Genomic DNA, 1,090,829 nt, shown 5'->3' with positions numbered 1-1,090,829 from the left:
ATGATATAATGAAATAAAACTTTACCTCTATGGTCTTCCTTCTCAAAACCTATAACTTCATGGATCCTAGTCAGACTCATTTCCGCTATGCCGCGATGGGAACTCCCTTAACCCCATTCTAATCATGAGAAAGACACAGGACAAATTCCAACTGAGGAGCATCCAACCAAATACCTGATTGGTATTCCTCAAAAGTGTTAAGGCCTTAAAAACAAGGAAAACCTGAGAGATCGTCACAACCAAGAAGAGCCTAAGGAGATCTAACAACTACATGTAATGCGGTGTCCTGAATGGGATTCTGGATCAGACAAAGGATATTAGGTGAAAATTAAGGAAATCTGAGGAAAGTGTGGGCTTTAGTTAATAACAGTGTATCAATATTGATTCAAAAGTTATGATAAATGGAATTCAGATCATGGCTCAGTGGTTAACAAATCCGACTAGGAACCATGAGGTTGCGGGTTTGATCCCTGGCCTCGCTCTGTGGGTTAAGGATCCAGCGATGCTGTGAGCTGTGGTACAGGTCGCAGACGTGGCTTGGATCCCGCGTTGCTGTAGCTCTGGCCTAGGCCGGCGGCTACAGCTCTGATTCAACCCCTAGCCTGGGAACCTCCATATGCTGAGGGTGCAGCACTAGAAAAGACAGAAAAAGACCAAAAAAAAAAAAAAAGTTATGATAATGTACCATACTAGTGTAAAATGTTAATAATAGGAGAAACTAGGTGTGAGTATGTGGGAACTCTCTGTACTATATGCTTAGTTTTTCTATAAACCTAAAACTAATTTCAAAATTAAAGTCAATTAATTAAAAAACATTATATCAATTTTCAAATTTTAGAAGCTGTAACAATACCCCCAAATCACCTTCTATCTCATTAATCAGATGTAAACATGGTTAGCAATTGGATGTATTACGTTATTTTTTTTTCTACAAAATATTCAAAATTTTCCTTGTAAAAATTGGCATCATGGACCTTTATTGAGCTTATTTCACTGTAAACTAAAAATTAACATTTTTACATATTACAAAATATACTTTAAATGCATAACTTCAATGACTGAATTTTAAAGAATAAAATTGGAGTTCTCCCGCAGCACAGCAGGTTAAGGATCCAGTGTTGTCACTGCAGCATCTTGGGTCACTGCTGTGGCATGAGTTTGATCCCTGGCCCAGGAACTTCCACATGCTGCAGGTGCAGTCAAAAGAAAACATATAAGCCATTTAATCCAATCATTCAAGGGTGAGGAGGAGACACAAATATGTAAAATGAGAAATGAAAATGGGAAATAACCAAACGGCATAGGGAAAAGCACTCATAAAAGAAGTTGGACATGTTTGTTGTTCAGTATGGTGAAATACATACAACACAAATCACAAATTAAGATAGACAAATTCCTACAAATTAGTGGGAGAGACCAACCTAAATACAGAATGTAAAAAGATGCGACAAACAGGTCACACAAAAAGAAAAACCTCTCTTTGAAGAGATGCTCCACCAAGTGCATAATAAAAGAGAAACAAGTTAGAGCTACAACAAAATGCCATTTTTGTCCATCAGATTAGAAAAGATAAAAAAAAATTGGATAACTCCTCAGAGAAGCAGACAGGTCATATTGCTAAACTGAAGGTAAGATAGCATAGCCTCAGTGGATGGCAAATTAGGACCCTTTGACCTAGCAATTCCACTTCAGTATTTATTCAGATATATTCTCAAATGTGCAGAGCTACACATATACATGTATGCTACACACACACACATAAAACATTACATACATACATATGCAGCATTGTTTGTAATATCAAAATATTGGGGAAAACCCAAACTGAAAATAGGCTAAATAAATGATGGTAAATCCATACAATGGAATACTGTGCAGCTGGAGAAAAGAACATGCACCAGTGTGGAGGATCTGACAGAGAAATGAAGTCAAACAAACAAGGTGCAGAATAATACTTGTAGTTCTCTACCTTTACTGCAGAACAGGAGGGAGAGGAGGAGGAGTAAAGGGAGTAGGAAGAGGTATTGGAGTAGGAGGATCGTGTCTGTAAGAAAACTGGACAGTCCAGGAGTTCCCATTGTGGCTCAGTGGTTAACGAATCCGACTAGGAACCATGAGGTTGCAGGTTGGATCCCTGGCCTTGCTCAGTGGGTTAAGGATCTGGCGTTGCTGTGAGCTGTGGTGTAGGTTGCAGACATGGCTTGGATCCCGCGTTGCTGTGGCTGCGGTGTAGGCCGGTGGCTACAGCGCTGATTGGACCCCTAGCCTGGGAACTTCCATATGCCGCAGGTGTGGCCCTAGAAAAGACCAAAAAAGAAAACTGGACAGTCCAGTTCAGCTTTATAAGACAACTAGCTTTTCTCTACTCACCATAGAGGTTCATACAACCCTCACCCAGCCTTTTCTCAACCAGGTTATGAGAAATAAGAGAATGTGGGAGTGATGCAGGGAGCCGTGCTTGGTGGGGATTCAACCCACCAAAACTAACCCTCATCAGAGCTGTCTTTATGAGTGTGTGCAGGCTGCCCAAGGGCATCTGATTGGGAGGAGTTGGGTGGGATCTGCCTCTTTTGTAATTCACTTAAAGACACTTTATGCTTCCATTCTAACAGCCCAGGAATGGCGGTTTAGAGAAGAAGCAATCTGACCAAAGCCATGTGGCTAAAAGATGGCACAGCTGGTCCCATCCTGGGTAGCCTGAACCCAGAGTCCCCACTGCATCGGCTGGGCTTTGTCCATTACTAACCTAAACGTCTGCACTTGTTCTATGCAGGCACATGACTATGCTTTGCAGGCACGGCAGGCTCAGAGAGGATCCTCAGGGTCCCACAGCCAGTAAGGGTAGGGCTGTCATGGACCCCAGGGCTGTGATGGGACCAGCCTGTGCTCTCCCATCTTTTTCCACAAAGTTCAGAAAAGGGGCCTCTCATGGCACCAACGGTAAGTAGCTCTGTGTGGCTCAAATAAGGCATTTCTATGGGAAACTGCTTCATCCTTGTGCACAACCATGCCAACTTTGGAACTGTTGAAGAGACGCCTTGAATGTTTTTGAAAGCAGCAGCCAAGCAGCAGCCCCAGAGGAGACCCACACTTGGTCATGGAGGGCACAGAGCTTTCCTTTCTGGCTTCAAGGCCTCTGCCCCATCAGGGTCACGCAGGGACCTCAAAAGCTGCCCACCCTGGGTGGTGAGGTGGACACACAACAGCCCTTTTGCTGCTCCCCCCAAGACAGGACTCAAGAGTTGAGTGCTGGTCTCCACTACTGGCCATCCACTGTGGAAAACTAGTGCCAGCACAATATAACCAACAGCAGGGTTTGAATCCCTTCCTGGCTGCTAGGCCCTGGACAAGGGCTTAACCTCTCTGAGACTAATCTGAAAAGTGCTCCATCTACGTGCTAACCTTGCCTGTCTTTGCAAGGATCAGGGGAGCCCATCTGTAATGTCTGGAATGGCACAGGGCACCTAGGAAGCACCCAGTGAATTTTTTTTTTTTTTTTTTTGGCTTTTTAGGGCCACACCCATGGCATATGGAGGTTCCCAGGCTAGGGGTGGAATCAGAGCTGTAGCTGCTGGTCTACGCCTCAGCCACAGCAACACAGGATCTGAGCCTTGTCTGCAAACTACATCACAGCTCACGGCAACACCAAATCCCTAACCCACAGAGCAAGGCCAGGGATTGAACCCCATGGGTACTAGGCAGATTCGTTTCCGCTGAGCCACGATGGGAACTCTGCACCCAGTGAATGTTAAGCGCTCCTTTAAACTTGTGTGTCCTCCGACACTGCCATTTCACCACCTGAATGCAGCCTAAAGAAACACCAGGCTGTGCACTAGGATTCAGCTACAGAGGCGAAGGGCAGGGTGGTTCATAGCCACAAAGGGCAGAGATCAATATAAATGCTTACAATAAGGGGCTATGACTTTTGCACAGAAGTCCCCAGCTTCCAGCCTGATCTACTCCACCCAGACCTCCCCTGCACCCAGCTGGGACTTAGTGCCTCTGTGGTCCTCCCCCCAGGGAAGGTCTAACTCCTACGGTCTCCCGCAACTGTGACTGAACTAACAAATGAATAAAAGAGGAGCTAAGTAACTTAATTTTGGTCCCGTGGAGCCTGTTAAAGACAGTGGTCAGGATCAGAATGGCCAGCTGAAGACAAGGCCAAGGCCAGAGCCGGAAGACAGAAAGCACTTCATGCAGAGTTCCAACTCCTGAATTTGGGTCACAGGTGAATCTTCATGTCTTTGTCTGGGCAGTTGGGGCTCCCTGTCCTTCCTTCCTCACCTTCCCAGTCCTGCCTTTGAGCCCAACAACCCCAGGAAGCCTGCCTTGATCCCCCTGGGCCACTGAGTGCCCGTACCACATCTCTGTTCCCCTGAGCCAGCCAGGACTTTCTGGTCCACTGACCTGCTTTTTCTACCTTGAGAGTACATGTCTCTGGGGACAGGAAGCTCTCCCCTGGCTTCTTCATCCCACACCCCCAAGCATATATATAAGCACTGAACTTTGAAGGCAGGGCAGAGTACCCACACGGGGTGTGGAAAGGAGATGCTGGCTTCCTGCTCTCTCTAGAGGATTTGGCAGGGGAAGTGTCAGGACTGGAGTCAGGAGATGGGGACGTGGGCTGTAGTTCAGCCACAAATACCAACTCTAAGCTGCTGACCCTTGGCTCTATCCAGTCTGCCCGTTCTTAGATACCACTGTGCACCCTTCCTGCTCCCTGTCCTCATTTATTCATTCAACAAACATTCGGTGGATGGCTGCCATGTGCTGGACTCTGTGCAGCTGAGAGCTTGGGACCCACACAATTGTGGTCAAGTCAGGATCAGCTCCTGCCCTCTCCCTCCAGCCAGAGAGAGTATGTGCTTGTTACCTTCTCCTCTAGTCTCTGCCACAGCACGTGGCACTGGGCCAGGCACAGAGGAGGAGATACAACAGAATCTAACTTCCTGGTAGGAATAATATCATCTCTCAACCCAGCAAGCAGTGGGCATACTGAACGATGCCCAAGGATGCCTCCATCACAGTTCCTCAAACCAAACATAATTCTTAGGCCATGCTTGGATGGGATGCTTAATGACATTATCTAGAAGGATCCGCCCCAGGGCTTCAGTGATGGCTGAGAAAGAAAACAAAAACTCAAATTGCCCATTGCCCTTCCCAGAACCCTGGCAGGTGTTTCGCAACCCGTTGGGGAAAGGAAGAGACCCAAGCATGGATGTGACACTTCTTAAGAAGCAGTTTGCAAAATGTGACACTCAGTCCTCAGAGTCCCAGGACCTAAAATCCCACTCTCGGAGTCTTGTCTGCTGGACTCACCAGGCATGGGGTCTGCCAGGAGACATGACTGCTGCAGGAATTGGTAACAACTGGGTGAAATGCCCTCCCCTCAATGCAGCCTATGGCTTCGGACTTGCTGGGGAAGGGGGTGGGGGCGGATTTCATTCCTTCATTTAACCAGCAGCAAGGATACTTCCCTGGGGATCTGAGGCTACGGGAAAGTGTAAGACCCGATTACTTCCCTCTGGGGAGAGCTCACACCAAAGGGGTCAGACTCTGTGACAGGTCTGAATAATGACAAGGACTGTAAAAAGCAGCTCAGTTTGATACCAGTTGAGTTCCTATAATAGACTGCATCTTTGCTTTCAATATATAGGACAGTGCTTGTAAATGCAAAGCGGATCTAATCATGCTCTCTGCTTAAAATCCTCCACAGGCTCTCCACGGCTCTCAGGATAAAGCACAAGCTCCTAACCCTAATCCTCCCCAAATGCTCCATGATGCTTTCCTGGCCCATCTCCCTCTGTGAGCCCCTTCACAGATCCCCACTAACCTGCCTGGATTTTCCGTAGGCACCACGTAGGTGCAAACATGGTATTCTGACCCTCTTTACCCCTTCCCCCTCCCTTGTACACACGTCCCACATACACACACTGGGTGATTCATTCAGCTTGGGTATCAGTGCCCCTGGGAGCTCCCCAGCCCGGGTCCTCAGAGACCCTCACCTGTCTCATCACAGATTTACCCCAGGGCGATGATGTCTCCTCAGCTGCCTCCTTCCCACCAGAACCAGGGACAAACTCAAGAGCAGAGTCTGGGTCTCTTCTTCAGAGCCCCCAGGACTCTACAGAGCTCTGGCTCAGAAAAAGTGGTGAGTGCACATCTCTGTGTGCACAAGCACAAGCAAAGGAATAAAAAGCAACCTGCTGCCTTAGAAAGAGCCTCCAGGGAGTTCCCGTCATGGCTCAGTGGTTAACGAATTTGAGCAGTATCCACGAGGACGCGGGTTCGATCTCTGGCCTGGCCCAGTGGGTAATAAGGATCCGGCGTTGCCGTGAGCTGTGGTTGTAGGGTCGTGGGCGTGGCTCAGATCCTGTGTTGCTGTGGCTGTGGTATAGGCTGGTAGCTACAGCTCCAATTTGACCCCTGGCCTGGGAACTTCCATATGCCTTGGGTGCAGCCCTAAAAAGCCAAGGAAGGAAGGAAGGAAAGAAGGAAGGAAGAAGGAAGAGCTTCCACCGAGGCATGACAAGGAGGACAGAGCTCCACGAGCTTGGGTAAGTCATTTAACATCTTCGGCCCTCCATTTTCAGCTGTGTGCCATGGTGCCAAATGGCACCTACTTGGACCCAGTTTGACTGGGGTGTTTCAAGGACTTTCTTAGTACAGATATTAAGTAGAGGGGCTATTCGATTAAAAGACACTCATTCCGAATCAATCTGCCGGTGGTGAATGAGCTGAAGAACCCCTGAGGTCTTTATTTATAGGCATCCATTAGCTTTTCCCTCTATACACACACGGAGCTCATGCGCCACCAGGCTGGGCAAGCCCTTTCTTCCCAGGAGCTCACAAAGAAAGCCATCTGTCCAGCTCCAGGTGGACCCGTCTCACGCCCAGTCTTCCTGGAGCGTGAATCAATGAGGCCCCCGCGCCTCTCCTTCTGGTGAGGTTTCCATGGGAATCCTCCCACGTGTGACTGAGCCAGGAGCCCCCAAGGCAGAAACTCAGGCTGTCAGCCAGCAAGAAGAGCAGGGGGTGGACTGAAAGAGGTTTGCTGGGGGGGTGACCAAAACAGCATGCTCTGCAAGGTCATTTGAAAGAAACACACCTCAGAGGCAGCAAGGCCAGAGGCCCTCCATCCACCTATATTCCTAGAGGGCCGGTCACCACACCAGCTGTCCCTGTGCTGCAAGCACATGTGGATGGATTCGTAGGACAGCTGGCCTCTGTGAGGCTCAACATGGCTCAGGTTGGAGCAGAGCTGGGAGGAGGGATGGGGGGTGGCTCTCTTCATAAACTTTTATGAAGAAAACACAATAATCTTCATGTCCAGCCCTCATTTATCTCCTCAGCTAAACTTTGCCTACTTGGTATGACTGGCTGTCTGAATACTTGGGAGGCCTGAAGGAAAAGGGAAGTTTAATACACGCCTCAGGCTTGGTCTAGGCGGTCATAATAGGACCCTGCTGGGATTTCTGAAGGTCCCTCTCTTAAGCTTGAGATATCTCTGGGAGCATATTTTTCTTTCTTTTTGCTTTTTAGGGCCGCACCCATGGCATATGGAGGTTCCCAGGCTAGGTAGATGTCGAATTGGAGCTACAATGGCGGCCTCCGCCACAGCCACAGCAGCATCAGATCCCAGCCATGTCTGTGGCCTACACCACAGCTCACGGCAATGCCAGATCCTTACCCACTGAGAAAGGCCAGGGATCAACCCCACAACCTCATGGTTCCTAGTCGGATTCATTTCCGCTGCCGCCACAATGGGAACTCCACTGGGAGCATTCTTGAGATTTGAGGGATACACTGGAGAGGAAGAGAGGATGCTGAGGAAATGGGAGGCAGGGAGACCCAGAGAGAAAGAGAGAGAGAGATTATAAAATAGCAGGGAGCCACTCTGGCCTCAAGAATCTGTATGACTGGAGTTCCTGTCATGGTTCCACGGTTAACAAATCCGACTAGGAACTATGAGGTTGCGGGTTTGATCCCAGGCCTTGCTCAGTGGGTTAAGGATCCAGCATTGCCATGAGCTGTGGTGTAGGTTGCAGAGGCAGCTCGGATCCCGAGTTGCTGTGGCTGTGGCATATGCCAGCAGCTACAGCTCCAATTCGACCCTTAGCCCTGGGAACCGCTACATGCCGTGGAAGCGGCCCAAGAAATGGCCAAAAGACAAAAAAAAAAAAGGGTCTGTATGACTTGCATATCTCACAGATTGTGACTGACTGGTGAGACATCTCTGTGGACTCAGCCTATCTCCCTTTCTGGAGAATGTAGAGCTCCAGGCTCACCCATAAATGACATTTCACAGCAGTGAAAGCCAGTGGGTGACTTGGGAGCTGCTCTGGGCCTCTGCCCTGTGTACACAATGCGGTGTGGCGCGTGGGGCAATTCCCTGCCACCCTCCCAGCTCCAGAGGTCCACCTGGCCTGCCTCATAAAAGGGGCACCCCCACCGTTGCTTCTTCCATATCTGGCAGCTCCCTCTTGGTCCTGCATTCTTTCTCTTATGACTGGCATTCCAGCCCTCAGCGGATTCTCCCAAACTGGGTCCCAGCTCCACTTCCTCTCCCCAGCACCAGACCCAACCTACCTGGAAGCCTCTGGCCACTGCAGACTAGGTGCACCTTCAAACGACCTTGTAAAGTCCAGCTGGCCTCTTTCCTTTGGACACGCCCACCTTGTCTAGATATCAGACATGGTGGTCAAGGGGCCACTGGCATCTCAGAATCCACATGCCCAGGACTGGAGGCAGCCTCTTTCCTCTCTGCAAACCAGGCTCCTCTCAGCACGCTCCATTTTGCCCTGGATCCCCCTGTCTCTGGTCTCCCTCAATGTCTTCAGCTCTCCTTCAGTTCAGACCTTGCCTGGAATACCTAAACAGTTGCACAGTGGGGCTCCCTGACTGCAGTCTGCGCCCCCCAACCCACCCTCTACACCCTCCTTGCTGCACTGGGTAAATCTGACCACCCCGCCCCTAACCTGTCATTCAACTCTGCAGGTGGCTTATCTAGGGAGACATTGCACCCTTAATTTGGCAACAGGAGTCCTCGAGACCCCACTGTTGCTTATTTCTCCCATGCCGAATCTCTCAGCATGGCCCACATCGGACCAATCATAGCAGACTGCCCCCAGTAACCACATCCTGCCCACACCTCTGTGTCCTGGCTGACACTCATTCACTCTTCTCCATCCCCAAGAGGCGCCAGGCACTCTCTGTGGCATTGCCCCCATCTCCCTGTGACTTCATCCTGCATCCTGTCTTCTGCACCACATGCTGCATTTCTTGCTGGTGAGGCCAGCACCCCACTGGCCTCTACCTCCAACCAGTGCTGTTTGGACACCCTGCTACCTCTGGCTGCATTAGAAAGCATTGTCCAGCTGAAGGATACATTTCCACTCCATGCCTCTTGTATAGTTTGCATTTTTAACAACAAACTTTTTTTTCCCATAACTAAAGTACACATTTCAAATGCGGATTAACTCAATATGTGACGTAAAAATCACATGCAGTCGACACGGCCCTGGTAAGTTCTTCTGAAGGTCTGCAAGTTCATGATGCTTGATATGGGTCTTCCATCCTATTTCCCAAAGGGCTTGGCACAGACGAATGTTTTCCTACAGCCTCAGAACAGATTGCTATTTCTTGAACTGAGCAGCAGCAGATACACCAGGAGAGACCTTATTTAGGGGACCATGCTTTATTAAAAATATGTTGCTGTTTTATTATTTTTTTATTGCTGATCTTTCTTGCCAAGTCTGTATAGTTATGTTCACATAAGTTAAATGCATGCACTTACGTACCTATTTTTTAAAAGGACTATGAGGCAGAGACTTCTGGTAACTTTGCTCCAGGTACCTCCACACCCTCTGATGTTCTACACAGAGTGGCCTGTTTTAGCCAAGGGGCTGCCTGAAACCCTTCATTCCTGTATGGGTAGAGATGGGGCCTTTTAAGACCAGGTCAGACAGGTGTAATACCAGGTCAGGCAACCCAGGGAAAATCAAGGAGCCCCAGTATGGTGAGCAGTACTGGGTCTTTTCCAAAAGGGTGGGAAACTGTACTGGCCCAGGTCTTGCCACTTTCTGGGATAGAAGTGAAGCCCCCCAGGTGAGCCCTGTCTAAATGAGGAAAAAGGAGCCAATCTTAATGAAAGCCAAAGAAGATTTCTCTTGCAGTGCAGCCCATTAAGAATCCAGCATTGTCACTGCTGTGGTGCGGGTACTGCTGTGGTGCGGGTTGGATCCCTGGCCTAGGAACTTCCATAGGCCTCAAGCAAGGACCAAAAAAAAAAAAAAGGCAAGGGGAAAAGTCCTTGGAATGTTGGAACAAAACCAAAAGGCCAGGGAATGGAGGGTAATGAGAGAAGAAAATGATGAGAAAGGGGTGAAGGGGGCAACAACCTGACCTGGATGGCCTTGAGGACTCATGGATTTCCACTCCTTGGCAGCCTTGATACGGTGCTAAGACCGGGAGGGATTTGATCTACTTTATATTTTTAAAAGATGTTTCTGCTAAATGGTTATTATTACTTGCTAATCTGATACATGAAAATTGATCTTATTGTGGTTTTTAACTTGCATTTTTCTTACTGAGTAAAGTAGAGCATCTTGTTATATATTGAAGTGTTATTCCAAATTTTGTGTGTGTGTGCGTGTGAACTCTTAATGGTCTGTTTTTGGTCGTCTTCTTGTTGACTTGAAGATATTTACACATTAAAGAGATGTGCCCTTTGTGACAAGAATGACAATTCTCTCCCCAGTTTGTCATATGTCTTTTGATTGTCCATGGTGATGTCCCTGTAGATTTTCTTTTTGTATAATTGAGTTTATCAGTCTTTGAAAAAATAGAAATACCTACTGAGGAGGTATATGAGTACCATAGCCAGCAAGTTGAATTTTGTTTGTTGTTTAACAAAGGTGGCTTAAATTCCTTTTTGCTACTTTTTAAGGAAATTTTAAAAATGGAATCAATCAGAGGGTATGTATCTGGGAGGATTATGCCCCTGTGTCAAGCATTTATATATGCTACTTACATGGTATCTTTCTACAAACTCCATTAATCAGCAGCACTTTTTGAAAAATGAAGGTCCGAGGGGATGAGTGGTCCCCCATCAGCCTCAGTGACAGATGCTGCACGATTTGGTCCGAGGACAGAGATGCCAAGGCGGGGGAAACAGAAGGAGAGATGGGAGTCTCTACCCGGGTGCAATGACCACATGGAAGTGGCAGGGGAGGGGAAGCAGCTCCTGGATTCTCCTCTTAATAGCGCTTTCCTCAGGCTCAGGCACGTCTTCCTGATATATGCTCATCGATTGCAGGGGGGCAGAGGGGGTGGAAGCCTAGAGGCTCAGATTCCTAGAGAGGAGAGAACTCCTATCTTCGCCCCCCTCCCCCCCCAAAAAAAAACTCCCCCAGGAGGAGGATGTGACAGAGGAGGAAACTGAGCCGAGAGAGATTAGAGCACTTGCCCAAGGTCACACTGCGGGCTGTGGTGGAGGCGGAATTTGAACTCAAGCCTGACTCCAGCCTGAGAGCTCTCCACCTCCTAGCGCTGGCGGCACAGAAGTGCCCCTCTCTCCCTTCCAGTCCGCCAACAGCCCCAGACCACGCTCCGCCATCCAGGAGGCGGAGCAACCACTTCCCCCGCCCCCCCAGCCCTGGCTTCTCCGCCAGGGAGAGGTCCTGGGCTCGGCGTCCCTCCTGGCTCTGAGCCCGTGGCGCGTCTTGCTCTACCCAAGCGGACACATTTGCCGCGCTCCAGGCTCTGGCCTCCTTCCTCCTTCCCAGACCCCACCCCCCATCCCCTGCCCATGACTCATGGAGCGCGGGACCCCCTCCCTTCTTAAGCATCGCCAAGTTGTCTCCAAGCAAGACCAGGAACTGGCCCCTAGCAGCGCTCGGACCGGGTGACCAGCCTCACTATCCAGCGTCAAGAGTAGGCGATAACAACAGCCACCACTTCATTAGCGCCTACTTGCGTGCCAGGAGCTGGACTTGCACAGCTCTGAACCCCAACCCCCCAAACACGGACGAACAGACCCCTGGAAATTACTACCCCCATTACATACACGAGAGATGTGTTGCAGCTCCGGAAAGTTGGATGACACGCGTGGACTCACACAGCTAGTAATAATGCACGCTAACATTTGATGGAGTGTCTCCTATGTGCCAGGCACAGGTCTACGTACATTAAGAGGACCACCCCAAAGATCCTACAAATAGCACTATAAAAAGGGTGCCATTGTCATCCCCATCCTATGGATAAGGAAATCGAGGTTTGGTGCCTTGTCCAAGGTCACCCAGTCAGTGAATCATGGACCCAAACCCAAGCAAGATGACCTAGGGGAGGGGGGTAGTTTTTTGTGCTGTCTCCATTACGCAGAGAAGCAGTGGGTTTCGAACCTAGGGCACCAAACGCCTGAAGGCTGCGCACAAACGAAACCAGCTTGGACTGCCCCAGCCCGCAGAGAGGAATTCCCGGGGACCTGGACGGGACAGACGCCAGGAGTGCTGGCTGTGGCGAGTGCCGGCCAGCACGAGGTCCGCGCGGCCAGATCTCGGTTCCCGCGCGCCCTCACCAGAAGATGAAGAATACTCACCATAAAAGAGGGCAAGAGTCTGCCCAGGAGGAATCGCCAGCCCTGGCAGGTCCTTGACTCCGGGGAGAGGCGTCTACCGTTCGCCCACTCAGGGGCGCTGGAGCTACCCCGAAGATGCCGGTTAGCTCCCCAGGGCCAGGGGGCGTCGTCACGGCTCGCGCCCAGCAGCAGCGCCCCTCTGCCTGGCAGGGTGGCCTGGAGTTGGAGCGTTCTTGGGGAAGTTGGCGTTCTGGCGCGGAGGGAGGGCGCGGGAGGTCGAGTGGGAGTGGGGAAGCTCCTTCTGCGCGAATCCCGGAGGTGCGCCAAGGCCCGCTCGCTAGCCGTGCCGAAGCTCCGCGCGGGACTGGAGGGCGGCGAGTCCCTAGCTCAGGGCGCACGGGCCGCACCTCGGCCGCCGGCCCCCGGCGCGCCCTGCATCTCCCCCACGCTCGGGGCGCACTCCTTGGTGGTTGAGCTGGGCCCGGGCTACGGTGCGCTCATTCACCTTCACCCAGGGGCTGGGCGCCTTTGTGCGCCGGGCGCGCCGGCCTCCGCGGCCAGCTCTGGATGCTGCAGCCGCCGCCGCCTCCCCCTCCTCCTCCGCCGCCGCCCGCTCCCCGCCTTCCCGGCCGGCCCGGAGGCTGCAGCTGAAAGCCGATCCGGCTGAGCTCATCCCTGAAGGCCACTAATCACATAGCCGCGGAAGGCGCGGCCGCCGGGAACGCCCCTTCCCCCACCATCCCGCGCCCCGGCCCGTCCCAGATCGGGCCGCTGCTGGCGCCGCCACCTTCCCGAGGCCACCAGCTGGCGGGAGAGGGAAGTGGAGCCCGCGCCCGCGGTCCCCGGGCCGAGTCGGCGCGGTCGCCATTCGCCCGCCAGCTAGCCCCGCGCAACTCCCTCACTCACGCACTCATTCATGCGCGCGAGTCTCCCCCACCCCCATTCATTCAAGCTCTCGGGGAGAGCCAGGGTGGGTGCCCATGAGCCGGAGGAGACACCCACGGTCACTCTGCAGCGATGATGTCTTACCCAACGCAATGTGGGAAATAACAGCTGGGGAAAAGAAGATGGTTTAATAACCTTTCCTCGGACACGTGTCTACACTTCATTTTTTAAGGTCAGGCTCCAACTCATCGTCTAACGTCCAATTTCATAGCATTCGCTTCATTGAGTCTTCCCCGCCCACCAGAGGAGCAGAGAGGTGGGTCTTTCTACTCAACCCGCTGCTGGTGCTGAAGAGGGCTGCTTCACCACCCATAGGAGCTGAGAGATATGGAAGGGGGCGTGGCCAGAGCAGAGGCCAAGAGGTTGCTTTAGCATCCTTGCTTCTTTGAGGAAATTGAAAGTTACTGGTCTGAATGCTTTTGTCTGTGTTCCCAGAGTTGACTTCAGTTCATTCCACACTCATTCCGTCGGATCCCAGTCCTCTCTATGCCAGGTTCCAAGAGGGCCTATTAATCAGGGACACCTAAGTAAAGTCAATCCAACCCAGTGAGGGAAATGTTTTGATGGAGGATCTGGGTCTCCTTTCTCAGACTAGGAAGGACTATCTGGGAATGCTTCCTAGTGGAAGCGGCCACACGAATAGCTCCTGGAGGCAGGGAGATGGGACTAGGTACCCATCACAGCACAGATCCTACGAAATAGATGTAGGCTGGAGGGATGGATGGTGGCTAGGAGCCATGTGAAGAGTTTGACATTTCCCCAAGATTAGCTGAGGGTTTTAACAGGGTAATGCTTATCAGCCTGGCATTCTAGAAAGATCTCTCCATCACAGAGTGGATGGATGGAGAAATAAGCTTGGAAGCAACTGAAATAGCCCAAGCAAAGATTATACTTCATAAACAAGGGTAGCTGTGATGTGATAGCAAAATGGTTGTATTCATCAAGTATTTATTGTACTTATTCTACTGTTTCATCATTGCATGTTTGTATATCTGTCTCCCTTCTAAGGCTGTGAACTCCCTCAGAGGGCAAGATCCTACTTTATACATCCCCGGATCTCCTATACCCAGCACAGAACAGATGTTGAGTAAATGTTATTTGAACTGACCTGAGTGGCATTTCTGCCCTAACTTCACACTTACTGTATTTCGGGGATCTTCGACAGCACTCCTTTCTATCCCCTATCAGGAAGCTCCTAGAGCACCTAGTCTGCAAGGTAGCGAGGCTATGGACATAGGTAGGGGGCAAGAAAATAAAATGTGAGGAGAAAAGATACAAAAATCAAAGAGGAATTTAAAGAAGATTTTCAGTGGTTGCTTCACCTGGACCCCACCTAATCTGGCTGACAAAGGAAGAGCAGAGGGTGCCCATTACTTACCCTCTTTGTTGGGAAACATCACAACAGCTTCAAGGACAAGATGGGGAGAGAGCGATGGCCATAATTTGAGAAAATAACTCTTCCATCCCTTGGAGCTTCCAGATAGGTTCACCACACTGGCCCTACCTAATGTGCCTCAGGCCCAAAAGAATGGCCATCACAGCCACCAAGTTTCCAAGCAGGCCCTAAAATACTCCAGCCCCTGGATACCAAGGGAAGCAACTTGTCATTTTGGGAGAAGCCAGAATAGCCTGGCTATTAAAACTCTTCACATTGAGGTGAACAACCTCTAATCTAGTGATCTCTGTCACTTGGGTGTGAAGTCTTTCCCCTTAGGTGTGGGCTGGCCTCATGGGCTTACTCCTCAATCAAGGTAATAATGTAGAAGTGGGGGGATGGCTCATCCAAGATTAGGTTATAAAAAGAATGTGGCTTTCTGCTGTGACCATCCTTCCCCGCTTTGGGATTAGCTCTCTGGGAGAAGCCCAGGTGCATGTGCTGAAACAGTCTTGTGGAGAGTCCATGTCTGGAGGCAGAGGCCTGCCAACAACCACGTAAATGAGCCTAGAAGCAGATCCCATCACCTACCCCCAGTTGAGCCTTCATATGAGACTGCAGCCCTGTCTGACACCTTGACTGTGGTTTCGTGAGAGACCTTGAATCAAAGTCACTCAACTACACTGTGCCCAGATTCCTGATCACAGAGACTATAAAGAATAAATTTTTTTTTGTATGAAGCTGCTATTTGGGGGGTAATTTGTTGTTCTGTGATAGATAACTCATGCAAGATGTTCCTAACTGTCCAACGGTGAGTCAAAAAATAAACCCTCAAAGAAACTAGCCACTCCAAAGAAAGAACAATATTTCATGGGTATGGCCAGGCAGGCTTAGGTTTAAATTCAGTTCAGACTCTTTGGATCTTAGCTTTCTCATTGTAAAATGGAGAAGGAAGAATTTTCTGAATATGGTTATATGTTGTAGTATGTTACATACATAGTAGGTGCTCAGTCTTTTCCTGCTACTGCTCAGCAGTAGAGGAAGATCTGCAGTATTCTTGGAACTCTTAGACTAAGGTAAAGTCATGCCTGGAGCAAAAGGTCCATTAAGGGGCTGCTACCGCCAAGGGTCCAGAACCACTATATATAATGCAAAGCTGTGAACCTCACCACCTGCCTGTCTCTTCTCCCAACAAGCCTCGGTTTAGAATTTACTTACAAGGTTTTGGCTATTGCAACCCTGGTCTCCTTCTCTGTCTTCTGAAAGTATCAACCATGGTATAATAGAAGTTAAGGAAAATCCCTCAGTTCTGAGAAATTCCGGCACTTGAAGCTTGCTCTGAGGAGGTGCATGGCAGGGAGGAGAGCGGTGGTGTGTGCTGTCTGCACATCTTCCACCCTCCTTCAGAGGAAACCCCCTTTGAGCCCAGCCTACAGTGTGGGATTGCCGGTAAGGGGCCCTCCTCTCTGACCTTGGTCCTCTCTACCACTCAGGTGCCACCATCTCTTTCCCCAGCAGTTGTAGCAGTCTCCTCACTTCTGCTCTACAGCCAGAGCTGTCTTCTCAAAGTGAAAATCACCCCTGTCACTCTCTCCAAAGGATAGTCTTCAGAATGGATTTCCCACTTCTTAGCTGAGTCTAGCTCCTGGGCCCTATTCTTACACCTTTGCTCTGGGCCAGGCCACACTGAGCCTCTGAGCAACTCCAGGGAGCCAAGCTTCCTCCCTGACAACAGCCTTCACACATGCTGACCTTTCTCCCTGGCATCGACTTTGCCCAGGTAATGCCAGTTCTCTTCCTGCTGGCATGCCCTCTGCTCCAGGAAGCCTTCCTGACAGTCTAGGCTCAGTGTACGCCCTTCTGGGTGTGCCCTCTGGCCTGTGCTTCCCTGTGGCCCCAGCTCCACTGTTGCTGCCACTGTAACCCCCACCCCCGCACTCCCCCCCAACCCAAGATGTGAGCACGTCCAGAGCAGAGCTGTCTTTTTCATCTTTACAGCATTTGCATTCCCAACACTTCCATTTCACTAATTTCTCTAAGCCCCACAAGTGCCCTTCCAGCAGCCCTGGGTGGGTTAGGGACCTTCTCAGAGCCTAACAGCAGCTTGTCTGCTCACCTCTGTCACGGCAATTTGAAGACCCTTTGGGAATTGTTCAGACTCCTGCCAGCAGTCTGTTAAGGGCACAACTCTTGTCTGTTCCATCCCAGTGCTCCTGGGCCAGGTATGTCATAGACAGCCAATAAATGTCCATGGAGTAAGTAATTGAAGGCAGGGCCGAAAGACAAAGGTTGAAAGGAAGAAAATCTGTCTCAATTGGCCCCTTTTCTTCCTTCCTTCTCCCCTCCCTCCTCTTCCCCTCCCCCCCTTTCTTTCTTTCTTTCTTTTTTCTTCCTTCCTTCCGTCCTTTTCTTTCTCATTCTTTTTTCTTTCTGGCGTCAGTGCTGAGAATTAGATGAATCATAGTTCTTGGCTCATGATACACTGTCATCATTAACCCATACATGGTTTTATTCATAGTATAATAAATACCTGTGAACCCCCCATTCAACCCAAGGCACCCACATCTTCCATGTGCTCCTTTCCTAGCCCATCTTCTTGCCTCCCTGAGATATAAACCACTCTTCTGATTGGTGAGGTTTATCATTTCCTTAGATAACTTTTTTCAAATATCTATATGGTTGATCTTTGAACAACCCCAGGGGTTAGAGGGGCTGACCCCACAGTTGAAACTCCTTGTGTAACTTTACAGCTGGCCCCTTGAACCCAAGGCTCTTCATCCAGGGATTCAACCAACCACGGATTATGAACCATAGTACAGATTTTTTGAAAGCCATCCACGTGTATGTGGACTTGTACGCTCAGACCTAAGGGTCGACTCTGTGTGTGTGTGTGTGTGTGTGTGTGTGTGTGTGTGTGTGTGTGTATGCTTAAACGTTACTTAGTTTTATTGTTTTTTGAACTCTATTAAAAGATATGATGTCGTATATGGATTTCTAAGACTTGCACTTTGGACTTGATGTTCACCCATGTTGACGCATGTGACTATTGCTCATTAATTTTCATGGCTATAATAGCTTATTGGGTGAACAAACACAGTGTTAGCAAAATTATTCCTGACACTTGTTAAATTTGATAAGGAAGACTCTTCAAGGAGAGGCCACTACAATGGGGTTTTATAGCAGGGGAGATATATCAGGCTCAACTCTGAAGACATGGACAAGTGGGAATTTAGAGCCAAGGAGCAGGGTGGGGGTCAGAAGATGAAAAACGACTAATAGAAAATGCAAGGGTGAGGAGGGTTCTTGCTAGACTGACTCAACAGGGTCCTTGCTGAAGGCAGGCCAGTGAGAAAGATGAGGGGTTTGATCAGATATCCAGAGTGGTCAAATACCAAAGGGTGGGAGAGTTTTGCTAAAATGACTTAGCAGGATTCTTGCTCAAACTGGATTCTATGGGAGTTCCTGAATGGCCTAGCAGGTTAAAGCACCTTCATTTTCACCCCTGTGGCTCAGGTCGCTGCTGTGGCACAGGTTCTATCCCTGGCCCAGGGAACTTCTACATGCCATGGTGTGGCAAATAAGAGAAAAAAAAAAGAAAAGAAGAGAGAGAAAGAGAACTTGAAATAAATGTTGCAACTCTCTTTTAAAAATACAAAACAGGGCATTCCTGTTGTGGCACAGCAGAAACGAACTGTCTAGGAACCACAAGGTTGATGTTTGATCCCTGGCCTCGCTCAGTGGGTTAAGGATCTGGCGTCGACTTGAGCTGTAGCGTAGGTCACAGACGTGGCTTGGACCCAATGTTGCTGTGGCTGTGGTGTAGCCCAGCAGCTGTAGCTCTGATTTGACCCCCTAGTCTGGGAACTTCCATATGCCGTGGTCTTAAAACACACACACACACACACACACAAAATACATATACAAAAACAAGCAAAGCAAACAGAACAAAACTGAATTCTACAGGGACAGAGAGGAAAGCTTAACTTCAGGCCTGGACAAGCAGAAGAAACCTTAAAGTTTGGTTAAAGGGAAGTGTCTCTGCCAGCACTTTATTTGTCCTGGTCCTTTCAAGGGATGCTAGAATTGATTCTCATTTGGGGCTATTACAAACAATGCTGCTATGAACATTCTTGAACAAGCTCCCTACTTCATCTGTGCTACTGTTTTCTTGGACCTATGCTTAGAAGTGAACTTGTTGATTCACCATCCACTATGGGTCAGCCCATCAGATGATATGCTAAAAAACTGTTTGCACACCAATTGTTGTCAGGGAAATGCAAGTTAAAACAATGAGAGGAGTTCCCCTTGTGGTGCAGTGGAAACAAATCCAGCCAGTATCCATGAGGATGTGGGTTCAATTCCTGGCCTCACTCAGTAGGTTGGGGATCTGGCATTGCCTTGAGTTGTGGTATAGGTTGAAGACACAGACTCGTCTTGGATCTGTGTTGCTGTGGCTGTGGTGTAGGCTGGCAGCTGCAGTTCCTCTTCAACCTGTAGCCTAGGAACTTCCACATGCTGTGGGTTTGGCCCTAAAGAGCAAAAACAAAACAAAACAAAACAAAACAAAACACAATGAGATACCACTACACATCTATCAGAATGAACAAAATCTAGAACACTGACAGCAACGAATACTATCGAGGATGTGGAGCAAAATGCATACTCATCCATTGCTGGTTGGAATGCAAAATGGTGCAGCCACTTTGGAAGACTGTTTGACAGTTTCTTATAAAACAAAAATACACTTACTAAACAATTCAGCAACACACTCCTTGGTATTTACCCAGAGGAGGTGAAAATATGTTTGCACAAAAACCTGCACGTGAATGTTAATAGCAGCTTTATTCATAACTGCCAAAGTTTGGAAGCAACCAAGAGGTCCTTTGTAGGTGAATGGATAAATCGACAGTGGAATATTATTCAGCACTATAAAGAAATGAATTGTGAGAGTTCTTGTCATGGCACAGCAGAAATGAATCCGACTAGGAACCATGAGGTTGTGGGTTCAATCCCTGGCCTCGCTCAGTGGGTTAAAGATCTGGCACTGCCATGAGCTGTGGTGTAGGTTGCAGACGTGGCTCGGATCTGGCGTTGCTGTGGTTGTGGTGTAGGCTAGCGGCTGTAGCTCTGATTTGACCCCTAGCCTGGGAACTTCCATATGCCACAGATTCACCCCTAAAAAGCAAAAAAGAAAAAAGAAAGAAAAAGAAAAAGAAATGAATTATCGAGCCTTGAAAAGAGCTGAAGGAACCTGAAATGCATTATTACTTACTAAGCGGAAGAAGCCAATCTGAAAAGGCTACATATTCTATGATTGCAACTATATGACAGTCTGGAAAAGGCAAAAGTATGGAGACAGTACGAAGATCATTGGTCGCCAAGAGTTAGAATGAATAGGTGGAGCACAGATTTTTAGAGCAGTGAAACTACTCTGTAAGGAGCTATAATGGTGGGCATAGGTTATTAAACATTTGTCAAACCCATAGAATGTACACCAGAGTGACCCTAACGCAAACTCTGAACTTTGGGTGATAATGATATGTCAATGTAGTTTCATCAGTTGTTAACAATGTACCACTCCAGGGTGGAGGGTGCCAGTAATCGGAGAGCCTATGCATGTGTGGGGGGCAGCAAGTGTATAGGAAATCTCTGTACCTTCCTTTTAGTTTTGCTGGGTCTCTAAATTTGCTCTAAAAATAAAGTCAGCTTTAAAAAAAAAACAAAAAAACAGGAGTTCCCGTCGTGGCGCAGTGGTTAACCAATCCGACTAAGAACCATGACGTTGTGGGTTCGGTCCCTGGCCTTGCTCAGTGGGTTAAAGGATCTGGCGTTGCTGTGAGCTGTGTTGTAGGTCGCAGATGTGGTTCAGATCCCACGTTGCTGTGGCTCTGGCATAGGCTGGTGGCTACAGCTCCGATTAGACCCCTAGCCTGGGAATCTCCAAATGCCCCAGGTGTGGCCCAAGAAATGGCAAAAAGACAAAAAACAAAAAACAAAAAAAAAAAACAAAAACCTATTTCAATCCAGCCACAAAACATGGAGGACTAAAGGCACCAAAAGTAATTTGCATCATTCCTAGGTCACAAAAATTACTGACCCAGGAGTACCTGCTGTGGCGCAAAGGGATCATTGGAGCCTCTGCAGTGCTAATATGCATGTTTGATTCCTGACACGGGTTAAAGAATCCAGCTTTGCTGCAGCTGTGGTGCAGATTGCAGCTATGGCCCGGATCTGATCCCTGGTCCAGGAACTCCTTATGCCACGGTGTGGCCAAAAAAAGAAAATAAATAAATAAATAAGTAGACTTTAAAATAAATAAAAAGACTTTAAATAAATAAATAAATAAAAGATTGATCCAGGGATCCCCAATACTATTTCCTTGCAATAGTGCAATCATTTGTATACAAAGAAATGATTTGCATACTGACACAGCTCCAGATCCCAGGTCTTTTTTTTTTTTTTTTTTTTGGTTTTTAGGGCTGAACTTGCGGCATATGAAAGTTCCCAGGCTAGGGGTCAAATCGAAGCTACAGCTAGCTGCTGCCCTATGCCACTGCCACAGCAATCGCCAGATCGAAGCCACTTCTGCAAACTCTACCACAGCTCACTGCAATGCAAGGTTCTTAACCCACTGAGAGAGGCCAGGGATTGAACCTGTGTCCTCATGAATACTAGTCAGATTCATTTCCTCTGAGCCACGATGGGACCTCCCAGATCCCAGGTTATTCCATGTCCCATCCTGTCATCCTTTACTTCCTAGATAAGCAGAGTTATTGGGGTCCAGAAGTCTCCACACCCCAGGAGGACTCTGGAATACACTTGAGTTAGTCTGTAGTGAGAAAGAAGACCCACTGACAGAAACACCCAAACCCATGCAATGAATATTGACCTTGGTGTAGAATAACATATTGAAGAAGCACACACACACATGCACAGAAACAACTTACACCCAGAGTCCTGGAGAGTTTTGTCATCATAAAACACCATGGTACCCTGGGATGAGGTGAGCTATTTAATCTGTCAGTTACTAAGTCCCCACCTGCACGAAGTAGGTGGTGTGGATTCTGCTGTTGGCAACTAAGAACTCCTGTTACTCTCCCTTCTCCAGTCCTCCTGACATCATGGCCAATCTGAGCCTCCTCTCTGGGTATTCAAGCTTGAAGCAACTATTCAAAAAAAGCAAAATTGGTGGGGAATTCATTCTGATGGGGGTAATGTCGGCAGCAGCAACATCCAGACCCCAGGGATGTCATTAGCAGTGGTGACCACCTCCATGTCCCAGGATGGGTGCTGGGAGTGGCAGCTCAATAGACTGGATTGGGGCATGATTCCAGCTGTATTTCTGCTGCCCTGCATTTGGTGTTGGTTTTGTTGTTATTGTTTTTCCTGCTTGCTTTTTCCTGGATGTGGCTCTCCAGCCTTCCCAGTCATTCTGTGATTTCCCAATTTCCTTTCTTTCTGAATCTAGTCATACAGTGAATGACACTGATTGAGTTTTGAATGTGGAGCTAGCTTTGCATTCCTGGGATAAATCCCACTTGGCCATGATGTATTATCCTTTTAATACACTGCTGGATTCCATTTGCATCTAGGTTCATGAGGAATATGGTCTGTGCTTTGTTTTGCTAGTAATATCTTTGCCTGGCTTTGGCACCAAACTAGTGCTGGATTTCAAGAATGAGTTAACAATGCTCCTTTTTCTTCTAAGAAGAAAAGATTTTGTGTAGAACTGGTATTATTTCCCCCTTAAGTGTTTCATAGAATTCACCAGTGAAGTAATCTGGCCCTGGAGTCTTCTTTGTGGGGAGGGTTTTAAAAAGAAATTCAATTACTTTAATAGATATCAAGCTATTTGGTTTATCTATTTCTTTTTGAGGGAACCATAGACATTTATCACTTCATATAATTGCTATATATTTTGACATTAAGTTGTTCATATTATTCCTTATTATACTTTTAATGCACAAGGAAGCTGTAGTGATGTCACCTCTCTTGTTTCCGATACTGGTAATTTGCCTCTTTTCTTTCTTTTTTTTTGCCTGTTCCATTGGGCTAGCAGTTTATTTATTTTATTGATCATCTCAAATAATCAGCTTTTGGTTTCATTTATTTTATCATTTTTTTTTGGGGGGGGAGCTTCTATTTCACTGATCTTTACTATTTCCAAAATGCACCTACTTTGGTATCTCTTTGCTCTTTTCCTAGTTTCTTAAGGTAGAAGTTGAGATCATTGATTTGAAGCCATTTTTCTTGTCTAATACAGGCCTTTAGTGCCATAAAAAATTTTTTAAGTACTGCTTCTCACAAACTTTGCAATGTAGCATCTTCATTTTCATTCAGTTCAAAATACTTTGTAACGTCATTATTTTTTTTTTTACTTTTTGACACATAGCTTATTTAGAATTGTGTTATTTTGTTTCCAAATATTTAAAGATTTCCAAGCTCATTCCAGTGCTGATTTCTAGTTTATTTCTATTGCGGTCAAAGAACACTCTTTGTATAATTTGAATGTACAGTTTTAAATTTGCCAAAACTTATTTTATGGCTCAGAGTACAGTTCAATGTCATAAATGTTTTGGGTGCACTTGAAAAGAAGGTGTATTCTGCTGTTGTTGGGTGGAGTGTTTTGTAAATACCAGTGAGATCATGTTGGTTGCCTTATTCATATCTTCTATATTCCTACTGATTTTTCTGTCTTCCTGTTCTGTCAATCATTAAGAGAAGGAAGTATGACTGCACTTGAGGATGTGTTTGTTCCTTCTTGTGGGTCTTTCAATTTTTGTTTCGTGTGTTTTGAAGCTTTGTTTTAGGTGCATATACCTTTAGGTTGTAATGTCCATTTATGAAATGACTTTCTTTGTGCCTGCTAACACTCATCGCTCTGGAATCACTTTTGTTTGAAATGTCTGTATCCACTCTTGCTTCTTTTAAAAATGAGTGTTAACATAAAGCATCTTCTCCATCCTTTTACTTTTAAACTATGTGTGATTTTATGTTTAAAATGGGTTTCTTGTGTGAACATATATTTGTGACTTGATTTTATTATCTTACTGGGTAATCTCTGCCTTTTGATTGGGTATTTAGACAATTATGTTTAATATAATTATTGACATGCTTGGGTTTAAATCTACCATCTTGCTATTTGTTTTGTATTTGCCCCATTTGTTCCTTTTCCCTCTTTCCTTTTTCTGCCTTAAAAAATTTTTTTTAGGAGTTCCCATCGTGGCGCAGTGGTTAACGAATCTGACTAGGAACCATGAGGTTGCGGGTTCCGTCCCTGGCCTTGCTCAGTGGGTTAACGATCCGGCGTTGCCGTGAGCTGTGGTGTAGGTTGCAGACGCGGCTCGGATCCCGCATTGCTGTGGCTCTGGCGTAGGCCAGTGGCTACAGCTCCGATTCGACCCCTAGCCTGGGAACCTCCATATGCCGCGGGAGCGGCCCAAAGAAATAGCAAAAGACAAAAAAAAAAATTTTTTTTTTAGAAGTCCGTTTTATATCCTTTGTTGGTTATTGGCTATAAGCCATTGTATTATTTTAGCGGCTGCTGTAGTCTACATCTTTAACTTGTCACAGTCTACCTCCAAGTATTATTGTACCATTTCATGTGTAATATAAAAAAATTACAACAGTGTATTTCTGTGTCCCTTTTTGAGCTTTTGTTTAGTTGTCATAAATTGTACTTCTATATGTAGTAAACTCTTTAACATGTGTTATTTTTGCTCTAAACAGTTGATTATCTTTTAAAAATATTTGAATACTAAAAGTCATTATATTTACCCATATAGCTATGATTTCAAGTAATTTTCATTTTTTTGGTATAGATCCTATTTCCATTTAGTACAATTCCCCTTCTGCCTGAAGGATTTCCTTGTAGCATGTTTTATAGTCCAGGGCTGATGGTGATATGTTCTTGAAGCTTTTGTATATCTGAAAAAGTCTTATTTGCCTATACTTTTGAAAGATATTTCCTCTTGGTAAATAATTCTAGGTTGATGGATTTTTTTTTCTTTCATTGCTTTAAAGATATTGCTTCATGGTCTTTTAGCTTAAAATATTTCTGACGAAAAAAATCTGCTGTCATCCTCTTTGTTCTCCTGTATGTAATGTGTTCTCTCCTTTCCTCTAGTTACTTTCAATATCTTTTCTTTATCAGTGGTTTTAATCAATTCCATTATGATGTGCCTTGATGGTTTTTTGTTCGTTTTGTTTTGTTGGCTGCAGTGACTTGATGTGGGATCTCAGTTCCCAGACCAGGGACTGAACTCAGGCCACAGCGGTGAAAGTGCCAAGTCTTAACCAATAGCCCACCAGGGAACTCCCAGTCATAATATTTTTTAAAATGTCCTTGTCTACTAATTCTATCACCTGGGTCATCTCTGGGTTAGTTCAATAGAATGATTTTTCTCCCACTTTGGGTTGCATGTACTTGCTTCTTTGCATACCTGATAATTTTCTTCCCACCAGGGAGCAAGCTTATTTCTATATTCAACCTGATGTCCACTCTGGCCAGTGGGGTGCTATTTCTAGCCATAAGGGAGTTCTAGGGATGGTCCCACTGTTTTTTTTTTCCCTGCAGCTGCAGCAAATGAAAGTTCCCAGAACAGTAATTGAATTGGAGCTGCAGCTTTGACCTATGCCATAGCTGCAGCAACCCTGGATCCTTAACCCAGTGTGCCAGGCTAGGGTGGATCCTTAACCCAGTGTGCCAGGCTAGGGTGGATCCTTAACCCAGTGTGCCAGGCTAGGGTGGATCCTTAACCCAGTGTGCCAGGCTAGGGATCGAACCTGTGCCACCACAGAGACAACACTGGATTCTTAACCTACTGTACCAAAGCAGGAACACGCCTTCTAGTTTTTTTTGTTGTTGTTGTTAGTTACTCTCCATGCCTTAGATAGTTTCCTCTTATGCACGCCCTGATCTGTGCTTGGCTGAATCTTTGAGGGGGACACTTTGCAAATGTCCACGGTCTTCTCTCTCTGTCACTTTCTCCTTTCTAGTATTCTGCCCTACACATTTTGGTTACCTTGGCCTCCTTGCTCTCAGCTTCATGTTCCCAAATCAAGGGGCTCACCAAGCTCTTCCAGGCTTCCCCTTGTTTGCACTGTGGCCCGGAAACTCTCTCCAAGCAGCAAACTGTGTCAGTATTTCCCACATCAGAGATTATAGCCCTTTATTGCCCATTCTCTAATATCTTAAAAACCATTGTTTCATAAGTTCACCTAATTTTTAGTTCTTTCAGATGGGTGGCCACATCCAGATTCTGTTGTTACATCTTGGCTGGGAGTAGAAGCCTTCCTTTTGTACAAAGCACAGCCAGAGTAATTTTCTGATGTTTGCAATGGAAAACCCTGGCTGAAACCCTCCTTTGCCTGATTAATGTGAAGATTAAATGAGAGAACACATGTAAATGCTCAGGATGGTGCCAGCACCGAACAAATGTTCAGTTAACGTTGATGTACTAGTCGTCTTCTGCTGTGGCAACAAACAACCTCCACAGTTCAGTGGCTTACAATAACAAACACTCCTAGCTCACGAGTGTTCTGGGCTGTTGGTCTGCTTTACTCTCTCTGTCATGATGCAGTTGTGCTTAACTCACCTTGAGCCCTGGCCTTTCTCATTCCAGGATCCAGATTGACAGTAGCCTCCATTGAGAAGACAAGAGCGCAAGGCCAAATAAACTATTGAAATACATTTCATGTTTCTGCTCTGATGTGGTGCCTGTTGCAATCCTCCCATATCCCATTGGCCACAGCAGGTCGCATGGTCATCTTGAAAATCAATAGGGTACTACTCTTTTCCATTCTCAGAGAGTCCCGGCAGAAAAGGGATGTACTATTCTCTTACAGGAGAGAGAGCTGATGATTGAGGACAAAATAGAATTTACTACAGCTGGTGATGGTTATTAACATCTTCTGCAAGTAAGTTTCTCTGTACATTTTTGTTCACAGCAATATTTTGTGAGGAGTTTGGGGGGGAACCCATCTTGGTCCATTGACATGTCCTTTATTTTAGGTAGGTATCTGCTGGCACATGTTTTGCTATTGCTCAGTGGACTCCGATTCCTGCAGAAGGAGGAATGATTCATGCCTACTGGGAGGAAAGGTCGTTGAGCAGATGGATGGTGAGAACTGGCAGTTCGAGAGCAAACAGAATCAGTGGCCTGGGCATTGGAGAATAACAGATGACTTTCTTGAGCCTCCAATGTGCCACATCTATTGTAGGCACCCAAGTCCTTATTCCTTGTCACTGGTGCAGGAAGCAAGGCTCCCATAATGCAGCTGAGAAAATTAGCCCATCCTTGGTGGAGGTCAATCACTTCCTGTCTTCATTCAAGAATCTACCCCACTCACCTCAGCCTGAATGGGTCTCTCCTCCACTGAACTCCAATAACTTTTACTTTGGGGAATTTCACTTGGCAATGACTTATAGGCAGTTTTGTAGTTGGTTTTCTGATACACTATTTAACTACTGTGTGGTTTAAGGACAGAAGAACTCAGATTTCTTAAGGTCCTACTTTGTGCCAGGTCCCTTGTATGTGGGCAGCTATTCTACACCTCGTGATGACCTGAAAAGCTAGGTACTGGTGGCCTTGTTTCACAGGTGGGGAAATAGAGGTTTGGCAAGGTTAAGTGACTGTTCAAAGTCACATAGCTAGTAAGTGGTGAAGGTGGGATTTGAACCCGGGTCTGTCAGCTTCACGTTGGGTTATTTTGGACTCTTAGTGGGATTTTATGTTCCCAGAAAGCAAGGATTTCATCTTATACTTCCTTATATCATCCTCAAAATCCAATATAGAGACTGAGCACTGCATAGGTGTTTGTAAATATTATTAAATATCTTTATATAGAGAGATAAGCAGGTGACTTAGTGCTCCTTGAGTCCTAAAAGAAATACCAGATGTGGTGTGGGAGGAATTATTGCCCCTCTCTGCCCTTTTTCCTCTGGTATCAATCCTCAGCTGGCTGATAGCATTTAGGCTGAGGCCACTGTGTGGCTGAGTGGCTAGATGGATAGATAGATAGATAGATGAATAGGTAGATAGATAGGGCTTTGACAGGGCTCAGAAATAAATCCATGAAGTTGTGGACATAGAAGGGAATGCACATTTACTGTATGTCTCCGTGCTGGGCTTTCATCATTTATTATCTCATCAAAGGCACATGATATCTTTTGGGGTCAGATTTCTTAACCCCTTTGAATAGCCCAATTTCATACAGAAATAATAATAGAGCTGGACTCTGAATACAGATCTGGCTGACCCCAAAGCCCCAGTTGCTGCCTCCACATATGCCATTACTGACACGGATAGCACTCCTTCTGTTGAAAAGCAAGCCAGGTCAGGCCATCACAGAGGATGGCTGGCCTTGAGCGCATGGGGAAATAATAACTCGGAATATATTCCACTCACAAAACTGAAAGTTACCTGCTTCCTGATCTATTGCCACTGGAGACTTTTTAAAATCAGCTCTTACCTGTGTGGTAGTCAAGCATTTCACCTTTTTCATTGAATTATCGCATTAGGCTCTTGACAGAGTCATTCTCTCTGAAAATAAAGTGGTTTAAGATGAAAACTGCAATTATGGTGCCACCAATTAGGAGGATCTGGGATTCCTGTAGCGTTAAAAGGAATACGTAATTGCCAGTTAAAGCAAAGCACGCTATTGGCCTAAACCATTGGTTAGAAGTAAATTGGGAAAAATTCTCTGTGTAACATCATGGATAGGCCCACACCCTTTCTTGTAGAGCTAAAATGACATGTGTGAGGTTCAGAGAGGTTAATAACTTGCTCAAGGTCACACAGCTAGTATTCTCCTGACACTAGAGAATGCATATCTGAAATGTATAATCCAGGGACCTGATACAAACTAGAGTGTGCAAGATTCTAGAAGGGCTCAACTTGGTCCTGCTAGGCTTCCCTGGTTCAGGCCTTTATCATCTCCCCCTGGACCTTGTCATCTTAGTCTCCTCTCCTTCACCTCACTCCCTGGTATTCTCCAAATAACAAACACCCAGAGTGATAGTGGCAATTATTATTGGTTGCCCACCAAAAAGCTTCCCCCATCACTTTAATGTTACCAGAATAATAGTTTTGGTCCATCCCACCTCAGGGATGAATCCAGATGGATTTGGCCATTCCTGGCAACTACATATATAAATGTCTGTATTTTACTTAATAACTTTGGTTTTCTGCAGTACTATGAGTACAAGAATTCTGAAACTATTTTCTATGTTTCTAGATCTGAGCAGATAAATGAATATACTTATGTTGTCAGGAATCAGAGTTCTCACTGTGGAAGAAAAGCAACACAACCTGAAAAGGGAGCAAAGCAAGCAAATCTCTACAGAGTTCAGCTGGAATTAGAGATACCAGGATTTCTAGCTTTGCCCAGTTAAAGGGCCAGGAAGCCTGACATGACTGGAAATGAGCACACTCCAGCACACAGGGAATTTTTGGTTTCTAAAAAGCATTCTTTGTTAAAAGGAACCAGGGATTCTTGAAGAAGTGGCTGATCCAAGGACTGGGGCAAGACAAGTACAAGAAGAGTCTGGAACATTGGACTGTAACAGAAAATAAGAGATAGTATGAATAGAGATCCTGCTGTATAGCACAGAAACTACATCTAGTCACTCATGATGGAACATGATGGAGGATAATGTGAGGAAAAGAAGATATAGGGAGTTCCCATAGTGGCGCAGCAGAAACGAATCTGACTAGGAACCATGAGGTTGCGGGTTCGATCCCTGGCCTTGCTCAGTGGGTTAAGGATCCAGCATTGCCATGAGCTGTGGTGTAGGTCATAGATGCGGCTCGGATCTGGCATTGCTGTGGCTCTGTCGTAGGCTGGTGGCTACAGCTCTGATTCGACCCCTAGCCTGGGAACCTCCATGTGCTGCGGGTGTGGCCCTCAAAAGACAAAAAATGAAAAAAGAAAAAAGAAAAGAAGATATATATATATATATATATATATATATATATATATATATATATAACTGGGTCACTTTGCTGTACAGTAGAAATCAACAGAACATTGTAAATCAACTATAATAGAAAAAATAAAAATCTTTAAAAAAAATAATATGAACTGATCGAAGGTACAAGGAGAGAGGTTCCCATTGTGGCTCAGTGGGTTAAGAACCCAACATTGTCTCCATGAGAATGTGGGTTCTATCCCCAGCCTCACTCAGTGGGTTAAGGATCTGGTGTTGCCTCAAGCTGTGTAGGTCACAGATACTGCTCGGATCCCAAGTGGCTGTTGTGTAGGCAGATACTGCTCGGATCCCAAGTGACTGTTGTGTAGGCCAGCAGCTGGAGCTCCAATTCAACTCCTAGCCCGGGAACTTCCATATGCCACAGGTGTGGCCCTAAAAAGAAAGAATATGAATAGATCAAAAGTACTAAGAGACGCCAGAAGGAAGTAAGCATGCAAATACATGACAGTAATGGATTATAATCAATTAAGTATAATAAGAATTCATAAGTTTAACCAAATCCATACACACATACCTAAAGGACAGCTCTTTTTATTGTAGAATGCCTACTAATAAATGCAGAAGAAATGATGGTATTAGAAAGCCACCATTTTGCTATCACTCCAGTAACAAAGCCAGGCAAGCATCATTAAGGGATGCTAAAATGAGTGGTAGTAAGTCTATTGAGGAATTAGATATTTACGGTCTCAATGAATCTCTCCACCAAAGTAATTATTAATTAGAAAAGGAAAGATAGGAGTTCCCATCGTGGCTCAGTGGTTAACAAACCCGACCAGCATCCATGAGGACACAGGTTGTATCCCTGGCCTCACTCAGTGGGTTAAGGATCCAGCGTTGCTGTGAGCTGTGGTGTAGGTCACAGACACGGCTCAGATCTGGAGTTGTTGTGGCTCTGGCCTAGGCCGGTGGCTACAGCTCCGAATGGCCCCCTGGCCTGGGAACCTCCATATGCTGCAGGTGTGGCCCTAAAAGACAAAAAGACAAAAAAAAAAAAAAGAGAGAGAGAGAAAAGGAAAGATAGAAATGTGGCAGGCATCATTTCAACAAAATAATTGAAGTTAATACCACCAGTAATGGGGCAAATCAACATCACTGCCTCCTGATACGTTGTACTGAGAAAAACACCACATCACTTCTGTGGGATTCTGGCCCAAAGTACATAACCTAAAACTAATAATGAGGAAATATCAGACAAACACCAATTGAAGGACAGTTTACAAAACAACTGGCATGACTCCCTTAAAATGTCAAAGTTGATTGTCTAGGGGGAGAAGGAGGGAGTGGGATGGACTGGGAGTTTGGGGTTAGTAGATGCAAACTATTATATTCAGAATGGATAAGCAATGGGGTCCTACTGTACAGCACAGGGAACTGTGTCTAATCTCTTGGGATAGCCCATGATGAAAAATAGTATGAAAGAAGAATATGTATATATATGTGAATGACTGGACCACTTTGCTGTACAGCAGAAATTGACACAACAAAATCAGCCATACTTTGGAGTTTCTGTCGTGGCTCAGTGGTTAACAAATCTGACTAGGAACCATGAGGTCGCAGGTTCAATCCCTGGCCTTGCTCAGTGGGTTAAGGATCTGGCGTTGCCATGAGCTGTGGTGTAGGTCACACACGTGGCTCGGATCCTGCGTTGCTGTGTCTGTGGTGTGGGCCGGCAGCTGCAGCTCTGATTAGACCCCTAGCCTGGGAAGCTCCATATGCTGTGGGAATGGCCCTAGAAAATGCAAAAAGACAAAAAAAAACCATCAACCTTACTTTAATAAAAATTTTTTAAATAACTGAAAGTAATTAAAAGTTATCAGGAAAGATATTTTTTATAAATGTCAAAGTTATAAAGGAAAAAGGGTAAGGAATCATTCCAGATTAAAGGAGGTTAAAGAGACCTGATAACTAAATGCAATATACCACCCTGGATTAGATCTTGGACCAGAGAAAAAATTGCTATAATTTATATTATTTGGACAATTGTAATATGGACTATAGATTATAATAGTTTCCAATGTTGAAATTCCTGTCATACTATGGCTATGTCAAAGAATTTTGTTTTTAGGAACTATATAAAGAAGTATTCAGGGAGTTCCCGTCGTGGTGCAGTGGTTAATGAATCTGACTAGGAACCATGAGGTTGTGGGTTCGGTCCCTGCCCTTGCTCAGTGGGTTAACGATCCGGCATTGCCGTGAGCTGTGGTGTAGGTTGCAGACGCGGCTCAGATCCCATGTTGCTGTGGCTATGGCATAGGCCGGTGGCTATGGCTCTGATTAGACCCCTAGCCTGGGAACCTCCATGTGCCAAGGGAACGGCCCAAGAAATAGCAAAAAGACAAAAAAAAAAAAAAGTATTCAGGGGTAAAGGAGCAAGATGTATTCATGTTACTCTCAACTAGCTCAGATAAAGATGACAAACATGACAAAATGCTAATAACTGATGAATTATGGCACAATAGAGATGGCTACAAATTTATCATTATTCTTCTGATTGTGAGACAGAGGTGAATTCCTGTCTTTAAATCTGAGCTGGTCTTAGTGACTCGTTAGCCACCAGACTGCAGAGGAAGTAATGCTCTGGACCTTCCTTGACACTAGAGAAGCCTTGTACCACCTCTTGGAAAGCTTACTCCAGGGGCCTAGAGCTGCTATAAGACATCCAGCTCCTTGAGACCACCAGGTGGAAAAAGCACTATGTGGATACTCCTATCAACACTTCCAGCCCAGCCCAGCCCAGCCTTCCAGCCATTCTCATCAAGGTGCTGGGCTTGCGAGTGAAGCTCTCTTGAATTCTCCAGATCGTTCCATCCACCCGCTGAATAGCATTACATGACCTCTGTCAATTCCACATGGAACAGAAATCACTCAGCTGAGCTCTGCCCAAATTCTTGACACAGGAAATCATGATACATCATACAACAGTTGTTGTTTTAAGCCATTAAGTTTTGGGGTAGTTTTTTACACAAAAATGGATAACTAGAACTAGGTAGATTGATTTTTAAAAAAACAGCATTTTTGTACTGTTCTTGCAACTTTTCCATATGTTGATATCGATTTTAAATTTAAAAAATTTAGAGCCATAAATTCATCTGTTAAAATGGGTGTGTATTTTTGCTTAAACCAAAAGCTCTTTTTCTCAGCAGGAAAATCATTTAGCAATTCCTTAAATCTATGCCAACCTCTAGACCCAAGTTGAACTTTTTGAATGAAACCTTGTGAGTCAAGACCACGAAGGGGTTTGCTGAGCTTTGATGTTCAATGTGGAAACCAAGACTCATAAAGTGGAAACACACCTGTTAAAATGTCTCGCCTCTATGCTCCATCACCGTGGACGCAACTGCTTTTTTGACTTCTCCCCTGGATATCTCAGCCATACTTTAACATACTGTGTCCTAAACCTAACATATTCTCATCAACCTGAGCCCCAACAACCCCCCACCAAAACAAACAATAGATAAATCACCTAGCCCTCCTGACACGTTTGATTTATCAGAGAGTGGCTGCTCTGTTCCACTGCAGAAGCAGAAGCAGGAACCGGGGGGTCACCCTTGGTGCCTCTCTCACTCTTATGCTCCATCACCAGTTGCACTGGCTTTGCCACTTGATCTTTCTCCCATTTGTCCCCTTCTGGCCAAGCCACCATCCCCTCCCACCTTTTAACCACTCTCCCTGGATTGAATCTTGCTTACAGAGAGTCGGTCTCCAGTTCCCTGGGCAGCAGCCATCTTTAAAACACCAATCAGATCGTTATCACTTCCCTGCTTAAAACCATTCACGGCTTCCTTTTGTTCTTGGACTTCCTTCAGGAAGCCATAAAGGAAAACTTTAAATTTAACCAGGAAAAATGTATATGTACACAACTCTCTGAGGCAAATAAGAATTCATATAAATTATCCTAAAGCAGACTAAAAGCAAATAACCACATGGCTGACAAAGAGCTGTATTCCTCCTTCTATGAGCAACCTCACACATCAAAGAGAAGCATCGGCATCCAATAGCAAAATGCATCTAGAGCACAACAATTTAGTTCACAATAAGATGAAAAATGGCATATCAATATATAGAAAAAGTCCTCAACTGCCCTTATAAATACGAAACTAAGGAACAAAAAAGTTTTCTATCAGGTTGGCATGGATTAAAGTTTTGAAAATATACAGTATTGACAAAGGTATAAGGATACAGGCAATTTTCTACACTGTTTGCATAATCAAGGCCATTTAAAGACCTTTACAGATCTTAGGCACTTTTACTATTGAAGCCATACCCCACATCATATGACATATACTAAAATACGCATATATCCTATATTGAGTATAATTTTTGCTGACATTGAAATATTGAAAGGGCTTTTTTGTAATTTTGCTTTGGAAATTACTTGGCTGGAAGTAATTCTTAGGAAGGGTTATTTAATTTGCGGTAGGCTTATCTAATTTACGGTAGCCTATTTCTCAACAGTCATTATACATACCCGTGAATCCTTGCAAAATGAGCAAAATATATAACCTACAAGTTGTTTTCAGATCTAATGAACTTTTTATGAATAATAGCGCTGCAAGTAATACATTGTAGAGATATTTAATTAAATATTTATTGATCTCAGATTTGCAGTTTCCCTTTGTGACAGGAGGGTAATCCTTACTGTTCATACTGATGATAAGCTATGCCTATAGAACATTTTAATGGTGAAAGGGCCCTGGACAAACATCTCCAAAGGACCATTAGGCAATGCCTCTCACAATTATAAAGGGGCATACTTTTCGCCAAGAAACTCCACGGAAGTGAATTTATGCTACGCATATACTCACGCATGTGCCCCAAAATGTCATTTTTTTTTTTTGGCTGCACCCACAGCATGCAAAAGTTCCCAGGACACAGATCGAACCCAAGCAACAGCAGTGCCAATGCTGTATCCTTAGCCCTCTGAGACACCAGGGAACTCTGAAAATGTCTTTATAAGAGTATTCCTGGCTGCATTGTTTGTAACAATAAAGAATAGAAAGTATGATGGGAAATTGAGTAAATGCATAAGGGCACATTCATGCATTACAGCACCATGCAACCGTTGAAAAGACTGATATATATCCAACTGTGATGACATGGAAAACTCTGTATGTGTACTGTCAATGGAAAAAAATGAAGGTACAAAATACTTTGAGTAGAACCCCAAGCCCCTTCTGCTCACACATTAGTTGTTTTTTAGGAGAAGCTATGTTTTTTTTTTTTTCTTTTGCCTCTTTTGGGCCGCACCCGTTACATATGGAGCTTCCCAGGCTCGGGGTCAAATTGGAGCTACAGCTGCCAGCCTAAACCACAGCCATAGCAACTCAGGATCCTTAACCCACTGAACAAGGCCAGGGATGGAACCTGCGTCCTCATGGATACTAGTCAGATTCGTTTCCACTGAGTCACAATGGGAACCTGTGGAACTGTGTGTGTGTGTGTGTGTGTGTGAGAGAGAGAGAGAGAGAGAGAGAGAGAGAGAGAGAGAGAGAAATAGTTCTGGAAGCATATATGAGAAATCTTGACAGTGGTTATTGCTGTGGAGCAGGGCAAAGATGGGGCGGAGCGCAGTGAGTTTTCCTTGAATACAATTTGTGAGTTCTTTTCTTCTCTTTTTTCTTTCTTTTTAAGGCTGCACTTGGGCTAGGGAAATTGGAGCTGCAGCTGTAGGCCTACACCACAGCCATAGCAACACGGGATCCAAGCCTCTTCTTTGACCTACAACACAGCTTGCAGCAATGCCAGATCCTTAATTTGCTGAGCAAGGCCAGAGATCAAACCTTCATCCTCATAGAAACAACATCAGGTCCTCAACCCACTGAGCCACAACGGGAACTCCATCCATGAGTAATTTTCATTACAATTTAGCAAAGGGGTAAGAGGGGAAGGCGGACAAGGAAGGGGAGGAGAAGTAAAAACAAATTCCCGAACAGGACCGAAAGTCTTTGCAATGGGTCCCTTTCATGAAGGTGAGTCTTCATCTGTGCTTTGTAGCCTCTTAGTCCTCCACGCTGTAGCTCACCAGTCTCTCTCTATTCTGCACACTTCCAATCCTCCCTTCCATCTCTGAGTCTTTACACATGCTGTTCCTTCTGCCTGGAACTATACCCCTCCCCCCAACACACACACTTAACTTCTACTCCTCTTTCTGATGATGTCTCACTCCTAAGGGAGCCTTTTTCTGACTTCTCAACCTGGGCCAGGTTCCCCATTATTCACTTTTGTAACATCCTATGCTCTTTTTGTGTGTTTTTTTAGGGCCGCACCTGAAGCATATGGAAGTTCCCAGGCTAGGGGTCGAATCGGAGCTGTAGCTGCTGGCCTACGCCAGAGCCACAGCAACGCAGGATCCGAGCTGTGTCTGTGACCTACACCACAGCTCCCAGTAACGCTGGATCCTTAACCCACTGAGTGAGGCCAGGGATTGAACCGCCACCTCATGGTTACTAGTCAAGTTCGTTAACCACTGACCCACGATGGGAACTCCACATCCTATGCTTTTTTTTTTTTTTTTGGCCACACCCATGGCACATGGAGGTTCCCAGGCTAGGGGTCCAATTGGAGCTATAGCTGCCAGCCTACGCCACAGCCATAGCAACGCAAGATCAGAGCCGAGTCTACGACCCACACCACAGCTCATGGCAACGCCAGATCCTTAACCCACTGAGCGAGACCTGGGATCGAACCAGCAACCCCATGGTTCCTAGTCAGATTCATCTCCACTGCGCCACGACAGGAACTCCTACATCTATGCTTTTAACTCAGGGCACTACTCACAGTTTCACATCTTATACTGGTCGGTTATTTCATGGCTGGCTCCCTTAGTAAATTGCTGATAATCGTATTCCTGTCATTCAGCACCTTGTCTGACACATAGTAGATGCCCTGTGAATATTTAATGAGTAAATGAATCACCTGCAGAGGAAGCGGGGTCTCCCTTTAGTGGAAGAGTGGGGTATTGTTTATCCAGCACAACCCCTCTCCTCTTCTTCCTGCCCCCACAATATGACCTAAGGACTTTGCCTTCATCACAGAAAAGCATCCTGCAAATGGCATCCCCTTACAGCGCTGTTAAAACCCATAGGAATGAACACTCTGTTCTGCAGAGCTAGAAGGGGTGTTGATAGGCTTCATTTTAATAATCTTAGATCTTTGTTGATATCATGGTTGTTAGAATTTTGCAAAATAAAAACCCATATTATATTGGACAATACTTTGCTACACATGTCAAAAAGCTGAAAATAAATGTAAAAGGAGAAATTATATAGACCCACCTTGAGATAACTCAGGTGTTCAAATGAGCATATAAGGATTTTAAAGCCTCTATTACAATTATATTTCTATATTATAATTCTGCACAAACTCTTCCAGGAAGTAGAAGAGAAGAGAACACTTCCCAATTCATTCTATGAGGTCAGCATCACCCTGATACCTAAGCCAAAGACACAGCAAGGAAAGAAAACCACAGGCCAATATGAATGTAGATATAAACATTCCTCTAAAAGTTTAGCAAATTTAATCCAACAGTCTATTAAAGAAGAGACTACATCAAGACCAAGTCAGGTTTATCCCAGGAATGCAAGATTGGCTGACTATTCAAAAGTCGATCAACATAATTCACAATGATAACAAGCTAAAAAGAAAACTATGTGATCATCTTAATCGATGCAGACGCAGCTTGGATCGACATTGCTGTGGCTGTGGCATAGACCAGTGGCTACGGTTCGGATTGGATGCCTAGCCTGAGAATCCCCTTATGCCGTGGGTGCGACCCTAAAAAGACAAAAAAAAAAAAAAGAGAGAGAGAGAAATGAGGCCAAAATAAAAAATGAGGGGTTTCTCGTTGTGGCTCAGCAGTAATGAACCTGACTAGAATCCATGAGGATGCAGGTTCCATCCCTGGACTAGCGTAATGGGTTAAGGATCCAGTATTGCCCTGAGCTGTGATGTAGGTAGAAGACACAGCAAGGATCTAGCGTTGCTGTAGCTGTGGTATAGGTATGTAGCTGCAGCTCTGATTCAGCCCACAGCTAGGGAAATTCCATATGCCACAGGCCCAGCCATGAAAAGAAAAAAAAAAAAAAAAGAATCTTGATCTTAAACTTGTAACATGAACAAAAATTAATTCAAAGTAAATCATAGAGTTAATGCAAAATCTTTCTGACCTAACGTTTAGGCTCTAATTTCTTACAGGGACACAAAAAGCCTGATCCCTCCAAGAAAAAATGGTAAATTGGACTTCCTCAAAATGAAAACTTTCTGTTCTTTGAAAGACAGTTAAGATTATGAGAAGATAAGCCACGATGCAGAGAAAATATGTGCAAAACACATATCTGATAAGGGACTTGTATCCAAAATTTATGAAGAAATTTCAGCTCAATAATAAGAAAACAAATAAGTCAGTTTTTAAAAATGGGTAATAAAATTTGTACATGTACACAAATATAGAATGTTAATAGAAGTATAAATTACCCTTTTTAAACTTAAGGGAAAATAAAGTGGGATCTTGGAGACCTTCATTATTTAGGGGTGCAGCCTGGGAAAAGCACTGCATCATAAGCTGAGTAGGGGTACCCTGTGGGGTGTGTGTGTGAGTGTGTATGTGTGGGGGGGGCACCCAAGGTCACTGGAAGGTCAAGATGCTAAGATGGCTTCTTTCCTGCGGCTTCCTTTTTTCCTTTGTGTATGATTCCCCCCTTCTGCTGTCAGGCCTCCTCCCTGTCTCTGCCTCTGGGATGCTCATCATCCCTCCTGCCTCCTCATCTTCATCCCTTGCTTCCTGGGGCCATCACAGTCAGCTGCCTGCTCCCTGGCTAGAGCTGCTGCATTTCTCCCCTTGTCTATTGGGGTAGATCCTGAACCACTGTGGAGCATGCCTGGATTGCAAATACTGCCTATTAAAAGAAATAATAGGCTCCTGGATAAAATGCAGCACCTGTACAGAGAACAGCTGCTCTTTATACTTTTAAGAATCCCTCCATACCTATTATCTCGCTTAAGCCTTAGGAAATATTCTCACGTTACAGGAAAGGAGGCTCAGAGAGTCTTCTTACTGCCATCAAAGTGAGGAGACAGGGATGCTGAAACAACAGACTTTGGAAACCAGAGAAACTCAGATCTGATTTGACCTCCCCTTGCCAGCTGTGTAACTTTGGTCAAGTCACTTACCTTCTCGGGGCTTTCATTTTCTGTACTCTGCTCTGATAATACTACCTACTTCTCAGGGTTATCAATGATGATCAAATCCACAACAAAGATACAATTCTTCTATAAGGAACTCATTTGATTTCTTTCTCTATGAAGACAAATCTGCTTATTGTGATTTTTTTTTCTTTGGGAGTGTCTTTCCTCATTCACTTTCTTTTGATATATTAAAACCTAAACATTCAAAGCCTCCTGTTATGTATATAATTAAAAATGGCACTATTTCCTCCCCTCCCAATTATTTGAGACAATTCTTTCCCTTCTCTATTTAACTTTCTTTTGTTCCCTCCTCCTTGGCCCCCTACACATAATCACACACCCTCAGTCCATGAGTTCTCCCTGATCTGGAGTCTAACTCAGAAAAAAATCTGCAAATGTAAAGGGAAACTTTGTGCACGTTGGTGGGAATATCAGTTGGTGCAGCCACTACGGAAAACAGTATGGAGAGTCCTCAAAAAATTAAAAATAGAATTTCCGTATGATCCAGCAGTTCTGCTGCTGGGTATATAGCCAAAGAAAAGCAAATCACTGTCATCAAGAGATTTGTGCACTCACATGTTCATTGCAGCCCTATTCCCAGCAGCCAAGACATAGGAATAAGCTAAGTATCCATGGGCAGATGAATGCATAAACAAAGTGGAATATTGGGAGTTTATGTTGTGGCTCAATGGGTTAAGAACCTGACTGGCATCCATGAGGATGTGGGTTCAATCCCTGGCTTTGCTCAGTGGGTTATGGATCCAGCATTGCCGTGAGCTGTAGAGTAGGTCGCAGAGGCAGCTTGGATCTTGTGTTGCTGTGGATGGTGTAGGCCAGCAGCTGTAGCTCTGATTCGACCCCTGGCCTGGGAACTTCCATATGCTATGGGTGTGGTCCTAAAAAGCAAAAAAAAAAAAAAAAAAAGTGGCATATTCTTCAGCCATAAAGAGAAGGAAATCTTGCCATTTACAACAACATGGATGGATCTTAAAGGCATTATGTTAAGTAAAATAAATCAAAGACAAAACTGTATGTTCCCACTTATATGTGGAATCTGAAAAAGCTGAACTCACAGGAATAGAGTAGAATGGGGATTACCAGGACCTGGGGGTGGGGGTAATGAGGAGATGTTGGTCAAAGGGTATACACTTCCAGCTATAAGATGAATAAGTGCTGGGAATCTAGTGTACAGTGTGGTGCCTGTAGTTACCAATACTGAATTATATACTTGAGAGTTGTTAAGAGAATAGATCTTTAAGTGCTATCAACACACACACACACACACACACACACACACACATATACACACAAGGAATTATGTGAGAGGATGGAGAGATTAACTAACCTTATTGTGGTAATCATTTTGAATGTATATGTGTATGAAATCATCATACTGTACACCTTAAATTTACACGTAATATATGTCAGTATCATAATACAGCTGGAGGAAAAGAGAAAAAATCCACAGAGTCATTGCAAGAAAATTATAGGAAAGAATTTCTTTAAAGAATGCCACCTGAACACACTGAATGGGTTGGTGCCCAAAAGGAAGGAAGCCTAGTTCCCAGGAAACAGGAATAACTTTGCATAAAGTTCTCATAAATCCAGACACACTTGTGCCTCTAGGCCTGCCTGGTCCCCACACAAGCTCAGAACCATCCCTGCTGAGGAAACCAAGGCCTGGGGTGAAGAGCGAGGGAGTCTGGGAGGCTGTGATGCCCTGTCCTCTGTCCTTCACATTCCTGTTCACAAAGCCCCCCCCTTTGAGGTCCCCTGCAAGGGCCTCAGCTATAGGCCCATCTGGGCTTGGCTGGGAAGGAGAGAGGTCGCCAGGCGGACACAAAGCAGAGGCCTGACCCAGGCCCCAGCAGCGGGGCTGCATTGTTCTAAGGGAGGCCCCAGGGTAGGCCAGGGCTGGGGGAGGGGAGCAGGTGGGGCCCAGCCGGCTGGGCCAGACAGATGGTGAACAAAGGGGGCAGACAAAGGAGGCCAAGGCCCTAGGGCAGTCCCCACAGAGGCCCCCACCCACGGCTGCACCTCAGACCATCCTGACATGGGGACATTTGCCGCCCTCTGAGCTGGCCTGCCTGGGCCGATGCAAACCAGTTTCTTCATTTAAGTCTCACAGTCAAATTATAACCCCCATTTAACAGACGAGGAAACTGGGTCTAAGAAATGTTTGTCCAAGGTCACACATCAGGATTTAAACCAAGCAGTCTGTTTTAAAAATCTATATTCTTGACTTGTTTTACTGAGTTCTTTCTCTATGGTCAATACTGAGCTCTTGGCTTGTTGCAGCCATTCTAACCTCAGACAAAACACTAAAAAGTCCTCAAACTGTGTTATCAAAAACCTAGGAAATATCAGAATTCTCAGTGGGGACAAATGAATCAAGCTACCAAATGTCTTGACTAGGGATACTCATATCACAGTAAATTGTGTTGTTTGGTGGTTTTTGGCTGCACCTTTGGCCTGCAGAAATTCCTGGGCCAGGGATTGAACACAAGCCACAGCAGTGACAAAGCTATATCCTTCACCATTAGGCCACCAGGAACTCCAAATGGTGTGTTTCCAGGTGTTTAAAATCATTTTTTCAAAAAGAGTTTTGAGGAGTTCCTGTCGTGGCGCAGTGGCTAATGAATCCAACTAGAAAGCATGAGGTTGTGGGTTCGATCCCTGGCCTTGCTCAGTGGGTTAACGATCCAGCGTTGCTGTGAGCTGTGGTGTGGGTTGCAGATGCGGCTTGGATCCTGCGTTGCTGTGGCTCTGGTGTAGGCTGGCAGCTACAGCTCCGATTAAACCCCTAGCCTGGGAACCTCCATATGCTGCAGAAGTGGCCCCAGAAAAGGCAAAAAGAAAAAAAAAAAAAAAGAGTTTTGACCACACACACTCATGCTGAAGCACAACCAATCTGAACCATGGCCAGCTCCACGGAACACACTTTGCAAATTTCTGGAGGTGGCCCAACCAGTTGCTCTGTAGCTCTCCTCCTGGGGTTTTTTCCATTTCCAGGGCTCCCGGGTACCACAGAGCAGGAAGGGTGGTGACATGAAGTGACTGTCACGCAGCACACACAGGCTGACTCAAGGGCTGCCTGTAGCACAAGCTCTGTCTCCATGGAAAGGAACAGAAGAGGAACAATTGGAGAGAGTGGAGGTAAGAACAGTCACACTTATGATATGACTGAGTGCCAGGATTTGGCAGATCCCATTGACTCTTCAAGTAGGCAGCATCACTACCACTTTACAGCTGAGGAGTAGGGGGAGCTGGGGATGGTGATAGGATGAAGGGATATGGGGTCTTCTCTGCCAGCAGCAACCCTCTCGCCACTCACAGCCAACTGTGACTCAAGTTGCTCTGCCTGGCTCCCAGGCTGCCTCCAACCCAGCGGGGCCCCTCACCATATTCAGTCCCTAGGACACAGCAATGGGCTCAGGGATGCGCAAGTGACCCAAGTCAGCCGAGGAGATTCAGTTCTGGGGCTTCTGCTGGCTTCTTGGGAAAGAGGAGTCCTCTCTGCCATGGAAGTGCAGAAATGATAGGTGGGTAGTTGGCCTCAGGAGGCTGGGGACACTCTGTGAGTAAGAGCCTTCCTGAGACTGAACAGAGCAGGACCAGGAGGCAGTGAGACCCAGTCCTGGGTCCTCCCGGGCCTGCGTTGCTTGCACTTTCCAGGTATGTGAGCAAAGGAAGGCCTAGTTTTGATTAAGCCAACTGGCTTTTTTCCTGCTCATTTCCCTCTACTTCCCTAGACCCTCTTCTCTTCTTTTTAACCTCAAATTCAGATGACCTAATCATATTCCTCAGTCATGATAGGTTGTCAACAGCCACTGGCAGGCCTCAGGGGAAAGAGACTAAGCACATGTATAGAGGATCTGACTGAGTTCTAGCCATTCTTCTTTCAGTTATTCTATCCATTATTGCCTCACTTTTTTTGGGGGGGGGCGGGATCATTCTAGTTATCTTATCATTTTACCCTCAGATGAGGACTTTAAAAAAAAAAAACATGACCATAGGATGGAGTTCCTACTGTGGCTCAGTGGTTATGAATCCAACTAGTATCTATGAGGACTCGAATTCAATCCCTGTCCTCACTCCGTGGGTTAAGGATCCATCATTGCCATGAGCTGTGGTATAGGTCACAGACGTGGCTTGGATCCTGTGTTGCTGTGGTTGTGGTGTAGGCTGGCAGCTGTAGCTCTGATTGAGCCCCTAGCCTGGGAACTTCCATATGCCACAGGTGCAGCCCTAAAAAGACAAAACAAAACAAAACAAAGCAAAAAACAGACAAATAAATAAAAACATGACCATAGGAGTTTTCTTGTGGCAGGTTAAGGATCTAGCATTGCCACTGTTATGGCTTGGGTTGGGTTGGATCCCTGGCCTGGGAACTTCTGCATGCCTCAGGCATGGCCAAAACAAAACAAAACAGTCATAATACCATTAGCACGCCCAACAAAATTATGGTAATCTCTTTTAATTTTTTTGCTACACCTGAGGCCTGTGGAAGTTCCTGGGTCAGGGATCAAACCCTTTCCACAGCAGCAACCCAATCTGTTGCAGTGACATCAGATCCTTAACCCACTATGCCACAAGGGAACTCCTATAATTTCTTAAAATCATCTATTACCCAATCCATGTTCATGTTTTCCCAGATATATTAAAATGTCTTTTTATAGTTGCTTTGTTCAAATCAGAATCTGGTTGTGTTCCTTTTGTATATGGCTTATGTGTCTTAATATCTTTTAATTTTATTTTAATCTATGATAATAGACTTTCATTCTTTACCCCCACATCATTTATTTATTGGAGAAATGGAGTCACTTATCCTGTAGAATTTCCAACATTCTGGCCTTGGCAGAGCATATCCTCCCAGAGCTTCTTCATACATTCTTCTATTCCTGGTATTTTCTGTAGGATGATCTAGAAGTGTGACTCCATTCAGGGTCAAGGCTGGGGGTGAGGCTACTTCATAGTTGGTGTGATGCTATGGCATCACACCTGGAGGCGCATCACATCTGGGCGCTGCACTTCGGGTGATGTTAAAATAAATCAGAGGGTTCATTAACCATCATAAACCCTCTCACCTTTCACTCTGTAGTTTTAACAGCATTGATAATTAATTGTGTCTCAGATCCATTATGTCAATAGGGGCTGCAAAATGCTGGTTTCCTAATCCAATCATGTTTCTTGCTCTTACTCATTTTTTTTTTTTTTCTATTTTAGGGCCAAATCCCTGGCATATGGGAACTCCCAGGCTAAGGGTCAAATCATAGCTACAGCTGCCGGCCTACCACAGCCACAGAAATGCAGGATCTTTAACCCGCTGAGTGAGGCCAGGGATCTAACCTGCATCCTCATGGATCCTAGTTGAGTTTGTTAGCCAATAGCCATGAAGGGAACTCCTGCACCAAGATACTTTAAAAAGACAAAATTTTCCCCATCAATTTGATTGTTCTGAAATTATAGTCCATCCAGGAAAGACAGAATAAATACTTGTTTTTTTCCTTTTATTTACCTCTTTTCAGCATAATGACTTATTCCCTACCAAGCTTGAATGAACAAAACACCCACAATACTGTTTTTTGTTTTTTGTTTTTTTCTTTTTTGGCCGCACCCACCACATATGGAAGTTCCCCAGCCAGGGACTGAATCCAAGCTGCAGCTATGACCTGAAGCACAGCTGTGGCAACACTAGATACTTTAACTCACTGCACCACAAAGGGGACTCCCCACAATACATTTTTAATAAGTGTCACTTAAAGAGGATTTAAAGTTTATATGATATTTCAACAAATTATGATCATTTTTCCTTTTTGATGCTCAAACTCTCATTTTTGGCCAGAGAGAGCCCCCTCAGGTGGAGTCTACATCCTTTCCATAGTCCTGAGAGCTTCCTTGTTTTCTGGTACAAGACGTTCCAGGCTTATCGTGTCCACATCCTGCTCTGGCCCTGGAGTCAGTCATTTTTCCAAGGAGCCCTGGTTCCTTTTGGTGGTAAATGGTGCTTAAAAGAACACAATCATTTAAAAAGCCCTTCTCCTGTGGAAGCAAAGCAGACAAGCAGTTCCCACAATCTCTGGTCAGATCTTTTCTGGTGCAGCCAGGAGAGAGAGATGCTGCAAAGAAACCTCACCGCTTTCAAGATTTTGGCCTCTGGCTGGCCCTGCCGGAAAAGACCATGGAGAAGAGCCCAGAAAAACCAAGCCCAGCTGTCTCCGCATCCTTCCCGCAGAGCAACAGGCCAAGAACTGACAGGTGTGAGGCGGGGGTTTTCCTGGAGACCTGCTTCCTCTGCTCACCAAGCTGAGATCTCAAAGAGTGCCAGGCTTCCTCATGGAGGACCCAGTGGTGTTGTCACTAAGCATGTAATTGTGCCTGTGTGGGAGAGGAGAGGTGGATGCTCCTATGTGTTTGGTAAGGACTTTACACACAATTTAAACCTCACATCCACCCTAGGAGCTATAAACTATTTCTATCCCCATTGTACAAATGAGGAAAATGAGGCTCAAAGAGGTTACGTCTCCTGGTTAAAGTCACCGTATAGTAAGTGGATGGTCAACCATGTGACCCAGGTCTCTTGGACTTTATAGTAGTGAAGCTCCCTATGCCTGGAAAGGGAGGTGCTTTTACAATATCAAAAACACTGGCAGCAACAATTAAAAATGCTGGAGTTCCCATCGTGGCACAGTGGTTAACGAATCCGACTAGGAACAATGAGGTTGCGGGTTCGATCTCTGCCCTTGCTCAGTGGGTTGACGATCCGGCGTTGCAGTGAGCTGTGGTGTAGGTCGCAGACATGGCTTGGATCCCACGTTGCTGTGGCTCTGGCGTAGGCTGGCAGCTACAGCTCCGATTAGACCCCTAGCCTGGGAACCTCCATATGCTGTGCGAGCAGCCGAAGAAATAGCAAAAAAAAAAAAAAAAAAAAAAAAAGCTAAATGCTGTTCCAGTATCCATTATCCCTTTCTTTCTTATGATCAGAACTCTTCTTTATTCTGGAGAGCAATGCACACAGTTTAAAGACTACATTTCCCAGCTTCCCTTGCAGTTAGGGGCAGCCAATAACATGTAAGCAGAAGTTGTCAGCTGGGATTTCTGGGTAAACTCCTTACAAGGGGACAGACAGCTGCAGGGTAGCCATTGTCCTCCTCCTTCCTAGCTTCCTACTTAGATTGTGGCCAAAATGACTGGAGCTCCATTGTCATCTTAGGTCATATAAACAGCATTGAAAATGGAAGCCTTGCAGTAAGGATAAGGGAATAAAAGGATAGAAGGAGCCTGGGTTTCTGATGATGAGGAGTTGCTGTGCCAGGCTACACTGCAGATGACCAATATTCTCTCTTTCACTAGATTCTAAGACTCCCCTGAACTCTCTTCTCAACTAGACCCTGACTTTTGAGCTTCCATGTTCATCTCTACATTGTCCAGTTTTAGCAAGAGTCCTGCTAAATTAATTTAGCCAGAACTCCCCCTTCAATATCTAATTACCCATGGTATCAGATCAGCTTCCTCATCCACCACCACCTCCATGTGATGTTTGATTGCACTGGCCTGCCTTCAGCAGGAATCCCATTAAGCCATTTTATCCAAAATCCTCCTTTACCCCCAATGTTTGCTTTTAGTAATTTCCCATCCATTTACCTGCAACCCTGCTCTTCGGCTATAAACCCCTCCTTGTCCTTGTTGTACTGAGTTGAGCCTGATCTTTCTCCTCTGCTACCAAACCCCTCCTTGAATAGAGTCTTCCTTACCATCTTGAACAAGTGTCATGAATCATTTTTTTCTTTGACACCTATCTTTGAGCTTCATTTATGAGAGAAAGAAACAGAACCCTATCTTGTTTAAGCCATTCACTGGGGGTATTTTGTTCAGAGCAGAAGAGCCTAATCCAAATAGATAAACAATACCAGATGCAGAAGCAGTGCAGAATTCTGGACCTTTAGTGACGCTCAGCTTCAGAGCCCTATCAGCCTTCCCAAGAAAACTTTCCTTTTACATGACAGATATTTTGCAAAGTCTCCTTTATCATCTTGAAATAAAAATCAATCATATGTAACATATCCAAATCAATATCATGCCCCAATGTTATATTAGGAGAAATAAAAAGAAAGTAATGTGTATAAATATGTATTTCAATATATAAATGCTGGGGTGTGGTTGTACAAGCAGATACAATGAAGTAGTTAGATGCCAATATTTATACATAAAATCACCCAGTGTGTGGCTGCTTCCAATGCAGGCTAAGAGGGGTGTTTCGATAGTGACTCAAATACCGGAGTGGTTTCAATTCTGAAATGGCAAACAACCCTTAGTAAATTTTCAATTATAATGAAGTGAAGCATCGTCTTACCTTGATTTACAGTCAGATGCATTTCTAGAAAACACAATATTAAAACCACACAAAAATTCTTTGGGTTTATATACAAAACAAAGTTCCAGGATGAGCTTATTAGGAACAGGTTTTTCATCTACATGAGTTCCTGGTAGCACAGTGAGAATTAGTGTGGGATGCAGGACAGCTTTGTGGTATAGGACTGTCCCACACATTGCAGGGGACAATGCATCCCTGCCGCACCCACCAGGACTCCCCCACCAGTCAGCCTAGAGGCTAAGAGCACTTCCCAAGCGCCCCCTAGTGTGTTTTACTCTGCTTGCTGAAGACTGCTGGCACTGCGCAGCTGCAAACATCACCTCTGTGATCCCACACTGAGAGCAGAGTCACCACAGTAAGAGCTGTGCCTGTTGCTTCATGCTTCTCCTGGATCGCAAGGGTGACTGTGGGGGCGGGGGTCATTGTCCCCATTTGCTAGATGAAAAAGCAGAAGACACTGGGAAATTGCCCTCAACAACTTAAATTCCAAATCTTTGTTAGAAGAGCTAACACAAGATAAGGAAGTATAACCATCAACACAAGTCTGTTTTATACACAAACACCTAAGCCAAGCCAAATGCTGCATATTTTTCTCATAAGACACTTGCCAATTAACTTGGGTTGACTAATTGATCCCTGGATGATATTAAACTATAATCTAACCATGCCTTGCTTTATTGTAAGAACAGAGAAGAAACGTCTTTATGACAGATTTCACCCTCTCAGCCTGAAATGGGACATGGGTAAGCAGGAACTCTCTTGAGATGCACAGTCCTAAACCAGCCTTTGGCTGATAACTGCAAAAAGGAGCTTATCATAGGAGTTACTAAGAACAATGACTTGAGAGGAATCAATATGAAATACACCAAAATTCACATTTCTTCTACCAAAAAACAAGCCAGCTTTTCATCTTCCATAGCAACGTGGCTTTGCAGAACTTAGGCGTGGCAAATTTACATTTTGATTTCTTTCTTTCTGTAGGCACTGGGTGAATTCAGCTTACTGGCCTCGTCCCGCTCACTGTTTTCTTATATGTTTTTCATTTTAAAATAAAGAAAAATGCTTTCTTTACTCAATACTTTGCTTATATGTTTTTGCTTCCCCCCCTCCCCCCACCTTGAAACGGCACAGAATGATGCTGGTTTTGAAGCATAGGTCAGGCAGATAAAGGGTTTTCATGAAGGCACAGTTGACAGCTTCCCTCTGACTTGGCAAAAAAAGGACACTGCATGTATTGCCTTTCTACTGGGGAATAGCTCTGCTACCTGGTACCCTTACCTGCTAGCAGGTACAAGTCTCTGTGTGGTACAACGATCTGGACTTTCTTCCCTTGGATTCTGTCTCTGTCTCCAAATCTGAAACTCCAGGGGCACAACTGGAAACACAAGTTCTACCCACCAAGGCCTTTGGAAAGCAGCTCTCTCTCCCACTTCTCTCTCTCCCGCGACACAATCAAGTACAATTATATTGGTCTTTCACTATAAACAATGAACTGATGAAGGAAGTTCTAAATCCCAGTGAGCTCTGCCAGGATGTCTCTATAACTCAGTAAACACTGCTGAATATTAATAAACAAATACACAAGAAAACCGATGAATGTATTCTGTGCTTCCATTCACTGAGAACATGTTCTCAGTGATGGAGGCCCAGGGAGCGGCCAGGACAGGCGGCCTGCAGTCATTGGCTGTTCTCCTGTCTCACCTGCTTTAAAGGGAAACCCTCCGGGAACAAAGAGGAAATTGCACCAATAAACACAATATTACTTTAAACCCTTGATTTCCTGTATGACAGCAAAGTGCTCACTCTCTTGCCCACTCAAGTCAACATGAAATCCCATCCCCAAAAGGAAAGGAGCTAGAGGAGAGAAAAAGAGGCCATTTATCACCACTGCAATTAGAATTGGAATCAAATTGTTTTAAAGATACAAAGTCAATATTTTGCAGACTAATCCCTGACTGAGTAAAATTCTGGGAGCACCCAGCTGCTGTTTTCAACTTCATAATTGCATTCTGGCTAAATTATACCCTTAAATCATATAATTATTAATATCCAGCCCACATTTGGACATATACAACCAGTAGCAAATAGTATCTTTCTTAGAGGACAAATACCTAATGGTGACTATAGTTATTCAAATTACATTTAATTCATTCTCTATCATTACAGAAAACTATAAAATCATTCTTTATTTCTCTCAATGTTTGGAAGTTCATAATTAACCAGGCCCTTAGGCATCTCTCAGATTTCCCTAAAATGTTAATGTAACGAACTTTCGGGGGTGCTCCTCAGTGGGGTCATGCTGTTTCCAGCTTCCGCAGCTTCTGGGTGCCAGCTCCTGGGCTCAGAGAGGAAGAACTAGCTGCAGAACCAGGAGGCAGACGAGGCTTCGAGACCCGAAGCAGCTGCCGGGCGCCCCCTAGAGCTTCGGAAAGGGCAAGACGCCTTGTTTCTCCATAAGTCTTTTAAAACTAACTCTATTCCTAAAGCCTTTTCCGTTAGAAGAACGTTTGGATTGAGAGAAAAGTTGGGGTGGATTTTTTTGTTTGTTTTTTCTGAGCTATTTTTTTTCACATAAATTAAAAATTAGGTTGCCCCGGTAATCATTTTCTAGTAATTGCAGAAATAGAATGATCAGCTCTTTATAAATAACTTGCAAAAATAAAATGTCACTTCTGCACTCTTCCTTCCCAAAGAACATAATCTCAATCTAATCATAAGAAGCAAATAAGACAAACCCAAATCACAGGTCATTTTGCAAAAGAATTGGTCTGTACTTAGACAAACATCAGGGTCTTGGGAGCATAAAGCTAAGAATTGCTCCAGAGTGAAGGAACCTAAAGAGACATGACAACAAAATGCAACCTTTTTGCTCTATGGATCTTTTTGCTCTAAAGGACATTATTGGGACAAGCTGCATATTTGAATATGCACTGTACTTTAGGTAATAGTAGTGTGTAAACGCTATACTTCCTGAATTTGATAGCTGCACTATCGTTATTTGAGAGGATATTCTTGATCTCTGAAATTTACTCAGTTAAAAGAAATTAAACTAAAAAAATGAGAATATGTTCTCTATTATTGCTTGAGCAAATTACCACAGACTTAGTGGCTTTAAATAACACAATTTATTATCTTGTAGTCCCGGAAGTCAGAAGTCTGAGACAGGTCTTACTGTACTAAAATCAATGTCTGTAGAACTGCCTTCCTGGAGGATCCAGGGGGAGAATGTGTTTTCTTGCCTTTGCCAGATCCTGGAGGTTGCCCACGTTCTTTGGTTCATGATGTCCTTCCATCTTCAAAGCTCACAATGGAGTCTTTGTCACCATACCATCTTTTTGGCTCTGATTCTTCTGCCTCCTTTGTCCCCATTTATAAGGACTCTGGTGATTACATTGGATCCACCTGAAAAACCCAGTTAATCTCTTTGTCTTAAAGTCAGCTGATTTGCAACCTTAATTTTGTCTGCATTTTTAATTCCTCCTTGCCATGTAGCATAATATATTCCTAGGCTCCAGGAATTAGAATGTAGACATCATTGGGGGCCATTATTCTCATGCGCATACACACACACACACACACTACACACATACACACACACACAATGAAATAGAGAGAGAAAGCAAATGTATTAAGATGTTAACAAGTCAGGTGTTCCCATTGTGGCACAGCAGAAACGAATCTGACTAGGAACCATGAGGTTGCGGGTTTAATCCCTGGCCTCACTCGGTGGGTTAAGGATCCAGAGTTGCCATGAATTTTGGTGTAGGTCAAAGATGAGACTTGGATCTGATGTTGCTGTGGCTGTGGTGTAGGCCGGCAGCTGTAGCTCTGATTGGACCTCCAGCCTGGGAATCCTCATATGTCTCAGGTGTGGCCCTAAAAAGCAAAAAAAAAAAGTTTGGAGTTCCCATCATGTGCAGCGGAAATGAATCTGACTAGGAACCATGAGGTTGCAGGTTCAATCCCTGGCCCCGCTCAGTGGGTTAAGGATCCGGCATTGCTGTGAGCTGTGGTGTAGGTTGCAGACGTGGCTTGGATCTGGCATTGCTGTGGCTATGGTGTAGGCAGAGGCAACAGTTCCGATTAGACCCCCAGCCTGGGAACCTCCATATGCTGTGGGTGCAGCCCTCGAAGACAAAAAAAAAAAAAAAAAAAAGTGAACCCATAAATGAAAGGTATATGGAAATTAATTGTAATATTTTTGTACCTCTTTGTGGGTTTAAAATTTTTTCCAGGGCGTTCCTTTGTCGTCTAATGTTAGGACTCTGTACTTTCACTGCTGTGGCCCTGGTCTGGGAGCTGAGATCTCACATTAAGCTGTGGCATGCCACAGTCAAAAAAAAAAAAAAAAATTCAATTAAAAAACAGCAAAATAGAAAACCCTCCTCACAATAATGCTTGATATCTCAAGCAACACAAATCCACAATCTCTTAATTGAAATTCAAAGCTCTCAAAACCGTTTTTACTAACTCCCTAGGCTTCAAAGTCCCGCCTGAACCATCAGAGGCTTTTCACAGCCTCTACTTGGCTCCTTGCTGTGGCTGTTCATCAGCATCCCTTCACGCCCTCAGCACTATTTCACCTGGGGTGGCTCATGTGCCCAGCTCTGCGCTAGGCTCTGGGAGGCAGCACAGAGAGCCCGGAGTCAAATGAAGCCAATGCCAGAGTCACTGTGAGATCAGCAGAACCTAAACTGGGCTTGAGGGCAGGGAGACGGAGTGGGAGCATAAAGGGCTTTGTGGAGACGTGATGCACATTAGTAAACAGGTGGAGAAGGTCAATGAGGAGAAGACACCCTACATCGGGGAGCAGTGTGCGGAAATGCTCAGAGGCCTGTCAGCACGCGGCCTGTTTGAGAAAAATCAAGTCAATTGGTCTGATGGGAGGTTCAATGCAGGTTGGAGGGCAACCAGGCCAAGTCATGCAAGAGGGCTTCTTTGCGTGGGATTACCATGGTAAGGAAACTGTTGTTTGTTTTTTGTTTGTTTGTTTGTTTGTTTGTTTGTCTTTTTGCCTTTTCTAGGGCCACACCTGGGGCATTTGGAGATTCCCAGGCTAGGGGTCTAATCGGAGCTGTAGCCGCCGGCATACACCAGAGCTACAGCAATGCGGGATCCGAGCCGCGTCTGCAACCTACACCACAGCTCACAGCAATGCCGGATCCTTAACCCACTGAGCAAGGGCAGGGATAGAACCCGCAACCTCATTGTTCCTAGTCAGATTCGTTAATCACTGCACCATGATGGAAACTCCAGTAAGGAAACTGTTTTGATCCTAACGTTCCTGGGGAGTCACAATATGGATTTTTATTATGGAATACTTACTAAGAGAACACAATACACATCCAAATATGTGTGGTAGGTGGCTTTTAAAGTGGCTGTGGGACATAGAGAACAGACTTGTGATTGCCAAGGGGGAGGGAATGGGATGGACTAGGAGTTTGGGGTTAGTAGATACAAACTCTTACATTTAGAATGGATAAGCAAGGAGGTCCTACTGTACAGCACAGGGAACTATATCCAGTCTCCTGGGATAGAACATGATGGAAGGTAATATAAGTCATATTATATATATGACTGGGTCACTTGCTGTACAGCAGAAATTGTCACATATACTTAAAAAAAAATAATAAAGTGGCTGTGGGTTATTCCTGCCTCCTGGTGTTCACAGTAATTCCTGCTCTTGAGTGTGGGCTGGACCTGCGACTTGCTTCCACTTGAATAGAATATGATAAACACAATGAGCTGTCACTTCTGAGATTAAGTGATAAAGACTCTGGCTTCCCTCTTGCTCACTTCTTTTCTTCCACTCACTCTGATGAAGCCAGAGGCTGTGCTGTGAGCTGCGCTGCAACAGGGAACTGAGAATAGCTTTTGGCCAAGAGCTATTAAGGAGCTGAAGCTCTCAGTCTAACAACTTGTGAGAAACTGAATCCTGCTGACAATCACACGCGTGAGCTCAGAGGCAGTTCTTTCCCCAGTCAAGCCTTGCGCTGAGTGCAGCCCCAGCTGACTCGGCAGCCCCTGAGAGTGCCTGGGATGGAGGACTCAGATCCACAGAAACTGTGAGATAGGAGTTGTTGCTTTAAGTTATTAAGTTTAGGGGTAATTTGTTATGCAGTGATGGATTCAAAGAAAAATTAAATCCTCAGACCCACCAGCAGCTTGAAGAAACAGAGCATCCTTTCCTTCATGTGTCCTAAGTGCCTTTTCTCCATCCCACCCTCACTCCCTTTTCTCATGCCAGAGGTAACCATCATCCAGAATTTTTGTTTATCATTCCCTTAGTTTTTTTTGATCATTTAAACACATGCATATGTTTACCTAAACATATTTTGTTGAGTTTTGCAGATTTTTGGACTTTACATGAGCAGAATCACGTTGTGTATGCTCCTGTGATTTGTGTTTCTTGTTCAAAACTAAGTTCCCAAGACTGAGCCACGCTGACCATGTGGTTCATTCATTTTCACTGATGTGAATTTCTCCACTCTTGTCCTTGGACACTTAGAACCTTTTCAGTGTGTTGCTATTGCAACCAAGCTGCTGTGAACATTCTTGGTAATGACTCCTGGAACCTATGAGCCAAGGTTTCTCTGGGGAATACATTTAGGAGTGGAAGTACCAGCTTTACATGATACAAGAACCTTCAACTTTATAATACAATGCAAAATGTTCTCCAAAGTGATGTTACCACTCTATACTCCCAACTGGAGTGCATAGGAGTTCCTTTGTTCTACATCCATATGAGAGTGTCTGATTTATTCCTTTTTCATCTTTTTGATCGTTATGGAATGACATCTCATGATTTTGATTTGCAGTTCCCTAATTACTACTAAGCTGAATTTTTTTTTTTTTAGCATGCTTATTGCATGTCAGGTTTTAGTCTCCTGTGAAATGCTTTTCTATGATTTTGTCCAAGTTTTTACTGAGTTGTCTTTAACGGATTTGTTCACAGGAATTTTTTATATATTCTGGTACTATATACCTTGTCAGTTATATGTGTTGCAAATATATTCTCCTAATTTGGGGATTGTCTTTTCATTCTTTTTGGAGTATTTTAAGGAAAATAAGTTATAAGGTTTAATGTAGTAGGTTTAGCAATCTTTTCCTGTATGATGCGCCCTTTTTTTGTGTTTTGCTAACCTTTTCTTCCACTAGTTTATAGAGACTTACTCCTATATTTTCTTCTTACAACTGTAAACGTTTGGCCTCTCACATTTAAGTCTAATCCATTTGAAATGATTATTTTAGTGTGGCATAACGTAACCACCAACTGGATATGAATATCTAATTTCACAATTTTTCATATGGACAAACTTGAACCATATTGAATGGTTCCTCCAGTTCTCACTGCTGATTGTGATGCTACCTACCTCAGACACAATCAAGTCTCTGTCTAGGTGTGTGTCTGTTTCTGGGCTCTGCCTTCTGCTCCATTGTTCTAGTTGTATATCCTGTACAAATACTGTAAGTCTTAATTACTCTAACTTTATAATAATAATGTTACTTCATCTTATCCCTCTATTTTTATTTTTTTATTGTTTTGCTTTTCAGGGCCGTACCTCAGCATATGGAGGTTCCCAGTCTAGGGGTCTAACCGGAGCTACAGCTGCCAGCCTACACCACAGCCACAGCAATGCCAGATCCAAGCCACGTCTGCAACCTACACCACAGCTCATGGCAATGCCAGATCCTTAACCCACTGAGCAAGGTCAGGGATTGAACCCGAATCCTCATGGTTCCTAGTCAGGTTCTTTAACCGCTGAGCCACATTGGGAATGCCTTATTCCTCTTCTTTAGAAGCATCTAGGTTATTCTGGCCCTTTGTTTTACCATCTACATTTTGTGATTAATTAAATTAAAAAAATGCAGTTGATATTAAATCCTATAGAATCCATAGGCCTACTGGAGTCAATTGTTATTGTTCTAAGTTTGCCTACCTATAACACGTTGTAACTCTATAATTATTTGGGTCTTCTTTATTTTCCAAAGGAGTTTTATCATTTTCTCCATATTTTCCGAGCTTTAGGTTATTTTTCACTGTTGCTATTGTAAATGGTATTATTTTAAAATTTATATCCTGTTTGCTGCTGCAATAAAACAATTATTTCTATATATCTAGCTACATTGTTAATCATATGTTAACTTTAATAATTTATCTATAGGTTCTTTTGAGTTTTTGTTTTTGTTTTTTTGCTTTCTAGGGCTGCACCTGCTGCATATGGAGGTTCCCAGACTAGGGGTCAAATCGGAGCTATTGCTGCTGGCCTATACCACAGCCATAGCAACATCAGATCTGAGCTGCATCTGCAACCTCACGGCAACACCAGATTCTTAACCCACTGAGTGAGGCCAGGGATTGAAGCAGCAACCTCGTGGTTCCTAGTCAGATTTTGTTTCTGCTGAGCCATGATGGGAATGCCTCTTTTGAGTTTTCTATGTGGATAATCATAATAACTTAGCCTCTCCATTTTTCCCTTTTTTTCTTTTTATGGCCACACCTGTAGCATATGGAAGTTCCCAGGCTAGGGGTCAAATCGGAGATGCAGCTGCAGGCCTATACCACAGTCATAGCAACGAAGATCTAAGCTGTATCCATGACCCACAACGAAGCTTGCGGCAACACCGCATCCTTAACTGACTGAGGGAGGCCAGGGGTGGAACCCAAATCCTCAGAACAATACGTTGGGTTCTTAACCTGCTGAGCCACAATGGTAACTCCTCTTTTTTTGTTGTTGTTGTTGTTTGTTTTTGTTTTATTTTGTTTTGTTTTTGGCCATGCCCGAAGTATGTGGAAGTTCCTGGGCCAGGAATTGAACCTGAGCCACTGGCTAGGATCTTAAGTACAATGTCAAATAAAAGTGGTAATGGCAGGCATTCTTGACTTGTTCTTGATTCCAAAGGAACTACAGTAACATTTCACTTCTACGTATGATGTCCACCATAGGTTTATTGAAGATATTTATTATCAGATTAAAGAGCACTCCTATTCCTCGTTTGTGAAGAGTTTTATTATGAATGGATATTAAATTTCACTGGAGGTTTTTCCATATCTGGGATGGTCCTATCACACAGATTTTTCTTCGTTAATGTGCCGATGTGATAAATTTGCATTAACACATTATTTCATGTTAAACCAACCTTGCGTTGTTGGAATTAACCCAATCTGGCCATATCTACTGTGGACAAAGAATGTCATCTGCCATTTCACTTACCTAAGGATGTTGCAGAGGTCATAAAGCCATCAGCCACTGCGTGATGCACGCTGGTGCACTCTGAAGGGATTCAGGATGGAAGACAAACAGTCATGCGTGTGTATTCAACTAAAATTGCCACCTGCCATATCAGTAAACAAAGGATGTCTCAGTCCTTAGCCATTATAGCCACTCCCAATGATGTGTCCTCAGGGAAGTCAGGGGGAAGCACAACACCTGGCTGGGTCATCAGACTGCAGCCACCCCTGACGGTGCACCTTGAGGAGACTCAGGATGAGAAAACACAGGATACTTTCCCCAGAGAGCTGGCACACGTCAAAGGAATGATTTCAGTGCACCCAGATTCTTGCATCCTGTTTTTTTTTTTTTTTTTTTGTCTTTTGTCTTTTGTCTTTTCTAGGGCCATGCCTGCGGCATATGGAGGTTCCCAGGCTAGGGGTCTAATCGGAGTTGTGGCCACCAGCCTAAGTCACAGCCATAGCAACTCTGGATCCGAGCCACGTCTGCAACCTACACCACAGCTCATGGCAACCCTGGATCCTTAACCCACTGATCGGGGCCAGGGATCAAACCCGAAATCTCACGGTTCCTAGTCGGATTCGTTAACCACTGAACCACTATGGGAACTCCTCTTGCATCTTCTCATATATAGAAAAGCACTACATTCTTTAACTTGAGATGCCTGATTTTCTTTTATTAACAGTAATATTTTGATGTTCCAACTACCCAGTTTGGTTGCAAAACTTCCTATATATCCTGGCTTCCCCCTTCTTCTTTGGAACAGTTTCTTGGCATTATCTGAGGTGCTATGTCCTAGGCTTGAAGTCCTCAGAATATCCACCAAATAAAACATAGTTCTCAACTTTTAGATTGTGCTTTATTTATTTTTTTTTTCAGTTGAAACCTGAAACTGTAAAACTCCTAGAAGAAAATGGGAAAAAAAATCCCCTTGATTTTGGTCTTGGCAATAATTGTTTGGAAATGATACCCAAAGCAAAAAACAGTAAGTGGGACTGCATCATATTAAAACGTTTTCTTCACAGCAAAAGGAACAATCAACGAAATAAAAAGGCAACATATGGAATAGGAGAAAATATTTGCAAACCAATATTCTGATAAGGAGTTAATATCCAAAATATGTAAGGAACTCAAAATTTAATAAAAAACAAATAATCTGATTGAAAAATAAGCAGAGGAACTTTTTTCCAAAGAAAATATATAAATGGCAAACAGGTATATGAAAAGAGGCTCAAAATCACTAATCAGGGAAATGCAAATCAAATCCATAATGAGATATCACCTCACACCTATTAGAATAGTTATATTGGAGTTCCTGTCATGGCTCAGAGGAAACGAATCTGATTAGTATCCATGAGGATGCAGGTTCAATCCCTGGCCTTGATCTGTGGGTTAAGGATCTGGCATTGCCATGAGCTCTGACGTAGGTCAAAGACACAGCTCGGATCTCGCCTTGCTGTGGCTGTGGTGTAGGCCAATAGCTACAGCTCTGATTTGATCCCTAGCCTGGGAACTTCCATATGCTATGGGTGTGGCCCTAAAAAAAAAAAGACAAAAAAAAAGAATAGTTATTATCACAAAGGATAAGAGATAAGGTGAGGATGTGGAGGAAAAGGAATGCTTGGGCATAGTTTGTGGGATGTATATTGGTGCACCCACTGTAGAAAATTGTGTGAAGTTTCATCAAAAAGTTAAAATAGAACTACCATATGATCTGGCAATCCTGTCACTGGGTATATATTCAAAAGACATGAAACCACTATCTTTTTTTTTTTTTTTGTCTTTTTGCCTTTTCTAGGGATGCACCTGCAGCATATGGAGGTTCCCAGGCTAGGGGCCTAATCGGAGCTGTAGCCGCCAGCCTATCCCAGGGCTATAGCAACACGGGATCCGAGCAGCGTCTGCAACTTACAGCACAGCTGACGGCAATGCCTGACCCTTAATCTACTGAGCGAGGCCAGAGAACGAACCCACAACCTCATGGTTCCTAGTCAGATTTGTTAACCACTGCACCACAACGGGAACTCCATGAAACCACTGTCTTGAAGAGATAGTCACACCACCATGTTCTCTGCAGTCAAGACATGCTACAGACAACAGCCAAGACATGCAAACAAAGTGTCCATCAATGGATGAATGGATAAATAAATTGTGAAATATATGTATTATTCCATTATATATATAATATTCCATTATATATATATAAATTCCATAATATTCCATAATATATATATAATGGAATATTACTCAGCCATAGAAAAGAAACAACTCCAATCTTTGGTGATAACATACTAATTGAAATAAGTTAGACAGAGAAAGACAAATACTGTATGATTTCATGGGAATCTAAAAGGACTGAATTCATAGAAATAGAGTAGAATGGTAGTTGCCAGGTGCTGGGGTTGAGGGGAACTGGGGAAATCTTAATCAAAGGGTACGAACTTGTTCTAAGATGAGGAAGTTCTGGGGAACAGCATGGTGACTATTTTCACAATACTGTATTATATACTTGAAAGTTACTGAAAGATCAGATCTTAAATATTGTTACCACACACATACACAGGCAAATGGTAATTATGTGAGGTGACAGAGGTGCGGAAATCATTTTGCAATACAAAAGTGTGCTATCAGACGTATTACATTTACGTCTTAAGCTTACACAGTGTTATACGTCAATTACATCTCAATAAGTTGGGAGGGAAAAAAGAAATTATTTTGGGAGTTCCTATTGTGGCTTAGTGGGTTAAGAACCCAACTAGTATCCATGAGGATATGGGTTTGATCCCTGGCTTTGCTCAGTGGGTTAAAGGATCTGGTGTTGCTGTGAGCTGTAGTGTAGGTTGCAGACATGGCTTGGATCACACATTGCTGTGGCTCTGGTGTAGCCCTCTGCTGCAGCTCTGATTCAACCCCTGGCCTGAGAACTTCCATATGCTGCAGGTGCAGCTGCAAAAAGAAAATGAAAAGAGAAAATACTTTGGTAATAGTATGGGGAAAATATATCTAAAACTTCTATTCTCTGAATTATTTCCCCAAAGGATGGAATTTTGCCTGCTTACATATAGCTTCTCTAAGATAGGTAATGTTTATTTTTTACTTTATTTTTATTTATTTATTTATTTATTTAGTCCTTTTAGGGCCGCACCCACTGCATATGGAAGTTCCCAGGCTAGGGGTGTAATTGGAGCTGTAGCCGCTGGCCCACGCCACAGCCATAGCAATGCCAGATCTGAGCCGCCTCTGAGACCTACACCACAGTTCACGACAATGCCGGATCCTTAACCCACTGATCGAGGCCAGGGATTAAACCCATGTCCTCATGGATACTAGTTCCACAATGGGAACTCTGTGGGTTCTTTAGAAGTATGTGTCTCAGTTTCCAAACTTAGGAAGTTCTTCAGTTATCTTCTTGTTGATTTCTGGTTTATTTGCTTTGTGATCAGAGAAGCTCCTCTGAATGACCTCAATACTTTGAAATTTGATGAGATTGCTTGGGTTCATTTTTATCAATAGTCTTGATAAAGTCTTGATCAATAGTCTGAAAAAAGCATGCATATTCTGCAGATGTTGAATGCAATTTTCTACGCATTTTCATTGGGTCAGAATTGATAATTATCTTGTGGAAATCTATACACATTGTTTTTATTTGCTTGTTCTATCAATTTCTGTTCAATTTGTCCCAAACCCCCGTTATTGCTCTGGGTTAGTCTGTTTCTTCTTGTAGTTCTTTCTGTTTTGATTCTATACAATGATAAAGTTTTATTAGATGCATGCACATTTTAAATCATTGTATCTTTAGTGAAATAAAATTTTTTGGAGTTCCTGTGGTGGCTCAGTGGTTAACAAACGAGACTAGGAACCATGAGGTTGCAGGTTCGACCCCTGGCCTTGCTCAGTGGATAAGGATCTGGCATTGCCATGAGCTGTGGTGTATGTTGCAGATGTGGCTCAGATCTGGCGTTGCCATGGCTGTGGTGTAGGCTGGCAGCTGTAGCTCCGATTAGACCCCTAGCCTGGGAATCTCCATATGCCTCGGGTATGTCCCTAGAAAACGCAAAAAAAGACAAAAAAAAAGGTATTTATTGGAGTTCCCATAGTAGCTCAGTGGTTAACGAATCTGACTAGGAACAATGAGGTTGCGGGTTCGATCCCTGCCCTTGCTCAGTGGGTTAAGGATCTGGCGTTGCCGTGAAATGTAGTGTAGGTTGCAGATGTGGCTCAGATACCCCGTTGCTGTGGCTCTGGCGTAGGCCGGTAGCTACAGCTCTGGCTCGACCCCTAGCCTGGGAACCTCCATATGTCATGGGAGCGGCCCAAGTAATGGCAAAAAAAAGGACAAAAAGAATTTTTTTATCATGCGGTGACCAACCTTCTTGAATTCTATTACTGTTTTCTTGCCTTAAAATCTGTTTTCTCTGGTACATTACATAGTTACATTTATTTTCCTTTGGGTAGTATTTTACGTCTTTTCCTTTTTCATTCTTTTACTTTCAACCTTAACATGTCCTTCTGATTTATACATGTCTCTCACATGTTTTTGTTGTTATTGGTTTTTGTTTTTAAATCTAGCCTAAAAAAATCTTTGAACTGAAGCATTTGGTCCTTTTCCACTTAATGTAACCAGTGATATATTTGAATTTAAAACTATACCATTTCATGCTTTTGTGTCTCCTTTCTGGCCTTCTTTTTAACTGAAATTTGTATCCCCTTCTACTAGTATGGGAGATGGTATTCTTTCTACTAGTATGGGAGGTGGTCCTTTCATTGGTTATCCTACATTTTACAATGTACACTTAACATTTTAAATGAATCAAAATCTTCATCTTCCTCCTGGATAACACAGTTTCATAGAATATTTGCACTCCATTTACTTTCTCCGTTTTCACAAAATTGTGATGTGTTGTGCATATGGAGGTTCCCAGGCTAGGGGCCAAATCGGAGTGATAGCTGCCAGCCTACACCACAGCCATAGCAAAGCAGGTTCCAAGCTTCGTCTGTGACCTATACCACAGTTCACAGCAACTCTGGGTCCTTAACCCACTGGGCCAGGCCAGGGATTGAACCTGCATCCTCATGGCTACTAGTCAGATTTGTTTCCACTGGGCCATGGCAGGAACTCCAGGTTAAGTGTCTTTTATATTTTCCCACCTGCTTTTTTGTTTTTCATTTTTTCTTGCATCTTAAGCCTTCCATTTGCTATCATATTTCTTCTGCCTAAGTCTTTTAGGATTTCCTTGGTAAACTTCTGCTGATAGCAAACTTCCAGTTTTATTTTTTCTAAAATTTATTTATTCCATCCTCATGTTATCAAATCAGGTCCAGCTGCTCACCACTTGAAAATTAATACTCAAGTAGTTCCCACTGTGGCTCAGTTGGTTAAGTACCCTAAGTTGTCTCTGTGAGAATGTGGGTTTGAACTCTGCCCTCATTTGGTGGGTTAAGGATCTAGTATTGCCACAATCTGCAGTATAGGTCACAGATGCAGCTTGGATCTGGTGTTGCTTTGACTGTGGCACTGGCTGAAGCTGCAGCTCTGATTTGACCCCTGACCCAGGAACTTCCACATGCCACAAGTGTGCCCATTAAAAAAGAAAAAGAAAAGCAGGAGTTCCCATCATGGCACAGCAGAAACGAATCTGACTAGGAACCATGAAGTTGCAGGTACAATCCCTAGCCTTTCCTCAGCGGATTAAGGAGCTGTTGTTGCCATGAGCTGTGGTGTAGTTCGCAGATGCGGCTTGGATCCCATGTTGCTGTGGCTGTGGTGTAGGCCGGCAGCTGAATCTCCAATTTGACCCCTAGCCAGCCCCCCCCCAAAAAAAAATTATTCTTACTGGATATTTGAAAGTGTTCAGGATGAAAAATATAAAAAAGAAAAAAAGAAAATCAATACTCAAGAGATATGAATGTTGGTAGAAAGGAAAAATGCTTTTAATCAAAATGATAGCAATCTAGGGAGATGATGGATTCACTGTCCCTAAAAACCACTTCCGAAGATTCTGCTTGGCCATCAAAGCAGTTAAAGGGAGAGAGGAGTCTGGGGATTAAGATGGCAGAATAGAAGGACAGGAGCTCAACTCCTCTCCTAAAAACAACAAAGTTTACAACCAAATCCTGAGCAATCTTCAATCAAATGGAAGATTGAAGATCCTTAACCCACTGAGCCAGTGGGTTAAGGAACCCACAACCTCCTGGTTCCTAGTCGGATTCATTAACCACTGTGCCATGACGGGAACTCCCGGCTCTCATTCAGATTTGAAGGAGAAATCAAAAGCTTCACAAATAAGCAAAAGCTAAGAGAATTCAGCAACACTAAACCAGCTTTACAAGAAATACTAAAGGAACTTCTCTAGGCAGAAAAGAAAAGGCTGCAACCAGAAACAAAAGTACCACAAATGACAAGGCTCACCAGTAAAGGTATATATACAGCAAAGAGACGAAATCATCCACACGCAATTATGCCACCAAAATCAGAAATCGTGAGGAGCGTACAAATGCAGGACACCAGAGATGCACTTGCAATTAAGAGACCAACAACTTAAAACAATCTCATATATATATATGTAGACTCTTACATCAAAACTTCAGAATAACTGCAAACCAAAAATCTGCAATTGATACAAAAACTCAAACACAACACTAAAATAGTCATAAAACTACAAGAGGAGAGAACAAAAGACGGGAAGAAAAAAGAGCAACACAAACAAACCGAAAGCAATTAATAAAATGGCAGTAAGAACATACATATCAACAATTACCTTAATGTTAATGGACTAAATGCCCCAACTAAAATTATCTTCTTATACTTGTCAATTTCAATAATGTAATACCATATTTGGACATTTAATAAGAAAATTATTGAATTTCTACATATCCATACTTTATATCCACTCTTTTACTTTTATTAATGCACGTACTTTTGGATTTTGGCTTTGTGTCAGCTGTTATTGATGTATAATTATTTATTAAATTAGATGTCTCACTGAAAAAAAATTTAAAAAAAGAGATGGTTTTAAAAAAACACCTTCAGACACATAAAAATTGAGAGTACATTACTAGCGGAGAGGTCCTCGCTAAGGAAAATGTTAAAGCAGATTTAGTCCATAGAACAATGTCAGTCTGTGAGCATTGGCTACCAATCCAGATAAGAGAAGTCCAGGAACAAGGAGGAAGCATTCAGAAAGTGTATAGCAATTTGACAGAGTACTTTTATGTCTATTGAGTCTAAGAATAAAAATGTGGGTCTTGTATCTTGATGTCTTTGGTTTCTTCATTTAATTGTTCTACTGAATTTAATTTGTTACTGTACTTAAATAAAATTAGTCTGTGATGATTAAAAGGAAAAAAAAATAAAGGGAAAGAGGAAAGTAATCTCAGTTAATCATTGAGATAAGGGGTCAGAGTCATCACCATCCCCTATAGTGTGCAGGCTTGTCAACTCCCCATGATCTTTATTTTTTCAATGTTTATTTTTGGCCTTGCCTGTGCAAGTTCCAGGCCAGGAATCAAACCCATGCCACAGCAGTGACCCAAGGCATGGCAGTGACAACACCAGATGCTTAAAACCCTCTGAGCCACCAGGGAATTCCTGCTCCACCATTTTTAAGCGTTCCATTCTCCTAGATAGATATTTTTAAGTATGTCTTATATTTTTAAAAATGTACTAATTTGCATTTTACAATCTATATTTGATAGCTCCAGATTCTGTTTTCTTTTGGGGAGAATGGGCTCTTTTTCTTCTATTTTGAGGGTTGTCATCAATGGTGCAGTCTTCTGGGGTCCCAACTTAATGGGAAGGGTCTACAAGGCATCTCAACTTAGGTGAGGCCTGGCCATTTGCCAGGTCTTCCTTGTTCTGAAAAGTTATCAAGATTATAATTAGATCACCAGATTCTTATCATGCTTGGATTTTGGCCTGCTCATTCCTCACTATTATAAACTCAGATGCTAAGATTTTTGAAATTGTTCATCTAGTATTTTAATTGCACTCATTAGGAGAGTTGGCCCTGAACACGGCTAACCATCATGTAGGCAGCAGATATTGAGATCTTCACTTTGCCTTGATGTTCCAACCTCCTTATCTGCTAACTTCTCTTTCATACTGTCCTTTCAGCTCTCTGCTGTTTTCTAGGTCAATTACTTACATATAGCCAGTTTAAATCATTTCAGTTCTAGCTAGTTGATTTTTGACTTATCCATTGAGCTGATCAGTCCCTTTAGTTTCCATTTTTAACCATAAATTTTAAGTCTATTTATTCCTTGTTTCTTTTTGTATGCTCATCTTTGTAATTATAGCAGCTCTGCATTTTATCTCTTGATAATTGGGATATTGGAAGCACCCCTGCTTGCTCTAACTCCCCTACTCTTCAGTCCCAGACCTGAGATATAATTGCTCCTGGCCATTGAATCACCACACCCTACCCTGATTAATCCAGATTATCTCTAATTGCTTAGCTTTGGGCTTGGGGTATGGGAGGGAAGAAGAAAAAGGCCTTGGGAGTGCTTTTCATTTTGACCAGCAATTCCTCAAAAAGCAAGTTCTGAGGAGTTACCTTGTGGTGAAATGGATTAAGGATCTGGCATTGTCATGGCAATGTGCAGTGTCAGGTAGCGTGGGTTTGTTCACTGCCCTGGGAACTTCCATATACCGACATACTTCAGGGATGGCCAAAAAAAAATAAAAAAGGATGTTCTGAGATTAGCTGCCATGGAGGTGAATCCTGTCCTGATTAGTCATGGTGCCAAAATCAGATAATCACTTCTAAAACTTTTATTTCTTGAAATATACAAAGCATGGCTATTTTATGAGTGGTACTTTGATTCCAGTATCTCAAGTTTTCACGGGTTTTACTCTGTAGTTTTTCACTCAAAATTTACTCCTTTCCCCAAATATTTTTATTTTGCATTAGATTTTAAATTTCGTGGCTAAAATGAACAAATATTAAAAGTATGAACAGAAGAAAGGCTGGGGGAAAAATGTAATCGTAATGTATACATGTAAGTATAACCTGACCCCCTTGCTGTACAGTGGGAAAATTAAAAAAAAATTAAAAAAAAAATGTACGGCCATGATTTTCATATTGTGTACGCACCTGTTTCACCACTATCCAGATCAATATGTGAGACACTTCCATCACTCCAGAGTTTCACTAGGCCCCTTGTTAGTCAACCTCACCTCTACACTTCCAGGTAAACATTAATTTGAAATCTATCATGTTGACTAGTTTTGCCTGTTTTTGACACACAAATGGAATAGAGCATATACTATGCTGTACCAGGCTACTTTCACCTAACATGTTTTCAATATTCATCCATACTATTGCATGTAGCAATAACTCATATTTTGTTGGAGTTCTCCTGAGGTGCAGTGGGCTAAGGATCAGGCGCTGTTATTTCGGTGGCTTGGATTGCTGCTATGGCATGGGTTTGAACCCTGGCCAGGGAACTTCCACATGCCTTTGGTTAGGCCAAAAAAATGAAAAATAGTTCCCATTGTGACTCATGGGAAATGAACCCGACTAGTATCCATGATGGTGTGGTTTTTATCTCTGGCCTCCCTTAGTGGGCTAAGGATCTGGTGTTGCTGTGAGCTGCAGTGTAGGTTGAAGATGTGGTTCAATTCCCATGTTGCTGTGGCTGTGGTGTAAGCCAGCAGCTACCGCTCTGATTTGAACTTCTGTATGCCTTGGATGTGGCCCTAAAAGTTTTTTAAAGTTTAAATTTTTTTTAAATCCACATTTTTTGTTTCACTATGGAGTATTCACTGTGTGAAAATAAATTGACCTTCTTTCTTTTTTCTTTTTGGCTACCCTGCAGCGAATGGAGTTCCTGAGCCAGAGATCAGACATCCTAGGCCACAGCTGTGCAGTGCTGGATCCTTAATCCACTCTTCCCGGCAGTAAAGGAACCTGTGTTCCATGCTCCAGATACCGCTGATCCTTCTGCATCACAGCAGGGACTCCAAAACTGATCTTCTCTTGATGACCACCTTCAGTAATGAAAGCTGCTGTGAACATCAGCCAACACACTTTCTGTTCTCTTGGGAAAACTTGCCTCCCCACCCAGTAATTAACTCTAGGTAATTAAGTAGATATAGTTTTAAACTTTCCTAGAAATGGCATATTTCTGAAGTGGCTGTATCATTTTACTCTCTAAACAGCAAGGTATGAGTTCCGGTTGTTGGTACATCTTTGGTATATACTTGTCACTGTACTGGGTCGCATTGCTGTGTTCAATCTTGGTTCTAATGTATGAGTCATGTTAAGTATCTTTTCATATATCTACCACTTTCTGTAAAGTGAGTGTTTAGGTCTTGCTTTTAAAAATTTTATTTATTAAATGTCTTGTCAGATATATTGTGAATATTTTCTGGCCATGGCTGCGTTTTCATTTTTAATGTCTTTTACATTTTCATGTTTCTTTTAAAAAAGTGTTTTATGAATGCTAATCCTTGTCTACTCCAAGATTACAAAGATACTGTTTTCTTCTCAGTTTACAATTGTGTGAGTTAACTGTTCATTTCTACTCATATTATCATGCAGTTGCTGTAGCACACATACTAGGAATGTAGAGACAAAACACAAAATCTCAAATCAGTAGTTTAGGAACACAGGTCAAATAACCTGGGAAACTAAAACAGCTAGTATATATACAATTTTGATCAATTTTACTGGACAATCTTGAAAGCTAAGATTCAGAAGTAGCCATTGACAATGCGATTTATCCATCCTTGACAACGAGATTCAAATTGTTATGAGGTGCTTTTAACAGTAGGGAACTGGGTCACAGAAAACACATCTACCACTAAATTTTGTTGGGCTAGATATAATAGTGTCTTTGAATTTGACTAGGTTTAAGAGAAAACATGGGTCTACCATGTTTCAAAATGTCAAGACAGTTACTTTTTGAGTCAATTCCCAGGAAAAAAATTTTAAATGGGCTATTTTTCCTCATGGGCCATTAGAAAACTGTTTCAACAAGGAACGCCTTTCCCTGTTTTATCAGGCCCATGAAATTTGTCCTTGTTTCAAAGCCTGGTTAAAAAACCATTTTTTGGAGTTTCTGCTGCGGCGAAGTGGAAACGAATCCAGCTAGTATCCATGAGGATGCGGGTTTGATCCCTGGCCACACTCAGTGGCTATGGTGTAGGGAAGCAGCTGCAGCTCCTATTTGACCCTTAGCCTGGGGTCTTCCATATGTCATGGGTGTGGCCCTAAAAATGCAAAAATAATTTTTTTTTCCCCCAGGCACCATTTCCAGATTTTTTGAGAATTGATCTCCATGACACTTTAGAGAAATAGGACATCCCTGTGGTTCATAGATAGTATAATTGAGGGCAGCTCTCTAAAACAAATTGAACCTAATGTCTGACTTTCTATGACGTCACAGTGATGCTACTGGGCTGGAGGGTTTGGGGGGCAGGGGGAGAGGGAGAATCCAGTGCTTCTCCAGTAGCTTCAGGATGTAATCTAAGGTCTATATAGACCAGCTTCAAAAACAGTTCATCTTGTTCCAATTTACTCATTGAGCTCCACCTCCCGTTACTCTTCAATGTTTCATTCTGAGCCAATCTTCCCTTTAAAGATGAGTAAGCTAGTGTAGTGAGTAAACACAGAAATAATATTCAGAACACCTAAATCAAAAAAGCCTGGGTGTAACCAACATACTTTTCATTTTTGGCCAGGGCATGCAGTGGCTTGATATAGGATCTCAGTTCCCAGACCAGGGATTGAACCTGGGCCACAGCAGTGAAAAGTGCCAAATCCACTAGACCACCAGAGATCTCACCACCCAACATCCCTTTAAACATCATCTATCTATTCCCCCAACTTACAGGCTGTTGGGGAAATCACTGAATAAACATAGCAATCTACAAACTTACTGAGTTGATTCCATGTATAAAGGTAGCCAGCAGTACGTTACAAAAAAATAATGGAAACAAACCAACTTCATTTTGCTTGCTTGCCTTTTATCAGTTATGGAGACGTCACACTTGAACCTTAAGAATCAAACTCAGATTCCTTCCTCTATCTCAGCTCCTGATATGTAGAACTGAACACATATCCACACGATATAAACTTGGGACACCTGAGCTAAGTAATACCAACCTCAACCATTTTGTCAGTTACCTTCATTCTGTTTCAGCCTTCAGTGGAAAAAAGTATTGTTAGAAGGCCAATTTCAGTTTTTTTTTTTTTTTTGGTCTTTTTGTCCTTTTTAGGGCCATACCCGTGGCATATGGTACCCGTGGCATGTGGAGGTTCCCAGGCTAGGGGTCGAATCAGAGCTGTAGCTGCTGGCCTATGCTACAGCCACAGCAATGCCAGAACCTACACCACAGCTCACAGCGACGCTGGATCCTTAACCCACTGAGAGGGATCGAACCCATACCTCATGGTTCCCAGTCGGATTTGTTTCCACTGCGCCACGACGGGAACTTCTCTCTTTTTTTTGTCAGCACTCATAGCATATGGAAGTTCCAGGGCCAGGGGTTGAATCTCAGCCACAGCTGTGGCCACACTAAATCCTTAACCCACTGTGCTGGGCCAGGGATCAAATCTGTGATACCACTAGAGACAATGCAAGATACTTAATCTGCTGTGCCACAGTGGACACTCCAATTTCAGCTTTATGTTAACTTTAGAAATGGAACATGACAAATTTGTCCTGGCTTCCTCACCCACAAAACTGGGTGATGTTTGATAGTAGCATGCTTTGGGAAAACCTAAAAAAACAAATAGACAAACTGTAAGTGGGTAGGCACTACTTAACACATACCATAACCTAACCAGACTCCAACTTCTCAAATATTCTTTGCAAATTAAGATACTTTGATACATGAATGGACTAGACTTACAGATCAATAAACCTATGGAATATGCAATAGAAATTCCTTCCTAAAGTGTTGATTATATTCTCAGTATACCAAAATATCAGGATACACTGTAGGAAAAAAAACCCCCAAAATGAAACACCAGATCTTCATAAGCATATTTTAATTTTTTAAATTTTAACAATTCAAATAAAATTCAGCTAGTTAACATAAATACAAAGTAAATGCACACAATTTACAGCCACAGACAGAAATGCTATAATAGCAAACCTCACATAAATGGTCAAAGGACATCAACACTTTGAAGTTGATTACTTAGCTATGACTGACAGGTCATAATTTAATTGTTCACATATGCAGGATACACATTCAAAATGTTTATTAACACAAAGAAATCAGTAAAACTAGAATCTTCAGTTTCTAAAGGAGTAGCATATGGAGTTCCCCTACAGCTCAGGGGGTTATGGACCCAGTATTATCACTGCTGCGGCGTGGGTTTGATCCCTGGCCTGAGAATATCCATATGCTGCAGGTAAAGCCAAACAAAAAACAAAAAAAAAACCAAAACAAAACAAACAAACAAACAAAACAAAGAATTAAATAAAAGGAGTAGCATTAAAAGCAGAGTATAGGTTGAGAAATATAAGGGCACGATGGAGAAGAGATGTGTGTGGGCAGAGTATACTATATTAAATACTTCTCTATAATTAAAATCCCAATTTAAATCATTAAGAAATACCTATATTCTTAGGAATGTTTAAAGTCATGATCAATACTTGAGGAAAAAAAGGCTGAATTATTCTATTTATCAGCTTCAAAGGGAACCCTATAGTATTATCAGTCCGGGCAGAAGAGCACGTAAACAACAAAAGACAGCACAAACCACACAGAAGAGTATAGGATAAACTGATTCCTAGCAATGGAGTTCTTCGAGATCAAGTCAATATTTTCAGTGTTTTAAAACAAATCTTAAAATGCTGACATATTCACACTCCAGTAAAAGAGTAAACACTCATCATTTTTAACAACCCAAACTCTGCTGGTCCTAATAGAAGAACGCTATTCTACAATGGGCACTAGGCTTTCGGAGACGAAGGCTGGATTAAATAATGTATTGATATTCTCTCTTGGTGTCAGAGTTAAAAATCAATTACCCGTGGGTCCCATCAAATAAGGTTGGTTCCACAAAGTTACATACGTAAAGAAAATCAAGACAAAAGCTTTGGTGATACAGTTTTTTCCCTGGATTTAAAAGCACTGTATGGCACCCCACAATCACAGGCTGGTCATTCTCAGATTTGGACTTTGAAATCTAGTAAACTGTTTCTGTGACAGGTAACAAAGTTCTTATCTGCTTTCTATGAGAGTATGTACCACTTTAACCTGAATAAGTTCAACTTTCTGAGAAGATTCTCCAATAAAGTACACATCAAGTTGAGGAGTGCTGACTACCTCTAATACTAGAAATAAAAAGTTAACTGACAGGAAATAGATAAAAAATAAAAGTTTTCTTTTAAAGAAGTCCAATGCTTTAGGTATGCGTTTTTCTTTTTAAACATTTGCATCAATTTAAAAAAATTCCAAAGAAATGTTTCAGAGAAACTTCATAAACAATTTTTATATAAAGTTTTCTTTTTAAAATTATTTTTGTCGTACATAAATAACAGATTGTACTTTGGGGGAAAGAAAACAACAATTAAACTTCACTGCTCCTTTCCAGTTGTTGCACAAAGAAGCAAAGTCTGAGACTCTTAAGATCTTTTCCTTCCAGCACATACGTACACTCACTTTTAAAAGCTGAATATAATGCACTAAAAGGTCAATACAAATCCAAACAGGAATAGAATGTGTTCATCCTTGAAGGACACTTGTTATGAATTTGCTACGACTAAATAAGATGTTCCTTAGCTGCTGGTTTTCATATCATTCTTAATCATCTGTGGGGCACTGAGATCAGAGTCTCTGTCCTACATTCAGTACAACTAATGTTTACAGATCTTCACAAGGCAAATGGCACTGTATTAGGCAGTATAAGTGGCACCTGAAAATGAAAACACCATAGATTGACACTTTCTTTACAGATGCAAATTGGAAACCTCTTAATGATTTTTTATTTTTTTGGCATGTTCCTCACAATAAATGTCAAAGCTGAAATTCACCACAAAAGTATGAATAATTCCAAAGGTAATGAAACTGAATTTGCCTTTGGTCTCCAAATAGACTGGAATATTTTTAATTCCAATCGAAGCACCTCAAAAACATCCAGTTACTATTGATTATAAGGAAGTTAAAAAGGTGAATGAATTTTAAGAGGGCACTGGTTTTACTAGAGACAGCAGAGAAAGCTTGCAAGGACACACTATTTTCTATGTTAGGGGCACTGCAGTGAAAATAGAGTATTTAAAACATTTATATTACAGATCTCCAAAACAAAATACCTAACCTCAGAAAAATGTTATGAACACTGTTTCTGCCTAATACATGACCAACGTTTTAAGAAAATAATCTTAACATGGGAATTCTCTCCTAATCCCACCCCCTCCCTCAAAAAAAGGCCACAAAGTGCATTCACAAAAATTCATTCTTAAGATAAAGCCATTGCACAAAATGTACAGTTTATGTATACTGAAATGAGTACCACACTGGCGCGTAATTGTATGTTTCATACACCAGTATAGCAACATCCATAAGCAAAAGTCTTTTAACAGAATTACAGCAAATATCTTCATAAGGGCCATACATATAATACATTTAAAGTGTTAAAAGGTGCAGCTGAACTCAATAGCAAAATGTAAAAGTTACATCCTGTTAACACACTTAATCTGAATTTACTCTATGACTTGCCATTCAAAAAATTAGGATGGAATAAATTTCTTGGCAAAGTAGTTTATTTATAAAACCGTAAGTCAACTAGGATCGCTACCTGCTCAAGAGGGCCCCTCTTTTATGATGTTTATGCTGCCCAAGATATTTATAATGTCACCTTAAAACAAAACAAAACAAAACAAACACCTTGTAAGGGCAAAGCTGAAAATTACCATTTTCTCCACTAAATAAATGCAATGTATGCAGATCTTCTGGAAATATTTCAAAGGTTCAAATTCTTAATGTGAAACCAAATAAAAGATTTTGAAGCAGTAAATTTTTCCCTTTTAAGAAAATGACACCTTGGTGTGTGACAGGTGATAATTCAAGCTCATAATTAATAAATCACTGAAGACAATTGCATTTGTTCATGTAGCATAAGGTTAGGAAAAAAATAAGAGAACATGCTCAAGTTATTGAAATGGCCAAGAATCAATATTTTAGTGGATTATTTTGTCTCAAACTATTACCATTTGAGTTAATACATTAGCAAACAAATTGTTTATATTATGCTAAACATAAAGCACCTGTGAGCAGTGGAAACCAAAATATACACAATATTTAGACACTACTTCATTTGTTATCAAACACAGTGACTACTAATACCAAACAGCTAACTTTAAAATATTGTGCCAGATCCTCTCAAGGAAATGTATATACTCTTATTGTTATTTTTCAATTTAGAGGAATTATATACAAGCCAGAAGTGAGAAATTTACGACTGTCAATACTATCTTTTGGATAGTTATAGTATATATAATTAGGGATGGTTTTGTCTAGAAGACTGGAAAAGTGCTCATGGAATAACACTATATTCTGATTGCCATAAATCAACAAAATGCCAACTGTGTCCCATGGATATGGTAGAGAAAAATGGCAACTTTGAGGAAGGACCACTTCTAATAAAGGCTTTTTCTCGGAGGCAGCCAAGGTTTATTTTGTCACATTACTAAAAAGACTAAGTAATGTGGTTATGATTACTTTGCTTCCTACAACCAAACTTCCACTTAGGCAATACACAGTTGCATGTTCCCAAACTATTTTCCTTCTGTCCACCATGCTGGCTTCGGTACTCCATGGTCCACTGTATCTTTTGGTCTTCCCTCTTTACAGTACAGCAGCCTGGTGGTGCTATCCATTGAGCAGGTAGACCACCAATTCATAGGTGGCCATCATAATGGCTGTGTTTGGAATCTGTCTCACCAGATGAGTTGTCAGACCACGGTAAAGAGACCCATAGCCTTCTCTTGAACAAGCAAAGATAATGTCTGAAAAAAGATCTGTATTTTGTTCCCTCTTCACGTAGTCTTGTTCTTACAACTTCTGTATGGGAGAAAAATAAAGTCATTTTATTTAAACACTAGTAGTAGATTTATACCCTTCTAATACTGAGCATGTCCCATTTATCAGACTCTATAAGTGTAAGCTGAGGATACATGAGGAGTGATTTTTAATGTATAACTTACTGAAACTAGTTATTATAATAACACCAACCCCCTAAGATAGCCAGCTAAAACAATGTATACTAATTATGAAATTTCATAGGTTATTGAATGTGGAAAGATAGATTAAACCAATTATCAGTTCTATGTTGGATATAAATACAAGGGAAAATAGATGTGACTACAAAAAAGTGAAGTAGGAAAGAAAACAGAGGTAGTATTGAAGATGAATATAGGAGGTCCTGTCGTGGCTCAGAGGAAATGAATCTGACTAGTATCCATGAGGACACAGGTTCAATCCCTAGCCTTGCTCAGTGGGTTAAGGATCCAGCCTTGCTGTGGCTGTCGTGTAGGCCAGTGGCTACAGCTCAGATTTGACCCCTAGCCTGGGAACCTCCATATGCCATGGCCCTAAAAAGACAAAAAAAAAAAAAAAAAAAAAAGACAAAAAAAAGATGAATATAGAACGATGCAGTGAGAAACAAGCAAGGAATTTTTTTTTTTTTTTTTTGGGTCTTAGGGCCACACTTGCAGCATATGGAGGTTCCCAACCTAGGGGTCAAATCAAAGCTACGGGTGCCAGCCTACACCACAGCCACAGCAACACTAGATCCAAGCTGCATCTGCCACCTACACCACAGTTTACAACAATGCCAGATCCTTAACCCACTGAGCAAGGCCAGGGATTGAATCTACAACCTCATGGTTCCTAGTTAGATTAGTTTCCACTGCACCATGATGGGAACTCCAAGATTTTTTAGAAGTGGACATTACAATGAGAAAATAGAATTACTAATTTATTCACAATGGTCCACATTTACCAACATGAAATTTCATGTGGATAAGGTTGAAAATGTTTAAAACACTAGCTGCCAGCTAAAAGGAGCCATCTGGGAAGCAACTAGGCAAAAATCATAAACTTTTAAAGCTGAAAAGGATTTAAAGATTAGTCAGATTTTTCTCCATTTTAAAAGACAAAGATGTCCATTAACAAAGGAATGGATAGAAGATGTGGTACACATACAGAACAGAATATTACTCAGCCATAAAAAGGAATGAAATAATGTCATCTGCAGCAACATGGATGGACCTAAGAGATGATCATAACTGAGTGAAGTTATTAGACAGTGAAAGACAAACATCTGATTTCACTTATATGTGGAGTCTAAAATACATTTTGGGAGTTCCAATCATGGCTCAGTGGTTAACGAATCCGACTAGGAACCCATGAGGTTGTGGGTTCAATTCCTGGCCTTGCTCAGTGGGTTAAGGATCTGGCATTGTCGTGAGCTGTGGTGTAGGTCACAGGTGCAGCTCAGATCCCGTGTTGCTGTGGCTGTGGTGTAGGCCGGCGGCTACAGCTCCGATTAGACCCCTAGCCTGGGAACCTCCATATGCCGTGGGAAGCGGCCCTAAAAAGACAAAATAAATAAACAAATAAATTACATTTTGGAGGGAATACTCAATTTGTAGCCCTATTTTATTTTTTCCAGATACAACTTTAATCACAGAGCCTTAGATTTACATGGTGAATGTAAATGTTAATCAGCATAACAAAAGTAACGCACTTCGATTAAAAACCCAAACCAAACATTCCAAAATCAAAGGCTACATTTTAACATAACAACAAAAAAGTTACAAAAAACCCCTCAGCATGTGGCAGAGAAATTCCTAAGAGACTTCCTTAGTTATTAAAGAAACAGGCTAATACTGTAAAACTTAAAAAGGTATTTAAAAATCATTCATATATACTCATTTGCCAACATGAAACCATGTAAAATAGCTTGGTCGTTGGCACTGTAGACTTCAATTCAAATTTAAGCTCCACCACTGAGTAAGTTATGCGACCTTGAGCAAGTTACTTAATCTTAACATTTCTGCTTTCCCATCTGAAATGAAGACAATTCTGGTTATGTTCTGGCATACCTGGACTTATAAGTACTTTGCCGGACTTTTGTGCAGATTAGCAATAATGTATGCAATAACATAAAGTATCTAGTATACCATCTACATCCAAAACGTTACTAAAAAAAACAGAAATTTGTCCAAAAGTCACACTTTTTAAAAAAAAAAACTTGGCCAACGGTCACTTGCCAGGAATCTGACTCTGGGCTGAAATTTGAATGTCCAGAACCCATGCTAAACCACCACCATGCTACTATAGCATACATATGTTGATCTATTAAAACAGCCTTATGTCACTTATACAGATTTAGTCCCAATATGGTTAACTGCATTTTGTTATACCGGAATTAAGTAAAATTATAAATGCTCTAATTGGCAGAGGTGGGAAAATATTTCTGAATTAACAGATTACTCATATACATCAAGTCCTCTTACCATGTGGATATGCTATAGTTGTGGCACACGTTTTTGAGGTGGCAGCAGCTAGCATCATCCCCACAAAATCTGATGCTTCTTTTACAGAATCTTCTTCAGTTTCCATTGTAGAAGCAATCTTATATTCCAGTAGTTTTTGCTTAATACTTTCATAAATAACGAAATGGATAACAGTCTCTGATATGCCAGCATACGAAGCAGACATGCCCCTATAAAATCCTCTAAGTCCATCTGTCTGATACACTTTACGGACACATTCAAAAGCGCCCATTCGCTTTTCCCCACGATTTCTGAAAAGCAAAAGGGAAAAATCTAATTTATTAAAAATAAAGTAGTACAGATTTTTAAATAAAGTACATAGAAATATGTCAATATAACAAAAAAATAACTCTAATTAATGTAGGGGTAAAACCAGAATTTTGAAACATTCGTTTTAGATCTCCTATTCTTTTGTCCCAAGTTGGTCATATTAGGCAGGAACATATAAGTGGTTTATTTTACTGAATGCAAAATACACTACACTGAATCTTCAGTTTCACTGAATCATGTATGTACTATAGGAATAAGCAACAAAATCTTTTAGTTCAAATAAACTGTGGGGAATTTCCTGGTGGTCTAGTGGTTAGGGTTTGGCTCTCTGCAGTCGTGGTTCAATCCCTTGAATTGAGATCCCACAGCAAGCTGCTGCACATCTGCAGCCAAAAAACAACAAACAAGACACCAAGCGAATACACTGACTTGCAGCTCAAGATAAAAACAAGGTAAATAAAACTGCCTCATATTATATTAAATAAATCCAGTTCTAAGTTGAGACAATTTCTTTCGCATTTACTAACATATATGTAAAGAATGACTGAGGCTCCAGTGATGATAGAATATCCGAAAGCAAGGAGTACAATTCAACCAATTTCTGTGTACCTAAGGATTCTTCCAAGCCCACTTGGTTCTTCCCCAAAAGTGACTGGGTGAATTTAAGTCAAATTTCCTATGATTCACTGAAGGCAATTGCTGTATCTTTCATCTCAGTGAACAGTGAATGAGGACCTCTACAGTTATGAAGTATTTATTGAGTGCTGTGCCCAAAAAACTTTCTTTGTGCTACTTAAGGGTGCAGCATCTACAAGGACATCATTTCAAGTTTGTAAAAATACTTATTATCTTCACTATGATTCCCCCAGTAGAAGAAATGGCTTTTAAATGCTACCTACAGCGAAAGAAATAGAAAACTTAATTATTTCTTTTTTTGACGCCAACTCGTAACAAATTTTGTTTAAATGAATTAACATACCTTGCATCAAGTTGTAACCGAGTCTTTATAAGCCAAATGGGGTTGGTCGCTGTGATTGCGGTAAAACCTAAACAAACATGTTTAAAATGAACTTTGGTAAAAATGAAGAACACTATTAACTTTAAGGTTTTGAAAATTATATAAATCTATATTAAAGAAAAATATATATAAATATTTAAACTATCAGCTGATGTACGCTTTACATTTTACAAATCTATCCAACCATTTGTACTTTATTTTCAATCTACAGTCTCAAATTCTGAACATAACTAAAAAGATTATTTTAAGAGAAATATCTGAATGTATATAAATACCTCTTTCAACATATCTAGAAAATCCTCTTGGGCACCCTCTACTCTCTAAGCTAAATTTAGAAACCCATTTCTACAGACAAACACATAGAAATTTTGTGTATTCTAGGGCTTTTTAGCATGCAAACTCTACTAACAGCTACTTGGGGTTCAACTAACATCACAAATCACTATGTTCAAAATGGAGTCTACATAAATGTTAACATTTACTAATATTTGAGCTTAAGTTGATTGTGTAACAAAAAGGACTGTTGTTTTGGCCTTATGAATACTTTATGGAGACAAATACTAACACTGTTAAAATGAGGGTATCACAGAGATTAAGTTTATGTTTCTCTCAAAGGTTCATAGGACAGATCTATTTTTCATCCACTTAAAAACATACAAAAACTCAAAAGTTCAAAAAGTTACAAATCAGAACTTCCCTGTCTCTTTTATAGACACTGAAGAGAGCAACTTAAGGTAGAAGTAGCTTTAGTTTACTTTAAAACTAAAGTACTATGTATTAACTATCAGTGCAGAAAGATGGTGCCCTAAGATGGCTCATTTCAGGCTATAAATTATGACATCTGGAACTATGTTTCTAGGGTAGTGCATATCTTTTACTTGCCATCTTCCTAGTATTATGGGAAAATAGCACATGAAATGCAATCTTGATGATGGAGATTTACAAAGATTGCTTCATCTATACAAAACAGGGTTTTAACATACTGCTTATGAAAGATCAGCTTCACAAATTTCAGAGAGCCACATACATCAACCTACATTTATTCAAATTAGAATAAATTCAGTGAAAACGCACATGTAGAAATAAATGTCTCAGGATTTTAACTGTTTTATTTATTCTTTCTTTTTAGGGCCATACCCATGGCATATGTAAGTTCCCAGGCTAGGGGTTGAATTGGAGCTGCGACTGCAGCCTACACCACAGCCACAGGAACACCAGATCCGAGCTGCATCTGTGACCTACACCACAGCTTGTGGCAATGACGGATCCTTAACCCACTGATTGAGGCCAGGGATCAAACCCATGTCCTCATGGATACTAGCTGGGTTTGTTACCACTGAGCCACGACAGGAACTCCTAGGATCTTAAACGTTTTAATATTTTCTATCAAATACTAGCAGGTCAAGCACTTTATTTTTAGAAAGTTGAAATATAACCAGCACATTTAACATTAGTAAAGTATTTTCAGGAAGAAAAATGCTGTGGTGCACTTAGGAATAATTTGGTTTTTCAATTAACATATACTGGAGAACTAATCATAAACCTTTCTTCACTTTCATAGTATGGGTGTATCTACAAATGCAAAACAATTTTACTAAATTTTTTACAAAGTGGAATTTAGTCTCATAGGTTCTTTTCCCTTCTGTAACCTCAGTTAATTAGCTAACTCAAATTTTACTCCCTACCTAATCCAATGTTTTAATACTGTAAAAAAACAGCCAGATGTTTCACAAAGAGATGCTCAAATTGAATCTATCAAGACAAATGAAATAAAAGTTTTGTTTAATAACTCCTTTAATAATTTAGTAATGATTATATAGTCTCCATTTCTCTTGAATGCTTTTAATACTACATACATACATATATACATACATACATATAAAATTAGAAAGGGACCAACAATTTGGTAAGCATCAGCCAGTACTAAAAATAAAAAGGTAACATGTTGGAAAGGGTGTCAGGAAAATGTTTTAAATAAAAGGTTCTTTTCATGCATATATTCTGGTAAAAGGATAGAGAAGAAAAATATGAAACTGTCGGATCAGCTTAAATATTTTGTTTGGAGAGGATTTTTCTTGCATGGTTTGCCTTAACAGAGTAAAGTTATGGAGTACTATTTTTTTTTTTCTCTTGAATCTCATTTTTCTCAGTGAAAGTCAAACTAAAGATATTCAAATTATATTCTAAAGCAAATGTGCACCAGACATCAGAATTCCGGTCATATTCCTAAATTTAATGATTCTTTATCTTATTAAACTTAAATATTTGTATCACAAAATGTTTGTACAGTAATATTGGTTTATTAGTAAAAAGCTGCTAGGCAGCACAAATCAACAAAATATTGTGCACTACTCACAATGATTTTTATTAATTATTCTGTGGAAATTTTAAGAAAAAAAAGTGTTTTATTAAAATTTGAAAGCCTAAGACTAGGAATGCTTATATCAAACTTTCTAAAAAAGTCTATGTAAAAATCTCATTCAATTTGCTGTATTTTATTTGAAAAGATGTGCATCAAAAGCTCTATGCTTAAAAACAAACTTAGTGTCCAAGTCTACTAACACTCTTCCAAGTCACCAAATTCCTCAATTAGAGGCTGAAAAACCCAATATATGTAAATTTTAAAATATTACAATAAATATTTATAAATGTTACCAGGAATACATTTTTAAATGCCCATAATTTATAGTATTAATTATGCTCTGTAAATGTTAATAAATAAACAATGACAGGAAGCAAACAACAGGTATTTCTCACTTAACTAAAATTCATTTCCAGACATAGATTGACCTATGGAATATGACATTAAAATTTAGGTAAGTGAGAGATTGCTGTCATCTTATCTCTATATAGCTTGTGCTTACTGTCACTGTCTTGGCTCAATTCTTCCAGTAACAACCTAGCTCTTAATAAAAAGACACTAGCCTAACTGCCAGTAAACCATTAAGTTAGATGACGAATTGAGGCATAACCTACAAGATTTTAGCTATTGGTCCTTTATCAGTTCTGGTCCTTGGGCTTTATGTTATCATATTACCTTAACCAAAGATACTCTAATAAATTACAGAAACAGTATTAGTCTAATTAGATCTAGAAAATATAATCTATTACTTCAAAAAATGAAATAGGCAGGAACAAACAAAAACTTACTACTTAGAATTATGTAAGTCAATTTGAAGTTGACAAATAGCCAAAGCCAAACATATATTCCTACTTCTTCTAAGATGAACATAAACTAAAATACTGGGTGCCCCTGAAATTTAGAAATTTCCTATTACTTTTGATATTAGCATTTAAATTTTGTGACGTTTTGAAAATATGCATTTCATATTAATACTGAGTCACCTTGTTAAACATTAAAATTGATTTAGAAGTATACGAAGAATCTATTTTCAGATTAAGAAGAATTATTATTGCTCCACAGTCGGTTAAAGCAAAATGGCAGTAAAAGGCCCTGCTTTAATACTATGGTTAATATTTTATTAGAAATTTTTAAAGCTTTTATTTTATTTATTTTATTTTTGGCTGCACCCGTGGCATATGGAAGTTATTGGGGCAGGAATCGAATCTGAGCCATAGCTTCGACCTATGCTGTACCTATGGCAACACCAGATCCTTAACCTGCTGTGCCATAGCAGGAACTCCTAAGGAAGTTTTAAAAAGCAGTTTTAAAAGTTTTGCTCCATTTATGACTCTTTTTAAATAATGTAAACCAATTAAAAACCAGATGAATAGAAATACTTCTTACAATAAACTAGCTGAAAATGTCTATTTCATTAAGTGAGTGATACCTGTAGTATTGCATTTTCAGTACTTTTTATTTCAATTAACTTCTGTGAGAACAAAACCCACCTAAACTTCTAAGAGAAATGTATTAAAACTACTACTAAAAAAACCCCAAACTAATTAAAACTAAAACAGCTAAGATCCCATATTCTTGCCCTGTATTTGGAAAAGTAAAAGCAGGTATTAAGATCAATGTTTTTGCAAGGAAATAGAAAGCCAGGTATTAACAGACAAGAGAATGGAAGGCACTTTATTAGACTTTGAAAATGTTATGCTAAAGCAAAAAGAACTACTATTTTTTTCTTAACTTTGTCAGATGGTATGATACCATTTATAGCTATGTAAATCTTAAATACTGTTAAGGAATTCTTTGGAGGTCACGGCTACTATGGCCAAACTAAAGACCCCAGGCTTTTACTACATGATGACTGAAAAGTTACCCCATTCTTTCTTCTAGAAGAAATATTATAAAGGAATCAGAATTAAATTTTACAAAATACTCAGATAATGCACACACAAATTCAGGAAATAAAAATTCATTTCCCGCCTTCTATTAATTCTACAGCTATTATAAATTCCCAGGGTGTGTTTCTTATAACTAGAGGCTGCAAGAGATGCTCAGATCAGTACTCACGAGGTTTAAGTTAGTCCATATTTCTACAGGAAGTGACCTGCGGATGGGGAGCATGAGATGACACGATCTCACTCTTTTCTCGGGAGAAATGTACAGTAAATGCCTAAAATAGACACAGGCTTTTCTGTATCATAACAACAAGCAGTGACCTCATCAGAAACATGTGTACAAAATGAATCCCATTGGAAGGATTTGAGAAATATTTACTGTGAGATCTAACTTTTTTTTTTTTGAAAAAAATTTAAGTTAAAAAAGAAAAGAAAGGAGTATTAGAATGGGCCATGATTTTTTAAAAAAATGTACCGAGTACTGAAAATTCTGCCATCTGTAGCAGTTTCAGAGTCCATATACTTACCTAAAAGAAGATCAATTTTGCCTTAAAGAAAAAATGCTAACCTTGTCAAGGGGAATCTAAGAAAATATTTAAGAGGGGATTATCATATTCCATTTTCCTACCATTATCATCTACCATGATCAAAGCTGAAATCACAATGTCTATTCTTTAACAATCAGCATACTTAGTAAAATCTTAACAAAACAGGAAATTCTACTTCATTTTGTAACTATAGTTTTTTTTTTTAATATAATTTGCTACAATAGTACCTTTCAACTTTTGCACTATGATCAGTAATACTGCACATCCATTTTTATGAAACATTTTGGATTATTTTATATTTAGTTTCTGGTGCTCTACAAAACAAAATAGGAAGAATGTTTACACACACACAAAACACCTAACCATCCATCTGGTTGAATAATCTGCCATGGACAACTTATTAAAAAAAATATTTTACATATGCAAGACAAAATTTCTTTATTTTTGTCTTTTTAGGGCCACACCCACGGCATATGGAAGTTCCCAGGCCAGGGGTCGAATTGGATCTGTAGCTGCTGGACTATGTCACAGCCATGCCAGATCCAAGATGCAAGCTATGCTGCAGCTTGTGGCAATGATGGATCCTTTAACTCACTGAGCGAGGCCAGAGATTGAATCTGCATCTTCAATGGATACTAGTCAGGTTATTAACTTGCTGAGCCACAATGGAAAGTCCTTCTTTTTTTCTTATTTGGCTGCACCCACAGAATACTGAAGTTCCTGGGCCAGGGATCAAATCTGAGGTGCAGCTGCAACCTATGCCACAGCTGCAGCAATGCTGGATCCTTAACTCACTGTGCCACAGCAGGAACTCCCAAAATTTCTACATTAATGAGCAAAAATTTGACCTTTAATAATAAACTTTAAAAAATTGAGCAATCACTGTGTGAATACATAATCCAATAAAAATCAAAATTCATTTCACTTAAATCCATACTGTTGTATATAAAAGTATATCCATTCCAGATAAAAACTTTTCAAAATTGGGAGTTACTATAAAGAAAGAAAAAAAATTAATACTATTTTTTGTAGACATGCCAGTTCGAGGTGTACATAGGATATGCCAATTCATTTAAACAAAACCACAAATACCCTTAAGAAAATAAATACCCTTAAATAGCTAAGATACACTTAATCTAGCAAAGGTCGTATGTAGGAGGAAAAAGGGGCAGGTAAAACAGAGTCACCATTACTTAATTTGATTAAATAGCCTCATAACTGGAAAAAAATTTTCAATGAATGAAAATTTATGCTTAAATTTAATTTACAAATTCTCATGCTATTCCTTTGAAATGCTAAAACAAATGAAAATAAAATGGCTTTAAATAAACTTTTTTTTGTCTTTTCTAGGGCCGCTTCCCATGGCATATGGAGGTTCCCAGGCTAGGGGTCCAATTGGAGCTGTAGCCGCCGGCCTACGCCAGAGCCACAGCAACGCGGGATCCGAGCAGAGTCTGCGACCTACACCACAGCTCATGGCAATGCCAGATCCTTAACCCACTGAGCAAGGGCAGGGATCGAACCCGCAACCTCATGGTTCCTAGTCAGATTTGTTAACCACTGCGACACAACCTGCAACTCCAATAAACTGTTCTTTTAATTAAAAAGGTTTAGCATCTAAAAACTCAAGTTCATATGGATAAAATGTAAAATGCAACTGAACTAAGAGGTTGCTTGGAATAAAAATTATGTACAAGGTATGTTACTATATCCTTAATGTATTTGCTATTTGATGTGGTAAAATCTTGTAAACGCTAGCGTTAATGGTATATTTTAGTTTATTTTTTGGATACTAAAGTGACAAGGTTAGCATTTTTTTTTTTGAATAGCCAGTTAAAAAATAATTTTTCTTCACATGATTGCCTCTAAGCACTTTGCACCCTTAATTCATATTTTGAAAACTTCTAAAAATGATCCTGAGGAAAAACCAGTGCAATCTGGTCTAGATTATTATAAGAATGAAGGGGGCAAAAGGCTTCCTTAATGAGTCTGTATGGGACCATTCAGTTTCATCAACCACGTAGCTAAGTATAAAAAAACTGCAAAGCTAGATGTTAATGCTCATGAATAGTGCAAGGAAGCTTTGAAGGAACAATTCTGAGAAAAATCTAACTGCTAACAAATGGAAGAAGTATTATCAAATTATACAATAAGTGTGTATAAGTACAATACTCTCTGAACAAGTAAAAGACTATCAATTTACCAAAATTCAAGGAACTCAAGTTGGGAAATAGTATCAATGTACAGATAACAGAAATTTATGAATTAATATTTGTATGCATTTGATAAAAAAGTGCAAAAATGACAATTCCACTGAAATTCTTTGCAATGTAATACAAATATAGTGATAAAAATTCTGACGAGATATTCTCATTAAAAAAAGATGTTCCAGTGGGAATGAAGATATTCTGAATTTACATTATATATAACAACTATCCTCACCTTAAAATAATTGCTTACCTACTTTCTTGGTATCAATTCTTTCAAAAAAGAAAGATTAACATTTCTTTACAATTTTCTGGGATTAAAAAACAAAAACATAAACACTGGTAATCCAGAAATATATTCTTAAAAATCCTAATAGTTTAGCCACTAACTTTTACACTCAAATTTGAAGAGGGAAAAATCATATTTATTTGTATCCAACATCTATAAAAACACATTTAAAAATTCTAGTTGTAAATAGATGATCTTTGTGGTATTAAAGAATAAATTCAAAATATAGATCTATGAAGAGTAACACACTAATTCCAAGAATAAGGTAATGAAGATTCACATAAATTACCTCCTAACTTGCCCAAGATCTCTCTTCATTGGGAAATAAGAGTATTATACACCTTGATCTTTAAGTTTTACCTTCCAGCTTTAAAACTTCAATGAGTCAGTCAACAATTACTAAATATAAAAAGCCATGAAAATAATTTGTAAGGTACATGCTAGATTTATTATAAGGCTTTTGACCTTTCAGAAATTACTATTTCAAACTTACACTTAGTTCATTAAGTATGTGGTTCAAATTGATCCATTTTATTTCTAAATAGAAAATGGTTAACAATTTAAGGCACTCATTATTAAGCACATGACATACTCAATTTATTGATAAATAGTTGATAAAAGTACTTATTGGCTTTATAAAGTCATAGCATAATTTGGAAATGTGAGATTTGGTTAAATATGCAACAAATCTCAAAAAACTACAGAGAACTTTCCAATGAGAACCAAAGGTCATGGCTTTGTCTCAACATGCATGGCAGCAAATGATTCCAGAACAACACTGGTAAAACCAATCTCCCAATTTAAGGCAGTGCAGAGGCCCATGATTAGCTGTTTTAAGGCAAAATCATATATTCTCATCAATGATGGTAGAAAAGCTCCTGAAAACATTTCTGTAGCAAGCATGTACATATAGCTGGTGCCTAAATTTTGCGGGCTACCTTAGTGTGATTTATGTGGAATGCTATGAACACATTTTTCAATACATACATTACAATAACTGAGTTATCGGTAATAATACATCACTCACAAAAATTTCAGCATTTGAGCACAGGACAAAATGAATACTTTACCAAGAACTGCCGGCACATTTCAGACAGAAGCCAAAACATGCAGCAAAAAGGGAAAAGGCACTAACAGAAATTGAGGAGAAAAGAGTAAATTACAGCTCTGTAACTTATAAGTGTTGATTATGGTTGGATTCTTAAAACTGTTAAAAATGATCACAAAATATTCAGTGCGCTACACAAGACAATGTCAATATTATATTACCTGCATGCTGTCACAACTCCTAAATACAAAAATGCCAACTGGCAACAGATTTTACATATACCACCTGATCAAATTTATTGTATACTAATAAATGTAAAAATCACATTTGCAGATGTGAATCAATGAAAAGCACATTAACTGCCTTAACTTCACAAGGTTAAATTCATCAAAATTCAATTAAGTTTCTAGGTGTCAGAAAAGTCTTTGTTTTTAATATTATATATTCATACCTGCCATTGCAGCTGAAATCATGTGTACCTGGGTAGAATCAGGATCAAATAAACCATTCAACTTTTCCTTGCAGTTTGAATAAGCAGCAAAATATATTGCTCTAAAATAAAGATTTAAATTTTGTCAGTAAGTATGTTGCTTAATTCATAAGATTTAAATGACATATAGGTTATCTTTATTATTTTAGAGACAAGGAATCTAAAAATATAAAGTCTTTGTTACATTCTCATGTAACATCACATACACATTTTTTCATGAAGACCATGAGGTGCTTTTTCGGTACTGACTCATTAAAGATAAACCCAAATTAAAGCATCCTCAGACAGACACTCTCACCCCAATATTCAGACAGCAACTGACTAACTGAAACAAAAAAGTATAAAGACTTTAATGATAAAAAAACACATGGATAAGGCTGGAAGGCCTATGTAAAAAGTAAGTATGCTTGAGTTAAGTAAATGTGGTATGAGTTCTCTCTCTCTACATATATATGTTCTTTTGAAGAGAGGAAGGCAGAACCGACCCGAGATCAAAGTAAATACTAAAACAATTTTGATACTATGCTATCTGCCAGTCTACACTACACAAACAGTAGTTCAAAACAATCGCAAAAGAAATCAGTCCCATCTGGTCAGATAATGTTTCCTAACATTTGTAAACATTGCATTAAGTTTGTAAATATTTTCTCTGTTAACTTATTAACTGTGACTTTATGCATCCCAATTACCGCCTCACTGTTTAGCTTTCTAGGCACTCAGTTACTGGCTTGATGTATCAAATATTCTATTTTTTCCCATCAATCCTGATTATCTGTCCAATATGATACAGAGTAAATAAACAAGTAAAAATGAGGAGAGGCTCACTGTTGTGCTTTTTTCATGTGCTTAAGAAAAAAGGGAAGTTAATATAACTGAAAATGAAGCCTTCTACTTCATGAAAAAGGAAAAAAATTGGTATTTAATGACACCAAATCATGGAGAATAAATAAAGCATTGCTAGAAATGAATAAGAAAAAAAGGCAGGGTCCTTTCGTACTTCATGAGCATGATGATTGGGTGTTCACATGCTTGTGTGACATGTGCCTCCCTGAAACCTTGTTGTGACATTGGCACATTACTGTCTGACGTTTAAAAGAAAAAAAAAAAAAGAAAAAAGGCATCCTAATGAGAAAATGGGCAAGGAATAGAGGTAATTCACAGAGGAGATATACAAATGACAAGTAATTACAGTAAGGAGGGCCTGAAAGCACCAAAAATAAAACAAAGGTATACTAAAACAGTGAAAAATCACGTTTAGTCAATTTGGCAATTACTACATGAATAGGAGCCAACCCTGGTAGCACATGGATAAAGAGCAACTGATTCACTATTTGAGAATAAAAAGATGGCATGCCTTTTCAGAAGGCAACTGAACAATATTCACTAACTTTACATGTTCATGCACCCTTTTATCTAGAAATTCTACTTTTTAGGTAACTATCCTAAAGAAAAATATGTGCTTAAGGACTCAAGGCTAATGGTACAACTATGTTCACAAAAATCATTGTTTTTAACCGCAAAACTCTGGAAATAAATCTAAAAGCTTATCAATAAGGGGTCAGTCATACTACACAATTTAAAATAACTCTACATATTTTCATGGAAAAAGCTTTTAGATAAACTTTGTGAAAAAATTTTAGTATGATTCAATTAATCTAAATGATAGTAAGCATACATATTACACTTCTTATGAACAAGATAAGCCAGAACAATTAATGGAAGACTATAAACCAAACTGTTTATCAATGTTGGTTATCTAAGGGGAGAAAAATAAGTGCATGTGGGAAGGTGAAAAGGATGAGAGGTGATGTGTTTAAGGTGGTATGTCAAACTTTATATATTTTTTTAGTCTTTACAATGAGAATGAAATTTTGGATATTTTAAAAAGAAAGAACCTTTATAAAAGTTGAAAGATGAGACATGTATCTGCAACACTGTTTGAATATGAAGAGCTGGGTATATACATTTTCACTCTGAATGTGACCTCTGAAGCATTCTATCATGACAAAGTCAATCTAAGATAAACAGAAATCAGAGGAAAATTACAAATTCGTACATCAAGCCCTTTTTAGCTTCTTGAACTTGTTGCAAAAAATCCTTCGCCCCTCTAAGAAGTCCTTTGCACCTGCACATGGTATAATATGCCTATTCTTTAAGATGGTTACTGATACCTGATTGTTATACTACAGCACTTTATCCTTATCACCTTGAGTTCTCTTCAGCATCTCCCTTCATTAAGCTTGAAAAAAGACCACCACGATTTGATTAATTTAAAAGTATTTTTTTTTTACCTGGAAGGGGCCACCCCCACTAAATTGGGGCCTAATCCTCTAAACAAGGAACGAGGTCCTTCTTTTTCCAAGATCACTCTGAAAAAGAAAATTATTATTTAGAAAGGAATGTCCTTCAAAGTGCAGTGCTTTATTTATATAAATAGTCTAAATCCCTTATGTTTGTACTGTAATATGTCATAATGCTCTCTCGTCAGTGTTCCTCATTTACGAAAAATTGTTTTTCTTGACAAAGTGTAATTCAATAAGGACTGATAATAGATTTAGTTGAATATCTATTCAACTTTTTTCCTGAAAGTTTTAAAAACAATTATCAATACAGATCTCATTTATTTTCACATGATCATGCTCATCTTCAATATCCTCCATTTTACTATTTTATCAGAAAATTCAATTCCCAATTAGAAATGTGGTTCCCTCCTAGTATTTGAGGTCCTTTCCTTGGTATTGGACAAATCCCTCACACTGCAGCATTATCTTACCCAACTATTCCAGTGATATGCTATGGAAAAATTGATCACCCTAACATCCTTCAGGGTACTAAAATGGTTACTTGCTACCAGTTCTCCCACTGCTCAGTTAACATTTACTATATAAAGAATAAGCAGAATAAGGAGATAGAAAAGAAGATAAAGCCCCTGACATTGAGAAATATGGTGTCTAATTGTGGAAAAAGGGATCATATTGAAACATTTCACAGACCACATTAATAAGTAAATACTATACAAGCTAAACATGCATGCCCAGAGTTCCCATCATGGCTCAGTGGAAACGAATCCAACTAGGAACTATGAGGTTTCAGGTTCCATCCCTGGCCTCGATCAATGGGTTAAAGATCCAGTGTTCCATAAGCTGTGGTGTAGGTCGCAGACTTAGCTCAGATCTGGTGTTGCTGTGGCTGTGGTGTAGCCAGGCAGCTACAGCTCTGATTAGACCTCTAGTCTGGGACCCTCCATATGCCGTGGTGCGGCCCTAAAAAAGGACAAAAAGACAATCAATCAATCAATACGCATGCCCAACAGGGAAAGGAACAGAGGCATGTCCAAGTCACAAAGGCTTTCTGAAGGTGAATAATTAAATAAAAATTTGGAGTAAGAAACACAGACTGAGGTATGTATTTTAAGTCAGAGGTAACAGACTAGGCCAGTGGTTCTGAAGAATCTATATGCTAAAAGCAGTTGAGCAAAATGGTTAATTAAGGGCTTGAATTGCAGGGCCAAATACCTCAATATAAAGCACAATTTTGGTAATCGCCTAGTTGTAAGAACATAAAGCAGTAACTTTTCTCTTTTCCTTATTTTCATCAGCAGTAAATGGTTGACACAGATGATACACCCTCCCTGCTCGCCCCCCGCATTTTTAAGGCCATACCAGTGGCATATGGAAGTTCCCAGGCTAGGGGTATAATCGGAGCTACGGCTGCCAGCCTACACCACCGCTACAGTAAAGGTCTGAGGCATGGCAACACCAGATCCCTGACCCACCGAGCCAGGCCAGGGATTGAACCATCGTTCTCACGGATACTACACTAGTCAGGTTCATTTCCACTGAGACACAAAGGAAACTCCTAAACCAGTTTTAATACAATGAGGAATGACAAATTATAGAGCACATTTTGAAAATTTCAGGGTTTGTTAGCCCCTTTTGTGTTATAAATCCCTTTGAGAAGTTAAGGAAGCCAGGTGTCCTTTAAAAAAAAAAAATACGTGTTTACAAACACTCACAGTTTTGCATACAATTTCAGTTAATTTATAGACCTCCTGAAAACTGTTTGGCAGTTCTCCAAAGTGTTAAGCATAAAATTACCATAAGATCCAGCACATATATTTCTATTATATCCCCAAGAGAAATAAAACATATGTTCCTATAATGGCATTATTCATAATACCTCAAAATGGGAGACAACCTAAACTAAACTATCATCAAACCAATGAGCTGATAAATAAAATGTGGTACATACCTATACAGTGGAATACTTGTTAGAACATGGATGAACCTTAAAAATATACTATGTGAAATAAACCAGTCACAAAATACCACATATAATTCCATTTATATTAAATGCTCTGAATATGCAAACCTATAGCAATAGAAAGTAGATTAGTAGCTGTTGCCTAGGACTGGGGGAGAGGAAAAGAAGAAATGGGAGCGATTGCTAATAGGTGAAGGTTTCTTTCTGTGATGATGATGAACATGTTCTAAATTTAGAATGTGATGATGGTTGCACAACTCTATGAATATACTAAAAACAATTGAGTATACACTTTAAATGGGTGAATTTTATGGTATGTAGATTATATCCCAATAGAGATGTTGGGAAATTAAACAAAAGGAAGAAGCCATGAAATAGACTGATGAGGACAGAGCCCCAGAATAGGGAAGCAATGAGAATGAGTGAGGAGAGATTAAGGAAAGAGAATGCAGACTTGGAAGTCACCTGGATATCAATAACAGGGGAACATTAAAATGACTCATATAAGAAGGCCTGAAAAACTGAGAAATTAAAAACAGAGCCGAGGAGTTCCCGTTGTGGTGCAGTGGTTAATGAATCCGACTAGGAACCATGAGGTTTAGGGTTTGATCCCTGGCCTTGCTCAGTGGGTTAAGGATCTGGCATCGCCGTGAGCTGTGGTGTGGGTCACAGACGCAGCTCGGATCCCGTGTTGCCGTGGCTCTGGTGTAAGCTGGTGGCTACAGCTCCAATTAGACCCCTAGCGTGGGAACCTCCATATGCCACGGGAGTGGCTCAAGAAAAGGCAAAAAGACAAAAAGAAAAGAAAACAAAACAGAACAACAAAAAAACACAGAGCCCAGAGGGATTCCTACAGTTCTGAGAAAGTCAGAGAAGGAAAACTGATTGATAAATAGAATAAAAAATATAGTATTATTACAAAGGTCAAAGGAAGTGTTTTAAGGAAAGGTACTTAGTAGTAATGTTAAAATCATATTAAAATATCCTATGATTAATCAGATAGAAGTATTTATCTACAACTATGGCATGTTAACAATTTTGGGGAATTCCCTAGTGATCTAGTGGCTAGGATGTGGCGCTTTTACTGCTGTGGCCAGGGTTCAATCCCTGGTTTTTGAAGAGATCTCACATCAAGCCGCTGCATTCTGTGACCAAAAAAAAAAAAAGTTGATTTTATTCTACCTATTTATGTACTTAAGTAAGTTTGAAACAAAAAGAAAAAAGCAATGAAATTTTGGGGTAGCAAAGGTAAACACACAATATAAATTTACTTCCTATTACAAAATAAACATTACCAAGTGAAGTGCAAATAGATTATGTCCCAAGTGAGCTGATAAGATAGACACACAAGGCATTCAGTTACACACCTAAGTTTAAACGTGTAAAAGCTAGTTTCAATGGTTTTGAAATTGCAAATCCAATTTGTAACATAATGAAATATGATTAAATGTAAAAACCCATCTTTTCCAAACTATCAAGAAATGTCATGATCACTGCAGTTGCTTGGGTGGCTGCTGTGGTGTGAGTCCAATTCCTGGCCTGGGAATTTCTGCATGCCACAGGTGAGACTTAAAAAGGGGAAAGAAGAAAGAAGTGCCAAACACTGCGTTTTATATATATATATATATATATATATATATATATAATTTACATTTTAGGGCCACACCCAAGGCATATAGAAGTTCCCAGGCTAGGGGCTGATTCAGAGCTGCAGATGCTGGCCACAGTCACATGGCATCAGAACTGCATCTTCGACTTATATTACCACAGCTCACTGCAACGCCAGATCCTTAACCCACTGAGCGAGGCCAGGGATCAAACCTACGTCCTCCTGGATACTAGTCAGGTTTGTTACCACTGAGCTACAACAGGAACTCCTGAATTATATTTTAATATCAATAGAACTCTGTTTTAAATCTCAGCTATAGTTATGTTACATAACAATCAGAACTGCCATTATTAATTGGATGTACTTACCTGTGAGTACTTTGAAAATCAAAAATACACACAAAAAGTCAATACTATCACATTTCGAAAATAAATGAATTCACAACCTAAAAGAAAACACCTGTAATATCTTTAAAAAAGAAATCGATTGGGTAAATATAGAAGAAACACTCCAAATACACATGATTTTGGAAAAAATATTACATTTGATATTACATGACTTCCTATTCCTCTCCATTAGGGATTACTGTTTCTAATGAATATGAGAGTAATTCTATCATTAAGTCTGTAAAACCCTTTTAAAATATGGAGAATATAAACAAACATGGGCATCATGAAGGTAAAAAGACAAAAAAAAAATCATGAATACTGTGCTCTCACTTTAAGCAATGGAGAGGTCCAGGAGACACTACTCGGTTGACACTGGCTCCAGCCATGGTGTTCAGGTGAACTTCAGAAATATAAAGTGTCACAGAAGATGACTGCAGCCGTGTTTTTACAACTTCCAGTGGACATGTCAGAATAGCTCCCACTGTACCACCACATCTACAAAAAACCCAAAAAGAACAAAATTTATTTATTTAACTCATAAATGAGTATACATGTGCAAAGCTATGAAATGAGTAAGCAACTGTGGCTTTATGAAGGTACTAAAACTTAACCATTTTTGATTTTAGAAGACTGAACAATGTTTTAAGTGTTTCACTTATTTGACTGTATACAAACACGCTTAGTAGCTAAAAATAACTGAGCTTAATACCTACCTAGCAAGAATAATTAGCTAAAGACTCCAAAGAGCAGGTGTTGTTACTAAAATTTACTGGTATGTCACATTATGGCCTTAAATACTGCTCTAAGGGTTTATTTGGTACTCCTTGCTCAGATACTACTTGTGTTGAACTTTAGAACATTATTTGAGGTATACCTTATTTCTCAAACTCCTATCTTTCAAAACTCAAGAAGTAGTCTTGAGAACAGTAAGAAATAAACCTGTCTCAGAGGCATTTAAATATTCAGATACTCAGAAGCATTTCATTTACAAATAAATACAAAATTTGAGTTTCAAAACCTGTATGTTAGACCCACATGTGGAAATTTGTGCAAACTATGTAGGCTTGGCTAGAAAAATCCAATTTAGGACTGATCCCCCAAACAACAAGACAAAAGTTCTTTAATGACATTATTTTGAAAGGTATGTAAAAGAAAGGTTGAGGAATTATTCTTTTTAAATGCAAAGAGTGGAAACTAATTTTCTTTTAAAGCATTAAAGTTACCCAATGAAGCCCTGAGAACTGCTTTATAACCACAGGAAAACCACTCAAGAGAGCTCTTACTGCCCCCCCCCCCCCCCAAAAAAAAGAAAAGAAAAGGAGACTGAGTTAGAAGTAACCTGGACCTCCAGGGAAAGAATCTGAACTGTAGCTGCAGCCTATACTACAGCTGTGCCAATTCTGGATTTTTAACCTGTTGTACCACAGCAGTAATTCCTACCATGTTTTAAAATTAACACAGAAGAAAACATTTGGATAAAAAATCTTTTTGGGGAGTTCCTGTCATGGCGCAGTGGAAACGAATCCCATAAAGAACCATGAGATTACGGGTTCAATCCCTGGCGTTGCTCAGTTGGGTAAGGATCCAGTGTTGCCGTGAGCTGTGGTGTAGGTTGCAGACATGGCTCGGATTCAGCGTTGCTGCAGCTGTGGTGTAGCCCCGGCAGCTGTAGCTCCAATTAGACCCCTAGCCTGGGAACCTCCATAAGTCGTGGGTGCAGCCCTAAAAAGACAAAAAAAAAAAAAAATCTTCCTGACTTTGGGTAGCAGAAATTTTTTTAGATTGAACAACCAAAAGCAAAAGCACGAATCATAAACAAAAAAAAGTTGATGAACTAGACTATCAAATTTTAAAAATTCCATCCTCTGGAAGAGTTTGTTAAGAAAATGAAAATCCATGGTCTGAAAGAAAATATTTGTAAAATACACATCTTATAAGTGCTTATATTCGGAAACAAAACTCAATAATAAAAAACAACTAAAAAAAGATAAACAGAATAGCCAATGCAGATTTCCCATCATGGTGCAGGGGAAACAAATCTGGGAACCATGAAGTTGCAGGTTTGATCCCTGGCCTCGCTCAGTGGGTTAAGGATCTGGTATATTTGTGAGCTGTGGTGTAGGTCGCAGACGCAGCTCAGATCTGGCATTGCTGAGGCTCCGCTGTAGGCCAGCAGCTGTATCTCTTGATTATATCCCTAGCCTGGGAACCTCCATATGCAGTGGGTGCAGACCTAGAAAAAGTAAAAAAGACAGAAAATAAAATAAAATAGAATAGCCAAAGCCATCCTGAGAAAGAAAAATGGAGCTGGAGGAATCAGGCTCCCTGACTTCAGACTATACTACAAAGCTACAGTCATCAAAACTGCATGGTACTGGCACAGAAAATCAGAAATATAGATTAATGGAACAGGATAGTGAGCCCGGAATTAAACCCATGCACCTATAGTCAACTAATCTATGATAAAGGAGGAAAGAATACACATGGAGGAAAGAATACACACAGAGAAAAGACAGTCCCTTCAATAAGTGGTGCTGGGAAAACTGGACAGCTATATTTGAATGAAATTAGAACACTTCCTAACACCATACACAAAAATAAACTTAAGATGGATTAAAGACCTAAATATAAGACTGGACACTATAAAACTCTTCAAGGAAAACAGGCTGAACACTATCCGATATAAACCACAGCAATATCTTCTCAAGTCCACCTTCCAGAGAATGACTGTAAAAACAAAAATGAACAAATGGGATCTAATTAAACTTAAAAGTTTCTGTACAGCAAAGGAAACCCTAACAAAATGAAAAGACAACCCAAAGAATGAGAGAAAATATTTGCAAAAGAAGCGACTGCCAAGGGATGATTAGTCTCTAAAATTTATAAATACCTCCTGCAGCTCAATACCAAAAAAAACAAACAAACAAACAAAAAACAACCCCATCAAAAAATGGGCAGGGAGTTCCCATTGTGGCTTAGCAGAAAGGAATCTGACTAGCACCCATGAGGACGCAGGTTCGACCCCTGGCCTTGCTCAGTGGGTTAAGGATCCAGCATCTCCATAAGCCACGGTGTAGGCTGGCAGCTGCAGCTCCGATTAGATCCCTAGTCTGGGAATATCCATATGCTGCAGTGCAGTCCTAAAAAAAAAGAAAAGAAAAAAAAAGAAAATGGGCAGAAGATCTAAACCACCAGTTCTCTAAAGAAGACATACAGATGGCCAAAAAACACATGAATAAATGTTCAACATTGTTATTTATTAGAGAAATGCAAATCAAACTAATATGAGGTACCACCTTACACCATCCAGAATGACTATTAGCAAAATGTTTACAAACCTGATTTGACCCCTAGCCTGGGAACCTCCATGTGCGGCCCTTAAAAGAAAAAAAAAAAAGTAAAGTCTACAAACAATAAATGCTGGAGAGGGTTTGGAGAAAAGGGAACCCTAATACACTGTTGGTAGGAATGTAAATTGGTGCAACCACTGTGGAAAACAGTATGAAGATACCACAGAAAACTAAATATAGAACTACCATTTGATCCAGTAATCCCACTCCTGGGCATCTATCCAGAGAAAGCCATGACAGATGTACCCCAATGTTCACTGCAGCAATATATATAATAGCCAAGACATGGAATCAACCTAAATGTCCATGGACAGAGAAGTGGATAAAGAAGATGTGGTACATATACACAATGGAATATTACTCAGCCATTAAAAGAAAAGAAATAATGGCATTTGCAGCAACATGGATGGACCTAGAAATTATCATGCTAAGTGAAGTTAGTGAGACACCAAGGTCATATGCTATCACTTACATGTGGGATCTAAAAAAAAAAAAAAAAAAGGACACAATGAACTTTGCAGAACAGATACTGACTCACAGACTATGGAAAAACTTAATTTCCAAAGGTTGGGGGGTGGGGAGATGGGCTAGGGGTTTGGGATGGAAATGCTATAAAACTCGGTTTTGATGATCACTGTACAACTATAAATGTAATAAAATTCATTGAGTTAAAAAAAAAACCTACTCTAGGAGTTCCCATTGTGGCTCAGCGGAAACAAATCTGACTTGGCACCCATGAGGACACAGGTTCGATCCCTGGCATCGCTCAGTGGGTTAAGTACCTGGTGTTGCCCTGAGCTCTGGTGTCAGACACAGCTTGGATCCCGTGTCGCTATGGCTGTGGCACAGGCCGGCAGCTACAGCTCTGATTCTACCCCTAGCCTGGGAACTTCCATATGATGCAGGGGCAGCCCTAAAAAGCAAAAGAATAAAAACAAAAACAAAAAACAATACTTCACCAAATATATCTGGATGCAAATAAACAAAGATAAGACTTCAAAATCATCTGTCCCCAAGAAAATGCAAATTAAATCACTATGAAGCACCACTGCACATCTACAAATGGTTAAAATAAAACAGACTGCAAATAAGTGTTGATAAAGAGCAACTAGAAATCTCAGATACTGTTGGTGGAAATGCAAAATGGTAGATTTTGAAGAAAATGGTACAGTTTGAAAAAAAAAATCTGGTGGTTTCTTACAAAGTTAAACATACTGTTGGAGTTTCCTGGTGGCATAGTGGGTTAAGAATCCAGCATTGTCTCTACTGTGACTCAGATTTGATTCCTGCCTTGGGAACTTCTGTAAACCATGGCCCCCCAAAATAAATAAATAAATTAATTAATTAAATAAAAATAAATAAAAGATAAACATGCTATTGTCATACAACCCTGCAATCCCACTCCTAAGATGCTGACCTGGGGAAAAAGTCAATAAAGTAAAGGCATACCTTAGAGATACTATAGATTCACTTCCAGATCATCCCAATATAGTGAATATCACAATAAAGTGAGTCACCCAAGTTTTTTGGTTTTATAGCACATATAGAAGTTATGTTTACACTATACCATAGTAATATAAAGTGTTCAAACACTGCATCTAAAAATATATAGATACTCAAAAAATAATGCTGTTGATAAAACTTATCAGCTTTTGTACAGCAAAGGAAACCATACACAAAATGAAAAGACAACCTGCAGAAAAGGGAGAAAATATTTGCAAATGATTCAACTGACAAATTTCCAAAATGTATAAACAGCTCATATGGCTCAAAAAATAAACAACCTAATCAAAAAATGGGCATAAGACTTAAATAGACTTTTCAGCAGGCCAACAGGCACATGAAAATATGCTTAACATTGCTAATTACTAGAGAAATGTGACTCAAAACCACAATGAAGATACCACCTTACACCAGTCAGAATGGCCATGATCAAAAGAGTCTACAAATAATAAATACTGGAAAGAGTGTGAAGAAAAGGGAACCCTCCTACACAGCTGGTGAGAATATAAATAGGTGCAGCCACTATGGAGAACAGTATGGAAACTTCTTAAAAAACTAAAAATACAGTTACCAAATGGTCCTGTAATCCCACTCCTGGGCATATATCCAGAGAAAGCTCTAATTTGAAAAGATACATGTCCCCCAGTAATTACAATATCCAAGACATGGAAGTATCCTAAATGTCCACTGACAGATGAATGGATAAAGAAGATGTGTATATACATACAATACCATAAAAAAGAATGAAATAATGCTATTTGCAGCAATATGAATGGCCCTAGAGATTATCATACTAAGTGAAGTGAGTCATACAGAAAAAAACAAACATGGTATCATTTATATGTGGAGTCTTAAAAAATGATATAAACAGGGATTCCTGTTGTGGCTCAGCAGTAATGAACCCAACTTGTATCTGTGAGGACATGCATTTGATCTCTTGTCCCGCTCGGTGCGTTAATGATCCAGCATTGCTGAGAGCTGTGGTATAGGTTGCAGATGCAGCTCGGATCCCATGCTGCTGTTGCTGTGGCGTGAGCCAGCAGCTGCAGCTACACTGGATCTCCAGCCTGGGAACTTGCATTTGCTACAGCTAGGCCCTAAAAAAAAAAATCAAAAAAGAAAAAAAAAGATAAAAATAAACTTTATTTACAAAACAGAAACAAGTTCATAGACATAGAAAACGAACTTATGTTACCAAAGGAGAAAATGGTGGTGAGAGAAAAATTAGGAATCTAAGATTAGCAGATACATACTACTATACATAAAAATAAGTAAACAAGGTCCTGTTGTATAGCACAGGGAATTATATTCAATATCCTGCAATAAACTACAATGGAAAAGTATATATATACACATATACACACATATAAAATGTATAACTGAATCACTCTGCTGTGCACCAGAAACTAATACAACATTGTAAATCAACTATACTTCACTTTTAAAAAAATAATAAATTCACCTCAAAATCTAAAGAAAGAAAGCAAGCAAAGGTAGCACATAAGAATGACTACCTATATCCTACCCAGTCATTCCTGGTTCCAAGAAAATAAACATATTGCAAAGAAAACAACCAACCAACCTACCAGAGAAAAACAAAATGTATGTCTCACAGGCTTGTTATAAAGATAATATATGATATAGCCCATGATATGATACAGAGAAAGTACTCAATAAGCTTTAGCTAGTGAAGCTGTCAGTGCCTGCTACTGATAATAGCAACCAAAATTTTTAACAAAACCATTACAAATACTTTATGGCAAGACCACAGACTGTGTGTGTGTGTGTGTGTGTGTCTACTACAATTCCTAAAAAAACACATGAGGATCTAAACTGTACAGAGCTGGGGTGGTGGTGGTATTAAGTGGGTGTACACACAAGCACTTAGGCTGTCTGATGTAGCCTCACTTTATAAAATGCAATAGGTATGTAGTAGTAGAGTAGTCACACTACTCTATGAGTGTTTCTCATGCTGCCCTCCCCCCCCTTTTTGGCCATTTCTTGGGCCGCTCCCGTGGCATATGGAGGTTCCCAGGCAAGGGGTTTAGTTGGAGCTGTAGCCGCTGGCCTACACCAGAGCCACAGAAACGCAGAATCCGAGCCACGTCTGCAACCTACACCACAGCTCACAGCAACGACGGATCCTTAACCCACTGAGCAAGGCCAGGGATCGAATCCACAACCTCATGTTCCTAGTTGGATTTGTTAACCATTGAGCCACAACAAGAACTCCTCACACTGCTTTTATCTTAAGTAATTCTTAAGTAACTATTTTGTACACTGAAATTATTAGAAATGATGTACTACTGCTGTCAATAAACATTTAAAATCTCTACTTATGAAAACAGGATTGGAATTCCTGTTTCAGCTCAGCTGGTTAGAACCTGACTGGAACCAATGAGGATGGGAGTTTGATCCCTGGCCTTGCTCAGCAGGTTAAGGACCTGGCTTGCCACAAACTGTAGCACACAGGTCACTGATGTGGCCTGGCTGATGTGGCGTTGGCTGTGGTGTTGTGGATAAAACTCTGATTAAACCCCTAGCCTGGGAACCTCCATATGCCACGGGTGCAGCCCTAAAAAGACACAAACAAACAAAAATCACCCCCAAAATTAACTACATTTGTTTTATCTCCTCTTCATGTCAAAAGTCTGTCTATTCCACAAGGACAAAGAGCCAGATGAGAAATTAGCACAAGATTTCAAGCAATAGCAATTCCTTGGTTAAAGATCTGGCATTGTCACTGCTGAGGCACAGGTTCGATCCTTGGCCCAGGAACTTCTACATGCCTCAAGCAAAGCCAACCCCCACCCCAACAAAACAAAAATCAAGCAGTGAAGAAAACGGGAAGAATTAACTGAGTTGGCAAAGAGGAAGAAAAGCTTGAAGACGTTATAAATATAATAAAACTGTATTCCAGGGCAGAAGCCTAATTCTCTGAAGAATATGAACTCAATGATCTCTGAGCTAAGGTTTAACAGGTGCCATGTATACAAAAAACTCACAGCAAGTTGTGCAATTTTTCAAAATACTGGAGACAAAGAAGACCTCATCAACTTCTGGAGAGAACAAAAGGTCACATAGATAGAAAAAGTCAGAATAACATCAGATTTCTTAACAGCTGCACAAAGATTACTTACTCAAAAACATACACGCAAATTTCCAACCTTGTGTCCTTTCTTACACAGATAATAATCAATTTTATCTCAACAGAATGGGGGTCCCGGGTGAACTGAATGCAGGAAGAGAATAACCCAGAGAGGGAGAAAGGAGTCCCAAGAAAGATGATGGAATGTCAGGCTTAGAAAATAACCAGTGCAGACAGCATTAGGGTGACAGAGATCAGAGGAATGAAGATGTTCAGGAAAAGACTGATGGATGAATATATCTGACCACATAAACGTTTAAGTTTAAGTACTCACCTAACTAAGCAAATATTTTTAAATGTGGGGCAATTATTAACTCCAGAGTACAGGGAAAGGAATGAAGTTATTCAAGAAAGAAAATGTTGATATAATATATAACTTAGCTTTGCTATCAACGAAATTTATATAGTCACAGTAAGGTAAGCATTGACTATTGATTCAACAAAAAATTGTGATATAACATATTGAGTGGATTTGAGGAAAATAAGGAGTGGTGGAATATAACTAAAGTCTCATCTACCAGAACAGAAAGTATGAAGAAAATTCCAAAGGTAATAACTAAGACTTAAGAAGTTCCCATTAGGAAGGAGAGACTTATGAGAGGGAGCAGGGAGATGAAGTTTTTTATTATCTTCCAGCAGCTTTTTTAAAAAAGTAAAACCACATGTATACATTTCTTAAAAAAAAAAAACACAGACAACATTTTAAATCAAAATTTTAGCAGTAAGCATCCTTTAAAAACAGCAGGGTTTTTTTAACCAGAGAATGTGGTTGATGTTTCTGGTACCCATTGGACTCTGAAAAAAGTGATGTGTTTTGTGCAAGTATCACAGACTCAGAACTCCAAAATACATCCAGAATCTTGACCACTTACTTCTCACAGTTTTCACCCTGATCTAAGCCATAATATTTTATTGAGGTTAGTAGAGTAACCTACTTAGTGTCCCTCTGCTTCTACCCTTGCTCCATCCCTTCCAGTCCTCTTCAATACAGTAGAGTGAATTAAAAACTTAAGTCAGATCAAGTCACTCCTCTGCTCAAAACTTTCCAAAGATTTCCTGTTATTCAGAATAAAAATCAAACTTTTACACACCAATGACCTACAAGATCTTAACACAAACTGATCTTCCTTGCTCCCTCCAATCCCATCTATTATCTACCTTCTCACCAATTTTGCTCCAACATTACCGGCCTCTACTTAGAGTTTAACCCACCAAGCATGCTCCTGTGGTACAGGAAGGCTATGGACAGATCAGTCTGAAAGGAGATAAAGGATTGTTAACAGGCTTTCTGATCACCAACTACACCCAACGTCTCAGGGGTTCTACATTCTCAACTTCCTCTCACATTTCCCCTCACTATCCCGCACTGCAAGTGTCTTAAAGCAAAGCCTCATTTCACTCCTAGCCTTCTAACTGGTCCTGAGTCCCTCTGATCCAGTGATGTAGCCAATGACTTAAGATTACTGCAAAGTATCATCACTTTAATTTGGTACTAACAATTAAAGTACTAAGTTGGATGCTTTACTGTTAAAAAGTTACAATTCAAAGTCTCTTGCTCACTTGCTTCTTAAATGCTTTGATTGCAAAGAATTCCAAGGAGAGAAAAGCCACGTTTGATAGCTAAAGAGCATGTAAATTTGTTATTCTGTAACATCAAAAATCTAGAAAGGACAGTTTCTAAGGTTATGGATCTAATAAAACTGTTGAATGCCACTGTATCCAGGTTAGAGATAACTACTTGGATCAATGCTCATTTTAAAGTTTTAAAGAAAAATGTCACACGTTTTAAAGAGGCCAAGGTTGCAATCACATAACTATACACTGATTTTAGAGATATTTAGGAATTGTTTAACATGGTTATCACTAAACATTTTTAGAAGACATTTGAAGCTATTCTTTTTTCCTGATGTTAGAGAAATTATGTAACTAAAAGAAGTCACCCAAGAACTTACTGGAATGTAGTCATGTTTTTAGCCTAAGATAATGTGAAAGTGTAAATGTCTCGGACTTTCTCAAGTGTTGCTTCCACTTGTTTAATATAATGAGGATAAAAATTTTGACATGCCAGGGGTTCTAACTACTCAAGGGTCTATGAATTCCTTGGCTAAAAGCTGCTTAGAATGGAGGGTTTTTTGGTTTTTTTTTTTTTGGGGGGGTCTTGTCTTTTTAGGGCCACACCTGCGGCACATGGAAGTTTCCAGGCTAGGTGTCGAACTGGAGCTGAGCTGTAGCCTCTGACCTACACCGCAGCCACAGCAATGCCAGATCCTTAACCCAATGAATGAGGCCAGGGATTGAACCTGTGTCCTCATGGATACCAGTCAGATTCAACTCTGCTGAGCTGCGACGGGAACTCCTGCAATTTTGTTTTTAAAGCTAGGCACAATGTTACTAAGAAACTGGTTAAAAAATAAAACACACAAAAATCTCTGCAAATAGGTCTTGTAAGGAAGAGGAAGAGGAAGACTCCTGAGGTCCCTAAATTACTCTCCCACACCCAAGCTACAGCAACACAAGAATCAAAAGTTTGGGAGGCTGGAGGAAAATAGGGAAGGCAAAAAAGAAATTATTCACTAATTAAATATGAATAATAAGCAGATCAGTTTCAGCCATGATGCTAAGAGTCAAATATCCCTAGGTCAGTGCAGGGACAAATCCCTGCCAGTAGGACAGTCCCAAAGGCAAAAAACCACTACTAGATTTGGCTCCTCTGGCTTTAAAGAACTTTTACTAGCTGCCCCTGTGGAGGAATCTAAAGTACTTCAGGTTTTTAATAAGGAAGGGATGTACCTCATGGGAAAGAACTAGGATTCCAAGAATGTGCTTATTAGACTTACATCTTTGATTTTAACCTTTCGAGCATGTATGGATCAAGACATTTGTTTTAACTAGGCAAGGTAATTTATAAAATGGACCACATCTATTCTGACTGGGTCCACAATATTGGTGTGTATGTGAATGTACACATATAGACGCACATAAACATCTATGTACATGTATATAATAGGTACTTTAGGAATATCTTTCTGTTAACATTGAGCAAAAATTTTTTTTTTATCTTTTTAGGGCCGCCCCCATGGCATATGAAAGTTCCCATGCTAGGGGTTAAATCAGAGCTGCAACTGCTGGCCTACACCACAGCCACAGCAACATTGGATCCTTAATCCACTGAGTGAGGCCAGGGATCAAACTGGCATCCATACTAGCTGGGTTTGTTACCGCTGAGCTGTGATGGGAACTCCTAAGCAAATCTATTTTGTCAGACAATTGTAGCGTTTAGCTTTGTAAAGCAAAGGGGGTAGGTTAAAATATTTTGTTGTTTTTCTGCTGCAGGTAACACTCCACTGTAATCAAAACACTAATAATATTGAAAAAAGAAAACACTAGCCAATAACTTTGATAAACAGGGAAACACAGAAGGAAGACATTATCATACAGCTCAAGATGTAGATGTAGATGTGTAGTATCTGCTACAAGGAAAAACAATGACACTAGACTCTGAGGACTAAAATTCACTATGAAAACAAAATATACTGAGGGAGTTTAGTAAAAGTAACTCTACCCCCACCACCAGCTACTTCTTTGTTTCTTTGCTCCTCCTTTGCAACAACTCTCAAAATTCTACTTACTGTCTCTAATTTCTCTCCCTTTCCTATCAGACTTTCACTGCCTGTTCTGCCTTGGAAACTGCTAATCAAGGTAACCAAAGGTTTCCACAAGTGTTGCTCTCAGACCTCATCTTAATGGACAACAACATATGACAACTGATCACCCACTCCTTCCTACATACTGTACCATCTGTTCCTTCATTTGACTTTCAGAACATTTTCTTGGTTACTTTTTCTAAGTCTACTTTGCTAGTTCCTCCTCTTCTGATCTCTCGCTCAAATTTCCCAAGGTCAGTTTCTGTTCCCTCTGAATAGCTAACTTTCTCCCCTCCAGGTTTTTGTTCAAGTCACCTTCTCAGTAAGACTCCACCATCCTCATACTCAGAACTACAGTCTACCCCCATTTCTCCCCTTTATCTTGGTCCACTCATCTACCTCATGGCACTGAAACCTTTTAATCAATGATATAATTTACTTGGTATGACAATTCAATCCCCCCTTTTCGATAATCATGGATATTTTTCAATATTACATTAAAACTGGACATGCTATAGATTCTTGAAGTTAGCTGCAATACAGAATCTGACCTATAATAAACTTTTCTGTTATATTAAAATCCACTGCTTTATTTTACATTATGAATCTTTTACCTATGCACAACTTTTTAATATCATGCATCAGTCATTTGAAAAATACTGGTGCACTGGGTTATACAGGTGCTGGGTTATTCCAAATGCTGACTCATTTTATTATACAATATTTTAAAAACTTATTTCCTATTGATTCAAGATTTCAAAAATTCTAATTTTTGCTTAAAAACTTGAATTTTATCATATGGCAACAAATGCTTTCTTGAAGCAAGAGGACCACTTCTTTCGTTTTTTGAGAAAATATCTGCCATCAATCATCCTTTCAAGAGGGGTTCTCATGAAAAGAGGCTACTTCAGCTCAAGGCTGAAACAATGTATTTTATTAATATTTCCCATTTTGTCACACAGAAATATGAAATAAAGATGTGTACTCAAGAGTCAAGATTCAATAAAATTAATTTTTACTGCTTCAATAACACTCTTAAGTAAATCTGTTTTTAAATTGCAAGTGCTAATGACCATAAGCACAGTTTGATGATGCTGCCTTGATGCATGTTAAGGAATGAGCAGCTTTACTCATCATTGCTTTTGCCTCATCAGTCCAAATGTCAACACACTAGAAAGACAAATAATGTCTTAGCATTTTTATGAAAACAGCTTTAATGTCTGGAAAGGCAAATAATGTCTTAGCATTTTTATGAAAACAGCTTTACTGTCTTAGAGCACCAAAAGGGTCTCAGGAACTCCCAGGGCTCCCCGACCCACAATGCTGTACCACAGTAATCCTCTTACAGGAAAATAAGCTTCTTCGAGAATAATCTCCATCAGGATAAGCAATTTATCTTAGCCTTGTAATCTATTAGTAAGAATTGAAGAATGCATTTTTAGGAAGGAAAAAAAAGAAGACTGTGAAAATTATGGAAATAAAGCTAATAAAAAATACAGAAGTTTCTGTGGCACAGCGGGTTAAGAATCTGGCACTATCATTGCAATGGCTTGGGTTGAGTTTGATCCGTGGCCTGGTAATCTCCACACGTCACAGGCATGGCAAAAAAAAAAAAGACAAAATGTAAATAAACCATAGTAACCATAATTTTTATGTATTCTACTTCTGCCCTAATCCTACAAGGAAACAGGTGAAGGAATTTAACAAATATTATGACGAAATGTCTGCAGAATCAACATATCTGACAGTCAAAAGGAGTTTCTTACTGAATATATGAATAATAATTAGTTCAATAAATGGACTGATTAATTCCAGAGTACAAAAATAAACAATTTCTTAGATAATTTGAGATTACTATCTGTATTAAGCTCTCACCATCATAGGAGCTACATTCATCCACTTAAAAGGTTGAAGGTTTGTTCCTCCCATTTAAGAACTCTCTCTCAAATAGAAAAAAGCAAACTACCTCTTGGTGGACATGTGCAACTGACACAATAAGTAAACAATATGATTCTATCAAAGAATTTTAAAATATAGTACTTATATCTTCATACACAAACATATAGTGTTATTAAAAGTATGGCTAAAATTAAACCTTATTTTCATCCCTTTTGCAGGCTGTCATGAGTAGCCTCCATAACTTAGTCAACCTAACCAATGACCTTACAGACTCTGAATATTAACCCTGGCAAAAACATAATGGGACCAAAGGGTGTGTTAAAGAAAGCACGAGTTATGCACGTGAGTCTGTCACTCAGACCCAAGGTCCAGTACTGGTTTATTTCAAAATTTTCTGATTTAATAATATAGCTACAAGGTAATGAGAAGTCTGAGACACTGTAAAATTAGGTTTTCTAACTCCTGACATATTCTATCATGCTAAAAAAATTAATGAAATCTAAGAAGTTTTCTATGAAGAACGTCCTAAAAATGACAGCCTATATATACAACTTTGAGATTTATTAGACCGCTTCAATTAAGAACAATGTTATTCACACAACCCGGTTTGCATTTCCACAATGTTTACCATACAGACTTCCAGAATATTCTACAGAGTTGATTTTACATAATACAGAGCTGGAAGGTTTTTGAGAGATTATTTACCCCTCATTTTACATGTATGAAAAGTCATTTGACCTTGGGTAAGTACATTTTTTATATCTTGGTATTTTTCCATATTTTGGAGAGGCCAACCCAGATGATCTTTACCATCTTTCCTAGTTCTAATGTTGATCTAAAAAAGATAAGCCAAGTCTTATTAAAATGACTTAATGCAACCACATACAAAATCAAGACAGGCTGCAAAGGAAAGGAATTTAAAAGGCTGAGCACCTATCTTATGTCAGGTCTTGTATGTAAGAACCCCACTTAATACTCTAAATAACTTGAACATGCTACTTCTTTTGGGGTTGGGGAGTAGAGAGACTTCTACTAAACCTATTTGGGTTTGGATGCTGCAAAAATTCCCCATTTCTGTTTTTAAAGAAAAAGCTAACCATAAAGATCTTTACATGTATTAATAATAACAAAAGTGGCTGATGATCCTAATCCCAACTGGGAAGTCAATGCAATTAAACTAACATTTCAAATAAAATGTTTCTAAAACAAAACTTGATATATATGAATTCTGAATATAAAGCAAGACCTAGAATAGACCTTAAGACCTACAACAGAGCCTTTGAGATCATACAGTACAATTTCTTCATTTTACAGATGAAGCAATTAACAACCAAAGAATTTGTCCATTTTTCACTCAAATTAAAATAGTGACCAGAAGTAGATGTTTGGGATCCTAACTTTCAGGAATTACCTTATGATCTAATTACAGAAGAGAACCCATTTACTTGCAGGACAATAAATCTTTATAATAACATCTACATGGCCAGTGGTTTTTTAAAAAACGAATTAACTTGCCAAGATTATTGGTAAACATATCGGAAATAAAGAAAGCAAACTATGCCTAAATTAAGTCTCACGAATTAAATGAAAAGCATTTTTTTCTTCCCAGGACAGTAGCTGGCCCATAATTAACGTACAATAAATATTTGCTGCATGCATGTGCCAACCCAAGAAAAGTACTGTCATCACTGGCAATAGAATTCATGTTCTAACTCAAATCAAATCACTGTGAACAGAATCGCATATGCATTAACATTCCTAAAGTGGTCGATTGGTAAAAAAAATTGTATGCTTTAGGGGGATGCGACTTTATATGGCCATAAAAGCAGAAAAGAGCTTCGGCGTAATTCACCGTAGCCATTTTTGATAAGACTTTTTATGATCCTACAATAAGTACTTCTTAAATTTAAAATTGCTGCAATTCTCCAAATAATGTGCAAAGAAAAACCCAGAAAGGGGACTAAACTGGCTGAACAAACTCAAGCTGGCAATCGGGAAACTAAGACTAGGTTTAGGGCTAATCTTGTACACACAGTAATTATTGCCAAAGCATCTGACCTCTCCCTACCCCCAACTTTCTCTTTTAGCAGACGAAAAGCAGCTGGTGTGCAAGAGGGTTGGTTTTCAGGAAAAGAATCTTATCTCAAAAGCGTTGCCTCTTTCGGGAAGAAAATTTTCCAACATCTAGAATCCTGCAGTTACTGCGGGCGACAGGATCCCAATGCTTCCCCCTCTGGCTCCAGAAGCCCCCCGACGACCCACCTGGGCGGAGCCGGGCCAGGATATCAGCTGCCCAAGGTGCGAGGTGGGGCATGAGGAAGGTGAGGTGGCCCGGCATACCGCGCGCCGGGGAGGGGAGGAGGAAGCCCGGCGCCCATTTTGTCCTCGGCCTCCGCACTTCCCGCCCCCCCCCGCCCCACCGCCCCGGCCTAGCAACCTACGTGAGGCCTGCAGCTACGCTCCTCCCGCGGCCCTGCATCCCCGACGCCCGCTAGGCCGCGGCGCATGGTCTGGGCCTGCGTGGACCTCAGCCCCGCCGGCCACTCCCTAGGCCTCGCTCCAGCTCCGCGCGGGCCCAAAGCATGACGTCCTGCCCGGCTTCTCCCGCCCATCTCTCCCTGCCTATATCTCAGCCCCCTCGGTTTCCCCAGCTCCAGTCCCCTCACCCTCCCTCTGCCTAAGCCGCATCCGTTCACCCCGGGGGCCCGAAGCCCCCTCCTCCCTCGGGCCTCACCCCCTGGAGCCCCCGGGGCAGGAGCCCACTTGCCCTTCTCGCCCACGTCTCGGGCCTCGGCCCTCGGGCTCAGCCCAGCGTCCGCAGCCTAAGCCGTACCCTCCGGCAAACAGATGCACCAGCGTGTCCCTCTGGCTCATTCTCTCTCCCGCATGTCCTCCAGGCGCTGAGGCGGGACGCGGATCCGGCCGCCCGCGACGGCCGCAGCTTCCGTCCCGGACTGGAGACGCAAGGAGACCCAGTTACCGCGAGGAGAGCTGACAGAAACGCGGCCCTTCCCGCGGCTCTGTAGCCGAGCCACCTCTGGCTCCGGCTCAGCGCTCACCACCAGCGCTGGAGGGCAGCGCGGCTGCGGCGGGGGCGTGAATATTCGGACCCCCCCCCCCCCCGACATAAACAGAAGCTCCTATTGGTCCATACCGCGTGACGTCACGAAGCTGGCATGCCTCTTTCACGTGATCGGTAAGGGGTTCCTCAATGAAAAGGGCCAGGAGGCGGGGCCAGAGCGCGTGTCCCGAGGGTAGTAGGTCACCGAGCCCTCGCACCTCATCCGCCAGCCCTGAGGGCTGCAGCAGCCCGCCCTTGGGCCCGCGCGGATAGGCGCATTCTAGCTGCACGCTTCCGGCCCCGACCGAGTGAGAAACCGTTTGGATTCCCGGTATGCAAGCAGGCTGGGGGCGCGAGCCTGCCCAGTCTCTAACTTGCTTTTTCTTTAAGACTAATTTTTTGGTTTAAAATAGCAGGTTTAGAGCCACAAAAAATTGAAAATGAGGTACAGAAACTTTCCTTTGTCCCCTGCTTGATTCACGTTTTAAAAATTGGATCTATGACCCAGCATTTCTGCTTCCTGGTATCTATCTCTGAGTAACACTCAAACTTCATGAAAAGGCTTGTCCGAAAATACTCATACAGGATCACAAACAACGGTACAGAATTTACAGTGTTGTAATAGTGAAAAATTGTCATCAGTAGGAAAATGGAGAAATAAATCGTGAAACATTCCTATCCTGGAGCATTACTCAGTTGTGACAAGGGGTGAGGTAAATCCATGTGGAAAACAATCTCCAAGACATAGAACTAAAACAGGCAAAGAGAAAACAGTAAGGTTTATTTTATTTTATTGGCCACACCTGAGACTTATGGTGGTTCCCAGGGCTAGGGATTCCATCCAAGCTGCAGCTGCCTGGTGGATACTTAAGCCACCGCAATTTGGGATCCTTAACCCACTCAGCTAGGCCAGGGATGAAACTACATCCAACAGGAACGCCATTAGGGTTTGTTTTATTTTATTTTATTTATTTAATTTGCTTTTTAGGGCCGCAGGTATTGGGATGTGGAAGTTCCCAGGCTAGGGGTCAAATGGGACCTACAGCTGTGGGCCTACACCACAGCTACAGAAACACCAAATCTGGGGAATCCAAGCAGTGTCTGCGACCTACACCACAGCACACCGCAAGACCAGATCCTCAACCCACTGATGGAGGCCAGGGATCGAACCCACAACCTCATGGGTCCTAGTAGGGTTCATTGCTGCTAAGCCACAAGGGGACCTCCTTGGAAAGAAGGAGGTCCCCTTGTGGCTAGCAGAACCTAACAGTGTCCATGAGGATCCAAATGGACCCCTGGCCTAGCTCAGTGGGTTAAGGATCCAGCAAATTAAATATTTAAAGTTTGGAGTTCCTGTTGTGGCTCAGCTGTAACGAACACAACTAGTATCCATGAGGTCACAGGTTCATCCCTGGCTGGGCTCAGTGGGTTAAGAATAATTCCTTGCCTTGAGTTGTGGTGTAGGTCACAGACACGGCTTGCATTCCTCAGATTTGGCATTGCTGTGGCAAAGGCCTGCAGCTGCAGCTCCGATTTGACCCTGAGCCTGGGAACTTCCATATGCCCTAAAATGTGTGGCCTAAAATAAATGTGTGGACCTAAAATAAATAAGTACATAAATATTTAAAATTTTTGTTAATTGGTAATTATTTCTCAGGTTCAGAAGTGCAGAAAATAATCTGTATTCATCACTAGCAATGAACAGATGTTAGCATTTTCTACCTCTTTGGTAATTTCCGTTTCACCTTCAAGGCCCTCACCACCCTTCCCCACCCATGTGGGGTTGTCCGAGACCCACCTTACTTTCCTTACAGGGCCATTTCCTTCAGGAAGCCCCCCCTTTGACTTCCTGTGCTCTTGACCTGCTCCTAAATTTTCACAAAATATACAGACTGCAAGTATTTATCTACTCCAAAGTTAAATGCTGGTCTATAAAATGGGCATAGGAGCACCTGCCTCACAAGGGGTAATTGTAAGGACTAAGAGAACTTAAAGTTATATAAAACTCCATAGCACTGCTATATAACTGCTACCTATAATAGTGAGTAGACTATTTTCTGTGATATATTCTTAGAAACAAAATGGCATTATTTTTTGAGCATTTACAATATGTCCAGCTCTGATCTAAGTGCTTTACAGCATTCACTTTTTAAACTCTCACAACTGCCCTATGAGGTGATCAATGCTATCCCCTCCCGCCCAATTTTTCATGACGAAACAAAGATATAGAATAATTGACTTGCCCATGATTATCATGTTCATCCAGAAAGAGATTGGATTTGATTCCAGCAAAGTTTCTGTGATTCCAGAGCTTTAGTTGATATTAATAGCCACACATTAGAGCGGGAAATTTTGAAAAAGTAGAAATAAAAATTGACACCCTGGCCATACTTCTCCAAAACTGTTGTATTCACATTTGTGGGGTGGGGGGTGTATTTCTTTATTTTTTTATAGCAGTTTTATTGAGGTATCATTCATATGCCATAACATTCACCTATTTAAAGTGTACAGTTTAGTGGTTTTTAGTATGTTGCACAGCCATCACAACTACCTAATTCTAGAATATTTTCCTCACCCAAAAAGAAACCCACGCTTGTTATCACTCACTTCCATTCTCCTCTCTCTATCTTTTGCCAACTTTGTCTGGATTTGCCTAACCTGGACCTTTCATATAAATAGAATTATGCATTATGTGGGCTTTGGTATCTGGTTTCTTTCACTAAGCATAATGTTTTCAAGGTTCATTCACGTGGTTGTAGCACATACCAGTACTTCGTCCCCTTTTATGACTGAATAATAGTCCATCATATGACTATACTACATTTTGTTTATCCATTCTCAGTTGATGGCCATTTGGATTGTTTCCACTTTAGGGCTGTCATGGATAATCCTGCCATGAATATTTGTGTACAAGTTTTAGCATGCACATATGTTTTCAGTTCTCTTGGGAAATATGCCTGGGAGTGGAATTGCTGGGTCATATTATAACTCTATGTAACTGCTGGACAGTTTTCAAAAGTGACTGCACCATTTTGGATGTGTTTCTTTTAAGACAATGGCTGTAGCTCCATGTTTTTGGCATGATGAATGCTGTAGTAATTACAGTTAATGAAACTTATGAAATTGGTAAGGAGGGAGCCTGAGTTCTTATGTGAAGTTAAGTTATTTCCATTAGAGCAATAATAAACCGTGAGTTTCCTTTGGAACCTCCTTCAGATGCCATGGTGGAAGGAGACTCTGCCCCCAGCATATTCTGGCTAGTTGTGCCCCAGGGCCGCTCACTGGGGTGTGGTTGCTGAGGCCTTGGCAGGGATTCTAGGCTTTGGTTGGCTGTTATGTTTGTTGAGGTTCCACTGCATTGTGTTACCTGTCAGCTCTTTTAGAACTTCCCTTCCTCATTCCTGTTGGCTGTTGTCTTCAAGTGATTCCTTCAAGATCAGCACAAAGACAAGATTTCTTAATCCCTTGTCCCTTAAACAAACAAGCTTCCAGGTGCTTTTTTAGAATGATCTTAGGGCAGGATGGGTGAAGCTAAGAACGTGCTTTGTGTCAGGCATACCTGTACCTCTTCCAGCCCCCTAGTCCTGCCAAGGGGTCTTCTGGGAGCTGTAGTTTTTGACAATGTAGAAAGAGAAATTGATGGGAAAGTGTGGTCACAGCTGGTTGCTTGCCTCAAAAAAAAAACACATCAGCTCATTGTGAAGTAGAGGGGACTTTATTTCCTGATTGGTACTGATCTCAAATTTTAATTGCCATGGGCTGAAGAAAAGTTCTTCTTTTTTTATTTTTACAGCTGCACCTGCAGCATATGGAAGTTCCCAGGCTAGGGGTCAAATTGGAGCTTCAGCTGCTGGCCTACATTACAGACACAGCAGTGCTAGCTCCCAGCCACATCTGCTGCAGCTTATGGCAACACTGGATCCTTATCCTACTGAGCAAGGCCAGAGATTGAACCCAAATCTTTACGGAGCCCATGTTGGGTCCTTAACCAGCTGAGCCACAATGGGGACTCCTGAAGAAAAGGTCTTAATAGCTATTTGTTAGGGAGTAGAGGCCGGAGGGACCACTGATGTCATTTTTTCCCCCAGCTTAGACTAATGGTCTTTTAGGTACGGAAAATTCATATGGATTTCAAGCCTTAGATTGGCAATGTTACTTTTAAATATTTGGGTAGGATTTTTGAAAAAAATCTTTGTATCAGCTTAGCTTTTAGTAGGAGGTTTGAGAAATTGTTTTATATTCTCTTAGCCGGGTGCCATTAATTTTTTCCCTTATTTTGCTTTTTTTTTTTTTGTCTTTTTGCCATTTCTTGGGCCGCTCCTGTGGCATATGGAGGTTCCCAGGCTAGGGGTCTAATCGGAGCCTATGCCAGAGCCACAGCAACGCGGGATCCGAGCCACGTCTGCGACCTACACCACAGCTCACAGCAACACCGGATCGTTAACCCACTGAGCAAGGGCAGGGACCGAACCCACAACCTCATGGTTCCTAGTTGGATTCGTTAACCACTGCGCCACGATGGGAACTCCCCTTATTTTGCTTTTAATAAAAAGTAATACATTCAAATAATATGGATGGAGGTGCCTCAACCTCTCTTCCTAAATCCTGCTCCTCAGAGGACATCATTGGTAAGAGTTGGGTAAGTGTCCTTCTGGGTCCTCGATGCCATGCCGTAATCATCTTGAAGAGCTTTAGGTTTGTACTGTACTCCTCATATGCCAGGCATCGTTGGAAGCACTTGTCGTGTATTTAACTTTATAACCTAATGAAGGATATTTTGCAGATGAGGAAACTGAGATGTAGAGGGGTGTGATTTGTCAAGGTGACTCAAACAGCAGGTAGCTGAGTTGGGATAGAAACCTAGGGAGTCTGTCTCCAGAGTCTGTGTACTCATCCTCTCTTCTACACCGTCTCAATTGTTCATTTGTCGATTGAGAATATTAGTATAGTTTCAAAAGGCGGGGGGGCTTTTGGAGGAACTTAAGGAGATGTGGTGCCCAGAAGATGAAATATTCACTTGTGTTTGAGCTCCAGGTGGAGTCATGAGGACAGTTGCTCCCAAATGCACTTCTCTCCTCAGCAACATTAGTGTAACACTGCAGTGCAATCATGGTTAAAAGCTCTCCTCAGATACACAGGTAATAAGCAGAACTAGCACTGGAAATAAGATAAGGAGCTAGTAGAAATGGATTTCCCCCAGAAGGATTCAGTTAGCTTATTGGAAACACTGTCCCCAAGTTTAGGAATGTGTCCCAGGAAACTTGGGGAAAAGCCTCCCAAAACAAAAAACTTTTCCTGCCCTCAAAGACAGGAGTATTAGGATAGTGAGACTTTGTAAAGAAGTGCATGGATTTTTTTGAGATAAGGATGCAACATATTTTTGTGTGGACAATGCTTAGGACTTCAACAGTTTGTGATAAGGCAGAATTAGTGCCCTGCCTCCCATTTAAGAAACCATTTAAGGGCCTTACCAAGGGTCCCTGATTTGAAACCCAACTTGCCTGTCGGCATTTGAATAGTGCTTTTAACATTAATGTTTTTATCTCAGGGTAATAAAGGCAAGAAAACAGCCCAATTCTAAAAGATGGACAAAGAATTTGAATAGACAGTTCTCCAAAGAAAATATACAAATGGCCAATAAGCACATGAAAAGATGCCCAATATCACTAATCATTAGGAAAATGCAAATCAAAATGAGGACACTACTTTGCATTTATTAGTGTGGCTATTATAAAAACAAAACACAAAACAAAACAAAACCAGAAAATAGCAGGTGTGGGCCAGGATTTGGAGAACTCAGAACTCTTGTGTGTTTCTGGTGGGAGTGTAAAATGGTACAGCTCCTGTGAAGAACTGTATAGCAATTTCTTAAAAACTTAAACATCAGAATTCCCACTGTGGCGCAGTTGGATGGACGCTGTCTCTGCAGAGGCCGGGCCTCAGGTTCTATCCCTGGCCGGTACAGTGGGTTAAGGATCCAGAGTTGCTAGATGTGTGGCATAGGTCACAACTCTAGATTGGATTTGATCCCTGGCCTGGGAACTCCATGTGCCAAGGAGCAGCCAAAAAAGGAAAAAAAAAAAAAAAGCTTAAACATATAATTACCATATGATCCAGTAATTCTACCTCTAGGTATATACTCAAAAGAATCGAAAGCAGAAATGCAAATAGATACACTCATATCAGTGTTCATAGCATCGCTATTTGAAGGAGCAAAAAGGTGGAAACAACTCAAATGTTCATTGTCAGATGAATGGATAAACAAAATATGGTATGTACCTACAATGGAATATTTATTCAGCTTTATAGAGGAGGGAAATTCTTACACATGCTACAACATAGATGACTCTTGAAGACATTATACTAAAGTGAAATACTAAAGTGAAATACTAAAGTTAAACAAAGTGACAAAAATATTGTAGGATTTCCACTCATATGAGATACATAGAATAGTCAAATTCATAAAGGAAGTAAACAAATGGTTCCCAGGGGTAAGGAAGGAAGGATTGGAGTTAGTGTTTAGTGGGTATGAAGTTTCAGTTTGGGGTGATGGGAAACTTCTGGAGATGGTGTGCTGGTTGCACAACAGTGTGAATGTACTGGAGTTCCTGCTGTGGCACAGCGGGTTAGGGTTCTGACTGCAATGGCTCGTGTTGCTGCAGAGGCATGGGTTCGATCCCTGGCCCAGCACAGTGGGTTAAAGGATCTGGTGTTGCTGCAGCTGTGGCATAGGTCACAGCTGCAGCTAGGATTCAGTCCCTGGCTCGAGAACTTCCATATGCTGAGGGTGTAGCCATAAAAAAAATTAATAATAATGTGAATGTACTTAATGCCACTTTCTGAATTACATACTCAGAAGTGGTTAAAATGGTAAATTTCATGCCAAAGAAAAATGGAACTAGCAATGCACATGGTAGTAAAAAAGTAAATATATAATATTAGAAAAGTTATTGTGACTTTAGACTGCTACCCCATTCCTTACTCTTATTTTTGCTCCTGCTTTCAGCATTTTACTTTTCCTTTAGGTCTGTTTTTCTCATTAATAGCAATTCATACTGTTCTTCTTGATTTATTAATTTCAGATGTTATCTATTATACTTCAGGGTTATGATAGATGCACAGTTTGTTTTCATATTCCACTCCTATACTTGCCATTTTCCCTGCTTCAGGTTCTCAATAATTATATCACAATTGTTAGTTAAATCAACAATTATTTATGTTATAATTTCTATGTAAATTTATTAGACTGGAAAGCCACAATGGTGTACATTTGTTCTTGTGCAACCTTTTATTGTTTTGGATAATAGCCGTACTTTTTTTTCCTATTTAATTTTTTCTACCTATCCTTAATTTTTCCCACACCATTGTATCAATCAATGGCCTAAAAATATTATTTTCTAAATGTTTTAATAGCAACCTGTCAATCTCATTTCCCCCCCCCTCCCTTTGGAGAGCTCCCTTCTGGATTCTTACATCTTCCAGCTCCAGCCTGAACTAATTACTCATGTGGCTGCACAGTTTTCATCCTGAGATTTACATCCCCTTACCTGTTTCCTGGATCTCTTTGTTGTTGTTGTTGTTTTTCCTTTATTTACTACTTCATTTTGCTGTGCCAAAGAAAAGGTGCACAGGAGGTATTATTATTATTATTTTATCTTGCATATTTTAACTTCATATTAGATAACTTGGCTAAGTATGGGAGTCTGGATTGAAAATCATTTTCCCTCTGACTTGAGTTCACTGCCCTACTGGTTTCTAGCATCCAGGGCTAATATTGAGAGGTTTGACTCCATTTGTAGCTCTGGTGTTTATATAGAATGTATTTTTTTTCCCCTCTTTTAACATTTTAGGACCTTTTATCCTGGGTTTTGGGAAATTTCACCACAGAGTACTATGATGGTGGTGGAGTCTCTACCTTCATTGAGCTGGGTACACTATGGGCCTTTTAAGTCCTGAAGTGAAAAACTAGAATTTGTCCTTGGAGTGCTCTAGTGGTTTCACATGTGTTAGTTTGGGTCTTTCAGCCCCCAAAGTCAAAAAGTGCAGGTGATCTTCTCTCTCCTGAACAGTACCTGGCAAGAGGTTAGCACTGGCTCAGTTCCCAGAGTCAAAAGGATAGACTTCAGGTCTGGCAGCAATGTTGTGCAAAGCAGCACTTGACGGATAGTTGGTGGGGAAGAGAGTGATAACAGTTTTATTTCAAAAGTAGCCAGTTTCCTTGAGTCTGGATCTCCCCTTAGCCCAGAACCAGTCCAGCAACTTTCCACCTTCTCCAGCCTTGACCTCAGAGCCCTCTTATGCTGCTTACAAGTTGGGTAAACAGGACTGGGGGGTCCCAAGTTGGGATTAGGGTCAAAGATCAGTGCTGGAAAGCCCCATACCCCATAGTCAGAATTACCTTGGAAAAGCCTTTAAATCTTCCTGAAGAACGGGATACTAAGAACTTTTTCTACTTACTGTTTCTCTCTGCTCCTCAATTATTCCCTTAAGGTCTTCTTTCAGGATGTCAGTGAAACCATTGCTATCCAATTTCTTGGCCACAGTAAACAGTTTGTTTTTCCTCTTTTTGTTGATTGGGAAAATACTTAGAGTTGTTTTCATAGTTTTTCCATAATTTTGGCTTTGTAAGACTTTCACTTTCAAACAAACTAGAGAAATCAGAAATATCATTAAAGTCCAGGCAAAATATATAAAACTGTAAAAAAAAGAATAAAGAGGAGTTCCCCAGTGGCTCCTTGGGTTAAGGATCCAGGGTTGTCACTGCTGTGGTGAGGGTTTGATCCCTGGCTCAGGAACTACCACGTGTTACAGGTATAGCCAAGGGGTAGGGGAGGGAGGAGAATAAAGAGCATTGCTCCTCATCCCCTCATGCAAAGTGTTAAGTTACAACCCACAGTGACACTGCACCCTGAGGGAAATTCAGGATGGAAAAAGCTGGAAGCATTCTGTACTTTGGGATATACCAGTGCCTAGGTAGTTAAGTTGCATGTCTAAGGAAGATTTCACTGATCCCAGTTTCTTGCATCTTCCTTTACATAAAAAAGCACCAGGAGTTCCTGTTGTGGCTCAGCAGTAATAAACCTGACTAGTATCCATGAAGATGCAGGTTCGATTCCTGGCCCTGCTTAGTGAGTTAAGGATCCAGTGTTGCCATGGACTGTGGTGTAGGTCGTAGGTCCTGAGTTGTTGTGGCTGTGGTGTAGGCCAGCAGCTGAAGCTCCAATTTGACCCCTTGCTTGGGAACTTCCATATGCCACAGGTATGGCCCTAAAAAGTAAACAAACAAACAACAACAACAACAACAAAAAAAAAAGAAAAGAAAAGAAAAAAAAGAAAAAAAAAAGAAAAGCACTAAAATAATTAACTTGAGATGTCTGTTCTTTGTGATTAGCAGTAATATTTGACTTGACTCTTTGTATTTCCTAGCCCCCAAAATTCCTGTATGTGTTGGCTCCTCCCCTACCTTTTTGGAGCAGTTCCTCAAAACTACTGAGAGGCTGTTCTTGGGCTATAGTCCTCAGTAAGATCCCTGAATAAAATTTAACTCTCAACTTAAAAATTTTTTTAAGTTAATTAATTAATTAATTTTATGGCCACACCCACAGCATATGGAAGTTCCCAAACCAGGGATTGAATCTGAGTCACAGCTGTGACGTGTGCTGCAGCTGTGGCAGTGCTGGATCCTTTAACCTGCTGTGCTGGGCAGGGGATCAAACCCTTGCCTCTCCAGAGATCCAAGCCATTGCAGTTGGATTCTTTTTATTTATTTATTTATTTATTTATTTATTTATTTATTATTAATTTTTTTTGCCACTGCACCTGTGGCATATGGAAGTTCCCAGGCTAGGGGATGAATCAGAGCTGCAGCTGCTTGCCTATGCCACAACCACAGCAGTGCACGATCCCTTAACCCATTGAGCGGGACCAGGGATCAGACCCCCATCCTCAAGGATAATAGTTGGGTTCATGGCCTGTTGAGCCACAATGGGAACTCCCCTGCAGTTGGATTCTTAATCTACTGTGCCACAGCAGGAACTTCTTAACTCTCAATCTTTACGTTGTATGTTTTTCTTTCTGTTGACAAAACAAAGGTTTTTAAGACAGTTGACATCAGGCAATGAAGGACAGTGATTTCTGAAAGACAGAAAACAAAGTAAGTCATCTGGTTGCCCCAGTTTGTTGCCTGGAGAGAGTTTCCAGGCTACCATGCAGGAAGATGGAAACAAGGCAGAGGCTGGCAGACTCTCTGGGTTGAGGATATGTAGCTAAGAGTCCAGGGAGACCCAGGCAGCTATGGTTTTTGGGTCAAAGTACCAAGAACCCCAGTTATTTGCAGAGGGTCCTCCTTAAATTTTCAGCTGAGTATACTGATCAGAGCAAGCGCATGAGGAGATGACCTGGGTCAGGGGAAAAAAAACTTGCTCATAGGATTAGAAGGAACAGCATTCACATAGGGCCAAGGAATAGTATCTGTTCCCATCAGCCATGATGGGAAAGATCGCAAATTATGGAGCATTGGGCTAAATACTCCGAAGGGTCCCGCCTTACTAGAGGGGAAGAAATAGCCTCTGACTAAACACTGTTCTGTTCCTAATACATCTTATAAGTGATAATGTGGAAGGATTAAACTGTGTGCAATTAAATGCACCCCAGAACAAAGCTCAAAAATATTTATAGGAGTACAAGGAGTTCCCCCTGTGGTGCAGTGGACTAAGAATCTGACTGCAGAAGCTCGCGTCCCTGTGGAGGTGAAGATTCGATCACTGGCCCAGCACAAGTGGGTTAAAGGATCCGGTGTAGGTAGCACCTATAGTTTGGATTCAGTCCCTGGCCTGGGAACTTCCATATGTCATGGGTGCGGCCATAAAAAAAAGTTTATAGAAGTAAAAAAATATCCAGGACCCAGCAAGGTAAAATTCACAATGTCTGGCATCCGAAGATTACTGGGCATGCAAAGAAGCAGGAAAATATGAGCTGAAATATACTGTTCTAAGTTTCTTATGTATATGCAAAGAAGTAGATAATCATTTGAAGATAAACTATAGTAAGTTAAAGATGTATACTATAAACCCTAAAGCGTCCATTTATATAACAAAGTTATAGCTAATAAGACAACAAAAGAGGTAAAATAGAATCATAAAAAATATGGTATGTAGTACAATCAAATAAAAGACAGGAAAAGGGAAAAGGACATAAAGAACAGATGGGACAAGTAGAAAACAAATAAGATATTAGGATTTCCTTTGTGATGATCATTGTACAACCACAGGTGTGATAAATTCATTGAGTAATAAAAAAATAGAAAAAAATAAACATTTTACCACCAAGGGGAAAAAAAAAAAAGATATTAGGATTTCCCGTCGTGGTTCAGTGGTAATGAACCTGACTGGTATCCATGAGGATTCGGGTGTGATCCCTGGCCTTACTCAGTGGATTAAGGATCCATCGTTGGAATGAGCTGTGGTGTATGGTACAGATGTGGCTCAGATCCACCATTGCTGTGGCTGTATCTATAATTGAATCGGCTTAGCTCGGATTCAACCCCCAGCCTGGGAACCTCCATATGTCACAGGTTTGGCTCTAAAAACCAAAGAAAGAAAGGAAGGAAGGAAGGAAAGAAAGAGATATTAGACTCAAACCTATATCGACTGAAAGAAAAACATACAATGTAGAAGTTGTGAATTAAGCTTTATGCAGGGACCTTACTAAGGGCTGCAGTCCAAGAGGCAGCTTCTCAGATAGCTCTGAGGAACTGCTCCTGTGAGATAAGGCAGGAGCCAGAATATATATTCGGGTGTTTTTTGGGCTGCCAAAAAACCCCACCAAACATGTTGTTGAACATCAAAAGTTTACTGTTAATCACTAGGAACAGGTAAATGAATGATTACAGTGTTTTTCCATCTTCCATGAGAAAATGCAAGAATCTGGGGTCACTAAAAAATTTTTCTTAAATATGTGTCTTAATTATCTGGGACCTGTATAAGCAAAGCACAGAATGCTCCTGGTTTTTTCCATCCTGAATTTCCCTCAGGGTGCACTGTCAGGTGGGCAACTGCAGCTATTAATGGCTTGATCCTTGCAGAAATGGAATGTTGGGCCAAGTTTTCTGTTTATGCCTAACTAATAATCATAGTAAATGGCCCTCAATAAAAAAAGGATATAGTCAAATTGGACAAAAAACCAGACCCAACTACTACATGCTGCCTATACTTTAATGAAGATACAAATATGCTAAAAGTAAAGAAAAAAGATGAAAAAAGATATGCCATGGTAACACTAGTCAAAAGAAAGCTAAAGTGGCTATATCTTCAAAGTAAATTTCCACACAAAGAATATTATCAGGGATAAAGAAGATCATTTCATAATGAAGAGTCAATTAATCAAGAAGAACAATCCTGAATGTTTATTTACCTACTAATAGGGCTACCGGCTGCAAAAGCTGATAGAAATGCAAAGGAGAAATAGATCCACAGTTGTAGTCAAAAATTTCAGTACCCTTCTCTAAATAATTGACACGACATCAGAATTCCCATTGTGGCTTAGCAGAAACGAATCTGACTAGTATCCATGAGGATGCAGGTTTGATCCCTGGCCTCGCTCGGTGGGCTAAGGATCTGGTGTTGCCATGAGCTGTGGCATAGGTTGCAGATGAAGCTCGGATCTAGCGTTGCTGTGTATGTGGTGTAGGCCGGCAGCTACAGCTCCAGTTTGACCCCTAGCCTGGGAACCTTGGGTGTGGCCCTAAAATAGCAATAAAATAAAATAACTGACACAACAAGAAGATAGACAGTTAGCAATGGTATACTAGCTTTGAACAACATTATCAACTAACATGTTCTGATTCACATTTATAGGACACTTCTCTCACCAACAACAGAATACATATTCTTTTCAAGTGCAGAGGGAACATTTATCACATTCTGGGCCAGCAGACTCTATCTGAAAAAAAATTTAAGAGGGTTCAAGTCATACAAATTATGTCCTTGGTCTGCAATAGAATTAAACTAGAAATTACAGGGTTGTTTCAGGCTTGAGTGCCTCTACTGCTCATACATCCTTTGATCCCTATAAAGTTGTGCATGATTCCACTCTTAGGTGGGCAAAGACAGGATGTGTTAAGTAGAGCATGATGAATCCCTCAAGGTGTGTGGCAATAGGTAACTGAAGAAGTGACAGGTTGGTAAAATTGTGGGTGTGGATGAGAAATAATGCACCATCCCTTTGAGTCCAAGAAACGAAATGTTGTGTTACACTTAACGCAACTAATTTTTATTCAGCAGCTTTTTATCAATTAGGGATCTGACACATTGGTGGATGCTTTCATATGTTCTGTTCTCACAACACACCTGTGAGGCTGGGTTTTTCTCTTTTTCTTTTTTCTAACTTCTAAGAAAGGGAAAGGGAGGGAGGGAGAGAGAAAGAGAAAATGAAGATGAAGAAGAGGAGGAAGAAAAAATAAGACAGACAGAGAAACAGAGAGGCAGAGAGAGAGGGCGAGGCAGAGGAATGGGGAGAGAAAGGAGAAGATTCAACTCCTTAGCTTGACACTTCATGGCGAAGTCTCTCTACCCTTTCTCACCCCCTTCCTATAAGCTTAGGCTCCTCTAGGCCAACTGAACTGCTGGCATTGCCCACACTCACACAGTTGCTTCACTCCTCTGGGCTTTCAGACATGTCCCAACATCTCCCTCCCCTCCCATGTGCCTCTGTAGCTCTGTGCTGGCCTCTCCAGATCACGCCCTATCCATTCTGCAGGCCCATGCACTCTGTGAGAGCCAGGCGTCCTGGCTCACAATGGGTACCAGGCTTCTGAAGTTGGAAACTATTTCATGTTTGCCCACGTAACCTTTTGGGCACTTGGCGTCGTGGACATGCAATAAATATTTTCCATGTGCCTACCCTGTGCCAGGTATGGTCCTTAATAAGCTCCCTGAGTAAAATGAGACAGACAGCATGCCGGCTCTCAAGAGGTTTATATTCTGTTTTACAGCAGACACTATGCTGGTCAGCAAATAAAATAATTTCATGCTGTGAAACTATTTTATTGTGAAGAAAAATAAGTGGTGGGAAAATGGCCTTTAGACTGAGTGGCTAGGGGATGTTCCCATAGTGGTGCAGCGGAAACCAAGGAACCTTGAGGTTGCAGGTTCAATCCCTGCCTCACTCAGTGGGTTAAGGATTGGTGTTAGCTGTGGTGTAGGTTGCAGATGTGGCTCAGATTCTGCCTGGCTGTGGCTGTGGTGTAGGCTGGCAGTTGCAGCTCTGATTCGACCCCTAGCCTGGGAACCTCCATATGCCACAGCAGCTGCCCTAAAAAGACCAAAAAAAAAAAAAAAAAGATACTATATTTAGTGGACTTACTAAGAACTTAAGCCTGGAAGGCAGCCTCTCAGATATCCTCTGAGGGACTGCTCTGAAGAGGTAAGGGAGGAGTCAGGCTATATAGGAGGTCAAACAAACAAAAAAACCAGGTAGTTGAGCATCAAAAGATCACTGCTAATTAAAGAAAACCAGACATCTCAAGTTAATGAATTTAGTGCTTTTCTGTGTATGGAAAGATGCAAGAAATCATTCCTTTGATATGCTTTAACTATCTAGAGCCAGTATCTTGTTTTTCTCCATCCCAAATCCCCTCAGGGTACACAGTTTTGGGGGGGGGGGGCTGCAGTGTCTGATGGCTTGATGGCCCAACATCCTTTGTATACTGATGTGGCAGACAGCAACATAATCCTTTTTTTTTTTTTTTCTCTTTAGGGCCACACCTGCAGCCAGGTTAGGGGTCCAATTGGAGCTGTAGCTGCCAGCCTACACCATGGCGACAACAACTTGGGATCCGAGCTGTGTCTGTGACCTACACCACAGCTCATGGAACACCAGATCCCTGACCCACTGAGTGAGGCCAGGGATTGAACCTGCATCCTCAAGGATACTAGTCAGATTCTTTTCTGCCATGCCACAACAGGAACTCCCTGTCATCCAGGTAGTTTAAGTGAGATGAAAACCCACCAGAGGGTTTTAAGCACAGTAGTGCAAGGGCCCAGTTTTTTTTTTCTTTTCTTCCTTTTTTTACTCAGAATCAAATACCACATTTTATTTGAATAGTCCGTTTCCTATCTTTTATATAACTTTCCTCTGCCCTGTTGCCCTACTCTGAAAGCATACGAATAGAGCACTCAGGGAGATAATAAAGATAGAGACTTTGGAATTGAAAAGATCTGGGTTCCAGTTCTATTTCTGTCACTTTGTGATACCAAACAAGTAAAGTAACAGTCTCTGACAATACTCACCTTACATTATAACTATGATTTAAATTATGCCTCCCAAAGTAATTGTCATAAGGTAAGCACATGATCAATATACATTGAATAATTTTCTTACTGAAAACTATGTAGTTTTTTTTGAAACATCAATTTTTTTCTTCCTAACCATTTTTTAATGGTTTTGTATATATATATTCTTTTTCAAATTTCTTTTCTGTGACATGTTATTACAGAATACTGAATATAGTTCCCTCTGCTTTATAGTAGGCCTTCGTTGTTTCTCTGTTTATATATAGTTGTGTGCATATGTTAAGGGACCGGCTTTCAAAAGATCACTCTGGTAATGTGTGGAGGCTAGATGGAAGGAGGGCCAGAAAGGAAATGAGAAATACATTAGGGACTATTACAGTTGGCTTGGACTGAGTGCTCTCAGGTGAAAAATGAGTAGGCTGGAGTGTGGGGATGAGTAGGTGAATGGGGAGGAAGAAGATGGTCCATGATACCTTTTATTAAAATGTAATTTTGAACCATCATGGGGAGTAGAACGTGCTAATTCAGAAAGACTTTCATAAGTACAGCAAAGTCATTTCGATGAGTGTTGGATAATTTGATTGGAATAATAGATGCCATTCATTGAGCCTCAGCTATGTGACAGATACTTGGCTTTACATGTAGTTTCATCTCATCTTCATGACAGTCCCTTGAGAAGGAGTTGTGCCATCACTGCGGAGAGGAGGAAACACAGGCTGTATTGAAACCATTAGTGAACGTTGGAGCTAGAAATGCACTCTCCAACCCCCAGTCCCCTGTTTTGTCCCCTGCCCTGGGCCCTTCCCCAGTGCTTTGCTCACTGCTCACTGGGCCCCAGAGGAGGACTCTTGGCTCCTTCATCTTCTTGGGCCCCTGAGCCCATCTCAGATCTGCCAGCAGAGTGAGCCTCCCAGTCCCGCAGCTGCAGGCCTTTAATAAGATAGAGCTGCTAAAAAGGAACATTTAATTGCATGTTTTATTAATCTGTTTTCTATGAAATATTAATCCTGAGCTCTTGCTAACACAGAGTCCGGGGAGCAATGAGTAACTCTGTTTTTTGGCTGCACCCATGGCATGTGGAAGTTCTTGCGCTAGGGATCGAACCTGCATCCCAGCAGCAACCCAAGCTGCTGCAGTGACAGATCCTTGACCCCCTGCTCCGCAAGAGAACTCAGAGCAGTGAGTATCTTTGACTTATGGCAGTCTTCAAAGTCCTGTCATCTCCCCCTCCAAGATCTGGTTTCAGAGCTGAGTTCTATCTTATGATCCTCTACTCTGTCCCATTTAGTTTATGAAAAGGAAAACAAAATATTCAAAGGGAAAGAAAGAGAAGGAGAAGCTCAGGGTAGGAAGGGCAGCAGCTGGTAATGCTGAGAGAGCAGAGGCAGTCCAGGAGGAGGGGGGGTATGGGACGAGGAGAGGTCAAGATTCTCTTCCTGCCTGGACCACTGAGTGAGGGAAGTGAACCTGACCTGAAGCCACTCTCCACCCTAAGTGGTTTTCTGCTGACCGAGAAGAATGTCAGCAATGGAACAAACAGAGGTGGTCTTTATTTTCACTCAGCCCACAGCCTTTTCCTCAGGGAACCTCAGAGCTGGGAATAGTTCTAAGAAACAGGAGGAGGGAGTGGGCAGAGAGTATGTGGGTGGGTCTCCAGGTGATTTTCAGAGTTGGTGCGGCCTCTGCCTCAGGGCATTCTCATTTTAATCATAGTTGCAAAAGGGTATTATCCCCCAGGGAGCAAGAAAAATCTTATTGTGTGATAGCTTGCTGATAAAGAAGGTACCTGGTTTGCTACCCTTAGGGAATGGCCAGTCGGAGATAGTACACAAGTCAAGTCACTCCCAGGCTGAGTTCCCACTGTGGCACAGTGGGTTAAGGATATGGTGTTGTCCCTGTGGCAACACAGGTTTGATCCCTCCCCTGCTCAGTGGGTTAAGGATCTGGTGTTGCTGCAGCTGTGGCTTAGGTCACAGCTGAGGCTCCAATTCAGTGCCTGGCTTGGGAGCTTCCACATGCTGTGGGTATGGCCGTAAAAGGGGGGGGGGGGAGGAGCTCCCAGCTCCTAATTTGTTCTTGGGCAAATTCCAGTCCAATGTAGTTTATACAACCAGCATTTCCAATAAAGTCCAGGAAATGGTGAATACATGCATGCAAATGACTTAAGTACTTTGTCACATTTGAAGGAGGTTTAGGTAGTATATAGGCCCCTCTTGCTTTTAGTAATCACTGGACACAGACTTTAACAACCATTCTGTTTTTTAGATCCAAATACATTTGAGAATTTGGTGTAAAAGTGGCATTTCAAATTAGTGGGGGAAAATGTTATTTGAGAAAACATGTTGGGATGATTGGATTATCCCAATGGTAGAAACAAACAAAATTTGGACTCCTAATCTCAATCCTTTGATGAAAATACATTTCAGCTGGATCAAAGATTTAACTATAAGAAGGTAAGCCTAGTCAAGAGAATGAGAAGATAAGCCACAGACTGGGAGATAATATTTACAAAACACCTGCATTATAAAGGACTGTTATCTAAAATTTACAAAGAACTCTCAAAATTCAATGACAAGAAAATGAACTATCCAATTAAAACATGGGCAAAAGATCTGAACAGACACTTTACCAGAGAAGATATACACATGGCAAATAAGCATATGAAAAGATGTTCAACATCATATGTCATCAGGGAAATCCAAATTAAAACAATGAGGTACCACTGCACACCTATTAGAATGGGCAAAATCCAAAACACTGACAATACCAAATGCTGATGAGGATGTGGGTCAATAGGACCTCAGTTATTCCTGAAGAAAACAAAATGGTGCAGGCACCTTGGAAGAGTTCACCTGTTTCTTACAAAACTAAATATACTCTGGAAGTTCTTATTGTGGTGCAGCAAAAACGAATCTGACTAGTATCCATGAGGATGCAGGTTTGATCCCTGGCCTCGCTCAGTGGGTCAGGGATCCAGTACCGTGAGCTGTGGTGTAGGTTGGAGATGTGGCTCAGATCCTGAATTGCTGTGGCTGTGGTGTAGGCTGGGAGCTGTAGCTCTGATTCAACTCCTGGCCTTGGAACGCCTATATGCTGTGTATAAACAAACAAAAAAAACTTAAACATACTCTTAACCTACAGTTCAGCACTTGCACACAGATGTTTATAGTGGATTTATTCATAACTGCCAAAATTTAGAAGCAGCCAAGATGTCCTTGTAGGTAAATGGATAGACTGTGGTATATCCATATAGTGAAATATGATTCAGCACTGAAAAGAAATAAGCCATTAGCCCATGAAAGAACATGGAGGAAGGATCTTAAATGCACATTACTAAGGGAAAGAAGTCAATCTGAAAAGGGTACATACTGTATAATTTCAATTACTTGACATTCTGGAATAGGCAAAACCATGGAGACAGTGAAAAATCAGTAGGTGCCAGGGATTGAAGAAGGGAACGCAAAGGACAGTGGGTTTTTGGAGTTCCCATCATGGCATAGAGGAAATGAGTCCAACCAGGAACCATGAGGTTGCGGTTTGATCCCTGGCCTCACTCAGTGGGTTAAGGATCTGGCGTTGCTGTGGCTGTGGTGTAGGCTGGCAGCTGTAGCTCCAATTGGACCCCTAGCCTGGTATGGCCCTAAAAAGACAAAAAACAAACAAACAAACAAACAGAGTGGGTTTTTAAGGCAGTAGAACTAAATTCTATAGAATATTATAATGGTGAATGTAGATCATTACATACTTGTCAAAACCCATAGAATGACAACACTATGAAACCTAAGGTTTCATATGGACTTTGGGTGACAAAATGTGTGTGTTAATATCATCAATGATAACAAATGTATCACTCTGGTTGGGTTGCCGATAGTGAGCAGGTTGTGCATGTGTGGAATCAGGCTGGTGTATGAAATTCCCTGCTTTCCACTCAATTTTGCTATGAACCTAAAATTGCCCTAAAGAAATAAAGGCTATTAAAAAAATTAAACTGTCAGAAACAAAACAAAACAAAAAAAGTGGGCGAAGCATTATTTGTATAACCCCAAACTAGAAAATACCCAGCAGGTGAATGGATACTTGAATTGTGGTTCATCCATACAATGAAATATCCTACAGTAAAAAAACAAAGATATATACAATAAATAACATGGATAAATCTGATAGACATTAAGCTTAGTGAAAGAAGCCAGAAACAAAAGACATACTGTACGATTCCAATATGACATTCTAGAATAGGCAAGACTAATCTAGAGGGAGAGAGAGCAAGATACTTGATTGCCCAGGGTGTAGGTTGGAGGTGAGAAAGGAGCTGGAGCCACAAGGGAGGAAATTCAGTGGCTGGAACTCAATAAGGTGATGGAAATCCCTTAATTATACTGGTGATGAATTGACTGTATATATTTGTCAAAATCCATTGAACTGTACACTTGAAATGGGTGCATTTTATTGTATGTAAATTATACCTCAATAAAAGTGATTTAAAAAATGAAACCATAAAACCATTAGAAGAAAATATGAGACTTCAAAAGAGATTTTAATTCTGTCTTGTCTAAACAGGGCACAAAACCTAGATGGCATAAAAGACAGATAAAATGTGATTATAGAGACAAAAATTTTCTGTAGAGCAAAGAAGGACTATGTACAAAGGAAGAAAACAAGTGACAATTTGGTGGAAATATTTACAGCTTGGTTTCTTTTGTTCTTAAGAACTCTAAATGAAACGGTGTGTTAATGTAAACCTATGTTGTCTCTAAACTGACCCTGGTGAGGGATATAAGGGCATGTGTGTTCTGAGGTCTGCAGGTGGTTGTAGTTGTGCATGGAAGGCTTGGCTTACTGGAGGAAGTGATTTATATTAACAGGGCATATATCCTATCTGGGCAGTGCCCCCCAGGACTGAGAGATGCAACCATAAATTCACAATCAAACTTTGGTTTCAAGAAGTTCCCATGTGGCACAGCCGGTTAAGGATCTGGCTTTGCTGCAGCTGTGGCTTGGGTCACAACTGTGGTGAGGATTTGATCCCTGGCCTGGGGAACTTCTATATGCTCTGGGTGCAGCCAAAAACCAAAACAAACAAAAAAGCGCATTGGTCTCATTTGGCCTTAGACTATTAGTGAGCTGCAGCTATTGCCACCACTGCCACTGCTGATGATAATGACCTGGCATGCTTGGGTTTAGAGTATTTGTGCAGATTAAGGTTGGATGGGGTCACTGGGATCTAGGTGGATTTTTTTTCCCCCCAGGATAGCCTCCTTCCCAACTCCTGTGTCTTGATCAAGATGTGGGAAAGAATCCCTTATGAATTTGAACCGTTTTCCCAAATGAAATCTTAAGGAAACAAATGGAAAACTACCCCTGGGTACTTCCCCCCTCCTCCTCCACCTTCCATCTAAGCATGTCTAGAAACCTGGTTTCTGATTAACCAAAGTCTAGTCCCAGATTAGATTGGCTGACCTTGCTGACCTCACACTTGGCCCCAGGCTCCTTTTCCTTGTGGCAGCTCTGTCTGAATCCTAAATAAAGACAGCCTGGCTCCTAGGCCAAGGTCAACTGGTTGGCACAAAGTTCAGGCCTATTTCGATGCTGTGTCCTGCCCAGAGCTGGCTTCCTGGTCTCAGACCTTGGGCTCCAAATCACCTTCCTCAGCCCACTCTTTTTTTTTTTTTTTTTGTCTTTTCAGGGCTGCACCCTCGGCATACGAAAGTTCCCAGGCTAGGGGTCAACTCGGAGCTCTAGCCAGTGGCCTATACCACAGCCACCACAATGCCAGATCTGAGCAACATCTGTGATCTACACTACAGCTCATGGCAATACTGGATCCTTAACCCACTGAGTGAGGCCAGGAATTGAACTTTCGTCCTTATGGATACCAATCAGATTCATTTCTGCTGAGCCGTGATGGTAACTCCCCTCAGCCTACCCTAAATGGTGTTTCTACCCTAAGCCATGCTGCCTGATTTCTTTGATCCCTGCACTGGCCTCCGACTTCTCTAAGAGGAAGTCCCTTTCCTGTGTGTCCCAAAGATCCTCCCCTTGTTCTTCAAACCACTCATCCCTTGCCTTAAAGTTGCTTGTTTCTCTTCTCTAGGAGATTTCTGTGGATCTGAGCTCCCAGAAGTCCTTCTAAAACCTTCCTGGGTACCTGCTAGATGCCAAGTACTTAGCTAGATGCCGGGATCAGCCCTGCCCTCAAGTTGTTTACAATTTATCGGAGGTGGTCAGACAAGTAAACAGGCCATAACAAATCAAGGCTGTGATAAAGGGAAGCATGACCGATTTCCTGTTGTGACACAGCGGAAACGAATCCAACCAGTGACCGTGAGGTTGCAGGTTCGATCCCTGGCCTCACTCAGTGGGTCAGGATCTGGCATTGCCATGAGCTGTGGTGTAGGTCACAGATGTGGCTCAGATCCTGCGTGGCTGTGGCTGTGGCATAGGCAGGTAGCTGTAGCTTCGATTAGACCCCTAGCCTGGGAACCTCCATATGCCAAGGGGGTGGCCCTAAAAAGCAGAAAAATTAAAAAAAAAAAAAATGGAAGCACTAGGTAGGGAGGAACAGTGGGATCCTAGTAGACACAGCAACTCACCCAGCTGAGGCCATCAGGGGAGATTCCTGCAGGAGGTAATGTTTGGGCCCCAACCTGACAGGCAGACAGGAAAACAGCTGGGAAGATGCTCCAGGCAGAAGGAAAAGCTTGTGAGGAAGCATGAAACAGGAGAGTGAGCTTTGGGACATTGAGGCAGGAGCTCATTTTCCTCTGTTGGGCTGTATTGATCAGGAGCTTGTCTTCTACCTGATTGTAAGGCCCATCCTACCCTGGCTTAGCTATTTAAGATCTAATATAAGATTTAGCAGCTTAAAACAACAAATCACCTGCAGTTTCTGGGCCAGGAATTGGTAGCAGCTTATCTGGGTTGCTCTGATGCAGGATCTCTCACGCAGGTACAGTGAAGCTGTCTCCCAGGCCAGAGATTCTGGCTCAGGTTGGAGAATCTGCTTCCAAGCTCACTCAGAGGGTTTTTGTCAAGCTTAAATTTCTCACCATGTGGCTGCTCCAGAGGGGTGCTTATAACATGGTAGCTGACATTAGTAAGAGAGAAGAAGGGGAGGAGAAAGAGGAGGAGATTGGGTGGGGGGTTAAGGGGGAGAAAAAGAAAGAAAAGAAAGGAACCCAAGAAGCCACAGTCTTTTTTTTTTTTTTTTTCCCTTTTCTTTTCAGGGCCGAACCTGAGGCATATGGAGGTTCCCAGGCTAGGGGGCCAATTGGAGCTGAAGCTGCTGGCCTACGCCACAGCCACAGCAATGCCAGATCAAAGTCATATCTGTGACCTACACTACATCTCACGGCAATGCGGGATCCTTAACCCAATGAGCAAGGCCAGGGATTGAAACCATGTCCTCATGGATACTAGTCTGGTTTGTTACTGCTGAACCACAATGAGAACTCTATTTTTTTTTTTTCAAGGCCACAGTCTTTTATAATCTAATCTCAGAAGTGACATCCTGTCACTTCCATTGCATGAGGTTGATCACACAGAACAACCTTGGTGCAATATAGGAGGGGACTACACGAGTGAGTCCAGGAGATGGGATCAATGATGCCATCTTAGAGGCTGGGTACCACATATCCTATGGTTAAACTGGATTGTATCACCTGTGATCCTAGGTGTGATAGCACGTAAACTTGGTTTCCCTGGCATCCCTGTGGCTTCATTGAGGCCCCTCATCTTTACTTGGAGTTCCTTAGCATTGGGTCAAGTCTCTTAGAAAGCTAGGCATTTCCTTGCCTCTTCCTACTTGGGGGGTGGGGCTTTCCTTTGGCATCCCTTCTTCTGTTTCTAGTTTGTGGAAGTCCCTACTTCTCACTCCACTCCTTAGGGGATTTAGAACACACTCTCAGCCAGATAAATGACCGGATCTTCTCTGAGTCAGCTGAAAAACCAGGTTTACCTTTTGAGAGCCTAGGTGCAGTTGGAGGATGGCGCTTCTTGAACCTTATTACTTGGGTTTTACAATTCCAAAATATCACAAGACAGTTTTCCTCAAGAGAAGAGGAAGGGTGCTGTTGCCCGCATCTTGGAGAGATGGTAAATGTGGTGTGGTGGAAAGAACAGGAGCCTGGAGTGTAGACCGACCTGATTTCATCATTGACCAAGATCCTTTGGAGTTCCTGTCATGGCGCAGCAGAAACGAACCTGACTAAGGAACCATGAGGTTTCGGGTTCAATCCCTGGCCTTCCTCAGTGAGTTAACGATCTGGTGTCATGAGCTCTGGTGTAGGTCGCATCTCAGATCCAGAATTGCTGCGGTTGTGGTGTAGGCCAGCAGCTATAGCTCTGATTGGACCCCTAGCCCGGGAATCTCCATATGCCATGAGTGCGGCCCTAAAAAGAAAAAAAAAAAATCCTTAACCTCTCTGAGCCTTACTTTTCTCATCTGTGAAATGGGTTGCTCTGAAGATCAAATGAGATAATTCATATACAACATTTGCTGGTAGTAGTTTGTAAAGATTGTATTTTATTTATTTTTTCTATTAATAGTGCTGGTTTTAGTATTATCACTACTATTTTCTCCAAGGTCCAACTCAATTTTTTCTTCTACTTTAAATCCATCACAGTACCAAACCACCATTGCCATCTTTTTTTTTTTTTTTGTCTTTTTGCCTTTTCTAGTGCTGCTCCTGCATCATATGGAGGTTCCCAGGCTAGGGGTCTAACTGGAGCTGTAGCTTCTGGCCTATGCCAGAGCCACAGCAGCACAGGATCCGAGCTTCATCTGCAACCTACACCACAGCTCACGGCAATGCTGGATCCTTAACCCACTGAGCAAGGCCGGGGATCGAACCTGTGTCCTCATGGATACTAGTCAGATTTGTTTCTGCTGAGCCACTACAGGAACTCCCCTACAGTTAGACTCTATCTTTTCCTAATTTCTTGACAGTTGTTCAAGATACTGAGTATTCTTGGGAAGCTGGCTGCAAAGTGAATCCCCTGCTCTGAGCTCAAAAAACTTTCAGGTGAGGAAAAAAGTGGGAGGAGGAGGGGGCAAAGTCGCACAGCACAGATAAAATCAGGAATCTCTGCATGTAAAGTGTTGTATATTATTTCACTTGCTTTGATTTTGTTGGGTTTCCAAACTAAATGCCCTCAGGACAGCTAGCAGCTGGCAGGGAAGCTATCAAACCGGATTGGATCCATTTCTTAACAACGGTGTGAATTCATCTGACTTCTACAGAGGAAAGCAGGCTCTTGCCCTTTAACATTCTGCTTAAAATAAACCAGCCTAATGTTAATCTGAAAGTATAATGTAAACAGTTCTCCCTGCAAGACAGAAGTGCTACTATTTATAAAAAAAAAAAACCCAAACCCAAACCTACGTTTCTTTACCACAGTTGACAACATGTTTATCAACGTGGAAACTATTTTGCAGTAAGGGAAGAATGGTTCCATTAAGGCATCAACTTTATGGAATCTAGTGGTGGCTTCAAGTGCTATTTTAGGGCCTTCATGACATGTATAAATGTCTGTGTTGACAGCTCTAGCTTCCTGTTACCAAATGTGAATAAAATGAGTCCTCATTTAAAGAAGGAACTTATTATATAGAGAAAGTCAAATGACAGGGTTTTTCATTAGTGCAGCCAATCCTTTTATAGAACCTACTGTTCCAAATGGGAGGGATCTCTAGCACACTGTGTATTGTTGAAAATGTCTGCAGAAGAATAACATTGCAGCACTGCTCTGGTAATGACTGGTGGGGGTTTGGTGAAACCAAGGACAGGACTGTTCCCCAGAAAAATTCATAGACTCAAATGAAAAACGTGCAAGGGTTCCATTGATTACTTCATAGTCAGTGGCTCCTAGGTTAAAGAACTCTAGGTCAAGTTGACCAGAAAGTTTGGGGTTTTAGGAAAAAAACTGGGAAGTCACTGATGGCCTGGAGGGTATAGCCGTGTCTCACTGGCTGCCTAGAAGTCAGCATGTTGTGCTCAGGGAATGGTGTTTGAACGAACACACAGAGTGAATGCTGATGTCTCTAAGATCACGACAGAGTCAGGTCTGTGACTTTAGGGAGGAGCATGGGTGTCGGAGACAACCTCATTTATAATCTCTTTTGTCCTTTTTGATGTTTGCATGGGATTGCAGGTGGGTGTACATAGCTGAAGAGGTCTTGCTTGCATCTGACCTCTGGCCTTGTCTGGAGAGGAGAGAATCCAGACCCAGCCAGAAGGCACACCCACTGTCCCTTTGCTGGTCCTGGTTCTCCTCTAGGAATCCCCATCCCCAAAGGTGAGGGTCCACCTTGCAATTCTCCCCTTTCTACACAGCATTTGGGGCCTGTCTGCACCTGCCTTTTCTTCCTGGTAGGATACTCACATCCTTGGTGCTGGGATCTCAGGAGGCAGTCTGATAAATGAATTCACACCAGCCAACATGTAACATCTCAGCTCTGTTACTCAAAGGGTGACTCTCTTGGGATGCTGATTTGATTACCAGGACAGGCCACTGGGGGAGGCTTTTGTGAGCTGGAGTAGCCCTGCCCAAGGGCTTTCCCACCAGTAGGCATCACATGAGACCATGGAGCCCAGGTCTGGGTTTGGGTCCTGGCTCCCCCAGTCATCACCTGTGGGATCTTAGCTAAGACATGTTAATTTCCTTGAGCTTTAATTTCCTCTCTAAAGTGGGGAAATAACTCTCTCCTTCCTGGGTGGTGGGGAAAAATAGATGAGTGTGTAAATGTAAAAGAAACTATTGGGCATTTGGCAAATATTTTAATGAATATCATGCATGGACTAGCCTTGCTCTGGGGGTAAAGTTGGGGTGTTGTGGAAATGCATCCAAATAATCCCATTGAAATTATGATATCTAGGGGTCAGGTTTGGAGACAAATTTCAGATATGATTGAATGCTTGGGGGCTCCCCTACCCCTAAACCTACCTCCACTGCCCCCAGTGAGTCCCAACCAACACTGGAGGACCCTCAGAGAACCCCTCGAGACCTGGGCACTACACAAGCAGGAGTCCCCATGGGAATGAAGAGTAAGAAGTGGAATGTGACTTGAGGCTTGTTCCCTTTCCTCTCTGGGAAGAGGTTGGAGGAAGCAGAGGCTATATGTGTCTTGGATGTTTATGAAGGAGATTTGTGAATAAACAGCTTGTGTCAATGCCAGGCCACATTTGGTCTGCCCCTTAGGATGTCTGGCACAGATCCTTGTTGCCAAGAGAAGGGGCTGTGAGAGGGAGGCTGTGGCTGATTCACCTGAAAGATTAGGATGTGTCTCCTGTGTTCCTGATGGCTCTCCTAAGTACTTGAGGAGATGCATTTTCTGAGATCAGAAGCACAGGGGAAGCAAGGCAGAGGGCTTGTCGAAGCAGAAATGTTCTTTAGGAAGCTGCTGCTGCTGCTGGGGGAGAGAGAGTTCTCAAAGCCACCAGCCAGGAGGTGGCAGGTGAAGCTATGAGCGCTGACAAGCTCTTTGGGTGGGTGTGCTGAGAAATAGGAGGGACTTCTATAGCTAGTGATGTACCAAAGGCAAGGTGATGGCCTGGGTACAGGAATTGGGGATGGGGCACTGTGTGCAGATAATTTAAAAACAGTAATAAGGAGTTCCCACTGTGGCACAGTGGAAACGTATCTGACTAGGAACCGTGAGATTGCGGGTTTGATCCCTGGTCTCGTTCAGTGGGTTAAGGATCTGGTGTCGTGAGCTGTGGTGTGAATCGCAGATACGGCTCAGATCTGGCGTTGCTGTGGCTGTGGGGTAGGCTGGCAGCTGTTAGACCCCTAGCCTGAGAACCTCCATTTGCTGTAGGTGCAGTCCTAAAAAGCAAAACAAAAGAAACAAAAAAGCAGTAATAAAAATGAAATAAGGATTTCCCTGGTGGCCAAGTGGTTAAGGATCTGGCATTGTCCCTGCTGTGGCTGAGGTCATTGCTTGGGTTTGATCCCTGGTCTGTGAACTTCCACATGCCATGGGAGCGGCCAAAACAACAACATCAGCAAACAGCAAAAGCAAAAATTCCAAATACTTCTTTGGCAGTTCTAATAAAAGAGTATATTTGTAGAAAAAGAAAAACTGATTAATAATTAGCTTTTATTATCATGAGTGTAAGTGATTCTAAACAATATCAATGATAAAACTCTCTCTGCTGGGGCGGATGGCTCCCCGTACCCCATCCTTGGAATGTCACCACCTCTGTCCCATTGCATTTGTTCACTCCTTAACTGGACAGTGACTTCGTAAATGGCATGCCACTCTCCAGGTGTACTCTGACCAAGCCCTGTGCTGCTGTTTGCCTGAGATGCTTGAACAGAATTACAACGTGGTGAGATCTGGAAAAAGGAAGACAAGAGCATCTAGAGATGAGAAAGATTCCTGGATCCGGAGCCAATCATGCCTGAGGATTTCCCTAAAGTTTTCACTTATGGAAGCCAACAAATGCCCTTCTGTATCTACTTTGATTTGCATTTTTGTCACCTGCAATGGCAAGAATTCCAGTCATATAAATACCATGTTAGTAACTATAGGCACAGGAAACTCGAAAAGCGTTTGATTGTACACAAGGGGTTCTGATTTTCACCTAGTGACTAAGGTGGAGGCTGGGGTTTCTAGGTTTTTTTCTGGCTTTGGTGACCCTCTCTCATCACTAAGCAAGCAAACACAGTTGGCAGATCACAGAGACACCTTTATGTACACATCAGAACTCAGCAGAAATCTGCTTGGACTCCATCCAAGGCAATTATTTACAGAAGTTCCCAAAGCGTATAATTATAGGGCCACAGTGCAGGGACCTCCACCTTGAGGGCAGCTCCTAAGTGTAACTCTAGAGTGTTAGACAAGAAAATCACTGAACTGGCTGAACTTACATTTAGGGTTAAAAAAAAAAATCCACTACATAAGCTTAAAGTAAGGAGACCTGACTCAATAGCATTTCGTATATGAGAAAGCTTTGAAGATAAAATTTTTGAAAGAGGCAGAAGAAACTGTCTTTGGAGTTTTTGAAAATTTATTTTATTGAAGTATAGTTGATTTACAGTGCTCTGGGTTTTTTAATTAAAAGCTTTTTAATTTGTTTTTTTTTTTTTTTTCTTTTTATGGCCACACCTACAGCATTTGGAAATTCCCAGGCTAGGGGTCAAATTGGAGCTGCAGTTAGTTGATGGCCAACATCACAGCCTCTGGATCCAAGCTGCATCTGAAACCTACACCACAGCTTATGACAATGCCCAATCTTTAACCCACTGATCGATGCCAGGAATTGAACCTGAATCCTCATGGAGACTATGTTGGGTTATTAACCTGCTGAGCCACAATGGGAACTCGTAATTTGAGTTTTTAATTTATCCTGCATCCGACACTAACCAGTAGTTGACACAATGGCAAAAAAAAAAAAAAAAAAAAAAAAGCAGGCTTTCTCGCTTTAGTAGGGAGGTGATTCTAGCACCTTCAGGCTTACAGGGTCCTTATAGCACAAGATCTCTTAAAGTGAGAGGTCCTTTTTCCTGGCAATTCCCCCAATGCCTGTGAATATTCCTGCCTGCTTGGATCACATGTTTGTACCCAAACTGATCACTGCCCAAGGAGGTAGGAGGGAGAGCCTGACTTGTTGGGCCCCTTGGCACCCCTGTGGAGTGGGAGGCGATATCCTCCCTGATTGACAGTCCCATATAATCCCATGGATCAGTAAAGGGCAGTTCCACAAAACCTGGAAACAGGGTTGATAGAAGGTAGCAAAGGTCTGCAGTAATCCCATGAATTTCAAGACTTCATTTTCTTTCCCATTGCTGCTCCCTTCTCTGCAATCACATTGTTTGAAGACCTATGAGTTGGATAGAGTCTGTTGTCAATCAGCTTGCCCCTCTATACTCCCCTAGGCGGAGGCTTGCAAACTGCATTTCCTGAAATCTCTTTTCAGCTTGCTTCCTTAGGATCTTCCAATGATAGGCGCTGGCCAGAGACTGGAAGGTGGAAGGGAGAAGCCATTTTCCCCTCCAGTTTCTTTTCTTTTCTTTTTTGTTTTGTCTTTTTAGGTCCAAACCCACAGCATATGGAGGTTCCCAGGTTAGGGGTCAAATTGGAGCTGTAGCCGTCAGCCTAGCCACAGCCACAGCAACACCAGATCCCAGCCATGTCTGTGACCTATACCACAGCTCACAGCAACGCTGGATCCTTAACCCACTGAGCAAGGCCAGGGATTGAACCTGCAGCCTCATGGCTCCTAGTTGGATTCGTTTCCACTGTGCCACAACGGGAACTCCTCCCTGCAGTGTCTGATAGGGCTTCTGGGCACAGTGGGGGCAGGAGCTCAGGCCAGCAAGTGCAGGCTCCTGGCTATGGCAGCCTCAGAAGTGTGCTGTTCCTGGACCCTGGGTGACAGCGTCATCTCTTTTACATCTTCAGTTCATGGGTTAGTATGTAGTCACCCTTCAATTGCTAATCTTTTGGTGATTTCCCTCCTTTGCACCTTCCAACAACGTGTAAACAATTCCTGGTATTAATATCTCTTTGTTTAAGATTTCTAGAGTGGTTTCTGTTTTCCTAATTGTACTAATATGGTTTCCATTTTATTTTATTATCTAAATTTAAAAATTGTGACAAAATACACATATCATGAAATTTTCATTGCATTTTGTTTAACTGTATGGTTTAGTGACGTTAAGTACCTTGATGTTGTTGTGCACCCATCACCACCATCAGTCTCCAAACCTTTCCCATCATCCCAAACGGAAACCCTGGACCCACTGAACCTAACTCCCCATCTCCCCCTTCACCCAAGTCTCTAGAAACCACCATTTCACTTCCTGTCTCTATGAGTTTGACCTTCATGTAAGTGGAATTACATAATATTTGGGGACTGTCTTATTTCACTTAGTGTAGTGTTGTAGCATATGTCAGAATTTCTTTCCTTTTTAAGGCTCAATAGTATTGCATTATATGTGATTATTCATTCACCTCTTGATGGTGTTTTATATTAGCTTGCTAAGGCTGCCATAACTAAGTACTACAAACTAGGTGGTTTGAACTAGAAAATTAATTTTCTCACAGTTCTGGAGACTAGAGATCCCAAATCAAGGTGTTGACAGGGGAGTTCCTGTTGAGCTCAGTGGTAACACATATGACTAGTGTTCATGAGGATGTGGGTTCGATCCCTGACCTCACTCAGTGGGTTAAGGCGTTGCTGTGCGCTGTGTGGTGTAGGCTAGTAGCTGTAGCTCCAATTCTATCCCTAACCTGGGAACTTCCATACGCCACAGGTGCGGCCGTAAAAAGCAAATACATACATACATGAATAAATAAATAAAAAGATGTTGACAGGATTGATTTCTTCTTAGGCCTCTCTCCTTGGTTTGTCAATGGCTGTCATCTCCTTGTATCTTCACATGGTCCTCCCCCTGTGTGTCTAAATTTCCTTTTCATATAAGGACACCAGTCATGTTGGATTAAGGCCCAAGCTAATGGCCTCATTTAACCTTAGTTACCTTATTAAAGGCCTGTCCTCAATTATAATCACATTGTGAAGTGCTGGGGGTTAGGACTTCAACAAATGAGTTTGCAGGTACAATTCACCCCCTAACAGGCTGCTTCCACCCTTTGGCTATTCTGAATAATGCTGCTATGAGCAGGTACAGACATTTATTCATGTCTCTGTTTTCAGTTCTTTCGAATATATATCCAGAAATGGAACTGCTAGCGCATATGGTAATTCTATGTTTAGTTTTTTGAGGGACTGCCAAACCATTTTTCAAAGCATCTGCACCATTATACACTACCACCAGCAATGCAGACTTCCAACTTTTCTACCTCCTTGCCAACGCTTCATATTTTCTATTACTATTTTTTTGTATTTTATTTTATGTTTTTTGCTTTTTAAGGCCACACCCACAGTGTATGGAAGTTCTCAGGCTGGGGGTTGAATTGAACTGAAGCTGCTGGCCTGTACCACAGCCACAGCAATGCAGGGATCTGAGCCATGTCTGCAACCTACACCACAGCTCACGATTGGGTCCCTGACCCACTGAGTAAGGCCAGAGATTGAATCCATATCCTCATGGATTCTAGTTGGATTGTTTCTGCTGTGCCACGAAGGGAATTCCATATTATTATTTTTTAAAATGATAGCCATTCTTATGGATGTGAAGTAGTAGCTCATTGTGGTTTTCATTTGCATTTCCCTAATGATTAGTGATGTTGAACATTTTTTTAATGTGCATATTGGCAATTTGTAAATAAATTTTCTCTGGTGAGATGTCTCTCAAGTCTTTTGCCCACTTTTAGACTTTTTTTTTTTCTTTTCTGGCTGCACCAGTGGTACATGGAAGTTCCTTAGCCAGGGATCAAATCCTAGGTGGAGCTGTGACCTGTGCCACAGCTCAGCAATGCTGGATCTTTAACCCACTGTGCCAGGCTAGGGATCCAAACGGTGCCTCCACAGAGACAAGATGGATCATTAACCTGAACTCCTAGACATTTTATTTTTAAAAGAAACCATATAGGGAGTTCCCATTGTGGCGCAGAGGAAATGAATCCAACTAGCATCCATGAGGATGTGGGTTTGATCCCTGGCCTCGCTCAGTGGGTTAAAGGATCTAGCATTGCCATGAGTTGTGGTGTAGGTCACAGACATGGCTCTGAAACCGCATCGCTGTGGCTGTGGTATAGGCCAGCAGCTGTGGCTGATTTGACCCCTAGCCTGGGAACTTAATGTATGCCGTATGCCGTGAGTGTGGCCCTAAAAAGGCAAAAGGCAAAAAAAAAAAGAAAGAAAGAAAGAAAGAAAACATATAAACACCATAGCAACAGTAAGTGCACTTCCAATGAAATGGGGAAAATATTCACCAATAATCCCTAGATGTGAGATGGGCACATTGTGGGGTAGACAGTTGGTACAGTCTTACAGAGTTGGCTATGGCAAATTGGCAGAGCGAGTGGGCTTGAGCACCAGCATTGCTTGGGATTTGATTCCTGGTTCCTGCACTTATGAGCTATGTGACCTCAGGCAAGTTTCTTAATCTCTTATGTGTTAGTTTCCCTACTTCTAAATGGGAATAATAATACTGCCTATGTCATAGGGTTGTTAGAAGGATTAAATGAGTTAACAGATAGCTAGTGCCTGGTACAAAGCAAGCACTTCATATCAATTAGCTATCATCATTATTATTCTCTCGGTCTGGACCTTCCAGGCTGCCTGTACAGCTGGGCACCTTCTGGTATCCCCTCTCTCACTGCTGGTGTTTCTCATTACCCAGTGATCCACCAGGCAAATGGAACTATGTAGCAGATACTACATGTTAAAGGCTTTTTACCTATTAACTTTAATATTCACAATTACCTTCAATTATAGCCTGATGATCCTGAGTTCTGGCTTACTGATCAGCTGGGAAGGAATCTGGGTTCAGATTCTACATCTCTTTTTCCTGTGTTATCTTTGGCATGTCACTTCACATCTCTGGGCTTCAGTTTCTATATTTGGTAAATGACGAGAGTCATTCTTATTTCATAGGGTCACTGAGGGTTTAAGTAAGGTAAGGCATATGAAAGCATTTCGCACACACAGTGCTTGGCACGTAGTATATGTTTAAAAGATGTTTATTACTATTATATCCATTTTGCAGAGAGGAAATTGAGCCTTAGCTGAAGTTCTTGCCCAAGGTCATAAATCTGATGTTGAAAGAAGGTGGACCAAAACAATGTTCTTTGTTATTTCCTTCCAACCTATATACATGATTTTTGTGCAATTCCTATTGTATGATAAGAGTACAGACATGATGTGGTATTTTTAAAAATTGCACAATGATGGAAGCTAATATGAGAAAAAGAATATATACATATATATAAGTAAATATTATATATATAAAAAACCTGTGTCACTATGCTGTAAGCACCATAAATCAACTATAATAAAATTAAAATTTAGGAGTTCCCGTCATGGCTCAGTGATAACGAACCTGACTAGTATCCATGAGGATGTGGGTTTGATCCCTGGCCCTGTTCAATGGGTTAAGGATTTAACATTGCCGAGAGTTGTGGTGTAGGTCAAAGAGGAGGCTTGGATCTGGCGTTGCTGTGGCTGTGGTGTAAGCCAACAGCTGCATCTCTGATTTAGCCCCTAGCATGGGAGCTTCCATATGCTGCTCCTGTGGCCCTAAAATAAATAAATAAATATAAAAAAAGTACAAACACAAATTGCACATTAAAGAATAAGTAATTTTCATATTGCTGTGGCAATATGAAAACCTGACTATATAATATTCCACAGAATAATCCAGCATCTTCATGCTGATTATTTCCTTTCCTTCTCTTGAACTTTTTCTCTAGGATTAATCCCCAGAAATGGAATTTGATACATCAAAGGGTGTTAACCTTATTTTGATTCTGGATCACAGAACATCTTGCTGCTTTTCTAAAGAGTTTTGCAATAGTCATTGTGTTCGTGTGCTGTAATTTACTTTCTAGTCTCCTAGAAATACTTGAACATTGAAAAAGAATGAATAACCTTGTTATAGATAAGTCATCTCCAGGCTGAAAAGGAGTGAATAGGTTGGGGTTAGATGATAATCCTGTCTGAAAACCTGTGACTAAGTAACCCCAGTTCCTGGATGTGGGTATATAGTTCTTGTCTACTAGATACGGTGCTCACATCTCCTGGTTGAGGAGTGCATATGTTGATCTATAAATGACCAGCTCAGGCTCTGGGCATCTGAGGGGCCGAGTATTACTGGAAGGGTATGCCTTGTTTCCTGGGTCCTGTGAATCACCTGGCTCACCTCCAGAAGAGGCCTCTTGCTCTTAAAGAAACCTGGATCTGAGGTGCAGGTGCCCAAGTGGGAGGCACTCTTCATATTCTTTACTCAGGGTGTGGAGTCCAAGAGAACAGAGCTGACATCCTTCCTTCACTATTCATCTTGGGAATCTGCAGAAAGCTTTGAGAGCCTCTGTTTCTTTATCTATCCCAGGAGGAGGGTGATAAGGTAGATCATAAATATTTAACAAGCCTTCAAATGTCTTCTATGTTAAATCACACCCCTCTCAAACAATCCTATGGAGGAGGTATTGTCACTATTCTCATTTTACAAATGAGAAAATTGAGGTACAGACTGGTTAAATAACTTACATTCAGTAAGTGGAGGAGCCAGGGTTTGAAGCCAGGCTCTTGGGCTCCAGAGCTTCAATACCATGCACAATGCTGAGTAATATGGGGAGTCAAAAGCCTTAGCTTAAGGGCTTTTGTGAGGATTGGGGATGATGGCACATCAGGTGTATGGCTTCTGGTTGTGCTGTTGTACAGAAATGGTCACTCTTATTAATTTGTTAATGACTTCCATATTACCCAACCCAATAAACACTTTTCTGTTTTTGTTTTTCCTGACTTCTCAATAGCTTTGAAAGGAGTTGACCATTTCCTCTTTTTTTTTTTTTTTTTTTTAGACTCATAGGTCATGGGGTTGGTTTTTCCTCTTTATCTCTCTCTTTTTTTTTTTTAAATTTAAACAGTTATGCACCAGAGTGATTCAAAAAGTTGGGCAAATGCCTTGAATATGAAAGCTGCAGTTTGCACTATACCATATCTAGAACCCAGGGGTGGTGGATTAGACAGAAGTGATAGTCATTGAACAGTCAGGTGACATCATGACAAATTGGTTTGCAGCATCAAAACTGTCCGTTGAAGTTTCTTTTCTCTTGACTATCAGAGGTCCTGTGTTGGCTCGTCTCCTCATCTTTGTGTTTTGTGTATGATCCATCACAGAATGGGAACCTTTTGGCCTCCAACAACCTTGGTACACAGCCTTATCTCTCAAACCCTCCACATCAAAAGCATTCACTGTCTTGGAGTTTTCTTTCTGGTTGTGAAGTTTGCCCATAGATTTGCTTGCAATGATCTTTAACACCAAAATCTATTGTAAACTAGGTAACCAATTGAAGCTGTCCCGTCCCAGCAGTAATGGTAATGACTGTGATCCATTTGACTTGTGAACTGGAGGTCAGACTTGTGGTACCACCACTTTGAAGGTGTGTACACTGGACACTGAACACAAGCATGGCTTGTACAGTCAACCTGAGTCAAGGTGCGAGAAGCATTTCAAGAGCACTGACTCCAAGCTGCTCCCTTCTTGAAACACTTTTTTCCTCTGGCTTTAGTGACAGCCACTCTTGAGAGTTTGCACTTATTCCACTGGCTCTTCCTGTTCAGCCTCTTTCCCTCTCTCTTCTATCAATGGATGAAAGTTGGTGCAAAAGATAAACTTGCTCCCCTTTGTAGTCGAAGAGCATGGTTACTTAGTGAGGAAGGTGGAACAGCCAGGAACCCGGATGGGTGGCTGAAGGCACTGGATGGGAGGGAATGTCTCCAGTGACTCAGAAGCTGCCCAAGATACACTGGCGAGTTTCATCCCTCCTGGCCTAGAGCACCTACCAAACCTGACTTCTGCTCTTATCAATCCCACCTGAGGTGTAGGAGTTGCTGTATATAAATGATCTTGATCTCAGGGAAAGCTCTGGAGACCTGGAGTTTTAGAATTACTAACAGCTGTTAATATTTTCATTCACAGACAGAAAATGGAATTTAATTAAACAGATTTTCTTCCCCTTGAACTGTTCATGCCAAATCTTCAGAGATTCATGCTCATTGCTAAAAAAATGTTTTTACTCCTTAACGTTGGGAGCATGGGATATGAGAAGACACACTGTGAGGAGGTTTAAGAAATGCTATTTTATTATCTTGCTTAGGTTAAAAAAAAATCCCACTTAAATTCTAAGAAAGAAAAGAGTCATGCATTAATCAGAAAGCAGGCCTCCTAGAAACAGCTGTGAAAAAGGCAAAAATAAAAGGGGGGAAGAATGACAGCTTTATTCCAGATATGAATCTCAACACTGCTCAGCACAGGCAATGCATAAAATCGCTGCAGGGCAAGCAGACATGATGGCTTATTTATTTAACTGAGTTGAGAGAATCATAATTTCTTTTAAGCCTCTGAGCAAAATGTAATGTATTCTAGCACTCAGGAATAACGTTCAGAGAAGCCATAGGGCAGAAAACGATTTGAATGAGAATGGGGTCCTCTGTTTATCAGGCTAATGGAAGTGAAGGGGCAGGGGAAGTTAGGGAGTTTTTGATTATTCCTTGTTCTTCACTTCTCAGATCCATCATCTTCCCTGCTCTGTGCCTCAGCAGTGGGTTCTCTCCAGCCTCTTCCCTCTAGCTTCAGGTCAGGTCCAGGCAACAGAAAACACCAGCAGGAGATTGGGAGGCGGAAGGAGAGAGGTCAGAGTATTTATACCTCCTCACTGTGGTTCTGTTCTTCCGAGGCAGTGGTTCTCAAAGATTGGGCACACACACCAGCAGCATCAGCATCTCCCAGGAGCTTGTTAGAAATGCAAGTTCTAGGAGTTCCCGTCGTGGCGCAGTGGTTAACGAATCCGACTAGGAACTATGAGGTTGCGGGTTTGGTCCCTGCCCTTGCTCAGTGTGTTAACGATCCGGCGTTGCCATGAGCTGTGGTGTAGGTTGCAGACGCGGCTCGGATCCCGCGTTGCTGTGGCTCTGGCGTAGGCTGGCGGCTACAGCTCTGATTGGACCCCTAGCCTGGGAACTTCCATATGCCGCGGAAGCGGCCCAAGAAATAGCAAAAAAAAAAAAAAAAAAAAAAAAAGAAGACAAAGAAATGCAAGTTCTGGAGTTCCTGCTGTGGTGCAACAGGATGGGTGTTGTCTCTGGAGCACTGGGTCTCAGGTTCAGTCTCCCACTCAGCACAATGGATTATGGATCTGGTGTTGCCACAGTGTTGGCATAGGTCTCAGCCACAGCTCAGATCTGATCCCTGGTCCGGGAACTCCATATGCTGTGGGGAGGTCAAAAGAGAAAATAAATAAAGAAAAAAATATATATGCAAAAATTTTCTTTTTTTAAAAAAAATTACTCAATGACTTTTATTACATTTATAGTTGTAGTGATCATCACAACCCGATTTCATAGCATTTCCATCCCAAACCTCTGGCCCATTCCTTACCCCACAACCTGTCTCATTTGGAAACCATAAGTTTTTCAAAGTCTGTGAGTCAGTATCTGTTCTGCAAAGAAGTTCAATGTGTCCTTTTTTTAGATGCCACATGTAAGTGATAGCATTTGATGCTGGTGTCTCACTGTCTGACTGACTTCACTTAGCATGATAATTTCTAGGTCCATCCATGTTGCCAAAATGTTGGTATTTCGTTCATTTTAATGGCTGAGTAATATTCCATTGTGTATATATACCACATCCTCTTTATCCACTCCTCTGTCAATGGATATTTCCATGTCTTGGCTATTGTATATATTGCTGCAATGAACATTGGAGTACATGTATCTTTTCAGGTCATGGTTATCTCTGGATAGATGCCCAGGAGTGGGATTGGTGGATCAAATGGTAGTTCTATTTTAGTTTTCTAAGGAATCTCCATACTGTTTTCCACAGTGGTTGCACCAATTTACATTCCCACCAACAGTGCAATAGGCTTCCTTTTTCTCTATACCCTCTTCACCATTTATTGTTTGTAGACTTTTTTGATGATGGCCATTCCAGCAGGTTTAAGGTGGTACCTCATAGTGGTTTTGGTTTGCATTTCTCTAATAATGAGTGATGTTGAACATCTTTTCATGTGTTTTTTTGCCATCTGTATGTCTTCTTTGGAGCATTGTCTGTTTATATTTTCTGCCCATTTTTTGATGGGGTTGTTTTTTTGGTATTGAGGTGTAGGAGGTGTTTATAAATTCTGGAGATTAATCCCTTGTCAGTTGATTCATTTGCAAATATTTCCTCCCATTCTGTGGGTTGTCTTTTCATTTTGTTTAGGATTTCCTTGCTGTGCAGAAACTTTTAAGCTTAATTAAGTCCCATTTGTTATTTATGCATAGGTTGCAACCACAGCTCAGATCTGATCCCTGGCCCAAGAACTCCATATGCTGTGGAGAGGGCAAAAAAGGAAAGAAAGAAAGAAGAGAGAGAGAGAGAGAGAAAGAGAAAGAAAGAAAAATATATGCAAAATTTTCCTTAAAAAAAGAAAAAAGGGAGTTCCCGTCGTGGCGCAGTGGTTAACGCATCCGACTAGGAACCATGAGGTTGCGGGTTTGGTCCCTGCCCTTGGTCAGTGTGTTAACGATCCGGCGTTGCCGTGAGCTGTGGTGTAGGTTGCAGACGAGGCTCGGATCCCGCGTTGCTGTGGCTCTGGCTCCGATTCGACCCCTAGCCTGGGAACCTCCATATGCTGTGGGAGCGGCCCAAGAAATAGCAACAACAACAACAACAACAACAATAACAACAACAACAAAAGGACAAAAAAAAAAAAAAGAACAAGAAATTTAAAAAAAGAAAGAAAGAAAGAAAAATAAATGCAAGATCTTGGGAACTCCCTGGTAGTTTAGTATTCACTGCTGTGGCCCCAGTTCAATCCCTGGTCTTGGAAATGAGATCCCACATCAAGCCACTGCACGCCATGGCAGAGAAAAGAAAAGAAAAGAAAGGAAAAGAAAGGAAAAAGAAATACTAGTTCTTGGTTCTACTCCAAACCTTCTAGGGGCCCAGCAATCTGTATTTGAACAAGCCCCCTAAAGTGAACCTGATGATCTACTGAGAACCAATGATGTACAGCCATAGTTCCTCGTGGGCAGACCTGCTGCAGTTCCAGCTTTTCCTGGACGCCAGTAATTCTGTCCTCTTCTTTTGTCCTTTGGGTCTTGGGGTAGAAAGGGCTTCTCAGCACAGCTGGTACTTCAGTAGCTCATAACCTCTTGTTGGTTGCCTTATCCTTGCCTATTAGTGCCTTTGTAAAGTCTGTTTAGTTAACAGGTTTGAGTGCGCTGTGACTCTTGCTGAGTGAGCGATTGATTCACAGAGGCACCCACTATGGGCAATGGCTGGAAGCAAAATGTCCATGGATAATGGTAGCACCATCACACCAGGAGAGCAGGGCAGGGAACACCTGGGAGTGAGCCTCTGGTATGTGAGCATTCACTCATTTAACACTCATGAACTTCCTAGACGAGGGTATCTTCCCTCTTATACTGACGATCACCTGACCCAGACCCCAGACTGCACCTCTGTCCATAAACTGGGTTGATTCCTCTTCCTGGTCGAGAGGGAGTCCTGAGAATTCTGGGGTCAAATCGGAGCTGGCATATACCACAGCTACAGTGAAACCAGATAAAATCCACATCTGTGATCTATGTCACAGTAGCAGCAATACCGGATCCTTAACCCACTGAGCGAGGTCAGAGACCCAAACCCTTGTTCTCATGGATACCAGTCAGGTTCATTACTGCTGAGCCACTATGGAAACTCCCCAGGGAGACTTTTCTAAGCTCTGATGAACTTGGTCAGTTCTTGAGACTTGGTGAGAGAGAGGGAGGGCTAACCACTGGAATACAGCTTGCTTGTCTTTTACAGTTAAGTTATGCTCTGGAACTTGCCTTCCCCATCTGTCTCCTGTGTTCTTCCTGTCTCCCTGCACTGTGGTGACCAGAGGAGGGTAGTGCCTGAGCGTTATCGGGAAAAGGAGTTCTCCTAATGTGACTTTGCAAGCTTGTCTCCCTGTGCTTGGAACAATCTCCACCTCACCCAGGCCAACTCCTGCCGACTCTTTCTGTCTCTGCTCAGACAACATCCCATGGACTTGTTCTCCAGCTCCAACCATTCTAGGTAAAGTTAGTTATTTCTCCTCTGCCCCCACGCCTCCCCTGTACTATGCATTCCTCTGCTGCAACAGCTGCCACCACAGGTGTGGGGTCTGGGGCAGATATTTTTCTTGCACACATGCATCCCAAGTCTCTCCCAGGACCTGGCCCCACAGTGGGGCCCAGGGCTCTCAGATGGTCAGCAGTGCACTGAGGTGAGGCTTGAGGGGAGGACTTGCCTCAGGCCTGCTCCATCTCCTGTTCTTCTCTGGTTAAAGCACATACACATTTATTTCTTCTGTAGACGCCGATGGAGTAGGTACGCCCTGGGTTTCCTTCTGGATGCTGGCGATGCAGGAGTGGATAGGAATCAGCTCTCCCAAAGCCTGCAGGCTAGTAGGGAGGACAGCTGTGTGCTCCATAACACTGACACACAGCAGAAGGCCTGTGAGGCCCAAGGCCCCTTCCTCTTTATAGCTGAGTAGTATTTCATTGTATATATAGACCACTTCTTCTTTATCCATTCATCTGTTGATGGACTCTTATCTGTGTCTTGGCTGTTATAGATTATGTTACTGTGAACATTGGTGTGCATGTATTGTTTCAAATTAGTGTTTTTAGGAGTTCCCATTGTGGCGCAGTGGTTAACGAATCCGACTAGGAACCATGAGGTTGCGGGTTCATTCCCTGGCCTTGCTCAGTGGGTTGACGATCCGGCGTTGCCGTGAGCTGTGGTGTAGGTTGCAGACGCGGCTCGGATCCCGCGTTGCTGTGGCTCTGGTGTAGGCCAGTGGCTACAGCTCCGATTCGACCCCTAGCCTGGGAACCTCCATATGCCGCGGGAGCGGCCCAAGAAATAGCAAAAAAAAAAAAAAAAAAAGTCAAATTAGTGTTTTTGTTTTTTTCAGATATATGCCCAGGAGTGGAATTTTTGGATCACATGGTAGTTCTATGGTAGTTTTTAGTTTTTTGAGACACCACCATACTGTTTTCCACAGTATCTGTACCAATTTATGTTCCCACCAACAGTGTACAAGGGTTCAGATGAGGGCCCATTTGGCTGGCACAGTGATCGGGGGATCTGCTGGCAAGGTCAGAGTGAAAAGGCTCAGGGAAAGACCTGTGGATTGCACATGATTCTCAAGTGCCCTGCCTGCCATTCTAGTAGGTGAAAAACTTGTTTATAAAGCTTTGAGCCTAAAACCTAATCCTGTTTTAAATGTAAACACAAAAGTATTTTCTGTTTGATTTTAATAAACACTGAATTTTCTGGGAGTGTAACTATTATGTAAATAAACTATTGTGCAAATGAAAGAACAGTGTACTTTATTTTGTTTGGAACTTTGCCAAAGATTGTTCAAGGGTTTGGAAATCATGTCAGCAGTGGCAACACTGTCAGATTCGTTATCCAATTCAGCTTTCCTTTTTCAGCCTGCATTTAGAACTGCTGCACTTGTATTGATTTAAACCTTAATTTACAATGCCAAGAATGGAAGTTCTCTTGAGGCGCAGTGGGTTAAAGAGCCAGCATGTGCAACTGCGGCACTGGTTCAATCCCTGGCCCAGGAATTTCCGAATGCCGTGGGCCTGGCCAAATAAATTATTAAATCAATAAAGTGCCAAAAATAAAGAGTTGGCTGTATAGATACCTTAAAGCAAACATAAGAGAGATTATACTGAGTGTGGAGGAGAGGTGAATGGGTGGTGAAGTGATAAAGAACTTCAGGACAGGAGCTCTTTTAGGTAGAGAGGTCAAGGAGTCCTTACTGTGAGGGGATATGAGGTGAAAGGTGAAGGAGGACAAAGAACCAGCCATGCAAAGGCCCTGAGGTCGCAATAGCTAGGTGTGTTCCAGGAACTATCAGAACCCCCCTGTAACTAGACTGTGGGCGAGCAGGGGAGAGAACACAGGGATTGAGGCCTGAGAAGTAAAAAAAGGGTCTTGAAGTACCAGCAAGGATCTTATTCTTTGAAAGCCATTGTGGGGTGTGAAGCAGGGGATGATCTGGCCAAAGTTATTTTATTATTTTATTTATTTATTTGATCACATCTGTAGTTGTATAATGATCATAACAATCTGATTTCACAGGATTTCCATCCCACAGCCCAAGCACATCCCTCCATACCCCAAAATGTCTCCTCCAGAGACCATAAGTTTTTCAATGTCTGTGAGTCAGCATCTGTTCTGCAAAGAAGTTCAGTCTGTCCTTTTTTCAGATTCCACATGTCAGTGAAAGCATTTGATGTTGGTGTCTTATTGTATGGTTGACTTCACTTAGCATGATAATTTCTAGGTCCATCCATGTTGCTAAAAATGCTGGTATTTTGTTATTTTTAATGGCTGAGTAATATTCCATTGTGTATATGTACCACATCTTCTGGATCCACTCCTCTGTTGATGGACATTTCGGTTGTTTCCATGTCTTGGCTATTCCAAATAGTCCTGCAATGAACATTGGAGTACATGTGTCTTTGTGAGTCATGATTTCCTCTGGATGGATGCCCAGGAGTGGGATTGCTGGATCAAATGGTAGATCTATTTTTAGCAAATTTATCTATCTATCTATCTATCTATCTATCTATCTATCTATCTATCTATCTATCTTTTTACCTTTTTCTAGGGCCACTCCTGTGGCATATGGAGTTCCCAGGCTAGGGGTCTAATCCGAGCTGTAGCCACTGGTCTACATACACCAGAGCCATGGCAACACAGGATCTGAGCCATGTCTGCAACCTACACCACAGCTCACAGCAACGCTGGATTGTTAACCCACTGAGCAAGGCCAGGAATCAAACCTGCAACCTCATGGTTCCTAGTCGGATTCGTTAACCACTGCGCCATGACGGGAACTCCAGCAAATTTATTTTTTAAAAAGATGACGGAGTTCCTGTCATGGCTCAGCGGTTAGCGAACCCAACTAGCATCCACAAGGATGTGGGTTTGATTCCTGGCCTCGTTTGGTGGCTTAAGGATCTGGCATTGACATGAGCTGTGGTGTAGGTCACAGATGAGCCTCGGAACTGGTGTTGCTGTGGCTCTGGTGTAGACTGGCAGCTGCAGCTTCTATTGGACCCCAAGCCTGGGAACCTCCATATGCCACAGGTGTGGCTCTAGAAGACAAAAGGACCAAAAAAGAAAAGACAAAAACAAATAAACGAAAGATGAGGCTGCAGGAAAAGTTCACTATGAACCTGGAATATTTTGTGATGCCAGAAAGCAAAGAAGGCGGTCAACATGGAGAAATTACACAAGTCATTTCCTTGTTGTCTGGAGAGCTTAAAGTGAGAGAATAAGTGCTCCATAAACATTTAATGTTGCCCTGTATTGACAGACACCAATCACAGTGAACTTCTGCATACCACATATGCGGCCAAAATATATTAAAAAAAAGAAGATAAAAAAATAAAATTAAAAACTGCAACTTGATTGTTATTGGAGAATGTTCAGCTGTGTTTAGAATAATTTGATACCTTATTAATAATTTAATATTGATTACATATTGAATTGACAATATTGTGGATATATTAAATCAGGTAAGATACTTTATTAGTATTACCAGTTTACTTTTTTTTTTTAATGGCTACACCCATGGCATATGGAAGTTCTTGGGCCAAGGATTGAATCTGGGCTGCAGCTTGGACCTACACGGTAGCTGCTGCTGCAGCAACGCTGGATCCTTTAACCCACTGTGCCTGGCTGGAGATCAGTCCTATGCCTCTGCAGCGACTGACCAGAGCTGCTGCCACAGTCAGATTTTTAAACCACTGCATCATAGCGGGAACTCCTCTCTCTCTCTCTCTCTCTTTTTTTTTTTTTTAAGTACGTTGTGGCAATCTTTTTTTTTTTTTTTTGTAATTTTAAAAATTAAAATATGGTTGATTTACAATGTTGTGCCCATTTCTGCTGTTCAGCAAAGTGACCCAGTCATACATACAATATACACTCTTTTTCTTATACTGTCTTCCATCATGTTCTGTTCTAAGATATTGGATATAGTTCCCTGTGCAGTAGAGTAGGGAGGCCTCTAGAAAATTAAAATGTATATTTAAAACAATTTTTTTTAAATGAGGCTACTAGGAAACTAAAAATAATTCTGGCTTAGATTTATATTTCTAGTAGACAGAATGGCTCTAGATGTTTTAATGATGAGCCCTCAATGTCAGTTTCAACCACAAAGATCATCACACAGACTAGGAATGTTGACTTCCACTCTTGAGATTTAATGTTCCAATTAAGTGAAGGCTGTAAATGAGATTAATGGGGAAAAACAAAGGCAAAGCTGGGCCTGGCTGTGGATGAAGTCTTAGAGGGTAACATGCCCACTTCTCCATCCTCTTTCTTAAGTGCCTTCCCTGTAGCCCTCGCTGCCTTTGTACAGCTTCCTTTTTCTAAGGAAAGGAAGCAAGGTTCTGCAGTTCTCCCAGTCAGAACTTCTGGGCTCCCCTTTCCTTGTCACCTCCCTTTCCTTCCTTCTTAGGGGTTCATGTCCTTTTACTCTCCACATCACCCATGGTTTCTGGAGAAACATAGGAGAGAACCTTAACTCTAAAGCAGGGGTTGGCATGGAGTTCCCATCGTGGCTCAGTGGTTAACGAATCTGACTAGGGACTATGAGGTTGCAGGTTTGATTCCTGGCCTTGCTCAGTGGGTTAAGGATCCTGCGCTGCCATGAGTTGTGGTGTAGGTTGCAGATGTGGCTTGGATCCCGCATTGCTGTGGCTGTGGCGTAGGCCTCCGATTGGACCCCTAGCCTGGGAACCTCCTTGTGCTGTGGGTGCGGCCCTAGAAAAGACCAAAAAAAAAAAAAAAAAAAAAAACAGAGGTTGGCAGGGGGAAGGGGAGGGAGTGGGATGGACTGGGAGTTTGGGGTTAGTAGTAGCAAACCATTACATTTGGGGTGATAAGCAATGAGATCCTGCTGTATAACACAGGGAACTGTATCCAGTCACTTGTGATGGAACATGATGGAGGATAATGTGAGAACAAGAATGTATTGTATATATGTATGACTGGGTCACTTTGCTGTACAGCAGAAATTGGCAGAACATTGCAAATCAACTATAATAAAAAATTTAAAAAAATAAAGCAGGGGTTGGCAACCAGTTTTTGTTAAGGGTTAGAGTAAATAATTTAGGCTTTGTGGCCATAGTCTCTGATACAACCATTCAATTCTTTTGTAGAATGAAAATAGCCATAGCCAATGTGTAAACCAATGGTCAGGGCTGTGTTCCAGTAATATTTTATTTATGGACGCTGAAATTAGAATCTCATGTAATTTTCCCATGTCGTGAAGCATTCTTCTGATTTTTTTCCCTAACTCTTTCAAAATGTAAAATCCATTTTAAACTCAAGGACCATGTGAAAATAGCCTGGCAGGATTGGTCCTAGGGTCCTGGTTTGCTGATCCTACCTAAAGTATAGATGAAGACTCAGTGTAATGGACTCTCCTTTAGGGAATGTTAGGACAGAAAGATCTTTTCATTCCTTTACTGTACAGCTCAGCCTAAGCCAATTCTAAGTACTCAGTACCCTTCCTGAGTGATTGAAATTTCAGAGTAGGGAGGTTAAACACTGAAGATCATCAGAAGACCTAGGTAGCTGGAGGGACTTCTGTGAAGTCATCACTCTCAGAGACAGCTCCCTGCTCTGAGACATATCCTTTGGCCCTGATCTGGCTTCGCTCTCCCCATGGGATGAAGAATCTTCAGGGCAATGATGATATGCCACCTGGAGAGACAGCCCTTCCTCCATGCTTGGGACCCTGTAATTCCCTGCCCGGATGACCTCAAGTTCACTTTTACGCTGGCGTGGCCTCTACCCTGGGCCCATTCTCTTGTGCAAAGACCACACTGCCAGTGTGCTGACGCTTGGGCCAAGGGATGGCCAAGGGCTCACTGCTTGCACAAGGTGCAGTAGAGCTTGGAAACAGAGAGCAGGGCTGTGTGTGCTGAGGGTGAGTGGGGGCAAGGGCTGGACCTCAGAGAGCTAGGCATGGCTTTTTCTATCTGGCTATGTTTGGCATAAAATTCCAAATTTAAACCTGACTTTCCAGGTAATTATGAAGGTATATTCATCATGGCAGCAGGATAAACTATATTTTAAGGCACAGTTATTTTGACTTATTAATTAAATATCTAGACATATGGTCTATGGGCCTCCATTTGTATCCTTACCCTAAATCCTGCATATGTTAGGGTGGGCCTTCTCCTATGGTTGATTTTACTTTGAGGTGGAGGTGGGGGTGGGTGGGAGTCAGTGGTGTGGTCAAGCTTGCTTGTTCTGGCTGGTGAGAGCCCATTGTGTGGCTCTATTCCCAACTCTTATGTTCAGTGTCGCCATGTTGGTAGCTTGAAGTTGGCCAAGGTCGGAGTCTTTACACCATGGAAATGGCAGATGCCACAAATAAGAGTTTTTGCTTTATTTTGAGACCTGGTTGCTAAACCTTTACCAGCACACCACACGCTATGTAACTGCCCACTTTGACAGAGGCTAGCTTGTCCTTTCCTTGCCTCACAGAGAATCTCTCCTCATTTCCTCTCTGAGGAGACAACCTGGAGAGATCTTCTTTCTTTCTTTCTTTTTTTTTTTTTTTTCTTTTTTAGGGTTGTATCCAAGGCATGCGAAGGTTTCCAGGCTACAGGTTGAATCTGAGCTATAGCTGCCGGCCTACACCATAGCCGCAGCAACACAGGATCTGAGCCATGTCTGCAACCTACAACCACAGCTCACTGCAATGCCAGATCCTTAACCTGGTGAGCTAGGCCAGGGATTGAACTGGCAACCTCACGGTTACTAGTTGGATTTGTTTCTGCTGTGCCACAACGGGAAGTCCTGGAGAGATTTTCAAGATGTGTGTTCAGTAGAAAAGTGTGATTGAAGCTTGCTGAATCATTCACTCATTTGTAAGAATTTATATAACAAGCCAAGCTCCTGGTTGTTCTGAGATGCACGCTTACGTGCAGTGCCAAGCTTTGATCTTCAGGCAGCACCACCATAGAGATCCCGCTTCAAACTGTTGCCACTGATTTTGATCAGCTCTAGTAAGTCATGAACATTCCTAGCCTCATACCTTTTGTTTGCAGAATACTTTTCAATTCAGATAAACATGTAACATTTTTGCGGTTAATATTCAGATATACATGGTTAATCCCTAGATTCCTTTCCATGAAAGTACTCGTAGTAGCAAAAGCTATGGGTTTCTCTTATTTTCCATGGCTGCCCTCTGATGGTAAATTGGGAGAAATACAGGCAGATTCCCATGAATGCAGTAGATCCTAGAAGACTGGTTCATAAGCTCAGCTACCTGCTGGGCTAGGCAGGAATCATAGAAGGATGAAGATGGCAGGTTTGGAGAAGAATGAGAGTTGTGGGGTGTACTGAAGAACTCAGGCCCCATCTAAAAGGGAATGACCCTACTCATTCAGGGTTGAAGGCTACCTCTAAGACTATGGGACTATACAGAGGTCATAACCTTGCAGCCTAGAGATAGATGTCTTTTGTTTGGCCTTCATAGTGGGGATCCATGCAGTGTTTCTTTCTTTCTTTCTTTCTTTCTTTTTCTTTTATTTCTTTTCTTTCTTTTTCTTTTTGTCTTTAGGGCTGCACCCACAGCATATGGAGGTTCCCAGGCTAGGGATCTAATGGAAGCTACAGCTGTCAGGCTATACCACAGCCACAGCAACACAGGATCCTTAACCCACTGAGTGAGGCCAGGGATTGAACCTGCAACCTCATGGTTCCTGGTCGGATTAGTTTCTGCTGCGCCACGACAGGAACTCTGCAGTGTTTCAAAATAGTTGCGTACATTAAAGTTTTTTTTTATTTCCAGATCTTTGGGTAAATATTTGAATATTGGGATTAAAATCAAAAGCAAGGGGAGAGCAGTCTTGAAGTTTTGCTAAGCAGACAAAACCAGTTTAGTTATTAATTTAGCTTAATTACCAATTACTGTGAAGACACTCTTCTCACTATATGAGCTGTTTTGTAATGGTGTACCCTGGAACCAAACCATGTTTGGTTTGACTGCTCCCAGTTTGTAAACTGTCTTTTTGGTTTTGTGAAAATTTTTTTTAACTGATTACTATTTTTGTGGATCACTGGTTTTATTTTGGCTATTTATAAACACTTGTTTGGCATGGGCCAAACAAGTTTACACTGCCTAATGGCAACAATCTGGTGATATAATGACTATTAGAGAACTTTGTGTGGTTTTTTTGGCTGTGCCCAGGGAATGTGGAAGTTCCCAGTTCAGGGATCAAACCTGTACCACAGCAGCGACCCTAGTTGCTGTGGTGACAATGCTGGATCCTCAACCTACTGAGCCACTTTGGAACTCTAGAGAACTTTTGAAAATGGCAGCCGACATTCAAGAGCAAGTTACTGTAATTTTTCCAAAGCAAGAATTATCTCTACAACATCCCCAACAGCCATGGCCATATGTTTTATGCTTTAGAAATTCCAGAAATTTCCAGGACTTTGCGCTGTGGTACAGTGGGTTAAGGATCTGGCATTGTCTCTGTGGCAGTGCAGGTTCAGTCCCCGGCCTGGCACAGTGGGTTAAGGCTCTGGCATTCCCACAGCTGTGGCTTAGGTTGCAGCTGCAGCTTGGATTTGATCCCTGGCCCAGGAACTTCCATATGCCATGTGTGCGGCCAAATAAATAAATATATTCCAGAAATAGGGAATCTATTATTTTTTGTTTTTAATTTTTTTATTAGTAGTATTTTATACAAACAAAACCATACACACTCTAAGGTATGTAGAATAATAAAATAAACAGCTTTCTCTCCACCATCCATCTTAAGAAATAGAATATCACTAATGCTTTTGAAAACCGCCTGTGTTCTATCCCAGTTGAACCCTTTCTCTCCCACTGAGAGTAAATGCCATTCTGTTTTCTTTACCATTCCTTGCTAAACTTAGTTATTCTGAGAATCATTCTAATAATTTGGTTATTATCACTTTGGGTTTTTTCTAGGTAGAGAATAACTTCATTTGGGAAAATTAACTCTTATTTGCTCCTTTCCAATCCTTATATCTCTCATTTCTTTTTCTCGAATTATTGTACTGATTATTTTCTCTGATTCAACATTGCTGAGAAATGGTAATAGTAGGCACATCCTCATTTTATTTCTGATTTAAAAAATGTTTGTTTCTTTATTAAGTATAAGGTTTGCAGTAGGTTTTGATGGGCTTGCTTAGTTAAATAAACTCTCTTCTATTCCTACTGTGCTAAGAATAGCAATTATGAACGGGTATTGAACGTGATTAAATGAACTTTTCCTTCAACTAGTAAGGTGATCACATGTTTATCTTTATTTTGTAACAGAACATACATAAAATAGAGAAAATTTATAATTAATCCTCATAACCCATCACCCAAATCCAACAATTGTCAAATTCCTGCCATTCTTGTACCATCTGTTCTTCCACTTCTTTGAGTTTTGAAAGTAATTTCCAAGCATCATTTAACTTAATGTGTAAATACAGTACCTCCAACAGATAAGGACTTTTAGGAAACATAATAACAATATCTACAATTATTCTCCCTACCACCATAATAATAATTCCTTAATGTCATCTAATATCCAGTCTGTGTTCAATTTTTCCTGATTTCCCAGACTATTGTATTTTTTACTGTTGGCTTATTTGAACCAGGATGCAAAAAGGTGCACACATATCAGTTGGTTAGTATCTTTCTGTCTGTCCGTCCTTCTTTCTTTTTCTTTCTTTCTTTCTTTCTTCTTTCTTTCTTTCTTCTTTCTTTCTTTCTTTCTTTCTTTCTTTCTTTCTTTCTTTCTTTCTTTCTTTCTTTCTTTTCTTTCTTTCTTTCTTTCTTTCTTTCTTCTTTCTCTCTCTCTCTCTCTCTCTCTCTCTCTCTCTCTCTCTCTTCTTTCTTTCTTTCTCTCTCTCTCTCTCTCTTTCTTTCTTTCTCTCTTTCTCTCTTTCTTTCATCTTTTTAGGGTTGCACCCACGGTATGTGGAGGTTCCCAGGCTAGGGGTCAAATTGGAGCTGTAGCCACTGGCTTATACCACAGCCACAGCCATAGCAATGCGGGACCCCTGTGACCTACATCACAGCTCACAGCAACGCCGGATCCTTAACCCACTGAGCAAGGCCAGGGATCGAACCTTCATCCTTATGGATACCAGTCAGATTAGTTTCTGCTCAGCCACAATGGGAACTCCTGGTTAATGTGTTTCTTAAATTTCTTTTAGGCTATAAAAGTTGTTCTCTGCTTTTAAAAATGCTATTTATTTGATGAAGAAATGAGATCATTTGTACCGCAAGATGTTTTGCCTTCCGTATTTATCTGATTTAATTTTTGAACTATTATTTACACATTTACATGTTACATATTATTCCATCCCCTGTATTTCCCTCTTTTTTTTTTTTTTATTTGATTGCACCTGCGGCATGCAGAAGTTCCCAGGCCAGGGATCCAGCCTGCATCACAGCAGCCACCTGAGCCACAGCAGTGACAACACCAGATACTCAACCTGCTGAGCTACCAGAGAACTCCTCATCTCCTGTATTTCTGAAAATGAATAATTATAACCAGAGACTTGATTAGAGTTAGGATCTTCCTTTTCTTTTTCTTTAAAAAAATTTAAACATTTGAAATATTGGCAAAAATTCTCTATAGGTGGTGCTGTATACTTCTAATTGCATCACATCAGGATATACACAGTATCTGGTTGTCTCACTTTTAGTGATCTTAATGCTGATCAGCTGGTGTCAGCCTAATCCATCCATTATAGTCTCCCATCCACCTGTTCCTGAACGCTTTTGGCAGTCATTGTTGATCATTATCTGTATGTGTGATTTCATTAGACACTGTGAAATAGTGACTTTCTAAGTCATTACCTCTTCTTACATTTATCATTTGTGATTTTTCTGTAAGGAAGAATTTAATCAATTATTTAGTTACCCTGAAAAAGAGTCTGAATATGAAAGGCAAGTTAAGTGCTGGAATCTTTTCTTTTGGCTGTGCCGTCAGCATAGGGAGGTTCCCGGGCCAGGGATCGAACCTTAGCCGCAGCAGTGACCCGTGCTACAGCAGTGATGACACCAGATCCTTAACACTCTGAACCACCTTCAAGGACATCCAATGATGGCTTTATAAAATTCTCATTACATATGAATGGATTTTTATATATTTATTGTGTTTTTAAAGTATATGTTTACATACTTGGTGTTTCAATCTATTGAAATCATTATTATTATTGTTATTTTTTAACTAAAGTATAGTTGAATTACAATATTGTGTTAGTTTTAGGCAAATAGCATAGTGATTCAGTTATACATGTTTTACTCAGGTTATTTTCCATTATGGTTTATTATAAGATGTTGAATATAAATACACTGTGCTATACAGTAAATCCTTGTTGCTTGTCTATTATATGTTTAGTAGTTTGTGTCTGTTAATCCCATGCTCCTAACTTATCCCTTCCCCTATCACTTTCCCCTTTGGTAGCCATAAGTTTGTTTTCTGTATCTGTGAATTTGTTTCTGTTTTGTATATAGATTCATTTGTATTATTTTTTAGCTTCTTCATGTAATTGATGTCATATAATATTTGTCTGACTTACTTCACTAAGTATAATATTCTCTAGGTCCATCCATGCTGCAAAATGGCAAAATTTCATCTTTTTTTTTTTTTTTGTCTTTTCTAGGGCCGCTCCCGTGGCATATGGAGGTTCCCAGGCTAGGGGTCTAATTGGAGCTGTAGCCACTAGCCTACGCCAGAGCCACGGCAACGCGGGATCCGAGCCGCGTCTGCAACCTACACCACAGCTCACGGCAACGCTGGATCGTTAACCCACTGAGCAAGGGCAGGGACCGAACCCGCAACCTCATGGTTCCTAGTCGGATTCGTTAACCATTGCGCCACAACAGGAACTCCATCATCATTATTTTTAATGTTCATATTATCTCATCTTTGGCCAGTGGGAGCTACTTCAGATTGGTTCCAGTGTACGTTGATATGCTCTCAGCAGCCTTTGCTATGTTCCTCGATTTCTGTTAATGACAAGATGTACCAGGCTCTTTTGTATATTTCCTTCCCCAGTTGTGGACCAAGTTATGTGTCCAAAGAGCCCTAGGTCCTTTTAAAGGGCAATACTATTTATATACCATAATCTTGGGGTTAGGGGTATATTTATTATTCTACTCTTTTCAGAATAACAATAGCAATTTTACAATAGACAATAAGACCCCTGAATGCAGTTTTGATTCCTTTTGATCCTTTTTTTAACCCTATAATCTATGCTAGTAGGGTTGTACTGTCAAAATACTGTGTTTAAAGTCACTTGAAATAACTGTGTGCTTATGCTATCAAACTGACAAAAGAGGTTCTTCCTGTTTGTCTTTAGTTGCTTTTTATTTGTTTTCAAATTGACAAAAGAGTTAGGTTCTTCCTGCTTGTTTTTAGTTGCTTTTTATTTGTTTTTAGTTGCTTTTTATTTGTTGATTCAGTTTTGTTTTAATTATGCAAAATATTTACATGATTCCAAAATCGAATCATTGTTAAAAGAGAAAATCCAACTGAGTAAACTTTGAGGATCTTATTGTCTTTATTCAATAATTCCTGAATCAGGCAGCATCCCATCTAGCAGATGGAAGGGAGCACAGAAGAGCTGTACAAAATGAAAGACTTTTACAGGCAGAAGTGGGCAGGAACAAGGAAGTTACACTAAGCAAAAATGCAGGTTGAGGGAGTTCCCATTGTGGCTCAGTGGTTAACAAATCCGACTAGGAACCATGAGGTTGTGGGTTCAGTCCCTGCCCTGCTCAGTGGGTTAATGATCTGGCGTTGCCGTGAGCTGTGGTGTAGGTTGCAGATGCAGCTCGGATACCACGTTGCTGTGACTCTGGTGTAGGCTGGTAGCTACAGCTTCGATTTGACCCCTAGCCTGGGAACCTCCATATGCAGCAGCAGCAGCCCAAGAAATAGCAAAAAGACAAAAAAAAAATGCAGGTTGATTATTGCAAGGTTACTTTCCTTTATGGGATGATAGGGGTCTGGTAGGCGGATTATCTAACTAGTGCTGAGCAGGCAATTTCTGATCGACTGGTTTAAGATTCCATTTCTGGGAGAATCAGAATTGTAATTCAGTGAAGTCTTGGTTTCGTGACCTGCGGCTCAGCCTAAGCAACTATATTTTGGTCCTGTTTTCTTTTCTTTCTTTTTATGGCCACACCGGAGGCATGGGGAAGTTTCTGGACTAGGGGTCAAATCAGAACTGAAGCTGCTGGCCTACACCAGGGCAACGCTTGATCCAAGCCGCATCTGCGACCTATGCCACAGCTTGAGAGAATGCTGGATCATTAACCCATTGAGTGGGGCCAGGGATCAAACCCACATCCTCATGGACCACTATGTTGGGTTCTTAACCCACTGAGAAACAATGAGAACTCCCTGGTTTCTCATGTATGAAATCTCAAAACAAGGTGTATTCTGTCTAGCAGCTTCTACCCTGTCTTAGCCCACCTGTTCTCTCCTTTTTTTTTTTTTGTCTTTTTTTTTAAAGGCTGCACCTGAGGCAAATGGAGGTTCCCAGGCTGGGGGTCAAATCGAAGCTACAGCTGCTGGCCTACACCACAGCCGCAGCAATGTGGATCCGAGCCGCAGCAATGTGGATCCGAGCCGCATCTGCCACCTATACTACAGCTCACGGAAATGCTGGATTCTTAACCCACTGAGAGAGGTCAGGGATCAAACCCGCATCTTCATGGATCCTAGTTGGGTTCATTAACTGCTGAGCCCTGAAGGGAAATCCCTCTTCCTTCCCTTTTATATGACCATTTATTGTTAGGTTTTGGTTTATCTGTTTTTTGCTGCAGTGGCTTGCGATACTAACTACTCAGAGTCAGGCCAGACTTCATGGGTTAAGAGCACAGTGCTCTGCAGACTGGTCTCACTTTAGACACCAGCCAAAGCTGTGGGGTTTCCAGGACCCCTCGCTGCTGAAGAACTGGCTATAGATTCTGGGTTTCTCACAACCCAAACAGGTTTGATAATTTTCTGGTGACTCACAGAGCTCAGGAAAGTACTATAGTTACACATACAGTTTTATTATAGCCAAAGGGAAACAAGTCAGAACCAGTCCAAAGAAGAGGTGCTTTAGGGTGAGGTCAAGGAGGGTCCCCAATGGGAAGCTTTTTGTGTCCTCTCCCTGTGGCATCAGGACAAGTCACCATCCCAGCGCACTGATGTCTACTGATCTGCCACAGTGTTGCCAACCAGGAAGCTTACTCCAGTTACGTTTTATTGGATTTTTAATTGGGATTTCATTATGTTGGGCATGATTGATTGAATCAGTGGCCATGTGATTGAATTCAATCTCTAGTCCCCTTCCCTGGAGGTCTGGTTGCTATCACCTTGTTCAAAGCCTCAACCCTCTAATCACACGGTTGGTCTTTAGGGGGAGCCAGCCCCCATCCTGAGTCATCTCTTTAGATAAACGTTCTAAAGGCTCACTGTCTGGGAGGAAAACACTGTCCTCTTCCCTTCTAGGTTCTTCTGACTTGCCTAAGAATGAAATTGACATGAGGCAGATTAATAGGAGAAAATCCAACGAAAGTTTAGTAACATGTATACGTGAGAGAGACCCAAGAAAATCAAGTAACTCACAAAAATGGCTGAAGCCCTCATACCATCGTCAGCTAAAGACAAACCAGGATGTCAGGGGTAGTAGTTTGGGACATCAGAGGGGAGAAAGGGAATTCACATGGAGATGGAAAAGCAACTGTTTGGTAAATAAATGCTTGCTGGGCCATGCAGAGATGATGGGATACAGAGGGAACTCTGATCTCTGGGCCCTCCTGGGTCTCCCCTGTTACAGCTAGCCCATATTCTTTGCAGATATCTCTGTGACAGACCCTTTGTCTAAATTCTTTTAGGCAGTTAAAAGGGTGGTAATAAAAACTTCCTGAGTCTTCTCTCTCTTAAAAATAATCAGCCAAATTAATCTTCATGCCAAAGAGACACATTTTGGGGCAGCAAATTTTTTTCCCGGACACCTCCATGAGTCATGTCAGTGTAAGCTCAGGGTGGTCTGAAGGCTCATCAGGAGTAACACAGGCACTCAGGAACAACGACCAGCCAGATTCTCGATGATATAGGACCTGCTTATTCCGTTTTGAAAATGTTGGAGTTCCTGTCATGGCTCAGCAGTTAGCAAACCTGACTGAGGGTTTGTATCCACGAGGACATGGGTTCAATCCCTGGCTTTGCTCAGTAGGTTAAGGATCCAGCGTGGCCATGAGCTGTGGTGTAGGTCCCAGATACAGCCTGGATCCCACGTGGCTGTGGCTGTGGTGTAGGCCGGCAGCTATAGCTCCGATTGAACTCCTAGCCTGGGAACCTCCCATATGCCGCAAGTGCGGCCCTAAAATAAAAAAAATTAAAAAAAAAAGAGAAAATGTAAATTGTATTTTTCTTTCATATGTTAATTTAATTGATTATATTAGTGCCTTGTCTAACATTAAGTGTACCTGAATTCCTAGGATAAACTCAACTTGATGAATATATTTTTCATTAATTGCTGGATTCAGTTTGCCCATATTTTATTAATTATTTTTTTATGTATGTTAACCTTGATTATTTTATCTATGTATGCTTTTGATAGCAAGGTTATTATAGGCTCTAAGAATAAAAATGGGAGTTTGAAATATTTGTTCCTTGAATGTTTGGTAGAACTTACCTGTAAATCCATCCAGTCTGACGTGGTGTTTAATTGTGAGGAAAATTTTAAACTATTGACTTAGTTTCTTTAATGATTATAAATCTATTTACATTTTCCAGCTGCATCAGTTTTATCAGGTTATATTTTTCTGGAAATGTATTTTTATTTATATTTAAAACTTTATTGGTATTATTCACCATACTTTCTTACTCCTTTTTTTTTCTTCTTATTATTAAAGTATAATTGATAATGTTTCATCAAGTTCTGTCGTACAACAGAGTGAGTCAATCACACACATTTCCCTGTACTGTAGAGTAGGATCCCATTGCCCATCCATTTCAAATATAACAGTTTGCATCCCTCAAACCCCTAAAATGTCCATTCCTCCCACTCCTCCCCTCCCTCCCAGGAGCCCTAAGTCTGCTCTTCTTGGCCATGATCTGTTTCTATTTTTTGTTTGTTTGCTCATTTGTTATTTTTCGATAGGATCATCTGTTCCATATCTTAGATTCCACAAATAAGTGATATCATATGGTATTTGTCTTTTCTTTCTAGCTTACTTCACTTAGTATGAGAGTCTCTATATCTATCCATGTTGCTGCACATGGCATTAGTTTGTCTTTTTTATGGCTAATATTCCATTGTCTATATGTACTACATCTTCTTAATCCATTCATCTGTCAATGGACATTTAGGCTGGTTCCATGTCTTGGCTATTGTGAATAGTGCTACGGAGAACATAGGGGTGCATGTACCTTTTTCAATGAAAGTTTTGTCCGGATATATGCCCAGCAGTGAAATTGCTGGGTCCTATGGTAGCTCTATATTAGTTTCCTGAGGGTACCTCCATACTTGTTTTCATTAATGGTTGTACCAATTTACATTCCCACAAACAGTGGAGGCAGGGTACTTTAAAGTTTATTTAATTTTTTATTTTGAGGTAATTCAAACTTACAGAAACACTGTGAGAAATATACTAAAGAACAATATTCTTTGCTTAGACTTACCCACGCTTAATATTTTACCATATTTGCTATATCATTTCTCTTTCTTGTTAATAAACAAAATTCAACTGAGTAATTTTGAAGATCTGATTAACTTTTTCAAGGGTTTCTGAATTGGGTAGTCTCCCATCTAGTAAAAAGAACTCTGAGGGGCTGTACAAAATAGAAGGTTTTTATAAGTAGAAGGAGGAGGGGGGCAAAGAAGCTATTAGCAAAAGAAAACAGAGGATCATCTCAAGCCAGGTCACCTTCTTTGGAGAGAAGGTGTGAGGGCCCCTCATACAGTTTACCTCTACTTCCTTTGGGAGGGCTAGAGAGTGCTGACCAGAAAAGTCCAGACTGGCTGTTTCAGATGGCATCCTTGGGGAAGATCAAAACCACCGTCAGGTTAAGTATTAAATTTAAGTTTGGTATCATTGGCTTTAGCAGAAGTTGATGCCATTTGGACCTGCGGTTTTTCTCCTTAACGTGCTATTTTTTTATCTTTTTCCTCCTGAATCATTTGAGACTAAGTTGCAGGTAATCATACCCTTCCACCTTAGTGCTTCAGTTTTTATTTCTTCAGAATAAGGGCACTCTCTTATATAACCACAGAAATCTAATGAATTCAGGAAATTTAATATTACCCTAAGCATTAGACAATTTGGCATTACCTAATACGCAGTCATTTTCTACCTTTGCTATGGTCCCAGTAATGTCATCTCTAGTGAAAGGGTGCAGAATTTGTTTATCCTACAATATGCCTTTGGCCATGAAGAACATTTTAGGCTGATTGTCTTTAAGAAAGAGCAGACATAGGAAAACGTTCTGAAAACTGAGTAGGAAGTTACCCTGTTGTAGGAGATATTTATATTTATAAGGGAACTCTCCACTTGTAAGAGCATCTCCCTGTCTCTTACCAGGAAGAGAAGGACAACTCTAAATCTCAGGAAACTTATCAATGGAGAAAACAGTGATGTAAATCTGTGTTGTGACAACTTTATTCTTGTCTGCTGTGCTTTTCCTTGTCACTTCCCAGCACTGGCCTTCCCCAATCCCTGCCCCAGCATCTTTTTTTGTCTTTAACTTGAGATGGTGTGTAAGGTGGTGGCTTGGGCCACTTCCTTAGGGAGTTTCTCAGTTTCCTTGGATGTCTCCCATGTATACAGTATGTATGCATGTTATTAAACTTCTGTTTTTGCTTGTTAATCTATCTGTTGCTACAAAGGTCTTAGCCAAGAACCTAGAACGGGTAGAGGGAAAAATATTTTTCCTCCCTTGCATTCTTTTTTTCTGGTCCATGATCCAAGTCAGGGTTGCTGCAATTATCGTTGCTCTTAGATTTCCTCTAATTTGAATAGTCCCTCAGAGATCCCATGATCCTATGCGGTATTACAGTTTGGAGAGGACAGGATGGTTATTTTATAGATGTTTCTCATGTTGAACTTGGCTCATGTTCTTCATGGTTAGATCTGTTATGCATTTCTTTGTAGGAAAATATTGTTTGCTTCTATCAACTCATACCACTCAACAACAACAAAAAACAAACAACCTAATTGAAAACTGGGCAGTAGACCTGAATAGACATTTCTCCAAAGAAGACATATGGATGGCCAGCAGGTACATGAAAACATGTTCATCACTATTAGAGAAATACAAATCAAAACTGGTCAGAATGGCCATCATTAATAAATCTACAAATAACAAATGCTGGAGAGAGTGTGGAAAAATTTAACCCTACTACACTGTTGGTGGGAATGTAAATTGGTACAACCACTATGGAAAACAGTATGGAGGTTACTCAGAAAACTATAAACAGAAATAATGTATGATCCATCAATCCCACTCCTGGGCATATATTTAGAGGAACTACAATCCAAAAAGATACATGTACCCATATGTTCTTAGCAGCACTATTCACAATAGCCAAGACATGGAAACAACCTAAATGTCCATTGACAGACAAATGGATTAAGAAGATGTGGCACATAAACACAATGGAATAGTACTCAGCCACAAAGAAGAATGAAATAATGCCATTTGCAGCAACATGGATGGAACTAGAGATTTTCATACTAAGTGAAGTTAGTCAGAAAGAGAAAGACAGATACCGTATGATATCACTTATATGTGGAATGTAAAATATCACACAAATGAACCTATCTACAGAACAGAAACAGACCCAGACATAAAACACAGATTCGTAGTTACCAAGGGGAGTGGGAGGTACTTTGAAATGGTGGAACTATTCCATTCTTTATCAAACTTTCACACCTTAGTTTTAACATCCATAGTTGATTCTTGCCTGAATTAATCACTATGATGATGGTTGCAAAATAGCAGTTTTTCTAACACTTTAATTCCTTCTGTGTTTACTGGTTGGTATTTTCTTTAAGGAAGAGTTTTTCCTTCTCCTCCAATTATTTATCTTAGTCCTTTCAAATCTCAACAGCATCTATGGTTTTGCCTTCTTTTTAATTTGTAATATTATCTATTTGTTCTTCCTCCTTTACTAGTCCAATCTTGCCAGAATTTTGTGTATTTTATTATACTTTCAAAGAACCAATTTTCTGATTTAGTGGCTGCCTTCACTTTGGTCCATCTAGAAGCAGTCAATCTGCAGCTTGCAGATTACGGTGCTGGGCAATGTACTTTGAGCAGAGAAGGCAAACCCATAATCAGAATATATATCATTCCTAGTAAAGATGAATTGTTACCCTGTCCAGGGTAGAAGAGATCTAAGACAATGAACTTGACACCAAATGGCTGCTTATGCCCTTGAGAGATTTTATATCTCAAGGGCTCAGCACTGGTCTGCACTGCTGGTGGTCAGGCATTCAGCAGTGGTGGTAGCTAAATCAGCCTTGGTAAGAGGCAGCCCATCATGTCAGGCCACCCTGACTAATCCATTCATTAACGAAACCCTTTGCAAGGCTTGAGGTGGCTGAAAATAGAGGCTCACTGGCATTCACTGAATGAGTCATCCTACCCATCCCCATCTGCTTATTCAGTGCTTCTGCTGTTCATGCTTCCTGGAGAGCACTGATGAGGAACAAAAGGATCCACACACTGTATGTCCATTCCATACTCCATCCACTTGCCTTGTCCTCAGACATCCTTGTTTCCAGTTTTCCAACTGTGATCCTTCCAGGCCTTTAACCAAGCAGCAAAATCATTTGCCATTACCTGGAAGTCAGTATACATTCTCCCTGAAGGCTGCTTCTTCCCCACACAAAGTGGATGACTGATTGTACTTTTTCTTTTAAAATTAAAAAAAATTTTTTTGGTTGTGCCATGTGGAGGTTCTGGGGCCAGGGCTGGAACCCATACCACAGCAGTGACCTGAGCCACAGCAGTGACAGTGCTGGATCCTTAATCTACTGTGCCACGATTGTACTTTAAATGCTGCCCACTGGGAGGATTTTCCATCACCACTCTTTTTCAGGGCCATTCTGTGCAGCAACAGTTCATTTTTAGTTTATACCAACATATTGTGTTGACCTGTGATCAGACCTTTTATTTTTTTCTTCCTCTGTCATCAATGTGAGAGAGGCAGGGTATGTGGGACCTGAACCACCTGTTCATACAGATTTCTTATTTCCTTCATACCTGATTGAGCCTGATTCCAAATGTGTGATTTTCACTGTATGACAGATTGCAATTGCGCCTGTTTCAGCTTATGATGTGGTGGGTTTGACGACTGCCCCAATTTATCATGTTCTGTGGTCAGACATTCAGTTTCCTCCAGGATCTAGTACTGAGCCAGAAGCTGGTGATTGAGAGGCATATAGTTCTCTGGCCTTGCTCCAGAACCTTAGGGGTCTGGGCTGCAACTCTAAGGTCTTGCCAGAGACTCCATAGAGTGTCCTTCACTATCCCAGATGCCTCTGGCATCAATGGATCTGCCAGACCATATGCCCAAGCATTAGGGCTGTTTGTGCTGCAGTGCCAGTCCCCTGCAAAGCTCCCTCTTGCTCTGGGCGCCACTGAAAACTGGCAGCCTTCCATGTTATCTGCAGTGGGTTCAGGCAGTATTCTCATGTACAAAATATGCTATCTCCAAAACCCAAAACAAGTATTGTGTGTTTTGTTTTGTTTTTTCCCCTGGCAGATGTTGCAAAGTACAGTAACTTGTCCTTTACTTTGGAACAAATGTTTGACATATTCCAGACCATGGACTCTTAAAAACGTCACTAGCTAGGCAGGTCTCTCCATGTTTGTTAGAGTTTATCCCCCGCTCCTTGGTATGAATGCTTATTTTCAGGACATTCAGAGTACTTTGTCACTTCCTAGTCACCAGGTCCAATTAATGTGATGTCATCAATATAATAGACCAATCTTGGAATGTCAGTATGATCAAGATTCCTTCAAGTTACATTGTAACAGGATTTCCCTTGTGGTGCAGCAGGTTAAGGATCCAGCGTTTTCACTGCAGTGGCATGGGTTGCTGCTGTGGATTTGATCCTGGTCTGGGAACTTCCATGTGCTGCAGGCACAGCCAAAAAAAGAAAGAAAGGAAGGAAGGAAGGTTATATTGTAACAGAGCAGGAGAATTAATACATCCCAAGAGCAATATTGTAAATGTACACTGCTGTCGATCCCAGGTGAATTCAAAGTGATTTGATGATCATCCTTCCTGAAGAGACCAGATCAGTAGATTCATTCCAAGTACCATAGGTGGTTTCCATATGTTCTAATAAAGATATTGTATCTTCAGCATAGAAACTGCAAATGTGACTGCCTATAGTTAAGCTTATAGTAGTCTGCCATCATCCACTATTTACTTATTCATTTTCCTTTTTGACCCCGTGACATATGGAATTCCCAGGCCAGCGTTCAGATCTAAGTCTCAGTTGCAACCTATGCTGGAGCTTGAACACACTGTCCTGGGCTAGGGATTGAATCTGCATCTCAGTGCTCCAGAGACACCACCAATCCCATTGCACCACAGCAGGAACTCACCATCACCCATTATGATCCACCTGGTTTTATAGGCCTTACATCAATGAATTAAAAGGGGTTTATGTATCTTTAAATCTTTGAGAATGGCACTAATCTCTGTCATTCTACCTGGCATTTTGGGACCCTGGTCTCAGTGTCACTTCACAACTTACATGCAACAGCATTGTAAAGGTCTGGGTATTTTACTTGCTCCAGTGTACAGCTACTCTGATAAATGGCTGGAGGTCCCTGTGGGGAAAGAATTGGGAGAAATGCTACTATACTTTGTGAAAATCAATAAAAGGAAACCTCAGTTAAACTTGGAGTTGGGAAGGCCTGTAGTGAGAGTTCTCATGCCCTATCAGTCACTGTCAATTATTCCAGACAGGAAGACATCAGTAACCCCAACAGGAAGATGTCAGTTACTGACCACAACAGGAAAAGTGGTACCTTGCACTAACAGCAGGAAGTACAACTACTTTACTCCCTCAGCAGGAGGAAGGAGGACTTCTTTCTTGCCCAGGAGCAAGCTCAGCCAATAGAAAACCCCACAGTTCGGCCAATGAGAAGCTACCCTCATCTGAACTTTTACTTTTCTCCAGTGAACTCTCATTTTTTCCCCTACTGATGGCTTTTTTCCCTTGTTTGCAAAGCCTGTTATGTTGTGTAACTCCTTGGAGCATCTCTGTCTTTGCCAGATGAGATGTTCCCTGATTCATGAGTCATTTAATAAAGCCAATTAGATCTTCAAATTTACTTACTTAAATTTATTTATTATTATTTAAAGTTTTTTGCTTTTTAGGCCTGCACCTGCGGCACATGGAAGTTCCTAGGCTAGGGGTTGAATCAGCCACAGCCATAGCAACACAAGTCTGAGCCGAGACTGCGACCTATACCACAGCTCATGGCAACGCTGGATCCTTAATCCACTGAGTGAGGCCAGGGATCGAACCTGCATTCTCATGGATACTAGTCGAGTTTATTGCCTCTGAGCCATAACAGGAACTCCAAGGTTTTTTTTTTAACAACCTATTGTGCAGATGTCTATGAGATCGGACCTCCCCTTTTATAGATGGGCCCTGGGTTTGAGCAGCATTGTTTGCCTTCTGCCAACTGGCTCTTGCTCAGTTTTGGTTATACAGTTATCCCTTGGAATCTGCAAAGAATTGGTTCCAGGACCCCTGTGGGTACCAAAGTCCATGGATGCACATTTCCTTACAGTCAGCCTCCCTTATCTGTGGGAATCCATGTGCATCCATGGGAAAATGTGTGCATTCATGGGAAGGGAGGGTTGACTGTCTAAGAGAAGCACAGATCCTTTTTTATTAGTGGTTTTCTTACTTTGTTACTTAATATAGCAAAGTCAAAAATTACTTACTTATCTCCTCCTAAATCTTAGTTTGCCTTAATTGCCTTCATTCTGCTTCCATCCTACTTAACTTTACTGAGTTTCAGGTCCCTTGTTAATAAAACCTAAATTCCAAGGGGTTTGCTTGTTATTTCTAGTATCCTCAGTGCCTGGTGTAGTTTCTGACACTTCATAGGTGCTAAGTAAATGCTAGTTGACTATATGAATGAATAAGGTAATAGCACCTACTTTGCAGAGGTTGTGAGGTTTAGATAAAATACGTGTCAAGTGCCTTTTACCAGGGCTAGGGCTCCAACCAACAGCAGATATTCTCACCAAAAAATGATTGCCTTGGAGTTCCCGTCATGGCTTGGTGGTTAACGAGCCTGACTAGCATTCATGAGGATGCAGGTTGGATCTCTGGCCTTGATCAGTGGGTTAAGGAGCCATGAGCTGTGGTGTAGGTCGCAGAGGCTTCTCAGATCCTGCGTTGCTGTGGCTGTGGCATAGGTTGGCAGTTACAGCTCTGATCCGACCCCTAGGCTGGGAACTCCATATGCTGTGGGTGCAGACCTAGAAAGACAAAAGACAAAAAAAAAAAAAAAAAGATTACCTAAGCCAAGATGCTTATGGCTTTCTACTTTTTCCATGCTAAGAAAGAGCATAAATCATTGTTTGGGGTTCTGCTGGATTAGTAGGGTTAAACTGTCACACAGTGCACATTTTCTATGGAATCCCACTCTACTTAGGGTGTATGTGGATTGCCAAGTACTACACTCTCCAGTAGGGTAGCCACTGGCCACATGTGCCTATTTAAATTTAAATTAATTAAAATAAAAATTTCATTTAGTCATTCACCGAACTTTGCTCAGTGACTTCAGGTGACTGGGTGGCTGGCATTTTGGATAGTGCTCATCTAAAACATTTCCATCATTGCATGAAGGTCTGTTGGGTACAGCTGGCCTAGAGTCCGTGGTGGCTGTAAGTGATGTGGTAGAGTGTGGGGCAGGACCATAAATTAGGAGGCTGAAACATAACCATGACATGACAAGCTTCTGAACTTGAGAAAATGGAGAAGGGAGGACAAGCTCTTAGGACATTTTGGAGAAAGAATGGACAGAATCTTGTGGCAGAGCAAGGTGGGCACTTAGTGCAAGGACTCTGGAGCTTGGCAGGGTTGAGATCCTGGCTCCATTGCTCTCCAGCCATGGTGACTAGCCACTTAAGGTCTTCAAGCCTAGTTTCTGTGTATAAAATGGGATTAATAGTATCTACCACAAGGTGATTGAGAGCATTAAATTAGGATGAATGGGTTAAGTAGAAAGGCTTAGCACAGGGAGAGTCATAAGTAGAGCAAAATAGTCGATAATCATACTGTTTTAGGGTTCTAGGTTGGGGGCCAGGGGAAGTGGTGTTGATGGACAGAAGCACCTCTCTCTGCACATTTCCTTTTAGGACCTCCCCACCCCCCCACCCCACAACCTGGGGGCCTCAGTGCTGCAGATCTCTGTATGGTCTCCCTGGCAAGGTACCAAACTCTGGACTGTTTCCCTGTCAGTATCAAACATCCCTGTCTTGTGTTCCATTCCCAAATCCGCAAGATGGCAAAACAAGGGAGTCAAATTTTAGGTTGAAAAAGACCAAAATGGTTATGTATCTCCCCCTCCCCTCGATCTGATGTTTGAAGCTATTCTACAGCAAGATTATCTATCATCATTAAAATAATGACATCCATATTGGAAGGTCTTCTGTTTGACTTATTACATGAAAATATATTGTCCATTTCCCAGAGGAGGACATTGGGGTTCAGAGAGTCTCTTGTTATCCCTTCAAAGAGTAAGACATCAAAGATTCCTTCAGCTTGGTCATTCCTCTGTTGCCTTTTTTTTTTTTTTTTTTGCTGTTGCCTGTCTGGTTTCCTGGGGTTAGTCAGATGTCAGCATGCTTCACAGGAAGTGTGGCAAGAAGGAGAGCTTTGCCCATTAGGTGCCAGGCTGAAGGTGGAGGCAGAGAGCAGGGCAGCCCACCTTCTGGGGTCTGTAGGAAAGAGGAAAAGAGAGCGGAGAGTGGGATGTGGCTATGGGACTGAGTATATTGCCCGGTGTCTTGGACCTAAAGGAGGAAGCCAATCTTCCCAGTCTAGACAGCGGAAGCAGTGTGTATTCTGGTTGAACATTTGATTAAATTTACTGCATTGAAGAAATCTTGCCAGCAGGTGGCAACATGAAACCAACAACTCAGGATCCAAATGCAAGCTTTCCTGAGAAGTGCTGCTGTGTCCTTGGCAGAGTGGGTGTCTAGCTTCCTCTTGTGATTTCTGGGATGCTGGATTCTCCACCTCTGCTACCTGGGGGCTCACCTTGGTTTCCTTAAGGCCCTCAGGACAAGTCTCCATGTCTTAGCCCTGCCCTGACCCTCCTGGTCTGGTGAGTGAGTCCCTGTTTTTTTTTTGGTCCTCCCTTGCTCCCTGCCTCTGGGCTTAATGCTCCTCACCCACTTTGTCCTTCCACATTCCAGGCTTTTTTTTTTTTTTTTTTTTTCTGCTGGTCACTCTGTCCTGAAAACCATTCTCCCCTCCCCCATCTGCTTAATTCAACCTTGTCATCCTTGGGGACTCAGTGCAAAGCTTGCTCACAGGAGGCACATTCTACTCCATCCTCCCCCCAACCTGCCCCAGCCTGGTGGGGTCCCTTCACCATGCATCTGCCTGTTATAGCACTGGTGGCCCCAGGTCTGACTCTTCTGTTTGTCTGCCTTCCTCCTTGATGGTCCCCTTGATGGTTGGCACCATGTCCTATCCATTTTGGGTTATTCTTAGTGCCAGGCATGGAGGAGGTGCATTAAAAAAAAGTTGATAAGCGAATGAACAAATGGGTGTTTATAAAGTGGGCCAGTGATCTGGCTGGGGAAATTCCGCTGGGGCCCTTGTGGAGCCCCAAAAGACTGAGTCTCTCATAGTCACGGACAGCCATCACCCGGGAGGCCGGCTCTCCCTGGCCAGCAGGGTAGGGTATTTGTGCTTTCTGCGTGGGGCATTTCTTGCTTCATGGGGCATTTCTTGCTTCATCTCAACAGCTTCATTGATTTTCCTTAAATACCTCCAAGGAAGGATGCATTCTCTCAAGATGCAAAAAAACAAAACAAAACAAAAAAAAATGGGTAATTTAAATAAGTAGAAGGAAAATGCATTTTAATTGTATTATTATACTAATTCATGTCTCCTGCCCCCCTTGAAAAGGTGCTTTTTTCACAGTGTGGAAGCCCATTAGGGACAAGAGTTGAAACTAATTGTTTCAGATGGCTGCTGAGAGATGCTGGGTCTTGTTTTTATAGCTCTCAAAGCAGGTGGGTAAACAGCCCCCGTGTGGCTGGCTCTACAAGGCCAGATCGGTTTCAGGACTTGGGGATCATAGCTGCGGTGTCTGCACTCCTAGCTCCATGTCTGGCACACAGTAAGGGCTCAGGAAGATTTTGCTTAGTGGATAGAGAAGGGTGGGGCTGAATGCTAGATGAGGAGGACCCAAGGCAGTGGGGCTCGTCCCTGTAAAGTATCGTGAGATCTGGCTGTAGTCTTCATGTATGCTGCACCCATTTGTGTGCTAGGTGCAGGGGAGGCCGCTGCACCCTTCCTCTCTTAATCTTCACAATCACTCTGTTGGGTGAGCCAGTTTACAAATCAGGAAGTTGATGCGCAGACCAATTAAGTAACATGCCCAGGTCTCAGTGTCAGAGATGCGGACCAGACATGTGTGATGCCCACGTTCAGGCTCCTCCCACTTCCCAAGTCAGGCTCTTTTAAAGGGTAGCTGTTGCACATTGAGCATCTATTATGTGCAGACATTAAATGCGATATGGTTGTATATCCCAGTATCTGGCACATAGATAGCATCAGGTAATGGCAGCAATCACTGTTAATAAAGATCCTCACAAAATCTTTTTTTAGGTGGTTTTTTTTTTTTTTTTGTCTTTTCTAGGGCTGCTCCCATGGCACATGGAGGTTCCCAGGCTAGGGGTCTAATCAGAGCTGTGGCCTCCGGCCTACACCACAGCCACAGCAACGCAGGATCCGAGCCACGTCTTCGACCTACACCGCAGCTCACAGCAAAGCAGGATCCTTAACCCACTGAGCAAGGCCAGGGATCAAACCCTGCAACCTCATGGTTCCTAGTCAGATTCGTTAAGCACTGAGCCACGATGCGAACTCCCCCTCACAAAATCTTTTTGAAGGATGTATTGTTGTTTCCATAGTGTAATAAAATGTGAATACTGGTTTAATCGTTCTGGGGCACAGCCTGAGATCCTGAGTGTCTAACAAGCTCAATTGTGTGGGTCCCAGTTGGATCCTGAGTAGAGGGATGTAGAGAACAAAGCTGAGGTAAGGACACCTACCTCACTGTCTGGAACTAAGGTGTCTTCTTTCACGTTCTCTGGCCTCTTGGCCCCCAAGTTGGGTCCCTTACCCCTGTGGGTAAACCTTCTGGGCTGTGCTCTCACCATAGTCCCTAGGCTCTGCAGGGGGCCAGCTGGGTCAGGCTCAGGGTGCCGGACTGAGGGCCCTCTCAGTGTTAGAACTGCTGCTCCAGGCCAGGTCAGTCCATGTGCCCAACCTGCTTCTCTGTTTTTGTCTGGTGATTGTCTTACATTATGTTACCATTGTTTGCTTTTGCTTAACAGCTTTATTGAGATGTAATTCACATACCAAATAATTTACTCATTTAAAGTGTACAAGTCAGTGGTTTTTAGTATATTCACACAGTTGTACAACCATCACCACAATCGATTTTAGAACATTTTTATCACCCTAAAAAGAAACCCTGCACCCAGTAGCCATTACCTTCCAACCTACTGGGAAGGAACCACTATTCTGTTTTCTGTCTCAATGGATTTACCCATTCTGGACATTTCATATAAGTGGTATTGTGTGTGGTCTTTTGTGACTGGCTTCTTTCACTTTGCATAATGTTTTCAAGATTTACCCATGTTGTAGCATCAGTACTTCATCCCTTTTTATGGCTGGATAGTATTCCGTTGTGTGGATATATCACCATTATCAGTTAATGGATATTTGGGGTGTTTTCACTTTTTAGTTATTATGAATAATGCAGCTGTGAACCTTTGAGATTTTGTGTAGACAAGTTTTCATTGTCTTGGATATAAAATATCTAGGAGTACAATTTCTGAGTCAAATGATAACTCTATATTTAACTTTTTGACACATTGCCAACTATTTTCCAAAACAGTGCCAACAATGAATGAAAGTTCTAATTTTTCTGAACCCTTGCCAACACTTGCTATTATCTGATTCTTTGATACTAATCATCCTAGTGGTGTGCAGTGGATGTCACAGCATCTCAACTATTGGAGGATCAAAATAACTTTTTCTAGTACCTGCCCTATAGCTGTACTATATTGATCTTCCTTTCCTTCCAGATTGCAGTAGCTATCCCCTGATCAACCTCTGGGCCAGAGTATATAGCTCGTCAGCTATGAAGTTTTTCATTCCAGTATTAAAGACACAATCCTATTTGCTTTAAAAAAAAAATGCAACCTTGGGAGTTCACTGGTGGTCTAGTGGTTAGGACTCAGCACTTTCACCACTGTGGCCTGGGTTCAATCCCTGATCTGGGAATTAAGGTCCCACATCAAACCAAAAAATAAAAAATAAAAAAAAAGATCCTTGGGAACTCCCTGGTGGCTTACCAGGTTATGGACCTGACCTTGTCACTTCCATGGCTCTGGTCACTGCTGTGGTGCAGGTTCCATCCCTGGCCTGGGGAACATCCGTCTGCCCATGGGTGTAGCCAAAAAATAAATGCAGTCTCATGTTTGATCTAATACTCTCCCTCCCTCCCAGAGCTGTGTCTCTAAATGTAATTTTGTATTATTTTGTGAGTGAGATGGCTGTGAGATCATACCCCTCTCTTCTGTTCTGTATTCTGGCATCTCCGGTGGGAAAATGAGAGGGAACTGCCTCTCATCTGGCAAGGAGACTGCAGGTGCCTGGTCATCAGTGCTGCTATTCCGGTCAATGCACCTAGCTCTTGGTGCCCTCTGTGTAGAGACCACCCAAGTGCCCGCTGTCTAGGGAGGTGCCTAGCTGAGTTCTTTGCTGGGGTGCTGTGAGACCTCCTTACTGCACATCTCTCTGCCATTGGAGACCTGGCTTGTCTGACATCTTTTCCCTCCAACCCTGATCCCCTGCCCAGGCAGCCCACCTCACAGCCCCTCCCATCCAGGTCTCCAGCTTGGATCTCCACTCCTAATGGAGTCCTCCCTTGGTCTCATAGGGGAGGTGAACTTAAGGACTGGGGCAGGAATAGCCATTCTCTGTGCTCACTCTATGCTTCCACAGGCTGAGGACCCCATACCTCCCACTCATTTCGTCCATCACTGAGGACTTTTTGAATTGAGATTATGAGGAAATATATTAGCTTTTCCCTGCAACTTTGGATTTCAAGGGTGATACCAAGAAAAAGGAAGGAGTAACACTGTACTTCTTACTTCCTGTTCTGTGGGGCACCAGGGCACCTGGCTGCGGTGAGGAAGAGCTTCTTCTCAGGAAACTCAGGCTAGGCACACAACCTGTGACCTGCATGGTTGTCAATTTGAATGACATTAAAAATGAAAATGTATGAAAAGCACTTCCTAATCGCAGGTCAGGAGCATGGAAGCAGACCCATTTTGTAGGTCCAGGGGATTGAGAAAGCCCTCCAGATCAGCTCCAGCACACTTAATCCTGCACCATCTCAACCCTCAGCCTGAATGGGATCTGTTGGCCTGTGCTGTTTCCTATTCTCTTTCCCAGGGTCCCAGCGTGGTGGCTGCCCTGCCACTGGATCCCCTCTGATTGGCTTCAAATCCTTACTCTTGCTTTACTAGCCATGGACCTGGAAAGAGTCACTGAACATTTCTAAGCTTTGGGGTCCTCATCTGTAAAATGGGACTATTAATACTGTCTACTTCCTAGGTTTGTGGGGACTAAAAAGAAACAATGCATGGGTGTCTTAGTTCATCAGGCTGCTGAAAGAGAATGCCATAGACTGGATGGCTTATAAACAGCAGAAATGTATTTCTCATAGTTCTGGAGTCTTGAAGTCCAAGACCAAAGTGTTGGCAAGTTAGGTGTTTGGTGAGAGCTCTCTTACTGGTTCACAGATGGGCATTTCTTGCTGTATTCATGTGGTAGAAGGGATAAGGGAGCATTCTGGGTCTATTCTAAGGGCACTAATCCCATTCATGAGGGCTGCACCATCATGGCCTAATTACCTGCCGAAAGCCCTACCTCCTAATACCATCATGTTTGGGGTTGGTATTTAACATTTGAATTTTGGGAGGAAGCAAACATTCAGTAGCAATATGCCTTATTTGGAATCTGTATAAATTAAGAACTCAATTCTTCCTTCCCCCAACTCCAAAACAATTTGCTCTCAATGAATAATATATGAATTTCAATCCCTGTCTTCACTAATTGCGGAACAAGAACTTATTTATTGGTTAAAGGAAGCTGGTCAGCTGTGGATGAGTGAGGCTGTGTGGAGAGGTATGATGGTTACCCATTAGAGCTTCTCACACTGGCAATCTGTCCAACACATAAAGTGGGCCCTCCACCTACAACCTCTGCCCGATCACATGACACAAGGTGAAGGAGGCATGCAAGAGGAGATCTGTGGCTTTAAGATGTCTGGTCTAGAGCTAAATTAGGAAATTCAAATCTAGGCTGATGCAGGTGATATAATAGTAACCAGAAAGAATTTTTTTTTTTTTACTGGCCACACCTGAGGCAAATGGAGCTTCCCAGGCTAGGGGTCAAATCAGAGCTACAGCTGCTAGGCTGTACCACAGCCACAGCAACACAGGATCTGAGCCTAGTCTGCCACCTACACCACAGCTCACAGCAATGCTGGATTCTTTTTTTTTTTTTTTATTAATAATTTTTTTAATTTTCCCACTGTACAGCAAGGGGGTCAGGTTATCCTTACATGTATACATTACAATTACATTTTTTTCCCCCACCCTTTCTTCTGTTGCAACATGAGTATCTAGACAAAGTTCTCAATGCTATTCAGCAGGATCTCCTTGTAAATCTATTCCAAGTTGTGTCTGATAAGCCCAAGCTCCCGATCCCTCCCACTTCCTCCCCCTCCCATCAGGCAGCCACAAGTCTCTTCTCCAAGTCCATGATTTTCTTTTCTGAGGAGATGTTCATTTGTGCTGGATATCAGATTCCAGTTATAAGTGATATCATATGGTATTTGTCTTTATCTTTCTGGCTCATTTCACTCAGTATGAGATTCTCTAGCTCCATCCATGTTGCTGCAAATGGCATGATGTCATTCTTTTTTATGGCTGAGTAGTATTCCATTGTGTATATATACCACCTCTTCCGAATCCAATCATCTGTCGGTGGACATTTGGGTTGTTTCCATGTCCTGGCTATTGTGAATAGTGCTGCAATGAACATGCGGGTGCACGTGTCTCTTTTAAGTAGAGTTTTGTCCGGATAGATGCCCAAGAGTGGGATTGCGGGGTCATATGGAAGTTCTATGTATAGATTTCTAAGGTATCTCCAAACTGTTCTCCATAGTGGCTGTACCAGTTTACATTCCCACCAGCAGTGCAGGAGGGTTCCCTTTTCTCCATAGCCCCTCCAGCACTTGTTATTTGTGGATTTATTAATGATGGCCATTCTGACTGGTGTGAGGTGATATCTCATGGTAGTTTTGATTTGCATTTCTCTTATAACCAGCGATGTTGAGCATTTTTTCATGTGTTTGTTGGCCATCTGTGTATCTTCTTTGGAGAAATGTCTATTCAGGTCTTTTGCCCATTTTTCCATTGATTGATTGGCCTTTTTGCTGCTGGGTTGTATAAGTTGTTTATATATTCTAGAGATTAAGCCCTTGTCAGTTGCATCATTTGAAACTATTTTCTCCCATTCTGTAAGTTGTCTTTTTGTTTTCTTTTGGGTTTCCTTTGCTGTGCAAAAGCTTTTCAGTTTGATGAGGTCCCATGGGTTTATTTTTGCTCTAATTTCGATTGCTTTGGGAGACGGACCTGAGAAAATATTCATGATGTTGATGTCAGAGAGTGTTTTGCCTATGTTTTCTTCCAGGAGTTTGATGGTGTCCTGTCGTATATTTAAGTCTTTCAGCCATTTGGAGTTTATTTTTGTGCATGGTGTGAGGGTGTGTTCTAGTTTCATTGCTTTGCATGCAGCTGTCCAGCTTTCCCAGCAATGCTTGCTGAATAGGCTTTCTTTTTCCCATTTGATGTTCTTGCCTCCCTTGTCAAAGATGAATTGACCATAGGTGTCAGGGTTTATTTCCAGGTTCTCTGTTCTGTTCCATTGGTCTGTCTGTCTGTTTTGATACCAGTACCACACTGTTTTGATGACTGTGGCTTTGTAGTATTTCTTGAAGTCTGGGAGAGTGATGCCTCCTGCTTGGTTTTTGTTTCTCAGGATTGCTTTGGCGATTCTGGGTCTTTTGTGGTTCCATATAAATGTTTGGATTGTTTGTTCCAGTTCTGTGAAAAATGTCCTGGGTAATTTGATAGGGATTGCATTGAATCTGTAGATTGCTTTGGGTAGTATGGCCATTTTTACAATATTGATTTTCCCAATCCAGGAACATGGACTATCTTTCCATTTCTTTACATCTTCTTTGATTTCTTTGATGAAAGTTTCATAGTTCTCGGCATATAGGTCCTTTACCTCCTTGGTCAGGTGTATTCCGAGGTATTTGATTTTGTGAGGTGCAGTTTTAAAAGGTATTATATTTTTGTATTCCTTTTCTAATATTTCCATTGCTGGTAGACAGAAATGCAACGACTTTGAATGTCAATCTTATATCCTGCTACTTTGCTGGATTTTGAATCAGTTCAAGTAGTTTTGGGTTTGAGTCCTTAGGGTTTTCTATGTATAGATCATGTTCTCGCAACAGTGACAGTTTGATCTCTTCTCTTCTGTATGGATGCCTTTTATTCTTTTGTTTGTCTAACTGCTGTGGATGGACTTCCAAAACGAGTGTTGAAGAGCAGTGGTGAGAGTGGGCATCCCTGTCTTGTTCCAGATTTGCTGAGAAGGCTTTCAGTTTTTCCCATTGAGTATTATTTTGCTGTGGGTTTCTCATAAATGGCTTTGATTTTTTCAGGAATGTCCCTCTATACCCATTTGGCGAGGGTCTTGATCATGAATGGATGTTGGACTTTGTCAAATGTTTTTCTGCGTCTATTGAGATGATCATATGATTTTGACTTTTTTTTTGTTAATGTGGTGTATGATGCTGATTGATTTGCGTATGTTGAACCATCCTGTGAACCTGGGATGAACCAACCTGGTCATGGTGTATAATTTTTTGGTATGTTGTTGGATTCGGGTTGGCTAAGATTTTGTTGAGAATTTTTGCATCTCTATTCATCAATGATATTGGGTGATAGTTTTCTTTTTGGTGGTATCTCTGTCTGGTTTGGAATGAGGGTGATGGTGGCATCATAGAATGTCTTTGGGAGTATTCCTTCTTCTTCAACCTTTTGAAGAGTTTAAGGAGGATGGGCACCATTCCTCTAATGTTTGATAAAATCACCTGTGAAGCCATCTGGTCCTGGACTTTTATTTGTAGGAGTGATTTTATGACCTCTTCCATTTCATTTCTAGTGATGGGTCTGTTCGTTGGTCTGTTTCTACTGATTCAGTTTTGGCAGGCTGTGAAGATTCTAGAAAATTGTCATTTCTTCCAGATTGTCATACTTGTTGCCATAAGTTGTTCATAGTATTCTCTGGTTTTTTGTATTTCTGCTGTTATGTTGTGGTTCTCCTTTTTCACTTATAATTTTGGTTATTTGGGTTCTTCTCTCCTCTCTTAGTGAGTCTGGCCAGGGGTTTGTCAATTTTCACCTTTTCAAAGAACAGCTCTTGGTTTTATTAATTTTCTCTATTGTTTTTTGAGTCTCTATTTTATTGATTTCTTCTTTGATCTTATAATTTCCTTCCTTCTGCTGACTTTAGGCCTTTTTTCTTTCTTTTTCTAATTCATTTAGGTGGAGGGTTAAGTTGTCAATTTTGGATCTTTTCTTCTTTTTTGAGAAAGGCCTGTATTGCTATAAATTTCCCTCTGAGCACTGCTTTGCAGCATCCCATAGTTTGAGCGGTGTGTCTTCATTTCATTTGTTTCACAGGTAGTAGTTTTAATTCCTTCTTGATTTCCTCATTGACCCATTGGTTTTTTTAGTAGCATGTTGTTTAGTCTCATGCAGTAGGTTTTTTCTCTTTCCTTTTCCCATGGTTGGTTTCTAATTCATGGGTTGTGGGTCAGGAGAAGATACTTGAGATAATTTCTATGCCCTAAATTATTGAGATTGCTTTGTGTCCCAATATGTGGTCGATTCTTGAGAATGTTCCATGAGCATTTGAGAAGAATGTGTATCTGCTTTTTGGATGAGTGTCCTGAAGATATCAATGAAGTCTAACTTTTCTATTGTTCTTTAGGATCTCTGTTGCTTATTGGTTTTCTGTCTAGAGGATCTGTCCAGATGTGAGGGGGGTATTAAAGTTCTCTACTATGATTGTTTTCATCAATCTCCCTTTATGTCTTAATATTTGTTGGTGTATCTGGGTGCTCCGTATTTGGGGCATTATAGTTGCGATAGTAACATCCTCTCCTTGGATGGACCCTTTCATTAAGTAGTGTCCTTCTTTGTCTTTCTTTAGTCTTTGTTTTAAGTCTATTTTGTCTGATATGAGCATTGCGACTCCTGCTTTCTGTCATGTCTTTGGTGTGAATATTTTCCCCACCCTTTCACTTTCAATCATAGTATCTTTTGTCCTGAGGTGAGTTTCTTGTAGGCAGCATATGAGGGTTTTTGCCTTTTTATTCCACTCAGCCACTCTGTCTTTTGATGGGGGGTTCAGTCCATTGACATTTAAGGTGATAATGATAGTGATTATTTATTGCCATTTGAACCTCGTGTTCCAGTTGATTCTATGGGTCTCCATTCTTCCTTTTTTTCTTTTTTTTTTTGGTTGGTTGGCCCCTGTATTATATTGCTTGAGTGTATTTTTTTTTCATTTTTTGCAAATGCCATATTTGGTTTTGGCTTGTGGTTGCCTGTTTTTAAGTATGCTAACCCCTTCCCATAATTGTGTGTTTAGCCTGATGGTCCTGTAAGTTCAAACACTTCATTCTATATTAAAATTAAGAAGAGAAACATACAAACAAACAAACAAAGGGTTATTTACTTTCTAACATCCCTTGCCCACATTTTATGGTTTTGATGACTCTTTTTATTTTTTTCTTTTTAATTTATTTTGTTTGAGGCCTGTTCATGATTAAATCTGTGTGCTGGCTTATTTGAGTGACTGCTCTCTGATTGCGGTTCCTCAGTCCTAGGTCTTCCTCTTCTTTTTTTTTTCTCTTCTTTTCTTTCCCTTTCCTTCCTTTCTTTTTGGTTTAGAGAAGCCCTTTAATATTTCTTTAAACCTGGGCTTTGTGTTGCAGTATTTCTTAAGTTTTGTTTGTTGGAAAAAATTTTATTTCCCTTCATTTTAAATGATATTCTTGCTGGATAGAGTATTCTAGGTTGCATATTTTTTCCTTTTAGCACTTTAAATATCTCTTGCCATATCCCCCTGGCCTTTCTGGTGTTTCTGTAGAGAAGTCAGCTGATAGTTTATGGGGGTTTCCTTGTAGGTAACATTCTGTTTTCTCTTGCTGCCTTAGGATCTCTCTTTATCACAACCTTTGCCATTTTATTATGATGTGTCTTGTGTGGGTTTTTGGGTTCAGTTTGTTTGGGGCCCTCTGTGCTTCTGTATCTTGAACCAGTATCCTTTAGATTTGGGAAGTTTCAGAAATTTCTTCAAATATATTTTCCATCCCCTTATCTTTTTCTACTCCTTCTGGATTCCCATTATGCGTAGATTGGCCCGCTTTATATTATCCCATAGGTCTTCATATGCTCTCCAGTTTTTTGATTCGGTTTTTGTTGTTGACCGGATTGAGTGATTTCCATTATTCTGTCTTCCATATCACTGATTGTTCTTTGCATTATTCATTGGGTTTACTGCCCTAGTTCAGTTTGCATCTCTGCAAATGAATGTTCTAGTTTTTCTTGGCTCCTCCTTATATGTTCTAGTTCTTTCTGAGGGTATTGCATTACTGTTCATATCTTCTCTAATTCTCTATATTCTTCTAGTATTTTCACTATTTCTCTTTTGAACTCCAGGTCTGTCTGACTGCGAGATTGTTTCATTGTTGACTGTTTTAGGTGAGTTCTCCTGTTGGTTTGACTGGGGGTGGTTTCTCTGCTTCTTCATCTTGTTGTTGTTTTCTTTCTCCTGAGGGAGTTGTACTCTCCGTTTTGGGCAGTGTTTGCCTTGTCACTGCCGTGGAATATTTCCTGAGGGCTGGCGTTGTGGTCAATCTTTTTTGAAGCAGTGTGGCTTTTCTGGAGTGTTGATGGGGCTAACAGTGTTTCTTTGAAGCAAAGGAGGGCTTCCTGAGGGCAGAGGACTGGGAGGTCCACACCACGAGGTAGCAGATTTACTTGGCATGCAGAGCTTGCTCTGGTGTTTTTAGGCTGTGGGGTTCTTGCAGGGGGTTGGTGGTGTTGGGCACTGTTCATCAGGAGTGAAGTACCCCCTGGGGGATGGAGCAGCTATCTGGGTCACTGAGAACCTAAGAGGCTCTTCCCTAGGGCAGCCCAACTCAGAAGGACAGCCTGAGAATGTAGGCGGATCTTTCACAGTCTGGTGGAGCTTGTTGCAGCTTTTCTGGGCTGCAGGGGCTCTTCCAGGGGACTGGTGGTGCTGAGCAGCTATTCTGCGGGAGTGGGGCACCCCCTAGGGCTTGGGCGGGTAGCAGGGCCACTGGAAACCCAAGAGGCTCCTCCCCAGGGCAGCCCAACTCAGAAAGACTGTCTGAGATCTTTTCCCGACTCGGCCAGGCTTGTTGCAGCTTTTCTGGGGTGTAGGGGGTCCTGCCTGGAGCTGGCAGTCCTGTGCAGCTCGTCCACTAGGTCTCAGCACCCCCTGGGGGCTTAGGTGGGTAGCAGGGCCGTTGGAGACCCAAGAGGCTCTCCCAGGGCAGCCTGACTCAGAAAAACCGTCTGAGATCTTTTCCCGACTCGGCCAGGCTTGTTGCAGCTTTCTGGGCTGTAGTGGGTCCTGCCTGGAGCTGGCAGTCCTAGCAGCTGATCCACTAGGGCACCCCTGCGGGCTTGGGCGGGTAGCAGGGTGTTGGAGACCAAGAGAGCCTCCTCCCCGGGCAGCCCGACTCAGAAAACTGTCGGAGAATTAGGCAGATCTATTCACGGCCTGGCTAGGCTTGTTCTAGCTTTTCTGGGCTGCAGGCCTTTTCTCGGGGGCTGGTGGTGTTTGGTGCTACTCTGCGGAAGTGTAGCCCCTCCAAAGGGCAAGCAGGCCTGTGCAGGGACAGCCCCTGCGTGGTAGGCTTCAGGCAATTGTTGAGGCCAGCCCTCCTGGATGGCAGGCAGCCCCAGGTTCGGCGAGAGCGTAGGGGGTGGTGGGGGTGGGGGGAGGGGATGCACTGGGAAGCACAGCTTTCAGCTAGGTAGTGGGCCTGTAAGCTTGCTGTGGCATGGGGGGTATTCTATGGGGACCCACCCCTTCTTCTCTCCCCTCCCCAGCACAGGCTCAGTCCAGGCTCTTCTCCCAGGTTCCCTCTGATGCGGCTTTCCACTTCCCCGCCCCTGGAGTATTGCTCCCTTCCTCTGCGACAGCTTTGTTTTCTAGTCTCCCAGGCAGTCTCTGCCCCGTCAAATGGTTTCTAGACCTCCCAAGCAGTTTCCGCTCTGCCCCGCCCCCCCAGCCTGATCTCGGGGAGTAACCTCTGGAGCCGAGATCTCGGTGCCCCAGCCCCCATCCAGGCATCCCCCATCCCTTTCTCAGGGACTAACCTTCGGAGGCGAGGTCTCGGTGCCCAGCCCCCACCCAGGCGTCTCAATTTTTGGTGACTGTGCCTGTAGTTCAGATGGTCCGTTCGGTTCTTGATCGGCTTTTCCGTACTCCAACTTACTGCTACACTCTTCTCTGCATCTGGAGATTCCTCCGGTTCCTTTGATCTTTCCCCCGTGTAGGTGACTTTCCAGGGTGCGGGATCCCTTTCTCCTCCGCAGTTCCCTTTCGGGAGCGCCCGTCCCGCTCGGATTCACCTTCTCTCACTCTCCTCTTTTCTCCCGTTCTGCCCGTAATGTCACAAACTTCTTGCCGTTATTGGAGTTTAGGTTCCTCTGCCAGCGACTGGTTGCTGTTCTGTGCGAGTCATTTATTCTGTAGATGTGCTTTTTTTGTTGTGTTTGTGGGAGAGGGCGAGCGTGTCCCCCTACTCCTCCGCCATCTTGTCCTCTCTCCCAATGCCGGATCTTAACTCACCAAGGAGGCCAGGGATCAAACCTGTGTCCTCATGGATCCTAGTCAGGTTCTTTACCGCTGAACCACCATAGGAACCCCCGGAGGAAATATTTTAAAAAGCTCTGCGTCTAGAAAATAATGGAAACCCTTTCAATTTTGTTTAAATGTATTATAGACTTCTTCTGAAAGGAAATCAAATTGTAATTGCCCATTAGAAAAATGAACACTGCTGGGATTTTATGTTTTGAAAGATCCAAAGTGGCAGGAAAAGAATTTTAAAATAGTCATTTTGAGTTAACATCTCAAGATCTTAATTTATGGTAAGTCATAAATACAGTTAATGCACAATGCCTATCTCCTCTTTTTTTAAGAAAAATTTCATTTATTTATTTATTTTTATTTTTAGGCCATGTCGGAGGCCTGTGGAAGTTCTCAGGCTGGGATCAAACCCACACCACAGCAGTGACCCCGAGCCGCTGAGGCAACAACACTGGATCCTTAATCTGCTGAGCCACAAGAGAACTCCTTGTATCTCCTACTCTTACCAAGTTTTATGACAATGCCTCAATTTTCTCAAACAAGTTTCACACTTAGACAGCTATACAAAGAGCGGCCATCATTTAGATCAGTGAAGATAAGCTGTGTAACATGAAAATAACACGGAAAGAGGAGTCTGGCACCTAAATACAGCAGAGCAGAGGTGGTTGTGTCTTGTCTTACTTGCCTGTTAATCAACCAGCTAAACAAAAGCTCTTTGCTTAGCAAACCCAGAATATTGTTTTCTTTTCTTTTCTTTTTTTTTTTTTCTTTCTTTCTTTCTTTTTTTTTTTTGCTTTTCAGGGCCACACCAGTAGCATATGGAAGTTCCCAGGCTGGGGTCAAATTGGAGCTACAGCCGCCAGCCTACATCACGGCCACAGGAATGCCAGATCCAAGTTGCATCTGTGACCCACACCACAGCTCACTGCAACGCCAGATCCCAACCCACTGGGTGAGGCCAGGGATCGAACCCGAGTCCCCGTGGATACTAGTCGGGTTCGTTTCTGCTGTGCCACAACAGGGACATCCCTATAGACAGCATCTTAATTTTAAAGATACTTATGGGTCCTAAGAAATGTTTCCATGGTTTCCTTTTAGATCTAATTTTCTTATTAGAGAGAGAGAGCTTCTCATTTATTGGATCTGCCTTGTCCTAGTTTCATCCCAGCAGGCCATAGCAAGCTCTCAACAGCATGCAGCCTGACTCTCTTCTGGAATCTGGGAGAGGGTATCAGGTCAGGCTGTCAAAGATTCTGGCTGCTTTTCAAGTAGGGCTGGAGTCTCAGATGCCTCCATGACAAGATGAACAGTACCTCCTGCATTCCCATCCTTCTGTGGTATACCCTGATACCCTGCCTCCATCACTGAGTAGCATGCTTCTCTGTCATGTTCCTTCCACAAGAGGGCAGGGAGTTAGGAATCATGCTGTAGTCTGTTGCCTGGGGCCTATCTTTTCCCCCACACCTCATCTTACCAACTCCTTAGCAGTGCCTGGATCTGCCCCTATTCTTACTGGCTTTTGTTTCTCTGCACTTTGAAATGACTTGACTTGATCCTGAGTCCCCCTGCCCCACTCACATGTCTGCTTGTTGTCTCTGAAGCCACATGCCTCTACCATGATGATGTATTTAATTATCCTTGTCTAGCCTGGAAAGGGACAGGTTCACTATATGAACAATATTAAAAATCATCACATATTATTATGTGATGATGATTAATGTTCACATATTATGCTCATGTATGGAGCATTCTTGTTCTCTCTGTCTACATACACACTTAATCTTTTTTTTTTTTTTTTACTAATTTTATTTATTTATTTTTGTCTTTTGTCCTTTTAGGACTGCACCAGCGGCATATGGAGGTTCCCAGGCTAGGGGTCCAATCGGAGCTATAGCCACCAGCCTACGCCAGAGCCACAGCAACGCCAGATACGAGCCCTGTCTGTGATCTACACCACAGCTCACGGCAACGCCAGATCCATCAAACCCACAACCTCATGGTTCCTAGTTGGATTCGTTTCCGCTGTGCCACAATGGGAACTCCCATACACACTTAATCTTAAATATAAAATGGAAAAGAATATGAAAAAGAAGATACATGTATAACTGAATCACTTTGCTGTACAGTAGAAATTAATGCAACATTGTAAATCAACCATACTTCAACAAAATGAAAAAAAACAAAAACAAAAACAAAAAACAGGAGTTCCCATTGTGGCTCAGGGTTAACGAATCCCACTAGGAACCATGAGGTTGGGGGTTCAATCCCTGGCCTTGCTCAGTGGGTTAGGGATCTGGCGTTGCCATGAGCTGCAGTGTAAGTTGCAGACGTGGCTTGGATCTCTTATTGCTATGGCTGTGGTGTAGGTTGGCGGCTACAGCTCCAGTTGGACCCCTAGCCTGGGAACCTCCATATGCCGTGGGAATGGCCCTAGAAAAAAGGCAAAAGACAACAAACAAACAAAAACAAAACACAAAAATATAAACCATAAATTTATGAAAATATAATGAACATAATTGCCTTTTGATCTATATCTGCTTAATTTCCTGTCTCTTTTGTAGTTTTATTCAGTTTTTTTTCCAATTGGGTCTCAAGTGGTAAGCTCAGTCCTTATTTGTTTGAAATAACTTCACTGGGAAATACTGGTCTAACTGAAATTGGTATTATAGGTTGGTGGTTGTATTCCCTCAGCATTTAAAAGATTTTTCCAGGGTTCATGCTGTGGAGCAGTCAGTTGAGGATCTGGCGTTGCCACTGTTGTGGCATAGGTTGCAGTTGGGGCTTGGATTCAGTACCTGGCCCAGGCATTTCCATATGCCACGGGTGTAGCTGGAAAGAAAAAAAAGGAAAAAATATTTTCCTATAGTCTTCTGGCCTTTGTTGACTCTATTGTTGAGGTCGTACTAGCTTAATTGAGGTTATTTTGTGGGAAATCTGTTACTGTGAAGTGTATACCAGTCTAATTGTTGTTATTTTATTGGAAGTTTGCCCTTTATCTCTACCCACTTGTAAGATCTTCTTGGGTGTTCTGCTGTTTTGCTGCACTATGTCTAGGTTTATATTTATTTAAATTTATTTTCCTCATACTCATTATGGTTCTTAAATCTGAGAAGCTACGTGTTCATGGATTCTGGAATCCTCAGCCATTATTTCTTACAATTTCTTCAAATATTACCTCCTTCATTTATTCTGTCTTCTTCTGGAAATTGTATTAGATATAGGTGAACATTATCATTCTATCCTTAGCTCTCTTACATGTTCCTTCATATTTTTACATTTTTTAATCTTTTTTTTTTTTCACCCCCGTGGCCTGTGGAATTTCCCAGGCTAGGGATTGCACCTGCCCCACAGTTGTAACCAGAGCCACAGCAGTGACAATGTCAGATCCCTGACCTGCTGAGCCACCACAGAGCTCCCACATGTTATCTATTTGTAGAGTCTGTGGCATTTCCTCAAGTTCATCTTCCAGTTCATTACTTCTCGGTTCAGTTTTATCTAGTGCTATTTTTCTAAACCTGCCTTAAGTTTTTAAAACTTTATTTCAGTGGTTGAATCTTTTAAAAATGTTGAGATGCATGTTGCAACAGAACAAAGGGTGGGGAAAAAATGTAATTGTAATGTATACATGTAAGGATAACTTGATCCCCTTACTGTACAGTGGGGAAAAAAAAATGTTGAGATGTAGTTCACTTACTCTACAGTTCACCCAATTAACGTTTACAACTCAGTGGTTTTTAGTATACCTGGCTGAATGTCATTTGTTGATTTAAAAATTTTTTCCTACTTAAAAAAAATAATGCCTTGTTTCTTATGATCCCACTTCCTTTTTTTAGCATTATTATTTTAAACACATTTATTTATGATCTCTATTTTATTATCCTGTTATCTGAGGCTCTTATGAGTGTAAGCATCCTTTTCTTTCCCCTTTAAATTGTATGTTTTCTGGTTCTCACTCAGGGTAGGTTTGTTCCTCATTTGCTTTTTAATTTTGAAATTAGGTTCAGTGGACATTTATCTATTGGAATCATCCACAGTAGGGGATAAAATTGTGTCCTTCTACAGTGATTTTTTTCCTTCACTTCTGTCAGGGCCTCAGGGATATTACCAGCTGATGACAGATTTCTCTGCTAAATCATCAGCCTAGGGTTTTTTGGGGTATACTAATAGTAAAATTTTGTTTTCTTTTGTTGCTTTTTAGGGCCCCACCGTGGCATGTGAGGGTTCCCAGGCTAGGGGTCTAATCAGAGTTGTAGCCTCTGGCCTACGCCAGAGCCACAGCAACACGGGATCCGAACCCCATCTGTGACCTACACCACAGTTCCTGGCGACATGGGATCCTTAACCCACTGAGCGAGGCCAGGGATCGAACCTGAAACCCCATGGTCACTAGTCAGATTCGTTTCCACTGAGCCACAACGGGAACCCCCTAATTTTTTTTTTTTTAATTCTTTTTACTGCCATATGTGCAGCATGTGGAAGTTCCTGGGCTGGGGTCGAATTGGAGCTGCAGCTGAGGCCTATGCCACAGCTACAACAGTGCCAGATCTGAGCCGCATCTGTGACCTATGCTGCGGCTTACAGGAAGCCTGGATCCTTAAACCACTGAGCGAGGCCAGGGATCAAATCTGCTTCCTCATGGACACTATGTTGAGTTCTTAACTCGCTGAGCCAAATCAGGAATTCCTCATGGGCTTCTAAGCATTAATTTACTTAGGCTGATGGTCTCATCTCACAGTATCCCAGATGAGCATTAAGACCCAAGCCCTGCATATGTCCACCAGAAGACATACGCAGGAGTGTTCACAGCAGCTTTATCCATCATAGTTCCAAACTGGAAACACTCTAAATGCCTATCAACAGTAGAATTGAAAAATAAATAGAGGGTTTTTTTAAAACTATAGAATACTACCCAGCGATGAAAAAGAGCAAACTTCTGATACATGTGATAACGTGGATGAATGTTACAGACAAACTATTGAATAAAAGAAGGTAGACAAAAAGGAATAGCCAAAGTATGATTGCATTCCTAAAAAAAATTTATTAAACAGGCAAAACTAATCTTGGTGATGAGTCAGAGAGGAGGTATTATGAGAGGGGAGTGAGGGAGCCTTCTGTGGAAGTATTCTATATTCCTATCTGGGTGGAGGTTGCATGGTGGTACACATACATAAAAATCCATTGAGCTCCATGCTTAAGAATTGCATATCATGGAGTTCCCATTGTGGTGCAGTGGAAATGAATCTGACTAGTAACCATGAGGTTGCAGGTTTGATCCCTGGCCTTGCTCAGTGGGTAAGAGATCCGGCGTTCCTGTGAGCTGTGGTGTAGGTCACAGAAGTGGCTTGGATCCTTGTATGATGATTATATCTCAATAAAAAAGTAAACAAACAAACAAAAGCTTAGATGCTCTTTGAGCAGCTGTGATGTAGCTAACATGTTTGCCTCTCTGGTTTTGAGTTCCTTTGTATTTCTGAGCCTGGGAGATTTTCCTTTCTTTTATTGTGAGTTTAGCTGAGAAGGTAAAAGAATATTTGTGATATGTTTTGCAGAATTTCTGCTGTTTCTTTGAGGATGGCTCATGTTGTCTTAGGTGTCCTTCTATCTTAAATCACTTTTGCATGCATGTAGCAGGTGTAGCCAGCTGACTATGACATTTTTAGCATAGGTGTTTCTCTGTCTAGGTGTTCATGACAAATCACTTGGAGGTAGATTTGTGTTAAGGAAGAGCCCCTGGTGTGGGCCTTTTAATTATATATGTGTAAGCCCCCAAGGGCCTGGGAAAAGGGCAGAAAAGGGTCTGATCTGGCCTAATGGAGAGGAGCCCTATTAAGGATTCTTGTATTCAGAGCAGATTTGGGGAGGAAAGCTGTGTGAATCTGCACAGGAGCCAAGGAGTCTCCTGTGGGGAAGGTGCTAAGATTCTGATTGCCTCCATTGAAATGTTCAGCTGTACCAGACCTTCTCTGGTGCACTGGGATGATTGATCTATTCTGAGATCTTCCAGTAAGAAAACAGACATCCTCTAGGGAGTCTGGTCACGTGGCCCAGGCTCAAAACTAGGGTCTCAGGGATCCTGGAGGGATCATTTCTGATGCAAGGTACAGCCGAGGCAAGAAGCCCTTGATGACTCAGCTTCCTTTCCACTAGAGTTATAATTGGGGCATCCTGGCTGTGCGTGTGAATGTAACTCAAATGACTGCAAAATGAGAAACAAGCGTGAGACCCCTTCTTCCATGGGCCGTACAGTGAACCAGAACAATGACAGCCTCATCTCTGCGGTAGACCAGTTGTTAACAGCAATGCTACAAAGGCAGAACCACAGTGACAGATGACAACTTGGGCTTCTTTGTGGACAGGTCAAGTTCTCACTCCACCTGGCCTTTGGAAGTGAAACTGAACCACTTAGGTTGAAGAAACTTATTGAGCATGAGAAGTGAACTTAGCTTCCCCTCTTCCCTTGCAGCTAGAGGTGGTCATGTGATTTAGTTCTAGCCAATAGGATACAGGCAGAATTCCCATTCCAAGTGAAAAGACACAAATCTCTTTGCCCTTTGGTCTTCCTCCTCCTTTCCTGTAGGCACAGCAGCTTTCCTGTGACCACAAGAATGAATCACAAACTAAAGATGCTGAGCCAGGAGGCTGGATACTTGAGGACATCCCTGGGCAGTGGTCCAATCCTCTGGCTGGCAAACTCTGGATTTCTTGTTATGGGAGGGAAATATACCCCACTTGTGTATGCCACAGTTAGTTGGGTTTCTGACGCAGTGGAACCCATTCTCAATGCCCTTAGGGGGAGACCCAAGAGGGCAGACACCTTACTGCTTAATAGCAAGGGCTTGCAGCTGCTTTGAGTGATTAATTGGAAAAATGAAAAAAACATGCTCATGTTTGTAACCTCAGCTGGTGATCTGGATCATGCGGATTTAGGCATTCTCTTATCATTCCCCAAGTAGGACTGTGACAGAAGCAAGGCAGATGTGATCTATACTTGATACCCTTGGAGACTAAAGCCCAGAGATAGTCAGTGGGGGATTTTCTAATTATGAGAAGTAATATAGGTTAATTGCACAAATAGTGGAAAACATAGAAAAGTGTAAAGAAGGAATCACTTGAAATTTTCCCTGCTACAGAACATTTTGATACATTTCATCCTGGTCCTTTTCCTTTGTGCAAGCACACATCTGTACACACACTTTTTGACTTTTCATTGTTAAATGACTTTCCAGAGGTCTCACAGATCACCAGTGTGGAAACCAGGATGGGGTCTGCAGAACTAAGGACAACCATTTTGTTTAGTAAATAGTAGCTTATGGTGTAACTTACTGGCTTTTGCTCTTCAAAGAATGAGAAGAGAGAGGATGCAGAGAAGGCCAGGGAGGGCCATGCAAGGACTGTGGTGTGGGAAGGGCTACCCTCTCCAGTCTCCTTTGTTTCTCACTCAGAACCTTCTCTATGATGACCTCCTTAGTGCAGCACAGAGACCTTTGCACAGAGATGGTTCTCGGGATGAGCCAGTGGTCACGGTCTTCTGAAGGGGCTCAGAGGGATGGTCAGCAGTCAGGATGGGAACACCTGTAACCCCTCCTGCCAATTGGAGTCCTGGGGCCCCAGAAGGCTTGGGGAAAGGGAAGGAGCAGGAAGAAAGGGATGGTAGGAGAGGATGAAAGGAAGAAAGAGAAAAAGGAATAACAACAACAGAAAAGGCAGAGCTCGTAGACCCCAGATTGGTGGGTTTCTCCCATCCCCGCACCACCAGCCTGCATTTCTGTCCCAGCACACAGAGATCTGGACCAAGATTCTGCATTTGCTTCCTATTGGCTGTGACTTTGGCAAGTTCTTTAAATTCCTCGAGGTTCTGTTCCCTTTTGTGTGTCCTGGGATGACAGAGCAGCCAGCTGGGGGCAGGGCGGAGGTAAGAACCAGACACGTGATTCTCTGATTCTCCACGGAGCTGGGTAGAGATGCCTGGTGAGAAACATTAAAGTGTGTTCTTGCTTTACTCAGAATTGGGAGGGGTAGTCAGAGTTGGCTGAGTTCTTTCCTTGAAGGAAGCTAATTCTGTCTTCTAATCTGATTGGTCTAATTCCTGCAGATGATGGGATAAAACCACTCTCATCTGCACACAAATATTGGTGGAGGAGAGAAGGAAGACCTACACTTCAAATCCTCCCACGTTCCTGCTGTTAGAAGGCAAGAAGCACACAGGAATGTGGCTGGGCTCCCGGAACTCGGAAAGCAATTTCTCAGATGTTGTCAACTTTTTCTCTCCTTGTTATTTCTCTTCTTGGCTTTTTTCTGCAAATATGCTTCATTCTCTTCCTGCGAAATGAACTTTCTTCACCTGCTGAAGCATGGTGGTCAGCACCTCTAGAGAGTTTTATGGTACAGCCTCAGGGGCCCGTGAGCGGCTGACCTGATCACCTCTCTGGTCCCAGTTCCAAAAATCTCAGGGAAGGGTCTCTCTGGCTGAACATGGATTTGATGGCCACGCCTTGACCAATCACCTGGGGTCATGTAAGAACTCTGCCGGATCCATATGCATGGATAAGGGAGTGGGGATTTAGAATGAGGGGTGCTAAAAGGAAATTCTGTAAGTGTTCACTAGGGAAGTTCTCATGTGAAGAGTGTTTTGAGGGAAAGGCTGGAGCCTCCAGAGAAAGGTGGACAGTGGGACCCCTCCCCCACTGCCTCCCCCCCCCCCCCACCTCCTGCAACCTTCTCCCCCAGAGGCTCCTGAACAAAGGATTCTGTGAGCAGAGAAGTCTGGTAGTCTTTTTTTTTTTTTTTTTAGCTTTATATTATTTGGTTTATTCATTTAGATACATGTATATATATTTATTTTTATTGAAGTATAGTGGTATAAAATATGGTATACATTTCAGGTGTACAGTGTAGTGATTCACAGTTTTTCAAGGCTATACTCCATTTACAGTCATTATAAAATGTTGGATATATTCCTTGTACTGTACAACATATCCCCGTAGTTTATTTATTTTATACACAGCGGTGTGTACCTCTTAATCCCCCTGATAGTCAATCTGAAGCTGTCTGCTTTGCTGGGATATAAAACCACTCTGTCTCCCCAAACACACTGCAGAGCCTGTCCTATGCTTTTTAATGCCTTGTGTGAGTGATTTGCGTGAACTAAAAGATCTGTGTCTTATATCTGGTTTGGTGCCTAGCAGGAGTGGGGAGGTAAGTTGCAGGTGGTGGGTGTGGTGAGGTGAGTATGTTTGGAACTGGAATTTGCCTCAAGAATGTGAACACTCTAGGAATTTTTAAAAATCTTGTAGATGGCATGGGGTTTTTCCACAGAATGAGGGGCGCTGCTTGAGCCAATTTTAGTTATATACCAGTGGATTAGGGACTTCAGCTGACATTTGTGTTCGTGTGCAAAATGGGGATACCTTGTATCACAAATAAGAAATAAATGATACAGTACACATACAGAGTTTAGAGTACAATAAACGTGCGGTAACAAGAGTTTCTGCCTCCATCATTCATCTCATTCCCAATACTCAGGGATGTGATTTTAAACGCTTTCTAAGATTTACTTTTGTGTGAAAGAAAATAGTTTTGAAAGGGTAAGGGTTTTGGAAATAGACCTAGATTTTCATCCATTTATACCTCTTATTCTCTGAGGATCTTCTGCAGCTTGCTTAACCTCTCAGACATCAGTTTCTGCATCTACGGGGTCATAGTGCTCACCTCAAGGCATGGGTATAACTGTTAGGTGAGAGAAGGCATGTTAACACACCCCAGTGCCTGATGCATACCTTGCTGCTCACTAAGTAATAACTTATCCACTTCCTGTGTTTCTCATATTTTTAATTTTCCCACAAGCTCCTTGAGGGCAGAAGGCATGCTTAATAATAACATTTATCTTCCTAAGGTACAATAGCATTTGCAAAGTTTTTTTTGTTTGCTTGTTTTTGGTCATTTTTTGGGGGGGTGGTGGCTGTGCCCAAAAAAGTTCCCAGGCCAGGGATCAAACTGGTGTCAGTCTCAATTTGAGCTGCTACAGTGACAACACCAGATCCTTAACCTGCTGCACCACAAGGGAATTCCTGCAAAGTTTTGTTTTTTGTTTTGTCTTTTCTAGGGCTGCTCCCTCGGCATATGGAGGTTCCCAGGCTAGGGGTCTGATTGGAGCTGTTGCTGCTGGCCTACACCACAGCCATAGCAACTCGGGATCCGAGCTGCGTCTGCAACCTACACCACAGCTCACCACAACGCCGGATCCTTAACCCATTGAGCAAGGCCAGGGATCGAACCAGCAACCTCATGGTTCCTGGCTGGATTCGTTTCGGCTGCACCGTGACAGGAACTCAGTTGCGTTTTGTTTTTAGCCCACAATTTGTGAAGCAGGCAGAACAGAGTCTTTTCTTCCATTTAAGAAGGAGCTGGCCGAGGTGTGCTTAACTTGGAGCCTGGCGCATGTCAGATGCTTAATGTTTGTTGAATAAATGTTGAACGAGTTCCACATGAATGGGCACTCTGATGGCTTTCTGAATCCCTCCATTTGTTTATTCATTCAGCAAATATTTATTGAACACCTGCTATGCACTTGTCTGTGAACAACAACAAAAATCCTTGCCCTCGTCGTGCTCACCTTGTAGGAAAATGATTGAATAAATTAAGGACCAAATGAATTGAGAAGATGAAGAGTTGCTGCTTGGATGCCAGGTGCTATAGACTGAATGTTTGTGTCTTCTCAAAATGTGTATGTGGCAGCGTAATCCCTAATATGATAGTTTAGGAGGTGGGGTCTTTGGGAGGTATTAGCTTGTGAGGTTGGAGACCTCATTTGGTACCCTTAGGAAAGAAACCCCGGAGAGCCCTCCCAATCTTCCTACTTGTGAGGACACAGTAAGAAACGACTGTCTGTGAACCAGGAGGAAGGCTCTCACCAGATGCCAAATTTGCTGGCACCTTGATCTGGAGACTTCCCAGCCTCCAGAACTGTGAAAAATAGATGTTTATTGTTTAAGGCATTCAGTCTATGGTAGTTTACTATAGCAGCCCGAATGGACTTAAGACATCAGACTTGGATATTTTCTTTCTGACCTTTGAAAAAGAAATAGTAGTAGAACTTTAGAATGACAGATATGGAAGGGACCATGGGGAACATCTAGTCCCATGCAATATGCTTTTTAAAGCCTGAGAACACTGTGTTCAAGTGAGAATTTACTACAGACAATCAATTTATAAAGCAGATAAAAGAAGTGCTTCTTTGTATCTGTCTCCAATTCCTTTAAAATGTTCTTTGCCTCTGAATCTCTGTCCAGCTGCTGTTTCACTTATCCACTTCCCTAACAAAACTTGAAAGGGTATGTATACATGCTGTCTCCATGCTCTACATTCCCATTCCCGCTCCAGCCACCCCTATCCAGATGTCACACTTAACCTCCATCAAAAATGCTCTGTCTGTGCATCTGTTTCTGTTTTGCAAGTAAATTCATTTATATCACTTTTTGGGTTCCACCTGTAAGTGTTATCATGTGATATTTGTCTTTCTCTGTCTGGCTTACTTCATTTAGTATGATAATTTCTAGGTTGATCCATGTTGCTGCAAGTGGCATAATTTCATTTTTTAAAGCTGAGTAATATTCCACTGTGTGTGTGTGTGTGTGTGTGTGTGTGTGTGTGTGTACTACATCTTCTTTATCCAAACTCACAGACATAGAAAACAAACTTATAGTTGCCAAAGGGGAAAGGGATAAATTAGGAGTTGGGGGTTAACATATATACACTCATATATAAAATAGGTAACCAACAAGGATCTACTGTATAGCGTAGGGAACTATATCCAATGTCTTAGTAACCTATAAGGGAAAATGATCTAATATATATTTTATATTATTATATATATACACACATATATTAATAACTGAATCACTTTGCTATGCACCTGAAACCAGCACAACGTCATAAATCAATTATACTTCAATTAAAAATAAAATATATACCTTCAAAACAAAAAAGATTCTCTTGGAAACGTTCTCCAGCGTTTCTGTCTCACCAGATTCAATGGCACCTTTCTGTTCACCTTGTACTTGACCCCTCAGCAGCTCTGGCACACTGCTTTCTCTTCCTTGAAGCACTCTCTCCTTTGGCATCTATGGAATCATTCTCTCCTAGTCTCCCTCCTGTTTGCTTGATCACCTTCCGTCTCTTTTCCTGGCCCTCCTCTTCCATCTCTATGTTTTGAGTATCCTATGCGTCAATCTTAGATCTTCTCACTTATCCCCATAGCCGCTCCCTAAGTAATCTCATTGATGCCCTCACTTTTAAATATCCTCTCTGTTTTGATATAGTCTAGATCGCTCTCACTAGCCAGATGTATGCTTAACATTTTGATGTCTCCTAGTCAGCTCTAAATTAGTTACCTGAAGCTCAACTCTCCATTTCCACCAAATTCCAGTGGTTTAACTCCCATTTGCCCTCTCTTGGTAAATGACTCCACCCTTCAACCACCTGCTCAGTTCATGAAATTCCCTGTGATTCTCCCCTTTCCCTCCATCCACGTATCCAACCCTACAAGCCCTGTCTCTTCCTCCTCCCAAATGTATTTCTCATCTTTTTGGTTTTTCCATTTCCACTCACTGTAGTTGCAGCCACGTCAACTTTTGCTGGATTGCTGCAATGGTGGCCTCTTTCCCACCCTCTGTTTCTACTCACAGTACCCTGAGGCTTAAAGATCTTCTCATGGCCTTGCTGTATGTCAGAGTAAAATCTGGACTCCTTTCCAGGGCCCGTGTGCCTGACTCTGCCGTCTCCAGGGGCAGATCTTCCCTTTTCGCCCAGCCCACTGGAACTTCTTTTAGTCTCCACAAAGTGTAGGATCTTTTCTGTTTCAGGGATCTGCGCACAGAGCTCCTTTCCGAGTCTGGAATCACCTTCTATTGCTCTCCCTGTAGCTCCTTTTCTTTTCTTTCTTTTCCTTTTTTGTTTTTGGAGCCGTACCCGTGGCATATGGAGGTTCCCAGGCTAGGGGTTGAATTGGAGCTGTAGCCACTGGCCTACACCACAGCCACAGCAATGCAGGATCTGAGCTTCATCTATGACCTACACCATAGCTCACGGCAATGCTGGATCCTTATCCTACTGAGTGAGGCCAGGGATCAAACCTGCGTCCTCATGGATGCTAGTCAGATTCTTTTCCGCTGAGCCATGACAGGAACTCCACTCCTTTTCAGTCTTGATCATATCTGCATAGCTTGTCCTCTGAGAACCTTGTCTAAACATCCTACCTGAATAGCTGCCTAATTTTCTATGTCATTTCACCCTGTTGGTTTCCTTCATGGCACTTGTGACAGTTTGTAGCTATTCGTCTGCTTTCCTGTTTATCTTCTGTCTCTCTCACTAGATTGTATGTCTGCGAGGACAGTGACCATGTGGGTTTTGGTTACTGCAGTGTATCTGATGCGACATGTGCTCATTGAATCAGTACTAATGGATGAGGTCCAGGCCAGATGGTTGGCCTTCTGACCTCCTCGCTTTGTTGTAGCCTTCCTATCAGTGACTGGAGAGGCTACTGTTTTGCTTGCCCAGCACCTGTTCCTCTTATTTCATCTAGAAACACACCCAGGTGGGAGTGGATGCAACATACTGACCTGGCTGAGCCAGCAAGGTTCTCCATGACAAGGCCATAGTCGTGGCCTAGGAAGGGGCATATGATCTAAGCCTAGTCAATCAGAGTGCTTCTCCAAGGTTCTGCTAACTGAGGCTGGCAGGAAAGACTTCTTCCCTCATTAGCTGTGAGGCTGTAACGATGTTTGCTTGGAGATGCTGAGGCAGCGGGCCCGAGGCAACAAAGCCAAGGGGAGACAAGAGGCAGAGAGTGTGAGGGTCCTGATGGCACCCCCATCACGGGCAGCTCACCGAGCATGCTCCAGTCCTAGAATGACCATGTATGTTAGCTCATTACCCCCTGGCATTTCCCATTCTTGACGCACATGCTCAGGAAAGTCACAAATATTGAGAAGCAAGCTTCTGGATGAGTATTAAAACCTTCTATTTCCATTACTTTTTTTCCTTTGGGCTGCTAGGAGACCTTCTTCATTACCAGTGTCACACAGAGAGGTCGTATGCCAAGGGCTTTGATCTAAAACTACTTAAAGTGAAAGCAGCGGCCTTGGCTGAGCAGTCTCACCCCAGGTCCCGGGAGAATACAATTGGCTAGTGAAGTGCAAATGGTTGGATCAAGGCTCTGGGGTGGAGGGTGCCTTGCTTGCCTCACCAAACAGTGGCCGCCTAAAGCCTGCTTAAGACTTCTCCAAACCATCTATCCCATCTCCAGCTGCCCCTCCCAGCTGTTCCAAGCATCTGAGAACTCAAATGTCCACATGAACTTGAATTTTTTCCCTTGACGCTGCATTCGTGTAAGTCTTCACTGCATCTCACTTCTTCACTATGTCCATCCCCTGGCAGTGCTCAGGAGTGTCCGGTGCCTCCCAGCCCTCTGGTGATTGCCGCCCCGGTGATGTACATCTTCTGATCTCTAGTTCCTCCTCGTCTCTCACCAGTCATTCAGTTTCAGAGCCAGCCTTCTGTCACATGGAGCACTACCAGGTCTAAAGGGAGAGTCATGCTTCCTCCCCCTACCCCCCCATCCAGCCTCTTTATCTCTTGCAGCGCCCCCATCCTTCTGCCCTGATCCCAGGCTCTGACCTTCAGACCCACCTAGACCCTTCTCTTTAACTTGCTTTAAAACAGATCCAGGCAGCCACTGGTCCTGGTGATTTGTTGATTGATGGTTTCATCCAACCCAATTACCAAAGTCTCTCTGTCAGATCTTGTGTAAGTGCCAGGAGACAGAAAATAGAACTTCTGCCTCTGGGTCTATTGCTTGGATCACTGAGGCAGAACCACTGTGCCCCAGCCCAAGGCTAGATGAAAGCTCCCTAAACTGCTTTTTTGTGCATTTCAGTCCTCTGGCGAAAATCCATCATGGCTCTCCATTGTCTGTAGGATGAAGTCCAACTTTAGTCTAGAGTTATACTGTCCAGTCAGGCTGTCCAGTTTAGATCTCTGATGTAGCTCTTAAACACATGAAATATATCCTGTTTGAATTGAGATGTGTGGTAAGTGTACAATACAGATGGCATTTAAAAAACCTAATACAAAAGAAAAAAAATGCCTCAGTAAGTTTTTGATTAATTACTTTTTTTTTTTTTGATCTCCTCTGGGGCATGTGGAAGTTTCTGGGTGAGGGATCGAACTCGAGCCATGGCAGTGACCCGAGCCACAGCAGTGACAACACCAAATCCTTACCTGCTGAGCCACCAGGGAACTCCAAATTACATGTTGAAATTATAATATTTTGGATATGCCAAGGCTTATTTAATCATTTTCACTTAACATTTTGAAGGGGGCTATTAGAAGATCTAAAATTAGGAGTTACCTTCATAAGCTCAGCAGTTAACAAACCCGACTAAGATCCATGATGAGGCAGGTTTGATCCCTGGCGTCACTCAGTGGGTTAAGGATCTGGCATTGCCGTGAGCTGTGGTGTAGGTCTCAGATGCGTCCCAGATTCCGTGTTGCTGTGGCTGTAGCTCCGATTAGACCCCTAGCCTGAGAACTTCCATATGCTACAGGTATGACCCTAAAAAAAAGCAAAATAAATAAATAAATAAAATTTGTGACTTGCATTGTAATTCTGTTGTCAGCCCAAGTCCAGAATATGAAGTTTCCTATAATCTGATTCCTAATACCTTAACATATTAAATCTTATTATCCTCACAATAGTGTTTTTACACTATTTTACTGATGAAGAGCCTGAAGTTCAGAGAGGAATGGGGGCTGGATAGATGGATGTGAAGGTCAGCACTAGGCACACACGCCTGAAGCCCCACAAGCCTCCTGAGAGCCCTGCATAGCATCACATGCGTGATACCTGCAGGCCATTGTCCTGTTGTCTCCTGTCCACCATTCCCCAGTGGACAGGCTATAGAAGAGGGACAATAAATCCATGAAAGCCCTGACTGGACAGACCTGATGCTGGAGGACTGACTGCAATTATTTACACAGAATCACATGTTAGGTGAGCTCAAAAGCATCTGGTTGAGATCCATCTGTCGTGGATACCATTTGGTTACCCTCCTACCATGATTGGCCACCACGATGAACAAAGAAAGGCCTGGTCTTAACCCAAATTGGAGGTATCTGGTGGCTGATTTCTTGGGCTTTAAAGATTGCTTGTTTTAGAAGCTGGTAGGGTGAGCAGCTGAGCTGGTCAAGAATGGCCCCAAGGGCTGCAAGTGCCAAAGGGAAGCAGGACCATGCGGCTTGGGAGGACCCCCTGATAGCAAAGGACTCGCTGAGGCCAACCAGCTGCTAGGAGGTGGAGCTGGGATTCCAGCCTCAGTGCCTATGCTGGGTTCTAAGTGTCGCACTGCACTGCCTCCCAGAGGACACCTCCCACCTTTTGTGAACCTCCAGTGTCAAGGACACGTCCATGCACATAGTTGGGCTCTGGGCTCTGTGTACCACATCGGGGAGTTGAAATTTAACCTGAAGACACAAAAAGCCATTGGAGAGTTCTGAGCACAGGAGTCAGATAAGGAAGTTTATAGCTAGCATCTAAATGAGAATTTTTTTTTTCCTTTGTCTTTTTAAGACAACTCGGGATCAGAGCCATGCCTGCGACCCACACTGCTCATGGCGACACTGGATCCTTTACCCACCAAGCAAGGCCAGGGATCGAACCTGCACCTTCATTAATACTAGTCAGGCTCGTTAACCAATGAGCCATGATGGGAACTCCTAAATTGGAAATTGATCATGCCTGGAACATGGATCAAATAGGCCTTGCTTTTGGAGATTGTTGAACAGTCATCTAAGGGAAGAAGTGTCCAGGGATGATGAGCGGTACCCTCGATAACTGCTATGCATCAAGGTCTCTTTTACTCCCACCAGGGGAGAGGTAGTGCCCAGAAAACCTGCTTGTGTTGAGTTACTGGCAGATGCCCAACAAGGGATGACTGGCAGGTACCTGGGGGATGTGGGTGGGGCAGCAGTGGTGCCTGCCAGAAGTCACATACCGCTGGCATTGGGGAGCATACACAGAAAGACCAGACCTGATCAGGGGTATCTGCAGGGAGCTGGAGGCCCTGATGAGCAGGCTGGGGGTGTCAGGAGCCAGTGACGTTTGAGACATTTCATGTGGCTCCATCTGCCCTATAAGCCCTGGGAGTTTGGAGATTTTCAGTTTCCTGTGCTTAGAGCACCTTTAGTTGTTTACTGATACCTGGTGGCTGGTGGGAAGGGAGCATGGCTCAGTGTCTGGTGGCTGATTTCCTCTAGAAACTGTGGAGGGATTCCTGATTTTTTTTTTTCTGTCTTTTTAGGGCTGAACCCATGGCATACAGACGTTCCCAGGCTAGGGGTCAAATCAGAGCTACAGCTGCTGGCCTACACCACAGCTCACGGCAACGCCAGATTCCTGACCCCCTGAGTGAGGGCAGGGCTCAAACCCGCATCCTCATGGATGCTAGTCAGATTTGTTTCCACTGAGCCACAACGGGAACTCCAGAATTCCTGATTCTGGTGGACCATGGTAGCCTTAAGAATTGCTCAGGGAGTCTTTCAGGGCCTTTTCCCCATATTCTGACTGGAGGACAGCCTCCCAGTTCTGACAGATATGTCTCATCATCAAAATTAATCTTCGCATTTGTCTTGTGTCCGAGGCCCTGGCTCACTCCGTGGGTGTGAGGTCCTCTGTGGCCCACCTCCATCTAATGAATAAATGGTGTCAGGGGAAAACAGCTTCATAGCTAACTGAGTGTCACTTTAAATTTTTTTTTTTTTTTTGCATCTGAGACAAAAAGGGAGTGGCCTCGGGCAGCGCTATCTCAGTGAACTCTTTCTCTGCTCACTTTGTTAAGGGGGCTCCCATCCAACTTCTCATCCATCCCATGACTCACTGCAAACACTATGGCTTATCTAGAGGGGCTAGTAGAGAGCCCAATATTTTTTTTTTTCCTCTAGCCAGCCTTTGATTTGGAAACATTTAGAGCAAGACAGAGACTTCTGAGACCCTCCCGTCCTATATCCATGTTGTGCCAATGGGGAAACTGAGGTTCTGGGAGGGGATGTGACTTGTATAATGGAGAGCTGTGCACAGAGGTCTGGCGCCAGGGCCCACGTGGGTACTCATTGACTCCCTTTATAGGTATGTGGCTTGTGGATGGAAATCTGGGCCCCCTTTGACCTGCTGCAGTGTGTCCTATTCCTGCATTTCGTTTGATGCTTGTCACCAGGGCAGGCATCACAGTGACATGGGTAGGGCTCTGGACATCAGGAGGGCTGGGCTCCAGAGCTCTCTCCATCTCACCAGGCTGGGTGGCTCAGGGCACACTGTCTGATGCCTGCCTGCACATTTGCTGCCACCTTACTGAATTTGGATAAGATGCTTCTTGAGCGTGAAACACAAAAACTCCCAAATGATCCAGAGCCCACCCCCATGAATTAAAACATACTGTCTTGGTTTGGTCTGCTGTAACAAAGTACCATAGACTGGTTGGCTTAAACCACAGACACTTATTTCTCACAGTTCTAGAGTCTGGGATGTCCAAGATCAGGGTGCCAGCAGATTTGGTTCCTGGTGAGAGCTCTCTTCTTGGCTTATAGGCAGCTGAGTCCTTCCATGGTGAGAGAATGAGAGTTGTGGTCTCTCTTACAAAAAGATACTGATCTTATCAGGGGGCTCCACCCTCATAACCTCCTTTAAACTTAATTACACCTCCAAATAGCATCACACTGGGGATTAGCTTTCAATGTATAAATTTTGGGGGGATACAAACACTTAGTCCATAACATATACATTTATAAGGCAATTTTTAAGACCCACTGTGTGCTCAGTACTAGGAATATAGAGATGAAAGACATGCTTCTTCTCCACAGGGAGTTTCTGAGTGAAGGGTGAGAGCCATGGAAATAGCACCCTGTAACTTGGGTAATTCTTGGGTTTCCTGAGCCCAGCAGTGGAGAAGACATAGAAGAAGGCATGGTGCCCGGGAGTGAGTTCTGAGGGGCAGGAGACCTTGACACAGAAACTCCCTCTTCCTGCCTGCTGGCCAAGGGCTCTGAGACACACACCAGGAATTAATTTCTCTGTCTCTCAAAGATACCTGGGAAAATGCAAGTGCTGCAGGGAGGGGGAACTTTAGTTTTCTCTCAGTTATCAATATCATGACCGATAGGTGAGTGCCCAGAAGGAGTAGCTGGAAAGGAGTGCCGAAAAGGCTGGGAGTAGGGCACAGAGGGGAGGTCAGAGACGGGAAGACACCACTGGCTGCCCATCTTGCTGGACGTGCATCTTCATCCATGTCTCTGGGTCAGATGGTTTCCTCCACTTTCACCCCTCTCTTTTTTCTTCTCTCACTTACAAACCTTTCATGGAAGGGAATCATATGTTGAAGAGAATCAAACAAATGATTTGGGTCCACCCAGTCCTTCTGACTAATCATTAAACTCTACTATCTTTTTTTATTTTTATTTTTTATTTTATTCTTTTTGTCTTTTTGCCATTTCTTGGGCCGCTCCCAAGAATTGGAGCTATAGCTGCCGGCCTACACCAGAGCCACAGCAATGAGGGATCCGAGCCACGTCTGTGACCTCCACCACAGCTCACGGCAACACCAGATCCCCAACCCACTGAGCAAGGCCAGGGATCGAACCTGCAACCCCATGGTTTCCAGTCGGATTCGCCAACCACTGAGCCACGATGGGAACTCCTACTATCTTTTTTAAAATTTTTTATTTTTTATGGCTGCATCTGTGGAAGTTCCCAGGGCAGGGATTGAATCCGAGCCACAGCTGTGACCAGCACTGCAGCTGTAGCAACAGCGGATCCTTTAACCCAATGCACCAAGTCTAGAACGAACCTGCACCTCTGCAGTGGCCCGAGCTGCTGCAGTCAGGTTCTTAACCCACTGTGTCACAGCAGGAACTCCCTGAACTCCACTATTTTTACCCTTAAATGATTTTAACTTTGTGCCATTGAAACCTCAATCCCATTTTCTCTTCCGCTTGACGACTTTCTCTAGCCAGCATTAAATTACAGCTCACTCATTGGCCCACCTGCTGTGACAAAGGTAGCAAAATTATTTTAGTATTAGTATGAGTCAAGTCATTGAGAATACAATATTTAAAAAAATCATTTTCTGTGTGATTTAAATTATGGTTTGTTTTCATGTATATATATTCCAAGGGCATTTTAGGTATAGTGCTCAATATATGTCAATCAGGATTACTGTACATTTATGTTATTTAGCCCATCTATATACTGATTTAATATTTTTATCTACTTGATCTGTTGTAGATTGAGAGAGGAGCTAAAATTTCCCTAGTGCATTTTTTAAAAACTGTTTCTTCTTGCAGATGCTATACTTACTGGTTTTTGACTGCTATTTCTATGTGTCTTGTTGCATTGATATTCATAACTGTTATATATTCACTGTGGGTTGCACCCTTTGGCCTTATAAATAAAGGCCTTTCTTTGTATTGTTTAATGTCTTATGCTCTGAACTTAACTTTGTCTGATATTTAAGTTATGCCCTTTGCTTTTTTTGTTATTTGCTTCTTCCTATTATACCTTGGCCATTCTTTTATTTTCAAGTTTTCTGAATCACTTTCTTTTTCTTTGTTTTTTGTTTCTTGTTTTTGCTTTTTAGGGCTGCCACCTGCACATGGAAGTTCCCAGGCTAGAGGTCAAATCAGAGCTGTAGCTGCCTGCCTACACCACAGCCACAGCAATGTGGAATCCAAGCCACATCTACAAACTGAATCACAGCTCACAGCAACACCGGATCCTTAACCCACTGAGCAAGGTCAGGGATTGAACCACAGCCTCATGGATACCTGTTGGATTCATTTCTGCTGAACCACAACGGGAACTCCTCTCTCTCTTTTTTTTGGTATATCCCTTGTGTATAACTTAGGGTTTAACTCTACTTAGTGGTCTTACCTGAAATATGTTTTTTTAAATAGATAACCTCATTTACATTTATTAATGTGACAAATATGGATATTTGATCTTATTACGGCATATTATTTGTTATGTTTCTTATACTGTTTATCAGCAAGTTGTTACAAATGAATTTTCTTTGTTTTAAAAGAACAAATTCTGTTCTAACATTCAGCAAGATTTGTGTTTTTGTTCTCATGGTTACTTTTATAATTATAGCTCTATGTAATATTGTGAGTGCTCTATTCTCTAGACAGAATTGATTAGTTCTTTTGTATGAATAATGATAAAATTAATATGCTTCGTGTTCCTACCCTCTCTTTCATCACCCAGTGTTAGTTATTTTAGTGTTTGCCATTGTCTTGTAAAGATGTTTACACATACTTCTTACATGGTATGTCAGCTTTGAACTGAACTGGTTTTTGTCTTTTTTTTTTTTTCGGTTTGTTTATTTTTGGCTGTGCCCTTAGCATGCAGAAGTTCCCGTGCCAGGGATCGAAATTGCACCACAGCAGTGACCCAAACCATAGCAGTGACAATGCTGGATCCTTACTGCTAGGCCAGTAGGGAACTCCATATTCTTTGGCTTCTACTATTATAGATGCAACAAGCTGCAAACTTACCCTGCTTTTCATCTTCTCTACCCCTTCCCCTTTCTCTTTTTTGATGGCTTGTGTTACTTAGACATTGTCAAGGCATATAACATTTAAATTCTGTCACCCCAACCTCGAGCATTGTTTAATTAATTAATTTTTATTTTTCATTTTTTTATTGAGGTATAACTAACATATAGCACTGTATTTGTTTTAGGCATACAATGTAATGATTCATTATTTGTATCTATTGCAAAATGGTCACCCCTTTTTAGTCAAGCTAATATTTGATGTTTAACCTTAAATTACTCTTTCACTCTCCAACCGTGCAGGATATTCTAATGGTTGACTGTTCTCACTCAGTTTTACCTGGTCCATGGTATGCCTTTCTAATATCAAATAGTTTTTATATTTATTCAGTTTCATTGTTTCTGTTTTCTTCCTATGGACTGATTTTTGTGTATGTTGGATCTCCTTTCCCTGTTGTAGCTATCATTTTCTTTCTCATCCCCTTTAGTTCTCTTTATTTCATTTAATCTTGTGTGTATTTCTTGTATCTGTCTTTTATATCCTTTAATGTCCTATCCACAGTGTATAGTCTCTCTTGTAAATTTTCCAATTTTGTTTTCATTTTTCTGAAGGCTTTTAAAACTTTTTGTCAGTCATTTTACAGGGTTTTGCTAGCTTGCAGTTCATTTCCTCCTGTTTTTTTGCTACAGCTTCCCTGAATTCTGGCATTTCTATTTTGTGATATTCTTTTAGAGGGGAGCTTGCTTTATTAATTTTTAAAATATCATGATGAAATATTTATGCACTTTTTTTTGCTTGATAGCAACAATTTTTTTTTGATGAATGTTGTTCATCCATTGGTAAATTTTGCTACTCTTTTCAAGTTTTTACCTTACAGTAACTTTATAGATGCCATTCCAGTTCATCTTAAAAAATCACTTATCATTAAATGTGTTGAATTTTTTAGTTCCAGCTAGTTGCGTATGGTTTCTGATGCAGTGTTTCACAAATCAAAGCTTTCTCTTTATTTGTTTTTCCACAAAAGGACTAATTGCTGAAAGAATGGTTTGACTGTGTCATCCTTTGCTTTTTTTTTTAAATTTTTATTACAGTTGATTTACAATGTTTGGTCAGTTTCTGCTAAAGAGCAAAGTGACCCAGTTATACATTTATATACATTCTTTTTTTCACATTATTTTCCATCATGTTCCATCACAAGTGATTTGATGTTGTTCCTTGTGCTATAGACTTTGTCATCTTTTGTGTAGCTTTACTTTCTCTGTTTCTCTGCACCCCAGGGGGACCCCTCTTGTGCTTTTTACTTCCCTCTGTCCCTGCACCTTGCTGCAAATAAGGTGGTAGCTTATATCTCACCGTGATTTGCCTGCCTTCAGGAGTTTTATTTCTCTTGGTGCACTTAAGACCTTAAGTTCTCTCACTGTTTTTCTTTTTTCCTTTTTCTTCCTATGTGGTTTTTGTCTGATATTAGTTGCTTTTGCCAATCCTAAAGCATGTTTTAGAGTGCACAGATTATGTTTGGTATCTAGTTTCACCAAAAATTGAGGTTTTAGATATATATATATATAGATAGATATCTATATCTATCTATCTATCTATCTATCTATCTATCTATCTATCTATCTATCTATCTATCTATCTATCTATTTTTGTCTTTTTGCTATTTCTTTGGGCTGCTCCCACGGCATATGGAGGTTCCCAGGCTAGGGGTCGAATCAGAGCTGTAGCCACTGGCCTACGCCAGAGCCACAGCAATAGCAATGCAGGATCCGAGCCGCGTCTGCAACCTACACCACAGCTCACGGCAATGCCGGATCCTTAACCCACTGAGCAAGGGCAGGGACCGAACCCGCAACCTCATGGTTCCTAGTCGGATTCGTTAACCACTGCGCCACGATGGGAACTCCAGATATATTTTTTTTGATTCTCCTTGCTCCTTTCTTGTGGTTTCAATGGAGAGGATGGGTAAATCAGCTGAAACAGGCAGCATATTCATACAAGAAGCCCCTGCAATGACTTTGAGGTTATCTCCCATCATGGGTTTTTCTTGTGAAACACTGGAGAGCTGAGGTCTGTGAGTTGGTCTGTTGGAAGAGTCCACTCCCTGTTCCCAATTTGAGCAGGGGAGGAGGTTACATATATTTTTTTTTCTTTTTAGGGCCACAACAGTGGCATATGCAAGTTCCCAGGCCAGGGATTGAATTGGAACTGCAGCTGCTGGCCTACGCCACAGCCACAGCAACACCAGATCCAAGCCATGTCTGCAATCTGCACCACAGCTTGCAGCAATGCCAGATCCTTAACCCACTGAGCGAGGCCAGGGATAGAACCTGCATCGTCATGGATATTAGATATTTTTAACCCGCTGAGCTGCAACAGGAACTCTCAGATTTTATTTAAAAAATCTCATGACTTTGGCTCTCCAGAAAGTTAAGGAATACATTCTTTTAGTTAGGTGTGAGTTAAAACTTTAAGCAACAGAATTTCCCACTTGAACTGTTTGGAAGGAAATCGTTCTAAATACTAACATATTTCTTGCTTTCTTGGTGCTTAAAGAACCTACTGTGGAGTTCCATGAGGATATGGGTTTAATCCTTGGCCTGGCTAACTGGGTTAAGGATCCAGCATTGGCATGACCTGTGGCGTAGGAAGCAGGCATGGTGGATCTGGTGTTGCTGTTACTGTGACTGTGGCATAGGCTGGTAGCTGCAGCACCAATTAGACCCCTAACCTGGGAACTTCCATATGCTGCAGGTGCAGCCTTAAAAAGAGAAACAAATTAAATAAAATAAAAAGAATCTACTTTATGTAGATGATTGGATACTAGGGGTTATTATGACTATATTGTACTAAAACACAGTTATTTCATTGAAAGAGTGGAGGATGTTTGCTTCTGTAATAAGAGGCTCCAGAATGTATGTTTGGAGTTTCTTGTCATGCAAGGTTTTTCCCTCTTTTCTTCTGGTGGGTAGATTTTCTATAGGTGGCCTCTTTTTAGCTGTTGTGGTGTTTGCTCGAAATAGTCCTTCTTCTTTGAATATGATGAAGGCTCACATTCAGACAACAAGGCTGCTGAACTCATACAGAGAGTAAGAGTACCTAGACCTTGGGCCTGACTTGAGGGACTCTCCCATGAGGAAGGTGACTCAGTGCGCAGACCTGGGAATAGCCACTTGGGTTGCTTGGGAATCTGTTATTTCTTGGATCTCAGCAGCTCATTCCTCTTTGGAGCACCCTCCTAGAGCAAGAGAACTCCCATGGCAATAGCTCCTCAAAATGGCAGGTAGGGAAGTCAAAAATGCACTTCAGCTCGATAGGCAGATGCTGTAGGCTACCTGGAGAAGATCATCTAACCAACTTATGCCAGGTAGGTTGCATCTGTAGCCATTGCTAGGACTAAGAGTTAGTTGGCTGTCATTTGGCAGGGACATAGCGCAAAAAGGAAAGGAAGTTGAACAGTTACATTTCTGACATACAGGTGGTTCTGCAGTTCTGATGTTATATATGCTTCCTGACATTCCTGTGATTGAACATTGTAACTTGAATTTAAAATGCCGCCACCGCAGTCTCTTTCTCTGGAAATATCATGGCAAGTCTAAAGAAAACATCTGCCACTGTGTTCTGCTGCTTTGCAGAGAAGGGCGTTTTGTGTTCTCAGTGCCCTGTGGTTCCGGTATTGGGGGAGGGGCAGGTGTTTGCTATGCAGGCCAAGTACACAGGGAAGGTTCTAAAGTTGTTAAGTGCAAGCTGCAAGATTCTAAGATTAATTGTGCTTCACTCTCCAGTGAGATTAGTGTATTATAAATCATAGAGGCATATCCCATCAATCTGGCGCCTGGATGCAGGGAACATGATAACCCCTAACTCAGCAGAAACGTACCTTCCATCCATTTCGGCTTCTCTCCTCGAATGAACCATGCGCTCTTCAGACAGGGCCAGGGCAACAGACAGCATTTTAAAGACATCTTTGAGATAGCTTCCTTCTTTTACAGCAGAGAAACTATTTCTATGACTCCTTGGTTTTAGTCTATAATAACTTTTAAAGGAGACAGATTTAAAGAAGTATTTTCTCGGTACTTAGTTTTGTTCAGCCCTTGGGTAAGTTCTCTGGGGAATTCAAAAGGAAAAGAAATAATATGATCCCTACCCTTGGCGAGCCTACTCTTTAGTTGAGGAGCAAAGCTATATTAATTCTGCTAATGTGATGTTGATGCTAATTGCTATTGTTTATGTAGCACTTACTATATGCATGACAATAGAATAGACTAAGAAATTATTCACAAGACATACTTCAAAGTACATGCTGACAAGATCAGAGAAAGGAGATATGTTTTGGCTGGATTCATTGTGAAGGTCCCTCAGGAAAGTAGGCCTGTGCTGGGTCTTGTCCACAGGAAAGCTTTAGTGAGATAAGGCAGGTTGCATTTCTCAGTGTGTGGGTGGAGACTGCAAGAGAGAAATAAGGTTAGCTAGGCAGTGATGAGTCCAAGAGGAGGCTGCAGGTGGCCAGCACAACCACAGAACATGCAAAATTCTCTTGCTCTGCACGTCTTTGCCCTTCCATGTTCCCTCTGTTATCAGAGTCACTTCCATTCCTCTTTGGAGTACCCTGCCTAGAGGAAGAGAATGCCCATGGGAACATGTCATCAAAATAGCAGATGGAAAAGTGAATGTACTGCAGCTCCACAGGCAGGTGCTCTAGGCTATGCAAAGACCACTTGACCAGATTATGCCAGCTGGGCTCTGAGCATAGACATGGGTAGGGCTAAAGCTAGTGTGCTGACATTGGGCAGGGACATTAAGCAAGCTTTCTTCTCTTCCTCCCTCCCCTCTCCTTTCTTCCCATCCTCCTTTCTTATTATGAATATTTCAAGATTATTGCTCTGCCCCCCCCCCCCGCCCCTTTGAATCCATTCTCTGCCTTGATGCCAAGCTCAGTTCTCTTAGCTACAGTGTCACTGCCAAGCACTGCTCATTCAAGCACTTGCTGGGAATTCTGCACACATATTCAGAAAATATATAATCTTACAAGGAAGACAATTAAGATGTGATTATAATATGTTGTGACAAGTACCTTGAAATGAGAATGTGGGATGCTGTGGAAACAGATAACAAGAGGACTTGATTTTATTAAAGGGAGGAGGGTGTCAGAAAAGAAATGACATAAAAATTGAGAACTAAAAGCATGAGTAGAGATGTTCCAAGTTCTCCATAAAGCTGTTGAAGGTACCCCCTGTCTGATCTGGGGAGCTGCCAGGCACTTAAGGTACTTGGTTGCCTTTGGTTGCTGTCACCATCACACACAGGAAATGAATTTATTTATCCAGTTAATACATATTTCTCAAGCTCTTAGTTCTGTGGTCTAAACTGTGGGACTTCAAGGCCTCTCCAAGGAGATAAAACTCAAAAACCCTCTGGCCGAGATAAGAATTATCATACCCTTATCATCCCACCTGTCCCACTGTCATTGTTACAATGTTCTGAAGCACCACCCTGCCCCAGCAACTTGGCCTATTCTCCCTGCCCTCTACTGGGAAAGGTATGTGGCCCACTCCTTACCCCACCCCTATAGAGGCAATATACACCCCCAACAAACCAGCAAGTGTATCAGAAGACCCTACCCTTCCCCACAAATCAGCAGGTCAGCAGGTGTATGGCAAGACCTCCCCTCATTCTCTTTTGTCTCTGGGCTGTAAAAATAGACACAACCATGCGCCCAGGGTCAGCTCTGCCTGTTGTCTGGAAGTTGGCCTGCTGTTTAACAGTGTCTCTTGCCTCAATAAACTTGTCTTCTCTTCACCTTATTTTGAATCTGGAACATTCTTTTTCCACAACAGTGGTCTAGGACACAATAGTGTCCTAGGCTCTGTAAACCAAATAGCTGTAAACAAAATGAACAAAGCACCTGATCCAAAAAGGATGAGTAGACAATGAATAAATAAATAAAAATTAATAATATTTTGGGTGTTACAGAAAAAAATGAAACAGAGTGAGATGATAGATTGTATGTTCTTGTATGTGTGTGTGAACATGTACTCTCTTAAATGTGGTGGTCTGGGGACCCTTCTCTGTTAAGGGATATTTGAGCAAGAAATGATGAATTGAAGTTGTGAGTCATGTGGCTATCTGGTTGGTGGGGTGGGTGGGGTGTGGGGGTTGGGAACATCATTCTAGGCAGCAGGAGCAACTAGGGCAAAGTCTCCCTGGAGGGTGTGTGCCAGGAATGTTTGGGAAACTATAGAAAGACCAGGTGGCTAGAGCTCTAGAAAGAAGAGGATATGAAAGAGGTTATGGAGGTAATTGTGCGCCTGATAAAGTAGGGTCTTATCCCATACGAGATTTGCATTTAAGGAGTTCCCATTGTGGCTCAGTGGTTAACGCATCCAACTAGTATCCATGAGGTTGCAGATGTAGGTTTGATCCCTGGCCTCGTTCAGTGAGTTAAGGATCCGGCGTTGCCATGAGCTGTGGTGTAGGTTGCAGATGCTGTTTGGATTCCATGTTGCTGTGGCTGTGGTGTAGGCCAGCAGCTGTAGCTCCAATTCAACCCCTAACCTGGGAACCTCTATATGCTGTGGGTGCGGCCCTAGGAAGACAAAAGACACACACACACACACACACACACACACACAATTTGTATTTAAAAGGATCATTTTGGCTGCAGTATGGAGATCTGATAGTGGAGGGGCAAGAGTGGGAATGGGGAGCTCAATTAGGAGCCTACTGCAATGGTCCAGGCAGGAGATGATGGTAGCTTGCTGGGGTGGAAAGTGGAGAGTGGTTGGATTCTGAGTACACCTGAAAGGTAGAACTGATAGCTTTGCTGGTGATTTGCATGGGGAACTAAGTGAAGAAAGGGATCAGTGGGGAGTTCCCATTGTGGCTCAGCAGGATAAAGACCCAGCATTATCTCTGTGAGGATTCAGGTTTGATCCCTGGCCTCACTCAGTGGGTTAAGCATCCAGCATTGCCACAAGCTGAGGTGAAGTTTGCAGATGTGGCTTGGATCCAGTGTTGCTGTGGCTGTGACGTAGGCTGGCAGCTGCAGCTCTGATTCAACCCCTGGCCTGGGAACTTCCATGTGCTGCATATGCAGCTGTAAAAAGAAAAAGAAAAAAAAAAGGGATCAATGATGGCTCGAAGGATTTTGGTAAACCAGATTTGCCATTGACTGAGATGGGCAAGACCACAGGAAGGTTTGGGGAAGCAAAGATTTATTATGTTTGTTATGCCTGGCAATCATCCAAGTGGAGACTTTATGTAGGCAGATTGTTTTACAATTTTTGTTTGTTTGTTTGTTTGTTTGTTGGGTTTTTTTAGGGCTGCACCCATGGCGAAATTGGAGCTGTAGCTGCTGGCCTGCACCACAGCCACAGCAACATTGGTTCCGAGTTGTGTCTGTGACCTACACCACAGCTCACAGCAACAATGGATCCTTAACCCACTGAACAAGGCCAGGGATGGAACCCGCATCCTCATGGATACAAGTCAGGTTTGTTACTGCTAAGCTATAGTGGGAACTCCCTGTTTTACAATTTCAAGGGAGAGTTTGGGAAGTTTTCATTTAAAGCCATGAGACAGGTTGAGATTGCTAAGTGGGTGAGCCTAGAGAGAAGAAACGAGGTATGAGAGCTGAGCCTTGGTGGTGGGGGGCTCTATTGTTTAGAGGTTGGGGAAGATGAGAAAAATCCAGTAAGAGATGAGGAAGCCGCCATTGAGGTGGAGAAGTTAAGGCATGAAGGCTGCCCTGGAAGCCTTACTTGAACATATTTCAAAGAGGATGGGATGACCACTTCTGTCAGATGCTGTTGAAAGTTCAATGGAGATGAGGTCTAGATGTCATTGGGGACCACAGCATGTGTGATGGACTAGTGGGGCCAACACCTGATAGAGTGAGCTCGAGAGAGGACAAGAGGAGGAAAGTGGAGGCGGCTACGAGAGTCACCTCTTCTGTGGAATTTTGCTACCAGGAGGAAGCAGAGAAATGAGGCTGTCGCTGGTAGGGGAAGCGGGGTGGAGAGAGGCTGTTTCCAAGTGGGAGAAAAGCAGTGAGTTTGTCTGCATGTGCAGGTGATCCAGTAGGGAGGAAGAGTGATGATGCAGCAGAGATTTACATCTCTAGGGGCTATGTTGAGCAGGCGAGAGGGCATCCAGCGACCAAGTGGACAGGAGCAGGGGCAGCTCATTCCTGCAACAGGAGGGCAGGTGGTTGGGAACCTGGGGTTGGTGGCACATGAGTTCTCTTAGGAAATGAGAAGCTGGGTTCTCTGCTGTGCGTGAGGGTGGGGAGGAGATGTCAGAGGTGTAGGGAGAAAGGAGAAGGTGAGATGGTTGTCCAGGAGAGTGGGAGGGCATAGGCTGGGGCATGAGAAATGGATGTGGGGCAGCAGCCAGGTCCCTTTAGGGAAGTGGTCATGAATTAAAAACTGGCCCAGGCAGAATGGGACAGGACCGCATTTAATTGGCTAAATCAGATCTTGGGCATGTTAAAGCCTTCCAGCAGATATTTTTGAAGAAGGAGTCTCAGGATGGACTCAGTATTGGAGCCCATTGTTGCCAGCCTCATGTCAGGAGGATGGGGCTATGTACTCAACAGGTGACCCCTGGCCATAGCCCTGAAAGCCAGGCACAGGCTCAGGGGATTTCACATGTGTAGGCAGGTCCCCCAATGGTGGCCACACACGGTCATCACATGATTCACTTCTGCTTCCTCTAACTATTAGTGGAGGAGTCCTGGAAGAGTATAGGAAATCACACAAACTTCACACAAGTTTGTGAAGACTGACACATGAGGAATTGGGGCAGAGATGTGTCAGCTGACACAGGGGAGCTCTTTAGTGCACTAAGAGGTGGCCAGGTGGAGTGGAGGGAAGGGAGTTCCAGGCAGAGGGACTGTGTGGTCAAAGGCTTGGTGGAGGGGGAGCATAGAGGGAAAGGGGTACTGGGGACATGAAAGTCATTTGGAAATGCTGGATCGTAGGTGCTCCAGGCAGCTGTCCTCCTCACAGTCCTCCACCCTGCCATGCCCATCTCAGCCTTTTTGCGTGCTAGTTTCCCTTCCAGACATGCTCTCTACCTCTCAGATCATGGGGTTTTTTAGCTCCAGGAAGTGCCATTAACATTGTACTTTATGTTTCCTTCCCGAATCAGTTCAACCTCTATCTCTTCCAGCACAGCCCCTTCTTTGGCTCCATGCCACACTCATTCTCCTTTTCCAAATTCCTATATCTAGAGAGTAGGATTGCCAGATTTATCACAAAAACACATATGTCAGTTAACGATTACATGGAACTTACTTATATTTAAAAGTTACTATTGACCTGAAATTCAAGTTTAACTACGCATCTTGTATTTTACTTGGCAACCCCACAAGATTGGAAAACACACAGTTATGCATTCACTCAACAAACCTTTGTAGAGATGGAACATGCCCTCTCCTGGGAACTGGGGAAATAGAAGCATTAGGCCTGGACCCTCCCGTCTGGGCTGGGAGGCATCAATCATGTATTTAGGTCACCAGCTAAGCAGGGGCTCAGAAAAAATGTTGCAAAAGGTTCAGTTTGAATAACTCTTCCAAAATTTTGCAACATAATATCTAAAGAAAAACTACGTTAACTTCAGTATATATGAAAAATTTGTGACTTATTTTCACTGAGTACTATAATTTTAATTTTAATGACCATGAGGATGGAGGCATCTGTATCTTTTCAATTCTTTGGACATGGAAGAGTCTCCACAAAGACTTCTTTGCCTATGAGGAGTTTGTCATTTGTTTTTATCATCTTCCATCATTGCCTTTGGCATTGAGCAGAAGTGACAGTTGTTAGGCAGAGGCAGAGTGACCCAAGGCTGCCTCCCTGCTGTGCCACTTACTCCTGGGAGATCTTGGGAAGCCACTTCTTCTCTGTGCCACAGTTTCTCCATCTGTACAATGAAATATTGATCTCAGAGGGTTGGTGAAAAAATATATAAAGGGTTAAAATTTGTGCTCAGAACAGTGCTTAGTGCATGGTAAATACTAGATAAATTATGATTAATATAATTTAAAAATTATTGAAAAAAATGATGCTGTAATTGATGTATGTTAGCCCTGGCCAGGGGGTGGGGAGTGGCATAGTATTCCTTAATTGTGAAATGACTCTACTGGCGTTGGTCTTTTATTTTAAACCTCCTTGAAGATGAGAATCACTCTGCCCACAGCTTTGTATCCATCCCTCCCCTCCTCTCAGCTCCCCCTATACTTGTGTGGTAGGGGCTTTGAAAATATTTGTTGGTGGGGATATTAAGGCTATTGGCAGCCTAAAGACATGTTAATGACATTCATGGGTGATGTTTCTCCAAGGTCACTGAGTTCAAAAATACTCTAAGTGCCTATAATTTCAGTAGTCCTGATTTATTTGTAAAGACTAAGGCAAATGTACTTAATTTAGGATACCCAAGGTGAACTTTATAATACCCTAGGAATGAGAGTAAGCTGAGAACTCATTTACCACTCACCTTTAAGTATTCGCTTGTATACCAGGTAAGAATTAGTTTCAACTGATGGAGCATTTAATAAATGACCCAACATTGTCTTAACCTTTACACATTATTTAACTAAATTCCGCAAATCTCTCTGAGAGTTAGGTTTTATTAACCCCACATTACACACAAGGAAGTGGAGGCATGGAGCAGATAAGAAATTGCCTAAAGTCACCTGAATAGTAATGACTTGACCCTGGGTTTGAGTTCAGGATTGTCCGATTTCAAAGGCCATGTTCAAAATGAGTAGGCAGGGAGTTCCTGTCGTGTCACATGGTTAACGAATCCGACTAGGAACCATGAGGTTGCGGGTTCGGTCCCTGCCCTTGCTCAGTGGGTTAAGGATCCGGCGTTGCCGTGAGCTGTGGTGTAGGTTGCAGACGCGGCTCGGATCCTGCGTTGCTGTGGTTCTGGTGTAGGCCGGCGGCTACAGCTCGGATTAGACCCCTTGCCTGGTGAACCTCCATATGCCGTGCGAGCAGCCGAAGAAATAGCAAAAAAAAAAAAAAAAGAAAAAAAAGACAAAATGAATAGGCATATTTCTCAATCAAAAAACACACGGAGGGCAGAGAAGAGGCCTGAGACCATTCACTCATTCATTCGTTCATACGTTCATCCAAGTGTGGTGCCTGCAGAGGTGCGAAGGACAAGGCCTTGCACTCAAGGTCACAGTCATACAGAACTGAGTGTGGAGAATATGGTCTGTGTTCTAGCAGAGGCAGGGTAATGTAAAGTGCCAGGGTAACACAGAAGAGGCAGAGCTAACGGTACCCAACAACAGAGTGGTAGCCATGGAGGCATCTGAGAGGCAGTGCCATTATGCTGGATGATGCAGTCCAAGTAAGAGAGACAGGATGAAAGCCTTGGGCATCAGGAAGGCTCAGAGACGGGTTCAATATTCCCTAAAACCAACTTTCTCCCTTTATCACTTTGAGAAGGGCTGATCCTGGAGGGTGTGTTATTCATGGTGATGATTTCTTTGTTGGTTTAAGGTATTGGTCACAAGCAACAGAAACAGATCTTGTCTCAAAAAGAGAAAAAAAGAAAAAAGAAACAAATCTTGTCTAATGTAACCAATTGATTGAGAAATCTCAATTCACTGAGACATAAATATCAAATATTTTATTTCATCCAACTATACCTGTGATTCCCAAACTTTCATGTGTTTATGAATCACCTGAGGATCATGCTAAATGCAGATTCTGTTTCAGCTGGTTTGGGCTAAGGGAAGAAATTCTGCTTTTCTAGTAAGCCAGTGCTGTCAGTCTGTAGACCACACTTGAAGTAACAAGGGAATCTACCTTTGCAATGCCCCTTGCCCCTTTGTGATTCTGTAAACATGTGATTTTGTCCTATTCTAACACTTTCCAACACTTGCAGATTCTACTCATTCTGGAAGTCAAAGCTTATTCCTTCTGTTCCTTATTTTAAAAACTTAAAAATAATGGTTTTAAGAATTTTTTGGTCTTGGAGTTCCCACTGAGGCACAATCCAGCATTATCTCTGTGGCAGAATGCATTTGATCCCCATCCTGGCACAGTGGGTTACGGATCCAGTGTTGTCACTGCTGTGATTCAGGTTGCTGATGTGGCATGGGCTTGATCCCTGGAACTTCCATATGCTGCAGTTGCAGCCATTAAAAAAAAATTGTTCCTCAGACTTTTTAGACAAATTCTTCTCTTTCTCTAGTGCAGGCTAGAGTTATGCCCCTGCCTTCTTAGATTAAGGAGGGGGTGTGAGAGCTGGTCCTGAGGTTACCCCTTCTCCCCCCAAGTGCATCTCATCAGGGGTCTGGAGACAGGAAATAGAGATGGGGAGGGGACAGCGCTCTCCTTACCCTCCTCCGTGTTGGCCATGGGCAGGATCACTGATGCTACTCTGCTTCAGACAGCTCCAGCCATCACTGGGGGTCTTTGCTAGTTTCTCCATGATGGTGGGATCCCACACAGGTGAGATCCTGGGGGCTGTGTTCACCATGGGCCCCTTCATCTCTTGGGAACCTGCCAGAGGGGCAGCATCACCTCCCTTTGGCTCCTGGCAATAGTCTTTTTCATTTTGTTGATGCTTTCCTTTGCTGTGCAAAAGCTGTTATGTTTAATTATGTCCCATTTCTTTATTTTTGTTTTTATTTTCATTAATCTAGGAGGTGGATCCAAAAAGACAGTGCTGTGACTTATGTCAAAGAGTGTTCTGCCTGTGTTTTCCTCTAAGAGTTTTATAGTATCTGGTCTTACGTTTAGGTCTTTAATCCATTTTGAGTTTATTTTTGTGTATGGTGTTAGAGAATGTTGTAATCCCATTCTTTTACATGTAGCTGTCCAGTTTTCCCAGCACTATTTATCGAAGAGACTGTCTTTTCTCCATTGTATATTCTTGCCTCCTTTGTCATAGATTAAATGACCACACTTTTGTGGGTTTATTTATCGGCTTTGTATCCTGTTCCATTGATCCATGTGTCTGTTTTTGAGCCAGTACCATATCGTGTGTTTTTAAAGTTTTATTGAAGTGTCATTAATTTACAAGGCTGTGATAATTTCTGCTGTATTGCTTTGTTGTACCCAATCATACATGAACACATATCCATTCACTCTGATTCTTTTCCAACACAGATTATCACAGAATACTGGGAAGAGTTCTCTGTGATATATAGCAGGTCCCCATTGGCCAGTCATTCCATATACCCAAGTGTGCATATGCCATTCCCAAACACCCAGTCCATCCTTCCCACCTCCTCATCTGTCCCCATTGGTAACCATAAGTTTTTCAAAGTACTATACTGTTTTGATGACTATAGCTTTGTAGTATAGTCAAAAGACATGGAGCCTGATACCTCCAGCTGTTTCTTTCTCAAGATTGTTTTGACTTGGCTCCTGGAGGTATATCTCAGTGGCCCTCTCACAGGCTGGATGTCCTCTCATATGGCCCTGGAACCACCTGTCCTATTCCTGTGGAACCAGCCATTGTGTCTGGTGCTGGGTCCTGGCTATGGGGTGGTTTAGGGCAGTAGACATTACTACTCCCATTCATGCAGAAGCCCCTTTGGAGGAGTACAGTACTTGAATCCAATGTCGGGCCATTGGGCATCCCACATCAGCCTTCCAGGACTATGGGGGAAGTGGGCCGAGGCTCCTCAGAAAACTCTGTACCTGTCCCACTTCATGCCCAGGCCTGTCTCTCCCTTCCTGTTTCCAGGAACCACCACCCTTGGAATTCAGTCAACACACCTGACTTGAGGCTTGCATTTCTCTTGGAAGCTTTTTATCACAGATGAACTGATCTCAGGGAAAAGAGGAGAAAGCAGAGCTGAGTCTCACAACACAATCCTTGCCATGTCGGTGCTGATGGCTTCCCCTTGAAGGTGTTCTACCTCCTTTTGACCCACAGTGGGCTGGATGGTTGGATGTAGATCTCTTCTTAGCCTAAGCCACTGCATAGCACTGAGTAGCAATGCTCCCCTGTTCCCTGTGCACAGAACCCTGGCTACTGGGGAGAGCAGCTCACTGAGGAAGGCATTTTCAACATCCCCGGATGTTTGGGGCTGTCAGTTGTGCTCTTGCTGCAGGATCTGACATCATGCTTGTCACCATCATCCCTCCACAGGAAACTGTCACACATTCATCTGGAGAGACCTCAAACCTGAGCCATCAGAAAGCAGACAGATCTTTGTATCTGTGAAAGCTCCCAATTAATATTTCATGGAGAAAGGATTAATAAAACATCACACAATTAGCTGCTTCCCTTCAGCAATCACATCTCATTAAGGGTGGCACAAGGAGACCCCAGGACTCCTGAGCAAGCAGCTGGCCTGGACCCTGGCTTGCGGGGCATCCCTGCTGGTTTAGGGGAGCTACAGCCCTGGTTCTGCCTTGTCTGAAGTATTTCCTCCAGTAGATGATGTGATAAATCGGGTTGGCTCTCAGCAGTTCACTTTTGGCAGCCACACCTCTACCTGTATCCCTGAATTTTCCCTTCATTTACTCATTTATAGTCTGCTGTGGGCTAGGTGCTATGTGTAAGGAGCTGTACTCTGTATTTCAACTTTTGAAGCCCCTGCTGGATGGATCCCATAAAAGGCTCCCATTTTCCCTGTGAGCCCCTTCCTGTCTCACGTGCCCCCTGCTGCCCCATTCCACCTGCTCACTGCTTGCCTGCTCCACTCTCATCTTCTACCTTGTGATGACCCGGATGTCTTCATCTCACACTTTGTGCCTTTGCTCTGGTCCTGTAGGAGGCCCTTCCCAGGCTTCCTTCCCTGGATAGCAAATGTACAAAAAGACCTCCTCCCCTCCCCGCTTCATGAAGAACAACATGGAAGAGGCAGTGGCAGGGCCATTAAAACTGTATTTCAATGCCTCCTTCTTACCTGAGCAGAGAATAATCATGTGAACCTAGCCTTTCTCATCTGAGACTTTCTTTCTGTTTCCTATTGGGTCATGATTTTTTTCCTTCTGCGTAGAATGCTTAGCAGAGGAAAATAGATTTGAATGTGAATCTCAGGTCCTAGGAGGGTAGCAGGTAGCCTTGGGCAGGTGGCTGCATCTGTCAAAACCTCAGGGTCTTGCCCTGTGGAAAGAGGAGGATAGTTTAGACTGCACCATGTGGCAGAAGGATTCAAGGGCTACACTTTATGGCAAAGAAGCTGCAAAGGTTACAGTTTGGGTAGTGCTGTGTGGGCCTGTGACCCAAAGGTGCCCAGCTGAGTGATCAGCCCCTAGGGGACACGTCTATCTCCCCACTTTCCTGTGCAGAGCACCAGCACTTATTTATTTATTTATTTTTTTAGGGTGGCACCGATGGCATTTTAAGGTTCCCAGGCTAGGGGTCCAATCAGAGCTACAGCTGCTGGCCTACACCACAGCCACAGCAATGTGGGATCCGAGCCACCTCTGCAACCTATACCACAGCTCATGGCAAAGCTAGATCCTTAACCCACTGGGTGAGGTCAGGGATCAAACCTGCAACTTCATGGTTCCTAGTCAGATTCGTTTCTGCTGCACCATGACAGGAACTTCAGAACCAGCACTTTTGTGCATCTTGCTGCCGTCTTTAACTGGTGACACAGTCTCTGCTTCCAAGCTGATGTCCCTGTGCAAGGCTGTGGCCATGGTCTGGGCTCAGCATGTTGACATGGTACAGAGGTCCAGGGACAGGAGCTGATAGCATCTTCTGACTCAGACTGCATCAGCTCCTGTCTTCCCGAGAAGGCTGTGATTGTCATGAAGCCCAATTAGACATGTGGGATCAAGAGCATTGGGCTAGACTGTCAGGGCCTGACAGCCTGATGGTCTATTCATGTGTCAGACCACCTTCTCTGAGCCCTTCTAGGCTGGAGACAAGAGAACCAGACCTCAGCGAAGCATCTTCAGAGCCAGAGTGACAGAGGAGAGGATGCACTCATAGCTTTGTTTGATCAACCCTTGTGGGCAGTTTGGATTGCTGTAAAGTGAATGGATTAGGAAATGCAATTATCTGGACGATTGCCTCCGATCACTAGCCAACTTCACCTCTGAGGATGAGAGCAAGAAGGAGGGGGAGAGGAAGAAGAAGGGGAGAGGTAGAAATGGATAGAGAACAAATTAGCAAGGTTGATTTGGACTAGTTTCTAGTGGTCTTACATGAAGATGGAGAGTTTAGGTCATGTGCCGGGATCCCAGTCCAGTGCAGCTGGAATCATCTGACAGTTTTTTTTTTTTTTAATTTGTCTTTGCATTTTGTTTTATTTTATTTTATTTTGGCTGTACCTGCAGCATGCAGAAGTTTCCAGGCCAGAGATCAAACCCATGCCACAGCAGTGACGCAGGCCACAGCAATGACAACACTGGATCCTTTAACTGCTATGCTATCAAGGAACTCCTGGAATCATTTGACAGTTTTAATCACACACCTGATGAGGCAGATGAATTTGTTGGGAAGGTCGTTGAAGGTCACTGTAGTGGATACTGTTGGTGTCCAGCCCAAATCTCGTTTTTATGTTGGTGCCATCTCCCAGCTCCTGAGGGTTTGCTGCTAATAGCTCACAGCTGTCCTCTTTTCCTAAAGTGTTGTCCTTGGTCAAATTGGGCCACTATGCCTGAAAACCCACACACCCTCCCCCTATCCCCCCCTCACCAAGTCAGTGGCTGACAGTCACAGGAGGCAATCCACTTTGCCTTGGGATAGGACCAGCTCCGGTACAAATAATGCCCCTGAACTAACTTGAGGGCTCACGCTTAGAGCACATCCTTGCTCGGTTCCTTTCTCTGCCTCATCCTGCTTTGCTCAGCTCCATTCTTCGAGGGCATTCCCCAATCTATCACTTGAGCAGGAATTTCCATCTTAGGCTTTGCTTCTGGGAAATCTGACCTATGAGTCATTGTGCACAAGAGTGTGGAAACCTGGTGATGAGAAGATGGGGCAGGAGGCTCTGCAGTGGTTCAGATAGAAACTGATAAGGTCATGACCAGGGAAAGTGGCAAGGAAAAGAGAGGAAGAAAGACATGCCAGAGACAATAGGATGGACAATCTGCTAGGTTGCCATGAGAAGGGGGAGAAAGAGGAAGCAAACATGAATATTTCAAGTGGAGGTGTGTGAGGGTACTTGTGATGCCACTGGTTCATGGAAGGAGGCAGGTTCGCTTTGTCCTTTCCCGTCTCTGGCTCCCTTCTCCCATCTTCCCTGGCCTGTCTCTGCGGCTGCTGCTCCTCTTCCTGGACTTGTTTAGGATCACAATTGCACCCTGCATGGCTGTCTCTGTGCCTCATGTGTGCTACTGCTTTCCAGCCAGACAGTTGGCTCCATGGGTTCCAGGACTGTGCTATGTTTTTTTATCTGTGCGGAGACCCCATCTGTGTTTTTCATATGTAAAGGGTCTAAAGAGATGTTTGTTGATGAATTGCTAAGTTGGCTCTTAAAACTTCCTCTGAACCCTGGTGAGTCCTCCTTGGCCTGGCTGAGGTTGTCACAGCTATGATATCATGACCTAAGTTTCTGGACCATTAACTTATCTCTATTTCTTCTCAACTTTATTGAGAAATTATTTAGAATAAACCACATTCATTTGAAGTGTATGATTCAATGAGTTTTATCCATTATTTATATTCATAAATCCACTATCACAAACAAGACCAAAAGCATTTCATCACCTTCCTGCCCCTTTGCATTCCATCTCCCTTTACTCCCCAGCTCCATGCAACCACTTATAGGAAATTTTGTATTTTCCAAAAATGGAATCACATAGTTCATGTTATTTTGTGTTTGGATTCTTTCACTCAGTACAGTATTTTGAGATCATTCATGTTGTTGAGTGCATTAGTGGTTCATTCCATTTTTTTAAATTACAATTTTAATTTGGGGTTAATTGTAGATTCACATGCAGTTGCAATAAATAGTACAGTGTGATCCTGTGTACCCTTTACCCAGTTTCCCCCAATGGTAACATTGTGCAAAAATATAGTACATCATCAACAGTGGGATATTGACATTGATAGTCAGGCATCACATTTTGGAAGTCCTTTGTGTTGCCCTTGCTAACCACTTTCCCTTTCTTTATATCCACCCCCCACTTTAACCCTTAGTAGCTACTAGTCTATTCTCCATATCTATAATATTGTCATTTTCAACATATTATATTAATGGACTCGTTTATATAACAGTATGTAATCTTTTGGGACTGCTTAAAAAAAAAAGGACTTTAGGAGTTCCCGTCATGGCGCAGTGGTTAACGAATCCAACCAGGAACCATGAGGTTGAGGGTTCGATCCCTGCCCTTGCTCAGTGGGTTAACGATCCAGCGTTGCCGTGAGCTGTGGTGTAGGTTGCAGACGCGGCTCGGATCCTGCGCTGCTGTGGCTCTGGTGTAGGCTGGTAGCTGCAGCTCCGATTTGACCCCTAGCCTGGGAACCTCCATATGCCGCAGGAGCGGCCCAAGAAATGGCAAAAAGACCGAAAAAAAAAAAAAGGACTTTAGTTGTTAGAGCAGTTTTAGATTCACAGCAAAATTGAGGGGAAGGTATAGAGGATTCCCCGCTGCCACACACACATGCACATCCTCCCCCATTATCAACATCCACAATAGAGTGGTACATTTGTTATAGTGGATGAACTTGTGTTGACACATCATAATCACCCAAGGTCCATCATATACAAGGGGGTTCACTGTTGGTGCTGTATATTCCCTGGGCTTGGACAAATGTATAATGACATCTATTTACCATCATACAGGGTAATTTCACTCTCCTAAGAATCCTCTGTCCTCTGCCTATTCACTTTTTCCTCCCCTGCCCTCCGCCTTGGCAACCACAGATCTTTTTATTGTCTCCATAGATTTGCCTTTTCCAGAATGTCATGTAGTTGGAATCATACAGTGTGTAGCCTTTCCAGATTGGCATTTTTTTCCCCCACTTAGTAATATGCATTTAAAATTCTTCCATATCTTTTGGGCTTGATAACTCATTTCTTTTAGACAATATTCCTTTGTCTTTGAGTACCACAGTTTATTTATCCATTGACATACTGAAGGACATCTTGCTTACTTCCCAGTTTTGACAATTATGAGTATTGCTGATATAAATATCCACGTGTTGGCCTTTGTGTGAATATAAAATTTCAACTCCTTTGGTAAATATCAAGGAGTGGAATTGATGAATCATATTATAAGAGTATATTTTGTTTTTAAGAATCTGCTAAATTGGTAGATGCATTACAGTTAGAGAAGAATTCATATCCAAAATATATACCCAGTCTAGTGAGCACATGTTGCCATCCACCCCATGGTGAAATGGGTGCAGTGTAATCAACCTGCCACTAGGCGGCTGTCTAGTCCCCTTAGGGAATTGTGCCACACTTGGGGCCCGAGGTTGGGCTCTGCTGAAGGTAAGTTAGACCTTAGTAGAAGTAGTAACTAAGTCAGCCTTAGTAAGGGGAAGTTCATGTTGTTGAGCTTGTGTGTAACTGCCACTCCTGCCAGCATGCCTACTTCAAATATCTATAGAGCAAATGTCGGGGGTGATTGATATCCACAGAACATTTCATCTTGTCCATGTTATGAAGAGCCTCCATTGTATTGGGTGTCCTTTGGTAAGCATTTACCTGGATCATAAGTATCCCTCCATTCTGTGCCCATTCATAGAGAGGTTCATTCCCATATCTTGCATAAAATTTAGTAAGTTTTTGGTAAATATTTTTTCAAATATTTTTCTACACCAGTCTCTTTCTTTTCTAATTCTGGCACTCCACTGCTGCAAATGTTAGATAGACCTTCTGGTATTTTCCAGGAATAGGTTTGTAAGGCTGTATTCATTTTTTAAATCTTTTATTTTCTTTGTTGTTTGTATCAGATAATTTCTACTGAATTTTTATTTTTATTTTTGTCTTTTTAAGGCCACACCTGTGGCATACACAAGTTCCCAGGCTAGGAGTTGAATCGGAGCTGTAGCTGCCGGCCTACACCACAGCCACATCAACACAGAATCTGAGCCTGTGTCACAACTCATGGCAGCGCCAGATCTTTAAGCCACTGAGCGAGGCCAGGGATTGAACCCATGTCCTCATGGATACTAGTTGGATTTGTTACCGCTGAGCCATGCTGCTGAGCCATGACGAGAACTTCTCTTCTGATCTATTTGCTGACTCTTTCCTCTGTCATCTCCATGCAGCTTTTGAGTGCATTCAGTGACTTTTATTTTTCATGTATTCATAGTCTCTTTTTTAGTTCTTAAGTTTTCATCTTAAAAATAGTTTTTATTTTTCTGCTGGTAATGTCTACTTTTAAATTCATTTCAAGAGTGTTTATCTTTACCTCATGAAGCATGTTTATAATAGTTCTTCTAAAGTATTTGTCTGATGATTCCAATGTCTGGATCATCTCAGAACTGACAACTGTTGATTGTATTTTCTTTTAAGAATTGTTAACACTGCCCCTAATTTTTGTGTGGTGAATCTTTGAGTCCTGTTAAACTCTTCACAGGATGTTGATTTTATTATTTTAGCAGGCAATCAATCTGATTGGGTTCAAACTGCAGGTTTGTTCTTGATATTTGTGGCAGCAGTTCCAATGTTAATATGGGTTTGAGAGTTTTTGTTATGCTGCTTTGGGTCTATTCCATACATGTCCCTATCTGGAGCACAGGCAATGAATGATACTGTAGTTCAGATTTCAAAATCTTGGCCATGATGCTTTGGGTTGATTTTGTGCATGGACAGCTTAGAGGTGATCCGGGGTTTGTGGTGGAATAAAAGATCCCCCTGCTCCATTTCTCTCCTCTCTAAGATTTCCAGGAGCCCTTTTCCCAGGTCCTCTTGTCTGGTTTTCTGTCAGTGTTTTATGACTCCTCTTTGCTGCACAATTCTGCAGTGTCATTGCCCTTAGGTCAAAGTCAGAAGATGAAACGAGGGAAAACTTAGGAAACTCATCCCCTGATATGGATCATTGTTTACATGTTGGTTCCCTTCTCTAACCTACTTATTTTGTTAACTTTTCAAAGTCTGCAAGTAGTTGCTTTTTGTACTTTTTATGAACCAGTGGGAGTGCTTTTTGTATATTAGCTGTAGCTAGTGGGAGAGAAGGTTGAGGTAGACTTCCTTTAGGATGGCACTGGAATTTCTAGACAACTGTGTTTTTAGAGATATTGCTTGGGCATTGGAGTATGCTGCCTGAGAGTTGAGTAGCTTTTTTCATTCTTCTGAGCTAGTGGATAGAACAAGCTGGTCAGTGGGACCCTGAGTAGAGTGTGCCACAGAAAAATAGAGGGGCCTGATTTCCACAAAAAGGCTATAAGTGGCTTTTTTCCTATTGAAGTAGGTATTTAATTAAATTAATTAATTTTTATTAAAATACAGTTGATTTATGTTATTTATGTATGATGTATGTACTAAGTATGATGTATGTTTCGGGTGTACAACATAGTGATCCAATAAATACATTATGAAATGATCACCATGACAAGTCTAGCAGCCATCTGCCCCATGCAAAATTATTATACTATTATTGACTATATTCCTTATGCTATTTATTGTATCCTCATGACACTTACTTTATAACTGGAGGTTCGTACCTCTTCTTAATCCATTTCACCTATTTCACCCAGGCCCTCACCCTTCTCTTTTTTGGCAATTACCAGTTTGCTCTATGTACCTATGAGTTGGTTTCTGTTTTGCTTTGTTTGCTTGTTTTGTTTTTTAGAGTCCACGTAAAAGTGAGATAATATAATATTTGTCTTTCTTTGTATGACTTATTTCCCTTAGCATAGTACCCTCTAGGTTAGTCTATATGTCATAATGGCAAGATTTCATTCTTTTTTATGGCTGAGTAGTAGTCCATTGTATATATGTATGTATGTGTCTATCTATATGTCTATCTTTCTATTTGGTATTGGTGCAGGCAAAATTTATGTTTGTTGGTTGGGGTGGAGTGAGGAACTGATATAGATAGGCTTGTTAGGTGGTCCTAAAGCTATAGGATCTAGTCAGATAATATTGAAGAGGACTTTTAGTGTTTATTCCTCTTTCTCTTTGTCAAGGTTGTGGCCACAGAATCAGTTGTAAATAAACAGCATTTTCAACTTGAACATTTTCCCATTTTATACCTGCAAGTATTACTTTAAAATATTTTATTATAAAAGTAAAGTGTGGCAAATGGTTTAAAAAAAATCACAACAGGAGTTCCCGTCGTGGCGCAGTGGTTGACGAATCCGACTAGGAACCATGAGGTTGCGGGTTCGGTCCCTGCCCTTGCTCAGTGGGTTAACGATCCGGCGTTGCCGTGAGCTGTGGTGTAGGTTGCAGACACGGCTCGGATCCCGCGTTGCTGTGGCTCTGGCGTAGGCCGGTGGCTACAGCTCCGATTCAACCCCTTGCCTGGGAACCTCCATATGCCGCGGGAGCGGCCCAAGAAATAGCAACAACAACAACAACAAAAAAGACAAAAGACAAAAAAAAGAAAAAAAATCACAACAATTTGGAAAGCACAAAAAAGAATTAAGAAGAAAGTAAAAAGTCACCCCACTAAACAGACCAGTACAGAGATCACTATCAGTGGTATTTTAGTGAATTTCCTTCCTGATATTTTGGATGTAAATAAACAGTTGTTGAACTTGTGTTCTCTACCAAGTGAGCTGACCAGGTGAGCCATGCTGGTTAGGTGTGAACCACATCAGTCAGCATCCGTTGTCCAGAGTAGAGACCTCCAGTTGGAGTGCTGTTGGAGACATCTTCAGACACATTTACCCTCAGCAGATGCACCCTGTTAGTGGTCCAATATTATTTTGTCCATATCATTGGTGTGATTCATCCCATGGAGTGTCTGATACCATTTGGACACAAGACCTGGGAAAGTAAAGCCCAGAACTATCCAATTAAGGGAATAGCTCTGCTTCTTATGCAAGTCTAAGGAGGCCCATTTTCAAGTCAATGTCATTACAGTCACTCAGTGGGGGAGCATAATTCTCCAAGCATCTTCTGCGCTAAGACCTTATTACGATGATGGGTGTAAAGAAATATCCATAAGACATGCACGTTAGAGGATAACGAGAACCCCAAACCATGACGTGTCCAATGAACTGTTTAATTGGAAAGGATTTTATCGGAGACGGCAGCCGCCCTCCTGACTCTCCAACTATGATGGGAAGTTATGGAGTGTCGATCATCATCAACGCTGCCCACAAAATGGCAGGACGAAATCATATAAATGCAAATTATGCTGTAATTAAAGAGGAAAGAGGCAAGAAGCAAAAACATTTAGCTGAGCATGGCCTTCAGAGTCCACTGTTGCCTTTGAGAGTCCAGGAAGGCTCTGAGGGTTTGCTTTGAAATCATCCCCTTAGGCTGTTGACAAGGGCAGGAGGTTAATGAAGAGAATGCGGCAGTGGTTTTGAGGGAGCCAGCACTACGCCATTCTTCAGAGTGACAGTCCCTGGGGTGTCAGATTGATGGGACTCTGACCCACTCCCTGCAAGGAGAAAACAGGTTCTCTGTTTTCTATCTCCCTGTTATCTGGTGTGTCTCCCCCCCCCCCCCCCCCCGCCCCCCCCCCGCAACACACTGTTTATCATTCAGGGACCCAGCACTGGGGCAGATGGAAAAGGAAGAAAGAGCAGGAGTGTTCTTCATATGGGGAGGCAGTTTTCATGGGCTGAAATAACATGTAGTTAAAGAATTTTTTATTAGAGTTAGTTGATTTACAATGCTGTATTAGGTTCAGGTTTACAGCAAAGTGAATCAGTCATACACAGGCATATATCCATTCTTTTTTCCCATATAGCTTATTACAAAACATTGAGTAGACCTCCCTGTGCTATGCAGTAGATCCTTGTTAGTTATCTATTTTATGTATAGTAGTCTGTATGTGTTAATCCCATCTTCCCAATTTATCCCTCCCACCACCATTTCCCCTTTGGTAATCCAAAGTTTGATTTCAAAATCTGTGAGTTTGTTTCTGTTTTATAAATATTTTTTTTGATTTCTTTTTATTAGAGTCCACATAAAAGTGATATCATATGATATTTGTCTTTCTGTGTCTGACTTCACCTAATATGATAATCTCTAGGTCCATCCATGTTGTTACAAATGGTGTTAATGACATCTATTTTTAAATTAATTTTTTCAATACTTTTAAAATTCAGTTCCAAAATAAAATAAAATATGAACAAGTGGAACTCCTTTTCCATCTTTAGCCCTTGTCCAGTCCCTCCATCTTCCATCGTCAACTATGGGAACCGCTATTATATTAGATTTCTTGGTATCCTTCCAGAGTGTCTTTCCTCTCTATTCCTTTCACTCCTTTAGCTTCCTGCTATCATTAGCTAAAGAGCAGAAGCTCCACCTTGGTTTGCCAGTCATTCACGCCTCATTGTGGGGCGGGGGGCAGTCTCCAGTCCTCCTCTCTTCTGGCCACATCACACATTTTGACCATTTAGGAAGCAGAGGGACAGAGACCTACAACAAGTCAAGTCATCACTGGCTCTTATTCGTGCTGCCAGGTGATCACTGATGTGGTTGGTCCAGGGCCTCCGAACAGAGATTCTGGTCTCAGATCTCAGCTCTGCCACTTGGTAATGTGAGACTTTGGGCAAGTCGTTTAATCTCTGTGTCTCCATTTTTAAAATCTATAAACTAGAGATACTTGACATTTATACCTACCTCATAGTGCTGTTAAAGGGATCAACGAACTAATGTGTGTCGAGTACTTATGACAGTTAAGTGTGGTGTAAGTTTTGCTGTCATTGTAATTGGCCTTAGGGTGGGCAGGGGAGTGGGTACCTGCTATCTGCTCTGAGTCCTGGGCAACCACCTCAAAGCTGGCAGGGGTTGGCACTCTCCTTACTGCATTCCTGGGGCAGAAATTTTGGGTCACTTGCATGGACCAAGGACAATGTACATGAACTTCGCTAACATTACATGCTCCTTTCCCATGTCCCATTTAACTTGTTAGTCTCCTGGGAATGAGCACACATATCTTTGATGAGTTTTGCTTAAGAGCTATAAAGAGTAGCCACAGACTATTAATTCCATCAATTTCTAAGTCAGAAGGAAAAACCATGCCATGATGATAGCACAGGGTTCCCTAGAGAGATTTGATTGAGGGTTTCCTGTATCAGTGGCTTTCTCAGGCAGCAAACAGAGTGAGGGGCAGGGCCTGGCCTGTATTGTTGCAAGATTTCTACCTTTTACATGAAATGGTACAATTTTAACTGTAAGTAGATTGAAAAATTAAGGACATATATTGTAATCCTTTCCACAACCCTAAAAATTATAATTTAAAGAGATATAGTTAAAAGTCAAGGAAGAATTCTGAAAATTATTCAGTTAATCCAAAAAAAAAAGCAGAACAAGAGGCATAAAGGAACAAAAAACAGAGAACACAAATAAAAATCACATAAAAATGCTTAATCACTATCTAAAAATAAATGAATCATTGATGCATGGAACAATATGTATGAATCCTTAAATTCATCCAGAATAAGCACCAAAAAAGAATGCATCCTGTGAATCTTTATTTTCTATATCTATATCCATCAAATTCCATTTTTTTGAAGTACTAAAGTACTAAACTGAAAATATGATGGAAAAAATCAGCAATTGTTGCCTTAGTGGGAAAGGGGCAGGGATTTAACTGGAAGGGGCATACGGGGATTTTCTTTCTTTTTTTTTTTCTTTTTCTTTTCTTTTTTTTTTTTTTTGTCTTTTTGCTATTTCTTGGGCTGCTCCCGCGGCACATGGAGGTTCCCAGGCTAGGGGTCCAATCGGAGCTGTAGTCTCCAGCCTATGCCAGAGCCACAGCAACGCGGGATCCGAGCCGCGTCTGCAACCTACACCACAGCTCACGGCAACGCCGGATCATTAACCCACTGAGCAAGGGCAGGGACCGAACCCGCAACCTCATGGTTCCTAGTCGGATTCGTCAACCACTGCGCCACGACGGGAACTCCCATACGGGGATTTTCTTAGGTGATAGTTATACGTCTTCAAAGAGATTTTGTTTAAATGTGTGTATGCATGTCAGATTCACCAAATGGTACACTTAAGATTTGTGTGTTTCATTATGTGTAAGTTTACCTAAAAAGTAAATCAGTTTTAACCTCAGTTATGGTACACATGCTGAAATATTTAGGGTGAACTTTACTCATTCCAGCAACTCACTTGCATAAAAAATAAGGCAAATGATGGATAGAGACATAGTAGATATGTAATAAAACAATTATAATCAAACGTCAGTGATAGAATCTTAGTAGTGAATATAGGGTATATACATTTTTCAGTTTTCCTGCATGTGTTAAGTTTTTATAGTGAAAAACTGATTAAAAAAAAGATGAAACATTTTAGATAAAACCTGAGAAATTTTTTTGCCTTGTTGCCAGCATACTTACACTATAATAAATACTTGGAAAGTTTCAGGTGGAAGGGAAATGAAACCAGATGAAAACTTGAATCTATAAGGCGAAAAGAAGAACCCTGGAAATGGTAAACAGCACATACTGTCTTTTCTTTATTTTCTATGTTCCTTAATGCCACTGACTGTTTAAAGCAAAAATGGTAACAAAATTATTGTGGCATTTAAAATATTTGTAGAGGAGTTCCCATTGTGGCTCAGTGGCTAATGAACCTGACTAGTATCCATGAGGATACAGGTTCAATCCCTGGCCTTTCTCAGTGGGTTAAGGATCTGGTGTTGCCATGAACTGTGGTGTAGGTCACAGATGTGGCTTGGATCCTGTGTTGCTGTGGCTGTGGTGTAGGCTGGTGGCTATAGCTCTGATTCGACCCCTAGCCTGGGAATCTCCATATGCTGAAACTACAGCCCTAAAAAGACAAAAGACAAATATATATATTTGTAGAAGTAAAATAGGCAACAACAATACAAAGGCAGGAGGGGGTGTAAAGAGAATAACACTTTGTAAGAGTCTTCATTTTGAAGGAAGTGGTATATTAGTAATTCCAGACAGACTGTGATAAGGATACATATTTTAATTATGACAGCAACCACAAAATATAAACAAAGAATTATAGCTAAATAACCAATGGATGGATATGTAGAACTGAAAAATGCTTGATTATCTCCAAATAAAAGGAGGAAAAGAGGGAGAGAGAACAGAGTAAATAAGCAGAAAATTAGAATTACGTTAAGTGTAAATGGGCTAAACATGCTGTTTAAAAGGAAGAGATTCTTAGAATAGATAAGAAAGCAAGACCTAAATCTATGCTGTTTAAAAGATGTACACCTGAAATACAAAGACACAGGAGGTTAAAATAAAAGGAAGGAAAACATATGCCATGCAAATACTAAGCACAAGAAAACTGGCATGGCTATGTTACTATACCAGAAGGAGTATCACCAGATATAAAATGGGCCATTTCATAGTGAGGGGCTGCATTTTCCTTTAAATGTCTCTAAGAAGGATTCTGAATTTCAGTTAGAATATTTGCCTAAGTCAGCTGTTTTGGGATTGTGTTCTTCATTTTTAATTTTCTTTCATGTCTCATCTAACTCCTTCTTCTCAGTTTTTTAAATCATGGTTGATTTGCAATGTTGTACCAATCTCTGTTAACGCCTTCCTTTCTATTAATTTGTTATAACGTGCTTTTCCCATTTTTATCTTGAAAAACTAGGAGTTCCCATCGTGGCTCAGTGGAAACGAATCTGACTGGGAACCATGAGGTTGCCAGTTCAATCCCTGGCCTTGCTCAGTAGGTTAAGGATCCAGTGTTGCCGTGAGCTGTGGTGTAGATTGCAGATGTGGCTGGGATCTGATGTTGCTGTGGCTGTGTCATAGGCTGGTGGCTACAGCTTCAGTTAGATCCCGAGCCTAGGAATCTCCATATGCCACAGGAGGGGCCCTCAGAAGACAAAAAGACCAAAAAAAAAAAAAAAGGGGAAAAACTAATTAGCAAAAATAAAGTAAAATTTAAAATAATTGCCCATAGTTTCCCCTTTGTAGTAATACATCTGCATTCTTGTTATCTTGTTTCTTTGTATTCCTGGTGCATATGCATATATAGTTTTTATAGCTGAAATTACAGTATGGATACAATTTTGTGCTCTAATCATTCTTTTATATCAGTAACACCCTGTTTATGTTGCATGGATTATGGCAAGATTTCTTAACTTTGCATAATGATGTTTTGCACCAGATCATTATTTGTTGTGGGGAGCTCCTCTGTGCATTGTAGGTAGCTTAGAGGCACCCCTAACCTCTGATCACTAGATTCCAGTAGACTCCAAACTCCTAGTTGTGGCAATCAAAACCACCTCTGGGGGCTCCCTGGTGGCTCAGTGGGATAAGGACCTGGTATTGTCACTGCTGTGGCTTGGGTCACTGCAATGGCACGGATTTGATCCCTGGCTCAGGAACTTCCACATGCCATGGGCTTGGCCAAAAGAGAAAAGTGTCTCTGGACTTTGCCAAAAATTCTCTGGGAGATAAAATTGTCCCTGGTTGAGGATCACTGAATTCTGGGAATCATTTTTATTTATTTCCTAACATTATATACATTTAGTTGAAGATCCATACTTAGCCAAAATAGTTCCTATTACTGGACATCTATATTATTATTTTTAACATTTTTCCATCTTAAAATTTTTTTATTTATTTTTATTTTTATTTTTTTGGGGGATGCTGCACCCACAGCATATGGAATTCCCAGGCTAGGGGTCAAATCAGAGCTGGGGCTGCCAGGCTACTCCACAGCCACAGCAGCACCAGGTCAGAGCCATGTCTGCGATCTACACCAGAGATCACTGCAGCACTGGATCCTTAACCCACTGAGTGGGGCCAGGGATCAAACCTGTGTCCTTATGGATACTAGTCAGGTTCATTACCACTGAGCCATAATGGGAACTCCTAGAGGTCAAATTGGAGCTACAGCTGCCAGCCTACACCACAGCCACAGCAACACTGGATCCGAGCTGCATCTGCGACCTACACCATAGCTCAAGGCAACACCAGATCCTTAATGGATTTTGCCATTTTTAACTGGTCTACTAGAAGCATGCCATTTCTTTCTTCTAGGTTATTTATTTCCCTTAGAGTAAATTCCTGGAAGTGGGGTGTGTGGGTTCAAGGGCATTTGGCCGTCCTCCTTTTGGAGACTTTGAGGAGAAGAGTGATTTTCAGAGTGATCAACAGCTGGGGCTTTCCATGGTTTCATGCCCTGAATTAGTCCCTGCCAGTATAAATCACCCGAATCATTTAGGGCCCATCTCCATCACAGAGAAAAGTGTGAGGTGTCATATATTTTGGTGCTGGGTCGACAAATTAGTTATTTGAGCTATAAATTACTACAATGATCCATAAATCAGACCTGTATTACATAAATCAAAAGATACAGACCTACAATGGGAATTTAAGAATACTAATTTATAAAATGCATTATGATAGATTGAACCATACAATAAAGGAAAACTGTGGCACATTCATCAGTGCTTCCTCAACTGAGGAGATATTCGATGCCCAGATGGGCAGAGGGTGCCAGAAAGTAAAGCTGATAGACTCTGCGTGGAAGGGGAATATGGGAAAATCTTAGTGGTTCCTGCACAACAGATCGTCCATGTGTATTTTAACTCTCGAGAAACTTCTAAAGTGCAATTTTCCTTTTTTTTGTATTTTTTTTCCCCTCCAGAGTGTCTGGTACTACTGGGCTTAGGGGTTGAAATAAGATTTTATAAAGTAGCCAAGCTTTTTCCTGCCTCTGCATGCTGCTGCTCCAGCCTGGAATTCCTTCCAGTTCTCTCTTTTTCACTTATATTCATCTTCTGGTTCTCAGTTTGAATGTCCTTCCTTCAAGGATACCTTCCTCCACACCCTGGACTGGATCAGGTTATACTGCCCAGGGCTCCCACAGCTCCCTGCTTCCTCCTTGCTAGTGCCTCCATTCCCATTTGCTGTTGATGAGCGTAACTGCCCTCCTTCACTAGAGCCTAAGCTCCAGAAGGAAAACGGCAGCTTCGGTCTTATCCTTTGCTATATCTTCAGCACCTAGTACATTGCCGCAGATGACACACTGGTGTTTCTGGAATAAACGAATGACAGGAGAAAGGAGGGTCCTTCAGCTAGGGGCTGGGGGCTGGGGGCTGGGGGCTGGGAGGGGCCATCTCTGTCAGATGCTGGATCAATGCTATATAGGGTAGTATTTTCTAAACTTCCTTAGCTGTTTTATGAGAACTTATTAGAGAATCTAACAAAAGGAATGTTTATGGGTAGGTAAGTTTGAAAAAGTTGTATATTTCTTCCCCCACTGAGAGAGTCGAGATGCACATCACCATAGGAAAGGCTCTGTTGGGTTTTCTAGATAAAAATGTTAAATATTCTTTCATTGAGATCAGTGTTTCCAAACAGGGGGAGGCTCTTTGGTTTTTGAGTTTTGCTGGATCCAATTGCCAGCCCCTGACCAACACAGATTTCTTAGGGCTTCCCATGCTAGACAAGGTGATGCCAGAGACACAGGCTACAGAATCCTTTCCCATCAAGAAATTGTTTGGGAGTTCCTGTTGTGGTGCTGCAGAAATGAACCCGACTAGTATTCATGAGGATGTGGGTTCCATCCCTGGCCTCACTCAGTGGGTAGCGGGGTCTGGTGTTGCCATGAGCTGTGGTGTAGGTTGCAGAGCTGTTGTGTAGGTTGCAGACATGGCTCGCATCCCATGTTGCTGTGGCTGTAGTGTAGGCTGGCAGCTGCCGCTCTGCTTTGACCCCTAGCCTGGGAACTTCCATATGCCATGGGTGTGGCCCTAAAAAGACAATAGAGAAATTAATTAACTAATTAATTAATTAAAAAAATTTTTAAAGACACTCTGTCTTGTTGGGGTTACACATACTTACCTGTAACTGGAATCTTAGTCCAAACTCTCTGGTATAGAAAACAAAATTTTATTTTTTTTCCCATCCACAGTCTTCACACCTGCCCTGTTGTATTTCCCTTCCCCACCTCTTGACGACAGTTCTCGCAGACCCCCTAATTTTATGGTCCCTTTAGCTAAAGGAATGAATGGTCATGCTGACAAATGAGACTCCCATTCAGGCAGCAGCAAGTCCTTTCTGGTCAGGTCAGCACCTCCACCTCCCTCCTATCCAAAGCCTCTTGGCCCCCGGCTCAGCTGTGGCCTGTGACCGAGTTCTTCTTTCATTGTCTCTCCATTCTGGAGGAGGATGCGGGGCTTAAAGACAAGGGCCATAGCCTTTGTGCTTACTGGGCCTTGCAGTTGCCCCCTCTTGACTCATGGGAGCTGCTAGGGACAGGCAGGGACATGGGGGTAAATATGTGGGCTTTTCTGAAGCCCCTCCAGAGGGGGCTTGTCACTGCCCAGGTCCCTGACCTCTTGTGACACTCCTGTCCCCACCCTCCAGACCTGTCCTGGTGGAGCCCCTTGCCCTGGCAGTCTGCCCCTGATGGTGCCAACCTACCTCCTCCCATGGCACTAGTGCGGCCTGTGGGAGGGGCACCTTGCCCCTCCAAACTCTGTAGCTCTCTTGCCTCATGGACTGCTCTGCTCAGCCTCCCACCTTCAAAGTTCTCTATGTGACACTCAGGAGATTGTGATTCCTGTCTCCAAAAGTCCAGGCAACCCATGGCCAAGCCTCCCAAGAACAGACTCTCCACATTCTACATGGGGGCAGCCTTGAGGCAGGCGTTTGGTGGGAGAAGGGAACAGGCTCCCTTTCGGCAGCACCGTCCATCTTTCCGAGTGGTACCTCAATAGCCCTCCTCGCCTGGTTCTGCTGGACCAGAATACCTATACCCTCCCAATAGCCATTTCCTCCAAGGATTCCCTCCTCCATTGGATGTCCTCTGACCTTCTAAATGTGTATGTGGGAAGGGGGCAATGGTGGAATCAGGCTTACAGGACCTCTAGCTTGTTTTTTAACAAGCACCATGGGGCTTTCTTCATAAGTAGGGGCACTCAACACTGAAGACCCTCAGCCATGGGGCTGTAATTCTGAACTAAGTAGGAAAATCTCATTCATGCTTCTGTTCATGCACAGATAAATGAGTGGCTGAGACCACACATGGCCATGGACTTGGCTGGGGGGCGGTCTCTGCTCTGCTCAAGGGGTGTCAGAGATAGGACAGGACCACAGATTTGGGAGTCTAGGGAGATTTCCTGTGGAAGTTGGGTGCCTGATATGACTTTTTCCCTTAAAAATTACATTATAAAAGTTATATATAATTCTTATAAAAAACAATCATGAGGTCAAATAAAACTCCTTTCCCTCCAGTCTCATTTTCCCAAGATAATCTCTCATAACATTAGCTCCGTATTGCCCCAGACCTTTTTCAATGTATGTATATAAGCACACACATCTAAGCCCACATATAATAAGGTACAAGATTTTTTTTTTTTAAAAGATCATCCCATGTGTACTGGCTTGAAAGATTTTGAACAGTCATTCATCAAACATTAGCAGGTAGCTGTGTCTTGGTGTGATACCGTGCTGGTTACCAAGGGCAGGGAGACAATGCATGCTAGCCAGGCTTGGAGGAATAGGCTTACCAGCCGTGGCCGCGCCTGTTTCCTGTTGCCCAAGCACATGCCCTGGCTGTGTGCACTCCAGGAAGGGGCCCTGGCAGGAGGGGTGCCTTTTCCTAATTCCAACAAAGGCATTGGCCCTCTGGGAAAAGTCCAACTTCCAGGTGGAGCTGGAGAAGGAAACAGACCACTCTAATGCTGGAGCAAGGCTAGAAGGTGACCCACGGCTGTGTGGGCAAGGGGCTCGGAGATCTTCACACCAAGGGAGCATGAGCTGTGAGGCTGGAGACCTCTGGGGACTCGGAAGAAGCCCTGGCTCCCACCTCTGGGCACTGACTGTTTACCTGGGGTGGATCTCACGCATCTGAGGTACATGTCAACATATTGACCAAACCAATGGTGAGGATGTGCTAAAGTGCGAGATTCAGCTGGTATTCTACACGCTGGGCTTCTGTCGGGGGACGTGCTCGTCCAGGCTTTCTGATGGTCAGTGTTACTCATTTGCTCAAAGCCCTTCACTGGTCTGCGTCCTGTCACCTTCAGGAGAAAGAAAACCCAAACTCTTTTGCAGAACACATAGGAGGTGGGAACTCTGCCCCTCACCCCGCCCTCTTTCCTGGCCCTTGGGTGCTGTGGGACCCTCCACTCACATGGAGCCTCACGGAGTCCCTGAATGTCCCCTGCCCTCCAGGCTCTGCTGTCTCAGCCTTGGCACATGCTACTCTCAGTGTGGATGCCCTTATGTGTCCCCATGTCCCCTGCTGCCCCTCTCTCTGACTCACTCTTACTTGGTTCCTAGATATGGTGATGCTTGTGGGGTTTGGGAATTTCCTCCAAAAGACCACCATTGGGTTTGATCTTTCTTTTAGTTTAAGTGGGGTTGGAAGCAGCCCAGCTGGCAACCTACTTTCTCCTATCCTGTCATTCATCCCTAAAACTTCACGGCAGACAGAGAGGAGAAAGAAGGTCCAGATAACCCAGCGTGGGTCTCAGAAAGGAAGGCCGGCAGGAAGACATACAGAGCCTTTGTGCAAATTAAACTTTACGTGCAGCGGCACACCATTACATGCTCTGCTGAGGTAGAAAATGGCATTTTTCTTTAAGCTCTGTTATGTTGGAAAGTTATTTGAATAATAGTATACTTGTCCATCCAAATCAACTCCTTGTTAGAATGACTCTATGCTTTTGAAACATAGTCTTTGAGGACACACATATTTAATCTTGGTGGAATGTCATTCCACTTGCTGATACCATTCAGCTTCAGTGTTCATTTGCAGCTGGAATTAACATGAAGGAGCTCCTAATTGTGTTTTGTGAGTTGAAGCCTAGGAAAAAACCACATAAACATTGGCCTCAAAAAGAAAATAGCCTTCTCATATCTAGTGCTTTCTTAGTACCCTGGAAAGCCTGAGATTGTTTCAATCAGCCGGGCTGGTGAGGCTATTTGTGCCAGTGTTTGCTACGAGTGATGGATGGACTTGCCTTCTGGAGCATCGAGGAAGGTGGATGATGAAAAATGGTGACCCCGCTGCTTGCACAGGACCCTTCCATCTGCCCTGCTGCTCCCGTCTCCTGCTTTGTGAAATTCACCAGATGAGAGTTGTGCTCATGGCAGCTCCAACCAAAACAGTGAAAACCTATTCAGGGAGTTACCTACTTGTATCCAGTTGTGTTAACTTCCCACTAACGTGCTTTTTTCTAACCTGCTCTTAACATCATTTGATGGATGATATGAGAGACTGATGGGCGAAGCCCTCTGCAGTATTTATCGTAGCTGGCTGGTGAGGATATTGTCCACTAAATCAGCGGACCTTGTTTGAAGAGCCATATGAAAAATTTAAAGTCTGAGTACAAGAAAGGTATTGTTTCACCTGGAAAACTACTATGCTTTATTTTTCATGGACAGATGCAATTTCATAATTGATTGTCTTGCTTTGCCTGACAGGAAACTCAGAGCCATATTTGTAGTCCAATTTTTCACCAGTGTATGACCCCGTGGACCCATACTTATGTATGCTGTCTCTTGATTCATCTATTTTATTTACACTTCTTCTTTTCTGATTTTATTTGATGTGAATTTTTATTTGTATCTCCAGCTCTAGCCCCTTCTATCAAGCATACAAAATAAGTAGAGACAGATAGGCTGCTAGCAGGAGATAAGTATTTATATGTATTTATTTTTTTCCACCACGGTCCCATCAGACCTGCTGTGTGGATACTTTCCTGCACCTTGGATGAAATCCCTGTGAAGTTCTGTAACTTAGGGAAAAACATCTTTTGTTCACTTTCAGTCACAAGAACAGTCTCATCTTAAGAGTTCCAGTGTTCACTCCGGAGAAGTAATCAAAACTCCGAACTTTTTTCAAAGTGAAATTTCTCCAGCTTTGAGCTCGTTTCCAGATGGGAATCTTGTTGGGAAATTGTGGACTGGGGGGTGCAGTCAGCATCTCTTTTTTCCTGAATTTCTCTTCTAACCACCCCCTACCCTTTTTGTCAGACTGTGTTTTGCTCCTCCTGAGTTGGATGGAAGATAAGGGGGAGGAGTGCTCTTACATGGCTGAGCTTGTCTTGTTCTAAGATAGAAACAGTCTTGGTCTTTTTAAAATGACCCATTCAGCTTCCATACTGAAGCCTCGGGAATAAGATACAACACACATCTCTGCCCTGCTGTTGGTGAGGGACAGTTTGCTCCTGGGCCACCTCATGCCAAATCTCTCCTACACTTCTTTAGACCAAGCTGTCACACCTGTCTCTGTACCTGTGATACTCTAAAAGCATGGGGCAAAATCCACAGATGGTTCTTGTGATGCCCCTTTTTGGATCTACTTGACTTTGCCATTTGGGTATTGGACTCAGAGAGCACCCTAGGGGGGTTTAGTGAAGGAACTGTGGTCAGAGGCATGACAAGGTTAGAAGAAAAGACAGTGAGGTTCCCAGGTACCAGCACTGTGTCTTGAAGCGAGTAGGGGAGGGAACGATGTACTTGTGGAAGATGCTGGACAGATGCGGTGGTTATGAGGAACCAGCCATAGCCAGGTAGGGGTGTGTTATGGGTTGAATTGTGTCTCTTCAAAAGACATGTTGAAGTACTAACTCCCAGGATTCTGTGGATGTGACTTTAGTTGGAAATAAGATCTTTACAGATGTAATCAAGTTAAAATGAGGTCAAGAGGGTGGGCCCTAATCCAATATGACGGGTGTCCTTATAAGAAGAGAAGACAGAGACATAGACGTGCAGACGGAGACAGGATAATGCCAGGTGAGGGTAGAGACAGAGAGTCTACAAGCTGAAGAACCCTAAGAACTGCTGACAAGCCACCAGAATCTGAGAAAGAAGCACAGAATATGAATTCCCCGGAGCCTCCAGTGGAAACAACCCTGTTGACATTTTGATTTTTAGACATCCATCCCCCAGAAAATCTGACAGATATGTTTTTTGTTTGTTTGTTTGTTTGTTTTTTAAGAGCTGCACCTGCAGCATGTGGAAGCCACAGCAGTGCCAGATCCGAGCTGTCTGAAACCTACACCACAGTTCATGGCAACTCTAGATCCTTAACCCACTGGGCGAGACCAGGGATTGAACCTGCATCCTCATGGATACTAGTTGGTGCATTACCACTGAGCCATGATGGAAACTTCTGGTTTGCTGTTTTAAGCCACCCAAGTCTCTGGAAATTTGTTATGGCAGCACTAGGGAATTGTATAGAGCGGGATGGAAAAATTCCTTCAGCTCTGTTCTCCTGTCTTTTCTCACGATGGTGCCTCTCACTGGACAGACCCTCTTCCCCCCAAACTCCCTAGGAGCCTGAGAGCAAAGAGCAGCTGCACAGTAACTAATGGTCAGCCTCCAGCACAAGGAAGGGTGGAGAGTGGACAGGGTGTGGTCGTAAGTGGAGAATAAGCACAGACCTGCCTTTGGCTTCCCTCTTCAAGTTCAGAGTCGAGTGGCAGGGGATCAATCCCAAGGGCATTGGAGAAACTACTGCCTTGACTCCCTGTTTGCTGTCCTCTGACTTTGGTTCTTTTGTGAGCACGAGAGGACTAGAACACAGCTGGCTCCTCAAAACTGCATCTGGGATCAGAAGTCAGCTTTCCCAGGAGAACGATGTTATCAATAGACGAGGAATGGTATGTGCATATGGAGAAGGGTGATGATGTACAGGCTGGAAGGCTGGGGAACAATAAACATGAATTACTATTCAGACTCATTTGTAAGCAGGCAAACTCAAGTCAGAACAGCACTGAGATGAATCAGTTGTCACCCTTCAGGTTGGCTAGCTCCTAGGGCTGGCAAAGGTCAGGAGGAAGGCCATTCCTTCACTGCTACTTGCAGGGCTGGCTGCAGATTCCACCAGATGTAGGGGCCCAGCACAAGGGCTGGCACATAGTAGATGCGCAGCAAATATGTTTCCTTCTCTCTACTTGCTCAGTCCCTTTTCCCACCTCCCCCAACTGGCGCTGTAAGGAATATGACATTGAACACGCCAGGCCCAGCATCAGTGTATCAGCACATCCGTGCAGTGCAGAGCTCCCCTGTACTGATGGAAAGCCCTGTTGCTCTCACACGGAGTGCTCTGGGCAGTACATGTTCCTGGGGAGCAAGTGCCATCGCAAGAAAACAGATAGAATTCAACCACACGGGTCTCAAGGGAAGTGGAAGGGAGGGGTGGGAGCTGAGAGTTAAGAATGACATTTGTACCTTATGAAAGTTCCATCAGAACTGTAATCCCATTGAGGGAGCCCATAAAAGTTTGATGAGTGTAGCTATGGTGTGTGCTCTGCTCATATCCCCTCAGATGCTTTCACCATTTCCACCTGTGCCAGCCTGACATCCAGGAGCCAGCATCTCTTTTTGTGTTGTGGTCGCCCCTGGGCTACTGGAACCCCCTTTGTCCCTGTGCACCACTGGCTGGATGTGCCTATGAATTAACTTTCCCTTAGGGTCAGCCCTTAACCACTGGCTGGTAGATGTTTCAGGCAACAGTCTCCCAGCCTCCAGGAGCTTTGACCAGGATAATTCTGAGCCATATTTTTTCATCGTTTCTCAGGGTTTTCCCATGAGGTTAAACTTTAGTCTTTTGTGTGGTAGTTGGCTTAATAAGGTGCCTTTACTCATTGCCTTCACCTCTCATGACAACTAGCCCGCTCTGCTACCCCTGTTCCTTGTATTTCCTATGTAGATGGCTTGTCCTCCAGTGCTTGGCTCAGAGTCTGCTTTTGGGGCCTCAAAACTAAGACAGGTGGCAAGCTTGGCCCTCTGGGCCAGTGTTCTCCAGATATTGCCCTTCTGAGAGGCAGGGATTGGGCCAGCCTTGGCCACTGGCTTCTCACTTTTTGTGTTGATTCATCACCAAGACTTGTGTAACTCACTCACAACCTTGATGTAATGAAAACATGTATCTACCACTTATCATGTGCCAGGTCCTGTTCTAGGCACTTTGTGTGAACTAACTTATTAAATCCTCATAGATACCCTATAGAGTAAGTATGACTATTCTCATATTGCAGGTGAGATAGTAGCTCAAATGAGGAGACTTATCCCAAAGCACAGAGCAAGCTAGCAGGTCTCTGAGCTAGTCTTGTGATTCTAGATTGTACTTTCCCCACTGTACCAATAAACTCTGTGAGATGTGCTTTTTATTTCTGTGTGTTTTCGTTGGATTCAGTGAGACTCTGGGGTATAGCGCCTGAGTCCTTTTGTGGAGGTTATTAGCCCTCTATGGGGAGATAAAGAGAAGGTGTTAAGACTGAAAGTTTTGCATTTCCCCAAACTCATATGTTGGAGTTCTAATACCCAATGTGATGGTATTTAGAGGTGGGGTCTTTGGGAGGTAATTGGATTTAGATGAACATATGAGGGTGGGCCCCCATGCTGGGATTCTGAGAAGAGGAAGAGAGACCAGAACCCTTGCACTCTCTGCCATGTGAGGGCACAGCGAGAAGGTGCCATCTGCAAGCCAGGAAGAGGGTTCTCACCAGGAACCAAATCTGCTGGCATCTTGATCTTGGACTTAACAGCCTCCAGAACTGTGAGAAAAAAGTGTCTGTTGTTTAAGCCACCCAGTGCATGGTATTTTGTTAGAGCAGCCTGAATTAAGACAGAAGGGAAAAGCCAGCTGGGTCTCAATTTTCCTCTCCTGCTGTTTCTACGTTCTGTTCCTTTGACTGACCCTCATTCTTTGCACCTTGGAAGGGTCCTTTGATCATCCTCAGCTCCCTGCTCTCATTAGCTGGACAAGAATCCTTCTTTTTTTTTGGTTTTTAGGGAGGTTCCCCGGCTAGTGGTCCAATTGGAGCTGCAACTCCCAGCCACAGCCACAGTCACAGCAACTCGGGATACAAGCTGCATCTGTGACCTACACCACAGTTCACGGCAATGCCGGATCCTTAACCCATTGAGTGAGGCCAGGGATCGAACCCACATCCTCATGGATCCTACCTAGTTGGGTTTGTCAACCGCTGAGCCACGAAGGAAACTACTGGATGAGATCCCTTAATTGCCCCATTTTAAAGGTGCCCAACGCCTATGTTATATGACTTCAGAGCTCAAGGCATGAGGCCAGTAGGGGCCAGGGCAGGGTGGGAATTGGGCCTTTCCAGCTCCTAATTTCACTCACGCACCACCTTGGCCCTGGCCACATTTCTACCAGGTGTGTCTTAGAAACCTGGGCATCTGAAGAGGAATTGAGTTTTCTAAATTGTCATCAACAATGACCTTAAAAAAAGGTCCAATAAGAAGCAAAGAGGATTTATCTCTCAATTTCAACCCTATGAACCTCAATTAAAGGGTTGTATTTAGGGAGCTTGTTCTTGGTAAGCCTATTACAAAAATAATACAACTACATAATTGCAGGGGGGAAATAAAATTTTATTCTCTTTCTGTGATGGCCTGGAGGGAAAATAGAAGCACACAGAGAATTTTCTACTTAAGAAAAATAACCAGAACCTCCCCAAAATGCTATGTAATTTAGTCATGAGGTGCTTTGAAAAAAAAAAAAAAGTCTATTTATCTTAAGGCCCTAAAGAAATATCTTCATGGAGAGATTATTTCATTGAAATTTATTTTAAGGAATTATTTAAAAAACATTGGTCTTTACCACCCATTAATCAGATTTCCTTTGATCTTACTTGGGTTCCTCTTTAGTTAAGGGTAATTATTTTACGACTGCTGATTGCCTGCTATAACGGATTGGATTTTTTGTGTTATAAAAACATTTCAAATGATCTATGGGTCTGAACCCTGTCGAAGAGGACTGGAAAAGTTCTGGGAGGCAAATCGCTTTAAAGTCGATTGGGCTTTGTCTGGGCTGTGACAAGGAAGAATGAAAACGGAGCAGCTCTGGAGGTTTGCTTTGGAGGCGGAAGCTTCCTCAAGTGTGGCGAAGGCTTCATAGGTGGCAGCAGATTGGAGGGAATCTCTGGAGATGCGCTGTGAGGGCTGGAAGCCACTGCTACAGCTCCCCCACCACAGGCTTCTCGGGGCCTCAGAAGAGTTCAGGTGGAAGGACGAATCTTTGCACATCCCCAGTGGGAATCATGCCTGTCATTTCCCAAAGTCTAATGTCAAAGGTACACAGACAGGAAGGGAGAACCCCTGTGGTGCATACAGTCTTAAGCTTGGCGCCAGTGGGACCCTGAACAAGGCGCTCGAGTGCTCCAAGTCTCGTTTTTCTGACTTGCGCAATGGGAGAACTAAGATTGTCATGAGGAATCAATGAGATGTGGTACTTAAAGCATTCAGCCCAGGACCTGGCCCATGAGAGACATTCACTATGTGTCATCCTTGTTAGTAGCTGGTAAATAGGTTCATAAGCTCCATCTTGGGAGTTGTTATGATGATTAAATAATATAACTTAGGCGAAGGACTTAACGCAGGGTTGGGCCCCTGACAAACACTCAGTATGGGGTAGACATGAGTGTATCAGAAGCATGTCCAAGTAGGTATTTGACTAGGTCCCTACCCACTTTCCTCCTCCTCTCTCCTCTTCCCTCGTGGCCCTGCACTGCTCTGGCCTCCATCTGTTCCACCCCTGCCCAAGCCCCATTCCCCGCTACCTGTCCCCTGTATCTGCACTCAGGGCTCCTCCTCATCATTCAGCTCTCAAGTCTGATGTTATCTCTGCAAATAGACTGTGGGCTCCAGAGCCTCCTTGCTCCACCCCTACTGCGACCACTGTCTGCCCTGCGCAAGGCAGCACAGGCCAGGCTGAGGTTTATTCAGTTAGTATTTCTCCCTGCCATCTGGACTGGAAGTTCCGTGACAACAGGGATCTCTCCTGTCCACTGCAGGAGAGACGAGCAGCGGGGGTAGCCAGAAATGGTCAAAACAGAAGGATCAGGGAGGGGCAGGCTGAACATCCATCCATCCATCCATCCATCCATCCATCCATCCATCCGATATTTCTATCTTCCCTTCCTTCCCTCCCTCTTTCCCATCTTTCTTTTTCCCCTCTTTCTGTTCATAAATCAATCTAAGATCCACTCACCAGCTGCTTGCTCGGGCACAAAGTAGGACCTAATCCAAACTCTCAATGAATGCACACATTTTTTTTTAAAAATGTACCTTAATGCTTTACCTTGGGGGGAAGACAAACAAAAGTGTTAAGATACATTTCTAAATAGTTTTTAAAGGTGCTTCTTCTTTTTTGAAGGAAAGGGAGCTTTTTTAAAGAAAAAATCAGTAAGTTGATAAATTGTTCCTTGAGCAGTGGTCCCCATCAGTTACGCCTCTGCCACAGGCAACGCTCCAGAGCCCTGGCAGGCTGTCCTAGGGCTGCAGGCACACACATACCTGCCACCCTGCCTGCTGACCTGCAGGCGTGAAGACCCCTGCCTGTCTCCCACCCTCCAGCAGGGGTCTGAGGCAGGCTCAGACTCGGACCACATCTCCCAGAGCAATGGGTAGGCAAGAGAAATGAAGTCAGGGGTGGCCGGAAGTGCAGCTGGAAGAAGGCAGAGCTGCATGAGGGAGGGGGAGCCAGGGAGTGTGTGCAAGCCCAACTGTGCCCATGTGGAATCATATTGGGATGGGGTGGGGGTGGCGGGCGGCCTGTGGATGCTGTCCCAATGCCCACATCACAGGCAGCGCTATCCTGAAAGGGAGCATGGGGCTGGGCTAGGGGGAGGCACTGACACTGCTCTAGGGGGCTCTTTTCAATGCTCCTGAACTGCCTAAGCCTGGGGCCTCTGAATTCTGTAAAGAGCCTCTCAGCCCACCAGGAATGACTCCAGCTCCTTCATCCCCTAGACCCCCTGCCACCTTGGTCCCATCAGCCTTTGTGTCTCAGTCCTGTGCCCTGCCTGGCTTGCTGAGGCGGGGTCCTGGCCTCCCTGGACTCTGGAGCGGCCCCTCAGCTGCTCCATGACCACACCATAGCCATGGCCATGGCCACAATCCAGGGACAGGAACTGCTACCTCCTGCTCCTGCTGAGGCTGGACACTTTTACACTGTGTGGGCCCCACAAGGAGGGAGCAGCAGGGCCTGTGCTCCTGGTGTGTGATCACAGCCTCCTGGAGGGACTCTGGTCTCAGAGCTTGAGGTGGGATGAGCTGGAATCAAGGAGAGAGTGAAACGCTGTGACTTATCAACCCCCACACAGTGGATTGTGCCAGGGCCAGCATTAACTGTCACATCACAGAACAGGCACTTGAGGGATTCTGGAGTCGTCTGTATTTGATTTATAAAAGCTTCTCAAGAAGGATGGCTTTGGGCTGGCAGTGGATTGCCACTGCTGGATTATCTTAATGTCTTTCTGGAGAAACTCTGTGTAGGTTATCCTTCTTGCTAATAAGAATCACCTATCTATTTATCTATCTGCCCAGGAATAACAGTTCAACATTGCCAAGGTTGTCCTTGCAGGAGAAAACCCGGCCTTTCCTGAGATGTCTGCATGTGCAGGCTAGGTGACTTAGCACGGGGCTTCCTGGGCCCCGGCTGTGGCTGCATGCCTGATGCTCTGTCTGGGTGAGAGTGTCAGGGTCTCCCTCATGTTTGCTGGGACTGTCTGCAGGGGACACGGAGGTCTCCACGGCCGAGGGAAGTGCAATTGCATGAGTCCTCTTTCCACCTGCGTATCATGGCTTGCTATTTTCTAATGCTTTCAAACGACTAGTTCTTTCTATCAACATATGCACCTATATTAGAAGATAGAGAGGAGAAGTGGGGAAAAACAAAACAAAACCATAAATATGGACTCTGAGGCCAATACTGGGGTTTGAATCCTGGAAATATTTGTCCTGGTAGCTGTGTAATCTCGGCCATTGCAGTAGACAGAGTAATGACACTCCAAAGAATCCATATCCTAATCCTGGGAATCTTTGTATGTGTCACTTAATCACACGGCAGATGTGATTAAGTTATGAACCTTGAGTTGGGGAGATTATCTTGGGTTTTCTAGGTGAGCCCGAAGGAATCACAAGCATCCTTTTGAGGGGGATGTAGAGTCAGAGAGGGAGATGTGATGATGGAAGCAGGGGTGAAAGAGACAGAGAGGGAGAGAGAAAAAGAGAGGAGAGAGACAGAGAGACAGAGATAGAGATTACAGGGGAAGATGTTTGGCTGCTGGCTTTGAAGATGGACAAAGGGACCATGAGCCGAGGAATGCAGGGGGCCTTTAGGAGCTGGAAAAGGCAAGGAAAAGGATTCCTCCTAGAGCCCCTGAGGGAATGTGGCCTTACTGACACCTTGATTTTAGCCCAGTGAAACCTATTTATTTATTTATTTATTTTGCTTTTTAGGGCCACATGCGTGGCCTAACTCTTCCTTCTGCTTGGAATGTGCTTCTTATCTAATGTTACTGCCTCAGGAAGCCAGCACAATGCCTAATGGTTTTCACACAATCTCATTATTCCTTTAGTGTCTGCTCTCCAGCCCCTGCTGTACCAAAGACCCCATAAGAGGGAAGACTTGTACATTCATGCTCTTCATGACTGTATTCCTAGAACAAAGTCTGTCTCACAAAGGACACTTGATGCACATTTGCCAAATGAACAATTCCATGCATCTGCCAATATCCCTCAAGTTCCTGGGCCTTGTGGGTGTTGGGCAGAGGACACCACTCACCTACAGGGGAGCCTGGGCAGGCCAACAGCTCTGCCTGTCCAGATGGGAATAGATTTCCAGCCAAGGGTACGCAGTGATAGCCTCTTCCTCTGTTGGGCAACAAGCATGACTTCATTGGGGTGTGAATTCCTCAAGCTCGGTAGGCAGGCTTCTCTTTTGAGCCTCACTGGTCTCTAAGGCAAGATCAGCACTCAGTTGTGCCTGGTTAAGACTCACTGACAGGCTTTTCAGAAACCCATAGAGGAAAAGTGACCTTGTGGAAAGAAGCCAAGAGGGGGTTAGGAAGAGTTAGGGCAAAGGTGGGTGCAGAAAGGGAGGCGATGGGGCTGGGCCTGGTGAGCATGACAGGGTGGTCTTTGGTGAGGCTAGAGGGCTGGGCTGATATCCCATGGGCCACAGAAAAGAGCTTAGGCTTACTGCAAGTGGGAAGAAAATTCTTTTCAGGGGCTTGAGGAGGGGCCATTGTGATCTGGTTCATAATGGAATACAGCATCTCTCTGTCACAGTTGTCCATGTGAGAGCTGGTGGTGGCCTGGACTGGGGTGGTGGCAGTGAGCAGGGACAGGCCTGAGAGGCGGGCTGTATTTTGGAGGGAGAGGAGAAAGGAATTGCTGATGAATTTGGGGGAAAGAGTACAAAAGAAGAAACGGATTCAAGGAAGATGCCCTGATGCCTAGGGAAGTGGTGATCCAGCCATCTCTGAGTTCAGCAGAGGCCCCAGATTGGGGTCAGCAATGGCACCTGCCACAGAGAGGCCAAAGCCATGGAGGCCTGGCCACTCCCTTCCTCTTACCTGAACACTGGCTTAACACTCTCTAACCTCCTCCTGAGTTCCCCCTTCAGCTGGCCAGAGCCACCTCTGGAAGCACTTCAGGCCACTAAGGCTACCATGTGCTCCTGTTTCAAGCCCGCCTGCCAGCTGGGGCACCTCCTTCTCCCAAGGCAGGAAGGCTCCTCAGTTCCTGGGCCTTGTGGGTGTTGGGCAGAGGTCACCACTCACCTCCAGGGGAGCCTGGGCAGGTGAAGAGCTTCATCCAGTGAGCCAGGCTCACACCTGTGCCCTGCTCAGGCCTGGTTCAGCCTCTTCTGAAGACTAACCCTGCCCAGCCTTGGGGCCTTTTCTGCCCGCCCCTCCCACCCCTTTTCAGCCAGGCCTCCCACTGCCTCTCAGTTAAAGTGAATTGTCTCTTTCCTTGGGGATCAGCCTTGATGAGCTGGCGAATTCCTTGAAGGCAGGGACCGGGTCTCTCTTAATAATTCAGCCCCTAGTCCTGGGGGCTCAGTGCCTGTTTTGATGGAAGCAGCTGGTGAATCCAGCCCTGGTCATAGCAGCAGTGGGCTGGAGAGAGAAACTTGCCTTTTCCAGAGATGTCTGGCTTCCTTCCACATGCTGCTCATCACACACCAGCAGGACAGTGACAATAGACACCAGCTATAGCTCCGTTTCCCTGATTATGTAGACCTAGTTCTGAGTTCAGGTTGTAAGGAGGTGCTGTGATTGTTTCCTGAATAAAAGACCAAAATTTGCTTGAACTTAGGCCTAAGTACTCTACTTTCCTGACCTCTTTGGCCTTAGGTTCAAAGCAGAATGCTCCAGATGTTCTATCATATAGGTTTCGCGTTGGGCTAAAATTCAAATGTACTCACACAAGTGGGAAAAACATCTGGGGGCTTTAGTCACAGCTTGTGATTCAGACTGAGTGACAATGTTCCCATTTTTTAACGTCCCTGTTTTTCATGTGGAATGACTGACTCCTTTTCCGTTTTGCTCCTGTGATGGGAACTGTGGGCATTGTGGCAGGAAGTCTCCCCAAGCAGCCCTTTACATAGTAAAATATTATTGCTGCACTTGAGCGCAATTATCCTGGGAAGCATCGGTCCCCGAGGGTGACCGTCGCAAAGGAGGTTTGCCCATGTTGCCGAGCTTGGAGGCAATTTGTTCATCATTTAGGGGGACCTTCATTCAGCCTCAATATCTTTCTTCTTCCCCAGATGAAACTTTTGTCTGGCCATCAGCTCTGGAAACTCCACTCCATCTACTTCAAGCGAAAAAGGACTTGGTTGGAAGCATTTTGGGGTGTGTTGCTGAATCCAGCCTCAGAGATTAAGCTGGGCAGCTGGAGGAAAGCTGGCCTGAGTCTCATCCCAACCTGTCTTTATTCCATCTTCCTTCTTCAGTCGCCTCTCCTTGTCCTCTGTCTTGCTGTTGTCCAGCCTTCTCTGTTCCCCAGTTCTCGTAGTGGTGACCTGGTCATCACTACCAACTCCCCAATTTACAAGCTACACACCAGCCACCCAGAGAGAGTCTGACTCCTTTCCTGAATGCAGTACCCTTCCCTGGACCACCCGTGGCAAGCAGTGGATAGGGGGCATTTTCCTGGGGAGCTTCTATGACAACCCAGTGGATGGAGTGGGATGGGGCCGATTCGTAGAAAAGCAAGAATAGGAAGACAATCTAAGAGGTGTCCGTTCTATTGATAGCAAGAGCCTAGGGTCACTCCACAAGTGGATAAGAAGCTCAGCGACTCCTGCCGTGTTGGAATTCAAGCTCTGACAATGAAATTCCTAAATAACTACTTAGGAAGAAGGGGTTCTGATTCCATGGGAAGCTGTAGCTTGACCTAAGTCCCAGGTTCTTGTCACCTCGTTCTGGAAGCTTGTGCTGTCGATTTAGTCTTTGGTGAGGGTGTGGTCACCCTTCTCCGCAAACGTGGTTGCCTCTCCCTCCTTGAACTAACTCCTTGCTAGGTAACTTTCACAACAAACTAGGAACTCCTGGCCACACTGAATGAAGCTGCTGCTCCTCAAAGCCATTGTTTCCATTCATAATCTCTCAGCTCCCGGCGCCCAGCAGTCCCACCCACCTTAGAGCTGTGTCATTGAGGCTCACCAAGGTTTGAGAATTTGTAAAGGTCACACAGGTAGGAAGAAGGGGGACTGGGATGGGCATTCGTGTTTCTGGTTCTAAAACCTTTATTTCATAGCACATTCTGACAGCATCTTCCCCACAGCAACACAATGGGAGACCAGGTTGTTCGCAAGGAGAAAACAAAGAAAATGGGCCTCTAATGAGACAGGATGCAGAGATGCAAGGGTGGACCATATGGGCTTCCTGGGCACTAGGACCTCAGATGGGTTTCTAACCCACACATGTCTTATGGAGGCTCACAGCCTTCCTCCAGGGGTTGGGAATTTCCGGGTCCCCTTGGTACCCAGGTTGCTGGGCCCGAGTTCTTTCTCCTGCAGCTATTTTCTCCATGTGATCAAGTTTTGACCCAGATGTGGAAACACACTTCTTTTTTTAGGTAACACCCTGAGCCTAAGTATTCACACAATGTAACGTCGCGGCCTTCCTCAAGGACTTGGAGGTGGGGAGAGGTGGGTTTCCAGCCTGTGATTCAGATGGTCTAAGGCCTGACATCACTCACTCTCAGTCTTACAATATGTGTAGTGATCACACCCAGGGACATTTCCACGTGTGCCTCACCTCTCACCATTGGCAAGGCTCTCCTCACCCCTTTCCTATCCTCTCAAGTTTCAGAGAGAAGCACGTTCTCCATTGTCTTGTGCTGAGTAGCTGCTGGATGCAAATTCTCTCACCCCTTTCCTAAGTGCCTGGGTGGAACTGGGACCTCTGGTCATGGAAAGCCCCCCCCCCCCCCCCGGGAGGGGGTGTCTCTATTTTCCCAGGTTCGGTCTTGTCTGTCCACCCTTTGTAGCCACTCCCATAGGTATCTACTGTTGGAAGTCACCTTTCTGTGACAGCACAGTACTTGCTGGCTCAGCTTTTCCTGCCCAGAGCTTCCGGAAGCAGCCATCATTGAGAAGCGAGGGAAGACATTTCCTGCAGGTCGAGCCACCAATAAAGAAGGTGGTGGCAGGACCAGGCACAGGTGTCTAAGGACTAGTGGTGAGCAGGGCAGAGATGGAGGATGATGTAGGGTTCTGCCAGACTGGAATAGGGCTCTGAAGTCTGCGTAGGGAATAATGGGAACAATGAACTTGGTCTCTGGTCATGCATGGAAGGTAGGGGCTGGTCCTTAAATATTTCTATGTCTCAGCCCTAAGCATAGTGTCTGGTTCATGGAAGCAAATGGTAAATATGTGCTGATGAATGTGTAAGTGCAGGAATAGGTTTAGTCAACTGCGAAAGGGACTTACAAGTTCATTTTATAATCTCTAAAATCCCACTCGGCACACACCCACTTCAGCGTCAGCTCTGGGTTCAGAAAGGTAGTCTCCGGGCACCGTAGTTGATGGACTAGTTGCAGGACCAGCCTGCAAACCTTTTGAGGGAGGAGTTAGCCTACATTGCTATTTCTTGTATTTCTTGTATAGCCTCAGCACGCACAGAACATGCCCTTCTAAAAAACTCTTCCAAATAGAGATTCTTATGGCCACAAGGTGGCGCCATTGTTCCAACCAAAGCCCACTGAGCCTGTTGGCAGGGCCACAGGGCTTGGAACTTGGAGTTGAATCCAAACTCCTCCAGCCTATCTGTCAGGCTTTAATCTCAACATAGTGATATGTTCTAATCCCATAACAAGGGGATTAACTACACCACTGTAGCTAATTTGGATTGAGGAAATCTGTTTCAGAAAGCCAATTCCAAGACACTTCCCTCCCTTAGCTAGCCAAGACGGTAGGAGCAGTTTCTGCCCCGGCTGGCAAATCTGCTTGCAGGCTGAGCTGCTCACACAGCCCATGCATTGCAGACTTACAGAACCTCGGTGCTCACTGGGCCTCCAGCCCCTGTGTGCCATCTTGGTGGCTGTCACAAAGCAGCTGAGGACAAATGGAGGAAGGGTCCCCTTTGCACCAAGCTCTTGGTGTTGGACGCCCTTCTTCTCTTCTCCATGTGTTCACATCCTACACTGTCTTCAAGGTCCAGTTCCCAGAAAGCCCCTTCGTGGGCCTCAGCCCCAGGGACCAAGACCTTCTATGAATTCTGAAAGCTCTTCTGACGCACGACCTTCTATGAATTCTGAAAGCTCTTCTGAAAGCTCTTCTGAAAAACATGACTGGGATCCACCTTTTCCTGTACCTGTTGTTTGTTTGTTTCTTTTTTTTTCCCCAATTGTCAATGTTTTTATTTTTTGTTTTGTTTATTGATTTTTTGTTGTTGTTGTGGAAAATTTTTGTTTTACTGTTATTCTATTTATTTATTTTGCTTTTTACAGCCACACCCACAGCATATGAACATTCCCAGGCTAGGCGTTGAATCAGAGCTGCAGCTGCCGACCTATACCACAGCCACAACAACAGGGAATCTGAGCCACATCTACAGCCTACACCACAACTCACCGTGACGCCAGATCCTTAACCCATTGAGTGAGGGATCGAACACTCATCCTCATGGATAGTAGTCCAGTTCGTTTCTGCTGAGCCACGACAGGAAATCCTATTTTTAAAATTTTTTTTAAGTTTTATTGAAGTATAGTTGATTTATAATGTTGTGATTGTTTCTGCTGTGTGACAGAGTGATTCAGTTACACATATACACATATCCATTGTTTTTAGATTCTTGTCCCACACGAGTTATTACAGAGTATTGGGTAGAGTTCCCCATGCTATTCAGCAGGTCCCTGTTGACCATCTATTCCATAGTACCTGTTGCTTCTTGACCCCACCTTGACTGCTTGACTTCCCTTGTGGCCACACTGCATACCCCCAAATTGTTGTTTCCTGCACACAGCAAGTGCTTGGTTGACATTTGTGGGTGTGGAGGAGTGAAGTAAAACATTGCTCCCCCATTCAAGGAGCTGGGAGATGTTTAATAGCAAAACATAAAAAGAGAGAGAGTTCTGTGGGCCATTACTCTTGTTCTCAGATAGCTATAGATTCTGACCTGAGATCTAATCTATAAACTAGCAGCGAGACTTTGTATTAATACTATGGATAAATGATGTTAAGAATAGGTGCATTTATTGAGTTCCTGATAAATTGTCACTGTGCTGTGCCTTATACATATGTACTTCATGGAATTTCCCCAACAATTTAGGAGGCATTATTTCCAATTTCCACATAAGAAAAAAAAAGTATGGTTCAGGAAGATTAAGTTACCTGCTCGAATTCCTAAGTCAGCGCTGGCCAAGCTCCTTGGGATTGACGGTAGGGTTGGAAAATTCAAGTCAGTTTCATAGGGACTCATATGCTGGGGTCATGCATGGCTGCACTTAATCAGATCTGACTCTTGAGGGGCTCCCAAGGCACAGAGAGCATTGCACTGGGGAGGGGTGACCTGCTGGAGGCCAGAGGGGTGCATGTTGGGGACCCTGATTGAAGTGAATCCCTCAAACTGTCTTTTAGTGAGAACCAGACAAGGCCCAAAGTGTAATGTATTTGCCTGGTAGGATGTGGGCAAAGAGGGTGTATCATTGCTACTTGGTATGATTTCAGGGTCACCAGGGAGACTTCTATGCCCCCAAATATCTCCTTCTCTGGCCTGTTATGGTGCCCCAAATTAGTTCTTATTTTCTTTGAGTTTGGAATGTTTTCCTATCTCTCAGCATCTCTGTGATCTGTTATAATGGACAAGGGATGGATTGAGAGCCATTTGGGAGGAGGAAGGGTGACTTGAAGTGATAAGGGACCAGGACAGCTTTGTTTCCTTCTGCTTTCATGGCCAGGGATGAGGGCAACAGGCAGGCAGAAGGTCACTGACAGGGCCTCTGTAAGACAGGGAGAATCCTGCCTTCGGGTTTGGACCACAGAGTCTTTGCAACCCTGCTCTTTGCCCATTCCTGGTACCCTGGCTCCCCAAAGCTGCCATTCCTGCAGCAAGAGTCCCAGACACACTGGTTTGTCAAGCAAGCATAGCAGGTGTTGCTAGTGACAGAAGATGGAGGAGGAAGAGGAGTCTTCAGCAGCATCTTTACTCAGCTGAAGATGCCTGCGATGGAAAACACATTTTCTGGGGGAATGAAGTCTCTGGCTTAATGTTGACTATATCTTTGGTGGGGAAAAAAGCTAACAGGGTATTATTGCCTGCCTGCATCAGCAGAAGAAAGCCCCATTTGGTCTTTGATGTTGGAAATTCCTTCGGCAGAGGATAAGGCCTTTCATCCTACTGTTAAAACCTAGGCTCAGGCTGCAAGTCTGTGGCAGAGTAAATTTTCTGATACCCATTTCCCCCAGAGAATCCTTTGCTGTAGAGGAGAGGAAGAGAAGGCCTGAAATGTGAGGGCGCTGAGCTCCAGGGACTGCAGGCAGGCAGCACAAGGCAGCTGGGGAGTCAGAGCTGTCTTTGTCCTTTACTGGTTCACAAGTGTACTGGGCAGTGGCCTCCTGATGCAGGTTTAAAGTGTGCTCCTAAGACTAGCTGGGCTGTGGCCTTGACTATTTAGTAATTTTCCAGGTTACTTCTTTAGAGTGGCTTTGCTTGTTTTCAGAAACTCCCTAAAGATACCCAGACCCTTCCCTGGAATCTTTCTTTTCTTTTTTTTTTTTCTGGGGCCACACCCATGGCATATGGAGTTTCCCACGCTAGGGGTCTAATTGGAGCTGTAGCTGCCAAGCCTATGCCAGAGTCACAGCAATGCGGGATCTGAGCCTCATCTGCAACCTACACCACAGCTCACGGCAACGCTGGATCCTTAACCCACTGAACAAGGCCAGGGATCGAACCTGAAACCTCATAGTTCTTAGTCGGATTCGTTAACCACTGAGCCACAACGGGAACTCCTTTCCTGGAATCTATGAGTGTCACCTTATATGGAAAAGGGGTTTTGCAGATATGATTAAGTTTAGGATCTTATAATGGGGAGATAATCCTGGATTTTCTGGGCGGCCCCGATATGCCATCACAAATTTCCTTGGAAGAAGAAAGGAGGGGGAGACTTGGCTGTGGACAAAGAGGAGAAGGCCACGTGACAGGAGCAGAGGGAGGCAGGTCTGAGTCAGAGAGTGAAGATGCTGGCTTTGGAAGTTCCCGTTGTGGCTCAGTGGTAATTCGGGTTCAATCCCTGGCTGGGCTCAGTGGATTAAGGATCTGGCATTGCCATAAGCTGTGGTGTAGGTCACAGATGTGGCTCAGATCCCGAGTTGTTGTGGCTGTGGTATGGGCCAGGAGCTGCAGCTCTGATTCGACCCCTAGTGTGGGAACCTCCAAATGCTGTGGATGCGGCCCTAAAAAAAAAAAAAAAAAAAAAAAGGGAGAAGAGAAGATGCTGGCTTTGAAGATGGAGGAAGGGGCCACAAGCCAAGGACTGCAGCCAGAGAGGCTGAAAAAGGCAGCAGGAATCCTCCCTAGAGTCTCTATGGTGGGAGGGTGGGGTACTCGCCCCGACAATGCCTGGGTTTTGGCTGGTGAAATAATATTGGACTTCTAACCTCCAGAACTATAAGAGAATACATGAGTGTGGTTTTTAGCCATCAATTTTGTGGCATTTTGTCACAACATCACAGGAAACTAATGCATGGGCTAAGGCGAGAATTTTCATCCTTAGGACCCTAGCCCTTAAGGGGCTTTCACTTCAGGAGGTAAAACAAGACCCACGGGAAACTTTGGGTGCTGATGTGCATCATATGGTTCCCCACTCTCCTTCAAAGGGGAGTGGAACAGGGGTGGGGGTGGGGGGCAGTTGAGTTCAAGTTCAGAGACACCAGGTCAAGGCTGGTACCGCCATCTACCACCATCTGAAAGACTCTGAGAGTGTTACTTGAACTCTTGAATTCCGGTGGCAGGAAATGGAGCTAAGAATACAGGCTTCTGTGAACATTAAGTGAACTAAGGGCTGCAGTGGGGTCATGGTGAGCTCAGTGCCTAGTGCATTAATCTTAAATCCCTCATCTTTCTCCCCACAGATACACAAGGTATTGACATCTGAGTAACTGGGAAAATGACTGAGAATTAGTAAAAAATCTGAATTCTAGGCTTTTGGGGAAAACAACCTCATCATGTTCTAGATGAGGAGACTGAGGCTCAGAGAAATTCCTGCCTGTAGCTGTGGCTCTGCCAGTCAAGGTCTCCTTACTGCTAGTAACATATATAAATAGCTTATGATCAAATGCTGCTTCCTACGCTCTCAGTCACCAAACCCGTGACTAGTTCTTTGGCCTTTTGCTCTCCCCCTACAGGCACAGATGGAGAAAAAAACAGATTGCTCTTAAGTGAATGTGGCATGGGCTCTGCCGACATTAGGTAAGTAGACTTGGATTTTTGGTGATGCAATCTACTGTGTCATAAGAAATAATAGCATCTAAAATCAGGCCCTGATGAGGCTGAAGAGGACACATGCTTCATTTGCCTCAACTAAAAATGATTGCTCAATGCAGATAAAAATTCCTGAAGGGAGTTCTCTTGTGGTGCCGTAGGTTAAGGATCCACAATTGTCACTGCAGCAGCTTGGGTTGCTGATGTGGTGTGGGTTCAATTCCTGGTCTGGGAACTTCTGCATGTCACAGGCGTGGCCAGAAAAAAAAAAAAAAAAAGAAAAGCAAAAGAAAGTAGAAACAAACAAACACCCTCCCCCTCAAGAAAAAACCCCTGAAGTATCCAGAGTGGTGTGTGAAGCATATATGTGTACAGGTGACTGAGGGTATGTGGGTGAGCAGGTGTGTTCAGTGCCCTGTGTGGGCCAGCATGGGTACCACATCCTCGTTAGCTTGGACTAGGAGCCTCAGAAAGCAGAGCCCCAGGGAAGGGTTTGTATGCAGGTAGCTTATTTTAGCAGGAGATTCCAGGGAACAGGAGTGGTGATCTCAGAGAAGTGAAACAGAGAAGGTGGGAAAGCCAGTCCAAGGATGCGTCATCGTCATCAAGCTGGTCATCAAGCCTCTGGGAGCCCTGGGATGGAGGGTCCAGGATGTGCCTTTGGCTGGTCCTTCTGAAGGGTAGGCCAGGGAGTTGTGGTGGGCGGTGTCGGCAGCCCTTGCCCTTCTTGCCTGGCTCACGCTGCTGAGGGGCTGACCTCGAGGCCGTGTGTGGCTCACAGGCAGGGGCAGGGGCAGGACACACAGCCAGGGTGGCAGGTGCTTGCAGCTGGTGGCTGCCGTAGTGGGGACAGTTAAAGGGCAGGCAAAGAGGATGTATGATGAAGCTGCAGACATGTGTGGCCCTTCCTCACACCAGAATGTCTTTTTGCGTTGGTGTTGAAACCTCAATTCTGTGTTGTTATTAAAAAGCTTCTGCCATACTTTGGAGACCCCAAGTGGAGACCTGATGGGTTTTGTTGAAGCTGCGGGGACTATTTAGTACCTCTCTGAGCTAATGGACATATCAAGGGAGTGACATCGGGCAAGGATCTGGGATGCATCATATCCTGTGCTGGATGAAAAAATGAGGAGGCGAATACCTTAGGAAGTGCCATAGTGGAGGGAGTGATGCTGGCTTGTGACAACTGATGGGGGTTAAAATCTTGGGTCCTCAACTATTAGCTGTGACCCTCACCACTTCTCTGAACCACAGTTTTCCCACTGGCATCATGGAAATGATGATAATGTCTCCAGAGGGAAGATGTCAAAATTAAATGATCAAATGAAGGTAAACTGCTTAGCCTGGTCCCTGGCACATTATACATATTTAAAATGGTGCTGATGAGAAGCTTAACTTTCGAGTGGGAAGATACCCAGTACATGGGTAATTCTTGTGCATATGCTAAGTGCTGTCTATATTTGAGGGAAGCAGAGTGAGGACTTAGTGAAGGCTATGTAACAATAAATCGTGGACACAGCAATATAAGAGAAAATAACCTCACATGGGTAGTTTTAATATAAAATTGAGTCAAGGTAATTGAGACACCATCAGAACCACTAGCAGGTTCAGAAATCTGAACGCTTAAGTTATGTAACAAGAGGCTACATGAGAGAAGGTTTGAGAAAACAGACAGCCGTACCATGTATCTAGATGAGAGAAGATGATATTTTAAAGATGCAGTTCTCCTCTAATTACTGTATAAATTAATTAACTCAGTTCCATTGTTAGTGGGAAACTAGTTGCTCCTTCATGATTGGAAAAAAATTAGGCAATATATGCCTGATCACACTTTTTTTTTTTTTTGTAATTTTATGGCCGCATCCACATCATATGGAAGTTCCCTGGCCAAGAATCGAGGCTGAGCCACAGCTGCAGCAACGCTAGCTCCTTTAACCCACTGTGCTGGGCCAGGGATTGAACCCTCACCTTGGCAGTGACCTGAGCTGCTGAAGTTGGATACATAACCCACACTGACACAGTGGGAACTCCCCAAGCACACCTTTTGACCTGGCAATTCTATTTCTAGGAATCTATCCTCCAGCAATACTTAAATGAGCACAAACAGATCCAAGTTTCATTGCAGTGGTTCGTGTTAGTAGAAAATTTTGGAAGCTGTCTAACATTCTTCAATAGGGAATGGCTATTTGATGTTATGGGATGCAGTGTAATGGCAAATACAGCCCGTGTGCATTGACAAGGAAGTTTGCTAAGACACCAAGTCACAGGATGCTATGCAGAGTATGATTCCAATTGTGTAGAAAGCAGCATGTAGGGGAATGAAAAAAATGGGCTTATAGAATGTCACCAGTTTCTCTGGGGACTGAGGCAAGATTAAAGAGGGGCTTAATTTTTTTTTCACATGAAAGAATATTGTATTTGTTAATGTAAAACCAAAAGGTTAAAAGGAGTAAAAGATATATTTTCTTTATAGAGTAGTCCCAGTACAGTTTTGAGATATTATTATTCCAAAATTTGACTCCTAAGTGACATTCCTAATATCATGAAAATAACCTAGTCATCAAGCGAAAACCTAAATGAGGGTATTCATTTCTCTTTTTCTTGACTTACGGCTCAGTATCTAAAATATAGCTTTTCATCATGATCATTGACTATTGAATTTTCCATTTTCCTATACTTTTAGATTAATTTCCCTATTCATGTAAAAATCAATGGGTGACTTATTAAAGTTTCACGTTCTTTTTTATTCCTTGATTCTTCTGTAATTTTTTTCCCTTTTTACATAAATAATCCTTGAATACACTCTTGATTTTCACATTTCACTTTACGGCCTGCTGTGCTGGTGGAATTCGTTACCTCCCAGTTTTGCCATGACGTCTGTGAGTCTTTGTGTTTGCCTGTACTCTGATATCAGGGTGTGGATGCAAACTCTTCCCCTACTGGAGTTCCCATCGTGGCTCAGTGGTTAATGAATCCGACTAAGAACCATGAGGTTGCGGGTTTGATCCCTGGCCTTGCTCAGTGGGTCAAGGATCCGGTGTTGCCCTGAGCTGTGGTGTGGGTTGCAGATGCGGCTCAGATTCCTCGCTGCTATGGCTGTGGCATAGGCCAGCAGCTACAGCTCCAATTAGACCCCTAGCCTGTGAACCTCCACATGCCGCGGGTGCGGCCCTAGAAATGGCCAAAAAAAAAAAAAAAAAGACACCCTCTTCCCCTACTGTTCTCATGGGGTCACCGATGAGCCCGACAGACACTGGTCCACATGGTGGGTGCTTGGGGGCTCTTTGGCCTCAGCCTTCCCTCTTTTTCTGCTGTCTCTTTTAGGGTCACAGCCTCCTGAAAGTCCTGCACGAGAACTTTGAGTTTTCTGCAACCGGGAGGGGAACTCAGAGCTTTCAGACTCTTCCAGGGAGCTCCCACAAGATAAGCAAGTCTCTTTTCTCAGGATTAACAACATTTCCTAGCTGTCATGATATGAATCTCTTCTCCAGAAGGGGGATAGTTAGAAAGAAAAGAAGGTGGAGGGAAGAAAAGCAAACCTTTTTTTTTTTTTTAAGCTAAAGTGTAGTTAATTTACAAATGTTTTATCAAGTTCTGTTGTACAGCCAAGTGACCCAGTCACACCCAATCACACAGATTTCCCTGAGCTGTACAGTAGGGTCCCATTGCCCATCCATTCCCGATATAACAGTGTGCATCCAAAAACCCCCCTCAAATGCCCATCCATCCCACTCCCTCCTCTTTCCCCCTTGGGAACCCCAAGTCTGCTCTCCTTGGCCATGCTCTATTTCTGTTTAAAGCAAACCTTGAGCCATAGCTGATGAGAACATAAGGAAAAGAGGAACAGGAGGGTCAGACGGAAGAGGGGGATGGGCGGTCCAGGCAGAGATGATGGTTGGAGAGAAGGAAGAATTTTGGGAGGACACAAAATGGCCAGGACCCCCCTTCTCACCATACCTCCACCTGCCTCAGCAAACATCTGTCAGAGACCTTGTCAAAGGTTGTAGATCTTGACATCACAGGCTTTCTCTTTTGACCTCAGTTCCTTCATCTATAAAATGGGGCTAATGCTACTGTATAGCTTGTAAGATTATTATGAGGATTTAATGAGTTAACATCTGTAAAGTGTTTAAAAGTGGGAGCCACGAAGGCCATATAAGTGCAGGTATTATTATGAACAATCTATGGCCCCTCTTTTTTTTTTTCTTAGAGATGAGTTATCTGTTTTTAAATGTTCTTTAGCAAATTTTCTTTTCTGTTCATGGAGAGAAAAAACCTATCAACTGTGCACATTTAAACAACCAAGTTGATTTTATTTCAGAAACAGTCCCTAACGTCCTGTCCTGGCCAAAATTTTTTTTGCATTTGCTTTTCCATTGGGTTCCTCTGACCTGATAAAAGTTTGGCCCCTGGGTGCATGTTCTTTTTGCTAGGTTTTCCTCTTGTTGGAGAGTCAATGGTGGCCCCATGGAGCTTGTTGAGAAAACTCTGTGTTGTTGGGAGGGAAGCTGTGTCTTAGGTCCAAGCTCCCTACAATGTCCAGCCCCCTGTCCCTAGGTCCTGGATGGGCCTGGGTAGGTAGGATGATGGAAGAGTGTAGCCTGCCAGCAGGGTGGGCAGGTAAACAGGCTCTGGGATGGGAGCTTTGATGTGTAGCACTGCCTGTTGCTGTAGTGTAAAGACTCCTACTGTGGCCGATTTCAGACGGCCGACATGAGGTCCCTGAATGCAGAGCTGGGAGGAGATGATGCTGGTGGTATGAACCAGCTTACAAGCTGGTATGAGCCGGCTGGGGCTACCACTGCCTTCCTGGGCAGGACATGGATGAAACAGAAGAACCCTGACTCCCATGGCAAAGGGGCTGGGGTTGGAGCTGGTAAGGTCGGGAACGTTCCTGTGGGGATTTCTTTCCAAGCAAGAAATGTTGGAGTAACCAGAAGAGGATTAACATTGGCCGAGCATCTTCTGAGTACTTTCCGAGTTCAGTGCTTTGCAGACATGATCTCATTTGATCTTCGTGATGACATTGTGAGTCAGCTAACATCAACCCCATTTTCTTTTATTTTTTTTAATTTTTTTAATTTTTTAATTTTTATTTTTTATTTTTTTTATTTTCCCACTGTACAGCAAGGGGGTCAGGTCATCCTTACATGTATACTTTACAATTACATTTTTCCCCCAGCCTTTCTTCTGTTGCAACATGAGTATCCAGACAAAGTTCTCAATGCTATTCAGCAGGATCTCCCTGTAAATCTACTCTAAGTAATGTCCGATAAGCCCAAGCTCCCGATCCCTCCCCCTCCCTCCCCCTCCCATCAGGCAGCCACAAGTCTCTTCTCCAAGTCCATGATTTTCTTTTCTAAGGAGATGTTCATTTGTGCTGGATATTAGATTCCAGTTATAAGTGATATCCTATGGTATTTGTCTTTTTCTGGCTCATTTCACTCAGGATGAGATTCTCTAGCTCCATCCATGTTGCTGCAAATGGCATTATGTCATTCTTTTTTATGGCTGAGTAGTATTCCATTGTGTATATATACCACCTCTTCCGAATCCAGTCATCTGTCGATGGACATTTGAGTTGTTTCCATGTCTTGGCTATTGTGAATAGTGCTGCAATGAATATGTGGGTGCACGTGTCTCTTTTAAGTAGAGAGAGTTTTGTCCGGATAGATGCCCAAGAGTGGGATTGCGGGGTCATATGGAAGTTCTATGTATAGATTTCTGAGGTATCTCCAAACTGTTCTCCATAGTGGCTGTACCAGTTTACATTCCCACCAACAGTGTAGGAGGGTTCCCTTTTCTCCACAGCCCCTCCAGCACTTGTTATTTGTGGATTTATTAATGATGGCCATTCTGACTGGTGTGAGGTGATATCTCATGGTAGTTTTGATTTGCATTTCTCTTATAATCAGCGATGTTGAGCATTTTTTCATGTGTTTGTTGGCCATCTGTATATCTTCTTTGGAGAAATGTCTATTCAGGTCTTTTGCCCATTTTTCCATTGATTGATTGGCCTTTTTGCTGTTGGGTTGTATAAGTTGTTTATATATTCTAGAGATTAAGCCCTTGTCGGTTGCATCATTTGAAACTATTTTCTCCCATTCTGTAAGTTGTCTTTTTGTTTTCTTTTGGGTTTCCTTTGCTGTGCAAAAGCTTTTCAGTTTGATGAGGTCCCATGGGTTTATTTTTGCTCTAATTTCTATTGCTTTGGGAGACGGACCTGAGAAAATATTCATGATGTTGATGTCCGAGAGTGTTTTGCCTATGTTTTCTTCTAGGAGTTTGATGGTGTCCTGTCGTATATTTAAGTCTTTCAGCCATTTGGAGTTTATTTTCGTGCATGGTGTGAGGGTGTGTTCTAGTTTCATTGCTTTGCATGCAGCTGTCCAGGTTTCCCAGCAATGCTTGCTGAATAGGCTTTCTTTTTCCCATTTGATGTTCTTGCCTCCCTTGTCAAAGATGAATTGACCCTAGGTGTCAGGGTTTATTTCCGGGTTCTCTGTTCTGTTCCATTGGTCTGTCTGTCTGTTTTGATACCAGTACCACACTGTTTTGATGACTGTGGCTTTGTAGTATTCCTTGAAGTCTGGGAGAGTGATGCCTCCTGCTTGGTTTTTGTTTCTCAGGATTGCTTTGGCGATTCTGGGTCTTTTGTGGTTCCATATAAATGTTTGGATTGTTTGTTCCAGTTCTGTGAAAAATGTCCTGGGTAATTTGATAGGGATTGCATTGAATCTGTAGATTGCTTTGGGTAGTATGGCCATTTTTACAATATTGATTTTCCCAATCCAGGAACATGGACTATCTTTCTGTTTCTTTACATCTTCTTTGATTTCTTTGATGAAAGTTGTATAGTTCTCGGCATATAGGTCCTTTACCTCCTTGGTCAGGTGTATTCCGAGGTATTTGATTTTGTGAGGGGCAGTTTTAAAAGGTATTATATTTTTGTATTCCTTTTCTAATATTTCATTGCTGGTAGACAGAAATGCAACTGACTTCTGCATGTTAATCTCATATCCTGCTACTTTGCTGAATTTATGAATCAGTTCAAGTAGTTTTGGGGTTGAGTCCTTAGGGTTTTCTATGTATAGTATCATGTCATCTGCATACAGTGACAGTTTGATCTCTTCTCTTCCTGTATGGATGCCTTTTATTTCTTTTGTTTGTCTAACTGCTGTGGCTAGGACTTCCAAAACGATGTTGAAGAGCAGTGGTGAGAGTGGGCATCCCTGTCTTGTTCCAGATTTGCGTGAGAAGGCTTTCAGTTTTTCCCCATTGAGGATTATATTTGCTGTGGGTTTCTCATAAATGGCTTTGATCGTGTTCAGGAATGTTCCCTCTATACCCAGTTTGGCGAGGGTCTTGATCATGAATGGATGTTGGACTTTGTCAAATGCTTTTTCTGCGTCTATTGAGATGATCATATGATTTTTGACTTTTTTTTTTGTTAATGTGGTGTATGATGCTGATTGATTTGCGTATGTTGAACCATCCTTGTGAACCTGGGATGAACCCAACCTGGTCATGGTGTATAATTTTTTTGGTATGTTGTTGGATTCGGTTGGCTAAGATTTTGTTGAGAATTTTTGCATCTCTATTCATCAATGATATTGGGCGATAGTTTTCTTTTTTGGTGGTATCTCTGTCTGGTTTTGGAATGAGGGTGATGGTGGCATCATAGAATGTCTTTGGGAGTATTCCTTCTTCTTCAACCTTTTGAAAGAGTTTAAGGAGGATGGGCACCAATTCCTCTTAATATGTTTGATAGAATTCACCTGTGAAGCCATCTGGTCCTGGACTTTTATTTGTAGGGAGTGATTTTAGGACCTCTTCCATTTCATTTCTAGTGATGGGTCTGTTCAGTTGGTCTGTTTCTACTTGATTCAGTTTTGGCAGGCTGTAAGATTCTAGAAAATTGTCCATTTCTTCCAGATTGTCATACTTGTTGCCATATAGTTGTTCATAGTATTCTCTTATGGTTTTTTTGTATTTCTGCTGTATCCGTTGTGATTTCTCCTTTTTCATTTATAATTTTGGTTATTTGGGTTCTTTCTCTCCTCTTCTTAGTGAGTCTGGCCAGGGGTTTGTCAATTTTGTTCACCTTTTCAAAGAACCAGCTCTTGGTTTTATTAATTTTCTCTATTGTTTTTTGAGTCTCTATTTTATGGATTTCTTCTTTGATCTTTATAATTTCCTTCCTTCTGCTGACTTTAGGTCTTTTTTGTTCTTCTTTTTCTAATTCATTTAGGTGGAGGGTTAAGTTGTCAATTTGGGATCTTTCTTCTTTTTTGAGAAAGGCCTGTATTGCTATAAATTTCCCTCTGAGCACTGCTTTCGCAGCATCCCATAGGTTTTGAGCGGTTGTGTCTTCATTATCATTTGTTTCAAGGTAGTTTTTAATTTCCTTCTTGATTTCCTCATTGACCCATTGGTTTTTTAGTAGCATGTTGTTTAGTCTCCATGCAGTAGGTTTTTTCTCTTTCCTTTTCCCATGGTTGGTTTCTAATTTCATGGCATTGTGGTCAGAGAAGATACTTGAGATAATTTCTATGCCCCTAAATTTATTGAGATTAGCTTTGTGTCCCAATATGTGGTCGATTCTTGAGAATGTTCCATGAGCATTTGAGAAGAATGTGTGCTTTTTTTGGATGTAGTGTCCTGAAGATATCAATGAAGTCTAACTTTTCTATTGTTTCCTTTAGGATCTCTGTTGCTGTATTGGTTTTCTGTCTAGAGGATCTGTCCACTGATGTGAGGGGGGTATTAAGGTCTCCTACTATGATTGTATTCTCATCAATGTCTCCCTTTATGTCTGTTAATATTTGTTGTATGTATCTGGGTGCTCCTGTATTTGGGGCATATATGTTGACGATAGTAACATCCTCTCCTTGGATGGATCCCTTAATCATTAAGTAGTGTCCTTCTTTGTCTTTCTTTATGTCTTTTGTTTTAAAGTCTATTTTGTCTGATATGAGCGTTGCGACTCCTGCTTTTCTGTCATGTCTATTGGCGTGAAATATTTTCCCCCACCCTTTCACTTTCAATCTATATGTATCTTTTGTCCTGAGGTGAGTTTCTTGTAGGTAGCATATTGAAGGTTTTTGCCTTTTTATCCACTCAGCCATTCTGTGTCTTTTGATTGGGGCGTTCAGTCCATTGACATTTAAGGTGATAATTGATAGATGATTATTTATTGCCATTTGAACCTCATGTTCCAGTTGATTCTATGGTTCTCCATTCTTCCTTTGTTTTTCTTTCTTTTTTTTTTGGTTGGATGGTCTCCTGTTATTATCTGCTTGAGTGTATTTTTTTTTTCATTTTTTGCAAATGCCATATTTGGTTTTGGCTTGTGGTTGCCCTGTTTTTTAAGTATGCTAACCCCTTCCCATAATTGTGTGTTTTAGCCTGATGGTCCTGTAAGTTCAAACACTTCATTACTATATTAAAATTAAGAAGAGAAACATACAAACAAACAACAAGGGTTATTTACTTCCTAACATCCCTTGCCCACATTTTATGGTTTTGATGACTCTTTTTTATTTTTTTCTTTTTAATTTTATTTTGTTTGAGGCCTGTTCATGATTAAATCTGTGTGCTGGCTTATTTGAGTGACTGCTCTCTGATTGTGGTTTCCTCAGTCCTAGTTCTTCCTCCTTTTTTTTTTCTTTTCTTTTTTCTTCCCTTTCCTTCCTTTCTTTTTGGTTTAGAGAAGCCCTTTCAATATTTCCTTTAACCTGGGCTTTGTGTTGCTGTATTCTTTAAGTTTTTGTTTGTTGGAAAAAGTTTTTATTTCCCCTTCTATTTGAAATGATATTCTTGCTGGATAGAGTATTCTAGGTTGCATATTTTTTCCTTTTAGCACTTTAAATATCTCTTGCCATTCCCTCCTGGCCTTTCTGAGTGTTTCTGTAGAGAAGTCAGCTGATAGTCTTATGGGGCTTCCCTTGTAGGTAACATTCTGTTTTTCTCTTGCTGCCTTTAGGATCCTCTCTTTATCACTAACCTTTGCCATTTTTATTATGATGTGTCTTGGTGTGGGTCTGTTTGGGTTCAGTTTGTTTGGGGCCCTCTGTGCTTCTTGTATCTTGAACCCAGTATCCTTTAGATTTGGGAAGTTTCCAGCGATAATTTCTTCAAATATATTTTCCATCCCCTTATCTTTTTCTACTCCTTCTGGAATTCCCATTATGCGTAGATTGGCCTGCTTTATATTATCCCATAGGTCTCTTATGTTGCTTTCCAGTTTTTTGATTCGGTTTTCTGTCTGTTGACCGGATTGAGTGATTTCCATTATTCTGTCTTCCATATCACTGATTCGTTCTTCTGCATTATTCATTCTGGTTTTTACTGCCCTTAGTTCAGTTTGCATCTCTGCAAATGAATGTTCTAGTTTTTCTTGGCTCCTCCTTATATGTTCTAGTTCCTTTCTGAGGGTATCTGCATTACTGTTCATATCTTCTCTTAATTCCTTCAGTATTTTCACTATTTCTCGTTTGAACTCCAGGTCTGTCTGACTGCAGACTGTCAGACTTCATTGTTGACTGTTTTAGGTGAGTTCTCCTGTTGGTTTGACTGGGGGTGGTTTCTCAGCTTCTTCATCTTGCTTGTTGTTTTCTTTCTCCTGAGGGAGTTGTACTCTCCGTTATTGGGCAGTGTTTGCCTTGTCACTGCCGTGGAATATTTCCTGAGGGCTGGCATTGTTGGTTAATCTTTTTTGAGGCAGTGTGGCTTTTCTGGAGTGTTGATGGGGCTAACAGTGTTTCTTTGAAGCAAAGGAGGGCTTCCTGAGGGCAGACAGGACTGGGAGGTCCACACCACGATGGTAGCAGATTTCACTTGGTCATGCAGAGCTTGCTCTGGTGTTTTTAGGCTGTGGGGTTCTTGCAGGGGGTTGGCGGTGTTGGTCAGCTGTTCCTCAGGAGTGCAGCACCCCCTGGGGGCTGGAGCAGCTATCTGGGTCACTGAGAACCTAAGAGGCTCTTCCCTAGGGCAGCCCAACTCAGAAGGCTGGCCTGAGAATGTAGGCAGATCTTTTCACAGTCTGGCGGAGCTTGTTGCAGCTTTTCTGGGCTTCAGGGGCTCTTCTAGGGGGCTGGTGGTGCTGAGCAGCTATTCTGCGGGAGTGGGGCACCCCCTAGGGTCTTGGGCGGGTAGCAGGGCCACTGGAAACCCAAGAGGCTCCTCCCCAGGGCAGCCCGACTCAGAAAGACCATCTGAGATCTTTTCCCAGCTGGGCCAGGCTTGTTGCAGCTTTTCTGGGCTGTAGGGGGTCCTGCCTGGAGCTGGCAGTCCTATGCAGCTGATCCACTAGGGCACCTTCTGGGGGCTTGGGCGGGTAGCAGGGCCGTTGGAGACCCAAGAGGCTCCTCCCCAGGGCAGCCCGACTCAGAAAAACCGTCCAGGAATTAGGCAGATCTATTCACGGCCTGGCTAGGCTTGTTCTAGCTTTTCTGGGCTGCAGGCCTTTTCTCGGGGGCTGGTGGTGTTTGGTGCTACTCTGCGGAAGTGTAGCCCCTCCAAAGGGCAAGCAGGCCTGTGCAGGGACAGCCCCTGTGGTGGTAGGCTTCAGGCAATTGTTGTGGCCAGCCCTCCTGGATGGCAGGCAGCTCCAGGTTTGGTGAGAGCGTAGGGGGTGGCGGGGGTGGGGGGAGGTCAACCCCATTTTCATAGGAGGAGACAGAGCCTCAGAGCTTTAAGTAACTTGCCCAAGGTGATGCAGTTGGGGGGCATGGATGGAGACAGTGCTGGCAAAAGCATAATGACTCCTGGGATTGGAAGCCGCAGAGAATCACACTAATGAAGACATTATAGGAAATTCTCTTCGGGGAATCTATTTCCACTTCGCTCCATCACTCTGACATGAAAATCATGGATTTAAGACTTGAGAGGAACTTTTATTTAGCTTAACCCCTCATCAAACAGATAAGGAAATTGAGCTAGAACAGCTGAAACGGGGATAATCTGAGCGTATGAGCTGCTGTAGTGAGGAAGGTGGTCTGTGCTCTTGGAAGAAAGAGGCAAGAGGTGATTTTACTTTCCCAGACCCCTTCCCCCCAGGGCAAAGGCAAGGTCATTAGCGCCTTAACTTGAGGAAAGCAGCCTTTCCTGGGACCAGTGTTGTAAATCTGCCCAGGGGAGGATGTGCCTCCTTTCTTTCTTCTCCGTGGGGCCTTACCGTGGATGCTGGGGACATGGATTCAAACCCATGGAGAGAGACGCTGCCTAAGGATGAGGGTGACGTCACAGCTGCCTGCAGCAACCCAGCTGTGCACACCCCGCCCCTCCCCTGTGATCTCTGTCTGAGGAGGGCTGCCCCTGGCATTTCAGTGCTTCCTGGTGTGGCCGTCACTTCCCACTTCCGTGCTGGGGCTGGGGTGGGGGTGGGGAAAGTTCCAGCCCTCACCTCACATTTCAGCCTTTGTGTATTAGGGAGGAGCTGAAAGGGACCTTTCAAGTCTGCTGCCCAGCCTGCTTTGATGTCTCCTGTGACTGTGGGGACTTAGCACCTGGGTCACATGGGGGCCTGGTACCAGGGCACAGTCACCATGCTTCCCCGTTATGTCCAATGTCCAAGGACAGTGGGCCCCCTCTCCCTCTGGGATCCACACATACACCCACCTGGGCAGAGCCCGGTCAGCTTTGGGCCACACCGTCTTTTCTCCACTCTGAGTGGTTAAGTGAATAAGATCATTCTACTGGTGGAGGCATAATAGGTACTCGGTCGAGATGGGTTTTTTCCTACCATGCTGTCTCTTGGGGGTGTTGCATATACACCGATATAATATGCTCTTGTGCTTCCCATAGCACATTCATTCATTCTTTTCTGCATTGATCATAGGTGTTTATGTGATCACAGGGTGGCTGAGCTCTTAAAGATCTTGGTGGCTGAGCTCCTCACTTTTCTCTTCCATCCCTGCAGAAGTGCTTGGCCAAAAGTTATGGCATGTCCCCACCTCCAGCTTCTGGGGACCCTTGGAGTTAGCCCAGTCCTCTGGGGTGGCCTCAAACCCTCAGTTACAGGTTCTGAGTCTGTGGGGCCAGATCACATGTACCTTGCTCCTCGCCCACTGCAGGCATTAGGTTGAACTATGAATCTCTGGGATTTCAAAAGATTCATGTTTAATGACCCAGCTCTGGCTCATGTCTATAAAAGTCAGGGAACCTTAGCAAAGCCAGGCAGCCTAGAAGGATGGGAGACCCATGGAGACATGGGGGCTCAGAGAAGGAGGAGGGAAGTTGGGGAGGAAAGAAGGACCCAGAGCAAGGCTGCCTCTTCTCCTGGCAGACTCCAGGGTCTGAGATAACACAGTAGTAAAGTGGCAGGCGAGCCAGGCCTCAGTGATGGATGGGCCTCACAGTCTCTGTGGGCAGAGCAGGGAGCTGGGGTCTTTCCTGGTTGGAGCTGGAAGTCATTTCCCTTTCCAGTGAAAGGGCAACTTGTCCAAGTGGAAAGGAGAAAGGAGTTATCAGCATGTGAAGTCCTCTGCTTCTTGAGGCAGAAAAGCCAAGAAGTGGTCACCTGGGGGATCTCTGTGGCCCAGGCTGATCTGAAGACAGCCACAGGCTCCAGAGCCCACAGTCCTGAGTTCAAGTCCTGGCCTGGCCACTCTGTGGTTTTATGACCTTAGGTAAACATGTAATCTCTCTGGTCCTCAGTTGCTTTTCTTCCTCCCCCTCCCCATCTCGCTTCCTCCTCCCCACCCCCCCTTCTTTTTTTCTTTTTAGGGCCACACCTGCTGCATATGGAGATTCCCAGGCTAGGAGTCAAATTGGAGCTGTAGCTGCTGGTCTACGCCACAGCCACAGCAACTCAGGATCAGAGCTGCATCTGCGACCTACACCACAGCTCATGGCAACGCCAGATCCTTAATCCACTGAGCAAGGCCAGGGACTGAACCTGCATCCTCATGGACACCATGTCATGGTCTTAACTCGCTGAGCCACAACAGGAACTCCTTAGTTGCTTTTTCTTAAAAATGAGGGGAAGAGGGAGTTCCCTTCGTGGCGCAGTGGTTAACGAATCCGACTAGGAACCATGAGGTTGCGGGTTCGGTCCCTGCCCTTGCTCAGTGGGTTAACGATCCGGCGTTGCCGTGAGCTGTAGTGTAGGTTGCAGACGCGGCTCGGATCCTGCGTTGCCGTGGCTCTGGCGTAGGCCGGTGGCTACAGCTCCAATTCAACCCCTAGCCTGGGAACCTTCATATGCCGCGGAAGCGGCCCAAAGAAATAGCAAAAAGACAAAAAAAAAAAAAAAAGAGGGGAAGAACACCTTTCTGAGGTTGTTTTGATGACTACATAGGGTGGTATATTTTACAGGCTTGACAGGTACTTGATAAATACTGACCTTCTTCCTATCCTTAATTAGCCCCCCCCCACCTTTTTTCCTGTGGTCACTGGTCTCCAAAGATGACACCCAGTAAGCAGGACTTCCTGAGGGTCACATCTCGCCTCTGGGCTGGTCTGGGAGTGGCGCTTGGCCCACAGAATGAAGTGGGAGTGGTCTTGTGTGATTTCCAAGACTAAGTTCCTAGACGCTGAAGCTCTGCTGCTTTCCCTGGCTCTCCCCAAAGCCTTGCTTCTGGGGTGTGGCTTATCAGAACCCAGCTGCCATCATTATATGGAGAGGGCATGAGTAGTTGACATGAGGTTGACGGCCTCAGCTGGGCTCCTAGGCAATCAGTCGCCAGCATCAACTGCCAGCCACGAGAGCAAGTCGTCCTAGTCATCCAGCCTGCTCAAGCCTTCAGATGCCGTGTGGAGGCCCCAAGGCCCCATTTACTTGATTCACTGGACCAAGAGAATAAATAAATAAATAAATAAAGAAGTTTGGTTTGGTTTGCAGCACTGTGGTTTGCATTGGTATTGCTAGGCAGTACTAGACAACGGGAACCATCAAGATCCAACATTTATTATTGTGTGGAATTTCCATCATGGCTGATTTATTTCTTGGGGTTAGATACGAAGCTCTCAGAAAGTCCCCTTTTAGAATGCAAGGTCCATCTTACTCTGAGTTTTACCAGGCTTAAGGTCTAGCATAGACTGAAGCCTTGGCCATGTGAGTGAGGGAAGCAGATGGCCTGGGGATTCAGCTTGGGGTCCACAGAATGGTCCGAGGGCCCTGGCTCAGTTCTCAAGCTCCAGGAGGTCACAGCATCTCCGTGGTGAATGCCTGTAGGGAGCCCAGCACGTTCCAACTGCGGTAGTAGCTCGTCTTACCCACAGTCCTACGAAGTAGAGGTGATCACACCCGCTTCACAGATGGACAAATGGAGGCTCAGAGATGTGGACGTGGGACTTCACCCAAGGTCACAGAGCCAGTGAGGACAGAGTCAGGCTTTGTGTCCATCTCTGCCTGATTCGGAAGCTGGGTCTCTTTAAGCGGAGACCAGAAGCATTTTTCTGGGCGTGCTTCTTCCCCATTCTGAGAGCTGCCCTTTGGCACCAGAGACCTGCCAACACATGTTTGGTGTGGTGAAGGAGGTGCAATTTCCCCTAAAGGGTCATAGCCAAGGCCTGCCATCCATCCCCTCAGAGTCCTGATGTTCCAGAGCCAGGCTAAGGGGCTTCCTTCTGCTAAACCGCCGACCCAGCGTGAGCTGTCATTCTCCCTGGACCCCAAATTTCCCAGCAAAGCAGACAGGGAAGCCATGCAGGGGCAGGTGCCTGTGGGGTAGCAGGGTAGCAGCGTGGGGGCTGGGAGGTTGCTGCCTGGCTGCACTGAGACACTGCTGCCACCTGCTGCTGTCACCAGGATCCCAGGTCCATCCCAGGCCTCTTCACCAACAAGAGAAATGACCTTGGAGAGGTTTAGAGTGGGAAATGTCTGGGCATCTCCTCTCCTCAACATGGAACATAGATTTTCCTGATAGCGGGCTCCCAGTCTGCCTGCTTTATCTTCAAGAAACTAATAAGATGTGCTTCAGCCCGAACAGCTTTCAACATAAGCCTGCCAGTCCCTCCCTGCCCACTTGCCTAGCTTTCTGCAGAGACAGCGCCTCCCTTAAGTTCCAGAACAATCTCATCTCCACAGTCAGACCTATGGGCTGGGTCCAACTCAGGAAATCTGTCGATCACTGCAGGCCAAGGGAAAGGCCCGGATCACCCAGGGGCAGAGAGGGGATTGTCCATGCAGTGGGCTTTCCTGTGGAGAGGGGAGAGTTCTACAGAGCAATGCCTTAAGGGGGTCAAGGGGGCCAGCATAGTCCAGCTTTTTTTTTGGTCTTTTTAGGGCCATACCCTTGGAAGTTTCCAGGCCAGGGGTCGAATTGGAGCTGGAGCCACAAGCCTGTACCACAGCCACAGCAACACCAGATCCGAGCTGCATTTGCCACTACACCACAGCTTATGGCAATGCCGTATCCTTAACCCACTGAGACCAGGGATCGAACCCACATCCTCATGGGTACTAGTCAGGTGTGTTACCGCTGAACCATGACTGGTCCAGGTGCTTTGTGACCACCACTTCCTTTAATTCTCATAATAACCCTGTAAGGTGAGTATTATCTCTGTTTACAGGTCAGAAAATTGAGGTTCAGAGATGCTAAACAGCTAAGAGTCATTCCATCCATCCATCCATTCATTCATTCAGCAACTCTTTACCATGCCAGTGTGGGTTCCCTCGAAGCAGAGCCTGATGCAGGGATTTGGGCACAGGTAAAGTGGTGAGGGGGTGCTCTCAGGAGCATCCCAGCAGGAAGTGGGGGAAGTAGGTAGTCTTGGGAAAGTGTTGAGCAAGAATGCAGTCTTAGCTGTTGTCTTGTCTTGGCCTGAACCACTGAAGGGGCTCTAGAGCCTAAATGGCACTGCAAGAGAATGGATATGTGTATATGTATGATCGAGTCAAGAAGTTATCACAGCCTTGTAAGTTAACTATACTTCAATAAAATAAAAAAAAATAGCACTGCAGATTTCCCCACCTTAAGACAAGGAGACTGAGTTTTTTTGCCCTTGTGTCAGCTGGTCACTGGCCCCCGAGCATGGTGCCACCTCCCAGCATCCCAGGGTGAGGCCACTCCTGTCATCCCAAGGCCATTCTCTGGGGATGGTTCCATGTATAAGCTCTTGGTGCAAGCTCTTGTAGCAAGAGCAAGGAGCTGGTGTAACTGACATTGCAGGGTGACCTATAATGATCTGATTCACCCAAGGGGACCATGATCGATGTAGGGTGCCTTGCTTTGCCCAGGACTGAACGGTTCCCAGGATGTAGGATCTTCACTGCTCAACGCTGGGGCATCCTGGAAGTCCTATGCTAGTTGTGCCCCTTATGTCGCAGCAGTGGGCTCTGAGTGCCTTCTGACCATGTCTCCTGCATTGACTGAGGTTATGGGTATGTAAAAACTCTTCTTGGTGATGGAAGGGTAGTGGTCAGTGGTGCAAAGACATGGTCCCTTCCTTCAGGAGCCCAGAGTTTGGTTGGGGAGACCCACAAAAATGACAATGGCTGTACTGAGTGGAAAGAAGCACAGGGGACTCAGGGAAGGAGGGGTGGCACCTAGGGAGGGGGACAGGTGAGCTTTTCCAGAGGTGATGCCCAGTTAGAATTTGAAAGGTAAGAGGGACGGAGCTAGATGAAGAAGTTGGGAGAGTAATGGAAAGGCGACATTCTAATAATGGAAATTTCAGATGTAAAGATAGCAACCCAACTCGACCATAGAAAAAATACGGGTAGCCTAGCATGGACCTGGAGATGCCTCACATATTAGTTACCTAACATGGAGAAACAAATCTCCCAACACCGAGTGTCTTGAAAAAACAGATATTTATTATCTGTGGTTTCTGAGGGTCAGGATTTGGGTAGCGGGTTATGTGGGTGGTTCTGGTTCTAGGTGTCTCATGAGGTTGCAGACAAGAAATTGTTACTGGGGCATCCAAAGGCTTGACTGGGGCTGAAAGGTCCACTCACATGGCTGTGGGCAAGGGTTGTCAGTTCCTCTTTGGCTGATGGCAGGCCTCAGTTCCTGACCATGTGGGACTTTCTTTAGGGCTGCTTGAATGTCCTCTGACACGGCGGCTGGCTGCTCCTAGAAATGAAATCCAAGAGGGAGCAAGATAGAAGCCACAATGCCTTTAAGACTCTCACTCTGTAACTTCTGCTGCATTCTATATGTTAGAAATGGGAGTTCCCATCATGGCTCAGTGGTAGTGAACCCAACTAGTATCCATGAGGACATGGGTTTGATCCCTGGCCTCGCTCAGTGGGTTAAGGATCCAGCATTGCTGTGAGCTATGGTGTAGGCCAGCAGCTACAGCTCCAATTTGACCCTTAGCCTGGCAACTTCCATATGCTGCAGGTGCAGCCATAAAACCACAAAAGGAAAAAAAAAAACGACTCACCAAACCCAGCCCACCCACAAGTCCCTAGTTAAGCTCCACCTGTTGAAGGGAAGAAATGCCATTAAAATATGTAGACATATTTTAAATTCACCACACCAGGTTTGACTGGGTTCAGGGATGAAAATGAGGTTTGTTAATCTTTCCCTCCCTCCTTCCCTCTCTCCCCTCCACCCCATTCTCTCTCCCTTCTTTCTCTCCTGCTTCCTTTTCTACTGTAGCTCCCTGGCTGACAGATCTGTCTGCACTGGAGGCAGGAGGAGGGGACAGCTTCTGGCAGCCTTTGGTGAACATTATTCTAACTCCCTGACCAAAGAGATAAGACTTCCTCCTCTTCATTAAGTAAAATCACAAGGGAAGGCTCTGATTTGCCTAATTTGGGTCAGTTGGCTGTAGTTCTGGTTGGCTGAACTTGGGTCACACATCCATTCTTATGTCTAGAAGGACCAAGTCTTACAATCACTGGTGTCACAGGAATCACATGATAATTCTGAGGGAGCAAAGTTCCCCCCAGACCATGACAGAGGCAAAGAGGAAAACTCCTATGAAGGTGACAGATAAAGAAAGAATGTTGGGAGTTCCTGTTGCAGCTCAGTGGTTAACGAATCTGACTAGGAACCATGAGGTTGCAGGTTCAATCCCTGGCCTCACTCAGTGGGTTAGGCTGTGAGCTCTGGTGGCTCAGTGGCGTTGCTGTGAGCTCTGGTGTAGGTCACAGACATGGCTCAGATCCTGCATTGCTGTGGCTGTGGTGTAGGCCAGCGGCTACAGCTCCGATTAGACCCCTAGCCTGGGAACCTGCATATGCCACAGGTGTGGCCCTAGAAAAGGCAAAAAGACAAAAAAAAAGTGATGCTCTCTGCCTAGGCAATTTGTGTGTGTGAGAGATAGAATATTGTTGGAGATGAGGGAGTTGGAGGCAGAAGTAAAAGACAAAGCCAATGAAGGGGCCTCAGGTGTGATGGTGGGGGACATCTCATGCCACACCAAGGAGTCAACCTCTATTTTTAAAGCAAATGACACTAGAACTAGTTCATGACACGATAACCTCTCTTTGTAGCAAGATTACCTGTGGTAATACAGAGGCTGGATTAGAGGAAGCTGATTGGAGACAAGAATGTTGGCTTAGAAACTATTGCACTGATACACGGAATTTTAATGCCATTGCACAAGGTGGCATTTGAGTTACTCTTGCAGGACAACTGGGGAATTACTGGGCAGGAGAAAATTTCTAGTTGTTTTCATCAAAATATATGTTAGAAGTGCCTTGGCTACTCCTGTTAAGCCCTTTCCCTCTGTCCCTCATTTACTCAATCAGTGTGTATAAGGCACTTACACAAGGCACTGATTAAGCCAAAGGAATGAGTTTCTAATGATAAAATACTAGGCATCATGGCAGATTGGTAGGGGAGATGTTTTCGGGTAAGGAGGATAACTGTCTCCTTGTTCCAGGCACAAAATTATTTCATAATAATTAAATGTAAGGGACCACTGCTTTTCATATTTTTTTTCCCATTTTATTCTCACAGCACTTACTGGCTATGCCCTCCCACATGAGCACCAAGGGCATAGCTAAATGAGTGTGACCATCAATGCGCAGGGTTTAACACCAGTTACAGGCTTGCAGGAGCTGGGCCAAATAACGGCACTACTACCAGCAAAAATAGCAATTTAAAAAGTCTCATATTATCTTTTGGGAATTCTCACAATAGCTCCAAAGGGCAATTACTGGAACTATTGTCATTTTGCTGCTGGAAAAACTAAGGCTCAAAGAAGTTGAGTTAGTTGTTCGCAGTCACATTTTAAAAAGCGGTGGTTTTGAACCCAGGTAACCTGATTTCAACAGCACTGCTCTCTCCACTTGCTGTGCTGACTCTGGTTCACATACTACAGTCAAGATCAACAGCATGACTCTCTGGGTGAAGACTTACTAGTCTATTAGTGTGGATTGCATGTGGCATCTCCATGTGCTCTATGGAGCTGGCAGATGGATACTATTGTGAAACTTCCCCTCCCAACCCACCCTGGGAAGATTTCATTCTCCGTGAATCTGTGGGCAAGGTCAAGATTTCCACCACTGTCACTCCTCTGGGAAATGTCATAAGAAATAGCAAAGAAAAACTTGGCACAATAATTAGAGCAGGAGAATATAGCATGACCACATGCATTTTCTTTCTTCATCTTCATTCAGGTGCTCTGCATTGAGAAGGGGCTCTGAGAGCATCCTTGAGCAGAGTCCTGGGCATTTCCAATCTAAGTGTGGTCATCAGGAATGCAGTTCTCTGATTTTCATCCTTCTTGGGCAAGGCAAGGTCAAAGTTGCACACACCTGCCCCTTTGGGGTGAGGTGTGGCCATGTGACTTGCATTGGCTGGTAGAATGTGAGTGGAGGTGATGTGTCCCACTTCTGGGTGGAAGCCATTATCCCCCCAACCCTTTGCAACCGAGCTAGGAGCTTGCAGATGGCTCAGGCTCTGTCCCCCTGGGTCTCAGAGCTGCAGAGCTCAGCTGACCTGTGACAGGCATGAAGTGAGAGAGATATATACTTTTTTAAAGCCACTGATTTTGGAGTTGTTGGTTAGTAGATCACAATCTGGCATGTTGTGACTCTCTGTCACAGACTCTGCTGAAAGAATTACCCTGGGTCTCTAATTGAACTTGATCTAAGGCATGGATAATGCTTGGGAGACTGCTGTAGCTGAATTTGATATGAACCCATTGCTTACCTCAAAGTCACATTAACCAAAGCAGACTAAAAATGAAAAATTGTTGGAAGTTCCTGCCATGGCACAGAGGGTAAAGAATCTGACTGCAGCAGCTTGGGTCACTGTGGAGGTGTGGGTTCCATCCCTGGCCCAGCACAGCGAGTTGAAGTATCCAGCATTGCCATATCTGTGGCTTGGGTCATAGCTGCAGCTCAAGTTCAGTCCTTGGCCTGGGAACTTCCGCATGCCAGGGATGTGATCTTAAAAAAAATGGAAAATTGAAATGAGGATCGAGATTAGATGATCAGTTATATGATCATCCTAAATTTAGTTCAATCTCTTTGAATGGCATTTTGGAAATTTATATTAAAAGCCTAAAAAAATGTGAATTTATAGTAATAATTCTAGTACTCAAATTTATACATAGATATTCACAAAGATCTTCATTGTAACATGCTTTGAAATGAGTTTATAATATTACAAGTTTGTGAACAATCTGCAATCTACAATCAATAATAGGAGATTGAATAAATATGAAATTATATCAATTTATTTTTAAGAGTAAAAACTCTGCCTATTATGGAAAGATGTTCATGAAATGCTGAGTGAAAAAATCAATCTACATAAAATGTATGGCTTTTGGTTTTTTTTTTTTTCTTTTTAGGGCTGCACCGTGACCTATGGAGGTTCCCAGGTAGCAATTGAATCAGAGCTACAGCTGCTGGCCTACACCACAGTCCCAGCAATGGGATTCAAGCCACATCTGTGATGAACACCACAGCTACAGCAATGCTGGATCCTTAACCCACTGAGCAAGGCCAGGGACTGAACCTGCATCCTCACGGATACTAGTAGATTCATTTCTGCTGAGCCACGACGGGAACTTCTTATGACTTATTTTCATTTTGGAAAAAAAAAAAAAAGGAAAAATTTTTGGAGAATATATACCAAAATATTAATAAGGTTTAGTTTGGTGGATTATGATTGTAAATTATTTTTACTTTATTCTTTTTTATTACATTTTCATTAGTTGTTAAAAGTTATAAAAGTGAATGTAAACAATGTATAAAATTAATTATCAGAGAAAAAAGAGATGAGGATCATAATAACACTTGATAGATACATGGAGGTTTAATTTTTCAAAGACTTTCTACATCGATCATAATTTTTGCCCAGAATAACAACAAAGCCAATATGTGGCAGATCCTATTTTTCAACATCTACCATCCCATTTGCTCTTCTGCAGTGTAACCTTGCCATTCCTCCAGCAAGAGATGAAGTCGATTTCCCAATCCTTGATTCTAGGCTGGGCTTTGACTACTTCAACCAGTAGAATAAATCCAGTGTAATCTATGCTTTGCCAGTTCTGGGAGTAGGTTTTAGTTGAGAATATCTTGCCTGCTATGTTTAGGCTCTGAGATGGGATACTGTGTGGAGGGGGTGAGGAGAGAGAGGGAGATGAAGAAGTATTATTGTGGCAGGTATTTGAGTAAAGAAGCATCACGGTACTGGATTCTCCAGCTCCAAAGGCCCCAGCAGATGCCACATAGGGCTAAGATGATCCACCCAGCTGGGTCCTTCCCCAGATCCATGACCCACAGGAGCGAAATAGATGGTTGTTTTTAGCTACGATGTTTTGTGGTGGTATATTATGTAGCACTAGATAATCAAAACATGAAAACAAGAGTAAAACCTGGCGGTAGATAAGGCATGACTTATTTTCTTATTTTAAAGATAAAGAAACTGATGCTCAGTGACACTAACTCTTTGCTTGAGGTCATAGCACTCCTTGGTGCAATAGGGGAGACTAGGACACGCATGTTTTGATTGTCAGCCTCACTCAGGGTTTTTCCACAACAGAAAGCATCCTGGCACATAGGATGCTTGGGGCATATCTTGCAGAGGATCTACATGAGAGGAAGATGAAGCCCAGGGAGACTGAGGGCCTTGCTCAAGGTCATGTAGGGAGTCTGAGCCACTGACCCGACAAGAATCCCCCATCTTTTGACTCCAGGGTCCAGTTTTCTGCCTTACAGGGTTCTGATTTTCCTATTATCTGAAAGAAGAAGAGCTGAATTGCTTGAGCAATTTAAATGTGTTTTGTTGCCTTTGTTTCTTGGTAATTCCCTGTAAAAGCAAATGCTAATTCTCAGGGGGATGGTAAATAAGAAGCTATAAAAGTATCTCATTGCCATAGGCTGAACATTTGAAGGGAAATTTGCTGAGCGTGATCCATATTGTTAAAGCCAAGGGAAAGGAGGAAAGAAGCACTGCGGGAGACCCTTCCCAATATATAGGCTTGCTCTGACCCACTCCTGGCCATGGTTTCCTCAAAGTAGAAATAAAAATGTAAATATCTCAACTGACATGCTTAACATGTAGCATTTAATATTGTCATGTATAAATTACAGAATTTATATAATGCTGTAATCATTTCATCAAATGGTGTAAAGTCCCATTATTGTCTTCTAATATGTTCTGTCCCATCTCTTTCTCTCCCCATAATGTTACCTCTCTAAGCTCATCTCTCACTTCTCTCCTCCTTCCAGGTTAGAAGGAGCCCAGCTGAGGGATGTACAGTGAGAAAGGAGGGTGTGGTAACCTTGTCATCCTTCCTTGCTGTTCTTCCATGCCCCTGCTGCTGGCTCCTGCACTCTCTACTTTTGCCCCCGAAGATATACCCACAACCACTTACTGATGGATTGCCTTCCCTGGCAGACACTGCTTCTGAATAAGATTCCATCAGGGTGCCTCAAACTCACTAACTCCTTTGTCCATTGGACACATGGGCATCTCATACAACCTTACACCACCAAGTGGTAGCAGTGCAGTCTGCCCAACTCTGTCCTTGTCCTGACATCATGAGCAACTTTTGCCAGGCTCCACCCTCATAATTTTCCTGGCATGAGTCTGTAGTCTCACTGTGTCAAAAATCCCAAAGTAAATTATCAAGGTGTGGAAAGAACTCTCACTATTGCATCAGTTAGTGTGCAATAATGCTATGTAACAAACAACCCCCAAACTTAGCAACATGTAGCAATAAGCATTTATTCTCACAGTGGTGGGACTTCAGTTCAACTGATACAAGTTTGCCTTCTCTGTCAGCTCAGCTTCAAGTGGTGGTTCTAGGTGGTCTTGGCTCCTTGCTGCTGGTTGGGATCAAATCTGTTTCCTGTGTGTTCCTTCTAGGCCAAAACTAAAGGGGAAGCAGCTTCCCTGTGGAGAGTATACCTAGGAGATCACAGAAGTGCAAAAGAACAAAGCAAACCACACACATACTCTTCAAATCTCTGCTTGCACCATGTCTGCTAATATCTCATTGGGCAGAGCAATTCCTATGAGTGCAAATCCAAAGGTGAAGAGGTTGGTATACTCTGCTCACCATGGGGTGGGTGAGGAGTGGTCAAAACAAGTCATATACCTAAGGCCCAAATCTATGGGGTGGGAAAGAACACTCCCATGGCGATAGTTGATTGGAGGGAGTATTTGCCCAATAGAATAGCAGTTGCTAAAATGAGATTCTCTTTCTGCAACTCAGCTTCTAGCTGGAGAGTGAACTGCCAGTCCTCCTTCTTGCATCCTCACTCTTTCCAGGGAGTTCTCTCTGTCCTTCCTTTCCCTCCACAGCAGAGGAAGGGAAGAGACCAATTCTCTAATCCTACATTATTTTCAGTGAACTCTCTCCGAGTGACTCACTTTCTCAATTATAACCAGGATGGAACAGTGGTCACTGAGCTGGTTTTGTTGTCTTTTAGCAAGTCCTGCATGGATGAGTTCAAGGTTTCTCTTTAGAATGGGTGTGTATGTATCACCTTTTGTTCTCAGCTTTTGGAGCTTCGGCCAACCAAAAGAAAAGTCCAATGAATTCTGCAGTTCCATAGGATTATGTCATAATTCCTCCCAGACTATCTGTTTCTTTCCCCTCCTTAACACCCATCAGTGGACACCTTTCCACTCCAACACATAAACTCTCATTCCTTTTAATGCCCTTAGAGCATTTTATTTATTTATTTATTTATTTATTTATTTATTTATTTATTTATTTATGGGTGTACCTGCAGCATATCAGGCCAGGGACTGAATCTGAGCCACAGCTACAACCTACGCTGCAGCTGTGGCAATGTTGGATCCTTTAACCCACTGCCCTGGGCTGGAGATCCAACCTGTACCTCTGCAGTGACCCAAGCTGTTGCAATCAGGTTCTTAACCCACTGGGCTACAGTAGGAACTCCCCTTAGAGCATTTTAAAGTATGGAGAAATCATTATTTATATACCCAGGCTTTTAAATGGTAGACATTTAGTTTGTTTTTATTGTTTTGTGATTTGGAACAGCTTGGCAGTAAGTATCCCTGACATGCATCTTTGTACACATTTATTTCTGAGGAATGTATTTCTAATAGTGGAACTGCTGAATTAGCAATAAACTCCAAATCTTTAAAAAAATTTTCATGGAGAAATTAAAACCTAACATAATGTTTCCATATAACGTTTCTTTACAACCACTGTTGCCGGAGGCATTACTCTTTTAAATTTTTGAAGACTGGCAATTCTGATGTGAAAGTAGAAAATCTCAATGGTAAATTTGACTTAGAGTTGAGAAGATATAGGCAAGAAAAACACCTCAGTTTCCCCCTTTCCTTTCTCTAAATTTTGTTGTACACACACTGAGCAACAGTGCCAGATTGAAAGAATGTCTTAAGACCAAAGGAGAGACCAATCACTGGAGTTTCTGGTCCTTTGTAGGGACTCCAGATTCTTTGCAGCAGCAGTATTGTATGTCTTAAGGCCAAAGGAGAGACCAATCACTGGAGTTTCTGGTCCTTTGTAGGGACTCCAGTTTCTTTGCAGCAGCAGCATTGGGTGTCTTCTGAGCCAAAGATGCTGAATGCAGGGGTGGCAAGGATGACCATTCAAATAAACAGCCACCTAATAAGATGAGCAGCTATAGATCATGATTGCATCCAGATTCCCTCAGTTCATCATGTACACCATGGAACATAAACTCTTATGTTGAATGGCAATAGAAGGTAGTATCTCAGCATCTATTTTTCTGCCTTTGTTATTTGAGCAATAGTATTACATTGTAATGACTTTAAAATATTTTCAGCTTCTTTCTTTCTTCCTTCCTTTTGTTCTTTCCCCTTCCTTCCTTCCTTCCTTCCTTCCTTCCTTCCTTCCTTCCTTCCTTCCTTCCTTTCCTGCACCAGCAGCCTATGGAGGTTCCCAGGCTAAGGGTCTAATCAGAGCTACAGCTGCCGGCCTACACCATAGCTCATAGCAACGCTGGATCCTTAACCCACTGAGCAAGGCCAGGGATCAAACCCTCAATCTCATGGTTCCCAGTCAGATTCATTTCTGCTGCACCATGATGGGAACTTAAGCTTATTTCTCTTCGGATTATCAAAGATATATGTTCTGGTTTGAAAGAAGTGTAAAGAGGCAGAAAAAAGATTTACTCTATAATCCCACCACATAGAGGTTTATAGAATTGCATGTTGGCCCTAATTTATACAAATATTGCTGAATCTGCAAGAGAGGAGTATCACCTCCTGGTGGAAGCTTCCTGAATTGCAGGTCATGCCAATGATTTACTAAGGAAGAAAGTGAGAAAAGGAAGTGATAGATTTACTTTTACGACAAATGTCCTTGGAAGATTCAGTAAGGGGTTGGGAGAGGGGACGGAAGCACAGGCTTTGTATCAGAGGAGGAATACAGAAGTGATGGAGAGGGCTTCAAATAAATCTTAATTTATTCATCTCTCTTGTTAGGCATCTCTGCTTGTTGCTATGATTAAATTTCTTCATATTTTCATCAGCTAAAGTATAGTACATTGAAGACAGTGTAAACCTACTGTTTTGATTGAGGAGCTCTTTGGGAGCAAATTGAAACATAGGTTTCCCACATTTGAAAATCAAGCAAAACTATTTAATCTTTCTACCTTTGTTTCTATGACCTAAAGAGAGCAAGATGAAAGGAAAAGAGAAACAAAGACAAGCAAACCAACCCAACCACAACCTCTCTGTGTAGGAGAGTCCAAGTGTGGAGAACTGGCAAAATGGCTGTGAGGAAAGTCTGTGACCCATGGACCCTGGAAATGGGATTTATTTGCAGGAGCTAAATAAAGGGGCCTTTTGGATGTGGTATGATTCTCTTCTGTTTAAACCGTGCTCTAAAAGGTTTCCACTTTAATTATATTAGTCGTCACAGGAGGCCCAGTGCTCAGACATTGCCTAGGCAACCCTCTGTCACGGATGCCTGATGCTGGGCCGGGGGCTGGGGAAGGGCAGCTGGACCGTAGCAGGGATTTCTGACCTTGTCAAGTTTGAAGGTCTCCCTAAATGTCAGTCAAGCTATTTCTGGTACCCTCACAGGTTGGTGCTTGTGCTTTCGGAAGTTCTTTGTGTACTGCATTCGTGTGTTGCGTCAGCATCTTCAAGTTTGAAAAATGCCAAGGTTGTTCATGGGACAAATGCTGCTTTTTTCCCAGGCTGTGCTCACTGCGCGGGGAGGATGCCAGTTCCCCCAGGCTCTTTGGTTGCTCTTTGGCCCATTGCTGGGCCTCTCTAGGCTGGGAGATCTCTGTGAGCCATTCATGCTGGTGATGGTGACAGGCCTCCTAAGACTGCCCTGGGAAAAAATGCAAAGAAGCCCCTCACCCTCATCTCAGTGCACAATTATAGAACTCAGGGATAGGCAAATTCTCTTGAATGCGAGGCCTTTGAACTTGGAGCCCCTGGACTTCTGCAGGGCAGAGTAGGTAGGTGAGATTAGGGGCTTCTGGACTGCATTGAAATCTTGTGCCAAATATTGGGTGCATGTGCTTTTCACTAGGGTCTGCCATTTCTCTAGATTCTCTCTCTCTCTTTTTTTCTTTTTATGGCTGTACCTGCAGTTTAAGGAAGTTCCCAGGCTAGGGGATCAGTCGGAGCTGCAACTGCTGGCCTACACCACAGCCGTGGCAACACCAGATCTGAATCACATCTGAGACCTACACTGCAGCTTGCAACAATGCCACAACCTTAATCCATTGAATAAGGCCAGGGATCAAACCTGAATCCTCATGGACACCATGTCAGGCTCCTAACCCACTGAGCCACAATGGGAACTCCCTAGATTCTCAAAGAGAGTCTAGGAATTTGGAAAAAGTTCGGAACTGCTGTGCCTTAAAAGAGGCAGAACTCATCAAGACACAGCTGAATGGGAGAGTTCCCATTGTGGCTCAGTGATTAACGAATCCAACTAGGAACCATGAGGTTGCGGGTTCAATCCCTGGCCTCGCTCAGTGGGTTAAGGATCCGGCGTTGCTGTGAGCTGTGGTGTAGGTTGCAGACTCGGCTTGGATCCTGCATTGCTGTGGCTCTGGCATAGGCTGGCGGCTACAGCTCTGATTGGACCCTTAGCCTGGGAACCTCCATGTGCCGCTGGTGCGGCCCTAGAAAATGCAAAAAGACCAAAAAAAAAAAAAAAATACACAGCTGAATGGAGTGATGACAATTGCATGGATTCTCATTGCAATTGTAGCAGCAAATCCCACTTATGGGCATCTGCCTTGGGCCAGCGCTGAACTTGAGGCTGTGGGGACGAATCCTCATTGTATACCTGTGCTCTTCATGACCCTCCTTCCCAGCGGCTGTTACTCTCCCCTTTCACAGAGGCCCAGAGGCTGTTAACCCTCCAACAGGGTCCTGCAGAGACAGAGTGGCAGAGACAGGACAGGGGCTCAGGTCTGACGCCTCAAAGATGTCAGAGTCTCTCTGAGGAGTCGCCCTGGGAAGGTGACAGTTGCTCAAATGAGGGGTCCTCCTGGAAATCCCTGCAAATGTGTGAGGAACTTGACCGTCCCATCCTGGCTGTCCCCAGAGAGCTGGGAGGGAGAGCTTGTTTTTGGAGTTGGGGGTCAACCCCCTGAGAAGATCCACATGTCACAGGCAAGGTCTGAGGTGTGGTGCCTCCAACCAGCAGGCAGGTGGAGTCTCACCTTGCAACCCACAGAGTATTGGGCAGGGCTGGGCCCAAGAAAAGATGCCCCCCTAATTTCTCTAAAGCTTAGCCCTTCAGTTTTGCCAACACAAGACCACAGCTGCTTTTTTTTTTTTTCCCACTGTACAGCAAGGGGGTCAGGTTATCCTTACATGTATACATTACAATTACATTTTTCCCCCAGCCTTTCTTCTGTTGCAACATGAGTATCCAGACAAAGTTCTCAATGCTATTCAGCAGGATCTCTCTGTAAATCTACTCTAAGTTGTGTCCGATAAGCCCAAGCTCCCGATCCCTCCCCCTCCCATCAGGCAGCCACAAGTCTCTTCTCCAAGTCCATGATTTTCTTTTCTAAGGAGATGTTCATTTGTACTGGATATTAGATTCCAGTTATAAGTGATATCCTATGGTATTTGTCTTTTTCTGGCTCATTTCACTCAGTATGAGATTCTCTAGCTCCATCCCTGTTGCTGCAAATGGCATTATGTCATTCTTTTTATGGCTGAGTAGTATTCCATTGTGTATATATACCACCTCTTCCGAATCCAGTCATCTGTCGATGGACATTTGGGTTGTTTCCATGTCTTGGCTATTGTGAATAGTGCTGCAATGAACATGTGGGTGCACGTGTCTCTTTTAAGTAGAGAGAGTTTTGTCCGGATAGATGCCCAAGAGTGGGATTGCGAGGTCATATGGAAGTTCTATGTATAGATTTCTGAGGTATCTCCAAACTGTTCTCCATAGTGGCTGTACCAGTTTACATTCCCACCAACAGTGTAGGAGGGTTCCCTTTTCTCCACAGCCCCTCCAGCACTTGTTATTTGTGGATTTATTAATGGTGGCCATTCTGACTGGTGTGAGGTGATATCTCATGGTAGTTTTGATTTGCATTTCTCTTATAACCAGCGATGTTGAGCATTTTTTCATGTGTTTGTATATCTTCTTTGGAGAAATGTCTATTCAGGTCTTTTGCCCATTTTTCCATTGATTGATTGGCTTTTTTGCTGCTGGGTTGTATAAGTTGTTTATATATTCTAGAGATTAAGCCCTTGTCGGTTGCATCATTTGAAACTGTTTTCTCCCATTCTGTAAGTTGTCTTTTTGTTTTCTTTTGGGTTTCCTTTGCTGTGCAAAAGCTTTTCAGTTTGATGAGGTCCCATGGGTTTATTTTTGCTCTAATTTCTATTGCTTTGGGAGACGGACCTGAGAAAATATTCATGATGTTGATGTCAGAGAGTGTTTTGCCTATGTTTTCTTCTAGGAGTTTGATGGTGTCCTGTTGTATATCTAAGTCTTTCAGCCATTTGGAGTTTATTTTTGTGCATGGTGTGAGGGTGTGTTCTAGTTTCATTGCTTTGCATGCAGCTGTCCAGGTTTCCCAGCAATGCTTGCTGAATAGGCTTTCTTTTTCCCATTTGATGTTCTTGCCTCCCTTGTCAAAGATGAATTGACCCTAGGTGTCAGGGTTTATTTCCGGGTTCTCTGTTCTGTTCCATTGGTCTGTCTGTCTGTTTTGATACCAGTACCACACTGTTTTGATGACTGTGGCTTTGTAGTATTCCTTGAAGTCTGGGAGAGTGATGCCTCCTGCTTGGTTTTTGTTTCTCAGGATTGCTTTGGCGATTCTGGGTCTTTTGTGGTTCCATATAAATGTTTGGATTGTTTGTTCCAGTTCTGTGAAAAATGTCCTGGGTAATTTGATAGGGATTGCATTGAATCTGTAGATTGCTTTGGGTAGTATGGCCATTTTTACAATATTGATTTTCCCAATCCAGGAACATGCAATATCTTTCCGTTTCTTTACATCTTCTTTGATTTCTTTGATGAAAGTTTTATAGTTCTCGGCATATAGGTCCTTTACCTCCTTGGTCAGGTGTATTCCGAGGTATTTGATTTTGTGAGGTGCAGTTTTAAAAGGTATTATATTTTTGTATTCCTTTTCTAATATTTCATTGCTGGTAGACAGAAATGCAACTGACTTCTGAATGTCAATCTTATATCCTGCTACTTTGCTGAATTTATGAATCAGTTCAAGTAGTTTTGGGGTTGAGTCCTTAGGGTTTTCTATGTATAGAATCATGTCATCTGCATACAGTGACAGTTTGATCTCTTCTCTTCCTGTATGGATGCCTTTTATTTCTTTTGTTTGTCTAACTGCTGTGGCTAGGACTTCCAAAACGATGTTGAAGAGCAGTGGTGAGAGTGGGCATCCCTGTCTTGTTCCAGATTTGCGTGAGAAGGCTTTCAGTTTTTCCCCATTGAGGATTATATTTGCTGTGGGTTTCTCATAAATGGCTTTGATTGTGTTCAGGAATGTTCCCTCTATACCCAGTTTGGCGAGGGTCTTGATCACGAATGGATGTTGGACTTTGTCAAATGCTTTTTCTGCGTCTATTGAGATGATCATATGATTTTTGACTTTTTTTTTTGTTAATGTGGTGTATGATGCTGATTGATTTGCGTATGTTGAACCATCCTTGTGAACCTGGGATGAACCCAACCTGGTCATGGTGTATAATTTTTTTGGTATGTTGGTGGATTCGGTTGGCTAAGATTTTGTTGAGAATTTTTGCATCTCTATTCATCAATGATATTGGGCGATAGTTTTCTTTTTTGGTGGTATCTCTGTCTGGTTTTGGAATGAGGGTGATGGTGGCATCATAGAATGTCTTTGGGAGTATTCCTTCTTCTTCAACCTTTTGAAAGAGTTTAAGGAGGATGGGCACCAATTCCTCTTAATATGTTTGATAAAATTCACCTGTGAAGCCATCTGGTCCTGGACTTTTATTTGTAGGGAGTGATTTTATGACCTCTTCCATTTCATTTCTAGTGATGGGTCTGTTCAGTTGGTCTGTTTCTACTTGATTCAGTTTTGGCAGGCTGTAAGATTCTAGAAAATTGTCCATTTCTTCCAGATTGTCATACTTGTTGCCATATAGTTGTTCATAGTATTCTCTTATGGTTTTTTGTATTTCTGCTGTATCCGTTGTGGTTTCTCCTTTTTCACTTATAATTTTGGTTATTTGGGTTCTTTCTCTCCTCTTCTTAGTGAGTCTGGCCAGGGGTTTGTCAATTTTGTCCACCTTTTCAAAGAACCAGCTCTTGGTTTTATTAATTTTCTCTATTGTTTTTTGAGTCTCTATTTTATTGATTTCTTCTTTGATCTTTATAATGTCCTTCCTTCTGCTGACTTTAGGCCTTTTTTGTTCTTCTTTTTCTAATTCATTTAGGTGGAGGGTTAAGTTGTCCATTTGGGATCTTTCCTCTTTTTTGAGAAAGGCCTGTATTGCTATAAATTTCCCTCTGAGCACTGCTTTCGCAGCATCCCATAGGTTTTGAGCGGTTGTGTCTTCATTATCATTTGTCTCAAGGTAGTTTTTAATTTCCTTCTTGATTTCCTCATTGACCCATTGGTTTTTTAGTAGCGTGTTGTTTAGTCTCCATGCAGTAGGTTTTTTCTCTTTCCTTTTCCCATGGTTGGTTTCTAATTTCATGGCGTTGTGGTCAGAGAAGATACTTGAGATAATTTCTATGCCCCTAAATTTATTGAGATTCGCTTTGTGTCCCAATATGTGGTCGATTCTTGAGAATGTTCCATGAGCATTTGAGAAGAATGTGTGCTTTTTTTGGATGTAGTGTCCTGAAGATATCAATGAAGTCTAACTTTTCTATTGTTTCCTTTAGGATCTCTGTTGCTGTATTGGTTTTCTGTCTAGAGGATCTGTCCACTGATGTGAGGGGGGTATTAAGGTCTCCTACTATGATTGTATTCTCATCAACGTCTCCCTTTATGTCTGTTAATATTTGTTGTATGTATCTGGGTGCTCCTGTATTTGGGGCATATATGTTGAGGATAGTAACATCCTCTCCTTGGATGGATCCCTTAATCATTAGGTAGTGTCCTTCTTTGTCTTTCTTTATGTCTTTTGTTTTAAAGTCTATTTTGTCTGATATGAGCGTTGCGACTCCTGCTTTTCTGTCATGTCTATTGGCGTGAAATATTTTTCCCCACCCTTTCACTTTCAATCTATATGTATCTTTTGTCCTGAGGTGAGTTTCTTGTAGGCAGCATATTGAGGGTTTTTGCCTTTTTATCCACTCAGCCACTCTGTGTCTTTTGATCGGGGGGTTCAGTCCATTGACATTTAAGGTGATAATTGATAGATGATTATTTATTGCCATTTGAACCTCATGTTCCAGTTGATTCTATGGTTCTCCATTCTTCCTTTGTTTTTCTTTCTTTTTTTTTTGGTTGGATGGTCTCCTGTTATTATCTGCTTGAGTGTATTTTTTTTTTCATTTTTTGCAAATGCCATATTTGGTTTTGGCTTGTGGTTGCCCTGTTTTTTAAGTATGCTAACCCCTTCCCATAATTGTGTGTTTTAGCCTGATGGTCCTGTAAGTTCAAACACTTCATTACTATATTAAAATTAAGAAGAGAAACATACAAACAAACAACAAGGGTTATTTACTTCCTAACATCCCTTGCCCACATTTTATGGTTTTGATGACTCTTTTTTATTTTTTTCTTTTTAATTTTATTTTGTTTGAGGCCTGTTCATGATTAAATCTGTGTGCTGGCTTATTTGAGTGACTGCTCTCTGATTGTGGTTTCCTCAGTCCTAGTTCTTCCTCCTTTTTTTTTTTTCTTTTCTTTTTTCTTCCCTTTCCTTCCTTTCTTTTTGGTTTAGAGAAGCCCTTTCAATATTTCCTTTAACCTGGGCTTTGTGTTGCTGTATTCTTTAAGTTTTTGTTTGTTGGAAAAAGTTTTTATTTCCCCTTCTATTTGAAATGATATTCTTGCTGGATAGAGTATTCTAGGTTGCATATTTTTTCCTTTTAGCACTTTAAATATCTCTTGCCATTCCCTCCTGGCCTTTCTGAGTGTTTCTGTAGAGAAGTCAGCTGATATTCTTATGGGGGTTCCCTTGTAGGTAACATTCTGTTTTTCTCTTGCTGCCTTTAGGATCCTCTCTTTATCACTAACTTTTGCCATTTTTATTATGATGTGTCTTGCTGTGGGTCTATTTGGGTTCAGTTTGTTTGGGGCCCTCTGTGCTTCTTGTATCTTGAACCCAGTATCCTTTAGATTTGGGAAGTTTCCAGCGATAATTTCTTCAAATATATTTTCCATCCCCTTATCTTTTTCTACTCCTTCTGGAATTCCTATTATGCGTAGATTGGCCCGCTTTATATTATCCCATAGGTCTCTCATATTGCTCTCCAGTTTTTTGATTCGGTTTTCTGTCTGTTGACCGGATTGAGTGATTTCCATTATTCTGTCTTCCATATCACTGATTCGTTCTTCTGCATTATTCATTCTGGTTTTTACTGCCCTTAGTTCAGTTTGCATCTCTGCAAATGAATGTTCTAGTTTTTCTTGGCTCCTCCTTATATGTTCTAGTTCCTTTCTGAGGGTATCTGCATTACTGTTCATATCTTCTCTTAATTCCTTCAGTATTTTCACTATTTCTCGTTTGAACTCCAGGTCTGTCTGACTGCAGACTGTCAGACTTCATTGTTGACTGTTTTAGGTGAGTTCTCCTGTTGGTTTGACTGGGGGTGGTTTCTCTGCTTCTTCATCTTGCTTGTTGTTTTCTTTCTCCTGAGGGAGTTGTACTCTCCGTTATTGGGCAGTGTTTGCCTTGTCACTGCCGTGGAATATTTCCTGAGGGCTGGCGTTGTTGGTCAATCTTTTTTGAGGCAGTGTGGCTTTTCTGGAGTGTTGATGGGGCTAACAGTGTTTCTTTGAAGCAAAGGAGGGCTTCCTGAGGGCAGGCAGGACTGGGAGGTCCACACCACGACGGTAGCAGATTTCACTTGGTCATGCAGAGCTTGCTCTGGTGTTTTTAGGCTGTGGGGTTCTTGCAGGGGGTTGGTGGTGTTGGGCAGCTGTTCCTCAGGAGTGAAGTACCCCCTGGGGGATGGAGCAGCTATCTGGGTCACTGAGAACCTAAGAGGCTCTTCCCTAGGGCAGCCCAACTCAGAAGGACAGCCTGAGAATGTAGGCGGATCTTTTCACAGTCTGGCAGAGCTTGTTGCAGCTTTTCTGGGCTTCAGGGGCTCTTCTAGGGGGCTGGTGGTTCTGAGCAGCTATTCCGTGGGAGTGGGGCACCCCCTTGGGGCTTGGGTGGGTAGCAGGGCCACTGGAAACCCAAGAGGCTCCTCCTTGGGGCAGCCCAACTCAGAAAGACTGTCTGAGATCTTTTCCCGACTCGGCCAGGCTTGTTGCAGCTTTTCTGGGGTGTAGGGGGTCCTGCCTGGAGCTGGCAGTCCTGTGCAGCTCGTCCACTAGGTCTCAGCACCCCCTGGGGGCTTAGGTGGGTAGCAGGGCCGTTGGAGACCCAAGAGGCTCCTCCCCAGGGCAGCCTGACTCAGAAAAACCGTCTGAGATCTTTTCCCCACTCGGCCAGGCTTGTTGCAGCTTTTCTGGGCTGTAGGGGGTCCTGCCTGGAGCTGGCAGTCCTATGCAGCTGATCCACTAGGGCACCCCCTGGGAGCTTGGGCTGGTAGCAGGGCTGTTGGAGACCAAAGAGGCTCCTCCCCGGGGCAGCCCGACTCAGAAAAACTGTCGGAGAATTAGGCAGATCTATTCACGGCCTGGCTAGGCTTGTTCTAGCTTTTCTGGGCTGCAGGCCTTTTCTCGGGGGCTGGTGGTGTTTGGTGCTACTCTGCGGAAGTGTAGCCCCTCCAAAGGGCAAGCAGGCCTGTGCAGGGACAGCCCCTGCGGTGGTAGGCTTCAGGCAATTGTTGAGGCCAGCCCTCCTGGATGGCAGGCAGCCCCAGGTTGGGCGAGAGCGTAGAGGGTGGTGGGGGTGGGGGGAGGGGATGCACTGGGAAGCACAGCTTTCAGCTAGGTAGTGGGCCTGTAAGCTTGCTGTGGTGTGGGGGGTATTCTATGGGGACCCACCCCTTCTTCTCTCCCCTCCCCAGCATGGGCACAGACCAGGCTCTTCTCCCAGGTTCCCTCTGATGTGGCTTTCCACTTCCCCGCCCCTAGAGTATTGCTCCCTTCCTCTGTGACAGCTTTGTTTTCTAGCCTCCCAGGCAGTCTCTGCCCCGTCAAATGGTTTCTAGACCTCCCAAGCAGTTTCCGCTCCGCCCCGCCCCCCCAGCCTGATCTCGGGGAGTAACCTCTGGAGCCGAGATCTCGGTGCCCAGCCCCCATCCAGGCATCCCCCATCCCTTTCTCAGGGACTAACCTTCGGAGGCGAGGTCTCGGTGCCCAGCCCCCACCCAGGCGTCTCAATTTTTGGTGACTGTGCCCGTAGTTCAGATGGTCCCTTCGGTTCTTGATTGGCTTTTCCGTACTCCAACTTACTGCTACACTCTTCTCTGCATCTGGAGATTCCTCCGGTTCGTTTGATCTTTCCCCCGTGTAGGTGACTTTCCAGGGTGCGGGATCCCTTTCTCCTCCGCAGTTCCCTTTCGGGAGCGCCCGTCCTGCTCGGATTCACCTTCTCTCACTCTCCTCTTTTCTCCCGTTCTGCCCAGTAATGTCACGAACTTCTTGCCCTTATTGTAGTTTCGGTTCTTCTGCCAGAGATTGGTTGCTGTTCTGTGCGAGTCATTTATTCTGTAGATGTGCTTTTTTTTGTTGTGTTTGTGGGAGAGGGCGAGCGTGTCCCCCTACTCCTCCGCCATCTTGTCCTCTCTCCTTTTTTTTTTTTTTTCCCATATCTTGGGTGTTCCTGCGGCATATGGAGGTTCCCAGGCTAGGGGTCCAATCGGAGCTGTGGCTGCTGGGCTGCACCACAGCCACAGCAACGTGGGATCTGAGCCGCATTTGTGACCTACACCACAGTTCAGGGCAACGCCGGATTTTTACCCACTGAGCAAGGCCATGGATCGAACCTGCAACCTCGTGGTTCCTAGTCGGATTCGTTAACCACTGAGCCACAACGGGAACTCCTTGTTTGGCTTTTAAAGTGGGAAACAAACGCTTGAGTTTGGGACCCTAATGTCTGACACTGGATGTCGGTGGCCCTTCTGTCACTGTCCTTTGTGGAGGACGAGCACTGCAAACCTCTGCGACACAACAGTGCAGGGGAAGGGTGTGTCTGGACCTTGTCACAGGGTCCTGGTGGGCGTCTCTTGGCACAGGCGAGGACCCGGACCCCTCTTGCAGTGTCTCTGGCAGACTCCACCACCCTCCATGTGTCACTTGGGTGTCACTGCCTCATCTGGGAGCCTTTCCTGACTCCTGGCATCTTGGCCTTCCTCCTAGCACGACCCACCCTGCCCTGCAGGCCGTGCCCTCTGCACTCCTTTTCACCCCAGGGGTGGGACTGGGCTTCCTTCATCTCTGTGTCCCTGGCATCTGCACAGTGCCTGGTGCTTAGTAAGTACTTGGAAGAGTGCAGTAAGGGTGGGGTGGGGTGGGGTGGGGTCAGCACGTTTCTCCAGCTGAGGACAAGCCCCAATCTGAAAACAGAAAACGGTTATGGGAAAGCATATGCAAGTGGCAGGACCCTCTGCTCCAACCAGAGGATTCCAGAGGGTGGTGTGGATCCTGATCCAGACCCAGGAACATCCCCAGGCCCCCTCTACCTCCCGCCTTTCAGCTGCATCCTCAGAGTAGCTCTGCAAAGACGGGGTGCAGGCTGAAGGCAAGGCATACCCGTCACCCATCACAGCCTCCAGGGCAGGGCTGTGTTCTGTTTCAATCTCTCTGGGCCCCTCACAAGCTGTGTGACCTCAGGCAAGTTTCTTAACCTCTCTGGCTCAGTTTCCTCACCAGTAAAATGGAAATAATAATAGTGCCTGCTCGACAGGGGTTTTGTGAGAATTGAGTCCATACAGATAAAATGCTTGGTACAGTTTCTGGAGTATAGTCACAAGTATTAGCTATTTCAGTTGTAATGACTTATTATTGTTCATTGTCAGATCAACACCCTATACATGCTCCTCATTAGACACAGGATAAACTTAAAAATTGTTTTTCAGGAGTTCCCTTTGTGGCTCAGTGGTAACGAACCCAACTAGTATCCATGAGGATATGGGTTTGATCCTTTGCCCCGCTTTAAGGATCCTGCATTGCTGTGGCTGTGGTGTAGGCTGGCAACTGCAGCTCTGATTTGACCCCTAACCTTGGAGCCTCCATATGCCACAGGTTTGGCCCTGAAAAGCAAAAAAAGAAAAAAAGGTTTTTCATTGACCCCTCCAATGTATTCGCAAATCCTCATCTACGCTCATCACTCACTGAAGAAAACCTTACTCTTCACGTGTTTCTCCTTCAGAGACTTCTGGTTACCAAATGCATGTTTTCCCACCCCAAGCAATTCTGCATGATACCAGTTGGATGTCCTTTAATGCACTTCAGTTCTGACCCTGTCTATCCAGTGTCAGCTTCAGATCCCACAAGTTGAGGGAAAACTGCCCCCACTTCAGACCCCAGTCAAAATTCCTGGTCGTCACCTACATTCCTGAGCAACTGGCCAAAACTCAGGGTTCCCACAAGCCCTCCTTGGGTTTGATCATTTACTCGAACACCTCACGGAACTCAGAGAGACAATTACTTATGTTTACTAAGTTTTTTGTTTTTTTTTTTTGTTTGTTTGTTTGTTTTTGTCTTTTTGCCTTTTCTAGGGCCGCTCCCGCGGCATATGGAGGTTCCAGGCTAGGGGTCTAATTGGAGCTGTAGCTGCCAAGCCTACGCCAGAGCCACAGCAATGAGGGATCCAAGCAGTGTCTGCAACCTACACTACAGCTCATGGCAACGCCAGATCCTTAACCCACTGAGCAAGGCCATGTATCCAACCTGCAACCTCATGGTTCCTAGTCGGATTCGTTAACCACTGCGCCACGATGGGAAGTCCAAGTTTTTTTTTTTTTTCTTACTTTTTTTGCCAGTCTGTGGCATATGGAGGGCCCAGGGCCAGGGATCAGATCTGGGCTGCAGTTGTGACCTATGCCGCAGCTGCGGCAACGCTGGATCCTTTAATCCACAATGACAGGCGGGGGATTGAACTTGTGTCCTGGTGCTGCCGAGACACCACCAGTCCTGTTGTGCCACAGAGGGAGCTCCCACTAGTTTATTATATAACAAAGGGTATTGTAAAGGATACCGATGAATGGCCAGATCTTCATCTGTGAGTTCAGGAGCTTCTGCCATGTGGAGTTGGGGTGTCTCACTCCCCCCACCCCCAGTACAGGGGTGTGTCTGCTAGCCCAGAAACTCCTAAACCTGAACTATTGGGACTTTTATGGAGCTTCATCATGACCTCATGATTGATTGCTAACTCTGTTTCCAGACTCTCTCCTCTCCCTGGAGGATGGGGGCTGGGGCTGAAAAATTCCAAGCTTCCAACGATGACCTGTCTTTCTGGTGACCAGTCCCCCCACCAGGAACCACCCAGGAGCCCACCCAGAGTCACCTCAATAGCGCAAAACATGCTCCTTGTGCTCTGATCATTAAGGAATTTACAAGGATCTTAGGGGCACTTCATCAGGAGCTGGGGTCAAAGGCTAAATGTTGGAACAAAAGGTCTTCCCAGCGCTCCTTTTACAAGGGTATTGGAAGCTCTGCGTTAGGAGCTGAGAGCAGAGACCAATATACGGTTACCTTCTTCTGGTTCACACTCATGCATGTGACACCCTCGTCCAGCTTCTACACTGTTGCTTGTGTTGTTCCCCTACCCACCACGCCTACTTCTCGAGTTTCTCTGCTCCTTTAATTCTCATCAACTTTCATAACGCCAGGGATGTTCCACGCCTTCCATAAAACCTGGTTGCACACAGAGTCCATGGGGTGGACCTCATTTTCTCCCGCTGCTCCCTGTGTAGAAGCCATGGAAGGCAGAGCATCTTCTACTTGCTCCACAGGCCCAGGCTGGTGCAGTACTTGGTCAATTGCTTTTCTTTTCTTTTTTCTTTTTTTGGCTGCCCCGAGGCATGTGGAGCTCCTGGGCTAGGGATCAGATCTGAGCCACAGCCTTGAACTAAGTGGCAGCTGTGGCAATGCCAGATCCTCAAGCCACCACTGTGCTAGGCCAGGGATTGAACCTGTGTCCCTGCACTCCCAAGATGCCACTGATCTCATTGCACTACAGTGGGAGCTCCTGGTCAGTTTTTATTGAGTAAATTTGTTGTCGCCTTTGGTGCTTGAAGAGAAACTTTCTGAGCCTCCGTTTATTAAGATGAAAGACTCTCTTTATCTTGATTTTCTTGGAAGGCACATAAAAAAAATCAAAGATATAAACCCTGAAACATCTATAGTTTTATATAGAAAGCATTATTTCTGAGCTAAATGATTTTTTTTCCTGAAGGAAAATTTAGAAATTGTAGCTCCTGGTGGAATTAAAGGAATGGAAATGAAGTCATGCATAGATTCACAGCAGCTGAAGAACTCTGTTTGGGACTCTATTCTGCTAACTTTTTACAATTCGGTATAAAAAATTCAAGCTTCTGGGCCTGCTTCAGCTTTGCAGTAACCCATGTCCCTTGGGCTTCTCCCCAAATTGCATTTTTTTTCTTAGATTCAGTCAATTATTTGCCTTGGAGTGTATTGACTTTCCCGAGAACTTCTACACAACCTGACTCTTTTGGTTGTTCACTGGCAAAAAAATCCTTTGATTTTAAACCAAAATGTTCTCACAGCTCATTTGGAAACTCCAGGGTGACAGGGAAATGTCTCACCTTGCTCCCTTCCATCAGATCGGCCCTTCCGCTCCTTCCTGTTCTGCATTCTGTTGTAGAATCATGCCTTTTAAAATTTAATTTAATTAATTTCTTTTTTTCTTTTTGGGGCCACACCTTGGCATACTGGAATTCCCAGGCTAGGGGTCAAATCAGAGCTACAGCTGCTGGCCTGCACCATAGCCACAGCAATGCCAGATCCAAGCCACATCTGCGACCCACACCACAGCTCACGGCAACGCTGGATCCCTGACCCACTGCGAGAGGCCAGGGATAGAACCTGCATCCTCATGGATGCTAGTCATATTCGTTTCTACTGAGCCATGATGGGAATTCCAGTTTAATTATTTTATTTTATTTTTATTGAGGTAGAGTTGATTTGCAATGTTGTGTTTATTTCTGGTGTACAGCAAAAAGATTCAGTTATACACACACATGCACATGTATATATTTCAGATTCTTTTCATTATTATCATAAGATAATAATATTATAAAGTTATTATAAGATACTGAACATGTTTCCTTGTGCTATACCATAGGTCTTTGCTGTTTATTTTATGTATAGTAGTTTGTATCTGTTAATCCTAAACTCCTAATTTATCCCTCCCCCCCTTTCTCTTTGGTAACCGTAAGTTTGTTCTCTGTGTCTGTGAATCTTTCTGTTTTGTAAAGTTCATTTGCATCATTTTTTAGATTCCATGATTAAGTGACATCATATGGTATTTGTCTTTGTCTGGTTTACTCCCCTTGGTATGATAATCTCTAGGTCCATCCATGTTGCTGCAAATGGCCTTATTTCATTCTTTTTTATGGCTGAATAATATTCCATTGTATATGTGTATCAGATCTTCTTTATCTACTCCTCTGTTGATAGACATTAAGAACCATGCCTTTTTGGAGTTCCCTGGTGGCCTAGATGGTTAAGGAACAGGCATAGTCACAGCTTTGGCTTGGGTCACTGCTGTGGTTTGATCCCCAGCCTGGGAAATTCTGTATGCCACTGGGTGCAGCCAAAAAAACAACAACAACAACAACAAAAAAGAACTATACCTTTTTGATCTAGTCCAGGAAGTTCTCACTGACATTTCTGTGGATGATGTGGCTCAGAGATAGTGAAGTGTGTGTGTATGTGTGTGTGAGAGATACAGCTAAGTGTGTGGGGCTGGGTGCTGGTGATGGTTTGTACCAGGAAGACAGGGCAGTGGGCAGAAATGGGGCTACCTGTGTGTAGCAGGACTCCTGCCATTTTGGGATTCATATGATCTCTCTGTTCCCTGCTTAAGCCCCTTTATTATCTTGTAGTAGAGCAACTGTTCAAATGATACTGACAGTTTAAATGATATCAACATTTCCCCACATACCCTGTTTCTCATTACCTCCCAAAGGAAAAAGAGGGAGATACATCACATGGTAAAATTCAGACCTTAACCACTCAAACCAATAAGCATTTTCTGAGGACCTGTGCCTAGTTCCTCATCCACTTCTGCCTCCCTGCCCTCTTGCAAGCCATTCTCCTGGTGGCCTGGCCTCTGGCCTCTGCCTTATCCCATACCCGCCCATCTCTCAAAGGCTGACTCTGGTTCGGCTACAGTTGGAGGCATCTTCCAACAACTCAGTTACCATCTAGTGGGTCCTAAATGCTTGCTGGTCTGGAAAGGGCTGTTCCTCACAATCACTCAGAGGCTTTTAGAAAACATCAACGCTGAGGCCTCTGTGCTACATAATCTGATCAGTGTCTCTGGGGTGGGACCATCTTATTCTCAGAAGCTCCATACATGATTGCAATGCTCATTTGGGGTGGGACCCATAGCTCCAGCGCCAAAGTGATGGATTCAGTGCCCAGTTGCTTTCCCGTTGGCCTTGTGGTTAGGAAGTGACCCGAAGACAGGAACCAGTGTCATGCCTCTCTGGTCTCTACTGCAGAGCCTAGCTGAAATTGGGACAATTGATGTCATTAGCACTCTAAAAAATCACAGCGCCACATCCACTGATGCCTTGAGTTTGTTTTCCCAGCCCAGGCCTATCCTTTGAGTCCTACTCTTATATAATTGTGCCACTTATTAACCTGGTGTGTCTCAGTCTCCACCCTGCCTTTTTGGACTTGGTTTCTGCTGCTAAGGCTGGGGCTCTGGAGTCAGTTTTTTGTTTGTTTTTGTTTTTGCCAGCTGGCTCCACTAAGCTTTGTTTCTAGGGAATATCAGAGGAAGATTAGGAGCCTGGAAGTGGGGTGAAGGGAGATAGAGCTCCTTTCTATCTTGCTCTCTCTTCTGGGCAGCATCACTTTTGAGTCCTTCCCAAACTTTAGCACTTTAGCTGTTGCCATCAGCTTCCTGCTTTCCCCCACATTCCTAGAACTGGCTTCTTGGAACTCCTACAGAGACAGCAGCCCCAGCCTGGTAGCCACCCTCTCTCAGAGATCTGGGTCCCAGGTCAGCAGGGATCATCCTCTGAGCCTCTGGTTCTGATAACTCCACCCTCCTCCCTTCATTCCCCCAATCCTAGCAGTGATAGTGGCTCCTATGGGTAAGGGTGGCCACCCCTGTGCCATCCTCTTATCCCTTTTCTGTCCTCCAATATCTGTGGAACCAATTCCCGTATTCAATTATCTCTATTAAAAGGACTGGTGTGGTTTCTGTTTTCCAGACTGAGTCAGACCAGTACAATACCCAGCTGCTGCTATTTGATTTTGCTCATGGGTCCCCCAAGCATCTTCATTCATCTAAGGCAGAACTCTGATGTTTCCCCCAAACTGAAACTTATCTCTTCTTCCCTGTTTGGACCCATCATCCATCCAGTGTTGAACCCAGAATCTTCAACATCATCTTGAATTATTCTGTCTTGCTCACTCACACACACACCATTGTTCAGAAAAGGCTCTTGATTCCACCTGAAATCTGTCCCCCAGCCCAGATCACCATGCCTGTGCTAACACTATCCTCATCAGTCCTCCTGCCTTTTCTCTTTGCTCCCCACAACCCACTTCCCACTCAGAACAGAAAGTAACACTTAAAATATAAATAGGCTTGTGACATTGCCTGGCTTACAGCTTCCTGAGATGTGTGCCCTCTGCAGTGGCCCACATGTTCTGCCAAGGCTATTTACCTGTCCTTCTCTCATTCTTGTTTCCCGCAATCCAGACTCTGGGGCTGTGTTTCTGTTTGTTTGTTTGTTTGTTTGTTTTCCTGCCTCAGGGCCTTGGCACCTGCTGCCCCTCTGTCTGAAATGATTTTCTTCTCTGTTTGTCACATAGCTGGTTCCTTTTCATTCTTTTATTTTTCTTTTTGTGGCTGCACCTGTGGCATATGGAGGTTCCCAGGCTAGGGATCGAATTGGAGCTGTAGCTGCTGGCCTGCACCACAGCCACAGCAACACCAGATCTGAGCCACGCCTGTGACCTACACTGCACTTGTGGCAATGCCATATCCTTAACCCACTGAGTGAGGCCACGGATCAAACCTGCATCCTCATGGACACTGTGTCAGGTTCTTAACCCACTGAACTACAATGGGAACTCCCTTCCTAATTCTTAGGGAGACAGCTTTCATTAACTTCTTAGGGAGCCCATTGCTGACAGCCTCTGTCTTGGTCTGTTTGGGCAGCTATAACAAAGTATCATAGACTAGGTGTCTTAAAACAACAGCAATTTATTTCTCATAGCTCTGGAGGCTGGAAGTCCAAGACTAGAGTGCCAGCAAAATCATGTTCTGGTGAGGACCCTCTTCTGGGGTGCAAACTGCTGTCTTCTCATTGTGTCATCAAATGATAGAAGAGAGTCTGCTAACTCTCTGGCTTCTTCTCATAAAGGCACTAATCCCATTCTTGAGGGCCCCACCCTCATGACCTAAGTACCTTCCAAAACTCCACCTCTAGATATCATCAGATTGGGACTAGGGTTTTAACCTAGTCCTGAATTTTGGGGACCACAACATTCAGTCCACTGCACCCTCTTTAGAATTTATGCCTCCCAGTTCCATGCACCTTTCCTCCCTACCACTTGTCATCATTTTCAGTCATCTACATTCTTATATCATTACATTATCTGGCTTCCTCAATAGCCTATAAAATATGTGGAAGCATGTCTGTTTAATTCTCCACTGTGTTCCCATACCTTGCATCCAGGTCTCATTGCAGATAAGCTAAGTGGATAAATGAATCTAGAGTGAATATCAAAAAAAAAAGTAAAAAAAAAATAAGAAGAGAGGGACAAAGGACTAACCATTTACTTAGCTAGCAATTGTTCTAATACACTATGAGCTGTTTTCAAGTGGACACACCACTGAATTTTGTTCTTATAGCCACAGACCCTTTAAAGAAAGTCCCTAAAAAAGATGGATAGGGAGTTTGAAGTACATAGATACACAGAGAGATTATGGTTCAATATAGAGGTTTATATTTGTGAATCTCTTGATTATATATGGCATATATATATATATGTGTACTACTGTGCACATGCAGAGTTATAAATCACTGTATATTGTACACCTGTAACTTACATAAGATCATACAGTAACTACACTTCAATAAAAAAATACCCTTCATCCTCTCTAATGGTATTTTCCCTTTGTAACATGTCTTCATGTATGTTATTCATTTGAATCTGACAACAATCCTAAGGAGCCAGGAAAGGAGCATTATTCTCATTTTATTAAAGATCAGCTATAGGAGTTTCTGTCATGGCACAGTGGTTGACAAATCTGACTAGGAACCATGAGGTTGCAGGTTTGATCCCTGAATTCGCTCAGTGGGTTAAGGATCTGGCGTTGCTGTGAGCTGTGGTATAGGCCGGTGGCTACAGCTCTGATTAGACCCCTGGGAACCTCCATATGCCACGGGAGTGGCCCTAGAAAAGGCAAAAAGACAAAAAGTAAAATAAAGATCAGCTATAATCAAACCACATCATCTTACAGACAGAGAAGCTGACACCCAGAGTGAGAGGGTCTTGCTCAAGGCCACACAGCAAAGTTAGCAAAGTGCTGGCTTTAAACCAGATCTTTGCCTCCTGTTTCACACCTCAGGAAGGGTCCTGGGAGGAAGGACCATGTGAATCATAACCTCAGGGACCAAAGGATATGCAGGAGTATCCGTGCCATCAAGAATTCCCATCTTGCAGTTTGAAGAATAGCGCGACTACCGGTTAAGTGAGCCTCTCAGAGAATCCCCGTCTTGGTCGCTGAGTACAAGTTCACACGTTCTCTAGAGTGGCCAATTCAGGGTGTTGGGCCTCATCTGATTCTGGGCATCCTTCTAGGCTCTGTGAGGAGGTATGATCATTGTAATGCAAAATTCGTATCATTCAATTTTTTTTTTCATTTAATTTCATTTTCGTTTATCAGTAGTAAAATCCCTGCTGGCATGTCATTTAATTCGCTCCCCTTGCTAATGATGATTCTGAAGCCTTTTACAGAAATGATTATATGGTAACACCAAATCTGATGGTGGATTCAAGTCATCATTTACAATAATAGGATCATAATGAAGCTCCCTGGGGTAGTCCTTCTTGTAATTCTGTTGGGGGTGGGGGGTAAGAATCTGCTTGGCTTCGTCTCGTATTATTAGATCGTTGCTAGGGACCTCTCTCAGGGAAAGGGCCTTTTCTGGCTCTGATGCTGAGCCTCTGGGCAAAATAAAGGGCTGCAAAGCCGTGGTCCTATGGGTGAAGCTAGATGGGCCACACCTGTCAGTGGGACAACTCAGAAAAAGTTGGCTTTAGAATAGGGTGAGACCACTGACCACCTGTCCCTGCCCACTCCCACTTCTGTGTACAGCCTCTCATTGTGCCAGTTGACAGGTGGGGGGTGGCGTTTAGGGGAGGGTCATTCTGTGTGCCTGCCTTCCCGTAATAGTTCCTCTGTCCCTGGTACTAAAGTACAATGTGAGCTTCATGGAGCCAGCCACTGGGACAGAATAAATGAGATCCTGTCTCTGCCTTAAAGCCCGGGGACCAGTGAGAGCTCCTGAGCATCATGGGCCAGAATGGATGTCTCTACGGGGATAGGGTGGGGGAGGAAGGCTCTGTGTTTAGTGAGAACCCAGGGGAGGAAAGAGGTAGCATTCCCATCTGGAGAATCAGCAAAAGATTCCTGGAAGAAGGGATTGAGCTGAATCTTGAAAGACTGATGGTGTTTTCCAGGCGGCAATGGGGTGGGGTTCAGGAGAGGGTTGTTCCAGGCAGATGGGTCCTTGTCAGGCAAGAAACTTTCACATGTCATACTGTCTGAACGGCCTGGCCGGGTTCAGCAAGGCTGGAGCTGACACGTGACTCCACATTCTTTTCCACCTTGCTTCAGAGAAGGATAGGGGGCCTCCCACCAGGTATTCCACTGCTCTTCCTCCTCTCATTTTTTATAGCTCTGAGACAGACCTCCGACCACAGGGTTAAAGTTATGGGAAGGTAAGTTCAGTCTCAATAATTAGGAAGTACATTCTAACACTGGCCTTTAAAATAGACTGCCTGGTGAGGGAATGAGCTCGCATCCATCAGTGACTTGCCCAAATGTTGGTGTGAGGTGGGGGGGTTAGTTAGACCAGGGTCAGAATGCACAGGCAGGGGGTCTGACTGCAAAGAGAGTGCCCTTTTTTATAAAACAAAAAACATCACAGAATTCTGAACCTAGCGTTAGGCCTGAGTTCATGGAAACAGAGCAACTGCTGACTGTTTTGTTATCTTTGCTTCAATTTAATGAGCAAACAGCAAGCCAGGACATCAGGCAGTTCCTTTTATTGGTTCTTAGTAGACTCCAGCTTAAATGGCTCAGAGGTCCGGGGAACATGGTCTACAAACCCATTGAAGAACATGGTGAGAAAAATACATATACATATGTGTGTGTCTATATATGTCTCTTTTGTGGTGTGTCTCTGAGGTAGCTACCTGCTCTGCGGGGGCACTCAGAAGCGTTTCTGGAGGGCGGTCTGGATATTCTTCAGCAGGCCCCACTTAGCTCGGTTCTTTCCACGCCCATCTGGTGTTACCACCTGCAATCAGAAGCAGAGAGCCATGGCACCAGCCACGAGGGAAACAGCACCTTGCAGGAGTTTGGCCCTGGCTGCAGGCTAGATGCTACACACTTCAGCTCATTAGCTTCTCATGCTGACAACCACATGAGGCAGGTGCCATTGACCCTGTTTTATAGATGAAGAAGAGACTGCGGCTCAGGAAGACAAATAGCTTTTCTAAAGTCCCACAGCTAATACATGGTGGGGGTTGGCATTTCACAGACAAGTCCCACCTCTTTAAGGCAGCTCCCAGGACTGAGTGCTGATGACTGTGTTGGGGTTGGGACCGTAGAGAGTAGCCCCTGGAAACTGCTTTTGCCGCAGCTCTTATGGTTTGTAAATTTCAGCAAGTGTGTGCGATTGTGAGCACCTTGATTGGGGGATGGGGGAAATGACAGTCTCTCATCTCCCTAATCCTGACAATGGTTATGATGAAGGGACTTTTCTTAGAAAAGTGAATGCAAGGAGAATAGAACCAGAACTTGTACATCTGCCAATTGCTGATCTTTGATGCTTCATACCACCTCTGATAACGGTGAATAGTCAGTGCTGCCTAGAAAAGGCAGTTGCATTGGGTCACAGGTCCTCCTAGAAGCACCAACTCAGCTTAGATATGGGTCTCCATGCCTTCCTGTGAAGGTGGTGGACTTTTCCACATCTCCGGTCTGGCAGCATTCCCTTTTCTTCCCGGTACACATTTACTGAGGAGGCACTTAGGGAGTGAGGTTGAGATCCAGAAAACGAGAGACAGCCCATGGGATCTATGAGCTCTGTCTAGATGAATCAGGACTCATGGGCAGATGCGGGGGCAGGGGTTGCAGTTTGGAACGTGAAGAGCAATGTTTGTACAAGGTACAATGTCTCCATATACAAAGGTTTTATGTTGGTATTCAAAGGGAAAGGGCAAAAAATAGAACTATTGCCATTATGCTCTCTAGTTTGATAACATTTATTGTCTTAGAGAAAACAGGGCTTCATGCGAGGTAAAAATCACCTTATATATGTGATGTTAGATTACCCACTGCTGGGTTAAAAATAGAAATAACACAGAGAGATACCCTGATAAGGGTAATATAAATGAGTAAGATAGACACTGCGAACTATCAGGGGGCAATAGGGAATGAATAACAATATGTGACGGGTTGTGAACTGACTCATAAAAATTGGGGACTTAAGTTTTGCCTTAAGTATAGTCCGGATCTCCAGCGATAAAGACTGAGTGTGACATGTGAATAGGGCAGTGGGGATTGAGGTGTCTATGAACAAGAGGATCAGATGAAACAGGACAGAAGAAACAGAGACTAGAACTTGAGATACTTAAGAAATTGAATGATAATTGACATCCCCTTCCCTATGCAAAAAGGCTCAGGTGGTTTTACAAGTGAATTCTCCCAAACTTTTAAGAAAGAGTTGTTCCAGAAGATAGGAAAAGAGTAATAGCTTCCCAGCTCATTTTATCAAGCTAGTAAAATACCAATTCCAGAACCAGACAAAAACAATATAAGCAAAACATTATAGATCATAGATGCAATATTTCAAAACAAATATGAGCTAACTAAAATCAACTATATTGAAAAAATAATATATCATGATCACATAAGGTTTATTCCACGAATACAAATAGAGTACAACATCAGAAGAACCAATGTAATTTATTTCCTTAACGCCTAAAGGAGAAAAATCATAGTATCTCAAATAATACAAAATTTCATAAAGTTGCACAAGCTCTCAGATATTTAGAATCAGAAGGAAGTTTATTTATTTATTTTTATTTTAGGGCTGCACCCTTGGCATATGGAGGTTCCCAGGCTAGGGGTTGAATCAGAGCTACAGCTGCCGGCCTGCGCCACAGCCACAGCAATGCGGGATCCGAGCCATGTCTGTGACCTACACAACAGCTCACAGCAATGCTGAATCCCCAACCCACTAAGCGAAGCCAGGGATTGAACCAGCATCCTCATGGATGCTAGTCAGATTTGCTTCCACTGTGCCAAGACAGGAACTCCTAGTTTCTTTAACTTAATAATGATTATATATCATAATCACCAAATCATAAATCATCATAACTCAATGAGAAACATTAAGATCAGGAATAAGACAAGGATATCAACTTTCACAGGTACCATTTTCTGTAGGACCAATGGCCCTGGCCAAAGCTATAAGGAAAGAAAAAGAAATAAATATTCAAGAATTGCAGGAAAAAAGATAAAATTATCATTATTTATAGATGATAGGATCATATGCCTAGAAAAACAAGTGGAATCAACAGATAGATTCTCAGAATAATGAGAGCTTTTTGAGAGTGCCAGAATCAAGATTAACCTATCAATACAGCAATTTTATTCTAAACTAGCAATACATTAGAAAATATAATCAAATATAAAATAATAATGATATCAACTAAGTCTGTAAAATATCTGATTTAACCAGGAATATATAGTACCGCTATGGGAAGAACTTAAAAGCCCTAGTAAAGCACATAGAAGATGATGTGAATAAAAATCAGACATTACAAAAATATTAATTTCTACCACATTAGAAACAATGTTTCCCCAAACAAATCCTTTCTGGATTTGTTTTTTAAGAAATTCCATTTATTTACTCCAAAATTTATATGAAGGAATACGTTTCTATGATTAGCTAAAGAAAGGAGGGCCTCATTGCTTATCCATTCTAGATGAGGTCCTTCTGTACAGCATAGGGAACTCTATCCAGTCTCTTGGGATAGAACATGATAGAAGGTGGTATGAGAAAAAGAGTGTTTATAGATGTATGACTGGGTCCTTTTGCTGTGCAGCCGAAATTGACACAATATTATAAATCAACTATACTCTAATAAAAATAAAATAAAAAGAAATAAGGGCAATGGGCAGACTTACCTTAGCAGTTCATTAAGACACAGCACAAAGCTGAGGTTAAACAACCATAAAACTAGTGTGGTGTTGCTATAAAAACAGACAAATTGACCAATAATAGAGAGGCCAGAGACACACCCTTAAATATATGGTAATTTAAGAGTCGATCAAAGTGGCGTCTTTACTGTATTTGAACCTTGGAACTGAGAGGACATTGTGGTAGATGATCCTGGGAAACAGGGCCACTAGATGGCTGAAAAAGTACATCCTGCCTAGCACTGCATACAAAAGTGAACTCTAGATGGATTAACGTCCTAGATTTGAAAGGCGAAACTAAAATTAATAAAAAAAAATGTAGAAGATTACCTTTGTGATCTAAGCCTTTTAAAGGACTTTTAAAACTTCAAAAGGTCCAACCATGAAGAAAATAATTGATGACATTGATCACATCAAAATGGAAGATTTCTGGTGTTTTATGAAGTATATCTATGATGAACAAAGTTAATAGGCAAATGTCAGAATGGAAAAGATTTAGCAAGATCTAAAAGCATCACCTAGAATATATAAGGTCACGCTGCAAACCACCTAAAAAAGAAAAATGCAATAGAAAAATGGGCAAAGGATATTTAGTAGGCTATTGACAGAAGAAGAAATCCTGAGAACCCACGAACATATAAAATGAAATTTTAGACAATAAGGAGACATCACTTTATACCTATTGGGCTAGCACAATGGCAGAAAGCTGGATCTTGCCAAATGTAAGTGAGGCTTAGGCTATGGTGGCCCTCATTCATTCCTACGGAAGCGAACATACATGCAGTCAAATCAAGGATGCACATGCCCCACCACCCAGGAATTTCATTCATAATGTATGTCTGATAAGGGCTGAATTGCATCTTCCCCTAATTCACATGTTAAAGTCCTATTTCTAGGATGTCAGAATGTGACTTATTTCCAGCTGGGCCTTTAAAGAGGTGATTTAAGTTAAAATGAGATCATTATGGAGGGCCCTAATCCAGTCTGACTGCTGTCCTTATAGGAAGAGGAAATTTGGACACAGAGAGACACACTCATCACCTGCATGGGAAAAGGCTATATGAGGGCACGGAGAGAAGGCAGATGTCTGCAAGTCAAGGGGAGGGGCCTCAGAAGAAACCAGACCCGCCAAAACCTTGATCTTGGACTCCTGGCTTCCAGAACTGTGAGAAAATAAATTCTTGTTGTTTAAGCTGCCCGGTCTGTACCATTTTGATGTAGCAGCCCTAGCAAACTACTACTATGTCCCAGAGCGACTCCGAGCTCCTCCCCACCAATGCCATGAATGAGGCTGTTCACTGCAGCATTATTGGACATCACCTGGGCGTCCATCCTGGTTGAGTAGACAGGTGAAACGTGGGGAACAGATGCACACTGTAAAGGATGAGGCAGCATTAGGAGTAAGGGAGTAAAAGTCCCTAACAACATGAGTGGATCATAAAAATGCAGCATTCAGGGGGAAAAATAGTAAGACACAAAGTAAGTTACATAGCACAATACTATTAATAACACATTCAAAACAACACATCCCATGTAAGAACACAGAAAAGCAACAAGATACACATAAAACAGATTAGAATGGATATCTAGGGAGGAATGATCACAAAAGGGAATAAATACATAAATTAGAATAGGGCCTTGGCTTCCCATTGTGGCTCAACAGTAACAAACCTGACTAGTATCCATGAGGATGCGAATTTGATCCCAGGCCTCGCTCAGTAGGTTAAGGATCTGGCGTTGCCATGAGGTGTGGTGTAGGTCACAGACACGGCTCAGATCCCACGTTGCTGTGGCTGTGGTGCAGGCTGGCAGCTATAGCTCTGATTTGACCCCCTAGCCTGTCAACTTCCATATACTGCAGGTGCGGCCCTAAGAAGATAAAACAAACAAACAAACAAGCAAAGAATAGGGTCTTGCATAGACCCATCATGGTAAAGCACCACATGCTGAGGTGTCTGACTATTCGACCTTCTATGTATGAAGTTAAAAATGATAGGTCCAGCTTGAGCCTAAATGCTACTCATTCCAGGATTCAAGCCTATCCATAGGGAAAGAAGGGAGGGACCAATAGGGGTCTATTTATGTGAAGGATCAAGGAGCCTTTTGGAAAAGGATGAATTCTAAGGAGATAGAGAAGGCCAACCATTCTGATTTCATTTCAGGTCAGGGAGTGTCTGTGAGTATGTGGGTGGGCAGGTAGGTTTGAGGTAGTGGTTCTAAAGGTGGAATAGAGTGGATCACTCGGATTGTCCTCTAACCCCAGCACCTGAAGATGCATGTCTCAGCCTAAGGCAGAGCATCTGCAGTTGGGACAGAAGAAAAACCAGAAGGGGGATTTCATGAACCCGAGGTAAGAGGCTTAAGAAGGCCAGGCAGCCCTGCTCTGTGGCCTGAATGCAGCCTGAGCAGGAAAGGAGCAGCACTGCAGGGGAGTTGCTGGGACCACTTCCTCTGCACACGTGAGGCAGTCAGGGGGTGGAACCCAGCAGAGACTGAGAAGGCATTTGGGAGGATGGGGGTGGGGTGGGGGGGGGAAGGGTTGCTGCCTTTCCTGAAGCGCTCTAGGGAAACACCCAGAACAGTGCCAGCTGGTGACTATTGTGGGGCCTGAATATTTATCAAGTCTGATGTAACCTGGGGCATCTGGTTATAGATTGTGGTAGGCAGAATAATGGCCTCCCGAAAATGCCCATGACTGAATCCCAGGAACCTGTGAATATGTTATGTTATGTGGCAAAAGGGGAATTAAGGTTGCTAGGCAGCTGGCTTTAAGATGGGGAGATTATCCTGAATTATCAGGTGGAATCACAAGGGAGAGGGAGGCAGAAGGGTATGAGGAGGACTCAGCCTCGCTTTACTGGCTTTGGAAGTGGAGTAAGAGGCCATGAGCCAAAGGAGGTGGGTAGCTCCTTGAAGCTGGACGAGACAAAGAAATGCATTTTCCTTAGAGCCACCAGAAAGCACATAGCCCTTCTCACACCTTGGGTTTCTGATCTGCAGAATTGTAAGATAATAAGAAAGTGTATGGTTTAAGGTAAGCTTCTAATTTGTTACAGCAGCAATAGGAAACTAAGGCACAGGTGGAAGGTTAGATTTGATATGGGGAGACTTCCTGGAGGTAAGGGCAGATTTGAAGTCAGAGGGAGACAATCCAGGGGAAAAGACAATTTTTAGAAATGGGGACCGTGGTCAGCAGGTACAGTGAGATCGAGAGGAAGAGCAGGAGGAGAAACTGAGGCCACAGAGTACATGGTTTACCCCCAAACACCTTTCTCCATTCCTTCGAAAACATCGGGGGTCTTGGATGTTAGAAGCTCTCAACTGGGGACTGGGGGCCAAGAAAGGTGAGTCAGGCTAGCAGATGCCCGGCCTCACCGAGCTTGCCATCTAGCGGAGCTGGGGCTTGGACCCAGTTTCACCCACCTGAGTCTAATCCTCTTCCCAATGCATGATCTTGTCTCACAAAAAAAAAAAAAAAAAAATTTAAAAGTCCCACTCTCAAGGCTGTTGCTTTGACAACATTCTCCAGTGTGGTATCAGGTTCCCAAGGCTGAGTCCACCCTGCCCAGAATTTGCTGCATTTACTCTCTGATTATGATGCAGCGGACAAAGAGCTCCTGCCTTGGATGAGACCTAGATTCCTAGTCAACTCCATCAAGTTGCATGGGGCTGGACACATTCCCTCTCTGAGCCTCAGTTTCCTCATCTGTAAAATGGGGGCAATAACTCCCTACCTTCTGAGCAGTTGGGATGATCAGTGACAACGAGTATAGTGTGTCTGACACAGAGTCAGCCTTCAATAAATGAGACCTTTAAAAAGCGTTAAATTTTCATGCTTCGTGTGTTAAACTTCAAATAAAATCCCTTAAAAAAATCAACAAGCCACTGACTATGAAAATCAAATGTAGAAAAGGTGTTATTTCACTTCCCTCACAAAAGTATGGATGATGGAAATATTGCATTTTGGATAAGAAATGATTCTGCTGCCTCATTACAGCGTTTTAAATGAAACCTTTCAGGAATACCTGCATCGAACGGATGCCAAAGGAAAAATATTTCGATTTTTTTATAGGAAAGAGCTAAAGTCATTACTTTTATGAAGCTTTATAAATGTCATTCAAGCACACCGTCTTATTTTCATTTGCTGCTGAAGCCGTTACTTATGCAAATCATGACAAATGTTAAGGAAAGCTGAGTTTCTCCTGGAATGCTAATATAATCACAAAGAGGGAGGAAGAATTACTTCTGAAGGAAAAATCTATATTGTAGCTCTGCGAGTCAGATAAAAATGAAGCTTCCAGAAAACCTCATTAATTAGTGCTCTGCTCATTTAGACATTGTGTTAAAAAGCAAAGAAACTGGAATGAGTTTCCTTCCCTTATGGGGAGGGCAAATTAATCGCATAAGCACAATTTTAGGGGGATTTTACTTCTTGATTGATTGTAAAAAACACTTAAGAGCTTCCGGGCATCTTATGATACTTTGTAATTATTAATTTTATTTATCAGTTTATTTCTTCACTCTTTAACTGAGACATTCATTCATATATTCATTTGTTTGGCCACATTTTCACTCATGTATTCATTCAATAACCATTAAGAACCTGCTGTATGCACAGTGCTGTGGTAAGCATTGTGGGAGAAAGAAAGACGAACGAGACATGAATTTTGTCTTTAAGGAGTTCAAAGTTTACGAGGAATGACAAACTAAGAACGGCTGACACACTTCGGTCTCCCTACCTCCATCCTGTCCCTAGCATCTAAAAATGACCTAAGATACTTAAAAATAAATTAGTAACAGCACTGAGGGCCCTTTGTGGGCAAGAGAGATCTGAGGAATTTCTGAAAAATGAGAAAGCAGTTGGAACTAGACAGAAGGAAACACCCATTGTCAAAAGGACATGCAATCAAACCTGGGAGCAGCTGTGGGTGTTCCATGCTCTGGAGAGAAGTGTGTCAAAAAGAACTGGCTTCTGGGGCAATTGACTGCCAGAGTGTCTGGTTGGGGTGTAACAAGAGGAGCAACTAGGGAACATTCTCAGCCCACGTTCTTGTCCTTCCCGCCTGAGTGTCTGACCTCTCCGGGGGTGATGGGGAGGGAGTGCTTTGGGTGCTGGGCTCCAGAAGCAGAGCTTCATGATAAAGTTAGAGGACCCTCACCTCCAGGAGACTTGCTTCTAGTATACCGACCAACAGCACAGTTCCTGCCCACCCTACATTCTGCTTTATCACTAGAGGTAGCAACCAATCAGAGTCTCTTCTGCAAACACTTAACCAGAGCCAAAGGACATGGAACTAGTCAGTTGTGTTGGTCACGCAGAGGTTGAGCTATGAACCTCCCAAATATGCAAGCCGAATGTTTAGGGAAGGAGAAACAGAAAAGCTAGCTGAAAACGCAGATTCAGAGAGAAGTAGAGCTGGAAGAGGGGGTGGAGAATTGATTTAGGGGTTGAGAGAAACTGATGACCCTCCAGTTTTCTTGGGTGTCAGACGTCTGCCCTGGCTGGAAGGGCTCTCACAAGACTCGCCTCTCTCTGCACCATAAGTTTCCCTTTTCAAAAGCTGAAATGGATTTATTCTCTTTACTTCTAAAGAATCCCCCAATCAAGACATAATCTACTCTGATTCCTAAGAACACCATCATGGTTGTACAGTAAGATAGCTCCAGGCTATTGATATTTTTCCTCCCTTTCTCCTCTGAATATCAATAAATTTATACCCATGAATGTATGTCCCCTGGGGATATAAAGATGAACAAGCCTGGCATCACAAAGAAGATTGGAATCATCTTGCCCTTTTTTGGGGGGGAGTCCAACCTGACTTGCTTAGCAGCTCTTCTCTGACTTTCAGATAGACAACGAATATTTTTTTTTGTTAAATTGCATGGGCCATATTAACACTAAGATATATTACTCACTGTATATATGCTGTATTTATATTTGTTAAATCTGACACTGTATCTTTGCTTTAAGTCACCACTGGGGCTAACATTTAACTATTTTTTTTGTTTGTTTGTTATTGTTCTCCTACCACAAATTTTTGTTTACTAGACTCTGAGCTCCTCAAAGGCAAGCATTATGTCTTATTTTCCTCTGAACCTCTAAATTCTAATGCAATACCTGGCACAAATGTTTTCTGAATCAAACTGAACTGATAATTCTCAAGCCCCCTTTGTCAAGTTGGTCAACACCAGGGCCCTCTCTGTGCTCTTGAATTAAGTTTTCTGGGAGTAGAGGAAGGTGTCATTTGGTGGATTCCACGATCTCATGATCATCCTAATGGAGCTGCATCCTAAGCTGATCAAGAAAATCTGTCAAGAAATAGTGTACACAGTACCTTGCAGATGTCGCTCCATTGCCCAGGACCGTTATCATTGATGGCTCTCACTTTGAACAGATACTCAGTGTTGGGGGTCAAGTTGTGCAGCTCCAGGCTCTGCTGCATTATGTCTCGAATTTGTCCACAGAGCTCCGTCCGCACGTTGTTAGGAGGGGAATTGACAAGTTCGTAGAATTCCATCTCAAAAGAATCCACGTCTTCTGTTGGGCATGTCCAGTAAACCTAGAGAGATATGAACATGCCATTCAGCTCTCTTTCCCTTGAAGATCTGAGTCATCAACTGTCTGTGGGGTGAATTTAAACTGACTTTTCCCCTCCAGCTGCTGAAGACTTTGTTTTATATTTTTATTTATGTATTTATTTTTTTGCTTTCTTAGGGCTGCACCCACAGCATAGGGAAGTTCATAGGCTAAGGGTCGAATTAGCTGCAGCTATGGCTCCATGCCACAGGCAGAGCAACTCAGAATCCGAGCCTCGTCTGAGACGTACACTATAGCTCACAGTAATGCTGGATACTTAGCCCATCAAGCAAGGCCAGGAATTGAACCTGCATCCTCATGGATACTAGTCGGGTTCATAACCTGCTACTCCACAACGGGAACTCCTCCAACTGCTGAAGACTTTGAGTCAGACCTAGTGCAGCAGCCTTGAAACGCTGTGTGATGAGTCTTGATGTGATGCTTGCAATGCATTTCAAGGACAGATGCAGTCTCCTTTGGCTTTGTTCCTGTCTGTCAACATGGAGGTGATGACCCAAGCACCATTTTTGGAGCACCTACTATGCATCAGATTCTGAGTCAGACAAACTGGTCCTCACAGCTCCCTGGTGGGGGAGGAGATTTTATTATCCCATTTTACAAGGGAGGCTCAGAAAGGTTATATTTAGCAATTCCAATAGAACTACAGAATACTAGAAGTTGAAAAGTGTACCTACTTCAACCATCTATTTTATACACAAGGAAGAGGAATTCCAAAGAGGTGAAATGACTTACCCACGTAATGGGGAATATATGTTCACACGCAAAGCATAAAACGTCAACTCTTAAAAGAGGTTGACGTCAATTAGCAGATTGTGCCTGGCGTATAAATATTTTATAATGATTGTATTTTTAACCAGATATTGCATGCTTTATTTAAATTTTAACAAATTATATGCTATTGCATATAAAATTAATTATATATAATAATTATAATTACTTTTATAAGGATGTAAATTTTAAAGTTGTGCGAATGCATTAATTTATAATTATTTTTATATATTTACACTTTTAAAGCTTTCTCCATTTTATAACTTATTAATAAAAATTGAATTTTCTGATGATCAAAACATATTTATTTTAAGTATGTACTTGGAAAAGACAAAAAAAGTGTAAGGAAAGAAAGAAAATTAACATTCTTCATAATCCCACAATTCAGTTAATAATTCATTATTATTTCTTTCCAATTATGGAATACACACACATAAATATATATATAATTTGGATTATATTGCTTTGATTCCTGCTTTCTTTCACTAACTACGATTTATATATTTCCCTATATCATTAAAAATTCAGTAAAACACCACTTTAATAACTGCCCTGTAAATGATTTACTCCTTTTATAGTTTTAACATTTAGGTTGTTTCTAATTTTACACTCTAATAAATAACGGCGCAGTGAACACTTTTGGGCATGACTCTTCATCTGAATTTTTAATCATTTCCTTGGGAGGGATTTCTAGAAATAAAGTTGAGTTTTTATAAAAAGAAAAAACTCTTTAGGATTTTTAAGATACCAAGTGACAAGTTCTAAGACTAACTCAAAGAATATTTCCTGTGCCAAAAGAGGACTGTTAAGTCAGCCATCGCTTGAGAGAGATGCCAACAAAGATTTCATCTCCTGCATCACTGAGCGTTAAGATTGCTGTATGAATTCCATCTCATGATCCGGAAATAGGGATCCATGATATTTTTACATCAAATACCACTGTCTGGCAGTAGGTTTAGCTGTCTTATCCTGAGAGTCAGTGACTTGACTGGGTTTTCCCATGCAGCCTCTCTTGAGCACATCGAGGGACCATTTACCATTTACCCAGGTGGCTGGGGTGACCTTTCTCTGAGCCCAAGTATAGAGAGATGACCAGTCCTTCTCTTCCAGAGCAAGATCCTGCCCACCTCCCAAGTGGTCTGAGTTGCATGGAGATGAGACCTAATGCCATCCTTGAGATCGTGTCATATACACTGCAGGCTTTGCTGACCTAGTATCATTTGGAAATGCAGATTCAGCTGCTCAGGTGTGCTGTCTGTGATATGAAGGGCAGAGATACTTTGGTGAGTCTGACAGCCCATGAGAAGGATATATTCTACTTTGCAGCAAGATCATGGAGTCCATGATAGATGGCAAATCATAGATTATGATGATGACTCAGGAGGATAGAGAAGTAAGGCTTGGTCAGTGCCTGGCTTTCATTTCTTGCGTTTAGACCCTTGCTACTGAAGTGTGGTTTGCAGACCGGCAGCAATGCCAACACCTGGAAGTTTGTTACAGTTGCAGAATCTCAGGGCCCACTGAGACCCATTGAAGCAGACTCTGCATTTTAACAAGATCCCCACGTGCATATTATTGTTTGAAAACCACTAGTTTAAGCTTCAAGGATACTAAGTCTTGGTGAGTATTTTCAGATCATAGGGGCAAAATGTGGGCTCTGCCACTTGGAAGCAGGCCATGGGTTGGCTTGGGAGATGTGCCTTCAGGGAAGCCCAAGAAGAGGCAAGATGTGCTGCTCTCATAAGATACCTTTTTTCCTACTGGGACTTTAATAAAACATTCTATAAACAGTTCACTTTAAATTCAGCTGGATTTGAAAGTAATGTTAAGAGAAGGGCCATTTGTTCGTGTTAGGCCAGAAGGACAAGGGAGAGTCCTGTCCCCTGAGGCCAGGCGATGGCAGAGGTTTGTGAGAAAGCGACACTCCCACCGAAAAAACAAAAAACAAAAAACAAAAACACACACACACAAAAAAAAACAGCTGAATTTCAGGAGATAAGAATTGGAATTTTATCCGGGATTATCCTTCTAATCTTTCCAAATCCAGAAGCGTCCAGATATTTTCTTTAGAAAAAGTAGCAATTTAGAGGAATCACAGCTAATATATAATGGAGCCTGCATTTCTAATTCCAATTTCTGCACTCCCTCTACTGCTACAGGCTTTTCTCTGGGAAATACTACTCTCTCTGAGCAGTCTCTTTCAAATTACTTTGGTTCCCAAGCTGCATTCTCTGTCAATAGAGAAGCTGCCTTTGAAGTGGCATTGGGGTTTTCAGATGTATCTCTGGCTATAAGTTAAATATATTGTTTGGTTTAAGCCAATCTTGGGCTATTCATGATTTCAGGAACTTATTCCTTTTGAATGGCTCAGCACAAAGGGTCCAGGGGAACAGACTTGAGTGACCCTAGAGGTCAAAGAGGTAAGTGCAACCTTTCCTGACCCCCCATCTCCATGCCATGGCCCACACCCTCCCATCTTCCCTGAGGGGCCCAGAGCCTTTCTTACCTTGGCAGCTCTCGGATATACCAGAGTCTGGTAGATAATGATGGGGCCTGGAGTCTTCACAGAGCCATCACTGAATGAGTACCAGTTGTGGAAGCTGCTGCTGTTCTGGACAGGCTGGTTTTCTACTCCCGCACTCCAGTATGTGTAGAGGCCGTCTGTGGGCTTGGCAGGTGCGGCTGACTGGGCTCGTCCATAGGCCTCCAGACCCCCCTTTGTCTTCTCACAGCTGGGGCCACTGAAGGACAGCAAGGAGGAGCTTCGCTGGTATATCTGCTGGTTGCCGAAGCTGTGGGTGCTGAAAGTGACCTTCCTGGCAATCATCATTTCTGAGTGCAGGGGATAGGGGGATGGCAGGGAGTCCCCTGAGGAGCACACCTTCTTGGGACCTGTGGGGAAGAGCTCATGGATGGCACTGGAGAGCTCAGCAAAGTCCAAGGACATGCAGGTCAAAGAGTGTAGCCGAAGCTGTGGGTCGGGCCTGAAGGTGCTCTGGATGCCGTCCTCAATCTGGTCCACCAGAATCTTGGCCGACTGTAGGAACGCCACCTGCCCTGTCTCCTTCAGCGCTTCCTTGGAGTAGGCAATCAGGCCATCCATTTCGTTCACTTTCATGGTGGTGACGTACACATATTTTTCTATCTCCTTCTGCCTGGCCACTTCCAGATTCTCTATCTGCTCCATGATGGCTTTCTCTTTCTCCTGGAGAATGCTGCGCAGCTTGAGAAATCCAGTTCTGATCTCCTTTCGCTTTACCTCCTTGTCGGCTTTAAAGCTGTTTTTTAAAATGTTGAATTCCATGAGGTCATTATCAATCTCATATCGGACTGCAAAACAACCAAGTTGGTTATGTCAGCTCAATTGTTCATTTCCCCACGTGTCAAAGCCCGTGGCAAACTGGGGCAAATTAACTCGGGCTCCAAAGTAGTGGGTGGAAAGGGAGGGAAGCCACGTGGAGCTGGGCTGAAAGATGCTAGCATAGGTTTATAAAGTGAACATGGCCTCGCTCCAAACGGCCTGCGCTTCCTCCTACACTTCCCTTGGGTATGACAGCTGTCCTTCCCTGGCGTACTTCTAGTTAGTAATCCCTGCTGCCCTAGGTCTGAAGTTAGAAGTTCAAGGCCACCCTTGATATTAGTTTTCACCAGATTTCACTTGTCAGTACATTGAATTTGAGAAGAGGTGATGTCACAAAGTGGTTTTGTGGCAATGGGATAAAGTCTAAATTTCTCTTGACTACTTCCAAATATTGCCTTGCCCCATTCACCAAAACCCAGCCCTAAACAACAGCGGCAAATCAGCAAAGTTCCCTTTTGCCGTGGCTGCTCTCTGACTTATCCTTTTTCTCCACTGGGGGCTTTGACTCCTTTGGGTTCATCTAGGCTCCCTCTCTTACCTATTCTCCACTTCCTTTCGAGAAAGAGTCTGATGTTACACCTCAATGAGAAACCAACTCATTCTTCAGTCTCTCACATGGCATTTGGATTTTAAGATCACTTAGTCATTCAACAAACATTTACTGGACACCTGTTCCATGTCTCATGCCTGTCTAGGATCTCGGGATACAGATATGAGTATGAAAAGGCACCAGTGCTCCAGTGTATCCTTAAACCAAACGATACCAGGTGCAGAGGATGCCAGGGCAGGGTGAGCACATGGTGACCTCTGTCTATGAAGTGGCAACTTTGTTGGCTTTAAAGGGTTTCAGGCATTAGGCAGTGATTTGAAGAAATGTCATCCTTCTATAGTCTGTTCTAGAGGAAATGTCCTTCCCATGAAAGGCTGACTCTGGTGCATTGCTAGGCTATAATTTACTCTCCAAATTTACTCAGCAGTGGGGGTGACCAAATTGTGGTTCTTAACATAGCTCTGCCTGGGTACACAAGACCATGACTGCCTTGGGTACCACCATGACCAGGGTGTGTAGAGATGCTGGAAAGATGTTTGTTGAGTGATAGCCATTCTGTCCTGTTTTCTAACATCTCTGGGGTGAATATCAGCAGTGTTGCTCTCTGGCCTACTTTCTGAAGCCCCATTTCCTTTGCCCACCTCTTCCCTCACACTGGCCCAGAGGATGGAGAGGCAAAACAGATGGGGGCTGAACAGGAAGCTCTTAGGACGTGATTACAGCGTGTTGAGAAATGCTCTCTGTCTCCCACCCCCATACCATATGCAAACTGTGGCTTAGAGCAGCTGAAATTCCACTTTATGCATTAATTCCTTTGACTCGTCAATAGTTACTCACTTCACTTTTTTTTTTTTAATGTCTTTTTAGGGCCGCACCTGGGGCATATGGAGGTTCCCAGGCTAGGGGTCTAATTGGAGCTGTTGCTGCCGGCCTGTGCCAGAGCCATAGCAACGCCAGATCCGAGCCATGTCTGTGATCTACACCACAGCTCAGGGCAATGCCGGATCCTTAACCCACTGAGCGAGGCCAGGGATTGAACCCACAACCTCATGGTTCCTAGTTGGATTTGTTTCTGCTGCACCACCATGGGAACTCCTAGTTACTCACTTGAATAGGAAATCCCTTGTTTCATTAGGGAACAGTCAGGCTTCTAGAGAGCCAGTTCTGGAGTGATAGGATAAAAATATCTTAGATCAGAGAAAGAGGGAGCACCAGGAGAAGAGAAAAGAAAGACGAGGCCAGAAGCACATCCCCCTCAATGCCCCTTACAAATACAGCAGCTTTGCAAGAGTTGGTCTTAGAACAAAATTAAAGTCTCTTTCAGGCAACATACTTAAAATTGGCTACTATTTATTAAACATTTATTTAGATAATATCCTTATATGATTATGTATCACACATATGGGTCATATCCATATATTATCATACATTATCCATATCTTCCTATGAGGAAGATACTGTTCCCATTTACAGATGGGCTCAGAAAGGTTAATTGACTGTTCAGTGTCACACAGCAAGTAACTAGGGAAAACCAGGGCTAATTCTATTTATCCACCTCCAGACCCTATGTTCTCAATTGCTCCAGCTGTCCTTTTCTACACAAAGCAAAACAAAACAAAACTTCTCTTGGCCTTACCTGCTAAGTGAATCCACCTGAGCTGGGGCTCAGGCATCCAAGTGAGACAGTTTGCAGCTAGGTTTACAATCTAACAAAGGGAATCTTCTGGGGATCTTTTTAAAAATGCTGATTCTGATGCAATCAGTATGGGGTGGGGTCTGAGGCTCTGCATTTCTACTAACATGCTCCCAGGTGATGCCCGTGCTGCTGGCCCTTAGACCATACTTTGAGAGGAAAGGAGCTCAACTTCTGAGCCCCTTTAAGCCAGTGGTTCTCAACTTTGGTGTCACATTAGAATCACACGAGAGCTTTTGAAAAATCCTCATTGCTTAGCCTGCATCTCTGTAGGGATGGGATATGGGTATTTGCTGTCAGTAAACCTCTGTGCTGGTCTCAATGAGCAGCTGGGGTTGACCCTGAGGCTTTCAACATCACCCCAAACTGGATCTTCTCTCCAGAGCCCAGAGTTTCTCAGAGTGTGTTCTCAGATTGCTTGCTTTTGAATTGTATGGAGATCTATTAACAATGCAGATTCATAGCACCTCCCCAGAAAGTCAATGGAGTCCTTAAGGGCAAGTTTGAACCCTGGTTTAAAAAAAAATTTTTTTAACAAGGATGGACAGACTACATTCTTTAGCCCTGTATCTGAATGGTATATGAATGGATATGCCATGAAAGTAGCCCCTTCCCAATGGCTGAGCTCTCTGGAATTTGTACTGATGTCCCTTCATTGTCTGGCTTTTAGGTGTCCTGGACTTTGAGAAAATGATCCCAGGTTTCTCCTGTGTTAAAGACCCAGGCTTCCTAGGGTTGCATGGGGCTCTCAGCAGGCTACAGGTAGCAGCCCCTTCCCTAAGCTGAGGCTCCAGAAAATCCAGCCAAGCTCAGACCATGGGTACCACCTTAAAAAACCCTCCAGGAATAATGGGGGTTCTACTGGCCTGGCAATATGCTTCCTGTAGGCTTTCTTTAATATAGGGGCTTCCCTGGTGGCGTTCCCATACTGAATAAACCTCAGCTGACAAAATGTTTTCAGGTATGGGGCAATTGAGAAATCAAGGTATTCCTGAAACATTCATGCTGGGGAGAGGTCCTGGGGACATGGTTAGCAAAATCTGACCCACCTGTATGTGTGCTGGGACCTTTCTGTGTAGCTCAGGGGAAAGTCGCCCCCTTCTCATCTGTCCAGGCATGTTTGTATGGACAATGAACTATCTAACAGGGGAGAGCATAGGTTGATCTGCTGCACTCTGGTCACTTGCCACTAGGCCACTACTTAGGGAAATAGACCCCAAGTAGGGTGGTAGTGGTGGTTGCCATTGTTTTTAAATCTATCTTTAGATTCTGGTCACTCTTCTTTTTTTTGCGTGGGGGGAGTGCTGCATGTGCAGCACAAGGACGTTCCCAAGCTAGGGGTAAAACTGGAGCTGCAGCTGCCAGCCTGCACCGCAGCCACAGCAATGGGAGATCCAAGCTAGGTCTGTGACCCACACCACAGCTCATGGCAACACTGGATCCATAACCCACTAAGAGAGGCCAGGGATCGAGCCCACATCTTCATGGGTACTAGTCAGGTTTATTTCCGCTGAGCCACAGCGAGAACTCCTGATTCCGGTCACTCTTCAGCAGAATAGGTTAAGTGAATGCTAGGGAACTGACATGGGCTTTGGAGTCAGAGAGACTGGGTCTGCCACTTACTAGGGGCTCTGTGCCAATTACAGAACCCCAGTTGTCTCAACCACAAAGGGAGTTTTAATGCCTATACTGTAAGATTTTTGAGAAGATTAGACATAATTCTTCTAAAAGGCCTGGGTGAAATAGATCTCTGTTCAAAGAATCTATTCCCAGGAGCAAAGAGCCTAAAAGGATCCCTGAGATCCTCACGTCTAACCTGCTGGATATACAGCGAGAAATTACTGGGCTCTCTGCTGAACCCTGTAAGATATTGTTGGACTGGGTTCCTTCATGAAAACTTGTCAGTTTCTCTTATAGAAACTATATTACATGTAGCCAATGTCAAATAACCACGCACAGGCAGGCAGGGGAAAAACAAGCTGTTCACTAGAATGTTATTGACTATTTCTGGGTTTTCGCATTATTATATATTTGCTACCAGTTCATTTGCTTTGTTGCTTGTAACTTTGGGGGAAAATCTGTTGGGGAAAATGTAAAATTGAGGTAACTCTCAACACTGCCAATTCTTTTCCCCTTCAAACTGAAGATAGTGAAGAAATCCAAATTTAGTGGCAAAACACCTTAGAAAGGCTCACAGAACTTCAGGATACTACAGGATCAAACTCTCCATTCTCCAAAGGGGAAAATGAGGCCCAAGGTCATGAAAACTATAACCAATATTATAGAATCTTTATGTACTTATTATGTGTTAGAGAGAGAGTTACTACTATTATAATAGGGAAAAACAAATCTGACTGTATTACATCTATTCCTTTTGCTTTACCTACCTTTGTGCTCTGTTGCCTGTGCTTAGTCATGCTGGCTTTGCACCTTTTGTAAAAGCATGCTGGCTACCTCCTAAAAGATACAGGATAGCCTATTCTGAAGGCTCTGACCTTTAAGAGTCCATTCATATAAAGATAAAAAGTTGCAGTACTGAGAATACCATGTGTTTGTTGTAGGTTTACATAAACATTGTGACCTAACCTACAAGTAAAGCTCTAAGGACAAAGGATTCTGACATGGAAAAGTTTGCAACAACAAATCTCCTGCCTCCTTCAAGTTGCCATTAAAAGGGCTTTGCTGAAACCCTTTGGTTTGGTTTTGGGGGTACCAAGCACCTGTCTTCCTGTACAGCTCCCCAGTAATCCTTTCTCTGCTCCAAACTCCAACATTTCCTCAGTTGGTTTGGCCTTGCTCTGTGTGGGGCATGTGAGTTTGTCGTCAGTGACGCTATTATCCCCATTGTATAGATAAAAAAGCCAAGGCGCAGGGAGGTTAAGTGGCTGGCTGGTAGTTGCCAGGTATGGGTACCAGGCCACTGACTTGCGCCTTGCTCAGTGTCTCCCAGGGCTTAGACTGCTCTGCCAGGTGGAGGTAAGGCTCTCCCTAAACAGATCATCTCCAACCACCTTCCCCATCAGTTCCTGAGCTAGGAGTTGTGGAGGGAGGGAGGGCGGGGTAGCAAGACCTGCTTTGAACTTGGCGATGGCGCTGAAGAGTGCAGCAGCCCTCTCCGAGCAGGCATCGATGAGGCTGACAGTGTCGTGGCCATTGTGGAAGGAGGTCTTACAGAAGGTGCAGAGCAACTCGTTGTCGGTCCGGCAATACTCGATGATCCGGCTGGATGGGTGGTGGATGCAGATCTTCTCATCCTGGTCTTCGGTGCTGGTGTCTACGAACACGTGGTCCTGCATGGCCACGTCCGAGTGGAAGGTCTTGAGGCATTCGTTGCACAGGTTGAGGCGGCAGGTGATGCAGCGCTTGTAGGCGATGCGCTGGCTGCGGCAGACCTGGCAGACGATGGGCCCACTGGAGCGGTCAAAGCGCCACTTGAGGTAGCCGTGCTGCTGCATGTAGCGCTTGGTGAGGCGGCCGCGCAGGTAGTTCTCGGGCAGCTGCATCTTCTGGCTGTAGGGCATGCAGTGAGAGCGGTTGCACACGGGGCAGATGAGGATGAAGAAGTTCTCGGTGACCTCGGCGTGCTTCTGCAGGTGCCGCAGGCACTTCTCGCATAGGCTGTGGTGGCAGGGCAGCATGAAGGAGTGCAGGCGAAGCCGGTTGCAGATGGGGCAGGACAGGTGGCTGACCAGGTTGCTGTTCGGGGGCATCGACTTCCCCTCATCCACCTGCGTGTCGCTGCTGCCAATGCGCAGGGCAGTCTTGGAGCTGAAAGGGGAAGCAAGCACAGGACCTGAGCAGGTAGGCTCCCTTTTCCCACCTCCAAAGAAACCGGGGCCATCACTGAGCCACCACATGATGCACATGAGTGGTGGGGGGAAGGGCTGGGCAGTGCCACGGTGTCTGGGTTCTAGACCCGCCTCCACCATCATTTAGCTGGGTGACCCCAGGTAAGTTCATTAACCTCTCTCTTTTCTCTTTGTTATAAAATTAGTGCTCACCTGTTAAGAGTTTTTTGGGAAAATTAAAATTGATATAAATACCAACATGGCCTTACAGTGGTTCCCTGAAACACAGTAAATACTATGCCACTGCTTGTTATTCCTGAGCAAGAGAAAAACAGCTGAGACTAGTCCTGTATTGTCAGCTGGTTCTTGGGGTTCTGTTGATCACTGATAATATCACAGTATACCCACAGCAGACAAGGCCATTCCGGGACATTTTGGAACAAAGCAGAAATGAGACCACTTCATCATGTCTGAACTCAGGCAAAAGCAAGAATATTGTCTAAACCACAAACATGACCCAACATCCCTTGTCCTGGTTAAAGGCAGTGACTGCTGCTTTTTCACTAGTTGCAGCATTAGGCTCAACTCTGTTCTTCCTTCCTTCTAGGCAAGATTTATTAACATTCCCAATAGGAGATTTATCCCTGTGTCCTCACCTAAACCCTGGAATGACTTACTGATACCTTCTTACCGAGACACCTCTCATTTGCTCATGGTGTATGCCTCACTTGTTGCAATGGGCCAATACCCCCAATCTCCTCCAACTGTACTAGGTGTGTTCTTGGTGGGTTTTGCCTAGAGGGACACAGACATCATTATTATCTGGATGGAACACAGAATAGAATGGGTAAAGTGTTCTTCCCAGGATACCAGGAGGTCAGTCCCTCAGCCAAGCCTAGCAGCTGTGTGTTCTGACCACCACACCACAAGTATGACTTAAGGCACCAGGTACTCAGGGCAGGTTACAGACGGTGGAAGGCACTGCCTTAACAGTTGCACCTTCGAGGTAAATTTTTTCACCTCCCTCATCCTCAGTTTCCTCATCTGTAAACTAAAGTTCACACTCTTATTTCCTGCATGAGGATTTTAGAGTCTTCCTGAGATAGTCCAGGGTAAATGCTCAACTGCTGGGTTGTAGTAAGCATTCAATACATGGCTGCTGTGATGATTCGCTGCTGCTCTGAGCCAGCTCACGTCCACAGCTGGGGAAAGCAATGGTCAAGTCCACGAGAAACATATGCTTCTGCTGTATGTGTGTGTTGAATCTTTTCTAATAACTGGGGCTGACTTCATATAGTATAAGAACTATAGATGAAGTAAATGCATGCTCGTGAAATTCAAGTTCACATTCTAAGAAGCTACAATCAGCGCAAAAGCAGTTCATGAAAATAAGTGAATTAGTCATGAGGATGGAGGTATAAACAGATATGTAATTTGTGACTATTCCTGTTTCTTCTTTTCTGTTTGTATTAGTGATGCCTGGGGGTTGAGTTTGACACTGTGACTATATTCTTTTTTGCTTTCTCCTTTTTGAAGTCCCTATACACCTTTGGCTCCTTCCCCATTCCCTTAGCCAGGGACCCAGGTCTCAGAGCCCAAACAGTCAAGGGTGATGACCAAACATGCTAGAATGGGGTGGCCCTGTGGTGACAGTGTCCCTTTGGGAGACTCAGGCACCTGGAAATCTCATCCCTTAGAGACTTGGCTGCAGGTGTCCTGGTGTTCAGGCCTGCCCTAGACTCAACCTTCTCAGCCTTGCTCCTTTCTTCTTTCCCAGCCTCTCTGCTTCCTCCTGCTCGAGGTGTTGAAGTGGTCACCTGGAGGGGCAGGGCAGTTATACACACGAGAGCTGGATGGACTTCTCTAGTTTGATAAGTTGGGACTCTGAGAATCAGGGTGTAATATAAAGGGAGACAGCACGAGAAATCAGAAAGAAGGAGGGAGGCAAGTGTTGGGGAAAGAGAAAGAGAGAGAAGGGAGACAGGTATTAATGACCCAGGGAGCTGGGGTGGAGATGAAGAAGGAAGTGAGAAAAAGAGATGAATAAGGCAGAGGGGATGAAGGAGATTAGAGTGTGGCTGGATGAGCAAGATGCGGAACGGGGAGGCAGTGGTTCAGACCCCGGGAGAGACGCTGGAGGGAAGAGGAGCCTCAGTGTACCCAGTGCCAACCTCCTGACACTTGCAAGAGCTTCTCTGACCATCACTCGATAGCCTTAGGCTTGGCCTTGGGTGTTCAGTGGCCCAGGTTCCGTGCCAAAACAATCACCATGGTCAGCAGCCTTGTCTTCTTGTTGAGATAACTGGCTTCTGCTCCTCTGTATGGAAATCACCTCCTCCCCAATTTGGGCCTGTTCTTGTACTTGGGTTCCCATTGTATCACCTGGCAAATCTCCTGGTTTCCCTTCTGTTCATTCTGGGACATTTTGTACTTCAGAATCACCTGGAGGCAGGGAAGGATTTTAAAATTCTGATTTCCAGGGAGTTCCTGTTGTGCCACAATGGAAATGAATCCAGCTGGTATCCGTGAGGAGGTGGATTCGATCCTTGGCCTCCTTCAGTGGCTCAGGGATCCAGTGTTGCTGTGAGCTGTGGTGTAGGTTGCAGACGCAGCTTGGGTCCCGCATTGCTGTGGCTCTGGCGTAGGCTGGCAGTTGCAGCTCCAATTTGACCTCTAGCCTGGGAACTTCCATATGCCATGACTGCAGGCCTAAAAAGCCAATTAATAAATAAATAAGTGAATAAAAATAAAATTCTGGAGTTCCCGGCGTGGCGCAGTGGTTAATGAATCCGACTAGGAACCATGAGGTTGCGGGTTCGGTCCCTGCCCTTGCTCAGTGGGTTAACGATACGGTGTTGCCGTGAGCTGTGGTGTAGGTCGCAGACGTGGCTCGAATCCCGCGTTGCTGTGGCTCTGGAGTAGGCCAGTGGCTACAGCTTTGATTCGACCCCTAGCCTGGGAACCTCCATATGCCGTGGGAGCAGCCCAAAGAAATAGCAAAAAAGACAAAAAATAAAATAAAATTCTGATTTCCAGGTCAGCCTCCCAGCCAGTGAAATCAGAATGTCTGGGGATGGGGGCCGGGCATCAGCAGTTTTTTTGTTTGTTTGTTTGTTTGTCTTTTTGCCATTTCTTGGGCCGCTCCTGCGGCATATGGAGGTTCCCAGGCTAGGGGTCGAATCGAAGCTGTAGCTGCCAGCCTATGCCAGAGCCATAGCAACGCAGGATCTGAGCCATGTCTGTGACCTACACCACAGCTCATGGCAACGCCGGATCGTTAACCCACTGAGCAAGGGCAAGGATCGAACCTGCAACCTCATGGTTCCTAGTCAGATTCGTTAACCACTGAGCCACGACGGGAACTCCCATCAGCAGTTTTTAAAGACCCCTCCCCCCAGGGGATTCTAATGCAAAACCAAGTTTGGGAGCTACTGGCCTAAGCTTCTGCCAAAGCACCCATGCCCTCCCTCCCCTGTTGAAATGGGCTCCGTGGCTCTGGACTGCTGCTGTGCAGAACGTGGGGCAGCTGAAGGGAGTGTGCTTGCTATTTTCTGCATCTTAGAACTTCTGAACTCCCATCCAGAACCCCTGGGTTCTCTATTCATGCAAACACCAGGAGGGGCCCATGAGCTGAGGAGGCCCCTTTATTAAACATCTGCTAAGTGCTGAACTGCCAGAGAGATCATGTTCCTCCCCTGAATTCATGGAACCTTTGCTCAGAAAATCATTTTCCCATCCTTGAAAGACTTCCAATTTGCCTTTCATTTTTCTGCCTCTCCAAGTGCTGTCATCTTAAAGTGCTGAGCTCTGGTCTTTCCCCGCTAAGAAGTCTGCCCCTGCTACTCCAGAGTCCCCTCATGTGTGACATCCGGAGACCACTGTGCTCAAAGCAGGAAGAGACTATGCAGTGCAGGACACCAAGTGTTAATGCCCTAAGGGAGTAATTGAGACCTCCCTTCTGTGACTTCTGGCTGGGAAGAGAAGGCTGATCAGAGTTCATGGCCATCTGGGGAACCTGTATAGGCCATAGGGATCAAAAGTGACCTGCAGAAGTTACTGCTTTTCTGATAAGTATTGCAGATATCAAGGGTTCCAAGGAGGATGAAGAAGAGCCATTTAAATTTTGACATCACGTGATAGATTTCAGGGCTCTTATAATTCCTTATACCCCCTGAATCATGGCAGATACCTTACTCTCCATTTTGCATGACAGCATTTTATTTATTTATTTATTTTTATTATTTTTATTTTTTTGTCTTTTTTCCATTTCTTAGGCTGCTCCTGCGGCATATGGAGGTTCCCAGGCTAGGGGTCCAATCAGAGCTGTAGCCACCAGCCTATGCCATAGCACAGCAACGCAGGATCTGAGCCGCGTCTGTGACCTACACCACAGCTCACGGCAATGCTGGATCCTTAACCCACTGAGCAAGGCCAGGGATCGAACCTGCAACCTCATGGTTCCTAGTCAGATTTGTTAACCCCTGAGCCACAATGGGAACTCCTGCATGACAGCATTTTAAACACAGACTCTGTGTTCCAATCTGACTGCATCTTACTAATTGTGTGATCTTGGGCCACTCAGCCTCCCAAATACTTGGTTTCCTCATTGGTGTGGTGGGCCTGGAGTAAAGATTACCTGGGGTCACCCATGCAATATCTGGTAGATTGCTTTTGCATAAAGTATTAGCTGTTAGTATTTTGTAAAGGTGAGAGAGGTGGGGTTCTGGAGAGCACAGCACTCACACACTGGGGGGAGCTTGGATTTGGAACTCAGGTCTACACTGGTTAGTGGCTATTTAGGACACATACACTTAATTGCTACAAAATTCTTTTTCTTTTCTTTTTTTTTTGTAGTTGAAGTAAGTTTTATTACTGCATTGTTAAACATAAACCCAAAATATTTAAAATAATAACACCATTGGATATATACTTTTCCTATTACATTAAGTACAAAACAGATTATTTAAAGTTTTTTTTGGTGTTTTTTTTTGTTTGTTCGTTTGTTTGTTTTTTGGCTGCACTTGTGGTGTGTGTATGTTCCTGGGCCAGGGATTGAACCTATGCCATAGTAGTAACCAGAGCTACAGCAGTGACCATGCTGGATCCTTAATCCACTGAGCCACCAGGGTACTCCCTATTTATATTATTTTTGGTTCTTTTATTTCCTTCCAGTTTGAGATATAATTGACATATTGCACTGTATAAGTTTAAGGTGTTCAACAGAAAGATTTGATTTACAAACATCATGAAATGTTTATCACAGTAATTTAGTGAATATCCCTCATCTCATACAGATACAAATTTAAAGAAATAGAAAAATAATTAAGATTTTTTTTCTTGTGCTAAGAACTCTTGGGACTTATTCTCTTACCAACATTCATATATAGCCTACAGTAGTGTTAACTGTATTTATCACACTGTACATTATATCCCTAGTACCTATTTATCTCATACCTGGACATTTGTACCTCAACTGCCTCCATGCAATTCTCCCCTCCCTACCCCTGCCTCTGGTAATCACAAATCTGATCTTTTCCTATGAGTTTGTTTATTTGTTTTTGAAGTATTACCGACCTACAACAGCTTCTGTTATCAGCTTCTGTTACACAACATAGTGATTAGGCATTTCAAATGATCACCATGATGTCTAGTTACCAAAAACTATGTAATACCTTTGTAGGGTGACATATTGTAACTAGACTTATTTACCACCAAATTCTTGGCCTCCTTTTTTTAGAAAAAGAGATGGAGGGTGGGGGTACTGGCCTGCCCTGTCCCAGCTGGCGGAGGGCCCCGTTTTCCTGAGCCCCAGTGGTCCACGTGTGGGTGTGCGGCACTTACGAGGTACGGATGCTCCTGAGGCGGCCCTTGTGGAACGTGATGGTGGCATTGCGGCAGCAGCGGCTCTCATAGTAGTGGCACTGGAGGTTGCCGCTGGTCGTGCAGCAGCACTTACAGTTGGGGTCATTGGCCCAGGAGCAGCAGCACCAGTGACAGTTGGGGTTCTCGGAACAGGTGCAGTGGCAGCACTGGCAGTTCCGCTCGTCCTTGTAGGGGCAGGGAAAGCAGGTGCAGTTCCGCTCCGAGGTGAAGAGGAACTTGCAGCACAGACACGAGCATAGTCGGGGACAACATCTCTGCCATGTACAGCATGGAGAGCAGACACACATGGCAGTCTCCATGTCTGCTTACATGATTGCTACCGGCCTCCAGAGTTCTTGATGCCTCCCCCACCAAAAGCCTGCTGTCAGTTCTCCTGTGGAGGGGGTCCCTCCTCCCCTGATGAGGCCTGTCAGCTTGGAGGTTGCAAGAGGTTGGCTGTTCTGAGGACTTCACAGGTGGTGTCCCTGATAGGAAGCTCATGGGCTAGTATTTATGTAGATCAGCCTGAGGCCATTTGCTTATGTCACAATCCCTGTGTCTCCACCACGTATCACTATACAGGGTGGGGATTGGCATCTGGGGTAGTGGCAGGTGGGCTGATGGACACTCCCTACTTCCATAGGACCAGCTCCAGAGGCGGTGTCAAAGCAGAGAGCATCGTCAAGGTTCAGATGTTGCTTGTCACCTTTTGGGTTATGGGGTGGATTTCAAAAGCTATTTCTCTTTGCTTGGTGCTTTCCCTACAACGAGGGCAAGATGACTTCAGGGTATGTTTTCATAGGCTGAAAAAGGCTCAGAATGGTCAACATGTAGACTGATATGATAATCCTTTCCTGGGACTTTTTTTGCATTGATAGAACTCTTTATTTAATGAACAAATTGCAGTGCTTACAAACAATAATAATGCCATATATAAAGGGAACCGCCATTTGGAGAAAGAATTAAAGAAAAACAAGACATGGGTTCTTTAAGGCACTTGTTTCAGTAGCCATTGAGTTTGTCAGTTACTGCAGAGTCACTGCTGATTTAATGAGGCTTCAGACATAAGTCATTCTGACTATTTCTTGGCCTTTTTTGCAGCCTCATGGGGTTTGGCTGAGACTCAAGCTCTGTTTCCTACGGCCCCTGCCTTCCCACTCCCATCCCATCGTATCCCTTTTATCAAGAGGCTGGAACTCTGCATGAGACTTGTTATCTTTTCTTTTAGTATATGCTCAGTATCTCTAGAAGTGACCTTCTATTTTAGGGGAGAAATTTGCTTTTTACTTTACGTAGGTTGTAAAGATTAAAAGCGCAGAAATTTGACCAACATATCATTTATATGGTCTAAACACTGTCTTATTTTTTTTTCCAAAAAGAAGCAGACGTGGGAGCTGAATTAGGCTGCAGGAATTTATTGCATAAAAATTATCTCTCCCTATAATTATCACCTTTATGATAAAAAACATTCACTGAGTGCTAACTGCTCCAACCACACAAATGAAAATTCTGAATCATAGGCTATGTGCTTAATTGGCTGGTTGATTTAGTTAGTTATTTGTAATTACTAAATCACTTACATGATATACCAGTTCGTACCGACACCAATGGTGTATGAGAGACAATTTCCCCCCACCTTTCCCCAAACTCGGTTTTATCAATATTCTTTTCTATTTTCTAGGCACAGAAGTTGGAGTTTCACTCCTGAATTTATTTTCACTGGTCTATGCAAAGCTTCCTCTTTTGGGGGGTGGGGGTCTGCACCTGTGGCATGCGGAAGTTCTGGGGGCCAGCAGTGACCCAAGCCACAGTGGTGACAATACCAGGCCCTTAACCTACTGAGCCACCAGGGAATGCCCAAGGCTTCCCTTTTTTAAAAACTTTTTTAAAAATTTTATTGAAGTATAGTTTATTTACAAGGTTGTGATAATTTCTGCTGTATAACAAAGTGATTCATTTATACATATACCTACATCCATTCTCTTTCAGATTATTTTCCCACATAGATCATCACAGAATATTAGGTAGAGTTCTCTGTGCTGTACAGCAGGTTCCCACTGGCCAATCATTCCATATACCTGAGTGTGCATACACAAATCCCAAACCCCCAGTCCATCCCTCCCCCACTACCCGACCTCTCCCCTATGGTAACCATAAGATTTTCGGAGTCTGTGAGTCTGTTTCTGTTCTACAAATAAGTTCATTGGTGTCCTTTTTTTAAGATTCCACATATAAGTGATAGCATATGATGTTTGTATTTTAAATTTTTTTTTAAATTTTATTCACTGGCCACATTAAAGTCATTGTTTTAGAGTAATTCAATGCATATTTACAAGATTGTGTAATTATCACCGCTACCTAATTCCAGAACATTGTCGTTACTTCCAAAAGACACTCAGTACTTATTAGCTGACACTGTCTATGCCTCTTCTCCACAGTCCCTGGCAAATATTAATCCACTTTCTATATCTACAATTTGTCTATTGTAGACATAGGATATAAAAGGAGTCAAATAATATGTGACCTTTTGAATCTGGTTTCTTTCACTTAGCAGTATGTTTTCAAGGTTCATGCGTGTATCAAAATTTTACTTTATTTATTTATTTTTGCCTTTTTGCGTTTTCTAGGGCCGCTACCGTGGCATATGGACGTTCCCAGGCTGGGGGTCGAATTGGAGCTACAGTGGCTGGCCTACATCACAGCCACAGCATTGTGGGATCTGAGCCGCGTCTGTGACCTACACCACAGCTCACAGCGACACCAGATCCTTAACCCACTGAGCAAGGCCAGGGCTTGAACCCGCAACCTCACAGTTCCTAGTTGGATTTGTTAACCACTGAGCCACGATGGGAACTCCCAAATTTTACTTTTTCATGGCTGAATAGTATTGTATGGATATACCTCATTTTGTTGATCCATTATCAATGGATGGACACTTGGATGGTTTCTACTTTTTGGCTAATATGAATAATATTTCCGTGAACATTCATGTACACGTTTTTGTATGAACATGTGTTTTCAGTTCTCTTGAGTGTATTCCTGGGAGTGGAATTGCTGGGTCATATGGTAACTCTATGTTTAACTTTTTGAGGAAATGCCACATTGTTTCCAAGTATACCCCTTTATTTCTGTTCTCCATATGAATTTTCTGGGCTGTTCTTGCTGTTTGTTTTTTAAATAAACTTTATAGTCCACAGTTAGACTATATATACCTGTACTAAATATTTAAATACTTATACTAAATATTTTGAAAATATTTTAGTGCCTCTAATAATTAATACAGTATTGGTGTTGGTGAAGAAATAGACTAATACTGAAAGAGAAATAATAGAAAAATCTAAATAGACCAAGTTGCGAATGAAAATTTAGTATTTATATAAAAGCAGCATCTTAGGTCAATGGGGAAAAGACAAGATATTTAAAATATGTGGTAAGGAGGACTGGATAGTCTTCTGTAAAAAATAAAATTGAATCTATTCCTCATGATAAACACTAACTGGATTAGAGATTTAAATGTGATAAAAAATGAAATTATGCAAGTAATAAAAGGAAACATTGATGAGTTAACTGCTCTATAACTTGGAATTGGGGGGAACCTTCCTAATGATGACAAAAATACAAAAGCAATGGAGGAAAAAATTGATAAATTTTATTACATATACAAAAATATTTCAAAGGGCTGAAAAAAATACTAACAAAAAAATGAAAGAAACCCCCACAAAAATATCAAACCCACCAACCATTAACAAAATAGAAAGACAGTGATAAATCGAAAACAATGTGTAATCTATGGGTAAAGATTTGATAGCTTTAACATCTAAGGCGCTTCTAAAATTTTTAGGTGGGAAAGATAAGTTTCCGGCAGAAAAATGAACTAAAATACGAAGTTTATAGGAAAAAGTGTTATTAGCCTTTAATTGTATATAAAGTTTCTTACCTTTGCACATCATAAGTGAAATGCAAAATAAATCAGCACTAACATACTATTTTCCACTCGTCAGATGACCCAAATTCCCCAAAATTGAGAACATACTCTCTTGGCAAAGATCTAGGAGAACAGGAGTTTTCATATATTGCTGAGGAGAATGTTATTAATGACACAAACACTTTGGAGGGGAATTTGGCATAATTCTCAAAATTACATCTACCTGTTGACTCAGCAATTCAGTTCTGAGACGCTCTCCCAAAGATATACTGACAAAAATAGAAAAAAGATTTGTTCATGGTGTTACTTATTATACTATTTATACTATTTATAACAGCACAAAACTAGCAACAATCCAGTGTCTATCAACAGGGAATTGATAAAGTACATCCACATAATGGTGTCTAATGCAGTTATATGAAAGAATGAGAAAGGCCTCTGTTGGCTGCTTCATAATGATTTCTAAAATATATTATTGTGTGCAAAAAGGTGTAGAAATGTACATATCATATGCTACCATTTATCTCTGAAAAGCTCTCAAATCATTGCTTTATTTTGACATACGAGATAGAAGTATAAGCCCAAAGTGTAGATTTATGAGGGAGTGAAAGAATAAGATCAAAGTTTAAATAGACATTTTTCCAAAGAAGACTTACAGATGGCCAGTAGGCACATGAAAAGATGCTCAACATCACTATTTATTAGAGAAACGAAATCAAAACTACAAGGAGGTACTGCCTCACATTGGTCAGAATGGTCATCATTAAAAAGCCTACAAGCAGCAAAAGCTGGAGAGGGTGTGGAGAAGAGGCAACTGTTCTATATTATTGGTGGGAAGGTTAATTGGTACAACCACTATGGAAAACGGTATGGAAGTGCCTTGGAACTACCATGTGATCCATCAAACCCACTCCTGGGTATATATCTGGACAAAAATACAGTTCAAAAAGGTACATGAACCCTTAAGTTCATAGCAGCACTATTCACAATATCCAAGACATAGAAACAATCTAGATGTCCACTGACAGATGAATGGATAAAGAAGTAAATTTATACAATGGAATACTACTCAGCCATAAAAAGAAAGAAGTAATGCCATTCTCAGCAACACAGATGCAACTAGAAATCATTATACTAAGTGAAGTAAGTTAGAAAGAGAAAGACAAATACCATATGCTATCACTTGTTTGTGGACAGAAATGAAACTATTTACAAGACAGAAATTGACTCACAGAGCACATTGGTGGTACCAAGGGGGATGGGCTTGGGAGAGGGATGGACTGGGAATTTGGGGTTAGTAGCTGTAAACCATTACATATAGAATGGGTAAACAATAAGGTCCTACTGTATAGCACAGGGAGCTAAATTCCATATCCTGTGATAAACCATAAATGGAAAAGAATGAAAAAGACTGTATATATATATATATATATATATATATTTATTTATTTATTTATAACGGAATCACTTTGCTGTACGCCAGAAATTAACACAACATTGTAAGTCAACTGTACTTCAATATAAAACTTTTTTTAAAAAAAGAATAAATTTGGGGAGTTCCTGTCGTGGCTCAGTGTTTAACGAATCCAACTAGGAACCATGAGATTGTGAGTTCAGTCTCTGGCCTTGCTCAGTGGGTTAAGGATCTGGCATTGCCGTGAGCTGTGGTATAGGTTGCAGACTCTGAATCCCGAGTTTCTGTGGCTCTGGCGTAGGCTGGTGGCTGCAACTCCGATTAGACCCCTAGCCTGGGAACCTCCATATGCCACAGCAGCAGCCCAAGAAATGGCAAAAAGACAAATAAATAAATAAATAAAGTTGAAGGGGACAATATACCTTAATTTATAGAACTGATTTAGAAACCACTTAAATATTTTACATAATTATAAAGCAAAATTAAATTTCAAAGAGCAATCCTAAAATTTAAAGCAAAATGAAAAAATGGACCTGTGACTTGAGTTGGTGGCACAACCATACAAAAATAATTTTTTTCTTGTCTTTTTGCTATTTCTTGGGCCGCTCCCACGGCATATGGAGGTTCCCAGGCTAGGGGTCTAATCGGAGTTGCAGCCACCGGCCTACGCCAGAGCCACAGCAACGCGGGATCCGAGCCGCGTCTGCAACCTACACCACAGCTCACAGCAACGCCGGATCCTTAACCCGCTGAGCAAGGACAGGGACCAAACCCCCAACCTCATGGTTCCTAGTCGGATTACTTAACCACTGCGCCACGACGGGAACTCCCAAAAATAATTATTTTTAAGTTACCTTAAAACACATTAATTTGATTGTACATCCCCAATAGGGTTTATCCCTATGTAGAAGTAAAACAAAACAAAGAGAAATCTTACATTCTTTCAGTAATCATATTGTATTCTTGTTTTGTTTTGTTTTTTGTCTTTTGTCTTTTTAGGGCTGCACTTGCGGCATATGGACATTCCCAGGCTAAGGGTCAAATCGGAGTTATAGCTGCTCGCCTACACCACAGCCACAGCAACTCGGGATCCGAGCCGTATCTTTGACCTACACCACAGCTCATGCCAACGCCAGATCCTTAACCCACTGAGCAAGGGCAAGGATTGAACCCACGTCCTCATGGATACTAGTCAGGTTTGTTAACCACTGAGCCTTGTCGGGAACTCCTTAGTAGTCATATTGCTAATGGTAGTGTTTGGTATTGTTATTTTGAAAGGTTTGTGTGTGTGTATTTTTCAATAAAATAAGCAAGGAGTTACATTGATGTCAATAAGAACCACAACTTTTTTTTGGCTTGGGAGAAAGAACTTACAGAGGAATGACTGCCAAAGTTAAGAAAATCGGGCAGTCCTGATTTGAACTCGTGATGTATTTCCCCTGAAAAAAAAAAAGTGTGTATTTCTTAATTCTGGCTGCTAAAAAGACCAGAAACCATGACTTAGTAAAAATGAGCCCCCTTGTCTCCCAGATTATGGTCTCTGAACATCATGAAAACAAACCAGGGTTCTTTGGGGACATGGGTGATCCCAGGTCTGGGACAGGAAAGGTACAAGACAAGTGTGAGTTTAGATTTATATTTTATAAAAGTCAACGTATCTCCTTTGACACTTGTTTATTTAGCTTTGCTAGAGGACATAGGACAAGAAGAATGGCATGCCAGCAGGGAAGGGGCAGGTGTGACAGCTCAGATATGAAAGGATGAGACTCAGTGAGTAGGTACAGTGATGCTGTGGTGCACGCCCAGGTATCCTTGTTAGGACTGAAATATGCATCCCTCTTGTTAGCGGGAATATTGGCTGCTCACAGTCCATACCTGAATCTTTCTCCAGGAATTGCTTTTAGTGGAGGGGAGCTGCCTTGCTCAAGACAATTCAGGGAGTAGTCCTGCCTGAGTTTGCACCACTTTAAAGGGCCATCTCAGCTACTGAAGAAGTCCTATTGGATTGGCTGAGGTTTTCGGTTGCAACCATACTGTCACTTAGCTTTTGTGGCTGCACAATCCTGTTTCCTTCACTCCCTCAAAGCCCTCCACAGGAAACCTCCTTTTCATCAATCTCCATCTCATAGTCTCTTTCTTGGGGAACTAGGCCCAAGTGAATGGGTATAGGAGCCATGCTGGCTTCTAAAACCCTTTCCCCATGTGAGCCAATATGTTTTATTTCCTCCCAAGAGAACAACTTCCAGAGGTCCTAGCAAGGGACATGCACAGTTACAAGAATGCATTGCATTCAGACAAGCTCAAACTACAGATCTCCCCTAACTAGGTATTTATAGTTAATTCACAGTCCTCCCAGGCCAGGTGTAGTTTACTAATTAGAAGTCAATTTTATCATAAGCAATGTTGCCTGGTAACACAGATGATGTTCCACCTTTATTATGTTTCCAGGGAAACAGAGCTAGAAAGTTAACCCAAGGTCGTCTTTCCATAGAGAAAGAGAATGAGTTTGTTAACCCTTCAGTCACATGTAATTCATATTATTCTTTTGAATTCATAAAGATAAGTGAAACAAAACAAAAATCCTAACAACCCTCATTTAGCGGATACTAAGAAACTAGTTATTTTGAAGCTTGGTAAATAGAGAGAGAATGATTTATCTAGATTTTGCTGTATGAACTGTGCTCCAGGAAAATGGGTTGATAAGGGGAATTTTCTTTTCATGGAAGCATCCCAACGAATAAATGAAGAGGGATGGAATTGAGATGTCATCCACTGCGACTTTGACTGGAAAGCTGAATCTAGGCAGGAACAGCCAGGCACTGCTAACAGGGCCAAAGGGAGACCACCAGACATGGTGTGCCCCCAGCAGAAGTCCACAACCCTCCCTGCAAAGTATTCTTGCCAAAAGTTCTCACCTGAGTCGGATCAGACTTCTTTTTTTCTTTTCTTTTTTTCTTTTTAGGGCTGCACCCGAGGCATATGGAGGTTCCCAGGCTAGGGGTGAATCGGAGCTACAGCTGCTGCCCTACACCACAGCCACAGTGATGCCAGATCCGAGCTGAATTTGCAACCTACACCACAGCTCCTGGCAATGCTGGATCCTTAACTCAATGAGTGAGATCAGGGATCAAACCTGCATCCTCATGGATTCTAATCAGGTTCTTTTCTGCTAGGCCATGAGGGGAACTCCCTGATCAGACTTCTTGATCTAAGTACCAGTTGTTGGGGACAGTTGATATCATGGAGAAGCAAGTTTGCAAAATGCAGATTGTGGAAAACTGTACCAAAAAAATGACCTAGTTTCTTCAAAGATCTTGCAGGAGAGATGCCCATACATACACAGATGTAAAGGGTGAAATTTATAAATTAAAAGAGACCTAAGACATAAGAGACTTTTTTTTTTTTGGCTGCACTCACAGCAGGCCAGGGAGTTTCAGGATCAAGGATTGAAACTGTGCCACAGCACTGACCTGACCGACTGCAGTGACAATGCCAGATCCTTAACCTGCTGCATCACACAGGAACTCCCCATCAGAGACATGTAACCAGTTGTAATTGTTGCATCTTGAGATCTTGATTTGAACAAACTAAAAGCATTTATTATTTGTGATTCAATTGAGAGATTTGAATACTGTCTGAAGATTAGATGATAGGAAGAAATGATTGTTAATTTTTCAAGTCTGATAATGGTATTGTGGTTATGCTCTTTAAGAGGGTCTTCAACTTTTAGAGACACAGACTGATACATTCATAGACTGAGAAAATGTCTGTTTTTCCCTCCAAATAATCTAGACTGTAGGGAAGTGGGTAAACCTACTGCTTAAGCTGGGCAGTAGGTTTAAGGGGGTTCATTATACTTTTTCCATTACTTTATGCATTTGAAAATTTTCATTATAACAAATAGAAGCCTATATACATTGACATTTTAATAGAATCATCTCACTCCTGGGAATCTTTACATAGATATTATATTATCCATCTAAGGCTATGCAATGTAGCAACACTAACAAAAAGGAAAAAAAATCCCAGAATAAATTGAATCCCCAACAATGACATATAGTTGAATAAATCATGATTCTATACGGTCATTAAAAAGAATAATTTAGAGCCAGACTAGTTCACCTGGAGGAGTTTTTGGGAGTGTTGCTGAACGAGGAAAGCAAGATGTACACGAAAGTGTGTAAGACCTCATTTTGCGGGGGGGGGGGGGGGTGTACCTCAGAAGCTCTACACGCACATATTTGTATACTATGAGTATATGAGAGGGTGTCCAGAGGGCTGTTACATGGGTTCCTTTGGGTCAAGGGAGTGAGAAAGCATTTTGGGTGGTTGGTGGAGAGAGGAGGCTGCTGAAAAAACTCTGGTAAAAATCAGAGGAAGCTGTGACATGGCCCCTATCTGCTGGCAGGGCGAGCCCTGTGGCACAGGGCATGGCCAGGGGCTCAGCTGCACTCCTGTCCAGCTTGCTGCCTCCTCCCCCAGCAGGCTCCAGGGAAGGATCTGTTCCAGGCATTTCTCCCACCATCTGGTAGTTCATTGGCTTATAGCAGCTTAACTTCCATCTTTCCAGGGCTTCCTCCCTCTGTGTGTGCCTGTCTCAACGTCCAAATTTCCCCTTTTTATCAGGATACCCATCCTATTGGATTAGGGCCACCCTACTCCCGTATGACCTCATCTTAACTGATGACACTGGCAATGACCTTATCTCCAAATAAGGTCACGTTCAGATACATGGGGGTTGGGACTTCAACATATGAATTAACTTAACTGGAGGGGAGATTGAGGTGCCCAAGAGGGTGGGCAGCCTGCGGTGTTAAATTAGGAAATTTGATGAGCAGGGGACTCTGGGGAGGGGCCAACGTGGCTATCTGGAGAAGAGTGTTCTGCGTAGAGGGACAGCCAGTGCAAAAGCCCCTTTGACAAGAGTGTACTTATGATTTCCCAGGAGAAGCAGAGAGTGTGTGGAGGGAACCAGGAGATGAGGTCAGATGGTTCAGGCCCAGATCCTGTGGCCCTTGAAGGCCCATGAAGGAACTTGTTTTTTTGGTTTTATTTTTGCTTTTTAGGGCCATACCTGTGGCATATGGAAGTTCCCAGGCCACAGCCACAGCAACACGGACCTGAGATGCACCTGCGACCTACACCACAGCTCGCAGCAGTGCTGGATCCTTAAGTCACTGAGCGAGGCCAGGGATCAAACTTGCATCCACATGGACACTATGTTGGGTTCTTAACCCAATGAGCCACATGGGACCTCTAAGGACCTTGGTTTTTTTCAGAGTGTAATTGTTGGTAGTTCTGGGCAAAGTGGCCTGTTGATAGGACACTGTGGAGGGTGGAAGGCAGTTAGGAAGCTGTGGCCATGATTCTGGTGGGAGATGACTGAGATAGGAGGGAGGGGAGAATTCCTGGAGCAACATCCTGAGTAGAGAAGAGGGGAAGGGTCTGGTGCACAAGTGGAGAGATTGGTATGGTTACCAGGCCTCTGTAAATATGTATGATTTAAATACTTTGCCCTAATTGCATATGTAGAGAATCCAGCAAAGTATGTGGTGGATAGAAGAGTTTCAATAAAGGTTAGTTTTTTTCCTCTCCCTCCCCTCCCAGAGTCTGACCTCTGCACCCTGCCTGCTATGCTCCATCACTCATCTTTTTTATTTATTTATTTTTTTACCATTTTTAAATTAAAATATAGTTTATTTACAATGTTGTGGCAATTTCTGCAGTACAGCAAGTGACACAGTCATACATACATTTACATTCCTTTTCTTATATTATCTTCCATCACGGTCTATCCCAAGAGATTGGATATAGTTTCCTGTGCTGTATAGTAGGACCTCATTCTTCATCCATTCTAAATGCAATAGTTTGCATCTTCTAACCCCAAACTCCTCAGTGGAATACTACTCAGCCATAAAAAAGAACAAAATAATGCCATTTGCAGCAACACGGATGCAAATAGAGATTCTCATACTAAGTGAAATAAGTCAGAAAGAGAAAGACAAATACCATGTGATATCACTTATATGTGGAATCTAACATACGGCACAAAGCAACCCATCACTCATCTTGATCTCTTCTGGTCTTAACAAATGTGTTGGTAGTGGCTGAAAGAAATGTTTTGAATGGTTGTCCAATGAAATCTAGGTTTTTGAGGCAGTGCCTTGGGGCACAGGTGAGGATACAGGAAATCCTAAATGAGGGAACTCCGAGGTACCCCTGCCCATTCCTTCCACCCTGGCACCATTCCCCACTTCATCCCTAAAATTCGCTATCTATGGTTTGTGTAGAGGAGCTCATTAAAGTGTTTTATTTAAAAGCAAGAAGATTTCTGCTTCTCTTAAAAATAACCCATTGTCTTAAAGCATTTCTCCTGTCTGAGATATTTTAAAACTCCCTAGCACCAAAGAAATGAATCTCTAACAGTGGAATTTTAGATCCCAGTTCTGCTTGTTTTTTTTTTTTTCAGATAGACCCTCTGCCTTTATCAAATAATAATGATGATAACAATGATAGCTAATATTAATTAAGGGCTAAACTTGCCCTTGTATAGGATCTTACATAGGAATTATAAGGAATGAAGCTATTCATTGTCAAAGTTGTAGATTCATGAAGCTATTCACTTGAAGAGCTCTTAACAACAGAACAGCTTCAACCCTCTCATTTTATTAACAATTTACTGAGAGAAATGTTGACTCAGCCAAGGTCATCCAAGGACAGCTGGATCTAAAATCCAAGCAACCTATGTCCCATTTCTCCCATTACATCCTGCTGGAAGGCAGGTGTCCTCAGACTAGGGTAAGGAGGGCCATATCACAGCTGTTGAAATAAAGGGCAGGCAGCAAATGAGTACTGAAGACATTCGATGTGACATTTACCATCCCTGGGAGTTCAGGTTTATAAGCTCCACCACATTTAAGAGCCTTTTAAAATCTCTAATTGCTCATTTATCTGATGTTACAAAAACAGTCTCCACAGATACACATTGACAGGTAAATAGCTGGTTGAGAATTTATTAAAAGTGATAAACTAACATAATGCATCTTTTCTTGAGAGTATTATCAAAGGGCCAGGTGCGTACCACAGTTTGTAGTGATATTTCTTCTGTAGTCTCAGTATTGGCTGTGGCCTCTTAATTTTCTTGAGGAATATTTCATTTCTTGATCCATGAACTACTGCACTGTAGATAAACTTGCTGTTCCCCAGGGGGACAGGTGGATCAGAGCAGCTTGGTGAGGGATAAAGAAGACAATTGGTGGGTGGATGAAGGGGTGGAGAGCTGGATTTGGCCATATCTGGGTGTGAGTCCTGCCTCTGCCTCTTAGATCTGTCTTACTTGGGGTCAGTACTTTAGTTCTCGATGCCTTGATTGTCTCTCTGGTAAAATGGGAATGATCATAGTATTTACCTCATAGAATGGTTGGGGGGATTAAGAGAGTAAAGTCTAGAGGGTATCTTGTGCCATGCCTGGCTGTGGTTGGTGCTACATAGTGAACCACTCTATTGGGAGGCAGAATAGAGCTGTGACTTTAATACATGTGTAGCTTTAGAGTCAGCCCCATTAGGTTCAAGTTTCAGTGTGGTTACTAATCACCTATGTAGCTTTGGATGAAACCACTCTCTCAAAGCTGTTGTTTGTTCATCTGTGAAATGGGAAGAATGGCCATAGGAATCCCTATTTTATGGGTCACTTTTACATATCATGAGATACTACAGAGTCTCCTACCACATCTGGTATGTGAGGAACCACTATTAGGATTTTCTAGAGCCTGCTGCCCAGAAGCATCAAGCCTGTGGTAAGTAAAACTCATGTGATATTTGGGGATAAGGAAGGATGCATCTGTGGACCTACCTCAAACCAAGGTACTAGATGGATCTTTGGTTTCTGGACCACAAAACCTACCATGTTTGTCTCAGAATTAAATCTTATTAGCAGTTAGCACACTTTGGGGGCAAGTGGGGAAGAGGGGAGGGGAGAGGAGGCCTGCCACTAGGCTCAAGCATATAAGAGGCTTTTACTGGCTGGACTGGAGGGGACCTTGGTGGTCATCTGCTCCCTCCTCCTTGATAGAGCAACACTCCCCCAACATGCTGGAGTCATGCACCCTCAGCTTCTCCTTGTGCTTCTCTAGTGTCAGGGAGCTTCTTCATTGTGCTTGAGAAAGCCCATTTCAGTTCAGCTGAGGGGACCTCTAGGTATTAGTAAGCTCTTAAGTTAATATTTAGTAAAGCTCAAGGAAACATTGAGTCAGTTTGCAGCTGCTATCAAATGAATGTTTGTGCACCACCAGGCTTCATGTGTTGAAATCTAATTTCCAGTGTGATGGTGTTTGGAGGTGGGGGAATTGGCAGGTGATTAGATTACAAGAGTGGTGCTCTCATGAGTTGGTTTAGTGCTCTTAAAAAGCAGACCTCAGGGAGTTCCTGTCGTGGCTCAGTGGTTAACGAATCTGACTAGGAACCATGAGGTTGCAGGTTCGATCCCTGGCCTTGCTCAGTGGGTTAAGGATCCAGCGTTGCCGTGAGCTGTGGTGTAGGTCACAGATGCAGCTCAGATCCTGCGTTCCTGTGGCTCTAGTGTAGGCTGGCAGCTACAGCTCCAATTCGACCCCTAGCCTGGGAACCTCCATATGCCGCAGGAGCAGCCGAAGAAAATGGCAAAAAAAGACAAAAAAAAAAAGAGAGAGAGAAAGAAAAGCAGACCTCAGGAGTTCCCATTGTGGCTGAGCGGGTTAAGAACCCGACATAGTGTCAGTGAATATTCGGGTTCCATTCCTGGCCTGGCTCAATGGATTAAGGATCCAGCGTTGTGGTGAGCTGGGGTGTAGGTGGCAGATGTGGCTCAGATCCTGTGTTGCTGTGGTGTAGGCTGGCAGCTGCAGCTCCTATTTGACCCCTAGCCTGGGAACATCCATATATTACAGGTAAGGGTGTAAAAAGGGAAAAGAAAACAGACCCCAAAGAACTCCTTATCCCTTCTGCCATGTGAGGACATGGCAAAGACTGCTATTGATCAACCAGGAATAGGTTCCTGGCCAGATCCCAAATCTGTGTCTTGATCATAGACTTGACAGCCTCCAGAACTGTGACAGATAAATGTCTGTTGTTTAAGCCACCCCATCTATGGTATTTTGGTTACAGAAGCATAAAATGGACCAAGATAGGAACTAGATCTCACTTTTGGGAACCAGGTTCTCCAATGTATTGCCTCCTTGAGTTGAAATCATTTTGGTTGATTTTTATTCATTAACCACTTTGGGGGACATTTACAGTCTCAAATGATGAACCACGTAATTTCTGTGACATATTCACATGTTTGACTTGCAGTAAAAGTTTTTTTCAAATTCCCTAGGAAAATAAGGAGTTCGTTGATTGAATTAAGTATATAACTTATTTATTTTGTATTAGCTCCAAGCTACCCTCAAAACCCATCAGATTTCTCTTGTGCTAATTATATGAAAGGGCTCATTAGCCTTGTTATTCAGAACCCTCATTTTATGACAGCTCTGAATGAGCTTAACAATAGCTGGTCAATGGCATTTACTTGAATGAACTGAATCCTTGCCAGTCCTGCAAAACCTGTCTTTATTGGGCAGAAAGGGTTCAGTACTTGGATTCTAGGCATCAACACTCCCCGCAGCAACCCAATTTCCCCTCAAAAGTTAGGATTAATCATCACAGGCAGCAGAGTAAGCCATGTGGTTACCTGTTGGATCTCTAGCTTGCAGAGTCCAACATGACCAGGACTCAATCTTGACTTCCAGTTCAAAGGAATTGTTGTGTCATCTAGCGGGAAGATGGTCCTCTTGGATCTAAGATTTTTTTTTTTTTTGTCTTTTTGCCATTTCTTGGGCTGCTCCCACGGCACATGGAGGTTCCCAGGCTAGGGGTTGAATCGGAGCTGTAGCTGCCAGCCTACGCCAGAGCCACAGCAACTCAGGATCTGAGCTGCATCTGCGACCTACACCGCAGCTCACGGCAACACCGGATCCTTAACCCACTGAGCAAGGCCAGGGATCAGACCTGCAACCTCATGGTTCCTAGTCAGATTCGTTAACCACTGAGCCACGACGGGAACTCCTGGATCTAAGACTTTTTAAATAGAGCCCAGAGGTACAGGGGCAGCAAGTAAAAATTCTGCATGTGGATTATCAGATGTAATCATGAGAAGGGCTGCCCCTATTTTCACCTTTTGAGTCTCAGATGCATGTACACTGCCTATGGGGGAAAACTACCATATATTGTATACAGGTTCAAAAACATCCTTTAGGATTGTACCCCAGTCTTTCAAGGTATTAATTCCCAACTGGCTCTGCGGTGAGTCTCCAGAAGGCTGTTTTCTGTATGAGTTCAGTTGCTTCTGTGTGGGAAGGATGGGGTAGGAGTTGGAAGTTCATGAGCATGCTACTGTTGTACTTCCATTGGTCATAAAAAGAAGTTACTTTGTCAGAAACACTGTTGTGAGGGTTCACGAGACAGTGAATAAACATTTTTTTTTTTTTTGGTCTTCTTGCCATTTCTTGGGCCGCTCCCACGGCATATGGAGGTTCCCAGGCTAGGGGTCGAATGGAAGCTGTAACCACTGGCCTATGCCAGAGCCACAGCAACTCGGGATCCGAGCCGTGTCTGCAACCTACACCACAGCTCATGGCAACGCCGGATCCTTAACCCACTGAGCAAGGCCAGGGATCAAACCTGCAACCTCATTGTTCCTAGTCGGATCCGTTAACCACTGAGCCACGACGGGAACTCCTGAATAAACATTTCTTAAGTTCACAGATGGCTGTGTGCTCAGTAGGACTGATCCATATTTGGCAGAAGGGCCTCTTTCAGTGAGGCCACATCATTGCCTTCATGGGATGGAAGGGCAGCACTGTATTGCTCCACCACCAGGTAAACCGATGGCTCCCCAGGGACTGGTGCTGTGTCAGGTTTCCAGCATTGATCTCTGCTGTTGGTGAGTCACCACTGATTTCTGCTGTTGGTGTGTCTCAGACAGCTTATGATGGGTGAGGGAGGTGCATGGATGGCCTCCATCCCTGTCACTATATCCAGGATCTTGCTGAGCAAGCACTGAGATGGCTGGAGAAAGAGATTGGCTGATGGATTGTATTTTGACCACTTGATCATAAAGACCATCTTTGAATGAGCAGTCAAATAGGATAGAATATTCATATTTTGTGCTCATTTTGAAAGGTCCGTCCGCATACTGTTTTGGTGATGTCCTGGTCACTAATCCTTTTCTTTTACAAACCTCGACTGTATAACCAAACCATTAGCCATGGCTGATGAGTCAATGTAGGCTCTAACTTTCTGTAAGGTGATTCATCAGGCTTCTTCCTGCACCACCTAGAGTATTTGCAGCTATATAGATACATGAATTCTTCAGAGGTTGTCAAAGTCTTTCATTCCGAGGGATGCTGTAGTCAATTATCCATTGAAAAATCTAATGGAGCCAAAACACTGATAGCCTCTTTATCTCAGTTTCCCAGCATAGTGGTTACACTAACCTTGATTAAGTTCTACTACTTTCAGATCCCATCATTTTCATTAAGATAGTGGAGGCATTAAAAGGGCAGTGATATTATACAGCCTGTGTTAAATTTGTTCCCAAAGGATGTTTGTTGACTGCATTGCAATTGAACATTTTAATTTCATTTTCCAATTGTTTTCTGCTATACTTGATTTTAGCACATGGCGTTTGTATGCTACGAACTTGTTAAATTCACTTATTAATCCTAATAATTTCACTGTAGAGTTCTTAAGATTTTTTATACAAACATGTCATCTACGCATAAATATTTTACTTTTTCATTTTCATTTTTTTCTTTCTTATTGTGCTGGCAATAAGATTAAGTAACATTCCAGTCCAGTATTGAATAGAAATGGTCATAGTGGACATGGTTGCCTTGTTCTCAGTCTTAGTGGTAAAGAATTTGATCTTTTACCCTCGAGAGTGATGTTGACTGTAGTGTTTCTTTATATTCCTTTTATAAGTTACTTCTGTTCCTGGTTTTTAAATTATTAATGGATGTTATTTTATCAAATAATTTTCCGCTTTTATTGAGACAATCAAATGATATTAAAATTTTTTTCTTAATTCACAAGTGAGACCTTCTGTCCTTTGAGTTTTCTTTGCAAGAATTTTTTTTTTATTACAAAGTCGATGTCTTTAATAGTTACAGGACTATTCATATTATATATTAAATCTTGACAGTTTTGGTACCTTGTATTTCTAAGGAAATTATTTCTTCTAACTTGTTGGATATATTGGCATATTACTCATAACCTCTTATTTTTTAGTATTCACAAGATCTATAATGATGTTTGTGCTTCAATTTCTGATGTTAGTAACTAGTATTTGTCCGTTTTTTTTCCCCTTGGAGTTCTTATTAGGGATTTTTAAATTTATTAACTGAAAAAGCAACTCCTTTTTTTTTTTTTTTTTGGCCTGTGCCCATGGCATGTGGAAATTCCCAGACCAAGGACTGAACTGAAGCCACAGCAGTGGCAACACCAAATCCTTAACCAATAGGCCTCCAGGGAACTCCAATTCTTGCTTTTATTGATGTTCTTTTTTATTTGTTTTCACTTTATTCATTTCTATTCTTATTTTTATTGTATTTTTCCTTCTAGTTGCTTTAGCTTAATTTTTCTAGCTTCTTAGGAATCTTAGATTACTGATTTTAAAGCTTTCATTTCTGGAGTTCCATTCGTGGCTCAGTGAGTTAAGGACCTGATGTAGTGTCCATGAGGACATAGGTTTTTTGTTTGTTTGTTTATTTGTTTGTTTTTTGTCTTTTTGCCTTTTCTAGGGCCGCTCCTGCGGCATATGGAGGTTCCCAGGCTAGGGGTCGAATTGGAGCTGTAGCCACTGGCCTACGCCAGAGCCACAGCAACGCGGGATTCGAGCCATGTCTGTGACCTACACCACAGCTCAAGGCAACGCCAGATCCTTTAACCCACTGAGCAAGGCCAGGGACCGAACCCGCCACCTCATGTTTCCTACTAGGATTCGTTAACCACTGAGCCACAACGGGAACTCTGAGGACATAGGTTTGATTCCTGGCCTTGCTCATTGAGTTAAAAATCTGGCATTGCCTTAAGCCATGGTATAGGTCACAGATGTGGCTCAGACCCTATGTTGCTGTGGCTGTGGCATAGATGAGCAGCTGCAGCTCGGATTGGACCCCTAGCCTGTGAACTTCCATATTCTACAGGTGTGGCCCTAAGGGGAAAAAAAACCCAAACTTTTCATTGCATTTGAAGCTATAAACTTCCCAATAATTCCATAAATGCTATTTTATATTTTAATTATTATTAAGTTTTAGTATTTCTTTTTTATCTTTTTTTTTTGGTCTTTTTAGGGCCACATCCATGGCACAAGGAGATTCCCAGGCTAGGGGTCTACTCAGAGCTGTACCCGCTGGCTTAGGCCACAGCCACAGCAACGCCAGATCCGAGCTGCATCTGTGACCTGCACCACAGCTCAGGGCATCACCAGATCCTTAACGCACTGAGTGAGGCCAGGGATCAAACCTGCAACCTCATGGTTCCTAGTTGGATTCATTTCCACTGCACCACGACAGGAACTCCTTTCTCGTAATTTCTTAATTCCTTTTTTTTTTTTTACCTAAAAGTTATTAGAAATGTGTTGTTTAATTTATGATATGTAAGATTTTTCTAGATCTATACTGCTATAGATTCTAATTTAAATGTATTGTGGTTAAAATATACTCTGTAAGATTTTAATTTTTTGAAATATCTTAAGCCCTTTATGACCCAACACAAGATCTAGATTGAAGAACATTTCGTGCACATTCTTCAGTTTTCCTAAAATTATTAATTAGTCCAAGGTATTTGATAATATTCTTATCTTTATTATTAGTGATTTTTGACTAATTCTTCTATAAATTACTCAGAGAAGTATGTTAAAAATCTCTAACTGTAATTGTGGTTTAATTTTTTTATTTCTTTAGTTCTGTCGTATTTTGCTTTATTTTGGAAGCTCAGATATTAGGCATATAACATACATCATAGTTATTATTTCCTAGTGAATTGGTTCTTTTATCATAATAATAGTCTTACTTATTTCGGTAATAGGTATTTTTAAAAAATATGATTCTGTCTTACATTAATTAACCACTGATTTTTTTATGTTCAGTATTTGATGGAGTATTTTTTTGCTTTTAACTTATTTCTCTTTTATATCTAAATGCATCTCATGTTGATAACATATGGTTAGTTCTTGCTTTTTTTAAATTCAATATTTAGATATCTTTTTGTGGTATTTCTTAGTTTCTACCATTGTTTTCTCCTTAATTTGACAGTTTTGGTAATTTATATATGTTTTTTAAAACTCATACATTCCATTCATATTTTCAAAGTTATGAAATGTTGAACAAAGTGTTATCCTATGTATCTTTGGACTTTTCTCTGCATTTGTGTTTTCTTCTTTATTCATTTCTAATTTTATAATTTTTCACTTACCCTCCTTCATTCTTGATTAGACTGCCTAATAATGTTTCTTGTTTGTTTGTTTTTTGTTTTGTTTTGTTGCTTTTTAGGGTTCCACCCATTGCATATGAAAGTTCCCAGGCTAGGGGGTTGAATCAGAGCTACAGCTGCTGGCCTACACCACAGCCACAGCAATTCAGTATCCGAGCCTCATCTGCAACCTATACCAGACCTCACGGCAATGCCAGGTCCCTAACACACCGAGGGAGGCCAGGGATCAAACCCACGTCCTCATGGATACTAATTGGATTTGTTTCTGCTGTGCCACAATGGGAACTCCCTAGTAATGTATTAGTTGCACTGATTTTTTTTGCCCAATGAACCTGATTAAAATACTACTATTTGTTGATCAGTAATTCATTGTTTTCCTTGAATTTTTTCTTTCTCTTTAAACTTTCTATGTTGAATGTTTAATTTATATTTATTCTTGTTTACTTTTGTAATATAAATGTTTGGGGTTATGAATTTCCCTGTGGGTACAATTTTGAATGTATCCCATTTCTAATTTGTGATGTTATTATCTTATTTTTTAGGCATTTGACAATTGTAATTTATCTATTATTGTTGACCTAATAGTTAATTGAGCTATTTTCCCTTTAATTTTCAAGTATTTGGCATTTCTGTGTTTCTGTTTGCTACTTATTTATTGTTTTATCCTATTGGAATCTTAGAGTATAATTTGCATTATAACAGCTTCTTGGAATTTTTCTTGGGACATATAGTTCATATATTTTATATCCTTGCTATTTTTATATACTTGATCTGTCAGGGATCTAAAGAAATATGTTAAAACCTTCTATTAGGAGTTCCCGTCGTCAGTGGTTAACGAATCCGACTAGGAACCATGAGGTTGCGGGTTTGATCCCTGGCCTTGCTCAGTGGGTTAAGGATCCGGCGTTGCCATGAGCTGTGGTGTAGGTTGAAGATGTGGCTTGGATCCCGCGTTGCTGTGGCTGTGGTGTAGGCCAGCGGCTACAGCTCCGACTCGACCCTTAGCCTGGGAACCTCCATATGCCGCAGGAACGGGCCTAGAAAAGGCAAAAAGACCAAACAAACAAACAAACCAAACAAAAAACAAACAAACAAAAAAACCTTCTATTAGTGTTATATTTTTGTCAGTTTCTCTTTGTATTTCCTATGGTTTTACTTTACAAATGTTGATGCTTTGTTATTTGGTTCCCGATAGTTCATGACAGTATTATCTACACTGTGGATTGCTGCCATAATCATTATGAATTGATGGCTTCTGTCCTCACACAATGCTTTTGACCATGAACTCAACTTTGTCTAACAGAAGAGTCAAAATTCCTGCCTTGTCTCCATTCAGGCTTCTGCTCCAGGGTTGGAAGCTGGTTTGGGAAGAGCAGAAGTGGTGTGGTGCCCATCTCTCTCTTTTTGTTCTGTCTACATTGTTTCCCTGTGTGGTGGAGGAATGGCCTCCCACAGGGGGCCCTGCTTCTCCCCTGGCCCACCCGAGCCCAATGTCTCCATCTGCCCTAGGTGAGAGCTCTTCAGGTCCTTTTCCCCTTTCAAGTTTCCTAAGTATTGGGGGTTCACTGGTGAACAAGACATTCACCTTGGGTCTTAAGGCCCTCTCATTAGTGGAGACAGTGAGAGGGAGAAGTCACACTGGAGAACAGAAGGAGTTACAACTGATGCAACCTCTGCGATGTGAGTGGATGCTATAGGACCCAGACTAGGAGTTCCTACCCTGTTCAGTCTTCCTGAGGAGGTGACACAGGCAAATGACAAGGAATATGTGGGCATTAATGACAGAGAGGATGCAATGGTCAAAGGCATGGAGATGGGTATTTATATACCTATGCCACAAAGAAGGTAGTTGAGTTTCAAATGAGTGAAATAATTAGCCCAATGTAACCATTAGTTGATAATAGTGTCAATATTTGAATCCAGGTCTTTCTGACTCCAAAGTCTGTGCTCTGCCCACTCCTATGTGCAATTTGCCCAAATACCATTTTCCCTTAAGTGACATCCCATTTCCTCATCCTTTTCATGCATTTATGTTCCTAGTTATCACACTTTCTTGTCTGGTGACAGAGATTTCACAAAGACAAGCAAATGATTGGCAACAGCTTGAAGTCTGAGCTATTTTCTCTCCAAAGAGATCTGTATTTTAATGAGATTAAAATCAGAGGCAGAGGGAAGAGAGAGAGAGAGGGGGATGGACTGGGAGTTTGGGGTTAGTAAATACAAACTCTTACATTTAGAATGGGTAAGTAATGAGGTCCTAATGCATAGCACAGGGAACTATATCCAGTCTCTTGGGATAGAACATGATGGGGGATAATATAAAAAAGGGATTATATATACATATATATGTATATGTATGTATGTATGTATATATATATAGCTATATATATCTGTCATTTTGTTGTACGCAGAAATTGGCACAACATTGTAAATCAACTATACTGTAATAAAAAAAAAAGAAAAGACAAAAAAAAGTCAGAGGCTGAAAGAATGCAACTCCAGCAGAATTCCATTTCTTGTTTAGAAAAGGGAGTTTAGGGTTATGTAGGAGTCTTGTCAAGCACAAGAACTTTCACCTCTTGAGCTGAACTGAAGACTGTCCTCACTCTCAGCATCCTTTTTTTCCTATGGTTTTCTATTCTTGATGTTCTTTTGCTTACACTAATTCCCAATTCCTTTGTTCAGAGGACTCTTAACACACCTCTTCTGTGACTGAAGCCACACAAGAGCAGTGGACCTTGAGGAGAAAGGTGCTGAGAGGAGACATGTGCTTCCGTGGTTGAGAGCCAAACTTTGCTCAATTGACAGTTTTCTAAATCCATTCTTGGAGTTCTGTGGTGCAACAGGTTAAGGATCCAGCACTGTAGCTGCAGTGGCTTGAGTTGCTGCTGTGATGCAGGTTTGATACCTGGACGGAACTTCCACATACCCTGGGTGCAGGAAAAAAAAAAAAAAAGGATAAAGCCATTCTTGCTCATGTCTAGGGTCTTCCTTCATTTCCAGGTCTTGTGAGGACTCCTTTCTTGAAGTCCAGCTTTTTTTAAATTAATTAATTAATTTTTAAATTTATTTATTTATTTTTAATTGTTATTTCCCCAATACAATTTTTTTTCTACTGTACAGCATAGTGACCCAGTTACACATACATGTACACATTCTATTTTCTCACATTATCATGCTCCATCATAAGTGACTAGACATAGTTCCCAGGGCTACACAGCAGGATCTCACTGCTAATCCATTCCAAAGGCAATAGTCAGCATCTATTAACCCCAAGATCCCAATCCATGCCACTCCCTCACCCTCCCCCTTGGCAACCACAAGTCTATTCTCCAAGCCCATGATTTTCTTTTCTGTGGAAAGGTTCATTTGTGCCGTATATCAGATTCCAGATATAAGTGATATCATATGGTATTTGTCATTCTCTTTCTGACTTAACTCCACTCAGTATGAGAGTCTCTAGTTCCATCCATGTTGTTGCAAATGGAAAGGAGTTTTGAGTTGCCAAGTATGCTTAACTTACCAGTGTCAGGAGGAAGCCAGCTTCTTCTAGCCATGAATCTCAGTCTCTGCATGAGTTTCTTCCCTAAGACTATGCTGCCCCTTTCACCCCCACAACCCTCACACTCTTCTGAGATGGGAGGCAGCCTGAGGCCCTGAATCTGATTATTCCCTGCCCTAGGGATGTATCTGTAGTGTGGAAGTGGGAGGGGGACCTTCCCTTAGGTTTGGTCTCCTCTATTTTGGGGCTACAGTGGCCTTGTCAAGAGTCTAGCCTAAGAGCCTTCTTGCTCATGGGCATTTTATTCTGTGACTCAGCCTTTCATGAGCTCTGCTCCTTCGACATTGATAGACAGTTGCATATTTACACTGGAGCTTTCAAATTCCAGTGATTATTGTTGTAAAACCCAGGGATTTCCTAACTTGACAAGATTTATCCTTCACCTTCCATCCATGTCCATTTGTTCAATCAGTCCAACAAACACCACACACACTGACTGTCCTGGGAAGTTGGAGCATGGTTACGATGTGCTAGCTACTCCAGGAAATGTAGAAAGATAGGCTCTTTGTCACTCACTCCCCCAGTTTACACATTTACCTTCATTGAATGTATTTTCCAAACTTGAAATCAGGGTACATGGTGAGTGGGGTGTGTAGGAACTATTGTTTGGTATGATTTTGAAGTAAAAGAATTCCCAGTCAAAACCTGCTCAAGGAGAAAAAGGAAATTTTGGCTCAGTGAACTGAACCACCCAGAGGTATTGATGGTTTCAGGCACAGCTGGATTTAAAGATTCAAATAGCTTTATACAAGGACTCAGTGTCTCTATCACGTCTCAGCTTCACCTTTCTGTCCTGGCTGCCATCTCAAGTATCATAGGATAACATGATGGTGGCAATGCCTCCCAAATTCTTTCCTCCTTACAGTGTAAATCTGGAAATGAAGACACATGTCTCTCTCCCAGAAGCCCCAGTAGTGTTCTGTTGACTCACATTGGGTCATGTGACCAGTCCTAAGCCAATGGCTCTGGCCAGGAAAATGCTGCGTGCTGACTGACTTACACCCAGGTTATGTGTTCACCCCTGGAGCTGGGCATGGGCTGAACCCACCAACTGCACATGTGCTGGGTGTGGGAGGGGGTGGTTCCCCAGAGAAAGACAGCAGTGAGTTACCAGCACTGCAAATGGATGGCAGGGAGCAAAAACTGAAGATATTCATTTACCTGATCTGACCAAGAATTTTTGAACTTCCAGACATAAAACCAGATTGAGAAAAGGAATATGAAGTCTGTGTATTGTCATTTCTGGAACTTTTTTTTTTTTTTTTTGCACAATGACAAGCCTGTCCCAGAATATCTGTCATTTATGGTCACTGAACTGTTAGCTCAATCCATATGGTCTTTATAATTATTTGGTAATATCTCTCAGGGGAAAGCAACAGAGAAAAAACAGTCTTTGACCAAGTCTAGATATTGTTGACAATTTTAAGGGAAATTGTTTGAAAACCTAGATATTATAAGTGCTGAGAACCTATAAATTGCTTTTTCCACATTTTCTAGAGAACTGTGAAGTGCTCTGAAGGCTGCCAACAAAATGTCAAGTCAGCCAGAGAAAGGAAGAGACACCTTTGGAAAAGAGGTTGTTTCCCATTAGTTTTCATTCCATCTCAATCTGAGCAGCTAACCTGAGGGAGGAAATAGGAGAGAATAAAAGGCATGAAGTGCTGAGTAAGCTCTTTACTAGCGGTTTCAGTGGGAAAGGTGCCCCCCTTCATCCTTGTAATTCTAAGGGAAACACCCATAGCTTCAAAGACAACAGAGTGTCTCTGCCTGCAGAACAGAACTTTACAGTGTCAGAAAGAGACTTCAGCACAAATTTGGGCAGAGGGACATCTTTTATGAATAAACTCAGGCTAACCAAGTGATTTATCTGAAGCTCATCAGATTTCCAAGGCAAGCAAGATGATTAATCATGAGGAGTTCTCATGGTGGCTCAGCAGTAATGAACCTGACCAGTATCCACGAAGACTCGGGTTTGATCCCTGGCCTCACTCATTGGGTTTAAGGACCCAGCCCTGCTACAAGCTGTGGTGTAGGTTGAAGTCTTGGCTCAGATCTGGAGTTGTTGTGGCTGTGGCTGTGGCTGGCAGCTACAGCTCCGATTCGACCCCTAGCCTGGGAACATCCATATGCCATGACTGTGGACCTAAAAATCAAAAAAAAAAAAAAAAAGACGATTAATCATGAAATATTCAGGGAGTTCCCATCGTGGCACAGTGGTTAACGAATCTGACTAGGAACCATGAGGTTGCGGGTTCGGCCCCTGCCCTTGCTCAGTGGGTTAACCATCCGGCGTTGCCGTGAGCTGTGGTGTAGGTTGCAGACGTGGCTCGGATCCCGCGTTGCTGTGGCTCTGGCATAGGCCGGCGGCTACAGCTCCGATTCGACCCTTAGCCTGGGAACCTCCATATGCTGCAGGAGCGGCCCAAAGAAATAGCAAAAAGACAAAAAAAAAAAATCATGAAATATTCACCGTTATCATTGCACATATTTTAGAGTGAACACAGAACAGTGAATTTGTTCCAGGACAGTGATCTGATAGTGGGGGCTGGGGGTAGGGGGGAGAGACAGAACCATGCTGCATAGACCAGAAAGCCAGGCAGTAGAGAATGGATACAGGTGAGTACAGGCCATTCAATTCAAGAGTCTCAATGAGAAACTTCCATTCCAGTGGAGGAAGGGTCTCGCTGATGGTGAGAGGAAGTATTTGGGCAAACTCATTAAAGACAAACCCGTGGTAAGTACCTAGAAAGCCATAGGCCCATAAACTCTGAGGGCGCTTGTTTCTCATGGCCTTGGATGGTTAAATTACTTGGCTGGAAGGTTTTTGTTTTTAAGTTAATTAATATATTACTTTTTGGAAGGATTTTGTGCCAGAAGACAGACCGATGATCATTCCTATGGTCCTGAGGTCTTCTAAAAGACAAACTGGGAATTCCCATCCTGCCTTAGCAGAAACAAATCTGACTAAGTATGCGTGAGGATGAAGGTTTGATCCCTGGCCTTGCTCAATGGGTTAAGGATCCAGCGTTGTCGTGAGCTGTGGTGTAGGTTGGCAGCTACAGCTCCAATTTGACCCCTAGCCTGGGAACCTCTGTATGCCATGGGTGCAGCCCTAAGAAGAATAAATAAATAAACAAACAAACAAACAAACAAACAGACAAGCTTAGGGACTTAGATGGCCAAGGGGGGGGCGGAATTAGAAGCAGAATATGCTAGTGGCCTTATATGATCTGGTCTAAAGTTTTTTTTGTTTTTTTTTTTTTTAAATGGCTGCATCTGTGGAATACGAAAGGTCCTGGGCCAGGGACTGAATCCAAGCCACAGCTATAACCTATGCCACAGCTGCGGCAATGCTGGATCCTTTAACCAGCTTCACTGGGCTGGGGCTTGAACCCATGCCTCTGCAGTCACCTGAGATGCTGCAGTCAGATTCTTAACCCACTGTGCCATAGGGGGAACTCCATTATCTGACTTTAAAGCCCAGTTAAATTTCACCTCTACTCCTTTTTCTTTCTCCCATTTCCCCTGTGCTTATATGTGAAGATCAGGGCACTTTCTGCTTGGAAATGGCCTTACTCAAAAAAGGCCTGGGTGATGGCCTGAGATGGGCATCTCTACTCTTAGTGTTGGAAGTTCCTTTCCATCTATGCTTTGGTGCTTTGCTTTGAGAATACCTTTCCCTCCCTTTGTAGGGAGGTGAGATCCTGAAAGGAAGCATCTCAGATGGCTTTGGTCATAGTTGCCTGTCACTCAGGTAACAGAAGCCCTCTCCATGGTTCAGCCTAGCTTACTGAGTAGAATGTGGGGCCATAGGTTCATGGTAACACAGAAGGTGTCTCTGCAGGAAGTTGTTCCTGGGATATATATGAGAAGGAGAGGAAGCTGAGACAGATGGCTATGCAGAAATGGAAACTGATTAATTGGTATCCTTGTTCCAGACACATTCAATCTCTTCCTATCATTCAGAACTACTTTAGGTGAAATTTAAGCCCAAGTCAGTCTATGACAAACTCATGCCAAAACCTTTGCTACTCAGGAGCAGTGACATGAATTACAGGCAGAATTTAGAAAGGCATGAGGAAAGAGGATCCTGCAGGGGGAAGAGGAACAAGAAAGTGCATGAAGGGAGTTCCTGTTGTGGCTCGGCAGGTTATGAACACGACTAGTATCCATGAGGATGCAGGTTCCATCCCTTGCCTCGCTCGGTTAAGGATCCCTCGTTGCTGTGGCTGTGGTGTAGGCTGGCAGCAGCTCCAATTTGAACCCTAGCCTGGGGACTTCCATATGCTGTGGATGTGGCCCTAAAAAGCAAAAAAAAGAAAAAAGAAAAGAAAAAGAAAATGAACGAGGATGAGAAGGCATTGGTTTTCCTAGGGGTGGGAGGTGGAAGGTTGATAGAGGTGCTAGGATTCGGGGTCCATGGAAAAGTTGGAATGAAGAGTCATGGTGGAGAAATTGTGACCAGGAAGGAGCTCTCTCTTTGAGAAGCAGATGGATCATCTGGAAAGTCTGAGCAGACACACAACATGATTGCAGCAGAGTGGCAGGGACAGGAGCCTGTTGGCTCTTCCTGCTGGCTTGAGGACCTGTGGGCCATGACTGAGCAGCAGCTCCCAGCCTGCCCTCAGCACAGTCACTTAGAAGAGGCCGAGAATGTGAAGGCTCTTGGTGGATATTTCAGTGTCCCCACAACAAGTTATGGCTAGATTTAGATGAGTCACAAGTGTAGAAGAGATCATGGAAGTAGACGAAGGTGGATCTAGAAAGAAAAAAGTGATTCCTTATTAGCTGGTCTATGTTACAAATAAGCAAAGACAGCTCCTGGAGGGAGGGTTGCATGTTGGATAAACAAATGGGGAAGGGGGTTTCCAAGAAATAAACTGCCTGCACCCCACTTCTTACTTACCTTTGGCACTTTGGGGCCAGTATGGTAAGGATACATTTGATGACCAGGTAAGAGGAAAAATACTGGCGAAAACAAATAATGACTTGAATGACTGAAATGTCTAGAGGTAGAAAGATTAGGCTTCAGGTTCAGTCTGACCAGGGTGCTGGCTTTGTTTCTCTGGCATTCTTTCTGCTCTGCCATCCTATGGGTCAGCTGTGTACACAGACTGGCTTGCCTTAGAGTTCAAGAAGGCTGCAGCAGTTCTAGACTTAACATTCACACACCACTCCATCCAGAGAAAGAGAATTGCTCTTTTCCAAACTATCAAAAATCCTGAGTTTTATTCTATTTGGATCAGTTACTCAGGTGAAAAGAAGGGAGTTATGCTGATTGATTTAGGACATTCAAAGTCAATGTTAGGAATGGGAGGGGTAGGTCAGTCTCACTCAGACCCTGAGGCTGCTACACAGTGGGGATGTGAGGGATAGATGGTATGGAGGCTGAGGGTCAACCAACAGTGTCCTCTCCAGGGCCGGTCACTTTCTCACCAGGGCAAAGGACAAGTACATTCATTTTATGGTGAGTGTGTGGAAGAGGAAAAAAAATCCATATTTACATCAGCAATGCAGATCTGGGGCCACAGGTGGGAATGGCTATGGTATTGCAATGGAAATATCATACAATTCACAATCCATGTTCCTTCCTTCCTTCCTTTCTCTTTCCTTCTTTCTTTCTTTCTTTCTTTCTTTCTTTCTTTCTTTCTTTCTTTCTTTCTTTCTTTCTTTCTTTCTTTCTTTTTTCTTTCTTTCTTTCTTTCTTTCTTTCTTGAAATTAACAAATTGCTTTATAAACATAGTAGTCCTAGGAATTCATATTAAAGAGTTGGTCTAAACATAGCATTTATAAATGAGCAGCTTATTCAAGGTAAGCTATTACTTGAATATGTAATGGTGTTTGCCAAGTAACTGAATACTTTAACAGAAATTTACTATGAAAATGAAGTATTTAAATACATAAAAATTTCTTTTTTTCCACAAAAATATACTATTTGCAACAAAGGCAATGACTACAGAATCATCTGCTCTATGACATTTCCATAGCTTTGTCACAGAGATAGATAGATAGATAGATAGATAGATAGATAGATAGATAGATAGATGATAGATAAGGTGAATTATCTCCCTTTACCATGTTTTCCCTAAAGATCTTGATAGGCGTAGGCTTCTGGTTGCTTGCCTCTTGATGGACCCAAAATTTGATGCCAGCTAGTCATCCACCCAAACTAGAACACAGTGTGTTTCTGTGTAAAGTTAATTTGAAAACTAGCACATTATCTTTGCTCTCTCTATCTTTATGGTGATTTGACTCAAGCAGGACAAGTCATTGCAGCAGCCCCAGCAGAGGTGACTAAGGACACACAGGTCCATCACTCCTTCAGGGGGTGGAGAAACTCAGGATGGAACTCTACGTGGTCAAGGGAACCTGGATGAGGGGAGTTGGTAATGGAGTTGGATTTTTAAGCCCTTTTGGAATGTGCACAATGTTCATTGTTTATGATTTTGAGATGTAATTATCAACAGCAGCAAAATAATAGCTCTGAAGAGACAGGACTGAACCATGTGCTGGAGCCAGAACAGTGCAACAGAACAACTAAACTATATAGTTTCACAGTCTGTAGCTTTGGGTCTTGTCAAGGACACGGCTCCATGGAAGCACCTGGGATCCCAATCTGTCCCCTGCTAGTCTGTTTCAGGAGCTGAAATTTCATTTAAAACTGAAAAAGAATTTTCCTCTCTCCCTGTAAGACACATATACCCAGACTTTGTTGATTGTACGCTTCGGCCCAAGGCATATTACTGACCCTCGTTTGGTGCAAGGACCTACTTTCTTTTATTTCATTTCTGCTTTTCCTCTTTATCCCACAAGCCCTGTTCATTTCCCTTATTCTGTAGGAGCCCATTCTAGAATATTTTATGTGCATCCATTCAATCTACCTTCTATGTGTTTATTCAGATAAGTCTGTTCTTAAAAATATATAACACAGGATGTTTGTTTTAATTTATGTCAATGACTCTGTGCTATAGATCTCATTTTGTTGTTTACTTTGTCTGCTGAATGTGTTTTTTAGATTTATCCAGGTTTGTGCATTAAAATCAAATCTATTACTTCCTCCTTCTGCATAGCATTCTATCATAGGCAAATTCCACAATTATTTATCCAGAGGGACATCTAGGTTGCTTTCTTCTCTTTGCTATCACAAACAACACAGTGAAAAACATTTTTGCATATTTCTCCTTGTCTTGGAATTGTGAAAGAGTTTCTTCCAGATAAGCATCAAGAAATGGGGCTACTTCTTGTCACTCATACCTGTGAGAGTGTCCTCAAACACAGCAATACCAGTTAATCTGCCCAACCAGACACTTGGTAGTAATGGTTTAATTTACATCAATAATTGAGTGTTTCATCATGGCGTCAAACTCTTGTGTCCTGGTGAGAGGGAAGCTTCTGGATCCCAGAAGCAGGCTCTTGGGATCACAAGGTAAAGTATGGCATTTTCTTATTTTAACGTGCTGTTCTCTGATTACCAGTGAGATTGTGAATTTCTTTATATATTCATCAGCAATTTGGGGTGCCATTCTTGAAATTTTCCCACATCATTTGTCTATATTTTTTCAGGTTTCTTATCTTTTTTTGCTGGTATGATAAAGAAAATAAGGGAGAAGAGTATGTGTAAACCACCATTTGTTTAACCATTGTCATTTTAACATGTGAGCCATTTCCAGTCTGGGATAAAGCAACAGATTGCTTTATTATTTGAAATCTCTCAGTATAATTCACCATAGTAACAGACTAATAGAAAAGAAATACTCGTCTTAATAGATAAAGAAAAAAATTTTGACAAAATTAAAACAGCAGGTGATGAAAACACTTGGAAAATTAGGAATAATTGGAATTTCTTAAACCTGATAGGGCATTTATGAAAAAGCCATATAGGGCATTTTTGGAAAAGCCACACTCAACCTCATACTCAGTGGTGAAAGACTGAATGATTTCCCCTTAAGTTTGTGAAATAAGGGAAGCATGACCATTCCTTATTTTATTTTCTGTCTTTTTAGAGCCGCATCCATGGCATATGGAAGATCCCAGGCTAGGGGCCCAATCGGAGCTGCAGCTACCAGCCTACACCACCCCCACAGCAATACAGGATCTGAGCCGAGTCTGTGACCTACACCAGAGCTCATGGCAACGCTGGATCCTTAACCCACTGAGCAAGGCCAGGGATCGAACCTGCAACTGCATGGTTCCTAGTCGGATTCGTTTCCATTGCACCACAATGGGAACTCCAACATGGCCACTCTTACCACATCATTTTACCATTGTACTAGAAGTGATAGCCAGTGCAATAAGGCAGGAAAGAGAAATCAGAGCACATAGATTGGGAAAAAAGAAGTAAAACTCTCTATTCACAGACGACATAATTACCTCCATGGAAAAACCTTAATAAATCTATTTTTAAAACTTTTACACTACTATGTGATTTTGTCGGCTTGCAGGACACAAGGTCAATGTACAAAAATAAATTTTATTTCTATATACTACCAACAAACACATCAGAATTGAAATTTAAAATATTGCTTAATACAGCATTGAAAACATAAAATTACTTAGGGAAAATATAAACATCTAGGAGAAAAATTTAAAGATACACACAAAATCTGTATATACTGAATATACTTTTAGTATACTGAAAAATTATTGCTGGGAAAAAATTTAGAAGACTTAAGAGACTTCTAATTTCTGGTTCTGCACACAAGGAGCTTAGAAGTCATCATTCCATCTTAACAGCAACTGTTCAGTAAAAACTGAACAGACTTAAAAATCGACTCTTTTTAAATCTTCAAGACAAGAAAGGGGGGGGGCAAACTGCTGCCCCCAGGATTGAAGAGACAGGGGAATGCAGGGAGTTACAGCTCACTGGAGCAGAATCAGCAGTGCTTATGGTGGAAAAACCTGCCTTGCGATTGACTAATTGCTGGAGGCTTATTGTGGACAAGTATGAGAGTTAAATTCTCTAGAAGAACCCACTAGAGGAAGAACCCACAAATACTGTGAGATTTACCTCTAGGATCTGGAGCAGCTTCCCACAGTAGGCGTCAGAGAAAATTCTCTTATGCTTCCCAGAGGAGGTGGGGAATAGTAACCATTCTGAAATTTGCCAGAGCTCTTGTTCTTTGCACTCATGGAAAATGAGTTAACCAGAGCTTAACCTGTCGAGGGATATTCGGAGCCTTGCTGACTTGGGGAAAGAAAAATAACCAAATTGGGCTAGTTTTAGCCCATCTTGTCCTGCCTAAGAGGGGAGGAGAAAACTGAGAAACTCTGATGAAGTTCACAGTCCAGAGACTGAGTCTTGGTTGTAGGATGATTGGACACTTGCCCTCCCCCTTCCCCCCATTCCCTTCACACTACTACATACTGGAGTTCATTTTACCCAGGATATCATGTCCTGCTATCAAGAAAAAAAATCACAAGGCACACAAAAAGGCAAAAACAAATGAGCAAACAAACAAAAAGCAAAACCCCCACAATTTGAAGAGAGAGAGCAAGACTCAGAACCAGGCATGGCAGGGATGTAGGAATTATCAGGCAATTTAAAACAAGTATGATCAATATAGTAATGGCCTTATGGATAAAGTAGAGAGAGAGCATTAAGGAACAGTGGACAATGTATGTAGAGAGATAGAAATCCTAAGAATGAACAAAAATTAAATGCTATAAATAAAACCCACTCTAACAGAAATGAAGAACACCTTTGATAGGCTTATTGGTAGATTGGACATGACTGAGGAAAGAACCTCTGAGCTAGAGGATGTATCAATAGGATCCCTGAAAGTTGAAAAGGAAGGAGAGCAAAGACTGGAAAAAGCAGAACAGAATATCCAAGGACTGTGGGATAACTACAGAAGGATTGACATACATGTAGTGGCAATACCTGAAGGAGAAGAAAGGAGGAGACAAAAGAGATGTATGAAACAATAATGACCAGAATTGCCCCAAATTCATGTCAGACACAAAATCACAGTCCAGGAAGCTCAGAGGACAAAATTACACATAGACATGTCATTTTCAAACTATAGAAAATGAGAAAATAAAAATCCTGAAAGAAGCCAGAGAGGGGAAATATTACCTATCAAGGAACAAAGACAAGGAATTACACCCAACTTCTCAGAAATCGTGACAAAAACTGGAGGATGGAGAGAAATATGTAAAGTATTATGAGAAAACCTACCGAACTAGAATTTTGTACCTTGTGAAATTATGCTTCAAAAGTGAAGGAGAAATTAAGGCTTTCCCAAACAAAAATTAAGAGAATTTGTGGCCAGTAGTAGGCCTACCTTGCAAGAAATGTTGAAAGTGCCAGTAACTTGGCTTTATATAAAGTAAGGAAGAAAATTAAAGAAGGAATACATGAAGGTAGAATAAAAACTTTCATTTTTCTTCTTCTTCTTTCTTTTTTGGCCATGCCCACCACATGCAGAAATTCCCAGGCCAGGGATTGAACCTGACCATTGTGGCCAGAACCAACACAGGATCTTTAACCCACTGCACCACCAGGGAACTCCTGTGTTTCTTATTCTTAGTTGATCTAATGGGTAACAGTTCGTTCAAAATAATACCAACAATGTTTTTGCTTATGTATGCTTATGTGTATAACTCATATGTATATATATGTTTATATTTACTGTAAAAAGACATAAGAAATGGAGTGACATACTATTTCTATCAATTTGAAGAATCAATATTGTTAAGATATCAATTCTGAAATTGATCCATAGATCCAAAACAACCCTAACTGAAATTCAAGTAAGCTCTTTATAGCTTCTTTAAGAAGGTGATTCTTTAATTTTTATAGAAATGCAAGGACCCTAGGATAGCCAAAGCCACTTTTATGGAGTAGAATAATAAGGGAGGACTCACAATACCTAATTTCTAGTCTTACTACATAAAGCTACAGTAATCAAGGTAGTTTGGATTTGACATAAGGATAGATGTGTAACTCAATGAAATAGAATGAAAAGTCCAGAAATGGACCAATGTATATATGGTCAATTAATTTCAGCAAAGGTGCTAGGATAATGCAATGAAGGAAAGCTAGTCTTTTCAACAAATGGAGTGGAACCAATTGGATAGTCATATAGAGAAACAAAGAAACCTTGGTTCTAACATAGTACAACATAAAAAATTAACTCCTAATGGAACATATAGAAGCAAAAATTATAAAGTTTCCAGAAGTAAATATAGGAGAACATGTTTATGACCTTGGCTGAGGTAAAGATTTCCTAGGTAAGAAACAAAAAGCAGAAACTTTTTTTTAAAATTTTTAACTTTAGTTTGACATATTGCTGGCTTTTTTTTTTTTTTTTAACTTTCCCACTGTACAGCAAGGGGATCAAGTTATCCTTACATGTATACATTACAATTACATTTTTTTCCCCATCCTTTGTTCTGTTGCAACATGAGTATCTAGACAAAGTTCTCAATACCAATCAGCAGGATCTCCTTGTAAATCTATTCTAAGTTGTGTCTGATAAGCCCAAGCTCCCGATCCCTCCCACTCCCTCCCCCTCCCATCAGGCAGCCACAAGTCTTTTCTCCAAGTCCATGCTTTTCTTTTCTAAGGAGATGTTCATTTGTGCTGGATATTAGATTCCAGTTATAAGTGATATCATATGGTATTTGTCCTTGTCTTTCTGACTCATTTCACTCAGTATGAGATTCTCTAGTTCCATCCATGTTGCTGCAAATGGCATTATGTCATTCTTTTTTATGGCTGAGTAGTATTCCATTGTGTATATATACCACATCTTCCAAATCCAATCATCTGTCGATGGACATTTGGGTTGTTTCCATGTCCTGGCTATTGTGAATAGTGCTGCAATGAACATGCGGGTGCATGTGTCTCTCAAAAAGCAGAAACTTTATAGTTTAAAAAAATTCGATAAATTGGACTTCATGAAAATTAAAAACTTTTGTTCTCTGGAAGCCCTGTTAAGAAAATAAATATGCAAGTCTCAGACTGGAAGAAAATATATGACAACCTTCTATTGGATAAAGGACTTGTATCCAGAATATATAAAGAACTTTTAAAACTTAGTATTGAGAATCCAAAGAATCCAATATTTGGAAAGATGGGCAAAGATTTGATGACTTTACCAAAGAAGATACAGGAATGACACATAAGCATACAAAAAGATGCTTAATATTATCTGTCAAAAGGAAATTAAAACTAAAGCCTCAGTGAGAGACTACACACACATATTAATATAGCTAGATTAAAAAGACCAAGTGTCCAAAAAGATGTAGGACAACTGGAACACTTCTAAATTATAGGAGAGCAAAATGGCATAGCCACTTCGGAAAATAGTTTGGTGCTTTCTTATAAAGTTAAGTATACATCTACCATATGACCCAGCCATTCCAACTCTAGAGGAATTCCATCTTAGAGGAATGAAATAAAACATTTTCTTTCTTTCTTTTTTTTGCCCACACCCTTGGCATATGGAAGTTCCCAGGCCAGGGATCAAATCCAAGCTGCAGGTGTGCTTTATGCCACAGCTGCAGTAACACTGGATCCTTAACACATAGTGCCAGGCTGGTAATGAAATCCATGCCACCACGGAGACAATGCTCTTAAACTGCTGAGCCACAGTGGGAGCTCCCTGGAAATATTTTTCACATAAAGGTTTATACTTTATTTGAAATCAACAAAAACAGAACAACACAAATGTCCCTTAATGGGTAAATGGATAAATAAACTGTGATATAGTCATGCAATGGAATTCTATGCACCCATAAAAAAGAACAATCTGGTGATAGATGGAACAACAGAGTTGACTTTTAAAAATATTATGTTAAGGAGTTCCCGTCATGGCTCAGTGGTTAACGAATCCGACTAAGAACCATGAGGTTGTGGGTTCGATCCCTGGCCTTGCTCAGTGGGTTAAGGATCCGGCGTTGCTGTGAGCTGTGGTGTAGGTTGCAGACGCGGCTCAGATCCCACGTTGCTATGGTTCTGGCATAGGCTTGGCAGCTACAGGTCCAATTAGACCCCTGGCCTGGGAACCTCCATGTGCCATGGGTGTGGCCCTAGAAAAGACAGAAAAATATTAAAAAAAAAAAAGTTATGTCAAGTGAAAGAAGACAGACCCCAAAGACTCTATTCTCCCATTTTATGACATTCTAGAAAGAGCCAAACCTTAGTGACAGGATGCAGACCATGGCTGCCTGAAGCCAGGACCTTTGGGAAATGCCACAGGGAGATTTTGGGGATGATGGAAATATTCCATATCTTGACTTGCGGTGGTTTACAAGATGGTAAACTTTTGTCAAAACCCATCACACTGTGCACTTAAAATAGGTGAATTTTCAAAATTAGACTTTAATAAATCTGATTTATCTAATTTTTTAAAATTGTTGTAGTGCTCCTTGTTCTGGTTGCAGTGTTTCTGTGTTGTTGGACAGTGGATCTGGCCTCAGAGGGCTGGAGGGCATATGTTAGGGCATGGGTGGAGCGCTGGGAGGAAAGGGGAGCAGCCTGGACCTCGAAGGTGTCTGAGGCTTTATGGAAGGTACCCACTTCCTCTAGCACTGATGGGGTGATGTCACATTTTCTGCTGGAGCCCCATCAGCATCCTGGGATCCATCCTGCAGTCGAGGTAAAATTCCCCACTGCTATCCAGTGAAGAAGTAGTGGGCCCAAAGGAAGTTTAAGGAAGTGGAAGGAAAAATAATGACGTTGCTGTGGAGAACAGTGGTCTGGGCTCAGGCCAAGGCAGGACCTTCTTCTCCGATGTGGGCTTGCCCTCTGTTGATGGATTGACTGATTCTGTCAGGGCTGGCCAAATACTTCCCAGGGCCCCTCCCTCTGTGGTCCAGCAGGGCTCTGGTGGGAGCTCCCACTGGTCCCTCATTTGAAGGTTCTCACAGCCTAGGAGGCAAGGCAGACACAGGTGTTAGATAATTATCACAATGCATTTGGTCAGTGCTGTGAAAGATGGATTCAGCAGAGCACCTATTGAAGGTGGGTAATAGAGTAGCAGCCTCCCAAGAGCAAGGTGAGAAATTAAGGAAATATCTAAAAACATTTTTAAACCATACATTATGCAGGTTATATAACGAAGCTGCATTCCCAGCGTGTTTCTGGTCTCCATCAGGCACCCGCTGGCGTCAGCCCCTTCGTTACCAAACGGAGTATGGCTTCTGTCTAAATAAACTAATCATAATAATAGCTACCAGGTGCTGTGCAAACATTATACAATTTAATCCTCATAAACATAATGTGGGATCTGTATCATTAGCCCCATTTTACCCAGGAGAAAAGTGAGGTTCCTGGAATTTTATAGACCTGTCAAGTCACCCAGCCAGTGAGTTTTAACTGGAGTGAAGGGCCATTAGGAAGGAAAGACACTGTGTCTTTTTTGTTGTTGTTTTTTTTTTTTCTCTTAGTCTTATCCTTGCTTGGTTATCTTCATTTTTATCAAGAATCACTAACTGGGAGTTGGTGCAATGGGGTTGGTGGCATCTCTGGAGCTCTGGGACACAGGTTTGATCCCTGACCTAGCACAGTGGGTTAAGGATTTGGCATTGCTGCACCTGTGGCTCAAATCTGATCCATATGCCACAGGGTGGCCAAAAAAGAAAATTAAAAAAAAAAAAGAATAACAAACCCCCAAACCAGGTAGGTAGGTGATGTAGAAAAGGGAGAGGGTTGGGTGTCAGACTGTTGAAAGAGTTGGCGCTATGGGGAACACACCCCTTCTAAAGAACCAGCAGCTTCTTCACTCCAGCCAAGTTCTGCCAAGCAGGGGTTCTAGCTCCATGTGGCCAGCTCCCCTGGTTTTCCAAGAGAAGTAGAAATCTGAATTTCAAAGCAATCGTTAAAGTGAAATACCTGTATTTTTAATTGTTAGGGTGAAAATTAAGAAAGATTTTGTGTGAGCCTAGCTAATCACATCTGGGTTAGATTTGGCCCCAGATTTTGAAACATCTGGTCTATATAATTTACTTTTAATCTAAGATTAAGGACTAAAAAAGGAATCTTGCCATATGTTATATTCAAAGATCTGGAATAGTGTATTGAATTTTTGGATGACATGCTACTTCGAACCATCCTGGCAGGTGTATTAGTTAGAATTTTCCAGGGAAACAGAACCAAGAGAATATGTGTGTGTGTGTGTGTGTGTGTGTGTGTGTGTGTGTGTGTGTGTGTACACAGAGAGAGATTGAGAGAGATATATATTAAGGAATTAGCTCACATGATTATGGAGACCCAAGAAAGAGCCAAAGTTGCAGTTCCCGTCAGAAGATCATCTGCTGTAGAATTCCTTTGTGGTTGAGGGGGCAGCCAGAGGTCAGTCTTTTGTTTCATGAAGGCCTTCACCTGATTGGACGAGACCCACCACACTATGGAGGACATTTTGCTTTACTCAAAGTCTACCGATTTAAATGTTAATCTCATCCAAATATGCTCTCATAAAAGTATCCAGAATAATGTTTGGCCAAATATCTGGGTACTGTGGCCCAGCCAAGTTGACACATAAAATTAACCATCACAGTTGGTGATATGGATAAAGGAAAGGCAATTTTGACAGGTAAGGCTGGGCTTCTTCTTCTGGCCATGTGGAAGTTCCAGGGCCAGGGATCAAGCCCATGCCACAGCAACAACCTAAGCCACAGCAGTGACAATGCAGGATCCTTAACCCATTGAGCCCCACTAGGGAACTCTGAGGGCTGGATTTCTCTGCTGTCCAGAGCAGGGATTGATTTGGGTCGTGAGCAGCTGTCTTACATTTGGGACCATGTTCCATGTAAGTTGTCTCTAGAATACACCCAGAAAAACACGCAGGAAACTGGCCAACAGGAACAGCAGCCTGTTATCCAGACTCTATGACCTTAATAACTTGCAAGGGATAGGCTGAAGTTGGGCATTTGCTGCTGCTTACAATAACTTTGTTAATCAGTACGGGTCTTAGGACTAAAAGCCAGGATATTGAAGAAATTAAAGGCTAACACGTCTGAGTTGGCGAAGATATTACCTACCTGCAGGTCTACCAGTAATGCTTGGCCAATGGACAGAAAGTTTTGACTTGCATGCATATTATAAACCAAAGAATCACTTATTCATGAATTCAGGCCTCAAATGGAAGAAGCAGCTGCCTGGAGAGGCAGAGTGGTGTGGAATAGAGAATCACAGAGCCAGGTTTGGACCCAACCACTAGTGCTCAGAATCTTTGCTGTGTCCCCAGCACAGAGCGTAGGTGGCTATGAAGATTAGGGACAGGGCCCTGTGCTGCAGGGTTGGAGGTCCAGCTTCCAGCTCTGACCTGTTTCTTAAGATATTGGGGACATGCAGCAACCACTCTGGCTTTCGTGGTCCTCATCTCTTAAATAGGACAGTTTCCAGAGCTTGTTTTGGTACTTTTTTGGCCATATACTCTTAGATATCCTTAACATATGTCAATGATTCTATAGCATTGTTTATGGAGTAAATCAATGGTACTTCGGTCTTTGCTCCAGCATGGTTGATCCAGATTTGCTTTTTAATATTGATCATTTTAAAGTTCTTCTTTTGGTTGAAAAATGTAGTCTTGGAAAAGTCATTTAAATTTGGGGGGTTAATGTCACAGTTGGGAAACTTTCAATTTTTTTAATATGTGTCTCATCTAATGACATATTTATTTAAATATTTGTAACATTACAAAGTTGGAAGTTCCCATTGTGGCTCAGTGGTAACAAATCCAACTAGTATCCATGAGGACATGGGTTTGATCCCTGGCCTCGCTCAGTGGGTTGAGGATCCTGTGTTGCCATGAGCTCTGGCATAGGCTGGCAGCTACAGCTTGGATTCAACCCCTAGCCTGGGAACTTCCATATGCCACAGGCGCAGCCCTAAAAAGACCAAACAAATTTATAATAATATGAAATTGGACAGTTTGGTCCTTGATGTAATTTCTACTTCCTTTGAGGTATTGTTTTCTACTTTGCCTTCTTTAATGTTTCAAAGAATTTTACCAAGTCAAATGGATATGCCCTTAAAGAAATTCACTAAAGCATCTTTAAAAGGCTTAAAAATAGGCAAAAGAGAAAAAATAATGAAAATGAGAAAAAATGCCTCAAATGGTCTCACAGGTCACGTTAAATATGATGAACTGCATACTCAATAAATCCCTATCTACCAGAAGTACACCTTTAGGGGAATTGCCTAGCCTGCTCAGATGTGGCTTCCTTGATGAAGAAGCCACATAAGTGAATAGCGTGCTCTGTTCCATCCTGTGTACTTCAAAGCCTTCAGCAGGTCGCTAGGTAATTGGGTTTTTGTGACTTTATGGTACTGAGGATGGGAGCAAGAGAAAACTTGCAATAGGGTCCAGTATCCCTGGCTTCTGTTTGGAAATGCTCCTTCTTACCAACCGGGACACTTCTGTGTTATAGAAACTAAGTATATTGGCTGAAAGTATTTCTCTTTTTGCCTTAGAAACTTGGAAGCTGCTATCAAACCATATAATCTTAGTAAATACTGGACTGTGTGATATATATTTTTAGGAATTTTGGCTTCAAATCTTTATTCTAATAGAGCTAATTACTTTCTCTTTTTTGTCTATTGTATGCAGATTTGAAAGGCACTACCAGCCCTATTTAGAAAAGTAATAGAGGTATGAATAAAAGAAGGATGATGTTTTTGAGAGAGAACTGCTGACATGGATTTGAGCAAGAGGGGCTAGGAATGAAAAAAGCTGAGATGGGGGAATGGGTTTTGAATGTTGAAGAAATGTGGGAAATGGGATGGGGGAAGAATAGGAAATTATAGATAGGATCAAGATTTAAGAGGCTATTAGCAAAGACTGCTGAGATCAGAGCAGTGAAGATGGTTCAGGAAGAGGGAAGGGCACCCCAGCAACACCCCAGGGCAGTCTAAGGACCACATTTTTTTTTTTTTTGGTCTGAGTATTTTAAGGATTTTTCTCTGTATCTTTCTCACTGTGATATAGCTACTTTGGTATTAATTTGTGTTTATCCTGCTTTGTGCTCAAAGCCCACTTTAGTTTGAGGACTTCTGTATCTCTTAAATCCCAGGAATATCCAATTTTATCTCTCAAATATTACTTCTTCATTCCTCCAAGTCTCAGCTGATCTTTCTGATAATTATCTCTATTATGTTGTCCTTTCGGTCATTTCCTCTTAGTCAATTCTTTTTTTTTTTTCCCTTTTAAAATTGCGGTATTATATTAATTTCAGTTGTACGACATAGTGATTAGACATTTACATAGATTATGAATTGATCACCACAATAAGTCTAGTAACCATCTGTCACCATACAAAGTTGTTACAGTATCACTGACTATATTCCCTATACGGTGCCTTCCATCCCTGTGACTTATGTATTTTACTTCTGAGTCAGTTCTTATATTGTGCCCATTGTAGAGGGTACTTCTGTTGCATTTATTTCAATAACTAGATGGTTTATTTTCAAGATTTCTAATTCCTTTTTCAATGGTTTACTGTTATTTTAATGTCAGCCTGACTTTATCTCATAATTTCCATCCCTTTTTTTTTTTTTTTTGTCCTTTTGCCTTTTCCAGGGCCACTCCTTCAGCATATGGAGGTTCCCAGGCTAGGGGTCTAATCAGAGCTGTAGTTGCTGGCCTACGCCAGAGCCACAGCAACACGGGATCCAAGCCTCGTCTGTGACCTACATCACAGCTTACAACACTTAACCCATTGAGCAAGGCCATGGATCGAACCCGAAACCTCATGGTTCCTAGTTGGATTCATTAACCACTGAGCCACAACAGGAACTCTCCAATAATGTCTATCCTTTTAATGACAATATTTCTTGTTCACTAAAGATCCTAGACATATGTATTTAAAGCCATTCAGACTGTCTATAATTTTACTTTCCTCTGGAGTGAATTCATGTTTGATTTTTTTTTTTGCTTATTTTTTCATTTTATTGCATTTGATTTCCTCATGTGTTTGGAATTTTTGTTTGCAGCCTCTTCTTAAGAGGTAGTGCCCGTCCCATCTCCCTGTCCACACACACATACCCTATTTCAATTAGAATGCATTTAACTTTATGTATGGAGAAATCCAACCAACACTGGTTAAGCCATATGACGCTTATTATTTACTTCAGAGGTGCAGAGGCTGGGTGGTCCGGGGTTCACTGAGTGGTTCAACAAAATCAGGATTCCAGGTCTTCTCCTTTTCTTCAATAGTTGTAATAGGCTGTCTCAGCCTCAAGCATTCTGTCTTAGCACAATAATATCCCAGGTAAGATGGAAGATGTAGGAAGAAAATGGAAACTTTTTTCCACAAGTGCTTTATTTGGAAGGAAATATTTTCTAAAAGTCCTGAGGAGTGAGCTGGTTTGGGATCCTTACCTGCTGTTTAACATATGTACTCCCTACTCAGTCTGCAAAATGAAACTCTCAGACATCCCAGACTAATCCAGAGCTTAGCAAGACAGCAGTTCCAGCTTCTATTCACCACTTTGTGTTTCTCTTCCATGTCACATCAATAGATGCAGCCACCCTGATTTTTTTTGTTTGTTTGTTTTTGTTTATGGCCGCACCTGTGGCATATGGAAGCTTCCAGGCCAGGGGAGGAATTGGAGCTGCAACTGCTGGTTTACACCACAGCCACAGCAACGTCAGATCCGAGCTGCATCTGCTACCTACGCTATAGCTTTTGGCAATGCTGGATCTCGAACCTACTGAGTGAAGCCAGGGGTGAAACCTCATTCTCGCATACACTATGTCAGGTTCTTAACCCACTGAGTCACAATGGGAACTCCAATCAAGTTGGCTATGATTTTAGCAGTTTCTTTTTATATTTCATCTGTCATTCCTATGTTGTTCAGATTGGAGGAAAGAAAGGGGGCTTCGAATTATGTACTTACAATCCTACCTTGATTCAAATCCTGTTCTTCTTTTCAGTTTTATGTTATGGGAATGTGAGCACCCATTGGGTAAATGATCAAACTCACACAACTAATGGAGTCAAGTTTATCTGGTTTGAAGGATGTAGGCTGGAGTGGTAAGGAGAGGGCCAGCTTGTCTAACCCTTCTGGATGTGTAAAGCACAGATGAAATTCAGAACAACAAGATGTAAATAAAATCCTCCACAAGAGACATACTTAACCCAGCAAGGACGCTCCTGCTCATTCAGCTTATTAACACTTGAAGGCAGAGTTTGAGCCCAGATGTACTATCCACGTGAATTTAAACACCAAAATCAGCCACCAAAGCCAGAATTTTTGTTTCTTAAACCTTAAATTAGTTACACTATGGCAGTGGGGAGGAGTATCCATATTTAGTCTTGGTTAATTTTCGCAATGATTAACTGGAATGTGATTTACTCTTTGGAAATGATGAGGTAAGATATTAACTCTTGACCCGTAAATCCTTTTTGCCTGCCCGGGTGGGGGTCTTTATGTCTGCTCCACAGGGCCTAGGGTGGGAGGGGGTTGGCAGATGGAGTGAATTGGGAGGTCTTTTCTGTAGCTTTCCCATGGGAGGACTTTTGTTTGTTTGTTTGTTCTGTCTTTTTAGGGCCAGGTGGTTCCCAACCTAGGGGTTGAATTGGAGCTGCAGCTGCCAGCCTACACCACAGCCACAGCAATGCAGGATCCCAGCCACGTCTGCAACCTGCAACGCAGCTCATGGCAATGCCAGATCCTTAACCCACCGAGTGGGGCCAGGGATCGAGTCCGTGTGGAAGGGGGCATCTTTTATAGATCAAGTTATCACAGCAAAGAACACTTTTAGTTTTCTCTGCACCTATTTGTTTATTAGTGGCTTTTCTAGACTGGCTGGATCAGTCTTGGAGCAGAGGTGGGGTTGCTTCAAAGACATTCTTTCAAAGGGTTGTTTTCAGAACTCATTTTCGCCTCTTTCTCTCAAAGGAAACAAAAATGGTAGCTCTAGCGGCTTTTCCAAGGGAATTGAAGTTCAGCATTTCAAAGGCCTGTTGTCCGCCTTTTTTTTCTTTCTACCTTTTTTTTTTTTTTTTTTTTTTTGTTAAAGATGAAATGTTAGATCTATATGGTTTACTAAAGTTTTCCTAAAGAGATTTGAGGGCGGCTTCTGATAGGGCTGCCTAAAGTGTACATAGCCAGATTTTTTTCCCCATTCCTGGTCTGCTGTGTTCAAGCAAAAAGGGGCTTTGGCCTGTGACTTGGGGGCGGGGGGTGCAGCTGCCATCTTCTACCCCTCTTCATAGACTGGGGTCCAGCTGACCCAGTGCTCAGCTTCTGGCTGCTACTCAGGCTTCAAGTTTACCTCTGCCCATGTCCATCCTCGTGTTCATGTCCCTGCCAGACTCTGTGAGCTGCACGGCACTCACATGCCATGCCCTGCCACCTTGTCCCCTCAGCTGAGACTGTGCCTTGGAAGCCATCTCTGCCAGATCTGACTCTCCAAAGAGTGGAGGTGTAACCGGAAGCTCTAAGGCTCTGTCTCCTATAGTAACACCCAGCCTTCACATTTCCCTTGCCTACTTAAAAGCAGACAAGTTACCATTTGTGTGCAGCCCCTCAGCTGCTGCCCAGGGGCAGGATGCTGTGCCCATTGTTTATAAATGATCGGACTCCACCTTGGTGGGGAAGGCAAACTAACAATTTACTTTGCTCTAAGGATGTAGGTATGGGGTGTAGGGAGCAGTGCGTTAGGGAGATGCAACCATGGGAGCATCTTTATCACAGCAGGGAGCCTGCTCTAGTTCAGAGCAGGGGTTGGCGAGATACAGATCATGGGCCAAATTCAGCTTGCCCCCTGTTCTCGTACATGGCGGAACCACAGCCTCGATCTTTTGTTTACATAAGTCTATCACTACTTGCATGCCAAAGTCAGGTAGTTGCAACAGAGATCATATGGTCACAGAGCCCAAACTATTTACTATCTGACCCTTTGCATCAAAAGCATGCCAACTCCTGGTCTTCAGTCTGTTGAGCAAAAGAAACCTGAGGCTTCTAGCAAATCCCTGAGAGATTCAGGAAGGCTCCCCGAAGGCTGTCTGGCATCCCTTAAAGTGTCTGTTCTGGGTGTGTGAGATATGAGGGATGCTTAGCCATATACCCAGATGAATCTAAGTGCACGTGACTTGGCTTGTGCACCACAGCCTGAGTGAGGTTCCTAGTTTATGTGTGTTCATTGATTCCCTCCAAGAGAATCTGGGTTCGTAGGAAAGGACAGAACTAAAAAAGATACTGTAATATTAAGAACTAAACAACATTTGTGATTATTTGCATCTTTGTGAAAGTTTTAGGGTGCTTGGTGACATCTCATTAGACATAGATGTTTTGACCACTCATCTTAACTCCTTGGTATGAGTTTAAATCCCTTTGCTGGGGAGTTCCCGTCGTGGCACAGTGGTTAACGAATCCGAGTAGGAACCATGAGGTTGTGGGTTTGATCCCTGGCCTTGCTCAGTGGGTTAAGGATCCGGCATTGCCGTGAGCTGTGGTGTAGGTTTCAGACGCTGCTCGGATCCCGCATTGCTGTGGCTGTGGTGTAGGCGGGTGGCTACAGCTCCGATTAGACCCCTAACCTGGGAACCTCCATATGCCACCTGGAAAAGGCAAAAAGATAAATAAATAAATAAATTCCTTCGCTGGGCTCAAGGTCAAGGGCACAGCAGAGCTATGGTTTCCCACAGTCAGAAACAATCCACGAAAGCCATGAGCAATGCCTTCCTTCTTGTTGGGTTTCTGCCCATTCATCCCCTGCCCTGGGTGGGACAACTGAAGCAACACAGTGCACAAGACTTGAGGTTTAGTCACTCTGGGTGACCATACCCATGGGGGCATCATCAGGAGCATCATCATGATCATCTACCTGAGAAGATCCTGAGCACACAGATTGAGATACAATTTCATCTTTATAGCCCAAGGCTATTCTCCAATGACTGTAGTGAAAAACAGTAAAGAAAATTTACTTGAAGCTTGAAAATAAGGCAAAGATGTAAGATATTCTTTTAATGGCTAACAGGCTCAACCAAGGATTATTTAATTATTTATGAGACTGTTCCTGTGTTTGACCTTGCTATTTACTATTTATTAGAGTTGAGACATTGCAAAATTACATGCTGGCTTACAATTCTGTTGGATAGAGCACAGCGCCCCCTCCCAAATTATGGTTTTATAGCTCTGTAAAGCAGTTACTAGTTTTACATATGGCATGGCAATTGTCTTAACAATTTTTTTCCCCTTTTTTCCCCTAGCAATCTCATTCCAGCATTTTTTTTTTTGTCTTTTTGCCATTTCTTGGGCCACTCCAGTGGCATATGGAGGTTCCCAGGCTAGGGGTCAAATCAGAGCTGTAGCCGCTGGCCTACACCACAGCCACAGCCACGCAGGATCCGAGCCGCGTCTGTGACCTACACCACATCTCATGGCAACACCAGATCGTTAACTCACTGAGCAAGGGCAGGGACCGAACCCGCAACCTCATGGTTCCTAGTCAGATTTGTTAACCACTGCACCACGATGGGAACTCCCAGCATTCTTTTTAAAAAAGCCTTCTGCTGATGGGCTGTATAAACCCTGTTCCTCACACAGTCTTGGAAGCGATATGGTGAAAGGCAATACTGAGCCTGTAATTCCAAGCCTCTTCTCCCTTAATGGATTCTAACATCCCATTGGCCAAAGCAGGTCCAATCAAACACAAGGACAAGGGAGGTGGGAATGAATAGTAACTCAACTAGTATCTAACTTGCTGGGATAGTTAATTTCATGTTACTGGGCCCTGGGGTATCCAGATAGCTGGTGAAACATTATTTCTGGGTGTGTCTCTGAAGGTGTTTCTGGGTGAGATTAGCATTTGCATTGGTAGACTGAGTAAAGCAGATGGCCCTCCCCAGCGTGGGTGAGCAGCAGACAATCTGTTGATGGCTTAAATAGTGCAAAGGTAGAGGCAGGGAGAATTCCCTTGGCCCGACTGTTGGGCTGAATATCAGTCTTTTGTCCTCAGCATCCCTATTTTTCAGGCCTGCAGACTTGAACAGTAAACCCTAATTTTTTTTCTTTCTTTCTTTTTTTTTTTTTTTTTTTTTGCTTTTTAGGGCTGCATCTGCGGCATATGGAGGTTCCCAGGCTAGGGGGCGAATGGAAGCTACAGCTGCCAGCCTACACCTGAGCCTCAGCAATGCCAGATCCAAGCCGCATCTGCAACCTACACCACAGCTCACGGCAACACCGAATCCTTAACCCGCTGAGCGAGGCCAGGGATCGAACTGGCAACCTCACGGTTCCTAGTTGGATTCGTTTTGGCTGCACCGTGACAGGAACTCCAGTAAACTCTATTAGCTCTCAGGCTTAGGGCTTTGAACTGCACCACTGGTCTTCCTTACCTTTCCAGCTTGCAGATGGCAGACTGTGGGGCTTCTCAGCCTCCATAGCTGCGTGAGCAAATTATCTATCTATCTGTCTGTCTGTCTATCTATCTCTCTATCTATCTGTCTGTCTATCATCTATCTATCTCCATATCTACATCTGTATCTCTCTATATATCTTCCATCGGTTCTGTTTTACTGGAGAGCTTCAACTGTTATACCTACGCAGTGGATAAATTGGGGCATTTCATTAGCAGAATCACTGCAGTGCACTCGTTGTTAGATTCTTAGAACAAAGAAAGCTGATAATATGCTTTATAAAGTAGGAAAGCATGCAAACTGACTTCTAAGCAAAAGTGCTGATTGAAAATTGCACCCCCATTAATGAGTATCACAGACTTGATAGGTTGAGCCGATTGGAGATAACAAGTAAATTCAACCAATCCAAACATGCTAATTCTATAATCCTGTATTGATATTGCATACAGAGACTTTTTTTTTTTTTAAAGAATTCCAATTGTCACAACTTCGTAGGTAAAAATATATAGCTGTTACAAGCATGTTCATAAAAGGCTAAGGTAGTAAATGTCTGTTGACAGATGAATGGATAAAGAAGATGTGGTACATGCATGGAATGAAATATTACTCAGCCATAAAAAGAATGAAATAATGCCATTTGTAGCAATAAAGATGGACCTAGAAATTATCAAACTATGTGAAGTTAGACAGTGAAAAACAAAAATCAGACGATATCACTTATATGTGGAATCTAAAAAAAGGTTATGAATGAACTTATTTGAGCTTGTTTCTCTTCTGCAAATAACTTCATTTGTAACCTTTTTTTAGATTCCACATATAAGTGATATCATCTGATTTTTGGAACACCTCTAATTCAAATTTTCTTTTCCATCCTAGATGTTTTAGCAACGGGTATAAACTTAGCCCTTTTTTTCCCCCCAGTTTTTAAAAGTTTCATTGAAGTATAGTTGATTGTCTTGCTGTACAGCAAAGTAATTCAGCTATTCGTATACTCTTATCCATTCTCTTTCAAATTCTCTTCCCGTATAATCACAGAATACTGAGTAGTGTTCTCTGTGCTACACAGCGGGTCCCTGTCACAGTCACTGTGCATATGCCAATCCCAAACCCTCAATCCATCCCTCCCCTGCAACCTGTCCCCTTTGGAAACCATAAGTTTTTCAAAGTCTGTGAGACTGTTTCTGTTCAGTGAGTATGAGGGGGACCTGCTGTATAATGCAGAGAACACTGCTCAATATTCTGTGATTATATGGGAAGAGAATCTGAAAGAGAATGGATACGGGTATATGAATAACTGAATTACTTTGTTGTACAGCAAGACAATCAACTATACTTCAGTGAAATTTTTAAAAACTGAAAAAAAAGCTAAGTTTACACCCATTGCTAAAACATCTAGGATGGAACAGAATATTTGAATTAGAGGTGGGAGACTCTACAGCCTAGGGGCCATATCTGGCCTACACTCAGTTTTGTAAATAAAGTTTTATTGGAACACTGCCATGCACATTCCTTTATGTGTGATCTTATAGCTGCTTTTCTGTTGCAAGGGCAGAGTTGAGTATTTGCAACAGAGACACAGACCCCACAAAATCTTTGACCCTTTACAGGAAACATTTGTTGACCCCCCTGGTCTAGAATGACACATAGGTCTGATTTCGCCTCTTTTTTTTTTTGCTGCACCTGTGGCATGTGGAAGTTCCTGGGCCAGGGATCAAACTGCACCACAGGAGCAACCTGAGCCACTGCAGTGACAAGGCTGGATCCTCAACCCACTGTGCTACAGTGGGAACCCTGATTTTTTCCTACTCTTGAGCTGTCTCCAGAAAACCACAGTCTATAAATAGCAAGTAACAGTGAGGCATCAGAGTGAGCATTGCTAGCACCCCAGTCCCAAAAAACCAGAGCCTCCTGGGAGCTGTGGGGACAGGAGTCCAATAGGGAACCTGCTGAGAACTTCTCCCTCCCTGTTCCTTTTTGGGCTTTCTAGAAAAAGGTTTTCTGAAAGGAAAAATGTACTCAGTGTTACCATCCCTGAAAGATTACTCTCTCATACATCTTGAGCTGAAAACAAGAGATATTTATTTGAAACTTGAAACACCCAATTTGCAGCAGAAGAGACAGGCACATACAGTGTCAGGCTGCCCTCTCCCCATTGACATTGCCAGGATTAAAAATAGCCGTTCTGTTTGTCCTTCAGCTCTGTATTGAACTGGAGCCTCCGAGCCGAGTTCTCCTTAGCTTCACGCTTAATGAAGCATAATTTGTATTAATAGCAGCCATTAAATCTGGAGTGCTTAAAAGGAATTTAGAGGGGAGGCACTGAGTCACTGAGCTCCTCAGACGTGGTCCCCAGAGATCTGAGCTCAGGCCTGGATGCTGGTGGCCATGAATCTTGGGCCCGGTGAGGTGAGGCAGCTGTGGGTGGAACAGGAGAGCAGCAGGGCTCAAATCTCCCATCAGCCTCAGGTTTTCTCAGGGCCCAGGTCCTTTGAGGTGGTCGCTGCATCAGGTAGTGGCTACATTCCAGAAAAGGTGGTGTTGGGTCCTGGGAACAAGTGGACTTGACAATTTTATAGACCTACATTCAGATTTGGGTCCTGCTGTATGAACTGGCTCTGTCTCTGAAGCTCTCTGAACCTCAGGATTTTTTCTTCTGACATGAGAAATGGAGATAACTGAATGGGGATAATATATAATATAATGTAATAGGAATTACTATGAAGAATAATAAGGAAAGACAGAAATGAAATTTGATGATAGTTCTGTACCTCTCTGTTTTCTCTTCCCTCTTTAAAACTCTCTTGTTATTATGTTTTGTTGTTGTTGTTTGTTTGTTTGTTTGTTTTTTTAATGTCCACACGTGTGGCATATGGAATGACCTGAGCCAGGAGTTGAATTGGAGCTGCAGCAGCAGGCCTACACCACAGCCATGGCAACACCAGACAGGAGCCACATCTGCAACCTACACTGCAGCTTGTGGCAACACTGGATTTTAACCCACTGATGGAGACCTGGGATTGAACCTGCATCCTCACAGAGATAATGTCAGGTCCTTAACCCACAGAGGCACAGTGGAACTCCAAAACTATATTCATTTTAAATATCATAAGGAAGGATTTCTGTAGAAAACGATTATGGGAAGCAAACTATCTCCTTTTAGACCTCCATTAGCAAGCATTTCCTTACTTGCCCAGGAACTTCCCTCCACTAACATACATTTGTTCGTATTTTCACTGCTCTGAATCCCCTGTCTCTGCCCCCACCTCAGTACCTCATGTCTCCTTAAAGGCAGTGGGAGAGGAAAATAGTCCTTCTCTTCTTGGACCCTTTATTGCCTTAGCACAGGACCCAGAACAAAGCAGGTATGCAATCGTGTAGTTGCTGTCATCACTGTCATTTCACAATTAAGAAAACAGAGTTAAACACAGGAATTGTCTAATTGTCCTTTATAATATTCTTACCAGCTTCTTGCCCCTGAACAAATCACATAGTCCATCTGGGCCTCAATTTCCACGTCTGCAAAACGAGGTTAATAACAGTAGAACTTCATAGGTTGTTGAGAAGATTAACTATAAATATAAAGCACTTAGATTGTACTTGTGCCATGTAGTAGTTATTTTTTACTAGAAATGCTATATAGCTATTTACACTAGAGCAGAAAAGGCTGGGGAGCCTTCAGTGCATAGCCTGTGGTGTTTTCTGACAGTTGAACGCTCAGTGTGAATGTTCTTTTCTGCTCTGGGCTGTGGAGTGAGTCCACGTGATGGAGGCCTGGCTCCAAGCACAACTCCTGCTCAGAACTTGGGTAGGTGGAAGAAGGCAGCAGAACCAGAACATTCAAAGAAATGATCAAGTTGGCAGCCTCCAGTTGGAAGGCTCTGATTAAGGCAAGGCATTGCAACAATGCCCCGGGGCTATTTAAAACATGCCTAGGAGAAGATGCCTTTAACCATCTACTAAGGCCCTGAAGAAGGAGGGTTCATAGCGGCTCTTGTCTTGAACTCAGGCAGCCACAGGAAAACAGACATGAAGACATGGCCCTATGGAGCCTGAACGTCCTCACTGAGTGATTTTTTCCAAGGAGCTGATGTTACGAGAGGAAGAGACTGCCGACTGGTCTATTGGTGTAAAGGTCAGTGAGAAGCTCTCTGTTTCATGAACAAGTTCATGAACCTGTGACTGTCCACCTTGTAGACAGGGGATTCTATTATTCATTTCTATGATGTTGGCTTAACTGCAATGAGCCAGTCACAGAGGTGAGCACTTTGTTGGATCATGTACATCCAAACTAGTGTTCCCAGAATGTTTGCTCCTCTGTGGCATGTAGGCGGCTTCTGCAGGGTTGATGACCTGGCAGGAGCTGAGCCAGATCCCACAGCCCCAGCTAAATTAGCACTTGGACAAAAAAGGACTCTGTGTTTGCAGATGAGTAAACTGTGGAGTGACTGAGGGTGGCACAGGGGCAGAGAAATAGTAATAGCACCGGCTCACAAGTTTGCCCCCCATTCCTTCACTGAGTAAGTGCCGAGGTGCTAGGTTCAAGCGGAGACAGTGGGAATGAGACAGGCTGGAACCTGAAACCTGGGTTCCTTTATTGCAGTGCTTACACCCAGACAAATGTCTCCTTGATAAATAAACACAAAGAAACTGCAAGGGACGAAAAAATAACTGCTGCACTGCAAGTCCCAATAAAACCTTGCCTGAATTCCTCATCTGAACTTTTATCAATTTCTATTGATTAAAGAGTCCAAGGATCCAGGTTGGTAACAGATAGAAACTTGGAAACAAGGACATTTTCCATCAGGGAGTGGCCCCAACTTCTCTTTGTGTTTTACTGATCATGACTACAAAGTTAGTGGCTATTTATTTAGAATAAGAAAGAAATCACATAAAATTTCATATTTAAAACCAACCAAACCAAAGAAGTAATATGGTGCTTGCATCAATAGTTAGACACAACTCTGTAATGTGTTTTACTAATGTATTTTGACAACATGTTCTTTGATCATCTCTTCATGTGGCAACAATTTTGTAATGTTATTTTCTAAGGAGGACCGAGATGATTCCGTCATTTCTTTTGCATGGTTTGTCAAAAATTGCTTCGTATTATTGGCAGCTGAGGAAAGTTTCTTTCATCCTCATGTATCATTAGAGAAATGATATGTAAATGTGAGAATTGTAAATTTGGAAAAAAACTATCTCCAGTATATGGATCATATGTTCGATTCCTCCCAATCTTCTGTTTCTTTTTTGGTAGTGTTCTGATTCTAATCATCTCTTTTATCTCTCCTGTTGTTTTATTATCTATATGTTTTAGAGATCATGATGCCTTTCCTATCATCATGTGGACCAGCATTTTAACCTAGTGTGATGTAGAGGTTTTGACTTTTTTTTTTTTTTTTAAGGCCACACTTGGAAGTTCCCAGGCTAGGGGTTGAATTAGAGCTTCAGCTGCTGGTCTACGGCACAGCCACAGCAATGTGGAATCCAAGCCCCATCTGTGAGCTACACCTCAACTTGCAGCAACGTAGGATCCTTAACCCCTGAGCGAGGTCCGGGTATCGAACTCACATCCTTAGGAATACTAGTTGGGTTCTTAACCCACTGAGCCACGATAGGAACTCCCGGTTTTGACGTTTTGAAGCCTCTGTTAGTTTGTCTTTCAGTTGATATTTTTGGCTTCCCCCAGGATAATTTCCTTCTGTCATATTTTAGTTTTAGAGCCATCATTAATTCTGAAAAATTATACGAAATTGATCTGTATTTAAGAATTACACAATGGAAATTCAAATACACTTTTGAATGCCAGTACTTTGTATTTAACTGCATAATTGTGAAATTCACTGACTTTTATACTCTATGCATTGACTGTGTAGGAGTTTGGTCAGACAAGTTTCTTTAGGTCATTTTCCTGCATCAGTGGTAATTTTGTGTGCAGTTTTATCTGAAACTTCCAGACTTTTTGGAGGACAAAAAGCTACTCTAAGCTATGCCCTAATATATGGGGAGATCTAAGACATGCTATTTCCCACATAGATAGATATGTTCTGTGTTTGCAGTGTTGCTACAGGTTTGTGCTCTATAACACAAAAATCATAATAAACTTTACTGCTACGATAAAAAGGAATTTTAAAATATGCTCCAAGTTTATCATTGTATCTACATTATTAATTGTAATCTGAGAAGAAGGAAACAATTTGATTTGGCTCTGGATGAGTGCTGAAGCCTTTGCTTGCAATTGTTTTCTTTCTGTGATAATAAGAGTATTACACGTCTAGCTCTGGCTCGATGCATTTTAACTTGGGTTCTTTTTCACTGCCAGGTGCTATGGAACATGTTTATACTGTCATCTCCCCTCTGGACCTTTGTACATGGTGCTGGAGGAGTCAGCAGGATGGTTGGTAAGAGTATCCCGCAGAAGTAACTGTGTAGCTCTTTGGTAAAATGCCGCCACTCAATCCAAATTAAATCTATCCCACAGCCACTCCAGTGCCACCTACATGAAGGGAAGTGACACAGGGGGTGGGGGGGGGAGTCAGGTGGTGAAAGATGGCAGTGTTAACTAACTGTGTTTAAACCTCTTATTTTTGACAAATTGTATGACCATGAGGACACGTTGTTGGGACACCTGGCAGAGCCTTGGGAAGGAGCTGGGCAGTTGAGGAGCCCTGAGGCTACAGCATCCTCCGCTTCATGGAGAATCCTCCTCGGTCCATCCATAGAGAGGGAGGCAGGAGGAGAGATAGGCTAGTAGGCAGGCCACATTGGGATGATTAGTCCATGTCAAATGAAAGCACAGGGCAGTGGAGAATCAGATAGGAGGGGACCTGGGTCAGCGTGGGGCGGGGCAGGGGACCGGGAGCAGGGAAGCTATCCTCAGGAAAGTGGTGTCCAAAGTGAAACCCAAGTGATGACCAGCACTTGACAGATAAACTGGCTAAGAAAGATGTTTCAGGTGGAGGGCACAGCAGGAGCAGGATTCCAGAGATATGGATGTACATAGAGTCCAGGGATGTACCAGTAGTTTGAGCTGTCACTCAGAGTGTCCAGAGAGGGTGGACAGAAAAGAGGCTCAATAAAAATGCAGCGGCGAGGTCACCAGGGCCCTGGATTACCATGCTAAGGGGACTGTACCCTCAGTGATGGGGAGGAATTGAAAGAGGCAAGTGAGATTTCCATATAGAAAGCTCACTTGAAGCAATGCTGAATTGGATAGGCATGGGGTAATTAAGACTGGGGCTCATGCAAGAGTATGGGTAAGAATAGCTCTGTGCGAGAAGAGAAGGCCCAAATGTTAGAAAAAAAAAAAAAAACTAGAGGGAAAAAAAAAAGGCTTTGGATGAGTTGGGATTTCCAAGGACACTGATCCAGGTGTTTGGGTTGATGTGATGAGAGAAGGGACAGAGGAAGAGGAATAGGTTTTGTTGGGGAAGCTGACAAGCTGCTGGCAGTTCTTAGAGGACATTTCAGTGAAGATGCTCCATGAATGGGCACCAGATGCATCTGCAGTGCTGGGGAGGGATCTGCCATGTAAGTGACTTTTGTAAGTCAGTGAAGTCATAAGCTCTTCAAGAGAGAAGAGGACATAGCACTAATCCCTGAAACACTAACATTGAAGGCAAAGAAGTAGAGCAATATGCATTGGAAATTGAGAAGAAATGGTCAAAATGTAGGGGAAAAATCAGTCTCTGGGGTAGTTTTCTTGAATTTGAGCATGATCCAAGAACAGGATAGAATCAGACAGATCTTCCGAGGAAGCCCCCAAAATGGCAAAAGTGATTTCCATTTTACAGTGCCAGGTTCTTTTCCATGTTGGCATTATCTGGTTATTGCACCAGTAATTTTTTTTTCTTTTTAGGGCCGCACTTGCGGCATATGGAGGTTCCCAGGCTAGGGGTTGAATTGGAGCTACAGCGGCTGGCCTATATCACAGCCACAGCAACGCGGGATCCGAGCCACATCTGTGACCTACACCACAGCTCACGGCAATGCGGGATCCTTAACCCACTGAGCGAGGCCAGGGATCAAACCCAAGACCTTAGGGTTTTAGTTGGATTTGTTTCTGCTGCATACCAGTAATTTGAAAGAGAAAACTACTTCCATTTTATTTTTATCTTTCCTTAGGGGGACTTGAGAAAATACAAAACCATAGGACTCTCTGTATCTGAGGTAGACACTCATGCAATTAGCAGTGAACATAGACAAATATGAAATCATTGAGGTTTTGCCTAAAATTATCCTATGACTTGCTATCTCCAAAGCCTAAAACATAAACTAGCTTTTGCATATACATGTATATTTACCAATGAAATTATTTAACTCTTATTATATTTTAGTATTGCCTTCTATTTAGATGAATACAGTTATTCATCCTTTTGATTGATTGGCCAGAGTAATGCTATGTAGCTTAACACAGCAAAGGTTTCTTTCCCACTCATAGTTCATGTCTAGCATGAGTCAGTGGGAATTCTGCTCCACCTGGTTCCTTGCGATCCAGGCTGACAGAAAGTCTACCATCTTGAAGCTATACTATCTGGAACCTTTGGCTTCCGTTGTTACTTTAAAAAGGAAGAAGAGAGATGCTTTTTCACACCCTGGCTCTACAATGTGATGTCCCAGAAAGGATATGAACCACTTTGATCCACGGCCCTTTGGCAGGGACTAGTCATTCAGATCCATAGCCACGTCTAGTTTCACTGGAAGCAATTTACTTTTTAAAAACCCTAATTATTTAGATGGTGACATCTTTTTTGATATATTATTTTACCACATTGACATTATATTTATATATTTTCTAATGTTAATTTAATTAAGAGTAACTAAATTCTTTCTTTCCTTCCTTCCTCCCTCCTTCCTTCCTGTTTATAGCCACACACGTGACATATGGAAGTTCCTGGGCTAGGGGATCTAATCAGAGCTGCAGTTGCAGGCCATAGCCACAGCCACACCAGATCCAAGCCATGTCTTCAATCTATACCACAGCTCACGGCAATGCCAGATTCTTAACCCACTGAGCCAGGCCAGGGATCCAACCTGCATCTTCCTGGATACTAGTCAGGTTCTTAACGCACTGAACCACAATGGGAACTCTAGAATATTTCTTATTGTTGTTTTTATATGAAAATAAGCATAGGAAATTCAGAAAACTATAGTCATAAAAAGTTTTGTCTTTGCTGTAAAACCCAATCTCCGCATAATTAAACACATCACAATGTGTTTTTTCTTTGCTTCTTGTTGTTAAGTGCTCAAAACTACAGAGATAAAACACACAGTACTTATAAAGAATTGAATTTCAACAAAAATGAATTCACCAATGGCATTTTCTTCTCCTGCCAATTTTCAAGGAAATTACTAGACTATCAGATATTAAATTTCCCAGTGTTATTATCTAATACTTTCTTTTTAATTTGGCACTAAACTTCACTACAGAGTTTCCAAGTTTGAGATTCCCAGTTATTTGGAGAAAATCAAGCTTATACGCAAGATTTTTTTAAAAGTCAGGAAATAGTTTCATTTCCTTTTTTTTTTTTTTATTCTGGCTCAGAATCCACCATTTCTTAGGCTAAGATAGAAAGTAACGCTTTTTTTTCTTTCTTTCTTTTTTTTTTTTGTCTTTTTGCTATTTCTTGGGCCTCTCCCGCGGCATATGGAGATTCCCAGGCTAGGGGTCCAGTCGGAGCTGTAGCCACCGGCCTACGCCAGAGCCACAGCAACGCGGGATCCGAGCCATGTCTGCAACCTACACCACAGCTCACGGCAACGCCGGATCCTTAACCCATTGAGCAAGGGCAGGGACCGAACCCGCAACCTCATGGTTCCTAGTAGGATTCGTTAACCACTGTGCCACGATGGGAACTCCCCATTTTTCTTAATTTTTATTTTTTCCCGCTGTACAGCATGGGGATCAAGTTATTTTTACATGTATACATTTTTTCCCTACCCTTTGTTCTATTGCAATATGAGTATCTAGACATAGTTCTCAATGCTACTCAGCAGGATCTCCTTATAAATCTATTCCAAGTTGTATCTGATAACCCCAAGATCCCGAACCCTCCCACTCCCTCCCTCTCCCGTCAGGCAGCCACAAGTCTATTCTCCAAGTCCATGATTTTCTTTTCTAAGGAGATGTTCATTTGTGCTCTATATTAGATTCCAGTTATAACTGATATCATATGGTATTTATCTTTGTCTTTCTGGCTCATTTCACTCAGTATGAGAGTCTCTAGTTCCATCCATGTTGCTGCAAATGGCATTATGTCATTCTTTTTTATGGCTGAGTAGTATTCCATTGTGTATATATACCACCTCTTCCAAATCCAGTCATCTGTCAATGGACATTTGGGTTGTTTCCATGTCCTGGCTATTGTGAATAGTGCTGCAATGAACATAGGGGTGCATGCATCTTTTTGAATGAAAGTTTTGTCTGGATACATGCCCAAGAGTGGGATTGCGGGGTCATATGGAAGTTCTATGTATAGATTTCTAAGGTGTCTCCAAACTGTTCTCCATAGTGGCTGTACCAGTTGACATTCCCACCAGCAGTGCAGGAGGGTTCCCTTTTCTCCACAACCCCTCTAGCACTTGTTGTTTGTGGACTTATTAATGAGGGCCATTCTGACTGGTGTGAGGTGGTATCTCGTGGTAGTTTTGATTTGCATTTCTCTTATAATCAGCGATGTTGAGCATTTTTTCATGTGTTTGTTGGCCATCTGTATATCTTCCTTGGAGAACGGTCTATTCAGGTCTTTTGCCCATTTTTCCATTGATTGATTGGCCTTTTTGCTGTTGAGTTGTATAAGTTGCTTATATATTCTAGAGATTAAGCCCTTGTCCATTGCATCATTTGAAACTATTTTCTCCCATTCTGTAAGTTGTCTTTTTGTTTTCTTTTGGGTTTCCTTTGCTGTGCAAAAGCTTTTCAGTTTGATGAGGTCCCATGGGTTTATTTTTGCTCTAATTTCGATTGCTTTGGGAGACTGACCTGAGAAAATATTCATGATGTTGATGTCAGAGAGTATTTTGCCTATGTTTTCTTCTAGGAGTTTGATGGTGTCCTGTCGTATATTTAAGTCTTTCAGCCATTTTGAGTTTATTTTCGTGCATGGTGTGAAGGTGTGTTCTAGTTTCATTGCTTTGCATTCAGCTGTCCAGGTTTCCCAGCAGTGAGTACTTGCTGAATAGGCTTTCTTTTTCCCATTTGATGTTCTTGCCTCCCTTGTCAAAGATGAATTGACCATAGGTGTCAGGGTTTATTTCCGGGTTCTCTATTCTGTTCCATTGGTCTGTCTGTCTGTTTTGATACCAGTACCACACTGTCTTGATGACCGTGGCTTTATAATATTGCTTGAAGTCCAGGAGAATTATGCCCCCTGCTTAGTTTTTGTTTCTCAGGATTGCTTTGGTGATTCTGGGTCTTTTGTGGTTCCATATAAATGTTTGGATTGTTTGTTCCAGTTCTGTGAAAAATGTCATGGGTAATTTGATAGGGATTGCATTGAATCTGTAGATTGCTCTGGGTAGTATGGCCATTTTTACAATATTGATTTTCCCAATCCAGGAACATGCAATATCTTTCCATTTCTTTACATCTTCTTTAATTCTTTGATTAAAGTTTTATAGTTCTCGGCATATAGGTCCTTTACCTCCTTGGTCAGGTGTATTCCGAGGTATTTGATTTTGTGAGGTGCAATTTTAAAAGGTATCGTATTTTTGTATTCCTTTTCTAATATTTCATTTCTGGTATACAAAAATGCGACTGACTTCTGAATTTTAATCTTATATCCTTCTACTTTGCTGGATTTATTAATCGGTTCAAATAGTTTTGGGGTTGAATCCTTAGGGTTTTCTATGTATAGTATCATGTCGTCTGCATGCAGTGACAGTTTTATCTCTTCTCTTCCTGTATGGATGCTTTTTATTTCTTTTGTTTGTCTAATTGCTGTGGCTAGGACTTCCAAAACTATGTTGAAGAGCAGTGGTGAGAGTGGGCATCCCTGTCTTGTTCCAGATTTGAGTGAGAAGACTTTCAGTTTTCCCCATTGAGTATTATATTTGCTGTGGGTTTATCATAAATGGCTTTGATCGTGTTCAGGAATGTTCCCTTTATACCCACTTTGGCAAGAGTTTTGATCATGAATGGATGTTGGACTTTGTCAAATGCTTTTTTTGGATCTATCGTGATCATATGATTTTTGACTTTCCTTTTTTAATGTGGTGTATGACGATTGATTTGCGTATGTTGAACCGTCCTTGTGAATCTGGGATGAACCCAACCTGGTCATGGTGTATAATTTTTTTGGTATGTTGTTGGATTCGGTTGGCTAAGATTTTGTTGAGAATTTTTGCATCTATATTCATCAAAGATATTGGCCAATAGCTTTCTTTTTTGGTGTTATCTCTGTCTGGTTTTGGAATGAGGGTGATGGTGGCATCATAGAATGTCTTTGGGAGTATTCCTTCTTCTTCAACCTTTTGAAAAAGTTTAAGGAGGATGGGCACCAGATCCTCTTTATATGTTTGATAGAATTTGCCTGTGAAGCCATCTGGTCCTGGACTTTTGTTTGTAGGGAGTGTTTTTATGACCTCAATTTCATTTCTAGTTATCGGTCTGTTCAGTTGGTCTATTTCTTCTTGATTCAGTTTTGGCAGGCTGTAAGATTCTAGAAAATTGTCCATTTCTTCCAGATTGTCAAATTTGTTGGCATATAGTTGTTCATAGTATTCTCTTATGGTTTTTTTGTATTTCTGCAGTATCCATTGTGATTTCTCCTTTTTCATTTATAATTTTGTTTATTTGGGTTCTTTCTCTCCTCTTCTTAGTGAGTCTGGCCAGGGGTTTGCCAATTTTGTTTACCTTTTCAAAGAACCAGCTCTTAGTTTTATTAATTTTCTCTATTGTTTTTTGAATCTCTATTTTATTGAGTTCCTCTTTGATCTTTATAATTTCCTTCCTTCTGCTGACTTTAGGTCTTTTTTGTTCTTCTTTTTCTAATTCGTTTAGGTGGAGGGTTAAGTTGACAATTTGGGATCTTTCTTCTTTTTTGAGAAAGGCCTGTATCGCTATAAGTTTCCCTCTGAGCACTGCTTTTGTGGCATCCCATAGATTTTGAGCGGTTGTGTCTTCATTATCGTTTGTCTCAAGATATTTTTTAATTTCCTTCTTGATTTCCTCATTGACCCATTGGTTTTTTAGTAGCATGTTGTTTAGTCTCCATGTAGTAGGTTTTTTTCTCATTTCTTTTCCCATGATTGATTTCTAGTTTCATGGCATTGTGGTCAGAGAAGATACTTGAAATAATTTCTTTGTTCCTAAATTTGTTGAGGTTAGCTTTGTGTCCCAATATGTGGTCAATTCTTGAGAATGTTCCATGTGCACTTGAGAAGAATGTGTATTCTGATTTTTTTGGATGCAGTGTCCTGAAGATATCAATGAAGTCTAACTTTTCTATTGTTTCCTTTAGGATCTCTGTTGCTTTATTGGTTTTCTGTCTAGAGGATCGGTCCATTGATGTGAGGGGGGTATTAAGGTCTCCTACTATGATTGTATTCTCATCAATTTCTCCCTTTACGTCTGTTAATATTTGTTGTATGTATCTGGGTGCTCCTGTATTTGGGGCATATATGTTGAGGATAGTAACATCCTCTCCTTGGATGGATCCCTTAATCATTAAGTAGTGTCCTTCTTTGTCTTTCTTTATGTCTTTTGTTTTAAAGTCTATTTTGTCTGATATGAGTATTGCAACTCCTGCTTTTCTGTCATGTCTATTGGCGTGAAATATTTTTCCCCACCCTTTCAATTTCAATCTATATGTATCCTTTGTCCTAAGGTGAGTTTCTTGTAGGCAGCATTTTGAAGGTTTTTGCCTTTTTATCCACTTAGCCACTCTATGTCTTTTGATGGGAGAATTCAGTCCACTGACATTTAAGGTGATAATTGATAGATTTATTTATTGCCATTTTGAACCTCATGTTTAAGTTGATTCTATGGTTCTCCATTCTTCCTTTCTTTTTTTGGTTGGATGGTCTCTGGTTATTTTCTGCTTGAGTGGTTTTTTTTTTTCCCATTTTTTGCGAATGCAATGTTTGGTTTTGGCTTGTGGTTGCCCTGTTTTTTAAGTATGCTAACCCCTTCCTATAATTGTGTGTTTTAGTCTGATGGTCCTGTAGGTTCAAACACTTCTTTACTATACTAAGATTAAGAAGAGAAACAAACAAACAAAAAAAAGGGTCTATTTATTTCCTTACTTCCCTTGCCCACATTTTATGATTTTTATGACTCTTTTTTTTCTTTTTAATTTTATTTTGTTTGAAACATGTTCATGATTAAATCTGTGTGCTGGCTTATTTGAGTGACTGCTCTCTGATTGTAGTTTCCTCAATCCTAATTCTTTCTTTTTTTTTTCTTTTTCCTTCCTTTATTTCCTTCCTTTTTTTTAGGTTTAGAGAAGGCCTTTTAATATTTCTTTTAGCCTGGGTTTTGTATTGCTGTATTCTTTTAGACTTTGTTGGAAAAATTTTTTATTTCCCCTTCTATTTTAAATGATATTCTTGCTGGATAGAGTATTCGAGGTTGCATATTTTTTCCTTTTAGCACTTTAAATATCTCTTGCCATTCCCTCCTGGCCTTTCTGAGTGTTTCTGTAGAGAAATTAGCTGATAAACTTATGGGAGTTCCCTTGTAGGTAACATTCTGTTTTTCTCTTGCTGCCTTTAGGATCCTCTCTTTATCATTAACTTTTGCCATTTTTATTATGATGTGTCTTGGTGTGGGTCTATTTGGGTTCAACTTGTTTGGGGCCCTCTGTGCTTCCTGTATCTTGAACTCAGTATCCTTTAGATTTGGGAAGTTTCCAGTGATAATTTCTTCAAGTATATTTTCCATTCCCTTATCTTTTTCTACTCCTTCTGGAATTCCTATTATGCGTAGACTGGCCCACTTTATGTTATCCCATAGGTCTCTTCTTTTGCTTTCCTGTTGTTTCATTTGGTTTTCTGTCTGCTGACCTGATTGGATGATTTCCATTATTCTGTCTTCTACATCACTAATTCATTCTTCTGCATTATTCATTCTGGTTTTTAGTGCCCTTAGCTCAGTTTGTATTTCTGCAAATGAATTTTCTAGTTTTTCTTGGCTCCTCCTTATATTTTCTAGTTCCTTTCTGAGGGTATCTGCATTACTGTTCATATCTTCTCTTAATTCCTTCAGTATTTTCACTATTTCTCTTTTGAACTCCAGGTCTGTCTGACTGCTGAGATCTGTTTCATTGTTGACTGTTTTAGGTGAGTTCTCCTGTTGGTTTAACTGGGGGTGGTTTCTCAGCTTCTTCATCTTACTTGTTGTTTTCTTTTTCCCTGGTGGAGTTGTATTCTCCGTGGCTGGGCAGTGTTTGCCTTGGCACTCCTGTGGAATGTTTCCTGAGGGCTGGCATTGTTGGTCAGTCTTCTTTGAGGCAGCATGGCTTTTCCAGAGGGTGGGCAAGGCTGACAGGGTCTCTCTGAAGCAAAGGAGGACTTCCTGAGGGCAGACAGGACTGGGAGGTCTGCACCGTGATGGAAGCAGATTTCACTCAGCCGGGCAGAGCTTGCTCTGGTGTTTTGGGGCTGTGGGGCTCTTGCAGGGGGCTGGCGGTGTTGGGCAGCTATTCCACGGGAGTACAGCACCCCCCAGGTGCTGGAGCAGCTAGCTGGGCTGCTGAGAACCCAAGAGGCTCTTCCCCAGGGGAGCGGGAATTGGAAGGACTGCCTGAGAATGGAAGCAGATTTTTCACGGCCTAGCCGAGCTTGTTCTAGCTTTTCTGGGCTGCAGGCCTTTTCCCACGGGTTGGCGGTGTTGGGTGCTGCTCTGCGGGGGTGTAGTGCCTCCAAAGGGCAAGCAGGCCAGGACAGGGAAAGCTCCTGTGGTGGTAGGCTCTGGCAAATGTTGAAGCCAGCCCTCCGGAATGGCAGGCAGCTCCAGGTCCGGAGCATGTGTAGGGGGAGAGGGGATGCACTGGGAAGCACAGCTTTCTGATAGCTGGCAGGCCAGTGAGCTCACTGTGGCGTGGGGAGTATTCTATAGTGGCCCACCCCTTCTTCTCTCCCCTCCCCAACACTGGTGCCTTGTCTCTCCTTCAGATCCAGCTCTTCTCCCAGGTTCCCTCTGATGCGGCTTTCCACTTCCCAGCCCTTAGCGTATTGCTTCCTCCCCATGCAACACTCTGCTTTCTAGTCTCCCAGGCAGTCTCTGCCCTCTCAAACCTGACAGACTGGTTCCTAGACCCCCCCAAGCAATCTCTGCACTGCCCACCCCAGCCCCTTCCAGAGGACTAACCTCCGGAGCCGAGGTCTCTCTGCCCAGCCCCCACCCAAGCGTCTCAATTTTTGGTGACTGTGCCAGTAGTTCAGATGATCTGTTTGATTCTCACTCTGCTTTTCAGAACTCCAACTTATTGCTGCACTCTTCTCTGCATCTGGAGATTCCTCCAATTTGGTTGATCTTTCCGTCGAGTAGGTGATCCAGGGTGTGGGATCCCTTTCTCCTTCACAGTTCCCTTTCGGGAGCGCCCATCCAGCTTGGATTCCCCTTCTCTCACTCTCCTCTTTTCTCTTGTTTTACCCAGTTATGTCACGAGATTCTTGCCATTATTGGAGTTTAGATTCTTCTGCCAGTGATTGATTGCTGTTCTGTGTGAGTCGTTTAACCTGTAGATATGTTTTTTTTGTTGTGTTTGTGAGAGAGGGCGAGTGTGTCCCCCTACTCTTCCGCCATCTTGCCTCCTCTTTTTTTTTTTTTCATTTTTAAAAAAAGAATTTTTAGCCTTGTGTAAAGAAAATGATTCTCCCATGATTCTCTTTTAGTCACACACCATAGTTCTGACAACAGACATGTGGGCTTTTACACATCAAGCAGCTCTCTGAGACGCTGGCTGGATGTCCTTTAATTCACTTCGACTCCGACCAATTTACCTGGACTCAGTTCCACAAGACCGCCCCACTTTAGGCACCAATGGCATGGTTCTAGGTTGGTGCCTGTATTTCTGACTGACCAGTTATAACCTGGAGGTCCCACGACACCCCCTTTGAGCGCCATAATTTTCTGGACTGGGTCACAGAATTCAGGGAAACATATGTTTATCAGTTCATCATAAAGAATATAGTCAAATGGAGAGGTACAAGGTATGGAAGGGTCCTGAACATAGGAGCCCCTTTCCCCGTGGGCTGGGGTGCTCCACCATCCTGGCATGTAGTGGTGTTCACCAGCCCAGAAGCTCTCTGAACTCCATGCGGTTGGGATTTTTATGGAGACTTCATCACAGAGGCATGATCAATCATTAACTCAATCTCAGATTTCCCATTGTGGCTCAGTGTTAACCAACCGACTTGTATCCACAAGGATTCAGTTTGATCAGGGGGTTAAGCATCTGGCGTTGCCGTGAGCTTTGGTGTAGGTTGCAGACATGGATAGGGTCTGGTATTGCTGTGGCTGTGGTGTAGGCTGGCAGCTACAGCTCCAATGTGACCCCTAGCCTGGGAACTTCCATATGCTGCATGTGCAGCCCTAAAAAGACAAGAAAAGAAAAAAAGTCATTAACTCAATCTCCAACGTTTCTCCTCCTCCCAGGGGCTGGGGCTGAGAGTTCCAAGCTTCTAATCCCACGTTGGTCTTTCTGGTGACCAGCCCCATCCAGGAGCCCACCCAGAGTCACCTCATTAGAACACCAGGCCCTCCCATCACCCAGGAAATACCAAGGGTTTTAGGAGTCCTGTGTCAGGAACCAGAGACAGAGACCTTGAAGACATTTTCACATTATTTTATGTTTATCTTAAGCTCATGTCATTATACCTCAGAATAATTTTGGAATGCTACCAGTTTCCATAGCATACACGTTATTGAAAAGTCACACTTTAAAATTAGTAATTAAAATGAATTAATTATAATAACATCTTATTTTTTACCTTGAACTCATTTTGAAATTTATGAAAGATATAATTTGCTGCTCTTTACAAACACGTGTGTATATGTCATTTTTTTTTCCTGGTCAGAATATATTTATTTCTTAGGAAGACTTTTTAAAAGAAGTTTTTAAAAAACAATCTTACAAATGGGGTTTTAGACTTTTCAATTACATTTTCTATGTTGGAGACAGCCTTACTTATCAGACACTCTCTCTCTTTCTGAGACTTCCAATCTCTGAATGTCATCTTAAAGCTATACATTATTTTACAGAACGTTTGTGTAAATTTATAGAATACTAAGTTCACAGCTTTTCTTTTTAAAGAGCTAAGTCTTTGTATTTGAAAGTGAGAAGAAAGATTAATATATGGTATCAAGAATCTATTTACTTGTAAATTACAGAAACCCAATCAACATTGGTTTAACAGATAACTGGGGTGGGGAGGGAAGGCGGGAAGGGTCCAGGCTGTCACTCTGACTCAGTAAAGTCACCAGGAGCCTGAGCTCCTTTGTATCTCACTGCTTGGTCACCCCTCGTTTGCCATCCTTCAGCCTTGGTGTTGGCATCAGATGATTACAAAGTGGTTGCTGCCCCTTTAATTTCCAGGCAGGAAGAAGGACGAAGGAAGAAGGGGGAGGGTTACCTCCTAACAAAGCCTTGCCTTTTAATTCAGGCAAGAACTTCTTCCTCAGGGTCTTCCACCCACATCTTATTGACCAGAACTGAGTGAAGTGGCCATTCTTAGCTGCAGGGAGATTGCATATTTGTACGAGTTCTGTTCATAAGAAGGGAAGTGGGAATGGACACTGAATAGGCAATTAGCAGGGTCTGCTGAACTTACCTGAGTTAAAATAAAGGTACATAATTAAAAACTTAACACTTACATGTTTATTTGACCTATACATGAGTAACATTCAATGTTATCTATAATTGGCCTCCTTTTAAGATTTTCTTCCTCTAAAGAGCCATCTTAGGAGTTCCCATTGTGGCTCAGTGGTTAACAAACCTGACTAGGAACCATGAGGTTGCAGGTTCGATCTCTGGCCTTGCTCAGTGGGTTAAGGATCCAATGCTGCTGTGAGCTGTGGTGTTGGTTGCAGACGTGGCTCGGATCCCATGTTACTGGGGCTGTGGTGTAGGCCAGCAGCTGTAGCTCCTATTAGACCCCTAGCCTGGGAACATCCATATGCTGTGGGTGCAGCCCTAAAAGACAAAAAGACAAAAAAAGTTAAAAAAAATAAAGGGCCATCTTAGAGTTCCTTGGTGGCCTAGTGGTTAAGTACCTGGCATTGTCTACTATAGCTTGGGTTCCGTACCTGGCCCAGAAGCCCGGAACTTCCACATGTTGTGGGAACAGCAAAAAAAAAAAAAAAAAAAAATATATATATATATATATATAGAGAGAGAGAGCCATTTTAGAACATTTAGAACATTTCTCAGCTCTATTCTTATAACCTTCTATATCTGATACCTGTAAAAATAAATAAATTAAAAAATAATAACAATTAAAAATAAAATAAAAATTAAAAAATTAAAAAAGGAGTTCCCATTGTGGCTCAGCGGTTAATGAACCCAACTAACATCCATGAGGATGCAGGTTCGATCCCTGGCCTTGCTCAGTGGGTTAAGGATCTGGCATTGCCGTGAGCTGTGGTGTAGGTCGGATCTCGCATTGCTCTGGCTCTGCTGTAGGCTGGTGGCTACAGCTGCAATTAGACCCCTCGCCTGAGAACCTTCATACCATATACGAGGGTGTGGCCCTAAAAAGACGAAAAAAGAAAAAATGTATATATACATGATACCTTGGTATTTATCCTTTTTTTTTTTTTTCTTTTAAAATAGAAGGGTCTTTGCTTATTTTAAAATTAAAGTGAGGAGGACTCTTTTGGTTAATTCGTGAGATAACTAGACAGATGCAAACAGACCTAAGTAAGGAAATGCTAGAAACCTTAATGCACAACCCCAAGTATGTTGAATGACCACCAGACTCAGAAATGTTACATTTCCCAGCTTTGTTCTAGAACATGTTTTAGTTGCTTTTGAATTTGCTCATGTGAAAGTCCAAAGCAGGCGTTCCTGTTCATTGGGCAGCTCTGCCTCAATGGTCCATCTCCTGGTTCTGCCATCGTCAACCATTGCTTCCAAGGATGCATGTTGATAGGCATCCAGGGGCAGAAGGAAAAGAGCCTGCAGGACTGACTGTTCACAGCAGTCAAAGGCCAGGCTTGGAGTGGCTGGCTCACTTCCATGCACATGCCATTGGCTAGAACTTCCTCACAGGACCACACTAACTGGAGCCCTGTGGGAAGAAGCAGGCACTGGGTACTGCTTACCAGGAAGAAGAGCAAAGGGGTTTGGGAAAGAAAGAGCTGGTCTCTGCCTCACGGGGCTGATTCGGCTGTTTAACAGTTAATCTTCTGGTAAATACTGGTTGAGTCTGGCAAATGGGGGTTGGTGAAGCCATATCTCTCCTCCACAATTTTGCTGCCGAAGAACAATAGAAACACATTCTAAACTCAATTCTGATCAATGTACCAGAAGTCACAATATAGTCACAGGAGCTCTGCTTGTGAACAAGGTAGTCCTCACTCTATCGTTAGTGACTACTATGAATGCTTTGCATGAAAGGTTCACTCCAGGGTGGACTCAAAGGTGTTCCAGACATTTTGATGGCAGGACCAGCCAGCCATAAATCTGGGGGGATGGATGGAGTGCCCTGGAAAGTGGTCCCCAGGGCCAGTGAGCTCTAGACCTCAGTGCAGTTCTGATGGAAGTGGGCAGCTGCTCTTTTCTTACCTGTTCCTTTTTTTTTGTTTTTTTTGTTTTTTGCCTTTTCTAGGGCCACTCCTGTGGCACATGGAAGTTCCCAGGCTTGGGGTCTAACTGGGGCTGTAGCCGCCAGCCTACATCACAGTCACAGCAACACCAAATCCGAGCCAAGTCTGTGATCCGCACCACAGCTCACGGCAACACTGGATCCTTAACCCACTGAGCAAGGCCAGGGATCGAACCCGCAACTTCGTGGTTCCTAATCAGATTCATTAACCACTGAGCCACGATGGGAACTCCTCTTACCTGTTCTTAATACAAGGGCCATGGAGACCCAAGCCATCTCTGTGGGCAACAACATATCCTGAACCACCCCTCTCTTCACCAATTCAAATTATTTATTATTAGTAGTAATAGTAGTAGTAATTTGGACCTCGGGTGCCAAAGTGCTGACTCAGTGAACCCTTTAGCTCATGTCATGCTGTCATCATTGGTCTTTCTCTCTCTCTCTCTCTCTCTTTTTTTTTTTTTTTTGGTCTTTTTAGGGTAGCACCTGTGGCACATGGAAGTTCCCAGGCTAGGCTAGAGCTGCAGCTGGGTCCTATGCCACAACCATGGCCACACCAGAATCGAGTTGCCTCTGTGACCTGTGCCACAGCTTGTGGCAATGCCAGATCCTTAATCCACCAATGGAGGCCAGAGATCCAGCCCACCTCCTCACAGGGTCCTTAACCTACTGAGCCACAATGGGAACACCTTCATGTATTTATTTTTATTTTATTTCCTTTGTCTTTGTTCAAGGCCCCATTCCTGCTCTTGTTCTCCTCCCTCACATACGTAATCCACCTAATGTTTTGATGTGTGTTCTCTTATCTATATGTATTCTTGAAAACATGTATAGTTTTTGTTTTGTTTTGTTCGCTTTTTAGGACTGCATGTGAAGCATATGGAAGTTCCCCGGGCTAGGGGTCGAATCGGAACCACACCTACCAGCCTACACTACAGCCACAGCAACACTGGATCTGAGCCACATCTGTGACCTACACCACAGCTCATGGAAATACCAGATCCTTCATGAACAAGCTGGGTGTTCAGGCAAAGAGAAGAAAATTTGTTAAAGGGAAAGGAGAGGGTGTCTGACCCTTGAGAAGAGCCAGCCCCCTGCCCTTCTGGCGGGTCCTTCTTATACCCTGTGGATGGGAAATTGGATCCCCTGAAGTCGGGGGTGGGGGTGGGGCGGTGTTAGTTTATCTTTAGCCTGCAGCTGGCCTCTGGTGGTCATGTGGTCATGAGAAAGTCAGCGGTGCCCACGGTAGGGTGGTCTCATAATCTTGAGAAAGCTGGAGGTGTGTGGTGTCCCGTGGTAGGGGGGTCTCACAGTCTTGGGAAAGTCGGCACCAGCAGTGAAAACAGGATGTCACTTGAGCAAGTGGTTAGTCTCATGGTTCGACGTGCCCTCATATTTTATTTGCAAGGTCAGCACAACGAGCCATTTTAACAGTGAGCCCTAACAACCCACTGAGAAAGGGCAGGGATTGAACCCACGTCCTCAAGGATACTACTCAGATTTGTTTCCCCTGCACTACAACCGCAGCTCTGAAATATGTATAGTTTTGTGTGCATTTTTGGTGAATTTGCATTAATTAGAGATCTCATTCTGTTAACATTTTTCTCTTTCCCGTTATCACGGTTCTTACATGATCTACCCATGTTGCTATGCGTGTAAGGTTAGATTTCCCAGGAAACAAATGCTGAGGTAGAGATCAGCATGAAGGAAGTTTACTGGGAATGTTCTTTGCTTCAGATCAGCCCCTGGGGGAGAAGGAGGGAACAGGGGAGAGAAGTGAGGCTACACAGTGGGCGGAGCTGAGCTATGATGCCGAAGATGAAGACCTCACGAGGAGCTCTGGAGCTGGGGCCCCAGCATTGCTGCCCTGACTTAAGGCAACAGGCACCTCAAGGCACTGACCAGTTATGCGTTGTGGGCTGCCCTGGGTGAGGAGCTTGCTCCAGCTAAGAGCAACTGTCAGAGAGGGATGAAGGGAAGAGCCTCAGTGGCCAACAGTTCCAGGGTCTGGAGGAATGTGGCTTCCATTCTGAGAGAAGTCAGGGAGCACACTCTACTATCGGCTACTCCACACGTTAAGTCCAGCCTGTTATTTCTAAGCCTCACTTCACATCCCACCATGTTTACTTGTATGTCTTCAGATTGATAGAGGTGGAGGAGGATAGTTACATAGGTAGTTGCAGAAGTCCCAGTAGGGACCGCAGATAGAGAGGGAAACCTAGGGGACTTTGGGAGATCACTATAAGTTAATAATTGCCCAAGAAAGCCATCAGCACAAGGCAGGCTTGCTTGACTAATGGAGGCCTGAGATATGCCTCAGGTCATGGGGTGGGGGAGGGGGTGAGACCTGCCTTCTGGTTCAGACCAAGGGCAGGACCACCCTTCCGCTGATCTGAATGAGCACCGTGACTGTCCTAGTTTGACCTTATAGGGTCAAATACCAGATACCAAGGAGGAGCTACTCTTGGAAGAAAGAGGAAGAGGTCTTTTCCCACCCCCACTCCCCTTGGATTATAAAACTGTAGCCCATTAATCCTAGGGCAGAGCCTCTTTGCCTGCCCACTTATATATCTCACAAGGGCTTTATCTTAATAAATCTCTTTCTTGCCTATCACTTTGTCTCTTGCTGAGTTCCTTCTGTGCTGAGGCACAAAGAACCTGAAACTCAGTAAGCCCAGACACATGGTGAGTGATCCTAATTTAAAAACTGTGGGTTCAAATCCCAATCTGGGTTCTGGCTGGGTTCAAGTCATAAGTGCTGTCAGTTTCAAGATGGCCTCAACTCCCTGGTACCACAAATGATGTTGAAACAAACATCCCCATTTAGCAGGTGGATCCAAGAGAGCTTCTCTGGGGATTGTTGGAATGGAGTCCCAGGTTCTGGGTAAAGGTGCTGGTCGCCTTCCGGAGTGGCTGTGTTCCCACTGGTGCCTCCAAGGGGTGTAGCCTCCACCAACTTTTGATGCTATCCAGCTCTCTAATTCTTGCTAATCCAGTGGGTCTGTGATTCTTTTTTTTTTTTTTTGCCTCTTTTAGGGCTGCTCTCGCGGCATATGGAGGTTCCCAGGCCAGGGGTTGAATCGGAGCTGTAGCCGCCAGCCTATGCCAGAGCCACAGCAACGCGGGATCCAAGCCACATCTGTGACCTACACCACAGCTCACGGCAACGCCAGATCCTTAACCCACTGAGCAAGGGCAGGGATCAAACCCGCAACCTCATGGTTCCTAGTCGGATTCGTTAACCACTTCGCCATGACAGGAACTCCTGTGATTCTTGAGTTTGGTTTAAATTTGCATTTCTATCATTGCTAATGGGTTTGAGGATGTCTTTATATGACTTTTACCCCTTGAGTTTCCTGTTCTTGGAATTGTCTGGTCCATTTTCCTCTTGGGTTCCAAAGAGCATTTCTGATCTCTCTTAAACTGGTAAACAAACCTCCTGTATAGATTTTAATGATATCAAAAGAATTTAAGCAGCCCTCTCTGGGAGTGTGGATTCCTGCTGGGAATATTTTAAGTGTTAACTACCATTCTTTTTCTCTCACAAGCACACAGTGCTGTTTATTATGAAGTATTTTTGAAGAAATGATCACTTTCATTATGTAATACTTGTCTAGTTAATTTTTACCTGAGGATTTCATTGGAGTGGCTGATTTTATGTGTGTGTGTTTTAACTCTCACTGCTTTCTTTGTGCCTATTATTAATCCTTTTGCATCTAAATCTACAAAAAACTTAAAATATTTTGTACTATTTCAGGGTTAGAACTCAGTCAGTGAAATCTATAAAAGTGGCTGAAACAGAAAGTCTGGTTTTCTTATTTCTCCTTCTCTCCTGCCTACTCTCTCTCCCTCTCCTTTCTCTGTCTCTCTCTAGTATTTCTCAAAATAAGAGGCCAGGAAGCCCTGAGTTCTATGATTCTAGGGATTTTCTTTTCTTTTCTCTTCTTTTTTTGTTTGTTGTTTTAGGGCTGCACCCGAGGCTTATGGAAATTCCCAGGCTAAGGGGTCAAATTGGCGCTGTAGCTGCTGGCCTACACCACAGCCATACCAGGTCCGAGCCACGTCGGTGAGCTACACCGAAGCTCATGGCTCACAGCAACGCCAGATCATTAAGCCACTGCGAGAGACTAGGGATTGAACCTGTGTCCTCATGGATGCTAGTCAGATTCGTTTCTGCTGATCCACAATGGGAACTCCTCTACAGATGTTTTTAAGGTGCATGATTTTGTCTAAAACAGAATACCCCGTTTGAGGGAAATTTTTTGTCTGTTTTTTAGGGTCACTCCCGAGATATGTGAAAGTCTCCAGGCTAGGGGTCCAGTTGGAGCTGTAGCTGTGGGAGCAGACTGCCTTCAAAATGGGCTGACCCTGCAAGCTGAGTGTGCCCCCAGTCCCAGGAAAATTCAGTTTCCACTCCAGCCAGCACACAGTTCTGAAATCAGTACCTAAAATTAATTTTCTCAGCTGGAATTGGCTATTCCAGCTTTTTTGTTGTTGTTGCTTTTTAGAGCTGCACATGTGGGACATAGAAGTTCCCAGGCTAGGGGTTGAATCAGAGCTACAGCTGCTGGCCTACACCACAGCTCACAGCAACGCTGGATCCATTTTCCTCTTGGGTTCCAAAGAGCATTTCTGATCTCTCTTAAACTGGTAAACAAACCTCCTGTATAGATTTTAATGATATCAAAAGAATTTAAGCAGCCCTCTCTGGGAGTGTGGATTCCTGCTGGGAATATTTTAAGTGTTAACTACCATTAACAGCTCACAGCAACGCTGGATCCTTAACCCACTGAATGAAGCCAGGGATTGAACTCGCATTCTCATGGTTCCTAGTTGGGTTTGTTACCACTGAGCCATTGTGGGAACTCCAAAATTGGCTACTTTTTTTTTTTCTTTGTCTTTTTGCCTTTTCTAGGGCCGCTCCTGCAACATATGGAGGTTCCCAGGCTAGGGATCAAATCAGAGCTATAGCCACTGGCCTACACCAGAGCCACAGCAATGAAGGATTCGAGCTGTGTCTGCGACCTACACCACAGCTCACAGCAACGGGATCCTTAACCCACTAAGCAAGGCCAGGGATCGAACCTACAACCTCATGGTTCCTAGTTGAATTCGTTAACCACTGCGCCACCAAGGTAACTCCAGTATTGGCTACTCTTTAATGCACCACATTGATAGCACCTTTATCCTTGAGTCTAGACAGCCTATTTCCTTGTCAATGAAGGGGCTGAGGAAATCTGTCCCTCCAACTGTTGCAGGTGTGGTGAACATGCACCCAGACCGCCCACCTCTGAAAGCCCTGGCCAGAGTTTCATGGGACTGAGCAGATTGTCCTACTGCCTCTGTCAACTCCAGTCTAAGCCAGAAGAATCTTAGAGTAAAAGAAGCATGCTTCCAGTTGTGTTTGGGTCAAAATCTGCAGCTGGCTTTTGTGCAAACCTTCAGGCTACTGTTAAGAGAGAGAGAGAGAGAGGGCACCAGAGGGTCTTTTTAATCAAAGTGTTCTCCCTCCAAGCGACAGAGTTGATGTATTTTTGTCAAGCCCAAAGTTACTTTATCATTTATTAACAGAAGGAAACTGGACAACGCAGCGTTTTAATTTTTAACATGTCCTGTCTGAGAAGGCTCGTGCTGCCCATCCCCAGCATTGCAGATAAATAGCTATATTTTTCCAGAAAGAAGAGATCACTTCACCTTCCGGCATGCTTGGTTAAGTCTGATGGGCACAGGGAGGAGCTCTGGCCAGCAGGGCTCCATACAGGAAGGAATGGTTGGTGTGTGTCTGTTGTAAGTAGGTGCTAGCCTGCTCATTAGCTGTATATCATGAGCCGTGCAGTGGGTTTCACTTTATCTTGAGGTTCCTGGGGTTTCTTGGTGGCTTTTGAGCATGGAGGTAGCATAATCTTAATTGACAAAATCTGAGCCCATTTAGATACGAGTAGCCCCACGCCTACTCTACACACTCACTGACTCTCCATCGGGTGCCTCGTCCTCACTGAGACCGTGTTTCAGGACATGGAATCATAGGGAGTTTGGGAGTGAAAGTCTTAGGGGACAAAATAGGGAGAGGAAAGCAAGATGGAAATCCCTTCAGATATGCAGCCCCTATTTGAATTCGGGCCTCAGTTCATTTCTTCTGGAGAAGGCACAGCTGGGAGATGTTTCTGGAAGATCAGATTCTCTCGTCTCCCCAATGATTCTGTTCCTAAGTATCTGCTGCCTGCAACTGGCTAAAGGTGACTTTCCAGTTTGCTCATAAGAAACGTGACCCTCCCCTTTCCCCCCTCTTCTCTCAGCTTTATCATCACTGTAGGGGCCTTTGGCTTTCTGGTGATGGGAATCCACCCTAGTATAGAGCCCCTAACTCCAGAAGTGATTCCTTTGCAGTGTTGATAAGTGCAATTGTACCCTAATTTATGGGTTATTAGATAATTATTTCTGTCCTCCATTTAACTGGACATCCATTGAAGGTGGGGAGCTGGTGTTGCTGGTGTCCTGGTGCCAAGCACAGTGGATGGCTCACAGGAGGCACTGAATAAGGATTGTGGAACCTCTTTGGCCAACAAATAGACAAATGAATGAACGAAGACTCCACGTTGCTCGCAGGATCATCATCGATTCCAGGACAATGCAGAGGTCAGCAGAGGCCCTGGGGAGGAATTGCTTGCCTTCTTGCTCTGGGAGAAGAGACACATTTGCCCTTGTTTCTAAGTGTGTATTTCCATGTAGTTTGCTCTCCTGTTGGTTTTTAGACTCTCTGGTTTATATTTTTTAGCAGTTGTTGTAGTTTAGGTACTGTAGTTGTCTAGTCAGGACTTCTCAGTTCTGATCTGCTGTGTGCTTTGGGACTGGTGGTAGCCCAAGGCGCTAAAAAAGGAAAACAGCATTCATCACTGGGCCCTGGCACCCACACATTTTGCGTTCGTGAAAGCAACATTTCCCTCTTCAAGGCTGGTTATTTCCTAGCCATGTGGGCAGATGTTTGGTTCAGCAGCCCAAGCCCAATGTTCAGAAAACAACATCTGCTGGGGAATCTGGGCTCTGCCACTCACCAGATGTGTGATCTTGGGAGTAGACATCGTCTCTCTGGAACCCTGCTCCTTTATGTATAAACTGAGGATGAAGGTGCTTTCCACATGGGGCTCCTGGAAGGATTAAGTTTAGAAAATACCAGTGAAGTGCCCGGTCCAAAGTGAACATCTCCCCTTATCTTCTTTCTGAAAGCCTCCACTGAGTGATAAAGAAGAGGCCACCCCTGGCGAAAGTTGTCCAGGCTAGACCCAAGGACCGCCGAATGAATGAGTGAGTAGAGGAAGGAAGGACTGAATGAATGAGGGTGTGACCCACACTGCCTATGACTGGAGGAGATCAGAGCTCATAGCTGGGGTGACAGTAATTATTTAGTGAATGTCTAAAGGGCTGGACATTATAGCAGACTCTTAATGAAAATCATCTCCTTAATTATCACAAAAGTCCTTTGAGGAAGGCACCGTTATCACCACTTTATAAATGAGGAGATGAAAGCTTAGGAGATTGTCATGGAACAGTGGTACCATAACTGGTAAATGGTTTTATTAAGGTATGAAAATGGGAGGCCATAGATATGCATATGTGAGCATAGGCGTATTTGCAGGTGTATGTATGAGTGTGTGATACTTAATTTCATCAGAGGAAAACGATAGGCACTTATGACATGATTGCACATTTACTGGATGACAGTAAATGTTGGTTGTAAGTAGAAGGATAAAAGTAGATAAAGTGAAGGGTGGAACAGGAATAATGGTTTGACAGTATAGCTTTGAGGATGGGAACTCAAGGTCAATCCGCAGAGGGCTTCCAGAGCTGCCTTCCTGTCTTTAGGGGAAGAGAGAACCAGGCTGAAGGCCCTGAGCGAGGTCAGAGGGCTGTGCTTGTGGATCCCAGGAGCCAAGGCTGTGTCCAGCAAGGGTCCTGGTGAAGTTCATGGGCACATATGGAAGTCTCTGCCATGTGACCAATGTACATTAGCACCCAGATCTTGCCCTCTTGGCGAGGTTTCTAGTAGCTCTATGGTTATAATGATGCTGGGGCCTACCTTTGGACTGATATATGGGTTCAAAGCCCTGGGTGTGCCCAATATGAATCAGGAGGTAGAGGTAGCTCTACCTGAGACCCATAGAAGCTTAGGGAAGTGCTGTGGGTCTCTACTGGCTATATGTGTGTGTGTGTGTACATATTTATATAATTTTCAAGGTCACCCCTGCAGCATATGGAAGTTCCTGGGCAAAGGGTTGAATCAGAGCTGCAGCTGCCAGTCTATCCCACAGCCACAGCTGGATCGGAGCCACATCTGTGACCTACACCACAGCTTGTGGCAATGCCAGATTCTTAACCCACTGATCGGGGCCAGGGATTGAACCTCACTAATATTATGTCAGCTTCTTAACCCCCTGTTCCACAATGGGAACTCCTCCACAGGCTTAAGATGGGGAGGCAGCCCATCTTCATGGGCCTCCAGAACAAGTGGCCCTGGGTGGCAGCTGGGTGTAAGCGAAGGCCCACAGGAATGGAAGAGCAGGAAGGAATGGGCTAGGAGAGAGAGCTGTGCCCAGCCCCGCCTGCCCTCTGCAAGCCTGTCAGCCTCTCTGGATCTCATCTTCTTCATCTCCTCTTCTCTCTCATCTTCATAACTAAGATCACACATGAAGCTCCAGCACTTTGTAGGTGCTCAATAAATACCTTAGCATTGTGTTTGTATTGATCTCTAGTAACAGTGCTGCTGAGTTCAGCTCTGGGGGGGCAACAGGGTGCCCTGATGGGGGCCTGATGGGGACCTGTTTGCCATGTCACCATCCCTCACATCCTCTGCCCCACTCTTCCCATGCATGGATTTAGGACAGAGCCCCAGAGAGTACTGACCCGGCCAAAGCTATTCTTGGCATCTCACCTCATCAGATAGTCTGAAGAAAAAGAAAACTCTCTGAGGTTGTCTTTACTGTGAAATTCTAAAATCATATTTATTCACCAATTCACAGAAAGTGTCGTAATGACCACCAACATGAATCAGTTTGTAGGCATTTACAAGCCAAGGCTGAAAATAAATATCTGTGTTGAATAGGCATTTAACAAAGTACTTGGAAATGGCAAGAATCTTCATTGTTCGAAATTTCAAGTGTGTGATTCAAACAGGGTAAGATCACAGTCATGGGAAGAAGCTCAACAAATTCCTGTCACGGTTCTTAGTTCTTCCTACATCTTTATATACATACAGATTCTCAGTGCCCCTCACTATGTCAGCCTGGGTAGGACAGCTCGATGAAGCAGGAGAAGGGTGCTGAGAGAGGGTGGGAGGAGGTGAAAGGGCATTTTCTCTGATTGTTTGTGACTGGGCAACCTCATTCATCGAGAGACTCAGCATTCTATAAATGCATACTGTCCTTCTCACGAGATAGTCCAGGGTTTGCAGTGTATCACACTCATACACACAATAGCATATATAGCAAAAAAACATATTTTCTCAATTGAAGGAATTCACTCTGAGGCAGCTGGAAGAGCTCAGTCTGACGCGGGTGCCGGGCACACACTGGCTCACCCAGGGAGATGCAGGAAGCCATCACAAGAGGCACTCTGGCCAACCTGACAGTAATGCTTGCACAGCAACAGTGGTTGAAGGTGATTCTATAAAATGATGCTGCTGGTCCTTCCTCCATCTGCAACATCAACACGCTAGAGGTTTTGAGGAGAGAGAGCTCATCACACCTTTCCCCCTCACAATACGGCTGGGCAGATAGGGATGAACAGCCACCCAATTTGTCTTGGGTGCCAAGATGGTGGCAGCATCTCCAGATAAGGGAGAAGGGAAGGGTTGGGAAAAGAATCACCAGACCTTTCAGATCAGCTGAGTCCAGAGCCTTTTCATTTAGTTCCAGAACTGTATCTGAAATTGGCCAAACTCAACAGCATTTCGCTGAGTGTCTAGGAAATGGCAGAGGCAATAGGAGGCGAGCCCCGAGCTCCACGCCCTATATGCAGTGGTTTAAGTGGTACCCACTCACTTAATGCTATAGCCCATCACTGATCACTGCCAGAGAGCCCAATTCAGGATTTGCAGCTTGCTGAACGCAGTGCCAAACCTGTGAATCTGCAAAAGCTTCTGCTCCGCTAGTTGCGATGATCTACAAGGGGGATGTGGCTGCCCTGCTTCTCTGCAGCTCATTTAACTTGGTGTATACAGTGATGATACTAAGCGTCTACCTAGAGGTGACAAATGGACCTTCAATTTCTTCCTACCTTTTTTTGTTTTGTTTTGTTTGCTTTTTAGGGCCACACCTAGGGCATGTAGGAGTTCCCAGGTTAGGGGTTGAATCAGCTGTAGGCTGCAGCTGCCAGCCTACATCACAGCTCACGGCAATGCAAGATCCTTAACCAGCTGGGCGAGGCCGGAGATTGAACCCGCATCCTCATGGATACTAGTTGTGTTTGATACCGCTGAGCTACAATGAGAACTCCCTGGACCTTCAATTTCTAAACACTTGTTAAATGCTTACAATGGGCCAGGCATTATTCCAGTGCTTTGTAAGCTAGAAGTAGACAACCACTAAAGAAAAAGTGTAACATCCAAACCAAGGAATGTAATTAAAATGCTTCCAAGAAATTTAAAATGTGTTGGGACCATCAGTATATTCATTCTGAATCTCACTTATTTCTGTCTTATAGATAGGCGTATGACATATATTTAGCTATCCTTAGCTATCATCTCTGATAGTTTACAGTGAATATATTTTCCAAACAAATGCCCCACCAAGTCATTCTAACTCTTACCTTACTGACATTATAATGTCCATGACACACCCACTCTAATACCTACAGATTTCTCTGAAAACAACTGATTTCCTCATACAATTTCTTTCTCAATTACCAACTGGTTTCCTTCAATCTCCCTACAAGCCTGTCCAGCTCAGGACACCAACAACCCTTTTTGGAAACCACTGAGGTCAGGCTGGAAGCAACCAGGTGGACTGAACCATCATGGCTAGTTTAATAAAGAATTGAAACAACCTTCACATAAGAAGCAATTCATCTGACAGCCTCTGGGGTCACCTAGCCAGACTTACCCACAGTTGGCTGAAACCTGGAGGTGGCTCTCAATACAGAACAATCCTCTGACTTCCTGGGTGAGGGAAGTCCCCCCCCCCCCCCCGTTGCTTTCACTCCTGCTCAGCCTCACCTGTTTCCTCTCCAACTCTGAGTCACCTCTCCCCTCAATCTCTTCTCTTGCTTTCTGAGTGATCAGCCGTGGGTCTCGTCTCTAGCTTCCTGACCTCCAAAAAACTTGTTTCCATCACTTGAAATTGACTAGTGAAGATGGGCAGGACCACTCCTGAATCCCATGTATCAGTGGCTCCCCTGCAGGCACTTAAGGGAGCCGGGGTGCGGTGGGGGGTCCAGATCCTTGGGTTCCACATTCACCAGGGCAATGTCCCTTAGTCTTGAGGGGTGGTTGTGCACATCATATTCCCATCTGCAACCCCCTCAGCCACAAGAAGAGCCCCCATCACAGAGCTGTTAATGAACCCCTCCAAAGGGCAGATGTCTCCTCACCCCTTCCACTGCCTTTCCCACACAGGGGCTGGAGCCTACAGCTGAGACTTGTGGTTGATTCAATCTCTGCTTCTGCACATAGACACAATGTGTGAGCTCATTTCTCTGACAGCTTTTTCTGTTAAGGAAAATAACCCTTCACACGTGTGTCTGTGTGTGTGTGTATATGTGCTTTTTCTGCTTTGAAATGCTCAGGAGAAAGGGTCTGGGCAGCACAGATGCATTTTCATTTCAAGATAGAAGCAAATGGACATCAGAGCCGACATGTTTCTGTGGCATGTGATTAATACACACCCTCTGCATTTTTGGCCTTTCTCATGGCTGTCGCCCTCTCTCCGTTAGTCTCTTGGGAATTGAGCTTCCTCTTGATGAATCTCCTCTGCAGTGAATCTGTTAACAGGGCCTGGAGAGCAGCACAGGGCTGGGAGTATTTTTTTTTTTTTTTTTTGTCTTTTTTGCTATTTCTTGGGCCTCTCCTGCGGCATATGGAGATTCCCAGGCTAGGGGTTGAATCGGAGCTGTAGCCACCGGCCTACGCCAGAGCCACAGCAACACGGGATATGAGCCGCGTCTGCGACCTACACCACAGCTCACGGCAACGCCGGATCCTTAACCCACTGAGCAGGGGCAGGGACCAAACCCGCAACCTCATGGTTCCTAGTCGGATTCGTTAACCACTGCGCCACAACGGGAACTCCAGGGCTGGGAGTATTAACAGAGTATGGCTCTTTCCTCAGTTGGGACACTGCCCATGACCTTTGGGGCAGACGGAGCAAGTGGGCTCATCAAGGCTCACCTACCCGCTCCTTGTCTCAGGGCTCTTTGATTGGTTATAGCTGGGAGGCGGCCAGGGGTGGGGGTCCCTCTTCAAATAACCCCACTCCTTTTTTCCATTGGGACGCAGGAGTGTTTTCCTTTCTATTCTGTCCTTCCATCCTCCTCTATGTGATTTTATAAAAGACCTCAACTTGTACATGGAGAGAAAGGAGGGAGGAATTTTCCTCCATGTGAGCATCTTAATTTTTGCAATGCTGTGCATTTGTGGGGGCTAAGTGATCTCGGATATTCCCTTTACTTCAGTGTTTATGGAGCACACACTGTGAGCCAGGTGTGTGCTAGACACCAGGGTGTTTCTATAGATGTTACTCTTCTTGCTTGAGGAGGGGGCCTATGAGAGCAGAGGAGGCAAGATTTGGGGAACCATCCTAGCCTCACACGACCTTGTTTTCTAGGGTCCTGGACACCATCAGGTACCCGAAAAGTGAAGGCTGCGGTTCCCTTTCACTACACTGAAAGTTCTCATGGAGAGGGGGGCCCCTGACTGTGGAGATGTGTCACCACCATGGCCCAGAGGTACTGGCTTCCCCTGCCACTCAGAACTGGAGGAGCCAGCTGGTGCTGGGACATGGTTCTATTGTTTCTGATAAATGTAAATGGCTGGTGTGTCCTGCCCAGTGACACCCCAGGTGTCTCACCTGCACCCAGGCTTCCCAATGAATATGCCCCCTTATTCACTCACACCACCTGGTGTCCTGGTTGGATCTGAGCCCATCACCCTCAGTCCGCAGTGCACCCCTGTCCTGCCTGCCAGCGAGAACAAAGCCCACCCTGTTTCCAGAACTGCCAAAGGCTGTGCCATCCACTTTCTGCCACTCCATTCCTCGCACTTTTGTCCCATAGGAGCCTGTGTAGTAAGTGACTGGCCTCAGGGAAAATATATAAAATTGTCTCGAGGTCCTGGATGAGAAATGTTTCCTAAGGGAATTCACAAAGAGAGGCTGGGTGGTGAAGAAAAGCGCTTCTGGATCTAAGCAACATGAAGCAAGGCTTTACCTTCTCTTCTCAGGTCTGGTTCTCCCAACACAGCTGGCCGATCCTATCTGTTCTCATTTGTACGTTCTCGTCTGTTAGAGATGAGTTATTTCCAATGGGATCTCTGTGGTCTCAGAGACTGGGCATGTAATCGGAAGAACTTTTCCAAGTTGGGCGGGAGAAAAAGAAGGGTCCTGCAGGGTGTTTGTGAGGACTCAGCGAGGAGAGGCTGAGAGGACCAGGAATGATCAGGAGGAAATTGGAGTTCATAGGAACGAAACAGCAGGTGCTGGATCACCGAGGCCATGTATCTGGGCTCCTGTCCAGCCCATTTCTCCTCTGGGCTTCCATCCCAAGCCCAGTAGCCCAGTCCTCTGACTCCAAGCCTTAGAAATCCTTACACCAAGATGGACTCTGTACCCACAGCTAGGTGTCCATGACGGGTAGGGCACCAACTAGCTCCTTCCAAAGGTTTGTGTATCTTCATTGAGTCAAAACCATAAAACAAACATCTAAATCCATCATTGTGAACCTCGGGGATCTGGTTAATGGGGAAAAAGAGCCTTGGTGGAGCCTGGCACCTTTGTGGGTCTTAGAAATTTGAGGGCCAAGACATCATCTGTAGGGAAGGTTGCAGGTTTGTTTTGGGGTTTTGTTTCCTACTTTCGGTAACATCCAGCATGAGTTACTGCCCTTCCAAGAAAAGCCATTCCTTCCTCATCCAATTTAGTGCCTGCCTTGTGACACTGCATGCCCCAAATCCATCACTAATGGAGAGATGCTGCAGTAAACAGGCAGTGTCCTTAACTGACCGGCTGCCCTCCTGCCAGGCACCGGCTGGCTCCAGGCTGTATAGAGACCACTTCTCCTGGTGATGCAGGGTCATTGCTGCAGTTTGTTTCTCCCTAAAATGTGGACCTGCTCAGCTTACAGGAACCATGGAGGTGGACTCCCTAGGGATGGGCAGCCTCACCACAATTTCTCCTGGGCTGTATCTTTCTCCAGGATGAAGGGAGACTGGTAGGAAGTGGCTCATGCCCCAGGGGAGGAGTGGAATTGGGACCAGGACCAGGGTTCCCTGAAACCACTGCTTAAGGGAGTGTGGATTAGAGCCTGGAGGCCCTGGAGTGGGGTGGGACCATCTGCCTTGGTCCCCTTGCATCACTACACAATTATTTATTATTTTATCCTGTTAACCATCACATCCTCCCAATGCCAGCTCAAATCCTCCTCCTCCTCTGAGTGGTTCTCAAACCTTAGTGTGTATCAGGATCAGGGAGCTCATTGAAAACATGGATGCTGGGCCCTATCCTGGAGTTTCTCGGGTAGGGCCTGATAATTTGCATTTCTCACTAGACCCCAGGTGATGCTTCTGCTCTGGTCCAAGGACACACTGAGAACCTGGGCTCCACAGGGTCAGGCATGAACCTGCAGTGGGTCCCCCCAAGTCAGGCCCTTCTTCCCTCTTTAGCTCTGACCCGGGGCCTCTGAGGTGCCCTCTCACATCAGGCTGTTCCATGGCTGTGGATCTTGGCTCACGCTGGCCCCTGAACCTGGGTTATGCTTCTTCACTTCTGAGGTCTGACTGCCTGCTCCTGTACTTAAGAACTTCTTTTGGCTGGTTTCACTGAATCTCACCATCAACCACGTTATTTCTGCCCAATAGGCAAGGTGACCGGCTTCAGGCGAACTGAGTCAGCTTGGGTTGGAATTAAGAAACACAGAGGGGAATTCCCATCATGGCACAGCGGAAATGAATCCGACTAGGAACCATGAGGTTGCGGGTTCGATCCCTGGCCTCACTCAGTGGGTTAAGGATCCGGTGTTGCCGTGAGCTGTGGTGTAGGTCGCAGATGCAGCTCGCATCTGGTGTGGCTGTGGCTGTGGCATAGGCTGGCGGCAACAGCTCTAATTAGACCCCTAGCCTGGGACCCTCCATATGCCAGGGGTGCGGCCCTCAAAAGACAAAAAACAAAACACAAAACAAACACAGAGGGAGGCATAGCCTGCTTTCCTAGAAAGTTCTCCACTTGGCTTCAGCAATATGTGGCAGGGCTCCCAGCATTGCACCTACCACCAGCCTCCCACAGGGTACAGGAAACATCCCAGAAGCTGGCAAGACCAGGAGATCCTCCTGGACAGGGCCACCTTTCATCCACCCTCCTTTCCCTGTACCTGGCACAGGGCCTGGCACACCACAGGTGCTGAGCAAGGGTTTGCTGAATTATATGAAACATAACGGCAAACACAGAATCCCATCTGTTCACTGATGGCACACAGGGGGTGTCTGATTGCTTTCTGGGGTGCTGGGGGAGGTAACAACTTCTGTCTCTTTTCGTCTCCCTGGGATAGTCAAGTTTGGCCTCTCGCCCACCGCCCTTACCGAGCTAACTCTTCTTTCTGGTTGGTGCTCAAAGGACAGCTAGAGCAAGATCTATAAATTAGGTACAGAATAAATTTATAAAGTAAAGCAAATCAAGGCAGGGAAATGAAGCTGCTGGAGTAGACTTCAAAACTTTCATTACTCATTTCCTTTGCCTACAGCTGGACAATGGAAAGTGGTTACATGAAAATTAAATTGTGCCCAGGGCTTTGACTTGTCAGTCTCGATAAATGTCGGATGCAGATAGAGAATGGTGTAGCATCCTAGCCCGCCAGAGTGCATCCAGGAGGCTTTGGGCATCTCCCAAAGGCTCAGCATGATCTTCCCTGAGAAGCATCTACTTTGCACTGGTAAATTGTTTCAATGGCTTAGACCAGCTCGCTCACTTTTTGTGTAAAACCAATTTGGTTAATTTGAATGAGGGGGTGGCTGAGAAAAAAAAAAAAAAAAAAAAACCTCCCTTTTTTCCTCTGGCTAATATTGAATCACACGGCCAAGAAGACTGCTAATTTTGAAGTGTGCTGGGTCAGGCTTTCTACTGATTATGTTGTATTGATTCAAACAGTCACAAGTCTTTAAGATCATTTTTAGAGCAATGGCATGAGCAGGGCTGAATGGAAATCAGTCTGAGATAATGAACGTTCCTGCTTAGAAATCATTATCGGCTGAGTCGCTGTGGGAGGCCGTGCACCTGGGAGTTAGCCCTTAGCTAACTCAATGGGGATCGTGCTCAGTGGTCAGCCAGTTCCTGGACCCAAGACTCTCAGCTCTTGATGGGTGCTTACCTGCGGTTGAGTCAATGCAACAAGTAACAGGTATTTTTTGTTTGTTTGTTTTCCCCCTGGAACATGGATTTTTTTTTTTTTTTAAACAGCTTAATGAAGGACTGAAGAGTTGTTTGCTATTCATTTTGGAGGCAAAGTCCACTGGGTAGTTGATGAGAGGGTCTAAGATAGTAATTTGCCTTCCTTGGCAGATGGAGGGCTGCTGGCCTCACATGTGTAGTTAGGGTGTGCAAACTGAGACCCACAGGCCAAATCTGGCCGGCTACTAGTTTTTATAAGGCCTGTGGGCTCAGAAAGGTTTCTACACTTAAATTTTATTTTTAAATTTTATTTTATTTGTATGGTCACATCTGCAACATTTAGCAGTTCCCAAGCGAGGGGTCGAATTGGAGCCAAAGCTGCCGGCCTACGCCACCGGCAAGACAACACCAGATCTGAGCCACATCTGCAGTCTACACTGCAGCTCACACAACCCCGGATCCTTAACCCACTGAGTGAGGCCAGGGATGGAACCCACATCCTCACAGAGGCAATGTTGGGTATTTAACCTGCTGAGCCACAACAGGAACTCCTCTATTTTTAAATACTTAAAAATCAAAGGAATAATACAATTTTGTGACGTGACAATAATGTGAATTCAAGCTTCCTGCTTTTTTTTTTTTTTTTTTTAAGTGTTCATAAAGAAAGTTTTGGTGGGGAATATAGCCATACCCATTTTTTAAGTATATAGTCTGTGGCTGGTCTCATTCATGGTCAGATGCACGGCATTGGGTTAAACCTGCTAGAATGTACTTTGAGTATCTTTTAAGGCCTATGACCAGCTAGTTGATGGCTGTACTCCATTAGGACAACTCATTCTGTACTGGCTTTTTCCATTTCAACCTCCTCTTTCTCTTCCTCCTTGTCACCTGTGTGATGTGAGGGGTGTTTCAGCCTGTGTGTTTTCAACCTCCAGAGAGCAGGATCTAGTCATTCCCTTTGGCAAGACAAGAAATGGTCTGGCCTGTGGCCAAGCCAGTCAGCTGTTCCTCCTGGTACAAATCTGCATCTGCTGCTGCTGCTGTCTGGAAAGATGCTGGGCTGATTAATGACATTTTCCACCTGTGGTTAGAATCCCTGGTAGAGGGAAAGTTACATTACTCATCACTCACCCTGATGCTCCCTGAAGCTTCTGCTCCTTTTATGTAACTTCCCCTTCTTGTTCTCACCCATGGTGCTGATCAGGTAGGGCACTGGGAACACAATAAATGCCCATTGACCCAGCAGCATCATTTTAAGGGCCTTGTCCTTGGGGCTGGCATGCAGAGTGACCTCCCACGGCAGGGTTGACCCTAATATTTCTCTATGTATGAGTCCAGGCACAAATGAATCAACTCCGCAGCTCTGGCCAAGTGCCACTTTCACCTGCTCCATTCCCCCTGCAACCCTCTCCCTCCACCCCCGCAAGCATATAATGATTCCATGTGCCCCAAACAGCTCCTTCAACCATGAATAAGTGATGCAGCCATCGGAGGCAGCAGAGGGCACGAGGACCACTTTTCCCAGCCCAGCCACACCGAAAGGCCCAGCAGAGGGAAACACTCTCATGAACACCAGACTTAATATTTTAAGTCAAAATCCAATTCAAAAAGAACTGATTTTAAACATTATAAAGTGTTCACTTTACTGCCATAATTTTAGAAGAATTCTATGAGCTCCGAAATGGCTAACTGAAGAACCTCTTTTTTTATTCAACTAAGGGGATTGTGAGGACTAAAAATTCAAGATTTTCTCCTTGTAGATGAGCAGACACAGCCCGATAGACAAGGGCTATGTGACTGGGAGAATTCACACAAGTGTCTCTTTCCATTTAATGACTGAAAAACCCCAGACTGCTGCTAGGGTTTTTTCCCAGGAAGGGAAAGTAAACGTATGAGTTGAGTTTGCGACCATGTCCCTGTTCTCCCCATGACTTCTCCTCTCCCTCCCTCTGCATTTGTCTCTTGTATAATTTCTACGCCTGATGCCTGATTTCTCCTCTGCAACTCTCAAGTCCTTTGATGGAGGTGTTTTATCTGTTTTCCTCCTTTCCCACAGTTGCTGGTAGAGCGCTTAGCACATAGTAGGTCCTCAGCAACACCTCTTAGCTGCATGAATCTGAATGTAAGTAGAATCTGGGTGGTGGGCACTAGGCCAGGAGTGGATGGTGGGGAGTCTGGTCTCCTCTATACCTCGGCATGACTCTGGGCAAGATGCTGATTCTCTGAACCCCTGTCTACTCAATCATGAAAATGGGTCTAACAACAGATGTCTTAACTACCTCACAGGATTATTGTGAGGCTCAAAGAGGGAACCGATGTGAAAAACACTTTAGATGATGGAAAGAGGTGCAGAAGGTAGTTTCCTCAAATCAGAAGCTTGCTAAGGTCTGTCAGGGGTCCTCACTGGGTGGGGGTCAGGCTAGAGGACACTGATGCCTGTCCCCCTTTCTAAGCTTTGAGTTGGTGATACAGGGAGAAGAATGAACAGATTCTGGACTTTCTTTTGGACACAAATGCCCTGTGACTAGGGACCAGCTCTGTGGCCGTGCCAAGACAATATGGGACAGACTGGGGAGGGTGGGGACAGATGGTACACATTGATGACAAAGCCTAAAACATTTGAAACAAAGACATTCACAGAGCCTTGTCGAAGTCCTATAACAGTCCTCACTCTTGCCTGCTATTCTTTTGGCCACAGAAGATCACAGACCAGTTACTATAGCAACTCCCAAAGTGTCCATGTTAAGATGGAAATGGAAAAGATTTACTCATTTAAAAAAAGAAGAAAGAAAGACAGAAATTAGGTTTTGGATATATTTGCCCTCCACCCAAAATGTTGCTCCCTTTCTGAGAAGAAGAAAGAAGCTGTTATTTTTGCAAATACGCTTCTAATTTCTAGCAGTTAAATCTCCAAACTCTTATTTTAGATTTGGCAGGGTTCATGCTTGTTCCAATACATCCAAGAGGAATGTACCTTTTCAAGAGGCAAAACTGTGAACTAGGGGACCAGGGACCCTAAAACTAGCTGGTGAGAGCCATGTGAACTTCGGGGCCCCCTCTGGCCCTGGGAGAGCCCAGCCACCCCCATCACCCAGCTCTGTATCCACTATGAAGCCCAGCCCTGTTATCAGCCCTTACTTCTAATCCCTGGCTATAGGCTTGTCATAGCTGTCACCTGGGGCAGAGCCTGTGTGGAACGCTTCCTGGCTCCCATGGTGGGAGGTCCCAGCAGGGCAGCCCCTCGGGGCTCAGGAAGGCAGGTTCTCAGAGAGCTTTGGCTAGAACCAGACCTGCTATGGCCAAGGACCTTTTTTTTTTTTTTTTTGGTCTTTTTAAGGCCATGCCTGAAGCATATGGAAGTTTCTAGGCTAGGGGTTGAATCGGAGTTGCAGCTGCCAGCCTATGCCACAGCCACAGCCATGCCAGATCCAGCCACATCTGCAACCTACACCACAGCTCATGGCAACACCAGATCCTTAACCCACTTATCAAGGCCAGGGATCGAACCTGCATCCTCACAAAGACAATGTAGGGTTCTTAACAAGCTGAGCTGCAATGGGAACTCCCAAGGACATATCCTTGGTTTCCAACTTTTCATATAAGCTTCTGTGGCCTCAAAAGGGACAAAGAGGAAAAACAAGGACAAAGGGAAAGGCTCTCCAAGCTGAGAGCATGCGTGCATGTGGGTGTGCGCGCACCCAGCCTTGGTAAACCTTTCCCTGTAAACTTAATTCTGCTTTGTCAGGATGTTCCTTTGAAGTGCTGAGGACTGAGATCTCAGGTCTGTGAAACCTGACCACCTGCCTGTAGGGTAAGGAGAACCTGCCAGTCTGTGCCAGGTCCATGCACAGTGGGCTGGAACCTAAGGGCTCTGGGAATGTGGAGCCCAGGTAGGTGAGGGACCTAAAGGCCGCCATTCTCCCTTGCAGGGAAGAGCGAAGGCAGAACCCACAGATGGGCTGATAGGATGCTGGGTGAGCCCAGGGCAGGAGAAGTGGGGGCTCCAGGACAAAGGCCACCCTGAAGTCCCCATGGACGATGATGCTGGGCTCCTGGGAACTGCCCCAGGGCTGGGATATTGGGGAGTGCCCCAGGCGTAGAGAGTGGGTTCCCGGATGCTGGGGAAAAGACCCTCCCAGGCCTGTCCTAGAAATCAGAGGCGACATGTGATAGACTCGGGCAGACGTTGGGGTGGGGCTTATAAAAGGAACATGTGGGTGAGCGCGGACGTGGGCACTAATAGGGGAGGGTGGAGTCATCCCACTCCAGCTGGGCTTGCCTGGCTCCACTCTGCCCACGTCTGCCCCTGCCCGCCCCTTCCTCCTCCTCCTCCTCTTCGCTGCCCTCAGAGTCGCTGCTGCTGGAGCTACCATCTTCCTCTGCTTCCTCTTCCTCCTCCTCTTCCTCTGTCTCATCTTCCCCACGTCCTGGGTCTCCGTGTTTCTGGATGTCAGGGAGAGAAAGGACATGCTCATCAGGGACCAAGCAGCAGCCACGCTGGAGCTTATTTTTCTCCCTCCATTAAGGAAATCTTGAGGGCCCCTGGGAATTCCTTCCCTTAATGCTAAACCCTTGGGCCAGGAGATAGGCTTTCTGGAAGGGAAGTCCTCTGATAAGAGACAAACTAGAGGGCTAAGGACCAAGACAAGAAATAGCAAATTCCAGGACACAAGCTCAAAGTAAATGGTTGTGTTTTAAACACTAGACATTTAAGCCAATCTCATCCATCATTCAGTGAGCCTTTCAGGCCGAGGTTTGTTTTCTGGCATTTCCGGAACTTATCTACATGGAATTTTCCAAGTCTCCAGTGAGGTGCTTCTCAATGAGAGAATGGCATTTAAGCCTGTACCTCTTTTTCAGGTGGGAAAATAATGTCTCTGGGAGCAGAAGGTCTTATAAGTCAAGATTCAGGTGTGCTGCTCCTCAAATACAATTCCCTTCAGAAAGACCAAGGCCATGGCCTTCATTATCCACGCCTGGACTTCGTGTCCCTCAAACGCTAACCCACTCTTTTCCAGTTCCTTCCCTTCTTCCCCAGATTTTTGGTGATCCCAGCCAAATCTTATTTCTGGATTTCTGTTTTGAGTTGTTGAATGAGCCATAAAAGATGTGAGCCCACACTTGGCCATCCGTGTCCTCTCTCTGGAGTGTTTTCTCTCTTACCTTTGTCTCCTCAAAGTCCTACCCATTCTTTAAGGCCTCTCTTAGGCTCTGAGAAATCTTCCGTGGACACTCCGGCCCCAAAGACTCTCTTTACTCATGAGCCACTGACTGCTGGCATCGCCAAGTGAGCCCCTGGTAGGTACCCTCTGGCTGGGTACTCAGACTGCTCCAGGCATCATGATCTTGCTTCCTACAGCCAGTGCTGGAGTCCCCACAGTGGCGTGCTCAGCACTCTCCCTACAGCACACGCTGGAAGAAGCCGAGCTGCAACCTAACAGTGGCTCTGAAATTGGAGTGTGAGCCAGGTGCTGGGGAAACTGGGGACCGGCTGGGATAATCTTCTCTTCCTTCTTCCATGGCTTCTCCTGATGGCCAATGACTCCTTTGCTTTCCTACTCCCTCCTTCCCCTCCACCCAGCACCCAAAGGGCATGATGGAAGTGGCTTTTCTCCCAACTCCTGACCCTCGCAACACACAGAAGTTCCCAGGCCAGAGATTGAACCTACAGCACGGCAGTGACAATGCTGGATCCTTAACCCATGAGCCACCAGGGAACTCTGAAAGTGGCTTTTCTTGATATTCATATGTCCAGACCAGGGGCCTTGGACACTCCTAGGTGGGATTTGGGGGTGGATGGCTAACTAGAACTGTAAGAACTTTAGAATCAGCTATGACTTTGAATACTGCTGCTGCCATCACCAGCTCTGTGAGTTGGAGCACTTTACCTTCCTCTCTGAGTTGGTCCCATCTTGGTAAACCAGGAGGGTGGCACCTATTCCACAGGTTGCTGAAGGGATTAAATGAGGTTCTGGTATCATAGGGGCTCCGTAAATGGCAGGCATTATCGTTGTATTTTCGTGTTAACCTATTTTGAGCCTTTAAGTGAGCTCTGCAGGCAGATGGAACAAAGCCATCTAATTTATATTGTTAGCTAATCAAAAATTCAATCCTGAGTCCCTAAGTGTGAGTCAGCTCTGAGCTAAATATTCTGGGGGAGGCCAGGGACAGACACCACATGGCTGCTTGCCTTAAGAAGTGTCTGGTTCTGTTTATCATGTGAGAACAATTCACCGTGTGTGTGTGTGTGTGTGTGTGTGTGTGTGTGTGTGTGTGTTTTCAGGGCCATGCCCATGACATATGGAGGTCCCAGGCTAGGGGTTGAATTGGAGCTGTGGCTGCCAGCCTATGCCACAGCCACAGCAATGCCAGATCCTTAACCTACTGAGCGAGGCCAGGGACCGAACCTGGGTCCTCACGGATACTAGTCAGGTTCATTACTGCTGAGTGAAACGATAACTCCCAATTCACCCAGTGGTTGCAGTTGGTGGGAAAGTATGGTCCATTCAGGTGAAGAAGGCTGGAGGAGCCCAGAGAAGGGGAGGATGGAGGAGTGGGGGCTGGGCTAGCTGGGAAGGGCTTCTGGCACAGGAAGGATGGAGCTTGGGGGGAGAGGAAGCATCTCATTCAGTGCCCAGCCCCTGCATGAGGCTCACCTCCATGGGGTTGACCGTGATAGTGAGTGCAGAGTCGTCCCAGTCCATCTCGGCTTCCTTGGCAGCCTCAGCCTCCTGGGTGAAGTGCTGGTGGGCGATCCGGACGCGGTACACGCCCATGGCCACGACAAACACTAGCATGCACACGGAGATGATGATGACCACTGTGGCGATGCTCGGGACCACTGGAACGCGGACAGAATTCACGGGACACGGTGAGCAAAGGACTAGCTCCCTCTTGGGATGGAACACGATTGAAACATCCACATGTAGGTTAAAATCTGCCCTTACATGTCCCAGCTGGGGAACTCTGGGTCAGCTCCTTTCTCTGCCTGGGCTTCACTTTTGTCCTCTATATGATGGACTTAATCATTTCTGTCTCATGGGGAGTTGTGAGGAGTAAAAGAAACCATCTAGGTGAACTTCCGGATAGGCACATAGTAGGTGCTCAATGCACGCTATTTTCGCTCTTGCTTTTTCCATCAAGGTATAGGGAATCTCCTCCCACCCTACCCCCCACCCCTGAGAGCCTGGAAGTGGAGATCAGTCAGGACAGACAGAAGTGCCCATCAGAAAGGCAGGCAAGTGCCGGGATGGAAGCAAGGGTAGGAGATTTTTGCAATATGGTGCATATGTGTGTGTGAGCACGTGTGAGGGGTTCAGGGGAATGTTTCCTACAGCCTGCAACTTTGCATTGGGCTTAAAAGGACTTGCAAAATTTTACCCTGGCCCTTTGTATGAACATCTGTTATTGTATATTGCCTGTAACTTCCTGTGTACTTGCCTGGCTCCCTCCTGAGACTGTGAGGGCCTCAGAGCCAGGCCATAGCTTCTCCATGGCTGGCCCCCCCTCAATTCTGGGTGTCTCTGGCTGCTGCATCCTGTCTGTTTGGTTGATCCTTGAGTCACAATGACCACCAGGTGTCCTGCAGTCCCTGCGCAGGTGACCTACCTGAACTGCGCTGGAGGCTACTTTGGGACTCGGGGTGGTGGACCGACTGGAGGAAGGGAGGCTGCACAACAAGGTGGTTGACATGCTCCTTGTCTGGGACTCTGACCTCGTGGAGGACGCTGACCTGGGAAGAGCAGGGAGAGGTGCTGTGGGCTGGGAGCAGCAGGTGGGCTGGTGGAGGCAATCCTGAATGAACCAGGGGATGAAGGGGTAAGCCGGGGCTGCCCTCCACCTCAGGGCTCACTCACCTCCAAGTTGAACTCATTGCTGGTGTAGCGCCCATTGAGCTCCGAGCACTTGATCCTGAATCGCCGTGCCTCCAGGGCAGCCGGCTGCCAGTTGCGGTAGCGGACGTGATGCAGCACCTGCTCGTAGCGGCTCATGGAGCCCACACCTGTGCCGAGAGACCACAGCTTCATAAGAAGCCCAAAGAGGACCTGGGGGGATGGGCTGCGGCCGCTGGGGCCTGTGGGTCTCTTGGACTTGGCCAGTGTGAGTGAAATGCTTAGGGGCCAGCAATGTGCCAGAGCAGAGGTTCCAAGGAGCCAACTAAACGGATGCACAGAATTTCCACACAGATTGGGTTCTGGCTGGAACGTCCGGCCTCACATCTGCCAAATGCTGCTGTAATATCTGCTGAAATGGAACATTCTAGGAGCAGGTATCCACCTAGTTTCTACAGATTTCCCCACGAGTGGAACAGGCGCCAGGGCCTCAGGATACTGAAGTGGCTCACCAAAGGAGGGGCTAGAAGTCCAAGCCTTGAGGTCAAGGGTTCCCTCCTGTCCCCTCCTCCAACAAGCGATAGAGCTGCCATCACACTCGTGACTCCCTGGACTCCCCACTCTGAGAGGGTCACACCGGGTAGAGGGCTGAGCATGGCCTTACCGTAGATGGAGTAGCCAGCCGTGGAGTTGGTGGCGTCCAGGTGTCGCTGGTGGAGCTCACTGTGGTTGAGCTCCAGGCACTCCTGTCTTGGGTCCAAGTCCCCTCCCAGCACTAAGATGTCACAGAAATCTAAGTTGTGAAGCATTTCTTCTAAAACTGCTGATTTGGGGGCTGCAGGAAGACAGACACATGTAAAACACAGGTGTGAGGACAGCTCAGACGCTGGCTTGTGCACATCCTCCTCCTCCTCTGTGATCATACCCCAGGTTCTGGTGGGGTCAAGAGAAGAGGCGGTGCCATCCCAAATATCACCTCCTCTGCTCGGAGGGATGTCCAGGCAGCCCCTGAGGTTGGGCAGCATGAATCTGTATGAAGAGCGTGAATACAGCGGTCGAGATGTGAATCTGAAAACCATCGCTTCCCCTGAGAGGCTGCATGGTGTCAGAGGCCCTCCCTACTCCTCAATTTCTCAAACATAAAGAGGCTAAGGGCCTTGAAAGGATGGAAAACAGTGTCTGGCCTGTAAGAGGTGCTCAGGAAAGACTGGTCTCATTTGGGATCAGAGATAAGTACCCACCACCAGGCTCTCACATCTTTCCCCATATGGTCAGGGCTTGTGTATCTTTGCTCCCAGCAGATGCTGAGTTTCTCAAGGGCAGAAGCACTTGACATGACTGACCCCTCAGTATCTGACCCAGAGGCTGGCATGAAACAGTGTTCTTAAGCTATTTTCAAGTGGAGCTGCATCATTGATATAATTGAATAATTACATAAACTGGTTAGTCCGGTTGGCGAGCTGTTGGTCAGGCTAGCTGTCCTTGCCTGATATTATGATCCCGAGTTTTGCAGAGGAGTGTTTGAGTATTTGAATGCAGGACAGGTTGGCAGTCCTACATTTAAATCCTACCTTCAAATAACAGTGATTGGTATTTATGGAGTCCCTTGTTAACATGCCAGGCACAGTGCAAAGGAAATCCTAACAGGTAGACAGGGGGAAATTATCCCTATTTCACTGATGGGGAGTAGAAGGTTCGAGCTGGGGCTACATAGACAGCAGGGAAGATGGTGTGACAGCAGCCACGGCTTTCTGATTCTACAGTTTGTGAAGTTTCAACCTCTGGGCCAATGGTCTTCAAATGTTTTTGATTTTGTAGACTTTTATTGAAAAATGTATGAATGGAGATCATTTAAATACATATTTATGAAGCCCACTCATGTATTTTGTGCAAGATAAAACATTTATGAAAACAAATTTTAAAAAGATTCACAAAAGATGAAAGCTATTTAAAATTATTTTATTTTGTTTAATTTTTTTTTTCTTTTTCAGCTACACTCATGGCATATGGAAGTTCCCAGGCCAGGGGTCGAATCTGAGCTGCAGCTATGACCTACGGCACAGCTGAGGCAATGCCAGATCCTTAACCCACTGCGCTGGGCTAGGTTAAGGATCTGGCATTGCCTCAGAGACAACGCTGGATGCTTCCTGAATGCTTTTCCCACTGTGCTGCAGTGGGAACTTCCTATTTTGTTTAATTTTTAAGGGATCCCAAAAATATGCTTTTGCCCTCACTCGAGAGATACTGTTATAAATAATTTCATATGCTTAATTTTTAAAAGCTTGCCAACCTCAATGGCTTTGGGTATTGCTGGCAAAATCCAAAAGAACGTTAATATATACTTAACAAGGTCTATCATTGATAAAGGTGTATGTAGGAGTTCCCACAGTGGCTCAGTGGTTAACAAGCCCGAGTAGTATCCATGAGGACTCTGGTTCGACCCTTGGCCTTGCTCAGTGGGTTAAGGATCTGGCACTGCTGTGGCTGTGGTATAGGCCGGCCACTGTAGCTCTGATTTGATCCCTAGCCTGGGAACCCCTAGGGCCGAGTGCAGCCTTAAAAAGGCAAAAGGCAAACAATAAACAATAGTGGTGTATGTATATCTCTCTTTCAAATGGCCTTGTGGTTTCTTGGGTTTGGGGGCCACATTCTTGTCAGGTCAGGTTGGGTCATCCTTGCTCCTACCTCCCGATGTGACTGACTGATTACTCATACTAGGTGGGGGGCATGTTCGCCCTTTTCTCCTTGCTCTCTCATACTTGCATTGTGGGCAGTGTCTTCCACTGGCAGTTTATCTGGTTCCCACTGTGCTAATGGGACTGTACTGGGCTCATAGATTTAGAGGCGGGTCAGCCATGGCTGAGCCCTGGAGGAGTGCCTGGTCTGGTTTAATAAAGATAATCACCGCGGAGGGCTAGCCAACATGTGTTAGAGGGAGCAGAAGATGATGCTGGAGAGGGTCCCTGGTGTCAAATGCCATTGGCCTGCTTGTTTAAGGCACCCATCATAATGATTATCCTAACAACAGTAAGAGTAAAATTTTAGAAGTACTAAAGTACCCTTGGGCCCTTGGCTATGCGGTCTGCATGCAGCTCTCATAAACAGAAGGTGAAATGTGGACCCAGATAATTGCTTGTCCCTCAGTTGCCTGGATGCTGGTGTCAGGTCAGGCCTCGCAAATCCATGCCTCAGCTATGGCCTGCAACCCCCACAGCCAGAGGCCCTTTCTTTTTCTGTCTGATTTTAGCCACAGATGAGGAAAGAGAAGATCAGGTGATCTTCTCTTTCCTCATATTTGGAGTGTAACTGGGAAATAGTCCTTTCTGGACAGGTGGTACAACACCATCTATTTTTGTGAGCTAAGAAGGGCTGCCTTGCCAGGCACCCCATCTGCTGGGGACCAGCGTGGTTTAAGGCAATGGGTAATTAGGATTATTATAGAAGCAGCCCTTCAGGGACTCAGGCCCATGCGCACTAGCACATCATTAGCAGCTGCTTTTGGAGGAGGAGAGGGAGAGTCAAAAGTGATCCCCTGGAGGAGGCAGCAAAAGATGATTCTCACACAGGTGTTCCCCCCAAAGATCTGGGCCCCAGGTTTTTCCTGCCTTCCTTCTTTATCCTTCCTTCCCTCCCCCCCGCCTTCCTCCCAGCAGAATCTACGGTAGCTTTCAGTGCAACTCAGTGTTTCTTCCTGGCAGACAATTCTAATAAATTACCTTTACTGAACAGCCCTCCCAACAATGAAACTGTTGGAAAGAACAACCGGAAAGTTTCCTAAGAGTTGCGAGTAATATTGCTGAACAAGACTCTTTTGGTGTGTATCTAAAGATGCAGCTATACTTTTTTCTTCATGCTTCTTTATCATTTCTCTTGATTATCAGAATAATACATGTGCACTATAGAACATTTTGCAGTTGTAAAAAGTGAAGGGGGGCAGAACAGATTGGCTCTTTTCCTGCTTCTCAGAGACTGCCACAGTTAGCATTAAGGGTGTGTCTTTTTTCCCCTTCCTTCCTTCCTTCCTTCCATTTCTCTCTCTCTCTCTCTCTCTCTCTCTCTTTTGACTGCCCCATGGCCTATGGAGTTCTCAGGCCAGGGATCAGATCCAAGTCTTAGTCACAACCCATGCTGGGTCCTTAACCCACCGTGCGGGGCCTGGGATCAAACCAGCGTCCCAGTGCTCCCAAATGCTGCAGATCCTATTGTGGCACAGCGGGAACTCTGAGGTATGTTTCCTTCTTGACAGTTTTTCTGTGTATTTTTTTCTTTACATAGTTGACATCACTCTATATGTAGATATTCCATAATTGGCATCTTGCCTTTTTTTTTTTTTTAAACTTATCCATTGGCATAAGTGCCTTTCCTCCAACGTCATACCTCTTTGATGGGTGTTCCACAATTTGCTAACCCATTCATTCCCCTCTATTATTTACCTGCATTGTTTCCAGGTATTTATTTATTTATTTATTTATTTATTTATTTATTTATCTTGTCTTTTTAGGGCTGCACTTATGGCACATGGAAGTTCCCAGGCTAGGGGTTTAATTGGAGCTGCAGCTGTCGGCCTATACCACAGCCACAGCAATGCCAGATCCGAGCCGAATCTGCAACCTACACCACAGCTCATGGCAATGCTGGATCCTTAACCCACTGAGCAAAGCCAGGGATCAAACCTGTGTCCTCATGGATACTAGTTGGGTTCCTTACCGCTGAGCCACCATGGAAACTCCCTCCAGGTTTTTTTTTTTTTTTTTTTTAAGATTCTGCTATTATAAATTACTCTGCTCTGGTGAATAATGCTGTGGCTTGAAGTAATTAGACGAGAGTCATACTTCCTGAATTTAAGACTTACTGCCCCCCAGCCCAGCGTGCATGAGTACCTGTGGTCTTCAAGTCACCAGCGGCCTCGGCTTTAGTGAAGGTGCTCACAATCTTGATGTCAGGGAAGAGAATGACGCCTCGGGTGCTTTCAAACTGGGCGGCGGGTCTCCAGAAGCGGTCGGTGCCACGGAGGGTGATCTGGGGTTCGATGGCCTGCAACACCATCACGTAGGCATCCACATCGGGGATACTGATGCACACGTCTTCTCCAAAGCACCTGGGAAAACAGTAGTCATGGCGACTGGCCCACCCCCACCCCTATCATCCAGCCATGGACTAGGATACCTACTGCCATCCCTGGTCCTCGGAAAGGCATTCTCACTGCCTGAGCACCTCTGAGGATGTCAGCAGCCATTCAAATTTCAAGCCACATTATAGTCAAAACTACTAGCAATCTGGGGACTTCAAGACTGGCTCCTAGGAGAAACAGGAATTTTCTATACCAGCAAGAAGTAACCATTAAAGCTGTAATTATCTTTTAACAAAGTAATCAATGACAATGTTAATTAGACAGCAACGGCTTGTTATATGCATAAGGGTTTGGTAAGCAAATTGTCCTCTCACTGGTTAGTTACAGCCATCTTACTAAGTGAGACCCCAGGGCTAAATTCTCCTGTGGAGAGGCTAGGCTCTTTGTTCTTTTCCTATGAGGATATCACACTAGTGTGCGACTACTCTAGGAAGGTCAGCAGAATGGTATTGTAATCCAATTCCTTTTTTCCTGATATACTGCCACAAAAAGCTGGCAGCCAGATGGTATATTCACAAGAACAAGGCCTGGGAAGTAAGACAGACCAAGGTGCATGCCTGGCTCTGCCACTATTGGGCTGGAAGGTTCTAAACAAGGAACATGACTCCTCTGAACTTCAGTCTCTTCATCTATACAATGGGGATGATAAATTACCTTATGGTAGTAAGGCTTAAATGAAGAGGACATGTAGAAAAGAAGCTGCCCCAGACCAGGACCTGCACCATGATCGAAGCTTAGCAAATATTGACAGATCTGACATTTTTTTTTTGTCATTGTGTTTTTTTTTTGTTTGTTTGTTTGTTTGTTTTGCTTTTTAGGGCTGCACCTGCGGCATGTGGAAGTTCCCAGGCTGGGGGTCGAATCAGAGATACAGCTGCTGGCCTACGCCACAGCCATAGCAACATGGGATCTGAGCCACATCTGCTACCTACACCACAGCTCACGACAATGTTGGATCCTTAACCCACTGAGTGAGGACAGGGATTGAACTCGCATCCTCATGGATCCTAGTTGGGTTCGTTAACCACTGAGCCATAAAGGGAATTCCAAATCTGACATTTTCATCAGACCTCATCAGGCACATGTGTCAGTTACCTTCTCTGCTGGTCATTTAGGCCAAAGATCGAGGCCATGATAGGGAACCCCAGGGTCTACGTGGAAGCTTTGGGAATGGTGGGTGGACTCTAGCTGGTAGCAGCTGTCAACTTGCATCCCGTGGCAAAGTTCGTGGGGAAAGGGTAAGCTGGGTGGATTCTACACTGAGCCATTCCATCCTTTTCTCCAGGGTGGGCAGGGCGTGGGAGTGGTGATAGGCTCTTGTTCTCAGCTTTCTTCAGCATTTGTGTCACCAACCTCACCATTTACAGAGGACACCCCTCCCTGTGCTAGTTTATGGAAGCCTTGTCCCAGAGGTGGAGACTGGCCAGTCTAGAGACTCTGTCTAGTCCCTCTTCTTCACTGCAGTGTAGAGCTGACCTGGAAGTGCCTATTCCCCACCCTGGGCCTCCAGCGGTGGTCTTTAGTGTGGAGATGGGAGTAATTCCTCCATCACTAAACCTATTGAATATAATTGTCATCTGTGGGCTTTATCCTGGCATCAGTTCTAGGCCCCCAAAACATGGCAGTCAAAAGATCCATCTTTCCCACCCTGTTCCTGTCTTTCTGGGTCCTTCTTATGGTTCCAGGTGTCTTTCTGCTTCACAGAAGTTATTCTGGTGTCTCCTTCCTCATTGACCTTACAGGGCAGTGCCAAACAGCTGAGAAATGACAGGCCAGTAAGTTCATTATTAAAAGTCAGGGTGACAATCTCATCTCCTTAATTTAACTCTGATCTCTGGGGACAAGAAATGTGCCTCCTCTTTTTCTTGCATACTCATGATAATTAGGAGCTCAATCAAAGTTGGGTTGGTTAATTTAATTCAATTAATAAACATTGGTTAAGCATGATACTCTATGTAGAAAATCCTAAAAATGCTACCAGGAAACTATTAGAATAAATGAATTCAGTAAGTTACAGGATACAGAATTTATATTCATAAATCTGCTGCATTTCTATACTAACAAAAACCTATCAGATAGAGAAATTAAGAAAAAAAAATCCCATTTATGATTGCACCAAAAAAAAAAAAAAAAAAACACTAGGAATAAATCTAATTGATGTAGTAGAAGACCTACATTTGGAAAACTATAAGACACTGAGGAAAGAAATTAAAGACATTACAAACAAATGGAAATATATACCATGATCAAGGATTGTAAGAATTAACATGGTTAAAATGGCTATGCCACCCAAGACAAGCTGCAGATTCAGTGGAATCACTATCAAAATGCCAATGACATTTCTCATTGCACTAGAACAAATAATTCTAAAATTTGTATGGAAGCATAAAAGACCTCAAATAGTAAAAAAAAATCTTTAGAAAGAAGAACAGAGTTGAAGGTATCATACTCCCTGACTTCAGACTATACTACAAAATTATAGTAATCCAAACAGCATGGTACTGGCACAAAAACAGAACATAGACCTATGGAACAGAATAGACAATGCAGAACTGAATCTATGCATATCTGATCAATTAGTCAATGACAAAGGAGGCAAGAATATAAAATGAGGAAGACAGCTTCTTCAATAAATAGTATTGGGAAAATTAGATAGCTACATGCGAAAGAATCAAACTGGACTACTTTCTTCCACCATATGCAAAAGTAAACTCAAAATGAATTAAAGAGTTAATTGTAAGACCTGAAACCACAGAACTCCTAGAAGAAAACACAGACAGTGTGTTCCTTGACATCAGTCTTAGCAATATTTTTTAAAATTTGTCTCATTAGGCAAGGGAAACAAAAGCAAAAATAAACACGGGACAACATCCAACTAAAAAACTTTTGCACAGTAAAGGAAACTATCAACAATATAAAAAGGCACCCTACTGAGTGGGAGAAGATATTTGGGAAAAATCTATCCAGTGAGGGGTTAATATCCAAAATATATAAATAACTCATAAAACTCAACATCAAAAAAACAGACAACTCAATTAAAAGATGGGCAGAGGACCTGAACAGACATTTTTGCAAAGACATACAGATGACCAACAGAAACATGAAAAGATGTTTAACATCACTAATCATTAGGGAAATATGAATCAAAACCACAAGAAGGTACTACCCAAATGCCTGTCAGAATGGCTAACATCAAAAAGGCAAGTAACAAATGTTGGAAAGGATATGGAGAAAGGGAAACCCCTATGCACTGTTGGTTGAATGTAAATTGATGCAGCCACTATGGAAAACAGTATGGAGATTCTTCAAAAAGCTAAAGATAGAAATACCATATAATCCAGCAATTTCACTTCTGGATATTTACCTGAAGAAGATAAAAATGGTAATTTGATAAGATAAATGCACCAATGTTCACTGTAGCATTGTTTACATTAGTCAAGATAGGGAAGCAACCTAACTGTCCAAGGATAGATAGATAAATAAAGAAGATATTACATACATATATACACACAGTGGAATATTACTCAGTCATAAGGAAAAATGAAATCTTGCAATTTGCAACAATATAGACAGATCTAGAGGATGTTATGCTAAGTAAAATAAGTCAGAGAAAGGCTGTATGATCTCACTCATATGTGGAATCTAAAAACAAAACAAAACAAAACCAGGCTCACAGATACAGCAAACAAACAGGTGGCTGTCCAAAGGGAGGAGGTTGCAGGTGGATGAAATAGATGAAGAGGATTAAGATGTACAAACCTCCATGTATAAAATAAAAAATCCATAGGAATATAACATACAGCATAGGGAATATAGTCAATAATATTGTAATCACTTCATATAGGGACAGATGGTTACCAGGCTTATCATGGTGATCATTTCGTAATGTATACAAATGTTAAATCACTATGCAGTGCACCTGAAACTAACATAATATTGTATGCTGAGTATATTTCACTTGAAAAAAGAAGAAAACAAAAGGAGAACATAAATCCATTGGGGCATCCTCCTACGGACAGCAGAGAAACTGCCAACAGCTGAAGAGAGGTGAATCCTCTTTTGCAAGACAGCATTCCCCAGGAACAACCCCTGATGCCTTGGCTGTGCCCCAGGCTGCATGGCATCCACTCCACTCACTGGACTTTGGAAGAGACTTTTAAGCGCCGCACACCCGCGGTTGGGAACTGCCTGGAGTTGATGTAGGAGACCTTCTGGAGGGCACGGTTGATGTTTCCAATGTCATCACCTTCCATCACCAAGACGGACTGCGAGGGGTTGAAATGATACTGAAAGACAGAAAGGGGTGTATCACAGGAGAGAATGATCAATGGTGTACGCATTCCCATGGAGACCCTCCATCTCCATGCAAAGGTCATAAGGCCAGCACAGGCATCTCCAAAACATCTGCAAGTACAGCAGCTGTGTGAACAGAATGACTATTTCAACCCCTCAAGCAATCCCTGCAGCCCCCCAGTGGGCTTTGGGACCCCCTGCGTAAGATTCCTCGGGGATTATAAAACTCCTGGTAATACCACCTGGAGCAACAGGATGGAATTCTGAAATCCTAGTCACGGCACTCTTGTCGCCCAGACTTTGGTAGGGGTGACCCATGCTCTGGGATACTGTGGGGTCCTGCCCAGAAACTTTTGGCTCTTAGATTGCCCCTTCCCTCAGTTGACAGCCCCAAAACTTGGGTCTTTGGTTCCTTTTGCTTGCCTTTGGCCTTGAACTTCTCCTCCATTCACCCTGTACTCCACTTCCTGAGCCAGGTCCCATCTTTTTGGGTTTCAATCCTAAAGCTCATTTTTCAATTAATGGTCTTCCTTCTCTCTTAGATCTCATCTTCAGTTTTTCCTTCTTGGTGCTAAGGCTGGTTTCCCAAGAGTTTTACTCACTGCCAGCTTCCCTAGGTTTGTTATCTATCTGTCCCATGCTGGGTCCCTGGTATCCCACACTGGGTGAGAGCTCAGGGGCTACGATGCTCTCCAGTGAGTCACTTGGGTCCTCAAACCAGATAAACCAGATCCAGACTTTTGTCTTTCCCATGGTGTTCCCAACAGTTACTCTTCTTTGACTGGAGCATCAAGAACTGCTTTCATACTGGCTTGAGTTTTGGACCCTGACACACTTCTGAGTAAGAATTATTAGGAGCTGCTATCAATAAGATGTCGGGAACTTATCCTTGGATTCAGGTTCTGTATCTAATACTCATGCCATGGGAAAGACAGATATGGGTATATTTTTATGTAGCTGCTTGCCAATAATTATTTATTTTTTTGAATAGATAATATAGCCACCTGGCTCAAATATACATATGTGCTAAGTCAAAGTGTCTATCTTAGTCTTATCTCCTATCCAACTAATCAATTTCCCCAACCCCATCCCAGAGGTAATCACTGTTCCATTAATTTCTTAGTGACAAATTACATTATTGTTCATAATTAGTTGCTTCCTCTCCCAGCAAATGGCTTATACATGCTTGCCCTCTTTTTTTTTTTTTTTTGGTCTTTTGTATTTTTAGGGCCGCACCACAGCACATGGAGACTCCCAGGCTAGGGGTCAAATCGGAGCTGTACCTGCTGGCCTATGCCACAACCACAGCAACATGGGATCTGAGCCATATCAGCGACCTACACCACAGCTCACGGCAATGCCGGATCCTTAACCCACTGAACAAGGCCAGGGATCGAACCCACATCCTCATGGATACTAGTCGGGTTTTTTAACCATTGAGCCACAGTGGGAACTCCCCCACTCTTGCCTTCTTGTCAACAGGCTTGATCATGTAATTTATGGTACCCTTCCCTACAGGATAAACATTTTTGTCCTGTTGTGCTTGATAGTGGCCATTTGACTTGCCTGGCCCAACAAAATGTGAGCAGAAGTATTGTTTGGTCCACACCCAGGTGAACGATTTAACAGCCAGTTAGTTTGTGGTTTGCTATGTCCCTCTCTCTCTGCCATGAAACCTGCGAAGTTCCCTAACCCTCTACCAGCCTGGGTCTCACAGTGAAGGACTAGGGATCAGGGCTGCAGCCCATCTTTACTGGAGGGGAAGTGTGAGAAATAAAAAAAAAAATTGCTACAATCCATTGAAATTTTAAAGCCATTTGTTACTGCAGCATAACCTAGCATGTCCTGACAGTTATGCCTAAGTATTTCATGAATATATAATCGATGAATATAGATTCCCATTTTTCTCCTTTCTTCTACCAAAGGAAACTTATTACACACTTTAGTGTACTTTGGCTTTGCTCACTTAGCTTGTGTCTTAGAGATTTTTTTTTTTAAAGTTGTGTAATATTATTTAATATTAAATATATTTTTAAATCAGTCTCCTAATATGAATATTTGGGTTGTTTCCAATCTTGTACTAATAATGCCACAATGAATAATCTTGTATATATAAGATTTCCTAAGTGTATAAATCTGTAAAATAAACCCCTACAAGTGAAACTGTTAGGTCAAAGAGTATCTGCACTTTTAAGTTTGATAAATGTTATCAACTTTCCCATTGCTATGGATTATGTCCATATGCACCTCTCACAATGAATGAGGATGCCCCTTTTCTCAAAACCTGAGCAACAGAGCATGCTGTCAAACTCTGAGATTTGTGCCAATTTGATAGGTGATAACTACTATCTTAGTGTAGTTTTATTTTGCATTAGTCTTTCCATGAAGTAGACTCAGTAGGTTTTCAAGGGTTCAAGGGAAAAAATCTATACTGCCTTTTCCCTGATAGGACTTGTATGTCTTTATAAGAGCTCCTCTTTCTGTGTCTGGACCCAGGCACAGGAGGTAGATGGCTCATAAGCACTGTGGTGCCATTGTGTCACAAATAAGTCCCTTGCATTGTGGCCCCAGCCAACCAACAGCACAGTCTTTCTCCCTCTCAGCTATCATGAGTGTTCATTGTTACCTCCTCCTTGAAGCTTCCCCAGCTTCCCTCACTTAGGTTCCTTCCAGGCTCCTATAGAGCTAATGAAGTGGTAGCATAATTTTTATAGTACAGTGACCACGCCCTCACTGAGGACAGGGGCTCCAACTCTTATTCCTGAACCCCAAAACCTCTTCCTGGCACCTGGGAAGGCCCTGTTAGATGAATGAGTGAATGGTTCCCTGACCCCCATTTTTCTTAGTAGCATCTCCTCAAAAGGACTCTTTTTTTCAGTCACTTGTCTTTCCAGTCAGGCCTTGGTGCAAGTCATCATCAGTGCTCACCACAGCCCATTCCTCCTTCCTTCCTGGGTTTCCTGGAGACTGCACTTCCCAGCTAACTTGAGCCCCTGAGGCGGGGCCATGTGACTGCAGTCTGGCTAATGGGATGTGAGAGAAAGTGAGGCAGGCACCCTGGGCTGAGGGCGTGAAGAGCCCTGCTGGACCTACTAGCCTTTTTATTTTCTTTTTGACATTTTATGGCCACACCCAAGGCATATGGAAGTTCCCAGGCTAGGTGTCAAATCAGAGCTATAGTTGCCCATAGCTCATGGCAACACCGGATCCCAAACCCACTGAGTGAGGCCAGGGATCAAACTTGCATCCTCATGGATACTAGCCAGGTTCATTACCACCAAGCCACAGCAGGAACTCCATGAGCCAACTTTTTCCTTCTCTGCTCTGGTGGTCTACGGCGTCCTAGGCAGGAAACCTACCTTATTTCCCTGACTTAGTGTGAGAGAAAAATAAGCATTAAGTGATAGAACTTTTGGAGCCATTTGCTATGGCACATGCTCAGCCCACTGGAAGAATTCATCCCTTCCCTCCCAGCCGTGAGCCCCACTTCTCCAAGGCTGTGTGGCTCTTTGGAAGGTCATGGGTTGTATGCACTGCCATACCCGGTTCCAGCACAAGCTACAGAGCAGTTTAGGATTATTTACTTCCCTTTTCTGGGCTTCATTTCCTCATTTAAAATAATGGAGATATTAATATCTACCAGTCTGGAGCTTAAATGAGATAATGTGTATAAAGTCTTAAGCACTTAAAACGCTGTTCAATCGATAATAGTTTTTTTTTTTAAATTATAACTCCTCATATTTCTGCACTGAGTCTGTCTGTGCTGGTATCACTGCCCTCACTGTTCTTCTTGCCTTACGATCCAGTTCCCTCATGTCCTCAAAGCTCTGAGCAGGGTATCTCTGAGCTATGACCTCTGGTCACAAGCTCTTCCCTGTGATGGATGGGGTGGGGGGCGTATGCACCGGTGATGCCACAGTTGGCCTTTGGTTGGCTTCTCTCTTGCTGTTGCTGACTCAGCTTAGCATGGCAGCTCAGGGGCGGCCACACGCTGGTGAGTTATTTATGGTTCTGAGTATTTTACAAACCATCCATTTCTGATTTGAGCAGATTCAAGGTCATTCTTCTAAATTTCCATGTGTCAGAGTTCCCCTCATGGCTCAGTGGTTAACAAACCCAACTAGTATCCATGAGGATACAGGTTCAATCCCTGGCCTCACTCAGTGGGTTAAGGATCTGGCATTGCCATAAGCTGTGGTGTAGGTCACAGACATGGCTCGGATCCCGGGTTGCTTTGGCTGTGGTGTAGGCTGGCAGATACAGCTCCCATTAGACCCCTAGCCTGGGAGACTCCATATGCCACAGGTGTGGCTCTAAAAAGACAAAAGATAAGACAAACAAACAAACAAACCAAAAAACAAACAAACCAAAACCCAACACGTTTCCATGTGTTTTTCACTCCCCGCCCCTGCCCCTGCCAGTCCCTGCTATAGCAGAGTCCTGTGGTGCTGTTGCTGTCTGTCTGTCTGTCTCTCTGCCTTCCCCAGTGGACTGTGAGCACTTTGAGGGCGGCGTTTACTGATTTCTCTCAGCATCACCAGAGGGTCCAGCACCTGACAAGCATGAGATAGGAAGATGCCCTCAGCATGAGGGCTGAAAAGGAAAACCAAGCAGTTCTTCCAGAGGGATGGATGGGCAGCGACCTGTGGCCTCAGCGGAAGGCATTCCCACTGCAGCCCTCGAGGGAGGGGACAGGTTAGGGAATGTGTTGCATCTCTAGTTAATGCCCACGTCTGGCTGCCAGAGCAGCGCAAAGACTGCTGCAAGGCATGAGGTGGACAGTGGCCCGGCCATCAGTGCAGTTTTTGCCGGATCAACAAAGCCTTCCACTGAGGTAGGTTTTGTCTGTGTGTTTGTGTTGCCTTTTGCAGCCTGACTGAGGGTCGGTCTCTGATATTGAGGGACACAGGGTCGAACTGGCATTCCCATAAGGGCAGGATATGGCTTTCTGAGGACCCAGCAAAGGGTGACAGCATTAGCTCCCTCTGGAAAGCTGGATTGTAGCCACAGTGGTTCCTTTTTTGAGCCACGAAGCAGTTAGACAGACGGCCTTTGCAGAATGGACAGCTGTCCTGGAGGGTCAACTGATGTCACCAGCCACATAGCAGGTGGGACATAGGTGAGGTTCTTGCCCAAAGCCCTGGCCTGTTCTTCAAGGACAGGCTGGCCATGGGCCTCCACACACCTCACTCTTGGACTCCTGCCAGCCACTTTGGGCTGGGTCAAAAGAAGATTTGCCACAACAGAGGCTTTTCTGTCATGGCTGTCACCTGGGCTTACTCTTCAAAAGAAGCTGAAACAGCAGTAATGCCAAGTATAAGGCCAGACCAGCAGGAGAAGGGAACTGTGATTTGTTGAGAGCCTTTTAGGTTTTCTGGGGGAAATCTATAACTTTTCTACCTACATGCATGACTTTGCTACATCTGCTATTATAAATATGTGTATGGATATATAAAACCATATATACTTCAATTCTTACATCACTACAAAATAATATGAAGTCCATTTAACACATGAGGGAACTGGGGCTTAAAGGATTAAAGAAACTTGCCCAAGGTCACTCAGCTCAAATATCCATACTCTGCTTTGAACTTAGGAGTGTTTTGTCCCAAAGTCCTTGTTCTTTCCCACTCTCCTATACTAGAGATGACAAATTGGCAGGGATTACGCTATGGAAATCAGAAGAGAGTATTCCTCAGGAATGTGGTGATTCCACATTGTCTTATATGGATACATAACAGCAACCACCTCGACCATTTAATGACTCCAGACATACTAGAAAGATATCCAGAAATATGCATGATCCAGGGGAAAACAAGCAAGAAGAGGAACTGGCATGGGGCCCTGTGATTGGACAAGACATTTCCTTAATCATGGGAGGCTCTCACTTTAGGCTAGCCAGAGAGGAGGGTGAAGGCCAGGAGCCAGTGCAGAGAATACGAGTCATTAGTCAAAATGAAATGAGAGACAAAGGAGGTGGGGCAGGCAGGAGGCAGTGTTAATAATTTTCAAGAATGACTTATTTATTTTTTTTTGGCCACACCCATGGCATATGGAAGTTCCTGGACCAGGGATGGAATCCGAATTGCAGCTGAAATCTATGCTACAGCTGCAGCAACACCAGATTTTTTTTTTCAGCAAATAGCTCAGCTTTTTATTACTGAATGTGTTATAGAAGTTTAGTCAGAAAGACCAAAGCCCATATCATCATCAGACTCCTCAGATTCTTCTTTCTTTGCTTCTACTTTCTTCTCCTCAGCTGGGGCAGCAGTGGTGGCTGGGGCAAGACCTCCTGCTGGTGCAGCACCAGCTGCTAGGGCAGGTCCTCCAGTCCCCACATTGCAGATGAGGCTCCAGATATTGACATTGGCCAGAGTCTTTGCAAACAAGCCTGGCCAGAATGGCTCAACATTTACACCTGCTGCTTTAATGAGAGCATTGATATCCTCCATGACTGTCACCTCATTGTCATGCAGGATGAGGGCAGAGTAGATGCAGGTGAGCTCTGAGACAGAGGCCATGGTGCGGACGTATGTTAGGTGGGGGCTGCCTGGCATGGTGCTAGTAGCCAGATGAATTGAGGGCCTCACCCCAACATGGCCTTAGCTTCCTTGGAAGGACAGAGCACCTTAGCGGTAGCTGAGGAAAGGGGCAACACCAGATTCTTAACCCCCTGCACTAGGCCAGCAATCCAAGCCATGGGGGTTTAAAGGACCAAAGTACCTTGCCCAAGGTTACCCAGCTCAAGTATCCATACTCTGCTTCTTAATCCACTGTAACATAGCAGGAACTCCAAGAATGCCTTCTAACCTGAGATGGTGGTGTGGAAAAAAGAGCCTAGACTTATTTTTGACAAGTCCCTGAGCCCTAATCTCCTTATTTCTGAAACAGGGTCATAAATTTAATTTGTTGTGAGGAGTAGGGGTAATGAACTTAAAATAGCCCCCAGTGGGTGCATGGTAAATTGTGTGTCTTATCATTAACTTGTCACAGCGCTCTAGTTCTTGCCTGTTGCGCCCTAAGGATGGAAAAGGATCATTTACACTGATTGGTGATAAGCAGGTGGTATCCTAAAAAGTCGGATTAGCCTCCTCCACCCCCTACAGCTTTGGGTGCCACTTAATTCAGCACATCCTCTTTCACAGACTAGGACTGCTATGTAGGAATTGCGTGGTTCTTTATTTATAATTCTAAGTATGTGTGGCTTTTAAGGCCAGTGTCTTTGATTTATTTGTCCTGCAGTGCTTGGGATCCTGAAACTCTGGCACCATGGGATGATCCAGAGCGTAGAAGATCCACTGAGAGGCAGGGAGGAAATCCAGAATCAGAGAGGGTTGGAGGAGCGATTCCTGCATAGGTGGCTTGACAAAACACTAAGAGAACAATACAAACAATAGGTCAAAGATCAAATCCCAGCCCCTGTACGTGAGGATATCTGCATGAAGTGTGCCACGTACAAGAGGCATGCATGGGCCAGCTGCCATGGAATAGACCAGTAGTGGCCTTTGCAATGCAGGTGGTCTTGTGAGTTTCCTTCAAGGGCACCTGTGTATATGTTTCATGCATGTTAAACAATGTTCTGGAAAGCCATTCTTGCTTTACCCTGCCCAGGTAGCCCTCCCATCTTCCCCTCTGACCCAGGCTCCAGAGTAAGCATTCTGAACCCCACACCTGTCAAGATTATGCTCCTTTATGTGGGGCCCTTCAATGGCTGCTTGTTGCCATCAGAGAAAAAGCAAACAGCAGACATTAACGAGGCGCCATGACATAGTCTGTGCCCACTTCTCTGGTCCTACTACCTACCTTTCCTCCCGAAGTTTGAGCATTTGTCACACTGGCCTTCAGCCTAGAGTGATTGCGCTGCCCTCTTCCCCACCACTGCCTGTCTTTTTCCTAGTTGGTTCTTCCTCATCCTAAACAATACGATGAAACTTCACCTCCCCTATGAGCCTTCCTTCACTGCCGTTCCCCCAGGTTCTGAAACTCTGGAGCAGAACTGCCTAGGATCACATTCTGGCCCCACTCACCACTCACTCTGAGATCCTCGGCAAGTTTCCTTTCGCTTCCAGGCCTCAGTTACTCGTGAGCAAAATGGGAATGTTTATAACACTTTTATCATAGAGCTGTTCTGGGGTTTAAGTGAGTTAAACCCATAAAACTTTTAGAACAGTGCCTGGCGCCTGGGAGACCTTCAGTATATGTTAGTGCTAGTATCACTGTATCATTTATTGTACTGGATGACAGGTATCTGCTTGGGGCATTGAGTTCCCCAAAGACAATAAGCTTGGAGCACTCATTTTTGTGTCCTTCTACCCAGCCCAGAACTGAATTATAGGGGTGTCCATGGAATGTTTGCTGAAGTGACTACAATGTAAAGAACAGCATGATGTGCTTAAGCCACAGTGGATTAAGGATAGAGCGTTGTCTCTGAGACAGTGTGGGTTTGCTTGGAGCAGTGGGTTAAGGATTCAGCATTATTATAGCTATGGTGTAGGTTGCAGCTGTGGCTTAGATTTGAACCCTGGCCTAGGAACTTCCATATGCAGTGGGTAAGGCCAAAAAAGAAGGAAGGAAGGAAGAAAAGCATGATGTGCCCAGATCACTGGTTCCTCCAAGGCTACCCCACATCAGAGCCCCATAATCAGTAGCTAGCTAACAGCATAAATGAGAGGGCTCTCTTATGGGGGAAGATGAACCCCTGTCTAGGAGAGGCAGGCCTGGGGCAGGAAGGTGAGAGAGGGGGCTCCAAGGGCAGTGCTGAGTGGGGACAGGAAGCGGTGGGAAACCTCTGCTCTAGCCGTGATTTTCTTGGGAAACCCTCACAGCTGCTGGGGCCTTATGGGGCTGTCCTGTGTCCCTGGAGGCAGAGGGTAGGCCACCCAGATTTGCAGAGAAGAGATGGAGGGGCTGCCTGCTCTCACAGGAGTCTGTTATACTGAGCAGGGGCTGCCATAATGTCTACCCTGGTCTTTGCTCAGAACCCCAGGGCCCAATGGCAGATGCTCCTTGGTCCAGGTGAGATCAGTGCTTTACCCGCCCATAGTGGGGGGTGCTTGATGAGAACAGTCAGCTACATCCTGCCCTCTCAGGAGGGGCTTTTCTCAAAATGTAGCTTGGATTCCCTTGGATCACTTGAATTTTTTTTTTCTTTTAGGGTCATATCTGAGCCATATGGAAGTTCCCAGGCTAAGGGTAGAACTGGAGCTATAGTTGCTGGCCTGCACCCACAGCCACATCAACTCAGGATCCGAGCCATGTCTGTGACCTACACTACAGCTCACGGAAATGCCAGATCCTTAACCCACTGAGCAAGGCCAAGGATAGAACCTGCATCCTCATGGACCCTGCCTCCTTGCTTGGGTCCTTAACGCACTTGAGCTACAATGGGAATTCTGTATCATGTTAATATTTTTATTTTGCTTGAATGACAAAAAATCATGAATCTGCTCATATTCCTATTGATGGCTAGACATTGTCTGGAGCCAAACCTGTGCTTCAACTTAACAACATTAAGACCCAGTGACCCCTGCATCTGCTTTCTAATTCCACCCACCCCAGAGTAACCTTCCTCTCTCATTAGTGTTTTCCAGGGTCCACACTTTGAATTCTATTTTCTTGTATTTCTGCAATGCTCCTTCAGTTTCCGGAGGCAAATCAACAACAAAGCAAAACCACCACCAACCAGACAGTCATCAAGTAGAACTGCCTCCTGGTAGACACTGAACAAGTGCCTGCTCTTGTGCACAAAACTGATTACACACAGGGCTTCATCTAGGAATTTTAGGAGATGGCACAAAGTCTGTTGGGTAGTCAGAGTCCTGAATCTCCCCACCATGGCAGCACCTCTGCTGTGGCACCATCTCTGCCACATGGCAGGAGGTAACTCCTTTCAAGAGTGCCCTGGAGCTGGGCAGCCTCACCTCACCAAGCCACTTCTTACTGGAGGCCATGTGGCTCCTTCCTTACCTTTATTCCTTGGCCCAGACTCTCCAGGGAATTGATATCCAGCCCCTCCTTGCAGGCCTGCAGGCAGGAAATCACCTTCTGACTGTCCATTCTGCCCGGGCGGATGGTGAGGCTGGCCAGGCTGCCGTGGAAGAATTGAGCAAAGCGTGGTTTGGTGACTTCTCCTCCTAAAAGATAGAGAAGTGCCGTCATTTTCCCTATGGAGACTGGGTAGGAAATTCCATTTCAAGATGCCATCTGGCTGGGGAGCTGGGGACTCCGTGGCTGTGTCCCCTAAACCTGAGCTTTTCCTTCCAAGTGGTGAACGCAGAGTTGTGAAGCCAGAATCTCAAGAGGAGTTACCGGCTGCCAAGACCCTGGCACTCCCCAGCTGCACCTACTGAGGAATCTGGAATTCCTGAATTTTAAAACCTTTACTTTCAGAAACATTTACTTTAAGAGGTGTGAAATAGTAGGAGAGAGGGAAGCTACCAGTGGTAAGAGATGGACTGTGTGCCAGGCTGTCTGTTGGCGACTTCACCTGAGCGAGCCTGCAGAGAAGGGATCCTTGCTTCCAGCCAGTGGATGAAGAACCCTGAGACTCAGAATGGTTGAGGGACTTACCCCAGGACACACAGCTACATGCTGGGGCTGGTTCCTTAGGCCTGGTCTGTCTGAGTGCAGAGCCAGCATTTGATCCCCTATATTCATTACATGGAGAGGCTGGCATGTAACTGATGGGTCCTAGAAACCCCAGGTCCCTGGGCTCTGCCTCTCTGGCTGGTGAGTTAATTTCACATCTGTTCAAATGTAGGTTCTTTGGCAGATAAGGGTTTCCTTGATTCTTTTCTACCTCTGACCTTTTTCTCACCACCTAAGAGCTTTCTGCTGTTCCCTTTACTGGCTGAGCTGTCTGTTCAAGGCAGCTCATGTTGTGAGCAGCCTCACCTCCTCTCATTTTCTCCCTCATTTTCTTAAAAGCCCCCCTCAGGTCCACTGGAAGCCTCATCTCCTCCAGGAGGCCCTCTCTACTGACTTCACCAAGCACAGGTCCCTTCTAGCCCTGGGCAGCCAATGTCATTGACAATCTTAGCCTTGATCTTGCACTTCTGGTTGTTAAGAAAGGTAGCTGAACATATGGGAAAGATGGATCTGGGTGGAACTCCAGCTTTGCTAATTCCTCAGGGAGGTTCTGTAGCCTCTGACTCTCCACTTGCTTGTAGGGGATGTGCTGGGCTTTGCTTCCTGGTTCTCCTGCACTGTCTCAGTAGCACCCCCAGCACCTGACTTCTGTGGCCCCCTCCCAGCACTGCCCCCGCTATGTGCTCCATGAGAAACTTCCCTGTGAATGGCTTTCCCTAGCACTCGGGAGGGCAAGTTTCTGGAAGGTTCTGCCAGGGTAATATCACAGTGACTCTCTGCCCTTCAGTGAGCCATGTTGTATCAGCAGAGTCTGGACTCAGCCTGGGAGGCAAAGGGCTCTCCACTTCATGCTCAGCCCCGGGGGAGTGGGTATACCTGATGTCTGTGTGTCTACAGTCTTCAGCCTTCTCTCTGCTTAGCAGCTAAGCCTTCATTATCCCAACCCTCTGTTACAGTTAATCATTCCTTGTATTTCCTTGTTGAAATTACTGTGTAGTTTCTCTCTCCTGACTAGGTCCAGACTGATAACACCCTCTACATCTGCACGCACGCCTTTGCTCACATCCATTCCTCCTCACACCGAGATACCACCTTCAAACTGCTCAGATCAGGCAAATCCCACTGGTTCCTCCAGCCCCGTAAGGCCCCTGCCCACCATGCCCTCTCCCTGCCCTGAGCCTTGGAACACTGACAGTTCATTTTAATGTACCACTCACACCTCAGCATTGGTAGTTAATGTACGTGTGTTTTATGTCTTCAGTAGCCAGTAGGTGGCTCTCAACTTTGGCTGCACATTTTAATCACCTGGGGAAACGTTAAACAGACAAATTGATTTTCTGGTGTGGGTCCCACCTCCAGAGATTATGATCTAACTGGTATGGGAGGTTTTTTAAAAATTTAATTGAAGTGTAAGTTGATTTACAACATGGTGTTAGTTTTAGGTATACAGGAAAGTGATTCAGTTATATATATATATATATACACACACACACATATATTTCAGATTCTTTCCCCTCATAGGTTCTTACAAACTATTGAGTAGAGTTCCCTGTGCTATACAGTAGGTCCCTGTTGGTTATCTATTTTATATGTAGTAGTGTGTATGTGTTAATCCCACCTTCATAATTTATCTCTCCCCTCCACTTTCCCCTTTGGTAACTATAAGTTTGTTTTCTATGTCTGTGAGTCTCTTTATGTTTTGTAAATATGTTCATTTGCATCTTTTTAAAACCATTCCACATATAAGCGATATCATAAGATATTTGTCTTTCTCTGTCTGGCTCGTTTCATTTAGTATGATAATCTCTAGGTCCACCCATGTTGCTGCAAATCACATTATTTAATTCTTCTTTATGGCCTTGTAATATTCCATCATATATGTGTACCACATCGTCTTTATCCATTCCTCTGTTGATCTTCTTCAGGTGAATCAAACATGAAGCCAAGGTTAAGAACCACTGGGCTATAAGCTTCTTGAGGCCAGGCTTCTGCAACTCTCTCCTTTGTTCCACCTGCAGGCTTATTCTTGTCTTTCTTCACACACTGCCAGGATTTATTTGTTTAAGTTTTTCTCCTGGATGCAGGGAGCACACATGCATGATTCATTTCAGTGAAGACAACACTGAACAGGTATTAGGGGCCGAGGGCTGCCCCAGGCACTTTGCATAACTTGGCTCACTTATCCCTCTTAACAACATGGGCCCCTGTCCCTGTGTCATCGGGGCATCCTGTATCCTCCCTGACACACAGCAGGCACTTGATAATTGTCTGCTGAACTGAAGGAAATGGTCTGGCAGAGCAGTGGAGACTGGTATCTCTCTAACATCCATCTCACTCCTGCCCTTTGCCACAGAAGCCCTGGGGTTTAGGGGTTTGACTGAGTTCCATGGATGGATTCTACTAAGTCAAATCTAATTAGCTTATCCTGTCTCCATTTCTCCAGTGACTGAATCAGGTGTGGACTTGGGATCCCTGTACCAAAATGAGGCCAATCAGCATCTAGCATGCAGAAAGCCACAGGGGTTGGTTCACGGATAATCATGAAACCAAATTTAGGCCAATGAGATCAGCAGAGAAGGTGACTGGCAGACTCTAGGAAAAGAGCTTCCATCTTTGCCCTAGAAAATTCCTGGAAACTACTCCTTCTCTGTTTCCCTGGAGATCATGATGTGTGGATAGAAGACTGAGAGCTGCTGCAGCCATCCTGCAAGCAAACCAAGGACAACCAAGGCCATGCCTGGAGGAGGGCCGGAACTAGAGAGTACTGCAGGCTGAGTGAACCCCGGGCAGCCCTCTTCACTGCTTCACTGTGGGTGTCCTCAGCTGTGGGAGCCAACCATCCATCTTCATGGAGAAAGTATTTGCAAATGAATCGAATGACAAGGGGTTAATCTCCAAAATTATAAACACCTCCTACAGCTAAATACCAAAACAAACAAACAAACAAACAATCCCATTGAAAAATGGGCAGAAGATCTAAACAAACAATTCTCCAAAGAAGACATATGGAAGGCCAAAAAAACACATGAAAAGATGTTCAACATCACTCATTATTAGAAACCACTATGAGGTACTACCTTACACCAGTCAGAATGGCCATCATCCAAAAGTCTATAAACAATAAGTGCTGGAGAGGGTGTGGAGAAAAGAGAACCCTATTACACTGTTGGTGGGATCATACATTGGTGCAATCACTGTGGAAAACAGTATGGAGATTCCTCAGAAAACTAAAATCAGAACTACCATTTGATCCAGCAATCCCACTCCTGGGCATCTATCCAGAGAAAACCATGACTCAAAAAGACACATGTACTCTGATGTTCATTGCAGCACTATTTGCAATAGCCAAGACATGGAAACAACCTAAATGTCCATCGACAGAGGAGTGGATCAAGAAGATGTGGTATTCATACACAAAAGAATATTACTCAGCCATTAAAAGGAACGAAATACTGGCATTTTTAGCAACGTGGATGGACCTAGAAATTATCATGCTAAGTGAAGTCAGCCAGACAATGAGACACCAAAATCAAATGCCATCACTGACATGTGGAATGTGAAGAAAGGACACAATGAACTTCTTTGCAGAACAGATACTGACTCACAGACTTTGAAAAACTTATGGTTTCCAAAGGAGACAGTTTGGTGGGTGGGGCGATACGCTGGGGGTGTGGGATGGAAATCCTATAAAATTGGATTGTGATGATCATTGTACAACTATAAATGTAATAAACTCATTGAGTAATAAAAAAAAACACTACAAAAAAAAAGCTCTGTTTCAAATCTTAGAAAGAAAAAAAAAAAAGCTGTTTTGACTTGCACTCTGGTTACTTGCCACCCAAAGCATCATCACATTGGAAATGAAAGAAGTCTCTATTGAAGGGCTCAGTCCACAGATCTGGCTTTGAGGGATGACCTCGGGTGGGTGTGGCCTTGGGTCTGTAGGGGAGCCAGCTTGGGGCCTTTCCATTTAGACCCTCGAAGCCCTCAGGGCTAAGGTGTCCCTCACAGCCATTAGCATGTTCCTCGCTCAGCAAAGGGATGCTTCTGTTAACCTGCAGGAAGAAGGCTGAGACTGGATCTGAATGGTAGAGCTGCCACCCTCCAGGGCATCCAGGTGGTCATCTCTCCCTGCCTTAGCCCCCACTTTGAGTGGCAGATCCAACCACAGCTCTCACTGGGCACAAACTATGTGCCCAGCATGGTGGGAAGTCCTCACCACACATTATTTTAGGAATCTTCATCTAACTCTTGGGGGATAGGTACTTATTCTAGAGTTACAGAGGAGCAAATTCAGGCTTGGAGAGAAGGAAGTAGCCAAGGCCACATGAGTAGAAAGTGGTGAAATGTGGGCTTCTACAAAGTACATCCATCCAAGCCCAGGACCAGCTGGGCATCCTGGTGGTACTGGGCCACCAAGCCTGAAGTATGGCTGGGAGAGAACCACTGCAGTCTGCCGTCCAGGCCCCTTCAACTGCTCACTCACCTGCTCCATCCCTTTTTTCTTTTTCTTTTTGGTCTTCTTAGGGTCATACCCGCAGCATATGGAAGTTCCCAGGCTAGGGGTGGAATTGGAGCGGTAGCCACTGGCCAACACTACACCCACAGCAATGCCAGATCTGAGCAGCATCTTCGACCTACACCATAGGTCACAGCAACACCATATCCTTAACGCACTGAGTGAGGCCAGGGATCAAACCTGCATCCTCACGGTTACTAGTCAGATTCATTTCCGCTGAGCCACAAGGGGAACTCCCAGGTGCTCTATCTTTAAAGGCTACACTTGGTGACTCTCCTGGATGTCAGGACATTTTCCTACACACTATTTTTTTCCTCAGAAAAACATCCATGTTTTATATTTTTCACTCAGAAATCCCAGATCTGTGGTGCACTCTCTTAGCGGCTCGGCTCCAGGAAAGCCATTCGATTAGCATTTTGCCTTAGGAGGCCAGCATAAAAGTTGAAATAGATTTGCACCCAGAGGTGGTTGTGATGCAGGATTTTAAAAAATAATGGATACATTGAAAAATCTCTTTCTTTTAATACCTAGAGTGTCTGCATACACCACATGGCTCCTCTGTTCACATTTAGACATACACACGCTTGTGAATTATTTTAAGAAAAAAAAAAAAAAAACCTGATTTCTAACACAAAGAACCTTTGCTAAATATTTGCAAACACGATTTTGGATTCCTGAGGCTACATCTGCACACATTTTTAAAGTGTTTGCTGTCTGTCTAGCCTTCTGTTCAAATCAGTTGATTATAAGATGGGACCGTGTTCTCCAGGAGCTTACATTTAGTTGGGAGAATAAAGTATAGATACTGGGAAAGTAAAATAAAAATACGAGTAAATTGCCAGTATAGTAGATGTTCTAAAGCAGCGAATGATTAATTTCCAAACACATAATATAAATGACATGCTTAATAGATAAAAGGGGAAAAATAATAGTCATGATATATTAGGTTCTAAAAACATAGCAAGCAAATTCTTTCATATGCTATTTTATTTAATACTAAGTGGCAGGATAGATAGGGAGATAGATAGTGAGATCTTATCCTCTCCTCTGATTTCTTCCATCTTACCCTCCACTTAAACACAGCTCTGCCTTGTGCCCATTGCCTAGGAAAAGGCTGTGAAGGGAGGTGGGATTGGGGGGGAGCAGGTGGGGATGAAGCTGAGTCTCCTTCTCAGTTTCATTTCCAGAATCCAAAACCTTTAAGGAGGGCGGGGAAGATGTGGGTATCTTCAACATTTGGGGAAAAACAGAGGAGGAAACTCTAGCTTCCCGCGGTCTAGAAAACGATACTTCAGGCTTAGGGGTGGCAGGGAAGAGGTGGAGGATAAGAAAACAGAGATTCAGGGTGAGGGCACCTGAGACCTGCCACCTGGGCTTAGCCCTGGAAGGGGTGTGTGATGTTGGGAGGGACTGTCAGCCTGGCGCATCTGGACAGATAGACCATAGATGGTCTTACAAAGACCTTGAGAAGAAACATCAGTATTTCTGTGCCCCTAAATAAGGCAAGGAAATACAGAGAGCACTGATGGCCCTGAGGGACCATTAATGAAAAGAGATGGACCCATTTCAGTGGACGCCCGCATGGAAAGATGACTGGAAGCACTCAACATCCCAGCACCTTACATATCCCCCTGAAATCAGTTAGCACCTCAAGGAAATGGGAGCATTCCACATTAGCTGTGGTTAATCTCCCCTACTCAGATGGAAAAGAAGGCATGGAATGAAACTAAGATGGAGGTGGGAAAACTACTTTTTTCTTTGTGAATCCAGATTCTCTCCCACTAAATGTATAGATAGGTTTTCAAAGTTAGGTAATCTTCAAAGTTAGGTAACTTTCCCATAGCTGCATAGGCAGAAATCAGTGAAGCCCAGCTTCAAACTCAGGTCTTGTTTGCTCCCAAGCCTTAGACTTACAATCCACACAATGAGATGTAGCCTTTAGGGTTCAGGGAGGATTTCTTGGAGAATGTCCTAATTGGGACTGGAGGGGACTAACACGATGCTGGGTGAGAATGTCCAATTATACTGGGTTCTGTAGACACTGAATGGCTTCAGCAGAAACTCCCAAAGCTTTGTGTCAAGTCTTCTGGGAAACACAATTGTCTAGAAAAATAAGAGTATTTGGCAAACGTGATTTAATAAGCTGGACTTATTCTGAGCCACAGTTTGCACTGGGAATGAATTCTTCCTCAGCTTTCTTTCCATTGAGAGGTGGGTCCACCCACTGTACACCTAGCTATCGAATCAGTAATGTTCACTTTTCTCTGAGTACAGGATCTAAGTGTGAATGTACTCAGTCTCTTCTCTTTGCAAAGTGTGTGCAGGATGCTGCTGGTCTTTTTTCCCCCTCGTCCTGTCATTCCCACAGCTATCTAGTCTGAGAAACACATGGAAAGGAGTGGAGGCCACATTCCCTTTCACTAGAATTGGATGCTGCTCTGCATGTGGCTTGTGGATGGGGATGCCCCTCAATGAACACAATTTCACGGATGGTTGGGTATCAATTTTGAGCAATGCAAATGGTGAGACTGTCTGAAATCTTACTTTCTCTCATTTCTTCATTTCAGTGATGGAGACACCCACAGAATGCGAAGACTAAGCAAAGTGTGTAACAGACACCAAAGTTGTGGCTTTAAAGCTGTCCACACAACCCCTGGGGGATGAACCCCTGGAGACTGAGTCCCTGGTGGTTGCAGGGACTTGTGGGAGTGGATGCTCTGCCTTCAGGGCTGGCCATGACACAGTCTCAGCAGGCTTTCTCTACCCTTCAGGGGTTTTTTTGTTTTTTCATTTTTGGCTACCCTGTGGCATATAGAGTTCCCAGGCAAGGAATCAGATACAAGCCGCAGTTGTGACCCTATGCTGTAGCTGTGGTAACACCACATCCTTTAGCCCACTGTGCTGGGCTGGGGATTGAACCTGTGTCCTGACACTGCAGAGATGCCACTGATCCTGTTACACCACAGTGGGAAATTCAACCCTTCAGTTCTTACGTATCCACCTCTCCAGCCTTTCTATCAAACATTTACATGGCATGATCTAAGTGAGCAAAACATCCAATTTATGGGATGACCTCCCAAAGTCAGGACTCGGCGGTTGCGGACCTAAATTCACGGAGCTGGAAGGGCCCTCATATATCACCCAGGATGGCCCCTTCCTTCCTCCAGGAGCACAGAGGCAAGACCCAGTCTTCAAGATCCAGAGCAGATAAGCAGCAGCAGTGAGGGTTTGGAATTCTCTTTGCACTCCAAAATCAGCCCTCCCATGAAAGCATAATGCCCATTATCTTCGGCCTCAGCATGATTTTGTCTGACCTGTGGGTAGGGAGTCTGGGTAAACAACTAGACCACAGATTTCAGAACCCTCTGGTCTTCCTCACTTGGCTGTGAAATATCCTCTGGACTTACATGTCCGCAGGAGCAGAGGTGGTGAAGCAGCATAATAAAGGCCGAGCGCTCTGGGGAGCACAGCCTTGGGTGCAAATCCAGACTCTAGGTGACCCTTCCCAAGCTACTCATCTTTTCCGAGTCTCAGTTTCCTCATCTGCAAAATGGGGATGGTAACCACACCCATGCTGTAGGGTTGTTAAAGAGAAGACAAGCCAGAGCTTAGTGAAGGAACTCAAAACTGGCAGCTAACTCTGGTGACAGCAGGAAGCAAGAAACTTTGAGAAGGGATGTGTCACGTGGGGCTTCTTTTCTTTAAGGTAGAACTGAGTTTATTAAGGACAGCCTTTATTGTAACCACTCTCACGTGTAAAAAAAATAAAGGGTGATTAAATAAAATTGAGAACTCACTTGGACGTGCTGTTTGGCCTTTCACTGGCTGTGCTAAAGGGTGGGAATCTGGCCTGATTCTGAATCAACTGGTCAATGGCCTCTTTCTCACTCTTTTTTTTCCCTGCCTGCCTGATATGTCTCTCAGAGAAGCTAACATGATCCTGTTTTTGCTCTAAGACTCTTGTCAAATTTTCTAATTAACCTGATTTTCAGAATAAGATTCAAAGTTAAAATAACTCAGTTATACTGTGTTCCCACACATGAATCACTGAATTTTAAAGATGACTTCATCTGCGTTGTCTTTAAACCAACACACCCTCATTGAATGAACCTCAGTGCCTAGAAGCATCTTTTCTTCGTCTTTTTAATACAGACAGTGCCAAGAGATACCCTGTTAGTCGTCCCTGTGTGTCAGACCATGAACCATATGCCTTTGTCAAAACAGACTCAAAAATGGGATATAATTCAATAAACATTATCACTGACCTTCTCCCAGACAAGATGTAGGAGGAAGGAGGAGGGGAGGGGAATCTTGGAGAGCAGGTGGGCCCTGCCTTCTACAAACTCAAGTCCTCTTAGGGGATGTAGACCTGCACTGATAACTCCAATGACATGTTTCCCAAACGGTGCTCCCAGAACACTATTTCACAAAGAGTGAGATCCATGGTGAAATAAGATTGAGAAACACAGCTTAAGAAATGTCCAACTGAGTTGCTTTTCTTGGTGGGCTTTTGAGAGCTTTGAATAAGTGACTGTGCATTGTGCCTCTCCAATGTGGGGCTATGGGGATGGCTTACACCGTTTCCCAAACCTGACCTTGGCCTCTTTGAGGAGGGGGTGGCCCAAGATGCTGAGCTTCACAAAGCCCTCCCTGAGAAATACCATTTGAATGTAAGGCAGGCTATGCTAGCACGTGCCTCTTTTTCCCAGCAGCAGAGACCCCAGGGATGTAGAATAATTTTAACACAGACTTTATTAAGAGAATTTGTACTAAATTATACCAAGCTTATTAAGTGAAAGCATGTACTCCAAGTCTCTGTAATAATTTTAGTGTCTGGCAAAAAAAAAAAAAAAACCTGAAAATGTACACGAGCTCTCAGACTCCCCTCTGTTTGAGGATCAGAGGCTATTGACTACCACAACCCTTAGGGTTAACCAATTTATTTATTTATTTATTTTAGGGCTGCACCCACATCATATGGAAGATCTCAGCCTAGGGATCCAATGGGAGCTACAGCTGCCGGCCTATGCCACCGCCATAAGCAACGCCAGATCCAAGCTGCATCTGTGACCTACACCAAAGCTCATGGCAACACCAGATCCTTGGCCCACTGAGTGGGGCCAGGGATCGAACCCAAATACTCATGAATCCTGCTCAGGTTCTTAACCCACTGAGCCACAATGGGAACTCCTTTATTCTTTTGATCGCTCCTATTTTTGCCTTGGTTCCTCACAAAAGCCACAGTGGGGTTCTGTGTCTGTCCCTTAACAGGTCTGCATTTTTAGAACCATCCCTTTCTCTACCTCTCACTGCTTTATTTGTTAAGCAGGGAGTAGGACTCAGCCAGACCAGGAGCTGGTCTAGAAAGCCCTCCTCTTCCAAGACCAGGGAGGTGCCATGGTCAGGAACAGGCAAAGCTGGACACTCTAGGAAGCCCGAGGTCCAGAGCACTGGGGGAGAGTCCCCAGGAGAGGTAAGGATGAGACAGTCTCTGGGGACAGAGCCACAAACGGGGAAGTGTGTGATGAGCTCAAGCAGGGAGCAGGATGGTACCTTCTTGCACGTGTGTCTAGAACCGTGCATCTTCCAGCATGTGCAGCCAGTTCATTAAAATAATGCTTGCCCTGATGGCATACAAAACAGGTAACACAGAGCTGCTCTGGTCGTGGTGTTGGAGGAAAGGGGCCCTGGGATGCCACCTGCTGGGGCATTTCTCTGAAACCCCAGGGGCCTCCCTCAGGCCCTGGTCTGGCCTTCTTGACTCACTCCCAAGACAGCTGGGTTACAGGCCCACCCAGTGCAGAGGTCCAAGTGCAAAGCAGATGTGATTATTCAATTTTTATTATATATGAGAAGAATTTGAATTTTTGTTAGAAATGGATGACTAGGCGCTCTAAGGGAAAGGACAAATTAATTAGCCTTTAAATGATCTTCTTCCATGGTGTGACCCAGAGAGAGACAAGGGACCTGGTATTTGCCTAAAGGCAGCCGTTTCTGAGATGGCACAGTCTGAGCTTGAGTTCATCCTGGGAACACTGACATGGAGCATGGAGGTGATGGCAAGGTGGTATGCACCGGCCACACAGAGCAGGGAGGACTCTTTTGAGATGTCCTGACTTCAAAAGTCCATCTCTGGAATGAAGATATGCTGCCTGCTCCAGGTCGTGCTGGCCACATTTCTTTTTTTGCCTTTTAGGGCTGCATCTGTGGCATTTGGAAGCTCCCAGGTTAGGAGTCTAATTGGAGATATAGCAACTGGCCTACACCACAGCCGCAGCAACTTAGGATCTGAGCTACATCTGTGACCGACACCACAGCTTCTGGCAACGCCAGATCCTTAACTCACTGAGCAAGGCCAGGGATTGAATCTTCATCCTCAAGGATATTAGTTGGTTTTTGTTAACCACTGAGCCACGATGGGAACTCCCTGGCCACACTTCTTAAATGTAAATGAAGTCTCAATTTTTTTTAATTGCTGGAAAAAAATATCAGTGAAAATGAAATTCCATTGATGGCTATGGGTTTCAGATTCACTAAGAGGATGTGGTGGGCTAATTAGGGCTGCAGAGCACTGCCCAGCGACAGTGCTGGAGCCAGTTCCCAGAAGCACCAAGCAAGCAGCTGCAAGCACCTTATTTTCTATTCTCATTGTTAAACCCTGAGTGGAAATTTCACAAATGGGACCTGGTTCCCTTGCCAACCTCAAAAGTACCTGAAAAACTCCCCACAATTACAGGCCCCAAAGCAATCAGAGGTTCACACAGCAGGATATGTGAACCATTTATATGTATATAAATGGACTTCAGAAGGTTCGGAAACATGCTGAGATAAGGGCTGCATTATAGGCCATCAATTTCATAGCACCATGTTTAACTGAAAGACCTTTCGATGTGTCCTTCCAAGACAAAAACATGGCTCCAGGGAGGATATAAATATTCATGAGAATCTAAACTCCAAACAAGGCAGGATGGCATCCCGTAATCTGGCCTTAACCCCTCTTCTCAGCCTCCTCTCCACTCACTTCTGTCCAAGTATGTTCTAAATGATAGGGCACCCAGAGCATGCCAATGTCAAACTTCTCTGTCATGCCACATACTGTTGCCTTCTCTCTTCCTAGTGAACTCTTAGGCATCCCACAAAGCCCAATTTTAAAGATTTTTCTCCTATACTGAAAATTTACCAGTATCATCCTTTTCAGGGCAGATACCCAAATCTTTTCCATGCCCAGAAGCCTGGATGATGTAGGCTCACACCTACACCACCATCTTCCAGTACTTGTTTCCTGACTGACTTTTGTCCAGCCCCAATGACCTTTGTTTTGACCTAGAGATGGACCTGGGAGGGCAGGGTCTGTGTGAAGGTTAGTCTTAGGGAAGGGGAGCAAAGTTGATGCATGCAGGGAGCCACAGGAAATCTGGAATCACTGAAGCCAGAGTGGACAAAGGTCTTGCTGACAATCTGCCACATTGGGTTTAAGTGCAAGGACGTGAGGAGGGGACCAGCAGATATTTTCAAATTTACACATTCTTTTGACTGAAGCATGCCAAGCGCACTCCATGTGCCTGTCGCCTAATCCTTATAATAACCCTGTGAGGTAGGTATTATTCTAGATAAGAAAACAGATGAGAAAGTAGGAGCTCAGGGAAGATAGGGAGTCTGCTGGGTCCACACAGCTAATAAGTGGCAGGGCTGGGATTTGACCCAAACTCAAATTTTTTATAACTCAAAAGTGGAAACTCTTTTTTCTTGTTCTATCGAGAGTCAGTTAAGGGAATACACAGCAAGAGATTAGCAAAGGTAATTGCAGAGTTCCTGTGGCTTTTTGATTCCAGAGTTGCTAGATATTTCAGAAGGTAAAGGGTTTATAACATTTGTATCAATACACATCAACTCCTGCGTTTTACTTCCTTCTCAGCTATGTGGCTGCTCTATCTGCTTGGGTCCCAGACTGAAGGAAAAGCAAAGAGGAGCCCCCATCTTTCTGCAGTAAATATGAAGTGAGAATTGTTTTAAGCAACTGAGAACTAGGGCTTGATTGTCACTCAGCACAACTTAGCATATTCTAGCTGATTCAAAGAATTCATCTTTATTCTTTACAAAATCACTTTTTATTTTGGTGGCACTGTTCTACCCATTTGGCATATAACTGGGAAACAGTGGTTTTAGCTGGACTGATACAGTCAGGGGTGGGTTCCCATGGCAGGCTGGGGTCACAGGGATCCAGATGTAATCTCTCAGGGCCTCTAGGGAAGAGTCATGGCTAGGTTCATGGTGAGGACCTGACTAGGGCTCCCTTATCTTATGGGCAGCACCCAAACTATGTTCCAAAATATTCACAGGCTAGCTGTGGTGTCCAGCTGGGGCACTGAGCCACAGGAGAGGACCATTGCTCTAGCACAGTTGTGTTAGGTGAATAGTGACTCCTGTGCAACTTCTGAATCAGTGCCGTGCTATACTAATTAATTTTATGGGCTTTTCCCAGATGACTTAGTCTTCCTTTCCTGATATCCTGAGGAGTTCTGCAATATTGAGGAAGTTCTCATCAAGTTCTATTGAAATGGTTGAGAAACTTTTCACTATCATGTAACATAGGTCAGACTTCAAGTAGGTGACTTCTCAAAAATACACTCTTATACTCAATGAAAGAAAAGAATGAAATAATGCCATCTGCAGAAACATGGATGGACCTAGAGATTATCACACTAAATGTGGTAAGTCAGACACAGAAAGACAAATATCATATGATATTGCTTACATGTGGGATTTAAAAATATGATACAAATGACCTTCTTTACAAAACAGAAAGATACCTGCAGGCAGAGAAAGCAAACTTATGGTTGCCAAAGGGGAAAGCAAGGGAAGGGTAAATGAGGAGTTTGGGAATTAACACATATACACTACTATGTATAAAATAGATAAACAGCAAGGACCTACTGCATAGCACAGAGAACTATACTCAATATTTTGTAATAATCTATAAAGAAAAAGAATCTTGAAAAAGAATATATATAAGTGTACCACACAGCCATACAAAAGAACAAAGTAATGCCATTTGCAGAAACATGGATGGAACTACAGACTCTCATACTCAGTGAAGTCAGAAAGAGAAAGACAAATACCATATGATATCACTTATATCTGGAATCTAATATAGGGCACAAATGAACCTTTCCACAGAAAAGAAAATCATGGACTTGGAGAACAGACTTGTGGTTGCCAAGAGGGAGGGGGAGGGAGAGGGATGGACTGGGAATTTGGGGTTAATAGATGCAAACTATTGCCTTTGGAATGGATAAGCAATGAGATCCTGCTGTGTAGCCCTGGGAACTATATCTAGTCACTTGTGATGAAGCATGATGGAGGATAATGTGAGAAAAAAGAATGTATACATGTATATGTGACTGGGTCACCTTGCGGTACAGTAGAAAACTGACAGAACACTGTAAACCAGCTATAATGGAAAAAATAAAAATCATTATAAAAAAGAATATATGCATTTATATATTCAGATACATATCTATCTGAATCGCTTGGCTGTACATCTGAAACTAATGCAGCATTGTAAATCAACTATACTTCAATTTAAAAAAATACACTCTCTTCCCTTGTCTCATTCCTGCTTTACTTCCTTCTTGGGTTTTGTATCCCTAGTGCTCCCAAGGCTACACATGTGCCCTTCTTTCTATCTCCTCTTGCATGGAGCTTCCCAGAACTCACTCTTTGTCCCCACCCATAGGAGCCTACGTCTCTCTTAGAGGGAAACAGCTCTCTGAAGTCATATTCTTATACCACAGTCCACTTTCCCCCTCAGCCCCATGGCAAATGGTCAAGATCATAAATCTTGGTCAAGGTTCAAAGAATCTATCAATACGAGTTTGAGTCATCTCAAAGTGCTAATCTGCTTATTTGGGGAGCATTTTACTTCCTCTCTGCTTTCTCACTGGCATTTCAAAGCAACCCAGGTGTTAAGGGAGCAAAACCAAAGATACCAACAGATCTAAGTGGGGAACAGAAAGGTTACATGCGTGCTCAGAGAACTTGTTTTCCTGCTTCCAAAGAGGAGACTTGCCTGGATTTGGGGACCAGAGGAGAGGCAGCAGGAGAGGAGGTAAGGAGGGAATAGAGGCCATTGAGTGAGAGGCAATAAGAAACTTCTGTTCTGGGGAGTAGGGAATGGGCTCAGAGCTGAGCTGAACTTGAGAGTGGCCTCCCTTGGCCCGGAGCCTATGGATAATCCACACCCCCTGCCACCAGAGCCCAGCATATTTGCGAGTTCCTGGAACAGAGGGGTGGGGTCTTGGACAATTTGAATGGGGATAAAGAGAGATCCTTGGCTCCTGACCAAAGTAGCTATCCACAGAGCCAACTGGCAATTTTGATACAAGATTCCACATTCAGGCTTTTATCTATACAGCCCAGTTTGAAACCAGATAAGGTTCCAGAACAATAAAAGGCATTAGCAACTCAGAGGCAACCATGAAATTGCTCGTGTTGATCTCAAATCAAAATCTTGTCTCAAGCCAAATGCTTTATTATTACACAAGCTTAGTGCCTGAATTAATCTTTCTAAGTCCTGCTTTATTAGTAAATTTTCCTGGCTGATTCTCATACCAATTGCTTTGCCCTTTTCTCTGTCAATTATCTTTCATGGACATACAGAGATGGGCCAGGGAGAAGGGTGGGACTTAGGGTTACCTTGCCAACAAGCGCCGACTGTAAGTTGCATGGCTATATGAGATGGATGAATGGGCCAATCGTTGGTCACCAGGTATGGTTCATACGTTGCTCCATCCATGTATAGGGTAACCACAGGAAACTCCACATTGATGACATAGTAATGCCATTCTTTGTCACAAATCTAGTGAAAAGAAAGAGAAGCAACACTTAAAATTGAATATGCAATGAACAACCAGACTTTTATTCTAATTATGAAAGAGGAAAAAGACTTTTTGGGGGTCAACAATTTTTATTGCAAAGAACTCAATGAACGTAATGGTTGGATATGCACTGAGGTTATAGGAGCTCACATCAAACATGATGGGGCCAACCATGGGGTAGAGGAAGACCTGAGAGTCCAAACATCAGGCAAATATTTGACTACAGGTGGATTATCCTGGGCACATAATTACCAGCTGTCTAGGCTGGCAGATTCTTGGTGGACAGGTGTGAGTGTCAGTTTAAATCTGCCCTGTATGAAATTTTACTTAGTTCTTCACTAGAGAAGAAGTTAAATTGAAATTGCTTTCCTAAGCTTTGGGATAGAGGCAGGTATAAAAAGAAGAATGCTAGTGTGCAAGTAGATATGAAGATGAATATCGAGAAGCAGAAGAGGAAGGGAAAGAGAAAGAAGTAAATCGAAGAGGAAAAAATTCTGAGTTAGAAAGGAGTAAGGAGAGGAGTTCCCATTGTGGTGCAGTGGTAACAAACCCGACCAGAACCCATGAGGATGTGGGTTCCATCCCTGGCTTCTCTCAGTGGGTTAAGGATCCGGCGTCGCTGTGACCCAGACACAGCTTGGATCCCTGAGTTGCTGTGGCTGTGGCATAGGCTGGCAGCTGTAGCTCCTATCTGACCCCTAGCCTGGGAACTCCCATATGCCACACATGTGGCCCTAAAAAATAGAAAAAAAAAAAGAAGAAGAGGAAAAGGAAGAAAGGAGTAAGGGGAAATCAATGAACATGGAAGGAGGAAGAAGGATGTATTTCAGAACAGGAACAACCCCCAATTCCTTTATCTCTGTAAAAAGGCTCATCCAAGGAGCTGTTGTAGTCTAACAACTTTTGCACCTGGGAACCAGACCTTGAGATACCAATTCTTATAGCACCATCCAAAATAGAAACCAATATGGTGTGTCTTGGGAAAGGACATAGGAAGCATAAAAGGTGGCAAGGGTGGAGAATGGCATCCCCTTCCTCCCAAGCAAGTGCCTTGGAAATCATGTCAGACCCTCTCTCCTCCACGCTCCCTCCCCCTCAAAGTCCTCTGCACCCTGTGGAGTCTACCTCTCATGCGCAGCCTCTTATTTCCTTTGCTTCTGCCATCTGTGGGAGCAGAGACAGATGAGTTCCACATGAAGGTGACCCCAAGTGAGGGATCAAAGCCCTCCCTACATCCCATGTTGGATTAAATGTGCTGTTTCTCATGAATAGATAACACCAACAGGGATGCTAAATGATCTTTTCCCTTTCATTTTGGAATAAGAATTTTTCCCCTTAATGCTCTTTTTTTTTTTTTTTTTGTACTGCCCTGTCACATGTCTCAGAAAATTGCTCCTTTTGAAGTCCAATAACCTGATAAAGCCTGATGAATATTGTAGGGGCCCTTAGAAGGCAAGCAGGAGTTTCCAGGCAAATGTAAATCCTGTTACATTTCACTGAGTGTACAGCTCAGCACCTATTATGTCTCATGAGAGGTCCCAACTCTATTTACACTCCCCTCCTTGATACCTGAGATCAGACACTGGGCTGGATGCAGGGATCTTTGGGATGGGTCTGTGACCCAGGTGAGGCTGACCCAGGGGTGTAGGTATGTCACAAAGGAAGACCTGGAGACAAAGTCTGGGGCGATGGAAGAGTGGGGACTAAGGAGAGTTTTGAATGAAGAAGCATCCAATCCAAGGAAGTGCAAGGTATCCTGAATTTGGGGTTTGCAATCAAGGATGAGCACTCAGAACATCCTGGGGATGTTCTTTGAGGCATCAGGAGACCTCTGGCCAGTCCCAGGGTAAGGAGGGAGCAGGTGGCAGTTCCATGACCCTATCCATTCCCCATGTACTTTGAAACATAGGCAGGACAGGAGCGTCAACCAGGCAGCACCAGGGGCTGCCCTGTTCAGGCCACCATCACCACCTTTCCAGTGGCCATCCTCGTGGGCCTGACTGCCCTGTTGAATCCACATGCTGGCTGACTCTATAGTGCTCCACATCGGCCAAAATCAGATGGAGGTTTGTCCTCTGGCTAGCCTTCTTTCACAACACTTAAAGCATCTCTGTAGGACAATATTAAACAAAAGTCCAAGGAAGAAGTGAAATAAGTCCATAACTCAATGGGAACAGCAATCCCTGTCAACATTACAGTCTGTTCCTGGGCAGCCCCTTCCCCTAGCTCTTTTGAAATGTGCTCCAAGAATAGCAGCGCTTGTGATGTCCTGCATAAAAATTGTGATGCTGAACAGCAAGCCTTGGTTTTGTTTTTTGTTTCTCAATTTCCCATTTCATGAGCATATCCAAGGTTCCCAGCAACCTCAGGGTATAGGCCTATAACAACTTTTTGGAAAATGGGACTTTTTCGTTTATCATATTCCTAAGAGCATCCTGTGAAACAGTGGCTGGGAAAGGTCTATTTGTATTACATTGTACATACAACCTGCTTGTTTCACTTAACATCAACGTTAATATACCTTTACCAACCTCATTTTAAGTGGCTGTATAATATGGTTATACTACATTATACTATATATTACACTTAATTAGTCCCTTATTATCAGGTATTACTTGTATGCCAACAATTATAAATGATACTATAATGAATTTCTTTTTGCATTAGTATTTGTCTGCATTTCTGACTGTATCCTTGGAAGAGATTCCTGGAATGGAATTACTAGGTCAAACGATGGAGGTATTACGATGGCTCTTGATACATACTGTCAATTTTTTTTCTGCAATAGTTTGTGCTTATTTAAACACCTGCCACAGAGTGTGAGACTGCTCGTGTGTGTACACCTGCCACACTGAATATTAAAAAAAAAAAAAAAAGAAAATCCTGGCAATTAGAAAGGGGGATCTGTTTGACTTATTTTAATATAGGTCACAGGAGATGGCAAGATTTATATTTTTGAGATCAGAAGGTAGGGCCTTCTGGGAGTGGGGAGCAGCCTGGGCAGACTCAGAGGTGGGAAATATTGGGAGCTTCCCCAGTTAGCTCCCAACTGGGCATCCAGATAGGCTTTTAGCACAAACTAGGCTTATACCTGCAGACTTCTTGCACCAAGTAATCTATGATGAGAGCCAAAGAAAACACCTAATTAGGGTTTCATAAATGTGGATCTATGATCAGGAAGAGACCCGCTTCAGCCTTCTGCTAGAACTGCAGGGACAGATTTAATTGAAAAATGATCAAGCCAGGAGGCAGTCAAAATAAATGTGTCGAGGCGATGGCTCAGCCATGAAAGGAGGAAATTAGGCAAAGTGACCTTTCCTTGGGGGAGAGAAGAACTTTAATTCCTGACTGTTTGTGAATCACTGGGGAACCCAACGGTACCAGGCCTGTCCAATACCACCCCCTGAGACGATGCTTAAGGCCTCAGTTGGGCCAAAGATGCTTTGCCTTCTGGAAAACTACAGATGTGTCCCAAGGTGGCTGCTGGCAGCTGCTGTTTAGCTGGCAAGTGAATCAGAGACAGAGGCCCAGGGACAAATGTTGGGGAAGGGTGGGGAGCAGGGACAATGCCAGGGAGGTCTGAGCTGGGAGTGAGCTGCTGCTTAGGGTGAGTTAGGGACAGGGAAAGCCTTCCAGAGACAGGAGGAGAAGATCAGGCTGCCCATGAGTTGGTCCAAATGTCCTTCAAAGCACCACACTGCGAGTTCTGAGTTGGTTTTCCCAGAAAATCAGGTCTTTTTGCATGCAGTTATTCAATGTGAGATATGGTTTCCTATGAATCAGTATGCAAAGAAGGGTACCAGGGGCTGCATGGGATTCAGGACTTGTCAGATATGTGCTTTGGCTTCAAGAGTTTCTATCCAAGGGGGGATGGGGTTAGGAATCAAGTACACAGAAGAGTCCAATGCAGTGGGAATTGAGGTAAGTCTTACAGACCAGGTACAAAGCACTATGAGATCCTAGGAAATGAAGAGCTGACTTCTGGCTGGGAGAAGATGGCATTTAGGATGGACATACCTGTAAAGAGTTCATTAGGAATAGATGGAAAGGAAAAAATTCCAGGCAAATGGAACACCAACCTTTTATTCCTTCATTCGTCTGTCCTTTCTGTTGGCCAAGAAGGTACTAGGTTTGAGGCAAATGGAGATTCATACATTCACTTACTCTGAGAGACATTGACTGAATGCATATGCTGCTGTGTGAAGAAAAGAAAGCAGCTGCCCCCAGGGAGCTTCCAGCGCAGACATAGAATTGACAGAAAGGCTTGCAACAGTTGTGACTCATGCCCACAGATTTGTGCAAGCCACCAGGGTGACACCGTGGAGGGGAGTGGGGTGCCTGATTGCATTGGAAAGAGGGAAGGAGCACAGACCCAGAGCTTGGAGGAGTCACACTGGTTTGGGAAAGGTGAGGAGTGGGAGCTGGGGCTGCAAGGAGAGTTTGGAACAGAGGCCCGGGGACCTGGTCAGCTTTTCTTCTGTAGGCAACATGAGGTATGGGCTTTGGGGGGCTGGAGGAGGACGGTAGTCATAGCAACAATCCATCTTGGAACATGCCTCTCAATTGCAAAGCAGCCTTTCCTATTCCTTGTACTAGTTAATCCTCACTGCAACCCTAAAAAGCCGGGAGACCAGTTCTATTTAAGCAGAAAATTACTAGAAAATAAAGGGAAAGAAATGACATGGTTTCTAACGTCAGGAGCTTCTATTGGAAGTTAGATGAGCCACACCCCCCACAGGGGCTTCCACGCTTGGCCTCTTGTCTTTTCATTCCACACACTACCAGTGGCTCAGCTTCATATGCTCACTGCCAAACCTGGACATTGAGCAGATACTTAACTCCTGAGTGATGGTCTTACATGTCAGATTGCCCCTGAATGGCCAGATTGATGGTCTGTGGGCCCTTCAAACTCATCAGGCTCCAAATTGAGTTCTACACTCCGCCTCCAGCCTCACCTGCTCCCCTGCTATGCTCCTCGCCTCAACAAACGCTCCCTCATCTGACCTGTTACCACTAAGCTTGGATGATGCTTCTCTCGTCCACGCTCAGCTTTGCACTCTGACTCCTACTCAGCACTCTCAGTATGTGCTAGAGAGGGGAAAGGCTGAGAAAGGGTGTCTGGGACTGGTGACCACAAGATGGAAAGGATTCCAGCAGGAGGAGAGGACCAAACGTAGCAGGGGAAGGCTGAGAAAGCTTTGGTCTGACAGAGCAAGGGGCTGCCCTGGGGCTGAAGGCAGTCACAGAATGTGGTGAGCAGGACAGCCAAGGAGGGGGCAGAGAGTCCATGGAGACCCAACCTGGAGGTCATGGGTTGGATGTTACACCTCCTTTAGGAATTTCTGGCAAATCATGTTCTGGACTTTAGGAAAATAATGAAAGCTTCCCAATCCTTAACGCCTTCATCCACAGAGTAAGGATAATACTAGTATCTATACCATGGGGTTATCGTGTGACTTGAGCTAAAATAAAGCATCTACTATGCTTAGAGCATATTTTAACCTAAATAGATACACCTTTCCTTTTCCAATTATGTTGAGAAGCTGCATAAACTGCAACAACAATAACAAAATAAAACCAAAATAAGAGAGTTAGAAAGGTCCAGACTATCAGCCCTGGTTTCAGATCCCACGGAAATGAGGACTGACTCAATTCCTCTGCACAAAGGAGACTTGAGTCGGCATGTCTGCATAAAGCTTGGTACTGTCTGAAGCCTGGGTCCTGGGACCACCACCATCATCATCCTAGGGATGAAGGGAGGCAGCCAGCCAACCACTCGACCAAGCCTCCGCTGAGACATTACATCCCCACACTTGCTCTGAGCTCCCTTGTTGGCCCCAAGTATACACAGCCCATGTGGTGTGGAAATCTAGAACTCAGACACTATTTTAATTTTTTTTTTTTGCTTTTCTTTTTTTAGGGCCGCACCTCTGGCACATGGAGGTTCCCAGGCTATGGGTCGAATCAGGACTGCAGCCACCAGCCTACACCACAGCCACAGCAACGTGGGATCTGAGCCGCATCTGTGACCTATACCACAGCTCACGGCAATGCCAGATCCTTTAACCCACTAAGCAAGGCCAGTGATCGAACCCGCCTCCTCATAGATGCTAGTGAGATTCACCTCCACCGAGCCATGATGGGAACTCCCAGACACTACTTTAAAAATGCATTCTGAGAGTTACTGCTGTGGTGCAGTGGGTTAAGAATCTGCCTGCAGTGTCTCGGGATGCTGAGGAGGCACGGGTTCAAACTATGGCCAGGAGCCATGGGTTAAAAGGATCCTGCATTGCTAAAGCTGTGGTATAGGTCTTAGCTGTGGCTCAGATTCAATCCCTGGCCTGAGAACTTCTAACTGCTATGGTGTGGCCATAAGAATAAAATAAAATAAAATAATAAAATAAAATAAGAATGTATCCTCAAAATTTTTAGGCCTGTGGCAAAGACATACTCTACACCTCTGGACAGCCATGTGCACACAATCTAGGGTACGAGCAGGACAATTCCTCCCAGAGATGAGCTCATAGTAAACACATAAAACAAAAAAGAAACAATCTTTTGTACATGCGAGAAAAAGCAGACACAACAAATGATCAAACTCACAGTCCAAGAACGAAAGAAAACAGAGTAATTGGAAAGCAGGGGAGAGAGAGGGGAAGGCGGTTTGAAAAAGAATCAGGTAGAAATTTCCAGAGATAAAAGATACAGTTGTCAAAAAAAAAAAAAAAAAAAAAGAATAAATTGAGAATGCTGATAGTTCATGACTTGGAAGAGAGATGAGATGGGAGCAAAATGGAAAATTTGATAAAGCAATTAGGAGAGAAATGGATTCTATGCATGATGGAAGGATACAGTCCAACCAACATCCTGTCAGATGCGTGTGGCCGGAGGTGAAGCTGGTGGGGAGCAGTGGGGCTGCCATACAGAGACGCTTGTACACCAAGCCAAGGAGTGTGTTACTTTATTCTAGTGCCTTGTGTTCTAGGAAGCCATCCTTCATTGCACCATCTTTATCACGTGTTTGATTCAGATGACAGTGGACACAGAGACCTACATAAGCCCCTGCCCCATGGGACACAAGGTCGATGCTGAACTTAGTTTCCTGAAATGGGGAGAGAAAACCATGCACAATGGGTCTCACTGAGGACCTGCAAGGCTGTCTGGCCTCAGGCCACTGTTTTGGAACATGAGTAAGATGAGGTTTGGGCCAGTGCCAAGATCAATCTCATGCCAAAGCAAAGATGCCACTCTCATTTGCACATCTATTTAAGAGCTCCCCAGGAGGTTGCCCACGCTTCCGAACTGGCAGGGAGAAGTTCAGCATGTTTTCAGGGCAAGGTGATTATGACAGCTCAGAAAGCACCCCGCTGGGCCTTCTGTCAAAAAGCAATCGCTGACTCAGGGCAGTGGAGTGCAGGGAGCAAGAAACATGAAAGGTAGCCTGTGTCAAAGAGACCAACCCCATTCGCAATTTGGTCGAGGAACATTTTGGGCAAGTGCCCAAAACCATCCTGAAAAATGGTCCTGGCAACTGGTGCTTGGAGAGCATAAATCAAAAACTGCTAGCACGCAGGATTTAAACTCATCCCTGGGGGGAGAAAACACACCTTTATTATGCACCAACGATATGCCTGGTACCCCAGCACCAGACTATAATTTTTGTCTATGGTAACAGCTATGGACCAGCTGGTTTATTCTTTCCCACCACACCCCAGTATGACATCCTGGGAAGATCCCTTAACTTGCAGGTCTTACTGCTGGGCCTCATTGCCATGTAATTAAAAAGTGCACTTCAGGATAAACAACAAGGTCCTCCTGGACAGCAAAGGGAACCATATTCAATATCCTATGATAAACCATAATGGAAAAGAACATTATATATAAACATATATATAAAACTAAATCACTTTGCTGTGCAGCAGAGATGAACAACATTATAAATCAACCATACTTCAATAAAAAGTGCACTTCACACCTATAACTTTTATAATATTGTGCCTCAACCATAATTGCAGTTTTAATAATGCACTTCAGGGTCTCTCATGCAGGCCAAAGCCTCTCTCGGCCGCTGTGGGGCTGATCAGCAAATTCTGCAAAACTCCACAGAGTTATTAGGGTTGTTTGGGTTGATGTGGGGGCCAGAGATTATGGCAGAAATCCTGCTCTCAATGAAGTGGGGATTGTGCATTCCAAGGGCTCTGTCTCTCACTGGCGTGTAAGAGGGACAGGACCAGCCAGGGGAGATGAGGCCCTTTACTAGCCATCACTCAGGAAAATCTTCTGCTTAGACCCTTTCAGGCTTCTTTCCCAGCCGAGTTTTATAAACACCATCCTGCAAGATGTACCATGAACAATGGTGTCCGGTGACAAGAATGTTTTGGAAAAGCTTCACTTAACCCAGTGGAACAGATTTCTTTTAGCAAAGGTAACTCAGAGCAGTAGTTCTCCAAGTGTGGTCCCTGGACCAGCAGCATCAGCATCGCATAGTGTTGGCAACTGAATGTCTGCGTCCTTCAAATTTCATATGTTGAAGGTCTAACCCCCAGTGTGTTGGTATCTGCAGATGAGGTCCCTGGGAGATAATTAGTTTAGAGGAGGTCATGAAGGTGGGGTCCCTATGGTGGGATTAGTGTCATCCGAATGACCAGAGCCCCCTCTTTTTCCCTCTGCCAAGAGAAGACACAGGGAGAAGGCAGCCATCTGCAAGCCAGGAAGGGCCTTCACTAGGAATCAAATCTGCAGGCACCTTGATCTTGGGCTTCCCGGCCTCCAGAACTGTGAGAAAATAAATGTCTGTGGTCTAAACCGTCTGTAGTATTTTGTAACAGCAGCCTGAGCCAGGACATTTAGGAACCTGTTAGACATGCAAATTCTCAGGCCCCACACTGAACAGAAACTCTGGCGGGTGGGGCCTGGCCATCTGCATTCTAACAGGCCCTCCACGTGGTGGTTCGGATAGACTAAGTTTGAGGACCCGAGAACTTAATATGCAAATATGAGGGAAAGAATAGCCAGTTTGCCAAATTTTCTGACCTCCTTTATTGTTTTTTTCCGGTGAGGCACCTATGAATACCACCTGGAACAAGGAATCTCAGAAGACATGCACTCTTGGGTTCAGTTAACACAGAGGATTGAGTGCCCACAATGTCCCAGGCCTTCATGGGCACTGGGAACGTGACAGGGAACACGACAGGAAGATTCCCACCACTGTCCACCATATGCCATCGTCTCACCTCACCCCTTCTACGCCCCACCCCAAAGCCTCCCTGCCTCTGAATGCACATTTTTCTCAGAGTCCTCCCTTAAGCATTAGGATGCCACTGCCTGCTCCCCCCCACCCCCAAATACAAAGCCTCCTAAGCAGCCCAGCTCGCTCGCTCCTCCCCAGTTTATGTTTTCAGGACGTGCCCCAGAATCCATCTGCAGATATTCTCCTCCTGAATTTCCTGAACAGCTGACATCTGTCAGGGCCCCGGGGCACGGATTGGAGCCTCAGAGGCACAGCCTGCCTGCTGTAGGTTGTAAGTGCCCATGTACAAAGCGAGTTTCATATTTTAACAGGCCAGGAAGCACATGTCTTCAATTTGACAATTAGGAAAGAGACTATGCCATCTCCACTGGTGTTCTTTCCCTGATCACAACTGACTGCACCAAGACCAAGCAGGTCCCTTGGCTGGAAAAAGGAAATGTCTTGAAAGCGAGTCACTTTAGGGTGGGATTGAGGTGGTTAGAGTCCCATGCTGTGAGTTTTTTGTTTTTCATTTTAGACCCGCACCTGCGGCATATGGAGGTTCCCAGGCTAGGGGACCAATCAGAGCTGTAGCCGCCGGCCTACACCAGAGCCACAGCAAGGCAGGATCCGAGCCACCTCTGCAACCTACACCACAGCTCACGGCAACGCCGGATCTTTAACCGACTGAGGCCAGGGATCAAACCCGCAACCTCATGGTTCCTAGTTGGATTTGTGTCCACTGCACCACAACGGGAACTCCAAGGCTGTGAGCTTCTTAAGGTACAGTATGAGGGAAATGATGACCACTTAATGATTAGCACTTCTAGAATGAATGAATAAATGGATGAATTATTACAGTAAAAGCCAGCAATCATGGAAATGGGGGCTCAGGTTGCTGCTGTGGCATGGGTTTGATCCCTGGCCCAGGAACTTCCGCATGTCGTGGATGCAACCAAAAAAATAAATAAATAAATAAAAGAAAGAAAAGACAAAGAAAAGACTGACATGGGTCCAGCTCAGGAAACTGGAGCATGGTCATGGAGATGAGGCCATATCTGTGTCAAAGTTACAATTCTGGGGACTTTACCAGGCTGGCAGTCCTATAGGAAGGGTTGAGAAGGCCCAGCAGACATGGAAGGTTTGGAATAGAAGGTGGGAGCCTTATGGGGTAAAGGAAGCAGAGTGAAGGTTGTCAGATACAGGTGAGTCCCAGTAAGACCCTGGGGAGGGAAGGGGTCATGCGTACTGTTCAGGCCTGGGCCTGGCCTCTGGCTTTAATGCCCATCCTGGTGGCATCGGCACTCCCTTATAGTCCCTGGGGCTTTGGAGTGAGCCAGCTCAGGGGAACTTTCCACTCTGCCCTCTTCACTGGAATGGGACCTGGGGCAAATTTCATAAACTTGCTGAATGCCAGTTTCTTCATTATACAATGGATAGAATACCCCTGATGCAGGAAGATTTGATTGTTTATCCAAGGGATATCTACTGATAGCCATTATGAGTCAGGAATTATTCTAGGTGTTGAGTACCTAAGGTGAGCAAAAAGAGATGCAGTTCCTTCCTTAAGGGAATGGATGACAAAGAAAATGCTCACATAAATAAATGTAAGTTTCTGTCTGAAAGCAATACTCTGAAGGGGAGGTACCAGCTGCCCTATGAGCTCATAACTAGGAGGCTTACCTAGTGGTGGAGACGGGAAGTGATGGCGAAGGAAAGGAGGCAGGCAGGGAGGGAGGAATGGGATGCTTGTGGGCAGCTGCAGAAGAGGAGGTGGGAGGGTCCCCTGGAGCCTTCAACCAGCCTATGGGCCCAGAGAGTATCAGAGACCCATTCAAGGTGAAACAGCTTGTTAGTGTCAGGGCTGAACCCAGAACTCCTGTTTCCTGTCCTCAGATGCTTTGGAATGTTATCTCTCGGCAAATATAAGAATGAATCACATGTGCTGTGCAGCACAGATTGACAGAACATTGTAAACCAACTATTATTTAATAAAAGTTTTTTTTTTTTTAAAAAGAATGAATCACAGGCTCTTTGAAGAGGACCCCAGTATATTAAATAGGCTGCTGAGATGCAGCTAATGATTCAGTAGAGTATTTGAAGACAATTCATTTTTCATTTTGCCACTCAGAATACTGAGGCTGGCTGTCCAGAAATACACAGCCGGACTCCTCTTTGCAAGTTAAAAAAGAGAGAGAGAGTTGGGGGGGGAGATCTCAGAGGATATCGTTAGAGTAAATGTAGTTTTAATTTAGTTGACATATTTCTCAGTGAATAAAAGCTCCCCTGAATAATTCAAAGAATACATTTTGCCCCTTTGGAAAATTGAGCTGATTTTGAATGGAACTGGCTAAACGTTTCCACCTCCCATGACACAGCATGTGCCAGGGCAGCCAGCATGTCCTGCATTTCAAATCCCGCCAGGATTTCCTCAGGTATTGGCTCCGTAAACCGGGTGCCCCATGGCTAACCTGTCTCACCTTTGGCCACATGTCCGCCTGTTGTGTGTCTGTCAGTGGAGCAGTGAGACGAGTGTGCCTTCCAAATAGAGGGACTAAATCTCCAGCACAGATCCTTTAGTGGCCTCTGGAATGCCTGCTTACAATTAAAGGCTGTCAGTGGGCCTTGGCCATGAGCATCGCATGGCTGCTCCAGAAAGATCTATCCTAGCCACACGTGGTTCCCCTGTTCCCTGAAGAAGGATTTCTGTTGAGAGGCCAATTTGCATTTCACAGGGGCCTCCAGGGAAAGCATGTGAACAGGTTGCTCTGCTTGGAATTCCACAGCGAAGAAACTGGGTTCTTTGTTTGAGTTACAAGTCAGTCCATTAAGTTGGGGAGAATTTGTAGAGATCTTTAGGGAATAGTTGCAACATTAAATCCATTAGCACATCCAAGATCTTACGATGAGTCTGTTAGGGAGATGTGCCACGTGGAATTGTCACACCTGGGTTTTAGTCTCATACAAAGCTTTGGGAACAGTTCAAGATGCAGAAATACCTCTTCTCCCTCCCCATGTCCCCTGCCCCCCACTCCTGCCTGAAAACACCCAAAGAAACACAAAAACCTGCTGCACCGACCTTCTCTTGCTTTGGGAGGGTGGGGTCCTCTGACCAGTCCCAGGCCCAGGTCAGTTACTCAGCAGGGACTTCTGAGAGCAAAGCACTCCTGGTTTCAAGCTTCATTCTGATTGCAGGTGTTAGAAATACAAATGGGCCTCCACATGAAGGGAGATAAGTGTGGCTTGTTCATGCTGGCTTCCACCCAAATGACACCATTCTCGGACCAGGGTTTATAAAATCTCAAATAAGACTGGGAAGGCCTATGTCCATAACTCCATGTTGGCCTTTGTATCAGGCTTCTAGGGCTGCTACAGTGGAGGACCGCTCGCTGGGCAGCTTAAAACACTAAGAACTGTTGGCTTTACAATTCTGTGGGCTAGAAGTCTGAGGTCAAGGTGTTGGCAGAGTTGGTCCTTCTGAGGGTCCTCAGGGAAAGCCTGGTTTATGCCTAGTGCTTGATAGCCACAGGTCCTCCTGGCTCACAGATGCATCCCTCCAAATCCTCCATCTTCACATGGCCATCAGGATGCCAATCATATTAGGTTAGGGGCCTACCCTACGCCATCCAGTATGACCTCATCTTAAGTAATTCCATGTGCAACAATCTTTGCAAATAAAGTCACATTCTGGGGTACTGGAGGTTAGGAATTTAACATCTGCTTTGGAAGGCCCCAATTCCACCCCTAACAGCCTTCTCTTGTTCCCACCGTGTTCCCACCCTGTTCCAAAGTACAGGGCTGGGGCCATAGAAAGTGCTCAAAGGTTGTGCCCAGCATCCCACTCTATCACACAGGATGACAGAAACAGTAGGGTGGCCACAGAAGTCACCACTGCTTTTTGGTATGATGAAAGAAAATTCTTTGAATCCTGTATAATAGTGGTGTCCAGGAAATGTACACAAAAGGAGAAACCCTAATTAAATAATTTAATCTCATTTAAAGGTCTGTAGACTCTGTACTCAGTCATCTATCTATCCATCCATTTATTCATCCATTCAATAGATATGTCTTTTGTCTTTTTTGTTGTTGTTGTTGCTATTTCTTGGGCCGCTCCCGCGGCATATGGAGGTTCCCAGGCTAGGGGTTGAATCGGAGCTGTAGCCACCGGCCTACGCCAGAGCCACAGCAATGCGGGATCCGAGCCGCGTCTGCAACCTACACCACAGCTCACGGCAACGCCGGATGGTTAACCCATTGAGCAAGGGCAGGGACCGAACCCACAACCTCATGGTTCCTAGTCGGATTCGTTAACCACTGCGCCACGACGGGAACTCCCCATTCAATAGATATGCATGCATCCCACAAGGTGCTAGGTACCCTCCCTCGAATAAAAGAGGCTGAGGTCCCGAGTGGGGAGCCTGGAGCCTTGGCTCTGCCAGGCAGGCCTCCAAAGTTCCCTCTCTAGTGATCTGGCAGAAGTGGGAGAGATGTTCCGACTTCAGACCACTTCACAGAGCATTTATTCTTATGCCTGAGTATGAATAAGAAAGTAAGAACATATATATATATATGAAATAGGTAAATAAAATATTGGTCTCTACCTCCAGTTTCTGACCCAAAAACCGTTGTAAATAGAAGAAGTTTTTGTTTTAACATTTAGTCTTTGATCCCTGTTCCTGATATGGAGCTCCTAAGACCTTTGCAATTTCCTGAGAGATAGGAATACCTGGCACCAGGCTCCAACACCCGTTGCAATTTCCTCTGTGATAGAAATGCTATTTGTTCTACTGTTACCATATGTGATGACCAGAAAGACCAAGCCACGATGGGAAGCTTGGAACTTTCAATTCTACCCACTATTCTATGGAGAGGGAGAAAAAGAGAGGGACTAGAAAAAAAAAGAGTTAATAATCTATCATAACTACATGATGAAACCTCCAGGAAAATCCCAATAGTATGGGGTTTAGGGAACTTCTGGATTGGTAAACACATCTGTGTACTGGGATGGTAAGACATCCCAATTTCTTTTTTCTTTTCTTCTTCTTCTTCTTTTTTTTTTTTTGTCTTTTTGCCTTTTCTAGGGCCGCTCCCATGGCATATGAAGGTTCCCAGGCTAGGGGTCTAATCAGAGCTGTAGCCGCCAGCCTATACCAGAGCCACAGCAATGAGGGATCTGAGCAGTGTCTGCAACCTACACCACAGCTCACAGCATCGCTGGATCCTTAACCCACTGAGCAAGGTCAGGGATCGAACCCCAAACCTCATCGTTCCTAGTCGGATTCGTTAACCACCGAGCCATGACGGGAATTCCATGACATCCCAATTTCATAGGGACAGAAGCGCCTGAGCTCAGGACCCTTCTAGACTTCACCCTATGTATCTTTTCATCTGGCTGCTCATCTGTATCCTTTCTTTGCATACTTTATTGAATAGCAGACTGGTAAACATAAGTAAGTGTTCCCCTGAATTCTATGAGCTGTTTCAGTAAACGATCAAATGCCAGGAAGGGGTCATGGGAACCCAAGCTGGATAGAAGTAATGGGTAACCTGGGGACCTGCTACCCAGAGTTAGCATCTGAAGTGGGGAAGGTGTCATGTGATCGAGCCCTTAATCTCTGGAGTCTGCGCTAACTTTAGTGAGTGTTCAAACTGGATTGAACTGTAGGACACCCAGCTTGTGTTGGAGAACGTTGCTTGGTGTGGAAAAGAAAAAAAAAAAAAACCCACATCTGGTATAAGAAGAGCTGTGAGTGTGGTGCAGTATGAGAGTAAAGGAAAAATGCACAGGAGAGTTTTCCTACAAACTCTGAGATGCTAAGGGAGTTTTTGAATTTATCAGGTAAAGGGAGGGTAGTGCTGAGGAGAGGGAGGGAAGGCCATGGGCGTGATGGCGTGCTCTCCCAGGACCTCATGGCCTGCAGGCTGCCTCGCCGCTCTGGCTCTTCCTGGGAGATCCTGGATGAAGGAGACTATGCCATGATGCCATGTATGACATGGGCCCTCAGTCCCTGTATGGGGGGGATATTCTCCTTGCAAAACGGTTAATATAACTGGGTCACAAAAAGTTCCTTTTTATTGTTCCAAACTCTTGGATAACCTTTCTCTTTTTTAGGAACTTCCATAATAAGTTGCATTTCTCACAAAATTTCTCACAGATACATTTAAGCTACCTCAGGAGTTCCTGTCATGGTAGAGTGGTTAACAAATTCGACTAGGAACCATGAGGTGGCGGGTTCGATCCCTGGCCTTGCTCAGTGGGTTTAGGACCCGGCGTTGCCGTGAGCTGTGGTGTAAGTCGCAGGTGTGGCTCGGATCCCGCGTTGCAGTGGCTCTGGTGTAGGCCGGTGGCTACAGCTCCAATTAGACCCCTAGCCTGGGAACCTCCCTATGCCATGGGAAGCAGCCCTAGAAAAGGCAAAGACAAAAAAAAAAAAAAGTTATCCCAAATATGTAGGTAGAATAATGGCTCCCAAAGATGTCTATATGTGGGACTTCAAGGCTTCTCAAAGGAGATAAAACTCAAAAAGCCTCTGGCTAGGATAAGAATTACTGGACCCTTATCATCCCATCCATCTCATTGTAATTGTTGCAAAGATGCTGAGTCCCCCTCCCCGTCTGAGCAACTGCCCTACTTCTTCAGGCCCTCTAGTAGGAAAGGTATGTGGCCCAATCCTCACCCCATCCCTATAGGGACTTATATGCCCCTAACCAACCAGAAAGTGTATCAGAAGACCTCTTTCCCCAACCAATTAGCAGGTCAGAAGGTATATCATAAGACCGCTCCTCTCTTTCCTTTGTCCCTGTGCTATAAAAACAGGCACAACCATGCATTTGGAGTCGGCTCTCCCTGATCAGCAGGAAGTCAGTCTGCTACGTTAGCAGCATTCCTTGCCTCAGTAAACTTGTCTTTTCTTCACCCTGCTCTGAGTCTGGAAATTCTTTTCTTTTTTTTTGCCGTTTTTTTTTTTTTTTTGCCTTTTCTAGGGCTGCTGCTGTGGCATATGGAGGTTCCCAGGCTAGGGGTCCAATTGGAGCTGTAGCCTCTGGCCTGCGCCAGAGCCACAGCAACGCCAGATCCAAGACGCGTCTGTGACTTACACCACAGCTCACGGCAACGCCGGGTCCTTAACCCATTGAGCAAGGCCAGGGATTGAACCCACAACTTCATGGTTCCTAGTCGGATTCGTTAACCACTGAGTTTCTACGGGAACTCCTGGAAATTCTTTTCTAGTCCACACATAGACCACAACATATACCCTAACCCCTAAAATCTGTGACTATGTTCCTTCACACGGCAAAGAGACTTTTCAGAAGTGGTTAAGTGAAGAACTTTGAGATAAGAAATTAGCCTGGATCATCCAGGGAAACCCAATGTAATCTGAAGGGTCCTTATATGTGAAAGGGAGGCAGGAGAGTCAGCGGTGATGTGATGAAGCAGAGACTGGCGTGGTGTGTCTGCTGACCCTGAAGATGGAGGAAGGGGCTTGAGCCAAGGAATGCAGGCAGTCTTTAGCAGCTGGAAAGGGCAAAGGAAACCCATTCTGCCCAAGAGCTTTCAGAAAGAACTCAGCCCTTCCAACATCTTGATTTTAGCCCGGGTTTCAGACTCCTGACCTCCAAACTATAAGATAACAAATTTGTGTTGCTTGAAGCAACTAAGTGAGTAGCAACTTGTACAAAAGCAATAGGAAACTAACACACCCGTCTCACCCAGCTCATAACCCTTGCTTCTCCAAACACACCAATCCCCTTACTGTCCCCTTTAGGTACCAGGCTCCATTCTTGCACCCCACTTCTGTGAGGCTGGCCACACATAAAATGGCTGGCACCCTCTGGAATCAATCTCCCTAAGGCCAAGTTTCCCCACAAACTAAATGCTAGGTAACAGGGGCTTATTTTCCTAAAATGCTACCAGTCTTTGCATTCAGAGGTGTGTAGGCCTTGGCTCCATGCAGTATTAAGCCTAAACTATGTGCGCTTCAAAATCTCTGAAATGTCTCCCCAGGGAAAGCCATACTTAAGAGAAGGCCCTCACTTGGTCATCCCCTGATCACTACCGATCACTGGTATGGTGAGTGCCACCCTCTCTCATCCATTTTGTACCACTCAGGCTAAGAACTTTGCATGCATTGCCTTATTCAGATCTCCCAACAACTCCTGGAGGTAGTACTATGATTTTCCCTCATATTACAGATCCACAGAGGCTCAGAGAGGTTACATAACTTGCCCAAGGTCACACAGTGAGTGTGTCTAGAACCTGGCTGGAAAACCATGCTGGGCAAAGCATGAGCCATCCATCAGTAGCGGCATCTGCTGGCAGCACAGGTGTCCCTGGGGAGCTGGTTAGAAACTAGCATCTCAAACCCCACCCCCACCTTCTGAATCAGAATCTGCATTCTGATAAGATCTCTAGGTGATCTGCCTGCACATGAAAACTGAGAGGCACTAAACTTTTACTCTGTGGTACTATGGTTCAAGAAAGAAAACCAATGAATTATTGGATGTGAATTTGAATAGGGGCTCTGGTAGGGATTCCTGCAGGTCAAATGGAAGGAGGCACTGTGGGAGGCTGGAAGGCTTTGAGAGAGGAGAGGAGCCTCCATAAGCACTGATTTAATCCCCTGAGCATTGAGCTACAGGGGCTCCTCAAGCTGTCGGGGCTAGGGGAAGAAGGGGGATTTTCTACAGGTTTGCTGGTGTTTGTTCTCCTATGGCCCCATCCTTCAAGCTGATGACCTGCGAAGGTTGTTAGAGTGTCAGAGTGATGGGGACTGCTCTTGCAAGCATCCCGGTCTGGACCTCATCTTTAGTCCCTTAGTCTAAGGAAGAAGGGGTAGAAATTCAGGCAAACCATCTGGTAAGAAGGAGAGAGAGAGATAGAGAACAAAAGCAAGGCGGGGAAGGGGTTGCTTTGGGGAGGAGGCGCCTCCTGCAGGGGACGTGCTGAACACAGGGCTGGTTCTTTCCATAAACCACATTCATTCCATTCTGCAGTGTCAGGGGACCTCTTCTTCCCCCAACAAGCACCTAGAAGTGAGAGGAGCCAGGGTGATACTCAATCACTATCATGATTGCCTTTAAACCCAGCCATCTAGATCTCATTTATTTATTTCTATCCACCTCATTCCTCATCAGATTTAGGATTAATTTGTATTAATAATAGATACTTAATAACCATCATTAATGGCAACAGCACTCATCATTTTCCATTAATGAAATAATACCTTATTCTTTTTAAAGTATGCACAATATGATCTCATTTTCTTCTCAGAGTCCCTGGGAGGATAAATGGGTGAGGGTTTGACAAATGAGAAAAGTAAGGCCTGATTCCATCAGAGGAAGCTTATAGAATGGGGTGGGGGGGAAGTCCTCCTGATTCTAGACAGCATGGCTTCCTTGGTATTTCCTCCAACCCACTAAACACACACAAAAACCAAATCAGCAGTAACAACATAATACTAGCCCAATGCGGGCAGAAAAGACAGCAGACCCGCCACTCTGGCTCAGACCTGCCAGTTATCCCCAGTTCCACATCCGCAGAACACAAGCCGTGTTTTAGATTCATGACTCCTGCTTGAATGGTTCACTTTGGTTCCATGGTGGGATTGCCAAATCTATTAAGAAGTTTCTCTCTCCCTCACAGATAGGAGTGTATTCCTAATTTTCAAATATGCTTTTCTTTCTTTTTTTTTTTTTAAATTGAAGTTAGCTGATTTACAATGTTGTGTTATTTCAGGTATAGAGCAAAGTGATTCAGATATATCTAATATATATCTTTTCAGATTCTTTTCCATTATAGGTTACTACAAGATATTAACTATAGGAGTTTCCTGGTGGCTCAGCAGGTTAAGGATCCGGCATTGTCACTGATGTAGTTGAGTCTGATCCCTGGCCCCAGAACTTCCACAAGCCACAGGCATGGCCAAAAAATAAATAAATAAATAAATAAAGCCTGCGTATAGTTCCACACAACAATAGGACTTTGTTGGTTATCTATTTTATACATAGCGGTTTGTGTCTGCTAATCACAAAGTCCTAATTTATCCCTCCTTCCCATCTCCCTTTGGTAACCATAAGTTTGTTTCCTGTAAAACAACAGCAAATGAACTCTATTTTGTTTGTTTTGTTTTGTAAATAAGTAACTTTTGTAAATAAGTTCATTTGTATCATCAAATATGCTTTCCTTCTGTGGTCATCTGTATATGTGGATGTGCTGCTTGGTGAGTTTTCTCAATTTTCTAATACTTCTTTCATCCTTAAACAATTACCAGCAAGGCTGCTATGGGGACGAGCCTCTGATATGCAATGAGAAGAGATGCCATTGTGTTATGCTGAGTGAATGAAGGGGGAGATATTTATATCCAGAATCCTCGGGGGTCATAAGTTGACTGAATTCTGAGCCCCTACGTGGGGGTCCCTAACCTGGACCTTCCTGGCTCCCCATGAAATGCTCTGATATCCACACCCTGCTTTTCCTTCAATGAAGACCTCTGTGTCTTTTCATAGGAGTCTTAGGTATCTGTATGCCCTGCAAGACAAGGGGTGAACTTCAGGTACCTGGGCAGACCGATGAGAGACATCCCAGGAGAAAAATTTAGAGATGGAGGAACTGTACTACCTACTACACTGAGGGCACTTCTACCAGGGAGCAGAGCTGGTGGCACAAAGACCAGCCCCTCTATCTCTAAATGCTGCCCCAGCATCCCAAGCCTTAAGGCAGCTCAGCACCCAGCTGGGTCTTTGTTTGTGGGGCTGCAGTTCTCAGAGCCTCAGTACAGAAAAAGAAAGAAAAGAATGCCCAAGCGGAAGGTGTCCTTTCACATGCTTGGTTGACCATTTAATTACAAGGTTCAATCAAACCAATTACACTTTCTGGACCTTGAAGACAGTAGGTAATTAAAGACTGCCTTGCTGCCAAATTCCATAGAGGTAGGTTATTTTCAGAGCCGTCAGTAGGTGGGGCTTGTGAGTCATGTAGTGAAAAGGAAACTTGAGACTGAGGCAATCAGGAAAAGAAGCATCTGGAGACAGCAAACTCTCCAAGGGCTCAATATTGGGTTGACATTTTTCAGAGGTAGCATATGAATTTTTTTTCCTCCAAAATCCATCATTGCATAAATCTGGTTTTGTCATCAGGTTATATGACTGAGCCACAGCTGGTAGGAGCTGAGTTATGCGAAAATTAAATGACATAAGCCAGCTCTAGTGCAGTGTTGGGCATAGAGTAAATGCTCAATAAATGGCTCGTATTATTATATAATCATTGCTCATTATTTGAGTTAGTGCAAAACCATTCATCAAGTGCCCACTGTGCCAGACGCAATGCTGGGGATTCCAAGAAATGCTGTCCTTAATAACAAGTATAACTAAGACTTAGAGGAAACACCTCAGGAAACCAAGCATTACACTTGGTGTGAGATACAGGGTCAAGGCTACCTAGTTGTGTGAAGAAAGGTGGTACCTCAAGCATCTGCTTTAGCCACTCCTGAGGGTGAAAGAGGAGGGCTGCCTGCAGGCTGTGACTCTTACTGAAGAGGCCAGATTAGCACACAGTCAAGACTGTTTGTTGCATTTTATTTATACCTTGGCCCATCCAGAAACAGATGCCATATGGCTTGTGAGGATAAAATCAATACAGGTTAAAAAAGAAGTCAGAGAATAAGAAAGGGAAAATGTGGGAAAGGCCGTATGCCAGACACCTCCCTGGGCTACCTTGGGTCTTGGCACCATCTCTCTGCGGGAGGCAAGGATGGGCTGTGCCACTCTCTGGCCCCAGCTGCCCTTGTGGCAAATATCTCTGCATGGTCTGCCCAGTGCTGCCCAGTGATGGGCTTCTCAAAGGCACAATCCAAGAGCCCTCACCTTGCTGTGGGCTCCCCAGCCATCTCTGAGCCATGAGACAGAGCAGTACTCATGTCACCTAGATGTACAGGGGCGTGAATGCTCCTGGGACAAAGGGAAGATGGGTGCTTGTGGACAAATTCTTCTCCCTTTCTCTTTCCACATGACATAGTAGTTAACTACTTACAGTTAATAATGGCTTTGGAAGAGAGATCAGCTGAACTTGATCACAAGCAGGGTCCGAGCTTGGTAACACAACTTCTTTATCTCCCTCATTCTTGCTCTGCTCCTCTTTTCTCTCATTCTCATCTCCCTGGGCTTACACTCCTTATTATAAAGGAGCAACTCATACATGTTTGCCTCAGGCTTTGCTTTCTAGGAACTTGGGCTAAGATAGAAAGTTAAGAGGAAACCTTGGAGGGAGTATACGTGATTTGTCCCCTAAATGTGTACGTTGTTTGGCAGAGGGACTGCCAGTGCGGTCGACACTCCGTACAAGCCGAGGCATGGAGGAAACTTGATGAGTCAGGTTGCTGTATCGCACTCATGAATGAAGACAGCTTTTGTCAGAGAAGCAGAGCTCTTTCTTGTACTGAGTCCAGACAGAAATCCCTCTTGTGAGTTCTCAAAAGGAGACATTGTGTGAAGCAGAGACACCATTGTTCTCAACATCACCCTTTATTAATCTAATAATGATTTGGGAGGCTGGTTCTTACAACACCCTTCAACGTGGTCTGAAAATTTAACCTCAAGGTGTACTCCAGTAAGAATACGGAGTTAGAAAGATAGTGTGAGCTTAACAACAGGGCTTTGACATGGCAAGGGTTTAGGTATGATTTCCAGTTTCAGACCATCTGTGTGACCTTGGGCTAATTAAACTCCCTAAGTTTCAGGATTCTTCATCTGTATGACAGGTTGTGGTTAAGGACAAATAAGACAATGTACAATATGTGCTCAATTCAACACTCAGCACACAGTGAGTCTTCAGTAGAACTTGCTGATGAAACTGTTCTGAGTAGTATTCCATTGTGTGTGTGTGTGTGTGTATCACATCTTCCTAATCCAATCATCTGTCGATGGACATTTGGGTTGTTTCCATGTCTTGGCTATTGTGAATAGAGCCACAATGAACATGTGGGTGCATGTGTCTTTTTTAAGGAAAGTTTTGTCTGGATATCTGCCCAAGAGTGGGATTGCTGGATCACAAGGTAACTCTATGTGTAGTTTTCTAAGGTACCTCTATATTGTTCTCCATAGTGGTTGTATCAGCTTACATTCCCACCAAAGGTGCAGGAAGGTTCCCTTTTCTCCACACCTCTTCCAGCACTTGTTATCTGTGGACTTATAATGATGGCCATTCTGACTGGTGTGAGGTAGTATCTCATGGTAGTTTTGATTTGCACCATGCTGTACAGTGGGAAAAAAATTGTGTTGGGGAAACAACAATTAAAAAAAAAAAAAACTATTCTGAGAGGGACCCTGGGATGAAGTCCAGGTATAATGTGGTTCTGAGATGGTCTGTCTTAATTCAAGGTCTAAGTGTTGAGTATTTTGAATTGTAGCTCTCATTTCCCCCCAAATAACCATATATTTTAATCATATATTTAATCATACAAATAACTATGTATCTTAAGTTGTGACAAATGCTTTGAAGCAAGAGCATAGGAAGTGACAGAGCTTTAATGGGGGTCCTGTAGTCTGGGGGTTGGAGAAGGCTTGCTGAAAACCAGTGAGGAATCCTGGTGGAGAATGAGCCTAGGCTATTCCTCCCTCCTCTGACTAGCATGATGGGCAACGTGATTCACAGCTATGGGTAAGGCCAGCCTTCACAGGTGGTGGGCACCTCAGCCTCTCTAGGAGGCAGTGTGCTGTAGCAAAAAGAACACAGCTTTTTAGAGAGCCCAGCTTAGGAGCAGTGTGGCTTAGGACAAAGCACTTCGATGCTCTGAGCCTCAAGTCTCCTGGATGTGACATGGGAGTAATGCTTCTTCTTTGCAGACTGCTGTGCTGATTAAAAGAGTGAATGCAGGCAAAGCACTAGGGCAGATTCCAGCACAGAAAGGCTCAGTGATGTTCAGTCCTTCAAACCCTTTCTCTTTTCTGTTGAATTATGACCTAGTAATGTCTTTCAGCTCCTGATATGACAGGTCAGGAGTTATGCCAAGTATTTCTTTGTGACCCCCTCAGACCCAAGCCTAATGAGAAGAAGGTATACACAGTAGGTGCTGCTCACAACATATTTGACTGAAGAACAAAACTTGTCACATTGCCCTTAAGTTCCATGACTAATGCTACAGTTAGAAGAACAGCACGGCTTGAGATTCCAAACAAACCCTGTAAGGCATGTAAATGATCCTCCACTATCCTAAATAATAACACAGATTTAATTAAAAACACTTTAAAGACATCCTTTCAAAGCCTCGCTCCATCCCTCTGCTCCTTTATCACACTCTCGATTTGCTGACTAGAGTGTGATTTTTGCTGAAACCTCTGAATGGCAAATCACATTTTCATCCCAAAGTGTCAGAGATAAAGCCATGTAAGAGAATAAAATAATTAAAGGCCAAAGAGGTAAACCCAGATAGTAGTGCAGTGGGAAAACCTAAGTGGGCCAATGATGTTCATGGACATTTTTTTTTTCTTTTGCTGGTTAAACCAAAGGTCTTTGCTGTAAATTACAACGGTGTCCTCCTGAAATATTAATCTATGTTTTAACTAAAAAAAAGAAAAGTCCATGGTTGATTGTAACAATTCAAACTGCTGGTGAGTGTCCATGGCAAAGATGAGTAGGGTTTATCAAACTCTCTGTGGAATATTGCTTACCTGGTGGGAGGTTCCCACCTCCAGGGGGAGCAGAGTTTACCTACAGACTACGGACTGCTTCCCATCTATGTTCATTTTCACCCTTCCACTCACCCACTCATCCATACATCTACTTACCCACCCACTCATCTGTCCATCTATCCATCCATCCATCTACCTACACACCCACTCATCCATCCATCCCTAATCCACTTGCTCACCCACTCATCTGTCCATCTATCCATCCATCTACCCACCCATCCATTCATTCATCTATCCATACATCCACCTACCCACCTACTTATCCATCCATTCATCCTTACATCCAGCATATACTCTCTGAGCCCCTGGTATGAGTCAGGCACAGCTTGAGTCTTAGGAAACACAGAAGGAAATAAGACAAATGAGGTTCCCACTCTCATGGAGAAAGACTACATAGTTACATAAACAAATAGTTACCGAATATAGAGCATATGGATATTCATTCAACCAAATTTCCTCAAGCAAAGTGCAAAAGCCAAGACCCCCTGGTTGCTGATGAAGCAACTGTGTTTTCCTGAGAGGGAAAGGGCCATCTTTGATTTAGCTCTGCATTCCTAGTACCCACCATGAAACCCAGGACACAGTAAACACTCAGTAGAGGTGTGTTCAACAAGAGAATTTACTCTGGGGCTACTCAAGGACAGAGACACTTTCTCATTTGCCTCTGCATAGAGCACTCCTGATAGGTTCTAATCATTCCACCATCATTTACTGAAACCCATTTATTTCCCAAATATTGTATACGTTTTTTAGTAAGTACGTGCTGGGTAGACTGCTAGGAGAGCTGCTAAGAGCTACTAGGAGATACTGCCAAACAGTTTTCTAAAGTAGTTGTACCAATTCACATCCCCACAAGCAATACACAAGAGTTCTAGTTATTTCATGTTCCTGTTAAATCTTGGTATGGTCTTTTCCCTTCTCTTCTCTTTTTTTCTTTTCCTTACTACAGCTCGTTGTGGATTTAACTTATATTTCCCCAATGTCTAACAAAGTTCAGTCCCTTTTCATATGTTTCCTGGCCATTGGGATAATCTATGTGAAGTGCCTGCCTGGGTGTTTTGAAGGTCCAGGACATTTGCCTGCTTTGTTCACTGCATATCCTCAAGCTTCAGGACAACTCCTGCCAGCTACTAGGTGCTCAAAGGAAGTATTTGTTAAATAAATGTGTAAATTCACGTACCTTTTCTGCTATCATTTTCTTAATATTTTTTTTCTTTAAGTCAACTCACTTTCACTTAAATAAACTGACCTAAAAAGTAATTTTATATCATTTTGTAGCTCTGAAACCAGGGGTGTATTGTGCAAGTTATACTTTTTCTCCTAATCATTAAAATCAACAGGTAACAATTCAATTTTTAAAAAATCCATTCATTTATTTCTCACTTCTCCCCCTCTGTGCCAGTGGTGATATGTTAATACCTCCCACATTAAATGGCTTGATTCCCATGACACATTTAAGTGTTCTTATGGGTTGGCTATGACTAGCTTTCCTGTACACCAGTGCCATGTGAACCACGCCTGCAGACCCAGGGCAAAGGTGAAATGGGCACTCAGGAAACATGAAGGTCAAACAGTGGTGCTGCAGTCCCTGTGACATCTTTAGAAAAATGGTCAAGACAAGGTAGCCGAGTGGACAAAAGGCTGGAGGGGCCCAGATGGGTGAGATACATGGAGACATGGGAAAAGGAATTATACTCGACTCCGGTTGTAATGTAAAGTATATCTTTCAAGATTTTAAGTGACCAATTGTGTTTTCCTCTATGGATTAAAAGCCTCAAGTCTATTAGGGACAAATGACTTGTAGGAGATTGAGACTGTGCTAAAATCTTATTAGATGAACAGGCTTTAAATGTCCTGCCTCTCGCTATTAGATGAAATGCAGAACTGCAGCAGCCTCTAGCAATAAAGCATAATGAGGAAGACTTCTAGGCTTCTTTAACTGACCACATGTGAGCCTGCTCCGGCACCGCAGCCAGCTAAACCTGGCCGTGGGAACTTTGTGAGGTGTGGGGTCTGTCTCGTGCAGACGGAGCCAATGATGGTTTCAATGTTCAGCCCCTGACACTGCCTGGTGGAAAGACTGTGCTTAACTGAAAGGTGGCAAGTCACTGAGCCCTGCTCTCAGAAGACAAATCTGCTCAGAACATAGTCCTAGGGCATGTACCACATTCTGAAGTCGTCCTGGTAGGTAGGATAAAAGCCCTGTCTGTGGGTTCTGGGATGAGAGCCAGCAGGAGCCCCTAGTCTGGAGGCAAATGATTCTGCAGTGATACCCATTAGCTGCTGCTTCAGGAATGAGTGTCTAACATACAGGCACAAGGGACATTCATGTACAGCCCTGGATCTGGCAGGCAGGATCTTTCCTTCAAAAGGAGATTTAAAAGCCCCATTCCAAAAAAAAAAAAAAAAAAAAGCCCCATTCTACCTCCATGGGGGTGGAGACATGAGTAGGGAAGTGATTGGTATGGAGCCCATATAGTCCACAGAACAGAGACCTAGGCTACAATGCTCCTCCAATCGGCTAAGCAGTGAAGGAGGTAGACTTAAACCTTTCACATCTTTAGCCTGTGCTGAGTCTGTGCTTAGGCAAAGGTCAGAATCTCTGCAATAGGAACAGGAATTGAGATGCCCCCAGAGTAGCCTGTGATGCCCAGGGAAGGCTCCAATCAGACAGCAGGGACGCAGAAAGCCTGGAGTCAGAAAGCTACACAAGGTGCAATGTGATGCATTATCACATTAATTAATTAATCCTCCCGGCCATTGGAGTGTTATTTTATTCACATTTTATAGATGGGGAAACTGAGACACAGTGGGAACTTACATTCTCAAGTTTACACAAGACAGAGCTGGGATTCAAATCCAGGAAGTTAGATTAAAAAAATCTGTGCACTTAACCTCGAAGCCAGGCTACCATCCACTGCCAAGTGCCCCAGAGGGCATGGCCCCTTGTTTCCCTAAAGTGCAGAATTCCAAAATCCTCCAGGATGGATTCAAACCAGCCAAGTCAAGATTCTGATCTCCAACATGGGCAAAAAAAGTAAAAGTAAGGACAATAATAAACTGATGTAATTTTTATCAACTAGCACGAATTAGATGCCTTATGTACATATTTAATGCTCATCAACCTTTTTTTTTTTTTTTTCCCCAGCAGAAGTTCCCTGGGGGATCCCATGCCACAGCAGTGACCTGAACCAGAGTGGTGACAATGCCAACTCCTTAATCACTAGGCCACCAGGGAACTCCATCATTTATCTATTTTTAAGATGAGAACATGGGGGCATGGAGGGGCTAAGTTATATTGTAAGTCCCCACTACTAGTGGGTGGCCATGGGAATGCAACGTGAACCTGAGATTTTCGGCTCAAAAACCATGTTCTCGCTTCTATATGCTTTCTTCTGCCCTCATGAGACTGTATATTTTCTCCAAGTATATCACACACAGCCATCCTTCTTCCCTGGGGCATTTGAATGGTAAAGCCTCACTGACCTGGGAAAGGGGCTCCAGAATGCCCAGGGCAAGCCTGTGCCAATTCACACGTGCCCCGTGGCATACATGTAATGTACCCTCCCCATGCTTGGTGCTCTCATTAAAGCAAAAATCTGTGTTATTTTGCTGTTGTACTTGGTTAAAAAAAATGACTTTTTAACTTTTATCATTTGTGCTTTTCTCTTGCCATCTCTTCAACTCCTGGCCTGCCCTTCCTGCTTCCAGAGACCTACCAGCTATACTTGTCAGGGAACCTAGGCCCACAATTTTCCTAGCCAAAGACTATAGAAGACTGGCTTAATTCTCAGCTCTTCTGTTTACTACTAGTTGATGGAGGGTGGGCTGTTCTACACCGGTTTAAAGCCTCAGTTATCTCCCATCTGAGTAATGGGACCCTAAGGCCTGGCAGGAACTGATGAGAGGAGGAGAAGCTGTGTGATGTGTAGGGCAGGGTGCCCACATTCCCCAGTGAGCTCACACGGCATCTCCTCCAGAGCCAAGGCAGAGTCACCATCATCCCAGTGGGCCTGCACTGCACCCGAAAGTGGTGGGCACTGAGGGTTGTTAGGTCCTGTCCTTGCTGTTTGTTCCAAGCCTCAGCTGCCCCCCCACCCCACCCCCTGAGGGCTGGCTGTGTCCTTCTCCTGCCTATCTTTTGCATTTCCCTCTCTCCTTGCTCTGATAATGGTAATCAAACTACCCTCCTCTCCCATTTGAAGCCAGGTTCCTTCAGGGCAGAAGAGAACTTCACTCACTGCAGTAGCACCTACCAAGGTCTCCAGTGCACCAGCACTTCTTTTCTTTTCCTTTTTCTTTCTCTCTTCTTTCTTTTTTTTTTTTTTTTGTCTTTTTAAGGCCGCCCTTGCAGCATATGGAGGTTCCCAGGCTAGGGGTGAAATCGGAGCTGTAGCCACCAGCCTAAACCACACCACAGCAATACCAGATCCCAGCTGCATCTGTGACCTACACCACAGCTCACGGCAATGCTGGATCCTTAACCCACTGAGTGAGGCCAGGGATCGAACCTGTGTCCTCATGGATAATAGTCAGGTTTGTTAACCACTGAGCCATGAAGGGAACTCCCTCTTTTCCTCTTTTCTTTTCTAGTTTTTGGCCACATCCTTGGCATGTGGAAATTCCAGGGATTGAACACACGCTGCAGCAGTGACTTGAGCCACTGCAGTGACCACGCTGAATCCTTAACCTCCTGAGCCACAAGAGAACTCCTGCTTCCTTTCTAAGTTACTTTTATATCATAACATAAGATACCAAGAGCCACACAAAACAAGTGTAGAAACAAATAAACTATTATAGTGTGAATGTCCTTCCAGCCACTGTCGAGGCTGAGAAAGAGCTTTACCAGCTCCCGGGAGCCCACCCCAGTTACAATCTCTTACCTCTTCCTAAGAGGATCCAGTGTCCTGAATTTTACTGTCTTCACTTCGACAGTTTTATCACTCAAATCTGTATCTCTGCACATTGCTGCTTCACTTTTGTTATTAAAAAATGAACTTATTATGTTTTAAAGTCTTTTAATCTATAGATTCCTCCTCGATCGTGTTTTTCCCTCACAATTCCTCTGTTGAAGAAAGCATGACAGTTGACCAGTGGCATTTCCCAGTCTGGATTTTGTTAACTGCACACTCACTTGCAGCTCAAAATGTTGCTCTGTCCCAGATCCAGGCTCATATTGTTCATTTTCTGCCTCAAACCTGGAATTAGCTATTTCTTCAGGAAAACCTAGTTTCTTTCAATGCAGATGATATGTTAAGATATCCGCAATCTGGATAATGAGAGCAGAGACCTATCAAAGTTCTGTTCATCAGAGCAGTGCTTGGTATGGAGAAGCTGCTAAAAAAGCAGGTATTAAATAAATTTAGCAGTAGGCGGGTGCTTATTCTAGTTTATCATCTATCTATCTATCTATCTATCTATCTATCTATCTATCTATCATATATCTACTTATTTATTCATGCATATGTATATTATGATGGTTCTGGCCCTATACCACACTTCCACAGGTCAAATGTTCTGCCCCACTCCCTCATTAACTTTTCTCCACAGTCATCATACCATTTAATCCTCACAACCAACTCTGGGGTGTTTATAACAATCCTCATTTCACAGATGAGGAAACTGAGGCTCAGAGAGGCAAAGTGACTCACCAAGGTCACACAGCTAATAAGGGCAGAGCTCAACCACAAACTCAGGTCTGACAGGCTCCAGAGCCTGAATGCTTTTCACTGCTCCTTCTTGAATATTTTCCCATGAAATACTTTGTACATTTTAAAATGTAATCTCGATTGAGACTTGCTATTAATGAGTGAGTGAATAAATGCCTAACTTCGGGGGGCCGAGGGTAGATATAGCCTAGCTTTGCACTCTGTCCATGAAAGAATCTTTCTTTCCTTTTTAAACATTATTTGTGGTTTCCAGTGTGACACATTTTTGCTAGATACGGCAGAGGAATATTTTTGGCATTTTGGAATAAATCTAAAGGTGTATTTTTGCTTTTGGCTTGTGAGGCTCAATTTATTCATATGTTTACAGATGTAAAAATAAGTGGATGATATCAGAAAATTCTTCAAGTGACTCATGCCTCAGTACACATTAAATCCCTGTTGTGAGCTCACTTTATATTTGAGTCTAGATAATAGGTATAAGAGTTTCTCTTTGCTTTGTGCTCACCTAGCTAAAGCCTCATTGTCCCCTTATGTTTGCGATGGTAATGAAACCTTTTGAGAAGGTTATGTTTGATGGAAGGGTACGTGACCCTTTTAATAGAAGCAGACCACATTACAAAGCTGCTACCAAACTCTGTTTCCAGGGCAACCTAAACAGAAGGACAAGGGGTACTTGGTATCTAATATTTCCTGTAATGTCACAGAGGCGGATATTAGACTTTCCTATTGGAAGAGGGAAGAATTCTCTTTCCCATGAGCACTGGGAAATTACCACCTACCCACCAAAGAGAAGGTGGCAGTGGATCCATGGGGCCAAGGGCAAGGATGGCTGCAGCAATGAACAATCTTCATCTTGGACAATGGAGCCAGGACAGTGTTTGGAAGAATAATTCATCCCCACTGATAAAGAGGAGGGAAGGCCAAAATATATTTGTACCTTTAGTTAGCCTAGAAGATTATGAGGAAATTGACTGCAGAGCCTCTTAGAAGCTGGTTTGGCTCTTGATGGCAAAACGGCCACACGGCCTGGAGGGGAGAGATGAGGATTTCAGGTAAAGCCAAGAGAATACGAGAGGCTCCTGATGCAAATGCAGGATCATGTCTGAGATCTTTGTGGACACCCTAATTTATAAATATTATTTATAATTTCCCCCTTTAACCTCTAACTTATGGCTAAAATTACTTTTGCAGACCTCCTCACTTAATTCACCTTCATGACCAGCATAAAAATCTGAACAAAGAGTAATATTTCTGTTTAAAAAGGGGAAAAAAAAGACACTAATTCCATCTTGGGTATGCTGATTATCTGATGACACTCGCAGGCTTCTAGGCCTCTATGGGCCTTAGGTACACAGTTTTAAAATGTATCTAAGATGTGTTTTAATCACATATGGTAATATACACCCATGAAAGAAAACTTTTTTTTTTTAAATGATTGTTTTATTTTCTCTCTCTCTCTCTCTCTCTCTCTTTTTTTCTGTCTTTTTGCCATTTCTTGGGCTGCTCCCGCGGCATATGGAGGTTCCCAGGCTAGGGGTCTAATCAGAGCTGTAGCTGCCAGCCTACACCACAGCTCACAGCAATGCCGGATCCTTAACCCACTGAGAAAGGGAAGGGATCAAACCTGCAACCTCATGGTTCCTAGTCGGATTCGTTAACCACTGCGCCACGACGGGAACTCCAGAAAACTTTTTACTCTCATAGCTCCCTAGAAACAGGGGGCATGGCACACTATGCAGGACCACACAGGGAAGCACAAGGGTTAGTCAGGAGACAGAGGGGTGAGAGGAAAGGTGGGTGGGAGGCTTTGTGTGTGTGTTTTAGGAAAAAAATGGGTAAGACAAGGTAAGCAATCTGAATAGGTTTAGTATGAGATGGCTCAAATGATTTCAAAGTGCACTGGACTACAAGGGCAGACCTTAGCTGTCCAGTACCTGGCCCTGGAATGCTTTAGGGCAGATGGATATTGCCCTGGTCTGCAAATCAAAGGAGGAGGTGGGAGTGTGGACTCAGGGTTGGTTGGCTTTCATGGTAAATAATAGCCCTCGCAGACAAATCATTTACCATTTCTAGCAATGAACTAACCCTGGGAAGGACCATTCTTTCCTGGGTGGCACAACACCCCAAAATTAAAGCATCAAAATATAGGGGGAAAAGCAAAGACTGATACACACAGAGACAAGGCTGACATTGTTGCTTGAAGCCCTGAAAGCAGCCAACTCCATGTTGCTCTCTTGCCCCACACTCCTGGGTCATTTTCCAAATCCCTTAAACTTGCACCTGTTGGTTCTCATGCTTGATTTCCAAAACCCAAACCTCAGAATTTTCTCTTTTGGCTCTATAACCCTGTTTCATGGCAAAGAGACAAACCTACATCCTTAAATATTATGCCCAATTCCCATTCAGGGTTGAGAGGTAAGATCGGGCCTTTCTTCATCATTGATACCACCTCCTGAGCACTCTCCTCTCCTCAAGCACTGTCTAAGAATCCTAGGTTCGATTTATCCATTCCCATCCACATCAACTGTTTGTTTCCATTGTCATCGCTTTTGCCCATTTGCTGGTCTGCTTCAAGAAATCACCAACATCCTGAGCTTGTATTTTTTCTAAGCATCCCTTTAATCTCATGGTCTCTACTTTAAAGAAGGCCTTCTTCATATGCATCTTTAGATTATCCCAGTATACTTAGAGCTAACATTATAACACTTACATAAAATGTGAGAACCAGGGAGTTCCCTTTGTGGCTCAGCAGGCTATCAACCCGACTAGTATCCCTGAGGATGCAGGTTTGATCCCTGGCCTCACTCAGTGGGTTAAGGATCCAGTGTTGCCATGAGTTGTGGTGTAGGCTGGCAGCTGCAGCTTCCATATGCCACAGGTGAAGCCCTAAAAAAAAAAAAAAGCAAAAAAAATGTGAGAACCATTCAACAGTGGAACTCCATTTATCACCCTCATCATTTGCTCTATGGTGTTTATGAATTTTATATCTATATATATAAGCCCATGATACACTATTGTTAATTGTTACACTAAAAGTCATGTTCATTTAAAGAAGTCAAGAGGGAAGGAAAGATGATCTTTTATATTCGCCAATATATTTGCCATTTCCAGTGCCTTTTTCCTTCTTGTAGGTGTTTTTCCATCTGATACCATTTCCTTTCTATCTTGAAGACCTATTTTGTCATCCCATGGTCTTTCGGTGTCCATCACTTCCAGTAAAATGTTAGCTGGATTCACATTTTTGTTCTCCCATGTGAACATTTTCTTTCTCTCTGGGTGCTTTCAAATCTTTATTTTTGACTTTCAGCAGATTGAGGGTTATGTGATTAGGTGTGGTTTTCCTTGTATTTATTCAGTTTGGAGATTGTTTATCTTATTCAAACTTTACAATGATGTTTTGCACCAATTTTGGAAAAAATTTACCATTATCTTTTCAGTTAATTCTTTTATGCACCATTTTCTTACTCTTGTCCTTCGGTCCTTTTGAGACTTTCCCCTTTTCTCTGCCCTTTTCTTCTCCTTTCTCCCTCCCCCGCTCTCTGGCTCTAGATTTTAAGAAATCTTTCTCCTCTCCTCTTCATCCCTCACATTGTACAACTGGTTTTGATCTCTCTTCCAGATGACACTTTCTTCTTCTTTCTCTAATCTGCTGCTAAACCCATTCTTTCATTTTAGATGTTGTATTTTCCACTTTAGATTTTACATTTCTGGAGTCCCCATCATGACTCAGCAGTTAATGAACCTGACTAGCATCCATGAGGAATCAGGTTCAATCCCTGGCCTTGCTCAGTGGGTTAAGGATCCAGTGTTGCTGTGAGCTGTGGTGTAGGTCACAGACATGGCTTGGATTCTTTTTTGCTGTGGCTGTGGCATAGGCTGGTGGCCACGGCTCCAATTCGACCCCTAACCTGGGAACCTCCGTACGCCATGGGTGTGGCCTTAAAAAAAAGACCAAAGAAAAAATTTTACATTTCTGTTTAGTTTCCATTTCTTTGCTGATATTCCCTATCTATTCACTCATTGTAACAAATACTTACTTTACAGTTTTAAAACATATTTAAAATAGTTGTTTTAATTTTCTGCAATTTTAGTATCTATATCATCTCAGGGTTTGTTTGTCTTAAATTATTTTATTTTGGACTTTAGGTCAAATTTTCCTCTTTTCTCTCATGTCTAATAACTTATACTTTATACTTTGAACTGTGGATTGTACATAGTAGAAACTCCAGATTCTGTTATATTTCTTTGAGACTGTTCATTTTTATTAAATTACTGGATGGTCACCTTGTTCCTACAGAGTTTAGTTTTATACTACATAAGGATATGTCTGTTTGGGCTTACTCTTATTCCTGGACAAGTTACTTAATCCTGGCTTATAATCTTTACTTCTAATATATGTCTCTTCTGGCATTTCATTGGAAAAAAATTTGATGTTTACTTAGTCCTTCTAACTTGGAGAAATTAAACAAATTGTCTCATTTGCAGTAGGTGGTAGCTAAGATCTCTGGTAAGTTTTTCTCATTTTTCCTGCTATTGCTTTCCAATGGGTTTCTGAAGTCTCATCTGTGTGTGCACAGTTCAAGGATGAGGCAAGAACTGCGTTGAGGGAAATTTCTCTTCAGAATTTGGGATTTTGGGAGTTTCCATTATGGCACAGGGGAAATGAATCCAACTAGAAACCATGAGGTTGCAGGTTCTATCCCTGGCCTTGCTCAGTGAGTTAAGGATCTGGCATTGCCCTGAGCTGTGGTGTAAGTCAAAGATGTGGCTTGGATCTGGCATTGCTGTGGCTGTGGCATAAGCCGGCGGCTGTAGCTCCAATTAGACCCCTAGCCTGGGAATCTCCACATGCCATGGGTGCAGCCCTAAAAAGACAAAAGACAAAAAAAAAAAAAAAAGAATTTGAGATCTCTTCCTGTATATCCCTTCTTTCTGGTATTAAGTCCTTAAAATTCCAGGAATTCTGACATTGATGAACTTAATCTTATAACATTTCAAGATTAAAGAACTATGGCTTGCTTTCTTTGTTCCTTCCTTCCTTCTGTTCACTTTTCTTTCCTTTTTTCAATTATTACTTTTTATTTTTTTGTCTTTTTGCCTTTTCTAGAGCCGCTCCTGTGGCATATGGAGGTTCCCAGGCTAGGGGTCTAATCAGAGCTGTAGCCGCCGGCCTATGCCAGAGCCACAGCGATGTGGGATCTGAGCTGCGTCTGCAACCTACACCACAGCTCACGGCAACGCTGGATCCTCAACCCACTGAGCAAGGCCAGGGATAGAACCTGCAACCTCATGGTTTCTAGTTGGATTGGTTTCCCCTGTGCCATAATGGAAACTCCCAAAATCCCAAATTCTGAAGAGAAATTTCCCTCAACGCAGTTCTTGCCTCATCCTTGAACTGTGCACACACAGATGAGACTTCAGAAACCCATTGGAAAGCAATAGCAGGAAAAATGAGAAAAACTTACCAGAGATCTTAGCTACCACCTACTGCAAATAAGACAATTTGTGGTTCCTAGTCGGATTTGTTAACCACTGAGCCACGATGGGAACTCCAATTTTTACTTTTAATAGACTTATTGAACAGCTTTATATATAAAAATTATTTTATACATCATAAAATTCACTCATTGTAAGTGTACAAATCAATAATTTTTAACAAATGTATAGAGCTGGCACTAGTTTTTAAAATATTTCTGTCACCCACAAATGGCTGTGCTCATTTACAGATGACTCCTACTCTGACTCCAAGACCTAGGCAACTACTGATTTGCTTTGTCTCAAAATTGCCTTTTGTGGACATTTCATGTAAATGAAGTAATGGAATATGCAGTCTTTGTTATTTAGTTGTTATCATTTAACAAAATGTTTCTTAAATTCATCCATGCTGTGTAAATCAATAGGTTGTTGCTTTTTATTGCTGAACAGTATTCCATGTATGGATATACAATAGGTTATTTATTCATTCACCTGTTAAAGGACATCTTGGTTTGTGGAGTTGTTTTGAGGCTTTTGTTCAATGTTCCCTAGATGATACTTACATAGCCAAACTGGTCCTTATAGATCTATGGTCCAGTGTTTGGGAATCACAGTACAGAAGATCAGATTATGACATTCGGACAAGGGCTCATTTTTTAAAAATTTAAGGAGCATTTATTGGACATAGATTTGTGGTAGACACTGTGCTAAAGATGAAAGCAGTGAATAAGACATGACGATCCAGTGTCGTGGAAGAAATGAACCAACAAACAAATATGTGTGATAAAATGATGTGATAAAATCCTAGAGGCCCAAATGGAGTTAAGATCAATTCTCTATGGGAGAGGGAATTACAGGGGAGTCTTTATCAAGAGTGTAAACCTTGAGTCTTGAAAGACGGTCTTAAAAGATGAATAGGTAATTGGCAGGTTGGATAGTGGAGATAACTTTTGTCCCTGTGACACATTTTGTTTATTTTTAAAAGCCATCCCAACAGGTGACTACATAGTCGTGTTCAATCAGCCTGTGCCTGGGAATTGCATAGATGCAAAATATTTCTGTGAGTGTCTGCTGATATCAACGGATGGAGAAATATGGCGAAAACTTGGCAGATATTTCATTCTGCCAAGCTATGTAAATACTTCTCAATAAAATAAAAACATAATGGAAAGAATATGGAACTTTGGAGAATGGTGGACTTGGTCCAACACTTCAGGCAAATTACTTAATCTTTCAGAGCCTTAATTTCAGTATCTATAAAATGGAGTTAAGCAATAACTTCAAAATTAACTGTGCAGTTTAGACTTAATGTATGCAACTCAATGAGTTTAGGGATTGGCACACAAGAATCTCGCAAAAATGGCTAGTTTTCCCTCTTTCCCTCACATAATATTTTGTTTGTTTTTTCTTTTTAGGGCTTCACACAAAGCATATGGAATTTCCCAGGCTAGCAGTCCAATTGGAGCTACAGCTGCCAGCCTACGCCACAGCCACAGCAACATGGGATCTGAGCCGCATCTGTGACTTATGCTGCACCTTGTGGCAGTGTAGGATGCTTAACACACTGAGTGGAGCCAGGGATCGAACCCACATCCTCATGGATACCAGTTGGGTTCTTAACCTGCTGAGCCACTACAGAACTCCTCTGTCACAGAGTGTTATCGGCTAACTTTGCCATTCTTGCACCTATGTCTATAAGAAGTTAATGCAATCACAAGGCTTATTTTGTCTTTTGATTCCAATTTCTACTGTCTCAAGAAAGGTACCATCTTCTAAGTAACCAAGGGACGCAGTAGCTGTTTCATAATGAGACCTTGATTCCTTCCAAATATGCACTAATTGTCAAGGTGATGGAGGAGCATCATTATTTAAAAGCGTAATTAAAGGGCACTTCCTTGAGCTACACTAATGAGCAGAAAGTGCAGCAATATTTGCATGTTTAGACATTAAGAATGGAAACAGATGACTCATAGGAGAATGAGAGGAAGCAGAGAAGGTAAGGCAAATTAATCTCACTGCTCAGGGCCTCTGGGGTTGTTGCTTTGCAAGACATCCTCAGAGGAGTGGTCTTCCCTCAGAAGTCAGCTCCACTGCCTTCTCTTGTTTTATGGAATTAACAGCTCTCTCACTACTGTATCTCAGGAGCAAAATGTCCTTTGCTTCAAAAGATACCAAACTATGATTCCTGATAAGCTGAGCTTGGAATCTGTTTCTCACTGGACACCTGTGCCCTGTTCTAAACACTTAGGTATCCACCTGGATATTGATTCACTCTTATCATTCTGTGTATTCACTAAGGTTATAAATTCTCCCAAGTCAACAATAGTGTCTTTGACCCTCTTGGTATATGTATGTCTTGAGGTCAGATTCAAGGTTCTTCCATTTATCAGATAAGAGATGTGGAAAGCACCCTGCTATGTCTTCTATTCTTTATCCTTAACCTGAGCGTTTTGCCTAAACCGCAAGATGTCTGTTAGGATTAAAAGAAAGGGTCTGGTGCAAAGTGAGAATGAAAGTCATGTTCGGTCCAATTCTCCTTCTCTTTACGGTGGTCAGTGGCTTTGCCTTGTGTCTCCTGAATGAAGGGGTGAGCATTAGAATGTGTCATTTTTATATTGGGTTTCAACTTTGCCAATTTCTTGTCTTTCTATACTATGAAAATGACAGAGAGAAAAAATATCTTTCATACAACAAATGCAGACACTTGGGTTTGCTGCCAAGGAGGCGTCCCCCTTCCCTCCCACTGGTACCTGATCCCCGAAGCAGCCTAGAAGGACAGAAGCAAGGCACAGCCAGTGTGGTGACCAAGTTAAAGCTGCTTCCACTGGGACCACCCCCAAGGCTTGAGCATCTTGTTACTAAAATGGTGATTTGATTTACTAAGCATTTGTAATTGTGTTGACATTGTTTTCTTCTTTTTAACAGTAAAATGAGAGACACTGGTTTAAAATATGTGTTACAGGATGTCTACTGAAAAAAAATGCATTTGTTGCCTCTGGGCAGATGTACAGGGTAAGACATAAATAATGATTTCACGGGAGCAAAAGGAATTACTGAGCAGATGCTCATCTGGGGAAAAGAGACCAGAAAGGAGCCAGGTCTGCCAGCAAAGGGAGAAAGGTACAGAATAATTAGCATCTTTGATTTGTTTAAATTTACCAGTGCTATAGCCTCCTAATTCAAGTCGGAATGAGAGTGGGAAAGGTCAGGAAGACTGTGGCAGAAAAAGAGAATTGTAACCAAACAGGACCCTAGGAGGCCTTCCTGGAACAAACACCCCATGCCCCCACCCCCACCCCCCGCCCCGCCCATGTCTTCTGCCTGCCTCTTGTCTGTAGAAAAACTTTAGCCTCCTAGGCCTTCCCCAAGTTTCAAAGAATAAATTTAATTGGAGAAGCGAGAAAATGTAGAAAGGAAAACAGTCAAGCAAGACAAAATAATAACAGTTTAGCCATTAAACAAAGTCAAAGACCTTTAGTTCCTCTTCAAGGGCTATAGATAATACTTTGAGAAATGCCCCTTGAACTGTTTCACAGATACTAAAACCCCCACCGTGTGGAAGAGTTAAATGTATGCTGCCCACAACCATGGAGACCCCAGACAGGCTGGAACCGGAAGGTTGATGATACTGACTCATGGTTCTACTACCACCAACCAATCAGAAGAATGTCCAGAAGCTGATCACTCACCCCACAGCTCCCATCCCTTACCCTGTCTTTATTTATTTATTTATTTATTTATTTTTGTCTTTTGTCTTTTTAGGAACACACCTGCAGCATATGGAAGTTCCTAGGCTAGGGGTCTAATCGGAGCTGTTGCCGCCGGCCTATGTCACAGCCACAGCAACACCAGATCTGAGCTGTGTCTGCAACTTACCCCACAGCTCAGGGAAAACACCGGATCCTTAACCCACTGAGTGAGGCCAGGGATCAAACCTGCAACCTCATAGTTCCTAGTGAGATTCATTTCTGCTGCACCATGACGGGAACTCCCCTTACCCTGTCTTTAAAAACATTTCCCTGAAAGCCACAGGGAATTTGGTTCTCCCCCTTTATTTATTCATTTATTTATTGTCTTTTTAGGGCTGCACTCATGGCATATGGAGGTTCCCCAGCTAGGGGTTCAACTGAAGCCATAGCTGCCAGCCTACACCATATCCACAGCAACGCTAGGTCCGAGCCACATCTGAGATCTATGCTGCCAACTTGCAGCAATGCCAGATCCTTAACCCACTGAGCGAGGCAAGGGATGGAACCCACATCCTCATGGAGACTAGTCAGGTTCTTAACCCGCTGAGCCACAATGGAAACTCTGGAAAATCAGTTCTCTTAAGCATTATGTAGACTCCTTGCTTGGCGCCCTGCAATAAACATTGCACTTTCCTTCACCACAACCCGGTGTCAGTAGATTGGCTTTAGAGCACATAGGTGAGGAGACCCAACTTTGGTTTGGTAACAGAATGACATTCCTGCAGCTCTCAAGTCACCAAGAGTTTAGATTCTCCTTTGGCACAGTCTCTTCAAATTAAAGAAAATCCTTTGAGTAAAAGGAAACCCAAGAAAGCCTTGAGAAAACAGCTCTTCAAGCAAAAGGATCAGAAGGTATTGATAAGTAAAGCTAGGGAAACCCTCAATAGGTTTGTGGAGATGTCTCTAGTACAACACAGATGGAATTTGTCATTGGCTCTTACTGTTCCTTAGGCACATGCTCAGCTCCACTCACACCTGGCAGCACTGATCGGCGCCTCGCTAAACTTGCTTCCCTTCATTCGCTTCACTTTGGTCTCTTGGTAACTTCTTCCTTTGAGGGCTGATGCTGTCCCTGGAACTCTGCGGAAGTCCCTTTTTTCCCAAGAATAATAGCAGTGGCTGTTTGTTTCTGATCTACTGCCCATTGTAGATCAGAACCTCTACTGTGCTACCAGGGTGAACCAGAGCAGGGAGTTCATCTGGGAGCTGGTTCTAGGGAGGAGGAAAGAGGAAGCGGGAAAGTGAGTCAGGGAAGGAGAACAAGCCTGTCCAAGGGGGCATTGTCAAGGTCACAGCTGTGGCAGGGACTTGCAGAGGGTGGGGACTGACTTCCCCTCGGACTCCTGACCATGAAAAGACACGGAAGAAACTTGAATGAATATTGCTTAGTGAAAAGAGCTAATCTGAGAAGACCATACACTGTATGATTCCAACTATATGACATCCTGGAAAAAGAAAAACTATGGAGACAGTAAAAGCATCAGCAGTTGTCAGCCGTTAGAGAGGAGGGAAGGATGAATATGTGGAGCACACAGGATTTTTAGGGCATTGAAACCCTCTGTGTAATACTATAATGATGGACAGATATCATTATACATTTTTCAAAATCCATAGGACATACAAATAGTAAATCCTAATGTAAACTATGGACTTTGAGTGACAGTGATATGTCCATGCAGGTTCACTGATTGTAATAAATGTACCATCTGATGCAGGATTTTGATAGTGAAGAAGGTTGTGTGTATGTGGGGGTAAGGAGTATAAAAAACAACTGCAAGGAACACCCACAAATGCTCCCCACCTCCACACCCAGCTGCTCTGGTGCCCTCTGGGTGAGGGATGCTCCCAGGGTGGTAAGGCTGCTGCTCCTGGACCATGTTCCCTGGATCCAGTCGGCTCCTTTCGCCTGGGAGCAAACCTTAGGGCACAAAGCCCAGAGCACAGTGGGGTGAGGTGTGCACTCCAGGGGAGACCTTCCAGTGAAGCAGGTTCTGTGCTTCAGGGCAAGGACAGATATTACCCAGAGAAACTCATTCATGTATCAGCTTTGTCAATTTTAAGCTTCCAGGTGAGGCTCTGTCAAGAGAAAGAGGATTTTCTAAGTCTGTTTTAGCATTTTCAGAACTAAGCATCAAGGACTTGGTGTTTCTTCCCTAAAGGCAGAGAGGTATCTTTCACACCTATGATGGTTGGTGACGGTGCCAGCACCTTAGGCCAGAGGAAAAAGATGGCTTAGGGCAGAAGGAAAGGCTAAATCTGCCCTTGGGGATGCTAGTCCAGAGGTTTGTGTGGAAGCAGGCTTGGTGAAAAGCAGAGCAGGCTGTGAATGGGGGATGTTTGAAGGGCAGTGCCTCTTCCTCCCTCCCCCCCTGGGGTCACACCTCCAAGGGGCGGGGCTCTGTGGAAACAGGCAGCTGAGGCACCACACAGCTGGGGCTACAGCAGAGTCTCTGATCCTGCCTGGGAAGTTGGGCCCAGGGTCACCTCAATAAAGTGTAGGGAGATGGGAGGTGGCCTCCCCAAGGCTCATGAACGATGTATGTGTCTTCTATTGCTGCTGTAAGAAATAACCTCAAACTTTGTGTTATAACTAAGAGAGATCTTTTTATCTTTCAGTTTTGGAGGTCAGAAATCTGAAATGGGCTACCATCAGTTGTCAGCAGGGCTGCGTTCCTTCTGAGGACTGTCATGGACAATCTGTTTCTTCTTCACTTTGTCCAGCTCGCAGAGGCAGCTGCATTTCTTGGCTCAAGGCCAAGCAGCACTCTGACCTCTGCTTCCTGTCACCTCTTTTCTGGCTCTAACACTTCCGCCTCCCTCCCATAAGGAATGTCGTGGTTACACTGGATCCACTCAGCCAACCCAGGATAATCTCCCTAGTACAGGATCTTTCATTAAATCACATGTGAAAAGACTCTTTGTAATATACAGTAAATTATTCACAGACTTCAGGGATTAGGAGGTGGGCATTATTCTGTCTACCACAGAGGGGCTCACCGAGGACCCTCAGGAGCCCAAGTGAGGTATTGTGGCATGGAGGTAACCAGTACAGCAGGATGAAAGGCTGCTAGGAAAGGAGCTTGGAGGTGGAGGGAACACAGCATAGGCAATGGGTTGAAGGATGCCAGCCTGTTGGCATACTCTCTAGAGAAAACAGAACAAATGGGCTGACCATGACAGCAGTCACCTTCCAGAGAACAGGGAAGCCAGTCACTGTGCAGTCCCAATCGAGGGCTGAGAGTGTCCTATGAAGGTCTGAGGACCCTTCTCTGCCAACACCACAAAGCCACAGATGCTACCGCCCACCACATGTCCAGCAGTTCTTAGAGATGGGAAGAGGCAAGGAGAAGGACTCTGAGAGAAGTGGCCCTTTTATGTTACAGAGAAATAAAGAAATAAAGTATTTGTGACTCTCCCTACTTCCACTCTCCACTCAGAACAACTCTGCAAGTTGGCATCTTAGACAAAGTCCCTTGAGATTCTGCCCAAAAGAGAGACAAGTGAGATTCTGGACATTCTTCCCTTCTCTCTCCTTGGGTCACACGTTCCTAAAGGAAAGCAGGTCACCCTAACGGCCAGTGTACAGGGCAGGACAGTGAGTGGGGAGACAGCACAGCCAATGCATCCAAGAGTTAGTCTTTAACTGAGGAATTAGACTGCTGACAATGCCCAATTATTCTGCTCATTAAGATGACTGGTCTGGACTGGACTGCCCATTCTCCAATTAACTCCTTGGCACTTGGCTATAATAATGATTGAATAAGCCATTTGACTCCCAGTGTGGAAAAAGAGCAGATGCGAATAAACTGATTCTACATCATTCGAACACTCTTTCCTCACCTAGAATAAAGGATGTAGCCTCTTCCAGGAGCTTTAGATTTTTATACAAGTAGAACAGACTCAGTGGGCAAAGGCACTGGCCTGACAAATGTGAGCATTTGTTTCAAATCCCGGCTCTGTCATTTGTTTCTGGGGGAAAACAAGCCTGTGACTTATTCTCTCTTTTATGTGGGAGGAAAGGAGACCATCTGGGTCTAAGAGACCCTGCCCCACTCACACCTGCCCCTTCCCTCTGGGTGTGGTGAGGAGCTACTGGGGATTAGACATGCCCCCTCTTCCTGTTAATGCAGGGAACTCAGCATTCTCCATGGCGGGGGGGGCGGGGGCAGGGGGCCAGGACAGGACGTACTTAGAAAGGACAAGTGGGCTTCACGGAAGAAGATCCAAACCTCATGTTATGGTGTGGTTTCCCTGTGTCCTAATGATAGTGGCATTTTTGGTTGGTTTGTTTGTTCGTTTGTTTTTATCAGTGACCAGACTATAAATAACAGAACATTTATTTGGACTGATGATATGTTTCTTTTGTTTTGTTTTGTTTCTCTCTTTTTTCTTTCTATTTTTTTTGTGTCCTTCTGCAGTGACTTTTCCTTCACTTCTGTCAGGGGCTCTAGGGATATTACCAGCTGATAACAGATTTCTATGTTAGTTCATCAGTTTGGGGTTTTCTGCGGTATACTTATAGTAAATTTTTTTAAAAATACTTTTTATGGACACACCTATGGCATATGGAAATTCCCAGGCTAGGGGTTGAATCAGAGCTGTAGCTGCAGACCTACATCACAGCCCCAGCAACATCAGATCTAAGGTACACCTGTGACCTATGCCACAGCTTGCAGTAATGCTGGATCCTTAACCCACTGAGCAAGGCCAGGGATTGAACCTGTATCCTCACGGACATTATGCTGGGATCTTAACCTGCTGAGCCACAATGGGAACTCCTGATGATATGTTTCTAAATGATAAAATATTAAAAATTAGAAGAGTTTCTGTAGAAATCCAATTTCCCACTTCTGAAAGATTGATTGGAAGTACAGCAAGCACCAAGCCTGGATTCTTATGTGGCCTGGAGCTGTGTGGTGGGTGAGTCTGAATGAAGACCCACCTTTACCCAGCCAAGCATCTGCACTCACCTTGGCTGCTTCTCCTACCCATAATTATTAGGGTTTGGGACTCTTGCAGGAGCATGTTCCCCAGTAACCCTAAACTGGGCTTAATCTGGGCAGGGCCCTGGGCTCTAGAGGCAGGGTTGTTCACGACCTTCTTTCTTCCTCCTGGTGCCTGTTCCAGGTTCCAGTACAGAGAAGGCAAAGGCCAACAGAACAGATCTCACTTCCACTTCCTGGGCTCCTTGTAATTTTTTTTTTGGAGATGCATTTTTTCTTCCCTTGCCTGAACCCAGGGCACCTGTCCTCTTGCTGGTCTGTTAAGGCTGTCACTCAAGCTGTGTCTTCCAATAAGTAAACATGCTGTAAAGCATCAGGAGGTCTCCCTTCCAGCACCAGAAAGTCCAAAGGCAAGATCATTAGAATTCGTGATGCTGAGTCAACCATATCCAAATAATAGGAGAGCTGGGAGGGGTGTAAATTAATAAACCTTTCCGTGTGAGCTGGCAGCTGGGCCCTTTCCTCTGCTCCTGTCTGAGTTTGCACATGACTAACTACAGGCTTGAGGGATTTGCATTGGACATCATAAGTAAAAATCCCATTGAAGTGACAGTCTCCTCATTGATATGATCCCTTTTGGAGGCACATGGTGGATTGCTGGGGCATTTCTTGGATCTGCCCAGTAATGGATTTATCTGGCAGCCCACATACCCTGGCAAAGGCTTCTAAGGTGTGGGGCAAAGGGGTGGGCTTTTGGAAACAGTCAGCTCCTCTGTGGCAACAGCCACACTCCTGGACACAGGACTGAAAAGCTATGTGGAAGCCAGCCTGCCTATCATGCCCTGGATTCCATGTTCACAAGCAGCATCCTCATTTGCCTCATCTCCTGGCTGTGGAGAAAAAAAGGAGGAAACCCTGATTCTAATGAAGCCCCTGCTATTGGCCCCACTGAACGGCCTGACCTGAGTTATATTTGTTTAAATGTGATGTATTTTATGAACATCCTACTAGTATTTCCCACATTTACATCACCAAAATTCTCAGTCTTCCATTGAGCAACAAAATGCTTTGATTGTGGCCCATTCTTTGTGGACAAACTACAAACTCAATACGATAATAAAATAAAAGCCTCTTGAAGTTCCCTGGTGGCTCAGTGGGTTAAGGATTGGGTGCTGTCACTGCTAGGACTCTGGTTATGGCTGTGGTGCAAGGCACAGGTGTGGCTTTTGGTATTTAATTCCCACCTGCTTCTCCAGAAAGGGTCCTAACACCTGCTGAAACTATAACCAATTCCCTGTATCCCTGTATTTTGAAGTAAAATGCTTTTGCTTTAGTCCCCCAGGCTTCCCTGAGTCTCAAAAGTCTAGCTCAAGATTTAAAGCTTAGGAAACGTGAAGCTGTCTAAACAAAGAATAGCTGTTGGATGAGGAAACTGGTAACAACTTAGACTATAAACCAGCCATAGAGCAGCGTCACCCAACTCCCAGTTCTCTGTAAGATTGAAAGGTCTGACACATATGCTCAAGTTGTTTTTATAGGAAGCAGACCCCCATTAACTGAAAATTGCTGATCAAAAGCATGCAGACCCCAGACTGGTTGAAACCAGAAGGCTGCTGATGCTTGAAACTTCACTTTGATGCCAACCAGTCTGAGAATTATTCATGAGTTAATCATATACCCTGAGGTCCCCTCCCTCACACTGCCTGTAAAAACCTTTCCCTGAAAGACATTGAGGAGTTTGGGTCTTTGGAGCGTGAGCTGCCCATTCTCCTTGCTTGGTGCCCTGCAGTAAATGCTGTACTTTCCTTTTCCACAACCTGCGTCAGTAGCTTGGCTTTATTGCATGTAGGTGAGTGGACCACAAGTCCATGTTTGATACCACTGTCAAAGTCTTCCCATTCCACCCTGCTCTTATGCCCTGACACATAGAAAGCTTACAGTCTCCTGAAGATGGACCTCTTGATCACTCCCTGCCAGCCTGACTGCTTGGCTCCATATGACTTAGACCTCCCAGCCCTCCTGGAGGATTTCCTAGACCTTATCCACAGGCCCATGGCAGGTGCGCCAGAATGGGCTCCCACAGAGTCACCACACCTGGCCCCCTGCATTCTGTCCCAGTATCTATTACATAGGATTGTACACTGTTCATTTATGTGTTTGTTTGACCCAATATTGTGGATACTTCCAGAGACTGGAGGCTTTATTTTAACTGCTGATCCCAGTATCTAGTACAGAGCCTGGCACACAGTCTATGCTCAGAATTAATGAGGTCTCATCAGGCAGGAGAGCATTTATTATGCTTCTAGGGTTTACTATGCTATTAGGACTCCTAGAAGAATCCCTAGGGTGGGTCAGGAATTTGAATACACACAATACATTAGACTGGCTTGAGCCCTTTCTGGTGAAGGCCAGAAAGTTTTGTAATAGTTACAGAGCTACTGGCGGTAAATTAGGTAAGATCTTTGAAAGAATAGATCAGGATTAAAGCTGAATATTTGAGACCCAGAGAGTGAAAAATGGTGAAATTTTAGAATTAAAAAAAATGCTCCATAAAAATGGATCAAAAGATCAATTAATCACTAGGAGGTTTTAAGTAAAAGATCTCCATTTTCTTCTCTTCTTTCATCTCTCCCTCCCTCACTTCCTCTCTCCCTTCTGATCTCCAGAATAATTCACTGATATGCAAACATTTACTGGGCACCAACCAAGCTTATGCCCAGGGCTATAATTTGCACTGGGGTTGGAGAGAGTAAGACACAGTTCTGCCCTGCAGGATCTTAGCATAAAGTGAGCAGAAAGGCAGGACAAATGGGTAACTAGGGTACAGTAAGTATTACATGAAGTCTGGGGAGCACAAGGGAGAGGCAAACTACTCAGGGGGTGACCCAGGATGGCTTCCTGAGGGAGGAGACTTCATCAGGTATACACAGTTTGGGCATCAAGTGATTTATATCCAAGAAACTTCTGGTAAGTTTCTATCTACACAGGGAATTGAATAGGGGACAGAGGAATCTGGGCTGATCTGCATGTACCACTGGATGGCTATCACGTGTATGGTGGAGGTTTTCCATATCATGGCCATGGTGGCTCCTTTCAGAGGGAGGGCAACCATTCAAGTGAGCTGGGGCTTCTGATCATCAATAGGCAGCCTTAAGTTAAATGTTAATTTCTTTAGTAGAAGAATGCTATAGACCGGATTATGTTCAGGCAAAATCCATATGTTGAAGCCCTAAGCCCCAACATGGCTGCATTTGGAGATGGGGCCATAGGAGGTAATGAAGCTTAAATGAGGTAACAAGGGTGGGGCCCTGATCCAACAGGGCTTGTGCCTGATGAGAAGAGGAAAGTATAGTTGAGTTCTTTCCACCATGTGAGGACACAGTGAGAAAGTTGCAGTCTACAGCCAGGAAGAGGGCTCTCACTGTGGGACAGAACTGGCCAGCACCTTGACCTTGGACTTCCCATCCTCTAGAACTGTGAGAAATAAATGCCTGTTGTTTAAGCCACCCAGACTATGGTATTTAGTTATGACAGCCCAGACTGACTAAGACAAGGAAGACAGAGCTTGAGCAAAGTGAAGATCTGACAACTTCATAGTGATTCATCAAGACTATAAACAATTTGCATTCTGCATGATTCCAATCTGTAAATTCAAATTATGTTAAATTAGAAAATGAAACCCTTTTCAATTTTAATTAGCAAGCCACCAAAGATGCAGTATAATATAATGGAAAAAGTAGGTCCTAGCCATGGTTTGCTGTGTGACCTTGTGTGAGTTGCTGGACTGTGATCTCCTGCCTTATATCAACCACTGGTATGAGGCTGAGACTGGGGCAGAGATGAGAATGTGCCACTCATGCAGCGAGCCTGGCAAAAAGCAGGCACCCAGGAATGGGATGAAATGAGATCAGAGTATCATGGAAGGTATTCTACAGTGATTCTCAGCCCCTCCTTAAACTGACTACTTTGGGAACAGATTTCAGAATTCCTAGACCCAGTGTATCTTTATCTGTAGAATCAGAATTTCTTCCTCATCTATTTTAAATTCTAAACCCTGTGACTTCATTTGCCTGTATCAGTGCTTCTCAATCTCATCACAGAAAATGCTGCAGGGCATCTATAATGATCTCGGCCAGTATAGCAATGTTTTTATTAAAAACCCTCACAACATGGATTGTATTTTAATTCACCTCAATTCACATTATGTACTTAAAACATTCCATATAAGCCATATGGCACTTTAGAAGGTAGCTGACAGGTTGCCGGGAAATCAAATAAAGTCAAGATAACACAGTTTCTGCAAGACCCAGAATTCCTAATTCAGAGGGACATATTCAGATGCTGTATTTCCAAAAGCCTGGGGTCCAGCAGAATGGGATTTACTGGCAATGGATTAAACAGTTGCCACTGGGCTTTCTCAAACATCATTCCCATCACCCTGGCATCTTTGACCTTGTCACACTACCTGATGTTCCACCATTGAGGTATTTCCTGAGGTCAATGAATCTCTCTTTTAAGGAGCCTATGTCAGTACTTCTGTGGGGAGGGGATGGGGTAGCAATCATTTCCATCTCAGTGGAAATGAGTTCCTTCTGGCATGCTTCCCAGCGACTCACTCTGAGATGAGCCCCACTGGGGGCACAGGAGCTTAAACAGAAAAGGAAGAGAGTGGGGTAGACACAAGTAATATGGAGAGAAAGGAAAGGATTATGAAATATTCAGCCCTAGACCCGGTGAGGCGGGTAGCACGCACAGAGATTTTGGAAGGAGAACAGAAGACTGAGGGCCCCAGAAGCTCTCAGCATATGAGTTGGGAATAAAGAAAGCAAAGAGAGATGCTGGGGCCCCAGGCAGTAGAAGGAGCATCATTTCATCTGCTTCATTAAGCAGCACCCATTCTACAACCCTCTCTTCCACCTGCTGTCACTCTCCCTCTTGAAAATGTAAAACCATTGAACAATATTCATGCCCCCCTCTTCAAATCTGAGCAAAGGCCAACTCTAGGCTTGCTGCACTGAGACTTCTTCAGTGGCACAGCCACCCAGAGAAGTACCACCTCCTCAACCTCAGCCCGGCAAAGCCCTCAGAAATAGACACTTCAAAGCTTTTGATTCAAACCTGATACTTCATGTATCCTTGACAAGAATGCCAGTGGCCATTGTGATCACAAGTTGTGAGGCTCTGAAGCGAGTCAGAGATTTTCCCACTTCAGAAAAGAACAGGCTCTGCTCACGGGGCACAGTGTTATGGATGACTTCAAAGTCCCCTGGACCCTGTTCTCAACCTGTGTCACCAAAAGCAAGGCTGCACTGTCACCCAAAGGAGATAGCAGGACAGCAAAAAGGAGACACAGAGCATTTATGACATAAAGACGTGCTAACAAAGATCAGAAACTGGGCCTGGGGATCAAGGGGATCAGATTCCCAGGAGCTCCACATGGAGCAAGTGGACAAGACCCACACTGGCAGGTCCACTGATGGGTGGGAGTCCAGCTGGGAAGTGTGGCCCTGGCCACCTCTGCTTGGTCTATAAGGCAGCACCTTCCATCCTGTCTTTAATATTGCTGCCTGTCTCCCTGAGCTGATTTTTCCTGCAAATCAGCAAATGACTGGAACCTAGAGGTCCCTGCCCACTGCCGTCACCCCTGGACCACACCAACCATCCCTGGGCAGGGGGATCAAGGGCAGGTGCGCAGTGATTGCCGTACCTGGTCCAGCTTCCAATGGAACTCCGCAGGGCGGAAGGTATCTGCCTGGTCGAAATCTTTGCGCAAGAGGAAGACGAGCCGGCAGTTGTGCACGTACAGGGCGTAGTGATGCCGGTTCATTTCTGAAAAAGCAGAAAGAGGATTTGAGGGGGGCCAGAATCCTTGTGCCAGCCTCCGCCGGAGAGTCTTCCTGTTTCATCACTTAGCACATGGCAGAAACATTGGATCTAATGAACAGTTCTAGAACACACATGATGGAGTGCTCTGAAATGGAAGAGGAAGATTCAAGAAAGCCCAATGGCCAGGCTTCTGCTTAGAAACAATTTGGGCTTTAAATACCAACCTAACATATTCAGATACTGCATCAGATGCTGGATAAAATTATGCAGGCTCACAGGTTCTTTTTTTTTTTTTAATACATATATTTGCGGGAGGGTCAAGAGGGCTCTCTGACAATCGCATCATCCACTCTGGGCTTCTTTAACAGAGGTGGCTTCTCCTAGAGTTCTGGGCTTTTATTTCATCAGGCTTGACAACGGGAACCACAGGGAAGATCTCCTGCTCTGCCCAACCTGTGTGCAGGTAAGGAAAGCTGCTCCCCTTTTAGTTGCTGGGAGGAGAGGACAGACTGATTTTCTAGCATTAGACACAGTTCCCTGACTTTCCAGAGCAATGGATAAATACCTCTTTCCTCTTATACAGACAACAGATGGGACTTTTTTCCTCCCCTGATTAAAAAACTTCCTTTCCTGCTTAGAAAATCTCATGGCCAGGGTCCCAGCCATGATGTCCTAAGAGCCATAGGATAAGAGCCATTGGGAAGAGGAGCTGTTCTTTGACCAATACTCAAGAGAATGCATGTACTACATGGTAGTGCATGCAGAAATCTAATATAATGCCCAAGCCCCATAAATATTGGGTGAATGAGCAGATAACCAAGTACAGCAGAAAGAGCATAGGCCCTAGATTGAGACAGACTTTGGGTGGAGCTGTATCTCTGGATGATGTTAGGAAAGTTATTCAGCCTCTCAGAACCTCAGTTCCCTTAACTGTATTATGACGGGGATGCTGGATTATCCTAATGTATTCTGAGACTAGGATATTATGATGGATTCTTGTTCATTCTATACAGGTATGAGTGGGAGGAATCAATACTGATCCCACTTCTAGGCAGGGACTCTAACTGGTTTCTGCCAAATAGGCTCATGCAAATCCCCCTACTTCACTGACTAGTTCAGGACCCAAGCCCAAGTGCAGAAGTGCAGGCCATTCTCCTAGCCATGAAGCTTCTTCAGGAAAGGGACTCAATTCAGACCAGTATTCTGGAGCTTTTCTGAGTGGTTCTGGGAAAGAACTCTCTCTCTTTTAGCAGAAAGCAAATAGAAGAGACTCCTGCCCCTCTCTAGAAGTTGTAATATATAACTGGGAAACTTGAAGCTGCTGCAGCCATATCTGCTAAAATAAAATTGATACATATAATGGCAGCAGATCTGAAACACTACAGAGAAAAGGTTCTAGGAACTTGATCAAACTTTACCTGAAGCTGTCATATATCTGGCCATTTTTAATTACAAGAACCCCATAGTCCCTTTATTATTTTGACTTTTCAATCATCTGCTATCAGTTTTATCTACACTTCCTGTTCCTTGTAACTGAAAGCATCTTCATTGATACAATGAGGAAATGTGTGTAAAGCATCTGCCCAGAACAGATGCTCAATGACTGTTAGTTATTATAAGGACAATTACACTGCCTCAGAACCATGACAACATAACAAAGTGGTGTCAGATGCTATTTTCACAAAGGCATTACCATTCTTCAGGATGCAGCCAAAGAATGGAAGGAAGGGGAACGGTCAGTTGCCAAGTGTGGCAGGGTGGGCCAAGACCAATGTTCAGGTGACCACTCTGCCCTTATATTGATGATATACCCAGGCCTGGTTATGAGGATTTACTAAATATTTCTTGTCTCCCTCACTATTGCTTGATTTCCTTTAGTTTCTGTTGATAACTCTCGGGAAGATATAGAAAGAAGACTTCTCCCCTTTAGTTTCACTTGGAATCAGGAGAGGTTGTTGTGAGGAGGTGGAAGAATAATGAAAAGACAGACCTCATGGGGAGATCTACAGCATCCTCCAGTCTCCCTCCAGAGGTTCCTCCTTCCCCTACCCTCTGTTAGCTGGATCCCTGGGGTCACCACCCATGCCAGGGTAACTGGTTCTCTCATGTGCTGATGACATGTTACACTCAGGAACCAGCTCCACTTCTTTTCCTGTCCATCAGTGTTCTCCATGGCAGCTCCCCTCCCTCTCTTTGCCCACATCTCTGGCAGACCCTAAATTCTTCTGGCCACTTTCAGATATTAAAATAGTCTGGAAGGGTACTCTCCATAACAAACTCCAGTGTCTCATCAGTTAAAAGATCTTCTCCTCTTTGCACTCAGCCTTGCCCCATGGCTTGGGGCCACCAATGGGGAAAGGAGGAGGAAGATGTGATCTTTTACTCTTCTTGTTCCACTGCCCCACCCCCCAGCCTCCTCCCAGCTCCAGTCATGTTCAGGGGCAAGAAAGGCAGATAAGAAAGAGCCAGTGGATGTTGTCATTTTCCCAGGGATGTCGAATAGCCTCTGTCATGTGGGGGTCTACCTATGGCCCCCTTCATGGTTGCCTCCTATGCTGAGTTTTGGAGAGGCCGTGGAACCCATGGCCATGGAAGTCAGTTTGGACCTTGATAAAATATACTTCCAGGAGTTCCCTGGTGGCTTAGCGTGTTATGGATCTAGTGTTGTCACTGCTGTGGCTCAGGTCAATGCTCTGGTGCAGGTTTGATCCCTGGACTGGAAACTTCTTCATGTTGCAGGTGCATGCATCTATTTGGGCCCAAATAAATGAATAAATTACACACACACACACACATACACAAACACACTTTACTTTCAGCCCTTCTCTCCTCTTCCCACCACCTCAATCCCTACACCCTCAGTAAGAAAGGGCCTGTTATGCTCTTTATGTAGGAATTTATCAATAAGTGACTCAGTCCCTTTCTGGATGGCCAGGACATTCATACCAGCTCCAACCCCACCTTTTTTGGCCCTTACCTCTCCATCCCTGGTGTAAGTGATGCTTCTCATGCTTCCTTTGATGATTTGCATGATGGATGCCTTTCATGATTCCTTGCAGCTCCTGCCCTCCCGCAGCAGCCCTCCCCCCAACACCAGCTCCTCCTGTGGGATCCCCTCTTCCTGGAAGGCAGCCCTCTTGGCTCTAGCCTTAACCATTTCTGGATGCCAAATTGGTTGATAGGAAGAAGAACAAAAACATCTGTTTTCCGTCAGATTGTAGTAGGGCAGCCTCTCTTTCCTCACCCCACCAGCTTCTTGCCTTCAGAGCCACCCTGAGCAAGAGTCAGGCCCAGCTTTCATGCACCCTAAACTCCCAGAAAGTGAGTCAAACCTGCCCAGTGTTCTCCTGGGCTCTGTTCTGACACCAGCCTGGAACAAATGTAAGAGTGTTTGCAGCTCAGCCAACAGGCAGTGGGGAGTGAGTTTCCCACCTCCGCTCTACCTCAGACAACCTCAGTCCCTCTGAGTGGTTTTCTAGGCATCTCTGGGAGCGTGGGAGAGCCCCTTCCTTTCCCAGCAGGCTGGGGGCCATCCAGGCACTCGCTACCAGGCTGGCACCTTTGCCTCTGTCATCCGGTGAGTGGTGGGCCAGGTTGGCCCCTCTGTCTTGGAAAGCATTGTATCAAAGTAGCCAGCACTTCCTGTGGCACGTATCATTCAGACAAAACTCAGAACTAGTGAGAGGGCTGCTTGCCAGGAAGAGGGGATTCTTCAGGAGGAGCAGATGTGCATGGGGAGAAGAGTTTCTGAGAGAGGGCAGGAAAGAATGTGGCTCACCAGGAATGGGAAGATAAGGGCCAACAGAGATGGGTGGGAGGGAGACAAGTGCGCCACATGATAGCCTTGTGGTAGAGCCATTGTTGGGCAGCCACCTAACTTTGTTTCCTCTGCTCCCAGACACACAGCTTAACTCATATCACTGGTCAGGTGGGGACCTGGGACCAATTTCTCACCAGAAAAGTGCGAGCATGTGATTTTCTGGTCTAGCTAATAAAAGCCTTCTGTGGAGTTCCCGTCGTGGTGCAGTGGTTGACGAATCCGACTAGGAACCATGAGGTTACAGGTTTGATCCCTGCCGTTGCTCAGTGGGTTAGGGATCTGGCGTTGCTGTGAGCTGTGGTGTAGGTCGCAGACGCGGCTCGGATCCTGCGTTGCTGTGGCTCTCGCGTAGGCCGGCAGCTACACCTCTGATTGGACCCCTAGCCTGGGAACCTCCATGTGCCACGAGAGTGGCCCAAGAAATGGCAAAAAGACAAAAAATAAAATAAAATAAAATAAAATAAAATAAAATAAAAGCCTTCTGTGTTCACCCCTCCATTTTAACTGTCTGTTCTCTGGTTAAAAATGGCAGCGGCAAACAATGGAAGAATCTTGGGTGCCCAAATGTCTGGGCAAAGCTGGGCATCTTCATCCCCCAGTCCCACCTAGGTTGCTGGACAATGGCACGAGGAAAAAATGATGAAAGCGGTGTTAGGCACCGAGACGATTCTTGGTGCTGGTAACAGTGGTTTTATTTTCTCTTCTTTTCTTTCCTTGTCTTGTCTTTTCTTTTCTTTTTTCTTTAAGGGTTGCAGGAGTGGCATATAGAAGTTCCCAGGCTGGGGGTCGAATCAGAGCGTAGTGAGGCCTACACCACAGCCACAGCAACACCGGATCTGAGTGAGTCTGCGTCTTACGCCACAGCTTGTGGCAACGCCGGATCCTTAACACACTGAGTGAAGCCGGGGATCCAAACTGCATCCATGGATACCAGTCAGGTTTGTTTCCACTGAGCCACAGTAAGAACTCCAATAGTGGTTTTCTTTCTTTTTAAAAACTGCAATTAGCCTTGATGACTAACCAGTTCTGTTATCCAACTATTTATAAATGGCTTCATAAGCCAGCATTGGTAAGTTTTACTTAGTGGATAGGAGAGAAACTAGTGCAAGCTTCACAAAGGACAATTTGATAATTTACATTGATGGCCTTCCAACATTTATATTCTTTGACTCAGTAATGTGACTTCTGGTCAGGAAATAATCAGAAATATCAATACAGATATATACAAGAGTGCTTATCATACAGTATAAGAATGCCTATTATAGCACTGTTTCATTTGCATTTAAAAGGAGGTAATCTAAATATCTAACAAAAGGGAGTCAGTTAAATGAAGTATAATAAAGCCTCATGACAGAAGACTGTCTCGTAATTCATATTTTTCAACGAATGTTTTATCCCATACAGAAATGATCTGGATACATGCAATGTTATTTAAGAGAAACATAGCATAACAGTATCACATGTATTATAAAAATGATTTAAAAATGTAAGAACATTCTATATACACATAAAAATAAAAGTAAGATTTCATCTGGTAGTGAAATAGACCAACTGTTCTCAGAAAATGCCTCTAATTTTTAGAATTTTAGGTGACCTGTGTCTTCTTTTATACTTTTCTGTGTTTTTTAGGTTGCCTGCTGAAAACATGTGTTGCTTTTATAACTTGAAAAATGTTTTCTGATATATGAAAGCAAGCTTTAATTTATTCTTGATAATTTTTTATTTAGGTTATGGAGATATTTACGGTTATATTTTAAGCCTGAGAAATTAGAGAAAAATCTTTCCCATATTGCTGTGCCATGTTAAGCTGATCTGTAAAGTGTTATTTTATACTGAGGCCAAAGCTGAACAGAGCCAGATCTTGCTGGTGGGAGGGGCTGACATGCCTGTTGGGGGCACTGCTGTGATGACAGTGAGGCATCATTCTCTAGTGCAGATTTTTCTCAGAGTCTGACTTACTGAGCTGGGGCAGGGCCCTGGCATCTGGGTGTTACTGCAATGTCTCCAGGTTATTCTAGCACATAGCAGGGTTCACAGCCAATAGTCCAATAGCATGTACCAGGAATGCGGGCCAGAGGAGCTAGGGGTAGGCCTCTTTCTTCAGTGATAAGTCATGTTATCCTAGGCCAGTTGCTCAACCCCTCGCACTGCAATTTCCTCCTGTGTAGGCCAAAAGGTTTCTATCTGTCAGACTTGCCTCCAGGGGCATTTAATACACTTCAGGAAGGACTCTATGTGTGTGGCTGCTAACCCACGCTGGGGCTGCTTTGCCTTTGGGCTCCTGGATCATGAAGGGAGCACCCTGGCAGGCAGTGCAAAGATGGGGCCACAACGTGATTCCTGGGGTCTTGGGCTGAGCTCTGAACCCAGTCCCAAACCTCAGTGCCACCTCATGAAGGGCTGTGGGGTCCTTCCTACCTGAAGGCCCCATGAAAACGAGTCCTTGGTACTGGCTCTGATGTAGACTTACCATATGACCAGGAAAATCCCTCTGTCTGTTTCTATACCCAGAAAATACATGAACATTCATTGCAAAGGTTGAGTGAAATAGGAAATATGGGGTCCTGGTTGTAGCATAATGTAGGATAAAACCATGAATATTCATGATTATGATAATAACATCACTGGGTAAATTAGTCAAGCACTGATTTTATATTTGGAGCTGCTAAGTGATTTGACACATTATTTCGTCTTTATTTTCCCTATCTGATATATGGGGAAACTGAGGCTGGGTGAGATTAGCAACTCCTCAGTTTTCCTTAAACAGTGGAAAAGCTGCAAGGGGAACTTTGTCCAGCAGCAGAGCTGAGCGGTCAGTCTTTCTTCTATCCTGTTTTCTCACTGTAGTATCAGCTGTCATTATTTACTTGGGGTACTTTAACAACAGTAGCATTTAAAATGGGAACTTGTGGAATTTTAATTTAAGGTAGACAAAATTTTCATAAGACATCAGAATATCGTGTGTGTGTGTGTGTGTGTGTGTGTGTGTGTGTGTGTGTTTGCATGTGGAGTGTGGTGACCAGAGCATAGGTTTGGAGTTAGTTGCATCTAAGCTTATATGCCAATTCTGATACTTGGGACAAGTAACAGGATGCTTCCTTATCCTTAAAACAGAGAACACAATAACTCTTTTATAAAATTGTTTGGAGAGATGTGGGGCACTGTTTAGAGTAGGAAGAGCTAATACAAATTGGACTTCCTGTGTGCCAGGTACTATTCTAAAGTGCTATATGTTCATTAAGTCATTTGATGCTGATAAAAATCCCATAAGGTAGACAATACTGTAATGCTTGTTTATAGACTGGGAAAGTGAGGCACAGAGATGTTAACCAATTTATCCAAGATCACACAGCCAGTAAGTGGCAGAGTGCTTTTAACCACCAAGCTGTGAACTGCCTTACACAGGCTCAGCATGCTGAAAAATGCCTAACAAAGCTTAGCTATCATTATCCTGCACTGCAGTGATTTTCAAACAACTGTTTTAAATTAGCAGGCTCTTTTCATCGAAAAGAAACTTTTGGAAATCTGTCCCTATATGATAGAGTGAAGGTGGAGGTGCTTTGCTTGAAGTAGGGTAAAGCTTCCTCCTCTACCCCCTACCTCATATAGCAGCCCTATTACTCCTGGGGAGGCTTATGAAGAGCCCAGTCTGAAAACTACCAATCCTGGCTTTTGTATTCTTTTTTTTTTTTCCTTTTAGAACCATGCCCATGGCACATGGAAGTTCCCAGGCTCTAGGGGTCTAGTCGGAGATGCAGCTGCCTGCCTACCGCTCAGCCACAACAACCTGGGATCTGCACCTACACCACAGCTCACGGCAATACCAGATCTTTAACCCACCGAGAAAAAGGCCAGGGATCGAACCTGCGTCCTCATGGATCCTAGTTGGGTTCGTTACCACTGAGCCACAGTGGGAATTCCATGGCTTTTGCACCCTTCATATCTGTCTCCTGACCCTCTTTCCTGGTCCCACTCCACCCCAAGCCTAGGAAATCATCAGCCAGAAAATCAGACCAGAATAGTTTCACGCTCTTGCTTTTCTCCCACGTCCTTGGTGGCTGTGGCTGTGCCTGACCAGCTGGGAGGGCTGGACGCAAGACTCACCAGTTTTATCTGAGTTGCAGAGGATGGTTTCCTTCTCAGCTCTCACGCCAGGGCTGGGGCCGTGCTTCATCCACATGGTGATGGTGAACTGGTCTGTCAGGTTCTTGGGCACAACCCCGTCAGGGATCTTGGCACCCTGCCTGCCGTCAAATTTGAAGATCATCTCGCTGCTATCCACCAGCAGTCCTGCAGTCCAGTTGGTGGTGGTACTGGGGGATGGCAAGAGGTCAATGATTCCAGAGGAAGCTCCTGTAGGGGGTGGGGAGAAAGAACAAAAGGTCACTCCTCCCTGGGTAGGTGTCCTCACCTCCTGTTTTCTGCTCCTGGGTCAGAATGAACAACTTGACATACCTGGAGCTAGGTGCTCAGCCCTGAGCTAGGTGACTCGGGAAAAGAAGGATTATATGCTGTCCTTGTCCAAGTTGCTTATGGTCACCCTGGAGCAGCATCAGTAATCCATAGATAAAAATGTTTCATGTGGGAAGACAGAGTGTAATTAACTATTATACAAGAAAAAAGTTCTGGAGGAATTTAGAGAAATGAGATTACCCCGGGGGCTTTGATAAGCAGGGGTTCATGAAGAAGGCCAGGGTTTGAATCAGATCGATGGATTCATTCATGCACTCATCCATCCATTAACCTGTCAGCCATTTATTGAGCACCGACCAGGTGCCAAGCCCGTGCTGGGTGCTGGTGAGGTAAAAGTGAATCAGCACAGTCCCTGACCCGGAGATGCTCAGACCCAACAACTTGACAGGCAACTGGAATGCAGTGTGATCAGAGCTGGGATTGGGGAAAGTTCCAGGTCCTGATCCCATGAGAAAGAGTATGGGTCCCTTTTTTCCAACCATTAAGAACACCGATTGTAAAGTCAGCAGTACTTGACTTTGATGCCCGTGGCGGCGCGATTCGACGGCCTGGTGATGTCGCCTCTCTGACTCTCCCCTCCCAGGGGTCGTGAGGACCGAAATGAGAGGCAGCAGGAGCCCTTGCAGCAGCATGCTCAGCACACAGTGAATGGAACTCACTCCACATTCGCTGTCACTTTGTCACTATCCTTAGAGCTACTATTTCTGCTACCCTGTGATCCCAGGCTAAGGATAACCTGAGGCAGTGGGAGTGACACGGGCAGATTTGTGTCTTGGGAGAATCACACCAGCAGCTTTGTGAGGGGCAGAGCCGAGGCGAGTGGGAGCCACTGGCCCAGAAGACAGGATGGCCCAGCTGGGAGGCTAACTGGGTGGCCAAGGACTTCCCACTGAAGTCCAGTGCTGCCAGTAGAGTTCTCCACATCCTTACCTTCCACAGAAGTGCAGGGCTCAGCTACTCAGGGAGGAGGGCAGCCAGGGCCTCCCAAGACCAGGGAACTAGAGTCCAAGGCGTGCCCAATGCTGGGGGCCAAGGATGTTGGGTCTCCCTCCTGGTACAGCACTGACCATGTGGCCATAAACACTGATGGATTTAACAGACAATGGTTGTGTGCATTACCTGCCATTTGTCAGGTAGACCCCTGAATTCTGTATAGCAGAGCCTCATCTCACCCCAAGACTGTGTTGCAAAGTCAGCCACCACAACATCTCCTACGGTTAAAGTGACCTTGAAAATCCTTCAGGAAGTTGCCATACTGGAAATCAAGGTACTTCTTTGAAGATGTCTAATTCAGCCAGTTTTTTCTCCTTGGAACAGATGCCCATTGCAACTGAAGGCTGGCTGTGTGAGAAATACATGTCCTAATGCAGTTCTCTGCTTAACCCTGTGAGAGGTTTGCCCTGAGAGAAGCCTCTGGGAACTCTAGGAACTGCAGTATCAAGATAGGGGGGATTCTGGTCAATTAGTTCACGATCACCCTGCAGCTGTGCTCATTAAGGGCAAGGGTGGACAGCACTGACTACATTACTTACATGCATATTTCTTTTTTTTTTTTTGTCTTTTTGTGTTTTTAGGGCCGTGCCCGTGGCATATGGAGGTTCCCAGGTGAGGGGTCGAATCGGAGCTACAGCTGCTGGTCTCTGCTAGAGCCACAGCAACTCCAGATCCGAGCCACATCTGTGTCTGCAACGCCAGATCCTTAACCCACTGAGCAAGGCCAGGGGGTGAACCCACAATCTCATGGTTCCTAGTTGGATTGGTTTCTGCTGCACCACAATGAGAACTCCTACTCATATGCATATTTCTTAAGGCTTTTGCTTGGTAGTGTGCCTGCACATAGTAGGCACTTCACTGATGTTAATAACTGCCTTTCCTTCTACCCAGGGCCTCCATGAGATGCTTCTGGTCACCTACCCAATGCTCATGGGAGCCTGTTCATCCTGTCGCTTGTCCATGCCCCACCCCCATCATCAATATTTACTTGTTCTTCCATAATCCTTGAGCCTTATTTGATATCCATTTTTTATTTGCTATCCAGTTATCTAATAAGCTAATTCACACGAATGTTTTTATGACCACAAAGCCTTAAGGGTTATCATCCTCCATAGATATTTGAAAGAATGAAATCTATCAAGGTGGTAGCAGGTAGAGATTTGAAGGTGTTTTGGGAGTGGCAGATATGCAGTCTTTGGACAGTTCATCTTCCTAGAACCCCCCGCCCCCAGAATAATGCAACCTGGCAACAGCTTCTCTGTCCCACAAATGAGTTGTCTTGGACACCAGGATTTGTCCAGCATGATGACAGCTGGTGCCTAGGGCATTTACAGAATGCATGTCACTTCCTGAAATTTCAGGTGGCCAGAGAGACAAAGGCGGAGCATGCAGGGATCCTGACTTGTAGCTCAAGTGCAGGCAACACAGTCTAGCCGAGCCCAGTATAGGTGTGTATCTGGTGGCCGCCAAGGCCAGCTTTACCACCATACAGAGCTGCAGGCCTGCACACTCGGAAAAAGGGCGGGGTTGATAGGGCTTATTACTCCACTCCTTGAGATTCCTTTTTGAATGAGAATCTTTTTTTTTTTTTTTTTTTGGCCTTCCCTCGGCATATGGGGTTCCCAGACTAGGGATCAGATCACGCTGCAGTTGTCACCTACGCCACAGCTGTGGCAACACCAGATCCTTTAACCTACTGTGCCAGGCTGGATCAAATTGGCTGTGGAGATGCTGCCGATCCCATTGTGCCACAGGAGGAACTCCTTGACCAAGGATCTTGCTCTTATAAAGGGGCAAGTGTTGCTGTCAAATTCGCACAATAATTAACATCTGAGACTAGTGAAGGAGCTGACTGTAAATTTTCCCCAAATAAGTTTGGACAGAGGAGGGAGGTGCAGAGCAAATACAAGTGGGGGGTGATGGGGAGAAGACATGAAGAAAAGGTGAGAAGGTGAAACTGGTTGTTTTGCCAAAGCCCAGCCCTGGCCAGGGTTATGCTATACACATGTATTTAGGGAACTGTACTTTTCAGAGTCACAGATATTTATTATTATTTTCCTCGGAATATTCAATTGGGCACGGAGCAAGTACCAGACCCAAATTAAGTGCTTCAATGCTTTCTCTTTGTTACTCATCTCTGGTGAATGCTATTCTAATGCCAGTTTATAACTAAGAACCCTGAAGCTCAGTGAGCCCGGGATTACGGCAGCTCGCGAGAAGACCTGCCATCAGGACTTTCTGGCTCCGAAGCCCACACTCCCCGCTGCACCACCTCAATCAACCTGGAGGGAGACCTCACAACCTCCTGTACCTTTTGCAAACATGCAAACCGAGGCCCAGAGAGGGGACATGACTTGACCAAGATTTCACAGCGCCACACAGCTAGCTAGAGGCAGGCCCAGCTCTCAGACACCAGCAATGTTCTTTCTACCTCACAGTGTAGAGCCCTTCCAACCCCAGCCTGGATTTCAGGGCCCTACCTCCCTCCCTGTACAGGTGGCTGTCCACAGAGAGGCCCTGGGCCCTGGCAAGGCCACTGATGTGGAGCTCCTCTGTCCCCCCTGAGGAGGGGAGCAGTTTGCCGCCCGCCCAACCCACAGATGTCGCCTCCGGGAAGGCATCACACTGCATTTAACCAGATGGTGCAGACTTCGCCAGACTTAACAGATCGTATTTCACTTTTCCGTGCCCTTAAATAAACGGAGAGAGATTTCCTTTCTTCCCCAATTCTCTCTTCTCTCCCCAAGGGATCCCAGGGAAAGCAGTGGGGAAATAAGATGCATAACTCACAAAGATGGCACGGCATCATCTTGCATGTCAGGGCATATTTAAGATGTCCTTGGGAATCCTTGTGAAGGTCTCTGGAACCTACCAGCCTGCTGGGACCTACTCAGCTGCAGCCTGAGTGCAGGGGGCTTGGAAGCTGAGGTGAGGTCTGATTTGAGGTCCCTAATTCCTATAAGGGTGGGGAAGCCTCTCTGAGCTAGTAAGTAGATAAAGACGGGCGAACTAGGCAGATTTCAGGATGCACTGTGGATTAAGAACCCACATGGAGCCTGGGGGCAGTGGCAAATGCCCGGACTTCTTAACTGCAGGGTTTGCATGCTGCTCTGGATGGCCTTGGGGAGGGCAAAGTGTCCTTAGCACGTCACTGTGGGCCTGTGGCAACGGGGACAGATGTGGAGCCTCAGTCACACCTCCTCATGGTCTGCCATGGGGCACAGGAAGGTTTGGAGAGAGGGGAGGGTCTCAGGGGAGAGGAACCACGGTCATCAAGGACACAGGTCTCGTTCTGTCTCATCTACCATGAGTCGTGCTATCAAATCCATATTATTTCATTAGAGGTTTACGTAATGACTCAGTTACGCCAGGCGCTGGGGTGAGAATGCAGCAGTGAGTCAAACAGAAGTGGGTCCTACCAATTTAATTAATTAATTATTTAATTTATTAAAGTATAGTTGATTTATAACACTGTGGCAATTTCTGCTGTACAGCAAAGTGACTCATGTATACCTTCTTGTTTATCCTTTCCAAAAGTAGTAGTATGCATCTGCCAACCCCAAACTCCCAGCCCATCCCTCTCCCTTTATTGGTAGAGCGGGGAAGCCAGGGAGGCCCTCTTGACAAAGGTCTTACTTGAGCTGCATGATGGTAGAAAGCATTCTGTTCTCAACAAGCTTCTCTGACCCACTGACAGCCCTTGGCCATGTGACTTGCTCTGACTAGTGAAATATGAGTGCCAGTGACATATGTCATCTTAGGGCAGAAGCCTTACCAGCCAGTACATGGTTCAACACTTGTTTTTACCATTGACCATGAGGTCAACAACCTTCTAGACAGAGGCTCTTCTGTTAGTCTGGATCCTGGTGGGAAACCAACATGGAACAGAGCCCCAGTCAACTCAAGAGGCACATGTGGTAGGAATGATAAATAAACCTTTGTTATTTTAAGCCAGTAGATTTTGGGATCATTTGTTACTGCAGCACAACCTGTCCTATCTTGGCTAATAAGCCACACATGTGACTGACATTAGCAATTACCATTCCCACTTCCCTATCTGCATACCTTCACCACGGATGTAGGGGACTTTGTGATGTCCTTTCTGGAGCTCACCCCCTGTTGACCCTACCATTAGACTATCATTCCACCTGCGAAATCCTAGACAAGAGGGGTTCTTCAAAGGTCTTGGAGTCTTCAGGTGAAGCAAGCTGGGTTTCGGATGAGGGTGGTCAGCTAGGCTCTTGGGGCAGGGCTGTGAATACCCAGTGGCTGAACAGCCTGGCAAGGCCACTATAGGCAAAAACCTTCTCCCTGGAAGAGGAGGGCATGCTGTATGGGAGCTGCTTAATTGACCTCAAAGAAATCAGCAAATCCAGGGAGAGGCCCATTGCCTGCTGTCATCATCCATGGGTCACTGTGTGCAGCCCTTGCTAACATGAGCAGTGATTTAATCGGATTCCCATCAGGTATGCACTAGTGCCCACTTGAAGAGTCAGGTTCCCACTTCAGCTCTTTGAGAATGGAAGCACTGGTTATGCCTGGGGAACTGATACTGCCCTTCCCTCCAAAGCACCAGCTCTCTAGAGGTATTTTGGAGGAATGGATAATGGCTTCTCATAGTTGGGCTGTTCTGAGGGTATAAAAGCTTCTGTCTGTGATTCTTAGTGAGGACAAGCTCTGGTTAGCTGCACAGTATAGACAAAAACCAGGGACTTATTTTCACACGTCTGTCTTCCCCAGGAGACTGGATTGTGAACATGGTCTTATTACCTTCCATTTAGCCTGCAGAGGGAGAGCATGTGGACACTGCACAAATATTTGTTTCCTTTACAAAAACTTCCTGGGCTGGGCTCACAAGTGTATAAATCCTGACAACAACGCACTGTCTGGCTATCTGAACTGGTCTGACAGATCTACCCCTTGATTTAACAGCACGCTCTTCCTCTGCGGCCTTTCCGTCAACAGGACCTGTCTTCAGGTCTCTGTGTACAAAGCATCTAACCCCAGGCATCCTGTGAGAAGGTGTCGGCCAGCTGCCAGGAGCCTGTGATCCCAGGTACAAGCAGCCCCGGCCTCTGGGCTCTGAAGGACATGTGTGTCACAAACTGCTTGGCCGTTTACTGTAATCTGCTGTGATTCAGGGTCATGGAACTGGGTCTTTTCTTGGACTGTGGTTCATGTCAAATTTAATTTGGCCAAGAGGCCTCACTGGGGCTTCATCGTGCCTTTCATACTCAAGGCTGTTCTGGAACATTTCACTTTGGGAGAGCTTGGGACTGAGATGACAGAGCCCTTCATCTTGAATCTTTGCATCCAGAGGAAGTGATAAGAAGCTTGTCCAGCTTCCCTGAGAGGGCTGGCTCCATGTAAAACAAGGGCAGGTGGGGACCATGTTAGGCTAAGCCTGCTCCTTTTCAAGGTGGAATGGAAGGATCTACGTATACAAACCCCAGGCTGCAATATGCCTGACATCCAGAGTTCCAATGGAACCCAAGAGGCTATTTCTGATGATGCTCCTGCCCCTGCCAGGCACTTTCAGACAGCAGCTTTGCCCAGCTACTCTCCGACACCCCCTCGCTCAGGATGCCATCCCTGCTCCTTGCAGAGTGAAATCGTAGGAGGAGAAAGTAGGTGGACGCCTCCTGGAAGACTCCCTGCCTGGGTCCCCACATGACTACAGGGTCACAGAAGGGATGCCAGAACTCAAAGACACCAGGAAGCCCCCAAGGACTGCCCCCCAAAGAGCACAGAGGGCAGAAGACTGTTGACTGACCTAAGGGAAGGGTTTTGGATGGTGAGGGGGAGAGAGACTCTAGTGGGAGAAAACATGAACAAAGGCTGAGGGATGAGAATGCACTGGGGACCGGGACCAACAGGGTACCCTGGCCAAGAAGAGGCAGGACATCAGGAAGAAATGGGCTATAAGGATGGATGGGCAGGGTGTAGGCGGGAGGGTGCTCCTCAGGAGGTGGAGAGTCTGTGTAGAGTTGGGTACTCATACCTGGATGGTCCACAGGTACCATCATCCTTGTCCCCTATATCTGCCCTTGCCCTGAATTTCTCTTTCTGGTTGGTGGCACTCTCGTCCAGTTAGATGCTCACATTAGAATCTTCTAAGATTCCTTCTTTTTTCACTGCTGACAGCTAATCAATGATTGACTCTTGCTGATTTTGCCTCTGAAATCTGTCTTAAATTCATCCCTACCACCACTCCTCCAGTTCAGAAATCATTATCTCTTGCTTAGACTATGGCAATAACATCCTAATTGGCCTCCTTGTTTCCATCCACAGTCAATAAAGATTTGTACCGTGAAAAATGCATGAATGCCGGGGCTTAAAGTGGCACGGCAGCTCCCTGGTTGGGAAACCCCGCCGGCAACATGTCGACCATCCACTGAAAACACATAAAGGCTTGTCTCCAAGAACCTCAGGTGCCCCACGGGAGTCAGGAATTAAAACCCAGCATCTGTTTCAGAAGCAACCTGGTCTGCCTTTCCCTCCAGGTTTGGAGAGAGCACGGGGCTGATGAACGGGACTCCAGCACACATGCGTATCTGTGGGACCCAGGGCTTCAGCTCTTTCTTCTGGAACACTCCCTCTCTGGAATCAAGAGAGTCCTGATACAGAGGCAGGAGTGGCCCTGCCCGTCAAGAGTTCCCAGAAATGCATCGGGTGGCACTTCCGGGAAAGTCACCAGAAAGACTTCTCTTAACAAAGGGTCGCTTCCAGCACCAGATAAGCTCATATCTGGGAGGGGGCGGGAGAGGGGGCCGCTTTCCTGACTGAATTAACCTGTCTTCCTGCCAGGCGAGGCTGGCAGCCCAGAAGGAATGAGCTGTCTTAACTAGCAGATGCAATTTTGTCCTAAAGTTTCTTCTCTCAAAAACATCCTTCTCACTCTCCCTGTCTCCCAGTCTCTCCCCGGCAATGCTCAGAATCAAATCACAAGTGTGTGCCCCTGGGCCCATCTGCTCTTTAACAAGCCCATTCCACCACCTCCTGCGAACCTGGAGGAGTTTAGGAAACGACTGTAGCCTGTGCTGGCGTGGGGTTGGGTTAATTTATAATTCAGGTGCGTGGGGAGAGAAATGGGATGTTCATTCAAAGTAAGATATCAGCAGAGATGGCTTCTCAGTCTCTCAGAACGAGAGCACTGGAGGCGGTTTTCTCAATACTGCGGGCCCCTGGTAACCATTTTCACAAGAGCGGTTTGGAACAGCGAGGCTGTGATGTTTTCCCAATTTACTGCATCATTCTGGAGAAGCCTGCCTGCCCACAGGCCCTCCTGGCTGGTCTGGTGACATGATAAATGGGACATGGTGATATCCAAGCAGAGTGTAACTTCACATTCAGTTCTAAAAATTGTCACTTGGTCCTCTGGGCAAAAGCAGCGTGAGTGAAGGTGTGTGTGTACCTATGTGTGTGCCTGTGTGTGTACATGAGTGTATACCTGTGTATACCTATGTGTGTCCCTATGTGTGTGCATGTCTGTGTGTGTGCCTGTGTGTGTACATGAGTGTATACCTGTGTGTACCTGTGTGTGTCCCTATGTGTGTGCATGTCTGTGTGTGTACCTATGTGTGCACCTGCCTGTGTGTGTCCATGTGTGTGCCTGTGTGTGTATACCTGTGTGTGTACCTGCATGTGTCCCTGTGTGTGTGCCCATATGTGCCTGTGTGTGTATCTGTGCATACCTGTGTGTCCCTGTGTGTGTGTACCTGTGTGTGTGCCTGTGTATATGTGTGTGTGTGTGTGTGTGAATGGGGGAGGGCAATGATGAGGAAAAGTGCCTGGAAGATAGTAGTGGAGGGTCCCCCAGGAGAGGATGGCAGGCTAGACTGTGTGTTCAGGAGCCTCCTTTCCTTTCTGGGGATAGAGTTGCTCCCAAGTACAGGCCTCATCTAAGAGTAAGATCTTTCCTGAGCTCCCCACAGCCGGCTAGAGAGTCAGTGTGAGTGCCTGAATATACTTGGAGAGAACGAGAAAGACATGAAATACATGCTGTGGGGATTAAGGAGGCCCATCCACATGCCCACAGTCTGGTTTACCAAGCAGACTGGTAACAAGATACTGGGTATCTTATTCCACAGCTGACTTGAGAGGTTTACTTTCTAGCTCCAGAGGCCTGGCCTGGTGTCCCACTCTGCTCCAGAGCCCAAGAGCCCTTCATTCCCACAGACCTACCTTCAAAGTCTGGCTCTGTCACTTTCCTTTTTTTTTTCTTTTTAGGGCCATACCTGTGCACCAGGCTAAGGGGCATGGAGCCACAGCTGCTATCCTATGCCACAGCCACAGCAATACTGGATCTGAGCCACATCTATGACCTATGCCATAGCTTGCGGCAACACTGGATCCCTAACCCACTGAGTGAGGCCAGAGATCAGACCTTCATCCTCAGGGATACTATGTTTGGTTCTTAACCCACTGAGTCACAACAGGAACCCCTGACTCTGTCACTTTCTATCTGTATGACCTTGAACAAATCATTCCACTAATTTTCCCCTCTCCAAGCCTCAAATTTTCCATCTTTAAAACTGAATGAGGAGTTCCCATTGTGGCTCGGTGGTAACAAACCTGACTAGTATCCATGAGGACGCAGGTTTGATCCCTGACCTCGCTCAGTGGGTCAAGGCCCTTGTGTTGCTGTGAGCTGTGGTGTAGGTCACAGATGCGGCTGGGATCCTGCGTTGCTGTGACTGTGGTGTAGGCTGGCAGCTGTAGCTCCAATTTGACCCTTAGCCTGGGAACCTCCACATGCCACAGGTCCCGCCCTGAAAAGACAAAACAAACCAACAACAAAACCAGAACTGAATGAGTAACACCCTCCTCAGAGCGAATGGGGAGAATGGGACAGGGTAGAGTGTGTGAAGGGTCTGGCAGGGTGCACACAGCAGGTGCTCAACAAAGCTAAGCTTCCTTGTGCAGCACCTGTCAGACTGGCTCCTTGTTCCGGCCTGCTCCTTTCTCGGGGTGCCATCTCTCAGCCCACAGACAGCAAGCAAGTCTTCTGTCCCCCGCTTGGACCCTCACCTCCCCCACCTCCACTCCCATCCCAGCTCTTCTCCGACATGGGCAGCCAGGCCCGGCTTCACCAGCATGGGTCCCGAGCAATCTCACGGCACACCCAGCCTGGTTTAATGCTTTGCTGTCGCTGCCTTCAAATTCTTAATAATTTGGAAACAAAAGGCCCACACTTTCATTTGCACCCAGGCTTTTAAGTTCTATAGCTGGTCCTGTGGGCGGGGGGGACCCACCTCTCCCCAAATGAGGGACACCACCCTTCATACTGGCCCTAGGCAGGAGTGTCTCTATAAACCAACACAGTGGAAGGGAGTCTTGTTTCCTCAGGCCCTGTGCTAGGTCCTCCTAAACATGCTGTGCCATGAATCCATATTACACTGATAAAAAAATAGAGCCTTTGTCATATCACTTGCCCACAGCCATACAGTTGGTACGTCATGGGGTCTGATCAGGTGTGCCTGATGCCGAAAGCTGTGCCGGCTGACCCTTTAACTGTAGTAAGTGAATATAATATTCATCCAGGGGTTCATATACTGATGTTGATTCTTTCATAATATAATAAGGTATGCTTTGTATATATTGTGTAAAAGCAATTAATAAAAAAAAAATATCCCAGCAGGGGAACACCTACCACATAATTTCTGCAGGGATTTCTCAGAGTAGGTCTCACGGTCACAGCCCTTCCCGATGTAGTTGGTCTGCAGCTCTGTGGTGATCTGGATGGAGGACACAGCCCCATCGCACGTCTCCAGGTGGATGCTGGGGAACAGGGGCACGCTCCCCGAGCCAGGCTGGTACTCGATCCTCTTGGTCCAGTCTGAGCAAGCAAGGAAAGGATGACAGCACATCAGGCTCAGACAGTTCTGCTACAACACTTGTTTTGAAGAATGTGAATTTGTTCCAATACAATTAACATATTAGGAAACAATCTGAGGATAATGGGAATTTCACATTTGCTTATGCAAGACTTCCTCCCTGAGAAATACTAGGTGAATGCAGAAACCTGCACCCTGCTGAGTTGAGCCATGTAGGAATGCACAAACTAGGTACATGAGCAGACATCGAACATCTACCAGCTATTTGTTCATGGTGTGATGAGCCACACCCACCCGCACCTCAGTTACTTTTCATCCCATTCAGAAAACCCTCTTCATAATAATGCACCGGCTCCATGCTGTCCTATGACCACTTCCACAAACAAACCTCAGGTCTCTACCTATGGCACAAGTAAAGTGCCATATTTATTGTAGTACCTATATGTTTCTTAACCATTTAACCCATGTAAAACTGGCCTTATGTTTTTTCTTTCTCTCTTTTTTAGGCATCATGGATGATGTTTTTGCGCACTGAGCTCCTTGCCCCATTTTCCCCATTTTGCCCACCAAGGTGATTTTTAGGAATGCATACATCCATGGCAAAACTAAAGAGAGCACTGTGATTAGGAATTACATGAGGCCACGGGATGAGGTGCAAGGATTCTTTCCTTTTTTAGGACTGTGACCCACTTAATTGGGGCTGATGGTCTTATCCCTGATGTTCAATGGAAAAATACTTTGGAGACTATCAAATGTTGGAGAGGAACGAAATTGCAATCAAAATTGCACCACACAAAACTGAGCAACCAATGCAAATAAACGCCAAGAGTGAGTATATGCATGAATTGATCGAAACAACAACAGCAGCCCTCGAAAGTCAGGCCGCATTCAAGCCAAGCTCATTGTGAGTGGCAACAGCACTTGCTGACAATGACACCTGCCTGAGAGCTCCGGGAAAGCCTGAGCCAGACTAGTGGGCAGAAGAGTCTGAACTGTTAAGGAACAGGAGTTGTGGATACTATTAGTTTATGAATCTCAAACATTTGTCACATGGAATGTTGCTAGATGGTATCCTTTTGCTGAAGGAGAAAAGAAAATCTATGGACAGCCTGCCCTCACTCTTGAGAAATTCAGAAAGTCCCATGGTTATAGTCAGTCATCAGCCACCAAAGGGCTCCCCACAAATACCCTGAGGGCCAATGGCCGTCATCTCAAGGAAACCAGTAGAGTGGAGAGGCTGAGCGCAGGGGTCACCAGATGGCTTTGTCAGTGAGCAAGCATATGTTTGGGGTTTTTATGCACCTGACTCTACCTGAAGCAGCACGGATATAGCAGCAAAGGAGTCAGGAAGGGTCCTTGCCTGGTGCAGCCAGAAGAGAGGGGCAAACAATGAATAAACTTGTGCTGTCCTAGCAGGGAGAGTGAGTGCTATGAGAGGAGAAGTGGTGACAGAGAGGGACTCTTAAGATGGAGAGAGTTCCTGTTGGAGCTGAGATCTGAATGTCAAAAATGAATGCCCAAGGGAAGCCTCAGCGAAGCATGTGTAAAGTAGATTCAACAAGAGATCCTGCCCTGACTCCATCAGGTCGGGAAGTTCTTGGGCAGGTTGGTGAAGGTCTTCAAGCTTCAGTTGTCTCATCAGTGAAGTGGGGACCACAGTGTGGGGGTGAGGACAAGGTGCAACAATGTGGGCCTGATGTGTCCCAATCCATCTTGTTCCTTCCCCAGAGAGGAGGGGAGATGTTCATACCCCCTGCAAAGCAACCCTGCTGCATTCCAGATAACCAGGTAACCTGGGTTTAGCTCTGAACTCCAAGGTCAACCAGCCACTCTTGAAGGGGTTTCTCAGAGCACACCATGAGCAAAAACTGCACACCTGTTGTGAGGCTCAGCACAAGGAACTTGCCATGGGAGGATGTTTAGATCAATGACCACAAGCAAACAAGAGTATACTCAATTATACATTTTGCCTCAGACCCCCCAGGAGCAGTGTCTGAAATGGTCCTTCACCTCCTGGAGGATGGAATCATGGAACTAGTTCTACAGTCCATGCTTTGGAGGTCCCAAGGTCAAAGGGTAGATCACTGGCAGACAGAAGGGCTTTTTGCCAGGGGTATCTGAACATCACAGTGCTATAAGTGGCGGTCCACACACGACCAGATTTGTGCCTTGAGTACAATATGTTTCACCCCATTGTGCATTTCATTGTGTCATTTCCTTTGCATGGAGTTCCATTTCTATCCCCTTATGTTTATCATCCCTTCCATGTAACCATTCAGGATTTCTCCATTCTGGAAGGAAGCTATGCTCACCACTATACCACCACCGCTACTAGGATTTCTCCATTCTGGATAGAAACCTTCCTCTGTGCTCTCCACAGCATCCTCATCATTAGACTAGGAAATTAGGTACTAAGGTTATGGTTACCCTGAAACCACATCTTGTATGCCTGTCTCCTCCTATAACTAGGAAATCTTTAAAGGCAGGAATTGTGAGTTAAATTTTTTTTTTTTTTTTTTTGCTTTTTCAGACTGCACCTGTGGCATATGGAATTTGCCAGGCTAGGGGTCAAATCAAGCTGCTGGCCTATACCACAGCCACAGCAACGCAGGATCCGAGCTGCATCTGCGACCTACACCACAGCTCATGGCAACGCAGAGTTCCTAACCCACTGAGCGAGGCCAGGGATCAAACCCACATCCTCATGGATCCTAATTGGGTTCATCAACCACTGAGCCACAAAGAGAACTCCATGAGTTTATTTTTGATCCCTCCATACCTAGTTCTGAGCACAGGAATTATTTGCCAGGTGGATCTGGGAAGCTCCAGAGACCTAACCTTGACTTTGGCCATGGCAGTCCTTTCTGAGCCACAGACAGAACCCATAGCCTGTCTGTAGCTTCTCTGGCACTGCCTCTGTCTGCCCCTACCCTCAGGCCTGCAGAACCATCCATCCCAAGAGTAGCCCCAAAGCAGCCCATGTTTTGTTCTCTCCGTTCTCAGTAAAGCAACTTGTCCAGAACTGATGATGGTTCTAAAAGTATGACCTCTAAATTCAGCGTGCGTGGGTTCAAATTCCAGCCTTCTCACTTCCTGTGCAACTCTGAGCACATCACTTACCCTCCTTGAGCCTCGGTCTCCTTTTCTATAAAAGTAGTTCCTATCACCCAGGATCTTCCCAGTAACCAGAGATAGCATCAAACAGGAAGCCTCTTTTCCTTTCCTTCCTCCTCTCCCCGTGGCTCCTCCTTTTCTTTAGAGACGCAGATTTAAAAAACAAACAAAAAACCAAAACAAAACAGAGAAATGGTTTTGTGCCGGGGGGCCTTGGCATGGCCTACATCACCAGTTCTTGAGTCTCTCCTCCTGCTAGGGGGTAAGAGATCTCCCACAAAACTGCCTTCTGGAAGCCTCTTCTGTTGGAGAAGCCCAAGATATCCTCAATATCAATTCCCTTTATTCGGTGGGGGCCATCTTTCTCATCTAAATACTTTAATGGTTGTCTTTGATGAGAAATTCCACCTCAAGTCCTTTTTAGAAGGAGCATAAATAAAGGAGCAAATAAAGACTGAGGGGCAAGTCAGTGAAGGCACAATCCTAGCAAAGTTTTCATTCCTTCTGCTGCCTCTGGTTGGGGAGCAAGGCCCTCTCTGGGGAGAAACCAGGCACAAAAGAACCTTAGGACCATCTACACCTGCCAGCTGCTTTGGTGACCTTGTGAGGCTTGTTTTGGAGGGTTTATGAAGAGAAGGCAAAATTGCAACCATTTAGTAAAAGAAATCAATGAAGCTTTCTGAGTGTAGCAACCTTGAAAGAGTGGGAAACTCACACAAACATCTTTCATTTTCCAAGAAGGAGCTGGGATGGGGATTCAGAGAGCAAAAGGCAAGTCATCAAACACAGCCTCTGCCACATGAACTATTCATCTTTATTTCTTGGAGGGTAGGATGGCTGGATGGCTAAAAGTATGACCTCTAAATTCAGGATGCCCGGAGTTCCCATTGTGGAGCAGTGGAAATGTATCCAACTAGTCCCTGGCCTCACTCAGTGGGTCAGGGAGCAGGTGCTGCTGTGAGCTGTGGTGTAGGTTGCAGATGTGTCTTGGATCCAGCATTGCTGTGGCTGGGGCACAGGCTGGCAGCTGTAGCTCTGATTAGACCCCTGGCCTGGAAACGTCCATATGCAGCAGGTGTGGCCCTAAAAAGCAAATAAATAAATAAATAAATTCAGGGTGCCTGGGTTCAAATTGCAGCCCTCCCACTTCCTGTGCAACTCTGGGCAAATCACTTTATCCTCCTTTAGCCTCAGTTTTCTCTTCTATAAAAGTAATACCTACCACCCAGGATCTGGGGGGAATAAATGCAGAGTTGTTTCAGCCCCAAACATAAGGGGCATGTTCAATAGATACATTATTGCTAAATTACTATTTATTCAATAACATTTATTGCAGGAAATGAGAACATGTAATTACTAAGCACCTTGTAGGTGCTAAGCACTTTTACATCTATTCTTCATTTAATCCTCCTAGCAACCCAGGGAGTGGGTTTTACTATCTTGGTTGCACAGATGGCGAAACCAAGGCTGGGAGTTGGCGTGACTTGCCCAAGGCCACGTGGCTCTTTGACAACAGCTCTTCCATGATTCTGAGGATCTGCTGGAACTGAGAATGGTAGTTTTTACAGATTCAGTTTTGAATACTCAGTTGACACTTACATATAAAAAAGATGATAAGCTCTGAAGATGGCAAAGGATCAAGGAGTGTTGTCAGTTTCATCACTACTTGACCTTGAGGGCAATTTGTAGGGGCTGACGGTTAAGACTGGAGAGATCTGGACTTGAATCTCATCTTCCCCAAATGTAGGTCATGTGACCTTTGCAAAGCAGTTGTCATCTCTGGGCCTCTGTTGCCTCATGTGTAGATTTGAGACAGTTATACCTCCTCGTGGGTTTGTCCTGGGCATTGAAGGCTAAGGGCCCAACACAGCGACCTTCCTTCCTGCTAAAGTCTCATGATAGAAACATCCCACTCCTTGGTTGACTAAACTTCCTAAATTTCTCTGAGCTGTCCTGCTTGGAAACAAAATCTTCTCAGTTTATAAACCACCCAGAGACTAATTAATGAATTGTGGTTCCTTTTTTTTTTTTTTCTTTAAAGAAGAGAAAAGCAGTAGACCACCTATTGTTTTACTAATCAGGCTCAATGACATCATAAGCATTCCTGAAAAGGCTAGCACTGGAATGCCTTTAGGGATATAATTCCTTCTCTGCAGATTAAGGATTCTGAAACAAAATGATTGTAGCTCCTGTTGAAATAGGGGAATACGTATTTTCTCATCAGGAGAGTATTAACCACCTGGAACTCTTTTTTTTTTTTTTTTTGTCTTTTTGCCATTTCTTGGGCCGCTCCTGCGGCATATGGAGGTTCCCAGGCTAGGGGTCGAATCGGAGCTGTAGCCACTGGCCTACGCTAGAGCCACAGCAACTCGGGAATCGAGCTGTGTCTGCAACCTACACCACAGCTCACAGCAACACTGGATCCTTAACCCACTGAGCAAGGCCAGGGATCGAACCTGCAACCTCATGTTTCCTAATTGGATTCGTTAACCACTGAGCCACAATGGGAACTCCACACCTGGAACTCTCTTATTGGATACCTGAAGGTGGAAAAAAGCTAATCGGAGACTTCCGGAAAGCACGGGCTTTGAGGGCTCTTGTAATCCAAGATGCTCCAGCCCATTGTTCCAATTCTGCTCCCAGAAGTGATGCAGAAGGACAAAAGAGGAAGAAACAGGTGTGTCTGAATGTTCCTCTTTCCTTGACTTGCATGTTCAAGGGAGTTCTTCCTGGTCTCCGCTTCTGCAGAGGAAGAAGCTTTGGGTTTTCTAGGAAATTGCTGGATTTATACAAGGGGACTGGCTAGATGTGGGGATGCTGGGGAGTGGGAGGGAAAAGAAGGATGACCCCTTAGTCAGCAATTGTTCAGAAAGCTGACATTCTTACCAGTCTCTGCAGGCATCAACCACCTGGCATTTTTCAAGACTTTCTCCTAGAGATGACCAACTTTGATTTGGCACCAGGAGACTTCCTTTCCTACTGGGGGAAGCTAAGGAGGATCCTACACTCAACAGGGAGCATCTTTATCCCCATTGACCATCCCGGGCATCTGAGTTGGGGTAGCTGAGGAAGTAGACATGGGTTGGAGAGGTAAGTGGAGGTCAGATGATAAATGCTGGCTAAGAGGTCTGGATTTCATCTTAAGGCCAGTGAAGAAGAGCCATAAATGAATGTTCAGTGAGGACATGAAGAACCCAGACTGAGCTTTGGAAAGGTCATTCGGAAACTGGATTAGGCCTGGTTTTCATTTTCAAGACCCTAGAACATTGCCAACTGCCACCTCTCAATCAATCCACACAGAGGGTCACCTCTGACAGGGTTACACAATGGGGAATTAATACTAATTCGATGTAACTAAATTCAAGTGTGTTAACTCTGCAGTTGGACGACTCAGGTCTGAACCCTGACTCTGCCACTTCTTGGCTGTGTGGCTTTGGCTAAACCAATCAACCTCTCTGAGCTTCATTTTCTCATCTGTAGAATGAGCCTAACACAAATCCACCTTGTAGAGTTGCTTTGGGAGTGGGAGAAAAGGTAGGCAAAGCACTAGGAACAGAGAGCTACTGCTGCTACTACTGTCATCAGTCTTGTACCATTCTTATCATTGTTCTAGATGCCATGTATTTATGAGCACCTACTAAGTGCCAGGTAGGGCCCTAGGCATGTGGGCAGAGAAGTGTCTCTTAACCCCTAACTTGATGGTTCTGATGGTCAGAGTAGTGGCAGTCACACAGCCAGCTTTAAGGCAGACAGAGGGACAAAGAGCAGACCCCAAAGAACAAGGAAGGGGAGGTAAGTTATGCCAACTAAGGTGATCAAGGGAGGCTTCCTGGAGGAAGTGACGTGGGCTTTGTTTTAATGTAGGTTGTGTTATTACTTAAGCATGATAAGGCCAACAGATCAGGGTATTATCGACATTGCAAAGAGAGTTTGCTCTTCTCACAAGTCCCAAAGAAAGGGGGCCCCACAGCACCAGGGGGCACATGAAGAAGCCCTAGGGTCACTTAGGAGGCAGAGGGAGAGGGGAAAACCTTGGGGAAAAGAGCCTTTATTGTGGTTTCCATGGGAACAAAGAGGTGAGGCAGAATAAGCAGCTTTAGGATTGCCTGGTTTGTATAATTTCAGTGGCCTCTGGGGCTTACAGGCTGTCTCTAAATGTCTGGTACCTGGTCCTGGGGTGTTCGGGGCAGACAAATGCTGGCAGGTGTGTGAGGACTTGATAAAAGAGGTGGGTGTGGGTGTGGATTCTGGGTTGGATGGTTAGTGTTTGAAAAGCAAAAGGATAAGTTGTTTGCTCTCTCCAGGAACTGGCTTATCCTGAGAGGGGCCGTCCCTCTAGGCTGAGCACAGCCCCAGATGTTAAAGCATCAGGATGCAGACAGCAGAACACAAGGTTAACACAGCGCTGCAGAATGCCGGCCATGTCCCGGGCCAGAGGGAACCCCAGGGTGTCTCCACACAGCCTTGGCCCTTACAACGCCAAGGGGTGTTGTTTAGATGGAAAATGACGTGAACAGTGCTCCCACTTCAAGTCATATAACTCAGCAGCCCTACAAGACTCAGCAAGTGTAGACAAGTGTGATGGGGGGGTGGTCCCCTAGGAGGCCTGGTGCTAATTGGACCAGAACAGCCCTTTGGGGCCAGATTACAAGGGATTTTAGTACTGGGTCAGGGGGTGGGCTTTTTTGTAAAAGGGAGTGACAAGAGTTGGCTTCTGAGAGTTGCCTTCTCTCGCCTCTCCCCACACAGCTCCTGGGGTAACCTCCCCCGTACCCCAGCCTGACTTCAGGTAGGACCACAGTGACACTTAGACAACAAAGTATAGAGTCAGACGCCGCCCCCTCTGCTCACCAGGTAGTGCACCTTGGGCAAGATACTCTCTGTGCCTTAACTTCCTCATCTATAAAGTGGGGGAAATCACAACTGCCTCTCATGGGATGGGGGTGAAGATTTCATAGGATGATACAGGTAGTAGAGCCAGGACCTGTGCCAGGCCTAGGGGAAGCCAAAGCCAAACCCCCAAAATGAGTCCTCTCTTTTCTGAATTCATTGTCTTTTTTACATTTCCTTTACTGCTGCTGTGGGTCTATAATCCTGAGGTGGGGCATCAGCCAGGAGGCAGGAGGGGAGGAGGGGAGGAGTCAGAGACTGGGCATCCAGTCCTGGCTCCAAACCCAGCTTCATGGGCTGAAGGGTCAGGAACTTGGTTGAACGTTCTGCTGTTGCTGTTGTGAAAATCTTAGCGATTTTAAAGCAAAAGGCTTTTCATGCTCATTTTGAACTGGGACCTGCAAGTTACAAGGCTGCCTTTACAGTTGAATAACCTTGGGCATGTTCCTTAATGTTCCTGAACCTCAGTTTCTTCATCTGTAGAACAGAAATTTTGTTTCTGTTTTCTTTATAGGGTAGCACCTGCAGCATTTCGAAGTTCCTGGGCTAGGGGCTGAATTGGAGCTGCAGCTGCCGGCCTATGCCACAGCCACAGCAATGCCAGTTCCCAGCCACATCTGTGACCCACACCAGAGCTTGCACAACGCTGGATCCTTAACCCAATGAGCGAGCCCAGGGGTCAAACCCACAACCTCATAGACACCATGTCATGTTCTTAGCCGCTGAGCCACAACCGAACTCCTGCAGAACGGAAACATTAATTAAGTACCTCAAAGGGAGGAGGCCAGGCTTTGGGGTCAGACCCAGGTGTGAGTCTCAGCTCTGCTACTTGGTACCACATATCAGGGGCCAGTCACTTCCCTCCCTGCCTGAGTTTACTCACACAGACACCAGGGATATATCATCACCCATTTCAGAACTACTGAGAGGGTTTATATCAGATAAAAAATGCAAACCACTTAGCCTGTGCCTGACACGGAACAGGCACATCTATTTTTAAGCATTAAATTATGTGCCTTTCCCTTCCCCAATTAAAAACAATTACACGCAGGCACAATTTAAAAAGAAACAAAACACAAACTCTCTGAACTCAATTACAAATGTAAGGAATCCTTTCCCTTCCTTTATTACTGACCTCTTTCCATTTACTATATTGTCACGAGAGCATTTTATTACCTTTTAATTCTTACTAAAAAGAGAGATCTTAATTAACAACAAAAGAGAAGGAGGGAGAGAAAAAATACCCACTGGTTCAGATCAAGGGGTACAACTCAGGTCAGCCCTCTGCTGGTGCTCAGTCCCTGCCCCCACTGTGGCTGGTCCTTCTCTTCCTCCAGGCCCCATCTCCCATGTGACTTTGTGAAGGAGGCCAGCTGGGCCTCACCTTGATGACCAGCCACCCCTCCACCCCCAACCCCCACCTCCATCCAACTCCCCCCTGGACTTCCTTCCCCAGAATTATTTACTCCTTTGTTTATCGTCCATTCATGTTCTGGAGCATAATTTGTACATCACTGTACAGCCCTGGCCCATAATAGGTGCTCAATAAACATCTATGAAATGAATGAGTGATTATTTATATGTATGAAAATCAGAACACACACACACACACACACACTACAGTTTTGACTGTCAAAGGCAAAGAAGGCAATCATCTGGAACCCAGGGAGTGTGGACTGCCAGGCATCAAAATGGGAAGGATCCAAGTTCCCGTCATGGCTCAGCGGAAACGAACCTGACTAGCATCCATGAGGATGCGGGTTCAGTCCCTGGCCTCACTCAGTGGGTTGAGGATCCAGCATTGCTGTGAGCTGTGGTGTAGGTCACAGATGCGGCTCGAATCTGGCATTGCTGTGGCTGTGGGGTAGGCCAGCAGCTATAGCTCTAATTGGGACCCTGGCCCGGGAACCTCAATGTTCTCTGGGTGCGGCCCTAAAAATAAAAAAAGACAAAAAATAAAAAGGGAAGGATCTAAGACATGGTGCATATGTGTGTGTGTGTGTGTGTGTGTGTGTGTGTACACATGTGCACACCTCGGCCTGACTTTGAGTGTCTGTGGGCAAGTGTGTATGAAGATGAAATTTGACATGACTCTGCTGTTGGAAACGCTCATGTATTTGCAACCCATTTAGTCCCCTGAGACATCTCAATAAATGTCAAATGAAATAACCAGTAAAGCTCAAATTCTGTCCCGCCTGTGAAGCTCTCTCTAGTTTCCTGATGACAGAGGGGATTTAATTTTGCCCCAAATCACCATGGTAATTACCACCTCCTCTGTCTGAGAAAATCCTCACTTGTCACCTGGGCAATTTCAGAGTCAGGTACTCTCAAACCTTATTCTGGGAGCACCTAGGAAACTCCAGACGGTTTTCTGTTCAAAAGCTTCTTGCTGAAGCCTGAGGCTTCCATTGTACCCTCTTCCCTGGCCTGTCATTGTCAACCAGGAGATCCAGTGCCCTGAGGTAAGGACCAGGTAAAGATGGCTTGTGATCAGATTAAATTGGAAAGATAATCCAAGCCTAAAGCATTTCCGATTTAGTGGAGGGCAAGGGCAAAGACAGGCTCTGAGGCAATGCTACTCACCATGGTCCATGGACAAACCGATCCTCTGTGACCTCAAACCACTTGTTATAGGTCTGCCATAGAAATACAGAGTGGCATTTAGAAACTGTCACAGCAAACTGACAGAGTAATTTTATATTTGTTGAATCAAATAATACTTTAAAATTGGCTTATATTGTGAATGTCTGTGCTATTTATTTCATTTTTTTAAGAAATTGGTCTCTATTATGTTTTTACAAAATCATGGTCCATGATTACAGGGAAAAAATTTATCCTTCACCATCAATGATTTGAGATGTGTAAATGGGAAGAACAAATCTGACTCTGTTATCAGATCTGTTTCTTTCACTTTAACCTTTGTATTCTGTTGCTTTTCTTATAAGTTAAAAATGTTGCCTATAGCCTGAAATATACAGGATAGCCCATTCTGAAGGCTCAAAGTATAGTTATTTTCCATTCATAGAGAGATTAAAATTGCAGAACAGAGACTAACGTTTATCTTATTGGAGGTTCATAGCAAGGTCATGACCCGACCTATGTGGATACCTGCAACAACAAAGGATTCTGACACCAAGAAGTTTGCAAAAACCAACCACCACCTTTCCCTTCTGTCTCAAAAAAGCCTGAATTCCAACTCAGGAAAGGTGGTTCTTTGGGAAACTAGTCCACCATCTTCTCGGTCTGCTGGCTTTCTGAATAAAGTCACTATTCCTTGTCCCAACACCTCATCTCTTGATGTATTGGCCTGTCATGCAGTGAACAGTATAAGCTTGGACTCAGTAACAGAAGCATGGCCCTAAATAATACCCTATTTAATTATTTCCGAAAACTTATATCCAAAGACTTCAAATCTAGAAGGCGATACTTCAGAGCGCTGCAACATTTTACCCTACATATCCACAGGGCCATTAAGGCCTTCTGTCTCAGAATTTTAGATGACTGTCAAGATCAAACCCTCTTCGTTCTAGTCTTATGGGCATCATCACGTCTCCCCTGGGCCAATCACTATGACAACTTGCTATGTTACCTCTGTTTGTCCTTCTTATCTACAGTGGTCCTCATTGCCCAACCACAACACGTCCAGTTCCTCTTCCAGGAGGTCCTCTATGATTGCTCCAACCCAGACCGAGCTCTTTCCTCCTCAATTCACAGGTCTTGCAATTTACATCATCTATGTGGGGCTCACACTGTTCCCCAAACTCCTATCTATAGACAGGTGCAGGGTCAGGGCTGGTCTTAGGAGAAACCTGTAAAACTTCTCAAGACACTAATTCCTGGGCCCCACCTTGGGTGATTCCAGGAGATTTTGAGAAGGCCCTGGAATCTGGCATTTTTACCACCCCTCCTCCAAGTGATCTGGATGCAGGGTCAGACAAGGAAACCACCCAGCCCAAACAATATTGGGTATTAAACTCCCACTCCATCTCTCAGCACGTTCATGAGTCCTAGCAGTCAGTGGAGGGGGCTGAGAAGGAATTTCTACTCCCCATGCTGGATGCCTACAGGGAAATTTGTTTGCTGCCTGGAAACTGACCCAGCAGGGTAGGACTTCACATTAAATGAGTTTAGAACAAGCATTCTTTTCTCTTTTTTTACATTATGCAGGACAGAGTAGAGATTCCAGTCCCAGAAGAACTGCAGAGGCAGGACCAGGGCTCTCAGTGGAGAGAGACCCACCTCTAGCTGTGGTGCATTAGAATAAATCTCCTGACTATGCCCTTCCTCCCAGTGGAAGGAGTTCACACCCCTGCCCTGGTGATTTTATGCTTGGCCATGTGACTGGCTTTGACCAGTAGACTAAACTCTTTATTTATTTCTGTGATTGTTTTTCATCTGCAACTCTCATGTCTCCCTACCCTGCCTGGCCCCCCTTGCCCCATCACGAGATCCACAAGAGCAGGGACTATGTCTCTTTTGCTTAGTTTTTAAATCTCCAGCACCTGGTGCAGTTCCTAAAACAGGGCAGGTTCTCGCTGGATATCTGGGGAATGAATGAAAAGGATGCCTCACGGAAGGTTCTGGGCTCTGTGAATTTCCCTGGCCCTCTTGCTGTGGTCAGACTTTCTTCTTGTTGCCTTCCTTGTGGATTTCCCTGCTTATTTCCACCCTCTCTGAATCGAAGATGTTGTTGTGGTTTTGCAGGGCTGGGTTAGGGGTTCACTCTGTGCTGCCTCTCCAGGACCATTGGATCCACACATAGTATTTGCATGAATTCTGCTCTGCCCCTATGCCTGTCACAGGCCCCTGGACACTGCACCCTGACCTGGTCAGCCCCTGGCTGTCTGTGTGCTATGAGGGATCCATTCACTTTGATGTGGCTCTCTGATGCCCATGTAAGTGCATAGTTTTCCAACAAACCTCTGAACTTGCTGGCATGGGCACCACCTCTTTAAAGCCTGGAACCTACCCTTTCACTCTGGCTCCACTCTCCCTGGGGTCGTCAGGGCAGCAGTCAATGCTGCCATCGAAGTGAACCATATGGGTGACCCCCCAAAAAAAATTTTGGCTGCAACTTTCTCCCCAGATTTCATCACCAAATATCCTCAGCTCACATGTTTCTTGGCTCCCAAACAAAAACATGTCCAGCAGAATTGATGCTGGAAAGGTGCAGAAACTCAGCAATTTAAGAGCAGCCCTTCTGGGAGACAGTTCTCCCAAAGGGGAAAATATTACCTCAACCAACCAGGGTACTTCCTCTTGGATTTATAGAAACTCTTCTCTCTTATGTCTAATAAACATGAGCATTTTCCAGGCAATTTTCTTATCTTGGGACAAATGCATTATTGGTGCAAGATGGAGTAGCTATTCTTGAAGAATCTTTACTTTTATGGCCTTGAAAAGCATTTTCAATGCATGCATATGGTTTTTCAGGCACACGATTTCAGCCTTTTTGTAAAGATGGCTTATGTCAACTTTTCATACTCTAGGAACATACATTTTTTTAATCGATAGATTAGTTGCACATGGTGCAGAATTTATTTTTTTTTTAAATAAAAGGGCCAGGACTCCAGGTAATATTCGAGGACTGCAGGACTTTTCATTTCACTGAATGACTTTCTAAAATTGGAATAGAATTATCATCTCTTCAGAAACTGTGGTACAAATCTGCAGAGTCCATCAAATACACTGGAAAACCCAAGAGTGCAAGTGCACAGGGATGGGGAGAGGTGTCCCTCACACAGGTGGGGGCAGGTTGAGCCATCACAGACCACTGTTCCAGGGATACACTCCTGAGAAAGTAATCCAAAACGCAGACCAAGTCTGTTTGCACAGATATTCACCGATGCACAGAACAGAAAAGTGGAACCAAGCTAAAGCTGGACAATCACACTATCTGATTGCAAGGACCCCATCAAACACGTGTGACCTTATTGGGGAGCACATTATGCAGCCACTGGGGGAGGAGGTTTCCCGATGGGGGACAATACTTTTGGCACTACGATAAGTGGGGAAAAAAAAGTTCAAGTGACTATGTATGAAGGGAGAAAAACAGACTCTCATATTGATAATACTGCATTAATTGGGTCATGGGATTTTTTTTTTTTTTTGTCTTTTTGCCATTTTCTTGGGCTGCTCCAAAGGCATATGGAGGTTCCCAGGCTAGGGGTCTAATTGGAGCTACAGCTACCGGCCTACACCACAGCCACAGCATCGCCAGATCTGAGCCACGTTTGTGACTTACCCCATAGCTTACAGCAACGCTGGGTCCTTAACCCACTGAGCGAGGCCAGGGATTGAACCTACAACCTCATGGTTCCTAGTTGGATTTGCTTCCACTGCGCCACGACGGGAACTCTTAATTCTTTAAATGTTTACATTAAAAAGTCACAGTGGCTCAGTTTCTATCAATTACATAGAACTCCTAAATGTTGCCTGAATGTTACCTCCTTCCCCCTTATCTTGGTGCTCACCTGGGCAGAGGGACCAACCACCTCTTCCCTTTGCCACAAAGGGCTCCTGCTGGCCTGTCTGAGGGCTGCCCCCACACAAGGCAGGGGTGCTTTGTCTCGCATTCTACATCCACATCCATGGGGGCTGAGACCAAAAGCCCGGGAGGCTGGGAAGGGGATGACAGGCTGCCACTGCTTGCTTCCGGGCCTGGAGCCTGGAAGAAGGTGGGTGATTCAGCCTGTGGGAGGCTGTCATTAGCCAAACCTCCCAGGGCATGGATGGGCCCCTGCTCCTGGCCGCAGGGTTCTGCAGTCGGCAGCTGTCACCTGGGAATGCAGAGTCTCAGGCCAGAGACAGCTGCCGGCACTGGGGACTCAGGGGTTTCTGGCCTCCAGCAAATGCCTCGTTACTGAAACAAGTTAAACAAACACCCCACTTGTCTTACACTGGCTGAAACTGTGGTCACATTTTACTCTAAATACTAATCTCCACCAACCAGGTTATCAGAAGTTTGTTGTCCTCAGCATACTAGTTTCTAGAGGCCTCAGACAAGTTCCCCACATTGGTCCATGGTCTGATAGGGCGGTTCCGGGCCCCACAGGCCCCCTGAGCTTACACTTTGCCCTGGGCCCACATGTCCATGTCTGCTGCTCCCATGGGAGACCTTGCCCTGCCCCGCCTGACTAGGGACCCAGCTTTCTGGTGGAGGGCACCAACAATGAGCCCTCTGAAGGCACCCAGACCACAGCTGAGGCCCACTTGCTCCTTGGGGCCAGGTGAACTCTGCTTGTTATGCCCACTGCCTTACAGAATCTCTCTGCAAAGTTCTGCCTACTTCATTCACTGTCTGCAATGGAAATCTGACTGCATCTGCCATGAAACCAAACAAGGAACACACACACTCACCTCACCACCTCTGCAGAGCTTTCTCCACTCCCTTCCTTGCAGCTCAAACGCTTGTCTCCTGTCAGTCATAGAGGAGGAGATGCTGAGCAGATGTAAACTTATTGCTGGAAAGTGCCAGCATTTAAGCACCGAGCTCTCCTGGGGTCCTCCTCAGGCCCCACCCTCTCAGTGCACCTGGCAAATTGTACTGACCCTGAAACAGAGCAGGACCCTATGGTCCTTCCCCTCTATGTCCTCTGCCTGCCTTTTATCTGTAGAAACATTTTAGTCCAAGAGTAAGTTTAATCAGAGAAGTGAGAAAATGTAAGAACAAAGGAAAACAGTCAAATGAGACCAAATAATAATAGTTTGTTTAGTCATTAAACAAAGTCAAGGAACTTGAGTTCCTCCTCAAGGGCTATAGATACTGTTTGAGCCATATCCTGTGAGCTGTCCTGTAGATACTGATACCCCCATCAGATGGAAGAGCTCCATGATGACCAGACTTTAGCCATGACATAAGCTGCCACAATTCCTAGAACTGGCCTCAAGGAAATGGGAACAAACCAACACTGGAACTGAAGATTAATTGTACTTAAAACAATCAAGATGATGCTGGTCAGACCACGGCATGACCAATGTCAAGATGGCTGTCTCAGCTGACTGTGCTGTTTCTGCGTGCAGCTGCCTCCCTCTGCCTATAAAAGCTCTTGCCCACTGATCCTCGGGGGAGGGTGAGCTGGCCCATTGGACAGAAGTCTGCCCAACCCCTTGGTTGCCGGCATCCAAAATAAAGCAAGCTTTCCTTTCTACCAAGCTTGCCTCTTTATTGGCTTTAGAGTGGCATCCAGCTGGACCCCACTTTTGGTAATCACCCCATAATGCAGCTTCAGTGCCACCTCATCTGGGAAGCCTTTCCAAAGGGTCTGGCGCCCCTGTTCTCTGCTCTCCCAGCCCCTGAGTCCCAACTCACTGCTCTGACTTCCCCAGATCAGAATCATCTATTCAGGATTGGGTCACCTACTTGCCTTCAACCCACCACTTCAGCTCACGCTCCCCAGGGGCTCATTACTCACCTGGCACAGGGCTGGCCCTGGGGCAGTTCCTTGAGTTGAATGGAAGCTTTAAGAGCTTCTCTTGTGTGTCAGGATCACAGCCACCCCTCCTCATGGTTAGACTGGGGTCAGCGCTCCAGGCCCTGTTCTGGCATTTCCAGAGTCCTGACATGCTCCACGGTGTGACTCCAGGGCTGACTCACAGCTCTCCAGCCTGCCCCTCAGTCCACCAAGAGCCATGTGACAAGGACGCTGAGATGAGGGGGCACTCTTCTGGCCACTTCAGGGATGAGGATGAGTATGACAAGGAAAGGTGGGGTAGCTTGCTGTGATCACCTTCATTACGAGATACCAAGTGGCTAATTGACATGCAGACAATATCTGTCTAGACCGATACCACTCAGTAAAGCAGAGCAAGAAGGAAGCCACCATTTAACAGCTCTGTAGCTGGGCCTTACACAGGTGTATATCTGCATGATATCCATCTAAGGAAGGGAGCAAGAGGAAGGCCGTTTCATTGATGGGACTACTGAGGCTGAAATGTGCAATGACTTGCCTAAGGTCACACCCCCAGCAAATGACACTGATAGCCCCGCCTGACTCATAACCCCACTGCAGAGGCCTCTGTTTCTTCTCTACCTTCATTTTCCTGTGGGTTGCATGGAGCTGTTCCTGTGTGTTGAGTACAGGTCTGCCTTGGGATGACCCTGTGGGACACGTACTCAATAGCTTCATTTTGCAGATACCGCATCTGAGGACTCAGAGAGGTAAGTGACTTGCCCAGTGTCCCTGAGCCAAGGCATGATAGAACCCTGATTTCAGGCCAGATCCTTCTGGCTTTGAAGCCAGTGCTCTGAAGTCCCATCCTCTGCTGACTGTAAAGTCCCATCCTAAAGCCCCACCCTCTGTCAGCTCAGTCAGGAAAGTGGTTTCCGCAAAGCCTGTGGCTAGATCAGGACGGAGTTAGGTGCTGATTCGAGTCCTTCTCACCCCCATCCAGCTCCATCTCCACAGGTACAGGACTGTACCAGACTCCTATCTCCTTGCTTCCTGCTCCCCCACCACTTCTCTCAGTGTTGGGTTCAGGGCTATACTTGGGAAGGATGAGGGGAGGAATCAGAGGAAGAACGTGGAATGAAAGGGGAGGTGAGGAAGGTGGAGAATGGGGACCTATGGAAGGAAAGAATTCTGATAAAGAGGCGAGTCAGGAGGACAAGTGAGGGCACAGGGGATAAGGGAGAGCTGAGCACATGGGATGAACCTCCAGTAAAGCCAGGTTCTGTCCTACTGATGGAATGGTAGATGGTGGATAATTTTCAGGCTCATTTCTCTTCCAGGAGAAGGTAGTCTTTCTGCTCCGGTATGAGAAGCTGAGTTTGGGCCTGGCATTTTGGGGTTTGAAGCTTACCACCCAGGTCTTGGGCTCACATGGGGTTTCTCTGGCCCATGAGATCACCAGAGGCAGCTTTAGGTTCAACCAAGTAGTATGTGAGAGACAGACAGTCTACAAGCATGGGTTTATTTTTCAGATGAGTTGTAATCTTAAGGGTACAGTGTGCTGGAACAGGCTCAATTAAGGAAATGTGAGTTGGGTAAGGCAAGGAGGTGGGAGGAGAAAGAATACTGGGCACCTTTTAGGTGCCACCCATGTATTGCTTTTGTGAGTTCTAGCTACATTTTCAAGCTAAGTCTCATCACCATTTTGTACATTAGGTGATGGAGAGGTTACACAGCTTTCCTAAGGACACACAAGTTGTGTCTCTTCTGAACAGTTTTCTGAGAGGCCCTTTTATAAAGCTGGTTTCATGCCCCTTTGGAAATTCCCAACCTTCTTGTTCCCTCCTCCTTCTTCCTGATCCCTTGGGGCCTCTGGGGGTAGACGGACATGAATCTGAATTTCATCTCTGCCATTTTCCAGCTGGGAGGTTTAGGGCACATCGCTCAATCTCTCTTGGCCTAAGCTTTCCTCCTCTGTAAAATGGGTTGGAATTGCGCTTTCACAGGGCAATCCTATCCTCTATGCAAGGAATCTCGCTTTGGACTTTTGTCCCTCTTTGCCTCTGTCTAAATTTGTCCATTTCTTGTTCCATTTCCCCCCTCTCCAAGACTGTCCTAGACACTCCAACAAACTAGTTCTCACTAAGGTGTCAATGGACAATAATAGCTTTGTATGTGCATCAGCAAACATTTTCTGGAAAGGGCCAAATAGTAAATATTTAGACTTTAAAGGCCATCTGGTCCCCATGAAACTATTCAGCTCTGCTGTTACAGTGCAAGAGTTGACTTGAGATAGTATGTAAATGAATGAATGTATTGTAGGCCAAAAAAATTTATTTATGGGACTAAAATTTGAATTTCATGTCATTTTCATGTGCCATGAAATAGATTCATCTTTTGATTTTTTTCAACGATCATTTAAGATGTACAAACCATTTTGTAGCTCACAGTTTCACACACACAAAAAAAAGATGGACTAGATTTAGCTTGTGGGTTATGCTTTGCTGACCTCTGGCTTAACAGTGACTCCTACGGAGGCATTTGCAATTTAAGTGGGGATTATCTTATTAAAAAAGAAAACCACAGGCCTAAAATGGTGTCACTTGTGCTAAAACCCGTGATACCAAACCTAGATTTAATACCTGACCTAATTGTAGTTTTCAACCTTCCTTAGTAATGTAATCGTAATCAGCCAGTCTGGAATTTTCTATCAGCACCAATGATGTAATCTGTCCTGTGGGCCCTCTCCACCCTCTCCTCCCCCAAAGGAAGAAGAGGTAAGCTGCATGATAGACCCTTACCCTTCCTCCAAAAGAAAGTGCCCTGAAACAATTCTTTTCTTGTGCTAATAACCTCCTTGCCCCACCCTCCCTCTACAAAAACTCTCTATTTTGTACAGTCCCTCAGTGCACCTGTTTATTTACTAGATGTGATATTGCCTGATTCATGAATTATTGAATAAAGCCAATTAGATCTTCACATTTACTCGGTTGAATTCTGTGGTTTTTTGTTTTTGTTTTTGTTTTTTTTAACAGATTTGGTGGCAGCAGTGGGATTGAAGTTAACTTCCAATGGCATTTAGGCACAACAGGAAACATAGGCAGGGTGCCCCAGGAATACTTTTCAGTTCACTGTCTTTCTTACTGTTTCCCTGGGCCATTGGTAAGTTCCTCTCAGTCTGAGCTCTATTCACTTTGCTTTCAAGCTCCCAGTATAATTGGCTTTCCTTTACAGGGCAGGTCAGCTTGAGCTGGTAAATGATTCTGCCCGGAGCCAATTGAGCTAACAGATGATTCTGCCTGCAGCCAAGCCCTTTGCTTTTCAGACTGCAATTTCCAGGTTTTTGAGTGGAAAACTCCAGGCCTTGATTCTGTTCCCAGATTCCGTGATGAGAACTGAGGAAGGGTTAGAGTATAATTCCCCATTTGCTTGGAATCTTTCCTCAAATTCCATGTTGGGAACTGTGGGGGGCAGCTGCAGTTCTCCGTTTTGTTTGGAATCAATCCACAGTCCCCATTCCTTAGGCTTTGCTGGTTCAATCCTTTTCCCCAGTCCAAGGCTCCATGGGAATTGGTGGTGAATACAGGGCCCTCTTTTTGCTAGGACACAGAAACATCCCTTGGGTACTACTGATATATTAAGATGCACATGTTTGTCCCATTTTGTGTAGAAAAGGCTAATTACTAATGAAATCCTTTATATCCAAAACTTGAATGCACACCTTCTGGCACATCTGCTTATTTTTTGTCTGAGAACTGTGATTCTGGCAGCTGTAGGCATTTGCAAAAATGGCAAGAACTTGCTAAGCTTGTTTTGTGTCCTGAGATCTTGGCCTGGTAGACACCGGGTTGAGGGTTTCAAAATATGGCCAAATAGAAATATGAGCTACATTCCACTCGAGGCTAGACAAGGTTGGATAGAAATGTGGATTAAACTCCATTTACAGCCAGGAAGCTAGGAAACTGCTGTCAGCCCTCAGAGGAATTATAATAGATGTTATGAGGAATAAATGAGATCATTTAAGAACGTACTTGAAAGCAAGGGCTCCCAAATCATATGGACAGAATGGGTATCTTTTTTTTTTTTTTCTTTTTAGGGCTGCACTTGCAGCATATGGAAGTTCCTGGGCTAGGGGTCGAATTGAAACTGCAGCTGAGGCCTACATCACAGCCACGGAAACACAGAATCTGAGCCTCATCTGCAACCTACACCACAGCTTGTGGAAACGCTGGATCCTTAACCTACTGTGCAGGGCCATGGATAGAACTCGAATCCTCAGGGACACTATGTCCGGTTCTTAACCCACTAAGCAGCAACAGGAACTCTGGGATATCTATTTTAATTAGTATGCTGAAGTCTCCAAAAGTTTTCAAAAGTACAAAATACCTTTATTGAAAGGCTTATTGCAAAAGCCTAACCAAAAAATTAAAATGAAATGAGACATAAAAGGTATCTAATACAAAAGCTAAACCTAATTCTTTGGGGAATTGGAAATAATTGTCTTTGCCTTGCAAATCTCTCTTCAGGACCAAAGTTGTGGCTCCAAAAGTTCAAAGTTCACCAGTCTCTTTTTCTTTTTCCTTTTCTCTTGTCAATCTCCAAACCTTATTTATTCCTCTCAAAATGTTTAAAAAAAAAAAAAAAATCAGGGCTTTGGAAACTGAATTGCCCTGAACCTAATCTGTGCCTTTGTGATGTAAAATTTCCTCTCCCAGTCTTCTTTAGGACCTAAGAGCCATTCTTTGAAATGTAAACTTAATAGACAGTTTCTCATAGAAGGGGGAAAAAAAAGAGAGTAAGAGACAGGAAGAGGAAGTATTTGGAAATTGGGCTAATGAGAAGTCTTATCTTTTCCTCTAATATTAGTTATGATAAACTCTCTGCAGCTATGTTTGTGTGTCTATACATGTATGTTGCAGATACCTTATGTTTTTCTACCTTGAGATGATATTGCCAAAACTAACTTGTAAAAGCTCTATTTAGATGGTTTGAAGGAAAGTGCTTGTATGAATTGGTCATTCTGAAATTCTCAGAAATATAACAGAAACTAAGTGAAATACTTTTCAAGTTCATAAGATTTTTAGAAATCTTCAGTAAATAAAAGCTAACATAAGTTTGCTGGTTTAATTAAAACAGACATGTGTTTAAGGTTATCAACATTGAATATAGTGGAAATGAACAAACTTTACCCAGGTTTACTAGTCGTATTCATGTTTCTCTGTTGTACAATTGGTCAGCAAAAAATAAAATAATTTAGAACTATGGCTGATTTTGTCCAATGTCTCATCAAGTTTTTGTGGGTAATTAAAATATAAATTGATAGCAGCAAACGATTTAGATACAAATGGGATAAGAATTTATATACCAACCTTTTAGCAACAATTATATTTTATGAATACGTACTTAAAATAGCCTCCAAAATCTTTTCAGTAATTTGAAACTTTTGAGTTTTCTTAGTAATAGGGGACACGAGTTTATATGCAAGGAAAGCAGGATGTGTTTCTTGACAAGAAAAAGATGAGGTATGGAAATGAATTCTTGTTAAGGGAAATGAGGGTGATTTTGTCTAAACTAGAACTCCTCATTATGAAAGACAAACTAAATGTATACAAAAAGTTGAAGAGAGAGAGAAAAAGAGAATTTTACCTTGTGTAATCATGCTGGCTAAAACCGAATCGATATCATTAGGGTGTTAAAAATATGCTTTGATATCAGTAATATACTTATGCAAAACTAAAACTTTTTTTTCCCCACTTTCTAAAATGACAAAGGAGATTGGTTTTCCCACAGGCGCTAAAAACCAGACTCCCAGATTGAGCAAGTAAATGCAGTGAATAAATCCATCCCCTGGTTGGGAGTAAATACAAATGAGATAGAATCAGAAATCTCTTAGCTCTTGCAGACATTGCAGATTTTGCTGCGAAAGCACTAGTTGCCCAGCAAACATTCTTAGACTCTCTGGTCAGGGTGTTTTTGGTAACATAATAGCCTTTGACTATCTTTTAGCTGAACAAGGTTATCTTTGCTGTACCTTTCACTTCTAGGAAAGTTGAAACCAGTTACACAGGATTACTGCACAAGCTGCTTGGCTTAAAGGGATGACTCCTTCAAAAGGGTCTTCCTTTGACTGCTTTGGGTCTTGGGAACCTGGCTCTAAATTATACGCCAAATATTGAGAATTATCCTGCTTATTATAATCATAATAATAACCCTGGTGTGTTGTGGTCTCTCAAAAGCCTTAAATGCATAGTTGCAGTTGCTAACCACCAAGCAAATGATCTCCTTAGGACTGGAAAGTCAGACAAAAAGCAAAGAGAATGACTGATTTAAGGATTATGAGCCTAGAACCTGACCTGTGAATGTCACAGGGATTAAGCAAAGATGTGATGTGACCTATGGATACCACACCAAGGATCAACAAAGCTGTGAGAATTAAAGAGCAGTACAAGAAAGTGGTGTTAATGCTTTAACTTTTTATCACATCTCTCAGACTGAGAGTTTGACCAAAAGGGGGGAATTATTAAAGAGAAAACCACAGCCCCCAAAAGGCACTATTTGTGCTAAAGTCTGTGATACCACACCTAGATTGAATACCTACCTGGCCCCTGATTTTGACTGTGACCTTCCTTGGGGAGGTAATCCTTTCTTTTTCTCTTCCTTTCTTCTCTTTCCTTTCTTTCTCCTTTCTTTCTTGCTTTCTTCCTTCTTTCCTCCCTCCCTCCTTTTTTCTTTTTTCTTTTTTATGGCCATACCTGAGGCATATGAAAGTTCCCAGGCTAGGGACTGAATCAAAGCTGCAGCTGCCGCATATGCCACAGCCACAGCAACACCAGATCCAAGCTGCATCTGAGACCTACGATGCAGCTTGTGGCGACCCTGGATCCTTAACCCACGGAGCAAGGCCAGGGATCGACCCTGCATCCTCATGGATACTGGTTAGGTTCTTAACCTGCTGAGCCACCCCACTGGATCTCTTTTCTTTCTCTTTCTTTCTTTCTTTCTTTCTTTCTTTCTTTCTTTCTTTCTTTCTTTCTTTCTTTCTTTCTTTCTTTCTTTTCTTTCTTTCTTTCTTTCTTTCTTTCTTTCTTTCTTTCTTTCTTTTCTTTCTTTCTTTCTTTGTCTCTTGCTCTTTTTCTTTCTTTTTCTTTTTTCTCTTTCCTTCTTTCTTTTCTTTCTTTTTCTTTCCTTCTTTTTTTTCTTTCTACTGAAGTATAGTTGATTTTTTCTTACAATATTATATTAGTTTCAGGTGTATAACACAGTCCAGTGATATAATCTTAGTGGGCCAGTCTGGAGTTTTCCGGTCAGGACCAGTGAGATGACCTGTCACAGAAACACTTTCCATATCCCCAAAGAAGAAGAGGTAATCTGCATGATAGATCTTTGCCCTTCCCCCCAGAGAAGGTGACCTAGCTTGGAAAATTCTTCCTTTTCTTTTGCTAATGACATCTTTGCCCATTCTCCTTCTATAAAAACCCTTCACTTAGTATAACCTCTCAGGACACTTGTGTGGGAGGCTGCATAAAGCCAACTAGAGCTTCACATTTACTCGGTTGAATTTTGTTTTTTAACGTCCTTTAGAACAAAAAGTTGGTACCTTAATGGTGGAATCCTGGACAACCTGGGAGGACATGATGGAGAAAACTGAGGGTCAGGAGCCATCCTTTCCTCTGTCTTTCTGGCCATGCTTTCGTGTATCAGCCTGCAATAATGCTGGCATCATCATAAATCCTCCAATGGACACCTTCTAAGCCCTGTCTGTTTCTGTTTCTTTAAGCAAATCTGGGTACCTTCATGGGCTTATCACTCTATGATTTGAAATCAATGCCTCTCAAGTAGTAAAACCTAAGTCAGGTCTTTGGTGTACTTGATCAATAATTGATTTGATTTTGGCAAGGGGGAGGGTGAAGACGGCTGACTCCTGGGGTCTGGGATTTTTCTCCTTGGCAGGGTGGCAGGCAAGTGGACAGCTGCAGAGAGGACAGAACATATACTCGACAAGGCTGAGCAGGAGCCTTTTCTACCCGCAGATGTGCCTGACTGCCAACACTGACCCCTCATTTGCTGATGGGATCTCATGGGATTTGCCTGAAAATCCAACCTCCTTTGCTGCCCCATGCTTTGAACTCGCTCTGGAGTGAATACATGACTTAGATACTTTTCCAGAAATGCTCCATCTAGTACACTCAGGAACAATCATCCTTTTCAGCTGCTCTCCCTGCCCGTTTTTGCATCCTAGCCACTATCTATGTGGTTGGTTAAGCAGTGCTTCTGTTATTCTTCCTCTTCTTCCTCTTCCTCTTCTCCTCCTCTTCCTTCTCCCTCTCCTTCTTCTTCCCCTTCTTTTTTTTTTTTTTTGGCCATACCCACTGCACATGGAAGTTCCCAGGCTAGGTACTGAAGCTGAGGCACAGCAGTCACCTGAGCTATGGCAGTGACAATGCAGATCCTTAACCCACTGTGCCACCAGGGAACTCCAGTCCTTTTTCTTTAAGATCCCCCTCGCCATGCCAGGGCGTGAAAGCCTCTGGGCTCCCCTCTGCCACTAGGGTAACATAGGAGGGTCCCTCTCCTGATCCAACCCCCTCTGGCTTGTCTAGTCTTCTCCCCCATGCCCTGGCTACATAATGCTTGTTGGGCTTCAAGGCCCCTTCAAGGAGATTAAACTCAAAGACTCTGGCCAAGATTAGAATTACCAAACCCTTATCATCACCCCACCCGTCTCATTGTAATGCCCTTTCCCCCACCTTGAGCAACCAGGCCTATTCCTTCCTGCCCCTATTAGGAAAGGTATGTGGCCCACTCCTCACCCCATCCCTGTAGGGCATTATACACCTCCAACCAAGCCCCAACCAACCAGAAAGTGTATCATAAGACCCCTCTTTCCCCAACCAATCAGCAGGTCAGCAGGTGTATCCTGAGACCTCTCCTCTCCCTGGGTTATAAAAACAGACGTGACCACACGCTCATCATTGGCTCTCCCTGTTCATCAGGAAGTCATCCTGCTGTGCTTGCAGCAGCTCTCATCTCAATAAACTCTTCTTTCTCATCACCTTGCCATGCCAGAAAATTCTTCTTTTCAACCATAGACCACGACAATGCTCCCTCCCACTCTCCTGACATCTGCTCTCCAGTCTGGAACACTCTTCTTCTCTGTGCTACAACTATAAGCCCTCAAGACTGAGGCCAGGGGCATCTCCTCCAGGGCCCCTGCAAGGTTCAGTGTCTCTCCTCTGTGTCCCCAGTGCTCCCTCCCTCTGAGCTTGAGTACTCCATACTGCCATCATCTCCTTCTATACTAGGAGTCCTGGTAGGTTATTTTTTCTCTCTATCCCTTCAGCACACAGTGGCCCTTCAGCAAAGGGTGAATGAATTCAATGCAGAATATTTCCTATCATGTCATGTGTGTATCACCTTCAGTTATCTCACCATGCAAATAGATAAAGGGAAATTAATCACAACCAGCAGTTTTCAGGCTGCTGTCTTTTCAACACAAAAGTCTTAGACACAGTCTAGGTGTTTAGTAATATTTTATGTGTGACCTTCTCACTCCAAGCAAAGGCCATGGAGCAGGAACTTTCAGACTCACTAAGTGAGAATCTGGATGTTGCCCAGCCTCCCAGGTACTCAAGTGCACACTGAGATTTGAGAAGCACTTTCTAAAAGACACCCCCCACCCTTCCTAACTAAGGCCTGATTTGCCAAATGGTGTAAACACTGGGACAGTGGGATGCACCTGGAGAATTACTTAAGCCTGAAAGAACAGAGAAGAAATGGCTCATTACATGGCTACATCTCTCTTTCTTTCTATGGTAAAGCGGACACCCTACTGTGACGGTAAAAGGAGCAGGAATTGGGCCTGAGGGAGAAGCTTGAGGCACTGACAGCACTGGGCAAACGGATGCTGGATGAGGTGTAATTGGCTGCCGTGGGAGGATGCTCAGGGATGAGGAGGCAAACGGAGATGGGCTTCTGCTGGAGCTGAAGTCTGGGAAGGCTGATTTGATCCAGGGACATCAGATCTAGAATGCCTGGTCAGCAATGTGCCTGGGAAAGAAAGGGTGAAGGGCCAGCAGAAAAGCAAGCAGTGAGTCTCTTCAGAGGGGAATTGCTTTGCATAAAGGGACAGTGACAGACTCAACTTTGGGTCTCAGCTGGCAGGAGCCTGTAATAAATGCAAAATGTAACTTGCAACAGTAAAAGGGAAAATGTACTGAGCAAGTGTTGTGCAGACAAGGTTTTCAGCTTGAAATGCAGACAGAGACGGGACAAGGGATTATCAAGAACAATAAAGGAAGGGATAAAAAAGGGATGCGTCTCTCGATATAACATTACATAACATAATTAAGAACAAAACAAACAGAGTTCCCATCATGGCTCAGCAGAAACGAAGCTGACTAGCACCCATGAGGATGCAGGTTCAATCCCTGGCCTCACTCGGTGGGTTAAGGATCTGGCGTTGCTATGGCTGTGGCATAGGCCAGTGGCTACCTCTCCAATTACACCCCTAGCCTGGGAACCTCCATATGCTGCGGGTGCAGCCCTTAAGAGACAAAAAAACAAAACAAACCGAAACAAAAAAATGAAACAAACAAAAGTCTCAAGCCAGCAACTGAATTGCCAACGCTCCTCTAGGACACAATCTGTGGCCCCTGGAAAGAGGGATCAGCAGCACCACCTCTGACTGCATCCATTGCTGTCACTGCCCCATCACCGGAGAGCCTCTGAGGGCACTGCATCGTCTGCAGTGCTCTGATCCATGGATGGGTACGGATTCTTCCCGCAGTCCTCAGGCATGGGCATGCATAACTATTTAGCAAGAGGGAAACAGACACTGAGAAGACTGCAAGTCCAGATGCCTGGCATGAAGGGCACAAGCTTGTCTTTAGCACATGGCCTGCTACAGATGCACCCTTTTCCTGGTTCCTTATAGACTCTTCCATCTCCATGAATAAGAGCTACTGAAGGGATACCATGAGTTCTCAAGAGTCCAGGACAAAACACGGAGGTTGAGTTGTCCTTGCACCCACATAGGCTAAGCTGATGGTTTGAAGACCCTCTTCTTCCCAGGGCAGCTGAGAATGGAAGCGATATTCCCTAAGGCAAATCTCCACCTACCTGTGCAGAGTGAGCCCACCCTTATACCTACTCAGATTACATGCTCAGAATAGAGCAGAGAAGACAACACTCTCTTCACTCTCCTAAGAGCAAGACAACTGTGCCTGGTACCCAGGAGTTATTTTCTGGATTGAAAGCCTTCCTGCCCTTGCTGCAAGTTAAGCCTCTCCTAAGCCCCTTTCTGCCACTGGTGAGAGAAAGTGGTAAGCAAGCTTTTAGTTTATGCTTAGGTGATGGGCAGAAAGTTCAGTGAGTGCCAGGGGCTGTGAGCCATGGGGTTCTGCCCTTGGGGAGCCATATCATTTCTGGGAAGACCAGATTCATTCACAGTGAAAAAGACAGAGAATGGAAGAGCACAGCCCAAGCAGAGGATGCTTTGGCCAAGGTCCAAAAGACAGGTGGCAGCAGAGCCAGAGTGTGGGATGTCCATGTAAAGCTGGGTAAGGCCAGCATCGCCTTGGGGGAGCTGCAGTGCTACACTCCTGGAAGGGGTTACTGTGATGGAAGACACAGTAACAAGGGAGTTGGGTGGAAGGGCATCCCTGGAGTCTGGGTGGAAGGGAGGGTTCTAGCTGGGGGTCGGGATGGGGGTCCCTTGCTCCTCTAGGATGGTTCCCAGGAGACAGGTCCTTGCACTCAGGGCTGGTGACTATGCTGATATAGAGGGAGTGCTCCAGGAGAAACAGAAGGCTCTGAGAGTGATGGATGGCTTTCACTAAGCTGCAATCCCCTCCTGCCTGGAGGGAAATGACTTAGAACAGGTACAAGAATTTGAACTGCCAAACTGCGTTTGCTTGGTGACTCCTGCTGCTTGCCAGAAGCCAGCTTATGAGGAGCCTCTGTTCTCCTGGGCAATTAGTCCTGGCACACGCCCACAGATACCTCACTCATAGTGGGGGCTAGGGGTCATTGCCGCTCCTCATCCTGGCATCCCAAATCATGACTGCCAACCCTCCCCTGTGTCTGTCCTCTCAAAGCTCACTTTCTCTCACTCCCCAGACCCCATTCCCTCCATCATCCTATCTTTCTGATATTGTTCACTGCACCCTGAATGCTCCTCTCCCATTCTATACAATGAGGCCTTTACCCCACACCTGGCTCAGGAAGAGCCAGCCTTTTCTCCTAGGAACTCGATGACCTTGAGGGAGGGGCAGCATGCTTCATTGGCCATGAGCAACACAACAAAATGAAAAACAAGCCAGTAAAGCATGGCTCCTTTCAGTTTGCCCGAGAAAGTGGGGAGAGAGGGCTGGGCAGGGGGCGTACATCTGGTTCCAATGGTTATGCTCATCCTTGGAGAAAGGAGCACTTCCAGCTCTGAGGCTGCAGCCCTGGCTGGGAACACAAGGGAGGACAGGCCCCAAGCTGGGTGGGTTGGAGATGGGAGGTTGCCCAAATGGGGGAGTAAAGTGGACCTGTATGGTGGAAGGAAGAGGAATTCCTCTCCAGGTCTTGGGGCTGGGACAGGAATGCCAGGAAGACACTTTGAGTGACACCTCACACATCTGAGAACTTGGAGAACCTGTCTGTGATCTGAAAGCCTGCTCGGATGATGGCCTGGGAGAGAGACCTCATGGCTGTCTACATGAGCTGGAGGAAGGGGGGCTGTGATGCAGAATGCAGCATCAGCTTCTGCCATCCCAGGCTGGCAGACTTAGACAGGGAGTCACTGTCAAGTAGTTGGTCCCGATGTCGTACCTGCTTACATTGTTTTGCCTGACACAGTGAACTGATGCAGGGGTGGCTACTTCCCTCTTGTCTTTGTTGCACAGAAGGCTGCCTCTGTCACCATTTATTTGTCCACTCAACACTTGCCAATCACCTGCACCACACCTGGTCCCGTGCTGGGCGCTGTAGACATACCAACAAATGGATGGCACCCTCACCTCACTGTCTAGAGCTGAAAAGAGCATCTAGCCCTGAGGTAGCGGCTCCACGCAATCCTCACACAAAGAACGAAACAAGTACAAACTCTGTTGGGAAATTACATTTAAATATAGGTACAAAAATGTGATTCCCAAATCTGTAGGTGTCTCATTTATCAAAGACAAAAAAGATTGGGATGATTCTCCAGATATGGCCTTGTATTTCACTTTCCTTATTTAAAATCCCATTGTGGGCATGTCTATGCTTAGAAAGCTTTTATATTCTTTCCAGCTTCCTTTTCAAAAGCCAGTTATTATATGTTAAAATAAAATCAGATGAGTTCTTCTTTATTCAAATAGCTTTTCATTCATTTGTTCGTTCATTCATTCAATGACTATGCTTTTTTCTTTTTTTCCTTTTCTTTTTCTCCTGCACCTGTGGCACATGGAAGTTCCTAGACCAAGGACTGAATCTGAGCAAGAGCTGTGACCTTCCCCACATTTTCGGTGATGCTGGATCCTTAACCCACTGCATCCCAGCAGGAACTTCCAATGATTATTTCTTGAGTGCTCACCATTGGGGCCAGACATGTGCTAAGCCTGAGAAATTCCACTGTGAACAAGAGAGACAGAGTCTTGCCTTCAGGGTCCTTAGGGTCTAGTGAATTATACTCAACCAGAGCTCAACCCCCTGAGGTTAGGAACACATAGTTTCCCACTATGGCCTGTTCCTTTTCTTCTGTCTCCTGCTTGATCCTAAACAGATAGAGCTAACTCTATCGTGTTCTTTAAGTCTCAGATGTCTTACCTGTGTCTCTCCTACCATTTCATCTTGTCCACTTTTTTTGAAGACAGATGACTCTGGCTCTTTCCAGAGGTGGATTTAATTACCCCTCCCATCTTTCTAGTTGAAAGATCATGGAAGAGAAAGTCGTGCAGGGGATGATCTGTGGGCAGTGACCCAGGTGGGTCCTCAGGGGTCCTTGCTTTGCACTATTAAGTCCTGCCAGTCTGGCCTGATGAACTGGTTTTGGAATGAATGCTTGACTAAAAGGCAACTGTTCAAAGTCTGACCAATCACCTATATGGTGGTCTGAGATCAGTCTGCCCAATGGGAATATGAATGACCAGCATAGCTAATCGCACCCTCTCTGGGGGAGTTTCAGAGTGAAAGATACAAAGAGAAAGAGAGAGAGAAAGAGGTAGAATATAACAGGGGCTCTGAAGCTTAAACACTTAGGAAAGGAAGGTATAGGACTTTAAGGCCTCTTCAAGGAGTTTGAACTCAAAGCCTCTGGCCAAGACAAGAATTACCAGACACTTATCATCACCCCACCTGTCTCACTGTAATGCCCCTTCCCCACCTTGAGCAACTGGACCTACTCTTTCCAGCCCCTGATAGGAAAGGTATGTGGCCCACTCCTCACCCTGCCTCTAAAGGGGCATTATACACCCCCAACCTACCAGCAAGTATACTGTAAGACCCCTCTTTCCCAACCAATTAGAAGGTCAGCAGGTGTGTTGCAAGACCTCCCTTTCTTCCTGGGTTATAAAAACAGACAGAACCACAGCTCAGGGGCAGCCCTCCATGATTATCAGAAAGTTGACCCACTGCACTAGCAGCATTTCTATTCTCAATAAACTCTTCTTTCTTTTCACCTCACTATGCTGGAAAATTCTTTTTCCAACCTGTGTGCACAGACCATGACAGAAGTAGGAGACAGGAGCCACAAAGCAGAGAAGTCCATGGAGCACCATGAGTTAAGATTAGGCAGAAACCTGCAGCAGAACCAATGTGTGAAGCAGAAATAGGGACAGCTGAGCAACCCAAATGGTGGCCCAAAGATAACTCCAGCATCCCTGCTTGGCTACAGGACCTATTGGTGCCACCACAAGAGTTCTTGTTATTCCATAAACCATCCAATCCTCTGTGAGCTCCATCTCTGCAACTGGCCTTGCCCTCCTTATTCTGCCTTAGCTCTGTGGAACACCTCCAGCACCTAAGGGCAACCTGGACCTTCTGTCTTGGCGTCCTAAAAGAGCTAAACTAGCACAAAAAAATCCACCTCTGTCTAAAGCCATTGCTTCTCCATTTCCAGAGCCAACATTTTAGAAACCACCTAATGCAGAGGCTGGATTCTGGATCTTCATCCTTTGCCTGTATGCCCTCTGTGCAAGCACAGGAAACACACAACCTTCCCCAGGTGCTGATCAAAACTTGAAATGTCCCTGCTGGACTCTGTACCCTGAGATCAAGTGAACAGGCTTGCTGGCACATTCTTCTGGGATCATTACTATTGACTGAAAGATGTCATGAGATTTGAGAAAGGGCACATTGGACAAACCAGGCATGCAAGTGAGATGAGTGGCCTCGGACATTCTCAGCTCTAAAATGGGGGTTATACATCACCCAGGAGTTGTGAGAATAAACAAGCTACTCTGTTTCTTACAGCAGAGTGGCTCTGCTTTACAAACTCCTCTAGGGACCAGCACCTGCCTTCCCCCAACAGCAATGACAAAGGCAGACCCACCTTGCCAGCCAGGCTTGCAAACTGGCTTCACATCCACCTGCACCAGGGTGTCCTGAGCTGCAGGCTTCTGTCCACAGTCGTAGGCGGTCACCAGGATCTCATACTGGTGTTGCTTGTCATAGCTCAGCTTCTCTGTGTTCCTGATGTTGCCTGAGGACACAGGGACATTGAAAACCATATCAGGTTAAGTTAACCACGTTGCAGCTTTTCAAAATCGCTTCTGCCCTCCTCCAACCTTCTCCAGAATAAGCTGTCCCCTTTCCTGATCTCTTTGTAAGAAACAAGGGCAAGTAGTGGTGTAATGCTTCTGCATGGGGACTGCTTGCGCCTTGGTGGCAGATTCCTAGGAACCACTGGCTGGAGCCACCCCAGCCAGGGAATTCTGTGCACACATCTGGAATCCAACTGGTTGTGTTTTTAAGTATGGGGTTGTCAAAAAACAACCCTAAGCTGTGTGGCTGTGTCCCTGATGGAGGGCACCGAGCACTCATCTGACTCAAAATCTCTGGGAAAAAAGATGGAATTCAGAAACGTCCCAGTATGTTTTTTTTTTTTTTTTTTTAACATCTGGGCTCATTGCCAGGAATGTTCACTGCCTCTTCTCACATTATTTTGCTACCAAATAGGAAGTAAAATCAATAAGAGAACGTGTGACCTCCCTTCTGATAGCTACACAGAATAACAGATTCCTTGCCCTGGTGACAAAGACATTTTTCTTCTCCAAGAGAGACCAGGCATTGTTTCTGAGTCATTTGTGTGATTTTGTTGCTGTGGGTTTGGTATGACAGTTCAAAAATAAAATAGTTGACAATTAATGAGCAAAACTGTAATTGACTATTTTTGCTGAAATACAATTTTGGTTTCAAAAAATGAATTGAGGCCCAACAATGCTTTTTGATTCCTAGAGATTAAAGTCTTCCTTTGTCGAGAATAATTTCAGTCTTGCTTTTTTTTTTTCCTCATGGTGGAGCTGACAGCAAATGAAAACTCAAATGGTATCATCATCCTTTGCCAGAGGCAAGATCAAGAAAATGGAACTTAAAAAAAAACAAATAAAACAACAAGCAAATACACAAACACGGAACGGCTGACTCAGAAATATTTTTATATCTCATCAAAACTAAAGGAAATCTCCCTGATGAGCTTTCTTCCGTTCCAGCTGATGTATATTGTTCGCGTGAATTCAGACAACAGGGTCTAACTCAAGTAAGTGCAGAAAGTTAGAACAGCCACATCATGTTTTAAAGATAGGAAAAGTTGATCCACTCACCACTCAACATTAGTAAGGCAGCGCTCAGTCCTAGGCCATGAGCAAGGGCTACAAAGGTGAGCATAGCTGAGGGTGTGGAGGGGGAAGAGGTATGAAGTTGCCCAAGACCTTGGACCAGGAATGGGAATCATTTCCTTTGCTATCTGCTCTGGACTGTTTCTAAAAATGCAATTGCAGCCACCTATTGGAAGTCAAGTTCCTCTTCACAAAGCCAGTTGAGGATCTCTGAATAAAAATGGATGTGCTCTATCTTTGGGCTTGTGATTGATGTTCAGAATCCTTTTCATCTTCCTCCAAATATTTGTTTCCATCTCAGCTCAGGGGTCCCCGCGCACGTCTGGAACAGCTCAAGATGGTGTTGGTAACATTCCCTGTGGGTTCTATTAACAAACTAGTTCGTGGTTTTAAGCATCACAGGGGAGGGCTCCTGTCAGGTGGAAGCATTGTAAAATCACCATGAGAAGGATGTTCCAGCAACATTGAATTGAATTTTGAACAGAAACTTTTAACTTTCTCTCTCTCTCAAGTTAAATGGCTCTCAGAAGATACACCTAGTAGAAGAGGAAGGCTCAGGGTTTACAATCCATGTGACATTAAGCAGACCAAACACTATTGACTGTGGTAGAAAAAATAAACACACAAGCCCGCAATCCTTGGCTCAATTTGCCGCAGCGCCACTTCAGTAACAAGTCTTAATGAAACTGTCTGAGAAACTAATTTACTTTCTCCACCACCACTGACTTCATGCATGGGAGAATGGGCTCCAGAGCCCAGTATTTGAAGCATTAGGTAAAAAAGAGAGTGTAAGATTGTGGCCAATGGTTATATAGGGAAGGGGCAGGTTTGGCTAAATCACAGATTTAAAATTTTTTTTGAGGAGTTCCTACTGTGGTGCAGCATAAATGAATCCAACTAGTAACCATGAGGTTGCGGGTTTGATCCCTGGCCTCGCTCAGTGGGTTAAGGATCCGGCGTTGCCGTGAGCTGTGGCTCGGACCTGGTAATGCTGTGGCTGTGGTGTAGGCCGGCAGCTGTTGCTCCAATTCGACCCCTAGCTAGGGAACCTCCATACGTTGCAGGTGTGGCCCTAAAAAAAAAAAGCAAAAAAAATTTTTTTTGAAAGACCAGAAAAAGCCATCCTTTCTGCTTCTGTGACAAATGTATTATTTCCTGCATGTCTGAATGATTTCTCGTAGTAGTACCTTCTCAGGAGACCTGAGTCCACAGTGAACCCAGGTGAGTCCTGAGACCTGGGCTTATTTCTCTGTTCCAAATGAATCTGGGAAGCTAACTCTTAAAGAACCATCAGTACCTACCAAGTGTAATAGTGAAGGTTTTGTTTTGTTTTGTTTTTTTAGCTTCACCCCCAGCACGTGGAAGTTCCTAAGCTAGGGATTGAACCTGCACCACAGCAGCGACCCAAGCTACTGCAGTGACAATGCCAGATCCTTAACCTACTGAGCCACAGGAGAACTCCATAGTGAAGGTATTTGTTAAAAACTCAGGTGGGGCAGAGGATGCAATGAGAGAGGTGTACCAACCTGCATCCTCTTTCTGATGGCACTGAAATTGGAACAGCCCTTGGGGAAAGCTGTGTGGGCCAGTCACTTTGCAATTGTTCATATTTGGGTATTTGGGGGGCATGCAATTCCACATCTAAAAACTGACTCCAGGAAAATCCACATCTGAAAATTGACTCCAGGAAAATGATCAACATTGCAGACAGAGGTGCAAATAGGTTCATCTAAGCATGATGTATTACCCTGAAAAAGAGGAAAGCAACTGGATACCCAACAGTAAGAGGAAAGCTGGGCCTGAGTCTCTGCTTAGACGGAATGCTATTCAGCACTAAATATGGTAGTAATGAAGGGTTTTTAATGGATGGAAAAAAATCCATATAATTGGATGTTAAGTGAAAAGGGGAAGATAAAGAAAAAGCAAGGAAAGCATGACCTTACTTTTGTTAAAAAACATCACAGAAAAAGTGCTGGCAAAATATCAGCAGTGGTTCTCGGTGGTGGGATTACAGGTGACTTTCTTCTTCTTCATGCTTTTCTATGCTTCCCCAGATTCCCATGAAAGGCGTGCATTACTTTTCTATTCAGGTGGAAGAGAAGTGTTTTCATTTACTTGGAAAATAAGCAGGACACAGTTTGCTCAAAGGTGACCAAGGCCCAGTTCTCACCAGAGCAGCCTGCCTTCTAAGAGGGCTCAGCAGAGGCTACAGGAGACCAACCACTGCTTGGAAGGGAGAAAAGTCTGCCGAGTGGAGAGCAGGTGGCACTGAGAGCCCTGCTGCCCCCTCTGTGGTCATCCCCACGCCCGCTGAGTGCTCTGTGCCGATGCTCTGGAGAGCCCCGCATTTGCAGTTCATCTGCCCTCTCACACAGGCTCAATGCTTAATTCCCATTTTACAATGAAGCCAGGTTTAGTAATTTATCAAAGACCTCTCTCTCTCTCTCTCTCTCTCTCTCTCTCTCTCTCACACACACACACCGAACAGTAGTTGTAGGCTTAAGACACAACTTTATAATCTTGAACTTAAATACCATAGCCATGGGTTCCTGTTCAATATCACTGAGGACAGTGATAATATCACTAGCAGAAAGATCTTGGGGCCAGCACTCAGGGGACCTGGTTCTAGTCCCCACTCTGCCACCAGGGTGACTGCTGCTGTCTGGCCAGCTCTTTATGCTTTAGGAATCAGGTTTTCTATGTGTTCAACGGAAGTGAGGATCCAGGCCCTACTATCTAGGATTTCAGAGAGGCCAGCCAAGGGCTAGAAGATGCCAACAGGGGCGGGGCAGGGGTGGGGTGCTGGAAGCCATCTGAAATGGATCCAGAACTCCCCAAGAGGGAGGCAGTATTCCTGACTCAGTTACCTGTTCCTAATTTCAGCCTAGAAATACATGGGGAGCAAAAAGCCTTCATGTCCTAGTCACCCAGGTAAGTAGCTAATAATCATGGCACCATGCATGGAACATTCTCTGTATACCAGGTACCCTTGAACGTGGTCCCCCGGCACTGCCTCTCCCTGAGGCCTCACTACCCACCATAGGGAAGGGTCTGTTACTGCCATGATTTTATGGGGGAGGAATTCAAGGGAAGGAAGGCCAAGGATCTCTGGTCTGAAGAGGTTGAATCTTACATTAAGATGGGTCAGGCCAGGAGTTCCCGCTGTGGCTCAACAGTAACAAACCCGACGCGTATCCATGAGGATGCAGGTTCAATTCCCAACCTCTGATCCTGCGTTGCTGTGGCTGAGACTGTGGCCAGCAGCTACAGCTCCAATTCGACCCTTAGCCTGGGAACTTTCATATGTCACAGGTGCGACCCTAAAAAGAGGAGAAAAAAAAAAAAGATGGGTCAGTGGGTCAGGCCGACTCCATGTACTGTCCTCTACCCTCCATGCTGCCATGTCCCTCCTTCCTTCCCCTACAAGTGACAAGTCTGGCAAGTGGGAGGGGCCAGGAGCCACCTGCCTAAGTCACGGGACCTGAATGAGTGGACCCCCAACTCAGCAGTACCTTTCCTAACATGCACGCAAAGATCTTCTTCAAGGAGCTGGGAAGGTCGCCAGGAGAAGTGATGGATAAGGGCCAACGGGGAAGCTCATTAGAATGGGAGCCGCTTCTGTGTCTGCCCTTAGGTCCTGCTTTCATTACTGGGGAAAGGCTTTTGTAAACCTCGCCGTTGGGGCCCACGCTCCCTGGGAGTGCCCGCTCTCCTCATCTTGCGTTGTGAACCAGCGTTGGAGGCTTAGGCCTGGCAAAGGACCATTACTCAGTTTTAATGAGACAGCTAGGGAAATAAATTGGCATATGTTAGTGAAATGGCTCATCAAGGTGAGTAATTATCTTCATGACTGGGGCAGTTTACCCTCGGATGAAGGGATTTGCATCTCCTCTCTCTCAGGGCTGCGGCTTTCCAGAACCAAGGCAGGAGGCCAAGGGGAACTTGACCGGATACCTCCACCTGTCCAGTCCTGCTCTTCATCAAAGACTTGTCCCTCCCTAAGTTCCAAAGCACTTGTGGACAGAAACTGCACAGCTCATCATAGGGGAGAAGAAATAGTTTTATAATTTGTAGAGTGGTGTGTGTGTGTGTGTGTGTGTGTGTGTGTGTGTGTGGTGGGGATGACAGGCCAGCCACTTCACAGGGACTGTAGGAAAAGCCAGCAGGGGAGTTCCCATTGTGGCTCAGTGGTTAACGAATCCAACTAGGAACCATGACGTTGCGGGTTCAATCCCTGGCCTCGCTCAGTGGGTTAACGATTCAGCGTTGCCGTGAGCTGTGTGGGCTGGCAGCTACAGCTCGGATTAGACCCCTAGCCTGGGAATCTCCATATGCCTCAGGTGCGGCCCTAAAAAGACAGAAGACAAAAAAAAAAAAAAAAAAGCTATCAGGAGCGGTTATGACAGGCTTTACTCATTGAAATTACCCGCTTCTTAGTCCTGAACCAAACTTCAATTAAAGTCCAGTATTTCCTCCTTTACTTTCTCATGCATTGATTAGCATTTAGTGATGTCCAGGGGTCTGTCACTGCCCACGTGTTTTCACATCTTATAAGGAAACTTCCTTAGTACTCTCTTGTCTGTTTTATGAATATTGGCTTCATCTTCAGAGACAGATCATAGAGTCCTGGAGGTCGTTATAGGGGTGTCTCCTTGGCTTCCCTGCCCTGTGGAATCTGCTGCAGTTCTCAGGATGCTGGAAACTGTCACAGGGTAAGTTTCTGTCTGGTCTCTACATCAAGAAGCACGGGAAGCACCCAAGATTTGAGAGCAGGTGGCTGACGGTGTTTCCTCTGAGCAGTGGCCACCAGGAGGCTCAGGGCTAATTCGCTGCCTGACCCTGGTTCATGGCATGCTCTGTACTCCACCCTCACCCTTGACACTGCTAGAGTTTTTATCTTTTATTTTGATTTTTTGTGTGTGTTAGACGGTAAGCTCCATGTGGGCAGGCCCACATCTGTTTTCAATTCCCATCTACCTCCATTCCTAGTTTCCAGCACTGTACCTGGCACTCAATAATCAGAGTGGATGAACCTCAGGTTTTGCAATCTTTGCATCTTTGTTCAGTACTTAAACCCTATTTGAAACAAAATGGGGATAATACACATATACCCACAAATTCATGCTAATAATGAACAATATACTTAATGAATAATTATCATTTGATTCCTATCAAGTAACTGAGAATTACAGTTAAAGTGGGCTGAGTTGACTGGGCCTCTGGCTGTGGCATTGACACTACAATGTATTTCTTAATAATGGTGATGGAGAAAATACCCCAATGGCTTTCTGGGACTGTTTTCAGTTCAGTAAGTTCAGTTTGAGATTGGAATGTGGTGGAAAGGTTCTTTAATTCTTCATTCTCACTGGGATGGAAATACTCCAAAAACACTGGCAAGAGATTTCAAGATTCCTGAATGGATCTACAGCTTAGAGGGTGTTTCAGAAACCTCCACCTTCTCTCTCAGCACCCCTTTCTCTGCAGGTGGAAGCAGACAGTGATAGTGGGAGGTAATGAGAAAACTTGCTACACAGGAAACTCAGATATGGCTGAGCTGAGGGCATGGCTCACATCTGGATGATAACAGGAAAATTCTACCAGAAAACCAACAGGTGTTCAGTGTCCAAATGAGTGGCATCACGAGTTCTTATAGATTATTCCCTGAGTAGGTTCCCAAGGTGTCCTGGGGCTGCTCATTATGTCAGGTCATCCCTTCCAGTGCAGGGCTGAGTTCTGGGTTACAGAGGCCAGACCAGGGACATCCAGAGCTCCCACTTGCCCTTCAGAGGGGTGAGTGGTGGTGTTGAGTCCCTGCCTCCCACTGGGGTCCTCTCCAGACACTCACCATTTCTGTCAATGGCGAAAGGCACATCTGTTGTGACGATTTCATAGTTGCAAATCTGGCTGTACTGGGGGGAGCAGTCCTCGTCGACAGCCTCCACCTGCAGGATGCTATCGTAGATCTTGCCCTCTGTCACCACGGCCTTGTAGGCTGGCTCTTTGAAGGTGGGAGCAAATTCATTGACGTCCTTCACCTGGATATGGACCACGGCCCTGGGACCACACACAGAACAGAAGAGATGGTGGTAAAGAAGGAATCACACCATCTCCCACACCTCCTGCGGGCCCAGGCCTGAGAGAGTGTGGAGAAACCTCAAGCCAGTCGCTACGGCTGTGGTCCCAATACTCTGTTCTCCCTCCCATCCAGATCCCTCCGCCAGTCCTCGTCCCCATCCTCTGATGCTCTGAGATGATCCCCTGTCCCAGAGAAGCACTTGACCTGCCTTTGTTACCCACCTTTAGGCAACACACTTCCTCTGGAGCATCTCCCCTCTCCCTCATTCATTTCTCCCCTAAACCACTCTTACTCTGAGTTAAGTGCTGAGCCAAACTCCATGTGAGACAGAGGTACAACCCTGAATGGAAAGTGCTGCCATAGAGAGAAGCAGGTAGCCTGGCAGAAACCCAGGGAAAGGAAACAACTAGGTCTACAGGGATGGAATGACTCACGGAAGTCTTCCAGGAGGAAGTGACACATAAACTTAGTTCTTTTGGTAAAATAGGAATATCTTCAAGTGAAACAGAGAATAGAGTATTCCAGGTGTGGAAAGCGACCCATGCTGATGCCTGCAGGGGTATTAAGGAACTGGTCAGCAGTCGGCAGGCCGGAGAGGCAGGGTGTGACCACTGCGCATGAGCATCTGAAGAGCCATGCGCGAATGAGAATTGTGGGCAGGGGTGGGAGGGGTCCAAGGAACTCAGCCTGGCCACTCACTTGTGGGACTTCTTCCAGGCGGTCACCTGGGGTCCTGCGCCACAGTCATAGGCCTGGATGATGAAGGTGTACTCCTTCTGCAGCTCACAGTCGATGGGGCTCTTGGCGCGGAGCCGGCCCTCTCCCGACGTCTTGTTGAGCACCACGGCCTCGAAGGGCAGCTCCTGGCCGTGGATCTTGAATGCACAAATTTCTCCTGCAGGATGGAAGGCAGAGAGTGGAGATCCTGAGAACTGCTGAACAGAGCTTCTACTGGACCAGATTTGCAAACCCCAAATCTCCAGGCCACTTCAGACCCAGACCAACACATTCATTTCCTGGATGGTAAAATGGAAATGTCACCCATCCAGGGTACCCAGCAGGAAAAGCAGGGGAGTCATCGTGCAGGGGAGCTGGCTGATTGCCCCAGTCTGCCACTTTTCCTAGCAGGCTTCCTGCTTGCCCTCTGCCCAGTCTGAGATGAAGGAATTTGCCCACTGTCAAAAGATGATTCCAGGAAAAAGGAGAGAAAGCCCAAAGCTTTCATAGTCTTTTGTTCTGTGACAACATCTTCACTTTTTTTTTTTCTTTTCTTTTTTTTCCTGGCCGTGCCTAAGGCATGTGGAAATTCCCAGGCCAGGGATCAAACCTGCTCCACAGCAGCAACACCTGAGCTGCTACAGTGACAATGCCAGATCCTTAACCCACTGTGCCACAAGGGAACCCCCACATCCTCACTTCTTGAAAGTGTGCTTTGTGAAGCAGTGGCTTGGACAACATTTGGGAGCTTGTTAGGAATACAGACTCCCGGGGGTTCCCTGGTGGCTTAGCAGTTAAGGATTGTCATTGCTGTGGCTGAGTTTGGACCGTGGCCAGGGAACTTTGCGGCTGTGGCAAACAAAACAAAACAAAACAAATCAAAAAACCCAGACTCCTAGGTCCCACCCAGATCTCCTGAGTCAGGATCCATATCTTAATGAGGATCCCCAGGTGACCTGTTTGCTTGGTAAAAATATGAGCCACATTGCTCTGCTCTGTCCTTTACTCCTGGTTTAAACACCACCTGTTGCTGCAGTCCCCCCCCCACCTCCCTCCTCCCTTCAGGTCTCTCACCTACCACTCTCCTATGGGGAAATGGACAGAGGCCACTTGGAATTGCCATTTTCCCTCCAAACAGTGGGGGTGAGTCTCTGTGAGTCCAGAATCCCCATGTAGCCAGAAAAGCCAACTTCTTAAAGAGCAGAACCTGTTGTGAAATGAATGCATTTCTCTCCCTCAGCTGGGTTAATGTGTATTATAACTCTTTCTCTGCATTAGAATGATAAGGCCATGAAAATATCTTCATCTCAATTGATGGAAATTTCTTTCTCTCTCTTTCTTTCTTTCTTTCTTTCTTTCTTTCTTTCTTTCTTTCTTTCTTTCTTTCTTTCTTTCTTTCTTTCTTTCTTTCTTTCTTTTTCTTTCTCTCTCTCTCTCTCTCTCTCTCTCTCTTTCTTTCTTTTTCTTTCTGTCTTTTGTCTTTCTAGGACCCCACCCGTGGCATATGGAGGTTCCCGGGTTAGGGGTCCAATCAGAACTACAGCTGCTGGCCTACACCACAGCCACAGCAAGGCCAGATCTGAGCTGCATCTGCAACCTACACCACAGCTCACGGCAATGCTGGATCCTTAACCCACTGGGCAAAGCCAGGGATCGAACCTGCGTCCTCATGGATGCTAGTGAGATTCGTTTCTGCTGAGCCACAAAGGGAACTCCAGAAATTTATTTTTTGAACATGGACTTTAAGCCCTGTAGTCAGTGTCCTGGGAAGTACTGAAGATTTGAGACAGTCTCTTTCTGTGTTGAGGGAGTTTATGGGCTTGCTGGGGAGATGATGTGTAAGTGTCCAGAAAGACCATTCATAGTGCAAAGGGACGTGTGAGTGCCATGTGATGTGGGCAGCAAGGGGTTCTGCCACAGGCTCCTGGGGTGTAAAATGCAGGCTTGAGCCCAAGGGCCTGAGTCATAACTCAGGTTTGCTACTTACTCCCTGATTTCATCAAATTATATTGTCTCTCTGGGTTTTGACTGTGTCACCTGTAAAAGAGCCCAGGATATAGTGTCACCAGGAGAACATTTACCTGACATGTCCCAACCCTGGTCTGACATTTTGCCCTAGCAGCACTGCTGGGACTGGGGTGAGGTGCCTATAGGGTACAGTTTAAGGCAGTCCTCACACTCAGGGTGACCAGGCACCTTCCCAGCTGTTCCAAAGAACAGACAAGAGTGAGGAGAAGGGATAATATGATTGCACGCCCCTTCTGTGTCAGGCACCGAGCTTTGTACCTCTGCCCAGGTGATCTTGTTTAATCCTCACAACAAACCTGCAAGGTAGATGCTATACACCAATTTGTACAAATTAACAGCAACAAAAAGGATCAGAGGAGCTATTACTTGCTCAAGGTCATAGAGCTCAAGTTGTAAACGCCAGGTATGGCTGAGTGCTAATCCCACATTCTTTCTGCCCCGCCACAAAGTCTCCAAGCAGCCCCGTAACTCCTAAGGGGACCACCGAGGGGATGCCCTCCAGGAATGTTCGATATTCCCATTCAAGCCTCACTTTTTACATATAGGAAGCCCCCATCTTACTTATAGGAAGTGTGCCCTGATCTCTTACTAACAATGTTTTCTGAGATGGTCAATCAATACCAAGTTTACCTTTAGGCTTTTGTTTTTTATTATTTCATCGATCCTCAATTTCATTATGAACACTCCATTTTCACTGCATTCCCTCCTAGCCATTTCTCAGATGTACTTGTGGAATAATAGGCAAGACAGACAGGGTGTTGGGTCAGGCTCTAACCAGAAGGCTGGTTCTTGCTCTGCTGCTGTTGCTCAGGCCTGTGCTGCCTCTGGGGCAAGGCCACCTCTGCAGCCTTCAGGGCAGGAGAATGGGTTCATCCCATCCTTAAGTGTCCTTTCTGCTAGGGTTGAAGGGATGGACTTCTGAAGTGCCTGTGGTGTAGTTCCATTCCAAGATCAAGGGTAATACGGGAGTACTAGCAGAAAATGTGCTCAGCCTGGTTCTGGGGTGTTCTCTGGAGTACCCAACTACTGCCATGATTCTGAAGTAAGAGATAGATGGGTCCCAGGCTGAGCAACTGGACTCTGTTCCCTGTGGACAGATAACTTCAAGATAAAAACTGCATCCTGCATGGATAAAAGATAAGAGACCATCTCTTTCTCATTCTTGGGGTCAAGGAGACCTTCGGAACTACACATTTACGGAAAGGTTCCTCAGGGGTCAGAGAAAGGAGGGGCACCAGACCGTAGTACATCCCGTCAACTTCCCAGAGACCCTCGTGCTGGAATCCATCCTGGCGAAAAAATGGACACGCACACAGGGGAAGACGCTGAGCCAGGCCAAGGGTGGGCTCAAGGCCAGACAGAGCAAGATGACTGGCCAGAGGAAGCCCAGGAGGACTGCCCCCACACAAGTGATTTAAACCACCTCCAAAGCACTTGTCATTCTCTTCCTTTCTTGCTCTTTCTCTCTCTCTGTACCCCCACCCTCATTGCTTGCCTGTGCCTTCTCCACCTCTTATCTTCTCTCCTCTCTTAATAACACTTACTTGCCTCACTACCCTCAGTCTCTTTGCCAAATTCTTTCTCCAAAGGGACAAGTTTCGGGGACCTACATCAAGTGGTAAGAGTTCAGCGTTCTCACCACACAGCCACCTGGGATTGACTCGAAGGCCAATCAGACCATTTCTCTTTGAAAAGTCCAGTTAAACCTAAAATAAATGACAGTAATTTTCTGTTGGAGACATTTGATCACATTGAAAGTAGTTCTCAAGACTCAGAAAGCCTGAAGTGTCCTAGTGGCTCAGCAGGTTAAGGATCTGGCATTGTCCCTGCTCTGGCTCTTGATACTGCTGTGGTGTGGGTTCAATACCTGGCTCAGGAACTTCTGCATGGTGCAAGTGCAGCCAAAAAAAAAAAAAAAGACTCAGAAAGCCTGAACAAGAGGAAAGGGGAGGAAGGAGGAAAAGGTGAAAGAGGAGATAGAGGGGGAGATAAAGTAAACCTAGGGGTGACATATTTTCATCAAGGTCAACTCAATGGAACCAGTATTTTTTGAGAGCAGAGTAAGCGTGAGGCACTGTGCTGGGCCTGAAGACACAAAGAAAAGGACTTGGATACCTTAAGGCATAAAGATATCCCATGCTCAAGTCCTCATAACCTCCTAGGAGAGACAGTAAAGTTCACAGGGCCATGCCATGCTCCCCACGTTTGTACTAGCTCCGAGGGAGATGGGACTCAGCCTCCTTCTAACAAAAACTAGAATTCATGTCACCCTCATTTATCTGACACTTGTGTTCTGGTTGCAAAAACACTCATTCACTTATTCATCGATTTGCTCACTTCGTAAATGTTCATTAGGGACGATGCTCCCAGCCCTGGTGAAACAGTGATGAACAAAACCCACCCAGTCCGGGCCTACAAACTGCTGGCCATCCAGTGGGGGAGGGAAATAAGGAATCATCATCCCCTCCCTTCATGAAGAATGGTGCTTGTGATATGTACGCTGAAGAAGGGCTACCTGGTGCTGTGCAAGTTCTGACCCCATCGGGCTGGGCAGAGAAGTCTAACCTAAGGCTGTGATGGCTGAGCTGAGGTCACAGCAAGAGGATGAGGGAGGCACCCAGGCCACGAGGGATGGAGCTGGGTTTCAGGTACAGGGGGCAGCACACCGTAGCGCCCTTCCACAGGAGGGGAGCAGGGGTTGCAGAGGTCTATGTGGCAGGAGGGGCCATGGGAAGAGCTAGCTTCAGGGGTGGGCAACCTGGGAGTTATATGAGGGCCTCTGGCTCAAGACGGCTCTGAGTGTGCTGTCGCCATGCTGAAATTCTTACTAATGTTATCTTCGAACTTGGGTTTTGTAAATAAGTTGGCTGTTTGGACAATGGAGCATATCCCAGGCAGAGGTGGTGTGTGCCATATGCATGCCTTCCTGTTCCTTGCTGTTCCCTGTCCCATCTGCAGCTAGGGTTCAGGATGACCCATGAGCATCCTGGTGGACCCAAGAGATGGGGGACTTTGGGGGGACTCAGTGAGAACAAGGTAAGCATATGACTACAACTAAATAATCAGTAATTGAGGAGCTGACAGCCCCAAGAGGCTACCCCTCCTGCTTGAACCAACATTGTTTTGAACACAGGAAGAAGGCAAAGATGTTTTGAGAAACATGATCATCCCTTGATAATTTGTTAAAATGACAAACTTTTACATTTAGAATGGATAAGCACTGAGACACACCCCCGCCCCTGCCGCCCCGTACAGCACAGGGAATTACATCCAGTCTCTTGGAATAGAACATGATGGAAGATAATATGATGAAAAGACAAACACACACATATGTACATATATATATATGACTGGGTCACTATACGATACAGCAGAAATTGGCACAACATAGTAAATCAACTTTACTTTAATAAAATAATAATAAAAAAAGAAAAAGAAACATGATCAACCAACAAAAGAACCTTGGCATATCCTTTCTTACTAGGTTATTTCCCCTTAGTAGCTAACAACTTTTACTGAAAATGATGACAGAGAGGAAAAGGAAAGATAAAACCATCCATTGTTCCTTTTGTTTTCACCCCATCCTTACTATCAGCAAGCCAAAGGCAGAATATGCACATATCAAGAAGTGATTATGGTTTGTGTGGCATTTATAATGCTCTGGTGAAGAATTAAATGTGTGCACATACATGGGCTAGGACATGCAAATTCTGTAATTTTCAGAGATTCAGCACAGCAGGTAACTGCTTTCCTATTTGCATTTAAAACTGGCATTAAGCCTTATAAAGACAGACTGGAAGAAATGTCCCAGGATCCAGTCCTGAGGAGAACTGATATTTAATACTGTAGTTCTGAGCATCTGTGTATTACACGTTGAACCGTCTTGATCTTTTACGAAGCCTGTTGCTAGAATTCGTTATTACTAATAAAGCACTGTAGTGGAGGGTGATGTATTTTTAAAATGGTTTCCATATAAAATACATCACGTTTAAGAATGACAAACACCATTGGATATCTCTTATATGTGCAATCTAAAATACGGCACAAACTGGAGTTCCTGTCATGGCACAGCAGAAACAAATCCGACTGGGAACCATGAGGTTTCGGGTTTGATCCCTGGCCTCACTCAGTGAGTTAAGGATCTGGCGTTGCCGTGAGCTGTAGTGTAGGTCACAGACGCAGCTCAGATCCTGCCTTGCTGTGGCTGTGGTGTAGGCCAGCAGCTGTAGCTCCAGTTTGACCCCTAGCCTGGGAACCTCCATATGCCATGGGTGCGGCCCTAAGAAGCAAATAAATAAATAAATAAATAAATAAATAAATAAATAAATAAATAAATAAAATATGGCACAAATAAACTTATTTATGAAACAGAAACAGACTCACAGACATAGAGTCTTGTGGTTCTCTACAAGTAAGAGAGGGAGGGATTGGGAGTTTGGGGTAAGCAGATGCAAACTATTATACATAGAATGGTCAAACAACAAAGTCCTATGGTTTAGCACAGAGACCTGTATTTAATATCCTGTGATAAGTCATAATAGAAAAGAACATAAAAGAATGTATATATGTCTGTATAACTGAATCACTTTGCTATACAGCAGAAATTAACACAACGTTGTAAATCAACTATACCTCAATGACATACAAATTTAAAAATTACTTTTAAAATCTTGTTTCCATTCTGCTTTCTTGGGTGGGAGAGCTGTGTGCCAGGACCTGTGTGTGGAAGTGCTGTGCACATGAACTTTGGACTAGTGATGGGCTCTGTCTGGAAGTGGGGACAGCAGCATGGGGCTATCTCACAGTGGCTCTGGTCTCAGGTGGCTGAACTCAGTTTCACCAAGAGTCCTCTTGAGGGGCCAGCCCAGAAGATGAGCCCCAGTGCCTGGGTGGGCATGTGGGTCCAGTCCCTCATCACCCGCCTCCACCTCACAATTACCTTTTCCTTTGTAGTAACACACCTCCCATCACACCAGCAGAAACTGGTCTAGTTGTCTTTTAATTCTTCCCATAAGACTGTGGGGGAAATCAATGTTTGAATGAATGAGCAAACGAATGAATGAACAATTTTTTTAATTTTAATTTTTATTATAAAATGTGCTTATTTTTATTATAAAAATATGTAAAAGTTCCTTGGCCAGGTATCCAACCTGAGCCACAGCAGTGACAACATCAAATCCTTAACCACTAGACCACCAGGGAACTCCTGGAATTACTTTATTAGAATGCATATTTTCCCTAACCTTGAATACCATTGAACAATAGATCTGATTCGACTTTCCAGGTGAGGAAACTGAGTTTCAGGGAGAGTAAGTGGTTCACCAAAGGTCACTTTGATAATAAGGAGCAGATCAAGGACTGATATCGAGACACTTTGAGTCTAAATCCTGTGCCCTCTATTCTTTCCTGTTGCTTATCCCTGGGTGGGTGTGACATTCTAGGAGAGAGGTCTTCAAAATGTGATCCATGGACCTGTCAGGTCCCCAAGGCCCTTTCTGCAGGGTCCATAAATTCAAAATCATCATCCTATTAACACCAAGACGTTATATGTCTTTTTCACTGTGTTGACATTTGCACTGATGCTATAAAAGCAATGGTGAATAAAAGTACAGGTGCCCTAGTAGCACCTGACTGCATTTTACGTGACATACAGTCAGAGTAAAAAGAAAGAAAGAAGTAAAGCAAATTTCACTTGAGAATGACTTTAATGATGCAGTAAATGCTACCGATTTTATTAAATCTCGACCCTTGAGTACAAGTATTTTAATAGTCTGTGTGACAAAATGGAAAGCACACATAAAGCATCTTTGTAGAGCAAAGTATGCCGGTTCGCCTCTAGGAAAAGCATTTGTGTGATTTAAGTTGAGTGAGAGCTGAACTAGGACTTTTTTGTAGAGTAAGCTGTTTTTCCTGAAAAGAATGATTGACAGAAAAACTATGTTTATTCAAACGTGAGTGTGTGGCAGACTTTCTTTCAAAGGAAGCCTGTCACTTCAAGGAAAAGAACTCGCAGCATTTGTTGCTGATGCTAAATTTGAGGCTTCAGTTTTGGAAAGTCTGTGTCTGCCACCACGAGCCGGACAATTTGCCAATGCTTTAATACTTTTCTGATGAAATGAGTGTGATATTCATGAATGTGACTGTTGTATAATGACATAGGTCAACTTTGGAAACAACCATAAGTCAATATCTTCTAAGTGACCAGTGCATATAGTTAAGGAGTTACATATGTTAACCTGTAATGTGTTTGTTATTGTGATTTTTTTTTTGCCTTTTTTTTTGCCTTTTTTTAGGGCTGCACCTGCAGCATATGGAGGTTCTCAGGCTAGGGGTCTAATCCGAGCTGTTGCCGCCAGCCTACACCAGAGCCACAGCAACTCGGGATCTGAGCCATGTCTGTGACCTACACCACAGCTCACAGCAAAACCAGATCCTTAACCCACTGACAGAGGCCAGGGATCCAACCTGCAACTTCATGGTTCCTAGTCGGATTCGTTTCCGCTGCACCACAACGGGAACACCATGTTATTATGATTTTTAAATAAACTAATAAATAAGCATTTGAAAGTTTCTCAATTTTAGATTCTACTACAGTAAACATCAATAGATAAAACCCCACATAGACGAAAGCTCTTCAGGGTCATTAGCAATATAAGGGCATAAAGGAGTCATGAAACCAAAAAGCTTATCATTTACCAACCACAGTTTCCACCCAGATCATGATTCCTTATCTTATTCCTGATACTTGAAACATGATCCACTACCTCTCAGAAAACTCCCAATCTCAGAGCAATTCAATTTTCTCTGCACTCACAGCTGGGGCATTTGTAGTGAGAGTAACCAGGCAAAGCTCAATGCCCACAGAGTGCTGGGGTCGGGGGGACCTCACTTCTACACATTCATCCAAGCACCGACGGTTAACATCTGGCTCTGGAGCCAGATAGGCCGGGCTCGGATCCTACCTTTCTCTATTCACTACCCATGTCACCTTGGGCAAGTCACTTCCCTCTCTGTGTCTGTTTTCTCATATGAAGTAGGGTGATATTAGCAATAGCTACCTTGTAGTGCTGTTGGTTGTTGGAAGGACTAAATGAATTACTGTAAGCAAAGCACTTAGCAAGGCTTGGCATGGAGTATAACAAGGCCTGGCACAAAGTACTACATGATACTATTCCATATAATGGCAGTAAGTACCCTCCTCACTGTCACTATATGGAAGAAAAACCGCATACTTCTGGCAAACACCCTGTTCATGTCTGAGAACGGAAGAGGCCAGATGTGGAGATCATTTTACCATCAGAAATATTTTGAGGAGTTTCCATTGTGGTCCAGCAGTAAAGAAACCAACTAGTATCCATGAGGACATGGGTTCGAACCCTGGACTTGCTCAGTGGGTTAAGGATCCAGCATTGCTGTGGCTGTGGCCTAGGCTGGCAGCCACAGCTCCAATTCGATTGCTAGCCTGGGAACTTCCATATGCTGCAGGTGTGGCCCTAAAAAAAAAAAAAAAAAAAAAAAGCCAAAAAAAAAATATTTTGAATGTATGTCACATGTGCCATTAAGAAATAGTCTGGCTCCTTGAAGCATCTCACACTTATTCAGCCACAGCATACATATTTTTGCTTTCCTGAATATTGTTGGCCAACAACTGCATACTACACATTTGCAAAATCTCATCCAGGGCCTGTACAGTATTGAAGGGGTGGGGTGTTGCTCCTCTGTTTGATTTTGCTCATTACAATGACCAGAGTTTACTAATGGCCTTGAATGGGCAGGAGTCAAGGGTGCTAAATGTCCCGCTCTGAGCAGGTGAGTCTTATGCCTCCAAGAATCTTACCTGTAGCATCCCCTTGAGCAGCACTGTACCCCACGCATGCAGCTAGTCTTTCTGGAGAAAACACTAGGCCAAGTTCACCACCCAGGTTTGAGGAAAAGGATAGATCTTGCCAAGGATTCTCCTCCAGATTGATGAGGTCCCTCCAGATGGAGGATGGTACTATCTGCTACCAGCTGCACGGTCTGGGTCTGTCCTCCCAGTGTACATACTTAGCAGGCAGGGAACACCAACTATACAGCCACAGGGCTGGGCAGAAGGATTTCTTAAAGTGTATACTACACCTCCACACAGAGCCATCTGTAGTCACTTTAGGTGTAATAAAATGGGAAAGGACAAATGCTAATCACACCATGAGGTAATCATGCTCAGAATATCAAATCAGGGCTGAATTGAGAAATCTATACTTTAAAAAAAATTGATTTTAAACCCTGCTACTTCAGATAAAAGCTTGAAATTTCCAAAAGTAGAAAGCTAACGGGAAAGGTCCAATGGAGTGTTCTTGAACTTGGTTGCTCCCTCATGTGTCTGGGTGGCAGGGAGATCTCAGACAGGCCAACCAACACAGGCAGGTGGCCTTGGTCTGACTCCCAGCTCTGCTCTTCTCAGCTGTATGACCTTGGGTGGTTCACGAGTTCCTCTTCATTACAACTCAGGAAAGAGCCATGCCTAATCCTGAACATACTGTGAGGCTGCAATGACATACTAAATGTGAAAGAACTTCGGGAAGCATAAAGGTCTATCTACCTTTTATTATTACAATTACAATAAATCCTGCCTCAGAGCCTGCATAGCTAGAAATGTATTGGCAACTTACTTTGTTTCTATTAGAAACCAAAGGCGGGGGTGGGGGGTGTCACCATTTACAGCTTTCTGTCTACTTAGTATTGAGCAAAAATAAAACACACTCTTTAACTTAAGAAGTCATTTTCATTTTCCTAAAGCTTTGTGCTGAGATCAAAATCCCCCTCCTTTTGGGAGATGAACACAGCACTGTTATTTTGTTGCTGAAAAACCAAAGAAGACAATGCATTTTTCCTCCTTTAGCAATATTGTTGAAAGAATAAATGATGTAGCAGCTAATGTATATGCGAGAGACCGGGAAAGGCCCCCCAGGGCTCAGGTAGTCACCATCTGGTGGAAGAGATGTTGGTCGGTCATATGGTCCGGCTGTGCCCATGATCTGGAGGTTCAGGACTCCAGGTTCAAAAATGTGCGGTAGTCATCATTCACTCAGTAAATCTTCCCTGGCCATAAATAATATAGTAAGAAGAAGAATGCAAGTAATAATAAGGTGTAAAATTCACTGTAACTCACATTTATTGGGTGTTTACAATGAACCAGACACTTATTTAGGACTACAGCGAAAACGAGTGGCCTGCTTCTCTGCATGTGCTGACCTGCCTGGCCAGGGATGGGAGGTTTGGGTGAACCAGAGAGACCAGCTCTGTTTTCATGGACAGGAAAAAGGGGCAGATGCACAAAGAAGTGAATGCAGGAAGTACTGTTGCAGCTGCGGTCGATGTCTGTTCTGGGTGCTGTGAGAATACAAATGATGAGGAATCAGTCAGTCGCACCCCTAAATACTCCCAGAATCAGTTGTGGCTGTGGTGTAGCCCCTCCAGAGGAACACTGTACCTGCAAGGAAGCAAGCTTTTCAGCCTAAGTAACTCTGCTGAGACATGAGTTACTGTTGAACACTTTCTCTTTACCACCGTGTTTCAGTGCTTCTCTTCCCAAGAGAAGGTTAGTATAGGGCAGTGCCTAAGACTTGAGTAAACCTAGATTCGAACTCGGACTCTTCACTTGCCTTCTCTGAAACTCCAAGAAAGTCCATCGTTCCCATACCTCCATGTCCCCATATGACAATCAGAACAGTATATTTTCTTTCTGAAGCTGAGAATTTACTCTGGCACCATCTGGGTTGAGAGATTTGTGTAACACTATGTAATTGAATTCTCCCCACAGCTGTATGAGGGAGTCGGCAGAAAGTGATGGCAGCACATCAAATGGCCTCTTTTCTGGTTCCACCACTGTGACCTTACCTGTGTTAGTGACCCTTAGCCTCCTGCTGACCTCATTGGCTGAACCCAGGTGCTGCAATTAGGGTCAGATTGTAGGTAAGAGGAGGAAGGGAGCAAGGCAACTGCATTGAGCAGGACAATGACTATGTCTATAATGGCTGGATTTTTAATCATTGACAAGAGAGTGTTTTAAGCCCTGGGTCTCAAAAATTACTTCTTGGATTACCGGATGGGAAAAAATACTTTTCCCTTTGCCAAGCAGGAATGTGGATGTGTCAAATAAGGGTAGAGAATCTTATTTAAAAAATGAAGGGGAAAAAAAGCCACGAAGGGGTCTTGTCGGCCCGTAACTGTTGGGTGCTGGTGAGTCAGACACACTTCATAATCATTACCCTGGACTCCCTCTCAGCTAACTCCTTCATATCTTTTTTTAGGGAACATAATGGATGTTGAAACAGCAAGAAGAGTGAAAAAGTCCCATACAAATGCAATGGCTCTTTACTGCTATCCAATCATCTGTATTAACAACATTTTTGTAAGGATCTACTTCCTGTGACAAGGGAATCATACTAGGTGCTGAGGTCCCCAGAAGCCTAAGGCTCTGTCTTTACTCTCCTGGAGCGCAAGATTATATTTCAGAAATAGAAGCTATATATTGGACCAAATAAATTAGGTATGAGTAAATAAATTAAAGGTGTTTGTGGTTAATGAGTGCTAATGAGTTCTCAAGATATAGAGGCTGAATAGTGCAGCCTCCTCAATTAACCAGAGGAAGACCTAATAATATTCAAAGAGAGTTGGTACAAATCATGCTGATAGCTAAAATCTTTAAAATCTCTTTCTGTCCCCCTTTCCTCTGTGTGCAGACAGGGGCCACACACTTAACCTCAAGACTGAATCAGTCAGAGGTTCAAACCCAGATTTTTTTAAAATTTATTTTTGCCCTCTACCTTATTCTGATTTTTCTCTGATCTACAGTGTCTTTCAGACTTGGAAGGACAAAGGGGTAAAGCTTCTCTCCAAAGAATAACCTGTCGAATGCTCTACTCTGCACTTTTCAGCATGGAAGCCACTAGTCACAATGCGGCTCTTGAGCACTTGAAATGTGGCTGGTGGGGCTGAGGAAGTGAATTCTTAATTTTATTTAATTTTTATCACTGTGAATGTAAATTTAAGGACAGATACTCAATATAATTACTGGGAAACTTTTGAGTATGTTTTGGTACGGATTTAAAAGGCTTTTAGGAGTTCCCTTGTGGCTCAGTGGGTTAAAGATCCAATATTATCACTGCAATGGTAGGGTCACTGCTGTGGCACAGGTTTGATCCCTGCCTTGGGAACTTCCACAAGCTGCAGGTGCAGCCATAAATAAATAAATAAAGACTTTTACATGAAGAAAAGAATGTGAAATTCTCATTAGCTTTTCTATTTGATAACACATTTAAATCACAATATTAGGTATTTTGGGTTATATAAGATATATTAGTAAAATCAATTTTACCTATTTATTTTTACTTTTTTAGTGAGGCTACTAGAAAATAGATAGTATGTATGTTCTTGAATTATGTTTCTGTTGGACAGTGCTGCTCTACATTATTAATAATATGCATCATTGAAGGCTAATTTTTCCATAAAAATAAGTATAAAGTAGAGAGATGTTCTAACTACAGATTGTTCTGCTTTAATGTTGATTTTTATTTCTTAGCATGATCCCTAATATTTAGGAGATTGCTCCAACTTAAAAAACAGCCCATTTGGCCCTCTTTGGATGATTAAGCCAAATTTAGCTCAAGTTCCCAAGGTGCTGATTGTTAGGCCTTGAACTGGCATTGCCTCTTAATGACTGCTCAGGTTGTATTGTTACAGGACCAAAAGTATTTTGAAATTTTAATGACCTTGAATATTTAAATAATAGCACATTGGTCATGTACGCAAATTCAAATACATGTACTGACAAACAATTTTTATTAATTACCAGCTAAGGCAGAAGTCTTTTGGCAAGAGAATTCTAGTTTGTAATTTACTTAGTCACTAGAATTGAAAATGTAGAATCCTTTATAAAGAAAATTTTATTTTTATAAAAGAGATTTAATAATATTCCATTTGCATTCTATTAATACTGAAATAATAATTTTGTTTGTTTGTTTGTTTTATCTTTTCTAGGGCCACACTTGCAGCATATGGAGGTTCCCAGGCTAGGGGTCTAATAGGAGCTGTAGCCGCTGGCCTCTGCCAGAGACACAGCAACTCGGGATCTGAGCCGTGTCTGCAACCTACACCACAGCTCACGGCAAATCCAGATCCTTAACCCACTGAGCAAGGCCAGGGATCGAACCCACAATTTCATGGTTCCTAGATGGAGGCATTTACCACTGAGCCACAATGGGAACTCCTGAAATAATAATTATATAAAATAATAATTATATATCAAACAAGTCATATTCTGTCAATATTCTTATTGTACTTTTTCCAATTAGAATTATTCAGAGCCACACAAAATGTAATGCATTGGGCTCATTTCTCTGTAAATAAGGGGAGAGAACACTTGAGACTGTAAAATCTACAAGTAAAGGGGCCTAAGGTGTTCTGCTTCTGATGCGGGTTCCTAACACAGACTCTCACAACAACACCTATAGTCCTGAGAAAATACCAGCCCTCCCTCAAAAAACAAACAAACAAACAACAACAACAACAAAACCCACCAAAAACCTAAGGGTCTGGAGAGTGATTAAAAATAGGCAGATTTTAGAGAACAGTGGAAAATCAGAGGATGCTACCAACACTGGGTGACTTTTCTGTTTTTTAAATTATTTTTAAAAAATTGTGGAAAATATATATAACAAAATTTAATGTCTTAACCATTTCTCCCTGTGAATTTCAGTATTATTAAGTACATTCATGAGTTTTCTGTTTTGATTCTTTGCCTTGAAGTCAGCTATGGCCCTGGTGGGGCAGAGGGGCTAAAACTCTGATAGAAAGCCTGTTGTATTTCTATCCAGGTTCACAGGAAACTGGAGTGGGAGGAAGGAATTTTAGAGTGGAGTGAGCCATGGAAGGGGAAGCTTAAACTCTATGAGTAAACCTCACCCAATTCTCTAGTTGGCCTCAGAATAACGCATGTGGGGGCAGACGGAAAGCCATCTGCACAGAGATCTGAACTGCTGCCCACAGCAGGCAAGAGAGAGTTTATAGTTTGGGTTGAACTAAGTTAATTGCTTATTAAAACAAAATACTACCAATTTTTGAAGGGCTATGACAATCCAGAGTCCTCTTGAAATAACATTCAAAACCACCAGGATGCAATTCAAACTTACTCATAACATGGTCAGGAAAATGTGGCCTTTTCTCAAAAACAGGGACCAACCCCAAGATAACTCAGCTATTTGTATTCTCTAACAAGTTCATTAAGTTCTTATAAGGTATGTAAGGCTATAAAAGAAAATATGTTTATAATTAATGAAAAGACAAATATAGGAAAAAGAATCAAATACAAATTCTATAACTAAAGGAGATAATATTTGAAATAAATTATTCACTGATGGACTTCATGGCAGAATGCAGATGACAGAAGGAAGGTCAATGGATGTATGACAGATCAATATAAAAGTAGCCAATCTGAGGAAAAGGGAGGACAAAATTAGAAAGAATTACACAGAGCCTGGTCAACAGTGAGAAATATGAATTAGAAAGAGAAAAATATTGAAGAAAAATATAATCTCAGGGACCTATGGGTTGATGTCAAAAAGCCTAACATAACAGGTAATTGGGGTCATAGGAAAGAGAGGAGATGGAGAATGAAGCGAAAATAATAGGCAACGAAATAATGGCTGAACACTTTCCACATCTGGTGAATGACATATATTTACATGTTCAAGAGGCCAGTAAATCCCAAGAGGACTAAATATGAGTAAAACCACACTTATGCACATCGAAGCCAGTGAGAAAGAGAAAGCAGCCACAGGAAGATGACATTTGATACAGAGGAACAATGATTACAATGTCTGTGAACGCATCATGACCATGGAAACTAGGAGGCAGTGGAACAACATCTTTAAAGAACTAACACCAAAAAACAAAAAACGAAAACAAACCACCCTGTCCATCTATCATTTTATAATAAGGGAAAGTAGCCTTCAAGAAGGAAGGTGAAATGAAGACATTTTTAGATTATCTCCACTAGACTGGGCCTACTAGAAATGTGGAGGAATTCTTTTCTGGCAAAAGAGAAATGATATTGGAGAAAACATGGGTCTTCGGGGATGAAGGAAGATCAACAGGAATCGTAAATCAGCATAAATCCAAAAGACAAATTTTCCCTACTAATTTGCTTAAAATATATATATTTTAAAGTACTCTTTAGAGTAAAATTATAACATTGTCTGTGGGGTTTATATATAGATGCAACACACACATGACTGCTGTAGCACAAAGGATGACAGGAGAGGGCTGGTTAACGAACTGATATGGTTGCAGGTTTTCTGCTGTTTGCATGAAGCTGTAAAGTAACAATTCTAGGATGGCTATGAAAATTTATAGATATAGATAAAGAGCAAGTAGCCACTAAATAAATGAAAAAAGGTATAGCCAAACTCAACAGATAAGTGAAATTCTAAAGAATATTCAAATAATCCCAAAGAAGGCAGGAAAGGGGCAACAGAGAAACAAGAATCATAGGCTAAACAGAAGACGAATAATAAAATAGTAGATTGAACTCCAATCATATCAATCATTATAGTAACTATTCCAATAAAAAGGCAGATGTTATCAGAATGGATAAAAACAGAAGACCCAGCTATAGGCATGTTGTCTATAAGAGATGCACTCCAAATTAAAAACACAGATAGGTCAAAAGGAATGGGTGAGAACGAATCCAGTACAAATAGCAGGTGTTGGAAGACTGAAGCAGCTAAATTCTTATCAGATGAAACTGACAGCAAACAGAGATTGTTGCTAAAGAAGGACTTTTTTAACTGTAGAGGGAAGACGTAGTGATCATAAAAGCATACGCACCTAATTATAGATCCCCCAAAACACATGAAGTGAAAATGGAGAGAATTAAATGGAGAAGTAGACAATTTGACAACCACAGTAGGAGGATTCCAGTAAGGGAGAGAACAACTAGACAAAAAACGATCAATAAAGTCATAGGTAATCTAAATAACACTATCAACTGTTCCAGCTGCTATTTATAGAACACTACATTCAACTGCCAACTACTCATTCACTTCAACCTCACATGTCATGTTCACAAAGACCATATGCTTTCCAGAAAACAATGCAATCAAGGAAAAGGCTGAAATAGAAGTCTGTTCTCTGATCACAATGGGATTAAATTGGAAACTGCTAACATTTAACGGTAAGAGATCTGGAGAAATAGGTATTTGGAAATTGAACAATACACATTTAAACAGTATGTGAATCAAAGAAGAAATTGAAAGGGATATTGGTAAATGATTGGACCTGAAGATAATACGGAAACAATTTATGCAGATGCAGATAAATCTGTGCTTAGAGAGAAATTTATAGTGTTAAGTGCACATGTTATAAAAGAAAAAGATCTAGGAGTTCTTGTTGTGGCGCAGTGGTTAACAAATCCAACTAGGAACCATGAGGTTTCGGGTTCAATCCCTGGCCTTGCTCAGTGGGTTGGGGATCTGGCGTTGCTGTGAGCTGTGGTGTGGGTCGCAGACGTGACAGGGATCCTGCATTGCTGTGGCTGTGGTGTAGGCTGGTGGGTACAGCTCCTATTGGACCCCTAGCTTGGGAACCTCCATATGCTGCAGGAGTGGCCCTAGAAAAGGCAAAAAAAAAAAAAACAAAAGAAAGAAAAAGATCTAATATCAAGAAGGTAGGAAAGAGAAGAGTCAGGTAAATCCAAGGTAGGTATATTTTTAAAACTCTATTGATTATTATCATATTTAAATCCTATTAAATAATTCAATAATTTTTATAAAAGCCCTTCCCCCATAGAAAAGTCCACTCTAGGCCTGGATTGTTTCATTAGAAAATTAATTCTATCATATATCCAAAGAAGAAAAACACCAACCATACATGACTTGTTTATAGGAAATAGAGGAGGAAGGAACATCTTCTCTTTTTAAGGGGCTGGTACGACCCCAATACTAAAGCCTGATACAGACATCAACAGCCATTGTGAGTAAAGGAAATTACAGACCTCTACCTGTCATGAACATAAACACAAAAATCCTTCATAATATACTAGCAAATTTAACCCCATTCTGTAATAAAAAGGACTATGACTAAGTAGAACTTATCCCAGAAATGCAAGATCCAGTCAGTGTCATTCACTGTATTAATGGGATAAAGGAGAAAAACCACAGGGTCTTGTCAGTAAACATAAAAAAGACTTTGCTGAAATTCAACACCTGCAGGTAATAAAATCTCCCAGTAAACTAGAAATAGAAGAAACTTGTTCAACCTGATAAAGGGCATTCGTGATTAACCTACAGCTATCATAGTAATGATAGAATATCAAATTCTTTCTTCTTAAAATCAGGAACAAGGTAGGAGGACTGCTGTCCTTTCTGCTATAATACAGAGGCAATTACTGATTATCCAATATGGACATCAAAATTGATTTGCAATTTTGATTCCTGAGTGTTTATTTTATGCTAGGTACTGTGCCAGTGACTGTAGAGCAACTCTTTGTGCAAGTAGCAATGAGAAGACTGGAGCACAGAGAGGTTAAGAAACTTCCCCAGTGTCACAGAGTACCCATAAGGCAACATTTACATTCAGATGCACCCGACCTCAGAGTTGGCCTCTCATCTCAACCATCTTCTAAATAGTATACTAATAGGTATCATTATAGGAATCTGGAGGTAGGGAAAGCCTTTGCGTCTGGCTTCTTCATACCCTCTCCTCCCACAGGCCCAGAGGCAAAAACAACTGCTGACACTGGTCCACCAGGGACAGAGCAGGCATGGGCTAAAAGGTAGGTGGTTTCCAGGGGATGCTAGAGAGAGCCGCTGCCTGATTTATGCATCTCCATCAGAGACGCCACGCTATCCATCACCAGCTATATTCAAATCACAATGGTATTTTGCTACTCAAAGTGAGTCTAATTTGCTCATTTTCATTATTTAGAGGCAGTTAATTAAAAATCCAGCCGATATTTATTTTGCTCCCTTCACATCACCAGTGATTTCTTGCTGCTGTGCTTTCACGGCATTATAGTTTTATGACTTGCGACGGCCTGTAGTGGGTTTCTTATGGTTGTGTCTCCCATTATTTTAATTTCAAGCAAGACATTAAACCGCTGTGTTAAGAATTTCAGCCACTGCTGGTGAAGCGTGAGGAACAACTGTGGTGCTCATCTTAATACATAGAGCAGGCACTACTGGGTTATACGCCAGGGAGTGGACCCTGGTCCCTTCTACAAGGAGAATAGAGGGAGGGGCTTGGCTCTGGGGCAAGCAAAGGATTGACCTCAAAGTTATACTGGCTAGAAACTGACAAGCTTAACCCTATCTCCATCCAGCCATTTCATTATCACCTAACGATGGAGAAGGATGCCAAAAAGTGGCCCATGTCAACAGTAATGTTTCACCAAAGGTAAAGTTTTATTTCTTCGGAGGCATGCTAATTTTGCAATTCACTCTATAAAATATCTCGATATCTCTGAATATGAAATTAATGTTTATCTTTGCCTCTTTGAGTAGAATTAATATTCTGAGAAAATGTGACATGCTTATCTGTCATGCTTGGCGAGGGCCACTTCAGATAGAGAGAACTTCTGCTCTGAAACTGCTGGGTGAAGGTTAAAATATCAGAGAGTCAAATGGCAACTAATGCACAATCTGGAAATTAAGAAGGAAGAAAAAAAAACACTAACAAGTAAGTTTTTGCAGTTTATTTGCAAATAGGAACCTGTGGAAACAGAAAGGCTTGAAAGCTGCCCAACTGAGAGGTTAGTAAGCAGCTGCTGTTACCACCAGCAGCCTTTGTTCCTAAGCAAATGAGGCATCTTAGTTGTTTCTGAGGTCAGCTAACAAAGTATCTACCAGGAGAACTCCTATACAAGCTTCAAAACCCAGTTTTTAAGTATTGCCTTCTTTGAGGAGATGGCTCTGGCTTCTCAGGCTGAGATGGGCACCACTTCCCCACACTTTTCCTCCTGCCTTGGCAATTGTTTCCACACATCTTTTTTCCCTATGGAGCACTTTTCCTCCTGCCTTGGCAATTGTTTCCACACATCTTTTTCCCTATGGAGCTTCTGAAGGCAAGAATCTATACTTATCTCCCTGACTTTACTGCTTAGCTTAAGGCCTGACTTAATATAAGTGCTTAGGGAGGAAAACTGGTATGATGGTTAAGGCTAGAGTCTTTGGAACCAGCATGACTTGGCTTCAAGTACCAGCTCTAACATTCCTAACTCTGTGAACATGGGTGGGTGAAATGCATTAACTTCTCTAAATCTCAATCCTCTCATCTATACAATGGGAATAACAACAGAACCTATATATTGGGCTCTTGTCAAGTATGAATCACCAAGGTAAAGAGCAGAAAGCACTGACATGGAGAAAGCGCATGCTAAATGTTGGAAACTGCCCACATCAGTGGTAGTACCTTTGCCCTGAAGCTGAAACTCATTTTTTTCTAATTTCAACCTCCCAGGAGAGAAAGAGCCTCAGAGAAGGTCACTATCCAAGAGAGAGAAAGATCCCAGCAAGGCCATCTCTAGGACCCCACCTCCAGGTTTCTCTTTGCCAGTTGTCAAGCCCTTTCCTCCTTCGCCCAGTCATTTCAAGTTCCTTCACTCAGTCATTTCAAGCCTCAGACTCCCACTTGCTTCTGGGACTCTGTTCCATGATCCATCTCTGGTGGGCTGCCATTCCAGGTGCCAGGACTCCTCTAACGCCTGATGCCCTCCCTGAGCTCACCTTGTGGCTTCTTCTGAGCTGGATACACTGCTTCATCCTTCCCAAATCCACTGCTGGGCCCTGAGTATGCTGCCTGCATGATCTTACAAACAACTCACTCCCAGAAGGTAGGTATTCACCCCATTTTACAGATGAGTCGACTGAGGCACAGAGCAACCAGGTGACTTGTTCAAGGTCACACTGGGCCATGTTTTCCTGGCTCTGGTGCTCAGGCTTTACACCAAGCTGTCCCCTTGTACGGCACAGCCTCTGAAATCGATCAACAACTTGCAGGTATAGAAGACCTTGCATTTCTACACCTTGACATGTTCTGCCCACAATCCATATCTTGTACTGAAGTTCCCAAATGTTCAGGTGGGGAACCCCAAAGGGACAGAGGCATATTTTAAATGTTTAATTCAAGTTAAGGCAAGTGTCAGGAAAATCCATATTTCCAGCTGCAGAAGAAAGAGAAATGGCAGCCCAATCGATATTACAGAAGTATATGGACTCTTTTACTGTTCTATCAATTCTTGGAGCTAATAAGTCAGCATCTCAGGGGGCAGCTTCATAGTTTAAAACCAAAGTTCAGAGGCCACAGCCTGTCAGGCATGACTCCAGCTTTCATTCTGATCAAGGTGAGTGGGAGACAAAGGGCCTCCTTACACAAGGACCAGATGACCCCTGGGCACTGCTCATCAAGGCCAAGGCTGCTCAGCTGATAACAAGCGCCTCCAACGTGGCTGGCTAATTCTTCATTTCTTTGTCATCGACAGCGCCTGCAAAGCCCCCATGGAAGGCAGGCAGATTAAAATGTTAAATCAAGCTCAGAAGAGAAATTTGAAAATCAATTTGAGGTTCTCAAAGAAAAGGCTGGGGAGGGTAATTAAGACTCATAACTTCCAGCTTCAGCAGCTTCATTTTCTAATTCTGGGGCAAAATAAAACCATCACTTTCCAAGGAATCAGAGGAAGCAGAAATGTGATGGTGGGTCCGAACATGCACCCCAGGCTGAGAGCCACAACGGCCAAGGCTCAGTTCATGGCCAAGGACACCCACCCCAGTGAGCCAGCCTTTCGGCAAACTGACTGGAAACAACTCTCTCATTTTCTTTTCATGTATGTTTTTTTTTTTTCCCCTGGCAACAGAAAGCCAGTGCAAATGCAAGAAAGGTTGGCTGCTTCCAAGTTTACAGTAAATAACTTGAAAGAGCTATAGATTGCCCAGGCCCTGGGTGTCAGGAGCTAATGCATTCTAAATGTAACCCATTTCCAGCAGAGCCAAACTCTTTGACATTTTCCTTCGTTGCACATGGATATTTGTATTATCGGTGCTTTGCTTCGGCTCTAATTTGCTATTGTGATTCACACGAACCAGCACTGCTAATAGGATGCTTCATTTCCCCCTTGGGCCAGTGCAAGATAAATTACAGCTTCGTGATCCATCTCACTGTACAGTAAATAGTCTTGTGATTTTTCTTATTTTCCATGCAAAACATATGTGAATATAGTTCACTTTTTACACTAACAAGAAATGGAAAGAGAGAGGGAACTCTTCCTTCTCTCTGTAGGGGGTATTTATAGAAGACCCAGGAGAATTTAATTCCCTGGCTCCCAGCAGTGAAGGTCACATAATTATACTGTCTCCAATGAGATCCAAAATTTTGCATCCCCCAGAAAAATAAAATTGACAGAGGAGTCATTTCTGCAGCTACTCAGAATTGCCTGTTTTTATCGATTAGGAAGTCTGCATCACATGTTTCTGCACAAAATTATCAGCCGAAGTTTTTCATCCTCCACCTGCTTGGCGAATGGCATTTGGCCTAGAGCTTCCATGATAAGCTTAGAGTTCAACTGCTTACATCCTTTGTCACTTGTTATTCTCCCAGCCAATCACACTCATGCATGGGATGTTAGGAGAATTAAGAAACATCTGTTATACGACAGACATTGCAGAGGAGGCAAAAGAAAACAGAACCCTAAGCTGACATCCTCTTAGGAAGAGGAGCTGTGTGCACATAGCAATGTGAGATTTCAGACCAAAGAAAGATTCAGAGCTTTTATTCTAAGGTTTCTCAACCTCAGCGTTTTCAAGGATTACCTTCATGATTCTGGCTATAATCCACAAAGACTTACAACATTTTGACTTCATAATTTAACTAGATTTGCTTGATTTTTATTTAAATTTAGTTATGAAGAAGATTTTAACTATTACTCTACCTTGAAAAACAACACAATCATTCACAAAGACAAGGCCTACTTAGGTACGGTTTGACAGTGCTACTCTCAGAGTGAGAAAACAGACGTGTCCATCTAGGTAACATAGCACCTGATAAGTACAATGGAAGGAGGAGTTAGCCAACCGTGGGGGGAGGGGAAGGTTTCTAAATTGGGCTGGAAGGATAGTTAGGAGTTTATCATAAAAATAAGAAAACCTTGGAGTTCCCGTTGTGGCTCAGTGCTTAACGAATCCAACTAGGAACCATGAGGTTGTGGGTTCGATCCCTGGCCTTGCTCAGTGGGTTAAGGATCCGACGTTGCCATGAGCTGTGGTGTAGGTTGCAGACTCGGCTCAGATCCCGCATTGCTGTGGCTCTGGTGTAGGCTAGCAGCTATAGTTCCGATTAGACTCCTAGCCTGGGAACCTCCATATGCCGCGGGAACAGCCCCAGAAAGGGAAAAAGACCAAAAAAAAAAAAAAAAAGATAAGAAAACCTTCCATATGCCTTTGTGGTCTCCCTCGTGCTTTTGGCAATAGCCAAAATGTCTTGGTGTTAATTTACCTGCCATCCTCGATGGAATCATGCAGAGACAGTCAATTACTGATTATCCAACCCGGACATCAAAATTGATTTGCACCAGCACCTTTCAAACTGCTGAGGCAGTTGCCGTGACATGATCTGATTATTTCTTTCATGAAACAATGCTAAAACGTTGCCTGTCCTCACACTTGGCATCCTGCATTTGTTTTGATTGCTATGCTTTAAAGACCGCATTGCTGGCTACACCCACTTTCTCCAGGTTCGGATCCCCTGCTGGGGTCAAAAGCCCCATCTCTCTAGTTTGCCAAGAAAGTCCCGGTTTTCAAAGTGCACAGAGTTTAGGTGGCAGTGACTCTCTGAGCTGAAGAATCCTGGTCACTTGACTGTCACTTAGAGGAAAACCCCCAAAATCCTTTATTTGGATTTTCTTCATTTCTCCTCCTTAAAGCATAGAATCCTCATCCTTCTCACAGAGCATATATGAAGCATGCTTGTAGTTTATGCAAAGAATAACTGCCTCTGAGGTTTCCTTTTTTTTTTTTTTTTGATATCACTTCTTTGTGGCAGGCAAGTTTTTTTAGCAGTTATTCCATCAAACTGAGCCCCCAAAGGAATGGGGTAGAGCATGGCCCACGGATACAAAAAAAGATGGCACTGGCTTCAGGGGTTCTTGTCAATTTCCACAAAATTGAACAGACTTCTTTGGCAAATCACATTGATTAAATATCACTCAGTGGAAAGTAGAGACTACGAATCATTCATTTTCCCCTGATGATCAGTCTCCCTCAGCCTATGGGGCCACGTGTTATCTGGAGGAAACACTGATTATTTCTGTCCATTAGATACCCACAAAACAGCCGTCAGCACCCACTGGGTATAAGACCAGAGTGAGACGGGAGGTAGCATGTGGAAAATAAACCCGGCAGGGGACCTGCAGTCTGAGATCTCCTCTAATGGTGAAACTGAGCTCCTTTGAACCCAAGTTCCTCTGCCAAATTTATGATTAATCTGTGTCTCCAAAACTTTATCCTCTCTCTTCCTGTCCCCTGCCTGTTTCCCTGAGGAATGAGGGTATCAAAGAAAAGGGGGGATTGAAACTGAGCTGGCAGCCATGGGGCCTTCCCAGGGATGGACCTCCACCCCAATGCTCTGTCCCCTACCTCTTGTTGGTAGAAGAGCTTTAGTCTCCCAGACCTCCCCTGAGTCTCAAAAGACTGGCTCAAGAGTTAGTGATTGGAAGCATGTGAACATGTAGTATAAAAGATAGCAGTTAGGCTAAGAGAACTGGCAACAATTTAAACAATAGATCAGCCATATTGCAGAATCATAGAATCTTTAGCTCCTTCCTGAAGGACATAGATAAGTGTCTGATGCACATTCCTGAGGTTTTGTTTGTTTGTTTGTTTGTTTTTACAGAAATCAAGACTCCCACCAGATTGAAACTGCTGACCACAGGCATGGAGACCCCAGACTGGTTAGAACCGGAAGGGTGATGATGTGACTCCTGAAATACCACCTTGTATTTCATGCACCTATCAAAGAACTGTGCAACTGCTCATCATGCACCCCAAGACCCCCTCTGTCTTCTTCCTTTTGTCTTTGAAAACTGCACACCCCAGCCACCCAGTAAGATGAATCGGAGACAAACTGAAATCTCTCATCTTCATGATCAGCACCTTCTCTTTCAATAAAATTCTGTTTAGGTTTGTTTGGCCCATGTGTCAAGCACATGAACTTGTGTTCCATGACAACAGAAAAGGCAGGTATCAAATGAATAAGACTGAAGATGTGATTACAAATTGGGTTTAACTTTAGGGTAGGAATGAAGAGGAAAATAATTGGGCATGGGGGGGGATGGTAGGTGAGTAATGAATGGGAAGAAATTAGACAGACAAATTGGGAACTTGGGAAGGAGGGTGGAGGGTAGATGCATAGTGCATTTGGGGTAGAAAAAGAGCAGTGCAAAGGCCCTGAGGCAGGAGTATGCAAACCTCCTCTTATGGAGACAAAAGGGAGTCTGAATACAGTGAGAGTGGGTTCAGTGGTACAACGAAGGTCAGAGAGGAAGTTTTCTAATTCAAGTCTTTCTAGTCGGATCCCAAATGTATTCCTTAAAGACCTCTTGCTTTATGGGATCCACCTTTGTGGCAAAGGTGGCCTCTGTGAGGTTGTTTTAAAATGGCAAGCTCCAATTGCTCAATTCAACAAACCCTGATACATCACCAGCCTTGGGTCTGGCTCTGTGCTCTTGCTGGTGACACTTGGCTGGTCAGCCTGGCTGGGAGGCCCCTGCTGGCCTCCACCCTTGGACCCTCCGAATGGAGCCAGAGCTGCAGGGTCGGCTCTGTGGGGCTCGGGCAGATCTCTCCCCTGATGGAGTAATTATGTGGCTAGTGCAGCTTGATAACAGCAATGGGAACTTCCACTTAGGATGAGCCGGGCATCATGTAAAGCACACAGAACTTCATTTAGACCTTGCAATGACCTTGGCATTAGGTGCTTTTTGTTTGTTTGTTTTACAGAGTAGGAGGTGATTGAGGTGAAGAGAGGTTGGGTGATCTCCAAGGCAACACCCTTGTTGGGCAGCTGAGTCAAACGTAGAAGCTGTCATGGGTTGAATGGTGTCTCCTGCAAAATTGTGGTGAAGTCCTAATTTCAGAATAGGACCATATTTGTTACTAGGGTCTTCCTAGAGATAACGCAATTAAAATGAGCTGGTTAGGATCGGCTCCAGTCCAATATGGCGGTGTTCTTATAAAAGGGGGGATTTGGAGGCAGAAATGGACGAGCACAGAAGGAAGGTGATGCAAACACAGAGGGAGAAGATGACCATGTGACCGAAGTGTTGCATCCACCAGCTAAGAAACGCAGAGGGTCAACCGCCAGCAAACACCAGCAGCTGGAAGAGACAAAGAAGGCCCCTCCCCACAGAGCCTTCAGAACCAGCATGCCCTGCTGACACGGGATTTCTGATTTGCAGCCTCCAGAACCGTGAGACACTAAGTTTCTGTGGCCTTAAGCATCACTCTATGGCATTTTGCTATGGCAGCCCCTTGGAAACTAACACAGCAACCAAACCTGAGGCTAGCACATGGCTTTCTGAGCTGCAAAGCCCACACACACATTTTTGCTCGGCTGCACTTCAAGTCCACTGTCCGTGTCCTGTGCTGGGCTGAGGTTGGGGGGTGGGTGCGTGGGGATGCAGAGGGAGAGAAGGTCCCAGAAGGACACCCAGGCTGGCCAAGGATTGTCATATATGTGTCCCATTCATGTTCACCAGCCCTGTGAGAGCAGATGGAACTGCAGCACACAGTGTGGGTTTTTAAATACATGAGGAACTGTGCGTCAGAGTCAGCCACAGAGACCCAACCTAGGGGCACAGACAGGGGTCGCTTGGGTCAGGTGGGAGGCTGGGGTCAGCAGGAAAGCCCCTCCAGAGTTTGCCAAAGGTGCTTAACCAGGCCTTATGCCTCTGACCAGATTTTTCTCAGGAGGAAATGAAAATAATTCTTGCCAGTGTTTCCAAAATTTGGAAGAATGGCAGACTTAAAAAAAGAAATTGTCAAGTACTTCAATAAAAGGGCTATAAATAAGCCTGTTATTATTTCATTGTTATATTGTGTCCCTTCAGGGGGCCAATCTTGATAAGCATTCCAATTTACACCTGGCTGGACAAGATCAGAACACACATGGATGTGTGCTTTGCTCTTCTCAGGAAACAGGGCCAGGCCACAGTAGGGGCCTCCACCAGGGCCCCCAACTGGGGCTGCTTCTGATGGGGTCGCCTGGCTCTATGACAGGCACACACTCCCTAGGGCTCCTCACAAGCATCTCTGGCTGTTTTCAGAGCTCAGCATTGTCAGAGTGGCGAGGGGTCAGGTACACACACCACTGTCCGGGAGGGGTCACTGAAGAGACACAAGATGGCTCTCATTCCAACAAATACAGCCCTGGTGGAGCCTCAAGTTCCACCAGCAGAATACTTTTCTTTAGGCTGCCATCTCTTGGTTTTATTTTTGTTTAATTTTCAATTTTGTATCTTTATGCTCATTAGATAAAATTTAGAAGTATAAAAAAAGGTAAAAAAAAGAATGGTAATTCTACTTCTGGGAAGCAATTGACAGTAACTTTTAGACATTTACTTCTAATTTTCTTTTTTTTTAATGATTTTTATTTTTTCCATTATAGCTGGTTTATAGTGTTCTGTCAATTTTCTACTGTACAGCAAGGTGAACCAGTCACACATATATGTATACATTTTTTTTCTCACATTATCATGCTCCATCATAAGTGACTAGATATAGTTACCAGGGCTATACAGCAGCCAATTTTCTTTTGGGAAACTTTTTTTCTTTTTTTAAAACTTATTTCTCCAATACATTTTTTTTTCTACTGTACAGCATGGTGACCCAGTTACACATACATATACACATTCTATTTCCTCACATTATCATGCTCCATCGTAAGTGACTAGACATAGTTCCCAGGGCTACACAGCAGGATCTCATTGCTAATCCATTCCAAAGGCAATAGTCTGCATCTACTAACCCCAAGCTCCCAATCCACCCCACTCCCTCCTCCTCCCCCTTGGCAACCACAAGTCTATTCTCCAAGTCCATGATTTTCTCTTCTGTGGAAAGGTTCATTTGTACCATATACTAGATTCCAGATGTAGGTGATATCATATGGTATTTGTCTCTTTCTGACTTACTTCACTCAGTATGAGAGTCTCTAGTTCCATCCATGTTGCTGCAAATGGCATTATTTTGTTCTTTTTTATGGCCGAGTAATATTCCATTGTGTATATATACCACATCTTCCTAATCCAATCATCTATCAGTGGACATTTGGGTTGATTCCATTTCTTAGCTATTGTGAATAGTGTTGCAATGAACATGGGGGTGCATGTGTATTTTTTAAGGAAGGTTTTGTCCGGATATATGCCCGAGAATGGGATTGCTGAGTCATATGGTAGTTCTCTGTATAGATTTCTAAGGTACCTCCATACTGTTCTCCATAGTGGTTGTACCACTTACATTCCCACCAATAGTGTAGGAGGGTTCCCTTTTCTCCACACCTTCTTCAGTATTTGTTGTTTGTGGACTTATTAATGGGAAACATTTTTTATTTATTTATTTTTTTGTCTTTTTGCTATTTCTTGGGCCGCTCCTGCGGCACATGGAGGTTCCCAGGCTAGGGGTCTAATTGGAGCTGTAGCTGCCGGCCTATGCCAGAGCCACAGCAACGCAGGATCCGAGCCGTGTCTGCAACCTACACCACAGCTCACGGCAACGCCGGATCATTAACCCACTGAGCAAGGGCAGGGACCGAACCCGCAACCTCATGGTTCCTAGTAGGATTTGTTAACCACTGCGCCACAACGGGAACTCCAGGCATTACTTTTAATGGTTGCATAATATTCCATTGTATGGATATGGCAAGCATTTTTAACCATTTCCAAAGGGTTGAAATTTAAGTTGTCTCCAATTTCTTACAACCATAAAGAATCCTGGGATAAACAGTTTTTACATGTTTTAAAAGAGTCTTTGGTAAAATGGTGATGAATTCTAAGAGTTAGAAATATTGAGTGCAAGAGCACAGATGTTTTAAAAGTTCCTGCTATGTTTCACTATTTTACTTAGAAATTCAGGCTTCCATTCTCCTTCCCCCAGTAGGAGAGTACATTTTATCACTAACACTCTGCTCTTCTAATGTCAACCTCCTAGGAAATGGAGCCAGCCTTCCCATTTGTGGGGTGGACACTAGCTGAATGGCTATGATATGACCCCCAGCAAGGCACAGCCATGCTACTCTGAAGAGTCATTAACCCCCTCTTTCCTAGGACTGGTCCCCTCGTGGACTCTGGGGGCATCCCTCTCACCATGGTCCAGAGATCATCTGCCTGGTTTTTGGCCAGGCTGTTACCCAAGACTATCAGCGAGAAACAGCAGGTTCCTGGCCACTTGATGAGATGGTCTCAGCTCCTGCCAGCAGACACCTGAAGAGAACTAAAGGGGAAAGGGACTCATCTTTGCCTCTTCATTCCCCCAGAATGTGGGGCCCTTTGGGGATTTTCAATTAGCACCTCTGCCTCCAGACAGTAGGGTGGGAATGGAGTGGAAAGAAGCAGAATGAGCTGTTGCAGGGGAAGCGCAGCTGCTAGACTTTACCAGGTAGCAGACAGGCTCAGGCTATAATTTAGGTCACAGAGATTGCAACAGGAAGGGGAAGGGGGGTGGTCATGCCATCTTTAAGTGTGCATCTACTATTCATCAAACACTAGAGGTGATGTTTTGTGCACATCAAGGCAATTAATTCTGTGTACACTCTTGAGAGCCAGTTATTTTACCAAATTTTAGAGAAAATGAAACTTGAGCTCAGAGAGGTTATGTGACTTGCCCAAGGCCACATAGTCAGTAAGTAACTCATAGACTTCAGACACAGTCTGTCTGATTTCCCTGCTCATGTGCCTTCTGGGTACCAGTCTCTAAAGAAGCTCTTTCTGGTGGAGCCTCAAGGTGTCCCTGTCCCCAGACTCAAATGGGTGATAGGGTCCTAGTGCCAGTGAGAAAGCCTAGGTCTCAGGTCTCAAATACTCCCAGCAATAAACAGATTATGGTGAGTAAATCTCAAGCTCCACATTTCCCAGTTCCAAGAGAGAACTCTCAGTCTTTGGAAAGACTCCATGACATCAGGAAAGCTGTAGACATAAGCCTGGTGCATGCAAAGAGTGTGAAGTGCTTGCAACATAGTAGATAATAGATACGTACAAATATTAGCTCCCTATCTCTGTTAGGGTCAGACAGCTTTGCAGTTCATTCATCAAATATCTACTGAGTATCTACCATTTGCCATCCAGAGTGATTCCTGTACGGATCTGCTACCAGGAGAAAGTAATAAGGGAACATTCACAGTAAGACATGTTCTTTCTCTTAAGTGCCTCTGGCAGGAGTGTGGTTCCTGTCAGCTCTAAGAACCTCATCAAGAAATGTGGATAGAAGAACAATCTCAAACCCAGCTCACTGACCTTTCATGATACTTCCTTCTTAGAAGTCCTAGGAGAATAAGATTACAAATAACATGATGGCATATTTCAATTAAACTGAGACATGGCTCTCCTGTTGGCAAATCTTGCCAAATGTCCTGGGATTGTAGACAGACAAAACACTGGATTTACAGCACCATTTCTCACAGGGACTCACACAGCGATATGAAAGAACAACTTTGTTCTAGGATTTAAAAGCAAAATCCAGCATTCCTGTTGTGGCTCAGTGGGTTAAGAACCCAACAAGTATCCATAAGGATGCAGGTTTGATTCCTGGCCCCACTCAGTATGTTAAGAATATGTCATAATCAGAGCAACTGCAGCTCTGATTCAACCCCTAGCCTGGGAACTTCCATATGTTACAGGTGAGGCCCTAAAAAGAAATTTAAAAAAAAAAGGCAAAATTCATGTAGAGTTTACCTATTTGGAGGGAGATTTGGAATTTTGACCAACTAATTTGGATTAGTCAGTTAGGTACTTTGAGCATATATGGCTAAATACTAGGTGAATAAAGATGAGGTAGAGGGATGATGCAGATGGGGGGAGGGCCTTGGGAGGGGGAGGTTGTGATGTTTCAGTGGGATCATCTGGAAGGAGAAAAGCACCCAGCCTCTCTCCTTTCCCTGTCCATCACAGCCCTTTGGTAGGAAACCTGTGCCTGCAGTCAAGAAAGCACAGTCTTGAGTACTAACTGTTGCCATCCTGATAGCTGGAGCAGGTGGAGGTAGGGCAAGAGATGGAAGTTGAAAACTGAGCCAAGCTGAACTGCCCAATCAGATCCCTCTTCCTGGTATTTAGAATTGATTGACAGTGACTGAGTCAGTTAGATGGTAGTAGGTTCTGGACTTACAAGGCATGCAGACTTGAGCTGAGTGCTTAGGCTTGGCCTCGGGAAAGCAGATCTCAACTGTCTGGAGAAGGCACATCAATCAGAAGCAGAGAAGGAGAAACGAGGACCCCAGAGCGAGAGACAGACAGAGAAGGTCATTTTTTTCTAATGAGTTGTATTTATTATTTTTTTATTTATCATTTTTTTCGGCTGCACCTGCTATATATGGAAGTTCCAGGCTAGGGATCGAATCAGAGCTGCAGCTTCAGGCCTGCACCACAGGCACAGTCACACTGGATCTGAACTGCATCTGTGACCTACACTACAGCAACGCTGGATCTTTACCTGCTGAGTGAGGCCAAGGATCAAACCTGCATCCTCATGGACACTATGTCAGGTTCTTAAACCCCTAACTCGTGAAGGGAACTCCTAGAAGGTAGTCGTTGATGATAATGTTCCATTTCTGACAAGGCTTAATTATCCTTACTGTCCTTCAACTCTTGGGTATGTACCTCTAGCCTCACAATAAGCCTTCATTGTATAGAGATAGCATGAGTGGCTTGCTCTTTCTGGCCACTCAGGATGTCCTTTCTGAGACATGGACAACCCTCACAACCGGTTCCTTCATGATGCTGCCTCAAAACTTGCCATTTGGTAATTAAAGAATATAAAAGGCAATAAAGAAACAGTATGCTATCAACAATAAGATGAATCAAGGTACAAGCCATTTAAAACAGCATGAAAGGCAAATAACAAGGCTAAGATAGAAATGAGCAACATAAAAATAAAGCTCAAAGTAAAAGTTGAATATGATGAGAGAACTAGTAGATAAAATATCAACCAGGAATAAAAGCACAAAGGAGATAAAAGAAAGCCGTTAAATTGTATGTCAGCTGAGAACAATTAAAATACAAGAAACAAAAGAGCAAAGTGAATACTGAAAGGATATAATCTACAAACTATAAAAGTAGGATAATCAGGCCATAAAACAAGATGGATAAGAAGATAGAGCTCCCTTGGCCCTGGGGCATATGCTGAAGTCTTGAGACTCTAAGAACAAAGACCATCAGGGCCTCTCCAGCCACAAGGAGTCACTGCTGGGGCACAGGCTTCCATGACTGTCTTCCTAAGATAGCTTGGGCAAAGGGTCCCTAAGAAAATATGCTCTGGATAGAGAGCCCCAAGGTCAGAGAGCAGGATATACATCCTCTCCTCCCCCCTTTTTTCCCTTCAATGTCTGCCTCCTCCTTCTGCCGGCTTCTTCAATGCACCAGAGTGCAACCTGGACCAGAGCAGCTGCTCTCCATCAGTCCCTCAACTACATTTTGTGAGCAGGAAAGAGTGGCGCCCACTCGTGCAGTCCATTAGAGAGGCCAAGTGGCAAGACCCAAAACTCCTGTGGGTCAGGGAAAGGGAACCCCTTAGGCACTGTTGGTGGGAATGTCAACTTGTACGGCCACTATAGTGGAAAACAGTATGGAGGTTCCTCAAACACTTGAAAATAGAACTTCCATACTAGCCAGCAATTTCACTTCTATTTTTCTGAAGAAAATAAAAGCACTCATTTGAAAAGATACATGCACCCCTATGTTCTTTGTAGCATTATTTGCAATAGCCAAGATATGAAAGCAACTTAAGTGTCCATCAATAGATGGATAAAGAAGATATACATGGAGTTCCCGTCGTGGCGCAGTGGCTAACGAATCCGACTAGGAACCATGAGGTTGCGGGTTCGAACCCTGGCCTTGCTCAGAGGGTTAAGGATCCAGCATTGCCGTGAGCTGTGGTGTAGGTCGCAGACGCGGCTCGGATCCTGTGTTGCTGTGGCTCTGGCGTAGGCTGGCAGCTACAGCTCTGATTAGACCCCTAGCCTGGGAGCCTCCATATGCCATGGGAGCGGCCCTAGAAAAGGCAAAAAGACAAAAAGACACATACACACAAAAAAGAAGAAGATATACATATATTTAGAGATAGATAAATATACATAATGAAATATTACTCAGCCACTTGTGACAACATGGATGAACTTGGAGGGTATTATGCTTAGTGAAATAAGACAAAGACAAATACCATATGATGTCATTTATTTGTGGAATCTAAAAAAACCAAAACAAATGAACAAACATAACAAAAGAGAAACAGACATAGATACAGAGAACAAACAGGTGGGAAGGAAGAGAGGCGTGATGAGTGAAACAGGTGAGAAAGATTAAGAGGTACAAACTTCCACTTACAAAATAAATGAGTCCCAGGTAAGAAATGTGCAACGTGAGGAGTACTGTCAATAACTGTGTGATATGTTTGTATAGTGACAGATGGTAACTAGACCTATTGTGGTGATTGATCATTTTATATAGAAATACTGAATCACTATGGTATGCACCTAGAACTAACATGGTATTGTAGGTCAATTATACTTCAATTAAAACAGATTCAGAACCACCACCCTGCCTACTAGATGCAAAAGGAGGTGGAAGGCTAAAGGCCTTGTCTGTCTGAAATTCTGCAAAATGTACAGAGGTTTTGCATTGGGCCGGCAAGACCAGAGGAAGTCATTGGCATAACGCAGTTGTCTGTGAGCAGCTGGCCTCCTTCTTCCAAACTTCACCAGGGTACTAAGAAGGGTCAGAGGGCCAACATCAGTCAGGTGATACTGAGATATATTCTGATGCTATCAGTGAGTTATCAGGGGGCTCCCAGCATGGTCAAAGGGAATAGGCGTCTGCGTATGAAAATTACTGTCTCCACTAAGTTAAGAGTTATAGGATCATTTAGGTTTTCCATTTCTTCTTTCATCAATTTGAAAAGCTGTATTAGATAGGTTTTTTTTTTTTGCTTGTTTGTTTACATCACTTATATTTTCACATTTATGGTCATAGTCATTTTAATCCCATTTGATTATCATTTAATATCTGTGGCCCTCTCTTTTTATTCTTGCTATAGGTTATATCTTCTCTTTTTTTAACTTGATCATCCTTAACATAGTGTTATCAATTTTATCAGTGTCTTCAAAGGACCAGCAAATCCAAAGACTAGAAATTAATGAAATAGCAAGCAAACTTACAATAGAGAGGCTCATTTGGGCAAAAAAATAAAAAGATATTTATAAAACACAACTAACAACACATGAGAAGAGGGCTAATGCGGTAAGAATGTTTAGTAGTAGGTGCTGGTGCTATCGGAGGAGATCACTATGCCAAGACACAGCAGGCAGGATGTGGAATTTCAGGAGGGCTATGAAGAGGGGCAGTATTTACACAGCCTGAGAGGAGGAGGGAGAGGAGGAGGAGGAAGAGGGGAGGGGGAGGAGGAGGAGGAAGGGGAGGAGGAGAGGAAGAAGGAGGAAGGGGAGGAGGAGAGGAAGAAGGAGGAAGGGAGGGGGAGAAGTGTGAGGGGAGGAGGGGGTGAGGGGAAGGAGGAGCAGATGGAAGAGGAGGAGGGGAGGAGAAGGCAGAAGAGGAGGAGTTAGAGGAAGAGGGGAAGGATGATGTACAAGAGGGGGAGAAGGAGGAGGGGGAAGAGGAGGAGGGGACAAGGGGGAAGAGGAGAGGAAAGAAAGTGGAGCAAATGGAGGGGGAGGGTAGAAGGAGGAGGAGGGGGAGAAGGGGGAGGAGCTGGAGAGGGAGGAGGAGGAAGAAGAGAAAGAGGAGGAGAGAAAGGCCTGAGCAAAGGCACTGAACAGACAGACTGACTGATTTGGTTTCTCTGCAAGGATTTATGCTCACACAGCAGCTGAGGGCCAGATCACAAGGGGCTGTGATGTGAAAGCCAGTGGGCATGGGTGTGTGGCACATCCTCAAGTTAGTGGGCATTGAAGGAGCGTGGTGGATGAAGGATGCAGCCCTGTGGGAGGCCCTCTCCGCAGAGGAGTAGAGGGGAAAGCAGCTGGACAGGGGGACTGCTCGCAGGCAGTGGGGGCCATCCAGGCCCAGTGATGGGGTCCAGCTGTGGGAAGCCTGCAGAGATGGAGAGAAGGGTCTTGAGCTGGAGCAATCAGGAAGGGGAAAGAGCTGGGGGCACGTGAGGTGTCCAGTTCATGAGGGAGGGCTCATCCTGACAGTGCTCCAGTGCTGATAGGGAGCCTCCAGCCTCTTTGCTCTGATCCGTTTCCCTCCAGCAGAGTGGGAAGACAGACTCCACCTCACTCTTCAAAAGAAACCATTTTCTTCCTGATTTTCCCACTGCTGGAGCCTCACTCGTGACAGTGTATGTAGGTCAGAATGATTGCTCCTTTGCCCTAAAATAGAGTTCTCTCCGTCCTGAGCCAACAGCCCTGATTGCCAGTGCCCTGCACACTTAGAGAGCTTTTTCCACTACTGACGGTCCCCACACCTCGAAACAAACAAGGATGGAGCAAGTCCTTCTGAGCCATTGGTCTCTGATTCTTCTGCTCCTCGCGACAGACAGCACAGACGGGAACGGCACTCAGAATGGACCTTTGTGGGAGCGCAGTGAAGCAGAAAGCTGACATTTTCCATTTGAAAATGTAGCTGTTCACACTGGGTGTGTGTTTATGCCTGGTGGTCACTAAGGAGCAGTGGGCAAGAGGTCATATTTCTCTCATGGCTGAACTGAGCTTCTCCCAAGAATAAGGAATGACAGCCCTCAAAGTTCCATTGAGATTCTCTTGTACTATCAATGTTAAAATAGTATTATGATTGCGTTTGCTAGGGTCTGTTCTGCTGTTTTTTAATGACTATTATACTCATTCATAGGCCCTTTTATGGATACCTGTGTTAAGAAATTGCTGAGTTAAAAGAGGTTTCTGAACTGCAAGACTTCTCGGAGCCTTGAATATGCTCATTTGTACCACAGATTTCCAAGAGTGTGGGATTCCCAAGACTCTGCATTCTTGGAACTATCGTTTTGTAGAGCATCTCATGCAACTAGGGCTTCACAAGTTACCTTTAGGGAAGATTAGATTTCAACCTGGAAACTATGAAAGCATTATAGCCAGGGACAAAGGCATGTGTGTTTAAGTGTGGAATTCCAGGCAGGACAGGAGTAAACACAGTTTCTGTTACACCCTCCTGGCTCTGGATTTCCCAGGGTGGGGCCAGCCCCATCGGCTGCACATGCACACCCTTCTCCAGGTTCATCCTATGCCCTTGCAGCTATTCCTGCTCCACTCAGATCCTCCAATTACAAACTCTCTTGCCATGCAGCCGTTTACTGTCTTGGTCTTTCTGGGCACCCAAGACCCATCATGAAGCATCAGCTGTACATATGTCCAGGAAGGGCAAGGTAGATTCCATGGGTGTCCCTCTAGGGTGAGGATTGGATGAGGACAGCATGCCTCCTTCCTGGCAGTGCCACTGTTTCATGTGAAGCTCCCTGACCCCAGATTTGCTGAGCATATCATACTCAGCCATTGAACCATAAGTGGTTTGATGGAGAAACCCTGAAATGAATAAACAGATGGCCCCAGGTGAGGCCTATAATTTCCCTGAGTTGCACTTGTTAAGACGAAAGAAAAGATACTTTCTGCTCAGGTTTACTTGAGGAAGGGTTATGTTGGATGATGGACATTGAGGCTCTATCTGATCTTAGACTGGACTCAATATACCCGGACCTAGGGGGCCCACTGGAGGACAGGCATGGAGGTGAGAACGGGAAGGTTGTAGGGCAGCCACTTGGTGGCTTTGATGAAAGCCAGGGGTGGAGAGTATATTTGTTTGCTCAGGTTGTGCCACAAACTGGATGACTTAAACAGCAGAAATTTGTTTCAGCTATAATTCTCCCAGACTTCAGACAATATTACAAAGCTATAGTAATCAAGACAGTGTAATATTGGCACAAAAACAGACATACAGACCAATGGAATAGACCACAGAGCCCAGAAATAAACCCAGATAGCTATGGCCAATAAATCCTGGACAAAGCAGGCAAGAATATAAAATCGTACCACTTCAGCAAGTGGTACAAAAACTGGACAAAGGCATGTAAATCAATGAAACTAGAACACACCCTCACACCATGCACAAAAATAAACTCAAAATGGCTTAAAGACTTAAACATAAGACAAGACACCATAAAACTCCTGGAAGAGAACATAGGCAAAACATTCTCTGACATCAACCATACAAATGTTTTCTTGGGTCAGTCTCCCAAGGCAATAGAAATATATAAACAAAAACAAAAAAAACAAATGGGGCCTAATCAAACCTACAAGCTTTTGCACAGCAAAATAAACCGTAAACAAAATGAAATCACAGCTTATGGAATGGGAGAAAACATTTTCAAACAATGCAACAAGCAAGGGCTTAATCTCCAAAATATACAAACAACTCCTACAACTCAACATCAAAAAAAAACCAAACAACCTAATCTAAAAATGTACAGGAGACCTGAATAGACATTTCTCTAAAGAGGATGTACAGATGGCAACAGGCACATGAAAAATGGAAAAAAAAACAAAAACAAAAACAAGTTCCCATCGTGGAACAGTGGAAACAAATCCAACTAGGAACCATGAGGTTTCGGGTTCCATCCCTGGCCTTGCTCAGTGGATTAAGAATCTGACATTGCCGTGAGCTGCAGTGTGGGACACAGACGTGGCTCAGATGTGGCATTGCTGTGGCTGTGGTGTAGGACAGCAGCTACAGCTCTGATTAGACCCTTAGCCTGGGAACCTCCAAATGCCACAGGTGCAGCCCTAAAAAGACAAAAAAAAATTATTAGAGAGATGCAAAATCAAAACTACAAGGTACCACCTCACACCAGTCAGAATAGCCATCATTAATAAGTTTACAAATAACAAATGCTGAAGAGGGTGTATAGAAAAGGGAACCCTCATACAATGTTGGGAATGTAAATAGGTACAACCACTATGGAAAACAGTATGGAGGTTCCTCAAAAAACTAAGTATAGAACTATCACAGATCTACAATCCCACTCCTGAGCATATATCCAGACAAAACTACAATTCAAAAAGATACACGCACCTGTATGTTTGTAGCAGAACTATTCATGATAGCCAAAATGTGGAAACAACCTAAATGTCCATCAACAGAAGAATGGATTAAAAAGATATGGTAGATATACAGAATGGAATAGTACTCAGCCACAAAAAATAAAATAATGCCATTTGCAGCAACGTGGACGTAATTACAGATCCTCATATTAAGTGAAGAAAGTCAGAGAAAGACAAATACTATATGATATCTCTTATACGTGGAATCTAAAATATGGCACAAATCAACCTATCTACAGAACAAGAAACAGACTCATAGACATGGAGAACAGACTTGTGGTTGGCAAGACGGAGGGGGAGGGAGTGGAATGGACTGGGAGTTTGGAGCATGTAGATGCAAACTATTATTTAGAATGGATAAGCAATGAGGTCCTACTGTACAGCACAACCTATATCCATGATGGAAGATGAAATAAGAAGGTACATATATGTGTGACTGGGTCACTTTTCTGTATAGCAGAAATTGGCACAACATTGTAAATCAACTACAGTTTAATTAAAAATTACAAAAAAAATTGTTTCAGATCTAGAAGCTAGAAGTCTGAGAGCAAGATGCTGGCGGGGTTGTTTTTTTCTGAGGGTTGTGAGGGAGAATCTATCAAGGCCTCTCTCTGAGCTTTTGGTGACTTTCTGTCATCACCCCTCTCCACCTTCATCTTTATATGGCGTTCTCCCTGTGTGTGTGTCCACGTCCAGATATCCCCTTTTTATAAGAACACCTGTTATATTGGACTGGGGCCCACCTACTGGAGCATGACCTCATCTTATCTAATCATATTGGCAAAGCCCCTGTTTCCACATCAGGTCACAGTTTGCGATATTAGGGCTTGAGACCTCAGTGAAAGAGTTTTGGAGGGACAGCATTTCACTATAACAGAAAGGAATGTGGGATGACTCAGGAACCGCAAATCTTTGCATGGTCTGCAGCTTGCATCATGCCAGTGTCAGGAACAGCCTGAATGTCATGACATACATAATGGCAGTATATTACCAGTTACTGGTGTGGAGGTCCCATTTGCATCAAAGATTTTTGGGGAAACTATCTTATGTACAAAATGCCTGGCGTGAGTCTGGTCCTTAGTATGTGACAGCTCCTATCTCCCGTCCCCTAACTCCTTGTGTTTCAGCTAAGCATGTTTTCTCTTCAGTCCTTTGTAGATTTGTTTGTTTGTTATTTTTCTGCAACAACCTTCCAGGGCCACGTCTTCCAGGCCCAGCCTTTATCTTCAAAGATTAACATACATACTGCCTGTGGCTGGACCCCTCCGCTTCCCAAAGCCCTGTCAGATCCCTGCCTCCAAAGGTACCTGCAGTGACTCACAGAGGGCACCCCCATGTCCAGCCCCCTTTATCTTTTAGCAGCCTTGGTGCCAGGGGAATTGCTGAGTGAAACATGCCACCTCTGAGAAGTGAGAAAATTCCTGCAGAAGGTGTTTGCCAGAGAGACAGCAGAATGTGTTGTTTTCACTTAGCAGGTGTTTAAATTTTTATGAGTCACACAAACTTGTGGAAATTGCAGAATTTCAGATGGGTGTTTGATAGCCAGAGCCACCATGGTTTCCTAGCCAATTCGCCAGAACTGGTGTGGTGTGGGTTTCATTGGGGTGGGGAAGTGCTGGGATTCTGGTGGAAGAACTAGCATGTGCTCATGGGTCCACTACGGCCCCTGATGGGAGCGAGGCATCAGAAAAAGGCATTCAGCCCTCAGAAATAGACTCATCTTTTTTTTTTTTTTTTTTTTTAAAGGGATGCACCCGTGGCATATGGAGGTTCCCAGGCTAGGGTTTGGATCAGAGTTGCAGCTGCCAGCCTACACCACAGCCACAGCAATGCCAGATCTGAGCCATGTCTGGGACCCACACCGCAGCTCATGGAAACGACGTATCCCCAACCCACTGAGCGAGGCCAGGGATCAACCCACAACCTTATGGTTCCTAGTCGGATTCGTTCCCACTGAGCCACGGTGGGAACTCCCCCGACTCATCTTTGAAATGTGTAAGCTTAAATGGCACTATTTTTTCAGCTACATGTACCTTTTACTTAAGCTTGACTCCAGACTGCCCAGGGTGAGGGCATGCTGAGTAAATACTGTTCTCTCAGGCTAGTGGAGTTATCCTGGGATCTCCTCTTCCTCCTTCAAACCTGACATAACCACCATATTCTAGAATAGCAAAATCAGTACCAAGCTGGGTCATGAGCTTCCCATGGAAATTCTTTCTTCCTTCCTTCCATAAGTATATTCTAAGCATCTACAATGGACCAGGCACTGGGTGGGGTAAAGGATACAGGGTAAGCACCAAGCCCACTTGGGTCTTCAGTCTACGGGCAAGCAGAGGACCCAAGATTTCAATGCAGGACTGTGCTTCAGTTCCATGAGTGTTGACTTTAAGCAAATGACCTTGGGACCAGTGATTCTCTGCCCTGACTGCCCATGAGAATCACCAGGGGGAGCTTTTACTTATGCTGGTCTCAGGCCTCCCTTGGAGCAGCTGCATCAGACTGTGGCTTCTAATGCAGAGCTAGCATTGAGAAGCCTGTCCTAGGCCACCCAAGGGCCCCTTTAGATAATCTGCGCACACGTCCTGTCCCCTGTCACCCACCCTGGTTAGTTCCAGTGACTGATAGGGGTGTTTCTAGACAAGGCATGGAAGTCAAGGAGCAGGGGACTCAGACGGAAGGACATGACCCCAGAATCCTATGGCAGGAAAATCCTTATTAATTCCAAGAATAAATAGGTACTTTCACATTTGGACACACGAGACACACCTGTAATATAAAATGGCCCCCAGAAACAAATTATGGGGGGGCTACTAGCTGTTTTGCATGGTGTTACCCATGGCAGGGCATGTATGTCCACCTCCAGCCTTGTTCCTCTGCAAATGGGGATTTCAGCTCCTGGAGGTAATACAAGGCTGGAACAGAAGTGAGTGAAGCAGGCTGGGTTAAGGATGGCCTGTGGCAGTGAGAGCTTGGCCATAGGAGTACTGATGCCAGGTCCAAAGTGGGGGTGGAGGGGGGGCTGTTACTGAGCTGCCACTCATTGTGGCCAAGCAGAAATTGAGCGCGTCGGCATCTTCAGATGATTTTGCAGGTTTTTATGAGAAATCTCCTGATTTTAAAATATTAAAAGGTAATTATTTAACAATGTATTTAAAACAAGTGAAAAACATACTAGGGCAATGCAAGTCAGACAGGTCAACTGATCACATTCGGTTTCCGAACTAAAAGGATGGCAAGTGCTATCCACAGGCAGACTTTCCATGATGGATCAGCACTGCTAGCGTCTGTTGGATCCCAGGCTCAATTAGTGACATGAGATGCAGGAAAGCCCTCTATCTGGCATCCCTCAGCTGCCTGCCGTGAAATGCAGGTATGAAGTTTCGCAAAGAAAATCTCTCGGACTGACTCAGTATTGACTTATAATGGCTGCTGATGAATTTTACACAAGACAGTTAAGTAGGAAGCTATAACAATTGAAGTGCCTGGATTCCAACTGATGAGTTTGCTAATTACTCTTCCTCATCTCAACCATCGGTCCTAGGTGTTGCGGGGTAACAGAGCAGCCACAATCTAGCCAGAAATTCATTCTTTTACTTAAAAATTGTTCCTGAAGCTTCAGATGGACACGGTGAGTCTGAAGGGATAAGTCCTGGCCCTTTGCATGCTCTCCTAGAGGAGAAGAGTCGATAGTTAGCAAAGATGTCTCAATTGTGTCCTGACTGTGATGGGAGGGCAGTCAGGCTCACCCTGCTGACATACAGGAAGGAGTTGGCCACCTTTCTTTCTAACTACTTTCCAGATTTTTTTTTTTTCATTTAAAACTCACACAGAACACTGTAAGAAAATCAATGACTGATGATGGAGCTATAAAAAATAACTCTGAAATTTCTGCAGCGAAATGAACAGCAGGCTCTGGGCCCTCTGGAGAGAAAGGGCAACTTCTCTGCTCTCTGACTATGTGCGAGACAGAGGCAGGGAGGGGATGCAGGTAGGCCCTACAGACCTGGGTCTGTCTGGGTGCTAGTCTGGCTTTTCCTTGTCTATTATTATTTTTTATTTTAAAATTTATTTAAAAATGTTATTTATTTAATTTTTTGGTTGTACCTGCGACATGCAGAAATCCCCGGACCAGGGATTGAACCTGCACTACAGCACTGACCCAAGCCACAGCAGTGACAACACTGGATCCTTAACCCACTGAGCCCAGGGAAGTCCCTGGCCCAGCTTTTTAATACCTCTCATGGATCATCCTGGGGCCTTCAAGCATAAGCAGAGACAAGGACCAGTTGAAAATTAATGACAACTTGGAAGCAGTGAGAAAGATGAGACTTGGGCTCTGATCCTCTGAGGAATGGGGCTCAATTCAGGTCAAAGACTGTGTCCCCCAATGGGGTTTGGGTGGCTCTGAGTCCCATCCTTCCTTCCCCCAAATGCTGTCTCCTTCAGCCAGAAAGGCTTCTATCCTTCTAGTGGGTTATTCCCACATCAGAACTTTTCCTCATGGAGTCACAGAGGCCCAGCCTCCTCCTCTACACATTCCAAAGCCATCTACTTCTGAGGCCAGCTTTAGTCCTCTGGAATCTTCTTCAGCAGGAAGCCCTTCCTGTCTACTTCAGCTCCCTTCTGGAAATTCCTGCACACAAGCATCTATTGAGTACCTACCATATACCAGGTGCTTCATCTATAAATTAGGTTCTTCCATTCTCACCAGCACAGAGGAGAAGACAGAGGGTCAGAGAAGTTCACCAGGAGGTGTGGGGCGGCCCAGCCCCTGAGTGGCAGGTGTAGAGTCTGACCTCATAGTGTTTTCCCTTTTCTATTCCTTGAGACAATCCCCATGCAACAGGAATGGGCTCTGAGAGGCAGAAATTGGGGAGGTGCTCAGAGCCATGTGTAAGGGAAATGTTGCAGGGGAGGTAAAGGGGGCTCCAGTGGACATGGGCCTGCGGGGTTAAAGAGAGGAGTCAGCTCATTTACTATAGGGTGCTTCTTTCAGTCTTTCCTTCAGGAAAAATAAAGGTTTTGTTGTTGTTGTTGTTGTTGCTTTGTTTGGTTTTGGTTTTTGTTTTAGGACAATACCTGCGGCATATGGAAATTCACAGGCTAGAGGTCAAATCAGAGCTGTAGCTTCAGGCCTATGCCACAGTCACAGCTCCCAGCTGCATCTGCAACCTACACAGCAGCCTGTGGCAAAGCTGGATCCTTAACCCACTGAGCAAGGCCAGGGATTGAACCCACGTCCTCATAGATACTGATCGTGTTCTTAATCCACTGAGCCACAAGGGAAACTCCAATATAGATTCTTTTTCAAAAAGCATTTTTAAGGATTCACTCTCTTTATTTTAAAACTTATTTTATTTTTAATATCTTGATAAATGGAATTACCACCAAGTGTTTTGATCCAGAAATCTGGGAAGTTCCCTAGATTTCTCTGTTTCCTGTGTCCCTCATGTTTTACATGTTATTAATCCCTGAAATCCCACCTCCTCATTATCTCACTAATCTGCCTTTGCCCCTCCTCAAAATTTACCTGGACTATTGCATTAGCCTCCTAACTGGTTCCCCTCGGCCCCTCCACAAGGCAGCTAGAAAGTTCTTTCTATAAAGCTAAGCTGATCATGCTACCCCAGTGTTTAAAATCCTTTAGTGGTTAGCGTTTATCTTCCAATAAGCTCTCAAGTTCATTAGCTTTAGCACCAGGCCTCTCTGTATGGGAATCCTCTCTTTCTTCTCCAGTACAGCCCCCCACCAGCCCCCCATGCAGAGGGCCTTGCAGGGCCCAAGGCCAGCTTCAGTCTTTTCACATGGAGTGGGTTCCTCTTTACCTCCCTCTGCATCTCTTCGCTACCTGTAACCAGTCACAGTCAAGATGAAAGGCAGGTAAAGGGACTACTCACCAGGGTGAAGTTTCAATGGAAAGAAACCCTAGGTACCGGGATAGGAGCCAGGGACACAGACACCACCCGGGGGCCAGAGTGGGGGTGAAGAAGCAGCTTCAGGGATCTGAAACCCAAGGCCAGGATGACAGGGCCACCTGACAGGAACTCTGGCTCTTGTTCAAGGGCACATCTGCCTACAGTGGCCAAGCAGGGACGGTGCCAGGGCAGTGGGTAACCTGGCATCACCCTCCTTCTCTTCCTCTGAGCTCCTGCCCAGCCCCAGTGGCTAAACCAACTGAAAGCCAGAGAGTAAGTCACGGAGAAAGGCAGGGGAGGAGGGCACTGGGTGGCAAGGGGCCCCTGAACCCAGCACCCACCTCATCACTTGGCCCCAGCCTGGCCACCTCATCTGGGAGGCCCTCTTGATCAGCCCATCCTCAGCTAACTCAGGTGTGCTCTGTGACTGGCTCCATGTGGGGGCTCAGAGAAGGTACACTGAGCACCTACCCTGTCTTAATTTTGTTGTGGATTGTTCACTGCTAGCCTATAGAAACACAATGGATTTAGTTTATATTGATCTTGTATTTGTGACTGGCTAAACTCATATTAGTTTTAGTAGAATTTTATTGATTTCATAGGATTTTCTACATCCAGATTCATGTTGTCTGTGACCAAAGACAATGTTTACTTCTTCCTTTCCAATCTGAACATCTTTAATATCTTTTGGGGGTGGTTCTTGTGTTTCCCTGACTTAGAAACATCAGTTCAATGCTGAGAAGAAGTATTGAGAGTGAACATTCTTACCTTGTTCTCATTTCATGGGGAAAGCTTACAGTCATTCATCATTAAATACAACATTAGCTGTAGGGTTTTTATAAATTGCATTTATTAGGTTGAAAAGGTTGCTCTATTTTTAGTTTGAGTGGACATTGAATTTTTGTCACGTTTTTTCTCTGTCGAGATGATCATGTGGTTTTGTCCTTGCCAATTGTGCCCATTCTCATATAGATGGTATAATATATTACTTGGTTTTTAGATGTTAACCCAGCCTTTGATTCCTGGGATAAATTCCACTTAGTCATGATGTATAATCTTTTTTATGGGTTGCTGGATTTGATTTGTCAGTATTTTTTTTGTTTTGTTTTTTCTTCTTAGGGCCCCACCCATGGCATATGGAGGTTCCCAGGCTAGGGGTCAAATTGGAGCTGTAGCTGCTGGCCTACACCACAGCCACAGCAACGAGGGATCTGAGCCACATCTGCAACCTATACCATGGCTCATGGCAAAGCCAGATCTTAAACCCACTGAGCAAGGCCAGGGATTGAACCTGTGTCTTCATGATACTAGTCAGATTCATTTCCACTGAGCCATGAAGGGAACTCCTGATTTGTCAGTATTTTGAGAATGTTTGCATTTATGTTCATGAGCGATATTGGTCTGTTGTTTTTTTAGGATGTCCTTATCTGACTGGTGTAAGGATAAAGACTGGCCTCAGAAAAGGAATTGAGAAATGTTCACTCCTTTAGTTCCTGAAGAGTTTGTGAAGGACCCGTGTTACCTCTTCTTTAAATATGTGATAGGAGTTCCCCTTGAGCTCAGTGGAAATAAGTCTGACTAGTATCCATGAGGATGCAAATTCAATCCCTGGCCTTGGCCTCGCTCAGTGGACTTAAGGATCCGGCATTGCCATGAGCCGTGGTGTAGGTCACAGATGTGGTTCAGATCCCGCATTGCTGTGGCTGTGGTGTAGGCCAGCAGCTGCAGCTCCAATTTGACCCCTAGCCTGGGAACTTCCATATGCCATGGGTGGGGCCCTAAGAAGACAAAAAACAAACAAAAAAAAAGTGATAGAATTCACTCGTGAAATCATCTGGGCCTGGGCTTTCTTTGTGGGAAGATTTTTAAATTACTATTTCAATATATTTGCTTAGGTTTTATATTTCTTTTTGAGTCCGTTTTCATTATTTGTGGGTTTTTTAGGGATCTTTCCATCATTGAAACTGTCTAATGTATTGGCACAAATTTATTCATAATATTCCTCCAGTCTGTTTTTGCTTTTGTTGAATTTCCAGAGTCTGGAAATGGTTGTTTTTGATACAATTTTTGTTTGTTCTACTGTCCTTTTTTTGAGGAGAGAGTTTTCCAAGCTCCTCACTCTACTATTCCTTCTCTTCTGGTTCTATACCATGTCCTCATTTCTCAGGGAAGGACTCAGTGTGGATGACTAGGTCAGACATTTGGGTTTCTAGTCAGATGACAGCTCCTTTGAAAGCCTTGCTTGGTCACTGTCCTCTCAGATGCCTCTTCACCCTCCCTGTCACCCCAGGTACTTATGATCGCATCAGTCAGTTTTCATGTATCACACACTGATCACTATCTGGATGTATTCTATTTATTCCATCATTTTCTCCCTTATTTATTATCTGTTTCTTGCTCTGTGCCTCCCTCAAGCCTCCCTGCCAGAATATTCATGCCAGGAAGACAGAGGCTGCCCTCAACTCTATCTACAGCTATCGGGCACCTTGAGGGGTTGGTAAATATCAGCTGATGAATGAAGGAATGAAGGAATAAAGAAAGGAGGGGTTAGAGGAAGAGTAAGGCCTTGATTTCCAGACCAGTGCTTTTCCTGTCCTCTCTTCTTCCCTCTTAAATTATAAATGTGTTCCCAGGAGCACAATGAGGGAAAAACTCATATACACCAGCTTTGCTGCCCAAGAGAGACAGCAGACATTGACTGCATATTTCCAAGCATCCCCTGAAGTGAGGGTGGGGTCAATGACTAGCTCTGGCCAGGAGAACCTAACTGGAAGTGAGCATATTATGTCTTGACTGTCCTAACTCAGCAAGACAGATATTTAAAGATGTGGCTGCCGAATGTTAGAGGTTAAGCAAGATGACCAACCTCACCCAACTGATAAAAGGTGAAGCCAGCCTTCCTTCTAACCCTAGTTCAAAAGATTTGAGATCCTTTGTGTCATCCTTATTGCACACAGCCTACATGGGAGTAATTAGGTCATTAAGTTATTACAAACAATTAACACCATAAATGGTTTATTGTGAATTAGGCAGAGAATCAAAAGCCCCATTTCTTTTTCCTTTTGCTTCCTTAATGCGAGTACACAGAATGGTTAGCAGCAGCGCAGCCCTGGCTAACTCTCAAAGTGATTTTTATGCTGACATAATTTAAAATTTAGGACAGAAGAGCTAGCTAGTTGAGTAGGGAAATAATTTCATTATATGATGTTCCTGGTTTAAATTTAAGCCTGTGTTTGAGTACTTCCAATGCTTTTGTTTGTTCACTCAATCACTCACCAAATGTTTGGTTTGATTTCCTCTATGAGGGGATGTAGATATGAGGACACTTGCCCCCTGCCCCGAAGAGCTGAGTCCAGAAGGAGAGGGGACGATAGGCTGCTTTCCCCACAGACACCAGGAAATAAATGACCATCGCCTGCTTCTGCACTGATTCCCAGGGCAGCACTCGTGGCAGATGTTGTTGGAAAGGGTGGGGTGGGGTGGGGTGGGGAGGATGACTGCAGACTTGGAGATGACATCTTTAATTGACAAGATCTTTGCTCTTGGCATAGATGTTCAGATGTCAGACAGCCTGGTGGCCCGCCCTGCCTGGGAGGGCCATTTGGCTGTTGCCTGCGCTCTTGGGTTTTTCTTTTTCTTTTTTGCCTCCTGGTGACTGCCTCTGTGTGTTCCTGTGTGGGGAACCCCACTGCTCCCAACCTCATTGCATCAGCACCTATAAACTAATGGCCATCACTGAATCAGCCTGTCCCTCCCCAGGTGCAATCATCTGTGGCCTTTAAAAACCACCCATGCTGTTATCCCATCCCCAGACTAATTAGATCAAAAGAGGGGAGTTAGGGTAGAAAGTGGCTATAGAGATTGAAACTTCTGAAAAAGCTCTCAGAGGATGGTAGGGTTTGGAACTGGAATAATATTAATCTAGAATCATCTCCTGGTCCCCTTCCAGCTCTGTGTAGAGGTTCAAATACGCAAGACATGCTCCAAGAGAGGGTCACGGTCTCAACTCATTTCCATGGCCGAAAGCCATTCCTAATGCCTTGCCTTTTCACATTTCCTTCTGTTTCTCTAAGTGCTTTCATATTCATTAAGGGAATGATCTTTAAATACTAATAATACTAGAGCAAGATAGGTATTTTAGGCATTTAATAGATGAAACATTTCATGGATGAAAAATCCCCCTCAAATGGATAGTTCAGAGTCTCTCCCAAGGTCACCAATGATTTAGTCACATCCTGGGACCAGAAACCACTCAGGCTGTGGACCCTCAGACCAGAGTCTCCTCTAGGGGTTCTATGGCTCCCTAAAGCCAAGAAGTTTCTGCGAAGTTTTCCAAGGGGAGGTAGGGGAGGTTGGCCATGTTTCCCAGACATTTTAAGAGACTGGGGGTGGGGGTGCAGGCTTCAAATAATTCCAAGTAGAGGAGACCCATCAACGGGCTACCCTCTGACACACAGCGTGGGGAGCCCCAGCCTACCCGGTAGGCACTCTGCCAGCCCTTGGTCTGATGGAGGACCAAAGCCATCTTAAGCCTGGTGTGGATGCAGGTAAAAGCAGCCTCCCTCAGTGTCAGCCTGGTTCAGGCTATAACAGGAAGAGGCATTCTCTCTAGGGAACGTCATACTTAGCCCCTTACTATTGGCTAATGGGCTGTCAGGATCCATAAAAAACCTGTGTTTCTGCCATGCAATCCAGAACTGCATCATACTATCTTCAGTATTAAGTTGCCAAGGCCAGTCAGCTCAGCCCAGGATTAAAGGGCTCAGATGGAGAAGTTTGAGCTCCCATGGTACTCTGGTGACTCTTGGCCAGGCTGGAAACGATGCCCCCAAAACACAGTCCTCTGTGCCCTGCATGAGACAGCCTGAGTCCCAAAGAGCCCCTTCTCCAAATCTCATTCTAAGGTGGAGAAAGTACCAAACGAGGGGGACCACAGAGTCACCACTGAGCTCTGACCCAACAAGAAGCATCTCTTGATGCCTCTTCTCAGCCAGGCTCCCTGTCTCTGTCTGTATTCGCTTCCCTCACCTAAATGGACCATCTTGGGTCAATGAGGCAAGTGCCACGTGACAACAATAATAAAAATCCCTATGCTGGGTGGGTCCATGTTGGAGGCACCCAGCCCAGCCTAAGGCCAGGAAAGCTTCTTGGAGGAGATGTCCAAGCAGCAGAAGGAGCACACAGTAGGTGCTCCATGACTGCTGGTGGGGATGGTGAAACCTCACCCTGCTCCACAAGGTGCCCATGGACTTTTCTTTTGTCTTTAGGACTGTAGATGAGACAACTCACATCATAGCAAGCATCTGAGTTGGGGCAATAGGCCAGGCCTGACTAGGACCTATAATTCTGATAATTAAGGGGGAGCCCAGAAAACATCTGGCTGCAAGGACAGGAGGGCCGGCAAGGCCCTTTCTTGCCATATTCAACTTTGGTCAAGGGTTGTCTTGATTGTAAGCACCAGGCCCCCCGGGACACTGAAGCCAAGGTCACAGAGACACCAGCTCATCAAGCTCCAAAGAGGGTCCCCTGGCATTCCATCTTACAGCTTGGCTTCTGGAGGGATTCTCTGCCAGGCTACCAGGACAGAGGAACACTCCTGGCTGGGGCAGCCTCTGTGGGTCGGTCCTCATATCTGTGCATCCAGATGTGAGAGTAACTCGTGTGACTGCACAGCCTGTGTCCCTGGAAAGGGTAGTGGATGAGCCCACGGAGGTGGCTCTGATGTGGCTGGTCCAAGGGCCATGTTCAGATGCATGGGGTCAGTTCTTCTTTCTGGCCCTTTCCGGCAGGGTAGTCTTGAACCTTCTGATGTAATATCCCTTGGAGAGTAATTACTGCTACCAATTGAGAGGACTCATGGGACCAAGTGTATTTAATTGGTAACACTTCAAGCAATTTAACAAAAACTAAGATCTCTTAGACACCTGCTCCATTCTTTAACATAAGATATCTCATAGGAACTTCAACATAAGATATCTCATATCATCTCACTTTTCCAGATGGAAGTGCAGGGAGTGACTTGCCTGAGACCTCACAGCTGTTGCATGGTTGATCTCAGGTCCAAGCCTGGATCAGACTGTGTGGTCTGGGGCTGTATTCCTCCATAAGCCGGTTTCCTTGTGGACTGAGACAAAGCATGGAACATGGCTTACAGAGTAACTGGCACCTAGTTCGTGTTCATTCCTAATTTCATTTCCCCTTTTCATTCTGTAAAGTGCTAATGCAAACAACAGTGCAATATGTATTAAAGTGAAATACACATTACATGCATATTGCAATACATATCACATCTTTTCTTTTCTTTTGGCAGCACCTGCAGTGTGCACAAGTTCCCAGGCCAGGGATCAAACCTGCACCACAGCAGTGACCCAAGCCACTGCAGTGACAACACCAGATCCTTAACCCCTGTGCCACCAGGGAACTCCCTAAAGTTTTCTTTTTAATGGAAGACAATTATTTTCCTAGGTATTACCCAGCTCAGGTTGATAAAGAAAAGCCTTTAATCTTGTCTTCTCTCACAGGGAGTTTTGTCAGTTGCAGGAGCTTTGGGTCAAGGATAGTTCATGGAAAAGCTGAACTGTAGCCTGCTTTATGGATCCACTCCTGAGCTGTCCGCTGGGGGTGATCTCTCCCTCTGCTGACCCCCAGCTCACTTTCTGCTCCCTCTGATGATTGTCTACGCCCATGTTTGTCTTCCCTTTAAATATTTATTGAGCTGTGGGTCCAAGCCTCTTTGGACTGCTGGCCACAGTCTCCTCTCTAGAGGAGCTCATAGTCAGTGGGAGAAACATGATCAGTAGGTGGCGAGTGCTGGAGGACCAGGGACTGTGACCATGGTGGGAGAGGCCCCAGCCCAGTCTGCCGGACGCAGGAAGGCTTCTGGAAGGACATAATGATGTCTGAGCTGTGTCTTCACCAGCATGCATTTTATTAGATGCTCAAAAAAATTTATGGTTGCCTTTTCATTTATTCTTATTCAAAGGAAAAAGTTTACATTGATTTATGATTTTAGAAGGCAACAGACAGATGTTCACCTACCAGGAAAGAAGCGAAGCCTCGAGTGGAATAAACCTTTCATTGTGATGTCCTGGACGCAACTCCCCATCCCCACTTTTCCTGCGAGTAAGGGGTTCTGTGAGTGGGAGACAAAAAGCAGGGTGACCCCAGCCTTCCTTCTGTCACCTGCACATGCTCGGGCTGGCCAGACTACCTCTAGTGTTCCTAGACCCACAGGGTGCAAACATCACCCTTCTTCTGCAGGATACTTCCTAAGCTGTGCCAACCCACACTGACTCTTCACCCCTGAATCCTGGTGGCATGTCCTGGCCACCCTAGTATTGTGTCTGATATTGCTGACCGCTTTCTGCCTATGGGCGTATGCCATGCTAAGTGCTAAGAGTGTTTTCTCACTTTAGCCTCAAAAGAATCCTCTGTGATTAATATTAATATTCCCATTTTACAGACCAAGAAAGAAAGGCTCAAGGAATCCAAACAAGCATGTGAAACAGCAGACAAATTCCCTGAGTCACACTATTTATTCAGAAGAGTAAAGGTGCATATGTATGTTAACAAAATTAAATAAGAAGTGTCATTTTAAAATTAAAAATGCCCAAACAATCCAAACATTTATATGGAACCACAAAAGACCCAGAATCGCCAAAGCAATCCTGAGAAACAAAAACCAAGCAGGAGGCATCACTCTCCCAGACTTCAAGAAATACTACAAAGCCACAGTCATCAAAACAGTGTGGTACTCGTATCAAAACAGACAGACAGACCAATGGAACAGAATAGAGAATCCGGAAATAAACCCTGACACCTATGGTCAATTCATCTTTGACAAGGGAGGCAAGAACATCAAATGGGAAAAAGAAAGTCTATTCAGCAAGCATTGCTGGGAAAGCTGGACAGCTGCATGCAAAGCAATGAAACTAGAACACACCTTCACACCATGCACAAAAATAAACTCCAAATGGCTGAAAGACTTAAATATACGACAGGACACCATCAAACTCCTAGAAGAAAACATAGGCAAAACACTCTCTGACATCAACCTCATGAATGTTTTCTCAGGTCAGTCTCCCAAAGCAATCGAAATTAGAGCAAAAATAAACCCATGGGACCTAATCAAACTGAAAAGCTTTTGCACAGCGAAGGAAACCCAAAAGAAAACAAAAAGACAACTTACAGAATGGGAGAAAATAGTTTCAAATGATGCAACCGACAAGGGCTTAATCTCTAGAATATATAAACAACTTCTACAACCCAACAGCAAAAAGGCCAATCAATCAATGGAAAAATGGGCAAAAGACCTGAATAGACATTCTCCAAGGAAGTTGTACAGATGGCCAGGAAACACATGAAAAAATGCTCAACAATCGCTGATTATAAGAGAAATGCAAATCAAACTACCATGAGATTCACCTCACAACCAGTCAGAATGGCCATCATTAATAATCCACCAAATAACAAGTGCTGGATGGTGCTGTGGAGAAAAGGGAACCCTCCTGGCACTGCTGGTGGGAAATGTAAACTGGTACAGCCACTATGGAGAACATTTGGAGACACCTTAGAATCTATACATAGAACTTCATATGACCCCGCATCCCACTCTTGGGCATCTATCCGGACAAAACTCTACTTAAAAAGAGGCACGTGCACCCGCATGTTCATTGCAGCACTATTCACAATAGCCAGGACATGGAAACAACCCAATGTCCCATCGACCAGAGGATTGGATTCGGAGAGGTGGTATATATACACAATGGAATACTACTCAGCCATAAAAAAGAATGACATAATGCCATTTGCAGCAACATGGATGGAGCTAAGAGAATCTCATCCTGAGTGAATGAGCCAGAAAGACAAAGACAAATACCATAGGATATCACTTATAACTGGAATCTAATATCCAGCACAAATGAACATCTCCTCAGAAAAGAAAATCATGGACTTGGAGAAGAGACTTGTGGCTGCCTGATGGGAGAGGGAGGGAGTGGGAGGGATCGGGAGCTTGGGGTTATCAGATACAACTTAGAATAGATTTACAAGGAGATCCTGCTGAATAGCATTGAGAACTTTGTCTAGATACTCATGTTGCAACAGAAGAAAGGCTGGGGGAAAAATGTAATTGTAATGTATACATGTAAGGATAACCTGACCCCCTTGCTGTACAGTGGGAAAATAAAAAAAATATTAAATAAAAAAAATTAAAAATGCCATCAAAAGAAATGTATTCATGCACAATTTAGTAGCAAAGCCACTTCTTTCTGTAAAGCACCTCAGACTTACACGTTAGCTTATCTGCTCCTCTGAGGATGCAATGAGAGTTGGGTGTGCAGCCTCTACCTGCTAACTCACTTGGAACTCACAAGGATGGGCAGGAACACAAGGATTGTACATCCTCAGATACCTAAGAATGTGACACTGTCTGGAACACATGATGGGGTTTGAAGAGGTGCCCACCCTGAGGAGCCTCTGCCAGTGAGCAGTACACCTGTGCAGTGGGCAAGGGACTCCCTCCAGAAGGGCAGCCTGGCAAAGGTAAATGTGAAAACAGTGAGGAAGATGCACCAGTGAGAAAGCTGAGTCTCCCTTTCAGTCTCTCTCACAAAGAAGTCAAAAGGGGTGACTTCACGTGCTTGATTCCCACCAACCTAGGCTACTCCAGATTCACCTCTTCCATGTTAAAATATGATACACCTGTAGTCACAACACAGACTCGGGCTGCATGATTGGGAAGTGCACCCTCAGGATGTCTCAGGAGATGCCTGAGGGGCTGGTGTGGGAGAGTTAGGAAAGGTGTGAAACAGGCAGAAATACTTTTCCTCAAAAGCATCACCCAAAGTGCTAGAACACTGACCAATGATTGTGTACCATCACACATGGAGTGACACAGAAATGAAGTTTACAGGTTGTCACAAGGGGTGGCAATGGGGTGGTTAGAAAGGTACAACTGTCTGACAAAAGCTATGAAGTTTCTTTACAATTAAAGGACATAACCGCACAAGGTGCATAATCTCACAAAGCTAGGTGCACAAACATTCCCAGATGGAAGTACAGCATCCTCCTGTGGCCCAAAGTTCTGCCCCAATCCATGCAACTATGGTGACACCATCGTGTGGCAGCTGGGCACTGTCAGGTGGGAGAAGCTCCACTTGCCATTTTCAAGAGGGTCTTTCCTAATTGCTTCCAGGCTCACTTCCTTCGCCTCTCCTTTCTCTTAGATAGCAAGCCTCTGTACCCAGCCACTCTCCAAATAGAAGGAACCATTGAAAAACAAGCCCGCACACTCCTGAGTGGTTGGGTGCGATGGATAAATATGAAGGCTGACGGCCCACGCTGACCATTTTCCACTGGGCTGCACCTTCAGACCTGCCTTAGGTCCATTCCTGTAGTCCAACGTCAACAGTCTGATGCTGCCTCAGCCTTGGGGCTGTCCCTCTGCTCTGCTCCAGATCCCCCAGGCAGTCCATTTGGTTGAACACAGGCAAAGACGGATAGTACTGCAAGGCATCTGTATCATTACTCTGACAGGATTACTATTTAGACTTGGAAAAGAAAGATGTAAATGGCCCAGAGTAAACACTTCATCATCATCATTTATTAATATTTCATGATGGTCATCTGAGTGGGCTTTAGAGCTGCCAACAAAGGGCAGTTATTACTGGCAACCTGAATGAGACAGAGGTAGCTCCCTGGAATGATGGGGCGGGGCTGAGGTTGGATGGGGGGAGATGAATTCCTCTGCTCTGAAGGAGATAACTGGTCCGATTACTCACGAGTATGAGCGTGCACACACACACACACACACATACACACACACACAATCTAATAATAGGTGCAATTTTAAAGAATAGCTTTGAGTAAGCACAGGACACTGCTGACAGGGCCATAAAAGAAAGGGGATGCTATATTTCTTAGACAATCTCTTAGGGCTTTAAGGAATGGGTAGGAATCATTCTTAATTAGCACATCCATTGTCGGAATGCAAATGGGGTTGCAAACCTAGCGGCTTTGTTCAAAGTACACTAGCTCTGTCCTTGTTTACAAGGTAATTGTTCCCAGAGCCCTAGTTTATAAATGGCTATGAGGGGTAGAAGAGTAGGGGGATGAGGAGATTCTTAATAGGAATTCTGAGAAACCCTGGGCTTCATAGTGCAGTTGAGTATTGAAAGGAAAGGCTGAGGTCTTAGGACAAAGTCCCAAACACCAGACCTTAAATGGTAAGGAAGGGATAGGACTTCCCACTCATGATCCCAGAACCTACGCTTTCCAACAAACTATTGTGGATTCAGCTGTAGCCCCAAGACCTCCCATTGATTAATAAAAAATACTAATGATGATTTTACAATTAAAAGCTATCCTTTGCTGAGTCCTGGAAAATGCATCATCTCTTTTAACTGTCACAGAAATCCTCTGGCAGGTCCTATAATCCTTAATTTTGAAGTGGGAAAACTGAGGTTTAGTAAGATTGGCTCAACCCTCTCAGGTCACTCACTGGAATTAGAACTGTCTGGAGCACTTTCTTGCCCACGTATATTACTCATGTACACTTATTGCTACAGGTAAAATGATGGCTGATTTCTACCCTAAATTATCTAGCTTTATTCCTCAGCACTCCAGGAATTTTTACTTGCTTATAGCTCCCCAAAGACAATGTGTGAGCTCATGCCCAATGCCTTTGCATTTACTGTTTCCTTTACTTGAAACTTACAAAGGAAAAAACAAAACAAAAACAAAAACCTAAATTGAAAATATTTTAAAAGATTATTATGTGATCCTTTAAGGTCATCACAGAGCAGATGCTACAGCTTGTGGGCCAAATCTAGCTAACCACTTGTTTTTGAAAATAAAGCTTTATAGAAACACAGTCACATCCATTTATTTAAATATTATTTAGGGCAATTTTAGGGCAGTAACAGCAGAAGTGAGTAGTTATAATACAGACCGTATGGCCTACAAAGTCTAAAATATTTACTGTCTGGGTCTTTATAAGTACAGTTTGCTGATTCTTGCTCTAGAGGGATTTGGCTGTATTTTTCTTACTGCTTACAATTGATTAGAACCCAGACATTTTGTATTCTGTAAAGACTAGAGGTTAACATACAGAAAACATGAGTTTTCTGATAAGGAAGAGATGCAATAGGAAAGAACCTCAGAAGTTACAGTTTCACTGTCCTGTCAGAATCACCCAGCTTTGTATCTAATTTATCTCTTCTCAGCATTCCTTTTTATACCACAGACTATATAAAATCCCAGTTCTCCTATTCTCTTTTGCTCTGATTTGGTCATCTTGCTGGTTTGCACATTGAAAAGTTAAAGGAGAGGGTTCTGGTTGTGGCGCAGCAGAAAGGAATCTGAGTAGTATCCATGAGGATGCAGGTTCGATCCCTGGCTTCACTCAGTGTGTCAGGGATCTGGCGTTGCTGTGAGCTGTGGTATAGGTCACAGATGCGGCTCGGGATCCCGCATTAATGTGGCTGTGGGGTAGGCTGGCCGCTACAGTTCTGATTGGACCCCTACCCTGGGAACTTCCATATGTCACAGGTATAGCCTTAAAAATAAAATGATAGAAAGAAAGAAAGAGAGAGAGAGAGAGAGAGGGAGGGAGGAAGGAAGGAAGGAAGGAAGGAAGGAAGGAAGGAAGGAAGGAAGGAAAGTTAAAAGAAACTTCGATACTCTCTTTCTCCCTGCCAACCCTCATTTTGAGAAATGTGTTTTGACCAGCTCTTCCATCTTCTCCTAACCATATCTCAATGCTTATCTGAGTTGTCCCCCTCCCTGGGCAGTTTTTCCTCATCGCATCCTGGTTACTGGCCCTTCTCTCTGTCCTTGAAGCACCCTGAGTACCCTTTTTCCCAGAACTAATTCTCATAGGTTGGGAGGAAAAAAAAGGATGCTGCCACTAAGGACCAAGCTTTCCATGGGTTCTGAGGGAAGAAACTGCTCAGGGTTGGTAGGAGAGGGTGGATGGTGAAGGGTCTGTGAAATACCTTATCAGCCCTTTGATAATTTTACTCAAGGACTTTCTCCACCTCGAGAAGTTAATCTCTTACCCCAGGCTTAGAACCCCAGGCTTCAGTAACCTGGAGTCCAAAACAGTAAGTCATTAATTACCTGGATGACGGGAGAAACCGGAATAAGTGCCTCATCCTGTGCCTACCATCTGCAAAAGGCTAACAGGACCTTGAAAGTATCTTGTGAAAAACTCTGGGAAGAAGGAATCCAAAAAGTTTCCAGCAAACTAAGAGTAAATGGGTGAATGGAGCAGAATCACACAGTACCCACTGTTATCACTTTGAGATGGTACTATGTCACTGATATGCTCATTACTCAATGTGTCCTTTGTGCTTTACTTTCAGAAACTTAAAACATGTAGAGGGGCTCTCAGTAGTCACATGCCAACCACACCCTGCATCCCATTTTCTGCATCAGATCTGGTCCTTCACCACAGGACTTTCAGGAACCTAACAGCCGTGGCAAAGCTTTGTGCTGAAGGCGGAAAACTGTAGCCAGCTTTTTAGCTTCCACATAATAGCTGCATTTGCACGTGCGTTTTACATGAGTGAAACTCCTCTAGCCGTTATTACCTTCTGAGGGTAGTGTGGCTTTCCGGCAGATAGTGTTCTTGGCATTGTTAAAGAAAGATTTGCTTTTCTGGTATGTGCTCCTTTCGGCTTTCTAAAGGTATTATCTTTCTTCCTGTCCACCCCCACCCTAAGCTGCCACCAAGCCAAGAGGCAGGACCTCCCTTGCTGTTGCAGCCAGCTCATGTCCCTTGGGGATTGCAGGGTGCCTGTGTGTAGAAGGAGCTTTGCTAGCCCTCGGCCACACTCACCATGGCAGCTGTAGATGGGCCTCCCACTGGAGTACCACTTACCACCTTCTTGGTGAATCTACAGGATTATATAAAAAGTGACCAATGCATGTTTCTTGAATGAATAAATGGATTATTCCTACTGTGAAAGGATTTTCATTAAACAAAAGGAAATATAGCCTCCCTTCCCTCCCTGTTAAATTCCTCCAGTGCATTCTAAAAGTAATTGGATTCAGACCCACTGGTAGAGAGTACATTCATGGTGTAGATTGAGGGAAACACAGTCAGCCATAGTAATGACTCATGGCTGGTCCCAGTAAAGTCACTGGGACCCTACTTGTGCCGTAATACGGGACATGGAGGAGGGGTCTGGGAGAGGAAGGGGAGAGACTGGCTGGAATTCTGGGCTCCAGGGAATTTACCTGCACACACAAGCATGCTGTGTTGTGTGTGTGTGATCGACACAGTGGAATCTTTACGAAAGGAGTTCCTTCAGCTTAGGTCACAGGGCAGTAGGGCTAGCCTCATGTATTAAGCAGATTAGGCCATCATACATGTGGTATGACTCTGAGCATAAGAGAAAGGCCTTCCTGTGTGAAATTATGTCTCCCATCTACTACTATGGTCTACTTTCCTGTAACAGAGGTGTTTCAATTCCCAAAGAAATTTTTTTTAAAAAGATAGAAAAACAGTGAACTCATCCTGAGATCTGAGATGTAAATGACTAATAGCACACCTTTTTTTTCTTTTTTTTTCTTTTTTTTCTTTTTGGCCATACCCACAGCATGCGGAAGTTCTTGGGCCAGGGCTGGAGCCTGTGCCACAGCAGTGACCCGAGCCACATCAGTGATAACACTGGATCCTTAACCTGCTGAGCCACATGGGAATTCGAGCACATCCTTCTTGAGAGCAGACTGATGCTGATGCCTGGTTGGCAGGAAAAGTGGCCTGGCTGACAGGGACACAGGAACTGAGCAAGGAGAATATAAGGCAACTGGAGATTGTCTTTGTGATTGAAACATCTCTTTTAACTTGAAACGGCTATTTTTTAAAAGTTAGAACAATTGGGTTTGGGTTCTAGTGCTCCAGAAATTAAACTACAGAGTTTAATTCAGCCCACTCAAGCATGTGGGATTAGATGGAAAGACTTAGTTTCCATCAGCTACATCTTGTTTGGGTAACTCCACTAAAGAGGAACTTTCCTAAGGGCCAAAGCTTTATAACTTGACCACTACTGGTTAACTTTTCAAGTCTAGGAAATATCCAACATCACTGTCATGACCCTTTCTTTCTACTCAGGTGACAGTCAAGGCTAATTCCTCACAGCATCCTCTGTACGGGGTCAATATTAAGCATCAGAATCCTTCTCAACCTGCCTCCCCAAGCTGCCAGAATTAGTTGATTGGACTTGGCTCTTGGGTCAAAGTTATTCATTTTCTCTGTCGAAAACAATGAAGATGTTCCACATATAAATTATTCAAGGGTTCCAAGTCTAGGCACTTTTTCCCCAAAGAAGCAACTCAGGGTAGGACATTCTACTAGATATGCTGCAGACCTATGGGCATTTGATGAAAACTCATGTGAAAAGAAGCACACACAATTGACCCCTTTACCAATGACTCTTGAGAGGCAGATTGAAGGAAGCATTACCTGGAGATTGTAAAAGTATATTTGCTATGATTGCTAGCTCTCTGTTGCTTTGAGAAGAGAAATTATTCATGGAGGCCTTCTCTACACAGAGCTCCAGCCATTCTCAGCAAGAAAGAAGTGTTGTAGTCTGGGTTTTAGTGATTAATCAGATGTCTGCTTCACCAAAAACAGAGGAACCATGATGGGATAATAAGACATTCCAGGTGACTCATCTTTGCCACTCTCTGGTTTAGGAAGAGCTCCAGGAAAAACAACTGGAGCTCACCACTAGGGCAGACCCTGGAAAACCGTCCTGTGAATAGCCATTAAACAAAACCACAGCGGGCTCAAGATTTAGCCAAATCCTCCCTGGGATTTCCAGCTTGCTCAGATTCCATGTCATCAGAATGATTTAATTTCTCCTGTTTAACAAGGAAAACTCAATAGCAAAATATTTTTGGTTTATATTTTGTTTTGGGATCTATTAGGAGATTACAAAAAAACACCACATTTCACTCAGTGTTTCAGTCAATGGTGTTTTGTGAGAAAAGCATCAAGAAAATGACTCTATTAAAAATGTGTGTGTATGATTCTCAGGAGAAAACAGAATCTGGGCCCCTTTGAATAAAAGAAAATAAAACTTTAGTAGAGCTTGAAATCCCTCCCAGAAGAGAAAAGTTGTAAAAAAACGAAGTGAGATAAGATATTCTCTTTCAGTGTTTACTATCTATGTATTAGAAGAAAAGAAAAAATATGATGACCTAAAGGACTAGTATAGGTAGGTCTATGTTACTAGCTTAGGCAGGTTAAGTGGATTGGTAGGTGCAGGGTCACAATATTAACCAGTATTTCAGATTCTGTGTCATCTAAGGAAGGCCACACTCATTTCAGTCTCTATCCATTACCCATGATTTTCACAGTCACATTCAAGGTTGTCATTATCTCACTTTTTCAGGTGAGCATCATAAAATGCTGAAAGATAAAGTAATTAGCTAAGAGTCACTGGGGAAAGTGAGAGGCTGACTGTACAAAGAAACATAACATATTCAGCCCCAAATTTAGATAAGTAGAGGTTGAAAACGGCTCAGTTCAGAATTTCAGCATATTTGACTCTTGTTCCTAAACTTCCTTCATTCTCATAATTCAGTCCTACAGCTTATTGAATAACTCCTCTGTGCAAAGCCCTTGTGCTAGCCTACAAGGACACTTCCCAGATGATCTGAATGGACAAAACTGGGAAGATGGACAGGCAAAGCACAGCACAGGGCTGTGGAAACACAGAATGGGTTGAAGGAAAAAAGATGAAGGTGTCAGACACACCCTATAGCCTGTCTCTAATTGAGAACACCCAAAAGAATTTGTTTGGGGGTATTCCATGCAGGGTGGCCACATGGACTTGGCTGACACAAAATCATAAACTTGAATCAACAATGTGGCATTTTATCTAATGAATTTTGCGGCCAATTCTCAAAGGTGGGAAAAACACTTTTGAGATGGCGAGACTCATCTGAACATTTGCAGGGTGAGTGGAATTAGAAAGGGCACCAGAAGAGATGGCAGGATTTGGGGCTCTGCCAGTCCCTGCCATCTCTCCTATTCTGTGTATTGATTTGGAAGAGCCTTTGGAAGAGGCTTCATCCACTCACTTCTCTGGATAAAGACCTAGCCTGGGAAGCTATGCGTGGTTTCAGAAAGCTGAGATGATGGGCTATAATATCTAAAAGTACCATATTGAATTGGGCAAACACAGATAACTGAGTTACCTTCAAACTGATCATTCCCAATGAAAGGCTTTGGATTTCTCTAAATGGGGAGCAGCTGTGACTTTAAAGTACCACATGGCAAACATATAAATTCCCATTCCTAGTCCCATTCTGAAGAAACGGAAGTGCACTGAAAGCAGCCTTGTAAGTCTGTCTCCTCCACCCTCCTTATCGCCTTTGGAAAATTCCAAACAGAGATGAGTGGCAGCCACACATGTTACTGCCTTAAACCACATGCACAGCCTTCTGCTCCACACTCCCAGCCCTACCCCCTTTACCCAAAAAATCAACACAGGAACACCAATGACAAATCAATGACAGATCCCACATAAAACAGCCACCATGCCTCCCTGCCTTGAATCCTCCAAGCTTACTACTTAAGGAGAAAACTGGCAGCTAATCAGACCTACTCCTCATCTACGTCAAGATAGGAGGAATGAAATTCAAAACAGGCAAGCGAGGATCTGATGACCTCCAGCACAGAACCCAAGCCACATGGTCTATCTACCTATACTGACTTCCCAGTCTCCACATGCCTCAAAAGCAGATGGCATTTGTTGGACAGAGTCAGCTGTGCCCAGACGGCTGGGATGGTTCATTCCAAATGGCCCTCCCACTTGGAAATGTCAAAGCCCCAGCTTCCCCAGAGCCGTCAGTGTAGAGAGAGAGCACACTCCCCTCACCCAGAGCCACAGACACAAAGTGCATTTTCTCTTCGAACCTCCTCTGAGTTCACGTTGTGGCTCAGCAGATTAAGAAAGTGACTAGTCTCCATGAGGATGTGGGTTTGACCCCTGGCCTCATCCAGTGAGTTAAGGATCTAGTGCTGCCGCAAAATGCAATGTAGGTTGCAGATGCAGCTTGGATCCGGTGTTGCCGTGGCTGTGGCGTAAGCCTCAGCTGAATTGACTGCTAGCCCAGGAACTTCCAGGTGTGGCCATAAAAAGAAACAAAACAAAAGAAAACAAAACAAACCTTAAGCCTGTGCTGTATGCCTGGGAAAGAATGGTGACTCAGATGTGGTTCAACACTCATGGAACAGTGGGGATGACAGAGACCAACAGATACATCCACTTAGTGCAGGATGTGAGGATGTTACGGGAACTCAGAGGAGAGTCCAGGCGCCTCACCACGTTATCAGGGAAGGTGACCCGGTGGAGGTGGCTCTTGCCTGGAATCTCGAAAGATGAGTAAGGGAGTGGGATAATTTGAACTCTGAGGGAAGAGTATTTCAGGTCAACGGGATGGTCAATGAAGGCCCAGAGGCCAGAGAGTTCATGACACTTGTAAAGAAGTACCAGGAGTGATAGATTTTATCATTGCTCAGGAAATACTCGAGCACTCTACCCCAGCCTCCTAGGAGGAGTCTGCTGGCTTGCAACTTGACTTTGGGCTAAGAATATGACTAGTTTTGGCCATAGGTATGTTAGTTGACAGGATGTGAAGAGAGGCTTCTGTGAGCAGTCAGATTGGCTCTCTTGTGCACCTGCCTTTTGCCCTGAGAACATGTCTCAGATAGCTTCAGGCCCAACAGTGAGATATGTGTAGAGTATATATGAACCCTAGCTTAACTGAGGTCAGCTTAAATCAGCCAAACTCCAAACGATGATATTTTTGTATGCCAACAAGAAATGGGGTGGCTTGTTACGCAGCATTACTAAAAATACAGTAAACAGAGTTCCTGTCATGGTGCAGCGGAAACAAATCCAACTAGGAACCATGAGGTTGAGGGTTCGATCCCTGGCCTCGCTCAGTGGGTTAAGGATCTGGCATTGCTGTGAGCTGTGGCGTAGGTCAGACATGGCTCAGATCTGGCTTTGCTGTGGCTGTGGTATAGGCCGGCAGCTGTAGCTCTGATTGGACCCCTAGCCCGGGAACCTCCAAGTGCTTCCGGTGTGGCCCTACAAAGAAAAAAAAAAAAAGTAAAAATACAGCAGACTGATACACTGGGCAAGGTCAAGAATGAGAAGAGAAGAGGCTGGAGAAGGAAGAATATGCCAATCATAACCACTTTGAAATAAACACAGCAGAGAAACAAAGGAAGCAAGAAGCAGCCCCAAGACTCAAGGGCAGGGTTGGCCTTCTTTTGGATGGTCACTCAGGCCTGATCCTTAGTGAAAGTCTGAGACACAGCAGTCAGTAAAGACAGCTGAATGATCAAACTAGTAGTTCTCCATCAGGAACAAAGAATGGGCTGCACATACATTAGCAAAGACAGGCTGCTGGTGGCACTGGCACCAAACTATCACAGGCAAAAATTTAGCTATAGCCCACAGTCTAGAAATGCTTTCAAATTAACAGAAAAATCATATGAACACAGTCAGTGTAGCCAGAACTTGCATGAAGATTAAAGAGGAGTAAAAATTCCTCCTGTATTTTGTTTGAATCTTCCCGGCGCAAAGGAAATCTCTCAAGCCTCTAATATAGACAATACTGAGTATAATGAATGCCCGGTCACTGAGGTCAGAAACATTTATTCAGTAAACACTTATTAAGAACCCAGTGCATGTGCTGCGTATTGGTAGATGCTGGAAGACACGAGTTCACTCTTTAAGGCAGCCTCTTAAAAGCAAAGATTTACGTGAAATCTTATTTCAAGTATGTCAGTCCCCAAATTCTTTATTGAGCTAACTTCACAATAACCAATGCTGTGGTTTTGCCTTAAAATGAGCTTTTTCAAGGTGATATGGTGTTAGCTGTTTTTAGGATCTCTAGAATTGAGAAGCAGAAGATTCTCAGAGCCACTGGAGATATTGAGAGGGAATAAAGGTCCTCAACAAAACCCCAGGAACATCCTTTCTAGTCCGTCTGGAGGGTAATTTCCACTCAATCTCTTTGATTATGGGGAGGCCTCTGTGGTGAAATAAAGGAGAGCAGAGAGCCTGAGAGAAGAGAGTGAGGAGTTAGGGCCCATGGGATAGGGTGAGAGAAATACACTCCAGGGAAAGATAAAGTTAGGGAGGGAACTGGGATGGATGGCCACAACACATCCCACCCACAGGCTCTTCATATAATGTGGCTTTGACACTCCTCCTACCTGGAGTGCTTCTGACCACAGTGGAAGCCATGCCATGTGACTTCCAAAGTGTCATCATAAAAGGAAACAAGTTTCTACCTGATTCTCTGGTCACCTTTGGGACCCTGAGATACCATGGGTATTCCCACTTCCCTGAGTGCCCTAAGTATTCTGAGGAAGCCCACTTGGAGAGGCTATAGCAGATGTTCTGGCCACAGCCCCAGCTTTGTTCTAGAGGACTGCCAGCATCAGCTGCCAGGCACGTGAGTGACAATAGCTTTGGATGATCGCAGGTCTCAGGTGTCAAGTCCCTTCCAGCCTTTGAATCTTCCTATCAAGGGCCCCAGACATCAAGGGCAGGGACAAGCCATCTCTGTTGTGCTCCTTCTAAAGTCCACAGCATCCAGAAATGGCTGCTGTTTTATGGCACTAAGTTTGGGGTGCTTTACTAGACAGCAATAGACAAATGGAACAGGAACTGTGATGGGGATTGCTTCCCTGGTTTTCCCTTGAACCCTCCTCAGCTAATGGTTAGCAATCATCCACTCTACATGGCAGAAGTGCTTGGATCTCCCAGTCCTCAAGCAGAAACACAAGCCTATCCAAGGGGTGTGAATGTGTTGCAATGTACAGGACCTTGATAGACACCCATCCCTTAGAATTGTGTTCCCCATTGAGGGAGATTTTCCTCTCAAGGGACTTTTGGCAATGTCTGAAGACATTTTGGGAGGTTTTGCTTTTTTTTTTTTTTAGGGCTGCACCCCTGGCATATGGAAGTTCCCAGGCTAGGGGTCGAATCAGGGCCACAGCTGCCAGGCTACACCACAGCCACAGCCAAAGCAGATCTGAGCTGCATCCACGATCCACACCACAGATCTCAGCAATGCTGGATCCTCAACCCACTGAGCGAGCCCAGGGATCAAACACACACCCTCATAGAGATGAGTTGGGTTTGTCACCTGCTGAGCCACAACAGGCATTCCCTGAAGACATTTTGACTGTCACAACTTGGGGGAGTGGTACTAGTGTCCTCTTGTGGGTAGGAGCCAGGGGTGCTGCTAAACATCCTAAAGGCACAGGACAGTCCCCCACAGCAAAGAATAATTCTGTCCATGATGTTAGGAGTGCCAAGATTAAGAACCTCTGTGTGAGAAGACAGCAACCACCCAGAGCTGCAAATTTTGCTGAGAAGGTTCCATATTCACAGAGGAATGCTACCTGGGCTGGGAAGATAGGCTACGACAAGGTATGATCAAAGGCTCTTTTCAAGAAATGAAGTGTTTAATCAAAGAAGTACCATCCGCAGGTGCACCCACTCCCACAATGTCCTTTCTGAACCTTGCCCTCTGCCCCAGGCTCCCTTTAACACTGAACACTTAGCCGCCTGCTCTCAGATTTGCTCTGGAGAACTGTTTCTTTTGAAAAACAAGGACAGTAAATTTTAAGGCAGTATGCCTATGGCAGGTGGCCAGGAAACTGTTACCCTAGGAAAAGCTGTCTAATTTCCATGCATCGCTTTCACTTGCTTCTTTGACAAAAAGCCAGATGAAAGGAGGGAGGAAACCACTACGGTTGACTCATTTACCCCACTGAGACAGGACAAAAGCTGCCCAGCCCTGAGCTGGGGGCTGAGTGAGTGGCTGGAGGTGTGGAGCAGATTGTCTTCCTAGCTGCTGGGTGTTTTCAGGTGGCTGGTTAAGAACTCCTATGGAGTTCCTATTGTGGCTCAGTGGTAATGAACGCAGCTAGGATCCATGAGGATGCATTTTCAATCCCTGGCCTGACTCAGTGGGTGTTGCTGTGAGCTGTGGTGTAGGTTGAAGACTCAGTTCAGATCTTGCATTGCTGTGGCCATGGCAAAGGGCAGAAACTGCAGCTCCAAAGCAACCCCTAGTCTGAGAACTTCCATATGCCGCAGGTGCAGCCCTAAAAAACAGGAAAAAAAAAAAAAAAAAAGAATTTCTCCCTTAGCAAGATTTACACCCTGTTTACCTTGGGCAGCAAGGAAAAAGGGCAACTCAAAGTCCCCTTTATGTCTACAGCGGAGGGCAAGGCTCCCGGCTGATTTATGGGCCTGTTCACGCGGCACCATCAGAAGTTACTCTGCATGATACGGATACACCCTCCATGAGGTAAGCGGCAGGGGCCGAGGTCAGGCTCACACTCAGCAGGAACTGAGGCTGCAACCTGGTGGCCTCCTTGCAGGGACTTCCAAAGGAGCCATGTAAAAACCAAGCCACAACAACATAGAAGGAAAGGACGAAAGTCCGATGAGACTTTGTCAATTTTTTTTTTCCCCCAAAAATGAAAATATCTTTTTTCTCCCTGATTACCAAAGTAATTATGTTCACTGGAAGAAAATTTTTTTTTTCAGATAATACAGAGCAATAAACAAAAGAGTACAGTCCCTTTCCTGGAGGATTATAACTACCTTTACAGTGGAGAAACCGGACAAACTTGACCTCAGCTGGGTGATCAAGGTCAAATTCAACAGTGGCAAGTCAAGTAGACAGTATGTGCCCTTGATGTGATGTGATGAAAATGACCCTGGAGCTCTGTGATCTTCCTCTCCAAGACTCACAGCCCCAGCCTAATCATGAGAAAAACAGGAGACACATCCCCAATCAAGGGACGTTCTTCAAACTACCTGATCAGTATACCTCAAAACTGTCAAGGTCATCAAAAACAAGGACAATCTGAGAAACTGTCTCAGCCAAGAGGAGTCTGAGGAGACAGGATGACTAAATTAATGTGATTGTTATGCTGGATGGGATCCTGGAACCAAAAAAAAAAGAACATTTGGTAAAAAGTCAGAAATCTGAATAAAGAACGGACTTTAGTTAATAAGAATCTATCAATATTGGGTCATTAATTGTAACAAATGTACCATATTAATGGGAGATGTGAGTAAAAAGGCACACTGAGAGTGGGATATGGGAATTCTCTGCCTTACGATTTGAAATTTTTCTGTAAATCTAAAACTACTCTAAAAAATTAAGTGTATTAAAAAACAAAAAGGAAATGAAAATCATCTGTAATTGCAGACAAAACTACTATTAATACTACGCTTTACAGCCTTCTCTTTGCCTATACAAGCATTTTATATGTATATACACTTTATGATTTTCATTTTAACTTTTTTTAACAAAAAATAGGATTATTCTGTAAGTGTTAATCCTTTTAATTCACCCTCCAGCACTCATTTGCAAATCTAGTCAGCATAGATTACTACAATCCTCCACAGGCAAGGGAAGGTGAAATACTTTAGAACTTTTTAAAGTCAGGTCCACTTCCCAAGTTAGCCTGAGTCAAGATGCACTGTGTGGTTGAGGAAGATATCTGCCAGCCAAGTACTAGTTTCAACAAGATCATAAAGGGATACATCTGAGCTAGAGCCAAGGGGATGGGGGTTAGAACCCTGACCTGGTTTCACACACCACTCACTTTACAACCTCCATCTCCTTAATTCTCATAGAAATCCTGCAAGGTCAACCCATTTGTCTTCATTTTCAGGAAAGGAACCTGGGGGACACTTGCCCCTTGCCCAAGGCCAGACAATTAGTCAGTGGTGGAGCCAGTGTCTGAGCCAAGTCCAGCTCCAAAATGTGGGTTCTTTCTCCTGCATAAGGCAGTGTCGTGGCTTGGACCAGGTCTAACCTTCAGAGATGGGGAAACTATGGCCAGCTGGGTGTATAAGCAACGGTGGCGCAGTTGCTAGAATATCATCAGTGCAGTAACATATGCCCCCAAGTACTTGTTTTGCCTAGTTTGAATACCTGAGTGGTCTAGCGGTTCTACTCTACTTACAGGAACCATGGGACACATGTGGTTTGGCTGAGGATGAAAAACTTCTAAGCTCCATTTCCAGGGCCCCATGGCTCTGAGGAAGCACAATGCCAGGCTGAATGCAAAGAATGGTGGGCCCTGGTCCCAGGGATCTCATTAAATGTGTCTGCTTTGTGACCTGAGGATTAGCATCTCTTTAAAGTTCCCCAGGTGATGCCAATGAACAGCTAGATCTGGAAACCACTCAGCTGGATGGTCCCTTCTAAGTTTCTAAGAGCAATGGATTAGCAAATGAAATGCCTGTAATTACTCTTCACAATCTCACTGTAATTCTAAAGGGTCTTTTCTGGTCTTCTTAATACATTTTCCTTGGAGAATGGGGTGGGGTAGGGTAGGGAAGGGGGAAAGAGAGAGAGAAAGAGAGAGAGAACCGTAGTTGGCCAACACAGAACATCGATCATGGGGCCAGGGCTCTTCTTGGGATTTCAAAAAAGCACAAATAATCCAGATGGAAAAAAACATTATTGAGATGCTTCGATCCAGCCCCTTACTGTACAGACAAGATACCCACATTCTGAGGGCCACATTCAAACCCCAACTGCTCTCCTCAAGCCCACAAACCACTGTCTAAGAAGCAGATGGTGAGGTGCTGCTGGTCAGCTTTGTGGAGAGGAGTCACGACACAGTGCGACACTACCCCATTTACTCCTAATAGAGCAGCATATGCAGGTCTGTGTCAGGTCACCAGAGCCCTCATCTCTGTCCCCACCTCATTAGCTAAGAGCTCATAGTGCCCACGATCTGTTTGGAAAAAGCAGACAGCAAGCGCCATGTACGTCAGATTAAGAGAGCAGCTGGCCAGGCTGAGGATGGGGAGGACATAGCATCTGTACACTGAGAACCCTCAGTTCTGAGAAAGAACCATCCACACATCCCCCGTCTGCTCGAGTGTATGTGTCCTCCAGAGTCTTAGGCGGGAAAAGCCACTCAGGAACTAGTGCCAGGTTTATGTAGTAATGGGCTCTAATCTCTGTGCAATTATTACACATGCCTCCAGGGACCCGCAAATAAGATCTCTACACTGAGTTCAGGGTCCCCCAGCGCCGGATAATTCCAAAGGTGCACTTACTATGAACGCCGCCTCTTACCACACGCCCCCTATGGGCCACAAGTGGAACTGGAAGCGTTACCTGCATTGCCACGTGACATCCTGGCTGCCATCCTTGTGGAGTGATGTTATTGTTTCTGCTTTACAGTTGCGGCTCAGAGGGATTAAAATACTTGTTCCATTGTCAGAGCTGTGAATTAAACTCAGGCATGAGCAGGGATAGCTCCCAGAGGGCCTGTGTTATGGTTATGGATGTAGGTTTTATTCTAGGAGCTGTGGGGTCCCAAACAGATCTGTGGCCCCAGGTTTGCATTGCAAATAGATTCCTGGGGTTGATGTGTGAAGGGAATGGGGTCCATTTGGACACTCATCACCAAGTGCCTAGAAGGATAGAGACAGCAGTCAGAGGAGTGGAAGTAAAAACAGGCCTGCAGATCAATGACCCCATCTGACAAAGTCATTTCCATGGAAACAGGAGGACCCTGTTTATCAAAGTGTGACCAGAATCACTGCAGGTGCTCTTAAAATTCAGATTCCTGGGCATCATCTCAGGGACAGGGTGGGGGTGGGGAGCTAGAAATCTGCATTATTGAGAATATAGGATTAAGGACTTGGGCTCTGGAGTCAGAGTACCTGAATATTCATCCCAATTCTGCCACTTCAGTGAGTTCATGCAAGTTACCTGCTGCCTGTAAGACAGGTCTCATGCTAGTAGCCACCATAAATGGAAATTATAGGGGTTAAATCAGTTAACACATATAAACCCCCTAAACTAGTTCTAGGACAAGATTAAGAGCTCAATTAGTGTCCAGCTACCTCTGAAAAGGATAATGCAAGTGAAATGTCAGCCAGTGAAGTTTCAGGCTCTATCCCCCTCCCTCCTCCCACCCCCCAGCAGAGACACTTTCTTCACAGGCTCAGGATCTCCGAGTGAAGAGGATTCTAGGCTCCATCTCAGGTGCAGGCTGCCCCACACCCTGACATTCTCTACATGAGCTGTGGTGGCCAATGCGTCCATGGTTCCCATGCAGATTCAGACACAAAGGCAGCATCTCAGCTGTCATGGACGGGCTGTGTCCCCCCCAAAGATGTTAAAGTCCTAACCCCTGAAGCCTGTGAATGTGACCTTATTTGAGAATACGGTCTTTATGGATGATCAGGTTAAAATGAGGTCAGGAGGGTGGGCCCTATCCTACATGACCCTGTCCTTAGCAAAAGGGGAAATTAGGACACAGAGTGAGACACATACAGAAGGAAAGTGATGGGAGAACACCATCGGCAAGCCAAGGAATGCCTGAGGCCACCAGAAGCCAGGGGGAAGGCTTAACAGAGTCTCCCGCTCAGCCCTCAGGAGGACCCAACCTGCCAACCCCTTGATTTCAGGCTTCCAGCCTCCAGAACCCTAAGACAATAGATTTCCGTTGTTTATGCCATTTGGTTGCTGTTTGTTACAGTGGAAATTAATACATCTGCCAACACAGAATGGGCAGTAACTGGGCCCTAGAAGTGGAGTGAGAGCTGCATGGAGCCTCCCAAGAAGGTGTTCCCCCACTCCTAAATTTGGAGCCTAAAACTGGCTGGCTGAGCCCCAATGGACAATGGCCCTTCCGGAAACAGTAACATCGCTGCTGATTGGGAAGAGGCAGCTGCTCTGTGCTTTTGTCTCCAGGTGTGGTGGAGGTAATACCATGAGGACCACTAGCCTTTCTCTCTTGGGCAGCTGTGCAATTTGGTTCACGATGACCCAGCAGCCACAGTTAGCACCTATCTGGTGAAAGCTGCCAATCAGAGTCTCTGGCCGCTGATTCCCTGCAGCACAATTCACACAGAGCAGTGGCAAATGGCTCCATAAAGAAAACCCCAAAGACCTCCCCCAACCCCTTCGAGGACTTCAGCTTTTAATACATTGAGAGCAGTTGGCTTTCAGCAAAATCTTCGCATGCCTACACAGGCTCTGACAGGTTGATGAGAGCAGGGGTGGCTGTGTGCACAGCAGAAGGTCAGTTCCCAATCCCACATCATTAGGCAGGGGTCTCTGGGCCTCAGAATCCAAGTCCTGAGCAGTGGGAGAGCTCTGCCATTCTGGGGGTGTGTCCACACTTCAGGGAATGCCTGAGAGAGGCCAAGTTCACAGGCAGCACCTGGAAAACTACAAAGAAGGAAGGCTGAGTCCATAGAATGACACTCAAGAACCTTCAAGGAGTTCCCTGTTGGCCTAACAGGTTAAGGATCCAGTATTGTCACTGCAGCAGCTCAGGTCACTGCTGTGGCACAGGTTTGATCCCTGGACAGGGAACTTCTGCATGCTGCAGGCGAGGCCAAAAAAAATCAAAACAACAACAACAACAAAAAAGGACCCGTCATAATTCATCTCCAACTATAGCCCAGTCTCATCTCCTTCCTCCCCTCATGCACTTGGCTCCAGAAATGCTGAGCAATGGATTATTCCTGAATTCAAACCCTGTTTCCACCTCGTACCTGCTTTGTGAGCCTGGATATGATACTGAGCCTCGGTTTCTACCTCTGTAAAACAGGGGGACAAATATCTGTTCTTTCTGGTTTACATGGGATTACATGAGGTAGAATGTTCAGTGGGCCTTCATGGTGTCTAATACACAGTCAGCATGCTGGAGTAGCTGTTATTGGTCATCAGTAACTCACACACTGGTAACCTAATTCCACAGAATTCAACTTGCAAATAACTCTGCTGAATGACAAGAGAATTACCAGAATCAATTATTGACTCATTGAACCTGGCTCCCCTGTTGCTTCCAAAGGCCCAACCATGACTGTAAAAGACAAAAGAACAGTTTTCTGGTATCTAGTATCTAGCTTAACTTGAACTCTGGTGTGACCTGGAGCCACAGTTCTGAGGGAGGGGAATGGGTTCCAAAAACCATAAAGGTTGGAAGAGAGTAAGTCATTCAGGGCCTGCCCACACCTTGCTCACCACACACACACAGACATATGACACTGCACAGACACTCAGACACACAGACATTTATACCCACACAGACATACAGACAGATACACGCACACACACCAGATATACACACGCATAGACACATAGACATATATACACACAGACACACAGACACATAGACACTCAGACACACACAGACACATAGACATATACACACATATATACACAGATAAAAACACAGAGACATACACAGACAAATACACACAGAGACATATACACACAGAGACATGCCCACAGATACATACACAGACATACAGATGTGCACAGAGTCATATTCGAGTCTTTTTCAAGTTCATTTTCCCCTCCTCTTGGAAGAATTGATTTCCCTGGCCCCCAAATTTTAGATGCATGATTGAATTATTATCAGCATGGTGGAAATCAGCAGCTATCTGAAAAGATCTGTTCACCTAATCATATTCTCCCTTCTGTCTTTATGACGAATAATGGGCATCAATCAGAAATGCAGTCTCTAGGGCTTCTGATCTGATTTATCCTGTCTTAAACTATCTTTGAGACTCTGGCCATGCCAGTTAGGGGCAACCAGACTGCAGGCTTCTGTCTTAGAACACGGTGGACCCAGACCTGCAGGGGAAGGGAGCACCTCAGAACCCAAGGATACACAGAATCCTTTCATTCAGGTCAGAAAAAAAAGCCACTTCAGATCTCAGCGGGGACTTTTTCCTTCCTCATCTTCTGAGTAAGGAAACACAGTTCCCCTGATAACATCCCCCTGCCTGCTGCCTGCCACAATCGATCTTTTTCAAGAATCAGAAGGTTTTGCTGAAGTGTCTATCTCTTTAACTACTTCTACCCTAATTTGAGCCTTAAAAGATGAGTCCTCCATGTGCCTTGCTCCATTTCCTACCACAGCCACCAAATAAGTCACCAGGTCCACAGGTCCTAAGGCCAGAGATAGGCTGCCTGTCCCACACTTGGATTTTAATCAGGACCAAGATGGAATTTATTATGCACAGAGCAGGGCACTCAACAACAGAACCATCCAGAGAAGGAAGATGCCCCACCTTTGAGGCTTTATAAGGCAACTTTCAGCCAGAGAAATGGCTGATCAGGGTCAGGAGCCAGCCACTCCTTCAAGAAGCCCCAGTGGCCACTCCTCAGTTGGCATTTAGACCCTCCTGGACACTCAAGCCCTCTGGCATCTACCCATGAGGAAGCGCCAAGAGGGAACAATGACACTGTATTTCTGAGGCTCTGATGTAAAGGGAAGGTTGACTTCCATGGTCAGAAGCCAGGCAGCTGGCTTGGCTTACATCTGCTTCCCAATCAATTCCCACACCTTCCCTCCAACTTCTGTCTGTTGTTGACATTCAGCCCAAACTTGAGGCCCATCTCCCTTGCTACTGGCTGGCTCCCCTTCCCTGCCAGCAAATTCCTTACCCATCCTATAAGACTCCTCTTAAAGGCTACCCCTTCTGTGCTCCCTTCCAGATTCCTCTAGATGACTCGGTGATCCTTCTTTTGACCTCCCACGGGAATATCCCTTCATTCTGCCACTGATTAGAAGATATTGCAGTTGCTTTTTAGTGGGTCTCCCCATGTGGCTCTGAGATGCTCTAAGGCAGAGCCCTGTCCTTCCATTTGTGCCTTCACAGCCTAGCCCAGGGTCTGGAACAGAGCAGGTCTTCCACAAATGTTGTGTGCTCACTGAATGAGTGAGGGGTAGGAAATGCATGATTAACACAGCACAGAAACTTTCGAGTCAGGCAGTGATGAATGAGGCCACTGGGCTGTTCTTGCATTTTAATATTTTAGAGCTGCTACACTTGGCCCATTTATTCAGGTCACACCCACGAGAATGAGTCATTTCTCAGCGGCTGGGGTGGATGACCAGCATTGCTCATTCTACAAAGCCTTTCTGTCATGAGTGATAAGCAGTGACTTCAGATACTGCTGCTCCCCTTGGGGTAGCACTTGAATATCTTTCCCAGTGCACCTCTGTATGCAATGTCTCAATCAGTGTGGGACACCCATGAGGGATAAGAGCACCTTCATTCTGCAGACGAGGAAACCAAGGCCCAGGAAATTAAACAGCTGGCCATGTGGTAAGCTCAGATAAAGCTGAAATGAGGCTTCCACCCATGCCTTCTTCTGTTATACCAGCCACAGCTCCAGTCTGCCTGTCCTTGATCAGAGTGACATATCCAGACATAAAATGAGCAGACAACTGCTCATAACAGTCTCAACAGCAGGCTGAAGGTGGAGTCACAGGTACTTTTGGGGCTAGTGTTTCTGCCTCAATAATTGTGTAGATGGCCTCGTCTAGTGAAATCGCCAACTCTATCCCTTTTTATAAGCTCAGGCTTTTTTTGTCTTCCCTTCAGTAATACTTGTAATAAAATTTCAAATTAACTCAGCAGGAAAAATTCATGTATATTGCCTCTCTGCTCAATTCTCTTAGTTGCTGTGATGAAACAGAATGAATGAGGGGGCAGTAGCAGAGAATTCCACTGGGATAAGAAGGCAAGGAACTGGAGAGTGGAAAAGTGAAATCCAGGGATGGTGTGAGTAAAACTGTAGTCAGACCACAGGGGTAGGGGCCCTCGGGCCAGCTTACATGCCATGCTAATAAAGCATGTGGGTTTTATTCCCTAGATGGTGTGTAGCCATGGAATCATAGCATTGTATAACGTTAGAGCTGGGAGGACTCTCAGAAATGATCTGGTCCACTCATCCACTTTACAGATGGATATGTTGAGGTCCAGGGAGGGAATGTGACTTGCCAACAGTCACGTGATGAATTACTGGCAAAGAAAGTGCACAATCAGAGCTCTGATTCAGGAAGTCTTCACGAGTGGTGGCACGGAGGTGGACTAACCTGCAGACAGAAGGCAGGTTGCACGATGCTGTCACACTTTAGGGCTTGTGTGTTTACAGAAAGGGTGGCCAAGAGAAGTGGAAAGAGACTCCTAAAAGAGCAGCAGGTAGAGAGGAATAAGCCAACATCTAATGAACTCCATCTTTGGTCACTGTCAGAGTCAGACTCTGGACCAGGCATTTGTATTGTCTCCTTTAATTGTCCAAACAGCCCACTGAAGGAAGGACCACAGACTCCCATGAGAAGGAGATTTGAAGTTCAGAGTTTGATAACTGGCCTGAACTTGAACCGGGCTTTGAATAAAGGTCACTAAGACCCAAAGACCCCAAGCTCTTGAAGTTTTACAAGGTCTACTAAGATTTTGAGCAAAAAACAGAGACCCCCCACTCCCAGCCCACTGCCAACCCCCTGTCTGCCTCTCTTCTTGCTCCTGTCTCATGCCTGTGTCCAGAAGAAGAACAAGGAGGACCTTCCCATAGGCTTTCTCATCAGAAAAGACAACGAGATGTGTAGAGCAGAAAACCCAGGTCAGCTGTGTGAAAGTGATGGGGATCAACAGAGGTGATCAGTGCCTCTGATCTTTATGACTCAGCACCTTCCAAGCTGAGAAGACCAAGTCCACATCCATGACATTTCTCATTTACTCATTGGCCAAGTGTTCATCCCAACCCAGGGAATCCTCATTCCACACAGGTTCCCATCCAGGAATATAGGTAGATTTAGAGGGGGGGGAAATCAATTTAATTTCTACTATTTGCAAAACAGAAGCAAGAGTGAAGCCACTGGGATGTCTCCCATTTCTTGACAGTCAATTACTGTAAGCATCTTAGTGGGCCTATCTTGTAGCACAGGGCCTTGCTTACCCCCACCCTCTGGCCCAGCCTCGTCTCTCTCTTTACTTTACCTCCAAGTTTATACTCCAACAACACTGAACAGTGAGAGCCCCCTGTGGACATTTCTTTCTTTCTTTTTTTTTTTTTTGTCTTTTTGCCATTTCTTGGGTTGCCCCTGCGGCATATGGAGGTTCCAAGGCTGGGGGTCGAATCGGAGCTGTAGCCACTGGCCTACACCAGAGCCACAGCAACGTGGGATCCAAGCCGCATCTGTGATCTACACCACAGCTCACGGCAACGCTGGATCCTTAACCCACTGAGCAAGGCCAGGGATTGAACGTGCAACCTCATGGTTCCTAGTCGGATTCGTTAACCACTGCGCCATGACGGGAACTCCAGACATTTATCTCTTTGTCCTTGAACTTGCTGTTTTCTCTTGGAATGCCCTCCACATCTCCCACCCTCCACCTTTACCTTGTGTTAGGAGAACTATCAGTCACTGCCTCCACTCCAGGCTGGGGAAGGGGCCCGTCCTGATGCCAGAGCCCCTGATCATTCTTCTCTCATTGCACTAATCACCATTCTATCTCTGCGCCGTCTGCTTGTTTGTCCCTCCCCAGGACAGAGCTGGGTCACTTCATGGCTGCAGAGCCAGAGCCAAGCACATTATTAGAAAACTCTGAATACATCCTAAAGAATAAACATATGAATAAATGAACAACTACATGGCTCCCAATATGTACTATGGTGACACAAGTAAGCTTGGAAGCTTACTAGAATGAGTGGAGACTTAAAAACAAATATTGGAGAACATGGGACTTTGCATTTTAGAAGAGTAAGGGACAAAGTCCCTTAATCTTGGGTTTGTGGCTAAAAGGGTTGGATTGGGTTTGTGGCTAAAAGTAGTCAGACACAGGGCAGAAACCCAAGTGATTGAGGACCACTGATGGCCTATAAGGCACCTTCGTGTGAAATGGAAAAAGTACCTTCTTGGCGCAGATACCAACCTGAAACCACATGGTCTAGAGAATGAATGGTCAATACCATTGTGTCAGGAACCCATTATTTTGCTGGATGCAGCCCAGCACTTGAGGGTGTGACCAGTGAACAGAACAAATGCCACCTTTCAAACTCTTGCATGAGGTACACTTGTACAATGCCTGACGTGTACAACTGTATGCTGTGGCCTGTCTTGACAGCCCAGGTAAGGTATACAGTCAACAAGAAACACAATTATTTTCATAGAATCTGATCTTTAGGGCTATTTGACCTTTTCATCAATTGCCAAGCTTCAAAATTCACTTCTTCCAGAAATCCTCCCCATATTGTACATCCTGACATGACTCCCCCTGAAAACAGAGCCTGAGACAAAGGACTTGGTGATTTACTTGGGATGTGTCTCAGGAAGGCAGAGTGAAGGGATAAGGAATAAGACAAGGAACCTTGGAAAGGTGAGGAAATGGGCTAGTTATTACTGTGGGCAAAATGGGCTTGATCCTTCTGGGGAACCTTGGAGAATCATGTAGAATGCACATCAAGACTGTCCCTCTAAAGGATGAGCAGCTGGGATATTTACTGACCATCTTCACTCGCTATTGCCCATGAGTGGGGAGTTGTTACTGGGAACTTGTCCTTGCCCACACTTTCAAGCAGTGCCTGGGTGTGAGGCTGGTGTTCCAGTGAATGTAGGGATTATGACAGCATGCACTGACCTGTCCATCAGGACTGCACTGAGACCGGAGGGGCTGGGCGGCAGCACATGGAGCACAAAAAGCATCTGCCACAGCCTATGATTAGGTTGAATCCTCTCTTTACTTTAAGAGGTCAGGAAGAGGAGCACACCTCTAGCCCCCCTCACTCCCAGGAGAAGCCAAAATTGTTGGGTGCAGACCTGGCTGTCTGCCATTCATTCCCTGCAGCATCCAGCATCTAAGAAAGGCAGCCTCTAGCTATGAATAATAAAGGTGTAGGTACCCACCAGTACTCAGGAACCAAGCAGGGTACTCAGGGCCATTCCTCCCTGAAGATGGGAAGGAAAAAGCACCAGTTGGCTCTGGCTCTTGGGTAACATTGAATTACTTACATTTAATATTTTATGGCAGGAGTAATGATATAAGCTTCATTCTTCAGCATCCATTAGAAATGAAGGAACATTTATATTTTAGTGGCACCCAGCCATAGATTTCCCCATGCCTGATTTTCTGGGGCCAGACCATGAATTCAGGAAGCAGATGAGAAGCCATCGATCAGAGCTTGGATCTTAACCCCATAAATATGACCTGAAGTGCTTATACCTATTAAAATCAAAGGAAGGGGCTGGTTTTTTATGAGACTGGGCTGAATTTCTTTTTTAATTCAAGGTATGTAACATATATTTATAAGCCCAAATCACAATCCTTTCAGGAAAAGGTTGGAGATTGTTCTGGGAATACAGAATACCTAGCACAAGAAATAGACAAGGGAAGGAGGACACAAGTAGGGGGCTGGGCAACAGATCTCTGGACCAGCCATTTCTGCCACATCAATCATAAAGTCATAAAGTCAAAAGATGCAAAAGACACTGCACACCCATTAGGATAATCACTATTAAAAAAAAAGAAAATAACAAATGCTTTGAGGATGTGCAAAAAATTGGAGCCCTTGTGTACTGATGGTGGAAATGTAAAATGGTACAGCTGCTAGTAAAAATGTATCATGGGTTCTCCAAAAAATTTTTTTTCTTGTCTTTTTAGGGCTGCACATGCAGCATATGGAGGTTCCCAGGCTAAGGGTCGAATCAGAGCTGTAGCCACTGGCCTACGCCACAGCCATGGCAGTGTGGGATCTGAGCCATGTCTGTGACCTACACTACAACTCACAGCAATGCTGGATCCTTAACCCAATGAGCAAGGCCAGCGATTGAACCTGCATCCTTACTGATGCTAGTCAGATTCATTTCCACTGAGCCACAACAGGAACTCCAGGGTCCTCAAAAAATTAAAAATGGAATTACCATATGATCCAGCAATTCCATTTCTGGGTCTGTACCACAAATAATTTAAAACTGGGAATCAAGGAGATAATTTTACATTTATGTCACCTGTAGCATTATTCACAATAGCCAAAAGGTGGATGTAACTCAAATGCTCATCCATGGATAAATAGATAAACAAAATGTTGTGATACACGCAATGGAGTATGATTCAGCCTTAAATAAGAATGCAATTTTGACACATGACGCAATGTGGGTAAAATTTGGGAATGTTGTGCTAAGTAAAATAGGCCAGTCACGAAAGGACAAATTTTGTATTATTACAGCATATGAGGTATCTAGAGTATTCAAAATCTGAGAGTCAACAAGTAGAATGGTGGTTGCTCAGGGATGGGAGCAGGAAGGAATGAGAAGTAATTGTTAAATGGATACAGAGTTTCAGTTTTGTAAGATTAAGAGTTTTGGAATATTCAGTGGAGAAAAGATGAAAGCCCTCTTGCTAAAATCTGGAACAAGACAAGGATGCCCACCCTTACCACTGTTATTCAACACAGTATTGGAAGCCTAGCAGCAGCAATCAGATAAACAAAGGAAATAAAAGGCATCCAAACTGGAAGAGAAGAAATTGTCACTCTATGCAGATGACATGATACTATACATAGAATACCCTAAGGACTCCATGCAAAAACTACTCAAACTGATCAATGAATTCAGCAAAGTAGCAGGATACAAGATTAACATTCAGAAATTGGTTGCATTTTTATATACTAACAATGAAATATTAGAAAAGGACTATAATAATACAATACCTTTTAAAATTGCACCCCAAAAAATTAAATACCTAGGAATAAACCTGACCAAGGAGATGAAAGACATATATGCTGAGAACTATAAAACATTAACCAAGGAAATTAAAGAGGAATCAAAGAAATGGAAAGATATTCCATGCTCCTGGATGGGAAGAATTAATATTGTTCAAATGGACATACTACCCAAAGCAATATACAGGTTCTATGCAATCCCTATCCAATTACCCATGACCTTTTTCACAGAACTAGAACAAACAATCCAAAAATTCACTTGGAAATATAAAAGACACAAAATTGCCAAAGCAATCCTGAGGGAAAAAAAATCAGGAGGCATAACTCTTCCAGACTTCAGATAATATTACAAAGCATGGTAATCAACTCGGTATGGTACAGGTACCAAAACAGACATACAAACAAATGGAACAGAATAGAGAACCCGGAAACAAACCCAGACACCTATGGTCAATTAATCTTCAACAAAGTTGGCAAGAATATAAAATGGGAAAAAGATAGTCTCTTCAGTAAGTGGTGCTGGGAAACCTGGACAGCTGCATGTAAATCAATGAAACTGGAACATGCCCTCACACCATGCACAAAAATAAACTCAAAATGGCTTAAAGACTTAAACATAAGACAAGACACCATCAAACTCATAGAAGAGAACATAGGCAAAACATTCTCTGCCATCAATTGTACAAATGTTTTCTTAGGTCAGTCTCACAAGGCCGACCTTTATTTCAATTTCTATTGAAATAAAAACAAAAATAAACCCATGGGACATAATCAAACTTATAAGCTTTTGCACAGCAAAGGAAACCATAAAAAAAAAATAAAAAGACAACCTATGGAACAGCAGAAAATACTTGCAAATGATGCAACTGACAAGGGTTTAATCTCCAAAATATGCAAACAACACATAAACTCAACAGCAAAAACAAACAAACAACCTAATTGAAAAATTGGCAGAAGATCCGAATAGACATTTCTCTAAAGAAAATATACAGATGGCTAACAGGCACATGAAAAAATGCTAAACATAAGTAATTATTAGAGAAATGCAAATCAAAACTACCACTTCACACTGGTCAGAATGGCTATCATTAATAAGTCTACAAATAACAAATGCTGGGGAGGGTATGAAGAAAAGGGAGTCTTCTTACACTGTTAGTAGGAATGCAAATTGGTAGAAACACTATGGAAAACAATATGGAGGTACCTCAGAAAACTAAATATAGAACTACCACAGGATCCAGCAATACCACTCCTGGGCAAATATCCAGACAAGACTTTCATTCAAAAAGATACTATACTCCTATTTGTTGCAGCACCATTGACAATGGCTAAGACATGGAAACAACCTAAATGTCCATCAACAGATGAATGGATTAAGAAGATGTGGTACATATACACAATGGAATACTACTCATCCATTAAAGAGAAGAAAATAATGCCATTTGCAGCAACAAGATGGAACTAGAGACTCTCATACTAAGTGAAGTAAGTCAGAAAGAAAAGGACAAATATCGTATAATACCACTTATATCTGGAATCTAGTATATGGCACAAATGAACCTTTATACAGAAAAGAAACAAACTCATGGACTTGAAGAACAGACTTGTGGTTGCCAAGGGGGAGGGGGAGGGAGTGGGATGGATTAGGAGTTGGGGGTTGGTAGATGCAAGCTAATGCATTCGGAGAAAATAAGTAATGAGATATAGCGCAGAGAACTATATCCAATCACTTGTGATGGAACATGATGGAGGATAATGTGAGAAAAAGAATGTATGTATATGTGTAACGGGGTCACTTTGTTGTACAGACAAAAATTGACAGAACACTGTAAATCAACTATAATAATTTTTTTATTTAATTGTACAGTTGCATTAATTATAATTATCATAAATTCTTTGATGGAGAGGAAATCAGAATCAGATCTAAGAAGACTTCAGCATTCCAAGAAGGATGTCAAATGACCCCCTTCATGGTGGATTATGCACTTATTTACTATGAGATATATTTCTTCTCCAGAGATTCCTAGTTTGTGTATCAATTGTAGATTTTTGGTTTGCAGTTATCCTGAAGTTTTGATATAAGAGTCTATATGTATATGAGATTTTTTTAAGTTGTTGTTCTCTTAATTGCAAGTTCATCTCCAGTGCCCTGCATTTGTACTCACCTCTTCTCATGATTTCTGATTTTGGTGGTATAATTGTGCATGGATGATTTTGTATCTTTACTGTATATATACCTTTACTGGTGAGCCTTGTCATTTGTGGCATTTTTGTTTCCCGTTGCTATCTTTTCTTTTCTGCCTAGAGAAGTTCCTTTAGTATTTGTTGTAAGGCTGGTTTAGTGTTGCTGAATTCTCTCAACTTTTGCTTATCTGTGAAGCTTTTGATTTCTCCTTCAAATCTGAATGAGAGCCTTGCTGGGTAAAGTAATCTTGGCTGGAGGTTTTTTCCTTTCATCACATTAAGTATATCATGCCACTCCCTTCTGGCCTGCAGAGTTTCTTCTAAAAAATCTGCTGATAACCTTATTGGGGTTCCCTTGTATGTTACTTGTTTCTTTTCCCTAGCTGCTTTCAAGATTTTCTCTTTGTCTTTAATTTTGGTTAGTTTGATTAATATGTGTCTCAGTTTGTTCCTCCTTGGGTTTATTTTATATGGTACTCATTGTGCTTCCTGGATTTGAGTGAGTGGTTCCTTTCCCATGTTAGGGAAGTTTTCGGCTATTATCGCTTGGAATATTTTTTTGTCCCCTTCTCTCTCTCTTCTCCTTCTGGCACCCCTATAATACGGATGTTGGTGCATTTCATGTTGTCCCAGAGTTCTCTGAGACTCTCTTCATTTGTTTTCAATCTTTTTTCTCTTTTCTGTTCTGCATCCGTAATTTCCACTAATCTGTCCTCCACCTTGCTTATTCGTTCTTCTGCCTCCTGTATCGTGCTGTTAGCTGCTTCTAGTGAATTTTGTATTTCAGTTATTGTATTTTGCAACTCTTCTTAAGTTTTATATCTTGTATCTCTTTGGCCAGTGTTTCCTGTAAGTTATCCATCTTTGCCTCCAGTTTATTTCCAATGTCTTGCATCATCTTCAGCATCGACAGTCTAAAGCCTTTTTCCTGGAGGCTGAGAATCTCCTCCTTGCTTAGCTGTTTTTCTGGGGTTTTTCCTTTTTCCCTCCTTTGAGTTATAGTTCTCTGTCTTTTCATTTTTATAGGTTTTTGGTGTGGTGACCTTTTTACAGATAATAGAATTGTAGCCTCTCTTACTTCTGGTGTCTGCCCCCCTTGTGGCTGAAGTCAGTATGGGGGCTTGCCGTAGGCTTCCTGATGGGCGGGGCTGATGCCTGCCCACTGGTAAGTGGAGCTGATTCTAATCCCTATGGTGGGTGGGTCTTAGTCTCTGGATGGGATTAGAGGCAGCTGTGTGCCTGAGGGGTCTTTAGGAAGCTTGTTTACTGAGCGGCAGGGCTGTGATCCCATCTGGGTTGTTGTTTGCCCTGGGGCTTCTCAGCAGTTGACTGATGGGTGGGGCCAGATTTTCCCAAAATGGCCACCTCCAGATAAAGGCAGCTGCTGAATATTCCCGAGAGCTTTGCTTTCAATGTCCATCCCTCACAACAAACCACATTCACCCTTGTTTTCCCAGGATGTCCTCCAAGAACTGCAGTCAGGTTTGACCCAGATTCCTATGGAGACCTTGCTCTGCCCTGGGACCTAGTGCACGTGAAAGTCTGTGTGCGCCTTTTAAGAATGGGGTCTCCATTTCCCCCCAGTCCTGTGGAGCTCCTGTGCACAAGCCCCACTGGCCTTCAATGCCAGATGCTCCAGGGGCTCTTTCTCCCAGTGCCAGATCCCTGCACGTGAGGGTTTGATGTGGGGCTCAGACCTCTCACTCCTGTAGGTGAGTCTCTGTGAACCAGTTAATTCAGTTTGTGGAACTTCCCACCCAGGAGGTATGGGGTTGTTTATATCCTGAAATCACCCCTCCTACCTCTTGATGTGGCCTCCTCTTTTTCTTCTGGAGTAGGGTATCTTTTTTAAGGTTTCTGGTCCATTTGGGTGGAGACTGCTCAGTCTTTAGTTGTGAATTTTGTTGTTTTTAGGAGAGAAGTTGAGCTCCAGTCCTTCTATTCTGCCATTTTAATCCTCTCTTCATAATAATTTTTTTTAAAGATTAAGAGTTTTGGAGATTGATGATGTAATGATCACACAATGATGTGAATGTAATTAATGCCACTGAACTGTGCACTTAAAAATGGTTAAGATGGTAAAATTATGTTATTCATATCTTACCATAGTTAAAAAATTTTAAGAGATATAGGAGGGGAGAAGATCAAGATGGCAGAGTAGGGGGATATGGACTTTACCTCCCCTCATGAACACATCAAAAATACAGAAAAAGGTCTCTTCTACAAAAAAGGCTGTACAGAAAGATCTACAGGGAGTTGGGTAGTAAGGGAGGAGAAGTGATCAGGTCAGGAAATGGGACCCCTAGCAGGGAACACAGAGAAGGAGAAAAATATCACAGGCTTGGAGAGCCTCCTTGGGGGGTAGGTGGTTTAACCCACATATTGGGTACCCTAGCCCTGAGGTCTAACATTGGGAAGATGAGTATTGTTAGCTGATTTGAAAACCAGTGGGCCTAACGAGATTCAATTTATGAAAAGCATACACACACACTTGCTTACTCTTGGAAATAAGTGGAGGAAGCAGACTGAAAAAGGCCTGGGGTTGTGGCCAGTTTCCCAAGACTGTTTCAGACACTCTCGATTTGGTTAGCTCTATATTAAGGAGAAGACTGTCATTGTCAAGTAGACTGTGCACTTGGAGCGGGGGTCAGAGTTGGCTTGAACTTGGGCCTGCATCTGAATGGGGTGAAGGGTGGCTTTTGCCAGCAAGTGCATGAAGGTGGTAGATTGGAAGCAGCCTAAGGCTCTAACTAGCTTGCTGGGGCCATCTCAGCCAACACATCAGCCCACACTGGGCACTCACTCAAGCCCCTCTTACTCTGACACTGCTTTCCATTAGAGTGGAGGTGCCATTGGTGGGAGTGAAGGGAGAGTACACAATTAGAGGAAATGTAATCGGCTTGGATCTGACCCTCTGGGCTTCTGCTCCAGCATCTTGGATACCATATCTGCCCCTGATAGGGTAGTGACAGTCACTGAACATAGAAGAAGCCCTGGCTCACACTTCACACTGGCTCTCCCAAAGCCACTGGGCACACACAAACTGCATAGGGATTATCCCACATAAGGACATACCTTAAAGACCAGGATAGTTAACTGTTTCACTCAATTTCATAGAGACAGAGAAAGTTAAACAAAATAAGAAGACAGAGGAATTTGTTTCAAATGAAAGAACAACAACAACAAAAACTGAAAAAAAACAACTAATAGAACAGATAAATAATTTACCAGATAAAGAATTCAAAGAATTAGTAATAAGAATGCTAACTGAATTTTGAGAAAGAATAGATAAACACAGCAAAAATTTTAACAAGGAACTGGAAAATATAAAAAAGAACCAATCAAACTGCAATAACTTAAATGAAAACATACTAGAAGGAATTAACAGGAGGGTGGTTGATACAGGAGAATGCATAAGCAACCTGTAAGATAGAATAATGGAAATTGCCCACTCAGAACAGCAAAAGGCAAAATAAATTTTTAAAAAGGATGGTTTAAGAGACCTCTGGAACAACATCAAGCATACTAACATTGGCTCTGTAGGGGGTCCAAGAAGAGAGAAAAGTGTAGAAAATGTATTGATTGACTTATGGCTGAAAACTTTCTGAGCCTAAAGAAGAAAACAGACTTCAAGGTTCAGGAAGTACAGAGGGTCCCAAGCAAATGAACCCAAAGAGATTCATCAAGACATATAATTAAAATGGTAAAAGTTAATGATAAAGAAAGGATTTTAAAGCAGAAAGAGAAAAATAAGGAGTCACATAAAAGACCCCTATAAGGGTATCAGTTGATTCTTCTGGAGAAACTCTGTAGGCCAGAAGGGAGTAACATATATATTTAACGTGCTGAAAGGGAAAAACTTACAACCTAGGATACTCTACCCAGCAAGGTTAGCATTCAGAATTGGAGGCGATATAAAGAACTCCTCAGACAAACAAAGACTAAAAGAGTCCATCAATACTAAACTGACCTTAAAAGAAATGGTAAAGGGTTTTCTCTAAGTGGAAAAGCCTACAACAAAAAGTAGGAATTTATAATTTGCCACTAGTAAAGGAAAATAGGAAAGGCTGGGTATCAACCACTTCAATAGGTAAGTACAAAGATTAAAAGACAAAAATTGTAAAATTGATTATAACTACAGTAAACAGTTATGGGATAGACAAAAAGATGAAAAATAAGACATAGCACTCCTTGGTATGTATCTGAAGAAAACAAAAATACTAACTCATAAAGATATATGCACCCCAATGTTCACAGCAGTATTATTTATAATAGCCAAGATATGGAAACAACCAATGCATCCATAAACAGATGAAGAGATCAAGAGGATGTGGTAGACATATGGAATACTAAGTAATATAATGGACTATTACTTAGCCATAAAAAGAATCAAATTTTGCCATTTGTGACAACATGGATGGACCTAGAGGGTATTATGCTAAGTGAAATAAGTCAGACAGAGAAATAAGTCAGACAGAGAGGACAAACACATTATGATATCACTGAATCAATATGACAAACAGAATCAATCTCATCAATATAGAAAACAAACTATTGGTTATCAGTGAGGAGAGGGAAGGGAGAAAGGGAAAGATAGGGGTAAGGGATTAAGAGGTACAAACTACTACATATAAATTAAACAAGACAAAGATATATTGTACAGTGCAGGGAAAATAGCCAATAATTTATAATAACTTTATATGGAGTATAACCCATAAAAATATTCAATCACTATGCTCTACTTTTGAAACTAGTACAATATTGCAAATCAATTCTACTTTAATAAAAACTAAGTAAATGAATAAAGATGTAGATAATAGGAGGGCTTTGCAGATGATCTATTTCAAGCCACTAATGATACAGTTGGGAGAACTTGAGGCCCAAAGAGCAAAAGCAAATTGATTAAAATCACATACCAAATTGATAAAGGACCCAATAATAGAATTTAGTTCCTGACTCCCAGTCCAGAGCTCAATCCTGTATTAACACACCTTTTTCTAAACACTGTGCAAAGTGTGAATGAAAAGTTTATGGAACACTCAACTACATGCTAGGAACCATTCTGAGGTCTTTCCATATACTAGCTTATCAAATGCTCACAAAGATGAGGAAAGAACTATTATTTCAATTATTATTATAATTTTATATATGAGAAAACAGAGGAAAGGAGAGCTTAGAAAATTTTCCTAAAGCCACTCAGTCACAGAACCAGAGGCTGAGCCCACAGTTTTCTACTCCAGAGTCCACTGTCTTAACCACTCTACTGTGTTTCTGATGCTTCTCAACAGAATTCCTCATGGCCCATGTTTCAAGGGAGGCTTCCCAACTATAAACAATAAAAAGAACTGTACTGTGAGGAAAGGCCTCGGTTTTCTTCTAGCCATTGTGTATGTGCTGAGCTTCCTTGGGTTTCAAGCTTAGGCAAAATTAGGAAAAACAGAGGAATGACAATCATGGAAAAACAGCTAACATATATGCCCCCCCCCATATTCCAGATGTGTTACCATCCAATGACAAGGTCACTGAAAGAAGTGTCTGTATGGACTGGGAAGCTCAGTGAAATTTCTCTGTGGAGAATAGATTTGCCCTGAGTTTTGAAGAAGGAACATGACTTGGCTTAAGGGTACAGTCTACATGTGTTGAATATCTAGTGTGTAGTCCCATCCTGGAAAATAGCATCAAAACACACATGCCATTTATTTATTACTTTTCAGGATGCCAGGAAATGTCTGTCTAGTTTGGTTGGAAGTAGGATCCATCTCTTGGAACTTTCTAGTTTAGGGCTACAAAAGACACCTAGTTTATTTCTGAAGAAGTTGAAAGAGTTGCAAGGCCAGTGTACATACAAAGAAGGCACAACAATACAGAGAACAACAAATAAACAACCCTCCTCTGTTTCCCACAGGCTTTCGGACCCCCACAGAGTACTGGGATTGAAGTACAATTCACCTAAGGTACTGGAACTCCAAATCTCCCGCCCCATGCTTTCTTTTAACTAATTTAACTGTTATGTTTCTAAGTATGATTTCACTAAACGAAGGGCCTTGGCTAAATTATCTCTGAAAACCGCAGTAATAAATTAACATGCTACACTGAATTCTCAGATCCCACAAAATGATATGGATTTTCAAGTACACTAATATTTATTGAGTGCATGGTACTAATTTCAACTAATCCCCACAAAAACATTAGGGGGTAGGTTTTACAGTCATATCCACTTTAGATACTAGAAATCCAAGGCAAATAAAGGTTAAGTGACTTGCTCAAGATCCCCTAGCTCTGTGTCAGTACAGCCAGTACATGAACAGAAACTGTCTGACCACAAAGCTCATATTCTCTTGAGTACACCAAGCAACATGTCCAGAGTTTTCCCTGACTCCATCTTCTGAAGTTTAAGGAGAGGTATGAGAGAGGTCTAGCTAGCAGAACTCAGCAGTCCTACACCTCAAATTTGACACCAGAAGCACACTGATCCTTTAAGCCCCTCTCCGGCATGTGGGCACCTCATAAACCACACCTGTTTCCCCAGCAACAGGGGCAAGTTGTGAGTGTCTGGGGTTATCGTCCTTGTTATTGCTCCTCAGAGGGCAGGCTGAGGGTTATGTTGTGGAGAGCAATAAAAGCATTTGTTATCATAGTGCACAGTGGAGCATCAGATTTTGATTGGGTACTAGTAAACCTGGCTTTAATTCTAATAATTCTCAATTTTCCCCATAAGAATGAGTCCTAGCCCATTGAGGGATGAGACAAGGTAGACTCATTCTGTTTGTCTGTTGTGTGCTTTCTGGCATTGCTTTAATGATACTGACCTGTTTGCCAAGAGCCATATACACAGTCACTTCAATGGGGTGTTACTTTTTTTTTATTCAATAGATAATCTTATTTGATTGCATTTTTAGTTATTCTTCAGGGCAAACACTTTGTATTAATCTTAGCAATGATGGATAAAAGGTCATGTATAAAATATTTCACTTTCAGAAAGTCGACCTTTCACTCTTAAAATTGATGTCTAAAGCAAATATGGTTGTAGAAAGCACTTTGGGAAAATGTCATGCCAAATTGCACAGGTCAATGAGGAAGTTTTGTCTGAAGGCACAAAGGCAAAAAGAAAGCTGCAGATTCTAACATGGACCTAAGCTCTCATTCCTTTGGTCTCTCATAATTGGCATAATGTCACAATGTTCAGTACCACGGCCAGCACCAAGGCATGTCCTGTCTGGATAAAACTGGCAACTGGTCAGAAAGGCGTAATTTTTGAAGAATTCTGTCTCCCGGGCTCGTGAGTCCTCGAGAAGAATCTGGCTTGGAAAAATAATCCATGATAGATTGGACCTCCTATCTTCCATGTATGAACATGCAAACTTCCAAATTCCTTAACTAAGCAGAGCTGATTTTCTTCTGAAAATGAAGAAAAGCTGGGATGATGAAATGAAATTGTGTATGGAAAATTTGCTCAAAACATTCTAGGTTCCCTGTTCCTCAGTTCCATGGAAGATTTAGGCAATTCACAGCCTCAGATAATGGCAACGCCCAATGAGAACATGATCTGTGGAAGCTTCAGACATGCAATGTTGGGAAGATCTTGCCTTTGGGGGACTACTTCCTTTTACTGTCTTGCCTCACCAACCCCATATCTAGAAACTTTCCTTACTGATGGCCAACTACTAACCTATGAGATGCTCTGACAGTGACAAAAAGCTGTATCTCTCAGAAGGAAAACACTGTTTGGAAGAATCTTAAGAAATAAGGAGCTAATCAAGGCTCAATGAGTAAAGCAATAATTGTGGAAATTCAGGTCTGATGCCAAGTGATCAGGGAGTTTGGAGATGGTTTCTGAAGGGTAGAATTCTGACACACCCAGTGTTTGTTACAATGCATGAAAGTGGCAGTTCTTTCTGTGGCTAATACTTCATTGCAGAGTGAGACTGTTGGAAGAAAAGTACATATTTGGCTTCTTATAAGCTTTGATCCAGTCATAAGTTATGAGCAAGGCATCTGGGGGGGGGGGGGAAGTCTTCATGAGTAACTCCCTGATGGTGAAGTGAACTGCATTGTCCACTTAGACATCAAATCAGTTCTCTGGAAACCTTACCTCATGCTTTCTGATTTGTCCCATCAAACTTCTTGTCTGGAGGCAGCTTCAGCTCTTTAATCTATTTTTAATCAAAATAAATGTCTTAATAAAAGGTATATGCCAGTCCTCTTTAATTTGTCCCAGAGAGTAGCTGGTTTCCTAAGTCTTCAATATTTTTGTGACACATTTGCAGTTGCAGCAGAGTCACCCAACCTGCATCTCTGTGGTCATCACTACCACAATATCACTTTTGTTTATATACCCGTTTTCACGGCAAGGAGGTCCTCTCCCTCATCTCTCACTTGTTTCAGTAAATCTGTTAAAAATGCATGAGATGCAGATCCTTTCCCACACAGTTTGTGCTGCCTGTTCACATTGATTTGGACAGAATAGAGAGATATAAATACACATGCAGTTGCATGCCAAGAAGGCATTCTCTGTAGTCAGGCTAAGCACAATTATTTTTTAAAATTGTTTTTCTCGGAGTTCCCGTCGTGGCGCAGTGGTTAACGAATCCGACTAGGAACCATGAGGTTGCAGGTTTGGTCCCTGCCCTTGCTCAGTGGGTTAACCATCCGGCGTTGCCGTGAGCTGTGGTGTAGGTTGCAGACGCAGCTCGGATCCTGCGTTGCTATGGCTCTGGCGTAGGCCGGTGGCTACAGCTCCGATTCGACCCCTAGCCTGGGAACCTCCATATGCCTCGAGAACGGCCCCAAAAATAGCAACAACAACAACAACAACAACAAAAAGACAAAAAAAAATTGTTTTTCTCTCTGTTAAAAGAGTAAACAAGTGAATTATAGAAATTTTGAACATTGTAGGAAAAGATAGAAAACCAATCAATCAGGCTTCCACACCCTAGAAAAATCAATGTCAACACTTTAGTCTGATTTCTTCCAGTGTATTTTTTTCTTATACATACTTTATACAGATGTCTGTTTTCCTTAGTGGAAATAATGTGATGCATATGCCTTTTTATTTTACTTGCTATACATTATAGAGAATTTGTGCATGTCATCTAAAACGATTTTGTTGATTTTTTTATAGTTCCGGATTAGAGCAGAGCAATATTGATTATTAACTCACTCCCCTACTGTTGAAAAAAATGTTTCCTTTTTTTCTTGCTTTTAGAAATTCTACTATAGTTGGCCGATTTCTACATAAAGAATAAATATTCTGAGCATGATAGTTTTTTTAATAACTGAGTGTTCCTTTAACTGTTTTTAATTAGTAGCAAAACTTTTGTGAAGGTCTAATGTACACACAGTCCTTTTCAAGATGGCATATGAGAGATGTGACAGTATGAGTCATATTCCCAGCCTTGAGCCATATTCAAGGAGGTAGGGCATAGGCTTTCATCTGGTTGTTCTTCAGAGATCTATTCATTTTCCTTACTGGTAGACTTGGTAGTCTATTGCTATTAGGAGGACTTCCACTCCTGGGCATGGCCTATGAACACTGTTGAGTGGGGCTGTGATGCTGGAAACTGTTGGAACCATCCTTGAAGAAAAGCAAGGGACCAGTCTTGGAATAGAAGCCAATACTGGAACTTGGATCTTCAGGGATGTCACTGAGTTGATATTCAATTTAACTCGCTGCTGTCCTAACTGTGGGCTTCTTATATTACATTGAGAAATATATTTTTCTCTTTCTAGTTTTTTTTTCCTAGTTGAGTTGGACTTTTTATCAATTGCTGAAAGCCTCCTGACTGATAAGTAAAACCAACACTTGTCATAACAACGGCTACCATTTACAAACTTGTTTTACAGACCTCATCTTTAATCCCTTCATTGTGTGAATGGAGAGCCTATTAGAGGAGCTAAGCACCTTGCCCTGAATCACAGACTTCAGATTTGAATCCATATTTTGGTGAGTCTGAGGCCTTGTTGATGCAGGGATCAGAGAAGTGAAGAGTGTCAAGCATATTGTTTGTGAGGGTAAAGAGGAAGCAGGTAGCTTCCTTAGCTTCTGTGCCCTTTGTAGAAATGTGCACGGCTTTATAAAATCTTTTTGCATCTTTTTGCATCTATTAATTTATTTTATCCTCCCCCAGATATCTTGTGGAGGAGGAGATAGGTCCACAGAGGTTTAAGTGCTCCTATCTCAAAGGAGAGGACTAGTGGGTATCAGAGGCTGAACTGGAAGACAAGTTCCTCAACCAGTGATCCAGACCTCCCTCCACTAGAGCACTGCTGGGGAAGCTTGCTCAAGGGAAGAATCCCCTCCCCTCTTCCTGGTTTTCTCTCTTTAGTCTTCACCATCGACGTTTTTCTTTTTTGAAGCACAGCATCTACCCTGTGGTGCTGTTAACAAATATAATACATCAGAGAAAGAATTACAAATATTTATGGCTGCAATAACCTCCCACCCAAAAAAGGGGGCAGGGATCAGATCATTAGAGAAAATCAACACAGCATGAGGTGTGCTTTTATTTTTTCCTTTGATTTTAATTCAGATAATGTACAGGATTTTCTGGAAGTGAGAAACTTTGGCTCAGGGAAACAGGACTTTGTATGAAAGGGATGCTGGTTTGCAAAGAGAGGGTTTGATATTCACTGACTCCATCAGAACTTTGTAACCCAGACACCCCCCTCAGAGGTTTTCCAGTTGGGACTTAGAGATTCCAAGGGTGATGAGCGCATTTTGGTGGATGTGTGAGTCTGGGATACATCTTGTCTTCTCTCACACTCTGTGTCTTGCACAGCTTGTATTTGGGCAAATCTTCTTGCTAATTTATTTTTAAAGTTCAACAAGAAATCATAAAAGGGTACATTTAAAAAGACTCAGTTCACTGCCAACTACTCTAGAAAATTTCTCTGACTCCCTCCACCCTCAGGCTGGCTTGAGGCTCCTCCTCTACACCCCTGCAATCCCTGGAGATGACCCCCTTAGGCATCTATCACTCTGCATCCCAACTGGTTGTCTTCTCATCCAACTCTCCCACTAGACTCTGAAGTCCTTTTAGCAGAAACCGTATCATGGTTGTGTCTGTGCTGCCAGCCCTTAGTGTGGAGTTTGCCACAGGGATAAGCCCCCAACCCCTCCTTTATTCCATCACTCCTAAATGGCACATAGGAACACAACTCGGTTGGGTTCACATCCATGTTCACGCTGTGAATTGCAGCCAGGTTCTCTCTGATGAAGACCAGCAATGTAAAATGTAGTCAATGGGAAGCCCCACCTCTTGAAATTGAAATTCGGTCTCTTTCCCCTCACTGACAAAGTCCTTGTGCTGGGAACTTAGCTGTGATTAAAATTCTGCCCTGAGAACAATCTCTGCCCTAGCATATCCCTCCTCCTCTGGGTCTGCAGCCTGGAGAGGTGGAGCCACAGAGGGTGGTAGATGGTGCTGGGGAGGGGCCTGGGGTCTGCAGCAGGGTAAGACGCTGGTTCAGCGGATCTGCTTCAAGTGCCAACACTGTGCTGGACAAGCCTGCGGCCCTCCTTCCCTGGGACCTTGGATTCCCTGAGAAGCTGGGGAGAGGAAGCTTTAAAAGCCGGTATGAATTGGACACTAAGATAGCAGAAGTGGGAGAATTTGTATTTCCAAGATCTCTTTGCAAGAAGGATAATCTGATCATCTCAGGGTTTGGGTGTGGACTGAGGGGCCACCGTATCTCTGGTTATCTGAGGGCTGAGAGGCCACCGTATCTCTGGTTATCTGAGGGCTCTGGTTCCTCAGTGGGGTGTGCAAGCCCACCCCCCCCACCCCCGCCCTCAACCTCACTCTTAATAATGTGCAGCAACATTTTAAGGACTATCAGCTTGAAGGGGTGCTAAGTTATTAGCTTCCAGGTTCTCCAACAGTCTCTCTCTCCCTGCTGGGGGAGGGTTGCAACCTGAGTGGAATCCACACCTGACAGTGTAGGAAGCAAGCAAGGAGGTGGTGCAGACTGGACAACACAGGCCACTGGTGGGAGCTGCCAAAGTCCAAGAGAAGGAGGAGGAGGAGCAGGCTTGGGGCTCACCAACTGGCTGGGCCAGACCCCACCTTGCAGGTAGTTAGGTAGGAGATTGATTTTACTGAGCAGGGGGGTGTTGAAGATATTGTCAGAGAAGAGAGAGGCCAGCTGAGGAGGCTTGAGGATGCCTGGGCTGATGCTGGGTTCAAGGCTATGGAGGGTCCTGGGCAAGCCCTTCCTAACCTCATCTTCATGCCCCAAGGCCCCCGTTCCAGAAACAAGCTGCACTCTGCCCAAGGCATACCTGTACAGCCATAGAAGCCACCCTTCTCCCCAGTCGTTTACCACACTCAGGCACCACCAGTCACCTGGACATCCTTGCCTTTTACCCTTTGTAACCAAGCTTGTTGATTTCAGCATCACGTCCCCCAAAGATAAGGGAGCACTCTGCATTCTTCCAGCATATCCTTGGTATGGGGACCTTTTGGGGAGTGTTGCTCTCAGCACCCAGTAGAAATGACGTCAGGTAGTTTTCTCTGTTGCCTCTGCTCACCTCCCATCAAATAACAAGCAAATGTAGGCAGCCAGGTTTCTTAGCGACCACATTTATCTTCTGTTTCTGCCTTCTCTCAAGTCTGTCATCTATTCTCTGCATTTCCAGTGCTGCTAAAGGTTACAATTGCATTCCCCCAAATGGCCTTTGCCTACTAGAGGTGGTTCCAAGCTCAAATTAATAATGAGATGCTCCTGAATCTGGTAAAATCCAGAAGATACCTAAATTAAGCTCCCTTTCAAATAAAAAGGAAGCATGGGCATTTCCTATCTGGAGGTAGGGTCTGGTTGTCACCCAGCTCTCAAGGACACTGCCTTTGTGTGGGCAGGCCTGAGGTGTGCACTCAATGCCAACAGTGTACCCTGCAGTGTGCAACACCTACATTGAAAATCACCAAATCAGGAGTTCCCATTGTGAATAAGAGGGTTAAGGACCTGACATAGCCTCTGTGAGGATGTGAGTCCCATTCCTGGCCTTTCTCAGGGGGTTAAGGATCCAGCATTGCCATAAGCTGTGGTGTAGGTCACAGATGTGGCTCACATCTGACGTTGCTGTGGCTGTGGCGTAGGCCAGCAGCTGTGGCTCCAATTCAACCCCTCACCTGGAAACTTCAACCCGTAGCCCCTGAACCCATATGCTGCAGGTGCAGCTGTAAAAAGAAAAAAAAGAAACGAAAAAAAAAAAAAGGAAATCACCAAATGAAGACCACATCTTTATCACTCCATCATTTTTCCATCAACCCTTTCACACCTTTTTTCTCTCCTGCAGGAGAAGGTGATAAGGCTGTTACTTTCATTTTTGGACTCAGGGCTGGGACTCCCTGCTCTGCGTGTCTTCTTACCTGGTTTCTCCCTCCCCTACCTGGAAGCTACAAATGGGGTGAATTCTGACAATACCAATACCAGATCTGTGATGGTCTCCAGGTGGGGGGTTGTCCTGGCAACCCTGTCACCCTGCCCCCACCCCACTCCATCCTCAGGATCTCCTGGCTGGCTTGCACCATGCAGGGCTCCTGCAGGGAACTCAATAACAAGGGCTGTCAGAGCAGCTGGGCTGAGGGGACTTGTGATGTGTGGTTGCCTATGTCAGAGCCTGGATGTACATCACGCCCTGAGATGACACTTCAGATGAGGATGCATTTCACAGCAGGACAAGGACGTCTGTTTAGGACACTGGAACACTGCATTCAGAGACTGTCAGGAACACACTTGCAATAAAGTAAAAAGCCATAAAGCAGCAGCAAAACGTTTTCAGTGAGAGTGGCCTTTTCTCTGAGGGGAAGTGGCTGAGGTGCCACGTCTCCAAAGCATCCATGTAGTGCTGTGCCTGGGGCGAGTGTCCAAAGAACAAGGGGATTACCATCTGATACAGAAACAGATGGAAATTCCTAAAAGGGTTTGTGCCTTCGCTTATTATTACAGTGATGTACAGTCATACTCAGGTGCAATTTCAGAACTTGTCCCGTGTCATCTCCTTATTCTTCGTGATAAACCTCAGTGATGGTACTTGCGGTGGACACAGTGGTTGGCTGCCTTCCTGGCATCCATGTCCTCATCCCTCTTCCTAATTAGATCCTGATTTGACGTGCAGCCAGCCAGTCCCAGCCCCACAGGGGCAGCCTGATTACTTAAGAAGCAAATCAATGCATGGTGTTCCTTTGGCCATTGTCACTCGACTGGGAGGGGACTCATGAGTGTGGCCCAGACAGACTGAGGACAAGGACACATGCTGCGTGGTTGGGGAACCAATTCTCTCTCCCTGAGGGGTGAGCACAGCGTGGCACACAGACCCAAGTGCCACCGGTGACCACCTTATGATCTCAGGGAACTGCCCTTAGCCTGGCGCCCACACTGAGAACAGCAGAGCAGAAGGACAGGAGATCTGGGTCCCTGATACCATCATCACTGAGCTTCTGGATCTGTCCTCCTGCCTCCCGGCTCCCTGTGGTGTGAAACAAGACATTCCCTTAATTTCTGATTCAGGGTAAGGTGGAATTACTCTTGGTTCTTGAAAAGGTCCTAATTGATCAAGGACTATTATTATCTTCATTTTACTGATAAAGAAGCTGCAGCTTAATTAACTCTCCTAAGATCCTATAACCAATATAATATCCAGGAATAATTTGACTTCAAAATCTAAACTCTTAATAATTGCTATATATATAGGCTCTTATGATAATAATATGCAGAAATTTTATAGTTCACCTCTACTGAAAAGAAGAAAAATATGTTACATTAATATTGTCCCCTAAGAACGCAGAGCATCAATTGTTTTGTAGGGAGGGTTGCTTTTAAACATTGCTTTCAAATTCACATCTTCCACTTGACTCTCTCCCCTCTCCTCCTCAGCTAGGTAGAGAGTAGGCACTCAACCTGTGTTTATTAAATGGCATACCTCCATCCCCCCAGGAGAGAATGGTGACTCTGAAGAGGGCCCTTGAGTTTCTGGACTCTTTTTTTTTTTTTTTTGCCACACAGTAATTCCCTGGAACTCCAGCATGTGGACATATTCATGACAGTGTGAAGGAAATAATCAGCTTTCAGTACTAGCAAAGTTTTCACAATTAATCACTAATACTTAGATCTCAGCATGAGACCTGAGAAACCCCTGTTAATCTCCTAGGAATGGGCATTCCAGTGGGGCTCTTCAGTAACCCTTCTGTCCCACCGGATGCCACGAGGGCTTCTGCAGAAACCAGCATCCTGACACCATCCTTTGTTGGCATACGGGGATTCCTGATCTGCCCACTGTCTCTGCCAAACCTGGTCCCACTCTCTGCTCTCCCCATCACCCTTGGGGTTCCTCTCACCACTTAGGTCCCCTCTTTGCCTTTCTCCTTGTTGAATGGACTTGGCCAGTCACTGGCCCACATGTCTGCCTCTGCCCAAGGGTCCTGGGATTTGCCTGGGTAGTACCACACCTGGGAGGTTTCTGGAGAGACGAGGTAACACAGGTGCGAAGAGCATAGCCTCGGAAGCCAGTCCACAAGGCTCTGTCATTCACCAAGTGAGTGACTTTGGAGAGGTCAGTTCATTTCCCTGGGCCTCGCTGTCCTCATCTAACAGAGGAGTTGTAACAGTCCCTGCCTCACGTGGCTAATACACACTGGCCCACAGTCACAGTGTAGTGCACTGCACAGCTCTGGAGGGTGCTATTGCTGTGGTGCACAGCCTGCATATCAGCGCAAGGTGGTGCTGACTTGCACGTAGCAAGAAATTAACACACGTTTCATGTTAGGTATTATTATTATTATTGTTATTATGATTACTTTTATGGACTAAATTCCCTGGGATCCTCTCTGCCATCCATGCCACCTCAGCTGGTCCCTAGCTGTTATGGCCCTACAAAAGGGAAGAGAGTCCCTCAGTGCTGTGTTTGGCATAGATCTTACTGTCACGGTGTGTGTGTGTGTGTGTGTGTGTGTGTGTGTGTGTGTGTGTGCGTGCAATCTCTAGAAGCCTGATTACAAGAGGAACAAAACTATGAGGCTTCCTAGGGAAGTAACAAACCTGTCATTAAATGTGAGGGAGGACACACCTTTAATATGAATTTCAATATTTCTCACTTATCTAACAATTGAACATTGAGTCAGGTATCCTTAACAAGCCCTTATCTGTTTATTTATTTATTTATTTATTTATAGCTTAGTTTTGCACATCAATTTTTTTTTTTTATTTTCCCACTGTACAGCAAGGGGGTCAGGTTATCCTTACATGTATACATTACAATTACATTTTTCCTCCAGCCTTTCTTCTGTTGCAACATGAGTATCTAGACAAAGTTCTCAATGCTACTCAGCAGGATCTCCTTGTAAATCTATTCTAAGTTGTGTCTGATAAGCCCAAGCTCCCGATCCCTCCCACTCCCTCCTCCTCCCATCAGGCAGCCACAAGTCTCTTTTTGAAGTTCATGATTTTCTTTTCTAAGGAGATGTTCATTTGTGCTGGATATTAGATTCCAGTTATAAGTGATATCATATGGTATTTGTCTTTGTCTTTCTGGCTCATTTCACTCAGTATGAGGTTCTCTAGCTCCATCCATGTTGCTGCAAATGGCATTATGTCATTCTTTTTTATGGCTGAGTAGTATTCCATTGTGTATATATACCACCTCTTCCGAATCCAATCATCTGTCGATGGACATTTGGGTTGTTTCCATGTCCTGGCTATTGTGAATAGGGCTGCAATGAACATGCGGGTGCACGTGTCTCTTTTAAGTAGAGTTTTGTCCGGATAGATGCCCGAGAGTGGGATTGCGGGGTCATATGGAAGTTCTATGTATAGATTTCTAAGGTATCTCCAAACTGTTCTCCATAGTGGCTGTACCAGTAGGAGGGTTCCCTTTTCTCCACAGCCCCTCCAGCACTTGTTATTTGTGGATTTATTAATGATGGTCCTTCTGACTGGTGTGAGGTGGTATCTCATGGTAGTTTTGATTTGCATTTCTCTTATAACCAGCGATGTTGAGCATTTTTTCATGTGTTTGCTGGCCATCTGTACAACTTCCTTGGAGAAATGTCTATTCAGGTCTTTTGCCCATTTTTCCATTGATTGATTGGCTTTTTTGCTGTTGGGTTGTAGAAGTTGTTTATATATTCTAGAGATTAAGCCCTTGTCGGTTGCATCATTGGAAACTATTTTCTCCCATTCTGTAAGTTGTCTTTTTGTTTTCTTTTGGGTTTCCTTTGCTGTGCAAAAGCTTTTCAGTTTGATGAGGTCCCATGGGTTTATTTTTGCTCTTATTTCTGTTGCTTTGGGAGATGGACCTGAGAAAATATTCATGATGTTGATGTCAGAGAGTGTTTTGCCTATGTTTTCTTCTAGGAGTTTGATGGTGTCCTGTCGTATATTTAAGTCTTTCATCCATTTGGAGTTTATTTTTGTGCATGGTGTGAGGGTGTGTTCTAGTTTCATTGCTTTGCATGCAGCTGTCCAGCTTTCCCAGCAATGCTTGCTGAATAGGCTTTCTTTTTCCCATTTGATGTTCTTGCCTCCCTTGTCAAAGATTAATTGACCATAGGTGTCAGGGTTTATTTCCGGATTCTCTATTCTGTTCCATTGGTCTGTCTGTCTGTTTTGATACAAGTACCACACTGTTTTGATGACTGTGGCTTTGTAGTATTTCTTGAAGTCTGGGAGAGTGATGCCTCCTGCTTGGTTTTTGTTTCTCAGGATTGCTTTAGCGATTCTGGGTCTTTTGTGGTTCCATATAAATGTTTGGATTGTTTGTTCCAGTTCTGTGAAAAATGTCCTGGGTCATTTGATAGGGATTGCATTGAATCTGTAGATTGCTTTGGGTAGTATGGCCATTTTTGCAATCTTGATTTTCCCAATCCAGGAACATGGAATATCTTTCCATTTCTTTACATCTTCTTTGATTTCTTTGATTAAAGTTTTATAGTTCTCGGCATATAGGTCCTTTATTTTTTTAATTGAAGTAGTATTGATTTTCAATGATGTATTAGTTTCTGTGGTAGAGCAAAGCGATTCATATGTTGTTTTCCATTATGGTTTATTATATTTATTTTGGATATTGACTATTTCCCTGTTATATAGTAGGTCGTTGTTGTCTCTCTCTCTCTCTCTTTTTGGCCATTCCTGGTGTATATGGAAGTTTCTAAGCCAGGGATCAAATCCATCTCAGCCACGGCTGTGACCAATGCCACACCTGTAGCAATGCCAGATCCTTAACCCACTGTGTCACAGTGGGAACTCCTGTTTAATCTCTTTTATATGTAGTAGTTTCTATTTACTAATCCCAAACTCCTAATTTATTCCTCCTGCATTCTCCATCCCCTTTCCACTTTGGTAAGCATAAGTTTGTTTTATACATCTCTGAGCCTCTGTTTCTGCTTTGTAAGTAAGTTCATTCTTAATCCCCCAGAGAACTGGGAGAGTAAGTTAATTGCTAAGGCACCACCTACACTGTCTCATCTGAGCCTCAGTGTCCCTGAGACACAATCAAGGCAGAGAGATTTCCTATTCTGCATGTGAGGAAAAGAGAAAATCTGAAGTGGTGACTCCTGACACAGCGGGTCACCTCTGGGTTTGATACTGGGGTTATGGGCCTGAGGCCACATGGGATTATGGGCTCCTCCATGTGAACTGGGGCAGGCCCAGCTGGGAGACTCTGGCTCTGAAGCCTTACCCCTTAGTTTCGGTTGTATCAGAAAGCCGTAAAGCTATGATTTGCAACCACCAAGGTGACTTAATTAGAGGTGCCCTCCCAGAAGATGTCTTCAACTTTACCACCTGCACTTTCCAAAGATGACACAAAGAGCAAGGGTCCTGTTGATCATTGAGCCATCTGGTCCACTCAGCACTTCTTTGGTATAATCCACGGAAATTGTCTTCTTTGTTTGTTTGTTTGTTTTTTAAAGCCTCAGCTTCATTATAAAAAAGCATTGTTCCCAGAGGATCCTCTAATCAAGGAAATCACCGAAACTCTCAAATGGAAATTCCTCTAATAATTCACTTTCTCTATGCCTCTGACTAACACTGAGAACTTAGTTCCTTGATTTTCTCAAGTTATCTCTAAAGGGAGACAATTTTCCCATCAGCATGCTGACAGCCTACCCTGCATTATTCCACGGCAGGCTTTATTTGCATTCACAGTGAGTTTAAAACTTGGAGTAGTTGGATGAGATTAATATGAGGTGTCTCTTCAAAAGTTGAGTGGTATAACGATTTTGCAATGCCTCCGCTAACTATGCAAAATGAAATATTAACTTCACAAACACAGTGACAGATTAGACTATCATTTGCCTCCAAGGCAATTAGGGCTTCTCATCACACATCACCACCACCCCTGGGAAAGGTGGGAGCCCCTCTGTCTATCACTCCCCAAATGGCATTCAGTGAACACCTGCCTGGGCCCCAGGCAGCTCTGGGAGACCTGAGACACAGTCCCTGGTCTCAGGGAGCTGACACACTAGCAGAACTGATGATTAAAATGACATGTGATCAAGGGGCAAAATGGGTGACAGAGACACCAGGAGATTTTGAGAAAAGAAGATAGTGTGGGTTGGAGAAAGGGAGCCACAGAAAAGGTATTAAATAATTGTGAGAGTATAGGCACCATTTGGCAAATGCTACCATGCTAGGCACTTGACAGAGGCCATTGAATTCAGGCTTGATCACAATTCTCTAAGTCTAAGGTTCACCCAAGCCCAAATAGCTGTGACTGTTGCTACCAGCATCGCCATGGTTCTCCATTAGGGCCTAAGATCTGGGTCATGACTCACGCCAGGTAAGATAACATGCCCTGCACTGCCCTCTGGAAAGGACTTATCTCCTTGACACCATTGGTCACACCGAACTGTCATCCTGTGTTAATCTGTCCTCAGACGGGGCTGTGAAGCTCATAGCTGGGTTTCATTTATCACCCTATCCTTGGCACCTCGACACAGAGCCTGACACACAGTGGGAATCCAGCAAATGGCCATGGAATGAGCTGTGAGCCTGAAGACCTTCAATTCCCCTGGGGCTGGGGTAGATGCATGCTCCTCTCCAAGCCCATCCTGGCTCTTTCTTCCTCCTCCAAGCTCCCCTCCTCCCTCGCCCACTGCCTCAGGGAGATGGAAATCATCTTGGAGGCAGAGACCAAACATGCTCCACTTTTTATCTCTCCTGCCCTCTACCCTAGATCTTGCACCATGCTGAGCCCATAGCATGGGCTCCAGAAACCGACTTGGGTTGTGACCTTGCTGAAAGACATCAGCTCTGACTCGGGATTTTTTCTCCAACAGATATGGCAGCTGGGTACCCCTTGCCTCCCCAGGAAGGCAAGTTGCTATAGGAGGAGCCTCCAATTCAGGAAACAAGCACTCCCTGGAGCTCCACCTCCCCACCCCCACCCCAGGACACTAAAACTTTTTACTTACCCTCTACTAACTGAGAAGCAGTTTGATAACTAAAAGATTTGAGTGAGGCAATATGGAAGTGCTTCCTTGAGTTTGGTACATTTGGGAGGCAAAAAAGCCACTATGAGGGGAACACACCATCCACATGAACAAATAAACATTTTCATAATTTTCTGACTAATTAAAACAGCAAATACAATCAAATCCAATTAACAGCGATTGGTCTGTGGGGCTTTAAATCAGAGGAGTCTGGTTGGTTGCTCTGGAGTCATTAATTAGGTCTGACGTGATTTCTTCCAAGCCAATCCTCTTGGCATACGCCTTGCCCAATTACAGGATTCCTGATCTGCTGGGAAATCACAGGTGTTGTTCAGGACTGGACTTTTGCAGGAGCCTGTTTCAAGGCTTTCATTCACTTAGTTCCAGGAAGGCCTTCTGTGCTTCCAAAACTGGTTCCAAACTGTGGTGGTCCCAGGGTCCGAGGAAGGATCAGGGATGGGAGTGATGGTCTCCCCCCTCCCCTGGTCTTCACCCTTTCTCTCATCAGCAGTGATTTTTGCTGTCTACATCCTGCCCTCCACAGGAAGCATCTACAGCTGTCAGGCCACAGTCCTATTTCCTTGGCCCAGCCTGCAGAGTGAGATAACTCTCTCATCTGAGATGAACAGAAACTTAGTTCAAGTGCAGGATCCCTGAAGGATAATTCTTGGTGCATGCTTGTGCTAGAGGGTGGCCTTGTGTTAGCAGAGGCCCTGCCCTGAGGAGCACAGGTGTGTTTCCTCTAGGGAGACAGACATATACAGGGATGGTTACTCCAGTGCCCTCAGGGGCCAGACCTGGCACAAAACCAAGGAAGTGGGCCTCACATAAGAAAAACCTGGAGAGATGGGACTATGTCAAAGGGAAGCCTCCTTCCTAAGTGAGTGGGCACACCTAAGCCTACCTCACAATGCTGGCTTCCTATCAGGGATACATGCCCCATTTCCTAGATGCTCGGGTCTACTCAAAGGTTAGAAATCCAGATCTTGTTGCAAAAGTCCCTGTTCTTGTTCTTGTTGCTTGGTTGGTTTTTCTACACTGGCTTATTAAAAAACAAAACAAAACACAAGGGAGTTCTCTTTTGGTGCAGTGGGTTAAGGATCCCGTCTCGTCACTGCAGCGGCTTGGGTCACTGCTGTGGCGTGGGTTTGATCCCTGGCCCGGGAACTTCCACATGCTATAGGTGTGGCCAAAACAGACAAACAAAACAACACTGGAACATGGAAACATGGGCCTCTTCAGGGTATTATGGAGATAAAGAGAAGCAGCCAACTCTACCATGTGTGCAGTCCTATAATATCTTCAGGGGAACAACCATGTGGACTGGGTCATGACTACAAGCAGGTCTCATCCAGATTAAGGAGGTAAGGACAGGTAGGAGGCATAAGAAAGAACACAGGCAAAGTTATGGGTTCAAGGGGATAAGTTGATCCCTTCTCCATCCCAGGGCTCTTGCAGGTGAACAGCCATCCAGGAGGGATGCAGCTAAGGGAGGTTCCATGTCAGGAAGCCTAGGGTGTTTTCTGTATGGTGGACAAGTTCTGGGCTTTGAATTAAATTCATGAGATTTTCTTTTTACTCTAATCTTTCCTAAGAGCTTGCTTTCAGGAGAGCTATTTAATGTCTCAAATAGAAGATGGAAATGAGAAAAAAAAAAACAAACCCACTTCATGGCATGATCATAGGGATTTCATGAGACCAAACATGGGAAATGTGCAGAGCCTGTCACCTGCTGATGTGTGCTTTACAGGTGATGTCCTTCATTGCTGCCAAAACCAGCAGTGGTCCAAAGCATTCTCTTTCCTTGAATCAGGCTGCATGGCACATTCTGGTCCTTTGACTCTGTGGTTACCCAAGGACTGGGCTTGAAGTGGGTCAAAGGGCAAAGGGGGCAACCTCGGAAGACAGCCTGTTTCTGTTCCCACTTTGAGCTGCCCTTGACATCTCCAGACTGGCAGAGGTCAACTTGCCAAAGGCCTGAGGACCAATGGCAGAGAAAGTCACCATGCATTTGCTGTGATCTGGGGATGGGGGCACCATGTTTTGAGTCACAAAGCCATTATGATGTCTAGACTTTTTACCGATGACACACTTCATGTTGAGTATAGAAAGAGTCCCTGAATAGCTGGTGCCGAGGCACTTGAAAACTATAAAAGCCTCCCTGTCAATCTCTGAGTCGTCTCAGTCCTGGAATCATTATGCCCCTTTGCTACAACTTTATAACCCATTTGTGCTTCTTCTAAAGCGCAGACTGCAGCGGCTGCCTCCTCCAGGCGTTCTCAGCTCGCCTCTGCTCTCAGCCACTCTCAGTGGTAATTTGTCATATAATTCAAAATGACACCGTGCTCCACTGAACTGCCATCTCTTCTATGGAGTTTTCGTGAGGTCCCTCCCCAAGAGAAAGGACCGGGCCTCCCCCTTAGGGGCTGGGGACTGCCCTGGTGAACAGAAGGGGCAAGGGATTTTGAAGTTAGAAAGCCCTGCATCCACTACTCCCTGGCCAGCAACCCTGGCTGACTTCTCTGAGCCTCAGTTTCTTTTCTTTTCTTTCTTTTTTCCTTTTTTCTTTTCTTTTCTTATTTTTTATTTATTTTTTTGCCAAGGTATGCAGCAGCTTTATGTAGGAAGTCACTTTCCAGACCAGGGATTGAACCTGGGCCACAATGGTGAAAGTGCTGAGTCCTAACCACTAGACCACCAGGGAACCCCCTGAGCCTGTTTCCTTAGCTGTAAAAAGAACTAACAGTCCCTCCTTTGAAGGGTTATTATGAAGATCAAGCAACAAGAAATGCACAACACCAGGTATCTGATGTATAAAGCGATTCAATGAAGAGCCATAAAATGGTTTATTGCACTTGTTTTTCTATCCTTTCTGCTGCACGACAAGTTTCCAGATGGTAGTGACGGTGCCTGACTCATCCATCTTTGTAACCCCAGCACCTAGCACAAGGGTTGGCATATTATTTGATTCACTCAGTGCAAATGCCTGAAATTTTTTCCCCCTAGAAAGTTTGCATTATTTCTTTAATTTTTTTTAATGTTAAAAAAATAACAAATACAGCAATAACACAAAGCAAAAATTGCCCTGGATTAGGGTGAAGACCTTTGGAGACAAGCTAACAAATAATCCAATTGTTGAAAATGTCAGCCCTTAAAAGGTTTTGCTCTCAATTATTAAAACAAATGCAAATTCCCAGCTCTATTTCTCCCATGTACCACTTCCAGACTTTAAAACCAAGGCAAACCAAAGCGTGTTCTTCCAAAAACCTCCCATTTCCCCCTTGACCCCAATTAATTACAATTTCATTGTGGTCTTATAGAGAGTTCACTGCTGGCTGCAACTCTCGGGCTTATCCTGGTCTTGACAAGGCTCATGATGCAAGAGGAGGAGGGACCAGAAGGCATTCAGTGCCCACACTTCCAAGTATTTTAAGAGAGAGCTCAGAATTGTCTTGCAAGCTCCCAAGACAGAAGCGACGGCTTCAAACCAGCTCTCGCTTCATACCCTACCTGGCAGACTGAAGGTGATAACCATGGCTGTCAAAACAGCCTGCCTATTTCCCTGGGGGAAAATGGCTTGAAAGAAAAATAAAGAGAAGGAAAGTCAAACTCCTCACATGCAATGGTGATAGAGTAGGTCAGGGGCCCAGCTTGACAAGACTCTCTGAACGACAGCTCCCCAACCAGCCTGACAGAGGCAGGTCACAGAGCACAGAACACCTGCCCCCGCCAGAAGGGAGGAAACCCTTTATTCCCCTGTAGCTGGAATTCCAACTCATAAAGTAATGCTCACCCAGTGATCTGAAACCAACACTAGCGGAGAGCAAACAGCTACCAGGAGGAGATCTTGGATTCACGTCCTAATGAAACTCTTGGCTCTCTCATTAAAAATAAATGTCTGCCTTGCTTCCAAGCATTTGGGGAAGACAGACACAGACTGCAGGGGAGGAAGGAAAGCCCTGTGGGTCTAGATGAACCATGGAAAGCAGAACCAGGCTTAATTGGATTACCTCTAATTAGGTGCCTCTAACGAGAATTGGAGAACATTGGACGTATGTGTGTAGAGAAGTAACTGGAATAATCTTCATAATTAGAGATGCAACTTTAGATAAGGCTTTTCATTCCCTGGGTGGTTTGTTAGTACAAGCTTCCTCTCTGTCTTCCCATCCACAGAGCCCCGGCTCTGGGCCTGTGCCTGGGTAGAAATCCTGGCCCACACTCACATGCTGTGGGATGCAGGCAAGTCACTGAACTCTCTGTGTCGCTCCCTCTCCTCATCAGCTGGAGATTAAATCATTAAGTGCAAATGATTAAAATAGCACTTACCTTGTAGGGTTCTTGCAGGGATTATAAGAGTTATTACATATAACTTATAAAGCCCTTAGGACAGTGTCTAGAACATAGTAAGTATTCCTAAACCTTTGCTATTGTTAATAATGCCTGCATCCACCCATCATCATCTATTTATTGAAACAGCATTTATTAAGTTTTTATTTTTTCATTTTTATATTTTCTTTTTAGGGCCGCACCTGCAGCATATGGAAGCTCCCAGGCTAAGAGTTAAATCAGAGATACAGCTGCTAACCTACAGCACAGCCACAGCAACGCTGGATCTGAGTCGCATCTTCTGGCCTACACCACAGCTCATGGCAATGCCGGATCCTCAACCCACTGAAGGAGGCCCAGGATCGAACCTGAATCCTCATGGATCCTAGCTGGGCTCAATAACTGCTGAGCCAGAAAGGGAACTCCCTATTAACTATTTTCAACCTCCTCAAATCTGGGCTAGGAAAGTCTGGTCAATTCAGATCTGAATTATATATGGCTCTGACCGACCATGCTCCCACTCCCAGAGCTCTGTGTGTGTGTGTGTGTGTGTGTGTGTGTGTGTAATTTTGCTATATATCAAAAATTAATACAATACTGTAAATTCAGGATATTTCAATTAAAAAAGTAGGAAGCCATTGAATTAGAGTTTGGAGCTAGACTTTCCCCATATATGTATACACACACACACACACACACACACACACACACACACACACACACACAGAGCTCTGGGAGTGGGAGCATGGTCGGTCAGAGCCATATATAATTCAGATCTGAATTGACCAGACTTTCCTAGCCCAGATTTGAGGAGGTTGAAAATAGTTAATAGGGAGTTCCCTTCGTGGCTCAGCAGTTATTGAGCCCAACTGGGATCCATGAGGATTCAGGTTCGATCCTGGGCCTCTCTCAGTGGGTTAAGGAACCAGCATTGCCATGAGCTGTGGTGTAGGCCAGCAGATGTGACTCAGATCTGAATTATAAATGGCTCTGACCAGCCATGCTCCCACTCCCCAGGACCTTTGCTCAGACTATTCCCTCAGCCTGGGATGCTCACGAAGGCAGAATCTGTATTTGCTTCTGTGTGTATGTTTGTGTGTGTGTGTGTGTGTGTGTGTGTGTGTGTGTGTGTGTGTGTGTGCGCTTGATCCCATAGCACCCAACATCAAGGCTGGTCTGTACCATGTGTTTGATTAACAGTCATTGAACTCGCGAATAATAAATTGAATTAAAGATCAGTGCTAAGGCATGATGGTAGTAGCTAACAGTTATTTAGTGCTTGCTCTGTGACAGGCACTATTCTGAACACTTTCCTTATATTATCTCATATCCACTCTGGCTTAAATGGCATGAAATAGAATAGCTGGAGAGCAATGTACTGGACTAGGACTAGGTAGGATTGGTGATCCCAGCCAAGTCAACAAGGGAAGAAGAGCTATAAATGGACCATGAAGATCAGTGAGTTAACCCCATGGGAAGGGAGGGAAGAGGGCATGGAGTAGCTCAGAAGTGACCTCTCAATTGTGTTTGCCGACACTGAGGATGAGCTCACTGAGGTGATGAAATCCTGAAATGAGGGCTAAAGGACCAGTAGAGAGTCTACTTCTACAGGAAGGAGTGGGGGCTTTCCAGAAAGAGGAACAGCAGCTGCAAAAGCCAGAAGGCTCAAGAGGGCTTGGGAGACCAAACAAGTGTATGAAACAAGGCAGCGGTTACTCATTAGGGAGCAGTGAGAACGGGGCTGGGGAGCCTTCAGTTTGGGCCTAAATGGGCCCTCCTCCCAGACACCTTCCCTTGGACCTCCATTTCATGCTCCCAGCACCCTGTACTTCTGCTTTGCCTTGTTTGTCAAGATTACAATGTGAATAATTACTTGTTTAATCATGTATTTAATGTTTGACTCGCTCACCTGACTCTATTAGAGCAGGGACCAGGCTGCCTATTGATTGCTATTTCTCTGGTATTCAGAATAGAGCAAAGCACATAGTATGTGCTCAATTAATATTGCTGAATAAACCTGAATGAATAACAGATGCAACCATGGCTCAAAGACCACATGGCCAGTAAAAGTTTAATCAGGATGCAAATCACCTATTCAGCACAGGCTTCGGGCCAATCCAATTAGGAACTAATTTTTAGTGGAGAATTTGCCCTTAGATTTACTTTAGGGTGGTACTTAGGGAAGCACTGAGATGGGGGAGGGAGATGAGGGACCTGACATGAATGTTGATTTTCTGAGAATATTGGATGGCTTAACACAAAACTGGAGTGAGGATTGTGCTTCTGAAATGTTAAGTACTGTTTAATAATTTGACACCGTAGGATGAGGGGTTTCTGTCAACATGGAACATGCTGCACTCCAGCTGGCTGAGAAATGAGCAGGGTGGTTTTGAAAAATTCACTAGTTCCCTTGGGAAAGACCGACTAATCTGATTTTAACACCTCACACAATGATTTGGAATTGCGTTCATTCACTGCAAAACTGTGCTTGCCAGGATTAACTAGGTAGGCGCTCCCAGAGGATATGCAGGATCCTCCATCAGGACCACATTTATCTATTAGAATGCAGCATGCATTCCAACAGGGACTGCAAAGGATGGATAACCACTGGAATCCAATGGTGAGCCTACTATGCGCTGGTCTGTATGTTTCCTTCCTCAGCATTGGGCCACTCTCTGAGTTGGCGATTTTTTTTTTTTTAATTAAGTTCCCAGGCCAGGGATCAAATACCAGCTACAGTTGTGACCTATATCGCAGCTGCAGCAACGCCAGATCTTTTAACCCACTGTGCTGGGCTGGGGATTGAACCTGCATTCTGGTGCTGCAGAGATGCCGCTGATCCCATTGTGTCACAGCAGGAACTCCTGTGTTGGTGGTTCTTATTCCTACATTGTGATGAGGGACTTGCCTGGGTCCCAACATCCAGCATGGGTGGGGAAGGCCTGGGCACCTGAGGCCCTCTGGCCTCGAAGCCTGTGCTCATCCCCCAGTTCTATCTTGTCTAGCTCTGGGTTGATATTGGTGCCATCAGTGTTCTAGAATTGAGGGGTCTGTACCTTCCACTGATGCCAAGAGCCAACTCCAGTGTGAATGGCTACCCCCAGGTGTATGTTTCCAAAAGGCCCAAGATGGAATTGACAGTCTCAAAGTTCAGCAAATGCATGAGGCAGGAAGTTTGTCTATTATGGGGCTTGGTTGGGGGAGGGTCTGTTGGTTACCCCTCACCTTCAAGGAGAGCCTCCTAGTGAGACTTGATGTTTGGTCTGCATGGTTACACCTGTAGACCATGTTAAAGGGACACTTAACCGACTCCAAAGGAAGCCTTCACCATACAACTCTAATTGTTCAATGTAGACATTTAAATGCTCCATAGTGTTTCTAGTGGGTTTGGCTTTGCTCTGTTTTTCAATATACCAGAAGCTTCAAAAAGTAGAAATGGCTGAGACCCCTCTGCTTCCATGAGTAGGGGAAAGCATAAAATTCACAAAGAGGGTCTAGCCCTTTTAGGGAAGTTGACTGCAAGATAGGGGATGCCAGGAATGATGCAGGAGCAAGACACAATGAACCAAATTTTAAAAATATTCAGTCAACAAACATCTAACAAGCATTCACTCTGTGCCCTGCCCTGGATCAGGCGTGGTCCCAGGGAAATGACTAAGCACAGCTGAGTACCTGCTGTATCCCTTTACCTTATGCCCAGTCCTGAGGGGACTGTTTAGAGATGATCAGCCTCACCTTTCTGTATGTGCAATGCAGGGAAGTGAGGCATGGATGGGGGTATGTCAGAGGCACAATCTGTGCTCTGCCAAAGGGGGTCCATGAAATGGGCCAGGAGACCCCAGGAAGAAGAGCAAGAAGGGTGGGGGAGGGGCATCACTGGGCCCTGTGGAGTGAGTCACAATCAGCTCATTGGACAGAACTGGGGAGATGCCGCACAGGGTGAGGGAGTCTGAATTACTCAGTGTTGTTCACATAGAAACAACAGATATGGAGAAATATATACAAAACCCAAACCCCAAACCCAAACACAGATCCCAAAACCCCAGAATTCTGAGGGGGAATGAAACAAACTATCCTAAGTAGAAAACCACTTCAGTGACTAAGAAATATCTTTGCTGGAAAAGCCATATCCTGTGAGCACTGAGACCAGAAGCTGAGCAGTAATAGGACAGTGGGTCTGAAACAGGTGAGTGAATTGGGGACACCTAGCTCTCTAAGCAGGACAAGAGCAGCACACAGAGGAAGAGGGGACAGAAACAGGTGGCGGCAGGCACTGTTCTCATCACATTTATTTTCTCTCAAGCCCCACAAAGCAGATTCTGTGTTTTGCTCCCTTCCCTTTGGCAGAGGTGTAAACAGAGACTCAGACTGTCAGCAATTTGCCCAAGACCACAAAGAGGTAGAGTCAGGATCAGCTGGCAATGGAGCCGGGAGCAGCGGGTAGTGAAGTCTGTGGTTCTTCTCTGGGCAAATGCAACCGGCCTCTTAGAGGTTCTGGGGAAGAGCTACAGCTTCTAATGGGAGAGGTCATGGAGAGTGTTTGTATCAGGGAAACAATCAGAACAGGAGAGATTATCCAAGGCATGTGGGTCATTGATTCAGAGTATTGATGAGGTCCGGCTGTGTGCACAGAACTGTCCCAGCCACTCCTGTCACTAACATGATGGGAATCCCCTGAAATCAAGGTGGTGCAAAGAAAGCATGCTGTGGGTATATTTGGCAAGGGCCATCTGGTGGAGACTGGTCTTAAAAGATGAATGGGATCTGGATTTGTGTGAGAAGGAGAATTTTTGGGGTGGGGAGTGCACAGTATGAACAACTGATGGGGGTGGGGTGACTGCAGTCTATACAGGCCGCTTGAATCGAAGCAGAGAGATGAATACTTCAAAACACCATTCCCTCTCTGACTGTAAAAGTAACAGATGCTCACAACAAAAATCCTTGGAAAGACAGAGTATAAAGAAAAAAATAAAAAGTCATCCATCCATTTTTGGTGTTTATCCTGCAAGGCTTGGTTCTGTGTATTAAAAACAAAAAGCTAACAAATAACAGAAACAAACAAACAAAAAAACTAATCCATGCTCAGACTATATGTTCAATCTCCTGGCTGCTTTTTCTTTTTTTAAGACAGTTTGCTTAAATTCTCTTACAGCTCTTTATTTTTCAAATTTTATTTTTATTAGAGTATAGTTGATTTACAGTGTTGTGTTGTTTTCTGCTGTACAGCATAGTGACCCAGTCATACATATACATACATTCTTATTCTCATACTATATACCCTGAAAACTATAAGGTGCTGATGAAAAAAATCAAAGATGACACAAACAGATGGAAAGATACACCATGCTCTTGGATTGGAAGAATGAATGTTGTCAAAATGACTATGGTATCCAAGGCAATCTACAGATTTAGTGCAATCCCTATCAAATTACCAATGGCATTCTTCACAGAAACAGAACAAAATTCTTTAAAATTTGTATGGAAACACAAGAGACTTAAGAGCCAAAGCAATATTGAAAAAGAAATGGAACTAAAGGAATCATGCTCCCTGACTTCAGGCTATACTACAAAACTACAGTCATCAAAACAGTGTGGTGCTTGCACAAAAACAGAAATATGGATCATGGGAAAAGCATAGAAAGCCCAGAAATAAACCCACGCACCTACAGTCAACTAATCTCTGACAAAGGAGGTAAGGGCAAACAGTGGAGGAAAAGCAGTCTCTTCAATAAGTGGTGCTAGGGAAACTAAACAGCTACATGTAAAAGAATGAAATTGGGACATGAACACCGTACACAAAGATAAACCCGAACTCCATTAAAGACCTAAATATAAAGCCAGATACTATAAAACTCCTAGAGGAAAACATAGGCGGAACTCTCTTTGACTTGCCTTTTTTTTTTTAACTTAAAATATTGGAATTATTTTGTTTGCCTGAAATATTTTTCAAGAATCTGACTTTCCATGGCTGTGTGGGCTTGGTTTATGGCTTCCTGAGTTCTTCTTTGGCCCCTTGAGCTTGTTGCCCTGAGCTGGCTGACATGGACATGGCTCTTTGGAATGGGGAAACTGGTCCACCTAGGCCTCCTTGGGTTTCTCTTGGGGCACTTCCTGAGGCCCGAGTCACCTTCTCCCTTGGCAGTATTGTGCTCCCCTCCCCCACTCCTCCCATAGGTGTCAGGTCTAGTTTGGGGTGAAATAGAGGAAATAGAAGGAAAAGTCTACTTTCCCTTTGGAAGCAAGAGCACCCAAATGCCTTCACCCTATCACACTTGCAAACACAGCCACTAGAGGATTTTAGAAGATATTCTGTAGAGGCAGTGGGGTTTTTATATTTTTTAAGATTTTTATTTTTTCTATTATAGTTGATTTGCAATGTTCTGTCAATTTCTGCTGTACAGCAAAGTGACTCAGTAGTATATATACATATATATATACACACACACATGTAGATACATTCTTTTTCTCACATTATCCTCCATCATCTTCCATCACAAGTGACTAGATATAGTTCCCTGTACTATAAAGCAGGATCTCATTGCTTATCCACTCCAAATGCAATAGTTTGCATCTACTAACCCAAAACTTCCAGTCCATCCCACTCCCTCCTCCTCCTCCTTGGCAACCACAAGTCTCTTCTCCAAGTCCATGAGTTTGTTTCTTTTCTGTAGGTAGTTTCATTTGTGCCATTTATTAGGTTGCAGATTTAAGAGATTCTCTTTTGTTTGTCTGACTGCTGTCAAATGATGTCATATGGTATTTGTCTTTCTCTTTCTGAATTATTTCTCTTAGTATGAGAGTCTCTAGTTCCATCCATGTTGCTGCAAATGGCATTTTGTTCTTTTTAGTGGAAGAGTAGTATTTATTCCACTGTGTATATGTACCACATCTTCTTAATCCATTCATCTGTTGATGGACATTTAGGTTGTTTCCACGTCTTGGCTATTGTGAATAGTGCTGCATTGAACAAAGGGGTGCATGTATCTTTTTCGATGAAAGCTTTGTCTGGATATATGCTCAGGAGTGGGATTGCTGGGTCATAGGGTAGTTCTATACCTAGTTTTCTGAGGTACATCCTACTGTTTTCCATAGTGGTTGTGCAAGTTTACATCCCCATCAACAGTGAAAGGATTTTTTCCAAATCCTCTTCAGCATTTGTTATTTATTAACTTGTTAATGACAGCCATTCTGACTGGTGGGAGGTGGTACCTCATTGTAGTTTTGATTTGCATTTCTCTAATAGTGATATTGCATTTCTTCCATGTACCTGTTGGCCATCTGTATATCTTCTTTAGAGAAATGTCTATTCAGATCTTCTGCCCATTTTTTAAATTGAGTTTGATGGTGTCTTGTCTTATGTTTAAGTCTTTAAGCCATTTTGAGTTTATTTTTGTGCATGGTGTGAGGGCGTGTTCCAGTTTCATTGATTTACATGCAGCTGTCCAGGTTTCCCAGCACCACTTACTGAAGAGACTATAATTTTTCCCATTTTATATTCTTGCCAACTTTGTTGAAGATTAATTGACCATAGGTGTCTGGGTTTGTTTCCGGGTTCTCTATTCTGTTCCATTTGTTTGTATGTCTGTTTTGGTACCTGACCACACTGAGTTGATTACCGTGTTTTGTAATATTGTCTGAAGTCTGGGAGAGTTATGCCTCCTGCTTGGATTTTGTTCCTCAGGATTGCTTTGGCAATTCTTTTGTGATTCCATATAAATTTTTGAATTGTTTGTTCTAGTTCTGTGAAAAAGATCATGGGTAATTGGATAGCGATTGCATAGAACCTGTATATTGCTTTGGGTAGTATGTCCATTTGAACAATATTAATTCTTCCCATCCAGGAGCATGGAATATCTTTCCATTTCTTTGATTCCTCTTTAATTTCCTTGGTTAATGTTTTATAGTTCTCAGCATATACGTCTTTCATCTCCTTGGTCAGGTTTATTCCTAGGTATTTAATTTTTTGGGGTGTGATTTTTAAAAGGTATTGTACTATTATATTCCTTTTCTAATATTTCATTGTTAGTATATAAAAATGCAACCAGGAGTTCCCGTCGTGGCGCAGTGGTTAACGAATCCGACTAGGAAACATGAGGTTGCGGGTTCGGTCCCTGCCCTTGCTCAATGGGTTAACGATCTGGCGTTGCCGTGAGCTGTGGTGTAGGTTGCAGACGCGGCTCGGATCCCACGTTGCTGTGGCTCTGGCGTAGGCTGGTGGCTACAGCTCCGATTCAACCCCTAGCCTGGGAACCTCCATATGCCACGGGAGCGGCCCAAGAAATAGCTAAAAAGACAAAAAAAAAATGCAACCAATTTCTGAATGTTAATCTTGTATCCTGCTACTTTGCTGAATTCATTGATCAGTTTGAGTAGTTTTTGTGTGGAGTCCTTAGGGTTTTCTGTATATAGTATGTCATCTGCATAGAGTGACAATTTTATATTTTCTCTTCCAATTTGGATACGTTTTATTTCTTTTGTTTGTCTGATTGCTATGGCTAGGACTTCCAATACTGTGTTGAATAAAAATGGTGAGAGTGGGCATCCTTGTCTTGTTTTAGATTTAGTGGGAAGGCTTTCAGTTTCTCTCCCTTGAGTATTATACTGGCCATGGGTTTGTTATGAATGGCTTTGTCTATGTTAAGGTATGTTCCCTCTATACCCACTTTGTTGATTTTTTTTTTAATCATGAAGGGATGCTGGATTTTGTCAAATGCTTTTTCTGCATCTATAGAGATGATCATGTGGTTTTTGACTTTTCTTTTGTTAATGTGGTATATGACATTGATTGATTTGATTACATTGAACTATCTTTGTGAACTTGGGATGAATCCCACTTGGTCGTGGTGTATGATCTTTTTTATTTTTTATCATATATATATATATATATACACACACATATATATTTCTACTGTACAGCGTGGTGACCCAGTTACATTTACATGTATACATTCTTTTTTCTCACATTACATGTTCCATCATAAGTGACTAGACAGAGTTCCCAGTGCTACACAGCAGGATCCCATTGCTAATCCATCCCAGAGGCAACATTCTACATCTACTTACCCCAAGCTCCCAGTCCCTCCCACTCCCTCCCCTTCCCCCTTGGCAACTACAATTCTATTCTTCAAGTCCATGATTTTCTTTTCTTTGGAAAGGTTCCTTTGTGCTGTATATTATATTCCAGATATAAGTGATATCATATGGTATTTGTCATTCTCTTTCTGACTTACTTCACTCAGTATGAGAGTCTCTAGTTCCATCCATGTTGCTGCAAATGGCATTATTTTGTTCTTTTTTATGGTTGAGTTGTATTCCATTGTGTATATATACTGCATCTTTCTAATCCAATCATCTATCAGTGGACATTTGGGTTGATTCCACTTCTTAGCTATTGTGAATAGTGTTGCAACGAACATGAAGGTGCATGTGTCTTTTTAAGGAAGGGTTTTGTCCGTATATATGCCCAAGCATGGGATTGCTGGGTCATGTTGTAGTTCTATGTATAATTTTCTAAGATACCTCCATAGTGGTTGTACCAGCTTACATTCCTATGATCTTTTTTATATGTTGCTCAATTCCATTGGTTAAAATTTTGTTGAGAATTTTTGTGTCTATATTCATCAAAGATATTGGCCTATGTTTTTCCTTTTTGTTAGTATCTTTGTCTGATTTTGGTGTTAGAGTGATAGTGGCTTCATAGAATGTCCTTGGGAGTGTTCCTTCTTCTACCTTTTGGAAAAGTTTGAGAAGGATGGGTACAAGGTCTTCTTTTCATGTTTGGTAGAATCTGCCTATGAAGCCATTTGGTCCTGGACTTTTGTTTGTGGGGAGTGTTTTTATTGCATATTCAAGTTCATTTCTAGTGATTGGTCTGTGCAATTGATCTATTTCTTCTTGATTCAGTTTTGGTGGGCTGTAAGTCTCTACAAAGTTGTCCATTTCTACTAGGTTTTCAAATTTGTTGGCATATAATTGTTCATAGTATTTGCTTATTGTTTTTTGTATTTCTGGAGTGTCTGTTGAGATTTCTCCTTTTTCATTTCTTATTTTGTTTATTTGAGTTCTTTCTCTCCTATACTTGGTGAGTCTCATCAGAGGTTTGTCAATTTTGTTTACCAGCTCTTGGTTTTATTTATTTGTGTCTATTGTTTTTTGAATCTCCATTTTATTGATTTCCTCTCTGATCTTTATAATTTCTTTCCTTCTGCTGACTTTAGGTTTTGTTTATTTTTCTTTTTCTAATTCTTTTAGGTGGTGGGTTAAGTTGTCCATTTGAGATTTTTTTTCTTTTTTGATGAGGGCCTCTATCACTATGAATTTCCCTCTAAGTACTGCTTTTGTGGCATCCCATAGATTTTTAAATGGTTATGTTTTCATTATCATTTGTCTCAAGGTATATTTAAATTTCCCTTTTGATTTCCTCATTGACCCATTGGTTTTTTAGTAGCAATGTTTAGTCTCCATGTAGTTATTTTTTTTCTCATTTCTTTTCCTGTGGTTGATTTCTAGTTTAATGTCATCATTGTCAAAGATACTTGAAATAATTTCTATACTCTTACTTTTTTTGAGTTTAGTTTCATGCCCCAGTATGTGGTCAATCCTTGAGAATGTTCCATGTGCACTTGAAAACAATGTATAGTCTGATTTTTTTGGATATAATGTCCTGAAAATGTGAATTAAGTCTAACTTTTATATCATGTCATTTAGGATCTCTGTCTCCTTATTGATTTTTCTGTCTAGAGGATCTGTCCATTGATGTAAGTGTAGGGTGTTAAAGTCTCCTACTATTGTGTTCCCATCAATACCCCTGTTTATGTCTGTTAGTAACTTGGGTGCTCCTATATTGGGGGCATATGTATTGACAATTGTAATATCCTCTTCTTGAATGGACCCTTTTATTATTTAACAGTGTCCTTCATTGTCTTTCTTTATGGCCTTCATTTTAAAGAATATTTTGTCTGATATGAGTATTACAACTCCCACTTTCCTGTCTTTTCCATTCTTAGGAAATATCTTTTTCCATTCCCTCACTTTCAATTTATATGTGTTCTTTGCCCTAAGGTGAGTCTGTTATAGACAGAATATTGTAGACTCTTTCTTTTTATCCAACCTACCACTCTATGTATTTTGATTGGAACATTCAGTCCATTGACATTTAAGGTAATTATTGATAAATACGTATTTATTTCCATTATAAATCTTGTTTTCCAGTTGATTCTACATTTCTTCTTTGTTCCTTTTGCTTTTTTTGTTTTGTTTTTGGTTGGATGATTTCCTTTTATTTTAGGCACAAGCAATAAATAAAAACAATGAGGTTTAAAGGAACCTGTTTCAGGTTTCGGAAGTACTAAGAGATGCAATTTCTTGTTTAACTCTTGTTAAAAATGAGCACATCAGATTATCAATACACCAATGGAGAACCTTCTGACCCTGGCTTGTAAGGTGACAGTTTGAATCTACTTTACAGGGTTCTCAGCATAGAGTTGAGGCTGCCTGGTGATGGGGGAGGGAGGAGGCAGCATGTGCAATGTGTGAGCATGTGAGTGCTCATGATTGAGTGAGTGACTGTGTGTGTGTGTGTGTGTGTGTGTGTGTGATAGAGAGAGGGAGAGAGAGAGAGGGAGAGAACCTGCCTGATTCTGTCCCCCAGGGAGAAGCAGACCATCACGCATCACTTACTACTTACATGACCTGCTGGGCACTAGGCACTTGATCTAGGTAATTTTTTGTTGGGTTAATAACAACAGGCATAGAAAGAACATTTTCAGCATTTCTCACCTGAGGAGATAGAGAGGTTAGCCTCTTGTCCATCTATGTAGATGACACACCTACTATGGTGGGGCTAGGGTGAGGACTCAGATCTGCCTGGATGCAAAGCCAGCTTTCCTTCCATGACTTCCCACCTAGCCTGCCCTGTCTTAAGGAGGCTGGAGGCCCCCTCAGTCTCCATAACCACATCCCCAGTGATCCAGCAGCAGCATCCAAACCTCCAATAGGAGCTCAAGTGAGAGCCCCACTGTCAACAAAGTACTCCATCAGGCACTGAACCTGGCATTTTGGAAGATTATTATGGATAAAGACAGAAATGTAAAGGGCTTTTAGGTGAGCCACAGTTATCAGAAAATTCCAAGAAATGAAGTTTCATGTAACTATAGGCTGGGGAAATTTAATCTTCCCACTGTCAATTTCTTAGGTAACCACCTAGCTCACTCACATCCTTTTCTGAATATCATGCATATCAGCCATTTAATCCATATAATTCCCCTAATGAGTGGGGTTTCTGATCACCATTTCAAAGATAAAGAAAAGGAGACTCAGAGAAAGGAGAAACTCACTTAAAATCGAAGAGAAAGAGTGACATGTCCTGCTGCAGACTTCATTTTCCCTGAGATTATTCTAGATTCCTACAGTGTTGAGGGAGCAAGCCTTGCCCTGTGAAGGTGACCCCATGTGAAGCCAGAGTGAGGTTCACAGTCATGGCTAGTCTCCTCACAGCCTGGCCAGAGTGGGTTAACAATTCCTAAGATATAGGCATGTTTCTTCTTTTAGAAGATCTGGGTGAGTGGAGCCAAGTTAAAAGAGCCAGGGGCCAGGCCGGGACACTGAATGATCCCTCACTGACAGCTTTTGCAGACATCTCTAGAGACCCAACTCATCTGCCCCAAATGGCTTTCATCTGTCTCCATCTTAAAATTTGGAAATGAATGTGTTTTGTAAACTGAAGAAAGCTCTATGCTGGGAAGATGTACTTATAATCACACTTGGAAAAAATTCTGAAAGGATTATTTAGAGATTATCTCTCTTTTATAGGTGAAAAAATATCCAAAGGAGCTAAATGACTTGTCAGATGGTGAGGTTGGGTGATGGCAGTACGGAGACCAGGGCTTGACCTTTCTTTTGGATTCAAGTCTGTGGAACATTAATTGCGCACCTACTATGTACTCAACATCTTGCCAGGTACATGGGAAAAGAAGAAGATGCCAGTCCCTGAACGAGAGGGAGGACAGCTCATCTTCTCTGGTACTCCAAGCCTAGCGGTCGGCTTGACATCAAATACATACTTCAGAAATGCCTGTTGAACAAATGGCTAGACTCATCGATGCTCACACTCTTGTTTCCTCTTGTGAACACTTAGAACCTAAATGGCCTACCCAAGGCCTGAGTTCATCCAGGAAGGCCCAGGGCTTGCCTGTCATCATTCCCCACTGTGTTCATCTGCATCTCCAACAAGATCACACTCTCTCCAAGGGCACAGTCCCTGGCCCTGCTCTTGCTTCTCCTGCTGTGGACTCAGCAGTGGCCAAGGAATCACAGTCCTGCACCATCTCTAGGACTGACAGCCTCGCGAAGGCAGGCACACACCCTTGGCCAGCACCAGAATACCAGCATCATCATGTGGAAACCGAGCCCACTTGGTTCCACAACAGGGTCCACACCATTCCCCCTACAAGCCACCATTCCCACCCCACATCCCCTAGGGGAACACTCCCTTGGGTACTCCCCCACCCCCGCTGGACAGTAGGCCATTCTGTGGCCACCCTTTCTATACCTCTGACAAACCCAACACCTGCATCAGGATTTTTCACACAGCAGGTACTCGATAAGCTTGTGTGAAACACAGGAAACATTTTAACCACACAATATTTGGCTTGTTTTCAATGAAGTTTTGCTGGCCTTTGAGGGTAAATGCTTTGAAGACTGTGTTTTTCAAAGAGTTCCTATGCAAAGCCAGAATTAATAAGCATCTAAATTACAAATCTCACCATGTAGAACAAATTGGATTTCTTTTCATTAATAGCAAGGAAGCAGAAAACAAGCCCAATCCCAAGGGAGCCAAATGAATACAGTTATTCACCATTTTTTGCTGGCACTTTTTTTCCATCTCTAAACCCATATTTATTCAATTACGCAGCTTATAAATACGGTCCCCGTGTGTCAGCACAGTTAACAAGTGGTCTCCAGTGTCAGGGACCTTCTGACAGCTCACCCAGCCTTGCAGGAACAGAGTCGAGGCTCTGAGCACAGGATTCTTTTTTCTTTTGGAGAAAAACAGCAACAACAGAAACTAGCAAAAACCAACCAAGCCTCAAATGATCACAATGTTCCAAATGTTATGATGTGGGCCTAGTGGCTTTTTAATCAAATAAATGTTAATGCTGTTCTCTGTAATAACAGGCATAGAAACTCTGTTATTGATGGAAAACAAAGGCCAGTCCATGCACAGAATATTTTTAAGTGTGCCTTCTTAAAAATGTACTTGCTTTAAAAACAGGCCTCTTTTGCAAAAATCCAAGTTATCATAATAGCAAAGGCTCTTCTCCAAAACAATTCCTATAAGAGCTGGAGAAAACTCCATTTCTGTGCTGGGGTTGCTCCTATACATTCTCATTTGCCTTGCTGGGCAGGGCTGGGGATAGCCTCTAGGACAAGCACTTGGTCCCCTGCCTGCAGAGCAGAAGCCCAACATCTAGCAAGATGGCCAGTCACACATCCTTTATCTCCTTGTCTCCAAAACAGAAGTTCTCCAAGTGCAATCCAGGGCCCCCAGGGGTTTTCTGTGACCCTTTGGAGGAAGAGCTCATGAACTCACAACTATTTCCATAATTTTATATAAATATTTTCATGTTTTTCACTTTGATTAACTCATGAGTGTGCAGCAAAGTTTTACAAAAGCTACACAAGGTATAATATTACAATAGATTGAGTGAAAAAGCCACAATGACAATTCTGCTGTCTTCTATGAAGTTGGATCTTAAAGAGATTTGCCATAATATAAAGCAATGCCAGGTTTCTCACTGGATTCACTTTGTTTTGGACAATATAGTTACTTTTCCAGTAAAGACGTTATTTATGTCCACAAGTAATGGGTTGATTGTTGTTGAATTAATAAATACTTCTAACATATGTCATTTTTTTTTTCTTTTAGGGCTGTACCCACAGCATATGGAAGTTCCCAGGCTAGGGGTCAAATCAGACTGCAGCTGCTGGCCTACCTCACAGTCATAGCAACGCCAGATCTGAGCCACGTCTGTGACTTAACACCACAGTGCATGGCAACACCGGATCCTTAACCCTCTGAGCAAGGCCAGGGATCGAACCTGCCTCCTCATGAACATTATGTAAGGTTCTTAACCCACTGAGCCACAGTGGGAACTCCCAAATATGTCAGTTTTAATTCTAATAAGGTAAGTGTTGATAGAAAGAACCCACCTACATAAATAAGTCCTTTGTGGTTCTCAGTAATCTTTAAAGAGTGTAAAGAGGTCCTGAGACTAAAGAGCATGAATGGCCCTGCCCCAGGATCCTCCTCAGCTCTGCCTGGGCCGGCTCTACTCCGACTCATCCTGCAGACCCATCCCCAACACGCCTTCTCTGGAAAGCCACTGCAGAGCCTCCAGGCCCCAGGCAAAGCCAAGGCTCTATAGCTGTAGCAATTACTTAGTATTGCGTCCATAGATTTCCCTGTCTGTCCTTTCCAGTGTCAACTCTGTAAGGTAGAGCTGGGAGTTTTGTTCCTGCATTCCTGCTACCCAGGAAGCCTTTGCTAAATGCTGAAGGAAGGAAGAAAAGCAAAAGGAAGGGAGGCAGGCGAGAGAGTCCTTACAGGGATTTGGGTCTGAAGGGTGTTAATCTAAGAGCCAGTAAGGCCCATAAAACTCTCAGCCACAATATTTCACTGAGGGCCTAATCTTGGCTCAGCTCTGTGTCAAGGTCTAGGTTTCTATATATTATGTAAAAAGATGCCTTGATGTACTTATGACACTGTAGATTTGGGAACCCTACCCCTGGAGATAGACAGCAAATCCCTGGTGGGTGCTTTCTAGGCAATAGCTTCCAGGGAGGAAGCCAAAACTACAGTTTTCTGAGGAAACAAGAACAAACGTTTGCAAGCTGTTGACAATTTGGAAGTTCTATCAAAAGGCAAGGCTGTACACAAGACCATCATCCCATGTGGCATTCCTCTAACCACTCACAGAAGCACTATCATCACAGGGGAGGAGAGAGACATGTTGCCCTCAGAGCTCCAGCAGGTGAGTTTGCATAAGTCGGTGCCTAATTCTGGAATGGCACATGTCCATGCAAACTGAATGAGATGGAGATCACTAGTGTGATCGAACCCAGCTACAGTCGACAGAGTCAGCCAGCCCTGCAGCCCCTTCATGACATGGTGAGGTGGGATGTTGGCCGCGTGGGGCACAGCTAAAGTTCAGTGGTTGACACAAAGTCACAGGGATGGGAGTTCCCATCGTGGCTCACCGGAAATGAATCTGACTAGCATCCATGAGGACACAGGTTTGATCCCTGGCTTTACTGAGTGGGTTAAGGATCCAGCATTGCTGTGAGCTGTGGTGTAGGTTGAAGACACGGCTCGGATCTGGCATTGCTGTGGCTGTGGTGTAGGCCAGCGGCTACAGATGCGATTAGACCCCTAGCCTGGGGACCTCCACATGCTGATGGTGCAGCCCGAAAGAGACACACACACACACACAAAAAGTCACAGGGACAGAAGAGGAAGAAGGAGATCTGGACAGGCTAAGACCGACACATACCTCCCTATACCTGGTTAACGGTCTCACCACACTCTGATGAGCAAGGATGGTGGGTAAAACAAGTCCACCTCTCACACTGGACTTAAACATGAATTCCCTGCAAATCTGTAGGAAGTTACTTAATACACTCAAGGTATGATTATAACGGTGCTTTAGTAAACATAATGGAATTTATTATGTGGTATAATTTCATTCTCAACTAATTTTTCAAAAAATTTTTTTTGATTAAGGACTCCTGGAGGCTCATTTCAGAAAAAAAGATTGGAACAGGGGGTGCCCATGTAACCACTCAAGTCAGGATTTGGGGAGCGGGTAGCTATCCAGGGGCACAGCCCCTTCCAGGAATGTGGCTGCCAGGACAGGGCCTGCTCCCATTCTGTTGGGCTGTGTACTGCAGCTATTGGAAACTTTGTCCTGGAGTAATCTGGGAGGACTTCCTGTAGGAGGAAGCATTTGGCACAGGGCTGTTAGGAACCAGTAGTGTTAGGCAGAGTGGAAGGGAAAAGCAGGCACCTTAGTCTATGGAGGTTCTGAGGCCAAGGAGAAGGGGCAAGGTTGGAGGCCAACCTTGAGTTGGGTGCTGCATATCTATCACCTGGCAGTGAACTATTCAGAGTCTACTGTAAAGGGGCTGCTGACCTTTCTGTTCAGCCTGGGTCCAGACCTCACATCCCCAAGCCACCCCTTGGCTCAGGCCTGAAATGCCCTCCTTGCTTCTTTTCCAATCCCTCTGTCCCCTTAGCTTGGCTCTGATGCCCCCACCCTCCCCATTCTGCCCAGTTGGGTTTCTGCCCCTGTGCCTCTTCAGTCTCACAGCAGCTTACTTGCATATCCCTTCAGGTCATGCCTTATAGTCTGGTTCCTTGTGTGGTCATCCCCACCCTGCTCTCCTCCAAATGCTGCCCCAGTATACAATGCACACACAGGAAGTGCACTGCCCTTTGCCTGGCCCATAAAGATTTTATGAATGAATGAATGAATAAATAGCATAATGAGTCTCCCTATGCGATCCTGGGCAAGTGATCTCCCTCCCCTGGGCTTTGTCTTCCCCATCTCTGGAACTTGACCATTGACTGTGGTCAGTCAATGGGAGGTGGGTGGGCTTCTAGCTAGAGCTTCTTCATTTCTCAGTGCTTCCTGTTCCCTCTGCACAGTCTGTTCCTGGCCTAACCCTCCTCACCCCTCCAGAAACAACACAAACAGCTTTGTCCTGCTGACCTCTTTGTAGCCCCTCTGGGTCCTAGGCACTTCTCATCACACACACTGCAGCTATGAGTTTCTATGCTTTCTCTTTCTCTAGACCACGAGTTCCTTGAAGGTTCATGTAAATTACAGGAAGGTTCAATGTAAGGTACAGTCTTCGTTATCCTTACTACTGTTAATAGCTTCCATGGAATGGCACCATATTCCAGGCATTGTTTTAAAAATTTTACATAGATGATTTCCTTAAATATTTGCAATGGGCCAGTGAGCTAATATGTATTTTACAGGTGAACTATACTGTGCCTATTTTACAGATGAGAAAACTGAGGGTAAGAGATGTTTCCTGAATCCCCAGGTCACACAGCATATAGGTGGAAGGTCCAGGAATTGTGTTCAGGCCTCTCTAAATCAAAGCCAGAACTTTAAATGACTTTTTTTTTCTTTTTTGGCCTCCCTGAAGCATATGGAGTTCCTGGGCCAGGGATCAGATCTGAGCCACAGTTTCGACCTAAGCCACAGTTGCAGCAATGTCAGATCTTTAACCCACTATCCCAGGCTGGGGATCAACCCTGGGTCCCAGTGCTCCCAAGATGCCACCAATCCCATGGTGACACAGCAGGAACTCCTAAACGACTATTCTTTACATGATCCCACCTCTTAGCATGAGGCTTAGCACATAGTAGATGCAAGGTAGATTGTTGGTAATGGATGAATGAATGATTATTAGGTTGAGCCATCATTATGGAACTCGAAAGCCCTACATAGTATCCTCTATGCTCAAGGAAAGATGAGTCATATCACTTCTTTGGGCCTCAGCTTCACTATGTAGTCACTTGTCATAACACTATAAGTTGAGGGTCTGCAAACTTTTGCACAGACTGCAGGCTAAGCATTGTTTCTATATTTTTAAATGTAAAAAAGACTCTGACCTTTCAAGAAAATGGTTGCTCAATTTTGCTCCTTGGCCTGCAAAAACCTAAAATGTTTACTATCTGGCCCTTTACAGAAAACGATGTGCCAAGCCCTGCTCTGTATAGTAAATACTTCACAAGTGTATTGTGAGAAATGAATAAATGTTGTTGGAGGAAATATTCTGAAAAGGAAGATGTGGTAGCAAAGGCATTTCTATGAATAAGAACTATTTTTTTTTTTGCCTTTTGTCTTTTTGAGGGCCACACCCGCAGCATATGGAGGTTCCCAGGCTAGGAGTCTAACTGGAGCTACAGCTGCTGATCTACGCCACAGCCACAGCCACGCCAGGTCTGAGCCACGTCTGCAACCTACACCCCAGCTCACGGCAATACCAGATCCTTCACCCACTGAATGAGGCCAGGGATCGAACCCGCAACCTCATGGTTCCTAGTTGGATTTGCTTCTGCTGCGCCACAACAGGAACTCCAAATGATAACTATTAGTATTAGTTACAGTTTGGATGCTGGGGGTGACTATCTTTCCCAAAGTCCTTTGTGCCCATTAAAAAATAGTGGGCATGAGAGTCTATCGCTTCTAAGCCTCTGAATGGCTGTGTGGATTCTGTGCAAGATTGATTCTCAGATCGATGCAGAGATCACTTCAAGGACTGAGACTGACTGACTAAATGCCCAACTGGATAAAATATTTGGAAAGCAAACAAATCAAATTGAGTCCACATGTTTCCTAATTAGTTAAAATATTAGTAAAGAGACATTTACTCTAAATAATGCCCAGAGAGTTCCACAGGGAGGAGTGGCTGGAGGGTCCAAATTTTACTTAAAGGAATTGGGCATACCCAGGAGATGGCTCCTGTAGTCCAGCCCTTGTCTGTCCATGTCTGTCCATCTGGCAGACCAGCCACTCCTGCTGGCTCCATCCAAGCTTGCTCTTCTCTCTCTCTCTCTCTCTCTCTCTTTTTGGGGCGACACCCATGGGCATATGGAAGTTCCCAGACTAGGGGTCTAATTGGAGCTGTAGCACAGCAATGCTGGGTCCAAGCCACATCTGAGACCTACACCACAGCTCATGGCAATGGCAAAGCTGGATACTTAACCCACTGAGCAAGGCCTCATGGATACTAATTGAGTTCTTTTTTTTTTTTTTTTGCTTTTTAGGACCATACCTGTGGCATGTGGAAGTTCCTGGGCTAGGGGTCAGATCAGACACGGCCTATGCCACAGCCACAGCAACGCGGGATCCGAGCCTTGTCTGTGACCTATACCACAGCTCATGGCAATGCCAGTTCCTTAACCCACTGAGTGAGGCCAAGGATCAAGCCCTCATCCTTATGGATCCTAGTCAGGTTTGTTAACCACTGAGCCACGACAGGAAGTCCACTAATTGGGTTCTTAACCTGCTGAGCCACAAGAGGAACTCCTCCTGTTTCTCTCTTGAATCTCAGGTTCTAAACTTGAAAATTAACTCGAGTTAACCCTCTTCTCTCTATCTAATAGGGCAGTTATAAGGAACTAATGGAAAACGGATGGAAAAAGGAACTAATGGATGTGATGGTATACCCTTTGCTATGACCAGAAAGAATAAAACAGCTCTCACAGGAGAGATGGTCGGAGCCAGAAACCATAAAGAAAATATTGGTAGATTTGACTTTATTAGTTCAACATTTAACTAATATTTATTAAACTCCTATCATGTGTCAGGCATACATAAAAATTCACATACTACTACAGAGAAAACAAACTTTTAAAATGCCAAACAAATTTTTAGAATGTTTGCATTGTATATGACAGACAAAGGGTATCATTAATTTATAAAGAGCTCTTACAAACAGGTAAGAAAATGGTGAGCATCTCAATTAAATTACAAAAGGATGTGAATTAGACAATTCATAAAAAATAAACCAAGTGAGCCATAAACCTCTGAAGAGATGCTTGGCCTTACTAGTAATCAAAGAAATGCAAATTGAAATGACCCATGGGATGTCATATTCCATTATGGCAATGAGCCAAGGAGGTAAAGGGCCTGATGTGGGCAGAGGTGGGAGGGGAAGACGAGAAGGTAAATTAGTTCCCAGAGGGCAACTTATGTATGTATCAACATCTTCAATCAACACACCTTGTCTGTACCAACTTTCCAACAGGACGGTTTTTAGGGAACAGATACAGTGGTTATAAAGATTCTAAAGATCACCTTCAAGAATAAATATGTGAAGACTGCCAGAGAGCTTCAGAACAGAAGGTCTTTCCAGATCCCAAGACAGTTAAAGGTAGAAAGCTGTGGGTTGTAGGCACAAGAAAAGACATATAGATCAGGAGAGGTGCATGGAGAATTCATAAACAAATCCAGGAGTAAAGGTTGCATTGGAAATCAGGGTGGGAGTGGGGGCAGAGGTGACTATTCAAACAGAGGAGGCTTGGGGCTGTTGTATAATTCTTCAGGGAAAAAATAAAGCTAGATCTTCCCATCACATTTTAAACCAAAATAAATTTCAGAGAGATTAAAGATTTATATGTAAATAATAAAAGTATCCAAATACTGAACAAAAATGTGGGTAAATCCTTTTATAATTTTTATAAGCTTTTCTGTAAAGGAAAAAAACAATGATAAAGTTAAAAGATAAATTTAAAAGCTAGGGGGATTATTTTACCTTACATGATAGATAAAAGGCTAAAATCCCCAAAACAAAAATTGATTCCAAAGTCACAAGGAAAAGTTCAATACCCTTTCCCCTAAATGGATAAAGAAAGCGAATAGGCAATTTATAGTGGAAATATAGTCAATAAACATATGCTCATCCTTGCTTATGATAAATATAAAGAAAAACAAGATATCATTTTTTTCTAGAAAACTGGCAAAACAATATATATAAAGCTATGTATTGATATAAAATTTTAGAGAAAAGGGAGGGAAGGAGAGAGAAAATGAATGCTCATTGATGGCGAGGTTTGAATACACTCATACATCATGGGTGGGGATGAAAACTGGTCCCCAGCCTCAAGGTGTCTCTGCTCCCCCACTGGCTAAAAATGAAAATGACAATAGCTCCCTGAAAACACTACTACTAATTGAAATATTGGTATTGGAAGTACTCTATAATTTTATAAGGCACAGTCATGTACCTTATTGTGTGCTGTTCTCCTAGCAATTCTGTGAGTAATATATCCCCTTATTTGGCAGACGATGAAATTAACCATGAGAGAGGTTAAATAACTCGCTTAATGTCACTTGGCTAATAAACATGAGAAAATGGATTTACACCCAAGGCTTTGGACTCTGCATCCTGCATACTTTTCTTCTCTGTGTAGTCCTTGCTTTAATGGCCACCGGGAAGGCTGGGGTGAGCAGAGATGGATGGTGCAGCTTGTGGCGGGGGTGTCAGTTGGTTCATTCTTCAACAAGGATTTGGGAAGGAGTTAGTGCACGGCCAGCATGACGTGAGATGCTCAGGACCCAGTTGTGTTCAAGGCAGGTAATGTTCTAATGTTCTAATGAGCTCTATTTTAGTGAGGCAGATAAGAGAAGGACAAATATCAATGGCATAATGAACTGGATGAACCAGAGAAGGCTTAAATGAGATATTTGGGCTAAGATGCTCTTAACTGGATGGAGGCAGCTGAGAGTTGTGGCATGGACAGAGCCACAGTCTCTAAGGGAGGGACCGGCAAATGCAGAGACCCCACCTGTTGGAGGAACAGAGAGACCACAGGGTCTGAGAGTCCAGAGCAAGGGCAAGATCGGTGGGTGGGTAAAAGGTACAGGAGGCAGCACCCTCCCCCCTCCAGGCCCTGGGGGCTTTGCAGGTCACGGGGAGGGGCTGGCTTTAATCTCCAAGACATTGGAGTCTTCGAATTGAATTAAACAAGGGAGAACTATGATCCAGAATTTGCTTTAAGAGGACCCTCCAGCTTTAAATGAGGAATGTACAGAGGAGGGGCAAGGACTGGAGAAGAGAGATCAATGGGGAGGCTCATGGGGTCCTCCAGGTGGGGGATGACACGACCCTGGCTGTGGATGGACAGGGGGCACTTAGCAATGACTGGGAGTCTGAGTGGTTGGGAGCCTCAACTTTAGCTGGAGAGGAATGAAGGGTGATGAACTCAGGTAGGAGGAGGGGACAGGGCTCTGCTTTGACATTGGATTCAAAGGGCTTGGGAGACAGTAGAGCAGAGATGACCAGTAAGTAGGGGAATGTGAAGGCCTGGGGTTCACAAGTGTCTGGCCTGGAGAGCAGGACTGGTGAAAGCACTGCCTAAAAGACCCTCCAATATTCAGCTACCTGATAGAAGAAGAGGAGGTAGCAAAGGGACTGAGCAGAAACTTCCAGGGAGACCCTGGAATCCCAGAGCCTAAGGAAGAAGTGTTTCAACAAGGAGAGGGCGATGGGCACCTCTGAAGGATGCGAGGCCCAGCAGGGAGCAGGCAGGGGAGTGTTCATCTGATATGAGCTTCGTGCTGACTTTGACAAAAGCAATGTCAGCTACATGCTGGGGAGGAGGACAGATGGGGGGGGGTGGAGTAATAAAGTACAGGGGTGGGGCAATGAGTACAGGCAACTTGTTGGAGATGAACAACGGCTAACAAAGAGTGAAAGTGGATCCTGGACTGGCCTTTTCTACATGCTTCACATGGATTCACTGAATGTATCAAAGATTCTACGGGATGATTATTGTGACAGCCCCCTTTTATAGATGAGGAAACTGGGATGCAGAGAGATGAGCAGTGCTTTGCTGGGAAGGTTGGAAGAGATCTTTGGATGCAGTTAAAGGTGAAGAACGGGGAGGAACTACATTTTTTTTCTCCTTTTAATCACAGATAGTAGGGCCTGTTTGTGTGCTGACAGGAGTGGTTCCTTAGCAAGGGGGTATGAAAAAGGGCATTACTGCGGGTCAAGTGATGGATTGGCTCTGAGAACAGCAAGGCCTCACCTCCACTGAAGGGTGGGAAATTTGGGAGCTGTTTTCTGATGGCCTCTATTTTCACAATAAAGTATGGGGTGGGGTCATCAGCTAGAGGAGTAGAGGCTAAAGGAAATTTGATGACAGGAGAAAGTGTGGATCAGATCTTTATGACTACACATTACATTATTCATGTCACACTCCCACGTGGAGGGTGAGTCAGGATCCCGCCAGGATCTAAATCAGGGGAGAGGCTTCCCCATATCATCTTTTGGCTATGCTATGACTGGGTGTATTGAGTCTGCCCCCCCCCCCCCCCCGCCAAATGGACCATGAGCTTCTAAGACATGGGGACGTCCCTTTTGTCTTTCCTCCTTCTCTTCATTTGCAACAGTCTCCACCTGTCCCTCAATCTCACCTCAAAGGCTCCCCTTTGAGAGGACTGACCTGGTCGTCTGTGTCCAAATCAAAGACCTCCTTTCAGACGGATGGATGCTCTCCAGCGCCTTGCAGGATCCTCCTCCTGCTCCTCCTCCTCCCAGAAATGGGAAGCTCCCAGAAGGCAGGGCTCTGTCCTCTTAGCCACCTCTGAAACTTCCTCTATTACCAGCCCCCAAAAACTCCCACCCAAAGCTGAGTCATGGGAATGGCTCAGCAAATGACTGCAAGATGAACTCAATCTCATGCCAAATGAGGCTCAAAAAAAAAAAAAAAACCTCATAAAATGGGAGTTCTCAGACAATTCCAGAATCCATCATTATCTTAAACATGCAAAAAGATAATGGAAGTCTTTCCTGATGCCTATTAGCAAAATTAGAGCACTAAAGGGATTTTTGATCTTTATTTCTCCATCTTTTACATAAAGTCTGGTTTTAAAAGCCTTAAAAATATCTGTTCAGCATCTAGTAGTCTGGTCAAAGAGGCTTCAGAGACTATTTTACATGCCTCACAAGCCCTGTTTCTAACCTGAAAACACAATTTCACCTGACTCAATATGAAAATCTGTCATCATTTAGCATACATGAGCTCTTGATAAAATCTTATGTTTTGAGTCCTTAAATCTTGTCCGAAGTCTAAGAAACTTATATATGAGACTATTGACAGGGTTACATTTTCAGTTCATGAGCAAGTTGGCAGGGATGTAAGTTTAGAAAGGCAACAATTGCCCAATTCTGTCCTTCTACGGGTATATCCTGTGGTGCATGGGTGTGCTCATTTCTTCACTCATTCATTCATTCAACAAATGTTACTCAAGTCACCTGTGATATGCCAGCCATTGTCTGTTAAAGAAGGAAGGGAGTAAAGGTTTACTCAAGTGTATGGCCTTGACTCTGAAAACAGTGAGGAAGAGGGCCTGAAGTAGGACAGGGGCCTGGTCACGTGGTGCCAGAGCTGGCATCATGCTGTGGAATTAGGCTATGGTCCCCGCAGGTGCTGTTCCCTGACCCTAAGTTTTTGGCCCGTTGCATATAAAGATTAATTAGGTACCTGAAGAAAGACCTCAGTTTCTGAAAATACAGACACTATAGATGACAACCAGCTTCACAACTGGACTCTGAACCAGGCTGTCTGGGTTTGAATCTCTCACGTCTGTTTCCTAGCTGTGTGACCTTGGACTTCTTGGTGCCTCATTTTTCCCATCTAAACAATGGGCATGATGCCACAGCTCATCTTGTGGAATTCTGAAGATTAAAGGATTGAACACAGGGAAAGACCTTGGAACCATGCCTGGCACACCATAAACATTTATACTGCCATATTGAGGCTACTCCTTGCTGGGTTTTGTGGACACCAAGGGAATAACTATGGTCCCTCTCCTCAGAAAGCAACCAGTGGCAATCCTGGAGGACTTCAGCACAGTGTGATCAGGGCAATAATGCAATAGTAGAGCAGCAGTGACCCAGGATGGGGGAGGAGAGGTGTCTGTGGAGGCGGCAGAGAAAGAATGCAGCTCACTCAGGGGGCTGTCAAGAATGCCCTGGCCTGTGAGGAAGCGGCTGGATTTTCACCACTAATAGGTTAATTCATTAGTGTCCAAGCCTAATTCATAGTCAGTTTCATAGAAATCTCTTGGAAGGTGCTAATGGGACCTTCTGAGGCATCGATGATGGCATTGCAAGCGATAATTAGTCCGTGGTATTGGTGGAAGCAGGAGCTGCTAACTGGAGCATGGTGAGAAGAAGGAAAATCAAAACAATCGATCAGCATTTCCTCCATCCAACATGCAAACCTCAGAAATTATGTCTGGACTGGGGAGGCTGGGTGCCTTGAAGGAACTTAGGGAATCATCGTGTCCCAATCAGCTGCTCTCTTCCCCAGCCAGCACTGGAAGACTCTTTCCAGAACATCCAGGTAACGGTGTTTAGGGATGGCAAGAAAATCTTTTCCCAAAGAGCCGGGTCTCTGAGAGAATCCTAGGAAGCAGGTATCATCACTCCTTACTTCCCAGGGGCTTGGGTGAGAGGGGAAAGGCCAGGACAGTGAGTTGCCTGCGCACTGGTCTCAACATGCGCCCCGAAATAGAGGCCTTTCCCTCCATTTCCTCCTGCCTTTCTCCCTCCTTCCTTCTGCCTTCCTTTCCACATGCCTTTCTTTCTTCCCTCAAATTTTTACTTCTATTTTTATGTGATATGGGTCCATGATTAAACACTCAGAGATGACAGGAGGTATGTACATGAAAGGTAGGCTGCCCACACCCATCCCTGATCCTCCTGTTTGCTGTTCTGCTGATTGCTTTTCAAACGAAGGTTAGGCCTTGTCTACTGGGAAGAGGAAATGATGAGCAAAAACCTGAGCTAAAAGCATCTTGATAATCAGAAGGTAGGGTCCTCCACTGATCCAAACCCACTCTGGAAGATGAGATGCTGAGTCCTCAGAGATTTTGGAAGTGCTGTTTGGCTCATTGGTCCATCCTTCTCCTCCTGAGCACTGGAGATGCTCTCAGATGGAGAATCCAGTTTGAGAGGCACAGATACAGTACCTGGCACACTGGTCAGGAGAAGAGCGGGGCCTGTGTTGGAATTCTGGCTCTGCCCATTTCTCACAAGCTGTGTGACCCTGAGTAAGTCGCTGAACATCTCTGACCCTAAGTTTGGAGTTTGTAACGTGGGAATTTAATACCTACATTACTGGGCTGCTTGAAAGATGTACATGAATTAAGATGTATATTAAAGTGTGTGTGTGTGTGTGTGTGTGTGTGTATGTGTATAAACTATTCCCTTCTTTAAGAAAATAAGCTATGTCTCTTCAACTTTCACCATTGTTATGGATAACCTTTTTTTTTTCCTAAAAAACAAACAAACAAACAACTTCAGTGAGATATGAATGAAGTGCAAGAAACTGCATACACTCCGAGTTTACATTTTGATTGGTTTGGGTCTGGGTATATATGCGAAACCATCCCTGCAATCAAGATAAAAAGCATTTTCATCAGCAGCCTCCCACCCCCATTTCTTCACATCCCTTCACAATTCACCCATCCCTCTGTTCCCATCCCAGGCAACCACTGATCTACTTTTCATCTTCAGAGATTAGTTTTCATTTTCTGGAATTTTACATAAATGGCAGAAATGGAATCACACAGGATGTTCTTTTATCCTTTTTTTGGCCTAGATTCTTTGACTCAGTATATCAATGATTTTGAGATTATTCCATGTTCTCTGCTTTTTATTGCTGAGTAATATTCCATTAACTACACTTTCTTATCTGTTAAGGCCACCTGAACAAATCACACAACATCCTGGAAAAATCAGGAAGCCAGAAAGAGCCTATTACCTCTCTTTCTCAGACACCTTTGCTTAGTGTTATATTTTACTTTGAGACATGACACCTACGCCTCAGCAGGGCTATTGAGGCCCTTCATTATCTGCTCATTGGGTTGAGCCAGTCTCTTTCCTCTCTGCTGACCAGTCTGATGGCTCATTCCAGCCAGGCTAGTCACCCACACTTTCCAGAGCCTTTCCAGCATCCATGTCCTGGTCATGCATGGCCGAGAACAGTCTCTTATCCCCTTGCCTCTAAAAAGCCTACCCATCCTGATGGTGCAGGGCCCACCTTGCCTCCTCCAGACCCAGATGTTTCTCTGGCTACCATTCAGTCCCTCTCTTGGGCTGAACTCAGCATTGTATGTCCAGAGGCTCCTCCTTCCTTCATCAAACAACTCCTGTGGGCTCAGGAATCAGGAGAGAATAAGATGGTCCATGCCCTCAAGATGCTCACAGGCTGAAGCTGGCCATGGAGGCAGACAAACACATCCTCATGCCCAAAGGCGAGGCTGTGCATACATCTGTCTGTCTGTCTATAACCGGGAATTGGGGATGGGAATCATCCAACCATTCTTTGCTCCTCAATTTGTCAGGGACATTCTGGAGCAGGGAGCAAGCTTTGTGCCCCTCCTTCCCTGCACCCCATTTCCAAGCAAACATATCTATACAGGGCTGAAGAGAAACAACAATCAATATTTAATTGATTTGAGGAGAACTGGTCCAAATAGTCTTTCCTTGAAAACATCACGCCTAACACAGAAAGACATCCACGACCAGGTGGGAATCAAAGGCTCTGTGCAGAGTTACCCACCGTGGTTCATCCCACAGGCCACCTGCATTGCCTCAGGAGAATCAGGAACTGAACAGAGGCTGTACTTCTGGATGCTGGGTGGGGATGAGATCAAGCCTCTTGCCCAGAGTTACTTGCATCCTCTGCTGTTGGAGAAGCAGCTCATCCTAAAGCCCAGCACTAACATTTCCCAGGCATCACACACCACCCTGATTCCCACAGGCACCCTAGGAGGCAAGTAGAACTGTGCCTAAACTTCCCATTTGCTGAAGTCTCTGAAGCACATGTGGCAAAGTACCCTGATGCCTCCAAGGAGGTGATCAGCCTGTCCTGGTTTTTCTGGAACTATTCTGGTTTTCTGTTCCTGGTGCTGGGCAAACCAGGATAATTGGTCCCCTCAGCTCCAACTCACAACCTCTGGCCTACCTTTAACTTGAGCCCAGGGATTCTGGAAATGTGGTTACCTGACCAGCAGAATAGGCATCAAAAGCCCTCGGGCCAGCCATCAGTAATTTTTTAACAAGGCTTACCGGACTCCTGGCGCTCCCCCCAATTTGAGAACAACCACTGTAGGCATGTGTGTTGCAAACAGCCTCATGCAGGAGTATCCATCAGCTCCTGCCTCAGCGACAGCCCCCAAAGCCCCTACTTTGCACCTGTGCTGCTCTGATGAAGCAGTGATGGGAGTGTCTGCAAGAACCGCCTGCACCCACGCATGCTGATGGGTCCTGTGGGGTGTAACCCTCCCTTGAGGCCACAGGAGACAAAGCTAGTGGGTATATATAACACCTCCTTCTACCCCTCGGGCCAGCAACTTGAAAGCATAGTCTATACACACTCAAGAATAAAAATTAATTTCAGTTAAATAAATGTAAAAAATCAGTTACTCAGAGTTCCCGTTGTGGCTCAGTGGGTTACAAACCCAACTAGCATCCATGAGGATTCGGGTTTGATCCCTGGCCTCGCTCAGTGGGTTAAGGATCTGAGTTGCCGTGAGCTGCGGTGTGGGTCGCAGATGTGGCTCAGATCCCGTGCTGCTGTGGCTGTGGCCTAGGCCAGCAGCTGTAGCTCAGATTTGACCCCTAGTCTGGGTACTTTCATAAGCCCCAGGTGTGGTCCTAAAATTAAGAAAAAAATAAAAAATAAAACAAAACAAAACAAACAAAAATAAGTTCCTCAACCTCACAGGACACATTTTAACCATCCAGTGGCTAGTGGATACAATAGTGGACACAATGAGAACATTTTTAGATCAGGGGAGGTTTCCTTGGGCCCCATTGAGCCCCTGGAGGTTGCCACTCTGTATCAGCTTCTCTCTGCTTCCCTCCTGCCCTCCACTCAGTCCCCTGGAATCAGCAAGCCTTTGTATTGCTGAGGTTTCTAGGAGCATGGTAGGGGGTGGGGTGGAGGGCCAGGTCAGGGAGCTGTGAGGACAAAGCTATCCTGACTCTGGCCCTCTGCTGGTCCTAAGCTCTGTTTGTCCCTCTGCCCCTGGTGTCAGGCTGAGCTGGCTGAGCTTGTGGAGGCTGTGCTGCTAGCCCAGCCCTCTGTTGACAGAGGGGGGGTCTTTACATTGAGAAATGTGACCTGAAGATTACTGGAGAACAAAGCCTCCAAAATGAACTGTTTTGGACAGAAGTTAGCATTGACTTTAAGAAGATTTGTGCTGCTGGAGCCTTTCTTTCTATAAAAAGCGGGCACCTCGGTAGGGGCTTCTGGGCAGAGTGGCTCCTGAGGTAGGAAATCCACAGTAGCAACACACACCCCTGATTTGAGAACTTGGTTTCCACCATCCCCTGAAGTGTGTGAATAATGTGATTTTCTTAGAGAAAAAAAATCATTCACATTTTCTTTAAGACTCCATCTCCATCAATGCTATATACGTGGATCAGCCCTACAATTGCTGTTACCTTAAAGACTGCTCAAGAGTAATGGTGTCATGACGTCTTTTCAATTTAGTTCAATTTGACAAGTGTTTACAGAGTAATTATGGTGGGCCTAACATGGTGCTTTTTAGCCCAGCAATAAAAGAATCCCAATCAATTCTTTTATTTTAAAAAATCTAATAGCATTTAGATTTTAAAACATACATAATTTTTCATTTTAACAAAAACCTACCTGGTTTTCATATGTTATTACTACATCTTTGGTAAAGGCTTAATTTCAGTAATAAATACCTTGCTGCTTTCTCTTTCAAAAAAGATATGTTCTTTTGGATGACAATTGTATTTGATCAATAATTGCATCAATTCCTGCCAAAAGCACATATGAGCTGCCCAAGGTGAAATTTACCAGCTTCCAATTTTTAATTAGCCTGAATCTTCCTTACAATTGGAGCTTCTATCAGAGAATTAGAGCAAAGTAACCCACTGAAGAAGGCAAGTCATGCAGAAAATGCCAATATCAATTTTCTAAACAAATCATAACTTAAATGCTACCCATCCAGCTCCCAGCCCTTAGCTTTAAAGAAAGGAGCAATCAAAGAAACTGACTGGGCAGGGAACATTATCAATTAATGGGAGAAGTTAAAAGGAAAAAAAAGAATTATAACATAAGTTGTAAAGATGAAATTTCAACTGAGGCTTGCTATTTGCAGTCTGAGGAGGAATGATTTTTCTGTTTAGACTTATCCACCTTTGCCTGTGACGAAGTGACTCAGAGCAAAGCAGAGCCCCTGCTGTGTCTGGAAGGGAGGTGCCCTGGAGACAGGTGAGGAGGTCCAGGGGCAAGTCTGGCTCTGCCATCTGGGAGACTTGTGTCCTCTTATCCCCTCTTGAAGTTCTTATTCCTCCTCCAAAAAGTGAGAGTAACACAATCAGCCCACTAACCCCACAGGCTCACTGAAGACACCATTCAAGATCTGGGGCAGTAAGTGAAGCATGACACACTTATAAGGAAAAGTCAGAAACCTGTGTGGGTGTGCGTGCAGGCACACGTGTGTACATACAGTGCACATGTGTGATTGTATGTGTGTACTAGTATTGTGTATGCATGGGTGGAACCCCCTCAGAAACCTTAGATTCTGGCTCTCAGAAAGATGGAGGGGTGCATGGAAATGATTAATACCAACTTCCTGCTGATGAAATCTGGAAGATTTGGTCAGAGAGGGGCACATAGGGCTTTACCTGAACTGGTCATGTTTCGTTTGAAAGCTAGATAGTAGGAAAACAGTGTTTAGAAGGATTAGTCTTTAGAAACTTCAGTATTTTGAAATCTCCCTATCTGCCTATCTCCCTGTCTATCTATTATCTATCTATCTATCTATCTATCTATCTATCTATCTATCTATCTATCTATCATCTGTCTAAAGAACAAAGGGATAAGCCTCCAGTTCCAATAGGAAAATAGGAAGTCTGATACCATGACTTAGGGATTGTACCTTATCCCTAGCTGAGCCTCCCTGTGTGTCATTTCTGGGGAAGATCACAGCTCAGTTTTAGAGGAGAAAGTCATTTTAAGGAGTGTTCATCACTTTCCTTCTGAGAACAGCAGCTCAGAGACTCTTCCGCAATGGAACCCATCCTCAGCTTGGCGAGGATGGACTGCACATGATAAAAGTCGAGATGCCTGAAACTCTGAAGTATAGCACAACGAGGGTAGTGTGGCTCCCTTTTAATGCAGATCCAGTTGCAAAATTCAGTTCCTCTGGGAACTTCAGCAAATCACCACACCACTCTCTAAATTGGTTTCCTTGGTGTACACAGGATACTAACAGCCCCTTAAGCAGATGGAGATCGCAGGTGGGGAAAGAGATGGGGCAGAGGAAGGAATTTTGGACCAAAAAAAAAAAAAAAAAGTTCCAGGTGAGGTTCTTTGGTCCATAGAGTGTTTTTTAAAATTGAATTTGTTGTGGATATTTTAAATTTGGGAGATCTCACAGGGAGCCCTGACTTCTAGCTTATTGGAGAATCAGAAGTTCTTCCTCAGCCAGCACTCCTTCCCATACCACAGGAGGCTGCAGTTCCGTGGCTGCTATGTGCTCTCTGGCCCACCCTGGCCCTTGCAGGCCCACTGCAATGCCTGTGTCTCCTGTTCATCTCTGCAGACTTGAGACGCTGGGCGGACGTGAATGAGGGACATAGCTCAGTAGCGCATCCCCACCAGTCTTTGCCAAATAGGATAGACTGTTTCTCACTGGTGTGCTAACTACCTAAATAACCCACTGTTCAGCTTTATTTCTTTGGGTTGGCCTGGCCGATTGCCAATCTCCACTAGGAAGCACGCTGGTCCCCATGCCCTGTCGTTTTTGGACCAGTTAGCTGATCTGATGTAGCAGTGTGTGCCTTGAGGGCCAGTGCTTGAGAGCGGTGGGCACTTCCCTAAGGCTGGGCTTTCATTGGTTTCATGTCATCTTTCCTGCTTGTGGTTTCCAGGCTCGTCGCTGGCTATCTCTTTGATAGTTTCTTTTCTCATCTTGATCAGAGGGCTTCCTCTAGATTTCCCCACTCCCCTCCTTCAATCTCAAAACTTGGGCTTCTAATCAGTTGTAGGTTGAGGAATCACACTGCCAAGCTTTTTTAAAATCAAAGAACTTTTTTTCCATAAAATTTTGATGAGTGGACTGTGATTGGAGGGCTGGGAGCACATCTCAGTAAATTAACTAGGTAATAAGAAGTGCCACCCCCCCCCGCCCCTGTGTTTCTGGATTAAGAGACATGGGCAAAAGAGCTGTGATCACAGAACCCCAAACTCTGCTCCGCCTGTAGTGAGCAGCATGTGGCAAACAGTTTCTCTGCCCCAGTTCCCCGGGCTGATGTGATCAGGGTGAGCTTCATGCTTTTTGTGTGCTTGTTTTATTTTTTTCATTTCCAAAAGTCCCTCAAAATCCAGGAGCTCACTGAGGGCAGGAACGCTTTTTTCCTTGTACCTCCCACTGTACCTACCACCTTATTGGCACTAAATCAATATTCATTGAAATGCAAAGAATTCATTCTTATAATATTCTGGTATTTGAGGCACCCACATACATTTAAGAATCCAATCAAGGGAGTTCCTGTTGTAGCTCAGCAGTAACAAACCCACCTAGTATCCATGAGGATGTGGGTTTGATCTCTGGCCCTGCTCAGTGGGTTAAGGATCTACCGTTGCCTTGAGCTCCGGTGTAGGTGGCAGATGCAGCTTGGATCCTGAGTTGCTATAGCTGTGGCATAGGTCAGCAGCTCCAGTTCCAGTTTGACCCCTAGCCTGGGAACTTCCACATACATGTGCAGCCCTTAAAAAAAAAAAAGAATCCAGTCATTGTTCTGTAGGAATCTCTATGGGAAAAAGAATAGATATATGTAAAGGATTCACTTTGCTGTAAACCTAAATCTATTACGACATGGTAAATCAACCATGCCACAATAAAAATTTTTAAAATAGTTAAAAAAATAAATAAATAGAAAGAATTTGCTCAAAAGTATTTACAGGGTTCCTACTCTATACAATGAGCTCTTTAAATGAGATTTTAAATATTTAGCACTGCTGCCCCAGCCCTTCTGAGGCCTATCCACCACACACGTGTATTCACATTCACTCTGTGATCTTGAGCCTTAAAAGGGGACCTAGAGAAACTCTGAACCATGGTCACTGTGCCCTCCGTGGCATCCAGGACAGATACTGCTAGTCAATCATGTTAATCATGTCAGCCTTTCTTACTGAGCCAGATCCTACCTCAAAATCCTCCACACACTCCCCTGGAAGTCTCTGCCAATTAAGTGTAATTGATTTCTGAATGAACAAAGTTACTTACCATCCCAAATCAAGCCCAGTGTACCAAAGCCCTGATTTTACCAAGACCAGGGCCAACCCTAGACACGTTAGGTCCCTAGCACCCATTTCCAAGTCCCCAGTCACAGCTCTGGCTCTCCCGCCCCCCAGGGCATCTCACCTAGGACCCCCAGCTGTGTCACTGCATGTGACTGCACATGAAGGCAGCCTGCCCCTACATGTGCAGTCTACAAGGCATCATGGCCCCAAACAGCTGAACAGAAATGCAAATCTCTCCTGTGCTGTCTCAGAAACCATCCAGGGAGAGTTTATCCATAATGCACAGCAAGACATTCTGAACATTCTTTCTCAGTTCCTCACAGGCATGGCAGCTGCTTCCCAATGACTTTGGCACCCTCCTAACTCAGAAATTCTCCTCTCCCCGGCCCCCTGCCTCTGGCCATCCCCTCTCCTTGGACCTTCCAGATAACTCCAGTCATTTTATGCCTTTTTCAATGCAAATAAATCCAGCCCCTCAATTTTCCCCGCTTACCTATTACCGTGACTGCGTAAAAAAAGCCCAGGACCTGGTGTGACAGAGTCAGCATCCCACTTGTGGGGCAGAGGATGAGAGAAAAAGGCTATTGAAATGGTAATTATGGCTTTTAGGCACACATATTATGACATAAGGAATGTTAGGATTTCACCAACTTTGGACATTCCTTCTTCCTGGCTCAAACCTCCCTTTATTGGAGAGAGGATGTGAATATTTTAATTTGATGCACCCCTGATTCCCTGAGCTTACTTCTCTGGCTCAGCCCTGTGCTGGACTGCAGGCACAGAGATGAGCAGAGCAGGGCCCCGGCTCTGGGAGCAAAGAGACTGCTTGGGGACTGAAACAGAAGAGAAATGAGCCCGGGGCTGGGTTAATTCCCCAGGGATGGCCAGTGTTGCTCCAGCAAGGTCTGCTCGACTTGCTCGCCTCTTGGACAGGCCAAGAGGACACTGATGAGGAAAGAGCAGTGTGATAAGGAAGGAGCACTTCCCCAGATGGGTGGGAGGAAGGAGCCCTGGTCATCGACACAAGGGTATTTGAAAGAACAGAAGTTGGGATTCTGCATCTATTTCTCCCCTCCTCCTTTGTTCATTTGGCAGCAATGTTAATCGACTGTTAGCATACTGTGTACCAGGCTTCTGCTAGGTGCTAGGGACATGGGGACAAAGAAGGCAGACTGCTGACCTTGAGAGGCTCATGTCCACTGTCATTAAGCAGATGTCACCTGCCGTCCTGAATTCACCCAGCTGGGCTTGAGCAGAGACAGAGCTGCGTGGCTACAGTGATCAGGCAGGTGAGTCACTTCAGGGGCGGGGACATGGCAGAGCAAACCAGGAGTTTCCCAAGAGCACAGCCATTCTCTGCCCATACCCATCAGAGCAGTTCCATTTAACTCCATTTATCTCCCTGCCTGTCTCCTGGGAGTACACCTAGGACTGCCATTTCTCAAAGAACCATGGCCTGCAGCAGCTTTAGCCCACGTGCAGGAGCCTGATTACCCAGCAGTGACCTGATCCCAGACCCCAAGCCCTGAGATCTGGTGCTAAGCCCTCAGAGGCAGGTGGGAGCTCCGTCCGCAGCCCTGGGCTTGTCTCTGCCTTTCCCCAGTCAGGAGTCCCCCCAGTGGGAACTGAACTAGAGAGTCCTGCAGGGGACGAGCTCAGGGTACATAAAATGCCATTATGATTGAGCCTCACAGACATGACATTGAAGGAAAGAAGCCAGACACAAGTGTCTCTCTGTGTGATTCTATTTCTATAAAGGCCTGCAGCAGGCAGAGTTGATCAATGGTGATTAAAAATCAGAAGAGTGGTTATGCTGAGGGTGGGAGGCAAGAGGGGGCTTTCTGGGGTTCTGGAAATGCTCCATACCTTTATTTGTACAGTAGCTATATGCTTGTACAGATATGCAAAACATATTCCTGTGCCTGCAAGATTAGTGAACTTTATATAAATTATATCTCCATCAAAATAAAAAATACGTTTGGAGGGCACTGGCGAAGAAGTCACTGTAGATATGCACAGATGAGCTCCCTCAGACAGCAGATGGCTCTGGGTACTGCTCTGGAGCATGCTCTGTGCTGGGCCCGGGACAGCCAGGAAGAGCCATAAGGATGATCCTGGCAGAGTTCACAGATTGGCTGGGAGACAGCTCTTTGCTCCCCAGAGAGGAAGCAATGGTAGGGGGGCAGGAGGCAGCTACAGGCCACACCTGAAGGGTGAGCAGCCTTTGGCCTGGAAGGGGGAGAGGCAGGCTTTGTGGGTGAGGGGTGGCTGGGAGGAGCCACGGAGGTGGCCGGGTTTGCATGAAGGCTAGGAGTGCAGGGTGGGAAGGGGCAGGCCCAGACCTCACAGTAACACCTGAGAGTACCCGGGGTCTGCCCTGACTTATCTCACTGCATTACTCAGGCCAAGACTATCCAGGGATCTAGAGGATGACCTAGTACAATCCAATTTAGAGCCGTCAGTCTTGAATACCAAGTAGATGCAGGAGCTCAGGGCAGGACCATCCCAGACTACCCAGATGATGCCCTCCACCTGATTTCAGCCTCAGCTTTATTTCAAAGGGCTACAGACAGTGGGAGGGGCCTCAGACCTGGCATCTCCCAGCACTGGAGGGACAGCCTCAGCTGCTCGTTTAAGATGCAGGTGAATCCTTCCTCTGAAAGCACTGTTGTCACAACCAACAAAGAATTATTTCTTGTCTACATGTATTGTTTATTTCCTCTTTCAATGAAGCCTCATGGAATACGGATATTCCTTCACTTCCATTTCTATTAATTGCCATGTCTTTGAGGTGAATAATAAGCCTGAACAATCAATAGTAATGATGGAAACACTGCACACAAACAATATCTCCTCCACTGTCTCTCCCCCAGCATCTATCTGCTTTATTAAGTGGCAAAGTATATTATTTTTAAAAAGTGCACTGGGAGGGGAAACAAATCTACAAATAATTATTTTAAAAAATTAATCGGTGGTATAATTCAATGATGCAGCATGCAATGCAGAAAAGTTCTCTTAATTACAACAGAATTGAATAGCACATTCTTTAGCCTTAACCTTGTTATTTTTCAAGGTGAGCTATTACTAACTCAATTCTAGGGTGGTTTTCAATAGCCTTTCATTGTAGCAGCCCTCTGCAGAACTATTCTGAAGGGATGTATGTCAGGTGGGATGCAGCTGCAGATGGATGGAGGATAAGCAGATGACTGGAGACCTCAGGTGAAAGGCAAGGTGTCTAAAGCTGGACACCCTTGCCACCAGAACAAAGCCAGTGACCTTGGGGAAAGCAACTTAGCCCCTCAGACCTGCAACTTACCCCATGGCCCCTACCTTGCAGAGTTTCATAGCTGAGATCACAGGTACTGGGAGCTGATCTTACTGATGCTACCACCCACGTCCTCCTAGCCCACATCTGAGTTCACCTGAAGCTTTTTGGACTGTTCAGTGTATGCTAATGGCTTCTTATCTCAGGAGTCTGCATCTCACTGCTTCTCTGCAAGAGGGCTTTCTCCAGGGTCAAAATAGCTTGCTTCGCCCCTAAGAAGGGGCAGCCCCAGAAGTACCAACTCCCAGAGGCAACCCTTGACCAATGAGGGACTTGTGTCAACAATTACCCCAACCTCCTGGTCCGCAGGTGCACGTTCTCGTGATAGCAGTGGCCATCCTGGTTTGCAAGGGACTGAGGCAATTCCCAGGATGCAGGACTTTCAGTGCTAATGCTGGGTCAGTCTGGCAGGCTGGGAAGGCTGGTCATTCTAATTATACCTTTGGTCCCTAGGGGGTCACAGCCCAGCTGCCTGCGGCAGGAGCCTCTGGGTTATTCTCCAATCATTGGCTTCCCTCCCTTCTGTCCCACATTCCCCACTGCTATACTTGAGCTTCCTGGGGTCACCCCTCAAAACACCACCTACATCTTTGTCTCAGGGGAAGCCCAGACCAAGGCAGCACATGGCTGTGAGATGGTTCTCTTCCCTGTAAAGAGAAAGAAATCTGCTCTTTGATTCACTCCAGATTCATGCTCAAAACTGGGGTGAGTGTAGGCTCAAGTGGTGAACAGGGAGTTCCCATCATGGCTCAGTGGTTAACGAATCCAACTAGGAACCATGAGGTTGCAGGTTCGATCCCTGGCCTTGCTCAGTGGGTTAAGGATCTGGCGTTGCCGTGAGTTGTGGTATAGGGTCACAGATGCGGCTTGGCTCCTGAGTTGCTGTGGCTGTGGCTTAGGCTGGCGGCTACAGCTCCGATTAGACCCCTAGCCCAGGAACCTCCATATGCCATGGATGTGGCCTTAGAAAAGACAAAAAGAAAAAAAAAAGAGGTGAGCAGGACCTCGAAGGAAAGGCTGCTTGCCAGAAGTTAAGCAGAGTCCCAGGGCCTTAATATCAGGCATGCCGAGGGAGATACATATCTCACTGCATCCTCAGTGGTCTGTGAATGGTTAAGGTGCTAGGAGCTGGTCCAAACTAGGACCAGCCTGGACATTTCCCACTGTTCTCATCCCATGGAGCTACACTGGGTGGGTATGAAAAGGTGCATTCTTAGCTCTCTGGGTGGGATAGGAAAGGCAGGTCTCCGGTTTACAGTCAGGTTCTCTGCTCAACCCACGTCAAAGCCCAGGCAGGTGAGAGCCTCCTTTGTCTCTGGTCTCTAGTCCCCCAGTGCTTGGCCGCTGCTTCTGCATCTCTGCTCCTGTGTTTCCATGCTTACATCCTCTCCTGTCTAACTCCTACCCTTCAAGACTAAGTGAAGGCCAACAGCATCCAGGAAGCTCCCCTCCAATAGTCACAGCCCACTCTGATGTCAATCTTTCCACAATTACCTGCACTGCTCTGTAAGTGCTCACTGTAACTTGTGTGCTTCTCTGCTGCGCCCCCTGCTGGAGGTGAGTGCCAAGGGGGTAGAATCTGAGCCCAGATGTGTGAACTGCACAGGGCACACAGGGGGAGCTCAGAACCTGCTGTGAGGACATGTCTCAGTTATCTCTTAATGGGGCTCCTGAGAGGCAGACCCTGAGATGCAGGTTCCTGTGTAAGTGATTCATTGAGATGTCCTCCCTGGGAGACCTATAAGGTAAGTGGAGTTGGCTGGACAGGGAAGGGAGGAAGTCAGCTGAGGATGTGATTTCAGGTAGAGTAGCAAGGAGGGTGGCTTCACTCCTGCAGGGGGGCTCTGGAGTGCAAGATACAGCTCAGAATTGTCCTGATCAGAGACAAAGAGGGACTGGACTTGTATCCAGCCTGTATCTAGACAGTCACTGGTTCCGGATGCTCTGGGGCAAGGTGCATGGATCCCCAGGCACTCATCTCTCTGTCTACAAGAAAAGCACTTCCAAGAGCCAAAGGCAGTGTTGCAAGGAAGAGATTCAGCTGTTGGCCGCCAAGAGCCAAAGCCCAGGAACACCCCTGCTGCCCACTCTGGCTACCCAGGCACACAAACCTCCATGCTTTACACAAGTTGCTGCCTCACAAAAGCAAGCATCTGAAAGTTCCCCCAGTTCCCCACTGAAATTCGGACCCAGCTGCTCTGGCTCATGTTACCCTCTGCTTCGCCCTCTGACCCACAACAGCTGTGCCTCGCTCCTAGAATCTGAAGAGATCTTACAGGCTAAGACCTCTGACTTCCCTCTTTAAAGATGAGCACATCCTTCAAATAAAATAAGCTACTTCCAGAAGCTCTGGGAGCTGTCCACACTGCATCCCATCCCAGGACCTGCTGTGGACCTGCCTGACGGAGCTGCCCTGCCTCAACTCTCCCAACATCCTGGACATCCAGGAGTTTCAGAATATGTGGACAGAACTGCCTCTGCCTTTCTGTCCTGTTACAGTTTGAAGATGCTGGCCCATACTTGGCAATTTTATAAAGTCTTTACAGAGTAAGGGCCAAGTTACACAAATGATTACTATGGAGAGTGGTTGGAGGGACAGAGCTGGGGTAGCCTCAGGCAGACTCTGGGGAACTGTTCCAAGCCTTCCTATCAAGCAGTAGGGGCTATGTCTAAGCTGTCCTTGAGAGAAGCAGTGCCAAAGCCCCATCTCCTGATGTTTCTCATCTAGGAAGATAGCCTTCGGTTCACCTGCAGGCCCCACCCCTACCCCCCTTGATTCATGTATAGTTGGTGCTGTGTCCTGCCCACGAGGGGCTTGAGTGTTTGGCTCAGTGTCAACAAGCGAGTGCCAGCAGGACAGAGGTCCCTGAGGTAGAGAGCAGACCACTCCCGCTGGCTCTGACCCTGGAGGTGGAGGGTGGAGTTGGGGGCAAGCTGTCCTGCAATCTTTGCTCACCACGTGTTACCTGAGCAAGCCGCTGGCCACAACTCTATGGCATTGTGAGTTCAACCATCAGACATCCTCTGAGGCCTTGTGAACCACTCCAGCCCTGCCTCCTTTTGGAATGAATCCAGACCTCCCCAAAAGTCACTGGTGTTGACAGGGAGAGAGCGAGGTGACCACATCATATCCACGACGCAGCTTCCTACAACAAAATAGCCAGGATTTTGACCTTTGGTCAGAGCCAGCACTCTGACTCCAAGGCCAGGAGTTGGTAGAGTGGGTGGGTGATTCTGTGGGACTGTTTCCTGGGGCTTTCCCAGGAGGGCCCAGGTGGGAGTGCGGGGAAAGCAAGAGTGAGCATCTGCTAAGAACTGACTTTATACCAGGCCAGGGGCTCTGACATGGTAGCTATTTTATTTTATTTTTTTAAATTATTTTTATTATTTATTTATTTTATTTTTGCCCACGCCCGTGGCATATGGAAGTTCCCAGGCCAGGGATCGAACCTGCACCACAGCAGTGACCCAAGCCATTGCAGTGACAACCCCAGATTCATAAGCCATTGCACTGCAAGAGAGCTCCCAAAAATTCTGTTTAAAATCGCACAACAGTGTGCACAGATTTTTCCTCTGGACCTTCTTCTTCTTATCCCTATAATTTTCATAAATATATTAAAATATTATCCCTTTTCTATGTCATATAGGAAAAATGTGAGTTGGGGAATCATCCTAAGGACAGATTTATACATGAGGCTTCTGTTTCCTCAGCCATGACACTGCTGTCAGGGTTAACTGAATTCACGTGCTCACCGTATCTTACAGCATCATGGGAGATCAAGATTTTTAAGGAAAAGGGGGAAATGAGTAAATTTTCCAACCAGCAGAAATTTAAAGATCAGGGGTAGGGGGAAGCTGATTTCAATGGCAGAGTCGTTGTTCGGGAAGTTTGCTGTCAAAATGTGAGCTCCTTCCATCTCAGGTGCTCTGTCCTCATCTGAATATGTTGTGCAGGACAGCGGAGTGAGAGAGGACAGGGGATATGGGGGCGGGGGGATGTGAACTCCCAAAGAATGAGGTCCATGTGTGCGAGAGCTTTCCCTCAAGGTTTTCAAAACAGAACCAAGACTGAAAGGAACAATGCCAATCACAACCCTCCTTAAACATTCTAAGATTTTCCCATCTAGTAATCAACACAATAAAATGCAAAATAAGGAATATGATGTCTTAACTAGTAATTCCAATTATAATAATCACCCTGATTGGCTATCGTGTTACCCTGTGCCCACTCCTTCCCACACTGGATCTTGTTTCTTTTCACGCTTACCCTGTGAGGCTTTAAATTGCAGACCTATTCGTGTCCTCTGCATATTGATTAAATTGTCACTCCATGTCTCATAATCAGAGGGGAAGAAACTGAGGCCAGAAAGATGAAAGGACTTTCCCAAGATGACCTCAGCTAGCCTCGGAGGAGCTGGGATGCGGCTGTAGATTTAATGTGTTCAAAAACCTCTTAAGTTTCTTTTCGCCACATCACTCCACAGGCTTTTATAGATATAGGTATGAACAAAACAAAACCAGGGTAGCTGCTTTAAATACTGTGCTATGATCACAATGAGCAGGAAAAGGAGTCTGGAGAGTGCAGAGATGGTTTCTGTTGGCACTTTTATCCTAGAAGCTAAGTGTTCATTGGTTGGAGTAACCACATTTTGCCTCAGCTGGAAACCCACACAGATTTGTTTGTTGGCATTACACCAACACACTTAGTGTGAATTTCACAAAGTCTCCTTCTTTTGAAACTAGTCAAACGCAGCGAGCAGCTTCATGCCCAACTAAAGGGGGAGATGTTCTGGTGAAGGTGACCATCAGCCTGGAGGGGAGGCGAGCAGATGTAAGCACTCTGAGCAACCTGCTGCTTTTGCCCTTTTCTTGCTTGGACGTTGGGTGGCATTCAGGCTTCTGCCTTTTTGTGTGTTCAGGACCCTGGTAAGCAGAGGTGACCTCTGAGAGATTAGGGGATAAATGATTATGGAATGCAATGGCGCTCTAAATCCATACGATTGGGGGCAATGAGGCACCAAGCCATCAACTGTTTGGTGAGCCAGGACAAGGTGATTATGATGCTCCCCAGAAGGAAATAACCCAGAGATACTGGGAAAGAATTATCTGGCATGAGGATGTTAGGGAGTAATTTCTCTTAAATTATGACTTTGTTGCAAGGCGATCCAAGGGTGCTAAACTATCTCCGTGCTGGGATGAGAAGTCAAAGGCAGACGTCTCACTGTATTTGCTGGAGAGGAAGGATGTTGGAGGAGTTTCCAGCCTCCCCTTGGGAACTCTCTGGACCACAGGTTTCAGAATTGTCCTCTCAGCATCCAGGTGATAATGCATGTGATTTTCAAGTAAAATGATGCTCCAACCATTCTGTAGGCTGCAATGAAATCATCTGGAAATGCTGAGTGTCCCTGTGGCACTTGCCACAGGGTTTCCAAACACAGATCCACAGTCCCATGAGGTGGACAAGATGGACCCCTGCACTGCCCTGGCACCCGACCCCTCCTGCACCCCCACAGCCAGGCCTCGCAATAGAGGCCCCTGTCGTTTATGACCCAATGCATGAATCGTTCAGGTGGGAGACACTGGGGGTGACATGGAACTGACAGTGGATCACCCATGTTCTTCTGTTTTCCGACTGTGAATTCGTCCTCACAACCATACTACAGGTGCATCCCAAGCAAGGACCTTGTCTCATTTTGTCACAAGAGCAGCTGATGTAGAAAGTGGGTGATGGCCATCTTTGGTTAAGGCAGAGTAGAGCCAGGTGCCTCTGGGTGTGAGTCCAGCACCAGCACCAACTCTTACCCTTGACCTCACTGAGTCTCCACGTCCTCCCCTGTGTCAGGTGGTTCTGAAAATGGCAGGTGAGTGAGCGAGGCAATGAATGAAGAACACCAAGCAGGGGCCACATGAGTAGCCCTCTCAGGAAATGAGCCATCAACCCTCATTCACTAGGACATCTAAGCAGTTCCTGTATTACTCTTTCCTAATTTCCTTGGCATGTTCATCTGTGAAGATGGGCTAAATAATGGGCACCTCACATGCTGATTTTGAGGTATGAATGCACCCCTGTCTGTAAAGTTGGAGCTCAATAGGGAGCATTTGCTGGAGGAACCATCCAATACTTCCTCCCCTTTGCTTTCTATCTTTCTATCTTCAGCACTTTGAACCCAGCAAGTCCTCACAAAACCCCTCTGAGATGTACAATTATTATTATCATTGCCATTTTACAAAGGAGGAAACAGAGACTCAGAGACATTATGTAACTTTCCTGGGAGCACACAGCTAGTGAGTAGGATCTGAACTCAGGACTAAGCCCCTTCTCTTAATACCACCCCCAAGATCCTGTGGGTCCAGAAGCTTCCTGGGGACACAGGTCAAGAGCTACATGTCACCTGGTCCCAATGTCCTACAATACTTAGTTTGATTCCCCATTGGTAAGAGAATTGTGCTATGCACAGAGTTTAAATCAATAATAATGAAAATTTTTTCTTTCCAGAAGGGTCCACTGTTTAATCACCTCCATTTCTGTGAACGCACTGCAGGCTTGGGCCACTCTGCCCCACAAGTGTGTCAATCATTAGATTCCCGTTAATTAATATGGAGTGTAATCTCCTTTGATTACAAACATTGATTGTTGCTGATCTTTCAGCCATCCCTGCCAGCGGGTGTGTATCTGAGTTCCAAAACACTCAGGCACCATCATGCCAGGAGAAAGGTGAAATGAAACATTAAGCTGGGTTTATGGTCAATTTAATTAATGCAAATGTGCAGCTTGGTTCATTTGTCCCAGTAACACTTTCCAATCAAGCTACTGGGAACCAATGCTTCTTGACTGTTTGTTTTCTATGTCCTCTTGAAAAGAAAAATCCTTTCTGCAAAAAAAACTAAGCAAGGAAGGGCCTAAAGGACACCATTAAGTTTTACACAGTTCTACAACTCCATAGCAAATCTGCCTCTTGACTAAAGTCCTGAAAACAGAGATAGGGGTCTCTCAGCAAAGAGAGAGCAAGCTTGTATATAGGCAGGGCTGGGAGTTCCTGTCATGGCTCAGGGGTAACAAACCTGACTAGTATCCAGAAGATGTAGGTTCGATCCCTGGCCTCACTCAGTTGGTTAAGGATCCAGCATTGCCATGAGTTGTGGTGTAGGTCGCAGACGTGGCTCAGATCTGGCATTGCTGTGGCTGTGGCAGCTGCAACTCTGATTCGACCCCTAGCCTGGGAACTTCCATATGCTGTGGGTGCAGCCTTAAAAAAAAAAAAAAAGCACAGCTGATGGTGGAAAGTAGGTGTAAATGTGAGGGGAAAAAAGCAAGGTTGGGGGGATGAGAAGCAAGAAGAGGTTGGGGCAGCAAAAAAGCCAATCACCCAATGGAAAAATGGGCAAAAGATCTGAATAGACCGTTCTCCAAGGAAGTTGTACAGATGGTCAACAAACACATGAGAAAATGCTCAACATCGCTGATTATAAGAGAAATGCAAATCAAAACTACCATGAGATACCACCTCACACCAGTCAGAAGGACCATCATTAATAAGTCCACAAATAACAAGTGCTGGAGGGGCTGTGGAGAAAAGGGAACCCTCCTGCACTGCTGGTGGGAATGTAAACTGGTACAGCCACTATGGAGAACAGTTTGGAGACACCTTAGAAATCTATACATAGAACTTCCATATGACCCCGCAATCCCACTCTTGGGCATCTATCCAGACAAAACTCTACTTAAAAGAGACACGTGCACCCACATGTTCATTGCAGCACTATTCACAATAGCCAGGACATGGAAACAACCCAAATGTCCATCGACAGATGATTGGATTCGAAAGATGTGGTATATATACACAATGGAATACTACTCAGCCATAAAAAAGAATGACATCATGCCATTTGCAGCAACATGGATGGAACTAGAGACTCTCATACTGAGTGAAATGAGTCAGAAAGACAAAGACAAATACCATATGATATCACTTATAACTGGAATCTGATATCCAGCACAAATGAACATCTCCTCAGAAAAGAAAAGCATGGACTTGGAGAATAGACTTGTGGCTGCCTGACGGGAGAGGGAGGGAGTGGGAGGGATCGGGAACTTAGGGTTTTCAGATACAACTTGGAATGGATTTACATGGAGATCCTGCTGAGTAGCATTGAGAACTATGTCTAGATACTTATACTGCAACAGAACAAAAGGTGGGGAAAAAAATGTATTACATGTAAGAGTAACTTGGTCCCCATGCTGTACAGAGGGAAAAAAAAAATAAAAAAAGAAGAGGTTGGGGAATGTGAGGTTTACTCACTTAGCAGATTTATTAAAGATTTCCCTGATCCATAAATCAATAGGTAGATATCTACTGAACAATAATATTTAACATCTGGTCCATAGCACCAGCACACATAGTAAGACACAACCAACAATTAATGTAGGGCTATATTATGGTTTCCATCGTGCACATATAAACAATGAGACTCTGAGCACTTAAGTGGGCTGCTTAAGGTTACACAACATCAGAGTCAAGATAGGGGCTGTGAAATTCTAGTTCACTGTCACTGGGGTGCTGTGCACAGTTGTGCAGTTTGCACACTGCTCAAGAGTGTCTTGGCATTGCCATGGTTCACAGACTAAGTCAACAACAGGGCTGGGTTACGGACTCAGCCAAAAGATTGGGACTCTTCCTAATTTTCATAATGAGGCCTCTGCTCACCAAGCCACACGCCTGCAGGTGGCATCTGCCCAGAAAAGGTGCCATTCTCTAACATGCCCCAAAGTGCCTCATGGAGTAGCCAGTCCAGCCTGCTCACCCCTTGTCCATCAGATCTATCTCAGCACTGGGAACAATGCCATGTGCACATGTTTCTCTACATTCACTTCCCAAACTTCTTGAGTGGACAAACTGAACTTTGCTCATCTCTGTGCCCCTAATGCCCAGCACAGGGTTTCTAAACCCCATGAACGGAAGTTTGGTCAAAGGGCAGAGGGGATAAATGCATGAAGGCAGGTGCACATGCAGCGCCCCTTTCACTGCACACTCCTGGATGAGCCCCCCTCCTCTGAAGACCCAGAGCCCTCGGTCCTTCCCTGTTGGGCCTAAGATCACTTTGCTCTTACTAGACAATAAGCTACGTGAGGGCAGCCATGGGGCAGGGTGATGAGCCTTTTCACCCCTGAGCACTAAGCCTGGCATTACCTATTATTTTCCTCCCCTTTCTTCTGCCTCCAATTCATTCTCCATTTTTATGTGATCTGTTTCTCAAGGACAAATCATAATGTGTGTGTGACAGGAGCTAATGGATGTCAATGTGGGTATAATTTCATTTCACAGAATCGACCAGAGTCCAAGAAGAGCTCCGCCTTCCAGGAACCAGGTCTTCCAGGATGTGCTTCTGAAGCCTTTATTCACTGTCCCTTTGCTGCAGTTTGTGAGCCATAACAGACTTCTCAGGCCTCCAGAGCTCAGGGCCATGTGAAGCTGAGGCAGCAGACAGATGACAAAGCCCTTACCCAGGCCAACCAAACCAGAAATCACTGAGGTTTTCCTTTGTATTTTCAAAGGCTTACCTGTCTGCTGGCCCTGGGGCATAGCAGACCACCTGGACTCCTGCCTGAAGGAGGCTGTACCATGGTTTTAAGCAGTTTGCACCTTGAGAATCTAGGCGTGTTCCCATCTGACAAAGGATGGGTCTATCCATCTTCAGCTTCCTTAGGTAATTGTTCTTGCTTGATTCTTTCTGCTTCAGCGAGGTTCAGCTTTTTCCCTGACCTTCATTGTTCCCTCAATACCCACAGGCTTTTGTCTTGCTTTGAAACCCATAAATGTGCAGCAGACATGGGGATTGGAACATGGAGATAGAAATGCTTAGGCCAGGACAGAGGCATCCTGCATCAGAGGATACTTACGAAGGAGCAGTGTGGGTTTGCTCCAAATCTCATTTATCTAGATTTGCTCCTTAGGCCACATCCTCCTCATCCACCTTGTTAAGGAAGGATCTGAGGCTTCCAAAGAGTGGTAGATACTCAGAAGAGCCTTGGTGGGTTGAAAGGGGGACCCAAGTGTTATAGCAGGAAGATACACCATCTCCCCCAGCTACACACTCAACCTGATACCCAGGGAGGAACCTGGTCCATCCTCCTTCCTCCTAGGTATAGCTGGTTTCCAAATGTTGCGATTCTAGTCCAGGGATGGAAAACATGGATCTCACTAGTCCCCATTTCTCTCTACCTGCACTCATAGCAGACACTGGTAATTGATCATGATACTGTTCCCTACTGAGCCAATTTCAGCCTTGGAATTCTTTCCAACACAATATTCCAAAAAATAACTGTCAGCGTTGGCACATGAAAAGCCACAGCTCTCTTCATGCTCTCCAAAAAGTTAAGGACAGATAATTGGTTAAGACCCACCGACAGGTAGGACCACCAGTGGAGCTATGAATTGGGACTATTTAAACTTATGGTGGAGTGATCATTTGTTACGCTAACAGCATCTTATGTGGTGGTCATTTGCCTCAGACTACCCTCTCAGAGCTTTCATGCCTGGCACAAACAGGATGGATGAAACAGAAACATGGAAATGGAAATCCAGACACATTTCCATTCACTCAGCCTCTACTCCAGGCAGAACAAGCTACTTAAAACAAATGGTGAGTTCTGAATATCTCAGCATGATGCCAGTGGATGCATCTTAGAATTGTTCTCTAGGCATACGCACATGTGGATGAAGCCCGGCATTCCTTCTAATTAAAAGAAAGTTGGGGGAGTTCCCATCATGGCGCAGTGGTTAACGAATCCGACTAGGAACCATGAGGTTGCGGGTTCGGTCCCTGCCCTTGCTCAGTGGGTTAACGATCCGGCGTTGCCGTGAGCTGTGGTGTAGGTCGCAGACGCGGCTCGGATCCCGCGTTGCTGTGGCTCTGGTGTAGGCCAGTGGCTACAGCTCTGATTCAAAGAAATAGCAAAAAAAAAGACAAAAAAATTTAAAAAAAATTAAAAAAAAAAGTTGGAAGATGCTCTCTTCATTTTGTAAGAACACCGAAACTACTTTATAGAAATGAGCTCAATCCTTTTCCAGGTTTGCTGTGGTTGTTTTGGACCTTACTCTTGGGCTGTGATTTCCAATGCTATTTTCCTTTTTTCCTCTCTTCTACCCATTTCTGCTTTTATTGGTCCCATTCCTCTCTAAGATCAGGAATTCAGGAGCTCCGGGAAACACCTTTTCTTCATTCCCTCTGGAGACTGGGAAAATTAAAGGACCAAAGGATTAAGGGGTCAGCAAGCCAATACTGAGTGCAGAGAGCAGGACCAGGTGTAGGATAATGGAATAAGTCACCCTTAGCAAGCCTACACCCCTGTTTCTGGGGTTAGGCAATTGAAGAGTGTCAGGTGCAGTACTGGAGGATTTGATAGGGATGCCCATGAACCAAGTGGATCTGTTGTAGCTGGCTGAGCAAAGGCAATGCAGGAGTGATGTTTGCACCAGCTATGCCCACAAGTGAGGGGTCCAAGAACCTTAGAGCTGAATTTTCCCAGTGTAGGAGTGCCTTCTGAATTTATGGCTGTGGATCACAGGAGGGAATACTCAGACTGGCGCAGATGCCTCTATTTCCCTAATTTTCCTGGGCCTCCAGCCCTGATGCTCTCTGATGTGTAACACTCTTGCTGACTTACAAACTTCCCTCTTCAGGAACTCTGTGTGGGAGTGGGAAGAATGAACAAAATCTAGCCCTTACCTAAGAAAACTCAAAGCCTTTCCCTTCCAGCTAAAACTGGCTTTTATTTCATATCTGCAGCAGGAGAATCACTCTTAAAAGTCAGTGCCAATGGAAAGTGGATTCAAAGTGTGCTTCATCATATTCAGTGGAGACAGGCTAGCCCAAGGGAATGCCCTCCCCCCCCCCTTTTTTTGGCTGTACCTGGGGCATATGGAAGTTCCGGGCCAGGGATCAAACCCGCATCCATCTGAGGCTCAGCCATGACAAACACCAGATCCTTAACCACTAGGCAACCAGGAAACTCTGGGATTGTGTTTTGTTGACAAAAGCTTGTTTTTTTTTTTTTTTTTTTTTTTTGCCATAATCCATGTACTGCTGCAAGATACTGGACGTCTTCCCCTTTGTTGCTTTTTTTTTTTTTTGTCTTTTTGTTGTTGTTGTTGTTGTTGTTGCTATTTCTTGGGCTGCTCCCGTGGCATATGGAGGTTCCCAGGCTAGGGGTCTAATCAGAGCTGTAGCCGCCAGCCTACGCCAGAGCCACAGCAACGCAGGATCCGAGCCATGTCTGCAACCTACACCACAGCTCACGGCAACGCCGGATCGTTAACCCACTGAGCAAGGGCAGGGACCGAACCCGCAACCTCATGGTTCCTAGTCGGATTCGTTAACCACTGCGCCACGACAGGAACTCCAAAAGCTTGTTTTCTTGAAGGCTGGCCTCCAGGAGACTCGGATGGCCCACACGCAGCTGTCGTTTAGAATTCTGAGCCTTTGGAGACTGTGCAATGCCCCCAGTCTCTGAGCCCTCCCTGCTCTGCTCCGAAGCTGTTAGGTCACATTTCTACTACTGTCTGAGTTCTGCAGGTGACATTGGCCTAGGGCTCCCTCTCAGGGCTCCCTCAGCCCCTGACAGCACCACCAGTGGAGAGCACCTAAAGTCTGGAGCTGTCTCTGTTTACACATCTGTCCCCCAACCAAGAAGGGCCGTTCAGACCCATGATCAAAAGCATGGTGTCTGCAGCTCCACATTCTGGATCCAGTTCCTGGCTCTGAGTGAATCCAGACAAGTTATCTGCCTCAGGTAGTTCCTCTAAAACGTGGGAGTAGGAATAGTACCTCATCTGCTCACTGTGGAGATTATTAGATGGACTACGATTGTGAAGCACCACCATGATGGCCAGCACACACCCAGCACTGTAAGTGTTGGGGGTGGGGAGGAGGGGATCAAGGACCGTCAGCTCCTTGGGGGCAGAGTCCTGTCTAAGTCACATCTGTAATCTCAGCATCTCGTCTGATACAGAAAGGCTCTCGATAAATGCGTAGAAGCTTAGATCTGCCCCAATGGCCCAGATCCCAATTAATAGCCATTGTTCGACGAGAACCACCAGTTCTTCAGCTGCCCTAAAAATCATTGACCAGACCTGACTTTCTCCTCTCTCTGCCCAATGCTCCTGGAGTGCTTCCCTAACAGCCTAGAGATTATCTCTTGCTGGCATGTCAATGGAAGACAGTGCATGAGAATCATTCTTGAAGGGAATTGTCACCAACCATTGTTGATTCCTGTTATTTGCTGTACTTATAATCTATAAAGTCACCACAAACACTGAATTAGCCAGTACTGACCTACTGCCCCAAGAGAGAGACACGGGATTAAGTTCCTAACATCCTCTGGTCATATTTTCACCAACTGATAAATGCAAAAATTTGTTTTGGGCATGTTTCTATTTAAAGACATCTTACTTGATACATACCATTGATTCATTAACATTGAACTCATGGTCAACAGCACTAAAACCCACACTTGAAGCTCGTCTAACACGTTTAAGAAAATAACATATATTTTCTCTGTAAGATATATCGCTGGCTCTCTTGTGCTTAGAAAGACTAGACAGGATTTGGAGGCCATTTTAAGCAGCAAAATCACCAATAAGAAAACACAAAAATGCAAAGAACATGGCACTAAATCGACCGTGAAAAGGACTCTTGTTTACAGGACGGGCAGAAACAAGAGGGCAGATCATCGCCTTGCTCTACCTCAGCTGGAACCCAGTACATTGGGCAACTCAAGCTTTTGCCACTTTGCACAAATCCACAAACAATCATGAAGGCACTGTGAGTATTGTTGTTGGGTTGCAAATACTTTTTAGTAAGTGAAGTCGCAATTATGGAATCCACAAAAAATGAGGGTGGACTGTGTTAGGATGGTGAAATACAGAAAGAAAACACTCACTATGGCATTTGCAATGCATGCCTGTAAACTGTGGCTTCAAATATTCTCAGACTATCAAGTTGAGCTTTAAACTTTCTTTCAGGGATGTTTCTTCTCCTTGGAACCATCAATGAGTAGTTAATAAGTACGTTTCCTCATTTGAATAAGGGATGGAAAGATGTGTCATTATTCCTCTCAAAGGTCGGCCTCATCACTCACATACTGAGTCTGATCCCCCTTTGCCTTCACCCCCCATCAGCCCCTCTTGCTGCCACATTATATATTTTTCATACCCTGCTGGATCATTTCCAACTGCAAATAAGCATGCACAGAAACACAGTATATATAAACACAATTATCCTGCCAAGTTTTTACTATAATCTCCACCTTCTAAATTAAAAAAAAACAACCTCAGAGAGGCTAAGAAACATATTGAGGTCACACAGCTAATCAGGCAGAAAAGGGCAACTCTAAAATCTATAATTTTTACAGCATTCTCCTAATTAGCTTGGGTGTATGGCTGACCTTGAGATGACTCCCAATATCAATGATAACTAGCAGAACAAGCTCTAAAGATGTTATGATGGCTAAGATAGGCTATAAAAGCTCTATGGAGCTAATATACAATTACCAAAGGGACCGACCTCAATGTGAGTCAATAGTATGAATACAGACATCACATTTGTGAGGTTCTCCACTTACTTCCAAGGACTCATCCAAATGTCGCTTAGTGCCCCCTATGTAAACAGTCATGAAGTTACATGCATATCACGATTTTCATCCATGAGAAAGCAGATATTGTGAGCTGGTATTGAAAATAAAGATAATTACACAGAAGACCTTTTTTAAGCACTCCTTGTCATTAGACAGCATCTAGTAATCACACAGCAAATACAAGAATAACGAACAACTCCAACATTTTGTTAAAACCCAAGACATCTTGCACACCATTGAAAACCCAAAGCTCAAAAATATTAAGCTGGAAGTTTCCACAAAAGACATTAAAGGAAGAAAGAAAAGATGAATAAGGAGGAAGTAATGGAATTTAACTGTAAGTAGAAAAATTCATCCTCGCCTCAGGTTTGAAAAGAATACATATCACAGCGGCAAATGGGAAATGACAAACCTCCCATCAGAAACATGACTTTTCATTCTCATTGTGGCACATTCACAGCTTTCCCAAGGATTTGACTCAAGAGAGCCAGAAGAAGAAAAAAGGAAAAGACAAATGAATTGGAAATGACCTCATCTATTATCTATAGCTACACGGAGGAAATAATGCCTTCCCAAAGCTGGGCCATGGATTAGCTGTCAAATAAAACACCTATGTATAAGTACTTGACCTAAGCACAAAGCATTAAAGTAATTTCAGCTACATACGGTCTGAGGGAGTCACTACTTGTATGAAATTAGCAAGTGGTAGATAGAGGTCTCCACACTGGGCTTTCTTTTCCTGATCCCAAGGTCTGTTTAAATAACTTTTCTAAAGAGAGCCTAACACAATAAAAGGAGGCTGAAAAGCTATGAACAGAGGACGTGTAAAAGAGGAAATTAAAAATGTGATTAAGCATTGGGGAAAGTGCTCAATCAATAATGAAAGAATAACAAATTAAAACAAAGATGAAATGATTTTGAGACTAACACAGAAAAAATATCTAGTAATATTCAGTGCTGGCAGGATCTGTGAAAAGGTAAGCACCTCAACACCATTGGGGGAAAGGAAAATGACACCTCTGAAAAGAATATATGTAGAGAGTCTCAGAAATGTTTATATCCTTTGACCTAGCAATTTCTCTACTGGGACCTCATCTTAAGGAAAGACTCTGAAATGGAGAGTGATATTTTGGCACAAGAGTGATGACTATAATACTTTTTAAAATATTTATGTTTATATCTGCAAAGGTTTGGAAACAACCTACATGCTCAACAGCGGGAGAATCGTTCATTAAATTGTGACACATCTATAAGTCAGAACAGTTTGCAGCCATTTAAAACCACATTCTCAAGACACTCTTAATGGGCATCGGTATATTTAAGATTATACAGGAAAATAATTTTCTACATAGAATGTGATCTCATAGCACACACACACACACACACACACGCACACGCACACGCACACGCACACCCCGCTACACATAGAACACTGGAAATAAATAGGCTGAAATACCAACAATACTTGCCACCACCTCCCAGTGAGACTACCAGTGACTTGAATTTTTTCTTAATAAACAACTGAACAATAATGAATTTAAAATACAAGAAGGTACTCTCATGACATTCATGATCTATGGTAAATATTTTCCATCATTTCTCCAAGTAATATAAGATTTTCCTCATTACATAGGCAGACTGTGTTACTGCTGTCTAGTCCACTGCGTCGTGGTTTTTTACTTATCACCTAAGCATTTTCCCTTATTAAATCAGTCTAATCCCTTAAGTGATCCTCAGAGACTATTCCACTTGCAGCATGCGCCAAGATCTATTTCTGGAGCATACACTTAATTCTTATAGAGCCTTTCCTTAGTTTGAAGCAAATGTGCTTTAAAAGTTTGAAACTGATCCTCTACACCCTTGGTCAACACTTCCAGTGAACACTGAAGAGTTTCACGAACACATTCATTTATTTGAAAAATACTTACTAAGTGCCCAATCTCTGCCTTTCTACACTACACATACTGCTCTTGAAATCTCCCTGTGCCTGAAGCTTGTCACCCCAGCCACACCTGGGAGTGAGACATTCAACTTCCAGCATGCAGCATGGAGTTAGACATAGAACAAACACATGCCCGGTGTGTGGAAAGACATGTACTTCTTATACTGAAATGCAAATGAAAAACAAACAGAAATAAAAGCAAAAATAAACCAATGGGACCTAATCAAACTGACAAGCTTTTGCACAGCAAAGGAAACCAAAAAGACAACTTACAGAATGGGAGAAAATATTTTCAAATGATGCAACTGACAAGGGCTTAATGTCTAGACTATATAAGCAACTTATACAACTCAACAGCAAAAAAGCCAACAACCCAATCAAAAAATGGGCAAAAGACCTGAATAGACAGTTTTCCAAGGAAGATGTACAAATGGCCAACAAGCACGTGAAAAAAATGCTCAACATCACTGATTATTAGAGAAATGCAAATCAAAACTACCATGAGGTACCACCTCACACCAGTCAGAATGGCCATCATTAATAAGTCCACAAATAACAAGTGCTGGGGGGGGTGTAGAGAAAAAGGAACCCTCCTGAACTGTGGGTGGGAATGCAAGTGGTACAACCAATATGGAGATCAGTATGGAGGTATCTTAGAAATCTATACAGAGGACTACCTTATGACCCAGCAATCCCACTCTTGGGCATATATACGGACAAAACTTTCCTTAAAAAAGACACATGCACCTGCATGTTCATTGCAACATTATTCACAATAGCCAAGGCATGAAATAAACCCAAATGTCTACTGATAGATGATTGGATTAGGAAGATGTGGCATATATACACAATGGGATACTACTCAGCCATAAAAAGAATGAAATAATGCCATTTGCAGCAACATGGATGGAACTAGAGACTCTCATACTGAGTGAAGTAAGTTGGAAAGAGAACGACAAATACCATGATATCACTTATATCTGGAATCTAATATACGGCACAAATGAACCTTTCCACAGAAAAGAAAATCATGGACTTGGAGAATATATGTGTGGTTGCCAAGGGGGAGGGGGAGGGAGTGGGGTGGTTGAGGAGCTTGGTGTTAATAGATACAAATTATTGCCTTTGGAATGGATTAGCAATGAGATCCTGCTGTGTAGCCCTGGGAACTATGTCTAGTCACTTATGATGGAGCATGTTAATGTGTGAAAATAGAATGTGTACATGTATGTGTAACTGGATCACCATACTGTACAGTAGAAGAAAATTGTGTTGGAGAAATAGCTATTAAAATAATAATAATAATAAATAAATACAAAGAAGAAAAAGAAAAACAAACAGACAGTTCATGACTGAGCCAGAGAAGGAGAAGCTGCAATAAAACTATTTAAAAGGAAACAAAAAGTGTCTTACATACATTAAGTGCAAGGGCTCTGATGAGATTTTAGTTAATGATATTTCTTTGGCTGGCTTTCTGTTGTACTGAATCAAATGGAAGTCTCAAACAATCAGAAAACTTTAACCTGAAAACAAGGGAAGAACTGTATAGTCTTGAGAAATACTCTTTCCCAGCACGTCAGATCCAGCTTATGTTCTTGGATATAAGGCAGGGAAGACAGTGAAAATACCAACCCGAAACACATTCTGAAGGATGCCAAGGCAAATGACCACTTCTGAGCTCCTACTAAGGGCCTGGCTCAGAGTGATGGCAATTTCTCATGTCATGTCACTCAATCTGTACAACTGACCCAGTGACACTGATGAGATGGTACTCATTTTATTGAGCTCAGAGAGGGGAAGGATCAGATGTCCATTCATTTGGTGAAACAGGTTGTAACCATTCAAATACATTGTCCTCTAGGAATTAGTTTGATTGTGAAGTTAAAACACAGCATTCTTAAGGTTTCTTTTTGGAGCAACATGGCTCAAAATGAAGTTTACAGTCTACCTTCCTCAAAGGGGGGATAGGAATCCACATTTTGAGAGGTCCCAGTGCCAGCAGAAGATCAGGGTAAGAATGGGTGGGTGGGCTCTTGTGGATATGTTTAAGGAAAGGTCTCTCTTATGTTCATCTGTCTAGAACTAACTTTGACCTAGAAATAGAAGTGGGGTGGATGGAAAGTTTAGGGTTGGTAGATGCAAACCTAGTACCTTTAGAATGGATAAGCAATGAGGTCCTACCATTCAGCACAGGGAACTATATCCAGTCTCTTGGGATAGACCATGATGGAAGATAATGCAAGAAAAGGAATGTATATATATGTATGAAAGGGTCACTATGCTGTACAGCAGACATTGACTCAGTGCTATAAATCAACTCTCCCCTAATAAAAAATAAATTTGATAGAAATAGCTTTGTCATCTCACACTACCTATGAACTTATCAGCAAAATGTGGGGAAAGGAAATATTTGTGTTGACAGAGATCTAACTTGTACACACAAACATCAGTTTTCCAGATTCAGGATTTAAGGATCTTGAGTGTTTTCAAACCCATCTGAATGTCCTGGGTTACGTACACGGAGCTGATAATTTCTGTTCTTAAAGTTTGGGCTGGAGTTGAAAGAATGGGCATCAGACCTCTGGTCACGTGTCCAGTTTCTGGGAACAAGTAGGCACATGGCCAATGGATGCTGAATATTTTTATCCCTCAGTGCTCTCACGATAACCTGGAAATAAAGGATCTGCTCTGCCTCATGCACAAGGATAACACCAGGACCACATGGGGCATATCTGAAGGCTCCTCAGTTCTTAAACTATTTTAAATCACAGCCTTTGCAGTTTTATAAATGACACGGCCTTGCTTCCCATACAAATACACCAATGCACATACACAAATATTGTACCCACAATTATTTCAGACAGTTCATGAAATTCCTGAAGCCACGATGAATCCTAGATTGAGAAACTGTCTCATAAATTACTTATGGGAAACTCTTATAAACTTCCTCTCCACGAAGCCCAAGACCACCTCATCCCTACTCTCCTTCTTGCAGGAAGCGAGATTATTTCCATCCCTTAAATAAGGTTTGCAAAGACCTGCATCTCTCCCCAGATCTGTGATGTATTTGCAACGAGAGATGGGAACATGGGAAATCTGCAAATATCTTCTAAAGAGTCCCTCATTACCTATTTCATGATTTCTAGGAGAGAATGGGAGAGATGTGCCCCAATTAAGCAAGGGACCCACGATTTCTGCCCCAAGGATAGTTCCAAAGGAGACAGAATGTGTCTCCATGATGGATGTGAAAAGTTACCCAACTGCCCCCAAGAATGGTCTGCCTCTGGCTCTGAGCAGAACTGACAGCCCAACCCATCACCAGGCATGGAGGCTCCGACTCCAGGAGTGTCACTCAATCAGACCCCCACATCCGTCAGGGGGATGACCTGGCAACAGTTAAGTCTCGATGGTGCTCTACCTGCAGGAAAAATCTGAAGACTAAAACTCTTGGTGCACCCCTGTCTTCTGGGATCCTAAACTTTTGATCTCCTTGTAATGAAGAGAATTCTGCTAAGGTCTGTCCCAGAGAAGTGATCCCTGCTCCTGGCAGATCTAGAAATAGCCCTTCCACTTCCTGTTCTTGGCTGCGTTCTTGCTCAGCACACCCACCCTTCCTTGGGAGGAGAGGCTCGAACACCTACCTGTCAGGGGTCCCTACTTGTGGTCTCTCTGGCTGCACTGTGGTGCTGTTGTTATTGTTGTTTTCTTTTTTGGCCACCCCAGGGGGAGTTCCTGGGCTAGGGGTCAGATTCGAGCCTCAGTTTTGACCTAAGCTGCAGCTGTGGCAATGTGGGATCCTTAACCCACTGTGCAGGGCTGGGGATTGAACCAGTATCCTGCACTCCCAAGATGCCACCAATCCCATTGTGATACAGTGGGAACTCCTGCACTATGCTGTTTTGAGTTTGTTTTTTCTTCTTACCACCTCACCTGGGCTAGGGTTCCATTTGGACCTGCACGTGAAGTCTGTGCAACAGCCACAGAAACACGAGATCTGAGCCACATCTGTGACCTATACTGCAGCTTATGGCAATACCAGATCCTCAACCCAATGAGCAAGGCCAGAGATCAAACTCAAATCCTCATGGAGACAATGTCAGGTCCTTCACCCGTTGAGCCACAAGGGGAACTCCCGTTTTGAGTGTTCTAAGTGAGTTATAAAAGAGCACTTAGGAGTTCCCATCGTGGAGCAGTGGTTAACGAATCCGACTAGGAACCATGAGGTTGCGGGTTCGGTCCCTGCCCTTGCTCAGTGGGTTAACGATCCGGTGTTGCCGTGAGCTGTGGTGTAGGTTGCAGACGCGGCTCGGATCCTGCGTTGCTGTGGCTCTGGCGTAGGCTGGTGGCTACAGCTCCGATTCAACCCCTAGCCTGGGAACCTCCATATGCCACGGGAGCGGCCCAAGAAATAGCAACAACAACAACAACAACAATAACAACAACAAAAGACAAAAAAAAAATTAAAAGAGCACTTAAACAAACGACAATGTAACATCATAAACAAATGTAGCTGCTGCCAACACTAATTAGAGGCATCAACTCATTGGGTGCCACCTGCACAGCACCCCTAAGCTCAGAGCGGCTGCTAACAAGAACCTGGCAGTGATCACAGCAGGGCTCAAGTGCTGCCCTTGAATAGCCCCTATCTTACATGGGCAGCCTACTCTTTGCCCATGACCAAGATTTGCTGACTCTGTCTTTGCAACTATAACCATAACCTGGAATCTGTTGTCCTCCATCCCTCTCCATCCCTCTGCCTTGACCTTGGATAGGGCTTCCACTGTTCCTTGACTGTTGTACCTGGACTATATAGGGGGTTGGAAGGATCCCAGTGATCAAACTCATGTGTATACAGACTTAGGCAGAGCTGCACATTTGGCCAACGAGACATTTTAGACGGGGGTTGGGAGGGAGATGCAGGGATTGGTATTAACTTAGCACTTTGGCCTGGCTTTCATGGAGACACACCAGCCAGCACCAGCGATCACTGGCTATCATAAAATTGGCTGGGTCAGGGCTGAAGAGAAGCTCAGTGGCTCCCTCAGCTGCCCACATGTCCCTTCCTGAGTCTAAGTTCCAGCTGCAACTTCCCTGAACAACATAATCAGCTCAGCAAGACGCATCTGTGCCTCACGCTTTCCTAACATGCTGACACCTTCGAGATCTTCCTTCCCACGATCCTCTGCAGACATGCTTCTCAAATTTCCCCATAATCCAGATGGTTCAGAGCACTTGTTAAAATGCAGATCCTGATCCAGGAGTGTGGGCTGAGGTTCCATGTTGCCAGTAAGCCCCCAGATGAGGCCCCTGCTGCTGGTCTGAGGACCACACTTTGAGTAGTGAGTGTCTCTGGGTGCTAGTTTAGGACCTCAGACAAAAGTGGGCTACATACATCCCTACACAAGATGGGATTTTTAAGCCTTGGGCTTGATTCTACAATATGCTCCCTCTTTTCCCCACTGTCCACAAAACCTGCCTCCTGATCTCCTCATTTATGCCCTGCTCTCATTTATCCCCTCAATTCTGTTTCCAAGGCTTGCTTTATAATAAAACCCATGTCTCATTGTGTTGTTACTGACCTGGGTTCTTGGTCTTCCTTAATCAAGAGGAATTGATAAGAGGCTAGACAAGAAATTTAGGCAAGGCTTTATTGGGATCCCTACTGCAGGATGGGGGGAGTGAAAACAAGCAACAGGTTCCCTTGCTTGATAGCTCCCTGAAGTTGAGGAGGGGGTGAGCTCATTCCTTATATGCGATGAGGGTAGCAGTGGGTTCAGGGGTCAGACCAGAGGGTGGCTTAGGTAATCCACCCACCTCTTTGGTGATGCTGTGTGCAGGGGGCATATATAGTACCCTGCTTTTGCTCTGGGCTTTTCAGAAGCAGCAGTTGGTTTTTGTGTGTGTGTGTGTGTGTGTGTGTGTGTGTGTGTGTGTCTTATTGCCCATAATTTGCCCCAACTGCACATATATGTAGTTATTTTTAGGCCTTCACTTGCTTTGTATTTGTTGCTCAAGGAGATGTTTATCTAGGTGTAAGCATTGCAGCCACTGCAGCAAAAGGTCTCAGGTCCCAGCTTGTCTCAGTATCATTCCCTTGCTTGAAATTCATCAGTGTTGCTCTGTTACTAACAAATTTCTTAGGGTGGCATCTGTGGCTTGTTAGAACCTAACTCCATCTCCCCACAAGTGTCTTCATATCCTGAGCTGCTGCCAAAGCAAACAGGCTGTGGTCCTGTGTGTGTTGTGGCTCTCAGCCTCCAGGCTTTGAAACCTCCTTCTTCCAGCCTCCCCCCACTCCCACCCCCAGCCCCGCAATGCACCTGAGCAACTCTTACGCCTTCTCCCAGGCAGGGCTCAGATTCCACGACGGCCAAGTACCAGGCCAGGCCTTTGTGCTGTCTTCTCACTTCTATGTTTCCCTCTCTTGACAGCGTTCCATAAAGGTGGGAACTGGGTGTCCTTTCCATCATAAGCACAGTGTACTGTTGACAGCACAGACCATGGGGCTTGGCTCAGAGAAGGTGCTCAGTAAGTCTTTGAGGGAGATGGAAGGAGGTGGGGGGAGGAATGGAGGGAAGGAGGGAAAGAAGGAAAGAGGGAGGGAAGGGGCCAGCAACTGCCTTTGGTGACTTTCCTCTCCACCTGTCACCCTAGTCAAGGAACCAGGTGTCAACTAACAGGCTAGAAAAGAGATGTTGTCTCCAAATTTCATGAAACATTTTGAGCTTTTCCTGCCAAAATTTCGAAGAAAGCAAATTAGCTCTTCAGACTCTTAGTCACAAAACATTCATTTAATAACTAGGCAAGCTATCAATGTGTAGAAACAGATGCTGAATAAATAATATAGTCCAGAAAAAATGTAATAGAAGAAGCTACTTATGATGATTCTTTTTCAAAAGTTTTCATAAATGTCGAGCTCAGTGGCCTTGCCCCAGAGGAGATGGCAAATTTTAGTACTGAGAACGATGAAGTGACCTTCTGGTAATGCCACTCATTACCTCCTTCTTTCCTTCCAAAGTCCGTGCCTAAATGCCTACCACGTCGGACTCAGAGAGGTCTGGCCAGGAAAGATGCGGTGCTGGCACCCAGAGGGGATCTTGCACCCATGTGTCCCCACACTCGGGCAGCCTGAAGGAGTCACGGGCAATATATGCTTGGCAGAAATGTCACAGGGTGGTGGACACATCTGCCACACAGAGTACCCATCAGTGGGGAAAAGACTCTTTTCGGAATTCGGCTGCTTAAGAATCTTTTATAATTCCATGTTGTCAGTTGTGGATTTATTAAAGGTCACAAAAAAAGCAATATTCTTTCCCGCTAAAAACCAAGCTTTGAATTAAGGTCTGCCTAAAACCACATTTCACATTAATGAAGACTATATTATGAAAATGGATTTTTAGTTTTAGCGATTTACTCTCAAGTTTGGGGAAAAGAGTGATTAATTAAAGCGAAGGCTTTCCTTTCTTTTCTCCCCCTGGGTGGGTTTTCACACCCATTCAGCCTAATTACCCCTGGTCCAAGGCCCACCCTGTGGCCGCTGAGTGCAGCCGGGCTCTCCCTGTGTGTGCGGAGGAAGGTCTGGCTGCTACCCTAGAGGTTGGGGCTCTTACAGAGACAGTGGTTCCCATGCCACTCCAGGAAGGACTGGAGCAAACGGCATTCCATCAAACAGATATGTAGAGTAATTAAAATAGATTTTTCTCATTTTTTCCCCTATCAAAACTTCATGAAGCATTAGCCCCAGCCTCCCCAAAAGGCGCAGCCGAACAGTTGTGACACTCAGCTGGAACTGCCTGACGTGGAAATTGCTAGCTGATTCTCCTTTCCATCGTCAGAGTTGGGCACATTGTTTGGAGGGCCCTGGAGGAGTGTGCTCCTGGAAAGCAGAACCAGACCGGCTCGCTCAGTGTTCCTAGAACCCTGCACAGTGTGGGCGCCAGTGAACTATGCTGAGGGAACACGTGCTCGCTCAGACACGCTTGCTGTTGCCCCTCAATGTCTGGTTGCTGGATAATGTCTCTCTCCCCAGGATGTTGTCTGTTAGTCTTGTTTGGATGTTTCCCACCATAGCACAGACTATTCCCACTGTTTCCCATAAAAACTGAGGCAGGCTCTTTGCCAAGCCGACTGAGTTGATCTCTGAAAATGGATCGCAATTCACTTGATCCAGAAAATCCCACAAAATCAAGTAAATCAAGAGGTTCAAATCTTTGTGTTCACTTTGCGAACACCCAGTTAACTGCCCGGGCCATTGGCTTTGCCTGTCCAATAAGCCTGAGAGATGTCACTGAGCGATGTATCTGAGAGATGTCACTTTATAGAAGCAATGGGGTGCCACTCTGTCCTTACAATGGTAGAGCTGGCAGATGTGCCCAGGTGAAACAGTGGGACTGGACACAGGGTCAGGGGCCCCAGAAGAGTGCTGTTTTCGCTGCAGATGCTTAAAAGTGCAGAGAGTAATGATAAACTTAAGGGTTGGGAGGTAGGGTCATGGATCACATCCAGGTAAACAAAGCCACTCTATTTATAGAACTTGAGGTCGGATTAGCCCGACATGAACTCTGCCTGCCGCATTGAGATGATCTTTCCTAAAGAAGAACAGATTGTTCCTAGACCCCAAGAGGATGTTGCATGGAAGAAAAAGATACCCTAGAAGAAACTGCTGAAACAAAAACTTATGGCCCAGGAATACATTCAGCATAAAATAAAAGCAAATAAATGTTGAAAACATTAAGGAGGTAGCTTTTGAAAGGGCCTCTTGCTATTTCTTAAATTGACATGGTTCCCAGCTAGCGCTTAAGGTCACACTGCTCTCTCTCTGGACTCTCCCTGCGAACCGCAGGCCATAAGCCAGGATACAGCCTGTGTTGGTCCCCATTCTGTTGGTTCTGTTGCCCTGCAGGGCGAGGCTCTCTGGTGACTGTCTGAAATCTTTCCAAGCTCCTCCTTGACATCTCCTGTCCTCCCAAGGTCCCTCATCTGGACCCACGAGTTATAGTTGTTTCCAAGAATACTGAGTAAAATGAAGATATCTATAATTTAGTACGTGGCAGGAAAGGAAATAGGCTTTCATGCCAGACCACCTGGGCCACAAAGTAATTCTCCCTATGAACTTCCAAAGCCTTAATGTTCTCATCTGTAAAACAGAGATAATCAGGCCCTAAGGTTTGGAAGCCAATTGAATTGGATAAAATCAGCAAAGTGCCAATACTGTATCTGGAACATTATAGGTACCCCGTATGGAAGTCATGTGCTGTTATCCCAACCAGCTAGCCTAGGTCATGTCAGAAGCCATAAGCCTGACCACTCCCTGACCATTTCTTCCTGAGAGTTCCAGCCCCCAAAGCTATATGGTGCCAAATAAGCCCTCTGCAGAGCGTCTGCTCAACCCTCAGCCTTGTCAGACTTCTTAGGCTATAGGCTGGGCACGCCTGTTAATATGCTTGTGTGAGCTGCAGGGCAATTGCTCCGGCTAGAACATCTGTCTGTGTCAATTTATCTTCATTTTAGCTTAGATTTTCAGCTGTACTTGTTTGAACAGAGAAATAACTTTGGAATCAGGACAGTCTCTCTTGAGGGTCTGTCCATTGAAGTGGACATCTTAACAAAGGTCTGGCTTGGCTTGCACAAGCTGTCTGGCATCTCAACCCCTCTGTGGCTCCAGGAATTGTAAGGACCTACTTAGGAGAAGAGGGGTGGGGGAGTGTGTGTGGGGGGGACTGTGGCTGCCAGCAAGGAATCAAAGACCCCCAGGGGTAAACCCTTCCTCAGGCCCCTTCTCTCTTTCCAAAGATACTATGGTGGTTCCTTTTGCGTCATCTTAACTGGCCACGGGGTATCCTGATTAAACATTACTTCTGGCTGCATCTGTGAGCGTGTTCTCAGAGGAGATGGGTGTTTTGAGTTGGCAGATGCGGTGCATTAGATTGCCCTCCCCAAAGGGGGTGGGCCTCACCCCACTCTTTGGGACCCAAAGAGACCAAAAGGCAGAGGAAGGATGAATCCATCCCTTTTTTCCTGCCTCACTGATTGAGCCAGGACATCTCATCTACTCTGATCCCTGGGCTGGGATTTACACCCCCAGCTCCTCTGGTTCTCAGACCTTCAGTCTTGGACTGAATTAAACCACCAGCTTTTCCTGGGTCTTCAGCTTGCAGACAGCAGATCGTGAGACTTCTCAGCTTCCACAGCTGCATGAGCCAGTTCATTTTCTCTCTCTCTCTCTCTCACTCTCTCTCTCACATACACATACACACGTTCTGTTTCTCTAGAGAACCCTAATACAGATACTGAGCTGAAACAAACAAATTTACAAAGTATCAGAACTAAAAGATCTTCTGGAAGTCATCTGATCCCCAGCTCTCACTTCAAAAGTGGGCAAAGGGTGGCCCAAGGAGGGAAAGTGACTTGTCCAGGGTCACACAGTGACCTGGTAGGAGTGGGAGGACCCAGGTTGAAACCTGACCTCCAAATCTGTGAAATGTAGCTCCTTCCATCTCCTGTGTGCACAGTTTATAATAAACTAATCTTCAAACACTATGGAAGCCCTCAGTTGGAGGAATTTTATAAGGACACCTTTGGTTCATGTGCTGATCCTGCACTGGTGTGAACAGGGGGAATTGCTGTGGTCAGACCTCAGCCCCTGCAGATATGTGATGAGCTGACATCTGAGAGTCCCTGGTGCCTCAGCCCCTCCCTCACACCCTAGCATTTTAGCCATCCCCCTTCTGATTGCTGACAGACATCCTCTCAGGTGCTATAGCTGCAAGTTCTCAGAGAGTCTCACATGCACTGGAGGGCAAGATCACATAACTCATCACAGCCCAGGAAAGGTCTGCTGCCCACAGCATCTGAAGAAGAGCCTTAGTTTCTCTCATCTGTTTCCCTCATCTCTGCCCAAACTAGCCTCCTCCTCTTCCCCATCCCCCTTTCCTCTCCCTTCTCTTCTTCCTCTGCCTCTTCTCCCTGCCCCCTCCTCCCCCTCCTCCTCCCCTGCCTCTTCCCCCTCTTCCCCCTCTCCCTCTCCCTCCTCCATCCCCTTCTCCAGCCTTGGGGCTGCAGCTCTGCAGCCCCAGCCACCACTGCCTGCAGGAATCAAGACAAGGTGCCTTGTTCCTCATGGGTGGCTCTCCCCCACGGGGCCCCTGGGCAGCACAGCTTTTGTCCCTACTTGAAAATGGCCCCTTTGGCTTCACTTACACCCTATTTTTGTGTGGGATGTTAATCAAATGCTTTGCTCTGCTCAAGGAATGGACAGCATCACCTCTCATCTCCTCTCAGACATCCGTGACCGTTTTCCTTTGAAGTTCCCCCCTCACACATGCATTAATCTGTGCCCTCAGATGCCTGGGGTAGCGGGTCTGAGTAGTGCTGATATCTGGAACCCCCTGCTGCTCATACATCCTGTTTGATTAGAAATGTGATTTCATTTTAGAGTCACTTAGGAGTCAGGGTATTTGCCGAGCTCTGGAAGGCAGGAAGAGCGGGTCCTGTGGGATTCAACTGGGCTAGGGCATGAGGAGCCTGCCAGGGTGCTAGGCTGCTTTATGTCTTCATCTCTTGCCACATAAAGGGGACAGAGGTTTTGTCTGGGGAGGGTTTAAGGGACAGAGGTGCCCCACAGCCTTCCACACACTGAAATGCCTACATTTCTTACTGAAACGATACCCGTTCACAAAAACAAGCAAGCATGCCAAAAACCATTAGGAGGGGAGAACGGCAGCAAAGGAAATAAATCACATCATTTTGTTTTACTTTAGAGACCCAGGTGTTCTGTGTTCTTATGCTTGTTTTTTAAATGGAAGAAATCTGTCTAATATTCAAGGGGTTTGAAGTTGATGTATTTTTAGGCTTAGGGAAAAATTGGCTTAACACAAATGTAGTTCTGGGCACTACAAGGATGCCAGGGCTTCCCAAAGGTCACCTCTCATCTATAGGGTGACAAATAGGGGCACGAACCATCTAGTTTGCCTAGACCTAAATAGTTTCCCAGGATGCAAGACTTTTAGCGCTAAAAATTGGGAGAGTCCCAAAAAAACCTAAAGAGTCAGTCACCCTATACCAACATCCTAACTGCTGAGGGACCGGGTCCTTAACCTGGCCACAAAGGAGACACAGGATTAAGAATCAACCCTCATGGAGCAGATATCACTTACCGCCAAGTCATGCCCCAAGGTCCATGTGAAGAACTTTTCATGGTCTTAAGCTCACTGTTCTGAAAACCAACCAAAATCTCAATGGCATTCATCCCTGATTAGAAGAGGAATCTTCATAAACCTTTCATGAGGGATGTGTTCCCCACTCTGCATCTTCTAGTACCAGCTCTAACCTTGGCCCCAGTGTGTCATGCACCAAGAATCTTGACGATGCTTCCATTCATTACTCATGGTCCTCAAAAGAATTGAAAACAGTATTATTATTCCCATTTCAAAAACTCCAGGATTGGATCCCAAGTCTATCTGAATTCACAGCCCACAATCTTTTTTTTACTATGTTTGCTGCCTCTCAGAAACAAGTGAGTGTCTTCCAGGACATAATCAGCAGCTGCTAAAGAGCCCACCATCCCCTCCTGGAATTCCTCCTGACTCACCATTCTACCTGCCCAGAGGTGCCCAGTCACGCTCAGGCCAGCCCTTCCTGGGAATGATTTATTAGTCAGAGGTTTCCCATTTTTATTGAGATTATGGTAAAATAATAATATTATCATCATCATCGGAAGAAGAAGAAGACCACCACCAACAACACTGAATGCCCTTGATATGTGCCAGGCATTTCGCAACACATTTTACAACACGTTTCATGAAAACTTCATCCTATGAGCTGGGTATCATGGCCACTGTTCAGCTGAGGAAACCTAGACTTAGAAAGACTAAATAAATCAAGGTGTACACTGATGGTATGGCTGGGTTTCAAAACCACATGTTTGAGTCCTTCTCCTGGCTTAGACAGACCAGGACAGAGAAAGGCATCTGGAATAATGCTTTGAACTCATGGCAGTGAAAGTTTCTGCATTAGAAACTGCCCACTCAGAACCACAATTATTTAGCAGGAATATCCTCTGATGGAAGGGGCAGGAGGTGCATTCAATTAACATTTCAAGCAGAGTCAGAATTCATGACTCTCCTGGGGAAAATCATAAGACTTCACCTCAATCATAATTAAAAATGATACTCAGCTTCCATCTGATATGCATCTAAATCTATTTTAGTGTTATTAGTGTGGAAACAGATTCTCCATCAGAGTCATTCCTGGCTCATAAATAAACTAAAGTAAAAGCAAAATAAATTTTAAGTTGGAAGTATCAACGTAAATGCATTTTTACAAGTTGTCTTATTTACAGTCACAGATTCACATTTTATTGATTGCAAGCTTTTTAAAAAAGGCTACACATATCTGTACTGCATAATAAGAAGACTTTAAAAAGAGAAGAACGTGGCAGATACACATGCCCTCAGTAGATGCCATTAGCCACACGCTAGAGTGGGGTGTACACTCTACAGCAGCCTCCCTGGGTTCCAGGAGAACATTAAGTAAGGGGGAGTTCACAAAGGGTGAGGCCACTCCAAAGCCACCAGGGATCCCTGAAGCCAGGACACGTTGCACCTTCCTGAATCAGTGCAAGGCCATGTCCCTGCAGAGCTGCACTGCCTCTGGAGACGGAAAGACCAAGGACAGCTTCAACCCCAACACCTGCCAGTCATTAGATTGTCCTTTTTGGAAGTTACTTGTCTCTAGCACATGGCAACATGTTTCCCCCATGGTTTGGGAGCCCTTGACCCGTGCAGTATCCTGGACCATGTCTCCTCGTGGGCCTGGTAAAATCATCGTCATCCTTCCAAAACCCACTGTCGTCATCACGAAGTTAAAGGGTTAAATATTTCCTTTCCTTTGCAACCTCCAAGCCTCCTACATCCATCATCTGTCCCACTTATCCAGTCAGGGAATTTCTGTATTTACATGCCAGTCTCTCCTTCAGCCTTTGAGCTTCTTGTGGACGCAGCTGAGTTTCCTTCATGTCCATATTCACCAGACCTAGCACAGTGCCTGGCTCTGTAGCAATTACTCATACATGCTCACTGCACTGGATCAGAGCTAAATGGAACACTAGCTGATCATTTCCTCCTAAGATCTGGATCAAAATATTGCGTCTCACCATCATCAGCCTCTGGATCATGAGCAATCACATCCTAACTTGGGAAGGGAAGGCCAAAGCACACTGCTATCCCTGTCCATTCCAAGAAGGCTCTGTCACTGTCACTGGCCCTGTGCATGCTCCAACATGATGGTGGGGGGTGGGGGGACTGAACCAGGAGGCTCCAGAAGCTCTCTGCCCTCAGAGTGTGGATCAGAAAATGAGACTAATGCAATTAGCAAACATGGGCTTCTGAGGGTCAGGGAAGGAGAAAAGCACAGTGGGCTGCAGTGGCTTGGCAAGAGTTCTGGAAGAATCAGAGCTTAACAAGGAGTCAGGGAGATGAAAAAGAAGTGGGCATTGATAACAACAAACACATAAAAAGTACAGCTACCCCTGGCAGTGTATGTGAGTCCAGAATGAGGGAGAACTAAGTCAGCCCAGGTCCTTCACCCGGGAGGGGTGGTGATCATTTACCCATCAATGGCTTTCCTATGGTCCTCAAGGAGGGCATCGCTTGGGGAAGGCACATTTCTCCTCCACAGGCTGTTGGGCAGTGAGGACTCTGTCAGGCCCCATCACCCCTGTGACTGCCAGACGTGGCAGCCGGGGAAATGGGAGTCATGTCCTCTCATAAAGTTCAGAGTCCCATGAGCTCTCACAGCTTGTAAGTTTCCCTGTGGGAAGGTGATGGCTGAGTGTCAAAACCACTCGAGGTCTATAAAAACCCAGTACTGTCTGGCCACATGTGAAGATTCTGTGGTGGGGGCTGCGTCTCTATCTCTCACAGGGAAAACTCAACATTCCTGGTCTCTGGGAGGCCAGGGCACAGAGAATGGATGTTTGGAATAAGGCACACCAGGTTTCCAAAAGGCAAAGTCAATTCGAATAAAAAGTACTCTCAGAAGCTGGCCCATAGTAGATCCATGGCCACCTTCTCCAAAATTATATCTCAAATGTTCCTAATATTTCTGCTCATATGTCTCATAGACAGGTTTTCCTAGAAAATATTAGAGATGCATTTAAAAATGACATTTTTCTCAAGGAAATGTTCACTGATTGCTGGACTAAGCCAGCTTCCCTCATTTGTATATATTCATAATATACAATACAGGCTCTCTCCTCTGTAGCAAGTCAGGGAGCTGAAATAATAGCATGTGTGCCAGTTGAAGACCTATCTTTCTTTCTGCATCTGTCTTGTTTGTGATCTATCCCTAGATCCTAGCACAGTTCCTGATCACAAGAAGCACCCAATCAAAATTTGTTAAATCAATGAATGAATACATCATCTAATCACTTGTGATGGAAGTATCTGGGACACTAGGATTGGGGCAAGCTGCCTAGGAACAGTTAGTTGCAGGATATTAATATCCAGACAAGAATCAAGTATAGGATCAACTTCCTCCTTGGTCAACTCTTAAATGTTTATTCTAACAAACATATCTGAACAAGTGGCTTGGACCATAGGTCAGGGTCAGTGGATTCATGGAACAATAAATGACTCCATTCTCCTCTTCCTCATCCATGGCAGATATTAAAATTTAAATCCTCTCAGAAAACTTAACTGCTGAACGTGGACATGGCCTGAGAATGTTTTACAACAGAGAATTCCCAGCAGTAGCTGCCAATTGCTTGAAGATGACAGGAGATATAAAACCTATTTACCATCCTGACCATAGGTGACAGGGATGGGCAGGAATAATTAGACAAAATGGACACAAGTCAAACCATAAGATGGTACTCTTAATGTTCCTTTTAAAAAACTAACTTGCTGGAGTTCCTGTTGTGGCTCAGTGGAAATGAATCTGACCAGCATCCATGAGGACGCGGGTTTGATCCTGGCCTTTCTCAGTGGGTTAAGTATACAGCATTGCTATGAGCTGTGGTGTTAGGTTGCAGACACGGCTCAGATCTGGCATTGCTGTGGCTGTGGCATAGGTCGGCATGGCTACAGCTCCGATTCGACCCCTAGCCTGGGAACCTCCATATGCCACGGGTGGGGCCCTAAAAAGCTAAATAAATAAATAAATAAACAAATAAATAACTACCTTGCTAAAAACATTGAGAAACAGAACACAGAGAATGAGAACTTACAAATCATAATTTCTACAGCTGATTTCATGGATTATCATTTTTGGTGTTCTGTCACATTGTCAACAGTTACAACTCCCCATCCCCTGGGTTGTCAGTACATTACAACCTGATGACAAGGGACACAAACCATTTTTCCCACTCAGAGCCTCCTAGAGGATGGTCAGAATGTCATCTGGGAAGAGGAAGGTTCTCTGATGGAGAGGATGAGTATAGAGGCGGGGTACCTAGTAGTGCCACACACACAAAAACTTTGCCCTCCTCTTTCACCCCAGCTTCAGGACACTTCTTATCCCCTGGTCAGTCTTTATTGCTTTAATCTCTCTACCTCTCTATTCTACTGCTTTGCTAGGAGCAAATGATCATCTACCTTCAGCAAATGCCCCACCTCATGGCCCACAGAATGTGTGTCAGCACACTGGAAGTATAAGTGAGACCCATGTGTGTATTATTTTACATTTGTATAAATGTTATCTTATCTACCCTCTCAACAAACCTGTCAAGTTGGTAATACTGAACCGTCATTTTCAGATGAGGAAATGAGGCTCAGGAAGGGTATGTAACTTAGTCAAGGTTTACAATTGGTAAATATTATAGCTCAGTGGGGTTCAAATCTTGTCATTTTGTTTCTAAATATCATTCTTGCCCATATGTCATGAAGTCTCTCATGCTTATTTTCTTTATTTATCACAACTTGCTCTCTAAGTATTACCATAAAAAGAGGAGGGTATCCAGGTGCAATTAAGGTAGAGCTCTAGCTGAGGCTGGGACCAGTGTTTGGAGAAATGCCAAGGCCAGAGATAAGTGCAGAAATGGAATATCTGTGCCCAGGAAAGGTAGAAAGGTGACCTATTCTCTGGCATGAGATTCTACAAGATAGGAAACCTTTGTTTCTTTTACAAATGTTTATATATATATTTGTGTGTATGTATATACATGTATATAAGTTCATATCTTCTAAGATGCATTTTTTTCATATTTTATCACTATTGATATCATGACGAATCTTCCAATCAGCGGTATCTCACAATTTCTGGCCAGGCTACATCATAGTCACAACATAGTTTTCATTGCCAGTGTGTACACATCAAAATTTACAGAATGGATTTTAGTACTTGGAGGAAGTTTTGGATACAATCATGAAGAACTTTTTAGAAATGCTGCATGAGCAGTGCCTTAATGGCATGAGGGATAATATTGTATTAAAAAACTTGGGATCGGACAACTCTGAATGATAGGTGATTAGAAAATTCTGCCTCTAAATGTGAAGATAATTTGAAGGCACATCAACAATTTAATTTTACCCATATTGCCATTTTAAATATGCATGAGAGTAATAACATTCTACTGTTTGTTTTAATAAGTCTTTTAATAAGTATCAAATATGATTTTTTTTTAAGTATTGAGAAAACATGCATCATAGTTTAGCTGGCAATGCTCTTCCTTTCTCGGTGGTAGAAATAATGGTGTATCTTACATTTGATGGCTTCTTAGCATCAATAAATAGAGCTCTCATACATATCGTGTGTGTATTCATATGTGGGTGCGTCTATTCTGCAAACGTGAAGAAAAAATGAGTTGTAGGTCTGGGCTGAATCAAAATTGTGAAGTTATCTTGGTTTGCTTTTCATGCCACTGACCACCCAGCCCCATCTTGACAGCCAGTATTGGGGGAGCTTGGCAGCAAAAACTGTGATCCATTAAGGCCTTCCTGCAACCCAAATAGGGCAGGGATTGCTAGGATAGATGATGGGAGGCTGAGTAACTTTGAGAAATGTATAGATCTTTTTTTTTTCACTTTGATTTCTCCCCCCAAATGAATCCCTTCAATTAAGTTGACAATCTGATTTCCCTTTTAGGTCTGCATCCATTGTACTTTACACCATGAGCACTGAATTAAAACTCTGGAATTCAAGTCCCTTCTTGCCTTAGTCATTCTATTATTTCAATGCATCACAAATTTTTTTTTGTAGCTGAACCCAAGGCTCTAAGGCATTCTTGAAATAGTCTTTTTAAAGCTGACATTTTTTAATCACCCTTAACTCAAATTAAAATGGTTTTGACATGGTGTTCTGAGAAGTCATAGCACTTAATCGCAAACACTTCTCATGTATTAAGCAGGATTAGTCAGCCTAATTCCAAAAAGATGTCATAATGAGTATTCTGAAATAGATGTTTTAAAACTTGGGTCAGATTTGTTTCTATTTTTTTTCCTTTTAATGTCTTGGAACATGAAGGGAAAGTTCCACTACTGAAAATGAAGAGAAATCTCCTATTACCAATTACAAAACATGATGCAAGGAAAAATGGATGAGGTTCAGACTTATTATTTCTTTTCCTAGTAGAAGTAAAATATATCAAAAGTAGTTGCTTCTGGACAGTATATATGTTTTTTCCACTCTGTGCAGAAAATTTCCTTAAAATAGAACACAGAGAACTTTACCTAGTTGAAAACCATACATAATTCAGTGAAGAGAGTGAACCATAATCTCTTTACTCTGTTTGGGTAAATGGTTTGTGCTCTGAAAACAGGAATTTTCCAGATAGCAGTGAAAAGTTAGATTATATTTCTCTTCAATATGAGAATCTGTCACAAATGGAGGCTCTGGCAATCCATAATGTGGCCCCAAAGGGTCAAGAGAAATGTCTGCTGTTCTTAGATCTGAGAAAAGATGCAAATACAGCACTAGGGTTGATGCTTGGAGAAGCACCCATGCTTAGGTCTGAGTTCATGGATGAGCAGAATGGGTCTGTTCCTTTGAGTGCTGGATATTTCATGTCAAACACATATTCATTTCCTTCTTCTGTAATAGGGAAATTCCAAATTATCATTTGTAAGAAATTTGACTTGATTTTCAGAAATAATTTTTGAGACAATAAAGCCTTGTATTTAAGAACATGGCTTCAAATCTCTGGCTACTCCAATCATTAACCTTGTAAGTATGGGGAAACTCCTCAACCTTTTTGTTCCTCAGTTTCACCATCTATTAAAACAGCAATAAAAAATAGTATCTAACAAAACTTTCACTTCCCACCATGATGGAAAAATAAGAACCTAATGCCTTAAAAAAACAGAACACTGGGAAAATGTAGAAAACAATAGTTTTTGGATATTTTACAGCAGGTAGCATAACACAGTGATTTCTGAAAGAAAAGAAGTATGAAAAAACTACCAAGGCTGGGGGAAAAACTACTGGAAAAAAAAAAAAACAGGCAGAATAATCCCTGGAGTGCTAGGAATAGTTTGTGTTCCCACCATCCATGGAGGAAAAACCTTGTAATGCATGAGGCGTGGAGTAATGCCTCAGTAATGAGGACAAATTATTCCTAGACTAACAGCTGATCTGATCCTAATGAAGCTTAAAAGCAAGCCTTGAAAAACTAAAATTGATTCCAAGAAACTTAACTGCATTCCAGAATGAAGTTGAAAAATATTTAAAGGTATAAAAATATCCCACAACTTAACACCATAAAACTCACTACGTCCAGTATCCAATAAAATTTACAAGGCATGCAAAGAAGCAGAAAAAAACATGAGGAGAATAACCAGATGACAGAACAGACCAAGAAGTGGTACAGCTGATAAAATTAGTAGTCAAGGACATTAAAACAACAATGATAAATGTATTTCATATGTTTAACAAGCAAAATAAAAAGAATGGGCAGATAAGAAAATATATGGAAAATTATAGATAGATATATAAGTAGATAATTAGACAGAATGAGAGATGTTTACTGTTATAGCTATTTATCTACTTATAATAGATCTAGAGATGAACAAAAACAATACCTGAGGTTCAGGAATTACTGGATGGGATTAATGGCAGATTAGACACTGAAGGAGAAAATATGGTGAACTTGCAGGCACAAGAACAAAAACTATGCAAAATGAAATAAAGAGAGAAGAAAAGATTGATAAATAAAATAAATAGAACATTAGTGTGTTATGGGGCAATAGCTGGCAGCCTAATATTCATGTAATTGTAATCCCAGAAAATAGATGAGGAGAACTAGGGAAAATGTTTGAAGAAATAGTGGTTGCAAATTTTACAAATTTGGTAAAAACCATAAACCCACAAAAGGCTCAACAAACAGAAGAATTGAAGAATACATAAAGGCATATTTTGCTGAAACCAGTATTAAAAAGTGAAATCTTTAAATTAGCCAGAAAAAAAAGAGATGTTACGCATAGAAACAAAGATAATACTGACAGCAGATTCCTCATCAGAAACACTACTAGTCAGAATATAGTTGAGTACAATTTTTAAAATACAGTTTTAAAATATAGAAATTAATTCAAAGCTGTGTTAAGATTTAGAAGAGGAATTATTTTCACTTTAAATCCTTAGACTAGCAAAATCAGGCACTATTTAAATACTTGGTAAATGAAAACAAAACAAAACAGTTAAAAACTTCCTTCCTCAAGAGATCCTAGAATTTTAGGTGTGTGGAGAGACTCTTAGAAATCATCAAATCCAGGAGTTCCCGTCGTGGCGCAGTGGTTAACGAATCCGACTAGGAACCATGAGGTTGCGGGTTCGATCCCTGCCCTTGCTCAGTGGGTCAAGGTTCTGGCGTTGCCGTGAGCTGTGGTGTAGGTTGCAGACGCGGCTCGGATCTTGCGTTGCTGTGGCTCTGGCGTAGGCTGGCAGCTACAGCTCCAATTCGACCCCTAGCCTGGGAACCTCCATATGCCGCAGGAGCGGCCCAAGAAATGGCAAAAAAAAAAAGACAAAAAAAAAAGGAAACCATCAAATCCAAATTAACAGTTTAGAAAATTGATATGTGAGGTTCAGAAGGTGGAGGGCCTTGGTCAAGGACATGCAGTGAGGTACAGGCAGAGTCAGCTCTGGATCCCAGCAACTCATAGGTCCTCTTGTCACCATATGCCGTAGTCATCATCCATGACCAACCACCCAATTTTTTTCCAGAGCCATTCCTACTATTGTTTTTCACTGCTACCTTCTCTGTATCTGTGTCTTTTCTCTAAAAATTGCTTTCCTCTGAATTTGTTTTTCTCAAGTATTTTATTCTTAATTCCCTTCCTTCCAGCAAATAAAGTACCTTCACCTTCTTTAATCATCTAGCTGAAAGCACAGTTTAAACTTTGAATGAAGGCAAGTGCCCCATTCACTCACATTTTGGGGAGGCATTTGTCTACATACTAGGAGGAGGCTTAGGAACATCAAGGATGGCCTGGGTCTTCCCCTTGGGGCCCCTACATCTCCCAGCTCCACTGGCAAAACAGCTCTGGAGCATGCTAGCATAGACAAGATAGAAGCAAGGGCTCCTCACCAGGGCACAGTGGAAAGGTAAGACCAGCCCTGTATCTAATCATAGCAAACTGGAAGCTTAATTAAAGCAATTCAGACCAACTGATCGGTCTCCAGACCTGCATGGCTCTGGATACATCTTTGGCCCTGATTTGTCATCTCCATTATGTTCACTGAATATGCATTTAAATATCTTTCTAAACAGACCAATCCATTTCTGCTCACAGCAGTCCTTCCTCTAACACACCCTTCTTCTTGGAGGTGGGGGTTACATGCTAACCTGGAAAGTCTTCAGGGCAACCAAAGGGTATAAAAAGAGCTGGTGTGGGAATGTCAGGGCCCCCATCTGGCCCTCAGAGGCCAATCCCTGGGAGCAGCACTGCTATCCAGGGCAATGCATGTTAATCAGTCTATGTGCCAAGAGACATGTGCCAAAAGCATGGAGGACAAAATGAGTATATTTTGAACCTACTATGTGCAAGAAATGTTTATTAAATTATAGTTAATCCTCACAACAGTGCTGAAAGATAAAAACACTTCCTAAGTCTCACATACAGTGCCCTCATCTGTCCTGGGGCTATATGAGCTCTGGGAAAGAGGACAGCACTGTGTGGGGGGGGGACCACAAACCTGGGTGGCTTCCTGTAGGAAGCTGCATGGCTGCCGGACTTTGAGAAACAGGCTGAGACATAGGATGAGAGCATGTGAGCTTAACGGAAAAGCATGATGAAGCAAAAGAGCAAGAATGATCAGGGCATGGAGTTCCCGTCGTGGTGCAGTGGTTAACGAATCCGACTGGGAACCATGAGGTTGCGGGTTCGTTCCCTGCCCTTGCTCAGTGGGTTAACAATCCGGCGTTGCCATGAGCTGTGGCGTAGGTTGCAGATGTGGCTCGGATCCTGCGTTGCTGTGGCTCTGGCGTAGGCCGGAGACTACAGCTCTGATTCGACCCCTAGCCTGGGAACCTCCATGTGCCATGGGAGCGGCCCAAGAAATAGCAAAAAGACCAAAAAAAAAAAAAGAATGATCAGGGAAGTGTGAAGGGCAGTGAGAAGGCCCATTGATGGGGACAGAAGCTGAATGACATCAGAATGGATGAAATGGATGGATGCCAGTTTTGATCTTTTCTTCTCACTGGGGCATGTACATGACATCATGCAGATGAGAAAGTTTTAGGAATCTGGATGTTCCTAGAGAGTTATGTTCTTCCTTTTGGGGAGGGAAACCCCAAATCCAGGAGACCTCCTCGGAATTTCTTGCTGTGGTACTAGAACACAATTGAACATGGTCATGACAGCTGACATTTATGAAGCATTTTAAATAAACCAAACACTGTGATAAGTGCTCTCTACTATAACCTTGGTCATTGGATATTGCTTTCATTGAGCAAATTTCACAGAGGAGGATACTGAGGCCCAGTTAAGAACCTTACTTGCTCCAGTTCTCACCATAGGCAGTGAGATTCCAGAGCCTATGCTCCACATCCTCACAACCCAAACTGTGGGCTGCAGAGCAGGTGCATGGGCCTCACCTGGGTGCAGTAATACTTGCATTTGAAGATCTTTTCCTTAATGAATATGAGAGTACTTAGAAAAACATAAAGTGCTATCACAGGGAAAGTATTAGGGATGCCTTTCAGCCATGGAAATTAGATTTAAGACCATAACACTTTCTTGGGTTATGCCTTGCATATTTGAATCAGCACAGAGCCGAATGGGCCCAGATGCTCTTGAGCAAAGCTCTAAAGCAGGCATTGGCAAAACTATTTTTTGCAAAGGGCTAGGGAGTAAATATTTTAGATTTTGCAAGCCATATGGTCTCAACTACTCAACCCTGCCACTGTGGCATGAAAGCAGTCATAAACAGCACATAGATCAATAAGGGTATCTGAGTTCCAATAAAACTTTATTTACAAAAACAGAGGGAGAGCTGAACTGGGCCCACAGGCTATAGTTTGTTATCCCTATTCCAGGGCACCAAATACTACCCTCTTAAAGATGGGCTGTGGAAGGGAGGGAAAGGTGAGAAAATATGATTCAAGCTGAACAGACTTTCTACTAGCCCCCTGGATGCAGGTCATTTCAATGAGAGCAAGGAATCTTTGGATTCTAATTGTCTGGGATGAACATCACAACTACTAATAGGGTGAAGAAGACTATCAGACTATTTATGGCAGAGAGACTTTTTGCACTTTCATATGAAACTCTGGTTAGATGGGCTCTACAGAGTGGGAGGAAATGTCAATGAACATCCATCAACTCTTTTTAATTCACTTATCTTCACTGAATGATGACTATATGCCATATAGTATAGATAAGCACAGGATAAATTATGTGGTGTCCCTGTTCTCAAAGAGTTCATAGCCCAGTGGGGGAGGAAGATATAAACAGGCATCCCACCAATGTGGTGCTTGCTAGCTGGCGGGAGCCATGGGGCATGGCATAAGTGAGAGGAGGGCCCTCCATGGACCAGGAGAAGGAGATCAGAGCACCTTTCTGCAAGAAGGTAAGCCTCTATCGATACTTGAAGGCTTGGAGGATGTAGAGTCAACTAAATGAAGGGAGAGGAGCAGAGTGAACAATGTGCAAAGGCTGGAGGCTAAAGCAATCGGAATGCAGAATCAGAGAATTAGTCTGAAAAAGGACGGAGGATGATGAGTGAGGGAGAAATCTGGGGCCAGACTATCAAAGACCTTGCACCCTCTGAGGGAGGTAGGCTCCATTCTTAGGGCAATGGGGTACACAGAAGGCTTTTAAATCAGAACAAAATAATGCATGAATTTCTATTTTAAGAATCTAGAGAAATTTTACTAAAGTTTCACTATGGAAAATGGATGGACTGGGGTGGGGTGCAATAAAGAGGAGAGGCCAATCAGGAAGCTCTGGCAGTGACAGGGATCAGAGAGAAGAAGACAGCATTAGAATGAAGAATTACAGAAGGAGGACTGATGAAACTTGGTAAGTGCTGAAATGTCAGTGGTGAGAGTTAAAAGCATCCAGGTTTCCCATGGAGTAACTGGGTGGGTGTTGGTGCCACTCACAGCAACATTCCTTACAGAAGGAGGGTCAGGCTTGGAGGAGAGGTAGTGAAGTAAGCTTTGAAGTCGGGTTCTACAGACAGACTAGTGAAGACGTTGAGTAGGTAGGTATAGGGGACTGGAACTTACAGAGGGATTTGGGCAGGAAGTAGGGGTTTAGAACATCAGCCTGTGGGAATTGCTATCAATTCATAATGGCAAAGAGGGAATCACACAAAAAGTGTACACAGCATAAGTGCAGAGGGCCTGAGAGGGATCCCAGGGGAGATATAGTCAGAGCAGGGAGACCGTGAGGAAGAAGGGAAAGGACACCCATAACAAGGAAGGAGGACAGGAGAGAGTGACATAACATTATTGTCAAGAATGGCACATGGATTATTCCCTGTAATGCTCCCAACAGTATATGGCTGGATCTGAATTTTCTTCGTTTACAGATAAGACAACTGGGAATCCAATGGGGAAAGCAACCTGACTAGGTTTGCAATGCCAGTTAGGTTGGATGGTGGGATTGAAACATAGTTGTTTTTTAATTTGAAGCCTATGTAATTTTATCCCATAAGCTTCATCACAGCTTTTAATAATAAAACAAATAACATTTATTTGCATGTACTTGGCTCTAGACACTGTTATAAACATTTAAAATATATTCATTCATTCAACTCTCACAATAATGCAGTGATAACCAGTACCAATAATACAGTACTACGATTACCTTCATTTTTCAAATGAGAAAACTGAGGCACAAATTTAAGACCACACACAGCTAAAAAAAGTGCGGATTTCAGATTTGAACAAAGAAAGTCTGGCTCTCAAGTCTGTATACCCAACCCTACACTGTACAACTTGAATTGATCTGAAACCTTTCAATCAGCAAAGGCTAATGGAGTGATTATCACATCCCAGGCATCATGCTCAATGCTACAATTTAAAAATGTGCCAAGAGATTACAGTTCCTACACAAATGGATCTTACATCCAGTACCTACTAGAACTGATTCTCTATCATAGTTAGAAAAGACAGACAATGACGAGGCAATAGAGTAACGGAATGTGGAGGAAACTTGAACTGGGGACAGGTGAGAGAAGTGCAGGCTTTTACTGAACACCTCAGTGTGGAGTACTCTTCTGGACTTAAGATGAGCTTTAAATGGGCAAACTAGTTTACAGGCAGTGTCACTTAAGGATATTTCAGATTTGTCCTGACCTGAATTTGTCTCCCCTTGTGTCTTCTGGTGGAAGGTATTTTTTGTGATGGTTAATGCACTGCTCATGTGATGGCTTGTACTCTTTTTTTTTTAATCATAAAGCTTTTTCAGTCTCCTTTGTATGATGGGAATAGACTTAGACATTTAGAATCCAGAGGGCTGGGATTTATGGAATCATGGAGCTCATCCAGTGCTAGATGGTAGGGAGGATATTAACAACTCTGGAGCCAGGAAAAGAATGCGTATCTACTTCAGGTGGCAAGGACACTTGGGCGACATCATAAGATAGTGGGACCTTTCCTCCAAAGAAACTAAGACTCTTATTGCTTCTTAATTATGGTTTATTCCATCCCTCGAAAATATCTCCCTTCCCAATGCCCACGATAGTGGGACCTTTCCTCCAAAGAAACTAAGACCCTTATTGCTTCTTAATTATGGTTTATTCCATCCCTCAAAAATATCTCCCTTCCCAGTGCCCACCACAGGATTTGATTGTTACAGAGATGAGAAAAGTCTGAATGAGGAGGAGTGTACTATAGATGTTTCATTGTGGAGAAATAATAGATAACTCACAAAAAAGTGAGAAAATTGTCCCCCACCTTATTAAAAGCTAAGTTTGAGCTATCTCATTGCTGTCAGGAACTGCCAGGTTGACCTATAAGGCTCTTTGTCCTCTCAATATTACCTGAGATACTGGGGAGACTACAGTATCCTGAGGGTGGTTTGGGAGGGATCCTCTCTACAGATGTCCAAAGGCAGTTTCTGAAATAGATGAATTACTGTTTGAGGCATACTTCAGGGACTAAACTAGCCCTGCTCACTGAGAGCATTACAAGTAGGTCTAAAACACCCATAGCTTTGACATATCCCTTTGCACTTAGGCTTAGATGCCAGTTGGGCCACACAATACTACTATGTGTAACCTTCCAAGCAAATACCTTGGCCTCATGTTACTGCTGTAAGATGTATTGTTCCTTACATAGGAAATCAATGCCAAGGTGCAACTAGAGATTCTCATACTAAGAAGTAAGTCAGAAAGAGAAAGACAAAAAACATGATATTACTTATATGTGAAATCTAAAATACGGCACAAATAAATCTACCTACAAAACAGAAACAGACCTGCAGGCATAGAGAACAGACTTGTAGTTGCCAAGGGGGAGGGGAGAGGGAGTGGGATGGACTGGGAGTTTGTAAACTATTACATTTAGAGTGGATAAGCAATGAGGTCCTATTGTATAGCACAGGGAACTATATCCAATCTCTTGTGATAGACCATGATGGAAGATAATATGACAACAAGAATATATTTGTATGACTGGGTAACTTTGCTGTATAGCAGAAATTGACACAATATTATAAATCAACTATACTTTAAATTTAAAAAAAATTAAAAAAATAAATCAATGCCAAAACTACCTCCTGCCCTTGCTCACTGAGGCCTGATATTTATTTCATCAGTGCCCCCTCCATCCATCCATCCATTCATCCACCCCAATCATCCAGAAAACAGTGGATGAACATTTATTTCACTGAGTCTTACCCCGGGAGTAAAGAGATGAATCAGATACATTCATCAAGATGTTCACACACTACTAGAGAAGACAGATGGGAAAGCAATAATTTCAGTATAGCGTGATAGATTCTATAATAGTTGTGTATCAAAAACAAAAACAAAAATAGGTTGAGCTCCCATCTCATGTCCTGTTCAGAGTTACAATCATGAGAGAGAACACAAGAGTGAGAGGACTAGCCAGCAGAAATCTGTCTATTTATATCTCCATCAGGCAGAAAGAAATACTTCATTGCTTTACCTTTCACAGAGCAAGAGCTTCATTTGCCTTTGGAAAGCTGGGTCTAGAGGAGCCCTGAAGGAATCTGTGAAGGAGGCAAGAATGGATAGAGTATTTCCATGCTACCAGAGTGAGCATGGTAGGCTCTCTTCTTCCTCCTTCACTTCCTTGTTTACCTACTTCCTTACCTGGCTGAATGACTTTTAGCTCTCAAATAACCACATGAGGAGCATCCCAGTTTTTTTTTTTTACTTTGTCATAGAAAAACAACTTAGGATGCTAGGGAGCAAGATGGTGGAATGGGAACCTTCAGAGCCTCCTTTTCCAGTGGAGAGACGGACGTAGCAACAACCTATGAATGAATTCCCTTTGTGAGAAAAACAGAAACCAGTTAAAAGGATCCTGCATCCCAAGTGAATACACAACCAGCTGTTATAAGATGTTTTATGTGTGCCCTATGGTAACCACAAATAAAATATCTATAAATGAAACACAAAAGGAAATAAGAAAGGAATCAAAGCATGTTCATACCAAAAAAAAAAAAAATCAACAAAATACAAAGGAAGAGAGCAAGAGAGAAAAAGAGGGACAGAATTGCTATAAGACAGACAGAAAAAAATAGACAAAATGGCAATACTAAGTCCCTCCCTATCAGTAATTACTTTAAATATAAGTAGTTTAAACTCTAATAAAAAAAAAAGAGTGCCTGAATGGATTAAACAAAACAAGATCCAACTATACGCTGTCTACAAGAGACTCACTTTAGATTTAAGGACTCATATAGCCTGAAATGAAAGGATGGAAAAAAAGATATTCTGCAAAATATCAACCAAAACAGAGCAGGGATACTCATACTTATATCAGACAAAACAGATTTTAAATAAAAACTGTCACAAAAGCTAAAGAAGGACATTATATAATGATAAAGGGCAACTCATCAGAAAGATGTAAAAATTATAAATATATGAACAAAATATCAGAGCACTCAAATATATGAATCGTAAACTGACAGAATGAAGGAAGAAATAGAAAGTAATACAGTAATAGTAGGAGACTTCAATATCCCACTTTCGATAATGGCCAGAACATCAAGACAGAAGAACAATAAAGAAAAAGAAGACTTGAACAATATTATAGACCAACTGGACTTAACAGACACATAAAAAACATTTCACCCAACAGAAGCAGAATGCATATTCTTCTCATGTACACAATGAACATTCTCTAAGATATATTGTTTTAGATAACCAAAAAAAGTCTCAACAAATTTAAGAAGATTGAAACCAAATTATCTTTTCTGACCACAATGGAATAAAACTAGAAACCAACAGCAGAAAACTAAAAAATTCACAAATATGTGGAAATTAAACAAATTAAAATAAAAGCACAACATGCAAAAACTTATGAGATGCATCAAAAGCAGTACTAATAGGGGAGGTTGTACTGATACACACCTAAATTGAAAAGAGAAGAAAGCTCTCAAATAAATAACATAAATTTACACCTCAATGAACTGGAAAACGGAGAACATACTAAGCCCACAGTTTGGAGAAAGAAGGAAATAAATAAATGAAATAGAGAATAGGAAGGCAATAGAAAAAAATCAATGAAACTCAGAGATGGCTTTTTGAAAAGATCAACAACATTGACAAACCTTTATCTACACTAATAAGAAAAAAGACTGAAATAAATACAATTGGAAAGAACCATTTCAAGTGATGCCAAGAAATAAAAAGAATTACAAGAAACTTCTATGAACAATTATATACCAAAAATTGGATAGCCTAGAAGAAATAGAAAATGCATAGAAACATACAACCTACCAAGACTGAATTATGAAGAACTAGAAAATATGGACAGATCTATTACTAGTGAGATTGAACCAGTAATCAAAAACCTTCCAATAAAGAAAAGCTCAGGGTGACTTCATTTGAGAATTCTTCCAAACGTTTAAAGAAGAATTTATGACAATCCTTCTCAAATATTTTCCCAAAAATTGAAAAAGAGGGAACACTTCCAAACTCATTTTTTTCCCCAAACTCACTTTTTGAAGCCAGTATATCCTGATACTAAAGACAGCAAAGTCACTACAAGAAAAGAAAACTACAGGCCAATATGTCTGATGAATATAGATGCAAAAATTCTCAACTATATATTAGCAAATCGAATTCAAAAGCACATTAAAAGGATCATTCACCAAGATCAAGAGGGATTCATCCCTGGAATGCAGGGATGTTTCAACATATGAAAATCAATTGATATGATGCATCACTTTAACAGAATGAAGAGTAAAAAAAAAAATCACATAATCATCTCAATAGATGCAGAAAAGCGTTTGAAAAACTGTAGCACCTTTCATGATAAAACACAGAATGAACTAGGAATATCAGGAAATTACCTCAACATAATAAAAGTCATAAATGAAAGCACCACAACTAATATCATAATCAATGGCAAAAAACCTGAAAGCCTCTTTTCTAAGACCAGGGACAAGACAAACATTAGCACTTTCACCATTTCTATTCAACATAGTAGTGGAAGTCCTAGCCAGGACAATAAAAGCAGCATACAAATAAATAAAAAGCATACAAATCAGACAGGAAGAAGTAGAATTTTCCCTGTTTGTAGACAACATGGTCTGATACGTAGAAAACACTAATTATTCCACAAAAACTTAGAATTAATAAACAAAGTCAGTAAAATTGCAGGATACAAAGTCAACATGCAAAAATCATTTGTGTTTCTATACACTAACAAAAAACTCTCTGAAAAGGAATTTAGGAAAACAATCCCACTTATAATAGTTAGAAAAAAGAATAAAATGATTAGGAATTAACTGAGGAGGTGAAAGACTAGTACACTAAAAACTAAAAAGCACTGATGGAAGAAATTAAAGACACAAACAAATGGAAAGGTGTCCTATGTTCATGAATTTAAAGACTTAATATTAAAATGTCCATACTATCTAAAGCAATCCACAGATTCAAAGCAGTCTCTATTAAAATTCTAATTTTATTTTTGGCAGTAATAGGAAAAAAAAATCCTAAAATTCACATGGAACCACAAAAGATCCTGAATAGCCAAAATAGTTTTGAGAAAGAAGCAAAAAAGTGGAGGCTTCACACTTCCCAACTTCAAAATATTATAAGGTTATAGTAATCAAAACTGAATCATACTCACATAAATATGCACACATGCGTGTGCGTGTGTGCGCACACACACACCAATGAAATAGAATGGAGAGAGAAATAATCTGTGCATATACAATCAAAGGATCTTTGACAAGGTTGCCAAGACTACACACTATACAACAGGGAAAGAATAATCTTTTCAACAAATGGTGGTGGAAAAACTGCATGAGCAAAAATAAAATTGGACCCCTATCTTACACCATAAACAAAAATCAGGAGTTGCCTTCCAAGCTCATCAGAAATGAATCTGACTAGTATCCATGAGGACACAGGTTTGATCCTTGGCATCACTCAGTGGGTTAAGGTTCCAGTATTGACTTGAGCTGGTCGTAGACGCAGCTTGGATCGCATTGCTGTGGCATAGGCCAGCAGCTATAGCTCAGATTCGACCCCTAGACTAGGAACCTCCATATGCTGTGGGTGCAGCCCTAAAAAGACAGCAGCAACAACAACAACAACAAAATTAACTTGGAGTTCCCGCCATGGCTCAGTGGTTAACAAATCCGATTAGGAACCACGAGGTTGCAGGTTCGATCCCTGGCCTTGCTCAGTGGGTTAAGGATCTGGCATTGCCGTGAGCTGTGGTGTAGGTTGCAGACACGGCTCGGATCCCACGTTGCTGTGGCTCTGGCACAGGCCAGTGGCTAAAGTTCTGATTCGACCCCTAGCCTGGGAACCTCCATATGCTACAGGAGCGGCCCAAGAAATGGCAAAAAGACAAAACAAATAAACAAACAAAAAAAAAACTCAAAATGGATCAAAGACTTAAACATAAGACCTGAAACTATAAAACTCCTAGAAGAAAATGTAGAGGAATAGCTTCATAACATTAGTCTTCACAATAACCTCTCAGAAACAACACCAAAAGCTCAGGCAACAAAAGAAAAATTAGACATGTGGGACTACCTCAAACCAAGAACCTTCTGTGTAGCAAAGGAAACAATCAGCAGAGTGAAAAGGTAACCTATGGAATAGGAGAAAGTACTTGCAAACCATATATCTGCTAAAAAGGCTAATATCCAAAAAAATAAGGAACTCCAACTCAATAGCAAAAAATGCTAATAACTTAAGACACCAGCAAAGGACCTGAGTAGACATTTCTGCAAAGAAGACAAATGGCCAATAAGAATATGAAAAGATGCTCGACTTCACTAATCATAAGGGAAACGCAAATTGAAACCACAATAGCTATCACCTTACTCCTGTTAGGATAGCCACTATCAAAACAAAAGCAAAACAATAAACTAACAGAAAATAAGCAGTGTTGGCAAGAATGTGGAGAAATAGGAACCCTTGTGCATTGTTGATAGGAATGTAAAATGAATCAGCTGTTATGGAAAACAATAAGGAGTCTCCTCAAAAAATTAAAAGTAGAACTACCATATCGTCCAGCAATCTGACTTCTGGGTATTTATCCAAAGAACTGAAATCAGGGAGTTCCCGTCGTGGCACAGTGGTTAACGAATCTGACTAGGAACCATGAGGTTGCGGGTTTGATCCCTGGCCTTGCTCAGTGGGTGAAGGATCCGGCATTGCCGTGAGCTGTGGTGTAGGTCACAGACGCGGCTCGGATCCCATGTTGCTGTGGCTCTGGCGTAGGCTGGCAGCTACAGCTCCGATTCGACCCCTAGCCTGGAAACCTCCACATACCGTGGGAGCAGCCCAAGAAATGGCAAAAAGACAAAAAAAAGAAAGAAAGAAAGAAAAAAAAGAACTGAAATCAGGATCTCTAACAGATATTTGTACTCCCATGTCCATTACAGCATTATTCACAATAGCTAAGAGGCAGAAATAACCTAAATGTCTGTTAATGAGTGAATAAAGAAAATGTGGTATATACATTCAAGGGAGTATTATTCAGCCTCATAAAAGAAATCCATCATGCACCGCAACATCAATGAACCTTATGCAAAGTGAAATAAGCCAGTCACAAAATGACGCACTGCATGATTCCCCTTGTACAAGGTATATGAAGCAGCCAAATTCATGAAAACAGAAAGGAGAATGGTGGAGTACCTGCTGTGGTGCAATGGGTTAACAATCCAGCTGCAAGTGGCTCCATGTGGCAAGAATGGAAGGGTGGAAGGAAGGAAGGGAAGGAGGGAGGGGAAGAAAGAAAGAGATTGGAGGAGGAAAAACGAGCAGTTGCCTTCAATAGTTATAGAACTTAAGTCATGCCCGATGAAAAAGTTCTAGAGATCTGACATACAACAATGTGAGTATAGTTAACAATAATGTATTGTATCCTTAAAGCTTTGTTCAGAGGGTAAGTTTTATGTTATGTATTTTTGGCTCAATAGAAAGAAAGGAAGGGGGTGGGGAGGGAAGGAACTCGAGATATGTGGCCTAGAGGCCTAGAGTCAAAGAAGAAAACAAGGGCACAAGACAAGGGAACTGAGTCATGTGCTCCCTGGAATGTGGAAATGTGACTTCTTGGACCCTTCAGCAGCCCCAGCTTATGAGTGAGGGTTCAAACAGAGATACCAAGTGGGCCAGTGGACCATTGCTGGATTTTATTACTTTGATTATGAAGCAACAGCATAAGTGCTGTTGAGACAGTGGGAACTCAATTTTGACCAATTATCTTATTTATACGTTTCCAAACACACACTACCATGGTTTGCTCTTATATTCATCCCTTAGCTCCTGGGTGCCCTAGTGAAGAGAAAGGGAGCTGGCCAGTGCTTGGGGCTATATAGACTCCCACACTCCCGGAGCTCAAGCCCATGTGCATGGCTCTGGTCTGCAGAATCCACCCTGTCAAGCTCCATGGTGGGGCTCAGGTGTCCCTCTGTGGCTCCTAGGAAGACTAAGGAGAAACCTGTATGACTGAAATCCCCATTCTCTTGCCTCAAGGACCTCCTTCCTCTGTCTATGCAGAATGGGCACATGTTCTTCCTCTGCTCCACGCCAGAGGCTATGTGGTCTGCTTTGATCTCCAGCACTGCAAAGTTGGATCCTGTACCTGTTCTCTGCTAGCCTATGGCTCACATTTCCAATATGTGTTTTTCCCAACACCTTTTTATGAAAATTTTCAAACATGGAGAAAAGTTGAAAGAATTGTTGTATATACGCATTTGTATAACACTCAGTTGTACCATGAATTCACCTTTATCACATTATCTATACGTCAAACTTGTCATCCATCCATCCCTCTTATTTTTCATTGTGCTTTTTAAATCAAACATTTTTGAGATAATTATAGATTCACAAACACTTATAAGAAATCATGCAAAGAAATACTGTGTACCTTTTATTCAGTTTTTCCCAGTAATAACATCTTGTAAGACTATAGTAGAATATTATAGACAGGAAACTGGCATAGATACAGGCAAGATATAGAACATTTTCATCACCACAAGGACCCCTCATGTGACACTTTTTTCCTCTTCTTTTTTCTTTTTGGTCCTGCTCACAGCATGTGGCAGTTCCTGGGCGGGGATCAAACCCACACCACAGCAATGACAATGCCAGATCCTTAACCCACTGTGCCGCCAGGGAACTCCCCCTCATATGACAATCTTCTAGGCACACTTACTATCCTTCTTTCCCTACCCCCTCCTTAATGTCTGGCAACCACTAAGCTCTTCTCCACCTCAACAATTTTGCAATTCAAAAATGTTATGTAAATGGAATCTTATAGTGGTAGCCTTTTGGGATTGGCTTTTTCATCGAGCATCATACCCTGGAGACTCAGTTACATATCAACAGTTCATTCCCAATGCGATTTCAAAGGCGTTTTCACACTTTGATGGAACTCCTGAAGAACTTTATAGAAATCAATATCAGTCAATAAAATCCCCGGTGATGTTATAGAAGCAAGTATATTCTGTATATTCTTTTCTTTTTTAAAACAACCAACTCACAGAGGTTTTGACACTTTATAGCAGTGGCCACAAATATTTTGAAGGGTTTCCAGTGTGATTTTTGTGCATGTGAACTTGAAAAGGGAATAAAAATGTCAGTGGCCATATTCATTTGGCATAAAATATTTGAACTTTATGCTGCACTAAAACAATAAATCGTCTCTGTAATAAGACATGGGCAATTAAACAAGCAAGAGAAACAATTCATGTAGCTTGAGTTGAATAGAAGCAGTGCAACTGAAGTAATGTAATCACACCCTAGGAACTCAAGAAGGGGGGGTGGTGTGTGCCCAGGAGAGGTGACTGGTTTATGCTTCTTTATATAATGCATAAGGGAAGTATAATTTAATTTACAAATAGCAATCTTTAGAAATCAATTAGGAGTTTATTCCAAAGAGGACAAATGATTTATAGACTTCCCTATAAGAAGAGGGAAGTTTAGCATTTAGCGCTCAAGTCCTGCCGCTATATCGCCACAAGACTCATTCCCAGGGGGAAGGGGGCAGGATGCGGTGGGGCCACAAGGAGAGGAGTCCTTCTTTTCAAGTAGCCCCTTGCTTGGGCTCCTTGGTGGAAGAACAGACCCTGCTATTTCTCATTATAATGCAGACTTGCTTTTTTGGTCATCTCTAGTCATCAATTTCCTTCATGTGTGCCTCAGAACATAGAACACAGGCAGTTACTCTAATAGGAATTAGCAAGCAATGTTTTTGTGGTCATGTGAGTTTGGGGAATGCTGGTTTAATCAAAGTTTAGCAGGGGTCTTTACAGCAGGATTGCTCAGTCCCTTTGATAAGAGGCTGTGCAGGAAAGATCTACAGATTACTATAAGTAAGACTATACAGTTATAATTACTGATGATAAAATTATAATCAGGATTTTAAAAATTTATCTGATCAGGGACCTTATTTCCTTGTAAAGCTTTGCTCAGATGAAAAAGCCCTGGGTCCCATTCTGAGGAAAGCTGACCTCCTTTGTTCCTGTCTGGGGGGCTTCACATCATGTTCCCTGCTGTATCTCCACTCCCTAAGACAGTGCCTGGCTCATAGTAAGTACTCATTGAATGCTGGTGGAATGACTAAAAATAACAGCTATTATTGCTTGAAGTCCAGGAATTGTGCTAAACACTTTTCAGGTATTATCTCATTTAACCATCAAAATGATATGGAGAATGGGGTCTCAAGGTTACTCCCTTTTATAGATGAGAAAGCTGAGGGTTATGATGGTTCCGCAATTTACCAAGGTCACAGGCAGGAAGAGGCAGGCTGGGGCTTGAATCCAGGTTCAAGAAATAAGCAGGGAAGAGAGTGACTCCCTCTGAAATATCTGGTCTAGGCTCTGTGGATGATTCACTCTTGGAGCAAAGATGGACACAACAGAATTTCAAAATGAATGAAAATATCAAAATTGGGTCATGTCTACCTTTTCTCCTAACTCTGGTTTTGGATAAACAATGGCATGGTTATATTTTTGCTTTTATATGGAGAAAACTCATTGGGGTCAGGCAAACATCAATGTTTGTCTTCAGAGTGACCGTCTGTCTTGCTGGCCTTCTGGTTTTCACATCAGCTCTGGTGTGTTTAGTGAGATGAAGTGGCTTCTGAGTGTTGGGTCAACTCCAGGGTACTGATAAACTCTGTTTTGGGAAGCTGCAGTGCCAGGGTCCCAGTCCCAGCTGCCCTATGAATCCTGTAAACTCCGGATTCTGGGTCTCCTCCAGGTGCTAGCCAACCTTCAGCACAGTTCATGGTCAACCCCCTGCAGGATGTAGCTGTCACTGGAATTCCTGACGTCTGGTGGCACTGGAATGAGACCCCCAGGGGATCCAGACCCAGCCCACCCTCCAGCCTCCTAGTATTCCATGTCTCAAGCATTTTTCCCACATTCTGATGGGATGTTTAGTTCTCAGCTGCAGGCGTCCTCAGTGGAGTGCCTAAAGCAATAACTATGAAGTAAAGTCATAGGCAAAGACCTGAGGACAGCAATCATGAGTTTTAAGTTTATTATCCTTCTGAGTAACTACCCCCTCATGTTTCATGCCATAAGAGCCCTCAAATGATATTATTAATTCATTCTGTCAATAATAGAAAACACCTTTTCAGCAATAGGTAAAGGCTCAATGTAGTCCAGATACAAAGAATAAGACTTAGCCCTTGATTTCTGCTTTGATTGGTTGTACCTTCGAAGTCAGACCCCAGTATGGGACTGGGCTGTGTTCAGAGCCTGGCTAACTCCTCCCCTGTCCCCTCCTCTCTACCTGCTCTCAGTCTGGTCTCTTCACAGTACCAAACCCACAGTCCTACAGGGCCAGTGCCTCAATTTCCTTTCTTCCCTGCCTGGCCCCAGAGGCCAAATCTACTAATGCAGATAATATTGAACTCACCAGCTGACGGTGAGGCTCCAAGGACACAGTGTAGGTGAACGTGCTGGATACACCATCCTGGGCATGCAGAGGCATCTGTAAGGATCAGCCTCCTTTACTTCCCTGGATGGAAACTGCCTTGTCTCTATCACAAATCAGCACAAAATGACATTTGGTCCTGTTCTGCTCGTTCTCTTCTCTGACTTCATGCACTAGCTTTTGCTTTTGGATTTTCAATTAGATGGAAAGCATTATGAAGCAGGCGCCAATTCCGCTCATGCATCTTCATGATGAATTCCTACTGAAGACATTTCTACTGAATTGGATGGAAACGGCTCTCGGCGAATTTGCCTCTGAATGTGCCCAGAATCCTCCTCCTGAGTGATGGAATTAATAGTAAGAGACCCGGAAGGGGTGCTTGATATGCTGTCCAGGCGAGGATGCTAGGTTCCAAAGCTAAAGACATCCACACCAGTTTAAGGCTAAAATTGGAAATGGTCTATAAACTAACCACAGGGCTCCGGTGGGAAGACCAGAGGCCAAATTCCATATGTGGTCTGACAATGTCCACAGCTCTATTCTGCCAGGGAACCCACACTCCCTGCTTCCACAAGTGTTAGAGGCTAGTGACCAAATACCTCACTGACATATTGTATGAGAAGTACAATGCGATGGCACTTGGAAGGTGAGTCACTTCCACCAGGGGGCACTGTGGGCAGACTAGCCTGCAAGCCTCTGGGACCTGCAACAGGTGACACAGCACAGGCTGTGCCTGCGCAGATGCTTAAACTGGAAGTGATGCACTTGACCATTTTCATATGAGTGTTATTTTCCTTAAGATGGGGAAAACATGAGAGGCAGGATAGCCCAGAATCGGAGCCCGACTCTCTGGCTCTGCCGCTTAACAGATATTGACAACATACCTGAGCTTGCCGGTCTTCCACTCCCCTATCTATGACATGAGGACCATAAAAGTGCACACTGCCTGGGGCTACAGTGATGCAGGATGAGTAAATATGGCCAAGGCTCTTGGAGTAGCATGGAGCATAGACAAAACCATAGGTAAGTGGCAGATGTGATACTGACGAAGCCGTCTTCTGGAGATACTCCTGTCTACCTGACATGTACATTCCCAGGGAGGTGCTGAGCTCAGCCACGAAGGTTGGAAGAAGCCAGACTTCCAAGCACGTGCTTTCTCGATGACACTCTTTACTAAGAAGATGGGGAGAAAACTCCAAAGCGCCAGTGTCAGAGCTGAACCCACTGGCCAATCTGGAAAGGATGGACACTGCCCCTCCATCAGGGCACCACAGAGCTCCTTCCTACTGTATTTACCAGCCTCCAGGACACCAAGATAGGACTTGTTCTGAATGAGGATGAGCAGCATCCATAAAACATTAAACAAATATATCAAGAAAGGGAACTCTGGAAACGAGATGGCTCCTAGATAAAAAGCCACCTTGTTTTCTTAAGGAGCTCTGAATTCTCTGAATGGAGGAACTGTGGCTTGAAAGGTTACCTGCGGGAAATCTGGAGCTTTTAAAGCCGAGCTTTAATTAAAACTCACTCACGCACAACTAATGTGTGAGCCCAGAGGTCCCCCACGTGCTCTCTGAGAAGGCAGGCTTGAGAAGGGCTTGGATAAGATGAGAAACTCCCAAGTCCTTGGCACGCACGTGAGGCCTCTGCGCCTGTTTCCATTCCCAATGCTTCAGGAAATGTGGTACATCCTACTCTGCAGAATCAGATGCACTTGGGCACCCGAGGGTCCATTCGTGCAAATGAAGTATGATGGCTACTGTGGTGCTACCCTACTGGGCCACAGCATAGTTGGAGTTGATGTGCTGCTGGTATCATATTTTTAAAAATTCTTTATTATAATTATTATTATTATTTTGTCTCTTTAGGGCCATACCCATGGCATATGGAGGTTCCCAGGCTAGAGGTCGAATTGGAGCTATAGCTGCCAGCCTACACCACAGCCACAGCAACGCCAGATCCAAGCCATGTCTGCAAACTACACCACAGCCACAGCAATGCCGGATCCTTAACCAGGGATTGAACATTCATTCTCATGAATACCTGTCAGATTTCTTTCTGCTAAGCCACAATGGGAACTCCCTCAATTATTTTTATAAGTTTTATTGAAGTATAGTTGATTTACAAGGTTGTGATAATTTCTGCCATACAACAAAGCGGTTCAGTTCTACGTGTACACACATCCATTTGCTTTCAGATTCTTTTCCCACAGAGATTATCACAGAACACTGGGCTCCCTGTGCTGTACAGCAGGTCCCCATTGGCCAATCAATTCCCAATACCTCAGTGTGCATATGCCAATCCCAAACCCCCAGGCCATCCAAACTTCTCAATTATTAAAATTAAAAAAAGGAGTTCCCATCGTGGCACAGTGGAATTGAATCCGACTAGGAACCACGAGGTTTCGGGTTTGATCCCTGGCCTTGCTCAGTGGGTTAAGGATCTGGCGTTGCTGTGGCTGTGGTGTAGGCCGGCAGCTGTAGCTCCAATTAGACCCCTAGCCTGGGAACCTCCATATGCCGCGGGTGCAGCCCTAAAAAGAACAAAAGACAAAAAAAAAAAAGAGGTTTTTTAAAGAAAAAATTAGGGCCATGCCCCACCTACAATAATTGTGTGTGAACCAAATGCTGCCAATTGGGATTTCTTGCTCTACCCAGGCTGGGTCCCCCTCCATTGCCACTCCACCAACCTCTGCTCATGTTGTTCACTGAGATGGTTCAAATTATTGCATCATCTGATCCTGCCTCACGTGAGCGTGTTTGTGAAGGTTGTTTCTATACTGCTGTCCCTCTGGGGACTCCACATACTCTGTTATTAGAAGCAAACTCTCATCATCATTTTCCTCATAGGATCCACCCCAAACACTATCTTTGCTCCAGGTGTCATGGGGCTTGGGATATTTTGTAAAGCTGCTACTCTGCCTTGAAAGGTTTCTGGGGAGAGAGCTCCTGTGGGCTAAATCTGGCCCAAAGACATGCTTGCTTGACCTGCTCAGTGGTTTTTTTTGTTTGTTTGTTTAGTTTAGTTTTGTTTTTTGTTTTTTTTAAAGTGAACTAGTTGCTGATATGTACAATTCAGGACTTTTACATGCATCGACTCAGATTCCCCTCAAAAATCAAGAGAGTTAGCAATGTGATTGAAGAAGGTAACAATTGCTGGGTCCTGCTTTCCATGACAGCAGACCCTCTCCGGTTCACCAGGATCCCAGCACCCCGCCATCTAGTACTCTGTCCCCTCACTCGCATTCACATCCTGTTTGGTCCTGGGGTGGGTCTTTCCAACCCAAGAGGTAAGAATCAAATAAGTGAACAAGGTTTCTGAGAGCTCTGATTACACTGAAAGCACCACCCCAGAGCCCTAAAAGCTTTGCAACTAAAGGGACGTGCGAGGTTGCATCTCTGCTTCTGTAGCATGGATGAATACAGGCCAAGCAATGGTAAGTGCAATGACTCCCAAGGGTGTTGCTTCCCAGTACCGGAATCTCTCAGCTACTAGGCATGGCCCCCTTTGCTGACAAGAACTGGGAAATTTCTGCTGACAGGAGCTTAATTACACAGACATTGTATTTTCACAAGATAATAAATGTTATGTTTCGAATCAACATATATTTTGTTTTGCTTTTCTTTCCAGAGTTCCAGCTCTTTGAAGAGCTCTTGAAAAACGACTATAGGTCTTATTCCTGGTCATCTTGCTGGGGAAGATAGAATATGGGTCAGTTCTTATATGCTGAGTCAGTCATTAGGACTTTAAGGAGGATCTGATTCATTCCAGGGCCACAGGAGTTGTTAATAACATGCTTCATTCAGAGCTGAAGCAGAATGTGGTTTGGTTTCTTCCTTCCTTTCTGCTTTAGAGAACTTTTAAAATTTAAAGCGTAATTTCCAAGCTTCCTCTGCACTTGACATTTCTTAAATAGTTTCATTTTCAAGTCCAACAACAATGTTCTTGCTTTCTAAGGCAAATATGGCTTTTTTTTTTTTCTTCTCTAGAAGGAGCAGAGTGAGAGAAAACTAAAGATGAGGGAGGGCTATCAGAAGAAATATGTCCTGTCACAAAACCTAGGGCCACAAACTTAAGACCAACCATTTCTAGATCTTCCAGATCTTGAAAATATGCAGAAAATACTATATTCATATTATGGAGCAAGGTTCATTTTGCTTTCTGCATTTTCCTATTTTTAACTTTTTGTCATGCAAAAAGCAATGAACCAAACAATTTTTTAAGAATGAATATCCAAAGATGATTGGTTGTTCCTGGATCCGAGCAAACCTTGGAAGAGGTGCCACTGTGGGCTGAATGAGGATGAATTCTAACAAGAAAAGTCAGTTCTTGGGGCAAGTCATAAGTTGGCTCCACAGACAGCCATCCTGGGGCAGAGTAGCTGAGCTTACCTTGTCAAATTATTTTTGATAGGAGAAAGCATCCCCAACCTTGGCGGAGAATTGCTTTTAGAAGAGTAAAATAATAACCTGTGCTTTTTAAAATAGCCTTTTCTCTGAGGATGTAGAAATGAAACTGGTGGATGTAATAGACCCTTGGCTTCAGCCAGAGCCAGTTCCTGGGGAATCGTGAAGTCAGCCTTCTCCAACATGGCAGCCTCTCCTTTCTCTGATACCTGGCAGTTAAGAAACTGTCCTTCACATTATTGGGATTCAAACCCCATTTATTAGCAGCATGACCTTAGGCAAGCTACTTAACTTCCCTGGACTGTAGTTCCTCATTTGCAAAATGTATATAATGATAGTATCTCCTGTACTATCCTTTACTAAGTTTTTGTAAGATTTAAATTTTGTTAGTACACGTAAAGCCCTTATACCAGAGCCCAGCACATGGTAAATTCTTACATGTGTCAAATTATCATGGACATTCTTACATTCCAATGCTAGTTGATTTCCCAGGTTTTCTTATCTGCTCTTGGATTCACCGTCTGGGCATATCCCTCCCATGTCACTCCAATTACCGTCGAAATCTAATATCTGCATGGACTTTTGAAGTTTACAAAATGTTCTTGCACCCTAAACCTCACATACTCTTTGTATCAACCTTGGGTATTATCCCCACTCTGTTTGATTGTTTTGAACAACTTAACATCACTTTCTCTCCTCTATGTTTTGTCCTAGACAGGCCTAGAGTCCTGGGAACTAGATTTCTAAGAAATCTAACAAACAGTGGATGGATTTCTAGTCTATCTTTGTAAGCGTAATAGCAGAGAGGCACGTGTGGGATTATTTGCAGGTGGAGGAGGTGCCAAGTCCTATTGCTCCTGAAGCTGTGGGGGTGGGGGGAAGGGTGGTGGATGGATAGAGCAATGCCAGGAGCCTTGGGAATCCTCCTGCAAGTCATCCCCGCTTGTGCTGCAATTCCTGACTTCCTAAATGCTAGTGGTGGCTTTCCCTTTCCCTTTCCTTCACCCCGCAGCTTTCCCTTCTATCCTCCAATCCTCTAGGTGTTGGAAACACCTAGAGTGGTTGCCCTTTTTCTGACCAAAACCAGACTGATATGCCTACTTCATATTAGATAACACATTGAGTATGTACCTAGCACGGTTTTAAGCTTTTCATACAAATTCCTTATTAAATCTAACAATAATGCAATTTGAAAGCAGTGCTATTATCCTGATTTTTCAAAAATAAAAAGGTGGGATAGGAGTTCCCATTGTGGCACAGCAGAAACAAATCCGACCAGAATCTATGAGGATGTGGGTTCAATCCCTGGCCTCACTCAGTGGGTCAGGGATCCGGTGTTGCTGCGAGCTGTGGTGTAGGTAACAGATGAGGCTGTGGCTGTGGTGTAGGCTGGCAGCTGTAGCTCAGTTATATTTCTATCCTGGGAACCTCCATATGCCACAGGTGCAGCCCTAAAAAGCAAAAAAAAAAAAAAAGTGGGATAAAGAGAGGTTATGTGACCTGAGCATGATTATTACTAGGCTCTCCTGACTCTTGGTTTACTGAATGTTTGCTCTATGCCTGGCATTGTGCTAAGTGTCTACATGAGCAGAATCTCAGGTTTCTTGAGCTAACACAGGTAGTTACAAGCTGAGCAGGGAATCCTATCCCTTCCCAATTCTGCTTCCAATGTTTCTTTCTCTCACACCTCTGCTACTTCTTACATAAAGACAGCTATCATGGGGACAAAGGCAGATGAACTGTTATGGTTAAAGGGCGTCTGGCTAAGAACTAGTTGTCTGCCTCCTTACATTTTACCAAGGAAACAAACCTGCAGCGGTGGGTCTTGGGGGTCAGGGAGAGTTTGTGATTATCATACACGGAAGACGTGGGGGAAAATGGGAAAGGAGAAGGGGAATGAAGAGAAAAGGAGGTGAATGGGTAAGAGGAGTGAAGGAAAGGGCAAGGGAAGAGGAAGAGGGACGGAGCAGTAAGGCAGAGCGATGGGCAGCTTTTCTGATATCAAACCATCCAGTGGCACCGAAGAGCAAGGGCAGAGAGAGAATCTTCCTAACCTCCTATTTCTACCAGGGAATCCAGGTCCCTGTCATTGCAAGGACTAAGTGCAGTTACTAAAATATTCATCCTTCTGCCCTAGATTTACATCGTAATGCACAATCCATAGTGTTAGTTATTTTGGTGGCTTGCTAAAAATTTGATACGTTCGGATTAATGCACATATAATAAATAGTCTAATTTTATTACGCTGTATAAAGACTTCCAAAATATACGGTGTCTGTGCTTTTCCAAAAGTGTAAGGAAACAGATAAGGCTTCAGACAGTCAAAGAAAGATTGCTTTCATTAAATTATGCAGTTATTGAATCTCTCCCCCTCTGCGGTACTCTCCCTGATCTCAAAGCTGTCTGCCACATGAGCAATCACTTGGGGTGGGAATTTTCCCTCCATCTCTGGATGTGATCCTTGAAAATCCTATTTAAATAATGGGAAATTCTTTATTGAAGGATGTGTTAGAAAGAGGTCAGATGAGCTGGTAAGTGTTGCACTGAGGCTATTTGGAAAGGATGCACGCTCCGACTCTAGTCCCTGGGACATCTTGCAGCTAAAGAATATTGATCACCTACTCTGTTCTGGGCACTCTGAAAGCGCTTTCAAAGTGTGTGTGGGGGGGCATGTTCATCCTTTTTCCTAAGTATAACAGATACGAAAGCTGAGGCATGGATAACATGATCAAATATATCCTTTGAATGGCTCTTTTAGGGGATGCCTTATAGTCTAAGTTCTTTATTTTAGATTAGAATCATAAACCAAGCTGGCAGGCCAACTGAACTTTCCAGGTTACTGAATCTTGAATAGATTGGCTCAAGGATGGGAATTAAATTTGGTCTTCCACCTCCTCTGGGGTCTCTGAGTTCCCTCTGCTCTCACATCTTCCAGTAAACCCTCTTCTCTTCAGCTAGCAGAGTCCATTTCTGTTGCTTGCAACCAAAGCATTCTGATGGATACGGGGCAGGGCTGGATTTGAACCCTGATAGGAAAGCCAACACTCACTCTCTGTGAGGGATATGAGACTCCCCACTCTTGCTAATCCCACCGAGGGCCCTGTATTCCTATCATGAGGTCAGGCCTTAGACTGGGTGAATGAGCGTAGAAGTCCTCACTAGAGGTCCTTCTGGTCCAAAGAGAGAAGAGAAGACACTGGACACTAAGAGCTCCTCCCCAGGACAGCATTCCTGCCCAATATTCCGGGCAGCTCTGGGCCTGCCTTCCTAAACCCAGCGGGCAGGTGCTCCTCACTTTACTCTCATAAGAATCAGTAGGTATCTCTAGTTTCCTTGGAACTGGTTTCCTCCACAGTTCTCACCAAACAAAATGGTCCAGGGGAGGGATTATGTTCTCTTTCCTCTTGACTCACTGGCATTTTCTAAGGGCACTCAGCATCCTCCTGGGCTCCTTTCCCCCTGAACACACCCACATTCCAGGAGAAAGGGTCTCACCCAAGGTCATCCCAAAGTCCATTCCCAGTCTGATCCAAATCTGCTCATTACGCCTCCTCTCTCACTGGGGCTTAAAGCTGTGTAGATACCAGGTGACATTAATAGAAGTATAGTGGTGAGATAAGGGAGGGGACAATACCAAAGAGCCCAGGGCTCACTAGGCTTTATTCCCTCCTAAGAGTGCTGCATTCCCTCCTAAGAGTGGCACTTTGAAAGAGAATTTTCCAAACTGGGTCCATTCAGGAGGCTGCCTGATGTTCACAGGGTCTAGAAACCAAGGGGCAAATATTTGACAAAAGATTAAGAAGAGCTGCTAGTGGGAGACATGCCAGGTCCTATCACACATTTGGAAGGCAAGTGTGGAGAGGGGGTACACTTCTTGACTGAGGTCCCAGAGGACAAAAGTAAGAAGAAAGGGTGGGGATTAGAAGGGGGAACACTTTGGAGTTTCTGCTATGGCACAGTGGGTTAAGAATCTGACTACAGTGGCTTGGGTCACTGCAGAGGTGCGGGTTCAATTCCTATCCTGGCACAATGGATTAAAGGATCTGACATTGCTACAGCTGTGGCATAGGTTGCAGCTACAGATTGGATTCAATCCCTGGTCCTGGAACTTCCATATGCAGTGGGTGTGGTCATTGAAAACAAAAGTTGGGGGGTGGTGGGCAGAAGACTTTGGTGTTATATGGGGACATTTTTTTTTTGGACTTTTAGGGCCACACCTGCAGCATATGGAGGTTCCCAGGCCAGGGGTCCAATCAGAGTCATAGCTGCTAGCCACAGCAACTCAGGATCCGAGCCACGTCTGTGACCTACACCACAGCTCACAGCAATACTGGAACCCTGACCCACTAAGCGAGGCCAGGGATCCAACCCATATCCTCATGGATGCTAATTGGGTTTGTTAGCCACTGAACCACAACGGGATCTCCAGGACAAATGTTCTAATGTGGGTTGTCTTCTCTGATACTGGGCACTCTGTTATTTTAAGTATCTGAGCAAGAGTGGGAAATGGCTGCACAAAGATGCTACTGCAGGAACTCCAGGCTCTAGGGCAGAAGGTCTGATCATATGATCCCTGAAGTCCCTCTCTTGAAGATGCCAGGATTACAATGTACTTAAATGCTGATGGACAATAGGGGAGTAGCTAAAACTGCTCTATCCACATCAAAATAAAATACAGGAGGAGTTCCCATCGTGGTTCAGTGGTTAATGAATCTGACTAGCATCCATGAGGACGTAGGTCTGATCTCTGGCCTTCTCAGTGGGTTAACGAACCAGCGTTGCTGTGAGCTGTGGTGTAGGTCGAAGACATGGCTCGGATCCTGCATTGCTCTGGCTCTGGTGTAGGCTGGCAGCTACAGCTCCAATTTGACTCCTATCCTAGGAACTTCCATATGCCGCCGAGTGCGGCCCTAAAAAGCAAAAAGATAAAATAAAATAAAATACAGGGCATGGAACTTTCAAAAAATAAAATAAAATAAAATAAAACTGTTCTATCTACATTCAGAAATCTTGAGAACCTCTAAAAAGAATGAATTAGAGCTAAAGGTGCTAGCACAGAACCAAATGTACATTTGTAAAGTGGAAAAAGCAAGCTGCAAAGAGATATTTCCATGTAATACTGTACATTCTGGAGGAGATGTGGGTACATGAATACAACATGCAATATACATACAGGTCTGAAAAAATAACACAAAATATAGGGGAGGAGCCTGGGGCTGGAAATGGTAGTTATGGGAGTTGAGCATCATTTGACATTTGCAATGTTTCTCTCCTTCCTTCGTTTTTGTTGTTGTTGTTGTTGTTGTTGTTGTTGCTTTGTAGGGCCACACCTGTGGCATATGAAAGGTCCCAGGCTAGGGGTCAAATCAGAGCTCCAGCTGCCGGCCTACACCACAGCCACAGCATCACCAGGTCCGAGCCACAGCTCACAGCAACGCAGGATCCTTAACCCACTGAGTGAGGCCAGGGATCAAACCCACAACCTCATGGATACTAGTTGGGTTCTTAACCTGCTGAGCGACAAGTGGAACTCCTGTTTTGTTTTGTTTTTTAAATAAGGAGAGTATATTCATACATTCCTTCTGGTATTAAAAATGAAAGAAAAGTGCTGATGGCTGTAAGGTTATAAAAATGAAAGGAAAAGTGCTGATGGCTATGAGGCTATTTCTCCCAGGTAGGGAATCTGAAGTTTAATCTCAATTGATGGTTGGTTTCGTTCATTCAACAATAGCTCTTGAGCACCCCCTGTGCACAGCATGGTTATGAGACAGGGCATGGTGGAAAGACAGCTGGAGTTTTCCCCTTCAAGGAGCTTAGGGTAGAGGAACCAGGGATTGCAATAGAGTAGAATGTGAGCAGAACAGGGTTGGGTGGGAGGCATCAAGATCAGCTTCCCAGAGCCTGAGGGCTGAGGCCTGGGGTGGGGGATGAGTATTCTTGGCAACAACATAGGGTGAGGTCAAGAGTGAACAGGTGGCCTATTTGAGGACATGAACTAAATTTGCTATAGCTGTGGCAGGGTGGGTAGGTGGCACAGAGAGAAATGAAGCTAAAGATAGAGGCAGAAGGCAGATATTAGAGCAACTTACGAGTCATGTTCAAGAGTTTAGACTTCAGCCTAAGTCAGTAAGAAGTCAATGAAGAATTTTCAGTAGATGAGAGGTTGATGGTGGGCCTTTAGGCTAGCTCAAAGCAGTTTGTAAACTGCTATGGGTGGTCCTCAGAATACAGCATGTAAGTTTCCTACTTACATATACCACAGTCTTGATTTCAAAGAGGTATAACCACATCAACTTGTAATGACATATATGCAGATGAATTGCTTTGTGGATTACCTGTGGCAAATGAAAAATGTTAACATAACTGATCTTCCATTCTCGCACAGGACACTGATGGATGCCTTTCTGTCATTAGTCACCAACTTCCTTAGGCCTGCAAACTCATTTGAACATTGGATGGAACCAAACTAAGTCAAGAAGGAAAATCTCTGCTGTGAATGATTAAAACAATGCATAAGAAAGACAAATGTAAACATGCTCATGCAAGGGAATGCCCAAAACAGGTACCCATTATGTTCCTGAGGAATGGAATGTCTAAGGTGGATTCCATGCCACCAATGCAGGAAGCAGGAGACCTGGTCATTGGTGCCACTGCATTTGAGTCCTGGCTTCTCACTAGATCCCTGGTGCTGGGCAGGTCACTTCAGCCCTGGGCATCAGTTTCTTCATCTGATGTTTAATATGGACAATGCAGAGAAAAATCTACGCAGATTTAGGGTCAAAAGTCAACAGGCAGGCCAAGAATTGGAAACAAAGCACAGTCAAAACTGCACTTGAGGCTGAGTGGATAAAAAGGCAAAAACCTTCAATATGCCGCCTACAAGAAACTCACCTCAGGACAAAAGATACATATAGATTGAAAGTGAAAGGGTGGGGAAAAATATTTCACACCAATAGACATGAAAGAAAAGCAGGAGTCGCAACGCTCATATCAGACAAAATAGACTTTAAAACAAAAGACATAAAGAAAGACAAAGAAGGATACTACTTAATGATTAAGGGATCCATCCAAGGAGAGGATGTTACTATCCTCAACATATATGCCCCAAATACAGGAGCACCCAGATACATACAACAAATATTAACAGACATAAAGGGAGACATTGATGAGAATACAATCATAGTAGGAGACCTTAATACCCCCCTCACATCAATGGACAGATCCTCTAGACAGAAAACCAATAAAGCAACAGAGATCCTAAAGGAAACAATAGAGAAGTTAGACTTAACTGATATCTTCAGGACACTACATCCAAAAAAAGCAGAATACACATTCTTCTCAAATGCTCATGGAATATTCTCAAGAATCGACCACATATTGGGACACAAAGCGAATCTCAATAAATTTAGGAGCATAGAAATCATCTCAAGTATCTTCTCTGACCACAATGCCATGAAATTAGAAACCAACCATGGGAAAAGGAAAGAGAAAAAACCTACTACATGGAGACTAAACAACATGCTACTAAAAAACCAATGGGTCCATGAGGAAATCAAGAAGGAAATTAAAAACTACCTTGAGACAAATGATAATGAAGACACAACCGCTCAAAATCTATGGGATGCTGCAAAAGCAGTGCTCAGAGGGAAGTTTATAGCAATACAGGCCTTTCTCAAAAAAGAAGAAAGATCCCAAATTGACAACTTAACCCTCCACCTAAATGAATTAGAAAAAGAAGAACAAAAAAGGCCTAAAGTCAGCAGAAGGAAGGAAATTATAAAGATCAAAGAGGAAATCAATCAAATAGAGACTCAAAAAACAATAGAGAAAATTAATAAAACCAAGAGCTGATTCTTTGAAAAGGTGAACAAAATTGACAAACCCCTGGCCAGACTCACTCAAAAGAGGAGAGAAAGAACCCAAATAACCAAAATTATAAGTGAAAAAGGAGAAATCACAACGGATACAGCAGAAATACAAAAAACCATAAGAGAATACTATGAACAACTATATGGCAACAAGTTTGACAATCTGGAAGAAATGGACAGTTTTCTAGAATCTTACAGCCTGCCAAAACTGAATCAAGTAGAAACAGACCAACTGAACAGACCGATCACTAGAAATGAAATTGAAGAGGTCATAAAATCACTCCCTACAAATAAAAGTCCAGGACCAGATGGCTTCACAGGTGAATTTTATCAAACACATAAAGAGGAATTGGTGCCCATCCTCCTTAAACTCTTTCAAAAGGTTGAAGAAGGAGGAATACTCCCAAAGACATTCTATGATGCCACCATCACCCTCATTCCAAAACCAGACAGAGATACCACCAAAAAAGAAAACTATCGGCCAATATCTTTGATGAATATAGATGCAAAAATTCTCAACAAAATCTTAGCCAACCAAATCCAACAACATACCAAAAAAATTATACACCATGACCAGGTGGGGTTCATCCCAGGTTCACAAAGATGGTTCAACATACGCAAATCAATCAGCATCATACACCACATTAACAAAAAAAAAGTCAAAAATCATATGATCATCTCAATAGACGCAGAAAAAGCATTTGACAAAGTCCAACATCCATTCATGATCAAGACCCTCGCCAAAGTGGGTATAGAGGGAACATTCCTGAATATAATCAAAGCCATTTATGAGAAACCCACAGCAAATATAATACTCAATGGGGAAAAACTGAAAGCCTTCTCACTCAAATCTGGAACAAGACAGGGATGCCCACTCTCACCACTGCTCTTCAACATAGTTTTGGAAGTCCTAGCCACAGCAGTCAGACAAACAAAAGAAATCAAAGGCATCCATACAGGAAGAGAAGAGATCAAACTGTCACTGTATGCAGACGACATGATACTATACATAGAAAACCCTAAGGACTCAACCCCAAAACTACTTGAACTGATTCATAAATCCAGCAAAGTAGCAGGATATAAGATTAACATTCAGAAGTCAGTTGCATTTCTGTATACCAGCAATGAAATATTAGAAAAGGAATACAAAAATATGATACCTTTTAAAATTGCACCTCACAAAATCAAATACCTCAGAATACACCTGACCAAGGAGGTAAAGGACCTATATGCCGAGAACTATAAAACTTTCATCGAAGAAATCAAAGAAGATGTAAAGAAATGGAAAGATATTCCATGTTCCTGGATTGGGAAAATCAATATTGCAAAAATGGCCATGCTACCCAAAGCAATCTACAGATTCAATGCAATCCCTATCAAATTACCCAGGACATTTTTCACAGAACTGGAACAAACAATCCAAACATTTATATGGAACCACAAAAGACCCAGAATCGCCAAAGCAATCCTGAGAAACAAAAACCAAGCAGGAGGCATAACTCTCCCAGACTTCAAGAAATACTACAAAGCCACAGTCATCAAGACAGTGTGGTACTGGTATCAAAACAGACAGACAGACCAATGGAACAGAATAGAGAATCCGGAAATAAACCCTGACACCTATGGTCAATTAATCTTTGACAAGGGAGGCAAGAACATAAAGTGGGAAAAAGAAAGTCTATTCAGCAAGCATTGCTGGGAAAGCTGGACAGCTGCATGCAAAGCAATGAAACTAGAACACACCCTCACACCATGCACAAAAATTAACTCCAAATGGCTGAAAGACGTAAATATACGACAGGACACCATCAAACTCCTAGAAGAAAACATAGGCAAAACACTCTCGGACATCAACATCATGAATATTTTCTCAGGTCAGTCTCCCAAAGCAATAGAAATTAGAGCAAAAATAAACCCGTGGGACCTCATCAAACTGAAAAGTTTTGCACAGCAAAGGAAACCCAAAAGAAAACAAAAAGACAACTTACAGAATGGGAGAAAATAGTTTCAAATGATCAACGGACAAGGGCTTAATCTCTAGAATATATAAACAACTTATACAACCCAACAGCAAAAAAGCCAATCAATCAATGGAAAAATGGGCAAAAGACCTGAATAGACATTTCTCCAAAGAAGATATACAGATGGCCAACAAACACATGAAAAAATGCTCAACATCGCTGATTATAAGAGAAATGCAAATCAAAACTACCGTGAGATATCACCTCACACCAGTCAGAATGGCCATCATTAATAAATCCACAAATAACAAGTGCTGGAGGGGCTGTGGAAAAAAGGGAACCCTCCTGCACTGTTGGTGGGAATGTAAACTGGTACAGCCACTATGGAGAACAGTTTGGAGATACCTTAGAAATCTATACATAGAACTTCCATATGACCCCGCAACCCCACTCTTGGGCACCTATCCAGACAAAACTCTACTTAAAAAAGACACGTGCACCCACATGTTCATTGCAGCACTATTCACAATAGCCAGGACATGGAAACAACCCAAATGTCCATCGACAGATGATTGGATTCAGAAGAGGTGGTATATATACACAATGGAATACTACTCAGCCATAAAAAAGAATGACATAATGCCATTTGCAGCAACATGGATGGAGCTAGAGAATCTCATACTGAGTGAAATGAGCCAGAAAGACAAAGACAAATACCATATGATTTCACTTAGAACTGGAATCTAATATCCAGCACAAATGAACATCTCCTCAGAAAAGAAAATCATGGACTTGGAGAATAGACTTGTGGCTGCCTGACGGGAGAGGGAGGGAGTGGGAGGGATCGGGAGCTTGGGCTTATCAGACACAATTTAGAATAGATTGACAAGGAGATCTTGCTGAATAGCACTGAGAATTTTGTCTAGATACTCATGTTGCAACAGAAGAAAGGGTGGGGGAAAAATGTAATTGTAATGTATACATGTAAGGATAACCTGACCCCCTTGCTGTACAGTGGGAACATAAAAAAAAAAAAAAGAAAATCACAAATAAGACAAAAAACCTGAAATAAATGGAAAATATAAAAAAAAAAAACTGCACTTGAGAAATAAAACAACAAAGCCTTCAACCCTCTTTGAATTGTGAACACTAAGCAATTGGACACCCAAAAGGTTCCAGTTCCAGTTGTTTACTTTTATTTTTCTTTCCCTGTGTTTTCCTAAGTCACTGGAGGCTGAGGGAGAGATGGTGAAGAGGGGAAGGGGCAGGGGATGGAGAGGTAAGGGAAGTGGAGGTTTCTCTTTCAGGATCCACCCCTACTCACATTCAGGTAAATTAAAGGTGTATCAGGATTCAGCTTCATTGTAACCACTGTGACTATTACACCCACCTAACCATTCTCTGTTGTGGGGGTTAAATGGCTATATGTGATATATGACCTTGCATATATTATGTGTTTTGGGGCCCTCTGCTTTTTCCCACTGATCATGGATAACTGAGAACAAATTGCTCATCCCTGCAAACCGATCACTCTAGAATGGATTTTAAATTACAGAGCTGGAAGTTGCTTTAAAATAATCTAAATAGGAGTTCCCATTGTGGCTCAGCAATGAAAAAAAAAAAAAACTGACTAGTATCCATGAGGATGCAGGCTCGATCCCTAGACCCGCTCAGTGGGTTAAGGATCTGCTGTTGCCGTGAGCTGTATAAATCACAGACACGGCTCAGATCTGGCTTTGCTATGGCTGTGGTATAGGCCGGCAGCTGCAGCTCCGATTCGACTCCTAGCCTGGGAACTTCCATATGCTGCAGGTGTGACCCTAAAAAGCCCCCCCAAAAAAACCCTTTTTTTTTTTTTGTCTTTTATGCCATTTCTTGGGCCGCTCCCACAGCATATGGAGGTTCCCAGGCTAGGAGTTGAATCAGAGCTGTAGCCGCCGTCCTACGCCAGAGCCACAGCAAAGCCAGATCCAAGCCACGTCTGCAACCTACACCATAGCTCACGGCAACACGGGATCCTTAACCCACTGAGCAAAGCCAGGGATCGAACCCGCAACCTCATGGTTCCTAGTCAGATGTGCTAACCATTGAGCCACGACAGGCACTCCAAAAAATCTTAACAGAGTTGCTGAATTCACGGCCAGGGAAAGGAGTGATGCACCAGAACCACACTGCTTGTGAGTGGTGGGGCTGAGACACGGTACTGACTCTCCTGACAGGAGTCTTAATCTTACTCAGTTCCGCCATGTGGAGTCTCCGCAGGAGCTTGGCTCCGCCCATCCAGGCAGTGAGGCAGCGCCTCCAACCCTAAGTCTACAAAACCGTTCTTAAAACTCATGCTCACATTACAGTAGAGACCAGAGCCTTTGGTTACTGTCAGTGAAATACTTGGGAGTGGGAGGGGGTATATTAGGAATTTGGAGACTTGAAGCTTCCTCAGAAGATGAGATGCTCTATTATCTTTGACTTCACAGCTGTCTAAGTATTTGTTATAAACCCTGTCCCCAAATTCCACCCCAATGATTATAAATAGGTCCATTCTGAGGGTTTTTATAATAACCCTCCTCCCTCAAGCCCACTGCATTGATAGAGCCCACCAAGCTCTACCAAATATGAAACATCCAGGCAAGTGGCGTCCTCCCTCAGGAATGATGCAATGATGTACCTCCCGCAGGCGGTTTCACTGAGATGAATTACCCAACCCAAAGAGAAGCAGCTTCATGTTTTCTCGAGCCTCTCTGACCTCAGCTCAGGTCTGTGCATGATTTCCCTGAGGACAACAAGAGCAAAACTGAACATTTCTTTCAGACTTCAAAAGTCCGTCCTCCAGGTGGGCCTGCCGCTCTCCTGCTGGGCATGTGTCATGTCAGTTGACTGGCTCATTGATGCCAAACACCTGCCTGAAAGTATGTAATACTTGCAGAGGTTTCTTGGCATCCAGCTACAGCAGACTCCAGCTACCGCACTTCTATTGATTTGAACACTGCTTCTCTGGTTTGAGAGTCGCATCCTTGAAAACACTGTCTGATCCTTCACAGGATGTGTGGGCTGGGGGCCTTAGGAAGCATGAGGGAAGGGGTTTCATTTCAGGCAAACAGAAGGTCAAATCCCGGCCCTCCACTGACACAATCAGCAAGTTCCTTGTGCTCCAATTCCTCATTTGTGAAACAGGAACACAGCAGCAGCCTCCCAGAGTCATTACACAGACAGAGTGATGCAGGTAAGGCTTCTAATACATGAAGGTGATACAGTAGGTGTTCAATGAGGAACAGATTTTCTCAGAAGAAACAGAGAAGGTTCTGGCTTGCTCACCACTCTTTCCCCTTAGCACTTAACACATGGCAGGAGCTTGATACGTACAAACAAGGAAGGGAATGAATGAGTACCTGAGTGACCTCTGATTTGTAGCCCTTGGAGGTACTTAGAAAGTCCTTGAAATCTATGCTCGTAGGGAAAACATGATTCATTAAGGCTCCAACTTATACTTAAGTTAGAACCATCTCAAAGCTGAACCACTGAAAAACCCTCTTCCAACCCTTCCTGAGCTGAGTTCACCCCCTCTCATCATTCTGGCTGTCTTTAGCTTCTAGCTTATGGAGAGAGGGGTGTGCAGGGTGCCTCTACCTTCTCAGCCACTGAATACCAGGGTGCTCTGCCCGCTCAGCTGGGGAGCTGCAGGTTCAGACAGCAACACAGACATCACTGCACTTCAATAAGGATCCACATCTCGGAAGAGCCCTCACTTAGCAGCGATCGCTGTAGTTTCCCTCGGTCCCCCAAGGAAGCATGTATGAAGGCATCACAAAGACACAGCTCACAGAAACACCAAATCTGGCCCTGGCTGTTACCCTCCTACCAGAATTAAGAGGAAAATGCTATCTCTCACCAATACCATGGAAATGACAAACCCATTAATGGCCACCTGTAACTCAGTGGCTGAGTTGCAAACCTGCTGATTCAAGAGTCCATTCATTCTCCTGATCGATAGAGAAGTGCAAAGTCAGTACCCACCCAAAGACTGAGCCACCTTTTTTCCTATTGAATGTTTCCTGGTTTGATGGACAGATCGCTGTCATCCAAGCAACACCCCCAACTCTCCACCCTCACTCCTCTGACAACCACCAAGATACACACATTATGGGTTTTATTTTTATTTTTTATTATTTACTCATTTATCTATTTATTTTGCTTCTTAGGGGGGCACCTGCAGCATATGGGGGCTCCGAGGCTAGGGGTCGAATTGGAGCTGCAGCTGCTAGGCTATGCCACAGTCACAGCAATGCAGGATCAGAGCCACATCTGCGACCTCCTCTTTAGCTCATGGCAACACCAGGTCCTTAACCCACTGAGTGAAGCCAGGAATCGAACCTGCATCCTCATGGATGCTAGTCAGGTTCATTACCACTGAGCCACAATGGGAAGTCCTTGGTCTTTATTTTGTAGATAGTTGAAGTACCTAAGTTTCAAAAATCTGAGAGCAAGAAATGGGTGTGGAGTAGATAAAATGGCATTGACCTACTTTTCCTAAATAAATGTTTCTCATAGAAAAGCTCTGTGATGGCGACAAAGATATGAAGAAACTTGGGGGCACATCAAAGTAGGAATTATTTTCTATCCATTACCTCCTTTCAGAGTATAAAATAACCGGAAAGTGGTACAGGGTATTGATAATAATAGATAAGATTAACTCTCTCTGTTTGCCAGGCATGGCTACAAGCTCTTTATGAGTATTGATTGATTCTCCCAATTACCCTCTGAGAAGTAAAGAGAAGTTACGCAGCTCACTTAAAGTCACGAGGTCTTTAGCTGCAGAACTGGTTAAAAGACAACAGGTTAAAAGACAACAAATAATGGGAAAACCTCACAGAATTAATTAAAACAAGATGAGTGGAATAAAAAGGACAGCAACAGAAACTCAGAACGAAGCATCAGAATGAAAATTTGACAAAAGCAAAATAAATGCTGGAAACCGAGTCAGTCATGAAAAAAATATAATGAGAAGATGCCTGTGAAGGCATGATAATGCCAAAGCAACAAATGACAATGTCCAAACATATAGTACATATAAAGGGCAGAGATTCTAAGCATATCTGCATTTGAGGGAAAGAGAAGCAGTAAACAAAGATATTACAAGTTTCTCCTGGCTAAAAGAAAAACAAAAAAAGGTACAGTAAAACAAAACAAAAAAGATTAATCCTAATTATAAGATTAAAAGATCTTAGTGTATTCCATAAAAAGAAAGTCAGTGAAAAGAAACCTTTTTCCTATCACAACAGCTACATTTACTAAGTTAAGGATTAATAAAATCATTTTAAGACAATTAGTAAAATATTTTTACTCATAAGAAATTAAGTTAGATACCCATCTCCAATCCTACATCAAAATAAATTTCAAATACCAGCATCCCTGCTTTTCCAAAGGTTGCTTTATGCTACTTCACTGTTTTTTTGTTGTTGTTGTTTTCTTTTTATGGCTGCACCCACAGCATACAGAAGTTCCCCAGACAGGGATTGAATCTGAGCAGCAGCTCTGACCTACACCATGGCTGTGGCAATGCTGGATCTTTTAATCTACCGCACTGCCCCAGGGAGTAAACCTGCCCCTCTACAGGGACCCAAGCTGCTGCAGTTGGATTCTTAACCCCACTGTGCCATGGTGGGAACTCTGCTACTTAGTTTTTTTTTTTTTTTTTCTTTGAAAGATCTATATTAGTACCTATTTTCACTAACTGAAATAAATCCAAAGAAGCTTTTCACTTTTACCAAAAAAAAAAAAAAAAGCAAACAGCAAAAATAGCATCCAGTATCTGTTTTGCAAGGAACCCCATGTACCCTGACCAGAAGGGCACTGTCAGGCTCCTTCCCCAGGAACTACACTCAGTACCTCGGCATCAAGACACCATAACTTTGAACTGTACCTGTGAGCATCTGTGTTTTACTGGAGTTATTTTTGCATCCATTAGCGAGATGTGTCCTAAGGTAATTGCTCTTTGCTTTATACCATTTTGGCTTATGAAAGGTTTCATAGAAACACTCTACTTCCGGGTAGTGGGGGAAACCTACAGTTTAAAGAGTTAATTTAAAAATGAGCCATGTATAACCTTGGGGGAAAAAACTGTATTAGTATTGTTTGGATTTTTGAATGAAGAACCATTTTCTTTGTGCTTAGAGCAAAAGGTAATGGGAAAAGCATCACGAAAGAAAACATCAATGGATTTGACTAATACACTTTAAAACATATCCAAAACAAGCTCATCAAAATTTAAAGGCATAAAAGAGTAATATTTCTTATAAAAAATATGGCAGTGGGTTACGATTAAAAAGAAGAAATTAGAGATAGATATTTTGCATTTTGATAGGGAAGCAGTAATCACCTTAATTACAAATACATATGAATACAAAGTTGACAAAACAAAACCCATACATTCCCCATACACATTTTGGAAGTGTTCACATTCCCCAACAAAATGCAAAATAAAATGTGGCTGCAGTTTTGCTTATTAAGTGGGCAAAACCGAGGAGAAAGCAGCTTGTTTCTTAACAGGAGGTACGTCCATTCCTTTCTGGAAGTCAGTTTTGCACTGGGGACCAAGGATACTAATGGTGTACACATCTGACCTACCAAATCAACTCCTAGGAATGCATCTCATGCGCTAACAAAACAAGGTATATGCAAGAGGATCTCTCCAGTTGCAGGATGCTCTATCTACTCTGTTCTAAGTAATTTAAAAAATTACCATCAACGTCAGCCCTCACAGGTGTTTCAGCCTTAAGAATTTGTGGAGCACATTCCCAAATGTCATTTTACTTAATTTTTGAAACAACTCCATGAGGAAGGCATCATTATAATTTTCCCCACTTAAAGACACTGGAAGACAAAAAGGGCAGCTCGATGTGGTCTGAGTTAAAGGTCATAGAAAGTTTTCTCTGATGGCTGAAATCATGCCTCGAAGACATGAAAATGTAATGATAGAATGGGAAAGGTGGATCATCTAGACCAGGTCCTTCCTTGTACAAATTAAAGAACGAGCGTTTAGATCAAGAAAGATTCTTACTGAGGTTCACGTGGTGATTCTGGAACCCTCTTTCTCTTGCATTAATTCACTGTAAAGTACAAACATTCCTGGGAGAGAAGACCTACTCTCAAACTCTTCTCTTGGCTCTTTGTTAGCTTATTAGCTAAAATTCAGGCACCTTAGATGTTGGAAGTGGGACATGTGATGGATCAGTCCTGATGGAGAGATAGGAGGTTACGTCTGAGAAAAGGTCTGGAATCTCCCAGCCTCCCAACCCTCACAGGGTAGGGCTCTGGTCACACAGGGATCCTGATGAGGCATAAAGAAGTAGGAACAGGAGAAAGTGAGAATCAACCCCAGCTGCCTACTCTACTGCTCAGGCCAGGCAGGCTCTGATAGCTCTCAGGACTAGGAACTCCTGGTTCAGGAAGCTGTATGTGGACCTACATCTGCCATTTCAGGCCAACCAGGTGCCTATCTGAGGTTTCTTTGGAAGGACCCTGGACATTGGTCCACCAGCATTCCAAAGAGAAAAAGCCATCAGACCCTCCCCAACCCTAACAGGGCAAGTCCAAAGTACCCCTGGACAGTCCACAGGGAGCTTCACTGGGAGATTTTAAATGGTCTCAGCTGCTCTCCTTGGCTGCTCTGAATCCATCTGGTAGTACATTTATCAGATACTTCATTATTTAATAGAAGAAATCCTGAAGAGTTGGTTGGGGAGCTAATTCAGGTCTGGAAGAGGAGTCGGGTTTGGCTTTTACGTGTCAGGTGTCCTCATATTTGACAAGAGCAGACAACTATTAATGCAGCCAGATCTCGCCTGGAGCACTTCAAGCTCATTTCCTGCTGGCTGGAACCGCAATTCCTCCATCAGTTCCTTTAGGGCTACTTTGCCAAATCCCTTCCCTGCCATTCATCTTTAGCATCTGCCTTGGCCTCTGCTCCCAAGCTGGGGGAAGCCGGCCCTATGCACGCCGAGGGTGTCCTCCCCACCAGGCCTCTGCCTCCCTCTGAGCTCAGGTCTCCACTCCGGAGGAGGATAAGGTATCCTGTGGGTTCCCTCCCTGCCTCTCTCAACTCCCAGACTCCCCTTCCAGATAACCTGCCCTCCCACCCTGGGGACAGACTAATTTGGCTTTGTTTACAGCTATAGATCTCAGCAGCAGTATTTCCACCGCCAGTAATTTGTTACTAGTAAAAACAAATGTTCTGAAGTTTGTGAATGATTTCCTTTTTATTTTTTTAAATAGCAGCAGATTCAAGGTTATATCAATAATAAAATTTCTTACTCCTGTACACTCTAGTGCATTTTCTTCAGGGACGGAAGATGGGGCTTGCAGCATACACTCTACCCACCCTGAGGGGCAGCCTTGGGCTGACCAGTGGGCACTGCTAGTTTGGATTTTGTACGGCCTGGCTGTTTGCATTTATCGGGCAGGAAGAGCTCCTTAGGGCAGAGATCTTGCCTTTTTGTCTTCTGGGCTCCAGCCCCAGACACAGTGTCTACATACAGTAGGTGCTCAGTCACCATGGAGTGGCAGAAGGTGGTGTTTTGACTAATGAGCTCATTGACTAACCAAAACCTGAATCATGAGCACGCGTAGCAAGTGGCTGTGTGGGGTCAGGTCCCAGCAGCAAGGACACACAATCCTCAGTCTCCTCACCCCTCCTCTGAGGATTTCCTCACCTTATCTGCTTTCCAAGCTCAGTGTAATATGTCTGGTTCCACCTACCTTTTGTGAGCCAGGAGGTATTCACCTCTCTCTGAACCCCTGCTTCATGGTTTGGCTAAATGGACAGGACATTTATCACATGCTCTGGTGCTCTGTGAGCACATCCTGCATCCTTCTCCACTGAGCACTCCTCAGCGGTGGCCATAATGTCTTCTGCCTCTGCACATGTTCCCCCTCCCATTGAGCACTCAATGTAAGCTCCAGGAGCATCTGAACAGAGTTGAACCACACATAGACATAATGACAAAGACATCAAAAAAAAAAAAAAAGTAGTTGGGTGTTAGTAGTTGGGTGTAGTCAGGTGTTTGCCTGGGTTCAGATTCCAGCAAATCCCTTTGGATGCTGTGTGATCTTAGGCAATGTGCATAACCTCTCTGACTTTTACTTTTCTCAATTTAAGATGATAATGTTTACTTTGTCATGGGAAGGACAAAGGCTATATCTTAGAGAAAATGCCCTCCTGATTCACCTTCTCCCCACCATATTTCGAGCCTTTAAGAACCATTAGCAGGTCAATAATGCCATGAAGTCCACCAGTGCACTGTCCTTGGGGATGACCAGTCCCTCCCTTCCCAGTGCTTCAGAGAACCAGAAGAGGGGACTGCAGGCCTGACCAGTCATAAGGACCACTGAAGCCTGGCTGCCTGTAGGGCAGTGACTAGGGTAAAAAGACTCGAGTCAACTGCAAGGACCTCAACGGGGCTCATGTTGCCCCTCAGATGGGAGGGACCCCTCAGCACATCCGGGTGCCCCAGGGAAAGAACATCTGGGTGCACTTGGATTGACAGGATGAGCATCACATTGTTACCCTTAATTCCAGAATCTTCCTTGTAACCCCAAGTTCTGCCCAGGTGGCACATTAAGTACAACCAACCAGCCAAGGAATGTACCTTTTTCCAAATTAACACAAAAGCACACATGTGCAAATAATTCTAAGTGACAATTCACCGAGAAGTTATGATGTGCCAGACACTGTTTTCCGTGTATGCATTCCTTAAAACACTCCTCAAATCCAGGACATAGGTATTGTGACACCCTTCACTTAGGGATGAAAACGGGGGGCACAAAGAGGGTCAATGACCTGTGCAAGGTTGGAAAGAAAGGACAGATGATAAGTCATCCATTTGGTTTCTCTGGGCCATCGCTCCTTCTGGGATGGTCTTAAAGAGGAATAGCCGCCACGTGTGGATCCCAGCCATGTGCCAGAGGCTCTCTCAAATATTATAATTCCTATCTTATGGAAGGGAAAATTGAAGATTTGAGAAGTAAAGTGACTTTCCCAAGATCACACAGGCAGAAAACAATGAAGCAGGAATTGAAAGTCGAGCTTTTCTAACCCGCCACGCTGCATCCCAAAGGACCCTTCCCTTCGGAAAATGGAGAACAGAGGAAAGGAGCGATCCATGGCGATTTGCCACCACAGGCAATGTCCTCGTAGGGTGGTCCTAGCTGCCTCTACTAACCAAGACCCAGGATGAGACACCCTCCTCTAGGGTCTTTATTCCCTCCGCCAGCATCTGCCCCGGTTTAGATGAAGCAGAACCTGGAGGCTCAGTGCCTTCCCATGTTAAGTTCAGATTCCAAGTTAAGCAAACTCTTTGCAGCGTTTCCCTCCTCCTCCTCCTCCTCTTCCTCCTCTGTCTTTGAACTTAGCTCTGTTCATTACCATCCCTGGAAACCCTCCAAGACAAGCACTGCCAGGAGAAGCCATTGTCTTGTCAGAAAAGTCCATTAAGGCTGTCAGACTCCCTAACAAATCAATCAGGCACCAGGAGGCCTTTCAAAACGATATCATTTGCTATTCAGGCGGAAACAAATAACTCTCCCAGGTGAGCAGCAGAGGCATGGGCCACGGGCCAAATTGCACCATGGTCTCGGGAAAGAGGCTGCCGTTATCCACCAACAAATAGCACAGGGTGTGCTTACTTCTCCCAGATTGAAACAGAGGAACTCTTTTCTTGACCCCTCTTTCCCCATCAGCTAGTACCCTGTTCTTCGTTCTTCTTTACAGAGACCAGAAAGAGGATCTGGACTCACTGTCACCAATTCCTTCCCATTTCCTATTGCACCGTGAACTGAAGTTTGGCCCTTGTCATCAGCCTCTACACAGAGTAAAACATGAGCCGCTGCAGCTGCCGACCCTCAGCACCCCCTGAGTGGAACTCAGGGTGGAGACTAGGAATCAGCACTCTGTGCTTTGAGAAAAGTAGAAGAACAGGTCTTCAGAGAGTTAGATACTTCTAGATTTTATGAGCCCAATTCTTGCATCTCCTCATATATAGAAAAAACACTCAAACTTTTCAATGATGACTGATGTCTGTGACTAGTAGTAACCTCCACGAAACCAGCAGCAAACTTCTGCAAAATGTGTGGATGGCTGCATGCACCTCCCGCTTCACCTTTATGACGTATATCTTTTTTTTTTTTTTTTGGTCTTTTTGTCTTTTTAGGGCAGCACCTGTAGCATATGGAGGTTCCCAGGCTAGGAGTCCAATCGGAGCTGTAGCCGCTGGCCTACACCACAGCCACAGCAATGCTGGATCCAAGCCACATCTGCAGCATACACCACAGCTCACCTCAATGCTGGATCCTTAATCCACTGAGCAAAGCCAGGGATCGAACCCACGTCCTCGTGAATGCTAGTCAGGTTTGCTAACTGCTGAGCCATGATGGGAACTCCATGACTTATATCTTGATATTCCCCCTTTCTTCTTTAGGGCAGTTATCTGAACTACTTCCCCCTGGCTGTAGCTAAGTGGATAAAACAAAGGATGTCACAGTCATCAGTGAGAACAGCCACTCCCAAGGGTGGGTCAGTGAGCCCTGAGGGAACTCAGGGAAGAAACAAAGAAACAAAGAACCCATAGCTGAGGTGTGTATTGAAGGAGTGAGTCCAGTGAATCCAGACCTCTGCCTCTTCCCATAGAAACTGGTTTTCTGTAAATCTTTTTCTATAAATCTGGTTATCTGTAAATCTTATTTTTTTTCTACTACCTTCCCTTTGTTACAAAAAGTCATATATCCTAGTTTCCCCCCTCGCCTCCTCAGAGCAGTTTCTCATGTCTCCTGGGCCTAAGTCCTAATTTTGCCCCAAATAAAACTTAACTCTCAACTTTCAGATTGCAGATTTTTTTTTTTTTTAGTCAACAGCACCAACTCTGGTCAGACATTCCTTCACCCAACCCCCACACTTCTCAAGGTCATTGAGGACTTCCACGTGGCTACACAAAATGATATCAACACCACCAGACCGCTCTCTTTGTCAGAGATACTAAGGCTGTAACAACCAATCCCCAAATCTCAGTGGCTGAAGATAATAAAGAGTTACTTTTCACCATAACACATTCCAAAGAGTTGTGCATTGTTGGGGGGGGGAAGGGGGTACTGCTCCACGGGGTCATTAGGGGTCCAGATTTTCCCATTCTCAGGCTCCACTGTCCCCTGAGGCCATGTCCCTCCACTGCTCTAAGAGAACAGATTTCACTGGCCAGGCCTGGAGGTGGCACATAGCACTTCTTCCCACATTTCAACTGTCCAGAACTTAGTTACATGGATGCACCTAATTTCAAGGGCAGGTGGGAAATGTAGACGAGGTATGTGCCCAGGGAAAAGAGGAACTGCTTTGGGAGCATCTCACTAGTCTCATCCATCCTCCATCCACATGTTCTTTATTTCCAGACACTAGATTCTCTTGGGTTTTTTTCCTAATTCACTGGTCATTTCTTCTCTGTTTCCTTTGCTTATCCCATTTCTTCTCTTGAACATCTTAATGTCCCATGGCTTAAAAAACCAGATGTATACCAACAATTCATAGTTTATTTCCCCAGTCAGACTGAAACTGAGAGCACTAACGGCCTGAACCTAGCCAGAAGACGAACTGGGACTTGAACCCACATGCCAGGACTCGAACCCAGCTTAAACTCAGACTGGGACTTGAACCCACATTTTAAATTAGCACTCACCCAATGTCTGGACTTACTGAGGTTCAGGTTTGTTATGCCTCTGTGCAGAAGGAATTCAGTGAGAGACAAAGTGATGGGCAAGAAATAGATTTATTAAGATAGGATGCTTGTGAGAAATGCAAGCGGGCAGGCAAGGACGCTCTTCCGTGAGGATCCAGTGGGCCACAGTTTTATCCTCCAAGGGGAGCGGGGGCGGCGGGGGGGGGGGGGGGGGGGTGTCAGAAAAGACCGCCTCTTCCTTTCTGGGAGTAGTAGCTCCTCCTTAGTATCTGGTAAGGTGTGCATTCAAATCAGCTGAGGGGTGGTCCTCAAACTCCTGCCCTTGAATGCAGGCCTCATCCCATCCCCACCCAAGGACCTGAGGCAATTCTCATGCTTCCACTAGTCCAGCAAGCCTGCCTTGTGCTGATGGCTTTCTTCAGCAGTTATTAACTTACAGTGATCTCCCAATGTCCCCTAAGTTTCCCTCTCTAAATATGGTCCTTTATCGGGACTTCTACAAGTACCTGTGCCTACCCCATCCCTATCAAGCCCTTCCTTCCAAACCCTAAACTTGAGATCCAGTTGCTGACTTCATATCTCTACTTTCATGCTAGAAGACAGAGCAGTAGAATACTCTTTTTATTTATTTATTTTTTTATTTTCTCACTGTACAGCAATATTCCCAGTTACTCTCATAGTAGCCAAGATACACCATGTTGATTTCACTGGTCCCGGTCCTGTCAATCAAAAACTTCCTGGCTCCCCACTGGGTACAAACTCCCAGGCTGGCAGTGACTGTTTCTGTCCCATTGCTCTTGCCTCACCGTGGCTTCCACTTCCTCCACATATGAGGCCTGTGTGCCAGACAAAGGAACACTTTTTCCCTTGTGCCTCTGCTCCTGGCTTCTCTTCTCCTTTTGAATGAAGACTCTGGGACCCAATCATCTTTCAATGGCCAGTTCAAGAAGTACCTCCCACACTGAAGCTGAACTGGGACCATGCCTGTCTTTAAAGGTCACAGTGGACTTGAGGGCATCTCTCATGTCGGCCTCCTCACTGAGTGGATGCTTAAAGGACAGGGCCTTTATTATATATTCACCTCAAGCAACAAGTAAAGGGCCTTTAAACCTCATTTATTTACCTTTCATTTATGTGCAAGGATGGGGGACCTAGAGGCAAGTAGGTCACCTTCTCTGACTTCAGGGCAGTCCCTGCTGGGAGAGGAGAGAGCTAGACAAATGAACCCTTAAGGTCATGTTATTGGGTAGAAGGAAGTATTGGGCGATGGGTCAGTGGGATGGGGGGGGCGGTCAGCAGAGGAGGGGGCTGAGCTGAGGCTGAAGATAGGGAAGGTTTTGTAAAGAAGAGGCAGGGGAGAAGCAGCATCCCAGAGCAGAGCCCAGGGAGAGCCTTGATAATACTGCAATTCAATCTTTGAGAAATGTTCTGTCTCTGACACTCTTTCATCTTTTTTTTTTTTTTTTTTTTTTTTAGGGCCATACCCACATCACATGGAGGTTCCCAGGCTAGGGGTCCAATTGGAGCTACAGCTGCCAACCTGCATCACAGCCGCAGCAACATGGGATCTGAGCCGGGTCTTCAACCTTCACGACAGCTCATGGCAACGCTGGATCCTTAACCACTGAGCGAGGCCAGGGATGAAACCCACACCCTCATGGGTACTAGTTGGGTTCATTACCACTGAGCCACGACAAGAACTCCCTCAAACATTTGATGTGACGCACACAACACCTTAATAAGACTGAAGAATAACTCAGACACCCTAGAACCAGACACACTTAAAAAAAAAAAAAACTAATACAGGATCTTGAATTTCAAAATAACCTTCTTAATGCTTTCAGATGCTTTCACATCCATGATACATTTTGTTTTTCACAACTGTCTTGTTGATATAAAGAATATGGTAGCAACACTCTGATTTCACAGATTTAGAAATAAACTTGGAAACGCTGTAGGGCTGATTAACGTGACAAGCCAACTGTTTTAAACACAGGGCCCCTCTCTTCCCCTCCTAAGACTTTCTGCTACATTTGGGGGTTCATATCTGGGGTCTAAGGATGGAATGGTTTAATGAATCCTTAAAACTTGTATGAAATTCTCCAAGCATTTTTCAGGGCACTGAGTTCTGTATCTTTCATTAGATATTATAGGGACTATAATTTTAAAGTGTGTACAAAGCACTGCACCATATTACAACCAAGCCCATTTAGAAAGAACAAAAACATTTTGGCTTTCATGATGACCTTGACCAAGGACACACTCGGGGCTGGTTTATATAGCTCCTGCCTAAAACCAAGCTTCTAGGGGAAGAAGCACAAAGCTATGCGTATAATACAGACTCCTTGGAGCTGAACTGCCATCATGCCTGCCTTAAAGGTCTCCTAGGAACTACCTGGAAACAGCCACCACCTTCTCCAACCCTAGCATCACTAGGGCCCTCCAGCCAGAATGTGAACTCTATTTGTGCAGTGTTTGGGTTCAGTGCCACTAAATTTAAAAGACCTCTCTAATTTCTAAGAGCCATTTTATGATTTATATTAAATGTCATTAAAGTCTAATTAAGTGATTGCTAGAGGTGAACTCTGCTAGGTCCCCTTAATGTCCAGGTGAAGGCGTTTAGTATGTTCATCACTGTGGGTCTTTGGAGAACAATTTTGAAAAACATCAGGTTCACTGTCATGTTAGCTATCTGACCTCATCTCTGGGAAGGCCAGCTGCAGGCAAGTGTGGGGACTCTGAGATGGAAAAGACTGGGAGAAAAGATGTCCCATGTTCTTCAACCCTCCCTGGTGACAATAACTACCTAGGAAGCAGCTTAGGTGGTTTGATCAGCACCCTGTTGATTGGAAGCACTGATCTATTTGGTCATTTCTGAATCAGGCTCTGCATCAGAATTGCCTAGAAAGTATCAAAACAATTCTGATTCCTAGGACCTACTGAGTTGAAATCTTCAGGAATGAAACCCATGAGTGTGATTTTTAGATTCATAGATGGTTTTGATGTTCAGACAAGGGAACGGATGATTGCATGAAGGGTTACTCTGATGGTGTAAGCTTGGACATCCACAGAGCCTTCCTCTCATTTCTTCCCAAAGAGGGCCCTCCCCACCTCTCCTGTCCCCCACTGGCAGTGACCAAAGGGTCAGAACAAGTCTGAGGTAATAACTATCCATTCAGAGACCAAGACACTGAGATTGCAGACAGAATGACCACCGGAGACCATGCAACTTGCATCCAGTGGACTGATTTTCCACCTCTGGCCCAATGGGGAAAATGGAGACTTGAGAGAAACAGAAGGAGTCAGCACCTAGATGGAAGATGAGCAATGATTAAGCCGCTGCACTTGTGGGTTCCAATCAGGCCTTGGAGACCCAGACGTGGGAACCAGACCTGGGAACCTAACCTAGGAACCAGAATCAGACCCACTTGGCTACTGATAGAGTCAGGCAATTAATCTAAAGCCCTGGTGTCTCAGTTTACTCATCTCTAATGTAGGGATGTTATTACCTTCAGCCTAATAGGACTGTTCAGAGCAGCGAGTGGGCATACTCCCATGCATGGGCTAAATTCAGCCTGTCTGTTTTTTACAGCCTGCAGGCTAAGAATGCTCTGCCATCTTTAAAAGGTCACACTTTAAATGGCTATATGAAATACCTATGTAATAGGTTTGATGTTGCTTCCTGAACTGCAAAGGCTAAAATATTTACTATTGGACCCTGTAAGAAAGTTTGCTGACTCCTGGTTTAGAGGAATAAATGAAATAAGCAAATGAAAATGCCTGGCATGTATTATATGTTATTGCTTTCACAAGAGCTGTTAGGATCTGAGAACATTCCATGGCTGGCAGCCAACAAGAAAGCAGGAACATCAGTCCTACAGCCACAAGAAGCTGAATTCTGCCAACAATCTGGAAACCTAGAGGAGGACCCCAGCCCCAGGTGAGAATACAGCCCTACTCATTCCTTGGCTCTTGCCCTGTGGGACCCTGAGCAGAGAACTCAGCCACAGACTCTCAGAAATGAGGTGATAAAGAGAAGTGGTTTTTTCGTTTTGTATTTCTTTCTAGGGCCACACCCATGGCATGTGGAGGTTACCAGGCTAGGAGCCAAATCAGAGCTACAGCTGCTGGCCTGTACCACAGCCACGACAACACTGGATCCTTAACCCACTCTGCAAGGCCAGGAATTGAACCCAGAACCTCATAGTTACTAATTGGATTCATTTTCACTGTGCCACAGTGGGAAATTCAACAGTTTTTTTTTTTTTTCGCTTTTTTTTTTTTTTTTGGCTTTTTAGAGCCGAACCCATGGCATGTGGAAGTTCCCAGGCTAGGGGTCAAATCAGATCTATAGCTGCGAGCCACAGCCACAGCCACAGCCAGAACCGAGCTTCGTCTGTGACTTACACCACAGCTCACGGCAACGCCAGATCCTTAACCCACTGAGCAAGGCCAGGGATCGAACCTGCAACCTCATGGTTCCTAGTCGATTCATTTCCTCTGTACCACTATGGGAACTCCCAGATGTTTTTTTAAAGCCACTGAATTTGTGGCCCTTTGCTAAACAGCAAGTAAAAACTCAGGCAAGCCTGCAGACACCAAAAAGTTGACTTTTCTCACCAGGAAAAGGCACTTTGACTTTACCCTCACTCTCTGAAAGTCTCCTGTCTACTTTTCTCTGCCTCACCTTTTAGGTTCCCTGCCATCCATGGAGCCCCATTGTCTATCCCTTGCCCTCAGGGAGTTTGTAGTCTTTGGAACACAGGGCTTTGGGAGTGCCGCTCAGCTGTGCATGAGTTCATCCATTCCCCAGGGATCCCTTGGAGGGGCAGGGGATCCTGACATGAAAAAGCCAAACTTCCAGCATTCAATGAGTTGCCATTTCAGGTAGAGCTGAGTATGGTAACACCTTCCATGCAGCGTACGTGGAGAGAGAGAGAAAGAACTGGGCTGGGGCTGTTAAACTCAGCAGTGTTCACTGAGGACTTTGTGTGCCTGACATCCTGCTCAGCCCTGACGACAGAGAATTAATTCAGCCTGCAAAAAGCGCACCCAGTCTTGTGACTTTGGCCCAGCCTCACAGTATCTAAGGCTACTGCAGTGTCATTTACCTCCAACCTAGCTCTAACATGCCTCCCCGTCAAGAGAGCGCCAGGTCCTTTAAGGCAGGAACTGAATCATGCCCACACTTACATTCTACCCCATGACTCAGAGAGAGTTGAGAATTTAATTTACCAATTCAATTTGCCAATTCTCAAATGCCCTCTTGCCTAAAATTTAAGCACAATTCCTACCTGTTTGCCTTCCACTGACCTTCACAAAAGCATTAGCAATGAATCTTTAATCCACCTAAGGTCTGTTCTCCACAATTATAAAACAGTGAAGTTAAACCCTCATAAAATAAACACAAGTGAAGTGGTTGAAAGGTTTAATCCTTTGCCAAATGTGTGGGCTCATCTATGTGTATGTAGGTATGTATGTGTGTTGTGTGTGTGTGGTATGTTGGCAAAGAAGTAATTTATGGCCCTTAAGGAAATTTTTTCCTTTGACCTCCACTGGCCAGCTGAGCCAACCCAGGAGAATGGAGCCAGGGTGGTCACCCACGCCAAGGGGTCAGTTGTTCTTGTGGTTGCCAGAGTCTGTGTGCCCATAACACACAAAAAAATCATCGGTTCCACAAATATTTTAGTCCCACCGCTAGCTGATCTACCTTCCCCAAAGGCACCAACACACAATGAAATACACAGCTGAACCAGCCCATGGAGACACAATCATTGGCTGGTTCAGAGCAGGCAATTTAATTACTAAGAAATCGAAATTTAACAGGACCATTAACTAAGATCAGATACAATGAGGTGAAGACATTTTTTTCTTTTGCAGAATTCATAGTGTCATGCTATATAATGTATTGATGCCATCTAAAAACTCTCCTTACTTTTGCTTGAAGCCTCAGTACATTTCATAGGCATTTTCCAGACCGCTTCAAGAGTCACAAATAACAGTCTACAGTTTCTCAGGATCTGTAGGGTATAAAAGCTGGAAATACCTTAGATATAACATAACCCAATCTAACAGTCTATACCCTTGATTTATACACAAGACAACTGAGGCTTAAAGAGAGGAAGCAATTTTTCCAAAGTTACATTCTGAGCTAGATGCAGAATAGAAACTAAAACTGAAGCCTCCTTCTTTCCAGACCACAGTTTTTTCAATCTCAACACTATTGATACTTTAGGGGAGATAATTCTTTGGCATGGGGGGCTGTCATGTGTGTGTACTGTAGGGTGTTTGGCAGCAGCCCTAGTCTCTACCCACTAGAGGCCATAGCAACCCCTCACCCCATTAAGAAAACCACAAAGTGTCTCTGAACATGGTTGAGTATCTTCTGGGGGACAAAAATCACCCATGTGAACAACCAGTGAACCAATCTACAAAACAGAAACAGACTCACTGACATAGAAAACAGACTTGCGGTTGCCAAGGGGAAGGCGGGAGGGAGTGGGATGGCCTGGGAGTTAGGAGATGCAAACTATGCACTTAGAATGGATGGGCAATGGGGTCCTTCTGTATAGCACAGGGAACTATATCCAGTGTCTTGGATATAGAAGAACACGTTGGAAGATAATATAAGAAAAGGAATGTGTGTGTGTGTATGTGTGTAAAGACTGGGTCACTTTGCTGTACAGCAGAAATTGGCACAACATTGTAAATCAACTAGACTCTAATAAAAAAATTTTTTAAAGACTGTTAACAAATTAAAAAAAATAAATAACAGTGACCTGAATGAATGATGTCAGCGTATATGAAAGCTGGCTCAAAGATTTACCTGGTCGAGTGATCTCAGCAAGTTGCTAAAACTTTCTGAGCTGAATTTCCTTATCTTTAAAGTAAAAATAGGGCCAGTTTACAAGCTCATGTGATTGGTTATAAATGAAGTTAAATATTAAGCCCCTCAATAAAATGCCAGGCACACAGTAGGCAAGCAATGGATGTTATTTTTATTATTTTTGTGAGATGTAATAGTCTGACACCAGTCTATTTCCAGCTCTTTCTCCTCTCTGCAATTTGCTGCAAATACCACCATCATTTCATAGTGGGGACAGCTACCTTGGCAGTGAGCTGAGTCTGTGGCCTTCTCACATTTGGAGAAAAGGGGGAGTGCTTGCAAGTCAGGCAGGGGTGTATTTGCTGTGCAGGAAGACAAACTATGTGCTATTTGTTTGTTTTTGTCATGTCTTTAAGCTTCCTTATCTCCAGCTGCAGGATTCTGCAAAATAAAATTCAATTAGTATTTATCATCCTTTTCCTAGCTAAGTCAACTTCTTTTATTGCCAAAACTCATAAAAAAATGTGGAATTGCCAAAGACCTCTGAAGATTTCAAGGTTTTGAGATGGAAAGGCCTGAAAGTAAGAGGAGAGAAGTAATTTTTTTTTCATAACAAAATAACCATGCTGCCATTGTGATCACAGATACTGTTCAGATATGAATATATACAGAAAGTTCAAAGCTGAGGTTTTCAAACTTTGGCTTCTCCATGAAATCTGTGTGAAGAAACATAATACTGTCCAATACATGAGAATAGGGAAATTACTGTTCAGGCTGCCTTTCTCTGTTTCTACTTCCACCATCTGTGTTTATGCTGATTGGAATTTCAGGGGACTTGAAGATACATAAGCATCTTCACAGTCAGGACCGATCATCTCATATCAGCCCTAATGACCAAAAAGGGTCAAAGGAATTTGTGATGCAACTGATTTGGTTCAACCCTGTCTCCTTTCTAGCCCAGAAATGGCAAGTGGTAACCATGCCATTCCAGCCTCTGGTTTGACTAGGCCAGCACATGCTGGGACAGCTGATCTTGACCTTCACGCTCATCTCCAAGATCTGTCCATGCAATAATTCATGCCCAAACCCTACCTCCAGATGTCAGCCCTCCCATTTCCTTGGCTTTCATTAGTGTGACCTGGATTTTTTTCTACAAGCCACCATGAGGTTGGGGTAAGCTCTGCCATCTGCCAGATCCAGGTCAGGGTACCCTGATGTAGCTAGGAGGTTCTCTCTCTTTCAGCTGTCATTGGAGACAGTGTGGCTGCCGTCAGGTATTTGTCTTAGGCAATAAGAAAGATAACTTTGGATTCCTGGGGAAATCCAGTAGGACTAACCATCAGAAAGATGGCCTACCCAGCAAGCTGACCTTGAGTCCCATCTATAGCTGAAAATCACTTCTCCATCATGATGGCCACTATAGAAGGGTGTGTTTTGTTTGTTCATGTAAGCTCCATAGGGAGAAGCCCTTGACTGTGTCTTTCACCACTGTAATTCGCACACAATAGACACTCAATAATTTATTATGAATAATAAATGAACAAATATGGGATAAGGCAAACATCCCTATTTGGCAGCATGCAAACCTCCAAGTATATGAAACCTATAGTTCTTTATTCCTCATTGCCAGAGGTCACAAGCTGGTGGCCTGGGGCAAAATTCAGCCAGCAGTTTTGTTTAGTCCATAGACTATCTGTCCATACAATGCTTCATAGATAAAATTGAATTATTCACTAAAAAAAAAAAAAACTGGAAATTTCACTCAAAACTCCAGATTTCAGGTGTTTTGACAAGACTGAGTAGCCTTGGAATTACATTTATAGATGAAAAAAAAAAAAAAAACAACAGGCTTTTACCTATTCTTCCCACTAAGCACAGCAAAAACACCCTGGACAAGATATACAAAACAAACCAGGAAGACTCTGAAAGTTGGAGACAAGAAGGCAATTCAGGGAGCATAGGACCTGAGAAAAGGCATGGTATTACAATCCCTGGGTTTACTTTTTTGCCTCACATATCCCAAACTTGGAACTGAAGGAGACTGCAATGGGCACAGCAAAAAAACAAAACCCCAAGAAAAAGGTTGCCTTCTCTATCCAAAGGACCAGAAAAAAAGAGATGCCCAGAAAAAATAGATAACTTTCAAACAATCGCCACTCTACTCAGATCAGCTCTACATAAAAACTGTGGCTTTACCCCTACCAATGCCAGAAAAGGCTTAGTAAGGCTCCTAGACCTCCACTCTCATGAGGCTGTAATGAGGTACCCCTAATATCCTGGCTAAGGTGTTGTCAGAAAATGTCAGGGAGGATCGGGGACTTTCATCCTTGACAGCTAATAATGAAGACCATCCTACTGTGTCAGTAAAGACGATGTGGGAAGCTTGGATGTCCACCTTCACTCGGCAGTAATGAGTCCTCCTCACTCCCACTGGGGTGGTGTCAGAAGAGGCTTAGGAGAGAGGCAGGACTTTCACCATTTCCCAGCTATAATGAGGCCATCTCCACTCCAGCCACCGGAGGCCATTTGGGAAGACAGAACCGCCACCCAATCCAGCAGTAATGAGAAACACCCTCCTCCCTCTGGTGTCAATGAAAGCCAAAGAGAGAACTTAGACTCTTACCTCCAGTAAGGAGGTGGTGCCTGCCCCCTTCCTGTGGTGGAATAGTGTCAGAAAAAGCCAATTAAAACAGAAGGTTTAAATAAAATCCAGAGTCTCAGAGAATAATAATTTTTTTTTAGGTTTCAATAGGGAAATCATACATTATATTAAAGATAACAAACTGAAAGTAAAACAGAATACCAGTAGATGTTACTGCTGAGATAAAAGAGATATAAAAATGCTTGAATGGTCAATTATGAAAATGCATGAACCAAAATAGAAAGAATAAGCAAGGAATTAGAAAATCTCAGCAAATAAATAGAAGAAATAAAGAAGAACCACATGAAAGTTTCAGAAAGAAAAACGTAATGACTTAAATAAAAATCTTCGTGAATAGACTTACCAGGAAAATGAAGGAAAGAATCAGTATACTAGAAGAGAGAAAAATTGGAATATCCAATATGAGAAACAGGGAAAATCAACTAGAGGGAGAGAGAGGGAATTAGAGAGTTTCAGGGACTTGTGGGACTATAACAAAAGACCTAATATTCAAGTCATTGGAGTCCCAGAAGAGAGGAAAAAGACAGAAGTGATGAAAAATACATTCCAAAAAAAAAAAAAAAATACCAGTGGCTAAAACTCCCCCATTTGACAAGAGACATGAACCTATGGGTAAAAGAAGTTTTGTGAATGTCAAACAGGATAAACTTAAAGAACTCCAGTTAACATAATTAAACTTCTGAAAATGTAAGACAGAAAAAAGAAATTAAAAGTAGTCAGTACAATACTTTACATATAGGGGAAAGCAGTAGAATAACCAGGGGTTTTTAACCAGAAACCAAAGCAATCAGAAGGAAAAAGCACAATATTTTTTAAATGCTAGAATGAAATGATTGTTAATGCAGAATTCTATACCCAGCAAAAATTTGTTTTAGGAATGAAGATGAAATCAAGACATTCTCAGATGAAGGAAAACTAAGAGAAATGGTAACCAGAAAACTTACTCTGAAAGAATGACTAAAGTAATTTTTTGAAACAGAAAAGAAATTGTAAATGAAGGAAACTTGAAACATCAGGAAAACAGAAATAACATGACATAAAAAAATATAGGTAAATATAATAGTCCTTCCTTCCCCTCAAGTTTGCTAAATTACATTTGACAGTTGAAACAAAAATCGTAACATTGTCTGATGTGGTTCTAAATGTTTGTAGAAGAAATGTTTAAGACAATTATAAACAGGGGAGAGTAAAGGGACATAAATGGAGGTAAGGTTTCTAAATGTCATTTGAACTACAAAACAATGACACCAGTAGACTGTGAGGTACATATATTAGAACAACACTAAAAAAGCTAAACAAAAAGATATACACAAAAGCACTATAAATAAATCAAAATGAATTCTAAGCATTCATGTAACTAACTGGAAGGCAGGACAAAGAAAAGAGATACACAGAAGAGAGAACACAGAGAAAACAGTAAGTAAAATGGCACTTAAACCCTAAAAATGTCAATAATTACATTAAATGTAAATCGTATGAATACACCAATTAAAAGACAGAGGTTGAGACAGTAAATTAAACACAGGCCTAATACATTGTCTATAAGAAACTTACTTCAAATATAATGAAACCAAATCACCAATAAAAAAAAAATGAAAAAGGTAGACCGAAAGTAAAGCAATAGAAAAAGTTATGCAAACATTAGTCAAATGGAAGCAGAATGGCTATGTTAATATCAGATAAAGTAAACTTAAAAGCAAAATAATTACTGGAGACAAAGAGTGACACCATATAATGACTAAAGGGTCAATCCACCAAAAAGGTATAGCAATTCTAAACCTGTATGCACTACACAACAGTGCTGCAAAATATGTGAAGTAAAAACTGATAAAACTGAAAGGAAAAAGGCAAGTTCATGATTATAGTTGAAGCTTTCAACAGCCCTATTTCAACAGTTGATACAACTAGACAGAAAATCAGTTAGGACATAGCAAAAATCAACAACATTATCAACCAACAGGATCCAACTGATATTTTTCTAACACTGCAACAAACAATAGCAGAACATATGTTCTTTTCAACTGCCCAGAAAATATATCCAGAGATCAATCTTGAGCTATAAAACAAACCTCAAAAAACTAAAAAAATTTAAAATCATACAAAGTATACCATCTGACCACAAAGGAATCAAAGTATAAATCAACAACAGAAAGACAGCAGGAAAATCTCTATACATTTGGAAACTTAGCAACACACTGATAAATAATTTATGGCTCAAAGAAGATGTCTCAGTGTACATGAAACAAATACCTTGGACTAAGTAAAAACACAATACATCAAAATTTCTAGGGCACAGATAAAGCAGTGCTGGGAGAAAATAGATAATATTTAATGCAACATTAGAAAAGAGGAAACATCTCAAATCAATAATCTACATTCTCAACTCAAAAGCCTAGCTAAAGAATAGCAAAATAGACTGAAACAAGTAGATATAGGAAATACTAGGAACAAAAATCAATGAAATAAAAAAATAGAAAAACAACAGAGAAAAATCAGTGAAATAGGGAGTTGATTCTTCAAAAAGATCAGTAAAATTGGCAAACATCTTGCAAGTCTGATACAGAAAAAAGAATAAAAACATAAATTTTCGGAGTTCCCGTCGTGGCGCAGTAGTTAACGAATCCGACTAGGAACCATGAGGTTGCGGGTTCGGTCCCTGCCCTTGCTCAGTGGGTTAACGATCTGGCGTTGCCGTGAGCTGTGGTGTAGGTTGCAGACACGGCTCGGATCTTGCGTTGCTGTGGCTCTGGCGTAGGCCGGTGGCTACAGCTCCGATTCAACCCCTAGCCTGGGAACCTCCACATGCCTCGGGAGTGGCCCAAGAAATAGCAACAACAACAACAACAAAAGACAAAAAAAACACCAAAAAACATAAATTTTCAATATCAAGCATGAACTAGTATATATCATTAAAGGTTCTTGCAGCCATCAAAAAGATAAGAATACTAAAGAACTCTATACACAAAACCTGCCAATTTACATGAAATGGGCTGATTCCTTGAAAAACATGTTACCACACTTACTCTATATATAATTTGAATAGCCCTATAACTATTAGGGAAATCTAGTTATAATTTTAAAATTCCCCAGAAAGTGTTTTCACTGGAAGACTACCAAATGTTTAAAAAAGAATCAACACCAATGTTACAAAATCTTTTTCCAGAAAACAGAAATGGGGAAATTATTTCCCAATTCATTTTATTAAGCTAGTATTACTCTCATATAAAACCAAATAATGGCAATCCAAAGAGTAATATCTTTCATGAATACTGACAAAAAAAATCCTGAATAAAATATTAGAAAGTAAAATTCAGCAACATGTAAACAGAATTATACACTATGACTAAACAAGGTTCATTTCAGGGAGCAAGGTTGGTCCAATATATGAAAATCAGTTTTCATCATATTAATAAACTAAAGAAGAACAACCAAATATTCATATCAACACAAATATTCATGTCAATGGGTACCAGAAAAAACAATCTGACAAAATAAAAACCAATTTATGATAAAATAAAAAACTTTCAGAAACCTTGGACAAGAAATCGGCCTCATCTTGATAAAGAATCTACAAAACACCTAAAGGTTAAAATATAACGTGGTGAAAGACTGAATGTTTTCTCCTATGATCTAGAACAAGGCAAGAAAATCTTTCTAGTCAGTGTAGTTAAGGCAATGAAAGGAAACACAATTGTTCCTAATTGCAGATGACACAATTGCCTCTGTAGGAGTTCAGCAAGGCTGCAGGACACAAAGCATATAAACAAATAAAAGCAACTGTATTCCTACAAACATGAACAACAAAACTAAAAACACATTATAATTTATAGTCATTTAAAATGAAATATTTAGGTATAAATCTAACTAAACATTGTGCAGGATTTGTATGATAAAAACTGCACAACACTGATGAAGGAAATCAAGGAAAAGTGAAACAAATGGAGAGATATACCAGGTTCATGGATTGGAAGTCTCTACATAGTAAAAATGCTGATTCTTCCCAAATTGATAAACGGATTTAACTCAATTCCTGTAAAATCTGAGCAGGATATTTTGGAGATGTAGACAAGATATTCTAAAATCTATGTGGAAAATTAGAGGAACTAGAATAGATGAAACAATAAAAATAAACTGAGTATTATTCATTTACCCAATTTTAAACTTATCATATACCTACAATACCCATGACTGTGTAGTTTTGATGAAGCAATGGACCTACAGATTAATGGAACAGAAGGCAGAACACAGAAATACATACACAACTATGCTCTACTGATTTCTGACAAATGTGAAAGAACAATTCAATGGAGGAAAAAAAAAAAAACATTTTCAACAAACAACTTGGGAGCAATCAAATGCCCATGGGGTAAAAAAAATCTCAACCCGTCTCATTTTATACAAAAATTAACTTATAATGGATCATGCACTTAAATATAAAATGTAAAACTGTAAGATCTTTAAAAGAAAAAAAATAGGAGAGAATCTTTAGAATTGAGAGCTAGGCAAACAGTTCTTAAACTGGACACACAGGGAGATCCTGTCGTGGCGCAGTGGTTAACGAATCCGACTAGGAACCATGAGGTTGCGGGTTCGGTCCCTGCCCTTGCTCAGTGGGTTAACGATCTGGCGTTGCCGTGAGCTGTGGTGTAGGTTGCAGACGCGGCTCGGATCCTGCATTGCTGTGGCTCTGGCATAGGCCGGCAGATACAGCTCCGATTTGACCCCTAGCCATATGCCACAAGAGCGGCCCAAGAAAATGGCAAAAAAAAAAAAAAAAAATGGACACACAAAAAAACACAATCCCTAGAATGATAAACTGGACTTCATCAAAATTTAAAACTTTCCTTCTGAGAAAGACCCTACTAAGAGAAAGAAAAGACAATTTACATAATGGGAGAAAATATTTACAAACCAGATTACCTGACAAAGGATTATTATCAGGGAAATCTACTCAGTAGTCAGTCTGTTGTAACTTATATGGGAAAAAAGAATGGATATGTGTATTGCTGATTCATTTAGAATACATAAAGCACACTTAAAGCTCAACAGTTAAAACACAAAAAATCCAATTAGAAAGTGGACAAAAGACATGAAGAGACAATTCACAGAGGAGGACCTAGGCACATACACATGGCAAAGAAGAACATGAAAAGATGCTCAATATCATTAGCCAGTAGAGAAAAACAAATTAAAACCACAATGAAATAACACTGCACACATATCTGAATAACTGTAATAGTGATAACATCGAATGCCACTGAGGACGCAAAGAAATAGGATCACTCATACATTGCTGGTGGGGAAATAAAATGGTGCTGCTTTTACTCTGGAAAACAGCTCAGCAGTTTCTTAAAAAACCGAACATGAAACCACCATGCCACCCAGCAATCACACTCCTTGATATTTATCCCAGAGAAGTGATGATTCATGTTCACATAAAAAAAAGTATACAAATATTTATAGCAGATTTATTCATAATAGCCCCAAACTGGAGACAACCCAGATGCCCCTCAGTGGGTGAACAGTTAAACAAACCGGTATATTTATAAACAAATCGCTACATTTATATCAAGGAATACCATTCAGCAATGAAAAGGCAAGACTACCAATACAGGCAACAATCTGGATTAACATCCAGAGAATGATGCCAAGTGAAAAAAGCACCAACTCTGAAAGGTTGCTTACTCTATGATTCCACTATACAACATAATGACAAAATGACTGAAATGGGAACACAATCCTAGTTGCCAACAGTTAAGGAGGAACCCGGTGAAGGAAAGTCAGGGTGGTTGTGGGAGGACAATATAAGGGACTCTTGTGATGATGGAATTGTTCTGTACCTTGATTATCAATGCCAATCCCCTGGCTGGGATACCGTATTATCTTTCCACAAAGGTATCACCATAGGAAACTGGTCAAAGAGTACCCAGGATCTCTGTGTTATTTCTTACAATTGCATGTAAAACTACCTTTGTGTAAAATAAAAAACTTAATTTTTAAAAGTCAATTTAAAAAAAGAAACTAGTAAGCATTGATTAGCAGCTGCCTCTTCCCCTAGGTAAGGTAACCCTCCACTAGCACAGGGAGTTTCTCTGGATCCCCACAGTCCCCTCCAGTCCAGATTCATCCAAGCCAGATCTCTTCCATGGGTGGGGCTATAGTGATCTAAGAAAGACACCAGCTGGGATGGCTTTTCTCTCAAGCACACCAGAAGGCCCTGAGGAGTCAGTTTCAGCGATGTGGGAAGTAGGTGGAGACTTCCTGAACACCAGTGTCCCGCATAACTACCCCTACACTTCTCAGCAGTAGGTTGTAAGCCACTTGGTCCTTCCAACTCAAATCAGCAACTATTTACTGAGAATCTCTAAGCTAGATTGTGTGCCAGGACATAAGGATAGACAAGCCCACGCTGGTATAAGGAGCAGGCAATGAGAGATTGCATTGAAAACACAGCAGAATCCAGGCTGAGCCCAGGAGCAAATAGGTTCAAAGCAACAAGAGAAGATGATAGGTCAGTTTAGGTACATGATGTAATATCGCTCCCTCATTCATTTATTCCACTGATGTTCACAGAATCCTATTCAGGGTTAAGTGCTGGGGACACAGAATGGATTCAGACATAGCTGCTCAAGACCAGTGAAGAGGCAGGCTTGTGAATACGGTCACAGCCCACAGTGGCAACTGCCATGCAGAGGAGAGAACAGGCCATGAGGATGCCACTTGGAAGACAAGACATGATTGAGGAGTCCTGGCAGAAGGGTGAAGGCATGATCTTCATACGGAAGATCATGTGGAATGGCCCCGCTCACCACTCCTCTGCTACCTGGCTGCACGTGGCTCAGAATCCTCCAAATGAAGTTCAGACATTTAGAGTCACGTCTGATGGACTGGATGTGGGCATGGAGGAGGGGTGAGTGGAGATAATCAGTGGAAACCAGACAGCAGGTAGGAATACCTGAGCTTATTGAGAGGGAAGAAAAACTACCAGTGAGAACTCAGATGCAACGCAGTAGTACCCTTGAGTTGAAGGCTATGCAGCACAGCTTGGCTTGCCCATGAAACCATCCCACACACCTAAAGCTTGGGAGCACCATCCACCTCTGGGAAGGGAGACCTTTGCAGTAAAACAGAAAGAACTGTAAACACTAGGGGTCCGAACAATGTTTCTGTGGAACCCTGAGCAAGAGTGGGCAAGAAGAGGAGAAAGGCCATTTCTTCCCAGACTGAGTGAGAGAGGTGATGAGGGGAGGTGATAAAAAATCAGTGCCCTATCATGTGGGCCCATCAGCACCATGGTGGCCCCGAGGACAGTGTTGGAGGGACAAGTGGGTGGGCAGTGATGGAGCACTCACTGGTGGAGCTTGAGATGGAATACACCCCAAATGGTATGGCCAGCCCACCCCATGTGAGGCTGGTGTGGAGCCCCGCTGTGAGGCAGGGGCACTGACAGCCCAGGGCAGACACCATAGGTGTCCAGAAACAACACCAAGAGGGACGGTCCAAGGATCACCAAGATGGAGGGACAGAAGAGAGGCTGGCTTCAGTGAGGGTTTTATCTGGCATCTTACCTCTTTAGGACTCTGTGAGAAAGACACTGAAAAGGGAAAAGGTCAAAGGTGCTCTTGGGCACTGGGCTTGGAGCCAAAGAGTGTCATGTTCATGTTTTCACTCTTGCAACCCTCAGCAAAATGGGCCTCAGCAAAATGGGGGCTTTGCAGATATGCCAACACTTTTCAGATTGCCTTTTTTTTTATTCCCTGACCTTGAAATTTTGCTATTAGTATCATTAATGTGTAAAAAGAACTCCTGCCACCTTTCTACTAAAAAAAAAAAAAAAAAAAACCCAAAGCATAGTATTTTAATGAAGTCCACAGCCACCCAAGCTGACCATTGCCAGGGATGTCATTTACCATGGCACTCAGCTAGAACTTAGATAAATAATAATAATTTTTAAAGTTTGTAGATCATATTGAACTTGGCTTAATAGGCCCTCTCTCCAAACCTCTGAAAGGATGGCTCATAAAAAACTAATTAGTTTATACAGATTGTCAAGTTTCGTGGAGGACAGCTGGCCTTTGATGCCTCATCTGTGATTACAGGCAGCTACAAGATAATAAAATCGAGCTCTGAATTCACGCCAAAGTATTCAGTGATCTCACACTGGACACAGTGCCAAGCAGAAGGACTCAACTACAAATGCCTGCTTGTACTGACGTTCTTTGATTTGGAATCTCAAAACAATCTAAGACATTTAGGACTTGCATTCATAGGTCCCAAATCCCTATTAAAGGAAAACAGCTGACCTTACAAATTCATGTTCATAATTAATATTTGTGATGGGGTGCAATTCCAGGCCTATTCAATATGGCTACTGTCATAAGCCCTAGGAACAGCTTCTAGAGAAGGGATTTGAATCAGTCTAAGCTTGGCTATTAAACGGTTCAATTACAGACAGTTGGAGCTGGTTTTCAATTATCATTGATTTCACCGTGATGATCACCGGTTATGGCTTTTTAAGAGGATTTCTTCAATGTTTTCAAATTCCCAGTTCATTCTTATCTATGCTGTTCCCTTATCCTAACTTTCTCGGGCTCTTTTCTCTCCTGTAGCTCAAACAATGCCTCGTGCCCTCAATATAGAAGACTACATTAACAGATGTTTTTTATCTGGACTCTCTGTTTCCAGGGACAGAGATATATTCAGTCATGTCAGGACAGAGAGTGGAGATACAAGTGTCACAAAATCACCAGGACATCAGGACCACTGGGAACTGAGACCACAGTTCCCATCAGAGACCTAGACTCTGTTCTTTCTGGGTACATCTGTTTCTCTCTAGGACTAGCTGCCTCCCCTTGGTCTGCTGACCAAGCACTCATACTGTGATACACATGTGCCAAAGAAGTTTCATCTGCATCCCTACCCTCTAGTGTGGCCCCTCAGCACTCAAACCAATTGGCCTGTGTGGTCTTTTCTAATCAGGTAGCAAGTCACAGGCTGTAACTAGCCAACTCACTGGCCACCTAGAGTCAGGTGCCCACCCCAGGTCCAATCACAGTCAGGCAATGGGGCTGGGTCATGTGGCCAGGGACGGTGAGTATGAAAGTACCAAAAACATGCTGGCATCACACTTGTCAATAAGGCTGTAGACTGGGAGTCCTTTGTGCTTTGCATTTAAGTCTGGAGCTTGATGGGTGCCTGTGCCTTCTGAATTGTTTCTCCAGAAGAAACAAATGCTTTGTTTTGTGTGTGTGTTTCCTGATTTATTATAAAAGGAGCTCCTGACTTTGGAGTTAAGGTCTGGCCCATTGTCTTTGGTTGAGGCTGGATAGAGTCAGGGACACTGATGTGGAGATGAATGAAGCTAAGAGCATCCCTAGGGACTGAGGCCAGGGCCTTGACCTCAAAGGCACTGTGCCCATTCCCACTGAGTCTACTAGTCATGGGATAGAGCAAAACTGAAAAATGATGAAAGAGAACCATGGTTAATAGGGAGAGGTTGAGAACAGTGGACTGGGCAGCCCTCCTATAGAACAGAATCACTCTCACAGTGGGAGGACCTGGCAACATTTTTCCAGCGGGAATATCAGGACTGCTCAGGCAAATCCAGCAATGGCTATGTGTCTCCCAATTCCTTTTTTTGATTAGGAGTTTATTGAGGTTTTCTTTCCCTGGAGGGCGTATGGGTGAAGATAACTTATCTTTCTAGTTCACAGGTCTCTGGATCAAGAGGAGCTATAGCCAGATGTGAGGAGGATCACAAAATCTTGGGCTTCAAGCCAGATGCCATGACTGGATATCACTTTTGGGAGTCCCAGGATGTGATACGAATATTTTGCATGAAGAAGGGATATGAATAATTGTGGCCTAAGGGATAGAATGACTGCACTGATGACCCTAAGTTGTCACTTCTCCATGATTTTTGGTGGTCTGCGCCTATTCTGGGCTTGGCTATGTGACTCATTTAGTCGGTAGGAGAGTAATAAAATGTCCCAAGGAGCTGCTTACAAAAGTCCTTGCACATTTCTGTGCTTTTAAGCTTCTCAGCAATCAGCACAGGAATGCATATGCTCTGGTTAGCCTGCTGACATGCCTAAGCCAGTGTGCTGGGAGATTACTTGAGGGAGAACAATGCCATTCTGGCCAAGGCCACTCTGGACCAGACAGCCAACAGTCTACCCACCAGCTGTCCAAAGTCACCTGAATGAGCCCAGCTAGGACCATCTGAGTCTGACTTAGATTAGCAGAGCTGCCTGATTAACAGGTAGACTCATGAAAAAGAATTAATGGCTCTTGTTTGAGGCTCCTAAGTATTGTAGTGGTTGCTGCACAGCAATACTTAACTGAGACATCAACTTCATCACTTGGAATTATAACTTCACCTTTTCTGCTCTGTTCTGAGCAAATTATACAACCTGATTTAACTTCAATCTCTCTTCAATAAAATAGGATAATGAGAATGCCTCTTTCAGAGGAATTTTACATTTTTTTTTAATTTGTAAAGATCAAATGACTGTAGTATGGGTAAGATACCTACTACAGTGTTCCTAGAATGGGCTCAATAAATGTTAATTTCCAGTGCTGTAAGTTGTTTTCTATACAGGGATGTACAATCAATGGGGACCATTTAGGGGTTAAAATCCACCTCTTTCTTCCCACTTGCCCAGTCATGTGCTCTGGTTCTGGACAGTGTCTGTCTGAAAGAAAGGGCATCTGTTTCTAACTGGCACAGTTACCATATGGGCTGGCAATAGCCATGCTATTATTACTGATTTCATTGTTCACTTTTCACCTTGTTTTAGCATATCATCATTAACTCAGCATCAGGAGACCTGAAATTCCTACATTCAAGGGTTTCTCTCAAGCTCTCTCCCAGGGGCCAGTACTCAAGTTTTCCACCCTGGGACTCCACATCCTTCCTACTGGCTCCAGTTGACAAGGACTTTTTCAGTTTTAACACTGAAAGTCCCACGATACAGGAAATTCTCAGTCCCAATCACTGAATGTCCCTTATCCACCCTTACTAATTAAGGACAGCCCACAAGTTTCTAATGGTTCCTCTTAAATGTTTGTTTTTCCTGAAGCATGACCTTGACACAGCGTTCTACTCGAGGAGGTCAGGGTCACTAGTGGTTAGCTTCCCACCTCCAGTCAGATCACAGAACCCAACCCCTGTTGCAGGGATTTACCTGGGCCTCTCACCCTCTTCTTCCTCCTCATCTGACCACCCCTTGCTCCTGCACTCTTTACCCTATACACTGGCTCTATCCCCCCATCCAGCCATCCCTCAAAGGCATCCCCTTAGCACCTGCCTCTGACCACCCAGCAGAGAAGAAGCTTGTGTGACCACACTCCTGGGATCTCCAGTAGCTTCCAAGGAACCAAGTCCAAGCAGGCTCCCGTGGAGAGGCCTGAGATACCAGGATTAAGCATAGAATGGGATGGAGGAGAAGTGATGGGTAGAATCTTTCAGTCAGGATGGACCATCCACACTTACCAAGGCTGAGCTGCCATATAGCCTGCAACACAAGAGAAATTAAACCACCACCAAAAGCAATAAAAGGCCATGTGGTTGGGGATACACAGACAGACAGCTTCAAGAACACAGTGAGCCAGTTTGGGGGTGGAGGACAAAGAGGGTAATTAATGAGAAGAAGGATTTGGGAGGCTTTGTTACAGCTGAGAGCAAAAATCAGGACAAAGACCCCACACTGATGGGCAGCGGGGAACCATGGAAGTTTCTTTTCTCCCTCTAGCAAAGCAGCTGTACCCCAGAAAGTGGCAGCAGAAGTGCTGTGTTCTCTTCTCAGCAAGGCCAGGGCTTGGTGCCCCAGGCTCCTGGAGCCCAAGGATGATATGATGGCCCCTGTCCACCCCAACAGAGCTGAAATCTGGCTTCTGAGCTGCTCAGCTCTCAGAAGACAGGAGGGAGGTGTAAAATGTGTGAAAGGGGAAAACTGGAGTGAATGCAGTGCTCATGAAGGGATAACCAAGAAAGGACCCCAGAGAGGTTCCTAACCCCCCATCAATCATTGTCAAGGTGTGCAGCCACCAAGCTGCCAGAAGAAAGAGACCCAAGGAACAGAGATAATCAACACTTTAATTCCAGAGTGTGGATGCATCAGGCCTTTCTTTCTCCCATTCTGCTGGACACATCCCTCCAGCACCAGCAGAACCAGGACCCCAGGTGTGGTCCAATAAGCCTTGCTGCTCCTGGGGACCATAAATCGACCTTTTCACTGTCACCGGCCCAGCAATCATAAGCATCAACTTGACCAGCTCTTGAGACTTTTTCACTGGTTGCAATGACCTCACCCCTCAATTTTTTTCAGCTTTAAAATGACTTCTGTCTTGTTCTCAAATCACATCTTGCCTACAGCTGAAAACCCTTAGCTCACCATCGCTATAGTGAGGGGGAGACTTCGCCACAGGGATGGAGAAGTCTGTGGAGATGGCGACAGGGGGCTCAGCCACAGCCTGCAGACATGTGTAGGAGTCCTGTCCAGTCCTTACTTCCCCATCTAATTTCAACCACCACCATCTGCTCAAAAATTGAACCATCACAGATCCTGTCAGCAAAAACATTTGACAATACAATCTCAATTTGTCACCAAAAATAGAACACATCTGTTTTTTTACTCACTATCTCTGAACATAAACATAACATCCTGACTCCTGTGTTTACATAAGAAAGGTATTTCAAGTGAAGTTGCCCATGGCAGTGTTATTTTTTTGTATTGGGCAAATATGGTAAACAACTCAAAGATACAAAGATCATAGGATGGTTAAGTAAAGATGATATGGCTACAATGATACATAATTATGCCTACACTTAAGTAATATTTTTGAATACATTTCAATCCACTTGGAAAATATTCTGTGAAAAGAGAAAATACAAAGACTCTAAACCATACATACTATGATCAAGTTAATAAGAACTATGCATTTATTGATGAATGTAAAAAGTCTGGCAGGGTCTTAGGGGTATTGGTAATTTGTTTTATTCATTACTCTTTTTTTAGTAATTTTCAATGTACTTGGATGAATAGATGCTGGTCCACATCCCTCTTTTTTTTTTCCCCTTTTTTTTTCTTTTACAGGCACACCCACGACATATGGAAGTTCCCAGGCTAGGGTCAATTTGGAGCTACGGCTGAGGCCTATACCACAGCCATAGCAACACCAGATCCAAGCTGCATCTGTGACATATGCCACAGCATGTGGCAACGCAGGATCCTTAACCCACTGAGTGAGGCCAGGGACTGAACCTGCATCCTCATAGACCCTAGCTTGGGTTTTTTGTTTTTGTTTTTGTTTTTGTTTTTCCGGTCTTTTTGCCTTTTAGGGCCGCACCCGCGGCATACAGAGGTTCCCAGGCTAGGGGTCCAATCAGAGCTACAGCTGCTGGCCTACGCCAGAGCCACAGCCATGCAGGATCTGAGCTGCATCTGTGTCCAACACCACAGCTCATGGATCCTTAACCCACTGAGTAAGGCCAGGGATCGAACCCGCATCCTCATGGATGCTAGTCAGGTTTTCTAACCACTGCACCACAGTGGAAACTCCCTAGGTTGGGTCCTTAACCCTCTGAGCCACTGAAGGGGAACTCCTGGTCCACATCTTTCTGCTTCCTGTTTATTATACATTCCAACTCTGTGAGGTCTAAGGCAGGAGCCCACATTGTAGATTCCAGAGCTGTCTGAACCCATTTCTCTGCAGGGACTCCTATGCTGTGACCTCTGGCTGAGGCCAAGTGAATGCTCAGAGAGCAGGAGGGGACTACAGCCTCTGGCCCTCAGGAACGACCCACACACAAACCAACTTGGAACACAAAGGCACATCCATGGTAAAGTTGACATAGATGATGCCTCTGCTGCCACAATCAGAGTCCAGAGAGCTATGAGACAGGACAGACTGAAGATGGCTATGTCCAATGTGGATGGTCCTGAGGTTGCTGGATGGGGCAGTGAGGCCAGATGTGGTGGTTCCATGGTATCCCAAATGGTATTCAGCCAAAGACCCCTTTCATGGTTTTGGCCACTGCCATAAATTACCTATACACTTGTTTACTTATGTTTTTCTTTAAATTGGGGGTTTAAAAAAAAAAAAAACTTCAACGAATTTATTTAAAAAGAAAACGGAAAAGCCAGCAAATAAGTGTCTCAAATACAGCATAACCTAAATAAAAGACAACATAACATTATGAAAATTCTAGCTCCGTGCTGTTGTCTATGGAGTGCTACAGGACAGAGCTTGCTCCGTCTTTGCCAAAAAGTGGGATTGGCAAATGTTTGAGGTAGGATGTTGAAGACATCTTGAGCCTCCCAAACTGTACCTTTCTCCCTAACATAATCAGAAAGATTTGAAAACGAACTTAAAAGGGAATAACTTAATCAGCATGGAATTCAGCATTCTTATCACTATGTCCGGGTACCATGGAAATCACCTACGGCCAATGAGATATATCTCACACACTAGACAACTGGCAGAGGGGAAAGAGGGAAGGACATGGAGTCTGAGGGACTGGAATTGAGTGACAGGGCTGTTCCGTCCTTAGCTTGATTACCTAGAACATTTGCTTAATTTCTCTAAGTCTCAATGACCTTATTTGCAGAACAGAATCACAACAGCTGACCTACTTGTTCCACAGTGTTGGTATTTTGTGTGTTGGTAATTTTGTGTGTGCAGCAGCTAGAACTCGTATGTGTGTGTGTGTTTATAGTAAAAAGACATAAGGTTTGCAGTAATCTAAAAGTCTGTCTTTTAGAAGTTCCCATTGTGGCTCAGCGGAAACGAACCTGACTAGTATCCATGAGGATATACCTGGCCTCGCTCAGTGGCTTAAGGATTGGGCATTGCTGTGAGCTGTGGTGTAGCTCACAGAAATGGCTCGGATCCCCCACTGCTGTGACTGTGGCGTAGGCCGGCAGCTGTAGTTCCACTTGTACCCCTAGCGCGGGAACTTCCACATACCATGGGAGCGGCCCTAAAAAGACAAAAATATAAATAAATAAATAAATAAATAAATAAATAAATAAATAAAACTCTGTTTTGCAACTAATAGATTACTCCACAGGGATAGATGAGAGAGAGAATTTAAGGATATTTATTTCCAACTAACATTTACAGAGTTCTGCACAATTCACTGGCTACTTCCCTGCAGTTAACTGATTGCCCCTCGCACTGCCATGTAACCAAACAATCCAGGTAACATAGCTTGATGGTGCAAGTGGATGATTGCATCAAGCCTTTAGAATCAACTGCAAACTTACTCTTCTCCTTTCCCGAAGATCATCATCACAGAGTATAATCACATCATTGTAATCAACTAAAATGAATAAAACACTTATGGCTTATTAATGATAATGAGTATTACTATTACTCTGATTAGTCTCATTACTACCATTGCTAGGATTATCAGAACTATGATATATTAGGCATCTCCCTGGCTACCAGTGCTCTTGGCACTTTGCATTAGTATTTTATTTAATCCACATATTAACCCAGGAGTAGGTACTATATTTACCTTCATTTTATTTTTTTAAATTTTAATTTATCTTATTATAGTTGATTTACAGTGTTGTGCTGATTTCTGCTGTATAGCAGTGACCCAGATGTGTGTGTGTGTATATTCTCTTTCTCATGCTATCTTCCACCATGGTCTATCCCAAGACATTGGATATAGTTCCCTGTGCTACACAGTAAGACCTCATCACTTATCCATTCTAAATGTGATAGTTTGGCATCTACCACCCCCAAATTCCCATTTTAAATATGAGAAGACTGCTCTTCAGAGGAGTTCAGTACCTTATCTGAGACCATACAGCTGGTCAATGGTGGAGCCTAACTTTGAAACCATGTGTCTGGCCAGACCCTGGGACTATTCACAATCAGGACCCCCTTTTTGTCATGCTATACCATCACTATCCAAACCCTTGGGGGAAGGGTCACTTCCATCAGGCAGCTGGGGGGCCCAAAGCAAGAACAGGCTTTAGATGGGTCCAAGACAAAGGGACAGAGAGATGGGTGGATCCTGACAGAGCAAGGAGGACCCAGGGAGGTAAACAGGGAGGAAAGAGTGCCTTCTGCCACAACCAGCCAATCAAACTTGGCCAAATCATGTCCCAGGCAATTTTCCATGCTGCCTTCAGAGAGTCACACAGGCTGAGAAGCCAGCCAATTATGCCTGATCATTCTCTGCAGCCTTGTCCTCACAAAAGACAAGTCCAGACTGGCCCAAAGTGGACAAATGAGCAGTTCTATTATCTCCGAAAGGCAATCTAATTCCCTTCAAATTTAAAAGTCTCCACAGTTTCCTAACAGGCCTCAGTGGGGCTCGTGCAGAAATTAATAAGTTCGTGGAATTCCCAGCTTGCTTTCATTATCTCTTTTTTTTGCCATGCAGTGGACAGAATTTTCATTATGACTCACACATCTGTCTGAATCTAATTCCCTAAAATCATGTCTGCTGGGCTCAGGCACCAGGTTGAGAACTGGGTCAGGTCTAGCGGACTTGACCGAGGTCTGAGGGAGGTTTCTTGGGAGAGTGAGCGCCTCTACTAATCAGCTGGGGCAGGGATCAAAGGAACCATCACAGGGGAAGGGAACTTAACAGCAAAGATGAAAAGCCCTGGCCTCCCATCCTAGCCCCACCACTGGCCTGCTTCAGGACACTAAGCAATTTTCTTGGCTCTCTGTTAGTTATCTCCTCTATGAAAGGAGCAGAGGGAAAGATCATGAAAAGGAAACTTAAATGTGTGAAACTTCTTCTATATCTTGCATCATTGCAATATACATCCTATGCATTCTTGAATGAACACACCACCCTGGGAAGCTTACATCTTATTTTACAGATGAAGAGAGTGAGACTACTGTAATTAGTGATTCCATCTTATTGTCACAAAACCATTAGAATGAGCCATACAGGGCCAGGGAATGAGAGATTCATCTGAATGAGTCTGCAAACTCATACAATTTTTTTTTTTCCCTGAAAGCAATTTAACAGAATTCAGGAACTTTACACCAGTTGACCAATTAACTCCAATTCTGAAATCCATCCAAATGATAGATTTGGAAATCTCGACACATGTTATAATAAAAAAGACTTGACACTGACAAACTGCCCATCATCAAATACCTGTTAGAATGACCATCATCAGGAAGACAAGCGTTAACAAGTGTGGACAAGAATGTGGAAGAAAGGGAGTCCTTGGTTATTATTGATGGGCATGTAAATTGATACAGCCACTATGGCAAACAATACGGAGATTTCATACTGTTTTAAACATTCAATATTAAAAAACAAACTACCATGTGATCCAGCAATCTCACTTATGAGTATATATCCTAAGGAAATGAAATCAGAGTCTTGAAGAGATATATGACTCCCATATTCACTGCAGCATTATTCACAACAGTCAAAACATGGAAAAAACCCAAGTGTCTGTCAATGAATGAGTGAATAAAGGAGATATGCATAGACACAATTTAGCCATAGGAAAGAAAGAAATCCTGCCATTTGTGACAATGCAGGGGGAACTTTAGTGAAGTAATCAGGCAGAGAATGTCAAATACTGGATGATCTCACTTATATGTGGAATGTCAAAAAGCTGAACTTATAGAACTTATAGAAACAAAGAGCAGAATGGTGGTGACCAGAGAGTGGGGATGGGGAGATGTCTGTGGAAGGGTACACATTTCCCATTATGTAAGTTTGGAGGAATTTAGGTCCAACATGGTGATTATAGTTAATAATACTGTATAATAAACTTGAAAATTCCTAACAGAGTAGATTTTAAGTATTCTCACCACAAAACGGAAGTGGTAATTATGTGAGGTGATGGAGGTGTTAGCTAACACTATGTGGTGGTAATCATTTTGCAATATGTAAGTGTATCAAGTCAACACATTGTATACCTCAAACTTACACAATGTTATATGTCAATTTTATCTCAATAAAGTTGGAAAAAATAAGAGAATGGTAAACCACAGTATATGCATTGGGTCAGAAATCATGCAGTCATGTAATCAGTTGTAGAAGAGTATTTAATAAAGTGGTGGATCTTCATTAGTTTAGGAGGAAAAAATAAGTTATAGTATTGAATATGAAGTGTGATCACAATTTTTGGATTAAAACAGTAGAAAAATGACTGGAAGGAAATATCCTAAAATGTTAACAGTGGCTCTCTCCGAGGGTAAGAAATTTTCACGTTTTCTACAATAAACACATTATTGTCATAATCAGGAGATTGTATTCAGCTTTTTTTTTTTTTGCTTTTGCTTTTTAGGGCCTCACCCATGGCATATGGAGGTTCCCAGGCCAGGGGTCGAATGAGAGCTATAGCTACCGGCCTATGCCACAGCCACAGCAACACGGGATCCAAGCCGTGTCTGCAACCTACACCACAGTTTATGGCAATGCTGGATCCTTAATCCACTGAGTGAGGCCAGGGATTGAACTTGTGTCCTCATGGATGCTAGTCAGATTCGTTTCTGCTGAGTCACGACAGGAACTCCATATATACAGCTGGTATAGTATATACTGTATCCCTGAATTTTGCATTTATCCACAAAATGCAATCATGATTTTAATTTAAATGAATGATATTCTGGAAAAAAAATTTAAAGAGGAGAAATCTCAAAGAAACAAACAAAAAAATCACTTGAGCAAAACTGATATGGATGGATCCATCCCCCAATGAGCTTACAGCTCACCCCACAGGCTAAGTTGGAAATAAAGACCCACTGGGATGAGGGCGGAAAAACTGCCACACAATACCAGAGGAGTTGATAAGGGGGAACCAAAAGCTGCAGTTGACTTCGAGAAGTGATGGAGCTGACAGATAGGAATTTTTCAATTTTATGAGAATGATAGGGATCTGAAATAAATCTTCAGTATTTTCTTTTTAAGATAAATGTTTTAAAATAAACGCCTGCAGACTGGATGGATGGTTAGTGCCTATGTCCTGTCTTAGAGTTGATCATAAATAACACTGAGAAAAATAGCTTTGACCATTCTAAAAACCATCTTTATTTTTTACCCTTAAGAGCTTGGAAGATTATATTTTGATGCATTAAGCTAGATTTTTCTTAATGCAGCTGCAAATATGAGGAAGAGAAATCATCTTCAGATGGAAATAACTACTTAGGGCTTCACTTAGAAGGAAACCTTAGTTTCAAGAGGTGTCAGAAAACCTGTGGTCACATCCAATGGTCAGAATACAAATCTGGGGTTAAAAATACTTGATGGATTTATAATTGAAGGAATTCTTTGGTGAATCTTCAGATGAAATGATTGCTTGTCCTTCAGGCTGACAACCAAGGAAGGTAAATAATTTGTTTGTATATTCAAACTTTCAGATATCAGATTTGCTTGACATTTTGCTTTTCCATTTTAGTCTTTACATTAGAGAGTTTATAACTTTACTGCAGAACAGCCTGTTCAACAACCTCAGTTTCCCAGTTCACTATTGGACTCATCCAACAGAGCCACACTGTTGCAAACATCAGAATAATCAGATATATCCCTCATCTTTTGAAGTATTAGCTTTGGAGTTCCCATCATGGCTTAGTGTTTAATGAACCCGAATAGTATCCATGAAGACCCAGGTTTGATCCCTGGCATTGCTCAGTGGGTTAAGGATCCAGCTTTGCTGTGAGATGTGGTGTAGGTCGCAGATGCGGCTTGGACCTGGTGTTGCTGTGGCTGTGGGATGGACCGGCAAGCTGCAGTTCCGATTTGACCCCTAGCCTGGGAACCTCCATCTGAGGAAGGTGCAGCCCTAAAAAGACAAAAATAAAAATAAAAAATAAAATAAAATGTTAGCCCCTCTACACTAGCTTAATGGCATCTGTTTACTTCCCATTTAATACGTCATTGTTTTTCTCCTTACATTTCAAAGAGGGGTCACACAGTTGAATGGGAAGATGAATAAAGGAACCGCATGTGGGAAAGGTCTCTGGCGCCAGAGAAGCCAGGAGCACATGTTCAGAATTACGAGGGAAGTCATAACACAGCTCTGTATTTCAGATCTGATGCATCAAGACAAATTGGAATCCTAAAGTTTCATGCAAAAACCTCTCAACTTCTAAATGTTGCCTCTAATTTCATTTCTTAAAGCACACAGCACATGCCAATCTAAACATGCCTAGGACCCCAACACTTTTACTAGAGTTTGTCTTAAAAATCTCATTTCCAGGTGGTTGGTGAGAGTTGCTGCTTGACCCCAATATAGTTTAGTTATATCCAAGAAGGAGGATTTGCTGGAATATTCCTGGGCTGGCAAAGAAGGTTTGGGGAAGACATCTCATCTTTTGTGGAAAAGACAGCAAGGGATTGACACTGCCAAGTGGCATTTGGTTGAGCTGGGACCTCCGAGGACGGCTGCAAAATGTATGGAAATGTCCCAACTCTAAAAACCATGGAAGTCACAGTTAGGTACCCTGGGTGGATATCCTTCTACATAAAATAAAGATAAAGCCTTCTTCTGAGAGTCTAGAGTATCTTCCTCATGCTCTGCAAGAATGCTTATGGGTTTATCTTCACGTAAGGCTGAATTTCCCCATTTAACCCACCTTCTCGCCTCTTACTTTATAATGTTCCATAATGAAAAAAAAAGGCCTTCACAGAGCTTATCTCTTAGAAGTATGAAAGAGCCAATTTTTTTTTCTGCCCAAGTAGCTCATAATGTAGCAGACAAACTGTCAGAAAAAATAGACTTTATCATGGTGAAAGCCTCAGCCTGGCACCCATCTATCATAAAGCAATCTTTCAGAAATCTTGAAAACCTTCATTAAATTTCCTGTCTTTCTCCTGACAGTTATAAAATGTTAACAATATTACTCATGATTCGGGGATCTTCAGAGAGTCGTTGTCCAATCCCTCCCCCACCCACCCATCCCCTTTCTTTGCTAAAATCAATGGAAACATGAGACAATAGCCCTCTTCTTCACACACCCCTCCGGGGGCCTGGCCCTTGCAGGAGGTTAGAGGAGGGAGCAGGCATCATCTTGATGGCAATAGGCAGGTTCTCCAAGCTACAAACTGCAGGGGCAAAATGGCATGTCCTCCAGATTCCTCCTCCAAAAGCCACACCCACTTTGAAGGTCAAGAGCACAACCCTGTCCTACCATTAGCAACTACCTCCCCATTCTTTTCACTTTCCTTTTTCTCTCATCAGTCTATGAAGTTACAAGCCTTCATCTGCCCATGATATGTGAGTAGTGGGAACAGTGGGTCACACATCTTCTCATGTCTGTGGGTCATCTTTCTAGAGGGAAAATTCCCCTACGACATTGCCCGTCTACTTCTGCAACCACAAGGGCTGCTTCAGCAATATACCATCTCTCAGGGTCTTGTATTGAGATGACACCAAGGAGCAAAGCCATAAGGAAATATAGAATCCATTCCAGGAATCAGAAGAAGCATACAGCTTTGAGAGCACAAGCTGATATGAGAGGCGCAGGTGGTGACAAAACAACCAAGCCCAAGCCTGGGCTTCGTGGAGGTTTCCAGACATGTCCTTCAAATGGGCAGAGCCCAACCACACTAAGCCATCATCTCACCTGCAAAAGGAACTGGTGCATCTTTATCCAGGGCGACCAGTGGTGGGTCCAAAATGACTGTGTCATTGTTCTCTGTTATGACTCCATGGTACGAAGTCTCAATCCATGGCTTGTGTTTGTTCACTAGAAAATAATGGAGACAAGAAAACAAAAAGATTGACATTTGAGATCATCATTTGAATAACTAATCCATAATAATATTATAAATATTGCCAAATTCTATTTTTTTTTATTTCTAGATGCCCAGTATAGATAGAGATTTTAAAGAATTGATCAAAAGTTTTAATTCTCAAGAGGGAACCCTCCTACACTGTTGGTGGGAATGTAAATTGGTACAACCACTATGGAAAACAGTATGGAGGTACCTCAGAAAACTAAATATAGAACTACCATATGACCCCGCAATCCCACTCTTGGGCATATATCCAGACAAAACTTTCCTTGAAAAAGATACATGCACCTGTATGTTCATGGCATCACTATTCACAATAGCCAAGACATGGAAACCACCTAAAAGTCCATTGACAGATGAATGGATTAAGAAGATGTGGTGTATATACACAATGGAATACTACTCATCCATAAAAAAGAACAAAATAATGCCATTTGCAGCAACCTGGATGGAACTAGAGACTCTCATCCTAAGTGAAATAAGTCAGAAAGAGAAAGACAAATACCATACAATATCACTTATATCTGGAATCTAACATATGGCATAAATGAACCTTTCCATAGGAAAGAAACTCATGGACTTGGAGAACAGACCTGTGGTTGCCAAGGGAGAGGGGGAGGGATTGGGATGGACTGGGAATCTGGGGTTAATAGATGCAAACTATTGCCTTTGGAATGGATAAGCAATGAGATCCTACTGTGTAACACTGGAGACTATATTTAGTCACTTGTGATGGAGCATGATGGAGGATAATGTGAGAAAAAGAATGTTTATATGTATGACTGTCACTTTGCTGTAGAGCAGAAAATTGACAGAACACTGTAAAACAGCTATAATGGAAAAATAAAAATGATTTGGAAAAAAGTTTTAATTCTCAAATATTACTATCAATTAATAGATGTTTCAGTGTTAAAGCCCATGATCAATCAACAAACGTGCAGATTACAACTGTGTGCTGGCATTTCTGACTTCAGCCTTATATGATCCATCATTAGGAGGTGATACTGAATTTTATAGATAGATGATAGATAGATAGATAGATAGATACCAACATATGTGTAAAGATACAACAAATGAATATTTGTTTAAAGATTATGTCTATAAAATGGTCTAAATTACCTAAGTTGCTCTTCAACGATTTGACCAGCTGAAATATATACTATATAATGTGTGATTAATACACTTAAAATACATTTCAAATATATGTTACTAGTTGAGGTGTCTCCCAAAAAAAGACAGATTGGAATCCTAATTTCCAATGTAAATTCATTTGAAGATAGGGTCTTTACAGAGGTAATCAAGTTAAAATGAGGTTATTAGGGTGGGCTCTAATTCAAAACGACCAGTGTCCTTATAAAAAGTGGAAATTTGGATACAAAGACAGACATGCACACAGGGAGAACACCATGTAAACACTGAAGTTGTGCTGCCATAAGCCAAGAAACTACCAAAAGCTATCAGAGAGATCATTGGGGCAATCATGGTACTGCGGACAATTTGATTTCAGACTCTTGGTCTCCAGAACTGTGAAACAATAAACTCCTGTTGTTCTAAGCCACCTAGCTTTGTTATGAGCAAATGAATATAAAACAACGGAAAGCCAACCAGTACTAAGACATCGTACCAGGATTGGTATAATAGTCCTATGTGAGAATCTAATCTGGTGACTATCTTGTTTCTGCTAATTCCATCTCCTTGATTTGTTTCTGGACCAGCTCCCCTATCTGGATAGCTGCAGTGCCCTCCTGATGGTCTTCTAGTAAGAGGTCTTGTCCCCACTCTAGTCCATCCTCCACACTGGCCTTAAGAGTGAACTTGTTAAAGTCTTCATCTAATTCCTCAACTGGGAACTCCTTGGTTTGTCTTTTTATTCCTCCACGGAAGTCTGGGTATACAATAGCTGCTTTACAAATAACAGGGACGGAGTTCCTGTCGTGGCGCAGCGATTAACGAATCCGACTAGGAACCATGAGGTTGCGGGTTCGGTCCCTGCCCTTGCTCAGTGGGATAACGATCCGGCGTTGCCGTGAGCTGTGGTGTAGGTTGCAGACGCGGCTCGGATCCCGCGTTGCTGTGGCTCTGGTGTAGGGCAGTGGCTACAGCTCCGATTCAACCCCTAGCCTGGGAACCTCCATATGCCGCGGGAGCGGCCCTAGAAAAGACAAAAAAAAAAAAAGAAATAACAGGGACAGGGGTTCCCATTGTGCCTCAGCAGGTTAAGAACCCAACACAGTGTCTGTGAAGATGTGGATTCGACCCCTGGCCTCCATCAGTGGTTAAGGATCCAGGATTGCTGCGAGCTGCAGTGTAGGTCACAGACATGGCTCAGATCCCAGATTGCCATGGCTGTGGTGTAGGTCAGCAGCTGCATCTCCAATTCGATCCCCAGCCTGGGAACCTCCATATGCCACACGTGTGGCCATAAAAAGAAAAGATGAAAAAGAAATAAGAAATAAAATAACTGATTAGAGGGAGCCCCAGAATTATCAAAGGTGTCCTGATGCCAATCCTCACACCTGCTTCACAGTGTGAGAGGTGTTGTTATACACGTAATGCTCCCTGTAGCAACCTGAGTGGTAGGAGTGATCATTATGAAAATGATAAAGAAACTGCTTTCCTAAGGTGTAACTTTCCTAAGATGGCCACAGGGCTGATAACTAACAATTGTGAAAACCTAAAACTCTTTGGTACTTCATGATATCCAAAAAGTGTGCATGCGTGCACACGCACACACACACTTCTATTACAATATATGTAATTCCCGTTATACTATATAACCCACATTACAATATATTATACACACAATACGATTATAAATTGTTTCAATAGCCATGGCAAAGAAGGAGCTTATACATAGATTTGAGAACAGCTCTATGGTGGTGGCTCCTGCTTCCCCCTCCATCAAGCTTAAAAGGCCAGTTAAGCGCTGTTCCAGGATTAGTAGGACCACCATTCTACCCTTTGTCACCCATTCCACAGCAGTTGTGAACTAACCCAGGGACAGCTTAGTGGGGCAGGGACATATGCATTGCTATTCTCAGGGCTTAGCCTCTGAGACCTATTTCTGATGATTGAATCATGCCCAGGGCAGAGAGCTGCTCTGCCTAGAGCAGGTCTTAATGGGCAGCAGGCTCATCCAGGCTCACATGTTGGCATTCAGACCGGTGCTTCATTATGGACCCTGAAAGAATTACAGCCACTCTGGGCTGTCCACACACTCCTTTGCTCTTTTATTAGCCATCAACACAAATGCAATGTAAATAATCTTCAACTGTTGGGAGAAACAATTCATCTTTTTTCCCTTTAATTAAGCCTATGGGCCTATTCATTAGAAATGTGTACAGAAGATATGCCAGGAGCTCACCCAGTGTTTCAGATTCATGTGCCACTTGGCTCAGTGGCAGACAACAGAATCTAGCATCCCAGTGGCTGAGTTTCAGCCCTGGCCTAGCCACTTCAGGGCTGATCTTATGCAAGCCAATTGGCCATTCAATGTCTCAACTCCCTCAGCTATAAAATGGGGAGCAGACACCACCCACAGAGTTTTCATTTCATTCAGATGTCCTGGGCTGGGCACATAGCCCCTGACCTTTCATTACGCAAACTCGACCCTCTGCTCTCTGGGCCGAGACAGTGTCTGCAGGATGGGTGCTTTGCAGACCCTGAAGTTAAGAAATTGAGGCTTCTGCCTCCTTAATGGGGAGTCTCCTCTCTATCACTACTATCCTTAGTGGAGTTTGTACCACACTTTAGGCACTTTACATATGTTCATTAATCTTCACAGCAACCCCTCTAGCTAAGACTTTGTATTTCATTGTGCAGGTGAGGAACTAAGGCTCAGAGGGGTTTAAATGTTCCCTTTATGTAAAATAAGAAGGCTCACATCCCTAAAATTTCTTAATTTCCTCCCCACTTTCTAACTTCCTTTGGATCTGGACTTTTTCTTTGTCAAGGTTGATAAATATTTACATGTGTCCACGGCATGTGAAAATTCCTGGGCCAGGGATCAAACCCGTGCCATAAGGGTGACCTATGCCACTGCAGTAAACAACGTCGGATCCTTAATCCACTGTGCTGCAGAGAACTTCTAAGGGTTTGCATTTCTGAGGAGTAACCAAAATTTTATCTTCTTCACTTTGTGTGTAGATAAAATTCTAAGGGTTACAAACCAGTAGCTTATATCTACATTATTCTAACTATGAGGATACCATTCATGGCTGAACCAAGTATTGTGCAAGGATTATTTTTCTTTCTTAGTGATTCAACAGTCATTTCAAGAATACCATTCCTCAGAAGTTCCCCTTGTGATGAAATGGAAACAAATCCAACTAGTATCCATGAGAATGCAGGTTCAATCCCTGGCCTCGCTCAGTGGGTCAGGGATCCAGTATTGCCATGAGCTGGGGTATAAGCCACAAATGCAGCTCAGATCCTGCATTGCTGTGGCTGGCATTGCTGTTGCTATGATGTAGGCAAGCAGCTGTAGCTCTGATTCAACCCTTAGCCTGGAAACAGCCACATGCCAAAGGGTGCGACCCTAAAAAGCAAACAAAACAAAACAAACAAACAAAAAACCCCACTATTCCTGGAGTTCCTGCTGTGGTGAAGTAGGTTAAGAACCTGACTGTGGCAGCTTATATCACGGTGGAGGCACGGGTTCAATCCCTGGGCAGGACACAATGGTATAAAGGATCAGGCATTGCTGCAGCTGTGGCCTAAATCTCAGGTATGGCTCAGATTCAGTCTTTGGCTTGGGAACTTCCATATGCCATAGGTGCAGCCATTAAAAACAAAACAAAACAAAGCACCATTCCTTGTATCTAGACCAACTGGATTCTTGATTCGTCCATTCCATCAAATGGCTGAATCATACTTCTTTTTATTTTATTATTTTATTTTATTTATTTTATGTATTTTATTTTATTTTTTTTTGCTTCCTGTGGCATATGGAAGTTCCCAGGCTAGGGATGGAATCAGAGCTATAGCTGCCAGCCTACACCACAGCTACAGCAATGTGGGATCTGAGCCATTTCTTTGACCTATACCACAGCTCACGGCAAAGCCAGATCCTTAGCCCACTGAGCAAGGCCAGGGATTGAACCTGCCACTTCAGGGTTACTAGTCGGATTTGTTTCTGCTGCACCATAATGGGAACTCCCATACTTCATTTTAACTTGCACTGTATTTGGAACCAGCCTCTCCTCTGTGTGTGTGTGTGTGTGTGTGTGTGTGTGTGTGTGTATTTGTTGTTGTTATTTTCTGAACTTGATGATTGTCTTTTTATTTCTGTTGAGTAATGAAACACAGGAATTCTTCCCCATATCTCAACCATATTATAGCCTTTTTTTTTTGTCTTTTGTTGTTGTTATTGTTATTGTTGTTGTTGTTGCTATTTCTTGGGCCGCTCCCTTGGCATATGGAGGTTCCCAGGCTAGGTGTTGAATCGGAGCTGTAGCCACCGGCCTACGCCAGAGCCACAGCAACGCTGGATCCGAGCCATGTCTGCAACCTACACCACAGCTCACGGCAACGCCGGATCGTTATCCCACTGAGCAAGGACAGGGACCGAACCCGCAACCTCATGGTTCCTAGTCGGATTCGTTAACCACTGCGCCATGACGGGAACTCCACTTTTTAATCTTTCTATCTACGGCTCATTCCTCATTTATAAAATGGAGATATTTTCTTCATAGGAATATTGTGAAAGCTCCATGATTATCTAGGCAAATCTAGTACCCCTGACATGACTAGGTATTTAAATACTTACTCTTAAGTTCCCCTAGCTCATTTCATATTTCTGAGTAGTTGAAGTGTACCTTATACTCTCAGATGTAGTTAGCCCAGCTTCATCCATTCAACAAATATTTATGAAGTAGTACCTAAAATTTGCACAATTAGTCTTAGCATATGTATTAAAATGGAGGAAAATGTCCCTGAAAAAAAGCATTTGAAAAAATTCAACATCCACTCATACTTCAAACTATCAGCAAATGAGGAATAGAAGGAAACTGTCTCAATCAGATAAAGAATTTTAGAAAAACCTATAGCTAACACCATTCTTAATGATTAAAGAGTGAGTGTTTTCCCACTCAGATTGGAAATGAAAAAGTAAAATTGTCTATTTCCAGGGACTAGGATGATCCATGAAGCAAAGTCTATAGAATCTACAAAAATGCAATTAGAACTAGTAAATAAGTGAGTTTAGGATGGCCATAGAATTGAGTATATATATATATAAATCAATTGTATTTCTATGTAGTAGAAATAAACAATCGGAAATAAAAAGTTAAAAATAATATAACGGCATTAAAAAACGAAGATGCTCAACATCGCTAATTATCAGAGAAATACAGATCAAAACTACTATGAGGTACCACCTTACACCAGACAGACTGGCCATCATCAAAAAGTCTACAAACAATAAATGCTGGAGAGGGTGCAAAGAAAAGGTAACCCTCTTACACTGCTGGTGGGAATGTAATTGGTATGGCCACTATGGAAAACAGTATGGAGGTTCCTCAAAAGACTAAAAACAGAACTACCATATGATCCAGCACTCCCACTCCTGGGCATCCATCTGGAGGAAATCATAATTTGAAAAGATGCATGCATCCCAATGTCGACTGCAGCACCATTCACAATAGCCAAGACATGAAGCAACCTCATGTCTATGGACAAAGGAATAGATAAAGAAGATGTGATACATATATATAATAGACTATTACTCAGCCATAAAAAAGAATGTAATAATGCCATCTGCAGCAACATGGATGAACCCAGATATTATCATTCTAAGAGAAGTTAGACAAAGACAAATATCACAATACCACTTATATGTGGAATCTAAAAAAGGGATACTAACAAATTTATTTGCAGAACAGAAACAGACTCACAGACCTTGAAAAACGTATGGTTATCAAAAGGGACATGTGGTGGGGGGGATGGACTTGGGGTTTGGGATTGGCATACGTACACTGAGGTACATGGAATGACTGGCCAACGGGACCTGCCGTATAGCACAAAGAACTCTACTCAATACTCTGTGATGATCTATGTGGGAAAAGAATATGAAAGAGAATGGATGTGTGTACATGTATAACTGAATTGCTTTGCTGTACAGCAAAATTTATCACAAACTTGTAAATCAACTATATGTTAGTAAGACTTCAAAAAATGAAAAAAAAAAAAAAGATCACTACACTGAAAACACTGCGATTTTGCAGAATTTAATGAAGACCTAGAGCGGTCTTAGTGGAGAGATAGGCAGTGTTCCATGGTTTGGTAGACTCCATATAGTTAAGATGTAAATTTCCCCTAATTGATCTATATAGTATCAATGCAACCCAAGTCAAAGTAATAGAAGAATTTCTTTAAACGAATAAGGTAATTGTAAAATTTATACAGAAATAAAAAAGACATGATATAGGCAAAACAACTTTGAAAAAGAAGAGCAAAGATAGAGGACTTATACTACCTGATATTTTAAGACTACTGTAAAGTTACTCTAATTAAGGTAGTGTCGTATTAACATAAAGACAGACATATAGATCAATAGAAAGAATGTGCAGAAAAAGACACATAAATACATGGTCAATTAATTTCTGAAAAAGTTTCCAAGATAATGCAATGGGGTAAAAGATAGTGCTTTCATTAAATGCTGTTTTGGATATCACATGCAAAAAAAAATGAACTTCAATCCTACTGCATCTATACATAAAACTCATTTCTAAATAGATCATGGTCCTATATGTAGAAGCTAAAATTTTAAAACCTTTAAAAGAAAGCATAGGAACAAAACCCTGAGTGTCTTTTGGTTAGGTGAAGATTTATTAGAAGGGACAAAAACCAGTATGAATCATGTAAGATAAAGTTGGTTCATCAAAAGCTATAAAAATTATAAATTTCTATTCTTGGAAAATAATTTTAAGAAATATTTTTTAAAATTACAGACTGGGAGAAAATATTCAAAAACATATCGCATAAGAGACTTGTATCCAAAATATATAAAGAACTCTGACAATGCAAAAATAAGACAAATAACCTATTTTTAAAAAAAGCAAAAATTTGAACACACCTGTCACCAGAGTAAACAAATGCACAGCAAATAAAAACAAGAAAAGATGTTCAATAATAGCAGTTATCAGGAATTTGTAAGTTAAAGTCCCTACCGGATATCGCCAAGTCACCACTAGAAATGTTAAAATAAGAATGACAAGACCAAGTTCTGATGAAGAGGTGAAACAACTGAAACTTTCATCCACTGTTGGTAAGAATGTAAAATAATACAGTCACTTTGGAAACAGTCTAGCCATTTCTTATAAAATGGCTCAGCAATTTCCTTCCTAGGATTTACCCAAGAGAAATGAAAACATAAATTAGAAAAAACACTGGTAGGTAAATGTTCATAGAATCTTTATGCAGAATAGTGCCAAAGTGGAAACTAAAACGGCCATCAACTGTGAAAGGATAAACAAACGGCAGCACATCCCTATGATGCACACCTATGCAGCAATAAAAGGAAATCAACAACTGATCCATACAATGAAATGAATGGATCTCCAAAGCATTTCACGGGTGAAATGAAAGAAGTCAAACACCAAAGACTCCATGCTGTTTGATGCCATTCATATGACCTTCTAGAAAATGTCTAAGTATAAGGACAGATAACAGACCAGTAATTGCTAGGGTCTGGGGGTAAGATGCCATTTGCTTGCAAAAGGATGCAAAGGAATCTTTTTGGATGATGGAATTGTTCTGTATCTTGATTGTGGTGATGGTACACCTCTAAGTGCCTTTGTTAAAATTTATCAGTCTGCATTTTTACAAAGAGTGAACTAGGAGTGCTCCTCGTGGCTCAGCAGGTTAAGAATCTGACTAATATTTGTGATAAGGATGTGGGTTCGATCCCTGGCCTCACTCAGTGGGTAAAGATCAAGTGTTGCCTCATAGGTTGCAGATGCAGCTCTCAGTTCGGACCCCACATTGCTGTGGCCGTGGCGTGGGCTGGCAGCCGCAGCTCTGATTAGACCCCTAGGAAATGGGAACTTCCATATGCTGCAGGTATGGCCCTAAAAATGAAGGAGAAAATTTTTAAATTAAAAAAAAATAAAAAGAGTGACTTGTACTGTGTATAAATTATAACTCAATCACTATGGGACAAGAACAAGGTCCTTTTCCTCCAGAGACAGTCAGATGAGAAATGGATCCATGATACCACTTTGGCAAGAGGTAGGTAAGAAGAGGAAACGCAGAGGGCTATGGAAAAAGAGAGGAGAAACACTCACCCAGCCATGGTAATGCAGAATTACCTCCCAGAGAAAGAGATTCTAAGCCATGGGCAGTAGGAATTAAGCAAGGATCCACATCCTTGTGGAGGACCCCAGGCAGAGGAGCATCAGATGGGCAAAGGCCCAATGGGAAAAGCACCTGCTGTACCAAGGGGGCAAGGAATGAGAACAGTTAGGTTTGGTTGGAGAACATAGTTTGAGGGAGCAAGGTGTGCCAAGACATTCGACTGATGGAGTCGTCTACATCACCCAGGGCTTAGAGGCTGGTACAGGATCAATCCAGGAGCTACTTTCAAACCCTGGCTTCAAGAGACAAGAGACACTGTAAAACCATTACCTTGCCAGAAAGAAGCAACAGGTGCTGTGGCTTGGCTGTAATTTCTTATTTCACTGCTTCCTTTCTCTGTCAAATGTTTTGCCTCTTTGTTCCAGCAGACCAAGGCCACTCACGTGGCTCCATTTGGTTGTAACTTCAGAAGAACTGACTTTTATCAGCTCTTCACAAGATAATGGCCCTGTTTACAGTACAACTCTCCCCGAAGCTGAGCTCTGTCACATCATGCCCCCTGAGGACATGCTTCTTGCCTCTTTTTTGTCTCCTTTCCATGTTGTTTCAGCATCTAGAAATGCCTGTGTCTTTGCACTCACATAGAGGAAACATCGGTGTGATGTTTCTGCTCCATTTACAGAGAAATTAGGTCTTGCCCCTCAAGGCACTTTGAACTAGAGCACAGACACGTCTTTATCCTTGGCTCTCTTCTCTCTGCTTCCAACTCTGAAAAACTGCATTAATACTCAATCCAAGCAGCAAGGTCCGGTGATGACATACCCTTTGAATCTTTCTGCTTACATCCTACAGTTGACCCTCTGGCCATAGCTAGCTCCTCGAGACTCCGAACTCCAATATTTCTCCTTAGGTAAAAGTGAATTGTGAGTAAACACATATCATACTGATTGCAAAATGTTACAGTGAGGTTAACTGTACTCCAGTAAAGAGGTCATTCTAGTGATCAGACTCCAGCCCCTGGTAGAGTAAGTCCCCCAGGCACTAGACGTCCATCCCAGTCCAGGCAGCTCCACAAGGGAATGGAGTCAGAAGGGGAAATTGGGCATGGCAGGAAAAGAAGTCTGATCACTAGAATGACCTCTTTACTAGCGTGCAGTTAACCTCCCTGGAGTAGGCAAGGCCAGTTGATTAGCTCTTGAAACTTTCATTTAAGAGGTTCAGAAACTATAATGGATCTGGTGATGGGCACTTGAGATGAAAGCTCATAAGGAACTGGTGCTGGTGTTCACACAATGATCATCCCGCCCAATGTTTAGGGGGAGCCAGAAAGCCCCCAAAGTCAGAGAAAGCTCATCAGTCAGGAACAGAGGATCTGGGAGCCAATATACAGAGAAAAGAGAAGCTCCTCCAAGCAGCTGCAAGAGATAAAGGGGCTTCCCCCATGCCTGTTCCCCAGTTCAGGACTTGCTCACCCTTCCCATACCTGCTCTGGGGTTTCTGCAGACACCAAGTGAAGCCATTCAATAGTCCTTCCCCCAACCACCATTTTTAAATTTGTACTAGTTTGAATGGGTGTCTGTTCTTGCAATAAAATGACCCCTAACTATAATCACTGTGATAGTATTTTAAGAAGTAGTTTTATCCCCTGCTTCAGAGTGAGGGTGGGATAGGATCCATGTCTAGGTAGAGGTAAGCCTGCCTAAGGGCAAATCTGGTCCTGAGATTCCCTGCCCAGGATCTGTCAGCAGCTCTCCCGCCCTCCACCCTCGAGATCAGAGAAACCACCCAAAGACACCAGCTCCCTCCACAACCCATGATTTTGCCCTCATTGTGCTGTCTACCCCTCTCTACACTCCTTTCTCCTGGCTCCTGCCTGTTCAACCCTCCAGATGCAGCCCCAGCCCTGCCCCCTCCATCCGTCCTCCTCTGTACCCCTCCTCACTCTGCACTGCCTGTTCTCAGGCCGTAGGTCTGTTGCATGGCCACTAGCTGTTTCTTTGTCCCTCCTTCCCCCTTTTCTGGGAGAGGGAGCATCGTAGTCACAATGAGGTCCACAGATCCTGACACAGTGCCTGGCACCTTAATAAGTGAGGTGAGCACACTTCTGCCTTCCCAGCACCTCCAAGGTCTGAAGCAATTAGCAGCACTTTTGATTCCAGTGAGCAAGTATTGCTACATAACCCAAATAGAAAGAGGGCGTGCCTAGCTAAACATAGGGTGACATGTGCCATCACTTAATTAGAGGCAATGTATACCTCTCGCTAGAGGTACCAATTAGGGAGTTTTAAATGCAAATCCCATGTGTGTGACTCATACATGCAAAGATTCATAGAAGATGAGGGTTACATTGCACTGTTTTAATTGGGTTGAAAAATGGGTTGAAAAAGCATTTGAGGAAAAGACAGCTGAGTCATTAATCCTTAACTACTTGATGGGTGCTTTTAGTCAGGATGGACCAGTGCTTCCCTTCAATTCCTCCCTCCTTTCCTTCTATCCATCGATTTATCCACCATTCCTATTTTTTTCTTTCTATCCGTCCATCATTTTTCATCCATAAATACTCAATTGTTTAGAGTGTGGGTTCTCTAAAGGTCATTAACTAAACTGGTCCAGCCTGGGGATGAACCATATACCATTATCCCATTGGGTACTGGCAGGTGGTGGATCAGGAGCAAGGCTAGGAAGAATTGTGTCATGGGGAATTGCGTTACTCGTCCAAAAGTGGGATTTTTCAGTTGACTCTGTGCAAGCCATCCAGATAAAGCCAACTGCCCAAAGCTTGCCCTAAGGGGACCCTGAAATTGGGTGCAAGGGGCACTGGGCTTAATGTCCTGGTTCTGTTACTATGTAACCAACAGGTATCTTAGTCAAGTCCTTCAATCTTCCCAGACTTTGGTCACTCTCCTTTATAAAATAGAGGTAATACCAATCCTGGATGGTTATGGGAAGCAAGATAAAGTGAGACCCCAGGTCAGAGCTGACTCAGTGACAAACACCTTATAGGTCCCCAGTCAAGGCCCTTTGAGTGCAAATCTCAGCACCCACAGCCTGTGGTCAGGACCCACAAGGGACCCAGTGTGCCGTGGATGGACAATACCCAAGTTACCCTATGTACTTACTGGTGGGCTGGGGAGATTAGATTAAGTCTGCGAAGAAGACTGGGAGCCATTCAGAAAAATAATCTCAGAGTAGGAAGCAGGGGAACAGACTGCGATGGTTTAATGTTCCTATTCAATTGTTAGAGCCAACTCATTTTCCCAAGCAAAATGTCTTACCTGCTCAACAACATTATTGGACTGAAGTGTGCACTAAATTGTTATATCTGTAATTCCCCAAGACTGTTATCACTTCCCTAGCTCATCCTTCGCTGCATTTTAAACATCTTTAACCCCTAAAACCAGCCCATTACTTACTTTGGAACTGACGCTACTAAATGTAATTGTCTGCGTCTCTTTCTGTAATTGCCATTGCTCAGCCATCACCACTGTATAACTAATCAGGAATGGCCACACCAGAGGGCCTACTATGTGCCAGGCTCTAGAGATGTGATCTCATTACATCCTTGTAACTGCCCCTGTGGGAGGGCTGCATGGGCCCCTTTTCATGGATGAGGTTATGGAGGCTCAGGGAGCTTAAGGTAGTCATTCAAGGTCATGGTCCCTAATGGAAGAATTGAGGGTTATTCCCCACAGGTTATTCCTCCTCCTGACCAGAGGTCAAGGCAGCAGCACACATTGTTTCTATCCTCTGTGTGTCAAACTTGGGACCGAGGGTCTGAGGGGGCACAAGGAAAGATGAGAGCCAAGACTGAACTAACTGGAGAACAGTCAGAGTCCCCCAGAGAATAAAACCAATAAGAGACAGAGATGGAGATGATCAAGATGGAGATGGAGATGGATATAGAAATACACATATACACATACATATACATGTGTGTATATATGTGTATCTGCATGTATATTTAAGTATATATAAAAAAATTGGTTCACATGATTATATGGCTGGCAAATCTAAAATCCATGGGGCAGGACTGAAGGCTGGAAGCTCAGGCAGGAGTTGATGCTGCAGTCTTGAGGCAGAATTTCTTTTTTCCGAGAAAACCTTTTTTGTTGTTGTTGTTGTTTTTTGTCTTTTCTAGAGCCACACCTGTGGCACATGAGGGTTCACAGGCTAGGGGTCTAATTGGAGCTGTAGCTGCCAGCCTACACCACAGTTCATGGCAACGCCGGAAGCTTAACCTACTGAGCGAGGCCAGGGATTGAACCCAAAACCTCATGGCTCCTAATCGGATTCGTTTCCACTGAGCCACAATGGGAAATCCGAGAAAATTCAGTTTTTGCTCGTACAGCCTTTCAACTGATTGAACAAGGCCCACCCATATTATTGGGGATCACCTCCTTTACTTAAAATCAATTGCCTGTAGATGTTAACCACAGCTCCACAATACCTTCACAGCAACATCTAGATGAGTGTTTCATTGAATAACTGGATTCTATAACCTAGCCAAATGGGCACATGAAACTAAGCATCACACTCACCGAAGAATCTTTTTAAAATGTTATATGCAAAATGAGTAAGAAGATTGGATGTGACAGAGCAAATTCCTTTTAACCTCAGATAGAAACACCGATTTTTTTGTTTCTCTACTGGCAAACTAATAAATAAAACCTTTGTGGCTTTTGCTATCAACTTTGTTCTAGAGGGTAGCAATTGTGAGATACATTTTTATTGCAAATTCCATTTCATGCCTTAGATCCCAAGATGTTCAGAACAACAAATGGCAATTATCTGGTTTACAGTATATTCACTTCAAAATGTGCACCAGCTTCTCAATGCTTCAGAAAGAAAGCACTGGCAGGCCAATTTCACGTCTTATTTATGTTATCTGCACTTCTGGCTCCTTCCTGGGAAGTTGGGCTATTATAGGGACAGGATAGGCAAGAAAAGCCTCCCCTCCACTCCTGCCAAACACAGGATCATCACAAAGCCGAAAGCCAAGTACCCTGGGTCACCCTCGCTATCAGCCCTGGGTATCAGGGTATCAGACAAAGTGGTTCCCTTTGCATTTAAATTGTATTACCTGCTCACCTGCTCAGCTTGGCTCAAATACCACTAACTCAGGGAAACATTCTCTGACCCTTCTCTTCTTCCCCACTCCTAAAGAGATCCCCCAGACTGAATTTGCTCTCTCCGTGTCCTCCCACAGCCCCCTGCCTGTCCACAGCACATCAAGGACTAAACTGGGCTGCCGATATCATTTTGTGTCTTTCCACTACCAGATGGTTGGGAAAGGTGCTGGCTCTTCTATGCCTGTATCTCTAACCCTAGCACAATAGTTTTCAAAGTATGGCTTAGGAAACCTTAGGAGGCCCTGAGATCCTCTGAGGGATTCACAAGGTCGGAGCTATTTTTGTGAAAGTACTAAGATACTATTTGCTATCTCTGCCCTCACACTCTTCAGAGGAGTTTTCCAGAGGCCGTAGAAGAGGTACCCCAACAGACTGAATCCAGACACAGATGTGAAAAGTCAGCCATCTTCTCTGAAGCCAAACATTTGCAAAAATGTGAAACAATGGCACTCTCCTCGTTATTTTTAAATTTGGGATTACAGTTATTTTTAAATTTGGGATTACAGTTATTTTTAATTAAAAAGTATGTTATTTTGTCAATATGTAATGGGTTTCTGATTTTTAACTGAATTAATAAAGATACATATATTAGATTTTATTAACACTAATGACTAAAGCAATAAATAGCAATAGGTATAATCCATAGAAACAAAATCTCAGGATCTGTTAAAGACATTTAAGAATCTTTTTTTTCCTCCTTTTTATCTTTTTAGGGCTGGACCCATGGCACATGGAGGTTCCCAGGCTAGGGGTCTAATCGGAGCCATAGCTGCCGGCCTACACCACAGCCAAGGCAATGCAAGATCCAAGCCACATCTGTGACCTACACCACAGCTCATGGCAATGCCTGATCCTTAACCCACTGAGCGAGGGCAGGGATCCAACCCACAACTTCATGGCTTCTGGTGGGATTCGTTTCGCAGCATGACAGGAACTCCTGATATTTAAGAATCTTAAAGTGTTTCCTTGACCACAAAGTTTGCTGTATGGCCTGGTAAAGGACTTAAAACATAGTGTGTACTACTCATGTAGGAATAAAGAGAAAAGGCAGGAGCAGAGGAACAGAAGGGAGAGTAAACGAAGAGACAGAATCGAGGGAGGGAGAGAAAAGATCTCTAAGCCTACCAAGGCCAGAGTCACATAATCAATTCTTAGAGTCAGCTGGGGTAAAGGCCATCCACGTGGTGTCAAGATCAGTTCTTTCTCTGGTGCTGGTTGTGAAAGGAAAGCAACTGTCTGGCTAAGCAGCTTGCACACCAACTGTTGCAATGCCGTGTAGGTAATAGAGCCTCTGATTTTTCTGGAAAAAGAAGGAAGAGCATCCTCTCTTGCTGTAAGAACTTGAGCGCATGCTGTCAAGGGAATAATTGTCTGCAATCACAGTCCTTATATCACTTGCAACCTGGTTGCAGAAACTGCCATAAGAAGCAACAAACTTCATAAATCATTCCTGCAAACGGCTTCAAAGGTTAAAAGCCTCGTGATGAATCTGTGAAATAAATCTAGACTCTGAAATTTCAGAGCGTTTGGGAGGCAACCACTGTATCTCAACAGAGAAATCAGGGTCTTAGCAATTTCAGAGGGCAACGCCACTGCGAAAGGTGTCAATTTCTCCCAAAGATAAAAAGAACAGGTGTTTGGCAGCTAGAAGAATCTCTCATCTTTTCCAGAAGAAATGTACAGGATCTCTGATCTGAGAGCTTCCAAGGACCCTGGACCTGGCACATGGCAGGTGCCCAACAAATGTGATTAAAAGATCAAAGAATGAATATGCTCGTAGTGCTCAGGTCAACCATCTGCACAAAGACTGCATTCTATGTGGAATCACTATTCCTCCCAAACTGTAAATTCTCTGAACAAAGATTTCTGGTGTGGACTACTAACTTCTGAGGAACTCTGGTTGATCAGAGAATGTCGCTTTCCACACACACCAACGTTACTTCTGGGGATAACTGCACAGAGGGGAAACGAGGACATAAAAACCAAAGAGGATGGGTGGACAGAGAGAGAGAGGAAATTGGCAAAAAGAGAAATATCAGTCTGGAACAGCTCAGCATGGAATGGGAAGTCCATGGAATTCCATGGGGAATTGAGAAGGTCTCAGGAGGAAAAGTAACTCCGGCTCATGAAATCAAATTGTCACAGGGCATGTGGTAGGGAACATGACATGCATATTATCCGTAACAAAGCACACAAATGGACTAGCAATGAACTAATTGAGGGTTGGGAAAGTCTCAAAGATTCTTACGAGCACAGAATGATAAATGGAACTAATTGTGCAGAGCTCATTACATTGAATTTAAGATGAATATCATGCTGGTGATAGTGTATTATTTGGTGTGCTGCATATTAGTGAAAATGGAGAAATTTTAAAGTTACGTGTTAATTCTCAATATAATTTTAAAAATTTTCTGAAATCCTTTTTGTAAAATGTGGGTTGAATTTCTCAACAGGGACGCCTCCTCCCACTGCACCTTTCTAAGAACTCAATCCACTTCACAAATGGCAGACCTCACCTGCTGCCCTGCTGGCATCTGGTAGGGTTAATACAGCTCTGTCCCTTCTGAGGTCAGCAAAGGGTGCTAGTCCAGGTCCTCCAAGAAGCAAATGCTAAGAACAAAGATGGGGGTAAATGCACAAGAACTGTGTAAAGGAAAACGCAGTTTAGACCTTGGTGCAAATGTAATCTCAGGGCAGGAAAGAGGAAGAGAAAGTTGGGTGAAAGGTTCTCATACGGACATGCAGTCTACGTGGGACTCTACAAATCCAAAGTTAGCAGTCAGAGCAACCTCATGTCTCTCAGGAGCATTAGTGTCCCCCAGTGTCCCCACACTCCACAGGAATAGCCCGTGGAAGGCAGGGCCTCAGAGCCCAGACAGTTCAATTCCCAGCCTTTGGTTTTATGAGAAAGGGAAAGCAAGGGTGTTCGGCTTTCAAATCTGAGTTACCTGCTCATTTCTTTTTTTACAATCTTTTTTTCTTTTCTTTTTCTTTTTTTTAGGGCCACACCTGTGGCATTAGGAGGTTCCCAGGCTAGGGGTCCAATTGGAGCTACAGCTGCCAGCTTACGCCACAGCCACAGCAGCACAGGATCTGAGCCGGATCCTGGGCCTAGTCTGCAACCTACACCACAGCTCATGGCAACACCGGATCCTTAAACCACTGAGTGAGGCCAGGGATCAAACCCGCATCCTCATGGATCCTAGTCGGGTTCATTAACTGCTGGCCACAAAAGGAACTCCAGCCTGCTCATTTCTTAAAGATGCATCCATGACCAGGCATAATTTAGCATCCCCATTTAAATGTTTAGGAAATGCTTCCCTCTGGCTGCCATTTGGGAACAGGACACAAGTGTTGCTTTCCTCCCTAGACACGGTCCTCACTGCAAGGGCACCATCTCAGAAAATGGCACTGTTATTGATGCTCAAGCAAAAGCCTCCGGAGGTGCCTCGATTCTGCCTTTTCCTCAAACAGTCCTTCTGCATCCACACACAATCCATCAGTAGGTTCTGCCATTTCTACACAATATAGAATGTGGAGCACCCCCCTACCCTTCTACCTGCCAAGATTCTATCCACAGCCAGTACCAGCCCTTGCCTGAACCTCTGTGAGAACCCTCAAATTTGCTTTCCTGTTTTCCCTCTTCTCCCCTATAATCCCTTCTCCACAGAGCTTCTGGAGCAACGGTCCTACAGCAGGCCATGGCCCTCTCTGCTTAGACCCTCTCAAGATGGCCCATCACACTTGGAATAAAGTTGAAATTTCTTCCCATGGTCTACTGGACCCACCCCTGATTCATTCCCACTATTTTTCCTTCCCCACAATGCCCAGCCACATAGGTTTCCTTTTTATTCCTCACACTGACCAAGCTGAGTCCCACCTGGGGTGCTCGCTTTTACAGACATTTGCAAAAATGTGAAATAATGGCACTCTCCTCGTTATTTTTAAATTTTGAATAACAGTTATTTTTAATTAAAAAGTATGTTATTTTGTCAATATGTAATGGGTTTCTAATTTTTAACTGAATTAATAAAGATACATATATTAGATTTTATTAACACTAATGACTAACGCCTTTCCCCCATAGCATGACCAGCTGCTGCTCATCACTCTGCCCTCAGCTCAGACCTCAAACAGCCCCTTCCCGGAGACCTCATCTCAACACTCTCTCCCTGCCCACACAATCTCCCCATTATTCTTTGCATCACAGTGATCACACCCCAAATTACCTGCTCTAAGTCTTGACTCTGTGAGGGTCTGGCCCCTTCTGGATTGGATGCCTGCTCAGTTTTGTCCATCACTGTTTATCCAGACCTGAGACAGTGCCTGGCCCATGAAAGGCACTGATAAATTCTTGCTCAGTCAGTTAATAAACTGGCATGCATTGTGACTATCAGTGAGGCCAGGGAAGTGTCTTTTCGACACCAGGCCCCCTCTTGTCAAGCCCTTTCCTGGCTTGGCTCAGCTCCCTCTGGAAGCCCTATTCCCCCACTGAGTTCTCTCCCACCCCCATCCCACCTCTGAGGCTTCCATCATAGCCCTCTGCTCAGCCTACCCACTGCCCCCCACCCAAGCACCATTGGTGGATGATGCTCAGACTGTATTTCAAGGCTCTCATTTTCATCCAAAGACAGTCTGAGAAATCCAAGGGTCTTTTAGCCTCCAAAGGATGAAACTCTCAGAGAAGTAGTTCAGGAGAGAAGTAATGATTTTGAGAATGACCTCTCTGATTCACTTGTGCCTTGATTTCCTTTTTTTTTTTTTTAATAGCCACGTGTGCAGCATATGGAAGTTCCTGAGCTAGGAGTCAAATCTGAGCTGCAGCTGCAGGCTTACACCACAGCCACAGCAACGCCAAATCCGAGCTGCGTCTACAACCTATGCCACAGCTTGAGGCAATGCTAGATCCTTAACCCATTGAGAGAGGCCAGGAATCAAACCCATATCCTCATGGACACTATGTTGGGCTCTATTTTGGGAACCCCTTGATTTCCTTTTTAACCTCACCCCACCATCCGCAGAGGTACACCTGATCCTCCTAGCTCTTCCACAGCATCCGCAGCCTAGGCTGGCAGAGACTGGTTAGCAGAGCTCACCCCAGCACCAGAGGGGGAAGTCCTGCTCCACGCTGCTCCTGGGCAGAATGCTGAAGCCCCAAGCCAGAACTGTGGGCACATTCCCACCCCAGGGAGGTATCTCCAGCCTTGAAGACTGACACACACAAAGGCAGAGCATTGCCATGCTTTTGTGGGAGGTGGTTTGTGTTTTTACCTGTCTGGCAAGCCCCTTGTATTCCCTGTGCCAATGGGTGCACCTGCTCCTGCATCCTTATTTCTTTATAAAGCAGCCCCTATCTTCACAGTCTTGGTGACAGGGTCCAGAATTGGAGCTGAAAGAAGACATGTAGGTAACGAGGTTCTGGGATGCCCCCCCCACCCCCACCCTCAGAGCAGAGGCTAAAACCTCATTTCTTCCTCTACAGGAGTTTAACAATCCCCATACCCTGGCACACAATTCTGAAACTCTCATACACCAGGCTCTCGGAGACGTCACATATCCCAGGCAGGCACCCAAGCTCCACGGCCCATGAGGCCCGGAGCATGAGTGGTTCAGGCTTCCTTTGGGAACATCTGAGCTGAAGTTAGTGCCTGTGGGGACAGTCTTGGTCCCAGGACCTCTCCTCGGGGTCTGTACATAACAGGCTCTCTTTCAGAATTTCTGGGACTCATGAAGCATTTACATTGCGGAGATGCAGCTTGCCTCCAATGCCACTGAGAATGGAGCCGAAGAAAATGGGATTTCCTAAAGCACAAGGGAAGGGAACTAGCTATAAAGCCCTTTATGATACGAGGGCTGCTTCATCCTAGGAGTTGAAAGAGACAGTGGAGTTATCTCCCAGAAAATAACTTTCAAAATGGTTTCAACCAAAACACAGGGCTGGACTAATGGAATGTAACACTGATTGCCCATGTACAGGGTGTAAGCCACAAGTAACAGTTTCATTCAACAGATATTTATTTAATGAGTAACTGTTGTACATGGGAGGGACGATGCTAGGTACTGCAGGTCCTGCACTATGTAATCACACTGGTAATTAAACAGGGATCAGTGCTGAGGAGATGTACAGGATCCTAAAAGAATACATGTTGAGGTTGTTGGAGGGACCACACTTCAAAAGTGACAGGTGAGCTGAAGAGACAGAAGAATGTTCCAAGAAGGGAAAACCTCTGAGAGAGGCACAGCGGACCCATTTGAGAAAGAACTACAAAGAGACAATCGAGTGTGTGCGCTGAGGGAGATACGGATGGCTTCTGCTTGGAGAAACTCCCAATGACAGAAGGAAATGAGAAGAGGTTTCAGAGAATTGTAGCATGTGACTGGGTAGCTCAGATGTAATTAATGACCTTTGGGAGGTGGAGGCTGGTCCTCAGCTGGGTCTTACACAATGAGCTGGGTAGACAGAGAGAAAAGGAGGGTCAAAACCCAGGCTACCCACCTCCACGTCTCCCTTCTCTCCCATCGGTTAATTTGTCTTTTACCATATATATTGTATATAATGTCCCTCATAGAAATGTCTCCTGTGGGTCTGCTTTCCACCCCCCTGCCTAGTCAGAGCCCCAGTGTGGCAGAGTGGCCTGTAAAATGCAAGTAGGACCACACCACCTGCTGCTCGCCTCCTTCTAGTAGCTCCCATCGCCCTGTGAATAAAGATGACTCCCTAGCCTGGCAAACAGCCTCTCGTTCTGTAATCAACAAGTGCCTCTAACCCCCTGCTTATGGCCTATTCCCCCACATACACACACACTCCTTGAGATACTTCCCATTTCCTGGGTGTGGCCTTCTCTCTCCAGCACTGCCTATGACCAGAGCTTCTCCTAGAGTCTCTGGGGGATACAACACTCTTCCTACATGACCTTATTTCATGGGCCAAAGGTATTCTCAGATACCCCCCTTTCCTGCTGAAGCCTCTCATGGATCTCTAACACAGACACAGACACACAGACACAGACACACACACACACACACACACAGACACACACACACACACACAGGCAAACCCTCCTGAAGCTATTTATATCTGAAAGTGACTTTCCTATAGAAGTTTATTCTTCATCTGATCTCCGGAGACCGAGCAGTGAAAGGTTGCCCAAGAACTTATTGAGCACCTGCTGTGTTTCCAAGCCCACAAGAGCCATCAAGGGAGGCCTGGGGGCTGGCATGGGCCTTGCATTGATCACAATCTAATGTCAACAATATCACCACCAGCAAGGAGGCCCTTTCTAAGACGTTGAGGGAGCTCCCATGAAAAACTAGATCCATGTTGTATGTTTGACTCTGCTGTTGCCATTCTTGGGTTGTTGTCATCAGTGTTTTCCATGATTGGCACACCTATCCTATGTGCCTGGAACTGTACCAAGCCACGGAAGGTGGGCTTCCCTGGAGAGCAGACTCTAAGACAGAGTTTAGGCTATAGGATGTTTCATTAGGAGTGGGCTTGGGGTCACAGCTGTGGAAGAGGAGGAACGGAAGCAGGAAGGGCAGAGGGAGAAGTGATGCAGGCTCAGTGAACCCAGCAATGCCCTGGGCTTGAGAGGCCCTTTCTGTGTGGTCCTGGGTTGAGCTGAGATGAAGAGGCCTTTACGATCTTGCATTTAATCAGTCACTGGACCAACAGTTCCCCCAGCAGCTGGGACAACTAGTACTTTACTGAAGAGGGGTGTGGGTGGCACATGGCAGGGTTCACCACACAGCTGCTTTCCATATCTCACTTTGGAAACTCACAAACACCCAAGAGGCAGATATCATTTTTACTTTATAGATGAGAAATTGAGGCATAGAGAAAGAAACACCTGACCTAAGTTCTACAGCTGGATTTGAACTCGGTTCTGATTTCTCGGCTAGTGCTTGTGTCACTCTGCAATGTTCACTCCTCCCAAGCAAGTGGGCGGGGGCTCAGAGTGTGTCCCCTGCATGGTCCGAGCATATATTGGACAGTGAGGACCTCCTCTTTGTTGAAATAACCAGGAGGATGGAGGCGGAAGCAGCACGTTTGGATCAGTCTAGGCATAAGTGGATTGTACCACCACATGTACTCACCTACACCTCTCTTGCTGGCATGGGGTCTCATCTAAGCCACATTCAGGACCCCAGGAGAGAGTACCAAGTGTGGGACTCATGGGTGCAATTATCTTACTTAAACAAAACCACAGGAAGCCCAGGTAAATTTGAATTTCAGATTGACAACAAATGATGAATTTAGTATTAATTTATCCAAGCAGTATTTGAGACACATTTCTACTAAAAAGCCATTTGTTTTTTATCTGGCATTCAAATTAACTGGGTGCCTGGTATTTTATCTGTCAAGGTTTCTCACAGGTGAAGAAGGAGGCACGCATCCCCATCTGCAAGAGGATTTCAAGTAATCTACAGATTCCTCAGACCAAGCTCTCTCCTCGTCTGCAATGCATCTTCCTGCACTCAGTGTGTTTCATTGCACAGTTAAAGCTAATGCACCCCTGGGAGAGGGGACCTGTGGGCTACACCTCACCCCCTTGAGGTATTACTGACAGCAGGTTTGGGGAGACACACAAGAGAACACAGATGAGGAGAGGAGGTGCAAGGAGTGGACATCACGAAAAGGGGAGGGCTCAGATGAGAGAACAGGCTGATGCTGTGCAGAACAGCCATGAGCATCTCCGTTTTTCTCAGTCAGGCTCCCTGAGAGGGGGTCCCAGTCTTTTAGGAGGGTTCAACTAGCTCCTAGGCTCTCCTCTCTCTAGCTTGGAGGAGAACACTCTATTCCCACCCCCACAATAAATCCCTGCCCACCAGCAACACGTGCACCCCTGACCTGCTTGATGGGCCACCCAGGGTCCAGTGGCCTAGTACCACTGTAGCCAAAACAGACCCAGTGATGCAAACCTCCCAGGTTCCTGCTCAGAGTCTCCTTGCCCTTGGCCTAGATCTCAGTGTTTCTCAGCAGCTCTGTGATATTAAAAGATAATGTACAGTGGAGAACAGAATTGTGGCTGCCAAGGGGGAGGAGGGGAGTGGGATGGACTGGGAGTTTGGGGTTAGTAGATGCAAACCGTTACATTTAGAATGGATGAGCCATGGGGTCCTACTGTACAGCACAGGGAACTATATCCAGTCTTGGGATAGAAAAGGATGGAAGATAATATTAGAAAGGGAATGTACGACTGGGTCACGTTGCTATACAGCAGAAATTGGCACAACATTGTAAATCAACTATACTTTAATAAAAAAGTATTAACAATACTGAAATGAATGAAACAGAATCACATGAAAAAGAAATAAAATGTCTAGACCATCAAAAAGGCCATCACGAGTGACCTGAAAGTCTTCCTTTTCTCCCAACTTTCCAAATAAGCCATTCCCTTTTATGATCCAGAGATTCATAAAAATGCATAAGTGAAGGCAACAGCTTAAACAGTTTTCTTTTAGGAGTTTAGCACTAAATACATTAAATGAATTCCTTCAGCCCTTGGACATGAAGCCATTAGACATGGACTATTACTTGCATTATCATTACATTAGAGGGTCGTTATGAAAAATAAAAGTTCTAATCAGCATGAACATTTATAAAGTGCCATGATGGGGAATATGCCAGGCTGGGCTGTCTCAAATATCTGGATGAACCACAGTGAATAATGACTTTGAACAAAAAGAGGTTGAACACAAAGAATCACTTCAACAAATCCCACTCAAAGTCATTAGCAATTAAAGGCTTTAGGGAAAAGGGCAGGTCCACCCCCAGCTCTCCAGCTAAGCAAGAGAGTTCTCTAAGCACTTCTCAGTGGCCTGTGATGACACTCACTGTCTTGACCCTCCTGGCCCAGCCTCCAGGGAAGAAGCAGACCCGACGTGGTCCTGACAAGGTTCTAGGCAGCCCTGGCATCCCTCAGAGGTAGCTCAGGGGCCACAGCAGGTGGCAAGAAGCAGCTCCATGAGTAGCATGGTGGACCCGCCACCCCTCTTAAATGCTGTCCTTTCTCACTCATCTGTCTTTTTCTACTGTGACCCTCTATGAGTGATCCTCATTCTAGATGATTCTGGAATGAGCTACATTCACTGCCTCTAATACTGGATGACCTTACAGGGACCTTGGTACCCCCTTGTCATGTGGCAGGGAATGCTGTCACATGCATGGAAAGTGTGGGCCAATCCCATGGGCTGGATGCCAGGGCAGGTCCTTGGCCAAAGGCTGGATCTGATGGCTCAGCCACCTTGGAGTGGTCAGAAACAAAATGAATGAGTCAGCAAGGGCCAAACCATGCGAGTAGTCAGGCCAAGGATCCAGTGGGGAGGCTGAACCATTCCTGGAGGCCAGGGATCTCTGAAGGGGGAGGGCTGCATTTGGGGGCCATAGGCAAGGAACAAAGTGGCCATGAGACTGGAGGGTCCCCTCTGAAGGCTGTGCCTCCGGACTCCTTCCATCCTCCTCCGGGACACTCTCTCTGACTTCCCAGGGCGAGCAGCTCCCTCCCCAGGGCACCCACTGGGTCCTGCACAGACTCCTATCTGAGTATGTGGAAATAGTCTCAGTGAACTTTTTTACTTCCATCTACTGGACTGTGGCCTCTGCTAGGGAAGGGGAGTATCCAGATGCCCTCATCATCCTTCCATCCATCTGTCCATTCAGTCATTCAGTCATTAACTGGCTTAGCAGATTTGTCAACCAACAAGTTCCTTTCACGGTGCCAGGTGCTTACCTTGTTTCTACATCCAGCACCAGAAACAGAGTCTGGCACACAGTAGGTACCAAGTAAATGTCGATGAATAAATGCACAGGTGACCAAAGACTTATTCTGCTAAGGGGGCTGCATTCGCAGGCGGCCCTCTTGCTGGAGAAATGGAGGTGAGGGTTGAGGATGATGTCACTGTGGTTAAAGTCTCTGTGTCCAGACCGACATAAAATCCCCCCTGACCAGCAGTGTCTCCTTCACTGCTCCATCCTGACACACACAAAAAAAACTCTTTTATTCCAAGCACTATCAGTCTTTTGGATTAAGGTATTTTCTCCAAGTGTTGCCAATAAAATGTTTACGAGATTACTTTTGCCCCTCTGGAGATGCAATGCAAGTTCTTTTGAAGTTTGTTTCCCCCAATTGAACTTCCTCTGAATTACCTATCTGCTTTGTTTAGCAGAACCTCAAGGAGTCTTTGAGGAGGAGAAGTGCTCCTCATTTGTCTCCTCAGCACTGCCCACTGCATGGAACCCTGTCATTTCACTTCCCCGGGGTGCCCCGGCTCATGCTCTCGCTTTGTCTGAGTGATCTCGCCCTTCTGCTTTGTGACACTACCCTAACCACGCTCTGCTGAGCTTTTGCTATTTCTCTAATACCCCTTTCCTCATAAAAACAACTTGTGTTGCACGTTGCACTTTACAGTTAAATTCTTCCTCCCTTATTGTGTGTTCAGCAACTTTTGGGCATCCCAGCTATTGTAACTTATTACACACTTAGTTGAACTTTAAATTCCACTTGTCTCCAGTTTTGTTTATTTTCATTTCTGTAATAGAGTCTGTGTCCTTTGGTACAGACTTTTCAACAGGCTTTCTAAGCCAGCGTGGATCACAGGGAATTCAGCCTCGCTGGGGAATGACAGGGGGGCTCAGGGGTCCTGGGAAAAGGTCTTCCCAGAGTCTGCACTATGGCTCCAAGCATTTTAGTACAACCAAGTCCCTCCAACCAATTCCCAGAAACCAAGCAGGCTTCCCCTGGAAAAGCGTTTTGAAACAGCAGGCTGTCATGGAAGCTGGGCAGGCTCCCTCACGGCAACGATGTTCATGGGACAGAATGTTCTGCCACGCCATCTGTCCCGCATGGGTGGGATGTGTCAGAAAGATCATTTCGTCAGCTCCAGAAATGATATTCTTTGAACCCAAGAAACCCTCCTGTGTTTGGAAAAGGCACTGGAATCTTGCCTGGAACTTGTTAAACTGCAGAAGGCTGAACAGAGCCCAAGATGAAGCTAGAAATGTGTTGGAATTTGCCACCAGGGTTCTTGGGCAGGGGGCCGGGGCAGCCCTGGGCAGGGCGCTATTTAAGCATTAATCCTTAGCAAAGCTGCATTTCCCACCCCACACCAGCATCTGCCCAGACAGCTGAGAGGGATTTCTTCTAAGGAGCCCCTGGAGAGCCTATGCACTTATTCCAGTGATTCAGCCTTGCTGGAACCATTTGGAGCGTTTCTCTCTGAGAACTGCCTCAAGAAGGCTGATTCTCCCAGCAAATGCTTTACACAGCCTGTACGGGCTGTGCAGGGCACCTGACCCACACCATTGATTTCTCCTAGAAACCCCATGCCTTTAGCAATCATCTTTTCCCTTATACGGATCAGGAGATATTAGGCTCAGAGATGCTGAGGATTCCCCCATGGCTCCCATGATTCCTGTGGACCAGGAAGCAAGGTGAAATTAGGTGGCCTCATGTCACGGCCCGAACTCTTCCCGCCCAGCCACACTTCTATCTAACTGTCTAGATGTTTGAACAAACACTTGCCCAGATGACGTCATGTGTGGGACCCTCTGCTGAAGGCTGGGTTACAAAGGTTTAGTAAAGATCTGTCCTCTTGATTAAAAAGTAGTCCCAATATAGAGAACTATGTCATAACTCAACTCTTCTAAGATGGAAAAAAACTGCCAAGGAAGTGTGGACAAGAAGCAGCAGGGGTGCAGGGGCAGGAAGCCATCTTCTTGGGGGAAAATCTGAGGTGTGAAATGCACTCCTGGAAGATACACACTGAAATGACTCTTTAGAGACGACAAGGAGTTATCAAGCCTCCAAAGAAAGGGAGGTTGTTTTAGGAAAAAAAAAAAAAATCACATGCAAAGGCCCAGGAGCAGGTGAATGTGCAGCCTCTTGGGTGAATAAAAATAGTTTGGTATGACACATGCTAGCATGGGGCTGAGGATGTAAAGAGGAGCCCAGTGCATATTCTTTATCCATTATTATTCAGCCTTAAAAAGGAAGAAAATCCTGCCATTTCTGACACCACAAATGAATCTCGAGGATCTTAAGTGAAATAAACCAGTTACAGAAGGACAAACACTGAAAGATTCCTCTTATATGAAGTGTCTAAATTAGTCAAACTCATAGAAGAAGGAATAGAATAATGGTTGCCAGGGGCTGTCAGGAAAAGGAATGAGGAATCGTTTTTCACTGGATAGAAAGTTTGTCATTCGAGATGAGTAAGTTCTACAGATTGGCTGAATAATGTAGTACCTATAGTTAACAATACAGTATTGTGCACTTTAAAACATGTTGAGGATAAGAGTTCCCGTCGTTGTGGCTCAGCAGAAATGAATCTGACCGGCATCCACGAAGATGATGGTTTGATCCCTGATCTTGCTCAGTGGGTTAAGGATCTGGCATTGCTGTCAGTTGTGTAGGTCAAAGATGTGGCTCTCATCCTGCATTGCTCTGGCTATGGTGTAGGCCAGCAGCTACAGCTCTGATTTGACCCCTAGCCTGGGAACCTCCATATGCTGTGGATGTGGCCCTAAAAAGACCAAAAAAAAAGTTAAAGATAGATCTTGTTTTAAGTTCCCTTATTAAAAAAAAAAACACATAAGAACACAAGGAAATTTTTGGAGGTGATGAGTACATTTAGTACCTTGGTTGTGGAGATGGTACCATGGGTGTGTGCATGTGTCCAAACTCGTCAGATGTAAACATTAAATGTGTGCCCTTTTTGTATATAATTTATATCTCGATATAAAGCTATTTAAAAAAAGGATTCAGCATCACCATCTTCCAGGACAAATTGCACTTTGATCCTAATCTGGCCAGCCTCAGCTGCGCTACTTTGGGATTTTTGGCCATAAGGACTCTGAAAACAACCTTCTTTAAGAAAGAAAATAAAAATAAATAAATCTTAAGTACTTCTTTTTTTTACCTTTTAAAATTTTTTAAAATGTGTGGTTGCCAAGGGGGAGGGGGAGGGGGAGGGAGTGGGATGAATTGGGAATTTGGGGTTAATAGATGAAAACTATTGCCTTAGGAAAGGATAAGCAATGAGATCCTGCTGTATAGCTCTGGGAACTATGTCTAGTCATTTATGATGGAGCATGATAATGTGAGAAAAAAGAATGTATACATGTATGTGTGACTGGGTTACCCTGTGTACAGTAGAAAAACTGACAGAACACTGTAAACCACCTTATAATGGAAAAAATAAAAATCATTATAAACAAAAAAAAATTTTTCAATTAAAGTGTAGTTAATTACAGTGTGGTGCCAATTTCTGCTGCACAGCAAAGTGATCCAGTCATATACATACATACATATATATATATATATATATATATATATATATATATACATACACACACACACACACACACATTCTTTTTCTCACACTATCTCCCATCATATTCTATCCCAAGAGATTGGATACAGTTCCCTGTGCTATATAGTAGGACCTCACTGCTTATCCATTCTAAATATAAAAGCCTGCATCTACCAACCCCAAATGTAATCAGAATAAGCATGCCACCTCCTAAGGTGATGGCTCTTAACATCAAGCCTCATTTGGGGGCCTGCCCACATTAACAGGAGTTCTTTATTTATTTTCACCCCTTGTAATCATTACTAGTCACTGGAAAGACCTGGGGAAATACCAGTTTTCCAGCAAGTCAGCTGGTAGCCTGTCGAAAGCATCCATCCGATCCCTGAATCTCCAATTGGACTGAGCTCCATGCCTTTCATGTGAGGAGGGGGCTCTCTCTCCCAGGGCTCAGCCTGAAAAGAATGGTCTTGAAGGCTTCCGTTAATTCTATCTGGCTGGAGCGCTGGGGAGCACATTCAGCTGAAAAAGACATCTATTAAGTTGTCAGTCATGATATCATTCGCCTTAACAGTGTTTAGTATCTACCAAGCTGAAGCTGACATTCAGCACAAAGGCGCTCTGGGAGGGAGAAGGCATGCTAATTAGCACAGCGCTCTCCATGGGCCTGCACAGGTTAGGAAAGCTGGAATCACAACATGTCTTTCTGCACGTTTCCTTCAAAGATTTCAGGCAAAGAAGCCATGGGAAGGAGTTTGCTATCAGAGCATCCTAAATTCCTACACAAATGATTAGGCTTGCTGCCTGGAGCCTGTCCTACATTGCGGGGCAACGGACACAGCCAGCACGCAGAAACATCTTCCTCGAAATGACAGAATGGGGTGAGAGGCAAAGAGGGTGAGCCATGAACTCTAGAATAAAGATGCTCTTCATCCAGGGCCCAGGAAGGCTTAGCAAAGCTGGTTCTAGATTGAAACAGAAGTACTGACAACTACCGTAGGGAAAAGGAAGGGAAGGGAATTCCAGGAAAGGATGGGGTCCATATGGCAAAAATATCTACATTCATGTCTATGAAGACTATCATCAGTCTAACAATTACAATCATATAAGCGCAGCTGCTTTTTGTAGACTACATGCCAGGTACTTGTTAGATGCTACACACACATTAACTTAATTCACAGCAGCCCAACAGTCTTGCTGTGATGAAGGGGCTATTATCCTTATCAGATAGGTGAGAAAATGGAGCTCTGAGAGCCCACTGATCACATCATTAGCAAAAAGTGGATGCGACTTCAAGTCCAGGTTGATCCTTATATTTGGAGAGTTTAAAGTTGCCTTCGACATCCCAATGCCTCTCAAGGTGTCATCACCTCTAACTTCCCACAAGGTAGATGGGACAGGTGTCATTCCCATCTTACAGCTGAGGAGACTGAGCCCAAGGAAATATGGTACCTGAGATCACGTTCCCTGAGATCACAATGGGCTAAGCCAGGATTTCAATGCTACCTCCTGCCTCTGGGGACTTCTCTCCAGGTCACGACAGGGTTCAACAGCATTGAGTCAGTCATTCCTTGAGCAAGAAGGTCCAGACACAAAGACAGAATGATGATAATTCTCAACACATGAAAAGGGGATTTGAAAGTAAGAAGGAAAACTATCACTGAAACCCAAGTGTATCACTTGGTCACTCATGACACTCTCTGTAATGTGTGGTGATGGAACCTGGGAGCCTCTGGCACCTGGTGTGGCTTTGGCCAGGAGGGGGACAGCTCTGCACAACTCCTCAGCTTTTTTCAGGGACATCCATTTCCCTTACACCCCTGGGGTGGAGCCTTCTCACTGAGAGGTCCTCCTCAGCCTGGGCAGCCTAGACAATCTTGTGGTCCTCAAGCCTCACTTCAGGTTGGGGGTCCTCTGCGAGCAGCCTTCATGCTCTCAGGTGACCTTTGTCCCCAGCAACTCCCTCCATGCATCCTGATGATGTTATCAATAAAACCACCAACACCATCCTCAGCGTCCACACACAGGAGGAAACGTGAGCCAAACTGGGACTTTGCAAACACACACCCGATGCCAAAATTTACTGAAGGATGTGTGCCCTTTAACCTAGCCGCCTCCTTGGGCCGATCAAAAATGACTCTATTCATCAGACAAATGAGGCACCTGAGTCCAAGAGGAATGAACTGAGGTGTCCAAAACCTCAGGGCTACAAGTGGACCTAGAACCTGGGACCCAATCTTATTACACCCCCAGGGAACAACTCCTCTGTGTTTTGGTTTCTCCCTTGATCAAGGGAGGAAAGGTTGCAAATGACTCAGGACAAGACCACCATCTTGGGGGAAGCATGGTTCTTGGAGCAATGAAATGCACAGCAGAGTCAAGACAAGGTTCTTTTTAACAGCAGACCTGGGCAGAGCCCACAGTCTGCTCCTCGTCCTCAGGGGTGCGGGTAAGACCTTCCACTGTGCACCATATATGTGCTACGTGAGGGGCAAGTCTTAGCCCTCTGCCAAGTCTGCACAGGGGCAACACCTGGGTTTCCAGGTAGCAGATGAGGCCAGCAGTGGATGAGCCCACTTCTGGGACAGTACGTGAACTCTAGCCTAGAGACCACCTTCGGGACGTCTGAGGGACTCCGTCAGCAGCTGTTGCCCCACGCTGGCCAGGCCAAGGGTTCTCTCTTACTAGTTATTACTGCCCTTATTCTCCCAAGACATAAAGCTTCCCAGAAACTTAACTACAGCAACTTCCAGAAGACACAGCTGTAGCCATGCTTCCTCTAAAGTGGCCCCTGTGATGAGCCTGGCCCTGTCACTCTTGCTGTGCCTTCCCCAGGGGACCTCCAGCATGGCCCCTGGCACTGTCCAGTTCTGCTGATGGCAAATGGGGTCCACCTGGTCAAAGAACAAGACAGAGCATGACTGCGTGGAGCTGCAAGGGACCCCAGCCTGAGGACTCCACCCAGCAGGCACAAAGCAGGATTTAGAACCTAGTCCAGACAGCAAGCACTAAACTGAAACAGAGACCTGCATAGCCTCACGCTGTGACAGAAGCCACACTTGGAGCAGGGGGAAGAATGAAGAACTCCATGTCCTTCAAGGCCTACTACTGTACCTCCTCCTCCTCTTCCAAGAGACTTTCCTGACCCCTGCAACCCACAGAACCTCCCCACCCCTGGCCGGCTCCCCAGGAGCTGGTCTGTGGAAAGGAGCCTTTGGGCCCTTGGGTCACTGGCTGTCTCCCCCTGCTATGGTTTTGCTGCACACCTGGAGTGGCTCTTTGAGCTTCCATCCTTGATAGAGACCACAGAAGGGTTCGAAGTGAGTTAGGGAGGGTTCTCTTGTCACTTCCATGGTGCCTGGAATACGGCTGAGATTACTGCAGGAAGCCAGCGATGGCCTGTTGGGAGGCGGAGTGGTAGGTGGAGAGAGGCAGGTCTGGGAGTTAGGCAGACCTGAGTTCCAACCCCAACCCAGCCACTAGAAAGGTATGCTTCTTAACATGTTGCTTAGTTCTCTAAGTTTGCTGAAATTGGGGTGGTCATGCCTACTCATGTATTTGGGGAGACTAGAAGAAAACACTAAAAGGAGCTAGGCTGCCTAAGCCAGGGATTCTCAAAGTCTGGTCCCCAGACCAGCAGCAACAGCATCACCCGGTAACTTGTTAGAACTGCAAATTCTTGACCCTACATCACACCCACTGAATCCAAAGCCCTGGGATCATGCCTAGCAACCTGTGTTTTAACAAGCCCTATAGGTGATTTTGATCACTGAAGGCACCTAAGGGGTTAAGAACCTTTGTCAGACTCAGTAAATAATCTGTCCCCAGCCAGAGATGAACAATGACCTTCATCTGTACTGACTTTCAGATATGGAGATGAAGTAAGAAAGTGGCCAGTGGCCAGCCCAGTCTTGACATAACTATGATCATTTGGGACAAGTCACTGGGTACAGGCTGAGAGCCTTGTACCAATGACTTAAAAACAAGTCAAGTGTATGTCCAATTCAATTTAATCCAATAGGAATTTGAGTGGTTGCTATTACACAGAATAATGAACTTGCCTTAAAAGCAGGCACTCAATGCACACGGACGGAGTCAGAGCCGGTTAAATACGTGCTGCCACTTGTCTTTCTTTAGATCTGCTCACCCCAAAAGCAGAGGTCTTCATCCCTTGCTGTACATTAGGATCATCTGGGGAGTTCCAAAAAATCCAGATGCCCAAGCTGCAGCCCAGACCACTCACATCAGCATCTCTGGGAGGGGATGAGATTCAGGGATGAGCAGATTTTAAGGCTCCCCAGGTGACTGCAGGGTGCAGTACAGGGCTACAAACCACTGAACCAGATGGCTCTGTCTGTGATGCTGGGAACCTTCATTCCCACCCCTCCCCCTCTTGGTCCCCACAGACTCAGCCATTCTCACTAAAGAGGCAGGAAGCTGGCTCCTGAGTTGGAAGAAGTCACTTGACTTCACAAAACTTTTGGAGAAAGGAAGGGCAAATGCTATTATGTCAATTTTGTGATGAGAAGAAAAAAAAACAAAAAAAACAAAACCCTGCCCCTGCGAGATTCTGAGATGCATTCAGTAGTTGTGGGGTGGTCAGAATGGAGCTGAGATGTGACCCCAGCCCTGGTCCCCTATATTCCAAGAGGCTGTTCTACTGTGACATGGCCTCCCCCTTCTTTCTAGAAAGCAGCCATTTAATCAGTACCTACTATGTGGTAGGCACTTAACATCACCCCCAGTCTTTAGCAACCACACTGCCACACAAGGCTTGATTGGTCATCTTTTACAAAGAGCAAACCCAAATGCAGAAAAGTAATTAACTTGTCCAATATGATACTGATAGTAAATGACAGCACTGAGACTGGACCAGGATCTTTCTGTTCCAAGTCTAATGCTCTTTCCACTGTCACACACTGCTTTTCTCGGAGATAGGACATAGGAAAATGCCAATACAGCCTCTCAAAATGGACTTTGACTTGGAGCTGTCACAACAAAGTAACTCAGAACCAGAAAGAGGTACATCTATTTTCCTAATTGTGCATAACTGTCTACCTTTTCTACAAGTCCTGGATGAACCAGGAGCAGAGATGGACCTCAGATGGCCGTGCTGACCTTGGTGAGAGTAGAGGGTGGTCTGGCGATTGACTGGTTCTAAGAGAAAGCCATTCAGAGCAGGTGTCCATGTGCTTCCAGAGCCTGCCAAGCTCCAGGAGAAGGTGCTGCCATGTCTCCCAATGCCCCGCCAGAAGAATTTGTCATTCAGAGCTGAGGTTCAGACTCAGGCTCCCATGTCTACCTGGCTTCACTCAGCTTGATCTCAGCACATCCCTCAGGGCTGCTGCCTCAGGGCACCTGGATGGTGCACCTACCTCAGGTGAGTCTGACCCAGGAAGGATGATCCTCCACAAGCACTGGCCCCATGGCTGCCTGGGCTCCCCACTTTGCTGGACAGGGGCTAGACCGATGGTCTAACACAGCCAAAAACCCACAGCAAGCCACACTGTGGGGGCAACAAGGCTTATTTCTTTTTCTTTCTGTCCCGGTCCTTTGTCACAGAGCACACTGTCCTCCCTTCCAGCACAGAGTCTCAGGAGAAATCTGCTATCTGCCATTTTGGGTATTTACAACATTCACAACCCATATACCCTATCACAGTCTGTTAGACTTTTGTTAGCCCTCAGGAAATTAGGCAAAGGTAAGTAATTTAGGGGAAGGAGAGGTCCCAGCTAGGGACCCATCACTCGCTGCACTGGCCACTGGATTTTGCATTTGCATGTGAAAACTTCCTGTGTGTGTGTGTGTGTGTGTGTGTGTGTGTGTCCCTTCCTTCTTTAGGACTTCTATTAAGCAAGAAGATTAATAAACAAATTAAGATAACAGAGAAAACAAGGATTTAGAATCACACCTGAATTTGAATCCAATCCTAACATGGTTAAGCCCGCAAGATCAGACCTTCATTGATTTCTTATCTGAGTGGTGGGGTTGGGGGCAGTGCAGAGAAGCAGACTCTGCCTCTAATGAAGGTGTCTGTCCCAGGAGGCTGAGTGAGAATTCAGCGAGGAGAGAGTGAGGCAGTGCTTTGTAAACGGCAAAGTTTTATGTCAATATTAGCATAGTCGTAATAATAGCTGCCATTACTACATCTCTTTGTGATCTGCAAGTATGCTATGCCATACACATTCAAATTTTATCCGTATTGCCTCACTGCCACATTACAATCCCTGGGCTAGGTATAGTCTTTTCTATCAAGAGCTTATGGTCTAGGAGGAAGGGGTTCCCAGCTGGAGGACACTGAGTGGTGGGTGCTAAAGTAGTGGGAAGGGAGCACAGGGAGAGGATGCAGGTTCCAGAGGAGGGACAATTAACATAGAACAGTAGTCCAAGAAGGCTTCATGGAGGAGGTGAGCCTTTGCCCTGGAGGCTGTATAAAAGTGATGCAGGTCAGACTTCTCACTATGGTGCACTGGGATCAGCAGTGTCTCTAGGGTGCTGGGACACAGGTTCGATCCCCAGCCAGACAGTGGGTTAAGGATCCAGTGTTATGGCAGCTGTGGCATAGATTGCAACTGTGGCTTGGATCTGATCCCTCGCCCCGGAACTCTATACACTGTGGGGTGGCAGAAAAGCAGAGAAGAGGAGAGAAGAGGAAAGGAGAGGAGAGGAAAGAGTGATGATGTGAGTTGGAAGAATGGGGATGGTGGGACCTTTCCAAGCAAGCTGAGTAACAGCATGTACAATGAAAAAGAGGAAAGAACAAGTATACTGCATTTGAAACTTCAGTAATTTGTTATTGGCAAAGTTCTGTGCTCTGCTGAGGCTAGGCCAGGAGGAAGATAAATTTCCCCTTGTCTTTGACTACAGAGCTAGGCCTCATCAATGATTCCTTCTTCAGAATAAATCAGTGCATCCCCAGTACCTAGCCTAAATCCTGGCACACTGTTGGTTCTCAATAAGTATCTACTGAATAAGTGCATCTTCAGCCTCTAATATAATCTAGAGGTATCAGGCTGTGATTATTATAACATTAACCACAGATTATTAAAGTCTTACATTTTTATAGGCATTTCATTTGTACACTGACTTCAGCTGTCTCAGTGACCTACCATATTTTCTGCCACCCAATCTCCAGAGTCCATAGCTGATGTTAAACCCAGACACCCTGGCTCTATCCAGCCACAAGCTCCCCCCACCAAGTTCAGAGTAAGAAGCAGTCATTCTTCAGCCACCTGCTCCCTACCTGGACTGTGCTCATGGGGATCCCTAAGTTTCCGACCCAATTCCCCAACAATGCTGCAGGGCAGTTGAGAGTCACAGTGTTTTACAGAGGGAGAAGCTAAAGCTCAGAGAGACAAAGTAATTTTCCCAAAGTCACACAGCTGGTTAATAGAGTCATAATCCCAGCTCATGTTCCACTGACTCCTCAAACCTGTGTTTTTTGCCGCATATTTAGTTAAGCTTCTACTTGGGCTCAAGTCCAGAGGCATGGCCACGGACCAAATAATAATAAGAGGAGCAACAAAAATAACATATATATTGAGTGTCACGTTTCTCACCAACAAAGCAAGGCATTAACTGTCATCTTACTTAATCCATACAAATCCCATGAGATAATACCACTGCTCTCATTTTACAAATGTGGATCTCAGTGTCAAGAAAGTTTAATTAATTGTCTCTAAGTCACAGCCATTAAGTTGTGGAGTTAAGTCTGTCTAATTCCGAAGTCTGTCCTTTTCCCACAACATCATTTAGTGCCAACTACCAACACAGCAAGACTCGAGGGGGATATTTGTCTGTTTTCAATAGGAATCCAAGATCCTTTTGGGGTTTGATGACTAAGAGTGATATATATTTTTAATTACTACAGCTCTGTTATCTATCCAAATCATTTCTGGGAAGCTAGGCTGATAGACATAATCAGCTTCACTCTATTTAATAAGCTCTGAAGGAACTGCTCATAAAGAATGACAGTGACCCTCACTCTGCCTTCCTGGATCTAAAACCTTCAAATCTTCTTATGTCCAAGATAAATAATAACTTACTCCTATTAGTGCCCCAGGACAGAGATTGAAATATCCTAAGTGTACACCTGCTGTCACCAGTGCTCTCAAGGTGAAGAGCAGAAATAGAACTTGGTCTGGGGATATAAGATTTTAGAGATTAGGGTTTAAGCCAGATTGCCAAAATGGAGAGGCTCTGGACAGGAAGAGGCTCACACAACAGAGACCATTTCTTTTACAGACTGACTGCAGCTATCATATATCCACCACCAGATTAACATGTCCATTTGTTAAAAAAAAAAAGGCCAATTTTATTGTTCCACATGTGATCACGGGTGCTCTGCTATAGTTCTACTCTTAGGGTATAAGCTGGTGCCACACACTGACCATATCATCCTGTCCTATCTGCTTTCATTTCCGCTCTTCAGATGCTTTTCTTTGATCTTCCCAGAAGTTCAGATGCTCGTGAATTTCTTCTACCAAAACTCATCTATGTTTAGAGAATGTGAGATGAGAAACACATGAGAAAGGACACATCAGATCAAGCTTGTTCTCCATCCAGCTCCAGACCCCACCTCTGAGGATGGCCGCCCCACCAGGATGACACTGAGGACAAGTGTGATGGAAACTCTGGGATTTCCCAAGCGTGTGTCCCCAAGGAGGGAAGGAGAGTGGCTAGGGATAGCAAAGAGGTTTTAGAATCAATGAGTTTGGAAATGCTGAATGAATCAAAATTAAACAGGCATCTTTACTATAGACCTCAGAAACTTTTATAAGCAAATGGGCATTGTATACATAACTCCAAAGGATGGCTATGACTATATGACTATGTCCTCAATATATCTTTTTTTTCCTCTTTTTTTTTTATTTGTTTTTTTTTAGGGCCACACTCGTGGCATACAGAAGTTCCCAGACTAGGGGTTGAATGGAGCTACAGCTGCCGGTCTACACCACAGCCAAAGCAATGCGGGATCCGAGCCATGTCTGCGACCTACACCACAGCTCACAGCAATGCTGGATCCTTAAGCCACTGAGTGAGACCAGGGATCGAACCCTCATCCTCATGGATTCTAGTTGGGTTTGTTAACTGCTGAGCCATGAAGGGAACTCCTCAATATATCTTTTAAAAGGCATCACCTTGGAGTTCCTGGTGTGGTGCAATGTGATCAGTAGCATCTCTGTAGCACCTGGACGCAGGTTCGATCCCTGGCCTGGCACAGTGGGTTGGAGGATCTGGGGTTGCCATAGCTGTGGCATAGACTGCAACTGCAGTTTGGGTCTGATCCCTGGCGAGGAACTCCATATGCCACCGGGCAGACAATAAAATAAAATAAAGTAATTTTTAAAAATAGGTAAAATAAAAAGCATCACTTTGGACTGTTGTTATTATGGGGAATGCCTTCTTGGCAATACTGTTTATATCTTTCTCTCCCTCTTTTTTTTTCTTTTTCTTTTTCAGCTGCCCCCAGAGCATATGGAAATTCTGGGGTCAGGGAGAGAATCCAAGCTGCGGCTGTGGACCTAGATGACAGCTACAGCAATGCCAGATCCTTAACCCACTGTGCCATAGCAGGAACTCCCCCTGTCTAAACCTTTCTTGAAACCATTTTTGTTTGTAAAGTGATCATGTCCTGGGACAAGAAATTCCACCTGTTCTCCATTCTAAAATGTTCTTATATGAAGCTTCCAACCTTCTTTTTACAACCTAGCTTGGAAAACTCTTCACAAGCCATCCTCTAGGGGGTTGCCGCATGTAGTTATATATTTTGGAACTTGGGATGACGTTCCCTGGCAGATTTGTCAAATGACAGCACATAAATCTTGGGCGCTAAGTGACAGCTACTCTCTCCCCCTCCCCTCCCTGCCCCAGCCCAGCTCTGCACTAAAGATCTGCAGGCATATAGCATGTTGTCTGGTAGCTTTGTGCTGCACTGGGAGAAATTCATAAAGACAATGTTCAGTGAGTACCTAACTATCTTCTAAGCTGATAGATAACTCAAGTGATAACTCCCTTTGCCCAAGGAGGCCCGAGCATTCTCAGCTGTGGCATAGTTTCTATGAAAACATTATTTTAAAGAGGCTGTCTCGATTCAAATCTCCCTTTGGATGATCCTATGAGCCCCATGCACAGTTGCCTTTCCCAAGAAGCCAATTGTTTGGGGTGCAGGCTGGTCTGTCCTGACTCATGGAGAAGAGCTAGCCTGTCTGATGTTGGCCAGAGAGCAGAGAGCCGCCCAAGCAGAAGACTGACATACCCAGGCTGTGAGAGTTCTGTGACTCTAATGGACAGACTGCTTCTATGCCCAGAAGGGAAATAGCCAGCTCAGAGTACACGCCCACAAGCAAGACAGAAAAATAAAGGCATCTTAACTGCTTACCACTACATGATAAATTGAGGAATCTGAGATTCAGAGGTGGCAAAGTTATATCCTGGGGGCCTCGCAGGTAAGTGATGGAGATGGGGCTTCATGCCAGGTGAGAGCTTTAACTTCAAGTCAGTTGCTCCTTCCACTCTAACTGCAACCAGTTACCCACGGATCATGGGCAGGGAGAGAAGCCATCAAAGCTCTGACTTCTTGAGGTCCAAGTTGCAGCCAGCAGTTTCCTGTTGACTCCACAGTGGGCTACGGCTATTCATTCTAGTAAGGACAGATACTATTCCCTCATTTCCAGGGAGAATACCCCAGGTTTTCTATGCTGCACTGAATGCCCTGCATGGAGTACCTGCATTTCTACATCCCAAACTTTTCCAGTACTTTTTCAGTACTGCTGGCCTCCTAGTAACATCTGTGTATGTTCTTGAACTGGCAATAAAGGTGGGCTCCTGGCTTCTCCGGCTTTGTCCCTCTCTAGGAGTCCACCTTCAGATGTTGTGGGAGTGACCTAGGCCTTTCAAAACATAATCTTGGGCATGCTTCTACTAGGTCCCTCGTTATTAATTTATCAAGTGACCCTTGCCCCCAGGTCTCTCTGGAAATATCCTGGCTCTAAACACAGTAGCCTAAGCATGAAGCAAGACTTTGTCTATGATTACACTGAAGAATCAGAGCTCTGCGTGGTTTCCAGGTCAGCAGAAAGATGCCTGCTCCATTAAGCAAACATTTTAAGAGTACTCCATCTCCATTTAACAATACTTTAAAATGATGACAAAAAGTCTATCTTTTTCCAAAGACATTGAACATATTTTCAATACAGTATCTTCAAAATAAGACTTCCCAGGGTGGAGGGTGGGGAGGGAGGACGGGACTAAGGGGTTTTGCTATCCCCTATGGGGACACAGATGCAATGACAAGAGACTAAACATTACCTAGCTGTCGAGTTTCTCTTGTAGGAACTGTTTAAGATGTCCTTTGCTATTAACAATGTATTTCAACTTTAGGAAATTAAAAAATGTTTTCAAAGAACTCACTTCTCTGGAGCACCTATTTTATTTGGTTTGGTTTTTAGGGCCACACCTGCAGCAGGTGGTGGAAGTTCCCAGGATAGGGGTCGAATCAGAACCACAACTGCTGGCCTACACCACAGCCATAGCAATGCTAGATCCGACAATGCCGGATCCTTAACCCACTGAGTGAGGCCAGGGATTGAACCTGCATCCTCATGGACACTAGTCGGATTCTTAATCCACTGAGCCACAACACAAACTCCCTGGAACACCTATTTTCTGCTACATATTCATGTGTCTTCTCATTCAGTCTTCATGGACACCCTATTGTGCTCAACATCCAGCCACAAAACTGAGTTTCAAACACATGGAACAACTTCCTACACATACAGGGTGACAGAGCTGGGACTGGAAATTGGGTCTATTAAAGCCGGCGATCCAGGCATTTTTCCTACCCCATGCTCCTCTACGTTTCACAGGAGAAATATTTTTTCTTCTTTTCCTGCATGGGGAGATGAAATTGGTTTACAAACTACTTTTAGAGGGTTTATGCATTCTAAGCGATGTTACCTATATTAGCTTGAAAATGTAAGAAGGAACTTGAGGATCTATTTGTTATTCACCTTCAAACACAGAAAAAAAGCATTCTTTAAGTGCTACTACTGGTAAAAAAAAAAAAATCATAGAAATCAGAGGAAGGCATTTCCCCTTAAAGTGAGGAGTCTTTTACATTCTTTCCTCCTGTTAAACTTCAACCAACATGATGAGTTATGTTAGCCCGCCATGCAGAATAGCGATATGTATCATAATTGCAGACCTCCATGTGAGCTATCTATCAAAAACCTTAATGTAATTGCCAGACGGAATCTTAACTCATCTCTGAGAGAAGCTTATTACTTTGGGGGTGTTGTATCACCTGCTTTTAAATCACACACAAGTACAGCCGCAATGATCTATTTAGTCTTCAATGTTTTAAATGTCTCTGCCTGTGACCACATTAATTCCCTACCTGCCAACTGGTTCAGAAAAGACACTGGTCAACTACAGCAATTTTAGAGCCCTCTCTGTATCAGTGTTCTTATCTCTGTCTTTTTCCTTCCAGTCTATCACCCTCTACACAAATGCCAGATATAACACGAAATCACCTGGACCATACCCTGCACAAGAGCCATTCAAGGCTCCCCATCATCAACAGCACACAAGACTTCTCACCATCCATCACCTGACCCCCATCTCACACCTCCACCATCTTAAAGCAGAATTAAAAACAACACTGGAAAGAGTTATCATCTGGTTTGAAATTGCCAAAGGGAGTCAGGGCTGCCTGTTGCCTCATGGGGCTGCGGATATTCTGGATGTAAACCACAAACTTGACTACCTCGCTCAGAATGCAGAAGGAGAAGACACAAAGGTAAAATTCAAGATAGATAAAATGATCAGTGCAGATGACCACAATTATCAAACAGAAACATAACTTTTATTCCAGAAGAAAACACCCATATGGTATACTGTATACAAGCAACAAATAAAGATATTAAAAAAGAAAACCTCTGTGGAACCAAAAAAATGACCTAGAAAGATCACTGCATTAAAAAAAGTTCTTTGAAGAAACTTACTCTTACTAATCTGAGAAAATTTGGATTTGAAAGGACAAAATATAGTCTCATTAAGTACCCGAGCAAAAAATTGTAAGATGCGTTTGCTGCCAAAGAAAGAGTCAGGTGCCCTCAGACTGACTTCTCCTTTGGTTCACGAGCTGCCAGTGCCAGATCTATCAAGCTGTGAGGGACAAAGTGGTTGTGAGCCAGCAGAGGGACGGCAGCTACATTGTCCTCCATGCATGAAGGAAGTAGAAAGACTACTACCTTCGGCTCATAAAGGCTCGCAAAGCCTTTCACTGATGTCTGCTTCCCAGGGGAGATGGTATCCAAGTACAGCCATGGGAATGCTCTCAGTCCAATCAAATCGATCAGAAGTAAAATTAAGAGCCGGGAATAGAGAGCTCCTGTGTAAAAAGGACTATCCAGTGCTGAAAATGCGGGATCCAGACTTTCATTTTGAATCAGGTTACAAACCACAAATGCAAAAACTTCTTGAAAACAAAGCTAAAAAATATGAAATCAGCATCTACACATAGAAAAGCATCGTCAGCTCCAGCCTCCCTCAAGCTGGGTCAGGACCCCTCCTCCCAGCCCCAGTGCTTCTCTCTGTCACAGCACGTGTCTCCCTGCCACATTTTTTTCTTTTTTGGCTGCCTCATAGCATATAGAGTTCTAGGCCAGGGATCAAATCCCAGCCACAGTTTCAACCTAAGTTTCTGTGACAATACGGATCCCTTAACCCACTGTGCTGGGCTGGGATCGAACCTGCCTCCTGGTGCTGCAGAGACACTGCTCATCCCATCGAGCCACAGTGGGAACTCCTCACTGCCACATTTTAAAACTGTTTCATGTTTGTTTCTTTACCACTAGAAAGTGAGTTCGCAAGAGCTGGGGCCATTTTATTTGCATCTCCTGCCCTCACAGTGTGGCATATAGTTTCTAATTGTGAATGTTTCTTGAAAGAATGAATAAGGAAAAAGATGATGTTCTTTATTACACCCCAAGGAGCCTTCGCTGAGAGCAGGATCTCTGATTCCAGGCAGGGCATCAGGGAGGGTTTTGTGGCACATGCTTCTAATACCAAATGTGAGCATCAGCGAAGCTTCCCTCAGTGTCTCGGGAGAAAATACAGTGAGGGTGCTCCTTACATAGCGAGCTCCCCAGTGGCTATTAGTGTGTAAGCGCGGAGGTCACGGTGTGCTGCGGTTCTCCCCAGCATTCTGGCACTCTGTTATTGCCACCCTTGCGAGGCAAAGGGCGCAACTGATGCTCACAGCAACTGTGTGACATTTCCAAGCGCACATCGTGAGGGGTGCATGGGAGCCGACCGCGTCCTCGGCTGTGACGCCCCCGCGCTGCCTCCTTTTTCTAGCCCTGGCCTTCCCCTCAAAACCCATGTTAGAGACAATCACATTATGATACATAGAACTTTTATCTCCTGAATGTCAGCAGGCCAAACTCGGCATCTGTCCACCAGGTGCCTCGCTGAGGCTGCTGGGTATGCTGAGGAACTCGTGTTCACTGTACATTAAGCAGCTGGATTTACCAGGAGAACACGGCGTCCCCTTGATGAATGGGGTCTGGGTTGCATTTACATGAGAGCACGCTTCCTACGCGTGATAAGGGGCCGAGTGATGCATCACTCGCTGTGCCGGCGTGCACAAGTCAGGAGTGATGAATGGGGCTCCGAGACGAAGGGCGCAGAGCAGTGCCAAGCTTCAACACACCAGGCCCAGCTGATGTGGTGCCTGATTACGGGTTCCAGAACAACAACCCGCTCAAGATCCAGTCATTCATATATCCCTCCGCTTGTCAGCAGTTGATTGAGCACCTGGTCTGAGCCAGTGCTCGCTAGATGCTGCAGCCAGAGAAGGAAGATATGGTCCTTACCTACCTTCCAATTATGAGATCATTGATTATTGAATATTTACTGTGTACCAGACATTGCAGGTACTTCCCCTCCCAGAATCTTCACTACTTTCCTATGAGGTAGGTATAATCTTCATTTAAAGAATGGGAAAACTAAGACCAAGAAGGATTCACTAACCTTCCCAAATCATCACAGCTAATTATGAAAAACACCTGGGTTTGAGCTCCAGTCCACTGACCCCAGGAGTCCTTGCTAGTAGTTCTTCTACAGAGACGCAGACAATGGTAGCTATAGACAAGGAATATCCTAGATGTGTCAGGCATTCTGCATGCTTTGTCTACCTTTATTCTCATGACAATCTCATGAGGTAGATATTATTTTCCAAATTTTTCAAATGAGGAAATCGGGGCTCAAAAAGGTTAAGGCATTTGACCAAAAACACACAGGTTGTTAAGAGATTGAAAACAGTATGTTGGCATCTCAAATTTTTCCAAAAGCCTCATTGGGCTGCCAAGGTAGTGGCCAAGAGAGGTGTTTATAGGCCTTCAGTCTACAAAGTGGGTGTCTCTCACCAAATGGGACCCTTACACAATGGCACAAGTTACACCTTAAAAAGTGGTAGGGGTCTGGTTTTGATAATGTACTGTCACCATGGGAGAGGTTGGGGGAATCTCTCTGTGCTAATTTTCCTTCTTATAAGTATATAGTTAATTCAAAAGAAATGCTTTTTAAAAAGCGGTAGAGGAATCAATTCAATTTGACAAACACTAAATTGGGATCGAATTTATGCTGCTGTCGGGGAAAATGACATGGTCACTTTGTTTCTAGGATCACATGTTTTGTTTGTTCATTTGGTTTTTAATCACTGCACCCAGGGCACGTGGAAGTTCTTAGGCTAGGGACTGAATCCCAGCGGCAGCTGAAACCTATGCTGCACCTGTGGCAACACCTGATCCTTTAATTCCCCACACCGGGCCACAGATCAAACCCACACCTTCCGAAGCCACCTGAGCTGCTTGCTGAGCCGCAGTGGGAACTCCGCAAGTTTTTATATTTATCTACACATTTTATTGGAGTACAGTTGACTCAAAATGTTGTATTAGTTTCAGGTATGCAGCAAAGTGAATCATATATATATATATATATGTATGTGTGTGTGTGTGTATTCTTTTTCACATTCTTTCCCCCATAGGCTATCACAGAATATTGAATATATATCCCTATGCTATACAGTACGTCCTTATTACTTATTGACTTTGGATACAGTAGTGAGTATATGTCAATCCCAACCTCCTAATTTATCCCTCCCCCCAACATTTCTCCTTTGGTAACCATAAGTTTGATTTCTTTGAGTCTGAGTCTGTTTCTGTTTGGGGAATAAGCTCTTTTGTGCCAATTTTTTATTAGATGCCACAACTTAGTGACAGGATCACAAGTTTTTAGATATAAGATTCACATCCCCTAAACATGTTCTCAAACCTCCTCTCTGTGGAGACACTACCTACTCTTCCCGCTGAGAATTTAATTAGGTGTCAGGTTGTCTGCATTCCTGATGATCTTCTGTGTTAACGCCACTTGATCCGCTCAGCCCTTCCCCTGCCCCTGACAGGGTCCCTGGGCTGGACATCTTCCACTCACCTCCAGATGGACCTTCCTTTCTCTGCTTAGTTCTGTGCTCCCAAGATAAATGGGCCATATCAGTGAGTGCCCCACCCGCCCTCTTGTGATGGGTTCAGCAGTGGGGGGCTGTTTCAGGGATTAAGGCAGGGTCCAGAGAAGATGGGGTATTCACTGTGCCAGTAATCTACCCTTAGGTCCCTACACCCCTTAGGTCCCTACAACATGGCCCAGTCCCTCCACTGGAAGGAAAGTCATAGCTTTTAGGAGACCCTCCCTAGCCAGCTTTATCTTCAGGTTCTGTAATGAGTCCCTCTCCTTCAGGCTTTGGGGTGGTCACGTGCCCCACCATGTCTAGACCCAGGGTACCACACTGTCTCTTCTCATTCTCATTCACAAAATCCTGCTCACACCTTGTAAAGAATCCCTTTTTTAGCTTTCTTTGAACTACCTAATTTGACTGTGCTACCTGTATCCTACCAGGATGCTGTCTGATGCCATCTTTGAGAGCAGAAACCATATTTAATGCATTGTTTCATTACTGACGATATCAACCATAGGGTAGAAGCAAGCCCACAGTGGGTGGGAATTGCCTGATTACCACTCACCCAAGAGTAAGACTTGTGGCAAATTTATTTAAATTGTGGTGGTTTTTTTTTTTTGGAAATGAAATTTTATTTTAATTAGGAGAGCTCAATGTTTCCTAACCTATTTTGGGTGGGCCAAAATCTCTTAAAAAAAATCTGTTAAAAAAAAATCTGATGAAAGCTCTAGGCCTTCAACCTAGAAAAACATACAAATGCATGTTTTTACAAATGTCTGCATAAATTTTCAGGCAGTTCATAAACCACAGGCTAAGAACTCCTGCAATGTATCCATTATTTATGAAAACAAAGCTTCTATTGCAATGTGAGTATTTGTTTCCTAATTCTAAGACATAGTCAACTCTAAATGCTTTATTATTATTACTATTAAAATGGGGATGGTGCTCAAAATTTACAAGTCAGTGTGGTATTCCCAAGATCTGAGATAAAATACACAAATTATGGACTCTTAGAAAAGACAGAAGAGAACTACAACAGGAACATTTAGATAGCCCTTACTCCATGCTCCATGCTAAGTCCTAACTGCTTTATGAATACTAATTGATTTAATGCTCATGATAACTCAATAGTCAGTCCTACTCTTATTCCACTCTAGCCTCCTCAAGCTCTTGAGATTAGCCTGACTCTTTCCATTCGTAAAGGTCAAGGAAATCACTTGTTTTCTTCTTCTTCTTCTTCTTTTTGCCATTTCTTGGGCCGCTCTCATGGCATATGGAGGTTCCCAGGCTAGGGGTCCAATTGGAGCTGTAGCCACCGGCCTACACTAGAGCCACAGCAATGCGGGATCCGAGCCGCGTCTGCCACCTACACCACAGCTCACGGCAACGCTGGATCCTTAACCCACTGAGCAAGGGCAGGGATGGAACCCGCAACCTCATGGTTCCTAGTTGGATTTGTTAACCACTGCGCCACGACAGGAACTCCAGAAATCACTTCTTGACTGGGAAATTAAGACTCAGGAAGGAAATGAGAGCCATGATTCCTGACAGCCCTCTCATTCTACTTCCACAGCACTCTGTCTTAGCACTGCCATTCCACTCAGCCATCTGCATCAGAGTCCCCTGTTGGTGCATTGCCCTTGACATTACACAAGTGGTTTTCAACATATTTCCCATGGTAACACACTTGACCCAGAGCATAGGCTGCAGCATGTTAGTGACAATAACTAAACCAACAAAGTTTCGAGATCTCCCTGTGTGCAGGACTAAGCCCCGAAGAGTTTTATACCCATTTCACCTTAGTTAGTCCTCATGACAATCCTATCATTAGGAGTGTTATTATTCCCCATGTTACAGATGAGGAAGCAGAGGCTTAGAGAGGTTAAGCAATTTGGACTGGGTCAAATGGCTAATAAGTACTTGGACCTGGGATCTGAACCCTGGCAGGTTTACCAAGATTATTACTGCCTTCCATAGGTAAGATACTGCTGTGGGGCACTCCCACGTAACCCAGCCCAGTGATGCTAGCATCACCCCGGTTTCTTCCACTAAGGAATGCATCCTTGCAAGTGAGGTATGCAAGTGAGGAAGAGTGGCAGTATTGTGATAAACTTGAACCTGCTCTGACTTTTTTGAACTCAACAATTTGCTAATTGCCTTATTTTAGCCACTTCCAGGAACTCAGTGCTTGTACCTTCTGACAAATGCCAGCCTACTCTCATATCTGTGTGCATTGTAAGTGACCCACTGTGTTAGGCAGGATGCAGATATGACCATTTCTGTGTCCCCAGCACAGCTGAGGCTCTCAACATTTTAAATGAATGCATGCAAGGGTGCCTGAATGAATGAAGCTGGAAAGGATGACTGTCTTGTCTTAAAAGTCAGGTAATAAGAAAAAAAATGCAACATGATTGGAAGGAGAAGCAAGTGATGGAGAGACCACACTACCACTTCCTCCCCTTATGTCACCTGATATCCCTTCCTGATCCTCAGGCCCATCTGCCAGTTTCTGTGGAACTCAGAGAATGTCAAAAGCAAACTGACCTCAATACCTCACTCAGGGCTCAACTTTGGATAGTCCCTTTACCTTCTTATTCTATCAGAAACCCAGAAGGCCCTAAGGCATTCATATAGGACTTTCTAGTGGTAGAAGCTAATTTTTTGTGTCTCAGAGTCTGGGGGTGAACAGGTGCCTTTTGGATCCCCACTGCCACTTCCAAACCCATTGCTGCATTCCTTATTCAAAACTTCCAGCTCTTTGAGGCATATCATCCTACTGCTGTCATCTGCCAACTTCCTGGTTACCCTGTCCAGTGACTTCAGCCCTACCTTCCTGTCTTCTTGCAGGGGGACCTGAACATCCAGGAGAATGGTCTCTCTATAACCATGGCCTCTGAGAACCTTATCTTTTTTTTTGACCCAATCTTTTCTTTTTTTCTCCTTCTACCTCAGGTATCCAGTCCTAATTCTTACATCGTCATCAATCACTGTACCAACTACAAAATTTCTATTTATCATCCATTCCTGACCATCACCTCCCATTCCTCCTGTTCATTCACTCTGGTATAAATGCACTACCAATTCTTTGACCCCCATAGGACTCTACACTGACTCTATAGATGCTGCCACTTCATTGCTGTCAACCACGTCCCCATACCCATATTTCCATCCTATTCAGCTTAGAATCCATTGTCCAGCAATGTAATCTTTCCCTTGCAAACCTGCTTAACTGCCTTGGCTCTCTCTTTCTCTCCTTCTTGACTCCAATCCAAGTTTAACCCAAGTACCCCCCTTCTCAGACCCTGCACCCATGTAATTGTGCCTAGAGAAGATCAAGTAAATGATTCTAGCTCCACCTATAAGTATGACTCCAAATTTCCATTAGGTGCTCAGCACCATGGACAGTGCCATGACGTTTCCCCAGTAAATTCACTCTCACTCCCATTGATTATTTCTCACCCTCCCCTCTCTGCTTAAAACTCCAACACTCCTTCCCCACCTCCTCACTCTCAGCTGATGATTTCGCCTCATATTTCACGAAGAAAACAGATGAAATCAAGGAACTACCTCATATCTCTGCCCTTAACTTCTCTGGATCATTGGCATCTATTCCCACATACTCTGCTTTCCTTCCTATTGCAGTAGAAGATGCCATGCTCCTAAGTTCAAGCCTTCTCCTTAGGCTTTATCTCTTTTTTTAAAGGGCTGCACCTGCAGCATATGGAAGTTCCCAGGCTAGGCGTCAAATCAGAGCTGCAGCTGCTGGTCTACCACAGCCACAGCAATGCCAGATCCCAGCCACACCTGTGACTGTTGCAGCTTGCAGCAACACCAGATCCTTAACCCACTGACTGAGGCCAGGGATCAAATCCATGTCCTCATGGATACGAGTCAGGTTCTTAACCCACAGAACCACAGTGGGATCCCTCCTTAGGCTTTAGATATGTCCCTCTTAACCTCTCAAGGCCTTTGCTCCTACGACTGCCCTCTCTCTCAAATAGTTGACTTTGTTCTCACTGTAAACATGCCTTGATGTTGACTCTCTGAAACATTCCCCACCCTACAATTCAATTCCCCCCTTTAGCCACTGCCCCATTTCCACATTCCCATTCACGCAACCTTTCTCAATGAGTTGACAATATTCATGGTTCTCACTTCTTCCCCCTCATCCTCCCTCAACCCACTCCAGTTGGGTTCTGTCCCTACCGCTCCACTGAGGCCACCCCCTGCCCATGGATACCTATCACTTTTGTCCTGCCAAGTCTAATGGTCAGTTCTCTAAGGGCCTCACCTTATTCAGCCTCAGAGAAGATCACACTGAATCATTGTCTTCTCTAAGACTCTACATCACCATACTCTCTTGGGTTTCCTCCTACCTAATGACTGCTCTCCCCTGCCTCCTTGGCTGAGTCCCCACTCCTGGACTCAGTGTTGGCCAAGGGCTTGGTCCTTTGCCCTCTTCTCTATGTGCACTCACCTTCTGTATGTTCTCATATTGCCATAAACCTTAACTCCTATATGCTGATGAGGCCACTAGTTCATCCCCAGGCCTGAAGTTTCTCCCTTAGCTTTAGACTTGAATATTCAACTCCCAACTCTGTCAACATCTGCAGTTGGATGTTTCATGGGCATCTCAACAGGCTCAGAAATAGACTCCTGATTGCCTCTCCCAAACCTGCTTCTTGCCCAATCTTTCCCATCCCACTTATTGGTATCACTATCCACCCGGCTGATCAGGCCAAACACTGGGGAGTCTTCCTTACCTGCTCTTTTCATGCTGCCTGCCCATCTCATTCATCAGTAAGGCCTGTGGCTCTACCTTCAAATGTTCCCACAAATTCATCCACCTCTTATCTCCCGCTACTTTTCCTCTAGTACAAGTCACTATCATCCCTTGCCTGGGCTACCACAGTCGAGAGCATCTGATCTCTGGGCTTTCATCACTGCCTATTACAGTTCACACCTCTGCAGCCATCTGCTTACAATCCTGTCTGCTTGATACGGTAACATTAAAGACCAGCTATTAGGAGCCCCTCCCTGATTTGTCCCTGGATTTCCTCTCAGCTTGTTGCCCACCCATCCCCAAATACTGACTAGCCATGCTAGGCTTGTTTTTCAACACACTGAATAGGTTTTCACCCAGTGTCTTTGTATGTGCTGTTCCTTCTGCCTGGGATGCTGTTCTCTCTATCTTTTCATAGTTGCTGTCTTAGATTCAGATTTCAGCTCAAGTGCCATCTCCTTAGAGGCCCTCCCCGAACACCCATTCTTGGTGGCTCTCTTCTTATTTATTTTCTCTATAGCACTTAACAAAGACTTATAGTACAGTAACCATGCTCTAGGCACTACTTTAAGTGTATTGCAAATATTAACACATTTAACCTCACACTAAACACATGCTATTAGTTTTATTATTGTCACCATTTCACAGATGAAGAAACTGAAGCACAGAGACTGTAGCAACTTGCCCAAAGTCCTATACTGAGCACAAATCAGGGTCAGGATTAGCACTCAGGTGAAGGCATTCAAGTGTATACCTTCCGGGGAGTGAAGGGGTCTGATGTGCCCTAGGAGTAGAAAGAGCTCTAAGACCTACTGCGTGACCTCAAGTGGACCCACCTCTCTTGGAGGGTCCATTTCTTTATCAATGAAATGAGGACTTTGGACTTGGTGACTTTATGAGGCTTCCAGGCATAACCATGATTGTTTGGCAGCCTTGACATCAATGGGTGAATAATCCAGGACCTTAACTCAGGTGTTTCAGGCACTACTAGTACCACTACCACTCTGACTACTAATACTACTTATAATATGATGATGATGATGTCTAGAAGTTTTGGTTGAATGTCTTCTTTTGTGGCCCTTAGCCTCATAACCTCACCTAATCCCCATGACCGCCCTTGAAAATTACCCTCATTTTACGACTCCAAGAGGTTAATAAAATCACTCAAGATCACACAACCAAGAACTGGTCAGGCTAGATTTTGAAACAAGGTAGACCAGACCCCTCTCTTCCCCAACCACCTTCCTCCAGCAGTTCCAACTGTGCTATTTGCATTTACTTCTAAGCACTTACCACCCTCTTACATATGTACTATGTGTTTTCATTGTTTCTCTCTCTCCACTACAATGTGAGCTTCCTTGTTTACTCTGAACACTGGCACATCCCACATGTGTCCTAGGACAGTGCCTGAGCAACTGACTTACATACAGGGTCCCTTCAGTGTCATGTCCCCATTTGCGAAGCTTGTGAACCTACTGCCTCTCTGGCTTCCATGGCAAAGATGGGCAAACTACCTCTCAATGGCCACACCCAGCCTATGCCCTGGTTTTGTACAGCCCATAAGCTAAGATTGGTATTTTAATTTTAATTTTATTTTATTTTTGCTTTTCAGGGCTGCACCTGTGGCATGTGAAAGTTCCCATGCTAGGGATTGCATTGAAGCTACAGATGCCAACCTGTGCCACCGCCACAGCAATGCCAGATCTGAGCTGCATCTGAGACCTACACCACAGCTCACAGCAATTCTGGATCCTTAATCCACTGAGCAAGGCCGGGGATCGAATCCTCATCCTCACGGATACTAGTCAGGTTCTTAACCCTCTGAGCCACAATGGGAACTCCCAGTATTTGCATTTTTTTTAAGTTGTAAAAGAAGAAGAAAAAGAGGAAGAGGATGAAGCAGATAGAAGAAGGAAGAGAAGATAAAACTTCATTGCAACAGCAACCAACAAGAAACACCGAATAACTATGTTGTATAACAGGAATTAAGACAGTGTTGTAGGTCAATTATTCTTCAAAATAAAACAAAGTCATCAGAAAAAGAGATCAGATTTGTGGTTACCAGAGGCCAGGGGACGCGGAGGGTGGTGAGGCAGGTGGAATAGGATGAAGGTGATCAAAAGGTACAAACTTCCAGTTACAAGATAAAAATAAGTAGTAGGGATGTAACACACAACATGACAAATATAATTAACACTGTGGTATGTTACATATGAAAGTTGTTAAGGGAGTAAATCCTAAGAGTTCTCATCACAAGGAAAATTTTTTTTCTATAAGATGATAGACATTCAGTAAACTTATTGTGGTAATCATTTAAAATATATATATATGAATATATGATAGACGATATGGCCACAAAGTCTAAAATATCTGGCCCTCTACAGAAAACGTGTGTGGACCCCTGCTCTAGGAGACCAGGCAGACCAGTGGGCATGCCTAACCCTCAGGGACCCTCTAGAGAAGGTGCTGTGCCCACTGCTTGGCCACCCCTTCAGACAGACACTGTCACCTAATGACCCTGAGTGACACACACTCTCCCTGCACCATTAATTCATGTTTCCAGCCCATTAGGGGAACTGGTGTGTTACAGGGAAGGGTGCTCTGAAGGCTCTTCATTGGAACTTCCTAGGAATCCATTTCTTGGGAGTAAAGGCAGCCTTTATTGTCTCATAAAATAGTTATATTGTGAATTGGGAGTCCCTGATTCAGCTAATGAATCCCTGATCCCATTAGCAGTTACAGCTGCTCCTCATCCTTTGGTTTCTGTTGTGTACCCAGCGTTCTTCCCCTCACGTCCATCCACTGCGTTTTGCTGGCTTTGAATTTAAGAGTAGCCACCCAGTCTGGCTTCCTCATAAATGTCAGCTCTGGGCAGCTAATAGATTCACATTATTAAGGATGCACTGGCAAGCTCAGGCAGCGGGAAGAGATGTCCACCGGCTGCAGAAGCCTCCGGGGCTGAAGGCTGGTGTGTGCCCGGCCCATGAAAGTTAGTACTGTAGTCATGCCTAAGCAACTGTGAGGGGCAGCATGAGAAGTGCTGCTGCAGGACGACGGGAGTGAGAACCACGGGAAGATGCCCTGAGCTCAGCTTTGCTCTGCTCCTGACTGAATCAAAACTATAATGAACAATCCCGCTTACCGCTGTGTTTTTACTCTCCTTAAAGCTATTATTGGTGTCAACTTCAAACAGCAGACTTGTGTATTTTCCCACCAATTCAGACTCGGTGAGAACTGGCTTTGTCAGGAGGGAAATCGAGAGGAATTCAGGATTCCCGCACTTGCCAGCTGGCGGCGCCATCCTCACCCTGAGGGCCCAGGCCTCGCTCTTGCAGGGGTGATCGCCAGAGCTGGGCCTTCCTCTGCTGGGGAAAGCCCTCCTCACAGAGGAATTCTCCAGCCCTGAAGGTGAAGAGTATTCCCACTTCAAAATCCAGTGAGGAAGCCCTAGAGGCACCCACTTAATGTAACAAGAAATCGAGGTTCAGGGAGTGTCCTTCCATCCAGCACCCACGTGGCAGCTGAGGGCTCCAAAGGCAACGCTTGCTCTGAGCCACAGTTGCCTGCTGCCTGCGCATGCGTTCCAGCGCTCCTGCGCTCTGACGCACCTCTTACATGAACCCGTGCTGGCGCCGGCTGGCTTACACACCCACAGCTTCACTGAACCATGCCTTGTCTGGACGTCTCCTTTGCCTCTCTCGGGAGCAGCTGGAGACCAAGGCTTCTCCTTGATCCCACTCCTCAGTGTCTAGTGCTAGACATGGTCGCCCCACTTCCACACCCCGAAGCCTGCTTTTCCCCACCTGTAACTCAGAGCTGGCAGCGCCTCCGCCAGGGTAACGATGCAGACGTCATGAGGCAAAGTGGGCAGATCCCTTGACCCAGAGCCTGCCCATGACAGCTCACAGACTTTCTAGCTCCCCTAGAAAGGAGCTCACTGAAGAGGTGGGTCTCTGACTGGGGGAGGGAGGGGCTGCAGAGATCAGCTCTATAAACACTATAACTGTGTTCACTATAACCGCCCCTTCTCCTTTTATTTATTTATTTTTTTTAGAGCCGCACCGGAGACATATGCCAGGGTTCTAATCAGAGCTACAGCTGCCGGCCTATGCCACAGCCACAGCAAAGCAGGATCTGAGTGGTGTCTGCAACCTACATCACAGCTCAGGGCACCTCGATCCTTAACCCACTGACCCAGGCCAGGGATCAGACCTGCATCCTCATGGATACTAGTCAAATGCATTTCTGCTGAGCCACGATGAGAACTCTTGCCCCTTCTCCTTTAATGGAAATTTTGTTTTCAATCACATTGATCCAATGCTTTTAGTTTTTCAAAGAGCTTTCATAGTCATAGACTTATAGGATGAGCAGAGCAGCTCTGGGACAGGAGGGACAGGTGGAGACATGCCCATTTTACAGATGGGAAAATCAAGGAGAACCCAGGGCATGCATGATGCTCATTACTGGTTTTCCCATTTGTGAAGTGGGTGTGTCTCCACCTGCCCCTCATCCCAGAGTTGCTCTGCTCATCCTATAATTTTATGACTATGGATGTTCAATGTGGTCAATAATAAAATTTCCATTAAAAGGAGAAGGGGCAATTATAAGTGTAGTTTAAACAATACTGAACTTTGCTGCCCTTTCCTAACCTAAAGGAAACCACCTCTTTCATGGTCTCCTTTCTTGGGGAGCTAGCAGGCCTGGGAGCTGTCATGGGCAGGCTCTGGGTCAAGGGATCTATGTTCTTTGCCTCTTGACATCTTCATCATTACCCTGGAGGAAGCACTGCCAGCTCTGTATGGGGGCCTGGTAATGAATGATCCCTACTCACAAAGGGCTGGGACCAGATCAAGGCAAATGAGGGCCCAAAGGGTAAAAATTTTTAAATTGAAGTAAAATTGATTCACAATGTTGTGTTAGTTTCTAGTGTACAGCAGTGATCCAGTTATACACACACATATTCTTTTTTTTCATTCTTTTTTCATATTATTTTCCATTATAGTTATTAAAAGGTATTAAATATAGTTCCCTGAGCTATAGTAGGACCTTGTTGTTTCCCTATTTTATATACAGTAGTTGGTATCTTCTAATTCCTAACTCCTAATTTATCCCTCTTCCCCACCCCCCTTTGGTAACCATAAGTTTGTTTTCTATGTCTGTGAGTCTATTTCTGTTTTGTAAATAAGTTCACCTGTATCATTATTCTAGATTCCACCTATAGGTGATATCATATGGTACTTGTCTTCCTGTGTTTGACTTATTTTGCTTAGCATCATAATCTCTAGGTCCATCAATGGTGCTGCAAATGGCATGATTTCATTCTTTTTTATAGCTGAGTAGTAATTCCACTGTATGTATACACACACACACACACACACACATATACATACACACATCACATCTTCTTTATCCATTCATCTATCAATTGACTTGGGTTGCTTCCATGTCTTGGCTATTGTAAATAGTGTTGCTAAGAATACTGAAGTGCATGTATCATTTTGCAATCCCTATAAAATTGCCAATGATATTCTTTACAGAACTAGATCAATATATCTTAAAAATTGTATGCAAACACAAAGGACATAGAATAGGCAAAGCAATACTAAAAAGAAAAAATGGAACTGGAGAAATCAGGCTCCCTGACTTCAGACTCTACTACAAAGCTACAGTTGTCAAAAAAGTATGGTACTGGCACAAAAATGGAAATATAGATCAATGGAAGAGGATAGAAAGTCCAGAAATAAACCCAAACACCTGTGGCCAATTAATCTATGATAAAGGAGGAAAGAACATAGAGTAGAAGACAGATAGCCTCTTCGACAAATGATGCTGGGAAAATTGGGTAACTACATGTAAGAGAATGAAATTAGAACACTGTCTAAGACCATACACAAAAATAAACTCAAAATGTATTAAAGACTTAAATGTAAGACCAGACATTATAAAACTCCTAGAGGAAAACATAGGTAGAATGCTCTTTGACATAAATCACAGCAACATCTTGTTTGATCCTCCTCCTAGAGTAAAGACAATAAAGACACAAATAAACCAATGGGACCTAATTAAACTCTAAAGCTTCTGCACAGCCAAGGAAACCATTAAAAAAATGAAAAGACAACCCACAGAATGGGAGAAAACTTTTGCACATGACTCAACTGACAAAGGTTTAATCTCCAAAATATACAAACAACTCAACAACAACAACAACAACAAAAAACAACCCAACTGAAAAATGGGCAGAAGACCTAAAGAGATATTTCACCAAAGAAAACATACAGAGGACCAGCAGGCACATGAAAAAATGTTCAACATCACTACTTATTAGAGAAATGCAAATCAAAACTACAATGAGGACCACGTCACACCAGTTAGAGTGGGCATCATTAACAAGTCAACAAATAACAAATGCTAGAGAAAGTGTGGAGGAAAGGAAACCCTTCTTCACTGTTGGTGGGAATGTAAATTTGTACAACAACTATGGAAAACAGTATGGAAATACCTCAGAAAATTAAATATAGAACTACCATATGACCCAGCAATCTCACTCCTGGGCATATATCCAGACAAAACTTTCATTGAAAAAGATACATGCACCACTATGTTCACTGCAGCACTATTCACAACAGCCAAGACGTGGAAACAACCTAAATGCCCATCGATGGATGAATGGATTAGGAAGATATGGCACATATATACAATGGAAAACTACTCAGCCATAAAAAGGACAAAATAATTCCATTTGCAGCAACATGGATGGAACTAGAGACTCTCATACTGAGTGAAGTAAGTCAGAAAGAGAAAGACAGACACCATATGATACCACTTATATGTGAAGTCTAAAATATGGCACAAATAATCTATCTACAAAACAGAAAAGATCATGGACATGTAGGACAGACTGGTGTTTGCCACAGGGGAGGGGGGAGGAAGTGGGATGCATTGGGAGGCTGGGGTTAATACATGAAAACTCTTGCATTTAGAGTGGATGGGCAATAAGATCCTGCTGTATAGCACAGAGAACTATATTATCTAATCACTTGTGATGGAACACAATGGAGGATAATGTGAGAAAAATAATGTGTGTGTGTGCATGTATATATATATATATATATATATATATATATATATATATGATATATATGTGATATATATATATATGATATGACCGGGTCACTTTGTTGTTGTACAGGAGAAATTGATAGAACATTGTAAATCTGTCATAATAAAAATTTTAAAAATAAAAAAATAAATTTGAGTAAAAAATAAAAAGTAAGTTCTTCTGAAGACAGATATTAAATCAATAATAGAGCAGATCTGTGGATGAGGAAATTTCACAAGATGGGGCTTAGGTGACTGCTGCTGGCAAACATGAGGATTTCCCACTATAGCTCTTCCACAAATGGCTCAGTTAGTTTTCCAGGGGTAAGAAGCCTCATGTCCCCAGCATTAAGCGCTAATGCACTAGACGCTCTGTTGACTGAACCAAAAGCCACAACTTCCAGGTTCAGCATTGATACTGGGCTTACATTTCCTGTGGAAACGATGCAGGAAGCTGGCTGTTCCCAGAACTTCTCAGCAGAACTGCTGAGCCCACTCTCGTTCACTTTAGCATGCTCCTCCATGCAGCAGATTTCTGATCAAATCTGGGAAGCTACTTTTTCTTTCCTGAAGAGTGAGAGCCTCTGACAAGTAACTGTTCAATGGGAACAGTATGATGGGGACAGCTTCTTGGTAAAGGTGTTCATGTTTCGTCCATCTTTGGGAGAATGACACCATGGTGACCAAAGAGGGTATGGCTCTGGTGCCTTTCCTTGAAAAGAATCCCAAACACAAAGCCTTTTGTACCAGGCTGCCCTCCCAAGGTGTAGAGATCTGAAGGGGAAAGACTGGTTTGGGAGAAAAATCTAATCAGAAGCAGAGGCTTTTTCTGTCTGACCTTTGCAGATGACCTTCTGTTTTCATTTTCCTGATCCATCCCTGCACCAGTGGGAGTGAATCATGAGCTCTCTTTCTAGCCTACTGAGCAGAGAAAAGGGTGCAGGTCCAGGAAATATGTGACACCCCCCCCCTAAAAAAAAAAGAAAGGGATGAGGCTGCCTGGTATTCATGACATGATACCTTTGAATGCTGGAAACACGCACACAGAGAAACGCTGTGCATGTTTTAAGGAAATGCCAGGTACCCCCCTTTAGCGCTCTGTGACTGGGGAGGCAAAGACAGAATTACAGAAAGAAAATAGGTAGTTGTGTGGGCTGAAGAATGGAGTGCCATTCCTAAATCCGCTTCTCACTTGCTCCAGGCACGTGATTTAGAATGACCCTTGTAACTCATTTTTTTCTTTTGTCTTTTTAGGGCCCCACTTGTGGCATATAGAGGTTCCCAGGCTAGGGATCCAATCAGAGCTGTAGCCACCGGCCTACACCACAGCCACAGCAGCAACAGATCTGAGCCTCGTCTGCAACCCATACCACAGATCACGGCCACACCAGATCCTCAACCCACTGAACGAGGCCAGGGATCGAACCCGCAACCTCATGGTCCCTAGTCGGATTCGTTTCCATTGCACCCATGACAGGAACTCCTAGAATGAGCCTTGTAACTCTTGAAGTCTCAGTTTCCTCAATGGTAAAATGGGCGGGGCTTCCTCCCTTCAGGGAAAAACTAATATAATCATCAGAAAGCATACTGGAAATGAAGATGTGTTAGCCACACCAGCTAACACTTCCCTTATTCTAAAGAAAGAAAACTAGTTTCCAAGCCCAGGAGTGGGTCCAGAGAAATCAAGGTGTAAGTCCCATCAGGGCAGGAGAGGGGAGGTGGCAGCTGCTCTCACTAAAAGGATTCCCAGGATGGCTCCTGGAAAAGCAGGCATCTGGCATTGGAGAATGTTAACCACTCGAATGATGGTCAAACTGTGGGTACAGGGTGAAGGTGAAGGTCTCTGTGCAGCCAGGATGATGAAAACCATATCAACCTCTTGGTGATTCATTTATTATTTTCGTTCAACCAACAAATATTTGAGTGGCACACCTACTGTGTGCCAGGCACCAGGAATAGAAATGATAGAACATGATATCTTGCCTCCAAGACCCTTAGAATCTGGTGGCCCCTTGAAGGAATGCACTCACAAGTTCTGCTGTGGGAATCAGAGGGATCTGACTGAAAGAGTTTTGATCCCTTTGTCTAAGGCCATCCCTTCATTCTCCCAACACAAAACTGCTTGAGTAGCTTGGGCTAGGAGACACAGCTTTAGAGACAAGCTTTGTGAAAGCCTGCTCCCCAGAGCTTATAGGCTAGTGATGGACACAGACAAAGACAGGGAAAAGACAGGATACTACATGATGAGTCAGGACAGAGGCAGGGGACAGTGGGAGGGAGCACCATGGGGCTGATGCAACGCAGCCCGCAGGCAAGGACAGGTAGAGCGGTGAGCTTCCTTTGCAAAGAAGCAACAGATGCAAAGTTCTAAAGGTGAGCAGTTCCACTGAGCTGGGGACAGCAGGCAGAGTGGGGAGCACAGCTGCTGAGAGGGGAACTCCTAAGGTGAGGAAGAGTGACTCGAGGTCTGCCAGGAAGAGGGTGCTCGGAGCCCTGTAGGAAGAAACAAGCAATCTGGGCTTTATCCTGAAGGCCAGCAAGGGGACTTGGATGGACTATAGCTATCAGTATGCTGAGGCAGCTATAAGTTACTGCAGGCCATCAACGGTCCCCACAGCATCCTGTGTTCATTGGCATGACTACCACAGTTATCCATGCAGCTGGCGCCTTCCCAGGGTGATAAATAACTTCCCACATTTCCTGTCACTGACTCATATGTGATACACAACACACACACTCAATTGCTTCATTCACTTTGTTTAAAATCAACCTTTTCACTCGATCTGAGTCCTACACTACTGCCAGTGAATGACATGATTTTGCACAATCTATGCATCCAATCACTCTCTGCCTTACTGTCCTTGTCTGCAACACAGGAATGACCATGCCCAACTTAACTGGGAGGGTTATTATGAAGGGAAAGAAGACGTTTTTCAGGAATCTTTGAAAAATTTAACCCAAGGCTAAAGGAATTATGAGACTGAAACTCTTATCCCCACAGTTCCATTTCCGCCTGTGTGAACAGCACAACAGGAATGTGGGTTGGAATCAGGCCTCCAGGAGGGCAAGGCCCTGAGATGGGAGCTCAGGTGAATGCAGAACCTTAGTCATGCTGACTGGGGGTCAGCTCCACCAGCAGCTTGCAGTGAAGACCCAAAAGCCCGTAGCAACAAGGGAGAGACTCGAGGTCTACATCCAGTCTGCAGGCTCTCTGTGGCTGAACCCCCAGGTTCGCAGTGTCCCAATAGACTTTTGAGAGGCACTCCTGGGGTGATGCTGGATATCCTGAATGTGATGTCAATTGGGCCAGCTTGTAAATCAGCTCTCCAGAAAACAGAAACAAAAACCTCAATCTGTAGCAATGGCTGATTTCTGCCATGTAAAAATTCCAACCCTGACCAGTTTCAAGCCACCAAAATTCCAGAATATTTAACAATTGGTTCCCCCAAGCTGGCAGGGCCAGCTCCAGCTCAACACTGAGGCAGCCATCGGGAGGATGGAGTTGGCATCCCGGGGCTTCTCTAGAAAATTATCACCAACAGATTTAGGAGCCATTTTCTGGGATAAGCATTTGCACTTCAATTTGGTTAAATGAAAATCAGCCACAAAGGGATTTTTATAATATGCTTTTCTCAGGTTCCATCTCCAAAGGCATGTTTGTAAAGAGAAACTTTCCGATGTGCCTCTCCATAGCAGCAATAAGCAGGATTGGCCCAGAGCCCTACAGGACAGACAGCCCCCTTTCTCTTACAGTGCTTGCTGAGTCTGACATGCGTCTTACCCCAGATTTACCTCGCCCTTGCTTAGAACCAGCATGTCCCCTGGTCTGTATGCATCCATGAGAAGCCAGAGGTAAGAGTGAGGGCAGCCCGCAGATTCACCTGTATTTGACAGAGGAATGAATAACTCATTCCTTGTTACTGAGTTTACAAAGGAAATTCTGGCACTGTGTGTAATATACAGTGTGCGGCTATCTGTACCTCCACCACCTGTTCCTTTAGATTTTCCCATGAAGATGTGCTCCTATAACTTATAAGCCTCTTTATTACTGTGGAGTTTATTTATGTACGTATTTATTCATTTATTTTTACACTTTATGGCTGCACCTCAGGCATATGGAAGTTCCTGGGCCAGGGATTGAATCCGAGCCACAGCTGTGACAATGCCAGATCCTTTTAACCCACTGCATCGCTGGGGACTGAACTTGTGACTTCCTAGCAACCCAAGCTGCTGCAGTCAGATTCTTAACCTACTGCACCACAGTGGGTTTTAAAAATGTTATACTGAGAAATTTGGGGAAAGGTAATTATTTGAGCATAGCGAAAAACACGCTTTTAGTATTTGCTCCTCTTCCCTGTTACCTCACTTCATTTGTGATTTCAAAAGCAAAATAAGCTTCAAAAATACTGGTGTTTCTGAAGTCACTTAAAAGACAAGCCATTAAAGGAAACTTTCTCTTCTCTTTGCCACCCTCTCTCAGGACAGAGTTGAAAATTCCATCAAGATGGCTCTTTCTTTTCTTCTTAAGCAGGAAACGAAAGCAGTTTCTATTTTGAAGAAAGACAGTGGTTTCAACAAACTAAAGAATTCCTTGCATTTCTTTCATTGGGGTTTTGAGCTGAGCCAGTGATACTGGGCATCTTTACTCAAGTGCTTTGCATACACTTTTGTATTGTCAGGGTTAATTCTCATAGGCCTTGGTGAGGATATGGAGAAAGGGGAATCCTTGTATGCTTTGGTGGGAATGTAAACTGGTGCAGCCACTGTGGAAAACAGTATGTGGGTTTCTCAGAAAACCAAAATTGGAATTATCATATGACCCAGCAATTTCTCTCTTGGGGATATATCTGCAAAAAACAAAAACACTTAATTCAAAAAGATACATGCACCCCAATGTTCATAGCAACACTACTGACAATAGCCAAGTTATGGAAGAAACCCTATTGCCCATCAACAAATCAATGGACAACAAAGATGTGATGTATATACAAACACATACATACATACATATGTACATTCATACACAATGGAATATTACTCAGCCACAAAAAATGAAATTTTGCCATTTTCTGCAACATGGATGGACTTGGAAGGCATTATGCTAAGTGAAATAAGTCAGACAGAGAAAGACAGATGCTATATGATATCACTTATATGTGGAGTCTAAAAAGTACAACAAACCAGTGAATGTAACAGAGAAAGACAGATGCTATATGATATCACTTATATGTGGAGTCTAAAAAGTACAACAAACCAGTGAATGTAACAAAAAAGAAGCAGACTCACAGTTATAAAAAACAAAGTAGTAGTTACCAGTGGGGAGAAAGAAGGGGAGAGGGGCAAAATACGGGTAGGGGAGAAAGTGATACAAACTATGATGCATAAAATAAGCTATAAGTAATTTGTACAACATGGGAATATAGCCAATATTCTATAATAACTATAAGTGGAGTATAACCTTTGAAAACCATGAATCAGTATATTGTACACCTATAACATATAATATTATATAGCAACTATACTTAAATTTAAAATGACACTTTAAAAAAGCAAAAAAACACAGGCCTTGGGGTCAGACTTGGGATTTGAAGCCCAATTTTTCAGCCCGTGAATTGTGTGGCCTTGGGCAAGTCACTTGTGCTCTATAAATTTGTTCCCTCATCTGTAGAGGAATATTCAAGGAACATTCTGAGGATTAAATAAATGGGACCTAATTAAGCTTAAAAGCTTTTACACATCAAAGGAAACCATAAACAAGATGAAAGACAACCTTCAGACTAGGAGAAAATATTTGTAAACGATGATACCTACAAAGGGATTAATTTCCAAAATGTACAACAGCTCAAACAACTCAATAGCCAAAAAAAAATTGGCAGAAGATCTAAATAGACATTTCTCCAAAAAAGATATACAGATGGCCAACAGCTGACAGATACATGAAAAAAATGTTCAACATCACTAATTATTAGAGAAATGAAAATCAAAACAATGCAGTATCACCTCATACCTGTCAGGATGGCCATCATTAAAAAGTCTACAAATGGGGGTTCCCACTGTGGCACAGTGGGTTAAGAATCTGTCATTGTCTCTTCAGTGGCTTGGGTCACTGCTGAGGCACGAGTTCAAAACTTGGCTCAGTGCAGTGCGTTAAGGATCCAGTATTGTCACAGCTGTGGTGTAGGTTGCAGCTGCAGTTCAGATTCAATTCCTGGCCCAGGACTTTACATATGCTACAAGTGCAACCAAGAAAAAAATGTCTACAAACAATAAATGCTGGAGAGGGTGGAGAGAAAAAGGAACACTTCTACACTGTTGAAATGTAAATTGGCACAACTGCTATGGAGAACAGTATAGAGTTACTATATGATCCAGCAATCCCATCCCTGGGCATATATCCAGAGAAAACTGTAATTCAGAAAAAGTACATCACCCAATGTTCATAGAAGCACTATTTACAATTGCCAAGATATGAAAGCAACCTAAATGTTTATTGACAGATGAATGGATAAAGAATGGATATGGATACACACACACAAAATGGTATGTTACTCAGCCATAAAAAAGAATGAAATAATGCCATCTGCAGCAACATGGGTGGACCTAGAGACTATCATACTAAGTGAAGTAAATCTTTAAGACAAATATATGGTATCACTTATATGTGGAACCTTAAAACAATGATACAAATGAACTTATTTACAAAATAGAAAAAGACTCACAGACATAGAAAACAAACTTACGGTTATCAAATGGGAAAAGGAGAGAAGGAATAAATTAGGAGTTAGGGATTGGCAGATACATACTACCAATGTATAATACTACCATATACAGCAGAGATAAACAAGGTCCTACTCCATAGCTCAGAGAATCATATTCAATGTCTTGTAATAATCTATAGGGGGAAATAATCTGAAAAAGAATATATATAAATTAAATAACATAAATATTTATGTATTTGTAAATATAAATGAACATATATGAATATATACATATAAATATATATATGTGTACATATGAATCACTTATTTGTGCACCTGAAACTAACACAACTTTGTAAGTCAATGATACCTCACTAGAATAAGAAAATGAGAGTGTATATAAAGTCCTTAGCGCGGCCGCTGCTGGCAGAGAGTGGGCACTCCATGTATAATGATGACAGTGTGGTCTGGCTGCTCCAATACATGTGCCTGGTCTTTCAACTATACTTTGACTACCTGAGGGAATGGGTCATTTTTCTCACCTTGTACATCCCAAGAACACATAGAGTATAGATGCTAGGTAAGGCATTGCAGACTGCTATGTTGTTGAATCAGGAGGTGGGGACAAGAAGAAAGAGAGCTAGGCTCAGGCAAGAAGGAAGCCCTCGGGAGGGAAGATGGTGTCTTCTCAGTGGAAGTGGTGGCCCTTTGCTGAGACATCCCAGCTGGGACCTAAGTAGGCACCCTGCTCCTCTCCCACGTGGCTTCAGACTTGTTTCAACGTAGCCTCTGCTTAAGGGACCTCCCCAGGTCCCTGGTGGCTCACGTTTCCATTGAGGAGGACACCTCTCTGACTTGACTAACAAAGGCAGGGTCTTTCTGAGCCTGCCTCTGTGAGCTCCTCACCACAGACTGGGGGGATCTGGCCAGATGAGATGAACAATGAAACGCAGTCTCAGATGGAGAAGGCAGGGCAAGAACTGACACATGGAGCAGGACAGTGACCATGTCTGTGGGGATGGGGTAAATATAAAGCATAAAAAGAGAGATGACACCCCTGGGCACAGGGCACTGCAGACTATCCAATAGAATTGCTGTCCCTCCTTGGAACAGTGAGCTCAACAAAGAAAGCCCATGTGATGGGAAGCATGACAGGATACACGCTGAGCCTTGAATGGGCAGCTTCAGCCCCTGAGGACAATAGGAGAAGGGGGTTGAGGAGCCCAGGACCCCTCTGGAGCACAGTCAGACCCTGGACCATGGGACCATTCAGCTAGCCTACCTTTCTTTCCCAGGATTTAATGGTAAGTCATATCCTGGCCCGGGGGTTCAGGGGGGAGCAGGAGGAGAAGCCATCACCCAACCCTCCAGGGGCATACTGTCTGGCTGGGAGGCAGGGCTACCCAGAGGCTGAGGGGCAGCAGAGACAACTCAGGACTAAGAGTCAGAAAGTTAAGCCCTTACTCCCTGCATGATTGAGATCAAGGAATCTCAAGGAACCTCAGCTTTCCTCCGTCTGCAACAGAAATAACAATCACGATCCCAGGCATTGCAGCAACATGTCTACCCTCCAAGGGAATTATTTCAGAACGTTCATAGTTAGTTTTAAATTTTTTCTCTAATAAGAAAGAACACATGAAAGTATTTAAAGGAAGAGCAAAATGAAAAGTCCTAACCTTAGAATCAAGGTTCTCTCCTCTCTCCAAAGTGTAGAAAGTCCTTAATTCAATAACATGGTGCCCCACCGTGTTTAATATTTACATTTTCTCTTGATTATTGCTAAGATATTACTGTGAACATACACTCTGAGATTACTTTTACAACATGGGTCATTCCCTGATCTTTTACATTTCTTGTATTAAGTCAGGAGTGGGCAGCTCTTTAAGGAACATGCTGGTCATCTTAACATCTATTTGAAACTCAAGAAGTTCATCCTGATGAAAAAGCCCAAGGAATCACAGACCCATCCAAGTACCACGCTTTTCAATAGAAAAGGATTGAGAAATTCAAGGTAAAACCTGAATATTAAGGTGGAATTATTCTGATATTATTCTGATTTTAAGATGAGTGGTGATAATGACTTGAAATCGCCAGCTCTTTAACATCAAGAGACATTTCAGCAAAACCAGGCATAAAACTGGCACACACAAGATGAAAATCATGGCTCTGGGAAAGTCAATGAGGTCTAACATGACAAGAAAGAGTTGGATGGATGATTGTGATCAAATGGTCAAACCAGGGGGAAACCTAGAAAGTTTTAAGGAATACCTTTTAGTTACTGCAGAGGAAAACAAGCCCCAGAGGAGAGCATGGCTTCCCTCAGCCACTTGGGTGTTAACTACAAAGCATGGCCCCATTAATAAATCCACAAATAACAAGTGCTGGAGGGAGTGTGGAGAAAAGGGAACCCTCCTACACTGTTGGTGGGAATGTAAACTGGTACAGCCACTATGGAGAACAGTTTGGAGATACCTTAGAAATCTATACATAGAACTTCCATATGACCCCGCGATTCCACTCTTGGGCATCTATCCGGACAAAACTCTCCTTAAAAGAGACGTGCACCCGCATGTTCATTGCAGCACTATTCACAATAGCCAAGACATGGAAACAACCCAAATGTCCATCGACAGATGATTGGATTCGAAAGATGTGGTATATATACACAATGGAATACTACTCAGCCATAAAAAAGAATGACATAATGCCATTTGCAGCAACATGGATGGAGCTAGAGAACCTCATACTGAGTGAAATGAGCCAGAAAGACAAAGACAAATACCATATGATATCACTTATAACTGGAATCTAATATCCAGCACAAATGAACATCTCCTCAGAAAAGAAAATCATGGACTTGGAGAAGAGACTTGTGGCTGCCTGATGGGAGGGGGAGGGAGTGGGAGGGATCGGGAGCTTGGGGTTATCAGATACAACTTAGAATAGATTTACAAGGAGATCCTGCTGAATAGCATTGAGAACTTTGTCTAGATACTCATGTTGCAACAGAAGAAAGGCTGGGGGAAAAATGTAATTGTAATGTATACATGTAAGGATAACCTGACCCCCTTGCTGTACAGTGGGAAAAAAATAATAATAAATAATTAAAAAAAAAAAAAAAAAGCATGGCCCCGGGACTAGGTCACATGAACCTTCACCATCACTTCTGCTCTAGGCTAATCCTTCGGTTCCCGTCTCTGTGCTGCCTTACAATTCTTGTTCTAGAAACAGGGGGCCTCTTCACCCAGAGGGGAACTTCATTGGTTCCCTCAGAATTCTCCCAGCCCTTCTGAAGGCCTGCGTAGGCCCAGTGCTTTATTATAGCACAGCCTCTGTGAAGTTTGCCTAAATTCCAATAGCCTTGGGAAGACCAAGGAGGAGTCTTTTCGGAAAAGGCTCATGGCCCTACCATATCCATCAATGGCCTCCAGAGCCAACAGGAAAGAGCCTCTCCAACCACTTCCACCTGAGCCAGAATGCATCATCCCTCAGTCAGGACACTTCTCCCAGTGAGAGCAGATCAAGTCTCCTCAGGGCACAGGTACAGCTAACAAGTCTCCTGTGCAGAAGTCTCAGACTTTCCCAGGAAGCAGGCAGAGATGAGCTGCCAGGAAGCCATGTGATCTTTCTCAGAAACACCCGAATTTCTGGGAACAGCAGAAAGTGTTCCCTGGAGCCAAAAACCTCACTTTTTTCTTCTGTTTTTCGTTTTCTTTTTATAGTCACACCTGTGGGCTATGGAAGGTCCCAGGCTAGAGGCGGAACTGGAACTGCAGCTGCCGGCCTACACCACAGTCACAGCAACGCGGGATCCGAGCCACATCTGCAACCTACACCACAGCTCATGGCAATGCCAGATCCTTAACCCACTAAGCCAGGCCAGGGATCCAACTTGCATCCTCATGGACACTATGTCAGGTTCTTAACCCACTGAGCCACAACAGGAACTCCCAGCAGCTCACATTGGGCAGCTGCCCAGGCTTCTTGGGCTCCAGTAATCCTTTAAAGGGCTTTCTGCCTAAAGCTTGTTCGAATATAATGGAGACTTTGATTTCTAAGTAAGTACACATAATACATTATCAAGGACCAATATTTAGTACTTTAACGGGCAAGCACAGTTCATGCTAAACACACTCCAATTTCCCCCATGCAAGCTAAGACTGAAGGTTTGAAATGGCCCGTGTAAACTCCTGGACTTGATATGGTGGTTCTACCTGCATTTGCATAATTACTAGAAGAGTCAACATTAAAATTTCAGAAGACAATTCCATCTGGAGTTCACATCTATATTTCTACCAACTGGAGAGGGACACCCATGCCTGGAACACAAGAGGCCGCTCTTTTTGTCAGGGCTCCCTTATCCATCCTTCACTAGCTGGCACACAGCAGGATGAGAACAGTGGGCTCAGCTCAGTTTGGGGTCCCCTGTTGCTACTGGCTGGAAGTCCTCAAGCCAGTCCCTTAACTTTTTTGAACTTCTGTATTCTTAGCTATCAAACTGGAAGACGGACACCTATGTTCCTGCAGTCTTGTGAGGATTAAAAGAATAAGGAGAGGGAGTTCCCATGATGGCTCAGCAGTAATGAATCTGACTAGTATCCCTGAAGACAAAGGCTTGATCCCTGGCCTCGCTCAGTGGGTTAAGTTTCCAGCGTCGACGTGAGCTGTGGTGTAGGTCACAGATGAGGCTCAGATACGCAGTTGCTGTGGCTGTGGTGTAGTCTGGCAGCTATAGCTCTGATTCGAACCCTAGCCTGGGAACTTCCATATGTATGGGTGTAGCCCTAAAAAAAAAATCAAAGATCCCCAAAGGTGGGCTACTTTTGGGGGAGCCAGGGCAGGACAGGATATGAAGCCATCGCCAAGGACCAGATCATTGTGGAAGTTCCCCGTGCACAGATTCTAGCATGTTCTTGTTTGTCTTTTCCCAGCACTAAGCAAAAGAATCCATCTAGACTGATAGTCCTCTTTGAGAAAATCTTTCTCATTAATGCACAGCAGTGAGGATGTGTGAAAAAGGACACATTGTCACATCATTAATTGTGATCACTTACAAAGTGAGTCCCCCCGCCCCACTTGATGTCCCCTCTGCCTACAGCTTAATAGTGATGGAGAAAAATACTCAACACTTGACTTAGCATAAAGTAGCACACAGGTGGAATTATAGCACCATTTTGATAAATATAAGATAAAATAAACATAGTTTATATACATAGCTTTCATAGTTTTGAATTCTATTTTTTTATGCCAGTGTTCTAAAAATCTATTAGAAAATTTTGCTCTCTTGTTTTTATGAAGACCCATTTTGCAAGTAGCCTTTCTTCTGCATAAAATCTGCATACAGAAAGAACAAGGTCCCTGTGCTCTGCCCACTATGTTGTGGTGATCTGGGGAGACTTAACTGACCCTCCTTCCACCTTAGGGGCCATCCTGGAGAAGAACCTTGTCCTCTAGAAGTACAGGCAGAAACTGGCATGTGGTGCCATGACCAGGGACATGGAGAAAGACACAGGACACTGGGACCATTGAGGGCGGACCTCCTGCTCCTTCCCATGTGTCAGAGAGGATGATAGGTGGCAGCATCCAGCCCACAGGGTCCAGGTGAAGGACCAGGACAAAATTCTGGGCTTACTTGGTCTGTATCTGGGGAAGAGCCTTGACGAAAGGCAGATGTTCAACCAGGGTCTGTCATGAACATGACTATTAACAGGCACCTGAACGCACTTTGTCAGGAACTTTAGTTCAACAGCTAAGTCAGAGGGATCAGAATAGTTAAAGATTCATCCTTAAGAGGATGAATTTAAAGAAGTAAGAGAGGGTTGGGAAGGATGGAGTGGGCATTTGGGATTCGTATATACAAACTATTATATATAGGATGGATCAACAGCAAGTTCCTACTGTATAGCCCAGGGAACTATACTAAATAACCTGTGATAAACCATAATGGAAAATAATATGAAAATAAATGCATGTGTATATCACTTCACCGTACATCAGAAGTTAACACAACATTGTAAATCAACTATTCCTCAATAAAATAAATTAGCCCCTAAATAAACTTGGTACTTACCTCACTAATTCTTTATTTTTTCCTTTTTAAAGTTTTATTAAGGTATAGTTGATTTACAACGTTGTGATGATTTCTGGTGTACAACAAAGTGATTTGGTTATACATGTAAACATATCCATTCTTTTTCAGATTCTTTTCCCATATAGATCATTACAGAATATTGGGTAGAGTTCCCTGTGCTACACAGCAGATCCTCATTGGCCAATCATTTCACATACACAGTGTGAACATGCCAATCCCAGACCCCTAGTCTATCCCTGCCCCCCACCACCTGTCCCCTTTGGTAACCACAAGTTTGTTTTCAAAGTCTATGCATCTCTTTCTGTTCTGCAAATAAGTTCATTTGCATCCTTTATTTTTAAGATTCCTAAACTGCAAAAAAAAAAAAAAAAAGATTACACATCATCTTCTAATTATCTTTTGTACTATCAATGTATGTGGAAGTTCCCAGGCTAGGGGTCAAATTGGAGCTGAAACTGCCAGCCTACACGACAGCCACAGCAATGCCAGATCTGAGCCATGCCTGGCATCTACACCACAGCTCACAGCAACACCAGAGCCTTAACCCACTGAAAGGAGTCAGAGATCAAACCCGCACCCTCATGGATACTGGTCCGTTGAGTTTGTTACTGCTGAGCCACTAGGGGAACTTCATAATTCTTAACTGCTATTAGTCACTACTTATCCTAAACCTGGAACTATCTCAAGACTTGAATACAACACTTCTTTCTAAGCCACCTTGAGTCCTTGCCCTACAATAAGATTCCTCCCATGATTATCACCAGAAATTCAGGTTTGCCTTTGTTTTCTGTTTTAGTAAAAATTTCTCTTTTTATCCTGGCTTTGGGTTTTTCCTGGCTTTTGAACATCGACTCTTTCTGAGCGGAATGAATGGGAATGTGATATGAGCTAGAGTATCACATTTTGCACAGTTGCTGAGGCTGTAAACTCAATCCAAAGAGCTCTGCTATACTATGCAGTCAGTAGGCTTGGGGGGTGGGAAGCAAGAAAAGTGGGGGCTCGTCTCAGCTGGACATTGCTTAGTTGCCAACAAAGAAGGAATCCAAGGTCTTTTCCCACATGTGTGCCAGGAACAGAATAGAAACATCTGCTGCTGGCAGCTCGCACTGGGAGGAGAATGATGGTCTTCCAAGTGGGGGAAGGTTTATACTTCAGAGAGTTTCTCTCATCCTCCTGTGCCCCTAGCCCACTGCTCTATGAAGAAGAGGGCTGGAGGACAGGACTAACGTTGGAAGAATCCAGGTTATCCTTTGAAGGGGGTCATTCAACCCTGATCACCGTTTGTGTCAGCAAGCGGGAAAGACATCCTCACTGACCGCATGAGAGTGAACTGGACAAGTTGGCAATATCTGATTAAAGCTGTACACGTCCTTCCATTCCAGCGAAAATGGCCAGCCTTTAATGTGAACAAGTATCTCCTTGTTCCCTGATAAGAACAAGGTGAAGATAAAGTTCTAATCAGCCTTTGCAGTTCCCTCTACCATCTCCATCCATCACGCCCTGGTTCTCTGGAGATTAGAATACCACAGTTTTTCAACAACTGGCAGGTATTTTGTTCTCTACCTGGCATTGTGAAGGCTTTTTTCTTGTATTTATATTCCCTCCCCGCTGGAAGCGCAACTGGGACTGAGTATACAGTAGGTGCTCTACAAAGCCCTGTCCCATTCGGTGTGATTCTCCAAGACTTCAGCAAAGCCACAAAAAAACAAGAAAAAAAAGAGATGTCTTCCCCTGGAATATTACTTTGTATTTTATTTGTGACAGTCTAGACATGGCTGAGCATGCTTCCTGGTTCAGACTTAACTCCACCTTTTGTGGCTAGGATTCTGGGATCACAGCTGAAATGCTTTCTTCAAAAGGTCTCTGAAAACTACATGAATGCATGCCTCACTTATCCATACTGCTGATGGAAAGATAAATGCATAATCTCTAAATAATGCCATGAAGAGCCTGTGATGATGATGGAATTGGAGGCACTATGGTGGGTGTGGGAGGTTGAAGGGAAATTGTGAACAGAGACTTCCTAGTCTCCCCTGCAAGCTCACTGTGGAGGGTGTGGCCGCCTCTCCTGCACTCACAGGAGGCCAGCTGTGCATTGTTCATTCTGTTCTGCTGCATCCAGTGCAGAAGGTGGTGTGAAGGCAATGCAGAAGATAGCACCCCCTGGCTCGGCTAAAGGGACAGACCAGCCTCCTGTCAAAAGGAGATCTCTCTGGGTGTTCCATCCAGCTGCTGCAACCTCACAGATTGAGCCATAACTGATGCCTGGGCCCCGTGAGCATGGTCAGGCCTATGAAACAGTCCTTTAATGGAACATCTATCCTCTTTCAGGAAACAAGCTACATGATTTTCCTGCTTTATTTCAAATGTTCACAACAAAAATGGATATTAATACCCCTACCTAACATGTGAAGGCCCTGAGGGTCAAGGGAATTGAGTCAATTTTTTATCACATGGTACATTTTAGACCTTAGGTATGGGGCCATCAACTTGACCCGAGTGATCTTTCAACTACTGACCATTCTGTACTTACTCTACCTAATAATTCTTGGTTTCCTGTGTATGCCTCAATTCTGAATCCCACCATTAATGTTCTCTTTCCAAGGCCCTGCCAGCACCACCTGGTGAAGCTGAGGTTTCTGTTTTCCCAACTCCTAAGAGCAGTATCATTAAGAATGGGAAATAACAAAGGAGCCATCTGCGTCATAGCAGGACCTTAACTTCCAGTTGAGATTTTGTTCCCTACACAAGGAAATGACCTCCTGCTTACAGGAAATCTTGCTAGGCAATGCACAGTAATGTGTTTAAAGTTTCTACTTAGAATCAGAGGCGAGACTACCTGCAGTATGTCTCTTGATCTGCACCCTACCCTGCTGTCCAAGGGCCTCACTCCAGAGACCTCAATATGACATGTGTGGTCTGGCTTGAAATGACCAACAAAGAAGCGGTGCCCACAGAAGCTTTGGGTTGTATGAAATGAAACCTGAGCACAACAGTTTTCTTGCCCCCAAAACATGGACTCTTGGTCCTAGATGGCCCATGGAGGATCAGGCCAAACTCCGTGGTATAATTTCTGTTTGGGGATGCCAGCTCCCTCCTACATGTCCTTATTAGAGAACGTGCTTCCAACAAAGCCCTTTCCAAGGGGGCAGTGACTATGTGGATGTGACTGTGGCACTCCTCATCACAGATTATTGTCCCAAGAGTGGACGGCTATTTACAGAAAGCCCACTGGCTGGCCAGCAACCTCTGTATAACATGTGTGGCTTGTCTTGAAATGAGGTCCTAGAAAAATAGCCATGTTCTTCAGGAATTTCAACTAAGAAGTCCTCGGGGCGCCGTGACACTGGCTATGAAAGACATCATAGATACAGAGTGTGGCAGAGATAGTTCACGTTCACAGATGTCCATGTGCTCAGTCTCAGCCTCCCTCACCGCTGAGCTGTAGCTGCATGAACTAGTTCTGACCAATGAACAATGAGCAGAACTGAGCAGGGTCACTTCTGGGCCAATGCACTTAAAGCGGTAATGTCTTTCCCATCGTCCTGCCCCCATTCTTGGCCCCACAGCCATATAATGGAATCAGCCTGAATCTCTGGACCATTCCCCAGGAGAGCACACACCTATCCTGGCACATTGGAACAGCTCAGCAAATGCAAGGGTGATCAATAATAATGTTAATAGCACTACTACTGTTTGGTGATTGACTGATAACATGGCAACCAAAGTCAGTCTGTAGCCAGCGTGAGGAGTGTAGTCCACTCAGGATGGTAGGAGACAGAAACTCACACTTACCAAATGAATGCTTCCTATGGACCAGGGACACTGCCTCATTTGATTCTTTTAAGAATCCTAATAATAAAGGAGAAATTAGCTGCTTCATTTCACATATTTAAAAAAAAAAAAACTGGAAAAGTGACTGAGAGTGCCCAACATTAGGAGGGAAAGCCAGCTTTGAGCCCTGGTACATCTGCTACCCTCTTCTTAGCAGGTTCCTACAATCTTGCCTTTTCCTTTGCCCACACAAGGGCCTGCAGTGTTACATCCTGACCACAAGGGGCATCACAGAAGCTCCCAGTAAAGACCAGCTTGGCATCCTCTCTAAGAGAACCAGGGACACAGGATGAGAGCAGAAGGGGAACTGTAATCACACATGGGCATGCGTGCCATCAGAAAGCATCACCTTGGGATTTTCGGTTGTCTGACAAGTCTTTATAGGAAGCTGGTGCCCTGACAATGCCTCTCCCATCTTGTAGAATGCAAGCTTCATTAGCCCAGCTCTGTTGAACAAATGTAAGAAATTATCCCCAGCCCACAGATAGGACCATGCCTCTGTCCCCACACTCAGCCTGGACCCTTGATGGTGTGGGAGGCTTCGTAATCAGAAGTACATTTAAGAAAAGGGGAGTTCCTGTTGTGGCTCAGTGGGTTAAGAACCAGACATAGTGTGACCTGTGAGGATGCAGGTTCAATGTAGGTTGCAGGTGCACCTCAGATCTGGTGTTGCTGTGGCTGTGGTGTAGGCTGGCAGCTGCAGCTCCAATTCAACCCCCAGCCTGGGAACTTCCATATGGCACAGGTACATCAAAAGGAAGGAAGAAGGGAAAGAAAAACCTTCAGTGAGTGCAGATTCCTATTTCCTATCACAAGGTCAGGTTTTAAAGAGAATTTAAGAGAATCTCATCGTTTCCAGTCTTTTATTTTTAGGACCGAAAAGTGAATATTGAAAATGACATTTTTAATCATTTTCTTCTGCTTAAAAAAAAAGGCACCTATCTTGGTCACTGCTGGAACTTAATAAGCGGAGGATGAGGTGCACTGCCTTACAGTTGCAGATGATCATGTTAATACCTCGGTACAGACCTCAGACAGCCAAAGACCTTGAGCCGGGAGCCGCCTCCGCATCGACTGAGAGGAGGAGAGAAATAACAGAAAAGGCCCCATGTCAAGTCAAAAAGGGAAATGAGTGCACAGCAAAGGATGAGAGGAGTCATCGGGGTAAATAAATAGGGCAAGGGCTTTCCAAAAAAAAAAAAAGTTCACAAGAGTTGCATGGTTGAAAAAAAATGCAACTTGTCGAGGGTGGTGATGCAGGATTTTAGAAAGTTACTCAGCATGTGCAGGCCAGCGTGTGTTTCTATGAGAGAAAGGAAGGAAAACACTTTGTGTGCCCTCCCAGGACCTGCAGACAGGTCTCTGAAAGATCTGACTGTCAACTGTCAAAGAAATTAGGAGCAAGAACAGCATGCTACCCTCTCAGGACCCTCTCGCAACAGAATGGCCCAGAGCCTGGCGGACAGAAAATGCCCTGGTCTCCTTGATCCATTTTCAGTTCTTGTGTTCATTTTACTCCTTAACCCGAGACACCCAATTTCTACAGGGTTGGCAAACAGATTCTTTCTACTCTGCCAGCTCTAACTGAACCTGCGACATCACACTGAGAATTCCCGGTAGAAAAGCATCCAGCTAAAAACGTGCATCTCTCAGTCTCAGTCTCCCTTGCAGATAGAGATGGCCATGGGACCCTATTCTTGACAATGAGATGGAAGCAGCAATCTATTTTTTTCCGCCTTTTTTTTTTTTTTTTTTTTAGGGCTGCACCTGCAGCACATGGAAGTTCCCAGGCTAGGGGTCTAATTGGAGCTACAGCTGCCGGCCTACGCCACAGCCACAGCCACAGCAATACAGGATCTAAGCTTCCATCTGCGACCTACACCACAGCTCACGGCAACTCAGGATCCTTATCCCACTGAGCGAGGCCAGGGATCAAACCTGCAACCTCCTGGTTCCCAGTTGGATTCATTTTCCACTGCACCACGATGGGAACTCCAGAAGCAGCAACATGGTGGGTGTAGTGGATTGAATATACCCTCAAAGATATGTCCATCTCTGGGACCCTATGAATGTGATCTTATTTGGAAAAGGGTCTTTGCTGATGTAACTGAGTTAGGGATCTCGACAAGAGACAATCCCGAATCATCCAAGTGGGTCCTAAATCTAATGATAAGGGTCTTTATTAGGACACACTGAGGAGAAAGCCAGGAGTCAGAAGAAAGTGATGCAGCCACAAGTCGAGGAATGCCTGGAGCCACCGGAAGCTGAGACGGGCAAGAAAGGCTTGTCCCCTAGATCCTTGAGGGACCCCAGCCATCTGTACACTTTGATTTCCAACTTTAGGCCTCCAGGCTGTGAAAGAACAAATCTCTGTTGTTTTAAGCACCAAGTTTATGGTAATTTGTGACAGCAGACCTGTCCACAAATGGAATGGGATTTTTAGGAGAGCTCCTTAAAAAACCAACAGTTACTCTTTCAACCTTAGGTTCATTAAAATCTGTTCCAGTAGAGACTGTCTTGTCCATGTGTGGATCAGCAGATTCTTGTGTCCTTTTCTGGGCTGTGGCATCTGGCACACCTGTCACTTGGCTGATGGTCCTAGTGTGGGACTCATTGCCTCAGCTGTCTACAGAGGAGCTCCCCTTTAAATACGGCCCAAACCTGTGCTTTAGTCCTAGATTTCTGATCTGGCCTGGACAGTGTCTGCTCATTTCTTTTTGGCATGGCAGTCCAGTGAATGTCATCTCTTCCTGCTGCTCCTGAGTGGGTACTCAAACTCCTAATTCTTTTGCATGATACAAAATAATAATCATGAAAAATAACCATACTTTTAGGAGCACAGAGTCTATAACTCAGTAATTTAGGACCATGGAATAAATTGTTTAGAAGCCAGAAAGGAAAAAAGACATAAAATTGTGTGTGTGTGGGGGGGGTCATGTTTACTATAAAACAACAAACTACATCCAAAGAGGATTACATGTTTTTTGAGTATTTTGTAATTGCCTCCAAAAGCCTGGGGAATGGCAGCAAAAAAAAAAAAAAAAAAAAAAAATTTTTTTTTACTGCCTTCAAAATAGTAAATATGCAGTGACTATACTTTTCCAAACAAACATATTTTGATTAAGCCATTAATGTCATTTTATAGCTCTTTCTCTCTCTCCCCCAGTCTTGCTGAAGGATTTAACATCACGCAATTCAACGGTGACAGCTGGTGAGAAATCAGCTTTGAGATTTCTCATTAAAAGTAATGCTGTGTTAGTAGCCAAACACTTGGAAATGTGAAATGTTAAAATTTAATGGTGCGGAAAAGGATTATTCTAACTTTGCAGATCACCCCGTCGTTGTGGAAGTTGGTAGAAAATCATCCGTTTGGGTTGTGGAAGGCCAAGTGAAGTTGTAAAAACAAGAGTAGTTTGCAGACGAAGGTACTCACCAAACTTCAATCCTTACTGTGGTTTGCTTTGTGAAGTTCTTAAAACCTCCAGCTGGCTCTCCCCCTTGCACAGAATATACTTTCCCATCGATCTCTGCTTCCTCACTCGACACATATACCATTACTGGCTTTTACGCTGAATAGACAAATTTATCCAGTTTATAGTATCTTCCCAAAGCTGTTTTCAGAAATATTCTGCCCAATGTCTTAGAGCAAACGCCTTGTGCTAAGCATTGAGGAAATTCATTTCTCTAAGAGGAATAGAGGGAAATAAAGTTTCCTTTTGTTTTCGATGAGGATCAAAAATACAAGGACTCCTAGCCAGTATAATCAAAGCTGCCCATTTGCATTCAGAGCAAATAATGACATTCTTTATCTCCTGATCTGAAATCACTTCTTGAAAACCTCCAACACCTCTGACGATGAACATACATGTATGTACAACTACACAAATCTGTCAATGACTTCCATCTGCAGCCTTCCAGCCCTGTAGTTGCACTGGAATGGAGGATAGTTGGGAAGAGGAGGTAAGTGTGGGCTCTTTGGTCCACCCCATCCATTTCTTTTCTAGAATTTGAAAACACACGTGCAACTATGTATCATTGTGAATAATTGGTGTGATTCTACCTCCATATGCCATATTAGTATGCCTTATCTCCTCAACTTGACTGTGAGCTACTCAAGGGCATACAGTAAAGGCTGAAGAATATTAACTACTATGATTAGTATTATGACACTAGTTATCTCAAGAGAAATTGTAGCCCCTAGTAAGGCTGAAAAAAAGGAGCCCATAAACAGAAAAGGAGAATGCCCAGATCAGATGGTATATCTCTCCAGTTTAAGGAAGGAGTGGAAAGAGAAAAGGACTGACGAGTTTGCGGAGAGGCAAAGCCAAGCCCCAGTCCCAGAATTTCCACTCGGTAATCTTGGATAAGTCACCCAAACCTTCTAAGGCTTGGCATCTTCATGTTTAAAGTGAAGGTGAAAATAAATTTGCTATTGTTATTACATATGTAATAATATAGGTAATATATTATGTAATAATATATGTAATATTAATATATTAATATGTATAATACTCTAGGTAATAATAATAACATAGTTGTTATTATATTTGAAAAATATATGTAGAGTCCTTGGCACATTATAGGTCCCCAAAAAGTTTCCACTCATTTGAGATGATAAACTTTTCATAAATATTATACCCAAGATTGGGGCTGGGTAAGTCTGAGAATTCAGCTGCTCCAAACTCTTATAAATGAAGAAAGCAAGGCTCTAAGAAAAGAGCTGGACCACTCAAGTTTAGCCAAGAACCAGACTACACAGGGTTAAAGGCAGAGCAAAGACTAGAACCCCAGCGTCCTGCACCCAGACACCAGCTCTATTTACCCCTGCCTACTGCCCCTCTCGCTTCTTGCTTCCTCCAACAGAATACCAGCTCCAAGAGGATTAGCTATGTCCCTTCTCTTGTTTGCACCACAGCACAGTGGACCAGTCCAGGCTGAGAGAACACAGATCCCCTGAGAGATGAAGCCAGACCAACTGCTCTAAATCAAGACCTTGAGTCCACTGCCTAATGTCCAACATGGGCCATTTCTATCTCTGGGCATTTTCAAAAGAAGCTTTGATGGATCTTCACCTGCACTGAAGCACATAGCAGCTAATGACCCCAGCTGATACGGTCCTGAGTCATGACTTGAAGACTTCCCTACAACCAAGCATCACTAGAAGAAGCTGTGGGAATGGGGGCCAGTCATTCAGCAACAGAGTGGAACACCAGGAAGGTGTTCCCACCCAAAACCCTCTCCCAGCACCCCGTAGCCAGTGTCACAGTCTACCACTCAGCTTCACCCCTCCCAGCTCTGACATGCATCCTCTGCACATCACAAATGCTTTGCGAAGATGTAAAGTCAACTGGGGTATCAGAAACCTTCCACTGGGAAACCTGGGAAACTTGCGAGTAAAACATGATTTTCAATAGACAGCACTGGCTTGAGAGAAGAGGGGGCAGGAGTAAGAAGCAGAATGAGTTATGCCATGAGCTGTTCAGGGAGCTGGGGACAGTAGGAAACCACTGGACACCACAGGGAAAATGAGATTTCGGGAGCAGGAAGGCAGGCGGAAATATGATGCAGTTTGAGAACTCTGAAATTGGACCTTGAAGTCATTTGGTAAAATCGAATTACTTTCCCTTTAGAATCTCTTCTCTGGAAACGGCGCTTTTGTTTTTCCAAGAAGCTGGCTAAATTGTCATCCAGCATCCTTAAATGTCCTAGTCTACCCATTGTGCTTTATCTCCTAGGAGAGCAGCTTGACACAACTACACAAGCATTAGAGACAAGAGCCCATCACAGACAAATCAACAGCAACCCACTCGCCCACACTGTGGGTGCCAGCTTGTAGCTCAATTACTTCCAAGTCCTAAAGCTAATTTACAGGGTTTCGAGCGGCTGTCGCTATCCTTGGAAAACCCACGGCACTAAAGAGACACAGATGTTTGTCACTGATCACTGACACGGTCCCCAGCCCCCGACTGTTCTTTTCCAGCCACTCACTCTTCTTCTCCCATTGCTGCAGAAATTTGAGTAGAAAGTGGTGAAGAGCCATAACCAGGACACCAGGCAACGTCTCTGGATGCTTACTGAGAATTGGGGGTGTTCACAGCTGAAGTGGAATCCTATTAATAATCATGCCGAGGTCTGATGCTAGGCAGACAAGGCATGTCATCCGCTCTCCATCAGCTGATGCTTTCAGGAGTGGAATAGTTGTTAGAAGCCCACCGGTTCTGCCCGTTCTCTGGTGGCCCTGGGCTTCCACATCCATACCCACTGTCCCTCTCAGCAGGAGATATGTAAGATCCAAGGAACTTTCCATGTGTGATGTTTGGCTCCAGGGCATCAGGGAGTATGGTCAAGCAGCCTGGGGCACGGGAATAAGGGACGGGGCTGAGGGACAGACAGTTTCAGAGACTGTCCTCCCCACATGGCGGTGATTCAAGGGAACATTTCAGAACAGACGGTAATATTGCAAGTGCCTCTATTCTGCCAATTCCATTAATGTTCTCTCCACCATCATTGCTCCCAACCCCAGAGAGTCGTAACACAGCTATGGTGTGGTACTGGGAGAGAGACCAAACTCATTGAAAAGGGATAGAGAGATTTAGCTCCTAAAATGGTTGTGAAAGTCTCTTGTGAGGTTGAGGACACCACCTGCTTCCCATAATGTGGGGGCCTCGTGCAGTCAATAAAATCTGCTGAAGGTTCTAGAACCCGTTTCAGTCTTAATCGAAGGTACTTCAAGGCCTTAAAGGGGCATCGATGGTCCCACTGGTCCTGGCAATGACTGAAGTCCTGGCTGCAGTAGATTCACTGATGTATTAGAACATCATTGTTGCAAAGTTAGTTTGCCACACATGAAATCTGCCATGAGGAAAAGACAGTATGTTCACAAGACCTCAAAACAGGGCCAATTTCCATATTCAGAAGGAGCTTCTTGACAGTATATATTGGAGACACAGACCTTGTCAGAGGAGAGGGTTTTTTTTTTGCCTTTTCCAGTGTTTGTTGCCATTGCTGCAAAAGACTGAAAGATATAGTATTAATATTGCACAGCACTCTAGCTGCTTAATTTCAGCACTTATGATGTTGCCTTTCTAAATTAGAAAGAGTTTTGAGCCCTGAACATTTCATTTGCTAATATATTTTTCCTTTCTTCCCTACAGAGGCTCCTGCACTATTTGAAATAAAAATTCATTTCCTTGAATACATGGAATTGGTGCTAATTAAAATGCCTGTGAGAGTTAAAGGAATCAGCCAGCCCCAGGAAAACAGAAGGTCAATTTTATTTTTCAAAGGGCATGGAGAGAAATTAAAATACCCTTAATTCAAGTCATAGATCTCCTAGAGTTTGAAGAGACTTTAAGCTCCTCCAGGAAAGTAAGAGAAAAGGGCATGGGCTCTGAAGTCTGAAAGATGCGGGCTTGACGTTTATCTCCGCCTCTGCCTGGGTCTGTGACCTTGGACAAGGTCCTCCGTGGTGCCCCACCCCACGGCTTTAGGAAAAGGTTTTGGGTGTGTCTGTCAAATTCAGGCAGCAGGAGCTTATGCTCTATCTTGGTGTTGGAGGTTGGGAGCTGGTGTCTTTCATAATAAGAAAGGTACTATCATTGGAAAATGGAGTCAAAACTCTGCTAATTGTCTGAATTTCTCCTCTGGAACAGACAGGCTGGTTTCAGGAGGAACTGCACCCTCTCTGGGTCCCCCTGGGCAGTGTCTCCAACACTTCAGCCCCTCCCACAATTCCCTTTTCAGGTTCTTGCCATATATGGACACTGTATGTACTTTTATTTACTCTTTGTTATCATTGACATGACTTTAAATCAACTCACTTTACTGAGTTATCCTTAAGATATTATTACCTCTATCTGAGAAATGATTGGTTCTACACGTTCATTGTATGTATGTTCATATCCAATGGAATCAATACAGAGCTCTAAATCAGCCAGGTTCACCCCGCACCATTCAAAACCCTTTTGCCTGCTGCTCTTGGGAACATCTTCTCGAGGGGAAAATGAGGCTGGTAGATAGCCCTGGTTTCTTCCCAGCCCATCTTTAAAACAATCAGATCTTTTTCAAGGAAAGTTTTGTCCTGACATATGCCCAAGAATGGGAACTGCTAGGTCATATGGCAGTTCTATATTTAGTTTTCTGAGGTACCTCCATACTGTTTTCCATAGTGGTTGTACCAATTTACATTCCCACCAACAGTGTATATAACACTGGGAACTGTATCTAGTCACTTGTGATGGAGCATGATGGAGGATAATATGAGAAAAATTTTATATATATATATATATATATAAATATATGACTGGGTCACTTTGCTGTGTAATAGAAAATTGACAGAACACTGTAAACCAACTATAATGGAAAAAATTAAAATCATTTAAAAAATTAAATTAAAATTCAAAAATTATCATTTAAATATGAAAAAATAAAATAAAATGATCAGATCTGTGCCACATCCCTGCACCCTGTGGATGGAGCCAGAGTCCACCCCCTCAGTCAATGACCTTGGGCGACACCGAGACGCAACAGCCAAGAAAATGATGTGTACAATCCAGAGGGATGAGAAGGACCTTCACAGGGCTCCATCATTTAGGGATGAGAGGAAAAGAGGAGGGAAGGGGGCTGGGGGCCAGTAGGAGAGAGGTTAAAATAAAAAGAGGAAAGCAGAGAGGAACTTCAGCTCAAGGGGATGTGAAGCAAAGTAGGGCTACCTCCTGGCAGGATGCTGGGTGCCATTACTGTTACTTCAACCATCACTTACTCGACTTTAAGTGGACTCTGGCTTTTACTGAGACTTCAGTAATAATACTGTCTGTGAAATAAGGGTTTGAGGGCAACCACAGGGGAAATGCCCCTCCCCCCGCACCTGTGCTATGGTTAGGGGAGTCACGTAGCAAAATGGTACTATGGCTGGTGGCCTTTATACATTCTCTCTCTCTCTCTCTCTCTCTCTCTCTCTCTCTCTCTCTCTCTCTCTCTCTCTCTCTCTCTCTCTCCCTCTCCCTCTCCATCTTTCTCTCTCTCCTTCTCTCTCTCCAGTGCTGTAAGTCCTCCCAGGAACCCCAATGGTACGTACACATCACACATCATGGAGAAGGACAGATGGATTTGGTGGCCTCCAGAAGAGTACAGCAGCACCCACCCAGCCCTCATTCCTGGTCCTTGCCCCCCGAGGCAGCTTGCTCAGAGTGGAGGACCCCCTGCCAGCAGGAGCATCCAAGGCCCACCAGCATCCCATGCCCCCCTCCCAAATGATGGTCAGAGAGGCACTGTGAGCAGAGTCGGGGCAGGGGGTGGTGGAGGTTCTTTCAGGATCATCTTTTCTCCACTGCTCTATCCCCTCGCTGTATCCCCATGGAAGATGGTAAGCGCAGAGTGAGATCACAGGGAGCAGAGCTTTCACCATTAAGTGCAATCCCCTCGTGTGGTAATTAACTTGTTTGAAGCCACAGAAGCTTCAAACTGATTCCCAGCCCACTGCTCTCTGCAAAGTGACTTCACCTCTGTTTCCATTTCCCAACGTGGCCAGCCTGGAGCACTGCAGGACCTGTGAGCATAAGCCCCAGAGGAGAGATCCTCAGGGGGGGTGACCACTCCGCTTCTCAGCCCTGAAACCTGAGGCAAGACCCTCTCTTGATTCCCCATGAGAAAAACAGTGACATCTCTCTCTAAGGCTCCTGCCAGGAGGAAAGGAATAACATCTGTCAACGCCAAGCACATGCAAAGCACCGGCCAGCTTCTTGCCCTGAACTGTTCACTGCTGCCTGCCCAGGACTCAGAGCAAATCATGGCATTGGTGTCACGCTTCTCCTCCCATCAAGGTGCATGTTTTTGCTGGAGGGATCACCCAGTTTGTCCCAAAGTATGTTCCCAGTGGATGGTTCTGGGAAGAGTCCTCAGCAAATTGCACAGTGAGACCACATCTCAAGTCTACACATTTCCAAGTAGGGCCAGAAGGTTTGACGGTGCACACCCTGGACTCCCAGGAACCTCAAAATCTCATCAATGACGCAGTTTCTGAACCACTTCCCCAGGGGCCTCTGCAGATCAGGGGCCAGGAGGAAGCCCAGGACATGCTGTCTTTAAAAGTCCTGGGGGTGATGGCGAGGCACTGCCAGGCTGGAAGAACCGCATCGTTATTCATTTCACCAACATTTCCTGAGCACCTACTCTGGGCTGGGCACTGACTGGGGACTGGGAAGATCATAAGGAATGGAGGAAGTCAGGCCAAGCAAACGAAAATCTCCTGATGATGTGATGAGGCATAAAGGTGGGTGGGGGGCTACTGTGTTGTTTAAAACAAAAGGGAACTTTTAAGCACAGCATCTCCAGGATCTCTCATGGAATGCTCTTCCTTTTGTGTTTGTTTCTGAGACTTTGTGCTTGGCTCAGAGGACCCACAGAAGGCCTGGAGTCGTGGGCGGTCCAGGGGTGTTGCATTTCAACAACAAAAAGTGAAGAAATGGTTTCATTGACTGAGCCATTTAGGAAAAAGTTTTCATAGGGAAGTGCATCAAGTCACTAGAAGCAGTTGTGAAATGTCTTCAAACTATATACTAATTTTGGGAATGAGATACTCTCCTTTTCTTTCTCTGTCACCCAGGCAGGCTAGGGTGTTTACCAGGAATTCCTTCCCCCAAGGAAAGCTGGGCACTGACACAGCCAACAGGGGAAACCCATTCACTGGTGCAGCTCTTGGGAAGCCAATCCCTTGAGAGTACCGTGGGGAGTAGATTTCCCTTTTTTATTTTCTTATTTTTATTTTTTATTAAAATATAGTTGATTTACAATGCTGTGTTAGTTTCTGGTGTACAGCAAAGTGATTCAGTTATACACTGTATATATATATTCTTTTTCATATTCTTTTCCATTATGCTTTTTCAAATTAGAGTATAGTGGATTTCCAGGGTTGGGTCAATTTCTGCTGTACAACACAGTGACCCAGTCATACATATATTTGTCTTTTCCTCTTATTATCATCTTTATTACAAGATGTTGAATATAGTATAATTCCCTGTGCTATACAGTAGGACCTTGTTGTTTATCTATTTTATATATAGTAGTGTGCACACGTTAATCCCAAATTCCTAATTCATTCCTCCCCCACCCCCTTTTCCCATTTTTAACCAGAAGTTTGTTTTCTGTATCTGCGAGTCTCTTTCTGTTTTATAAATAAGTTCATTTGTGCCTTATTTTAGATTCCACATCTAAGCCATATCGTGTGATGTTTGTCTTTCTCTGTCTGACTTAGGATAAGAATCTCTAGGTCCATCCATGCTGCAACAAATGGCATTATTTCATTTTTTATGGATGAGCAATATCCCATTGTATGTATATGCCACATCTTCTTTTAGATTTCCTCTGTCTCTAGATTCTGCAGCAATTTTTTTTTCAAACTAAAGAGCTTCTGCTCAGGTCATGTGATGAAGGTGTGTTCTTCAACCTGGCTGGCAGTGCCTGGGTCTGTCTGGTCCCCCCATCACTCTGCACACAGCCTACCTCACACCATTGGGACCAGGGTTCATGGAGCAGTAACCATCTGTTGGGCACCATGCTGTATCTGGTGTTGGTTCCCACAACCACTTCAGGGGGTTGCTGTCATTAGCCTACCTTTTAAATCAAGAAACAGTGACTGGCTCTGAGTCATAAACTTGCCGGAAACACCACCGCTGGTGACAGAGCCCAACTCTGCCCAACCCTCCACACCTGGAGGAGCCCAGAATCCTTGAGATTCTTCCAGTAGCTTCCCCATCCCACAACCTTCAATGCTCCCCACTCACATGTCCCACCTGGCACTCATGGGCCTCCAACTTCCACAAAGCCCTGTTCCATCCCCCAAAGCTCCATCTCTATGCCCCCACCTCCTTTCCTGTCTTTTTCACCCCCATTATGCCCACCCTGCCTCAGAGCCTGAATCTCCCCATTCAGTACTTGCCCCCCTTCCCTAGATTAAGTTTGCTCTGTGCTTCAAGGGTCACATTCATCCTGAGGTCTTTCAGGAAGACATCACTGCTGGTCCAGCCTTCTCCTCCCATGAGAATCCATGGTTCCCTGATTATGGTCTGTGCTGAGTGCCATGTCCCCAGTAGGAATTCAGTTCCCAGAGCAAAGGTGTCAGGACTTGACCTGACTCTTCTCTCATATCTCCTGATGTGAGGCTAGACGCCAGGAAGCCTTTCAAATGCATGTGCCCATTCCATGACAATGTCCCTTGTTTTTTCTCATTGATCCTAGATGGAGCAGATAGATGGATATAAAGACAGAAAGGAAGATGACCAAGATGGAGTAGCCTTGAACACGCAGGGCTTCATTTCTCTCCTAACGTCGTGGGTGCCTGCTGAATAGGTAAGTTCCCCTCTCTATCAGGCCGATCAGAGGGCAGTCCTGGGACAGTGCCCCCCTGGAGAAGCCAGGATTGGAGCCTACACTCGAGGGTGTGCACTGAGGGGACCTTCCTCAGGGTTTAATCACGGTACTCAGAGACCACGCAGTCCAAGGTCAAATCTGAACCTTGGCCAAGAAGGGAAGTCAGGAAAGAGCAGAAGGACCATGTTTGATTTCTGAAGGGCACACGAGGTCACACTTCAGAAAATAAGCCCCAAGTAAGATTCCCAATAAGTCTAAGCAAGTGGAACAGAAGTGAAGGGGTGAATGAGGACCAGGGTTCAGACAGCTGTGTACCTGGGTTTAGGCTGTGCTGTACATGAGTCGCCTCTATGCTGATGGGTCTCAGGAATCTGAGACATAGACTGAAAAGGCTGAGGAGAATGGGACAAAAACCAATGAAATCCCGTTTGTAGGTCTTGCCTCAGATAACCTCTGCAAGCTGTGCAGGCCCCTCCGGCAGCCCCGCGATAGCCTCAGGGATGATGCGTGACCTCACCACATCCATTGTGGCAGATCACATCGCCCTGCTACTGAAGGTCTCCCCTGCACCTCTAAGACATTGGGGTGGAAGGTTTGGGGTTAGGGGGGTAATAGGATGGGGCCAAGTGACAGCTACCATGGAGAGCTGACTTCCTTTGTTTTTCTGCAGTTAGAATTCTGTGAAGGTCAATTCAAATTACCTTGAATGTCAGTGTCGACTTGGTGGACATAAACGTGAAATGGGGTGGGGGTGCTGGCTCAGCCGTACTGTAGATTTCAAATATAAGACTTTCAGAAAAACGTCTTCCCCAACAAGTTATGGCGTGTCCAGATGTCATATAAAAGTCAACCTTGATATATGTGTTCCGCACAAGAATAAAGGAGACTCTGGATTATAAACTGTGTCTGGAACTCTCTGTCTGGCCATTATCAGAACAAATTCCATTCTCAGATAATGGACATCTGTTAAATCTTCCACTGTTAATAGAAAATGTTGCCTGTGGGACAGAGACGTTGATGAGCACACCACCTCTTTTGTGGTAAAAGTGTTCTAAATCTTATTTTAACCAAGTGATTGTATTTGCATCTGGTTTTCTTAGGCGAGAAAGAATAATGGGCCACAAAGAACCCAACGTGTAAGAAATGTCACAGCATAATGAAGGGCTGATGAGACACCAAATGCTCCTGCCTTCAACCTTTCATCCAGCCCGCAGAGATCAGAAGCTCCAAGCTCCTTAAGATCCAGACTCCGTAAGTTGGACTATGAGACCCTGAGGGGTATGGGTCCTGCCCCATAGTCCTGCCACTCTTTTGCAATATACACTCCAGCCATGCCAACATTTTGAAGTTTCCAAATCATCCATATTACCATATCTCCCTGCCTTGCCACACACAAAGAACTTCTCTTACCTGGTTAACTCAAAACTCCTCTTCTGAAAAGCCTTCAGCGATATTTCTGTCCCATCTCTGGTTGGGTTAGGTGTTTCTTTTGGGGACCCCACAGATATTAATGCTGTTTTCTATTTAAGCCTCACCTTAACGTACAGGTTGTGTTCACTTTTTTGTTATCTTTGCTTAACTTTGAAAGTACATTCTTCAAAAGCCTGGGTCTGTCTTATTCACCTCCTTATCCATAATAAAACAATTCAGCTGAGGGGTGACTCAATGGCTGAAGTCTTGGATGGACAGAAGAATGGACCCATCCTGAGAGAAAGATTCTGGGAGGCAGAAAAATGTACCTTCCAATGCAGGACACTAAGAGACAGTTATAAATGCAGAGGATATTATGAATCGACCTAGGATATTAAAAATATAAATTCAATTAAAAGCATGGCTACCACCTGTATTTTTAATTGTTCATTGGCTCTTTGCCTGATCCTTGACCATACGCCTACCTGGACTTTATCTTAATTTCAATGACCTGTCTCTTGACCTACTGAAGAAACTTAATATAATGTCAGGGTCTTTTTTCTACCTCCTTCCTGTAAATTTAATAAAGGTAAAAGGGGCATATCAAAACTCCTAGAACCTTGGTCTTGATGACACTGCTCCTGATCCAGAACTTTACCTCAGCCCCAAAAGCCCATCCATATATTAGCTGTGATCCTCTTCCTTCTATTTAAAAAAGCTCCACCAGACAAAAGGTCTTCAAACCATCTTTCATTTGAGCAATGATCTGGGTTTGAATTCAGGTTCTGCCATCTGCCAGCTGAGCAATCTTGGGCAAGATACTGAAGGTCTCTAAACCATGGAGATATTGAAAAATTCTCTAAGCCATCTAAGTGTTCTCATTTGTAAAATGGAGATGATCACAGTGTCAACCTGAAAAGACTGCTGGGAGAAATAAATGAGACAATGGAAGAGAAGTTCTTAGAACTACATGTGATATACAGTGACGGACACTTAATATGCCACCAGCATCTGTCTAAGGTACCTGTGTAGTAATATGGAATGAGACTAATGCCTAAAGATCAGGCAATGGTAAAAGCCTTAATTTTTAAGAAATGAGAAAGCATGAATCCAAAAATAAATGTCATAAGATATACAGTGATGTCCAAGAAAACTGTAGAAAACATCTTAATGAGATTGGTTATAAGCCCTTAGAAAATAAAAACAGTAATTCTGAGGGCCCCAAGTGGACTTGGTAATAACAAATGCATCAGACTAACCTTAATTCTTTCATTGTATTGGTGGTCACGGACCAATTGCATTAATAATTACAATAATAGCAAGTACTTGTGTTGCACTTACTATGTGCCATTTGATTCAATCCATGGGTAATTTGAGATAGGTACCATAGGTATCTTCAAATTTAGAGATGAAGATAACAAGGCATAGAGGGTTTAATTTGTCTAAGATCACACAACTATAGGAAGTATCAGGGCTAGGATTTGAATTGAAGAAGTCCAACTCCAGAGTCTGTGTTCCATACATTCCCCTAAACCCAGCACACACACTACCACTCTGCTATCACATTCCCATAGCAGACATTGCTAATCAGTCCCAGGATTCATTGTCAATGAGCAGAGACAGAGCCTAAATGTTCCTCTCAAGATAGTACTTCAGAAGGACCACACTTAATCTATAGGCACGGTCACACTAAAGGAAAACGCTTTGTCATTCCTGCCATTGGCATAACATGTCTAAATGTCCACAGGGTCGTCAGCAAAGTCTATTACAATACTCTTATGAATTAGGTGGAGAGAAAGCTCCAAGATAGATTTGAAGTTGCCTGAACACGTCTAAAAACTTCATACATCACTGATGGGTCAATGTTCATCTGAGGGGATCTCCAGGAGTTACCCCAAATGATCTGTACTTAAGCTGGGTTGACCCAATGTGATTGATCAAGGACTTGTACAAAGGGCTAAAGCACCAGATCTGGCCAATGCACAACTGAGTCATACAGGAGATCATAGTTCCAAACCTCCTCTGAGACTCCAATCCTAGGGCTTCGGCAGGGGCCAAGTTTTCAGTCTCTAGACATAGTTTTGCTAAACCTCTATCCACCAATGTGCATGTGAAATCATGGCAGCAGCACAGGAGGAAGCAGAGGCAGGATGCTGAGAGCCAGGTGTATCAACGTCCCACCTGAGATCAACGTCCCACCTGCAACTCAGCAGATGGATCCTGGCACCTAGCTGCAGACCACTGGTCATGTCAACTCTCTGGGCAGATTCGGTGCCCAGAGGATTTAGATTCTCACAAAAGATGTTAACAGCCTGACTGACCCTCCCCACCTCAAGCTGAGGGTGGTCCCAGGAGTAGGACAGTGAGCAAGGTCCCTAGTGTGTTGAATATCAACTCATACCACAGCCCTGCCCGCAGAGATGTAAGAGGAAAGGAAGCAGATCTAATGCTGGTCAGAAGGACTGTGTCTGGGAGACAATGATGCCTCCCAGTTGCTGGCAGTTAATGGCTTCCTGTGCAAACAGAGGAACAAAATGGTCTGATCCACCATTTTTCCTTCAGAGCAACAGTGCAACAGCAATGCCACCCATCTGGTTTGTTGATTTCTTTTCTATAAAGCAGGAAATGAGGTGTCCACAGGGACCCTGGATAAATAACACGTAACATTTGCAAGCAATCAACCCTCAATTAACTGTACTGGTGAAGGGAGACTGGAAGGATTCAAAACATCTGACAACCCTAGAAAAATTTGATTTCTCTTTGAAATGTTGGGGAGGTAAATGGTAGGAGATTTAGTCACACACACTGGAAACACACTCATGGATTACACATGCTGTGTATAACTGCATTCACACTCACATATACTTACATTCACACAGACACACAGAGGTTGGTTGAGTCCAATTCAAAGAGCAACAGGGCTTCATTAGGAGGGCACTGCATTTGCTGTCATTGGAAGCGGGTAGGCAGGAGTGAAAAATGCTTATTGCAGATGTTGGAGAGGAGATTCGAGGATCTGATGAGAGGACTGCCTTTAGGCTTCCCTTAAGCCCCTATCATTTCTGTGTCTGGAATTAACCCAAGTTCAGCAATGGATTGTATCTTCTATCAGTGTGCCCTGCACTGTGTAGTACATCAGAGAACCCAAATATTATCTCCTTGAACCTGTGAATTGGGTAAAACAACTATAATACAGCAGCATATTCTACTACAGTTGTTTGTGGGCTTGGTTTCTGACAGACGATGGCAGATGCTCAGCTACTGCAGGAAATTAGATTTTATCAGGCATCTTGAATATGCATGAATGCATATGCAACCATATATAGCCCTAATCCTCACCTTAGCGAAAGCCATGGATTTTAAAGGACTTGCCGGAGCCTACACAGCTGGTTAAAGGCTTCACTGAACAGGAAGCCCATCTTCCCATTCTCTGTGCATTTCTCCAGCCACTTCCTTGGGCTGGTAAGAAAGGAGGGTATGCTGAGTTATTTAATAGGATCCTGCCACCCATACACATAGCTCTCTGTCTTTTGGTCACCAACACAGGGTAGTGATGCTGCAAGCACATGTTGGCACCTCTCAGAAGGCAGATGAGAGCTGCACATGCTCCCAGTTTTCCCTAAGAAAGGCAAAGAGGGAGAGAGGGGAGGGAGTGGGATGAATTGGGAGTTTAGGGTTGGTAGATGCCGACTATTACATTTAGAACAGATAAGCAATGAGATCCTACTGTACATCACAGGGAACCATGTTCAGTCTCTTGGGGAAGACATGATGGAAGAGAGTAGGAGAAAAAGCATGTGTGTGTGTGTGTGTGTGTGTGTATATACACACACATATATGTATGTATGACTGGGTCACTATGCTGTGCAGCAGAAACTGACACAACACTATGAATCAACCACACTTTAAAAAAGAAAGAAAGAAAGAAAGAAAGGAAAGAAAGGCAAAGAACACAGGAGATATGAGGAGTCACTGGGACCTGGCCCCCCATTCCTCTGAGGTTGTACACAGCATCAATAACCAGATATAGTCCCAGACCAAGAGAACCTATAACATCTCTTTTGGTAACAGCTTTCTAAAGGTAAGGAAGAAAGTATCCTACCAATCTCAAGTTGATGTGCCACATCAAAAATATAAGTATCAAGAGTTGACCTTTGGTGGTTACTTAATGGATGCAGAGGACCAAAGTTCATCATGAAAAATGAAAGAAATCCTCAAAAAAAAGATTGTTGCGCTTAGAACATGTGGATGCTGATGTTCCCCTATTCATTACCCATATCTGTGTCCTGCCCACAGCTGGCTCTTAGGCAACGTTCTCACCAGAACTAAGTAGCATCACTTTGCCAAGGGAGGGGTCTCAGGGATAGCTGAGCTAAAAAAATAGAAGGTGGGAAATCCTACACTGAAAACACAAACTCATCATGCACCACGCAACATAAGAGCTGGTTCCTACCCCTGGAAAGACAAAGACACTCAGTGTCAAGGGGTTCAGGGATGACGGAAGATTGGAGGGACCAAGCTAGAGGGGAAAAGAAGATATCTGGATGTCTTTGAATGACCAGGGTTGCTATTTGGGAAGGCCTGGTTTTATTCTTTCAATCAGTCATTCATTCATTCACCCATCCATCTTTTCTGCCATTCGTTTGATACAAAGTAACCAAATAGCAACACAGATTTGCCACTGTGCCAGGTCCTGGATATAGAGGGGCGAACAAATTAGATAGCCTTCACCACAGAGTTTACAGTCTTGAAAAGGAGACATAAAATATTCAAATCATCACACAAGCAGATCAGTAAAAAACTATGATAAATGTTAAAATGGAAGAGTTCAAAAAGTCATGAGTGCTTATAAAATGACCCCAATATAGTGGTCAGCAATCAAAAGGGTTTCATGGGAAAGTAACATTTCAGCTAAAACCTAACAGAGCTTAATAGTTCAAGGAAGAGGAAATAGCATATGCAAAGGCCCTGGGGTGGAAGTGAAGTTGTTTCCTGTGGCTATACCCATTTAGAAAATGCACACATTTTCTGCATGCTCCTGATGGCAAGCCCTGTGCTTGCTACTGAGACAAATATGGGGAATACATAAAATATACAGCCTGGATGTATGTTCACTGCAACTGGGGACCATGTTCAATTCTCCCTCATATCTTCAGCACCTATCATAAGACCCTGGCAAAGGTCAAGCTCCAGAATGAGCAATAAGTAAGAAACTGTGGTAAATCATAAAGACAGTTCACAGATGAGTTAAAACGATTGGAAGTACAGAAATGCAGCAAGAATACCCCAGAAAGGGAACAAGAGCAAGGTCTGAAGGCAGTCACACATCTGAGGTATGATAGGGACCAGAAAGCCACTTCTCCACGTGGTAGGGGTTATGCAGAAGCATTAGAACTGTAGTGAGGGGCTTGGAGAAGTAAACGAAGGTCAGGTTCTGGAGGATCTTAAAATCCGAGGTGAATCTAACACATTTTGATCCCAGAAATGAGGCAGAATGGTGATATACCATTTCAAGAACGCGTTTCCCAGACTCTGCATGTCATCTACAAAGCTAAGCCTGGAAGGATGGCCCATTCCTATAGTTTCTCAATGCCTTTTTTTCTTTTGTCTTTTTAGGGACACACCTGTGGCATATGGAAGTTCTAAGGTTAAGGGTCTAATCAGAGCTACAGCTGCTGGCCTACGTTACAACCACACCAGATCTGAGCCACATCTGTGACCTTCACCATGGGTTAACCCACTAAAGGGAGGCCAAAGATCGAACCCATGTCCTCATGGATAGTAGTCGGGTTTGTTACCACTGAGCCATGAGAGGAACTTCAGGTTTTTCAATACTTAAACCCCCGTGAAAAAGCAGTGTGTTTTCCAACCATTTCCCCTGTCAGCCCTCTGGATACAGCACATGGCCCTCTGAAGTCTAGGAGCAGGAGAGAAGCGGAAAACAAACAAACAAACAAACAAAAACCCAACCACAAAAGAGGAGCCTAGGGCCCTCAAATCAGGTCAGGAGAAAGATCACAAGAAAGGATTAACATTCCTGCATTATTTCCCAACACTTGGGCACAGAACAAGGCTCATAATCCTCTCCCTGGACACCCACCTGCTGGGAGTATGGACTGTACTAGGCCCCCACCTCCTGCTCCAGCTAAGCAGTATTGTCACTGCAGCACTCCTAATAGGCTTGTTATCCTGCTGGGGAGAAATTGTTGGACCCCACACTAACTCCAGGCAGGCGGAGGGTGGAGAACAAAAGAGGGGGTTACAGTTAGTTAAATGAATCAGCCAGTAGGTAGTTATATCCGCATTTTATATAAAAATAATAATGAACAAGCTAAATCCAGAGGGGTTTAGCAACTTGATGAAGAACCAAACAGCTATGAAATTGCAGAGCTTGATAATTTACCTCCACGGTCTCTTTGATCTGTACAGCAGAAGGATGGCTAAATCCAGAGTTACCCTATGATACAGGGATCCCACTCCTGGGCATCTATCTGGAGAAAACTATGATTTGAAAAGACTCATGCACCCCAGTGTTCATTGCAGCACTATTTACAACAGCCAAGACTTGGAATCAACCTAAATCAACCTAAATGAAAATTGACAGATGAAGAAATAAAGAAGATGTGGTATACGTACGTACCTACACACACACACACACACACACACACACACACACATATACACTGGAATATTTCCAGCCATAAAAAAAGAATGAAATAATGCATTTGCAGCAATATGGATGGGCCTAGAAATTATCAGATTATCATAGAAAGTGAAGTAAGCTGGACAGAGAAAGACAAATATCATATGATATTGCTTATATGTGGAATCTAAAAAAAATGATACAAATGGACTTGTGTACAAAACAGAAATAGACACATGGACATAGAAAACAAACTTATGGTTACTAAAGGGGAAAGGGAGGGGGGAATAAATTAGGAGTTTGGGATTAACATATACATACTATTATATATAAAAGAAATGACCAACAAGGACCTACTTTCCAGCACGGGGAACTCTCCTCAATATTTTGTAATAACCTATAAGGGAAAAGAAACTGAAAAAGAATATATATATAACTGAGTCACTTTGTTGTACACTTGAAATTAACACAATATTGTAAATCAACTATATTTCAATTTTTAAAAATGAGCAGGAGTTCCCTGCTGGCCTAGTGGTTAGAATTCAATGCTTTCACTGCTATGACCCCCGATTTAATCCCTGGTCTGGGAACTTCCACAAGCCATAAGTGCAGTCAAAGAAAAAAAGTCAAAAAATGGGCAAAGCTCTCTACCTCTCACTAGGCAGCTTCTTGTAGTCTCCCTCTCTGGAGCATTCAGAAGTGCTGCTAGGTGTTCCCATGGGGGATCAGCAGAAACGAACCCGACCGTATCTGTGAGGACTCAGGTTCGAGCCCTGGCCTTGCCCAGTGGGTTAAGGATCTGGAGTTGCCATAAGCTGTGGTGTAGGTCACAGATGTGGCTTGACCTGGCATTGCTGTGGCTGTGGTGTAGGCTGGCAGCTGCAGCTCCTGTTTGATCCCTAGCCTGGGAACCTCCATATGCCCATTTGCGGCCTTAAAAAAAAATTCAGAAGTGCTGCTAAATGAGGTAGGGGTGGCATGATACTGGGGCAGCTTAAAAAAGATAAGGGGAAATAAAGGAGTGACTGGACCAGGACAAGATGGGTGGGGGTGGGGACAGGTCTGGGTGGAGTCCAGGGAGGGGGCTGAGGAATACGCCAGCTTGACCTAGCAGTGCCTGGGGCTGCAGAGCAAAACCCAGCAATTTCCTCTCCCCATTCCCTACTAAATAAAATCAATGGCTCTGCCTCCTGTCCCCGTTTGCATTTTCAATCTGATTCATGGGGAAAGCATTGGCAGGTAATCTTTATCCATTTCAAGTGTTTAACTTTTCACGCAGAATACTAATGGCAAACTTGAGAAAGGAGAAACATCAACCTTGGCACCAAGAAATTAATCTTTCAAAACAAAGGAACAAGCGAAACCTCCCTGTGCTTTTAATACTTTCGTATTCTCCATCTTTTCCTCCCCATTCATTTTTAGTAGGATCTTGACATCTGTGAGGGATTTGCCTGAAGTGGGGGAAAATAAACCCGAACTGACAGATACCACAATGGGGCAAAATTTCCCCACTGAATGTGTCTTTTCTTGCAGAGGGCCATCACTTTCTCACAGCTTCGCCTTTTGTTCTATCCTGTCATCAACCCAAGCACCTTCTTTTCTTTTGGAGGTGCATTTTCCATCAGGAAATAGTGAGTTTTATGACATCCCTGAGATCATCGTGTATGTTGTGGAGCTGAGGGTGTAGGAGGCCAGGCAGCCACTACCTCCACCTCAGTGACTCTCTTCCACACATAGCAACCTCACGGTGCCGGTATCAAACCTGTGCTTCGGTAAACTCACTACGTAATAGGTATCTTCAGTGCTACTGTAGAGATGAAGGGAAAGACACTCAGAGAACTAGGTGTCCCAGAGCAGATAAGCGACAGAAGTAGACTAGACTGAAATCTCCCCCACGATGTCACCGTGAAATTGAGCAGGACCCTGTGGGGCCCTCCTGGATACAATTCCATGACCCCTGTTTCTTGTCTGTAGGGTAAAGGCTTTAGCTGCCAGACCTTCCTAGAGTCCCAAAAGGCAGATTCAAAGAGCTACCCATTAGGGAAGTGAGGAAAAGCAGAAAGAAAAGAAAATCAGTCAAGAAACAACAGTGCAGTGATAAAGCAGGTCCAGGTTCCTCCTTAAGGGATATACACAGCCACCTATCTTTGAGTTCTTCTGCAGGAACTAAGGGCCCCCTGGCAGAGCACAAGATTCCTGGAACCTCACTATCTACCAATCAGAAGAAAGTCACTCACCCTGCATCTCTCCCCTCCCCCCAGTTTTGCTTATAAAAACTCTTCCCTGAAAATCATCAGGGAGTTTGGTTCTTTTGAGCATGAGCTGCCTGTACTCCTTGCTTGGCCCTTGCAATAAACTGATCTCTGTTCCAAAGTCCAATGGTTCGGTGTACTGGGCCTCACCGTGTGGTGAGGCACAGGATCTCAGGTTTAGCACCAACCGTTTATCCTTGTTACACATCTTGTAATCATCTTAGTCTTGTGGAGAACCTTGGATGTTACCTCACTGTCCAGCCCCTGGGAGGGCACTGATTTGAGGGGCTCTGGAGCAGCAGCCTCATAGATGCAGGATGAGCAGACACAGCCAAGAACTCAAGCTGCAGGTGGGGCTGTGGAAGCCTATGAAGGTGGCAGCACCTTGGGCATCATGGAAACCAACCAGGGGGAAGCAGGGATTGGGCAAGCTCAGGATCCTAGAAGACCACAGGAGTCAGAGGCTTGGGAAGGCTTTAGTCTTGATGAAAAAAGACCCATGTGTAGAATCCCAAACAAGGTTGAGTTGGGATAAGCATGAGCCCAAACAGGACCCTGAATAGACAGATGACGATGACACCCACTTTGGCTTAAAGGAAAAGGCTGGGAGCTGGACACCTGAGTACTATCTTCCAATATTCATTCAAACAATGCTTCCTAGGCACCCACGATATGCCAGCCACCCCTACGAAGGTCCTGGAGGTTCAGAGGTGAATAACACACAGTTCTTTTGCAATTTGGGAAAATTATCTCACTCTAGAGATAAAGACTGGTGAAGACATGAACACAGTGCAGTGAGTTAAGTGGGGTGATGGCAGAGACCCAACTGCTGTCAGAGCCTAAAGAAGGGCACCCTCTCAGCCTAGGATGGGAAGAAGGTTCAAGGAAGGTCTCCCAGGTGCCCAGATCCTCTCCTTCCACGAGGCAGCCGGAAGACCATGAGACCAGAGGGTGAACCCAGGCCTCACTCCAGCTGTGCAACTTGGGTCTATATTAAATATTCTGCCTCTATGTCCTCACCTGTAAGATGTGGGTAAAATACCTTATATCACTGAACTGTGAAAATAATGTATATGAACATACTTGCTGCAAAGTGGGTATATATTAATTTCTCCCTACCACATAATCAAGTATAATCAAACTTATACGCATGGGATCATTTTAAAAATCTAAACATGAAAACCAATACATTCTTCCTCAGATTTTTTTCTAGTTTTTGGACTTCCCTTGGTGACTCAGCAGGTTAAGGATAGGGTGTTGTCACTGCTGTGGCTTAGGTCACTGCTGTGGCATGGGTTTGATCCCTGGCCCAGGAACTTTTGCATGATGTGGGCATGGCCAAAAAAATATGTCCACTGGGATAATACCAAAGATTTTCAAAAAATTAGTTCATTTAGATGAAATGTTTATTCATTTACTTGGATGAATTTCATCCACAGAAAGTTTTTAAAATGAATGAAAAAACAGTGAAATGAATACAGTATTCATATACAAAAAAGAATTCTCTCTAGCTTTTTAAAAATAACAATTTGAGCCTCATTTTGCCAAAAAACAAAAACAAAAAAACACCAATCTATATATAGTCTTATTCCTCCCTTCCATCCACCCAGGTAATCGTTTTTACAGTGTCCATGATATCTGATCCTTCCACTTCTGCTGGGGTATTTCCAAGGCCTGCTATTATCTTTTGGAGGGACTTTCTATATCTTTCAGAGACTTGAGCTCACTCTTAATCATTGATATGAATGTGATTATTGTTTATCAACAGACCCAAAAAGTTAAATGCATCACGCAATTCTTTCTTGGCCTGTGGCTCAGAGGCCATTGAACTGGGTGACCATAATGAGATATGAATTCCAAAATGGAGATGGCATCAGCCAACATGGTTTATTTACAGAGTAGCTGTTTCCCACGGGAGCTCTGTTGGATACTTTTACAACTACGCAGATGCTCTTTGAACCTCATAACCACCCTGGCTAGAGAGATAGACTTCTCCTGTTTTGCAGATAAGTAACTTGCCAATGATCATGCAGCTAACAACAGGCAGAACTAGGATTCAAAGATAGGTCTTTCTGACATCAAAGATCACACTCTTTCCCCTGGAACCCCAGCATCCCCAGAGCTCTCCTCTGTCTGCATAGATATTCATTTCCCATTTGGTCTTCTTTCCAAAGACTGTGAAGATTCCATCATTATCTGACCCAACATGGCTGCTGTGTCTACCAGACAGTTGGATTTTTTCCTCCCCAAATTCTCATTTTCTCCAACTTACAAACAAAAAGGAAAAAGTATCAAGTTCATAACCAATTCAATAAAAACCATCTCAGAAATAAACGACTGCATTTATTATCATGGCTCTAATACTATTGATTTTCCCCCGCACCATTTCCCTTTTCTTTGCTCTCTCTATAAGCCACTAGCAGCAGGAAAACTCACCATTAACCCCACAGACAGCACTAATAGATCACCATGCTGTCACTCTCGTCCTCTTTTGTGATCAAGCATAATAATTCCAGGCTATGGCACAGCTTTTCACCTATCAGTCATCAAGGTCCCCTGTTGGAGACAATATACCCATTACATGAGACTCCTCAAGCTGCTGTTGGCTTGCAATCCTGCGTGGGAAAGTCACCTTTAATTTTCTAATGTTCACAGCCATGTATTGTATCACGCTTTGGTTCCATGTTGGCAAAAAAGGGGGGGGGGTCAGTTCTGCCTCAGCCATCTTCCCTAGACCACAGTGACAGACACTGTACATTGGCCAGCTCCAGGTTCTGATTCCCAATTCTTTATTCAAGTGATCCGCCAGCAGAAGCTAGATTGGTGCCTCTGTGCTTAATCACCTCATTGGGGAAATAAGCCAAGCACAGAGCAAAGTTTATTACAGGAGAGCTTCTCTGAGCATCTCCTAACATTGATCTAAGGGACGATGCGGGTGGCAGAGGGGGTGTGTGTTTCCCTTTTGTCTTCTGTCCTTCTTCTCCTCCCTTGCTACCCCAAATGAAGTTTCTCCATGGACCCTCAGCAGAGAGATTTCTCCAACAATCCCACCAACTTCTCATGGTTGATTCTTTCTTCTCCAGTTTCAACCACTTCCCCAGGATGGAACTACAGGCTTTCACAAGCCCAGTCAAATCTGGATTGGATTCCAAGAGTCTACATGTAAATCACCAAACAGTTAAATTCCAGCAGAGGAGCAAGTGAGTCATTCCAAACGCCAACAGCTACAGCCAGGTGAGCCTTTCATAGTGAAGGAAAAACACGGCAAGAAAGAGCTGTGTGGGCAGTGGGAGAATTTTCAAACCAGAAGGATTAAGTGATTTTTTTTCTCTCCTGTCAATGAAAGGGATGCTGACAAACCCCTCCCCAGGAAGGCATGATGGGATTATGTAGGAAGGCTGCACCAGCTGTGTACACAGGCCCTTCTTAGAGCCTGATTCCACTGAGAAGAGGGTGCCTCCTCCATCCCTTACATCAGAAAACTTCCGTGTGGTACCAATAGGGACAGAAGCATCTGAAGCATCAGAAACACTGGTAGAACTCTTGGGCTCTTTAAGAACCTTGCTTAAGGAAGAAAACTTGACCAGATCCTGACAGAAAGAAAGAGAACCTGATGACGTATATAAGAGCTCTCTGATAGGAAACCAGTCTGGTATAGGCTGCAACAGATCAGAGCAGAGGATATCCTGGCAAAGAATGACGGAAGAGTCAGCGGTTAGCAGAGAACAGCTAGGACAGAGCAGGTCCAGAGCAGGACCCCAGCTCCAGCCATGACCGTCAAAGAGAACACCAGGCTGACAGCGAGGATTCTCTAAGTATCACATGTAGTTGATCAGAATGCACTTTTTACTTAAGACTGCTTCTAATAAGTGTGCTATGCTTTCCATGTCATTGAGAGAGTTTGGCCTTTTCGGATCACCTTAGAGTTAGTTGTCCTTGTCAATTCAGAGGTGGAAAGTGCAATTCAAGCATTAAGCATTGAGGAGCCAAAGTCAAGAGAAGGGGTGTCTGGCTGGGCCTGGTTGGGTGGACAGAGCATCTCCCTGGAAAGCAGCTCTGTGCAAGGCGGTGTTTGGAGCCACGAACCCACGGACTGCAAAAAACCCGGTCTCCATGTTCATGGTGTCTTCACCCTTCAAGGCATCCTCGTTCAAGCCAGGGAGGCCAAGAGCTATCAAAATACAGAGTTCACATGGCATAACCTGAGTGTCAAATCAATCATGCAGGCATTCACTGCTGTGGGGTTCACAGGCGGATCAAGGAAGACTTCAAAGAGAATTGGGCCTGGAAGGGTGGAGAAACCATGGATGGTAAGAGGTCTGTGAAAGCTCCACAAGAATGCAGATGTAAACGGCTTCACTCACTGAGGTTTCTATAGTGCCTAGAAAAGCACCCCAAATCAGCACTCCATAAATATTCATTACATGAATGAATGAAATAATATTGACTGACTCCCCAGTGGTATCAGGCACTGGAGTTTTAAAGATTAATAAGAATCTTTTACTCAAGTGGAATCTACTCCACTGGAAAAGACAGAAGAGAAGGCAAATGATTCCAATTTAGAGTGTGAGGTGCTATCATGAAGCTGTGCTCAGGATATGCATAACCACCAGGCCTGGGAATATTGGCCTCATTTGTCTGTTTTATCACATACCGGGGATAAAAGACATAGAGACCTCTCACGTTTGAACTACGGCAGTGAGGGCATAATGAGTTCAGTTCTAGCATAATGCTCTTAGGCAATGCATCAAAAGCAGAAGAAAGAAGGACCTCTCATTGGATCCAACAATTCTATGGATTTATCCTAGGGTTAGAAAGATCAGAGATGTACATATCAAATTAACTCTAAGGTTATTTATTGCAGCACCGTTTGCAGCAGAAAGAAAAGAAAGAAAAAGCCCAACAACACAATATTGGTTAAATAAATTATGGGGCATTCAGACAATGAAATACAAGGCAGCCATTAACACACTATACCAGACTATTTATTGACACAGAAATATGTCTCCAATATATACTTGGAAACGTAAAATTCAAAGAAAATGCACACTGTAAGATCCATTTTTTTTTACAGTTCGCCTTGAGGAAAGTCTGAAAAAATGTATCAAGAAAGTTAAAGTGATTATCTGTCAATGATGACACTGTAGGAGGGTTAGCCAGAGTGAATATGCATTGCTGTTGTATAAGGAAAAATAGTATTTTAATAAAAAATGAACAGTCCCTCCTGCCCCATTTACATTCCAGGCAAATACCACAAACCAAACTGACCATTTGGCTCACATTGAGTGAGTGAAGACTCCACACAATTCAGGGCCATCTTTCCTGGGGAAAGCCCCGTGGCTGGGATCAGCCACCCCAAGGCTGCTCCAGCTCTTGGCCAACTGTGGATTCAGCATTTAACTCCACCAATTAAGGACTTAAAGAACTGACACCTGGCAGGTTACAGCCCCAAAACTCAGAATATTGGGACCATATTCTTTCTGCACTCCCCCTTAAAGAACTTACCCTCTCACTACTTCTAGCTCAAATGACCTCATTATAAAATAGAAGGGTCTAGAAACTCCCAGGTCTATTTATTATTTATTGATGATCTCTGGAAAGGACAAGTGCAGGAGCAAATTCTCTCTCCAGCTGCCTAGAGTAATTTGACAGCAAAGAGATTATCTCCAGGAGGGCAGAGAAAAAAACATGCTGTGGGAGGGGGCACATGATAATGAAAAACCCACGTGCCAAATAATGACCAGACTCCTCATTTTTCTCCTTAATGTTTGCTAAGGATGAACCACCTGGATGGACTTGTTTTATGATGGAATCATAAAGGAGCCGCTTGCCGGCAGGTCTGCCCATCAGGTGTGGTGTGGGAGGCAGGCACTGACATCCGTCGGTTGCTCAAATGACATGCCACTCACATCCCAAGGCAGGTCCTTCCCTCCAAGCTATTTTTGCATTTTTATAACTCGTTTTCTGCTGCTCTGACTGGAGGAGCATTGCTCCTTCCTGTGGGTGGCTGAAATGCGGAGACCCGGTGGGTGATCAGAGCCCAAGTTTGTCAAAAGCTTCCTCCCTCCAGGAAGTCTGGAGGGAGCACTTTAATTAGTGAAAATGAGCACGAGGCAGGAAGTGAAGGGGTAACTAGCAGAGTGATGAGACCTGGACCCCCACCATCCCTCTGCTAACACTGAAGCTCTCATTCTTCACATCCCTGATGACTGTGAAATGGAGAAGAGGCAGTGGCAGAGCTGAGCTTTGGAACCAGGAAGAGCTGGGTATCACTGGACTGCCCTCCTCTCAGGGCCCCCATGATTCCAAGTCACACATAATAGCTGTGGGACATAAGGTGTTTACCCTGAGAGGCTTCATCTGTGAAATGGAGATACTGCCACTGCCTGAGCAGGGAGGGTGTGGGGAGCTGCCATGAGGAGTAAGCTCCTCCCCCAGAGGTGGGAGTGAAAAATGGGAGAGTATTAGCATTTAAGGAAAAATCAATCATCAAAAGAAAAATCAATCATCAAAAGATGTGGCTCAGGGGAAACGAACCTGTCCAGTATCCACGAGGCTGCAGGTTCCATCCCGGCCTTGCTCAGTGGGTTAAGAATCCAGCATTGTCGTGAGCTGTGGTATAGGTTGCAGAGGCAGCTCAGATCTCACAGTAACGTGAGGCATTTTGCTGGGTGTGACTGGTGCTCCCAGAGTTGGCTTCTGCCTGGGATTCTGACAATGCAGGGGAGAGAGGAGACATGTATCTATGCAAAGTACCATGAGGAAGAGATCTGGGGCAAGTGAGGGCTCCAGGCAGGAGGGTCAGAGAAGAGAGAGGCCCTGACAGGGAAGCCAGAGAAGCTACTCCAATAGGAGTGAGAGCAGAACCCTTGCCGGTTCCTCCAGCCAGAGCCTTTAATGCCAAAGCAACTCACATGATCTGAAAGAAGAGTGCATCTCATGGGGGCCACAGGGCAGGCTGGGGAATCAACTGGAACTAGAGATGACATCTGCAACTAACTAGCTTGTGACCTTGTGCAAATCACTTAATTGCTCTGGGCCTCTATTTCCTCACCTGTAAAATGGTAATAATAAGAGTACCTCCCTTACAGGTATAACCCCCCTAGACTTCAGACAATGCTACAAAGCTACAGGAATCAAAACAGCCTGGTATTGGGGAAAAAAACAGACATATGGATCAAGGGAACAGATTACAAAACACAGAAATAAACCCACACACCGACAGTCAATTAATCTTTGACAAAGGAGGCCAAAATATACAATAGGATAAAGATAGGCTCTTCATCAAGTGGTGCTGGGAAAGCTGGACAACCACATGTAAAGCAGTGAAAATGTAAAGCTCCCTCATACCATACCCAAAAATAAACTCAATGGCTTACAGACTTAAACATAAAATAGGATAGGCATTCTCTGACATAAATCATAGCAATGTTTTCTTAGGGCAGTCTCCCAGGGCAAAAGAAATGAAAACAAAAATAAACAACTGGTACCTATTCAAGCTTACAAGCTTTTTCTCAGCAAAGGAAACCATAAAGAAAATGAAAAGACAACCTACAGAATAGGAGAAAATATTTGCAAACTGTGGAAATGACAAGGGCTTAATTTTCAAAATATACAAACAATATCAAAATAAAAAAACACAAACAACCCAATCAGAAAATAGACAGAAGACCTAAATAGACATTTCTCCAAAGAAGACATACAGATGGCCAAAGGTACGTGAAAAGATACTCAACATCACTAATTATTAGAGAAGTGAAAATCAGAACTACAATGAAGTATCACTTCACACCTGTCAGAATGATCATCATCAAAAATTCTACAAATAATAAACACTGGAGAAGGTATGGAGAAAACTGAACCCTCCTAAATATTGGTGGGAATGTAAATTAGTGAAGACACTAAAAAAACTAAAAATAGAGATACATATGATCCAGCAATCCCACTCCTGCACATCTATCCAGAAAAGATGAAAACTCTAATTCAAAAAGATACATGCATCCCAATGTTTATAGCAGCACTTTTTTTCCCCCACTGTACAGCATGGGGATCAAGTTACTCTTACATGCATACATTTTTCCCCTACCCTTTGTTCTGTTGCAATATGAGTATCTAGATATAGTTCTCAATGCTACTCAGCAGGATCTCATTGTAAATCTATTCTAAGTTGTATCTGATAACCCCAAACTCCCGATCCCTCCCATTCCCCCCCTCTCCCGTCGGGCAGCCACAAGTCTATTCTCCAAGTCCATGATTTTCTTTTCTGAGGAGATGTTCATTTGTGCTGGATATTAGATTCCAGTTATAAGTGATATCCTATGGTATTTGTCTTTGTCTTTCTGGCTCATTTCGCTCAGTATGAGGTTCTCTAGCTCCATCCATGTTGCTGCAAATGGCATTATGTCATTCTTTTTTATGGCTGAGTAGTATTCCACTGTGTATATATACCACCTCTTCCGAATCCAATCATCTGCTGATGGACATTTGGGTTGTTTCCATGTCCTGGCTATTGTGAATACTGCTGCAATGAACATGCGGGTGCATGTGTCTCTTTTAAGTAGAGTTTTGTCCGGATAGATGCCCAAGAGTGGGATTGCGGGGTCATATGGAAGTTCTATGTATAGATTTCTAAGGTATCTCCAAACTGTTCTCCATAGTGGCTGTACCAGTTAACATTCCCACCAACAGTGCAGGAGGGTTCCCTTTTCTCCACAGCCCCTCTAGCACTTGTTTGTGGACTTATTAATGATGGCCCTTCTGACTGGTGTGAGGTGGTATCGCATGGTAGTTTTGATTTGCATTTCTCTTTTTTTTTTTTGTCTTTTTGCCATTTTTTGGGCCGCTCCCGCGGCATATGGAGGTTCCCAGGCTAGGGGTCTAATCAGAGCTGTAGCCGCCAGCCTACGCCAGAGCCACAGCAACGCGGGATCTGAGCCGCGTCTGCAACCTACACCACAGCTCACGGCAACGCCGGATCGTCAACCCACTGAGCAAGGGCAGGGACCAAACCCGCAACCTCATCGTTCCTAGTTGGATTCGTTAACCACTGCGCCATGACGGGAACTCCTGCATTTCTCTTATAATCAGCGATGTTGAGCATTTTTTCATGTGTTTGCTGGCCATCTGTATATCTTCCTTGGAGAACAGTCTATTCAGGTCTTTTGCCCATTTTTCCATTGATTGATTGGCTTTTTTGCTGTTGAGTTGTATAAGTTGCTTATATATTCTAGAGATTAAGCCCTTGTCGGTTGCATCATTTGAAACTATTTTCTCCCATTCTGTAAGTTGTCTTTTTGTTTTCTTTTGGGTTTCCTTTGCTGTGCAAAAGCTTTTCAGTTTGATTAGGTCCCACTGGTTTATTTTTGCTCTTATTTCTGTTGCTTTGGGAGACTGACCTGAGAAAACATTCATGAGGTTGATGTCAGAGAGTGTTTTGCCTATGTTTTCTTCTAGGAGTTTGATGGTGTCCTGTCGTATATTTAAGTCTTTCAGCCATTTGGAGTTTATTTTTGTGCATGGAGTGAGGGTGTGTTCTAGTTTCATTGCTTTGCATGCAGCTGTCCAGGTTTCCCAGCAATGCTTACTGAATAGACTTTCTTTTTCCCATTTTATGTTCTTGCCTCCCTTGTCAAAGATTAATTGACCATAGGTGTCAGGGTTTATTTCGGGTTCTCTATTCTGTTCCATTGGTCTGTCTGTCTGTTTTGATACCAGTACCACACTGTCTTGATGACCGTGGCTTTATAATATTGCTTGAAGTCTGGGAGAGTTATGCCTCCTTCTTGGTTTTTGTTTCTCGGGATCGTTTTGGCAATTCTGGGTCTTTTGTGAGTCCATATACATGTTTGGATTGTTTGTTCTAGTTCTGTGAAAAATGTCATGGGTAATTTGATAGGGATTGCCTTGAATCTGTAGATTGCTTTGGGTAGTATGGCCATTTTTACAATCTTGATTTTCCCAATCCAGGAACATGGAATATCTTTCTGTTTCTTTACATCTTCTTTGATTTCTTTGATTAAAGTTTTATAGTTCTCAGCATATAAGTCCTTTACCTCCTTGGTCAGGTGTATTCTGAAGTATTTGTTTTTGTGAGGTGCAATTTTAAAAGGTATCATATTTTTGTATTCCTTTTCTAATATTTCATTGCTGATATACAAAAATGTGACTGACTTCTGAATGTTAATCTTATATGCTTTTACTTTGCTGGATTTATTAATCAATTCAAGTAGTTTTGGGGTTGAGTCCTTAGGGTTTTCTATGTATAGAATCATGTCGTCTGCATACAGTGACAGTTTTAGCTCTTCTCTTCCTGTATGGATGCCTTTATTTCTTTTGTTTGTCTAATTGCTGTGGCTAGGATTTCCAAAACGATGTTGAAGAGCAGTGGTGAGAGTGGGCATCCCTGTCTTGTTCCAGATTGGAGTGGGAAGGCTTTCAGTTTTTCCCCATTGAGGATTATATTTGCTGTGGGTTTCTCATAAATGGCTTTGATTATGTTCAGGAATGTTCCCTCTATACCCACTTTGGCGAGGGTCTTGATCATGAATGGATGTTGGACTTTGTCAAATGCTTTTTCTGCGTCTATTGAGATGATCATATGATTTTCGACTTTTCTTTTGTTAATGTGGTATATGATGTTGATTGATTTGCATATGTTGAACCATCCTTGTGAACCTGAGATGAACCCTACCTGGTCATGGTGTATAATTTTTTTGATGTTATTGGATTCAGTTGGCTAAGATTTTGTTGAGAATTTTTGCAACTATATTGATCAAAGATATTGGCCGATAGTTTTCTTTTTTGGTGGTATCTTTAGTTTTGGAATGAGGGTGATGGTGGCATCATAGAATGTCTTTGGGAGTATTCCTTCTTCTTCAACCTTTTGAAAGAGTTTAAGGAGGATGGGCACCAGTTCCTCTTTATATGTTTGATAGAATTCACCTGTGAAGCCATCTGGTCCTGGATTTTTATTTGTAGGGAGTGTTTTTATGACTTCTTCAATTTCATTTCTAGTGATGTGTCTGTTCAGTTGGTCTGTTTCTTCCTGATTCAGTTTTGGCAGGCTGTAAGATTCTAGAAAACTGTCCATTTCTTCCAGATTGTCAAACTTGTTGGCATATAGTTGTTCATAGTATTCTCTTATGGTTTTTTGTATTTCTGCAGTATCCATTGTGATTTCTCCTTTTTCACTTATAATTTTGTTTATATGAGTTCTTTCTCTCCTCTTTTCAGTGAGTCTGGCCAGGGGTTGTCAATTTTGTTCACCTTTTCAAAGAACCAGCTCTTGGTTTTATTAACTTTCTCTATTGTTTTTTGAGTCTCTATTTTATTGATTTCCTCTTTGATCTTTATAATTTCCTTCCTTCTGCTGACTTTAGGACTTTTTTGTTCTTCTTTTTCTAATTCATTTAGGTGGAGGGTTAAGTTGTCAATTTGGGATCTTTCTTCTTTTTTGAGAAAGGCCTGTATCGCTATAAATTTCCCTCTGAGCACTGCTTTCGCAGCATCCCATAGATTTTGAGAGGTTGTGTCTTCATTATCATTTGTCTCAAGGTAGTTTTTAATTTCCTTCTTAATTTCCTCATTGACCCATTGGTTTTTTAGTAGCATGTTGTTTAGTCTCCATGTAGTAGGTTTTTTCTCATTTCTTTTCCCATGGTTGGTTTCTAATTTCATGGCATTGTGGTCAGAGAAGATACTTGAGATAATTTCTATGCTCCTAAATTTATTGAGATTAGCTTTGTGTCTCAATATGTGGTCGATTCTTGAGAATGTTCCATGAGCATTTGAGAAGAATGTGTATTCTGCTTTTTTTGGATGTAGTGTCCTGAAGATATTAATTAAGTCTAACTTTTCTATTGTTTCCTTTAGGATCTCTGTTGCTTTATTGGTTTTCTGTCTAGAGGATCGGTCCATTGATGTGAGGGGGGTATTAAGGTCTCCTACTATGATTGTATTCTCATCAATTTCTCCCTTTATGTCTGTTAATATTTGTTGTATGTATCTGGGTGCTCCTATATTTGGGGCATATATGTTGAGGATAGTAACATCCTCTCATTGGATGGATCCCTTAATCATTAAGTAGTGTCCTTCTTTGTCTTTCTTTATGTCTTTTGTTTTAAAGTCTATTTTGTCTGATATGAGTATTGCAACTCCTGCTTTTCTGTCATGTCTATTGGCATGAAATATTTTTTCTCACCCCTTCACTTTCAATCTATATGTATCTTTTGTCCTGAGGTGAGTTTCTTGTAGGCAGCATATTGAAGGTTTTTGCCTTTTTATCCACTCAGCCATTCTTTGTCTTTTGATTGGAGCATTCAGTCCATTGACATTTAAGGTGATAATTTATAGATGATTATTTATTGCCATTTTGAACCTCATGTTCCAGTTGATTCTATGGTTCTCCATTCTTCCTTTCTTTTTTGGTTGGATGGTCTCCGGTTATTATCTGCTTGAGTGTTTTTTGTTCTCATTTTTTGTGAATGCAATGTTTGCTTTTGGCTTGTGGTTGCCCTCTTTTTTAAGTATATAGTAGCACTTTTTATAACAGTCAAGACATGAAAGCAACTAAGGGTGAATCAACAGATGAATGGATAAAGATGTGGTATGGAATATTACCCAGCCCTAACAAAGAATGAAATAATGCTATTTGCAGCAACATGGATGGACTTAGAGATGATCATACTAAGTGAAGTAAAGACAAATATTATATATCATTTATATGCAGAATCTAAAATATGATACAAATGAATTTATTTATGAAACAGAAACAATTCAGACACAGGTTACCAAAGTGGAAGGGAGGGATAAATCAGGAATTTGGGATTAACAGATACACACCAGTATATATAAAATAAACAGCAAGGACCTACTGTATAGCAAGGGAGCTATATTCAATATCTTGTAATAATCTCTAATGGAAAAGAATCTGATACACATATATACCCACACGCATATCTGAATCACTATGCTGTACATCTGAAACTAACACAATATTCTAAAGCAACTATATATATATCAGTTAAAAAAAAAAAGAGGACCTCCCTTAAAGGTTTGTTGTGAGCATTGGAAGAGATTGGTACAGAGTATATGCTCAGTTGCATTGAGTATTACTATGAATATCATTATTTTTTTTATACATCCATGAACATAGTTGAATATAACAATCTGGGCAGGGAGACAGAACTGTTCTTCTGTAGACAGACCCAGATAACTTGAGACCCCCGTCCCTCCATGTGCTCAGCAATCATCTAACAATCAATCACCTCTTATGTGCCAGGAGCAGTTAGGATTTCCACCAGGCGGTCGAGAAGCTGCTCAGGAGGGAGGGGCAGCTGCGGTCACTGCCCAGGCCAATGCACACTCCAAATTGTGCTTCCTGGGCAATGCTCCCTTGGATGGCGCTAGGAGGTGGGCAGTAGGGGAATCAGGCAGGGAAAGTGGGGAGCTCTCTCTCAGATACTGAAAGTCAAAGGATCAAGACAAAAATGGATGGTAACAGCCCTGAGCAAAAATGGGCAGTGTTTCAAAAAATACACACTTTACCTAAGGAAAATCCAAGGTCAAGTGGTTGGGGAAAAAAAAAAAAAAAAAGGAACAGCAAGTTGTAGCTTTGACCTAAGTTTTTATGTCAAAAGCTTTGGGGTTGGTGCTCCTGGGGCCAGAGATGGAGGAGGACAGGCTGCCTGACCAGCCTCCCTGCGGCAGCAGCCCCAGTGTCTGGGCCGCCTCTCACAAGGGCACACAGCCTGTGCCTTCCAGGAGCCTCCAGAGAGTGGGGAGAAGCAGAAGTGGACAGAGTTCAGAGCTTTGCAGGCAAGTTCTGCCAGGCCCAAGGACCATAAATCCCAGAAATGGAAAACAGGAGTGAGAAATAAAACCCTTGGCTTCTAGCGAACTGTCAGCCACTTTCTTTGGGTTGTAAATAACCACAGTTAAACCAAGCACCCTTTGCACTCCTCAGCAGGGAAGTGCATGAAAACATCAGATGTAAAGATTTTAAATGCTTAAATGCTCTCTGCCAACATCTACTTAACCACCCAAAGCAGTGTAGTCCAGATCTTTGAAGTGAGCCTGATGTACCTCTTTCCACCTCCTCCCTCCACTGCCCCTATGACCAGCTCAGGGGACCCTGACTGGTGAGGGGCTGGGTGGCATCATGAGTGAGAGCAGGGGTCAGTTAAGCCTGGCAAAAGGAGGTGGGTGGCCCTGAGCTTCCAGCCCAGCTGCCCACAGTGTCAGCTCTGGCACTCACCATTCTGTAAGCTCCAAACCAATGGGCTGATGAGTTAAGTGGCTGGTGAGTTAAGTGGCTGAGTCTAGATCCAAACCTATGTGGTCCTGGCTCTACAGCTCTGGCACGATTTCTACAGGCACATCACAGGCTACCAGGATATACATCCTGGGGGGAACAGGGACAACAGGGACTATGACTTTGGAGCTGGGAGCACTTTTTCTCCCCTCAACCCCTTCTTCTGGCCCCTTCTCTGTAACTCAGATTTCACCATATTCCAGTGAGCCTGATAGTCAAGAGCTTCGATTTTGGTGACTCTGCATTTTTATTATGACAATCTCTCCCAAGTCAATGAGTCAAGGCCATGTTTTGGACCATCTGGATGACCATCTTCTTTTTTTTGGATCTTTTTATTTTTTTCAGGGCCACACCTGTGGCACATGGAGGTTCCCAGGCTAGGGGTCCAATCAGAGCTATGGCTTCTGGCCTACAGCACAGCCATAGCAACGCAGGATCTAAGCCGTGTCTGCAATCTACACCACAGCTCATGGCAACGCCAGATCCTTGACCCACTGAGCGAGGCCAGGGATTGAACCTGCATCCTCATGGATGCTAGTTGGGTTCATTAACCACTGAGCCATGACGGGAACTCCAGGATGGCGATCTTTTAATCAAGAACTATCAGAAGATGCAGCACCATCCTTGGGGTTGCAGGGTCACCACAAATGAAGATCAAAGGACATCATGGAAGTCTATGAAATAAACATTTCAAAGGAATTTGAAAAGAGAAAAGGGTTGGGGTGGTGGGCGAACTGAGTCTTCCCGGTAGAATAGGTAAAACCAGGACTCAAACACATAGTCCACAGGAGTCTGCACTTGTGCGTGTGTGCGCCACGCCTTGACTCATTACAGATAAACACAGCAGTAAATACCCCAGGAAGAATGTTTCTGGCCTCTGTTCCAATGATAATTAGATTTATTACTATTTAACACACATTTCAATAAGCAGGATGCTAACCTTATCTTCAAATAAATTGCCGAAAGCTTCACTAAATTCTCAACGACAGCTCATTAAAACTGGCATTTGAGGGTTTTGAGGAGTCGTGGATCTGAACAGCCTGAACTAACAAGCGAAACCTAAATGTATTTACATAATTTAAAAGCCTATTTATGTAAGCAGGTCGTTCTTTCATTAGTATTATTGAACTGAAAGTATGGGTCCTATATATAAAGCTGAATCCATGCCTATACAACCCCATTGTTAATACACATCAAAAAAAAAAAAAAAAAGTTCCCATTGTGGCTCAGTAGTTAATGAATCCGACTAGGAACCATGAGGTTGTGGGTTCGATCCCTGGCCTCGCTCAGTGGGTCAAGGATCTGGTGCTGTCGTGAGCTGTGGCGTAGATCCCAGATTCGGCTCAGATCCAGCATTGCTGTGGGTGTGGTGTAGGCTGGCAGCTGTAGTTTCGATTCAACCCCTGGCCTGGGAACCTCCACATGCCATGGATGTGGCCCTAAAAAGCAAAAAAAAAAAAAAAAAAATACAGCAACCGCCCTTCAGTTTCAGCAGAATATATACATCTTATAAACTTAATAGTGTTAACTTGATTTTACTGGTTTTGTATTTGTTTGTATGTACTCTGCACATTTTCTTGATTTATAGGATTATAAGAACTATAAACCCATCAGGTTTTAGATTTAGTTCAATAGTTCCACATTTTAAAGACACCTCATAATAAAAACAAATTCAATAGTATGGGTTTCTGAGAACTTTGTCCCTTAAATGGAATGGCTGCACTACTCAGGTTTGAGAAACACTGACACAATGAAACCTTAATGATGGATACTGAGGTCTTTCCTGTTATTTACTAATACAAACAATGGGCAATTAATCTCTTTTGACGTGTATCTTTGGGTCTTTGAGGATACCTATAGGATAAACTTCTAAATGTGGCAACACAGGTCAAAGAACAGATGAATTTATAGTGTTCATAACAGCAGTCAAATTATCCTGGAGCAAGACTGCCATTGCTCTTTCCAAACTATGTATGCAAATGTCTGTTTCCGTGCACCCTTGACACTTTTTATATCTTTGCCAATCTGCTAATCTGACAGGTAAATTAAGATACATCAGCAATGTTTTAGTTTACCCTTCTTTAATCAGGGGAAGAATGAGCATGTTTTCCATATGTTTATTTGAAATTTTTCATTTCTTTATTGTGTATTATGAACTGCCTGTTGATGCTCTTTGCTCATTAGATTGTTTTATTATTTTCTCATTCATTTGTTGACACTCTGCTTATAATCTCTGCCTCTCACATTGAGGCTACTTTGTCTTTTGACTTCCCTGTGGTAAATTTACTGTGCAAGCTTTAAAAAAATTAAGTAAAATACATCAATTCTCCTTCTTTTTTATTTCCTTTTAGCCTTTTTATCACTCCATTGATTATTATTAAATATTGTATCATCTATAATTCCTTTAATAGAAAGCATAGGAAAGCATTGAGTTTTTTCCTTTTGCTAGATATCAACATTGTTTGTTTGTTGCTTTTTAGGGCCGCACCTGCAGCATATGGAAGAATGTAGTAATTAATAGTGGGGGAATTTATACTTTTGAACATTGACTCTTACCATGCAAGAATACATTCTTTCCACTTACTTATAGATTCATTTTTGCTCTCAGTAAGATTGTGAAGTTTCCCCCATAGATACTGCACATTTCTTAAGTATAGTGTGAACTATTTTAGCTGTTTTTATAATTATTTATTGCCACACATAAAATTTTTTGTACCCATTGACTTTGGATCAACCCACTAGTTTAAGGCAGATCTACTGACTTTTCTAGAATTGATGGAGAACTCTCATGAGACCTGGATACCTCAGAAACGCATGCAACATTTCTGAAGTAAATTTTCCTGGGAAAGCAGTCCACAGCTTTCACCAGCATCTCAAGATCACCGCCCACTCCTCTGCCCCAAATATAAGATGCCCTGACTCAGGGTGGGTAAAGGCCAGGATTTTGCATTGAAATGGAACCCAAATATAGATGACCAGGAGGATCATCCTGGCCACAGGGTCAGGGAGAGTGAGAGCCACCCATCCGCCCCAGCTTTCTGAGGTAGGAGTCACCACCAGGTTTACGGATACTTTCCCACTGTCATTCATATGAGCAGTGCTGCCTGAGGGCAGAGGCATTTCAGAGTGCTCGTGGTTGTCCATCTAGCCTACATCCAAATTTCCTTGACTTCCTGGCTGAGGAGCTCTTATTAGAGACCCTCTATACCATGGCCAATCTCACCTCCTTCCTACGGAGCTTTGCTCAGCCTAACTGCTTACTGGGACCATGTTACTGAGAACATGTTACTGTTGCCAACTGCTCCCTAATGCCTTGCCAGGATCCTCCCCTGGCCCTCTGCTGGCCCTGGAGTCCTATCCTTGTGGAGAAAAGTGGATGGGTGGAGGAAGAACATAGCCTAAAGAGCCCAACAAACCCAAGTTCAAACCTGGCCTTGGCCAACATGTGTTATAAGGCAAGATATGAACTTCTCTGACCTCAGAGAAGTAAAATGCAACATGCACACCTCCTGGTGTGGCTCTCAAGATGGAAAGAGATAATGCATAAGAGCTGAAAGCCACTCTCACCATGGAGACTGTTATCCAGCAGTGCATGGTCCTAACTCACTTTTCATACAGCCAACTGGCATCAGTTAGATTCAGTCTCTGCCAAGAAAACCTCTGGAGACTCTCTGAACTCAGCCCTTCCTCCCAGCAGGGCAGAACTTCTGTGGAGGTCTCAGCAGTCGACACTCAGGAGACATCCACCATGCCCTGCCATTAACCTGATGCCTTAGTGCCATGGTGTATCCAAGATGCCCCCCATAGGCCTATCACTCTCAAGTCAGAAGCTTATGTCCTGACATTGAAAAAGGCTGGCCTGAACGGAAAATGAGTATAGGACAATCTGAGATCCAAAATTGTATCTCAGGCAAAAACATAAACAAGTTTTTCTTCTCTTGTTTTCTTTCTACGCCCACGGCATATAGAAGCTCCCAGACCAAGGATAAAATCCATGCCACAGCAGTAACTCAAGCTTCTGCAGTGACAACACCCAATCCCTAACCCTCTGTGCCAGAGGAAAGCTCTTGGAAGAGGAAGACTCTCTCACTGTCATTTCCCAAGCCTCAGTTTCCCTGTCTGCAAGATATGGATAAAAATAGGACAGCTAAACATAAATGGACACTTACTGTGTGGCAGGAGACAATTCCTCCTCCAAACCCTATGACAGAAATTCTATTATCACAGAAACACGAAGTCATTAAGCCATATGCTTAGAGTGGCCAAAATAATATGTGAACCCAGTAATATGATGTTAAAACTGACTCTTTTTACTTTTTATGGCCACATATGGAAATTCCCAGGCCAGGGATTGAATCGGAGCTGTAGCTGGGACCTACACCACAGCCATGGCAACACCCGATTCTTAACCCACAAGCGAGGCCAGGGATTGAACCCACACCCTCAAGGAGACTACATCAGGTTTTTAACCCACTGAGCCACAGTGGGAACTCCTAGAACTAACTCAGATATCATGGAGTACTTTAAAGCATATATAATTCATACATTCCCTTCACTGAGTTGGCCCCATCATAGATGTTCAATGCATGATAGATGCCCTTTTTTTTGAGGCAGAAATTGGTCTTCACACCAGGAACTGGCCTCTTACCACCTGGCCATCACATTAGCAATTGGCCAAATCTTCAAACACTATCCACTCCATCAGGAATCAGACATCTCATCAGAAGTTGTTCATCATGACTCAAAAAGGTCACAATTCTAGCTAAATCCTGCCTAAACAAAGTATCACAAAATGGCCTTAAATTCAATAAATGTGTATTTTTCTTCAGTGAAAAGAAAAATGAAGCACATTACTACCAAATGCACCTATAAAATCCAAGTACTCAGGGATTCTTTTTTTCTTTTCTTTTCTTTTCTTCTTTTTATGGCCAAACCCAAGGCATATGGAAATTCCTGGGCCAGGGGTTGAATCAGAGCTGCAGGTACAGGCCTATACCACAGTCACTGCAACACGGGATCCAAGCTACATCTGCAACTTATGCCATAGCTTGTGGCAACACTGGATCCGTAACCCACTGAGTAAGGCCAGGGATCGAACCCGCATCTTCACAGACACTATGTCAGGTTCTTAACCTGCTAAGCCACAATAGGAATTCATATTCAGGGATTCCAAAGTCCATTTGGATGGGAAGAAGGAAAAGATACAAACCCAAGGTAAACAGTCTATATGGAAACCAAAGACAGTCTACCCTGTGCCAGGCATTGTGCCAAGAAGCTCCAGGTATCAGTTTACCTGGGCCTTAATGCTAAGGGTTCCTTGGGTCTCTTTGTAGATGAAGATTCTGAGACTCAGAAAGGTTAAGTGAATCATCTGGATTCCTGGATATTCAAAAGCAGGTGGCCCCAGGCCCTTTGCTCCAAACATCAGGGTCACCCTCCTATTGGTTTTTACGGATACACACAGGAAGAGTAGCATATGCCCAGGACAGATTCTGCCTCCTGCTAACTAAACCGAGGCTGGCCCTGCTCTGGACCAGACCCTCTGTCTCACTTTAAATCATCTCCTGGGGAGTGTCTGGATGTAAGTTTCTGCCACTGCCATGGGATTGGGAGTCCTTGAGAGACAGAGATGTGTCCTCAGGGCCCAGCACAGGGCCTGGGACAGAACCAAACAAGTCCCATACACACAGGGCCCAGACGGTCCAGACACAACCTGTGCCAAGAGGGCAGAGCCTTCGTGTCAGTCAGAGAGAAGGCAGTATAACGCGTGTCACTTGTTTTTACCCTTTTTAGGGAAGTGGCAGGACAAGGTGAGGAGACTGGTTATTTCAAGATCTCCATTTCCAGAAGCCAATGAGTCGAAGACACCAACATCCAAACAACGGAAGCAGCCCCATTTCTCCAGGAAAATGTCATTCCTCAAATGGCCACCTTCGGGGAGCCCTTGTGATGTAGGAGGTTGGGGAGAAGGGTGACGGCGCCCACAATCCGGGCATTTCATCATCAGGCGCACTCAAATTCACATCCCTCTTGACTATGCATGTGATCACTGGGACCTCGTTTAACCCTTCTGAGACTCCATCTGTTCCTCTCTAAAAGGAGCATCATGCCTACTTCCTTGGACTCCCGGAGGTTCATATAAGATCATTTACATAACATGCCTGGCACAAAGAGTTCTCGATTTAGCGGTCTCCTCCTCAGGACAGAAGCAGCAGCACTGACATAGGACCGCAGAGACCCCAGGGACGTTATGTGTCTGAATCTACAGGAAGTAGATGAAGGCTGTGCATCACCCCATCAACAGAACTGGATAACAGAACAAGCATCTGATCACTGCAGAGGATGATAGCAATAACTTCTAAAAACAAAAATTGAGAGAGAGAAGGAAGTCAAGGTTATTCAGTCCAAACCATGTGTTGGCCCTGTGCTGGGAGCTTTACTCAACGATCTTGAGAACCCAACAAGTAGACCACAGGGTCCCCAGTTTAGAGAGGAGGAGGCTAAGGCCCAGTGAGCTCCTGTAACATAACTATGTTCCTCTCTGAGCTAGTAAGACATCTTCCCATTACCCTACATCACCCTGTATAACTCACCATAAAGTCACACAGGCTGGGGGTTCAGGGAAGGTCAGGGGTCAAACCTCTCCTCCCTCAAGATTGATGAAATCCACTCCAGGCATCTCTTGCTCTGATTAAAATATATGGATGATAAATCACTAAACTCCTTGACATGGAAATGTGAGTGACAGAAATCCCGCTGACAACTGGTCCAGGGTGGTCATCACAGAAGGGGAAAGAACAGCCACACACAGCCTACCTCCTTGCTGACTCCTAAGCAACTGTGAATGTCTGTGGGTGAAGGGCAATGCAGGTGATGCATTAGAAAGGGATCTGGAGATCAGGATGCTCATAGATGAACATAAACCAACAACCCACTGCTTTGGCTTAATGTACCAGGAGCCCAAGAGCAGGGCTATTTCCCCCAATTTAGCAAGAAGGTAAAATGAAAAGCAACCAACAGCCTCTCCTGTTTGTGCCGATTCCTTTATGATAGAAACATTCCTGCACAAAAGCTTTGGAGCCTTCAACCTTGCTCACTTTCCCGCTCTTCTCCCAGAAAAGCATCTCCTAGAAATCACTCACATTTTTATGTTCATATAAATTAGCTGTCTTCTCTCAAAGGGTCACTTCTTCCCTTGGCCTTTTCTCTCATTATGGAACAAAAATATGGTGCCTGCAAACAAGATTCCAGGCATCAGAAGAATGGGGTGACAGACTTGGAAAAACACCAGGACAGAGGCTGTGTAGCCTCCTTGTAGAAGTAGAAAGTGGGAGACTGCTTCTCCAGCTCCCATCTGTGCCTGCAGACAGATAGGTTTCTGTGGGGCTCCCAACAGACACCCTGGAGAAAAGGATGGAACATTTCAGAAAATATTCTTTCTGGGCTTTTGCCTACCAGGAAAATTATAAGATGATGGAGTAGAAAAATCCAGGGCCTTAGAGTCAAGGTATAAATCTCACCTCTGCCACTTTTCAGTTGAAAGACCATTGGAAGGTTTTTGAATTCCTTCATTTACCCATTCCGTTGAATGGGAATAATAATATTTGCCTATCACTTGGTGATGGTGAGTGTTATGCAGAATAGTGAATGTAAAAATGGGTGGCAAATCATGGGAACTTGATAACCATTAGCTTCCTTTCTCTTGCCACCATGGTCGAGCAGATCTTATAAGATAAGTTCTTCTGTGGAATAGTAAAAGTAGCCAATGAAGACCTAATATTCCCATGCAGCACTTTATAACTCATGGGTCTGGCGCCTCTGACTCCCAAGGCTGTATTTGCCAACAAGATACTTTATATGAATAAAGCAAAGCATGAAGATGTGTTCAATGGTCCCTGGGAATTGACCCTTTTATTTTATTTTATTTTATTTTATTTTATTTTATTTTATTTTATTTTTGTTTTGTGTTTTAGGGCTGCACCTGGGCATATGGAGGTTCCCAGGCTAGGGGTCAAATCAGAGCTACAGCTTTTGGCCTATGCCACAGCCACAGCAACACCAGATCTGAGCAACGTCTGCAACCTACATCACAGTTTACGGCAACACCAGATCCTTAACCCACTGAGTGAGGCCAGGGATTGAACCCATGTCCTTTACTCCCTTTCTTATCTTTAATCTTGTGCATTTGTGTTTCATCTCTTCTTTTCTGATTATATCTAAGAAGAGCATGTCTATTTTGTTGTTTCTTCAAAGAACCAGCTTTTATTTTCACTTATAAATTCTAATGTTTTTCTATTTTCTAATACATTAATTTCTACCATACTTATGGTTTATTGCTTACTAATTTCCTTAGACTTCTCTTTAACTTCTTGTGTTGAATGCTTTATTTATTTTCATTTTTTCTCACTGATTATTAAGCATTTAAGGCTATGATTTGCTTTTAAGTGCAGCTTTGGTCACATTCCATAAGTTTCCGTACATAGCATTATTCTATTAATAGCTTGTAATTGTGGGTTTGATTTTCATTTGTACCCAAAAGTCATTTGGAAAAGTTTCTTCTTTTCCTTCCATGTGATTAGATTTTATTTTGCTTTGATTTTCATATCAAGTACTATAGTATCATTCTCCATCAGCCTGGAAGACAGCATTCTACTTTTCAGAGAGGAAGAAACTGAAGCATGGTGAGGTTAAGTTTCAGGTTAAGCCTGAAGCTTCTAAGATAACAAGCAATGAACCCAGTAAAGGAGAAACAAGAATCCAAACCTTTTGCATAAGGAGATCATCCCCAAGGTCCTTACTTAGTGACAGGAAATGTATAACTGTCAGTGGACTTCTCTAGGGCTGGGGAGGGACATGAAGAGTTTTCGGCAGCCGGAGGCAGGGCCTCTAACAGGGGGTGGAGGTCCTCCCTCGGCCATGATGAGAAGACACCTCCCAGGATGCTGTGCACCTTATTCACACTCCATCCCTGCGCAGGGTGTACGGAGGTGAAGGGTGAGCACTCCATCTCCCAGACCAGCAGGAGCAAAGGCCCTAGAGAGTCTCTGTACACATGCGCTCCAGAGGCAAGACTTACAACGCCCATAGGTCCCAACTAGACTCGTCCACGCAGGGCCAGTGCCCAGGCCACTCCATGGGTGCTACTTCTAATTATATTTGTCATTTAAGCCTATAAAGTAGTTCTCAGCCCCCTTCACTGATAAAGAAACCAAGGCTCAAAGAGGCTCAGGAGCATTTTCCAGGACAGGGTTGATGGTGCAGGACGGCATGTCCTCAAAGGGTGACAACACACTGTAGGGGAATATGGTGCGGTGGAGACATTCCTACTTCAGAACGAGCTTCTGGGGGGACTAAGAATGAACCTGCAGAGTTAACCCAGGGTTTTGAACCTGTCTTTACATACTTAACTTTTAAATGACTTATTTCCAGAGTTCCCATCACAGCTCAGTGGTTAACAAACCCGACTAGTATCCATGAGGATACAAGTTTCATCCCTGGCCTCGCTCAGTGGGTTGAGGATCCGGTGTTGCTGTGAGCTGATTGCAGACTCGGCTTGAATCCTGTGTTTCTGTGGCTGTGAGGTAGACTAGCAGCTGTAGCTCCGATTCAACCCCTAGCCTGGGAACTTCCATATGCCACGGGTGTGGCCCTAAAAAGCAAGCAATCAATCAATCAATAAAAAGATTTATTTCCAGCACTCCTTTCCTATACATCCTCTTCCCCCTCTCATGTGGGGAGCCTTTAGCCAGCCCTGGGGAATACAGATTGAGGGTGGCACTGGCAGGTGCTCAGGTAACATGGTGCTGGGGAGGTTTCTTTACCCTTCTCCCCCTAGTGTGGGGCTTAAGCTACAGAGTCTGACACCAGTAAACTGCTAGGAGTGGAAGAGCCCGGAGGGACCCATGTAGTCCAGGGATTTACTGCTGAGGTTCATGGGTACAATGAGGGGGTGCCTAAAATTTGGACAGGAAACACATCCTAAGCCTAACTGATTGCATAGCAGTTCAGGATTTCCTTCATCATGCATGAAGGCAGCAGACCACAGTCATCTCAGCTGTGGACCTGGGACCTGAGACTTTGTGGCCAGTAGAAATCACTGGGAATTGCACGGCATATCACAGTTGTCACTGACATCTCAGGATATCATTTACATTCATCACTACTTCAGAATTAGGATAGGTGTTATATCCACAACTAGGTTTTGTCCTGAAATGTGTTAATAAATAACACATTAAATATATTAATATATATTACACCATTTCAATTTAGAAGTCTCTCGATAGTTATTTCAATATTATTAGTTCCCTTTATAATCCAATGTATTTTTTATGGTTGCACCTGCTGCATATGGAAGTTCTGGGGCCAGGGGTCAAGTCAGAGCTTCAGCTACAGGCCTACACCACAGCCACAACAACAATGGATCCAAACTGCATCTGCAACCTATGCCACAGTTTGTGGCAACGCTGATCCTTAACCCCCTGGGCAAGGCCAGGGATCAAACCTGCATCCTCATGGAGATTATGTTGGGTCCTTAACCCACTGAGCCACAATGGGAACTCCATAATCCAATGTATTTTATTTTACTAATTAAAACATATGATTCTGAGAAGGAGTTTATATGATTTAGCAGATTACTACAGAGGTCCACGGTACAGAAACAAGTTTAAGAACTCTGGCTAGGAGTTCCTGTCATGGCTCAGGGTTAATGAACCTAACTACTAGGCATCTTTGAGGATGCAGGTTCAATCCCAGGCCTCGCTCAGTGGATTAAGGATCTGGTGTTGCCGTGAGCTGTGGTGTAGGTTGCAGACACGGCTCAGATCCCTCATTGCTGTGGCTCTGGTGTAGGCTGGCATCTACAGCTCCAATTTGATCTCCAGCCTGGGAACCTCCATATGCCACAGGTGCAGCCCTAAAAAGATGAAAGAAAGAAATACAGAAAGAAAGACAGACAGACAGAAAGAAAGAAAGAGAAAGAGAGAGAGAAAAAAAAGAAAGAAAGAGAGAAAGAAGAAAGAAAGAAAGAAAAGAAAGAAAGAAAGAAAGAGAGAAAGAGAGAGAAAGAGAGAAAGAGAGAAAGAGAGAAAGAAAGAAAAAGAAAGAAAGAAAGAAAGAAAGAAAGAAAGAAAGAAAGAAAGAAAGAAAGAAAGAAAGAAAGAAAGAAAGAGAAAGAAACTCTGGCTGTATAATTACTAGAGAAATGCATATCAAAACCACAATGAGATATTATCTCACACTGGTCAGAACAGCCATCACCAAAATGTCTACAAATAATAAATGCTATAGAGGGTGTGAAAGAAAGGGAACCCTCCTACACTGTTGGTGTGAAAGTAAATTGGTTCACCCACTATGGAAAACAGTATGGAGGCTGATTAAAAAACTAAAAATAGAGCCACAATGTGATCCAGAAATCCCACTCTTGGGTATATACCCCCCAAAAAACAAAAACGCTAATTCAAAAAGAGCCATGAACCCCAATGTTCACAGCAGCTCTGTTTACAATAGCTAAGATATGGAAGCAACCTAAATGTCCATCAACATATGAATGGAATACTACTCAGCCATAAAAATGAACAAAATAATGCCATTTGCAGCAATGTGAATGGAACTAGAGATTATCAGACAAACATGGTTATGAAAGTGGAAAGGGAGGAGGAGGGGATAAATTAGGAGTTTGGGATTAACACATGAACTAGGTAGGCAACAAGGATTTACTGTATAGCACAGGGAACTATACTCAATATCTTGTAATAACCTACAACAGAAAATAATCTGAAAAATTATACATATAATTTATAAATATAATACAATAAAATAATTTAAATATATTATAATGTATAACTGAATCACTTTGCTGTATACCAGAAACTAACAAAACATCATAAATCAACTAACTTCAATTAAAAAAAAGAACTCTGGTTACAGATTAGGAAATAGGCCCAGAGAGGAGAAGTAATCCACCCAAGGTCACACAGCAGAGCTGGGCCAGACTCCATATTCCAGCCCCACTAGCACAGGATGAGTTTACAAGACAGGGCACACAGGGGTGTGGGTAGTGAGCATACAGCTTAGTCGTACGATGACTCTTGGCAGCTGTGGAGGGAGGGTGAGGCTCAGCGAAGGCAGGGTGAGGGAAAACGGAAGGCCAGCCTGCAGAAGTCTGCAGTCAGGCCTGCATAGCCAGGGAGGCCCTCTAAGCAACAATTACAAGTATTTATTATTTGTTTTCCTGAAGTCTATTCACATGGAACCAAGTAATAGATTAAATGATCCTTCAGTGGCCACATGAGAGGGTGGTGAGGCTTGATTTGTCTTTGCAGTTAAAATCCACAGCACGTACATGCATTCTTTATAATCATATTTGAGCATCTTAGAGAGAAAGTATAATCCCTCAATACAATACCTCACAAGGGTGGGTGTGCTTGTCTGTAGACTAGGAAGCCCTCCACTTGGAGAATGGTCCTTTCCCCTCTACCTGAGACTTGCTGAGGTCAGTAAATTGGGATGAGAAAGAAGGTGCTTCTCAGAGGAGGGTGTTCATGTGTTTAGGGGGGACTAAGTCATTGCACCCAGCATTTTGCAAGCCAGGTGCCTTGGACTCCTAGCACCCACTCATTCTCCTGGCCTTCCCCGACCTGACTCATCTCCTCATGCTGAGCCCTCACTTGGAATGCCTTCTCTACACTTCACCACTACCGCTATTAATGAAAATAATAATAATACTTACGGCTATTACACAGAAGTTCCTATAGCTTGAGGATTTCTAGCAGGTAGGAACTCTCAGTCTGTAAGGGAAACTGCCACAAAAACAACCATTTAAAATACTATGTGACCAGAAGTTCCCTGGTGGCCTAGTGGTTAAAGGACTTGGTGTTATTACTGCTGTGGCTCAGATCACTGATGTGGCTCAGGTTTGATCCCTGGCCCAGGAACTTTCACATGCCATGGGCAAAGCCAAGAAAAAAAAGTACTGTGTGATCAACACCTGGGATGGTGAGCACAGGCTTCTGGGCCTTTAGCTAAGAACTGACGAAGCAGCATAGGCACCAGAGGAATTCCAGGTAGAGAAAACAGCACATGCAAAAGCACTGTGGCAAGAACAGCATAGCCCATTCAGGCCATCTGTTTGGCACAGAATGCAACTGTGTCATGTCCCAGTAGGCTGCAACAGTCTGGATGGGGATTTCTTGGAAAGGCAGACTTTCTTCTGGTCTTACAGCCTGGCAGGAGTTCTGATAGGAGAGAAAAGGTAGAGAGAGTACTCTTGGAGGGGGTTCCAGCCCTGAAAAGTGGTGCAGGGCACTTACTACCTCCATCTCTAGGAGAACACCTGCCCCAGACCTGGAGAGAAGCCGGGTTGGTGGGGAAAAGTGTCAGCCAGGTTCCTGTGTGCAGCTGTGGAATATCTGGAGAGATGTACTACCTATAATTTCAGGAACATCCAAAAGGGAATGTGCAAAATGAATCTGTGCAGTGAGCTTCTCATTCCCACGTGTTTACAGAGTGGGAAGCTGAGGGGATCTGTGGACCTGCATTAGCAAAACTCCAGATAAAGGAAGTTGTCCATTCACATGCTTTTATCTGCCTGCCTTTTAATTCTACTCCTTTGAAGGTGATTACAAAATAGAAACTGATCCAGAAGAGCTCACTTTGAGAAAATGACCAGTATCACTATTTTCATGTGAACTGAGGAGTCTTGGGGAGAAAGCTTGGGGATTCCCTTGGGGAATCTTGCTTCTTGGCCTCCAGGCTGAGTGACAGGTGTCTCCTCTCACCCTCTGCTCTGGGCTTCCCTCTGCCACTGGTCCAGTGCCCAGTCCTGGTCTGTTTCCTCCTCTGTCCTCTCTCTCTAGGCTGGATATTCACTGAAAGAGGTTCATCCTTCCCAGGTTTACTTGGCACAGACCTGGCCTTAAGAGATGCTCAAAAAATGTTAACTAAATGACAGGAATCTCAGGTCCAGACTCAATATATAGGTCTGTGAAGACCAAAGGTTTCCCTGTGTTGCCCACCACTGTGGTTAATCAGTTACCGGGTCAACTACAAGCCCACAGAGGACAGCCCACCAGCGATGGGCCCAGACTCTAAAGGTTCACTCTAACAGTCTGCAGAGAAATTCCTCTGGACCAGGCATCCCTGAGGCCCTATCACATCAGTCTTCTCACCTGGCCCTGCCACTGTGAGGCTCAGGCTGTTTAGACAGCGAGGGTGTGGCAGAGCTGGGACCCCTGAGATCCAGGGCTTCCACATGTCTGGGAAAGCCAAGGAATGCCCTTGCCCTGGCTGAGTTCACTTCTAAGAGGACTTTGGGGCTTTTACCAAGGCAGGTCTTTGTCAAATCTGCAAGTTAGCAGTGGGGCAGCCTTGGTTATAGTTGTAAAAAGCATTCCTCCCTTGACTCCCATTTTTCCATCCTCACACACCCCTTCCCAAGTAATAACACACCTGACCCTCACTGCCAAGTTCATTCTCCTATGTCTGGAGGATTAGCCTTTTAGCTCTCACAGCAGAACATATATGTAATATGATACCCCTGAAGCTAGGCTATCTGGGCATAATAATAGAAGAAAGAAGGGTAACAATCCTTTATTGAACTCTTCTTACCTGCCAAGCACCATGCTGGGTTATTCATAAACATGTTATTTAGTTCTCCTAACAGCTGTGGAGGAGTCTCATTATCCTCAGTTTACAGATGAGGAAACTGAGGCTCAGTGAGATGAAGCAGTTTGTCAAAAGCCACAGAGCTGGTCAGGGGCAGGTCTACGGCAAGGGGCCAACTCCTCCTGAAATCCGACTGTAACGAGATTATTCTTTTTTTTTTAATTTTTATTATAGCTAATTTACAATGTTCTGTCGATTTCTTCTGTGCAGCAAAGTGACCCAGTTATACATATATATACATTCTTTTTCACATTATCCTCCATCATGTTCCATCACAAGTGATTAGAGTTCCCTGTGCTATATAGCAGGGCTTCATTGCTTATTTGCTCCAAATACTATAGTTTGCATCTACTAACCTCATCGTTAAATGAAACCATTTAGATCCTGAATGAACCCTTGCTACATAACTAAAAGTTCCTAATTTTTGTGGTTTAAAATGCATACTCTCTTTGGACGTTCGCTTTCTTAGTAAACTAGGTGATTCTGTTGCAATTTAGGAAATCAGAGATTGACCATCGATCCATGAAACAGTGTGGGATGGGAAGACACGAGGCCAAGGAGCAGACCCACCCGGCTGTCTTCCAGTGAGTATCTTCAAAGGGACAGTTCCTTCACTGCCCAGACCTCAGTCTCTCACCTGAAAAATGGGGATGATCATCCATCCCGTCCTGCTCAGAGAAGGCCACTGGGAGGACTGGGCACAACAGTAAGTGTGCAAGGGCTGGACACACTGGCCTGAGGAGGCTGGGATGAGGTGGTGTGGTCCCCTGATCATGATCACACTTATCTCCACCAAGAGCATGCCTAATGTCCCAGGTCCTGGCACATTGCTGTGAGTCATCTCTGCCACCCTGAACACACATTTCTGGAGCCCCCATTGTGTCCTGGGCATGGTTCCAGGCCCTGGAGAGACAAGAGTTCACCAGCATTGCAGTCCTGCCCATGTAGAGCAGCCGGCCTCCTGGGGATCAAAGTCCGGGCTCCCAGGGCACTCATCACAGCTGTTCCATGTCACTGGTGCACCTCTGTTCACTTGATGCTCTGGGGAGCCAGTATTACAGCTAAGGAAACCAAGGCATGGGAAGTGGGGTTCATTGCCCCAAGCCACATAGGTGAGAAACAGCAGAGCTGGGTTGGAACTCAGTCCAGCGCCAGAGCTCACAGGCCACCATCAATCACCCTCCGCCGCCACATCTCTCTATCTGCTTTCGCTCTGACACCGAGCCCTTTCACCTCTCCATCCACAGCTTCTCCAGTCTTCTGCTCTTCTTTCTGCAGTCTCTCCCCCTGGCCCAAGCCCTTGTCTGTCCTTCTAGAAGCACAGCAGCCTTCCTCTGGCCTTCCTGCCACTTCTATCCTCTGCCCAGCTCCCACTTAGCCTCTCACCTCCACTCGGTCCTGTCCCCCAGCCTAGCTGGGTCCCAAGAACCCTGGCCTCAAGGCCCTCCACCTTGTGCTCTAATACACATTTCTGCATTTCTCTTTCTGCTCCCCAATGCTGTTCACAGAAATTCCCCTCCAAGCCAGTGAGTCTAAACTTTTGTTGTTTTTTTCCCTTTTTAAGGTCATACTTGCAGCTTAAGGAAGTTCCCAGGCTAGTGGTCAAATTGGAGTTTCAGCTGCCAGCCTACACACAATCACAGCAACAAAGGATCCGAGCTGCATCTGCGACCTACACTGCAGCTTGTGGCACTGCTGGATCCTTAACCCACTGCGCAAAGCCAGTGATCAAACGCGCATCCTCACATGTCAGGTTCTTAACCTGCTGAGCTGCAATAGGAACTCCTCCTCTCGGGCCTTTTTGTGAAGTTAACAAAAGTTATGGACCATCCTCCCCCAGCAAAATAAACATGTGAGAATGCTTCTCAAAGTTGGCACACGCCTTTTGCATGCACTACATGATGCCACCACAAAGACCCTAGCGATAGACACACAAGTCTTATTACTGTTCCTCAATTCCTTAAACATGTGTCTCCCTCTCAACGTGTTCTCCTATCCCAGAGGCTTCCTCCATTCCTCTCTTCTATCTTTCAAATCCTTGTGACCCATCAAAAGCCAGCTCCAGTATTACTAGGCCAGATGACAGCACTCCCTGGATGCATTTACTTCCAGGGGCCCACATGGGGTTTAGTGCCCCCTGCCTAGAATTTGGGAATCACATCTCATTTTCACCTACCCCAACGGACCCCTCTAAGAAATTTATGTGGGTTTAGCATTCTCACAGTCTTTCACCTCATGTAGCACAGAGCTCCACAGACAGCAGGCATACTGTGTCCATCCTCCCCCCCACCTTTTTTTTTTTTCTTTTTGGGGCCACACCTGCAGCATATGGAAGTTTCCAGGCTAGGGGTCAAATCCAGAGCTGCAGCTGCCAGCCTACACCCCAGCCACAGCAATGCCAGATCAGAGCCACATCTGTGACTACACCTCAGCTCATGGCAATGCCGGATATTTAACCCACTGAGCGAGGCCAGGGATTGAACCTGCATCCTCATGGATACTAGTCAGGTTCTTAACCCACTGAGCCACAACACAAACTCCATATTGTGTTCATTTTTGGAAAAACTGACAACTAGAACCAGTCATCCTTATCTCCAAATGGCAGATTCTAAGAGGCTAATGAAATGGACTTTTCATCAGCTCTCTCCCACTAATGAGGCCCTGCTGAGGGTGAACTCTTGGAAAACTTCACCAGACATAAACGTAGGAAAACGACCCTTGCCTTTGCTGTTTGTTAACAATCTAAACAATTTCATACCCACTCATTACTGCAGTTCTTGAATTCCCATTTAAATCTCTATCTCTTTAGTAATGGTAACCTAGTTTAGGGGAATCTATGACTTTGAAATAAGATCGGATCCTGATAATTAGTTATGATCCATATTTTGTATCTGATAATTAGCTTATAACTGCAGTGAAAACTGGGCCCCACATTTTGGGGAGACGGAATCTTTTAAGTAAGCAAGGTATTCATGTGCTCTGATCTTCTCTGCTTTGTTAAAAGGTTGTTAAAGGGAGAACTGTAATATAGGAGAAAAATGAATACATTTGCTCTCAAGATGCAATTAAAACAGAATGCAAATATGACTAATGAGACGATTAACTTTTCTAGAAATATGCCAGAAAATCAATTCCTGGGATGTAACATTTCTGCGCTGAAAAATTCAGTTTGATGGCACCAGCAACCAAAGGGATCAAGGAAGAAAAGACAGTGCTACTGTCAGGGAAGGCTGAGGAGGGCATGAAAAGTGCCTGGTTCTTTCCGGCTTGATCTGCTCAGCTATGAAACATCTGCTGTTGCAAATGCTCCCATGTGGCGCCTGCAGGTGCGCTGCTTGGAGCAATTCTTTTCCAAATGGCACCGCTAGAATGGCATTAATTCAGGACTCAGGAACCTCTGGTTCAAATCTCAGCACCATTACTTACAGCTAAATGGCCTTGGATGGTCCACATCATTGCTCTGGGCCTCAATTTCTGCCTCTGTGAAATGGAGATGGTGACATTTGACTCAGGCGTTATGAGGATTTCCCGAGCCAATGCATGTAAAATGTCTGGTATGGAGACTAGCTGGCTGGTGTGTCCTAGGGAAACTGCTACTGAAGCTGCAGAGCTTGGAAGGCACAGACACATTCCCTGTGGCAGGAAAAGGCTCTGGCATGAGGAGGGAATTCTGGCAAGGAGGATTAAAGAATCAGGATCCCAGGCCCCACCTTGCCCTTCGAGTTCAAGCCAAGTGATCTTGGGCACTGTGTCATGCTTTCAACATCCATAACACAACAGCATTTCCCTAAGTGATTTTCAAGGCACTGTTCTAGGAAACCAGAACTGTTCAATGCCACAAAACAGGTCACATTTTTTCCAATTAGCCTGCATTTCTCCAAAAATGACCTATTTGCCCCTTATTTGGGTTTAGGTCCCCAGCTTGGTGCCCATAAATACATTGCAATTAAATAGCCCAATGTGTAGCCCCTAAGGGCCTCTGCCTTCTGAAAATCCCCTCTCTCCTCTCTTTCTCAGCCCCCATCCAGGAATACATGTCATTCTTCCAACCCATGTTTGTGAATGTTGATCCAACACACATGTTCTGTGAATCAGGCTGAGGATACAGAGCAGGATCCTGTCCTCAGGAAGACTGAAGTCCAATGGGGGTGACAGACCAGAGACAGATGAGGCCAACCCCTTGGGGCATGGTCTGTGACAGAGGGTGCACAGGGGCCCTGCAGGCAGAGAGGGGGGTTGGCAGGCTTAGAAATGGCTTCCTGGAGGAAGTGATGTTTGAATGAGCCTTGGTCCTCCAACAGACATTTATCCAGCCAGCAGTCTGCAACTAATTATTGAGCACCTACTGTGTGCAAGGCACCGTGCTTGATGCTGAGGCTGTTACCATGTTACCATGTCACTTGCTATCTCAATAATCCACAATGCTGGGCATACATCCAGAGAAAACTTTAATTCAAAAAGATACACGCACCCAGATGTATAGCTAAACGTCCATCACCCAATGAATGGATAAAGAAAATGTGGTATATTTACACAATGGATTAGTCAGCCATAAAAAAGAGTGAAATACGGCCATATGCAGCAACATGTATGGAACTAGATATTATCATACTAAGTGAAGCAAGCCAGACCAAGACAAATATATATACATATATAATAAAACACTTTGCTGTATACCAGAAATTAATACAAACTTTAAATCAATTATACTTCAATAAAAAAATTAAAATTAAAAAAAAAGAATCCACAATGGCTTACCCTCATCACTCACTGCATGCTTGTTTTATACACTTCTGTTTCACTGATAGGACTTTCCCAATGTGAGCTGCCACCCCCTGCCCTCCCCTGCCCCTGCCCCCTACCCCAGTGAGCAAGCATCTTTGTTCCCAGGATGCCCCTACATTCTAGACTCCATCTCCCCACCCAAATTCAGCCCAGCACTCTCCAGTTCAGCCTCTTCCCAGGCCTCCTCTTTATACAGATGACAGGTGCCACTGTGCTTATCTGTTCCTGATGGGACCAGCATGAGGGACACCCCAGCTACTTCACCTCCACGCATCTTATACCCCTACTCAGCTCCTTTGAGCGGGGGGCCCCTGTCTCCCTCTTCTTTTATACTTTATTGTGCCAAGAACAACTCTTAGACGCCGAGCAGACTGGGAGACTGATTAACCAAGCACTGAAATGAGATGTTTCCTCCTACTTGTTACCACCTTCCTAAGATTAGCATTAAACCAGGGCATGTTGTGCTTTCTTGTCAAAGGCAGCAGAAGGAAAAAGGCATCATTTACTGAGTATTTGCTCTACACTACATGCATGTGCATAGTACCTAGTATCCAGCTAGGGACTATGCTGGGTGCCTTAGTTTTAGCTTTCTTTTTAACCTCTTCCACAACCCTGCAGACAAGAATCTTTATTTCCTTGTTGCATGCACAGAAACAAAGGCACAAGGAAGTCAGTTAACCTGCCCAGGGTCTCACCACTAGTGGGCAAAACTGAGGTTTAAACACAGCCATGTGATTCTGAAATCTAAGCTCTCCTTCCTGCAGCAAGTTTTTTCTCAGGAACACATGCCTCTCCTGCTTCCCAAGCCCTGCCTAAATGCTCCAATCTCGAAAGATAAAGAGCACTTGTTTGTTTTGTGATGGTGACTGAAATCAGGTGAAAATTCAAGGCCTCCTCCAGGGAGAGCTAGGCCCCTCTGAGCCAGGGTTTAAGCAAACAAGATAAGAAGAATAAGAAAATGGTTTCTGGACACTGCCATCCATCTCTAGGAAGCCTTAGATAGGAGGCAGCAGGTGATGAAGTAGAATACAATTGTGAGGGAGAAAAAAAAAAAAAGATGAAAATGGAGGTTTACACATCACTGAGCTGCCTTCCTATCTAGAGAAACCCAACATTAATAAAACAGAAAACCTTCAACAAAAATCAAAGCCAATTTTTCCTGTCATGTTCAGAAACAACAGTACATAAACCTGCAGGTGCTTCCCAGGTGTATTCCAAAAATAGCTGGGTTTCTGAGAAGTTGGGTGGAAATCAAATTCAGGGTGAGCTTAGTTTCTGCTACCTGTGTGATGGGCAGTTGCCTTTGTGGCTGCGGGACAGAATAGCAGGAGTGCCTCTTGTGACATCGGCTTTAAGTTTTCCTTCTAAATACCCTCCTCTTGCTCCTCCCCAAGGCCACCCTTGATAAGGAGTCAACAGTAGTCCACAAACGCTTTAGTGCACAGGAGAGCACTCAATCAACCTCTGCTAATAAAGGCATCCATGAGAAAAACAACCTAAATGGCCATCAACAGATGAGTGGATTAGGAAGATGTGATACATGTACACAATGGAATACTACTCAGCCATAAAAAAGAACAAGATAATGCCATTCACAGCAACATGGATAGAGCTAGAGATTCCTATACTAAGTTAAATAAGTCAGAAAAAGAAAGACAGTCACCACGTGATATTACTAATATGTGGAATCTGAAGTATAGCATAAATGAACCTATCTACAGGACAGAAACAGACCCATAGACATGGAAAACAGACTTGCAGTTGCCAAGCGGGAGCGGGGAGGGAGTGGGGTGGACTGGGAATTTGGGGTTAATAGGTGCAAACTATCCCATTTGGAATAGATGGGCAATGTGGTCCTGTTGTATAGCACAGGGAACTATATCCAGTCTCCTGGGATAAACCATGATCAAAAAAGAATATTAAAAAAAAAAGAATGAAAAAACTTTGTTGTATATCCTTCTACACATTTCCCTATGCACACTCATTATAAAAATACAGTTTTAAATATATATTAGAATAAATGAATAAATATTTGCCCATGAAGAACACACACACACAGTGCAGGGTCTCTGACAGACTTACTTGTACTCTACCTATATGTCAGGTGGGACGCTTTTGTCTCCTCCCTGGTACCAGGTAAAGGCCTCTGGAGGAGACAGAGGCAGGTGTCAATGGTGTGAGAGGCAGTTACAACAAAGTCTGTGGGGGTCAGGCAGGTAATTTTGAAAGCCTTCCCACCACTTACTATTTGCATGGCCTTGGCTTTGTGCATCTTATACCCTTTAGCTGGCCCCTTGGGTAAATCCCTTATCATCTCATTATCACAATGTCCCAGCATCCGTCCAGGAGGGGAAGCTATGCCTATTTCTAACCTTAACATAAGAAGAAAATAAAAGGACAAAGTAAAGTTCTTGGCACAGTAAGGCCACTTGGATAAAGGCCTGGCCTCCTTGCTCTCTCTGTTTACCCTCCCCAAATATGGCCAGTTCTTAAAGGCCCAGCTCACCCTCACTTCCTCCAGGAAGCCTTCTCTGACTATCTGGGTCCCCAAGGACCTCTCCTTCACATGAGCTCTATGGTACCATTGGTCACCACCAGCCCCATGTAGTCAATCACCACCTTGTCCTATGAGAGAGAAATGTCTGTGTGTGCTGGGAATTCCCAGCCAGACCGAGCTGCCTGAGAACCACCTATGGTAACCTACCAGGGTCAGGCCCAAGTCTCCGGCAGTCAATAAATATGTGTCTCTAGACCCATTCAATCACCCAAGAGGGGTTCAGTGATGGAGAGATTCCTCTAACCCTGACTATGTCCAAGCACTTGACAGTAATCATCTCATTCTATCCTACAACAATCCTCTGAGACAGGCATTGTCAAGTCCATTCCACAGATGAAGAAGCTGAGGCTCATGGAGGTGAGCTAGTTGCTTCCCTAAAGCCAAAAGGCTCAGAGGGGCAGGAATGGAGGCAGAAGCATGAGGAAGGATGAGAAGAAGGAGAGTAGGTGATGGTAAGTGGGGAAGACTAAGGCAGACAGTCAGACAAGAAGAGCTCCTCTCTGTTGAGCACCTGCTCTGAGCCAGCCTCACGCATGCCCCTTTCCTTAAGGATCCCACCACACTGGAGGCATCTGGCACTCTGGCTGCACGCTTCTGTTTATCACACCCAGTGACAGCTAGTGAGAGAGTTACCATGGCCCTGACCTCTGTCCCTGCACAGCTGACCAGCCAGTTTATCCTCAGATACAATCCAGTAACTCTGGAGAACCAGAATTGGAACTAGATTGCCTTCCTCTAATAAAATTTACGGTGTATACAAATTCAATTACATCATTGTATGCACCAATGGTGGCTGAGGGGCCAAGGTCACTTACACACATCCATCACCAGGGTACAGTCAGGGGCATGAAATTACCTCCCACCCAGAGCACAGAGGATGGCAGAAGCACAGCGAGGGCACAGCAGGGCTGCCAATTGGGAGGGCTCAACTCTTGCACAGGTGGCTGTTGCGCTCAGGGCCTATCCTCCCTGCACCCAGGAGGGAGAGGGAGCTAACATAGATGCACTGGGTCCTGATTGCCAGCCCGACCCATGCAAGGGGTCTGTGCTCACCCCTGCAGGCCCATGCTTGGCGGTGCTTTCCTGATGGCAGCTGTGTCTGACCCTACCACACAGCCTGGGGAGCGAGAAACAATGGGCTGTGCCCAAACCCAAGGCATGCTATTTAGCCCTCCCCAAATCCTCCTTGTATAGACGTGAGGCTGTCAGAGAAGGAGGGTGGGCTCAGAGAGATTAAGTACCCCCACAGCCACAAGGCCTGTGAATTGACAAGCTGTGTTTGGAACCTAGGTTTGATGGGCTCCAAGTTCATGCCAAGCAGGTGGAAGAAAGGGCTGCACTTCAAAAGAGAAGCTTAGGGAGTGTTTGCAAACCCATTTCATGGTGGTGGGAGAGAGAGCTGGCCAGAAATAAATAATTTAGACAGGTGCTTCCTCCCCCCACCCAGGAATTCTTATGGTTTGGCAAGTCCAGGAAACATAGACTTATAAGAATAAACCTAGAATGGGGTGGGGAGCAGGTTTGGGTCCTGTAATCATTTAATACCAGAAATACTGGAAGAGAATATTGGCCCTCTGCACAGGCTCAACCAACCAGGCCTGGAGAAGGATAAACGGCCTTCAGTTCTCTATCCACTGAGGGTCATTTGATCTCAAGCAAATCATCTAAATGCTCTAGCTTCAGTTTCCCCTAAGGCAGTGGTTCTAGAGTGTGGTCCCCAGACAAGCAGCATCGGCATCATCTGGGAACTTAAGAGACATGCAAATTTTCAGTCCTCATCCTAGACCTACTGCATCAGCAACTCAGGGTGGGGTTGTGGTAGAGGGCAGGATGTGGGTTTCCAAGTCCTTCAGGGGATTCTGAGGCAGCCCAAGAGCATCCCTGCCTGATGGCCGTGGCCCTCACTCAGGGTGCACACTGGAGCCACCTGAGGCATTTCTACAACAGTCCCAGAACCCAGGCCACATTCCAGACCAATGATATCACCACCTCTTATGTAAATGAGGTGAGACCTGGGTCTCAACACTCTTTTTTTATTCTTTTTTTTTCTTTTTTCTTTTTCCTTTTATTGGGGGGGGGCACACCTGTGGCATATGGAGATTCCCAGGCTAGGGATCAAATCAGAGCTACAGGTGCTGGCCTACACCACAGCCACAGCAACACAGAACCTGAGCCAAGTCGGTGACTTACACCACAGCAACACCAGATCCTTAACCCACTGAGCGAGGCCAAGTATCGAACCTGCAACCTCATGGTTCCTAGTCGGATTTGTTTCCACTGCACCACAACGGGAACTCCATGGGCCTCAACACTCTTTTGAGGCTTCCCCCAGGTGATTCCAGGTGCACTGCTCCCTGGAGACGATCACCCAGTCCTTCCAGGAAGTGGAGAGCCAGGTCTAAGAACAGAGATGGAGTGTGAACAAGGTGTCCTCATGGCCCCTGTGCTGGCAGATGGCCCACTCCTCCTCTCTCTTCCCTGCCTGTGGGGCAGGGCCTAGCAAGCATGCAGGTGGGTATGGATGAACGATGAGAGAGCTTTTAGGAATATGCACAGTGGTCATGCCGAGGATGTGTCGGGAATCAACCAAATGTAGAAGAGTTTTCACCTTTGATTGCAACAGGTCTTCATAAAAGTTGGTGATATTTTATCCAGGTCCAATTGTTTTTCATTCATCAGAACAAGTTCTGAAGGTCTGCAGACTTGTGCAAATTGCACAGGCTCTAAGATTGATGGCTTCTCCTGATGGCCTCTCCCTGGAGCAATTTGCCATTTAAAGCCCAGATCTACCAAAGACCTTGAAGCTGTTCACGCCATCAGCCTGGCCTGGGCTTTGAAGAGGCATCAGATGCTATGTGTCCTGCCTCCCTTGGCTTGGGTCTTAGGTCCCAGCCAGGAAATGCTGGAGGCAGTGCAGAAGACAAGACAGCCTCCAAAGGCCCCTTTGTGGGGGCTTTTCTTGTGGTTGCTCCAGTGCTGTGCATCTTTCTTTGATGTTACTTAACTCTGCACCCCCATTCACACTGTTTGACCTTCAAATCCCCCAACAAGAGTAACAATGGGGACAGCAAGGAAGTGGCCACCCATCTCAGGCTCACTGCTGGGCCCTCATCTGAACCAAAGCATGGCAGCTGGGGACTTGCCCTCCCATCCCTGCAGACCATCCCTGACCTGTCCTCCATGTCTGGGGGCTGACGTCCATGGTCTGCTTCATCCACACTCCCTTGCCCTCCGGTCTGGTGGGGCTGAGCCAAAGGGAGGTGCAGAAATGACAGGAGGAGTGAGAGGTTGGGGTGCCTGTTCCTCTGGCTCCCTTCCTCGGTCCCAGCAGAGTCCCTGTTCCTCTACAAGGATCTCAGCTCCTGCGCACAGACCTGTCTCTACAGCCCCAGCTCTGGACACGGCTCAGTACCACTCCTGCCCCTTCAGCCAGAAGTGCTGCTAGCTGCCACAATGGTTGGCCTGGGCACGCCGCTCTTCCTTATTGGCGTCCCCTTAACACTGCCCACACTTTGGGACCACATGAAACAGCTGTGTCTGTAGGTCAAAAATGGCCAAATCACTGGCGATTCCACTTGGTCCATCTGGTAAGGAGGCCCTTCCATATCTCTCTTCTATGAACCTCCCCAAATGGGTTCAACCCACCCAGTGGGTCTGGGAGATGCTCTTAGCCTCTGTTCACAGATGACAACAGAGACTCAAAGACCTTCCCTGACTCGTCCCAGGTCACCTAGCGTCCGACTGAAAAAACAATTAAGACTGAGCATTTCCTGTGTGTCCCTCACTGTGCTAACAGTTCATAGAGGTGTTTAACCCTCAAAACTCTGAGGTAGGGAGTTCCTGTCATGGCTCAGCAGTTAACAAACCTGACTGGTATCACCAAATTGCACACGGGTTCAATCCCTGGCCCTGCTCAGTAGGTTAAGGATCCTGAGTTTCTATGGCTGTGGTGTTGGCTGGCAGCTGTAGCTCTGATTCGACCCCTAGCCTAGGAATTTCCATATGCCATCGGTGCAGCCCTAAAAAGGCCAAAAAGAGAAAAAAAAAACCCTCTGAGGTAGAGACAGTTATTCTATCCATTTTACCAATGGAGAGACTGAGACTTGGGTAAGTTAAGGGCAGGTACCCTTTTCGCTCAAACTCAGCCAGAAGCAAGAGGGAAGGGAGCTTGGAGGAAGCCGTCCACAGATGTTGGCCCCCCAGGGCACAGGACAGAACCAGATAAGGCGGAGATGGGCCTGAAGGGACAGGAGGGGATTAACAAGCTCCTGTGCTTTGGGTTCAGATAAAAGGAGAGTGTGTGTGGGCCCCATACTGCGGGGCTGGGGAGGGGGCTCCCTGCAGACCCTTAGTCACAGCCCAGTTGCCTCCCTCAAGTCTGTTGGCTTCTTCCCACTGCATGGTACTAACATTCGCTCTCTTCATTCTGCTGCTCCCTCCCTGCAGCCAGCCCTGTCTTATATAGCACAGCATTCAGCACCTAATAGAGCTTTAGGAGATGATGGAGCCACAGGTGAGAGGGATTAAGCCTGGGACATGCCAAGTGATTGGGCTCAGTCCCAGGGGCCACTGGGTCACCACCGTCTTGAAGCTTTGCACCGGGGCACAGCCCGCCTCTCCTTTCAGCAATGCTTAAGTTCATGTCCAGCCACTGGGACCCTATCACGCTCCTCTCACAGCCATAAAGTCAACAGGAAGCTTTGGAGCCACAGAGACCACTGCCCAGCACTCTGTGCCCTGGCCCCCTCTCCCACCCCACTACAATGCAACACCCTCCCCTTCAGGGAGGTAGGATCCCCTTCAGGGAGACGAAGAAGATGAAATAAGATAGCAAAGCTACAATATGTCGTCTCCATAAGTACTTGATAAATGGTTGGTTCTGCTCCTTCATCCTGGAAATAATAATTCTAGGCTGGAAATTATAATTGCTGGTTTTTAAAAAAAGAGGCTAAAACTGTTTATCACACATTGATTTCATGCACCTGGGATTAGAAAACTTGCCTTAAAAGATGATTCTCTTGGTTTTACTGTTAAATTTCAAGATTTCCTTGGCAACAGCCTTCAGGAAAACAAAGAAGTCCTCCAAAGGCCACCGTAAAGCGGGCCAAGTTGAAGGTGATTTCTTCCTCTTTGGAGCCAGCCTTCTTCAGGGCATGCTGGTCACTGCGTCCTCTGTGGAGATGCCTTCTATGTCTCGGTCAGAATTAACCCCCTGCTCCCCATGCTGCCTGGTCCCTTTGATTGTCTCTCCAGCTCAAACCCAAGTTCTAGCCAGTGCCACCTGCCTGGGCTTCCCCAAGAGATGGGGCCCAGAGTGCAAGGACCGACACGGGGGAGGGGGAGGGTTCATAGTACTGCCAGGAGGGAAGAGAGATGGTAAAACAGGGGGGAGCCAGATACCAGTGGATGAGCATCTGGATGAGCTGGAGCTGAGGGTAGGATATGAGTCTGGCCTTAGCCCCTGGGTATGGTGGGGCTGGAGGGGCTGAGGCAGCTGGAGGGCTATGGCCTCAGTGGGAGTGAATGCCGGGCTTGCTGGCTCCCCCTACAGCCTGAGCTAAGGGCCTGAACACAGGACCACCCCCAGAGGAGGGGCCCACACAGCCCCACCAGCTGGGAACAGAGGCTCAATGGGGCTTGAAGTCACCCTCCCCAAGTTCACATCCAGCTCTTTTACTCACTAGCTCTGTGACCCTGGGCCATCTATTTAACCTCCCTTTGCCTCACTTTCCTTATTTTTACAATGAGGAGGAGCATAAGAGTATCTATCCAATAGGGCTGTGGTGAGAAATAAATGAATATATGAAAAGCATGGGGAACAGTGCTGGCCCTGTAAGTGCTACATCAGATCGGCTGCCATTCCTGTTAGCAGGATGGTGGCCAGGTCTGAGGGCCATTGGGTGTGCAGACAGGACCTGAGGAAACCTTCAGCCCCACCACAGCTCATCCCTGGGCTGTGGGCATGGGGCCCACAATTCCGCTGCAAACCACCACTGATTCTTGGATGCATTCATTCATTCGGCCACTTAACTCTGATCTAAGCCATATTTCCCAAAGTATGTTCCATGTACAACTGTGGCGTACAAGTCGACAGCAGGGGTTGCATTGGAGAGTGTTATTTTAATTTTAATAGTCATGTATATTTTTAAATTCCCTTATATCAATATTTAAGGCAAGACATACCAGTTTTCCACTTAAATAAATAATGCTAATATCTCAGATTAATGTGCATCTCTTTAGATTCTTAGCCACAATCCTGCCTCCTCCGTCTCCTCCCAGTCACCATGGGAATAATATCCTTCTGGTCAATTTTTTATATTTTGTACTTCAATTTTCATAGCCGTGCATTTCTTTATTTCCTTATAACATTATTTAAGGCAAGCAATAATCATTTCCCATTTATAAGGGTGACATAGTTTTCTCCTTAGATGAATTTCTTTAAGAAGTGAGTTAGTTAAAAGAAAATACGATGTAAATGAAAAGCATGAGTGGAATATTATATGGCAGTTACAAATAATGAACGACTCATCTATATATAAACACAGAGAGATAGTTAAGATATATAGCTTATGTGAAAAGAATGTTGTAGACTCAAAACGCATTTTGCAGCATCATTGATGGAAAACTCAAAAGGCGACTACTGGGATTTTTCATAACTACATGTAAATAACTGAACAATACGAAAACTCACTAAAAGGGTGGTGTTTCTCATGGAAAGAGAAGGGGAAAGAGAGAAAGGAAAAGGAATGTGGCCAGGATATATGATCAAAGGGGATATAAATTATTAAGTTTTAATTCCTTTTTCTTAAGGAGAGAAAGAGACTTGGAGGAACCTGGCAAGCTGTATGGACGCAACACGGATATTTACCCAATATTCTTGCCTGTTCCTTTATTCTAAATCTCTGAACATAAGTAACGCAGAGGGTATGCAGATGTGCAAAAAAATCATCCAGAGGGACAGCTGGAGGTGGTGACACCAAGCTAGGCCAGTTGCGAAGTTGCAAGGATGCGGACATGACAGGAAAGTCCTGGCTCTCACAGTGTCATATTCAAATGGCAGATTCAGAAAGGAAATGGTCCCAAATCTGTGACTGGGCAAGCCAGAAAGACCTAGAGTAGGTGACACCAGAACTGTCAGTAAGAATAAGGGCTGGGCCACATCAATCAGTAAACAAAGAGAGGGCAGTACGTCTGCACAATGGAACGTTACTTGGCAATAAAAAGGAATGAAGTACTGAGACATCCCACAACACAGATGAACCTGAACGAGATTGTGCTAAATGAAAGGAACCAGACACAAAAGGCCACAGATTGTACAACTCAGTTTTTATGAAATGGCCACTGAACAGGCAAAGCTATAAAGAAAGCAAGTGGATCAGTGATTTCAGGGGCTGGGGGAGAGGGAGGTTGGGGAAGTGAAGAGGGGAGGGGAGAGCTGCTAATGGGTATGGGTTTTTTTTTTCTGGTTTCAAATGCATAAATCAAATGAACTTAATTGTGTATTGACTGCCAATACAAATGGGGTTTTATTGATGAAAATGTTCTAAAATTGACTGGGGTGATTGCTGCACAACTAGGTGAATATACTAAAAATCACTTAACACTCTTTAAATGAATTCTATGACATGCAAATTCCATTGCATAAAGGTTCTGTGATAAAATACTCAGGACTAGGTTTCGACAAGGTAGGAGGGATTATAACTGAAACAGCTCAGCCCCATCTCCCTACTCCTGCAAAGGTTTATCTCTCCCACTCTGCATAATCTACTGTGCAGATGCTGAAACCCAGTGGAGACCCAGGCAGACAGGACCCCTGCCCTCAGGCGGGTTCTTGCCTGGTGAGTAGAGAAGCAATGGCACCAATGATCTAAAATGACAGAGATGCATTGAAAACTCTCTGGGGGATGGTTAGATCTGGAAGGTAGGGCAATGCCTTTCAGCAGAGGAAAAGGTGCCAACGTGTGGAAGCAAGAGAGACAGTTTGTTTGGGACATAAGCACTGAAAGGAGACGTCTCTACAGAGACAGGCAGGGCAGAAGAGCCAGGGGCCCCACCCATGATAAAACCTCACCCTCGTAGACCTCTCCCCAATGAATAAAAGGAAAACTGTATGTCCGCTGGGCCTGCTCTCTGCAAAGAGCTTTCTAAAACAGCGCCGAGTTCTTTTGTTGGCTCCAGACTTCCTGGAGGAACCAGAACCTGCCTAGACTCTTCTTAGGCTGACCCCTCTGGTTTCTGGAACACGGACTCTGTGTATGTGAACCAAAAGGACTCTTGTGCAGAGCGATGGCCATCTCGGCCAGAAGCGAGCTCTTCGTGGCCAAGTGACTCTCACAGACAGGACTGGCCTTGGGAAGAGACTCTAAATAAACTTGCTTTGAGTCAGTTAATTAAACTTGTGATCACATATTGTCTATCTCAAGAGGAGACAAATGAATGCTTATGTCTCCCCACTGCTCCCTGGATTGAACGTGATAAATGGCAGGGGTAATACATTGCATGACGAGCTCACGGAGGCACCGGGGGAAGGTATCGCCCATCTTTATTGCATTGCCTCTTCTGCAAGCATACCGCCTGATTGGGAGGGCACTTATTTCCTTCATCTATCACTACTATTGGCAACAGAAGTTGGATGTCAAAGCCCCATTTTCTTCTCTCATCCCCACCCCCCACCCCCATCACATAAGACATGACTGATTGACTAACAGCCAGATGCAGCACACTCCAGCTTGTAATCATGAAAAATACTCTCTCCCCTTCAACGGGACTGTCACTCGCACAGCATCATCAACAGCCTCCTGGTCCCAGACTTTGTTTCCTCTTGCCATGGGGTTCAAAAGAATTAAGAAGTGAAAGCCCATTTCTAAACAAATGGTCCATTTTCTTTAATCTTTTCAAGCTGCCTGGCCACTCGAACTCTTCTTTTCGGCAATGGGCAAGGACACCTGTGCTGCATAAAACATTCTGACTCCTGGCAGCATCCGGATGAGGTGGCATCAGGCTGCTCATGGAGGAATACTAACACGTGCACATAGGGGGGACATTAGTCATCGGCCCTCTTCTTTCCTTCCACCTCCTGGGCACAGAAACTGCATGTGAGCATGAGACAAGGGGTAGGAATCTGCTCCCGTGTACAACACACTTCAGAACGGTTCCATTCGGAGTCCACTCTATTGAGCCTATGCAATGCAATGCATCCTTAAAAAGGTTCAAGCTGTTCCTTTCTTTGCTATTTAGCACTCATGGGTGTGGACTAAAACTTCTACAGTGTGTTTCTATGATAAATGGTGCTTCAGAGGAGCTTGGAAGCACAGATGGTAGCGTGTGGTCCGCCTCAGGGCCGGGATGGCCTTAGCTGTGTGCAAGAGGGCACTGCCTAAGAAAGACAGCAAAGGCAACGAGGAATGGAAGGCAGAGCTATGGGGAACAGCTGATGTTCAAGGCACTGGAGAAACAGACCAGGTGAGTTCAAAATCTGGTCGTTCTAGCACCGTAGTGAGCAACAGTATGAAGTGAGGAAGCAAGCCTGGTCTATAGGAGACAACAACGAATTTTATTGTACAAAGGGATATTGAATACTTGAGCTTCCATTTCTTAGAACAGCTTAAAATAAAGGAAGAAAAGCTCCAATTTCTCTAACTCAAAATAATTTAGGTGTAGTTCAACATTTTTGATCCTTAGGAAGTTCTCTGGTGGCCTAGTGGTTGAGGATCCAACATTGTCACTGGTGTGGCTCAGGTTCGATCCCTGGCCCTGGAACTTCTGCATGCCACAGACCAAAAAAAAAAAAAAAAAAAAACACCCAACACCCAACTCCAAAAAAAAATTCCATCAAAAAAACATTTTTGATTCTTAGAAGTTGTTACGGTTATCTTTTCATCTAGATGATATTGTTTAATATTTCTGCTCATATTTCAAGTAAAATGTTTTATAATATGCATATGCATTTACTGTATGTGTATATATATATATGTACATACACACACATATATTACACATCTACACACCTAAAATGGAATCTTCCCCCAGAACTTAGACTCCCAGTCCTCAAGTCATTTTCAGCCTGACAAATTAACCTGGTGGCAGGGGAGAGATATAGGGCACTGTTGCGGAGAAAGAAATCGATAGCATTTTTAAGACAGGCCCTAAATCTGAATTAGCTATAGCAATGTCATGCATGGTTATAAAATAAAGAGTCAAATTTATCCACAAATAGTTGCACGTGCTTTTTAATAATGTTAGTGCTAATAACGTAAGTATTAACATGGCAAAGACAGAGGTACAATCTAAACTATCCATGTGATTAGGAGTAAAGAATGTGTCCAAAAACCCAACAGGGAACAGTGGTAGAAGCAGGAGAGGAAAGCAAGTTGGCAAAATGTACCAAAATGCCTTAAAAGGTCTCTACCGCTTGATCTAGAAATTTCACATTCTAGGAATTCATCTTAAGGACATAAGCAGAAATATACAATAAAGATTCACATCCAAATATGTTCCCTGCAGCCATATTTACAGTAGAGAAAAATTAGAAACAAAGTATCCAAGAAAAGGAAATGGATTAAATCATTTATAGTGGATGCAGGGGACAGACTTGCCACCAATTACACAATTGAATGAATGAAGTTCCACATCAAGACTAGCCCGGAAACCCTTAAGAAAAGAAGAGCAGTGAGTAGGAACTGGCCTTACCTGATATCTAAGGATTAGTGGCTCAGATCATCAGGATCAATGAAGTTACATAAAGATAAATTCACAGGGATAGCTGTTTGACCTCTAAATGTTTTCTCTAAAAATAGGTTAAACCATGAAATTGCCAATATTGGATCCCTTTAACCAATAACATGACAATTTCATGTAGCTTGACCAAATACATTTCCTAAGCTCTAGCTAATGAAAAGACTGGAAACAATGAAAAAGCCAGTAGCAAGGGCATCCTTATTACCTAAAAAAAATTTCTAGTAAAAGGAACAGAGACTCCTTAGAGAAATGGCTAATTCAAGGTCTGGGACAGAAGATGAAAAAGATGAGCCATGTGCAGCCCATGGATCTTACCATGACAAAAAGAAAGGGTGTCATCAAAGACTCTGGAATTGCGTCTCCAAGAATGCACGGGCCAGTCTGAAGAGGCTTCCACTGACCGAAGATGGGACAATTTAAGTCTCAGTATGTGTTGTTAACTGAAATGGACTGAAGCACATTTGATGTGCTTTCACAGAACACAAAACACACATTAGTTACCTTCGAGTAAGAAAGATTAAGGAACCAACTCTTTATTTTAAAATCTGCCAAAGAGTTAATGAAGGGAAGTTTATGTTCTTAAAAACATGTAAAGTCTTTAATATCATCAAATAGACAATGTTTAAATTGAAGGAGAGTTTATCTTAATAAAGGCACTTCAGCTAATAAGTGCAAAAGGAATGATAAAATTGGAATATCCCTATTTCCAAGGTCTGAGTGAAATGATTACTTAGGCAATGCTCATTAATGATGAGTGACACCACAAAAGTAAGGACCATCAGACATTACACACCATCTGATAGAAACAGGCTACACCACACATGAGAACCTCTTGCTAAAACTTCAAACCAGAACTAGCAAAGTTCTAGAGGTAACTATCAATTTGCAGGACATACAGAGGAGAGTGGAAAATGTTACGGGGACAGCACAGGGACATAATTTCAGGCTATGGAAACTACAGAAAAAACTAATATACAAAGTACAAGAAAAAAATGTGTGTATGTGTGTGCGTGCACACACGCACACCTGCAAGCATATGCATGTGTGCACAGAGGGCTTTTTAAGTTAAACGACACTTCTGAGACATAACAGCCAATTGCAATTTTTTGACATTATTTGAACCTTATTCAAATAAACTGTAAACATCTTTTATAAGCCAATTGTGGAAATTTTCACAGTGACTAAATGTTTCATGATAATAAGGAATTACTATTAATTTTTAGGTGAGATAATGACACTGTGGGATGTATTTAATAAGGTAAGCCCTTATCTTTTAAAGACAGGTATATATACACAATGGAATACTATTCAGCCATAAAAAATGACATAATGCCATTTGCAGCAACATGGATGGAACTGGAGAATCTCATACTGAGTGAAATGAGCCAGAAAGACAAAGACAAATACCATATGATTTCACTTATAACTGGAATCTAATATCCAGCACAAATGAACATCTCCTCAGAAAAGAAAATCATGGACTTGGAGAAGAGACTTGTGGCTGCCTGATGAGAGGGGGAGGGAGTGGGAGGGATCGGGAGCTTGGGCTTATCAGACACAGCTTAGAATAGATTTACAAGGAGATCCTGCTGAGTAGCATTGAGAACTTTGTCTAGATACTCATACTGCAACAGAACAAAGGGTGGTGGAAAAAATGTAATTGTAATGCATACATGTAAGGATAACTTGATCCCCTTGCTATACAGTGGGAAAAAAATAAAAAATAAAAAAAATACAGACCCAGGCTCACATATTTTTAAAAGAAATGATACAATAGTTAAGAGCTCCTTCAAGATACCTCCTTGGCAGAGGAATCAAAAGTGTTGAACCCAAGGGATGGGTACATGAAGGTTTATCACAGTGGTGTGTTTCTTGTCATAAATGTTTGAAATTTTCCAGGCTCCTAAATGTTTTAAAAGTTTGAAAATAATAATTAAGATTGTTAAAATGTGTCCTGAATGTATTCATTTACAGAAAAAGGGTGTTACAAAATTCCATGTACTATATGATTTCAAATTGGTATCTAAATATGTACGTTTAACACAAGAGAAAAGACTAAAATTATACACTCCAAAATGCAAACTGTAATTATCTTAGGGTGCCAGGACTATGTACAACTTTTATTTTCTTTATACGTTTTGGTATCTTGAGTTCTTTATAATTACCACATATGCTATAATTAAAAAATATAACTAATTATTGCTCTTTACCACTAACAGTGTACATAATGTTCAAGAATTACATCAAATTTATCTTCATATGTAAATAAATATGATCTAAAATGTAGATCAAAATTAATGACAAGGTGCTAAAGGTTGGAAACATTCCAATGAGTGACAGAATGTCTTGCATGTTATCTGATGTTCTGCCTCCTGTAAATCAGATCGAGCATCCTCACTGATAAGAATAATGGGGGTAGGCAGAGCATTCAATGTGATGCTGTCATTTGGACATTCATACTGTGTCCACTTCATGCACAGTGAGGAAGGAAAGTATAATCTTAAAGTGAAAATCTAAATCCATTTCCAAGTGTCTTAACTGTATCCAAATTTGGACTTTTTACCTACATGTCTGTATTATGATATGCCAGGATGTCATTAATTCCAACTTACTTCAAACAGACCTATCAACAAGGAAACGTACAAATGTGCAATGCCATCTGATTTTTCAGGGTAAATGCTTGACAAGGCCGTGGGGTTCTTCAAGACTTGAGCCAAGCTGTCTCAGATCAGGTCCTAATTAAAAGCAGCTCAAGGAGTTCCCGTCGTGGCTCAATGGTTAACAAACCCAACTAGCGTCCGTGAGGATGCAGGTTCAATCCCTGGCCTCAATCAGTGGGTTAAAGATCTATGGTTGCTGTGAGCTGTGGTGTAGGTTGCAGATGTGGTTCAGATCCCACATTGCTGGCTGTGGCATAAGCTGGCGGCTACAGCTCCAATTAGACCCCTAGCCTGGGAACCTCCATATGCCATGGGTGCAGCAATAAAAAGACAAAAAGACCTAAAAAAAAAAAAAAAAAAGGCAGCACAATTCACTCTGGATTTGGAGCTGGGCTGGAAAAGACCCTACCTCAGAGATGCTGCAAGCTCAGTTCCAGAACACGGCAACAAAGTAAATATCTCAACAGTGAGTAATGTGAAGTTTTTTGACTTCCTGTGCATAGAAAAGTTATGCTTACACTATACTGAAGTCCTTTAAGTATATCTAAAAAAACAATGTACATACCTTGATTAAAAATATTTTATTGCTAAAAATGCTAACCACCATCTGAGTCTGCTGCAAATCGCAGTAGTAACATCTGGGATCACTGAATCGAGCATATTAACAATGAGAAAGTTTGAAATATTCTAAGAATTACCCAAAGGCAACACAGAGACACAATGTGAACAAATGCTCTTGGAAAAATGGCACCCACAGACTTGCTCGATGCAGAATCACCGCAAACCTCCAATTTGTTTAAAAAAAAAAAAAAAGTAGTATCCGTGAAATGCAATAAAGCAAAATCCAATAAAAAGAGGCATGCCTGTAATGGAATGGAAACTGTTCTGAAAAGTGAAACAAAACATAAGTGGAATATATGTGCTTACTAGGGCTTCAGAAGGTCAATGCTCAGCCATTCATTCGCCAGACACTATCAAGCATCAAGATGGTATCAAATCCCAGGCTGGGCACTGGGAGACAAAAACAGGCAAACAAAGCTGCCCCTGGCCTTGCAGAGCTCACAGTTTACTGGGAGACACAAATTTTAATCAAATAAAAACATAAATGTATAATTACAGTGGTGATAAACACCCCAAGGCCAAAGAACAAGCTACTTGTGAGCACAGGATGGGAGACCTGATCTAGCACTGGGTGCTCGGAAGCAGGCCTCTCCCAGTTGAGATGGGAAAGATGTAAAAGCAGCATGTGTCCCCCAGGCAACTAGACAGGTGAGCTGGGGGGAATATGCATGAAGCTGAAAAGAGTTTTCTTCAGGCAGAACTTTTCAGGGATGAAGAAGAAACAAATATGGCAGGACCCCAGGTGGGGAGCTCAGGATGAGACTAGGGAGGTGGGAAGGCAGTGCTGGGGTCCTGTCATTTAATCCATTTAATCCAGGAGTAAGATTAGAGCTAGGGCTCAAACCCCAACTCCAAAGTCCACCCTCTCACCCATGAGAGGGTATGCCCTCTGTGTTCCCAGGGGTTGTTGGGAACGGCTGGCAGGGGCAGGTGAGAAGGAAGGACTCCCTCCCACCCCCACGGAAAGGAGGCTAACACAGTCATCTGTTTCCTGTCACCCTGTATACTTCCCAAAAGCTTCCAGCACACTGAAGAAAGACATTTCAACTGATAGGCCATGGCTACCTACTCAGTGACTCCCTTGTCGAGGCGCCACTGGTATCTCCAACCCCTCTTCCAATCTTGGGACAGATCAGAATTCCAAAGGAGGTGAAAATTCAGTAAAAGCTCCTCAGGTTTGCATCCTGGCTGGCCAGAATTTAAAGCTCTACAAGGAAAAAAAATTTTTTTCAGAAAAATTCCGGTGCGTACATATGATTAGGCAGAAAACAATGTCCTTCATCCCTAAACCAGGGAAGGGTGGGCACCCTGAAATTCCCAAAACAGCCACTAGGGGCATAAGAAGGCCACACATGGGACTCCCAAAGCCCAAGAAAGGAGTGTCTATGGGTAGACAGCTTCTTACCCAGGAAGCGATAACAGTGCTTCAGTCCTAATTACTATTATAGACTTACTAGGTACCCGGGCTTTACTTTATCAGTATACCTAACGGCCACCCCGTGAGGCCAGCATTATACTTGATGGATGATAAATGTGCATTTGGATCTAGGTCTTATTTGACTTCAAGCCTCCATCCCTAGAGTAAATGAATTATTGAATGAAGAGGTTGTAGGAAAAAAGGTGATTGATATCAACAGATATCAAACTCAAAAAAAAAAAAAATCCCCCCTGCTTTTCCTCCATGTTCCTAGAGGCTGGAATTGCAGCTGAAGAAGATGTTCTGATGAAGGAGAGGAAGGCAAGACAGGTTCCCCTAAACCTGCAAGCCCCCTGGGGTCAGCATCTGCAGGCACACTACTCACGTGGAGGCCTGATGGCAGGATGGGGATCACCCCCAAGGAAACAGCGCAGAGTCCCTCTGTAGGGAGGACAAACCCCATTTCAAAGTTTGATTCCAATTTGGCATTTGCGACTGCTGTGGCCTCTGGGATTTTCAGTTCCTCTTCCTCTGACAGCATGGTGACACCCGATTCTAGGTTAATGACTAAAATATGAGAATTCCCATGAGACACTTCCCATAGCACCTCCCTCTCTCCCACTGCTAGAGACAATCTCTATAAAAATCATTTGCTCCTTTCCACACCACACAGACTTGGATTTAAGCATTCATTCAGTTGCCTCAGGCTGTCACCAAGAAAATTACTTATTAATTTCTATGTGCTGCAAAGCTATTTCTAAAACAAATACAGAGTTGACTTGAGAGTGTCAGTGTTAACCCCCATGCTCTGGCTTTGTGCTCCCTGTCAGAGCCCAGAAAGGTTTCTAATACAGAGTCATATGCATTTGATCACATTTACAAAATGCAAATTTACTCAGCATTAATTGAAAACATTCATCGGTGAAGTCTTGAAAGTTTGCACCCTTTCAAGCTGTTAAAGGGCTAATGAGAGACATTTTCTTCAATATATTATGACACAGCTAATTATTTCAACCTCCTCCTGTATAAGAAAAAAGAAAAACTCAGTAAATTAATAGGCTGTAACCTTTTGATGCTCAGCCCTTTAAGAATATGAAGAGAACTATGGACCCTCTCCACAGTAAAAGCTACCACCTCACCCAGTTGTGCCCATGCACCAAAAAAGGGTAATTTTGCACAGACATAAGACACAATTTCAAATATTTCTAGGTTCACCTAAGATCCCAGGAATCTTGAAGAATATTCTGCCTCTCTTCTTTATTTTCAGGCTATTCAACTGTTTATTATAAACTGATGGCTGCTCGTTTCATTAGAGAATCAGTGCTGAGGGAAGGAGGCTTGCAGAATGATAAGCGGTATCTGTGTTTATTTCTTGGCTCCCATGCTAAATTACTGGGTGTCTTGCATGCACTCTAAGAATGTGCTCATGGCCTCTGGAGAAGACAAATAAACACCCCCACTAGAATGGGGGGGGGTGGGGAAATGCCACTCCTGACATCCTGGGGAAGTTATAGCAAAAGAGGAAGGTGCTTCTCCGAAGCCCGAGGTGGGTGTTCAATGAAGCTGTTTTGGTTACCACTGTGAAGCCACCGCCTTTGAGTGCACAGAGATGGATTCCTGCCAGGTCCCTGATGCAGTTAAGTTGACCCTGCCATCATGCTATGTCCCTTTGGTCTATGCAGGAGGTCTGTACAGAATCAGGGTTCTCTTAAGATAGGTCCCAGAACATGCATATTATAATTTTTATACACTATCTACTATGTGCCAGGCCTCTTATTTATTTTCTTTCTTTCTTTTTACAGCAGCGCCTGTAGCATATGAAATTTCCTGGGCCAGGGGGCAAATTGGAGCCACAGCTGGGGCCTACGCCATAGCCACTGCAACATGGGATCCAAGCCACATCTTGACCTATGCTGCAGCTCACAGCAACACTGGATCCTTAACCCCCTGAGCAAGGCCAGGGATCAAACCCACATCCTCACAGACACTATGTTGGGTTCTTAACCTGCTGCGTTGCAGCAGAAACTCCCCTATTTCTTTTTTAATACTGAAAGAACTCTCTAACATAGAGCTCATCATTCCAGTTTTACAAATAAAGACACCAAGGCTCAGAGAGGTGATGGGACTCATGCTGGCTTACTGACAGATAGATGGTGCAGCCAGATTCCATCAGACCTGTCTAACTCCACTGGCCTCGCTCCACCCCAAGGGCCAGGCTGCCTCTCCCATCTCAATGGCACTTTTCACTTTGCTCATACCCCAATTCATTTCTCAAAAACAAACCCTGAGGAATATTCTGTGTCCCCCAATTTGGTAAACGGGGAACCTGAGAGGCAATGAGACCAAGGGACTTGCCCAAGATCATGCAGATGGCAAACAGTGGATACAGGGCGAGGAGCCAGGTCCTGAGTCCCGAGCCACTGCAGACCCTGCACCACACCTGATGCCCAGCTGGAAGGAAGCAGGAAGGTGTACACACAGTAAGAAATGGCACTTACTGGTCCTGGAAGCCAGACCTGGTAGGAGCAAAGACAGCAGAGGACTAAGAATAAATTTGAGGCAGACTCATAAAAAAGGCTACATGGGAAACATATTTAATGAAGTAATTTTTCCCCTGAGTATATTTATGGGCCTGTTGTCCCTAGCAAACCTGTTCATTTTGCACAGACATAATTTTCACGGCAAGCCCCATGCTATATGTCCAGGGCTTATACCCTCCTTTTGTCTGGGGGGAAAAAGGTCCAAGGGCCCCTCCCACCTTTATGTGCTTGCTCTGGGCGCAGAGCAGTATGTGCAGTTTCCCCCAGGCCACAGGGTACCAGGAGAGCTGAGTGGTTTGGCGGTCCTGGGGTCTAACCTCCTCACTTTCCAGAGGGGTCCTGAGCTCCAGAAAGAGGAGAGATTTGCCCAAGGTCACCAGCCAGTTGTGCAGCTGCTGCAGGCACAGACAGCAGAACCAGACTGCCTGGTTTGAATGCCAGCTTGGCCTCTTACTGGCCACATGACTTCGGACAGATAGTTCAGGCTGAGAACAGAATTACTCAAAAGACACAGGACTCCTCCTCAGTGCATCTCACATCATGCAACCTGCTGTCCACCTGATTTCTTCTTCCCAAGGCCAGCTTTAGACCATGCCACCTCATCTCACTGCAGCAGTGGAAACCCAGTTCTAACAAACAGCTTCTGAGTCTCCGTTCTCTCCATGACATCAAGTTCCAACTCACTCACATATACCATCCCTGTTGTCTAGATATGCCTGGAATAAGGAAACTACATCCCTTGATCTTCAAACCCAAATATTTGGATGCTTTTCCCAAATATAAAAGCACATGTTATTACTCGAATCTGTCGCGTTCCTGAAAGTTGGATAGCAAAGTCGCAAGAGTTTAGCTAGTAAGGGATACCTGCCCTACCTCAAAACATTTCTCCAAATGATTAGTCTCCTGAATTGGGACAGAATGACTTACAGTAGTGATGGATACGTCCCAAGATCCTTCTGGGGGCCACCAGGATTTGGACAGCCAACACCTTAGCCATGCTAGGGATATGGTGGCTGTGTCCCTCCATCCACTGAGAACTCTATATTGATCCTCATTAACAAATAGCCAAGAATGACCAAACAAGGCTCCTCCCATCCTCCTCATCCAAGAATGTCTTCCCTCCAAGTGCCACCGTGAAATCCAGTTTGATTTACAGCAAAAGCGAACAGAAGCAAAGCACAGCCTCCTCCCCTGGCTTGCTGAAAATACCAGTTTTTTACCTGGATTTATCGGAGGCCCTTAAAAAACAGCAAGCATATCCGGGGAGGTCTTTGGCAGAAGGGTGTCCTAGCCTTTTGACATGGTGCTGTCATGATGTTCCAGGACGAATAAAAGCTGGAAGAGGCAGTGTCAATCTGACATCTCCTCAAGAGAAGGGCTGACATGAAAAAGGAAGGGAACGTGCCCGCCCATTCATCCAGGCTCCTCTTACCTCAGCCTAATTTATGCCTCAGAGCCCTTATGCTGCTTCTGTGACTATAATGTCATGTCCCACCCAGGGGACTGCAAGGAGGAAGGTACAAGTGAGCTGCTATTTGGAGCACTTAGGGGAAAATGTTTTGGGGCATGCGTTTTTCAATTAATACTTCCAAAAGTGCATTAAGAAGTTAAGACTTCAGATAAATCATCTCCAGTGAGGCAACAAGACCATTTTTTCTTGCAAAAGGCTGAAGAAGAGTATGAAAGAGCATTGAGTGTCCTGTACTTGACTGATCCTGGGTCCTCCCATCCTGAGGCTATTTCCTCAGTGGAAGAGTGTGGGGAACGAGGTCTCCACAGCCCCTCCAGGCCCATATCTCCCGAGTCTTCCACCTGGCTGGCGAGAGGAGACCTCCTGGACCCATCAGAAGACAGAGAAAGTGGAGGCTGCAGGTGTGAAGGGCACTCCCCTCTTCTGTGTGCTTCTTAGCCTCCCAGTGATGCAGCTGAGCACATACCCAGTTTTAAAGAGTCAGTATCAGGGAAAGAAGAAAGAGCGGGAGCTCTGAGGGCAGCCATGCTGGGACGTGTATTCTACCTCTAACCAGAGTATAACACTGGGGAAGTTACCTAACTCTTTCTTTCCATCTCTCTAATGGGTATAACATTATCTACCTGAAAAGAGGATTATGGGACATGCAGTATGTCCAGCAGATAGTATGTGCCTGGCAGTTAGCCTTAGCAAGCCCCCCAGACAGGAAATGGTGAGTGGGCCATGGTCCTACGGTTGCCCCTACTCTACTGTGTTTGCCAGAGCACAGTTCCTGACAATTCATGGTGTTTCCAAATGCAGGGGTGGACAGTGTGGGTTTTGGGGAATTTTTGTTGTTGTTTTCTTTTTACAGCTGCACCTGCAGCAGATGGAAGTTCCCAGGCCAGGGGTCAAATTGAAGCTGCACCTGAGGCCTACGCCGAGACATGGCAATACCAGATCTGAGCTGCATCTGCAACCTACACTGCAGCTTGGGGTAATGCCAGATTGTTAACCCACTGAACGAGGCCAGGGACTGAACCCGCATCCTCAAGGACACTGTCAGGTCCTTAACCCACTGAGCCACAACGGGAACTCCAACAGCGTGTTTTAGCCCTGAAATAAGAACAGAAAATGCAGCGCCAAGGCGAAGTGCTCAGAGAACCAGCTAAAGCTGTGACCTCTCAGAAAGAGCTTTGGCTTTTCTAAACTTGGCTTTGGGAACTCCACGGGGCATCTGCCGTATTCTGGCAACTTTGAAATTCACTGAGGTCTCCAGCTTGAGTCCTTGGAGATCTCTGTGGCAGACTAACCAGGTGATACGCAGGGATCAGCAGATGGAGAACAGAAATAAGAAGGAATCCTAGAAGAATCAAAACGATAATGATCCCAACACAAGAGATGAAAATAACCCATATGAGAAAGCTCTGGAGGAAATTTAATTTCAAAATTTACAATATTTAGACATCTGCAATACAGCACGTCTCAGCTCTGTGCTTTCTATCTGTGCATTTCTTCCATACAGATACTTCCCTACCAAGTTCTGAATTCATTGAGGCGGATAGCTTGGGGAAGACTCTTCTAAAGGCTTGGCAATGCTTTTAGGACAATGACTTCAAATTTCAAACAACAAAGTTAAATGTCAACATGTGGGGCGCAGGCCTTGCACGTGCAGCCCTGACATCTTTGTCTGCATTCTCTTTCCCCCCGGCACTCTTTACAGATCTAAATTCAGCTGCAAACGTAATATACGTACCATATGGACACCAGACTTCAAGTCACAAAACTCATTATTTTTGCCATACTTAATGTGTAGAAGTGCGGGGGGGTGGGGGGGAACAACAGAGAAGAGAGTTCATTTCTCTTCAAAAATTAATGTTTCCTTTCCTCCATTTACTGCAAATCACCTCCACTCTCACTCCAGACGGAAGGAGAGAAACCTCTAGAAAGCCTGAGAGAATATATTGCATTCTCAGAATGCAAATGTTCCAGGACCTGGGAGTCTGGGGAGGAGGTGGAGAAAAGAGGACATGGAAATAATTTTTAGATGAAACAGCATGCATATGGAAGTGACCCACTGACCCCATGGCACTGTTTCAGAAGGAGGAACTCAGTGTCCTGCATAGCCTGCCTCAGACTAGTCAGCGGTGCTTTTTATGTGTCATACGGGAGCCCCACCACTCTCTCTGCAGGGGTTGTGTTCTTCTTAACCATAGCCTCTGGAATGGTTAATTCCACATGTCAGCTTGACTGGACCCCAGGGTGCCCAGAGAGCTGGCAAAATATTATTTCTGAGCGTATCTGGCAGGGTGTTTCCAGAAGAAATTAGCACTGAGTCAGTGAACTGAGAATCCGTTTGCCCACCCCAGTGTGAGTGGGTATGATTCACTCAGCTGAGCCCCTGAATAGAACCAAAAGGCAGAGGAAAGCCGGGTCAGCCCCTTCCTGCCTGATTGTTGGAGCTGGGACGTGGATCTTATGCTTTCTGAGCTCCTGGCTCCCGGGCTTTCAGACTCAGGTTCAACAATACCACCGGCTTTCCTGGTTTCCCAGCCTGCAGACAAGCAGACTGAGGGGGCTTCTCAGCCCCCGTGTGTGCATCAGCCAACTGCACTTAACAAATGTCCTCACAGGCACACACGTGTGTGTGCGCGCGTGCGCGCGTACACACCTCACTGGTTCTTTCTGGAGAACCCTGACTAACACTGCTTCTAAGACAGAAAATCCAATTTGGAGTATTCTCATCTTCTCAAACTCCACCCCTTTGGCTCAACCCCCACACCCCACCTGCCCTCCTCAAAGAGACAGATCCAGGACCGACCCCTCTCTACCTGTCCAGGTTCTAGGGCTGCGGGAACAAATCGCCACCCATGGCATGGCTTAAACACAGAAACCTAGTGGAGTTCCCATAGTGGCTCAGGAGATTAAGAACCTGACGCAATGTCTGTGAGGACACAGGTTCGATCTCTGACCTCTCTCAGTGGGATAGGATCCTGCGTTGCTGTGGCTGTGGCATAGGCTAGCAGCTGTAGTTCCGATTCAAATCCTAGCCTGGGAACTTCCATATGCCGTGAGTGTGGCCCTAAAAAGAAACAAACAAATAAATAAATAAATAGTTGAAAAAACCCAGAAGCCTATCTAGAAGTCCGAAATCATGGTATCCTCAGAAAGGTGTTTCCCTGAAGGCACCAGGGCAGGACCCTTCCTCGCCTCTTCCAGCCCCTGATGGTTCCTGGCCTTCTTGGCTTGGGGCCACCTCCCCTTCACATGGCCTTCTCCCCTGTGCCCTCTCCTCTTCTTATGAAGACACAGTGGTGGGATTCAGGGCCCAATTAACAACATATAACCTCACCTTAACTGCTTATACCTGCAGAGATCCCATTTCCAAACAAGGCCACCTTCCGAGGTTCTGGGTAGATATGAACTGGAATGGACACCAGTCAACCCACTGCTGCATCCAAGGTCAAGGTGTCTCCTCCACCCGGCCCCAGAAGTCAGCTGGGCTCTGAGGAAGCCCTTAGGCGGACAAGAGCAGAAGAAGGACTGATCCTTGTTTTTCCAGGTTCTCCTGAAATATGCAGCTGAAGGGGGAGTCTCACCACCAGCCCCGAATCTACCCTGTGATGCCATTGACAAGAGTCCCTGGAATTCCACTGGGGGAAGGCTATTCCCCAGGTGCTGTGGCATGGCACTCCTGTGGTCACTGTCACATCTCAGGTCAGGAACTTCCATGCACCTACCAGGAGGAAGGGAGGCACCCCAGGCAAAGGCAGTATGGGGTGGGGAGGGCTCTGAGAAGGGGCCTGCCCTCCCCTCTGTGGGCCCTCATATCCATCTGTAAAACCAAGAGCCCGGTCTGGATCAAGGATGTTCCTGATAGGGAACAGCAAGCTAATGCAAAAAGGAGGGTCCCGGGGGCTAAGGTCCCACCCTGAACCCACCCAGCCCTGGAGGGTCACCTGCAGTGAGGGGCTGAGGGCCCTGAGGGGCCGGAACTTGGACTCTAGCCACCCCCTTCCATCTCAGCGGCCCATCCAACAAGAATCAAGCAGCAGTTCCATTCCTCAAGTCCCCTGACAGTCTGTGACACAGGGAGGAAGCAGAGGAAAGATAGCCCTTTATGGGAAGGCAAATTTTTTGGTCTGTTTAGCTTTTTTTTTTTTTTCCTGCTTTCTGAGCCTTGGGACACATTTTGCACATACACACCCCACGCGGTACATAAAGGGCACGGTGATGTATCTGCAAGCACTTCCATATACTATTTATTTTACCTCCTGAAATATCATTTCTGTCTGGGAAAGATATTGGGTATGCTCGGCTTTTATGCTCTTGGCACTTTCCCCCTAACAAAACCCTTCCCTATAAATCTGCGCTCCACAGCCTGACTTCGGAAAACACTTTAATAGTTCCCAACTCCAATATTTTCCATAGCGATATATTCTCATGTCAAGAATAGTGAAGTACTGAGGCTTGAATTCATCCAGGAGAGCCTCATGAACACCCTGCCAGTGGGGTCAGGGACTCAATCTCCTCCCCCCACCCACCCCCCCCGCCTCCGGGGATGCAGGGGGTGAGGTGATATGTTGCAGAGGAGAGGGTCCGCCAGCACCACCCATCACTCCCCCCTCTAGGAAGCAGGAGCAAGTCACCTGGAGGAAGGGGAGGGATGCCTTTCACTGTGATCAACAGCGACCATGGCCACTGTCCTTGATCCCATGTAACTCCACACATGGTACTTCCTTCATTCCCATGCGTGCCCTTCTCCAGCCATCCATCACTTCCTTGTGTGACCCAAGATCTGCTTCTGTGCCCATCCCACTCTCAACTCTACCCTTATCCCGATAAGACACCCAGCAAGATTGGTACTGCTGAAGAGCTCAGTGAGGGCTGCATCATGCATCACATGGAACATGTCTTCTAAATCTCCCTCGGACATCTCTTCAGCCTCACCACTCTCACCTCCTCCTCCTCCTGCTTTGCCCATGAAGAATGAATTAACCCTACCTCATCCCCCCACCAACATCCCTTGGGGGGCAGTGGGAGATCAGAAATAACCGTCTGTAATATTAATGAGAACAAAACCCCTGCATGGCCATATCATTTGCTTTCATTTCCATTGGGGAAGCTGTGGCTCAGATGGGATGCATAACTGGTTGAAGTCACACAGCTGGACAAGGAGCAGAGTCATGAGCCCAACCCTGACCTCTGCCTTGCAAAGTGAACACCTGGAAAAAACTGAATCCCCCGCCTCTATGCCCATCATTTTTGTGGTTGATTTTAAGGCCTGCCCCTGGATGGACACATCTTTGGGTTGGGTCAGCATTTGTATGAATAAAATTTGACTGATAAAAATTCTAACGTACACAAGATAGCGAATGGAAACAAAACTACTTGGGGAACAACATCATGGCCACTTTCAAAGTTTCTATTTACCAACAAATAATAGGAAGCAGAAGAGAAAGAATTTGAGAAACAGCAAGGTTCCTGCTGGGTGTCCTATTGGGATAAGGGTAGAGTTGAGAGTAGGAGATCCCAGACAAGGGACCATGCCTTCATCCGCCAAAGGCAAGCTGTTGACTCTGATTCCTTCCAGCTTTAAACTTCTTAGTCTAGTTGAAATAATTTTGTAAGTGATCACTGAAGTTTATTCTAAAGGGCCAAATCCCTACCATTAGGTATATTCATTTAACAAAAATAGGAATTACTATTTTTTTTTGAGCAGCAACTATGTGCCAGATGTTTTAAATGCAGTTATCTTGAGACTGAAAACAATCCTGCAAGATAAGGGTTATCATTCCCATTTTATAGATGACAAACCTGAGGCTCAGCAAGCCCAAGTGACTGTCTCAAGGACAGAGCTGACATTTGGGTCTGAGCATCTCTACACGCAAAGTATGTGTCTCCTTCACCTGTAGGACCACCATGAGACTGAAAACGGATAGTCCTGCAGTGACAAGGAGCCATCATACAGACTCAGCTGTGTCAGGTGTGGTGCTCTCCAGGCCCAGCCAGCTGTCAGAGCCACAAGGTATTTGCTAGTGGCCAGCCCTCCATTGGGACTGGGCTGAGGTTGCTCAGGGGGCTGCAGAAAAGTCCTTTAACCACTCAGTGATCTCCAAGGAAAGGAAAACCTCGCTTGGAGGGGAAAAGGACACCTGGCTAAGGTGAGTCCTGCCTGCAGGTCTCCCTGGAAGAGGGCAGCACACTCCCCAGGCTGCCCACATGTGTGAGGGACAGGCACAGGGAAAGACAAAGGCAGGAGGCACACGCCCTGTGCATGGGACGCCCGTATATGGAACACTGCTACCTCCACGCTCAGACTTCATACAGCTTATCAGTAAATGGCACAAGGCAGCTGGAGTTTAAGGATCACGAATGATGCATCCAGAAGCGTGTTAAGAGTGTTACTCAGACCGCCTGGTTGAATCTTCCCCTTCTACGCTGTAGATATCCTTACCCATCCCCACTGTGCAGCTGAGACCCAGATTGGCTGTACTCTCAGTGAGTGGAGCTGGGGTACGAACCCAGGGAGACTGGCTTCACAGGCTGAGTACTTCTCCGCTGATTGCCCCCAACCCCCATCATCTCCCACAAGACCCTCCCCACTGCAGGGAGGACTGGAACAGGACTCAGAAGCTCAGGTGGAGGCCACACCCAGACTCAGCGGTTCTAACCTGAGCCCTCTTCCCTTGGGACCAGACTCTGGTCACGAAGCAGCAGTGCCTGTGAGGAGCGGGGCGGGGACAGTGGCAGTGAGACACACAGCATCCTGGGAGAGTTGCCTGGTAAACAAGGAGTCTGCTCAGACATCCCCCGGGGCCCCTGACACCACCAGCTCGAGCACCTCCAGGAACAGCAGTGAAAGTCATACCAGTGGCTCTGCCCAATGAAGCCAGGGCTGGGACACTGGGCACAGGGCAGCTGGTCTGTGCAGAGGTGCCGCATGCCGGCCCAGGGCCTGCCTGCTGAGGGAATGGGCCATGAGGTGCCCCCAACCTGGGGAGGCCAGGGCCCCAGCATGTCAGGGACACAGAGTTTCATCCTCAGAGAACCATCCAGTCTGCTCTCCCTATTACAAATGAGGACACAGGCTCAGAGAAAGCAAGGGCTGGCCCAGGGCCAGACGGCGATTCTTCCTTAAGACTGGAGAAAACAACGCTAAGTTTCCTCTGCAGGAGAGGTTTCGACGGGCCCTCTCCAGTGCATCTGAATTTCAGGAACAGAACTCATCCCGAGCCGAGAAGGAATGGCCAGGAGGCAGCCCAGCTCTCAGATCGGCGGATCAACCTTTACTGAGCCTCTCTCTGGGTCTGCACTCGGAATGACAGGGTTCTTCCCAACCTTCTCCCCGCCCCCTGTCTCCCTCAGTTCCTACTGAAGAAGAAACCTAAAACTCACAGAGAGCAGCCCCTGGGCTTCTCCGTCATGGCGTGGATCACTGCGGGATTAAATCACTTGCATGGAGTCTGTTTGCTCCCTGTCTCTCCCACCACCACTCAGTTACTCCAGAAAGGCCAGGGTGGGTCTGCCATAGTCACCGGTGGACCCCCCAATGACAAGCAGAGCTAGCACATGGGAGGTGTCCAATAAATATTGCTTGAATAAAAGAGACACCATTTGTACAACCATACCAGAAATCCATCTCACAAACTAGTGGTTCTTCAAAGGATACCTTTCTAAGATGGTGCATTTCTGCCAGTGACTCTTGGCACAGTCTGGAGTCCCTCTTAGGGGCCAGCTTCCTGGGATGCCCTCCACCCCCATTCATGCTGCCAGTGTCACACACCTGGACCACAGTCCCAGCCACTCTCTGTGAGGCCTCCCTCCCTGAAGGTAACTTTTACCTGGAGGAAAATCTCTCCTCTTGCTTTTCTGGACCTGGTTCCCTTCTCCTGGGAGTGAGATCTAAGGCATTCTGTGTCTGCTCATTGACCCATGGATTCTGGGCACGTGATGGTTTCAGGGAGCTGAGATGGGACAATCAGTAGGCCAGGAGGGATGGGCCACGGACATGTCTCTCCCCCTAAGGACAGAGGTCACCCTGGAAGGCTCAATCTTTTCTCTTCCAACCCTGCGTCACCTCCCTCACCTACCCAGCACCTTTCCAATATTGGAGGTGCTACAGTGGGTCCTGGAGGGCACCAACCCTGGGAGACCCCCATGTGGCAGAAAGGGGGCTCCTGATTTCATAGGTCTTATTCAGAGCGGCCACTTCTGGACCCGTCTGCAGAGGTCCATGACTAGCTCTCATGGAGCCAAGTATCACATTAACAATGAAACTGTCTAATATTCCACAAGCCACATCAGCATTTGCTTTATTTTATAAGGGTCTGGCACTATTAGGTAACACCCACCATTTCCATCCCATTCTCTACACAGCAACACCACCACGTGTCCTTCTGCTGAAGCCTCTCAGCATCCCCTGGACCTCCAGACTGAGCTTGAAGGAGCACCCTGACCAAACAGCCCTTGCTATGGGCCTCATTCCCTGGCACATCCTGTCTGCTACTGTCCACTTTAGCGTCAGAATATCTGCACCTCTACCTGCCCACGCGACCAGCCCATCCTGGCCTCAGCACACGCAGCTCCCTGGGTTCTCTTCTCAGCTGGCACCTGTCCTGGGTTGCCTGCCTCCATCTCCAGGTGGGGCTCATCTCTCTTTTCTGCAGATTCTTCCTACGCATCTTACATAAACTTGTCCTGGCACCTGCTTGTGACAGTGTTGACTCTGCCGTCTATCTGTCCCTCCCAACGGTCAGTCCTCTATATGGAGGGGGAGCCTGTGCCTGTTCAGCTCCGACACTACAAGAGGGGCCAGGGCCCAAGGACAAACTGAGCTCCATAAACATGGGGGCCTTGTAAAATACATAAAAAAGCACAAGAAAATCTCATTTCTTTGATGACACTCCTCAATTTGCCCAGGTTCAATCAATTTATGTATTAAAAAACCTTACTTAGAAATGACTCTGAGCCCTCCCTTTTTACTGAAAGATCACACATGGACCACTACATCGGTCCAGGGGAAGCAACCCAACCCCCCCCAAAGCTGATTACCCCACTGAGGTCTCCCCAACCCTTCCTTGCATTTTTTTTTTTAAGTCTTGTAGGGCCACAACCATGGCATGTGGAGGTTCCCAGGCTAGGGATCTAATTGGAGCTATAGCCACTGGCCTATGCCACAGCCATAGCAACACCAGATCCAAGCCTCGTCGGCAACCTACACCTCAGCTCATGGCAACACCGGATCCTTAACCCACTGACCGAGGCCAGGGATCGAACCCTCTCATGGATACTAGTCAGATTCGTTTCTGCTAAGCCACAACGGGAACTCCAACCCTTCCTTGTATTTATTTGTTCGGCTAAGGAGCGAGGAACACATGGGATTGCAAGCAGCAGGGGGCAGAGCCCCTGGGAGGAAGGCCTGGAGCCTAGGAAGCTTGCAGACCCAGTGAGGGGATCAAGGAGCCAGCGCATTATTAATGCAGGAGGCACCTCTCACCTACACAAAGGGATGGCTCAGGCCTCTGTGGCCAGTGCTCCTTCCCCCGCACCTAGCAGGTTGCCTGGCTTCTTCTAAAGTCACCTGGGAGAGTGAGGGGCCACACACAAGCAGAGCTGCAGGGACCTCCGGCCCCTCTGTGCTTCTCTTATCTTGGGCATCCAGGCTGTGCCCCATTCCCACTGCTTCCCAAGGACCCCTGCCCCCTGGAGTGGACCGAGCATTCCTGGTATAAGATCTGCCTTCACCCATCAAAACAGCCTGCCATGAACCACATTCCTTCAGCATCTCTGCAGGCTATTTGTCTTCAGAAGAGGTGTTTGGGTCCCCACTCTGTCTGCTGCCAGGCTGGGTGAACCACACTCTTGCTCTGATTTTGAACTTCCACCCCAGATGTGTGTTGGATGGCCATTTCTCATGGTTAACAATCAACGGCTCCACACTCTAATCTGAACCAATGTATTAACGAGGGAGAATGGCTCCATTCTGGCCATGAATGAGATTCTTGTCTTCAATCCCAAGGAAATCCATTGCTTATGGGCAGAACAGCAGAGACAGTGGTACGTGGATGCATAAAAATGTTTGAACAAAATATATACACTACTATACATAAAATAGATAACCAACAGGGACCTCCTGTATAGTAAAGGGAACTGTACTCAATGTCTTGCAATAACTTATAATGGAAGATAATGTAAAAAAAGAATATATGTATTTATATATGTATAATTGAATCACTTTACTGTATACCTGAAACTAACACAACATTGTAAACCAACTATATTTCGATAAAATTAAAAAATTAAAATTTAGGACGTCCTGTCGTTGCTCAGCAGTTAACAAACCCGACTAGGATCCACAAGGACCCAGGTTCGATCCCTGGCCTCACTCAATGGGTTAAGGATCTGGCATTGCCCTGAGCTGCGGTGTAGCTCGCAGATATGGCTTGGATCTGGTGTTGCTGTGGCTGTAGCTGTGGCCGGCAGCTGCAGCTCTGATTGGACCCCTAGCCTGGGAACCTTCATATGGCACGGGTGCAGCCCTTAAAAAAAAATTGAATTAAACATTTTTACAAATAAAAAAAATTTTAATCACTTCGGGAGTTCCTATTATGGCTCAATGGTAACGAACCCAACTAGTTAGTATACATGAGGTTGAGGCTTTAATCCCTGGCCTCCCGCACTGGGTTAAGGATACGGCATTGTCATGAGCTGTGGTAAGGATCGTAGCCACATGTTGCTGTGGCTGTGGTGTAGGCTGGTGGCTGCAGTTCCGAGTCAACTCTTAGCCTGGGAACTTCCATATGCTGCATGTGCGGCCCTAAAAAAAAAAAAAAGAAAATCTTAAAAATGTACTTGTTTTAAAAAATGTTTGGGAGTTCCCGTCATGGCACAGCGGAAACAAATCCGACTAGGAACCAGGATGTTGCAGATTCAATCCCTGGCCTTGCTCAGTGGGTTAAGGATCCGGTGTTGCTGTGAGCTGTGGTGTTGGCCGGCGGCTACAGCTCCAATTAGACCCCCCACCTGGGAACCTCCATATGTGGCCCCAAAAAGACAAAAAAAAAATGAAGAAAAGAGATTTCATGGTGCCCCCTCAAATCATCCCAAAGTAGTCCCAGTGATCCTGGATGGTAAATTTAAAATTAGCCCCAATATACACAGACACACTCATGTACACACAACCCACCCAGCCCCTATTAGAACATCAGGAACACACTCATGACAGGGAGTTTTCTGGCAGAACAGAGCCTGTGGGTGTCTCCAAGCTAAGCATAGAGCAGAATAAGCCTGGCTCCGGGCAAACCTGCAGGTAAACCGACATGATCCCTGCATAGACCTGGCACTCTTGACCTGCTTTCAGCCCATCATCGGCCCACATCTGCCCTTAGAATCCACCTTCTCTCAGGACTCTGGGCTGGAGGTAAGCTGTTCTGGAAGCTTCCAATCCCTTCAGCCCCCGGGAGCATTAACAAGCACAGGGGCAGTAACTCAGAGTACTTAAGAGTATGCAATAACATCATGACACTTACGAGGCAGGGGACTGTCTGCGGAGCTAAAAAGGATGCTTCCCCTGCAGAGAGAGATGGGGAAAACCGTGGCGCCCAGAAGCATTGGGGGCATCAGATGGGAGAAGCTCAGAGCCCCACATAATGAAAGTTATTATCTCGCAGGAGAGTACTTTTTTCTCCGATTTGTATCCAAATACGAGGTGGAGATGAGTGCTGGGTGGAGAAGGGAGCACAGGAGCATTTAAGTCATTTGTAGTTTACATTTTTACGGCACAGCAGAGATCGGCATCCGTTTTCCATCTGCAATTAGAAGATGGAGCAGGCTGCCAAGGCTCCGTGTAAATTGTGCCTATTAAAAGAGTCTACGCCATGCAATGATTGATCAACACCGAGGATTTATTCACTGAGCTAACAGCGGTTTTTACTTTTGCCATTACCCGGGGTGATACATAACAATTTAGATAATGCACCCAGACAGATACATTTATAACCCTGGTGTCAAGTCCTGCCTCAGAGGCCAGTCAGCCTGGGGGAGGAGGGACGTGGCTCCCGGTCCCTCAAAGACCAGTCACCACAGAAAGCCCAGAGCCTGCTGGCCTTGGACTTGCCATCTCGGTGGGACACAGCCCACATGGCAGCCATGGGGAGGACTTGGGGCAGAACCACTGCCTCCCTCCCTCCCTCCCAGCACCTTGAGCCTGTCTGCAGGAAGGGGCCCCTCACTCTCTTCGTACAGTAACAGGGACCAGGATGAGACAGCTGCCATAGGGGACAGAGAGAGGGGGGCTGTTAAGCTAACATGGGCTACTTGGTGGCAGGTTTGCGGAGACTCAATTATTCCTTAATGCATGTGTGTGCGTGGGGGAGGGGTCTACCCAAGCACACACGGGTGCACATGGACAGCCCGCCCCTACTCCGTCCACCACAAGCAAGTCACAGCCTCCCTCCAGGATGGAGTCTTCTCGGAGTCTTTTTCCATTTGTTTTTCTCGGCTGGCACCAGATGGTATTGAACACCTCTGCTGAGTTCTGGGGACAGGTATTGGATGTCCCCCTCAGCATTAACCCACTCATTGTGCCAGGCTCCTGGGTGAAGATCTAGGCTATGGGGATTGGGGATTGGCACATGCACACTGAGGTACATGGAATGACTGGCCAACAGGGACCTGCTATACAGCACAGGGAACTCTACCCAATATTCTGTGATTAATCTCTGTGGGAAAAGAATCTGAAAGAGAGAATGGATGTGTGTACACATAGAACCGAATCGCTTTGTTGTACAGCAGAAATGACCACAACCTGTACACTAACAGTGCCTCAATAAAACTTTAAAAATGAAAAAAATAAAGACCTTGTGGGGCAAGGCTCTCAGACAGCTGTGCCATGGTAATGATGCTCTGGAAAAAACATGGACAGCTCTACCCAGCTCTAAACCACCCCAGGGTTTCAAGCATCTCATCTCCCAAACCTGTGCTCCCCGGGCATCTTCCTCAGGAAGAAGGAGCAAAATTTGATGTGCCCCCACCCCCGCAAGGGCTACCAGCTCCCCACCAGTGCAGGCCCCTCCCCAAGTGTGGCCTTCTCGGGTCCCTTGACCACCAGCCTTGCCCCCAGAAAGACCGCCCTGGTTGCAGCCCCACCCCGACAATGCCTGGCGACACAGGAGGGCACCCAAGGTTCTCTCAGCTGTGGAGAGGGCACCAGGGACACAAGAGCAGAGAGAAAGAAGCAGCTCTCCACTCAGCCAAAGGGCAGAGCTCTGGCTGGTCCTGGAGGCTGGCGAAGGAAGCAAGGAGTGACCGACGCTGGTTGGTATGAATGTCTGCATCCCAGGCGCTGAAGAAATACTTGGGGAGAGAGATGTAGCCCAGAGCTAAGCTCCAGCCAGGCATCGGGAAGGATGCTTGGACTATAATGACTTAGGCGCCCCAGGTACACGTGGACCCTGCCCGCCACCTCCAGCACAGGCGGGGGACATTAGCTTCCAGCTACTTTTTCCAACTGGTCCATTGTCTAAAGCATTTCATACCCTTCCCCGTTACGGCTTTGAGCTTGCTGACAATGACAGGCTGGCTCTGCTATTTATGTTCCTGATTATTTTTAGTGTTTTGCAATTAAATTTTCTCAAATTAAAACTTCAGACCCAAGCATCAGAGTGTCTGTAACGTACCGTGATGTGTTCATAGATGCAGTTTATATATATTTGGGTTGCAAAAGCCTCAGAAAAAAAAGACATTTCAATAGCTGGCTCCCAAAGGCCTTGTTTCCACATCACCCACCCGTCTCCATGCACTTCTTTCTATTCCCGCACTTGGCAACACCCTCCCGATCCTTGTGAGCCAAAACAAGGAGCTCAGGGAAGGAACTAGGCTCTGGTTCAAAGTCACTGAACCCGGCTGCCCTCTCCTATCATCTCAGCACCTCTGGGGAGCTGGACCCACATGCAAACAGCACAACCTGAGGACCCTGCCCTCAGCCCTGGAGCTGTGCAGCCCCAGCCCCTCACCCAGAATTAGCTTCATCAATTGCCAAGAAGGCTGCCTGGAGTGACATGGCTTACCCCCTCAGTCACGACTTACCCCCACCATTCTCCCCAGTGGTGCTCTCCTAAGACAGCTCCCCGCCCACAGCTGTGCCTGGACCATCCATCCACTGGACAAGCTCTCCTCCTTTGGCCTCCATCATGATGTGCTGTCCTGACAGCCCCTGGCTTTTCCACCTCCTGCCCCCAAGACCAGGACCGCACTGTTTTTCCAACAGCCACATTCACACACGATTGTGAGGCTGTGACAGACACCTCCCTGTCTCTATCTCCAGCCCCACCTCCAGGCTGCGTTTTTCCAGGGCCAGCCCTGCTTCTGTCTAGATGCACCTTGGACTTTTAGGTTCATCTGTTTCCCTCCTAAAGTGTTTTTTTGTGGGTTTTTTTGTTTGTTTGTTTGTTTTTGTCTTTTTAGGGCCATACCTGTGGCATATGGAAGTTCCCAGGCTAGGGGTTGAATTGGAACTGCAGCTACTGGCCTATGCCACAGCCACAGCAACACCAGATCTGAGCCGCATCTGTGACCTACACCACAGCTCACGACAACGCCAGATCCTTAACCCACTGAGCGAGGCCAGGGATTGAACCTGCAACCTCATGGTTCCTAGTCGGATTCGTTTCCGCTGTGCCATGACGGGAACTCCTTGTTTCCCTCCTAAAGTGTTAATTTAGCCTGCAATCGCTCAGTCACCCAGGGTAAGCCCAGAGGATCAAGGACACTGGCTGTTGCTCACCCACCCCTTTTCCAACACTTCTGGCTCGCCTGCCTCACGGCAGAGGCTGCGGAAGCTCATGACTCACCTTTCTGTGGTTGGACATGGTATGAGACTCGGTTCTGTCTACTGAGTTAGGAGCAGATGTCTGCTGGGGTGTCTGAGGAAGCTTTTGCTTTCCTGAAAACATGGTTACCCCCCTCTCAGCTTCCCCATCCCCTGATGTCCCCCCAACACTGATGTGTATCTGGAGCCACTGCTGCAGCCCTGAAGCCCCAGGGACAGACAGCAAAGCCAACAGGCATAGAGAGGAGGAAAATGCCAGGGACTTGGGTGGCATGGCTGAGTCATCCCTCAAGCTCTGGACGGCCTGCCTCCTGATAGCTTATTCTGAGGGAGAAAGAGGCTTGCATTGTGTGTTCTGCTGCCTCCTTACTCATACACTCAATCCATTCTTCTCCCTCCACTCCTCCCGCTTCTTGCTCTCAGCACAACTTCTCACTCAAGTGCTCTCTTCCTTTTTCCTTTCTCTTGCCCCCTCCTGTCTCTCATCATTGTTCCTGCAATTGCTTGTTTTTGGAGGACACACTCTGGACAGGCTCTGAGCTGGAAATTGGTGAGGAAGCCAGAGGAGACGGCGGTGGCGACCTCGGTGTGGTCAGCCCACACAGGCAGCCTGACAGGTTAGGCTCCCCTGGGCACCTTAGGTTGTGCTAAGCCTCGTCAAGTCTCCAGTCACTGTTCCGTCTGCCTTCCTCAATGGCTCCCTGCACAGATCCAGCACAAGCAACACCTCAGGTTTCCTCCGTGGATGGACTGCAATGACCCTCAGCTCTCCTCTCTGACCTCACCCTCCTGACTAGGATGGTACTGTACCCAACCTTAGGTCCTTCTTGTTATAGCCCCAGCTTTCGGGCCACCCCACTTCCCTGGTCACTTGAACCCCAAGCTCAGCACATAGAGCCCACCCCCAGACACTCACTCCTCCTGTAAGGACTCTGTGAAACCTGGTGTGAGGGCCGCAGCAGCCAGGGAAAGGGGCCCCAGTGGTGCAGGGGTTTACAAAGGACCAAGGTTACATTCTGGCACATCATCCAGAGCCAAAGAGCCCTGTGAGAGTTATCGGAAGGACCAGGCCAGGGAAGTAATAAGCACTAAGTAATCGTACACTCTCTGCTAAGCCCTGGGCTACTGGCATCCACATATTATCTCATTTTTTTAAAAACTGGAGTAGAGCCAATTTACAATGTTGTGTTATTTTCAGGTGTACAGCAAAGTGATTCAGATAAAATATACATATTATCTGAATCACATTTTCAGATTCTTTTCCGTAACAGGTTATTATATAAGAGATTGAATATAGTTCCCTGTGCTATACAGTAGGTCCTTGTTGATTATCTCTTTTATATACAGTAGTTTGTATCTGTTAATCCCAACTTTCTAATGTATCCCTTCCCTCCATTCCCCTTTGGTAACCATACATTTATTTTCCATGTCTGTGAGCCTATTTTTGTTCTGGAAATAAGTTCATTTGTATCATTTTTTTTAGATTCCACATATAAGTGACAGTATATGTTATTTGTCTTTCTCTGTCAGACTTACTTCACTTGGTATGATAATCTCTGGATCCATCCATGTTGCTGCAAATGTCATTCTTTCATTCTTTTTTATGGCTGAGTAATATTCAGAAAGCCTATAAATAATAAATGCTGGAGAGGTTGTGGAGGAAAGGGAACCTTCCTACACTGCTGGTGAGAATGTAAGTTGGTGTAGCCACTATGGAGAACAGTACAAAGGTTCCTTAAAAAACCATAAATATAGTTACCATATGATCCAGCAAACTCACTCTTGGAAAAGAGGAAAACTCTAATTTGAAAAGATACATGCAATCTTTTGTTCACAGCAGCACTGTTTATAATAGCCAAGACATGGAAACAACCCAAGTGTCCCTTAATAGATGAATGGATAAAGAAGATGTGGTATAATGTCTCATTTTAATTGGAATAGTTTTCCAGAGAATAGATTCCAAGGTTCAGAGAGATTCCACAGTGGGTCTGAAGTCACAGAGCAAATAATGGGCAGATCAGTGGTCTGAGGTCAAGAGAAATACAGTTGGAGGAGCTGGTGGTGTTCACGTCAGAGTTGTAGGTAGGCGTGTCCTGGATCAGAGAATAGTCCTCTCCCGGGGCTCTGTCACTGGTTCTGCTGAGACCTTCTTCCTAACACTAGGCACCCACCAAAAACAACAGCTGTAACAGAGCTGACTCTAACACAGTCATACCACCAATCAAAGGATTATGGATCCTTGGAAACTCTGCACCCTAATCCCTGCCATGTTAGCAGCATCATGGCTTTGGCCCAGAGAGGGTCCCTGGGTCTGTCCAGGAGGGTCTGTGAGAGCAGCCTGCCCACCAGAGCAGCTCAAGCTCTCACTGTGGGGAGATGGCCCTGGGCAGGTGAGGAAGGGGCCTGCTTCACTGAGCAGAGACCACACCTCCACATGACACCTCTGTCCCCTCTGGGACACAGAGGCCACTCGGCCACACCTGAGGGATAAGAACCAAGGGATTTCCAAATCTACAACATGAAAAGCCCTTCTTTTTTCAAATTGTTTTATAAGGGCCAAAGTGCTTTCACATCCATCATTTCATCAGGTCCTCACAACAATCAAGCCAGCGTTATTTTTGCAATGTTCTACAAGAACAGCACCAACAGCAGCCAAGGCCCTGAGAGGGCGGATGTGTGGAGGGCCGAACAACAACTCTAGAGTGTGGTAGACAGTGGGGACAGTCAACTTCGTCTTCCTGATGTTCCTCCTGGTTTCCTGTAGGACCTGAGGCCCCGTGGACCCCACGTCCTTGGGCACAATAGACGGTTCAGAGAAGGGCCTGGGAGCTGAGTCAAGCCACTCAGAATCCTCCATCCATGTTTGATGGAATCCTCAGGAGAGAGCAAGATGCACACCTGGAATGACTGGTACAACTGGAGCCACCACCCTCCCCAGGACGCTCACCAGAGAATGAGGCCAGGTTACAGGAAAGCCAAGCGCAGACATGGGAAGATGAATCTCTATGAACCATCGTGGAGCACACAATGCAGCCAGGCCTGTAGCCTATCCCAATGTTGGCATTTTCAGATACGTGAGTTAACAGCTTCTCATCTTTGTCATGACAGAAAGAGCTTCTACACCAACACAAAGAGTAAGACCCATGCCTCCCGACTGGTGGCAGGGTACAGAAATCTCCCAAAAGACAGCAAAGAAAAGCATAAGGCAACAATGGACAAGTACTTTTACTCATTCAACAAATAACATGCTAATTGATTAGAAAGATCCCTGTCTTCAGGGATCTTAATAGGACAGGAGAATCACAGACAGTATGAGAGGGCTGGAGGTGGCAGCAATAATAATGCCAAACTAGACTGATGGGAAGTCAAGAAACGCTTTCTGAGAATATGTCGTTTAAATTGAAACTGAAGAATGATCAAATGCAAACATCACAAAGCAAGGTCTGGGTAGGTACAACAGCAGAGGGAAAAACCCATTGGTGAGAAAGCAATTTCATCACCAGTGACTCATGAAGATTGGGGCATTTGTGTGGGGTGAGGGTGGGGGGAACTGACACCGTCTTTTATAATTTGGATGTAAGTATACATGAAAATCTTTCCAAAATAATCAGATAAGCATGCCAAGAAATATTTACAAGGACTTCTGTTGCAGCAGTGCTTATAACCACATAAATTTACAATAATTGAAACTTCAAAATAACAGACTATGTCAATATGTCCTTCCAAGTGAAAAATATTTAAAAAGACAATATAAACACATGTGTATTGACTTGGAAAGATGTGCACGTCCAGGAGAAATAAGTGGGTCTCAAAGAATATATATAAGATAATTTCATGTATTGAGTACAAAATAGGAATTCAATAAATATTTACTGAATGAATGGCAAATAAATGCCTCTGAACAGATAAACATCAAAATGTTTGCAGTATTGGTGATGTTAAATTGTTTTCTAGATCTGCTTATCTAAACCATCTAATTTTTTGTACAGTGACCAGAGTTACTTGCATAATAAAAAGGAATGAAAAGATATCTTTCCAAAGCAAGCAATGACTTGGCAAAGTCAGTTTTAAGAGCAAGACGTATAATTAGGAAATGGGACCTTAAGAAAGAATAGAAAATAATGTGGCTGGATAAGTCTAACAGATAAGAAAATATCCCTCCTCTCAATATTGGAGAGAAAAAACCCTTTCTTCAATGTCACAGCCAGAATTTGTTTAGCAGAAGCCCATTCCATACATCAAATTTATTCAGCTATCTGTAACACAGCACATTGGTTAAATATTAGTAAAGGAAAACATTTACATTGATGCAAAAATGAAGTCAATAGGCTTGTGTTTGTATGATGCCAACAAAATCATTTTTAAAAGCCTATGTATGCCAAATGTCTAAATATTTGGGCAAATCTGCAAACAAATGCCATTTGAATCAATTTCTGAGGTGACTGATTGCATCATCCATGTTTCTCCCAGATGTTTTAGCTGAATAGAGAATGTGCCCTTAGACAGCCAAGCCAGTGGCTGGGCAGAATCACAGCTAGCTATGCTGTCCCCGTCACTAATAGTATGTGCTGGACAAATAGCACTACCTACCCGCTGATGTCCTTTTGCAGCCAGATTGTAATCCTCCGATTGTTCATATCATTAGGAAAATTCCATTAATTTTGAAACTCCAGAGGTCCTTAGGGAGGCAAAGCACTGGCTCTGATCCTGGCAGTTCTGAAGAAGCACACATCAGGTGCTGTGGAGAGCTGGCCAAATAGGGAGCTAAGCCCTGGGACCCTTATAAATTTCAAGAATAGGAGTTCCCACATGGCTCAGTAATAATGAACCTGACTAGCATCCATGAGGATGCAGATTTGATTCCTGGACTCACTCAGTGGGTTAAGGATCTGGCGTTGCTGTGGCTGTGGTGTAGGCCAGCAGCTACAGCTCCCATTGGACCCCCTAGTCTGGGAATTTCCATATGCCGCTGGTGCGGCCCTAAAAAGACTTACTTACTTCCTTGATTGACTGATCAATTGCAAAAATAGCTACTTGTACCTTATAAGGTCTCCCAGGCCCCCCAACCTTTTGGGGGTGCCTCACCCACCAGGCCACACCTCCTCACTTGGTACAGCCTGAAGGAGGTCACAGGAGACAGAAGGTCAGGAGAGGCAGACTGCAGGAAAAGGAAGTGAGGCCACAGTACACTGACCACTGCAAAGACCTAGGTTGTAGCTCCTGGGACAGCTGGACAGCTCCTAGCTTCTCCCCTAAAGAAGCATGGGACATTAATGGAGCAAACTCAAGGACTTGGGAAAGAAGAAAGACCATCACCCCACAGAATCATGCCCCCAACATTATGTGCCCTGTGCTGGCATCAGCTATTTACATGTAGTCATTCTCCACTGGAATACAAGCTCCTAAAGGTAAGATCGTATTCTACTAGGCTTGGCCTCCTTGAGGCTGGCACTGCATTTGACCAAGAGTCTTCACTTGGTAACTACTGGCAGTTAATGAGTAGTTGAATGTCTAAAATAAAAACTGCATTTCACCCAAGACTAGGTTCTAAATCACCATGACTCACCCTTTGTGAGAGTCCTGGTGAGCAGAAAGAAAAGAAGACCTAGGAGGCTGGTAGGATTATTTTAGGCAGCCTGAGGAAATGAGCCAGAAGCTAGAATAATAGGAAATCCCTCAAAGTGGCCAGATGGTATATAGACCCAGCCAGAATCTTTCCTCCACCACTAGACAAGGTTACTGGTTCTTCTGCTGAAAACCAGAGAAAGTGGTTACCTGGCTCACAGAGCTACCAAGGTGCACAAACTCACGCGCGTGCGCGCGTGCGCGCACACACACACACACGGACCCATTTGGCACTGCAAGGTTCTCACACCATGGGGGGTACTTGGGAACCTAGGCCCAGCTGAGCTTCCTGCTGCCCCAGGTCTGCTCACTCTGGGACCCATTTGCTCAGAGGGGGAATACTGGAATCCCCAGCATTATTTCAATTGTTCTCATTCTCTCCTTTTCAAAATTGCTGGGATGGACTGGGAGCTTGGGGTTAGTAGATGCAAACTGTTACGTTTAGAATGAATATGCAGTGGGGTCCTGCTGTACAGCACAGGGAACTATATCCAGTCTCTTGGGAGAGACCACGATGGAAGATAATATGAGAAAAAGAATGTATACACACACACACACATATATATGTACATATGGCTATACATAGAAATTGACACAGCATTGAAAATCAACTATAATAAAAAAAATTGCTGTAAGCACAAATAAATGGAGTTAAATTCATGTATGATGGGTCTCGACTATACTCTTAACTGGATTACCAAAAGCTGAAAAAGTAACTGGGATGAGATGTGATGGGATAAGATGGGACAGGATGAGAGAAAGGAAAAAGTTGCCCCCTCAGAGGGCAGCCCTGGCCAGCAGCCCCCATGGTCACCACCCAAGCTGTGCTAACCATGCTAGCACCTGCCTCTCCTGTTCCCGCGTCCTGTTTCCACACCTGTCTGACCAGGCCCTAGCCTAGGCGTACACTCCAAACCCTTCAGTCCCAACTCAGGCCTCGTCTTCCTGGACATGTTCACGTTTTTCCGAATGCTATTCCTTCAGCAAGCACAAGAGGTGGGGGAAACCACCTTGCAAGATAAACACCCCCCACCCCCCGCCACATACTCCATTCCATTTCATTTTCAGATCGCTAGTAGGTGACTGGGTGGTGGGCCAAATAGGAATAAAAGGGCAGGAACAGGCATGGGTGTATAGTTACAAATCGATACCAGTGCCATGCCAAGCCACAGTGGAGCCAAAAGGAAAAATCAGTAACACTGATCTTATATGTATTTAAGATTTTGATATTTTGTTCATTATGGATTTTCACAGTCATTTTGATTTTCTAAAAATATTGCATTAAAATCGTATTTATCTTATTTTGGAAGTTTTGTGTGTATGTGTGCGTGTCTCCTTAAGTTTTACCCTTGAGGTTAGTGCCTCACTCATTTCATCCTAATCCTTACTGATGGAGCTACTATTTATTGAGTATCCATAATATATCAGACACTGCACTTGAACATTACAGATAAGCCTCACAGTACACCCATCAGTACTTAGGAATATTCCCATGTGACAAATGGGGAAACTGAGGCACAAAAGTTAACCTTATAGAAAGTGGGAAGCAGAAGTGAGAACACAAATTTAGAGGCAATCAAGTGGACCATGCTTGATTAGATAACACCAATCTACTGTGTATCTTGTCTGGGGGGGAATGGCATGGGGCAAACATGGTGGGGTGCTCTACAGCCAGCCTGAGAGATTTAGCATAGACTGCATGGTGTCTGCAGAAGTTTGAGAGACTTGGAGACCAAATGCTTTTGTGAACTTTTTTTTTTTCTTTTTTAGGGCTGCACTGAGGGACAGGGATATTCCTGGGCTAGGGGTCAAATCAATCGGAGCTGCAGCTGCCAGCCTATAACACAGCCACAGCAACACCAGATCTGAGCTGCATCGTGACCAACCCTGCAGCTTGCAGCAATAATGATTCCTTTAGCCACTGGGCGAGGCCAGGGATCGAACCTGCATCCTCACGGAGATTACGTCAGGCTCCTAGCCTGCCAAACCACAACAGGAACTCAGCTTTCATGAACTTTTGCATAAGGACTAAGAAAAGGCTTCCCAGCTAGAGGATCCACACACTGAAGAAAGTCTGGTAGGTTTTGGAAAAACCAGGCTTTGAATCTTTCATAAGATTATTTTAGATTTGTGGGAGGAAGATTACTACAAAATCTGTGGCCAAAAATCTTTTTCTTGCAATTTAAATTTTTCAGAAAGAATAAAAGAAAATATCTCACAGGAGACATGTCTACTTGGATGTCAAGCCATCGGTCAGCCTTCTTTATCTGCTCATGAATACCACATTCTCGTTAAGGCCCAGAGAGCCATGGAAACCCCATTGAGAAACCATTAAAACACCCATGGGAATTGAACCAGGACCTGCTTTTCTGAGGATGTGTATGTTTTATTGAATATCAATCTATCAACTCTGGCTCCTGAACCATCTTGTTGCTAATATGAGCAGTAGCATGAATGAACTTAGATGTTGCTAACTCTAGGCTAGATCAAATACATCATTTTGCTCAGGCTAAGCTGTCAACATTAGAGGATGTGAGTTATAGCCACTCTGATATGTGTGGGTTGGCACCCCTACAACTCTGTTTATCATTTTTTTGCCATGGTTGTTTGCCAGCCACCTTGCCAGCTGGCCATGACCCTGGCCTAAGTCCAAAAGTATCAGGGGGAGGGCACATATCCCAGGTCAAGATCTACTCCTTCTCCCTCTTCAAACTACATTCACTTTTCTCTCATCAGATTTTCTCTAGAACTTATCAGCAGCACACCATTTAGCACATAATTAATTAAAGTCCCATCTTAAAGAATGGAGAAACTTGGGTCCCCTCAGGTAGAATGTTCAACCACAGGAATTTTGTTTCCCTGACTCACTCACACAGCAGTCAGTGCAGGGATAAGTGCATATTAGGCTCTTGGTTAAAAGGTTTACGGGGGCCCAAAGGAGACACAAAGGAAGGCAGGTGGGCTCTGTGGGTGAGGCCTTTTGGGCAGAGGGTGACCGAAGGTCTAGGAGCCTGGCAGTGCTATTTGGGCAGCCAGAGGAAAAGTGGCCAGTCTGGATCAACACCAAAGACAGGAAGGGAGTCCACGGTCACCACAGAGTGTGAACAGATAGGAACTACTGTGAACAGAGGAATCAATAATCACAGTACAAGCTGGGAGGGTCTGGAATGAGGAGAGGGACAAAAACCAGACCATGCATGTGGTTTAGGACCAAGGCCATGCCTGACATGAGAGTACTGGAGGTCACTCTGAGAGCTGAGGAATCATGAGATGCTGTCCACCTCAGGGCTGTCCTGCCAAAATCTACTGCCATCCCCAGGGCAGTGTCTGTAGAGCTTCGCCCCTCAACCCTTGGGTTCCTGGGGTCCAGCTTAAGCTCCATCTTTCCCAGTTGGGATGATACTTAGGCCTCTCTCTACTCCCTAGCCTTCTCCAGTGGCCATAGGAGATGAAGGCTACCTGATGTCCTTATACCTGTCTATGAATCACAAACTTTGGTTCCAATGGACCAATAGCAGGGGTATAATATATGGCCATATTGTATAGAACTGAACAACAGGGCCTGCTCTAGGCTGGAGAAGAATTTCAGATGTCAATAGTTTGCTCAGCCCCCAGTAAAAACCGTGGAGACCCCACAAATAAATCTAGAGGCTCTTTCATGATCTGGCCAGAGTTTACAACCAAATTATTATAAGAAAAATAATATATATGTGTATATATATGTGTGTGTGTGTGTGTGTATGAATATATATGTATATATTCATATATATGAATATGTATGTATGTATATACATATGTATAAAAACTGAGTCACTATGCTGTGCAGCAGAAATTGCCACAACATTGTAATTCAGCCATACTTTAATTTAAAAAAAAGAGAAAGAAGGAGTTCCCGTCGTGGCACAGTGGTTAACGAATCCGACTAGGAATCATGAGGTTGCGGGTTCGGTCCCTACCCTTGCTCAGTGGGTTAACGATCCGGCGTTGCCGTGAGCTGTGGTGTAGGTTGCAGACGCGGCTCGGATCCTGTGTTGCTGTGGCTCTGGTGTAGGCCGGTGGCTACAGCTCCGATTGGACCCCTAGCCTGGGAACCTCCATATGCCATGGGAGCAGCTCAAGAAATAGCAAAAAAAAAAAGACAAAAAAAAAAGAGAAAGAAGCTCTTTGTTATCAGTCCTACTTGGATTAGTTGAAGGGACTAGAAACTAAATCTTCTTAACAGAAAGTCATTTCTTTTTCCAATTTAAACATCTTCCCCAAGTCTTCACTCCCAGACAAAGAGCTTCAATGTGCTAATGAATTCTTGAATGGCCACGAGGGCAAGAAACTTGGTCCCCGAGAAGGCCTCTGCCTCAGAAAAAGTCTCTAAAGAAAGACCTCCCAAATATTTCTAAAGCATCACCCTCCCTGCTGCCCCGGTAAGTGGCTCTTAGCACTAACTGTCATATGGGGTTTCCTGTTAGGATCCAGATGGCAGGGGTGGCTTTACACTGACTTTGCCCACATCCCACCTCATCAATGTTTTCCCTCCTCTGGAAGGCTCTCCAGATGGCACCTGTCATCAATGAAAATTAAGGTCAGATTCGTCATTGGCTTATATTAAGAAAGCCACTTTTTTGACATGACCTGCAGTAAATATGTCTTTTGACCTTTCCCAACAATTAAACCTGGTGATGGTACAGAAGTATCTATTATATTTTCTACTTAGAGTATTTTATAATAAAAATAAGCTTAAAGTGATGAAAATACCAAAAAAAAAAGAAAGAAAGAAAGCCATCTTCCAAGAGATTGACTATTTCTGTCTTTAATAATGTGATTAGGAGTTCCCATCATGGCTCAGCGGTAATGAACCTGACTAGTATCCATGAGGATGCTGGTTTGATCCCTGGCCTCACTCAGTGGGTTAAGGATGTGGTGATGCTGAGTATGGTGTAGTTCTCAGATGTGGCTCAGATCTGGTGTTGCTATGGCTGTGGCACAGGCTGGCAGCTGCAGCTTGGAATTGACCCCTAGCCTGGGAATTCCCATATGCTGCAGGTGTGGATCTAAAAAGACAAGAAAAAAAATAACATAGATAAACAAGAGGAGCACATATTAATTAAGGTACTTGTTTAATTATTTGGTGTCAGAGAAACCGCAGCTTCATCAATGAGGAAAACTGCCTGACTATGGAAAGTTTTAAGAGGCATTGAGCACTGACTGGTGTGTAACATATAAATGGCTATGTTTTACTGGATTGAAATGATCATTTTCTCACCTTATCTACTTAACAGAAATAAAGGGGAGCACTCTAGGATAGAAAATACTATTAGAACTTCTTTCTACAGTTTTCTGTATTCAATGACCAGCACAAAATAAAAAATTAGAGGACATATGAAGAGGCAAGAAAATCTGACCAATAATCAAAGGAAGAAAAATTATAGAAATAGACTCATGTATTACCTCAATATTTGACTTAAAGACTTAAAAATAATTGTGATTAATATGTTTAAAAGAGAAGAAAAGAGCAAAATGAATGAGACTGAAGAGCTGCAACAGAAATTAGAATGCATAAGAATTTTAAAATGTGTGTTAGGAGTTCCCTGGTTAACGGATCCAGCATTGTCATTGCTGTGATTCCAGTCACTGCTGTGGCTCAGTTTTGATCCCTGGCTCAGGAACATCCGCATGCCATGGGCGTGACCTAAATAAATAAATAAATAGAAGGTTTTTCAGCCTGAAATATGCGGTGTACCAGGTGAAGAATTCGTCAGGCATATTTAAGAGCAAACTGGACACAGCAGAAGACAAGATGAGTAGATAGACTAATGTACAGAGAGAAAAAAACATACAAGGAAAAAAGAGAGACAGTAAGAGATATGTGGCAAGTATCCACATGGTCTAACATACATGTGATTAAAGCTGTACTATGTTCTGACTTCAGAAAGACCTGGGTTGAACCTCATCCTTCACTGGAGTTACTTACTGGATCCCTTACTAGAGGAGTGAAGGGTATGCTTGACAAATAAGCTAACCCCTTTGAGCTTCGGTTTCTGCATGTACAAAATAGGAACAAGCAAGCCAACACTGTCTGCTTTTTAAGTGAGGCAGGAGGATACACTGAGGTATGATCTATGTGCTTCTCCCATCCATGTCTGCCCCCGAACCAAGACACAGGCCAACAACTGCCAAGGCCTAGAATAAAGGTCTGAATGCTGAACTCTGAGGCTCATAAGCCCTTGGTTAGTGTGAAAGATGGAAAGAGAGGGATGCAGACTCATGGTGTGGCTTTTCCTGTCTCCCAGGCCCAACGAGAGAACACAGGATGAGAAACTGAAAAAAAGGAGCAGTATTCTAGGCCGGGGAAGAGCAAGATGAGAAACCTGGGCTGCTAGCACCATTCCTTCCCAGAGAACACAGGGAAGCAGTTTGGCTCTTACAGACACTCTGCACTCGATGACCACAGAGATGGGACAATCTAGACGCAGTAGGAACAGTGCTCATCTGGGCCCTGATACTCTGTTAAATCTCGTAATTGACCCTCTCCATTTGGTCAACCCTTATTTTATGGATCAAGGCATAGATAAAATGAGGCAATAATTCCAATACTCAGTAACATTATTCAGAATATTAATTATTGATTATTATGACTTACTATATATCATTTCATTTGTAGCTAGTGTTTAAGGAGTGCATACTATGTGCCAGGCATTGGTCTTAAGATTTAACATGTATATTAACTAATGTATCACGACAATCTTCTAAGGTAAGTACTAACTAAATATCTTCCTCAAGGTCATCCAGCTAATGAGGTCATCAACTACTTTTTTCATATATTTTTAAATTATAGTTGTTTTATAATGTTGTGCCAATTTATGGTATATAGCAAAGTGATTCAGTCATTCACACACACACATTCTTATATATACATATATATCACACACACACATTTTTTAATATTATCTTCCATCATGTTCTGTCCCAAGAGATTGGATATAGTTCCCTGTGCTGTACAGTAGGACCTCATTGTTCATCCATTCTAAATGTAATAGTTTGCATCTACTAACTCCAAACTCTCAGTCCATCCCACTCTCTACCCCACCTCCCCCTTGGCAAGCACAAAATGTCTGTGAATCTGTTTCTGTTGTTTAGATATGTTCATTTGTGCCATATCTTCTATTCCAGATATAAGTGATAGCATATGGTACTTGTCTTTCTCTTTCTGACTTACTTCACTTTGTATGATTATCTCTAGTTGCACCCATGTTGCTGCAAATGACATCATGCCATTCTTTTTTATGGCTGAGTAGTATTCCATTGTATATATGGTTCACATCTTCTTACATTCATCTGTCAATGGACATTTAGGTTGTTTCCATGCCTTGGCTGCTGTGAATAACACAGAGGTGCATGTATCCTTTTGAATTATAGTTTTGTCTAGATATATACCCAGAAGTGGGAATGCTATATCATATGGAAGTTCTATTTTTAAGTTTCCTGAGAAACTTCCATACTGTTTTCCATAGTGGTTGTACCAATTTACATTCCCGCCAACGGTGCAGCAGGGTTCCCTTTTCTCCACACTCCCTCCAACAATTTGTTATTTGAAGACTTACTAACGATGGCCACTCTGACAAGTGTGAGGTGATACCTCATTGCATTTCTGATTTCCATTTCTCTAATAACTGGCAATGTTGAGCATCTTTCCATGTGCTTACTGGCCAGGGTAAGGATCCAGCATTGTCCTGGTGTGGCTAGGGTTCAATCCTTGGCTCTGGAACTTTCACATCCTGCCAGTGTGGGAAAAAAAAGTCCCCCAAAGCAATAGAAATAAAAACAAAAATAAACAAATGGGACCTAATCAAACTTACAAGCTTTTGCACAGCAAAGGAAACCATAAACGAAACAAAAAGACAACCTACAGAATGGGAGAAAATATTTGCAAATGATGCAGCCCACAAGGGCTTAACCTCCAAAATATATAAACAACTCATACAACCTAACAGCAAAAACACAAACGACCCAGCTGAAAAAAGTGGGCAAAATACCTAAATAGACATCTCTCCAAAGACACACAGAGGTCATCGACTCTTAAATATTACCGGAAGGACGGGTCCTATCAGCTGAGTGCCACTGCATGTTAGGAATCTTTTATACTTGGGCTGGTTGAATCCACACAGCAACATCTGGGGCTCAGTCCCTCATCTGAAGTGTTACTAACCATTGCTATCTCCGCAGAATGGCTGTGAAGCTTAAAGGAAATGACTGTATAAAGTGCCCATCAGAGTGATCAGCCCACTGTCAACACTTATTAGACATGCTGTCTCTTACCTTTCACTTGTGTGACAACAGAGATCAGGGAAAAAAAAAAAAGATCTGGAATTTTTTAAGTTCCATACATATAATTCGCACAGAAAATGAGAGTTACAAACATCTACTTTTCTTGTTGCACTTTTTTCAGGTATTTAATGGAAGTTAAATAAATAACAAATGTGCCTATCTCTGATTTGGTTTGTCAGCTATAGCATCAGAGCTTACTGAGACCTATCAGAAACACTATCTTCGTAGGTCCTGTCCCTGTCAGGCAATCTGAGATCCATTCAGGCTCCCAGAACAAGAGCCCTCTCTGGCCAAGCAGATAACCCCAGGAGCCCCCATCAAGGCTCAGATTCCTCCTTAAAGAGCTGCACAGGTGGAGGAACAGCCCCAGGCCCGAGGCAGGCAGGTGCAAGATGTAGATTTATCCCCATCCCCAGGAGTCGGGATCAGAAACTTCAGGGCACCTGGGGCCACCACCATGGAGACTGCCCCAAGCGGCTGATGCCTAGAGATAGCTCCTCTCCAAGGGTGGGCACAGCAGCATGTCTGCCCCAGGCAGGGCAGGCCATGGGGACAGGCCAACATAATGGGGCCACCAGAGACTTCAGAACAAAAAAACCACAAGGTCCAGGGGGAAGAGGAAAGCTAAGTCTGAAACTCCTATTCTTCCCATCAGAGGTAATCTCATTTGAAACCTGGCCTCAAGGTTCTCAGAAACCTATTTAGATCTTGTGTAGCCTCTGCGTGTGACCAGAATGTAAGCCAGAACATCAGTTGAGGAGATGGGGCTGTTGGCTTCTGAGACCACTCTGAGCTGGGGCAGAGAACTGATGGGAAGGGCCCCTGAAAATTCTGAAGCTGAAGAGAGATAGCCAATGGCCCAGTGTGGTTGTGATTCGGGGAAGGGAACCCTTCTCTCTTTTTTTTTTTTTTTTTGCTTTTTAGGGCCACACCTGCATCATATGGAGGTTCCCAGGCTAGTGGTCCAATCAGAGCTACAGCTGTGGGCCTACATCATAGCCACAGCAACGCCAGATCTGAGCCGCGTCTGCGAGCTACACCACAGCTCATGGCAATGCTGGATCCTTAACCCACTGAGCAAGGCCAGGGATCGAACCCTCAACCTCATGGTTCTAGTTGGATTCGTTTCCACTGAGGCACTATGGGAAGCCACCTTTACTAGGTTCGCCTCCTGCATCAAGTGCCAAACTCTAAACTGCAGACCTTACAGAACCTTCCCAGAGCCCTCTGGTATGGATACTACTATTCCCAGTCTCTATAAAGGAAACTGAGGTTAGGAGACACTTGGTCCCTACTCCATGTAGGTTGATGCAAGGTTGAACAGCCAGGTCTGTGTGGTTCCCAAGCCCAGGGAACCTCATTTCCTGGCAGCAGGCTCTGTTCTGATTACTAAAGTCTCCAGACACTCTACAGACATGGTTTCATCTTAATTCTCACAATCCGCCCCTGGGAGCAGGAAAGAAAACTTTTTAACCAGATGCCCATGAATGTGTTTTCTAATATAAGACCATATAAACCTCGGACTGGCAAGAAAAAAGGAGGCACTATCATTTAAATACATGCCCTGTAATTCCAGGGTCCTAAGAAAAATATCATCCCCAGGCCGCTCTCTCATGGAGAGATATACAACATTCATGGAAAGGACATTTTCATCAGTACAGAAATGTCAGTGTTCTCCAAATTAGCCTGTACATTTGAAGCAATTCCATTCAAAAACAATAGCAAGCTATTTCAGGGGGCTTGACAAATTGATTCTAAATGTACACTGAAGAGAAACAGACAAAGCAAAGCTCCACTGCTTCTGCAAGAGAATACAGTGAAGGAACTTATCAGATACAGACTACACAAACTAAATACAGAGGCGTGATAATTAAGACAGAAGGGTGTTGGCTAAGGACTAGAAAAATGACCAACAAACCAGAACAAAGAGCCCAGGAAGAGATCTCCACATATGTGGAACTTTAAAATATGAAAGAGACAGCATGATCATCACAGGGGGAAAGAAGGGATAATTCAGTACACAGAACTGAAAAATGTGTTTCTTCCTTCTGTAAAAACTGAAACTGGATCTCAACTTTTCATTCACAAAAATCGTGTGTGTGTGTGTGTGTGTGTGTGTGTGTGTGTGCCTGCGCGCGCGCGTGCACATGTGTGTTTAGCTATCTATCTTTCTGTCCCTGGAACAGGAAAACGTTTCCTAAACAAGATTAAGAAAGTTCTCAGAATGCAAGAAAAGACTGATACATCTGATTTTATCAAAACTTAAAACTTTTGTTCATTGAAAGATGATTCAAAGCAAGAAAAGGGAAAAGCAACAACCCAGAGAAGATACCTGCGGAATAAGAGGGCCAACAAAGAATTAGTATCAAAACCATAAAAGCACCCCTCCAAAAAATAAAACAGAAACAACCCAATAGGAAAATTAACAACAGACATTACCAAACATTTTCACCGAAGTGAAAACACATACAACCAATAACATAAGGAGAAATGCCAAGCCTTGGTAGCAATCAAGAAGTTAGAAATCAAGACCATGAGATTTCACTGTACATTCACTCAGCTAGAAAAATAAGGCTGGCAACATTCAGGGTTCAAGAAAATCCAGTTTAATTTTGATATTTTACACATTCCCAATAGGCATATAAAATGATACAAGTATTTTGAAAAGCAATTCAGCATCACCTTGTAAATTCAGTCAATCACCCAAAGGCCGATCAAAGGCAGAATGAACAAATAAAGTGTGTATATTTCACAATGGAATATTAAACAGATACCCACAGTAACATCTAAAAGTTGGCTGGGAAAAAAGTCCCAAAAGGCAATATCCAGTAAGATTTTTTTTTAATAAAGTTCAATATAAGTAAAATGAAACAATTTGGGGTTTAGGTAACATGGGTGATAAAGAAAAAAACTTTAAGAAATAAACAAGGGAATAAAAGAAACTTCAGAATCACAGTCACTTCCCTGGAGTAAGGGAAGCATACAGCTGGGGTGGGGAAGGAGGGCGCGGGTGGGTATGACTGGGTCATATACAACTTCTTGGTTTGAGGCGCGAGGTCATAATGTCTGTTACATTTTTAAACTAAAAAAAGAGGGCCAGTGATAATAGTGTCATGAAAAGAATTAGGATTAATCCAATTCTATATACCTAAGGTTCAATTTTAAAAATCCAGGATACTGGCACAACGGAATATTGGAGATTGCCAAACACTGCCATCTATAAAAAGTATCCATCTGGAAGTTCCTGCTGTGGTGCAATGGAAACGAATCCAACTAGTATCCAGGAGGACGAAGGTCTGATCCCTGGCCTTGCTCAGTGGGTTGGGGATCTGGCATTGCCATGACCTGTGGTGTAGGTCGCCGGTGCAGCTTGGAACCTGTGTTGCTATGGCTGCAGTGTAGGCTGGCAGCTGTAGCCCCAATTCAACTCCTAGCCTGGGAAATTCCATATGCCACAGGTGCAGCCCTAAAAAAAAGCACCCATCTAACAACCACACTGCTGCAGACTAGAAATGACCACGGCAGACATGGCAGACAGTAATGGATCTGCTAAGACTTCAAGCTCTTTCTCCACACAAGTCTCCCTGTAGCCACTTGCGATGAAGCACATGCGAAAGTGGCTGAGTTCTATGCAAAGAAGCCCGATCAGGATGTCAGAACCGCAGACAAATTCAGAGAAGACAAGTTCCAGGGATCACAGGCAAGAGAGAGGAAAAAGGTCAGATGATGGAGCAAGATGCAAAGTCCATAAAGCTGCCATGTGGCTCCCTATTGACAGAGCAGTGGGCATAAGGCCCCACCTACTTGGTTCTCAGGAGGAAGGAAAAATCAGGATAGACAATAGCATATTTAACTTGACATGTGGGAAATAAAACTATTCCATGAGGTGTGGAAGCTGGAAATGAAAACCAATTTCCCAAAGAAATATCTCTGTTCATGGGTGACTGGGTTATTTGGGGTCCCAGAGGGAAAATTCGATGTTCAGAGCTCAGGAAAGAAATGTGATTCCTCTAACACCTGCCTGGATGCTCACCATAAGCAGGACCTCAGCCTGGACAGATGGATCCCCAAGGAGAACCAGGGCATGGCCTATATACCACCAGATTTCAACTCTCCACATGCCCCCAAAGTTCCTCAAAATCAGAGCCACGGCTCAGAAGAGGCACCCAGCAAATGTCAGAGAGACAAAGGTCAAGACACTAGTAATACATGGTTTTCTTCTGGTTCAAAGCCAAAGTTTTTTGAGCCTGAGACCTGAGTCATTTGGGAAAGACATCAGGATTCTAAAGAAGGAAAGAAGGGGAAGAAATCATGAGGGGGAATCATCTTTCTCTTGTAAACTCCCTAGTGGTAAAAGAAACATCTCCTAATTCTTACAGCACCTTCACTTCCTGGCAGTATATGAGCAGAGCATATTCTCATTAAATACTATCGACTGCCTAGTCAATTTCTCCAATCCAAGAGTCTCAAGTAAGCAGCAGGAAATATGCCCAGGAAGGATGCACCTGATATTAATATCCTATAAGCACTCAGTAAGAACAGAGGCTAGGGGGAGCATAATTAGCAGCAAGGGGGAGGCAAGGAGAATCAGTCCTCTCAAGGGCACTACACATTCTGGAAGGTTTGCTTACTGTCTAGGAGCTCAACTAGCACAGGATAATAAAAGCATTAAGATCTTACAAAAAAATTGTCTCCATGGAGAAATAATAAAGACAGAATGCCAGTTGTGGTGACTCAGAGCCATAGAGTAAGCATGAGATCAGAAATTAGGAGATCTAGGCATTCCCTGGTGGCCTAACATTTAAGAATCTGGTGTTGTCACTGCTGTGGCCCATGTTCACTCCCTGGCCTGGGAACTTACATGCAGCCAAAAAAGAAAAAAGAAAAAGAAAAAAGAAATTTGGAGATCTAAAGTAAGCCATCATGCTTCAGCTTCGTTATCTGTCAAATACTACCTACCAAGGTGGTGTATGGATCAAGAGGTGTGGAGGCTGAAGTATGATATAAAGTATGGAGCACAGCAGAAGGAAACACAAGCAAGGGTCACTGGTAGTTTCTAAGCCAATTCAAAGACGGGACTGGGAAAAGGCATGTGGAGATTTCTTAGAGGCAAATGCATTTCAGCACAGGAAGACACAGTGCCCAAAGCCAAGACCTGGAGGGTTACAGACATACCAGGAAAGTTCTGGGTCCGCCTGCAGACATGTGTGTGAGCTTCACTCTCCACTCCTGACCCTGGCAGGCATAAAGGGCAGGCAGGCCATCATCCCTAGGCACTAAGCCAGGCTGAATCAAGCACTCCAGTGAGAGTCTTTCCCTAAATCCCAGTGAAGATCACCACGGATGCCCTGGGTCCCCCAGGAATCCCCCATCAAGCAGCTTCTGTGGACGAGCCCTACTTCTAAAGGTTTTGTTTTGTTTTGTTTTGCTTCTTAGGGCTGCACCTGTGACATACGGAAGTTCCCAGGCTAGGGGTCAAATCAGAGCTACAGCTTCTGGCCTATACCACAGCTACATCTATGCCTGTGAGCACCTGAGACAGAGCAACACAAAACAAAGGAAGTGGGAAAGGAGAAACAATGACTTTTCTGCACCACATGTGCTCTTGAGCCCTGATAGATGCTAGGTATGCCTTTGTGCTTCCTCTCTCAAGTGGAGCTCATGGTGTTAGAAGGTACCACATGGAGAGAACCTTGGAGAGTAAAGAAGAAAGCAGAGCTGAGATGGAAGAAGCCATACCCCTAATAACACTGTCTGAGCACCTGGACCCAGCCATGCCTGAAGTCCACATCTAGTCTTTTCATTCTGTGGATCTACAAATCCTTTGTCTGTTTGCTTGAGCCAGATTGAGTTAGTTTTTCTATCATTTGCTCCTGAAACAATCACCATTTCCCAAGGGACCTAACAGAGGATGGTACATAGTGGACGTTCTATAAATAAATTAAACCCAACAACTCCAAGGCAGCCTATTCAAACCCTGGCCCTCAAAAGTACAACTTAAAAGCTCCCTATGCCATCCTGGGAAAAAGAAAATCCGCCTCTTCTTTTTGACTTCTGATCTCATTGTGACATCACTTTGGTTCCTCAGGAACTGCTATAGAGAGAAGCTTATTGTCTTCTAACTTTTAGAAGAGCACTTCTAATTAAGGCAATATTAAACAGTAATAACTGTCTTATAATTTTATGGCAATGCCTATGATCATATAAATAAGCATTTTATATCCAATTAGCATTTTATATTTATTCAATCCTAAAACAATCTAGCACTTTTATTAATCAAATAAAACAGCATTTAATAGATATGGCTGTTTTAGCTTCTGAAATTAGCTGCATATAAAATATCAGTACATCCAATTATGTGATATAATGCCCCAAAAGAACAATACGTGCTTGCCAGGATTTCCATCAACATGACACCCATATTTACCTAAGCAAGCTAAAACCAACACTTTCCCAAATTCCATCATTTGAATAATACTCTCACGATTTCTGTGGTAGCCACATGCCACCTGTAGTAGTATTTACTTAAAATAGATTCATATTGTTCATTTAAATAATCTTATTTTTAAAAGGAAACTTTATATCATGAATTTGATATGCTAGCTATGCTTTAAGACAATATTAACATAAGGACATAGCTGTTAACATAAAATGGTTGATCTCCATACCTACTTAAAGCCACTCTGAGTGCCAATAGTAGTTGTCATGGTACATTTGGGGGAAATGTGAGTTAAACCATTCCAGTGAGAACTCCAAGGGCATCCTGTCTAGCATCTTCCTGAGCTTACTGATGTCACACAGCATCTACCTGTTTGGCTCTAATACATCCAGCCTGGTCTCCACCTTGGACCTCCCTGTGGTGAGACTTCTCTGTATTAAGCATTTTGTCACTTATCTTAGTGCTAGACCAGGAACTTGGCAGTAAAAATCTAGGATCATCTTTTACATGCTCGGTGACCTCTTTGATTTTTCAGGACAGTTGCATTTTAAGCAAAGGGTATATTTCAGGAGGTGTTGGACAATTTAAATCAGGCACATTTCCAGACCTAAGGATAAATATAAAATAAGGTGGATGAACTCAAGAAGCACATAAATCTTCAAACCCTCTTGCATATTTTATTTGAAAGCTGCTTTTTATTTTCTCAGCGTTGGTCCTAATATCCCATGGAGTGCTCACCCCTACGTTACTCTGTAGTCTACCCCAGCAGTGCCCTGGCCTTCTCCTAGTAATTTATCAGGCTCAAACTTATTGACATTCAGATGCAATTTTCAAGAAAAATAATGCTTCTTAATGAACACATGCATGACATTTATGCCCCTAGAGGGTATTAAAAAAAGGATCCCAGAGATAAAAATGGTGCATATTAAAATAACAGCACAATGGTTACCAAAAGGCCTCGAAGCCTGCCAAGGCATGCAAGTAACAAAAGGATCCCTAGGATATGGACAATGAAAGGGATATTTCTGCCTACAAGTTCAAGGGCGAGTGCAGTTTATAGTTCAGCCATCTGGCTTTGAAAGCATGCAATTTGTGAAAGAAAAAACAAAATACACGAGGGCCAGATGATTTCCAAATTTGTACATAAAGTGACACTTTTAAAACTTCCATATCACACTTTCAAATCTGCTAATCCCATTGCGCATGGATTACACTGTTGCTGGCAGGGACCTTTTAGAAGGGAGGAAATTGGGAAGGAACATGGATGGCATGTTGGGTGGGAGCAGCCTGGTGGTGGTACCTTTGCCATGGCAGGTGAGCTCAGCACAGGGCAGGAGAAGGAGCCTGTTACTTGCTGGCACCCTAGAGGCAGTAAGGCTTAGTGCAGAAGCCTAACTGATCCCAATTGATTCTCACACCCCTTTCTTAGAGCTAAGAAATCGCAAGGCTCTGGGAGGTTCCAGCATGTGCTCACCTGTGCAGGTTCTGAGAACTCCACTCCCCAGAGAAGGCAGCCTTTAGTTCAGGCATAGAGAAGTGCGAGGAGACAGAGCAGAGGGGGGTTCAGATGGTTGGAGAGTGGGAAAGCTCTGTGACAGACCACGTGGAGGTAAGGAGTACAAAGCTTGGGCAAAGGATGGTGGGCATTCTGCAAGCAGGGCGCAGAAAACCACACAGGAGTAGTGAAAACGCCCAAAAAGGCAGGGGCAGAGGAAAACCGAAGCCCCAGAACATGGGAGAAAAGTGAGAAAAGAAATCTATAATGGGAGGCAGAAAAGCGGCATTGTAGCTAAAAGGCTGGGCCCTAGGTAGCTGCAAAGATGCCTACAAGCCCAAGACGGGCAGAGGACCAGGTGCGGATAGGGGCTGCAAATCAGAGCTGAAACCCTAGAGAGGTCTGGGACCCAGCTTGACCATTTTCATCTGCGTGACCTGGGGTGGCTGACGTTTCTGCCCTCAGAGGCCTCTGTAAGGATGGACTGAGTCACACAAGCCCAAGTGTGCCCCAAGTTGAAAAGCAGATGAGAGGCCTGTCCCAGGGTAAAGGACTTTCCCTGCACCTGCTGAAGGTGGAATGTGACTGGACTCCTTTCCATATATACACACATGAGATGGCAGGCATATATCACAGTCCTTTCACTGACCAAGGACTAATCACTAGTTAATCACTATGCAAATCCATCTGTGACAAGCCCCAGACCTCTGATTTTGATTCATATAAACATCTTCAAATCCAGGCAGGGCTCCACCAACCAGCAGTAGCCTATTTGCACAGAGATATTACTGAGCTCCCCGATATTCAAGCCCTGCCACACTCTGTGACGACTGCCTACAGCTTTCTCCACATGCACATCCTTCCCACGCCTCGCCCGCACGACAGTATCACCTCCCTCTCCGGGAAGCGGTCCCAATTCTGCAGGCAGACCAACTCAGCTGCCTCACCTTGGTGTTTTCACCTTAGTCTCCCTGTGAAGATCAGGAAATCCTTGAGGCATGGACTCCATCTAATTCATCCCCGTATCCTATGACCTAGCAGAGCAACCAGCACACAGTAGATGTTTAATAAACTTTTTCGGATGGTTTTATTATTTAATTTTATCTACTTTTTAACTTTTTAATATTTTATTTTTTATTGAAGAACAGTTGATGTACAATGTTTCAAGTGTACAGCAATGTGTATATATATACACAATTATATAACGGAATACATATATTCCGTTATATATGTATATGTAATTGAATCACTTTGTTATACACCTGAAAATAGGTGTTCCGATTCAGCTTTGTTTGTGGGTTCTTCTCCATGATAGGTAATTACAAAACGTTGAAAATACTCCTCTGTGCTCTACAGTAGATTCTTTTTGGTTATCTATTGTATATATAGTGGTATGTATCTGTGCTTAATAAATTTTGAACATATCTATACTATACAAAATAGATGATTAGCAAGCACCTACTGTACAGCACAGAAAAATCTCAATAGCTTGTAATAACCTATATGAGAAAAAAGACTGGATATGTTTATGTGTATGACTGATTCACTTTGCTGTACACCTGAAACTAATATAACATTGGTAATCAACTATACGCCAATAAAATTAAATTTTAAAAAAAACCTGGAGTTCCCGTCGTGGCGCAGTGGTTAACGAATCCGACTAGGAACCATGAGGTTGCAGGTTCGGTCCCTGCCCTTGCTCAGTGGGTTAACGATCTAGCGTTGCCGTGAGCTGTGGTGTAGGTTGCAGACGCGGCTCGGATCCCGCGTTGCTGTGGCTCTGGTGTAGGCTGGTGGCTACAGCTCCGATTAGACCCCTAGCCTGGGAAACTCCATATGCCTCGGGAGCGGCCCAAGAAATAGCAAAAAAAAAAAAAAAAACCTTTGTGAAATAGAAACTAGGTACTGATACTGCACAAATACTGTGGGATTATGGACCAAGGAGTCAATATATTTGGGGATTCTTTTCATTATGGTGGTACTTGGCTCTCAACATTGTACTTTCAAATTCCAGCCAGCTGAAGGTTGCCCATCTCTGTGATGACCAGCATGATTGTTCCCCTTTGTTTGTTTTTCTTTTTTGGCCGCTCCAGGGCATATTGAGTCCCTGGGCCAGGGATCAGATCCGAGCTGCAGGTGAGACTTGAATAGCAGCTCTGGCAATCTGGATCCTTAACTCACTGTGCCAGGTCTGAGACCGAACCTGCATGCCAGTGCTCCCAAGACACGACCCATCCCTGTGCCACAGTGGGAACTTGGGTTATTTATTTATTTGTCTGTTTAGGGTGGCACTGGTGGCATATGGTGTTTCCTAAGCTAGGGGTAGAATTGGAGCTGAAGCCGCCAGCCTACACCACAGCCATAGCCACGCCAGATGCAAGCCACATCTGCAACCTACACCACCACTCACAGCAACACCGGGTCCTTAACCCACTGAGGAAGGCCAGGGATCGAACCTGCATCCTCATGAATACTAGTCAGATTTGTTTCTGCTGAGTCACAATGGGAACTCCTGTTATTTGTTTTTAATGCATGAACTTTAAAGGGAGAGGCTGATTGGGACCAATAAGAAGGGAATGTTTGTGATGCCAACTGGTGGATCTAAGTCAGTGCTGCCCTAAGAGGACAACAGTGCAGGGCAGTGACAACAGGCGAGACAGTAGCTCTGCCTCCCTCAGCAAAGGCCCAAGGTCCCCCAAGCAGCATTCCCATTAAGATGTCTTTAGAAAAGTGCCAGTTGTAAAACACTAATACAACTAGAAAAGCTGGGAGCTAGCTAGCTCCAGCCTCCCTGTGCTAAGGTGGAATCTAGCCCGTTCTCTGGGTCTGAGAAAAAAGAATCAAGTATTTAGGTAAACCCTAAAGTCCATGTTAGAGACTACGAGAGCAGTACAAGTTCAGGAATGATTGCAGCTGCTGTACAGGTAAGACAGGTTTCCAAGAGCAAAATCAAAAGCCATCTCTTTAATTTATCCCAGTTCCCACAGATCAGGAGCTAAACTCTGAGGAGTCTGGTGAGTTACCTGCTGCTCTCGAGGTGGGCAGTTTGGCTTTTTGTATGCCCGGCACCTCAACAGGCCTCACCAGAAGGATCAAAAGCACCGGAGGCAGGAGACCTGGAAACTTTCTACTACCTGAGGTGGGTAAACTCCACTGCCAGCAATGACATCTCTTTACTGTTTGGTGATGTGCATATAAATAGCTTTAAGGAAGTGCTTTTCCTTTACTATAATATCTCTGTTATCTAAACTATAAGCTCCAGACCATTGACGTAACAGCAAGCAGCCCTTGGAAGGAGACCCTTAATGCTGAGAAAGATGGGACTAGCTGGGGGCTGAGCCACAAGATGGGAAGGATGAGCTTGGATGGCTGTTTTTAGGGGTTCCACTTGCCATCCAGTCTCTGCTGTTATTAGATAACGCCATAATTAACATTTTAAATACACGTGTATGCCCATTTCTCATATTCTTTCCTTAGGGTAAATTTCTATGACTTTAATTGCTAAGTGAGGTGTTTCAACACTTTAGAACCAGTTAATACATACTGCCAAAGCACCACCACCAGCGGTTTGTAAGGGCCTGGCACTGGGCACGGCCACTGCTTAAGACCTTTTCAACAGCTACAAGCAGAAAGGAAAGGGCAGTTATATTTTGGTTGTTTTAATTGGATTATTAAAAACATGTGACTCCCAAAAAGATAGCAGAACTAACATCATTGAAGGTGTCTTCTTTTCTCAGGATTGCTAGGCTAAGGGGGATTTTTTAAATAGTTGGGTAATAGGCAGGTATTAGGCAGGTAATATGCAGGCTGGATAATAGGCAGGTAAGATCTATCCTTAAATAAAGGAGGGGACATAAGAACAATTGCTGAGGATGATTAGATGCACTTTTTTTTTGCAATATACAACTCACAGCAACTGTTTCTCTGCCATCTCTACCATATTTCAATTACGGCCCAGTAACACCAGCTGCATTAATCCAGAGATTTGTCACTCCTTACAGCCAGGCAAGAATGCATCAACACTGACCTACCCCTAGGGGCAGAGCTGAGCAGGACTGAGTAACAGGAATGAGACTGGCCCAGAACATCAGACAAAGTTTGTTAGGCTCTGAACAGTCTGGGCTAAGGGGAGGGGAAACCAATCTCTACCACTAGATGTGACAGCTACATGTTCTCCACAGACAAGAGCAGCAGGGATGGATGAAACAAACCTCCCCACAGTATGCTGGACTCTGTGACAAATGGAGGAAAGCAGGGGCTGCCTGCAGGAGTGCAGACAACTCCTTCGAAGGGCTGGGATGAAAAGTAAACAGATAACACAGCAATATCCAGCAGCACAGAAGCATGCAATAAAAATATGCAATAAAGGGTGGCTGCTTTTTAAAATAATCACAGTAATGTTACACAGCAAAAACCTTTATGCACATGTAATAACATTAAAATTTTCAATACGAAATTTTGGAACATGCACTATAAAAACTTAGTGCTATTCCTAGAAACCCAGGAAAATCATGAGACTATTTCCCTAATAATGCCAGAGAGGAACACACACCTGATCTACCTCCCGGGGTCAGGGTGACATGAGAGAAGACACGAGGAGTTGGAAGACCTGAAGTGCTAAACGACACCGGGGTGATTCATTCACATCTACTACACTTGGGCCATTAAGGCTTGAGGTTGCATTGTCCAATGTGGGAGCCACTAGCCACGTGTAGTTATCTTACTTTAAATTAATAAAAATTAGATAAATTTTTAAAATTTAGTTCCCCCATCACACTAGTCACATTTCAAGTGTACATGTTGCTAGGAGCTGCCATACTGAATGGCACAGATGTAAAATATTCCCTTCATTGCACAAAGTCCTATTGGCCCACAGTGCAGCCTGGATAACATAGACTGGACCTCAGGGCAATCTGACCCTAAACACAAACCTCCCACAGGAATTGTAGAATAAACATGATTCCATTATCTTCTTCCCTTAACTTTAAGTCAATACATTTAAATAAGCTACTTTTAGTGGTAGCTCTTTGAGAAGTTTTTGAAAGCAATGGATTCTAGCTCCAAGAAAAATGATGCACATAAGAATACAAACACACAATCTCACACACACACACACACACACACACAATTTTGCAAATGATGTAAGTTTCAGGAGGTACACACCCATGGACCCCTGACTAGGAACTCAATCTAAAGAACAACCCAGAAGGCCTCTTTTATCAAAATGATTAACTGATTTAAAATTGGGGGAGTTCCCGTCGTGGCGCAGTGGTTGACGGGTCCGACCAGGAACCATGAGGTTGTAGGTTCGGTCCCTGCCCTTGCTCAGTGGGTTAATGATCCGGCATTGCCGTGAGCTGTGGTGTAGGTTGCAGACGTGGCTCGGATCCCGTGTTGCTGTGGCTCTGGCGTAGGCTGGTGGCTACAGCTCCGATTCAACCCTAGCCTGGGAACCTCCATATGCCGCGGGAGCGGCCCAAGAAATAGCAACAACAACAACAAAAAGACAAAAGACAAAAAAATTAAAAATAAAAAATAAAAAAATAATAAAATTGGAACACCTGGAGTTCCCGTCATGACTCAGTGGTTAACGAATCCAACCAGGAATCATGAGGTTGCGGGTTCAATCCCTGGCCTTGCTCAGTGGGTTAAGGATCCAGCATTGCTGTGAGCTGTGGTGTAGGTCGTAGACATGGCTCAGATCCCACGTTGCTGTGGCTGTGGTGTAGGCTACAGCTCCGATTAGACCCCTAGTCTGGGAACCTCCATATACCGTGGGTGCGGCCCTAGAAAAGGCAAAAAGACAATAAATAAATAAATAAATAAATAAATAAATAAATAAATAAATAAAATAGGAACACCTAAGAGGTTTTTTAAGAAAGGGAACTCAAAAAAAGAGACCTCCCTTTCTGTTTCACACCACTTTATTTGGGGTGTTCCTGCTTTTGTCCTTAATTAGTCAGAAATGATCAGCTCCTAAGTGACCTCACTGTCAGGCTTAGCCCACTCCACTCTGCCCATGTGAGTCTCACATATTACAGCTGAGTTTGGATTTCAGGAAGAGTACAGTGGGCAGCCACTGGTGGGTCTTAAGCAGGATGTGATATGATCCTAGTTACCTTTTTTAAAAAATCTGTTGAGTGGACAACTGCCTGTGGATAATGAATTGTTGAGAGGACGTGAAAATCAGAAGCAGAACAGGCAATCTAGGTGAAGGCGGCAGACAACAGTGACTTGTACGTGGTTGTGGCAGTGTAGATTGGGAGAAGCAGGCAGACCCAGGACACATGCTGGAGGCACTGTTGCGGGTAAAGAAAAGGGTTCTGGCTGGAGCAAACATGTGGTGCAAATACGAAAAGGAAAAAACTTGAGATCAAGGATGGAGAACAGGTGAACAAGAGTTCTGTTGACCTTTAAGATATTCAACTGGGACCCAAGTAGAAATACCAAGCAGAGAATTAGAGATGGAAGGCTGGAGTTAGAGGTGTAGCTTTTGGAAAGTTTCATGCTATGTCTGTATTGAAGAACTCTCATCACAGGAAGGGATGGAGTCCCCTAGGGGGAGGTGCAGGGAGGGCTAAGAAAAGTACCTTGGACAGAGCCCAAGGAACTGGCAACAAGAAATGGTCAGAGAAGTTGGAAAGGGGCCAGGCAATCAGATGGAGGAGGATGGGAGGGAAGAGGAATACAAAGTTTAGGATCCCAGCAGGCAGCATTTCAGGAAGGAAGAGGTGACTGTCTATCTTAAATGTGGCTGTGAGGTCCAGTAAGAAGAATGGAGAAGGCCCACTGGAGTGGGCTGTAGATAGAGAGCAACAGCCTTTATCTACAACAGAGTTGTAGCAACTCAACAGTACATAACTCCGGCAATGGGAATAGGTCGAAGGGCAAGTGGGAGCAGAGAGAGTGACCAGATGCATCTTCTGCCTTCTTTGGTAAACGATGCTCTACTCTTTTGGAGCAGATACTCCTTGTCTGTGAGAGGCACTGAGCCCCTGTAGCCTACATAACCATGGGTCATCCTGGAGATTAGTTTTGGGGTAAGAACCTGGGCTCTCAGATAGAAGCAGAATGTGTTAGACCCCTTGGCTGCCATGCAAAGGGTACCCGCCTCCTCTTGTCTCCACTGCTTCTGCAAACACGTTTCCCTAGCAGTCCCCTCAACTCCCATGATGAGTATTTTTTGACCATGTCATTGTTATCAATAACCATTGCTTAGCTCATTAAAAGAGGTGGACTCATTTATGGAATGACTCCAAGGAGTTTTACTTTGGGTTCTGAGAGAGAACCCAGAGAGGTAGAAAAAAAACTGTAATGAAAGAAGACCATTTGGGGAGGTTGAATCAAATTATAAATGATTAAGAGGGAGTTCCCATTCTGGCTTGGTGGTTAACGAATCCAACTAGGAACGATGAGGTTGAGGGTTTGATCCCTGGCCTCGCTCAGTGGGTTAAGGATCCGACATTGCCATGAGCTGTGGTGTAGGCCGGCAGCTGCAGCTCTGATTTAATCCCTAGCCTGGGAACCTCCATATGCAGTGGGTGCAGCCCTAGAAAAGACAAAAAGACCAAAAAAAAATTATTAAGAAATAATACTGCCCCCCCCCTCTTTTTTTTAACTTTTTAGGGCCGAACCTGCAGCATGTGGAAGTTCCCAGGCTAGGGGCTTGAATCTGAGCTACAACTGCCGGCCTATATCACAGCCACAGAAATGACAGCTCTGAGCCTCATCTTCAACCTACACCACAGCTCATGCCAAAGCTGGATCCTTAACCCACTGAGCGAGGCCAGGGATCAAACTTGCATCCTCATGGATACTAGTCGGGTTTGTAACCTGCTGACCCAAACGGGAACTCCTAATACTGCTTTATATATTCATTTTCAGCAGCATTAGATTGCTGATTTTAATTATATGATTACAAATATGCCAAGCTAATAACATGCTATTAATTGGGTAAGCTCCCAATTAAAATGTGATGCACTTTATGCAAAAGATATACAGTATCTTTTAAATAATCTGGGATTGACCGTAATATATACTAAAAATTACATGCCAAGTTATTTCATAGTTTTATACTACAATGTGGCAAAAGAAAAACGGCATTTTGATTCTCCAAGAAATTCAAATCACATGGGTATTTGCAGATTTAATAAAAATGGGCTCTCCACATAAAATTCTGTATTTTTAGAAATCCAAAGGATAACACTCTTAGTAACAGGCAATAATTTCTCCTATCCCTGAAGTTCATAATATAATAGCATGTGGATTTTTATGGCTGTAGGGTTAAAACAGGGTTATTTCAAGGCCTTGGAATAAATATGTGAGCTGAGTTATGATAGTGAATTAAGGATAAAGCTCATTTCTCTCTTAGGAGTGCTTGTAGGCATGTTTCTCCAGATGAGACCCACAGCTTAAAAATTCTTTCCTAATTAAGATTTTAATGTGGTTAGATTATATTAAATCAGATTTAAAAAAAAAAAAAAACCACCCCTCTCACCTTCTTTTCAGTCTGTTCTTTTTGTGAACAGATTTCCACATGAGTGGCTGCTTCCAAAAGGTAACACACACATAATCAAGTTTCACTGATCAAAATATGCTGATAAGACAAGCCAAAACCACCCCCAAGTCTTTCCATAATACTGAGGGGCAAATAGCAGATCAGAGGCAGATTTTTACATAGGAAAGAGCTCTGAGATTTGTATTGATTGCTTTTTTTTTCCTGAAGTGTCCGTGATTGCCCTGGAGTACTGTTTATTATGGTGCCCTTTGAAACATATATTTTCTTTTAATTTATATCTGGAATCTGGCTCATACCAATTATTAGTCAACTTATGTCAGTAGCACTGCCTATGTCTAGTTTCAAGTAATTTTTATTAAGTGCTTAATGATTCTTTCTCTTGTATCCTTGTTGTACACACATTTCTTCTTCACAGGGTGCAGCAAAATCTGGCTCTCAACTTTAGCTATGATGTAAATCCATCACAGAGGGATTTTAGTTGCAATGCAATGAAACTATAGATGGATGTCTACTCGCAGATAGGTTAAGGTCTGGATCCCATCACCCAGTGGAGGGGAAGAGTTGGCATGTCTCTGCCCTGGTGCACAGCTTTTACTCAGCTCTATGGAAGCTTGTTAAGTTGCAGATGCCAAATAAAGAAGCCTCTCCAGGCACTGTTAAAAAGACCTCCTAGCATTTCTAACTATCAAGAATTATCACTCCACAGAAATTAAGCCCCCACAGGAGCATTTAAATACCAAGCCTATTACATTTGCCTAGGAAGCCATGAAAATTTTCTAACAACAAAAAAAAAGAATATATATATAAATAATGTTTGAATATTACTAAGAGACACTGTCATTCACAAGTATAAATGTATTAAAAACACAAAAAGACCTCTCTAAAGCATAACTTAAGTTCACTTGGCCCCTCGTAATCTAAAATTAAATTAAAATAGGCACAAAAGGAGTTCCTGCTGTGGCTCAATGAGATCGGCAGCATCTCTGCAGCACCAGGACACAGGTTCAATTCCTAGCCTGGCACAGTGGGTTAAAGGATCCAGTGTTGCCACAGCTGCAATGTAGGTCACAACTGCAGCTTGGATCTGATCCCTTGCCTGGGAATTCCATATGCTGCAGGGCAGCCTAAAAAAGAAAAAAAAAAAAAAGAAGAAGAAAAAGAAAAAAAATATGCACAATGCTGTAAATCAACTATAATAAAAAATATTTTAAAAATAAAAAGAGAATAACAATACCCCCAAATACAAAAACTCAACCAGAAACAAACACACAAAGAGACAAAGTTAGCAGTATATTTTAACTTGTGGCTGAACACTTAACTTGGTTGGGAAAGGCTGCCCACAGTGCATTTGGCTTTTCCTAAATAAGAAATAGGAGTTCCCGTCGTGGCGCAGTGGTTAACGAATCTGACTAGGAACCATGAGGTTGCAGGTTCGGTCCCTGCCTTTGCTCAGTGGGTTAACCATCCGGCGTTGCCGTGAGCTGTGGTGGAGGTTGCAGACGTGGCTCAGATCCTGCGTTGCTGTGGCTCTGGTGTAGGCTGGTGGCTACGGCTCCGATTAGACCCCTAGCCTGGGAACCTCCATATGCCGCGGGAGCGGCCCAAGAAATAGCAAAAAGCCAAAAAAAAAAAAAAAGAGAGAGAAAAAAAAAAGAAATAAATTATTATTGGCTAAATTAGCAAGCTCCTCATCACTCAGGTCTAGTCTTCTTTGTTCTGCCAGTAAAGGTAAGGGAATACACAAGTCATAGCAACTTTCCCACCAGCATTGTTTGAATACTGAGGAGAGGTACTGACCAGCATGAGAGGGAGGGGCCAGGGCTCGGCAGCCCTGGAACCAGACAGATGCTCCACCTGTGAGTCTCAGCCTGGAAACTTACTTTCTAGCCTGCTTACCTGGCAGTGTGAGCCCAAGGGAGGCAGAAGCTCTCAGGGCTATTCAGTGGTCCAACATCAACATGGCTAAGTGGGAAGAGCAAAGCCTCTCCCTGAGAAGGCAACCATCCTGATTCACAAAGCTGCCAAATATCTTTATGCAACTAATTGAAACTAACTTCTCAAATGCAGGGACACAGTTTGGAAGCCTGGACTCTTTGAGTTCCTTTGATTTAGTCTGTCTCACCTCTTTCACCATTTAATTCTAATTAGATATAGCCAGAAAACTGAGCTGGTAGGAGCAGTCAGTGACATTTAATTAATGTCTATGTTTCCATTTGTTGAAGAAGAAGATCCAAATAATGGAAGCTTAACATAGCTACCCTGAAACACAGGCAATGATACAAGTTATGAGGTGGGGGCCTATACTTTTGAGGGGCGCTAATACCCATGCAGACATATGCTCTTTTCCACAGGTCACTCTTGCCCTGCCAAGAGACTAATCCCATCTATATCTCCACTTCCTAGAACAGAAGTAGGAAGGCAGCAGATGCTCAAAAACATTTGTTAAATATCACTACAATTTCACAAAGAGGGAAATCTGGGAGTAGGGGTTGCATCACTCCCATGCACAGAGCCAAACCTTTTCAAAACGTCAGTTAAGAGAATGACATTTTCTGAAAAATTCAAGAGAAAAGAGATGATGCCACTAAGAAACCTCAGTAAAGCTCCAATATATGCAGGTGACCCAGAGACAGAGATCACCTTGATTTGCTCACACACACACATGAAAGTTTGTCGATGGAAGGGTAGTCTCCACTCCATTCTCTAGTCCCTCAATAATAAAACATAATTTATTCCATACACCTAAGCGAGAATTACAAGAAGAAACGAAGAAGGCAGTGGGCTACACCCACAGCTGCTCCGAGAAGTCAGTATAGGTCACTTTCTGTGGTGTGACATATTCTCTGTGACAAATCGAATAGGTGTGACAAATCGAATGCAGGCACAAACCCAATGCCTCTATAACCTACAGTCCCTGGAAGTGTTATGCCCATAGTATCTACACAGTTCATTCACTGGGTTAGTCAACAAATATCTACCAAGTGATGGCACTGTTCCAGGGCTACGGCTGTAACAAATGCTCTCATGGAGACTACAGTCAAAGAGGAAGAAACATAAACGTGTGTGTGTGTGTGTGTGTGTGTGTGTGTTTACCTTTTTAGGGCCACATCCCGTGGCATATGGAGGTTCCCAGGCTAGGGGTCTAATCAGAGCTGTAGCCACCAGCCTACATAGCACCCACAGCAACGGCAGATCTGAGCCATGTCTGTGACCCACACCACAGCTCACAGCAACGCTGGATCCTTAACCCACTGAGTGAGGCCAGGGATCAAACCTGCATCCTCATGGATGCTAGTCAGATTCATTTCTGCTGAGCCACAACGGGAATGCCATAAACAGATATATCTACAGTGTAGAAATGGCAAGTGCTATAAAGAAATATAAAGCAAGAGAAGGGGAGAGACAGTGACGTGGGGAAGGGGTGTCATTTTACACGTGATAGTCATGGAAGTCCTTTCTGGTGAGCTTACACTGAAGCAAAGACCTATCTGAAAGGAAGGCATATGGACATCTGGGGGTTCTAGCAGGGAACTGCAAGGTGCAAAGGCCCTGAGGCAGAAGCAAGCTTGAAATGGTCAGGAACCTTAAGAAGGGCAGTGTGGTTGAAGCAGAGAGAACTGGAGACAGAATGATGGGCAATGCACCTGGACAGGTGGGCAGATCATACAGAAAGCTGCTAACCATTGTGAGGCCTTTAGTCTCTGCTCTGGGTGCCTTTGGAAGGCATTTGAGTTTTTTAAGATTTCCTTTTTAAGATGGTAGGTCCAAGGTGGAAGTAAGGAAATGTCAGTAGACTACTGCAGTAATCCAGGGGTGGGATGATGATGGCCTGGACCAGGGAAAATGGCCTGGATGGGTAGAGAAATGGATGGATCGTGGATGAAATTTCAAAGCAAAATTCACAGGATTTCCCAGTGAATGGGATGTGGCATGAGAGAAGCCCGTAAGAGCCAAAGAGAACTAAAAGATGGCCTGAAGAAGGGGGGAAATGGAAATGCCATTCAATGGCATGATGATGATAATGATGACAATGACAACGTAGTGGAACACAAAGTGAAGAACTCAACTTGATTCTCCAAAGTTAAAAACAAGTCCTCAGGGAACCAAGCCAGAAGCCCGTGTAGAGCTCTCTTAGGAACATGGTCTTCAGCTGCTTGCTTGATGAAAAAGAGGGGAACCAGGCACTCTGAGTTCCACGAGCAAGGAAACGAAAATGACAAACAACAACAGAAGTGCCCATACTCACCCTGCCTGCACTCAGAGAACAAGTGACAAATCTCAAGGGCTCTGCTACGCTGGGCACTGGGCAGCGGTCATTGTTAAAGAGGCCCTCGCAGAGGAGGCAAGGAGCCCCCACGGTCACCAAAGATTGGCCTGGCCATTTATCGTGGATCAGAAGCCACTGCTGGACAGGCCCCAGAAGTCAAGGAAGGAGTTCCCTGGTGGCCTAGTGGTTAAAGATCCAGTGTTGTCACTGCTGTGCGGTTCGATCCCTGACCTGTGAACTTTCACATGCCTCAGGTGTGGCCAAAAAAAAAAAAAAAGTCAGGGGATCAAGCTGAAGTGGGTGGACACATCCTCTGGTGTGGGCCAGGGGACCCACCAAATATTCTATATCCATTTTTTTAATATTTTCCTTTTTAAAAAATGTGTGATTCCTTTTTATCAAAGTCCTACATATACAGAGTTAAGAATCAAACTGTTCTACGGGGCTGGTTACAAAACAGCAGTTATCCTGACTCTTCCCTCTGCCCCATTTCCCACTTCCCAGAAGCAACTGCTTTTAACTATTTTAGCTGTCTCTTTCATTATTTACTTCCATATCTCTAAATAAACCTGTTTATGTCGCTACTTCATTTCTCCCCTCTAGGTATCATCTTTCCATTTTAGAAGAAGAGAATTTAGCTCTTGTTCTCTCTCCATTCCACACACTAAACATGGGGACACACAACCACCCCCAATCTTCCTAATAGAGCTGGCTATGCTACAGTCTGGTTAGCCGGGTATTTAGTGTTTACATGATTGTGATTGTGTAAATGCTATTTCCAGCTAAATTATGCAAATGCCTTTAGTCACTTGTCCTTTTCTGTTCAACATCTTATATTTTCTTTTTTTTTTTTCTGTCTTTTGTCTTTTTTTTTAGGGCCGCACCTGCGGCATATGGAGGGGGTCAAATCAGAGCTACAGTTGCCGGCCTACACCACAGCCACAGCAACGCCAGATCCTTAACCCACTGAGTGAGGCCAGGGATCGAACCAGCAACCTCATGGCTCCTAGTCGGATTCATTTCCACTGCACCATGACAGGAACCCCAGCATCTTATATTTTCAAAACATAATAAACATCTTGGGAGTTCCCATCGTGGCTCCATGGAAAGAATCTGACTAGTACCCATGAGGATGCAGGTTCGATCTCTGGCCTTGTTCAGTGGGGTGAGGATCCAGGCTTGCTGTGAGCTGTGTGTAGGTCACAGATGCGGCTCAGATCTGGCATTGCTGTGGCTGTGGCATAGGCCAGCAGTTGTAGCTCCAATTTGACCCCTAGCCTGGGAACCTCCATACACCATGGGTGCAGCCATAAAAAGCAAAAATAAAAATAAATAAACATCTTGATTTCTGTCCTCCTGTTTTCTATGTACTTTCTCTAAGTCACTAAGCAGAATCTATGCCTGTAGACTTTATAAGCTCACTCTGACTCACCATGCCTCCTGTGCTCAATGTCAGGGCGTTTTTAGTGACAAAGGAGATAGTACCCCCAGAGTAACTTTTCAAAAATAAATTCATAAGCAGTCCCTGAAAAAAGAGCTTTATATCCAGTAGTGTGGGAAAGGCCCGCAGAGCACCTGGAAACAGCAGCTAACTGGGTCTCCTTGGATTCAAGTTTTTGGAATAACTGAATCGAGCTCAGAAGTCCCCCTGTTTTTCTCCCAGTTCTGTTGAGACAAAGCCTCCCTTTTGGTCCTCCCTCAACTTTGCACCAGCCCTTTCTCTGGTGTTTGAACTTGGCACAGTGTTCTCCAGAAGCCGATGCTGCTCTTTGAGGGTCTTCCTCAGAACCAGCTCCTCCCACTGTCAAAATGAGAAATATCAGTGCCCCCCATGTCACCACATGTCACAGAAACAGGCCAGCAAGGGCAACATTAAGAACATGCTGAGCAGAGAGCATGGGAAAATAGCATCGATTCCAAAGCTATACTTCTCTCAGCAGGTGAAGAATAAAAAATAATGTGATTGACCTCGTCCCTGGCCAGTACACAGAAGCAACTGAAGGTCTGTTCTGTGCCAGGCCAAACAGACCCGATAAAAGTCAGCACAAGGGAAGGAAGATCCCCGAAATATTGCAAAGCCTATGAGTTAGAACAATGCCTATGGAGACTTGGTAATCCTGATGCTAGAATACTTAGTCTAGCAGGGGCCTCGGAGAGTCACAGGTGAGGGAAAAAAAGGCACAGGTATAAAAAAAATCTGCACCACTTGACACTGTTTATGGCTAATGCCAGCCATCATGTTGCTCAAGACCAATGTGGGAATTTTGGAAGGAACAAGAGAAGAGAGGACAGGTGATGAATCTCAAGCCTTGGGGTGGCTGGGACTTAAGGGGTGGCTGGGGCTCAAGGGTGCTCGACAAGGCTATCTCCACTCATGGGGTTCTCCCCACCAGGAGCTGGTTTTCTCGGTGGTCCTTCCTCCCTCGGTCCTTCTCCCATTCCTGTCCAAACCTCCAGTGAACTTGCCTGCAGGGTTCTGAGGCACTATCCCAGCCCTTTGTTTAAGGAAAAGTGGCAGGATCAGGTAAAGATGCTGGAGGATGGGAGAAAACAGCAACAATCACAGCAACTCCCATTCTCACCTACAAATCACATGTTAGTGCTGCCAGGCATGCCCTGGAGGGTGGGAGGTTTTGTCCTTTCTCTCTCCCACCGAGTCCTATTTGCGAGTGGCTGCTGATCCTTCCCAGGCCTGGGGCCCAGGTGACAAGGGGCTGGAGCAGGAAGAGGAGGCAGATGGAGGGGGCGGGCGCTTCATTACTGGAAGTCTCCAAAGGAGCAGACGGCATATTTGCATTCTAGGAAGTATGACTGCCAGGGAGGGCTGTAAGTCTCACTTGCCAACACACTTGCGGGCACACGTATATCACATCCATACACACACAGCCATACAAAAACACCTCCCCATTCATCAACCTTCAGCATATTTGGCATCCTTATACTACAGAGGGGAAGAAGAGGCTAGGAGAGGTGAGGGCACTTGCTCGTGGCAGGCTGCCTGCTGGGCCAGGACCTGGGACTGTCGTTCTTTCTTCCGGCCCAGCCATCTGCCTGCTGGGTGACTCCACCACGGGCCTGCTGGTTGGCACACTGGGGTGGGAGGAGTAGGAAAGGCAGGGGCTTTGGGTTCTGGCAGACTCCTTTTGAATCCTGGCTCTACCACTATTGGTTAAGTGGCTCTGAAGAGTTGTTGAAGCCGCCCAGCCCCCACCACCAGCCTCAGTGTCTCTCATCTGTACCCTGAAAAGAGAATTACCTACTCCCTGCCTGGCTTCAAGGATTCTGCAGGATTCCACGTGTGCAGCACCTGGCCGAGTGCCTCGAGCACAGCAGCTGTTCCCTAAAGTGGCATCTGTTAGTAATTCTCATCTTAATGTGCAGATTTGTGGCAAATTTAGATGGCTTGGCCCATCTTGGCTGAGCCTTAATTCCCGGGTGCTCCCAGGGAAAGGGGTCAGCACCAGCAAGGGAACTAAGGGCACTGTCATACTGGAGGCTCTTGACCCCAGGGTGGCAGAACAGGCTCTTCCCAAGGTTTCCAGGCCAGTCTGCCAGGGCCAACTGCTCTGCAGAAAGAAGTATTTGGTAATAGCCTGGGACAGATTCTGAAATGTCAGTGGTTACACACAGGACTCATGGTAATTTGGTTAGTTGCATTCCCCAGGCTTTTGATGTAAACTCACTGCTCGGAAAACTCAGCTCAAGGCCTAAGGCTACCCTGAACCTCAGGGTCTGCATCCCAGTAACCCCTCTCGGCTGAATCATGAGTATTTTGTGGAGTCAGGGGTCCAAAGCTTTCAGCAGGTGCCTGACGTACTTCAAGAACTCAATGAAGACTTCCGGTTATGATGGCACTTGGCACTTGTGCTAGGGCTGCTGTTACAATGACCATGGCCATGATTCAGCAGGCTCCCCAGGAACCAGGGAGGAGCATCATCTGTGCATGTGAATCAGGGCCCTTTTGATTCACTGAGGATGCACCCCCTGCAGAAAGGTGATGAGGGAATGGTCCATTCATCCATCCACTCACTGGACGAGCACTCACGGAGCCCCACTCTGTTGCCAGTCTGGCCTGGATGCTGGGACCCACACAAGACCAGGACCTAGTCCCTGGTCTCCAGGACTTTGTGTTTTAAGAAGCCTGAAGCTGTTCACTCCTATCACTGCATATCTAAAAGGCAGAGGTCACCAGTCCTTTCTTAGAACCCAGATTTCCTGAATCCTATTTTTCAATGTCTCCATCAGGCCCTTAAGTTCTGATTAAGTTGAATGACCTCCATGCATGGTACCATATCATATTTGAGGTTAATACTGGAAATAACTGCATCACTCTTTGGTTCAAGAACACTTAACAGGCACTCACCTCCTCTGCAGAGTGATTCAGTGTCCTGGGGATTGAATGAGATAAAGCATGAGCTGGGCCCTGGCCTCAGGGAAGGCAGTGCCCCACCTTCTGAAAGCCCTGCACACATGGGCTGGCTGAGCCCCTGTGCCCAGCACAACCTCAGAGCAACCCCCTCAGCTCACCTCTCTAAGATAAATATCTGGGACCTCTGGATAGGGCAAGACAGCAGCCAGGATGCAAAACCCCTCAGGCCTGGCCTTTCAGAATAAATTACAGCACGAAGAGTTAGACTCATTAGCAGGAAACCAGAAACTGATTTTATGTATAACTTGGAAAGAGAAGAATATTATTGCACTTTGTTTTCCTGTGGTTATTATCCCCATAAGAGCTTATTTCTACATCTTAACAGGGGTTTACTTGGACTGATAAATTGGTTAAGGATTTTTCTGCCCAATTTCAATAGATCCAATGCAATATACACTGCAAAACATTTAGCAGGAGTATAACTCCACACACTGCTGTTCTCCCACCGGCACTCCTCTCCCGTTCATAGGGCTCAGTGGAGATCACACAGTAATTTCTGGGGAAGCAGAGGAGCAGGGTCCAAAGAGCCTGGGATGGGACAGCAGACAACTCCAGTACCATGTATAGACATGGGCAGGAGGGCAAACAGAGAATCCCCTGGCTGAAGGTATTTTGGCTTCTGTCTGAAGGACAAGAAATTTTAGTCCTCAACCCATGGCTCCTGTTCCCAAATCATTTCTCACAGGATGGAGAGTGTCATCTTGAGGCCCCAAACCTGCAGCTTCATGCTGCTTTTCAAAGTACTCCCCCCCCCTTTTTTTTTTTTTTTTTTTTGCTTTTTAGGGCCACACCTGTGGCATTTGAAAGTTCCCAGGCTAGGGGTCCAGTTGGAGCTGCTGCCGGCCTACAACACAACCACAGCAACATGGGATCCTAGCTGTGTCTGCGACCTCTACATCGCTCACGGCATCACCGGAAACTTAACCCACTGAGAGAGGCCAGGGATCGAGCCCACATCCTCACGGACACTAGTCAGATTTGTTTCCACTGCACCACAGTGGGAACTCCCCCCCCCCCAAATATTTTTATGGGATTGCTTTCTCTCAGGCTTACAAGTACCTTGGCTTGGGTGGAGACAAGATATCGGCCTCTTGGTTGGCCAATGGCCTCTTGGCTAGCCACATGACTGGGCCATGTGGATAATTCAACAGCTTCCTGCCCAGTCCAGACACCAGACTGCACACAGTCCAAGCTGAACTCTTCCTCTGGCCATAACCACAGGACCTACCCTTTTACAGAAACCTGACAGGGGGCAATATCAGCTTCCTGGAAATGCCATTCTCTTGCAGCCAGGCAGGGCTCAGAACCCAAGTTCCTATCCTCCTTCAGCCCCACAGCCCCATCTCAGGTGTCACAGGCCAGCTGATGACCCCTTGTTCCTGAAGCCATGTCCTTCACCAACCCCCATTTCTCTCAACACCATGTCTTTAGGTTGGACAGATCTCCCCTCCTGAAACCATGCCCTGAGATGAGCCCTCTAGTGCTCAGCCAAGTTTCTAAGTCCAGGCCCTTAACCTGAGTCAGCTACAAAGGTGGCTGCAGCTGGCAGTCAGCAATTGGGAGGCCCAAACATCTGTCTGCTTCTCAGCCACATGCTTCCCTCCAAGCCAATCACAAAGAGGTGGCTCCTCGGTGATATGAATACCTGACAGAGGTGTGGGCATGGCTCCAGCCCTGCCAGCACCCACTTCAGGGCTGCCAAACCTCCTATCAAGGGACCCTGGTTTCAAGGACCCACCCCAGGCGTCCACCAGGAACGCTCTCCATGCCCAGCTCACAGCCAGCACTGAATAAGTGGAAAAGCGTGGTTCTCTTTCCCAACAGCCTGATCAGAATCCAATTATCCAACATCTCACTCATTTAAAACCCTGTAGAAATTTGTTTTCTTTTTCAAGGTAGAATAAAGGAGCAGTGGGTTTCTAACAATAAAGACAGCTGTGCGGACAAAATTCCTAGCAAAAGATGCCAGAGGGCCAGTTCCATTTCTTCATTCATTCATCCAGTCATTCATTCAATAATTGCCACTGAGAGCTAACTGAGGGCCAGGGCAGGAGAAAGCCATGCTTCTATAATCCTCTCACTCTGACCTGGACTGAGGCAGTGGGTGCACCACCAGCACTGCCTCCAAAATTCCCACTGTGCACCCTGTGCACTGCAGAACTGTCATGGTGTCATGAATGCTACTGACCACACTTTACTGAGAGCCAGCCAAGAACGTGTCTTCTGCCAAGGGCTCTCATTGATGACCTCACAGAATCTTCATAAACCTTTGAGTAATTGGAATACACTCATTTGCCTGAGAAGGAAGCTAAGCTTTGAGAGGGAGCTGGGTGGTGCTGGCAGGAAGTGATGGAGCTGACTGTGCAGCCCACTGCCAGGACCCATAGTTCGTGCTCTTTCTTCTTCACTAGACTGAGAACTTACAGAAACTCAAATCCTTAAGAGGTGTGCATAGTCACATGATTACTTCCTCCTTTGTGCAGCTCCTGCCTGCAGCCTAGGGGAGGGGCAGAGGACTGAAATGCTTTAGGGGACATGAAAGAAGAATCCAACCTGTGAAACCCCTATCCCTCAAGGTCCCATCAAGCCCTTTCTGCCAGGAAGCCCTTGTAGACGCAGAGTCTCTGTGACCCTCTTCAGCCCCTAAGGGCAGGGATACAGAGACTATAAGAGGCAGTGCTGGCTGACAGAAACATGAGCCCAGTGGGCCTTGGGGCCTTGGGGCCTGTCATACACAGGCATGGAGCAGAGCTGGGGCTGTGACCTGTGTCTCCTGTCCTCCTGGCTCCATGGCCTGCTGATGAAGGAGGTTCGGTCCTGCCCAGGCCTCTAACTATAGGCCTGGTCTACATTCCACAGCCATGTGTGGGCCCAGAACCCAGAGAACCTGCCTGCTTGTGAAGGTAGTGCTGCATCCCCAGGTGAGCCCAGCTCACCTGGATGGAGACCCCTTCCTTGGTTCAACAACTCCATCACTGGGTACCTCCTCCCCTTCCTTCAAGCCTGGCTGAGGCCACACCTCCACCAGGAAGTCTGCACTGCTTTCCATCCTATGCTTCTCCTCAATGGACATTGATCTCTCTCCACAGACAGGGACTGTAGCTCATTCCTCTTCATATCTCCAGGCCCCAACCCAGGGCCTGGCTCAGAGGAGCACTCAACAAATGACTGTTGAATAAATTTTGTTGAACACACAAGAAATGATACAATACCCTCAGGCTCAAATAGACATTTCATTATCTGGTGAGGAATTAAAAGATGCCAACTCATCTTGAAAATAATCGACTGCTCTTTTATGAGGCCTCTCATCTCCTTCCTCTCCAGCTCTGCAGAGCTCTGAGGCGCCTCAACGCCCCTCCTGTTCAGAGGTATATTTATTCTATAAGCGTTTAATTTAATGGCACTGAGATCCCAAATCTTCGGTGGTCATTCCTTTTCTCTGGCTTCAGGAAGGACTACTAATAGCTATTCAGTCCAGAGAAGAGCACATGAATGCCAAGAAGAAAGCCTGATAATTCTACACCATAATCTTTCTCTTGATTGATGTTCTCAAGGCAAAACTTGGCCATTAAAGGCAGCGTTCGTGACCCAGGGCTTTACAGAGGCCATCAGCCCTCTATAACATTGTAAGGTGTATCTGACACTGGGCGAGGGGCAGGCGTACAATGGGTCTTGTCATCACTCTTTTAGCTTTTCCAGAAGCTGAATCTTATGTTTAAGAGCTATCTCTAAAATGAATGTCCTCACTCAGCCACTGGCCGGTCAGGACTTGGTGAAGAGAGGCCAAAACTCCCCTTGGAAACAACAGCTTCAGCACCTGGTCAGCTCCTGCCTAGCGGGATTGCAGTGGGGCCGGGGGCACTCCTGCAGGTGCTGCTTCCAAGGGCCCCGGAGGACAAGTACAGCTGTGCTCAGTATGAACTCTGCACAGCAGTCCACAGGACACCTGGGACAAGTGTTGTCATGGTCACCATAATAGTCACCAGAGGTTACTGACACATCATACTGCTGACACAAACAAAGCACATGCTGCTCTTATGTTTTATACTTAAGAACTTTGTTCAGGCCATGGTGTGAGGTGCTGTGGGGACACAACACTGAATCATAATTGTAATGACCCTTATTTATTGACAGCATATGGAGAACATCCTGCAACCAGATGCTTCACACACAACATCGCATGCAGTGCCAGGATCTCTGGGCAAGAGAGGTTTTATCTGAGAATAAGCTCTAACCTATCTGCTCAGGCAGGATTAATCAGTGACTCTCAAACTGTGCTGTTCATCAGAACCATCCAAGGACCTTTTAAGATTTTGATGCCCAGGCCACAGCCCAGCCCAAATTTCTAATCTCTGAGAGTGGGATGGAGACCTCCTTTTTTGGAAGCCCTGCAGGTGACTGCTAACAGCCGGCTCAAGTTCCCATGGCTAGGTGTGGGAAGACAGGGCAACTTGGACCCATATAAGACCGACTCCAAAGCCGGTGCCCCACCCTTTATGTCACACTCTCTGTAGGTTGCTGCCTCGAAGTTGCTCACGGACACTAGAAGGGGAACGAGGCCTGTCTACAGTGTTGCGGAAGAGAGTCTGTCAAAGCCAGCGTGGCTGTGGAGGGTTCAACAGAGGAGAGATCCTTGAATCTGGGGCAAGTGGATGATGATGGTTTCTTTGGGAAAGTCTCATTTGGGAGGGGCCAGGGGCACAGACCCGCTGAGTGATGGGGGAAGGTGGTACAGGTGGTGTCAACAGCCTACATGACGCAGGGAGGCAGGGGAGCAGGCAGGACCCACGGGAGCACAATCACTCAGTGAGGGTGGAGCAAAGAGGCCTCGCAGAGAGAAGGCAGAGGCAGAGAGACAGGTGCATGTGGGGAGGACATGATGATTTCCGGGGTTGGCAACAGGAAGCCCCTGAAGATTCTGCAAGGGCAGTGGAGATGCTCTTGGAAGAGACCTCTGGCTGTGGCACAGGGGAGGCACTCCTCCAGGTCTACTGGGAAACAAGAAAATGACTGGGATATGAGGTGGGTTGTGATGGAGCTCAACTAGGAGGAGGAAGCAGCCTTCTCAACAATTAATAACTGACCCAGGCTGGGGCAGTGAGACTGGAAGGAGGAAGGGCCATCCAACAGCAGAACAGATAAGACCTGGAGGTGACAGACAGTGTGGGAGGCCTTGCTTTTGGCAGCAGCCCTGACATTTACTCATTACAAGACCCTGGGGAAATCACTTAACCCTCCATGCCTCAGTATCCAGCTCTGATGAATGTGAAGTATCAAACCCTCCCTGCCCACCTCACAGTCACAGGAGAGAATGCATACAACACATCTGGAGGAGTAAAAAAGCACTGTATACATAGCCCTATACCATTTCATGATGGCTTTAATACCCTGCATGTCTGCTTTACTTTTCCAAGCTCTTACACATGAAGGCTATGCTACCATATGAGAAAAAAAAATGTTAATAATGATCTCTTTTATAGCTCAAAGTTATGAACAAATAAAAAGAGTTTATGTCTTTTTGCTGCTGCTAGAGAACAGACCTACCAACATGAATTTGAATTAAAATGTCAATAATTTTTCATTGGAGTTTCTCAAAATACATGTAATTTCTTTTTATATTTTTCCCTTATTTTATGCAGCAATATATTCTATGTATTGAGTTTTGGGGATATGTCAAGATCCAAACTAACCAGAACACAAAGTCATAAAAAAGTTACCTTCTGTCTTTCGCTTACGGAAAAGAGAAAAGAAATTTGTTAGTGGAGCTCTCAGAAGATGGTGGTCATCAGGGTCATAATGTTTATTTCAAGAATATAAGAACATATAATATAAATATATGTTACATAGAATATACATTATACGTATTATATGTGTTATATGTATTATAAATAAAATACTTATAAGTAAATTATATTTCTTAAAACTCTGGTAACAATATAAAAGGGACTGCAAAAGAGAAAAATTTTGAAGGTTAATCCTCTATTATCCTTCAAATTCCAGTAACTAGTACTCTTCAGTTCCAAAAAGTCCAGTCCTTGCAACTGTGGATTTCTAGTTAACGCTGGCCTCCAATTTACTTTATGGCCTCTAGTTAATTCTTTGGCCTCCAGCATGGGTACCAAATTCTCCAAAGATTTCCCATGTTCAAGAAGTCATATGGACGTTCTTACTGTGGCTCAGCAGTAATGAACCCAACTGGTATCTACGAGGGTGAGGGTTTGATCCCTGGCCTTGCTCAGTGGGCCAAGGATCTGGCATTGCCGTGAGCTAAAGTGTGGTCACAGATGCAGCTTGGCTCTGGCATTACTGTGGCTGTGGCATAGGCAGGCAGCTACAGCTCTGATTCAACCCCTAGCCTGGGAACTTCCAAATGCCACAGGTGTGGCCCTCAAAAGAAAAAAAAGAAGGCATATGATGCCATCCATGAGGAGTCTCATTTAAGTTCCTTAACTTATTCTAAACCAAATACCAATCATTGAGTATTTTGATTATGCCAAATACTTAATGATGTTTTCTTCTATGCAAATATATAGGTGTCTATGTATATATACACATATATACACACATACATATACAAACACATATATATGTGTATATGTTTGTGTGTATACACACACATAGACAAGTCCTTATTATACCTTCACAACAAACTAGCACTATTGCCCATTTTGCAGAAGAAGAGGTTATATAACTTGCCAAGGAGCACACAGCATGGATGTAGTGCTATAAAATATTTCAGCAGACCCTACATCTTGCATTCATTCTCATTTCTAAAAGAACCTGAATGTGAGACCTTGGGGCCTAAGAGATGTGAATCCTCTCATGCAGTTCTCTTCACTCCAACAGAGCCAGCAGGACTACCTGGCAAAGTGACCACCTGACAAATGGGTAAGGTCTGCATGCATGTTGCCATGTGTAAGTATTAGCGGAGGTGGGTAAAAACATGGAAATGTTCCATAATTTTAAATAGCTATTTGCCATAATGTCAAAACATCCAAAACACAATTGGAAAATTTAATTTCAGGGATAGTGGGAGTTATCATTTTTCAAGCAAAGAATAAATTGGCATTCACTTTTAACAACAAAACAACTTCTTCTAAAGCAGGAGGGCAGACAGAAAGGCACCCAGAGCCTTAGAAACAAAATTATAAAAGAAAGCACAATTAGGCTCCCAGAAAATGTAAGGGGTTTTATCCTGTAGCCACCTTGAGTTCCATATGCTAAATTCCCTTGGCTTGTTCCTGAAGGACAAATGTGGGGGAAAGTCATGACCATTGTCTAGTGGTCCTTCCTTGGAAGCCTGGGTGGTGCCGAGTGCAGATGGAAGATGACAGGTGGTCACTGCTGACAGCTGGTCTGACCCCAATGCCAGGGAGCTCAGGTAGAGGTATAACCAACTGAGAAAACTGATCACCTCCTAATGGGTGTGATTTAAAAGCTTCAAAAGACAAGGCCACCATGCAGGTAGCTGATGGATCAGTCACAGAAGAAAGCAGGGGAATGGCTGAAGGCCTCCCACTCACAAGATCCCTCAAGAAGAGCTCTTATCCCACAGCTCCTGAAATCCACCCTATTCATCCATCATCCCTAAGGCTTCCACTCAGTACCTGATTCCTGTCATAACCAGGGGCAGGTGTTCAGGACCACTGGCCTGGATACCAACCCCACCAAGGCCATCACTAGGGATGGTGGCAATGATCAGGCTGAAGCTTAAAGAGCTGCAGGCTTCCTCCACCCTTAACACGTTTACACACATCCACGCTCCTATGCATTTTCTGTCCCTGATTTATACTCTCAGCTGCCCAGCCTGAGAACCTGGCTGCCTGGTTGGGGGCTTATCCCCTGCTTGACTCTTACTAGTGACCCTTCTCCTCAGTCCCCACCTCTGGCAAGCCCCAAGTACAAAAACAGACTCAACAAAGACTGAACCACAGGCCTGACTCGGAGCACCTTCCCTTCACTCATTCAGTCCATCAACAAACATACAAGGACCTTTGAGGACTGCAGTCAGTGACCTCAATGATTCCATGCTCTAGTATGGGGAGAGAAGTGAATAAATAAGCCATGAGAGTGCAGTGTGGCCAGTGCTGCAAGGGGAAGCAGGGAGCTGGACAAGCTTGGCGAGGAGGCTCCAACCTCAACCTGCAGCAGCCTGGGAGGGCTTCCTGGAGGAGGTGAGGCCTGGCCTTATGGAAAGATGAATAGGAATTAGCAGGCAATCTGAGTGGGGAGGGAACACATGGTCATCCCAGGCAGAGAAAACAGCAAAGCAGGAGATTACAACAGTCATGGTGCATGTGTGGGAATTCTAACCCCAGGGTCCAGTGTTAGGCTGGGGCTAGATCATAAAGGACCACAGATGCAGTTAGGGAGCTTTGACTCCATCCTCAATGTGACTGGAGTGGCTGAAGGGATTTAAACAAAGATTAGAGTTGCTGAGGGGATTTAAACAAAGAGCAGCATACTGGAATCTGGGTTTGCGGATGGCATTTCTGGCCGCAGAGAAGATGATGGGTTAGAGATCTTGGGGAGAACTAAAGCCTGAGGAGAAGGCTGCAGCAGTCACCCCAGGTGTGGTGCTGAGGCTGAAATTCAGTGTCGTCCCCACTCGCAAGCCAGGACCTCCTTGGATGGCAACAGAGCCCAGGTCTTCTATCATTTGGTCACAGTGAGTCAGAACCCAGGGCAGCCCTTCCACTACTTGTCCATTCTCCTGACCCTGGCTCCTCCAGGACCTCCCCACCCTCAATGCCAGCACCTCCAGAACACAACCATCAAACTACCACCTGAGAGCAAAGTGATTTTGAAAGACAGCAGCAAGAGAAAGGCATGTGTTTTCCTGATGGCGAGCAGAGAGGCACACCGCAGAACACTGCAGGTGAATTCTGAGGCTTCCGGGGGATGCAAGAGGCTGTGCGAGGACTCTGGACCTTCACAGAGGGAGGGCAGGTCCCTGAATGGAAGAAAGCTAGGCTCTAGTGCCTAGCTTCACTCTCAAGAGAGCTGCACCAGCTCTGAGAAAGGACAGTGTCTGCCTCCCTGTCTTGATACCATAAGACAGAGCCAGCCACCCTGCTTCACATCTGGATGGAGGATGAGAGAAGAAACAGATCAGCCCGGCTTCTGCTCAGAGCTGCACAAGACCGAATGCTCCCTTTCTGCCCTTCTGCTCATTCACAAGTCCAAATGCTCCCTTTCTGCCCTTCTGCTCCCCTTTCAGGCCATGGCGAAGGTTGTGAAGGGCATCCATCACCCCATATACCATGGCAGAGAAGTGGATTCAGACAGCGCTGATGTCAAGGAATCAATCACTGCTTCGCCTGCAGAACCCCTGTCCGCAACCAGACTCGGGCAAAGGATAGAGCTCTTCATTCATTCTTTCAAACAGCCTTTGAACAGACTTGCAAAAATGCATTTTCTTTACCAAATGACGCTGTGTACACTTTCCAGGGACCATGAGAAGGTGGCACTAAAATCAAATGCATGTGAAATGAAATCACTGAAGAAAACTCTCAAAAGGTATAAAATATCAACCGTGGTGGTGTCGTCTGAAGCCTGCCATCAAGATGAATGGAGGTGCCTGGGAGAAACATCAGATGGCATTTGTCAACTCACTGTTTCTGAAGGACAAAGCAGGTCACTCCCAATAGAAGAGAAGGGAGGCATCCGCAACACATGTGGCCGGGAGATGGAACCGAACCTCCTGGAAACAGTGGCTTATAACACTGGAAAAATGAATTTCTCTTTTGTTTAAATAAAAATGAAAAAATAGAGAAGACAAGTCATCCCAGAAAATGTTTGGGACTGCACAGCTCATGGGACTGGGGAGAAGACATAAGTGTCAGCCCTTCGGTGCCCAGGGCCTGGGTCTCACTCCATCTGCAGAAGGCGCCCCAGCCTAGAAGTGCACACCGTCCCTCCAACTCCACAGCCCACCCCCAACCACCCCGGAGGCCCTCCTGGGGGCTTGGGCCTATCCTGCCTGCTAAGATGCAGCGGCTCCTTCTCCCTCAATGCTTTCTCCAGCCCATGCTTTGAGCCCAAGCTCAGGTGTCACCTCCACCCGAGCACCTCCTGGCTCTTTGGGATGGTTAGAACATGGTGCTTACACCATGCCACCTTCTTCATCACGCACTCTCTTAGGTGCAATGGGCTCTTCACCTGCCGTGCAGAACACCTGCCCTGCCCCCTGCATGGCCCGGGTTGGATTAGGTGATAGTTCTCCTTTTAGACCAGGAGACCCTTGACAGCTCTTTCTGTAGGGCTCCAGGCCCAAGACAGAGGATGCTGTAGGCATCCAACCAACAATGAGGTGAGCTGAGGGAGGACAGTGACACTTGAGCCCCAGTTCCCAAACTCTGTGCCAAGGCACCCCCGTGAGCCAATGCAAACTCAGAGAGACACCCCTGGATGTTTTAGATATTTGAGGGAGACAGTGATATCTGCCAGATGCCAGGCAAGTGACGAGCTCAAGGGAGCTCAGTTTCAAGGTTAGATAGCTGTCTTCCTTTCACAAAGCCATCTTTGAAAACTTTGGTTTTCAAGGTTGTTATGATAAAAAGCAAGAACTGTGTAAAAATCAGCGGGGAAGAAAACACGAGGATGGCAGTGTCCATGGTCTGCGACAGCATGCAGTGCCTTGGAGGCACCAAGTTGTTAGAGCATAAATCACTATTAAATTTAGGAGACCAATTGATTTAACCAGCAGAACTATTGAGTGTTTCATTTGGCCTAGGGGTACTGTAAAAAAATCTCTGCCACACAGGTGAAGGATATGGTGAGCTGAGAAACTTGGGTACCCTCTGCCTTGGTGATGTCATCCAAGACAGCCTACAGAGCTATTCACTCCAATAGCCACTGCCACCGTGTGCCAAGCACTGTACTCAGAACAGGCTGTGCAAAAGCTTCTCAAGGCTGAGTCCTGCTCCGGCATCTGGCCCAAGTTGCTGGCTAGGAAGAGCTCCTTGACAAGCTTTCTTGAGAGATGGCATCATAGCCATCATCCTTCCCACAGAACAGAACGTGAAGCAGGAAGCAAAGATCTTCTGAATAGAACAGTTCCCAAACCAAGCAACCCCACCCTGCTATTCACAGGACTCAACCAAAGTTCTTATAAGAAGCATCAAGAACATCTTTCTTTAGGATCAATGAGGTGAGTGGCTCAGAGAAGAACAAGGATACATTAGCACAGAGACCATCTCAGCCCCAGGGATGCTGGGCCGCAGGGCCCCAGGACAGGCCATGTGAGAGCTGGAGTTCTTGGGCTGTCACAGTGAGCAAAGGGGATGGCTCTAGGCTGCATCTCACTACCTAATGTGCTCCCAGGAAGAAAATGATCTCAACCCTTTTCTTGCCATTTCAAGGCTCATCCCAGGCCCTCAAAGAGTTGTGCAGTCTGGCAACTCACTACCATTAGCAGCCATCTTGGGTAGGTTTCCCCAAATCTCTGAGTCTTGGTTACTCATCAGAAAAATGGAGAGGAGTTCCCGTCGTGGCTCAGTGGTTAATGTATCCGACTAGGAACGATGAGGTTTCAGGTTCAATCCCTAGCCTTGCTCAGTGGGTTAGGGATCCACCATTGCTGTGAGCTGTGGTGTAGGTCGCAGACGTGGCTCGGATCCCGCGTTGCTGTGGCTGTAGCTTAGGCCAACAGCTACAGCTCTGATTGGACCCCTAGCTGGGAACCTCCATATGCCAAAGGAACGGTGCTAGAAAAGGCAAAATGACAGACAAAAAAAAAAAAGGAAAAATTGAGATAATTCTAGTCCACATGTTTGTTATGAGTGTTCAATGTCATGACATATGGAAAGTTCCTTGACAAGAAATATAGTTCCCCTCCTTTACTACAGCTCTCCAAAGCACACAACCTAACAGTCTATATTTTATGCTGTACTGCTTTCTCGTTTGTATCACATGCTTTAGGAAACCTTCTTTGATCGCCCAAAGTAAGTAGGTTTGATCCCTCCATCCTCTGACTACCGATGACATTTAGTTTTCCCTTTATGTAAATTCATGCATTCATGTGTTCAACAATTATTTACTGAATTTCTCTTCCTGCCAAGGACAGCAAGCAAGAAAGGCCCGTCTGCCTTGATGGGAGTTTCCAGCCGGTCCCGCAGTGTGGTTGCTTCCACAGTCCCCCACCCACCCCTCCATGCCCACCCTTCATACCAGAAAGAGCATTTAGTGCAGAAGAGGAAAAGGAAGGGATGTTACCAGCAGAGGGCTAGATCATCTCATCACAAAGGATTGTAAAGAGAGAGAAAGTTGAATCTGCACAGGACACTCCAATCAAAGACCAGAAGGACATGAGTCTATCCATCTGAGGAAAAGGGAAGGGGCCTGGAGGTATGATGAACAGAGACAAGGCTACAGGCTCAGGGTGAGAAGCAAGGGTGAGAAACCACTTGTGCACAGAGCATCCCCATGCTCATCCTCTGCTGAGCACCTTAACAAGCAACAGGAAGGGGGTCTCTGTCCCTCCCCTCACTTCCACTCCTCCTGACCTCAACTTTGATCAGGGAACCAGTGTGACACTCATGAGCCAATTAAAATAACTTAATAACTATTATTACCATCATTATAATGCATCAATGTTTTGTCCTAAGAAGTCATTGCTACTAACAAAAGATGCCAGTTCATTAAACATACAACTACCATATGACTTATCCATTCTTTTCCTAGGTATTTACCCAAGAGAAGTTAAAGCATAGTTCACCAATGACTGGTACATGAATGTTTATTATTCAGGAACATTATTTGAAAACAACCCAGATGTCCATCAGATAAATGGAAAAGCTAATTTTGGCCCCTCCATGCAATGGAACACTATTCAGCAATAAAAAGTAATGAACTATTAATATATGCTACAACAGATGAATCACAAAGTAATTATGCTGAGTAAAAATAGCCAGACAAAAAGAAAGGGAGATTTTGTACAATTCCATTTCTGTAAAGTAGAAAACGCCAACTAACCTGAAATAATAGGAAGCAGAACAGTGGTTCCCAGCAGCGAGATGGGAAGGGGCAGCAGGGGAGAGCACAAAGCGGCAAATTTTGAAGGCAATGGAGCTAGTCATTATCTTGGTTGTGAGGATGGCTTCATGGGTGTATGTGTGGGTCAAAACTTACCTAACTGTACACTTGAAATATGTGCAGATTACTGTATATTAATTATACCCATTAAGAAAATGAGGATAGGTGCTCCCATCATAGCACAGCAGAAGTGAATCCAACTAGAAGACATGAGGTTGCAGGTTCAATCCCTGGCCTCATTCAGTGGGTTCAGGATCTGGCGTTGCCATGAGCTATGGTGTAGGTTGCAGACTTGGCTCAGATCCTGCGTTGCTGTGGCTCTGGCGTAGGATGGCAGCTGTAGCTCCGACTTGACCCCTAGCCTGGGAACCTCCATATGCCGTAGTACAGCCCTAAAAAGCGAAAAAGAAAAAAAAATGAGGACAGAAAAATAAAGGGATAGAAACAGGAAGATAAACCAATGGACCCCTCTTAGAAAGAAATTTGGCAAATGTATCAGGGACCTTCAAATGTCCTTATTCCTGGCTAGAATTGTATCCATAAAAAAGATACAAAATTTTCACAGTAGAATTATTTTATAAAAAAGAAACCACTAACATATCTGACAAAATGACTGCTCACATAAATTATGGTATACTCACATATTGAAGTATTATATAGCCATTAAAGGCAATGTTTATGAGGAGTTTTTAATAACCTGGAAAAATACTTAGGTGATGATGTTAAGTGAGAAAAGCAAGATATAAACTGTATATATGGTATGAATTAAATTCTGTAAAAATATGCATCAAAAACACTCAGAAATACTTTTAGGATTATCTGAATGATGGGAAATATGGTAATTTTTAATCTCAATGCAAATTTTTTAATGTTGTTTTGATTTTTTGTGCTTTTCCTTAATTTTCTACAAGAAGAGTGTATTTTTAATTATAAAATAAAGTGGTGACATTCAAAGAAACCCTCCAGTCTTTCTTGTTCCTTGAAAAAGCAAGCCCTGTTATAAGGATAAGAAGCAGATTGCCTTTCTAATCCTTGCATCTGTGAAATGCAGACATGTCTTTGCAGCAAATTGCCACTCCGTAACTTGAATCCATGCTCCTTCCTCTACTTTTAGAAAACCTAGAGAACCAACCGTGAACACCATATGTTGTCATCTAATTTTAGTCGTTATTTTGTTAAAGCTCCACTTCTATCCACATTCTGAGTGTAAGCCCTTTGAAAGCAAGGGCAGGGTCCTTCCCTTCATTTCCACCTCCCCTGTCCCTCCCATCCCTCCCCTAACATCCAAGAAAGCACAGAGAGGGCCGGGACACACACACACACACACACACACAGAGTGATGACACAAATGAAAAATAATGTCACATCATGTTCTTAGGCAGTCATCTTTTCAGATTTACCTCCTAATTTAATCAAAACCTCCACAAAACAACAGTCCTGGGAGGTGGGTGGTAGGGTTGGTGGGATTTGGGCTGTGTTCTGTAAAGAGGAAGATGAGCTCAAAGCGCTAAGTAACTCTGGCTGAGACTCACTTCTAGAGTCTTTCCCTGACTCCTCTGTATGAACAGTAGACAGAAGGACTGGTCCATGGTCACTTACTAGCCAGTGAGGTTTGGCTGTGTCTCACTCTTCTCTGCATCTCTACTGTCCAGGCCAGGGAAGTATTTAGTCAATTCTTATAATTTCTAGAAAAAATGGGTTAACCATTAGGCAAAGGGATGGCTAGGCAATTGAACTCATTTTCTCTAATGTAACACATACCCAAGAGAATCTTTAGGTTTTCAAGACCTATTTAATAATTTCCTAAAGATGTGACCCCCCTAACCTGTAATTTATTGCATGAGCATCTTTGCAGGAGCCCAAAATGAGTGACACACTGAGATCTGCTCCCTATTTCCAGATTCCCCCAGCCTCATTCCCAGCCCCAGGGGTAAAGCTGACTCAACCCCCTGGCTTCTTTCATGGTCACCACCACATAGCCCAGCCAGCAAATATTCTAAAATGGGGAAATGCCTAAAACAGGTAAAGTAACAGAAGGTACAGAAGGGAAAGGATGACAAAATGTCAAGAGAATTAGCAAATGGGTCCTGGCCCCTTGTGGCTCAAGACCAGTGTTAGTCCAGGGAGGAGAGCTAAGAGTAGAGAGACAGCCACATCCTCCAGAATTAAGGCCAAGGAGGCTGTCTCTGGTATTCTTCTAAGCAATGGGAAATTCCCAAAGCTTTTTAATTAGAGGTTGATATACTCAGGTCTGGCAAAGGATGCCTAGAAGGGGAAAGAGCCTGAAAAGGCAATAAGGAGCCATATTCGCAGGGGCTTCACCTAGGCTGAGACAGAGAAGATGAGACCAAGAGGATGACACAGAGGAGGGGCATGCAGAGCTGGCTCATGACAGCTCATGAGAACTGCGTGTGCATCACCTCCCAAGTCCACATTTACTGATGTCACAGTGGTAGCTTGAAATCACTGCCAAGATGGGAGTATCAGCAAATGTTACAAATCATATAGAAGTCACCTCTCCTCCGAGACTGCTGGGAGTTAAACATTTAGTTAAACATTTCAACACATCACCGGATACAGAGCTTGGAAACCAGCTGGATGTGGGGGGGTGAGTGAAGAGAAGGGTCCAGGATGACTGCCTGATGATTCTTGTCTGGATGTCAGGATAGATGAGGCTCTGTCCCTGGAGAGAGTGAACACAGCAGGATGCACTGGCATGGGGTCAGGGGTGGAGAAGGTGAGTGCAGCCAAAGATACTTGGAGTGTGAGGGATCTGGAGGACAACCCAAAGAGTGTGGCTGCAGGATAGTGGGATTCCCTGTCTGAAGCTTGGGGGACAGTTCCGTGCTGCAGAGGAGTTATATTTAAAGCCATAGCTGTGGGCGATGGAGTAAAGAAAAGGGCAGAGGGATGACCCTGGACCCTGCAGGACCTAACATTTAAGGGAGCTGCAGAAGAGATGACTAGGCAAAGAAGACAGGGGAAGAGAGAGAAGGGGTGGATGTCCCAGGAAACAGGAAGGAGGGTAATTTAATAAATGGTGGCACTACTGCCAAAGGCTGCAGACACAGCAGCTTCTAAGGCTGGCACCAGAGGGGCCACTGGTGACCTTAACTTGACCAGGTTCGGCAGAATGTGGTGCTTTAGGGAAGAAAAATAACAGCTCCTCAATATTTAACTTTGTGATGCTGTATCTTTGTATCAGTCAAGATCTAACTGGGAACAGAGTGATCACACTAAGTACTTCAAAGAGAGGAAATTTACTGTGGTACATGGAATGCCTGGGCTATCAGGGACCTGCCGTGTAGCACAGGAAACTCTACCCAATATTCTGTGACAATCTATATGGAGAAAGAATCTGAAAAAGAATGGATGTGTGTACAAAAATCACTCTGCTGTACAGCAGAAATTATCACAGCATTTTTTTTAATTTCCCCAGTATATAATTTTTTTTCTCCTGTACAGCATGGTGAGCCAATTACACATACATGTACACATTCTATTTTCTCACATTATCATGCTCCATCATAAGTGACTAGACTGAGTTGCCAGTGCTACACGGCAGGGTCTCATTGCTAATCTACTCCAAAGGCAATGGTTTGCATCTATTAACCCCAAGCACCCCATCCATCCCACTCCCTCCCCCTCCCCCTTGGCAGCATGAGTCTACTCTCCAAGTCCATGATTTTCTTTTCTGTGAAAAAGTTCATACTTCAACAAAACTTAAAAAAAAAAGAAAAAAAGGAGTTCCTACTGTGGCTCAGCAGGTTAAGAACCCAACTAGTATCCATGAGGATGTGGGTTTGATCCCTGGCCTCACTCAGTGGGTTAAGGATCCAGCATTGCTACAAACTGTGGCATTGGTCGCAAATGCACCTTGCATCTGGCGTTGCTGTGGCTGTGGCGTAGGCCAGCAGCTGCAGCTCTGATTCAGCCCCTAGCCTGGGAATCTCCACACGCCGCAGGTGCGGTCCTAAAAATAAAAATAAATTTTTTAAAAAATTAAAAAAGAAAAAAGAGAAAAGAAATTTAATGCACAAAGTCCATTACTCAAGTGATGGAAAACAAGGAAGCTAAACAGCAGGGGGGCAAGATAGGAAGCAACAACCACCCAGCCCTGAAGGGACAAACAGAGGAGGAACCAGAGCCCAGAAGATGGAGCGACATGGCAAAACCTGGAATCTCAGCAGGGACATCAGCAGGGCCAGATGTGCAGCAGCAGTGATATTGTCCAGGAAAAGGAGAGGGAGAAATTCTTTGGCCTCTCCCTTCCTCCCTCTCTCCAGTTTCTACCAAGGCCTCCCCTGCGTCATAGGGAACAGAGGCAATTGTCAAGGCAGCTGAGGAACAATGTAGTGCCCTCCCCTACAGAGCCCAGCAACGGAAGGGGAGGGACAGATGTGACAGCACACAAGCAAAGGGATGACAGGCATTTATCAGATTTCATCACATTTCATCATATTTACAACATTCATTATAAGACTCATCTTGATTTCAGAAACGTGAACATTTGAAAGAACAGTCGTCATCCTAGAATTGATGCAGACACAGTGGGATGGCACAATGCTTCAAGGAGCATCTATTTTCCCAGACACATTGGGTTTCCTTTGCGTGACAGTGTCATCTAATCCTGACTCTACAGGGACACATGCTGACCCCTGAGAAGGAGCATGGGGTGGCCAGGTGTGTTCCTCGGTAGGGTCCTAGTGGAGCTCCCTCCCCAGTGCTCACTGCCCCAGCTCACCAGGTATACCATGACCTCAAGTACATATATCATGTCTTCAAGTTCATCATGTCAACCTGGGCAGAAATAAAATGTATTTTATCCATTGATGTTCCCACCACATTCTACAAGGGATTTCAGTCTTTTGTACAGAAACGCAGGCTATGCCATAGGAGAAGAGTAACAACTGAGGCAGAAGAAGAAGAAATATGGAGTACAGAAAGATAAAGCTAGGAGAGAATAAACAGGCATCACTGCCATACCTCCTGGACAAGCGCTGGAGGTGGGGCACATACCTCATGTGGTCGATAAGCCCTCCCAAGAGTGGGCCAGCAATATTTATGGTCCTCATTGACAGTTCCCACCCCCAGGCTCCTAGAAGACACCACCAAAGAGCAAGGGTTCTGGTAGCCATTATCCTGTCCAGTGGCAACCATGCATCCATACTACACATCAGGCAGGAGCAGGCATTTCTCTGCCCAGCCTTCCGAGCAACAGTTGGCCCTAGAGGCTCCTTGCGAAAGCGAGCAAGCAACCTGGGTGCCCTGGCTAAGCCCTATTTCTATACAGCCCCGGCTGCATCTGTGGTTTGGATCAATAACACAGGGTCCCCCACCACCGCTGCTGCCAGTGGTCAGCAGCTTTCTCATAGGCAGTGACTCAGCAGAAAAACAAGGAAAAGTGCTTTGCCTTTGAAGAGTTTGAAACATAGCTTCCCGTGGGAATCCTGAGACCATGCGTGCCTGAGAACATTTCCTGTGCCAGTCCAGCCCTCTGGCAGGGAGGCTTAACATTAGAAAGGGGGTGCCTGGGAGTTCCCATGGCTCAGTGGTAATGAACCCAACTAGTATATGTGAGGATGTGGGTTCAATCCCTGGCCTGGCTCAGTAGGTTAAGGATCTGGTGTTGCCATGAGCAGGGGTGTAGGTTGCAGATGTGGCTCAGATACCGCGTTGCTGTGGCTGTGGCACAGGCCAGCAGCTACAGCTCTGATTCGACCCTAGCCTGGGAACCCCCATATGCCATGGGTGCGGCCCTTAAAAAAAAAGAAAGATAGGGAGTGTCTGTCTGTTCACCCCAGGCCTTCAGATGGCAGCCCATGGCAAATAGGCTGGTCTCCACTTGTCCAGGACACAGCACACCCTCTTTGCTGACTCTGGGTCTTTCCCTGACATCGTTAGCCCTCTCCAGAACCCTCAGAATCCCACACTCCAAAGCGTCTCATTGAGTCAACAGTCATTCATTCCTGTTTCCACTCGCCCAGTCAAAAGTTTGTTAGTTACCAGATCCTGGGGAACAGGGCTGAATGAAGAGATGAGCCATGCCCCTTTAGAGACTCTACTAGGCAAATCTAGCTTTTCAAAAAAAAAAAAAAAAAAAAGAGTAAGGCTTGCATGAACCCCAGTAGAGGTATCAGGACAATCAGGACATCATTGTGGGAGGAGAAAGGTAAAGAAGGAAAAGTCCTCGATGAAGAGACTTGATCTCTCTCCACCAGTAGAGACCTGGGAAGGAGGCTGTGTGTGGGGAGGACGTGAGAGTATCCTAGGTCCTTCGGTGTAAGAAGTGGTGCTGCCTGGAGGAGAAACACCTGGTTCCTTCCCCAAGCTCAACATGCCAGGCCCTGGCCAGAGACCAGGCTGGAGAGCAGGGTAGTCCCTAGGCACAGACAGCCTCCAACCAGAGCGGTCATCACCTCCCTTCCTCATCTCCGCCAGCCCCCACTCTCCCCTGTTGCCCTCCTGCCCAGAATCATCATCCTTGAATATTTTAATCTGTCAGCTTGTTGGTTTCCCCCTTAAACTTAGATCTTACTATGTCTCTCCCATCGACAACATTCACCCAAGACATCTCTATTCCCAACAGCCTGCTCAACCAGGAAGAGGGGGTGAAGGTGCGGGGTCAAGGCCAAAGCAGATCCAGCCTTGGTGAACTTGAGGAAAAGCAAATACTCTAGACCATGCAGTTCTTAAGGCAAAAAGACACTGACTAGCAGAAACAGATTATGTGATTTTTTTTTTTTTTTAAATTAGGATCTTGAGCTTTTCAGGGAATTTTATTACTGGTGATTGACAATCAGCATTGTGTTCAGGTTTTTGTCATGTAAATTCCACATCTATCCAGCAGCTTTAACCTGTCAGAGTCATTTAGGGTATTCTTTGGAGGGTTTCCTTTCTGTTTGCTTCATGGTTATTGCTTTTAACCTGAAAATGGGAAAAAAAGAGAGAGAGAGAGCCTGTGCCAAATGGGACATCCCTTTAGCAGACCTTCTGTGTTTCAATTTCAAGACTGATACTTCAACAATAAACGAGAACAAAATTTCCTTTGGAGACTAGGATATGGGCAACAATACCTTCTCTGCTGCTGTCAATGCACTGGCACCCAGCTGGTGGGGCTCACAAGAGAGAGGATCGCCATGCTGGCTCCCGGTAGGGATGGTGGCCCCTCCACCTGGAACCAGGGCTATTTTCTAAGGGACTCCCATGCTCACAGGAGGGGAATATAAGAGGAGAAGACATGCTCTTGCCCTCAATGAGTACAGAATAGAGTCAGGGAAAAGGATGAAAACACAATAAACAGGGAACAAAATATGGAAGGTATCACCAAGTGGAAGGCTGCCTACCAGAGCCCTATCAACAGCATGGACTTAAGTCACACATCTGGCTTCAAGTCCCAATGCCATTATTATTATGAGCTCTCGGAGTCTGCTTCTTCAACTATAAAGCGGAGAAATTCTCACACGCACCTCACAGAGTCCCTGTGCGGATGAGCTGACCTGAGCTGATGGGCGTAAAGTCTCTAGAACACGGATAACTATGCTCAGAATCTGACCACCCCATCACACCCTTCCCTCCAGCCTCTGGGTCCCACCTCCTATGGGGACCCATCTTTCCTCCTGAGGTCCCACCATACATACTTCCCCCCACATAGCATGTGCTCCAAGGCCAGGAAACGAGTGTCTTCCATCCTGTCTCTCTTGGGGCACGGGAGAGTAGAGATCATTCTAGCTAAGGCCTCAGTCAAGGACAAATAGAGTCAAGGAGAAAACACAAGTCATCGTCTAATGAGAGAATCCCCTGAGGTGAGAGGGGACTGCTTCCAGATGACTTAGGAGAGGGATCCAGCTGGGTCCACAAGAGCAGCCTCTACTTTGTATGCTGGTGAGAAGTGTGACAAGTCTTCACACAGGATGCAGAGAGGAAGCTGGACCACACACAGGAGCCCCAACTGCATCCTGTTCTTGAGTCACCCAATCTGGACACCAGGTATGGGAATGAAGAAACTTCCAGATCATCCCAACCAGCCCCCAGTTATTCAAGACCACAGACATCATGGAGCAGAGACAAGATATCCCTCCCACCCCATTGAAATTCTCAAGCCACAGGATCTATGAGCATAAAAAATGGTTGCTGCTTTACGTGACAAAGTTGCGGGAGTCGGGGGGGAGTAGTTTGCTAGGTGGCAAGAGAAACCCGAATGCTAGCTTCTTCTATGCCAAGTTTTTATGTCCTAGAGCTTACTTTATCTTGAGCATCTTGAGATAAGATTAAATAATTTAATCTACCCATTGTAGAGATGAGAAATCAGACTCTCAGAGAAATTATGCAATTTTTCACAAAAGCCCATTACTCCTAAGTGGCATAATCAGGATTCACACATCATTCATATACTATGAATCAGTCAGCTATGCAGAATTAAGGGAATTTTTTCAATAAATCAAGTGCTGTCCTCTGTACCTAAAATGGCCTATTTACATATTTATATATTTTATTGGACTTCCCATGTGGCTACATATATATATATATAAATGTATATATTATATATATTCAACTTAGTTTCAGTCACATGGCCCAGCTCAAGTGGATGGGATTTGCTATTTTTTTTATTTTTTGGACAGCCAAATGACTTTCAGAGGGGGGTGTTCTCAGCATATAAAAGATACATAAATATATGTAAATATATAAATATATTTACATATATTTTATATACATATATACTTACATATACTTTATATTTTATATAAAGATATATAAAAGGTAACTTACATATATTTTTATATAAATACACACTTACATATATTTTATATAAATATATACTTACATATATTTTATATGCTGAGAACACTCCCCTCTGCAAGTGATTTGGCTGTCCAAAAAATTTAAAAAATAGCAAATCCCATCCACTTGAGCTGGGCCATGTGACTGCTGCTAAGTTGATGGGCTAATTCCCATCAGCCTGCCCAGCAGACAGTGGCTCAGTGCATTAAGTCTCTCAGAGAAAGGGCAGAATTTGTATCAGTCAGGTTTTTCACTGCCTTACCTGAAATGACAGACTGACCACAGTAATTCAGAGACAAGGGCCAGCTGGGGTGACTGGAGTGGAGAGATTTTCAGTTCTGCTGCCTGTTTCACATCTGTGAAGGAAAAGCTGCAGACAGAGCTAAGTGCTCTGCAAATTCACTTATAGGTGCTCTGGGAAAATGCTGGAAATAGACACTAGAGAAATCTGCCTGAGATTGGAGATACCAGATGTTGCCCCAGACGTGTGGATGATGTGTTTTGCAGGCATTGGCCAGATTCAACTCATTCCCCACCCCTACCTGGGGTGGGGGGGTGCCTACCTCAGCCCAGATCCTGGAGAAGGAGCTGGGGCAACCCTGCCTTCAAGGGGTCTTCAGAGTCCCGGGCACCAGAGAAGAGCCACCCACCCACTGTGTCCAGGGCTTGGGTCACAGTGCTGCAGAGCCCTGCACAGTACTTAGCTACAGGACGCCTCTCACCAGGGTAGGCCTGAAAGCCTAGTAAGTGCCACCCAGGAGCCCTCCAAGTTCAGTGAAGGGAGACACCAGGCAGGGGTAGCCAAGTCTTCCAAATGCCCCATGAGCCCCCACAGCTGCCAGGAGAGTCTCACAAAGGTGCACAGGAATCCCAGCCAACATCTCCTAAAATATCAGATTTACCATAGAGAGGGGGCTACAGAAAAGGCCACAGAGAGCACACAAGTGCTCTCTATAAAACACCTTCTCTTGGAATTCTCCTGTGGTCCAGAGGGGTTTAAGGATCTACTGTTGCCACTGCAATGGTTCCTGCTGTGGCACAGGTTCAATCCCTGGCTCAGGAACTTTGACATGCCATGGGCATGGCCAAAAAAACCCTACCTTTTCTCTTTTCCTCCTTCTAGCTATTTGGGCTCCCTTGGGAGCAAGCCCCACCTGAGACAGGGATTTGAGCGTAGGTGGTTTCCCTGGGAGGTGGTCTCAGGAATGACCAGTGGGGGAGGGGAGAAGTGACTCTGGAACAAAGGGTAAAATAGAAATTGAGGGTGAGTGGTGCCCCCGAGGGGACTATGTGAAAGGCTGCCCTATTCTTCCACCTGAGGGACAACCAACTCCTACAAGTGGAGGACCCTTCCTGGGGATGTTAATTCCCTGGGCCTTCAGAGCCAGCACTCACACAGGCGGAGAGGGCTCTCAGGGCTGGAGAGACCACACAGGCAAAGGGCAGCTAGTGCCAGAAGTTGGGCCCGAATCCATGAAAAAGGCAGAAGCAGAGGGAATGTGGGCAGGGCACCCTCAATGGCCACACACATCCACATGTCTATTAACTAGTCTCTCTGCAACCCGAGTCTTGAGCCTAGTGACAACGTGTACTGGAGATGGGACAGAGATCTGCTGTAAGGTCCAGCCTGAGTTCACAGCCCCTCTGAGGAGGGGTCTTCTAATTCTAAGCCCCTGGGAGCAGGTTCCTCTCAACTCGAGAGCTGTTCTACTTTTCTAGCCCAGCTGGGTGGGGTGGATGGGAAAAGAGCTGGCCGGTCCCCAGCCTGGACTGGCGATGGGGAGGTCCGCTCCCAAGGCCCCTGGCAAAACCATCCAACAAACAACAGCAACGAGTAATGAGGCATTTACCTTACGGGGGTCAGAGAAATGTTTTAAAACTGATTTATGATGACAGTTGCGCCACTTGATACATTTATTTTAAAAATCATTGAAATAGACATTCGAACGAGGGGATTTCTATGGCACATAAAATGTACCTCAATTGTTCACAAAAGTTAATGTGCTTAAAAGAACATTTTAAGAATAAAACCCCTCAGGACTCCACAAAACCAGTGACTGCATCCTAGGGCTGCCTGAATGTAACCCCTGATCTTAATTGCTTGCCTAAGAATGGCACACTGGATTCTTTTTTTTTTTTTTTAAGAATTTATTTATCTTTTTAGGGCCACACCATCCACTTGAGCTGGGCCAGGTGCGGCATATGGAAGTTCCCAGGCTAGAGGTCGAAGCAGAGCTACAGCTGTGGCCTACGCCACAACCACAGCAAGGAGGGATCCTTAACCCACTGAGCAAAGCCAGGGTTGAATCCGAATCCTCATGGATACTAGTCAGGTTTGTAACTGGTGAGCCACAACGGGAACTCCTGGATTCTTGATAAAATTCATTTACAGCATTTTTCCCTTGGAGAGTCAGCGGATGCTGAAATGAGAAACAAACGTAAACTCTGACTCATCCTGAAATGCCTAAGAGATACTAGAACACCATGCCCTAGACATCTGTTTTACTCCCCAGTTTTTGTTGGAAACACTTTTGTCCATCTGTCAGAGGAATTTCATTACAACCTCGGGCTTTTCCTATAGTGATTCTACCTTTCCCAAGTTCAACCAGAGCAGGTGACTAAAGATGTAAATTCCCCACATAGTTAAAAAGAAAGATTCCACTTTCTAAAAAATCCCCGAGGAACCAATGTAGGGAGAAAAGAAAAACCCAAGGCAGTCTTGGAGAAGGAGGTGTTTGACTAAGTTAAGTGGGAAGGGTGGGTGCTGAGAACTCACCGCTCCCAGCTGGGTCTGTGCAGGGAGCTTACAGGGAAAACGCTTTTAAATGCACAGCCCACAGTCCATTATAATTGAAAATATGGTGCCGCATAAAAGATGATGTTGATTTTAGCATCAGAATGTCAACCAGGTCTTCTCATTTCAGAAATACATACATCCCTGAGTGCCCTGAAGTTACTGTTAGGCTGAAATTTTTATAAACTCAACTCCAAGTCAAATATGACGGAACTGCCAAATGTCACTGAACCACTTATTGAGGGGATATGCTGTTTCCCATTAAATCAAAATATTCAAATGCACTTTTGTCTCAAAGTTACTAAAACTCTGCCAATTCAGCCTCTTTCTTAGCAACACCTCATGCTTATATGGGGGGAGGGGGACACGGATAAAGACACCTAGGCATTAATAACAAAATTGAAACCCTCATCCCTCTAAATCAATGAGAACACTAAGGAAGAATTTCCCACCCAAAAGAACTGTGTTTTATCTCTGAAATATCAGTACTGACCATAATAAATACTCTAGTCAGTCTGTTAGCATTTAATCCATCTGGAGATAAACATGAAATTCAATTATGCTGTTATTTTTACCCCCTACAGTGCTACGTCAAGCTCCTCTTTGCCACATGGCAATTGCCCTGAAGATACTACAGCCCAATTCTACAGCTTTTCATAAGATTACTAAGACTCCATCCAATTCATTTTTAAGCTCTAGCCTCCAAACTGATCCAAAGATCCTCTGCTCCCCTGGCAAAGGCCAGGCGCTCCCATCTCCTGATGGAGGGCCTCGTGTGGTCTGCTCTTCCCCACTCCCCTCCACCCAACTCTTCAGCTTGTAGGGAAGAGAAGCAGGAGACAGGAAAGATGAAGAGATGTCTCCATACTTAAAGCAAAGAGTGTCCTCCCAAATATGTGGTATTCAGCCCTGCTTGTAAAGGAGGGTCCTCATGACTAAGCTTTATCACTGATGGGAAAGTGAATTTACATTAATTATCCTGGAAGGACAAACACTCTGGAAATGGCCCCCGGAGCATCATCAGCCCCAGAGGTTCAAGGCCCTGAGCCATCTAACTTCCCAGTCCCTAACCTGTCTTACCCCCAACATGTCACCTGCTCCCAGCCTGGCTCCATCTTAGGCAAAGCAGTGGTCCTCTCTTGTGCTGCTCCAGCCCCTCAAATGATGCTCCAGCATGTGGCAGATGGGCTCAGCATGGTTTTCCTACATGCCTCACAGAAAGCCTTCTTCAGAAGGTCTTCTTGTGAAATAGGACGACCTCTTTCAGTTGTCCACAAGCTGGTGGCATTTTCCCTTTTGCCCCAAAAGATCCCCAGAAAGGATACAGTTCCAGAACTTTTCTCCCCCTTTAAGCCATTTTCACTTGCAAATACATATGAGATCCAGCTTTGGTACCTCTTAGAAGCAGGAATTTATAAGTCTCTCCTCTCTCTCTCTCTCTCTCTCTCTCTCTCTCTGTGTGTTGTGTGTGTGTGTGTGTGTGTGTGTATTCAGGGGGGTATCTTCCAGGTACCTCTCAGCCTGAACATCCCCCAGCATGCCTTCTAGAGTTCCACTAATTGCACTTAAATGAGTCAGCTAAATACTCTGTATAGCTTTAATAAACCCCAGGTGTCTCAGGATTACAACCATCCTATGAGTTAAGGGCAGAGTGTACTATGTCTTGTTCAGAATTTCACCCAAAGCATGTCACCATTTCTTACCATCACATCACCCAAATACTGACCATGATATTTGACTTGCTGATTCACACACCTGGACCCACCTGCATTTGGAATTCACAGCCAGCATCTACTTCACTACTTTTTCTAGTATAGTTGGGTGCATGCATGACATGTTATTGTATTATACATTATTTTCCTTTTAGTTCCTTTATGTTTCAGTTAAGGCACTGCATTGATTTGTCAAATTTATATACAAGCAATGTAATGTCAGTAATGTCAGTGCCTTTCATTCCAGGATAATGGGAGCACTACAAAATATTTGTTGCAAAAAGGAGTCCATTCCGAAGAAATGCAAACCAATGGTCTGGATTCATGCTGCTTTCTGCTTATTTCCCTGTTATGCACCCTGAGCCTTTAGTCAAACCCAGCTGGGTCTAGGCTCCAGCCTTGATATCTATAGAGAAATGTTGTTCCCCTCTAGAGTCAGAGTAACAAGAAGGGGGCAGCTCTATCCTGTCCAGGCTCCTGTCCCAGCAGCAGCATCTATAGAAAAATTTCTGCCTCAAGGAGAAAGGGGGGCTTCAGGGTCAGAGTCAGGGCTGTCAGCCACCTGCCACAGACTCCCCTGTATAGCTCACATCCCCAAGGAGCCCCCCAGGAGCTTCACCTTCCAACACCAGCCTCAGGGGTACTAGATCTAGGTTGGATGGGACGGTGGTGTTTCCCTGTGCACAGCGTCAAACTCAGAACTGAACCAGCATATCCTTGGGTTTAGAAGTAAATGTTCTGACTTTGAAGGATTCCTACTTGCTCCTTTTTGGGGGGACTATGCACACACCTGGGAATCTCAGCACAGCCAGACATTAGCAGCTCTTCCTGTTCGCCCACTTCTCTAGCTGTGAGGACAGAACCCCACCAGCTGCATCATGTGTGACCACCTCCCTCTAACTGATGACAAAGTTTTTCCAACTCAAAACCTCATGCTTGCCTCTCTCCGCACATGCATCTGATATAAACAATGCAAATCACTTTTAATAACCTGTTTGGAAAAGGAGGCCTGTTACAACATACATACATACTGTTTTATATATATATATATATGTTGGACTTCTACAATCTGGGGTTCAGGAGGATCCCAAGGAGCAAGGAGGATCCACGAGGAGACATGGGACATAGTGTGCTGGGTAGAGCCTTAGACCCACAGCATGTGCTGGTTACAACTTAATTCTCATCAGCATGGTGACAGAGGATGTTCTCCCAAATTATGTGGCATTCAGTGCCTAACATGAAAGAGGGAGCTCATGACTGAGCTTCATCATTGATGAGAAACTTAATGCACATTAACTATGTCAGGACGACATACACTCCAGAAATGGACCCCAGAATCATCAGCATGCCAAGGCCCTGAGTCATCTAGCCTCCAAGTCCCTAACCTGTCTCAGCATGTCACCTGCCCCCAGCCCAGGCTCCATCTGCCCACCCCTGAATCACCAGCTCATGCCAATGACAGCCAGCACCCAGCAAGCAATGTTGACCTTCATAATCAAATCCTACTCCACCAGCTCTATTCTGGTGGGCTTGCACCTGGAAGATGGGCACTGGGGACCAAGGGATAAAGGAGAAAGATGAATCAAAGGAAATCTCCACCCCAGCCCTGCATCTTCACAAGGCAATGAGCTGGGTTCTAGGGAACTCCAGCCATCATGTACCCAACGACCCTCTGCTAGACCCTGAACTACTGGGAACACAGGATGAGGACGTCACAGACTCTGAACTCAAGGAACAGACAGTTGAGTGAGGAGGAAGCAGGTGGGCAATCTGGTAAATTCCCCCATATGGGAGCTGTGTCATGGAGGTTGGGGGTAAGAATATCTCCCAAGCAGTGCCCAGGGATGGGTTCTAGAATAGGCAGCAGGCTACCAGGCAAGGCGGGGTGTGCACTGGCACAGGGGCACAGGAAGGCTCATGGGCCAGGGAACTGGGTTCCTTCCTCAGGTCAGGAGAAAGTGTGGAGAGAAGAGTCACTCATCCCAAGAGTTCCCATTGTGGCTCAGCAGTCACAAACCCAACTAGTACCCATGAGGATGCAGGTTCAATCCCTGGCCCCACTCAGTGGGTTAAGGATACAGCATTGCCATGAGCTGTGGTGTAGGTCGCAAACGAGGTTCAAATCCTGTGTTGCTGTGGCTGTGGCCTAAGCCAGCAGCTGCAGCTCTGATTGGACCCCTAGCCTGGGAACTTCCATATGCTGCAGGTGTGACCCTAAAAAGACAAAAAAAAAAGAAGAAGAAGAAGAAGAAGAAGAAAAAGAAGAAGAAGAAGATTCATTCATCTGCCAGGAATAGGTGGGCACCCACTAAGGGCCTTTTGAGATAGGCCAAGAAAAGTGGACCGGAAGTGAGGAAGGAAGGCATTTTGAGTGGGGGGAGGGGGGAAGACTGGGTGTGTGTGTGTTTGGAAGAGCCACCAAGGGCTGTGTAGAGTTGAATTGAAAGAGGATTCAGTCCACAGGCTGGTAGGATACCAAAATGCAGTCAGACAAGGAGAATCCAAATGACCAAGTGCTCACCAAACAGTGGGGGTACTGCCTCTCCACTCCTTACTGCTCCCCCCACCACTGTCCTGAGTTGGCTGCAGTAGAAAGACCAGAGTCAGGGGTATAGTGTCTGCCATAAGAAGCAAGGACCTGAGACAAGGACATCCCAGGACACTGAAGAACTCAGTAGAACAACAGATAAGGATCAGTGTTCTACAGGCTGCTGAGTCAGGAGCACTGGCAGCCACTCAGGAGAGGCCCTGCCCTGCCTTTAAGCAGATGCAGTCCATCTGGAGAAGCAGGTGAGTCCTTGTGGCTAATGGAGGGGAGACACTGGGCTGGATACCCGTATCCAGGCAGCATTTCTGTGCTTGAGTCTGAGCACCCCCAGTCTATACATCTGAGGCTCTCGCATCACCATGGACCACGCCCCCTTTCTCGCCTACTCAGGTGCTCACATAGGTTCGCTGGCGATTGGCAGGGCTCAGGGTCCCCAGAAATCAAGGCTGCTGTGGTTCTGGGAGAGGGGATGTCCAAGTGCACTGCTTCACCTGCCCCCACAAAAGCCACCCACAGCAAGGACCAGGCTGTCTCCATGCCAGAGCCCAAGAGTGAAAAGACATCAAGACCCACCAGGACCAGCAGCCAGCATGGGCAGGAGCCCAGCCTTTTAAGGATCTGTAGCTGCCACTGCCAGCGTTCAGATGACAGAAGGTGTGTCTCCTAAACTCATCCCTGGAGGGCCTCCACAATTCGGGCACAGGAGCTAAATCACTCTAATATGGATTGAGTGCCCTGACAGAGACCCATCTGCTTCACACAGCCCCACACCCCCCAGACTGCCACCCTGCCCAAAATGCCACCAGGGTACAAATGTATAAGCTTACGGCTACATGGGTACATTGCCCTCTAAATGCACACGTTGCCAAGTGAAATTATGCATCCTGTCCCATTACTTTAGTTTACAGGAATGTCAGTGTTTCCTCTCTGATAAGATGATGTAAGTAGAGCTTTAGGGCACCATGCCCTATGGACAAGGATGGGGAGGGGGCAGTCATAACTCCAAATTTCCTCTATGGAGGCCCATTTGGTTGGAAGTATGAAACACACGTGACTTGTTTTGAAGCTGTGGCTGCACAATCAGCTCTCTGTCTTTAGTAAGAGTAAGCGGTTCTGATCCACAGAAATAGCCAAGTTTCCTAAAGATGCTTCTATTCACATTTACCATTAGATTGAGAAAATAAATTGTAAAATTAGGAGGATAAATGATTCTCACCATTATTGGTAGTATTTTCAGGAGTGGCTTCTAAGGAGCAGTCCAACCCCACCTCCAGAAGCAGTCCTTGGTGCCACCAAAGTGTTAAAAAGAAAGATCTTGGAGGGAAGGGGCAGGGCAGGAAGAGAAGTTGCAGGAGAGAGAACAGTGGATGAGAAGGATGCTGAAGGTGCCCCAACAATTCTGTCAGCCCTTCCCTTCTCCCTCATGGGCTCTGAGATAAAAAGCTGGGACATGTCTGAAAGCAAAATGCCAGGAAAACTCCATTTTCAAGAAAGGATTCTTGACTGGTCTCTAACTTGAATTCCTCTACACAAAAGGGCTGGAATTTAACTACCAGAAGACAGGGGTGGAGGGGAGGCAGAGGAGTGTTTAAGAGCAAAAAGATTCAAGTGCAATAAAAATGATTTATTCATGATTTCTAGTTAAAAGAATGTCACTCAAGAGACTTAAATATAATTTCAAAATTAATATGCAATGAGATCCTACTGTAAAGCACAGGGAACTATATCCAATCTCTTGGGACAGAACATGACAGAGATAGTATATGCAAAAAAGAATGTGTGTTTTTATATATATGTACCATATATACAAATGACTGGGTGACTTTGCTATATAGCAGAAAATGGCACAACATTATAAATCAGTTGTTTTTTTTTTTTTCTTTTTAGGGCCGCACCTGTGGCATATGGAAGTTCCCAGGCTAGGGGTCCAATCAGAGCTGCAGCTGCCAGCCTTTGCCACAGCCACAACACCACCAGATCCAAGCCTCATCTGTGACCTACACTGCAGCTTGCGGCAATGCTGGATTTTTAGCCCACTGAGTGAGGCCAGGAATTGAACCCTCGTGGATAATAGTCAATACTTAACCTGCTAAGCCACAACAGGAAGTCCTGATTTTTTAATTAATATTTTAATTAAAAATAATAAAATAAATATGTAAGATACAACCATCTTGATATTTCTGATGATGATGCAAGGTGCAATAAAGCCAAAAGAATTGGTTTTCTTCTGGAAAAAATAATTTTTTTTTTGGTCTTTTTAGGGCCTCACCTGCAGCCGTAGGCTAGGGGTTCCCAGGCTAGGGGTGGAATCGGAGCTGCAGCTGCCAGCCTACACCACAGCCATAGCAACACTGAATCCGCAAATAGGTCTGCAACCTTACATAGCAGCTCACAGCAATGCCAGATCCTTAGGTCTTGAATGTTAAGTTCTTTTCACTTTTTCCCTATTCCAAATGACCATGCACCCTCTCACAAAGACACACAAGAAAGGAAGAAGAGGATGGAAGGGGCGTGGGGGGAGGGAGAGAGGAAGAATGGAAGGAAGGAAGGGGGGGGGAGGAAAAAGGAAGAAAACAAACCTTAAGATACCATGAACTGCAAACTCTATATTTTCTCTCACTCCCCAACATTTCTGTGAGTTTCCTGAGTGATGGCTTGTCTTTTAGTTCTTGGCTCTAAGTCCTGATTCTTAATCCTCCCATACAGGGTCTGGAGGAGAGAATGTGATGCATTTTGCAGCAGACAAGTGTGCCAAGAAATGCTGGCAGAGCCCAATGTACTGAGATTCTAGAACTGTGTGGGCTTATATTGCCCTTTCCTGTTGACTTGAAGACCCAAGCAAGTGGTTTTTTAACTCCAGAAGGAGGGAGAAGAATCAACCCCACTTCAGCATTGTTCTCCTACATTCTATTTCGTCTCCAACCACTAGTGATGCATTCCTTTGTATTAACATTACCCTTAGGAGGTTCAAACCACCAACTCCAGGGCACACTATAATCTGGAGCATACTTCATTTCAAAGGGTTTGTGAAATATAGTGAAAATCTCCCCCTAGGAGAGCACTTGCAGGTTCAAGAACTTGAAGGAGCAGAAAGAGTTGGAAAGATAAACATTCAAAACCTCAAACTACCGAAGACTCATTCAATCGGATTAAGAACATGCTTACAGAGAATCCTCCCCTGATTCTTCATAAGCTTTTATAAGGCAAGTCCCACCTTCATCTCCCCAATATGCAACCTCAAGGGGGCAAAGAAAGTCAGTCCTGCAAATAGGCATGGCCCCCACAGGAGAGCGGCACTCCTGGTGACAAGCAGCTCCAGAAGCCCTAGGGCCTCCCTCGGGCAGCTGTCCTTGAGAAACAAGCTTTTGGCTAGATGGAAGGCAAATCCTTCTGCTCTCAGGCCCTCACTTGCCACCCCAACAGGCTAAGGGGCAGCAGTCTCAGCCCCCAACTCAGGCCTGAAGAGCGACCCCAGATGACGAGCTCAGGCCCCTCCCCATCTCCGTCACTCCTTGTTTGTCTCCCGTTGGCCTCCCAAGGTCTTGTTCACCAGCCCATCCTCAGCGTCCAGATGGTCAAGGGCAGGCAGGAAAAAGAGGTACAGCAACCTGCCCTGGGCATGACCCCTGGATGCCCCAGCAGGGCACGGAGACCCCATAGCCATACCCACTTGGGGATGCCCTGTCCGCAGCCAGGCCCAGAGGTGCTGGGGTGCATTTTGAGAAATAAGGCAGAAGTTTTCTTAGAGCCTCTGGCCTGAGCGTCAGGCAGAAGTGTCTCTGGCTAAGAGACGTGTTAAGTGTTTCCTGACAGTATGAGAGAGCCTGAGAACCTTCCCGTATTCTCAAGCTACAGAAGTCCACGATAAACTGTACTGCTGCAGAGAAAATCATAAATAATGCATCTTAAGACCAGGACTTCAATATTTTTGAAGGGTTTCATTTCTCCTCCCTTCCAACTTTGATATATGTACTTACTTAACAAGGGTCTGGGGAGGGTTAATTGAATTAATATATGTAAAGTGCTTGGAGTTTGAAGAGAATACGCAATATAAATGGAAGTGTCACTAAAAAGGTTAATCTAATTTACATCTAACACTTTCAGTTCATGGTGTTAATGAACTATATCCTTTTAGAGAGTGATTAATTTATCGAAATGTGATTATTTTTCCTAATGCTATATATGGGTCAGCTTCTCCTATTACCCAATCTAACTTTATAGGAGAATTCAGCATTTTATAAATTAAAATAATAAATCAAATACCCCCTTAATGGTTATATTTCATTAATTACAAGGAGACATGCATTAGATTAACATTTATCTGTTTTAATTAATTTGCTGCAATGCAGTTATCCATGCAAATTGGAAAACGACACATCAACGTGACATAATATTAACAGTTTTGACTGGTTCTTCCCTGAAAATTTATGGGCCTGCAACTGCTGCATCTCTCACATAACCATGGTGACCACCCGCCATGCACCATATGCAGACTGCACATCAAAGAACTGGGAAGGGCCTTAATGCTACATTCAGACTTCTCCTGAAAGTATCATTAATTAATTAAATTGGAAAGACAGTATAAACATGGGTTTTGTTGTGGGGAGGGGGGGTTGTTTGCAGGGGAAGGGGTTGAGTCCTATAGTCTCAAAACAAATTGCTTAAATCGGATCACCTTATTTTCTTAGGCACTTTATGCTTCCAAGGGGTGTTCAGAGCTCTTTGCACATGGATACTCAGAACTTTCCTGAGTACAGAACACAGGTGCCGTCGTGTCCTTTCTGCACTGGGAAAAGCAGATCCCAGACGGCTGAGTGATGTGCCCGGAGCCTCACACTGACCATTGGATTCAAGTCACATGACCTAGAGACCATAGCTTTCCTTCCTCCTCCACAGTGATTTCCTTGTCAGGCTTCTTTAAAAACTGCAGGTTGGCTTAATTGTATCATACAACAGATATCATGGAAATGCAAAGTGGCAGAAGTCACCAAAATGATGTGGAGGGTTGTTTTTTTTTTTTTAATTGGGAACATTTAAGTCAAAATTCAGCCAATTTAGCACGTTAGGACCAATAAGAGTGGCATTTAGAGCCTTTTTCAGTGAGAATTCCAAGGGCATCTGTTGGACCCGACTCCCTCACACATCTTGGTGTGGTTAAGTCCTCCTGACTCTTCTGCAGAACTGAGGGTTTGCAACCTTTACAAAGTCCTGAGGGACTCACAGCCAGCGTGCTGGCATCACCCTAGCATCTGGTCACTCCCTCAACACTCAGCATTCACCCTGGACCTCAGACACTGCTGGGCACTAGCCACACAAAGGTGACTAGGACGCCTCCCCCTCACGGGGCTCACAGTCTGCCTGGGTAGTCAGGGGCAATAGGCACTTTGATGTGGGAAATTAGAGGTGGTAAAATAAAGAGGGACTAGGCTCCCCACGCAGGAGCAGCCTTGCAACCATACGAAGAAACTAGGAATTCCCTGGGGAACTGTTGGCAGTTGAAAGGGGCACTTCTTAACCTTGGCTTGGCTTTAGAAATGCCTGAGAGCTTTCAATTGAATCGCAGGTCCTAGCCTAGAACAATGACATCAGCATCTCTGCAGGTGCGTTCTAGGCAACCCTGTTATTTTAAAACTCTCAGGTGGTTCCACTGTGCATCCAGGGTGGCGAATCACAGACACAATGGAGAAGAGGGTGGCCACTGAAACTAGACTCTATCTATTCAAATCCCAGCTCTGCTGCTTTACTAGTTGAGTGAGCTGGGTAAGTAGCTCAACCTTCCTGGCCTCAGTTTCCTCACCTGTAAAACGGGGACTGTAAAAGTGATTGAGTGGCTGAAGGACTGAATTAATATAGTATTAATACCTATAACGCACTCAGAACAGTGCCTGGTACACAGTAAGCTTTTGAAAGATGACAGCATTTACTCTCTGGAAATTGGTGGAAAGTTCACTGAGAGAAGAGGAGGTCAGATGAGAAGTGAAAGGGAGAAACCATCAGGGGACACTTATTTGAGGCTGTAGAGTTTAGATCTATCTTGAGAGGCCTGGGGTTTGTCACCAGGAGTGAGGCTCACTGTTCTAAGAAGGTAATGGGGCCCCTGTACACTCTGATGTTGGGTTGCAAGAGCAAAGGCAGAAGTTCTCTGTAGATACTTGGTGTCCAGGCCTTTGCTCTATCAACGTCTGAGCTCCTAGAAGGGGTGACCATAGGGATGGGAAAGGTGGAACATGGGGGAAGGGCTGGTTTTCTCCAGGAGGGGAACCAGTGGCCTGTTCCATCTCCTATCCCCACAGCACCCCCAGAGCAATGAGAATGAAATGCAGTATGAGAAGAGGACTTCAGGTGGTAGAGCCCCAGGAGCACTGGCAGCAACAGCAACAGGCAGTGCCTGTTCTGAGGATTAGAAAACCACTAAGAAGTGGGAGAAATGGGCTTTGGGTGCTATCGTCTAAGACATCATCTGGCTCCCTGGTACTGGGTTACAACCTAGTGGCAGCAAAGATTCCGCTGTCCGTAGAAGTAGCAAGTCAGCAGGGAAGTCAAGAAGTCATGCTATTTAGACAATGAGCATCACAATGAGCATTTTTTTAAAAACAGGCCCAGGAGGAGTTCCCATCATGGCTCAGCAGAAACAATCTGACTAGCACCTATGAGCACACAGGTTCGATCCCTGGCCTTGCTCAGTGGGTTAAGGATCCAGCGTTGCCGTGAGCTGTGGAATAGGTTGCCAATGCAGCTGTGGCTGTGGTGCAGGCCAGCAGCTACAGCTCCAATTCAACCCCTGGCCTGGGAACCTCCATATGCTGCAGGTGCAGCCCTAAAAAGACAAAAAAAAATAGGCCCAGTCAATGCCATTTATTATACATGTTGAATAGCCTTTGAAACCCAAGGGCTCCCGCATGAGGTTTCCTACTTTTTCTTTTTTGCATCAAACAGGTTCTTCCCAGAACCTGCTTACCAGGTTTACTTGAGGCAATCCCAAGAGTGTTAATGCCATTCTCAAAACCCTGGGATAGTAGGGTGGACAGTGAAGGGTGGAATTCATGACGATTGGGATGGAATGTCTTACAGGCCTGGTAGGACCCATCCTGGCAGCTGTGTTGTGGATGGGATGAGGTGGGGGGCGCTTTCATTCCCAAGAGATGCTGAATAAGGCAGTAGCAATGGGAATGGAGGGGAGTGGGAAGGCTCTAGGTCTTTAGGGGCAGAATCAACTAAGCATGAAAAGGATGGGGTGTGACAGAAGAGGAGAGCTAAGGAAGCTGGAGAACGCCGAGGCTCCAGCCTGGGTGAGTATGCAGATGTTGCACCTTTCATCCATACACAGGCCACAGAGCAAGCAGCAGAGCAGCAGATTCCAAGAAGGAAGATGAGAGGCTGGGTGGGCACACATGATACCATCCAGAGGTACCCCAGAGCATCCTAGAGGGGACAGACATTGAGCGAACCTTGGAGGGGGGGCTCAAGACAAGCTAGGAGAAGAGTTAGTCACAGTCCTCTTGAGAGGCCTGAAGTAAGCACAGGGTACTGAGCTGAAGACAAAGCAAGGTCCTGAGAAAATACTGGAAACAAGTGTCTGTTCTGATGATTAGAAAACCACTGAGAAGCAGAAGTGGCCCATGGGTGACCTGATCCAAGACATCACCCGGCCCCCTGGTGCTGTGTTACAACCAAGTGTGAGTAGTCTGACCCCTCAGTCTGATTCCCGGCTCTGCTGCTATGTGCCTCTGTCGTGCTTATTTACCAACCTGTAAAATGGGTATCTGTGGAAAAGACAACTGACATATACACAATGCTGCCAGGGCATCAGAAGAAAAGGTAGCCTAAGAGCAGTCAGGTACCTGCTGCTCCATCTATGCCATCTCTCACCTCAACACCTTCACCTTTCAGCATCCTCTCCTCATCGTCCCAGGGTCCAGGCTTCAAGTACATCCAATACACTTGAAAGCGTTTGTGGTAGCTTTTCTTAACCCTGCCTGTTTAAAAAACAAAACAAAACAAACAAACAAACAAACAAACAAAAAGTAGACAAAAGAGAGCCATGGGTAGCCCAAATGAGCAACTGCTGGGAGGTGGTTCTGGTGCAGGAGACCCCTCTAATGGACCATGCAATGCAGACAGCTGCCTTCTCTGCTTGAGCCCAGGCATGATGGGGGGGGGGGGTGAGAAAGGCTTCTAGCTTCCAGGGGCTTGAAGAGAGAGACCACGTTCACTCCTGATGGATAAGGGAATCGGAAAGTGGGGCTTCCAAAGAAACCGGTGCTTTCAGCAGTTTGGGAGTGAAACCCAAATGTTCTCGGATAATGAGATGCCTTCCAGGGCAGAGCCTCTCTGGCCCTGCTCAGACCCTTCCTCAAGCAGACACCACATCCCTCTGCTAGGCAAGCCTGGGTGATGAGGGAAATTCACGTCTGCCACACTACTGTGGGTTCAAATCTCAGTTCCACCATCTCTGTGAGCCCTCAGCCAAGTTTACTTCCCTTCTCTGTGCCTCAGTTTCCTTCTCTGGAAAGACAGGATAATCATTCTACCTACTCCAGAGGGCTGGGGTTAAGATCAAACCAGAGGACCCATGTTAAGTTCTTAAAATAGTGCATGGCACACAGTATGAATTCAATAAACATTCCCTCATTTATTAGCTCTGTCATATGTATGCAGAAATATATCTGTCTGGGGCTGGGCTCCCTCCTCATTCCTGCCAGTGCACCAGGCATGGGCATTCTTGCCTTGTATCTACCTGCCCTGCCCCCCTCCTATCTGCTTAACAGACGCCTACTCACCCATTGAGGCCCCTTTCATTTCCTCCATAAATCTTTCCTGGCTTCTCCCATCCTTGCTAGTTTCTTCCTTTCCTATAAACTTTTTTTTTTTTTGGGGGGGGGGGGTCTTTCATGCACAGTCTACCCTTTTCCTAGAAGCTACCAAGTTCTCTAATAGTTTGGGTCATGTGTGACCTTTGCCTTAGACAGAGTATGAGTTCTTTGGTATCTGAAATCTGTTTTATCTTTTCATTCCCCTCACAGAGAATAATGGGAGACAGAGAAATAGCTCTTGGCTGATACGGCTAAAAACGGGGCCTGCTGCATGTCTGGGTTGGCCTCACTTTGACCCCAGGCATCCTCCTCCAGCCACTGCCCCCTCCTGCCTCCCGCCTGTTGCCCCACCCCCCAAAATCTGACGGCATGATGGGTGTGGATGAATGTTTGTGTGTGTCCTCCAAAAATTCACATGTTGAAAAGCTACCTCCCCAAAGTGATGGTTTTAGGAAGCGGAGCCTTTGGGACACCCTCTCCTTACAACCCAAATCCCAGCACATAAGGATTAGAAGAGGTCATAAGGGTGGAGCCCTCATGAACAGGATCAGCGCCCTTATGAGAGCTGTGGGAGAGCTGGCTTCTTCTCTGCATTCCACACATAAGGACACAACAAGAAGTCAGTCAGCAGTCTGCAACCCCGAAGAAAACTCTCGCCAGACCCCAACCATGCTGGCACCCTGATCTTGGACTTCCATCTCTCAAAACTGCAGAAATCCATTTTTGCTGTTTATAGGCTACCCCGTCTGGGCCATGTTTGTTACAGCAGCCCCAGCTGATTCAAATGGCAAACTTCTGTCCTATTCAGTGCCAGTGTCTTCAGCTCAGCATGCTTTTCCAGCTCAGATGGTCCTCTCACGGTCCATCTGTAAATCCACCATTCTAGTGGAACCATTTTCACAGGGTCCATTAGTGGCGGGCTAGATAATAAATAACAAAATAATGACCTGTTTCAAGCTGTCACTTGGTTATCACAGCTTTAGTTCCCCCTTTCCACCTAAACATGTATCATTACAGAGGTTGTCAATATATTAAACAAGCGAAAAATGCTTCTCTGCTTCCTGGGACAGTGGGGCTGGAAGGAAAGTTCTCACTGGACAGGGGACTTCTTACAACTCAAATCACACCAATAAAGCTCTTGCTCCCAATACCAGAACCCACACCTTGGACACTAGCACAGGGAGATATTTATTTAGATAACTGCCGATTTCTTCCTCATAGCTGGCCCTGCATTAAGTGCCAGGGCTTTTGAGATGAATAAGACAGGGGTCCAGGCTCAAAGGCATTCAAAGACTAGTGAAAGAATGTTTTCACGATTCAAGTCAAATGTCTCTCCCTGTGTGTATGTATTTATATATGATTATATCCATACAGATGCACATATGGAGACAGAGACAGAACAGACTTGACCAGAAGGAATGTATGAACAAAGCATGAGCTGCCAAGAGGTCAGTCAGAAAGGAAGAATGTCACCAAATTTCAGATGCTAAAACCCAGTGTTTAAATGATCAGTAATCACTACATGTCGAGTGCTATTTACATGCCATGAACTGGGCTAAGTGATCTCTAAAGGCCCTCCTGACAACCATCTGGCAAGGTAGATCTTTGTATCCCCATTTTATAGATAAAGAAACTGAGACTCAAGAGGGATTAACTAATTTTCCCAAGACTATATAACTAGGAAGCAGTAGGGCCAGGACTGGAATCTAGGTTTCTCTGGTTACTAAACCCAAATTTTACTTCCTATTGGACAGGAGGAAACTGCCAAAATATCTATGTCATGAAACAACAGCATCACAACTGCGAACAGGTAGATTCACAAAGCCAGTCACTACTGACTGCTCAGCTCACATCGGAGGTCAGGCAGCAGGGTGGTCCTGGAGATGCTGGAGAATTAGGATGAGGTTCCAGCCCTCAGGGCTCATGGGGAGGTGCCAGAGCCAGACAAGGAGCACAGGTGCGCCAGCAGGAGAGCCACAGCCTGGGGACCAGCCTGGGGAACCAATCGAGGAAGGCCATGTCCACACCTGTCTGGAGTCACAGAAGGAATCAGGCTGAGGAAGGTAATCGATCAGCCTGAAGACATAGTCCAAAGGGTCCGGGGCAAAAACGAGTATATCCTGGTCCAGGAACCACAGGTGCTTCAAGAGAAGTGCAGGTCAGAGTGCACCCTCTGAGCAGCACTGAGGACTTCCTGTCACTGTGCATCAGTTGTTGGGGAAACAACCGTCACACCCCTAGGAGACACAAGCTACTTTCCCAGAGATGATATAGGACAATTTGCCATGAAAATGCCACACCACTTTTGCCTGCATGGGAGCTTCTGCCTGTGCCTTTTGGAAAACTCTGATGGTTTTCAAATCTGTGAGGGAGAATGAGGCTGCTGCTCGAAGCAAGAACACAGGTTTCCATGGATGAGACTATTCCCCTCACCTCCCAACATGCCCCTGGGAAGGATGGCCCTGGACTCTCCTGTGTGCGGGACCACAGGGCTCCTGGGGATCTCAGAGATGCAGTCAGCTTCCCTGTGGCCACTAGATCTGCCTTTAAAACCAAAGGGGAGAATATCTGGTGAATGGTCGGGGGCACCGGGCACTGTGAAACCTTCTCAGGCTCACCCCAGTGTCCCATCCTCCACTGGTGGTCCTGGCAAGTCACTGACCCTCTCTCAGACTTGGTGTCTTCATCTGTGAAGTAGGCGAGGCTACCAACAGCAGCCCTGCGTGGGTTGTCAAAATGAGAGAGCCCAGGAAAAGGGACCAACACAGTGCCTGCGACACACTAAGGAGAGGTTCCACAAACTGCAACTGCTACAATGACACCACCACTGTTAAAATTCTGCCCTGTCTTCTCGCCCCCTACAACCAAATGCTGCTCTTGCAAGCCCTCTGCCCACCCCACTTTCCTTGTCTGTGTCCCCATCACATAGTAGTATGCTTGGCACAAACTCCACCTGCTGTCATGTTCTTAAAGTTTTCATGTAAAAAATCTTGTCTCTCCAGCCAGATAAAAGCTCTCAAAGCAAGGCACTAGTGAGATGTGAATGGAGTGGGGTGGTCCTCTTATATTTGCTATGAATTCTCCAGAGCACTAAGCCAGGCCCTGGGAACAGAGGTGGGCACTATGTCAGTTGTTTCTGATGGTCTATAGTCAGGTATTGTCCTGAACAACTAATGACTAGATGTTGAGAACTGAAAAAGGTTTGTGTACCAGGTCCTTGAGACATAAGACCACTGATACATCACCAAACTTGGCATAAATCTTAGTATGTTTGTCTAGATTTTATTGTCTTTTCTCTCCTAGATAAGACATCTTTCTCTGCTCCAGAGCCTCCTTGTGTCCACAATGCCTTCTCAGGTTTGCTCATAAAATATGTGCATGGGATCTGGTCTTTTCAAGGCATCCAGGAAGCATCTGTCTTTTTTGAATAGCCAAACTACAGGAGAGTAAAGGGAGGGGGTTATAATAGCTGCCTATTATAACTGGGAATATGTTTGCACTGAAAATACAGCAAGTCTGTAAAAACCTCAAACCGGTTCGCAGAGATTAGCTGCTCGACTCCCTACAGCAAGAAGCAAGAAATACAAAGGTAGCACAAGCTGTGCATCACAAACACGACATCGTACACAGCCAAAGCTGGGAGGACGTGTTTCCAGACAGCTGTCCAGAGGGTGCATTGAAGTCTGCCAGGCAGTTTGATGCCCCACTCCCAATTTTCCTCTACACATGAAAACAGAATTGTATGGAAGAAGAAAGCTATATTTTTTTTGTTCAGTCTTATTTGTATGCCTTCATGACTTTTCCCTTTTTAGTGTCTGTAATAATAACAACATGAACCTTAGAAGTCAGGGCAGTATGCATCATGCAGCAAGTGTACCTTCGGTTTCTCAAATGTTTTTCAGAGATGATGTGAAATTTGGAAATGTAAGATGCACGTGCATTGTAATAAGGAAAGTCAGTCCTATAAACCCTAACTAAAATGTCATAATAAATGTCTCTGTTTTGATCAAATATAACATATTTTTGTCTTATAAAAAATAATGCAGCTAAAGTGCCCTTTGCAGCCCCCCAGTGGTTGAAAAGAGAAAGAAGGAAGAAGGGCGGGGGGGATTCGGAGAGTAACTCTCACTGCACTGGGCCAATCAACTTTTTACACTGCAAAGACCAATGGCCTGTTTTCACCAGGAGATGAATATGTTCTAAGTGGGGAAGATGAAAAGCATAGGTTAAAATGTACAAAATCATTCATATATACATAAATCATTGAGCGCCTAGGGTTTTTTTTGTTTTGTTTTGTTTTGTTTTGTTTTGTTTTTCTCTTTTCAGTCTTTCTCTCCCATCTCTACCAAGCTTTCCATTCTGACCTGGCAACTCAGGCATGCAGAAGCATATCCAGTCTTCTTCCCAAACAGGTTTTTCCTTTCTTCACTTGCTGTGAGCCCCCCTGTTTGTAGACATCTGCTCCTACATATACCATTTGCTCTGCTACAAAGCGAAAACATCTTCCAAAACATATCTTATGCCTATTTAACAAAGTATCTATATTGGGAAAGGAAAGCAAAAAAAAAAAAATTCAATTGTTTTTATTCTTGTTTTCACCAAAACAATGGTCTCTTTGAAAGATCAGTGACTTCACATATTTCTTTACCTTTACCACGTGTGAGACATTTTCATAATCAGTTTTTTGTCTCCCCCTCCCCCATCCCAAGACACTACCGATCAAGTCTGGGATGGGTGGGGATGGGGAATTGCCGAAAAGAAATAGGATGCCTGCTTATAAAACAACGTCACCAAAAAAACCTGAAAGATTACAGGAGAAACAGAAACTCTCCTCAAATGTATCACTTTCAAGTTCGGGAAGAAGCATTCCGCGTGGTCTAAAGGAGATGAGACGGTCTGCTCGCACCTCCCCACCCTCCAAGAGCAATGAAACCTAGTTTATATTCTCTCCTGCGCTATGTGTAAGCTATAGTTCAAAGTCAGCTTGCAAATCAGGTTGTCTCTAATAGAGAGCCTATGTACCGACGCAAACTCCTCTGTTCTCTCAAGATGCTCAGTGGATCACGTTCCTCCCTAGCTGGTTACCTGGCAGATTTGGACACAGCCCTTAAACCAAGCGCACGCCCTCCTAGTCAACAGCGCAGAGAATCAACAAGTCATCACTAAGCTGGACGCTCCAGCCTACAACTACCACTGCCTCTCCTGCGCCCACTGCCGCCCACCTCCCCTTTCCAGTCCACCCCCCGCCCTGTTCCTTTCTTGCCTCTCCCACCAACGTCCAGCAAGCACGTGACCTTCTGTTTCAATCCGCCCTCCAGGCGCCCGCACTCCAGCGCTCCTCCCCGCACTCCCAGGCAGCAGTCAAATTCCGAGACTCGCTAGCCTATAGTCTCCTGACAGCGCCAGGTGTTCACCAGTATCTAGCTTCCTCCCGGGCGGGAGAAGTGAGGAGGTCAAGAACTCCTAGCGAACAGCGTTGGGGGTAGGGAGGTCACCAGATTCCCCGCCTCTGCTCTGGGATGGCGAAGCGGAGTCGGAGAGGCTGTGCGGAGTGTCATATCCCGCACTTCTCCCGGACTCTGCGGCCGACGCTGAAGGCGCGCGTTCCCAAGGGAGGCACGGCAGCCCTAGGGCAGACTGAGGCCAACTATGGAGGCATTCCCTAGAGCCCACAAGTTTCCACCTCAAGCCTGAGCTGGAAAACGAGCTGTGCTCGCTCCTTTGAAGGCGCCGCCGCTGATCTCTCCCTCTGGGCAGGAGCAGACAACTGCCTCCCCGTGCCGCGCCAGCGCCCTTCTCCAGCCATTCTCGGGCCACTACGCTCCAGCCTCAGCACAGACAGCCCCCAAAGTTGTCCAGACTCCCCAGACCTCGCCTTCTCCTTCGTCCCTAGACCCCGCCCAGGTCTTAGGCTGGCGTCTGCAGGTGGAACCTCTCTCGTCCAGGGCTCAGGGCGCTCACTTCGGGGATCCCGGGCGCACGGAGGCCGGGGAAGCTGCGGCAAGGAAGGGTGTGCAAATCTAGTGTAAGCCGGGGTCTCTGCCGGTTGCACCCTCAAGCCCGCCCTGCCTCCCTCCGTGTAGAAGAAGAAACTTCCCCAGCACCCACCTTTAGCCGCGAGAAGACGGCGCTGCCGGCTGCCCCCGCCGCCGCTGCCGCTCCCTACGCCCAGAACCAGCAGGAGCGACACCCAGCACAGCCTCCCAGTCAGCATCCTCGCCGCTGCCGCCTACGAGCTGCCACCGCCGCCTACTGCCGGCGCCCGTTCTCGCCTCCAGGTGTCCGCCGGGCCGCGGGCCGCCTCGCCAAGCCGCTGGGTGCGCTTCGGGAGCCTCCGCGCTCGGCCTCTGGTGCCCGCCGCCGCGCCGTTCCTTCGCCGGCAGCAGCCGCGCTCACTGGCGCGGACCCGAAGCGGCTCCGGCGCTCACCCCGGGACGGCCCGTGACGTCACGGAGAGAGGGAGGTGGCTGCTGAATATTCATGAGACGCGGACACCAGCGGCGGCTGCTGCGCTCGCGGCTCCTTGGTCCCTACCCCCAACTTTCCTCCGCCGTCCTGAGCTCTGGGGCTCCAGTCTTCCCGCCCCAAGCGGGACCCGGCTCCCAGAGGACCCAGGGGGCGGCTGCGGGGAGCCCTCCAGTCCCACGCCCCCGCTCCAGTTCTCAAATAACTGCCTCGAGGGCTGGAGGGCTCCCTCACAAGTGGTCCCCTGAGACCGGAGAGTAGTATGCGGGGGCGCAGGACACGGTGCCCCGCCACGCCCTTGGCGCTGACATCCAAGCGGAGAGGCTGGCAGGCGTTGCTGTGGGTCCTGCCCTTGGCCGGGTCTCTGGACGTTCTATGCCTCCTGGTCTGGGGAGGGCGCCAGGCACACGCTGGAGCTGGAAAGCGCGAGTATCTCTCCGAGTTGCCAAGCTGGGTACGGCACGGAGGCAGGGCATCCACGGCTCTCAGAGTCTGATAGGCCAGATCACAAAAGGCAAACTTGGGGCGCGGGGCCTGCTGAGGCTGCAGAGGGACAGAAACTTCCCCCCAGTATGGTACCCAGGAAAGAAGTTATCACCTTTTTCATTCCACGTATCTTAAGACCAGGCCACCTGATGTCATGCCTTGCAAACTCTCCCTAGTAATTGTCAGTTCCCGGAGTGAAAGGACCATGCACTCTTGACGACCTCCTGCACCCCCAGGCTACACAAGGTTCACAGAGGTACTCCATAAACATTAACTAATGGTTCAGAATAAATCCTTGACAGCATTTGCCTACATATATGCAGTGCCAATATCACACACAGGTCAGGGCTCATAAGGAATAGATAAGGAAATAGAGAAACCTAGGAAGAAAGGAAAGTTATTTATTCATTGATTCACCACGTTTACTGAGCACCTAGTTAGATTGTGTCGCCCTGCCACCAGGCACTAAAGTAGACATTAGAGGTCCAAAGACCAAGGAGAGTTGTCTGTCCTCTCCTCAAAGCGTTTGTTCCTGAGAAGCCAGAGAGGGCGGTAAAAGGCAATTACAATGCCTTGTAAGTATTATGGTCCTGCACATTCTTTATGCTGCTAGATATGAGCCTATACAAATCAATTAAGAAAATGTATATGTTGCAATAGTGTCTAAGCAACATCCTATAATTAATAACTGTAGTTTGGGGTACTCAACAAGGCCATAAAATCCATTAACAGCTCCTGTGCTGCTCAGCCACCCTGCACTGTGCTGGCAGCTCACCCAGAGCCCCTGCAGGCAGACTCCTCTACATTTCCAGGCACCAAGAGGTGCGTGGGGGGCAGCTGTGAATCACAGTGGATAAAGGGAGGCTCAGCCCAGGCAGGGTGCTTTCAACTACAGGCCTCCTTTAACCCATACAACCCATATCTATGCTGTTATTCTCATTTCACATATGAGCAAGTGGAGGCTGGCAAAGTTAGGGAACTTCCTTGCCCAAGGTCAAAGGGCTAATAAATGCCTCAGGCCAACACCAGGCTCTTGCCATTTTCAGACTTGGTGTCAGGATCCAGAAAGGATGGCATGGAGAAGAGGAAGCTGACCCAGGCAAAAATTAAGGAAACCAACACGAGAGGAGAAATATAAATTCATCTTATTTTCTTCCATTCATGGTCCAACCAATAACATCTCTGCTTCCTTTTCATTTTCTAATGGGCAGGCTTACCTTACCGACTTACCTGCACTGTCCCTGACATCTTTCTACTGTGTTTCTTTAAGACCAATCAGTTAATCCCCAAAATTTTACATGAAATGTCGAACACAAACCAAATGATAAGAAGGGGACATACAGATGATTGGAAAGCTCCCCACTCCATGCAGTAGATCACTGCAGAGAACACAGCAGAGAAAGACACCAGGGGGCAGGCCAGTGATGGAGAGGCCCAGCTTTACTAGGCTCCATTTCCTTCTCTACAAATGGGGGTAATAACAATGCCTATTGTGGAAAATCAAGTGCACTAATGGCCCATTTGTTCATGCCCCTCTGAATTCATTCCCTTTGGATATACTCTCCCATCCCAACACAGAGCTTGGCCATAGGACTTGCTTTGGCCAAGAGAACAGTAACATGAATGATTCTCCTTCCTCTCTTAGAGCCCTGCACCCTGAATGAAAACAAGCCCAGGGTAACCTGCAGGAGAGTGAGAGACCACATGGAGTAGAGCTGAGCTGTCCAGCCTGTCAAGGCCATCCTAGGCTGGTTGGCACCAACTGACCACCTACTTCATAAGGTCATTACAAGATATAAATGAGAAAATGTATGTGAAATATTTTGCCTGGCACATAGTCCATGTCCAATAAATGTAAACATATCTCCCTTTTATCCCTACTTCTCAAGACCCTAAAATGCCGGTCATAATCCTGATTTGTGCGGTTTTTGAGAGAAAGGCACCAACAACCTGGCTTAGAGGGGATGAAGGTGAGTAAGTTCAGCCTTAGAAAGACTCCGGCCCTAAGAGTCACAAATCCATGTCCTCTGTATGGAGCACTGCTGTGCTCTCTGCCTGGGCTAGGCCACTGCAGGTGCAAAAAGTGGGTAAAGCAACCCAACAGTTAATATGCTCCCATTCACTTGGTGCCAGTCTTCACAAAGGAGGTTTTGCATTCCATACTTTATTTTTTTCCAACCAGACTACTATCAAAGAAAGTTTGCATAACTTAGATACATTCACCTAATTGTGCAGAATATGGCTTCATGACTACCTAATTCCAAAATTTCAGCTTTCTCCCACACATCATGGTTTTCAGAGACACATTCAGGATAAGTAAGCAACAAAAAGTAGTTTCGCAGACTCACAGACATAGAGAACTTACTTGTGGTTGCCAAGGGGGAATGGAGGTGGGGAAGGGATAGACTGGAATTTGGGGTTAGCAGATGCACACTATTATATATAAAATGGATTAACTACAAAGTCCCACTGTATGGCACAGGGAACTATATTCAATCTCCTGTGATAGACCATGATGGAAGAATATGAAAGAGAATATATATGTGTGTGTGTTTGTATGTGTATGTGTGTGTTTGTGTGAATTACTTTGCTGTACAGCAGAAATTAACACTACATTGTAAATCAACTATCTACTTCAATAAAATAAAAAGTAATTTCAAATAAGAAGAGGCAGCTTTGGGAATTCAGTTAAGAAATGTTTATGCACTATCACTTCTGAATAATGACCATTTAAACAGCCAACTGTCACCAAAGTAGTGATACAAATCTCTGAATTCATTAAGGTTGCATCTTTTATTCTTGACTCATTCCTGGGGCATGTTTCTTTACATACTTTGCTTTAAAAAAAAATGGTAAACAGAAAGATGTAAGGTTTTGGTCACTTTAAACTTCACAGCCAGGGCCCCACCTGGTGATGCGGTAATGAGTCTCAGACAATTTATTTGGGTCAATAGTTTTTAATAAATAAATAACTCTCCTGTTTCAGAAAATAGAATCTAACAGGAACAGGCCTGACATAAACACAGCCATTCCCTCTCATTTTCACCAGGGTCATTAATGCCTTGCCCAATTAAGCACCAAACACAGCCCCTGAATAATTTAAACTGAATAAATGAAGAAAATAAATAAATTATACCAGCTTATGGAAACTTATTTTTAAAAAGGAAATTAAACTGCAGCTTTCTACATGACCCAAATTTAATTTAACTAAAAGTACTTAACTTTAAAAGAAAGGTCGAAAACCTGATTCTTAAAAAATTGGAGTCACTTATTGCTCCCCTCCCCCATCTTGGCAGGCAAAGCCTTCAGGACCCACAAGCCACTGGATAGATAGGTTGCAGAATTTTCCACATCTCTCAGATGTTTTGGTGCTAGTGCAGCTGCTGCTGCTGCCAAAGGAGTTTTCTAAAGTTTAGGCATTTATATTCAAGAGAAAGCAAGACAAGCTTGCTCACGACCAAATCCAGTTTGTGTTTGACATTGTTTAGACGTGAGCGTTGTATGCTTGGCAAGACAGAAGCCCTGCCTGAAAACAAAGATGTCATTGATAATAGCAAGGAATTATTCTGGTACCCTGTCCTACACTTTCCTTGGACCTTTATACCCTGTGGTGTTTAAAAAAAAAAATGCCATACAATTCTCCCATTGAGAGATGGAATCTATTTTTCTCTCCCTGAATCTGAGCAGCCTTGTGACTGCTTCTACGGATAGAATTTGGCAGAAGCACTGCTTTGTGACCTCCCAGACCAGATCATGAAGGCAATGCAGCTTCTACCTCACTTATCGGGATGCTCACTTTTGGAGACTGGAGCCTCCATTGGCAAAGTCCAGCTGCCCTGAGGCTGCTGCCATGTTGTGAGGATCCCAGGCTCTGTGAGGGGGTCATGTGTAAGTGCACGGACAGCCCCAGCTGAGCCCAGCATTTGAGTCACCCCAGAACCTACAGGTAATTCCATTTCCTAGCTGCTGAGTCACATCCAGCTATTTGGATCTTCCCAGCTAAGGCCTCAGACATCAGGGAACAGAGTCAAGCCATTCCTACCATGGCCTGCTGGAAAGCCTTAGCTACAGAATCCTGAGTGTAACAAAATGATTGTGAAACAGCACATAAAATATTGATATGCTTAAACTGATTTTGCCTCCTTAAATAGATGGTTGATTAATCAAACCTTGAGTTATTTTACTGAGACAGCTCTGTGAATAGGCAAGACCCACGTTTCTAGGACGACCCCAAGACCAAGAATCTTCAGTCAACAGAACTCATAGAAATGTTGCCACCAGAGGCGTTTCCGTTGTGCCTCAGTGGGTTAATAACCACCAACTAGTATCCATGAGGATTCGGGTTCGATCCCTGGTCTCATTCAGTGGGTTAAGGATCTGGCATTGCCACAAGCTGCAGCATACGTAGGTCGCAGATGCAGCTTGGATCCAGTGTTGCTGTGACTGTGGTGTAGGCCTACAGATGCAGCTCTGATTCAACCTAGGCTGGTAACTTCTATATGCCTCAGGTGCAGCCCTACAAAGAAAAAAAAAAAAAGGAAAGGTAAATAAATGTTGCTACCAGAGACCTTACAAAGCACGAAGTCCTTCACTAAGGGAAATCTGGCATCCAGGTTGTATAGACTAATTTAAGACTAGACAAACAACTTCCAAGTTTGAAAGTCCCCTAACCCCTTAAATTTCACCTGAACCTTGTGAAAAGAGCTTTGTCTTTTGTCTCATTGCTGGTCAGCCTCTCAACAAAGCTCTTTCTTTTCTCAAAAGCTGGTGCCATAATATCAGCTTCTATGCATGTTAGGCAGTAAGCCTTTGCTGGATCACAACTGTTTATGCCACTAAGTCTTGGTGTAGTTTCTAATGCATCAAGAGTAACTGTAACATAATTATTACTCTAACTTGTTCCTTCCAATGAAGACTGGGAAAAAAGAAATATGGTGAGGTCAGTCATGCATAATGTTGTTAGTCCATTCTGTGGCTCAAATGTTGAGACCTGTAGAGACTAAGGAAAGGAACCAGTGGGGCTTAATGAAAAGAGAATAATTTTTAGAATCAGAGAAACCTAGGTTCTAACTCAAGCTCTACCATTTTCTAACTATATAACTCAAAAAGCCGCTTATTTTGTTTGAACGTTAGTTTCTTTATCTACAAATTGGGACGCAGTATGTAACTTAAAGTAATGAGGTTGTTTTAGGGTTAAATGAATTGTAAAGAGGTGAATCCTTTCCCTGCCAAATGGAAGTGATACAGTAAGTAAAGTCAATGAGAGTGATAGTGGATACTCCCCCAGGGCCATGCCTGCTGATGGTGGCCTTTTTCTTGACTCTTAGTCCAGCATTTCGTGTTTTCTATGCAGGAATAATGTGGACACACTTGAATCCTCATGGGACCACACCAGCTCCAGCCCTACCAGCTGCTCTGTCAACACTGCCACAAGAAGTACAGCCCTGGAGTTCCTGTCATGGCGCAGCAGAAACGAATCTGACTAGGAACCATGAGGTTGCGGATTCGATTCCTGGCCTCGCTCAGTGGGTTAAGGATCCGGTGTTGCCGTGAGCTGTGGTGTAGGTCACAGACGCGGCTCGGATCTGGCATTGCTGTGGCTCTGGCGTAGGCTGGTAGCTGCAGCTCCGATTAGACCATTAGCCTAGGAACCTCCACATGCCACTGGTGCAGCCCTAAGAAAAAGGAGAAAAAAAAAAAAAGAAGTACCATCACACATGCCCTGCCAGAGCAGCTCATGTGTGCCATGAGCATCTAAATCTGCTCTGTCATTCAGGACTTTGTTCCACCAAGGGGGATGAGAAGGAACCTGCCATTTATCAAGCACCTACTGCAAGCAGGACATTTTACACATTGCCTCATTTGCTCCTCCAACTCTGGAAGGTGACGTACTATTCCCATTAGACACCAAGGGGAACTAAGGCTCAAAGAGATTAACTTACACTGTGTGTTAGGGTTCTCCAGACATCAGAACCAATCAGATAGATAGATACAGATATATATATATATATATATATACACACATCTATGGTGTCTATCTATATATATCCAACTTTATATGTAGATATATAGATATACAGAGAAAGAAATAGATATGACTACCCATATCTATTTCTATCTCTACATCAAATATAGATGACAGATAAATGTAGATATATATATGTGTGTATATCTACATATATATATAGTCAGCTCTATATATAGATATACAGAGAGAGAAATAGATATGATTACCCATATCTATTTCTATATCAGTGATAGATGATGATGATGATAGATAGATAGATAGATAGATAGATAGACAGACAGACAGACAGATAGATAGATAGATAATAGGCTGATAAGTTCCAGAATCTGGATCCCAGACATCCAGGAAGCCAGTGGTGTAGCCCCAAATTCCAAGGCCTGAGAACCAGGAGAACTGATGGTATAGTTCCATTCCAAAGGCTGGCAGCTTAGAGACCCAAGAAGAGCTGATAGTTCAATTTGAGTACAAAGGCAGAAGAAAGCCAGCGTTCCAATTCAAAGGCAGTCATGTGGGAGGAATTCTCTCTTACTCTAGGAGGGTCAGCTTTTTTGTTCCATGCAGGCCTTCAACCGGTTGGATGAGGGCCACCCACATAAGGAGGGCAACCTTCTTTACTCCGCCTGGGGATACAAATGTTAATCACACCCGGTAACATCCTTATAAGAATACCCAGGATAATGTTTGATCAAATGTCTGGGCATCCTGTGGTCCAGTCATGTTGACACATAAAATTCACCTTCACACACATCTATAAATGAGGGAGCTGGGATTTGAACTGAGGTCTGCCTGCCACTGAAGTCATGTTTTTCCAGCTAAGAGTGAGGCAATGTGACGGGCCTCCATTGTGACTGTAGATAGGTGCAGGGTTTGGAGAGAGACCAGGAGGGCTGCCCTGAGTCACGCTGCCTGTAATCCCAGCACAAGTTCCTCACAATTTCCTAGGATGCAGCCTGTCACCCTGCTGTCAAAGTCACTACTGGAAGCTCTTCCAGGATATGCTTCTTCCTCCTCTCTTTCTCTAGAGTCCCATGCCCTAAGCCATCCTCTGCCCCATCCTCTCCTGCATGGTCTTATACAACCAGCTGCCTGTCCATCAATATGCAGTTTCCCCCACCCCCACTGCTGAGAAAAGCTTCAGGGCTCCCATGACCTAGAGCTGAAAGTCAAAGTTCCTTCACCAGGATTCAAGGCCCTCACCAGTCTGGTCTCCACTTCCATTGATAACCTGACCTCCTGTGACTCCATTCCATGTACACTATGCTCCAGGCTGCTACCTTCACTGCCTGTCCACAGGCACCATGACAACCCTGCTTCTGCACCTTTATTCACACGGTATCTTCAACTGTTATGGGTTGAATTGCACTCCCCCCACCCCAATTCGTATGCTGAAGTCCCACCCCAGCACCTCAAAATATGACTATATTCAGAGACAGGGTCTTTTTTTTTTTCTTTTTTTTTAAGGCCACAACTACAGCATATGGATGTTCCCAGGCTAGGGGTTGAATCAGAGCTGCAGCTGCCGGCCTATACCACAGCCAAAGCAACACCAGATCCGAGCTGAATCTGCAACCTATGCTGCAGCTTAGCTTGCGGTAGTGCCAGATCCATAACCCACTAAGAGAGGCCAGGGATTGATCCTGCAACCTCATGGATACTAGTCGGGTTCTTAACCCCCTGAAGCACAACGGGAGCTCCAGAGATAGGGTCTTTAAGGAGGTAATTAAGTTAAAACAAGGTCATCAGAATGGGTCCTGCCTAACTCCGTATGACTGGTGTCCTAAGTAAAGGAAATGTGGGGACACGCATGGAAGACCATGCGAAGACATAGGGACAAGCCAAGGAGAGAGGCCTAGAAGAAATCAACCCTGCCAACATCTTGATCTCAGACTTCTAGCCCCAAGTATTATGAGAAAATTTATTACTATTATTATTATTATTTTGCTTTTTAAGACCACATCTGCAGCATATGGAAGTTCCTGAGCTAGGGGTCAAATCAGAGCTAGAGCTGCCAGCCTACACCACAGCTCACGGCAACGCCGGACCATTAACCCACTGAGCGAGGCCAGGGATCAAACCCTCATCCTTATGGATACTAGTCAGATTTGATTCCACTGAGCCACAAAGGGAACTCCCAAGAAAAAATTAATTATTTAAGCCATTCAGTCTGTGTTGTTTTTTTATGGAAGTCTCAGCAAACTAACACATTACCTACGGTTGCTCCCTCTTCCTCCACTAACCACTCAGTCCTACCTTGATTAGATGTCTCGTCCTAGCTCACCAGCACCTGTTCATCTCAAAATCCTCCAGAAGCTTCTCATCACACTTAAAATTAAAAAAAAAAAATTTTAGTCTAACTCACAAAACCCTACTGATGTGCTCCTGCTTGCCTCTCAGACTCGCCTCTCCTGGTCCACTGGCCTTTGGCCCTTTGAACATACCAAGCTGCTCTCTGCCTTAGGGTTGAACCACTTCCTGAAGCTGTGCTTCCCTCTTACCTCATCTTCAATGTCATCTCTCCAGTTACTGTCTGGTGAGTTACTGTCTCACATTTCCTCTTTTCATTCTCCGCAATCGCTCATTGCCGATATTTACTTGCTCATTTTTTCTTACCTCCTCCCAACAGAGTACAGGCTTCAGGAGAGGAGAGATTCATGTAAGCAGGCTCGTGGGCACCAGGCAGTTACTTGTTGAATGAAGGAACAAATGGTTTGCCTTCTCTGAACAGAGCGCTTTTCTCTGTATCTCTCTTTCCTTTTTGACTGTTTCACCAAACATTGTATTACAAAACCATATAAATGCCCACTCTTCTTAGAAAAAGGGAGAACTTATATTTTCATGTAGCATCATGCTGGCATTTTTTTTTTTTTTCTTTTTAGGGCTGCACCTGCGACATACAGAAGTTTCCAGGCTAGGGGTTGAATCAGAGGTACAGCTGCTGGCCCACACCACAGCCAGAGCAATGCAGGATCTGAGCCACGTCTGCGACCTACACCACAGCTCATGGCAACACCAGATCTTTAACTCACTGAGCAAGGCCAGGGATCAAACCCGCAACCTCATGATCACTAGTCAGATTCTTTTCTGTTGCACCACAACAGGAACTCCCCAGGCTGGAAAATCTTTTAAAATGCTTACTGGTGGGGATGATGGTAAAGAGTAAGAGACGGTTTTGATGAGTGGGTGATGAAAGTATTGTTTTCATTTTATACACAGGATCCTGGCAGCAGAGAGAGGTTAAATCATTGGCTTAAAGTCACACAGCCTGGGCAAGAGTCTAGCTCTCGATTCCTGATTTGGAGCTTCCTCTAGACCATGTCCAGGTACATAAGGGGGGTTAATAAGTGTACAAACACCAGTGCTTAAAATGCCTGGAGCTGACCAGACTAGGGGCCAGGAATTGCCTGCCACACCAACAGCCCCATGGAGAGGTTCCTGTGAGACAGAGTGAAAGGGTAATAAACATGTCTTTGCTTTTCCAGTTCAGAGAAAGAGGCTACCCGTGCCCGCTCTTTCTCTTTCACAGCCCTCCTGGCTTCCCAGACTGCTCCAAGGAAATCATTTCACCCAAGTCATTTTAAAGTTTTATGTCTTTCATATTTCTCAATATTTAAGAAATCCTTTTCCGGGTTGGCATGGTAAGGTGTAGTGAATCATGTGTCCAAAGGGGACAGGATATATTACAGCACCTTCATGTGATGCTCTACAACATCCGGGAATGTCAAAAAGCAGTGTCGTGTGGTGGCACATGATAAATGGTATATACTGCCCAGCAGAGGAATTGAAGGACATTAAAAACCTGATTCCTTCCCTAAATGGCAAAGTGTAGCTCCCTCCCTGCTTTCGCCCATAAGCAACTGAATATTGGAAGCTGACTTTATCGTAAAACATCTCAAGCTATTTTTTGGATTTAGAGTTTAGGGATGAATACTCTTAAATCAGACTACTAAAATCCAAAGTAAATTCATTTTCCTAAAATTGGTCTAAAGGTTGATTTAATACTGCCGCTTACCTAGGAGAGGGAGAGGGAGGGCGGGGGAGAGGGGAGGAGAGAGACAGGGTTTTTCAAAGAGCAAGTGGGCAAACAATGAAAAAGGATTTTGAAAATTTATGTAATGCAATTCATATACACGAACATGATACTTTGTACTTTACAAACAGAGATTAGGGTTTCTTTTAAACTTTTACAGAAACTGATCAGATGCCTGTTTCTTCAAAGTGCTTAAAACATCCCTGTAATAAATAGATTCCTTAAATAGCTGAGCTGTTGTTGAGGAGTGAATATGAAACAAAGACACTTTCAGGCACCCAGTGTTAGTTCAGAAAGAGGTCCTCACGGAAGGAAACGCTAAGATGAAAGAAGGAATAGTGAACAACAGATGTAGGCACTAAGCAATAAAAAAACTAATAATGAGTACTTTGAGAGTGGCATGCAAACAAAACAGGAGCAACAGACTAGGCAAAAATGGCATGAAAACTAGAATGGAAAGATCAGAGCTTACATATTCTTTCCTCACAAGTATGCTTGTTAAAACGTTAAGGGTAAGCAGTTAAAGACCAAATAATTAAGGGAAAAAGGGGAGAGAAGAAAACATGATCAATGCAATAAATGAGAGGAAAAGAATTTTAAAAATAAGCATAGAAAGGCAGATTTATTAGAACCAAATAAATTGATATGACAAATCCACACATACCATCACTAAACATGAAATAAACTTACCTATTAATAGAGATTCAAAATTAGGTATTTTAAGAATGAAACACCTAAAAGAAGTTAAAAATTAGGTGTGTGTATTTATAGTTAAATGTATGTATTAAAAAGTATTACTGAGGAAAACATGATGGAGGTTTCTCAAAAAACTAAAAACAGAACTACCATATGACCCAGGAATTCCACTCCTGGGTATATATCCGAAAGAAACAAAAACACTAATTCAAAAAGATACATGCACCCCAATGTTCATGGCAGCATGATTTACAATTGCCAAGACATGAAAGCAATCAATGTATCAATCAACGAATGAGTGGATAAAGAAGATATGATACACACACAGCACACAGACACACACATTCAATCGAATACCACTCAGTCATTAAAAAAAAAAAAAAAGAATGAAGTTTTGCCATTTGCAACAACATGGATAGACCTTGAGGGCATTATGCTAAGTGAAATAAATCAGATAAAGATGCTTTATGATATCATTTACATGTGGAATCTAAAAAATTACAAGAAACTATTCTTAATTATGTTTATCTTCACATTGTATAAAGCTTTTGCCTCTAAAAAATACAAGAAACTAGTGAATAAAACAAAAAAAAGAGCAGACTCACAGATATAGAGAATAAATTAGTGGTTACCAGTGGGGAAATGAATGGGGAAGGGGATGATATAGGAGTAGGGGGAAAGAAGAGGGTTATTATGGGATTATATGAGGTCATGCATGTGAAACTTTTGAAAATTGTAAAGCACTTTAGAATTTAAAGAATTTTTCATTCAATTTTTTAAAAGTATTTCTAAAAATAAATGAGGGTCACTATATAAAGATAAAATGTTAAATCTGCCAGGAAGATATAAAACTTTTTTTTTTTTGTCTTTTTGCCTTTTCTAGGGCCGTTTCCGTGGCATATAGAGATTCCCAGGCTAGGGGTCCAATACGGGATCCGAGCCGCCTCTGCAACCTACACCACAGCTCATGTCAACACCGGATCCTTAACCCACTGAGCAAGGCCAGGGATCGAACCCGCAACCTCATGGTTCCTAGTCGGATTCGTTAACCACTGTGCCACTATGGGAACTCCAGGAAGATATAATACTTCTAATTGTCCATGCACTTAATAACATAATCTCAAAATACATAAAGTAAAAATTCACAGAATTACAAGAAGATTCATGAATTCACAATCATAATAAAAGATGCTAATGTACTTCATCTTGTAATTTGTTGGTCAAACCTATAAAATTTAGTCAGAATAGAAAAAATGTGAACAATGCTATCAGAGATTCTGCTCTAAAGAATAAATATAAACTCAGCAATGAACAATTAAAGAATACAATTTAATTTTCAAGCACAGACTGGACACTCTCAAAGCATCAACAAATACCAAGACATCTATATCATATAGACCATATTTTTATTACTATTATACTACAATACAATTAACAGAAACATTTTTAAATGCTCACGTACTTGGAAGTCAAGGTGAAAAACTTCTAAATGGTTAATGGCTCAAAGAGAAAGTGAAATTTTAACATTTATAAATTGAAAAATAGTGAAAAAATTACATATTAACAGTGAATGAAGTGAACATGGTATTTAGAAAGAATAGGCCTTAATGCTTATCTTGGAAAAAGAAGAAAATCTAAAGATTCTTCAGTTGAGTATCCAATACCAAAAGTTAGAAAATGGACAACAGTACTTAGTATTGTGTGAAGCAACAGACAGA

The 1,090,829-nt window shown here is 44.1% G+C and overlaps 4 protein-coding genes, 1 long non-coding RNA gene and 1 other non-coding gene across 6 annotated transcripts; 2 read left to right on the top strand and 4 right to left on the bottom strand.

The window, feature by feature from the left end:
• Positions 1–69,659: 69,659 nt before the first annotated feature.
• On the bottom strand, positions 69,660–109,218 carry SLC25A36 (solute carrier family 25 member 36). The gene is given in 9 exon segments (XM_047783504.1): positions 69,660–73,623; positions 73,626–73,655; positions 73,658–73,699; positions 76,159–76,448; positions 77,447–77,513; positions 86,277–86,377; positions 88,607–88,684; positions 92,907–93,071; positions 108,954–109,218. Coding segments are annotated over 9 exon segments (930 nt in total). The 5' UTR covers positions 108,995–109,218; the 3' UTR covers positions 69,660–73,507.
• Positions 87,301–87,403, top strand: LOC125114535 (small nucleolar RNA U13). Its single transcript, XR_007131840.1, has one exon. It is a non-coding gene; the product is annotated as a small nucleolar RNA U13 (small nucleolar RNA).
• A 199,892-nt stretch (positions 109,219–309,110) lies between the features above and the next one.
• Positions 309,111–335,423, bottom strand: TRIM42 (tripartite motif containing 42). The gene is made up of 5 exons (XM_047754774.1): positions 334,891–335,423; positions 328,332–329,029; positions 322,164–322,987; positions 318,627–318,851; positions 309,111–309,379 (listed from the first exon to the last, which is right to left on the bottom strand). Exons 1-5 carry the CDS (start codon positions 335,229–335,231, stop codon positions 309,293–309,295), a joined length of 2,175 nt encoding a protein of 724 aa, XP_047610730.1. The 5' UTR covers positions 335,232–335,423; the 3' UTR covers positions 309,111–309,292.
• A 53,541-nt stretch (positions 335,424–388,964) lies between these two features.
• Positions 388,965–411,641, top strand: LOC125129125 (uncharacterized). The gene is made up of 3 exons (XR_007135417.1): positions 388,965–389,037; positions 409,876–410,041; positions 410,630–411,641. It is a non-coding gene; the product is annotated as an uncharacterized LOC125129125 (long non-coding RNA).
• An 11,861-nt stretch (positions 411,642–423,502) lies between these two features.
• CLSTN2 (calsyntenin 2) lies at positions 423,503–1,077,801 on the bottom strand. The gene is made up of 17 exons (XM_047783473.1): positions 1,077,518–1,077,801; positions 827,467–827,589; positions 571,891–572,086; positions 570,961–571,169; positions 563,831–563,980; positions 531,739–531,924; positions 520,725–520,973; positions 512,682–512,803; positions 463,043–463,205; positions 447,208–447,374; positions 437,086–437,234; positions 432,698–432,915; positions 428,482–428,652; positions 427,842–427,987; positions 427,594–427,717; positions 426,642–426,826; positions 423,503–424,428 (listed from the first exon to the last, which is right to left on the bottom strand). The coding sequence occupies exons 1-17, from the start codon at positions 1,077,621–1,077,623 to the stop codon at positions 424,222–424,224; spliced, it is 2,871 nt and encodes a 956-aa protein (XP_047639429.1). The 5' UTR covers positions 1,077,624–1,077,801; the 3' UTR covers positions 423,503–424,221.
• On the bottom strand, positions 443,414–443,762 carry LOC125129118 (60S acidic ribosomal protein P1-like). The gene is made up of 2 exons (XM_047783483.1): positions 443,690–443,762; positions 443,414–443,617 (listed from the first exon to the last, which is right to left on the bottom strand). The coding sequence occupies exons 1-2, from the start codon at positions 443,760–443,762 to the stop codon at positions 443,421–443,423; spliced, it is 270 nt and encodes an 89-aa protein (XP_047639439.1). The 3' UTR covers positions 443,414–443,420.
• Positions 1,077,802–1,090,829: the final 13,028 nt, after the last annotated feature.

This window comes from Phacochoerus africanus, chromosome 1 (genome assembly GCF_016906955.1).
Source record: "Phacochoerus africanus isolate WHEZ1 chromosome 1, ROS_Pafr_v1, whole genome shotgun sequence".
In the NCBI taxonomy this organism is placed as follows: domain Eukaryota; kingdom Metazoa; phylum Chordata; class Mammalia; order Artiodactyla; family Suidae; genus Phacochoerus; species Phacochoerus africanus.
Note: the sequence above shows the minus strand (reverse complement) of the source record. Positions and strands in the feature narration are given on the sequence as shown.

Excerpts from the sequence above, each read along its gene's own strand:
- LOC125129118 (XM_047783483.1), bottom strand. The coding sequence starts at position 443,762 with ATGGCCTCTGTCTCAGAGCTCACCTGCATCTACTCTGCCCTCATCCTG. Across the intron at positions 443,618-443,689 it reads CAATGAGGTGACAGTCATGG|CTCTGGCCAATGTCAATATC; the intron begins AGGATATCAATG and ends TGTTTGCAAAGA.
- TRIM42 (XM_047754774.1), bottom strand. The coding sequence starts at position 335,231 with ATGGAGACTGCCATGTGTGTCTGCTCTCCATGCTGTACATGGCAGAGA. Across the intron at positions 329,030-334,890 it reads CTCAGGAGCATCCGTACCTC|CTCCAAGACTGCCCTGCGCA; the intron begins GTAAGTGCCGCA and ends TTCCCCTTTCAG. Across the intron at positions 322,988-328,331 it reads CATCGCCAAGTTCAAAGCAG|TCCGATATGAGATTGATAAT; the intron begins GTCTTGCTACCC and ends GTTGTTTTGCAG.
- CLSTN2 (XM_047783473.1), bottom strand. The coding sequence starts at position 1,077,623 with ATGCTGACTGGGAGGCTGTGCTGGGTGTCGCTCCTGCTGGTTCTGGGC. Across the intron at positions 512,804-520,724 it reads CTGCAACTCAGATAAAACTG|AAATGAACCGGCATCACTAC; the intron begins GTGAGTCTTGCG and ends CTGCTTTTTCAG. Across the intron at positions 427,988-428,481 it reads GGCTGGCTACTCCATCTACG|GTGTGGGCTCCATGAGCCGC; the intron begins GTAAGGCCATGC and ends CTCTCGGCACAG.